Genomic DNA, 1,153,433 nt, shown 5'->3' on the forward strand with positions numbered 1-1,153,433 from the left:
GGACTATTAATAGGTCTCATCACATTGCCCAGTGACCCAATGGATAATTGACATTCTTGTTTGATATTATAGACATAACCAAAGACATGCAAATCGGAGGCTATTAGTAAAAAGGTTGCTGCACACATTGATCTTTTGGCATGACAGTTTAGGTAGATTATGTATCATTATACATTTGCATAGCATGTTTAAGATATCAGAAGCAGGTCCTTATTCTTGCATGTAATAAATGTCCAAATTAGGGCACAAAAATATGAATGATCTTGTTCACTTGAAGATTATAATTCAATTAGCATTTTGTGTAAAGATCTGGGTTTCTTTTGTTAATTCAACTTAAGCAAAAATGCATTTTAAATGAATGGTTTCAGTAGTATGGCAGGCAAAGGAATTTCTAACCAATACTGACAGCGTTTGTAAACTACTTTTACACAGCACAAGTTTGTGACATCTTTTCAGAGTTGTTGATGTAACACTGCAAAGCTTTTATTGGGATTCACATAATGGCACTGCTTTAATGCAGGTACTAGTTTGGCACCAGTCATTGCTGGCTCCATACCACTCTGTATTTGGCCATAACAGAGTTTCAGCATAATTAAAATGCATGCTCAGAGCTCCACTCATCGGTATCCAAATGCTGATGATGTTTTAATGGCAGTAAAGATCTGACTATCTGGTTTAGCTTTTCAGGAACAGAAGGGGAGTCCAATATCTTGAATGCTTTTGAAAATTAATTTTATACCATTTTCGGTTGGACTGAATCTCACATTAAAGCACCTGCTATTACTCTACACTAATAGTCTGTGATTAGGAGAGGCGGAAAGTAATTTGCAACTGGCAAGACCTCTGGTACATTCTCTGCCCATATATTATACTCTGATGACCAGAAATGCATGCATGCTTACAGATGCTTATTAGCAGTGCTTATAGAGATTTTGAGAGTGCAGGTGATAATATCTTGCTTTCAAAACATTACCAGGTCCCTGCAGTGAATTTTCAAACATGAATTCTAAAAGACCTTTTTTTTAAAAATATCTGGTTTGCTGCAACTGAACAAAGTTAAGCCCAAGCAGTCAAGATTACAATGTTGACACTTTCTAGCCAAAGATGTGGGTTACATTGCCATTATTACGTCAAAGCGTAGTGGAGACTGATATTTATCAGTGTGCAAAAGGAAGTTATATCACAAATTCAGACTCACTTATCATATTCACCTTGGAGACCTCAAATTAGGCAAATGAAAATAAAACAAATTTGTAACTATTCATAAAAGGGAGTCAAAATACCAACATGTGAAAGAAAATTACACAGTAGATCACTCATTACTGTTTAAGGGAAAAATTGGATCTCTATTTTCATCCCTTAGAATGGAAAATCATCCCTTAGAATAGAAAGGTGAAGCTTGTTAGTAGAATCAGAAAATAAGGAGAATAGAAAAACATACATAGCACAATCAAAGAGAAGGATTCAATGGTTTTGATTGTATAAAGATTATCTGAATGAGCCAATATTGAGGCAATCTTTTAAAAGTATGCTTTTAGTAAAAAAAAACTTAAGAAATAATTATGAAACAATGGGGGAAATTATAGAAACATAGAATAAAACCAACAAAACAAAAATGGAATATGGCCCACAGTGTTAGTGCTCATCCTGCTCTTTCTCTTATTTCCACAACTCTCATTTTTTACCTTTGAGTATTTATCCAATTTTCTCCCAATGTTATTATTGAATCTGTTTCTTTACCTACTCAGACAATATATCCCAGATTATAACATATGGAGAAGTAAACAAAATCATAGCAGATGAAAGTCTAAAATAAATAATGAAATGTTGGAAAGAAGACATTTCAGTCAAAGTTTGGCTGTCACAAATATGCTTTTATCAAGTGTCTACACCCAAAAGGTTAAGTAATCTTTCTGGCCCAGAGAGGCTAAGCCACAACATATAAACAAGAGAGCAGTCATTCATGAGATTTATTGGGATTCCCATGAAGGCATCTTTTGCCTTAAGGTTTTGGTGTAAATGTAAATAGTAGAGTTAAAGTTTCAAGTCTGTGACCTGTCATCAAAAATGAAGGAAAAATAGAGTATGTGAAAAATAGAGCATAATTTGCCTGAACTACACAGTATGTCCAGTATTTTCTGTTTCTTATTTCAGGTCCCTGGAATTCATAATGATTTAACCTACATTTAGAAAAAAACTTAACCAGGTGGTAGAAAAAGATTGGGAATGGGGACTAGTTGGGACACTGCTCCAAGATGTCTGAAAATCTCAGGAATGGGAGCACAAAGTGATAATGTGGCTGTGGAGAACACTACAACTGCTGGAGGCTGAAGTCATTACAATGACAGAAGACATTGAAAGTGTCATAAGTGTTGGTGAATACAGACTAAACAAGGGAAGAATGCATATAAGAAATAAATAGAAATGAATACGTTCGTATAAGGACAAACTAACACAGTTGTTTTACAGGGACAGTGTTTTTGGTTTGTCCTGGGGAGGAAACAACACTTTCTATCTCAGGTTGAAGAATGACGAGATTCAAGGTAGTGTGGGGACAATTCTCCAAATGACATGCAAGGGCTGAGATACCAGCAGACTGGAAGTAATACCATAAAGGTAAACTGGATTTCCTGCATGAAAGCTTGTCCCATGGCAAAAAACTGAGGGAGAAGTGGACTGTTAAACAGAGATTACCAATGCATTTCAAGGTCAACATTTTCTCCTGCGGTCCTCGTCCTCGTTCTCCTGTGTTCCAGTGTCCTCTTCCCTTTCTGTCAGGAATAAATGAATTGCAAACTGTAAGGAAACAGTCCTATCTGTTAAACAAAGATATAAGTCAAATGTTCCCCGTCTAAGACAGCAAATGAGGAGAGGCAATGGTCTAGTGGTATTAAGACTTGACTATTAATTCAGAGACCCAGGAAACGTTTTAGGGACCAGTGTTCAAATTCTGCTGTTGTGGATGGTAAAATTTGAATTCAGTAAAATGAAAAGTTTAATGAAGACAATAAAACCTTCATTGATTGTTGAAAAAAAAACAAATCTGGTTCACTAGGGAAGGTAGCTGCTACCCTTACCTGGTCTGGGTAACATGTCACTCCAGACCCAAACAATGTGGTTGACTCTGATCTGCCCTCAGGACAATTAGAAGATGGACAGGAAACGGTGCCCTGGACAATGATGCCCAAATCCTGGGAATGACTTTTTTAAAAAAAAAGATTAACAACATAACGGCATAAAATGGGCGTCCTGTAGATTATCATTTCACAGAAGCCGATTGTCCTCCATGGATAAGGACGAAAGTAACATTTAAGCAACTTCCTGTAGGGAACATGGGACCTGTTTCATCAACAAACTTCAAAAGGATGTCAAAGTCAGGACCCTCCGACCGTAATGACAGGTGCACAATGTATTGATGCAACAACACACCAGATATGGGGAAGTTGACTGACAGGGGACATCCACTCACGACATTCGCTCAACAGAACTGCAGGCAAAGTCAATGACTCAGGTAGTCCTTCTCAATGTGTCGCACGGATTGTGTCGTCCACCAATTGAATCTCCAGTTGCCGGGAGCTCTGAGTTGAAGGTTGTTTCCGGTCGCCTGCGATGCTCATTGAGTTGGGACCACGTTGAAGAAAACGCAAGTGCCATCAAGCGGTTGTTCTCCCCAGTTCTCAGACAACGCGATCACATCCCCACTCCACCACCTCCACCCCCTCCCACTCCACGGCAGGCACACGGTGCTGAAATACAGGAATTGGAAATCCTCTTGCACTGACCTGAGCTGCGGAGTTAAATGGGAAGTCCTGACAGGAACAATTATCAGAGAGTGTTCCAACCGAGAGCCAGCTTGAAATGCACAGTCAGGCAGCATCTGCGGAGAGACGCACACACACACACAGACCCTATCAGCTCGATCACCCTCTGTCAGTGCTATGCCCTTACGGCCCCCCACCCCCCACCCCATTCACTGGGGGACCTTGCTCAGTAACAATAAAGCAATTGAAAACACATTCCCACGCCGTCTGTAATGTAGGTTGAGATGTGAAATGACCCTGACCTGGGAATTGAGCCCGGCCGTTTTTACATGATACAAATAAATACCTTTCCAGTAAAGTTCAAGTCAACCGCCCAACGCTGACGCTAAGGCAGTTCGGTTGTTTCCAATTCCGGGCAGTGGCCCCCGCTCGGTGTGGAACAGTGAGATGTTGCGGAACGATATTTAGAGCGATCGTTAAAAGGACAGCCCCAGCCTGGTCCTGTCTGTGGACAGAAATCACTGTGTGACACATGTGTCTTCAAAGGAGAGGCGGGGGGGTGGGGGGGGGGGGGTGTTGACGAGGGGGAAGGTACGCGGTTTTAAAAATTAAAGAATCAAAATGGATCAATTCCACCCCCGCCGCCCCCAACATGTTAGCTTTAAGTGGAAATTCCTTGAGAGTAGCTGTTTGAACACTGGTAGAGACCGGTACTGCCCTGCAGTGAGGCAGGTGGTGGCTAGAGAAACACCTGACCGTGAGTACATAAACGCTTCAAGCTGCTTACCTAGAGAGCTTGGATGTTATGAGTATCTCCTAGATATATTACCAGATAGAGAGGAGGTGTTTGAGAGCACCGAACAAGGATTCTTTGAGCAATTGTCAAGGCAATTCCTTATTAATAAAAAAAAGATTTTGTTTTCGGGATAGGTAGACGAAGGGGAATCGGGAAATGACTATTGCAAAAGCCTAGCGCTGAAAGACGTGACACGAGCTTCCCCTGACGCTCAAATCTTTTTTTCCCCCTGTCTATACAATCTCACAGATTACATGTGCATAGGCATATGGAACAAGAAAAAACTGGCTTCCCGTCTGACAAATAGGAAAGACCTGTGTTTGAGATCAACTACCAAAATGTTTCAGAATCCAATACTCCCCTTCCGAGGCAAAACAGGTGCTATTTCTCAGTGCTGCGTCGGAGTGAGAGTGGAAATTGCCCCTTGGCTATTGCCGATTTCTGTTTCGGTCCCAGCCCATTTAACTCCAGGGATTTCCATTCGCTGTCCGCATGCCGCAGCAAAACAGCAACAAAAAAATAAATTTTAACACAAAAAAAAGAGACTTGAGAAACAAATGTCGAAAAAGAGAATTTGCACCCAGGGTTAGCATGGGGTTGACCCAGACAGACAGAATCGCACCGAAAGAGGAAAAGGGATTACAGTGCAATGCAACAGAGATTTGGAATGGCTGAAGGAGATGTGTGTGTGTGTGTGTGTGTAGGCGGGGGTCTCCTTGGTTCTGGGTGCTTCAGATCCTTTCGTTGTTTGAATCCTCTGCGTTCCTCACTCTTGCTAAGAGCTCTCCTGCAACGTATAATCAGAAAAGCTGAAGAGAGCCTGACGTAAGGAATGCGCTCCCCGTTCCAACGTGCTGGCTGTCAGTAGGTGGGAAATGAGAAGGGGAGAACTCGGCGCCTTGTCAGATCATTGTCAACATTTCCCCCACTTTCACCTCCCTGCACCCTCCCTCCCTCCCCGACATCTCATCACTTTTACTACAAGGATGCTCCAAGTGGCAGTGTCTCGACACTCGGGAGAGCAGGAAGGAGCCGTTTTCATTTGGATGTAAACTGTCTGTTTCTGGACTTGACAATTCTCTCTCTCGCTCGGATTAACCGGAGGACATCCGCCTGTGCGCCAGTGATTGTTCTTCACCGTTTTTATTTTCGAGAAAAAAAATCTTCCCGTCACTTCTGCCGGCGTAGTGTCTGTGTGTGTTATACATAATCCCAGCTGCAAGTTATGATCGTCTCTGCTTTGCTATTAACCTTTTAAAATTGGACCTTTTTGCTTGTTAATTGAACCGGAGGTTTGGGGGAAAAGTGCAAATGTTTACTTAGAAACTTGAGGTAAGGATAATACTGCATAGCAAGCCCAGTGCCTGCAAGTTGTGTGTGTGTGTGTGTGTGTGTCTGTGTTTATTTTGTGTGTCTCTCTGTGTGTGTATGTGTGTATTTGTGTGTGTGTGCGTGTTTCTCTGTTTCTCTCTTTCGCCATCTAATGTGGAAACAATTCACACAGCAGAGAGAGAGAGAGTGAAGTGAAATAAAACGCCGTGAGTCGGTGCATTAGCACGGAAGCAAGTTTAGTTTGGGGAACCAGTGGGCACACGTTCGTTAAAAATCGGCGCAGCTGGTCAGGAAACTCTCGGGATATTGGCGAAATTTCACCCGCTCTACCTCCTTCACATTGGTCACCAGGGCAGCCCGGGCGGAATGACAGTGTGTACTGTCAGCGGTCAACACCAGCGAGGGAGCCCGGCTGGGGCACGGCTCGCCAGGCTGACCTGGGCAGCGGTGGGGGCTTGGTGAGCGAAGGCGGGAGCAGTGGGCGATTGCAGGATCAATGCAGCCCTCGCTAAGAAATATCAGCAGCACGCATTTGGTGGCTACGTAGCTATTGGGGGAGGCTAATCCCTGGCAAATGGGGAGGAAGCGGTGGGTGTGTGGGTACTTTTTTTGATCAAGTAGAGACTGGTACAATTACATTTAAAAGGATGAGTACATGGATAGGAAGAGTTAGGAGGGATGTGGGCCAAATGCTGGCAGATGGGATTAGGTTAGTTTGGGATATCTGGTCGGCGTGGACTTTTTGAAAAAGCATAGCTTCGTCAGGAAGGGCTTTTGCCCGAGGCGTCGATTCTCTCGCGCCTCGGATGCTGCCTGACCTGCTGTGCTTTTCCAGCACCACATTCTCGACTCTGATCTCCAGCGCCTGCAGTCCTCACTTTCGCCTATGGACTTGTTGTACCGAAGGGTCTGCTGCTGTGCTGTACAGCTCTATGACACTCTCTGAGCACACCTATTGACGTGGGATTAGTGCAGATAGCTCGGCCTCTTCTGCGCTATAAGACTCCCGGTGACACTCGGGCGGGCCAGATCCGTTTGACACACTAGTGGTGGTTGTAATCCGGCGATACAATTCGCACCAGCAAACCAGCAGGGCTGGCCAGACCGAGGAGAAATCTCAATCTGCACGCTACACTTGGCCAGTGAGGAGACTTCAGCAGTGACAGCGTAAATCGCGTGTGTTCAGCAGCAAATCCCAGCCGCCCCGGCTCTAACAGCCCCTGAATTCACCTGGTTTTATTTTGTTTGATTCTGGAATTTAAACTGCTAGGGAAAAAAAAGATATTTATCATGGCTGGCCATATTGGTTATCAATGAATCTGTCGCCAATAAACAAAACACAAAAAAGCCTTGTTTGGGGGGGGGGGGGGGGGGTGGAGGGAGGGTGGGTAGAGGTAGAGTAGAACGTCTGGATTTATCCTGGAAACCTGTTAAACATGAGGTGTGGTGTATCAGGCGGAAGGGCATCCCCAGCCACCGCTTCCCGATGGAGCCCTGGTTCTTCGTGATGGGGTTCATTAACCAAGCACACACTGTTAGCTAGGATTGCTCCAACCCTATTTAACCCCTTCCACCCCGAGGGGGGTGGGTGTAAACAGCCCGTAGGGTGTTCTCAGCAACGACTGTTGAGGAGCAAATCAAGCCCACCACCACCACCCCCTTCCCCACAAAAAAAACTAAACCTCTCACCCTTTTATAACTTGCCACCAGAAACCTCATTGGGACGAGGGAAGGGACGAGTGGGCTCTGACTGGGGGAGGCCGGGGTGGGGGGTGGGGTAAGAGCAAAGAAAACTCCCCCACCCCCACCCCTCCCCTCTTCAGACAGGGTAATAGTGCAGCCTCAGTCTACATCACCAAAGTCTTTTCCCAGAGGACACTCCTTGCACTTAATGCTTAGATGAGTGCACAGCATTGGGCAAAAGGGTAGCGGGGGAAACCGCGCTGGGCAGTTTTAATAATGCGCCCACCGTACAATCCTGCCACCTTCCCTCTGCCTCTTCTCCCAGTTTTAGTTGGCACAGATGGCTTTGTTCGAACACAGTAATATTTCTCCCCCCCAAACAAGATGTGGTTGCATTATGAGTCATAGAGAGTGCGATCTCTCTCCACACTCTGAGCTTGCTCAACCGGCCAGTTCTCTCATTTCCCCCGCCTCCCACCCCATGTCCCTTTCTCATTTTGGCTGAGAGCCGCTAATTCAGCTCGGGAGTGGACCGTCCCCATCGAGGTGAGTGGCTTTCCCGGTCCCCTATCCGTCCGCGCTCCTTGCACACGCATTAAGCTGGGAAGGTGTCGTATTATTATCTATTGGTGGCGGAGGAGGCAACAGATCAGTCGCTTCCAATCCCCTGAAGGGAGAGGCCATAAGGGGGAAGCAGTGTGCGCCCATCGTGATGAGCAAGTTAAAATAGCGAGAATCCACCAGCCTCCCCTCTCTCTTTCTCTCTCCAAGAGCCGCTGGGTTGGATACCTGTCCCAACGTCTATTCGTCCCCATTAGTCTTGCGCCTCAGCCTGACACCCACTGAGCGAGGGAGGTTTTGTTCGGCACACGTTTCCTCAATGCATGAATCCTCTTGAATCAGCAGGAGAGCGGGCGCCAGGCAGAGAAAGCTCAGGCTTCTGTTGATAACACAGCCCAAGGTAGGTACAGCGCCAGACTGGCAGACAGTATCAGAGATAACACTGAGCTGATCAATGCGTAAAGAGCAGCTCGCTTCTTTCGGAGGGAAAACGAAGTGGGATTTAACGTCGGAGAGGTTCATTGCTTACACCACCTTACTATTGCTAAACGGATTGTTATTGTACTCCTATTAAAACAGGCTAAAACTTCAAAGAGTTGAATATGTTTAAACACAAAATCCCTCCATAACAGTTAATCCACACGTTCAGTTTTTATTTTCAAAATAGTATGTTATCAAATCAACGCGTAAATCGCAGGAAGGTCAATTTCGGGCACTGTCGAGTGCACACGGGCAATATTCAAAATTGACCATTTGTCCCTGGAGCGTGTCGATTTGGAAAATGGTCGCATCAAACAGTTCTGAAGTGCTTAGTCAATTGCGAAATGCACGTTTGCTGATCTGGTCACTGGCAAATATGATGAGGAATTGCTATTCTCCAGGCCCTGTTGGTGAAGTTAGTCTGCGTTAATAGGGAAGAGCTCATAGTTTATTGCTGTGCGCAGGTCTTCAATGCGTTCCTTGCAAACGGTTCAAATCTGCAATGTGCGTGTGAGAGAGCGAGAAAAAGGAGGAAAAAAAATCACACAGTAATGGCAATTAGCTTTAAGTGTTTTTCGAATAACCAGGAGAGAAACATTGCACTTTAATTAGCGTTAATTACCAAAATATTTTGAGATTGTGTGAGAATGTGGAATTCCTGGTTCAATTTTACAAAACAATGAAGCAGACGAGTCCTTTTTGGGGAAAAAAAAACACACCGGTGTGAAAATAAGTTTATTTCGAGACTGCGTATTTTCGCCTGGCCACTGCTAAACAGAAAGGCTAGTTACGCCTTTAATTAAACATGAATCATAGATTAAAAATCTCTCGTTGGGTGAAAGAGTAACGGGGAATAGAGCGAATCAACTAACATTGTGTAGTGGATGGGTGGGGGTGAGAGAGGGGGGGTGAGTAAATATGACTTGAAATAAGAGATTGTTAGTGTCCTTGAGGATATTAAAAGAAAGTGATACCTTTTTTTCTTTTAAATTTTTAGGTTCAGGGTTGATAACTGCACCGTCTGTCTGACTCTCAGGTTCTCCGCCAGCACAGAAATACAATTCTGAATGCATTGAATAAACCACAGTGTTGAGCAGCGTTGCAGAGCAGAAACAATTATCACTTCGGGACTTACAGGGTTATTCTTCGCTTTTTATTAAACAAAAAAAATCCCAGGAATTTACCACAAGGGGGAGAGCTTGGACAAACCTACAAAGATTGCAATGAAATCATCTCCAGGTCTGTCTCTCTAAAAGGCGATCCTGTTATGTCCAGCGTCTGGGCTCTTGCTGCTATTTCCTCGGCGTTTCTTGGGCTAACTGACCTAGGATGAGGTTCCCTGAACCCGCGGGCACTGTGATACTCGCCGCCGCGCTGTGGACCGTGAGCGGCTTGGACCTGGGGCAGAGTCCGTGTACCACCCTGGTCCAGGGCAAACTCTTCGGCTACTTTTCCTCGTCGATGGTCTTCGCTTCCAACTCGTCGGTGTGCTCCTGGATTTTTCAGAACCCGGACCCTCGGAGGTACACGCTGTACATGAAGGTAGCCAAGACCAGCAACGTTTGCGACCGCCACCAGATCCGCACTTACCAGTTCGACTCCTTCCTGACCAGCACCCGCACCTACCTGGGCATGGAGAGCTTTGACGAAGTGTTGAAACTCTGCGACCCCTCGGCCCGCTACGCCTTCCTGCAGTCCGCCAAGCAATACCTTCAGATGAAGCAAATCGCCCGGCCCCGGGCCAGGGGCTCCCGGCTCAAAGACAAGGAGTTCTCGGCCGAGTACCTGGTGGTGGGCAACAGGAACCCCAGCAAGGGAGCTTGCCAGATGCTGTGCAAGTGGCTGGAGACTTGCCTGGCCCTCAGCACCAGCTCCCGTCCCTGTGGCATCATGCAGACCCCTTGCTCCTGCTCCAGGGGTGAAAGCCTGGGACAGGCCACCGAGATGCTGGGCTTAAACAAGAAGGAGGACATTTGTCTGAAGGACGGCGTGTACTTGGAGCATTGCATCAAGAGCCCGAAGGGGAACGGCGAGACGGATTCTCGCGGTAAGTGACTTCTCTTGGCGACTCGACCTTCGCTTCAATTTCGGTTGCAGCTCGAAATCTCTCCGCGCTGTTCTCTCACAAACCGATTGTCGCGAGTTAAGTTTCTTGGTACCTGTGAACCAGACCTTTGTGGGTAGCCCTGTGTGTGTGTGTGTGTGTGTGTGTGATTGGGGAATGCAATGTACCATACAGGTCTATGAGCTTGGAGGTTGAGACATTTTTGCGGGGGGACTGGTGGGCGATCAGTCGGGGAACGGCACATTGAGGAAGGTAGTGAGGAGTGAGGTTCTGGGTGATGGAGGATCACGTCTTAGCCTCTCTCACCGATTGCTGCAAATTGCTGAGGCGATTTCCAATAACTAAACCAAACTAAACCTTTCACTGCTTCCTCACTACATCCTTACTAACAGATTTTGTTTTTGATTTGTATGTTTTGAAATCTGAGAGGATATTTAGTTGGAGATAGCCTTCTGATGACTTTCAAGACCAACTTTCCGACGGACCTGTTGAATTTATTTTTCTTTCCAGCAATGAGATCGACATCATCTGATTGTTGTGGGTGGTGGTGGGGGGAGGAGGGGAGGTGGGTAGTGAGGCAGAGGTGTAAGGATAACGCGTTGGAGACTTTTGAAAGGAATTGCGTCCTTTAATTTTCGAAATGAAATCCTGCCTCATAATCTCCCACTGGAATTCGAGTTACGACAACAACATCAAAAAAAAATCCGCGGAAAATCTGTAATGCTAAAAAAAAAATGCTTTTGTCAAGCTCAGAAAAAGCCCTGTGCGTCTTTGGAAATTTGAAAGTTGGATTTCGAGACTGTTGCTTGTTCGCAGTCAGTAGCTACCCGGGGGTGGGGGCGTGCGCTGTTGTGCAGACCAGCAAGGCGGCATAAGCATGGAGCAATGCGTCGTATCTTCCAATCACCCCCTCAAATAACGCCCACTCCCTACAGTTCAAGAATACAGCTCTGTTGCACGCTGCAACTTTCTCGCAGGCTGGTTTTAAATCCTTCACATCTCATGACATGACCGCTTCTTAAGAAATCTCTGAGCACTCGCCTGGTGTTCTTTGACTTCTACCATTGTTCTGGTCCTGCATGACAGGAGAAACAAATTGAACAAAATTAATCTGTACGACACACGCACAAAAAAAAAGCGGTGCTCAGAAACCCAAGACAAAAATCTGCCCAAAATCTGCCCAAATATGGAATCAGGCCATCCATTTATAGAGAGGAAATACGTTAATGATTCAGGATTGAGAATCATTAATGATGAGACGAAGCGTTTTTTTTTCACAGATAGGTACAGAAACGGGAAATGGGTTGGATCACGTATAACGGGGAGGTGGTCTGGGAAACTGAACGACCAGTGAAGTGTTTCATGTTGAGAGCAAGCGATGTTTTAATGGCAGAGGCATGCTAAGAGTTGTTGTCAAGACATTTGTGTTTTGCTAACTGAATGTAGAGTCTGCTTGTAAGACATGTAACTATTTAAATCTGGCCTCAGTATGTTTCGAACAAAAAGCCACCCAGTTGTCAGTTGTTGACAATTGTGTGTGGTCAAGAGATAGGGATGGAGCTGCATGTGTAGAACTGTTCCTTTCGCGTATCTTAAAGTCATTTTGTTTTCTTCCTTACTATGTTTTGTTAAGTAGTGACAACATGGTTTGTTTTGGGATCGTTTGAGAAGGATGACAATTGTGAATGACCACAAACACTTCTTTTAAACACAGCTTCGGTGTTGTACCTTATATACTCGGTGCTGTTTCTTGTCATGTTTCTTGTCAAGATAAGACAAGTTGATTTATGGCACCCACAGAACAATAGCGAATTGAGAATACATTAGCACCTAATCTCACCGACCAGCACTTGGCTTGTGTCCACACGGGATTTTGTCTGCATTCCCAATGGTTCTGAAAGTTGGACAGTTGGCTTGTATCTCTGTCGGCCGTCTTTCATTGCTCGTCACGTCACCAACCGGGCTGCCATACATCTTCGATTTGTTGCATGGCTTGTTTCTCGTAAATAGACAACGATATTCACAGCATTTAGTCAATAGGTGCAGACCCCTGAACGCATGTTAAAAGGTGTCACCTCAAGACATTGGTGATTTCAGTGATCATTTTTGTTAAGGGATTGGGGATGAGAGAGGGATGCACAGACCAACATCGCAGTTATGTTAAACTAACTCCAGTAGGTTAGGATACTTCACAATTGTTGGGAGCATTAAATAAAGTATATATTTGACAAATGACTTCTATACTGATTATAGACGGATTGTCTAGCAAAGGCAGGCCACCAACAATGATGCAAATTAGAATGAATATATGGTACATATCAGGATCCTTGTTCTGGAATGGACCCCTTTCTCAATGATGGCACCATACAGAATAAATGGATATCAGAAAGTGCAATTGTGAGGATGGATGTCATATAGAAGCTATATAGGAATGGAGAAAATGAAAATCAAAGTCAACACTGAGTACTGCATCTTGGAGTGAATATATCTAGGATTTTGATCATGCTTTTTGACAATTAAACTCTTGCTGGAGCCTGTTGATAAACAAGGGAAGACTGTGGAATCAGTGAGATCATTCATCTAGTGGTCAGTTGGTGCAATAAATGTCAGAATCCATAATTTTCTTTGTACATTTATTTGCAAAGTAACAAAACTAACCAGAGGGGGAAAAGAGGCATAGCTAGGAGACCTGAGTTCAAGTCCCACCTGTTCGAGATGTGTATAATACCATCTCTCAACAGGCTGCTCAGAAAATATCTGTTAAACTGTGTCTGAACCATAGGAGCAGGCAAGTAGTGCAAGGTATTAATCTACCAATGCTCTGCCATATGGACCATTTGGACTCAGACTGATGAACATGACTCTCCCTCTGGGCTATTTCTGATCTCATCAAGACCACTGTGGTGATGGGGGAATTGCCTCAGTGTGCACCTGCTTAGTTAGGAATTGCTATGAAGAATCACTGGTATGAAGCCAGCAAGACAGAAAAAGACCAGAGCTCACTTTATAGCTTTATGGATGTGCATAACATGGTGTCTTACCTTTTCAGATTATGGGAATGTTACATGGTCGAATTATTTGGTCAATCAGTTGGCTAGTCATATTTTCTGTGATGGATGCTACCCATCAGCACTGAAAATTGCATCTCATAATTATACCTGGGTGTTTCTCCCTTCAAACATTACTGATTGAAGTATTTCAGTCTCCACCTTCAGCCTGCACAGAAAATGAAATAACTTGTGAGAAGCCCATCAATTATGAATTTAATGTTATTGATCAGACTGAGTGGCCGTTGTCTGAATAGAGTTGGCTGAATGGATTTTCTTGTTCTATGTTTGAGTTCATGGTTGATCTGCAATTTTAAATGGAAAATAACTGTGGGTGGGAAAGGTTGGTGCCATTGGCAATATTTGAGTGGATATCAGCTGCATCAAGTCATCTGCTGCAACAAATCAGCTGTTCTTCTGTTCCAGGGGCTAGTTCCCAGATGGTAAAGTCTTTGATCTAGTCATCTGGTTACTCAATTAAATGTTAAGCTGCTGGTGATGCAAATTTGTTACAGAGAAAGCAAAATAAGGATGGACTTTTGGGAAAGGTTCTGACACATTTATGTTATTGTCGATATCAAATAAAAACTGATCAGATGTTATTTTATGCAAAATCCTTATCTCAAGATTTCAGTTCGTAACTGGAGGCCAGAAACAATGGGTATAGGTTTAAAGTGAGATGGGAAAGATTTAAAAGGGACCTAAGGAGCACCTTTTTCACACAGAGGGTGGTGCATGTATGATTTGAGCTGTCAGAGGAAGTGGTGCAGACTGGTACAATTACAACATTTAAAAGGCATCTGAATGGGTATATGAATAGGAAGGGTTTGGAGGGATATGGGCCGCATGCTGGCAAATTGGATTAGCTTAATTTACGATATCCGGTCAGCATGGAGGAGTTGAACTGAAGATTCTGTTACTTTGCTGTATTTCTTTATGACTCTATAACTGCTGATCCAATGATATCCCTTTCCTGAGTGGAAAGACACATGAGTTTTGCAAATGTGAAGAATCAAGGGATAGAAATCAAAGGGAAAATAAAATTGTGTAGGAAGATCATCCTTGATTTTACTGAAAGACGGATAGGTTTGAGGAGTAATGTGTCCTGTTCCTATGTTGTACATCTGTGCAACTGTTGTTTCAGTTGTCATGGTGCAGAATAAGTAATTTTGGATATTCCCAGGAGGGAGTCAATGCTTCAATTTCACCAGCATTAATGAAATGTTACATTTTATCACTGGGATTTGTAATTTATTCCAAAACCACGAGCCCACATTCTAGAATTCCTGCCTCTACAACTCCTCCGCTCCCTCACTTTCGAGGCATTTCATTAAAACCTTCCTATTTGATCACCTGTCTTCCTCTTAGATCCTTTGTTCAATTGCCAAGTTTTGTCTGGTAAAATTTCTGTAAAGGATGTTCCAAATATTCAACAATATTAAAGGTACTACATAAATGCAGCTAAATCAAATTGTTTCCATAGCTTTTTAATGAACTTTATTAACAGGATTCATCTGTAGTCAGAGACTCGAGGGAGATGATGACAGCTGACATTCAGTCCAAAAATCCTTAGCAAATGAGTTTAGAATATTTGAATATTATGTTCCTTATTACTGTCTACCATATGCCAAAATATGTCAATGGGCTTTACGGAATGTTTTTGGAATAACAATTGAGTTTTAAAGTGGGAGGATAAGTCTATAAAACTACAAAAGTTAAATGCATGAGACCTTTTTTTTATAAACATGAGAATCAAGTGTTAAATTAGTTAAGTTTCAGTAAGTTTAAATGTAGATTTTTATTTTACATTATAAGTGAGTTGCACTTATATATATGGGTGGAAAGTGTTTGATTATGTTAATTTGTATTTGACATTGTGCTGTACTTGTCAGAATAAGCCATAATGGTATAAAATGAAATTCTAATCTCTCCTCTCCTTGCCATATGTCTCACTTATATTCATTTTTGTGATCGTAACATATTGAATGAAAGCCTTTTAATTTCCGTCCTCTCGCATTGTGCAACATGCCATTCTTCAGTTGTCAGCTGCTCTATCCAGCGATCCCTTCAGGAATATACATGTTTGGGTATTTGGAAGCCAGGTTCTGCTCAGCTAGCCTCCATAGTTGAGCAGCCAACTGACTTTAACTATCTAATAATGAATGACTACCTGAGTGGTGTACTGCAAAATGCTTCATTCGTGTGGAACATAGCCTAGCATGACTGAACAATCGAAACGAACAGGAATTCTTTTTCTTTAGGAAGAACTTCACTTTATACCACAATGTACAGTATTTGTGTTGATATATTGTATCTCATTGGGAGCATCTCATTCAGTGTGAAAGGAATTATGATTAAAAACAATAAAATATATGATATGAAATTTATTTTGCCCACTCAATCCAACTGTAAAAGAAAAAAAAACTGCTTTTAAAGAAATACTGTATATAACAAGATACATTTTGAGAAAAAAAATCCATTTTACATATCAAAAACCAACAATAAACACAAATATAGCGCAGTGTGACTCAAAACCAGGACCCCCTCTAACTGGTTTAATTAATGTACTTTATTTCCCAATTTCAGAAGAATATGAGCATCAAGAATAAATCTTTTAATGTAAGCCCATTGAACATGTAAAATATCTCAAGGTACTTCATCAGTAAGTCATTAAACATGCTGAGCTGGTAAGGAGTTATTTCATGGGGTCAATAAAACCTGTTGAGTGTTGACACCTTCCGAAGTTATGTGACAGTGAACTTAGGATCGAGGTGGCTGAACATTTTATGCAAAAATCAGAATCAGTGAGTTAGAGGAATTGGACAGGAAATCAGCTGATATTTCAGAGATTATAGAAGGATTTCCAAGAATGTAGAGGTATTTATTTTTGAATGACGGTGCTTATTTTATTTGTCACATTTCGAGAGATGGAGCATAAGTATAGGACAGTTGGGATGGGAATAATGGTTGAATGGCCTTGCAAGACAGGATGCGCCCAGCAGAGCTTTGGGCAATCAATTCTTATTGAGGGAAAGAGGACTTAACAAGTATTGACAAGATTTAGGATAGCCAAGTGTTGTACTAACCATGACAATTACAAGGGTTATTGTGGTGCATGGGGATGAAATGAAGGCTAAGAGGTGAGGATAAGTGATCTCTGTGATGAACACAAGAATTTCAATCTCAAGCCTGAATTAAACAGGATTGCAAGATAACATAGAACCTCGGTGGTCTTGAGAGAAACATAGTGGGGTGGCTGAAGTTGATGAAAAAGGAACAGAGTTGGTTGGTTTGAGAGAAGTGGCAGACAGCTTTAGCAGGGAACCAGCAACAATAAGTAAAAGGTGAGTTGATGCCTGCAAGTAGTGACAGCATGTAAATTTTTAGTGACAGCATGTAAATTAAAAAAAAGAACTGTTGTTTATTACTCTCTAAACTAGTCATCTTTTGGCTGTATGAGAAAAATTGTCAATTTACCCAAGTGAATATCAGTTTTAGTACTTACTCATCCAATGTCATTCTCCAAATACCCTACTGCTACCCAAAGGGACATAATGTTAGCTCATTACAAAAATAGAAATTTCTTGAGAAACTCAGTAGGTTGGGCAGATCTGTGGAGAGAAAGCAGAGGTAACATTTCGGGTCCCGTGACCCCTCTTCCAAACTATTGTTTATGGTAGTACATTAGTAAAGCATGGCACGAAGTGAAAGTTTAGAGGTGATTAACATATTGTATTATCTTAGCCCAACATTATTTATTATCTTTCAAATACCTCAGAAAAGTGAATATTATGTTATCAAACTAAATTTAACTAATGTTGTGCAATTTCTTTGATACTTCTTGATATATCTTATTCTAATAAAGATCTTATTGTATTATTGGTCAGATACCAATTAATTGCAAAACGTTCCTATTGCTTGAACATGTGCTAAAAGTTCATAACATATTACAGGTGTTATTATTTGGTGCTTGGATTCTGAACTAGAGGTAAATGGGTTTGTGATTTTCAGTGATGTGCATATCAGATTTGTTTTAAGAGGGGATCAGAAAGTCATTTGAATTACTGAGCTAAAAACACCGTTTCTCAGAAATCAGATATCTTAACTGAAATGACTAGGCAAACTGTATGGTGAGATAATTGGTAGGATGTGAATTTGGTCAAACTTTTATAATCTACTAAAATTGGTTGCCAGATGCCAAAAGCAAAGATCAATTTTTGCAGAAGAACTGATTCAGTTCGTGGAATGAGTTAGTTTGTGGAATCAGAGTTAATCAGAGCTGGAAATAAATCATAAGCTATTTTAGCAGACTCAAAGTGTTCAGACTCGAAAAAAAACATACAGTTCAGTAAGAAATGTTGAAGTGAATTCAGGAGTGGTACTCCACTGGGTTGAGTGGCTAGAAAGCATACTTCTGGAAAAAAAAGAGTTCATTTCATTTACTTTTTCTGATGAGAACTTTCTACTTTTTAAAATCTTTTATGTAATAAGCTTATGTTCTTTTGGTAAAAGTACATTGACAGTCTCTTGTGATTTTCTGTGACTGATCTCCATGGCAACCAAATCGCAAAAGAAGTTAATTAAGCCAAGTTTTACTCTTGCAACTGATTTGTTCAACACTATCATCAGCTTGGAGGATAAAATACAGGAACTTGGGAAAATATTTGGAAACTGCAAAAACACTGCCTTATCCATGACTGACGTTATGATAGCTGCTCAGGAAAACACCCCCCAAGAATATTCCCATTGAATATTTCCTCTGTGCTATCTGTACAATATGCTTAAACAGCAGTATTAGAAATATACGACCTTCACTGTGTGACATTTCCATTTCCTGGATACCATGCATGGCGTTTCTTTGAATTCATCTCAAGTCACTGAAAATTCAGCACTGAAGGCATCATTGTAACTCATCTTCCCTCTGTTGGTGCCAGTTCCGCAACAGAACCTGTACTCAAATCTGAATTTCTGGCACTTTTAACTTTTTGCCTGTGAATCAAATAATTGACTCAATTTAAGGACTTAATTGACCGTTAAGTGCTTTGGAGTATCCCAAAGTGGAGAAAGATGCTATACAAGAACACATACACATTTTTAGTGGCCACCTATTCATTGCATCCTTATTTCTAGCAAACTTTTGCATTAGCAATAAATTTCGTCAATGCTTCATGAAAAAGCATAACCTCTATTTGTCTTTTACTGTTTTATCTGATGAATGAATGCAATTTCATGTTATTTACTGACTCAAACTTGTATGCAACTTGCAAAAGTCCTTTTTCTTCTCCAGTCAACACTATTTGTTTCAACTTTGTCAATGTAAATATTTCAGTCATTCCTTCTAATACTGCAATTATAAATAATATTTTATTATGCTTTCAAGACAGCTGTTAAAAGTCTGTATTGTCTGTTCTGGATTTATTTTACTTGGAAATCTTAAAAAGGAGAGGAGGCATGAAAAAAAAGCTTTAATTTCACATGAAACACTATTACTTTGCCAAAACAGATGCTTTGTAATTCCCTGCTGTTCTTGAATTATTTGGAAGTTAAAACACTTCAGGTGATTAATCACCAATGTAAGTTTGCAAAGCTCAAGTTCAAAGTAGACAAGAAGGAGGATCTCAACTTTAATTGTCATTAGGTAATCTTTCTATGAGGGAATTGAAAATGTACTGAGATAAAAGGCTGGGAAAGTAAGGATACTGGATGAATGAGATGCAATAGGATAAGTGTTCTTTCTTTACCCTGGTTCTTGTTCCTGCCCAGCCCATCTCCTACCTAATCAAAAAGATGAGTTTGGAAACCTTTACCTTTAATGTCCCAGTATGTCTATCCCAATGCTAAGCAGTTTTGGATGTGTACTATTCTTTAACATGCAACTTGCATGTAACAGTAAAACCATAATACTTTGGATACTGAAGATGTGAAATAAAAATGCAAAGTGCTGTAAAAAAAAACTCAACAGGTCTGCCAGCATCTGTGGAGAGGAAAACAGTTAATATTTTGAAACTTATATGGCTTGGGAATTTGGACTGAGAATTGATTTAGAATGACCAACTATCCCTCTGGACTCTGCCGTTTAAATTTAAATTTCATTCTTTTTTTAAAATTTGAAGACTTAGTCTATCATCAAGTATTTGAAAGACAAAAGACAGGGCTGATAGTGAACAACCTTCACTCAAGTGCAGACAGCAACAGAATCGAGTCTGTTAGCTGACCATCTACCTATTTAGAAATACATTTTTTCTGAGGAAAATTTGGCACCTTAGCAACACAGCAATGAGGATGAGTTAATTTTGTGTAGGTAAGTGAATATTTTTCAGCTGTAAGTTACAGATGATTTTCTGTATTAAGCAACCTGCACAGAGCTGACAGTCTGACCTATATAGTGTCGGAGAAAGCAAGATGGGAATACAGTAGAGAGGCAGCTGTAAAAGAACAAGGCTAGTCAGCATTTGCTTTGCAGGTTCAATTTTTTTTCCATCAACTTGCAATTTGCATATATAGTTACTTCTTCTCATTGTACAATAGAGAAAGTCAATCCTTGGTATCATAGTGAACTATATAGACCAAACAACCTGTTTCAATCCCTTGTCTGTACTCGGTTTGCACTGCCAAGTCAGTGCTATAGTTGGCTCAGTCACTACTGGACTAGATAACACTTGCAGTGTCTGATAGCTGAGAGTGTGGGATGACAAGTTGAGTTCCAAGTTTTAATGTTTTCCTCAATTGACAAGCTTCCTATACTGTTTGGTGAAACTTTACAGGATGGCTGCTTGGATAAGACTCTTCAAATTTTACTCGGGCCACATGAAATTAAGAAGGGAAGTGACAATATGAGAAAGGAAATTTAAGACAGAACAGTGTTTTAAAAGAATACTTTTTCACTCAGCATCAGTTTGTTTTACAGCAGAAAGATTCGTTTCTGCAGGAAGTCAGAACTTCAAGCATATATCAGTCTAAGTGCATAACGAGATCTTTGTGTGTTACTCTGCGCATCTTTGACTATCAAACTGATTTGTCTGAAGGGTCTTGATTTCCTTTCTTATTATTATTGAGACAGATCCCAATTGGGATATGTAAGAAATAAACTACAGTAACAGCCCGTGGAAATGGATGTTAGAGTTGGGAGGGCTGAAACCTGTGGGTAAGAATGGATCTGAGTGAATCCTTGTGCACCTGTATTCCCTATTACATAATCTTAATGACATAGATATTGCCAGTAACTATGTTCTGTTTAAACCAGTAAGGTGGAATGGTAAAATGATCATTGTATGTCTAACATTGTGTTACACATGAATCAAATTTGAAATATAACTAGACAATGCATATAAAAACAAATCAATCAGTATTTGAAAGACAAAAGACAGGGCTGACTGTTTCAAATTGACTCTTCATCAGAGCTGGCATTGTCAAGCCAGGGAAGTTGACTTCTTGAATGAAAAATGGCCAGATAAGACATAACAAAGAAGCAGAAGAGTAAACAATAGAAGTAAGACTTGAAATCATTGAACAGCAGTAACTATTTATGAGTAGATTTTAAAGAGTTAGGCAGATGCAAAGATGCTGTCTGGATCTCAGTCAAGTGACTGGTTATATCTGTGGAATCTGAATGAAGGAGCAAGAGATACAGTTCATGATTAGCAAGTTAAATGGTGGAACATTATTGACATCTTTTGGGGGAGTATATACCAGGTGCTTGAAGTCATAAAAACTCTACACACAACACTAAAATTAACCTTTGAACCAGCAATATTCAGTAATAGATGTTTAATGCATGCTTGCTTACACAGTCCTGTGTGAACAATTGCTGCATAGGTATGAAGTATAGGTGTCAACATAACGCACAAAGAATGAAATATGTAAGCATCTGAAGCAATTGATGGACACAGAAGGGGGTCAATATGTATTCTTATAGGGGACCTGGTGGCATAATGATATTGTCACTGGTTTCATAACTTGGTATCATAGTGAACTATATAGACCAAACAACCTGTTTCAATCCCTTGTCTGTACTCAGTTTGCACTGCTGAGTCAGCGCTATAGTTGGCTCAGTCACTACTGGACGAGATAACACTCGCAGTGTCTGATAGCTGAGAGTGTGGGATGATAAGTTGAGTTCCAAGTTTTAATGTTTTCCTCAATTGACAAGCTTCCTATACTGTTTGGTGAAACTTTACAGGATGGCGGCTTGGATAAGACTCTTCAAATGTTACCAGGGCCACATGAAAGTAAGAAGGGAAGTGACAATATGAGAAAGGAAACTAACGTTTGAGTGTTATGGATTCAAATCCCACCATAGTGGCTAGAGAAATTTGAATCTGGGGAAAATCTGGAAATAAAAAATTAGCTCATGGTAACCATTGTTGATTGTTGTAAAACCAATCTGGTTCATTAAGGAAGGAAATCTTTGCCCAATCTGAATTAAATGTGACTCCAAACCTACAGTGATGTGGTTGACTCTTACCTATCCTCTGGAATGATCTGAAGAGTCAATCCATTTGGGGCATGCAATGCTGGCCTTGCAAGCAACACTCACATCCCATATAAAAATTAAAAAGGAAAGAAGTTCTGGCCTATTAATATATGGTAATTCACTTTTTGCAATACCTTCAAGTAAATGGACTATGGTGCAACTATCAGGAAGTATCATCATTAAAATCTGTGAATTAAGATGCAGATACATGGAAGCTTTGTGGTCGATGTTCACTTGGATACAGACTTGGAATGATATCATTGTTGTTATGATTTGGAAGCAATGTCAAAGCATAATTCAACAATGTAACTCAACTTCTGGCAACTGAAACCTATATAATAAATTTCCAAAGTCATAGGGCAATCCACATTCTATTTCTCTATCCATCATTTTGAATACAGCAGTGTGCAGTCAGCAGCTTGTGTGTTATTGTCATAACCAGTACACTGCTGCCATACTTCACACAAGAGATTGTGAGCGTTGTTTTATGAAATTGTCGGTCGGTTCGCCGAGCTAGTTGATTTTCTTGCAAACAATTTGTCTCCCTCCTGGGTGACATCTTCAGTGCTGTGTAGCCTCTGGATGAAGTGCTGTAGTTGTGCCTTGCCCCAAATATATACAGTTCTATCTGTCATGGCGGTTGGTGCTACTTCTGATTTTGCACTGTGGTGGTCTATAAATGGTTTCTATTTCAACATGCTTGTTTATCACGTGCCTTGACTTGATTTGGTTATGATTTGCAATGCAAGACCAAAGCAGATTCATTAGTAACTTTCAAAAGACATATGCATAAATACTTGGAGGGTTATGAAGAAAGCATGAGGTCAAATTGAATATGTCTTTCAGAGGTCTGGCACAGGAACAATGGACCAAATGGCCTCCTTCTCTCTGATGTACCACTTTTGTGACTTCATGAACCTGTCAAGTGCAAAGTTGATAAGGTCAGGTTTAGGCTATCTGATTTTATCCCCACTTTATTTTAACACGCTGGCTGATTGCTTTTTCCACTGAACCTTAGCAATCTCAGGGAGTTAAACTTGAACTTTATTACAGATAAAAACCTACTTCAGATGCGTCTAGGCAGAGGAAAGTTCAGGGTATATTTTTCTGACCTTAAACTGAATGAAGTTGTGCTCCTTAAAATAAATTTTCTGGTTTATTAATTGCAGGAGAAAGGGCTGTTCTGTTCTCAGTTTTGTTTGCAGGTCTAGCAACTGGGGAATTGTATCGTTCGTAGTGATTGTGTAACATTTGAAAATCCAGGGAGCAATGCTTCTTAATTGAATGGTCTCTGAATGCATTCATAATAGTTGCTCATTAAATTAGCTTCTCTATCATTGCTAAGGAAAGCAATGTATTCTGTAATATTTACGAGACGGCATTTCTAACTCAGACCCAGATTTGTGCAATAAGTTTCCATTATGTACGTTGGTAAGTTTTTACAATTACTAGAATATGCTCCAGGCCATGTGTTGGTGTGCACAGTGCAACACTAACCAGCAGCAGCTAGAAGAAGAAGAAACATTCAAGGTCTCTGATGCACAAACAGCTGCTGGAGAACAAGTCCCTGTTGAGATGATGAGCCTCTGGACTTGGTCACTAATGAGCTGACAGTGTTGAAATCCCACCAGTTGTTATTAGCCATCAAGGAAGATCCTAGTCAGGAACTTGACTTGATTGATTATGTCTTGGTTTAAACAAAGCGACCACTCACCGAAAGAAAAGCACACATTGCTGTCGAGTTTGCTTTAACAAAAAAAAGTAAGTTTATTGCAAAAAGGATGTGGATAAAATAGAATTATATAAGCTAACTCTTTATAATACATATTCAAACATTTAAATACATGTTAAAAGCATGATCTCGTAAAGCACTCCTTTAGTATTTGAAAAGAAATGAAAAAGCTTTTGAACACCCCTAATACAGTTCTCAAAACAGCAATCCTATTATATATACACTAGTTTTTCTGCATCTAACACCTTGGTATGTTTGAGTTACTTGAGATGTCAAGTTTTAAACTAGAACTGTAATAGCTTCTACCAGGAGCTATCATACATTTGACTTTCATAACAGTCAGTTCAAACAACCTCTTCTAGAATTTTGTCTGGTCTCAAACCAAAATGAACACTTCATTCTAAAAACCTCAGAGGATGTGAGGATTGCAGATGCTGGAGATCAGAGTCAAAAAGTGTGGCACTGGAAAAGCACAGCAGGTCAGGCAGCATCCGAGGAGCAGGAGAATCACATTTTCAGCATAAGCTCTTAATCAGGAATGATGAGTTTATGCTTGAAACGTCAACTCTCCTGCTCCTTGGATGCTGCCTGACTGACTGCGCTTTTCCAGCGCCACACTTTTTGATTCTAAGAACCTAGCTCACTATATCTTTCCATCCCCAGGAGTACTGCTGTACGCATCCATTCTGTTCCAAGGTCTTCGGAGGATTAAAATATTTTGCAAAGTTAGAAGTGAGACAAAACATTGCTCTCACCCAGCCTAAGGTTGGGCCCTGTAAACATTAAAAAAAAATCTAGAGCTTTCTAATAATCTTTGAGGTGTCAGTAGATTGATTGCTGCCCTGCATAGTGAATAAAATATGTACAAGTTCATTGAGGCATCAATACCAATTCACTCCACAGACAAGCTTCAAAAAGCTCTTTTTAAAGGAATTGCTGTGTTTCCCCAAATACTTTGAAAAAAACTCAGTAATTACGAGCTCAACCTCAGAATCAAAGCTTATAACACAGGACATTAGAATTATGCATATAAATCTGATCATTTATATCACAATGAAGATGCAGATTCAAGCAGGGAAACATCTGGCAGACTGGAGGAAAGGATAAAGAGCCTGAGCAAGTTATGTCTGATAGCTGTGGCATGTCAGTGCCTACCTACCATCATGGATTAGGTAGCAGTGCAAATAGAGCCAGGTCTGACAGAACAATCAGTTTCCACTTACTCACTGAGAGAAGCATTATGCACCTTGATCAGCCTCTTGGTACCACAACCCTCAGGGACACAGAAGTTGCTGTTGTCCATCAATAGAGAAGAATTGTGACATACAAGAACCCCATAAATTTGCATCTCAGGATACTCCAGCCCTGCCTTAATACCTTCCCTCTGCCAGGGACCCAAATGTTTATGCCAGGCGAGGCAAAGCATCTGTGCAGGAGACACAGCAGGCTGGAGCCTTCTATGCCCCAGACCATCTAAGGATGCCTGCTTGAGTGCCCTCAGGCTTGGTGGCAAAGCAAGCCTCCAGAAGCTCAGCTGTAGCACCAAGGTGGCATCAAGATGTAATGGTAGGAAAGGGAAGATTGAAGAACATTTAAGTTATTCTAGATGCAAGGGGGTTAACCTTCTGTGCAAAATTAAATTTCACACAAATGCAGCACTTTGTGCAACAGTCTTGTGATCACTTCCAAAGAGTTAAGGCTCGTATCCTTGTTAACTACTTCACAGTATCCAAGAGGGTATTGGATGATTATTTGGATAGAAATAGTGTGATATGGGGGAAAAGCAAGAGCTTGGCACAAAGTAATGATGCTTATTTGAAGACCTTTTGCAGACACAATGGGCTGAATAGTCTCCTTCAGTACCATTACTATTCTGTGATTCTGTGACTACCTTGAAGAACAATGATCACACTGGACATACACTTGTGCATCAAGTGCAGGAGGGCAAATAAAATGGCCTCTCCTTCACTGCTGTCACCTGGGTGGAATCTGATTCAGTGGAAAGTGGGAATGGTGGTTGGTATTTAGAACTCAGTCCGTATAGTTTAGCCTTTCTACATAACAGTGATAACTGAATGTCCATTGCATGCATATGTTTAAGTTAGCTAAGTTAAATTGAAGGTAATCCTGTAGGACTCCATACTGATGCTCTAGCCAGAAAACTGAACAGGAGGTTATTGATGCAAAGGGATCAAATGAACTTCAAACTTGTGCCAAGCAAGGCAGATAAATGTTTTATAGTTACAAGTCAAACATTCCCTTAAACTCATTCTTCTGAGTTTGCAGATATGTTAATACAAAGTCTTCAGCATCAGCATTGAGGCCATCAGCATCTCTGTCAGACTTCCTTCATTCCTCACTTGAGAAGGTGGGGCTGACCAACCACATCCTCTGCTGTCATTGAGTTAGCTCATGCTGGATGTAGCAAGCAATCACAATTCTGGAGACCTGTGTGACAATTAATGGAGTGCTCCTGCTAAGTGGTCTAGCCAGTGCAAGCACATCTTCAGCAAACTGGTTGCTGGTTTAATAATGGTCCTAGTGATTAGATGGGCAGCATTATAGTTCTGCTTGGCATCACTCTGAGGATTTTACACTGGTGTCATTCACCATGCCTTGTGGCTAACAAGCTAACCACGTGGACTTCAACACTTATGCAATCCGTTTGCAAAACAAAAACATCACAATGTATCCTTGGATAACAGATACACACTAGCAGGAATTGCTACCTGATGTTACAATGCTGGATATTGAGTGTATATAATCCCTTCATGTTCAGAAATCTGGCTGAATGATGCTATCGTGCTTTGTGTGCCATATGCTGTCAGTCAAACATCTCTTGCAGCTGAGGGACCTTGGTGATGGTTGGAAATCCAATTGCTCAGTCACTTGGGCTTGCTGAGTCAGTGTATACTGGGCAAACTATATCAATTTCTGGCAAAGGGCATCAATGAATTAAAGAGTGCACTTGTGGGCTTTCATCTGGAGCATGTAACATACGTGTACAATTGAGGGTTGATACGTGCCAATGTCTAGGATGCTGAATGCTAATATAATCATCAACACCACAGGCATAGTTCTTCCTCCCAAGTCATACAGCCACCAATCTACCTGTAGGAGGTGACAAATGTAGGTGATGACATCCCTATTCATGCCAACATGTCGCTAGCCCTACCTTTCACTACTTCTGTTCACTCTTTCTTCGTCAATTGCTTACTGATGCTGAACATCCTGTTTCCCCACTACAGGCGCTGCTGGCTCATCCACACCTGCATCCTCTTAAGTTTCCTGGGCCTCATATCTCTGGTTTGTCTGGCAGTATTTACCTCTTTTGCTCCTCCTCATACCCTTCCTTATCTTTCTTCTCAGCAGAGCTAATACTGCTGATTAGTTAAGTTTGTCAAACATCTGGCATGGAAGAATTGCCCCGTGAAGAAATATCAAGAATTAGATGAGATCTTGTTATCGCTGTTTTGGGCACTTACCTGGCTGTTCATGTCAAAGCCTGCCCCTACAACCACTACACTGTGGAACACCCTCATGATCTATGATTACTGTACTTTTCACCTTCCTGGTGCTACTCTCTTTAAGGTATTTGTAACTTAGATCTTTTTATTGCATTCCATGCAAGTTGCATTGATCGCCTTCATTATCTCCTCTGACACAACTTTACATCTTTCAAATGTACAGGCTGCAAACAGTTTCATCCTTATGCCCTTAAATTTCATATACACAGGCCAAAGACTGCTTCTGCTTGGCTGATTGTGGAGTATCCAGACTCCTCATCTACCCCACTGCTGGTGATTCTTATGGACCCCTCTTGTCAAAGGTTAATGGTTGACAGAACATGGTTGGGATGTCTGTGTTTGGTGTTCTAAGAGTTTATCTACTGTTATTCCCCAGTGAGTGCAAATCAAGCATGTGCAAAGTAGTAATTTTCAGTAACTGTTTTGATTCTTTCAGTTGGGCATGTTTGCACTATGCAGGAACATGTCTAAACAGATCTGGGGTTGTTGCTATTTATTTCCAATTCTGATTCGGAGAAAGATAGTAGTTGCAAATCATTTGCAAATCTCCTCTCCTCCTCTGGTATAAATTTTGCTTCCATAATTGTAGATAACATTCTCCTTTCCTTTGGCACCTCATTTGTCCTTCTTCAGTTCTGCCACTGAGACTGTCAATCCCTTCAATATCTCCCTCAATATTTCTGCTCTTACCCCAGTGCCACTTCCAGCCAGATTCCCATGCTGAGTCTTCGCGTTTCAGATCAATAGCTCCTTCTGCCTCTGATAATATGTAACCTACACCGTTCCATGTTCCCTTTGCCCTATCACTATGATTCTCCCATCTGTATCCAAGTTTCCATTCTCCATTTACAATGAAACATTCTTGTCATGCAATGGTGCTGGCTTAGTTGGCATTTATTTTCTACTCCTAGTTGCTCTAATTTATTGGTGTGCCCATCGAATGATTGGATACAGCTGACTGGTAATTCAGACCATTTTGAGGGCAGTTCAGATTCAACAGTAGCAAGTATATACATGTCAAATTGTATTCCGGTGCCAGTCAATGCTATCAATTTCTCACCGGGTTTGTTTTGGCTGAAGGGTAGACAGTCAGCAGTGCTTCAAGCACAATAGAAATGTGACATCAGCCAGACACAGACTCTTTCAGGTTTGGGAATCTACATGTTGTTTAAATTATGTGGAGTGGGTGAGTAACTAGTTATAATATAGTGTGTTCCTGGCTGTTGTTAGTTGCATCTGATTGATTTCATGGACCCCTATAAGAAAAGAAAGGTAGGTTTTACTGAAACAAGAGTCTTCAGGAAAAACTAATTAAAATTACTTTGATAGCACTTCAACCGTACAACCCTGTGTGTAGAAATACTATTACTTTTAGGTTCTCCTCCAAGTCAACCACTTGAATTTGATGTATAGCAGCATTCTTGCCTTAGGGTTAAAATCCTAGACCTCGTCTATTAACAAAATCGCTGGAGTACCTGATAAACTCAAGTAGTTTAACAGGAAGACCTATCATAATTAGCAATACATTAGCAATGGGAATGAGCCATGGGTAATAAATGTTGACCCTGCTGATGACTCCCACATTTTGATTATTAAATGCAGTAGATTGTGTGCAGTACCAAGTCCTTCTTATTCTGGGCTTAAGCAAGTCCTCACTGGAGGTCAGTAAATTCCTGCCATTCCACACCTCCTTTATAAATCAGATCTGCAAAGATTATGTTTTAAAATGAAACATCATTCTTTGCACTTCTGTGTTACATGATGCAGAGATATTCATTATTATTTAGGTTGTATAATGTTAATGAGCATTAATCAGGAGCAGAGGAATTGTCAGCTTTTAAACTTCTACTTCACTCACTAGCCTGTTATCTTTGAGTTTCAGCTTTGGCATAAATTGATTGCTTTACGAGTAATGTGTATATATGTTCTTGGAGATCACTAGAGGGTAGAGATGTCCCTTTGCTTTAAATACAAGTTGCAGCCTTCGACTGGATGCATAAAATTACCGTAGGATTATTGTCACACTCCTGTCACTTTCCCCCCTTCCATTTAGGAAGCTTCCTCGATGTCTGCTGAAGATAAGCATTTGAGCTTCAGGCCAAAGAGATTGATTGTTGCTTCCCTGTGTAGCAAGAATGCTGATTAATATGATTGAATAAAATGATTTAATAGGTCTGGTATTAAATTTAGGGTTGTTATTTTTACAAGGAAAAGCAGGCATCTAAGTTCATCACTAATAATTTTGGGACATAGCGTTAGTGAAAAAAGCATGCTTTTGAAATTGAAAGGGCAAAATGCCACATTGATGAGGATTATTTCTAATTACAATCACGTTATTGCAAAGATTATAAAACTGCACAATTGGTTTATATTAGAACTAAGATAACTGAGTGCACTGTAACTGATGATGAGCTAAAGTATGTAAGGTGATGGAGCTGGATGAAGTTACAAAGAAGAGAGATATTTGAGAAGTGAAGGTAGGAAGGAAGTTGAAAATGACTGTCGTGTATTGAAAATGTCATTATGCATTTTGTCCACTTGAGATAACAGTAGATGGACTCTGTTAGGAATAGAATAATAAATAAAGTATTAATGTTTACTGTCTCAAGCAGTTCTAATGTTAAAATATCTCTGACTGAATATATAGCTGTTACCGCCCTACAAACACCACAATAATAATGAGTTGAAACTAACTGCTTGCGGAAACAGGATATCTATATAGTTTTCAAGAATTCTAGTTGGGCTAGAAAGATGGAAAGAAAGAGCAAAGGAGAGCAAATGATTCATTTCTGGTGTCCTGGCCAATATTTATCCGTCAACCAGTATCACTAAAATTGATTTGCTAGTTATTATTACATTATGTAGTTTGTAGAATCTTGTGTGCAAATTACTTGTTGCATTACAGCACATTGAAAAAGTGCTTAATTCAATGTAAAGCACTATGAGATGTCCTGACATATTGAAAGATGTAAGTATAAATGCATTTTTAAATGCATTTATTAGCAATCATATGCTGTTCAGGAGAATGAAATAACTGTTTCAGCTTTGGGTTAAAGTAAAGGAAAACCTTACATTTGAAATGTTCACTGACACAACTAAAGATAACATCAGAAAGCTTTGAAAAAAACATTGATGCAGATTTGTAGATTTCAGATAACTTGTATAAAATATTGGTTGTGGATTGTTACTGTGACCTGGTACACAATTATTCCCCCAACATCTATGGTGCTTTCAAGAGAATATTGAGTATTAAGGGACAGTGGGAAAAAAATTGAATGAGATAACTGCAGACGTGGAAAGACAAATTTAAGTGCATTAGAATTTAATAGTGTATGCTCAGAGTTTTCTGGTTAACTGCAGGACCAATGAGCAGTTAATTGAATATAGCACAATGCCAAACTTCTTATAATGACTGAGAGAAAAAAAATGACAAAGGCTTTGGAAAGCTGTTAACTGGAGGCACAGCTAAACAGCAAAACATTCACATTCAGTTGAAACTTTTAACGTTTTGTGAACAGCACCAGTTCATGAGGAACAAGAATTTGATAAAGGTTTTTTTGAAAAATTGTTTTAATTTCAAGCTGTCTGAGATAGAACCATAATGGCTTGCTGGAATTCACTGTCATGGATTTTATATGGATGCAGCATTTAAGATTGGAGTTACATTAGATTTAAAGCGGCAATTATAAGGAGCTGCTCAGAATTCAATTAAAATCCCTAAATCATCAATTTGAAAACTTTAAGGATGCATTCACAATGTGTCTGTAGCAGAGGAGCAGAGCAGTTTAGCTCTGCATGGATGCTGCAGTTACAGAGTTACTGAGTAAATGCAGCTTGCATCTGATATCAGGGCTTGACCTGTGGTTGGAATGAAGCTGTGTGAGTTACTCTGCAGAAGGTAGTTTAACTCAAATTACGCTTGGGTGTTTCGTCTTCCAAGATTCGTCTTCCAAGATTAAACATTCTTGAATAGATTCTTGAATAGGTTCAGCTCAGGCTATTTACAGCAATCATATGTGTCTTCATGTGAAACATTTTAGACATTTTTCATGTCAAGAGTTGCTGTCATATTGCTGCAGTTTGCTGTTTTGTGCCTGAAATTGCAGCAAAAAGTTGCTGGTAATCTCCAAGTTGTTTACATTTCATCTGTGAATGAAAAACATTGATCAATTGGAAGGTTTGCAACTTGAATGCTCTTGTGATGCATATGAATCCAGGTGAATGAAGAATATTTCTACACATTTAGTACTTTTGTTTCGCAGGAGATGGAAACCCTTCAAAGGGATAAATATGAGATAGCATTGTACCTGACCTCTTCCTTGTCTGGTAGTCAGAGTGTTGATTTTGTTTTCCCATTTTAAATCTTGTGCAATGGTATTCAACCCTGCCCAGCCTCCTAAGATATCCATGATGTATGATGGGCACTAGATAACATGTTAATACTGAGGATCAAAAAATGGTTAGAAGCCTTTTCATTGACAGTGCTCAACCCACATGCTTGAATGGTGGGGCTGACTTGCTGGTCTATTTTTGCTCCGCTGTCTTATTGACATCGGTGTTAACAATTGTGTATTCCAGGTTTTATTAATCTGGCATGGACTATCCTATGAAGGGTTATCACTTTAATCCACAGTTTATGGTCAGGGAATATCCCAGTTCTTGGGAAAGGGATTCTGTTTAAAGTACAGGCTGTTGGCCACAGAAAAGACAAGGCTTTTCAAATACTAAATTAAAACCAAGCCCAACCAACAGAGACATTAATCACCTCATCGCCAGCTCCCAATTGGCAGGGGAGAGGATGACATCCACCAGTCGATATAATTAAGGAGATGACAGAGCCCATGGGAAGGTTGTTCATATTTCACATAATACCCAAGATCAGGAGTACTGTACGTCGTTTTGCAAGTCCAGCGAGACTGAGAAAGGAAAACAATATGCTTTCAAACAGTCCAGGAGACCAATCAGGATTTTTGTTTTGTTTTTGTCATCTCAGTAGAACATTCTGAAAACGATATAACTGCATCTGTCATGATTTGGAGATGCCGATGTTGGACTGGGGTATACAAAGTTAAAAATCACACAACATCAGGTTATAGTTCAACAGGTTTAACTGGAAGCACACTAGCTTTCGGAGCGACGCTCCTTCATCAGGTGACTACCACCTGATGAAGGAGCGTCCCTCCGAAAGCTAGTGTGCTTCCAGTTAAACCTGTTGGACTATAACCTGGTATTGTGTGATTTCTAACTGCATCAGGTTCAGGTAAGAAGGGGTCGAGAGTGGAAGAAAGAAAGAAACACAAAGTCAGGCAACTTTGAGATTGGTTAATCGGGGCAGCTCCCGCTTTCCTGTGACAATGGGGAGCAAAGGAAGGTGTGTACCCCAAGGAATGGGCTACAGCAGTGAGGATACTTCGGGAACATTTCACCCGGAGCCTGCAGAATACACAATCCAGCACCGTTTGGAGAGTTGCCCACATGTCCCGGGAGTTTCACGACTGTTTTGTAGTTAGTCAGGAGAACGTTTGGCATTGGTTGTTTCATTTTGGGATCCATTGTATGCATTAAACATACTATTCAAAATCTGAAACCTGTGCCAATTGCATTGTTCATCATCCTTCCTGGTGATTTCTAAATGTAAGCCCAGATCTTTGACTGTAAAGAAGTGAGTTCATTGGGAACCAGTAAAGCTGAATGATCCTCACACAATCAGAAACACCCTCCACCTATTATAGGATGTATTGTAATCAAATGGAACGCTGTGAATCATTAATAAACAATATATCCTAGATGTTATAGTGCAGAAATTTTCATTGATAAAGCAGCTCAGGATGCATGACACTTTCCTGAGGAACTACTACAACGATGTTCTGGGATTATAATGGTTAGCTTCTATTGATTCAACTTGGAGACCCATCATCAACTTTGACATGACTTCAATCACTGACATATTTACGCCCTGACTCCCATTGACCATTCGGGGTTCTATCAAGGACAGTGACTCTCTCTTCTACTTTGGCATTCAGCCTGCGTCTCTCTTTCTGGACCAAGGCTGCGAATAGATCTGGAATTGATTTATTCTGGCAGAACCTGAACTGATTGACGGCTTGATGCTATTTTTATTCTGTCCGGGTCAAACTTTCTGAACTTTGTTTGCCTGTTTTATGTCTTCACACACATTTTCTTGGGGAGTGGTGGGAAATTACTTGGAAGATCAGCAGGTTGAGTTTTAATCACTGGATGATAGGTCCGGGTGTTTGGGCTCGAACCTGTGGCTTCTGGCACAGCAGCACTCAGATCTACCCACTGAGCCATAGGACCTCCCACTGGCTGAACTGTTTCCTTGGAAGCAAATCTTGTAAACATTGCAAATTAATTCAGCGTCTATACCAGATCAACAGAGGACAGATATGACATTAACCTGTTTACATTTGTTCCTTCAAAAGAAGGTGCTCTGCATCAGAATAGAATGAAGCAATAGCAAATGCAATGAAATTTAACATAGTGTGCCATTAAAGAATAAGCTTAGGTTCATAATTGTGAAGGATTTAATGAAAGTGTAGTTTATTGAACTTAACTAGAGTCTGTAATTGCTCATTCCAGTTGGTTCCATGTCAAAAAGAGAAATAAATAAAATGATAATTCTCAACTATGAGGAAAGCAAGGCATGTGTTCACATGAATCTTTACCATTGAAGATTTCCCAAATTCAGTCAAGCTGTTGAAAGGATATTTGCGGTATATGGAAATGGAGATGAAATATTTCTCCAAAGCAAGGCAAGCAAAATCGGATGGTGAATCAACCATTGGCCTTCCTTTGCTCACACCTCAAGGTATAATCAGAGTTCTGATAGCTGGACGTCAATTAACCTTAGACACAGACCAAGGAGGGAAGCATAAATAGCAAATGGTCATCATGACCTGAAACTTTGACTCTCCCTTTCCACAGATGCCATTGAGTATTTCCAACATTTCTATTTTAATTTCCCAGCATCTGTAATATTTTGCTTTTGCATGTTCAGTGTAATAGGAGGAGTTAGCATGATTCTCGAAGTCGGAATAAACATGAGTACTGGCTACAAATGTATAAATGAGGCACTGAAGGCAAGTGGAAGTGCAGACATCTGTTTGAAATGGTTTAGAGAATACCTACTTTTACTTTGTCAGTGAAAGTGCTCTAAAATATGGAACAAAACAACATAGATAAAACAAAATTGACCAGGGATGGAAAATGTGATGATAAAAGCCAACCAGTTATTTGAGGGAGAGACAAGTGAAATCGGAGCAGAAGTAGATTATTAAGCTATTGGACCTTTCCTGCTATTTAGTATGATTATATCTGATCGCCTTGAGTTTCAAATTCCACATTTCCCTCTGTGCCGATAAATTTAGAATCTTGTTAGGCAAGAGTATCAATCCACCTCTGGTTCAAAAATATGTTATCGCCTTCACTTCCAACCTTTTTGGAAACAGGGAGTACCAAAGTCACAACACTCTTTGAGAGAAAAAGAATTTTTACCCATCTCTGTCCTGAAAGGCAACCTCCAATTTTTAAACAGTATCAATCCCTGTACCACTCCCCAGTTCTAGATTCACCCACCTGAGAAGGCATCTTTTTCATGTCCCCATTGTCAATACCATTCAGAATCTTATGGACTTCAATCAAACTCATTTTCTAAATTCCACTGGAATCAAACCCAATTCATTTAGCCTATTTTCATAAGTTGGCTCACTCATTTGAGCTATCAATCAAGAAATTCTCTTCTTAACTGTCTCCAAAACATTTGCAGTCATCCTTAAATAAAGAGACCAAAACTACACACAGTTTTCGACATGTGGTCTCATCAATGCCTTGATCCTTTGCAGTCTGCCTACTAATGTAACAGGTCCACGGCAGACACCATCTCCCTGGCCCTGCACACATCTCAGGAATGTCTGGATAACAAGGACACCTACATCAGGCTCCTACTTAATAAAAGCAAATTACTGCGATGCTGGAATCTGAAACCAAAAGAGAAAATGCTGGAAAATCTCAGCAGGTCTGGCAGCATCTGTAAGGAGAGAAAAGAGCTGACGTTTCGAGTCTAAGTGACCCTTTGTCAGAGCATAGTTTTGCTTTCAACATCATCATTCCAAATAAACTCATCTCTAAACTCTGAGACCTAGTCTCAGCTCCCCGCTCTGCAACTGGATCATTGACTTCTTGACCTATAGACCACAATCAGTAAGAATAGGCAACAACAACACTTCCACCATAATCCTTAACATCGGTAGCTTACAAAGCTACGTACTCAGCCCCCTACTATACGCCTTGCATGCTCACCACTGCATGGTCAAATTCAGTCCCAACTCCATTTGTAAGTTTGCTGATGACACCATTGATGTAGGTTGTACCTAAGACAATGATAAGGTAGAGTATCAGAAAGAAGTTGAGTGCTCAGCGGCATGATGGAAAGACAACAATCTCTCCGTCAACATCAGCAAAATGAAGGAGCTGGTCATTGACTTTAGGAGGTGGAGGAGATAGTACACCCTTGTCTGCATCAATGGTGCTGAGGTTGAGATGGTCAAGAGCATCAAGTTTCTGGGAGTGACGATCACCAACAATCTGTCCTAGTCTACCCATGTCGACATGATGGTCAGAAAACTTAAACAATGTCTCTACTTCCTCAGGAGGCGAAGAAAATTCGGCATGTCCAGAAGGTCTCTTACCAATTTTTATAGATGCACCAGAGAAAGCATCCTCTCTGGATGCATCACAGTGTGGTATGGCAACTGCTCTTCCCAAGACTGCAAGAAACTACAGAGAGTAGTGAATGCAGCCTGGAAGGCAAACCAGCCTTCCATTCATTGACTGTATCTATAATTCCCACTGCCTCCAGAAAGGACCAACAAAATCAAAGACCCTTCAGTCCTGGTTATACTCTCCTCCACCCTCTTCTGCCAGGCAGAAGATTTAAAGGTTTGTATACACGTATGAACAGATTCGAGAACAGCTTCTTCCCCGCTATTATCAGACTTTTGAATGGACCTCTCAAATGGTAATTATGATCTCTCTCTTTGTACCTTCTCTGCAGCTGTAGCACTGTATTCTGCACTCTGTTCTGTTACTCCAGTTTACTTTATAAAGTATAATCTGCCTGTATAGATGCAAAACAACACTTTTCACTGAATCTCAGCTCATGTGACAACAATAAATCAAACTCACCCTCAAAGTATACCTGGTGCATGACTTCATTACTTCTGGGATAGCATTCCATTAGTGTTCTTGATAACACGCTGCAACTGAATACTAACTTCTATGAATATTGAAAATACTCTGAAGCTCAAAATTCCACAGTTCTCAGTTTAAGTAATACATTGATTTTTCATTCTTCTTGACAAAGTAAACAATTTCACATTTTCCTGCATTATAATCTTATCTGGCAGCTTTTTTTGCCCACCTACTCAAACTATATATATTCCTCTGCAATCTTCTTATGTAATCTTCATAACATACTTTCCTATCAATCTTGGTCTGTCTCTGCATTCATCTGCCACACATTTGCTCCCCTTGTCCAAGTTATTGAGTACAGCTCTGCTACTGGTGCCTCATGAATGCCCAGACTTGATTTACTAGGTTGGCTCTGAATCTATTCCAATTAGCATAATGGTACTACCAGGCAACTCAATTAACGATATGTTCCTTGAGAAGATGGAAATTCAAGTTCATAAGGATTGTACCGTGGTTACTCCTCCCATATGATCCATCATGGACAGGCACATCTCCAACAGGTAAATTGATGAGGACAGGTTTGAATTGGTTTTACCCTCTTATGGTTGCCTTGCCATCTACTGTATGGATTATGTCTCTTTAATATTAATTTTTTGGTAAGTTTTGAAAGGGTGACTGAATATTTTGAAAACAACTAAACTGACACCCACTGCGGCATCGTGTAAGCAACTGTTTGCACAAGCAGCAGTTGAAATATGAATTGTAGCCAATTTGTAGTGAAGAAAATGTACATTTGTAGCTTTTGATAGAAGATAGAATAGAATTGAATTTGCTGTTAACAAGAAGTTGATTGGTCTATGGAATAGTTACCAATGGCAGAGGGCTTTTGCCTGCCAACAACTGTATGATTGGTTCACAGATAACTAAACTGCTACAGCTGGGAACAGGTTTCAGAGAGAGAGAGAGATGGGTTCATTTTTTTTCCCATCTTGGGAGCGGTCTCTCTGTCCACTGCAGTCAAAACTGAAGAGAACCTGCATCAGTTATTGTAAGATGTGATTTTTAACTAGAGTCATAGATTTTTAAAATATAAATAATCCAGCCACTTTATGTCCCTTCTTAACATGGGGAAGCATCTGGAGAAAGGTGACGAAAGCAATGTGCTAGCCAGCAAAAGAGTCATAAGGATAAACTCAGCCACAGAACCTGGGAACAAATATTATTGAACTGTCTTTTCAATTTTTCTTCTCTTTCCAGTACCCTATTTTACTGGTTGTTTCCTATTTATTATCTTTCTATGTATGAGTAAGGGAGGGTTTTTAAGAAGGTTTGATTTTATTTATTAGTGTTATATGCTAATGGTTTATATCTGCTTACCTGTTGCTAGAGGTTAATTACTTGTAATAAAGGAAACTCTTCAGTAGAAACCTGGGACATTGCCTGTTTAGTATTGTTCCATGAATATGACTGGGTCAGATTGTCATTTGATAGTCAGTGGGAGAATTCTTCCAGTTTTGGCTCAAGCCAGATAATTATAAAGAGTACATTGCAGGATCAGCAGGGTGGTCTGTATTGGTATTATGAGTGGTCCATCGCTTTTTATTGTTTTTTTTAATTTTCCTGTTACAGCTTGATTGAATTAAGTGAGTCATTTAAGATCTAATCACATTGTTTTGAGTCTGGAGTCACTTGTCGGCCAGACAAGTGAAGATAGAGCTACAAAAAACTGTAGATGCTGGAATCAAAGGTAGACAGGCAAGAGGCTGGAAGAACACAGTAAGCCAGGCAACAGCAGGAGGTGTAGAAGTTGACATTCCCAGTGTAACCCTTCTTCAGGACCGGGGGTGGGTAAGGGGTGTAGCTGAAAATAAAGGGGTGGTGGGGGCAGGGTGGTGAAGTGAGGATAGGTGATGACAGGTAGAGGGTACGACCTAGTTGGTCAATGAGAGGAATAAATCTGGTTAGTGGCAGGGAGCAGTGGAAGGGAGGGGGAGGGGCTGGGAAGGGAGTTGGGAGATGGGGAGGGAGGCAATTTGAAATTGGAGAACTCAATGTTGAGTCTTCTGGGCTGGAGGATGCACACCTCATCTTCTGTCTGGGCATCCTACAGCCCGAAGGACTCAACATTGAGTTCTCCAACGGCAAATAACTTCTCTCCACATCCCCCAACTCCCTTCCCAGCCCTTTGCCCTCCCTTCCACTGCTCCCTGCTACTGACTGGACTCATTCCTCCCATTGACCAACCAGCTCAAACCTCTACCCACTTCACCACTCAGCCACTGCCACCCCCTTTGTCTGCAACTCCCCCCACATCCACCCCAGTCCTGAAGAAGAGTTACACCCGAAATATTGACTTCTGCACTTCCTAATACTGCCTGGCTTGCTGTGTTCTTCCAGCCTCTGCCAGACAAGTGAGGATGGCAGATTCTTTTCCCTGAATTGCATTTGTGAACCAGATGGATTTTGACAGCAATCAATGATATGTTCTTGGCACCACCATCACTGAGGCAAGTTTTCAATTAAAACCTGTTATTAAAAAAAAAATTCCAACCAACTGCTATGGTGAAATTTCAGCACATGTCCAAAGGGAATTAACAGAATTATAAATCTCACTTATATTATCACAACGCAACTGGGTCCTAACAGCATTTGACTTGCTTCAGATCATCCCTGTTAATTTAAAGGTTTGAAGACCTGCTGTTTGAAGACCCGACATAGAACTGTTGTCAGCAGATGATGAAAACTGGTCTTTAAAAATAAATTAAAACCACAAATTCATCTTTTTCATGCCAATTGACACTTTTCCCTTGACACACCTTCAGACTGATAAGATTAAATTATTTTGCTATAATTGGAAAAGCTAAGATTGTAGGTACATTCGTGAAAATTGGTTGCCCACTACATCTATTTTCTTAGCTTAAACATTTTAATCCCATTTTTAAATCCACCTTTGCTAATGTTATCCTAAAGCCATTGATGATGAAATTCAGTTCTCACAATTGTCTTCTCTCAAAGTGTCACCAATGCAACAAATCTGGAGCAGGCACTTAGTCCAACATTTCCACAGTTTGTGATGAGTTGGCATTAAATTGGTATCTCAAACAGCCTGTTTGGAAGGGAAAAAAAATAAAAGATTAAATGGTGTGTGAAATTTTCTGAGGTTGAAGGATATTAGCTGTATAACTGACGATGTGCAACTGTGTAACCCAGCAAAGCTCAGTACAATCACAGGGTAATATCTTTGAAATATTTTAGACCTTATCATTGATGTGCTTCTCTTTTTTTGCATACAAAATTCAGTTTGAACTTTTTTTTTAAAGGGTTTACAACTTTCCTTTGATGTTTACCAAATTGTATTTCTATCGAACAACTATTGCACAGGAGGTAGGCCACCTATCAGATGTAGATATTTTTAATTAACCTGTTCAAATATGTCATGACACAACACTGGAGTGGATGGGAGTAGAACCCATGCATTCTGGGTCAGAGATAGGGATGCTGGTATTGCATCACAAGATCCTACTTGGCCAATGCATGCTGATGCTTATTACCATAATTTGGATGTAGAGCCACAGATGTCTACAATACAGAACAAAGTCCTTCAGCCCATTGAGTCTATGCTGGTTAAAACAAACTACCTAACCATTTTAATCCCATTTTCCAGCATTTTGCTCATAACATGTATGTCTTTGCATTGCAAGTGTACATCTAAATACTTCTTAAATGATACAATTTGACACAGTTTGATTGATGTTCAAAGCACAGTACTGATTATTCTACCAATCTACAGCCTGTATCAATGTGCATTTTTGCAACCAGGTGATAGAAAATATGGATCACCAATGAGCGATTGAGCATTCGAACCTCAGTTCAAATGGACAGCACAACACTTCTTTGAAATAAATAATGGCAAATGATGGAAAAGCATAAAATTGGCAATTGTATCTTTTTTTGTCTGTTCTGCTTGTCATGTAAGAACTTTTGAACCCTGGCCCAACTTTGTGATGATGTCACAGTGCTGCTGCCCGCTAGCATAAATCACACAATGTAGACGAGGGAGTGACTGTATGAGCTAAGAAGAGAAAATATGCAGAGAAGCTTATGGAATAGGTCAACTAGAATTAAGTGTCAGGGTAGTAAATCGTCTATCAGTAATGGAACTGTAAGATTAGAGCTTGGTCATCATATTTTGTAGTTTTCAGTCTTAATGTGTAATAAACAGTGTCATAATGAAACCTAAGCCTCAATACAGTTCTTGGTTTTACCTTCTCCTCAACCAGTCTGCCTTATATGTAAATTCTTGGATAAAGACATGGAACCCATAAGTAAGAAGGATCTTCTTTTCCCTTCAGCATGTTGTTTGCTGTGCTTTCACAGGTGGTACGTCTTAAAGTTACATCTTCATTTTATCGTGATAGTTGATTGTAATTCATGATAAAGTAAGATTGCTATAAAACTGACCTGAATTGTGCATACCATTGACAGTTATCAAAGCGCTATTCCAACAGCCTTTGCCTGGCAAGTCTATCTTACAACCTGAAAGTGGGCAAATTAGCTCAGATTGTACAGCTATTATAAAGTGAAACTTATAGCATTCATCGTCACTAATTGCTGAAACTGTCAATAAACTCTGGGCTTGCAAAGTAAGGTAGAATTCCAGATGTTGGTATGGCGATTCTGTAGTCTATGGTGCTTTGGCATTTTTGTACTTGGATGTTAAACTTTGATAAAGGAAATAATGTGCTGACATGAACTTTGGAAAAACTACCCACTTCTTAACAACTTCCTTCATTGGAAATGTTTAATGCCTATGTGGTCTGGGCAAGGAGTCTGACTTAACTTTCACAACTATTTAATGATACCACGAATGTGCCAAAGGAGATTTATGATCAATAAATGCCTGAACAGCTATAAAACTCAGAATCTAATTTTTCAATTTTGTTGCACAGTTATACAGATTTACTCACAGCTAAATAACTCTTGAACATGATTTTGCCCTTATTTACAACTTCCTAATTTATTTTTACAGTTATAAGCATTTAAAAAAAATTTCAGTCATTTGACTTTGCAAATTACTTTTTATATTTCTGTTCACTTATTGTGGAAAAGCTCAAAAGTTCTTGAAATGTTTCACAGCTTTTATAAAAACAACATTTTTTTATCACTATTGTCATCTCCACAAATTCCTTGTTGTCCATGTTGACCGTGTCATATTCTCTTGTAAATTTTGTCAGCACTAAAGATGGATCGGTAGCTTCAAACATGCTCTGCCCATAATGAAAATGTGGTTTAATTTCATCCTTTTTATGAAACAGTGGCTGTGTCTCTCCTTACTCATTCTATTTGCAGACTATGACTTTATAAGGACTATTAGAACGTAAAGTTAAACCAGAAATAGGGTTTATTATCTATCCTCCTGGATGCCATTGTACTGCAGGTGTATGCTTTGCAACATGGACACACTTACAAATATATAAAGATATGAATAAAAAATAATGATGACTTTATTTAATTATGAACAGTTAGGCTGAATTGGTATCAGTCAACAACCATCTCCAACAAGAGAGAATGTGACATTGTCCTTTGGCATTCAGTGACATTACGATTGAATTCCACACTATCAACATTCTGGGATTACCACTGACTAGAAATTGAACTAAACTAAATATAAAAACTGTGGCTACAAGTGTAGTTCAGAGTCCAGAAATTCTGCAGCGAGTAATTCACCCCTCTTATCTCCCCAAAGTCTATCACCAAGGTGAAAATTAGGAGTGTGATAGAATATTTGTATGGATGGGTGCAGCTCCAACAATAGCCTTAATATCGAGGACAAGCCATTTCCCTTGACTGGCACTCTATTCACCACAGTCAACATTCTGTTACTTCACCACTGATGTACAGTGGCAACAGTGTATACCATCTACAAGTTGCAACGTAGTAACCTACTGAGGCCCTTTGACAGTAACCTCCATATCTATGATGTCTATCATTTGAGAAGGATAAGGACAGCAGATGCATGAGAACCCTATCTCAACTACTATCTGCATGTCCCCTTTAAGTTACAGAATCCCAGATTGGAAATAAATAGTTTTTCCTCACTGTTTCTGATTCAAAATCCTGAAGATCCTTTCCTAATAGCACCATGGATATCCTTAAACCCTAAGGACTGCATCAGCTCAAGAAGACAGCAAGTACTAAAAAGCTAGGGAGAATGAGGTGTTGAAGTATTATGAAGAAGAATTAAATGGAGAAATTAATGGGGTTGAAAGCTAACAAATCCTGGGACTTGATGGTCTTGACTCCACAGTGTGCAAAAAGCTGGCTACAGAGATGATCAATGCATTGGTTATTATCATCAAAAAATTCATAAATTCTGGAACGATCCTTGTGAATGGAAATGTAGCAAACGTCAGCCCACTAAATAAGAAGAAAGCAAGAGATAAAGCAAAGAACTGCAAATCTGTTAGCTGAGCCTCAAATCAGTTGTAGGGAAACTGCCAGAATCTGTTGTAAAGAATAGGATGAATAGGTGTCTGGTTGACAATAATATGATTGAGTAAATCCAGCAGGGATTTTCAAATTGGAAATTAACATTGACAAAGTTTTTGGAGTTTTTTTAAACTGTTACAAATTTAAGAAAGGAGTGTGAATGGATGAAATATACTGGATTTTCAGAAGGCTTTTGATAAAGTCCCCTACAGGAGGTTGATTTTAAACATTTAAACACATGGGACAAGGATTACCTACTGATATGGATTAATGGTTGGTTAACAGACAGGAAGTAGAGAATAGGAATGCCATTCTCACATTGGCAGGCTGTGACTACTGTCTTAATACGATGATAAGTAATTAGTATAATTTCGGTCTAAAGTGTGTAGCATTCAGAGATTGTGTGTTTGCAATTTGGCTTGCTGGCATTGTTCTGAGCTTTTATTTCCAGTCTCAGAAAGTGCTATCATTCTCGGCCTCTGAGACACACATAGCAGAAAAAAACCTAAAGGGAATGTCATCCAGTTCTAGACTCTTTGACCAGCAGAAACCTCTTATTTGCATTGACCCTCTTTATCCCTCTTAATACTTCAATCATTTCTCCTTCTTCAAATCTCGATAGAAAACAGGCCTAGGTTATCCAATCTCTGTTCATCAGACAGTCCTCCCAAAACTGTGAACAAATCGGTTGAACCTTTTTGCATTTCCCTTATGGCAATAATATTTTTCTTAAGAAGAGCAAAACTGCACAATTATACAATTAGAGCAAGACTCGACTACTCCTGTACTTAAATGCTCTTGCAATAGGAGCTGCCATTAACCCTCCTAGTATCTTGCTGCACCTGTGACATTAGCCTTTATTGATTTATCACCAAGGATACTGAGATCCCTTTCCATTGACATTTTATAACCTCTAACCATTTAAGAAATACTCTGCCACATCTGTTTCTCCTTTGAAAATGGAAAACCTCACATTTTCCCCACCTACCACATCCTTGTCCAAATCCTCCTGAAGCTGCATTACCTCTTTATCACAGCATACAGTTAACTTTGCATCATCTTCAAATCTCCATATTGTTTGGTCCCCAACTCCAAATCACTGATTTAAAGAGGGTCCTCATTTATGAGTGTCCCATTTACAAATATGATCCCATGCCTTGGTGTAATTTTACTTCACACAATCTAGTCTACCGCATTCTCTGCTCACAGTGTGGTTTTGTTTATGTTGGAGGAACAAAGCATATACTGGGTGACGGCTTCACAAAATGCTTGCATTCTTTTCACAAAAAAAGACCCTGAACTTCCAGTTTCCTGCCACTTCAGTACCTTACACTGTTCTCTGGCCAACATCTCTGCCTCAGGTTTGCTGCAGTATTCCAGCAAAGCTCAGTGCAAGCTGGAAGAACAGGACCTCATTTTCAATTGAGGACACTGCAGCTTTCCAGACTCAATATCGATTTCCATAGCTTTAGCGCTTGAGGTTTCCATGTCGTTGCTCCTACCGCACACCAAATCTTACTTTCACATAGTCTGCCTTTACACAACACCCATTGTTCGCCACTGACAGTCTCCATTAAGAGTCATTCACCCTCCCAGTCAGATTGTTATCCACTCCTTTCTCTGTCCAACTGTTCTTCTATCTCTTTGGGCTCTGTCCCCACCTATCATTTACTCCTTACCCCTGACATTTTCCTAGCTACCATGAGACTGAGGAAGGGTCACTTGACCCAAAATGTCTGATTTCTCTCCACAGATACTGCCAGACCTGTTGAGTTTTCCAGCAATTTCTATTTTTGTCTCTGTAATTTGAAAGACTTGACATACTCCCATTTCCTGTACTTAAGCGATTTACATTGTCCTGAATCGTGTCTGTAACCCAAGGAATACTTGAATCAGGAATGACCTCATTCCTGGTGAAGAGCTTATGCCAGAAACGACGACTCTCCTGCTCCTTGGACGCTGCCTGACCAGCTGTGCTTTTCCAGCACCACACTTTTTGACTTTGATCTCCAGCCTCTGCAGTCCTCACTTTCTCCTCTGGCAGGTTACTGCTAAGTTCTGTGACAGCTAACTGGTTTGGTCTGTTTAATAGGTTTTATAAGGTCAGTCATTAATTGTATATAGATATATATTAAAGTTGGTCTTTAATCCATTTGCGACAGCAGTAATGGGGACCTGAATTCTTTAACCTTCCCCACATTCTGTGCTAAGTAAACCAAAGCTGTTCAGAATGTGAACATTGCCACAAAATGTCTATTTTCTCATGATTTTTTTTGTCAAAGCATTGCCCAGAGTTGGTGGGCATTTTTCTGAGATCGGTCGCAAACCTTGCCTGTCTCAGATGGCAAGATAAAGGATTTAGTCTTGTAAGTACTCAATTTGATCTGAAGAAGGATCACTGGAGCTGAAACATCAACTTTGATCTCTCTTCACAGATGCTGCCAGATCTGCTGAGCTTTTCCAGCAACATCTGATCCTTATATTTTTCTTTACCATTTCCATGTGTACCTTCATCAGAAAGCAATTGGCCCAAATAGAGAGTAAAACACTGAGGATACTCAACTTTGAAAATGCTGGACACATTCAGCAAATCAGGCAACAGCTATGCTGAGTGGCACAGATTTAACCATTCAACAGCCATGTTTTAGAATTGGTAAGATAGTTTACATGACTAAAAACCACTATCAGTAACTCAGGTTCAAGCTGAAGCTTAGCTCAATTGGATCTCAATTGAAAAGCCAAATCTCACTTGAGATTTAGTCAAAATGACCTACGTAGCCTAATATTTGTACCTTCATCAGAAAGCAATGATTTTAAATCTGTTCACCCGATCACACCTGCTACCTCTCATAAGCTGATGTTTTCTGATAACCAAACCAGTTCCTGGTTCCCCCACTAAGCACTTTAGTTAAGTTGTTACGTCATCTCACCTTTGTGCCTTCTCAGTGATTATTCAATGCATATTTAGCAATCACGGTTGACCTAGAACATTTCCTCATGTGCATTCATCAAGAAGGCACTTTTAAATCGGTTGAGATTAGGACTGACGTCAGGATGCACTCCCTCACACAAGGGAGCACTAAATGCGTTGATTGTTCTATACTGAATCACAAGTTATTGCGATACAAGGGGAGGGCTTTTGGTCCATCATGTCTGCAACAGCTCTCTGAGTAAGTATAATAACTTAGTGCCATTCTCCTGCCTCTTTCTCAGGAACCTGCACGTTGTGTCTATTGAAATAATCATATGGAATGCCTCGATAACTAATTTCTTGTAGAGGTTCAGTGTAATCTCTCATTTCTAGTAGTCTACTGTCCTATTGATAAAGCTGAGAATTCTGCATACTCTCTTAATTGCTCTCTCCAACTGTCCTGTCATCTTTGATGACTTATTCTCATGAACACTCAGGCCTCGCTAGTCCTGCACATTTTACAGAGTAGTGCCCTTTAATTTGTACTGTTGCTTCATCTTGCTTCTACTAATATGTACTGCCTATTTTTCTTTATTTTCTTTATTGCACGTCATACTTCTTCTGTTTATGGCCATGGACATAAAACTTAGTGAATACAGTGAAATATGTAATCAGGTGTTCAGAGGAGGCTGTTACTGGATGCCCCCATAGAGGAAACGTCCCTTTAATTACCAACTGTTGGCTGAGTTTCATCAAATTTTGTTCTGTCTATATACTAATGCTCTATAATGACTGATGGTGTTCAAAATTGTAATACCTGTTGTGTGTCTAATAAGACGGATGACACAATGCAGGTCAAAGCATTAAAGTTGTCTCCATTTGTGTGGTTAATGAGAAAAAGCTAAAACTATCCTCAAAGTTTGTGCGAAGATTTGTAGCTCGGGCGTTCATTGTTGTGGTTCTGTTCGCTGAGCTGGGAATTTCTGGTCCAGACGTTTCGTTCCCCGGTCTAGGTGACATCCTCAGTGCTTGGGAGCCTCCTGTGAAGCGCTTCTGTGATCTTTCCTCCGGCATTTGTAGTGGTTTGAATCTACCGCTTCCGGTTGTCAGTTCCAGCTGTCCGCTGCAGTGGTCGGTATACTGGGTCCAGGTCAATGTGCTTATTGATTAAATCTGTGGATGAGTGCCAAGCTTCTAGGAATTCCCTGGCTGTTTTCTGTTTGGCTTGGCCTATAATAGTAGTGTTGTCTCAGTCGAACTCATGTTGCTTGTTCGTACACCAACTAGCCACGAAACGACATGACCAGCTATCCTTAGTATCCACACACGCAGAGGACAAGCAACATGAGTTCGACTAGGACAACACTACTATTATACGCCAAGCCAAACAGAGAACAGCCAGGGAATTCCTAGAGGCTTGGCACTCATCCACAGATTCAATCAATATGCAAATTGACCTGGACCCTATATACCGACCACTGCAATGGACAGCTGGAACTGACAACCGGAAGCGGCAGATTCAAACCACTACAAATGCCGGAGGAAAGATCACCGAAGCGCTTCACAGGAAGCTCCCAAGCACTGAGGATGTCACCTAGATAGGGGACGAAACGTCTGCACCAGAAATTCCCAGCTCGGCGAACAGAACCACAACAATAAAACTATCCTTCACTGATTGGTCTAGAATCTGGCAAAAATGGAAAATTCTCCTTTCATTGAAAAAGTCAGTGCATCAGGACTGAAGAGATCAGTTGCATCCACTTTGGTGTTGCTGGCTTTGATGAAATCTTTTCTACAAATTAGTTTTGTTGTGAATTCAAGCGGAGGTTCCGCTTCATCCATACAAAACAGAAGACCTCAAGAGCCTTTATTGCAAAAAATGAATCAAGTTAAATTAACACCCTTGGAAGATGTGACTGTCTTCCTGGACTACCTTCCAAGCAGTCAAGGATAGGAGAACATCATGGGATGTTACAGACGCTTGCCATGCAGAAGAAGGTCATTCAGCTCACTGTTCCTGTGCTAGCTGTTAAGAGTTAGCAATTAGACATGCCCTGATCTTTTCCCATTGTGCAGTAAATGCATCCTTTCCGAGTATTTATCCAATTTTCTTGTGAAAGTTATCATTGAATCTATTACCACTTTTCCGGAAGTATATTGCAGATCATTTCATGCTTTTTTTTAACAGAACAAATAAAACTTTCTCCCCAAGTTCTTTTGCCAATTATCTTAATAAATATGACACTGTCGGTGTCTGCCCTCCAGCCGATGGCAACAGCTTCTCTCTGTCAACTCCAGCAAAACAGACAGTTGTGTTTGAAATTTCTCTGTCTTTAAAACTGCGTCTGGTACTTCATTTGAATTAGTTGTTATTTTAAGAATGCTCCCCCATCTCAGCTGACAATCCAGTTACAGTGCAATGAGCTGAGATTAGATTCTAATGAAGTATCAGGCATAATAGTGAAAATGGAGGTGCAGAGATGTGCTGTCATATCAGTGCACACCATCATCAAATACCAGAGTGCTCTGAAAATAAGTCTGTGCTAGCACAAGTGGAGATGGTGATTAGGATCTGCATAGAAGCCACTAGGGAAATAAAAATGCTAATTTAATAAAACTTGAGTTATGTGTAAAAGAAAATACACCGAACCTGCTCCTGGGCTCACTAATCTATATGTCGTGCAATCTTCCCACAGGATTACTTAATAATCAGACAGTAACAAGAAGCTTGCTTTGTAAAAGGACAAGCTACCATTGAACAAAGTAACCAATAGGGAAATGCCATGCTAACTGCTTTGGATCCTCTGGAATGCAGTTGAAATGTTTTCATACAAACACTGACCTGTAAAACAGTTGATTTTATTATCTTGTTTCTGTGAACATCTAAGCTATCTTATTTGCTGCTTAGGTTTCAGAAGGTTGGTACTATACTAGAGATTAAAAATGTGTTGCTGGAAAAGCGCAGCAGGTCAGGCAGCATCCAAGGAGAAGGAGAATAGACGTTTCGGGCATAAGCCCTTCTTCAGGAATGAGAAGGGTGTGCCAAGCAGGCTAAGATAAAAGGTAGGGAGGAGGGACTTGGGGGAGGGGCATTGGGAATGCAATAGGTGGAAGGAGGTTAAGGTGAGGGTGATAGGCCGGAGAGGGGGTGGGGGTGGAGAGGTCGGGAAGAAGATTGCAGGTCAAGAAGGCGGTGCTGAGTCTGAAGGCTGGGACTGAGAAAAGGTGGGGGGAGGGGAAATGAGGAAGCTGGAGAAATCCGCATTCATCCCCTGTGGCTGGAGGGTTCCTATGCAGAAGATGAGTCGCTCTATCTCCAGGCGTCGTGTTGCCATGGTCTGGCGATGGAGGAGGCCAGGGACCTGCATGTCCTTGGCGGAGTGGGAGGGGGAGTTCAAGTGTTCAGCCACGGGGCGGTTGGGTTGGTTGGTGTGGGTGTCCCAGAGGTGTTCTCTGAAATGTTCCGCAAGTAGGCGGCCTGTCTCCCCAATGTATAGGAGGCCATATCGGGTGCAGCGGATGCAATAAATGATGTGTGTGGAGGTGCAGGTGAATTTCTGATGGATATTGAAGGATCCCTTGGGGCCTTGGAGGGAAGTGAGGGGGGAGGTGTGGGTGCAAGTTTTGCATTTTTTGCGGTTGCAGGGGAAGGTGCCAGGAGTGGAGGTTGGGTTGGTGGGGGGTGTGGATCTGACATGGGAGTTGCGGAGGGAGTGGTCTTTTTGGAATGCTGATAGGGGTGGGGAGGGAAATATTTCCTTGGTGGTGGGGTCCGTTTGGAGGTGGCGGAAATGATGAAGGATGATCCGATATATCTGGAGGTTGGTGGGGTGGTAGGTGAGGACTAGTGGGGTTCTGTCCTGGTGGTGATTAGAGGGGTGGGGTTCAAGGGCGGAGGAGTGGGAAGTGGAGGAGATGCGGTGGAGAGCATCGTCAACCACGTCTGAGGGGAAATTGCGGTCTTTGAAGAAGGAGGCCATTTGGGTTGTTCGGTATTGGGATGGGTCCTCCTGGGAGCAGATGCGGCGAAGGCGAAGGAATTGGGAATATGGGATGGCATTTTTACAGGGGCCAGGGTGGGAAGAGGTGTAATCTAGGTAGCTGTGGGAGTCAGTCGGTTTATAGTAAACGTCCGTGTTGAGTCGGTTGTCTGATCTAGATATGGAGAGGTCTAGGAAGGGGAGGGAGGAGTCTGAGATGGTCCAGGTAAATTTGAGGTCGGGGTGGAAGGTGTTATAGTAAAGTGGATGAACTGTTCAACCTCCTCGTGGGAGCACGAGGCAGCGCCGATACAGCCATCAATGTAGCGGAGGAAAAGGTGGGGGTTGGTGCCAGTGTAGCTGCGGAAGATGGACTGTTCCACATATCCAACGAAGAGGCAGGCATAGCTGGGGCCCATGCAGGTGCCCATGGGCTCTCCTGTACATATTGCCTTTTGGTGTTGTTCTCCATCAGACTGCAACTGAAAATAGTAAAATTAAATGATGTTCAGATAAACACATTTAATTTAGTTAGAAACAAAAACAAATTGCTGAAGAAACTCAACAAGGCTGGCAGCATCTGTGGGGAGGAGACAGGTATTGTTTCAAGACTGTTGATTATTCATCAGAACACAACTTCTGTTTTTGTTTCAGATGGCCAGCAAATGCAGTCCTTTGTTTTATTTTAATTTAGATAACTCTTTTATATATTTTCAAGTCCAGCCAATTGCTAATTACCACGTGCATGGAGTCAACTGAACTGCTAAGATATTAAGGGCTGGTAGAATTGAACTAATCAGTCACTGAGCTCCCTTGAGTTAATTACTATTTACAATGTTGATCCAGGTCATTCACACAATTGGCAAAGTTCACTGATTGAACAGAAGTAATTTAAGAAATACGTCAATAGCTAGAAAGAAAAAGGATGTTCTAACCAATAATACCTCTTTTGTAATTTGCAATATGTTAAAGAGATGGTGCGATCATCTTAATGGTTCACTAGAGAGGAAGGTCATCACTCTCATTGTGATTACTTTCGCCAGCAGGAGCAAGAAATGCAATGACATTTTTACAAATACATGATATATTTTCTTGCCATCATGTTTATGTTCTGCAGAACTATACTGTTTTTGATGAACAGTTCCCATATAGACTGTGCTCTACAAAGTAAAGAATCAGCTGACTGAGATTTTCTCCACAACATGACTAAAGTGTGTAGTGTAGAGCTGAGCAGCCAGGAAACTAATTGGATTTTCTTTGATTTGAGCTGCCCTACATGCACCACTGATGCTTTGTTGAGTGTTAGCATGTGCCTTGGATTCCCTTTGGAGTTCAATCCTATCAGAATAGCTCTATGTGTGAAAGCTTGCTATTTAGATATAGACCAGTTTTGGAGCTGGCAAGTCTGAAAAAAAACCACAGTTGAGTTCTTCCCCACTGTTCCTTTCTTCCTGTGGCTAGTTTATAGTCCTACACAATGCTCTTTTCTTGACTTGGCTACTGTACAGGACTGCCTAACGAGAACTAAATAATTATCAAAAATGAAACAATGCAAATGCATAAGCATTTTGTAGAAACATGAAATTCAGCACAGTGGGAATTCTTTCAATGTTTAAAAATGTTCTTGGGACCTGGGCAATGCTGGCAAGGCCAAGTCAAATGTTGTAAGGAGAAAATAAAAGCACATGGTGTAGGGACTATTCTATTGGCATGATAAGAAAATTAGCGATCTAACAGAAAACAGAAAGTAGGCAGAAACTGGTAATTTTCTCATTGGCAACATGTAATAAATGGTTGCCACAGAAATTCATACTAGGGCTTCAACCTGTTACAATCAATATTGTTGACCAGGATGAAGAGAGTGCAGATATAATTGTTGGTTTGCTAGATGACTCAAAGATAGGTAGGAAAGTAAGTTATGAGGGGACAGAAGGAAGCTACAAAAATATATAGTTAGGTTAAGTGAGTTGATAAATGTATGGAAAATAGTGTATAATGTGAGAAAATGTGAAATTGTCCATTTCAGCAAAAAGAATTTTAAAAGTAGCATATTATCTAAATGGCAAATGATTAAACAGCTCTGAGATGCAGAGAGATCTGGGTGTCCTATTACACAAACCAAGCATGCACATATAGCATGTAATTAGGAAAACAAATAGAATATTATAGCTTATTACAAGGGGAATTGAATACAAAAGGAGGAAGACTATGTTTCATCTATAATGAAGAGGATATGACCTAGTAGTTTTATTGTTAGACTCTTAATCCAAGAACTCAGCTAATGTTCTGGGAACCTCGATTCAACTCCCACCATGGCAGATGGTGGAATTTGAACTCAATTGAAAAGTTCTGGAATTAAGAATAAACTGATGACCGGAAAACCATTGCCGATTATCTGAAAATCTCATTTGGCTAACTAATGTTCTTCAGGGAATGAAAACTATCACCCTCATCTGGTCTGCGCTACATGTGATTCCAGCCTCATAGCAATGTGCTTGACTCTCAACTACCTTCTGAAATGGCCTAGGAAGACACTCACTTCCAGGGCAGCTAGGGATGGCTAATAAATGCTGACCAGCCGGTGATATCCATGAGTGGATTTTAAAAAAGTACAGAACATTTATAGATACATCAGTAGTACTATATACAGTTCTGGTTTCCTTATTTAAGGAAGGATGTAAATGTGTTGGAAACAGTTTAGAGGCAATCTTCTAAACTCACAGCTTACATGGACAGGTTACTTTACGCAGAAAGGGTGGATAGTTTAGGAGTGTACCTTTTCATGCTTAGAAAGGTAGGAGGTGGCCCAATGGAAGCAAAAAAGATCCAGAGTCGATGCAGGTTTCAGTAAGTCTAGAGTTAGGAGTCGCTGTTTAAAAATATCCAGTTGCCCATGTAAAAAGAGGTGAGATAAAACTTTTCTAACACCAGGTCATGAATTTTTGATACTGTTCCACAACAAGTAGTGGAAACAGAGTTTAAGGTGAGGGATTTAGATTATTGTTAAACAAATGAGTGAAAGATTATTAGGTCATGGGGGTTGATGGGCAGTCAGGATGGAGGGGGGTAAGTATGCTTGTGAATTTGAAATCAGAATCTAGTCAGCTGGCTTTGTTGAATAGTAGAGCACACTGAAGAAGTTAAATTGCCCAGTCCTGCTCCTGTTTCATATGTTTGGCCATATTCCCCCTTCCTATTTGCTCTCAAAGCCTTCCCGAAAGATTCATGTTAATATTTTCTTTTAAAAGCATTTGGCAATTTTTATGGTTGTTTCTTAGTATTATCTTACTTTGCAACAGATAATCTGAGGAAAATATTGTCCTTTATTATATTGACCCAGTGGTAATTAAAGAGTAGTGATAAAATGGAAGTCAGATTGTTGTGTGACTAGGATTTGATGATTCCTCAACATTGCTGTTCTCCCGAGTAAAGTTAGGGAGGGAGGTTCTGTACAATAATATTGGTAGGTTGCTGTGGTCCATCCTACTGATAATAGTTACAGCGGTGAAGAATGTCATGTATATTGAATCCAATGGTCCAGGACACAGCTGAACTGATCATATAAACTGGTCAGCATATGAGCCATTTTTTGCAAGAAGTCCTGATCTTCAGAATGTTTTATTGAGATTAGTTGACTTGAAGCTTTTGTGGGTTCACAGTTGATATTGAAAGATACTTAGCTATTCTGCCACCTCTGGGTAGAATCTTCTCTCTCTGGTGCAGAACTAGAAGGTGGATGGAGTTTAAAATCACATGTGATGATCTGAATGCTGCTGCCCTTCCTTCTCTGCAAGATTTAATTCTAACCTGGCAAGCTCATCATCAACCTGCCTTCCCTCCCATCAACTGGGGCCATTCAGTGATCAACTAATCACCCAATTGATGGTCTCATCCTCTATCACTGGCATTGAGCCAGTGACAGGTAGTCCTGTCACCATAGAATGCATGACAGCTGTAACTATGTGCCAAAATTCTGATGTTTGGAGTGAGGATGCTAATGAAAGGCATTCAGTGCCTGATTGGGTGAATGGACATTAGGAAGGCCTGAGCCACCCTCTTGCTGACCACCCCCTGCAGCGCCAACCCTGCCCACCCACCCAAGACCCATCCCTTCCCCTAACCACCTTCTGCCCATCCTCCAACACTCTTAAATCACTTCTTGATCATGAAAATCCAGAAACCACTTCTCTTGTAGTAGCCATACTTTTCACTGTAAGTATAAGAGCTGCCGGTGACTCTCAGTCAGTGAGCACTCTGCCCCTTGGACTCTGGGGAGATAATGGTCTAAATGCTTAACTAGAAACTCAGCTAATGTTCTGGGGACCTGGGTTGAAATCCTGCCATGTCAGATGGTGGAATTTGAATTCAATGGAAAGAATCTGGAGTTAAAGGTGTAAGGATGACCATGATACCAATCTGGTCTCACTTTCATCCTTTAGGGAAGCAATCTGTCATCCTTTCTTGGTTTGGTCTACCTGTGACTCCAGACCCACTTCAAAGTGGTTGATTCTTAATTGCCCTCTGGGCAATTAGTGATTGGCAATAATTGCTTACTTAACCAGAGATATCGCCATCCTGAGAATGAATTTTAAATTTTAATAGTGCTGGTCTCACTATTGCCCGATTGGTTTGTGGTTCAGCAGATCTTACTGAAAAGAGACAGCAGATGTCCCTCATTAGTCTTCAGTCAGCAGGCAAGACCCAATTCCTCAACAAGATTGTGTGTATGTGACTGTGACCCCATCTTTGCAGGGTCTGTCTTTGCACTAGGGTAGGGTGGACCTGGGGATGTTAAGGTGCAAGTTGTTGATGTATGACTTTCTCTGTAAAAGCTTGTTGAATAATTTGAGTATTATCTGTGTGGCCTTCTCACTTGGATTCAAGCTCCAAATGTTGTTGAAGCGGAATTTTCAAGTATGACTGTGGTGGGATCAGTGAACAACCACTGACTGGGGATTAAGTCTCCAAAAGTCAGAACTACATTAGCAATTTCACCTGGATAGACCAGAAGGATATGTTAGGCCATATTGAACAATTTTCTCAAATCATTTAAGTGCATGGTTGGAATAGCATTCAGGAATCTTCATCTGTGTAGAACTCACTTTGTGACTGACTTTGTACTATTTAATGCAATGGTACATTGTCTAAAACTGAATCAACATTCTCTTGCTTCAGGGCAAAAATAATTCTGTGCCCCATTTCATTTACCACTTGTATGTGGTGGATATGAGAAACACATTTACAACAACATTAACACTGTAGCAAATGCAAATCAATTTCTGGGACAGTTCAAATGATCAGTTCTGTTAATTAGGATGTTCTATAACATTCCGAAAGAATGAGCTGTTAGGTACTTTTGGATTGTTCAAGCTATAACTGATAGACTATATGTACCCAATGGTTCCAAACAATCCACCCTCCAAAACCAAGGCAGCTGGAAATTTGATTTATTCATTGTTTCTTTTCCTGTTTCTGTTTTTTTTTTGGAAATGGATGTACTTATCTGTGAAATCTCATTAATAGATGTCATAAATCATAACATCAAATTTTGTTGGACTCATTATGCCAACTTATGACAGCACAGATTTAAGCTTTATATATGGCCAGTGAGACACCAGTGCACACAACTATCCAGTCCCCAAAACAAAGTTTGCATGTTTCTGCTCTGATACATCAATGTTGAAGGAATTATCTAACATAATTCTAAAATATGAAACTTTACTGCATTAATGGGTAAGTTCGCAATAAAATAAAAAGACAATTCAGAGTCAGGCTCATAAACTAGTGGCAAACTCAAACATTTTGTTCACTTCTGAGGGGACAGTTCTGATCTGTTCCAGTATCATTTTCTTCATTGTTATTTCATAAAATTCATTAGTTATGAAAGAAGAAATACAAATTGCTAGTGGATTGTGTATTGGGATTGGATGGTACATAAGCAAGAATTCTGTCTGCATTGTTTTGATGAAAAATATTTTAAATTCACTTAACACATACATTTAAAAAAATTTATTTTCATAAATGTAGGGATGACATTTTAAAGTTGTATTAGCTTCCATTACTATTTTGTTTGCATTTTTTCATGGTATTAATTCCATATGGACATGTTACAGACACGTGTTCCAATAATGTAGATGATGCAAGTTAAAATCATGCAGTTAAAAATTACAGAAAAATAAAATCAGTTAGATTAATGTAGCATAGAGTGGTAAAAAATAAAATGAACAGAAAGGATACGCTTTGCAAGAAACAGGCTGTTCAGCCAAAATGGTAAATGTCGGTGTTTGTGCTCCATTTGAACCTTCTCCCATCTAAAGCTGCCACCATACCAGCTGTTTGATTCTTCCTCAAGTGAGTGCCTGCCTTCCCCTTAAATCATCTACACTATTTGCATCAATCATTGTTCCACATTCTCATCATTCTTCAGGTAAAGAAGCTTCTTCTGAACTGCCAGTTGGATTTCTGATGACTGTCTTAGAGTGATCTTTCTTCAGTTTCCTCAGTGTGCATTCCATCAAGATGTGTCATAATTTTAAGGTTCCTTATTAGTCACCTCAAAGCCTTTTTCCTTCTACGTACCCGCACACATTTCTGGTAACATCAGCATCAGATGCTATCTGGTATCTCTATAACCTTTTAATAAAATGAAATTAAAGGCAGATCAACAATGCAGCCCTTAAAGTATTGTTTAACCATTCAGGTTACCATAACAAATGTTTGACATAGCTTCCCTACTTTTCAATTCCACATCTATCACAATAAAGTCTCGTGCTTGTTTTTTTCATAACCTCGCTGACTCGTGGCATAACTTTTGGTTATTGATGTATTTATACTTTGAGAGCCCTTACTCCTCATTCACATTTCACCTGTCAATAATAAATAATCTCCCCTTTTTTTATAAAATATATGACCTCAAATTTATCTGCGTTGTATTTCATGCACCAATTATTTGTCCATCCTGCAAGTTGACTAATGTCTTCATATGATGTTAGAATCCATCTCAAGACTGATGTTATCTGAAAATCTAGAAATTGTGTTTTTAATTTCAAAGTACAAATTGTTATTGTAAATTGAGAACAGCACTGGTCATCATGAATCACTGTCTTTTTGAAGAACTTCCATTCCCTACATTATTAATTCAGACCTCTGTAATATATCCACTTGGTTATGTATTCACCATTCCGAGTGCCATTTCTAAATATGACTGACACCATAAGCAATGCATTCCCAAACCTTATTTCAGTTGGTTGATGGGATAATGCAAAATTTTGTGGGTCATTGGTAAGATAAGCAGGAGAAAGGGGTGCCGCTGATTAATGGCTATGGAGTGTAGATATCAAAAAAAGACAAAAACCATATGTGGATAGTTTGGAATTAAGACCATAAGACTATAAGACACAGGAGTGGAAGGAAGACCATTCGGCCCATTGAGTCCACTCCACCATTCAATCATGGCTGATGGGCATTTCAATGCCACATACCTGCACTCTCCCCATATCCCTTAATTCCTTGCGAGATTAAGAACTTATCAATCTCTGCATTGAAGACATTTAACGTCCCAGCCGCCATCGCGCTCCATGGCAATGAATTCCACAGGCCCACCACTCTCTGGCTGAAGAAATGTCTCCTCATTTCCATTCTAAATTGACCCCCTCTAATTCTAAGGCTGTGCCCATGGATCCTATTCTCCCCGCCCTTTTTTAAGCCATGCATTATCTTGTAAGTTTCTATTAGATCTCCCCTCAACCTTCTAAACTCTAATTAATACAATCCCAGGATCCTCAGCCATTCGTCATATGTTTGGCCTACCATCCCAGGGATCATCTATGTGAATCTCTGCTGGACACGGTCCTTCCTGAGGTATGCGGCCCAAAACTGGACACAGTATTCTAAATGAGGCCTAACCAGAGCTTTGTAAATTCTCAGTAGCACATCGCTGCTTTTACATTCCAACCTCCTTGAGATAAATGAAAACATTACATTTGCTTTCTTAACCACGGACTCAACCTGTAAGTCAACTTTTAGAGAATCCTGGACTAGCACTCCCAGATCCCTTTTTACTTTGGCTTTATGAATGTTCTCACCTTTTAGAGAATAGTCCATGCCTGTGTTCTTTTTTCCAAAGTGCAAGACCTCGCATTTGCTCACATTGAATTTCATCAGCCATTTCTTGGTCCACTCTCCTAAACTGTCTAAATCTTTCTGCAGCCTCCTCATCTCCTCAATACTACCTGCCTGTCTGCCTAACTTCGTATTATCGGCGAACTTCGCCAGAATGCCCCCAGCCCAGATAGTTAATATATAAAGTGAACAGCTGTGGCCCCAGCACTGAACCCTGTGGGCCTCCACTTGTCATGAGCTGCCATTCCAAAAAAGAACCTTTCATCCCGACTCTCTGCCATCTGTCAGAGTTATTACCATGTAAAAATAATAAAGGAAGCTGATACAATTTTAAAACGTCATGCATAAAGTTTTGAAAATAAAGTTTAAATGCGAACAGAGTAAGAGAATGTGGTATATTTTTCATCAAACCAATGAAGACAGAATTCTCACTGATGTGCAATTATTTGTATTTCTTCAAATCTTTTGGATAACATCCCTTCATTTGCACTCCTTACTTTCTGTCTTGATACCAGTTAGAAACTCATTCTGCTCTTGGAGCCAGCTAGTAATCGATCCTACCAACCAAAGCCCCACTTGATCTACCTTCTAATTATTGAAAAACCCATCTAGTTTGCTAGTAACCCCATCTCAGCAGACCTTTCAGTTATAGTGAAGCATCATGTGAATCGAGAGTTAACCTGAATTAAACGCCACAAAGAAATTGACCAAATTAAACTGAGTTCTTAAGGATGTAACATAACAGGAGAGCATTATCTGTCCTGTAAGTATGAAGAAACAGAACTAACGTGTTTCAGAAAGTGAGCATTCATCTGGAATTTTCAGTGATCATTCAGAACTACTCTGTCTGAGCATGACCTGATTCAATTTACGTCGTTGACATAATTGGCTAATTAATTGGTGAGATTCCTCAAGGATTAGATTATGCAAGAAGGGCAGAAAGTCTCATCATTCAGATCTAATAAAGGCTGCAAGAAGATAGTTCTTGGCCTGAGGTGAATATCAACACAAAAAAGCTTACAATTGAGGTGAAAGGAATTGAAACTAAAGGAACTCCCTGGCTCTTTGAGATTCTAGAACATGCTATATTTCAGACTGACGTGCCATATTTCTGTCTACTACCTTTGCGTATTTACTGGATATTTTTCTGAAGTCTGGAATTGTTAGTTTTGTTCAGTCACATTCTGAAAATTAAACTGAACTTGTCATTAATCTTGTCTGACCCAACTATTCACCGATTCGGCAGGTGAAGACATCAGTTAATATTAGGTAGTATCGACTAACTCCAGAATACAAGTGATACAGTGACTCCTTATGAAAGCATTCATGAAGATATTCACTACAGATCCAATTTGTGAAAATGTATCTGCCTTCCAACTGGAGAGATTGAATCCTGCACCTATAATAGCGTTGGATGTGACAGTAAAGTTCAGTTTTTGAACAGCTTTACTAAAATAAGGATAATATGGAGGTAAACACTAAAGACAATGATTTCCAGAGCAGCACAAGCTATATGTTGTTTGTGTCATTTCGGGAACATCTTGTAAGTTTCCTTGCTCCTTTCTTATCTGTTTGTCTTTTTTCCTTTGTTACATACTCCACCAAAATGAGAGGACTACTCCTATACTGGCAACTGTCCTGATATTGAGAGTGTGGTGCTGGAAAAGCACAGCAGGTCAGGCAGCGTTTGAGGAGCAGGAAAGTCAACATTTCGGGCATAAGCCCTTCAACAGGAATGATATCCAAAGCGTCAACTCTCCTGGTCCTCAGATGCTGCCTGACCTGCTGTCCTTTCCCAGCACCACACTCTCACCTGTGATCTCCTGCATTTAAAGTCCTCATTTTCTCCCAACTGCCCTGATATCCCCCACCAACTAGCTTATCTAAGTCAGCCATTTTGAAGTGTACATGTATGTTTCTTTACACACATGGCTCTTGTTCTGATTCTGTTCTGAAAGAAAAAGTGGACCCATTTTTTTCAGCTCTGATTTTTTTTCTAATTGAACTCAGACCAAAAGTCCTTTTACGAAACTTGACCCTTGTGTTGTTTTTCAAAAAGGCATTTATTTAAAAAGCTGATGAGTCATAATAAAGTTGTATCTCTGAAATCTAATTTATAAAAGGGAATAATAATAGTTAGAAGTTAGAAGCTCCTGGCACCAGCTGGATTTTAAAAATATCCAATAACATCAGATATGAAACCTGCTGGAAAAGTGAAACTGAAACAAGAGCTTCTATTTATATGGTTTATTTAATTTTTTTATCGTGAAACATCTGAAGGCTCAAGAAAGAAATTTAACAAGCAAAATGCTTAATGAGATATTAGTTAGAGAAAAAACAATTGCAGAGGCTGGAATCCAAAGTACAAAAGCAGAAGGCTGGCAGAACACAGCAAGCCAAGCAGCATCAGGAGGTGGAAAAGTCAATGTTTTGGGTATAGCCCTTCTTTAGAAACATTGACTTCTCCAAGTCAATGTTTTGGGTATAGCCCTTCTTTAGAAACATTGACTTCTCCACATCCTGATGCTGCCTGGCTTCCTGTGCTCTTCCAGCCTCCTGCTTGTCTACTAAGGAGATATTAGGGCAGGTGGTTGGCACGTTTTTAGAAAAGTACCTTGATTAAAGAAAGACGGGGAAGTAGAGAGGTTAGGGGAGGGTGAAGACACAGCAGCTCGCAAGATGAAGGCATGGCCATTAAATGGTGGAGTGATTAATGCAGAAGAGTCCATAATTGCAGGAATGCAGAAATTGTGGAGGAGAGTGGTTTTGGGATCATCTGTCAAGACAGGGAGATGGAAGGGGTCGCAATAGAATTGGAAAATTAGGCAATTTTACAGCCAGAGCATTGCACAACCAGCGTCCAATGTACATCAGTGAGGAAATGGAAATGGCTTGGAGTCAGGATATGGGAAGTGGAATTATTGAGGGCAAACAGCACAAGGCTGGCTAGGTCTTGAAACAGGTGCATTGGAATACTGAAATCTAGTGATGGCAACATCATGGGTGAATGTTTCAGTGGTAGACAAGCAATGGAAGAGGCAGAGTCAAGCACTACCATGGAGTTGGAAGTAGGCAGACTTAGAGATGGGATGGATATGTGATCAGAAGCTCAGGGTGAGAAGCAAAATATTCAAATTTATGGGACCATTACTAGAAAATGGGACTACTGTAGATTTCTGACTATATGAAAAGTGTGGGAGACAGGAGGACACTACCTTGGGAGGCTGTCCTATGCACACAAACCAACTCCCCACAGTATTGATATCTCCCAAATCTTTCTTTTTGCATTGGTCTTCAAAAAAAAAACAATGATATCTGGAATTGTAACAGCAGCATTATACTATTATAGCAAATATTCAGAATTCAGCTATAATCCAAGAGTGAAGATGCACTTTAATATTGATTTTTTTTTTAGCTGCATATTCAATGCCTTGAATATAAGACATGCACAAACAAGAACATGTATAAGTGATGTTTAATTGGCTGTTGTTGCCTTTGCAGTTATGCAGGTTTTGTTGAAAAATACTTGTTTGTGATAGCTTTTTTTCCTCGTGATTCATAAGGCAGAACATTCCTACAGCCAATCCTGTTTTGCTGCTTTAACTTCACTAAAGTTGTGCTAGAAACTGTATTTAACACAGAGACAGGATTATATAATTTCAAGATTTCAATAAAGGTGCAATGGTTGAACAAGATCTGCTCTGAAGAATTTCCTGTTTGATCTTTCATTGTCAACATACAAGAGCAGTTCAATACCAAACACAACTCACAAACTCACTATTCATTAAGAAGATGGAAGTTGTTTTTATATTGTGCTATTGATGATTTCAGGGCATGCCAAAATGTTTCACAGCCTCCCAAATGTTTTTATGGAAATGTATTCACTGGAGTAAAGTAGGAAAAACACAGCCAAGTTAAAGTCTGCACAGGCCTGAAGAGAGATGAGATAATAGCCTGATAATTTGCTTCAGTGAAATTCATTAAAAGATAAATACAAGGCAAGACACTTGGCGATCTCTGTTCTGTGAAATAATGTCATGGGATCAGTAATGTCCACCTGCAGAGGGCAGACCAGTTCTCAGATTAACATCTTGTCTGAAAGATTGCACATCCTCAGTACACGGAGTATTGGCCTCGATTTTGAGTTCAGATCTTTTGAGCTTGACTTTCTGACTTGAGGCAGTCTATTGTTGTTCACACCACTCCAACTTTGACAAATATTTTTGCCATCATTATGCTAGTTTAAGAGTGTAAGCAGACAGCATCTCTGGATTAGCAAAGTCAATCTGACAGATTTATAATGTCTTTCCTGACCTCAAGATGTTCCAAACAGCTTTGCAATCAATTACTTTTGAAGTGTAATCACTGTGGTAATTTTGCAATGTAAGACTGTTGAGAGAGTATCATCGTGATTATATGTCATGGGGAAAATTGCATCCTGTGCACAGGCTATCAGGAATACTTGAATCAAAAGTTGTTACAACTTCTGGATCCCTGGTTTCTAACTATAATTAGAAGCTAACAGCTTTGTTTATTCACTCATAATGAAAATGTTGATAGGGTGATGACATAAAATGTTGATGCAGTGCCCAGTGTTGAAAGAAATTTGTGTTCCTGTGGAATTTTCTTTGTAGACAGTCTCTAACATAGATCTAGTTCTAGCATTGGGACTGCCAAATGATGGACGGATGGTCCCAATATTCTGGTGGGGAAAAGATCAAAATGGTGCCCTTGCAGGCATTGCACATGATTTGATTAGTTGGAAAATATGGATGATTTAGTGGCAGTGGATAATAGATGAAAAGAACCATTGGAAATTTGTTGGTAAGGAAAAAGCTGTTTGTGGTTGTGTATGACAACACTTTCTGACATAAAAGAAGATCAAATTGACGTGGAGTCCACCAGTATTCTCAAGTCTTTTAGAGTGACTTGTGTACCATGTACTGTAGAGCCTGAATGCATTATCTCCGTCTCCAGTGCTGAATTGATTCAGCTTCCTCCATTGTATTCCTCAGTACTTTTCTTTGGTATTGTTAGAGTCATAGAGGCATAGAGATATACAGCATGGAAACAGACCCTTCGATCCAACCCGTCCATGCCGACCAGATATCCTAACCCAATCTAGTCCCACCTGCCAACACCCGGCCCATATCCCTCCAAACCCTTCCTATTTATATACCCATCCATATGCCTCTTAAATGTTGCAATTGTACCAGCCTCCACCACATCCTCTGGCAGCTCATTCCATACACGTACCACCCTCTGCGTGAAAAAGTTGCCCCTTAGGTCTCTTTTTATATCTGTCCTCTCTCATCCTAAACCTATGCCCTCTCGTTCTGGACTCCCCGACTCCAGGGAAAAGACTTTGCTGATTTATCCTATCCATGCCCCTCATAATTTTGTAAACCTCTATAAGGTCACCCCTCAGCCTCCGATGCTCCAGGGAAAACAGCCCCAACCTGTTCAGCCTCTCCCTGTAGCTCAGATCCTCCAACCCTGGCAACATCCTTGCAAATCTTTTCTGAACCCTTTCAAATTTCACAACATCTTTCCAATAGGAAGGAGACCAGAATTGCATGCAATATTCCAACAGTGGCCTAACTAATGTCCTGTACAGCCGCAACATGACCTCCCAACTCCTGTACTCAATACCATGACCAATAAAGGAAAGCATACCAAACGCCTTCTTCACTATCCTATCTACCTGTGACTCCACTTTCAAGGAGCTATGAACCTGCACTCCACGGTCTCTTTGTTCAGCAAAATCCCTAGGATCTTACCATTAAGTGTATAAGTCCTGTTCAGATTTGCTTTCCCAAAAATGCAGCACCTCACATTTATCTGAATTAAACTCCATCTGCCAGTTCTCAGCTCATTGGCCCATCTGGTCCAGGTCCTGTTGTAATCTGAGGTAACCCTCTTCGCTGTCCACTACACCTCCAATTTTGGTGTCATCTGCAAACTTACTAACTGTACCCCTTATGCTTGCATCCAAATAATTTATGTAACTGACAAAACGTAGAGGCCCCAGCACTGATCCTTGTCGCACTCCACTGGTCACAGGCCTCCAGTCTGAAAAACAACCCTCCACCACCACCCTCTGTCTTCTACCTTTGAGCCAGTTCTGTATTCAAATGGCTAGTTCTCCCTGTATTCCATGAGATCTAACCTTGCTAATCAGTCTTCCATGGGGAACCTTGTCGAACGCCTTACTGAAGTCCATATGGATCACATCTACTGCTCTGCCGTCATCAATCTCCTTTGTTACTTCTTCAAGAAACTCAGTCGAGTTTGTGAGACATGATTTCCCACTCACAAAGCCAATTTGACTATCCTGAATCAGTTACACTGCCCCACTGGAAAGTATTTGTTAATTACTAATAAATTGGTGGTGGGTTATTAAAAAAGAAATCAACTTGATGAACACTATCTGTTTGTGAAGGTCAAGTTCTGCATTAGCCTGTTATCTATCTTGATTGGAATCTAGAATGTCATCCAAGGAGATATGCAGATTAAGGTGGAACATTAAAGATTGAATGAAATAGGATTTGATAACTAAGATTGATTGACTAATGGAGATGCTCCTGTCAGGCAGAATGTGATCAAGAATGGTTGGGAGGACATTTTATTGAAGAAAGGAATTACAATTGTGAAATCAGGATTCAACATGTGGTGCTATCATGTTTTCAATTCAATGAACTAGTTCTATTCCCTCTTGTTTGTTCCACTTCATTGTTCACCAAGTCCAACTTGACATAATGCCACCACACTGTTTTCATAAAAAGTACATTCTTGAGGAAGTTTCACTCTTGTAGTTTGTTTTTGACTGACAGCCTTGCCTAGGTTCACTGTTCAACTGGATTGAATATATGGCTTTCATCCAATTATAGAAAAAAATGTCAGACTTGTACATCATTTTATTTCTCGATCACCATATCTCTAACAAAGTGAGTGAAGTGAAGCTCTCTGGTCTATGTCATGAATTATGGATGTATAAAAGTGCACATGATACTCCCAGCAACAGTTAAATACAAGCAAATAAACTCATCTTTGTTCAATGACACTTTATCAGATTTCAACTGGGGATGTGTTTCTCTTTGTGCACTCATTTCCAGCCAAGAGTCATAGAGTCATAAAGATGTACAAATAGAATTAAGGAGAATCCAAAGGGTTTTTACAAATATATTAAGGACAAAGGGTAACTAGGGAGAGAATAAGGCCCCTTAAAGATCAGCAAGGCAACCTTTGTGTGGGGCCACAGAAAATGGGGGAGATACTAAATGAATATTTTGCATCAGTATTTACTGTGGAAAAGGATATGGAAGATATAGACTGTAGGGAAATAGATGGTGACATTTTGCAAAATGTCCAGATTACAGAGGAGGAAGTGCTGGATGCTTGAAATGGGTAAAGGTGGATGAATCCCCAGGACCTGATCAGGTGTACCCGAGAACTCTGTGGGAAGTTAGAGAAGTGATTGCTGGGCCTATTGCTGAGATATTTGTATCATCGATAGTCACAGGTGAGATGCCGAAAGACTGGAGTTTGGCAAATGTGGTGCCACTGTTTAAGAAGGGCGGTAAGGACAAGCCAGGGAACTATAGACCAGTGAGACTGACCTCAGTGATGGGCAGGTTGTTGGAGGGAATCCTGAGGAACAGGATGTACATGTATTTGGAAAGGCAAGAACTGATTAGGGATAGTCAACATGGCTTTGTGCATGGGAAATCATGTCTCACACACTTGATTGAGTTTTTTGAAGAAGTAACAAAGAAGATTGATGAGGGCAGAGTAGTAGATGTGATCTATATAGACTTCAGTAAGGTGTTCGACAAGGTTCCCCATGGGAGACTGGTTAGCAAGGTTAGCTCGCATGGAATAAAGGGAGAACTAGCCATTTGGATACAGAACTGGCTCAAAGGTAGAAGACTGGTGGTGAAGGGTTGTTTTTCAGACTGGAGGCCTGTGACCAGTGGAGTGCCACAAGGATCGGTGCTGGGGCCTCTACTTTTTGTCACTTACATAAATTATTTAGATGCAAGCATAAGAGGTACAGTTAGTAAGTTTGCAGATGACACCAAAATTGGAGGTGTAGTGGACAGCGAAGAGGGTTACCTCAGATACAACAGGACCTGGATCAGATGGGCCAATGGGCTGAGAACTGGCAGATGGAGTTTAAATCAGATAAATGTGAGGTGCTGCATTTTTGGGAAAGCAAATCTTATATACTTAATGGTAAAGTTCTAGGGAGTGTTGCTGAACAAAGAGACCTTGGAGTGCAGGTTTACAGCTCCTTGAAAGTGGAGTCGCAGGTAGATAGGTTCGTGAAGAAGGCGTTTGGTATATTTTCCTTTATTGGTCAGAGTATTGAGTACAGGAGTTAGGAGGTCATGTTGCGGCTGTACAGGACATTAGTTAGGCCACTGTTGGAATATTGCATGCAATTCTGGTCTCCTTCCTATTGGAAAGATGTTGTGAAACTTGAAAGGGTTCAGAAAAGACTTACAAGGATGTTGCCAGGGTTGGAGGATTTGAGCTATAGGGAGAGGCTGAACAGGCTGGGGCTGTTTTCCCTGGAGCATTGGAGGCTGAGGGGTGACCTTATAGAGGTTTACAAAATTATGAGGGGCATGTGTCAGGGAGTCCAGAACTAGAGGGCATAGGTTTAGGGTGAGAGGTGAAAGATATAAAAGTTACATAAGGGTCAACATTTTCACACAGAGGGTGGTACGTGTATGGAATGAGCTGCCAGAGGATGTGGTGGAGGCTGGTGCAATTGCAACATTTAAGAGGCATTTGGATGGATATATGAATAGGAAGGGTTTGGAGGGATATGGGCCGGGTCTTGGCAGGTGGGACTAGATTGGGTTAGGATATCTGGCTGGCGTGGACAAGTTGGACCGAAGGGTCTGTTTCCATGCTGTATATTTCTATGACTCTATGACTGTATGTACAGCATGGAAATAGACCCTCCTAACCTAATATAGTCCCACTGGCAGCACCCGGCTCATATCCCTCCAAACCCTTCCTATTCACATCCCCAACCAGTTGCCTTTTTAAATGTTGCAATTGTACCAGCCTCCCCCACTTCCACTGGCAGATCATTCCATACACGCACCACCTTTTGCATGAAAGTTACCCAGCAAATGTTTGCATAGGTTAGGATTTTTTACTTTGGAACAAGCTGAGTGGAGATTTTATTCACAGTTCTAAAACTAAAATTATAAAAATTTATGTCAATAAAATTATGAGGGGTCTTTTCAGAGTAGGCAAGCAGATGGCAAGGCGATTAGTTATAATGTATGAGAGTGTGAAATTATTAATGATTGCTGACATAAGAACAGAAAAGTAGAATATTTTTGTAACAATGTTAGACGTCTGAGCATTGATGCTCAAAGAGATGTGGGTGTGCTAATGCAAGGTATATCAAATGTTAATATGCGAACAGGGCAAACAATTAAGAAGGCAAATAACATATTGGTTATTATTGCAAAAGGATAGGACTAGAAGATTAACAAAGTCTTGTTGCAATTGTACAGGTCTTCTGGTGAGACCAAATCTGGAGCATTGATTTTGGTCTTTATATTGAAGAAATACATTCATTGGTGGCAGTAAAGCAAAGATTTAGACTTAATTCCCTAATAATTGTATCAACTGTTTATGCTCACTCAGTTCGTCTCAGGGATGAGGGTGTTGTCCTAAGATGAGAGACTTAACATATTGGCTCTGTATTTGCTACAGTTTAGAAAATAATCTCATTCAAATGTGTAAGGTTCTGAAGGGGCTGGGTAGGGTACATGCTGAGAGATTGTTTCTGCTCATCAGGAAATCTAAAACATGAGAGCACTGTCTTTAGATAAGGGTCTAATCATTTTAGACTGTGATGAAGAGGAATTACTTTACTCAAAGGTTTGTAAATGTTGCAAGTTCTATACTCCAGAGCAGAGTGGAGTTTCCATTGTTGAATATATTTAAGGCTGTGATAGTCATATTTTTGGTCTTTTGGGGAATTAAAAAATATAGGTAATGGTCAGGTAAGTGGAGTTGAAGCATGAGATCATCCGTGTTCATGTTAATTGGTGGAGCAATCTTGATGCAGCAAATGGTTTACTCCTGCTCCTGTTTCTTGTGCTCTTCTGAGAGCATAGGAAAGACCTCGTTTCCTTAGCAGAGGCCAATGAGGCATAAATTTGATATAATTGGTTGAAAAATGAGCGGGGAATTGAGCATAAACCTTTTCTGCCCAGCAGAAAATGGGGGCTCAGAACTTACTGTCAGGAAGTGTCGCCAAACAGAGGCCCTCATTCCTCTTAAAAGAAAGACAAGGTTCAACACTTGAAGTCCCATAGTCGACAGGACAATGATCCAAGAGCTGAAAAGTGGATTTTAACTTCTCATTTTCTTCCAACACAAGATAGATGGACCAAATGATCTTCTTTTATGTTGTTAGCTTGTTTCTGCATCAGTGCATATTGCTACACATTTTATATTAGCGATACAGTTACAATTAGTATTGGTTTAAGGTTTATAATGTGCAGCTTTAAAGCCAAATATGGTATTCATTGTAATTTTCCCCTTCACTGCCTGAACTTGGTTCTGTCAGAGAATGCCATTGCAGTATTAATGGTATTGCCACCAAGCCATGAAAAAAAAACACACACACACACGGAATGAAAGTTTGTCTCCCCTCCAAAATTATTTAGTTTATGGTCCAATTCTAAATCCTGGAATTGTACCTAATGTCTTTAATTTATTTAGCTGTCAACTGGCTGAAGACGAAAGACATCTAACAATGTTGTTTGACTTGGTACACATTAGGTACCTTCTGTGAATAAATAATACTTCTGGTATTGCTGGTTGCAGTCAGTGATCTGTTGGGCATAGTCACAAAACACTAAGTTGGTGTGGAGCAATTCTAAATAATACTGCATTTTTGATACAAGCAGCACAACTTATTTATCACCAACAGAGTAGTTGGGTTATAAACAGTATAATATTTTGAGTGTTAGCATTTACTTTGCCATTTACTTTAAGTTATTAACAATGCAGTATTTGAAGAGTAATAGTAGTGTAGCATTTTGTGTCTTGACTATTGTATCTGTAGCACATCAACAGCACATTGTTTAGGTACATTAACAGCATGGTATTTGGACGGTTATTAACAGCACAGTTTTGGGAGGTTGAATGCATTACATTACATTCCATTGTTTTAAGCTGGAGGGGTATTATTAGCCCAATAATGAGGTGGCATTACAACTAAACAGTGGGGGTGGTAGTGGATTTTAAGGAGCTTTCAATGGTAGGAAATGTCATTTATGGAAATGAAAGAGGTGGGACCTGAAATTTTGATTTCCTTATAGCAGGTTGAAATGCACAGATTAATTTAGCAGCTTGCTCAGACAGCCTTTTTTTTCATCACCCTTTTCCCCCCTCCAAACTCCCACCCATAGTAGATTCTCACTTGTGATATATTTGTATGCTGTGTAAGTGCACTTTAGTTGCATCCTCACTTCAAGATGACACACTGGAACCTGATGGGCACACCCTTGTTTAACGGTGGCTTGCGTCACTGTGTCTGAGTTCCACGATTTTACTTGTTCAACTCAGCAGGTCAAGGGAGGGCAGCAGTGAATGAGGGGTCTCAAGAAATATGGAAATAAATAAAGAAGTATGGAATATGTTGAATTCAATTGGAGCTTAGAAGGGGAAATGACTCTAATTATTAGGCAAAAGCAGTCGATCAAAACAACTAATAAGCACTGATGCAGGTTAGGCAAATTGCCTAGAATGCACAAACCACTGTTCTCTTTTTCCTCTGATTGGTGTCTCCTGTCTTTTTGACTTTGCTTGTTGCTAAGGATCAGGCCAGACCCCTTCAAAATATTTCAAAAAAGTAGTCCAGACCCAAACTTTGCGATTTTTTTAAAGCAGGTGTAACACGGATATTCCAGGAGTGATGCAGCTGGTCAAACCACTCAGTTTTAAACAAAGTAGAATTTATTTACAAGATTACCAAATGAAACACAAACAAAAGAAAACAGAATACAGAATAACTTAATTTCTCCGAAAACCCAACAGATTATCGCAACTCAATGATGCTGTTACAAATACTTGTGATGATCCCTGTAAACACCCCTTGGCAAAAAAAAAGAAAAATCAAATATAGGGTCTTACATGAGAGATGTCAGACAGAGGGAGGATCAGCGTGGACTTGCTTCTTTGGATCCAGCAACTTGACAACTCTACTTGCTAAAACAACAAATGCAGAGAAAAACTGAGTTTCAATGTGCAAGTTTTTTTAAAACTTGAAAGCCCTTTGTCTGAGGCAGTATCTGTTAATTATTATCAAACTGACCCTAAAACCCATCCACACCAGACCTTTCAGAATCACTGCTTTTATGACATCTCTGAAAAAAAAGCCAAGGACAACATAGACTTGTTGAAGGAGCAGCATCATCACACTTGCTGAAGTGCATTCAGCTGGATCATCATAAATAGATCTCCACTGCCCAACTATATGGAGGTCTCCCAAACTCTCTTACACTTTATACCTTTTACATTCAGGAGGATATGTATGTGACTGATATATTGTCAGACTCTCAGTGCCTTATTATACATTGTGTTGTTCCAATTCATGTTGTAAAAACCCGTCCCATCTGCCAGAAGCTTCTTGAGCCATTGTACATATATCTCCTGTCCTTGAGCAATTAGATCTTTACATTCTTTTTTATTCCATGCAAGGCTATCTGTTCTCTGGCTTTCAACTAACCTGGGAATTTTGGTTTAGAAGTTTACGCCTTTGAAGCAGCTGAACCTCAGCACACTTAGGCCAGGGGACAGTTATCACAACATACCAAACTAGAATGAAAACAAAAAGTGCTGGAGGAACTCAACAGGTCTGAGAGTATCTGTGGAGAGAGAAATAGAGTTAATGTTTCAAGTCCAACATGTGTGGCTCAGGCTGAGACACAAACAGTCAGATCCTGTTAATCACTTAAATCCTGTTAGTTTACCATTCTGGAAGGATCAGATCAAATAAATTGTAGGTTAGGATGAAGAAGACCCAAAGTGATTGGCTTGTGCAAAAAAGAGATCAGGAAAAGTCTATATTTGAGATCCTCTCTGTGTAGCTGGCTGAATGACACAATTTCAAAAGAAATATATGAAGAAATTATATTGATGTCAGTTGTAGACATAACTCAGCATAACACATTGTTGTGATGCACTTTTTAAATGGAATGCAAAGTTGCCCCAAGCAATTCTTCCAATTTTTGATATAGTGTGCACCAATCTGCCTGATTAGTGCTCTTTCTTTCATGGTGTATTGCTATTTCCTGATTAGTATTTTTAAATCAAATATTTAATTTATTTTATCCTCTAACTTTTTTTAACCACACAAAGATGACATTATCCAATTTGCAAAGCTTCCCAACATCTTGTTTGCTTTGTAAGATTTAGCTGAACACATCTTATTAAACTGCATCTTAAAATGATATCTGGTGTGGTCCTCGCCTCTCCTGTGAATGATTAAACATTCAAATGAGAGATAATTAATATAATTCCATGTATTTACAAGATGCTGCCCTCTCTATGTCCTCCCACCATGGGTGACGCTAATGGCAGTTAGTGAATACCAAATCTTACAAGCTTATGCCTTACAGTACACAATATACTTTTACAGTCACTTAGTCTAATTTCCGGGCCAAAATTCAAGAGCTCAATTTAACCTTAGCTATTCTCAAGTAGATCATAAAGTAAGCTATAGGTGGAAAGAAGCCATCTGGAAGTGATTAGTTTTTGTTCTTTATACTCTGCTAATTTTTACAAGTGTATGAATCAGAAGCCTGTATCAGTGAGAAGGAATAACAGTTGAGGTACGCACAATAGGATGAATTGACCAAGCCCTGGAGTGAGGGGAGGTAGGTGAAGAAGCCACACAGGAGTGCAAACATCTTCCTGTCAGCTCCCACATTTCCTGGGTGTGATTTCTGTATGCTAATGACAAACTGCCCATTAGATTGCAAGCCAATTGATGTTTGTTCATGAAGCAACTAGTGTGCATTTTCTGAAGGTAATGAAATTTAAACTCATAGAATGCCACAGTGCAGATAGAGGCCATTCAGCCCATCAAGTCTGCATTAACCCTTTGAAGAGCATTCCACCCCATCTCTATAATTCAAAATTTACCATAGCCAACCCACCTAACTTGCACACTATTGGGCAATTAAGCATGGTCAATTCAGCTAACCTGCATATCTTTGCTCTATGGGAGGAAACTGAGCACTTGACAGAAATCTACGCAGACACACAAGGAGAACTAACAAACCCCACACTGACATTCACCTAAGGCTGGAACTGAACCTGGGTTGTGGTGCTGTAACCACTGTGCCACCATATGTACTGATGACACGCAGAGCTCCAACAGATCATCAATCCACAAGATGTCAGTGCACAGCAAAGTATTGGAGCACAATGGAAATAATAGATGACCTGGACATTTAACAGTACATCTCCAGGCATGAGGCCATCTTCAGGAAGAGTATGATTATGTGTATGATTTTCTCCTGGAGATTGGTGTCACAGGTGGTGCTCGTATCGGAGAAGTAGCTTTCCTACTTTCTGTTCACTTTAACATTGCTCTCACTGCAGGCTCAGTGAAAACTGCTAGCCACACAATCACTATGAATTGCTTTCCAACTACCAATAGTTGAAGGCCTCCTGGCAGATTATATAAGAAGACCCCCTGCAGAGGTGATCATGTTCGCCAGCTGCAAATAACCCTATCATCCAGAAAAATCAATTAAAAGGAAAATAACATCAGCCTGACAGCTCAGTGTTGACATGCTCTAGCATGTTTCCATAGCATTTCTCACATTGCATCAGAACAGCATGGTGGCTTAGTGGTTAGCACTGCTGCCTAACAGTGCCTGGGGCCCATGTTCGATTCCAGCCTTGGGTCACTATCTATGTGGAGTTTGCACATTCTCCCTGTGTCTGCGTGGGTTTCCTCTGGGTGCTTCGGTTTCCTCTCACAGTCCAATGATGTGCAGGTTAGGTGAATTGTCAATGCTAAATTGCCCATAGTGTTCAGGGATATGTAGATTAGGTACATTAGTCAGGGGTAAATATAGGGTGGGAGGATGGGTCTGGGTGGGATACTTTTCAGAGGGTCAGTGTGGACTTGTTGGGCTGAAAGGCCCATTTCCACACTGTAGGGATTCTGATTCTGAAATCAGGGTTCTTGCTGTTCCAGGTTGAAAGTGAGGGTGCTGAAATGATTTAAGGAGGAGTTAATAAGAGATCACCCCAGAAACACCAATTTCTTGACTCCTGAAGGAAGTGCTTTATTTTAATGATTCTTTCTTTGAATGTGCATTTTGTTGGCAAGGCCAGTATTTGTTGCTTTTCCCTGATTACACTTGAACTTTGCTCACTGAGCCATTCCACATTTCTAGCAGTGATGGTTCATGGTATAGGATTTACGTGCTCACCATGCTAGCTCAGACCCGACACTGTTCCCAGAGTCAGAGCATGTTGCAGATGCACGGCAGGTGCTCACTGCCACAACGCATCTCACTAGAGCCTGACCACAAAGTCCTCAATTTGTGGCCCTGAAAATGCAAAGAGTTGGCTGAGGATTTGAAGATGCTCTGCAGAGTTACAGCTGTGTGGCCCATGGCAGAGATCACTGGATGCCCGGGCAGAGAGAGAGAGAGAGAGAGAGAGAGAGAGAGACGAGGCTGTTACTAAGCCGTGACATTCACTCCTCTCTTTGACAAGCTAGTCCTTTGAAGCCTGGCAAAGCAGGGGAAAGAGAGAGGATTTTTTTAGGTATACCCATTGCATACAATGAGTGGGTAAGAATAGGGAGAGGGAAAATTTCAGGAAACCCAGGTCAACATTGTGGTAACATGAGAAATCAATGAGACTAGATGTGCGAATCATTGTCTATTACTGGTAAGTAGGTGGTGAAAGAAAGAAGCAAAGCTATCATCTTGTTTACAAAAATAAATCAATGACTCTTTGCATGTCATAAACCTTGTTATTTAAATTATTTTAAATGGCAGATCCGAGCATTGTTTATAAATATACAATAACGCTGTTCATCGCTACACTGAAGAGCAGGAGAAATGGAAATTGGAAAAGACTGTTTAGCTCTTTGAGCCTCTTTCATCATCAGTAAGGTCAGAAAATGAAATTCTGTATAAATGCCACTTTCCTGCACTATCCCCATAACATGATTGCGAACCTGTAAACGGCAGAGATGGAGAATTGCAATTTGTGATGAGATTTCTCCTTATTTTAGTCCTAAATGCCTGAATCTTTATTCTGAGATTATGATTCTGTGTTCTTGACTCATTAGCCAGGGTTTTTTTTTCAGCTGCTACCTTGTCAAGCTCATTAAAGGTTAATATTTTTCAATGAGACCACCTTTCACTCTTCTATACTCCCTGAAAATATTGACCAAGTCAACTCAATCACTTTTCAAAGAATAATCCCCTTATCCCTGGAACCAGTCTAATGAGCCTTTATTGCATTCTCTTTAGGACAGGTATGTTTAGTAAAGGTACCGAACAAAATCTTCTCAAATCATAAGTTGATGGCACTATTACATAGTTGAACAACAGTCCATTATGTCATTTCAACCATGACTGATGAGATTGGGGGTGGCTCAGTGGTTAGCACCGTTGCCTCACAGCACCAGGGACCGGGATTCAATTCCTGCCTCAGGTGACTATCTGTCTGGAGTTTGCACATTCTCCCCATGTCTGCATGGGCTTCCTTTGGGTGCTCCGGTTTCCTCCTACAATCCAAAGATGTGCAGGTTAAGTGAATTGGCCATGCTAAATTGCCCATGGTCAGGGGTAAATATAGGGTAGGGGAATGGGTCTGGGTAGGATACTGTTCAGAGGGTCGGTGTGGACTTGTTGGCCAGAAGGGCCTGTTTCCATACTGTAGGGAATCTATTCTATGTGTTAAAAACCATATGTCTCATTCAGACAGAAGACAAAAATGTCATTGTATTAAATTATTTTGCTGACTTTAGAGAAGATGTATTTTGTTTAAAAAAGTCCTTTGTTACAAAACATCTTTCAGAATTATATTTTACCTCGATATGAATTCAATACTTATTGAATTTAGGATAAAAGAGTGATGACTATTATTTTGTTTTGGGAATATAACAGTAAAATAACCTGATCCCATGTTGCATTGTGGGGATGAAAAAGTTCAACAATCTAATGGGGCTCTCACTCATACATGTCTTATTGAATTTGAATCCTCTCAAGTAGTCAATTGTTATAAAAATCAAAGTTCTCTCAGCACATCAAAAGCAACAAATCATTTGATGGTTCATTATTCTGTCAATCAACAAGTAAACAAAGGAGTGTTTGGTATTAAGTGGTTTAGGAGCTTTTGAGTCTTTGTCAAGCATTCATAGTGGACTATAATGAACAATGTTAAAAATCACACGACACCAGGTTATGGTTCAACAGGTTTAATTGGAAGCACTAGCTTTCAGAGAGCTGCTCCTTCATTGACGAATTGTGGAGTACACAATTGTAAAATACAGAATTTATAGCAAAAGTTTCCAGTGTGATGTAACTGAAATTATACATTAATGAATACCTTGATTGTTTGTTAAGTCTCTCATCTGCTAAAATGACCTCGTTAGTTTCACTTCTTTCATACGTAAATCACAAAACATTTTTTAAAAGTTACATTCTCAGGTTAACTTTAACAATAGTGTCATCCCAGATAATATGTTCAACAACTTAATAAACAATCAAGGAATTTTTCAATGTATAATTTCAGTTACATCACACTATAAACTTTTGCTATGAATTCTGTATCTTACAATTGAGCCCTCCACAACCACCTGATGAAGGAGCGACACTCCGAAAACTAGTGTGCTTCCAATTAAACCTGTTGGACTATAACCTGGTGTTGTGTGATTTTTAACTTTGTACACCCCAGTCCAACGCTGACATCTCCAAATCATGTAATAACAATGCTTGCCAAGTACCAAGAAATCTGTTGAAGTTGCACAAATAGATGGTATTTATTTTTCTTAGTTAGAGCAGATGGCCTGTCAATTAATGTACTCCAGTGGTGCTTTTTTTAACTGTTGTAGCTGAGGACTATTTTGTTTTTATTGGCTGGAATTTAAATAACTCCAGATAATGACACTTAGGTATCAGTGTCTACTTTTTAACTCCACAAGGCTTCTCATTAAACAAATATAACGGATTCCATGTTTTACATGAAGTGGAGCTTATATTAATTGGTATATTGTTTATACATATGTTATAACCGTTTCTGAATTTCCCTCATTTTTATACAATAACTCCTCTTTATTTTTTTTGCCAGTGTATTAACGCATCTCCACCTTAGTCTCCCTCTTAGCATTCCAGACATAAATATTATTTCTTGCTGGGAATGAATTACCTTGGATTATTCTGTCCTATATTTGCAGAGCATTATTTTCCAATTTCCAAATAGTTTACTCAGTTTACATATTAGACCAAATCCAGTTAAATGGTGACTTGATTTGTATAACAGTCTGATTCAGTAATGTAATTCTCATATTTTCCATCCTGACAGTTTTTGTTTGTGAACTAACATTGATTTTACTATGGCCCACAGATCTGGTTTTCCATCTATAAAGTGGGAAAGTGAGTACTTTCAGTTCAAGAAATCTCTATCTCAGTTCGGGTTTTTTAAAAAAAATCCTTCGCAGGATGTAGGTGGTGCTGGCTGGGTTTGCACTTATTCCCCAATCTTAATGAGAAATCTCATTAGATATTACTGGCTGAATCTGCTGAAATCCATTAAAATAAGGAACAGCTGAGCCCCCAGGGAAATCATTGCTTGATTGACAGCACTGGCCCTTCTGTCAATTTTTGCATAATGTTTGTCAACACAAGGTAAGGAGCTTTCAGTGTTTGCAGTTTATGCTATCAATGTTTTAATGGTCTGAATTTTAACAGTTTTATATGCTTATTTTGAATGGACATTATCTTCTTTTAAATAGTGGAAAGTAATGGATGGTTTTTACAATTTTCATTTTACACATCCGATTATCACTAATAGGGCTCATAGGTTCCAATACAGCAAGCAGGATGAATAGGTGTGGAAGTTGTTATGAAGGTATAAGGGATGCTGTACCTTTAAGAGAGTTGAAGCAGCTAGCAATGCCTGGGTTGCTATGTGACAAAAAAAAAATAAATTTGGCCAATTAGTTTAAATTATGCCCCAAAATACCAAACTCCAATCAAGATTGAATTTGGTATTTTGACAATATTAACACCAATGATACGATCCGATGCTTTGGGATACAAAAACGGAACAAAAGTTGAACAGTTGGAGAAGAACTGCTAAGCCACCAACACATGCAGACATCCCGGAGAATAACTCTCTTAAAAGTACCTTTATCTATCAACAACCTGTGAAACAGCAATCCCTAAGAAGAAGAAAATAAGACAGAGGAAGATAAAAAGAGAAGATTTGACAGCTGGCTGGTTTTGAAATTTGAATGTTTTGGTAAATCTCAATCGGGGGTTTTATCCGACCAGTATTGTAGAAGGGGAAAGTGAAAGATAGGTGAGAGGAAGGAGTTGTAAATAGTTGTTAGTTAATATTCGATGTTGGACTTAAAGAATAGAGTTCTTAATTTTTTTGTACTTAAAGTTGCGACTTTTGGGATGGTTATGGCCTTTCAAATTTTAACAGATTACAGCACTGGTTAAATCTTTTCTGTTGCTGGTTTAAATAGTTGGGGGGGGGGGGGGGTGGGCTTACCCCATGTTGTAACAAAGTGCCATAGCTTGGCAAATAGGGTTATGAGGAGTCATCGAGCTCTGATGGGATAACTTGACATGAAGGACCATGAAGGTTGGCTTTATGACTTGGCATGAAAAGTGATTATGATTTGACAGGATGTGAGAGGTTAGGACCAGAGGGCCTTTTGTTTGTCATTAAAACTGTAAATAAGCATCACAGCAGTGAGATGGGCCTCTGACAAACTATTCTAGCACCCAGTAATCTCTAACAAACTTTTGACCTCTATCATGGACTGATGGGTTTGACTGCAGTCCTCAAGTGCATCCATGATCCTCACCATTCCTCCTTTTCCCCTTTCTATCTCCCATGGTGAAGACACCACGTTCATGGGCAATTTCCCACAATACTTGGAGGCTAAGCTGGGAATTTTCCCAACACCCACTTCCAATCTTGAAAATGAAAATCCAGGCATGTACTTTGTTCAACTTTCCACAGATGTTTTCAGACCTGCTGAAATTTCCAGCATTTTTATTTTTGTTTATGTTTTCTGGTGTTCTGTTTTTTCCAGTAATTCCCCCCTTTCCAATGGAAACAGTGAAACATCTTTTTTTTGTTTCTTCAACACTTTCAATTGTGCATTTGTTTTTGTAATTAGTTGTTTGCCTGAATTGTCTATTTGATTTCAACAAAGACAAAAAGTCTATTGATGTTTGTGCTCAGCACTGTCTCATAAAAGCTCTGAACCAAAATATCTTGACTTTCGGTCTTTAAAATAAAGCATGCATTATTTCACAAATACAAAGCAACATTTACATAAAACCCAAGACATTTGGTTGACTTTCTACTCTATGCAGTCGTCCATATGTATCATGCATCAAACCACCTACCAATGGGCATTATACACAAATTTATTTATGATAACCAGCTTGGTCATAGACACCACAAGATGTCACCATTGTGCTCTATTTTATGTCAACCTCTATATCTGTCTCATTGCAATCTTCCATTAATTTCTTCCCATGATGTAATTGTTTGCCTCCAAAATCAGTCTTGTCATGTTACGTTTGACCTTTCATATGGTCTTACTGTAGCTGTGACCTCTTCCATCGGCTTCAGGCATATAGTGCAGGTTTTGGGCATCTCATCATAATTCACCACTGACTCAATATGGGTCATTTTGTTTTCGTTATTCACTGGTCACTGGCCCACACAAGTGCCAGAAATAAGAAAAATGACTGCCACTTACATTGCCCTTTAAAAATGATGTGTTTAATGACAATTAGCCAAGAGGAAATGGATTGTAAACAGTAGACACATAAAAGTAGCAACAGAATGAAACTTGTATAGTCCCTTAAGGCTGCTGTACAATTCAATATGATCATAGCTGGTCATCATCCCTAACTCTGCTTTCTTGCCTGCTCCCTAAATCCTGAGATTTGCTGTGAGACCAAACTTCTTCCAACCTCTATCTTAAATGTATTTAATGTCAGGCATTCACAATCATTAGGGATAAGGAATTTCTCAATTTCACAATCTCAGGAGTAAGAAATTTCTCCTTATCTCAGTCTTAAGAGATCAATGAATTTGGTGACTAAGCTCCATGTTCTGTATTGCTCAGCAGGGGGAAATGTCCTCTCAGTGTCTCACCTATCAATCACCTTTGGAGTTTTGTACACTTCAATGAGATCACACTTAATTCCTCTCAATGCTAACCAGCACAGGACTAATTTGCCCAATCTCCCAACAGAGCACGAATCCCTCTTCTGAGGACCTAATGAACCTTCTTTGCTCCATCTACATTGCAAATATCTCTTTCTTTAAAACTAGATGCGGACCTCAATCTGTGACTTCACCAATGTCATGTACAATTACAGCAAGACCTCTTTTGAAATAAAGTCCAATGTGTCATTTACTCTCCTAATTGTTTGCTTGGCTCTATGCCAACACTTTGCATAGTTTATGAATACACTCAAGTTCCTTTGAAAATCAACATTTATACATTCCACACCTTTTAAAGATTCTTCTGCATTTCTATTTTTAAATAAATAATCTCATATTTTCCAATTTGGGTACCATGTTGGCCTCTTGGTTTCCTACTCACTTATGTGTGTTGCTTTGCATCATCCTTGTGTCCTCTTTACAGCTTACCTTCTGACCTACTTTTGAACTATAAACTTGGATACATTATTCCCAGTCTATTTGTCTCAGTCATTAACGTAGATTGTAAATTCCTGAGAATCCACACTGATTCTCAACATAATCTAGTATTCACAGTATTCCATATGGACATAAGAAATAGTAGGAGGAATAGGCTGTATGGTTCCTTGAGCCTGTTACACCATTCAATAGGATCATAACTGATCTGATATTCCTTGCGGCCACTTTCCTGCATCTTCCTGTAACTCTTGAATCTGTGACTGATCAAGAATCTATCTATCTCAGCCTTAAGCATACACAAGGACTCTGCCCCTGCAACTGTCTATAGCAAAGAGTTTTAAAGACTCATAACCCTCTGCAAGAAGAAATTCCTCCTCATTTCAGTCTTAAATTGGCATCCTTTATTCTGAGACTATGCCCTCTGGTTCGAGATTTTCCAATGGGGAAAACATTCTCTCAGCATTTACCCTGTTTAGCCCCTTAAGATTCTTATACAGTATATGTCGAGATTAACACTAAATTCTAGTGAGTAGAGTCCCAACCTGTTTAGCATTTGCTTATAAGACAATCATTCTATGCTAGGGATGGCCCTAGTGTGTCATCTCTGAACTGCTTCAGATAAATGGCATTACTCCTTAAATAAGGGAATCAAAATTTCTCACACTGTTCCACATGTGGTCACACCAACATCTTGTACAGATGCAGTAAGACTTCCCTACTCGTATATTCCAACCACCTGGAAATATGGGCCAATATTTTGGATTACTTGCTGCCCCTGAGCTTCATGCACAAGTATCCTCAAGTCTCTTTATGTTGCAGCTTTCTGCAGTTTTCTCCATTTGAATAATACTTTTGCTCTCCCAATTAAAATAAACAACTTAATATTTTCCACATACTCCATTCACCAACTTTTTCCCACTTAGTTCACATTCAGTATCTCTCTGTAAATTGCTTGTGTACCTTTTGAAATCTGCCTTTCCACATATTTTTGTGTTGTTTGTAAATTAGGCTACCATGCATTCTCTTGCTTTCCCCCAATCTTTAATATTTATTGTATACAATTGCAATCCCAGCACTGATCCCTGTAAAATTCCAGTGATCAAAGGATGCCAATCTGTAAAAAAGCTCCTTACCCGCACTGAATGTTTCCTGATTATCAGCCAATTCTCTATGCATGCCAGTATACTACCTTCGGCACCAAGGGCTCTTATCTTATGATTTGTGAAGTACTTTGTTGAATGCCTTCTGAAAATCCAAATACAATACATCTACTGGTTATCCTCTATCCACCATGGTTGAGATTTTTTCAAAAACTCTAATATATTATTCAAACACAATTTCCCTTTCATGAAGCTGTGCCCGCTCTATTTGATTAGATTATGATTTTCTAAAATTTCTACTGGTGCTTTCTTAATAATTGATTTCAATATTTTTCCATCAATAAATTTCAGGATAATTGGCCTAGAGTTACCTACTTTTTGCCACCCTTCTTTTTGAATAGGGATGTCATAATGACAATTATCGAGTTCTCTGGTACTTCTCCAGAGTGCAAGGACTTTTGGAAAATTACTACTAATGCATCCATTGCCTCTGTAGTTGCTACTTTTAGAATCCTTGGGTGGAAACGGGGCCAACTGCTTTTAACCCCATTAATAATACTACTTCTCTAGTACTGGTGAATGTACTTAATTCCTCACCCATATGCTTCAGTATTAATGGGATATCAAAGTGTCTTCTACCATACTGTCTGATGTAAAATATCTGTTTAACTCCCCTACCATTTCCTTGTACCCAAAACTATTTCTTAGGGGCCTATGTTCACTTTGACCTCTCTGTGTTTTTCTATATATTTAAAGAAGCTGTATTTGTTACTTTTTATACTCCTTACTAGTTTACTTTAATAGTTTATTTTCTCTCCCCTTATTATCTTTTAAAGCTTCCTTTGCTCAGGTTCTGAATTTATTTCAGCCTTCAGTGCTATCACTGACTTTTGAGTCATTTACCCTCACTTGCTACTTCATATCTGTCAACCAGTCCTCTATTCGTGCTAATATATTACCCTAAATCCATGAACCCTCGTGTTCCAGCTTTTTGTATTGCACTTTATCAAATGCATTTTAGAAATCCAAATTTACTGTATCAACAAGCTCTCCTTTAATTACCCGACACATTGCATCCTCAAAAAAACTTTGTCAAGTTTAAACTTGTCCATATGACTTCCCTTTTGGAAAAGGATTTTGACCTGCTGTGCGCAATGATTTTTTAAAATGGATTGCTGAGCCTTCTTTCAAAAGAGGTTCCATCATTTTCTGACATGTGATATTAGACTGAACTGATCTACAGTTGGTTGCCTTCCAACTCTCTTTCAATAGATGAGTTACATGTGTTAACATGAGAAAAGCCAAGTTACAAATCGCTCAACACCAGGTTATAGTCCAACAGGTTTATTTGGAAGCACTAGCTTTAAAAGCACTGTTCCTTCATCAGGTGACAGAACTACCTGATGAAGGAGTAGTGCCCCGAAAGCTAGTGCTTCCAAATAAACCTGTTGAATTATAACCTGGTGTTGAGCGATTTTTACCATTGTTCACCCCAGTCCAACACCATCATTTCCAAATCATGAGAAAAGCCGGGTGATAAAGGTGACTGAGACATGATCACAGTCTGAGTTTTGTTGAAGGTTTTGAAAAACAGATAGAAAAACAATGGGACAGAATAAATGTGCAATTCATAAGTGAGCTAAGCGATTAGATGCTCATGAGGATGGACTTGGAAATTTGAACTGTCGAACTGGAACCTAGGGTTGGAGGAAGTTAAAAATGCTTGAGGGGGCTAGTTGTTTTTGAAGATGATAGGAAAACAGAACTTGCTGTTGTTTTTGAAATTCTAGGATGTGTGTTAATATCTGTGATTTGGAATGTGGGACTCTGGAAAAGTAAGCATTGGATAATTAAAGTTAGGATGTACTTTAAAAATGCAAAGGAATATTTCAGCACTAGCGTGGTAATGTAAGATACAGATGATGTGGAGCTGAAAATGTTTTGATAATGTGATAGGCCATTTGAAAATCATTAAAAAGGCCATTGACGTCAGTGGAACACCAGAAGCATACTATAATTTGTCTCTGTTTCTCAATTTTAAAGTATATCAGCAATCACAGTTTTACAAAAAAAAAGAAACAAATCTGCTCATTTACTCAAATTGCATAAACTAAATCCTTATAGAAAAATTATATTAGTCAATCAAATAAATTGTGACCAAATGATAACATCTGAGTCAAAACATTTTGGGTTCAAGCTCACTCCCAGAGTCCTACATAGATTCTAAGCAGACACTTCAGTTTATGAAAGTTGTATTGCTGGGTAGATCATCTTTTGATGACAGATTCAATTAATCTATTGTTAGTAGTTCAGTTGGATGCAACGGATCCCATGGAACCATCTAACAAAGAGCAAAGAACGCTCCCTGTGTCCTGGTCAGCATTCAATTCTTTGACAAACAGCACCTAAACATATAACTGGCTATTTATCACATTTAGGATTTGTTGCATCATACTGTAGATCCTTGGCTAGCAACAAAGGTTCAGTTATTTCTTGAGAGAAAGAAGCATATCATCAACTATGAGGTCCTTTGGAACACCCTGACTCAACGAAGGGTGCTATCAGAATGTAAATAACTCCCGTTTTACATTATTTTGAACAATTATTTAGCAGCTCAATGGTACCAATGACTTAGTAACTTCAGTACAATGGATAAAGCTAAATGAAAACTGAGCACAGTCCAATGAAAAGTAAAATATTACAGATGATGGAAGCTCAGTTGTCTAAATGATTCCAGTGTGTTGTGGAATATAGCCAACAGCATTGTTCAATCCCCATACAAGCTGCAGTAATTCACGGAGTCCTGCCTCCTTACCCAAAGCTAATGGAATGGTTTGCCTCAAGCTATACATAATCAATTGTCTCTCTATAATAAAGAAATACCTTTGTTCTCTAACTCTACACTGTGAGTTGCCTTGAAACTTTGACCAGATTTTCAGATGAAACACAAATTGAGAATCATTCTAATGTTTTCTCATAATTCATTTATGTTTTGTTATTAAATTATCTTCACTGAGACCTAACCTGCCTATATTTTCTTGACTCTTTAAAGGACTGAGAATAGTTTTTGAATGTGTAAATGGAGCTTTAAAACTTAGAATGAACTTGAGTAAAAGATGGATTATCATAGTGTCATAGAGTCATAGAGATGCACAGCAGGAAACAGACCCTTCAGTCCAACCCGTCCATGTCGACCAGATATCCCAACCCAATCTACTCCCACCTGCCAGCACCGGCCCATATCCCTCCAAACCCTGCCTATTCATATATCCATTCAAATGCCTTTTAAATGTTGCAATTATACCTCTGGCAGCTTATTCCATATACATACCACCCTCTGTGTGAAAAAGTTGCCCCTTAGGGCTCTTTTATATGTTTCCTCTCTCACCCTAAACCTATGCCCTCAAGTTCTGGACTCTCCCACCCCAGGGAAAATACTTTGTCTACTTATCCTATCCATGCCCCTCATAATTTTGTAAACTTCTATAAGGTCACCCCTCAGCCTCCGATGCTCCAGGGAAAACAGCCCCAGCCTGTTCAGCCTCTTTCCATGGCTCAAGTCCTCCAACCGTGGCAACATCCTTATAAATCTTTTCTTTCAAGTTTCACAACATCTTTCTGATAGGAAGGAGATCAGGATTGCACGCAATATTCCAACAGTGGCCTAACCAATGTCCGGTACAGCCGCAACATGACCTCCCAAGTCCTATACTCAACACTCTGTCCAATAAAGGAAAGCATACCAAACATCATCTTCACTATCCTATCTACCTGCGACTCCACTTTCAAGGAGCTATGAACCTGCACTCCAAGTCTCTTTGTTCAGCACAACTCCCTAGGACCTTACCATTAAGTGTATAAGTCCTGCTGTGTTTTTCCAACACCACATTTTTCAACCCTGGTCTCCAGCACCTGCAGTCCTCACTTTCTCCTAGTGTATAAGTCCTGCTAAGATTTGATTTCCCAAAATGCGCTATAAGAATATAATGAAGGAGACCACTTATGAATTCCTTAAAACCAAGTTTGCAATTGAGTGTGAATGTTTCGCTGAGGAATAAGCACAGTGAATAATCTTTAGGAGTTACTTTGGTAATAAGTGAAGAGGGAGTTTGTAACTGTGAGTGGGGTAAATTATTTCGTAATGGCAGAAGTTAAAGTCTTTTGGCTGGAGGCGGTTGTATGATGAGGAACATGGAATTATGATTACTTCAGCCAAAGTATTGTTGGTCCTTCAACAATGGTATTCTGAAGAAAGTAATAAATAAGAAAAGACTAATGACAGCAAACCAGTTAACATTGAGCTGACAAAAAAAGTAATTGTGAGATGATTCAGTGTGAACTAAGATAAAGGGTGTAATTTAGGAGATAGTATTGATTTAGTAATAACCAAAGAGAGAATGTACCAATCCAGGGGAGCTAGCTAATTGGATATAAAATTGGCTTGACGGTAGGATTCAGAGGATGGTGGGAGAGGGTTGTTTTTTCTGACTGAAGGGCTGTGACAAGCAGTGTGCCATAAGGATCAGTGCTGAGTTCATTGCTTTTCACCATTTATATAAATGATTTGGATATGAATATAGGAGGTATGGTTCGTAAGTTTTCAGATGACATCAAAATTGGTGGTGTAGTGTAGATGTTTATCTCAGAATACAACTGGACCTTGATCAGATGTGGCAATGGGCTGAGGAGGGGCAGATGGAATTTAGTTTAGATAAAGGTGAGGTGTCTTATTTTGGTAGGACAAACCAGGGCAGGACTTAGAAAGTTAATGATAATGGTAGGACCCTGAAGAATGTTGCTAAATAAAGAGACCGAGGGGTGCAGGTAGGTAGCTCCTTGAAAGTGGAGTCACAGGTAGTCAGGACGATGATGAAGGCATTTTGCATGCTTGCTTTCATTGGTCAGTGCACTGAGTATATGAGTTGGCTATACAGGACATTGGTGAGGCCACTTTTAGAAGACTGTTTTCAATTCTTATCTTCCTGTTGCAGAAAAGATGTTGTGAAACTTGAAAGGGTTCAGAAAAGACTTACAAGGATGTTGCCAGGTTTGGAGTGTCTGAGCTATAGGGGGAGGCTGAATAGGTTAGGGATTTTTTCACTGGAGCATCAGAGACTGAGGAGTGACCTTATAGATCTTTATAAAATCATGGGGGGCATAGATAACGGGAATACCTGTGGTATATTTCCTACGGGAGGGGAGTCCAAAACTAGAAGCCATAGATTAAGTTGAGAGGGGAAAGGTTTAAAAGAGACCTGAGGGACAACGTTTTCATGCAGAGGATGGTATGTATATGGAATGAGCTAGCAGAGGAGGTGGTGGAAACAGGTATAATTACGATATTTAAAAGGTGTCTGGATTGGTATATGAATAAGAAGTGTTTAAAGACATATGAGCCAAATGCTGACAAATGGGACAAGATCAGTTTAGGATATCTGTCGGTGAGGATGAGTTGGATTGAAGTGTCTGTTTCCATGCTGTATAACTCCATGATTCTATGACTCCATGTCCTGCAGTCAATGATCAGTTCGCAGTGAGCTGAGCTAGAGAATATGTGAATGTGATCATTTAAAATGATTTACAACTCACGGAGTAATGACAGATCATTTCAATAATAACCTAAAACAGAGAGAAATGCTCGCCACCTCATTTAGTAATGAGCTAAGAGGGAGGATGCAATTGTGGGGAATCAGTTGGTAATGATCTACAACACAGCTTGTAATGGGGCATTATTTAATTATGAACTGAGACAAAAGGTCCAACTACAGGGAGTAATTTAGTAATGAGGTAAAAGATGGACTATTGCTGTGGAGCTGAAAGCCCAGAGAGATTGTGATTATTACGTGGGGTTGCTTAAATTCGAGAGATGAATTTCAATAAAATTGCCTTCTGATCACAGTAAAACTGCCTTAATCACTTTTTAAGTGTGTCATAAATGCTTAGCCAAACAGCAGCAATAACTATTACAGCATTCAAATACCTCCCCACCACATGACATATTTGGGAAAAAGATCAGCTTTGAAAAATATTACCAAGGATATGGCATTCATTACTGGAAGCCAAGATACTGGTGCCATCATCAGCGATTACAATGGTTTAGGAATTTAAATTCATTGCTCTATAATTGCGCATCACTGTGGTTCTCTCCCTGTTGCTTCAGCAGTCCCCTCAGATATGGACATCTGAGTTTCCAAAAGAGCAACCAGGTTTCCAAGCCTCTACTATTTGGTAGTTGGTGTTGTGAAGGATGTTTGGACAGGTCGTTAATTGCTTTGCTGTTTCACATAAGGGTTTTGCTATTTACTTATTATACATACAAAAGAACCCAATGTACAGAATCACTTTTCCATCTGACATTTTTTGCTGGTCTTCATTGAGTGTATGTGCGCTAAACCCACCAAGCAGCTTAGATATAAACTTGGATGTATTATTTGTGCATCTCTGTTTCTAGGCAGAAAAGGCATCATAGAATCCCCACAGTACAGAAAGAGGTTATTTGGCCCATAGAATCTGCACCAACTCTCCAAAGTGCTTCCCACCCAGACCCAGTCCCTATCCAAGTAATCCTGCATATACAGTGGCTAATCCACTATCCTGCACAGTTCTAGACACTATGGGCAATTTTTAGCACAGCCAATCCACCTAACCTGCACAACTTTGGACTGTAGGAGGAAACCACAGCAACCAATGGAGAAATATGCAAACAGGAAGAGAATGTGTAAACTCCACAGAGTCACCCAAGGCTGGATTGAACTTGGGCCCCTGGCACTGTGAGACAGCAAAGTAAACTGCTGAGCCATTGTGCCACCCAAAATTGGCAAGGATTTCATGGTCATCTTTAGACTCTGAATTTTTTTTTAGTGAATGCAAATTTCATCATCTACAATGGCAGGATTTGAACGTGGGTCTCCAAAACATTATCTTGGTCTCTGAATTAATAGGTCTAGCAATAATATCACGAGGCCATCACTCCATTTTTAATATCCCTTTTCTCTTTTTAAGGAAATTTGACTTGTGAGCTTACAAGTGAACCTATAATCTGTATGTTTTGCAAATAAATTTGTGAAATGTGTTGCTTGCAGAATGGTCAAGTTGAACTGATGCAACAATGTGCTGAAGGAGTTTCTAGTTTTAAATTTCTTCATTATCATAGTTTAATTTTCATTGGTTTCTGAAATACTTTTAATTATTTGTACTTACACCTCATCCTTCTTTTCCCAAGCTACTAAAACTAAAACTTACTGACTCATTGGTCAGATGGGCAAATCAGTGGCAGATGGAATTTAACCCTGAAAAGTATAAGGTGATTTAGTTTGGAAACAATAATAAGTCACAGGAGTACTTAATGAATGACAGGATTCTAGGAAGCCTCAAAGGTACAGAAGGATCTTGACCACAGAGCCCTGAAAGTGGCAGGACAGGTTAATAGTTTAGGTAAGAAGGCATATGGGACACTTGTCTTTATCAGTCATAGCATAGATTATAAGAGCAGGGAGCTTCTCAGAAATGGATAGGCCACAGTTGTTGCACTGTGTACAGTTCTGGTGACCACATAATTGCATTGTGATTGCACTGAAAGGGGTGCAGAGGAGATTCATCAGAATGTTGCCTGGGATGGGGCAGTAAAGGGGTTGGATAAATATAGGTTGCTTTCTTAGGAGCAGAGAGATTTGGGGAGATGGGGGAACCTGATTGAGTTGTATAAGATCATGAGGGGAATGGACAGGATAGAGAAAAATCAGCTGTTCCCCTTATTTGAAAGGTCAATAAAGGTGGCATAATTTTAAGGTGAAAGGCAGAATGTTTAGAGCAAACTAAGGAAATTCTTTTTTCACCTGGAGAGTGGCAGGGATCTAAATGCACTGCCTCGGAAGGTAGGTGAGACCTTCACAATCTTTAAAAAAGACTTGGATGAATGCTTGAGATATCGTAAAATTCAAGATTATGGACCAAGTGCTGGAAAGTTGGATTAGTGTAGAGTTGAAGCAGTTTTTTTTGGCAGTTTAGTCTGTACTGTATGATTCGATGACTATCTGACATAGTGCAAGGACTTCTATTTCTTTACTGTTAAGTTGTCAATTTTTAGCTTTTTTTCTAGACAATTTTACAAATGTTCAATTTTTTTGGCCTGCAACTTTTTTAACATACTGCATTCCCAAAGAAACATAAATTGAACTCAAACATAAATTGGACTGGAGCTGTCCCAGTGCTTTCCACCAGTTTAAGCCTGTGCCAACATTTCCTGGTAAAATTCAGCAAATTCCTCCACATGTTGACCACAATCATTGTCGTTGACATATGTTTGCAATTGGTTGAGTCAAAAACAATATACACTGGATGCTGCAAACCTGAAATAACAATATAAACTTTTGGAAATACACAGCAGACTACAACAGTTAAAATTTCAGGTTGTTGACCTTTCACTGGCATGGTATTGTTTGTATATTGAGTTGTTCTCTTCAAAATGACTGAAGCATGGATGAATAGATCATATCTTAGTCAGCCCATTCAATGTACCAAAGTGTTATAATTTGGAATTAACTAAAAAAGAAAAAGGCAACTAATCTAAAGATGAACTGGCTCCACCTAGCACAGAGGTCAAATGTCAGGTTTCAAGTTCAACTTTGAAGTTAACTCCCATTTTTGAAAACCATTACTTTAGCTTTGAAATTGTTTGCAGTGACAGGAAGTCTCTTGTTGAAGACCATTTTTGGATGTAAGACTTGCCTGCAGTTCTGTGTAGAGAATATGGGCATAGAGGAAGAAATGGAATTAAGGTAGAAATCCAGTCATGATCTGTCTGAATGTGAGGGTTCAGCCATCTTGAGGGGCCAAATGGCTGATTCCTGTTCTTATTTTTCACGTTCCAGTCCTATGAAGTGAGATTAATATAATGGATCAAATTTGGCAAGTATGGATGAGTTTAGACAGCTAAAAAATTTAGCATCTTATAAACTCCAATCTTAAATGGGTGATATAGTCGAGGGAAAAATTTTGATGATGAGAAGCTAAACATTAACTTTATGCTACTTCTGTTGGGATAAATATAAGTAGTTTGTGCATTTTTTTGGCTCAATTGCATTACTTGAGTTGATTATCAAAGTAATGAAATGCATTTGTAGATTAGATCACAAAACCTCAGCTCACACTTCAGTACAGTGTTGCTCTACCATCAGAGATACTATCTTTATAACACTAGATTGACTTACTGAGGCACAGAGGGTGTCTCATGGATGGAAGAAAAATATTCAGTAGCACTATTCAAAAGGGACACTCATTTACTCAGGCGTTCTCTCTATGTTTCTAATATTGCTTCCAAAGCGAACAGTTTAAACAGATAATCTGGTCCTTTATCATATGACAATTGTGAGACCCTGCTGTGTATAATCAAATGTTAATTTTCTACATTGAAACCAGCGAATTGTCACTGCACCAAAGGAGGATATTCAGCCAGTTTAGCCTGTACTCACTTTCAACAAAACATAATCCATGCCTACTGTCCAAATATAACCCTGTATTTTTTTCATTACAGTGAAGGACTTATACACTTAAAGGTCCTGGGTAGTGTTGCTAACCAAAGAGACATTGATGTACACGTTCATAGTTCCTTTAAAGTAGAGTCACAGGGAGACAGGGTATTGAAGAAGGTGTTTGGTATGCTTGCCTTTATTGATCAAGGCTTTGAGTATAGGAGTTGGGAGGTCATGTTGTAGCTGGAAAGGACATTGGGAGGCCACTTTTGGAATACTGCATTCAATTCTGGTCTCCTGCTATAGGAAAGATGTTGTGCTACATGAAAGGGTGGAGAAAAGATTTCCAAGGATGTTGCCAGGGTTAGAGGATTTGATCTATAGGGAGAGGCTGAATAGACTAAGACTATTTTCCCTAGAGCATCGGAGGCTGAGGGGTGACCTTATGGAGGTTTATAAAATCATGAGGAGCATAGAGACCCCAAAGAATCTTTTCACATCTGGCATAGATATTCCTTCACACTTACCCACTTCATCTACTGTGTCTTTTGCTCTTGATGTGGTCTCTTCTACATCGGGGTGAGAGGACATCAACTTGCGGAACATGTCAGGGAATATCACACACACACACACACACACACCAACCACTACCACTTCATCACCCCCTCCCACTCCACCAAGGACATACAAATCCTGGGCCTCCTCCGCTGCCAAAGCCACCCAGCAACTGGAGGAAGAATGCCTTGGGACCCTTCAACCAAACAGCATCAACATTGACTTCACTAGTTTCTGAACTTGCCTCCCCCGATCTCATCCCAGATCCAACCCTCTAACTCAGGCCCACCCTCTTGACTTGTCCTACCAGTCCATCTTCCTTTCCACCTATCTGCTTCACCCTCCCTCCCTCACCCCCATGTGCATCTTCTTATTGCCTACCCAGATCCCTCCCCTCACCTCCCCCCCCCCCCCCCCACCTACATTCCTGATGAAGGGCTTATATCCGAAACATCAACTCTCCTGTTCCTTGATGCTGCCTGACCTGCTGTGCTTTTCCAGCACCATCCTCTAAATAGACAAGATCTTTTCCCCAGGTAGGAGTGTCAAAAGCTAGAGGCATAGGTTTAAGATGAGAGGGGAAAGATATAAAAGAGGGGCAACTTTTTCACACAGAGTGTGGTGAGGAAGGGTTGAGAAGGACTTGGGCTAAATGCTGGCAAATAAGACTAGATTAATTTATCATAGCTGGTCAGCATGGACAAGTTGGATCAAAGGGTGTCTTTCTATGCTATACAACTCTATGAATCTATGGCTGCATTTTAAAGTAGTGCGTTGTTTTTCAAGTGCTTTGTGACATCTTTGTGAAATCAAATTCTTCTTTTTATTCTCTTTTAAGTATCTAGGAATTACTACCACTGGAAGCATTGAGAATTTCTGTGCCCTTCAAAAAGCAATTAAACAAAAGTGACCAAGACTCTGATGCAGGAATGTATCAATAACAAATTAGACTGATGTGACTGTTTCTTAAAAAAGTACCAAAATCAATTTGAATGATGTCTTCCTTATTCTTATCATCTTTGAAAATGGATAAATTAGGAAACCTATATCGATTCTTTCATTGCACTGATCATGTACAAGTCTCCTGATAGTTAGCAATTTAGTTTTTCTCTGCTTCTCCAAACATGCATCGATCAAGCTCTAAAACACTGAACTCCACTTGCATTCTTTCTGCAATAACACTCTTTGTCAGTACATTTCTTGACATGATGCTATAAGGCACAGTAATGGGTCAGAAACAGTTTTGTTTAACATTATATTAGATAACAACTGGTTCAAAAGTTGCTTGAATAGTGAACCAATATATTCACGAAAAATATAGCAATTCACTGCAAAAGGTAGAGCATGATTTCTGATATTTTCATAAATTATTGGATGGTTTGAGCTGCTGCATCACTAACATTGGCAAAACGCAAAACAACTTGCAACTTTGCCTTGAGCCTCCCCATTGAATCTTACACTATTAATGTCATTCAATTTAATCACGTAGGGCAGGTAGTTTATTTCATAAGCATCCTTTTAATAACATGACTTATGGTCCCAACATGCTACTCGTCCTTGAAGGCTTGGAAAGGGAACAATTAAATTGTGGAGTTGCAGTTACGCTGGTAGTCAATGTTCTGAGAGACGTTAAAGATCTTTACATTTATCTGGCTAATGCACCAGTCTTGGTATCCACACTTCACTTGGTGTTAGAATATTGTCCAAGCTCTGATTCACCTTTCCTAACATTTTTATGTGGTGCAGTGTCAAATTTTATTTGATAATTGAGGCTGTGAGACACCTTGGGCTGCTATATAAATATAAATGCTTGTTTTTCATCTCTGAGTTCCCATAGAAACTGCTTCACTAAACACCATGATGAAAATAATGGCTCGATAATTCACGGCTCAAGTGTGTCTGTATTTTTCACTCACTACCATTCACTCGGAGCCTCTCAAAGACCAATGCAACAATTCACAAGCATAAGTATGTCACAAGGCCCTATTTTTCTGTATGTTCTCTGAATTTGTTCTTGCTTTACCTTTCTGTCTCTTTTTTCTGTTTGAATCCACTCACTTTATTTGAATGTATAATTGTAATTTGATTCTTAACATCTTTTCTCCTTCCCTTTCTTTATTCTTTTTCTTTCATTGATTAAGGAGGTTGATCATTGGGTTCATTTTACATGAAGTTCCAGTTATGACATTGACATCACTGTGTCATTATTGTTTTGTGTTTCTGGCATTATTGTGCAGGATCCGAAGAGACAAGTTAAAAAGAAACTACCGGTCCACACGCTCCTTGCCGTAGTTATGTGTCTCTAGAGGATTGCAGGAGATCAGAGTCAAATAGTGTGGTGCTGGGAAAGCACAGTCAGTCGGGCATCCTCCAAGGGATGCTGCTTGACCAGCTGTGCTTTTCCAGCACCACACTTTTCGATAGTTACAGAGGATCCTTGATTATCCAGCATTCTATTATCCGGACAAGATCGCAAGGTCCCGATGCTTGGCTAAACTGTGTTATCCAGCATTCGATTATCCAAACAAAATATTCCCTGCACCTGTCGTTTCAAATAATCGAGGCCGAATGTTTATCAAAGTGGCAGTGGTCTGGAAAGTTGGTGGCAATGCAAGCTCTGTCATTTCTGGTCAGGAATCAGGAGACTGGAAAAAGTTTGTTACTGGATATTGGAGGCTCAGTTTTGATGGCCTTTAAAGTCAAATTGATTTGAGTACATAAGGCCTAACGGAAGGATGGTCAGATTGGCAAAATACTGGATGACTGCAATTCACCCAGTGTCATTAGGTTCAATAGCAGCCCATTGCATAAGATGCATATGAGAGTCATAGAGTCACAGAGATGTGAAGCAGGGAAACAGACCCTTCAGTCCAACCTGTCCATGCCGACCAGATATCCTAACCCAATCTAGTCCTACCTGCCAGCACCCAGCCCATATCCCTCCAAACCCTGCCTATTCATATACTCATCCAAATAGCTTTTAAATGTTGCAATTGTACCAGTCTCCACCACATCCTCTGGCCGCTCATTCCATACACGTACCACCCTCTGCGTGAAAAAGTTGCCCCTTAGGTCTCTTTTATATCTTTCCCCTCTCACCCTAAACCTATGCCATCTAGTTCTGGACTCCCCTACCCCAGGGAAAAAAACTTTGCCTATTTATCCTATCCATGCCCCTCATAATTTTGTAAACCTTTATAAGGTTGCCCCTCAGCCTTCAATGCTCCAGGGAAAACAGCCCCAGCCTGTTCAGCCTCTCAAATTACTTTGACCCTCCCATAAGCTTAACTGGAGACAAGGGGGTTTGAGTTATAAGGAAAAGCTGTATAGATTGGGATTTTTTTTCCCCCTGCAACATAGGAGGGTGACCTTGTAGAGATTTATAAAATCATGAAGGGCATAGATAAAGTGAATAGCCAAGGTCTTTTTCTCTGTGGTGAGGGAGTTCAAAACTAGAGGGCACCATTTTGAGGTGAGAGGAGTAAGATTTAAAAGTGAAGCTGAGGGGCAACTTTTTCACACAGAGGATGGTTCGAATGAACTCCCAGGAGAAGTGGTGGATGCAGGTACAGTGTCAATATTTTAAAAATATTTGAACAGTTCATGAATAAGAAAGGTTTAGAGGGATTCGAGCTAAATACAGGCAAGTGTGACTAGTTCCGTTTGGGAAACCTGGGTTGGCATGGACGAGTTGGGCCAAAGGATTTGTTTCCGTGTTTATGACTCTATGACCCGAAGAGCGAGAGCAGTAATTTTATTAAAACACTGATAAATCAAAGTCACTCACCATCTGATTTTGGTTAATGTGAGCATTCTTTCATCATTACTAGGTCAGGATCCTAAAATGCTCTTCCAGCTATCACTGAGGAAAATTTATTCAAAGACTGCAGTGATACATGAATATAACAAACCTTGTAGGGTGACTTCGAATCAACAAGTCCAATCTAGCCCATTTGATGAAAACAATTGCAAGATTTATAGAGAATCATATTCCAGTAAAACTCAGTGGCTTCAATAGGTGACACCAGGTTATAGTCCAACAGGTTTATTTGAAATCACAAGCTTTCAGATTGTTGCTCCTTCATCAGGTGGTGGGCTATATGTGGAATGACCTGATGTGGAATGACCTGATGAAGGAGCAGTGCTCCAACAGCTTGTGATTCCAAATAGACCTGTTGGACTGTAAACATGGAGATGTGTGTCCACCCCTGCCCAATACCGGCACCTCCACTTCAATAGGCGAGGAGGGAAAAGAGGAGAAAAATAGAGATGTGGAGTAGAGCGTCGGACTGGGGAGAGCAAGGTAAGCTGAATAAATGCTGTATTGAAATTGAATTTAACCAAAACTGGAAAGAGCCAGGCTTATTGCTTTTGAATCTTAAATTAATTGGTATTCTGTACTAGAAGCTGCATGACTTTGCTTGTAGAGTCTCACATTAATTGTCTGTTCCCCTAGCTATTACCAAATCTGTTTCTGTTCTAATCAGGTATCTATGATCACTCAGCTAGCAAGTTCTTCAAGAGCGATTAAAAATTTTCAATTACCAGTTGAGCTGCCAAGTCACTTTCAATTTTCTACTGTAGTTTCACACTGCATCATGCAATGCTGTTTCAACTTGATATTCTTTGTTCCATACAAACTATGAAAGGAAATAGAAGAAAGACTTGCATTTGTATTGCACCTATCACAATCTTGGGACATCCCAAACTGCTAAATGGCAAACAAGTGTTTTTGAAGTGTGATCAATGTTGTAATGTAATATAAGAAATCTGGCAGTCAACTATATGCAGGTCCCACCAAGAGTAATTCAATGATGGCGAGACGGACTGTTTTATTAGTTGTTGTTTAAAAATTGAAGTAAAATGGTGTGTTAAATGATTTCCATTAATGTCGTAGAGCTATAATTTTGGAGAACTTGACTATTGGAAGGATGCTGTGAAACTTAAAAAGGTTCAGAAAAGATTTACAAGGACGTTGCCAGTGTTGGAGGGTTTGAGCTATAGGGAGAAGCTGAATAAGTTGGCGCTGTTTTCTCTGGAGTATTGGAAGCTGAGGGCTGACCTTATAAAGATTCATAAAGTCATGAGAAGCATGGATATGGTAAATAGACAAGGTCTTTTCCTGGGGTGAGCTTTAGGGTGAGAGGGGAAAAATTTAAGAGACCCTTTTCATGCAAAAGCTGGTGCGCGTATGGAATGAGTTGCCAGACGAAGTGGTGGAGGCTGGTACAATTGCAACATTTAAAAGAAATCTGGATGGGTACATGAATAGGAAAGGTTTAGAGGGATATGGGCCAACTGCTGGCAAATGGGACTAGATTAATCTCGGGTATGTGGTCGGCATGGACGAATTGAACCGAATGGTTTGTTTTCATGTTTTATGTCTCTATGACTCTATGACTAACAATGTAGATCTTTTGTGTTACAGTCACTCACTCGCAGCTGTGATGTGTTATAAATTTCAGCTTCATCATTCAACTTGCATTAACGCAAGTTACAGTGAGCATTAGACCCTGACTGTGAACTCAAGTTTTTTTCTTGCTAGCTTTTACAGCAATATATGAATAAGATTTGCCTTGTAATATCCTTACCAATAATTTATTTATCAGCATGTAGCATTTTCAATTCAACAACAGAACCAATGTAAGGGTAAGAGTCTATGAGGGAATTTTAAACCCAGATTTTTAAAATGGACAGTTCTAAGCTTATATAAATGTTATTTTGTTTATTGATAGATTTAGGTACATTGTGTTGCCGTTGACTATGTACAAAAGAAATCTGGATGGGTACATGAATAGAAAAGGTTTAGAGGGATATGGGCCAAGTGCTGGCAAATGGGACTAGATTAATCTCGGGTATCTGGTCGGCATGGACGAATTGAACCGAATGGTTTGTTTTCATGTTTCTTTTGCCCGAAACGTCGATTTCGAAGCTACTTGGATACTGCCTGAACTGCTGTGCTCTTCCAGCACCACTAATCCAGAATCTGGTTTCCAGCATCTGCAGTCATTGTTTTTACCTCTATGTACAAAGCAGGACCTTCCAAAATTTATACTGAACTGATCGCAGTTGCTCAATAAGAAATATTTAAAGAGGTACAGACAAGTATTCAAGGGAAACTTTATATCTTGCTGAAATAAAACTAAGAACTGAGGATGCTGGAGATCTGAAACAATACAGAAATCACTGGAGAAACTCAGCAAACTGGCAACATCTGTGGGAAGAAGGCAGAGTTAACATTTTGAGTCTAGTGACTTTTCACCAGCTTGGAAAACTTGGTATTTATGCTGAAGCTAAATGGAGGCAAGGGAAGAGATGAACAAATAGGTGCAGACAGAGCTAGTAAGAGCTAGCTCTTATTATTTCTTATCCAGCTTTTCTTCTGTCCTGGCCTGCTATCCGTTAACTCCTTGCTAACCTACCTGTATCATCTCTCTCTTTCTGGGGATCTGTTTACACCTACCTGTTCACCTCTTCCACCATCCCCTGCTCCCCACTTCAGCTTTAGCATAAATACCACTTTTCTCTGAGCTACTAACAGTTCTGATGAAGAGTTAACTGATGGAGACGTTAACTGCTTTCTTCCCACAGATGCTACCGGACCAACACAGTTTCTCCGGAAATTTTTATTTTTGTTTTATGTCTTGTTGTATTTATCCAAGGTGTACACATAGGCTTTTAGAGTCTAGAGTAATTGCAAGCTATGGAGATTTGGTGGGAAAGTGGACTTGAAGTCAAAGAGCAAGCAATGATTACCTCGGATGGTGGAGCAACTCGAAGGAATCATATAGCCTACACCTTGGTTCTGTTCTTCTTTGGAGTGTTTGCAAGTCATTCTACTTGAAATGTCAGATTAATTGAAATGTTTCTTTTATGATGACCTTTTCGAAACTCATTACTGACTCCTCACACGCCAACACACCATTATAAATCCCTCTGATTATTACCCTTACTGCTGGCTTCAAGCAGTGCAAACTTGTTGTAATGCAGCAAATCCCCAAAGCCTATTCAGGGTACTAACAGCAACAATTTGCATTCATATAGCACCTTCAACATAGCAAAATGCTGCAAGATTGTTCATAGAAATCTCGTCAAACATAATTTCATCGTGAGATATGCTATCAGCTGTAATTAGAAAGGTCAACAAAGTTAATAGATTGTGTCTTAACAACAATAATTCTCATGTTATCTTACCACTGGTTAGTACAGGCATCCAGGGTTCAGTGAGTCATCTCCATTCCCTTGCTGCAATATAACGAACAAAATAATTTAATTTGATTTATTATTGTTCTCCTATAACGTGAATTTCATCAATACAATTTGGCTGAAACACGATTGGTAAATTAGGGAACAATTTTTTAAAACACGAACCTTTAAAATATGTGTTGGTTATAATGTGATTACATCGTGATTTTTGTATAGCACAGGGTCGTACAGGAACACAATTACCATATAATTGCAGAATTATCTATTTATTCTCGCATGTATTTGCTTGCAATTAAAATAAGAAATATTGTATAGTGCCACTCTCCGGCAATATTGAAACACAGAAAAATAAACCAAAACTTAGAATGTGAAGGCAGAAGAATAAAGAAATGAAGAAAAATGTGTTCATCTTTACAGTCCTTTTTAAGTGCCGTGCCATGAGCCATAAGACCTGGTGGCAAGGCACGAGTCCCTTTGCCATGCAACTGGAATGATTCAGCATTATCTTGCCTCCATCGACCAATGCAGATCGCTTAGATGCTGCCATGAGTCTGCTTTGGGCCCAGCTCACCGATACCGCCACAGCTGATGCCACTGAGTCTTGTCCTGGGCTCAACCTCGCTTCCACAAATCTGCACTGGACGCAGAAGACACTGGGAACTGAAACAGCAGCAGTTGGCACTAGCAATGCCTGGTTGATTCAGGGGCTGCTGGGAAGTCAAATCTGCCTCCGATGCTGCCACTACAAGTCTGTGTTGGGCCCATTTGAGTCCAGGCTGGGCCCACTCACCGGCGCCAATGTCATTGTCACAATTAAGCTTTTTAATGAGAGTGGTCAGTGAAATAAATGAGAAACAAATACCAAGGAAAGTGAGAAAGGAAAAGAAACAAAAAGAAAAGCAGATAGAGCAGATGATCCCCAGTCCGACTCTCTACTCCACCACAATCTTACTGGATCTTGGAGAGCATCTTAGTTTGTGATGTATTGAGAAGTTTTCCTTTGTGACTTCTTTTCTCATCTACAAAACATGGCAGCACCCATGGGGCTAGACTCTTCTAGGGCTTTGCTCCAGTATTATTCTTTACATAGAAACCTATACAGCAATTTCTAGCAGATATCTATTTCAGAGAATCTGATGCCTAAGTCCGATGTTATTCTCTCCTGATTCTGCACATTACCCGTTTCAGGTACCGAGACAAACAGTTGAATAAGGGCACAAATGGAGTGGCTGATCTGTTCCATCTCTGATCAGATAATTCTATGTTGTAGAATGTCAATCTGAGTCTTTGCAGTCTGGATCACTTCATGAAACGGTTGCCAACTACTTTATGGTAAAATTTTTGGAAAAAGATAAATGATGAGAATCAATCTTTCTAATGGAAAATCTTAATTGATTTAAGTTTTCCAACCACTGTAACATATTCAAGGATTTAAAACTCTTATAACCAAGAGCACTTTATTGATTCATTATTGGGAGGTGGCCCTCGCTAGCTGAGCCAGCATTTATTGCCCATTTTTGGTTGCCCTTGAGAAGTTGGTGATGAGCTATCTTCTTGAACTGCTGCAGTCCGTGTTCTGCAGATAAACTTACAATGCCATTAGGGAAGGAATCCCAGAATTTTGACCCAGCGACAGTGAAGGAACAGTGACATATTTTCAAGTCAGGATGGTGCGTGGTTTGGAGGAGATTTTGTAGTTTGTGGTGTTCCTATGTATCTGCTCCCCGTGTCCTTCGCAATGGAAGTAACTGTAGGTTTGGAAAGTCCTGTTTAAGGTTCCTTAGTGAATTTCTACATGGTGTCTTGTAGATGGCACACACTGCTACTACTGAGCATTGGTATGAGAGGGAATGGATGCTTTTGGATGTGGTGCCAATCAAGCAGGCTGCTTTTTCCTGGCTGATGTCAAGCTTCTTGAGTATTGTTGGAGCTGCACACATCTAGGCAAGTGGGGAGTATTCCATCAAACTCCTGATTTGTGTCTTGTAGTGGTGGTCAGGCTTTGAGCAGTCAGGAGGTACTTGCTGCAGGATTCCAAGCCTCTTGCCTGCTCTTGCAGCCACTGTATTTATATGGCAAGTCTAGTTGAGTCTTTGGTAAATGGTAAGTTGATAGTGGGGTATTCATTGATGGCCATGCCATTAGAAAGATTGGTGTTGAAGGGAATGGATAATTTTGGATGTGATGCCAATCAAGCAGGCTGATTTTTCCTGGGTGATGTCAAGCTTCAGTCGTAGAATTCCCTCTTTTTTGTGATGATTATTGTCTGACACTTGTGTGATGTGAATGTTACTTGCCACTTGTCAGCCCAAGCCTGAATATTGTCCAGATCTCATTGTATTTGGACACGAACTGCTTGAGTATCTGAGGAGCCACAAATGGTACTGAATATTACACAATCATCATCAAACATCTTGACTTCTGACCATTAATGGATGGAAAGCCATTGATGAAGCATCCGAAAATATTTGTACCTAGGACTCTACCCTAGAGTCCGAGGTACAAATGGAGCTTAGATCACTGACTCCAACAACCACGCCTATCTTCCTTTGTGCCATGTGTGACTCCAACCAGGTTGTACCATGATACACTTTGATTCCAGTTTTACCAGTGCTCTTTGATATCATGATTCTCAGTGAGGGCCTTGAGTAATTATTTAAACAGAAATAATCTTGAAAGTTATGGGGAAAAGGCAGGTGATCAGTAATTCGTGAAACAATTCATAGGGCCAAAGCTGACAGGTTTGGATGAATGACCTCTTCCTGCACCATAACAATTGTGTGATTCTGTGAACTGACAGGTCAACTAAACCGAGGCAGTTTAGAGCAGTTTAGAGCAGGGTATAGATGTGAAGAGCACAGCAAAAATTCTGCTCCTATCCTTGGAACTATTGACAAAAGGATCAATGGTGCTGTAATGTCTTTGCCAGTATTGTATTGATAAACAAAAGAGAATCAGATTTATATTTTATAATGGTTAACACTGATATTTTTTCAGAACTGCCTTCTGGAAAATATTTGGCAAGGCATTATACTTAAAAAAAACAGTGATATAAATCACATTGTGTGTTACTTGTGTGTGGCATTTATTGCGATTAGAATCATGGACTGTTCCACTGTCTCTATTTGCCTGCCAACCAAAGATTGGCCAACTATTTTTTTACATAAGACAGTGCATCTTTGAGAGTAAGTAACTTCAAAACATCATTGTTCAAGGACTTGTCATTGCACTTGACCTACAGGGTAATGCTGTTCATTAAAGATCATTTACGGGTCTCTGGCTCATTGCCATTGTGTTTTTCATGAAGTGCGCCTTTTCTTATAGGATAACTATATTCAGAATGAGATTATGAAGCATCAGTGAGTGTGCTATTTCTCTCTGAAACTCAGATCCTTTTTTCCCCTTCTCAAAACACTGAACATTTTTTTTTATCTGAGTTAAAATGCTGCTCCCTGCACCCCACTATCACAGAAACAAATGACAGTGCTCTTTCACTGTCAGCTACTTTCTTGCACAGGGCTATCTTTTGATGGTCAGTTGCTTAAGCAATAGATTAGCTGTGAGCTCCATGGATTTTCTCCAACTTATTTCTGTAAGACTAGTCACAGTTGTTCTCATTCATGCTTATTAGATCATCAAATTTGTACAAGTGTGGAAGCAGGCCATTTAGCGCATTGATGTACGGCAACCCTCCGAAGAGCATCCCACCCAGTCATTGCCACCCCCCTCTCCCCCTCAACCCGCACCCCCATCCTGTAACCCAACATTTCCTATGACTAATCCACCAAGCCTGCACATCCTCAGATAATTGCACATGGCCAACCCATCTAACCTGTATGTTTTTGGACTGCGGGAGGAAATTGAAGCACCCAGAGGAAACCCACATAGACACGGGGAGAGCGCAAACTCCACGCAACCACCGAGGGTGGAATTGAATCCGGGTCCCTGGCGCTAAGAGGCAGCAGTGCTAACCACCAAGCCACTGTGTGGTTGGAGACCAGACAAAAAGCGATGCATTTCAGGCTTTGGCTGAATTTATGCCGTAAAGAAAATTGAATGTTCAATTCTTTTTCATTTGTTTTGATTTTGGCTTCAGAATGATTTTCTTTTACTCAACATACAACGCAAGTAATTGAAATAACATCTTTGTTTGATTAAGGAGAAAGAATACAACTATAGCTTGATGTTTTGTTGTTGCTCATTACCCAATGATCACTGCTGGAAATGCAGAGATATGCAAATTGGGGAGGACAGGGTTTGAACTTAGATGTGAGGCTTTCACAGGACCAGCTTGACTGCATTTATTGTCCTGGCTCTTACACGAGCAATCATCCCTTGATTAAGATGCAAGATGGCTGCATTTCTGATGAAACTGCAAGATAAAAATCAAGAAAATGATCTCCTTTTCCATTTACTTGATAATTTTAAAACACAAATGTTACAACACCAAAAATGCTTACCAGACTGCAGCATGGATATATGGACATCTTATTCTCATGTCAAATATCCAGAACTAGTATTTGAGTCTCTTTTCTTTTTAGACTGGCTCTCTGGTGTCAATAGTGAATAGGTAGGACAACCTACAAATTGGATGAAGTTTGTTATCTCTCAATATCTGTCCTTAGCTATCTTGCTGATCCAAGGCCTTATAGAATGGTGACAACAAAACATCACATGCACCTGTTACCCAAGACCAAAGGATTCTGGTCCTTCCCATCCTGAGAACCATGCTGGGAGCATGTTGGAGGGGAGACAAGGGAGAAATTCCAACAGCAGCTCCCTCAGAAGAGCATGCTAACGAGAGATGCGAACTCGTTTTATTGTCAAGGAGGCAAGCCAATCACCAGACATGCTTAATACTTGGTCTCTTTTCTTGGCTGTCTATCCTTCCAGTACGACTTCTTACGAGCTTGCTGTGTTCTGCATTAATAATCCTGTCATTGCTAACTGGTCTGTTCACACTGTCTGAATTACTGACTCAGGACAACCAGGGATGGGCAATAACTACTGTAATTTGTTACAATGCTTCCTTTGTAACTATTTTGTGGGATTCAGGCATCTCTAACTAGGTTTGCATGTATTGCCCATCTTTGCTTGGGGAAAGTTGTCTTTACTAGTGATGAACCTTTTAGCAGTATGATTCAATGGAGTGCTTGCAAAACCCATTTCTGTGGATAATTAAGAGTCAACCACATTCCAGCGGTTTTGGAGTCACATGTAGGCCAGGTAAGAATGGCCGATGTCCTTTGCTAAAGAGCATCAGTGAATCAGATGATAGTTGACATTGGTTATGTGGGCACCATTCAGAGAGCTTTTAATTTCAGATTGATACTGAATTCAAATTTCATCATCCAACATGGGAGGATTTGAACCCACATTCCCAGAACATTTAGTTTCAAGTTCTGGATTAACGGTCCAGGTACATTACCGCTGTGCCACAACTTCCCCTGACAGTCATGATGAAAAGCACAAATTCAACTGTTGTATACCTTGACCCTTCACTCCTGAATTTGAATCAAAATCTGTTGAAGAACGAATTGCAAAATGTTTCAATGAGCTTTGCATTATATTGAAAGCAGTGCAATTAATTAGCTAGAAATGGTTTGTGCAGGGATATGGGGAAAGGCAAAGGATTTGCACTGAATAATAGAAGTAGTGCAAGCATCATGGGATAAATGGCCTTCCTCTCACCATAACAATTCTATACATTTTGTGAATTTCTCAGTGTATGTATCATAGTATTCAAAATAGGACAGGGGTATACAATTTGACTCCTCAGATCTTCCTTTTGCCACTGTCACTAAAATTATGGCTGATGTAATTGTAGCCACTTTTCTACTTGCCCCCTCTTCCCATATGCTATAATCCTTGACTCCTTTGCAGGCCATTGATCATCCTGTAAATTGTTCACTCATTTATTCTGCTTTCAACGGGACAGAATTCCAAAGATTAACAACCAGAATGCAGAAATTGCTCTTCATTTCATAAATAGGAGACTCTGTATTGCAAAATTGTGCACTTCCTGTTTCAAGATTTGCCCCCCCCCCCCCCAAGGAGAAACATCCTCTCAACAACCCACTCTGTCAACCCTTAAAAAAATCTAATGTTTCAGTAACACCTCTTCTCATTTTTCTAAACCTCAATGGATATGAGCACAAACTGGTCAATCTTTATCTTGTGAGCCAACCTCTTGACCCCAGAAATCACGAACTGCCTTGAATTCTAATCTATTCCTCCTTAATTACTGGTCATGTAGTACTTCAAGTATGACCTCAGCAATACCCTGTACATTTCCCAATTTTCATAATTGATTCCCCTTGCAATAAAGACCAGGACCTCATTTGCCTTCCTAGTTACTTGTTGTGCCTACATGTTAATATTTTGTGATTCTTGAATGAGAACTCCCAGATTCATTACTACCAGAACATTCTGCTCTCCCTCCCCATTAATAATATTCTGTTTTTACCACTCATTTCACCTGAACAGAAAAGCATGTCATTCTCCCACATTATACTCCATATGACAAATATTTGGCCACTCACTTAATCTATGTGTAGTCCTGTAGACTTTGTGTGCAGTTTTCATCACAAGTGAATGATGTGGGGATTGGTGAGAAAGTTCAGAAAATTGCATGAGATCTGCAATAAGAGGATTCCTGAGTCAAGAGCAAAAAGCCCCAATTTACAACCACGTACTGAAAGGCAAAGTGAGATTCTCATTTGCTTATTTGTGTGTACTAATATCCCCATTATTATGTAATTTCATCTTCTAGGTATGCAATTTCCCATTCTTCAATCCATTGAATATAAATTAGATGGCAAAATTCCCAACATGAAAATTACAATGGTAACCAGCTTTCCACTTGCTCCTACAGCCTTCCAACTGGGAGACCAGGTACCAATATCTCAGGGTATGCTTCATAGGCAGTGACAACATGCATTCCTTGTCCACCAGGATCTTCAGGTCCCCATTAGTAAAGAGGCATGCCAGTTTCCCTCTGGCATGTCTGGGATGATAGACAGGAATCATGCAGAGTAACTGCAGACTGCTGGTCCTTGATCAGGTGCACATCTGGGGTATGAAGATGTTCTGGTGCCAAGAGTCCTCAGAAATGCTGGCAGTGGCCAGTACATCTAATTGTGGTGAATGGGAGAATATGGTGACGAGGTGCCGAAGGGGCCTTCTGCGTAGTAAATTGGGCAAGTTTGCGAAGATAGATTAAGAAAATTCACTCATGCACAGGTAGAGAAACCCTCCATGAAACTCGCCAAAAATGACACTTAGCCAAAATCTGTTATGTTTCAGCCCTGTGTCATCCTTAAAGTTCCTTTCCGAATTACCTTTGAATTGCCAGTACAATTGACTACAATCCACTTGGTTCATTGATCAAGCTCATTAACATACTTTAGAAGTAGGCGAGGCCTTTGTGGCGCTCCTCCAGATAAATTACACCAACCTGAAAATGACCCATTTAGTCTGACTCTTTGTTTCCCTTCAGTTAGCCAATCCTTGATTCATTCTGATATATTACCGCCAATGCCATAAGCTCTTAATCTATTTAAAAATATTGAAATTAACTTGTTAAGATGCAACTCAAGGCAGGTGTGACTTGAACTCAGATCATCTGATCCAGAGAGAGGCACATTACCACTCTGCCACAGGAGTCCAAAGTTTATTTGTTTTTAAAATCAACCTGTTCAATCAAACTACAGTACATGGCAGGAGGAACTTAAACCCAGAAACAGGGGCACTATCATTATGCTATGGTCTCAGTTTATGGAGTATCCTTTTATGTAGAACCTTGTTGAATATTCTTTGGAAATAAACTACACGGCATTTGCTGGTGCCCTTTTGTACAGTTTACTTATTGCATACTCAAATAAATCTAAAATTATCAGGTGTGATGTTCCTTTATGCAACCGGGCTGACATGGCATGGTTTTATTATGATATCTAAAGTGTGGGTGCAAATCATTCCATTTTAGCAAATTATATTTATTTGGAAAATGAAATTAATGATATTATGCTTGAAAATATTTTTATTAATTGAATTTTTTTCCACTAATGCTAAGTAAATTCTAGCTGTTGAATAAATGCTGAGTATCTGATTAATTTGGCTGCTCTATTGAAAATGCCCCTTTAAATTGTGTAGAAGTCACATATTTGTCCTTCTGTTTCACTCAGCCATAAATTGTTAAATTAGCTTGCCACAAAAAAAAAGAAGAAAACATGCTGTTGGTTTTCAATAATGCAAAGTCCTTGGTCAAATGGAAGAAACATCTGAGATCTGTACTCTTTCATTGCATTGCAAAGAATCAAAATCATATGTTTTCTTAAGGGATGCTATTATATTTACTGGCACTTTCCATCATTTCCTGTTTTTTTCATTCTCAATCAAAATGCTAAAGAGCTCTTCTGGAAGGTAGGAAAAGTAATGATTCATATCAGCATTTGTATATCATGTATTCACAAGCAGCTATAAAATAGGTACTGGTAGAAAGGTGTCAAGCAATCAGGATTATAAGTGCTTTAAAACCCTTTCTAAAAGAATGAAGTTCCACATCATACAAACATTTTAATGGAAGTGTGTGGCAAAGCATTCAGCTCTTCTAATGTAGGTGAGCAATCTCACTAAACACGGAAACTGTAAGTTAATGGCCATGAGTGATGTTTGCCACTATTCAGACACTACTGTCAAGCCAAAAAGACTTCAAACAATCATACAATTGTGTAATGTGTTATAGAAATTTCAATGCTATAGTGAGACCAGGTTTAGACTATACTCTCCAAAGGCTGAATGATTAAAACCAAACCGCAAATTTGTTTGGCTGTTCACAACTAAGTAATGTGCTGACTGTATCTAACCAGTCTGCATTTGCAAAGCTCGCAACACATGTTCAACGTTAAATGTGATTCAATAATTAAACATAGACAATATTGAGTGCTTGAAGAATTACCAATTCAGAATTGTCCATCAGGCTTTCAGCATGGGCCACTTGTATACACTGGAAGATGCGTTTTAATACATATATATTTTGCAGACAGAAATAAGCATCCCTGTTTCAGCTCAACAAAATAGTGAAAGCTATTCCCAGGGTAATGACTTTACCACTGAAAGTCAACTAACTTAGATTAAAATTTAAACAAGCTCAAGTTGGCTTATTGTCAATCATCATGAACTGAAGTGTTCCCCATGTCAATACATCTATTAATCAGAGTCTGCTTGCCAATTGAAGATGGCATTGCATGATTATTTTAATAGAAATGGTGCTGGGATATGAAGAAAAGACAAGAGATTGGCATGGGGAATAGAACCAGAACAGCCACAATGGAAATGTGAATTAGAATTGCATTTAGAACAGCTTAAAGATTAGGAAGAAGGGAAAAATTAGAGAATCAGAGAAAGTTTGCTAAAAATGTAAAAACAGATAGGAAAAGTTTCTTCAGATATTTAAAAAGAACAAATTTCTGATGTCAGTGTTGACCCTGTTGAAAATGAGTCTGGTGAAGTAGTAATGGAGGATATGGCAATGGCAGATTAATTGAATAGATATTTTACATTGCTTTTTACCAGACAGGATTTAAGGAATGTAAATAGCTGTAAATCAGTATTTGAAAAGGAGAATGTCAAAAAAATCACAAGTAACTGGAAAGTCGTACTGAGTAATGTGTTGGAGTTAGAAGTTGACGAGTTCCCATGTCCTGATGAATTTCATTTCTGGATTCTTAAAAACATATCGAGTGAGATAGTTGATGCATTGGTTTTATTTTTCCAAACTCATCCGATTCATGGAATATTCCTTTAGATTGGAATATAGGTAATGCAACTCCTTTGTTTAAAAGAAAGGAGGGAGACAGAAAGAAGGAAACTACAGGTCCTTAACATCTGTCATCAGGAAAATGTTAGAAGCTATTGGAAAAGACATTTTACTTGGGCACTTAGATATGTTCAAGGTAATCAGGCAGAGGTAACACGATTTTTTGAAAGGAAAATCTTTTGAAACCACTTTATTATAATTTTTTGAAGAATTAACTTTTGCTTTAGGTAATGGAGAATGAGTGAATGTATTGTGCTTAGAATTCCAGGAGGTATTTGATAATATGTCATATCAAAGGTTCTCACGGTAAATAAAAGCTCATGGTGTTGGAGGTAACATACTGGAATGACTGGCTATCAGGAAGCAGAGATAGGAATAAAAGAGTCTTTCTCAGGCTGGTCGAATGTGTTGTATGCCACAAGAGGCAATTCTAGGAAATGAACTCTTTATAATTTATGTAAATTATTTGGATGAATGGATCAAAGGTGTGGTAGCTAAATTTGCTGATGACCAAAAAAAGATAGTTTAGGAAAGGGAGTTGTGAAGAGAACATAAGGAGCCTGCAAAATGTTATAGCTAGGTTAAGTGGGTGACAAAGATATTGAAAATAGCATACAATATGGAAAAGTGTGAAAATATCCATTTTGGCAGAGAGAAGAAAAAAGTAACAGTTTTTTAAATAAAAGATGAGATGTTGCAGAGCTCTGAGATGCAGAGCTCTGAATGTCCTAGTGCATGAATCACAAAAGGTTAGTATGCAGGTACAGCAAGGAATCAGGAAAACTAATAGAATATTATGGTTGCAAAGTAAACTGAATGCATGAGCAGGAATGTTATGCATCAGTTATACAGGGCATTGGTGAGATTGTATCTGGAGTACTATGCACAGAACTGGGCACCATATTTGTAGATGTTATGTGCTGAAAGCAGTTCAGAGGAAGTTTATTTGATTAATACCTGGAATGAGCAGATTACTTTATGAAGAAAGACTATACAGGCTGGGTGTGCATCCTTTGGAGTTTGCAAGAGTCAAAGAAACATCATTAAAACATAAGATCTTGAGGGGACTTGACCTGGTGATGTTGAAAGCATGTTCGCTCTTATGGAAGAATCTAAAAGTAGGTATTGTAGTTTAAAACTAGCAGGGGAGCATGCATTTGAAACAGAGAGAAGGAAACTTCATTTTCTGTCAGTGTTGTCAGCTTTGAAATTTCCTTTTTCAAATGGCAGTGGATACTAAACCTGTAAATATTAGATTAGATTACTTACAGTATGGAAACAGGCCCTTCGGCCCAACAAGTCCACACCGCTCCGCCGAAGCGAAACCCACCCATACCCCTACATTTACCCCTGCACCTAACACTACAGGCAATTTAGCACGGCCAATTCACCTGACCTGCACATCTTTGGACAATGGGAGGAAACCGGAGCACCCGGAGGAAACCCACGCAGACACAGGGAGAATGTGCAAACTCCACACAGTCAATCACCTGAGGCAGGAATTGAACCCAGGTCTCTGGCGCTGTGAGGCAGCAGTGCTAACCACTATGCCACCGTGCTGCCCAAATATTTTAGAAGGCAGAGGTAGATAGATTCTTGAATACAAAGTGGATTATTGGGGATATGCAGGAATGTAGAGCTGAGGTTTAAATTGGATCAGTCATGATCTAATTAAATGGCATATCAGGCTTGAAAGGCTGATTAGAATACTCTTGATCCCATTCATGTGTGTTCTAGTGAGACCAATTGTCATTGTCATTCATTGCTCTGATGGTTCAAGAGGTACAGTAATAGTGTCCCGACTTCAGAGCTGGAAGGTCTATGCATGAGTCTCTCTTGTCCCAGAGTTTTGTCATAACATGGCTGAACAGATTGATTAAAAAATGTCATTCACTGCCCCTGACTAACATCAATTAACTTAAATCCTGGCAGTGCATTGCCTGGTCATGTAACTGCCTTGGAGGCCAAAAATATTATGTTCTTCATCATGGAAGGCCTTTTGGATCATGATGAGACAGGCAGAGTGAAGATATTCCCACTTGTGAGGGAACCTAAAACTAGGGGACCATTACAATAAGAGAGTCAATGATAAATTTAACAGACAACTAAGTAAGGAATCAAGAGTGTGTTTAGAATGTGGAACCCGCTGCTACAAGGAGCTTGTGAAAGCAAGTGGCACAGCTGCTTCTAAGGGAAAAAGAGAAATGAACAGAGGTATGTCAAGATGAGCATAAACACCAGAACAGACCAGTTGGGTTTAATAGACTGTTTTCATGCAGTAAGTTCAATGAGATGTACTTGGTTTGATGTTCTGCTCACTGGAAAGATTTAGTTTCATTATTGCCATTCTTTTTGTCGTGACACATTCGGCATGCTGCTAAAGCAGGCTAGCACACCAATTTGATTTCCTTGAATGCTCATGCACCAACATTTCTGCAAGCAATCACATTTAATCATGTGGTTGACTAGCACGTGTGATAAAGTCTCCTGACAGGACAAATGCATTCATGCATGATTACTGAGGTATGTGGAGCAGGTGAAAGCAGGAATGGCTTCAATTGTAGATGAATGATAGCAACCAGCTGGCACAAGCATTCAAAATGTGAACAAACAAGAGCTGTGAAGTAGCTACTTTGAAACAGTTCTTAAAAACAAAAATCAAAATAGTAAAACCCATTTAAAAGTCCTTAGTTTTATTATTGTCTCACTTTTTAAAATACTAAAAAAACACACACAACACTAGGTTAGAGTTCAACAGGTTTATTTGGAGACACTAGCTTTCTTTATCAGCTGATAAAGAAGCAGTGCTTTGCAAGCTAGTGTCTCCAAATAAACCTGTTGGGCTATAACCTGGTGATGTGTGATCTTTAACTTTGTACACCTCAGTCCAATACCAGCTCCTCCAAAGCATTTTTAAAAAGTTGTACTTTTTATGCAACTATATCCATTTCTGCATGATCGATTTTCAATTTTCAATATTCATACTGATTCTTTACTTTCTCACTTAAATTTATTTTCCTCCATTTTTATCTTCCAATGTCGGTGTAATTTGTAGAATGCTGGCTGTCATGTGGTACCTCAGACATGTAAACCCAGGTGTCAAACATTTTTGAACAATGAGGGAATTTGCAGCAATGCTCAAATTGATATTTTTCTATCCTTTTTTGTCTACTTTGTTCTCATTGGGGTTAAGATTCTTGACTGCTCTTGAATCCGCAAGTTGGTGGTGTTTCATTTGATGAAACTGGAGAGGATGAAGCAAGGTTAGCATGCAGTTGTAAAACTTCTGAACCTACTTTCCTACAGGACACTCTTTTTCCCCTCCTCTAACACACCAAACCCTCTTGGCATCAATCCTGTGAGAATTAAGATCATGATGATCACATTGATTCCCATAAGGACATTAGGCCACCATGAAATTGACAGATAAACACAGAGGAGAGGAGATGCATCCTTTTACTGTGGTGACCTATCCAGAAAGCTCATTATGTTGTTGACTGAACTGCAAGACTATGTTACCTGTGGGCATCTGTGGAGAGACGCAGAGTTAATGGTTTAGCTCCAGTGACTGAAGAAGCGTCATTTGGCCCAAAACATGAATTCTGCTTTCTCTGCATAGAAGCTGCCAGACCTGTTGAGTTTCTCCAGCATTTTTTTTTGTTTTTGTTTCTGACTTCCAGCATCCACAGTTCTTTCTTTTAAATGATTATAGCTGTCTTTGATTGACGTTTTATAGGACTTTAAGGGCTGCAATAGTTTTCAAAGGAAATTTTTGAAAGCGTGTTTTGGTTTTAGCATATGGATTGTAACAATTACTACTTACTGTGTGGTTTATTGATTGTGTACGTAGTGATTACTCGATGAGGGGGGATGGTGGGGAATCATGGAGTAGGCATAGATAGACTATTTGCATATATCTTTCTAAAATTGTTTGAATCCCAAGTATGATTCAAGGACTGTGAATTATGAATCCTGAAGAAGCGATCCTTATCCCTCAGAGACTTGCAGATATGAGATGGCCACACTGCACTGGAACCCATCAGGCTGGGAATGTACTGTCTGGCTTCACCATGTTCATCCTTATCCAACAATTTCTGACGATGAATTAGGAACATAAATTCCAAATTTGTGTCCCACTCTTCATTTTTAAAGGCCTCCAGAATTGAGACAATTCTGCAAAATGTGTTCCAATATTTACCTAAAAGACTGGTAAAAGCATTTCTTAACAAAAGCAAGGTGATTTTGGCTTTGCTTTTGTCTATTAGGAATTATGTTGCTCTATCTGCCACCATCCTAACTCCCCACTTGACATAATCACTGCCTTCGCTTCAAGCAGAAACATACTGAGCAGGAAATCAAACCAAGTGATTCTCATTTGGGTGACTAGTTGTAATTGACAGCGGCTACATGTCAACTATATCCATTTAATAATTTCTTAAACTTCAAAGAAAGCTTCAAGAAAATAATAGGCAGTTAATAGAATTGGTAGAAGTGATCCCTGGAAATATAGAGAACTCACAATACTCAAAGAATTATATAGGTGAAAGTGAGGACTGCAGTTGCTGGAGATTAGAGTCAAGATTTAGAGTGGTGCTGGAAAAGCACAGCAGGTCAGGCAACATCTGAGGAGCAAAAGCAGTTTCCTCCTGCCCGAAATGTCGATTTTCCTGCTCCTCAGATGCTCAGGTGATATCAGTAGCATTCTGCACTGTAAAGTGCCAGCAGTCAGCCAGGATAATGGAACTCTGCAATTTGGGATGGGCCTCATGATTTTATACTTGGGTAAACAGCTTATAATAATGGAGCAGGCTTCAATGAATTTTTCATCTGTCATATTTGTTAATGTATGCATATTTAATAAGACAAATAGTCTGTAAATTTTCTGCCTCAGCTGGTTAGTAGAAGGAGGGAGAAATTTCTAGCTGATGTTACTTGCACTATCTTTACGGAAGTTATATGACAATGTTATGCATTGTTGTGAATCATTTGTCAATGGCTTATCATTCACATTTGAATGTACTCTTGTAACACTTTATCTTTGCACAGTGTAACCATTATCGTGCAAACCAAGGTTTGAAAAGTTTGTATTTGGAGAACCATGTTGGGTGGAATTGGGAAAATAAAGTATTTCAAAAGAGTGTAGAGGGTTAGTGAGATCTGAAAGTTGGCAATTTGTATGCATTTATTTCCATTCCTATTTATACTCACATTCAATGAGGACTGTTGCTCAGTCCATGTTCTACTAAGTGACCATATCTGTAGTTTTTCCATGCTTACATTGGCTATTTTGTTCAGCACATGCTTCTGAGCCCAGCAGTTTGTATTTGACAATGCTGTGTGACAATTTTAATGTTTTCTGCTGCTAATGGCTAAAAGTCTCACCTTGCCAAATGCTGGGAAATGGATCAGAAGCTTTCAAATTTCAATTTAATGACTTCATATTGTTGTTAGAAATGTGATATTTTCTGAACATGATAATTTAGTTTTCTCTCAGATGCGTTATTGATGCCTTTAAATGCAAGATGACGAGCACCGACAATCTATTTTAACAAAGGGGAAATACATTCATAAGCAAAGGGCTGCATACAATTCTGTCTAAAAAGAATAGCCAAATTATTAATAAGAATTAAGCTGTAGTCGTAGAATTGGTTATTGAATGAAATTCCTATGTCATCCATTTTGGAAACGCATGTAAGTAATGTATTTTGACTGAAAGTTTTTTTTAATGAACAGCTCTCATTTTTCCCTACCTACATTCAAACTAGATGTCTAATAATAGGGCATGTGGGTGAAAGCACAATGGGTGGACAGAAGTAGAAAGCAGATAAGCGGATTTTGATTTCGAAAATGAATTTGTGCAATTATTTTCCTTTTTTAAATATATAAACCAGTATATATGACTGGTTTCAATTTAAGACTAATTTTCAGCCTAATGAGCTGATGAATTTTACATTATAATGTTCGAACCTGAAGTCTTAGGCCCTCTGATCAGGAAATACCTAGCTCTGTAACTATCTTCCTGAACCTAGTAAAGTACTTGTATCATTGGAGCCAAACAATAATATTAGTGAAAAACTCAAGATGTTAGATGACCATGGAAACATGCGTGGTTTACTTTTTCACTCACAACCTTATGAAAATAACGGGCAAGTAAGCACAACTGATTTATCGTCTGTCCTCAACTTATGATCCCTGTAGTGGTTTAAGCCTGCCTTTCTTCTTCTCATAACCCCAAATTAAATGGTAATAATGAAATTGGGGAAATTTAAACACAATAAATTTGGAATTAAATAAAACTATGCAGCTTGTCTTAAAGCCCACTTGGTTTACTAAATGCTTTTTTAGGTAAGGAAATATATTGTCCTGACTCAATCTGACCTATATGTGCCTCCAAATCACAGCAATGTGATTGACTCCTAACTTTCTCTCTAAGATACCGTAGCAAGTGACTGAGCCATACTAAAGGAGGTATTCCTCATGAGCAGTAAGAAATGGCCAATAAGTCTTGTCTTTGCCAGTAATGCCCACATTCTATGAATGAATAAGAAATATCTTGTCCAATTGCAGCTGGTCAGACTGCTATCTTAGACCCTTATACAATGATGTACACTGTGCAGCATATCTGGCCTTAACAAATACCCACTACGCAGACATTTTTTTCACCAATTCCAACTGCAAATGTGAAAGACAAATAATATTTACACAACTCAATCACTCAGGGCAGGCGACAGAGGCAATAAGTGTTGTGCATTGTATAGTCAACTAGCAATGATCATAGTCTTTTCATAACTTAGAAAAGATATGTTTAGAATGAGAAATCTATCTCTAAAAATAATAGCGTTTCATGGTGTGTGCATGTGTGTATACGTGTGTGTGTTTTTTCTTGCTACTTTTATTTTGAGAAGTGTAGATTGAAATTTGAACAACGATCTTTCTGGATGACAAAATTCTAAGCAAGCAACACAACATAATTGAATCTTTCAGCCTGAACTGTTATGTGTAGTGAATTATATGGTGTTTTCTGGTGTGGATTGAAATTCAATCTAATGGAGACTGTTGAAAATTATTTTGCTTCGAATACCTAGAAGTTTATTAATTAGGAAATGTTTGAGCATGCTTGATACGTGGAACAGCTGGCCATGTAAAGAACCTGCTGTGAAGACTTGACATCAGTTTCTGGGTAAAGTACACACTGCAGGGAGCCACACTGCATGCTGTAGGCTTAATACATGCTCTTTCTTTTCTATTTTTAATCTAATTCTTTTAATTAGCAGTGAGATTAAGAAGATTGTCACACACAGCAGAGTGAGGAGACATTTATAAGTAGATAATTTATGCTAGGTTTAAATTCGGATGTCAGAGTTGCAAAAATCAAATAAAGTCATTGGGAGTCAGACTTCCACTGAATAGTGTATGCATTAACATTATGAAAAAAGGTGGAATAAGAAGGAAAACTAGCATTTGTACAGTTTCTAGGCTTCTAACTGCTTTACGACGACTAAAGTCCTTTTACAGTCAACAGTTTGCAAACAGCAATGAGGTCTAGCAACAGGAATGAGACTATTGGATGGATTGTCACAGGGTGCTGGGAGGTTTGTGTTAGGAATTTCTCTACTTGTCAGACAATCTTCTTTGAGCCCCTGCCTATCACATTTTTGTTCTAAGAATGCAGAGGTATTTTGGAGCTTGGCCTGCTACTCTGAAGGCAATTTGGAGGAAGCCGTGAAGGCAAGTGAGTTTAAAGACAGGCTAGCCTGTCTCAGTTCCCAGGGACTTTATCCTAGTTGTTAAACAGCTGCTGCATCCTCCATCCATCACCTCTTACATTTCACTCCACGTCCCCATTACATCTCCATGTCCATTCCTTTATCACCATTACATCCTCCATCCCATTCATTCAGTTGAACCAATGAACCATGTGATAGCAGTGGAGATTTACTTAAATTCAAAAATTCGTTTTGAAAAGGATTTCAGTTCCTATTGTCCTCGAAAAGTGACAATATAACTTCTATCAATATATGATCAATAACTGAAGCCTTATCGACTTTCACCTCTTAATCTTGTCCAAATAAATGGACAGACATTGAAAGAATGAATTCAAAGAAGTAATAACTTAGTGTAACCTCAAAAAAAGTTGTCTGTCAGAGAAGCAAAGACAGCCCCATGCTGAGTTAATCCATTAGTGAGCCTTGTAGCTCAGAATGAGGTGACTTCTGAACAGTCTTATCAAAAACAGAAATCCAGACATTTGTTTATCAAGTTGGATTTCACGATAATTGTTGCAGGGAGGTGTTTGAGATCCTATCCCTGCAATAGAGTTGGCCAGGTGGGAATGCAGAGCATAAGCACGTGACAAATAGCCTCACTTTTTGCTGGTGCCAATATGAGGGAGAGGAATTCCAGGATTGTAGTCCACCTGTTAAAGATCTCCAGAGTTAGCCTGAAGATCCAAACCCTTGTCCAGGTAATTTCTTTTCATGATGTTTGTGGAGATATAAATATCAGTGCATTACACTGATCTTTAGTGGACTTGGCTGGGCTGATGTTGAAAGGATGTTTCCTTTGTGGAAGAATCTAAAACTAGAGGTTAAAGTTTAAAAATAAGGGTGTGCCCATGTGAGACAGAGATGCATTAACAATTTTTTTTTCTCTCAGAAGTTTGTGATCCTTTGGAATTCCCTTCTTCAAAAGGCCATAAATGCAGAGTCTATAAATATTTTTGAGGCGAGGCAGATAGATCTTTAATTACTGGGGAATGAAATATGTAGGAATGTGAAGTTGAGGTTAAAATTAGACCAGTTGTGATCTTATTGAATGGCAGAGCAGACTTGAAGAGCTGAGCGTCCTACGTTTATTCCTTGTTCGCACATACATTTTGAAATAAAAATAATCAGAAGTCCAGTGAAATGACTGTAACAAACATATTTATGACATCTTCACACATAGCAACTCAATTTGAAATTTCTGTTGGGCATTACGGGATATTATCTCCAATTTCTCCTCTTTGCATGTGGCCCACTTCTTGCCATGCAAGCACTCATTATAAAAAGGCCCATTCTTTATGTCAAGCCAGTTTGTCCTGTATATGACATATCTTAATTATTGCATGTTCATGAAACATGATTTTTCTTGTCCATTCATAGAATGAAGTAATCGCTGGCTAAACCAGTATTTAATGCATCTCCCTAATTGCCCAGGGGGCAGTTTAGAGTCAACTGTATTGCTGTGGGTTTGGAGTCACATGTCGGACAGTGTAGACAAGAATGGCAGTTTCCTTTCCGAAAGGACACTAGTGAGCCAGATGTTTTTTTTATCCCCCCCAACAACTAGCAATGGATTCACGGTTATCTTGAGTCACTTAATTTAAGTTTTTTAATGAATTTTCTACCACCTGCCCTAACAGGGTTTGAACCCAGGTCTCTGGATTAACAGTCCAGTGATAATACCACTGGGCCACACCTCCCCGAATGAGAGCAGTGCTGCTATGAACATTCATTGAACCAATCCTTTTAAGGGCGTGGGTCTCATTGTCAAGGCCAGTGTTTAATGTCCAACCTTAATTTCCTTTGAGTAGAGTTAGATGCGAGGCCAGTAGTTAAGCATCAACCACATCGCTGTGAATCTGAAGTCATATGCAAGCCAGACAAGGAAGGTATGCTCCTTTCCTAAATGGTACGAGGGAACCAGATTTTGTTTTGTACAGGAATTGATGATAATTTCACAGTTTGGTTACAATCTTTTAATTCTAAAACTAAAATTGAATTTAAACTCCATTTACAATTGGAGTGGGATTTGAGCCTGTATCCCCAGAGTATGAGCTTTTGCTCATTAGCTTTGGGTCCATTAACCTGAGCCTCTAGGCTACTTGTTATGTAAGAGCTTCAAGGCCTTGGAGCAATCTTGCTATGATGTCATGGAGCTGCGCAAAGCTGTGTATAAATAGCATAGTGCAGCTGGAGCTAGAACTAGAATGACAGGCTATAATATCTAATGGACTTGAACACATGAAGAAGATAGATTAGTTATAACCTAATGCAGCAATAAGATCAGAGGCTGATATATCTATGATTACCACGTATAGCAATATAGAGTATTAATGTATAATAAATAATGCTATGTTGAAGTCTTAGCCTGAAGAATTCTTGACTTTGTCTTCTCCTTGTCCAGTCTGTAAAGAAGCCAAAAGCTCACAGTGTGATATAAAACCGCATTATAAAAAAGCTACCAGTCCAGTGACAATATCACTATACCATCATCTACCCATAGAAGGCATTGAGCTGTTCCAGTGCTTGTATCATGTAGGAAATGTTACTAACTTTAACCCCATTTACTGTTCCTTTCTCATTAATAATTTTGTTGTATTCATTTGACTCCTTCTCAAGTGTTCTGGTTGACTTGTCTTATGATAATTCATTCCATATTCTAATAACCTCAAATGTGAAATGTCTTTAAAGGTACTGGGTCCAAAAGGATAGAAATAAGTCAGTGCTGCTCTTTGCTCCAATCTTATATTCTTTCCCAACAGTAAGATCAGAGCAGAAAAGAGAAGTATCTTACTTTATCAGACATTTCACAGATTCTAATTAAAAGATAAAATTAACAATAGAAGAACATTATGATTTTTAATAGAGGTTCCTAATAATTATATTTGAATTACTGCTGTGTTGTGTTTTATGGACCATGATGTGAAGATCTAATAATTTTAGGATTGAGAAGCCAAGGTAAAATCATTAGCACTTTTTCGTCAAGTGTCTTAAAAAGCTTAAATCTGATGTCGGAATGTAGCAGGTTTAAAATCGAAAGGGAATTTTAGGGTTTGCTATGCTTCAAATTAGTGTTGGCAATTGTTATCATATGAATATGTAATGTAATTGAAGGGAATTCTCCACGTTATTATTAAGAGGCATTATTCTCTAACATAATCAAGCTAATCCTCTCTAATACTCTCTGTATCCACTATCGGGATGTCCTAGGATTTCCTGTGTTGGTATGATCTTGAATGACTGACCATGCGCATGGTGAAGTGCTGGCAGCCTATAGCTGTCCTGAATGTCTATAATTTTATTTGCTCCCCATATATCGGAGAGGGGGTAATTGAAACCTCACTTTGCTGATGGAGGACACATGGTCCTGCTGGATTGGTGGGTGCATGTGGTTGCTGCCCATGGAATTTGCCCTGAGGTGTTGGTGATTGATGGAGGTCTGGAAAAGCAAGTGCTGAGCTGGAGTTACCAGATAACTGCTTTGACTTTCAGGTCAGGAACTGCCATGGTCGAATTTACAACTGTCAGGTGGGAAAAGTGCAAATTACATGTCAGTGAGGTGCGATGACTTGATAATGTCTGCTGATACATGCTAATGCATGCAAATAGAGCTTGCATGCTGACTTAAGAATCTCATCCAACATTTACTGGGAAACTGTGACTTTATGATCTCGATGCTGGGAAGATGCTTATGCTAATCTCAAGCAATTTCCCCAACTTTGTCATCAATGTTCATGACACGCATTGGATCATACAATCCCTACAATGTGTAAATAGGCCCTTCAGCCTTGTAAGTCCACATCAACCCTCCAAAGAGTATCCCACCCAGACCCAGACACACCCAGATCCTACACTTACCCCTGACTAGTGTATCTAACCTACATATCCCTGAACACGATGGGCACTTTAGCATGGCCAATTCACCTAACCTGCACATTTTTTTGGATAGAGAGAGGAAACCGGTACTCCCAGCGGAAGCCCACACAGGCGCAGGGAGAATGTGCTCTGCCGTACAGACAGTCACCGGAGGCTGTAATTGAACCTGGGTCCCTCGCACTGTGGGACAGCAGTGCTAACCACTGAGTCACCATGCCACCCAATGCCTGGAAAGATTTTATCCTGTCCTGTTGTAATATTGTTATGATCCCAGCTGACAGTAACGATGTTCAAGTCAAATCTTGGAGTGAAAGATGACTTGATAGATTATAAAAGTTTTCTTCTTTTTTTATCAGGGAGGCTAGACACTGAAACTTTCACAAGAGGATGCCAATGTACTTTTAACAAAAGAACATAAATGTTTATTAAACAAAAGGCAAAATACATGAATCATACTACATGAGACAAACACTTCATAAACAATTTTATTACAGGCATAAGAAAGTAATTTCCTTTTCTTTTAACCCTTGCACTATCCTTACAGAGAATTCAAACTCAGGGAACAGTCCCCTCTATTTCACTGATGCGGTTACTCACTCTGCTGGCATGACAGTAATCTGTTTCCTTTCAGCAAGTTTCAGTGCATTCACTGGATGTTATTTTATTTTCTTAATGTCGATCTCTGAAACCCTTGCAGCAAATCACGAACTCAGTTCACTTTGTTTTAACATGAGTTCCTTAAACTTGTATCTTAAGCAATCAGATGGGATGACCTCCTCTTTGAAAACCCTATTGTCTTTTTTGCTGGAACTTTCTCCTCACTGACTTCTAAGCATCTCAGGACTTCTCCCCAACCCTGACTGCTTGGAAACTGCTGATAATAGCATGCTACTGAATCAAAGACTTGTTACAGTGTAGAAGGAAGTCATTCAGTTCATGGTGTTTTTTTGTTTATCTGTTCCTGGGATGTTATTGCCTATGGACAGACCAGCATTTCCTGTCCTCCCCGAATTACACAGAGCATAGTTAAGAATCAATCATATTGCTGTGGCTCTGCAGTTACACTTAGGCCAGAACAAGTAAAGATAACCAATTTTCTCCCCTAAAGGATATTAGTGAACCAAATTATTTAAAAAAAAATGACAATTAATATTCATTACATGATCACCATTAGACAAGCTTTATTAATCCCAGATTTTTATTGAATTTGAAATTCACCAGCTGCATCGTAGGATTTGAATCTGCCTTCCCTCAGAATGTTAGCCTGGGACTTTGGATTATGAGTCCAATGATAATATCACTATGCCTCCCCACTTATGCATTGGCTCTCTGAGCAATTTAGTTTAGTGCCAATCTTCTAAATGTTTTCCTGTAACTCTGAAAATTGCTTTTATTTAAGTAATCATTCAATAATCATTTGAATACCTCACTTCCAAACAGTGTATTCCCTTCACTGTGTGAATGCAGAAGGATCCACCTTTGAACCCAAGTTCTCAATATAACTCAAATATTCATAGTAATATAGTGACTAAAATTATATACAGTGTCTAGTTATATCTTGACCAAGGACTGATACAAATTTAACATAATTACTCACTTTATTATTTCATCCTCGAGTAATATATCTAAGTGGTTGCTTGATTCCTTTTATGGTCTTATTAACATGAATCACTTTTGATTTGTACACCCTTTGCTGATGTCATTTTATTTATTAAAATGTATTATATAAAGCATGTTTTTGAGAATTGCAATACAATTTTAGCATGAAAATGAGAAAATGTGCCTTATTTTAATTTACCTTCAGGCAGCAGTGAATAAGAGGTAGCAAAAAGAAAAATTGCAAATGCCTGAAATAAAATAAGAAATTCTAGAATCTTACAACCACTTAACCAGCAGTTGCAAGGGAAAGTGAAGTTAATGGACTGGACACGTAAGTGAGTGGAAAGCAAGGAATAAACTGCATTGAAGGTTGTGTGTAGTGAAGCTTGCCGCTTTGAATCCTACTCCTACTATGACCTCTCTGTCCTTCACCTCCTACATTGTTCCAATGAAGCTCGACAAGCTGTAGAGAGACGCAATGGACTTGATTAAGATCAATGTGTTGAATGGGTTAGGATCTGATGGACATTTCAAGTGACAGTGTGAAGAAATAAAATATGTTTAATGTGGAATATTCAGTGAGCTAAAACTTTCCTTCTGTCCTGCCACTGTAAGGATTCTATGCAATAGTATACAATGGGAGTGGAAAATAAAAAAACTCTAGCTTGGTAGGCATGCACTATTGTGTTTAAAATCTGAGTATAGAGTGCTGTCTGGACTGAAGGAGGAGAAGAATACATTCCATCTGGACTTAAAGTCATCGAGTCATAGAGATGTACAGCATGGAAACAGACCCTTCAGTCCAATCTGTCCATGCCGACCAGATATCCCAACCCAATCGAGTCCAACCTGCCAGCACTTGGCCCGTATCCGTCTAATCTCTTCCTAGTCATATATCCATCCAAATGCCTCTTAAATGTTGCAATTGTACCAGCCTCCATCACTTCCTCTGGCAGCTCATTCCATACACGTACCACCATCTGTGTGAAAACGTTTCCCTGTAGGTCTCTTTTATATCTATCCCCTCTCACGCTAAACCTATGCCCTCTAGTTCTGGACTCCCCAATCCTAGGGAAAAGACTTTGCCTATTTACCCTATCCATGCCTCTCATAATTTTGTAAACCTCTATAAGGTCATCCCTCAGCCTCCGACGCTCCAGGGAAAACAGCCCCAGCCTGTTCAGCATCTCCCTATAGCTCAACTCCTCCAACTCTGGCAACATCCTTGTAAATCTTTTCTGAACCCTTTCAAGTTTCACAACATCTTTCCAATAGGAAGGAGACCAGGATTGCACACAATATTCCATCTGTGGCCGAACCAATGTCCTGTACAGCCACAAAGGACCTCCCAACTCCTGTACTCAATACTCTGACCAGTAAAGGAAAACATACCAAACACTTCTTCACTATCATATCTACCTGCGACTCCACTTTCAAGGAGCTATGAACCTCTGCTCCAAGGTCTCTGTAGCCTTTGACAAAAGTTGTACAAACCATCCCCTTCAAGTGATCCCATCAAGGTGCGATTATACTCTGTTGGTTGCATTCTTAGATATAGAATTGTGCCCAAAGAGTCACTTTCAATGCCTTCTTTTATGGCTTCCAGGCAATTATCTTTAAAGGCTCAATAATCCATCCTTGGACCCCTCCTATTTCTCATCTGTGTTCTCCCCCTTATCTGAAAGTATATTCCATTTATACCTTGATGATATCAAGCTGTAATTTTCCCCACCTCTCCCACCCGCTCCACTTTGTCGAGATTATCAGATTTCTCATCTGATATCCAGTACTTATGAAATAGAATTACCTTCCAGTGAAATACTGTGAAGACCAAAGCCATCATCTCTGTTTCTGTTGTAAACCTAGTTCTTTCACTGCTGACTCCACCCCTCTCCCTCACCTCTGTCTAATAGTGAAACAAACTGTCCAAATACCACTTCAACCACTTGATAGGCCTCTCAATCAGATCTAACCAACCCACCACACTCCCATCTCAAATGCAAATGCCTGATCAAACCACTTGACTACCTGCCTGGACCACTGAGCCATGGAACCATCCACCATCTACCAACTTATTCATTCATTCAGTTACTCACTCATCCACTTAACCACCTCACCTTCCATCATGAAAACAGACTCTTTGGCCCAACCCGTCCATGCTGACCAGATATCCCAACCCAATCCAGTCCCACCTGCCACTTGGCCCATATCTTTCTAAACCCTTCTTATTCATATACCCATCCAAATGTTTTTTAAATGCTGCAATTATTCTAGCCTCCACCACTTCCTCTATCAGCTCATTCCATACACGTACCACCCTCTGCATGAAAAAGTTGCCCCTTATGTCTCTTTTATATCTTTCCTCTCTCACCCTAAACCTATGCCCGCTATTTCTGGACTCCCCCATCACAGGGAAAAGACATTTTCTATTTATCCTATCTATGCCCCTCATGATTTTATAAACCTCTATAAGGTCACCCGTCAGCCTCTGACGCTCCAGGGAAAACAGCTTCAGCCTGCTCAGCCTCTACCTATAGCTCAAATCCTTCAACACTGACAACATCATTGTAGATCTTTTCTGAACTCTTTCAAGTTTCACAACATCTTTCTGATAGGAAGGAGACCAGAATTGCTCACAATATTCCAATAGTGGTCTAACCAGTGTCCTGTATAGCCACAACATGACCTCCCAAGTCCTGTACTCAATACTCTGACTGATAAAGGAAAGCATACCAAACGCCTTCTTCGCTATCCTATCTACCTGCGACTCCACTTTCAAGGAACTATGAACCTGCACTCCAAGGTCTTTTTTGTTCAGCAATACTCCCTAGGACCTTACCATTAAGTGTATAAGATTTGCTTTCCCAAAATGCAGCGCTTTGTATTTACCTGAATTAAACACCATCTGCCGCTTCTCAGCCCATTGGCCCATCTGGTCAAGATCCTGTTGTAATCTGAGTTAACTTTCTTCGCTGTCCACTACACCTCCAATTTTGGTGTCATCTGCAAACTTACTACCTATAGCTCTTTTGCTCACATCCAAATAATCTATATAAATGACAAAAGTAGTAGACCCAGCACCGATCCTTGTGGCACTCGACTGGTCACAGGCCTCCAGTCTGAAAAACAACCCTCCACCACCACCCTTTGTCTTCTATCTTTGAGCCAGTTCTGTATACAAATGGCTAGTTCTCCCTGTATTCCATGAGATTTAACCTTGCTAACCAGTCTCCCATGGGGAACCTTGTCGATCGCCTTACTGAAGTCCATATAGATCACATCTACCGCCCTGTCCTCATCATTCCTCTTTGTTACTTCCTAAAAAAACTCAATCAAGTTTGTGAGACATGATTTCCCATGCAAAAAGCCATGTTGACTATCTCTAATCAGTCCTTGCCTTTCCAAATACATGTACAACTTGCCTACCACCGACATCAGGCTCACTGATCTATAGTTCCCTGGCTTGTCCTTACCACCCTTCTTGAACAGTGGCATCATGTTAGCCAACCTCCAGTCTTCCGACACCTCACCTGTAACTATCAATGATACAAATATCTCAGCAAGAGGCCCAGCAATCGCTTCTCTAGCTTCCCACAGAGTTCTCGGGTACACCTGATCAGGTCCTGGGGATTTATTCATCTTTATGTGTTTCAGGACATCCAGCACTTCCTCCTCTGTAATATTGACATTTTGCAAGATATCACCACCTATTTCCCTACAGTCTATATCTTCCATATCCTTTTCCACAGTAAATACTGATGCAAAATACTGTTTAGTATCTCCACATTTTTTGCGGCTTCACACAAAGGCCTCCTTGCTGATCTTTGAGGGGCCCTATTCTCTCCCTAGGTACCCTTTTGTCCTTAATGTATTTGTAAAAACCCTTTGGATTCTCCTTAATTCTATTTGCCAAGGCAAAAAGACCCTTTCAGCCCTCATGGGTTCCCTCTTAAGTATATTTATACTGTCTTTATACTCTTCTAAGGATTCACTCAATCCATCCTGTCTATACCTGACATATGTTTCCTTCTTTTTCTTAACCAAACCCTCAATTTCTTTAGTCATCCAGCATTCCCTATACCTACCAGCCTTTCCTTTCATCCTAATAGGAATATACTTTCTCTGGATTCTCGTTATCTCATTTCTGAAGGCTTCCATTTTCCAGCCGTTCCCTTACCTGCGAACATCTGCCCCCAATCAGCTTGTGAACTTTCTTGCCTAATACCGTCAAAATTGGCCTTTCTCCAATTTAGAACTGCAACTTTTAGATCTGGTCTATCCTTTTCCATCACTATTTTAAATCTAATCGAATTGTGGTCGCTGGCCCCAAAGTGCTTCCCCACTGACACCTCAGTCACTTGCCCTGCCTTATTTCCCAAGAGTAGGTCAAGTTTTGCACACCATGAATTCAACCTCGTGAGTAGCATTGAATATTATCAGCAGCATATTGGTGACGGACAATTCAGAGAAACTGATACCTTTTAAGTATGTACATTACAATGAATTACAATAATCTTATTCAAGGGCATGCTATATCCAAAAAAAAGCTAAGCTACAGAGCACCTATAGAGGGAATATTTCATTCACACTTTGGATCTAAAGGTGCAGTCACCAGAGTCCCAACAGTCCGCAGGACTGCTCTCACATTAGGTAGAGATGATTGGTGATGAGTTTAACCTCAGGTAATGAGCACGGTTAAGAATGCTGGAAATATCATGGGAGCCTCAGCCATGAATGGTGGAACAAACTCAATGGGCCGAGGGTTTTCATCAGCTCCTATGTTATTGCCTTAGCTCTTTGAAAGTTGAACCCTCATTGTTGGCATCACTCACCAACCATCCAGCTAACTGAGTTAATGGTTCTACGCGTTTAGCAGAGTTGTTACTATAAAGCATAGCCTTAAGGGTCAAAAGTTTTTGGTTATCTGTAAGGCATTAATTTTGCTGAGCAGGTCTTAATGTCAAATCCATTGTTGACAATTTCTTTCATGAAAGATAATCACATCCAATTGCATCCTGCAGTTAAACCCAGGAGAAACTGCAGCCAGCTGAAAGTGATCGATCAGCTTCTTTGCTGCAGAACAATTAACTGTCAGGCCTTTACTGCGTCTCATTAACATTCATTTGTCTTGTCGTCATGATTCTTGTGCTTCTCAACAGATTATTTAAATCTTTAAACAGTCAAACCTGGCAGAAAGCAATGGAAAAAGCTAAAAGTGCTGGAAATGTACAGTATCAAAATTAAATTCTAAAAGAGAAAGTTAGATAACTGTAACTCAAAATACTTCAGACCAACCAGTTCACCATTGTTGGCAAAGAAGCTTCTGGAAAAAATCATCGGGATAGAATTGGTCGTTGCATGGGAAAAAGAGGGTTTATTTGGGAGAGCCAGCATGGATTTCTACAGGGAAAATCATGTTTTACCAGCTGTTGGAGTTTTCAAAGGGGGGCACAGAAAAGTTAATGAGGATAATGCTGCTAATGTGGTGCATATGAACTTCTAAAAGGTATTTCATTCAGTACCAGACTCATGAGGAAAGTTATAGATCTTAGATTAAGAGGGAAAACACCTTCTTGGATGCAGAATTGTCTGAGTGATAGGAAACAGAGAGTAATGAATAATGAATGCCATATGGATTTGAGGTAGTTTCCCATTGGTTGTTATTGGGGGCCCTGCTTTTCCAGAGCTATGTTAATGATCTATATCTTGCTGGGCAGGAGAACAATTTCAAAGTTTGCAGATGATACAAAATTTGGAAACTTTATATACTGTGAGGACAACACTGTTGAACTTAAGATGTTTAGAATTCTCTTCCACAAATGGCTCTGGGTGCTGGATCTGTTGTCAGTTGTAAATCTGAGATAGATACATATTTATTCAGCAAAGATATGAAGTGATATGGGCTAAGGGCAAGTATATGCAGTTAGGCCACAGATAAGTCAGAATCTCATTGAATGGTGGAGCAAGCTTGAGGGGCTACACAGCCTACTCTTGTTCCTATGTTCCTCTTGTTTCTACATAAGATGGATAGTTCTGAAGAAGAATCATACCAGGCTCATAATACAAACTCTGTTTCCCTCTCCACAGGTGCTGTCAGACCTGCTGAGTTTCTCCAGTATTCTCTGTGTTTATTTTAGAATGGACATAAACGTTGGTGGAGTGAGCAGCCTGGTGACAGGTGCAGTTCAATGCAGGGAATTAAGAGGTGGTGCATTTGGTAGGAAGATGAGCAGATAACATAAAATAAGTGGTATCATTCTCAAAGAAGTAGAGGGATGCGGGTACACACGTGCAAAAATTATTGAAGGTGACATTCAGTTGGAGAGACAGTTAATACAATGAGTGGTTTGGGGCAGCAATGTCAGAAAGTATGATTGAGGCACGGTCAATGGAGGCATTCAAAAGAGGATTAGTTGATTATTTACATAGAAACAATTTGCAAGGGTGTGGGGACAAAACAGGAGACTGGCACTAAGTCAGTATGTTCAATTGGACAGTTAGTACAGACACCAGTGGGCTGAATGACCTCCTTTTGGGCCAGAATTCTTCTTTCATTTTGTCATTCAGCATGATTCCAATTTGGTAGGAATTATTTCTCCTCAGATCTGATAATTGATACTCCTCAAAACATTATTAATTTCATACAATGATTTGATTTGCCAAACATTTCTAGCATTTTTGGCTCAAAAGTTTATTTCATGAGATTTTACTCTATTTTTTGGTTGAAATGATTCTCTCAACTCCTGTCAATTTTACTTAGTTTCTAGCCTGAATTCCTTGTTGCCACTACAAGAAAGCAGCTCCCCACCCATTGCCTCCTTTTCTGCTGTGTATTTCGGTTCAAGGCTTCATTTGCCGAAGCTATAACTTGCACTTACCTCTTCAGCCAGTGTTTTTCCTCTCACAAGCTTCAGCTTGAAATTAGAGCTGATACCCCACCTGTATCAAGTCCCTCACTCCTACCACTTTGAGTCTTTGCAAGCTGCAGTTGTGTGATTATAGACTTGTACAGCACAAGAACAATAGCCTGCATTTAGTTAGTGCCTTTAACATAGTACAATACGTTCAGGTGCTTCACAGAATGATCATTCACCAACATTTAACTCTGAGGCAGATGAGGAGATATTATGCCAGGTAAAGAAAAGATTGGTTTAAAAGAGGCAGAGAAGTTTAGTGAGAAAATTTAGAACATAGGGACTTGGCAGCTGAAGCAAGAGTCACTAGTTAGAGTCATAATCATAGAGATATACAGATCAAAAACAGTCCCTTCAGTCCAACATGTTCATGCTGACCAGATATCCAAAATTAATCTAGTCCCATTTGCCAGCATTTGGTTCATATCCCTCTAAATCCTTCCTATTCATATCTCCATCCAGATGTCTTTTGAATGTTGCAATTGCAGCAGCCTCCACCACTTCCTCTGGCAGCTCATTCCATACATGGACCATCCTCTGCATGAAAATGTTGCCCCTTAGATCCCTTTTAAATCTTTTCCATCTCACCTTAAACCTATGCCCTCTAGTTTTGGTCTCCCCTATACTGCGGTTAAGACCTTGGCTATTCACCCTATCTGACCTGTCATAATTTCAGAAACTTCAATAAGGTCACCCCTCAGCCTCCAATGCTCCAGGGAAAATAACCCCAGTCTATTCAGCCTCTCCCTGTATCTCAAACTCTTCAGCCCCAATAACATACTTGTAAATTTTTTCTGACCCGTTCCATGTTTAACAACATTTTTCCTTTAGCAAGGAGACCAGAACTGAACGCAGTATTCCAAAGTAGCCTGACCAATGTCACGTTCAGCTGCAACATGACATCCCAACCCCTATACACAATGTGCTGACCAACAACGGCAAGCATACTAAACACTTTCTTGACTACCCTGTCTACCTGTGACTCCATTTTAAATTGTGGCTGTTCAGGAATCAAGAGTTGAAGGAGTGGTGATTTCTTAGTGGGGCTGGGGGGGATAACGAGCAATTAAGACCATTTGAAATTTGAATGCAAGGACATGAATTTTAAATTTGGGGTGTTACACAAAAGTGTGGATCAGCAAATATAAAAGTGTTGGATGAATGGACTGTGGTATTGATTAGGTCATAACAAGAATGACTACAAGGGTTAGAATATTGGCATAACACGATTGGAACACCATGAGAGGCCTCTAGATCACAGTTTCTCTGCCAACCTAGGCCATATTTTGTTCTTTCTCCATGCCCTTTTGAATTTGTCTTTTCAAATATTTATTTGATGTTCAATGGCATTACTGTCACTGAATATACCACTTGTAGCATCCAGAAGTTCCATTGAACAGAAACTGAATTGGACCAGTTATATAAATGCTGTTGTTACAACAACAAGGCTGGGAATTCTATAGCAAGTGACGTGTCACTTGATTCTTTAAAACTTATCCACTATCAACAAGGCACAAGTCAGGAATGTGATGGAATACTCCCAACTGACCTGGATGAGTGCAGCTCCAACAACACTCAAGAATAATATCCAGGATAAAGCAGCTCACCCAACCTGCACCCCATCCACCATTTTCAGCATTCACTCCCTTCACTACAGTGCACAGTGACAGCAATGTGTACCATCTACAAAATGCACGTCTCGGAGAAAACAGTGTGATAAGTCTTGATTTCAATGCTGGGAGTAGGATTCTGACAGTGAAAAATGACAGCAATAGTTGAGTTGTTGCTACTGAAACTTGAAAAGAAAATGGCTGCAAAAGAGTACAAAGTTAAAAATCACACAACACCAGGTTAAAGTCCAAAAGGTTTAATTGGAAGCACACTAGCTTTCAGAGTGCCGCTCCTTCATCAGGTGATTGTGGAGGACACAATTGTAAGGCACAGAATTTACAGCAAAAATCTACAGTGTGATGTAACTGAAATTATACATTGAAAAATACCGTGATTGTCTGTTGAGTCTTTCATCTGTTCGAATACCACGATAGTTTCACTTCTTTCACAGTGTGGAAATAGGCCCTTTGGCTCAACAAGTCCACGCCGACCCTCTGAAGAGTAACCCACCCAGAACCAGTTCCTTATTTCTCTACATTTCCCCTGACTAATGCACCTAACTATTGGCAATTTAGCATGCCTAATCCACCTAACCTGCACATGTTTGGATTGTGGAAGGAAACCAGAGCACCCGGAGGAAACCCACGCCTGAGGATGGAATTGAACCCAGGTTCATAGTGCTGTGAGGCTGTGGTGCTAACCACTGAGCCACCATGCCACCCCAGTACTGTCAATAGGTTTTCTACTTTCTCTCTCTCTCTCCCACTAGGCCTCAGTGTGGTCCCTGGTTCCACATCTAGGGTGGAATGTCACTGCTTGGCAGGAGAGTCCATTAACTTGGAGTTCTGGTCAGGTTACCCGAGGGGGTGCTTTATCTCTATTTTCGAGGCATGCCTCCTTGTATGCCCTGTGTCATTGTGAGGAAGGGGCACATGGAGTGAGTGCCAGATTCCCACTACCCTCCTTCCCACCCACTCTGTTGCCATGCCATGTGACTGGGGGAATGGAATATAGGTGTGTGAGGCTCTTCGGCTGATAGTGTTGTGAATTGAATGACACTGACAGCAGGGTTACTGTAAGAGGTGGAGTGGAGTGAAGAATGATACTTTCTCGGTTGGAAGGACATAGATTTTTCAACATTCCCCCAGCTCCTGAAACAATAAGAATAGTTTACAGGCATTTAATTCCAGAAGGAGCTATCAACCTGTTTCATAGTGAGGATTTGAGAGGTTGGGTGAAGTGAGTGATGCTGGTAAAATTATTTGTATAATAAAAATCCATTTGGAAAATTAATCCAAGGTAATCCTGATATCATTTCATGCCAAGTGTGATATAAATATGTACAGTTCCGATCAACTTTGATTATGATGTGGATACATGTTTTCATTTTTCCATTTTTGCATTTTGTGTGTTCCATTGTCCATTAAATTCATTTTCTTCAATTCCTTCCCTTTCTGTTGGATCTCCTCTCTCCTTCTCATAACATTTGGGTGCAGTTCCACAAAAGCCTTGTCCAGACTGTAGGATAGAAGTCCCAACTGGCCACTTAGTTTCAGATATCCATTCAGATATGAATGACTATTACACAAAGTGGTCAGTGAATACAGCACAATCAGTTTGGAAATAGTACATACATGTAAGGATGTCTGCGTGATTTTTCAGTGATTTGATTTAATGGATGGAATATATATCAGATTCTGTTGATGCGTTTTTTCAACAAATACTGAGTCTACCGAATATAGCAATAGGTGCAGAAACACAACTATTTTCCAGTGCAACATTAATGTTAAGAACAAACCCATCTTGATCCAACTACTGAATAGCATTCTGGAGTCAGATCTATGGAAGTTTTTTTTTTCTCTTTACCAGGAGTGCTGAGAAAACAAGAATTGCTGGAAACATTTTGTCAGAAGTTGGTAAGAACCTCTGAAGGTTACCACTTGCCCTGATGTTTTGGACATGAAAATTAAGACAATTACTGAAACAATGCTCCAAGTCCAAGTTATACACTAACATCTTTATTAGGTTTACACAGTGCAATACCCCTGTTACAGAACAGTTGTTAATCATGTGCTTGAAATATAAAAAGTATATACAAATGAACAAGGTAAAAACAATGACTGCAGATGCTGGAAACTAGATTCTGGATTAGTGGTGCTGGAAGAGCACAGCAGTTCAGGCAGCATCCAAGGAGTTTTGAAATCGACGTTTCGGGCAAAAGCCCTTCATCTGGAATAAAGGCAATGAGCCTGAAGCGTGGAGAGATAAGCTAGAGGAGGGTGGGGGTGGAGAGAAAGTAGCATAGAGTACAATGGGTGGGTGGGGGAGGGGATGAAGGTGATAGGTCAGGGAGGAGGGTGGAGTGGATAGGTGGAAAAGAAGATAGGCAGGTACGACAAGTTATGGGGACAGTGCTGAACTGGAAGTTTGGAACTAGGGTGAGGTGGGGGAAGGGGAAATGAGGAAACTGTTGAAGTCCACATTGATGCCCTGGGGTTGAAGTGCTCTGAGGCGGAAGATAAGGCATTCTTCCTCCAGGCGTCTGGTGGTGAGGGAGCGGCGGTGAAGGAGGCCCAGGATCTCCATGTCCTCGGCAGAGTGGGAGGGGGGATTGAAATATTGGGCCACAGGGCAGTGTAGTTGATTGGTGCGGGTGTCCTGGAGATGTTCCCTACAGCACTCTGCTTGGAGGCGCCCAGATTCCAAAATGTAGAGGAGACCGCATCGGGAGCAACGGATACAATAAATGATATTGGTGGAGCCTACTGATTTTTGACAAAGCGCCATATCACCCTTTTTAAGCAATTTGTCCTGCTTTCTGAGGTGAGTGATATGTTACATGGAAAAGTACATACTACACTATCAAAACCAATCACAAGCCATAATTATGCAGTGAGGTATCTAATTTAAAAAAAAATAGATTCCCTACAGTGTGGAAACCAGCCCTTCGGCCCAACAAGTCCACACTGACCCTCTGAAGAGTAACCCACCCGCCCTCTGACGAACAACTATGGACAATTTTAGCATTGCCAATTCACCGAACCTGCACATTTTTGGAACATGGGAGGAAACCCATGCAGACACAGGGAGAATGGGAAACTCCACAGAGATAGTTGCCCAAGGCTGGAATCTAAACTGGAACCCTGGCACTGTGAGGCAGCAGTGCTAACCATTGAGCCATCATGCCACCAAATTATTAGATGCTCTTCTTGACAAGGGGTAAGAATCCCCTTCATCTCTCTTGAATCATCATGAAGTTGAAAAATCTTTATCAGTAACTTCTTTCTTTGATTATAGCATAATGAAACAACCCAAATCCTTTTAAGGTTCAGACTTTCTTTTATATAAAATCTGTTTGAAGAAGTCCATCTGGCAAAGTATGTAAACAAAACATGCCTGCTCATCTCACTATGTTTCAAACTGAAATAAACTCTTGGACATTTTGCTTTGCATCTTTTTCACAGCCTTCAAACCACCTAACACCAAATTATTTTTTTTAAAAAACATATCAATCGTTTGTCTTCAGATTCCCAGTCATGGTGAGTTGGGATGAGAGAGACAGATAACAAGAGTTGGGAGATTTTCTGATTTGATCTTCCAACCTTGGGGGATAAAAAACACTCCTAAAAGACTTGGGTGGTCTTTCTGGGAGGTGAGTGTGATCTATATTCTGGCTCATCACCAGCAGAAATGGTTCAGAGTTAGACACGGTGTGGTGTGGGTTTGAATGCCCAACTCAGTTCTCTGGGACTTAATCTGAATTGTTTTGTGCAGTATTAGGTCCTCCAGTCCTCACCCACTTCATCAGCTCCCCCACCCTCGCACACCCACTGTTTACATGCTTTTCATGCTAATTCACACAACCATGACTCTATCCACACACAAGGTCCCTCATACCTTCCGTGCTACTCTATCTATTCCTAATTACCCCTTATATCCTCGTGATGGATGTATGGCAGGAAGCCCAAGACTTACTTAAATTGTTGTTGAAATAGATGCATATAAGGGAAAACATGTTTCTCTGTTTGGTAGATTTTCTCATTTTGTTTTCACTCAGTATTTATTTGTGTATGGTAATGATGTATCAAGTGTTTATAGTTTCTGCTATTGATGTTTCAGAGGTTTGGGTTATTGACATAGTTAGAAGTTAGTGGTAACGTAAACATTTTTCAAAAGAAGTTATGCTTTTTTTCCAAGATTTTCTACATGTGATATTGTTACTATAGGGTTTTAGATTAGATTACTTACAGTGTGGAAACAGGCCCTTCGGCCCAACAAGTCCACACCCACCACACCGTTTATTGGCTTTGTACAGAGTTTTTACAAAAGCAATAGCAATTGGCTTGAAGGTCATGAGAAACCATCTAACCTGGTTAGAGATGCATCAGTTTGCATGAAGTCTATGAGAAATCATAGCAAGTAGAAGCATAAGTTGGCATGGATAAGATCGTTTGCAGTCATTTTTCAAAAGATTCGCATATTAAGATTACAGTTCATGATGGAGAATCATGGAAAAGCTGGCCTGACAGCACAATAATTACAGGGGCCTTGGAGATCCTTAGCAATGCAATGGAGCTGACCAGATGAAAAGTACAAATAGTGTGCCATGGAAAATTGGGGTTGGAAGGAATGGGGGAAGGAATTCTTTAATAGAGCTCCATTTGCAGTTTTTTACATTTTACAGACCCTGCAGAAGACAAGCTAAAGCCTTAAAGTTAGAGGAAATGTAAAGCTACATCAAAAGTGAACATTCCTTTTTTAAACGAATTGTTTATTAATTTTTGACTTTTTGTGAGTTTGGTTGGTCCTGATTTTCCAATGAGAAGACAGTCTTTGCAGAAGCATAACTAGGAGTTGTGTGTCAGGACCCAGTTCTCCAGGAAATGTTAGAGGATATTAAACATGTTGAGACATCTGATTAACTATTGAACTGATCCCTGTACCAACACTGACCCTGTTTTTGACATTTCCACACAAGCCGCTGACTAAACCCTACCCCTCTGACCAACAGCTGTGACCCCCTCCAACCACTCACTAGACCTGACACCTCTACCTTTCTCCCTACCCCAAACCAAACTAAATCTGACCTTCAACCTCCACCTGGCTCACATCAAAATGGAACACCAGTGGACATCACTAAGGCAATTGACATACTCTCAGGGATTGGCTAACTCTAACCCCCGTGAACCACACCCCACCCCATCTCCGTACAGTCCCAACTGGAACCAACTTCCCAGCCTACATTATCTTCCTATCCCTCTGCCCCCAGAAGGCCCAGTTCCATTCTCTCCTCCCTGCCCACTGCTTTCCCTGAGATATCTAAACAGTCACCTGCTAACATGCCAATGTAAACCCTCACCTTCCTGGCACCTTACATCCTCAGCCCCCTGGCACCCCACCCAATCACTTTCCTTACACACTCAACTTATCTAAGTCCAGGTGCTAGTGGATTCAGGAACTTTAAATCCTGGAATATAGCAGGTATTGTGGGGGTGGGAGGGTGGATGTTGGGGAGCAGGTGAGGGTAGGGGGGAATGCTTTCAACATTGATCCACTTTACTGCTAGCTGCACAGGTTCCTAGCCTGCACTAGACTGCTTTAACTACACATTTCTGACTCCTTATTTCACTCCAAGAACTCCTTTAAATGTCACTTTATGTCTGATCAGGATTGGAAATAAGGTTTCTGATCCTGATCTGAAAGTCTGGGCCATTGTGCTTCACTCATGTCTCCGTTTACCTGTAATGAAACCATGCTGCAAATCAATGCATCAAGAGCACTCTGGATTAATGCACTCCATTGAGTTCAATAGAAATCACAAATCTCAACAGCAAATTTCAATTAAAAGTATGATTAAGTGAGTCAAAAATACGACAGCTTTTTACAAATTCATGACTTCAATATTCCAGAGCTATAAACTGCTCATGAAGTATATAAAACATTTGTAAAAAATAAGCTCCCACAAATAGCTGTGACATGATAACCAGATAATTTGGTTTAATGGTATTGCTTGAAAAATAAAACCTAAAATCATAGTTTTTATGGTTTTAGAAAGAAGCCATTCATCCCATTCTGTCTGCACTGGCTCTCTAATCATTTTAACTTAATGCCAATCTCCTGCCCTTTCCCTGCAGCCCTGCAGGTCATTTCACCAGGGGCAGCACGGTGGCACAGTGGTTAGCACTACCACCTCACAGCGCCAGAGACCTGGGTTCAATTCCTGCCTCAGGCGACTCTGTGTGGAGTTTGCACATTCTCCCCGTGTCTGTGTGGGCTTCCTCCAGGTGCTCCGGTTTCCTCCCACAGTCCAAAAATGTGCATGTTAGGTGAATTGGCCATGCTAAATTGCCCGCAGTGTTAGGTGTAGGGGAATGGGTCTGGGTGGGTTGCGCGCTGGTGTGGACTTGTTGGGCCAAAGGGTCTGTTTCCACACTGTAAGTAATCTAATCATCCCAGGCTATCTTGAATGCTTCAGTTAAACCTACCTTCCTCCATGCCCTGAATTCTTGCTACATAAAAATACCTTTCCTCACTCAGAGTTTTTGAACACTTTAAAACTGTGCTCTTTTAATTTTGGTCTGCTTGCAAGGAGGAACCTTTTTTCTCCTCCCCCCCACCCCTACCCTCTCCATTCTATCCAGTACCCTAAAGCTTTTAGAAACCTCTCGCAAATGTCTGCTTAACTTTCTCTCTTCTGAGAGAAACAGTTCCAGCTTCTCCAATCTTGCCTCATAAATGAAACTAACAGTAAGATTTAAGAAGAGGAAAACTGCTGGTATGGTGTACGTGGACTTCCAAAAGGCATTCGATAACTGTCACACAAGAAACGTAAGGACTGCAGTGGGTGTGCACTAAAAGGGCCAGTAGCAATGTGATACAAAATTGGCCAAGGGATAGCAATAGTAAATAGTTATGTTTTGAGGCTGGAAAGATGTTTGTAGTGGAGTTCCTGAGATGTTTATAAAGTTAAAAATCACACAACACCAGGTTATAGTCCAACAGGTTTAATTGGAAGCACTAGCTTTCAGAGCGCTGCTCCTTCATTAGGTGGTTGTCTCCAATTTCTGAGAGGTTGGCATTAGACCCTTATCTTTCTCCTCATATACGAATGATACGAAAGTCGGAGGAGTTGTAGACAGTGAGGAAGGATGTGGCAGGTTACAGCGGGATATAGAGAAGCTGCAGAGCTGGGCAGAAAGGTGGCAAATGGAGTTCAATGTAGCTAAGTGTGAGGTGATTCACTTTGGTAAGAGTAACAAAAAGATGGGGTACTGGGCTAATGGTCGGATACTTGGTAGTGTGGAAGAGCAGAGGGATCTTGGTGTCCATGTACACAGATCTCTGAAAGTTGCCACCCAGGTAAATAGTGCAGTAAAGAAGGCATATGGCATACTGGCTTTTATTGGTAGAGGAATTGAGTTCCGGAGTCCTGAGGTCATGCTGCAGTTGTATAAGACTCTGGTGCGGCCGCATCTGGAATATTGTGTGCAGTTTTGGTCGCCATACTATAGGAAGGATGTGGAGGCACTGGAACGGGTGCAGAGGAAGTTTACCAGGATGTTGCCTGGTATGGTAGGAAGATCCTATGAGGAAAGGCTGAGGCACTTGGGGTTGTTTTCATTGGAGAAAAGAAGGTTTAGGGGTGACTTGATAGAGGTGTACAAGATGATTAGGGGGTTAGATAGGGTTGACAGTGAGAACCTTTTTCCACGGATGGAGTCAGCTATTACAAGGGGGCATAGCTTTAAATTAAGGGGGGGTAGATATAGGACTGATGTTAGGGGTAGGTTCTTCACTCAGCGAGTCGTAAGTTCATGGAATGCCCTGCCAGTAGCAGTGGTGGACTCTCCCTCTTTATGGGTATTTAAGCGGGCATTGGATAGGTATATGGAGGATAGTGGGTTAGTGTAGGTTAGGTGGGCTTTGATCGGCGCAACATCGAGGGCCGAAGGGCCTGTACTGCGCTGTATTCTTCTATGTTCTATGTTCTTTGTGTAAATATTTGGCAAGGCATTAGAAATGACTCATTCTTCTTTGATTAATGGTAATATCATTTGTACCCACTTCAGAAGGTGGACATGGTTCAGATGTTAACCTAATATGAAAGAATACCAGTTAGATTTTAATGGAATCAGGAAGACTCTGTGATTGTAAAAGTGGCTGATTGGACCTGGATTCAACAGTTCCAAGCCCATTTCTGACATAAAGAGGGCAGAGTGTGAAAAGATATTAACCAGTTGAAATTTATAAGCATTGAATTAGGTTGATGACTTTCAGCTATTTTCACTGTCAGCTGAAGTGAGGCTGTAGTAGATAATTAGAAGGTTTCTTATTTTTAACTCCGTGTGGCTTCTGAGGACAGTCCATAATGAATACTTGGTGAATAGTAATTGATATGGAATGCAGGGTAAGTGAGGCCACAGGGAGGTGGGTTGAAAAGGCTCATGAGTTGGCACTGAGTTGGCTCGTAGGGAAGGGTTCATGGGGTGTAGCTTGGGAGGGTTGAGGTGCGCATTTGATGCTGAGTTGACAAGGAAGTTATTAGTGGCCTTTGTCTCTTGAACTATATCCGTCTCAAGGTAATGGCAGCCTGAGAATGTAGAAGAATTGACCAGAATGTGCAAAGTGAAGGGTGGCCGTCAAGCACAAAGGGAGTATCACATGCTGCCAAGAGGATTGGCGAAGGAGAGGAAGCGACTAGATAGGGACATCGAATAGCTGATAGGTGTTGCATCCAATTCCTCAAGCCTCCTTCTGTGGTATAAACATCCTTTGATTCTGTGAAAAGGGACAGGCTGCATTATGTGAATCAACACAATGTTACTCATCCCCCAACAAAGGCAGCCAGAAGCATGACAGAGGCTCAGCCCAATGTTACGAACATGTTAATGAAGTGGAGCCATTATTTGACATGCTCCACTGGAAGCAGCATGTGCAGGACATGAACCCACAGTTTTTACCTCAAATATTGGTGCAAGCCAATTTTCAACCAAGCTTCTTTCACTTTTTAAATATTTTGTTGTTACTTTGCATGTAACTTCCATTTTGCTTGCATATAGGCAATTAATATTAGATTTGACAATTTGAACCAAAAGAACCCTGAGGATTTTAACTCTTAAATTTTAACAGAAACATTTGTCCGAAGATTTATCATTATAGATAAACAGTATAGTCTCTTGTAAGAAGTTTATTATTGTCACACATTATTGAATTTTAAAATATTGTATGTGTATAAATAGGGAAAGTAAGTTGCTTTAAATGTCAAATGTAGGAAACTGAGGATCATTTTAATTAGTGGGACCAAGCTTTAATTTCATGCGATGCATTTTGAGTTGGTCAGAATGGGATGATTCAACCCAACAAAGTTGCTCATAATGATCTGATTCTTCTTTTATCCTTTATAACCAACTGTTTGCACAGCTGTGCTGCAAGGCACAGAGAATATTCAAGCACAAAAATTGCTTTTAAATGCAAAGCTAAAATACGTGAGAAAAAGGTTTTCTCAAAATGCAGTGCTCCAAATGAAAGCAATCGCCTTTGAAAGGTGTGGAGAATGCAATGTTGCAAGTTGGATTTCTCTGCAATGCATGACACCATGTATTCTGCATACTTGGCTCTTGATTCTGTTTTCCTGACTAAACTGTTGATTTAAGAAAAGAAAGTATATGGCAGAGCTCCATCTTTGGCTTTTATAAGCAAGCCTGTTTATTCAGATCCAATCTCCATTTGCAGCCTATTCAGTTATGAGAGCATAATACAAATGGGATATATTTGGTAACATTCATGAGGCAGGTGGTACATTTCAGATTGGATTTAAGGATGTGAAGAGGTCATTCAATCCTACAGCCGGCACTGCCAATGAAAGTCCTTTTCTTAGAGTCTAAAATGTTAATTTTTCATTTCCTTACTCATGCTGTGCTAACTCAATACCCTCTTCAGTTTCATTGAGTGAATTCTTTGCATCGATCTTCATAACACAGAAAGGCGACATGGTGCACCATGGTTAGTACTGCTGCCTCCTAGTGCCATGGAATTGGGTTTGATGCCAACCTTGGGTGACTCTCTTGGGAGTTTGCAAATTCTCCCTGTGTCTGCATGGGTTTTTACTGGATGCTCCAGTTTCCTCCCACTTCCAAAGAGGTACCGGTTAGGTAGACTGGCCATGCTAACTTGCCACATAGTATTCGAGGATGTGCAGCCTAGGTGGGTTAGCCATGGTAATTATGGGGATGGCGTGGAGGCCTGGGTGGCATGCTGTTTGGGGGATCGGTACAGAATCAATGGACCAAATGGCCTCTTTTTGACTGTAGAGATTCTATGAATCCAGTTATTTTGGCTCTGAAATATGTAACATATGTAAAGATGAATAAAATATCTGTTACAATGAAACTGAAAGAGTTAAATGCCTAGAGGTCATTTGTTCATTGAATTCATGCAAATACTTAATTTGATTGGCATTGTCAATTGCTAAAACTTACTTTCTGTTGCCCTTGCATATTGAAGATTATTTTGTTCATATACTTATTGAGGTACAATGACTCAAATTAATATCTGCACAAGACATTATGGAGGGTGTTAGGGGTGGGTGGAATGGAGAACATAACAGATGCCAAATCTTGAAAGGAACAATTCTGATGTGTAATTGATGACTTTTTAAAAATTTCTTGGAGATCAGGATGAGGTGAGAGACAGTAAAGGGATTGAGAACTTTGACACCAGTGGGAGTGGGAGAGAAGATGTACAGTAATCTTGAAGTGGAGAACTAAAGGATCCAGGTTGGGACACATGGATGGAAAAGGTGACAATATTGTGGTTGGAATTTTAAACAAAAAGAAAAGGATATTAAATTCGATGCAGTAACAAAAAAACACATTTCCATGGAGATGATGTCATTATTTTAAAGCATACTCATCAGTTGGACAAGAAATTGCCATCCAAATATCCCAGATGGCTTATTTCAGCGTCATGGTAAATTTGACCTCAGTTATTTCAAGTCTTGAAAGAAAATTCTACGTAGGTACTATGTAGGTGAGGTGCTGGAAGACTGGAGTGTGGCTAAAGTGCTGTCACTATTTAAGAAAGGTGGTAAGGAAAAGCCAGGGAACTATAGACCGGTGAGGCTAATGTCAGTGATCGGTAAATTGTTGAAGCGGTTTCTGAAGGATCAGATTTACATATATTTGGAAAGGCAAGGATGGTTTAGGGATAGTCAACATGATTTTGTGCATGGGAACTCCTGTCTCATGAACTTGATTGAGTTTTTTGAAGAAGTGACAAAGAAGGTTGAAGAAGGCAGAGAGGTGGCTGTTGCTTATATGGGCTTCAGCAAGACATGTGGCAAAGTTCCACATGGTCGGCTGGTTGCAAGCTTAGATCACATGGAAGCCATTTGGTCATAATATTGGCTCAAAGGTAGAAGACACAGAGTGATGGTGGAGTGTTCTTTATTGGACTGTGGTGTACTGCAAGGATTGCTTTTTGTTATTTATATACATAATTCGGCTGAAACTATAGGAGGAATGGTTAGTAAATTTGCAGATGACACCAAAATTGGTGGTGTAGTGGATGGTGAAGCAGTTTACCTCAGAGTAAAATGGGATCTTGATCAGATTGGTCAATGGATCGAGGAGTGACAGATGAAGTTTAATTTAAATAAATGTCAGGTGTTGCAGTTTGGTAAGGCAAATCAGGGCAGAGCTTATATAGTTAATAGTAGGATTCTTGGGGTTGTTGCTGAACAAGGACCCTTGGGGTGCATGTTCATAGTTTCTTGAAGGTGGACTTGCTGGTAGTCAGTGTAATGAAGAAGCTATTAGGTATGCTTGCCTTTATTGGTCAATGCATTGGGTATAGGATTTGGAATGTCATGTTGCGGTTGTACAAGACATTGATGAGGCCATTTTTGGAATACAGTATTCAGTTCTCCATGCTTTAAGAAAGAAGTTGTTAAACTTGAAAGGGCGCAGAAAAGATCTGCAAAGATCTTGCTGGGTTGAAGGATTTGAGCAATAAGGATGGCTTAATAGATTGGGGCTATTTTCCGTGGAGCATTTGAGGCTGAGGGGCGTGACTGTATAAAGGTTTATAAAATCATGAGGGACATGGATAGTGTGAATAGCCAAGGCCTTTTTTCCAGGGTAGGGGAGTCCAAAACTACAGGGCATATGTTTCAGGAGAGAGGGAAAGATTTAAAAGAGACTTAAGGGGCAACTTCTGCATGCAGGGTGGTGTGTGTAGGGAATGAGCTGCCAGAAGTGGTGGAGGCTGGTACAATTGCAGCATTTAAAAGGCATCTGGACGGGTGTATGAATAGGAAGGATTTAGAGGGCTGTGGGCCAAAAGCTAACAAATAGAACTAGGTTTATTTAGGATATCTGATCAGCATAGATATGTTGGACTGAGGGGTCTGTTTCTGTGCTATACAACTCTATAACTTTCTAATCCCAAGGATAAGAGCTGAAAATGTGTTGCTGGAAAAGCGCAGTAGGTCAGGCAGCATCCAAGGAGCAGGAGAATCGACATTTCAGGCATGAGCCCTTCATGCCCAAAACATCAATTCTCCTGCTCCTTGGATGCTGCCTGACCTGCTGCGCTTTTCAAGCAACACATTTTCAGCCCTGATCTCCAGCATCTGCTGTCCTCACTTTCTCCTTATCTCAAGGATAGCTGAGCAGAACTACAAAATCAAAAGATTCATCCTGTCACCATTATTAAACATTGGCCTGATGTCTTCTACAGACATGTTTCTGTCTGAGCAAAATTGCTGAATGAATGTCACTGAAGACCAAATCTGAGTACAATGCAGTTTTTGTGATATCTACACGATAGAATGAGGGCTGATCAATAAAGCACTGATGTTCAGGATGGCTGGCTCCAGACGCATCGCCATTGAAACAACATTGCCACTGATTGTAAAGAATCTCCAAGGATAGGATGTCTCCACAGGTTTTATGTACAAATGTTTCTTGGATGACAAACATCCTTTTGAGTATTGAATTTCCTTTGCTACTTTCAAATGTCCTTGAGTTATGTGTTATATAATGCTCCAAAAAACACTTCTGTGTAAATTTTTATGATGTTCTTTATTAACAATACAATTTCCACAGTCAGAATGTTCAGTAGAATAATTTCAAAATAAACCTCTTTCTTCCCTTTGTTAATTTTCACTGGGATGTACTGTTGTCCTGACTGACAAGGTGCCGATGCCAAGTTTGATCAGTCCCAAGGATGGGGAAAGTGAGGACTGCAGATGCTGGAGATCAGAGCTTAAAAATGTGTTGCTGGAAAAGTGCAGCAGGTCAGGCAGCATCAAAGGAGAAGGAGAATCGACGTTTCGGGCATAAGCCCTTCGTCAGGAATGAGCTGAAGACCTCATTCCTGAAGAAGGGCTTATGCCCGAAACGTCGATTCTCCTTCTCCTTTGATGCTGCCTGACCTGCTGCGCTTTTCCAGCAACATATTTTTAAGCTCAATCCCAAGGATGTACATGACATCAACAATTCTTCATACTTGTCAAGTTAACCAGAGAAGTAACTGCAGTACCTCCAAGATATAATCTTCCCACTGGACATGTACTTGATTATGAAATTCAAAGATATATTTCACCAATTTGGCTTGTTTAATGTGGCGCATTATGCACCAAAACCCACACTGGCTTTTTGGATGCATTGAGCAAGATTACTTTTTCTAATATTTAAATTTATGAGTACTTGTTACTAAGTAACCGTGGAAATGAGCAATTAATGCTAGCCTAGGCAGCACTTCCCCAAATTCCATGAATGAATAAAACCTTTCCACCAATAGAATAACAGGGTAAATTTGGAATTGTAACATTAGAAATAAGAAGATTTTTTAAAAATTGTAATTTGGAATCCCAGGCATATATTTTTCTGACAATGCAGCATGTTTTATGTTGTCACTTCTTCCTCATCAGTTCAAAGCAGTACCTTCCTTCTTTGTTGCCCATTCTCTGCCAGTTCAAGCTAGCACAGTATATCCACCTCAGTTTATGCTAATGCCTAACATTTTCTACAGGTTCATGCTAACAATCCAACATAAAGCTTTGGAATGGACTTTCCTCCAGGAGATAGGAAACTGGAGTTGTTTTTGTGTCAGAAATGCACTTCCAGTGGGAAATTGTAGTTTAGATTTTCATGGAGTCTGCCCTTATTTGATATGGCTATGGCATACCTGACCAATTAAAGTTGGATGAGGCAAAGGAAAGGAGATGGTTCAAGAATCCCAATGTAATCCCTCTTGTTTGAACTGAGTAAAAAAATAATCAGTTTGTACCAAAGCTTGACATTGCACCACAGGGAGAAAGTGAGGACTGCAGATGCTGGAGATCAGAGTCGAGTGTGTGGTGCTGGAAAAGCACAGCAAGTCACCCAGCATCCGAGAAGCAGGAGAATCGATGTTTCGGTATGCTTGAAACATCAATTCTCCTCCTGCTCATCGGATGCTGCCTGACTTGCTGTGCTTTTCCAGCACCTCACTCTTGACACTGCACCAGTGGGAACTGAATGTGTGTGTGTTCGTCTTCCTGAAAACTAAGAGGCGACCTTGCCTTGCAATCAGGGCACATCCATATTCAGATTCATTTCCAGCTAACTCCAATTCATCATCCTTTCTTAGATCTTGCTCCTCTCTCAAGCCTTTCCTTCGCAGCTAGTTTGGAACAGAGTGGGGATATTGGAAAGTTTTCAGGTTATGGGCTTTTGATAAACCCACAATGAGGATAGTTAACTTCATAATGGGTGTGAATCTCCTTCAAGGCTCATCCTCCCTCCCACGTTTGGGAAATTGGGAGACAGTGGTCAAACACTTTTTCTAAAACTTGCCTTCTTCCCTTTTAACCCCATGAAAGATGGAAGCCGTTGATCATCGGCATGGATTACGAAATTCAAATACAGAACACCTTAGTGCCGTACCTTTCTTCCTTTTCTTTTTGGGCTTGTTCAGCATATATTTTGGTTTGTTTACACTTTACATTAAAAAAAAATCAACAAACATTCCTGTCAACCTCCAAACAAATGACTAAAAGCATTACGTTCAGGAAGCAATCTTTCTGTTGCTTTCAGATGTAATTGCATAATATATTGTGCTAAACACTGCAGGGACACCTTGTGTTAGCTAGATACTTACAGATTGTATCCTCACTCAAAATGACTGTCATTACTGCAACAGTGAGTTCTCTGTATATTCATACCAGCAATGAGCATATCAGCAATGAGCATGCAGCAAAAATGGAGCTGATAGTATCAAAAGGATATCAATTTTGAGTTGCTATCCAAAGTTCAAATGTATTCAACTATTCATTGAGCATAGGAAGAGACTTCAGGGCTTGGTCATGAGTTTCTCATCTTTGGCTTTGTGGTGAAAGTCGTCAAAGCAGTGAAGTTACTCCTCGCTCCTAGCTAATTTGCTCTGAAATATTTTGTCCTCCTGGTGATCAAAAGAAAGGTTAACATAAGTTCAATTTAGGGTGGTGTGTCAATTGGATGGTGACTTTTATTTATTTATTCTTCCACATGAATGTAAATGTCAGCAATACAGCAAGTACTTGTTGCACATCATTGTTGTTGAACTGAGTGGCTTACCAGGGCCTTTTGAGTCTATTATATTACTCTGGATCTTGAATCACATTGCAGACCCAACCAGTAGCTTTCCTTCCCTAATGATCAACAGTGAACCAGATGGGGCTTTTGCCATAGTAGGCTTCAGAATTAACCTGATCTTTGCACTCTTATTTTATTGAATTTGAATTTCAATCATTATAGTGGAATTTAAACAGCATTAGCCTGGGGTTCTGGATTGTGAATCCAGTAACATTACCATTACACCACCGTCTTCCTGACTGAAAGTAAGTGGTATAATGATAGAATGTCTACAACACTTAAGGTTGCTACTCAACCTGTTATGTCTGGGCCAATTCTCTCCAAGATATTCTTAGCTCTTTCCTCTTATCTACATTTTCTTGGTAACACAGTATTTTAAAAACAAATAATTATCCCGCTTCCTTTTGGAAGACAATCAAATCTGCCCTCACCATACTCTCAGGCATTCAAAACCCAAACCATGTGTATGCACTGAAACGTTTTTGCTCAGGATGACCCAGCTCTTTTGCTGATAATCTTGAATCAATGCCATCAAGTTGACGAACCATTTGCCAAGAGAAGCAGCTTCTCCCTAACTACTCCCTGGGTTTACCATTAGCACCCTGGGGTTACCATTGATTAGAAACTTAACCAGCCAACCATATCAACACTGTAGTTCTGCAAGGGTGGGTCAGGGGCTGAGAATTCTGTACTGAATCCTGCATCACTGACTCCTTAAAGCCAATGATGTTCGTGGAGTGGAGACATGGGTTGAAGGTAAGTATGTGTGATTGGAAGGTCAGTAATATAGCTCCCCATTATTTAAAACAGGTATTTCAGACCTCTAACATATCCTGGCTAACTATTCAAGAAAAGTAAATCAGAGCCCTTCGAAGTCCCTAACTCAGAATCGAAGGCTGTTTCAGGATATTCTGGATGCAGAGTAATTGTTCATTGCAAGTTAAACTGCCTGGGCAACTCCCACATAGTCAATGAATCATAACATTGGGGGTGTCCCAATGTTCAGGATACATTCGGATTATGGCTTTCTGGAGAATGTAAGACTTGGCCCTATATCCTTCTGACTAGTTAGTGAGCGGTAGAGTAAATCCAATGGCATAATAGAACCTTGATCGTTTCTTGTCTGTAAATTAATTGTTTTGGTCCTTGATTTGTCTAGGACATTCTCTCTGATGGGCATTATATTGAACATGGGACATAGAACATACAGGCAGTACAGGCCCTTCGGCCCTCAATGTTGCACCGCTGTGTGAAACCAATCGGAAGCCCATCTAACCTATACTATTCCATTCTCATTCAAATGCCTATCTAATGACCATTTAAATATCCGTAAAATTGATGAGTCTACAACTGTTGCAGGCAGTGCGTTCCACACCCCTACTACTTTCTGAGTAAAGAAACTACCTCTGACATCTGTCCTATATCGATCACCCCTCAATTTGAAGCTATGTCCTCTTATGCTACCCATCACCATTCTAGGAAAAAAGCACTCACTGTCCACCCGATCTAACCTCTGATTATCTTATATAAGATAATAATAAAGCTACAAGATTGTAATATTCTTATTAATCAATACAGCCACCTTTCCATACTTTTTTCCAGTACATAGGAAGCTGTTTCTTAAAATCTGCCTGCATGATTGCATCTCTCTTTTAACTTCTGCTATTTATATATGTATTACAACTTCAGAATGTTCACCCTCCTTTCCCTTAGTTCAGTGACATCTTCTACCCTGGCATCAGGGAAACAACATGCCATTCTAGATTTGATTCTGTGAGCCACATTAATGCTTGTTTTCTTCACTAATGGTTTCTCTCTTATTAATGTTTTTCCAATCTTTCTCCTGTCTACTCTTTACGGCTAAGTCAGCCATGGTGCCTTGGAGCAGGCTGTATCTGCACTCCCTCAAGGAGCTATCATTCTCACCAGTGTTCAGAGCCAAATACAAGTTTGAGACCGAAGTGCACTAGGAGGGAGGTTTCCTGTGCTGCCTTTCTGGTCCTTCTTGACTGTGGGGTGGTTAGCCACTTTATCTCTGTGGGCAAGCTTTATATCATCAGAAAGCTACATCCAGAAACATGCATTTACATAGCTCTCAGTCTCTTCAGTGCACTGAAGTGACACCAGCTGCTGTGCAATCTCAGAAACCCAGAGCTGAAGTTCCTCTACAGCTGATGATATTTCCTACTCATAAGGTCATCCAGAATATTGGAAGTTTTCACACTTGGCACAGGATGTCCAACCCAGTGAGCTCTTCCATCATTAATTATTAGGCTCTTAAATGATTCGACAGAAATAAATCCAAGTCGTAAGTGAGAAAAACACTCAGCTATTCACCATGTGCTATTTTCCTGGCATTGATATTACTTTGTTTTACAGTGAGTTTGGAAACAAGTTGAGACATATTTGGATTAAGTTGATAAAAACATACTACATGTAAAACATACCATACTTGGAATCCATTTAAGCAGCTAACTATATTTTAATTTAACCTTTTGCACTCAATCAACTGCCTTTTGGGCTATTTGGGGTGGCACGGTGGCTCAGTGGTTAGCACTGCTGTCTCACATCACCTGGGTCCCAGGTTTGATTTTGGCCTTGGGCGATTGTCTGTGTGGAATTTGCACATTTTCCTTGTGTCTGCGTGGGTCTCCTCCCACAGTCCAAAGATGTGCAGGCCAGGTGAATTGGTCATGCTAAATTGCCTGTAGTGTTAGGTGCGTTAGTCAGAGGGAAATGGGACTGGGTGGGTTACTCTTCAGAGGGCTGGTGTGGACTGGTTGGCCTGAAGAGCCTGTTTCCACACTGTAGGAAATCTAATAATATCCCTTTTTTTGCCACTGCTCCTTGCAAAACCACCATTCAACTCCGTCTTGTATGGTGTATCTGTGCAATCACTTCCCATATATTTTGCAAGGATTCTTCCCTCTGAGACACCCTAATCCATTCCATGATTATCCCCTTCCTTTGGTACCTTTCCATATAACTGCAGAAGGTGCAACACCTACCACTTCACCTCCTCCCTGCTCATCATCCAAGACCTTAAACAGCCTTTCCAATGAAGCAACATTTCACCTGTAGTTCCTCCAATCGTGTGTATTGTATTCACTGCATCCAATGTGTTCTACTCTATACTGGAGAAACCAAATGCAGACTTGGTGACTGCTTTGCAGAACACCACCATTCTGTGCACAAGCATGACCCCAACTTTCCCGTAGCCGGTCACTTTAACACAGTGCCCTGCTCGCATGCCCATGTGTCTGTCCTCAGCATGCTGCAATGCTCCAGTGAGTCACAGTGCAAATTGAAGGAACAACATCTCATCTTCAGACAAGGCACTTTCCAGCTTTCTGGACTTAATATTGAGTTCAACCCCTTCAAATTGTGAACCAACTCCCATTCCTTCCTTCCTTTTCCTTTTAGCTTTCCTTGTGACATTCTCTGTCACCATGTCCTCTCTTCCCTCCCCCACCCAAGTGGGACTGTCTTCTTTTTCCAGTCTTGCAGTTAGACACACCATTTTTCTGCCATTGTCACATTCCAATCACGGAATCTGAACTATCAACATCCTTTCTCCACCAGCATTCTCCACCCCACCATCATCGCATTCCCCAAACCTACTCCCAACAAACTAAACAAACTATAGCATAAATGCTACCCCCTCCACACTTCAGGTCTGATGAAAAGACATCTAAACTCTAAACATTAGTTTACTCTCTCTCCATGGATGCTGTCCGACCCGTTGTGATCTCCAGCTTTTGTTGTTTCCAATCACTTCCCTCATTCTGCTAGGTGATGGAAGTCATGGAGTTGGGAAGTGATGTTGAAGATAAGGAAGACATAAGCTTCTTTGAATTTACCAAATTTAAAAACAATCTCTGCAACATTGACTTGCAAATGCACTGTCATCTGAACTGGATCATAGGAACATAGAAACATAGGAAACAGAGACAAAAAAAGGCCATTCAGCCCTCAGTCCTGCTCCACCATTCAACCAGATCATGGCTGAATGTCTATATCAATTCAGTTTTCCTGCAGTAACTCCATATCCCTTGGAATCTTTAATATCTAAAAATCTGTATTAAACAAACTCAATGTCCAAGCCTCTACAGACCTCTGGGATAAAGAATTCAAAAGGTTTGCCATACTTTAATAAAGAAATTCCTCCTCATCTCAGTCCTACATGGCTAAACTCTTATTCTGAGATTATGATCAGTGGGTCTAGAGTTCCCCATCTGGGGGAAACATCCCTCCTCCATCTATTTTGTCTAACACTGGAAGAATTTTGTCTGCTTCCACTGACATAATCTCTTCTAAATGCTACAGAATACACACCCAATCTCCTCGATCTCTCCTCATAGGCTCTCTCTATTATCCCAAAGATCAATCTGGTGAAGCTTAATTGCATGCCCTCTATAGGAGGTATATCTTACCTACCATGGATAAATACAACATTGTACACAATACTCAAAGTGCGGTCTCACCAAAGGTCTATCAAATACAACTACACTTCCGATAATAAAGGTCAATATATCATTGGCCTTCCAAAATACTTACTGCACCAGCATGTTAATTTTCATTGGCTCACTTGAAGCATCCACAAGGACATTAAAAATCCATTCAGCAACGAGTATGGGGATATGATCTTGGGTAGGTTAAAAAGTCAAAATATGAGTTGATTGCATTTGGAATCAAGATTCAGATAGTCAGCTGGAGCAGCCTAATTTGTTTTATCTTGCACTTATTTCTTCTAGGTGTCAAGCACCTATTTTCCTGAAAGAAATCTGATTGCCTCCTTTACCCAGTAGATTTTTCGAGTTGTAGATTGTGCAATTTTTCACAGTTGGAACACAGATATAATTGACAGAATCTCTTTTCTTTTCAACCTAACCCATGAAGTACTGCACTTCTCTAAATTGGAGAAATGGCGCTCACTAACAAGAGAAGGGACCCAAACATCATTGAGCGAAGAGAAGCCTGAGCTTCAAGTTGTGCTGATTTGTTAAGACAACTTTTGATTTAAAAAATAAGAGATCTGTTACATAATGTCTTCCAGAAGTGCTGCATGCCAAAATGCTTTGGAGCCAATTAAATGTTTTTGAGTTGTATTCACTGTGTAGTTTCCTTTTTTATAATTAAGACACAGCAAGCTCCCCAAAACAGCCATGTGCTATAATGATGTGTTTTAGTTATGATGATTGAGGGATAATACTGTCCAGCACACTGAGGTTAAGTCTGCTGCTCTTCTTCAAAGAGTGCTGTGGTGTCCTCTGACACCACAAGGGAGATCAGAAAGGCTCTTAGTTTCATTTCTCAACTGAAAGACTGATATAAATACCAGGCTCCTGCTATGGCTCTGTGGTAGTCACTTCTACCATTCATTTGAAACTGTGCTTGTTCTTATGATTTATTTTGACAGCTATGATGAATATAGGCTGTGTGCATCTTTACCTTATTGGTTAGTGGTACTTAACAACTGAAAAGCAAGAGTTGCAATGGAGGAATAAAAGAGCCATATCATTTCTGCTTTTCCTGTCCAGGAAATGATGCAGATGCAATATTCAACCAGCTTCTTGTAGCAGTAGAATTGTCTAGAATTTCACAGAACATAAGCATTCAGTCCATTGAATCTTTTTTCTTTAGTTTTCTGAAATACTTCGTTCTATTCCTATTTTATTTTATCTTGAATGATCTACTCACTTCCCTTCATCATAAGGCCAGATGTGGGGATGTTCATCGATGATTGCACAACATTCAGCGCCATTCACAAATTCTCAGATACTGAAGCAGTCCATGGTCAAGTGCAAAAAGATTTGGACTGAAAAGTGGCAAGTAGTATTTGGGCCATACAAATGCCAGGCAATGACCGTCTCCAGTAATGAAAATGAAAATTTTCCTTTATTGTGGAGCATTATTAGACATAAAATCTAACGCCATACCTTCACATTTAACTGTGTTACCTTCTCTGAATCCCACACGATCAACATCCTTGGGGTTACTATTGTCCAGAATCTCAACTGGGCTCACAAAAGTGGCTGCAAGAACATGCCAGAGGTTAGAAATACTCTGCCGAGCAACTCGCCTTCTGACTCTCCAAAGTCTGTCCACTATATACAAGGCACAAGTCAGGAGTATGATGGAATGCTCCCCACTTGTCTGGTTGGGTACAGCTCCAACAATACTCAAGGAGTTTGACATCATCCAGGACAAAGTAGTCTGTTTGATCTCCCTCCACTAACAATGCTCAGTGGCAGCAGTGTGTACTATCTACAAGATGCACTGCAGAAATTCACTAAAGATCCTCAGACAGCACCTTCCAAAACCACGATCATTTCAATCTTGAAGGATAAAGGCAGCAGATACATGGGAACACCATCCATCACCTGCAAGTTCTCCTCAAACCCATTCATAACGCGACTTGGACATATATCGCTGTTCCTTTGCTGTTGCTAGGTCAAAGTCCCAGCACTCTCTCCTGAAATGTGTTTTGGGTGAACTTACAGCACATGGACTGGAGTGGTTCAAGAGGCAGCTCACCACCACCTTCTCAAGGACAACTGGGCACAGGCAATGAAGGGTGGTCAGTCAGCGAGGCCCCTGTCTCATGAGTGAATAAAATAAAAGTGATTAAGAAATTCTGATGCCAACAATTTCTTGAAAGGCATTTCATATCTAATAATGATCCACAATGAAGGAAAAGTTTCATTTTGATTATTTATCTGAATAGAAAAACAAAGTTGCAAGGTTACAGTGAACAGGCAGGGAATGTGAATGGCTGAGTGGCACATTCAGACTGTCAACATGGACATGATTCTTTCTGCACTATAACCATTGTATGGTTCTATTTTCTTTCAATGACCACAGAAATGTAATCTGGAGTGCCTCTGCTGCTTAATATGACAGCACTGGACCTTCCCTGGATCAAGCACCCCAGTCCTAGCTGCCAGCTAATCAGAGAAAGCCCCCCTTTGCCATGCCAGATCACTCAAATTGGCACTGAATGCCTTTGCACAATGGACCCCAACCCCACCATCCCCCCATTCCCAGAATTCTAGAAGGATTTTTTTCTTTTCAGGTCTTCCATGTAGGAAAGTCCCTTAGTCATTGCTGGAAGAATATCAGTGGCTGCGAGATGAGGCACTTTTGAAGGAAACATTAATTGTCCACTTATGGGTCTCAATTAGTGTCAGGTTGGAAAAATGCAACATGGGTCTTTTCACCATGGACTTAATAGGAACATAGGTGTGGAGTCAAGGCGGGGGGTAGAAATGGACTCCCCATTCATTCACCAACCTCTCACCTGATTAAGCGCACCTCCACCTCCAAACTCACATTGGTTAAGGCATTACTTTCTGCCTCACAGCTCTAATAACATCATAGAAGAGGAACAACAATATTGGTGAATTTTTACGCCAATTGACAATGTTTTGAGTGTAGCGACTCCACATCAGAATTGCACTGATGATGAGCCACCAGACTCAAAACATTAACTCTGCTTCCTCTCCACAGATGTTGCCAGACTTGCTGAATTTCTCCAGCAATTTCTTCTTTTGTTTCAGATCTCCAGCCTCTGCAGTTCTTTGTTATGTTTTAATGGGAAAGGAGATGGAAAAATCTGAAATTGCTTCAACTTCTTCATCCGATCAAAGCAACAACAGACATTTTCTAATGTGAAGTTAGGGAATCACACATTATAATTACACATATTTCTTCTAATCTTCATGTTTCTTTGAAGCTGTGAAGAACAAATCATTAAATAGTATTATATGAGGAAGTGTACATTCTTTTTTACCCCCTCACGTTGTTCCAACAAAGATGTTCAATTAATTTTAGCATGCAGTTATTAAAGGTATTAAAATATAATGACAGAAATTGAAAATCTACTTTTACTATTGCTGTAGCAAGAGCTATGGATTCCATAAGACCATAGTCAGGGGTAAATATATAGTAGGGAAATGGGTCTGGGTGGGTTACTCTTCGGAGGGTCAGTGTGGACTTGTTGGGCTGAAAGGCCTGTTTCCATACTGTAGGGAATCTAATCTAATAAAAAAATAGGAACAGGAGGAGACCATTTTGCCCCTTATATCTGATCCACCATTCAATAGGATTGTGGCTGACCTGACACTCCTCACATCCATTTGCCTGAAGTTTCCCCGTAATCCTTGATTCCCCTACTAATCAAGATTCGCTTTACATTTTTTCATCAGGAGCACTATTGAAAAACAGCAAATAAATTGAAAACTAAAATTAAACAATGTTTTGAATGATTTGCAATTATTTCAAATTGTACTCTGTAAACCTTATTGAAAACCAAATCAAACTAAGCTTTTATATTTTAAGCTTTTATAAAGCTTTCACAATTGTTTTATTTTCTGGGCTGAATCACACTCTGTCAGGCTTCAGGGTTCCAGTCTATTGAAACAGCTTTGAAAAGAAAAGTGTGTAGAGGACATGTGGATTGCAGCAGTTCAAGAAAGCAGCTCACCACCATTTTCTCAAGGGGAGATAGGGATAGACAGTAAAAAGAAATCTCATGGATAAAGTTTTAAAAATATGGTGAGGAACCTATTTTCTCAGCTGAGGAGTGTCTCTTTCTTTTATATTTTAAGTCTGTTTGCCTCTTCAAGACCTGTCTTGTTGTGAAGGAATTTTGAGAGAGGGAGAGAAAAAAAAAGGAGTGTTGAATTTTCCCATACTTGGCAGCGAGTTTCATGGAAGGTCCTGCTCCTTTGGTCTTGGCAATGTTTCTTATACAATCTTCCCCTACTTACCACCACATCAGTGATCCGCCCTTCTTGTTGAATTGTATGATCACAGAAATAAAAGTGCTTGCTGCTGATAGGACCTTCCACACTGTACCCCAGCTACACCCCATTTCAAACGCCATCATTCAAAATCCACTGCTCCACTGTCATTATAGTCGGAGTGGGTGAAAAAGGGAAGTGTACGCCTTGGTTTGTGAGCAAAGACCTGAAGGTCTTGGTGAACAGAGGGGTGGAGAAGAGAGCAATTTTTATTCTTCCAGACTGCCAAAGAAGGCTATAGTACCAGACAATGCCATCTTGGACTGAGAAAGCCACTTGGATCAGTGTAGTATCCTGGTCAGGAGAAGGTCAATGACATTCTACACTCTGCAAGGGCAGGTACAGGCATCTTCTCTCCACTATCTGACACACACTGTAATTCTGCCTTTGCATGCATCTATTACCAAGGCTAGTGGTCCACTGGTCCCGGTAGTTTATGCAGCATGGAGAAATGGTTTTAAACAGGTATAGTTAGGTAGCAGTTTTTCACTCATCCACCTATTCCTCCTAAACTACTATGCTTCATGATATCAGTGCCTCCTATTCAATTACTGGGGACACCTCACCACATTTCCTGCTCCTGAACCATGACCAATGGCTCTTCTAGTCATTTTTGCATCCCATATGCTCTTTTATATTTTATTAGATCTTACCTTTATATTTGTAGTTGCCCTCCTTCCCCGGTCATAATGACCCCCTACATCCCAACATAAGGACTGCAATCCACACCATTGGATTTTCCACTTTCCTCAACATAACACTGACTGCCTTCTAATAACCTTTGTGGACATTTGCTGCCCAAGCCCTAAGGACTGACCATGGCCAACCACTGGACAATGCCCATGATGTGTGCTGGAGCCGCCTGACTGACAACAGTCCCCCCGTACTCTTCTTGGACTTTCAGACATGGCTGTTAGAGTGAATTGTATGCAATATGTTTACCACATGAGCTGCTGGCATATACTGTGGGTATGACATTGAAGTAGCACAGTACCATTCAGCAGGATTTCCATCTGCTTTTCTTATGGTGCTGGCCACCAGATTTAGCTGCCTGCCTTTCTCTAAGATAATGATAGATAGATTTTTGAACAGTAAAGGAATTAAGGGTTATGGTGAGTGGGCAGGTAAGTGCAGCTGAGTCTACAAAACGATCAGTCATGATTTTATTGAATAGTGGAGCATGCTCAATGGGCCAAATGGCCTATACCTGCTCCTATTTCTTATATCCTTATGTTTTTTGTCTCCACTAAATAACAAGGCAGAGATACTATGAGTACCTAAGAGACATTTCGATAAATGTGATGTGATGCACTTGGGTGGGACAAATAAGGCAAGGGAATTCATGATAAGCAGTAAGACTCTGGAAAGCAGATGAGATTTGGGAGGGGGAATGATTGAAATTCATAAACTTTTGAGAGGCAGAGATAATGTTTGACAGAAAGAAACCTTTTACCCTTGATGGCTGGATGAGTTACGAGAGGACATAGATTTAAATTAAGAGATGTGAGAAAATATTTTCTCATGAAGAGGGTGGCATAATTTGAAACTCACTGTCTGTAAAGGTGGTAGAAGGAGAAGCCCTCATAACATTCGAGAAGTATTTAGATGTGTACTTGTGATGTCAATATATTCAAAGTTGTGGGCCATGTGCAAGAAAATGGGATTGCAATAGTTCATTGTTTATTTTTGACTGGCATGCACACAATAGGGCTGAAGGGCCTCTTTCTGTGGCGTAGACCTCTATGGCTCTTAGTAAGCAGAATGTGAGTGAGCACTAAGAAAACAAACAGTGTCCTTTTGTGCATCCTGTGCAGATGCATGAGATGGGCCTGTTTCCCTGCACACACCGTGACATGGCAGGAGCATTGCGATGTAAGGTTTTGCCAGAGTTTTGTTGAAGTGCTTGATGTGTCTTTTGAATTTAGTCAAAGCTCAGCCATGTTGATGCAGTGAGGCTGGTGTTTGCCAACGGTGACATCCGTGAACGGAGGGTGCAGGTGGCTGCTGCCCAAGGAATTTGCTCGTGTAAGAGTTTGCTGAATGAAGGTGAACATGGAGGCCCGGGAAAAAAAAATAGCCTGCTTCATCCACCAGCTCAGATTTCCAGCAGGAAGTGGTGCCATCTAATTTCTCAACGGTGCATTGGAAAATCAGGAACTGCATAGAAACGGGGCGAGCTTAGCTAATGATGATATACAAATACATGGAAATAAGGTCCTCACCACTTGTAAGTGGGATTTGTATGTAGCCATGGAAACTCAAGGGGAAAATCGGACTTTGTTTTCTCAATGTCGAGAATCTTGTTTTTCCATTCTCACCACATTCTCCCAAATTTCTCCCTATTTCCCATGCCATTTAAGGATGGGAACATTCCAATAAGTGAGGTAAATATATGTTGTTTTAAGTTGCTGATGGGAGTCAGGTTATGCTGGAATTTTGATTTGCTGATGGGAGTCAGGTTATGCTGGAATATAAGCACATTATAGTTTTTCTCAATCTGTCTGCAGCTTTTGAAAGAGCAGGCCATAGTGTACCAAGTCTCCACTTAGTAGTATTCTTATCTATATAACCAGAGCCAGAGAAATCTCTGCAATTGCTTTACTCCACTTTCAGGCTGTTCTGTTTGCAAGCTTCTAACATTAGCCCACTTTGTTTTTTTTAATCAACGTGACATCCTTTGTACTGTCCAAAATCACTTCCTTGAATGCAAAATATATAATTCTTTTGCCAATTAAGTATTGGAAACTGTTGTCCTTATAGTCAAAGACAACTACCTAACTATTCTAATCCTATTTCCCAGCACATGGACCATAACCTTATATGCCTTGGGACTGCAAGTGCAAGTCTAACTACTTCTTAAATGCTATGAGGACTTCTGTCTCTACCACCCCTATAGGGAGTGAGTCCCAGATTCCCACCACCCTCTGGTGAAAAAGGTTTTCCTCACATCTCCGCTAAACCTTCATGTTTTACTTTAAGTTTATGCCCCCTGGTTATTGATCACTCCATCAAGGGGAAATGTTTCTCTTGTTGTTCTTGCTGTTCCTTCTTCTTCATCTTTGGGAACTGGTATCAGCCGAGTAAGATTGTCACTTACAAACATAACATACAAATCAGGAGCAGGAGTGGGTCATGCAGCTGCTTGAGCCTGTTTTGCCATTCAATAAAATCATGGATTGTCTGATTTTAAACTTAAATCTACATTCTTCCTTACTCCTGATAACCTTTCACCCCCTTATCTATTTACCTCTGACTTAAAAAAAACATCAACAACACTACTTCCACTAACCTTTTTGGAAGAGAGTTCCAAAGACTCATGGGTCTCTGAGAAAGATTAGAATGAGAATTAGAATCAGATTTATTGTCACATTTACTCACATGAGTGCAGGGAAAAGTTTAAAAGTCGCCACTTACATTGGTACAAAAGGTATCTAGGTACAGATTCTTAGGAATAAATTAGAAAAATAAAGGAATAAAAAGTTCAGAATTACAGCTCTTCCAAGCAGAGAAGATGGGTTGGCCTACAGTCCATGCCGGGTGGGTTTCACCTCGAGGGCAGAAGTCTGCGCTGGTATCTCTTGAGGACGGGAGTCTATATAGGCTTCACCTCGAGTCAGAGAGTCTGCACTGGCTTCACCTCGAGGCCGAGAGTCTGTGCTGGATTCTTTCGAAGGTGGTGGTCTGCGCTGGATTCACCTCGAGGCTGGGAGTCCATGCTGGATTCATATTGAGACCATGAGTCTGTGCTGGATTCAGCCACAGCTGGATGTCCGTGCTGGCTTCACCTCAAGGCCGGGAGTCTATGCTGGATTCACCTCGAGGCTGGGAATCTGTGCTGGATTCACCTCAAGACCGGGAACCTGTGCTGGATTCACCTTGAGGCTGGGAGTATGTGCTGGGTTCACCTCGAGGCCATGAGTCTGTGCTGGATTCACTCGAGGCCAGGAGTCCATGCTGGATTCATTCAAAGGTGGGGGTTTGTGTTGGATTCACCTCGAGACCAGGAGTCTGTCCTGGATTCACTCGAGGCCGGGAGTCTGTGCTGGATTCACCTTGAGGCCGTGAGTTGTGCTGGATTCATCTCGAGGCCGGGAGTCTGGGCTGGATTCACTTGAGGTCGGGAGTTGTGCTGGATTCACCTCGAGGCCGTGAGTTGTGCTGGATTCATCTCGAGGCCGGGAGTCTGGGCTGGATTCACTCGAGGTCGGGAGTTGTGCTGGATTCACCTCGAAGCCAGGAGTCTGGGCTGGATTCATCTCAAGGCCATGAGTTGTGCTGGATTCACCTCGAGGTCAGGAGTTCGTGCTGGATTCACATCGACGCTGGGAGACTGTGCTGGATTCACATCGAGGCTGGGAGTCTGAGCTGGATTCACATCGAGGCTGGGAGTCTGAGCTGGATTTACATCGTGGCTGGGAGTCTGAGCTGGATTTACATCGAGGCTGGGAGTCTGTGCTGGATTCACATTGAGGCTGGGAGTCTGTGCTGGATTCACATTGACGCAGGGAGACTGTGCTGGATTCACATCGACGCTGGGAGACTGTGCTGGATTCACATTGACGCTGGTAGTCTGTGCTGGATTCACATTGAGGCTGGGAATCTGTGCTCGATCCTCCTTGAGTCCAGGAGGCCGTGCTGGATTCACCTCGCGCCCGAGAATCTGTGCTGAATTTCATTTATCTCTGTTTTAAATGGGCAACCCCACTCGTTCACGATTCTCCTATAAGAGAAATCATACCCATCGGTTAAGATCCATCAAGATCTTACTCATTAAAGTCAACTTTGTGATTGGCATTGCTGCACCACTGCCAGTATTGTCTACTTCCACCTCGTTGACATGATTTGATTATGAGTCTACCTTTGCTAATACACTACCAAAACCTCAACTTCGAGACTTGAGTTCCAATGATCTCCTATTAGGACTTCCATGTTGCACCCTCTGTAAGACTACTTATCTCTTTACTGCTCTCTGTATCTTAGCAAAATCTCATTCATCCATCACTTCTGCTGTTGCTGTACTTCAGTGATTGAGCAACATTTCAGTTTTTTAAGTTTCCACTTTTTCAAATCAATTTCCCTCTGGTTTCACTCCTGATAGCCTCCTCCAGACCTTAAAAGCCTTTGAGATCTCTTTGTTTCTTCGATTCCAATCGTTTGTATGTTTCTGATTTTAATTTATCCCCCATTAATGCCCATGCTTTCATCTGTGACTATAAACTTTGTAACTCCTTCATTGCATCTCCCTTAGTTTTTGAGGTACACCTTCAATCTGTGACAAGGAATCCTGCAAAATCATACTGTGTGGCTGAAGAAATTTCTCCTCATCTCAGCCTTAAATGGCCTACCACATCTCCTTAAATTATGAACAGCATTGCTTCTCATTTTCTTGACGATTGTGTGGGCCTCCATAGCAACTTCTGGAACCGGAGGCCAATGCTGCAATTGGCATACTGATACCAACACAGAACCTTGAAGTGCGTGCCTGCAGCTTAGAGGGAACATTGATTGTGACACTGGCTCTGGGCTCCCCAGTAATTGGTAACATCCTTTCTACGTTTACCATGCATAGTCCTTAAGAATTTTAGAGATTTCAATGAGATAGCCCTTCAGTCTTCTGAGCTCCAATGAACACAGTTCTAACCCATCCAAGTCTATCTTAATACATTAGCCCTGCCATCTCAGGAATCAGTTTGATAAACCTTTGTTGTACTCTCTCCATAGCAAAAACATCCTTCTTTCGATAATAAGTCCAAGACCCCACACAATACTCAAGATGTGTTCTTGCCAAAGCCACGTATAATTGCAGCAAGACATTCCAGCTCCTGTACTCGAATCCTTTCACTATGAAGACTAACCTGCCACTTGTTTATTCAACACTTGCTGTACCTGCATGCTTTCATTCAGCACCTGATGTCTTGATGCAACCCCCCTTCCTATGTCATTCAAATAAAAATAGACCTTCCTGTTATTGCTACCAAGTGCATAACCTCACATTTATCTACATGGCACTTCTTCTGCATGCATTTTCCCACTCCCTCAACTTTAGAGATATTGCATTTAGTTCTGTCAACTAAATCATTAGCATCTATATTGTGAATAGTTAGGTACCAGCCATTGATCCCTGTGGTACTCTACAAGCCACTGCGTGTCACTCAGTAAAGAGTAATTTATTCCTCCTCTTTGTTTCCTGACTGTGAATCAGTTTTGTATCCACAAATTTAACTTTGCCTTCAATCCCATGTGCTTCAAATTTACATGCAAATCCCTATGTGGACCTTGTGAAAAGCCTTCTGAAAATCAAAGTAATCCACATCCATTGGCTCCCCCTTATCTACTTTATTAGTTACATACTTGAAAACTTACAGTAGATTTGTCAAGGATGATTTCCCTTTCAAAAATGCATGCTGATTCTGTCCAATCTGGACACTGCTTTCGAAATGTTCAGCTATTAAATCTTTGAAAACAAACTGTAGCATTTTCCTACTATTGATGCTAGGTTTACCGCCTGTAATTCCTTGTTTTCAATCTACCATCTTAATTAAAGAGAAGGGTTACATTAGCTACCTTCTAATTCATAGGAATTGTTCAACAATTTGTAGGATGTTGTAAGGTGACAACCAATGTGTCCACTATTTCTAGGGCCACTTCTTTAATATAGGATGTAGATTATTGGGCCATGGGGATTTATCGGCCTTTAATCCCAGCAATTTCCCCAACAGTATTTCCTTACTACCACTGATTTCCTCAGTTCTTCTATCTCACAGTACGTTATGTTCCTCTGCAATTTTGGAATGTTATACTTTTTGAAGACAGAGCCAAAGTATGTTTGTCATTGTTTTGACATCCGACAAAAGTGTTTTTGTTGATATTGGTCATGTTAAGTGTCTTGGGAAATTTAACTTTGCTAAATATGCTTTAACAATGCAAGTTGTAATTATGGAAAGGAAAGTTACAGAGAACTTCATTTAAGGCCAATTTTACATGATTCACATAGAAACATAGGAAAACATTACAGCATAGAAGATAGCCATCCAGTCCACCATGTGTGCTGGCTGAATATATTACGTAGCCTGATCCCACTTCCAATTCTTCGCCTGTAGCTCTGTAGCTGTGACTCTTCAAGTGCTAATCCATGGTTTAGGACAACTGTCCAGAATTGGAGAGGAACTTACTTTGTGGGGAAGAGGATGTTGTTCTCATGGCCTGTAGAGGCATGAACAGCAGAGGCACGACAAAGAAAGGGATAAAGTATGAGGAGCTAGGTACCACATTTGCATTATCAGTTCATTTGTTTTATTTCTGGTGTCTTTTGCATTGGAATGGAAAATCTTTCATTTTGCCCTTTTATTATTTTTGTGCCTTAACTTTTGCTTTATTCTTATATTTTTACTCTCTATCCCTTCCTGATGCTGTCAATTTATCATTTTTTAAAAAATATTAAGCTTTTTCTCTCTGTGTCTCTGCTCTTCCAGAATTAGGAAGCAGAACCTCAAAAACTGTCATCTCTGGATTAATGCCTAACTCACATGCAAATTGACAATGGGGTCAGTAAGATTAGAGAAATGAACGCATGGGTCAAACACGAGTGCAGGTGGAGATGGCTTCCAGTTTGTGGAACACTAATACCAGTACTGGGGAAAGTGGCATCTGTACCATTGGGACAGTCAACACGAGAACCATGCTAGAATCAGTGCTGCATATCTAGGTCAATAGAGAGGGGTTTAAATTAAATAGCGGGGTAAGAAATCAAATTTTGGAAGATCTGCCATCCATACCTGGTCTGGCCCAAATGTGACTCCAGATCTAAAACTACCCTCTGGGCAAAAAATGCTGACTTAGCCAGCAACATTCCCATCTCATGAAGCAATACCAAAAACTTATATATTTTCCAAGCTGAACAGTTGCATGCAAATTTTGATGTCTAATATGTGCACTAATTGTACAAGTGTCAATTAAAACAAAAGACACAAATTTATTGATGCTGACTCTGTTTTCTGGTTTCAATGTCTTTAAATAAAATGTTAATTTCCATGCAGGTAGCCTCGCTTATTCCACATTGGACTCTTGACTTGCTGAAATATGTGGTCAAGTGTGATTTTGGGTCAGTATTTGTCCTTTTTAAAAAACATTTTAGCTGAGGGAAAGTCTAAGGCACAACAATCAGAGGATGAAAGTTAAAATTTGAGAATCTATATTAACCACTATTACAATACAATGTATTGGAGTTCTTTAAGGAGTTAGCATTTGCTGTGGATAAATAGAACATGCTGTATTTATATTTTAAGAAAGGACTTGATAAGATGCAGGGTCATTGAGTGACCAGCAATTTAATTGGAGCAGTACATAAATAATTCAAGTAAATGTGCAAGTCAGAGCTTGGGGATTCTGCAGTCGATATTTTACCTTCTGATTTCCCAAAACCTATCCATAATCCACTAGGCAGGAATCAGGAATGATGGAATACTCCTTACTTAATTGAGCAGTCTGCATGATTGGCACTCTGTCCCCAACTTTATACCATGCACTCCCTCCATGGATGTAGTGTGTACCAGTTCCGAGACATATTGCAACAGCTTACCGAGTCTCCTTCAATAGCAGCTTGTAAATGGTGTCCTCTACCAGCTATGGAAAAGAGATGGAGTAAAGAACATAAGAACATAAAAACTAGGAGTAGGAGTAGGCCCTTCGAGCCTGCTCTGCCATTCAGTAAGATCGTGGCTGATCTTTTTGTGCCCTCAGCTCCACTTACCCGCTCTGTCATCATAACCCTCAATTCCTTCATTGTTTAAAAAAAAATCTATCTTCGCTTTAAAAACATTTACTGAAGTAGTGTCAATTACTTCACTGGGCAGGGAATTCCATAGAGTGACAATCCTCTGGGTGAAGAAGTTCCTTCTCAATTCAATCCGAAATCTGCTCCCCCTAATTTGGAGACTATGCACTCTTGTCCTAGTTTCATCTGCCAGTGGAAAATGTTCTCTCTACGTCTATCTATTCCCTTCACAATTTTATATGTTCCTATAAGATGCCCCCATATTCTTCTAAATTCTCATGAATATAATCCCAGTCTACTCAGTCTCCTCATAAATGAACCCACTCAATTCCAGAACCAACTTAGTCAACCTCCTCTGCACCCTGTATTGTGCCTCCACCTCAAGTAAGGAGACCAAAATTGCACCGCAGGTATGGCCTCACCAGCACCCTATACAGTGCAACATAACCTCCCTGCTTTTAAACTCAATCCCTTTTGCAACAAAGGACAAAATTCCATTTTCCTTCCTAACTACCTGTTGTACCTGCAGAACAACCTACTGTGATTCATGCATAAGGACTCCCTCTGCATAACAGCATGCTGCAACTTTTCACGGTTCAAATTACAGTCTTTTTTACTGATATTCCTACCAGAATGGATGACTTCACATTTATTAACATTTATAAAGGATTACCCATACATTCATTGTCAGAATAGCTACTGAACGTGTAAGAAAGGAACTTTGAAAAGATGAGATGAGAACAAGATGGAGCAAGGGTGTGAGTACATAGGGTCCAAGGTTGGCTCTTTCTTTCCTCTAGGCGAAAATGAGGACTGCAGATGCTGGAGATCAGAGTCTAGATTAGAGTGGTGCTGGAATGATGAGGCGCTTTAGCCCAAAATGTCAATTTTCCTGCTCCTCGGATGCTGCCTGACCTGCTGTGCTTTTCCATCAGCTCACACAAATCTTTCTTTCCTGTCGCTATGTTCAATGATACCTGTCAGTTCCACTCTTTCGACCTGATCTTACCACTAGAGTTGCAAATTCCCCTTAAGTTCACACACCATCAGGACATGAAACTTCATCATTAATTCTTCACTGTGATTGATTCAAAGTGCAGAAACTCCCTCCGTAACATCACTTTGGATGCATTTACACCCTTGGACTGCAGACGATTCAAAGATGGCTCACCAACACTTGGTTGAGGGCATTCAGAATGGGCAATAAATGTTGACATTGCTATCGACAGCCACATCCATTGAAAGAATTTAATAAAACCAGAAGGCAGAGAAGAATTAGGTATACTAATGGTGTTGAATGGACATAGAAAAGAGAAGGATTGTATGGAGTACAAACACCAATATCGACCAGTGGGCTGAAAAGCCTGTTTTGGCACTGTAGTTGAAGTGTAATTACTTCCAGCTTGCCATGTTTCATGGTTAACAGTGGAGTTTCAATTGCTTATGACAATGACAGATTTACTCCAAGTAAAATCAATGTCCAAGAAATCCATGGTCAGGAAGGATGTTTATGAGCTGCAGAATTGTAGACAATTACAATTCATCACTATTTGATGAATGTAAGGACTAGTCCAGACAGCAGGGGGTGCTCATAACCTATTAGGTGAGCTTGCAATTGTTGCTAATGCATTCAGGCATTTTATTTGAGATAATCTGCAACACTGAGATCTTTCCAGCTCATTGCCTATCATTCTTGTCATCACTATCAAACTATCCTGCTTGGTTCCACTAAATTTGCAGCTTTTATTGCTACCATTCCAAACAATGTTGTATCAAACATTTCACCTGTTGCGTCCATCGTGACTGAAAGTGCCCCTCAGTGCTTTCACTGGATGAGATGTTATTTGCATTACTTTGCAGGCACAGTGATCAGTTGCAAGATGATTTAAATGTGTAGTGAATTAAAATTTAGAAATTGTTTCAAAAGTGATGTGAGGTATAAAGTTCAGTCTGCGGGTGTGCTGATAGCGTGAATGTTATTTTCCGACAATAACCTGGCAGTGTTGCCTCCTTCAGATGTCAAGCCATTTCTACTGTTTCTAAGCAACAGCTCAGGTGCACCTGTGTTTAACGGAAATAAAAATACATAATTAAAAGTTTTGAATATTTAAAATCACGCCTTGTCAATGTTGCGAGTGCGCAGCAAATCCTTCAATGTTTAACTGAGAGAAGGAAACAGATTAACATTTTGTCCCTTTCCAGCAACCAATGCTAATGGTGCCCTTCAGAGTTCTGTTACCTGTAGGCACCAAGTCAAGATCTCAAACTAAAATGGAAATTGTCTTTCTGCACCAGCATCTGACTCAAAGTCTTGTGCTTGCTGTGTGACTGAAGACTCTGAGGATTCAGGAACTGTTATACAATACGGAGCTTGCAACTGAGTACAGTTCCATCATTGAATAAATCCCATGCATTTCCACTTTCTAGCCACTCACTCAATAAGGATAAGGTGAGCAAAACCAAATTGACTTTTAAACTTGTAAGTTCATGGCCACCAATATCAAATTTAACGCTCCCTACTATCATCCCCATGAGGTGATTTATCAGAATAGATTTTAGTGAATATTTAAATGAGCCTCACGTGTTTTTATTCCATTAAGAGATTTAACACTGTCCAGCACAGAGCATGCTGCCTGTTTGAAGATCTGAACAACCTTTGTTAGAACATGTAGCAATGTGCCCTAATTCGACTTTGACATGAGACCAACTTGGTAACTTTTGGAGTCGAACATGTGCCTGAACTGAAGGGCAATTGAATTCGGACAGGGCAAGTGTGATAATGGACAAACAATTGCCATTGCTGAACCTCATTTGAAAGAATTTGCTGAGCAGCCAGTCTTCCTCATAGACAGCTCTACTACAGGGAATTTTGGGAAATGATTGATTATGACAGGGCTGCAGCAGTGCCTCAAAGGGCAAGAGTTGGAAGATTCAGGAGTGGAAGGCGACAGCAGAGAATGTTTATTCAACATTTGTAGCTGCAAAGGGATGAAAGATCCGAGAGCCTTTTTGGCTCAAAAAACATGAGCAACCACAGCAAACTGTGTGCCAAAGCTGCAACCAGCATTTCATCAATTTAGATAAGGATGTCTTACATATCCAAACAGAATGGCCACTTCTCTACATCTATTAAACACAAATATTACAAAGGAGAACTAATAGGTAGTCACAAGTAGATGGAGATGAAATAGCAACAGGGCTCATAACCATGTCAGCTGCAGAAGGAGTTCTGGCTGCCAAAAAATTGGATTGGCTGGACAACCGCTTCCTGTGCAATTTTAGTTCCATTACTACCCTATGCTATGAGGATTTGGTCTCTTTGGTTTGGTTTTCACCCCATTTTTATCAGTTGTGGAAAGTGGGCATTGCATTTTCTGTTTTGATTTTAGATTGATGAGACCAATAGGATTATAGCAACATTGATCTGGGTTTGAGAGAGATTCAAATAAATGTAAACAAATGGTGGAATTTTAGGGACAAGTATAATCTGTTTTAGCTAATCCCAATTGGCAGAAAATTGATAGAATCAAATCAATGAGAAGCAAAATGCTGTTGGATGTAAAGGAGGCAAGTAATCTTACTCACCAGTTGGCATCTGGGTGGGTATTCAGTTGCAGTTCTCTGTATGATTCCACAAGAAGCAGATTGTTACCAATGTAGTGTTCTCTATCTTGGGACAGCTACCAATCCAGTCTTTTGAATATTTCTGCATAAGTAAAAGGACTGTTCAAGATTGATATATATTGGATGCATTTATTTTCAAAGTATTTCTCTATCCTTTGATGACGAAATTAATCGTTATTAACTGTTGATAGTTTTGGCAAAGTGATCTCATTAATATTAAAGAAAAAAACTCCTTACCTCTTGTCTAGTTTAGGACAGGTCATAGCAATTCATTAGTTTTGCAGGAGATGCGGTTAGTTTCTGTCCAATGTATAGAGCCGGTGACAAAAATAGAAATCGCTGGAAAAACTCAGCAGGTCTGGCAGCATCTGTGGAGAAAAATCAGAATTAGCGTTCAGGTCAAGAGAACAGTTCTGAGTAAAGGTCACTTGACCAGAAACGTTAACTCTGATTTCTCTCCACAGACCTGCTGAACTTTTCTCGCAATTTTTATTTTGTCTCTGACTCACAGCATCCACAGTTCTTTCAGTTTTTATATAGAGCCAGTGTTGGGAAAGCTTGACCAGTATCTTTCCTGCAGACGTTAGTGACAAAGCAATTCTGACAATTTTCAGTAACCCATTTTAACTTTGGTCAAGGACTGATTTCACCCTGGATCCAACAGAATTTAAAAAAAAATGAATCTTAAACATTAAGTGCAGGTATACTTTAACTGTTAATATTGAAATGCAAACCTTTATATTGAACTTATTGCAAAGGATTTTTACCGTGAAGCAGAATAAGAGGAGTAAAAACATAAAACTTTCAGCCCATTGCTGCCATTAACCTAATTGCCCACATTGTTCCATGTTTGTTTGACTATTTATGAAATGCTAAGTTTGTGCTGCCTCAGTACTTTTCCTTCTTAATGGTTTATGGTTTGACGATTATTGTTAGAACCGCAAGTATTGTACTAATTTTCTGGTGTCTTATCTTCACTTGCATTTCTAATTTATAGCTTTGTGTGCCCATTCAGTATTTTTGTGTCAAAACAAGTGAATAATGACATTGCATCTAACTTGTGAAACAGTGGGAACTAAACTCACTGAGTAAGGAGTCAGAGACGGCTGGGAAAGTAGCAAATGTTGATGTTCTGTGACAAACCGGTTTAATTTTATGAATATACATTTAAAAATATATGGATGCATGATTAGTATCAGTGTTAGAACCCTGTTAGAATTCTATTAATTTTTTTAAATTGCTTTTTCCTTTAATTGCCTGTATTTGAATGAAAATCCTTAATTTCTGAGCTTTCAACATCTGTCCTTTCAATTGCAATATTTTCCTCTGCCTGTTTGCCCACTGTCTTCTATCAATCTTAACAACAGTCTTGTTTTCGCTGACCAGTCTTGATATTCCTGTATTTCACTTGCTGTTTCTTTGCTGATCTTGACACCTTATCCTTTACTAACAGCTTATTCACTGACTAATCATGTAGCCTGTTTGTTATTTTATTGGACAACTAATCCAGAGGCATGGGACAATTGATTTGGAAATATGAGTTTAGTTCTCACCTCAGCAACTGGGAATATATTAATTAAATAAATAAATCTGAAATAAAATATCAATTTTAGCGAAGCTACCACCTTGTTGTAAAAACCTGTTAGATTCACTGATGTCAATTTTGAGAAGGAAATCTGCTGAGATATCTCTGTGATTTCAGACTCACAACAATGTGGTCGATTCTTAGGCATCCCCTGAAATGGCCTATCAAGTCAATCAATTCTGTTGGAGAAAGTGGCTTACCACTACCTTCAAGGGAAATTTGTAGTGGGCAATAAATGTTGGTCTTGCCAGCAGTGCCTGCGTCCTGTGAATGAACAATAAGAAAAATATTGAAAGTTTTGGTGTTTTGCTGTTTCTTTTAATGCTGTTGAAGTTTTGCTGCCTCTTGCACCCTCCTTAACAGTTGTTGAAAACTTATTCCATCTTGGTCTTTGACCTTTTGCACTCTCAATCTATCTATTATCTAAACCTTCTGCTTTCTTGTTCTCTTTCACTTGTCCAACTCTCTTTTATTTGTGACAAAGCTGTATCCCTCACCTGTCCTTCTTTCTGTCACAGCTCTCACTCTTATTGTAGTCTTTCCTCTACTTTCTTTAATGCACTTTAGTCTTTATTCTCTAATACTCCTTTCTCTTTACTCCTTACTCAGCTTGGCCTCCAATCCTCCTGTTGTCCCTTTATTTGCTTCTTTACCTCCTTCTCTCTTTCTGGAGGTAAAAGTATATTATTTATTCACAACTGAGAAGCACTTTACCTAAATTATATTGGCTATTGGTGTTTCTGAACAAAGTGTTTGACTGAAATGAATTTTTTTTTTGAAATCCTTATCTTTGAAGACATTTTATTTACAAATTTGCCAACCAAGAAAAAAAAGAAATCGACTCATTGTGTGGCAAATAACAATCCTAAATGCTTATTTTATGAGTTTTGCAGTTTAAGGTCACTGTACACTTCCTCCTCTTTCACTAACCTCTCTGCAATATATTATATAAATGTCTTTGGATTTTCTTGGTTTTAAGAACCATTCAAGCACAAATCAAAAGAAGGTGATGAAAGTGGCTTACGTTGCTCAATTAATGTGTGTTTACACAATTGTTAACCAATCAAAGCTTTTATTTATTAAAAATGCATGATGCATATCTAACATATGCAAGCAAGAATGAATGCTGCTGTGCACTATCTCAATAATTGATGATTGGCTGAGTGAACAATAGCTCATCTTGTGATTTGATCCTATCCATGTTCTGTTAACACTTTTTAGTTGCAAAGACAGTGCACAAAAAATTCATTTTTGCCTTTATATTATTCTTTAAAATATTTCTTTTTGCATTTCCATATTTAATTTTCATTTTTAGATTTTGTTTCAATCTTTTCATTATTTATGTTATGATTTTTTTCCTCATTGCCAACCTTGTGGTCCAATCAAATATAACCTTACATTATATTTTGGTTATCCTCAATTGAGCTCAACTATTCCCATTCAGCAACTGAGGGTAACTTCTCTCAAAGGACGGTTGAACAATTGGAGATTGCAGCGTGTAAACTCTTTGTATTGAGGGCAAAATCTGATTGCAAGCATCGAAAACTGACAAATCTCCAAAGTGCTCTAACTGCATCCTTCTCCTGTGGATGCCTCAATCACAGTCAGCAAGTCCTCCTCCTTGACAGGAAAACCACTGACTGTAGACTAATAAGTGGAGGAAAGGAAAGAGAGAAGGGGCTTAGAAGCAAAGTGCTTCCCTGATCCCCCTGGTAAAGCTGATTGCATGATGCATTCATTTATTCTTAGAGGCTTGATTGTAGTTAGTGAATATAGCTTAGAAGCGCCGGGAAATTAAAAAAAAAGAAATAAAGTCCTGTATCTCATACTGCTCTGGTTCTTGACTAGGTGGCTGGAATGCCTGGTCGTCTTGGGGTGACTGTACCAAATCGTGTGGGGGTGGATTGCAGACCCGAAGCAGGACCTGCCATTCCCAGTTAGAGGAAGGGTTTGTTTGTGAAGGAGTTTCAGAAGAAGGAAGATTATGCAATAAGCAGCCTTGTAATAGTAAGTTTCAATTATTTTATAGGAAAATGAACACTGTATAGTTTGGCCTCTTGATTTAGCTGTTCTCCTAGATTCTCCCTCTATTCTCCTTTCTGACCTTTATTTTCTACTTGTACACCTTCACACATCCTCCTTGTCACTCCTGTGACAAAACTAAAACTCTCCTGTTATGCAACAACGCATGTGGCACAGTCTGTCAAGCCCAACACTAACTGTTCTCCCAATCAAATCTAGTTCAATTCAATATGGTAGAATACATTATTTTGAATTTAAAGTCCAGCAATTCCAATTTTCATTCTCTGTTTCTCAGCTCCTCTCCTAAAACAGGCTTAAAGCTAACCCAGGATAAATTCTTAGAAGAATTGCCATCTTCAAATAGGCTACCTCAGAACTATGTTCCTAATCTTCCTAAATTCTGATAATGGCTCCCTGTAGCATGGATTCACTAGTCTGTAATCTCAGTTCTGACTTGGTTTGTCTGGACTCACCACTGTCAGGACCTGACCTCAAGGGATGGAACCATCCACATTTTCACATTTTCTGTCTTTATGTTGGGATTTATCATGCTGCTTCTTATTTGTTTCATCACACTCATGACTTAATTCTTTCACTCCACTCTTAATCTCACTCCATACATGATTCATTTTTCTGAATATCACTGTTTCCATCTTTCTTATGGCCTCAATAGATATGTGGAGTAATTACAATGTATGTTATACAACTGTCTGATTATTGTAATGTTTCAAGTATGCTTAATATTGTTAAATTAAGCTGATTCATACCATCAATATCCCTGCTAATAACTTGATGTAAAAATATTTAATTTGGTGCATACCTTTTACAGTAATTAAGAAATTGCATCATCAGGGATTGTGTTCTTTTCAAAATGACCTGTTTTCATGCTATTAATAGAAACATTGAAAACTTCTATCGTTTAGTGAGTTAACCCAATCAGAAGCTGATCCATACAAAGGACAATCATGTGAGGTGTGTGTGTGTGGAGTTTTCCAAATTTAGCTGTGTTAATTACACATGCCTAGGTTGGGTAGATTTAATCAACAGGTGTCTTTTGCAAATGAATGTAGACAGGATCAGAGTCTAATGAAATAATTTCACAGCACTTAACATTAAGATTCAAGCAGGGAACAGCTGCCACTTGTCAATTTACTGGAGGGTGGAAAATGTTTGTAGAGTCATCCCCGACAAGAAATCAATGCCATCAGAAAATGAAAGGAGTTGGCAATGGGAGAAAATTGGCTGAGAAAATTCATCAGGAAAAATCCAACTTCTTGCTGCAATTTCCAGCTTTTGCAGAACTGTGAATATTGTCACACTTTAATCTTGCTGCTGAACCTAAACACCCTTAGAAGTCATTTGTATGCAGTGGAGCTTTCTTAGCTTCCTTCAAGATGCTTAGCTCCTGATAAGTCTGTCAAGTTGAAAAATACATTTAAAAACCTCATCTGATGTGCAAAGAAATTTGCTCCATATCTATTCATTTTAAAAAAAAAATAATTTTCCATGGAGGGAAGAGAGAGTAAAGAAAGAATCATTCAAAGCTGCTTTTATGAACTCCTTAGTGGCCTGCATTTAAAGAAACTTTGTTAGAGATTGGATTTTGCTTTTCTCAATTCAAGCTGGAGGATGGCCGGGGAAGAAGAGAGACAAAAAAACTGCAATAGAAAAGACGGGTTCATTTTGAAGAACATATTAATAAAAGCAATCTTGCAGTCAAGGCCATTTACAAAACAGAGAAATCTCATGAGATGGTTCATAAATGAGCCGAATTGGTGAGAAGATTATCAGGAGCCTCGCTGTAGCTGACAACATTTAAAAATGTAGAATTCCATATATAAAAGTAATGGAGAGATTTTCAACATATTCTGTGATTAGGTTTTTATAGGGTTTAATTACTTTTTCTGCTTTTATTGAATTTTGATGTAAATTTGTTGATATGATGAAGGTTTACGACATCCTCCTCCAACTGCCTAGATAGATTGAGAACTATGGCGTGTGAAGCTAAAATAAGGCAAGTAAATATAATTCAGCATATATGAAAGATTGTGGTATGTGCAGATATCCACTTCCCTTAAAAAAACTCAGATACAATAGTTTTAAATAGGAGACACATTCCAAATTATTTCAAATTCCAAGTATAAGATTGTGCTCGATTGAACTTCCAAAATAGCTACAAGTACTTGATTAAGTAAACCAATTGTTTATCTTATTAAAACACCTAACCAGATATCATTTAGGAATGCAATATCGACCAAATGTTTCATAATCTGCACCCCCCCACCCCGCCCCCGACTAAAAGAAGTCCAACTCTTTACTCATGTTCGACTTTGACATTGAGATTTGACATTTCAGTTCTTTGGATTAGATTTACTCCATTACATAGGGAGCTAATTGTAAGACATTTAAAGTACCTATTCCCCAATTTTTATCAGTTGACAAAAAAACCAGAAAGACCTGATTTAGTATAAATCATTGGTATACCTTGACATTTGTTTGAAAAATGGGATCTTGATGGTGAGACTTTTGAACTGAAGACATCCGCTGTTAAAAAAGGTATTTGATGTATATGCTAAATTATCTGCTATTATAACAATTATGTAACCTAGTTAAAAGAAAACAATCATTCCAGTAAAATGGACTGCAGAGTTTTGAAGATGTTTTTACAATTATCACAGTAATTTCAATTCTATCTTCAGATGATGTTTACCCAGCAAACATTTTATGTCGTATTTTGGGGGGAAGAATTTGATTTCACAACAGATTTATACTAACAAAAGATGGAAACATAATGTCCTCTTGAAATTTTGATGTGTGGTAAAATTTTGTTAATTGATTGGAATTTTCTAAAATGCTACATTGACACAAATCACAGGAGAATCAAGCACTCATACCATATCTTAAAATATTTTCTGTGCATACATGGGATGAGGGAAGAAAACGTTCTGAATCTTAAACTGTATTTTAAAAAAATCTGTCTGCACTTCTACAATCTGATCTACAGAATTTTTTAAATTTAAGAAAAAATGTGTACAATGGCCTCCTTCATCCTTCCAGCTCAATAAATGCATCAAGCTGTCATTTCCCCATTCTATTAATTGTTAAAAATAATATCCATGGCTCTGTTGACTCCTCTGACATTTATTTGAATGAGCTGCTGTTAAAGTCAAGAGTTGTTCATGCACTCTTGATCTATGTATAGACCTAACAGCTTGTTTACAGGGGAAATTGACTTGATCCAACCATTTAGTCTAGCTATTGCTACCCAAATCTTATTGACCCCACAATCTCATGATTTTGTATGTTTGCTGACTGGCATTGAGGGAAGAGCAAATTGTGAATCAGGGCCACATTCAAATTTGTGCAAGTAGCAATTACAAATTCTTTTCTTCTAAATCCAAATAACAATGTGCAATGAAAGGGAGAATTGGGTGCTGAATCGTCAAGTGACTCCTAAAGACTATTATGGGAATTTGGCAACTGGTTTACACTTCCTCCAACTCTTGGCAGAGACACTTTGAAATGTGAACACAATTTAAATATTTATTTTAGTTGATGAGAACTTTGTATTCTTTTTTCTTTTAAGCTGAAGTAAATTGCAACACAGTCTTTAGAACTCAGTTTTCCTTTTACTCCAGGCACTTCCACACGAAGTGTGATTGTAACACCATTAATATGTCATTAATTAAACAAATTTTCTCAGACAGCTATTAGAAATAAAAGTAATTCTAATATTTAAAATAACTTTATGTCTTACTTCATTTTTATTAAACTAAAAATCTTTAGTCTGTTTGCAATAGTGAATAAATATTGTATTTTTACCTTTCTGAAAAGTCATTGGCCTATACCAATATCATATGGAAAATGTTTGCCTATGGTATTGTTTTCTTTAATTGAATGCAGGCATTAATGTTCAGGAATCATTCTAATAGGCTAAATGTATTGGTTGTCAGCCTTGCCTGAATAGTCACACTCTTTCCTCTAAGTAATAAGCTTGTGCACACTGACAGGCAAAAGAGATATGCAATAACATACAACCAAATGAAAGCACAGGAAATCAAAAGTGTAAAGAATAATGGCAATCTGGAAAACTTGGACTGATATTAAAGGAAGGGAAACTGAAGGTGAATATTTCTGAAAAGGGAAACCATTTGTCGATACTTTGCATCATGCACCCATCAAGACAAATGTAAGAATGCTAAATAACAAATTATCACACCAATGCATGCCTAAGGCAGAAAAGGGGCCAATTGGTTGGAAAGCTCATTCTGATTGGCTGACATGAATGCAATGTGGAACTTTGGGCTCCCCAAGACATTTGATCATTCAAAAATAGAGCAAGACTTAAATTTATTCCTCTTAATTGCAAAGATTGAGCCATTATTTATTAATATATATTTCATGTAACAAGCATAAATGAGACATTTATATGTTTATATTATTTACCTAAAAGTGATCATTGGTGAAAATATTAGCACACTTTGGATTGTTTTACACATGTTGTTCAATTATGGAATCACATCTAGCAGTACTTACCACACAATTGGCAATATCATGCATGATTTTCAGTGCTGATACATTGCCAAGCATATTGGCCATGTGTTCCAAAGGTTTGCTGATCAAATCAAAAAGTGTTGACCTTGTTGTTTGAAACAGGCAATGTACAGATCATACTCAAACAGCCTGTGTTTGAAATAGCCAAAGTAAAATGTCTACTGTTAGAAATGTTTCTGCAATCGAGCAGCACTTACTGAAAACCCCTGAATGTGCTCACAACAATGCTAAAATCAGTTCAAAATAATCAGTCAAGTTGTAACATGGCTTTTTATCGCTTACTAGAAGCAAAATACATTTTACAATGCAATTCAATATGCAAAACCTATTCTTTGCGAACAAAAGAATATGTTCAAACCTTGCACCTTTTTGAAATACCCAGAGATGAATGGAGCCTATGCTGCCCTCTACTTTCTCAGTCACAATGCCTCAGTCAATCAAAATCACTTGGAAACACTTTCATCTATAGTATAAATTGCTGTAACCACTTGAAGTCTGGCAATTTTGCATTATTATCATGATGAGTACAAAATGAATAACTTCAGTAACATGTCTCACTTTTGTGAAAGAGAAATGGAAGAGGAAAAAGTAAGAACCACAAAAAAAATACAAAAATATATTTAGAGTGATATCAAGATTAAAGGTTTTTATAATATTAAAGCAGGAAAGAAAGCTAGTAGAATATAACCAAAACTCTTTAAATGAATATTGTGGTCATATTTTAAGTTAAATTAACAATGGGACAGACCTGTTGGGTTTTAGCTTCATATCACTTGTTACTTCTGAGAAAATAAATAGCTGACATTCCACAGAAACTATTCATAACTTGAGGAACCAAACCCTGAAAAGTGGGTTCACGGAAACAGTGAAAAAAACAATCAAGATTGGTAGTTTCCCTCTTAGAGTTTTAAAAGAAATTCATAAGGAAATTATTGATACTTCAGCTGTCAACTTCCAAAGCTTCTTGGATCAGGAATTGTCCCTTTAGACGGGGACATTACAAATATGACTCAATGAAGAAAATTGGGAGGCAGAAAAATTGGGCAATTGCAGACCCAACAGTCTGTAATTTGTTGTGGGGAAATTATTATAATGTATAATTAAGGGCAGAGAAATTTGAGATGATTAGAGAGAAGTAATATGGATTTGTAAAGGGGAGTTTATGTCAAAGGAATGCTTTGAGAAAGTATCTGAGGTAGGAAATGCTTTACAAATATACTGTACATAAGCTTTCAAAATACATTAGTAAAGTTCTAGGAAAGAGAGTATTAGCTGAACTTCAAACATATGGAATTGAAGGAAAGTTATTGACCTGTTTAGTTTAGTTAAGTAGTAGAAAATACAGTAGGTATATTGGGTTTTGATTCTAATTAGAAAGACTTATGTGCAAACATAGCCACCCTCTATGAGAATGGAAAGAGTCTAGCAAAGAAAAAAAGATGAATTTTATTGCACCTCGACAAATGTTAAAGATTATAAAAATTGGCTCTACATTAGCACAAAGGCTGCTTGGATGACCTTACCTTGGATTAGTTCTGACAAGAGCCTACTTTACTCTCCCACATCCTCACTTGATATAATCACATTGGGTGGTGCTTATCATGCTTAACAAACATAACCTTCCTGGACCCATCCCCTGCAGGCCTTTTTTTCTGACCATTGTTATTGTTAAACATTTATATCTCTGACAACCTCATCTATCCCCATTCTTTGGCTTTACAAAATTCAGGTGATCCGAGGTTTCATTTTTATCTTCAAGCATATTTTCTTCAGACTTGGAAGAAAGGAAAACATTATTGTGGAAGGTAATTTGTTTCACTCCCTTTGATATTCTGAGGTTCTCTGCTGAACTGGATAAGCTTTAATTTCTTCTACTTCTTTTGCAAATACGTACTGCCTGCTTCAGCAGGGATTTTTTTTATTGTTGCAGTATCTTGAATCTTTAGATATTGCTTGTCTCTTCTTGGTGATGTCTTCCATGGGAATTGTATCTCTAACCTATATTGGTGGATCTTTGTTCTCCACGTTTCAATACATCTATGCTCAAGTCGGTAGACATTTTAGTTCAATTTATTCATTAGTTTTGACTTTTTAAATTTGCTCTCAGTGATTGGAGAGTTAGGAAAAACAATTTGTTTACTTCCTCAGTTTATAAACTGAAAAATTCTTTTGTCTGGATGCAGTGTCTGTGATTATTGTTGAGGATTATTCCATGAAAGCTAAGAATGTCAAATATTCTACTTGGATTTGACCTATCCAAGTCACTTCAACATCTCATGTCTGTCTTGGATTTGACATAGCTAATTGCCCACTGTGCTATATTGAAATCTAACTCGGTTCAGTTGCAAATACTTCTGTTGTCTTGAGTGGAGCATGCTGTTTTAGATGCTGCCTCTTTGTTGTTCATTTTGAAGTTTGTTGACGCTTGGAATCTGAATGCTCTCCAATTTTGATAGGAGTAGAAAATATTTCCACTGAATCAATATCGTCACAGCTTTCCATATTAGATACGTACAAAACAAACTTCTTATTTCAACACAATTGACCTCAGTTTACATTCTGCCAAGAGCTGAAGGATCCATGTAAAATCTTGTACTGACTGTTCCTTAACTGGCTGTGCCTTGACCTTTGTTGTTTAACCCTTCTGGTTTCTTATTGATATCGAAGATAACTAACTACTCAGAAGTGAGAATTCCTGGTCGAGAAGCATATATAGGGTTCTGACTTAAGAATGCTCATACTTATGAATGTGATCCCACAAAGGGTGTAATTTTAAGCATCCGACATACAGACATTTCCTAACATTACAAACAGCTACCTTATATTGTCCTCAGCTATATTCTCATGTGCATACAAATTGATTTGTGAACAGACTCAAGAACAGAACTTATTCACAATCTGGTATACAAGCCTGCATTTCCTGTATCTCATACTGAAGACCTTTAACAATAAGTGCAATGCTCCCTGAATCATATAATTGAATTTCTGTCAGCTGTAGACAGTCCATTGACAAGCATTGATGATATTGTGACATGCTTTCCTATGTTTAGTTTGGAATTTGTGAAATGTCCATTGACATAAATGCTAATTTTGCAAAGTATCTGGTCTGGACAAATTTCTCCTTGGAAAACCTAGGAATTGTTATCTACTAGAGACTGTTCTACCTCATTTATCTCTTTGTATGATCTTTGGCCTTGTGTTTTTCTTTAACGTGTCCTTTGACACATTTTTTTGAAAGTGGCCTACTGTTTTGCAATAAAAGCATTTGGTTTTGATAGCTGGGTATAGTTCCTGCCTGTGAGGTTTCTTTGCCCCACAACATTGTGAAGGATTTCTCTGCCCAGCGTCTGTCCAGCTATTGTATTGGCTAACCACATGTCTGTTTTATGGTTCTGAACTTTAAAAATTGAATGTATTCTGAAGATCTTCCTTCTTGCCTTAGGATTGAACCATGTTGCTTCTAAATCTCTGCTTGATTTACCATCTGAATGGCTTTCTTGAGAACATTTTTTTACTGTAACTAAATCTGACAAACACTTAACAGCATTGAAACAATAATTCAATCTCTTCTGAATTATGCCTTTGTCCCCATAGATATATCTCTCTGCTAGTCTGTAGGGTTCAATGAAATCATCAATGGGTGTTCTTAAAGGCTGCATTTTTCTGTTAAATCTTGCTCTCACAATATGCTTATTATTCTAAGGTTGAAATAATTATCAACAGTTTTAAAAACTCTTTGAATTTTATGTTTCATTTATAACTTGGCAAGCAATAATATCATCAGATATAACCCCAATAATGTAAAAGCATACTCACATTTTCAGCTTCGGACTTAGTACTTGTTTTGGAAGTTATTCCGTGCCTCAAGCATTGTCTTCTTGCAGGATGTCCAATTTTCTGTTCTATCTGGCCCATCTCTGAAATCAATTCATCCTGGTATTCTAGTTCTGATGCCCAAACTTCCTAATGTGGTTCAGCAGGTATTTTTTTTTTTAAAAAACCTCTTTATTTTGGAATAATGAAAGTCTTCTCATGCTTTGCTGCTGTTTTAGAGGGTTTTTGTGGCTTCACAGCTTTAATAGAAGATTTCCCACATTTCCAAGATATAATAAGGTCTCTGAAACATTTCTGTGTTATTGTAGAAATTAGTCGCTTCTTTAAATTGCTTAATGGCTATCTCCTTTAAATGACGAGAAATACAATTCCCCAGTTTTCCACTCATAAATTATATGAATTTATCTTGTGGCAATGTCCAATCTAAGCTCCAATTTATTTTTCAAATTCTTGCCCTTTCAGTCTGAATTACTGTGCCATTTAAAGTTTCTCCATTGCAGCAATCTCAATGTCTGTTCATTCATTAGTCATTTCAGACTCTGGACCATTCTCACAGATCAGCCTGCCTCCTTATCTTGAAGTTGCATATTTCTTCTGTTCTCACATTTCTGTTATTAGACCTAAAAGGCTTCCTGTTATTATTTGAAGTATTCTTCAGGATTGAATGTTGGCACAAGCTGTCTTTGGGGTTCGCTGCCATCAATAATCAGCGGTGTCTGTTTTCTTTGAAGTCTCTTGGTTACCAGCATGTTTACCTCAATGGGACTGATGCTGCTAAATTGCATCTACATCCTACAGCTGCAATGTTATGGATGCTGCCATTCACATCTTCTATCGAGTTTCTTGAGTATTTCTGGAGCTGCATTCATCCAGTCAAACAAACCTTTAAATAAAGTAAATTGACACTTAACTATGATGGTCAGTGGACCAGTTTAGGTCACTGCCCACTCTCTGAACCATGAAAATGAGTTTGGGAGTATGTGGGGATAAACCCACTCAGCTGAAATGTGTAATATCTGACCCATTGCTGGAGTAACTAGTTGGGCATAATCATAGTAGATGGATATTAATGCAATTAATTGTGAGGTGATTCATTTTGAATTTTAAAATAAGAATTTAAATTTCTAGACACCACTAAAACATTATGTTCAAGTCTAAAACATCCAAACGTCAGATGGAATGTCACCATTTATAACTTGAGGGCTAGAATATAAAGGGACACCATTTTTACCTCAGCTATACCCAGGCCTTGGTTGAATCAAATCTGCAAAATAATGTACATTCTGGGCACAATACTTTAGCATGGTCATAGTGATTTGGATAGAGTCGCAGTGCAGGTTTACCAGAATGTGGATTATGTGGAGAGATTGCAAACTAAGTCAGAATAAACCAATTTATGTCCTCTGAAATGTAGATTGGGGTGTTTTTGATTAGCTTGGTTCACTGATAGGAATCAATCGATAAATGAGGGTAAGGACAACACCTTCCATCCAGGAGAGAAGTTGAGAAATATTTCTTCATGCAAAGTGTGGAAAACCTTCCAATAACTAGAAATAGAATGCTACCCCAATTAATAATGTTACATGTGTGATTAATAGGATGTCGCCGAGCACAATTCAAGTGACAATGGAGTTAAGCAAGTGGGTGGAGTTAGAATACAGGTGTGCTACGATCACATTGAAAGGAAGAACAGTGTTGAGGTCTTGAATGAGCAACTCCCATTCCAATGTTCATTACTGTCTTTCCTCTTGCTGTGGTGTTTCACCTTGACACTAGCCCCCTTCATAGTTTCTCTGAAAAGCATGGCCAATTTACTTCCAATTGGTGCCAAAGGTATTTCCTTTTGAAATCTAATTGTACAGGATTGGAACTGTTCACATTTGGCACCCTATGCAGTTATGAGCTCATGTGATGCTACACAGCCCATTCTGTACTTAAAAGCTTGCTTTGCACCAAAGTGTTTCAGTCAGGACATTGTTGTATTCACGGATAACTCCATTACGAACAGGGTTGAATACCATAAACATTTACAGCAGAATGTGAGCATAAAGCCCAGCATATGGGTATAGCCAGCAAAAGAAATGTCCAACCTAATCTGACTTTCTAGTTGTTTGATTCATAACTATGTAGATCACACAGCACTTTGATTTCCAAGAACATTGTTATGATAAAACTTTCCCACTCAACCGAGCCTTTAGGATGGAAGCTTCCAGATCTCACGTTCCTTTGAGTGAAAAATTTCTTCTAAACTCTCCTCTAATTTTCTCACCAATTACTTTAAATCTATGCTCTCTAGATATTGACCTTTCTGCTAAGTGATCTAGGTCCTTCCAATCCATTCCATCTGGACAACTGATAATTTTGTAACCTCAATTCAGCCTCCTTTGTTCCAAAGCAAACACTCAGAGGGAAGTTTCAAAGAGAAGCTTTTTTTTTATTTCAGAAGTGAAGAAATATGTAATAATGTAGGTAACAACAAGCTTGAATTTCAAAAACCTGAACATAGTAGGGAGAAAAGAATCATTGAGAGAGGCAAGGATTTTCACAAAATGGAGATCATGGAAAAATGGAAGAACTGCAAATGTCAATCCTTTAATGATTTCTTATTTCTAACTTTCTTTTTAAACTCTGTAAAGTAATGCAACCACTTTTTATTGCTCTTTTGTATCCATGATGTATACAGAGATACTTGTACCTAAGATGGTGCCATAAGAAGAAGACATTGCAAAAGCTTTTCACTGTACTTCTACAATGGAGTATACATGACAATAAAGGATATTCTGATTCTGACATTATGCCCTTCAAACTTGATTCTCAATGTTATAGATTAAGGCTGATCTGTCTCTGATCTGAATTCCTGCTTTGCGTCTGTTCATCATTGCACTCAACTCCTCAATATTCTGACAATCTATCTACCTCCTCTTTAAACACTCTCAGTGATCTAGCCTCCACATGTCTCTGGGGTAGAGAATTCTAGACATTCACCACATTCTGTGAGAAGAAATTCCTTTCTATCTTAGTTTTTGATAAACATTTCCTTATTCTGTAACTGTGCCCCGCCCTCCCCATTTGAGATTTCCCTACTGGTAGAAACATCTTCTTAACATCTACACTGTGAAATTATTGAATGTTTCAATAAGATGACCCCCTCATTCTTCTAAACTCATGATTATGTTGTGTTGTGCTCAAAGAAATTAAATCAGGGCTTGCAGCTATGTAATGATCCATTTTTGTTTGAATTCAGAATCCAAAGCAGAGAGGTCAGACTCATTGTGAAGCATAGCATGGACATGAAAAAAGCAAAGAGAAGGACAGTCTAGACCAAGTAGTTGCAAATAGAAAACAACAAACTCAACATTTAAAATCTGAGAAAAAGAATGGAAGAAGGGCATAACATATTCTGTTTCAAGATTCCAAAAATTAATAAAATACCATAGGATAACATGCAGTATTTCTTTTCCTCAAAACTGTTTGGTCTCAGATAGAGTAGACAGTTTCCAATGAGAGCAAAAGAAGCAAGCTAAGAACGTGAAGAGAATAATATTGGTAAAATAATGGGAAATTATGACAAGAGGAAGAGACAGGGTTTGGAAGCTAAAGACAGGGAAAAAAATCAGCTAAGAAAGATACATTTTCTTACCTGATCGAGAATATATCTGGACCGTGAAATGGCTAGCATATTGTCTTAATAGAAAACATCATCTTCCACTGCATGTGCCAGCAGTTTGCACTGGGCCTGAATGTGACACTGATTCCCAAATTTTAGAAAAAGCAAAATATTTCAGACGCTGGAAGCATGAAATGGGCCCCAACACAATCTAAAACAAGCTCATTCCAGAATGAGGTTTTATGTTGTTGTGACCATTTCTGGATGGAAATGCACTTTTCTTTTTCAAGATAAATAAGCCTTCAGCAGTCAATATCCCTTTATACAGCCAAACCCCCTTGTCTGTGGTGAAGATTTTTTTTTAAATTTGAGATGAGAAAAAACAGTTTTTGTATTTAACTTTTGACGATTAATCTGTTTGAGGCAGGATAATTTTTGAAAAGTACTATGTCTTTTATTGTAGGGGACAAAAAAAACCCAGCCCTCATCCATCAATTCTCCTTCCTTAAATAATTTAATTGTGAAATTGTAATCCTGAATATTCTTAAAGTTAAAGCAAAGGTTATTTACATAAGCCATTGCCTTGCTGTAGCACATGGACACTATAGTTCCAGAAGCCAATCATTGAGGTCAATAGACTACAGGAAACACCAAGATGTTGACGGTTACCATCGCTATGGATACTCCTTATCTCAGACAGGTAAGTGGTGAAATGAAAAATCTTTGTTTCATACTAACTCTTACTGCAGCCCACTGTATGTTTGTCAAAGCTTTCACTATGAAATTGTTTCACAATGCTTTTTTATCACTTCTAAACCTGCATGACATTTTTTTTTTCATTTTCCATTCCTTTAAAGTGGCTTGGTTGCTTTAACACCGTTGACCCGGCTTGATTTCTAAGTACATTCTTTTAATTGAACACATGCTTTCAGTTTAAAATATAATGGGGCCCCTTTATGAAAGGAGAAAAGGAATAACTAAAGACTTATTATTTCATTGCAGGCCTCAATGATCTCCTGTGGGTAATTAATAAGTTAGAATTTAGTCAAAAAATGGATTCCTAGTCATAATTTGCTCTGCTAAATTATCAACGTTAGCTAGAAAGTCGTCGATATCTCTAATTCAAATAAATTTTGATTAGAGTTTCAACCCATTTAAACAAGAAATCTCATCTCTATGCAGACACAATATTAGCAGATTGCGAACTGATTTACTGTATTAAGTGCACATGAAAGGGTTTAAGACTGAGCCCTTCAGGGTATGACTATCATTTTGAAGTTAAAGTGTACATTTACAGGCAGAGTAAGATCTTGGATATCTTTGAATTTTTGTCCAATTAAAACTTCATAACTGTTTATACTGTAATTTTTAAAGTCCCAAAGTACTTCAGAAGGAGATTTGGAAATCAAGGCTCAGATAGCGCTCCTCTCTCTGAGTCAATGAGCCATCTGGGAGACATAAGCACCATGTAATACTGTTCAATTGCTATGCAATTAGAAATATTTTGGAAGCAATGTTAAAACAAAGCTTCACCCATTCTTTAAGGCAAATATATCAGATTCCAGAGCACCATTTTGAAAATGTGAGGATAAAATTGAAGCCCATGGAGTAAATGGAGAAGTTTTAATGTTGGTTCTGAGGAAGGTGAATGGTTTGGTTTCAGAGTGGAGAAAAACATTCAGTGGTGTCCCTCAGATATTAAGACATCTGTTTTTTTTTCTATATTAATAATGAGGATTTCTACATGCAGAGTGCAATTTTAAAATTTGCAGATGATACAAGAGTAAAACTTATTGTAAGCAGTGAGGAGGCCGGTAATATATTTGGGAGGAGATACAAAAACAAAATACTACACACGCCTGAAACAAAGCCTGAAAAATATTGGAAGTATTCATTCATGTAGCATCTGTGGAAGCATTGATTAGGCAGAGGTTAATGCTGGCCAGGAAATTAGGGAAAGATTTTGGCAGGATCATTGAAGAAGGTGGGAAGTGTGGTTTCAAGTGCTTGATGTCAGGATAGAAGCTCTGAATTCTCCTGGTAATGGGCTGTAAGCGGGATGTCAGTTCTGGCTTCACATAAGAGGAAGCTAATTGTAATTGCTTTTGTATACAATGAATACTTATTAAAACACAAGATTTTATGATTAAATGTTACCATTTTGACTTATAGTAGAGGCAGGAAATACTTTCATAACCAGCTAAAACTGTCATGGCTCCAGGAGAACCTGTCTTCGGGGTGGAAGGGCTGTCATCACTTGGATAATTTGCTGTAAGAGGGAAAAGGACAAAGACCATTACAGGCAGATTGAAGGTAACCGAGGGAAGGGTATGGATAACTGAGGGATGGTTGAGGGTGATCAACTGAAGGTCAAAAGCAACCAAGGGAAGATTGAGGAATATTGAGTGGATATCCAAGATCAAAGTGAGCAAAACCAAGATGTACTTAGAAAGTGGTTGAAGAACACCAGTGTGTAATCAAAGACTATTATGGGATGAGCTTGGGTTCTGCCCTCTGTTCAATTCCATTTGGTCACACATAAACCCGATGTTCCTGGAGCTTCCCTTGGAGGAGAAGCAGTGAAGATGAAACATGCCGTCAAGTCCTGGAGAACACTGGCCAAAAAAATGCCAAAAACGCTTGGGAGACCAGAGGATGAGGCTGGTCATATGGAAGCAATCTGGGTCAAAAGTCTGGAGTTCCCACTCTTACAGCAATGTGGGTGTCCTGCAATGCAAGGACTGCAGCAGTTCAAGAAGGCAGTTCAATGCTATCTTCTCCAGCACAACTAGGGGTGGACAATAAATGCTTGCCCAGTCATTAATGCCACATCCCATGACTGAATTAATAAGAAGCAAAACAAGGGTCAGTGAAATAATGAGTAACAGCAAATACATGGATAGGAAACGATTAGAGGAATATGGGCCAAGTGTAGGGAAATGCGAATAGGTGACCCCATTACAGAATACACTCTCTCTCTCTCTCTCTTTCTCTCACACTCAAGCACACATATTCACATACACACCCTTACATACTCAGACACTCACGCAGACCCTCTCTCATGCTCTCTCGCACACACACACACACTTACACCACTCACACTCCCACCCATGCATACCCTCTCACAGGCGTATGATCCATCACACATGCACACACACTTTACCAAGTTTTTGAACTTGCAAACGCACACTCTCTCACATGCACTCACAGTCATGCACACACTCATACACACTCACACTCATACGCACACAGTCACTTTCCCCCTCTCTGTCTCATGTATGCAAAAACGCATATGAGTCTATGGGGTGAAATTTGTATTTGCAGAATTATATTTACAAATACATTCTATTTTGCTCAAAAAATGCACAATCTGTAGGTAGTCAATACAGGCAGTCAATACATGTAATATTTTGTAAATTCCACTTTGGAAATAGCACAAGTCTGACTCAAGATTGGGATACAGACAGCGTCTAACCTCACACCTTTAATGCATTGTCTGAGCTGAGATGTAATCATTTGTTATAAAACCTTATGTTATCTTGAGAAAGTGGCTTAAAGAAATTCTGGAATTTACAAATTAATGAATTTAAACCTGCAATCCATTCTAAAAGATGAAAGAATTAATAACAATCCAGGTTTGTTCAATATATCATTTCAGTTGCACCACACTGTCATCTTTTGCTCTAAATTCTGTGTCTTATAGTCTTATTCTGCACAACCACCTAATAAAGGAGCAGTGCTCCAAAAGCTAGTACTTCCAATGAAATCTGATGGACTATAATCAGGTGTTGTGTAATTTTTAACTTTATCCAGCATCAGCCAACCCCATTACAATCATTTTGACACTTTGATTATTCACTGGGAATGTGCTTCAGAAGCAAATCAACAGGCTGCCCCAGGGCCACCTTGCTTACAGGGATAAGTACCCAGCTTGTGTAGTGGACTCGGCTGCTTCTCAGGAATGCTTGCTACCTGACTTAGTGCTCACTCGTTCGCTGACCACGCGAATACTGTCAGTATTGACTTCCTTTCCTTGCCATGCGAATTAGCGCAGTCATAAAAACAGGCAGCTTGCCTTGCTGCCATGCTGTCTTCAGCCTAGGGAATGTACATTTTGTAAATGACAGTGCAGTACATCAGTCTCATACCTGCACACTGTGCCAGCAGTTTATGCAGCAAACATGTTGCATGTGCAGCAAGTAAGTAGTCGATGTCTAAATATCTTAGAGTACTCCTCACTAAAGTCCATGGAAACATGATATCAGTTGGTGAGGTGGGGTGGCACTGTAGGTCAGTGGTAGCCTTCCATGCCATACCAGCTCAGGAAATTGGCTAAGGTCAGGTGTTCAGTTGGCATGTTTGCTGTCAGGAGGTACGTACTTATGTAATCCAGGTCAGTTTGTGTGGTCCATAGCAGCAGGTTTGGGAGTGTTTGACTATGGTGGGTGGTAAAAATAATGACTGCAGATGCTGAAAACCAGATTCTGGATTAGAGTGGTGCTGGAAAAGCACAGCAGTTCGGGCAGCATCCAAGGAGATGGGTGGTGCCAACTCAATGAACACAATGGGAAAGAAAATGGCTGTGACCACTCTCCGAGTTAGCAGGATCAGTGACTCGACCCATGAGAGAGAGGACTGCAGCAGACATTGATCATTGGTCCATAGTGGGCAAATAACTAGTTTCTGGATTAGTGGTGCTGGAAGAGCACAGCAGTTCAGGCAGCATCCAAGTAGCTTCGAAATCGACGTTTCGGGCAAAAGTCCTTCATCAGGAATAAAGGCAGTGAGCCTGAAGTGTGGAGAGATAAGCTAGAGGAGGGTGGGGGTGGGGAGAAAGTAGCACAGAGTACAATGGGTGAGTGGGGGAGGGGATGAAGGTGATAGGTCAGGGAGGAGAGGGTGGAAAAGGAGATAGGCAGGTAGGACAAGTCCGGACAAGTCATGGGGACAGATACTGAGCTGGAAGTTTAGAACTAGGGTGAGGTGGGGGAAGGGGAAATGAGGAAACTGTTGAAGTCCACATTGATGCCCTGGGGTTGAAGTGTTCCGAGGTGGAAGATGAGGTGTTCTTCCTCCAGGCGCCTGGTGGTGAGGGAGCGGCGGTGAAGGAGGCCCAGGACCTCCATGTCCTCGGCAGAGTGGGAGGGGGGGTTGAAATGTTGGGCCACGGAGCAGTGTGGTTGATTGGTGCAGGTGTCCCGGAGATGTTCCCTAAAGCGCTCTGCTAGGAGGCGCCCAGTCTCCAGTCACAAGTCCATGCTGTGTACAGCACAAGGGCATGCAGACTGCCTTCTTTATTATCCTACAGTATTGACCCTCTCTGTATGTGGCACCTCATTATTAATGCTATTGCCTTCCAACTCTAACAGCTAAATCTTTGTGCACAGAGGGAGCCAATCATTATGTATTGAGGAAGGACAATGATGATCCAATGCCATATGTATGCATTGTTCCTCTGCTTCCAGATTCAGAGTAGAGCTCCATCCAATGAACATTGACTGTGGACATGAGGTGCTGCTGAAAGTTAACATCAAGACCATGTATGCTGTACTGGATATTAACACAAGCCTTTTTCATCTGTGCCACCAAAGTGTCCTTAATAGTTTTTTTTTAGAAGTTTGCTCAAGGCAAGGAAACCCCTGCCCCATAACCTTGGATAGGGAAGGTCGAAAGCAATTCAAAGATCAGGTAATGTTTGGTTAGTTTAAAAAATGCTCTTTAACATTACTCCATTGATGTCTCTGAACCTGAAATCAGGAACGGAATCAAACATTTTCTTGTCCCCAACATCTGCCACCTTGAATCAGACTGTTCACTTTGTGTCAACACTTTTGTGTTGTACACTACTTATATGTTTAACTGAGTCAAGAGTGTGGTGCTGGAAAAGCACAGCTGGTCACGTAGCATCTAAAGAGCAAGAGAATTGATATTTCAGGCATAAGCTCTTCATCATGAAGTACTCTTCCTTCTATGTTCAGAGTATTGAGTATAAACGTTGGGAGGTCATGTTGTGGCTGTACAGGACATTGGTTAGGCCACTACTGGAATATTGCATGCAATTCTGGTCTCCTGTCTATCGGAAAGACATTGTGAAACTTGAAAGGGTTCAGAAAAGATTTACAAGAACGTTGCCAGGGTTGGAGGATTTGAGTTATATGGAGAGGTTAAATAGGCTGAGACTGTTTTCCCTGGAAGGTCAGAGGCTGAGGGGTGACCTTATAGAGGTTTATAAAATCATGAGGGGCATGGATAGGATAAATAAAGAAAGTCTTTTCCCAGGGGTGAGAAATTCCAGAACTAGAGGGCATAGGTTTAGGGTGAGAGAGGAAAGATATAAAAGAGACCTAAGGGGCAACTTTTTCACGGAGAGGGTGGCGCGTGTATGGAATGATCTGACAGAGGAAGTTGTGGAGGCCAGTACAATTACAGCATTTAAAAGGTATCTAGATGGATACATGAAAAGGAAGGGTTCAGAGGGATATGTGCCAAATGCTGGCAAATGGGACTAGATTAGGTTGGGATATCTGGTCAGCATGGATGGGTTGGACCCAAGGGTCTGTTTCCATGCTGTACAACTCTATGACTCTATGACCTTGCAGAAGCAGTTCCGTTGGATAAAGAAAATAACCAGAATAAAAAGTTTGTTTCATGGCATATAGGATGTGCTATAGGAAAGATGTTGTGAAAGTTAGAAGGTTTCATGAAATATTTACAAAGATGTTGCCAGGGTTGGAGGGTTTGAGCTACAATAAGAAATTGAATAGACTGGGTCTATTTTCCCTGGAGTGTCAGAGGCTGAGGGGGTGACCTTACGAAGTTTATAAAATCATGATGAGCATGGATGGAATAAATAGCCAAGGATGTTTGTCCAAGATAGGGAAGTCAAAAATTAGAGGGCATAGGTTTAAGGTGCATGGGATAAGATTTATAAGGGACCTAAAGAGCAACTTTTTCATGCAGAGGGTGGTTTGTGTATGGAATGAGCTGACAGAGGAAGTTGTGGATGCTCGTACAATTGCAACATTGAAAAGACATCTGGATGGGGGTATATGAACAGGAAGCCTTTGGCGGGATGTGGGCAAAATGCTCACAAATGGGACTAGATTAATTTAGGATATCTGGTCTGCATGGACAGGTTGGACCAAAGGATCTGGTTCCATGCTGTACATCTCTTATGACTCTGTGACAATGCAATGAATTGAATAAAGCAATGCATTTTCTGAATAGCATAATAACACTGGAGATGACCCCTCTTTTTATGAAAAGGGAAATTGTCTGCAAACACATTTTTAATGAAGATAGTGCCCCCAGGTAAACATATAATGATTGTCACTCAATTCATTTTCAGATGATTGTTTCACAGAATAAAGTATTGTGGATGTGCCGTGTATTATCTCAATTGAGAATTTCAGATCATGACATACACTAAAGTTTAAGCTATCTAATCACCACTTATTTGCCAGAATTAGAATCACCAATGGACATCTGATAGAATCTAATTAATAATGGAGTGTATTTCACATTAACACATCCAGCATTTTCAATAGTCACATCTTTCTTGCTGTCACTCTGTCACCGAGTACTATCTCAGAAGATTGTTGATAACTTAAAACTGTACTGAATTTAGGATAGGTTTGGTAATTTTTCTTTCAATTAATTTCTTTATTATAATTCAGAAAACATTCACTGGGTCCAATTTTAATTGTCTCCACTTCTGAATTTGAAATAATCTAAAGTGGAGTCGACAAGTGAGATTGCTGATCATATCATGCTGCAATGTCACTTACTCCACCAGAAGTAAAGCTCAATTCAAGCAAAATTGGCATGAGTAACTTTTGAGGTGTAATAAACTCTGCTAAAGCATATTTTGTAGCTTCTCACTACTGTGGTGAGCTGATGCAGATTGTTTTGGTGCCCTTTCACAAAGCTGGATGTAACACAATCTAAATTGCATGTTTTACTCATGTAATTTGGTCATGTAGATCTGTTGGATACATTTGCTTGAGGTGTTTGTGAACTTTGGGGAAATTGCTCATAATAAGATAAGACTTCTAAATTTCAGTCCCCATTGAAAAATTTGCAGTTTTGAAAAGGAGATATTTTATAGAATGTTTTTTTTAACAGAATATTACCTTTCTACAGAAATGATATCAAAGTGTTCAACTTTGATACTTCCGCAGTGTAAAATTCCTGTAGTATTTGCCTGTCTCCATGCTCAGTGGAACTTTTGAGAGGCTGGAGATAACGTATAGGTGAAATCCACCACACTCTTCAAATTTGAATTATTTTGAGACAAGTGACACTGGAAGCAAGTAATTTTCAACAGATTTTGTGCATTTCAATTCATGCAATTTGAGGAGGCTACAGTATCAATGTGTGGTGAAATATGCAAAGCTAATAACAGCAGTTGGACTGTTATAAAAAGGGAAATTCCTGGAGAAACTTAGTAGGTCTGGCAGTATCTGTGGAGAGAAAGCAGAGATAACATTTCGGGTCCAGTATGCTTTTTTAGTGACTATGAAATGTTTGCAATATATGCTGAAGACAGTGAGTGGGTGGGAAATAAAGGATTAAGTGATAGGTGGAGACGGAGCCCAGAGGGAGAGAAAGATGGTTGGACAGACAAATGTTTGGATAATGGTGAGCTGGGGAGAACAGAAAGTTACTAATGGTGGGTTTGGCAAAATGGGTTGACTTTGCTGAAAGCAGCCCATATGATGATAAGACCTAAAGTGCTGCAATGGGGAAAGGACATGGAAGAAGGTGTTCAGGCACTGAAATTATTGAACTCAATATATTTAGTCCTGAAGGCTGCAGGGTCTTTGAGTGGAAGATGAGATGCTATTCTTCCAGCTCGTGCTGAGTATCACTGGAACACTGTTTCAAGCCCAAGACAGAAATGTTGGCCAGAGAATTGGGTAGCAGGCAATCAGATGCTTGGGGTAATTTTTATGGACAGAATTTAGATGTTCCACAAAGCTGTTGCCCAGTCTGCATATCATCTTTCCAATGTCGAGAAAACCGCATTTTGTAAGGGGCAGATACAGTAAACTAGATTGAGTCCAATCACTGCTCACCTGGAAGATGGGTCTGGGTCCTTGGATAGTGAGGAAAATGAGTAAATTTACAGTTGCAAACAAAAGTGCGGTGGCAGGGTGGTGGGATGATGTTGGGAGTGGAGGATGAGTGGACCAGGGTATCCCAGAGAGAATGGTCCCTGTGGAAGGCTGACAAGGGAGTGGAGCGAAATATGTGTCTGGTGGTGGTATTCCACCAGAGGTAGCAGCTAATGATCCTTTGTGAATTGATACTGGTGGGGTGGAAAATGAGAACCAAGGGGACCCTATGAGTGTTCAGATTTCAACCTCTGCCCTCCATTCTGACTACAGGCAAGATGAATAGGAAAGTGAAGATGGCATAATCAGAATGGAGGCCCAGAAATGAAAACAGGGATGACAAGGAAAGGAAGTGAGGAGTCAAAGATAGACCAGGTGAAGGTGAGAGCAGGATGGAAATTGGAAGCAAAATCGATAAAAAATTTACAATTCTGGTTGAAAGAGGGAAACAGCCCAGATGATTTCATTGATGCAGGGAGAAAGAGTTGGAGGTGGAGGCTGAGGACTGGAACAAGGAATGTCCTATGTACCCCATAAATAGGTGGGTGCCCATGGCCACACCTTTGACCTGAAGAAAGTGAGAGAAGTTGAAGGAGAAGTTATTCAAAGTGAGGGTGAGCTCGGCCAGGTAGAGGAGGGTGGTAGTGGTTGGAGGTGATGCGGGCTTTTTTTTTCCCAGGAAGAAGGGGAGAGCTTTGAGACATCTGATAGGAGATATGTGAATAAAGGGTTGCATGGTCTTCACTAAACCTTTAATTCCAAATATTTTTCAATTTGAATGCCTTATTAGTCTGAGTTAAAATCTGTGATGCAGTCAATAACATTGCTGCCTCTGAGCCAGAAGTGTCATGTTCGCATCCCACTCCAGAAATGGATGACCATTGGAAGATGTACTCACAGCAGGGCCCAAGAGTTTGATTGTTAAATCTCTAAATCTTTGCAATACACCCTTTGGCAGCTAGTAGGGATGGCAGAGTTCCTTGGTCATATTGCTTGATGCTGTGATGACCCGCAAATTATAACCTCTGGTGACAGTCCAGTAGTCTGTTCCAACAAAAAACAGCTGTGGAAACAAACCATACATGTGTATTGTTTGCCTAGAATATCACTTGACACAAAGAAACCACTAAGTCCTTTTCCAGAGTAGATAGGATAATGTTCTTTATTGTTTTTAAGAGGTTGAATGAGGATTTAAATTAAGTATTGAGCTTCAGACTATGATAGTGATAACAGATGAGAAAATTTTGCCATCCACGTCATTGATAGCCTTCTATTGGCCTGTATTAAAATAATCATTGGTTTTCTTGGGTCTTACTAGATAAAGTAAGCAACTTGATGCTAAAACTGAGAGGATGTAACTATCGGGAGAAGCTGAAAGAGGTAGCTCTCTTATCTCGATGGAAAAGAGAACCTGCTCAGCAATTTTAAGGTAATGAAATGTAGAGGGTAGACATGTCAAGTATCAATGGTTGTTATCCAATTTAATGTTATAAATACATAAACATCACCTATAAATTCAAGAGCAAATTCAGGGAAAATGTTATGGAGCTTGCTGCATTTGAGGCAAATATCATGGATGTAATTAAGTGGAAATTATAAGTACATGTGTGAGCAGAGACCAATAGGATACACAGATAAGGTTGGATGAAGTAGCTTGGACAGCATTTCATGTGGAATACAGAAGAACCTCAGTTATCCAAAGGACACGGATGGGGACTATTTCATTTGGTTAATTGAATTCTGGATAATTGAATGCCAGAATATATTGTTTAGCCAAGCATCAGGACCTTGCGATCTTGCCGGATAATCTGATATTTGGATCATCGAATGCTGGGTAGTCAAGGTACCTCTGCAGATCAGTTGTAATAGACTGATCAGCCAACTGGTCAGTGTCTGTGCTGAAGACTCAATGTGAATCAGTCATTCTATTGACCACTGCTGAGCATGTTTATGTGAGGGCTTCAGTCAGGACAATTTTGTTTCCTGTGATTGAATAGCCTGTTAAAATTGACATGCACGTGATGTAGAACTGAATAGGTGATTGGTAGAGTAAAAGAAATTTCATAGCCCTGGTCTCACATCCCAGCAAATAGCTCCTGCTTTTGGAAGCAGAGGAAGAAATGAGACAATATTGGTCCTCTGGAAAATAAGAAAAGGAAGAAGAAATGGTTTAGAGTCACCTCCATCTAAAAATAATTAATTCAGATTCAAGTTGGAAAATGAAACAGAAAAAATTCAAAAGGAAATTCTAGTCTTATATGGAATTGCATGTGGTACAATTCATATAAGACTAGAATATTGTATTGAATAAGTAATTAGAATATATTTTCATTTCCCTGCTTGTTGAACAGTCTGGCATGAAGATGGGAACCTACAGTTCATCCTGAGTACTAAGTGACTTCTATGGACAGTGGAAAAATGAAAGTGGAATATATTGAATGTAAAGTGTTATTAAATAAATCAGCTTGAACAATTTTACTTAGCTTACACCATGTAAAGAAACTTGGGATAACAGTCTATGTGAAAACTACAAGTAAGTGCAAAGTGTGTCGATCTAATGTGGACAATAACATGAAATAGCTCCTCAAAGATGGGTACCTAGTCACCAAGTCACCCTTACATACATGTGCACAGTACATGACACTGATCCAGCTAGCTCAGAGCCAGCTCATAAAAAAGTGAGCAAAACTCCTGATAGCCCGGTTTATATCTGCCAACCAGGACCCCTTGATTGGATCAGGTTAACAGCCCCAGTCAGGGAACTTATATTCCGAGATCTACCGAAGTGACCTCTTTTCAATCGCGACAACATGTGTTCTAATGTTATTACTTAAGAGTTGAGAAACTGCTAAGAATTTCTATCAGAGCTTTCTGATCGAGCAGATGTTAGGTGATATGACACTAAGCCAAACGCAAGAAGGTCTCCAGTCACTTGAACAATAGTTGAAGAGGAGGGATAGAATAAGTCAAAGCCTTGGGTCAGGACAAGAGACAAACTGACCTTGATCACTGACTATTGGCTACTTTCATAAGACCCAAATGTTAAAGTCATTGGTGTATTTTTGACTTTGAACAGTGATGCAAAATGGTCAATATTGGATCAGCTAGCTCTTTGTATATCCCTCCTAATTATCAGGAGAAATGTATAATGCTGACTGACGGAACAGTGCCAATATTACCTTTGCAGACAAGCAGGAGGCTGGAAGAACACAGCTAGCCAGGCAGCATCAGGAGGTGCAGAAGTCGACGTCTCGAGTGTCACCCTTCTTCAGGACTGGGGATGGGTGGAGGGGGGGCTGCAGATAAAGGGGCTGGCGGGGATAGCGTGGTGAAATGGGGATAGGTGAAGACAGGTAGAGGGTACAACCTGATTGGTCAATGGGAAGAATGAATCCGGTAGTTGGTTGGGAGGAGTGGCGGGAGGGAGAGGGGCTGGGAAGGGATTCAGGGGATGGGGTCGGAGGTAATTTGAAATTGGAGAGCTCCGTGTTGAGTCCTCCGGGTTGTAGGGTGACCAGGAAGAAGATGAGGTATTGTTCCTCCAATTTATGGTTTGGTTTGTTGTGGCAATAGAGGAGGCTAAGGATGGTCATGTCAGAAAAGGAGTGGGAAGGGGAATGAAAATGGGCAGTGACTGGAAAGTCTGGTCAGCCCCTATGGGCCCAGCTGAGCTGCTCGGTGAGGCATTCCCTCAGTTTACGTTTGGTCTCCCCGATGCAGAGAAAACCACATTGGGACCACCGGATGCAGTAAACTAGGTTGAAAGAGGGGCAAGTAAACCTCTGTGTCACCCTGAAGGAGTGTTTGGGACCCTGAATGGAGGTGAGGGGGTTGACGTGCCGGCAGGTTTTATATCTTTTCTGGTTGCAGGGGAAGGTACCTGGAGGTTTAAGGGGGTTGGTGGGGAGAGGGCGCAAACCAAAGGCTGTCGAAGGGAATGGTTCTTGCAGAAAGCAGAGAGCGGTGGGGACGGGAAGATATTCTTCGTAGTGGGATCTGGTTGGAGTTGGCAGAAGTGTTTAAAGATGATGCATTGGATGCAGAGACTGGAGATGTGGTAGGTGAGGACAAGGGGGATTCTGTCTTTATTGCATTTGGAGGGGGTAGGTTTTAGAGCAGTGGAATAGGGAATAGAGGTGGTGCAGTGGAGGGCTATCTGGATGGCAAAGGGTAAAAAAGCACATTGTTCGAAATAGGTGGACATCTGGGATGCTAGGGAGTGGAATGTCTCCTTGTCTGAGCAAATGCGATGGAGGTGGAGGAATTGGGAAAACAGGACAGAGTTCTTGCGGGAGACTGGGTGGGAGGAGGTGTAGTCCACTCAGTATCCTGCAAGAACCCCATCCTATTCTCCTAATTCCTCCGCCTCTGTTGCATCTGCTCAGGCAAGGAGACATTCCACTCCCAAGCATCCCATATGTACATCCTTTTTGAACAATGTGCTTTTCCTCCTCTGTCTGTAGACAGCCCTCCACTGCACCACTGCCATTCCCCGTTCCACTGCTCTAAACCCCACCCCTTCTCCAAAAGCAATGAAGACAGAGATCCATTGTCCTCACCTACCAACCCATCAGTCTCCACATCCAATGTATCATCCTTAAACACTTTCGCTAACTCCAACTAGACCCCACCAACAAGAACATCTTCCCCTCCCCACCGCTGTCTGCCTTCCACAAGTACCGTTCTCTTCCACTGTCCTTAGTTTGCACCTCATCAACCCCCAACCCCCCCAGTATCTTCCCCTGCAATCAGAAAAGATGCAACACCCACCAACACACCACGCCCCCTCATCTCCTTCCCAGGCCCCAAACAGTCCTTCCAGGTGAGACAGAGGATCATCTGCCTCTCTTCCAACCCAATTTACAGCATCATGTGCTCCCGATGTGGTTTTCTCTACATCTGGGAGACCGAACATAAACTTAGGGAATGTTCCGCCGAGCATCTCAGCCGGATCCGCAGGGGCTGACCAGACGTCCCAGTCACCGTCCTTTTTCATTCCCTTTCCTGCTCCTTTTCCGATATGACCATCCTTGGCCTCGTCCATTGCCACAATGAACCAAATCACAAATTGGAGGAACAGCACTTCACTGTCTGCCTGGGTAGCCTACCTCCATGGAGCATGGGGTTCTCCAATTTCAAATAACTTCCATCCCCATCCCCCAACTCCCTTCCCAGCCCCTCCCCCTCCCTTTCACTCCTCCCAGCTACCTACTGAATTCATTCCTCCCATTGATCAATCAGGTCGTACTCTCTACCTGTCTTCACCTATCCCCAATTCATCACCCTGCCACCCTCCCACCTTTATCTGCAACTCCCCTTACACCCACCCCGGTTCTGAAGAAAGGTTACATCCAAACGTTGACTTCTGTAGCTCCTAATGCTGCCTAGCTTGCTGTGTTCTTCCAGCGTCCTAATCGTCTACCCTGGATTCCAGCATCTGCAGTGTTTTTATCTCAAACCAGATTTTACCTTTACAGTCCCCAGTAAAGTCATATTCCCCAATATTGCTGTCAGTGGGACCATTGCTCCACATCAGTCAGCAACCTTGGGAAAAGGAAGCTAAATCAAACAGAAGTGTTGCCATATCAAATATTTTATGGTATTTGCATGTATTGGCATTGTCAACATGATGCGTTGCCAGATACCATAAAGTTCCATCTGTTCTGTTCCAACTACATGTTCTACAACCCTGATGTTTCACAAAAGACTTGGTCTTTTCCACTCAGTGTTTCCTTTTGTTTTCCTAATTATCTTTCATTCTTTTTCTGAATGGTAATGCCAACTTATGGTTGTATTCTATGTGATTTTGTGCTGCAGATTCTAGCTAGATTGGATCATTCACCTATTATTCACTCTCGAATTAGATGAAAAGTTGGGTTAAGGGGGTCAAGGGTTATGGAGAAAAGGTGGGAAATGGGGTTGAGAAATATATCAGCCATGTTTGAATGGCAGAGCAGACTCAGTGAGATGAATGGCTTAATTCTGCCCCAGTATTGTATGGTCTTTATTCACTTAATGCTGGTATTTTCATTAAACAAAGAAATGCTGGCTTTACTAATTATAATGGATGGACGATCTTTGTTGAGTTAAATGGCTTATTGCTATACATATTAAAATATGTACATACAGATTGGTTAGTAAACTATCAAGAAGCAGTTGTCTGTAGAAAATGAAAGCATTACAATTCTCAGGCAATGAGTCATGCATGTTGCATAATTCAGGAGCACTGAGGACAAGGATCGATATTATTTGTGTTGTGATTGTTCTTTAAATTCCCACACAACTCTGCCACTTTCGAGTTTGAGTTTCTTTTGAAGTTACTTTACAATTTGTGAAGTTTGACTGTAAGAAGTCAAATTTCTATGTTGACTTGGAATATGCAGGGAGAAAATGAGGGCTGCAGATGTTGATTTGGTATATGCAGGGACGACTGAAAGCATTAGTGGAGGACACACTTGGAGTTTTGTAGATTAACTCTCATTACCAGGTGGTGGATCTGCTGTCTTGTAAGAAATGTGCTCCTAATAGACAGTTGGGACAGTGTGGTTACTTGTCAAGTTTATTTTTTTTTCATTGTAAACATAAGGAAACAACATTGTGAAGCAAAAAACAGGAAAATTGAAGGATAAGCAGCAGCTCCAGAAAAACACTTGCAAATTTATTAAGATAGAATGTGGCTGGTAAAATGTGTCCTAAAGCTCTGTACTGTTCACATTATTTGTGCGTGCGTATGTTGTGCTTGATAATACTCTAGCATTTAACAGACAATTAGAGTTCAGGAAAGCAACCAACAGGTGCAGCATACTACATTTGTTATGGGTCTGTTTGAACTTACAGAGTATTGCTCTCAGCTACTATGTTGTGTTTTTTCTCCCCTGGATATTTTGTTTTCTAAATAAATTGAGATCTGGCTGAGATCTTTTGATTGAGTCATAGAGTCATAGAGATGCACACCATGGAAACAGACCCTTCGGTTCAACCCGTCCACGCCGACCAGATATCCCAACCCAATCTAGTCCCACCTGCCTGTACCCAGCCCATATCCCTCCAAACCCTTCCTATTCACATACTCATCCAAATGCCTCTTAAATGTTGTAATTGTACCAGCCTCCACCACATCCTCTGGCAGCTCATTCCATACACGTACCATCCTCTGCGTGAAAAAGTTGCCCCTTAGGTATCTTTTTATATCTTTCCTCTCTCACCCTAAACCTATGACCTCTAGTTCTGGACTCCCCGAACCCAGGGAAAAACTTTGTCTATTTATCCTATCCAAGCCCCTCATAATTTTGTAAACCTCTATAAGGTCACTCCTCAGCCTCCGACGCTCCAGGGGAAACAACCCCAGCCTGTACTGCCTCTCCCTATAGCACAAATCCTCCAACCCTGGCAACATCCTTGTAAATCTTTTTTGAACCCTTTCAAGTTTCACAACATCTTTCCGATAGGAAGAAGACCATAACTGCATGCAATATTCCAACAGTGGCCTAACCAATATCCTGTACAGCCACAACATGACCTCCCAACTTCTGTACTCAATACTCTGACCAACAAAGGAAAACATACCAAACGCCTTCTTCATTATTCTATCTATCTGCAACTCCACTTTCAAGGAGCTATGAACTCCTTGGTCTCTTTGTTCAGCAACACTCCCCAAGACCTTACCATTAAGTGTATAAGTCCTGCTAAGATTTGCTTTCCCAAAATGCAGCACCTCGCATTTATCTGAATTAAACTCCATCTGCCACTTCTCAGCCCGCTGGCCCATCTGGTCCAGATCGTGTTGTAATCTGAGGCAACCCTCTTCACTGTCCACTACACCTCCAATTTTGGTGTCATCTGCAAACGTACTGACTGTGCCTTTTATGGTCGCATCCAAATCATTTATGTAAATGACAAAAAGTAGACAATCCAGCACCAATCCTTGTGGCATTCCACTGGTCACAGGCCTCCAGTCTGAAAAACAACCCTCCACCACCACCCTCTGTCTTCTACCTTTGAGCCAGTTCTGTATCCAAATGGCTAGTTCTCCCTGTATTACATGAGATCTATCCTTGCTAATCAGTCTCCCATTGGGAACTGTGTTGAACGCTTACTGAAGTCCATATAGATCACATCTACTGCTCTGCTCTCATTAATCTTCTTTGTTACTTCTTCAAAAAACTCAATCAAGTTTGTGAGACATGATTTCTCATGCACAAAGCCATGTTGACTATCCCTAATCAGTCCTTGCATTTCCAAATACATGCACATCCTATACCTCAGGATTCCCTCCAACAACCTGCCCACCACTGAGGTCAGGCTCACCAGTCTATAGTTTCCTGGCTTGTCTTGACCGTTCTTCTTAAACAATGGCACCACGCTTGCCAACCTCCAGTCTTCCGGCACCTCACCTGTGAGTATAGGTGATACAAATATCTCAGCAAGAGGCCCAGTAATCACTTCTCTAGCTTCTCACAGAGTTCTTGGGTACACCTGATCAGGTCCTGTGGATTTATCCACCTTTAACCGTTTCAAGACATCCAGCACTTCCTCCTCTGTAATCTGGACATTTTGCAAGATGTCACCAACTATTTCCCTACAGTCTATATCTTCCATGTCCTTTCCCACAGTAAATACTGATGCAAAATATTCATTTAGTATCTCTCCCATTTTCTGTGGCTTCTCAGCGAGGACTTTCTATTCTCTTCTCAGTTAAATGAAACCAATATTGGACTCAACTTCAGCAACACATTCCACCCCGACCTTAAATTCACCTGGACCATCTCTGACACCTCCCTCCCCTTCCTGGACCTCTCTATTAATGACGACCGACTTGACACTGACATTTTTTACAAACCACCAACTCCCACAGTTACCTGGATTACACCTCTTCCCACCCAACCTCCTGCAAAAATGCCATTCCATATTCCCAATTCCTCCGCCCCCATCGTATCTGCTCTCAGGAGGACCAGTTCCACCACAGAACACACCAGATGGCCTCCTTCTTTAGAGACAGCAATTTTCCTTCCCACATGGTTGAAGATACCCTCCAATGCATCTCATCCACATCCCGCCCCTCCGCCCTCAAACCCGACCCCTCCAACTGTAACAAGGACAGAACCCCCCTGGTGCTCACCTTCCACCCTACCAACCTTCGCATAAACCATATAATCTGACAACATGTCCGCCACCTCCAAACGGACCCCATCACCAGGTCGCTTTTCCGCTTTCCGCAAAGACCATTCCCTCCGTGACTACCTGGTCAGGTCCATGCCCTCCAACAACCCACCCTCCCTTCCTGGCACCCTCCCCTGCCACTGCAGGAATTGCAAAACCTGTGCCCACACCTTCTCCCTCACCACCATCCAAGGCCCCAAAGGAGCCTTCCACATCCATCAAAGTTTTACTTGCACATCCACCAATATAACTTATTGTGTCCGTTGCTCCCGATGCAGTCTCCTCTACACTGGGATACTGAACGCCTCCTAGCAGAGTGCTTTAGGGAACATGTCCGGGACACCCGCACCAGTCAACCCCACTGCCCCATGGCCCAACATTTCAACTCCCCCTCTCACTCTGCCAAGGGCATGCAGATCCTGGGCCTCCTCCACCGTCGCTCGCTCACCACCCGATGCCTGGAGGAAGAACACCTCATCTTCCGCCTTGGAGCACTTCAACCCCAGGGCATCAATGTGGGTTTCACCAGTTTCCTCATTTCCCCTTCCCTCACCTCACCCCAGCTCCAGCCTTCCAGCTCAACATGGCCTCATGACCTATCCTACCTGCTTATCTTCCTTTCCACCTATCCTCTCTGACCTATCACCTCCATCCCACCCCCATTCACCTATTGTACTCTATGCTACCTTCTCCCCAGCCCCACCCCCCACCATTTATCTCTCCATCCTGGAGGCTTCCTGCCTCTATTCCTGATGAAGGGCTTTTGCTTAAACGTCAATTTCCCTGCTCCTCGGATGCTGTCTGACCTTCTATGTTTTTCCAGTACCACTCTAATCTAGACCCTGGTTTCCAGTATCTGCAGTCCTTGTTTTACCTATTGAACTTGTACAAGCTGCTGGATGATGAAGCTGTCATGAAGTAAATGAAGTGATTTGGCTGCAAATTTAAAAATTAGAGGATGGAGCATTTCGAAACTTGAAACCAGCAATCTCAGAATGGAGCTTGCTGGAGCTACCCAGGTGAGGCCACACTGGACACTCCATCCTGCAATGTAAGCATGGTCTTGGATTTTCCAATGTGCAGTCATTACTCCAACATAGATGGGAATTACACATGTGGATATTTGTGGAATTCGCATTCTTGCAATCTCCAAAGGAACTGCATTAGAATTTGAAGATACCTCTCCAAGTGGAACCCTAATGAAAGAAAGAAATGAAATGAAAGAAATTCCATTCACATCAGAGGATTCTGATCAAATTGAATAAATGTTGACTCAGGGAAAGTAGAACTATTAAATAATTAGTTTAACTCCTGAGTAGCTATTAAACTGACTCCATACTTAACCCCCACGCACCCCACAACTGCACCAACCCCTGTCCACATGTCATCTTACCCACATGACACCTTACCTGTGGGATCCTATTTACTGCCATCCTAACTAGCTGATACCCTACTTACCTATCATACTGGAACCCTACCAACTTGACACTCTACTTAATTGTCACACTACTGTTATCAACACCCTTATCTCATGCACAGTCAGTTCTGCTAGAATGTGTGTTTCTTCAATGTGAATTGGCTTTATTGTGATTGAAGACTTGAGAACATTATTTGTGGAACACAAACTTTCCTTACCTGTTATGGCTATAATGTGATTCCGGCCCCATAAAGTTTGAATAACGTGGCTATTGCACAATTTTGTTATAATGCAAAATAGCATCTGAATGGAATTATGGTGTTATATGAGAACGCTGTCAATTGACAATAGTTGCCAAAGTGGCTGTCTGGACCTGGAAATTTCAGAATTTGGCAGCAGGAAAATGAGCTGCTATGAAAGGGGGAAGCATGGTTTGACTTCCCCTAGCAGTTCTGCACTGCCAAAGCAATAAATGAATGGAAGTATTATTCTGCATTTCTGAAGGATCCCTGATTAGAATTTTCTGCCAGATACCCTTTAATAAAAGGGGTGGAGTGGCAGTCCATGTGAGATATGTATTCCTCAGAAAATCTGGCTGACTGTAATTCAGCTCCAATGAAATGATGGCGGAGCAGAATGAGGGTGGCACTGTGGCTCAGTGGTTAGCAATGCTGCCTCACGGCATCAGGAACCCAGGTTCAGTTCCCACCTTGGGTGCTTCTCTGTGTGGGCATCTCCGGTGTGCTCTGGTTTCCTCCCACAATTCAATGATCTGCAAGTTAGGTAGATTGGCCATAGTAAATTGCCCATATTGTTCAGGGATATGCAGGCTAGGTGGATTAGCCATGGTAAATATAGCTAAGGAAGGGTTGGATGCTCTGTGAAGGCTCAATGTGGCCTGAATGGCCTGCTTCAATGCTATAGGAATTCTATGAAAATTCACCAACAATGCAGTAATACAATGAAAGGAAAAAACATTTTTTTTCCTTTCTGCCCTAGTGTGAAAAAGCATTCCAACTTCTCAGTGTTTATGAACTTTCCTGTGCACATATGGCGTGAAATCAGTTTACATAGGTGTCACAAAGCAGTAAGTTTGGCAGTGTCCAGAGTCATTTACAGCAGGATGTAAGATTGAATTTGGAGAAGTCGCTATGAATTGGTTCTCCAAGTGCAAAGTAAACATGGTGAAATGCTTATTTTTACTTGGCTACAGATTCAATATTTGAAACAGACAGGAAGCCATTCATTTGGATCCTGGCTGATTTTAGGTTAAGTTAGATTCCCTATAGTGTGGAAACAGGCTCTTCGGCCCAACAAGTCCACACCAATCCTCCGAAGAGTAACCCACCCAGACCCATTTCCCTTTGACCAAAGCACTTAACGCTATGGGCAATTTACCATGGCCAATTCACCTGACCTGCACATCTTTAGACTGTGGGAGGAAACCGGAGCACCCGGAGGAAACCCACACAGACATAGGGAGAACATGCAAACTCCACACAGACAGTCACCCAAGGCTGGAATCAAACCTGGGACCCTGAGGTAGCAGTTCTAACCACTGCGCCACCGTGTCGCCCCAAATTTTAATTCCACGTGTCTTAAATCTACATCTCTTCCTTAGTTCCACTTCCTCATGCATCATAAATCTTTAAACTTCAATCTGGAAATTCTCAGTTGTCATGAACTGAATGGAAGCTATATTAGGTCACTTTTAGTTGAGGAGCTATGCAGCAAAATGACAATCAAAAGTGAGTTCTGAGATGCACACAAACAGTTCCAATAGTAGATTTGCAACACACTGTCATGGCAAAGTTCAAATGAGATTTTTTTTTATGTTCAGACTGGATGATCACACACTTGCTCTCTGAGGAATCAATTGCCACCATTTTATCCAGTTACTTCATCTTACAGCATCTGTTTGAAACTTTCATCCATACTATTTACAATATCATCTAAATGGTTGTCACCACACTCTTGGATAAGTGGCTTTCTGTTTCTTTATTTCAGCCTCTCATAATCATATTACAATTCTGTTGGTCTAATAACATTTCTAAAGGGGCACCACAGGTCACATCCTGTGAATTGATGTGTATAACCATTATCCCTACACTCTGTCTCGTATCTCCTGACCAATTCGTTACGAGACAGAGTGTAGGGATAATGGTTATACACATCAACTCACTAGCATTTCTGCAGGCACAGAAATGATTCTGTGATGCTTCCCTCGGGTGAGGGTCAAGAATGTCACTAAATAGCTGCAGGGGATTCTGAAATAGGAGCGCCAACAGTCAGAGATTGGGGTTCACGTAGGGACCAGTGGCAGATATAAAGAGGGATGAAATCCTCTATCAAGCATTTAGGGAGCTAAGTGGCAGATTGAAAAGTAAGACCTCATTTGTTGAAATCCCTGGAGTACCACAAATCTCTGTAGCAATATGCTCCTGAGTATTGGAGTTGAGAGATGGAGCAAACAGATATGTGGCTAAAGAGTTGGTACAGAAAGAAGAGCCTTAGGTTCCTGAATCATTGAGTCCATTTCTGAGGCAGATGAGTCCAACAGGTTGCATCTAAACTGAAATGTGACCAACATCTTTGCTCAGGGAGATGGGGATTTGCTCGTTGGTGGGGTTTAAACAAATATGGTAGAAGGAAAGTCAGAGCATATGGAGGCAAGTTAATGCACAAGGGAAATGTTGAATGGAATTTATTTTAATGCAAGGAGTGTTGCGAGTAGAGCAAATGAAGCAGATGAGTTGATGGCTGATTAATAGTTAGAGATATGATTTAACTGCTTTCTTGGAGGTACGGTTGAGGGAAGAGCAGGGCTAGCATCTGAATATTCTAGGGTGGAGAACTTTTAGGCAAAAGGATGAAGTGAGTTAAAGAGAAGATGGTGTCATAATATTGATCAAGGAGTCAATTACTGTAATAAAGAACAATGGTATCTTAGAAGATTCTTCAGTTGAGGCAGTATGGGCAACATTCCCACTAGTTTGTTTTCTCCCACAAAGACCTCCAAGCTCCATGTGTAGCAGTAACATTTGGAACTGGAAGTCAATGTTGTGAATGGCATCAGCACACCAGTGCCCAAGCATAGATTCTCAGAGTGATGGGCAAACACATTGCAATGTAGCTCAGAGGGTGCCTTACATATAGGTATATAAAATGAAAAAGAGGAAATCACATTGTTGTAAATGTACTATAGACCCTCAAGTAGTCAGGTAGAGACAGAAGGGCAGATATGTCATCAAATATCTGAGAATTGTAAATACAATAGCATAATAATAGTCGAGGATTTCAGCTCTGTCAATATTAACTGGGATGATGAAATGTGAAAGATTTAGAGCGAGGGGGTGAAAATATATCCAGGAGAGCTGCTTAAGCCAGCATATAGAAATTTCTATAAGATACAGGGTAGTGCTGGATCTAATTTTTGGGAATGAAGCCAAGTAAGTGGGAGAAGTGTCAGTGGGAGACCATTTTGATGATGATGACTATAACTCAGTAACATTTTAGTTGTCATGGAAAACAATGAAGATGGGCCAGAAATAAAGCTTTGGAATTTGGGAAAGGCCAGTTTTAAGATGCATGAAGGACAGGAAAGTTGAGTTGAGAACTGTCAGATCAGGCATAATCCTAATGAATGCCAAACAGGCTCAAGAGGTGGAGCGGCCTCCTCCAGTTTGTTATTTGTTATGGTCCTATGGTCTCAGATAACATGACAGGGTGTGGCCAAAGTGGATTTGGAGCAGCAACTTGTAGGAAAATTGGGAGCAATTCAAAAATGAAACAGTGAAATTGCAGGACCTATGCAATCCTATAAAGATGAAAAGTGGGACAAAAATTTCAGATAACCTTACATTTCAAGAAGTGGTCAGAATTGAATATGGAAAATAAAAGAAAGCTTATGGTCAATACTAAGGGCTCAGAACACCAGAAACCCTAAAGGCACATAGAATTACTTAAATAAGAAATTAGGAAAGCAAAATGAATATGAAAGAAAACACTAATAGATAAAATAAGGGCAAATCCAAAGGCATTTCCATAAACAAGGGGATAACCAGAGAAAGAATGATGTCCAATAGGGACTTAAGTGGCAATCTGTAGGTGTAGCCAGAAGACGTGGGTGAGTTTTTAAATAAGTACTTTACATCTGCATTTGCAATAAGTAAGAATGATGTAGCTAGAGAAATCAGTTAAGAGGGCTGTGTTATACTTGAACAAATTCCAAATGATAGGCAAGACGTTTACTGAGCTTTAAATTGGGTGGGTCCTCAGGCTCAGACTTCAAGAGGGGACATTGTAAGGACCCTGTCATTAATTTTCAAATCTCTCTGTTCATAGCACAGCTGCCAGAGGGCTGAAGGATATCTAACATGGTGCCATTATCCCAGAAGGATAGTAAGGAAAAACCAGAAAAATATATGTTGATGAGGATAACATAGATAGGCTGGCCAGATGATCAGAACAATGGCAAATGGAATTTAATTCTGAAAAGTATGAGATGATACCTTTGGGATGGGGGCAGGGGGCTAATGAGGCAGGGGAGAACACATTAAATGGCAGCACCCTTGGAAGTACAGAGGATCAGAGGAAGATTGGTATGCATGTCCACAGATGCTTGAAGGGAACAGGACAGGTGGGTAAGGTGTTTAAGAGGCATTTGGCATACTTTACTCTTTGAGGCATTGAATACAAAAGCAGGGAGTTTATGATGAAGCTGTAAAAGACGTTAGTTAGGCCACAGCTGGAGTACTGTGTGTAATTCTGTTCGCCATATTATTGAAAGCAGTGATAGTATTAAGGAGATTCACTGAGAAGCTTCCTGAGCTGTGAACAGACCAGATAGGTTAGAAGTGTTTTCGTTGGAGCTGAGAAAGCTGAGCAGGAAACCTGATTGGTGCATACAAAATTATGAGGGACATAGATAAGGTAGATAGGAAAAAAAATGTCCTCTTCATAGAGGGTTCAATAATCACATGGCATAGATTTAATGTAAAGGGCAGAAGGTTAAGAAGAGATTGAAGGAAGATTCTGTTTTCCACAGAGGGTTGAGGGTATCTGGAACTCAGTGCCTGAAAGGATGGGAGAAGCTGGAACCATTATAACATTGAAGAATTAGTCAGATGGTCACAGTATACAAAGCTACAGACCAAATTCTAAAAAAATAGAACAAGAGTAGATAGGTGATTGATGACTGGCGTAGAAATGATGGGTCAATGGACTCTTTCTCAATGGCTGTATGGACTCACATTGAGGCCAGATCAGGTAAGAATTTCCTTCTCCAAGGGCATCATGAATCAAATTTGAAAGGGAATTGATAAAGGCTTGTTGGACTCAATTACTGAGATGAGTTTTTGACTTCAGATTTATGAACTGAATTCCATTTGCTCCTGCTATCATTGTTGGAATTTGAATCCTCATCACCAGGACCCCATTCTGGGCCCTGCTCAGCCAACAGTATTACCATTATTCCACCAGCCCACCCAAAGGACTACAATGCATCTTTTCCCACTCCCACATCATTAACTGGTGATCTACAAAAATCTATTCCTGCCCTCTTCCAGTTATCATTGACATGTTTGTCTTGTACATCATTATCCTAAAATCAGCTACAATGTGTTCCAAATGTATGCTGATGCTGATACTCAGCTTTATCTTGCTACCAGTTCTACCTAAGTCCAGCCACTATCTCTCAATTCTCATTGCTTGTGTGATATCCAGTACTGGATTGTGGAATTTCCTCTGAAACCCTTGAATATACCTTTGTGCCCTCCACCATTGGCAGTTGAAGTTCATTTCTGCACCAGAGCCACCATTCATCTATGCTCTATAAACTTAAGATCATCCAAAACTCTGCTGTCTGTACTGTAACCTACAACAATCCCATTCACCTGTCGACCTGTGGTGGCTGACTTTTGTTGCTTATTAGATTGGTAATGCCTCGAGACTATACTTCTTGTTTTCAAACATTGCCATAGCCACATCTTGCCCTCTCTCTGCAACTTCATCCAGTTATGCAACTTTTCACACAAAGGATTGTGAGTACCTGGATTCGGCTGCCAGAGGTAGTGGTGGACATGAGTACAATTTCATCATTTAAGAAACACTTGGACATGCACATGGATGGGATATGTCCCGAGGAATACAAACCAAACACAGGCAAATGTGACTAGATCAGTTGTGAAAACTGGGTGGCATGAATAATTTGGGCAGAAGGGCCTGTTTCCATGCTGTAAACCTCTATGACTATGTAATATTTACAGATTTACATTTCTCCAATTCTGCCCTGAACACATCTTAATTTAATAGAACACAATTTGGTGGCCTTGCTTGAAGCTGTGAGATGTAAAAGCTGGTATCTCCTCTTGAAAGGGTTCCATCCTCCATCCCTTTCTTCTATTAAGATGCTCCATTAACTACTTCCATGACCAAGTATCTGGCTTAATATGGCTTGATAATGGATAATGGCCTTTATTTGGATTGGTGTCAAATATTGTTGAATCATGTTCCTGTAAAGCAACTTGAGTCTCTTTTACACCAGTTGGACAAATACATGGTGCTTGTTATACCTCCAAAGGCAGCTAACAGACCTTTCCATTGCTAAATTCAGTCTGTTACCCTGTTGCAACAGCCTGAAATTAAGGATTTTGGGAAAGAAGTGGGCAAGGGCTGGTTCGTGTAAGAATGGGTTAAGCAAAAAGACTGTGAAATTAGTCATACATTCTCCTACCACCACAGCAACATGTTTTCATGTTTTGTCTTTAAGAAGTTATTTCATAGTGCAACAGCTCCTTATAAGGATGGCCTTATGCAATGCTAAAGTACACCACCTTATTTCAGCCAGTTCTGAGAAGTATTGATTCAATTCACAGACATTATTGCAATTTGCTTTTTCAATTCTTCTCAGTTGTCTACTCAAGTGTGTGTGTGTGTGTGTGTGTGTGTGTGTGTGTGTGTGTGTGTAATAAAAGCAGCTTACAATTGCACAGGCCAAATTCGAAGAACCTGATACTAATTCAGTGTATCCATGTGTGCCTCCAGGCACTCTAACTTTATGCAGATTATTTCTCAGACTGAGATTTCATTTTCTCTTGGTCCTGTACACAGTGAAGACTAAATGCAGTAATTGGCTCAAGTAAGGGACCACGGCAGTGGAAGCAATGGAGAAGATGAAAGCAAGTAGGAGCAGGAAGAAAAGAGAGAAGGGCTATATGAAAAGATGAAGAAGGGGTGGTTATTTCACTCATCCACAAGATGCGGCAAGGATAAAATTTCTTGTTTATCTGTATTTGCCTTGAGAAGGCAATGTAAGCTGCTTTCCTAAATGCAACTGAGTGTCTTCCTAGGCCATTTCAGAGGTCATAGACTGATAGAGTCATACAGATGTACGGCATGGAAACAAACCCTTCGGTCCATTATGTCCAAGCCGACCAGATATCCCAACCCAATCTAGTCTCACCTGTTAGCACCCAGCCCATATCCCTCCAAACCCTTCCTATTCATATACCTATCCAAATGCCTCTTAAATGTTGCAACTGTACCAGCTTACACCACTTCCTCTGGCAGCTCATTCCATACACGTACCACCCTCTGTGTGAAAAAGTTACCCCGTAGGTCTCTTTTATATCTTTCCCCTCTCACCCTAAATCTATGCCCTCTCATTCTGGACTCCCCCACCCCAGGGAAAAGACTTTGCCTATTTGTCCTATCCATGCCCCTCATAATTTTGTAAACCTCTATAAGGTCACTCCTCAGCCTCCGACGTTCAGCCTCCTCAGCCTCTCCCTACAGCTCAAATCCTCCAACCCTGGCAACATCCTTGTAAATCTTTTCTGAACCCTTTCAAGTTTCACAAAATCTTTCCGATAAGAAGGAGACCAGAATTGCACGCAATATTCCAACAGTGGCCTAACCAATGTCCTGTACAGCCACAACATGACCTCCCAACTCCTGTACTCAATACTCTGACCAATAAAGGAAAGCATACAAAACACCTTCTTCACTATCGTATCTACCTGCAACTCCACTTTCAAGGAGCTATGAACCTGCACTCCAAGATCTCTTTGTTCAGCAACACTCCCCAGGACCTTACCATTAAGTATATAAGTCCTGCTAAGATTTGCTTTCCCAAAATGCAGCACCTCGCATTTATCTGAATTAAACTGCATCTGCCACTTCTTAGCCCATTGGCCCATCTGGTCAAGATCCTGTTGTAACCTGAGGCAACCCTCTTCGCTGTCCACTACACCTCCAATTTTGGTGTCATCTGCAAACTTACTCACTGTACCTCTGATGCTCACATCCAAATCATTTATGTAAATGAAAAATAGTCAAGGACCCAACACCGATCCTTGTGGTACTCCACTGGTCACAGGCCTCCAGTCTGAAAAACAACCCTCCACCACCACCCTCTGTCTTCTACCTTTGAGCCAGTTCTGTACCCAATTGGCTAGTTCTCTCTGTGTTCCATGAGATCTATCCTTGCTAATCAGTCTCCCATGGGGAACTTGTCAAACGCCTTACTGAAGTCCATATAGATCACATCTATCGCTCTGCCCTCTTTGTTACTTCTTCAAAAAACTCAATTTAATTTGTGAGACATGATTTCCCATGCACAAAGCGATGTTGACTATCCCTAATCAGTCCATGCCTTTCCAAATACATGTACATCCTGTCCCTCAGGATTCCCTCCAACAACTTGCCCATCACCGACATCAGGCTCACTGGCCTATAGTTCCTGACTTGTCCTTACCACCCTTCTTAAACAGTGACATCAAGATTGCCAACTTCCAGTCTTCCAGCACCTCACCTGTGACTATCGATGATACAAATATCTCTGCAAGAGGCCCAGTAATCACTTCTCTAACTTCCCACAGAGTTCTAGGGTACACCTGATCAGGTTGCATGGATTTATCCATTTTACCCATTTCAAGACATCCAGCACTTCCTCCTCTGTAATCTGGACATTTTGCAAGATGTCACCATCTATTTCCCTGCAGTCTATATCTTGCATATCCTTTTCCACAGTAAATACTGATGCAAAATACTCATTTAGTATCTCCCCCATTTTCTGCGGCTCCACACAAAGGCCTCCTTGCTGATCTTTGAGGGGCCCTATTTTCTAGGAGAAAGTGAGGACTGCAGATGCTGGGGATCAGAGCTTAAAAATGTGTTGCTGGAAAAGCGCAGCAGGTCAAGAAGCATCAAAGGAGAAGGAGAATCGACTTTTCGGGCATAAGCCCTTCTTCAGGAAGGGCCCTATTTTCTCTCTAGTTACCCTTTTTTCCTTAATGTATTTGTAAAAACCCTTTGGATTCTCTTTAATTCTATTCGCCAACGCTATCTCATGTCCCCGTTTTCCCCTCCTGATTTCCCTCTTAAGTATACTCCTACTTTCTTTATCCTCTTCTAAGGATTCACTCGATCTATCCTGTCTATACCTGACATATGCTTCCTTCTTTTTCTTAACCAAACCCTCAATTTCTTTCGTCATCCAGCATTCCATATACCTATCAGCCTTTCCTTTCACCCTATCAGGGATATACTTTCTCTGGATTCTTGCTATCTCATTTCTGAAGATTTCCCATTTTCCAGCTGTCCCTTTACCTGCGAACATCTACCCCCAATCAGCTTTCGAAAGTTCTTGTCTAAAACCATCAAAACTGGCCTTTCTCCAATTTAGAACTTCAACTTTTAGAACTGGTCTATTCTTTTCCATCACTATTTTAAATCTAATAGAATTATGGTCGCTGGCCCAAAGTGCTCCAGTCACCTGCTCTGCCTTATTTCCCAAGAGTAGGTACATCCACAAACTGAATCAGAAAATTGTCTGTGTAGTTAAGATTCAACCACATTGCTGTAAATCTTGTGGACTACACTAGTTAAAGATAGCAGGTTTATTCTCTTATTGGACATAAGTAAACCAGGTGGGATTTTACAGTCACTGTTATTGGTTTGTTCTGTTATATTTGTTACTCAAATTTTAAATTCTCATGCTGTGATTTGAACACATGTCTCCACATTGTCTCAGAAGAAAGATCACTGGAGCGAAACATTAACTCTGATTTCTCTCCACAGATGCTGCCAGACCTGCTGTGCTTTCCCAGAAATTTCTGTGCTTTCTCTAAATTGTTAGTTCAGTTCTTTGAATGATTAGTCTAATAATGCAGCAACCAACATAGCACTGGTGGGCTTGAAAGAAAAAGAGAAGGAAGGTGAAGAGGGCAAGGGGATGAGTAAAAGTAGAGTGGCAAAGGTGAGGGGTCTTATGGAGGAGGGAGCGGTAGCAAGTAAGAGGAACGAGAAAAAACATCTGTCAGAAATGTTTAGTCTTTGAATGTCATAATTCTGTCAGTGTGAGCTGTTGTGTGCAAGCTTAAGAGTTTTGTAAAGGTTAATTTAAAACTTACCTTCATACAAAAGGGAATAATGAGAGGATCATCGATGTTATTGAGTGAAGAAAACTCCCAAATAATCTCAGCGTGAGCATCAATAAATAATTTTTCAATAAGGAAAAGTTTATTTGAAGTTGTAAATAGCAGTAAGGACTTGGGACAGAAAAATGCTTGAAACGTCGATTTTTCTGCTCCTTGGATGCTGCCTGACCTGCTGTGCTTTTCCAGCACCACTCTAATCTAGACTTTGGTTTCCAGCATCTGCAGTCCTTGTTTTTACAAAGGCTGGCTATAGACAAGGTTTTTCTGGTACTTAAAATATGGCTAGATACCCCATCACATTAAGCATAGTACACACCGTTCTCATCATCAGACCCATACACAGTCTTTAGATCAGAGTAGTGCTGGAAAAACACAGCATCTGAGGAGCAGAAAAGTCGACGTTTCGGGCAAACGCCCTTCATACACAGTCTTGCCCAAAGTAATTTGAAAGCAATTTTCTGTCCCAAGTCCTTGCTGCTGCCTGACCTGCTGTGCTTTTCCAGCACCACTCTAATCTAGACTATAGCCAGCCTTTGCAAAGTCTTCGAAAGGGGCATTTCAGAGAAATGCTGGATAGCTATGCAGTCAAGGGTAAGGACCAGTAACACACAAGACATGAGAGCAATCCAGAATTGTGTGAGCAACACTATCAGGACAAAGCCATTGTATGGTAGGTGATAGAGCTATTAGAATAGATGATAGAATAACAAGGCTGAAAGTAAAGAATGTCCAAAATGTATCCATGCTACACATTGGTTGAAGCAAGATTAGGTATATCATTAGAGTGAAATTATACTTTCAAGTATGCAGTAGACCATCTTAGTTATTGAGTTTTCTAATTTGGCATGAGAAGATGGTGACATTACGAGCCAATGGGATAGCTGATTCCTCCTTTTTCATGACACAGTGAGGTTTTGCACTGTGTCATTGAAGATTCCATGCAGACAGATTTCTTGATAATAAATGTCTATTGTAGGCTTTTCCAGGAGAGATTTTTACTAGAGCTCCATACTTATACACGTAATCATTTTAAAGCAGTTACTATATGTTCCACCGTTGAGTTTGTTATTAACATAACAGGTCATTTATTATTGTTCATGGCAGACAGCATCATCCACAGGACTAGCAAGCATTCACGTACATACCAAGACTTTTAAACTGGGTTTCCCAATGATAAATATTACAGCTTAAGGCCGAAGTTGTAACTCACTCAATATTCCTGATAATATAATTGAGGAAGAGATTCCATTTGTTGCATGAGCAACACTAACAGATTAGCAGAGCCAATGAAGAAATATTGACCTTTAACCCTGACCTTGCTCTGCCCCCAGGTCAAGTTAGCAAGATTTCTCACTTACAATGGTTGAAAGAGGCTCTTCAAATGGTGCTAGTTTCTTAGGCACACAAGTACTGCTCGGCATGTTTCCAAAGTTAATTCATGTTGTGAATTACTTAATAAGATATTGACTAGTGAACCCAAACAAAACAAATAAACTATTCAGTCATTATTAGTGAAATTGGGTTACATATGTAGAGGATGGGATTAAGATCTGACTAAAACCATTTTGAACTGACACAATGAAACACATACCAGATTATTACTTTTAACTACATCAAGTAAGATTTTTTGACAGAAACAACTGCGATCCATTATGTTGCTTGATTGAGCTGATCAGTGCTAGATTTTATTTTTGAAACCATGCTCATATATTTCAGCAGAAACTTGAGCTGCAGGCCTCAATCCTTCAAGTATCCTTGGGATACAACATCTTGATTATAATCAATGCTGAATTGTCACTCTTAGATATTCTAAGCCATCAGTCTGATCAGAAGTGGTTAACTGTCATTGACTGAGTTAATAGGTGGCATTATAGATTGATTCACTTTGCCAAAGACTATTCAAATCTGAGCTTGAATCCTTTCTCATGCAAATTCTCAATTTCAAAAACGCAGATAGGTCAAAATGTCAAACAATTTAGCTCAATGAGTGATACTTCAGTGAGTGAAATATTCATAGGATAAGGTGTGGAAAGTCTGACTTTTGTCTCAGTTATTACAAAGCAGAAGATCTTCTCTGGTGAAGTTCTTGTCTTCATATCCGAAATGCCCGATCACACTCCTTTATTTATATGCATGCATTTGTTCAATGCGTAAATGTAGAAATGCAGAATAAGCATGTTATTAGTATGCATATAATATTTTTGAGTGCTGAATCTAACACAGGAAGATTGTAATGGCACAGGACAGAAGTTTTACAAAATAAAAGTCTTGTTAATGATGGATGACTTACATTCACTTTTGTATCTTGATGTAATGGCGACAAAAGCTATATAAATAAGCTTTATGGTCACCTGCTATGATAGAGCATTGGTTTTCAGCTTTTAAACAATCTTTGCAAGAGAAAATACCCATGAAGCAAACAGGAGCACAAATGGAGACCTGTTCTCCAGCAAGTTACTAATCATCTTAAATTGCGGTGGGATATGATTTTGATAAAGTTATGAAAAGTATTTGCTATTTGTCACATAATCAGGTTCAAAAGTGTAGCACAGGACCTTGATTTTGGGTATTTATTGCATGAGATGTGCAGCATTAAACTTATTAGTGTAAGATCTGCATGGGTTTATATAAGATATTTTATGAACTAAGTCAGCTAAGTATGTCGAAATTAGGCAGTTAGTAAGACACATCGCTGGTTCCATTAGCTTGTAGGATATTTATAAAGGATAGCATGTAAGTGGTATAAAGTTGGATCCCAGTTCTGCTAACATCTGCCAGGATAGCTTGCAACTGACTAATATTGATGACTCATATTATTAACTTTGTTATATGAGTCACAGGTTGATTTGCTTTCCTTGCTCATGTCACTGCCCACCAAACAAGATGCAATAAAAGCAAAATAAATTCATCTTTGATGTGTCTTCAGCCTTGACAGTCAGCCAATCAGATTTTGCTTTGAACCAAACATGCAGCTCTAGAAAGATTGGTAGGCACTAGCACACAAGAAAATTGAAAATATGCTTGAAGATCTGTTTAAAGGAATCTGAGATATCAAAGTGAGCAGATTCAATAAAGTAATAAATTAAATTAGAAAAGCAATATCAATAAAATCACTAGGCTATGAAATATGTTATATCAGTAAAAATTGAAGAAACCAAATAAGGAGCAGTACAGAAAAAGACTACCAGGAAAGTTAAAAAAAAAGTTTGCTATTATTTACAATTATAGTTGAAATGTACAACATTGAACTTATGGACTTAGAATTACTCTGTGTGTTGTAGTGCCTTATTATTGAAGAACAATGCAATGTTTCAACATCACTTAATGTGAAGTGAAAATGTTATTAAAAATGGCTGAGCGAAAGAGGCTGAAATTTCCCAGAGGTGCTGACATGCTAAGGTTCAGTGATACACTACATACAAACTCTCTTGTGATTGAATGAGTACAGTGCAGGAACTTGTATTCTTTAACACAAGTCATGTCCTTTACTGTTTGACTCTTAGCACATGACTGACTGTACTGTCTGTTTTATCATCAGGTTAGGAGGCTTGCTTGATTTCTAACTTGTGCGTCTGCTGTGCAGTAGACCCTGAATGTGACCGTGGATAACCTTGTAGTGGCAAAGAAAGAACAATGAGACTGAAAACTGGCTACTTGTAGGCCTTGCATTAAAATGGCTTTGAAATATAAATTGGGAGGCAAAAAAAGAACATAGTCCTTTATGCTGGTTTGTTCTCATTAAAATGCCAAACTTTGAAGTATTTATTTGAAAACGCTGAAGGACATTCAGCAGTCGAAGGGCAACAAGTCATGATTGAAATTTTGGGTTAGCAGCAAACCTGCTACTATGGTGGTCTTTGTGTGCATTAAGTTTACACATTGATAATTCCTTCAAAGATATCTGCACTAAGAGTAACTATTTATTGTTCAGATACTAGAAATGTCAATTATTATAATTCCAGACTCAGATTTTCTTTCCTGAGCTGCCTAGCAAGTAAATCTTTTTGCAAGTAAATCATTAGTCAAGGCTCTATTGCTGAAATTACTAAATCTCACCTTTTCAGTGCAACAGTTTAAAAAAAAAGCTGGTCAGTTAGGATTGGCCAAAGTCCTGGCAAATTGAAATCACACTTTTCCAGAATATGAATTACTGAAATTAAACAAATTTGGAAACTTTTGTACATTTCATACCACAACAAGATGAATTATCCTAACAAGAGCTTTGACTTGGAGACAGGATATTCCTATTGAAGTGTGTGACTGAATTGAATGATGTCCTTTTTGTTGATCTGTTCCAATAAAATCCCATGGCAAGTCAGGAGACATTGCAGATCAACCTTAAAAAGTGTGGAATTTAGAACAGTCTTGACTAGGTCAACTATCACCTCTGGTCTCAGCCTCATCCTCAATTTGATAGATTTTGGCAGCTCCAATGCAATCAACTTCCATTTGGCAGCTCAAAAAATAACTAGACAACTCCTGTAAATACCACTCTGAACCATCTCGCAAAAGTAGTTTACCATCTCAATATGGGGAGGCAGGTAATGACTGGGTGATGATGGTGTTGCAAATAGAAATGGAAACTGTAGCTCTGTGATTTTTAAAGATGGTCGGAGACAGGGATAAACCTTTCTGTGTGATACTCTTCCTTAAATGTCGTCAGTTGTCTCCTGGAAAAATCTTAAAATAATAATTTCAGTAGAGCTGCTCAGACTTTGTTCTGCTTGGTTAAATGCCTTTCAGTGGCATTATGGAACCTGTTCTCTCCCAAGTGATGGTAAATTTGATTGCAAACCTTAATTTTCCATCGTCATCAAACTTGTGGGATGCTTAGAATGAAAATCAAGGCAGAGTATAAGCATTTGGCTTGCATTTGATCTTGTTTGCCAAGTGTTTACCTTGTCTTTCAGATTGATACAACAATTTCTGCACTGCTGTAAATAGGAGGGAATAGATGTTTAGTAAAAACAGACAATTTTGGAGGAACTCAGCAGGTCTGACAGCACATGTGGAGAGACAAAGTCAACATTTTGAGTCACTTATAACATTTCTTCATCACTGAAAGGTGTTGAAAAATAATATTTTTGTACTTGAAAGTATTTGTTTCAAATTTGAGAATACACAGTATTTTATGTTTACTTAATGGATATGTAACTTGTGAATCAAAAGGCTATATGCAAAACTGGTGTGTGATTCTGTGAAATTTAGTAACACCATGAAAGAGAAGTCTTACGCAATTATTTTGTTTATAAGCTAACATGTCTTTGGGAAAGGGTTACATAAAAGACATTTCATGCTGCAACCTCTTCTGCTCAGTCTTGTTGGCACAGCCAGCAAGTCCTCTCCCCCTTCAGAGTCACCACTGGTTGTATGCTAATTAGGGTGCCTGGGGCAGTGGTTTCTTCAGCTCTGTTGATGGTAGTTCATTTCTGTACTCTCATCAGGTACAAACTGCAGGATTGCTTCCTTCTAGGGAGCTTCCCATCTGCTGTGTTGATTCACTCTACTTCAGAAATCAGAATAGGTTGGGTTATTGAAATTAGACTCAATAAAACTTTTCTATCCATTTGTTAGCTTTTAAAATAAATCACTGTGTTAGATATTTGCATTTTCTCTTCATGCTCTCAGTGTGGTTGTTTGTTTTGAGGCCAGCTGTGTAATGAAATGTGCATTCTCTGGCAGCATGTCTTTGTAACTTCAATGTAAAAATTGATCATGATTAAATTTTTACTGAAATATAGTAGTGTTGTCACCCTAACCTTGCCGATTTGAATTAATGAAAATATCACATCATCAGGCCAAGCTGCAACTCTACTTTATTTTCTCAAAAAAAACTATTCAAAAAAGGAAAAATGTAATGACTGTGACTGACTAATTTAGCTCCTATGCTAAGGCTAAAGGACAGAAATAGGTGAAAAATGCTGAATTTTACTAGCACTATCTGTTTCATAGAACATAGAACATAGAAATGTACAACACAGAACAAGCCCACGATGTTGTGCCGAGGTTTAATCCTAATGTAAAATATAATAACTTAACGTACGCACCCCTCAACTCACTGCTATCCATGTGGATGTCCAGCAGTCACTTAAACGTCTCCAATGACTCTGCTTCCACCACCACAGCTGGCAATGCATTCCATACATTCACAACTCTCTGCATAAAGAACCTACCTCTGATGTCTCCTTTATACCTTCCTCCTACTATCTTCAAACTATGACTCCTCGTACCAGTCAATCCATGCCTGGGGAAAAGTCTCTGGCTATTGACTCTATCTATTCTACTCATTATCTTGCATACCTCGATCAGGTCTCCTCTCTTCCTCCTTCTCTCTCGAGAGAAAAGTCCAAGCTTATTCAACCGTTTTTCATAAGGCAAGCCCTCCAATCCAGGCAGCATCCTGGTTAAACCTTCTTTGCATCCTCTCCAAAGTCTCTGTACCTTACGTATAGTAGGGCGACCAGAACTGGACACAAAATTCCAAGTTTCATGATTAGATCTTCATCCACCCTATTTTTTTAGTTAGGGTTTGACAGTTTTTGAAACTTCCACTGAAATACTATGGGCTTAATGTAGAAAATTTGCTCTTTTGTCTTCCTCATACTCTGTGTGTCACCCCATGTTGACTTGAGTATCTCCAGGCTGCTGAGATTAAGAAGTTAAAAAGGGCTGTTTTCCCTGGAGCGTTGGAGGCTGAGGGGTGACCTTATAGAGGTTTATAAAATCATGAGGGGTATGGTAGGGTATATAGACAAGGTCTTTTCCCTGGGGTGGGGGAGTCCAAAACCAGTGGGCAGAGGTTTAGGGTGAGAGGTAAAGAGACCCAAGGGGCAACCTTTTTCAAGCAGAGGGTGGTGCATGTGTGGAATGGGCTGCCAGAAGAAGTGGTAAAAACAATGACTGCAGATGCTGAAAACCAAATACTGGATTAGTGGTGCTGGAAGAGCACAGCAGTTCAGGCAGCATCCAACGAGATTTCGCTGCTCGTTGGATGCTGCCTGAACTGCTGTGTTCTTCCAGCAGCACTAATCCAGTATGCCAGAAGAAGTGGTGGAGGCTGATACAATTATAACATTTAAAAGGCATCTGGATGAGTATATGAATAGAAAGGGTTTGGAGGGATATGGGCCATGTGCTGACAGGTGGGGCTAGATTGGGTCGGGATATCTGGTCAGCATGGATGAATTGGACAGAAGGGTCTGTGTCTGTGTTGTACATCTCTATGACTCTATGAGTCTATAAAAGAAGAGTAATTGATTATCTAGGCACTGTATTGCCAGTCAGAAAGAAGGTTGCAATCTCTTGTCAGTTATCCTCCTCCTGTCCTTGGTTTGCAGCCTCTGGAGGAAAGCATAATGATTGTTGGCATGTCAGTTGTGCAGTTCCAAGATGAAAAGGTGAACCTTAAGCAGGAACTGTTAGTACATAGGGAAAGAATTATATGTTCGCCAATTCTCTGATGGTACATTGCGTACCATATCTCCATCTTCAAATACCAGGTCAGATCGGCTTCCAATGATTGACAATCCTCTTCTTCATGATGAGTTACTATGGACATGTGCTTCTTCCCCTGCAGTCTTCAAATTTTACCATTATATTTATCAGGATTCATGAAAAGGTTGGATAAGAATCGATGGTAAAAATACAAGGTTTTAGGAAGTAAGACTTAAACATGCCCACATGCATTGCAGAATGTGAGTTAGGTGGTATATCTGCTCCTTAGAATATGGTATACTCACGCACAGATTACCAATTTACCTCTCAGCTTTTAAGTAATCTTCACAAACTCGCAATTCACTTACATTTGCAGTAAATGTATACAATAACTTTTTAAAATTCTTTCATGGAATTTGAATGTTACTGGGAAGGCCAACGTTTTTTGCCCTTGCCTAATTTCCTTTGAGCTGTTGAACCCATCTAGTGCAAGTCGACTTTCAGTGCTGTTAGGAAAAGGGAGCTTTGCTTTTTGACAAAGTGACATGGAAGGAATGCTGATTTTGTTCCCAGTCAGGATGGTGTGTGACTTTAGGGAATCTTGCAGCTGGTTGTGTTTTGATGGATCTGCTGTCCTTATCCTTCTAGGTGGTACAGGTCATGGGGTTTGAAAGGTGCTATTTGCAAGTTGCTGCAATATGTATCTTTTATTTGACACAGACTGCTGCTGACAAAGGGGGTAAATATTTAAGATGGGGGGACATGGTGTTGATCAACAGACTACTTTGTAGTGGATGGCTTTGAAATTTTTGCATGTTGTTGGATCTACACTCAATTAAGTGATTGGTGTAAGTTCCATCGCAATCCTGATTTGAAACATAGAGACAGTGGACAGTCTTTTGGGAGACCATACCTGTATAGATATCCCAGTCTTTGACCTGTAGCTACACTTCTAACACTGTAGCAAGACATTTAAAAAGTATTTAGATGCACATTTGTAATGCCAAGGCATACAAGGTTGAGGACAAAGTGTTGGAAAATGGAACCATAACTGATAGGTGGGTGTTTTTGACCAGCAGAGACTCGATGGGCTGAAGAACTTTCTTTTGTGCTGTAGACCTCGAGAAGAGGTCTCACTCTCTTTTATCATCCATGTGGTGCATACTGCTGCATTAATTGCATTTTTCCTGGACGTTTCAGCAATAACTTTGCTGTAGCTAATAGAACAATGCTTCGGCAACATTGTTTAAAAAATCTTTTATGCTTCTCTCAACTGCTTTTAAATAGCACCTCCCCACAGTCTTTCATCTCTTTCAATGGATTAAATGCTGTAAAAACGAAGCTGTTCCCTCCCTTCTGAACTTCCACTGGTGCATCATGAAGCCAAATGTTCAAAGTTATTAAATCCAGAGGCATTGAAGTAAGCAAAAAAATTGATCCCCATGTGTAATCTTTAGTTACAACTGAATTATTATGAATTACCACTTTTCAGGCATTAAATAAATACTGTTGTGAGTTCTTTGTGCCCTAGGTCATTGGGAAATTTGCCTTGGATGGTGAATCTGTGGAACATAAATATGATTAAGAATGAGGACAAATGTACTTTACCAAGTGCGTTTAACTTCCTTTGAAAACAGCACTGATTTAAGCGGCATAAACATGTTCTCAATGATGTGCTGCTTCCTGACAGCACTCTACTAGTGAGTGCTTATGTGTGTGTGTTAATGAATTTGTGTAATTTAGAACCAATCAATAGTTCTTTGGTATTTACTGTTTGTTTTTTGAGTGATGGAGTGCATTCACTTTGAAACAAGAAAATTTCAGCACAGTTCAATCAAGATATATAAGTGTTATATAATGAAAGTTTTATATTTCAAGAAATGATAGTTGCTTCTGTGCTATCTTCCCTGTGGAAACTATTTTCTTAAAAATGGTAGAATTTCCCAGCAAACAATATAAAGATTTGCAAGCCAATTGTTCTTTACTGTAACAAATACAATTAAGTCTGCATAGACTAAAAGTTACATAAGAGGCAACTAACATGCCAACCTACCTGATGAAGGAGAGCGGCACTCTGAAAGCTAGTGCTTTCAATTAAACCTGTTGGACTATAACCTGGTGTTGTATGAATTTTAACTTTGTACAACTTACAAACAAAATATTGACAAACTAATAAATTCATCCAAATTAGCTTTTAACACCTATGTACGTTATAATATGCCCTCAGCTTATTTGTAACTTTGTGTCTTAGGTCCCTCACATGTCTTAGTTTTCCAGCAGGATACCTTCATCCTGCAGTCCAAACGCAACCCTGGCAATGTACTTTGAACGTCTTGTCGCTCTTTTTACTGAGTATGATTGCATGCTCATATTAACCTTTAGCTGAAAGGCTCACTCTGACTCCTTGGTTCTTGAATCAGCAAATCTCCAGTCTATTCCATTTTCTTTTTTCTGTAAAAGAAAACCAGCTCTAACAAGCACCCGGCTGTTATGAAAACAGAATAGCTTGAGAAACTCAGCCGTTCTGGGAGCATTCGTTGAGAGAAAACACAGTTAATATTTTGAGTCCAGTGACCCTTCAGAACAACGAGATTCACCTCCCAATCTTCTAAACCCCAATGAGTGGAGCGCCAATCTGTTTAGACTTTGTTGATAAGACAATCCTTTCATATCAAGGATTATACTGTTAAGAATAATGTCTTCCAATTATCTGAACTCCCCTTGTCTTTTCTGTTCCCATACTTAACAATAAGGTAGAGGTTAAAAACTGCCTTACTATACAAAGCAAACTTTGTGCCTAAATATTTTTCATGGAATGATGAGAGGGAAGTATTTCCTTGGAAAGCAGTAAAAATATGAAAGGGTAGAATTTCTGAAGAGCTCCATTGATTGTCATTAATGTAATTTGTTACACCTCACTGGGTTAACGCTGGAAATAAAATACTTCTATTCGTCACAAATGTCAGCAAGTACACAAAGTTCCCAATGTACATATCAGGTAAAGGAGGAGAAAGTGAAGACCGCAGATGCTGGAGACTCAGAGTCAAAAAATGTGGCGCTGGAAAAGCACAGCAGGTCAGGCAGTATCTGAGGAGCAGGAAAGTCAACATTTTGGGCATAAGCCCTTCATCAGGTAAATCCAATTTACGTGTACCAAGTTTCTATATTTAATACAAACTATTATTTATTACAATTTAACAAATCCCAACTGCAGGTAAATAACTCAGATCTGTCAACATATTGCTGTACTAGCTAAAGGTCTAAACCACCGCACAGACACATATACTTGCACATAGACACAGACAGACAAAAAAGAAAATTATTGCTTTGGGTAGAGGGGGAATATAAACAATCTTAAATTGAGGAGATCTTTATGTTTCTTCAGAGCTTTCTGACAGACAATTCTGTGAAAGTAATCAATTCTAAAGCACAGAATTGACTCGCCATCACTTGTTGACTGTTTGAGGATAATTTTGGCACAGCAATTGCTATTTCTGATATTTGTGGCGTTTACTGAAGTGAATCTCAAATGGTTGACAAATTGTTACTTCAACACTTGAATTTGCAACTCAGTCCTCTGACTTAGTTAATATTGCTACATTAATATATGGAATTATACATGAAATGGAAATATTCAATCTTTTTTTAAACATTGAGGTTTATCAATTTCTGTGATAGTACAATCTTGTGATTAACACCGTTTGTGTAAAAAAAACAAACTGGGTAAGAATCTGTTTAGGGATGAGATTGACAATTAAAAAGGACGAGAAGACATCACTAAATGCTTGGAGACAATGATGATTTCCAGGCTGGTGGGATGTTGAAAATAGGTCAGTGAAAGCCACCGGCAAGTAGGTAAAATACATCATCTAAGATGCAGTTAGTGACATTATTGTGTGTTTTATATTTGAGGCATTTCAGTAGGAAAATTTATAGTTGTGTTTCTCAGGTGAAGAAATTACTCAGGAGTTCTTGCAACCAGGATAGTCTGAGAGAAAGATCTCTAAGTGAAAGGTATTTTATCCTTTCAAGCTCCTATTGATGTGAGCAATTAATAGTCAAGCTTGTTCAGAGAAATGAATTGATTTATTAGATTTTCTGCTCGCTAGCTATTTATTTAACTTGCCACTAATAACTTGAAAATTGCAAGACTAGAATTCTAACATAAAAAGGTATAGAAATCCTGGTAAAAGACAATGATATGCTTCAGTAAAATTGCCTTTCTGGGCATATTTTTAAAATTTTCATGTCAAGTCTTTTCTTCCTGTTATATTGATTTGAGGTAACACAGGAAATCTTTGTGGATGTGATTACTTTGACTGCAGAAGCAAAAAGGAGAACGGGTTATGTTCACACAAAATGTATGAACTCATGAAGACATGAGCTGAAAAATCTGTTGCTGGAAAAGCGCAGCAGTCAGGCAGCATCCATTCTCCTTGGATACTGCCTGACCTGCTGCACTTTTCCAGCAACACATTTTTCAGCTCTGATCTCCAGCATCTGCAGTCCTCACTTTCTCCTCATGAAGGCATGAAAACTAAGTGGAAAAATATTATGAAATATCTCATATAGTTTAAAGCATAAAAGGTGACTAGGAATGAGTTTGGACTGGAAGACAATCTCAGATTTCCATTTAATTAATGTGCTTGAATCTCTTCTTACCATCAAAAAGGGCTATGTTTCAGTCCATATTGAAGGGCTTGCCATTTGCTGTTGATGCATTTTTAGAACTGATTTTGAAAATAAACTAAAAATGGTTTTATCAAAGATAGGTTATTTTGCAACATTTATATGGGTATGCCATTCTATAGATGTCAGTGGCAAACAATTCATATTCCTGGTCGGAAAGTAATAATCATTACTCCAATGAGATTTCTTTTGCATTTGTTTATGGACTCACAAGCACACTAGATGTGTTCTCAGGGCAGTTCACAATCTACGAATCTGTAAACCTCATTTGGCCTCTTTTTACTCTTTGAGTGCTTTTGAGAAAGAACCAAGTATTTGAGAAAGTATTCATTGACAAAGAACCAAGGGCAAAGTTTATTCTTAAACAAAGGTTAATTTATTGTAAACCTGCAAAATTTATTGCGCATTTATTCAAGTAAAAGTGATCATGTCATTATCTAAAATGTATATACAAGATTTAAAGTAAGGACACAATGCTTCTCAAGATGCAAGTACGATCAATCTCGAAGATTGTTGCATGACTGGCTTTCACAAAGACTTTTCTTTCCACAGCGAGTCAAAAACTTGAAATCATATTCCAGCATCCAGAATTTGGAAAGACACAGGAAGTTTTCATATTAGTCTGTGGTTACAGCACTTGCAGATTGTCTTCTTATCAACCATCAGTATATTTCTGAATGCTTTCTTCCTTAATCTGCTTTTGGCTAGGTACCCCCTCTCTGAAAGTGTTTCTTAGAGGTCTCTTGTTCTTCACACAAAATGGTCATTCACAGCCTATCTTATATAGTTCAAAATGTAAGATGGCTGCTATCTCAAAACTGTCGAAACATATTTTCATATTAGGCTTTGGGTTAGCTCTGGGCAAAGACTGAATGAATGTTTTATAGTAAAGGTGTTTAAATATTTTGGAGACCTCAGCCATTGGCTTGGATGGCTCACTTAGTCAGGTTTTGGTGCATTGGGAAGAGGTGTTTATGCCTCTAGTAGACATTTTGCCAAGGAGCTTGCCACTTATCTTTGGAAATGTTCGTTGAACTTTAAACAACCTCTTCCTGGGCTAAGTCCTGTCATGGAATTTGAATTCAAGAAAAATGTTAAACTTCGGGTCTAACAATGCTCGTGAAACCACGTTTGATTATCAGAAAAATCCATCTGGATCATTAGGGAAGGAAACTGCTGTCCAGGTCTGGTCTGATCTACATGTGACTCCAGATCAACAGCAATGTGGTTGAATCTATCGGGGCAATTGGGGATGCTGAATTTGAGAGCACTGCCCACATCTCATGAATGATATTTTACAAAAGTTCTGTTTGTGTTTAATGCCAGTTGAAACCTACAATGGTATCACAGTGATGTTTGTTGTGGGAGCCACTTTGTATCTTTCTTTGTTCATTGACCAATCATATAACATTATAATTACACAGTCAAGGCCAGAAGGTGTGTTTGTTGCTGCCAGGACATCTTTTTCAACTGAGAAGGCCCCTTAATAATCTTCATTGTCCCCCACCCTCCCCACACCTGCCCAAATCCCCAGTCCCATTTAACCCACCCACTCATACTTCTGGTGTGGGAATTCAGAATTGGAACTCATAGTCACAGTAAGGCTAAAGTCTTTCACCTAAGTTTGGCATCACTGCTTGGCTTTTTCTTTGCCCCTGTTCATAAATTCCAATGAGAGTTCACGATTCTCTGAGGTATAGCTTGCAGCCATGGGTCATGGATTTGCCAGACAATTGTATAACCTGATAAAACTTTTCTTTGATCCTGGTTATATGCTGTAGCCAGGCAGTAGCATCCAAAACCTACACAGGTACCACAAACAACTGGAGAGGTTGCTAGACCGCTAATTCAGTGATCCAGCTAATGTTCTGGGGATCTGCATTAAAATTCCACCATGGCAGATGGTGGAATTTCAATTCAGGAATCATCTGGAATTGAGAGACTAGTGATGATCTTGAAATGATTACCAGGAAAAGCCCATTTGGTTCACTAATATCCTTCAATAAATTACCAGTAACCAATTACCCTGCAGTAATGTAACATTTCTGGACAATCAAGTTTTGTTAATAATTAGATAACACTTTACATTAAATATTTTCTCATTTTAAGTCAAAATTAATCACACTTACAAAACCCATCATGAAGCATATTACAGGGGACCCATGTTTCACAGATGCAGGAATTCTGAAAGATAAACAGGAAATATTGGAAATACTCAGAGGCCAAGCAACATTTGTGGGGAGTGAAGTGAAGCTTCTTGTTCACAATTTGAATTAAAGAATCATAACATCTCTATGGTGCAGATAGAAACTATTTGGCCCATCAAGTCGGCATTGATCCCCAAACAACATTCCACCACAGACCCAGCTCCTCACCCTATCCCCATAACTCTGCATTTGCTGAGGCTAATCCACCTTGTCTGTACAACTTTGCATTGTGGGAGGAAACCGGAGCACCCGGAGGAAACTCACTCAGACATCGGGAGAACATGCAAACTCCAGATACCTAAGGCTGGAATTGAACAAGGGTCCCTAGCGCTGTGAGGCAGCACTACTAACTAGTGCTAATCTGAACTAGTTATGATTTAGAGTGAATGGCCTCTCTTTCCCTCCGCACAGAGGTCACCAGATGTGCTAAGCATTTCCAACACATGTCCTTTTGCCCCCTAAAAGGAACATTATCTCCTTATGAGTTTCTCATTCTGATTCAGCAAGAAACCTGTTGGAAGAAAGCTGCTGAAAATCTTATCTGGGGAATTTTTAAGAAAAGAATTAAGGTATAAAAGTTAGCTGAGCGAAAAAAAATCAATCTTGAAGCAATAAACTGATAATTCTTTGAATGGGTAATTAATAAAAATTAAAATAATAAAGTGGCAAGCAACTCTTTTAGAGTCATAGATTTATACAGTTGTACAGCATGGAACAGACCCTTCAGTCCGATTCATCCATGCCAATCAGATATTCGAAATTAATCTCATCCCATTTGCCAACATTTGGCCCATATTCCTCTGAACTCATCCAGGTAGAATGCCCTACCCTTGTAACCCTGAATTTCCCATTGCTAAACCACCTAGCCTGCATATCCCTGAACACTAGGGACAATTTGGCATTGCTGAACCACCTTACCTGCACATCTTTGAACTATGGGAGGAAACTCATGCAGACATGGGAAGATTTCCAGACAGACAGTCCCTAGAGACTGGAATCGAATCCGGGTCCCTGGCACTGTGAGGCAGCAGTGCTAACCGTTGTGTCACCCTCTATGTTTATCCAGATCCCTTTCAATGTTGTAATTGCACCAACCTCCACTAATTACTCTGGCAGCTCATTCCATACATGAACCACCCTCTGCATGAAAACGTTGACCCTTTTGAATCTTTCCCCTCTCACCTTAAAACTATGCCCTCAAGGTTTGGACTGCCCTACCCTGGGGAATAACCTTGGCTATGCATCCTATCCATGCCCTTTTTGATTTTGTAAGTCTCTATAGTCTTTGATGTTCTAGGGATAAAGGCCCGCAGCCTTTTTGCCAAAAAAGCAGAGCTAGAGAAAATCAGATAAGTCCTAATTTCACATTGCTGGGGAAGGGGAAGGGAACTAGAGTCAAGATAATACGTTGGGTGCAATAAACACAGGCTCTGGTGGTGCAGACCCCAGCGAATCGCAAAGGAATGTGTGTGTGTGTGTGTATCCAGACATATGTATCCACTTCTGGATACATATGTCTGGCTTATTCCCAGTTAAACACACAATCACACATAGTCACTCACTCACATATTACCCACACATTGACTTTTCCCAGAATCACACTTTTTAAAATCAATTTTAAGCCTGTTTTAAAATAAACACTCAAATGATAGTAGCTCAGTGTTGCACTGCCTCATGTAACCAAAGGCACTAAGGTGTGTGTACAGCTCACTATTTCTTCCACAAGTTTTATCCGTTCCAGTTGTGTACTTCCTTCTCCCTTTCATTGAGTGGACTAGCGATACAAATGCATTTTGTTTTTAAGAGAATGTCAAATGTATTCCTGCTTCCTTCATGTTGGTAGATAGGTGATTGCAGGTTGTGTTCAAATACTTCACAATTACTTGTGGTCCAAAATGGAGACGGTGTTATTGATTAATTAATGAGGATTAATATCGCTGAGCAAGTACTTGAGGCGGATGTGAAGGCTGCACAGTGTGCTAATTCTTCACTCTGCCGAACACTCCAATTGCCTTACTTCTCATTGTTGTTGCAAATACTACTCCTACCTCTTTGGCCTGCTCTGTCGTGTTGATGTGAGAGTGATTCCTGTAGAGTTGGTAAGGTGAGAGTGTGACAAAAGCTGAACTACATCACCCAGGATTCACTCCAGCTTTCAAACCAAACATATAGACTCAAGCGCTCACTCGAGAGTTGTATCTAAGGCACAGGAACACCTGTGTTTATATCCAAGTTCTTGATCTAAGAGGCGGTTCATTGAGAGGTGTACAATGCTGCTTGTAAATGCAATGGCAAAATAGTGAGCCCAGAATGCCTGAAGAACTTTGTGAATGTCCTCACCTGTGCCTTGCCAACAAATCACCTTCTTGAATTGTCACGTACGTGTGATGCATAAATCACAGTGCTTTTGGGCTGGAGTTCCAGGATTTAAATCAGTGACAGGAAAGGAAGAGTGCTTTATTTGATATTCAGGATGATATATAATTAGCAAGGAAACTTGAAGGTGATAATATTCCAAAGTACCTACTGCCCTTCTTCATGAAGTTTGTTGAGATTTAAACTTTTTAAAATGCTGCCATTAGATTTTTGGTGAGTTGTGCATGGCATCTTGTAGATATTCCATACTGCTGCTACTACCTGGTACTGGAAGGAATGCAAATTTAAGCCAATAGAGGAGATGGAAATCCAGTGGGTCACTATTTTATCAAGCTTCTTGAGTGTTGTTGGAGCTGCATCCATCGAGTTGTGCGGAGAGTATTTCACCACCCTCATGATTTCTGTCCTGTAGGTGGTGAACAGACTTTGAACAGCAAGGGGATGAATTAAATGCTGCAAAATTCTTTATCTTTGACCTGTTAATTTCTTTAATTATTTATATGGCTAGCCTATTTCAGTTTCTGATCATTAGTAATCTCCTGGGGAGATTGAGTAATAATAATGTAGTTGTATATTGATACATAGGTAGTCATGTTGTCTCTTGTTGGAGATGGGCTATTGCCTGATGCCTAGGAGAGTGTTGCTTCCACTTATCAATTAAAACCTGAAGCCTGAATGTTGTGCAAATCTGGCTACCTGCTGCAGTAGACTGCTTCATTACTTGAGGAGTTTTGAATGTTACTGAGATTTGTACTGCTAATGACTGTTGCTCCAAAGGACTTCCAAGTGCAAAAGTTTTAATTGAACCTTTGTTACTTAAAATTAACTTTCCACCTCCTGCTACTCTGAGTAATTGCCCATTACTCCCATTCTCTATTTCCCACCTTGAAGCCAGCTAGCAATCCATTTTGCCACTTATGCCTGGCTCCACACTCTTAAACCTTCTTCATTAGTGTATTGTGGATCACCTAAACAAAAGCTTTGTTTTTGAAAATTCAGCCAAATGCATCACTTTTCTGATTATGTATCATATCACACTTATTCAATGAGTCTATTTTCACAAGAATTTCAGGGTGGTTGGGGGTGGGAGCAAACTGCTTCTCCAATGGAAAAAGTCAAAACCATGAAAATACCATGAAGAATCGTATGGGCAAAAGCCCTGCCTTTGAGTAAAATCCATGCAGGTGGTCAAAGGACGGTGAAGAAATCTCAAGGAGCAGGTTAAATTTGACTTGAGTAATTTTCAATAAGAAAGATTTCCTCAGCAAGAGCAAACTACTGTGGAAAATACTGAAATAAAAGCAGAACGTATTGGAATTCCAGAGCAGGTCTCGCTGTACCTGTTGTTAAATCTGTCTCTGTACTTGGAACGCTATGTACCATCAAATTTTTACAAACAGAGGCAGAAGTGGATAAGGACAGCAACTCAGAAAAGTAAAAGTTTAAACTGCTGTCAATAAAGGATTTAGATTGCACTTGATCAGTTGGCTCCTGCTCTTTTTATCATAACAGTTTAAATCAAATCCATTCATTATCACAGAATTCTTCTCACACACAAAATGGAACTATTTTCTGTTATTCCGATAGAATTAATAATAACTTACTAAGCTAAATATAGCTTGTCTTTTGAAACCACATGATTTGGATGTTGAAACATGCTTTTCGCATAGCCACCAGCAAGCTTAATATAAAGCATAATCTATTCCTTGTGCTGAAGTTGAAATCACATTACTCAGTAGTTTACTGATACATAAGATGCTGTAGCCAGATTTCTTACCTATTTGCTGTTGTGCCGAATTCGACATTGGAAATTTACAAGTTTTCTCGACATGCCAGTGGTATTTTGTCATCTTGTGGATTACCTGAAGGCTTCCTGTTCCTCAGCTTGTCCAGTGCATAAGATCCAAATACCAGACTCAAAAGCTACTGATTTTCTTTGAGCGTTCAATGACATTAATTTACAACTGAGTTGTGCTGTCAGGAACAGGACATAATCAAGTACCTGCTCATTGAATGGATGACTAACATTCTGATTGGACTTTAATAGAATGGATCGGAGCTGTCTAATTTGGAAAGGCTGCCAATGTTGTGATAGGTAAAGATTGGGACACGGTTGATGTTCTGCCACCGAATGTTACTTGCACATCAAGCCATCCAGATAAATGAACAGACGTCACCATTACATCAATACATTTTGTCTACTTTGACGATATTAGTTTCTTGGAAACTGACCATGGAAATGTTACTGGAGTTCCAGTTTCAGAATCGGAGGTATAATTTTGAATGATGATAGTACACAGCTCACAGATTTTTGTTTGATGTAAGCCTTTGATTTATTTTTTAAACTGGAATTCTCCATTGGCATGAAAAGTTCTCCAACTTTTTCATATTCACCATGGCTATAACTATTCTTGCAAACACTTTTTTATAGCATGGTGCATTTCCTGTTTCTTTACCGCCTCCCCTTAACTGTTTGCAAGAATGTTGTGACATTTTTTTATTTGCTCTCGCTCATTTTAACACATCCTCACTTAATCCTCATTTGCTTAGTCTTTTCACTTTGTACATTGTTCTCTTTTCAAAACTACTTTGTTGACCTGCTTTATGTCAAGATCTGTTTGGTATCATTCACTGTGAGAGGCAAATAATAAGAAGTCGCCACAGCAACACAGCTGTAACTGAGTAACAATCAAATGAATCTTCTTTTTCAGGCGACCCTGCAGCAGAGGAATGGTCCCCCTGGACTGTCTGTTCTTCGACTTGTGGGCAGGGTACACAGACCCGGATGAGATCCTGTGTATCATCTCCATATGGCACCTCGTGTAGTGGACCTCTGCGAGAAATGAGACTATGCAACAATTCAGCAGTGTGTCCAGGTTTGCTTGAACTAATGGAAACACTTGTTGTTGCTGTGCATTGCCTTCACTTATTTATCCCAGCCTCTGACCTTCCTAATTTTAGTCTATGTTTGTAACTTATCAAGGTATTTGACCTTGACAGTGCTGGGAAATGGCGATTGATAGCATCAAAATTCCAAAGTCAAGAATGACATTGGTCTGATGCAATGCTGGTGTCCTTTGCAACTGACCTGACACTAAACTCAAAGTCAATACCAAAGGCACTGATGTGACAATACCATTGCCTGGACCTTTAGATCTTCTAGACAAGTGAAGAAAGATTCGTGGTTTATGTTCTATCATTTACAAGTGTGTTGTAGACTTCTACTGTTGATGCAGGGTTAAAGCATGGCAGACATACTTTGCTTCAGACTCTTAGCAGATGTAAGGGAAAGAGTACCATCATCTTCTCTTTCTGACTTTTATTGTGGCTCCAGAAGTATGCTGCTCTGATGAATTCCCCGACTTCAATTTATTCAGCATAGTTATCATTCCTCATCTGATGCTTTCATTGCGTAAGGCTTATTTTTCTCTAACTGAAATCACTTAACATTTGGAAGTAACTTCTTTACTTCTCTCTGTACTTACCTGGAAAGATAATTGCTTTTTAATCCAGATGACATGATAGAAGTAATCACAAGAGCCATAATTGTAATCAATTTGGCAAAACATGTGCAGTAGACGTCGGATAGGGAAAATAAGTCCACTGATTTTCCACTAAGCTAATACTATAGATTGAGCTGTCAAGAATAAAACTTAGTTTCTGCTTTGTATGAGCAGTGAGACAGTACTGACTGTGGTCTTATTGGCATATTGTATTGCCTTCAAAGATTTCAAAAAGTTATGAAACGTCTGAGAAAGAATTTATCAGCTCAGTGAGCTAATTTACAACCTGATCTACAAATCTTCTCATAAGTTTCAAAATGTCTGGCCTGCCGATAACACTAAAAACATTCACAGAGCATTCTTTTATGGAACTTCTGAAGTGATTAGATTCCCTACAGTATGGAAAATGCCCTTCGGCCCAATAAGTCCACACCGACCCTCCGAAGAGTAACCCACCCCCCTCTGACTAATGCACCTAACACAATGGACAAGTTAACATGGCCAATTCACCTGGCCTGCATATCTTTGGAATGTGGGAGGAAACCGGAGCACCCAGAGGAAATCCACGCCGATACAGGGAGAATGTGCAAACTCCACACAGACAGTCACCCAAGGCTGGAATCAAACCTGGGACCCTGGCGCTGTGAGGCAGCTGTGCTAACTGCTGAGCCACTGTGCTGCTGTAGTTCATGTTTTCTTTCTGTCTAACACATTTAAAAATATTCTGCAAGTTAATATTGAAGTACAGTAAGTAATTTTTTTAGGAGGGCCTTTGACAATGCTATCGCATTTGGTTTTGTGATACCAACCACTTGTAGCTTGAGATATCGACCATTTGCCCATAGTTCACTGTCAGCAATTGAGTCTGAGTGAGTAGACAGTCATGTCTTTGACAAGATTTTGTTTTTTGCATGACAGCAATCAAATGCAAGTTATATTGTTGAGATAAAACCTTGACACCAATATCGTGAGGAGACCAGTAGATTAAATCTGCACAAAAGATCAAAAAAATGTTCTTTCTTACCCCCACTCAAAGCTGCATGATCAGATTTGAGTAGAGCTTAATATAGCCTCCAAATTAATCTTTTCAAGACTATTACCTGATGCAAGAGGTGCAAGCCCTGTTTTTTTACATTACTTCTAGAGTTTGGCTTATGCTCCAAGGAGTAGAATTTGACTATTCAATTTGCTATCAATTGTTTTAGATCTTTCCCACCATTTTATTTCAATTAATTTTGCTGAGACATGTAAGCTGAGCTATCAGTTTGTGATCACCTGCTTTGCTGTATTGCAGTCAAAATCTACCCAAAGTGTCCATGTGTGATTGCATACATTTTTGCAAAAACCTAGTTGTTTTTCCTTCTAACACCTCAAAATGGCTCTCCATAGTAGTAGATGGCTTTTACGTTCTTGTTATGAGCAATAAATATTGATGGATTTCTTTAATTGATATTTTTATTGTAAGAGGTGTTTTACATCATTTCTTTTCCTTAGGGAATGGTATACATGATGCTTGCATTACCATTCTGTGGTGTTGTCTCATAGTTGGTAAGGCTACTTTTGGAATATTGCATTCAATTCTACTCTCCTTCCTATCCAAAGGATGCACTGAAACTTGAAAGGGTTCAGAAAATGTTTACAAGGACGTTGCCAGGGTTGGAGGATTTGAGCTATCAGGAGAGCTGAATAGGCTGGGGCTGTTTTCCCTGGAGCATTGCAGGCTGAGGGGTGACCTTATAGAGGTTTATAGAATCATGAGGAGCATGGATAGGATAAATAGACAAAATGTTTTCCCTGGGGTGGGGGAGTCCAGAACTAGAGGGCATAGGTTTAGGGTGAGAGGGAAAAGATATAAAAGGGACCTAAGGGACAATGTTTTCACACAGAGGGTGGTGTGTATATGGAATGAGCTGCCAGAGGAAGTAGCCATGGCTGATACAATTACAGCGTTTAACAGACATCTCAATGGATATATGAATATGAAGGGTTTAGAGGAATATGGGCCAAGTGCTGGCAAATGAGACTAGATTAGGTTAGGATATCTGGTCGGCATGGATGAGTTGAACCGAAGGGTCTGTTTCTGTACTGTACATCTCAATAACTCTACCCCCAGAAGATGCCGTGCATTCAGAATCATTTGCCACTATTTTAAAAGGAGATAGGAACAGGAGGAGGTGATCCAGTCCCTCAAGCCACTTATATTATGGCTGAGCTGACCATGGCTGAACTTCACTTTCTGCATTGTCTCCTTTCCAATCAAAATTTATTCTAATCCAGCCTCAAGAATGTTCTGTGAACTGAGTGCCACAGTGAGAATTCTAAAGGCTGATGACCACCTGAGAAAATAAAATTATCTTCACCTCAGTCTTGAATAGGAGACTGCTTTCTTAAAAGAAAGAGCTGAACCCTCTAGATTTAGATTTCCCCATGAGAGGAAATAAACTAACACCATCTGCACTGTCAAATACACCAAAATCTGGCAAGTTTCCATACAATCACGTTTCAGTCTTCTAACTTCCAACCTGCATTGACCTAACTTCCTCAAACATCATTCATCTGCTGGATAAGTATAGAATCATAGAATCCTTACAGTGTGCAAGCAGGCCATTCGGCCCACCGAAACAATACCAACCATCCGAAGAGCATCAACGTCCCTACCCTATCCCTGTAACTTTGCATTCCCCACCTAATCTGTGCACCTTTGGGCTGTGGGAAGAAACTGGAGGAAACCCATGCAAACAAGGGGAGAATGTGAAAACTCCACACAGACAGTCGCCTGAGGCTGGAATCAAACCCAGATCCCTGGTGGTTTGAGGCAGCAGTGCTAACCACTGAGCCACCAGGCCACCACATATATAACCATATATTAAGTAGCAGAGAAAGGAATTTTGTAGAGGATCAAATAGAAAACCACAGACAAAGAGAGCACATAAAATAGATTAGAGTTTGGAGATTTCGATAGAGAGAGAGTTTCTGTGAAGCAATGTGGAATTCAGAGACTGTATGAGATCTCATAAAACATCATGGCTTTTGCAGAGAGAGAGAATGACAGTGTGAGAGACAGAGAGAGAGTGAATGGGAGTGCCAATGCAATGTTTGATATTCAGAGAGAAGAACAGAGAGAACCCATAAAACATATGAACATGCAAATTACAAGAAGTAGTAAGCCATTCATCCCTTCAAGTCTGCTCCATTATTCAGTAAGATCATGGCTGATCTGTCAGTATCCTGAATTCCACATTTCTATCTATCCACGATAACATGGCTAAAGCAATATGGAATTTGGAGAAAGTGGAGAGATATAATTCCCAGGTAGCAGCACCAAGAGTGGAGCAGGAGAGAGAGAGAAAAAGAGAATACAGGAGCCCATGAATTCATGTGGAGGGAAGAGAGTGGCATCTCGGCCTGTGAGCTAGAAGAAATCAATGTGATATCACATGGACAATTGTAAGTGATTGATTGACAAGTATTCTCTCATCAATCTTTCAAAATATAATGAGTGAAAGGTTCTTTAAGTGTTACTTAGGCCTGCAAACAGTAGCAGAGCTTATGAGGAATGGGAAAAGTAATTAATTATAAATTAAGAAAAATGGATGAATTAGCACCTAATAAAATGGCAGGGTGGTTGATATGTTGAAGCTGCAGTATTTGAGAGCTGACAGATGCCAGTGTGACTGAAGGCAATTATATTTGCAGTAGGTGCCGGTAGCTTGCGGAGCTTTTGCTCAGTGTCATTGATCTGGACACAAGCTAAAGATACAGTGATGAATTACAGAGAGGGTATGTTTTCTCGTAATTCCAGAAGGCAATCATACCCTTTAAATTAAAGCATTGCATTTGGCCTATGCTTGTGACTCAGGTAAAACAGATAAGGGAATTAGAAGGTAGAAATGAGGTTACTTATTCCTTATCAAGCCTGGATATGTCTAAATGTTTGTGTGCGGACATAGGCTGCTTTCATATCTGAGGAAGTAGACAGGCAGGAAGGAGTCACAAATGATGCTGAAAATTTTGCAAACATCTGCTAACTTGACTATCTATGACCTTCTTTTGATAGTAAGCTTATTAATGAAGCAGTTTAAAATGGCTGGGCTAACAAGACCATCTTGAGGACCTCCAGAGATGTTCTGGAGCTTATTGACCTTCAACAATTACAATCATCTTCCTTTATCCTAGGTATCACTCCAATAGCTGTGAGTGTTCTGCCTGATTCCCATTAACTGTAGTTTCGCTAGAGCCCTTTGATGCCATACTTGGTTGAATGATGCCTTGATACAAATGTTAGTTACTCTCACAACACTTCTGAAGTTTTTTGTCCATGTTTGGACAAGCACTGTAATGAGGTCAGGAACCAAATGGCTTGGAAAACCCAAACTGAATGTCTGTTAGCAGGTTATTTGCAAGTGCCAGTCAATAGGACCATTAATGACCTTTTCCAGTAATAATTGATTGTAGACCAATATGGCATTGATTGATAAGGTTGCATTTGATTTTTCTACTCAGGACACACCTAAGCAATTTTCCATATTTTGGGGTAGATGCCAGTGTTATTGCTGCGCTAGAATAGCTTGGCTAAAGATTTGGCTAGTTCTGGAGCACAGGCCATCAATAGTATCCTCCAACTGTTGTTGGAGTGCACAACCTTTGAAGTGTCCAGTGTTTTCAGCCATTTCTTGACATCACGTGATGAATTGAATTGCTTGAGGACTGGCATACATCACGCTGGGGACCTCAGGAGAAGGCCAAGATGGACCAATCATTTGACGCTTCTGGGTAAATTGGATCAAATGCTTCAGCTATGCCTTTAGCGCTGATATCCTAGTCTCTCACATCATTGACGATGGGATGTTTGTGGAATGTCTTAACTGGAAATGGCAGTATTGCAGAGCTTAGATCTAATCCATTTACTGTGTAACTGCTTAACCATGTCTATTACATGCTCCCTCCACTTTTTGGCACACAATAAAGTACTGTGCAGTAGTTTCACAAGCTTGACTTTCATGTTCTCCTGCCCTCTTCATTAAACAAAGGTTGATTCATTGACTTAATGGCAATGGTAGAAGGGGGGGGGGGGGGGCGGGGAGGAGGGGTGCACTTTTGATGGCAGTGAACCTCTGGAATTCTTTATTGCAGGGGGCTGTCAAGGCTATGTTGTTAAGGATAAAGGATATTCAAGGCTGATATAAACAAATTAGTAAGGTAATTAAAAGTTGTCAAATTCAGACAAGAAAGTGAAATTGAAGATGATCAGATTAGACATTGAGAATAATGAGAAAATGAACTGAAATTAGATTTACTGTCAGGTGTGGAGTTAAGTCAAGCTCAATAGTTTTTCAAAATTCTGATAGGTTTTCAGCAGTAAATAAGGATGAACAATTTCCTTTGATGGGGACATTTAATAAACAAGAGGGCAGAAATCAAGGTAGTACTCACCCTGGAAAATAAACCTAGATTTATGAAAATTTCCTAATAATGTGGGTTCTTTACATATCGGTGAGTGAACTGCAAGTTTACAACATTTTTACACTTATCAATTATTAGAACAGTTCATTAATTGCACATGGAGTGAATATGTGACTGTCAGTGTGAGTAGGAGAAAGTCCTGATGAAGGGTTTATGCCTGAAATGTCGATTCTCCTTCTCCTCTGATGCTGCCTGACCTGCTGTGCTTTTCTAGCGGCACACTCTCGACTTTGTCAGTGTGAGTAGTTCTGATTGGCCATGGCTTTACAAAGAAAATTAGTAACTGTGTGAACTATGAGAGTGTGGAAGAAACAAAGGCACAATCTGAGTATGGACAGTCAGATGAAGCTTGTCAATGGTATTGTGTTCAGTTGACGTTAACTGCCCTGCGAAGTGGCCTAGCAAGCCAGTATCAATTGTTCAGGAGGTGTGTGCACCATTGCTTTCTATGGGAACATGGAATGGACTAAAACTGTTGATCCTGCCAGCAAAGTCTAACTCACAAGAATGAGTAATAACACAAAGTAATTTTGTTTTAAGTTTCAGTATAAATAGGACATTTCATGTAATTAAAAGAGGTAACTTCATTTGATTATGGTTCTGTAATAACATAGTTTCAATCATTATAGGGATGAAAGACTTTAATTATTTAAAGAAACTGGAAAAGTTAGGATTTATCTTAGGGCTGAGAAGTTTAAGGGGAACTTGAATAGTTTTTCAAAATTCTGACAGGTTTTCAGAAGTAAATAAGGAAGAACAATTTCCTTTGGTGGGACGATTCAATAAAGAGGCCAGAAATCAAACGAAATTGTCCAGAACAAGATGACATTGATTTAGGGTAAGAGGGGAAAAATTTAAAAGGGAACTAAGGGGCAACTTTTTCACACAGAGGGTGGTGCATGTATGGCATGAGCTGCCAGAGAAAGTGGTGGAGGCTAGTACAATTACAATGTTTAAAAGACATCTGGATAAGTAGATGAATAGGAAGAGTTAGAGAGATAGGGGCCAAGTGCCAGCAAATGGGACTAGATTAGGTTACGATATTTGGTCGGCATGGACAAGTTGGACTGAAAGGTCTATTTCCGTACTGTACATCTCTATGACTCTCTGACAAGAGGGTCAGAGGAGAGAATGAGGAGGAACATTACAAGGCAGTAGTTTACACAATTCTGGACTTCCCTGGTTGAAAGGTTGTTGTATTCAAATTCAGTGGTAACTTTCAAAAGGGGATTAAATGTATCCTTGAAAAGGAAAGCCTTGCAGTGACTTGGGGGATGGTGTGGGCTAGTGGAACTAATTGGATAGCTCCTCAAAGGTGGACTATGTGGTATCCTTCTGTTCAGCTTAATTACAGAAATGAACAAGTTGTTTGATAAATCATGAGCAAAGAATTAAACAAATATCAGGGAAGATTATCGATTGGACAAAATCCATTTTCTCTTGCATTGTTATGCAAAAGCAACTATGTTTGGAAGTAGGTGCATATGTAAGAAAGATTCAGTTGTTTTTGAAATTCTGCTGCCAGACTAAAGAATGATTGTTTTTGTCACTGGGTATTACTAAAAATGATCGTTTCCAGAAGAACACCAGCTCACCATGCATGGATATCCTGTTTAATGTGCAAGCTAGACAATTATCTCTTTTGGAAGAAGATTGATGCTTATGGAAATTAGTATAGTCTGAGGTGAGCACAATGATAATAATTATTATGATTCCTTTCTTGTTGTGTCTGGAAGAAGGAGTATTGTTCCCAAGGACAGCAACCAAAATCCACACTGAGTCATAATGTGTTCATAACTAAGTGTCTCATTCGGTTACTTTGGACTTCAGAATATATTTATACAAAATTTTCTTTCATGATTGTGTGGAGATTTAATTGTGACCAGAATATACTTGGCAGACTGAAAAGCATTTAGATGTTTTACACATTCTTATGTATGCACAAAAAAACTCTGCAAAAATACAATAATTGATTAAATAAAGCATTCATCAGAAAGCAGAATAAAACATGATCAAAGTTAAACACTCAGTCTCTTATGACTTCTGAATGACAAGAATAATTCTGTTCTGTATAGAAGCTCTGCAACAGGCACCAGACTTGGGAAGCATGTCTTTGAGTCAGAGAGGTTCATTATCTGTTTAATTTCAAATGGTTGCCAAGAACCACACTTTATATCATAATCTGGTGTTTGTCAAGACATCGTGAACTGTGGTTCATAATTGGCATACTGTTAGGAAAGAGACGCTGAGCTCCAGTTTGGCACATTTGATTAGATAATATCAGAACAGTAACAGTGGCAACAGTCCAGTCATGGCCACACAGCAGATATTTGGTATGGGAACTGCAGAAGAAACATTGTTCTTCAATAATCCCACAGGAAATCACTGAATTGTTAAAGGACAAACTCGGCAGAAAATGAGGGCAAATAGAGAGGTGACTGGGCAGCACAGTCAGCTTTTGTTTGAGCTTAGTTGTGTAACGTCACTGTGCTTGGCTCCCCTGACTTTACTTGTTAAAGGAGCTCCTTGCCATATTGTGGTCTTCTGATGCAGAACATAAAGTCCTCATTTCCTGTGGTAGAATAAAAAATGAAATAAGAACAAGCAAATTGTTATTCGTCGCTATTGAACAAAGCAGCACTGGGCCATGGCCCAAATGCTGAGCCCAAGTCCATTGAACTGAGAGCCAAATTGAAAAGACTGGAATCATACATTCAAGTCATCACCACTGTTAAAGGTCTTCCTTAGCTCCGAGCTAATTTGCTTAGTCTTGGTTTCTCGTACACAGCACAGTCTGTTATACACAAAAGAAAGCCTAAAGAAGCAAAGTTGGGCTGGACTGAACCCATTAGATTTAAACAGAATTGAATTCCTAGGATGTGCCAATGTTTTGTTTAACCAAGTCCTGTAGAGTTAAAGAATGAACAGTGGAACAGCTTGTTACTCATGCTTCTCAAATGCACTAATTGGAACAAAGAAGGTTTATCCACATTTTGTATTTCAGTACAAAGTGACTAGGATCAATTTTTCATGCAGGCGCGTTTAACCACAAGTGAGCAGTTCACCTGCAGTGTAAATCTAATCATCTATCGTCAACTCAATGCCATTATTTTTGACAACTCTTTGCCCAGCTCAGACCTTTGTATGGTATTAGAATAATAGGAGTGACCAGCAAACTGTGAAATGAAAATGACATTTATGAGGAATTTACCCTTAAAAAAGGTAAGTGCCGTTATTATATTTGAGCTTTGAAAATGCTCAAAAGGCATTCTGAAAAATTAGCAGTTGACTGATGAGAGAGAGGAGGATGAAGTGCCAAAATGAAAGAAAAGGTGACAATAAACAGAGTTCGGAAATAAAACAAATTCTACAGGAGGGAGTGGGAGGGGGTTCAGTTCAGAGCATCCAGCATCTGACACCTTGTCAAGGACTGATCAAGTAGAAGTTGTCTGTCTGGGGTGGTTGCAAGCTGGTTTCCCACTCCAGGGCACACTTTAAAATTATTGTTGTAAAATGCTGAGGGAGGATTTGGAGGCATTTATAAAGCCAGGGCACAATATCACTGACTGCTGTATGTTCGATGCAGCACTGGTGGCCTTGCAGCAAATGGATCCTTGCAGGCTTGAAATCTGAGAGTCCCTATTTTCATTGCCAGTGAGGTGTACATATTTATTTGATAGCATTTTACCAGATTCAGATAATCATAGTTGGTCTAGGTGATGATTGTGCCTCCTTGATAGGCAGCACCATTTAAAATATGACATGCTGCAACTGATGTGCTTCCAAAGACTTATCCTACATTAAAGTAAGTCAGATCATGAAGACAGTATTTCTGCAATTGGTTCTCTTTTTGCGGCCTACCTTCAGAATGAAAGCTTCACATGCACTTATCTTCTGAATAAAGATTGATGTGTATGTTTGTTTATAAATTTAGGTAGGAACTAACCAAATCTGGTGCAGTATCAACATTTTTGTTTCTCAGCACGTTTAATTAAAATCTATTCACCACTGTAAGACTTTTGATGGCTCCAAGTGACAAATAGTTACCAAAAATTGGTCATTGAAGTTAAGGTAATTTATTATTGATAAATATGGGCATAGCAATTGGATAAGGTATATAGTAATTCACTCAAACCAATCTACTATTCTGTTTTCACAATAGGTTAAAGCTTTTATTTTCAATGTCCTTCATCTTGTCCTCAAATGATAATATCTTAATGACGTATACTTCCATGGCTATGATCTGCACCCCGAACAATATGATCATTACCAAAATGTATTAGCCTTGGTTCAATAATAGCAATCTTGCCTCTGAGTCAGAGGTTGTGGATTCATCTCACTTCAAGACTTCACTGCCTAAACTATACTGACAGGTTTGTGCAATATTGAAGAAATAGTACACTATAAGTGCCTTGCCTTTTGGATGAGGAATTCAACTAAATTAGATGAACATGAAGTATCCCAAGTTTCTTTTGTTCTTGAATCAACATGACCAAACACTCATTGCTTTTTTTGGCAGTTTTGTTGCACATAAGTTATTTATTGACATTATATGAGTTATTACATTTCAAAACGAATTCCTCTGTTGTTAGAATGAAATATGTTGTATGGTTGTGAAATATTGCACATAAATTAACAGTTCTTTCCTTCTCCATCTATTTGCGAGGCTCAGTGATCATTGATTGGGACCTTTGACCTAGACATGTCCATATCAATCACTGAACGGAAATCAGGAATTGAACCATCGCCAAGCATTTCCCCTATCTTTTTCAGAAATCCAAAGGTCAATTTTAGTAGCCATAACTCCACTCTACCAGCTAACTTAACCAATACATGGTTCAAATCTATAATCTTTATGCTTTGTATGGTTTAGATGCACATACATTCTTCATTGCAAATGATAGACACGTGCATGGTACCATATGGATATCTATCCATGTTATTTCAAAAATTATTATTTCCCAGTGTGGGAGAGCAAATTTTGTGTATTAAGACAGCATACATTTTTGAGCAGAATGGAGAGATGATTGAAGCAGAGTTGCTGTACAGACAGTTTATGGCACGCCAAGACCATCTAATTTATACTAATTGCCTTTTTCAGCACCCCAAATTTTCACACATAAACCGAATCATAAATTGAGATCAAGACCTTGTTGTTCTGTTTTCAGTCCATGGTGTCTGGGAGGAATGGTCGCCATGGAGCTTGTGCTCCTCCACATGTGGAAGGGGTCACCGAGATCGTACCCGTTCCTGCATCCAACCTCAATTTGGAGGGAATCCCTGTGAAGGACCTGAGAAGCAAACCAAGTTCTGCAACATTGCACTTTGTCCCGGTATGCTGTTTATTACATTTACAATTAATTCAGAGGCAGCATTCAAGATTAATTTTAATCCATCAGTTGTGAAAACAACAGAGTTTTTTTTTACTTCACCTGATTTTATTGCCCATTGAAATGCAATATTGGGCTGTGTGTAAATCTGGTTTTCAGTTCAATCCTATGGGTTTTCAGTTAGATTAAAATTACCTCCTTAGATATTGTTACAATCCATGTGCAGAAACCTTGAACCAAAGTAAATTTACCATATAACACCAAAATAACAATTTCACTTCTTGTAACTAGCACTTTAACAGTTATTAGACACAAGTTAACAGGAAAATGTATGTCAAATGAAAAGGTAAATTGCCATTAAATAGTCAAGATAACACCAAACATCTTGCTAAAAGCCAAAAAAAAAATCACTTTCTAGAGACAATGTGTGCTGCGGCAGTTAAAGAGGTAACTCACCACCATCTTGTCAAGGGCAACTAGGGATGGGCAATAAATGCTGACCAGTCAAAAATGCCTACATCTCACAAACAAATAAAAAATAAAGACATATGGCACTGAGTGCACGGCCAGAGCTTTCCACATTCTGAGTGAAGAAAAGCTTCGTCATCTCAGTTCTAGAATTGATTTGCTCAAAAGCTGGGCTTCCCAACCATTTGACAAATTAGATTAGATTACTTTACAGTGTGGAAACAGGCCCTTCGGCCCAACAAGTCCACACCGACCCGTCGAAGCGTAACCCACCCATTCCCCTACATTTACCACTTACCTAACACTACGGACAATTTAGCATGGCCAATTCACCTGATCTGCACATCTTTGGACTGTGGGAGGAAACCGGAGCACCTGGAGGAAACCCACGCAGACACGGGGAGAATGTGCAAACTCCACACAGTCAGTTGCCTGAGGCAGGAATTGAACCCAGGTCTCTGGTGCTGTGAGGCAGCAGTGCTAACCACTGTGCCACCGTGCCACCCATTAAGACTAACCATAACCTAATGCAACTTTTGCCGATAAAAATCTGGTATTTTAGCCCAAGTCTTCCGAATACACACATGTCCTATAATTGAGATCTTGTCGGTAAACTTCAGATGGGTAATCTGAAGGACTATAAGCCAATCCTCAGCTAGCCTGTGAGATGGTCTTCACTTATGAAGTGATCACATTCAAAGAACTTTATGGCTGTTTGCCCAGAACATCTGTGTGAGGCAAGCTCTTCGGTTGAGGGTGTACATTAAGAAGTTAACTGATGCAGATCACTATACACGCACCAACATCTGCTCTACATCCATGATTTTAGCTCATGAAACCTTTAAATCATCCTCTACAACAATTTAATCTACTTCTTGCCCAACTTGATAACCTGGAATTAATTTGACAACAGTCAGACATCACAATCTGACAATATTATGGTAAAATTATCCCTGTAAAACTTCAGTCTCAACAGCCTGTGCTGGCTTTTCTGAAATTACTGGAGATCCCACTAACTTATACCCAGCCAATTTGTCTCTTAACAAGAAATCAACGCCTTCAGCAAGTGTATTAAGAATAATGCCCACAATAACAGAACAAAGTAGTTAAGCCACATTTTATATTAACCATACACAAGGGAACTGGCAAACAATTCCCATGAATGATGTAAATCATTATCTTTTATTTTTCAGTACCTTCAGCAATACTTTGGAAGAATTCTTACAACCTGGCAACATAGGATCAGCATTGTAGCCAATCTCAAACAATAATTGTTAATTGTTTACCTCACTCGATGAACATGGGGATACTTTATCCTCAACCAAAATCTCTATAGCTTTCTATCCTCTGATTCATTCTCTCAGTGAGTTTATGGGAGAGCCCATGATTGTCATAAACATTACTGGGAATGCTCCATAACTGGGAAAATACAACAGTTTCCTTTTTTATTCTTTAACCTCCAGCATTCAACTTCTTATGAGTCATTGAGTCACAGCAACGTATAGCATAGCAAAAGGCCCTTCAACCCAACACATCTGTGCTGGCCAAAACAGCCGCCCTAACTGAAATAACTGCATGGGGGTTGATATCTCATCACCAAGTCATCTATTATTTGCAAGTCCATAGTACATGGACTTGACCAGCCAGCTCAGAGCAAGTCCCCAGAGTGAGGAGACACTCTGAGTCTCCTGTCATATTAGATTAGATTACAAGATTACAGTGTGGAAACAGGCCCTTCAGCCCAACAAGTCACAATGACCCGCCGAAGCTCAACCCACCCAGACCCACTCCCCCACATTTACCCCTTCACCTAACACTACGGGCAATTTACCATGGCCAATTCACCTAACCTGCACATTTTTGGATTGTGGGAGGAAACCGGAGCACCCGGAGGAAACCCATGCAGACACAGGGAGAATGTGCAAACTCCACACACAGAGTTGCCTGAGGCGGGAATTGAACCCTGGTCTCTGGCGCTGTGAGGCTACAGTGCTAACCACTGTGCCACCGTGCCACCCATATCTGTCAGCCAGGGCTCCTTAATTGGCCCAGGTTAACAGTCCCAATTAAGGATCTCATACTCAATGTGATCCTCCTGGCCCTCATTATAATCAGTACACTCATCCTAGTCTAACCCTAGAGAATTAGCACATTGGTCCATTTCAATGAAACATGAACCTTCACATTTACTAACCTGAGAGGACTAGATGTTTACCTTCTCCACTATTTTCAGCATAGTTTCTTCTCAACATCAATATTGAATCTGCTCTCATTCCAATTTATTTGCAAGGTTCAAAACTGGGACCTGTTAGTAAACATCTTGTCACTTGATTCATGTTCATATGCCATTACTGAGGATTCCCGTATTACGCAAGACTTTATTACCAAAGAGACAGTATTTTTGATTTCCTGCACCAACATCATTTTTCTAAGTTTATCTAAGTTCTGCTCCGCTTTAATGGATCTACACCATCCACCAACTGGCATTTCCTTTACCCTGAAAAATTCTACATATGTCTGGTCGGTTTGCATTCTCAGTTTTCTACATTTCTGCCTTTAGGTCACTAACTAAGTATTGAATTTGGCAATCTATATTTTCTCATTGTCAAATGCATTGCTGAAATAGAGGATTATACACAAAGCTATCCATACCTAAACACTTTGTAAGAGCGCAGTTTTGTGGCAGTTTGCTTAAAGGACATTTCACTCCCGCTTCTCTAAATTTATGTACAAAGGAGAAATTCTCTGAATCAGCTTTGACGCTCAGACAAAGATCAGAGTGGGCCATTTGGCTCATCAAGTCAGCTCTGCTATTCAATGAAATCATGGTTGATCTGACAATCCTCAACTCCACTTTCCTTCTTTTCCAATGCACACTTCATCACCTGAGTGATTAAAAAATCTGTCTGACTGTCGAGACCTGTGACAATTCCTTGTTAACTTAACTTCACCTAATTGGAAATCAATGCACCATTTTGATTTCCACTGTCCTCCCCTTTTTCTAAGTCAATCTTTTATTAGTTCTATTGCATTTCCAGTTATGGCCTGTTGTGTTTTATTATTAACAAACTATTCCGTTCTTCCCTAAGCCCCTGCTGCTGAGCAAATTCTTTAAAGATTCCATTCACCTGAACTCCGAATTTTATGTTCAACCCCACATGCTTTGCTACAGTCTGTAAATCATTATTTTTGCAACTTGTTTCAAGTCACATCAAGACTATTTCTTGCAATTAAGACTTGAACCTCTGAAGTACACATGTATGAAGTGGACTTTAATGTTGTTATGAACCAATGGGGAGGGCAGGGGGGAACCATAAATCAAAATATTTTTACCAAGTTACCTAAGAAATTCCCAATATTTCATTTTTTAAAGCTTAATTCTAACATGAATTAGAACCAATGCAAGCTAAACTTAAGTTAACAAGCAAATGATAATTGAAATGAAAAGGTATTTATGTATGTGATACAACAATAACTGCAAGACTCCCAAAACTGGAACACCATATGGAGGTCTGAAGTCCTCTACTCTGGTTCAGCTATGTAGGATCTCCCACTTTCCCAATCATTTGATTCAGTCATCAAGTTCTATTCAGTGATAGCTACATTGCATCTAAACTCTCTGAAGATGGTCATCCTTTGATAAGAACTGTCCTGCAGAACCTCCTCCTTTATATTTATGACACACTCGGTGGCTCTGATTTCTGGTACAATGTCCCTCTATTCACTCCATAATTGGTAGCCTGATCCATGGCATCCACATTCTTTACTCTAAGATTGCCTCTTTACAGCACATTCCTTCCCCATCTTCTCTTTGTTGTCAAAACATTCCCTCAAATTCTGTTGTATCAAACAGGCAATTAAATGCATTGATTCTTAAATAGCTTATTGAACACAATAAACCTAATTACACGGGTCAGATATTTTGCTTCTGATTCATTAAAATGGATATCTGATTCAGATGATAAAATCTTAAATGAGTAAATATAAACTAGCAAAATTTGGGTTTGAGGACCGAGCCTTGTGTGACCTCACTAGTTATGTCTTGTCAACCGGAAACACATAACTAGCGCAGTGCTGCATTGGTAACAAACACGGGACATTGAGTAAATTTAAGGAGAAGATTTGCTGGTTTTTAATTAATAATGAGTTCAAAGGTTGTGGGGAGCAGGCAGGAAAGTAGAGTTGAGGCCAAGATGAGATCAGCCATGATCATAACAAGTGGTGTAGCAGGTTTGAGGACCTAAATTGACTACTCCAGCTCATAATTCCTATATTTATCCCTGGACTGTACTCAGGTCAGATGATTTTGCCAAAAGTGATAACAGAACAGCGTAATTGGCTTTTTTTTTAAAATGGAAGAAAATCTTTGGGGTTTTCACTCCTGATTTCCAAAGCATACTAGGTATGAGCCAAGTGCTGGACAATGGAATTAAAAGAGTTAGATGGTTTTTTTTTGACTGGCATGGACATAATGGGCCAAAAGCCTTTTTTGGTGCTGTGGATTTCTATTCCTTTATTTCCACCAATGAAAATGCATTCCAGGTGAGGACAGCTTCACCTGTGAAGTAAATTGTTTTATTGTCATACAAAATTGTGAAAGTTAACCAGTTACAGTTAAGTAATCTCTTCAATATAGTAAAAGACCTTAAAATATTTCATGAGTGCAATCAAATAAAAATTGTCTCAGAGCCGAAGATTAGAATGGGTGACAAAATATTTGATCAAAGTGGTACAGACATATGACGTAGACTATACTGCTATAGTTAGTTGTGAATATAATTAGAAGAAAGACACAATAACAAAATAAAATCTTGCCAGATTTTGAGAACAGGAAAGAATCAATTAGGACCAATGAACAAGTCCCTTTGATGACAGTTGGGATGGATTTTATCCCAAGAGAAATAGTTTGAGTTGGGGAATTTCACAACTCACTAGACCCAGCTTGGTAGAATATTTCCCTTGAACATTATCATCCAGTAACCAACTTAGGAAAACCTCACTGGCCAAGTGGAGATGAAAGATAAATGAACTGCTCATCATTTAATATGGCTGTCACTCCTGTGATACTCCAAGCTTTTAAATGTCCTGACGTATTACTGTCTTATAAAAAAAACAAGCATGCTTCTCTTCATATACCACATCAAAGATAGCTAACAAGTTAATTAACCCTTTTAAGTGTCAGTAAACAGTAAACTTGTAAATCCCTATTGAGTAGCTAAACTTTAGAAACTCAGCCAATCATTTATTATAGCATAATCCTACCCCTCAGGGTAATATTATATTCATAGAGGTCTACAGCAAAGAAAAAGGCTGTTCAGATCATCAAATCAGGTCTGTTCTAAAACAAGCACCTAATGATCCTAATCCCATTATTCAGCACTTGGCCTAGAGCCTTGAATGCCTTAGCCTCATAAGTGCACATCTCAATACTTCTTAAACATTATGATGCTTTTTGCCACCCTCACCCTTACAGGCAGTGAGTTTCAGATTCCTACCACCCTCTGGGTGAATAAAATGTTTCGTCACACCCCATCTAAACCACTGGCCTCTTACTTTAAATCTATGCATTCTGATCATTGAATGTTCACTGAGGAGAAAGGTTTATTCCTGAATACCCTGTCTATGTCCCTCATAATCTTATACATCTCAATCATGTCTCCTCTTGCTCTCGTTTGCTCCAGGGAAAATAATTCCAGTCTATCCAATCTCTCTTCACGACTGAAATCTCCAGCCCAGGCAACATCCTGGGAAATCTCCTCTGTACCCTCTCCAATGCTGTCACATATTAACAAAGAGCTCTGTTAAAATAGTATGAAAGGATAGTTTTCATAAAACCTATGTGTATCAATTGAATAATTCCAGCAGAGTTTATTTCTCACTGACAGTGACAGCCTGTTTCTTTCTAAATGAAAGAGTGGAAATTAAATAAAAAAACTTCAAATCATGACCGTTATAAGGATTGTAAATCACCATTTAAGAGTATTTACAATTCAACATTGAGTTCAAATCGCTCTCCCACCTGTGTGCTGTAAGCCCTATTCCCTTTGTTCTCCCAACAAATACTGGATCTTTTTGAAACAGGAGTGGTATTTTCACATTCAGCTCCTGCCCCCATTTTTAAAGGCTTGTCTGCTCTTCCCAACTCCATTAAAATTCAATATGAGTCTCCCTCCCTGCCTTCTCAGGCCAGTTTCTCATGAGAAAGAAAATAAAAATATTTCTTCACTTCTCCTATATTGTGTACTTTATTGATCTTCTCTATTAAATTATATCATCAGATAACCTTCAGAAGAATAAGTTTCAGCAATTTTTGTTTTATATTCATTTATATGCATTTTGATAATTAAATTACTCAGCATTGCAATCAACTTGCCAAAGATATCTTTGCTAATTCCCATCATAACCTTGAAAACGCGGTGTTTAATTTATAGTTGTTTGTTTTCTTTCCAACAAGTGGACGGGAACTGGAATGATTGGTCTAGCTGGAGTCAGTGTTCTGCCACTTGCTCAAATGGGACACAACAACGGACAAGGGAATGCAATGGGCCTTCCTTTGGTGGAGCTGAATGCCAGGGTTTCTGGTCTGAAAACAGGCCATGCTTTCCAAGACAGTGCCCAGGTAAGCTTCATTCATTCAGATTGTAGCCTGTGCTTTTTGTTAGTGAATTGTTGAGCGATACCATTTTATAAAGGGTGAGGGAAAAGCTGACAGGGAAGAGCTTCAATATTTTATTCTTGAGTCGCTGTGAACCCAAATTCAAATCTTCAGATTCTCTTATTAAGTTAAAAACTATGGACTTAATATGACTGGAAAAGTATTCAGCCCCCACAAGTCCAAGGCGCTAACTTTCTTTGTGGAAGATCTGGCATACGTCCACAAGGATGTTCCACCACTGAGTCTGTCACAGCACCAAGGGCTGCGCAGAGAGGTTCTCAATTTTCAGAATGTTTGGGAGGTATCCTTTCTAGTATTGGCACATTTTGGCCACTACCATACTGGTAAGTGACAAATAATGTAGTCCTGGAAAACAACCTCTTCTTCAAGGTTTCCTGAGCCACGAACGCATTTTGATAGGTGGATCTTTTTAAACGTTTTCTGTTTAAATGACCATTTTCCTTTTACACATTGGGGTGGGGGGTTGGTGGACTGCAGTTCAGGAACCAGAAAGGTGATATTTGAAACTGTTAAGTTTTGTTTTCGGGGCAGCTTAAATGTAATAAAAGCTGAAACCAAATAAACTTCCAAATAAACTTGGGAATTTTCCACTTCCAGCAGGAGTCCTTCCATTTAAGTGCTGGGGAGTAATGGATGTCACAATACTAACAACCCTCAATGGAATCTCACCAACCAAACTGGAATGTGGAAGCCAAATTTCTGTGCCTAAGCTTCTCAGCATAATGCTGCTTTGCAGATTTTTGGGATCCATTGTCTGAACAGGCACTTGCCTCATTTTTGTCCAGATGTTCTGCAATAGCAAATCTCAAAAACACGTTGATCACTGAACCAGTGCATATCCCCTTTTCAAGTTACAGCTTGATGTTGCAATATTTTTCTAGATACTGCCAAAGCATGGCTCACTGATATACTGAATCAGAGTCTAAAAACACACTGATTATGTAAGTGACCTGAGTCTTGTCAAATATGATGAGGTTAATAATATGGAGCTGGTAATGTTGCATAGCAACTGGTAACTCGTGAAATGATCCCTGCTTTGGCAGGATTGTTCCAGCCAATAGTTTATTGTCAGAAAAACTGAATTGAGCACCTTGCAATATGTGCTGTTATAATATGATTGTCTCCCTTGATTGGTAAGTTAGAATTTTCTGATTTGTAGTACTCTGTTTTAGCATACTGAGAGCAGGACTGACATTTACGCTGAAGAAATATGATGACAAATCTGACAGTCAATTTCATCTTTTGTAAATAGTGAAATTGGATTAGTTGTAAGGTATTTTCAGCTGAGACTTCACCCTTTTCAACACTACACTGTTGACATCCAAGTGTTGGTCCAATGCCATACACAATTCCAACATGGGCCATTTGGTGAGATGAGTTGCAAACTGCCACTCTCTCTAGAATCATAGAGTGACAGAGTCATACAGCTTGGAAACAAACTTTTCCATTCACTTAGTCCATACCGATCATGTTCCTAAGCTAAACTAGTCCAACTTGCTTGCATTTGATCCATATTCCTCCCAATATTTCCTATTCATCTACTTATTCAAATGTCTTTTAAATGTTGTAACTATACCTACATCTTTACTGTCACTGACAGTTCATTTTGCACATGAAACACTCTGTAAAAAAATTGCCAATCATGTCCTTTTTTAAAACTTCCTCCTCTCACCTTAAAAATATGCCTCCTAGTTTTGAACTCCCCCACCCTAGTGAAAAGACCCTTGCTATTCACCTTATCTATGCCCTTCATGATTTCATAAACCTCATTAAGCTCAGTCTCCTAAGCTCCAGTGAAAAAAGTCATAGCTTCTCTAACCTATTTTTATAACTCAAACCCTCCATTCCCAGCAACATCCTGGCAATTTTTTTCTGAACTGTCTCCAATTTAATAACATCCTTCCTAGATCAGCGCGACTGGAACTGCATGCTGTGCTCCAGAAAAGGCCTCATCAACATCCTGTACAACTTCAATATAATATTCTAACTCCTTTACTCAAAGGTCTGAGCAATGAAGGCAAGCATAGTTAATGCCTTCTTAACTACCGTGTCTACCTGTGACACAAATTTCAAAGCATTGTGAACTTGAACCCCTCTACATTATATTCACCAAATATGACAAGGCCTGAAGAGCACCAATCCTCTATTTTACTCTTTCCACATATAAAATAATACTAACAGGAGGTAAACTTTGAATCAACAAAATAGTAAAAGCCTTACAAGTCTTCCTGAAGTACTTTATGTTGAGTTTGCCCGCATTGCTACTCTTAGAATCCCTACAGGGTGGAAACAGGCCATTCAGCCCAACAAGCCCACACTGGACCCTCTGATGAATAACTCACCCAGATAGGTTTACCCTCAACTAATGCACCTAACCTACACATCGTGATCACTATGGGGAATTTAGCATGGCCAATTCACCTGACCTGCATATCTTTGGATTGTGGGAGGAAACCAGAGCGCCCGGACGAAACCCAAGCAGACACAGAAAGAATGTGCAAACTCCACAAAGACAGTCACTTGAGGTTGGAATCAAACTCGGATCCCTGGTGCTGTGAGGCAGTGGTGCTAACCGCTGAGCCACTATGCCACCCTAAAGCTTTCATTTCTTTAAAGATATACTTTTGCCCCCATCACTTAAAAATGCATGTCAAATTTTCTTTTCAGAATTGCCTAAAGCTCCAACCACGAGGTATCACTTTGACAAATGAGAACATGAGTGCTCACTTCAATGATTTTTTTTAATACAAGCATAAAATATAATAAAACTGTCTAACTGTAGGATAGAGTAAGTTGATGCTGCATGTGGGATATCTCCAAAGTGGAGACTACTGGAACTCCAGACATCATGCTCTCTTCAAATTGAGATCCATTAGCAACTTTGACTTTTTGTTTTACAGTGGATGGGAAATGGCAAAAATGGAATAACTGGGAACCATGCACCAAAAGCTGTGATGGTGGGACACAGCTTCGAGTGAGGGTCTGCTCTGGGCCATTTTTTGGAGGACTGCAATGTGATGGACCTCAGGAGGAGTACAGATTGTGCAATGACAAAAAGTGCCCAGGTAAAGATTTTGGGCTGTGGATGTATTCTAACCTAAACTTAAATGAGTGTGATGCATTTGGGAAAAGCTTTTGTGTCATAACTTTCTGTATTTATCGACTGAGGAAGCTGTTGGTCATAGTTTCTATTCCACTAACGATGACCCACTGAGGATCTGCAATGTGCATTTACAAGCATAACCATGAAAATGAGTAATTATATGGTTTTGAGAAAATTGAGACATAGAACTATTTAAAACAGCAATTAAAGAGTTGAAAGACAAAAAGAGATTTAGCAAGAATGAGATATCAGGAGAAATTGAAGAGACTAAGCTTTATTTTTCTGAAATGAGGAAATTGAAACATGACCTGGTAGACATCTTCTTAATTTTTATTTTGCAATTCTGAATGTGTTCAACAGTGTAAAGATAGAGAATATTCTTTCAAAAAAATTAATAGCTAGGGGTCATAACTGGAGAAGAGCCTCTAACAAATTTAATTTTAAAAAATCAGGAAAACCCTCTGTACTCAGAATAGTGGAAATTGAAAGAGTATTGAGAAGAATTGCATAGATATATTCAAAGCAAACCAGATATGTACGTAAGGAAGAAGGGCATGTCAACTGCATGGGAGGAGGCTCATGTGGAGCACAAATAAACCTTATTGAAAGGTCGTGAACCTCTGCCGCAAATTTAATTTTAATTTCATGGCACAGAATGCAGAGTTAGTTGTTTGAGTTCGAAATGCTTAAGGGAATTTTAATTTTTTTAGAATTTATTCTTTCATTGCATGTGAGCATCACTCAGCAAGGCAAACATTTGTTACCCATATTTAAATTGTCCCTTGAACTGACCACCTTGCATGTCAGAAAGCTTTTCAGAGTGAAGCACATTGGCTTGGGTATGGATTCAGTTATCAGTCAGACCAGGTAAAGATTTCCTTCCCCAAAGAGCAATAGTGAAAAAAATGGGTTTTCATGCTAATTTAAGTTAGGTTCATGGACTAGGATGATTAATTAATGCAACAAAAATTCCAATAGCTGCTATGGTAGGATTTGAAAACATGTTAAAAGCACAGTAGTCTGGCCTCTGGATCATTAGTCCAGCGACATAAATATTACTCCACCTTCTCCCCCATCAAAATGAATAAAGGCCATTACATAGAGTGGAAAATTTATTGAGGCAGAGGAGGGATGTGAGTTATGATTTATAGGACTACAGAAAGATTCATTTTGGGTGGCTACTGTGAGGAGATGGACTGAATGGCTTCCAGTGTCATAAATATCCTATATTTCTATTTGTGTAATCTTGCTGTGGTGCCACCAGTCACCTGGAGGACCAGCTGTCTCCTTATGGGAAGGGCCAACAAACCACAAATTGATCAGGCAGTGCCCAGGCCAGTAGATGTTTTCCCATGAATTAAGACCCCACAGACAGGAATCACACTGATCAATAAGCAGCAGGAAGACCTTGTGCACAGCAGCACCAGAGGTTGAGGTCAGGCCTAATGGAGAAAGAATACCTACCACAGTCACTAGATCGAAGAGAGACCCAAGCCACAGGTATAGTGTTTGTGTGTGTGTGCACGTGTCGTCCATGCACGCTCTCTCCCAGAACTATGTGCCAAGGGATGCATTAAATCTTGAGCAGCTGCTACCATGGCACAGTGGAGAAAGACCACCATCCAAGATCTTTCTATTGAAGTCAAATAGGGGTCTGTTCAGTTATTGGACTCTCCCAATGTGTTAAATATATGGAAATATAGTATAATCTTGCATAAGTGAAAAAATGTGCCTTATTTATTTTGTTAGGTAGAGTCAAACTCCGATGTTTGTTTGTTTCATCATATGTGACTGCACACAACAGAGCTGCTTTAGTACTATGTATGTTCAGAAAGGTATTTTTTATGAATAAAGCACATTTTGAAATCAAAATGTTTTCATATGCACATGCATGTGCACGTGCATTGGGAGGGATGTGTGCAGGAGTTGGTTCTGCAAGGAGTGGCAGGTAAAGTGGATCATGAGCATTGTTAGCAATGTCACATCACTGACCCTCCTCGATTGAGTGCCTTTCATCAAGACCCCCCAAACCTCCCCCCCCAACTAGGGATGACAACCTGGCTTCATGGTATCAGCTGCTGTGCACAGTACACCCCAAAAGGTCCACCTGAAGCTGATTTCCTCCCAGCAGGGGGCAGAATGAGGCCTTGAGTGATCACTTATTGGACAATTAAAGGGTTCGCTTGGTCATGCTCAGACCATGGGCTTCCCCTGTACGCTTGCCTCCCCTGTGAGATAAACCTGGTCTCTAGGAACTAACAATCAACTGTTAGGCCACAGTAGTGGCCTTCGCTGGAGAAAAATCACCAGGACGTAAAGAAATACATTCTGTTTGTCATTTTCTTGGAACATTTCTCTGCATCAGATGTGAAAATGTTGAAAATCAGAAAGAAAAGCTGGCAGGTTAACACTTAAGCACCATCCAATTGCATAATGGTTCTTTTTGTTTTCCAATTAGTGTAGGAAGTTACAAGGATAGATGCACTGGCCAACTGATGGCTGCACCATTCGGCAGGGGAAGAGGGGATGTCATGTAATGAAACATCCAGGAATACATTCAATTACTATTGTCAACCGTACTTCCATCATAGCGTCATATAATATAGAGCATAACCCATCAGCTCACCGAACCCTAACCAATAAAGTTCATTCAGTGTCTTAGGTTATGTCGGGCAGACACAGGAAGATGGTAAGGTTTGAGTAGGCCAACATCCCATCTTATTCAATGCCTGACTCATCCCCAAGCTCACTACCAGCCCGACAGCAGAAGATTACTACTGCCTCACAGCACCAAGGACTTGGGTTCGATTCCAGCCTCAGGTGACTGTCTGTGAGGAGTTTGCACATTCCCTGTGTCTGTGTGGGTTTTGGCTGGGTGCTCCAGTTTACTCCCATAGACCATGGATGTATAGGTTGGATGCATTGACCATGCTAAATTGCCCATTGTGTTCAGAGATGTGCGAGCTCATTGGATTAATTATGGTAATTGCAGGGTTACAGGGATAGCCTAGGGAAATGGATCTGGGTGGGATGCTGTTCAGAGGTTCAATGCAGACTTGATAGGCCAAATGACCTTGATCTACACTGTAGGGATTTTATGATTCTATTCCATCCATAGGTTTAATTCTTAGCGGTTGTCTTAAAAATAATCATGGTCAGGAGAAGGGAGTAGTTTGCCATAAACCTCTTTCATTTAGAAAACTTTGTGTAATGAGACAGAGTTAGAAAGAAGCAAGCTAAATGACTATGTATGAATAATAGATAGCTATGAATGGGGCACAAGCTATTAACACATTCAAGGGACTCTGATGTTTAACTCATCATGTTATTATAAGCAATTGCTGACAGTTGCTGCTGTGAGACACAATTATTAAATTGCTGAGGACTACACCTAAATTAACTGTGTGCTCAACTACTTAGCAACCAATGGATAGTGTTTCCATGGCTACTGTTTCAAAATGGTTGTCAAGGTTTCTCTTTAAAGAGAACCACATAAAGAGGTGACAAAGATAATTACAATAAAAAAAGCAAACTTCAAGGTCACGGTAGGAAGGATTATGTTTTTACATTAATAAAACCAATTTGTACATGGTTAGAAGTGAAAAATAAGGCTTTGAAATTCCTTTGAACCTCTCGCAAGCTGCCTAATAGCTCTGCAGCGCAGAGAGGACAGTAAAGCCAACATCCATTTTGTAACAAGTTTAGTACTGAAGGTCAAAGGTAAAAGAAGAAAATATACTGTCACAACAGTTAAATACAGTGGAACACCCTCTTATTCTCTTCCACATCAGTGTCACTTTTTTCCCTAAATTTCACAAGCGTGTTTGAATTTGGACACAGCTCTCTGTCCTTTTTAGTGAACTGACATCCACAGTGAAAGCATATCAGACCCTGCACAGTTAAAATTCTCCTCAATAGGAAGAATAAATTATCATCCCAAGTTATATTTAAACAGACAGTTCAGTTTTTATGAATTCATTACTGGCGAAAGGCCAACACAAATATTGTCCATCCACGAGCGCACTCATGTCATGGAGTTTTTGAACTATTGTAGTTAGGTTTTCTCTTTTATTCCTTGATTAGATTAGATTAGATTACTTGACTTAGTGTGGAAATAGGCCCTTCGGCCCAACAAGTCCACACCAACCCGCCGAAGCGCAACCCACCCAGACCCATTCCCCTACATTTACCCTTTCACCCAACACTCCAGGCAATTTAGCATAGCCAATTCACCTAACCGGCACATTTTTTTTGGATTGTGGGAGGAAACCAGAGCACCCGGACAAAACCCATGCAGACACTGGGAGAATGTCCAAACTCCACACAGAGAGTCCCCTGAGGCGGTAATTGAACCCGGGTCTCTGGTGCTGTGAGGCAACAGTGCTAACCACTGTGCTACTGTGCCACCCACAAATGGTATGTGGATGTCTCTGGCTGGGCCAGTATTTATTCCCTACCTCCAGTTGTTCTTGAGAAATGGTGGTGAGTCACCTTCTCTAACCGCTGCAGACTATCTGGTTGAGATAGACACACAATGCCATAAGAGAGGGAGTTCCAGGATTTTAACACTGTAACACTTAAAATAAAACAGCAGTATCTATCTAATTCAGGATGGTAAGTGGCTTGAAAGGGAACATGTAGATGGTGGTGTTCTCATCCAACTGCTGTCCTTGTCCTTTGAGATGGTAGTGATCTTGAATTTGGAAGGTACTGTCAAATGAGCCTTGGTGAATACCTGCAGTGCATCTTGTAGATTGTGCATGCTGCTGTGACTGAACATCAGTGGTGGATGAAGTGAATGTTTGTGGATGTGGTGCTAATCAAGTGAGTTGCCTTATCTTGGGTTTTACCAAAAGCTGCACTGAGCCAGCCAGGAATATTCCATCACACTCCTGACTTGCATATATTGGACCAGCTCTGGGGAAGTGAGTTACTCACTGCAGGATTCCTACCCTCTGACATTTTCTTGTGACCTGTATTTCTTGTGACCACGATAATTCGCGAGTCCAAATCAGGTTCTGACCAATTGTAAACTCCATGCTGTTGATAGTAGAGCAGGTAGCAGTGTAGTGGTAATGTTTCTGAACTTGTTTTCCAGAACCATAGGTTAATATTCTGGTGACATGACTTTGAATCCAATAATGGCAGATTATGAAAATTTAAATTCAATAAAATCTTTAAAAACAAGTGAACCTAATCGCAACCATATAGCCACTATCAATGTCATAAAAATCCATCTGATCCACTAAAGGTTCTTTAGGGAAAGAAATCTACTGTCCTTACCTAGTCAAGCCTACATGTGACTCCAGACACACAGCATTGTAGCTGACTCTTAACTACCCCTGTGGGCAATTAGGAATTTGCAATAAAAGCTGACCTAGCCAGCAAAATATGGACAAATAAAAAAATACCTCAGTGATAATGTACATATTTCCCTGATTTCCATTAACTCTAGTCTTGCTTGAACTCCTTGATGCCACACTCAGTCAGATGCAGCCCCAATATCAAGGGAAATCACTCTTATATCACTTGTTAACTTCATTTCATTTATCCATATCCAGATCAAAGCTGGAAAGAGATTAGCAGTGGTTCAGAGAATCTAAACTGAACATCAGTTAATTGGTCATTGCTAAGTAAATTGCTACTTGATAACACTATTGATGACACCTTCCATCAATTTACTGATGATTGTGGGTAGACGAATGGGGCAGTAATTGATGTTCTGCATCTTGGAGTTAATGGCTCAATTTCAAAGTTTGCAGATGACACACAAAACTTTGAAAGATTATGAAATGTAAGGAGCACATTGTGGAACTCCAAAAGGTCAAGGTGGTGCAGTGGTCAGATAGGTAATGGATGAGATTCAAAGCAGAGAAGTGGGAGATGATGTACTTTGGTAGGAGAACATTGAAAGATAATCTAAAATAGGTGATGTAATTCTAAAAGGGGTTGCAGGATCAGGGTGACTTGGGATTTTCTATGCACAGATCATTGAAGGTTCAGGGCAAGTGGAGAGAGCAGTTAATAAAGCACACAGTGTCCTCAACTTTATCCACAGGGACATCGAGTACAAAAACAAGGTGATATTGAACTTGTACAAGACACTGGTGAGATCACTGATAGAGTATTACATACACTTGTGGGGACCACATTATAGGAAAGATTTGCATTCATTTTACAGTGTGCAGAGATGATTCACAAGAATGATTTCAAGGGTGAGGAACTTCAGTTATGAGGATAGATTGAAGAAGTTAGGACTGTTATTCTTGGAGAGGAAGGCTGAGAGGAGATTTGACAGTGGTTTTCAAAATCGTGATCAGTTTGGATAAACAAAAGCTGTTCCCATTCATAAAAGGAACAGTAATAAGGGCATTGATATAAAATTATCTGCAGAAAAAGCAAGGGTGATGTGAGAAAAAAAATTTTTGCACACAGTGGCTGGTTAGAGTACAGAATGCTCTGCTTGCCAGTGCGGTGGAGGCTGGTTCAACAGAGGTATTCAGGAGAGTATTGGATGATTAGTTAGATAGCGATAGTGTAGGAAAAAGCAAGAGATTGGCACTAGGTAATGATGCTCATTTGAAGACCCAGTGCTGGCACAATGGGCCAAATAGCCTTCTTCTATACCAAAACCATTCTGTGAAGTTCTGCATGCAAATAGTGAGGACTCAGATGCATTCAGAGAGTATACGAGAGATAATTTGCAATATCTTAATTATACAAAGCCTTAAGCTAGGCTAGTGAGTAGGCTTTCAATCGTAAGAAATAATTTTAAAAAGACACAGCACATATATTAGTGTTTACACACACACATGCAAAGCTTTTTACCTTACACTCATCAGGACTGTAATGCAGGGAAACTAATTTAGAAAGGATGTACGAATGTGTATAATATGGGAAGAGGGTGCTGATTCGTTGTGCTATTCTTGGCATGGGGTGCAACAGGTTTTCATGGTCATAGCAAACTGATTAAATTCAAATCAGGCAAGTTGACTCTGATTTGTCAGGGCGTTGCCATGGGGATTCAACAGGGACTGGCTGTCTCCACAGCCCTTTCCTGTGTGTGAAAGTGAACGTGAATATAACTTGCATGAATCAGTAGTATTTATGGCTAACAAAGCGATCTTGTTGATATAATTTTCCACCTGACTTTCTCCCAAATAGCTGCTAAATCTGGTCAGAATCAACTCAAATTGAACGAAATGTCAAGGAGTTTTAGTTTGCTTACAAATCATGTTCATGACCTTTTAAACTTGCTGCTTGAGCCCTTCATCTAATCCAATTCCTGTCAGTAAAACTGGCCACTTCCCTGTGAATAAATAAAAATATCTTCCAATCGCACTTACTTGGGGGAGCAGGGAATAATTCCATTGCATATGGTGGGACTGAGTATTGATGGGGATTTCTTTTACCTCAGAGAATATATATGGGACAAGATTGACACACTTTTAGCCCTGCTTTAAGTTTTTAGCCAACAGAATTTAATTGTATTCAGGCAAGGCATTCATCCCATTCTGGCCCTGTTTCATAGAGTTTTGAGGCTTTTTGCTCTCATACTAACAACGCCACCAGTAAGAGTGGCCCCTACCACGACTGTAGGAGACCCCGAGGACAAAGAGTTGTCAGGAATACTCCAAAACCCCCAATAGGTTCCTCAACCAGGACAGGCCAAACCTGCTCAGTGGCGTGGGGCTGGGCATTTTGGATAGAGTGATGGGGGAAATGTCCTTAGGGATAGAAAGCTATGAGGTGTGAGATTTCCGATTGGCTTCAGGGATTTGGAAACGTGACAGCTCACCACTCCGTTTCACAGCCTGTCATCTGCATCAAGGTTTGCACTTTGACCATAAACCTCTCCTGTCACTCGTTAAAACTAAGCGGCACTGGGGTGAGGCCCTTCGGAGGGATGGGATTGTCCACTTTAGGCTCTGAGTTGGGCCACAGGTGAGTGACTAACACAATGCTAACCTTGTCACTCTTACAATTGCCCCTTTTTATAGAACCAGCCACCTACCTTCCAGCCTGTGGATAGCCTGTAAGATGCATCTCCAAGATTTTATGCACACAAGCAGAAGAGGTGGTTGGATGAATCCAGCACAAAGCAGCTGGCCAGCAGTAAATTAAATCCTGATCCACTGCTGCAGAATTCATCCATCCCTAATAAACATTTGATAGATGGGTCGTTTTCTGGTTATTTCTCCAAAGGGTAGGAAACGATAAAAATACTTCAGACACTTTGCAGAACAATTTAAATTAATTACTCTTTAAACATTTGCAGGACAGAGAGATAGGTACTGCTTAACTTCTGTTTCTCAGTTTAAAGGGGAATCATTTCACTCAGCTTTATTGATTGTCCACCTTGCACACTGCAACTCTATGGCTCTTTTCCACTCTTAATTCCATCGTGTACAATTATGCTCAAGTTCACACGAATTTATAGCAGATTTTAAATTTGGATTTGTATATTTGCTTGCACAGAAACTTGGCTGCAATTTCAGGACTGCCAGAAGGGCGCAGTGTCGAGAGCATTCTGGGCATAATTTGCTGATTGCAATGAACAGAAAGGTTCAAAAGTCATGTTTATACCATGTCTCCATTCCAGTAATCTTATGAAGACTGCTGGACTCCTTCCAATACTGTGGTGTTACATTCTCTCACAAGCACCTGCATACATGGATTCTAACGCCCTTTATCACACAAAATATGTTCCAAATTAAATATGTAGATAAGCTGCAAGGTCATTGCTATTCAGAACTGCTTAATCATTTGCAATGCTTGCAGGAGTAATACTAACTTGCGCTCACTATGACTTTCATTGTGATATCTGTTACATTTCTAGGCACTGCAAAGTATTTATCTTGTGAATGAACTGACATGTTCATCAGTTTCAGTCATCATGGACTCTGTCCTTTATGAGTGAATTTAGCATTGGTGTGAAGATGTAATGTACAAAACTTTAGCTGCAGTCCTTGAATTGCTCTGTCTTAATTCTAATTTTCTCAGTGAGTTACAAGTAGACTTGGTCACTGCAATGCTCATAAACTCACTTCAAGCTCCATCTCTGTTTTCGTGACTGTAGCTTCAAACTATGAAAAATAATTTTCCATGATCTCCTAAAAGGGAGTGATGAAATGGTATTTTATTGTAAGGCATGATGTACCCTCAAACTATCTAAATTAATGTTACATGCAGCATTGCAAGATCAAGATAGAATAGAATCAGCTAATGCAGCTGAATTCTCCTGTTTTATTATTCAAACGCTAATTGTCATAGAGGACTGAAAGAAGTGTTTGCTTTGACTATTTGTCTACCATAACAAATGCATAATTTCTGCTTTAGCACCTCATGAGTATTGTCAGGAAGAAAACTACAACTCCGTGGTGTGGACAAAGACACCAGCTGGAGAGTCTGCAGTGGTCAGTTGCCCACCGAGTGCTGCAGGTAAATATTTCTGGCAGGGAGTGGACCTTTCCTTCCTTTAAAGGGATATATCATATCTCCATTTAATGTTTAGAAGGTTTGAATAAACATGATGTTGAAATTGTGTTTGGGAGGGAATATCAGTAACTACTAGATACTTTTTAATACATGTCTCCTCTACACCATAATATATGGAAGAGAGGTTGGGCAGTGAAATCATAAAATCAGTGTATATTTTCCAAACCTTCTGCATAGTTGCCTGGTGCTGTTTTTGATTTGTGGTAGGTCACGTTGTCTTAGAGAGGCAGAAGACATTATTAGCACATTTCAATCAGGCTCTCTCAATGCAATTTGGAAACTGATTTAAAATGAATGATTTTGATTTTATTATCACCAGTATTTTACAGCAAGAATACAATAAAATACAGGGAGAAGTTTTCATTTGTCACCATGGTATGGCGCCATTTTCAATAATTTAAGAAGGTAAAAACAAAGATATAGTTTGAAGAATGCCTCATAACTGAGTTTCTTAGGGATTAAGAAACACAGCAGAAAATAAGTGCTGGCTTCTGAAGTTAATGCTTCCTTCGAGCACTCCTCATGGAGCATTCCTCCCACACATTTGAAGACGGATTTCTTATTTTCTCTTGCACGCTAGCCTCACTACTGTAATTGGTGACTACCTCATGCTGCTGCTATCTACCAACCAACCTTAATCATTATTCTGTCACTCTGGGCTGTTGGAAACCATTCCCAAGTATCTATGGAAATGCACTGGTTTTCCCATCTGATGATTAGCCTGTCAATCTGGACAATTTTTAGACGGGAAGCATAAGAAGAACATCACAATTAGATTCCACTATAAAATAAGGCTGGTCCTGCGTCTTCCCAGACCTCAAAACCCTAATTTACTGCATGGACTCTTGGCCTCTTCATGAGTGCCAGGCCATTATAATCATTGAGATAAAAAGTCATAATTTGTGTGGATCTATTTCCCACCTTTAACAAATGGGTCTTTGAGCATCAGATAACAATATCCATAGCTGATTAAAATATGCTGTCATTAGGAGAGGAAATTGAGTTTAACCTCAACCTCCACATAGAATATCGACAGTCATCAACTGCCACATAGAATACATGTATTGGGAGTGAATTGTTATGAATTTTCGCAATAGAATATAACGTACCTTCAATACACATGGGGACTTCATTAAAGCAGAGAACTTGAGGCAGAGTATTCTGAGACACAGCAAACATTGCTGCCTGAATCATGAGTCCTCAAGGGACTCCCAAGGTAATATTTTTTGACCAAGAAGTGATGAAGACTTAGGACAGTTGATTCTGGTTAGGAAGGGGAAGAAGAAGACCCTTAGTCAGAAGCTAAAAATCATGGAATCCTGAAAGTTAGTCACAGGCAATTACATTACAGATTGTTTTGTAAAGCAAGTCAAATCATATTTCAACAAAAAAGTCCTGCTAAGTTTTATAGTTGAATGAGATGAATTTTGTTTGAATTATTATCAACGAAGAAAGTCCTGGGACTCAGTTCACCAATTAAGTGTGTGTTATTTGACTTTATTTGACAATAATACTGATTCTCACTGCGCTTGTACAAACCTTCAATACATTCTTCCAAATTCTATCCATGCTGTTTAAATAAATGACAAATAAATGAATCAACAACTGCACTAAATTAAAGCACAGAGGGTATTTTTATGCACTTGTTAGGCATCGGCACAACAATGCCTACTATTTCACTGTGAAATGACATTGAAAAATGTAACAACCAAATATTTTGATTTTCTCAGGAATAATCCTGAGAAATTGTGTCCTAGATGATGAGGGAATCGCTTTTTGGGAGCCTCCGCGTTTTACCAAATGCATTTCCAATGACTACCAGATGTTGCAGTCAGAGGTAAGCATATCACTTGATGTATTGCTATCATTGCAGAAGGTATTCTCTGATCTAGGACTTTGCGATATCTATTACGTATAGAATTTTAATGTCACTTCTCGTTCATAATCTGTTACCCACTTTTTTTTTTCTATTCACAGTTCCACTAATTATATACAGTATTTGTAACTAATAGTAGAGATGAGGAGTCAAATGATATGGGAGAGAAAGGGAGTGTTGAGATGGAGGATCAAACATGGTCACTTTAATGATGGAGTGGACCTGATGAGCTGACTGGCCTTCTCATATTCCTGTTTTCTGTATTTCTATTTTGAACAATAACTGGATATTGTCTTCTGGCATTATTTCTCCTTTTGGTATTTAAAAAAAATATTTTTACATGAGAGACTTAGCAAATTTTACTGACACTGAACAGGGTAATGGCCAGAGTAGTTACCAATTTAAGAAGTTTGATGTTTCTTGATTGTTAATTCTTAATATCCTTCTGAATTGACTCAACAAGTCACATTGTTTTCAAAGGCAGGTCCATGAGAGATTCTGAGGGGAGCTAGGGATGAGCAGTTAATAGTGATCTGGACAATGACACCCTAATCAAGAATGAAGATCAAAATACATATAAAGACCTGAGGTTCTGCCAGGATTATCCATTACCATGAATCAGCAATTGTAAATTTAATTGCCCGTCTCAATAAAATACAACAATTTAAATCGATTTAATTTGAGAATTTTTCTATCGCACTTTAATGGGTACATTTTGTTATGTGATGTCAGTGAATTTGAAATCAAAGCTGTCATACCTGTTGGGACCATCATGATGTCTTTGCCTTCCAGCAGACTTCCAATGAAGCACTTTGAGCATTCCTTCACCTTTTGATTAGGCACTGTACTGCCTTCCAGACTCAATACTGGGTTCAACAATCTTAGATTGTGACTGCTTTCTTCAGGTGGACGTTGCTGATTATGATTTTGTTTCTGCAATTTACAAATTCTTCAGATAAACATGTTGTTTCTTTATGCCCCTTTACACCCAGATTTTGCCTTGTCCCATCATCTCTCTTGTTATTTAATCACACCAGACTTTTATCAAGGGTCTTCCCTTTTGTGTCTTCCTCCCTTTGAGATTTCTCTTCTTTTATGCTTGCTTAAAATCTAATACAAATCTAACCTTTGTTAAGCTCTTTAATCCCATTGATCAGAAATGTTAACTCAATTTCTTTCTCCACAGTAGCTGCCTGTCCTGCTATGAATGACTTATGTGGATATTTTCAGATAGCCAGCATCTATAATGATTTTCTTTTGTTAAAGTCGAATTGTGTTCAACTAACTTTGTGATTTCCTTGAACAGAGAAGTTTAATGAGAGTTGTATGCTTGATGTGTACATTTGATTTAAAAAATTGATGAAAGTGTGAACGAACAGAAACCTATGGGATTGAATAGGCAGTGGTTGCATGGGTACAAAATTGGTTAAGGGACAGAAAGCAGAGATTGGTGATTAATAGTTGATTGCTTTTCAGGCTGATGGGAAGTATACAATATTGCTGTTAGTACCTTGGCTTTTTTGACAAATATTAATGTTTTGTGCTTGGGTAAACAGGAAGTCATTTCCAAGTTCTGAGATGATGCTGATCTAGAAAAGATGGCTAACAACAAGGTGGAGAGTAACAGGTTCAGGAGGATATGGAGGAATAGATTTTTGCAATGTCAGTCTGACTTCAGAGACCTCTGAAAATGCTGAACTAGAGTCTCCATTTCCAGCAAATCTCATTTAGCATGGGAAAGGGGACAGGGTGTGAATCATATAGATTGGAAACATAAATTTTGCTGAATTCAGACTGACTATTTTCACAGCTCAGAGGTCTTTAACCCACAGTTTGGGAACCACATTTATGCTTTAAATGTAAACATTTGTGAAGATTGGGTAAACATCGTTCAAGTATCCAACGATCTTCAGCTGCTTCATCTATGACCTTCCGTCCATCATATGTTTGGAAGTGGGGATTTCACACAGAGATCACTGGAATCTATTCACCATAAATTCCGTTCTCTGTGGTACGGAGGACATGTTCACAAATGTTGTCCCACTGTCCATCTCAGTTAAACAACAGGAACTTACAGTTTACACAATACCCATAGTGAGAAGGAAACTGCACTGTACTGATGAGAAGGTGGCAATCCATTCTAATGTTAAGGGCGTGTTTTATTGAACATGCAGAGAAAATTACTCTTTTCAGGGTTTTTTTAAGGAAGGGAGAGAGATAGTAAAGTAAAGTAATTTTGAGAGAAAATGACAGCTGCTGAATTACAATTAGAGACACTTGCATTTGCAAAGTATTTGAATGACAATTAAAATTGAAAGTGCTTTCATGTTCCTCTATATACTTTTTGTCCTCTTTTGAATAAAGTGAGTGGTTAGATCACAGCCAACAAACAGTGTAAAGTTTGTGAGGTATTTAATTAGTGCATTTAGTCTTTAATACATCTATTCATCTCCAAAATATAACTCAAAGCAACGTCAAGTATACATCCCAGATAGATTGTATTTTTAAAATATATTCTCCTGTGAGATATGGGCATTGTTAATGAGGTCTGCATTTGCTACCATTGCTAATTGCATTTGAAATCAATGGCTAGCTAGACTTTTCTAGGGGGTAGTTAAGATGAAATCACATTACTCTGTGTCTGGAGTCAAACATAGACCAGACCAGCTGTGACAAGGTTCCATTCCCTAAAGGACATTAATGAACCAAATAGGTTTTATGACAAACAGTGATAGTTTCATAAACAATATTACTGTGACTAGCTTTCAATTCCAGATTTTATCAATTAAATTTAATGCATGGTGGACTTTGACTGATAAGCCCAGTGCATCCATCTGTGCCTCTGGATTGCAGGTCCACTGACATTATTGCTATGCCAATATCGCTGTTGTAAACACAATTTCCCTTTTCATAACATGATAAGGTAGTCTTTTGTTGTGTATGGGTCTGAAGAGTTGATTGGGTGCATGCAGTAATCACCAGCCACGTTGTTGATTCCACAAGGACTTGGTCAGAATAAAAAAGGAGTTTGTAGGAGACAAACTGAGACTTGTGTACTTCTGTAGTAATTTGGGTCATATTCATGTTATTTACATAGCAAGATTCATCAAATTAGACCAGAAGGGCAAATATTCTAATTAAATAATCCACACTGAGAGGACAGGAGATCAACCAAAATCTTCAAGAGCATGAAGTGACGAGTTTACCTTGTTCAGCACAGATCTTTAAGCAGAATGAGAACCATGTTCCACTGACATCCATTAAAAATATAGTGCAAACAACTCCATGGAAGACACAACTATAAAGACATAGATAATGTGCAAAGATTCAAGATACTTCAAAAAAAAATCAGCAGAATATTTGCCCTTCTGGTCTATGGCAGCAATAAAGAGTGGCACACCACTCCAAAGTTCTCTGCAAATAAATGCAAGAAGTTACAGACTCTCTAAATCAACAGAGAAAATAGCTCCAACTATCAAGAAGACAGTCCAAGTGAAGTATCTTCTACCCAATAAACTGTCATTCTTCCAAATCTGACGAGAAAATGATAGGTGAGGATAGTGAAACCTCAAAATCATCTGAATTTGTAAAGTCAATACTTAGAATTGACAAATGAAAATATATTAATACAAACATACACACACGTACACACACACAATATACACATGCATGCAATGTAATAATTACAGGACAAAAGAACTGAGTGGGGGAATGTTATCTGTTGGTCTGGTTGGGTTGCACTATCCACTCTTATGCTTTTGCAGGGATTAGGTCAGAATAAAGAAGGAACTGGTAGAAGATAGACCTTGGTCTTATATGCTCCCTACAAATCCTGTAGTAGTTTAGGATCCTATTCATGTACCCTGTACATAGTTGCAGTCAACATCCTATTGTTTGCTTAGCAAATCGATCTAGCTAGAGCAGAAAGGCTGAATGGGTGTTAGATGACTTCAGGTTTGAAGATGCCCACACAGCATGGTTGTTTTTCAAGAAATGGGAAAAGATCAATTTGAGGGAAATGGCATTATGTGATCAAATACTTTCAAAAATAAGCATTAGCTTTAATTTTGATTCCACTATTTACTGCCCTTGTGATCAAGTCATTGTATGGGATTGAGAAAAATATTATAGATGCTGGAACTTTGAAATAAGAGCAAAAGTGCTGCAAATGCTCACCACATCTGGCAGCATTATTAACGAGAAAAATAGAATGGTAACATTTCATACTGCTGCTGGATATGAGCATTATAACCTATTACTTTCACGAAGAACATAACAAAAATGTACATTGTGTATGAAACTCAATTTATGCTTTTAAGATTTGCGCATCCTCATATAAAGTTATACATTGCACAAAACGTATTGTTAACCTGCAGACAAGAGAACACCTGTCGAAGGCTCAGCGGGGATTAACAGGGGAAGGAGTGTCAGAAATCATAAGAAAGCTGGCAGACACTTCGGAAGGAGGGACCAGCTACAGTGGAGACGTTCTAGCCTTAATTGACATCTTGAAGAACATGACAGAAATCTTCCGTAGAACCTATTACACTCCTGTCTCTGGAGATATCCAGGTTAGTAGATGTGATGGTTGGTTGATGGAAAAGATATAGAAGAAATTTTCCCTGCACAGTTCCAGTTTCAAACCAATTGAATTTGCAATCCACCTTTGTGTCTTCATGATTTAAATATGCTTTGAAAAGCAAATCATCATGGGAAAATGGTTACAGTCGTACTTCGGGCAAAATTACAGAGCTGAGCCAGGGGCAGATTCCCACTCACTTTAACTGTTTTAGCCAATGGAGATCTTTAAATTGAGAATTGAAACTCCAGTCCTCTCACTTACTGTTGTATCTAATATGTGTAAAACTGTTTTCAAGCAATATTGCTTAGTTTGAGAGTTTAGACCTCATTCTAAATGGATACAGGCCGGTAAAAGAACTTCTCTATTTGAACTTAGTGACATTCAATTGACTATTTCATTCAGACAAATCTGTGGGGAGGTTTCAGAATGAAGCAGAAATGCTGTGTTGATGCTTTAGGGACAACATTTGAAGCTGTGCTTGAGACACATTATTGATGCACAATTGAAGAAATGTTTTACAATTTTAAGTTGGCACTTGAATATTGGTGTTTCACTCATAATTTTCCCTTCGTGGAACAGACAAATATTTTCAGAAAATATGTATTTTTCTTCAGCAATTTACTTTCTAATTAATGACTTCTATACTCCTCCTTACCTTCCCAATTTATTTTGCAGAATTTTGTTCAGATTGTGAGCAATTTGCTCTCAGAAGAAAATAGGCCAAGATGGGCAGAAGCTCAGCTGGTAAGAATTGAGTACAGAATGGAGAATTTTAAATCAAAACACTATGTTAAAACAATTATTTTCTTTTCAATGCTTTCATTGAAGATCAATTCTCTGCTGCCCTTTAGAGTAGAAGCCATTGTATGATCAGGTTGTTTGAGTTACAGTGACAGATCTAATGTTCAAAAAGACAAATTGATTTTTTTTGACATAATAGTAACACAGACATCATGACGAGAATAAATCAAATATCTGATAAATTATTTTGGAGTCTACAATAATTGACTTTTTCCTAACCAGCATCATTTCAAATTCACCATTTGAAAACTGGTTAGAGATGGAGAAAAATCCATAGCCTATGCAATGCAGAAGAGAGTGTGTCTCCTAAGTACCTCACTCTTGGAGAGATTCTGAAGGTTCATTCGTATTGATGGCATGCCCATTTAATACATCAAACATAATTAATTGTAGATAGCATATTTTGAGATGTTCTAAGAGATGGATTGAGATGATATTAATTTCATGATTGTTCTTACTTTTCTGTCTTTTGCTCTTATGTTCATCTGTTCCTTCCTTCAAATCCATTATTTAGCAAAGCAAACATTTGCAATTTTTCTACAAAGGATCAATTCAGGAAATGTTCCTTTGAAGTTTTATAAAAATAGGAAATAGTTTATAAAATGAAGTGAGGCATATTGGGCAAAACACAGATAAGTAATCTGAATGTGGAAATGATTTTCCTTAAGCCTTCAACTTTGACGACAGAGTCTTCCACAGAGATAGGTTTGGAACTGGAATCAAGTACAATGAAGGACTTATGCCTGAAAAGTTGATTCCCCTGCTCCACGGATGCTGCCTGACCTGCTGTGCTTTTCTAGCGCCACACTTTTTGACTCTGACTCTCCAGTATCTGGGGTCCTCACTTTGTCCTATCAGGAAGTCTTGACAAGGAAGACATAAGGAAGGCATTACTACCTCTTGAAAGGTTTTGAGGGAGGCAGAATCTGACTGGTATTGACTACTTGTCTTGCAGTAGCCTGTTCAGATCAGTTAAGCCTCAGCTTGGGGCCAAATTGGTGACGAGATGAGATCTTTTCAATGATCAATTCACATCCTCTCCTTCGCATTGTGGACAAAGCATGACAGGTAACTGGAGGTGATCTCCCAACAACAGGCCAAACAACAATGGGAAATATTGTTATTTGAATTTCTTCTGATTTGCAAAACCAGGAATATCAGAGAGTCCCAGATGCAGCTTTAAGCCATTCAGTGGAGGTTACCTTCTTCATATTGTTGGCCTGTAAATTTTAGAAGCCTTCAGGATCCATCTTCAGATCTCCTCATGGCCATGTATCTAAAATAACAGTGTTTGATTCTTTTGGTGTGGCCCACAGTTTCAGGTGTTCTGATTGATCCTGCACAGGACTTGGACACCATAAGGATCACTCTAGCCTTCAATCATCATGTAAGGGAGGAAGATTCTGCTCAATGGGAGAGTAACACTGAAACAACAAATCTGTTCATATAAAAGAAAGATTTGGTCATCCAGTATGGCTGTCCACCTAAAATATTTTAAATAAACAGCTCTACTCTGACCACAGTTAACTTTGATGGAATATGGAACAGATTTGGGAGGCATTTCCATACTACTACACCTGCAGGATATACAGAGTCTGAGGAACTCTGGGAACTAGAATTTCAGGAAAGGTACTTTAAGGAGATGCTGACGATAATGCTTACTCTGAAACACAAAGTGAATTTAAATTTGGTTCACTGAAAAGGACTGCTTTGAATTTTAAATTTGTTTCACTAGTTTCAAAGAGTAAGCACCGACAAACAATGCTTTAATCTGTTATTGTGGGAACAAAGTGGTTAAAGTACAGAGTATTGCACTTCGTTGGGGAAAGAGTGCCAAAGGAAGAAATTGTTAACAATTGTCATATATCTGAATATATCCTGCTAAAGATTCTGCTGCTATGGTTACTATCATGGATGAGGTGGCTCAAAGTGGTAATGAGATTTTCAACTGTATATGTTCTGTAATCACCATTAAGAGTGTTGCTTGGTAACGAATCAAAAAAGAGTGGAGACTAACAGAGACAGCTTCATCAAAAGGAATTGCTAACAAAAGTGATTAGGTTGGAAGGGCCACAGTGGCCATTTTATTTCAGGAATGCTAAATGATGTTGAACATTTCAGATTAATGCTGAGTTATTTCTGTCTGCTCACAAGATGTGAATGGTACTTACTGAATAATTTCATTCCTAAACTCATTCAAATTATTTCTGCTTTACAACTATTTCAGTTATTTTAATCTTCTAATTTACTGCTGTTCTTTCTTGGATATGTAACCCTTACTTTTGAACTTACACAATCTCAGAAAGCTCCTGAATTCCAGGCGACAATGTTCACAATCTCGGTCCTATTTTGCCAGACTTCCATGTGTGTACAGAAATATTTGACACTGATCTCCCTGGGCTAGGTATGGAAATGTTGGCTTTGACTCTTGGTGTGTGTGTGTGTGTGTGTGTGTGTGTGTGTTGCATTATGGTTTAGAATTGTCCATTGTCTCAGTTCACTCATGAAGAATGGCTATTTGGATAAAATACTGAAGAACTGATGCCTTTGGAACTGTATTCCAGTATGAATGTAGCCTTTGGGGAGGGGGTTTGGGTGGTGATGAGGTCAGGCAGTGAAATGGGTGAACAAAAGCTAGCCTTTAGAAATCCAAAAGGAAGTGATATAGTGAGAGGAAAATTTAATCCATTCCATTTCATTAATCAACATCAAAAAGTAATGATTGTGTCTCAAATCTCATTCTTCAAAGAGGAACACAAGCACATTGTAAATCTACAAACCTATGAGCAAAATGATTGAATAGGTCATTGACTGTACCGTACAGCAAGCTTTGGAAAGGCATAACTTGCTCACTGATCCTCAGTTTGGGTTGCCCCAGGACCACTCAGTTCCTGGCTTCATTGCCATTTTGATCCAAACATGGAAAAAATGACTCAACACTTGATATGAGATGAGAGTGACTGCACTTCATTTTCAAGCATCTTTTAACCAAACGTGGCACCAACGAATCCTGGCAAAACTGAAATCAATAGGAATTGAGGGAAAGGGTCTTCGCAGTCATGCCTCCGTTAAAGAAAGATGATTGATTATGATTATTGGCAATCAGTCAGCTCAGGTCTAGGATATCTTTGCAGGAGTTCCTGATGATAGCTAATTTTCAAGATGGCGGCATTGACAAGGTAGGCAGCATTCGGGCTCTGGATCCCGTCGGCTCCAGATTGGTTAATTCCTCCCTAATTTCTTTACTATATTTTCCTTTTTTATCTTTTCCTTCATCTTCTTCCTGTTGGTGACATTGGAGAAGGTAACATCACAGTGTTGGGCAGCTGGAGTGGGACACTTGGCAAGACGGCGATGATCCAGTACTTGTTCCTCCCTTCTCTTGAATTAGTTCATCTTAACCAGGGCAGGAGAAAGAATGCCACAACTTCCCACAGAAAGAAGGAAGATCAAATAACATTCCACTTTGTATCGCGTATTTGTGTAGAATAAGACAGGCATGGTGACTTCCATACTAAATTTGACTGAAAACTTGATGGAACTACAGGTAATCTGGTGATATGATAATATGATGGAACAACACAATGAATAAGGCAAGAGAAACAACATGGTAGAGGAGGAGAAATGTTCACAGCATTGTTAAACTGATCATTGTTATGGGCATCTGGAGGTCAGAGTTTCCATTCTCCACTTCCAAAATGGACACCTGGTTGTCACTTAATTCAGCATCTATTTAAATGCTGTTACCTCTTGAAATATTATGTTGTGAGTATGTGACTATAATTCATATGATGCTTCATTTCATCTTACAGACTGGGCCAAATGCAAAGGAAGTGATGCAAACTGTTGAGAATTTTATTGATGTTATTGGCTTTCGACTGAGTGACTTCAGGGATTCCTATCTTGTGACAGAAAATCTAGGTGTGCTAAGATTTATTTTTACTTCTAAAATATGTTCGTTGAAATTGATATTAATTTTCCACTTCATTCCATTGCTCTCTACCACTGCCTCTCACTGCTCTAATAAAGATAGTCCCACATGGGTTGCACTGAGTATTTAGGACTGATGCAGACTTACAATGAGTCACATTGCTTTCTATCCATCTTTACATTGGTTCATGACCTGTGTTCTTTGATTGTAGATAGTTAATTTCCTTTGATTAATCTTTCACATAACCCAACAGTTAAACTACTAAAAGCCCCAGAAATTAGAAAGAACAACAAAATTGCATTTATAACACCACTCACAATCTCAGAACAACCCTCCCACCCCCACCGCTCTTCCCTCTGTTCCCCCCCCCCCCCCCCACCTCCATTCTCCCAAGAACCCTTGAAAGCTGCTGCAGCCAATTTAATTTTCTATGGTGTAGTTATACTAGCCCTATAGAGAAACTTGACAGCCAACCTGCATCCAAGAAGGTGCCACAAACAGAACTGAATGGTCATATTTTTTTTAAAAATTTGATTGACAAATGAATGTTTGTCAGGACTTGAGGAAATTTCCAGTCTCCAGCAACTTGTTTGTAAGGTATCAATTGATTTATATGCCATCATAGATAGATGTTGCTTCTGTTTAATGTCCCATCTGAAAAATAGCACCTCCAATACTGAGCATGCTCAGTGTTGCAAATGAATTCCAACCTATCCCAGAGAGTCCAGATGAAGACACTGGTCCATAAGACCATAAGACCATAAGACATAGGAGTGGAAGTAAGGCCATTCGGCCCATCGAGTCCACTCCGCCATTCAATCATGGCTGATGCGCATTTCAGCTCCACTTGCCAGCGTTCTCCCCGTAGCCCTTAATTCCTCTAGACAACAAGAACCTATCAATCTCGGCCTTGAAGACATTTAGCGTCCCGGCTTCCACTGCACTCCGTGGCAATGAATTCCACAGGCCCACCACTCTCTGGCTGAAGAAATGTCTCCGCATTTCCGTTCTGAAATGACCCCCTCTAATTCTAAGGCTGTGTCCACGGGTCCTAGTCTCCTCGCCTAACAGAAACAACTTTCTAGCATGGGTCTTCCCCTGCAGATGTAACTGGGGTGGCAACGTGGAAGCAGCAGGATATCTATCCTCCTGCTTCATTAAATGACATTCCTCCAACACCACTGCAATTCACCACAAGGAAGGGCATTAAATTCCACCTTCTGAGTGGGGATTAAACTCATGATCTTGTGACTCAATAAAGAAGTGCGACCAGTAAACCAACGTTTACACCCACATATAATCTGTGCTTTGGTTCTGCTAGGTGAATGCACTATGTACCATCTATAACGCAGAGACACATTAATCAAACCAACCAGACTGTGCCACTGTCTGTGATCCATTTGATCCTCCTTCCAACTGACTCATTTAAATCTTTCATTATGACCCTCTACTTCCTTCTCCTCTGTATGTTTGTTTAGCATTCCCCTAAATGTATCAATACAATATTGAAACTTTAACCATGTCCCACGGTAATGAGTTCCACGCTGTTATCGTTCTGTGAATACTTTCTGCATTTCCTATTAGATTCCTTGCTTAGTAGCTTCCAGCTGTATTCCTCCCAGCAACTATCACAAGTGTTTTGGATTTAGGTTAAGTTGACTTTAATGAAATGAGACAGAGACTGTCCCACAGTAAACTGGGAAATTCTGCTAAAAACAATCAAAAGAACAGTGGAGAAGGTTCAAAGAAATGTTTAACACAATACAAAATCAGTTTATACCCCAAGAGGGAAAAGCTACACTTCACAGAAAGAAAATAGCTATGGGCAATTAATGAGATAAGGGACAGCATTAAAACTGAAAAAGGAACTTGCAAAAATGCAAAACAAAAACAGCACACATCCTGTTTAATGGGCATGATACAAATACAAATAAAGGACCATGGACAGCTTTAAAGAACTACTAAAAGAGATTAAGAAAAGAAGCTTTCCAGGGACATTAAAATCAATAAAAGGATATGTTATACCTATATAATGGGACAATGGTGGTCATGAGCAGCATTGACGCAAGAAATGATGATATTGTCAATGATTATCAGGAAGTGGTAGGCCTGTTAAATAATTAATTTGCCTCAGTATTTACAGTAGAAAAGGAGGATAGCTTGTTGGATGTCCCGAGGAAATTAATAGTAAATGGGGAACAGGGAATGAGTAAAATTAAGATAGGTAGAACATTGGTAATGAGGAAATTAATGGAATTAAAGAGCGACAAATCTCCAGGATCTGATGTTTTCCACCTAAGGGTGGTAAAGGAAGTAGTGGAGCACATTATAGACACCCTAACTGTAATCTTTCTGAGTTCTCTGGATACAAGAGTCACCCTTCTGGATTGGAAAAATGTACATGTCACTCTTGTTTTTCAGAGGGCAAAGGAGTAAAACCAGGAAATTATAGGCCAGTTAGTTGAACATGTGTGGTGGGGAACTTACTGGAGTCTATAGTTAAAGATCGGGTAACCGAATTCTTCACCCTTTTATTTAATCAAAGGAGATCTAGCATTGATTCATGACAGGTAAGTAATGCCTGACAAATCGCATTGAATTTATTGAAGAGGTGACTAAGATAGTGATAGGGGATGTCAATGGATTTGTTCATATGGACTTCCAGAGGCATTTGATGAAGTTCCACATGATAGACTGTTAACTAAGATAGAAACCCACAGATTTGATGGCAAATTACTGGCATGGCTGGGAAATTGGTTGAGTGGTAGGCGCCAAAATGTTCAGGTAATGAATAGGTACTCAAGTTGGCAGGATGTGTTCAGTGGTGTCTCATATGGATCTGTGTCAGCACCTTAATTATCTACATTATTTATGAAGACTTGGATAATCTTATAGAAATTCATATATCCAGATTTGCTGAAGGCACAAAGATTGTTGCCAATGTAGACGGCATAGATGATACAGTAAAAGCACAAAGGGATATGATAGACTGAATAATGGGCAAAACTGTGGCAGATTGAGTTCAATGTCAGCAAGGGTGAGCCTATTTACTTTGAACCAATACAGCATAGATCAAGGTATTTTCTAGATGGTGTGAAGTTAATACAGTGGACTTTCAAAGATACTTGGGTTCCAGGTGCTTATCTCTTTAAAATGTCACAAGCAGCTGCAGAAACAAATCAAGAAAGCTAATAGAATGCCGGCCTTCATACCTGGAGGACTGGAGTACAATGATGAAGTTATGCTGTAGTTATACAAAATCCTGGTTAGACTCCACTTGGAATACTGTGAGCAGGTCTGGACACCACACCTTAGGAAGGATATATTGACCTTGGGAGAAGTACAATGTAGATTTATAAGAATGATACCTGGACTTCAGGTGTTAAATTATGAGGATAGATTATACAAATTAAAACGGTTTTCTCTAAAATTTCAAAGTTAAGGGGTGATCCAGTGGAAGTCTTCAAGATATTATCAGGAAAATACAAGGTAGGTAAAGATAAACTATTTCACTGTTTGGGGATTGTAGAGTTAGGGGTCATAGTCTGAGAACCAGGGCCAAACCGTTCAGCAGAGATCTTGGGAAGCACTTCTACAGACTAAAGTTATAGATGATTAGAACTTTCTTCCACAAATGGCAGAGAATGTTGGATCAGTTGTTAATTTTAAATCTGAGATAGATAAACTTTTATTAAGTAAGAGTATTAAGAAATATGGCCACAGTCCATGATCTCTCTGAATGGTGAAACAGGCTTGAGGGGCTGAATGGCCTAATCCTTTGTTCCTAAGAGAACCTGCATTATTTCAGAAGTTTAAAAACTTTGATTTAGTCATTCCTTAATCCTTTGACAAGAGAAAAACAACCAAGTCTGTCTATATTTCCTGACATATGTATCCATGGACTTCTGGTATTATCCTTGCAAATCTTCACTGCACCCCCTCCAGGACCTTTCCATCCGTTTCATATTGTGTTGAGTTTAGTGTGATATTAAATCAGTATCCAGAGTCCCTTGATGTTCTGTGTTATTAGCTTCTCTGATGTAGGTCAGTGTCAGGTATTCCACATTAAGCGGAAACATAATTGCTATGAATACATTCTGCTTATCGAGAACACATAAGGTGGTGTGCCATAGGAATTGTATGTCTACAGTCAAAATTCACTTTCTTATGGTGCCACAGGCTGATATTAAACAATTGAAAACCATAGTTACTCAATAGGAACAGACATGGGCCAGAATTATATAAAGGTGTGAGCTGCCTGGTTTATGGCCAGATTTGTGGCAGAGAAAAAATATCCAAATATCTCAATAGATCTTGTACTTAGCCAAACACACCTGAGGATCCAGGCAAAGTCTTGTACAGCTGTAACATAACTTCCTTGAACTTATAATCTGTGCCACACCTAATGAAGACAATTACATCTGCCACTGATCTACACATCTGATCAACCTGTCTATATTTCCTGTAACCTAACATTTTTTTCTCATTTTCAACCATTGGTCCAATCTTTGAGTAAATGGCAAACTTACTTGTCATCTTCCCCATATTCTAACTCTAGCGTTTCTGTATATTATGAACAATAAGGGACCCAACACTGACTCAGTGGCATGCCACTGAATGTCAGTCTTTAGTTTCATAAGTTTCCTTTAAGCACTACCTTCTATTTCTTCCTAAGCCAATTTTGGACTTATCTTTCCACATTACCCTGGATCCAATTTACTATTATCATCTTTTTCAGCCTCCAGTGTAGCACCTTGTACAACATTTTGTTGGAATCCTTATAATAATATCAACTGCACTACCTTCATCAACACTCCTGATAATCTCCTTAAAATTCAATGAAATTTGTTCAGCATGACCTAATTCTAATAAAGCTGTGTTGGCTATTCCTGATGAAGCCTTACCTCTCCAAGTGGAGATGAATTCTCTCCTTCAGAATTTTCTTTAACCGTTTCCTGACTACTGATGTACTCACTGGCTATAATTCCCTGGTTGTCAATCTTGATAACAGAAAGCACATTAACTGTCCTCCCAGTTCTCTGGCACCTCCCAAGTGACCAGAGAGGAATTAAAATTTGGGTCAGAGCTCCTGTATTTCCTCCCTCACCTCCCAGAGTGGCTTGGAATACAAATCATCCAGATCTAGGGATTTGTTGATCTTTAAGCCTGCCAAAGCTTCCAATATCTCACCGCTACGCAAACCAATCTGCTCAAGAACCTCAAGTTCCCTCTTCTCAAATTCTGCACTTTCATTCTCCTTTTTCGAGTGAACTTAAGTGCAGTTGTAGAACTAGACTGGCAGATATCGGAGAAGGAGGCTATTCAGCCCATTGAGTCTGCACTGTTAATCAATGACAGCTGTAGACTAGTATGTTAGGTAACTGTTACCAGAGGGAATGATCTTCCAAATACAATGACTACTTGTATTATACAGCACCTTCAGCATCAACATATAAAAAAAATCTGTGTTGTTTCGTAGGAGTGCTGCTAAATCAAGCAGTTGGTCACTTAAGGAGATATAGAGGCAGATGTCTAAAAGCTTACTGGAAGAAGTTAGTTTTAAATAATTGCCTTAAAGAGAAAAGAGAAAAAAAGGCTAGGAAATATGGGGAGAGAATACCAATTTTTAGGACACAAGCTTAGAATCATAGAATCAGAGAGGTGTACATCACAGAAACAGACGCTTCGGTCCAATTCATCCATGCCGACCAGATATCCTAGATTAAACTAGTCCCATTTTCCAGTTGAAACCATTTCTGCCTTTGATAAATCTATTGGAAATTAGGGTGCTGATGCAGCTCGAATTGGTGGAATACAATTAACCTAAAAATTCTCAGGACTAGAAGAAGTTACAGATACAGAGATGAGTAAGGCAATAAATGCATAAACTTCAATGGAATGAAGATGTGAATAATGTCAATATGAATTTGCTCTGAATTCTCTGAACATCAACATGAAATCTCCATTCTGCAATCTTAGGTAGTAGATACCTATGCAGGAAATGAATCCCTTTAGTTATTAGACTGCTGTGCTCTTTCAGCACCACTAAAAAATGAACTGCTGTGCACTTCCAGCACCACTAAAAAATGAACTGCTGTGCTCTTCCAGTACCAATAAAAAACCACCTCCAAACAGACCCCACCACCAGGGATATATTTCCCTCCCCACCCCTTTCCGCCTTCCGCAAAGACCGTTCCCTCCGCGACTACCTGGTCAGGTCCACGCCCCCAAACAACCCACCCTCCAATCCTGGCACTTTCCTCTGCCACCGCAGGAACTGTAAAACCTGCGCCCACACCTCCTTCCTCACCTCTATCCAAGGCCCTAAAGAAGCCTTCCATATCCATCATAGTTTTACTTGCACATCCACTAATATCATTTATTGTATCCGTTGCTCCCGATGCAGTCTCCTCTACATTGGGGAGACTGGGCGCCTCCTAGCAGAGCGCTTTCGGGAACATCTCTGGAACACCCGCACCAATCAACCACACCGCCCCGTGGCCCAACATTTCAACTCCCCCTCCCACTCTGCCGAGGACATGGAGGTCCTGGGCCTCCTTCACCACTGCTCCCTCACCACCAGACGCCTGGAGGAAGAACACCTCATTTTCCGCCTCGGAACACTTCAACCCCAGGGCATCAATGTGGACTTCAACAGTTTCCTCATTTCCCCTTCCCCCACCTCACCCTCGTTCTAAACTTTCAGCTCAGTAACTGTCCCCATGGCTTGTCCGGACTTGTCCTACCTGCCTATCTCCTTTTCCACCTATCCACTCCACCCTCTCCTCCCTGACCTATCACCTTCATCCACTCCCCCACTCATCCATTGTACTCTATGCTACTTTCTCCCCACCCCCACCCTCCTCTAGTTTATCTCTCCATGCTTCAGGCTCACTGCCTTTATTCCTGATGAAGGGCTTTTGCCCGAAACGTCGATTTCGAAGCTCCTTGGATGCTGCCTGAACTGCTGTGCTCTTCCAGCACCACTAATCCAGAATCCTTTTAGTTATTCCATAACTTGCTGAAGCTACGAATCAAATGGGATTCAAATTATTTAATTGAGAAACACAATAGGGTACATTTTGTACAGAACTTAGAGTCATAATACCTTAATCGGAAATATCTCTGTACTTAATTTCCATATTTTTAGCCATTTTACAGTTGTGTCATTATTTATGTAGATTCATGTTTTTCCCGATTTTTTTATTAAATAATGCAGTGCTCATTACCTGAAAATGCATTATGTTGAATAATTCAATGTGTTTGTATCATCTGGCTTTAGTTATGAAAATTAAGTGTTTGGAGTGCTATAATTTTTAAGGGTTTGACATAATAAATTGAAGCTATCTGGAGAATGCAGCTCTGAAAGGAAAGGCCATATTTTCTAGCAATATCTCAATAAGCATGTGCACAAAATGTACACTTGCATTAATTGAGTCCTGTAAAGCATTTTTTGCTCAAAGGGATTTTTTTTATTAATTTCTGTCTCTTTGTTAATGTTAAACACCATCGTTTTCAGCCGACGCACCTCGATGTAGTTTTACCTCTTTGAATTAATTGAAAATAATCAGAAAGAACTTAGATGTTTTTGTTTGTTTCAAACCGAATATTTATTACTTTCTTAACAGGTAGATTTTATCCCTAATTCTTAGTAGAATGCCATATAAAACAAGTACGATTCAATATGTAAGGATTCAACATGAAATGTATGTTTTGCCCACTCATTCTAACTCAGAGACTTGTTTAAGTGCATACTTTTTTGCACATCTTTTTGTCTACTTCCCTGAAGATGCCAAAGCATGGTTTAATGATTGCTGGAAATGTTCTTGTCACTAAATACAGTGTTCCTTGGCCCTTTATTCTGCACTTTCAAGTTGTTAAAATTGCTGATCCATACTTCAACTCCAGCTACCTTTTGTCAGATACTTAGTGATTCAGAAGAAAAAACATATAAGACAAGTAAAATGTGTTTTTTTTTCTGTCTTCAAAATCTGCCATCTCAGTATTAAAAATTCCAAATGTTCCCACATTCACCACCTTTCTTAGAATCCATACAGTATGAAAGCAGGCCATTCAGCCCATCAGGTCCACACCAACTCTCTGAAGATCATCTCTCCCAGACCCACCCCATCCCTGTAACCCTACAATTTGCATTAGCTAACCCACCTAGCCTGCACACCCTTGGACACTACAGACAATTTCCCATAGCCAATCCACTTAACCTGAACATCTTTGGATTGTGGGAGGACACTGGAGCACATGAAGGAAACCCATGCAGACACAGGGCAAATGTGTGAGCTCCACACAGACAACCCGATGGTGGCATCAAACCCAGGTCCCTGGCACTGACAGTACTAATCACTGAGCCACCCTGGAGAGGATTTGGAATTTGTAATCTCTGTAACATGTTGAAATGTCATCTAATTTTCATCTTAAAATGCAGCTCAATTCAAAAAGCAAGCCTCATCCTTAATGTATTTATTAAGAGGAACTAGTTTTTCTGTATCTACCGTATTGATTCCCCCCTTAACACCGTAAACACTTCAATCAGATCACCCCTCAATCGTATGTACTCTTACTTGAGATAATTTCTTAATTTAAAACCCAATGCACAGAGTTGAATGTTAATTCAATGGAACTTGAAATAAGCGAGCAAGTTCACAGTGAAATTTCTAACCGCTAAGTATCAAGAACTAATTGTGCATAGGCAGGCAATTTAGATTACCAAAGATTTATATTCAGTCGGGAAAAGATATGGAGAACATTGGGACTGCAACATTAGAGTCCATGTCATCAGCACTCCTACTGAAGGAAGATAGCGGTATCTAGCTGGCAGCCCCATGAAGAGAAGTCAGAATTGTGAAGTCAGACATCTGAGCAGACTGCCTGTGTAGAAGTGTCCATTAAAAGGGCCACAAGCAGGTAGGGATGACAGGTTAGACGTGAAAATTTGTAGCCTTTTCATTGCTGTGGATCAGTTTTTAGAGCAGGGAGCTCCAATTGCCCGCGAGCCTATTATCAGGTAGTGGCCTTGATTGAGCTGTGGCAAGGGACAATAATCCACACAAGTGCCAGGGAATGACCACCTTCAATGGAACAGAATCTAAACATGATCCTGAACATTGAGTGGTATCATCATCACTGAATTTCTCAGTATCAATATCCTGATAGTTACCATTGACCAGAAACTGATCTGGACTAACCAGATAAGTACTGTGGCTAAAAAAAAACAGGTCGGAGGCTTGGAATCCAGTGGCAAGTAAATCATTCCTGACTCCCCAAAACCCGTCCACCATCTACAAGGCACAAGAATTTGCCGTAGGTGTGGAGAGAACCAATAACAGGGGAAAAAAAACTTGACCTCATCCTTATCAATCTACCAACTGCATATGGATCTGTCCATAACCGTATTGGTAAGAGTGACCACTGCACACTCTTTGTGAAGAGAAAGTCTCTCCTTCAAGTTAAGAATATTCTTCATTGTTTATGTGACACTATCGCCATGCTAAATGGGACAGTCTTCAAACAGATATAGCAACTCAAGAGTTGGCATCCATGAGACCCTGTGGGCCATCTGCAGTAGAATCATATTGCAACACAATCTGGCTCTATATTCCCCACCCAATTATTACCATCCAGCCAGGCAATCAACCCGGGTTCCATAGACAGTACAGGAAAGCATGCCAGAAACAACAGTAGGTATACTGAAAAATGAGGCATCAATTGGTGAAGCTACCAGACAGGATTAATTCAATGCCAAACAATGGAAGCACCAAGTGATAGATGGAGCTAAATGATCTCGCAGCCAACTGATCAGATCTAAGCTCTGTCCCATCCAGGTGTGAATAGTGGTGGACAATTCATCAATGATCTTTAGACAGCACTTTCATCTAGAAGGATAGGGCAGCAGGTACATGGAAACACCATCACTTTCAAGTTCCCCTCCAAGCCAATCACCGTCCTGATTGGAAATATATCATCATTCCTTCACTGTCACTGGGTCAAAATCCTGGAATTTCCTCCCTAATGGCATTGTGGGTCAACCAGCAGCAGGTAGACTGCAGTAGTTCAGTGCCACCTTCTCAAGGGCAACTAGTGATAGACAATAAATGCTGGCCAATTACCACCCTATCAGTCTACTCTCAATCATCAGCAAAGTGATGGAAGGTGTCATCAACAATGTGACCTACACAATAATAACCTACTCAGTCACACCCAGTTTGGCTTCCGCCAGACCATTCAGCTCCTGATCTCATTACAACCTTGTTTCAAACATGAACAAAAGAGCTGAATTCCAGAGGTGAGGTGAGAGTGACAGCCCTAGACGTCAAGTCTGTATTTGATCAATTATGCCATCAAAGAACCATAGTAAAACTGGAATCAGTGGGAAACGGGGCAAACTCTCCACTGGTTGCAGTCATACCTGGCAGATAGGAAGATGGTTGATATGGTTGAAGGTTAGTCAGATCCAACACATCTGTACAAGAGTTCCTAAGAGTATTATCCTAGGCCCACCCATCTTCCGCTGCTTTATCAATGAACTTCCTCCATCAGAAGGTCAGAAGTAGGAATGTTTGCTAATAATTGCATAATGTTCAGTACTGTTTTTGATTCCACAGATACTGAAGTAGTCCATGTTCAGTGAGGCTGAGGTGGTCTTGTTGCAACATACAGTATTCTAGAACTAGATGTCCAGTTTGGAAATAAGGGGTCACCCATTTAAGACAGAGATAAGAAATAAAAAAGCTCTTGCAGAGGGTTGAGAGTCTCAGGAATTCCCTTACAAAAAGGAAAGCTTCACATTTTGCTAAGGCATATTACCAAGGGGATGAAAGATTCCAGGAGACATGTAGGAATGTAGAGTTGAGGTAAAACCAGATCAGTCAACATCTTGTTGAACGGTGGAGCAGACTTGAGGGCCAAATGGTCTACTCTTGTTCCTTGTTTGTGTCTTTGTATTCCAAAGGAGTAATACAGAGTAGACAGTGAGTTTATTTCCTCTGTTTAGTGAACATGGCAATACCATGAGAACACAGTCTCGGTATAAGATGTGAATTAATTCAAACAGGAATGTGGAGAAACTTCTTCACTCAAACTTTAGTGAATCTTTAAAATTCTGTGCCCCAAAGGGCTGTGAATGCTCCCTTGTTGAATCAGCTTAAAACTGAGATAGAAAATATCTTGGTTTCAAGGTGCATAGGGAGCACGCAGAAAATTGGAAATGAAGTTGAAATCATTATTTGATTCAAAGACCAGAGTTTTTCCATCTCATCGGAAGCAGGCAGTGAAGCAGGGAGGCTTTTAACATGATTTCAGATATTAATCCCTGCACTTTTTGCTAGCAATGGGACATTTCAAAGTCAGGAGCAGCAGTGTCTTGGTCATACTGAGGTTTTAAATGAGTACTTTGCATCTTTATTCACAATAGAGAAGGATGATGCAGGTATACAAATCCAGGAGTTTTGTGACATACTGAAGCAAATTAGTATTGAGAGGGTGGAAATATTAGCAGCTTTGACAAATTTGAAAGTGGATAAATCTCCAGATCCAGATGATACACGTTCAAGGCTGGTGTGTGAAGCAAGGCAAAGGATTGTAGCCTCACTTGCATTAAATTTCAAATCCTATCTGGTCACAGGAAAAGTGCCAGATGATGGTGGACAGCTAATATGATGCAATTATTCAAGAAGGGTGGTAGGAGGAGACAGGAAAATACAGACCAATGAGTCCAGCATCTGTAATAGGTAAATTATTGAAAAACATTTGTGAGTGGCAATATTAGTCTGCACTTGGAGGTTCCATAGCTTTGTAAGGGGGAGATCATTTTGAATAAATTTGTTTGAGTTTTTCAAGGAAGTGACTTGGTGTGTAGATGGGAATGGTTCAGTTGATTCATATTCATAGACTTAATCATGAAGGAGATATGATATATGATGTATAATCAGTAAGATGCAGATGACATGAAAATTGATGATGCAAGGAGGAATGCTTTAGAATATGGGGAAATATAGATGTGCTGGTCAGATGGCCTAAAGAGTGCCAAATGGAATTTAATCCCAAAAAGTGTGAGAAGATGTATTTTGAAAAGACTAACAGGGCAAGATATTGTACATTGAATGTGACAGCCCTATGGAGTACTGAGGATCTGAGGGACATTAGAGTGCATGTCCATAAATCCACGGCAATAGCTCTGTTAGATAAGATAGTTAAGAAGTATTATGGGCTACCAATGATTTTGATGAAGAAGCCAGATACAGTTGGGAATTTACTGATATGTTTCCCGCTATAGCAGAAGACTATCTTTCACTTCAGAATTAAACTCCCAAGCTTCCAGGGTAGATGGGCATTTACTTTCTATTTCCCATGGAGGGGTCTCATAGTGGTAACATCCATCCCTAAGACTTGACTGGACAACTCACCCTCTAATCACATTGGCCACCCTGCCAACTTGCTGTGGCACATCAGAACAATTCTGAACCTGCAAGGATGTTTCAATATGGAGGTATCCCCTCCTTACTTCCTACAAACTCTCTTCATTAAATTTCATTTGTCACCTAATTGCCCACCGTCTTCCTTGTATTTCACAATGCTTCCAATATTTGGGTATTGGTAAATGTTGGAATTGTGCACAGCTCATCAAGGTCTAGTAGCAGTCACTTCTCCTGGTGACCCTGTGGAACAGCAGACATTCTGTTTGGGCTGCCACCCCTAAGAGGTAGACAAGCAGGAGGCTGAAAGAACACAGCAACCCGAGCAGTGTAAGGAGTTGGAGAAGACCACGTTTTGGGTGTAACTTTTCTTCAGGACTGGGGATGGGTGCTAGGGAAGCCATATAAAAAAGGGTTTCACCCAAAATGTCGACTTCTCCACTCCTGATGCTGCTTGGATTGCTGTGTTCTTCCAGCTGCCTGCTTGTCTACCTTGGATTCCAGTATCTGAAGTTTTTTGTCTCTAACCTCTGAGAGGTAAGCTACTGACAGTTAATGATGGAAGTCTTGGTTCCAGTCTCTTAATTGGCCGCTACTGGTAAAGTTCTTCCAAATGTCTGACTGTATATACACATAGGCTTGGGACACATTTTCAATCCTGGGGGCTTCCACCTTTGATATTAAATTCACCCCATGATTTCAATGCTGTGAAAATGCAGGGAGGAAAGAAAATATATTTGAAAATTCGGGGGAGGGAATTTCAAAGACGCCTTGATATTTTATTTGTTGTATCCTGTGGTGAAAAGATATAAAGCAATCTTGACCTTGCTCAGTTTACTTCATAGAATCAAAGAATCCCTACAGTGCAGACCGTTTAGCCTATGGAATCCACAAACCCTTCCAAAGAGCATCCCATCGAGACACACCACGCTTTCCCCCTTCCCTATCCTTGTAACCCTGCATTTCCCATGGCTAAATCACCTAACCTACACAACCCTGAACACTACAGATAACTTAGCATGACCAATCCAACCAACCATCATATCTTTGGACTGTGGGAGGAAACTGGATCACCCGAAGGAAACCCACACAGACACGGGGAGATTGTGCAAACTCCACACAAACAGTCTGAATGGTCACAACTTAACAGCATCCCTGACAATGTATCAATCACTTTTCACCAATGTGTGAGGTTCTGTCTAGCAAAAATCTTAATCCTTGTTTCTTTTCCAGTGATCTGTATTTATAAACGGCCAGCCGTTGGAGCTACGGATATCAATTTCCCAATGAAAGGATGGAGAGGAATGGTTGACTGGGCAAGGAATTCTGAGGACAAAGTGACTGTTTCGAAAACTATTTTTTCTGCAGGATTGACAGGTAAGGTGGCATTGTAAACATTTCCTTTTAGTGTTGGAGATTCAGTGATTGCTATACAAGTGTCAGTCAATATATTGAAAGCACTCTGGGGCTAATCGCATTGTTATTGAAAGGCAACTGCTTCACCTTTGCAAAATCAAGCATATTATATTGGATTTAGTTGCTTTTTTCTCCTGCACAACAGCAATGACTGCTCTTCAAAGATTGCACAAAGCAAATTGGAACATTAGGACGGTACCTGCTACTTTATACTGACACACATATCATTATAGACTATTAGTCAATCTTTCATAGTGCGGTCCACACAGCCACCTACTTGAGCTCAGAGGCTAGTACAGCCTCAAAATTGATTCACTTGTGAACATCAGTGATGCAATTGCTTCATTTCAAAATGGGTCAACTGCAGCATATCTGAATACCTACCTGTTCAAAATTATGGACTCTTTTTCATCTGGAAATCAAGGCCTAATGATACAAACAAAATCCTGTTTGCCTAGAATCACAGCACAGCCCTGAATGAAGCCAAATAAATATTATGGTTATTATAGCAGGTCAGACAGGAGGAATGTTACTCAACTCCTACCTCCCCAATGCCTGTCTACTATATACAAGGCACAAATCATGAAAATAATGGAATACTGTCCACTTTCCTGGATCAGTGCATCTCCAACAGCACTAGAGAAGCTCAACACCATCCAGAACAATGTAGCTCATTTGACATGCACCTCATCCACCATTTTCAAACTTCACTGTCTCTATAACTGATTCAGAGTGGCTCTAGTGTGTACTATGTACAAATTCTGCTGCAGGAACTCACCAAGTGTCCTTTGACACCAGCTTACAACTTTGTGGCCACTGCCACCTAAGAGGACTTTTGCAAGGGAACACCACCGCTTGCAATATCCTCTGCAAGTGCTCTTACTTTCGTGACTTGGAAATATGTCAGCATTCCTTCAATGTCTGAAACTCCCATCCTGTCAGTACTTACACAACCTATAGCCTCCCACATCCCATTGCAAATGCACCCTTCATTTTATGGTGCCTCTCCTCATTCTTCCTAACACAATAGACCACTTTATAATTTTCTTCGTTGAATTTCATCAGTCACCTAATTGCCCACCATCGTCCTTGCATTTCATAATGCTTCCATTATTCAGGTATTTGTAAATAGTGAAATTGAACTGCACTTCAAAGTCTAGGTGATTGATGTGAATCAAGAAAAGTAGCGGTGATAATGTTGACTATGGGAACCCAAATATATACAATGGACCAGAAATAAAGTTTCTAAATTTAAGCAAAGTTAACATTAATAAGATAAGTCAGAACCTGGCCAATGTGACTGGGAAAAGCTACTTGTAGGAAAACCCAATGGCAGAGCAGTTGGGGACAATCAAAAGGGTAATAGTGAGAGTGCAGAGCCAACATGTTTCTGTGAAAACAAGGGATTGTACCAACATGGATTGTACACTCAATGGTAGGTTCTTAGGAAGTACAGAGGATCAGAGGGACCTTGGTTCAAATGTCCATAGATCCTTGAAGGCAGAAGACAGGTAAATAAGGTTGGCAAAAAGACATATGGGATACTTACCTTTATTAGTCAAGGCATTAAATGCAAGAATAGGGACATTATATTGGAGCAGTATGTAACATTAAGTAGGCCAGAGCTAGAGCACTGTGTGCAGTTCTGATGTCACACTTTAGAAAGGATGTGATTGGACCTGAGATGGTGCAGAGGAGAGTCACCAGGATATTACCTGGCATGAAGCTATTCAGCTATGAAGAAATATTAGCGAGGCTGGAATAGTTTTCCTTAGAGCTGAGAAAGCTGAGGAGGCATCTGAGGTGTACAAAGTTCTGAGGGGCAAATTCAGGCTGAATAGGAAGAAACACTGACCCTTAGTCGAGGGATCAACCCCAATGGTTGTAGCAGTTTTAGAAGGGATTGATGAAAAATGTTTTCACCCAGAGTGTATGGTTATCTGGAACTCACTGCCTGAAAGGATGGTGGAGGCAGGAACATTCAAGATTTTAAGAGCTATTGAGATGAGTATGTGAAATGCTGGATACAAGCCGTGGACCAAGTGTAGGAAATTAGAATTTGAAGAAATGGATGCTTGATAACTGGTATAGGCACTCTGGGCCAAGGGATCTCTTTCCATGATGTGAAACTTCATGTCTCAAGCAGTAGACTGACTTTAAGTCATCCGGTGTAATGTTAATTAGTATTGGTCCTCCATGAACTTGGACCCCTTTTTGAGACAGACAGTGAATAGCACATTTTGTACTGGCTATATGCAGTTATGTAATTTTGAAACCTGAAGTTAAAATGAATGGGCACGGAACAACCATATATCACTATCCAAGTACGTGTCTCCAAGAGTTGTCTAATCCATCTCCACTTATGCCCAACAAGGAAAATGTTGAATATTAGTTTTACAATCAATTCAGTATTTCAGAAAAGGACCAAGCAACACATTTACAGAAACTTCCCTGAGGACATGAAACAATTTCAATGCAGCCTACGATAATTGATTCTGTATCTGAAAAGATGAAAAATATGAGACAGGAAATATTTTCCAATCTGTCCCATTATAATTGTGCATCCAATTCTCACAAACTGATTGTAAAAGCTTCTATTGGTATGTGAAGAGAAAAAGAAAGTGAGACAAAAGTAGGTCCCTTATAGTCACAAACAGGAAATTATAATGGGGAGCAAAGAAATGGCTGACCAATTAAATATATACTTTGGTTCTGTCTTCATACAGAAGGACACAAATAATGTCCCACTAATATTGGGGAACACTGGGTCTTGTGAGAGAGAAGAGCTGTAGGAAATCAGAATTAGTAAGAAAGTGGTGCTAGGAAAGTTGGAATTAAAGGGCTATAAGTCCCCAGGACTCAATAATCTGTATCCCAGAGCATTGAAGGAAGTGACTCTAGAACTAATGGATGCATTGGTGGTCACCTTTCATGATCCTATAGACTCTGGATCAGTGGATTAGAGGGTATCTAATAAAAATCTATTATACAAAAAAGCCAGTAGAGAGAAATTAGAGAATTATAGACCAGTTATCCTGACATCAATAGGAGGGAAAATGCTAGAATCATTTGTAAAAGATTTAATTGCTATGAATTTGGAAAACAATGACTGGATTAGACAGAGTCAGCATGGATTTATGAAAGGTAAATTATGTTTGACAAATCTACTGGAATTTTTCATGGATATGTAGGGGCGTAATGACTTAATTAATTAATTGCTTGACACTTGGGTGTACTTCGTTGTCAAAGAGCTTTATTGTTTTGCACTAGTGGGAAGAAAATCTCAAGGATGTACAGAAGCTTCTTCACTGAACAAAGGGAAACATATGTATTTATACATTTGCAATCAGATTAGTCATGGACTGCATGATCAGTTAATAGACAGCTTTAGGTCTTCCCATGTAATCAGGTACTTTTCAGACACCCCATCACATTTCGTTGGGCCACCACAATTCATATTATTCGATCACATTCCACACTTCAGCTCCTGTACCAGTTATTCAGTACTCCTCTGTCAATAACAATGGGGCTCCATCTGCCTTAGACTGAAAATCCATGCAAGTGCAGTTAAATTCATTAATACCTTTCATGTTTCATATCTATCATCTGTGGATACAATTACCTGGGGGTGTTAATGAATGTAGGTCAGAGCCTTCCCTTCTATCCCATGATCAATAACAGACTTTGGACCAGCCTGGCATGGAGGCTTCTGTCAGTATTTCTCAACGATGTCCCCTACCAAAATGTCTCTATACAAGCAGCTGCATTTGCTTCTGTTTCAACAGAGTCCATTGTTCACATTCACAACATCCACTGTGTCTTGTTTTAATCTTGTTAACATGGATATACTCCTTTTAGAAAGGCTTCATAACTTCGAAGAATGAATATGGAAGATACTATTTCAGCTAACTCTTTCCTAGCCATTAATGTCAACTGAGAGCCGCTTTCAGCATTTTATGGTTCTTTCAATTTTTATTCAGCATTTTGAGCTTCTTCAGCCATGGCTAGTCCTAACCATTGTAACTTATTGAGTTGATAAAGGAGAACCAATGAATGTGGTTTACTTGGACTCTCAGAACACCTTTGATAAAGTCCCAGCTATGTTTGGATCCCAACTATTCACAATATGGATTTATGACTTAGATGGGGGAACTAATTGTAACATCTCCAAATTTTCAGATGACAGAAAACTGGATGGCAGAGTAAACTGTGAAAATAATGCAGACATACTTCAATGTGATTTGAACAAGTTGACTGAGTGGGCATATACGTATATATATATATGGGAGATGAAGTATAATGTAGATAGATATGTGGTTATCGACTTTGGGAGCAAAAAGAAGGAAGCAGATTATTGCTTGAATGGTGACATATTGGGAAAGAGAGAGGTACAAAAGACCCAAGGTGTCTTTTTACACCAGACACAGAAAGCATGCAGGTGCAGCAGGTAGTGAAGGTGGCAAATGGCATGTTGGCTTTCATAACGAGAGGGTTTGAGTACAGGATCAGAGAGGTCTTGCTGCAATTACATAAGCCTTAGTGAGACCACACCTGGATAATTGTGTGCAGTTCTGATCTCCCTATCTGAGGATGGAGGTTCTGGCTATGAAGAGAGTACAACAGAGGTTTACCAGACTGATTCCTGGGATGGCAGGACTAACGTATGGAGAGACTAGAGAGAAGTTGTAGCAGGACTAGGCAGAAAGGATGTTCCTGATGAATGATGAGTCCAGATACAAGGGTTACAGTCTAAAGATATGGGGTAAAACATTTCGGATTAAGATGAGGAGAAATGATGAGAATAGTGAGCCTGTGGAATTCTCTGCCACGGAAAGCAGTTGGGGTCAAAACTTTTTCCCAGGGTGAAGGATTCAATAATGAGAGGTCGCGCTTTCAAGGTGAGAGGTGAAAAGTTTAAGGGGAATACACGTGGCATGTACTTTACACAGAGGGTGGTGGGTGTCTGGAACGCATTACCAGCAGAGATGGTAGAGGCAGGCATGGTAGATTCATTTAAGATGTGTCTGGACAGATACATGAGTAGGTGGGGAGCAGAGGGATACAGATACTTAGGAAATGGGCGACAGGTTTAGACAGTAGATTTGGATTGGCTCAGGCTTGGAGGGCTGAAAGGCCTGTTCCTGGGCTGTAAATTTGCTTTGTTCTTTGCTCTTTGTTCTTTGTAAAACATTGAATGTTTTCAAGAATCTTGTTCACTAATGTCCTTTAAGGGAGGAAACTGCCAATCCTTATCTAATGAGGCCTCCATGTGACTCTAGACCCACAGCAAAGTGGCTGACTCTCAACTAGAGATTAGGGATGGGCAATAAATGCATAGCCAGCAACACCCTCTTCCCGCTAATTAATTTTTAAAACAAGAGATAGATATATTTCTTCAGACTAAACGGATCAAAGGGTATTGGGAGAAAGCCAGGATGATCAGCCCGGATCATATTGAATGGCAGAGAGGCTTGAAGAGTCAAATACCCTACCCCTGCTCCTTCTTTTTTGTTTTTGTGTTTGAAATATTGGAACAAGGAGGTTTGAAGGGCTGCAGACACTTATGCTTTCTCATATTTTTAAATGTAATTGAGTAAGGAAAATTACATGGAACAGCCAGCTCACTCCATGGACTACTGTTAATCTAGCATATTGTCAGCTTTATACCGATAATTTGATTTATTGCAAAATAATTCATTAGCTTCCATACCAAATCAAAAAGACAGCTAGGATACTGAACAGTTCCCATATGTGGACAATTTATTCAGAGCTGTTCTCCAACATTGGCAGGGCCAGCCCTTTTAACACACAAATTGCTGAGATTCCCAATGCTGTACACTGCTGAGATTCCCAAGGCTGAAATTCTGTTCTCCTGATCTGGCAGTAAATAAGTCTGTCACAAAGCACTGTTCTGCTTTCTAAGACCTGCAACATTTATATGATTTGCCCCTTGTGTACTGAGCTTGCAACATTATATCAGACACCGGTAGACATTTCAGAGTGATAGAAAACAAGAATTGAATACAAATACTATCCCCAAAGGAATACTTTAGCAACAGTTTCATACAATTTCACGGTGGTTCTCCATGTCATGCATTGATCAGTCACTGGTGTTTCCCAGTGGAATGGACTGTTCTGCAGACTTTGAAGTCAGGAGGATGAGCTGAAGTTTTTCAATTCTGATAAAGATTCATGGCACCTGTATTTAGGGAGAGATGAATTTCAACCTTCTTTTAAAATAAAAGGCAAATCATGTGAGGTTTTTTTTTGAGCCAACAGTGTTTCATTTCACCTGAGTGGAGGCCGCTATAGGTTACTGAAGGAGCATCATGTGACCTGGTCACCACTTGGATACAGCAGCAAGTATACCTTGGTCATTGCTCAACACCTTTACCATCGAAAGAAAAACTGAAACATCAATTTGGGTGCAATCCAAATAGGAGTCAAGAGTGTGATGCTGGAAAAGTACAGCAGGTTAGGCAACATCTGAGGAGCAGGAAAATCTGATGAAGTGAGAACAGTGCTCACTCGATTTGTGAGTGGTCTTGAACCACCAACCTTTCAGTTAACAGCCGAATGCACTGACCAATCAGCACAGAGACTTGTTGATTCTCCTGTTCCTCAGATGCTGCCTGACCTGCTGTGCTTTTTCAGCACCACACTCTCAACTCTGACCTCCAGCATCCTCACTTTCTCCTAGTAATTGAAATAAGAAATCATTTACTGTTTATTTTCCTTCATTTGTCAGATATGAACATAACTGCCTGTGCCAACATTTATTGCCTCTCTTAAATTGCCCTCAAAAAGGTGCTAGTGAGATGCTTGAACTACTGCAGTTTACATGGAGTGGGGAAATCTAGACTGTTATTAGGGAGTGAGTCCTTGGATTTTGACCAAGAGACAGTTAAGGGATGGAGGTCTGCTTCCTTCACTTGACTTAAACTTTCATAAACTTGATGAAAAATTGATAGCTGAAATGTTTGCGACTTATTTTTCAAAATAACTTAAGATACAGCAAACATTGGCCTGAATCTGCCAAACAGTAATAATGCTGGTTGGATTGCTGCTGCATTGAAAATGCCCTGAGTCAATACTGTGTACATTTTTTCTCGGGTGTCTCAACACCTTCTGAAATTTGCAACATGACATTTCTGAAGGAACTATGATAGAACGCAATGGGATAAGCTGCCAAATGGCAAGTTGAAAAGTCCAGTCTGAATTTTATTGAATGGGCAAGTGGGTGACTGAGAGAGAGTGTAGGTGGATAGGATGGTGCCAATAGCTAGAAAATAAGGTGCAAGTTGGTTGACTGGTGAAGAGGATGGTTGAGTTGGATGGTGGATGGGTGGTTGGAGTTGGACGGTAGATGGGCTGTCAGGATGGGTCTGGTTATGAGGTAATCCATTTTGGAGGGATTGTCAGGTTAGGACCAAGTTTGGGTGAAGGGGGTTGGGGCTTGTCAGTTGATTGAAGGTACTCAAGATGGGTCGCAGAGCATTTGGGTTAGGTGAAAGCAGAAACATAGAAGGTAGGAGCAGGAATGCGCCATTCAGTCCTTCAAACATGTTCCACCTTTCAATATGATCATTGCAAATCATCTTACTCAGTACCCTTGTTCTTGATTTCTCTCATACTGTTTGTTCCCTTTAGTTCTAAAATCTATATTTATCTGCTTTTTTAAAACATTCAATGTTTTAGCCTCAGCTGCTTTCTGCAGCAGGGAATTCTCAGCCTCATCACTCTCTGAGTGAAGAAATTCCTCCCCAGCTCAGTCCTAAATGGCCAACCCCATCTCCTTAGACTATGCCCTCTGGTACAGGACATCCCAGTCACCAGGAACATCTTTTCTACATTTACCCTGTCCTGTCCTGTCTCCTACATTTCCCCTGTCCTGCTAGACTTTTGTAAGTTTCTAGAAGATCCCCTTTTACCTACTAAACTGTAGTGAATATAGACTTACCTAGACTCTACATGCATCAGTCATGCCATCCCAGGAATCAATCTGGTAACCTTTGTTGCAGCCCCTTCAAAGCCAGAACTTCCTACATGCATCAGTCATGCCATCCCAGGAATCAATCTGGTAACCTTTGTTGCAGCCCCTTCAAAGCCAGAACTTCCTTCCTCAGATAAGAAAATCAAGACTGCACCCAGTAATCCAGGTGTGGAATCACCAAAGCCCGATATAAACTGCAGCAAGCCCTCTCTGCTCTTGCACTCAAATCCTCTCGCTCTAAAGGCCAACATACCATTTGTGTCGGAGAAATTAGCCCAATAAAGCAGAGATCACACAAACACAGATCAAAATGGAATTTACAAACAGTTTATTAACACAGTGATATTGCGGAAGAGAATCTGACCAAGCTGAAACAGCACAGACAGTCTGTCCACGTAGCCGAAGCTCTCTTCCTCACACTGAGAATCGAGCCAGGTTTTATAGGAATCCTGTACAATGATGCTAATTAAAAATAGGGAAAATACAAAGTATTTGATAATTAAGTAATCCAGTTATGATGGTGTTAATTGCAAAGCGGTAATCAGAAGAATGTCCTGACTGTAGATACAATGTAGCATCCTGGCAGCATCAAATAGTTCTTAATGGGACCAGGAGATTTCAGGTCTCTTCAAGGTTAGGTGAGAATGCCCCTTTTAAAGCAGTATGGTGTTTCCATTGTTTCTCTCCTGTGAGCGAGGTATTCTGGTGCCTCTCTGTGTGACCTGTCCTTTGTGTGGCTTTGGTATCACTGGGGTATGAGACTGCCCTTAGGGCTTTGGAACAGCTGTGTTGATCGGGTCCAGGAAGCTTATTGTTAGTTTGTTTTGGTAAGTGTATTCACTGGTCTGCGAGTGACTATGGTCATGTCTGGTTTCTCTTGTCAGCTTATTTGGTCAATGCTGAGGCATTCTGGGTGTTCCTTGTATGGTTTAAACAGGCTTGATTTCAGTGTTCTGTGTGGCCATGCTGTGGGTAGGTAGGGTGGCTGATCTTTTCCCACAATTTGCCTTCTTGCACTTGCATGCTTACTTTCATTGATTTGTATACAAGGCTACCTGGGTCTCATTGCAGCCTCCCCCTTTCCCAATCTATCTCCATTCAGATAATAATCTGCCTTGGAGATATTACATTTATTTCCCACATCTAAGTTATTACTATATATCACAAATAGCTGGCATCTAAGTGCAGATACCTGGGCTACCCAACTGTTCACTTCCCACCTACTCTGTTAAATGATCTGTTTCTTCCTTCTCTTTGTTTCTTGTCTGCCAGCCAGTTCTCTATCTATGTCAGTATCCTACCCCGAAATCCATATGAGTGAATTATTTATGATTATCTCTTTTGTGGAAACTTATCAAATGCCTTCTGAAAATCCAAGTAAACACATCCCCTATCTTGCCCTTATCACCTCTACTGGTTATAGCTTTTAAAAAGTCCAATAGTTTTGTCAAGCATAATTTCCCTTTGTAAATCCCTGCTGACTTTGTCCAGTCCTATAACTGTGCTAGGGTGGGTCAGGGAATTTGATGTGTCAGAGGTTAGTTGGGTTGTTGTGGGAATAGTCAGGGTGTCAGTATAATCAGGTGATTGAGTGGTAGTCAGATCCACTTGGAAGAGAACATACTTGTGTTTTCTGGACAGTTGAGGAAATTAAGGGATAGCATTGAATAGTCAGAGCGGATTATAATGGGAAAGGTTAGACGTGTAATTACTCAAGTTTTACATGATATACCGATCCATCAAACCATCTCTGGGTTATTATCCAGTGCTTGGTTTCCAGGGCAGGATGGTGCTGGTTGAGGTGGTGCTGGTGGTGTAGAATAGTCAGACCCTTGAGGGAGGAGCTATCTTAGACTGTGTGTGAAAAGACAGACTAAGGCTTAAGGTTTTCCACCATCCTCCTGGCTGCTTGGACAGTCAGATGTACTCTGAGTTTGGAAAACATCTAAAAGTGGCCTTACAGGAAAGATGTGAGTCAATTGGTTGTAAAGCACCTGCTATTGTGAACTTTATTTTAACTCCAATAATCTTGACAAGTGTCATCCACATTGCTGTGAGTCCGAAGTTGCATGTAGGCAAGTTGATTAGACAGATGGTGAGATGAATGTGCAGGAGACAGGGCTTTATGCAAATAGGTTACATTTGAACAGAGCTGGGACTGAGCTCCTTGTGCAGCGTTTTGCTCAGTGGAAGCATACAATTTAAGTCAGCAAGGATGTGGGAACCAGAAGAAAACATTAAAAATCAATACCAGGCTGAATGAAAAGTTGGGAGAAGCAGATTGCTCTCAAATAGAAAGCAGTAAATTAATATGTGGAGTTGGAATAAAGGAGAAGCCCAGATCAGTGTTACACTGCAGAGTGTATGTGAAGGCTCAGGGTTTAATGAATAAAAAATGAGGAATTACAGATACAAATTGACATATGAGATCATGATATTGTTGTGATAATGAAGACATGACTCAAGAAAACAGAGGTCTAAGTGTTAAAACATTCCTGGTTACAAGATATTCAGTAAGTATAAGAAAGAGAGAAAGCAGAAGGGGTGATGTTTTTGGTTAAGGAGAGCATTGCAGGATGTTTCAGAGCATTCAGGAAGAGAATTTATTTGTTTAAACCTAAGGAGTAAGGAAGTTGGAATTGCACAGCTCAATTTACTATCACCAACTAATGGGAAAGATACAGGGGAACAAAGTTGCAAGAAAATCACTGAGAAATATAAACAGTATAGACTACTTATAATAGGAGAGATTAATTACCCATATAAAGACTGGGATATTGAAAGCTTAACAGGCAGCGAGAGACAGGCGTTCTTCAATTCTGTTCAGAATAATTTTCTACAGCAATATGTGTCCAAGAAAGGACGCACTGCTCAACCTGAGTTGGGTCAAGGAAGTCAAGTGATAGTGGCGGAACCTTGTGGGGAAAGTGAATATTGTATCACAAGGTTTATGATGATGATGATGATGATGGAAGGTGCCATTGGTCAATTCAGAGTAAAATAATTAAATGATGGAGAGTGGACTTCAACGAGGCTAAAATAGAGTTGGGCCAGATGGATTGGAACTAAAGGCTGATGGAAAATCCATAGTTGAACAATGGACTTTCTTCAAAGAGGAGATAATTAGCCCACAGTCAAGGTATATTCTCTCACATAGGAAAAGTAGGACAAACAAATCCAGAGCTTTCTCAATGAGAAAGGGGACAGAAATTAAAGTGAAGAAAAAAAATCTTTGTTTATCATAGGTATCTGATCGTAAATGCAAATGAGATCCAAGATGAAAATACTGAAGGTTCAGAAAGGAGGCAACAAAGCAAATAAGAGAAGCAAAGAGAGATTACAAAAAAAATGATTGGCAAGCTAACAGAAAGAGAAATCCCACAGACTCGTTTAAGCTCAGTATTAGTAAAATAATGGCAAAGGAGGAATAGTACCAATTAGGGACCAAAATGCAAAGTCACATGGGGTATCAAGAGAAATGGTTATGGTGTTATATGAACACTTTGCAGCTTGTATCTTTAATCTTAAGTCAAATGCTACCCAGGCTAGTGTAACAAAGGAAGAAACTCTGTCTTCAGAAGGAAGTAAAATTGCTTAGAGGGAATCATTGCATAAGCAGTTTGTACTGAAAGTTGTAAGGCACCTTGATCTGTTGAAATGCATGATATTGAAGGAAGTGAACTGAGTTGAAGAATTTTGAAAGGCACTGGCAATTATCTTTCAATCTTCCATGAATTCAGTGTTGGAATACTAGTGAATTGCAAATATTACATCCTAGATCAAAAAGATTGTAAAGATATTACCAGCAATTATAGACCAGTCATTTTAGTTTAGTAGTGGGGAAACATCTCAGAACAATAATTCAGGTTAGATTAACAGTCACAGTTAAAAATGTGTTTTATTCAGATGAGACAGCATGATTTTGTTACAGGAAGTTTGTTGCTAACGTGAAGTTTTTTTTAAAGGAGTAAAAGAGACGGTTAGTAAGTGGAAGGCTGTTGATGTGGTGTACAAGGATTCCAATTTAATTTATCCAGTGTCACACACAAACTTAGAAGAAAGGTTATAGGCCATGGAATACAATGGACAAGAGCAATACGGATATAAAATTGGCTTAGGGACAAGAAACAGAGAGCAATGGCTAACCAATATTTTTGGGGCTGGAGGAAGTTTTGTAATGGAGTTCCCCAGGGATCAGTATTTGTTCTACATAAGATCTTGGTGGGCAAGGAATGATTTCAAAGTTTGCAGATAACACAAACTTTGGGAGAATTGTAAACATTGAGGAGGACAGTGTAGAACTTGAAAAGGGCTCAGAGGTATGAGGTAATGCAACTTGGTATAAAAATGTGGAGAGATAGTATTAAATAAAATGTACTATTCTAAAGGATGTGCAACAGCACAGAGAGCTGAGTTGTGTATGTTTATAAATCATTAAACGTGGCAGGACAGGTAGAGAGAGTTATTAATGAGACATATAGTATTCAAACTTCATTACAAGGGCATAAAGTACAAGAACAGAGATATTATGCTGAACTTACATGTAACATTGGTTTGACCTCAAATGGATATTGTGTATAGTTCCAGGCACCTCACTTTTGCAAGGGTGTGAATGCATTGAATGGAGAGCTAAAAAGGTGTATGAGAATGGTCCCATGCATGAGAAACTTCAATTTTGAGGATAGGTTGGAGAAGTTGTATTTGTTTCCCTTGGAGAGCTGAAGGATGGTTAGAATAGGTAGGGAGAAATAGTTACTGCACATAAATAGTTACTGCACATCCCATACAATTTTCAGGTGTATTGCAAAATAAAAAAATTGTGAGGGGCCGATACAAAGATTGCACAGCAGGTGGTCCAGGTCTGAACTGTGCTGCCTGGAAATATAATGGAAGTAGGCTCAATCAAGACAGAGGGGATTAGATGATTATTTAAAAAGAAGTAATGTACAGGAGAAATATAGAAAAAGGCACGAGGTTGGCATTAATCCAAAATACCGAAAGAGGCAGTGCTGACACAATGAGCAGAATGGGGTCCTTCTAATTTATGTAAGATGTAACAATTTTGTGATCCTGCAATGTACTTACCACGGAATGGTCTGAAGGCTCTGACTAAAGTGTTCCGCAAAGCAATGGAACTTCCTATCAAAAGTCAAAACTTCCCGAAGCATTTTCATTTAGGAAGTCCATGCATCTGGACTTCCTCAAGGTGTCAAAGTACACCTTCAATCATACTTCTGGTCTCCAAACATCCTGGGACCTGAAGATTTCAGCCATTACTAAAATGAAAGTGTCTGTAGCTGATAAATTCTGTGCATGGAGTAGAATCTGTTTTGAATTAACATGTATGTAAACAAATCTAAGCTGGCAAGCATGCTGTGTACTTCTGCATTTCATTTCATGGTTTGGTATTGCTCAGTCCACTTTATCATAACTTAATTGCTATTTTTTCACACACATCTTTCAGTAAAATTCTACTTTTCCTTTTACCCTATTGGCTGCTGTAGAGGACTGTCTTACATTGACACATCGGCTGATCAAATCTCTTGTTATAAAGCCTTGACTGTCTTTGACATCCTGAGATCTGGAGACAATGGCATTCCTCCTGTACATCGGTTTCTTTTATCAAGTTTACTTTGAAGGCTTCTGCCTGCTGCTGCCCTGAATGGAATGTTCCTGGAGCAGCAATTGGAGAGAGATGTCAAACATTTTCAATGAAAAGCCAACACAGCCCTTTTGTGAAGAAATATTTGAAATCTGCACATCCATGATGAACTAGAACTGTTTTGTTTCTGTCAAGGTTGAGGTTCCTTTGGAATGTGATTTCTGTGAGAATGTACCTTTCATTTGTCATTCTTAATTTCTGTTAATTGTCAAGTTGGCTTGATTCTTTTAGTGCTTACATTTGAAGGAAATTGCAACGGGGAATATAAAAGCAGGCCCTAACTTTAACCTAAGCTGCCTAGTGGAAGGTAGATAGAAATGGCAAGTATTTTTAAGCCCAGCTGATTCCATATTCCTTGACAGAAATGGAATGTAAATCTAGGTGAGCTGTAAAACAGCAATCCGGGCAAGAGTGACCCCATTCTCTTGGAGTGAGTTATGTTTAAGTGATATTAGTGACATATGGATGTGATTTGTTTGGATGGCTAGTTTGTAATGCAGGGTAATGCCAACAGTACGGATTCAATTTCTATGGTTGAACCACCTCATCAACCAGTTGAGGTTACCATGAAGGACTCTCCTTCTCAAGTTCTTCCCTTGTCTGAGGCATGACGACCTTCAGGTTAACCACTAGCAGTTGTCTCTCTGTCTAATGTAAGCAGCCCTGGTCTGGTAAGACATGGCAACTTTACTTTTTAAGGGTAAGCTGGCCAGCTAAGTGAAATAGTTTGCCTATTTACCTATACAAGTGGATAAATAGCTTTCACTGCATTAAAATTTTCACCTTTCTAAGATTGTTAATTTTCAGGTTGGGTTTTGATTAAATTTATGTGGGAATGGGTATATCGATCTCCCTTGTCCTAATGTTTGAAGATTCTGACAATTAACGATGCTCAGCAGAAATCTCCAAACAATTGAATTTAAATAATACTGCCAATTGCAGGGATTTGCACAAACACATCAGATTAGATTCCCTACAGTGTGGAAACAGGCCCTTTGGCCCAACAAGTCCACACCGACCCTCCAAAGAGTAATTCACTCATTCCCATTTCTCTCTGACAAATGCACCTATCACCATTGGCAATTCAGCATGGTCAAATCACCTGACCTGCACATCTTTGGACTGTGGCGGAAACTGGACCACCTAGAGGAAACCCACACAGACACGGAGAGTATGTGCAAACTCCACACAGACAGTCACCCGAGGCTGGAATCGAACCTGGGACCCTGGCCATGTGAGGCAGCAGTGATAACTCTGAGCCACCATGCTGCCCTCGTTGTGCAATGCGACGGTCAGTTAACACCTGAAGTACAATTTGAGACACTTAAACACATGGGCTGAGTGTTCATTTCTGGGTCCTGATCCATTGAAAATGAAGTAAGCGTTATCTGGCAGGTGAAGACAACTGAACTGACCATGAAATCATGTCACAAAATCTCTTATGGACAGTTGAAGGCAGTCAAGGTCTTGTTTTCATATCTGGTCTAAAAGACAGTACCTCTGACAGTGCAGCATGCCATATTATATTGTTAGATCAATCTACTGATGTGTTCAGTGTCAAGAATTCAATTGAACTTGCATCTTTTTATTTAACCATATATTTCAGTTTTAAACCCACAAGTTAATTTAAAATCCCAAGTTAATTGCTATTGTTCATTGTACTGTTGTCCAAAGAAGACTTTTATATTTTCTTCTGTAACAGATGCAAATAAATTGGCATCATATTGATTAGATCCCCTACAGTTTGGGAACAGGCCGTTCAGCCCAACAAGTCCACACGCACTCTCCGAAAAGTAACCCACCCAGACACATGCACCTACATTTACTCCTGATTAATGCACCTAACACTATGGGCAATTTAGCACGACCAATTCACCTAATTTGCACATGTTTGGATTATGGGAGGAAACCCACACAGACACAGGGAGAGCGTGCAATCTCCACAGGCATTCACCTCAGGTGAGGAATGAGCCTGGGTTGCTGGCACTGTAAGGCAACAATGCTAACCACTGAGCCACTGTGCCACCCAGCCCACTTTGGACAATGGTGCAGAAGAGAATGGAATATATAAAGCAACATAGATAGTTTCACATCTCCCAAACATTTAATTGCAGTTCAATATTTTAGACCTGCTCCATTAGTGACCATTGAAGGTACTGGGGAATAGGATGACAGTTCAAGACTGTTGCCGTGGGTGAGGAGAGAGGGAGTGCAGCAGGAATGAGAAGTCTTCAAGCTTCATTCAGTTATTTAAAATCACAATTAAAGGGCATGACTAAAGTCAAAATTTGCCAAAGTGGACAATGTGATTTAACAAGTCCTGAAAGGAGCAGTGACTATTAAAGGTCAGAGATGAAAGAGAGTTCCTGCAATAATATTTTCTAGTTTACATGATTTCCCCAAAGAATATATTCTACAATGATTGTAAGATTTCTTCAATTCTTTTGGAAGATGTCTTTAACTACTTTGAAATTGTGTTTCAGTTCATTGTTAATAACTTGTCTCTGCTTCCCAACAATTGTACACAAGTAAGTGATAAATCTGTATTTATATTTGCAGAGCCAGATGAATCTTCAGTTTATGTGATAGGAACTGTCCTGTATAGAAACTTGGGGGCATTTCTGGATCTTCAAAGGTAAATCTGTTTCACCTTATTCACTGAGGTTATTTTAAATTGATAAAACAAACAGACTCTACAGCAATGTTCAAAGGAGTAAAATAGTTCCAGTATGTGAGATGAAAACTTGTGGGATGAACAACAAAAACTTATATTTATGCAACAACACATCCTAAGTTGCTTCACATAGCAGGGTGCGACACTGAGCTAAATGAGTGTTTTATTTTTGGCCTTTATTATCCAGTATACTTTTCCTAAAATTATAATAAATAATGTTCATATGAAAGACTTCAGTGGAATTCAATAATTTGTTCAATTTTTAATCTAGCTGCGTGACAATCACTCGAAGTCGAGAGTGTGGTGCTAGAAAAGCACAGCAGGTCAGGCAGCATCTGAGGAGCAAGAGAATCAACTTTTCGGGCATAAGTCCTTCATCAGGAATCCTGATGTAGGGCTTATGCCCAAAACGTCGATACTCCTGCTCCTCGGATACTGCCTGACCTGCTGTGCTTTTCCAGCACCACACTCTCGACTCTGATCTCCAGCACCTGCAGTCCTCATTTTCCCCAGACAGTCACAGAAAGAGAAAACTGTCTGACTGCAAATATTGATTACTATAGATAAATGTTCCTTCTTTCTCCTGCTAGGAGGATCTTGGATTTTTTTAACCTTTTTAATGGCTATTTCAGATGGAAACAAAAATATTTAAAACTGGGATTTGATTGAGGTACAATAAAAATATCATTACATAACTCTGTAAATAGTATGCTTGCAGTATTCTTTTTAGAAATTCTTCCCTGAATGGAAAGATGAAGGGCAACAAATGCTGGGACTTACCTCAAGAATTCTTCTAATCAATCTCCAGCTTTGATACAAATCCAGGTTTGCACATAGTTAGCAGGATTCTACAAAGCTTAGAGGGCTCAATTTAACCAGAATCAGCTGTGTCAGTTTTGGATTTCAATGTTGATTTCCTCTCTGTGAGCCCTGGTATGTTACCTTCCATAACTCTCTTCTTAACCCATGCAGCTCACCCATATGGCATCATACTTTGTCATCTTCTCCCATCTACCAAAGACAGAAGCATTGACACAACTGGGACTGCCCAACCCCAGCACTATTTGGAAGTCTAGCTGTGCTCTCAGTCAAGGTTTGGCAGGCTGCAACTGTCTGCTTTAGTGGGATCTGGACATCCTTCTAGATAGTGAAGTAGAACAGTTGTTACCCATGGAGCATGCTCTAGGATGTTGATGCCTAATGTCCAGGTTGAAGGGCCAGAGGAGCAAGTGTTAGCTGGAGTATCCAGCTAACTGCTTGAACTTCTCTGTTAGAAATCAGCTGCTCTGTTTGGAATTATTTTCTCTCTGGTGGGAGGGAGAATGCAAAATTACATATCAGTGAGGTGTGTTGATGTAACAGTGAGGATTTAATGGATTCAAATAGGCTTCTTGACACTCACTAGTGGGAATCTAATCTTGCTTTGCTAAACTTAGTTGGAAAGTAGGACTTTTTCCGCATAATATCTGTAATCTCTTTACTCCTGATTGCAGCTAATTCTAGGAGAAAGTGAGGACTGCAGATGCTGGAGATCAGAGCTGAAAATGTGTTGCTGGAAAAGCGCAGCAGGTCAGGCAGCATTCAAAGAGCAGGAGAATCGACATTTCGGGCATGAGCCCTTCTTCAGAGCTCCTGAAGAAGGGCTCATGCCTGAAACGTCGATTCTCCTGCTCCTTGGATGCTGTCTGACCTGCTGCGCTTTTCCAGCAACACATTTTCAGCGCAGCTAACTCTCCCAAGTTTCTCATGAATTCCCAACATTGCTCAGTAGCTAGGAAGATTCTAAACATGGGCTGGAACTTGCTACCTGAAAGGGTAATAGAGATGGAAATCCTCAACTCATCTAAAGAGTATCTGGACGTGCATCTCAAGTGCTGTAACCTGCAGAGCTATAGTCCAAAGGCTAGAAAATAGAATTAGTCTGTGTGGCTTATCCTATCAATCCATAATCAGTAACTAATAGAAGAATACTTTGCCAAGCTGTCCCATCAGTGAACCCAGTACAAACTCCTGAAGAGAAAGAATATTTTAGCAAATACTTCCTCCATTCCTTTATTCATCTGTTCTCCTGACATATTGAATTGAATTGAATTGAATTGAATTGAATTTATTGCCACGTGTACCAAGGCACAGTGAAAAGCTTTGTCTTGCGAGCAAAACAAGCAGATCACAGAGTTAGGTAGCATAGATAAGTAAATAATAGGTAAACAGTGGCAAAAACAAAAACACATGTACAAGCGAATATTAAGAGTTGGTGAGTCCATGTAGTATTCTAACAACAGTCAGGTAGAAAGTGTTTTGAAACAGTTGGTGCATGTGTTCAGGCTTCTGTGCCTTCTCCTTGATGGTAGAGTTGGAGAAAAACATTGCCAGGGTGGGATGGATTTTTTGAGAATGCTGGCGGCCTTTCCTTGACAGTGGGCCTGGTAGATGGATTCCATCGATGAATTCTATAGATGGGAGTTTGGCCTTTGTGATTGTCTGGGCTGAGTTCACCACTCTCTGTAACTGTCTCCTATCTTGAAAAGTACAGTGCCATTACCAGGTAGTGATACATCCAGACAGAATGCTCTCAATGGCATGCCTATAAAAATTGGCAAGAGTATTTGCTGTCATGCCAAATTTCCTCAGCTGCCTGAGGAAGAATAGACATTGTTGAGCCTTTGTAACCAGTGCGTCCAAGAAAGCTTGCTGTGAATGATCACATGATTTCATTATATATATATAAATGAATAAACTTTGACACTGCTTCTTGATTATTATGACCACAGCTGATATGTTAGTGCTTTGATTTCCACAAATTCATTTTTCACCAACAACCTTTGATTCACTGGCTTAATAAGGGTCAATTTACCCTGATCTTAATAATACTTAATGAACCTTCTCCTACTATCTTCTGAAGCAGGGAGTTCCAATGTTGTATAACTCTCTGAGAGACAAAACGCCAGTCCTTAATTTAAAACAATGTTCCTTAGGTCTAGACTCACCCACAAAAAGAAGCATCCTTTCTGTGTCCATCTTGTCAGGATCATTCAGGATCTGAGACACTTCAAAGAAATCACCCCTGACTCTTCTAAACTGCACTGAACATAAATCCAATTCCAACCCATTCTCAAAATTCAATCCATTCATTCCAAATATCAGACTTATAAACCTCTTCTGAATAACCACCAACACATCTGCATCCTTCTTTTAATGAGACCAAATTTGTGCATAGTATTCAAGACTTGGTTTCATCACTGACCTATGTAATTGAAGGATTACATCCTAATTTGTATGTGCAATTCCTCTTATAATAAAGGATAACGGCCTTTTTTGTCACTTGCTGTCCCTGCATAAAAATGCCTAGGCTGAAATACCTAGATCCCTCTGCACCTTGGCATTCTGCAATCATTCTCCAATTAAGTAATCCTCAACTTAGCTTTTTTATTTTCGCCTCCAGACGATCACACAAATTTTGAACTTGCTACCTCAAACATTGGTGGAGGTGGAATCATTAAGCATTTTAAAGGAAGAGCAATGTATTTTTGTTAAATAAATATCTCAAAGGTTGTCTGTGATGATTAGTAAAAAAGACAAAGAGTAAGGGTTTCTTCAAAATATTTAAAGAGTTAGCAAAGTGAGCATGGATCCTATAGAAATTAAGACTGGAGAGTTAATAATGGAAAATAAGGAAATGAATTTGTACCAGTCTTCATTGTAGAGGATATATGTAACATTGCAGAAGCAGCAATAATTCAGGAAATGGAAAGGAGGAAGGTATTAAGAAAAACCAGTGAATTGGTATTGAGTAAATCGTTGTAAGTGCAGGTTAACCAGTGTACAGGTTCTGATTGACTTCATCCTTGGGTCTTAAAAAAATAACTAGGGAAATAATTGAATCATTGGTTTTCATTTTCCAAAAAACCTTCATTCAGGGATGGCCCCGTTAGGTTAGAAAACATGAAACCACAGGGCAGTTTATTCAACGCTGCCATAAGGAAAATGTGGGAAGCCATTAAGCTTGGATATGTTTAGGGTAATTGGGCAGACTTTGTGAATGGGAAATCATGTTTGGCCAATATTTTGGAGATCTTTGAGAAGATAAAGCATGTGGATGGCATGAAGATAAGTAGGAAGAAAAATTGAGAAGAGAACACAAGGCTCTTATGAAAGACTATTAATAGGTTAAGTGACTGGCAAAAGGTGCAACAAATGGAATATAATGTGAGAAAATATGGAGTTGTACGTTTTGGTCAGAAAAACAAAAATAAGAAGTATATTTGCTATATGGTGAGTGTTTGCAGAGCTCAGAAATGCTGATGCATGAATCACAAAGAATAGTGTGCGAGAACAGCAAATAATTAGAAAAGCCAATGGAGCATGATCTTTTCTTCAGATTAGATTACAGTGTGGAAACAGGCTCTTCGGCCTGCCGACCCGCTGAAGCGCAACCCACCCAGACCCATTCCCCTACATTTACCCCTTCCCCTAACACTAGGGCAATTTAGCATGGCCAATTCACCTAACCTGCACATTTTTGGATTGTGGGAGGAAACCGGAGCACCCGGAGGAGACCCATGTAGACACAGGGAGAATGTGCAAACTCCACACAAGAGAGTTGCCCAAGGCAGGAATTGAACCTGGGTCTCTAGCACTGTGAGGCAGCAGTGCTAACCACTGTGCCACCCCATTTATTGCAAGGTGAACTGAATACAAGAGAATGGAGAATATGTTTCAGTTATATGGAACACTGCTGAGATCACATCTGTATACTGCTGCTGATTTCCATGTTCACATGTAATTCCTTCACATCCTTCCACATTAGACCCCATCTGCCCATTCACTCGATCTATTGATGTCAGTTTGCAACATCATTATGCCCTTTTCACAACATATCTTTTTGCCTATCTTGGAACCATCTGCAGGTTTCTCTCTCTTTGAATCCCCTCAACTAAGTCACTGATTTAAAACATTGAGGCCCCAGCAATAAAGCATGCCACTATGATGTGCTGCCAATCTAAAAAAAAGACCCATTTATGTAAACTATTTGTTTTCTGCCAGTCAGCTAAATATCTGTCCATGCTCAGGGTACTGACTGGCACTGAGATATAAAACCACAACAATCAGCAAGTTTCCAGTTCTATCTCAGTGTGGAATCTTCATAGACTTCTTAATTGTAACTGTCCTCTAATTTGAAATTTGAACATGACCACCTTCTTAATGGGATCATCAGGTGATGATCATGGGCAAGCTGACTTTTCACCTATCGTTGTTGAAATCAGCCATCTTAGTGTAGTTTGGGATTGAGATCTTAGATCTTCCAATCATTACCACACAATATTGTTCAATATTTTGTTGAGCAATTAGAGAATTACTTTTAAAAAGAATAAATTGCATGGAGAAATTTTGCAATAATTATCCTTTGTTTTGTTAAGTTCCTATTTCAAGTAATTATCCTCGACGTGACCTCCCTTAAGCCTTTCAAATACTGTAATTTATATGGTTACTGAAATGGATATATTCAGTAAAGCAGTAATAGTGCCAAAGGAATCCTGGCTGTCATTACTGCTGCTATTTAGATGAGATGCATGAACATTGTACCTAATCTATTACATGGCTGTCACCATGGAGGAGCAGCCTTATTGTCCTATTCTACCAACAACAAGGAAAACAATTGAGAAGAGATGGATTTTGTGGTGAAGGAAGGACAATTAGTGGAAAAGATTATTCAACATGCTCACTTTGAGTCATTAGCTAAAGCATATTTTGTTTTGTGCATTTTGTAACAGATTGTGAAGTTATTCATCCTATAAGGTCACCTAGTTTTAGGTTTTCCATTAATCATTTCTGTTGAATCATTTGTACGCAGAGCTGAGCTTGTGCAGTGAAATAGTTGTTGAGCGTACACAGCTTGAGACTGTGCATTCTTTTATTGATCAAATAGCATGTTGGAAGGATTTATATAGGGAGTTGCTGGACTGGAGCACATGAAAGAACAAAGGGACAATTGAAGAATACTGATATCAACAAATCTGAGAGCAAGACTATTATACCTGCATTGACTATAGTCATCATGGCTGTTGAGTACATTATTACTGACTGCACAGGCAGCCTTGAGGTAGGGAGCTGGGCCATGCCACAGATGCCCCTAGTGTGCCTGAGTAATCCTCAGAGGTAAGCTGATCAGAAGATGGATGAAAGCCTCTCTATGTTACAGAATGCAACATTTCAATGCATAAACTGGAAAACAAATATATAAAAGCAAAAGAATGCAGTTGCTGGAAATATGAAAAAGAAACACCAGAAACACTCATCAAGACTTCAGAGAAACCAGATGAACAATTCAGGTTGATGAGCTTTTCTCATGCGCATCAGCCATGATTGAATGGCGGAGTGGACTCGATGGGCCGAATGGCCTTACTTCCACTCCTATGTCTTATGGTCTTATGGTCTTATGAAAACATTGAGTGGTATTTAATCGAGACAACAGGCATCTCATCTGCTGTCTGAACAGGTAGCAAGAGTCTTGTTTAGTACTTTTAGGGAAGATCTGCCTTATGAAGGGCCAGTAACTGAATAGAAATGGGCATTTCCAAGGATCATCAATCGAATCAGAAGTTCTGTTTGACAACAGTGCCAAGTTGAAAACTGCCTGCTGCCCTCTTCAGTATCATTGCTGCATCCTGGTGTGTGCATCAGAAAATCATCGAATTATATAGTACAGAAGAGGCCCTTCAGCCCATCAGGTTTGCATCAACAAAAAAAACTCTTAACTCTATGGTAGTCCTACTTTCCAACGTAGGCCCATTGCCTTGAAAGTTGTGACACCTCAAGTGCTCATCCAAGTGAGGGTTAGAGTTAGGCTTTTAAAGTTAGCCAGGTTGCCCACCTGAACTACCCTTCCAAGATTGCTGTTTGCTTAATGTTATTTCTGTCATTAATAGTTGTAATTCCCTTTTGGAAGACAAAGGATTGAAATGTTTCTCTTCAACTTGTGTCATCCGATCAAAATCTGCTCTTTTAACTTGTTCTCAAGTTCGTGTTTTTGTTGTGGCATTTTCTCAGGTGACTACTTCTGGTACTTTTTGATATGCTACCATGACCAATACATGCATTGTTTGTGGTAAATTGTTGCCACCAATCTTCTGTTGTCTTTGTTTTGCCTTGAGCCTGGTTAATGATTAGTGGTTGAGGATATGCCAATATATGCCAAATAAGCAGAAGGTGCTGTTTGGAGGGGAGAGCCGTGGCAGTGAGCGTGACCAGGGTATTGGATGTGCTAGGTGGTGGGGGCCTGGGTTGGATGCTGCTGCAGGATATAGCAAGCAAAGCAGTAGTAGACATCCAGTTTGTGGCCACTGCCATTCGACGCCTTAAACTGGCAGTAATCGGACCCGACATCATGCACCAGTTGGCGGATGCTCGGGTGTGTGGTGGAATCCCGCCTGTACTTACCCCTGCCCTGACAGAATTTCACATTGTCTCCAAAGTTTCATACTTCCAGTGGGAACCTGTGCCCCACAACCTAAGCCTCCCCTGGAGTTTTAGTTTTGCCCCTTTTAGGGATATAAAATGGCGGGCCCTGTGCAGACTGCTGCTGCACACTGCCCACCTCTTTTCCCTCATTGCAGTGGTTCACAGACTCCCAGCCCAACTGCTTGTTCTATGGTGCTACGGAATACATGGACCATGTATATTATGGGTGTGGGCGTTTGCACTCCCTTTTTGATTTTCTTAAAAACCTTCTTCTCTGCTTTTGGCTGCACTTCAGTCCCACGCTCCTGATCTTTGGGAACCCACTGTGGAGTGGGGGAAGGGTAGGTCACAAAACCTCCTTGTGGGTCAGCTCCTGGGCCTGGCCAACTGGCCATAAATAGGTCCAGGCAGCAGGCCATGGAGGGGGTTGTTATGGCCAATTGCCTGACCCTCTTCTGTGGTTACGTCCGTGCCTGGGTGTCCCTGGAGGAGGAGCACGCCGTGTCTACCAGCCCCCTCAAGCTGTTCAGGGAGAGGTTGGCACCGCAGGGAGTGGAGTGTTTTATTTGCCCCTCCAATTCAGTTTTGGTTTAGTCTCTACTCTCCCCTTCACTTTTTTGATCATGCAGCATTGCCCTTTGTTGAGAAGGGCACTGCTTGTCACTGGCCACTGGCCACTCTGGTGTTTCCTTTCTTCCTGGTGGTGGAATATAAATAAAGATTTTAAAAAAGTAAGCAGAAGGTATGCTCTTCTTCGATAATAAGGGGGTTTATTGCATTCTAGCAATAAGTTCAACTCCATTTAGAGCTTAGCAGACTGGTAGAAATACATCTGCTCCCTCTGAAACCTGGAGTCGACTTCACCCACAGACTATGTATAACATCAATAGAGGGGATGGAGTCAATGTAACATGAGCATTAACTCTTTCAGAACCATCAGAACCATTACCTTATACAACAGCTGCCTGTAGGGTTTGGCAGAGATATCTGAGACCAAAAAGACCAGGTAATGTTTCTATGTTAATTCGGGGCAATTAGGTGATAATATATGGGTAACTAGTAATCAATATGGTTGGGGTTTTGTGATATGGGAGAAATGTCAATAAAGCTGAAATAAAACTCTGAACAGAAAAATATAGGGCTGGACTTTATCTAAACAATCTTTTAACCTCTGATTTTAAAAATCATAAACAGCTGTAGAGGCTGGAAGCAGAAACAAAAGCAGAAATTTCTGGGAGAACTCAGCAAGTTTGACAGCATCTACGGAAAGAAAGCAGAGTTAATGTTTTGAGTCAGTCACCTTTCTTCAGAACTCTGTGTATTCATATTTAAAATGTAAAGCAACATCATTTGAGCTGGGGTGGGGGGGGTGGGGGTGCGGGGGTAGAGGGCGGATGTTGTCTCAGGTTACAAGGGTCTGAAGGGGTTTATGCTGAGGAGTGCCTTAAGCATCACCCACAATAATGATGTCGTATGGGCTGGGTTGGTGAACAGAATCTGAAAGGAGAAGACCTATTTCCTGGATCTTCTTCATAATCTCCCTAATAATGTTTATCATATTAATGTAAGTGGTATATAGTTTCTATTATGCAATAAACTACATTTTGTTTCAGACAGAATCATCTTCTAGTTAGACTGCCAAATAGTCTTCTTTCTGCCAAACTATACTAAACAGGTCCTGTAGATATCTATTATGAAAGTGGATGGTGGCAGCAAATCCACATTCTCATGAGCAATAGCACAGAGAGCTCATCCAACGTGATGAGTAGAGGTTACAGGTTCTCATACAATAGGAACTATTCATACTGTCTTAACTAGTAGTTAAATCCACAATTACTCTTCCTGTAAAAACAAATTCCACCTGAATTCTTCCTTATTCCTGACTTAATGTTAAACGTCTGTCATCACAACCAGAGTCCTTACATTGACTTTGGACTTAAACACTTTATCTGTTGAATACAGTAAACAAAAGAGTAATAAAACAGTAACAGTGAACAATGATACAGCCACATAAGTCAGAACTCAAATTGTTAACAGTTGAAAGGCCAGTAGCAGTCCTCCCAAAAATCCCTGCAGCAGCTGCAGTTCGTCATCTTTCCTCAATTCCAGAAATACTGATTTGCAGAAAGGTTGCCCTTGGTTGCAAATTGTGGATTGCTGCTTTTGATTGACGATGCCTTCTCCACAACATGATGGTGATGTGATACTGCACCTCCACAGACAGCCAGGAGAGATGCAATAGCACAAAAGTGGATTAGGGGGGAGAAGAAAAAAACACAACTCAGCAGGAAGTATGAAAATAAGAATAATGAATTGGTGCACATGTTCTTCGAAAACTAATGATCCACCATTATTTGTGGCTGATATATTGTCAAAAGATAATATGAAAGAACAAAAATAAACACAATTAAATGAAGAAATTTAATATTGCGTGATCGATACAAAATTATAAAACTCTATTTTACATTGCATGCACAAAATTAGAAGACGATTTTCTGTGGATAATAGAAATAATTCACAAAATGCAACCTTCTTGTCTGCTGAAGTAGTTTTAACTTCTGTGCCTTCATAATAATGTGAGCACCTTCATTACCTTTCATCATTTTGTTTCAAACTGCTTATGTTTTTACTGTTAAAAACAAAACTGGTGTTGTGAAAATGCTGTAATGCTTACAGTTAACTCCCCAAAACAGGTGGTATGAACCTAGATGGTTGCCATAGTAATTGGACATGTTAATTAGAAATCAATGGAAATCTTTTGAATGCCATTCGTTGCATTGTGTGGCATTGTGACAGGCTTATTTCCATGTCATGTTGCAGAATTTTAACACGATAAGAAAGAAATGAAAGAGAAGATGAAAAAAAATATACTAAATCAATTGTTAAAATTTATGGTTTATCTTGTCGTTGAAGGAATTAACTATAAATATTTTCAAATAACCTGCTGAGGGATGTTATTACACTCCATGGAGCAGGTGAGACTTGAACATGGGTTCAGAGATTGGGACATGCAAGAGAATTATGCAAACATTTAAAAGGAGAGATATTTTAAGAGAATGGGTGATAAACATGAGACTTATTGAAGAATGCTCTCTAAGGATGTGATCCTAATTTTCACACGAGGAAAAGCAGCAGCAGTGACAAAGTGGGCCAAAGGGCCTTTTCTTGTGTTGTTGCAATGAATGGGCTGAAATTTCAGACTCCTCAGGGACACGTCTGGAGGTCATGGCATCTTAAAATGGTTGGATGGGGGCGGGGAAGGAGGTAACCCCATCAGAGTGAATATTTTAAAGTCGGTTCCTCGTCAGGTCAACAATGCCCATATTTCACCACAGAATTTTTTTAAAATGCCCTTGAGACTTCTTGAGGTTACTCTCCTGACATCTGCTGGTTTTCAGTGGGCACATAGAGTACTTATTGATCCACAAGACCCAGTGGAACAATGATAGTTTACCAGTGATACATAGCTAGATATTGAAGTGATATTGTAGCTGGGCTAGTATTGCAGAGACCTAGGTAATGTTCTGGGGACCTGGGTTGGAATCAATCATGGTAAGTGAGAGAATTTGAATTCAGTGATCATCTGGAATGAAAAGGCGAATGGTGACTATGAAACTATTGTCATAATAACCCAGTTGGTTTACTAATGTAATTTAAGGAAGGAAATCTTCGGCCTTGACTTGGTCTTACCGTTATGTGACTTCAGACCCATGGCAGTATGGGTAGTTCTTACCTGTCCTCTGAAATAACCTTTCAAGTCTCTCAGTTAAGGGCAATAAGGGATGGGCAATAAATGGTGACCACACCCAATGAATGAATGTTTTTGAAAAATGAATTCATTGCAGATAGTGCAAATTCAAACATTAGCTATAATGAGGTAATCCCATCAGAGTCGAGATTTTAAAGTCGGTTCCTCATCAGGTCAACAATGCCCATATTTCACCACAGAATTTTTAAAATGCCCTTGACGCTTCTTGAAGTTATTCTCCTGACACCTACTGGTTTGTATGTGGGACTTTCCCCCTCATGTCCAATGGCCCAATTGCCTTTGTCACTTCATATATCTCCCTTTCACTGCTGACAACCTGGAATGGAGATATTGTCATGTCTCCCACAATTCTACTGCATTGTCTATCTCCAGCAGCTATGACAGCTGGATGAACAGTCTTCTATTCATCTTCCAGCTTTAGTTGAACAGATTTCCCAATTAGTTGCTTCCTCCAAAATTGCATTTTGTGCCAGTACTTGTGGATTCCCAACTCACATTTTATCCCAATGGTGTGAGAAGTCCAGGAATGGAAATCTTGCCCAATGACTCCACCCATTTTGTTGTCTGAATGAACCTGTCTAAACTTACATCTTGAGATATTTTTACAAGGTGCTACGAACAATGAACACATTGGATGACATTATTTGGCTCCGTTGAGTAGCTCCCTTCTGACTTAGAGAGGGTGGAGCAATTCGGAATCTTCTCTGGGGAACTCTTATTCAAAGTGGCAATCTCCCATGTAAGATTGGGTGCTTATGTGTTGACTTCTCTCAACATTAATCTCAAGAACAAGAATGAAAAGGGAACAAGGAGGTGCATGAGGATGCTATCTGGTGCAAGGGAATATGAAATAGAAAGAAGGATTTATTATAATGTATTCTTCTCAGCAGAATAGTACAGATTGAGCATTGAAGAAATAGCAATGATAATCATGAAAGGATGGGACAGGTTAGAAAGAAGCAGTTTGCTTCCAGTAGTGGAAAGGAATAAGAGGGACATAGGAATGTGATTAAATTTAAGGGATTTAGAACTGAGGCAGGGTTAACACTTTCCTGCAGCTGAGGAGACTATGGACCTCAGATCTGGGATTAGTGATTTAGGCAGAATTAAGGTCCGATTGGAGAGTAGGTGAAGGGATGGAATGTGAATGAATGTAGGATCAATAGTGAATAAACAGAATGTAAACTCTAACATACACTGTTTTTGTGTTTGTTATTGAAATTCATATATAGATTTATTACAAAAGTAGGTTAGTCTCATTTCAGACAATACATATAAAATCAATCTATTTAAATATGAGTAGCATACATTTCTAATTTGGAGAGTCATGTTAGGGACTAAAAATACCCTGTCCTAGGATACTGCTCTGCATTAGCAAATCTAGCTGTCTACCTGTTCTACTATTGGTTGGTTGAGCCCTTTAGATTGAATTGTGCTGGTCTCTAGGATGCAAGAAGCAGGTAAAATTGTAGGGAGATTCATTGGGATGACTGCCCAACATAGTCCTATCAGATTTGAACTTCCCAATATCAGTGATGGCACAGACTTGTCTGCCCAGTTCCCAGACACAGCCAGCCAATTTACAGATTTCACTTGTGATTTTTATTTTGGGCTGTTGGCATTTTGCTGGTAGCAGAACAGTGCCCTGCCAAATTATAAACTTATTGGCTGCAAAGGAACAGCCACTATGATACTTTTTTTCTTTATTCCTTCATCAGATATTATCTGTCTCTAATTGTCCTCGAGCTGAATGGCTTGCTCAGTCTTTTCAGAGGGCAAACACATGACAGTGTATCTGGAGGAACAGTAGGCCAGACCACATAGAATGGCTACTTTCCTTAGGTCATTCTTAAAGGATATCACCTGACTATTTTGAATAATTAATCGTAGTTATCATGGTCACAATGGCTGAGGCTAGCTTTATATCCCATATTGTTCTTAATTAGTTGAATTTTAAGTTCCATCATCTGGTTTGGTGGCGTTTTAGCCCATAACCCCAGATTATTAACCCAGGTCTCTGGATTACTAGTTCAAAGACATTATTGCCATGATAACATTTTCCCAGCTTCCCAGGATTGGAAGCAGTCGAGTTGGTGTTGTGTTATGTCAGTATGTCAGTATATCTTTAACGAACATGCTTCTGGTCTTATCACTGTATCATAGCATATGACCTGAGGGTAGAAATTTCAATAGCTTAATGTTAACCCAGACAGTGACGTGTCTGTAAATGTGATGTTTGTAAATAATAGTAGACTGTGATCAATGGTTTTTTGGATTATTCAATATCGTAAAATTAATATATCATGTGGGAATGTATAAGAAGCAGCTGAAAACACCATCCTGGAGGTATCATTCAGAGCCAGAGGGCCTCATTGGTCAAGGAACTGGGATTCCCCTCTGATTGACAATATAAGAATATATGAACGTAAAAATTAAGAGCAGATGTAGGCAATTCAGCTCCTTGAGCCTACAGCACTAATCAAGGCTGATCTCATCTCTGCCTCAATGCCATTTTCCTGTCCGCTCTCAACAACCTTTCGAACCAATACTCATGAGAAATCTCTCAGACAAGGCCTTTCTACTAGCTCAGGGATGAAAAAAAATCTGCTTGACCCAGCAAATAAAAAAGATCTTTTTTGCCATTTCTGCCAGGCCGTCTCAAAATGGACGTGCCCTCATTATTCCCTTGCTGTCTCAGCAGCAGCCACTTCTCATGAGGGCATTGCTGAGTTGGCAGAGCTGCTGTCCTTCGCTCTTATTAGAGCAGAAAGGTGGCAGCGTTTTCTCCTCTCACCTGTTGGGTTTTTTGATTGCTGCCTCCTGGTTGTAATATTGCGTGGGAAGTCCTGTCACCTCCCAAGAAACTCCTCAACCCCAACCCCTTGTTCCTTCAGAAAATAACACAAATGTTTTGGGACACTCAGTCAGTCACAATGAGACTCTCTTCCCTGTTTATGGGACATAGCCCGAACCATTAACAGGACTATTTTAAGTCAGCAACGGTCACAGAAGCTGCCAATAACACAATCTTCGAATGTAAGCGCTAATTACTTTTTTTGCTTTGACTTAATATCCTATACCTCATATTTGAAATCACTAACACATTGTCAATCTTTTGCTTTCAATTTTAGGAATGCCACAGTGTTGAATTCCAAGGTACTCTCTGTCATTATGAAACCTTCTCCAAAGACGTTGGCCAGCCCTTTGGAAATTGAATTTTCTCATCTATATAATGTAAGTTTTGTTTTCAGATCACGTTCAGCGACAAACTGTTGTTATCCACAGCACTTTGAATCAGGTTCATTTGGAATCGTTCTCTAAGTGCAAACTTTATTCATAATTGAAAGTGAATGCAGGTTTTAAAAATAATAGTTTACGAAGGAAATAGTTTTTGAAAAACAGCCCTTGGTTAATTACGAGCAACTGAAATAGGCATTTACCTTGGGTTCTGTGGAAAGGGTTCCAAGCTATTTTGGTTTTGCTAAAGAAACAGCAATACTCAATACAGTACTCTATTCATTCCTGTCCAGTCTTCCTGCAGATTGAAACAAAATGCATACATTTCTGTATCTCACAGAGGTGGACTATGCATGTCACATAGTGATTCATTAAGTAGGTTCCCAACCACCACACCCTGTCAATTATTATAGTATAATGAAATCCACTGGACATCAATTTATTTTCTAAATGTTTCATTTTAATATTAAATGTACTCTACACCCTGTAAATGTAGCGATTATGGTACCTGTATTAGTTTAGTCTGGAATCACATTGCGTATTCTGCTCATTTATCTGAAGTGGCTATTAACAATAACATCATGCATGAAGGAGCTGTTAAAGCAAAAAACTTTTTGACAGATTTGTTTTTTTTTCTTCAATTTTCATATTTTCAGTGCCTTATTACTCTTTTCACTTTGACGTTAGTGAATTATAATTCAGTTCACAATAAAGCCATTCAACAAATCCAGGACAAAAAAAATCCCTAAAAGTCATTATGAAGTTTTCAGGTTGTTGTAGAAACTTGACTGTTTGATGGTGTTACTTAGGGAACGAAGGTCGACCATCTTTACCTAAAATGGTTTACATGTGATTCAAGTGGTCATGGTCGTTGACCTTAACCACCCCCTAAAATGGTCCCCTCACTATACCTGGAAATACATGGTGGGCTAACTCTCATTGAGATGTGGGTACCAGTAATTCAATGAAATGGCAATGGTCACCTAAGGACCCACAGCCACTGTGATTTTACTCCTGTGTTGGAGGCTGTTATGGAGGTGGAATACAGTAAAATGTGTTGACCTGGTGACCAGACTATGTATGTTGGAGGAACCAGTGTTGCATCCTGCCTGGCCCTACCCTCTGTCCAGCCCATCCCAGCTTCAACCTTCCATCATCGGAACTTGTTAGCAAGTCCCCAGCAAAATCCAGAAACACTTCTCTGGGAATAGATATAGACCATCATTCCCAGGAGATTTACATACAAGTTAGTCCATGGGATGTGGGCTTCACTAGATGGGCCAGCATTTGCTCCCCATTCTTCATTGCCTTTGAGAAAGTGATGATGAGCTGCTTTCTTAGACTGCTGCAATCTAGCTGGTGTATGAACAACCACAATGCTGCAGTGAAGTGTGCTTCTGGATTTTGACCTAGCAAAAGAGACAAAGAGCCTAATCTTAAGGCAAAGGCAGGAGGTTGAGAGGGGATTGGAAAAAAGTGTTTTCACCCATAGGGTGGTGGAGGCTTCTGGAATGTACTGTCTGAGAGGATAGTTGAGGCAGGTAACATCACAACCTTTAACAAATACTTGGATAAGAACTTGAAGTGTCATAATATTATAGGTCAATGGGACTAGTGTTGAAAACAGGGACTAGTGTAGGTAGAAGTATATTTTTGGTGGTGCAGACTTGATGAGCTAAAGTGCCTCTTTTGCACTGTATGATTCTATGATTCTAGAAGGAACAATATAATAGGCAAGTTGTGACAAGCAAAACGAAGTTGGAACCTCAAGTACCATTTCCAATAAATACCCAATGGCCATTAAATGGGTTCCCCATGGAGTCACCTCCAGCTATTATGCCGAGGGGCATGGATCCAGCTTCCCTTGTGAAAATCAACCTCGTGATTTTGCCTACCAGCAGGCTCAGTTCTAGGCAACCATGTTTTTTGAATTGCCTCCATTTTTCAGACCAGTCTGTGTTTTGCGAATGTCTTTGCTGGCAGGGAATCCACCCAGAGCGATTTGGGAGTGCTAAAGTCAATGCACATGATTGTGCAGCTCTTTTTAAATACTAACCTGGATAGCTGGTCATGTTGACTGACCTCCGAATCTTATCCTTTGATTTTCCTTCCTGTTGAGAAAGGCATTTTTCCCAAGAATGGACCTTTGAAAAACTTAGACTCATGAGGCATATAAACTGAATCGAGAAAGGGATGGATTAGTAATTGATAAAGGATTGGCAGGAACTTTGGCCTGTGCAAGGTTTATTGTTTACATTTCAGTATATCTTCTTGGGAAGACTCAACCCCATTTTAAAAAGACTTCATTTTATTTAACAGGGCACCACGAACCAGTCATGCATTGCATGGGATGAAACAGACACGTAAGTTGTTAGAAATGTAAAATGTAACATGCCAATTAAAAACAGCTTTTAAAAAAATTCATTATGATCGACTGAAAGTTTTAAGAAGCAAATTCACTCACAGCAAAAAGATTCAATGTTGGCAAAATTTTATTATTGAATTCATTTTTTGTTGTCCATGCTGAATTTCCTTTATTCTTATTTGCTACCTTCCTCTTCTTAATGTGTTGATTGATGCATTGGGTATGTTATATGTGTGTCTCTAATTCCCCGGTGTCAAATCCATGCCGCCATATGTCTCACATGAGCCTCGGTAGACAGTGTCAAATTCATCATGAGGAGTAACAAAGCCGAGTCTGCTCTTGCCTTTGATCCATGATCACATTCCCAACTTTCAGCAGGAATTTGATCTGATTTTTCCCCTTTGCAGCTGCTGTTGTGTGCAGAGATCAGTTCAGTCAGAACAAATTAACAAACTTGACATGCTTCTTAGTATTGCCCAGTATGGGGTAGTACATTTGTCCACAAATCCATCAAAATGATTTGTTTAGTCTAATAGCTGCAATGTTTATGAAAATATGATCACTTTTGTATTATTGCATCTTTAAAGGTATTGCTTTTTTGGTTGTTTGCACGGACAGGAAACAGAAAAACACGGACAGGAAGTTTGAGCTTCAAATAAACAGGAGGGATTTTGAATTGAAGCAGTTGTTCAGTTAACAATTGTACTTTTACTTGTTCAGTCAATTTTGCTAATTTAATTTGATTGTTTCATTACTGTTATGTGAAATCTATGTCTGGAAATAGAGGTGCCACAGAACTAACATTTGAGGCTCATCAAGTCTGACTGCTCGCTCAATACAACTCTGTTGACTTTTCCACTGATGGGTGAACTGGCCTGAGTATAATAGCTTGATTCAGTTGATAGCTTTATCTACCCCCAGGATTTAAATGTCTAATTCCCTTAAATTGGGTAAATAAAACAATACAGTCGAGATCAAACTATTTGAACTCATTCCAGTTCAGGAGAATGAATTGAAATTGAACTGGCTATTTTTTGACTCACTGACTGAAAAATTAAATTTTGGATTTATATATCCATATGAAATAGCAATGGTCTGGACAAATGAACTCTGAAGTCTTGGCAGTCAGTATTTGATTTACATTCAAATCCAATTATCTTAACGAAACTAAAAAGCTGACTGTGTTCTTGACCATTTCACACTGTACTCGAACGTCGTTATTTTGGATTGTTTTTCCTCCCTTTTTAGTTATCCTTTCCATTTTTCTTTCTCCTTTCTCTGCTGAAGATACAGCCTATTAAGGTATAGATTGTGGTGATGCAAGCAGCCCTCGGGTATGCCAGCCTAGTGGTTATTCTTCTTGTCAGAGCTGTTCATATGTAATTTGACCCTGAAAGTTACAGTTCTGTGTGCGTCCAAAATCCACATGCTGTGGTCCGCATGGGCGATGACAGAAATTATGAAACAATATTTTATTATCAATCACTCCAGTTGACCTTTAACAGCTCCAAAACTATTTTAAAAGATATTTATCATGTATTAAACCAATAAAATGTTTCTTCCATTCCCAATAGTTTTGTTGACCATACACTTGGACAAGGATTTTTCATACATTAGTCTCACACTTCCTGCTTTGTTCTCCATGTCTTCATATTGACTTCACCTCCTTAAATTACTCAATTCACAATAAAGTAGTCAACTTGGCAGCAATCATTACTTTCTACAGTAGCGTGTCGTGAAAATTGACATTTGCAATGCAGCAAAAATATTATTACTTTTTATTTTTCATCCTTAAGGCCTCAGAGATCATATAGAAATAATACCTCATTTTAAGTAGTAGATATGTTCCTAGATTTATATCAAAAATCTATTTATATCAAAATTGCTTCTATTGGAATGATTATAAAATCAATCTGCAAAAGAGATCCCTACAGTATGATCAGCATACCGTTATGATATCAATTAATCTGATAATCTCTCATGTTCTTTTGCTTCATCACTTAACATGACCAGCTAATGTGCTAATTTTCCATAAGGTTGCAGATATTTATTCTATTATTGAACGATTTCTCTGCCTGAGCCCCATTTTCCTGTGGACCCAGTGACCATTTTCTTGGTGATGGGGTGTTGGTTAGTTAGTGCCATGCTGTAATAGCACTCACTTATGACAATTTGTATAAGTGTATGTGCCAGAGATAAAAGAAATGTTGCTAATTTGGTGTTGAGTCTCACATTGTTTAGTCTGTCCAGCAAAAGTATTATGTTTAGCAATGAGGGAGGTTTGTAGATGCCGATAACCACATAGATGTGGATTTTAAAAATCGGATCTTGAACTGCAGGCCATTTGTACCACTGAATGGATTAACCATCAAAGATGCCTGCAACTTTATTGAATAATTGGAGACTGTGAGAGTACAATTGTGATTTAATGCCTTTTGGTGAAAATGTGGAATGATCTCAGATGATAATAATAGCCTGGATATTCCTGATAATCTGGCCATTAATCTGGCAGTGGGAAGAAGGAAAACACTGATAATTCTAACCAAGGCAGACCCAGAAGTGTTTTTTTTAAACCATGGGATGTGTGTTGCTGGCCGGGCCAGCATTGATTGCCTGTCCCTAATTGTTAAGGGTCAATCATATTACTGCGGGTCAAAAAGACATTTTTCAACCAGATGGGTTTTTTTCTTCTGACAATTGACAATGGTTTCATGGCCACCATAAGACTCTTAGTTCCAGATTTTGTTTTAAGATTGAATTCAAACTACACCATCTGTTCAAGCATGGCTTGAACCCAGGTCCCCACACTATTACATGGGTATCTGAATAATGGCTTAATGATTATGCCACTAGACCATCAGCTCCTACTGCCATGGAGCACTTAAGAATTTGATGGCCATGCAAAACCAAAAGACAAGGGCCGTCAGGTTTTATCTAAGCCTGATCAGCGCTACGGACCCAAACCACTGGAGATTGCTGAAGTTAATGGCTTGGCACATGGCATCTGTTACCCTGTGAATGTACTGTCGCAGTTTTGAAAATGTTGTCAACCCATTGTAATTTTTGGAGAATTTTAAGAGACAGCATCACAGGACAGATTTGCAATGAGGGCATTTGCAGAAAGTTGTTGACATTGCTAAAGTTAATTTTCCACATAACTTGCAAACCCCATTGTGCACAGATATGGCATGCACTTGAGACATTGCAGAGGAGATTCACCAAGATGTTGCCTGGGCTGAAGTGATTCATTTATGAAGACAGGATAGGCTGGGATTGTTTTCCTTCAAGTAGATTCTCTCAGTGGAGAATCTGATTGAGGTGTGCAAAGTTCTGTGAACCCCAGAGTAGATAGGGAGAAACTTTGTCCTGAGAAGAGGGGTCAATAACCATGAAACACTGTTTTATGATGAGGAGCAGGACTTTTAAAGAGGATTTGAGGAAGCATTTCTTCAACTGAAGAAGGGCTTATGCCCGAAACGTCGATTCTCCTGTTCCTTGGATGCTGCCTGACCTGCTGCGCTTTTCTAGCAACACATTTTTCAGCTCTGATCTCCACCATCTGCAGTCCTCACTTTCAACTGGGGTGTTGTGGGTGCCTGGAACTCACTGCCTGAATAGGTCATAGAGACAGGATTTTTCAAGATATTCAAGAACCATTTGGATAATCACTTAAAGTTTTATTGCATTCAAGGCTCAGTGATGGAAGATGGGATTAAAAATATGAATGTCTGATGAGTGGCATAGAAGTGATAGGCCAAAGTTCTCTTTTCTGTAAAAACTCTGACACTGTGACACTTTCGAGGAAATGACTCAAGAGAAGTGAGAGTTAACAACCACTAATTGCCCTCTGAAGTAAATAATGTGCAACTGAGTAAACTAAAGGTCTTAATAAAGGCAGATATTAACTGGTACTGATGATCAGGCCAACATTGGGCACAGTATTATCCATTTCTGAATACAGAGGGCTGCAGATACAAGAAGAGGGGTTGTCTCACCAAGGCATGTCAGAAGAAGGTACATGTGGTGGAGGGAAATGGCATTCATTGCATATGGTGCTGAACAGCAGCAAGTCAATGACAGGTTAGTTGACGGGCCAACATTAGATTAGATTACTTACAGTGTGGAAACAGGCCCTTCGGCCCAACAAGTCCACACCGCCCCGCCGAAGCGTAACCCACCCATACCCCTACATCTACATTTACCCCTTACCTAACACTATGGGCAATTTAGCATGGCCAATTCACCTGGCCTGCACATCTTTGGACTGTGGGAGGAAACCGGAGCACCCAGAGGAAACCCACGCAGACACGGGGAGAACGTGCAAACTCCACACAGTCAGTCGCCTGAGGCGGGAATTGAACCCGGGTCTCAGGCGCTGTGAGGCAGCAGTGCTAACCACTGTGCCACCGTGCCGCCCACTATTAGGAACCAATACAAGTTCACAAGGAATCATAATCTAAGTAACATTAATTGAAATCCCAGTGGACTTGGAGATAAAGGCAGAGGCACCAAATAGCATGATTTCTGAATTCATATGCCCCCGAAAACTGAGTCAGTATCAGTTGAAGAAATCATGCATTGAATTAGAAAGTTATGGAACAGGGAAAGTCCCCATAATGGGAAGACTGATGGTTCCAGTCAACTATAAGGTGCAATGGGCAAAATTACTCATTATTATAGTGAAGTGTCAAAAATACTCTGAAGATAAATGAGGTGTTTGTCATCAAACAAAAATTACAATGTAAGAAAATGGAATAGTCAAGTATCCCTGGGTGTTTTTAAAAACTGGCCACATGATTCAAGGATATAATGCCAACATACATGTGCAGAGGAGTGCCACACCAGTCTACCACAGACTTTGTCCAGTGTTCATTGTCCGAAAGGAGCGAATAAGGCAAGAATGGAGGTGGAGTAATTGGGTCACTGCAGTTGTGGCAATGCCAAAAGCAAATGTTAATAAAAGGCTATTAGGGAATTATAAAGAATTTGTGAATCAGATAACCTAATCTCATTCACCCTGTAATCTATCAAATATTGAGGATCTATTCACTTGGGTGTCAGGGAGCGGAGACAGATTTTTTCAAAATTGGGTGTGAAAAATGTGTACCTGCAACTTCAATTAGCTGAATTCAATTTGACTGTTAACACCCTGATGGGCCTACTGCACTTTCACAGGCAGCACGTACCTCCCCTGCCCCTTCACCAATTCGTCAAGGGGTAATGAACCTGATTTGGAGAGGAATTCAGTGAATAACGTATTACCTGGATGACATACTTAACTGAGCTCTAAAGAGACAGACACGTGGTGATTTGTTGAATGAAGTGCTCCAATGTTTGGAAAAGTGTGGTATTTAAGTGGATGCAGTTAAATGTGACATATTTCTAAATTGTGTCGTACTTTGCTCAACAAAAATGGGCTACATCCTAACCAGGGTAAAGTTCAAGCAATAAGAAATGCTCCACTTAGCTAGAATATTTCTTACTTCAGATTTTTTTTGGGGGTCTGTTGAATTCTTGCAGTAAATTTGCAACAAATTTGGCAAACCTGTTGCACGCATTGAATGAAGTTTTGTCTATGGTTTTGGCCAAACAAATGTGGCAAAGTGAATGAATTGTCCAAACATATGTTGGAAGATGGTATAAATCTTATATGTTGCAATATGTCTCAAAAGACAAAGTTAGCATGTAATGCCTTTCCATAGAGAGTAGATATAATGATCTCTCATGTGGATGATGATATGGAGAGATCCATTGTGTTTGCCTCTCAAATACCCAGTGCCAGTGAGTGAAATTCTGCTCAGATAGAGCACGAAGCATTGTCTTTGACTTTTAGAGACAAAATTCTTTTACAAGCACTTGCAAGGTCAGAGTCTCAGAATCAAAACTGATCAGAAGCCACTGATGGCTATTTTGAATCCAAAGACACCAGTACCCTCTTCAGCTGCAGTACAAAGTAAAAATGGGCTTTGATGTTTAGATTAGGTTAGATTCCCTACAGTGTGGAAACAGAGCAAAGAGTAACCCACCCAAGACCTATTTCCCTCAGACTAATGCACCTAACACTATGGACAATTTAACATGGCCAATTCACCTGAACTGCACATCTTTGGACTGTGGGAGAAAACCCACGCAGACACGGGAGAATATGCAAACTCCACACAGACAAGTCACCCAGGGCTGGAATCAAACCTGGGACCATGGTGCTGTGAGGCAGCAGTGCTAACCACTGAGCCACTGTGTTGCTTGCTGATCAATATGACATTAAAGGAGACAATTGGAATATCCATATTTTGCATATAGTCTTGATTACATCACCTTCCAACATAGAACCCAACTGTATTTTTCTTTTCATTTGTAGATATGTTGGCCAGTCACAGCAGATGACATTGGCAGAACAATTCATCCAACAATGTCATAAATGGGTGACCAGCAGAGATAGTGGATTTAGGAATCAAGGAACTTTTTATAACTCGACTGAAAGGAGGTGTCAGTTGACAATATTGGTGATATGCAAGCATCCAGAATTGTAATTCTGGATAAGTAAGTGAACTGTGTTAACTTCATAATGAAGATTTTGGAAGAGTTTAATGGAAAGGCCAGCAAAAAGCTATTTTGCATAATCTAGGATGGTTAACATGTAGAATTCACCATGTAACTGTGTAGAATGTCAGGTTGCAGAAAACAGACCTCCATTGATAACATTGTAACCACGACAAACAAAAAGATTGGAAAAGTACTAAAAACAGGGAAAAAAATCAACAAAAAATGACCTGGAAGTAAATATAAGGGTAAACTAGCAAGTCTTAGAAGACAGACATTAAGAACTTTTTTAAAGAGATTAAAAAGAAGAGAGGTTAAATTATACATACCCCCCTTACAGCAAGAGGCTGGGGAAATAACAATGAGGAACCAAGAAATTATAAATGTGTTGAATAATTACTTTGCATTACTTTTCATGATAGAGGAAGGTAATTGCATTTTAAAAATTCTGGTTAATCAATTGGCAAAAGTAGAGGTAGCACATGAAATCAGGACAATGACTGTCACTGGAGAAAACGTACTAAGGAAATTAATTGTGCTGAAGGCCGACAAGTCTACTGGACCAAATGGATTGCATCGATTGATTTTAAAGAAAATATCTACAGTGACAGTGGATGTATTGGTAGTTATCTTCCAAGAATATTTACATTTTAGAAATGTCCCAGAGGACTAGAAAACTGCTAATGTAACAATCTTTGTTCAAAAAGGAAGCGAAACAAAAAGAAAGCGAAACAAAAAGAAAACACGTAGCTATGGTCAGTTAGTTAGCATCTGTCATTAGCAAACTATTAGTCTGTTATAAAGGATGGGATAGCAGCACATAATGTGATCAAGCAGAGTCAGCATGGTTTCATGGACAGTAAATCATGCATAACAAATTTATAAGAATGCTTGGAAGAGTTAACAAGCAGGATGGATTAAGAGGAATTAGTAAACATAATATCTTCGAATTTCCAAAGGCATTTGATAAGATGCCCAACATGAGGCTACTTAATAAATGCTCATAGTACTGGGATAGCATAGTAGAATTAATAAAAGGTTTGCTACCTAACAGAAGACAGAGAATAGGTGTAAAGGGAGTATTGTGAGAAAATATGAGATTATGCATTTTGGCAGAAATAAAAGAAGATATACTCAGTACAGCAGGATTTGGGTCCTCATGTATAAATCCCAACAAGCTAGCATCCAAGTTCATTAGGTAATAAGGCAAATGAAATATTTGAGCTTCATTTCAAAGGCAGTGAAGCAAGAAAATGGTGAAGCCTTGCTAAACCTTTAAGAGGTACACCTGAAGTACTATTAACAGTTTTGGTCCAATATCTAATGAAATAATCTAGTGACATTGGAGGCAGTCCAGAAATGTCCTCTAGTTTGAGCCCAGGTATGAGTGAAATATCTTATGAGGCTGAATAGATTGATCCTGCATTAATTGGAATTTAAAAGAATGAGAAATAACCTTATTAAAACTTTTAACATTCTTAGAGGGCTTCACAGGTTAAATGCTGAGGAGCTATTTCCTCTTGTGATAGAGTTCAAGAGCAGAGCATACAATCTCAGAGTAAGGGTTTGCCTGTTTAAAACAGAGATGAGGAAAAATTTCTTCTTTCAGATAGTGTCATAGAATCATAGCGTTGTACAGTGTGGAAACAGAACTCTAGGTCCAACTCATCCATGTTGATCAGATATCCTAAATTGATCTAGTCCCATTTGCCAGCATTTGGCCCATATCCCTCTCAACCCTTCCTATCCATATTCCCATCCAGATGCCTTTTAAATGTTGTAATTGTTCCAGCCTTGACAAATTCTCTGGTGGCTCATTCCTTACAAACACCACCCTGTGCATGAAAAAATTGCCCCTTAAGACCATTTTAAATCTTGCCCCCCTCACCTTAAACCTATGTCCTCGAGTTTCAGATTCCACCAGCCTGGGCAAAAGACCTTGGCTATTCACCCTACCTATATCCCTCATGATTTTATAAACTTTTACAAGGCCACCCCTCAGCCTCCAACATGACAGAGAAAATAGCCCCAGCCTAATCAGCATCTCCCCAAAGCTCAAGCCCACCAACCCTGGCAACATCCTTGTAAATGTTACCTGAATCTTTTCAAGTTTCACAACATCCTTTCTCTCGCAGGGTGACCAGACTTGAACGCAGTAGTCCAAAAGTGGCCTAACTAATGTCCTGGATGATAGTGAATCTGTGGAATTGTTTACACAGAAGGCTGTTGAGACTGGATCATTAAGAACATTCAAGGCTGACATAGGCAGATTCTTAATCAGTAAGGGAATTAAAGATTATAGGGAAAAGGCAGCAAAGTGGTGTTGAAGATTATCAGAGCAGCCAGGATCTCATTGAATAGCTGAACAGATCCACTGGGCTGAACATTTACTTGTGCTCCTCTGTCTTATGGGTCTCATGGTTTATAACTCAAAGCTCCTGCTCCTTTTCTCACATCAATGCAACAATCAACCGATAATTTGGTTTGGAATTTATAAAACTGACTGAAAATTGGCGCTCCAATTTTTATTTGATTCCCACTTTGTTAATTTAATGATTTTACAATGTTGTTGAGTTTTTTATTGAATTGTCACTGCATGAGATGCTTTTCTGAACACCAGTGACCAGCAAATATCCAGCAGGTGCTCTCGGATCTACAGTTGTGGGTACCCACGAATGGAGGCTTATAATTTTCACATTTAGTTATTAGTTATACTTTTTGACTTTGCTGGAGATAAAAACAAAACACAGGGAGGGATGTAAAATGGGCTGCTGAATTTTAAATCATGAGATACCATGTACAGTTTGAGGTTTCATGTTCTGTGGAGAATGTTGAGGCAATAGAATCACTCTAGCACAGTTTCAGTAAGATGCTGCCTGGTTTGTACGAATTTTAAATCATCTATTTAAAATGAAGACTTATTGTCAAAAGCAAACACAGAAAGTGCCAGTACAGCTGCTACTCCAAGTAGAAATAGCTGGAGACATGTCCGAGCATGTACTTATTTGTTCTTCTTATCGAATTGACAGTGTGTGGGTCTGTAATTATTTAGGTAGGAAGGATGAGCCAATGTTCTATTGCGTGAATGCACTCCAGTGATTTCTGTTTGAAGGTGCATGCAGACGTCAGATTCGAGCCGCATTATTTTGAGTCTTGCTTCATGTTTGTCTTCACTCGTACAAATCAGGCAGCATCTTACTGAAACTGTGCTAGAGTGATTCTATTGCCTCAACATTCTCCACAGAACATGAAACCTCAAACTGTACATGGTATCTCATGCTCTAAATTTGCAAACGTTTCTGTTGAATATTAATCATGAACGTTTTTGTAATATGGCACACCGGCAGGAAATCCAGCATTTTTGATGTCTGTAAATTGCATGTCGGTTCCATGCTCTCAAAGTAGACCTGTGTTTAATTTACAGCACAAAAGGCGTCCATTCATCCAACAGGTCTCTGCAATTCCTATAGTCATAGAGTCATGGTCCCTCTATTCCCATCCCTTTATGCACAAACCTAGCTTATCCTTTCAGCCATTTACCTTCTGTCCTAACTATTCCCTTTTAAAGTACACTGCACATTCTGACCAGGCAAAAGTGAGAACTGCAGATGCTGGAAACTAGAGTTTAGATCAGAGTAGTACTGGAAAAGCACAGCAGGTCAGGCAGCATCCAAGGAGCAGGAAAATCGACGTTTCGGGCAAAAGCCCTTCATCAGGAATAGAGGCAGGAAGCCTCCAGGGTGGAGAGATAAATGGGGGTGGGGGTGGGGAGAAGGTAGCAAAGAGTACAATGGGTGAATGGGGGTGGGGATGGAGGTGATAGGTCAGAGGGGAGGGTGGAGCGGATAGGTGGGAAGGGAGATTGGCAGGTAGGACAGGTCATGAGGACAGTGCTGAGCTGAAAGGTTAGAACTGTGGTAAGGTGGGGGGAGGGGAAATGAGGAAACTGGTGAAGTCCATATTCTGACCAGTCTCTGGTAGAGAAGTTTTTCCTTAATTCCTTATTGGATTTAAAATAACCATCTGGCATCCATAGACTCCCATGCAAGTTCTTTCCATCTAAGCCATTGAAATAGTTCATGATTTGAAAGATCTCTATCAAGTCAGTCCAATTTCAGATCGTCCTGCATCTGTACCTATTGGCAAAATATTAAACTTGGGGATAAAAACTACTGACGCTCGTGAATCATACTGACAGAGTGTGGCATTTCAGGTGGCAGTGACCCGCATTCTTTCCAGGAGTGTGGATTGTGAGGGATTGTTTCTGCTCCTCATAGCTGACAGCAATAATTTTATACCTACTCCATTGAGTCATCTCCCTGTTGGCATTGAAGATAAGATTTTACTACATGTTGTGTGCACAGTTTGTTTTCAAAGTATCTGGTCCTCTAAATGATATTGGATTCTGAAATGCATTTAAGGACTCTGAAACAAAACATAGAGAATGCTGGAGAAATTCAGCAGGTCCGGCAGCATCTGCAGAAAGATAAACAGAGTTAATGGTTTCAGTCTGGTGTGACTCTTCTTCATTATTGATTAAAGGACTCCGATTTGCTTAATTTAATGTGGAGACTTGGGCTCAATTTCCAGGAATAGGTCAACAGGTCGACAACTTCAATTTTAATTCCATCACCAATTTTTGTTTTTCCCTGGCCAAGAGAGTTAAAAGTGCTCCCTTTTTAGTATCATTGAGCCTTGTTTGAAACAAAAATTGTACCTTAGAGAGCTTGGCATTGGATCATAAAATTGGAGTGATGCCCTTTCATTGAGCTTCCACTCAATTTATTTCAGCACCGTTAGCTTGGAAGAAGGGGCAGAAAAGAATGTCAGAAATGAAACAATCTATTCAGCTGACATGTATCTCCCAATCAAATGTTCAATATTGGATTAGCATAGATCTAGAACTTTGTCTTCTTTACATCAAATGCTGATTTGTGTCATGAGAGTCCTCAATGTACAAAGTTGATGGGAGAGCTGGTAAGAAACTGAACTCTTGTGAAAAGAAATATCCCTGCAGTTCAAGCAGGGTGAGCTGGCTCCAAAACTATACATTTTTCCTGAACTCATTTCTTTTTCTGACTTCTTAAAAACCATTTGTGGGATGTGGGCATCAGTGGCTGGCCGGCATTTCCTGCCTGCCCCCAGTTGCCTTTGATAAGCTGGTGGTGAGCTGCCTTCTTGAACTGCTGCAGTCCACTCGTTGTGCATTGATCCACAATGCCAATAGGGAGACAATTAATCCCCAGCAATGGCTGGGAAGGCCAGTATTTATTGTCTACCCCTCATTGCCTTTGGATACAGCTATGACTTGTTATGACATTTCTGAGGCTACACTCAATCTATTTTGCTGTAGAACTGGATCCACATTTAGTCCAGACCAGATAAGGACAGCTAGATCCATTATCTGAAGGACATTAATGAATCAGTTGATTTTTTTTAGGATAGTCCAAAAGTTCATAATCACAATTACCAGGATTTGAGTTCCAGATTTTGTGAAACTAAATTCAAATCCTCAAATTATGATGGTGGGGTTTGAAATTATGTGCTCTTGATTTAGTCTTTTGGTCAGTAGTCTCACAATATTATCCTTACATTATTGTGCCCATTCTTGTGTAATAGCTCAGTGTAATTGAGGTAAATCTATGTAGCAAATACCCTTTCTAATTTGTTGTATTGAAGTATTCTTTGCAGTTTTCAGAAAAAAAACAAATAAGTGAGAATATAATTAGTGTGCTACAAATGTTATTATTGGAACTTGTTATTTGACACCTACTGAAAAATTGCAGGATTAAAGAGCACTGTAAAGTAATATAATTATTTACTCGTTAAAAATAATTTAATTATCACAGATAAACTATAAAAAAAAGCTATGTCACCTGATAAAGGACTGCTGAGAGTTTTTAATTACACTTACATTAAGTGCCTTGCTAACTTTCAATTGTACTGTCAATTCTGTATTAAAAAGGCTGATGATGTCCTCCTGGACTTCCATTGTGTTGTTGCTCGCTGACAGTTCTCCTATTCTTTTCCACGGACAGTTGTCATGACATAACAATTATGCACAAATGCTGAAAACTTAATGCAATCCATATCACTTCACCCTTCTTCATTGCAACAATTCTCATCATTCTCTTTCTTCTGAATTTTTGATACAAGTAATCTTTTTCCATGAAGTAAAGTACAGAATTATAAAACAAAACTGACACTGCCAGCACAGCACTCTAACAAGTTGCCATTGTAAACCTCTACTTAATTCGTTAACACTAAACTCTAGTCTTCGGTAACTAAGTGATGAGGACCAAAACAAAAATGATTTTTGCACTTTTGACTTTAAATTGCAATTCTCCATGATCAGATGAGAACAGTGCTAACACTAACCTACACATCATTTTGCATTGACATGCCACATTTAATATACCAAATATCTCAAGGCGTTGTGCAGCAGAATTTAATGCTGATTCACGTAGGGTAATATTTGGAAAGGTTATCAAATGCTTGTTCAGAACAGAAAGTTTTAAGTAACATCTTAAATGAATAGTCAGAAAGAAAGAGACAAAACAGTTTAAGGAGACAATTCCAGAGCTTAGGGCTTAGACAGGAAAAAAAGTCTTTGATCTGCATAACTTCTTTCCAAATCCTAGAACTTTCATCAGAACAGCATTGTGGGTCTACCTACAGCAAACAGACTGTAAAGGAAGCAGCTCACCACCTTTTCAAAGTCAACTAGGGACAGGCAATACATGTTGGCCCAGAGTGATGTCACATCCTGTGAATAAATGTTCTTAAAAAATCTTCAGACATCTAAAAACAATTTACAGCTGAAAAGAAGGCACTTCTGAAGTGTAGTTACCATTAGAATGTAGGAAGTAGAATATTTGCATGCTATAAATTCCTACAAAAAGCGATGGCCACATAAAGTTCCCAGGTCTGCAGGGCAGAGTCAGGAGAGTTCCCAGCTCAACAAATCTATTCTAAGGAAAATGTGGTACCGAAGTTTGGATTTTCATTCAACAATAGCAGGATCCCTGGGAATCATGTCAGTTGACCTCAGAATGACTGTAGAGGATGCTGGGTGTTGTGTTGGGTTGGTGGATGTCCTGTCTCAGTGTACCAGTTTCAGTGCTGAGTTTCAGAAACACAATGACAATAACACAAAGAGCCCTCCAACCTTCACTCTTCAAAAGCCCTCATGCCTCACACAATCCCCCATCCCCATCCAGGCTAGCTCATTCCACCCATGGCCTCCATATGAACCCATGACCCTCTGTCACCTCCATTGGCTTCTTCTATCCTTCATGCCAATCCATGTTTATTTGTCCATCATCCCCATTATGCAGATATTTCATTCCAATCTGTGCCACTCTGCCATCACCTTAGTCTGTAAAACACTCCTTAGGAACATGGGAATTAGAAATAACAGTAGGTGATTCAGTCCATCGATTCTGTAACATTTACCTAGATGTTGTTTTGCAGAACTTTCTTCATAAACCCTGATATTAAAAAATGTCTAGATTGAAGATTTCCATCTTGAATATATTCAACGACTGATCCTCCACAGCCTTCTGTGACATTGAATTTGAAAGACTCTTCACCCTCTGAGTCAAGTAAATTCATCTTCATCTCAGTCCTGAATGGTCTACTTCCTATTCTGAGAATGTGTCCCCTGAATGTGAATCACCCAGGTAGCCTACGCTGTGCTGCCAAATTTCACGGTCTTTTATATCCCTTACATCTGGTCAGTGCCAACTTGTGCCACCCATGACCACCAATCACCACTCTTTGCCCTTACACCCGCCATGAATTCTCATTGAGTATCTATCATGTCTAGACTTAAAGCCCCTTCTGGTTCTCTAATGCCCGTGAGGGAATAAGATCTGTCAATCTTTCTTGGTCTGGGCTATTCATAATTTCAAATGCACAGCATTCTGGTTGGTGCTTAAATTCTCACTGAACTAACCTAGCAAGCCATTCAGTTGAAACAAGGGTGACAACATAGGCACTGGAAAAGACAATGACAAACCCACCCTTGTCAACACAACATTGTCCTCCTTACCAACATCTGGGGGTTTGTGTCAAAATTGGAAAGACTGTTTCACAAACTCATCAAATAACAGGCTGGCATAAACATACCCACAAAAACCTGACACATGACATTCCAGATATTATCACCATCTCTGGGTATGTCCTTTCACAGCAGCAGCAGCAGACACCTACAAGAGATTGTCCTGGGAGTTTACAATACTGATTCTGGACCCCATGAAGCTCAACAGCATGAGGTCAAACATGAACAAGAAAACTTTCTGCTGATTGCTGCAGACTGAATGCCCCATCTCCACCTCAGCAGAGGAATCAGTATTTTTTCATGTTGACCTCCTCCATATTGGAAGAAGTACTAAAAGTGGCAAGGATACAGAATGTACTCTGGATGGAGAACATCAATGTCCATCCCCAGAGTGTCTTGGCAATACCACTGCTGGCTAGGCTAACTAAATCTTGAAGGACATAACTGATAAATTGGGTCTGTGGCCAGTGGTGAGGGAACTTATCCACATCCATCCACTGCTGTTGACGCAGCTGTCTAGGACAGGAATAGTCAGGGTGACCATCACATAGCCCTTTTGAAGACAAACTTCCATCATCTCATGGCAGATACCATCATCGTTTTGGATGGCATTCCCTTTGAGCGAAACAGCACAAATTTCATATAGATTTAGCAACTCAAAACTAGGTATCAATGAGGCTCTTGTGAACCATCAGCAGTGTTCATACTTCCTTTTAGCATTTCCAAGTGGCACCTTATCTTGAAGGGAAGTTCCCTTTCCCGAAGATGACAAGGGACACGAGCTGAATGGGAACTTTATCTATCCAGGAGTACCCTGGCCATTTGAATCAATACAAGAACTCACATCCGCTCTTACTAGATCAAAACCTGCATACATCACATTTCAAAAACCTGTGTCACCAAGATTCGATGTGAGAGGAGGCAGCGGCTGATTTATCTATGTTATTGCCTCTGTGAAACATGACCTGTCCACATTCCTGGCCTTGCGAACACTGTAGGTACCGTATGAGGGCAGAAATGCTAATCCTATCCAATCTCTTTGGTATACCTCTTTTGCTTTCACCTGAGAAAAGTGGCAGGAGGGCTTCAATTTAACATTTCATCCAACACTTCTGACAATGCAGCACTCCCTCAACACTGCAGTGCAGTGTCAAACCTGACTTTATTTTTGATTCTGGTTCCTTGAAACCACAATCTTCTTATTTGGAGGTGTAACTGTTACCAAATGAACTCCAACTAAATATGAGGCCAGCAACAATGGAATGATGGAAACCTGAGAAATTGATGAGACCAAACTTGGTGAAATGCAGAATTCTTGGAAATATTGTCAAGTTGAACAAGGTTTTAAAGATTTAGACTGCTGAGACCATGTAGCAATATGGGGATAAGGTTAATAATTTTAAATTGGATGCATTCCTGGGACAGAAGCTAATCTAGACCAACAAGCACAGTGATTGGTATTTGTATGAGTTAGGATATAGGAAGTAGAGTTTTGAATAACCTGGAAGATGGTGTTAGGAGTTGAGTACAGATTTGCCTTATACAAAGGTACTGAAATATGTAGAGTTAGCTAAAGCATTCATGACAGTTTCAGCTGTAGAAGGTTGAGACAAGAATAGAGAAAATTGATATTATGGATACTGGAAATATTTAATGGTGACAAAAGACTTTTTTTAATGGATTCTGACATCCATGGCTGGCCAGCATTTATTACCCATCCATTATTCCCTGAGCTGTTTTCTTGAATGATTATAGCCCATGTGATGTAGGAACACCCACAATGCTGCTAGTGAGGGAGTTGAAACACTTTGACCCCCTGACAGTGAAGGAGCAGCAGTTAAGTCCTACAGCATTGTGTAACACAGAATATATAATCAGAAGTTGAGGTGTTGAAGTAGTCTCGTTTAGCTTCAGAAGCTGGCTTTGCATGATGACACCAACGAAGTTTATGGCAGAGGCTAAAGGCACTGACTTTGGCATTCTCAATATATAGTTGGAGAAACTTTCAGCTCACTCAATACTCATTGTCTGATGAGCCATGTGACAAATGTAAAACCATAAGATTATAACACACTGGAACAGAAAAAGGTCATTTGACCTATTGAGTTCACTCTGCCATGCAATGAGATCATTGTTGAAATGATAATCCTCAATTCCACATTGCTGCTCTGTCCCCATAAACTTTGATTGCCTGAATGATGAGACATCTGTTTATCTCAGTGTTGAATATGTTTAATTTACTCAGACTCAACAGCTCTCTGTGGCAAAGAATGCCACAGATTCACCATCCTCTGAGAGAAAGTATCTTCCTGATCTTTATTTTCGAAGGGTGACTCCTTACTCTGAGATTATGCTGTCCAGACATAGATTGTTCCACAAGGGAAACAGCCTCCCTGCATTTACCTTGTTAAGCCTGTACGAATCTTAAGGTATGCTGTCCTTCTTCTAAACTCCAATGGGTAGAACCCCAAACTCTGTATTCAAACTCTGTTCATAAGAAAATTCCTCCAACCCTGACATCAACCTAGGGATAGTAAAAAGAGAAAGTGTTAGAGCATGTCAGCAGGTTTGACAGCATCTGTAAAGACAAAAAAACAGAGTTACGGTTTCAATTCTGCTGTGACACTTCTTAAGAATTTAGTCAACTTGGTGACCTTCTCTGGGCTATCGCTAATGTCAGTCCATCTTTCCTTAGATAAGGGGATCAAGTCTGTTTGCAATATGCCAGCTGTGGTCTGATGAGCATCTTGTAGAGTTTTGACAAGGCCTTCCTGTTTTTGTTCTCCATTCTCTTTGAAATAAAGCCCAAAATTACCTGTTACCCACTGAACTTAGATTCTAGCTTTTTGTGATTCATGTATTGGATTTCAACATTCCTCTGCACTGCAGTATAGGTTAGATTCCCAACAGTATAGAAACAGGTTACTTAGCCCAACAAGTCCACACCGACCCTCAGAAGAGTGACCCACCCAGACCCATTCCACTACCCTACATTTACCCCTGACCAATGCACCTAGCACTATGGGCAATGTTAGCATGGCCAATTCACCTGACCTGCATATCTTTAGACTGTTGGAGGAGACCATAGCACCCAGAGGAAACCCACGCAGACACAGGGAGAATGTGCCAAACTCCACACGGGCAGTCACCCAAAGTTGGAATCAAACCTGAGTCTCTGGTGCTGTGAGGCTGCAGTGCTAACCACTGAACCACCATGCTGCCCAGTCTTCCTCTATCTGAATGATATTCATCTCTTCTTTAGGTCAAGTGTGTAATCTCACATTGTCCCACATTATATTCCTTCTGCTTAGTTTTCCCAGGTTCAGGTAATGTGCCATTAGACTCCTCATAACATCCTCACTATTTACTTTCCCAGCTATGTTTGAGTCATCCAGAAATTTAACAACAGTATATTCACTTCTATGATCCAAGTCATTGATGTATTGTAAATAATTGCCGCCCCAGCACTGATCCACATGGACTTCACTAGTTATAGGCAACCATCTTGAAAATGTTCCCTTTTATCCCAACTCTGTGCCTTCTATTAATCAGCCTATCCTGAAATCAAGCTAATATAACATCCTGAACATGATGGGCTCTTGTCTAATTATATGCAAGACTTTGTTGAATGCCATTTGTAAATTTAAAATTTCAGAGGTACAAGTAGCGCTGCTGATATTTGAATTGAGAGTTGCACAAATGCAGATAAGCTAAATATTGATGCTGTTTTGTCTAGAATTTGAGTGTTGCTTGGATTATGACATTTATTTCTGTTCTTTTTTGGACAGTCCATTTAAAAAGGACTTTAAGAGAAATTTTAACGAAAACCTCTGAATATTATTCTTTTAACAGAACAGAAGATCAGCCACAGAAAGGCACAGGAATTGTAACAAAATATTTAATGGACTCAACCAGAATAGATTGAGTACCACTGATTTAGATGGCATTACACTATGTTTCCAGCAGAAAGAAATTGTCACAGTGCATTTCCAAGTATGAAAGGTAGAAGTAGATCTTCAGTTTCAATATAAAGAAACCTTTGGCATTATCTGTAAGCTTTTACAAGATTTCTCTTACTGTGAAGATGGAATAGCATGGCTCCTGATGAATTAAAAGATAATGCTCTAATCGAGGGTTTAAATAAAATTCTGAATTGAGAGAATACTGGTATGTCATGCAGAATCTCACAGGCAGTGAACCTCACAACATTATGCTTTATCTTTAAGCGTGAAATTGCACAAGAATATAATCCCTTGGACCTGCTTTGAATTGCTCTTGGTACGCTGAATCAAAATAGTGAATGATTGATTGCATTTCTGAAATCCTCATCCATGCTTTTGCTATTCCCACATGAGACTTTTCCAATCTACAAAGTCGCAGGAGCAAAGCATAGTTCCTTGAACCTATTCAGTGAAATCTTGACTGACCATGAGCTAGCTTGTTATGCCTGACTTTACCCTATATCTCATGATATCTTTTGAGACAAAACTGTATCACTGTTAGATAATAAAACAAAGAACTGTCAAAAATGTGTGTGTGAAACAAAAATAGAAAATGTTGGAGAAACTCAGCAGGCCATGTGGAGAGAAAAACAACTGAGCGATCATTCTGATGAAGGGTCACCGGACTCAAAACATTGATTATGTTTTTCTCTTCAGAGATGCTGCCAGACCTACTGAGGTTCTCTGGTTTTAAACGTCTCAGGTTTAGAATTCACATGTGACAGAGCATCATTTACCATTTACACAAAGACTTTCCTAACTTCATTTTACAAAGAGGAATTTCCTGATTTCACCCCTGAAAGACAAACTTAATGAACATATGATATAGGAGCAGACAAAGACCATTATTGAACCTGCTCTGTGATTCAATAAGATCATGACTGAACTGTTTGTGTACCAAATTCCATATTCTCATCTAAACCCGGAAAGTATTTGATTCTTTTGTCTAACCTATTTCTGTCCTAAAAGTATTTAATGTTGTGCTCAAATGTTTTGACCATGACCCCTTAGACCTAAATTTCCTTGAATAGTTTCTTCCAACCTGCCATGTTGGATCCTCCAAATCACCCATGTAATCTTATTAATTCCGAGGAATGCATCCTCAGATTTTTATATCTCTTCTTTATCTGGGCTTTATTTATTTATATGTATTTTTAATGGTATAGAAGCTTTGCTAGCATAGGCAACAATTGTTGCCCATTCCTAATTGCCCTTGAAATGAACAGCTTGCTTAATAATTTTAGAGGGCAATACTTTGGATCTGGAGTGGGGCAGACAAGGCAAAAGTTGTAGATTTCTTTCTTTATGGTACATTAATGAGCCAGATGGCTTTTTAGTGCAATCACATATAGTTTGGTTGTCACCATTATTGAAATTAGATATCAATTCCATTTTTTTATTAATTGCATTTAAATTCCACCTGCTGCCATTAAGGATTCAAATCCACATCTTCAGACTACCGACCTTGGCTTTTGGAGAAAGTGAGAACTGCAGATGCTAGAGATCAGAGCTGAAAAATGAGTTGCTGGAAAAGCGCAGGAGGTCAGGCAGCATCCAAGGAGCAGAAGAATCGATGTTTCAGGCATAAGCTCTTCTTCAGGAATGAGGAAGATGTGCCAAGCAGGCTAAGATAAACGGTAGGGAGGAGGGACTTGGGGGAGGGGCGTTGGGAATGCGATAGGTGGAAGGAGGTTAAAGTGAGGGTGATAGGCTGGAGAGGGAGTGGGGACGGAGAGGTAGGGAAGAAGATTGTAGATCAAGAAGGCGGTGCTGAGTCTGAGTGTTGGGACTGAGATAAGGTGGGGGGAGGGGAAATGAGGAAGCTGGAGAAATCTGCATTCATCCCTTGTGGTTGGAGGGTTCGTAGGCGGAACCAATGTAGGTGGTTTTTAGATTATTGTTGTAGTGATGTTATCTCTTTGCCACTGAAGGAAATAGATGGTGACATCTTGAAAAATGTCCATATTACAGAGGAAGAAATGCTGGATGTCTGAAATGCAAAAAAGTGGATAAATCCCCAGGACCTGATCAGGTGTACCTGAGAACTCTGCAGGAAGCTAGAGAAGTGATTGCTGTGCCTCTTGCTGAGATATTTGTATCATTGATAGTCACAGGTGAGGTGCTGGAAGACTGGAGGTTGGCTAATGTGGTGCCACTGTTTAGGAAAGTTGGTAAGGACAAGCCAGGGAACTATAGACCAATGAGTCTAACTTCTGTGGTGGGCAAGTTGTTTGAGGGAATCCTGAGGGACAGAATGTATGTGTATTTGGAAACGCAAGGACTGATTAGGGATAGTCAACATGGCTTTGTGCATGGGAAATCATGTCTTACGAACGATTGAGTTTTTTGAAGAAATTACAAAGAGGATTGATGAAGGCAGAGCTATAGATTTGATCTATATGGACTTCAGTACGGTGTTTGACAAAGTTCCCCATAGGAGGTTGGTTTACAAGGTTAGATCTCATGGAATACAAGGAGAACAAGCCCTGGATACAGAATGGCTCAAAAGTAGAAGACAGAGGGTGGTGGTGGAGGGGCTGTAACCAGTGCACAAGGATTGGTGCTAGATCCACTACTTTTTGTCATTTATATAATTGATTTGGATGTAAGTATAAGAGGTATAGTTAGTAAGTTTGTAGATGGCACCAAAATTGGAGGTGTAGTGGACAGTGAAGAAGGTGACCTCAGATTACAGCGGTATTTTGATCAGATGGACCAATGGGCTGAGAAGTGGCAGATGGAGTTTAATGCAGATAAATGCGAGGTGCTGCGTTTTGGGAAAGCAATTCTTAACAGGACTTATACATTTAATGGCAAGGTCCTAGGGAGTGTTGCTGAACAAAGAGACCTTGGATAGCTCCTTGAAAGTGGAGTCGCAGGTAGATAGGATAGTGAAGAAGGCGTTTGGTATGCTTTCCTTTATTGGTCAGAGTATTGAGTACAGGAGTTGGAAGATCATGTTGCGGCTGTACAGGACATTGGTTAGGCCACTGTTGGAATATTGTGTGCAATTCTGTTTTCCTTTCTATCAGAAAGATGTTGTGAAACTTGAAAAGGTTTAGAAAAGCTTTACAAAGATGTTGCCAGGGTTGGAGGATCTGAGCTATAGGGAGAGGCTGAACAGGCTGGGGCTGTTATCCCTGAAGCATCGGAGGCTGAGGTGTGACCTTATAGCGATTTACAAAATTATGAGGAGCATGGATAGGGTAAATAGGCAAAGTCTTTTCCCTGGAGTGGGGAAGTCCAGAACGAGAGGCATAGGTTTAGAGTGAGAGGGAAAAGATATAAAAGAGACCTAAGGGGCAACTTTTTCATGCAGAGAATGGTACATGTATGGAATGAGCTGCCAGAGGAAGTGATGGAGGCTGGTACAATTGCAATATTTAAAAGGCATCTGGATGGGTATATGAATAGGAAGGGTTTGGAGGGTTATGGTTCGGGTGGGATTAGATTGGGTTGAGATGTCTAGTCAGCATGGATGGGTTGGACTGAAGGGTCTGTTTCCGTGCTGTACATCTCTATGACTCTATGACTGTGTGACTCCCTCTATACCCCCTAGAATCCAAATATCCATTCTGCAAATCGCTATTGCAAGTTAAATATATCCTTCAAAAGCCCCATTTTACTCTAATTGTGATCTATCAAGAGCTTTGTGTAGCTGAAACTTCTGTCCCTTTGTATTCTATCTTTTAAATATAAAGGTTAGAATTCCAACATGTCTTTGATTATTTTAATGATATTTTAATGATTTGTGTACCTGAGCTGCCAACATTTCTGGATTTTCACTATTTCTAGCTTTTCACCATTAATCCTTTGTTTTGATTCAAATACCTCAGAGACATTGCTGGAGAAACACAGCAGGTCAGGCGGCATCTGTGCATAGAAAGCAGAGTTTATATTTCGAGTTCAGTGGTCTTTTTTTTAACAGCCTCACAATTATCCATGTTGAAATCCATTTGCCCCAGTTTTGTCACTGAAGTAATCACTCTCTTTGTAACTTTTTACCTCCATTTCTAGTGCTTATAACACCCCATATGTCTATGTCATGGCAAATTTATATTTGTGACTTTCTGGTCTATCATTGTAAGTCATAAATGTATAAAATGAAATGTTGAGCTTACAATACACACCAACTAGTCAATTGGTGCATCTGTATTTCCAGTTCAGAATTAGAATTAGAATACAAATTAAGTTTTACATAGGAACATAGAAGATAAATGCAGGAGTAGGCTATTTGGCCGTTCAAGCCTAGACTGCCATTCAATATGATCATGGCTGAGCATGCAATCCCAGTATCTCACTCACGCTTTCTCTCTATTCCCCTTGATTCTTTAGCCGCAAGAGCCATATCCAGCTTCTTCTTAAATATATCTCATGAACTCGCCCCAACAGCTTTCTGTCATAGAGAGTCCCACAGGTTCACAACTCGCTGAGTGAAGAAATTCTTCTTCATCTCTGTTTTATTGTCACATGTACTCAAGTACAGGGATACAGGAAGTTAGTGAAAAGTTTACAATGTCACCATGCACAGCACCATTTGAGGTACAAGGTACCAAGGTACAAATTCTTACTTAAAGAGAAAAATTAAGAAATAAGTTAAAAGTTCAATATTACAGTTCCTACCAGTTTCAAGTAGTAAATAAGAAATAAAACTAAAAGTTCCATATGACAGTCCTTCTTTCTCCATGGGCTTGCGGTCACTCCACACTTGGCTTTCCCCACGTCAGCTTGATCTCTCTCTCCCACATTGGATTTGATCTCACAATCCCAAAGCCTCCTTGCAACCATCTCACCGCCGATTGCCATCCTCTCTTTTCTGCACTGGGTTCGATCTCAAAATCCCTGCGCCTCTGTGTTGCTATCTCACTGCTAATGGCCATCCAGGCTCAGCACTGAATCACATCAAGCTGCTGGAGTCCCATTCTGGTACCTTTCCGGGAACCCAGCCACTTCCACGATGCTGCTGACCACCAGAGTTCTGTCTAAGCACTGCCTTTTGGCCGATCATTACTAAATCTCAAACATCATCCTTCCAGTTTAAAACCTTCTTTATTCCTTTGATGGCAATCACTTCCATGCAATGCAATACCACAAAGAAGTTTCTACCCAGCAGACTACTAAGACATGCTTCTTGCAAGAAGCTTTGAAGTGGTTAAAAAAATTGTTTTTTTCATGCAGTGGTTTCTCAAAAGGTTATTTGATGTAAACCTTAAAATTATACCACAGACCCATTACTGAAAAAGCCAATAATCAAAATCTGGTTTCTGCATTCAGCATCTTTTTTATGACTTGAAAATTCTGCATCTATTCATTTGCATTTAAATCAAGATTTAAGCAAGATGTGCAAATGTTTATTTGGGTCTTGGGTTAATACTAATGGCTAGAGGTTGCAATAAGTGGTGTACTTCAGTAAACTAGGAACAGAGAGCCAATTAGTTTTCATTGTAAAGTGGTTCAGCTTAGTATAGCTTCAAGAGACAATTTATTTGATACATCAGTTCCAGATTATAAAGGTTAGCAGGTAGCAATCATGCAACAACATTAATTGGAGTAAACAATGATTTTAAGAACATTTTTCATTTTTGAATGTAAGCATAATTTAATATGATGATCAATTCAAAATATTCATATTTCTAAAAACGATATGTACTTTTTGGCATATCAGTTCGGAAGTAAGTGCTGCAATATTTTAATCCTATATTTGGCTCTGTGTGAATGTTGCTCATGCTTAGAGAACAGACTCAGAGATTTTTACCCCAAGGTTGAAGTATGCTACAGTCATTTATGAGAAGATTTGCATTTTCTTTAAAATTATTTAAACATTTCTTATTTACAAATATGTATACATCATGTCAGTTCTAACAGTATATTTTTAGAGAGATTTTCAACCTGATCTTTATAAAGAACCAATCCATTGTAATTCCTGCTCCTGTGCAGTTCTGAGGAAGAGTCACTGGACTTTAAATGTTAACTTTGATTTCTCTCCACAGATGCTGCCAGACTTGCTGATCTTTTCCAGCAATTTCTGTTTTTGTTTGTAATTCTTGCTCCCATTGATTTGATTTACTAGGTCGCCTAATTTAATGTAATTACAAACTTCGGTCTCGAACTGAGCAATGAGATAGACTACGTGGACCAGATATCTGTGGGGGAACACTTTGATTAAAATGATCATCACATTATAAGGTTTACATCAATATCGGAGAAGAACAGGGAACAATCTCAAGAACAATATTTAAAAGGCATCTGGATTGGTATATAAATAGGAAGGATTTAGAAGGATATGTGCCAAATGCTGGCAAATGGGACTAGGTCAGATTGGAATGTCTGGTCGGTCCAGATGAGTTGGACCAAAGGATTTGTTTCTGTGCTGTATGACTCTATAATTGAAGGACCATGTTGCATTAAAGAGGCAATGTAAATTTGGTGTTGGTGTTGAGCTATTGATACAGATTCACAGTTGTTAAAAGTATATGAAGAATTAGAAGGTTAATCAGAGGGACCTGAGTATTTTGTTCCATTGTGCAATTCTTGTGAGTCCATGTTTACCTGAGCATCAATGGACATGGAGTGGCAGCTTTTTGTGAAAAGCATAAAGCTTGATTGAAGTTTAAAGAGATCACAGCCCTGTCTTCAATCAAACTGTTGTTCTTAATTATGCTTCACTCTACTCAAAGCTAATTAAGATAATGTAATTATATTTACATAAGGATGCAATCTTATACTATGTCAAACTTTACTTGACACCACTTGACTTCGACCAAGATATATTAGCATACTTTAATATAGTAGCACTAATCAAGAATACTTTAACAATCCTGCATCCTTCATCTGTTGTACTTCAGGATTGTCTTTTAACTCTCTTATTGTAATTTGTTATTTTTCCATCAAAGACTCAGAATCATTTATAAGGCTTATCTTTGCATCCTTTCAGTACCAACTGCCTTCACATCATAGTATGATTCAGTAGTATAAGCATTAAACATGCATTAAGCCCTAATTGGTGATAGTCTTTAGCTATTGACCTTGTCATGTTTTTACTTTGGTCTTAAAGCCTGAGGGTCCAGGATTGGAAGTTTAAGACTACTGTGTATCCTGAATCTGCACTTGCTGTTAACAAGACCAGGGTTACAAATTTTCAGGAGGTAGCCTCCTAATTGCTGATTCTGCGTTCGCTATCCTTGAGATGATAATGGTCACTGAGGATGGAAGCACAATCAAAGGACTAGCAGCTCCAGAGCTTGTTATCATCTTCATATGTAGTGAAATCTTATTAAAAATAAATTTTAGTTCCCAGTGGCCAGTTTAAAGGAATTGGACGGTAAGATTTTACATTTCAAGACCTTTACTGTAGCACGAGAATCAAATTGACAAAATACTGTATCAGATAATTTAGATAGAAGAAATTATGGAAAAATAACTCATTTAATTTTAAAATGATTAAAGGTCTCCCTGTACAGTTTTATTTTGCTCCGTCCATTACGTGGTCACTACATTCTCCAGGAACCAGTTTGAAGTGATTCTGAGTGCTATTTATCTTTCTGACTGGACATCTTCTATTCTGACTTTCATTATATCACTTATCTGGCATTTCCCTCCCTTTAGCCAAAGATAGGTGAATCTTCCACCATCACAGACTTGATCCTTTCAATTAAAGTTTAAAGTCCCACATACATTTTTGTAAGGTCAACCACAGTGACTTGCTACCCCTATTTCTCAGCTCTGTCTTACTTGTTTGGAATCTTGCAGATTGATCCTGTTTGTTTAATTCAGTTATATTTTTCAGAAAACCTTTAATACAATAATTACCTATAAGCTTCTCCCTTCCAAAAAAAAATTGATTGCCATGGCAACATGAATCACTTGAGCATTGTAGACATATATAATAACGGTTCTTTACAATCCTAACTTCATTCTATCTTAAAATTAAGTAGATGGTTCAAATGCAGTCATTTGTTTAGAAAGCCCTACATCCTGTGCCTCTGGAATCTAATAGTTTATTAATCAGTAACCACAGATGCTTTGATCATTTTTCAGGCTGCGAATATCTTGCACCTTCTTTCCAGGAAATTACCTCAATTCCCCTTTAATCTTTAACAACCACACTGTGCGACCATATTGCCAACTGAATTCAGACAGGCTCACTTCAATCCTCCATTTTACCCAAATTAAAGACACAGTGATGCAGCAAAACAACCATGTAAGCCCTTGCATAGGTAATAAACATTGGCAAGAACTTCAGAAAAGATAGGTGATGCTGAGGCAGGTCTGGGGTCTCATGGACACTTTATCATAGAAGCACCTTGATAGCTACCACAGGAGGGCCCCACTGTACACTCCTGAAGCCACTCGCAAGTGGAAGGAAAATCTCTTTGCGTTGCTCCATTAATGGGACTTAGAACCTCAAATACTAATGGCACCTCAGACTTCTGTAGAGAAGCTGCCTCCAATGACCTGCTGTCCTCCATATGTGGTGCGGCATTGTCTCCCAGGGGGAATTTGTGGTAACACCACAAATCTTTCCCTAGTTAGAGCCTCAACCACTCTAATTCGATGTTCATATATGTGAAGTGCTCCCACACAGTTACATCTGTGTAAAATGTTGGCAAGGCTGTATCTGGTGTACTTTATACACACTTGGTCCCAGTTTTTAAGGGTATACTGGAATAGGAGGCAATTCAAAAGATAGTCACTAGGCCGATTCCTGGGATGAAGGGGTAGACTTATCAAGAATAGTTAAACAGTATAAGCCCTTATCAACTCAAGTTTCGAGATCTGAGGAGTGATTTTATTGAATAGAATTCTGAATGGTTTGATAGGGTGGATGGTGAGAACATATTTCCATCAGCAGGGTTTTCTTGATCTGGAGGACATAGTTACAGAATTAAGGGATGCACATTTAAAACTCAGTTAGAGGGTAGTGCATGTTTGGAATTCTTAGAGAAAGTTGTGGAGGCTAGATCACTGAAAGTATTTAAAGAATGGGTCGATAGATTTGTGAAATACAGCGGAGTAGAGAGCTATGAGGAGATATGGTATGGAAGAGGAGTTGAAACCTGGGGCAGATCGGCCATGATCTTGTTGAATGGTGGGTCAAGTTGAGGGGCCAAACACCTTCTCCTACTTTTTAATGTTATGACCTCAGTGGTAATGAGGAATCCTTACTCTTTTTCAGCCTTAGCAATGTGTCCTTCTACTATCAAAGATTTGTCGTTACTATTCAGAAATATTCCTTTTAAAATTATGTACTTTATTTTATGTTGCTTCTTCTCATTGTTTCTTCCATCTTATTGCACTTTTCTACATTAAACTTCATCATTCAGATGTTAGCCCCTTTCACCCATCTGTTTGTGTCTTTCATGAAATATGTTAATTTCCCCACTGTTTACCCAAAGATATCTTCAATGCCAGTTGTCTTTAGTCAAAACTGGGATATGAGAAATTGTCAATAAAACATTAAATATGGATGACAATTCTTTCACCTTGCAAGATTTGAGAAAAAGCTATAAGCCACATTTCTTTACACTCATATACATGAGCAGAACACTGGAACAAATACCCTTTAATCTTTAATAAATGATGGTAACAGAACCATAACAAATTAGTTAAATGAAGAGTAAAATCAGATTGGATCTAAGATGTGCATCTGACTGGAAACTGCCAGCCTTCTGACAGACATTAGAGTAAGATTACCCTGAGAGAGAAGGCAAACAGAAGCAACATTTTTCAATTCCTTTAGATTTTTTAAAATGACATTATTTATACTAGTATATCAATCACTGCTATTTAAGTATCTTCACCACTTAAACATCATTGTGTATCTTTTTTATTAAAAGTGGTTGACCTGCTTATCCAGCAGCCTTTCTGGATCTGTATAGTTCTCAGATTAGAAATAGGCTGTACTAGCTATTGGAGACATCAATTTAATTTATGGAAATGTAGGTTTGGAATCTGGTGACCAATTGTCTGTGATTATGGCTGGTCGTTGACTTGGAATCTTGCAATACACTAGAAGTGTAATAAGATGGTAAAGCTCACTCTTGCTCTATCCACTTCAGTATGGACTACTTGCAGATCGCGATGCTGATGTGCTTTGAGAGCACTTTCTTGCATGATCTTCCCAGATGTGGTTAGATAGAACGGGAATTCCCCACCAGCAAGATGGCCGATGGCAGCAGTTGTTGACGGATACGGTTCTGGTGCACTTCAGTCCCCAGCTGCTGAGCAAACCAATTTCCAACAGCCAAGGACCATAGCCTAGAATGTGATGGCTGTTTGCTGCTGACTGATGGGCAGACCCAATCAAACCAGAAATGGACTGTGCAGGCTGTCCCTTCCAGATATGCATCACCTCAAGATGATCACCCTCACGGAGAATCTCCTCTCCCCACCTCCCCGCTCCCAAACCCCCCCCCAGCCACCCTCACCACCACCCCCAACAAACCCCCACTTTATCTATCGTGACATTCACTGACATCCCCCCACATTTCTGGTCTCACCTTGAAGCAGATCTCTGAAAGATCCCATTCTATTCCATTCCATTCAAATGCGCCATCATCTCCTGACCTGGGTATCAGCAGCAGATTCTATGATTCCTGGCAACATCCACCTCCTGAGAACAAATAATAAGACAAGATTAAACTTGTCCTGGAGTGCAGCTTTTTATGGACCACTGCTGTATAATTAACACAGTACTGTGAAATTCAGCAAGGGCAGGTACTTACAATTAGACTTGTTTGACGGCCCATTGTGAGGAGTCAGAGACAAAAAGCCTAAACCATAGAACCAGAGATGTTGTAGCAGGTTCACAGCAGGCATGCATTATAATAGAAATCTCAGCAACCGTTGCTCAGTAACAAAGTTAACATGTAGTTGGAAGGTTCTGAAGGGAAACTAAATGGAAGGTCCTGAGTGAGTAGTGTTTGCCTTCAATTTGGCAACTTGATTCAACCGAAATCTAGTCTTGCCCCTGATATGCTCAGATCTATGAAATGTAACTAATTATAGAATCTAAAAAGTTTACTATAAATACTTCTATTTGTCTTGCTAAAAACATAGGTGCTACTACAGTTAGATTCAATCCAATAGTCATAGAATCCTCACAGTGTGGAAACAGGCCATTTGGCCTAAAAAATCAATACCAACCCTCCGAAGAGCATCCCATCCAGACCCATTCCCCCATCCCTTTAACACTGTATTTCCTGTGGCTAATACACATCCCTGAACACTATGGTTAATTCAGCATGGCCAATCCACCTAACTTGAACAGCTTTGGACTGTGGGAGGAAACCATTGACACTGGGAGAATGTGCAAACTCCACATAGACGGTCGCCCAAGCTTAGGTCCCTGGCGCTGTGGGGCACTAGTGTAACCACTGAGCCACAGTGCTCAGTGGTTTGTCAACTTTTTAAAAAATTCTTTTGGCTAAGTATGGCTAAGTTGATTTTTCTATGCTTTTATACCTTGAATGTCAATACCATGAAGATTCGCCATATGAAGATTTTAAAATCCAAAACCAAACGTAGTCTTGAACCAAAGCAGAGTTAGAGGATTAAGGTTAATTGGAAAAGCAAAGGACATAATTCAGTCACAATTTTAAAGTCTATATTGATCCCTATTTTTATATTTCTGTTATAAATTTCTCTGTCTACATCATTATGGAGATTTGATTTGTGAATTTGCAACCAACATTGAAAATGATACAATTGATGAAGATAGTATCAACTTAAGAGTTGATGTAGACCAACACTGTTCTGTACATTAGCAAGGGCAGGTTATGGAAAGGGAGGGGTGATTGGTGGAGCTGGGGTGGGGAGGGTGCCAATGTGGTAGCATCTCACCATCTGTGGGAGATGATAGAAATGTCACAAGGTGAATTCAGCAGAGGAGGAGAAGAATTAATTTAAAAATTGAGAATTTAAGCACAGGAAATGGCTGGAGCCACACGTGTTACCATGCTTAAAAAAAACCCTCCCTATCTATTCACCACTCCATCCCTCCTACTCCCAAGCTACCACTGAGAGGCAGTATTCATTCAGCTGGGGATCTTCCTACATTACAGCACCATTGACCATTAACAAAGAGCTGGTGGCTTGGTAAAATGGCCCTTAACGTAAGTGACTGACATTGTGCTTTGCTACAGGGAGACATCTGAGATATAGTGTGTTTCATCACAGGAAATAATGTAATATGATATGATCTTCATTGCTCTCACAGACTCATAGTGGGATGAAGCCACAAAAAGCTGTAAATCTTCTTTCGTGGTACAACAAGTTGAATAATATTCAGTTAATATTTTTAAGTAATTAATGCTTTTGCACTTTTCAATTGGGTTTCCCATAGCTTGGATTGGGCAACCTCTCCAATTCCAGTCCCAATTATAGCAAAACTTGTTAATGGCAGGACAAGTTCAGGGAACAGATCTATCACATCCCTCACAATTTTATTATTACCAACTTGGTTGTTTATGTCATGGAAGGCTATTACCTTCATCATGCCTTCAGCAAACCAAAAAATGACAACATTGACCTTATCTGCCAATATTTCACCAGCTTCCACTTGAATGGTGCAACCATCTCGAAATCAACCATCACCTTTCGAAAAAATATTTGTTGTTTATGGAAGTCTCTCTTCACCTTTTGTTTTTGTTACTTTATTTGCTTGCACTTGCACTTTTAGGACATTATTTTTTTTGGACCACAGGTTCTTTTTATATACCCCAGTCGGCTTCCATTGCTTGGAGATTCCCATTGCTTTTTTTCTCTCCAACATACTTCACACCTCTCCACACAGCAGATTTGTTATTTGTCAGCAATACTAGTCATCTGCTCATCTCCTCCTGAAGTACTTTTAGAGTTTTCCTTTCTGGCTAACAAACCTGCCACTTTCAAATCAAGAAAAATTCTACCAGGGTCATAGTGGGCTTGCCATAGGGCTCCTTAAGATGAGCTTTGTCACTTGGACCACTCTGGTGGAACCAAATAGTGTTGCCCAGAAAGTGTGTGCCATATAATGCTGTGCACTTCACAACTGGAACCAACAAAGGGGACGGTGGGCATGGGGTGAGTGTGTGTATGCAGACAAACTGGTGGTTTAACAACCATCTTCTAAAGATAACCTTCAGAACATTGACCACCAACAGCATCCAAAATGGCAAAACATACAGAAGTATCATCATATCCAAGAAGTCAGAGACAAATTATTTAAAACTATTTCCAGGGTGATTGGCTTGGATTTTGATCTTGTTTACTTGTTTAACATCCTGTTGGTGATTGGACAAGTAGTCTCTGATAATACAAATAGCATATGGACCTTGTTATCTTTTCAGTCCTTGATCTTTTGAGTTGGTGAATAACTGTCTCATTATCTGTCTGATTAAGTGCTTGATATCTTTGGATGATCCCACTTTCAAGATCTACATACTATATATCCTACTGACCACTGGGGAGAAAATAAGGTGAGGTAACTCTTAAAGCTTCCAACAGACACATGTCAAAGTGTTAATCACTGAAATCTCTCATGATAGATAGCAGGTAGAGAGGAACCCTGATGAATCTCATTTTGATTCTCCCATCAGTAATCCTTTAATGTTTCAGAGTGAATGTATATCCTAAAATGTTTGAGTATCCGGGAGGATACCACTGTATCTGCAAGATGTAGCATTCTGTGAAGCTTTTCCCAATGCTTCTGTAACAGAGAGTAAATATACAAGCTTCCTTTTATACATCTTCCAGCTTTGCTTGGTTATACACTCCGTGGGCGGCACGGTGGCAATGGGTGGCACGATGGCACAGTGGTTAGCACTACTGCTTCACAGTGCCAGACACCCGAGTTCAATTCCCATAGTCCAAAAATGTGCAGGTTAGGTGAATTGGCCATGCTAAATTGCCCACAGTGTTAGGTGAAGGGGTAAATGTAGAGGACTAGGTCTAGGTAGGTTGCTCTTCGGAGGGTTGGTGTGGACTTGTTGAGCCGAAGGGCCTGTTTCCACACTGTAAGTAATCTAATTAAAAATCTCATACTTAGAATGAACATTTCCATGGACTCATTCATAAAGTGAGTTTAAGTATGCAATGATACGAGCAGACCAGGCCCTCAAAAAATTCTCTGCACGTCACATTTACCAGCAGTGTTAAAGTGTAATGCCTTCATCAGTCATCACTGTCACAGTTGAAGGATACTCGACACCTGAGCTGATCTGCAGTTAAGGAGTCACTAATTTATGACAGATGCGCAATGGTTGGCCATTATAAATTCTTTTATTCATGCGTTGTCAGAAATGACTGCTCATCTCCCAGAGGGATACAGTATAAGTGAGTCTGATAGCGAAAAGTGTACAAGAACAATGCAAGTCAACATATGTTTAGACAAGTGACAAGTTACTTAAAACTATATTTCAACCAGGCCATCTATGTGCCCTCAGTAACTTTTCTTTCTTCCTCTGCCTCCACTACTTTTAAAGTGTAGCCCTCACTTTCTTGACTGGAATGAAGGAATCCTTCTTTGTGTTTGGTCTGCTCCTCACATCTTGTTTTGTTATTGATGAGCATGTATGGCTAGAACAATGAAGGCCAATGTATGATTGTGGCAGACAATGTGTATGCTGGTCCTGAGTTTCCATGGGGTCTCCAGTCTGTCCATGGACAATACTAAACACAAATGCTGGAGCCAGCATGGTCCTGACAACATTGATGGACTTTTCCATCCTCCAATACAGCTTATGACTGCCACAGTCAAACCTTACTGCTGTCCCTGCACACTGTCTATGTATTTTGGCGAAGTTTATTAATGGCTGCAACCAAGAAATCATTTTCTGCCTGGGGCTGAGCAGGTGCCCACTCTCTTGCAGTCTTCTGAATGCCCTAGACTTTTTCATTTTCCACAACCCATTGCAGAGTTGTGACGGTGATGTGCTCACCAAATTGTACTCTGGTAAAGATCCCAGGAAAGCAGAGCAACAGTCCATAAATTCCATTCTGAAGAATGTTTAGTAGCTTGGTTTCTATGCCAGTGCAGTTCAAGATTGCTTGATAATTAATCAGCCTTTTTCTTTATTGTTAGGAGACTCCTTGGTTTCAAAGAAATTTATGGACTGATTATAACTGATGCTCACTAATTCTCCTGGATTGTACAACTAGTTTGCATTTTAACAATGTGGTTACACCCATGAGATCACACAAGCCTATGTCTTGATTGATTATGCTAGCCATTTTTATGTTGGAAACATCCAGTTTGGATATATATGGCCAGGGCAGTCCTGACACAGCCTGACCTATTTCCATCCAGTGATGTAGGTGAAAGGCCTTTTGAAAATCAAATTGACAAGATGAAATATCAGAGTAAAATATTTACCTTTCACAGGATCCACTAATCTGGGTTCAGTCATTTTTTTTCTACTGATTGTTTGGAACATTCAGAGCATTTCAACTGATGAAATTTCCCTCCAAGGTCTTTCCATTTCCTGGAAGTCTCACTCAAGCCCCCACATTAATGTGTGTGGCAGATCCACACACAGCTCTGCCAACCAGTGTTTGCACATTCTCTCTAAACAGAACAGAAACCAGACTCCAATTCCAGATCTTACTTACTTTCATGTACGTAAGTGGCTCGTGTTGCAATACACAACACTCAGCAATTTGGACGTCTGGGAAGAGAAAAACTGTTAATGTCTCTGGTTGACAATCTGGTTGAAATTGGTGCTTTGATTTCAGACTTGCAGCTTCTGCAGTAATTTGCCTTTGTTTTAGTAGAGTGAAGCACTTCTGATTTTCTCTATATTAGAAATACTTTGTACTTGTCCTTTGGGTAAAGGTTACTCTAAGAAGAGACAAAAGACATTCCTAACTACAAAGAGAAAGTCATTCATCAAAGAAGAAGAAAATCCAATACAAGAAAAAAGTTGAACTGTGACTTGTAGCCCTTGGTAGACTTAAATTCAAAGACAAATATGCTCCATATAATTGATCAGACCTGATTCAGTTATAGATGTAAGCACCACTTGGATGATTTGAGCACAACATTTAGATCACATTTAATGCAGTATCAAGATCGGTCAACATTTCTAGATGTCCTGTCCTTCAGATAAGATATTAAGCTAAGGCCTATGTCTCCCCTCTCAAATGAATGTAAAACACTCAACATCACTGTTTTGGAGAAAAACTGGCAAGCACTCATTGGTATCTGAACCAGAGTCATCGCTTAATGTCAAGGCATGGTCTGATGCCATGGCTATCCTCTGAATGCCCTGGGAGAAAAGAATGACCATTGCCATAAAATAAGGTGTACATTTCACTGAACCTGCTATGTCTGGAGCAAATGTCACAGACTGTGAAGGACAAATCTAGACTGGCAGCACTTGGATACTTGCACAACAGCTCCTTAAATGTTATGCCTGTGCAAGGAATCTTGGGATGTTCCAACAGTGGCGCATACTTCTGTCTGTGGTGAGTGAGAAAATTGGGCTAATGTCAGAGGCATAGGATACCTTAGGATTTGGTTTACACAGTTAATGATTTGAGCCTGGGACAGTAGTGTATGAAACTTGCTAATTATCGAGGAGAGAAACCACCTTATAAAAATCAACAAAAATGACATTTAGCTCCTTTCTGATAAGACTTAGTTGCATGCCTTGTTACACTATGCATAATACAGGATGGGTTACTTATCAACCGTTCCCATGGATAAACAGACATGCTGCTGTTTTAAGTTAAAAAAAATGTGAAAATTTAACAAAAATGCAGATTTTGAATTAAATGGACAATGCTCTAAGCATACTCACACTGTATTATGCCCATTGTCTAGATGTACAATAGTTTTTTCAAGTGCACATCCTTGCAGCATGCAAGGTACATCTTTAAGCATACATTCGCACTCACAACAATATCATAATTGGAGCAGAAATTACATGGGCAGATGTCTCGAAGGCCCCCTCTGCAAAGAAAGTTGGTGGCCAGCCAACAGATTGTGAACAGCATAAGATGTAATGGAAGGGTTAAGTTATTGGTGAATGGGACTTCTGCCCCTCAATCAGATTGACACCGGTGGCTCTAGAGCTTAACAGTGGGCAATGTGGGATTGAAAGTAGAACCAGAATGAGAAGACAACACCCAGGTGAAGTAAAGGACATTCAGCAGGAAGAGCTTGGTGACCTTGGGGTAGGGAGAGGAGGAATTACAAGATGCGTAGAGAAGTGGCTGCAAAGTTCCATGCAAAAAGTAGATACAAATCTTCTGGAGGCAGTAGTACTTCTGATGTACAATGGGCACCATTCAAAGGTAGTATCCTCCTTCCTTCCACAATTGTTAAAAAAAAAGATCTGCCCACTCCTGCCCACGTGCTCATGTCAAATGTACTATGGCAGAGGCAGAGTCATTATTTTATCTTCTCTATAGGGTGGGGTTGAGCTACACTTGTGAATGGTTGAGAAGGTAGTAGGCTGGGCACTTTGCTTGTGTTATGTGTCCATGCTACTAAAAGCCCACCTCGTTGGGACATGCAATAACTTGCCAATGTAGCTCTGTTGTTAGGACAATAGCAAGCTGATGGTGTATATTTAATCCAAAAGAGAAGTACATCAGTGTTTAATGAGGTCTCTGAAAGCAAAATGATTCAGACTTATGATTGAACTATTCAGATTATATTATTTTCTCCAACCTCTTGGAATACTTGCCTTTCCTTTTAGGTTTCTGTATTTTGTGTTTTCATGTCCTTTTTCCCTTATCTCTGCTCACTGAGTATTTAATGTAACAAAAGAGTATCAAGCAACATTTATGTTATTTTTTGTATGTGCAGAGGCATTGAGGTTGTAAATAAGGGGTTAATTGAACATCTAAAACTGGTAAAATTATGTGTTGTTGCGTTTAAGTAAAGCCTAACCATTGATATAGCCATGATAGAATGAAATATTTTGCATCATTGTGTTATAGGATATAAAAAAATACGCTATTCATGTCTTTGAGCTTTTTCTGCACTTGCTTATTCCATGGTTTATCGTGTCTCGGCTCATTCATCTGCCTTGCTTCATGATCTATAGGCGAGAGTGTGTTGCTGGAAAAGCACAGCAGGTCAGGCAGCATCCAAGGAACAGGAGAATCAATGTTTTGGGCATAAGCCCTTCTCTAGTGGGACAATCCTGAGCACCACCCTCTTGATCTGTCCATCACCTTTCCCACCTATCCACTCCACTCTCCTCTTTGACCTATCACCTTCTCCCCTACCTTCATCTACCTACTGCATTCTCAGCTACCTTACCCCCAACCTCACTCTCCTCCCATTTTTCTCTCAGCTGCCTAGTCCACAAGCCTCATTCCAGATGAAGGGTTTATGCCCGAAATGTTGATTCTCCCACTCCTCGGATGCTGCCTGACCTGCTGTGCTTTTCCAGCCCACCACATCTTGACTCTGATCTCCAGCATCTGCAGTCCTCACTTTCTCCCATGATCTGTAGACTTTGGGCGAGAGAATTCTCGATTGTTCTCCTCTGTTGTATGAGAAAGTGCTTCATGTTTTCACTCCCGAATAAGCTGGTTCTGATTTTAAGAACATATCCCTTGCTCAGGATTGTCCCACTAGAGAAACGGTTTCCCTGTATCAAATAGAAGCCCTTTATTATATTAAGTACCCCAATTCAATTACATCGTAATCTGCTAAAGTTAATGAAATCTAAGCCATGTTTATGTGTCACCTCTTCATAACTCTTAAATCAAGGAATCTTTCATTTCTTCTTGATAGTAAGTAGTCACACTACGTCTTTTGACTTAAATTGGATAACAAAAATTTATAGGTTTCATTATAGAGGTTTTAATTGAAATTCTAATCTTGATGGAGAGCAATTGATTAGCTAGACCATTGGAGTATGTTAAAGTTGCAAGCTAATTTAGCTCCTTGGGATGAATTTGGCTTCATTCTTAGAATTTCATCAGAGGTGAAAAATGTATGTCTGAAGAAGACAAATTGCAATAGGAGTATAGTCTAACAATTAGCTAAATACTATCAATGAGAACCAAACAAACTGTAAAGCTGTGGCATAAACTTATGCAAGGCATTAGCTCCAAGTTAACAGGAAATAAATCTGTATATGAAACATTATAGATGACCTCATTGAAAGAAAAGGACTGATTAGGTTTCGTATGTTGTACCACAATAGCAGCAAAATGTATTTTTATTACATTTTTAATGGAGAACCTCCAGTTACAAAATCATAAATGGTGAAGAGCACCATGCTGAACGAGGAATATTGAGGAAAGGTGATCAAATACTTGATTGAAAAGCTGTTTTTAAGAATTATCCTATCCGGTGGATAATTTGGAGGGACAGAGAGATTTAAGGAGGGAATTTATTTGTGTAGAACTGAAAGGTGATAGTAATGGAACAAAAGGAATCACAACATACAAAAAAACTAGTGTCAGAGCAATATATGTTTCTTAGTAGGTTGAAGGGCCAGTAAGCTTCCAGAAATATATAGCAAAGAGGCCATTCAGGGATTTAATGTTAGTTAAACTTATGACAGATGAAAAGAATGTTAATTAAGCTATAACTAGGAAACGCATGCTGATACCCAGCTAAAACTATGATACTGAAATGCTGAAGCTACTTAATTAAACCTAATGTATGTTTGCTTTAGTAATTATCTGGCTAAGTTACCATATTGTTTGCTATTGTAATAATTGATAGGCAATGTGGATGTAATGAAATGGAACACTTGTGTCCTAAATTCCTTTTTGAACCATACATTTGAGGGCCTTTAAAGCACAAATGTAGAATAAACATTTCCAAAAAGATAGATTCATTAATGACAGGGGCTGAACTGGCCAGGTGGTATTGTTGCTGGACTGTCAATCTTGTGACACAAATAATGTTCTGGGGATCCCACGTTTGAATTCCACCTTACCTGGTCTGGCCGACATGTGACTCCAGACCCACAGCAATGCGGTTGAATCTTAAATGCTCTCTGGACAATTAGGGATGGACAATATATGCTGGCCAATGATACCCTCATCCCATGAATCAGAGTGCACCTGCTATAATGGTTTAATAACTGACAACTGATAAGCCACTTGAACGTATAAATCTCACAAATGTATTATTACAGCTGTGAAGAGCATAAGTGATGCATAAAATGGCTGAATAATAGCAGAGAAAATCATATATAAAGTATTCAAAGTCCTTATGGAAGCTGTAATAAAATATGGCAGTGACACATTGGTGGGTGAGGAACAGTCTCAAATAAGCAGCTAATGAGGAATGTGTAGGAGTATATCACCGAGATTGTGAACAGTAACCAGGACAAAAGAAAGAGTAAAAAAAAATTGCATGACTTGAAATGTAACACCAAAAATAAAACACAAAACAGTGCTTTACATTAAAGTTGAAAAATATATGCATTGTCAGAACTGTGCACTATTTATATGAAATTTGAACACACAAGATTGCATATAAACACATGCTACACTGCTGTACTGGCACAAATATCAGAATTGAGCACTTAAAAAAATTCAAACTAAAAATAGCAAGGGCATGAAAATGGCACTTCATTGCAATTGGGAGACAGTATTTCAGAAATATTTCTCTTAGGCTCTTGCACGTCAAAATAAAATGGGTGCAAATTTAAGGGCACAGTGCAACTAGGGTGTTAGAGAATAAATTACTCACAGCATTCCACATTCTATCACTAGTCAATTCAACTGAGAGAATTTGAAAGGTTTTCTTTATTGAATCCCCTACAGTGTGGCAACAGGCTATTTGGCCCAAGAAGTCCACACTAACCCTCCGAAGTGTAACCCATTCCCCTACTTTACATTTACCCCTGGCTAATGCACCTAACCCACATATTCTTGAACATCATGGGCATTTTAGCCTAACCTGCATACCTTTGGAGCGTGGGAGGAAACCGAAGCACCCAGAGGAAGCCCATGCAATCACGGGGAGAATGTGCAAACTCCACACAGACAGTTGCCCAAGGGTGGAATCAAATCCAGGTTCCTGGTACTGTGAGGCAGCAGTGCTAACCACTGAGCCACCATGCCTATGGGTCTTTGGAGTTTAATCGGTAACTATTGACCTCATATTTCAAATTGTATTTTTGTAACTAACTATGCCCAAGCATTGATTATGCTTGTGCTGTTTTTTTGACATATAAAGACAATAGTCATTTATGGATGCAAGTTAATTTACACCTACACCTTACACTCTTTTACTAATCTCATGAATGAATTTTTTAAAAAATCAAAATACTGCAGAATTGAAAGAAACGCAACAATATTGTTTAAATAAAAGCTGCAGGAACTATGATGGGAAGTTGCTACATCATTTAGAGAATGCAGAATAGGTGTAAGGACCTATCAGAGAGATGAAGGGCTCTTTTCAGTTTTGTATTTTCTCATATTCCCAGACTGTGAAGGAATCAAAGACTAAATATTTAGAAGTACAATTTACAGCAGAGCAATGGTGGAAAAAATAAAAGAAAGACTTTAATTTATATATCACGTTTAATGATCTCAGGATATCCTATGATGCCTTAAGGCCAATGAAATACTTATGAAGTGTAGTTACTGTTGTAATGTAGGAAACATGGCAACCAGTTTGTGCATAATGGTACGTGAGCAACATAATGACTAGATAATCTTTTATCATGATGTCGATTGAGGAGTTAATGTGCACTAATGCTATTTTTGTGTTGGACTTTTTGTTGACCTGAGCAGACAGATTGGGCGTGGTTTAACAGCCCAGGCAAAATGTTCAATCTCCAGCAGCACACTACTTCAGTGGAGTGTAGACCTAGATTTTGTGCTGAGGCCTCTGTAGCATTTCTTGAACCAAAGCCTTATTAATCAATATTGAAGGTATTGCCACTGAGCCACAACTCAATTATATTGACAAAAGGCAATGGCAAAACCACTGTTGTCAGTTAAAGGGATGATTGTGAGTACATTGTAAGAGTTTTGTGAAGATGTAGATCTCAGCCTTTAAACAAGACTAGTAAAGCAAGAGGACTGAAAAGAAGAAAAGAAAATGCATGAAAGAACTCTGAGAACTCATGCAAACACTACGTTAAGAAAGATCATGGCACTCAGAGATTGCTCTGCTGTAATGGAATAATGCCCATTGCATATCATTTGCCTGTTGGTACTTGTGTTTGCTGCAGTGCTGTGCCATTTCCTAGCCCTATTCAGTGGTCATAGGTGCTCATGAAAGCAAGAACACCTGAACTATTGATGCCTGACCATTGCTGTTTGAGACACAAGCAGGCCAGATATCTTCTGCACCACATAAAGCTTACCAGGTATCTACACAGCCAGGCACCATGATCACTTGATCAACCTGGGGAACATCTAACAGCAGGGCACCAGCAAAAGCAATCTGCAAAAATTAACTGAGCAAACAGAAACACTTTAAGCACAAGCAGCAGTTGCAGTGGAACAAAATGAAACTAATTTCTTGTCAATATTCTTTGCAATATATTGGCCTTTTATTTTACAAAAAAGAAATAAGAAGCAAAGATGCAAAAGAATACAGACCTCAAGCAAATAAACACGGAATCCCAGAGGACTATTGGCCATCTCTGTCATTAAAGAGACACAACAGGCGGTGGTTTAACCTTAGGGTCACCACGCCACAGACTGGGAGGGGGGAAGGTTGAGAAGGAGAGCCTTCCTTGATAACATCGGCTAGTAAGAGAATCAAACCCATTTCATTGTGCATTGCAAATTAACCATCCAGCCAACTGAGCTTACTAACCTCCCTTCACTTGAACTTCTATGATCATTGAAGTAAGTTTAATGAAAGGAAAAATGTCCAGTTTCAAAGTTTATTGGAATAGGTGGATATTATTGATGCTCACACTGCTCCTGCCAGTAGAGTTTTGCTTTTAATTCTTGGCAGTTGCAGGTTTTCTGATCACTCCAGCTTTGCAGTTGCTTCTCAGCTAATATCTTGGTTGTTTCACATTCTTCTCTTGGACTATAGTTTATGATGTGAAAGGATCTGCAGTTATCTGGCAGGCAACAATCACTTGTACCATGGCCATAACCTTCTTTATTCTGGCTGACTGCAGCAGCTGATGAGTTTCCACAACTCGTTCAATGAGATGAATGAGCATATTATGGGGGGAAGATGGTTGGTAAATCACACTACAGCCACTGAATACAAGCATCCAACTGGATGTCAATTGCTCTCCTCAAGCTGAAACTTCAAGATAGGGATTAAAATCATCCAACTTCTGACTTGAAACTGATGTTACTGTGAAGTCAAAAGCTTATTCATATTCCTTGGTGAGGTGTCTGCTTTAAACCATACATTTTCACAGGACGCAGATTGGATAATCTGACTTTTGGACTATTTTAAAAGTGGTCTCTGTCACCTTTCTATTGGTGTAATGAGAAAACTGAGGGGAAGGCAACATAAGAGCAGAGAGGTCATCGATGGTGACCAATTGGAATAGTATTGCAACAGCCAACGGATTTACAATGGTGGATGTAGCTACTCGGAACAAATGTAGAAACAGTGGTAGAGCAACAGGCATGCGGACTGCACTTGCTGCACTAATGATAACAGGGCACCCGGAGGCTTTCATTTCACAAGAGCTGATTGCTTTATACAGCAAAAAGCAGAGTTAATGTGAAATATCTTATTAACCAGATATATTTGTGCAACTATTGACTGGATGCCCATGTTCGTTAAACATCAGGCAAATTGTGTTAAATGCATACTTTTTCAAGTCCTTCCTTAGTTTTATTGAATTTGTTCTCCATCAATTGCCTTCAACAAAGTTACAATAGGAACTCGTCAGCTTTTTTCAGAATGTTCTCTAAGTTCCATTGTTTCTTTAATGTAAATTTGGCAATGATGAGGGAAATAATCTAAATGAGCAAGAACTTCTTTCGGGGATTTCTCTTGTCTGTCAATTCATTTTTTTTTACAAGTATGAGATATCTCTAATAAACTTCTTGACATGAAATATTTTAGTTAACTTTATTCTGGTCAGTCCCTGCTGGTGTGCAGTAAATAAAGAGTTAAATGGCACTGCGACCACTATCGCATTGTATTCCAACAAATGACCAAACAATGGTAGCTCCAAACAATGTCAGTTGAGTTACATTACAATAACAACTAAAATCCTTCAGACAAATGTAAACCTTGACTTTTTGTACAAACCTGACACTGTTACTTTAAATGCAGAAAGGCAATGATGAAATCATCGATGATTGTCTTTTAATGTAGTCACGTGGCCATTTTCTTTAGCTGCGCAGCTGGAAGAGGCTTTCACTTCACATGGGTCGATGATTGCTTTATAGAGCACAAAGCAGAGTTAATGCGAAATTTCTTATTAGCCAGATCAGAGGAGTTCACATCAAAGATCAACACCACACCAGAAAAGGTCAGCAAGTTGTCATTTTTGCACTCAAAATTGTAATAGCTGTAAACACATTTCAAATCCGCTTCATTTAAATTTATCACAGATGATTAATCTAGGTCACATTACTGTATTGATTTATTTGCAGTAATGGTATGCATTAAGGGATCTTTGGGTCAATTATGTGCAGTGATCTAGCTTTCTTCTACATCCATTATCTGTCAGTCATGTTATATCTTTGTAATTTGAAGTGGTATTCCATAACCTTCATTTCATCACCTTCTAATCTGCTGTCATTGTGGTTGTTTGCTTCTTAAATTAGGATTTGGGTTAAAAAAAGTTACAATAGTTTTAACCTGTTTGGCTTGCATCTTGATCAAACATCTCCCTCCCTCATAAAATAACAGATAATGTTATTACTTTCACAGTTCACATCTCAGAGCTGGTGCCTTGAGTAATGATGAGTTGTTTTTGCTATCACATAATCGCTATGACTATAATGTATACTTTTCTTTGAATTGCATGTTCAGGCTCAATTATATTAAGACCTGCATTGGAATCTCTTATCATGGCTTGACTGGTAAAGGCTATGTCATGAGTGTAATTGGTGCATACTGACCAGAAGGTCACAGACTTGATTCCTTGTGTATTGATCTCACTTGGGGCAGAATTTGAAAGCTACAAATTGGCTTAGTGGCTATGAATTTTATAAAGGGACAGTAAGCCAAAGTTGGGAATCGTGAGTGTTCCACAGGCTAATCAAGCAACAGCCCAACATAGACATGGATTTGGAATTTTACCTTACAGGTAAATGTTTTATTAAAGTAGTTTACTGCAACAAAATCTTATTTTTTCTTTGCCCCATCTTGGGGTCATCTAGTGATTAGAAGATACGGCACTATCTGTGCGTGGCACAGTGGTTAGCACTACTGCCTCACAGTGCCAGGGACCCAGGTTTGATTCCTGCCTTGGGCGACTGTCTGTGCAGAGTTTGCACATTCTCCCCGTGTCTGTGTGAGTTTCCTCCAGGTACCCTGTTTTCCTCCCACAATCCAAAGATATGTAGGTCAGGTGAATTGGCCATGCTAAATTGCCCATAGTTTTCAGCGATATGCAGGTTAGGTCTGTTAGTCAGGGGTAAATGTAGGGTAATAGGTTTGGGGATTGCTCTGGGTGGATTACCGTTCGGCGGGTCGGTGTGGACTTGTTGGGCCAAATGGCATGTTTCCATGCTATGGGGATTCTATGAACGATAAATCACCATGGAGTATCTACAGAATGTTCACCATTCTTAGTTAGAATGAAGTTTATTTCATGATAGCAATAAGTACAAATACATTTGGTAGGAATAGGCACTAGGAATTTTAGGAGCTTGTACTGGTACATCTGCTCTCCCTGAAACCTAGTTTGTCTTTGCCCACATATTATGTATAAACTCAGCAGAGTGGATGGAGCCAATGTAAAATGAATATTAAATCTTCAGAACCATTACCTGATGCAACATGTGAGATGGCAGGTCAGGTAGTTGGGTAAGTTTAATCGGAAGAAAAGAAGGTGAATTAATTAGTAGTAGTGTTTGGTGGTCAAGTGATATTCAAGTGGTAGGGTAATTGAGAAAATTGGGAAAGTGTAATTGGTTCTGGTTGACATGGTTTATCATTTTAGGTTTGAGTCAGGTCAGAATGGTTCTGTCAGGGTGAAGTCTAGTTAGATCGTAAGGACGAATTGGGTAATCAGATGTAAAGACCAGGAGTATGGTCCACTTTGGTCAGAGCTATTGTTAGGTAGGTCAAGAGATTAAGGGTGATTGTGGAGGTAGATAGAAGGGTTTGGTCAGGGGATGGTCAAGTCAGAGGGAAAGTCGGGTTGGGCCAGTGAAAGGTGATAGATGATGGTTAAGTTGATAGGCAGGTGGAGTCAGCGGGAGTACTTGAGTGATTTGGGGGTGGTTAGATCAGAATTTGGAGGTAGTCGGGTTGGGGCTGAGTTGGAAACATTTGTGCAGGCTCTTGGAAAGTACAGAACTTCCCATTGGAATTCCTTTAGTAATTCAAGTCATAGAGTCAAAAAGATGTACAGCATGGAAACAGACCTTTGATCCAACTCATTCATGCTGACTAGATATGCCACCCCAATCCAGTCCCACCTATCACCACCTGGCCCCTATCCCTCCAAACCCTTCCTATTCATGTACACATCCAGATGCGTTTTAAGTGTTGCAATTTTACTAGCCTCCACCACTTTCTCTGGCAACCCATTCCACACATGCGCCACTCTCTGTGTGAAAAAGTTGCCCCTTAGGTCTCTTTTATATCTTTCCCCTCTCACCCTAAACCTATGTCCTCTAGTTCTGGACTTCCCCACCTCGGGGAAAAGACCTTGTCTCTTTGCCCTATCCATGCCCCTCATGATTTTATAAACCTCGATAAGGTCACCCCCTCAGCCTCCGATGCTCCAGAGAAAACAGCCCAAGCCTATTCAAGCTCTCCATATAGCTCAAATTCTCCAACCCTGGCAACATCTTTGTAAATCTTTTTTGAACCCATTCAAGTTTCACAATATCCTTCCGATAGGAAGGAGACCAGAATTGCACACAATATTTCAAAAGTGGCCTAACCAATGTCCTGTACAGCTGCAACATGACCTCCCAACTCCCGTACTCAATGCTCTGCCCAATAAAAGAAAACATACCAAACATCTTCTTCACTATCATATTCACCTGTGACTCTACTTTCAAGGAGCTATGAATGTGTACTCCAAGGTCTCTTTGTTCAGCAACACTCCCTAGGACCTTACTATTCAGTGTATACGTCTGATGCAGACTCGCAGCTCAGGTCTTCAGAAGGTTTCTGATGTCACCTTCTGTCATAAATTTAGTCTCTGATGATCCTGTAGCAAGATAATTTAGGCCTTGAATAATTTTATACACAATAGATCTAGATAGCTTAAAGGGTTAGTGTTGACATGAAAGCGGAAATGGCCTACTCCTATGATATGTATTCATGGTTCTGTGCAGCCTGTGAGCACCTTCAGCACCTGAAAACTAATAGGAAGAAAGTTAGCTCAGATGCCTTATTAAGCAAAAGCTTTGTCACTTAAGTCTTGGCTCTTGACAAGGTTGATTTTGCTTTGAAACTCCTTGCTTTAAAGTTGCACAATGATTTCAAATGTATACTTTTGGAAATGTATGTTATTTATGTCTATGTCTGAACATGGTCCAGTCAAGATTTGTTATGCAAGCAATATTAATTGTGAGTCAGTGAATTACAGTGATATACAGGTGGCAGCACTACTGCCTCATGGTGCTGTGTTCAATTCCACCTTTCAGGCAACTGTCTTTGTGGAGTTTGAACATTCTCTCCATTTCTGCATGGGTTTCCTCTGGGTGCTCCAGTTTTCTCCCACAGTCCAAAGAGGTGTAGGTTTTATGGACTGGCCGTGGGAAATGTAGGGTGGATGGGTAAGTTGGGTGGGATGCTCTTCAGAGGATCTGTGTGGGCCTGTTGAACTAAATGGCCTGTGTCCATACTGTAGGGATTCTAGGACAGAGTTCTAGTAATACTGCAACTCAGGGTGAGAATCTTTAAATTTGGCCACGAATTTAAAACAATTTGATCATTTACAAGACCATTCTTCATTAAACTTGAACACTGCATGTTTTGTTTCTTTTTGTTAAAAATCCATTCTGTTTGTCTTTTTTTGAAGCAAAGGACATCAAAGGGTCAATGCAGTAAGATATCACCAAGAGTGTGCAATTCACAGAGGGTGCAAGATAAATCAATAAGTCACCATTGAATAATGTTAAATTTGGGTGTTATAAGTTGGCAGTTATGGGAGAAAGGGAAAATTGCAAAAGGGAACTGGTTCCACAGTTTTAAGTCACAGGAAAATGAATTAGATTACAAGTTGCTGTGATAAATCTTGATTTCAGTGTCAGGTGAATGTAAGGTTGAAACGCATAAAAAGCAATACATTTGGACCTTGGGAGAAATAAGCAACAGAGGTTTATTGAAACATCAGTCAATGCAGATTGAGTAGACCAGAGATGGTAACCTGGGGCCTTGAGATGCTTTGCTTTGCCAAAAGTGCTGTATAAATACCAGCAGTTATGGGACTGGACTAGTACTTTGGGAATCATTAATTAAAACCTCACCAAGTTCAATTCAATACTTTGGAAATATTTAGGCTAATACAAGGAAGTCAGTGGTTGGATATCTGTGAATCTAAACTGTTTTCTGAATGCCCTTAAGAGAAGGAAGCTTACTTGCCTCAAGAAATTATTTCAATCCTTCTTTATGCTTATTCTTAATACATTCATAATGCCCTTCAGGAACAAGAGATGAACAGTAATAGGGCTCTGTGGCAAAGTAGCATGTCCTGTTTCAAGCTCCCCCTGGCTGAGAACTGCATGAACAGGTTGATAAAAACATAACTAGATGACCAATGAATACTACTGGCACTGTGTATGCATCAAAAGTCATAGGCAATACAACAAATTGGAGTGAAGCTGAAATTAAAATTATTTATTAGACCACATAATTTGTCTTTTATCCTAAAATGCAGCAAGATTTAATTGACGCAAGTGAGCTGTTATTTACTACCAGATGGTTTATCATTTTTGCCAGGTTGTTTTTTTTACATTAAATGTAGTAATTTACTGGTGATGTTTGTGCAATAAAAATTATTCTACAAACTTGAAAGTTTCATGAAGTGTGAGGACAGGAAAAGATTTTAAGAGGATGTAGGTGTGTGGTAGATGAAGTAGTACGTTGGGAGTAAGAATGAAGAAAGGCAGCACATGATGAAGAATACAGTTTTAAAGGGCAGAAGGACTTGAGGGTATATGTGCACAGTCTGTTGGCAGGTTGAGAAAATGTTTATTAAAATAACTGCGATCCTGTGATTTATAATTTAAGGCATTAACTACAAAAGCAAAGAACTTCTGGAAATCATTGATCCAGCCTGATCTGTAGTGTTGTACCTGAACCTGTGCACCACACTGGGAAAGAATTGGAAACAGTGAACAAATGATTTGTGAGAATGGTTCCACAGATGAGACCCTTCAGTCACAAGGAGAGATTGACAAACCTGGGACAGTTTTGCTTGGAGAAGAGAAGGTTGAGAGATTTAAAGAGCTGTTCTAAACCTCAAAGCTTACAGTAGATATGGAGAAATCATTTCCATTGGTAGAATTGTTGCAAACAATAGTGCACAGACTTAAGTTGGTTTAGCCAAAGAAGCAGAGGTAATGAGTAGAGATGACACCTTACGGTTCTGTTGCTGCACTAGCATAAGATGAGTTTTTTTATTCATTCACTGGATGAGGGCATCACGGGCTAGGCAGTATTTATTATCTATCCCTAATTGCCCAGAGGGCAGTTAAGAGTCAACCATATTGTTGGGGGTCTGGAGTCACATGTTGGTCAGACTTGGCAGTTTCGTTGGTAAAAACAATGACTGCAGTTGCTGAAAACCAAATACTGGATTAGTGGTGCTGGAAGAGCACAGCAGTTCAGGCAGCATTGGCAGTTTTGTTCCCCATTAGTAGCTAACAATGGAATGGCTGTTGTAGCAGTCCATGGGACGACAAGGCCTGGTATTTGTAGGTTGGAGTAAGGAAATGGGAAAGATGCTCAGGGTCTAGGCTTTTTACCTCCCTTCCTTTTTTGAACAATGGCAGTTTTCCAATCCTCAAGTATTTTTCCAGAACTGAAGGATTTTTGGAAAATTACAAGCAATCCACTATCTCTATAGCTACTTCTTTCAGGATTCTTGAATTCAAGCCATCGGGGCCAGTGGACTTACCTGCCTTTGGTGCCATTAGTCTGTCTAATACTACTTCTCCAGCAATGTTGATGGCACTTGATTCATCCCCTTTTGCTTTAGTAGTAATGGAACATTCAAAGTATCCTCCATCATAATGACTGGTGCAAAATATCTGTTGAACTGTTCTGCCATTTCCTTGTTCAAATTTCCTTTGCACAAATACAGAAATAAAGTCACTCACTTCAAGGGCAGTTAGTGATGAGTCACAAATGCTGGCTTTGCCAGTGACACCAATATCCCATTAAAAAAAAAGGTCTTATGTGCAGTAAGTGGCTTAATCCTATTATGGACTATTTCAGAATGTGTTGGAGGCAAATCCAATTTAATTTTCAAAAGGAATTGAAAATTAAATTATTTGTAGGCCTGTAGGGGAAAGGGTTGGTGGAAGGTGTTAGAATTCTATCATAAAGAGCCAGCATCAGTATGATGGACTGAATGACCGCATTCTATTGTATCATTGGTTTAGTGATTCATTTCTTCTCAGGATGGGAATGAACCATGTCATTGGAGCAAAGAAAGGAAATGTTACTTTGCTTCTGACTGAATACTTACTGCTAAGAGGAGGTGCCATAAATGAAAACTGTTCAGTAAACCAATGCTAAACTTCATATTTACGAGAACAAAATTCAAACTGGTGAAAAAAATAGCTTTTGGATGACTGGGTGTCCCAAAAACATGTGACTTTTGTTTTTGGGGATTTTTTTAAATGCTTAATGTAGAGATGAAATTATCACTTTAGCTAAGCAGATTACTCATTAACAATCTTAATTAGGAATAAGCTACCAGAAACTATGTCATTTTTAATTTGTGGTATTTATGTCGTCGGTCCCCGTTAAATTCAGCATTAATGAGAGAGCTACCATAAGATTTTGACAGAGCAATATGTATCACACTATTGTTATCACAACAATACTTGATTAGAAAATAAATATCTTTAGTAACACTAAGTCTTTTGAGTCCACCAACACCAATTTATTCTGACTTGTCCCAAACCCATCTATCTTCTATGATTGTTCTATTTAAGCACTTCTCTTTAGAGGTATGTTTCATTGCTCACTGAAACTACTCATATTATCTGATTCAATATCTGTTCTTGGTAAATTATTCTCCAAATGTATTTTTCTCTGTAAATCTGCCTTTCCTTAAGTTTCCATTAATGTTTGAAGCTATGTATTAGTGAAATAACATTATTTTGTGCACCCTTCTATCTCTTCAAAATTAAGTGAAAACTTGGACCACTTTTTATTCCTTTTCTAAAGAAATAATCTTCAACATTGTTAAATGGGACTCTCCTCATTGCTTCTTCTGTATCCATCAAAGAGCAATAATATATTTTGGAAACTGCACAAATGAATTGAGGGGAAAGCTGACTGAACACGCGGGAGAAAAGGATAGAAGAGTGCATAGCTAGGGATCGATCAAGTAATATGGGAGAAGTCAAAAATGAAGGATGATAACTGCATAGATCCATAGGACAAATTTATAGCACTCAGTGTGCTGCAGATTCTAATAAACCATGTAACTTTTATGACATGGGACCAAACCCATATGAAACCAATTGATCCAGTTTCCTCCCACAGTCCAAGTACAGGTTAGGTGGATTCACCATGCTAAATTGCCCATAGTGCCCAGGGATGTGTAGACTATATTAGTTAGTCATAGAATTGCAGGGTTACATGGATAAGGTGGAAGAGGGAATCTAGATGAGATGCTCTTCAGAAGGTCAGCATGCAGTCAATGGGCCGAATGACCTGCTTCCACACTGTAGAGATTCTATTCTATTCTATCCTATAACTTAGAACCCATCTAAATGAGACTTATTAATCCTTTATTCACTTGCAGTATAACCTCTTAAATCTAGCTATGACATTACTGAGTGACTGGCCTGCTGATCTTGGACAAAGATCCAAAACTTGACAGGGGACCATGGGAAAAAAAAAATTACTATCTTCTTATTGTTTCCAGGGTCATGGCTACTCATTTAGTTTCTCTGACTGCATGTGTGATTTATAATAGCGTTCAAGTGTCACTTTAAGAACAAGAGGTCGGGAGCCTTCTCCCGTATCATTTACTGAGCTGAAGTTGTGAAACAGTGCAACTGTTTGATTCTCTCAATGCCAACCAGGGGATATCCATGGAAAATAGAAACAATAGAATGTGTGTCAGTCCTTGCCCCTGTTAATGAAAACATAATACTTACAGTATTGGCCTCAAGGAAATTATAATTTATTTTCAGGAAGTATTTTTAAAATGTGTAAGATGTAATGAACTAAATACATCAAAACATTTTTCATAACCTGTGTTTGTCAGTCTTATGAAAATTACAAGAGATATTTCTTCCTCCTCTAATTAAAAGCAAATTACAAGATTCCCTTTTCACAGACACATTACCAGTCCCTTTGCATTACTGTGTCAGGACATTTCTGAGATGTAGGCTAGATGTTGTAAAATCATTGTACAGATGTGTTATAGCTTACTTGCCCACAGAAGAAGTGCTGAGAGCTCTTCTCTGTGTGTGTTTTTTTAAGGACTGACAGTTACAGCAATTGCAAGCTAAGTGAGGAGGTGATAATGATTTGTACAACACATCTTAGACCAGAGTTACTAGCTGTTCTTATGGATGTTGTGAATTCTTCTAATTTGGGTCTGTTGCTATTCCATTCTTTGATCTCTATTCCTTACTTTGATGATTTTTTTTCTTTTTCTTTGAACAAATTTTATACTCTTTTGGTGTTTCATTTGACTTTGAGATTTATCTATGATATATTTGCTTTTTTTTTCCTTTGTGACTGGATGCTTATCTATATTTAAAAGTCAAACGTTGCATCTTATTTGGCTGCAGCAGGGTTTATACTTGAAGTAATTTTGCTTCAATATTGCTCATTCTCTAAACTGTAAGTTTGTATTCTTTAGAATGTTATAACATTCATTGTTTATAATCAAAAGCTAGCCAGACATCTAGTACAGTGTGATACCTGGACATCACTTTGAACTTGTGGATTCTATTACCACCTTTTAAGACTGGTCTGAATTGTAATCTGCTGATCTTTGGAGGAGCTAGCAGTAATTTCTTTATATTTCTATATATAGAAAATAATAAAATATTATGGATATTGCATAGCTTGGGGCAATACTGAACAGTTTTGATCTTGCAGTGTATAACATAACAATATTTCGAGGCATTATTATTTGTCTGATGTACTCCCTGATTAGCTCCACGAATGCAAAAAGAAGGGATAAGAGATAAAATACCTCTCGTATCACTGATGGACAAATCTGACTAAATACTAGCTTTGGTATGTCTGCACTATATTTCTTCATATTAAAAACAGGTTAATACATCTGCATCATTTAGGATTGATCATAAACATCATACTTCCTTCTTCAGGAACAGCACCAGTTGGGAAATCTACTGCAGTGTGTTTTACTATGCTTATACCAGGACAGAAAGTGAAAGGGAGAGTTTTTGTTATTACTACAAGGATATTGTGAGCATTGGCAGCATGGCTAACATATTGCCCATCCCTAAATGCCTCTGTAAAGATGATGGCTTGTGTATGTTTTCTTTCATCTGTTACACACAAAGCAGATCTGAAAGCATGAAAATATATAAAAGGCAAATCTTAGTAAATATAGTATTGTGTAATTGAACTCATTCAGAAAGGAGTATATTTGTAAGCTGCAACAGTTAAATACCTTGTGAAATTTGCTGATTCCCATTTACCTGGGATGTAGGAAAGAGGAGGAGGTATCATTAGTGTCAGACAACCAGACCTACTCCAGGAAAATACAATACAAATACATATTTTAATCACTTTCATTATTTTTGCTTTCAGAGAAAATGCTTACAGTACAGAAAAAGGCCATTTTACCCATTGTGTCTGTGCTGGCTCGTTGTTGGACAATTTACCAAGTGTTTTGCTCCCATATTCTTCCTGTGGCTTTATATTGTATTTATTTTCAGGTAATAAACAAAGATTCCACCTATAGCAATGAATTTCCGATCTTCCATCACTGGACACATACCTTAGAGCCTTAAAACAAATAAAGAGCTGCGAACGCTGGAAATCTGAAACAAATACAAAAGTTCCTGGAGAAACTCAGCAGGTCTGACAGCATCTGTAGAGAAAGCAGTATTAATATTTGAGTCCAGTGACCCTTCTTTGGAGCTCTTCTGAAGAAGGGTCACTGGACTCAAAGCATTAACTGTTTTCCCTCGACAGATATTGCAAGACCTGCTGAGTTTCTCCAGCTATTTTTGTTCATTTATATCTTAGTCATGTTGATCCTAAAGGGCACTTCGTATTTCTCTAAATTAAGGCAGCAGAAGATCATTCAGCAAATGAATAAAACTTGATTGATTCCTTGTTATATGTATAGTGTGTCAGGGACAACTGAGCTTCACGAGCAGTAGAACGCTTAACAATATTTCACTAAAAGGTGTCATCATTTTCCTTACCAAAGCATGCATACACATCACTTTATAGAATCCCTACAGTGTGGAAACAGGCCCTTCAGCCCAACAAGCCCACACCAACACTCTAAAGAATATCCCACCCAAACCCATTCCCCAACCCTGCATTCACCTCAACTAATGCACCTAACCTACACCTAGCTGCACATCTTTAGATTGTGGGAGGAAATATACAGATTCCACACAGACAGTCACCAACTCTGGGTCCCTGGCGCTGTGAAGCAGCAGTGCTAACCACTAAGCCACCATGCTGCCCAGTGTTTAATTAGAGTTTTAATTACTTTGCAATACTTCAATCTGTTCTCTTTATCCTAAACAGTTAAGATGGTGGAAATCATTATGCATATAGAATTGTATTTTTCAGTTCCCAGTTACTTCTTCCACACACAGTTTGACTGAACTTTAATTTTTAGTTGGGTCTTTTATTGTACTATTAGCCTGAAAAATTTGATCTGGTAATTTTGATGTTGCTCATTTCTATTTCTGTTGACAGAATTAGCTGGTCCTCTTTGTTTTTGTTAAAGGGCATTCAGATAGAACCTTCTCTTCTTTAATCTATTTCTGTCTTACCTTTGCTGGCATTCATGTATTTTATATTTTATACATGTTCTCATATTTTCAAAACTACTTGGTTTATGTGCATGTGTGCTAATTTTGAAAAATACTGTCTTCCAATTTTATTTCTCCTTACTTTGGAAATGTTAACTTTTTTTTCCAATTTTGTTCTAACCAACCTTTATTGTTTCTTTTGGTGAGCTGTTATACCCTGAAGTATCTCCACAGGTTTCAGTCTCCTCAGTTGGGGTGCAAGTTAATAACTTAAAGTCAGCACTCCGTCATTAACTGCCCAGTGTGGTGGTAAACTCTCCATAACAACATGACTAAAGGGAGAACTAAGTTTTGCAAGTGCTCTTTGTAGTTCCATGGGCTTAAATGTGGAGCTTAAATGTGTGTGATACACAGCTCATATATTTTACCATTTTTTCTAAAGAGGAACATCAAATAACAGTGATTTGATTGCAGACATTGTGCATTTTTGCATGGTTTTTAATTATTCAGATTTCTCTTATCTGGCCCTTATTACACTTAAAACTAATCACAACATTGTTCATACAAGTGGAAATGTAAGGTGTGTAGGCTAAAGACTGCTGTGCAGGTGAATGCTATGAGGGTGTTATAATCACTGGCCGTGTCATCCTGAGGTTCAGAAGACTCTTTTATAAATTTAGCCATATTAGCAACTTCCTTCTACACCTACTAGGTCGGAGAGAGAGAGTACCTTATCCTGCCTTCCTCAGGAGAGTTCACCTGACTGCAAAAATTCAGATACTGGAGTAGCACCTTGGTTAAAGGGGAGAGTTTAGAAGGAGATGGGGTTTATGAGTAATCAGATTGCCGAGGTCTATTCAAAATTGCTGTAATTACTGCAAGCTCTGTTAGGTGCATTAGTCAGAGGGAAATGGGTCTGGGTGGGTTAGTCTTTGGAGGATCGGTGTGGACTTGTTGGGCCAAAGGGCCTGTTTCCACACTGTAGGGAATCTAATCTAATCTAATCTTTTTCCTGTGGGCCCTTTATTGTATTGACCCTGTAATTAGACATCCTTGCTAAGCCATCCCATTCACTCTCCGCTATTGGCTGTATTTCTATTGCAATGGGAAAGATTCTGTGTAAAGCCCATAGCATTTTTCTTTTATTCGCTCAGCAGCTGAAGGTGTCATTGGCTGGGCCAGCATTTTTTCATATTCTTAGTTGCCTTTCACCAGTTGGTGGTGAGCTGCCTTATGGAACTGATACAGTTCATGTGCTGTAGATTGATCTATATCATCTGAGAGAGTGTGTTCCAGGGTTTTGTTCTGAAAAGCAGCAATAATATTACCAAGTTAGAATGATGAGTGGCTTGAAGGGGGACTTGTAGGTGGTGGTGTTCTCAAGATCTTCTCGCCTTTTCCTCCTGGAAGGTAGTGGTTGTGGGTTTGGAAGGAGCAGTCTGAGGAGCCTTGGTGATTTGGCCAGGTTCAATTACGCTTCATCACACCACTGGAACAAAAATTGCCGGTTTTCAGCCTTGCCACTCTGAATCCTCGCCAGTGCAAATGCCACTGGGTACTGCAGCAGCCCAAACTCGACTCCACTGCCACCAGGAGTCCATTTTGGGCCCACCTTGCTGATGCAGCCACTGCCGTTGCCGCCGGCAACAGAAACTCTCCTCTGCTTTAGCATGCATGAGTTGGAACTAGGGCTGCCTCATAGATGCAAAAGCCACCCGGGAACTCAAATTCCCCTCTGGTACTGCTCTTTCGAGTCTGTGCTGAGCCCACTTGCTGACCGTCACAAATCTACACTGGGCCTGAGATGAGAGAAAGTTGGTATACTTCAAAGGAAAATGATGACTTTAGACTTGTCATTCCAAATACTTTTTGCAGTTGAGGTGTAATTTCTGGGTTTATCTCAGACTAATGGACGCACATTGATTATTATGATGAGTCACTAAGGCCATATCATTGGATCCGTCAATGACCACCGTGACAGAAGGTGGATTGATGGACCTTGGTCCCTTCTTGTCTCACAATTTGTATGTTTCTATCTTAGGTGGTGACCTCAATTTGACAGTTCTACTGAAATCCACTCAAAAGCTGGAAATGCCTTCAGGCAATGGGTCGAAAGATCCCAGAGGAATTTTCACACTGCATTGAAGACAGAAAGCCAGTTGCTTTTATATAAATGTGAAGGTTGTTTTCTAGTTAACTGAGGCTATGGTGAAACTTTCAAAAACAAAACAGAAGGGAGATTTGACCTGGTCAAAATGATATTTGACTTACATTTTCCCCTGTTAAAAAATAGAAGGGCCTCATTTCTTTATAACTGACAGCCTGTTGGATGAATCATGGAACAATGTTGTTTAGAAATTCTGGGCAGAATTTTGTAGTAGTCTTAGCAACACGGGCCGAGACGACAAGTAAAGCAAGACCCATTGAGACCCCAGGTGCAGCACTCATCTTTTATGCATCTCACAAACTATGTGATGCAATCATTACTAGGCAGCAGCAAGATGACAGTTTATGGAGATGAACCTTTGTTTAATGCCTTTGTGAATGGTAAAAAATGAACTCATGGAAGCCAGCCATATGCACTACACCTGACTAGACTCGGCTGCGTCTCTGAGCTCTTTGCTCGTTGTCATAGTGGTCACTCACTATTTACATTTTCCTTGCCTTGTATTTTTGTACTTTGTGTCCACAGCCAAAGATACCTGGCTCATATTGCCGCTATTTTGCTGTGCCATTAAGAAGGAGCTCAATATTGTTATGGTTGTTGATGCAGAGGTGCTCATGTTGGACCGGGTAGGACTAGGTCAGAAGTCATGCAACACCAGAATATTGTCCAACAGGTTTATTTAAATCCACAAACTTTTGCAACGTCTGGAAAGCTTGTGATTTCAAATTAGCCTGTTGGATTATAACCTGGTGTCCTGTGACATCTGACCTTGTCATGGTAGTTAGCAGACCTCATTCAAAGGAAGGATGCTAGTCTTTGCTCAGGGGTTCTTGACACACTAAGTCTAGGTTACAATTGGTGCAGTGTGCTGAGTTAGGATTTTTTTATTCATTCACAGAATGAGGGCATCACTGGACAGGCCAACAGTTATTGTCCCTGCCTAATTGCCTGGGGGTGGGGGGGTGGGGAGTAGGTAGTGATTTAAGATTCAACCACATTGCTTTGTTTCTGGAGTCACATGTAGGCCAGACCCAAAAGGGTATTAAAGAACCAGATGGGTTTTTCCTAAATTCAATAATGGAGTAATGCTCTCTTCGACTCTCAATTGCAGATTTTCATTGAATTCAAATTCCACCATCTGCCGTGGTAGGATTCAAACCCAGATCCCCATCCCATTACCCGGGTCTCTGAAATAATAGTCCAAGGATAATAACACCAGGTCATCACTTCTGTTCACCTTCTACTCATAAGGTACCAGCTGCTGAATAATAAGCAGCAAACCACCCATCTTGACTCTTTCTCCTGTTGTCGACTGTTTTCGTGGCACATGTGTTTCTGTTGAAGCAAGTATGGACATGAGTGAGTAGGCAATGCAGAAAGCATGCAGGATTGATATTGTCAGGCTGGGAGTGGGTGAGAGCAATTGGAAAGATATTGCAGGCAATAGTGAGAGAGCATGGCAGCATGAACCTTGGAGTGAGCTGGGTACAGTGGCAAAGGTAGAGTAAGGGTGAGGTATCGGAAAGAAGGTGGTGGCACTTATATTGGTATAGTGAAGAAGTACATTGACTTTCTTCCTACAGTGCTGAACAAATGGCTCTGATTATTTTAACATGGGTGGCAACCCTTGACCAGGCTGCCATGGTCTGATGTGGCCTCCACTGTTGTTCCTGAGGGGTACTCCATCATCCAGCAGGGCTTCCAGGACCCTACCAACAAAGCAGGGCACTAATTTCCCCCTGTCTGCCACGATTAGGGCAAATGCCAGCAGCCATGCTGTACAAATCTGGATTGGCTATCCTTTTCCCATCCAATGGCCTTTTAAAAATGGTGGGGACACAAGGTACGTCTGTTAATTTCTGATATCCTGAGACGTGGTTTGTTTGGGGAATAGTACTTGATAAGATGGAAGCAGAAGTCAGACATTAGAGATGGGGTGGGGTAGATAATTAACCTGTTGGCTTTGGTAAGACATCGCGAGGCATCACTGTGACAAACTTCCAAAAATAGCTCGATGCAACTTAGACTTCGCTAAAAACTGCCATCTTGAGCCCATGATTTCTGACAGTGTAATTTTAACAAGAACACAACAATATCAGGAAACTGTCTGATACCAGATAGCAATCCTTTGATAATAAGAATGCAAATTGATAAACCATGTCACAAATGCAGAATCTGAGAAATCATTGTGCATTTTGAAAAATCCACAGCGGAGCCATCAAATTTTACACTTCAGAACAAAATGATTCAATTATCACAGCTATGCCACCTCAACAAATCTTCCTTTTCCCAACACCCATTGAAACTTTTCTATTTCCGTCATTAATTCTCTTTCCTTTTTGGTTACTGTTGACGTTGATGGGTATTCCATACCTTTTATTTCTTTTGCTTATATAAAAACAGATTGCTAATCTGACTTTTGTACTTTGGTGTTGATCCTGAAATTGTACCTTCTAGTTACCAATTCATTGACTGGTATGTTGTTCCAGGTGTACTTGATCAAAACCGGTCATATTTTCAAACCCCTGTTATATCATCTCTGAATCTCACAATGAATGCTTTTTATTCCAGAATATTAAAACTCTTTTGGGCCCTGTCTGTGGTTTTGATGTTTTCCTGAGTAAATTAAAGCATCTAAATCCCCACAAAATATCCTACCTGATGCTTAAATAGTATGATTGATTTGCTTTTATACTCAGTGTTGCTATTTTTAAAACCATGATCCTATAGTTTTCTTCTTTAAATCGAGTTATCACTTGTCCTCCCACTTTAAAAATATGCATATCTGAATCCTTTGTTTTTCAGCGATATTAGCAATGTGGGGCAGGATGTGTGATTTGTGTGGTGTGCTAGAGAGGTTGAAAAAAGTGAATTTAGAACATAAGAATTTAAGAAACAGGGGCAGGAGTAGGTCATCTGGCCCACCGAGTCTGCAATACCATTCAATAAGATCATGGCTGATCTTCTTGTGGCCTCAGCTCCACTTATCCACCCACTCACCATAAACCTTAATTCCTTTATTGTTCAAAGAGCTATCTACCTTTGCCTCAAAAACAATCAACAAGATAGCATCAACTGATATGTTGGGTGAGGAGTTCCACAGATTCATGACACTTTGGGTGAAGAAACGCTTCCTCAACTCAATCCTAAATCTCTTCTCCCTTACTTTGAGACTATGACCCCCAGTTCTAGTTTCACCTGTTAGTGAAAACAATTTCCTCGCTTCTATCTTATCAATTCTCTTCATAACTGTATAAGTTCTCCCCTCATCTTCTAAATTCCAATGAGTATAGTTCCAGTCTCCTCAATCTCTCCTCATAAACCAGCCTTCTCACTTCTGGAATGAATCTCGTGAATCTCCTTTGCTCACCCTCCAGTGCCAATTTGGATCATTAGTTATTTATCTACATGATCTAGGCATTGTTGGAAAGTTTATTGTTTACTGCCAATCCCAAATTGGCCTTGAAAAGGTGTTGATAAACCACATTAGATTTAGGTCACCCAGTCTTTGGTTCTTCTCAGACTTTAAATTCGATTCCCTACAGTGTGGAAACAGGCACTTCGGCCCAACAAGTCCACACTGACCCTCCGAAGAGAAACCCACGCAGACCAATTTCCCTCTGACTAATGCACTTAACACTATGGGCAACTTAGCATGGCCAATTCACCTAACCTGCTCATCTTTGGACTGTGGGAGGTAACTGGAGCACTCGGAGGAAACCCACACAGACACAGGGAGAAAGTGCAAACTCCACACAGATAGTTGCCTGAGAGTGGAATCGAACTCCGGCCCCTGGAGCTGTGAGGCTGCAGTGCTAACTACTGAGCCACTGTGCACTTTAGGTACATTAGTTCATCTAATACCTTTTCCCTTGTGACTATGCTTATTTCAAGTTTATCTCTCCATATCATCACTTGAGTTTCAATTATCTTTGGGTAGTTTTCTACATTGAGGTCAATCACACTCCCATCACACTCTGAAGGACCAACACTATCTTTCATTACTCTTTTCCTGTTCAAATACTTCTAATATCTATTACTCTGTTTTTATGTTCCTAGTTAGATTTCCCTCAATTGACTTTGTACCTTTTAAGTTTTTTGCAGGTTCTTGGGGAGACTTTATTACTAATCGTTGTGATTTGTACAGTTCTTTCAAGTTGATGCTATCTCTAAAATATTTAGCTTGCCAGATGATGTACCCTTCTCAGAGTTTTCATCCTTTTTGGGATAAATCTTTTTAAGAAGATTGCTGCAGCAATGCTATTGTTATACTTCTAACTTAGTCATAGTTCACCTAAGTCAGCCCTGTCTTCATGTTCTCACATTTACATTTATTTCAGTTTAAGACACTGGTCATGGACCCACATTTCTCCCATGGAAACTGCACGTAATATTTTATCATGTTATGACCACAGGCACCTAGAGGCCCCCTTTTCATGCATTTATTGAAGGGCAGTCAGACTCATCTCTGGAATTCAGCTTCTTTTGTCACCAAAGGTATATTAAAATTTGGATTACGATCCTCATGAAACCCAAACTAAACAGGTTTTTTGACAGGTAATGACTTACTATCACTTTACTAATGATTGAAATGAGTTTGATCGGCAGTACTTAGCCATTTTGCATTTGTCCTGCTTTTAGGAAATTTTCACCTTTTGTCAGGTAGATGTTAGTATTGCAGTTGTACTATACCTTTGTTCGAGGTATGTGTATCCAATTTTAAGCTATGTGGGCTGTTCAGCATCTATTTCATATAGTATAATTGATGTGCTACAAAGGATGATAGATTTTACCAATGTAAAAAACAGACATTAGTCTCTTTCTGGATTGTGCAGTGACCACTCTTACCAATATTGACATGGACAGATATGTCCGCGACAATAAAAAGACCAATGCTGGGATAATACTTGCTTGGTTTTGATTTCCCTCTGATATTTCTCCAAGTTCCCTCCTTCCCTCATTCATGTGTTCTTCATTCATAGGAGGATGTTTTCTTTGAAGCAAAGAAGGTTGAGGGATGGACTAATTGTGGTCTAAACATTTAGAAGGGGTGGAGTTAGGGTAGTTAGAAGAAACCTTTCACCTAAGTAAAGAGGTCAATGAGAGGCATAGACTTAAGAGGTTGGAGGTTTACAGGTGGGTTAAGGAAGATTTTTTTCACTCAGATGATGGTGGCTATATAGAACCCACTGTCTGAAAGGGTGGCTGTGGTGGGAATAAACACAATCTTTAAGAAGTATTTATGTGGACACTTGAAATGCCATAGCATGCAGAACCAATTGCTGGAAAATGGGACTGAAATAGATAGGTGCTTGATGACTGTGTAGACACTAAGAGGTCAAATGTCCTCTTTCCTTGCTGTAAAACTCCATGACTTTAATTGTTCCTTCCACCTGTTTGACTGTTCTTCATATGTGGGTCTCAACAGTGAACGTTAAAAGCCCATCTGTCAACACCTTATTCTGAACTCAGCTGTCATCTACATGGGTACTGTCGTGCATAGTTAAAAAGACTTGAAGTATAGCTGATTTTATTCTCCAGTATAGAGCTTTCTAAACTGTGCGCTGCAACCCCAGATGAGTCACCAGTCAAGATTGTGGGATATTGAACTCCAAAGCAGCAACAGCCACCACTTTGGTCTGATCACATAACCTCTGTGTTACCCCTTTTAAAATACTCACACTATTCTGCATGGCTGAATCGATGACACACTGAGGCACAATTTCCTGTTGTGTGAGAGTCCATATTAGAAGGCAGATGATCATTCTGCCTGCCTTTTCATCAAGTGCCTCTCAAGGAAGTTGGAGGAAGATTGAGGTTGAGGTGGTGGGAGATAGAGAGCTTGCTCCACATCTATCGTGCCCTCACTTACAACAGAATTACTCCACTTCACTCAATTCTGTGCTACCTCCTTCAGCCCTCTCCATACAATCCCCACCACTTCCAAAAATAATTTCACTTGGGGTCACGCAGAATCCAATGAATGAAAATGAGGTCACACCAGAAAATGTTATGTGAAACAATGACTCGGTAGTTTCTGAACCCAAAGGTCTAACTTTCTACCTCTGTCAACATGGTCAAAGCAAACTGCAGTTGTGTCGCAGCACCGACACAATCAATCTTTGTTTGCTGTGGAAAAATACATTTGTTTCGGAGTTCCTGATAATAATTGAAGGTGACAATGAATAAGGAAAGATAAAATGTTAATGACAGTAATTGACTCTGGCTTTTAATACTTTCCACTTTATTTTGTGCTACAATACATTGACCAATGGCTTATCCTACTGGTTTCTGCTATTGCCTGGGGACAGGTACAGCAATGAGTCTGTATGCGCATCATTGTACCCGAGAAATGGGGTCAGACTATAAATGAATGAGAAAACATAGCTGCAGTTTCAAGAGGACAGCCTCAGGGTGCACTACTTTGAGTGATTTTTGAAAGTAGCCCTGATCGTTCAGTTGGAAATGCATTGTCTTGTGCAGTAACCAGACATTACAGACATGAAGCCCAAACTTGTGCCTGAGCTACTTATGAACAAGGGCTCAGTCAGGATATACAGTGGACCTCAATCCCCTTTTGGGAAGGAGAGAAATTAACCAGAGTATAAGCTCCAAAGATGAAAAATCTACAATGGGTTAGGAAAAGAGTAAAAAATTATTTGTAACAATTTGATACCTGAAATGATTTCATTTTGAGAGGGAGGGGTGATTTAAAGACTGTAATCTCACATGAAGACAAAGCGTCAACAAATTACAATCGTCAATTGAAAAATAAACCTATATATCTACTCTTTTACCAAAAGTATATGACGGAACTTTGAGGAAAGGTTTTGTTTCTCATTTGTCCATACACGGTGGTTGTTGCTGCAGATCTGAGCCCATCACTTAGAGTTTCATTCTTATTTTCCAATCTGCATTCAGCTGTCTGGGCCCTAAGGTCCAGAATTCCCTCTCTATACCTCTCTGTCTTTGTACCTTGCATTCCCCCATTAAAACAGTCATTAAATCAACTACTTTAATCAAGCTTTTGGTCATCTGCCCATACCTCCTTATGTGGCTGGATGTCATATTTTGTGTATTAATGTCTCAATGAACATTTAAACATTACAACCTTACACTGCAGTACAGGCCCTTCGGCCCTCGATGTTACGTCGAGCTGTCATACCAATCTGAAGCCCATCTAACCTACACTATTCCATGTCTGTCCATATGCTTGTCCGATGATGACTTACATGTACTTAAAGTTGGCGAATCTAATACTGTTGCAGGCAAAGCATTCCATACCCTTACTGAGTAAAGAGACTACCTCTGACATCTATCCTGTATCTATCACCCCTCAATTTAAAGCTATGCCCCCTCGTGCTCGCCGTCACCATTGTTGGAAAAAGGCTCTCCCTGTCCACCCTATCTAACCCTCTGATTATCTTATATGTCTCTATTAAGTCACTTCTCAACCTTCTTCTCTCCAGCGAAAACAGCCACATGTCCCTCAGCCTTTCCTCGTAAGACCTTCAAAGCAATGAAGCATCGATACAAATTGGTGTTTTCTTTTTCTGACACCAATGGGGGACCTAGTATATGCCAATGGCTTGTGAACTCCATGTAGCCTGAGTATTTTGCTGTTTGTGTTGAAGGACAAATGGTTTTAGTATTTCTGTCGAAAACACGGTGAAAATAGTGTCATTAATAATTAATAAGGAGATTAAAGTCACCGTAATGCTTGAGTGAGAGCCAATGTTGGCCAGTGAACAGAGGGATGTTAGGGAACAGGACTTGGGATGAATAAAGACACGGACAGCTGAATTTTCAATGACCTTGTGCTTAAAGATCGATGTGGGAGGTCAGCTGCAAGTGCATTGGAATAGTTGGGAATCAAGGCAACAAAGGCATCAATGAGGATTTCCACAGAATAGGAGCTGAGACAGGAGCAAAATCAGTCAATGTTATGAAGGAAGAAATGGGCATCTAAATCTTCAATAAAAAACATATGCAGTTATTGGAACATTTTAGTTTTACAATCTAACTATATGCTGTCTGCATTATATTCTTGGAAAAAGGTTTTCTCCTTAAATATAAGTTCACATTCACTTATAATGAAGAGTAATTAAGGGACATTACATTTTCATAGAACTCCTTCAATGCTGTTTAATATAGCTAAACAATGTGCACTTAATCATGTAGTTCGGAAATATCTCAGTACTGTACTCCTGGTATACTTGCATAAAACGGTGACTGACCATTTGTATCACACCTTGCTTGGTTAGGCTGGGGAAATTAGCCAAGATTTCATTTGTGCTCACTATATGACAGTATCAGTGGAGAGTGTGCCTAATTCAACACTGAGCAACAACAGCTTCAAGCTCACTAACCTGTAGCACAGTTTCAGACTCTGTTTCTTCTCCAAGCTTAATAAGAAAGAAGAATGAAAAGCAGTAAGCACTTGTGGAAATGCTACTCTTTGTAAGTCAGCATGTTCAGAAAAGGAGAGGAAAATACTGGAGAAACAAGAAAAGGTTTAAACATAGAACATAGAACATAGAACAGTACAGCACAGAACAGGCCCTTCAGCCCACGATGTTGTGCTGACCACTGATCCTCATGTATGCACCCTCAAATTTCTGTGACCATATGCATGTCCAGTAGCCTCTTAAATGTCCCCAATGACCTTGCTTCCACAACTGCTGGCAACGCATTCCATGCTCTCACAACTCTCTATGTAAAGAATCCTCCTCTGACATCCCCTCTATATACTTTCCTCCAACCAGCTTAAAACTATGACCCTTCGTGTTAGTCATTTCTGCCCTGGGAAATAGTCTCTGGCTATCGACTCTATCTATGCCCCTCATTATCTTGTATACCTCAATTAGGTCCCCTCTCCTCCTCCTTTTCTCCAATGAAAAAAGTCCGAGCTCAGTCAACCTCTCTTCATAAGATAAGCCCTCCAGTCCAGACAGCATCCTGGTAAACCTCCTCTGAACCCTCTCCAAAGCATCCACATCTTTTTTATAATAGGGCGACCAGAACTGGATGCAGTATTCCAAGTGCGGTCTAACATATAACATTTCAACTGATATATCAAAGTTTGTTGTGAACACTTCAGTAACTCCCAGGCAATTCATTGCATTTTATTCAGTAAAATCAATATTCAGGTGATTCATATCCAGGGACAGAGGATACAATCTGTACATTTGCACTAGCTTTGAAAATCAAAAGGAAAAGGAAAATAATGGTCGATCATCATTTTGTTTATGAAAAGGTCACTCTCAGTAATGCTCCCATCTGGATATTTGTCACTTCCAACCATTAAGCCCTGGGTGGTGACTGAGTAAAAAGCAGTTACCTTTCTAAAGGACTTGAGTGTAGAATCAGTAATTTAATGCCAAGATTGCTCTTGGCATTAAGATGAACGGTGCAATGGCTGCCTCCTAAACAAAATTCTATTCAGTTCATTTAATAAAAAACAAGAAATGAAAGAGCAGAGCAAAGCAAAGTGGGAGTTTTTCCTAGAATACAAAAGATGCCAAGTTGGACCATGTGACGATGTGATGATGGCTATAGAAAGCACTGTAGAGTGCATTTCACTGTATTTTTATTCTCAATTGCATTTGCAAATCCTCCTTCATGTAGCAGCATAAAATGAATCCATTTCATGGTTCATTTGAAATGAACCATGTTAGCTTTTTACTAATGGTGCACTTTTATTCCAGGGTAGGATTGTGAATTGCATTTGCTTGCTGGAATTCTTGCAGTTTTTATTTCTGCGTATATATCTTTGTCTGAAATATAACAGCATAAATGATTGACATTCGAAATGAAATGAGAATATAGTGATGATTTAGCAATGTTATCACAATAATTTTCTTTTTGGAATTGCAATGGACTTATTTCATTGATTTATTATTTATTTATGTAAATTTTCCCCTCGATTGGTGATGCACAAAATGAATGACATGCAACTCAGTAGGAAACAGCTTCATTGTCATTTCACAGCTTTGCATCATTTGATTACAAGGTTATTTCAAGTGATATTTCTTCATTTGTAAAATTTCATATTGCATTATTTGCCTGATCAAATTTAGTACGAAATGGGGGAGGTGCTTTGGAGGATTAAATGGTAAATTAGTAAATATTTATCATTTAATTATTAAATTCATGCTTACATCACTTGTGGAATTGTATCCATATTAAAAGCACTGTTTTAAGGTCAATGGGAAAGAGATCTGGTATAATCAGCCTTGCTCAGGCTCTTGTGATATTTGAACCTAGCTAGTTAATATTAGTGCCTCTTCAATCACAGACATAATGATGAATGGCCCTGACCCTGGTTTCCTCCCAGCAACCATATACAAACATATTCATGCATGGGTCAGACAATAATGAACTGTTTATTTTTCCCCTCCTCCTATTTAGTGATGTAATCCTTAACAGATACAACACGGCAAATTATTACTGACCAGGGTTCTACTGCTACTTTTCTTTTTGTGGATGGCATTCATTGGGAGACCAATCTTTTTTTACATTGTTAATTGCACTGCAAAAGGAGGTGGTGAGCTATCTTCTTGAAATACTGTAGCTCGTTTAGGGCATGTACTCATAATGCTATTAGGGAGGGAATTTCAGGATTTTGACTGAATAAAAGTGAAGAAATGGCCATCTAATTCCATGTCAGGATGGTGCATGTCTTGGTCGGGAACTTGCATCATTTTGTCCTTGACCTTCTGGATGGTAGAGCTCGCAGGTTTGGAAGTTGTTGTCAAAGGTGTCAGGGTGAGCTACTATAGGACTTTTGGTAAGACCATAAGACTGTTAAAACATAGGAGTGCAAATTAGGCCATTAAGCCCATAAAATCTGCTCTGCCATTCAATCAAGGCTGATCAGTTTCTCAATCCCATTCTCCCGCTTTCTCCCCATAACTCTTGATCCCCTTGACAATTAAGACCTATCCACATCAGTCTGAAATATACTCAATCACCTGGCCTCCACAGCCTTCTGTGGCAATGCATTGCACAGATTCACCACTCTCTGGCTGAAGACGTGTCTGCATATATCTAATCTAAAAGGTCTTCCCTTTACTCTAAGACTGTAACCTCGTGTCCTTGTCTCTCCTACCAATTGAGACATCTTCTCAACTTCCACTCTGTCTAGGCCATTTGGTATTCTGTAAGTTTCAATTAGATTTCACTCCCTCGTCCTTCTAAACTTCATTGAGTATAGACATAGAGTCCTCAAAAGTTCCTCGTGTATTAAGCTTTTCATTCCTGGAACCATTCTTGTGAATCTTCTCTGAACACACTCCAGGGCCAGTACATCCTTCCTGAGATATGGGGCCCAAACTGTGCACAATACCCAAATGTGCTCTAATGAGAGTCTTATACAGCCTCAGAAGTACATCCCTACTTTTGTGTTCAAGTCCTCTTAAAATAAATGCCATCATTGTATATGCCTTCCTAACTGCTGACTCCACCTTTCAAGTTTACCTTGAGAGAATCTTGGACTAGAACTCCCAAGTCTCTTTGCACATCAGACTTCTGAATTTTCTCCCCATTCAGGAAATAGCCAATGCCTCTATTCTTCCTACCAAAGCACATGACATCACACTTTTTCACATTGTGCCTCATCTGCCACTTCTTTGCTCACTTTCTTACCCTATCCAAATTGTTCTTCAGCCTCCCCGCCTCCTCAAATCTACTGATCTTTGTATCAACTGCAAACTTAGCCAGAATGCCCTCAGTCCCTTCATCTAGATTGTTAATGTATAAAGTGAAAAGTTGTGGTCCCAACACTGAGCTTGCAGAACACCACTTGTTACTGGCTGCCATCCTGAAAAAGACTCTATTATCCTCACTCCCTGCTTTCTGCCAGACAGCCATGCTTCTATCCACGCTAGCACCATGCTCCTAACACCATGAGCCCTTATCTTATTCAGTAGCTTCTTGTGCGACACCATGTCAAAGGCCTTCTTGAAGTCCAGTAGATAACTTCCTTTGGCTCTCCTTGGTCTTACCTGCTCATTACTTCCTCAAAGAATTATAGCAGACTTGTCAGGCATGACCTCTCCTTGATGAAATCATACCGACTTTGCCCTATCTTACCGGACACTTCCATAATGATACATAAGGCATTAATGGTGAAGGGAGTGAAGCCTTTTGATGGGGTTAAAAATAATTTGGCTGCTTTGTCCTGGATGGTGTCAAGTTTCTTACAGCTGCACTCATTGAGGCAAATAGGAAGTATTCCATCACACTCTCAAGGTGTGTCTTGTAGATGGTGGACAGACTTTGAGGAATCAGGAGATGAGTTACTCACCACAGATTTCTAAGCCTACGTCTTGCTGTAGTAACTACAGCATTTGCATGGCTGTCTACTTAGTATCTAGTCAATGGTTAACACAAGGATATTTCCAGAGGAGGATTCAACGATGGTAATGTTATGGAATTTCAAGGAGCAATGTTTAACTTCTCTCTTTTTTGGAGATGGACATTGCCTGGCATTCACTGTGTACATTTACAAAGCAATTGGACTGCCAGGACATAAAATATTTTGAACTGTGTCTTTTTTAACTAATTGAATTTCTCTTTCCTTATTACAAATCTCTCTCTTTCACATATTGTTTACTTATCAAAGTCAATTGAAGTTGAACTGTCCCCAAACTTCCAAAATTAGGTGGTTCTAACAGGGTATATAAAGTTGGCCTCTGATTTTGACCTCATTTGCTTAGCATATCTCCAACATACTCCATAATTTGAAATATGAGGAGTCTGTGGATGTGATTCTCTGTGACCATACCATAATCCAGTTAACAATCTTTTTACTTTAACCTTTGGGATGCTTGTTATTCAATGTGTGCCTCTGGCTGCTCAATCATGGTCCGTCCCTCTGTGGGATATTGACTGATTTGAATTCAATGTTGTTACTTTCACGCTCTTATACAAAGGAAAGCAAAGACACATCATTGGGTTGATCTCAGTATTCAACTGTTTATTCATCATGTGTTTGTGTAACTATTGAACGAATGACAAGGGGTGATTACACTGTTTGGGAGATATGTACCTTCCTGTCATTAGATATCTTCCAGCAATACTTGAAGTAATAATAGCAGTTGCAACCGTACCATTGCTGCTGTGGCTGAGATCAATGAACCTTTCAATTCTAAAGGTTGCATCGAGTGCCCTGAGAAATGGTGGCAACATGATAAGGCATTATATAAATCAAAATAACCTTGTCAAAAATCAAACCACATAGCAGCCCTCAATGGCAAGGTTTCAGCCACATTCTGGTTGGACATCTGACAACCATGTCAGAGGCAGGAAGGCTACTAAATGGTTGAGGAATGCACTGGATCAAGGACCCAATTTTTTCCCCACTGCCAAGCTATTTTGCTAGATGGCCCACTAAAGCACCAATTAATGGCAACTTTTTTTTGTCCTATTTCTTAATATTCATTTGACTCAAATTGTATCATTGAATTTGGTACTGCAGTGCTTCTGAAATAAGGAGTTAAATAGTCTGCATGCTGTAAATGCAGTGATTTTGGTGTGGAAATAGTAATATTGCTTTGCTCCCACCAACAATCTGTCAAATATTAAAATCTCATTTAAAAAATCACATCTTAAAAAGATTTGCACTCTGCTACCCCACAGCACTGCCATTTTGCACGTGGGTGTGCTGATCAGACTGCAGTTGCATATCCCACCCACTAGCAATCTGACTCAGCTTCCCACACAGCATGTAGGAAAATGACAGATAGGAAATGTGCTACTGTGACTGACCGAAGGAGATAAAAAGACATATGATCCTGTTGGATCCTTGGGAAATAAGAAATGAAATCAATGAATATACATAACTCTGGGATTTACAAAATTAATTATAAAAGGTATATGCATGCCTTTCATGCTCACTTATATCCATAAATAATGTTGGCCGTTTCTAACTGGTGAATATTGATAGGAGCACGATAAAAATATCCCACTCAGTGAGCGATATCAGCATCTTTTCAAGGTCAAACTTAAAGCAATCACTTAAAATCCCATTCATGTATCGAGTCCGTCACCAATACCAGCAGTAGCCCCATATAAGCCACATGCTCAACACTAAATGCAGACTCCACTCCTCAAATCTCAGTCCCTTCGTATATCAATAGGCATGAGCAACACTCACCAGACAATGTCACTGTCACAAAGCACAATAGTACACTCCCATCATGGTCACTCTCTGAAACAGTTCTCCAGAATTCTCCACCGCTTGACTTAGTAAGTAACTTGTCATTTACTGTTACGATGTCCTTGTTCCATGCTTTTCAACATGAATGTTTTAGAACTGGGTATCTGGTGAGCGCAGGAGAATTACAGTGAAGAAAGTATACATTACCATCATACCATCATATTGTGTCTACCAAAGTAGCTTTATTTTACAAAATGTTTGTACCAGAAATAAGAAATTATTGCAGACATCACATGATGATATTGTTTACCTTATTTAAGGAAATGTGTAAATGAATTTGAAGCGGATCAGAAAAGGTTTACCAGGCTAATGCCTGGAATATACAGAATGTCTTTTAGGGAGAGGTTTGACTGGCTTGACTTATATCACTGAAACTGAGAAGAGTAAGTGTCTGCTTGATTGAAACACAAGATTCTGAGGAGTCTTGATATAGTAGATGTGGAGACAACATTTGCTCCGAGTCAAGAATCTAGAATTAGCAGTTATTGTTCAGAAATAAAGGGTTCATCATTTGAAGCAGATGGGATGAATTTCTTATCACACAGATTAGATTAGATTCCCTATAGTGTGGAAACAGGCCCTTCCGCTCACAAGTCCACACTGACCCTCCGAAGAGTAACCCATTCCCCTACATTCACCCCTGACTAATGCACCTAACACTATGGGCTATTTAGCATGGCCAATTCACCTAAACTGTACATCTTTGGACTGAGGGAGGAAACTGGAGCAAACCCATGCAGACATGGGGAGAATGTGCAAACTCCACACACAGTTTGCCCGAGACAGGAATTGAACTCTGGTCCCTGGCGCTGTGAGGCAACAGCGCTAACCACTGGGCCACCGTCTTTGGAAGACTCTTCCTGAAAATGTGTGGAAGCAGGAACTTTGAATATTTTTAAGGCAGAGCTGCGTAGATTCTTGTTAAGCATGGGGGAGAAGAGGTATTGGACGAAGGCCAGAATGTGGATTTGAGGTTACAGTTAGATCAGTAATGATCTTATTAAATGGTGGAGCAAACTTGAGGGAGAAAATAGATTATTCCTGCTCCTGCTCTCTGCCTGGAAGTTTTGAGGTAAATTTAACAGATACCAGATTCTGGATTAGTGGTGCTGGAAGAGCACAGCAGTTCAGGCAGCATCCAAGGAGCTTCGAAATCGACGTTTCGGGCAAAAGCCCTTCATCAGGAATAAAGGCAGTGAGCCTGAAGCATGGAGAGATAAGCTAAAAGAGGGTGGGGGTGGGGAGAAAGTAGCATAGAGTACAATGGGTGAGTGGGGGAGGGGATGAAGGTGGTAGGTCATGGAGGAGAGGGTGGAGTGGATAGGTGGAAAAGGAGATAGGCAGGTCGGACAAGTCCGGACAAGTGGTGGGGACAGTTACTGAGCTGGAAGTTTAGAACTAGGGTGAGGTGGGGGAAGGGGAAATGAGGAAACTGTTGAAGTCCACATTGATGCCCTGGGGTTGAAGTGACATGGTTTTACCTTTTAACAGATACCAGTCTGTTCTGACAATGAGGCTTCCACCAGCAAAGTGCTAATGCTGATTTCAGGTGCTGAGTTTTGTGATTTTACTTCATGTGCACATCCAATCTTGGCTCAGCAATACTGATTGCAACACCTGAAAAAGGTGCAATCACTTTATCTGTTATTATGAAGGGATAAATCTCTGGGATCATGTTTCTTTATGGTTTTTGCTCCATGGTTGCCAATTTTTGGCCACATGGTCACTTATTTTTAAAGTGTGATCCAGAGATTTGAACTGCATGAGCCAGGCATTATATGCTGGCATAGAATGGCACTCAATAAGATGAACATGGTTTCAATGAAGGTTAATCAGTGACAAGAAATCCTCAGAACTCATGCTATGAATCCCCTTCCATTCCTCACTCCTTCACTGCATGAAATCTTGCCAGTTTTGGAGAGAAATAGGTGCAAGCCCTTTTGAATATATGTAGTTAGCTCTTAATGAAATTGAAGTTTCAGATGGTAGGTAAATCCTTTGGATGTTTAGAATACATGTACATACACTTGACTCATATGGATATGGTGGGTTCAGGTATTCCCCCATCTAGACTTGAGAGAAAAAAAAGTATTTCCCTAATTTCAACTGAAAATGGACATGCACGTGTGCACATGATCGTTAAAATCCGGAAATATATTTTTCCCATGACACAAAGTTTGAAAATAAAAGAATGCCAAAATGTAATTATTTTTAATAAGAACTAACTGTGGTTACCACATCAGGCATATTGAACATAAAAATTGTCTCTTGCACAGAGGAACAATGTGTCCCAATGATTATTCACACATCTATTTCAGGAGAGACAGGTGTCATTTATTCCAAAATTTGTTCTCGCAGGAACAATTTGGATCTGAGAAACTGAAGCAATTTTAATTTGAATTCATCTCGAAAGTGCAATGTGACTTTTTAAATTTCCAGTTCTGTGTTGTTACTGAGACTTAAATTATTTGTTAATTATTCATATAAGGAATTCATGTAAACTCGACAAAACTTAAGCTTGAAAGATCCTTTGCCATGGGTTGGTGCCAAATCTGTCACCCGCTCTTTGACTCATCACTTTAATGATGGCATACTTACTTTTCTCCAGAGCATTTTCTTTACCACCTCCTTTCATTGCTTCCTTCTCTGTGTAGCTCCCAAACCCTTGGAACACTGTTACAGTGTGCATTTCTGTTCTAAGTCTGTGCCATTGGGAGAATGGAGCTGTAGTGCCTCTTGTTTTGGAAACAGGTTTGGCGGGCACTTGCTTGTTGATTTGATGACTTGTCCTGTACCTAAATAATTTGGCATGTTTACAGAACGGTTGTGTTTTATTTTACTATCGGGAGCAATGTAAACTGCCATTTCGTGGCTGGGAAGGAATATTTAATAATCTTCAAAGCTGTCTCAATATTGCCTCGACAACCTGTGAGGGGTTGAAAAGTAAATTGAAAGCCCGCTCTCAGGTAGCGAGTAACTGCTGCAATTTATTGATTTTTTTTTTAATTGTTTTGTTTTCATTCGAAAGGACGGATCGCCTACCTTTGCAAATATTATTTAGATCGTCTTTTGACGTGTTCGTGCTATTTTGTGTGTGTGAGATCCGCTGTCACTAATCACTATTCTGATACCACTGGGAACATTCTAGGCATCAATACATTTTCTTCTTTTGTGGATCGCGGGACCTGTTAAAGAGAGGAGCGAGAGCAGTTCCCGCAGCCTCAGAAAATTACTTTTGTTATTCTCTCCTAACCAGAGAATGTGGGGATGGAGATTTCACTGTTGAGTGTGTGTTTCGCTGTGGGAACGGCTGCGGTTTGGCTGGGGGAGATGAATGGTCGTGCAAGTAGTTGGATTAATTCTGTACGTCGCTGTTTCATTTTTTTGGGGGGGAGGGGGGGAAATACATTTAAATATTGCTGTAAATGTTCCTTCTGCGTAGCCGAGCTGGTGCATCGCCCTGTCTCTGCATTTTTTTTTCCCTGTTGTTTTTGGTGGATGTTTTGGGTTTGTTACATTGATCCTGGCTCCTGATTTAGAGATGTGTCTGTATCTTCTCTCTTTTGGAAATTGTCAGCTTCGCCGTACAGGGGGTCTGGTCGAGCCGCGGCTGCAAGACGTTCCCCATTGACTCGTCACGTACAAAATGCCAGTGTGACCGGCTCTCCAGCTTCGCCATTTTGGCTCAGCTCTCGTCAGATTCGGTAAGTCCTTTTTATTTATTATGATTATTTTGGAGGAAATATTGCATTTCGTCTCAGGGGAGCGAAAAAAAATATGAACAGCGTGAGATCTGCGGGTCAAATCACTGCCTTGCGACACCAACAGGGGCATGTCACCTGTGATTAGAGACTGACATTTCAGTTCAGAAATCTGTATATTTGGGACTGCTGCATCTATTAAGAGGCTGGCATTTGCCCACCGCTCCTGGCATTGGAATAAATTGCAATCAGCATTGATTAAAATATCCTGCCCAGATGCTTTCACCAGATGTTAGTCTGAATTGCCATGTTTGTGGTCAGTTGCCTCAGATGTGGAGGAGTGAAACAGCTTAAGACTGAGATGCTGTCAAATGCAAACCTTTTTTGCACATAAAAGTAAATAGGCTGCAAGCAACAAACCATCTCTATTCCTTAAGTGACTATGAATGGATTACATAATTCTGTAGGAAAGAATTATCTAAATGAAATACTTATTTTGGAACACAATATCTTCATCAGAATGTTCTCTGTTTTGATGAATATTCAGAGATTTGTTGAGTTCCAAGTATCAAAATGCTTATCTCTAATCAATGCAAATGATTTCATATTAGATAGAAATGATATGATCAGTTAGTGACATACTAAAATAAATAGCAAGTAATTTTATGCCAGGATGGTTGGCTAAGTGGTACTGCTATAAGATAAACATCTCCTAAACATTCCGCCATATGTGTTTTTTTTTTAACTGCATTTAACTAAACAGTTTAGGAAACAATTGTGAGCTTGGCACCATGTGTCAGCAGAAGCTCATTCTTTTTGCAACTGCTGTACGTTATAATAGCATGAGGAAGTCAAACTTTTGTACTCAACTGAACATGTTACATGGACCCAGATGATTCTCTCAGTTCCACGTAGTCGTCGAGATAAAATATAAAATTTTTAGATTATTTTGCTTACATTGCCATTGGAATTTAATCTTCAGTTGAATGGACTAAGAGTAAGATGGATGCCAGTCATGATGTCAGAAGGACACTGTTTAGAATGGTCCAAAATATGAGTTAAAGACCCTATGATCTTTTGGAATGTTATCTTGAATTAATAGCAATATAAGTCTATTCCTTTGATTTATTGGCAAGAGAGCTAAAGACTGTGTAGCTAAGGATTCTCGTTTGGTTTTATAAGCAAGTGTGACACACAACTAATATTGGCTATTAATGCTTCATTTAGATACATTTTATTTAATAATTATTATATCATTAAATATAGAGTCAGTGCTTACTTACATACATGTGTACCTGTATGTTAAGTGAAATGACAGTTATCCTAATGGTTCTCCTATAGTTAATTCTATATTGAAAATGCCAGTTTCTGTGCATGTGTTGTTACAATGGAATGTTTATGTAACAAATTCATATTGAATATTTTTTGATAAAACTTTTCAAATTAACAGCAAAACATAACTACCACGTCTGCACAAGTTATGGTCTTATGTGAAAATCAGCAGTTGGTATATGTGACATACAAATAGAATATTGTGACTGCACCATCAAGCAGTCAAGCTAGCTTTTGCATTCAAAGAATTTTTTTTTGTTGATGGTATAAATAACAGGAAACCAAGCAGGTCAGGCAGCACCTGAAAGGCAAAGATGAAATCTTAGTAAGGGTATGACTTGAAGATCTATTGGAATCTCCGGAAATTTTACTTATTATCTTAATCAGTGGGTGATATTACCATTTAATTTTCTTAGCAAACATGTGTTTGACTCTTAGTTATTGCTTGCTGAAGTGATGTATAACTGAAATAGATTTTGATTATAAATGTTCGATTTGTTGCAAAGTTATTGATTGTGAGATAAAATTATTCCATGAAAGGCATAATATTCCTTCACAAACATTGTTGGTAGCAACTAATTGGTATATGCTGTTGTAAAGTTTCATTTGGCCTCTGATCACTGACATTAATTGGTCTTCCAGTGAGTTTACAAACTGTCTGGATCTTGGGGGGGGGAGGTTATGTGTACCTCTTCCAATCCAGTTTACATGAAAGTGACAATGAAACAGATCTGTAGTGGGGAACTTGGAATCCAGCAGAGAGAAATTCTCTGCCTGCCCACCCTTGTTCCTGCCTCCACATCAGTGTCAAAATCTTGCTCCTTGTCTCAGTTGGCAGTCCTTCCAGTTCGAGAACCAAACATTGCTGGTTGACCATTACAGGGTTGCTTGAGCACTTGAATTAGAAGGGAGCAATGCTAATATAGTGTTATGGTGTGGAAGGGAGAGACTTTGGAATAAAATATTAAATGAAGGTAATGGCTTGTTTGGTAATATATTGAAAATCATATTATTTGAAAAAGAGCACAGAGTTCTCAAGGTGAAATGTTGATCAGGGTGCCATCCTTATAATGGCAAGAAAACTCAAATAGGCAATGTTTTTGTTACTGCTGTTTTGGGAGATTCGTTGATGAAAAGTGATTCCATTTTCACCCACATTAAAACTATGACTACAGTCTTTAAGTGCTTTTCTAGTTATAAAGTGATTTGGAAAGTCTGAGGTCATAAAACACAGCACATAAATGCAAGTTCTTCCCTTCCATGGCAAAGGACATTTCATTGCAAATGGTGTGAAGTGCTTTCAGATATTTCAACGGTAAGAATCTTGATAAATGTCAATTTTTATTTGAACCCATTTAAGGTCAAGATATGTATTTAAATTCTCATATCAAGAGACACTAAGCAGTCCTGCAGTCTTTCTAACTGAATGGTAGTTTTGCCAATAGTAGCAAGCATAGAACCTGCATTTACATTGTTAGCTTATCCACCAATACCATGATATTTTGTTAGATGTTTCCAGCACAAAAGGAGACAACTCAGCCCATCATGTCCATGCTGGTCAGCAAAGACTCGACCTCACTAAACACATTTTTCAGCTATTGGGCCCACAGCCCTGTAGGTTATCCCAATTCCAATGAGGATCTAAGTTCTGCTTAAATGACTTGAGAGTTTCTGAGTCTTTCACCTTTTCAGGCAGGGACTTTCAGACTCCCACCATCCTCTGAGTGAAACAAATTCTCATCTCCTTCTTTGCCTCTACCTCTCACTTTAAATCTATGCCCCTTGGTTTTTGACCTCTCTACTAATAGAAATGGTGTTTTCCTATAATGCTATCTGTCACCCTCATGGTACCTGCTCAACCTTCGCTGCTTCACGGACAACAACTGCAGACTGCCCAACTTTTCCTCATATCTGAGCCCCTCAGCCCAGGTAACATCCATCCATCTATTCATGTAAACATGGTGGCTAGATTGATCACAGGAACATCCCACATGCCTCAAGTAATCAATTATCTCTGTCCTGATCTTGGCAACTGAAAAATGATTCCACTGAGTGGGAAGCTCAGAATCACAGACACAATTTCATACATTCCGCATCCTGGAGGACTGTGGAAGCTCAGTCATTGAATGTGGTTCAGGCAGATATGTGACAGACTTCTAAATACCAATGAGGGATATGGAGGTAGTGGGATAAGAAGAATTTTAAGTTGCTGATCAGCCTTAACTATGTTGAATGATAGAGCAGGCTCAATGGGTCAAATAGTATACACATGTTCATATATTCCTTAGAAGTATTGATCAGGAGACTGAGACTGCCCCCTGCTCCTCTTCAGATTGTAACTTGGGATCTTCTACATCCATCTGGCCAAGCAGCTAGGGACTCTTTTATGTATCAGCCAGAAGACAGTACTTCTGACAGTGCAACACTTGTTTGGTACTGCATTGATGTGTAATCCTAGATTAATATTCAAGTATGGTCTGACTCACAAGTGAGAATGTCACCGATGAGCTGTTCAACACTGCCAGTACTGTCCATAAGTAAATGCATTGGGATCATTATTCCCTTTGATACACAAAATTGGAAATTTGGTGGAGCAAAAGTAAAAACTTTTTTTTAGAAAACATTATTTGTTTTCTTTTATTCTTTACTGTATACAATATAACTTTTTGATTATCCAAACATTGATTAACTGAACTTTGGATTATCTGAACAAGATCTCAAGGCCCTGGACGCTTGGGTAAACTGTGTTATCCGAACATTCGATCATCTGGACATTCAATTATCCGAACAAAATACTCCCCACCTGTGTAGTTCAAATAAGTGAGGTTGCCCTGAATAAGAATAAGTTATCTTTTCTATAGCCGTTGCTTGATGGTACCATCAGGAAAGAATGCTGGATCTGTGAGGCAGCTGGACTCTGCATATCTCTGCTCGTTCATGCCCTCTGTTCTATGGTTAACCTGGTACATAGGCGGCAAATATTTTCTTCAATAACTCTGAATGGTGAAGTCAATCAATCTTGATAATTCAGATCTATTAACTTGAGATTCGAAGATTTTAGTGTTGTGGATAGCAGCTTTAAAATAGAATGTTCAAGCATCAAAAACAAATGTATAGTATTATTCATGTTTACTTCCCTGTACTTAAATACAAAAATGCACAGCCAGCATGCTATACATATGGAATTGTATAGGTGTTATGTCTGACATGTGTACTTCCTATTTAAAATTTTAGATATATTTTACTACATATTGTTAGAGATTAATATTCTGCAGAACTGTACATGAAATCTCATGAACCATAATGTAAGAGGTCTTGGGGCATTATTTAGTTAATATAGTAAATAATGACAAATATAACAGCATACTTTAGGTATACAGATTGATGAAATATGACAAAGTTAATTTAACACAGTGGAGTGTTGGTTGATTCATATTTGTCAGAAGAATAGTGTGATGATGCAGTCACTTTAAGAGGTTATTTCATCCTGCTTTTTTTTTTGAAGAGAGGTTGTAAAGGCAGAGGCACTGAGCTGTCTACTGAATACCTGTTGAGTAAACTGCTTCGGTGGCCTTGGGTTTTTTTAATAGCCTAAATGGATGTGGCCAGGTCTCACAGACCCAGATTTCTGGGTTTCAGTTTTTTCAGTAACATCAGAAGATATTGGGATCTCAAAAGAATTGGAGACTTCAGTGAATATCTCTTGGCTGCTACTATCTCTGAATCTTCTCTTGATTTTATTTTCTTCCTGGATTTGAGAACTTCCTGTGAGAATCTGAATTTTCCTTTTTACTAAGGGGTGTGTTTATGGGATGTTGCTATAATGGAACAAGTTAATTATAGTTACTGTATCTATTATTCCATTACATTTCCAATCTGTTAAATTGTTCTAAATTTCTCACATAGTATTTTAACTCCAGTGTTTAAATAAATTGTGTTTTGTCTGACATCGAGTAGTTTGACCAGTTGTGTTGTATTACTTTACATTTACCTTTTAAAATAAGAAAATGTTAGGGTCTAAACTACCTCCCCAAAATATTTTTGAGGGGGCCTGATCTAGTCCATAACAATAGGAGGAGGTGATATAAACTAAAATTCCAATTTTAAACTGTGCGTAGGAGCAGATGGAGTATCCCATACCTCTGAATGTGGCAGGTCTTTTCAAAAGCAAATAATTTCTTTAAAGTAGCAAATAGATGAAGTTATGCCAAACCATGAGAAGTCATGAGGACAGATTTAAAGGCCTTAATGAAAATGGTTCAGGACTTCAGTTATGTGGAGCAGCTACATTAGCGCTCAGACTAGAGAAAGGGATGATTCAGTAGCTGGGTTCAAAGTAGGAGTAACTGAGGAGAAACTGTTTTTACTAGTAGCATACTCCATCTCCAAAGAGCACAGATTTATGTAATTGGTAAAAGTACGAGATAATATATTAATTTTATTTATATAACAAGTTCTTAGGATATGAAATCGACTGAATGGAGGACAGTGGAAGCAAATGCAACAAAAGAGAAAACATGGGACATGGAAAGTTGATTGGAACTGATTGGAAAAGCTTTTCCAATGAATGTAGCTAATGGCTTGAATAATCTCCTTCTGTGATCCTATTATTTCTACAACACTTCCTGTTGCTCCTAATCAATTCAGTGTTGCAAAGTGACTATTCCTGAAACCAAGCTCTCAATGATACTTTGAAAGCACCTGCCCACTGGTAAACAAATATGTTTATATTGTGTTATAGTCCAACAGGTTTATACCTGGTGTTGTGTGATTTTTAACTTGTACACCCCAGTCCAATACCGGCACCTCCAAATCATGGCTTATGTTGTAGCTTTGGAGTGACAGAGTTACTCAGGTCACAGAATGAAATGCCAGAATGGCTAATCAGTTTCCTATTGCAAACACCATTGACCTTGATGAACACAAAAATTGTAGTTAGCTTTGTACAGAAATGCACAATGACATTATTGATGTTGCATCACTGTCTTTACAGAATGCTGAATTATCTAATGTTGTTCTCACCTTTAGACAAGGTTGCACTGGTTCATACTGCGGTAAATCTAGCATTTGTTGTGGCACAGAACTACCCAATATCAAATATAAAGCAGAATCTTTGTAACAGTTTTATTGATTGATCTGTAAACTAAGCCTGTTGGAAAACTCACAAAAAAAATGTATTTCTTTTGAAGATGGACTAGCAGGACAAAATTGCCTGATGAATTGAGATACTTTAACCTTGAAATGACTGTAATTTAGTGAAAACACTTAACACATTGTCATGATATTCCATTGTCAATTATTTTAATATGGCACTAATTGATTTCAGTGGATTGATGCCTGCTTCAATAAGAAAGACAAAGAAAATTGTGTGAAAACTAAGTAGATTCACAGGCCAATATTGCACACAGTATTACTGAGGATCTTGCATCTTGATCATTTGTTTAATTACATTGAAATCAGTTTTGAAGGCCATCTGCTCAGAAACCTTTAATCTGATTAATCAGACCTGAATTTCTGTGTGCAGTCTATTCTTGGAGACCCTATGATGTTGATCTTGAAGGTGATTATTGTTGACACATTCTTCTTGTTGTCAAGTGCAAATTGAACAATGTAATTTTCAATTGAAATATCATGCAATTAGAATTCAGTAAAGAACATCTATCAATCACTGCGCTATAAGTATGGAATAGAATACTTTGCAAAATATAGAAGAGTGTGAAAGCATTACATACAATATTAGATCAACACCACATTTAAAACTAATGAAAATTGTGACTGGCATTCTTCTCCTAAAATGAAGAATATGTTTCTATTGATGAATGACAAATTGGAAGAGGGAAGGTAGAGGAGAAGTGAGACACTTTTAAAATAGAAAATTGTAGGGACTTAGGGTGGTAGAAATTTATCATTTGTCTGAGATTTTTCCATTGAATATTTTTGATATTGCATTTTTATTTTATTGGAAAGAAGATATTTCTGAACAGAAAGGGGAGTATAAAAAATTACTGCATTTAAGAATATGTTTTATTGTAAAAATTGAGTGGCGATATGATCAACTGAGATGCAAAGAAAGTTAAATGGAGAAAATGACATACAGATATAATGTTTTTACATCATTGTGGAATGAAATGTAAATTCATAGCAGCCTTGACACACACAGTTGATCTCAGCATACTGCTGAGATCCTGATCTTGTCAGTATCACAGTTAAATAGAGATATTAAATAGATGCCAGACAATTTCCCACTCATCTTCCCACCCCATCGCTACCATCATTGACATGGAAAATCTGAATGACTCATGCGTGTCCCAGCAGTAGCCTTCTTGCAGCAGAAGGTTGGGAGTCGACCGTTTTTTCAATTTCTTACTTATAATCTTGACAGGGAAAGGAACAGAGATAGTTTTATTTTCTCTATCAGAATTGATTAGGATTAGTTTAACTCAGTGGTTATCTGTGCTGTTGATTAGTTTCAAAGCAAAAATGATATAATAAGGCGTGTATCAAAATAGTTTATTTTCTAATTTTTAAATCCCTAAACTCATAAGAGAATGTGTAATGGCACTTTAATACTGGAGTGGGGGGGGGGGGGGGGAGCGGAGAGGTGACTCATTATTTGTACTCTTAACTATGTCTGTCAGGTACATGCAGTGTTTTTTCATGAACACATCTTGATAGAGCACCAACTATTTATTTCCCTCCTATCACTAAATCACATGACACATTTATGTATCTATCACAATCACTTACTTAATGATGATTTGATAATGAAAGCAGTACTGTTATTGAGAATTCACCATAGGAATTGTTTACTTTTCTCAGTTATGGATATTTCTATTGTCAGTCTCTTGCTAATCAAATAAAGCTTTCAGCCCTGGAAGTACAGAGTAAGATTGGTACAGCAGATAGCAGATTTGTTGGGCAAAATGGCCTCTGTCTGCTCTGGAGGCATTCTGTGAACAGCTCAAGGTATTGTATGTGCTTGAGTCTGTTCTGAAGCTCAGCTAAATTGTGGCTGATCTGTACATCACCTCCATTTACCTATTTTTGTTCCATATTCCTTGATACCTCTACCTAATGTAAATATATAGTCATAGAGATGTACAGACCCTTTGGTCCAACCCGTCCATGCCGACCAGATAACTCAAACCAATCTAGTCCCACCTGCCAGCACCCGGCCCATATCCCTCCAAATCCTTCCTATTCATATACCCATCCAAATGCTTCTTAAATGTTGCAATTGTACCAGCCTCCACCACTTCTTCTGGCAGCTCATTCCATATACGTACCACACTCTGTGTGAAAGAGTTACCCCATAGGTCTTTTTTATATCCTTCCCCTCTCACCCTAAACCTCTAGCTCTAGATTCCCTTTGTCTTTTATCCTATCCATGCCCCTCATAATTTTGTAAACCTCTATAAGGTCACCCCTCAGCTTCCGACGTTCCAGGGAAAACAGTCCCAGCCAGCTCAGCCTCTCCGTATAGCTCAAATCCTCCAACCCTGGCAACATCCTTGTAAATCTTTTCTGAACCCTTTCAAGTTTCACAACATCTTTCCGATAGGAAGGAGACTAGAATTGCACAGAATATTCCAACAGTGGCCTAACCAATGTCCTGTACAGCCACAACATGACCTCCCAACTCCTGTACTCAATATTCAGTCCAATAAAGGAAAGCATGCCAAACGCCTTCTTCACTATCCTATCTACCTGCGACTCCACTTTCAAGGAGCTATGAACCTGCACTCCAAGGTCTCTTTATTCAGCGACACTCCCTAGGATCTTACCATTAAGTGTATAAGTCCTGCTAAGATTTGCTTTCCCAAAATGCAGCACCTCGCATTTGTCTGAATTAAATTCCATCTGCCACTTCTTAGCCCATTGATCCATCTGATCACGATCCCGTTGTAATCTGAGGTAACCATCTTCGCTGTCCACCATACCTCCAATTTTGGTGTCATCTGCAAACTTACTAACTGTACCTCTTATGCTCACATCCAAATCATTTATACAAATGACAAAAATTAGAGGACCCAGCACTGATCCTTGTGACACTCCACTGGTCTCAGGCCTCCAGTCTGAAAAACAACCCTCCACCACCACCCTCTGTCTTCTACCTTTGAGCCAGTTCTGTGTCCAAATGGCTAGTTTTCCCTGTACTCTGTGAGATCTAACGTTGCAAACCAGTCTCCCATGGGGAACCTTGTCGAATGCCTCACTGAAGTCCATTAGATCACGTCTACTGCTCTGACCTCATCAATCCTCTTTGTTACTTCCTCACAAGACTCAATTAAGTTTGTGAGACATGATTTCCCATGCACAAAGCCATGTTGACCATCCCTAATCTGTCCTTGCCTTTTCAAATATATGTACATCCTGTCCCTCAGGATTCCCTTCAACAATTTGCCCACTACTTAAATGAAATTATTTTTTCTTTAAAGCAATTGGGGACACCCAGCATATTTGTTCATCCAAGTAAAGAAAGTGTCTAGAACCTTTCTACATCTTATAGGCATCACATATTGTGCACTTCAGCTGTCCCATCTCTCACACTAAACTTTGCAGATCTTAAAACTCATAAAATTAAATCCCCTCAATCTCATTTCTGTTCATTTAGACTTTGCTGTGCATAAACTGGCTGAAACATTTGCAAACATTGCAACAGTGACTACGTTTTTAACAACTTGGTTTGGGTAGTTTTGGGACGCCTGTTGCTATCAAAGACGATTGGTCAATGTAAGTCTTTCTCTTCTGAAAGAGTCACTTGCTTATTTTCCCTTTGCACCTCCTTTGAGATAAAGGCCCAACATGCCATTAGATTACTTGCTGACATTTTGTTCTTGCGTACCTGTTCTTCGTGACTTTTATACATAGAAACCTACATTGATTTGCTCTTCCCAAGTTGTTAATCTCATAATTATGAAAATATTCTGACATAGTCTGGAACTGATGACCTTGCATTTTCTCAAATTGAAATCTTGTGTGTACACTAAATTTTTTCTTGTCCTTTTAATGGCCATGTTAGACCATAAGACATAGGAGCAGAAATTAGCCCATTCAGCCCATTGTGTCTGCTCCACCATTTAATCATGGCTGATACGTTTTTCAACTCCATTCTCCTGCTTTCTCCCCATAACCCTTGATCCCCTTGATACTCAAGAACCTATCACAGTCTTCTGTGGCAATGAATTCCAAAGATTCACCCTCTCTGGCTGAAGAAGTTTCTCCTTTTCTCTATTCTAAAAGGTCTTCCATTTACTCTAAGGCTATGCACTCAGGTCCTAGTCTGTCCTACCATTGGAAACATCTTCCCAACATCTACTCTGTCCAGGCCATTCAGTATTCTGTATGTTTCAATTAGATCCCCTCTCATCCATTGAAACTGCATTGAGTATAAAACCAGACTCCTCAAATGTTCTTGGCTATTCACACTGTCTGTGCCCCTCACAATTTTATAAGGTCACCCCTCGGCCTCTTAGGCTCCAGGGATAAAAAGTCCCAGCCTATTCAGCCTCTTCTTATAAGTCAAACCCTTCAGTCCTGGTCCTTCATAAATCTTTTTTGCATCCTTTCCAATTTAGTAACATCTTTCCTATAGCAGGGATTTTTCTGATTTTATTTCAGAAACTTATTATTTTATTATTTTCTTTTGGAAATCTTCATGCCATCTTTTACCAGTCATTTTGGGTGAGAAAGTGATGTCATGGTAATCTCATTGGGCTAGTTGTCCAGAGGCCCATTTTAGTGGTGTGTAGGCAGTCACATCCCACAAGTATGCTGGTACAATATATAGTAAATGCAAATAATAAACCTGGAAGTAAGAACTAACCTAAAAGTTACCACAAAACCATTGTTGATAAGCATAAAAAAGTGTCTGGTTCACTGGTATCCTTTAAGGTAGATAATCTACCAACATTGATCTGTCTTATTTCCAGACCCACAACAGTGTAGTTGACTGTAAGTGCTCTCTGAAATAGCTTGGGAAAGCAGTTCAGTTCAGAGGAAATCAGGAACCGGCAATAAATTCTGGCCTTACTGGTGAAATCTATATCACATGAAAGACGAAAACTTGAAATCTCTTTCTTCTGACTATTCTGTCACTGGAAGCAATTTCAATAAATGTCCTGTTTCAAATTTGTGTTCATCATTTTGGACAATCTTTTAAAAATCCTGTTCACATTTTTAGTGTGCAAGTAAAGCCCAGCTTCTCCTGTCTCTCCACAGAACTGAAGTCTTTATTATCCCATTGCCAATCCAGTATGTCTCTTTAGCACCTTCTGTAAGGCATTGACATCCTTCCTAAAGTGTTGTGTTCAGAACTGAATAATACTCCAGTTGAGGTCTTAGAAGCGTTCTTTAAGTGTTTTTGTTCAGAATCTTAGTTTTTGCACTTGTGGCCTCCATTAATAAGGACAATGAAGCCACATGTGTTCAAACAGCCTTCCTTTGTTTTTCCACCATGAAAGATTTTTCCATGCTTCCCTGTTTCTGCGCTTCTTCTAATTTTGTCTCATTTACTTTAAATTAATCTTCCTTGTGCTTCCCACCAGTGTGCATTACTTAACACATTACTGTCAAATTTCATCTGTTCTGTGTTTGTTCATTTTTTATATCAAAGAGAACAATGTTCCCTGGTGATTCCTGGAGAATACTACTGTATGCTTCCCTCTGACCTAGGAAGAGTAAGAATTCACCACTGCTCTTTGCTTTAATTATCTTAGCAAGGTTTGCGTCCAGAATTCCTCAGTCCATTAATCTGATTGACCTCTATTTTATTTTATTTTATTTTATTTGAAAGTCTAACATTGTGGTATTTTGTCGTTCTCCTTTTGAAAGTCCATATATGTAACATCATCCACACTACCTCCCCAGTCACATTCTCGGTATAAATGTGTGCAGAAACATTCCAAACCTTCCCATCTGCTTACAGACCTCAATCCATCACTGCTTCAATTTCCTGCCTTTCTGACAGGCAAAAACAATATCTGCCTTGCTGACAGAGAAATCAGAGAGGCCTGTCTTCCATGTCAGATGAGGCTCTGCATTTGCATTAATTTGGAGACTCTACAAGATGGAAAAATGGGCCAAGTGGCTATCCCTAGATGGGCTATCCCACCTGTATCTCTGACTCGCTGACTCCACCACACCACCCCCCCACCACCCCCCCAACCAAAAAAAATGTTTACCTTCTTGTCAGTGTGAGTCTTCCTGACTTCACAGCCTGGATCTTTGTTCATGATCTCCAGCTGCCAATGGCTGCTGATCTCTGAGGACCAGCAACTTCAGACAGGGCAGGATGTTACTGGTGAGACAACTGATAGGCCTACGAAGCCTATTGGTCAGGACTTACCTGTCAAATTGGTGCCTGATCCAGTGGCCCTACTTGCATTTGGGAGTAGAGAATGGTTACCAGTTGAAGGCACCCACCCCCGCACCTAGTACGTTTACATAAAATAACAGCCACAATGGCTCTTGTGTGGTGATAGTGTCCTATCTCTGACCCAGGAAACCTGGGTTCAAGTCCTACCTGTTCCAGAAATAGGTAGTAGTATTTTTGAGCAGGTTGATTAAAAAGCATACAAATATTAACCATTTGCTCTTCCTATTTCTTCTATTCCTTTTCTCAAATTTCCTATGAGCTTTGGAATTCAGCTTAATTCTGTACTATACTATGTAACATCATTCTTTGCAGAATTTTATTTGATGTTCCAAAACGTACAGATGCATGAGCAATGTGGGTTATTATCTGATGCTGGAATGAAACATTTAGTGTTTAGGCCATAATTTTATACGAATAATCAGATGCATTAAATCTTTGCTGAGGGTCTAGCTTTATTTTCTCTTTTCAATGGTTGGATGTAATTTGCAGATATTAACAATGAAAACAAACCTGTATGTCTCCTTATTTGAATGAATGTAAAATTATATTTGGGTGAAACTGAACCACAAAGAATTGTAATTACAGAAATTCAAGGCAGATGTTCCCTCATTCATGAATAATGTTGGTATTCAAGGGGGTCTCTAGAAGCAGGCAACAATATTGAGACATTTAAGTTCTTTGTGGAAAATTATTTGAAATCATATTGTTTACCTTTTGGAAAATTGTTGGAATAAGTGACTGCAATATCTTTAAAATTCATTTCAGAAATAGTTTTATAGTTTTCTTAAACTAACCTAGACAAATGGAGGCAATAAATTTGGAAAATAACCATTGAGATTTGCAACCATCTTTCAGTATACGCGTGTATACAGCTCCTCTTGTTTCCACTTTCAACGTGAGAGGCTACTCGTAAATTAAGTTATAAACAACAAACGCCAGACATCTGTTGGAGGCCCTTCAACCTTGAAGAGAAGGAAAAAAGGCTACTGTTTCTGATGAAGAACATGCATTATCTAATGGGTAGCACAGTTGCTCAGTGATTAGCACTGCTGCCTCATAGCACCAGGGACCTGGGTTTGATTCCACTCTCAGGTGATTGTCTGTGTGGAATTTGCACATCCTCTCTGTGTCTGTATGGGCTTCCTCCCATACACCAAAGATATGCAGGTTAGATTGGTTATGGGAAATGTCAGGTTATGAGATGGGTCTGGGTGGGGTGCTCTTTAGAGGGGCAGTTGTGGACATGATGGGCCAAGTAGCCTGCTTCCAAACTGCAGGGATTCTATCACCATCTGGCCTCTTACTTATTAGTCAACCATTTTCCTATCTTTCCAAGTTCAATGTAATAGAGGGAGAGCTCTATAGAGATAAGGGTGGAATACTTTTCAGCAAGCAATATCTATCATGTGCTATCCCATGATATTACCTATGGGAGGGTGATTAAGAATCTGATGAATGGCTGTGATGTTTAGTTGTAAATTTGTTCTGCCCGTTTACTCCTAATAGGTGCATCCAATAAATTGTAGCTGCTGAAACCTATCAACAATCAGTCAGCGTAGAGTTATTGCTGATTTTAAATGTCACTGTCTCAGTTCTAACTGTTTTTTGTTCTGATAGTTTTTGTTGGAACAGTATGTGATATCTGAAGTATGATGAATGTCAACTGGATGTAAAATTTTACCATTCTGCTGATCAGTACATTTTGGGATTGCATGCAGGCAGTATTTGAATATGCATTGTGTACAGACGAGACAATGTTCTGGAGCGGCGTGTCGTTGGAGAAGAGCAAACAGATGTGTTCAGGATCCATTTTAGAGATATGAATTCTAACTTTATTTTTGTCTTGCATTGTAAATTGCTGTATCCCACATTTATTATGTAAAACTTGCATACTGTAATTACTGTGACAATGCTGGCATTGCAGCACCTCCACTGAAGGGGCAGGGAGTGGGTTGTAGAAAGTGCAGTTAATGCCTAACCAGTTTTTATATAACCAGTTTTCATTATAAATGTTAACATCAAAATTATAATGGAAACTAGAATGACAGGAAATGTGCACAGATGTTGGATGCCTCCTATTTTAGGAATGGAAATGGCTTGCAGAGCAATGATCAGACAATTATACAGTCACCTCGACTGTTAGTTGATTGTCACTTATATTTTTAAACAAACAACATTTAATAATAACAGCATGGGCAGATACCCAATTTGAAACTATCTTGGCTTCTTGGAAACCACCCACAAGGAGATGGAGTTTTCTGCCTGACTTTCGCTCTTTGCCCAACACGACACAATTCATCTCTTTAATGTCCCTTATTGTTTGCGAGTGGTTGATGAGGATTTCAGCAAGTTAGAGAAACTGCAAAGTGTAGAGAATTTATTCCTTCACTTTACTGGGTTATGTTTGTTTTATTTTTCTATCACTTCCATGGAGCACATTGAAGACAACACGATAAATAATTTGGTATCAATCTGCACAGGGCAAGAAGGCCCCAGCTTTGAATCGTACTCAGTGTTGAATGAGTTGACATTTGGTGGCTGGCCACTCTACTCCAGAGAAGGAGAGGAAAATGTCAGCCTGGCTTCACCTGTTTGATTTAACCCTTTGCCAAAAAATATAATTGCAGAAACATTGGAAGCAGGCCGATCAAGTATTGTGTCAGTGCATTTTGTTGATACTGAATGGTATATGCACAAGATCTGAACAAATCAACACAAAGCTGTTGCATAAAACTAATTACATAAAAAAAGTTTTTTTTTATAGATGGATATTTTTCAGAAGAGAAAACTCTGAGAGCATGTTTAAGGGGAAAAAATAAATCCTCAAACTGAAACAGAAACCTGTCTTGGGAGGTCAACCAATTGCAGAATCTGAAACAAAACCAGAAATTGCTGGAGAAACTCAACAGGTCTGGCAGTATCTGTGGAGAGGGAAACAGAGTTAATGCTTTGAGCCTGCTTCAGTTCTGACGTTTCTCCAGCAACTTGTGTTCTTTGTATCTTTCGAGGAACTTAGGGCAAGGCTTTTGGGTGGACTTCTGAACTCGATCGGCAGGTTGAAATGTCAGTCAGAACCCTGGTCTGTGTCAATGATTAGCCTTTTAGCCAGGCAGCCAATTAATGGCTCGAGAGTGGGCTTGTTATCATATTAAGGATGGCAGGCCAGCCCTTAAAGTTAGAGGGACCATGACTCATAACAAGGCCACGTAAAAGCAGTGTGGCAGCTGGGGGGGTAGGGTCTTAACAAGGCAGCCTTCAGCTACTGAGGCAAAGTGACCTACGTAGAGTGCTAAATCAACCCAATCTCTCTCCCTCCCACTTCCCTCCCCATCCCCTTTCCCACTGCACAGTTAAACAAACGTCCACTGCTCATAGGGATGTGGAAATTGACCCAGAAAAATTCTAGCTGATCTTTAAAAACCTAATTGATTAGACACTGTATGTGGGCAGATAGCATTGTCACTCCTTCAGCGTTCCCATTAGTCCCCTCAAGCCCCACAAAAATGAGATGCAGCCAAGGAATCGGCACTCAGGCTTGTGGTGCTGTTTTTATTTTTGCTTCCTGGACTCAGCACAACCTAAAACTCAAGCCTTTTCTCTCTTATGTGCCACATCAAAGATTTAACGTCAATTAACTTGATGGTCTAGCAAATGTCACATGATATAAACACAGCAATTTTCCCCAGATACTTTAACATGCTGTAGAAAAATTTAATTACATAATGTTTTAAAGCTTGATAGTGATAATTAATTTCATGAAGGTATTCACTGAGAGCTTTGATTTCTAACAGCTTCTTCATTCTGGCTTTCTCCTAGAACATGGACAAAGTGATCCTGCCTTCGGTCACTCTAATTGTTGGCTGTGGAGTTTCCTCGTTGACTCTCCTACTGCTAATCATTATTTATGTATCTGTCTGGAGGTAATGATATGGCATTTTGTTTTATTAATGAAACTGAATTGCACCTTATTTTCATGAGATTATATTGTGGCTGGCAAAGTCTGACATAATTCACAGCTTTTGATCCAATGAGGATGGCCTTGACTGAAGAGGTCATTATGAAGAATATAAATCCATTACCGTGATAGAAATGTCTTAAGGATTTTTTCCAAGACACATGTCTTTTTTGACCTCTTGATCCAGAGATTCATGTTAGTAAAAAGAACATACTGAGGCAATATGAAATAAAATTGTAAAGTTGTTACAGGGACAGAGAGGTGTGGTGTATATGTGCATAAATCATTGAAGGTCATGAGCATGATTAATAAAACAACACAGCATCCTAGGCTTTATAGATATAGATATCAAGTACTAAATCAAGATATTATGTTAAACTTGCACTAAACACTGATTCAGCCTCAGCAGAAGTGTTGTGTCTATTTCTGGGCACAGCCCTTGAGGAAGGATGTGTAGTCATCAGAGAGGGTGCAGAAAAGATTCATGAGAATGATTGCAGGGATAAGGAACTTCAGTTACAAAGACAGATTGGAGAAATTGGACTCATTTTTCTTGGAGATGATTGAGAGGAAATTTCAGAGAGATATTCAAAATTATGAGGGATTGGGACGAAGAAGGTAGCAAAAACTTTTCCATTGGTGGAAGAATTGAGAACAAAAGAGGCCAGGTTAAAGGTAATTGACAAAAGGACCAATTAAGAAGAATTTATCAATGCAGTGAATGGTTGTAATATCGAATGCACTGTCTGAGAAGCCAGGGTGAAGCGAGCCATTCAGAGGGGATTGAATTAGTCCCTGAACAGGAAAACATCATGCACAGTTAAAGGGAAAAGGTAGGGAACTAGGATTCATTGAATTGCTTCTTTAAATGGATGGGTATAACAAACAAAATGGCCACTTTGTTTTCTGTACACATTATGTGATTCTGAGCTGCAACAATGAACAAATAACTTGCTCTCAGCCCTAATCAATACCACCATTAAAGTGAAAAATCACACACCAGGTTATAGTCCAACAGGTTTAATTGGAAGCACACTAGCTTTTGGAGCGACGCTCCTTCATCTGGTGACACTATCACTTGATGAAGGAGCGTCACTCCAAAAGCTACTGTGCTTCCGATTAAACTTGTTGGACTATAACCTGGTGTTGTGATTTTTAACTTTATACACCCCAGTCCAACACCGGCATCTCCAAATCATGACCATTAAAGTGGGGGGTTGGTTAGTTCAGTTGGCTGGTTGGTTGGTTTACAATGCAGAGTGTTGCCACCAGCACAAGTTCAAATCTTATACCATCTGAGGTCACCATGAAGGTTCTGCCTTCTAAGTTTTGTTCCTTGTTTAAGATGTGTAAGCCCCCAGGTTGAACTCAGCACCAGTCGTCTGTCTCTCTAATGAGAAGCAGAACAATAGTGACTTTCTGTGCTCATCATTGTGTATCCACAAGTCTTCACCATCTAATTTTTCCTCCCCCTCTAGTTAAAAAATGTGGTATCCAATAGACACATTACTCCTGAGATTCATAATATCTAATTTGCTTTTGTACCTCCTTCAAAATTTGCGACCTGTTTTATTAAAATATTTATTTCCCTTCTCTCCACTAGTTATTAAAATGAACAGGCTGTGGAAGACGTAATACTAAAGTTGCATTATCCTTTACAACTAGGAATATTGCTGAAATTGATTCCAGGCTTATAGTATGTGGGTCTCCACTGCTTGCTGGCAGTAAAAGTCTCCTGTTGAATTAATTTAACCAATTAAAGTTCAGTTGATTCCAGATGTGCATTTGCAGTAGAAATCTAAATTGGCAGTCTCACTCAAAGGTCCAAGGATGGTTCTGAAATAAGACATTTTGTAAATAAAATGACAGTGAGGCTAAAGATCGTGTCAGCTTCATTCTACATCTTGCCAATGTTGTGTCTAATCTGAATCAATTTAATAATGAAGTTGGATGTCTAATGTGGAAAGATATTTCATCATTTTATTGCCAGTGCAAATAAATCTCATAGAGATTGGACATAGAGAAATAAATGACAAAGAGAGTGAACAGACTAAACTAAACTTTGAGAGCAAATTTTATTGCGCGAAGTCTTTTTAAAACACAAGTAGAATTTTGATCCTACCTTTTTGGAGATGGGACAGGAGTTCTCTGGATTGGGTTCTCTGGCTCACTTCTGGTACATTGTTGTGAGGAAAATGACTCAGGAAATTTGTTATGTGCAAAGTTCTCCAAACATTTTGTAGTTTTGAATTAATATACATAAGTAGATTTCTTCCTAAATTTTAGCCACGTTGGTTAATATCTATGCCTTGGTGTCATCAGTTGCAATTTTTAGAACAGCAAAACGTTTCAATAGACTTAGTGACTTTCAGGGTCCAAATAATCTCATTATGGGGTTTAAACAGCAAATGCTTCGTATATTGGTTGCGACCTGTACAACAAAGCAAAATTTGCTACTAATATTAATATTTTAAAGATAAACTTGGTCTTGCAAATAATTTGTCATTTGCAGTTTGAAGGTGCAAGTGAAATCAGCACCAGGAGAAATAAAATGATTTGTGATCACTCACTTGATCAGCGGTATGACTTAAAGCTGGAATTTTCCATTTTTAGGGAGGGCTGTCCATAAATTAGCACCTGGGTGGCTGAATATACAGCCAATGAGAGTATCATGGAATGATTTGGGCAGGGGTGTCGAAGTATACAGTCAGATGTGGTCAGTTTTGCAAAGGTGCCTTTATTATAGAGAGTGTCAAGGGATGAATCAAATTTGGAAATAACTTTGTTCAGCTTGAGACGATGGCTGGGGTAAGAGAACATGGTGATGTGGTTTAGGTGGGTTGTAGGGGGTTAGCAAAGAGACTTAATTTGCTCTTCCCACCATTCTAATTGGAGTAAATACAACTCCTCTGGCTGGATGCCAGGAAAGCATTCTCATATTCATTAAGAATAATTTTGGGAAGCTCGCCCAATCTAAGTTCTCGGTTCTGCAGTCCTGTTACATCCGGTTTTAAATCATGGTAGCCAATTAAACACAGAGTTTATATTCCACAGGCTTTAGGTATACTCCACAAAAATCCACATCAAAGATGGAGGGACCAGAAAATTAGTGCAAAAAACAAAGCTGAAGTATTGTCAGCGGTCTTCAGACTGAAGTGCCAAATAGATGTTCAATCTCCGTCTTCTCCCCTTAGTGTTACAGATGCCTGGCTTCAACCAATTCAATTCATTCCAATTAATGTCAAGGAATCTCAGAAGCACTGGCTACCCCAAAGCCTAATGAGCCTGACAATATTCCATCAATAGCACCGAAGAGTTGCGCTCCAGAACTAGCTGATGGTCAAGCACAGTTACAGCACTGGGATCTGACCAGCGATATATCCAGTTGCCCAGATATGTCATGTCCACCAACAGCAGGACCAATTGAATGTGGAAATTTGTCACACCATCCATGTACTCTCAATCATCAGCACAGTGGTGGAAAGTGGCATTGATAGTGCCATCAAGCTCCTGATCTCATTGCAGCCTTATTCCAAAAATTGACAAAAGAGCTAACTTCAAGAGGTTAAATGAGTATGACTGCACTTGATATCAACACAGAATTTCACCACTGGTCACAGATCTCTAGTCAGAAAGAAACATCCTTCCAGTGTTACTGTCTGTCTTTTACGACTAAACTGTATCCATCTTGTCACGTCATATAACTACACCTTTTACATCAGCTTGCCATGAGGGACCTTGTCAAAGGTCTTGCTATAGTGCATGTTGACAACACCTACCAACTTGCCCTCTTCAGTCATCTCTGTCACTTCTTCAAAAAAACTCGAATCAGGTTTTTGAGACCGCCCCTACACAAAGCCATTCTGCCCACTGCTAATATGTTCATATTTTTCCAAATGTTAGTCAATCCTATCCCAAAGAAACTTCTCCAAAATAACCTCCCTACCACTGACATAGGGCTCACTGGCCTGTAATTTTCTAGATGATCCCTTTTGCCCTTTTTAAACAAAGGAACAACATAGGCTGTTCTCCAGTTCTATGGGGCTTCTCCTGTGAATAAAGAGGACACAAAGATTTCATACAAGGCACCAGCAATTTCCTCCTCTTTCTCCCTTAGTGTTCTGGATGGATGCCTTCAGGCCCTGGAGGCTTAATACTTTTCAAAGCACCTAACACTGCCTACTGTTTTATATTGATATGCCATAGAAGATCAATATACCCCCTCCAAGACTCACCAGCCACCATGTCCTTCTTCTTTGTGAATACTGATGCAGAGTTTTGCTAAGAACATCATCCACTTCCTCTAGCTCTATGCATAAATTTCCTAATTTTTCCTTGAATGAACCAACCCTTTTCCTAGTTACCATCTTATTCCTTATATATGTGTAAAATGCCTTGGGATTGTCCTTTTAATCCTGTTTGACAAAAACATTTCATGCCCCTAATTACAAAATGTCTCTAACATGGCAATTGTATAAATTGATGGACTGATGCCTGGTTGATGGAGACAAGGCAGAGATAGCTCAACAAGTGAAGTCATTGGTCGTCAATGAGGATGGGGATTGGGAGATTCCAACTCAGATTGGTATTGATTTTAATGCACAAAGGTCAAGTTTACATTGATCCAGGCAGGAGATGTGGGAGTAAGATTATCAGTATCAAGTATTAGACCAGAAAGGCAGAAAATTGGTTTGGAAATAGAAAATAACACTGGCTGTAGAAAGGCTGATAATCTGCTGAATGAGTATGTGCCCTTGAGCTCTTAAATTAGAACAATGGTTTCAGTTACAGGTTTTGCAGAAGAGGAGGCAGTGTATCGACAGAATTATATTCTGGGAAGTGGTGTGAGCTACAAAGTAGTGTTGGCTATGATTGATCTATAATTCAATGTCATAAGCAAGTTCCAGTACAACAAATCCTTTTTTGCCTTTAAATAAGCATGTCAATATATGTTGGCATAGTTTTTAATCTATGTATCATCTGGACCTCTGATCAGCTGTAAGCTAGGACCTTGTGCCTTTCTCGTCTGTGTATTTAAAACATGTTGTGAATATGTAAATTTGAATGTTGAATAATAAAATACAAGTTCTTAATAAAGTACTTGTAAAATATTCCTGTTATTTTAATAAAAGATAAGAATTTTGCTTCTGTCAAGGCGAAAGTACAAAAAGTTACCACTTCAACACATTTATATCTTTGTGCTTCAGTGAGCACTAAACTGCTCATTGATTGAAAACCTGATCCCTATTTATAAAAAACTGAGTGTCAATTACCCTGTTCCAAAGATTAGAAGTCCTTGACTCTGTGTTTGCTTTCTAAATCAGTAGTAGTTGATATTTATTCTGTATAATCAACAAATCAATCATTTATTTGGAAGTCATATCCATCCTGATTGAAACCAAATATAGAGTTGGATTGATAAGTATATTTATTTTAAACTGAACTTCACTCAAAGTGAATAGGTCACTTGCAGTCTGTATTTCGCTTTTTGTGTGTTGATTAAGATTCTACAATTTGTAAGTCATTACTTTTGATACTTGTGTGATTCAGAACCTTGGAGAGAGACATAAAGAGAAAGAAAGCAAATCGCACTTCAGAACTATCTCTGGTCAAATCCCATTTATGCTGACAAACTTGAAAGATTCTCCTTTAATGCCAATTTCTAGCTCTTCATCTTTTTTATTTAGGTCTTCTTGTCAAGTGTATGTTGTCTCACAGTGAACAAATATCTATCTAACTTTCAGTGGATCAACTGTTTTCAGTAAACCTCTTGTGTAGAATTACCACTTCAATATTTGATAAACTGACTCCCGTATCTGCTCCTCCACAAGTACCAGTGTAATGTAACTGAAGTAATTTTAATAACCTTGTTTTGTATTTCCTTGGCTTCCCAATCTAAAGGACAATATTCTTCATTTTCAGTCATCAAAAATGTGAAACCTGCTGCACAGGATGATTGGCATGAGATGCATCACAGAAATAATAATTTTGCACAATTTTGTAATTTAGATTTGAAACTTTTTTTTAAATATTTAACTTTTCCAATATTTTATTTGCCCTGAAAATTCTCAATTTTAAGACACTGCAATATGGCTCTTAGTTTCAGATTCTCTGGTTGAAATGATGACCAATTTAACTGAATAATCAAACTTCACAACTGTTCTCTTTCTCCTGTTATTGTGATATCATCTTTCCATGACGACCTTTACTGATTAACTAAGAGTAATATTTGGTAAATAGGATTACTAATTCAAAGATTCTAGTTCTCTTCTGCTTACTGTAAACCAATGTCTTTAAAAGTCTAAAAGTATGACTTTGAATTTTAGATTCCATTTTAATCTTACTAATAATGCGTTTCTTAATTTACACAATGCGATCCCATAGAAAATCATAGGCATTCTATGAAGATGCCTGAAAACTTCCCCTTTTGATACCAAAACATTGTGGGTTATTTTTTAGTTGAACATAGCCTACTCTCAGACCTTAGCCAAAAAAGAATTTACATTTTTCAAGGTATGATTCAAGTCAAAACAGATTTTGTTTAGTTTCCATGGTTTCCTTTCTGTATGTCTTGTCTCCCAAGGCAGTTTCTGAAACACTTCTGTGATAGGAAAATAGCTTTTATGTCAGTTGGCCTACACTGTCATCAAAGTATAGCCAAAAGCGCTGAAAAGGTTTATTTTTATGGGAGAGTCCACTTTAACATCTGCATTATCCTGTCTCCTCATTTAGACTTCTGAATTCCACCTGCAAGGATATGTTTTGTAGAAATCCATCTCAGCAACAAGGCTAGCTATCTTTGAAATGTTAGTTCCAATTTATATTTTTTCTTTACCTCCCTTGCATAGTTTATCCTCTAGTTTATGGTCACCACCAAAATGTCACAGTCCTGAGGATTTCTATTTCTTGTTCTATTTCTAGACAGTTCTGTGGCCCTTGCTTGATTGCATAATTCATTTGAACTGAAGCTTCTACTTGCATTTTGATGTCTCTTGGCTTTACAATCTATAATGGTCCAAGAGATCAATTGATTAGCACCATACCCTCCAAATGTTTGGACCAAATTCTTTGCACCATGCTAGTGCGGCCATCCTCTTACAGTTTGGTTGATTTGCTCAGATTTTATGCAGCATTTCATGAGTCACAGCTTGAGTTGTTTCATCGAGTCAATTACTGCAGCTGTTTTGTATCTAATAATCACTCGTTTTAGTGACCTTAATGTGTATTCACCAAACTAGAAACCAGTTGAACTTTCGTATTCCTTGATCTTAGTTTCATCCTCAAATAGGAATGAATCTAGATAACATCTTAGCCAATATATACTGCACACAGTCAAATTGCAGCTCCTATCTAACACTGCAAAGTTATCTTAACCCATGCCTAAAGCAATAGTTACTGGACTGAAGCTTTGTGTGATAAATACACAGTTCCTTAAGATTAACTATTATCTTGACTGGCTTTCAAATTTTCTCTGGCATGAGTGACTTCACTCACCCTGCTCTGTTTTGCGTAGCTCTTTGCACAAAGATATTCTGACTCACATCTGTGAGCTTCTGAAAGTCGAACCGAGATTCATTTGTTGTTGTTGCTCCACTCCTGTCATCCGCAGTGGCACACCAATAATATTTTATCCTTCTCATTCCTTTTTGTAGCTTTTTTTATAGTGGTGCTTGCACCCTGCTTCTGATTTATCTAGAAATGTCTTAATTATAGAATCCCCATCCTTTGTTCCATTTGTGCTATCAAAACTGGCATAAACTACTGCTTCCTTCAGAATTTTTCCAAGGCAGGAGACATCTGCTCTAAAAGTGTGTCTTTTTCTGAGAACTCAACCCCAGAAGATGAAGGACATCTCCATAATGCAACACCTTAGCAAACTTGAGTAATCTAAATGCGAACACTGCACAGAGAATCTCTGAATTGAATTTATACAATCCTTTACATACTGCATGAAAATTTATGATCTATTCCTTCATAGACTATCAACTTAATTCTGATGTCTATTAACATCTGATCATATTTCATGAACATCCAGTAAATCATTTTGCTGGTACATTTTATTCAGAATATCCAGTAAAATAGGCATATCTACTCACGCCTCAACTGATGGGCTTCGAGTTCACACGATACTTGGCTTATGATTTTACTTTGTTAGGAAGCATCAATAACATTACTTCTTTTGGTAAGGTGGTTGTTCAACTGGTATCATTTTCAGATTCAAAAAGCATATTTGTGTTCAGCCATTCTTCTTTAAAGATAGCCTGATTGAATGCTGTTTTAGAAAAATAAATCTTTATTTCCACCCTTTAGAACATTAAATTCATTAGAGCCAATTGGTGAAACTGGAATTTAGAAGTCAACTTTTACTTCATTTAACATTAACATTTTAAGTGAGACATTCCAAAAATATAGCTCCCAACTCTACACCTTCCTGTCAGAGTCAATAATTGTTTTCGTCTGTGTAAGCGCTTAATTATTTAATGAGTGACTTGTCCCTCTCCCCCTCCTCATTCATTGACTCTCAGCTGTAATGTATGCAATTAACAAAGTCATGTTTTACTTTTGTAATTTTTGTAATTTTTGTCTGTCATGTACATTGCAGGTACATTCGGTCAGAACGGTCGGTAATTTTAATAAACTTCTGCCTGTCAATCATTTCATCAAATGCTCTTATCCTGATAGGACAAACTCAGACAAGAAATAAAGTAAGTGTTTTTTTTACTATATAGACTACATGGTATTTAGCAGATCTATATTTAGATGTTTTAACCTTTAATTGTTTTTTCTAAAGAGATTCAAGACAAGGTGACGGCAGTTTGGAAACTGAAATCTAAATACATAATTGTCATTTTTTCCTCTTAATTACGACTAAGACCCTTGGGTAATTAGGTTAGAGGTTCAATTCTCATTGAAGAGACTTCAGCACAATCTGGACTAACATTTCAATGGAGTACTAAGCACTGTGTTGATGGTATGATACGTTTTGGATGAGTTGCTAAACTGAGGCTTTGTCTTCCTACTCAGGAGATACTATTTGAAGGAGAGCAGGTGTTTTGCAACATTTATCCCTCAAACAACAGCTAAAGATGTTGTCATTTCTTCAGTTACTGTTAAGAAAGTTGGCTTTCACATTTCCTGTATTCTAGTAGTGAGCACACTGGTTGTGAAGCATTTTTATATTTTCCCTGGGTCATGAAAGCCCCTATAAAAATGCAAGTCCTTTTTTTAGTTTGCCTTTGAAAAAAGGGTTGGTATTCTGAAAGCCCCTTTTGTATTCAAGGGCCTGATATTCAAGGATAGCTGAAGACAAGAGACATGTTGTTGAGCTTTTATCATTTTGCATTGTTCAGGACAGATGCAAGATTCAGTTCTGGTCCCATTCCTTCCAGAAGGATTTTGTGAAACTGGAAAGGGTTCAGAAAAGATTTACAAGGATGTTGCCAGGGTTGGAGGATTTGAGCTATAGAGAGAGGCTGAATAGGCTGGGCCTGTTTTCCATGGAGCATTGGAGGCTCAGGGATGACCTTATAGAGGTTTATAAAATTATGAAGGGGCATAGATAGGATAACTAGACAAAGTCTTTTCCCTGGGTTGGGTGAGTTCAGAACTAGGGGACATAGGTTTAGAGTGAGAGGGCAAAGTTATAAAAGGAACATAAGGGGCAACTTTTTCATGCGGAGAATTATACGTGTATGGAATGAGTAAGTGATGGAGGCGAGGACAATTGCAGCATTTAAAAGGCATCTGGATGGGTATATGAATAGGGAGAGTTGAGAGGGATATGGGCCAAGTGCTGGCAAATGGGACTAGATTAGGTTAGGATATCTGGTCAGCGTGATGGGTTAAACCGAAGGCTCTGTTTCCATGCTTTACTTCTTTTTGACTCTATGACTCGCAAAACACCAAATTTCAAAGGGAACAACAATTTATACTCCATAAAAAAAAGAAATGCTTAATGGTTGAAAAGGCCAACTCTGATTTGTCCAGGCATTGCCATGGCTAAGACTGCTGCCCAAGCCTCGCCCCAATGATTTTGTTTAGTACCCTGTCAGTTTTTTATATGATCTGTATGGCAAGACCTTGACTTATCGGTGCACCACTATTTTGTCATCCAGTATAAATTGTTGACTCTTTTGAAATTTGGTACTCTTGCATTTTTCCTGATGAATCAAGTCAAAAACTTCAACAGTGCTGCTTTTTCTTTCATTAAACCTGAAAATGCTTTTTTGGGACTCAAGCATTTTACATGCATTGAATTACTTCTGAATATTGCAATAACTGTTGACATTGACATTTGTTGAACACATTTAATTTGTAGCAAGGCTTAATAGCAGTTGGATAAATCATCATTGGCTATCTTTATGTAGCTTGTGGGAGAAATTCTTTTCTTTGGTTAGTGCCACTGAGTCTGTCAATTGTGCCTGAATTAGCTAAACATGGTTATGTTTGATGTCTGTCTCAAAGGACAGTGTATTTGACACCATGGCAACGAAGTATCAGCCATTTTAAGTGCTCTGCTCTTGAATTACCTTTCTCTTAGTCCAGGTTAGCTGAGCCACAGTAATGTCATCGGCTGCCTTTATTATTTAATTTAAACTTGATGTTACAAATATGCATCAGATGTATGCTGTAAACGTTCAATACTGGCTAAATCCTGAATAGATGGTATCTCTACATTGATGTATTAGAAATAGAAATGCGATATATATGTCCTTTATAGAATTGCCCATGACAAAATAGCAGTGAGCAGTAAGATAAAATCCCAAACATACTAAATCAAAGAATAATGAGAGCATCATCTTTTTGCTTCAATGATCAGCAACTGCAGAATTTTTCTTGCCTATGAAAATGGCACTTGTAAGATTCTTGGGTTAACATATTATACTCCTGAAACATAAATAAATTCTGATTATCATAACTTAAGTGAATTACAAAAAGAAACATCATTAAAAAACCACTCCAATAGACCGTAAGAAATGGAAACAGGACGAGCATGTTTGACCCCTTGAGCTTGCTCCACCATTCACAAGGATCATGGCTGACCTGATACTCAATTCCACATTTCTGCCCTTTGCTCATAACGCTTGATTCACTTCCTGATCAAGACTATCTCTATCTCAGCCTTAAATATACACAAGAAAGTTCCCCCACAGCTCTCTGTACCAGGCCATTCCAAAGACTCATAATCTTCTCTTTCCACAACGGCCTAATCTTAAGTTGACCACTGCACATTTTTGATGTAATATGTAGGTAAAGACTCCATTTGTCACCTGATGTTTCAAAAGATCACCTGTTTCCATTCAGATGAGCATCATTAGCACTGTTTGGACTGCACCCAAAAATAGCTCAGGTTTCCAGCTCTTTATTTCCATGTATTCATCGAATCCAGCAAAAAGAGGCCAGTCAGCCCATTTTGTTGTCACTGACCCTCTGAAGAGCATTCCAACCAGACCTACAACCTCCACTCTTTCCTTGCATTTCCCATGGCTAATCCACCTAGCCTGCACATCCCTAGACACTTCGGGGTAATTTAGCATGGTCAATCCACTTTATCTGTCCACCTTTGGTCTGTGGAAAGAAACCAGGGCACCCAGCGGAAACCTGCAGACACATGGAGAACATGCAAACTCAACGCAGTCACCTGAGGCTAGTACTGAACCTGCATACCTGGCACTTTGAGGCACCACTGCTAATCGCTGTGCCACACGAAGGGCATTGGATCGGGGACTTAAACCCTGATCCCTCAGATTAAAAGTCTGATGCTCTACCGACTGAGCCACCCAAGCTCCCAAGTCTTACCAGATGATTCTTTCATTCTCTGGTCAATGTTTATTATTTGATGTGCTTTATATTTTCACCATGTTATTCTCCTTTACACTTCCTTCTTAGCCTTCTAATGAATCTCAGTCTAATATTTATAATTCAGCCCAGGTTGCCCATGAGCTGCCTATAACAATGATTTTTCTTTTATGGAATGGGAGCATCGTTGGCAAGGTCAACATTTGTACCTTGCTGGACCATGTAAGAGGACAACACCGAATAAATCAAATCTTGTGGATCAGGAGCCATGTGTCAGCCAGGTCGCGGAATGTTGAAGGGACTTCTTCCTGTTAGTGAGTTAGATGAGATTTTATGATATCCCATTTTAACAATGTTAGCATCTTATCTCAAATTAATTGCCTTCTTTTCTTTGAAAAGTTAGTTAATTAAATTCTCCCAGCTGCGATTTTAAATTTTGCCTGTGGACCATCGCCAGATATCTGGATTACTAGTCCAGTAACGTTTCTCTATGCTCCTGTCTCCCTCCTTAATGTCAGTCGTTCTATCTTTTATGTTTTAAATAGTCTCATGCTAATTTCTTTGATGCCTCTGAAGACACCCTCCTCCTGGGAGGTGGTACTTTGATTAAAAATCTAAGATGATATTCTCTGAAGACCAACCCTGGAGGTCGTTTTGTTGCCTTATTGAGTGCTTGCATTTGACGAGCTTTTATGAGTGGAATTGAAATTGCAATCCTCAAGAGTTACATTGAAATGGAAGTTGACTTGTCTGCAATACAGGGAGTCCAGTCAGGCTTGGATGAGCTGACTCATAAGCAGGCCAATAGGGTAATGCTCAGATGACTTATTCATCATACATACCCAAACTGCGCTCAAGAAATAACACTATACACCAAGGGATGTGCAGCAAGGAATGGAAATGTGTAATTTTATCTCCTTCTTCTGCTCTCAGGAATTAAGGATTGGAGCTTCAAAAGGTCAATTGCATACCCTTCATGTTCAAATATCAACTCACTGCTGTGCCTTTCCAGTGAATTGTCTTCAAACTTGTTTAAAGAATCCCATTCAACTTAATAGCTGACTTCACTGTTGAAGATTGCAATTTCCCATACCACATTTCAATTTGCTTTCATTTAAAATGCTTTCATGGGATCTGAGCATCACTGACAAGGTCAGCATTTGTTCCCCATTCCCATTAGCTTGGGCGGCACGGTGGCACAGTGGTTAGCACTGCTGCCTCACAATGCCAGAGACCAGGTCAATTCCCGCCTCGGGCAACTGTCTGTGTGGAGTTTGCACATTCTCCCCGTGTCTGTGTGGGTTTGCTCCGGTTTCCTCCCACAGTCCGAAAATGTGCAGGTTAGGTGAATTGGCCATGCTAAATTGCCCGTAGTTTTAGATGAAGGGGGTAAATGTAGGGGAATGGGTCTGGGTGGGTTGCTCTTCGTAGGGTCAGTATGGACTTGTTGGGCTGAAGGGCCTGTTTCCACGCTATAGATAATCTAATCTAATCTAGTAAAGTTGGTGGTGAACTATTTCCGAGTCTGTTGCCAGTCCTTGTGAGGGAAGGGGCATTCCACAATTCTGTCTCAATGAGAGCACAAGCATGACAGTGTTTCCAACTCACAACATTTGCGGCTCAGAGGGGAATAAACAGTTGATGGTATTCCCATACATCTGTTATCCCTGTCCTTGTACAGAGCAGGGATGGTCAATTTTGTATGTGCTAGCTGAGGAGGCTTGGTGAATTGCTGCAGTTTTCACACACATACTCTTGCTGCTGTGTGCAGGTTGAAGGAGTGAATGTTGAATGTAGTAGATGGGATGCCAATCAAGAGGATTGCTTTGATTGGCGTGATGTCAAGCTTTTTGAAGTGCACTCATCCACCAGGTGGAGAATATTCAAAAATGATTCTGATTTGGGCTTTTGGAGTCTGGCTTGTGGAATCTGCAAGTGAGTACTTTACTGCAGAGTTATCAGCATCAGACCTGCCTTTTTTTCCACAGTATTTATATGATCGGTCCAGTTAAGTTTCAGGTCATTGGCAGCTCTCGAGACGTTCAGGGATTCACCAATGGTATTGGCAATGAAACATAGGAAATAGATGCCATAGTAGGCCATCTGGTCCCTTTGGCCTGCTCTGCCATTTAGTAGAATCATGGACTACTCATCAACCAACTCAGTACGCTAAGCCAGTGTTCTCCCCACACCCTCTCATCCCTCAACAGGCTCACCACTCTCTGGGTGGAGAAATTTCTTCTCATCTGTCTCTTAAATGGCCTACTGCATGTCCTTAGACTATAATGCCTGTTTCTGGAATGCCCAGTCATCGGGACTGCCCTTCCTGGGTTTACACTGTCTAGTCCTGTTAGAATTTTATAGGTTTTTATGACATCTCTCCCCTCATTCTTCTAAACTCCAGTGAATGTAGTCTAACCGATCCAGTCTCTCTTCAAACATCTGTTTTGCCATCCCAGCAATTAATTGTGTAAATCTTTGTTGCACTCCCATCATAGCCAGAACATCTTTCCTCAACTGAGACTGAATCTCTGCACAAAATTCCAAGTGTGGTCTCACAAAGAGCCGTGTACCATTGCAGCAAAACACCCCTGCTCCTACTCAAATCCTCTTGTTATGAAGATATTTTATCGGACAGGATCATTGTTTGGTACTTGTGTAGCATGAATGTTACTGCCACTTATCAACCTCTTACGTTGTAGAGGTTTTTACCATACTTACCACTGTCATTATCTGCAAACTTCCTCACGTCTGATGGAGAGGATATCATTCATAAAGCATTTGAAGATGTTTGGTTGCAGTGAAGGCCTTGGTTTGAGATGATTAATTTCCAACAACCACAAACGTCTGTGCTTAGTATGACCCCAGCCATTATGTTGTTTTCCCAGATTCCTACTTATCTCAGATCTGGTGGGTCTTCTTGGTACCTAACATGATCAACTGCTAGCTTGATGTCAAAGACCACCATTCTCACTTCAATTATTTTGTCCATCTGACTGGCTGGCAGGAGAATGCAGAGCTTTGGTGAGCTGTTTGTTGCTGTGTAAATGCCACTTGGTAGTAATGTTTTTGACACCTTCCATCACTCTGTTGATGCCAGAAAAAAGACTGACCTGGCACAGGAATTAGGAGCTGAAGGAGGCCATTCAGCCCATTGAGCCTGCTCCAGGATTAGGTTAGATCACAGTTGATTAGAATGTGGCTTTAATTCTCTTCTCTTTTTCTGTCTGCTCCATAATTCTTGACTGAAAATACCTGCCCAATTTTGCCTTGGATTTGCTCAGTGACACTGACTTTGTTGCTCTCTGTAGTTGAGAATTCTGTCAACTAATGACCCTATTTATCCCAGACTTAGTTGCAATTCATTTTTTTGTTTAACTCTTGTTCTAGACTTCTCCATAAAATGAAAGTCCTCTCAGCATTCACCCTGTCAAAAATGTTATCTTTTTTTCTAAGATCACCCCTCATTCTTCTAAACACCAAAGAATGTAATCTTCACCTGCTCAACATTTCCTCATAAAGGTATCCCTTCATCCCGGGAGGCAGGCAAGTGAAGCTCTTCCAAATTGCTCCAATTTGTAGTTTTATCCTTTCTGAAATAAGGGGATCAAAACTAAATACTGTTCTCCAGGTGTGGTCTGTCTATTGCCCTGATACTGCTATAGCACTGCTTCTTTACTTTGATACTCTAGCCCCTCACAATAAATAATAGCATTAGATTTTCTTTCCCCTTTGTTTACATACCTGCATAAATAATATGTACTGGACATCCAGATCCCTTTGTAACTAGAGTTTTGCAGTCTCTATTTGTACCAAAAATACACTACATTTTTATCCTTCCTAAATAATCCTAACTTTTAGCAATTAATTTAACTGAATCTCTTTGCAGAGTCATAGTTGTGACAATCACATGGCCTTAAGGGATGCATTGTGTCCTTTTTATTTTGAAGGAATGTTTTGAGCCATAGCCACAGAGCTGTCTCCTCCAAACCAATAAAGTAAACAGCTTATGAGACCTTAAAGTTGGAACAGCATGACTGGGTGGATTCAGATCCCCATAGAACCAGGGTTTTAGTTTAGCTTTCAGTAGTTGCTGGGGTTTTGAAGCTGCATGTGGAAGCTATTATTCCTCTCTTTGTTACATCAAAAAACTGGAGTTGTTTCTGCTGCCAGGATAGCATGTGAAACAATCTATTTTATTAAATTTGTATTTATGGGATGATACTATATTGCGACAGTTGCTGTTCAGTAGTTAAATAATCTATTATTCTGGTAAGTTTTCCAGTAGTTAAAGGTAGGTCAATTCTTCTGTCTTTTGTTTGCATTTTAATGATAGGGTAAGAATAGAGTGTGTTTTGCTGAAAGCCGAGTAACCAATTGAAATATACTGACAACGCAGCATTTTACCCTTGCCTTTAAATTAAAAAAAAGTTATGGTCTAGGCTACCTACTTAATACATTTGAAGGAGGTTTGGTGAGGTCTATAACATAATGTCCACTTAACAATTTAATTTCCGACCTATCTTTGTATCATCATAAAGCCTATCCACCATACCTTTTGCCTCTTTATCCAAATCATTGATATAGATTGAGGTAGGAGAAAGTGAGGTCTGCAGATTCTGGAGAGTCCGAGTCAAAAAATGTGGTGCTGGAAAAGTACAGCAGATCAGGCAGCATCCGAGGAGCAGGAGAATCAGCATTTCAGGCATAAGATCTTCATCAGGAATTCTTAATGAAGGGCTTACGCCCGAAACATCAGCTCTCCTGCTCCTTGGATGCTGCTTGATCTGCTATGCTTTTCCAGCATTACACTTTTTGACAGATCGTTAGTATAGTCCCAGGCATTGATTTCTGTGATACACCACAACTAACAGTTTGCCAAGCTGAAAATGATCCTTTATCCGTACTCTTTGCTTCTGTTAACTACCCAATCCTCTATCTAGGCTTCTACTTTCTATTTTCTAATTCCACCTTCTATTCCAAGAACTCTTTAATTTTGTGATGTAACTTTTGATGTAGTACCTGTTCAAATGTCATCTGTAAAGCTATAAGGATACTACACATACAGGTTGCCTTTAATTCATTTTGCCTGTTATTTTCTTAATGAACACTAAAGTCTTCTACAGTGAAGACAGAAACAAAATACATTGTTAATGCTACTCCTATCTTTTGGTGTACAATTATTAACTGTCCACCTTGTCTAAGGGAATAATATTACATGAGTTACTATTTCCCTTTTCAAAAAACTTACCTCAAAAAACTCTGTCTAATAATCTTGACAGTATTGTATGATTTTTTTCTTTCAATTTTGCACTATCCTAATTTTCCTTATCCACATCTTTCATTCTCCGTGTAATATACCTTTGTTGAAAGTTATGAAACATATCCTTGAATATTTTAAAAATTATTTTCCCAGTTTACTTTAGCCATCTCAGTTGTGGGCGGCACGGTGGCACAATGGTTATCACTGCTGCCTCACAGCGCCAGAGACCCGGGCGCTAGAGACCCGGGTTCAATTCCCGCCTCAGGTGACTGACTGTGTGGAGTTTGCACGTTCTCCCCGTGTCTGCGTGGGTTTCCTCCGAGTGCTCTGGTTTCCTCCCATAGTCCAAAGATGTGCAGGTCAGGTGAATTGGCCATGCTAACTTGTTAGGCATGTGTTAGGCAAGGGGTAAATGTAGAGGTATGGATGAGTTGCGCTTCGGCGGGGTGATGTGGACTTGTTGGGCCGAAGGGCCTGTTTCCACACTGTAAGTAATCTAATCTATCTAATCATGCCCTTATTTAAGTGTAAGATATGAGTTCAAGACCACACTTCTCACACTCAAACTGAAAGTGAGATTATGTTAAATAAATATGTTATCATCTTACGGTCACTGTTGCCTAGAGGCTCCCATACTGTGACGTCATTATTTAATCCTATCTCCTTGCACACTAGCAAGTCTAAAATCATCAACTCTTTGGTTCTAACTAAAATGTACCTCTCTAGTAAATTGATCCAACTGCACTCTAGGAACCCATCTTCCAACATATTGTGGAATTACTGACTGAATTGGATTTGTTCTGCTTTGAGTGTACATAGGCAATTTTCATCTTGTCAGAAAGATACCAGTGTTGAATGTTGGCAGTCATCTTTCAACAAGACCAAATATTCAAATTCCAAATATGGGGAAGATGATGAGTATTAGTCAGGCACTTTTAGCTGTCTCACACATGGTTTCCAGAAGATATCCTGTAAATAAAAGAAAAAGAAAGAACCTGGTATTTTAAGCCTCTTTCATGATGTCAGAATGCCCACTGCTTTAGGGCCAGCAAAGAGGAACAGCCACTGTTTAATGTAGGAAAGCACAACAAGTAATCTGTGCTTAAAAACATCCCAAAAAAGCCAGTGAGACAAGTAACCAGTTATAGCTATTTTCTTTGGCAGAGGGAATAACTGTTAGAATCATAAGTTGGTCTCCTACTGTGCGGTAACCAGTCTGCCTGTTAAATCTGTACCAGCTCTCTGCAAGTGTAACTTAGTGAGTGCAACTCCCACTTCTTCATGAAATAGAAAAGAAAATCTGCCGATGCTTTAAATCTGAAGCAGAAATAGCAAGAGAAAGCCAGCAGATGTGCTGGCATCTGTGGAGAGAAAGCAGAATTAATGTTTTGAGCTGAGTGCCCATTCACTGAACCTGAAACATTGAAATCTGCTTTTTCTGTACAAATGCTGCCAGAGCTTTGGGTTTCTCTGGCTATTTCTGGTTTTTGTTCTGAAAACAGCAAATGCTGGAGATCACAGTGGGTCAGACAGCATCCATGGAGACAGAGCAAGCGAAAGTTTTGAGTCTAGATGATTCTTCATCGGAGATGACGTGAAGCGTGAAGAGGGAGCATTTATACAATGGTGGGGAGTGATGCAGAGGGTGGAGTGCTGGGGGAGAAAGAAGGTTGATAGTTTGGGTTAAGTGATTTGCACAGCAATGGTCTAACTGCCTGACTTGAAAGAACAGACAGTCCTATGGAGATGAGGGGAGGGGAGGAAGATTGTAACAAGTGAAGCTAAAAGAAATGGAAGGAATGGGAGTTGTTTCACAGTTTGAAGGTGTTGAATTCAGTCTTAAGTCCAGAAGGTTATAGAGTGGTTTTTGCTCCCAATTCCTCATCTCTTTTTTCACAGACTTAAAGATATTGTTTCTCCAGGTGCTTATTGAATTCTCTATTGAAAGCCGAGTTTGAGCCTTCCTACGCCATGCATTTCTTTATACAGTTCAGATCTGGAAACCCCTACCAGAGGTTGTGGTAGAGCTTTCACAGTGGAATCTGATTAGTATTTGAAGAGAAAAATTAACGGGACCATATGATAAGGATAGGCAAGTGGGACTAGCTGTGCTCTGTTGGACAGCTGACCTCCCACTGTGCTGGATTTTGTCCATTGGCAAGAACTGAATTATTAAGTTGTGGTTGTTAAAATATGGTCAACCTGGTGAATAAAGTTGATTATAATCATTATACTGATAATTCCAAACTATATTAATGGAGATAATTCTTACATTAAGAGGATAAGAATGTATTGTATGATTTCCACTTGGAAAAAAAACCGTGATTTCCTCAAAGAGATCACTTGGGTCACTGCTGCACTTCTTTGAAATTGATGATAAAGTGTGGAATTTGGACACAGGCATAATAAGGGTAAAGCCAGCAAGATATGTCTCCTTAGTCCTCATTTTACAGAATACCTGAGCCATTCTATGCTGCTCCATTGTAAAACTCTGATCCAGTTGCTTGCTTTTGCATAAAGTGCCCAGTTTCCAATTCCTAATTCCTGAGTGGAGCTAATTGGCTGCCAACTTCACCATGTGACAGCTGTATTTTTTTTATGAATGATTTAAGTTGGCCATGGAACAAAGCACAACTGGCCAATTTTTCTGCAATTCAGTGTGCCTCATTGAACTGTAATATTTCTTGACAATTGATATGTTTGTCAGGATTCAGCTGCGTAAGCACACCGTAACCAAGTTCTAATGGTTTTTTAATTTAGCACTGGTAAAATTGCTGCTGATGAATGGAAGTCTGGTTTCAGGCACTGACTGCATGCAACAAGACCCACTTCTGCATTGCTTGCCCTTTCGGTCTTTTACTTTATCTATTCACTCACAACTTATCTCCATGTTAAATCTCTTACTAGTACCTGTGTTTTGGATCGGTCATTACTCTGTATTTTTACCTAATCTTCCACAGAAAGAAGTGCCATGAACATTATAATTTTAAAGGAAAGTATTGACACACACACAAAATAAAGTCATCTGAATGAAGGATGATGCATGCCTTAATGAAATTGATTTTCTGAATCATTGTAAACAAAAGCAATTTGTTTTTTTTCTGTCTTAATAATCGATAAACTCTCTTGCTCATTGTATTTGGCATCTTAACCTATTGTTTGCCAAGGATGGACTGGATAGGCTCTTCTTTCAGTAGTAAATGGAGGGGGTAGGAGCATAAAAATGGGTATAAAGACTCTGTGAATTCTAGCAAATACTGTGAAGTTAGTCAGGCATAAAGCAGAAAAATGCAGAGGCAAACTTTGAACAGGCACAGAAGCAGATGAGTAGTTATTTAAAATTATCACTGATATGAGGAAGCATGATGGATTTGTTTTATTTTCTCCATTCACTTCCAAAAGAATGAATGAACAATTATTAATATCAATGTTCATGTCTTTATATCAAAGACATAAATATCCAGTTTAGATTAATGCTACATCCTAAGGTTATGCTCTCATATATTTAAATAATGAATTTATATAGCTCACTCAAATGTAAAATGAACTAACGTTGCTGCACTTGAGGGAAAATTTGAGCTAGCACATTAAATTTGGATAATTCCTTCCTGGCTGCAATCATCTTGCCCTCGTGATTTCATAGTTTCTGCCTCTTAGCAACATGAAGGAGCAACTTTATTGTCATTCAGTTTGTTCAGCAACCTGTGGAAAATTCTTTCGTTCTGATTCTTCTCAGCCTGATGATATAGTAGAAATTGGAAATTTATCACGTGAAAAAAAATCTTCAGTCTAAGCTCTCACAGTCCTCTGCAAGAGCAGCACATTAAGGTCGGTCAATCCATACTATAAGTAAATTGATTGTTATGATATTATTTAAAACTAAATTACTGCTTGCCTTAATTAAGAACAATATTTCTCTGAGCTAATGTTAATGAATTAGTGTATTAGTGAAAAAGGAAAATGTCAAGCTGGTCAAGAGCAATTCAATCTTGTGGTCGTTCCCATTCACCCTTTTCTCATCAAGGATATTTTGAATGGCAGGTTTGAAATTCCTGCATTTAAATGATCAGAGCAGATTTAATTTATAACTGTGAAACTGTTCAAAGAAAATTGCTGCAATTGATTCTGTGAGTTGCATAGTTACTGCCATTTGAGCACCCGAAGATATAGCACCTGCTAGCTATCGTGATTGCTTTACACAGAGCTCCATTGAAATGAATTAACTCCGATTATCACACAGCTGCAAAATCACATTGACTCAAATGCATCTAGCCCTGGTGCATTGGCAGATTCGCCACCGGTGGAATGAGGTGAATTTCTTTTTAATTAAGTGACCAATTCACTGCCTTAGTTCATATGCTGGCATAGAATGTGACATTTACTCTGCTGTACTGACAAAAGTGGGAAATGTTGAAATATTATATGATTAAAAAAAAAATTGCAAGTTCTCAGTGTGGGAAACACTTTCCTCCTCACAAGATGGAAGCTGCTACAGAATATTTTTGCTTCTGTTCTCAGAGTTCTGACAATGTTGAATTTTCCACATTTCTCTTCTCTCATAATAAAGTTTGCTGTTTTACATAGTGTTGATGTACACTCAATTAAAAATCAACCTTATAATGCTGTAAGAATGAATAGTAATCATTGCTCTGGGCATGAAGACTATTCATAAGGAACTGGACAAAAAAAGACCGGATCATGGAACTGAGTGTGTAGTGAACTGATTCTGTGTGAGGATTCAGCAAGAAACACTTTCGGGGATTTAAGCTGAAATTATGGAATGATAAGTGATCTGTATAAGGGCTTTGCTAAAAATTGAGCAGTTAGTATATCTTCCTTCCTTTTGTAGGGACTAAGCAAAGAGCATATCCCTCTGAATGTAACATTGTACAGGGATTGTATGTGCCATCTGTTTGAGTTCTTTTGGAAATAAGCCATACATCAGCTCTTTCTACATGGGGAGCTAACTGGGGTCGAAAGAAAGCTCACATCATTCTGCATGAGGTCTCAGAGAGGGAGTGCGCAATCATATGACATTCTTGATGGAACATTTTAATTGGAATCGAGCAGCTTTCTGTAAGTGGGCTTCAGTGAAGACTAATTGATCCTTTGTAGAAGGATGAGCTGATCATTTTAAAGGAGTAAAAACAACAGCGAATATGACAAATCTGAAACAAAAACGGAAAGTGCTTGAGAGACTGAGCAGGTCTGGCAGCATCTGTAAAAAGTAATGCAGAGTTCACATGTCAAGTCCATTGACCCTTCATCAGAAACAAAAACAGAAGTTACTGGAAAAGTTCATCAGCTCAGGTAGCATCTGTGGAAGAAGGCAGAATTAATGCTTCAGGTTGAGTGACCCTTCCTCCTTACATGAGTTCTGTGAGACAAGAGCAAGCAGAAACAACGGGTTTGACCAGTTCTGCCAGGACTGTTCTGGTGAAGGGTCACAGAGCCATAGAGATGTTCAGCACTGAAACAGATCATTCGTTCCAATCCGTCCATGCCGACCAGATATCCCAACCCAATCTAGTCCCACCTGCCAGCACCTGGCCCATATCCTCCAAACCCTTCCTATTCATTTACCCCTCCAGATGCCTTTTAAATGTTGAAATCATACTAGCCTCCATGGTCGCTGGAGTCAAAACGTTAACTCTGTTTTTCTTTGTATAGATGCTGCTAGACCTGCAGCATTTCTCCAGCAATTTCTGATTTTGATCCTTTTAAGGATATGACTTCACTGGAGAGTGCACAGTGAATGGGGAAGAGACTTCACGTGGGTCTTGTGATGCTTCATAAATGAATATTAAGAGCTAAAAATGTGATGCGTTCTGAGTTCAGAGCTGGTTAATTAGTCTTGGAAGACCAAATCAAGGCCAGGTTTGTTGGGTTTACCACTAGTAGGGCAGTCATGTTATCAGATTAATCAAAGACTTCATTTTAAATGACCTTTTGCTTTCTTACTTTTCCAGGTAATCTGTACCCTAGTGGCAGCGTTTCTGCATTTTTTCTTCCTTTCATCATTCTGCTGGGTGCTGACAGAGGCCTGGCAGTCATATATGGCTGTCACAGGAAGATTACGAAATCGAATCATCAGGAAACGGTTTCTTTGTCTGGGATGGGGTAAGTAGATCGAACCTTACATTTCTGATAACCATGGAAACACTATGTTCCAGAGTGGCTTTCAAACCCACATCTGCTTACCTATGGTAACCCCACTTTTAACTTGTCCTTTCCTTAGCGTTAGCATCAAACATTACTGTGCTCACTTTTTGAGGTGTTTTTTAATTGATCAGGCGTCACAGCTGAATGTTATACCAATGAATCCTCTTATAACTGTTGCCACTTCCAGAAGATTTCACTGGTTTCCAGGGTAACTGAGGATGAGGATGACCATTTGTCTTATCTTCATTTCCTTAAAATTTAACCCTATATTTTCCCCAACACTGCACTGTAGTTCAAGCCTTCTGTCTCTACCCAACAAAACTCATTGATGTTGTTGAAATGAAAGAGTGGGCATGAGATACATGATGTTAGCTTTTCTGCCTTAGTCTACCTGCTTGACATGGGCATTGATATAAAAACACACAAATTCCAGCAACCCTCAGTTATTGGTTGATAGAGCTACCACATGACCACAGGAGCTGATGAGAAAATCAAGTTTGAAGGGATGTGTCTTCCATTATTTCTCTTTGAAGAAGTACCTAGCTGCCTCTCGATGCTTGCCACTGATGTTACAGCAGAGATGAGCAAACATTTTTGAAATGTTGTTATCTCAACAACCACAATGTGGAACAGTCAGTTGCAGCCATCCCTCAGCTCAGGAGATGTATGATCTTCTAGAAATTGTTCTTAAGACTGCTTCTGAGTTTTGCATCAAACTAACGGTTGAGTGCTTGTTCTGTATTATTTAAAGAAAGAAATTAAAGATATTTATAACTTCTAGCATTTCTAAAGTAATGTTCTGTATTTCTTCGGAACTTCTCATCCATTATTCAACATGCTATGCAATGAATCTCAAAGGTTTTGCAGAATAAGTCAGTTATCCCACAATAATTTATTGTCTGGCTTTGAGAAAAGTATCTGATTTGCAGTATACCCTTTGCTCATACCTAAACATTGATCATCCATCCTTTTATGGGTGAGTATAGTTTCAACAACACGCTGGCATTTCTACAAGAATCCAAGTCAAAGCAATCCACTAGATGGCAATTGATCTACTGATTTAAGCACCCACTCCCACCCACCATTAAAGTACTGTGCACATGGCTTGCAAAATCCACTATAACAACTCACTAAGGTTTTACTTTAGGCAGCACTTCCCAAACCTGCAACCTCTCAACAGTTGGAAGGACAATAGCTGCACAAGGACACCATCACCTCTGGGATGTCCTTAAAGCGAAAACCCACCTAATTGGACTCATATCACTGATATGTGGGAGCATTGTCATTGGACAAAAAACATTGTTTTAAAAATGTCTAATGCCTCCTTTTAATAGAGAACAAGGCTAGGCAAAACAAAAATTCTGATCGTAAAAGTGATGCCATAATTTTGAGAATGAATGAATAAGTTACTGATATTTCAGGTCCTGATATGGTGGATAGGTGGCTGAAGGCGTTGGCACTTTGCACAATCAACTAATGTGCCAGTTTACTGACTATCCAACATTGGGGCTGTTTTTCATGAGGCTTGAAATGGAGCTACCTGTCCATGAGTGGGCTAGTTAAGTGCAGTTGAGGCCTTTTGTCAAGATCAGCTGCTTGGAGGTAGCCCCTTGAAGGCAGACTCTAGGTGCAGCAGGGTCCAGGCAAGCTTATCGGCTGTTCTTTGCCTGTCTTCAGCTTCAGCTGGAGGCACCTCTGTGGAGGGTTCTCTCTCGTAACCTCCAGCGTAACGGCTTTTGAGAGTTTTGTTCATTTTAAGTTTTGAAACTTGGCAGGGGATGGTCTGAAGGAGTGACTCTATCTGTCACTCATCGACAAAAGCATTTTGCTGTTGCTTATCAACTAGAAAGCCTTCTACTTGGACACTTCAGTCCACTGCCTCGCTGCTGATTGGGCAATTCAACAAAATTGCAGTCATTGTTCAGTCAACGTTGTCTTTTGATCCTCACTTGGGGGTCTTCAAAAACCTCCTTAGAAAGCATAGCACATACTGCACACTTTCATTTTGGAGCATCACTACCTACAAGTACTGAACCATGCAGCAAAGGATTCTGCTGAAATAATCAAATGTCAAGAACTAATCCTGAGGCATTTTGGACCGAGGGACCTAGTGCGTTGTGACAAATTTAATCTCTTAAATTTAGATCTGAAAAAGTTGGAAACATTTGTTGCAACACTGAGTGTTCAGCTTTCAGATTCTTGAAAATTCTGAATAGATATGTTCTGAAAGATAATAAATGAAGTGCACTTCCCTTAAGGCTGCAACATAATTGTTCCTCAGTTGTGACAAGGAGCAATAAAGGAAAAAGGACATAAAAATGGTGTTAGTTTAAATACAAAGCAATATCTCATTGGACATCAATGTCCTGTGTACTTTGTTGTTTCTCAAATTATGATAAATTACTCCACATTATTGTACAATAATTTTAAATAACATCCAATGCAGTTCTAAAATGAATAATAACATTGCATAGATGCAGTTTTGATTTATTGCTGGCATTGCCAAAAGTTATTTTAGATATTTAAAATGTGTTGCTGGCAGGTCATTATTATTAACATTATTATAAAATGCAGTGACTATTATGCAGTGCATGTCCACCTTTTTCTCCAATTATTGCAGAGTTAGGATGTAGGGAGCCAGAGGTGACTAGGTGGTTATCACTGCTGCCTCATAGCACCAGCGACCCAGGATTGATATCAGCCTTGGGTGACTGTCTGTGTGGAGTTTGCACATTCTCCCCATGTCTGCGTGGGTTTGCTCCAGGTGCTCTGGTTTCCTCCCACAGTCCAAAGATGTGCAGGTCAGGTGAACTGGTCATGCTAAATTGCCCATAGTGTTCGGTGCATTAGTCAGAGGGAAATGGGTCTGGATGTGTTATTCTTCGGAGGGCCCATGTGGAGTTGTTGGGCCAAGTGGCTTGTTTCCACATGTAGGGAATCTAATCAAAATATGTATGGATTAAGCTGTTTGCTTTCTATGCTGATACCTGCTTTTAAATCAAATGCCCTTTTGTAAAATGCTACAGTTTCCAAATGGGATTATAAATTAGGTAATGGGGATTTTGGATCTTTTAGATTTTTAAGAAAAACCTCTATAAAATTTCATATCTTTGCAATTACATAATCATTTCTGCTTTTTTTTCAAGGTTGTGTAAATCCTGTTTTGTTGTCATGTACTGTATCTTTTTTTAAATGCAGTATTCCAGATTTATGTATTTGAGACAAGCAGAACAAAAACAAACCTGGTTGTCTGTTGTGACGAGGAGAGAAGGGACTGATTTTGTGCTACATTTTATTGACTTTTGAAGGATTTCTTACTGCAGGCTGCTGATGTTTAAATGTTAAATGTATTAAAATTATGTTTTATTGTCATATTTGTTCAATTACAAATTACAGGAGGACAATGAAATGGCTGACACAAACATGGGCTCATTGCCTCAGAAATATGAATTGCTGGAAAAGCACAGTAGTACTGGCAGCATTTGTAGAGAGAAAGCAGAATTCACATTTCAGGTCCAATGATCCTTCTTCAGAACTGATTTTAGCGAGGAAAGGCTAGTGTATGTGTTGAAAATAGGTTTGGGGCAGGGGGCCTGGAGTAAATGATATGTAAAGATGGGGCCCAGAGCGAGAGAACAACAGCAGACGAAGGAATGGGTATAGGTCAGCGTGGGAGAATCGGTAGCTGCTAATAGGACCATGTGATGACAAAGCCTGGTGTGTAGGGAGTCATGGTAAGAACATGGGAGAAGTTGCTCAGGCCCTAAAATTATTGAACTCAATATTGAGTCCTGAAGACCGCAGAGTCCTCAAGCGGAAAATGAGGTGCTGCTCTTCCAGCTTGCACTGAGCTTTGCTGGAGCACTGCAGCAAGCCTGAGATAGAGATATTATCCAGAGAACATGGAGGCATGTTGTAGTGGCAGGCAACAGGAAGTTCAAGGTCATTTTGCAGACAGAATGCAAGTGGTCTACAAAGTGGTTGCCCAGTCTCCACACATGCTGCCAGACCTGCTGAGTTTTTACAGCTATTTCTGGTTTTGTTTCTGATTTTCAGCAACTTTCGTTTTTGATGTGTTCATTTTTGACTTGAGTCCTGCATTACTTAAGGAAGTATTCCTGCAGCATACTATAGCTGCCCATATTTACTTTTGATCAGGTATGAAGCATCACACACAGATTACGGTGTACCTTCTTTCCAACACGGATCAGGAGACAAAGAGAAGACAATAGGAAAAAGAAAATTCACCACTGTTGACAATTTCTTTAACTCACTGGAGCTTAGTTCAATTATTTAGCTTAACCTTTATAACTACCAATGCAACCTTAATTTCTATCAAAACTGGAATAGAACATCACATAGTGAAGCCTCTTCAGTAAATTGATATGTGCATTTCAAGCAGAGTCAGCACGGCTTCATGAAAGGGAAATCGTATTTGACTAATTTTGAGTAAGTCTCAACCAGAGTGGATAGAGGGGAACTTATCGGTGTGTTGTATTTGGACTTCATGTCATTTGACAAGGTATCTCTCAAAATGTTAGGACATAAGATTACGACAGTGCACGGTGGCTCGGTGGTTAGCACTGCTGCCTCGCAGCGCCAGGGACCCGTGTCTGTGTGGGTTTTCTCTGGGTGCTCCGGTTTCCTCCCACAGGCCAGGTGAATTGGCCATGCTAAATTGCCCATAGTGATAGGTGCATTAGTAGAGAGTAGGGGAATGGGTCTGGGTGGATTTCTTTTCGGAGGGTCGGTGTGGACTTGGTGGGCCAAAGGGCACTGTAGGGAATCTAATCTAGTATATTGGCAGGAATAGAAATTAGCTATTGGGCAGGAAATAGTCAATGGAATTGGAGTTCTTTATCAGGTTGATGACTTGTGACCAGTGGAGTCCCACAGGGATACGTACTGAGACTGCAATTATTTTTAAATAATATATTTAAACGACAGAGGAAGGAGGTGAGTGTACTGTAGCCAAATTGGCACAGGACGGAAAAATAGATGGAAACACGGGTCATTAGAAGGATCCATACAGTATATAGAGAGATATTGATAGATTAAGTAAACAAGCAAAGGTAGGCAAATAGAATATAATGTGGGAAAAAGTAAAATTCATAATATAAGGGAGAACAAAAGGACAGAGTTATTCAAATGGAGAAAACCTGCAGAAAGTTTAACACAAAGAGACTTTGGGATACTTGTGCATAAAACACAAGAAGTTAGCATACAACTGCAGCAAATAATAGGAAGGCTAACAGAATGTTGTCCCTTTTTTCAAAGTAGTTGGATTATAAGAGATGGGGAGTTTTCCCAAAACTGTACAAGATGCTGGTGAGTCCACATCTGGAGTACTGAGAGCAGTTTTGGCCCCCTTAATTTTGGAAATATTTCATTTGGAGGCAGTTCAGAGAAGGTTGACTCAGATGATCCCTTTTATGGAAGGATTGTCTTCTGAGCAGGGGCTAAAAAGGTTGAGAATCTACTCACTGCAGTTTAGAAGAATGAGAGGTGATCTTATTGAAATAAGTAAGATTCTTAAGGGGATTGGCAGGGTAAATACTGAGAGTGTATTTATGGGAGAGTCACGGACCGAAGGATGTAGTCTCAGTATAGGGGCACCAAGTGAAGACTGAGATGAGGAAGAAATCCTTCTCTCAGAGGGTTGTGAATCTTTGAAACATCTTGACACAGCAACTATGGGAGCAGATTCCTTGTGGATATTGAAGGCTGAAATAGATAAGATTATTTATTGTTAGGGGATCAAGGGGAACAAGGAAAGGGCAGAAAACTGGGTGTGAGGAATGTCTCATTAGCCATGATCCTGTTGATGCCAAAGCAAGCTCAAGGGACCGAAAGGCTACTGTTGTTACTAAGTCTTAATGTTCTTATGGCCTTATAAGGAAAATTGGAAAACTAAAAGACCATTCAATCCAATGAGTATTTCCCAAATGCCCTGTAATATTGGCAACAATCTACTTTATCAAAATTCCATGCTTTATCCACCAAGGAACACCGAGGAATGGTTTTAAGAAATGTATTTTCCCAATTCTCATCCTGCAATAGAAGCATTGAATGCCAGAAAGCTGACACATGGAGACCAACAAACTAAAAAAACCCTACATTTATTTAATGAGCCCCTCATGGAAAAACCGTTGCTTGAGATTTCACTTTTTTTGGACTATTCTTGGAAAGCAAGTACAGAGGAACCTCAATTATCCGGCATTCAATTATCCGAATATCAGATTATCCGGCAAGACTGCAAAGTCCTGATGCTCGCTAAACTATGTAATCCAGCATTCGATTATCCAGAATTCAACTTAACTGAATGAAACACTGCCCGCCCATGTCCTTTGGATAGTTGAAGTTCACCTGTAGATGAAATGCTATTGGGAGTAGGTCGGAATGTGGACTTGAAGTCACAGTCACATCAGCCCTGATCTTGTTGAAGGGCTGATCAGACTTAATGGGGACCCAATAGCCTACTGCTGCTGTGAAGCTCAAGAAGAGTTCCACTTCCTTTTTCCATGCAGGCTTGAACTACTGTTTCTTCTCCAATGCCTGTTCTAAAACAACCAATCTCTCATAGCTGTGGTCATCACTGAAATGGCCAGTTATCGTTAATCAGTCCCTTTAAAATAACCGAAGCAGCTGCACAACCCCTGTTCCTGCTTCCAGTTTTCAGGCAACATTTTAAACTGCCTCTCTGCCACCTCTTCCCACAGCCAGCTTACACTGAGTACACGGCCGATTAGAAACCTGAAGTCTTGGTTTCTCTTTCATTTATGAAATGTCTTTTACGAAAAAGCTACATTTAATAAATCATTTACCAACCTGTCTGTGAGGATAAAAACTCACACATGTTTCACCACGAGTCTTGCAAATTGCCATCAGTAACTAGTAAATCAACTTTGGGTGTGAATAATGCGGTAAAAACCTGAAAACTAATTGTGTTGTGCAAATGCAGTGCAAGACATTGCAAGATTTTTTTTTCAAATGTTTTGGCCCTTTCAGATTAATCTTGCAAAATCAAGCATGTATATGGTTGGTCAAAATGTCTCTTTGTCTGCTGTAAAACATTTGTGATTCTTCAAAATAATGTTGGAGTATTTGCCTGGATGAGATGCAAACTGTTTATATTACCATGCATATTGCATTTAATGTATATCTAAAGATAGTTGCTTTGCCATATAGTGATGTATTTTTGAAAATTACTGTGCACATTCCTATTTTGCCTTTAATTTATTTTAGGTCTTCCAGCCCTAGTTGTGGCAACATCTGTTGGATTTACCAAATCAAAGGGATATGGAACAGTGAACTAGTGAGTAGGCCATGACACTTTTGCTTAATGATTTGTTTGGGAAATATATGCTCACCTTTTTACTGTCATTTCTATTACAAAGGGAATCATTACAGTGTTTCAGTTCACTAGGAGTTAAACCTGTTGTGAGTACTAGGCACAGATTGTTCCTACCTCTCGTAAATTGCCAACCATAGGCTTGTGTCAATCATTCATTTGTCTAGCACCAGGCATGTTTTGAACTGCAGAGAGAAAATTCAGTCAAAGTTCAGTAACTTTTTCATTTAGCTTTTTTTCTTTACCTCTTGTGGCTTAATGCTTCATCATTTAATTACATAACTGTTTATGTTTGCTCTATTGAATGTTTAAAAAACTAAAATCATTATTATAATACAACAATTATGATACTGTATCTGTTGTGGCCAACTATTGAAAAAACACTATTGTACAGGTTTCTGATATTTATTGTACACTTTGCTTAAGGGTGATAGTTGGCTTGTACTGGGAAGAAGACATGTACTACTCACTCAGAAAAATGCTCTGAAAATTGATGATGGTGATCCATATGCAGTTTAAAATGATTCTCAAAAGCCACATCATATACCTAAAACTCCTTACTAGTTACCTTTTGTATTCTCTGTGCAACATATGTATGTGCATTTATTTTAGAGAAAAAAAACTTACTGATAGGAAAGAAGCCTTGCTTTTGTGGAGCACCTTTCCAGACTTCAAGACATCCTAAAGCACTTCACAGCCAGTGAAGCCATTGTTGTAATGTGGGAATCTTACAGCAAGCTGCCGTGTAGAGCAGTGTGAAGACTAAGGTGCTGATTTTCATTCTTAGGTCAAGTTGCACAGTGTTGTGAGAAATCTGGTCCACACAAACCCAAAATTTAAAATGGAGACCTACACTTCGTATTTTTGGTTGAGTGGGAAGTGCAAGGAGGCTGAATTGGCCAGTGCTGCTCCATGGAACCTCTGTATCCCCCCGGACTATCTTCCATGTCCCCTCAGATCACTGTCACCCCATGCTATTTCTATGTGCCCCAACCCCCATGTATTTTCCAGTGCCACTTTCCCTTTATGCACTACCCAATTCCATACAAGATCATTTTATTTTCCTTGGAACATAGGTTGAGGAGTGGCCTATTCAGCACCTTGAGCCCGCACTACCATCCATCCACCTCACACTGTTATTCCACACTACCCTTAAATTCCTTGATGTCGTTACTATCTAGAAATTTATTAATCTCTATCTTGAACATACTCAATGACTGAGCTTCCATAACCCTCTGGAGATAGAGACTCTGTCCCCTCTGAGGAAAGAAATTCCTCTTCAACGCAATCATTAAATGGTTTAAATTCTAAGTCTGTTTCCTGATTTTTAAAAATTATTCATTCACAGGATGAGGGCATCACTGGCTAGGTAGCATTTATTGCCCATCAGGCTGTTAAGAGTCAACCTCATTGCTGTGGGTCTGGAGTCACATGTAAGCCAGATCAGGTAAGGATGGCAGCTTCCTTCCCTGAAGGACATTAGTAATCCAGATGGGTTTTTTCCAACAATCAACGATGTATTCATGGTTATCATTAGACTCTTTAATTCCAGATGGTTACCAAATTTGGATTCCACTGTTTGCCATGGAAGGGTTCAAACCCATGTCCCCAGAACATATTCTGGGGCTCTGGATTAACAGTCCAGTAACAATACCACAAGACCATTGACTTCCCATAGCCTCTGTCTCCAACAATCCCGAGAAACATCCTTTCTGTATCTACTCTGTCTAGCACTTCAAGAATTTTGTAAGTTTCAATGAGCTCACCTCACATTCTTTTAACCTGCAGAGAACACAGGGCCAGTTTCATTTTGCTTTCTCTCAAGAAACAATTCCATGACTGCATGAAATCATCTGATGATTTTTTTTGCTGCATTTACTCAGTGGTGTACAAGGGAACCAAAGAGGCACCCAATAATCCACATGTGGCTTTACAAAGGATCTATAATTTAAAAGCAAGACGTCTTACATTTGTACTCAAATCCTCTTGTGATAAAGGCAGTCCTAGATGCTTGCTGCAGATGCATATTAACTTTCAGTGGAGAGAGAGCTCTCCCCATGTAATAAAAATCTTCAGATCATTGTTTCTAGGATGTGAATAAAAGTTGAAATAGTTGTAATCTTATTACCTTGTATAAGCAAACAATAAATTACATCAACATATTCATCCTCAAATGGATAGACCACATAATGTGCTGAAATCCAATTGTACTTGAAATTCAGCCAAGCATCCACAATGGCCACAGCTGTCCAACCAATAGATTTGTTTCTGGGAAGATGCTCTTCTCTGTCACTTTCTCTCTCTGTCTTACACAGTCCTTTCACATTCTCTCGTTCTTGTGTTGCATGTCTAGAAGTTACTAATTAGTCCAGTGCTGGATGTATGCACCCTACCATTGGTATGTTTGCTGAAGTGGCTGGGTGGGATGCTTAGTTTTCGCACACTCTTTCCATTATTTATGCTTCGCCTCCATCTTGATCTGTCAAAGACGACACTCAGTAGCTGGGACCTTCATAGTTGCTTCATCTTCAGTGAGAGCATTGTTAGGGCAATGGGGATATGCGATTTTTCAAAGAGATTTTGAAGGCGTCCTCGAAGCATGCCTCTACCCCGATGGTGTCGCTCATTGTGACAAAGATTGGGGAAGAGAGCTAGTTTGGGAAGTCTTGTGTCAGGCATTCATATAATGTCGTCCACCCAACACAGCTGGTTGACTGTAACCAGTGCCTTGGCACTGGGGATGCTTTCCTGAGAGAGGACATTGAAACTAGAGTGTACATCTGGCCAGTGGACTTGTGGGATTTTGCAGAGTTATTGCTGGTGATACTTCTCAATTTCAATGGAAAGTTCTTGTCTGTTGATGTAAGAGGAGCAGATGGTTAAATTTTCTTTGCAATGATGATTATTTTCAACTGGCAAAACCAAAAGTAAGAGATCATTTGATGCCTCACAAGTGTCAAAATCAATTCTAATTTTATTGGGCAAAGCCATGTAAATGATGAGTGAAAGATGGGATGAGAGGCTGATAGGGTTATTTGGAACATTTTTCCCCACTGCATTCTGTTGCTTTCATTATTGGAAAAGCATTGTGTACGGTTAGACAACCCTTTATCCCAAATCCCAAAATCCGAAAAGCTCCGAAATCTAAAAGCTTTCTAGTGAAGTTTTTTTTCTCATTAACAAAGTTGCTTGGCAATGCAACAGTTAACCTAACTCCACACCCACTCGATGCATGTCACTCAGATGCGATGTGGGGTGGTAGGTGTGGCCTAGCACTGGCAGGCCTCAATTCTGTCTCAGGGCTCGTAGTACTTGCAGTGAGTCTGTTTTTCGGTAAGAATTTTTTTACGTTTCACTGTCAAATTGTCACTTATTCCGAAATTTGGAAATTACAAAATTATTCCAAAATTTGGAAAATTTCAAATTCCGAAAACCAGCTGGTACCAAATGTTTTGGATAAAGGATTGTGCACTTGTACACACAAAAAGTAGAAGCCAAAGATTTAGCATAAAGATAGCAGCTTAGGATGACAATGTGTAACTAGTAGAGTGCTATAGGAGTCAGTGCTGGAACCACAATTATTCAAAATATTTATTAATGACTTTATTGACAGAGTAAATGTATTATATCTAAGTTTGCAGATGACACCAAAACAGCTTAGGAGCCAAGTCGTGGCAATATCATAAAATGTCTTAAGAGGTATTTGGATAGGTTTAGTGAGTGTGTGAAAACCTGGCAGATGGAATTTAATATGGGAGACTGTGAAGTTATACACTTCAGGCAGAATAGAAGAGCTTAGTGGGGAAAAGTGTAGAAAACTACAACACAAAGGGATTTGGATGTCCTAATGCATGAACCACACAAATATAAAATAAATTAACATCCAGGTACATCAGGTAATAAGGAAGGCAGCTAGAATGTTGGCCTTTATTTCAAAGGGAATGGAATGTAAAAATAGGGATACCCTGTTAAAACGATCAGAGTTGGAATAGTGTGAAAAATATATTGGTCCCTTTATCTAAGGAAAGATATACAGGTAATAAAGGCAGTCCACAGAAGGCTCACAAGGCTGATAGCAGTATAGAGGGATTTTATTTTGTGAAGAGAGGCTGGCTGGACTTGTTCTCGTTGGAGTTTAGGAGAATGAGAGGAGACCTTATTGAAACATATGATTCTTAGGGTATTTGATGGGGTTGGTGCAGAGAGGTTGCTTCTCTTTGTGGGCAAATCTAGGACCCAGAGGCAGAGTTTGAGTGAGGGAATACCCATTTAAGTCAGAGATGAGGAGGAATTTCTACTTTCAGAAGGTAATGGATCTGTGGAATTTTTTTACTGCAGAGATCCAGATCATTAAGTATATCAAAGTCTGAGATTGGCAGAGTGTTAACCTGTAAGGGAATCAAGGCTTTTGGGAGTAAGACAAGAAAGTGGATTATGAGGTGAGCTGCAATTTCATTGAATGGCAGAGGAGACCTGATGAACCAAATAACTTATTCCTCTATTTCATAGTTTTCAGTACACACAAGACTGGTTACTATAAGGGTCAACTTGCCTTAAAGAATAGGTCCCAATGATGATTCACCATATTAAAAACATGCATGCAATATGATAAAGAAACTAATAAGGATATTTGAAGGTGTGAAAAGAAAATTACACCTTTTCAGAATGTTCCACATTCCCCAGCAGATTTTCCATTTTGGGCAAACTTGCAAACCTGGGTTATGCTGCGTAGGGGATTCTGTGCTTTTCCAGCACCACCCTTTTTGACTCTAACTCTCCAACATCTGCAGCTCCCTCTTTCTGCTAAAACTCTGCACAGGCAGACAAATATGGTGTGCTGGAGAAAATGTGATTTTCACCTTCATTTAAAATGGGGAACCCTACTTCAGCAGGGATCTTTAGAGTTTTTGCACATTGGCCTTTCCTGATCGGAACAAAGACTGGAGGATAATAGTGTGGGGTCTGTAATGCAGAAGAAAATTGGATTTCTTCCCAGCAAAATATAGTTGGAAGTTCTTCCACACAAGAAATGCGATAGCATCTACTCTCAAATGAAAATTGAACCTTGAACGTGAATGAAAGTTTGATATAAATCTAAAGTTAAATACTGCGAAAAGTTTGTTAGGGATCAAAAATTGACAAATATTGCCACTACTAAAATTTCATATACAATCCTGATAATACGGTTCTACTTAACCTGTAGGGAGACCAACAAGTCTGTCAACATTAGAAAACAGGACAGATAGCTGAGTGTTTTACTGATAACACAATATCATTTTGCCTAAGAAAAGCAATACCTATGCGGTTAGGCTTAACCCTGTCCACTCAACAAGGACAACATTTTGAGTGGCACGGTGCTAAATATGAGCAATGGAAACATTGCTGTTCCCTCGACAGAACATGTGAGACACAAGTGCACAGGGCAGGCAATTGTGTATCTCCTTAATTAATCTAATTACAGGTTTGTGAACTGAACAGTACAATTTCTGAGAAGGATGTGTGATTTACAGTGGACAACTTTAATGTAAGTTATGCCATGGAGGGAAATTGAGACTGAAGAGCAGAGTGACGTGAGCAACTTTCTGATTCAGGGAGCTCTGAAAGATTATGATTAAGATGTCAGCAGTGTGCTCTCCTACCTCCTTTAACACCCGTGGACGGAAACCATCAGGTTCTGTAGATTTATTATTCTTTCAGTTCCATTAATTTCCGCATTTTATTTAGACCCTATCCCTGACTGTCCGATCTTTTGTTTGGGACTTCTGACAAGCTAACCTCCTTTCCTGCTGCAACTACTGAAGCCAAATAATTGTTCAGCATTTCAGTCATTTCCCCATGGCCACTGACAGCATCTCCACTCGGCCTTCAATGGACCATCCACTCTTAACCATCCACTTTCCCTTTATATAACTATAAAATTTGTTCTTACTGTCTTTTATGTCCTTTGCACGTTTCCTTTCATGTTCCTTTTTAGCTTTCTTACGAACTGCTTTGTGGTCTTTTGTTGGACTTTGTATTTGTCCCATCTGTAAGATCTGTCCTGTTCTTTGCATTTTTGTAATGCCTTTCTTTTAATTTTATGCTGTCACTAACCTCCTTACATGTCTATGGCTGTATCTTTGTTTGAGGTGGAGCTTTTTCTTCTCACAGGTACAAACTGCTTCTGAATAGCATTAACCATTCCTTTGAACAGTCTCCACTGTCCCTCAGTTGTTTTACCTATTAGATGAGCTTCACAGTTTACTGTAGACGGTCTCTGACTCATCCTACAAAGGTTTGTCTTACTCAAATTTAAAATTCTAGGAATTGATCTTCTCTTGTCTCTTACAAAAGCTACATGAAACATGATCTTGTTATGGTCACTATTTGACAATTCCTCACAAACATGAATTAAATCAGGCCCATTGTTCATTACTTGATCTCATATTGCTTATTGCCTTTTCTCATCCAAGACACATTGTTCTCATAAACTATCCCAGACACAGTCTAGAAATTCACAACCTTTCAGACTGGTGCTTGTCATCTCTCCCAGTCTATGTTAAGATTAAAGTTTCCAATTACTACTCAGCCTTTGTTACATCGATGCCTAATTTCTGCATTTATACAAGCTTGCACTTCTGAGCTACTACTAGGTGGCCTATATATGAGCTGAAAAATGTGTTGCTAGAAAAGCGCAGCAGGTCAGGCAGCATCCAAGGAGCAGGGGAATCGACTTTTTGGGCATAAGCCCTTCTTCAGGCTTATGCCTGAAATGTTGTCCCCTGCTCCTTGGATGCTGCCTGACCTGCTGCGCTTTTCCAGCAACACATTTTTCAGTTCTGATCTCCAGCATCTGCAGTCCTCACTTTTTCCCTTTTGGCTTATACATGAGACCTATTGTGATTTTAGTTCCTTTATAGTTTCTCACTTCCACCCATAAGATCTCCGCTAGTGCTTTCCCCTCATTACATCCTCCCTCACCAGAAAAGGATTCTACATCTAATCATACATCTCTTCTAACTCAAATTTGTTTCATGATTAAAAAAAAATGCATCTATTAGCCTCTCCATTATTTTGACTCTCTTTGGACTCTGCAGTGCCTTATTATGGTTTGGCATTTCTGAGTATTGATTTCAGTCCTCTGCACTCTCCTTACCTCTTCAATCTATTTAGCCATACAAATGGATTACTGATCTATCAGTGTGAATGTGAAGCGCAATCTCAAACGATTAACTTGCAATGTCTTTCCTGAAACAAATGAATCCTGCTTTAAGCATTTTTGTTGTTATTTTGCCATTCAGAGGTCAGGGCTCTTATATTGACTGGAACATAAATTCCAAGAAAGGGGAGAAATTCTCCCACATTGCCTTGGGGACGTTTCTCTTTGAAACAGGATTTTGGCTAGGAATTCATCCTGATTGATGGGTGTGTCTTTGTGGTGGTTGGAAATGCTTCAGCAGTCAGAGCAGTTAAGTTTGCAATGCTGAAATAAGGGCTTCAGTGTTGATAGGAGGATCAGGGCAGTCTTCAAGCAATGTGACAGGATAATACAGTCTGGTTGTAATGTAGAAGTGAAGGTAATTTCAAGAGGCTGGAGACAAATCAGTGTCGGAAGTGATCAGGAATTGCAGCAGAAGAGCCTGAATGAATATGGATTTTTTTTTTGATTGTCAGAGGGAAGTCGGGAGATGTTTGATTACAGTAGAGTGGGTCCGATATTAGGGGTAGTGGTTGGGTGAGGTCTAACGGTTGGAGAAAAGCTGGTGATCTTGGTGATCTCACCTGCCCCACAAGTAGTGCTTGAAAACGTTTCTCATATAACAGACCTTCCTTAGCTTCTGGGTTAGATTTAAAGTATATAAAATCTGAGCCATGTAGACTGATTAAGTATTTAAATGATCAACCTGTGTCCTATGAGCAAGTTGGCTGCTTTCTGGGCTTACTTGCTTTCATACTGGAGGTGGCTGGTTTTGAAGATCATTTGTGTTCATTTTCAAGAGTTTTAAGGTCTCTTCATTTCACCTGACCCAAACACATCCATTATTAAGGTTAGGATTTCCCTTTAGATTTCACAGATTTCAATTTGTTATTTGAAATAATTTATGTAGTTTGAACTTCAGAAAATATATGCCAATATTTTATAAATGTGTCATGGAACATGTCCATCAAACTATGGATATGCCTCTTTATAACTCCTGCAAATCCACTATGACATCATATTATAAAAATTTCTAATTTTCAATCAAGAATGAAAGTCCAATTTATTACTAATTGACCCTATCATTCAATGTGTCTCCTAGTGCAATTCGCCTCTGACATTGGGAAGTTGCAGCAATTAGATCTGATTTAAATCGGATTTCAGACTGATTTATATACTTTCTTATAGGAACAGAGAAAAGAGTAAAAAGATAAAGGTTTATAAAATAGAATGAAGGAATTCTGCACATCCCATTTGTTTTAGCTCATTGCTAGGGTGATTCAACCATCCCTCTCTCTGCTATCATCTCCCCCTCTCTTTATCTACTTCAAACATCTTCTTTCAAATTTCCTTTAAAGAATGATGTTCTCTGACCCAGCAACTTCCTGTGACCAAAGATGTCAAACCAGAAGTAGGCCATTCTGCTCATTGGGCCTTCTGCACCATTCAATGACTGATCTGATAATCCTCATCCCTACTTTCCTGCCTGTTCCCCATGACACTTGATCCCTTTACTAATTAAACATCTGTTGTCTCAGTCTGGAAAATGCTAAATGACTCACTCTTGACAGCCCTCTGCAATAAAAAAAAGTCCACAAGTTAACTGTCCTCATTGGATGACCCTTTGAGATTAGGCTCTCTGCTACTAGATTCTCCCACAAGTGGAAGCACCCTTTCTACATCTACTCTATCAAGTCCTCTGGAATTTTGTGTGTCCTAGAATCGTGTGTGTTTCATTAGAACCACCTCTCATTCTTCTAAATTCCAGTAAATACAAGCCCAATTTACTTAACCTCTCCTCATGAGACAGGCCATCCATAACCAGACATAGCCTGGTGAATCTTCTCTGGACTGCCTCAAATTCAGTATTTTTCCTTAGCTATGGCATCCAAAACTGTTCTTGGGGTGTAAAGGTGCTGTTAGGAAAACAGTTCCAGGATTAGTGCTGATTGCTTGGCTGATGCCCACTTCTGAGATGTTTCTGAATATTACGGCAAAGTTAAGTCCAGTCACATTATTATAGCAGCCACGTTTGGTCTGCTTAATATGTTTTTAAATCCTTAACTGTCCAGAGGGCAGATAAGAGTCAGTCACATTAGTGGATCTGGAGTCACACGTAGGCCAGACATGTATAGACATAGACATGTATTACAATTGATGTTTACTTCATTTGTGATAGGCCATTCACTCTATCAGAATGATATCTTCTATTAAAAACCTGTACTAAATCTACCTAGCCTTTTCACAGTATCTCAAGTCTGTTCTTGTGCTATTTTTTCCTGCTCCTGGTGAATCCATGCAGTTTACTGTTTGTGTTTAATATTTTTCTTCAATAGAATGCTGAAAGCTATGTAGAGTAGCCTAACCAATGGTTTGTGTATATTGATACAGATTATGTACCTTATATATAATTTATAAGATCCAAAATGCTATTGGCCTTTTTTTTCCCATTGCTATATCTACCTGGATTTACATTGCAACTAGCTCTTTATAAGAACTAAATATTAAGAAGGAATATTAACATAGCAAGTATTATGGTCTAGAAATGTTTTTGCAACATTATGAGCCTGATTAAGCCATATGTAAGCCCCAGGCCTGCGTATATTTTTTCAAAAATTCATAGAATGAGTATGTCACTGGCAAGACCAGCATTTATTCCCCATGCTGAACTTCCCCACAGACAGATATGATCAATCACATTGCTGTAAGTCTGGAGCCACATGTCGGCCACACCTGGTAAGGACAGCAATTTCCTTCTTTAAAGGACATTAATGAATCAGATGTGTATTTCTGACAATTGACAATGGAATCATAGTTATCATTGGACTCTTAATCCCAGATTTCTATTGACTATCTGCCATGGCAGGATTCAAATCCAGGTCCCCAGATTATTATCAGAGATGCTGGATTAACAGTCCAGCAACAGGACCACTGGGCTATCATCTCCCATTTCTCATGATGAGATATTTCCATTATTACCCTTGTTCACATTGTGATAATGTGGAGGTACTGGTGCAGGACTGGAGTGGACAAAGTTATCACACAACACCAGGTTATAGTCCAGCAGGTATTTCCAAATAAATCTGTTGGACTATAACGTGGTGTTGTATGATTTTTACCTTGTGATAATTAGACACCCAGCTTGCTTACTTTTTGGCAATGCCAGACATTTTGGTGAGAAATTTGATTTGTTTGTGTGCTTGATCTTTTGGACCAAGTTGGAAAGGGAGGTAAAGAATGTTTAGAACTTGTCCCAATTTTCTGCTTGGCCAGGCATGTTTTTTTCTTTTTAAAATCAGAATGCTGTTCTCAAATGAACAGACTCTGACAGCTTCCAAATCATCCTGATTTAAAATAAGAAACCCTCTGTTGACACTGGCTTTCCTGTCTTACTGCTGTATGTGAACAGTCATAGATGTAAAAAGGTCTAGCTAGTGACCACGAAATTAAAATCAACACGTGCTGAAGAACTGAGCAAAACTCTGCATTTCTTAGCATGCTTAGATTTTAGCTCTCCATCAGCAATTGGCTGAAATGAAGATTGTCAGCACAGAGCAGAAGCAATTTGCAAAGTTGTCGACTGCTCAGTTACAGAGGGCACTGATAGTGGTAATTACATTGGGCTTCTTTTTATAACAATTGTCTGTGGTGCCTAAAATTGGCAAGTGCTGAGGATTAGAAACAGTCTGAAAAGGGTTAGGAAGTCAAATAGTGGAGATATTTCTGTGCTTTTTAAAAAAGTTCTTCTGCTTTGGGATCTTTATGAGATAAGTTTTAACCATGCAGTCTCTGTGGCTGTGTTTGAGAATTCATGGAGTAGGTTTGTTCCTTTTAAAAAATAAAATGGTCTGGAGTTTTGACCTTATTTATCACAGATCAATACCATTTAGTGTCTAGAGCTAGTGGGCATAAATTTAAAAACAAAAAAACCCTGTAATTCATTAAGAATTATTTACATTTATCTTTTTTAAAAAAAAGATATCTTCGAAGCATTTGTTAGTAATTTAATTTACGGTTCCTTGAGCATCATGGGAACATTTATCCAGAACTATTTTCTGCCCTCCTCTATTTATGGTGCTTCCTACTATGTTGAACAGGTGGATCTTGAAAGACTCTGCATCCTGATATTTATTCAGTGATCACGACTTAGAATTTCTCGGATCAATCCTGGTCATCAGTTGCAATGTAGTCAAATAACAACATAATGCAGAAGGCTTACAGAATGAGATAGATGGATTTCAGAAAAAGTCAAGCGGAGTTGGTCATAAGGTTTACATGATTGAATGCAAGCAGAAGGGCTATTCTAGCAATGGGCGATCTTCAGCCCATATCTCCTCTACTTTCAGTAACTTCGGCACAGCCATCTTCCATTACTGACTCCTGCTGTCTGCCAAAACACAGAATTATTAATAAGATCTGAAGTTGTTCGTGTTTTCCTCTCTTTAGAAGGTCAGTGAAAATAAATCAAAGGGCACACACCTTTTTTAAAAAAAATCCTTCATCTGATGTCAATGGCAGTGGCAAGGTCAGACTTCATAACATCATGGGCAAAATTGATGTCTTTTATTATTGTCTGTGATCAAAATGTCTTCATACGTGAGTTGTTTATATTTTCTTATCCTCAGAGTGATTTCTCAATTTAAGTGATTTCAGCAGGAGCTTTTGTGAATTTTGAAGAAAGATTATTTAGTATCAAGGTAACATCTCTCACATGCCTCCGTTTCTTCACTGTAGCTGTATCAAATTCCTGGAGTTCTTTAACAACACTGCACTTGTCCCTGTGCCCCAATGACCACAGTGGTTCGAGGACAATTAGAGATGGGTAATAAATGCTGGCAGAGCTAGCAATGTCCATCCACATCCTATGAACTAATTGGAAAAAAAATCTATCACAATACACAAAGGTTAAGTAGAGATCAAAGGAAAAAAAGGAGAAGTTGTAATGATTTCAGTCTTTTATCATTTCTTAGCTGAATTGATTCTTTAGCAGGAGCAGACATATGGTAAATGTAGAGGTTTCCTAGCAAGTTGCAAAGTTTCTTGCTGTTTTTAAATTATTTAGAGGTTGACTCTCAGGTGAACGTGAAATTCAAACAGGATAGAACCTTTTCCTTCTTGCAAGGTATAGTGGATTAAACTTGCTTGGTTGACTTGTAGTTGGTTCAGTGGCTTTACAAATGATGCTTCAGATAGTATCTCTCATGGTATTTCTGATTCTAACTGGCTTCTGCCACAGCTATTATGTATGTGACCTATTATGAGTACATAGTTTAGCTTCCAGCAAAGGTCAAGGTTGATCTTACACAACCAGTGTTGCAGCACTTCACACTTTGAGGATTTGAGACAGTCAGGATCTTTGAAAATTAGTGACCCATTCACTTCAAATTGCTGCATTTTTTGCCACCACAATGGCAATGGTGTACTCGTGCTTTTTTCATTGTGCCTGTGATAAAACTGCCAGCGATGCTGTGGGGAGCTGCTAACGTCACAGGTCAATGTTTTAGGTGCCTGTCTATTGCTTTCCCATTTGCAAGCTCTCAGCTGCCCCACTTGCAGTCTTGTTCACCACCTTATTCAGCTCTCACATGCTGACCATCTTGTTGATTCTCTTATCGCCTTGCTGTGAATACTTGACCCATTATTGCCTCACCCATTGCCTTGTTAACTGCCCAAGTCAAGTGTGGGCAGAGAATGAAATGAAGACCGGAGCAATGGAACTGGCTTGCAAACTGGAGTCAAGATGGTGAGCAAGGGGGCGATTGTGAATGTTAGTGGACTGTATGGAGATTTCTTTGTAGATAATTGATGAGACTAGTTTTCAATTCCAAATTTTTGATTTAATTAACTAAATTTGCTGTTGTGGTGGAATTGTCGCCTATTTATAGAGCATTAGGCTAAGCCTCTGTGTTACTTATGTGGTAACATTATCATAGAACATACAGCACGGAAACAGACCCTTTGGTCCCACCACTCCACACCAACCATGTTCCCACACTAAACTGGTCCCACCTGCCTACCTCCTAACCTTTCCTATTCATGAACTTATCCAAATATCTTTTAAACATTGCAACTGTACCTGCATCCATCACGTTCTATGACAGTTCATTCCACACATTTAAAACAAAGTCATGAAAAGGTTGCCCCCATGTTCTTTTTAAATCTTTCTCCTCTTACATTAAAAATATGCACCTTAGTTTTGAACACACATCCCCCTCCACCCCACCTTCAGGAAAGATCCTTGTCATTCACCTTATCTATGCCCCTCATTTATTTTAAAAACCTCAATAAGGTCATCCCCCAACCACCTCCGCTCCAGTGAAAAAGTATTAGTCTTTGCTGTCCATTTTTATATCTCAAACCCTCTATTCCTGGCAACATCCTGGTAAATCTTTTCTGAACCCTCTCCAGTTTAATACTGTCCTTCTTATAACAGGGCAACCAGAACTGTACACAGTACTCCAGAACAAGCCTCACCAACATCCTGTAGAACCTCAATATGATGTCCCAACTCGTCTACTCAAAAGTCTGAGCAATAAAGGGAAGCATGCCAAATGCCGCCTTAACCACCCCGTCTATTTATGATGCAAATTTCAAAGTATTATGAACCTGAATCCATAGTCTCTATTCTACATTTTTTCTACAGTCAAAGAGTTTTCCACCACAGTGTGAAGGGAACTATACATATCCATGTGTGATTAGCCCTGTGATATTTTGCACAGAATGGAGGGGTACTGATCAGAAGCACAGCTCTGGGTACACAATCATGACAATGGTGGCAACATTTTTTTGTTCCAGTACAGCAAGAGATACAATGATTCATAATTACCCTTGCAGTGTCCTTCAGGAAAAGACATTGAGTTCCGATGACTCTGCAGAACAGTCTGAAGTATAACAATAAGTTGGCTGATGTGTGTCAATTTAGTGCTGTTGACAGTTCACCCTTTTCAAAGGGACTTTACCGAGTTCACAAGTATCTGTGATTTTCCGTAATCTAATTATGTCACAGAATTGTTCTAGCACAGAAGAGGGCCTTTCAGCCCATCATGTCTGCACCAATATTCTGACTGAGCATTTCTCTTAGTGCCTTTCTCCTTCCTGCTTTTCTGAAAGCTTCAACTGAACCTGCCTCCATCACACCCTCCATCAGTGTGTTCCAGATCCTAGCCATTTGGTTGAGTATCAGGACTGCCAGTGTTGACCAAGATCTGTTGCCAGCCGTCTTAAAAGATGGTTTTTCCACTTAAACAACCTTTTACATTCTCCATACATTGGACATGATAGTTCTGACTCCTTAATTACTTTGGAGAGCAGTAAAGAGTGAACCTAATTGCTGTAGTTGTGGAGTAGCATGCATGTTTGACCAGTTCGGAATGGCAGATTTCCTTTTTTATTGGTTCATTAGTGAACCAGATGGTATTTTCTTTAAAATGCTGATATAGTGGCCCAGTGGTTAGCACTGCTGTCTCACAGTGCCAGGAACCTGGGCTTGATTCCAGCCTCAGGAGTTTGTACATTCTCCCCGCATCTGCGTGGATCTCACTCCACAGTCCAAAGCTGCGTATGTTAGCTGAATTGCCCATCTTAAATTGCCCATAGTGCCCAGGGATGTGTAGGTGAGGTGGACTGACCTTGAAAAATGTAGGGTTGCACGGATAGGGTAGGGATATGTATCTGGTTGGGATGCTCTTTGGAAGGATGGTGTGGATTTGTTAGGCTGAATGACCTGCTTCCACACTGTAGGGATTCTTTGATTGATGAACTTTTATGGTCGCCATTCGTGAGGCTGGTTTTCAATTCCAAATTTTTGTTCTAAGTAACTAAACATAAGTTCCACTGACTGCCATCATTGCATTTGAACTTGCATTGGCATAGCATTAACCAGACCCCCTGAATTACTAGCTGCACCACTACCACTGCACCATCCTCCCTGTATACCAGGGATTTTCCATCCTAGTGTGTAGGAACGATTCCCAAATGTGATTATGCATATAATAGCTTGTGCAGAATGGGGATGCATTGATCCAAAGCAAACCTTGTAAGTGCAATGTACATATAAAATTGGTAATTGAATATGTCACATATCAGCACTTAAATGTTGATTCTGCCTCAGAATGACTTGGCAGAGGATGATCCATAAAGCATCTGTTGTGTTGGCTCTTCTCGCCTCACGTAGTTGTAGCAGTTGACATCCTGGGGGCAAGGTCTCAGCCATCACTTTACCACTAAGGATGGTCTTGGCAATGAGCCATTGTCTTAATCTGCTCTTCCTCTGCATTCACTGCAGTGACAGCAGAAACTGTCAGGAGTTGTTGGTCACAGGATGGAAGGGCTGGTGGAAGTCATCTTTCTTTAGTCAAAGAAAATCTGTTCCAAAAAAATGTAATTTCACACGGCATACTGTGGAGATTCAGTGAATTTGAAATTATATCTGTATAGACCTTGATTGAGTTTTATATAATTGAAAGGACAGCATGGGTCAGGTTTTTATTTGAAATGTAACTGTCCTAAAATCTTTTCTTAATATTTCTGTTAATTTGCATAAGTTGTTGAAACATCAAAGGTAACTGCTTGGATGTGAATCCACTTCTGAACTCCAGAGGACCTGAAAAGGTGCCAAATAAAGGTAATTCTTTTTATTCCCTCATTATGCATGTACTATTTCTAAATATCCAGGCTTCTTTCACTATGAAGTACCGTGAATAATGTCCCTGGTAACACCATCACCATTCCTGGGTATGTTCTGTACCTCTGGATTGGACAGACTCACTGATAATGGTGGCACAACAGAACACAGGCAGGAGGAGTTTGCCCAAGAGTCCGGTATGTGACTCCAGATCCATTAGTCTCATGGCATCAGGTCAGTCATGGGCAAGGAGGCATCTGCTGATTACCACCTAGGCCCTCTCCTCCAATGAATTAGTTTTCTTCCATGGTCAACACCACTTGGAAGAATCACTGAGGCTGGCAAAGGCACAGAAAATGCTCCAGAACATTAATGCCCAGCATCAAGAGAAGCTCTGTAACATTACTACAGATCAAGCTGGCTGAGTCCCAGAGGATATAATTATTAGGCTGTGCCTGCAGCAACGAGTAAAGAAACCAGAAATATACCTGACCTCATCTTTACCAATCTATCTGTATCACTTACATCTGTTTATGATAGTGTCTGTTGGTTTGATCGTTTCTTGTGGAGACAATTTCCCAGCTTCACATTGGGGATTCCCTCCATCGTGATGTGTGAGACTTTCACTGTGCTGATTGGGACAGATTTCATACAGATCTAGCAATTTGCATCTGGGCATCCATGGTGTTCTGTGGGCCATCAGCAACAATAGAATTATATTCAACCCCAGTCTGTAACCTAATGGCCTAGCGTATTATTCACTCAATCATTATCATCCCACCCGGGACCAACTCTGGCTCAATAAAGAGTGCAGGAAGGCATGTCAGGAACAGCACCAGGCAACACAGAGCTTAGTGTATGCCAAGCAACATAATGACATGGCTAAGCAATCTCACAACCAAAGGATCAGATCAAAATTCTGCAGTCCTACCTCATTCAGTTATTAATGGTGATGGGCAGTATAACAGCTCACTGAAGGAGGACATTCATAAATACATCCATCCTCAGTAATGGGGGTATTCAGCACATAATTGCAAAACATGAGACCCTGAAGTATTTGCATCCATCTTCTCTGGAGCAGATATCCCATCTCAGCCTCCACTAGAGGCTGCAGCAGCTAGTAAAGGAACCAGAAATATACCTGACCTCATCTTTACCAGTCACCCCAGCATCACAGATGCAGTTTTCAGCCAATTCAATTTGCTTAACATGATTTCAAGAAATGGCTGAAGGGACTGGTCTGCGAGGTCTGTGACCCAGCCGGCATTATGCAGTTGTACTGAAGACTTGTTCATCTTCACAAAAAAGGGCAACTCCAAACTCCCCAATTAACATTGCATCAGTCCTCTCTCAATCATCAGCCAAATGATGAAAGGCATTATCAACAGTACTATCGCATGAGACTTGCTGAAAAATATTCTGCTCACCGATGATCTGGCAGGGTTTACTCAGTTCCTAACCTTCTTACCGCCTGGATCCAACATGGCCAAAGGATCTGAAGTGAGGATAACTGGACTTGATATCAAGGCAGCATTTGATCAAATATGGCATCAAAGAGTCTGAGTAAAGTCGGTGTCAATAGAAATCAGTGAAAAAAATTCTCTACTGATCACGGTGTTGCCTGGAACAACAAAGGAAGGCTGTATAAGTGGATGGCAATTATCCAGCCACAGGGCATTTGTTCAGGAGTTCCCAGGGTAATATTTGATGCCTAACCATCTGCAGCTCCTTCACCAGTGGCCATCCATCATGAGATCAGAAGTAACGATATTTGCAGATGATTGCACAGTATTAAGCACCAATTCACGAAGCTGTCCAGTTTGAAATGTAGCAAGACCTAGACAATATGTAGGCTTGGACTGACAAGTGGCAAATAGCATTCAAGAATTTCCTCCCTAATGGCTTTGTGGGTCAACCTGCAGCAGGTGGTCTGCAGCGGTTCATGAAGGCAGTTCGCTACTACCTTCTCAAGTGCAACTCGGAACGAGCAATCCATCCTGGCTGAGCCAGCGACACCCACATACCATGAATGAATAAAAAAATGCTGCAAAATTACCAGACACTGACCATCCTTACCAAGCGGTATTCAATTGTCTCCCCTTAATATTAAATAACATGACCTTCGCCGAATTCCCCATCATCAAAATCCTGTGGCTTATCATTGACCAGATACATGTCAGAACCTGCCATGTAAATACTGTTAACAACAAAAAAAAAGTATCAGGTTGGAACTTCCACAGTGAAAGGCTCAACTCCTGACTGCTAAAGGCATACCCACTATCTATAAGGTACAAGTCAGGTGTATAATGAAATGCACTTAGAAACTAGGAGCAGAAGTAGGGCATGTAGCTCTATGAATCTGCTCTGCCATTCATTAAAAGTCATGGCTAATCCTGTATCTCAATCCCACTTTTTCCCTATGTGCCTGATGCCATTAATATCTAAAAAGGTATCAATCACTTTCTTGAATAGATTAAATGTTTGAGCTTTCACATCCTCCAATGATAGAGAATTCTTAGGTTCATTAACACTTGAGTGAAGAAATGTTTGCTCATGTTTTGAGAAGATGTGTAGCTCAGGTTGATGTTCTGGATGTAGGTTTGCTTGCTGAGCAGCAAGGTTCATTTTCAGACATTTTGTCATCATACTAGGTAACATCTTCAGTGAGCCTATTTCTGTATTTCTAATAAAGAGGAGGAAAACAACTAAAAACTGTCATTCCTAGATGTCCCAGTAGAGCGAATAGTCACTGGGAACTTCAAACCAGCGTCTACAGGAAAACAACACATACAGACCAAATATTGAACTACAGAAGCAATTATCCCAACAGCCACAAATGAAGCTGCATCAGGATCTTATTTCAACGAGCCACCACACACATTGCAGCACAGAGGAACTAGGCAGAGCAGAGGAAAATCACCTGTACAATGAACACCAAGTCTGCCAATTTCTCAGCAACAAACCAAAACAAGCAGACAAAACATGTCCAGAAACCCTAGCCACTCTCCCCTACATCAAAGACATCTTGGAAATGACTGCCAGACTACTCAGACCCCTTGGCATCATGGTAGCCCACAAACCCACCAACACACTAAAACAGCAGCTAATGAACTTGAAAGAGCCTATACAGACAACAAGCAAAACTAATATCATTTACAAAATATCATGCAAGAACTGTAACAAACACTACATTGGACAAACAGGCAAAAAACTAGCCACCAGGATACATGAACCTCAACTAGCCACAAAATGACATGATCCTCTCTCACTAAGATCCTTACATACAGAAAAGGAAGGACACCATTTCAACTGGACAACACATTGACTCTAGGACAAGCCAAACAGAGACATGCATGAGAATTCCTAGAAGCATGGCATTCCAACTGGAACTCTATCAACAAATACATTGTCTTGGACCCCATTTACCACTTCCTGAGAAAAAGAACAGGAAATGACATCACCACTGGAAGTTACATCACCAACCCAAGGAAACCCAAACATACAAATAGAAAGCAGGAAACATCAGCTTTGCTTTATCCAAAGGCACACTGAAGATGTTACCTAGTATGCTGATAAAACATCTGGAGATGAACCTTCCAGCTTAGCGAGCAAACCTACATCTATGTTTCATCATCTCAGACCTAAATACTCTACCCTATATCCAGGTGTGCCCTGATTTTAGACTCTCCAACCTGGAAAAACATCCTCCCCGCATTTGTCCATCAATCTTTATTAGATTTTAATATGTCTCAATCCGATTCAAAACGTTACACTTGACTAGATAGTTGCAGTTCCAACAGCACTCAAGAAGCTAGACATCTTCTAGTTCGAACAAAGCACACTTGATTGGCACCTCTTCTAATCCTTTGAACTGTAGCTTCTTCCACCACTGTGTACCATCTATAAACTGCACTGGAAGAACTCACCAAGGCTTCAGAAAGTACCTTCCAAATGCACAACTTCTGCCATCTTAAAGGACAGAAGATACATGGGGATGCCACCACCTGCAAGCTCCACTCCAAACCACAAACCATTTTCCACTGCCTTGAAGTGTGTGTAGAAGCTTGTTCCCTTGAGGCATTCAAGAGGGCGATAGATTGCTCTGTTTAAAAAAAATGTCATGTGCAGGGCAGTAGGGAAAGATGGGAGGATGGCACTATGTCATTGTATCCATTTCGAGAGCTGATGGAGTCATGATAGGCTGGTTATTTGTCCTCCGTTATTCTATGATGTGAACATTCCTTGGTAGCGCTGAACGTTTAGTCCGTTAAATGTTGCATACCTTAAACCATTCACGTAACCTACAAGTATGTTATTTGGAGCATAATTGCCATAGACTTTGCACCATTGAATTAATCTTCTGAAAAAATGTACAGATTTTTTTCCTCTAAACCCAAAACCACAATACTGAGCTTGTGAACACCAATTTTCTTCAGCCATCATATTTTGCAGCATTATGATCTTCCACATTTCATGATCCTCGATAGCAGCAAATATCTTGGTATTTCTCTGAAATATTATTCCTAATCTGTTTCATAAAGTCTTTGCATATTCCCCACTTTGTCTTCTTGCTTTGTTGCTGACAATTTTACCAGTCACTGCCAGGTGGTCTCATTTCTTTCTCAAGTATGTTTCCAAAAAATATATATTTTCATTGCTATTTTCATTTATTGAGGTTCTTCTGGTGCATCTTACATTATATGGGGTAAATACATTCTTGTGATCCTTTTTTACTGAAAGGAAATTGTGATATCATCTGCTGCCTCACAGCGCCAGAGACCCGGGTTCAATTCCCACCTCAGGCAACTGTCTGTGTGGAGCTTGCACATTCTCCCCGTGTCTGCGTGGGTTTCCTCTGGCTGCTCCGGTTTCCTCCCACAGTCCAAAAATGTGCAGGTTAGGTGAATTGGCCATGCTAAATTGCCCGTAGTGTTAGGTGAAGGGGTAAATGTACGGGAATAAGTCTGGGTGGTTGCTCTTCAGAGGGTCAGTGTGGACTTGTTGGGCCGAAGGGCCTGTTTCCACGCTGTAAGTAATCTAATCTAAAAAAAATCTAATCTGTCTCTGTCATTCTGAGTTTGGAGAGGATTAATAACCCAACATGTTTTTTTGATTTGGAGATGCCAGTGTTGGACTGGGGTGTACAAAAGTTAAAAATTACACAATATCAGGTTATAGTCCAACAAGTATATTTGGAAGCACTAGCTTTCGGAGTGTTGCTCCTTCATCAGGTGATTGTGGAGAATAAGATTGTGAGACACAGAATTTAAGGCAAAAGTTTACAGTGTGATGTAACTGAAATTACATATTGAAAAAGACTGGATTGTTTGTTAAGTCTCTCATCTTTTAGAATGACCATGTTAGTTAAGTCTCTCATCTTTTAGAATGACCATGTTAGTTTCAGTTTTTTAATATTTAAATTGCAAAACTTGCTTTAAACGTTTTAAACTTTTAACTTTTTTTAACTTTTAAAGAAGTTTTTGACTTTTAACTTAAAAAAAGTTTGGAGATTTACATATGAAGGAACTGAAGACAACATGGTCATTCTAACAGATGACAGACTTAACAAACAATCCGGGTCTTTTTCAATATACCATTTCAGTTACATCACATTGTAAGACACAGAATTTATAGCAAAAGTTTACAATCTTATTCTCTGCAACCACCTGATTAAGGAGCAGTGCTCTGAAAACTAGTGCTTCCAAATAAATCTGTTGGACTATAACCTGGTGTTGTGTGATTTTTAAGTTTTTTTTGAGCCCATCATTTCATGACATTAAACCACTCATGGCTTCTTTTCTCCTGCACTGATTGTTCTGGAGACTGCTAAACTGCACTGCTGCTCTTTCTCACTGAATTGCTTCTATCTGAAATAATCCTGGACACTCACTGTCCTTTTGGATGGCTTCATCGTCTATAAATCAAAAATTTATGTTAACATCTTTTTGGGCTATTTCTTATCAACAATCTCTTTGTCTGTTCTACTAATTGTTAACTAGAACACAACAATTCCGCCTGAAGATTTTTCTTTCAAAAGCCTCATTTCAACATTTAAACACATATCCAGATAGCTCTCACACGAAGCTCAGAACTAAAGCTAAATCTTTTCCTTCTTAAGCCATGCAAGGTAGAAATAGAAATCCAACTTAAAACTGTGCTTGGTTCTGACCACTGCAGAACTCAAGGTTCCAAGTAAAAGAAAAATAATAACATATCGTGAAACATTGTCGCGCGTGGGTCTGAAGGGTTCATACTGAGGGGTGCCAGAAGTAGTATCCACTGTGATGATGTCATTTAGAACTGTGGGTGGAATAGTTTGGGATGTTGGAGGAATAAGACCTAGCATCCAGGCCTTTCTCATGATGTCTGTAACAAGGTCTATCATGACAACATAACCCGTAACTAGTTGGTAACATGCAATCAACCTCTTCTGTTCAATACAAGATTCTCTTCTTGTTATGCCAGGAAATATTATTTTCTCCCTACTAGAACAAGCATTTCCCATAGATCTCTATACTTAAAGAGAATAGTGGCAGCAAACCTACCCCATGGTAAAGTCATCATTGTCCCTGAGTTTAACCTGAAGGTTGCCACACCTCAGACAAGGGGTGAGGTTGAGAACCTTAGTGGTAACCTCAAACAGAATAGGAATTGAAGCTACACTGTTGGCATCACTCTGTCTCACAAATCAGCCATTCGGCTTACTGAGCTTTACCGGTTGAGAATCCTCTTTTCAAACTCTCCCCTTGCATGAGTTATGGTGATCCTCAGATTAAACTGTTACCAGTCACCTCTCGCAAATGAGAGAGCAGCTTTATGGTCCTCCAGGACAGTGGTGACTTTACATTTACTTTACCTCATTGAGAGGTACATACTTTTGTTTAACTGAATGTGCAACACCTATCAATCTTTCCGCTGGCTACCAACTTTATTTCAGGGGAGTGTGGAGGTCTGTCAACTATCTGAAAAATGTCACTCATATACAATTGGATTTGCCAACTTCAGATTTGTGACTATACAACCTCCAAGCCCCTCTGCTCTCACAACATCTCAAAGCAGCACTATTTAGATTATGTTGTGTGATAATGTTATTCCTCCAAAGGTTCATCCCAGTGCATTTGCCATGTGTGTGCATATTTTGTTGTTGTTCAGACACTTTGAGCTTTAGTGTTATTTAAAAGATGGTTTGAACATTTCCCCATTATTGCAGAAATGTGTGAGATATTTTAACTTTGTGAAGAAGCACTGTTATTACACGACTTTGTAATACTAGAATCAGAAAAAGTCAAAAGTGATGTCAATACACACATGCTCATCAACGGATTCCTGTTTTAGTTTAGATTTCAAATGTTCAACAGTTATGCTTGCTTTTCAATCAAAAATGCTGCTTAGATATTTTTCCAGGCTCTTCGTGTTATTAAAAGATAATAGGTAAGAAACTTGGATTGTGGGGCAAAACAGGTTGCAGTGAATCAATTATCTGTTCTGTGCAGAATTTGATTCATAATTCCATGGACTGTAATGGAACTGAATATCTGGCACTGTCTATTACAGGTGGCTATTTCAACTCTGTCCATTTTGAGTCACTTCTTAAGGTGAATGTTTATTTCACTGACTTTGTACTTTTTAATTACTTAACATTGTTCCTGTCCTGCTATCAGCCTTGATGCAGTAATAGTGCTCTTGTCTCTGTAGCAGTTTATTAGCTCAAACCCTAACCTGGCACATATTTCAAGTTTACAATGCATTGCAATAGTGAGGGAGTGCAACACAGTTGGAGGTAATGTCTTTCAGAAGACTTGTCAAACCAAGAACCTTTCTGCTAACTCAGGTGGATGTAAAAGATCACATGGCAGTGTTTGAAGAAGAACAATGGCTAACATTACACCACACCCTCTCCCCCACCACCACCAACAACAGTGCTAAATTGTCTTATTTTATTTAACTATCTATAACTTGTGTGCCAGTAAGATGCCCCCAATATCCTACAGTAAAGAAAGTTCTCAAACATATCTTAAAGCCTATAAAACAGTCTCTCAAGTTTGTGAAAGAAAGCCATTTATCATCTTTTACAGAAAAATGCAGAGAATATTTATTGGAATTACAATTTTCTTAAAAGTTTAATGTGGCTATGTTTGAATAATACAATGAAAGCAGTAATTTACATGAACTGCTTCATGCAACCAAATCCAAGGGGAAATACATGTGAATTTGTTTTCACACAGGATCCTTAGAGCAAGATACATAATTCTCAGGTTGAGTTTTAGAAAATTGTGCATGTGCGCACTTTCAGATATTTAAATTTGTGCTTGTGTAGTTCCTGTATTTATGTCCAGCTGTGTGATTTTATGAGTTAGAGCTTAAATGCATTAAATATTTAGTGGAATGGCTTTGACCTGCTTGCCAACAGCCAGTGAATACCTGCTGCTCAGTTAGCAGCAGCATTTTTACATTAAAATGCTCCAGCAAGTTTCAGATTGGTGTGGATGATATATTTTTTTATATATTTTCTTCACATTTTGAAATTAGTTTGAATGAAAATTGACATTAATTCAAGTAAGTAAGTTCAGAGCAAACTTTTCAACATGTTGCATGAAATGAATCAACAATTTAGCAGTCAGTACTAAGAAAAATAAATATCCCTTTTACCCTCATAGAAATTTGGATAATTCAATTCTTTAAGTAGATTTGCTCCATACGCATTTTAGCAAGATTTTGGAGTCCTATGGTTTCATCTTGTCCTGTAAAATGGATGTGTTAAATTAACGTGGGATTTAATGATACTTTTTAGAAAGTCTTCTGTATGAAGAATAATGAGTTCCATCCTAGCCCATCTATGCTGCTGAAAATTCGATGACACCACCAACCCCTAAACCCCTCCATCAGAGGACCTGCTGATTGGTTGAATGTTGTAAGGTTTTCACCTTCTTCATACTAATTGGAAGTCCATTACGCACATTGATCACTCTTTGTACAAAAAACACTTAACTGTTTGTATTTTAGAAGTCTCATTGCCCGAACTGCAGAGTTATCTGAAATAATGGCAGGGAATTCCATTTGAAGTTGTTTTTGCTTCACTGCGGATCCTTTATTGGAAATGTAGACAAGCAAAGGCAAAAAATACCCTCCCTTCTTGCTGATCATCAGATCTAACTCTGCCACTTCGATGCTTCCATCTTATCTTTTCATGCGGAATTTTGAGGAAACCATTTCATGTAAATTAAAATGCACTATGACAAGTTTTCTGCATTCCTCCTGATTTGTCATTGGTGAGGTGAAGCAGGACCTGATTGTGTTTTTCTACCTTATATTAGGCTATTATCAACAAATTAATTGCCACATTTGCGCCTGATAATTAGATCCATTTCTTTCATGCAACTAGTGAAGTCATAGAGATGTACAGCATGGAAACAGACCCTTCAGTCCAACTTGTTCATACCGACCAGATAACTCAACCCAATGTAGTCCTACCTGCCAGCACCCAGCCCATATCCCTCCAAACCCTTCCTATTCATATACCCATCCAGATGCCTTTTAAATGTTGCAATTGTATCAGCCTCCACCACTTTCTCTGGCAGCTCAAACCATACACGTACTACGCTTTGCATGTAAAAGGTTGCCCCTTAGTTCTCTTTTATATCTTTCCCCTCTCATCCTAAACCGATGCCCTCTAGTTCTGGACTCCCCCACGCCAGGGAAAATACTTTGTCTATTTATCCTCATGATTTTATAGCCTCCATAAGGTCACCCTCCGCCTCCAATGTTCCAGGGAAAACAGCCCTGCCTATTTAACCTCTCCTGATAGTTCAAATCTTCCATCCCTGGCAACATCCTTGTGGATCTTTTCTGTCAGGGTGAAAGGGAAGGCTGGTAGGTATAGGGAATGCTGGATGACTAAAGAAATTGAGCATTTGGTTAAGAAAAAGAAGGAAGCATATGTCAGGTATAAACAGGATAGATCGAGTGAATCCTTAAGAGGATAAAGAAAGTAGGAGTATACTTAAGAGGGAAATCAGGAGGGCAATACAGGGACATGAGATAGCTTTGGCAAATAGAATTAAGGAGAATCCAAAGGGTTTTACAAATATATTAAGGACAAAAGAGTAACGAGGGAGAGAATAGGGCCTCTCAAGGATCAGCAAGGCGGCCTTTGTGTGGAGCCACGGAAAATGGGGGAGATACTAAATGAATATTTTGCATCAGTATTTACTGTGGAAAAGGATTTGGAAGATATAGACTGTAGGGAAATAGATGGTGACATTTTGCAAAATGTCCAGATTACAGAGGAGGAAGTCTTGAAACGGTCAAAGGTGGATAAATCCCCAGGGCCTGATCAGGTGTACCTGAGAACTCTGTGGGAAGCGAGAGAAGTGATCGCTGGGCCTCTTGCTGAGATATTTGTGTCATCGATAGTCACAGGTGAGGTGCCGGAAGACTGGAGGTTGGCAAACATGGTGCCACTGTGTAAGAAGGGTGGTAAGGACAAGCCAGGGAACTATAGACCAGTGAGCCTGACCTCGGTGGTGGGCAAGTTGTTGGAGGGAATCCTGAGGTACATGATGTACATGTATTTGGAAAGGCAAGGACTGATTCGGGATAGTCAACATGGGTTTGTGCATGGGAAATCATGTCTTACAAACTTGATTGAGTTTTTTGAAGAAGTAGGGGAATGGGCCTGGGTGGGTTGCGCATCGGCGGGTCGGTGTGGACTTGGGCCGAAGGGCCTGTTTCCACACTGTAAGTAATCTAATCTAATCTAATCTAAAATGTAACAAAGAAGCTTGATGAGGGCAGAACAGTAGATGTGATCTATATTGACTTCAGTGAGGCATTCGACAAGGTTCCCCATGGGAGACTGATTAGCAAGGTTAGATCTCATGGAATACAGGGAGAACTAGCCATTTGGATAACAGTACTGGCTCAAAGGTAGAAGACAGAGGGTGGTGCTGGAGGGTTGTTTTTCAGACTGGACGCCTGTGACCAGTGGAGTTCCACAAGGATCGGTGCTGGGCCCTCTATTTTTTGTCATTTATATAAATGATTTGGATGCGAGCATAAGAGGTACAGTTAGTAAGTTTGCAGATGACACCAAAATTGGAGGTGTAGTGGACAGTGAAGAGGGTTACCTCAGATTACAACAGGATCTGGACCAGATGGGCCAATGGGCTGAGAAGTGGAGATGGAGTTTAATTCAGGTAAATGCGAGGTGCAGCATTTTGGGAAAGCAAATCTTAGCAGGACTTATACACTTAATGGTAAGGTCCTAGGAAGTGTTGTTGAACAAAGAGACCTTGGAGTGCAGGTTCATAGCTCCTTGAAAGTGGAGTCGCATGTAGATAGGATAGTGAAGAAGGCGTTTAGTATGCTTTCCTTTATTAGTCAGGGTATTGAGTACAGGAGTTGGGAGGTCACATTGCAGCAGTATCGGACATTGGTTAGGCCACTGTTGGAATATTGTGTGCAATTCTGGTCTCCTTCCTATCAGAAAGCTGTTGTGAAACTTGAAAGGGTTCAGAAAAGATTTACAAGAATGTTGCCAGGGTTGGAGGATCTGAGCTGCAGGGAGAGGCTGAACAGGCTGGGGCTGTTTTCACTGGAGCGTCGGAGGCTGAGGGTTAATCTATAGAGGTTTATAAAATTATGAGGGGCATGGATAGAATAAATAGGCAAAGTCTTTTCACTGGGGTCAGGGAGTCCAGAACTAGAGGACATAGGTTTAGGGTGAGAGGGGAAAGATATAAAAGAGACCTAAGGGGTAACTTTTTCATGCAGAGGGTGGTACGTGTATGGAATGAGCTGCCAGAGGATGTGGTGGAGGCTGGCACAATTGCAACATTTAAAAGGCATTTGGATGGGTATATGAATAGGAAGAGTTTGGAGGGATATAGGCCAGGTGCTGGCAGGTGGGACTAGATTGGGTTGGGATATCTGGTCGGCATGGACGGGTTGGACCGAAGGGTCTGTTTCCATGCTGTACATCTCTGACTCTATGACTCTAAGTATCGCAACATCTTTCTGATAAGAAGGAAACCAGAATTGCATAGAATTGCACAGAATATTTCAACAGTGGCCCAATCAATGTCTGTACAGCTGCAACATAACTTCCCAACTCCTGTACTCAATACTCTGACCAATGAAGGAAAGCACACCAAACGCCGCCTTCACCATCCTTTGGGACTAATATTTTTGAAGCTACCTGAGTCTGTTTTGAAAATGGCACAAGTACTAAGGTTTCCACAGTATTCACCCTATGAGCACTCCCTCACAATTCCCCTTCCTTCTCCGTCAGGGGTATGTGTCATCTGAAATCACGGATTTATTTGCTTTTTGATATTATGAGCTTGACAAGGATGTAAATCATTCATTCATTTTAGTTTTATTATCTTTTACTTAAACCTATTTCTGTTATTTATCTTGTGAATATGACTTCAACCTCCACCAATACTTTGTGGAAGTGGTGCTAAATACAGCATATCGCCTTACTTTGACGCTTAATTGGAAAATTTATGATTTGGGCCTTTTACCTGTGTCAGATTGATAAGTTATTCTATTGTATATTGTTTTATGTACACATATTCAACAAAGGTGGTCAAAAAAAGCTGGATATCTGTTGCAATTGGCCTATTGAGCTGTTAAGCTCAATGTTAGCTTTGATGTGGAAGTTTATTGTGAAATAAAACTCACCTAAAGATCATTCTAAAAATAACAAAATGGCTTCATGCTCTGTTCCTTAATTGCTTCTGTTTAACCTCATTGTTAGTGCAACACCATATTCCTTTCTTTGTATCTTTTGTTCTTGAGCATTTCTGGAATGGGACAAGTGTTCGCCATGAACTACTAGCCTTGGACTTTATTGCATTCTTCTGAATATTCTTGCTGGTTGGATTTATGTCCATTTTATTGCCTGAGAATAGCTTTCTGAAGCACAGTTGGAGCTCTCATAAACTATATTTATGCAGCAGAAACACATTTAGCTCGCATCAAAATGAACAGTGCTAAATGTGGTCTATGAATGTTTAAAAAGTCCTGTCAGAAAAATTGCAAATCATGTTGGCCAAGGAATACAATGTTGAATGTAGGTATTTGAGAATTACGAAATGAAAAATTGCCACTCTTTGCACCATGGAAAATTTAAATCATTTATTCATCACTGAGTCAAAATGAAAACCATACAAAGAGCAGAGTAATTACAGAAGTGGCAAGATTTCTAAAATACGGACCTGACTGTCAAGGAACGATGATAACTGATTCATTGAACAGATCCATTGAACATTGAACAGAGTGGATAAAGGAGACGTACTTAGATCAGAAATTTTATTCATTGGGAATCAATGGTTTACCTCAGTTGTACTCAAACTTTGCGATGCGTGCTATACTAATGTTGGAAAAATTCTGCTTTTGGTGAAAGTGGACCAGAATGCCTCTGTATGGTATCCAAGCTACATTTAAAGTTGACCTTGCTATCATCATGTAATCTTCTGTCTGCCTGCTCTCATTCTTGTTGACCATTTATGAATAAATGCATTCTCTTCCATGATCTTCCTGTGGATGTTTCCATTTACCTCATTGTGAATAAATGCATTCTCTTCCATGATCTCACTGTGAACCTTTCCAATGACCTCATGACACGCAATAGATCCAGAAATAAGAATGCAAGGTATAGGATCAAGAGTCAGCTTCACAGTCTCTTGCCCCTGCTCCAACGTTTATTCTCACAATGACTATGACTAAGAATCAGTATAAATCCCACTTTTTTGTCTGTTCTCCAAATTCCATTCAATGAGAGACCAACAATCTATCTCCTTCTTTATTCAACAATGGTGCGTGCACAACTGTTTGTAGTTGAGAATTCCATAGATTTGCAACCTTCTGAGTAGAGAAAGACCTCCTTGAGTATTGTTTATAAAAGAAACATTTTATCAAAGCTTCTCATCTTGCATTCATCAGGACAGTTTGCAAATTTAGAAGTATGAGGGCTCAACCAACATGTACAGAGGAACCTCGAATATCCAGCATTTGATTATCTGAATTTCAGATTATCCGGAAATGATCGCAATATCCCGATGCTGGGCTAAACTGTGTTGTCTGGGATTTAATTATCTGAACTTTCGATTATTTGCACAAAATACTCCCTGCCTGTGCTGTTCAGATAATCAAAGTTCCTTTGTATATTTTATGAGAGGAGAGTGCTGACTGGCAAGTAAACTTTGGTGGATGCTTTACTATGGAGAGTGCATGAGTTGCACAATTCTGGCAGTTAACTGTCAATCATCACTTGTGGATACATTCTGCATGGAAATGTCTCTACCAATCTGATTTGGTACCAGCTGTATGATGCATTAGCAAAACAGTCATTGTTTACATGCAGTCATTGACCGTGGGTGTTAGAAAGCTGCTTAATTATGTGAAGGAGCATCATATCCAAATTAAATTAGCAAGCTCAACTTACCACTCCAGTCCTGCTACAAGACAGGACTAATTTTGGGAAAATGGAGTATATTTGCTCCAGAGCGGCAAATGAAAGAGGGAAAATATATTTAAATAATGGTATCCTGGACAGCTTTCATAGCCAATCGTAATCTTAAATGTAACATTTATGGGTATTTACTAAAAGTAGTCCTGTGTGCACACTATTGGATTATATAAATTGTGTTTAGGGGCTTCCTTGCACAAAGGTTAAATATCAATTATTATTTCCATCCTGCAGACTTTTGTTTGTTTAAAAAATCCCAGTTGGGAAAACAATGAAAAAGTACTGATGAATTAAAATTTTCATCACAATTAATTCCCTTAGCTTTATACTTACTAGAAAACAGATTGTGTTGTCAATTTATGGTAAATTATTTGCTGAATGCTGATTTTAAATTTTGGTTTAAATATCTGAGCTTCATCAACGAATAGCACTTTATTCATCATTCTTATAGATTTGCTCCTGAATTTGAGTAATGAGTTTCTTTATCAGACTTGGCATTAGAGTTGCTTTGCCAACCTATACTTAATTAATAAACAAATGTTATTAATTATAATGGTTTCCCATTAATCTTTATTAGCAGGTTGATTTATTTCTTAACAAATATTGCAGTAAACACTTCCAATTATTGGAGAAAAAAAAGGAGAACTCTTGGACTTAACTTTCTGAAGTGTGAAGTTCACAAGTGATGTCATATTAACTTGTTAGAATTATAACTTTAGGCAGGCTTCCCCAGATTGTGTAACCTGTCCCTGTACTAGACGGCATGGTGGCTCAGTGGTTAGCACTGCTGCCTCACAGCACCAGAGACCCATGTTTGATTCCAGCCTTGGCTCTCTGTCTATGTGGAGTTTGCACATTCTCTCTGTGTCTGCGTGGGTTTCCTCCCACAGTCCAAAGATGTGCAGGTCAGGTGAATTGGCCATGCTAAATTGCCTGTAGTGTTCAGTGCATTAGTCAGAGGGAAATGGTTCTGGGTGGGTTATTCTTCAGAGGATTGGTTTTGGGCTGAAGGGCCTGTTTCCCCACTGCAGAGAATCTAATTTAATCTTAGCAATTTTCTTTTCTCCTAATGGAATTTTTATTCATCCTCATACTTGGTTGTGTCCTGGTGATGCTCCCAAATTTTGCCCACACAAACTCACTCTTCATGTGTGAATCTGCAGAGTGAAACTTGGGTTTTTCCATTACTTCTCAACTGCCATTGTAGTGGTAATCACAGGGCTTGTAAAGGAAATGTAAGAGATCTTCAATTCTTTCAGCAATCTGCTCACTTTGAACTTGAAGAAGGCTGCAGCAGTATGGAATAAACAATCCAAACCATTTGTTTGCATTTATAGACTGCACTAAGTTAACTTCCTCTTGGGTAAGAAAATTCTCAAGAGACTGGAGTTGAATAGGAATCAGTTCCCTAAATGTGTTGTATCTCCCATTTTCTAGGTAGGAATGCCATCAGTTGCCTGAGGGTCATCTGACACTATTCTCTCTTTTAATGATATGTTTACATGTCTGGCCACTACTTCTTCTTTCACTTTGATATGCGTAGATGTAATTCATCCAGATCAATGGTTTTATCCTAAGTTTAACTGGTAGATCAATCTTCTTTTTAATTTCTCTGTTAAATACTTTTGTATGCTTTTGAATCTCTACTTTTAATGTCAAGTCCAATTTGGAAACACTGAGGCCAAGTAGTTACGTAATATTTCTGGCATTATCTGTGAATTTATCTGTTGTGTTCTTTTTTGAACTTATGTATGTTGTTATTCCATGCTCATTTAATTTCGTAGTTTCTCTTTCGACTTGTCTGTGAACCATTTTTGATTTTTGTCATGTTCTTCTTTGTCATCAATGTATTTGGAGTGTATTTCTTTTAGTTCATCCATTGGTTAATTTTTTGGTGTGAGGTATATTTCTCTTGGACTTTAGCCACATTCTGAGTGTTTCTCATTGTTGTTCTATTTCTTTGTCAGTAATCATTTTCTAGTTGATTTGCCCCAATTCCATTGTCATCCTGTTAAAATTTGATGTCCTTTTTAGTTTATTACTCCTTATTACGAATTCTGCAAATGTGCATTTTTGTCTTTGGCACCAAGGATGAGATATTTAATGTCCATATATTAAAGTTACATTCCTATCTAACTACTTTTTAAATAGTTGTTTGATACAATATAATTTAAGTATTGCTGAATAAGGAATCATCTTTGTTGAAGATTTTCATCTTCTGCTCATCAGGACAATTTATAAGAAGTGCCGGTGCAAGCCAAAATCAACATTTATATATACTGTTGGAGAGGAGAGTGTTGATTAGTTGGCAAGTGGAATTTGATTGGTAGAGGTAATGGCAGGGAATTTGCAACACTTAAATGATGGCTGACAATTAACTGCTGAGCTTTATTTAAATTTTAAAAACAGGCAGGTTCATTTTGATTGGTAAAAGCATTGCTTGAGAAATGAAGTAGAGAAGACCATCCCCTCTTTTGTAGAATCGAAACAGGCACAGAATGTGTACGTGCTATTTACATAACTTAATAGACTGCACCTTTTCTTTATATTTACCATTAAAAGGGTGCCATCAAATCAGCTAGCTCTCTTTCCTTCGTGCCCTCAGTGGGAAATCGGCCAGGAGATTCTCCGTTCCTGTCTACGATACCCCTACCTTAACTGGTCAATAAACATATCAGCATTCCTACAGTCCTATGTATATAAGAATGGCCTCATTGACAACCTTGTAAATAGGTCCTGAGGCTATTTTCAGACCATGAGAGGCTGATGTTAAAAGAATGTGTGTTAAAACCATCCATAGGTTAATCCATCATTTCTTGCTGATCATCATGCAAACTCACAAACGGGCCGAAGGTCGTCACTTTTGGTCTTGAAAAGTATCTCGTCTGTGGCCTCTGAAAAGTTTGAGCAACAGGTGAAGTAGCTGTTTCTTGCTGCTACTATGGAGTCGCAACAGGAATGGTGTTCATCATCAACAGCATTCTGCCATTAATTCAAAAAGATGTCCTGATTATCTCACAAGTAAATATAGTGGCAGGTGAATTAAGTACTGTATGATGTTGAGGTGTAGACCGTACGCCCAAAAGACTGGTGGATCACATCAAGCAGTATACTTTGTTAAACAACAAATAAACAGAAATCGAAATTCTCTCAATACTGTTCCCATCCTGGGACAGGAACAGCATGGAGTTAAATACAAAATTGAGCTCACTCGACTCATCAAACTAAAAATAAACTGCTAATAAATATCCCTCAATATTGTCCCCATCAAACACTCCCTGGACAAGGACGGTAAGGAGAAAAACTCCCCCAACTCCTTGAGCCAAAAGTGAACTGAAAGTGCAGCTTCTTTGACACCATCCCCATCAACAGTCCTGGGATAGGGACAACAAGGTACTGAACATGTCTCAATTGGACAACATTTCCTAAATAATTCTTTACCTATGAAGAAGATGACCAATTTAGGATTGTCAATCTGGCTGACAGTGTTTTCATGCCTGTGTACACCGGAGTGTAGGTGAATACATACTGAATAGACATTGTATTCACTGAATACAAAGTGCTGTTTTCTACATATGCAGAAAGAACATACTGTTGCTTCTGATATCACGGGATAGTTCCATTCTCGTGCAACCTCGTGTTATCAGAAAATCGCGCAATAGCAGCACCGTTTTAACTAATGGGACCAGAATCAGGTTATGACCAATACACACTTTAAGAGTTTGCACTTTAGAAACAGTGTCCCCAATTGGCAATCGCGTCATAGCAAATCTGCATTAATGAGACACACATTATTGAAGAAAGACCTGTATACATCCTGTGCCTGTTGCAAATCAGCAAAATAGATGAAAGCCATTTTCAATGTTTTTTACCTCAAGGGAATGCCTTGACTAATCAGACTTAGCTTGCTGGATTTCAAATTTAAACAAAGCTTGACAATTCATTGTCAGTCATTGTCTGATTGGTGCATTCTCTGTTAGTCCACTTGCCAAACCAATCAGCAGACTCCTCATACAGTGTTAATGTTATTTCCCCTTTACATTGCTATTTATTGTGAATTCATCTATTTAGTATGAGTAGAAAAGGTTGGACAAAAGCTGTTTTTGTTTCAGTGATCTATTTCTCAGATGTCAGAGATTTCTGTTGGGGTTAATTCTTGTCTTGTAAGTGATGGAAGTTGTGCTACACTTACATCAATCTGTTGCTTTGCTTTTGCTATTTTTTTAAGTTGACATTTATATTCATTTTGTGTCACATTAGCTTTGACTAATTTTGAATAATACCTGCAAAATGTGTCTGTCTTTTAACACCATCTGTGGTCATAATTTGCTGAGGTCAAAATTGGATATGGGATGATAACCAGAACATGGAAATTTGGGCTCAAAATGTGGTTTACTTTGCTGTTGATGTAAGTTGATTGGAAAACTCATTAGTGAATGAACTGCATGTGACACTTGGATAAATGTGATTTCAAATTTTAATTTGGTCTAAAGATACAGATGTCTGCTTTACAGTTTAACATTTGTGGGCATTCTAATCAAAGACTAGACTGTCCAGCCATAAAAGCAGATGCATGACAATTTGCATTCTTCAGAACCTTTATCTAACCTTGTGCATTTGTATTGTTTCCTTGCAGTTGCTGGCTCAGCTTGGAAGGTGGTCTTCTCTATGCTTTTGTGGGACCTGCGGCCGTTGTTGTTTTGGTATCAAGTTTCCAATCTCATTTCATTACCATTTATTGCAGTCTCAGTAGTACAGTAATGAAAAAAAAAGTTGCATTTTGGAGCTCCAATTGTTGACCGTAAAACTATATTTTATGTTTATACATTTTTATTTCAACAGGTGAACATGGTTATTGGCATTCTGGTATTTAACAAACTTGTATCCAAAGATGGAATAACAGATAAGAAACTGAAGGAACGGGCAGGGTATGATTATAAATACATCATCTAGCATTTTATTATCTTTGAAAGATACTCACCATATTTCCTTGATTAGAAACAAGCAATATTGTCATTTATTCCTGGAATACAATATTAATTAACCTTAAATAAGCCTGCTAATAGTAGCCTTGAAGTGTTAAAATATTAATGATTATCATATTTAATCTTCAACAATCCATTGACGTAGTATAATGTTCACACTGATGTCATGCTTAGTCACTCTACGTTTGCCACAGTGTAATTTTCTTCATAACTGAGTAACTGTTCTCTGGCATGTTTGAGAAGGATATTTGAATTTAAAAGCAAAAGCATCCTTTTTTTTGTTCACCAGCAATGTTTTGCTCTGTGGCATAAATTCCGATTGCCTGCATTCTGTAGAATGGTAAAGTTGCTGGACAGAAATTAGATTAAGCTCTAAAGATCCTTCCATTTAAAAATCAAAATTGAGACTATCTCATAATTTAGTGGATTTTAAAGCCCAGTGTACAGTTAGACTGTTCTGTTATACATACTTAAATATTGATGGTTAGGAGCATGTTAATAAAATGTTGCTCAATGTATTTTAAAATTTTCTTTACTTCCTTCCCTGAAGCTGTGATCTATGCTGATGTACTTTTCCATAAACATTAGCTTTCAATGCCTCACCTCATGTTTTAGTCTTTACAAAATGTATTGCCAAAATGTTCAATCATGTGAAGCATTATAGGCAAGTCTAATTCTAAACTTTCCTGACAAATTAGTTAGGCAGAGTCCGACAGGGAGCTGGATAGCAATCAACATAATATCCATGGCTGCTCTTTAGATTATGGAGACTGCTACACTACTGTCAGTCACCAATGCCAATTGTGAAGATTAGCGAATTCAACACAACCATACCTCATTTTTCTGACTCAATTCCAGGCTAATTTGTATGTGTTCTAACTGATTAATTAGCATATCCAAATATTCATCTTTTAACAACTGCATTGGTATTTTTGTGCGACTGGAAAGTAGAATTTTATATCAAATTAATATTAGCAAATTTACAAAACACGTAATTTTCTTTAATTTCAAAGACATTTTTCTTCAGGAGTGAGTTTGCTTCACAGTAGTGAGATGTCTGGATACTGACTTAATCACTGATCAGACAATGCAACATGTGCATTGCCTCCTAATCTCTTCACATGATCTCCATGGTGATAGAAGAATGATATCAAGTAAGCATAAACTGTTAATGTTCATTCATTCAGGCTGTTGAAAACAAAATTAGTTCTTTCAAAAATCTGAATGCTATTTGTGGTGAGAGTTGTGGACTTCAAATACCCAGGCCTTGCATTTGAATGCAGGGCCCTTTACGGTGAAAGGGCTGACTTACTCCATGGCAACAGTCGACATGCTCTGTTGCTTAGCGACTTACTTTCTCACAGTCGACGGAAACAAAATGGAGACCAGCTGCGAAAAGATTTATCAGTAAAATATTGTTTTCTCCTGGAAAGAGTGAAATGAAAATGCAAATAAACATTTATATGGTTTAGTGAAGAGATTGGTGATAGGTGGCTCTGAAGCAGGGGCAGGAAATGAGCTGCAAAATCTATTGCACAAGCTAGCTGGACCTCTGCCAAGTTGAATCCATCACATTTCTTGGCTGTCGTCTTCAATGCCTTCTGTGACTCCTTGCAGTCTGATATTTAGAGGGACCCTTAACTCTGCAGTCATGCGATCAGTGCCAGGAAGTAGTATAATGGCTTTGTGAATGCAATTAAGAGAAGACTGCACAAAAGGATTTTCTTAAGCCTTTTGGTTGAACAGCCTGTTTGCCCTGAAAATGTATATGTTTTTGCATTCAGCAGTATGAGCAAAATGTGCTCTTTTTAAGATTGGGGATGTTTGTGCTATGGATTGGAGCAGGGAAGGCCCACATATCTCAGAACAAAGAAATGATCCACTGTATGGGATCCACTGCTTTTGACCTGTGAACCTGAAAACATGGGTGTTCTCAGGGAAGTGTTTGGAAAACTAAGCCAGAACATATGGGGCGAGATCGCAGATATCATTCTCAGTCCCAACTGTTGTTACTGCATTGTGCTCGTTCACAATAAAATCTTGCAACTTAATTCTTAAATTTGTATGTTAATTTGAAATTTATGGACAGGATTTCCGGGCTTTGCGCGGTATGGAAAAAAGGATTGAAAATATTGGTGGAGCGGGCAGGTTCAGACCCGCTAAGGGCCTTTAAACTCAAAGTGAAGGACACTTTGTCTCAAGTTTTTTCCATCACTGCTGAGGGGTGGGGATGGGAGGTTTGAGGATAGAGAGGAATTCCAGGCAGATTGAGTAGTACCTCTGCCTATCTAGCAGGAGGCTGAAGTGGGGGCAGAAACCTGCCGTCCCCCAGCCTTGCTCTGATTTAAATCCAGAGGGAAGTCTTTGCGCCTGGAGAGTATTCAAGGCCATTAGATCACCACATCAAGAGACTGTGTATCAGAAAGCAAAGGTCCTGCAGAACCCACATCCATTCCCTGACCCCCAACTTCTTGCCCAACACCTCTATTTGACCCCATTCCACTCAAATTGTGCAAGCTGCCTTTAATTAATCCAAGGTCACTTAAAGGGGGCAGACACATTTTGGCAATGTGTTATGTTCTCCCTATTCAGTGCCCCTGACCATGGCAATCCTGCTGGATGGGAAAGGTTAATATGGACTTGTAATTTCCTATCTGGGAGTCTGTGCGATAAATGTAGATGTTTCATTCAGATTATTTGTTGGGTATCATAGGTTTATCAGTCTTTTGTTCCCTCTCTTTGAAAATATCCGTCCCTCACCCATGACCACTTGTAACATTCAGGAGGGACAGACATTCAAATCTGTATCTGCAGGTTATTTATTGACTTGTTTGTTCTCTGATATCTCAGTGTTGTAGCATTAACTTACTTACCCTTCTGAGCCCTTAAATCTTCAAGTGCAGTTTCTTAATTCAGAGTAATCAGAACCCATATTGAATTCAAGATTGAAATTCAGAATGGTCATCCCCTTCAGAAACCCTATCTCATGCAAATAGTTCCTGTAATGATAGTTGAAATAGATTTTAAGTACATTTGACTCAGTAAATAAGTATTCCCTCTTTTTTTGCACATCTAGATATAACTTTATTTGAAGAAAATTATTAAAATAAATTATTGATCATATTCATGGATCAGTGTAGATTGTGCAGAATTGAATTATGAAGCATCTGCTTGCTGTGTTAGGACTGCACAAGGGAGTGCGAGCAGATATTCTACCTGCTTTCCTCCACATGCCAGAGGAAAGCACTGGAAGTATCCGTGCTTTCAAGCCCAATCATTTGAGCAGCATTGTAGGGCTCGGGATCTGTCATTAATCTGGCATCAGTTCAGCATTGTCATTGGAGACCATCAGCAGCTGTCAAAGAGCTCTGCACTGTCTCTGCAGTGAATTTGAACACAGGACTCCAAAATGTGATGTTATTTAACACCTCCCAAGAAAATTTAAGGCTTGACTTGCAAAGGTTTCAAGTATTTCAGAATATTTCTTCAAGTTAAACTACATTCTGTCTGTCCCTTTTTCTATAATCTACAGACTTTTAAAACCTGAGATTGACAATGTCTTAGATTTTTTTAGATTAGATTCCCTACAATGTAGAAACAGGCCCTTCAGCCCAACAAGTCCACACCGGCCCTCCGAAGAGCAACCCACCCAGACCCATTCCACTCCATTTACCCCTGACTAATCCACCTGACACTACAGGCAATTTAGCATGGCCAATTTAACTAATCTGCACATCTTTGTTTCTATGTATCTATCGTTTTATTACATCTCCTTGCTTTCTTTCAACGTTTGAATGTTTAAACAAATGATTAGGCGCAGACATTTAATATTTTAATGGCATGTTTTCTTTAGTCATCTACCCCATTAATCTCCAGTTGGTATTCTTAAAACATGATAGTAATTTACTCACCACAATCCTGATGGCTGCCCTTCAGCAGTTTGACACTGTTTGGTAAAATCTGAGGAATGGTTGGTTAAGATTATTAAGTCATCATTAGTTGACCACTTTTAGGTCCTCAACAGGACAAAGAACAGACCAGCTATGCAACTCCTTACCAGACCCCTGTAAAATTTCAAACTGGGGTGGATGGAAGTCAGGAAGACTATCCTTTGGATTTTACATACTACTCCTGCCTTCAAACCCATAGATGGAGGAAGTAAAATCATGCCCTGAGTCACCAATGTACATCAAAAGCTACTTATATCCTGTCACTGATCCCCAAGGAAATTCACTGTGTACCTTCTTACAATCTGATAAACATCAGTTCACCACAACTCTCTGTTTTCTATGTGTTAGCTAATTTTGTATATTTCAAAAGTTAATTCCTATGGGGCAGCATTTATTGCCCATCCCTTTTGTCCTGGGCAAAATGGTGAGGATCTGCCTTCTTAAGCTGCAGCTGTAGGTAGACCCACAATACTGTTGCTGCCCTTTTTTATCCTCTGGGCTTCAACTCTGTTCATAAACCTATGTCAGGTAATTCATCAAACCGCTTTTGAAGGTCTGCTCATCATAAAACTCAGTTAGTGGAACAGGATTTGCTCTCAGCAAAACCATGCAAGCTCTCCTATGTTAGTCAATGTTTGTCCATTTCTTACATATCATTAAAAACTCTAACTTGAACTGATTATCCCACTCATTTAATAACTTGTGAATATCTGATGAAAGCATAATGAACATTTCTTCTGCAGATGTTTTACATCACGTATTGGATACCTTGTGATTTTTCGGTCCAAACAGTGTCCATGTCAAACATAATCCCAAACTAGACGAGTCCCATGTGTCTGCTCCTGGCCCATATCCTTTCAAATCCTTCCTTTTTATGTACTTAGCTAAAAGGTTGTAACTGTGCCCACATCCACCACTTCTTCAGGAAGTTTATTCCACAAGCGAACCACCCTCTGTAAAAAAATTTGCTCCTTATGTCTTTTCTAAATCTCTCTCCTCTCACCTTAAAAATATGACCCCTAGTCTTGAAATTCCCCCATCCCAGGGAAAAGTCAACTATAATTAATCCTATTTATACCTCTCATAATTTTATAAACCTCAATAAGATCATCTGTCAACTTCCTACACCCCAGTGAAAAAGGTCCCAGCCTTTCTTCATAACTCAAACCTTCCATACCTGGCAACATCCTGGTAAATCTCTTCTGAATCCTCTCCAGCTGAGTAATATCTTTTCTGTAACTGGGTGACCAGAATTGGACACAGTATTCTAGATGTTTTATTCCTTGAGGCAACATGAAGAGTGTAAGTATTAAAAAAGATTTGAAAGTGAAATTTGTAGCAGTTTGGTGTCCAAACCACATCTCTGAGGCCACATAAGTTTGAAGGCATCTATGAAGGAATCCAATCATTATTAATGATAAGTAATTTATGCCAAGGCAAATAAAAAGGATGCTGTCTCACATTTCTTTGATTTTTAATTGACAAATTTAAAAATAAAGTTAACACAATTGTGTGGTTATTTACTCCTAATGTATTTACTTAATACATACCATTTTACAAACTGGAAGAAAAAGATCTCAACCCACATAATGGAACTATGTAAAATTTAATGTGGGATTGATTTTACACCAAAACGTAATGACTGTGCTTGTGAAACCTTGCTCCTTTTCAAGGAAATATGGGATGTTGTTTGTCAGTTTAAGTGGATTTCTTTACTTCTGTGTTTTATGTTTTAAATACTGACAATGAACAATCTTGCAAAGTTTTATTTTCTGGATGAATATTATTTGTCTCTGATTTTTGTGTTAAAGTTCAATTTTTGTTTCAGTCTTTTAATTTTAATTGCAGTCAGATGACAGTTCCCATTTACGGTATGACGCTCAAATGTTCCAAGTGTGGAGTTATATCTTCAGCTGAAGTATCGGCTACAGTCACCAGTAACGCCATGTTAGTTCTTGTAATTTCAATACTTGTTTTTATTTTTGTCTTCTGAAGCCCATGTCAGCAGTGGACCGTAGGTTTACTCAGCAGTTTGCATGCTTGGGTTGTAAAGATTAAAAGATCGTCTTGTGCTGAGAATGAAACTGTGACTATGTTTTAGCAGCAGCAAAACTTCTGCTTCTGCTGCTGTTATACTTAGCATGTTTAAACTTCCCACAGTCTAATATCCTTGAGCTCCAAAAAAAAAGAAACAATCCACCTGACTGATTTTCGGAAGCAGTCTTTAAATTTCTGTTTAAAGTAATCACCTAATTATTGTGGAATCAGGTGGGCGAACTCCCATCCAGTAACAAAACTTCAGTGATGTCTGTTGTAGAAGTGGTTTGAAATGTACTTTTTAGAAATACAAATGTATGAATACAATGCAGATGTTGGTGGACAATGCTTAGAAAGGCTCTTCAATCTACTACCCACACAGTGCAGTGCTGTGCTGTCAACTTCGCTCAGTCCGTATGGGATCATTGCATTGCATATTTCCAAATTATTACATTACATGCTTTTAAACTCCATTGGATTACTGTGCCATTAAATTTCCACAGTCACTCCCAGCTTTTGACATTCTGTGGGACAAGGATGTTTTATTTGGATTATCAGATTAAAGAGTGTAATGCTGTCGTGCTGACTACCACAGGGAAAACAAAGGAATTCTGAAGATTTAGATCAGAAAGGTGTAATTCTTACAAAATTACATGGCAATTTGTATTTTTATGGTGCCTATAATGTAGGAAGATGCAAATTAATACTGCCATGATGTTTAATCTGAATCATAAATCCCTAAAATGTAAAAGGAGGCTATTCAGCTCATTGAGTCCACACTGACCCTCCGAAGAGCGTCCTATTCAAACCCAGCCTTCCCCTAATCCCACGTTTCTCGTTGCTAATCCATCCAGTCTACACATCCCTGAGCAATTTCAGAATGGCCAATCTGCTTAACCTGCACATCTTTGGACTGTAGGAGGAAACGGGATCTCCCAGGGGAAACCCACACAGATACAGGGAGAATGTGCAAACTCCAATCACCTGAGATTAGAATCAAACCTGGGTCCCTGGCACAATGAGGTAGCAGTGCAAACCAATGAGCCAACCTGCCACCCAGACATTCCCTGTAGGAATTGGGGTCATGGAGAGAAGTGCAGTTGAGGGAAAGCTAGGCATTATTGTATATTGTGAACTCCCGTTGCGTCCTTAGGTAATGTTGCCCAGAACCAGTATACATTTACCTTGGACATTCTCTTGTCAGAGCTTCCAATTAGCCATTAATACTGTGAATACAATCAATTGCTGCAAAATCTTGGAAAACCTAAGTGCATGAATGTTGTAATTCTCAATCATTTGCTGTTCTTAGATGGGGAATTGGCAATATTTGTAATGGCAATAACATAACGCTCAATCAATCATCTCACTGAATTTGTGTTTGAGCTGTATTCGCTTGTGATGTGACAATGTTTATGATTCAATGTTACTGATGCCAAATGTCACCCATACTTTAGTTATGCTAACATTTCTGGCAATGCATGCTCCCTAATCAAACTTAACAGCCTCTCCATCAGTTCTCTCAGGATCAGTTCATTCCACAAAGGAAGAAAGATCCTAAGGGGAAGCAGGGGTGGCCGTGGCTGATGAGGGAAGTTAAGGGCCATATAAAGACAAAAGGCAAGAAGTATAACATAGCAAAGATGAGTGGGAAATCAGAGGACTGGGGAGCTTTTAAAGAACAACAGAGGATATCTAAAAAGGAAATACGCAAAGAAAAAATAAGGTACAAAGGTAAACTGGCCAAAAATATAAAGGAGGATAGTAAAGGCTTTTTTAGGTATGTGTAAAGGAAAAAAAATGGTTAAGACTAAAATTGGGCCCTTGAAGACAGAAATGGGTGAATTTATTATGAGGAACAAAGAAATGGCAGAAGAGTTGAATTGGTACTTTAGATCCGTCTTCACTGGGGAAGCCACGAGCAATCTCCCGAATGTAATAGTGGCTGAAGGACCTGAACTGAAGGGAATTTATATTAGGCAGGAAATGGTGTTGGAGAGACTGTTAGGTCTGAAGGCTGATAAGACCCCGGGACCTGATGGTCTACACCCCAGGTTACTGAAGGAGGTGGCTCTAGAAATCGTGGATGCATTGGTGATCATTTTCCAATGTTCTATAGATTCAGGATCAGTTCCTGCAGATTGGAGGGTGGCTAATGTTGGCCCACTTTTTAAGGAAGGAGGGAGAGAGAAAACACAGAATTATAGACCTCAGTCTAACCTCAGTGGTGGGAAAAATGCTGGAGTAAATTATAAAGGATGAAATTACGACACATCTGGATAGCAGTAACAGGATAGGTCAGAGTCAACATGGATTTATGAAGAGGAAATCATGCTTTACTAATCTTCTGGATTTTTTTGAGGATTTAACTCTGAAGATGGACAAGGGAAATCCAGTGGATGTAGTATACCTGGACTTTTAGAAAGCCTTTGATAAAATCCCATATAGGAGGTTAGTGAGCAAAATTAGGGCACATGGTATTAGGGGCAAAATACTGACATGGATTGAAAATTGGTTGGCTGACAGGAAACAAAGAGTAGTGATAAATGGCTCCCTTTCAGAATGGCAGGCAGTGACCAGTGGTGTGCTGCAGGGATCAGTGCTGGGACCGCAGCTTTTTACAATATACATTAATGATATAGATGATCGTATTAAAAGTAATATCAGCAAATTTGCTGATGACATAAAGCTGGGTGGCAGGATTAAATGTGAGGAGGATGTTAGGAGAATACAGGGTGACCTGGACAGGCTAAGTGAGTGGACGGATGAATGGCAGATGCAGTTTAATGTGGATAAATGTGTGGTTATCCACTTTGGTGGCAAGAACAGGAAGACAAATTACTACCTTAATTGAGTCAAGTTAGGTGAAGGGGCAGTACAATGAGATCTAGATGTTCTTGTACATCAGTCAATGAAAGCAAGCATGCAAGTACAGCAGGCAGTGAAGAAAGCTAATAGCATGCTGGCCTTCATAACAAGAAGAATTGAGTATAGAAGCAAAGAGGTCCTTCTGCAGCTGTACAGGGCCCTGGTGAGACCGCACCTGGAATATTGTGCGCAGTTTTGGTCTCCAAATTTGAGAAACGACATTCTGGCTATTGAGGGAGTGCAGCGTAGGTTCACGAGATCAATTCCCGGAATGGTGGGACTACCTTACACTGAAAGATTGGGGCGACTGGGCTTGTATACGCTTGAGTTTAGAAGGCTGAGAGGGGATCTGATTGAGACGTATAAGATTATTAAAGGATTGGACACTCTGGAGGCAGAAAGAGTGTTTCCACTGATGGGTGAGTCCCGAACCAGAGGACACAGTTTAAAAATAAGGGGTAGGCCACTTAGAATAAAGTTGAGGAGAAACTTCTTCACCCAGAGAGTGGTGGGTGCATGGAATGCTCTGGCCCAGAAGGCTGTGGAGGCCAAGTCTCTGGATACTTTCAAGAAAGAGTTGTATAGAGCTCTTAAGGATAATGGAATCAAGGGTTATGGGGATAAGGCAGGTACAGGATACTGATTGAGGATGATCAGCCATGATCATAATGAATGGTGGTGCTGGCTCGAAGGGCAGAATGGTCTACTCCTGCACCTATTGTCTATTATCTATTTCCATCGATTTATTGAAAAGCATCATAGAATGGTTACAAATTAAAAGGAGGCTATTCGTCTTGATTTGTCTGTGCTGACCCTCTGAGAAGAGAATTCGTTTAGTGCCACCTTTTTAAAAGTTGCTTTTTCAGATAATAATGCAACTCACTTTGAAAGCCTCTGCTAGCCCCGCCTCCGAGACTCTTTCAGACCTTGCATTCCAGCTCGTAACCACTTGTGTGAAAAAAGAATTCACTTATGTCACCATTGTTTACTTGCCAAACATTCTTGGTTTCAATCCTTCTATCACTGACTACAGTTTCTCCATATCTAACTTATCTAGATACCTCAGGAATTGAACGCCGGTGCTGAATCTCTGTTTCATTTCCCAAGGCAAATAGTCCAAACCTCTTCAATTTTTCAACATGACTGAAGTTCCTCATCCCTGGAACTATTCTTATGTTTTTTTTGTATCCACTTTTTTGTGTCCTTCCCAAAATATGTTGCTCAGAACTGGGTGCAGTATTTTAGTTGAAGTTGCACCAGAGTTTTAAACAAGTTAACCATAACTTCCTTGCTTTTGTACTCAATGCCCCTGATGATGCTAGGTTGCTTTATGTAATGATCTCTCTCAATCTGACCAGCCAATTTCAATGATTAATGTGCTCATATCCTCATGATCCTCTGCTCTTGTAACCTCTTTAGAATTGAACATTTAATTTGGCTCACTGCATTCTTCCTTCCAAACTAGACCAATTCACACTTCTTTAAAAAATATATCTAAATGCATTCAACTGTTAAACAGCTTCCTTCAAAATACTATATTTTTATCATATAACAGGGATTTGAGAAGGCAGTTGGCAAGAGGAAGCCAACCGAAGAGTGCCATTAACAGTTTTGGTATCAATGAGCTATTTTTGGGTGGGAGTATGAGGATTAGACTTTTCTTGCATGCAGTGATGACATTTTTAAGGCTGGCATTTGTTTCAAATTCTTAATAGCCAATTGAACCAATTAACTATGTAGGCCATTTCAGAGGTCATAGAGTAAAACAGCACAGAAACAGACCCTTCAGTCCATGCTAACCATGTATCCTAAACTGAACTAGAACCCACACCCACAAATGGAGCTGCATCAAGACATTATTTCAACAAGCTATATCATACTGCAGCAAGAACTACAAACAGCAGAAGAAAAATATCTATATAATGTTTTCAAGAAAAACGAGTACCCAATAAACACAATCCACCGATTCCTCAGAAACAAACAAGCAGATACCACACAACCAAAAACCAAAGCCACATTACCTTATATCAAGAGCACATTAGAAATTACTTCCAGACTACTGAGACCCCTTGGCATCATGGTAGCCCACAAACCAACCTACACACTTAAACAGCAACTAATGAACATAAACGATCCATTAGATACTACTAGCAAAACTAACATCATTTACAAGATACCATGCATGAACTGTTTAAAAAAAACATCAGACAAACCAACAAGAAACTTGCCACCAGGATACATGAACACCAACTAGTCACCAAAAGGCACGACCCACTATCACTAGTTTCCATACATACAGGGAAAGAAGGACACCATTTTGACTGGGACAACACACATCCTAGGACAGGTGAATCAAAGACACGCACGAGAATTCTTCGAGGCATGGTGTTCTAACCAGAAGTCCATCAATAAAGTTGTGTGATTTTTAACTTTGTACACCCCAGTCCAACACCAGCATCTCCTCATCATGGCTTCCATGAATAAACACATTGACTTAGATCCCATCTACCTTGCCTTGAAAAAAAGAACTGGAAATGACATCAGCCCCTTTAAGAAACCAAGACCTATAAATAGAGAGTCAGGACAAACTACCAGTGCTTCACCGGAGGCTCTCACTGATGATGTTACAAAAAGTCTGAAAACAAACCTTCCAGCTCAGCGAGCTAACTTAAATACTGAACTAGTCCCGTTTGCCTGCAATTGGTCTATATCCCTCTAAACCTTCCCTATTCCTGTACCAGCCCAGATGTCTTTTAATTATTGAAATTGTACCTGCCTCTACCACTTACTCTGGCAACTCATTCTATGCACACACTTGACTCTGTCCTCTCACCTTAAACTTATGCCGTCTAGTTCTTCCTGACCTTGGGAAAAAGACCTTGGCTATTCACCTTGTCTATGTCCCTATTGATTTTATGAACCTCTATCAGGTCACCCCTCAACCTCTGATGCTCCAGGGAAGAAAGGTTAAGAATCAATTGCAATACAATGGGTCAGGAGTCACATCCAGGCCCGACCTGGTAAGGATGATTTTTTTTTACCTGTAAAGGGCATTCATGAACCAGATACATTTTTACAACAGCTAACAATGGCTTTATGCTCGCCATTAGATGAGCTGTAAATTCCAGATTTATTAATTTAGTTCAAATTTCATCATCTGCCATGGTGAGATCACATCTATATCTTGATCACATTACAAATAAAAGAAAACAGAAAATACCCAGAACATTGGCCTGGAGCTCTGAATCACTAGTCTAGTGGCATTATCACTACACCATCACCTCCCGTTAAGTTGTGAAAAACAGCCAGACTGTGAGGTTTAATTAACATTGTCAATTGAGAAAAGACTGTAACTCTAGTTTGAAGGATGAGCCATATGAGGGAGCAAAACAATGCAAAGGAACAGATTTTAGACACGCATAACTAGGATCAGCTATTCTCCCCTTGTTTAGCACTCTTCATCCAACAAGTTATTCACATGACTGACGTCAACCATGTAATCACTGTTGATTCCAGTTTTAATTGATGAGTGGAGACTTAGGATGAATTATAACTGGAACTCAGCAATCTAATCTAGGATTTAGCCAAACTGCGACTCATATCATACTCCTGATGATATCGCATTGTTTTTTGGAGTCATCTGTTGGTCATCAAGATATATGTGTTAAAAGAGAACAGGGCACTCTAGTGCTATGGTGGTAGTATCCCTATCCCTGGACTGTGAGGCCTGAGTTCAAGTCCCACCTGTTACAGGGCATGTAATAACATTTCTGAACAGGTTGATTCGAAAAATAAGTTAAATAAAAGGAAGGTAACAGAACTGTGGACTTGTTGGGCCGAAGGGCCTGTTTCCACACTGTAAGTAATCTAATCTAATCTAATCTAAACTCTGTTGTAGCACAGTGGTTAGAGGCCTGATCGCTGGACTGGGAGGCTTGAGTTCAGGTCCCACCTGCTCCAAGTGTGAAATAACGTCTGTGAAAAGGTTGATTAGAAAAGTAGATTGATTTTTTTTTAGAAAGGCAATGGGACCTGCTCGTGGCATAGTAGTAGTGTCCCTGCCTTTAAACCAGGAGGTCTGGATTCATCATGAGATGTATCACAAATATCTGAATAGTTGATTTAAAACTATTTTTTAATGAAGGAAATAGAAAAGTCTCGCTGCTGAGTGAGGGTTTTATGCTAAGTGTTAAAATCGATATGGTACATATTCTTCCCCTGAATATTAATGAGAGAGCTATTTATTTGCAATTTTAAAGGCTTTAAAATTTCACGGTAACTGGCTGTTTTTGACAGCACACAAGGAAATTATTCTCAGCCCTCGTGTCACCCATTTATAAAAAGCATTCAGTAGCAAGTTCTTGATATATGAGCACTGATTTGCATATTTCCAAACTTAAGGAGTGTTGATGCAGGCTATAAAGAAAACTTTTGTATGCACATTTTTAATGAATAATTAAAATAACTTTTATTTCCAGTTCAATCATGCATATGTAAAAATGCTTTAGAAAACCATTAGTGTGGGATGATCCTCTATATGCACTCATAGCCTCTGGAGTTCTGTCATTTCCACTTGCCTATGCAGTGTTTTTGGTGTTGATTAAGAAAGACTGTAACATTTCACTATTTATCATCTCCATAGGGCTTTACCTTAGTATGCACAGAAAATCTAAATATAGACTCAGAACAAAAGGGCCTGGAGCATTAACCTGTATTTATGCCTCTGCCATTTTCCTTTTTAAGAGCAACAAAAAAGGCTTTGCAGCAATTTTGTGCTCTGTGAATGAAGAAGATGTCGTTCAACAAAGACTTCAGGAGCAGGGTCCCCAAGGGGCTGCAGGCCTCCTTCATGTGGGATTTGTACATGTATTGTTAAATGATGTACAAAACGCATTGGGTCTCTCCAAATATAAGACATGTGACAACAGTTAAATTTAATTCTGTAGACTATTGTGGGCTTGCCTTCCATGATTAATGGGCCTGTAACTGCTGATTACATTAAATGTTAATAAATATAGTGTGATGAATGCTGTGAGGGGTAATGTCAAATCTGCTGGGCTCTGAACGCAAGCTTTTGAAAGAGAGGGAGACTGAAGGATTCTATAAAGTTCCAAAATCTGAGCCAGTAGCTATGGAGAAAGTAAATAAGGTATTGGAATAGCTGAGATGATACATTTTGAGGGGAAAAAAAGACCTTCAGGCCTAAATGTTTGTTGCAGGGACTGACGCGAATAGTGTGTATTTTCCAGATTCATCCATGTTGAAGATTTCAGAATGGTTCAGAATAGGACATATAGATTAATAAGAAAGGTTGAAAATAGGTGCTTAGACAAGGGAGCTGAGTCGCTTCATTGTTAAGTAGACCTCGTGTTAAGAGTTCCAACATCTGTTGTCATCTTGGGAAGAGGATTGTGTGTTGATTTATGAAATCCAGAAAGATTGAAAGGAGGACAAGCACATGGAACAAGCTGGTAGTATTACTTTAAAATATTAGCCTAATGAAACACATTCTTGCATTCTGGACGTTGTTCTTGACTGACTTTCAGGGTTGGATGGAAATTTTCCAGAGTTCCTTCCATCTATTTTTATTCTTTTGTTTTGCTTCCACCTGGAAGTATATCACGTGTCATGTCATGAACAGAACATGCTTGATGCGACCTGGTCATTTTCAGTCAGTCAATTCATGTTAGTTGATCAGTATTTCACTGTAACTTAAATCTGCTTACAGTATTGGTCCATGGACAGTCATAGCAGAGAAAGCTAATGCACAGAATGGTGGAAGCATCCAGCCTTCACTAACCTTCAATTATGTGCAGCCTGCTCACTCCTTTATCAAGGAGAGGTCATGCCTGACTAATTTGTCTGAATTCTTTGAGGAGGTAACAAGTGAGACAAAGGAAAGCCATTGGACATGATTTTTTCAGATTTCCAGAAAGCCTTTAACAAGGGACCACACAGGAGACTGCTAAACAAGGTAACAGCTAATGGTGTTGGGAGTAAGGATAGAGAACTGGCTGACTGGCAGAAATAGAGATGAAGGGGTCCTTTTCAGGATGGCAGTCACTGATTAGTGGAGCTCCTCAGGGGTCTGTATTTGGACCACAATTATTCATGCTATACATTAACGATCTGGACGAAGGAACTGAGAGCATTGTTGCTAAGTTTGCAGATGACAGATGGTTGGAGGGGAAGATAGCGATGAGGAAATGGGGAGGCTGCAGAAGGATTGGGATAGGCTGGGAGAGTGCTCAGACAAGTGGCAGGTGGAATACAATGTGGGAAAATGTGAGGTTATGCACTTTGGAAAGAATACGGGCTTAGATTATTTTCTAAATGGAGAAAGGCTTTGGAAATGTGAAACTTAAATGGACTTGCTTGTCTAGTTCAGAATTATTTTAAGGTTAACATGCATGTTCAGTTTGCAGTTAGGAAAGCAAATGCAATGTTGAGCATTCATTTGAGAGGGACAGAATAAAAGAGCAGAAATGTACTGCAGAGGCTGTATAAGGCTCTGGTCAGATCCCAGTTTGAATATTGCGAGAAGTTTTGGGTCCCTAGCTGAACAAGGATGTGCTGGCTTTGGAGGAGGTCCAGAGGAGATTTACAAGAATCATCCCTGGGTTGAAGGGCTTGTCATACAGGAGCAATTCAGGACTCTGGGTCTGTACTGAATGGAATTTAGATGGAGAATCTAATTAAAACTTAGAGAATACTGAGAGGACTGGACATGAAGATGTTTCTGTTCATAGGAGAGACTAGGACCTGAGAGCACAGCCTCAAGATGAAAGGATAACCCTTCAGAACTGGGATGAGGCGGAATTTCTTCAGAAGAGGGTGGTAAATCTGTGGAACACATTGCCACAGAAGGCTGTAGAGGCCAAGTCATTGAGTGGAGGTAGATAGGTTCTTGACTGGTAAGAGGGACAAGGGTTATGGTGAGAAGGCAAAAGAATGTGGTTGAGAAACATATCAGCCATGATTGAATGTAGACTAAATGGGCCGAATGGCCTAATTCTACTCTTATGGTCCTGCTTTTCCCATCTTTGATAAAACTGCAAGGTATCTGACGATACAATGATGTGCATTAATCTTAAGGAACAAGGTTATGATATATCTAAGATTGATGGCATGAAAACATCCATCTCTGTAAACAGCTTGATGTAAAAAGGATTCAGGTTGTTACCTCAATTCCACAACAAGATGATAATTTTCATTGTTGGAGTCCTAATGTGGGAGAACTCACAATGTCAAATCATAGCTTTGTGTTGTTGTAGAATTATAGAACCTTATAGCACAAATTGAAATCATAATGCTTGTAATGGCACTTTGAAAGACATACCCAATTCAGATATTTGGTTTTCCAATGGCCTGCAAATTTTTCAAATATATATTCATTCCCCTTTTTAAAATTATGATCACATCTACATCCTTAAATATTCCCAGCGATGGATGCTAGATCATAATATGCATGGTCTACCATTTATTTGTTTATACAATGAGGGCATCACTGGCTAGGCCAGCATTTATTGTCCATCCCGGGGGGTAGTTAATAGGCAGTCACATTGCTGTGGGTCTGGAGTCACATGTAGGCCAGGCAAGGTAAGGATGGCGGTTTCCTTCCCCGAAGGACATTTCTTATCATCTTGCATCTAGTTCTTTTTCCAAGTTTATTACCAATCCATCTGCCAATGGGACTAGTTTCTCCTTTATTGCACTGGCAAAATCACTGACTACTTTGAATGTTTCAGTTAAATCTCTGTGTCATTTTCTCTGACCAAAGGAGAATAATCCCAGACACAAAAACAGAAATTGCTGGAAAAAAAACCCAACAGCTCAATCAATGTCATCTGACTGATGAAATTCTCAATCAATTTCATGTTTGAGAAATTATTTATTTCCACATATGCTGCCTGACCTGCTGTGTTTTTCTAGAAATTTCTGTTTTTGGTTCTGATTTCCAGCATTTGCAGTTTTTATTTTGTTTAGAGAATAATCACAGTGTTTGAAATCTGTACCTGTAACTGAAACCCCTCACCAATGGCTTCATTCTTGGAAAGCTTCTCCACAATCTCCACAGATCATTGATGTTCTTCCTAACATCCCAGTTTTGACACAGCACACTGGCTGAAGCCTAATAGGTGCTGTTGAGGTGGGGGGATATCGTCTGGTATTGCCTTGTTGCTCACAATGGTCACAAACTCAGTCGTGTTGATTTCTGTCAATTTGATCAGCACCAAAAATCAGAGAAGTGTGAAGTTGGCATTGGGCAAAAAACATGAAGGAAAGATTTTGAAGGCAGTATATTTCCTAAATAGGTGCTATACCTGATGGAGTAGATTTTGATTCTTTGCAATAGTGTAGAATGAATGATTGTGAACCATTTCGAATCTCTTCTGATATTGTTTTAAATGGCTCACATGCAATAAAAAAAGACTTTGAATAATTTCAAGGATGTTGTCCGGACTGAAGGGTTTGAGCTCGAGGGAGAGGCTGAATAGACTGATGCTATTTTCTGTGGAGCGTCGGAGGCTGAGGGATGACGTTACGAAGTTTATAAAATCATGAGGGCCATGGGTAAGGTAAAAAAACAAGATCTTTTTCCCGGGATAGGGGAGTCCAAAACTTGAGGGCATAGGTTTAAAGTGAGAGAGGAAAGATTTGAAAGGGATCTGAGGGGCAATATTTTCGTGCAGAGGGTAGTTGTGTATGGAATGAGCTGCCAGCGGAGGTGATGGAGGCTGATACAATTACAGCATTTAAAAGGCATCCAAATGGGCATATGAATAGGAAGGGTTTAGAGTGAAATGGGCCAAATGCTGGCAAATGGGACTCGATTAATTTAGGTTATCTGGTCAACATGGACGATTTGGACCGAAGGGCCCGTTTCCATGCTGTACATCTCTATGACTCTATGTAAAAGAGTTTTCCTTGCTATGTTCGTATCATGCCAATTTTATCTTGTACAGTGAGTACAACAATGATCTATTTTGCAATGCATTAGTGTAATTTAATGCTAGTTAGGAAGCAAAACCCTCAATTGACAGCTGAAAAGTCCACAGATAGGATATTTACCACATACCAAAAATAAAATGATACTGAATTATGCAAGACTTTCTTTCGAAGTATCTTGCCATTACTTCAGTGGGAGATTGGCAGAATGCCCAGAAAAATTAGAAATAAAGCAAAGTTATAGCTAAGTGGACAGACTTTACAGAAATGCACTTCATGCGGATTTCCCAGGATTTCTGCCAAGCACGTGGCAGGAAGCATGGCCCAACCTTGTAAAAATTTAGCACCTTTCTCACAAATTCCTAATAAAATTTCTCTTTGAACTGGCACAGATATATGCCAAGTGATTTGATTCACTGTAAATGTGATTTTTTTTTTGCACATGCCTCATTTATAACATTTCTTAAATTGGGCTTCATATCTCATCTGATAGATGGTTCAGTATGACTATTCACTGTCAACATCAGACCTATCTGACAGCTGAGCTGCTTGCTTGAATGGATTCTGACAGAGCTTTCCCTCCACGCGTACATAAGGCTCTGTACACAAGAAACTCATTAATTTTGCAGCTACATGTCTTCTGCACATAATCTGAAGCTGGAGACCTTCAAGTCACGCAATAACATGCACAAGTCTTCCTTTTAAATGAGCTCTCTATCAAAATCATTACTTTTTACAGCTAGGAAGTGAAATTGGGAAGGCCTTCATTTCCCACCTTGTGTAAAATTCTTGCTGAATGTACAAGGTATCACATCATGTTTGGTCAGTATCAGAGAAGTTTAATACACAGTTCAAAAAGATAACTATGGCTTTGCTGCTTTCATGAGCTGGTTTCAGTAGTAAAGTTTTCTTTCCCTAGTTCAACAAAAGACATATGTTTATGTCTCCTCAACTTTCATTTTTTTCACATAATGGCTAAAGGATGTTTGAACCATATCAGCCAGTGTAAAAAGAGATAAGCAGATGAATGTTAAGTAATTTGTCACTGGTAAAACATCTGACCTTGAAGCTGCTCCCTTAGTTCTACACAAAAATAAATTTTAATCTGACCAGATCCTATGGAATCTTAAACAGTCAGAATTCCCATGGTGGTGTAATATGACTAAACGCTGCATTATAATGTCATATTGACTGCACGTTGTGGTAGCAGAGCAGTATGAAATGTTGGTGCTAAAATATTTAATGAGACACACCACTGTTCATTTGTCTGCAAGTAAGTTTCTTTACCCAGCCATAAGTTGGCCTCGGGATCAGAACTACCATGTTTATAATTTATGTAAGTCTAACATTTAATTCTTCCCTTTTAAGCATTTTCATCCCCATGATAAAACAAAAATTTGTTTTGTTTTTACCCACACTTTTCTACTCCCCAAAGAGGGAAAAAAAAACATGTTGGAAAAATGAGCCAAAGCACAAGCGTTCCTTCTGTGGCCACCAAGTCTGACAGTGGGATGTCAAGCTGGAGCTACTGGCTCACAGGCAGCAGCACAGCTCCTGAACCACATGATCTTGTATGATGTAAGTGAACTGACCACATCATCCCACAGCTAATGATTTCAGCTTGAAATCGCACGATCCACACATGTAATATCTTGACATAGCAGTTCATTTTGAAGCAAAATTATAGCCATTTCCTTTCTAAATCCAGTGCACAAATAAAATCCTTCTTTTCATTAAACAAACATCTGGAAAGTGCAGCCAGGGAAATACAGAGGAACCTCGATTATCTGGCATTCGATTATCCGAATATCGAATTAGCTGGCAAGTTCGCAAGGTCCCGATGCTGGGCTAAATAATGTTATCCAGCATTTGATTATCCAAATTCAATTAACCGAACAAAATACTCCCCGCCAGTGTCCTTTGGATAATCGAGGTTCCTCTGTATTCATCTTTAGTTGAATAATGTTTTAAATGTTCATAGAATTACCATGTCTTGTTTGTCTTACAAGTCACAGCTGCTGAATTGAAATTTGACTCTAAAACCATTAATTCGGATCCTGTGAGAGTTGATGAGGGTAATGACACTGATGTGGTGCATGCACACTTCTGTGGGCAGAAGTTGATACAGTGCCATACAATAGACTTGAGAGAAGTTCTTGTTCAGAATTGTACAAAATTGGCAGTATGACAGATTACAGAGTTTATAATTTAATGAATGTTTCTCGAATGGAGGAAGATTTGTAGTGGAGTTCCCCAGGGGCCTGTGTTAAGACCTTTGTTCTTTGTGAGATAGGTTATTGATGACCTAAACCTTTATATATAGGAACAATTTTCAAAACTTGCAAATGATATGCAACATTGCACTATCAGGAGCTGTGAGAAGGATAGTGTGAAACTTCACAATAATGTAGACAAGTTGGTAGATTGGGCAGACAATTAGTAGATACAATTTAATGTCTGAAGTGACTCATTTTGGTTGGAAGATGCAGAGAGACAACAGTAGGGGACAATAATAACAATGCAGGGTACATGTTAAGGGTTCAGGACCAAAGGGATCTGGGTGCACATGTACACAATAATTGAAGATGGTCTGGCAGGTTGAGAGGGGTCAGAAATAAAACACAGAGTATCCTAATTTTTATCAATAAAGGGGGTAGAACACAAATTAAAAAAAAAGTTTTGTAAAACTTGTTTAAAACATTGCTTTGGCTTCAGAAGAAATAGTGTGTCTAATTCTGAAGTTTTGGAAAAATGTGAAGGCATCTGAGAGGTTGCAGAAAGGATTTGTGAGAATAGTTCCAGGATTGAGGGACTCAGCCTTGTAGAGAAATTGAAATATCCATTAAATGCTAAACTTTGTATCCTGTCACACAGCCAATTTCACATTCTTGTTAGCATTGTTCCACTCATGGACAAAACTTTTCTTGCAAGTCTCTTGATTGTGTGGCACTGTACCAAATGAATTTGAAGTGTGTGTGCACCACACTAATGTCATTACCCTCATCAACCCTCACGAGATCCAAATTAATGGCTTTCCTTTGAGAAGGTTAAGTGGAGATTTGACAAAAGCGTTCAAAATTCTGAAGGGTCTAGACAGAGTAGATAGGGATAAACTGCACCCAGTGGTGGATGGGTCAGAGATAAGAGGGTATGGACTTGGAGTTATTGGTAAAAGAAGCAAATAGAGACATAAGGAGAAACTTATTCAATCAGAGAGTGGTTAAGTGTTGGCAGAGAGTGTGATGTAGACAGGTTCCATTGAGGCATTCAACAGGGAGTTGGATTATCTGGAAGGAAAGAATGTACAGGTTTATGAGGAGGACATAAGGGAACAAGGAGACACTGGCATAGTGGTAATGTCACTGGATGTCTAATCCAGAGGCCCACGGTAATATTATGGTGTGTAGGTTCACAATCTGCTATGTCAGCTGGGGAAATTTAAAATTGAACAAGAAATCTGGAATTAAAACAGTCATAATGAGACAAGAAAACCTTTTGTAAATTGCCATCATCAGTTGATTTGAGAAACCTGTCTGTTCCCCTAATGTCTTTGGCCTACATGTGACTCCACACCAACAGCAATGTGGTTGATTCATAACTGTACTCTGAAGTGGCCGATAGACAGCCAGTCACTTCAAGTGCAACTAGTGTTGGACAAGAAAATGGTGGCTTTGTCACGCCAACATCCCATAAGATATTAAAAAAAAGAAAAGCTGCATTGTTCGTTCGGAGAGTCAGCAGGGACAAAGCAGGCTGAATGACCTTGTTCTAAATTCAGTGATGTTAAAGATCTGGATAGTTCTGTGTGATCAAATATTTGATCCAACATGAAAACAAAAAAAGCCATTATTTCTAAAAAATATGCAAAATTAAATGGCAGTCAAATATTTTTGTTTCCTCTGAGCATAATTCACAGTGTTTAGTTTTTTTGCTGAAACAGTTTAATATTTACAGTAAATATGCTAAAAAATTTAATGACAATTTGGTCTCAATATATTGTTTACCATGGCCATAAGTTCAGAAGATGTGGGACAGAGATTAGTATTAGGAAGTTAAGGGCAAGAAGGGAAGTTGGGGTAAGTGACTTGTGGAGAAAGTGGTCAGTAAGGCCGGTAACATGAATAATGTAAATGGATTAAAGCACTCACTAGTTGTGCTTCAAGAAATCAGGACTGAATTAAAGCTGAGAAAGAATAACTTATGTTGGTGTATGCAACAAAAAAGCTACAAACAGACGCATTCACAACACATTCTAGTTCCTGTAAATTTATATGCTGATCAGCAAAAACATTTCATGTTGTCTGCAGGCCACATGACCTAGACAGTCTTAAAAATCTCCTGAACAAGTGTTCCTCAGTGGTGCATAGTTAAAACAAGGGGACCAATTTGTCAGATATATACTGCACAGACAGCTTGACAACCTTGGGAATACGTTCTTTCCAGTAGTCAGTTAAATGTAACTTTTGGCAGTAATGGTTATGGAAACCATTGCAAGTATGGAAAAGAAATGTTCACCACAGCATTTTTATTTTGATTGAGTAGTGTGTCATGTGTATTGATGTACTCTTGTCAAAATGTGTTACAGCTGGGCATGCACACAAAGATCATTACAGCTATCATTTGACTTGCTGTCATATACAGTTACTGTAGCCTTTGTGCTAGTAACAAAACCGTGTAGCATATGAACAATTTTTCTCCATTCTCTGTCAAGAGTTTTGATAATTTATCTTTGTACTTTTCTCGCACTTAATAGGTTATGAATTCCTGACCTATCAATCTATCAGCTTGGAAATAGCAGCTTCTTAAAGCTGTGTGAAACCCTCTGATTAGCATGGCGTTGTAAGCTATTAAATTATAGTTTTTGACGTAATTTACTACCGTCAAAGAAATTCAAATTATGCCTTTCACACTACAGAATGTTCCAGAACCTTTTACAGCCAATAAGTACTTGTTTTAAAGTGTAGTCACTGTTCTAGTGGAGAACCTGTTGCCATTAGCTGATAGTGCCAAGATTAGGGGTCATAAATTTAAGGCTTTAGATAAGTGATGCAGCAGAAATAAGAGGGATAACTGTTTTGTACAGCAAATGATAATCATTTGGAATTTATCACCACCATAGCAGCTGGAGCAGGAGAATAGTGGGAGCAGAAACAATTGACGATCTCAAAACGAAATGTAAGACCAGAATTTGAAAAGGTATTTGAAGAAAATAAATCTGTGGGCCTTCAAATGAGCAAGAAGACTGACTGAATTGATCTGCAGGATTCCTATATAGATTCAATGGAGCATTTAGCCTCCTTCTGTACCATAAGTACCTCTGACAGGAAAGCATGAAACCCAATTTGTGTACAGCAAGCTGCCATGAAAAGCAATGTGATAATGACCAGATAGTCTTTTCCTGACTATGTTGACTGATGGTAAGTTATGGTCGAGATACCAAGGGCAAGAACTTCTTTAACTGACCACTTTCCGGTCTTAGTGGCGAACATAATTTCTAATGTGAAAGGCATCTCTCCAAAACCAATCCGTCTGATTACCTACCCTTCCCACCACTTTTCTTACCACTGTTCAGAGGGAAAAGTCCTGGCTGATCTCCAGTGTTGTATCAGTACGCAAACATTTTTAGGCTGCATTATATACTGAAGTCTCTGGAATGGGGCTTGAGTACAGAATGTTTTGACTCAGAGGTGATTTTACCACCATTGAGACAAGACTAGGACCGAAAAACCACAAGAATGGTCCTAGCTCATTCAGTGGTACTCTTGCCTCTGAGTCAGAAGATTGTAGATTCCAATTCTGTTCTGGAGATTTGAGCAGCAATAGTAGGCTAACAATGGAATACTGACGATGATGTTTGATTGTCCAACAGGAATGTTGTCTTTCAGGTGAAACATTCAATTTGCATATTCAATAGGACTGTTGCAAATGGACATTAAAAAATCCCAAAGCATTATTCACAAAGAAACAGGATATCCTTCCAGTTATTCTAGTCAATGCCATTGGCAGTGCAATAATGGCTGCACTTTGAACATCCCCATTGGTTATGAAGTGATATCCTGAGTTGGTGAAAGGCATTGTATAAATACAAGAATTTCTCTTTAATGAGTGATTTTATCTGTGATTCATTGTGTTTCAACGATACTAAACACAGGATTATGAAATTCCTTTGAGATAATCAAATATAAAGTCTGTTTAAGCAGTAAGGAGCTAACACATTACTCTTTGCCCATGGAACTTATAAAGAATGAATGTTGGCTAGTGCTCGTTTCAGGCTAATTGATTTGTCAGTCCCTGTTTACACTCTTATTGTTGGGCTCATTCTTTTCTACTGCTCTGTCCTTAGCTTTGTTCTTTACTACTTGCAAAAAAGTGTGAAGTAGTGTTTCCCAGTGGTCACTGCTGCTCAACATTTAAGTAACCAGTTGCACTCTGGAATTGGATGTGCAAGTTTTGCTTGTCATCAAATACGGTAATGAACTTCCTTAGGAATAATAAACTTTACATAATAATGAACAGCATGTTAACATTATTAAAACTGTGAGTGAGGAAGTTGCCAGATAGCTGTACAAGAGCCCAACTGGTGAAAGAAGAGCATTTAGGAAAGACATAGCACAAAAAAAGTTGGTTATCAATTTCAGGATATAAGAACAGGTACAAAAATAAGATTTGTATGGGTAGAAATATTCAGAACATGAAGGGACATATTGATTCCTGGGGCATCGAAGGTAGAAGTTGACAAGTTACATTACAACTGTACCAAACCTGAAAGACTGCATGCAGTTCTGTTTGCCACATTACTAGATGGATGGAGATGCTTTGTAGAGGGTGCAGAGAAGGTTTACCAGGATGTTGCCTGGTAGGCAGGGTTTTAGTTATGAGGAGGGGCTGGATAAACTCTGATTGTTTTCACTGGAAATGAGGAAGCTGAAGAGTGACCTGATAGAGGTCTGTAGAATTGTGAGAGGTTACATGGGGTGGATAGTAAGAGGCTTTTTCCCAGGGTGGAAAGGTCAACTACAAGAGGGCACTGGTTCAAGGTGAGAGGGGAAGTATTTAGAGGAGAAGTGCAGGGTAATGTTTTTACTCAGAGAGTGATGTGTGTTTGGAATGCACTGCCAATGCAGGCGGTGGAAGCAGACATATTAGCAACTTTTAAAGCATATCTTGATAGACACATGAATGGGAGGTGAACAGAGGAACAGAAACCGTGCATCGGCAATAAGGAGTGGAAATAAGGATTGGAATTGGTGCAGACTTGGTGGGCTGAAGTTCCTGTTCCTGTCCTGTACTGAATTGAATTGAATTGATTTCTGTAGGCCTGAGGCCATGAAAGTCTTTTATTGCAACAGATGAGCAAAAAGCGATTTCATCCATTAAATAAATACCTCTGCTTTTTATTCACTTTAATCTATTCCCAGGGTCCTGTCCCATATCTTTTAACATTTTCTTTGTAAAGTAAGTTCATGTTTAACTTTGTTCAATGAAGGGTTTGGGACATAATTCCATGTGTTTTAATGCTTCCTTGAATTATTTTTAATCCTCTTATTCAACTAGTGCCAAAATCTATTATAATTTATTTGCGAGTATTGAAAAGATTTGTAGCTCAGGTTGATGTTCTGGTTTTAAGTTTGCTCGCTGAGCTGGAAGGTTCACTTTCATACATTTCATCACTATACTAGGTAACATCAGTGAGCCTCCGGTGAAGCACTCGGGCTTTGGTCCACTCTTTATTAATGTGTTTATGTTTCCTTAGGTTGGTGATGTCATTTCCTGTGATGTCATTTCCTGTTTTGTTCTCAGGGGTGGAAATTGGGATCCAAGTCAATGTGTTTGTTGTTAGAGTTCTGGTTGGAGTGCTATGCTTCTGGGAATTCTAGACATCAGAGACATCTCGGAAGTGACTGCCAGACTACTCAGACCCCTTGGCATCATGGTAGCCCACGAACCCACCAACACACTAAAGCAGCAACTAAAGAACTTGAAAGACCCTGTATAAACAACAAGCAAAACTAATGCCATTTACAAAGTATTGTGCAAGAACTGTAACAAACACGACAGTGGACAAACAGGCAGGAAACTAGCCACTAGGATACATAAACATCAACTGGCCACAAAACAATATGACCCACTCTGACTAGTACCTTTACATACAGATGAGGAAGGACACCACTTTGACTGGGGCAACACATCCACACTAGGACAAGCCAAACAGAGACACGTGTGAGAATTCCTAGAACCATGGCACTCCAACCGGAACTTTATCAACAAACACATTGACTTGGATCCCATTTACCACCCCTTGAGAAAAAGAACAGGAAATGACATCACCACAGGAAATGACATCCCCAACCCAAGGAAACCTAAACACACGAATTAAAAAGTGGGCCATACCACCAGTGGTTCACCAGAGGCTCACTGATGATGTTACCTAGTATGGTGACGAAATGTCTGAAAACGAACCTTCCAACTCAGCAAGCAAACTTACATCCATTATAATTTATGTTATTAGTACCTTGAAAAGTTCTGACGATATGCTACATTTGAACTTAACTTTCTCAACTCAAGTGAAAACTTCCCCAATATTTCTTACCTGCAATTCCCCATTGTATGGCTTCAGGTGAGAACTATGAAAATAGAGCAAGCTGATACCAAAATATGAATCTAATAGAAGATGTTAAAGGATATTTCTCAGATAGCAAAGGCATAGGAAATAAGACCCATTCATCCCTGCAAGCTTTCTACACTCTTCCCTAAGAACATGAACATTTTTTTACCTTAACATTTTTGTAATATGCTATTTTGTTCTGAATGTACCCAGTGACTGAAATCCTCAACTCTGAGATAAAGAATTCCAAAATTTCACAAGCTTTTTTTTGGGGGGTGGGGGGTGGGGGGTGGGGGGAAGTGGAGGGAGAGAAATTCCTCCTCCCAGTCTTTCATGACCATCGTTTAGAGCAGAGTGGTGCTGGAAAAGCACAGCAGGTCAGGCAGCATCCGAGGAGCAGGAAAAGCAACATTTCAGGCAAAAGCCCTTCATCAGGAATAGCTTCATCATTGATTTGAAAATTTTGATCACTAATTTTCCTCACAGAAAATCGTGCAGCATCAAATCTGCCAAGCCTATCAAGAATGCTAAGGGGCCAAAAAAAATTTGCGCAGCCCTACTTGCGCTGTTAGACTTGAGTCAGTCTCTACCCCAACACAGACTTTGCATGGGCCACAACCTGCAATGGCTTATGTGACATTTCTCATTGATAGGATTCCTCATTTAAATTGATATAAATTTGTAATGCAGTGGTCCGTGAATAAAGTTTACCCCCTATATATTTCAGTTCACCCTCTCTTCACTTCTACTTTGAAATACTAGGCGTGTGTAGATGTAGCCCTACCTCGTTTCTATTATGGACAATCTCCTTCTACCATGGGTCAGTGTGATGGACCCTCTGCATTCCTTGTAAGGCAGATTTATCCTTTCTTAAATAAGGAGTTGAAACCTCTATGTAGTATTCTAGATGTGATCTTACAAAGACCTCATATAGTTACAGTAAGACTTTGCAGTAATCCATGAAAATACCTGATTTTAACTCTGTGTAAGTGAATAGATTTAAGTGTGTTAAAATTGAACCGTTGTACTGTGGACTCTAATAAAGGCCAGCAGACCATATGTTTCACAATTGCTTTTGTAGCTGCAACTATCTATGAATCATATGCCAGGGCATAATGTCACACTCACAAAAAAAAACCCAGAAATTGCTGGAAAAGCAGAGCAACTCTGGCCGCATCAGTGGAGAGAAATCAGAGTTAACGTTTCGGTTCCAGTGACTCTTCCTCACAACCAGACCTGCTGAGCTTTTCCAGCAATTTCTGTTTTCGTTTCTGATTTCAAGCATCCACAGTTCTTTCAGTTTTCATAATGTCACACTACCTTGTTTCCATGTTCCTACTTCTCCACAATACATTTCATCCACCATATTCTTGCTACTCAGTTTATCGATATCCCTTTTATCTCCACACAGTTTACATTCCAACAAAACTTTGTATCATTGGCAAAATGCTCCACTTGGTCCTTTTGTTGAAGTTATTGATACAAATGTTAGCATTCGAGATCCACAAGCATTGAATTTGCAGTGTCAAATGACTTGGTATTTCTACTTTGTTACCTGTCTTCTAACCAGTCCACTAACTGTGTTCATGTATTACCCCTAGTCTCATGGGGTCTAATTTTGTATAATAAGCTCTTGTGCACCACCTTGTCAATTTAAAATAAAATCCAATTAAACATCCATTGATTCTGCATTATCGACCCTGCCAGTTACAAACTCAGGGATGTTCACAAATTGCCAAAAACCCTTTCACTTTCATAAATCTATATTGACTCTGCTGAATTATATTATGACTTCCTAAATTGCCATGTCCCTAATAATATATGCAGATTTCCCTTCTGCTGGTTTCAGATTAATTGATTAAAAATTCTATTTTCTCTCTTGGCATCATCCTTATCTAATGCTAATTGTTTGCTCTTTGTCACTTGTAAAAGGTGAGATGTGTTTCACTGCTCATAGTTTGTGCAAATAATTTTTACTTTGGAATCCAAAATTCAGTAAATGTTCAGAACGAGCATTTCATTTGCAAAGTCTTTCTTGTATAATTCATGTGAAGCTCTTCTCTTTGGCACGAAGAATAAAGAGGCTATATACCACAAAAGAATGGTGGAGGGGGATGCTAGTGGTAACAGATAGATTAAATACCGAAAATTTGGAAATAAGGCCATTATAAAAATTGCAAACAAAGGACTAAGATTCTTTCCTCGAGGTTTACAAAATTGAAATGCAGTAAAATCACTTTATGCAAAGACAGAACCTTGGGAAAATGACATTTGAAGTAGCATGTACCATTCTGGTTTCTTATGACAAAAGGAATATAACATAGGAACAGGGTTAGGTCATTCAGCCCCAACTGCCTGTTCTGCCATTTTAAGCGATCATTGCTGACCTGTGGTCTAACTCCTGAGACCGACCTTTAGTTCATATGCCTTAATACTACTGCTTAACAAAAAAATTGCTGATCTCAGATTTTAAAATAAATAACTAATCTAGCATCAACTGCCATTTGTGGAAGAGAGTTCCAAAGCTCTATCCCCTTTGTGTATAGAAATGCTTCCTAACATTTCTCCAGAACAATCTGGCCCTAGTTTTTAGATTGTACCCCCTCGTCATAGAATCTCCAATCAGTGGAAATAGTTTATTTTTGTCTACCCTGCCTTTTTCTCTTAAAATCTTGAATAAATTGATCAGATCAACCATAAACCTTCTAAATTATAGAGAAAACAGGCCAAAATTGTATAATCTCTCCTCCTGTAATTTAACCCCTGAAGTCTTGCAGCACTGGAAAAAGAATGATGATGTTACCAGAAATAAGAGGTTATAGAAACCTCTCAGACAATTGGAGAAGCTAGAGCCGTTATCCTTTGGGGATAAGCTTGAGATGATTTGACAGAGCTGTTCAAATAATCATGAAGGATGTGGGTGGATTGGATAACAGGAAGCTGTTCGCATTGACAGAAGGATTGACATCAAAGAGCAGGTGATTGACAAAAGAATCAACAGAAACATGGGGGAAAATGGCTTCATGCAATAAATTACTAGGATTTGGAATGCACTGGCTGAGAGGGAGGTGCAGATAGATTATGTCATTGTTTGCAGAAGGGAATTGGTTAATTATCTATCGGGGGAAAAAAATTGCAGGGCTACGGGGAAAAGTAGGGAAGTGGGATGAGATGAGTTGCTCCTGCAGAAAAATGACATGGTCACAATGATCCAAGCGGCCTCCTGTTTTCTGACCCATTCTATGATTTATGGGCATTTTTTCTCTCAAAAAGACTAAATTCATGTGTTGGATGATAGTTTTTGATAATGAAAGAATATGGAATCATTATAATATGGAACAAAGCATTCATACCATCACATCTGTGCTAGGCCTCCTAAGGATTAATTTACATATTGCTTTCTCCTCCCTGCACATGTGTTACATATATATATTGGTATAAGCATCAGTTAGACCTCATACTATTTTCACGACAAGTCTATTGATTGCACAGTTCTCTGGACTATATTTATTTGTACCTTTCCTTAGAGAGTATAATCTATTCTCCCAGTTTTTCAGTATCCATTGCATCTACTCTGACTAAATCACGTTCCGAGTGCTTCCGATTTGTTTTCCCTTTTCCTGAACCTTAGAAATTGTCAATTATCAGGGCTGTCAGCTGTGTTGATTCCATATGTTAAATTACTGCCCTAAACCCTCCTTCCCCCTCCCAGAATTCTGGCAAGCTTCCTCTTGTCATCTTTATCATCCCCAACCAAATGATCGCCTGCTGGTACTGCCATCTTCCCTCTCCTCCTCTTCTGGCATCCTGAGGAAGGAGTTCCCAGTGCAACACATGGGTCCACTTCTTTATCCCCCCCCAATAACCTCGCCATTTCCCTGGCACCTTACTCATGCATGCACAGGAAATGCAACAGCAACCCTTTTATCTCATTCAATCCTGTTGTCCCGAAGCTCAAACGCTTGGTTTTTTTTGGTGAAATAGCAATTTATTTGTACTTCTGTCAATTTAATGTACTGTATTTGCTGCCTACAATGCAGACTCCTCCACATTAGAGCAGCTTACCATAGTTTGGATGACAGCTTTGTGTAACAACTCCATTCAGTCCACAAGCTTGATGCTTCACTCCCACTCCGACTGCTTTGTTCTCAGCCTCCTACGCTGTTCCAGTGAAACTCATTATAAGCTTCCAGGAACAACACCTCATCTTTCAATGCTGCGCTTTACACTCTTCCAAAATCAATATCAAGTTGCAACAATTCCAGATCAGAACTTCTGCTCCCATGTTTTTATTTTGGATGATTGCTGCATCAATTTGCATCTGTTCATTCATCCTTTAATGTATATCTCTTTACCATTATCCCTTTGCTATTCAATCCTTCCTGTCTTCCTCCATAAGATTTTGCTTTTTGTTCACACCTTGTCTACCCCTTCGCTCATTTGATCTTTACTTTCTCGAGTTCTACAAAACTATCAAGTTGAAACATTAACTCTGTTTCTCTCTCCACAGATGCTGCTAGACCTGCTGGGTTTTTTTCCAGTACTTTCTATATTTTTATATCAGAAACACAAATTTGTTTCGACAGAAAGACAGTGGCTGAAACAAGATTATGTAAACTTATGTAGATATGTTGAAGTTTACTTTATTACTTTAAGAAGGAGTAGAGGAAATCTTTAGAGGACAGTTTCTGATTCAATAAGTTTCCAACTGAGCAAGATGCGTATGGAAGATTTGCATCAAATCTCCTCCTATGTCCTTATTGCACATATCACATCTTACTGCTGGTAATGACACATCCCCTAATTATTCAAAATGTATTTTTAAGTGTACTGAGTGCAATATGATTTGCTGCTTTATGAAGCTGATGATGTTTTTAGACCAATTATTGTGCTATTAATCATTAGTATTTTCAGCGTTGAATGCATAACATCGCACCAGAAAAAAAAAGACATTACGAGGAAAAATGGATATTCTCACTGATCAGTTTATTGAAATGGAACTTGGTATGAGGAAATCTGTAAAGTTGCTTCCGTCGAAAGAAGCAATTAGCTCCTTTAATTGAAATGAAACTAAATATATTTGTTGCAAGTCTGAATGGTTCAGATATTTTTTGTGCATAGGAAACAGTACAACCTTTAGTATTATCTTTAGTACAGTGGAGATTTTTTAAAATTCATTCATGGGATATGGGCATCACTGGCTAGCCAGCGTTCATTGCCCACTCCTAACTGCCCTTGAACTGAGTGGCTTGCTCAATTGTTTCAGAGGGCATTTGAAAGTCAATCACATCGTTGTGGGTCTGGAGTCACATTTGTTCACTCTGTTCAGTTATTCAATGCACTTTGTATGGTATGATCTGTCTGTACAGCATGCAAAAAAAAAACACTTTTCACTGTACCTGTCTACATGTGACAATAATAAATCAAATCAAATTTTAGGCCAGATCAGTTGAGGATGGCAAATTTCATTCCCTGAAGAACATTACTTAACTAGATGTTTTTTTTTCTCCCAACAATTAGCAATGGTTTCACAGTCATTGGTAGATTTTTAATTCAAAACTTTTTAAAAATTGAATTCCATTTCCACTATGTGCTGTGGCATGATTCAAACCTGGGGTCCCCAGAATGGTTGCTTGATTTCTAGTTAGTGATAATTGCAATCGGCTGTTGCCTAATCATAATAGTTGTTTGTTTGGCACTTCTGCTTTATTCTATGTGGATTCTGTGTTAAACTGAGTCTCTGATGAATGATAACATTGACTTGCCAGTGACAATGGCAATTCACATTTTCTTTCTAATATCCTTTCTTTCCCTCCTTTACAGGGCATCTCTTTGGAGCTCTTGTGTTGTCCTGCCACTTTTAGCGCTGACCTGGATGTCTGCAGTGTTAGCCATCACTGATCGAAGATCAGCCCTCTTTCAGATCCTCTTTGCTGTCTTTGACTCTTTGGAAGGCTTTGTCATTGTAATGGTCCACTGCATTTTGAGAAGAGAGGTATGTCACATGGAAATACATGTGAGATTAAAGGGCAGGGGAAACTCTTTGCAGGGTTAACAAATCCTTCATGCACGATCTATCATTAAGTAACTGAAAAGGGAATAAAAATATGTGTGAAGTGGTGATGCCAATGGTATGTTTGGTTTGCATGTGTTTCCTCTTAAATCTGGATTTGATATCTGTTTTACATGTTTCAAAAATATTCAGATAGGATCAAAAATACTTGCCAGTGATTGTAAGGTGTTAGTCCAGGATTTAGATGTCATTAACCATCATATGTGTGGATTATATGATGTCAGTATCAAGGATAATTTCTTGTGATAGTGCAAGAGAAACTGATTATTTTTCTTTCGGGAAGGTCATTTGCACAGCTCAGTCAGAGTTATCTCATTGCTGTGTGTGATCATTTCAAAGGTTGTTCAAAATCTGCTACATGATTTTGACTGTCTTCATTGTTCTGCATGGTGTTTCGATTGAAGGAAAAAAAAGTCTGATATGCTTTTCAGTGGTGTATTTCTACGGACGGGGAACCCTTTTCCTGAATAAAAGGGCACCTAGCCCACAGCAATGCCTGACTCTGGAAAGGAAAGTTAATGAATAGGAGTAGACCTAAGGTATCACTTGTTAAAGTTACGATGTCTAAAATGGAAAAGGGGGAAGAAAGTTGAGATAATGATAGTGAAAGGGAGGGGCTGGGTGAGCAGAACTAAATTGAAATGTGTTTTTGTATTTACAAATGATGTGTTTATTTCAGTCGTGTCGACTTGATATTACAGTATTGTTGTTATTCCTCTTATTCAGGTAATCTTTTTAAAATATATGTACGTGTTCATGTGTGATATATAGATGTATTTACCCATATGAGTGTGTACTGAAGTCAAATGAAAATTTTTTTTTAAATGGCACATTCTCGGCGGTAGTTTGCAGTCTGGCAGTTTATCGAAAAGAAACTTCTTTATATACTTTCCAGAATGACTCTTAACATTCCAAAACTAGGGACCATAATTGTGAAAGCAGGAATAAATTCAGTTAAGAATTTAGGGTAGAACCTGTTACTAAATGGGAATGTTGGGAAAAAAAACGTGGAACCGACAATCACATGAATGTAGATTCATTTAAGGGGAAGCTCAATAAGTACATGAGTGAGGGAAGAATAAAGAAGAATAAGCTGATGGGATGAAGTGAAGTGGAGAACAGTAGAAGGTAGCTTGTGTGGCAAGTTACAAAGTAGCACTGGTCCAAATAGCCTTTCTCTGTCGAGTAAATTCTGTGTAAAACAATATATTGGCTCTCGGTTTGATGTCTGATAACTAAAACAATTGGCATTACAGATAAATAAATGTGATGTGAGATCTATAAAATGAATGTACTGAATGAAGCAGTTATTAATTAAGAAGTTTATTGGGAAGCACATCTGTACTAGATGTGGAAGGTAATTAGCCAAGAGTGTCGGAAGAACCAATTGTCTCCACTCTTGAGCAATTGTGTTTTTTCTTGAGCTTCTCCTTAAATCAATAAGTGATAGTAAAAATGATAGTATAAACCAGAGTGTACATTAACTGCTGGCTGTACATTGACACAGGTAGTACTGGGAACAATGTTATAGAGTCATGATGTTACTTGCAGTTTAGTATTCGAATTTGGAAATTCGACCGTTAATGTTTTTCAACAAATTACTTTACTGTTCGAAAAATGTTAAAAGAATGAAATTTTCCATATTGTATGGATTGAGTGCTCCTCATCTTTGACTAAAGTTGAAACTGTGAAAGAAAAAAGAATTAATTTTGTAGGAAACTGCTGCCAATTGAGGCAGTGGAATTATCAGAGATGCCTACAAGTCACAGTTCTTGAATGCTGAATTCCCATGACTCTTGAGCAACATTAACCTGAAGCAAAATGCAGGACCAAAAGTTTTGGTGGTGGAAGTTATCATCATCAGGTCACAAAGCACCTGCTATTAGCCAAGCCAAGGCCAATTTAATGGTGCCCTTTGAGGTCTTTCTCATTTCCAGGTGCAGTATTTGAGATCAAAGTGGTTCACCTGCATACCAGGGAAAATGGTGTTCATGCAATGAAGGGAATTTTGAACACATATTGAAATAAAACAATTTTCTTGAACCCTTTAAGTACTAAACATCCTTTGTGGGTTTGAATGCATGCTTTCCATCACATGACTCTTTAGAAATGATTCTCTGTACCTTTCCAATTCTGAATATTTCAACATAGTAAGTACAATTCTGATTATTCTCTGAATAAATGGATTACATGATTACTCAAATAACAGGTTTTGTATTATTTTGAACACAACTGTTACTTGTTGCAATCCTCAAAATCTTATTATTACACAGTTTGTGATCTGTTCTCATAAAGGGAAGTGTGGATGAACAGTATGTTCAAGTGTTCTCCATTTTAGGTAGGAAAGACAGAAACCAGTGTACTCAGCTACCACCTTCACTGCAAACTATGGAGCCGTGCCGTCCATTTTATCTCCTCATTGGCCACTGCCTCAGATTGAATCAAACTGTTTATAACCTCTGCATCCTCAACAACCCTGACCATCATTTTCCATTGACACAATGTAGCTTGCATCCCATCTGCACCCTGTACTTATGGACTTTAATCTACTTATCTCTGGATGGAGAATTTCCATCCTTGTGTTCAAATCCCTCCATAACCTGGCCGTTCAAATCTCTCTAACTTCTTCCAACTCTGTGCCCACCACTAGTACACATTCTATTGTGCAGAATTCATAATTGTGAGACAGAGAGACTGAATGGGAGGGAGTGGGAATGTACAGATGTAATCTGTTGAAGTAGGATGGACCTGACAAGGACTAATGGATGAATATATGAATTAAGTTGACGTTAAGCTGAGTAAGCAAAGAACAAAAATTGAGGAAATATGACAGCATGTGAAAGAAAATAAGGATGCAGCATGACTTCTTATGTGAGAATCTACCTTTGGCAGCCGTACCTCCCATTACCTAGCTCCCTTATTTCAGTGTGCCCTACTCTGCAGCTACACCTCCCCTTCCACCTCAAAGACTCTTTCAAATGCAATTTTAGTGAATGTTTACGATATTCTTCTTAAAAAATTACCTTTGCCTCATCCTATATCCTTAAACAAACCCAACAAATTACTCTTCCCTCGATATAAAATGTAGTCGTTAAAGTTGTGCATCCACATTTAGATTTTGGAGTGACAGCTCTGTGAAGCTATTGAGGTAAAACTCTCAAAATAGACCTACCTTTTAAATGAATTGCTGGCATTTGTCTTTGGTGTTTTCTGAAAAAAAAGTTTAATTTTCACCTCTTGTCAGCTTGTATGAATCCTCAAGCCAGCCATTTTGAATTCAGTTCACTTATGTCCTAAATATTGATATTTTTGTAGGTCTCTTTGTCGCTTAAAACTTTCAACTACAACAAGAAGTTGTTGGCTTTTTGGAAAGAGTGTACTGTTCAGCAATTTACTCATCGTAGCATTTCTCAGTGAAATCAACTTTTGAAAATATCTGATTTCACATTCTACTCATAAAGTGAAAGCTTATTGAGTAATTTGTCCTTAATTTCTGAAGTCCAGGAAGTAAAATAGAATGGACTATGCCAGCCATTGTTACAGTACACAATGCGAGTTTAAGGCTTTTCATGTGAGCATGAATCTTTGCTTCAGTGACTCCAAATGTGAATTAGAGGCTTTTCTTTTTTTAAAAAATCTTCAAGCATTTCCTGTGACATTAAAGACTAGAGACTTACAGTCAATACAACTTTTCACAGAATCAGGGATTGATATGTTTGAGGAAAACAGTAAGTACATTGTGCCTACATTGGCTGTTTGGAAGAACTGTCCAGTGATTTCAACTCCCCAACTTGTTATCCAGGGTCCTGCATTTTTGTTTCTTTTTTCTTGTGCATTTACTGAATTCTCTTTTGAAGGTTATTGTGAAATCTGTTCTCACCATCTTTCAAGGCTTGCTTCCCAAATCATTGTAACATGTTGTGTGAAAACCCCTTTCCTTCTCTATTTGCATCTATTTGCCAGTGACCTTAAATTTGTTTCCTCTGGTTCAGGATCCTTTAGCCAGGAATAGCAACTTCTCCTGGTTTACTGTATCAAAACTCATAAAAGATTTTGAACACATTCTGCTGAGGAAACAATTTTTTTTTATATATGTTCCTCCATATAACTGATGTCTTTATTTTCTGATTTGTTGTAAATCTCCTCTGGTCTCAATCAAACGCTTTGACATCAGTTCTTAATTGTAATGCCCAGAACCTTAAAAAACATGTGTTTGTACATCTCCCACCCACTTTCTTTTTGCTTCTACTAAAATCCTTCCATTTGGCTTATGTAGTCATGGCTGTAGGAGGTGGAACATTTTATCAGGTTGCCATGCAGAGACTCTGCTAGCTTCCCTCGTCTACATTAATGAAATCCGAGCATCCCCTCCTTGTTGCCAATCATGGCTCCATCAGTGGGTGGGAATGGGCTCACAACTTGCAGGGAATACTACAGCAAACCCATACAGGAATGCTTACTGTGCCTCTGGGTGAGAGATGGGATGTGCAGTTTCTCCTCATGCAGAGGCACTCAATGCCTGACTTAAAGTGCTTTGTTATTGAGAAGGGAGGGGGCCTGCTGCTAATTACCTCTTCCCGCACTTGCTTTGTTGCCCTGGAACCTGTGACATTCCTGACACAGGTCAGTATGCTACTAGTAGAAGCAACCACCTCCCACTGGCACTGTCATTTATCTGAACTACCAGCCTCCAAAGAGTATGCAGCTCTCAGCAAGTAGGACTTATATCCCAAGGGCCCTCTCCCACACTGTCCAGCTGGGTGAGCCATCTCTAAAAATGTAGAAGCATAGAAAATAGGAGGAGGAGTAGGCCATTCAGCCCTTCAGGCTTTCTCCACCATTCATCATAAATGTGGCTGATCATCTAACTCAGCATCCCGCTCCCATTTGTCCCCCAATATCCTTTAATACATTTAATCCCAAATGTCAGATTCACCTCCTTGAAATCACCAAGGTTTTAGCCTCAACCACTTTTTGTGCTGGTGAATTCAGTTTTCTGGGTGAAGAAATTTCTTTTCATTTTAACCCTAAATTGTTTACCCCAGATCCTTAGACTGTGACCCCCAGGTCCTAGATTCACTGGGCATCGCGTACATCCTTCCTGAATCTGCCCTGTCTTGTCCTAATGGAATTTTATAGATTTGTATGAGATCCCAACTCAATCATCAACTTGACTAATTGCATTCTTGAAGAATTCCAGTGGTTTGGTAGTGATTTCCCTTTTCTAAATCCATGCTGACTCTGGCTGGTTCTGCTGACAAGTCTATTATAATAGTACTTTACCAAAAGCCTTTGGAAAGGCCATACCCAAAACATCAACCACAGTTCTCTTGTCTATGTCCTCTGCTTCATCGTTAAAAATCCCCATCAAATTAGTGAAATCTGAATCAACTAGAACCGATGACTTTATGGTAATTTTCTCTTGGATTGTTGTCTCTAAATGTTTCTTTTCTACTCATCCTGGGCTGACCATTCTGTAATTTTTGGTGACCTTTTGTACATGGCTGTAATATCATCAATCCTCTGGTTCTCTGAAAACAAAAAAGTGCTGAAGATCATAGCGGGTCAGGCAGCATCCTTGGAGAGAGAGCAAACTAACCTTTTGAGACTAGATAACTCTTCATCAGAGACACCCAGACCCAAAACGTTAGCTTGCTCACTCTCCATGAATGCTGCCTTTACCTGCTGTGATCTCCAGCTTTTTTTTAATTTCAATATAGATTCAGGGATCTGCAGTAGTTTGCTTGGTTCTCTGCCTCACTAGTGTATCAAAGGAGAGCAGAAGGATTGTGACCAAAACTTCTTTCATGAATTTTAAACATGACATTTTTAATACCTGAACTTTCTCTGCCTCATTTTAATCTCTTCTTTTCATCATCCAGATTGTGCTATCTTTTGACAGCCTACTTTTCCTCCTCATGGATCTGTGCCTACTCTCTATCTCGACTTACTCCATTTTTGAAGAATAAATTATTCTTACTTATTTATTGTTTTACCTACCAAACCTCTATTGCAGCCGAGCTGGGCTGGATCCCTTTTTAAGTTGTCGAAAGTCTACCTAATTTTAACATGAAAACTTAAAGGTATAACTGAAGGGTATCTGCACCTAAATCTGGGCAGCAGCAAGGAAAGCTATTGTTTTGTACATATTGTCATCAGATACAGAGGAACCTCGATTATTCAGCAATCGATGAACCAAATTTCGGATGATCCAAACAAGATCGCAAGGTCCCGATGCATGGCTAGCTATTTTTTCCAGCCTCGATTAACCAAACAAAATACTCCCTGCCCGTGTCCTTTGAAAAATCAAGGTTCCTGCATATATAAGTTTTCTGTTTACTACAGACCTTGCTTGCTCCAGCTAGCCTTTCTGTTTTATGTTCAAAATTCTTTCATTCCCAGTTGGTCATGCAATGAATTTTAAAAATGTGCATCTATCTGTCCCTTTACTCTTGCCTCTGCTACAGGGAGGATGTTGGGTAGAATTTTATAGAGGTTTGAGCACAATAGGCTATGGTGAGAAATGTGGCAGAATCAGATGAGAAGTCCAACTATCTCAATGTCAGAAGCATCTCACTCCACCTAATAGGTGCATTTGCCATGTGACGAGGCAAAACTCTATCTTTTAGACAAAACGTTAATCATGTTAGACAGCCCCTGGTGGGTGAGACGTGTTTCTTGCTAGGCAGTAGTGTGTTTCCAATTAAAGGAGATTAGAGCTTATTAAACACTTTATTAACACTACAACTCACCTCATTAACATTCAGCATCTGACCTTACTTTGTATGCTGAACAAGTTAGATCTTGAGAGTGTGGAAGTCAGAGTATCTCCCTGGCTACTTCAGCTTGTCACTTGCTCCAAAAAGACTCCATTTTGGAAATCAACCACCAAATCTCAGGGCACCAGTAACAAGGAACCCACGCCTCCAGACATGGGCATCTGACATGTGCCAGCTGAACTTCCTGATGAAGGGCTCATGCTCTTCGATTCTCCTGTTCCCCGGATGTTACCTGACTGCTGTGCTTTTCCAGCACCACACTCCCGACAGCTGAAGAACTGTCATGGTACATCTCTGATCCACTTACGGGACTTTGCTGGTTGCACCTTGGGCTGCACTAGCAACTCTCATTGTAATGCTGTAGCAAGGAGAGTGTATGCTCATGGGCTGGACCAGGCTGCAGCTAGAATTAGAATAGCCCTTATTGCCACATATATTCAATGAGTATAGTGAAAAGTGTATACATCACCAGTTACAGTGCTGACTTAGACACAAAGTACTGAGGCACAGCTTCCTTAGTTACTAGATTTAAACAATACAGAGATAAAATGTCCAGCATCGCAAAAATAAACATTCAGTAAAGCAGCCATATGGGCACTTAGCTTCCAGTCTGCACTGGGCCCTGGCTCCACATCACACCAGCGACAAGCCAGGCCGGGAGGCTGCTGCAGGAAGCCAGAAGGTCACCATACTATACCAAGAGGCCTCTACAGGAGGAGGCCACTGCACCAGGCCGAGAGGTTGTCATGCCAACACCGGGAGGTGACTATGGAAGGTCACCACCCAAGCCAAGAGGTCACTGTGGGAGGATGGGAGTTCATCATGCTGGGATGCCGCTGTGCCAAGTCAGAAAGATGCCATGCTATGCCAGGAGGCCACTGCACCAGGCTGGGAATCATCTCCAAAGGCTGGGATTCGTCGCCAGTGGGTTCTTCACCCACTGTCATAGTGCTCACTCACTTTTGAGCCTATCTCGATGCTTACTGCTCTGCCTTGCCTTGCCTTTTTGCACTTTGCCAACACTCTTTGTCAACAAGAGATGCCAGTCTCACAGTATTTCAGTGTAGCCTTGCTGTTTAGCATCCAGCAGTGTATAATAATGTCTCATTTGGAAACATTTAGACTCAAAGCCAGGAATTTTCTCATGATTGTTAGCAGTCCTCAGTGACATCAAAAGACATAACCTTCCATAAGAGGGTCCTGTCAGCAAGTCAAGGGCAGCTTCTGATACTAGTTTAGGGGCTTGAGCGTGGTTGGTCAGCCACTTGGGCCATTCAGAGTCAGGATGGTCTCCACATAAGAGGTGAGGGTCAAATAATGGGCAATACACCACCTGTCTTGACTCTTTCTGCCCTATTGTGAGCTGTTCTCCTCCTTGATTAAGAGGCTAGTATTACAGGAAATAATAGAGGGTGTTATTTTTGCTGCAAGTAGGGAGGTGACCCAAGTGAATAAGTGGACAATGAAGAAGACATTGAGTATTAATGTCAGCAATTGGGGTGGCTGATAACAGATAAGGTCAGTGTTGAAGGAGGATGAGCCTTGGTGAGTAGACTAGCAGAGATACAGTGAGTGTGAGTTATCGGAAAGGGGTTGATGACATGCTGCTGGAAGGAAGAATGTCAGTGACCTTCTTTCTATAATGTTGGGCATTCCTTCAGCTTACTGGCACTGCACTGACCCATGAGGTAACCTCTGACCAGGCTGACGTGATCTGGTGGTGCGTTTTCCTCTGCTGGTCTTGGGATAAGTGGACATGCGTGTTGTACCAATCCATCAAACAGGACCTCCAGAGACCTGCCTGCAGTTAGGAACAGAAGCCCCCCACCACAGTCTCAGGTGGACAGTGCTTGTCTGTGTGCACAATGGGCTTTTAAAGAAATTGGGGATACAAGGGATACTGGTCTTCCAGCCTATATCCAGTGAATGGTGAGTTGTTTCAGAAACGGCACCTAGTAAGATATGGATAGAATTAGATTTGAGGGACACAGTAGAGGTAGGGTAGATACATTTGGTAAGATATGGGGAGAAATTCCTCATCGCCTCACAACAAAGATCCCGCAAGAAATCCGACAGAGCTTGCATTTAGCCAAAAAAAATGACTCAACCCATTAATGCATTACTTTTGAACTAACCAGCCCATCGTATTAGCTCTTAGCTATTCTGTCATCATTGGGCTCAGTTGATATGACTCCCACCTCTGAGTATGCCTCATGTAGCTAAAATTCAGTCCCAATTCCTTGCAATACATAAAGATCTTTTGATTTGTCAGAAATGCAGTTCTTTCAGTGACACGTTGAATCTATTTTCCTGTTCAGGTCAGTTGTCTGTTACAAGGCAATTTGTGTTCAAAATTAATGGAGCTGAAATATTTAATTAGGAATTGGGTAGATTTTTGATTGTGAAACATGATTGTTTTTGTGTAAAGTAAAGTTAGGCTGCAACATACTTTGATCTTAGAATTTTGCATTCTTTGTTCCTCCAATATCCTTGCCAATATCTGTTCCTCAACCAATGTTATTAGCAAACAAGTAACATTTTATTGCTTGTTGTTGGGCTTTACAATGGCTGGAGAGTCCAGAATTAGTGCCCTAGTCCCACTATGAAGAATTGGCACTTTAGATCTGAAATGGCACATTTAATCAGACAAGCGATAGTGAATTGAAGAAATGTTCCATCCTGGCTGACTGTGAATGCTCAGTTGATTAATACAATCAAGTCTGAGATTGATGAATATGTTGGGAACTTTGAAAGTCAATTGATGTGAGGATGGATCTGGATTTGATGCAGAGAAGTGACTACGATTATATTGAATCTCAGACTCGAAAGGTGATATAGCTGACCTGCTCTTTTTCTTTTACATGCCTCTGCACAAGGTGTCTTCTGTTTTTTTTATTTATTCATTTACAGGAATTGGATATTGCTGGCAAGGCCAGCTTTTATTGCCCATGACTAAATGTCCTTAAAAGAGCGATGGCAAGATATCTCTTGAACTAGTCCATGTGGTGAGATGCACCATCATACTATTGGGATGAACTTAACTCAACAACACTGAAGGAATGATGATTATTTCCAAGTCAGGATGCTGCCAGTCATAGAGGGCAACTTACAGGTGGTGATGGTGTGTTCCCACACATATACTGTCCTTGTCATTCTGGATGGTTGAGGTTACAGCTTGGAAAGATGCTGTCAAAGGAATCTTGGTGAGTTGCTGGAATCCATCATGTCAATGCTGCCATGTTTCATTGGTGGTGGAGGGAGTGAATGTTTTAAGTGAAGAATGGTGTCCCTTTGTGCTTGAGTTTTTTTTTGATTATCAGTGGAGCAGCACCAATCCAGGCACCGAGAGAGTATTCAATCATTCTCTTGACTTATACCTTGTAGATGGTGGACAGTGTAGAGACAGAAAGTAAGTTATGCACCCCACAAATCCCAAACTCTGAGTGGTCTTTATAACCACAATACTTATATGGGTGGTCCAGTGCAGTTTCTGGTCAATGGTAAACTCCCAATAATATGAGTGATGGATTCTTCAAGATAATGCCAACAAATGTTAATGTTACATGCTCTCTTGTTGGAGATGGTCGTTGTCTGACACTTGTGGTGCATATTTTATTTCTGCTTCCCAGCCAAATTACAGATTTTGTCCAGGTCTTGCTGCATTTGGGTGTTGACTGCTTCAGTATTTGGTGTTGAATATTGTGCAATAATCAATGAACATCCCCATTCCTGACCATATGATGGAGGAAAGGCCATTGGAGCACCCGAAGATAGTCGATCCAAATAATGCTGCAACCATGTTTTGGGACTGAGATGACTGACCAGCCAAAACCATTTTACTTTATGCGAGGCATGACTACAATCTGAATATTTTTCCCCCTGATTTCATTAGCTGTAGTTTTGCAAAGGCTCCTTAATGCCACACTCGGTCACATGCTGCCTTGATGTCAATTGAATTGAATAGAATAGAATTTATTGTCACATGTACCAAGGCACAGTGAAAAGCTTTGTCTTGCAAGCAATACAGGCAGATCACAGAGTTAAATAGCATAGATAAGTTAATAATAGGAAAATAGTGGCAAAACAAAAACACAGATACAGGCGAATATTAAGAGTTTGTGAGTTCATTCGGTATTTTAACAACAGTCAGGTAGAAACTGTTTTGAAACCAGCTGGTCCATGTGTTCAGGCTTCTCTACCTTCTCCCCGATGGTAGAGATTGTCAAAAAACATTGTCAGGGTGGGATGGATCTTTGAGAATACTAGCGGCCTTTCTTTGACAGCGGGCCTGGTAGATGGATTCTATAGATGGGAGGTTGGCCTTTGTGATTATCCAGGCCGAGTTAACCACTCTCTGTAACCGTCTTCTATCTTGAATCGTACAGTTGCCATACCAGGTAGTGATACATCCAGACAGAATGCTCTCAATGGCACACCTATAAAAGTTGGCATGGGTATTTGCCGTCATGCCAAATTTTCTCAGCTGCCTGAGGGAAGAAAAGATGTTGTTGGGCCTATGTAACAAGTACATCCACATGAAGAGTCCAAGAAAGCTTGTTGTTGATGACCACTCCCAGGAGCTTGATCCACCTCTGTGCTGTTAATGTGTAAGGGGGGACATGAGTAACATCCTGGCGAAAGTCAATAATGAGTTCCTTGGTTTTGCCGGCATTGAGAGCTAGGTTGTTCTCAGTGCACAATTTTTCCAGGTCTTCAACCTCCCATCTGTAGTCTGTTTCATCGCTATTTGAGATTTGACCAACTATGGTGGTGTCGTCAGTGAACTTGTAAATGGCATTAGTCTGGTATTTGGCGACGCAGTCATGGGTATACAGTAAGTACAGCAGGGGGCTGAGTACGTAACCCTGGAGGGGGCTCCAGTGTTGAGTGTTAGTGAGGATGAAATATTGTCCGCAGTCTTCACTGATTGTGGCCTGTGGGTCAGGAAACTGAGGATCCAGTTGCAGGGAGTGGGGCTTAGTCTGAGATCACTAAATTTAGTAATCAGTCTCAAGGGGATAATAGTAATGAAGGCTGAACGGTAGTCAATGAGTAGGATTCTGAAGCAGCTGTTCTTGATGTCAAGATGTTCTAGGGAGGAGTGAAGGGCAAGTGATATGGCATTTGATGTGTATCAGTTGTCCGATAGGCAAATTGGAGTGGGTCAAGAGTAGTGGGGAGGTTGGAGTTGATTAATGCCATGACCAGCCTTTCAAAGCACTTCATGACCACCAAAGTTAGGGCCACTGGGTGGTAGTCGTTGAGACATACTGCATGAGCCTTCTTTGGCACAAGGATGATGTAGGCCCTCGTGAAACAGGCAGGGACAGTGGCCTGCTGCAGAGAGAGATTGAAGATGTCCGAGAAGACCTCTGCTAGTTGATCACCGCGTGTTCTGAGTGCACGGCCTGGTACTCCCATTGCTTTCCTTGGATTCTAATCTGACCTCTGATGCAGTGACTGCTGGGATAAGTTCATCATCAGAATAGCTGTTACCTCTCCACCGAAATTCTGCTCAAAGTGAGCATAGAAGACGTTGAGACGATCTGGGAGGGATGTGCCATTGTCTGCTATCTTGCACTGTCTCTTTTTAGAACCTGTCAAGGGCAGTCACTCCCAGCTCACCTAAGTGTCCTTGCTAGAATCCACTTGAACATTGAACATCATGTTGCTGAGTAAGTGCTACTTTATAACAATGTCCATGAGCCCTTCCATCACTTTGAGTTTTCCCATTTAACAGCTGTCACTGAACTTAGAAGAACTAAATATGCATTCAGAACTTGAATGCCCCTGCACATCCACCAATGTTATTTATTGTATCTGTTGCTCCTTATGTGGTCTCCTTTACATTGGGGAGACTGGATGCCTTCTCGCAGAGCGCTTCAGGGAACATCTCTGGGACACCCGTACCAATCAACCCTCAACCCCGTGGCCCAACATTTCAACTCTCCCTCCCACTCTACCGAGGACATGCAGTTCCTGGGCCTCCTTCACCGCTGATCCCTCACCACCTGACGCATGGAGGAAGAACGCCTCATCTTCCGCCTCGGAACACTTCAACCCCAGGGCATCAATGTGGACCTCACTAGTTTCCTCATTTCCCCTCCTCCCACCTTACCCTAGTTCCAAACTTCCAGCTCAGCACTGTCCCCATGACCTGAACTACCGGCCAATCTCCCTCCCCACCAATCCGCTCCACCCTCCTGTCTGACCCATCACCTTCATCCCCACCCCCATCCACCCATTGTACACTTTGCTACCTTCCCCCACCCTCCTCTCTGACCTACCACCTTCAAATCTTCCCCCATTGTACCCTTTGCTAGCTTCTCCCCAGCCCCAACCCCCTCCCATTTATCTCTCCACCCTGGAGGTTCCCTGCCTTCATTCCTGATGAAGGGCTTTTGCCCGAAACGTCGATTTCCCTGCTCCTCGGATGCTGCCTGACCTGCTGTGCTTTTCCAGCACCACTCTCATCTGGACTCTGATTTCCAGCCTCTGCAGTCCTCACTTTTGCTCTGAGGAATGTGATAAGCAATTAAGTAACTTCGAATGTTTCTTTCTTTCAGAACAGGTAGCTCCTTCTAATCACAGAGGCACTTGCTCCCTCTGAATTCACCAACCTCCACCTGAAGCACATAGTTTGAAACAGCTGAGCTGATATTACACGAATACATTAACTTAAAGAAAAACAGAGCTTTCATGCACATCTCATTTAAAATGCTTGTCAGTTCACCTTTGTTGACTCAATTAGGTTTACTGGTCATAGTATCCGATGAGGCCTGAAATCAAGCACAGGAGTTGTGATGTTCAATTAACACACGCCTATTGCCTCTGATTCAGACAACAGGCCACCTTAGCACTGCATACTCATTTACCTGACCATAGGATGTGGTGTCGGCTAAATGTGCTGATGAGTGGGTGTGTGCCTCAGTAAAGCACGCATAATCCTGAGAATGGAAGTTTGATTGCAACACTTAAAGAGCTAGTCTGCATTTCTTGAAGGCAAGATGCAATTTAGTTAGCCAAATTCAGAAATAGATCTTAATGTTAACATGCTGCGGAAAAGATACAAGCATGGCAGATTACAGGCTCCATTGTTCTCTGATATTGCATTGAATTCTAGGGTGCAATAGATGGGGAGAGATGAGATTTCATCTGTGTATAGAGTGCTTAAAAGTCACAGGTAGTGGGACCAGATAACTGTCACGATCATTGTCAGTTCAGACCTGAATGCAATGCTATAAGATGTTCAGCATCCTTCCACATGTGGTCAAGATCAGTGAATGGATGCATGTATTGCATTAATGCTTCGCACAGCAGTCAGTTCACCCCACCTCTCAGATCTTCCAGCAATCTCTGTCAATCACCACTTATGCCAAACGTTTTGCCGTACTCAATAGTTTTAGGTGCTGCAAGACTCGCACTAATATCTTAGGCTCGAATGCCTGGTCACATACCCAACAATGCCAGGTACATCATCCAACTAGATTGCATTTACTCCCAATGACACAATTCCCACTTTATTGCAGGCCAGGGTCATGCACAAACCCAACACAGCAAGAATAAAGCACGGCGTGATGGCCTCACTCCCAAAAGGAATGGTGCTCTCCATCATTAGAATGAACTTTACTGAGATCATTATCCACAGCAGAGCAGAAACCATCATTCATAATGGTCTTCTCATACCTAATTTACCTACTCGTCCCACTAATCCCCTCATCTGTCAATCTCTTATTTTCAAATTACAGATGGTGGAAGTGTGCAAGTTTAATTTGTCCACTGCTCTCACCTCAACACAACCATTTGTGCATTTCAGATACTAAAGCGCCTCAATCTTGGATAGACAGTAATGGAAAAGAAAGAATAAAGATGGGATGAACAAGGAAGGCTTGGTCAAGGAGCAGTAGCCTAGATGTTGTCACATGGATGAAAGGCACTTAGGCAATTCACAATTGATTTAGCTCAGTTGGCTGGATTGTTGGTTTCTCAGGCAGTGTGATACCAACGGTGTGGGTTCAATTTCCATTACCAGATTGAGGTTATCATGAAGGATTCTCCTTCTCAACCTCTTCCCTCGCCTGAGGTCTGGTGGCCCTCAGGTTAAATCACCACCAGTCGCTTTTCTCTCAAATGAGAGAGCAGCCCCTCTGGTCTGGTAAGACTATGGTGACAATACAGTCAATTCACAAGAGTGATTAATGTTATGGTATGAATCGTCTAATAATCATTTGTTCACCAGGGAATGATTAACTGAGTGGGTTAATTTATTTAAAACAGTAAAATGTTCTAAATTATGAAGCAGCCATCACAGTGTAACAACTGATTTCTCTGTGTGCAGTTTGCAGACCAATAGCAGATGAACTGCCAGGCAGAATCGCAACACCATATAAACATAGTACATGAAGTCTTTAAAGATGAATTTTGTGAAAGACAAGTTACATATAAAACATCACCACCTTACTTTTTGAAAGATTTTTTAATTATTTAAAACAACAATGAGCCCGTGAGTCTGCAAAATGTGTAAATAATTTGATGTTGCATCCAAATTGCTTGATGATGTATTTGTCTATGGTTACCACTGAATGTCACAGTCATCAGTGATATTGTGTCAAGTTATATTTCATGAATTATAGTTGCTGTTCCAGAATTCACTTATTCTAGCACGCTATCGACAGTTTATTCCAGATTAGTCACTGACAAATCCAAAGCCATTTCAAGTGGTTCATATTTTCTTGGTGTTTGCTGTTTTGTACCTTAAAATCTGTGGCTTATTTAACACACTGGATTATTCTAATTCTGTCAGTTTTAGCTGTGCCAATCCAGTACAATTTCTTCTTCATAACTAGCTCTAATAACTGTCCAAGCTTGTCAACCTTTTCTTTTTATTGTCATTAAAGCCTTCACCCCTTCTACTTATTGTCTTTGGTTTCTTATACACCCTGCTATAGCTGACATTTATTTTTGAAATGACTTCTTATGAGAGATTTACAGTTCCTTGCATGCACTGTTTATCTTCATTTGTTTTTGCTGTTCTGTCATGTTCTCTAGCATTGCCATGTGCGCAAGTCAATGTTTCTGTAGCTGCCTCTGTTGAGCCTGATTTATTTTGCATGTGAGTTACTTCAGATCTTCCTGTACACTGACAGTTTATTTTCATTGGATTGATGATATAGAGATTGTAGTTCATTCCACTTTCTTGCATTCTCTTACAGTTCTTTTTACACCTTTCTGAGCTGAGCAGATATATCCCCTAAAGACTTTATCATCTCAGTGATGGTAATCTCAAATTTGGATTTATCCTGATTACAGTTCAGCCATTAGCTCTTGAAGTTTTATTTTCTTGCTCTTGTTTCTGTTTCATATTCAGTTCTGTGAGTAATTGAAGAGTATCCTACAGTTTCTATGTGCCTCTGATAGCTGACTGATTTCCATGGATTGTGATTAGTACAGAGTCATGTCATGCTGTGACACTTGCAATTGTTGGTCCTTTGTTGACTGCGAAGTAGAAAATCTCCAACATCCAGGTAGATTGACAGTTCTTGAACTCCAACACAATAGTTCCTGCAGATGGAATTGGTGGAGAATTATATGCTGAAAGTTTCACATTTGATTTTTAGAGTTCACTGGCGTAGTCTATTGGGCTCTTATCCTGGTCTATCTTAGCCAATAGCAAACTGTCATCCATCCTCTGAGGACACGTATCTACATTTTATGAAATGCTTCAGACAGTGTGATAACATTGATGTTTTCCATGAGATTGACAGTGTAAATATTCTATTCACCACTTTTTGTCTCATTGTTTACATTGTCAGATTCTGGTCTGTTGGTCACGTCAGGTGCATGCTTCGTTTTGGAAACCAGACAGACTTTACTGTAACTTTAAGATACTCTACATGAGTGGTCAGTGCAAAGTAAATGTAGCGGCTTCAGCCTTTTCTTTGGTGCACTGTCTCTGCCAATGACCTTTTCTGCCTCATGCCTTACGAAGTTCATTGAAATATGGACCCTACCATAGAATGCCACACCTTTCACATGTCTTGCTCTGTTTCTGTTTTCTAGTAATTTCTTGTAACTTAATTCCATTAAGTTTGTACTTCAGATCTGTAAGCTTTATTGACCTATGAGGATCACTTCATACTTTGTTCCAATCTTAAGTAGTTCTTTGCTTCTCTAGGTCTTTGTTTTGTCAAGCAAGTCTTTCTGCAAAGCTTCCCCAGGAATGGTTGTGATCGCCAACTGAACAATTCTATTTGCTAGCTGTTCATCTGGAAAATCACACAGTTTTTTTTATTTGTATCTGCTCATAGAGTGGTTTCTGGATTCTATAGGCTTCTGTCTAAATGACATAAAGTTTAATCTGACTCTAAATTGATCTTCTGATGTGGTACATGTTTTCTTGGTGATCTTCTAGCTCTTTGGTAGTTCAATCTGATCTATTAAGTCCATGTAGACTTTTATTCCCAATTGCTAATCAAATCTTAATGGCACTTTTGTCTGCATTGTGGACACCCCCTAAACCATAGATCTGAATGCTGTTTAAACATTGTGACATATATTAGATATATTGCTGTATCTGACTTTGAGCTAGAAATTTTTTTCTGGTCATTCTAACAGATTGCCTTTGAACTTTTCTCGCTAGCTATTGATCTGACATACCCTGATCAAGTGAATTAAACTAACCTCTGTGCCAAGCAATGTTTTCAACAACCTCTGATGCTGTAACAAACAGACTTCCAGGATTGTTTCACGCACTTTAGCACAATTAAAAACAGTCAACTATGTGTTTCATCTCTGGATTATCCTGCTTATTGACTCCTCAAACAAGATAGACCTTATCAACATGATGTTCTCCACCACTGTTGACTATGTCATTTTAAATGATAATAGTTCAGTAATTATCTGTGATTAATTAAGTCAGTAGTTTAGTTTATTTAATAAAAGTAAAACACATTATAAATTATATAGCAGTCATTACAGCAAGCCAACTGATTGTTGTGTGTGTGCGCACGCACATGCACGCATCTTATAGACACCAGCAGACTGCATGGCAGGATTAAAACATTGTATGGCACACCATACAAAATCCTTGAAGATGATCTTAAAGGTAATGTGCACATAAAACAAATAGTTTACATTTTTTTGCAACAGACCATTATTTAATTTCAAAATCTAGTTTGGAATAGTTGTGCAATTTTTGCATTGTGACCAAGTGGACACTAATGGGGATGAAAAGTTGTGCAAATACTAATTAATGGTGAACTGATGTTGTGCTTTCCGGTAATGCAGTCAAACATATTCATGCCAGCCAGACAGAAGCTCTGTTAGTTGCCTCCTTCCATCTTACATTTACTCCTCTTGCTTCTCTTTTAAATGCCCCGGAGCGAAGACATTATGAGTGTGACCAGGATACTAGACATTGACTTGCATGGTGTGCTGAATGTGGTCACTCATTAGGGTAGTGGATTTCCTTTCGGAATGGAGCAGATGAACTTTGAGAAATTGGGCAACTTTTAATGCAGGTGTTTTGAGGGAACTAAGTACAGGTGTCCATAAAAAACAACAAAAGCACCCAGGTCTTACAAAGCACAGTCACTCACTGAGCCATCTTTGTGTGGGCAGTAGTGGTTTGGGCTAACTGGCTGATGAGCTACAACAAGGGCAGTCACACTGCAGCAGTTGTGGGAGGATGAAAGTTGTCACCTTGAGAGTGGACATTAGCTTTGTGCTCCATGGAACAACTGACACATGCCCAAAGTGGTGTCTCAGGTAACCTGTCGGAGGACAGACTACTGGGCAGTGTATGTTGCTCATTGCTGAGGTTTAGACAAGAGAGTTGCCTCCTGAACCCTTAAAATATGGCCTCTTGATGACAGCCCAGTTCTCCCTCATCCTTCCTGATAAAGGGCTCCTGCCCGAAATGTCAATTTTTCTGCTCCAGGGATGCTGCCTGACCTGCTGTGCTTTTCCAGCACCACTTTAGTCTTGACTCTAATCTCCAGCATTTGCAGTCCTCACTTTCACCTGCTGGACAGTATTGACATCCCTCAAGCCTCTTTGAACATTGACACCGTCATGGTTGTGGACTTTCACTGAACTTCCTGAACTTCCACTGCAGCACAGTTTACCACCACTTGTACCATGAAAAGGACGAGGTCCTGGAAATCCTTAAGCCATGTTGGTGTTTCTCCATAATGTTTGATATTGACTACAAGCTTCCCAGCACACAAAGCATTTTATTGTGCAAACTGTTATAAGCAGATGCTGGCTGATGTTCCTAATTCATTTCAGTTCCAGACAGGATACGGCAAAACATTAAGCTCCTGGAGAAGAAATGACGAACTGGCTCCCATTCTTTATTCACAAACCCCCTTGGTTGGTTGAAACAAGGTTAATTAAATAGGATCCCTGCTCCTGTGGATACCTTTTTCCCAGAATGAACGAGAAAAAGAGCAAAATCAAGCAGTCTTTTTTTCAGTTAACAAACATGGAATTTATTAATTACTAAAATGAGAGAATTTGCAATGCAATACACACTGGTTAGAAATAAAAGGCAAGTCCAAAGGATAGAAGTGAAGAAGGAAAGAGGTACAGATCAATCTCTGAATTATTTGTAAAGATCTGATAGTTGAAGAATGTGGCTGTGGCGGTACAGGTTCCGAGTAACATTGACTGTTGAACTTCAAAATGTTAGATTAATTACCTTTAGTTCTGGAGTTTGGATGAGATTCTATAGTTCTAATTCCTTTTGACCATGATTGAATTCCAGGGTGAGAGACAGAGTCCTTTGTTTTTGCTCGGAAGCTTGCGAGCTAGCCGACTTCTATCACTCAGAATATTTGAATGTCTTCACATGCAATGCAGGGTAACTGTGAGATAGTTCTCATGCTGAGACCTTCACAGCACACTCCAGTAGAGTTGAAACTGACCTTATGTGCAATAGGTGTCATCAGCCCTTCATTATCGGTTTCAGAGATGACAGTCCAGTCTGTTAAGACTTGCCTCTTTCTCCCCATTTGGAGGTTTTTTGAAGGTCCCTCTGCATACATTCATTCTATGACTCTGTCTTTCTCCATGAAGCCATTTAATGTATACCTGGATCAGCCAAATGAAATAAAAACGCATTTTGGAACTAAGGGCTCAAAATGCCTAATATTTCAGGGTTCTGACTTGTTATTGGAACAATATCCACCAATATTCTTCATCGGCTGCCCTGTTGAGGTTCATTTCAGTCCTTTGCTCCATCCTGGCTTTCTGACCTATATCTTCTGGAAATTCATCATTGAAGATATGCAGAGTGTCAGTCTTCGAGCTGATAGTTGTGAACGCGAGGGAAGAAAAGTAATGATCTTCATCATTACAGTCATATTCCTGTTACTTCACTGCCTGCTTGGGTTCCTAGAAAATATCATGAAGGTGGGGTTGTGGTGGGGATGGATGTTCAGGGAAATAGGATATGCACACTTATTTCATCTGTAGCTTTTAAAACAGAACAGGGTGAGAAATGAGGGAGATGATGAATTGTGAGAGGGAGGCGTAGGTATTAGGAATATGACCATCTTTGATAGTTGAAGTCCCAGCACTCGACCAAGCTTCAACAATGGTCATCCCAGTAATGGCCAGCACTGTCTCCTTTCTTGGGGGTTTGGGCATGGAGCCGTGCCTGTCCCTCACCAGGTTAGCGCTGCTGCCTTTCGTTGTATCTCATTTTGTTTCTCAAAAGAGTGGGATGTGAAGCAGTGCGATCTCTGTTTGGATGACGGCCCTGGCAAAGTTGAATAGCTGGCAATGTAATCAAGCTGTGGGATTTGAGTGTGAAGTTCGCAGCCGTGGTAAACATAGAAGACCGAGGTGATGCATTTGAATATTAGATGCGAGTGTTAATTTGCAAAGCTTGTTGGCGTGTGAGAAGTGGCAGTCTGATGAATTGAGTAATTGGTGGGAGGTAGCATCTAAAGATGCATGTTGAGCTAATAACCTTCTGTAAGAACATAAGAAAGAGGAGCAGGAATAGGCCATCTAGCCCCTTGAGCCTGCTCCGCCAATCAATAAGATCATGGCTGATCTTTTCATGGATTCAGCTCCACTTTCTTACCTGCTCACTATAGCTCTTAATTCCTTTACTTTACAAAGATCTATCTAACTTTGCCTTAAGAGCATTCAACAAGGTCTCAACTGCTTCACTGGATAGGGAATTCCACAGGTTCATAACCGTTTGGGTGAAGAAGTTCCTCCTCAACACACTCCTGAATCTGCTCCCCCTTATTTTGAGACTATGTAATATTCCATTCGGATCCCTGGGGCGAGATTGTGACTGTGACCTCCATGACTGTCCATGTCCACTTCCTTTTGGATGGAGGGTCTCTGATGCATCACATCATTCCCCATTTCCAACTCCACCTCCAAGACCCTCAGAACGGCCTCAGAAACTATTACATCCCACACTCTTCTGTGTTGTGCACTTCTTTTCTATTTCCCAGATCAGACTCATTTCCTGTGCACAGATTGGTGTACTGCCCGCATTGCTTTGAGGGGTGGGCGAATCAAGCACTACAATCCTTCTTTTCCTTTTTGGGAGAATTCAAATCTTGTAACTGTTTCAAAACCAAACAGACATATGTTCAGACATAAACTCAATGGATTCAATTCAGGATAAATTAGTTTTAGGGATTGAGAGTAAAATCATATAGTCACCTTAGGGTGAGCTTGGAGACAGCGGACCCGTACAATTCTCTGGGCAAGTTGCTGAATTAATAGACCATTAAGGACCATTTTCCACCCAGACCAGAGGTTTTGACTCACAGATGGAGGAAGACAGCAACAGCAAGTGGGAAGACAAGCAGGTTAGCCTGCTTAGGCTTTGGTTGATAAAAGAATGTATCTCTTTCATGGGCCCTCTTTTTTCCCCTTTACATTCTACCCTAAGAGTCACTGCAGGTATTACATCAGTTTTAATTTCAGATCTAAATTCCACAAGAAGTGCAAGGATTTTAAGAACCTCCCCTCCAAGCAAAGGAGACCAGGTATATGATGGATTCAGAAATTCTTAGAACAAGAGTAAGCCATTCAGTCCCTTAAGTCCATCTGCCTATCCTTTAGATCGTGGCCCATCAGAGTCTCAAATTGATTTAACTACCTTCATAGAATGAAATTTTTTTTATGTCTTCAGAATTTCCACTGACCCAGCAATTACAGCCTTTTTAAAAATATCATTCATATGATGTGGGCATTGTTGACTGGGCCAGCATTTATTGCCCATTCTTAATTGCCCTCAAGATGGTGAGGTGAACTGATGTCTTGATCTGTTGCAGTGCTTAGGATGCATGTAAGCCCATAATGCTGTTAGGAAGAGCATTCCATAGTTTTGACCCAGTGAAGGAATGGTGACATTGTTCAGGTTGGTATGGTATGCGACTTGTTGGGGTGTGGAAGGGGGAATCTTGCAGGTTATAGTGTTCCATGTATCTATCGCCCCTGTCTTTTAGGTGGTAGAGGTCACAGATGTGGAAGGTGCTGTCTAAGACTTGGTGAGTTGTTGTAGTGCATCTTGTTGAAGATAAATACAGTTGCACTGTGCATTGGCGGTGAAGAGAACAAATGCTAAAAGTGTTTGAAAGGGTACAAGTTTATCAGATTCCTCTGTCTTGGATGGGTTCTTGAGTTGCTGGAGCTGCACTCATCCAGGCTAATGGGGAGTATTCCATCTCACTCCTGCCTTCTACCATAAAGGTGCTAGGCAGGTTTTCAGGAATCAGGAGATGAGTTATGTGCCACAAAATTCTCAGCCTCTTATAGCCACATGTTTGGTCAGTTTCAGGTCATTGGTCACTCCGGCAATGTTGGGGAGTGAATTCAAGATTTTCACTGTATTTTACAATAAATCCATTGCATAATGTTTCCAAACATTGACCCACTATTAAGATGTAATGTTAAAATTCTTTCCACATGATCCTGACTGCTGTATTGACATTGCAATCTTCAGTCACAGTAAAATTGTCATAATTCTTTGAAAAGTTTCAGGTTCCCTTATCAATGCCTTTTTGATGCAAGGTTTAAACTTGCAAGCTGGTACTGCTTTTAAGAGCAGCCATACGTTAAATAGAGCAATTCTGCCTGTACTGGAGACACCATCATCCCTACCATCATGCACCTTACTATTTTAATGTGTAAGCCTCTGGCCTGTCCAACAAGCTTGAAACTTTCTGACCTTGGAATGAGGGATGGGTGCCTGCATCTGACATTGTCTTGCTTTCTCATGCTTCTGTTGACAGATCATGGGTCTCATAATTTCAAGGCCTTAGAATGAATAGTGCAGCTTTCGTTTAAAGGGGTTAACAAAGCCAATATACTTTGGTTAAAACTACATCAATAATACTTGCTGCAGTCAACAAATTGTAACTGGGATAAATTTATTAACAAACTACTACTTTACTATAACAACGGACAGAAATTGATGGCAACAAACTCATATGTGTCAAAAAGATCACAATATACTTTGATAATAATGGGAGAATCTTGTTTTCATTGCCACTAACAAAGATTTAAGAAATAAAATAATTATGTCCAAATTTATTGACAATCCTTTTTCCTCCTTCCTGGGCAAAATGTCACTGTTATCCTTCTGGTAGGTATGCAGGTAGAAATCCCATAAATTTCAACTGGTGTCTTTTGTTTCCTAACTGCTCCTAAATACAATATAATCCTACATAATGTTTGGGGCAATAGGTAAGATCTAGGGCAGCCATAACTGAGACCCTTAGGTGACTGCTTCCTGTCTGTCCTCAATTTCCAAGCTAGCAGGAGTTGGTAAGGGACAGCAAGGTGTGGAAGTCTGGGTGATTATCTGGGGAATGGGCCTGCCTGATGACAGTCTCCTTTTCTGTTCTTCCTTCTCATCCCAACCTCTGCTATCCAGCTCCTCCCACTTCTCATCACTTTCTCATCCCCTCCTGGCCCTAATAAAACAGCCCCATTTTCTCAGAAATCCCTGCACCTCCTTTTCTGGTCCACCAAATGGACACCAACACTCACCTTCTAATAGGATCCTGGCTCTTTTTCACTGGGACTGACTGTCACCCCAGCAGTGACCTTTCTTTTTTTCTTTTTTTTAATCAGTCCCCCTTCTCTTGAAACAGTTAAGAGGAGAGTCCTTGAACACTGGTCCAGCTCCCTCAAGAGCCAGCTCTCAGAGTGAACAGAACCTCTGACATTTCCTATTTTTTCTTTTTCTTATTTTCTTTCTTTTTTTTATCAGCAGTGACCTTTCCACCTAAGTGTCTCTGCTGTGATTGGAGGACTCCAGGCCAATAAGAGATCCAGCCTCCACCCAATTAACATTCCACAGAACAATAATTGGCTGTGGGGCAACTATCAGTGAACTAAGTTCACTAGAGGCTTATTTCAGTTACAGGGCTGGAAATTCCATGCTCTTAAAAGACCTGCCACAGATAATCACCCACTAAATGTTTGAACCAGCCATGAGGGGAATTTCTGTCTCCTCTTGATTTATTTTTAAATCAGACTGTTAGGACATATTAAGACATAGCTCCATGGCCATCGCATAGACAGAGAAAATCCAGCCCTTCAAGCCTACACCACAATTCAGTATGATCATGGCTGATCATAAGATTGCAGTATCCCACTCCTGCTTTCTCTCTGTATTCTTTGATTCCTTTAACTGCAAGGGTCATGTCCAGGTAGCTTTTGAAAATATCTAACAAATTGCCCGCAACAATGTTCTGTGGGAGAGAATTCCACAGGTTCTAAACTCTCTGAGTGAAGAAATTCTTCAACAAAACAGTCTGAAGTTGAACTTAAACTAATACCTTCTGGCTCAGATATAGGGGCACTACCACACCATCACAAGATTATATGGAAATTGGTCTTTTGAGAATTGAGGTAATTAATATACCTAAACCTAGGTCTATTGAAACCAGTTCACATTTATGGCTTCAGTAATTCTATGAAGCAAATTTCGTTTGAAATATCTGTAGTGCTTTCATTTAAATTATATAACAGAAATGACCAACATTTAATTCATTTTCATATAATAAATTATTTAATGTTTTTCAAGAAGTGAACACTGATGGTATAACTTCACCTTGAAAGGCCTCTACTCCTTTTTCACACCTCACAAGTACCTGAACCAGGCTGTTCATTAAAGATCAGCTTTTTCCCAACGGTCTCAAACTCTTCCTACTTGATTCTATATTTATATTCTCCTTTTAATCAATCATCAATACTTTAGTTTAACCAAAGATTCTTGTCTCACTTCACAGGTTCAGGATGCGGTGAAGTGTAGAGTTGTAGACCGGCAAGAGGAGGGAAACGGAGACTCTGGGGGATCATTTCAGAATGGACATGCGCAATTAATGGTATGGTCTTCTATGTAAAAATACTGTCCTTGCGTTGAATACTTACTTACCTTTCTTGAGTGATTGCTTTTGAGCAATACTTTTACGTGCTGCTATATTGGCTGAGAATTCTTTCAAACTGGTTTTCATGCTTGTCCCAGGACATAACATGGTTGTCAGTGGATAGACAGTATTGATAATTCTGTCACCTAATTGCAATGCAGTTTGTTGGGATAGACTCCATTGGAACCACAAATCTATATTTCTGCCCACCCTCTTTTTGTGCCTGCATTTTTAGGAATTAACATTCTTCATTGTGTCAGTTCAGTAGATATGGCATTACATGAGGGTTTACTGTAAAACCGTAATGATTTTGTGTGCCCATTCTAGAGTTAGTTTATAGATAGAGATGTTACTACAGAAATCTATGTATCTATGGGCAACTCTGCGCCAGTGGATTCCTGAACTATTAATGTCTTCTCAGTATCAACACTGAAGGAATAAGGCTATTCAAACAGAAGAATATTTTGTTTTCTTTCTTGTTCGTTTCATCTTCACAAGATGGTCATTCTTGTTCTGGTGAGTTTCTGTGGGGACCTACAGTTCATAAGACCAAAGAACACAAGAAATAAAATGAGGAATAAAAGATTTTGCCCCTCAAGCCTGCTCCCCCATTCAGTAGGATTATGGCCAATCCAATATTTCAAAATACCTGATTCCCCTACTGATCAAGAAGTTAGTGTTAAATATTCACAAAGACTCTACCCTCACATTGTGGATGAACTCACAAAATGAAGGGACAAGCAAGAATCCAGGGCTAGATTTTACTGTATATAAAATCTGTCCCAATCTGAACAACCTTTTCATCAAAAATCACAGAGATGTATCTCTCCTAATCTAGTTTTAGGAAGCAGCTCAATGTTGGGCTGAATGGCCTGTTTCAGCATTGAGGTTAAAGGTATGGAGACTGCAGAAGTGCAGTGATAAGGAATGGCTTCCCACAAATTAATTATTAGTTTCAGATGTTTGACACAATTGCAAAACATACTTAAGATTTTACTTTTTCAAATAATCAGCAAAAACATTCACAAGATTCTCTGATGCATTTTTCCAATGCTATAATATACTCTTATGGTCATGATGTTGGGAAGAATTAAACTTACAAATAAGTAAGTCCCTTTAGAGCCCTTTTTAGTTTTTTGATGAGATGGTTATTCAAACTGTATTTTTTGAATAACGTACAAAAAGTTAATGGGCAGTATTGATCATAGAATAACAAATGGGGGCAGGAGAATGAGCCAGCCCTGCCGTTCAGTGAGACCATTGCTGATCTGAGCGTGGCCTTGACTCCATTTTCCTGCCTGTCCCGTGTAAACTTTGACTCCCTGTAAATCAATAATCCAACTGAAGGGACAGAATAGGCTTCAAGGAGCCGGGAGGCCCCTCAATAAGGCTAATCCCTGGAATCTCTGCACTTCATAATCACTTTACAACGTACATCACTGCCACTTAGCTTGCATAGCTAAACAGCCACACTGACCAAAACTTGAGGCTTCAGTTTTGCAACAGATAGCCTTATTGATACTGCAGACTAGATTAGATTAGATTACTTACAGCGTGGAAACAGGCCCTTTGGCCCAACAAGTCCACACCGACCTTCCGAAGAGTATCCCATACAGACCCATTCCCCTTCACCCAGCACTACGGGTAATTTAGCATGGCCAATTCACCTAATCTGCACATTTTTGGACTGTGGGTGGAAACTGGAGCACCCAGAGGAAACCCATGCAGACACAGGGAGAATGTGCAAACTCCACACAGACAGTTGCCTGAGGTGGGAATTGAACCCAGGTCTCTGGCGCTGTGAGGCAGCAGTGCTAACCATGCATTAAATTTTAACTCCATGGCCACAGAGTTACAAGGCACCTCTTGCTGCTGTTGTAGTTAGCTGGTTAGTAAGCTTTATCAGTCAATGAGCCATAATTGAAAATCGACTCTTGTATTGATTGAATACTGAGGAAAACATTTTGTGAATTCTTTGAAGAGGAGGTACATGTTCCTTCATGTTTGCTTTGGTCATTGGACATTAAGAAAAAATGCAGCCCCTTATGACCTTAGAATTGTAATCTTATAGAGAAGAGGAAACTAGCCACAGTCCAGTAAACTCCTCCGTGTGAATTGGAAGAGTGGCAGGTGATGATATCATACCATTTCACAAAGACATCTCCACGAATTCTGGTCTCCTTCAAGTTGTGAAATTTGAAAGGGTTCAGAAAAGATTTACAAGGATGTTGCCAGGGTTGAAGGATTTGAGCTATAGGGAGAGGTTGAACAGGCTGGGGCTGTTTTCCCTGGAGCATCAGAGGCTGAGGGGTGACCTTATAGAGGTTTATAAAATCATGACGGCAATGGATAGGGTAAATAGACAAAGTATTTCCCCGGGGTGGGGGAGTCCAGAACTAGAAGGCATAGGTTTAGAGTGAGAAGGGAAAGATATAAAAGAGACCTAAGGGGCAACTTTTTCACACAGAGGGTTGTGCGTGTGTGGAATGGGCTGCCAGGGGAAGTAGTGGAGGCTAGTAAAATTGGTACATTTAAAAGGCATCTGGTTGATTATATGAATAGGTAGGGTTTGGAGGGATAGGGGCCGGGTGCTGGCAGGTGGGACTAGATTGGGTTGGGATATCTGGTTGGCGTGGACGAGTTGGATCGAAGGGTCTGTTTCTGTGCTGTACATCTCTATGACTCGTGAGTGAGTTGGTATGATCATTAAACTATATCTTTTTTCCACAACCAATCTTGTTGAAATGAGAAACTAGGAGCTGCAGGAACTTGGTCCATCACCATCAAACAGAAGATCATGATACCAAATAATACACATCCAGTATAGAATACTTGCTCATCATTCAGATCAGAAAGTGAGGGAAATTCAGAAGAGCTATCCCCTGCAGTCATCAAAGAAAGTAGAGTGCATGAAGTAAGATAAGGCTGACGTAACCATTGAATCCCTTCAAACCTGAAATGTTGCTGTGGTCTTAGTGCATTTGTAGAGAGGCTTGCATTGTGCTCAACCTGTATAATTCCATCTTTTTTTTTTAACTTCTTCTTCTTGGAAGCTGTTTTGCTTTATTTAGAAATGGAAACGGGGTTATAACAAGTTGACTTTATTCCTGTCTTATTTTTATGAAGATATAGTGAAGATAAAAATGTTAAAGAAGTAATGATTTGTCTTTGAATTCCAGTGGATAGAAGGGTAAACTATGTGATACAAGGTCACTGGTGCCATATCTCACTTGGGAACATGGACTGGAGAATTGGGCACGAGGTCACTATGCACCAGTAACAGTGCTTCCCATTTTCCGGTGTTTTAGTTGTGGCCTGTTCTCTGATTTGTGCCCCTATCAAATGAGGCTTACAAACAGAGACTTGCCTTGCCAAATTTACTTTCTAGTGGATTCTTCTGAGCAGTTTACACCTTTCTGGCCCAACGCCCGTCCATCTTTTTGGCATTGAGATGATTCCAGTTGAATTGAAAAGTTAGTTCTGTGGCCAGAGAACCATGCATTACCAGCATGGTGTACTTTACAGTCAGTGTTTGTCACAATCGTCTCTGAGCACTAATTGAGTGAGTACTGATTATTGAAGCAGGCGAGGAGCATTAAATGTCAGGGGGAAAGAAAACACACCCAGCAGCAATATTTAACCTCACTTCTAAACTGTTTTTCCCTAACTTTTATAGACTGACTTTGAAAAGGATGTAGATATGGCATGTAGATCAGGTAAGTGACGAAATAATTTTGTCTAAGATTTACAATCGTGTTCAAATGGAATTTTATTTTCTCCGCTCTCCTCCAAAAGATTCCATGCTGTGGTTCATTCTACAGGTGCCCTCTTCTCCTTTGGCTGAGTAATCAATATTGTTGTGTGCGTCCTCACAGCAGTGATCATTGACTGTAATAAAACAAACAGAAAAGGCTGGAAATGGATGGCAAGTCTGCTAGCATCAGTGGAGAGGGTAACACAGCTAATATTACAAATCAGTGGCCTTTTTGTCAAATGCCGTTAAAAGGCCATCAAATGAAAGACTGTCAACCTGAAGCATTGGCTCTGTTGCCCCTTCTGCAGTTACTGCCAGACTGGCTCAATGTTTCCATCATTTTCGGTTTTAATTTTGGATTTCCAGAGATTTTAATATTGGTAATCATTGGCTGGGCATTCTGCCAATTGTGGCAAAATCTAATCATCTGAGCGCAATCTTATTCTTACCTGATGACCCATCCCCCCCTCCAGAACATTATCAATAGCTGGTCAATGGATAATCATCCACCTTAAATGATTTATCTATTCCCTCAAAACCAGCAGCACTGTTGCTAATTCTGGTGCCATATCTGATATCCAAGCTGGTTTTATTGGAACGTCAATGGAATGGACATGCTTCATGCTGTTTTTTTCCCCTATTTTAATAATCCTGCTGTGCTGGTCTTATTTTAAGAATTGCTAACACTCTGCTTGATGATCTTGGGCTAAGTTTCCTTTGAGCTCCTGCTCCATTATTGTAACCTTAGCGGAAACCCTGCTTTATATGTACAGAAGGCCACTGTGGGGGGAGGGGAACGGGTGAGTGGAATTGTCTCGCTCATCTTGGTGTGACACGAGCTAAAGGTGAGAACATTGCAAAAATACAGAACAAATGAAAATTTCAGAATCGCAACTTTGCCAAAAATGTGTGCATCATTTTCCCCTCAAGCCCGGTGACTTCAGGAAGTCATCTTTGGCTGTGGTTACCATATCTTCGTTTGGAGTTGATTTAAGGTCCAACATACCTTACTTATATGCCACATCTCCTCTCCTAGATGGCACAAATTCAGAGTAGGTACATCTTGCGACTGCACCTTGCTGTGTACTTGTCATGTCCATGGTGCAAATGCTGCATTGTAACGTGGTGCTGCATGCTCCATTGCCTCCACCTTGCTTGGGCTTTCATCCATTTAAATTGCCATCAGCAAATCTCCAGTATCACCACATTAGTACATCTGCACTCAGATGATCTCACACAACACTCCAGGCCTTCAACACTTTGTAGCTCAGAAACGCCTCCAACCTGCATTGTTCTGCCAAATTGTCTTGCGTGCACCAACAGATATATCGCGACACAGGATGCACCATATGGCGCTTAGTTTGTTTTCATGGCATTCACTCACTTAATTCTAGGCTGCCAGCCTCACATTGCTTTCTTCACGCACTTACTTCAAAACTGCCGAGTCTCTGTGTGCATCACCTGGGTTTCATAGTGAACAGGATCGTCATGCCCAGTTACAGGCTGCCAGTGTTTGTGGCTTCCATTGCTCTTAAGTTCAAAGGAGAGGCAGGCAGTTATATATACTGGGCAGTATTGAATAGTTAAAAGAGTGGCATCATGCTACATCAATTTGCAGCATGTGCCAGTAGTTCACACAGAAAATACACTGCATATGCTTCAAGTAAATGGCCATCTATGAATGTCAAAGGGGTCTTGACCTTAGTGGTGAGAGATCAATTTGTGAATATCACAACAGTCAATCAAGGGCAACTCTATTCCAGTCCAAGTGATAGGCCACTATCTGTTAGCTGCCTGCTCCTACCACAGCCCCAAGGTAAATTACCTTGAAGTCCAGAGATTGTAGATCAAGTACAGGCAACACCCTTTCCTAGAGCATTTCCAGATTCCCTGTCTGCAAAGTGAGCAAAAGTTCCTTTCGTCTTGACTTTGCATTCAGTAATAATGATCAGACAGAACAGTGTGAGAGCTGACAGCATCTGAAATGGGGCTGCTCAGAGGCAACCAATATCATCCATGCTGGAAGTGCCATCTGTGAAGAGAGAATCAGAATAGAATCATAGTGCAGAAGCAGGCCATTTGGCCCATTGAGTCCATACCAACCCTCTGAACAGCATCCGCCCAGACCCATCCGCTCTGCCCTATTCCCATAACTGTGCATTTCCAATAGCTATCCACCAAGGCTGTCCACCTCTGGACACTATGGGTTATTTAGCCTAACCTACACATCTTTGGACTAAGGGAGGTAACCGGAGCACCCGGAGGGAACCCAGGGTAGATTGGACAGACTTGGGCTGTGTTCCTTAGATCATAGGAGGTTGAGAGGGGCCATGATTGGGATGTATAAAATTATGCCGTGTGTAGATAGGATTGACAAGAAAGAAACTTTTCCCCTTGATGGATGGATCAGTAACCAGGGAACATAGATCTAAGGTAAGGGGCAGAAGGCTGAGAGGAGATATAAAGAGAAACTTGTTCACCCGAGGATGATGGGAATTTGGAACTCACTGATATCAGGCTGGTAAAAAGAGAAACGTCATAACATCTAAAAAAGTTTTTGGAGAGCACAAGCATATAAGGCTATGGTCCAAGTGCTGGAAAATGGAATTAGAATAGTTAGGTGGTTGATTTTGACTAGTAGAAAGTAAGGACTGCAGATGCTGGAGATGAGAGTCAGAAAGTGTGGTACTGGAAAAGCACAGAGGTCAGGCAGCACCCGAGGAGCAGGATTCCTGATGAAAGGCTTATGCCCGAAACATTGATCCTCCTGCTTCTCTGATGCTGCTGGTCTGTTGTGTTTTTCCAGCATCACACTTTTCGATGATGGTTGATTTTGATTAATTAACATGAATGTGATAGACTGAAGATCTCAGTGATGAGTGCTTCCCCTTTTTGCCTGCATGATTCACCAATAAAGCTATCCAACTGGTTGGTTGTGTACTTAATAAGTGGAACATTGTGAGAAAAGCCACTTTGAACTGTGGAAGACCGGCTGCCATGATTGTCACTCATCAGAACACTTGCACTGAAAATTGGAAAATTCCAGCCAGGGTTTCCATTGATGTTGCAATAGAGTAAATGAAGCGCAGAGGAAACCTTTATTTTCTGTGTTTTACTGACTATTTTAAGAAACTTGTCCAGTTGTTGCAACTGAACCCTTGTTAAGAGCTCATGTCACAACTGGACACTGTGTGTGGATTCCTGAGTGTTTGTTCACACTGTCAGTAAAGTATCAGAAATAAACATATTATGTGTTATTTGTTTATGGTGTAAAATATAATTTCCAAGACCCTCTCAGGAGTGACTTTAGATTAAGACTTTATCTGATCAGTTGCCTCTGAATTTCCTCGAAATACGTACAGCCAGTATTTCACTTGCTGTTCTGATCGAAATTATGTGCTTTTGAACTGCATATTTCAGAGTTAATATTTCTCCTTGAGGGAAGCTGAGTGTGGGTGCTGATGGATTGTATTGCAACACTACTTGAGACACAGTTTTAGTTATTTTTTATTTAAATTCATATTCTTTTTAGTTTATCAAGGTGAAGGATGTCAGCGCTGGGGAGTGGAACACTTTTCTACTTTGAGAAAGCAGTGTCAGGATCAAGCACTCCCAGGTTAGGAATAGCATGGGCTAGATAACTGATTAAAGCTCCCTCTTACTCTGCACCGACACCAATGCCTTTCTCCCAGTCATGTAATGACACCAGCTAACTATACGTCCTCTCTCTCTCTCTCTCTCTCTCTCTCTGTAAAATCGTTAGTTTAGCGTTAATGTAAACTGGGGGATTATCACAGAGTAGCTTAAGACCACCTGAATATTGCACTTAATTGAAATGAAAAATCACATTTCAGAGAATCTTTTCTTTGAAATAGATGCCACAGAAAGGAAAGTTTAATATATCAGAGAGAGAACAGTGATGCAAGCTAAGTGGGGAGATTTTTTTAAAGTTTTGTGTTTTCTAATAATTAATTTGCAGAAACCTCTGTGGGTGTAACATTTTGTGTAAAACAAGCATCACAGTGTTACTTAGGGTCAAAATAGAGATTTTTGTGAGAATATTTAGATGTGGGCACAGTGGGAACATGCCTATCAATAAACTTGCTTATTCATGTTCTGTCAGGGTAAACAAGATGTAAAATCTATGTTCAAATAGAAGGAAAGAGTGAGACTAGGGGAAATAGAACAAGACCAAATAAATTGTTGAATCTGTTTATACATAAAATAAATATATCAACTTGTGTTAAAGTAATTTACTATTTATTGTTAATATTATAGCAATAAAACTATTCTTATATTTGAATAGCTTCACTACCATAATGTTAGTGTTTTATTGCAGTGAACACAAAGATAACAAACCCAGTCACCCAGTGAGAATATAGCAAATAAATTCACATTTATGTAAATAGAGCCCTGAATGAGATTCCATTAAACAGCTGCGAATATCTGGTGGCCCTGTTAGTGATTTCCTGTGCATGTGGCATTTTGCGACATGTTGCTGGCTATTACACACTCACAGAGCTATCCGGATAAATCGTCTAATGATGTGCAGCAATTTTCTTTTCCTTTTCACAAAATATAACATAGTTATTCTTGATCTTACAGTTTTAAATAAAGATATTAACGCCGTCAGAACAGGAACTCTGACAGGAACTCTAAAACGCTCAATGGTCCACGAGGAAGAAATGAAAATGAAGTTTAACCATCAAAAGTTGTCCGGTTTCTCAAGTCTTCCAGCGAATGTTTCGAAGATGCATCTGCAGGGATCGCTGAACTATCCAGGCTCATTAAACATGAACGAATTCAGTGACCACACCTTGAAAATAAATAAGAGCGAGCAGCCGAAATCCGTATATATATGCGACGGTGACATTTTCAAGCAGTTAGACTCGGAACTAGCACGAGCACAAGAACAAGTCATAGATGCTAACTATGTCATCTTGCCCACCAACACCTCGACCCTGAGGCCCAAACCAAAAGACGAAAGCAAATATAATATTAACATTAGTCAATTGCCCCAGACCAGACTCATTCATCTCAATGCAGACAGTGGGTTTTGTGCAAAAAACTCACCAATGGATCACGTTAACATTGCTTGCAATGAAAGGGCTTCTCCTGGCCACCAGATACAGAGTTCTGCAAATGAAACACAACTCCCCAATAACCTTTGTGATACAGGTGATTCAGGGAACTCAGGGATGGTATCCAAAAGTGAGACAGTTTCTACATTATCCACAAGCTCATTGGAGGTAAGAAAATAAAGTTGGAATCCTCTCTCTCTCTCTCTCTCAGTCAATTTCTGATTTCATTTTACCACTTAAGTGTATAATTGGCAGTCACAATCAAGTCAGAGGAACCATGCAATTTGAAAATTCAGATTAATTACCTAAGAAATATTTTGTAATTTTTTTTTTCAAATGAGACTTCCTAGTGATCTGTGTTAAATACTAAAATGACTTCACCCAACTAGTGCCTTGTGAAATCCATTGTTAGGTAATTGTGTTACTCGCATAGTTTCTTCACAGTGCCAGTTCCATTTTCACTTATGCCAATCTTCTGCAAGGTTGAGAGTAAAACACGGGTTACTGAGGCCAAGTTTATGGAGTTTATGCATTGTTCCAGGCAACACAAAATGAAATCATTGTGAACAGCAATCTGTTCACCTGGCAACCACTTTCAGGAGGGTGGAATTAATACGAAGTGGAAGGAGAAAAGACAATAATCAGAGCAAAAATAAATAGTTTTCAAGGGAAGAACTGTCATCAACCCTTCTTCAGCATCAGATCTTTTTACCTCTTCTCCGACTTGCTCCAACATAAAGCAAACCAATTGCTTCAAGGAATAGTCTACGCTCACTTAGGGTCACTTCAGCAATCAGTTTTCTGTGATGACAGCATCTTTATCTTCCGTCTTTCCTTTTCAGAAACTACTCAGATGATAGTAACAAAATCTTGTTGATAGAATTGTACTTATAAAGATGAATTAAACATTATTTACATTTCCCAGGAGGTAAAAGGTAAGGTGGCCAATGTCTTACCAGATCATAAGACCACTCATTCATTGGACAGCATGAAAAGACAACTGGTGATGGTTTAAGCCGAGGGTCACCCTGATTCAGGCAAGGGATGAGTTGAGAATGAGAGTGGAATGCATGACTTGTTTCTTCTCCAACTTGCTGTAGTTGGATAAGACCTAGAAAATACACCATGGAACACTGACATTAATTGTCAATTACTTTTTCCATTATGATAGAGACTGTTGCAAGATCTTTTCTCCCATTAGTACCTTGCAGATGTTATCTTTTGGGTTGTTTTTTTCATGTCCTCCATCATGAAGATGAGTGCAAAATATTGGTTTGAATTATCTGCCCTTTCTCTGCTCCCCGTTATCAGTTCTGCATCTTTTAAGCATCCCTTACTTGCCCTTTTTACTCATTTTCTTGTAGAAATATTTTTGAAGTAAATTTCTTGCCAGTTTATTTTCACAAGTTTCTCCTGTTTATTAGTACTCAATCACTGTCCATTCTGAAAAAAGTCCTAAAGTCATAAAGTTCCCAATCCTGTGGTCTACCAAAATTCTTACCACTTTTTATCTCTTGGTTTTTGACTGGATGCTTTCCTCGATCACCTTCATTGACCACAGGTTGTTGGCATCTGTCTTGAAGCATATTTCAGCAAATTTTGTTTTGTTCGGTCAATTCTTCATCGATTTTGTTTCAGTACCTTTGTTTCTCATGTTGAGCCATCCTGTAAAGCAGAAAGCTTTTATTTTACTATGGACATGATATGCAAACTACAGACTTGACTCTGTAGTTGGATCAAAAATTTGTACATGAATTTACATCAGTACAGTAGCTTTGCAAGCAATAGACTTTTTCATTAACTAATTTCCTACAGTGTTCCTCTTCTCCTATCAGCCACACTCACCGTTTGCTACTTGTCACAGTAACTTCTGTGTGAAGAATTGAGAGAGTGCAGCACCTGGTGAAATCGACTCTACAAAAGCAGTACTTGAGTACTTGACTCTACTGCCAGACCTGCTGAGCTTTTCCAGCAACTACTGTTTTTGTTTCTACAAAAAACAGGTTTTTTTTAGATCAGATTACTTAGTGTGGAATGACAAATCAGAAGTGCTTTCTGCAAACAAGGAACAATTCCAGCAGGCTTTTCCCATTCCTATGTTACTGAAATGAAATGGGGATCATGTTATTATCATATGCGATTTACTATTCAATCTTACATAGTGGGGACTATTGATGATCTGGAGACATAAGCTCAAATTTTAACATTGCCACTAAGGAATTGAAATTTAACAAATTGAATAAATTCAGAATATGCAAAAATGAAAGATAGTATCATTCATGGTGATCATGAAACTTCTGTATTGTCTTAAAAGCCTCTCTGATTCAGAAATATTTTCAGGGAAGAAAACTTGTCTCCTTACCTGTTTTGATCCTACGTATTACTCCATAATGATGTAGTTAATTCCTAACTGCCTTCTGAAATATTCGAGCAAGCTATGCAGTATTAAGAAGGCCACTCATTACTACCACTTTACGAAGGCCAGTTGGGAATGGGTAATAAATGCTTACATTGCAGTAATGCCCACATCCTGAAAAGGGATAAAAGGATTCTATCAATACAGTACATGCAAAACTGATGAAGAATCAACACTTGAATTGGAAGAGAATTTTAAATCACTCACAAAGACACTAGCTGTATACATCTTGTTGCGTTGGACCCAGCATGCCTGATGGAAGCAGTTAGGTTTTGTGCCATCATACTTAGAGATATAATCAGTAACCTCTGCAGTAGCTTGAACTCCAGTTCAAAGGCACTAGAGGAGCTCACTGGTTTCAGTAAAGATTAACACTGGCTCAGCCAAATAATGGCACATGTCCTACAATCAAATTTCTATAACGGTTTGGCCATGCAAATCTTCAATAGTGAATCAGAAAAAAAAATCTGAGCTAATGGCTGAGTGGCTGGTTTCCACAGTTTTGACTAATGTTATTGTGGGTGAGATCCTGCGTGACATAACTAATAGTCAAGAGTGTGGTGCTGGAAAAGCACAGCGGGTCAGGCAGTATCCGAGGAGCAGGAGAATCAACAGTTCAGGCATAAGCCCTTCAGGCATTCCTGATGAAAGAACCGTTGATTCTCCTGCTCCTCAGATGCTGCCTGACCTGCTGTGCTTTTCAAACACCACACTCTCAACTCTGATTTCCAGTATCTGTAGTCCTCACTTTCTACTACCTGACATAACTAAAAATCAGATTTGACTCTTGACCAGAACTGAGCCTATTGCCATTGTTGAGCCTGAGACACTCTAAATTAGCCTTTGTATATCTGGAACGTGGGGTCAATATCAACAAAGGTATTTAACCTTGATTGTTACCTAGTGTTCCCATGGTAAGATGTGCATCAATATTAATATTTGGCAGGATTGATATTAGATACACTGTCACACTAACTGTATTTCTGACAAATGTTTTCTGGATCTTCACCTGATCAATAACCACTTGAGTGATATGAAGTTAGATTATCAAAAGGGCCATCAAAAATAATTTTTATAAAATTTGAAACATAGCACACAGATACAAAATGCTGGTTTATATTTGAAGAGGGGAGAGAAAATAAGAAATATGCAAGTATTGATGCTTTCAGTAAAATTTATCATCCATATTAATAAAGTATGATAGCAAAATGTATGAGCTATACTAATAAGGTATGGTACTTTAGGTCTTTTCAGTAGTTAGGTCTTAATTGGAAAATCATAAGCAGTACATTCATGATTTTCTGATAAACTGAATGTCACTCGCTGCATGACAGTTCTGAAGCATTTTGCCTATAGATTTATGGTTGACTGGTTAATTTGAACAGAATTTAAATGATGTAGTTCTCAATCAGTGGGGGATGCCTTATGTTGACTTTCCTTATTTCTCCATCCCCATAAATAAAGCTATCAATATTAACACTTGTAATAAAATGTCGAGGAGAAATCATTTAGATTCTGAATAGGTTTCTACACATTAGTTTCCCCGAACTTCCCTTCAGACCTCAAAGGAATAGAAGTCTAGAGTCTGAAAAGGTCACTTGGTCAATTTAGCATATCTACTGACCCTGTAGATTTTGTTCTGTCATAGATCCATCTCACCTAATTAAAGTCTCTGTTGGGAAAATACCTTCTAATCTCTACTCTTGTTGGAGACTTGCTAATTTATATGTCGGTTCTTTAGTTCTGAGATTGAAATCTAAATTGAATGACCTGTTTCTATGTGCCCCTGAACCTTCTTTGCTTCAGCAAAAATAAGCTAAGTTCTTTGTTTTTTTTATAATCTTTAGAGCCCTAAGTCCCAGAATAATCCTAGTCGCGCCTCCCTGAACTCTCTCCAATGTGTCAGTGTACCGTTGAAGGTAGGATAACAAAAATTGTGCACAGTCATCTAAAGGGCTAATTTTATGAAATTGTGCTCTTAGTCTGGAGTCTAATTTTGCTGGAAGTTCATATTGAGAATTTGAGCATACATGATTTATTGCCCATTAAAATTGATTGGCAGAAAATTTTGGAGAAGCCAAGATTCCCGCAACAAAATCACAGCAGGAATTGCTTCACACTGGGAGCAGAATTAAGATAATTGCCCTTAAATGTGCTGTTTAGTCTTGAGTTTTATGGATCCTGTGACAAATGACACCCCACCGTGTATATCTTGTTCCATATTTATGTACATGTTCTTATCCTTGTCTAAATTGGAAATGATTTGTCATTCTTTACCCGTTCACTTAATTTATCAAAGTGTCTTTGAAGGCTACAAATCATTCTGATTACCTACCTGTACATTTTGGTGCCATTTCCAAATGTTAAGTTGCAATAGAGTTCCTGCTGCATCTCATTTATTAATAGCATAACTTAACAGAATCTAAAACATATGCCATGTAATGAAATAGTCACTGCCACTACACTCCCTCTGGATCCAGTTGGAGCTTATTCCACTTATTGTTACCTTTCGCTGTCGATTCCAGTTTTCAGTATAGTTAGTAAATTCCCAAATGACATTTATATGTTAAACTCCATCAAGTGCCTTCTAAAAATGAAAATTAATTAGATGGACTCAACAACTCTGATCTTATAATTAAGAGACCTTCTCAAAGAATTCCTGTAGATTTATAATGCATGAATCTGTTGCATTTATAATCGCACTGAGTACCACCTTACATTGTACAATTTATGTTGTTGAGATAGCCACTATTAATGTCCCATTAAAAGTACTTGAACAGTTTTTGACACCATTAATATTGGGCTAGCTTGTCAATCCCCTACTTTGTGTCTCAGTGCTTTTATGAATATAATTATATTAATATGTTTGTTATAATGAAAACCCATGGTCCTCAAGTACAAATCTCAGATTTAAAATGATGGAATTTGCAGCTGATAAATTTAACCTCTAGTGGTGCTGACTCTTCAAATTGAGCCATCTAGTTTTAATCATTCTACTGGGCCTAGCCTTGAATATTATATCTTTCTCCTTTCCAATTAATCATCCTATTCGAATTTACATATTATTGCATGTTTCTAATGGTCACTGTAGGAAAAACATTCATGTTCAAATAGGTCTTCTTTGAGAAAGGGAACCTTTTGAAAACTTCTCCCTTCAATCTCTGGTGAAAACTTAAGAGTTTGTGTCCTTACATTACAGATCTGCCAAGCCATTGAAACAAATTTTAGTTATTTAAGTCTGTAAAGTTAATTTTGAAAGCCATCGCTAGGTCCTTCCTTAACCTTCTCTGATCGATTGATACATGCTCCCCAGTTTTCAAGCCTTTCTTCATAAGTTAATACCTCAGAGTTCTGCTCCATTGACAATGAATTTCTGCTGCACCTTTTTGTGACTTTTTTGTTTAATGCTTCCTGTAATTGGATGCCAATAACTCTCATGCAGTAATTCAAACACATCAAAACAAATTACATGCACAAATTCAATACTACTTCCTTGGATTCTTGTGTGTATTTGGATCCCTTTATAGAAAGCTCAGATACCCAGTTTCAATTTGCGCTCCAAAATCTCTGCACACAAACATCTCATTGTTCCTGCAAACCAGTGCTCAATTTTCAAAACCTTTTAATTAGGCTAAATGTGCTTCTACTGATCTTTAATTGATCATTGACTTGGACAGTCTCAAGGAGAAAGGGAGTTGGAGAGCTAAGATGTTTATAGAAGTGACCTCTGTGCCTGAAAGGCATGGGTTCAAATACATTTAAGGCTGGTATTGCACTGTCATTCTACATTATTGAAATTACTATCTTTTGATGGATTGATAAATCAAGACCTGTGTCACTTAAAAGAAAGGCAGAATATTTGTGTTAAAAGTAGACTGTACTGGAAATGGTTAGCAAAGTTAATGTTTCAATTCAAATATGACTTCTTCAGAAACCTTTACTTTAGATGTATTTCAGATTTCCAGTCTCAGTTGTGTTTTGCTTTCATTTTAAAATGTTTTTTTGATACCCTGGTCAATATTTGTCCCTTAATCAAATTAACTGGCCATTCATTTTATTGTTTATTTTGGACTTTGCTGTGTACTCTGTTGGTTGCTGTGTGACCAGTGGAGTGCCACAAGGATCGGTGCTGGGTCCTCTACTTTTTGTCATTTACATAAATGATTTGGATGCGAGCGTAAGAGGTACAGTTAGTAGGTTTGCAGATATCACACAAAATTGGTGGTGGAGTGGTCAGCGAAGAGGGTTACCTCAGATTACAACAGGATCTTGATCAGATGGGCCAATGGGCTGAGAAGTGGCAAATAGAGTTTAATTCAGATAAATGTGAGGTGCTGCATTTTGGGAAAGCAAATCTTAGCAGGACTTATGCACTTAATGGCAAAGTCCTAGGGAGTGTTGCTAAACAAAGAGACCTTGGAGTGCAGGTTCATAGATCCTTGAAAGTGGAGTCGCAGGTAGATAGGATAGTGAAGAAGGTGTTTGGTATGCTTTCCTTTATTGGTCAGAGTATTGAGTACAGGAGTACAGGTCATGTTGCGGCTGTATAGGACATTGGTTAGGCCACTGTTGGAATATTCTGTGCAGTTCTGGTCTCCTTCCTATCGGAAAGCTGTTGTGAAACTTGAAAGGGTTCAGAAAAGATTTACAAGGATGTTGCCAGGGTTGGAGGATTTGAGCTATAAGGAGAGGCTGAACAGTCTGGGGCTGTTTTCCCTGGAGCGTCGGAGGCTGACGGGTGACTTTATAGAGGTTTACAAAATTACGAGGGGCATGGATAGAGTAAATAGACAAAGTCTTTTCCCGGGAGTCGGGGAGTCCAGAACTAGAGGGCATAGGTTTAGAATGAGAGGGGAAAGATATAAAAGAGACCTATAGAGCAACTTTTTCACACAGAGGGTGGTATGTGTATGGATTAAGCTGCCAGAGGAAGTGGTGGAGGCTGGTACAATTGCAACATTTAAGAGGCATTTGGATGGGTATATGAATAGGAAGAGTTTGGAGGGATATGGTCCAGGTGCTGGCAGGTGGGACTAGATTGGATTGGGATATCTGGTCAGCATGGACGGGTTGGACCGAAGGGTCTGTTTCCATGCTGTACATCTCTATGACTCTACAATGCAAAAGCAATTCATTGGCTATTGTGACATCCAAAGAACATGAAATGTGGGATGTCGTGCAAATTGTCTTTTGCCATGGCACTGAATTTGGTGTCAAAAGCTTATTTTGATTATTTCTCCACCTATGCCCCCATTGTTTAGGTAAATTGAAAAACAAGACAGGTTTTAGCACAGATAACTGTGACATACCCTAATTCAAGTCACTTAAAACAAAATTAAATTATCCTTCCTCTCTGTTTTCTGTCCTTTAGACATTTTGCTTATTTTCATGCCTTCTCATAGCATGAGCCTTCTGTTTTGATTCAGTGGAGTCCTACCAAACATCTTTTGAAAATCCTCGTAATGAACTAATTTTAATTAATTCGCTGAACATTTCAAGTAGAACTTATTCATTACGTATCCTTGCTGACTGTTCCACATTAATCATTACCACGTTAACTAATATTGAACAAACATAGGATGGCGAGAGGGAGATGGAGAGGCAAGGAGTTCAGAGAAGTAATTCCAGAGTGTATTCTTATGGCTTTGTCAGATGGAAATCCAACCACCAGTGACGAGGCTAAGGGAATCTAAACACAAAAGAATCCAGAGTTGAAGAGAGTTTATCCTTACAGTGTGGAAACAGACCAACAAGTCCACACTGACCCTCCTAAGAGTATCCCATCAAAACCCATTGCCCTACAACCCACATGACAAATACACTTAACGTACACATCCCTGATCATTATAGGCAATTTAGCAAGGCAATTCACCTCGGAATATAGGGCTGGAGTTGTTGACAAGAGGTATAGATGGATAAAATCATGGAAATATTTGAACCCATGCATTGGAATTTTAAAATTGAGGCTTTGTTGGATTGGGAGTCAGTGTAGATCAGTAAGCTCAGGAGTGATAGATGGATAGAACTTAGTGTAAGATAAGCATTGCACTGCAGAGTTTTGGATACAATATTGTGTTCAGAGGTAACAAAATAATAGATCACTTTTACAGCAGAAGACAAGCTGAAACAGGGGTGGAGATGGGCAGTGTGACAGAGGTGGAAATAGACCTTCTTTGTTATGGGGGAAATACTGGGTGAGAAGCTCAATGCAGGACTAAATAGGATACTAAGTTTACAAACACTCTTGTTCACCCTTCGACGTGTTTAACCCAAAAAAGTGAATGAATTCAGAAGGGACTGGGTGGGGACTGACAGATTGCTCAGGACTGGAGGGAATAGATTTTGTAAGGGCTAAAGTCAATGGTATTGGTCTTCCCAATATTTAATTTGAGGAAATTGCATCTTACTCAAGACTGCTTGGTAGTTTGATAAGCAACTGCAACACCACATGGCAGTGGAGGGCTTGTTGGTGATTGTGATAGGGGTGAGGTAGAGGTATGAATCATGTACAGAAGGAACTTGACATCATATCTTTGGAAAGTGTCAAGGTAGGAAACGAGTCGAGACAATGGATAGGTCCTTGAAGATACTGGAGGTAATGGTAGGTAGAGAAGAAAGATCTTTAGAAGGTATTCACTGATTATGACCAATAAATTGGTGAAACAAACAGGAGCAGTGCCACACAGCTGAATGTCAAGCACAAGACATGAGGGGCGGATGGGTATGTCCAACTACAGGTAATTCTTCTATAATGTGATGGTTGTGTTCTTGTGAAAGCCAGCATTCTAGAAAAATCGCACTTTAGAAACAGCGTTTCAACTGTTGGCGCTGTAATCGTGTTATCGCCAATGCACATTTTAAACATTCACGCTTTAGAAACAGCGTTCCCAATTCGTCAATTATGTTACAGTGAATTCACAATAATGAAACATGCGCTGCAGCAGAACGAACTGTATGTCAAAGGTGATGGAAAGGCTAAGGAGGATAAGGAAGAATAGCAAATCAACGTCACAGACACTAGGCATCCTCTCTAACAGAAACCTGATTGAAAAAGTTCAAATAGTAAAATGTGCATTTGATGGACACAACAATTATTATACTCAAATCTCTATTTTTGTGAGTAAATTGAAGTATAAGTGCAGTTTTAACACTCATTTTCTCTGTACTGGAGCTAGTGACAGTGCCATTTAGCTCACTCATACCAACAATTGCTAAGTGTGCTAAAAACAACACAAGCTCCATAAGATATAGTCTGCCCATCAAGTCTGTTCCACTATTCAGTTAGATCATGGTTGATCTGATAATCCTCAACTCCACTTTCTGCCTTTTCCCTGTAACCCTACATTCCTTTACTGATTAAAAATCGGTCCAGCAGTGTAAAAGCTTCCATCATAAGTTGGGCATTAATTGTTTTCCATTCCAAGGTTTCTGTACCTGCTGGTGTTACTTTGACCAGTGAGCACCAGGCAAACTCAGTTTGAAATTGCTATAAAACCAGAGGCTTCCCTTAGAACTCAAAGTAAATCTCAGTTACTGAATCACCAAGCAAACTTTAAGTCATTTAGCCTGATTGTTTCTTATAGTTTGAAACAATGAATATTTGGAAATGTATTTATTCAGTAACACTTCAGTCTCAAGCAAAATAACTTAACAAAAATAACTAATATTTAACCATTCCTGCTCATTATCCTTGGAGCCATTTTGGAACCATTCTAGCTGTCTAATAAGCATGAGCCCTTCATTACAAATGAAGGGCTTATGCCCAAAACATCAATTCTCCTGCTCCTTGGTTGCTGCCTGACCTGCTGTGCTTTTCCAGCACCACGCTCTCGACTTTGATCTCCAGCATCTCCAATCCTCACTTTCTCCGAGCTGTCTTATGACCCATTTTATTCCCTAGTCCAAAGCTTGATCTGGTTTACATACTGTAGTGTTTTCATGTCTGTCCATGTACTTTGACCCAATGTGATTACAGGGCACTGTCTCCATCAGTAAATGTTTGGCAATGCTTTGTTCCTATACAATGCTTCATTCCTATGGGAGTGCCATTATACTCAGAATGACACTTGCTGCAAAGGGTACAACAGTCATTTAAGAGTGATTTATGTTTTTGTTTTGTTTCTGTGAACAAATGAAAAGTGTGTGTAATGTTTTCACATTTTAAAGAAGTACAACTTCAATAATTCTTTACTGTTTTGTTTTCTGTGTTTGTCAAGCAAGTTAATTCAAGCCTCTCCATTTCAGGTATTCAATGTCAGCATGAAACATTCCCCAGAATTCAATTAAATGCAAAGTCAAGCTATGTACCAACAAAATGTCTCGGTTCTAATCTTGTTAAGGTGCCTCTTGCAGCAGCAGCGTAACATAATCTAATTTCTTACATCAGCCATCCTCTGGCAGTTCTGAACAAGATTGCTAAATTTGGGCAATTGTATGGTGCGGCTCCTGCCCTTGAGGAACTGAGTTAGAACTGTTGAAATTGGTTTTGCATAATACCTTAACAGGCAGCAGATAAGAAATACTTTAATTTTATCAGCCTGGACGAGATGCTATCTGGGTTCCAGAGGATGGATAGATAACAACCAAGTTACTGTCCAGAACTCTCCTTATAACATAATTTTCAACCGATGATGAGCACAAAAGACATACTGACACTGAAGAAAGTAATATTAAAATACAAATTTCCAGTGACCTCAGAATCCAATGTGCACTTTTTAATAGATTCCATTAATTCTTTGTTTTTTATTGATTCCTAGAGAAGAAAATCTCGATATGCTGAGTTAGATTTTGAGGTGAGCTCTTTCTTTTGCATCTGCTAGATTCACTCATTAAATGTTGACTGCATCGACTACGTCTTACCTGCATTGTTTAGTGACATCTTGATTTTTATCTCTAGAAAATAATGCACACACGAAAACGGCATCAAGACATGTTTCAGGACCTCAACAGGAAACTTCAGCACGCTGAGAAAGATAGAGAATCTCCCACAATAGACAGCAAAGTAAGAACGGGTTTTTTCTAATCCATAAGAGCTTTGTTACATCTTGGGGGTGTGGGGCCCAGAAGGCAAAACATCCCAGTGATGTCTGTGACTCATTTTTAACATGGTTGCTCGAAGTTTCATGTAGGCCAAACAATCCAAAGTACAGTCTTGCTTTTAACTGGTCTCAGTAACGTAACAAGCTGTAGAGAATGACAATCCTTTTGCTTTTCTTCAGTAGCCCAAATCACTATGACTAGACCTAGTTCAAATGAATTCTTGGATTACATGTGACTTGTTTATGAAAACACATCACCAACAAAAGTGTTATTGAATTTTAGAATTAATTGAAGCTTTATTTTTTCTTTTCACCTTCCCTGGTAGCTGATACTGACTTCACAGGTTCTTGAAGCTGTCATAACCTTAATGTGTAGATTGTAATTTAAATCACCAGGTTTTATATTTCAATGTTAAAGTCAATTTAAAGTCAGCTTACATCAAGACTGCAGGAGCTGCAGTTCAAGTCCAACTTGCTTTAGAGGTGTATCATAACATGTATGGACAAGATGATCAAGGATATCTGCATCAAGATTGATATAATAATGCATTATGTATGGAGCTTTGCACTGTCAGATATACTATCGTTTTGGTGAAGGATCAAACCAGGATCCCATCTACATGTTCAGGTGGATGTATAAGATTACAAGACATGATTTCAATGTTAACTCCACTGTCATTACCCCTGAATAAACATGATAAAAAGACAGACTATCGGTTTGTTAACGCTTTTGTGTAAATCTGTTGCTACATTTCCTCCACTACGGCAATGACTGCACATCAAATAAATTGCTTAATTGCCTGTAAAATGTCTTGAGACATATGGAGATCGTCAAAAGTGCTATATAAAAGCAAGACTTTTTTTTAAGTCAACCTTACATAAGAATGGAAAATGACTGACAGCAAAAGGCAATTGAATGTAGTTTCTTGAGCCACAATATTAAGACTCATGTCATAGATCAGTAGAGAATAATCCACACAAATAAGTACCCTACAGGGGTAGTATGAAGTAGTTTATTAATGAAGAAAATTATGAGCAACTAAAAAGTCATTCAGGCGGTCAGATCAATTTGACTAGAGAGAAAGGGAAACTTGTCTATATTTATGACTTTGCTGACAGTGTTCTCCAAACATAGCAATTAGTAGCTGAATTGAATTGAATTTATTGCCTCGTGTACTGAGGCACAGTGAAAAGCTTTGCTTTGTGAGCAATACAGGCAGATCACAGAGTTAAATAGCATTGTTAAGTAAATAATAGGTAAACAGTGGCAAAAAACAAAACATAGGTACAGGCGAATGCTGAGAGTTTGTAAGTCCATTCAGTATTCTAATAACAGTAGGGTACAAACTGTTTCGAAACCAGCTGGTGCATTTGTTCGGTTTCTGTGCCTGCTCCCCGATGGTAGTGGTTGTAGAATAGCATTGCCAGGGTGGGATGGATCTTTGAGAATGCTGGCGGTCTTTCTTTGACCGCAGGCCTAGTAGGTGAGCTGTGTGTTGTAAATAGAATATGTTGGTTCTGTTGGCAGTTATGAGCTGATGTGAAAACAAAGTGTTTAATTCCCTGCTGAGCATGTTCTCAGAGTAAAATGGACATGTCAGTTTTCGCTCAGTGGTAGCATTCATTCTTCAGAATCAGAGGTTCATGGGTTCAATCACCAAGGCAGAGTTTTTAATGCATCATCAATGTTGTCAGGGTGAAATAGTGTTACAGTGCCGGCAGGATGGGAAGTGAATGGGATTTCTGCTTAGAGATGGGGGCAACTGCACAAAGTCCCACACGGGCTGGCCAATTAGTTCTGTGGCATTGAGGGAGTTAGCCATTTGTGTAGCGTGGTCGAGCAGGACATAGCTCAGTCCAGTGTACTTCACAGTTGGTTGAAGGTTTCAGCTCCCATAAAGAAAGAGCACTCGGGAAGGCACCTTTCCTGTTCAAGTCAGCAGCATCCTTCTGACCGTAAGACAAGAAGATTTCAAGCTGTCACTGCTATTACACACCCAGGCTAACAGCCACCCATCACCCTATCCTGTCCCTCAGTCACCTTCCCTCTATTACTGTCTGCCATCTTGCAAACCCGACCTTCAGTGATGTTCCAGCAACCCATCATCATACTTGATGGGCTGTTTTCCCACCAGCGAAGGCCCAGCCCTAACATGTCCCAGTCAACCTATCATCTGCCATCCTCAATCGTCCATCTAATGCCATTGCTCTCGGTACTCTCAACTCTCCCACCATCACCTTTGATCTGCCTTCAATCGTGATTGATTGATTCCCCCCTCAATCAGGCACGTTGCAGCTCTTGTCAGAGATTGACTATCTCCCTGTCACCTAGATTCATCCTTTCTACCCCCAAGACCCTCCTTAGGGTTGTTATAAACTGACTTACCTCCTTGGACAACTACCCACATAAGCTAAATGAAAGCTCAGCCTCATCTGCCTGAGTCCAGCTAAATTCACCCTTGCAAGAAAAGCAGCTTCTAATCTCTGCAGGAAGACCACACTATCTTTTAAACAATCATGAATTGGAGGAACGTGTTTCTTGTTTGATGCTGACTTTGTTGAGGTACATTTTGATTTAGTGACCAAGAGAGTGCGTACTGTTCTGATAAAATAGGCTGCTGCAACCTGACACAGAAACCATGATCCACTGCCGATTTACTTCCCAACTTTGCCTCCTGCCATCAAGAAGTTGACATTTTGCCTTCTATACCATGCCCTCCTTGTTTCACACCCCCAGGATTTTTGCTAGATTTTGCCCAATATTTCACTGCTCTACATAAGTGGTCCAGCAGTTTTAGCGATGACATCTATGAGCGATTGATCAAGTGGATGTAAACATTTGCATTGTAATATTTGAAGAAGATCAGAGGTGTTCAGAATACGAATGAATCATTTATTCCTCAATAAACAGAACTACCTGGTCATTTTGTTTTACTCTTTTGGAGGCAAAAACGTAGTAGTTGGAATATTATGGGAAAATGTGAGGTTATTCACTTTTGTATAAAGCACAGCTCTGCAGAGAATTTCTAAAATGGTGAGAAGTTTTTAAGTGTGGACACAGAGCGACCTGGATGTCCTCGTCAATAAGATGATAATCCTCCTATTTCTCATGGACAAGCTGCCCCTTCGCAACATTATCCAAAGGGATAGTTTCAGTTTTCGTATACTCACTGATGACACACAGCTCTACTTCACCACCAGCTCTCTCAGCTCCTCTGATATTGAATTATTAAACTGCTTATCTGACATTAGTAATGGATGAACAGAAATCTCCTCTTATTAAATATTGTCAAGACTGAAGCTGTTGTTGTCAATCCCTGATCCAAATTCCACACCCTAGCCCCCAACTTCATCACTGCATGACCTCATGGACCTACACTGGTTCCCTCTTACAGAAGTGCATTGTGACGTGTGAGGGGCCATTACATTGTACCCCATGCCAAATTAATAAGATATTTATTGTTGGGAATATAAAAACAGGGGTAGGCCATTTTGCATTTCAGGCCTGCTCTATTATTTAATATAATAAAGTTTGAATACCTAAATGCCATTACCCACACATCCCCATAATCTTTTATGTCATTGGGAATCTGAAATCTATCAATCTCTACTTTAAACATGATCAAAGTTTCCATAGCCCTATGTGGTAAAGAATTCCAAAGATTCTGCACCCTGTTAATGAGAAAACATTCATGGTATCTCAGTCCATCTTATTTTTAAATTGCGCCCCAATGTTCTATATTCGGCAACTTGAGGAAGCATTTACCTGCACCTACCATATCTCTCCTTTTAACTGAATATTGCAATTGTTTTTTCCCATCTTGGCAACCTCTAATTTAAAAAGAAAAAGTAAGTGTCACTGTGTAACACTCTTCACCTCCAGCCCACTCCTCTGACCCCTCGTCTGAACCAACGATCTAGTCCACCATTCCAGCATCTTAAATCTAACTGGAAATTTTAGAATCCTGATCGAGACATTTCAGCGACTCCCTTTGGACAATTAAGTTTAAATATTTCTGAAAAGTAGAATGAAACATATCTGGCCTTTGAGAATCGAAGATTGTAAGTATCTGTTTAATGTGCTTTGTTACTTGCCATTTCTTTTTGTATCATTGCAATCTTTACACCAAGAGGAGTAATACTAAAGCTGAATACTTTCTGGTGTTCAACAGTTGAAGAAGTGAAAGAGAGCATTTCTGTTCTAATATATATTTTCAATGGCAGTTTGTAAGAAAAGCTCAGATATTTAATGTTTTACATGTCAGAGAGAAGTTGGCTGGAAACTGTCATTTTGCAGTGATATTAATATGTAGGGTGTACAGGGTACAATTTAAATCTGCAGACAATGCAAAACTTTGAAGTATTGTGAATAATGTGTGAAATAGTGATAACTTCAAAAGGATATGTGCTGCTGGATTGGCCAAATGAATCACAGCTGACATTTATCACAAAGAAGCATGATTGGAGAATGAGGAGCAGCGATCTATGGCGTGTAATTCTAAAGGGGTGCAAGAACAGAGAGAAAGATCAAAGAGCAGTTCACACAGCAACAGGCCCTTCAACACACCAAGAATGTGCTGACACATGACGCCTGTAGTCTGTACACCCAGTCAGTATCCTCTATTCTCCACCAGTTCATCTATCAAGATGCCTCTTATACGTTGATATTGTATCCACCTCCACCACCTCCTCCATCACGGCACATTCCAGACACTTAACTCTCACATATCCTTTAAGCTTATCCCTTTTTACTTTAAACCTTTGTCTTCTAGTCATTGGCATTTCTACTCTGGTTAAAAAGTCTCCAACTGCCCATTCTATCCATGCCCATCATAATTGTGTAAACATCCTTCACGCCGCCCTTCATCCTTCAACACTCAAGTGAAAACAAACCAAGTTTGTCTAATCTCTCATCATAGTTTATACCCTCAAAACCAGACAACATCTTGGTAAAGTGTTTCAGTACCCTCTGTAAAATCTCCACATCTTTTTGGAAGTACCATCTATCGTACCTGGGAATCTCTAAGAATTCTAGAATCCCTGCAGTGTGGAAGCAGGGTATTCATCCCATTAAATCCACGCTGACCATCCGAAGAGCATCCAATCCAGACCTATCCTTTCCATACAACTGTGCATTTCCCATAGCTAACGCATCTAGCCTGCATGTCCCTGGACACCATGGGGTAATTTAGAATGGCCAATTCTTAGAACCTGCACATCTTTGGACTGTGGGAGGAAACCAGAACACCCAGAGGACACCCAGAGGAACCCATTCAGACACTGGGAGGATGTGCAAACCCCACACAGACAGTTGCCTGAGGCTGGAGTGGAACCCAAGTCCCTGGCGCTGTGAGGCAGCAGTGCAAACCAATTTGTGCACACATGATTGAAGTTTGGAGGCATGTTGAAACAGTAGTTAAAAGGCACACAGGACTCCATAAATAGAAATACAAAAAAAAACAAATCTACAATGAGCCTTCATTAAATGCTGGCTCAGCTTCATTTGGAGTATTGTGTCTAATTCTGAGCACCACCCTTCAGATATGTTGTGAAAGTTGAGGAAAAGATTGACAAGAATTGTTCCAACATTGAGGGACTTCAGTTACAATGATAGTTTGGAGAAGCTGGAGTTGTTTTCCCTTGAGAAGAAAAGATGGAGAGGAGACCATAAGACATCGGCAAATGCAGGAAAATAGATGTCAGGAATGTTGGATCAACCATAATCCTATTGAAGGCTTGAGAGATGAACAGAGGAACAGTTCCTCTGTTCACCTCTCAAGCCTTCAAAAGGATTATGGTTGATCCAGCATCCCTGACATCTACTTTCCTGCATTTTCCCCTTGTAACCCTTGGTTCTCCTACGTACCAGGAATCTATCTATCTCACCCTTAAACATACATAAGGACTTTGCCCCCACAACTCTCTGTGGCAAAGAGTTCCAAAGACTCTCAACCTTCACAACAGAGAGGAAATTCCTCCTCATCTCTTCATCATCAGAAGTTTTGATATAGGTTTCAAAATTATGAAACATCTAAGTAGAGTAGATTGGAAGAAACTCTTCGCATTGGCCGAAGAACCAGTGGGCACTACTTTCAGGTGATTGGCAAAAAGAATTAATGATGACATGAGGAATAACTTGTGCAGCAACTAGTTTGGGTCTGAAATGCTCTGTCTGACAGTGCAGTCAAAGAAGATTCAATCATAACTTTCAAAGAGGAATTGATAAGCATAAAGCAAATAAAACAATTACAGGATTACAAGGAAAGGGTATGAGTTTGGAATTTGCTGAGTTGCTCTCACAGAGAGTTGGCACAAGGGCAGCAGGCTGTTGTTGATTCCTGATGAAGGGCTCTTGCCCGAAATATGGATTCTCCTGCTCCTCAGATGCTACCTGACCTGCTGTGCTTTACCAGCACCCCACTCTCGACTCTGATCTCCAGCATCTGCAGTCCTCACTTGCTCCTATTTTGACACTGCAACCATTCTATAATTCTAATCACCTCATCAGATGTAAACTTATTAAACAATAAAAACAAAATTTCATTCACAGAGTTAATATATTGCTTGAGTATCTATCTGGAAAGCACCTCCAACTCTAAAGAGAAGAGTTAAGGTTTTCTTGAAAACTATTCCCATCTGCAAGTCCCACATTTTCAGTCATCTGAAGTGCCAGTGTCTAATAAAAACAAACCTGCATTTGTGTTGCACATTCAAAAGCTCTTCACAGCCACTGAATTATTATTGACTGGCCATCATTGTAGTCTAGTCAGTAAATGCTGCAGAAATTTAGATTGATCAAAGTCTGTTGAACAGCAAATGAGGTAAATTAACCATTTTTTTTTTCTTCTTGGTATCTGTTGAAGGATAAAGACAAGAGTACGAAAGAAGCTCCATGCACTCATGCCTCTCATGCTCCAGAATTTCTTGTGGCAGAGTTCCTGTATCCATGTGAAAGACAACACTTCCACTTGTACAGTGCTATCCCTATAGATTAAGTGCTCACGGCCTAACATGAAGCTTAATTCTCAAACTTCATGGCCTAATGTGATCCGACTGAGCCCAACAAATACCAACCCAATTTTAAGTGCAGCACTGCAGACTTGGAAGTGAAAGAAAGTCTTTGAGAATTTCCACATCCTAATCCCCTAATCCTTGCTGGATGGGGTTCAAGTGTCAACATTTTGTCAGTGTTTTGTTTACTTCAGCGATCATGTGCAGATGGATGGTGTCCCCATCCACTTCTATGAAACTTCTCTATGACTATTCCTGTCTCGTCTCGCAGCTTTCAGGTCTTTTCATGTGGGGTGTTATTCAAGTGTAAATGGTGTCACAGGCATAGTTTGGACTACAAAGCTAGCATTGTTTTATCAATTGCTTCTCCAATTATAATCACTGCTACTGGACATGTGCAATACATCAGAAAACTTCTCCAGTGAAGAAAATGTATTTCTGTAACATTGGCCCAGATTGTTAACAGAGCAGTGAACATGTAAATATAATCTGTATATATTTCTAGGTACCAAATGTGAACTTTGCGCTTTTGTCGCAAACTTTCCTCATGATTTACCCCATCCTCACTGATGTCATCTAACTTTCCTTGAGATGAGAATGTCTGAGCTAGTACGTGGCAAGCAACTACATTTAATTTTTGTTGTTTTTTTAATGCTGAGTATCTCTCTCCAGATCAGGATTTGTTGTCCATCTCTAAGCATTCTTGAGAAGGTGGTGATGGTTAGATCAAGGGATTCTGGCAGATGAATAGAAATTTAGGCTCTGGGGCTCACCGTTAAACTTGACCTTCACATCCTTTCCCTCTTCTTCCTGATACCAGTGCCCTTGTCCACAAGGACAATACGTCTTCTGATTCTCCTCAATGACCTCCTCGCCCCTGTTGCCCTGGATTCTCAGTTGAGAACCCAACCAGTTCCCACCTGCTAGGGTGGCAAATAATTGGGGAGGTGTCAAATTGAAGCCATTAAGTGACCATCTTCAGGGAGAGGACAATTACAACCGTTGAGTGTAGTCCTCAATCTACATGGAAAATTAATATGCAGTCAAGGTTCACTAAAATAATACAACAGGATTTCTGTTTGAAACATGCAAATCATTGAGTTAAGGTTATTGAATTGTCTTCACTGGGCCATTTGCTGCATTGTTGTGTTTAAACTAACAGTGTTTGAAAATTTAGGAACTTAGATGTGTAGAACAATACAATACAACAAGAACTGTCAACATATATATTTGCAGCACCTCTCTACTCCATTTTATTTGTTTCATTAATAACTGCCTGTACAAATGAACAAATAATTAACACCTTTTCTTTACATGTTCAAAAATGATACTAATATGTCTTTATGTACTTTTCTCTCTTTATCTTCCTATCTGTCTCCAAATAATCTAACCTTGCTATTGCATTATCCTAAGTCTGACCACAGTTTGAAATCTTTATTCCTAACTGCCAATGCCTTTTCATGGAATTTTAGACAAGTAAAGACTAGAAGGAGGCTATTCAGCCAATTGAGCCAGCGACTCTGAGCTGAAATCCAAACTTAAGGTGCATTCTGTCACTTCTTAACTTGAGATGCTTCCGAAGGTTTTGTGTTTTGTTCCTGGTCAACTCAGCACAAATCTTTAATTTGTAATACAGCCAGAATTCGTTAGGTCTGTACAACCAAAAAGAGGATCAGTTTTATCCATATAGAAATTTGTGTAGATACAGTTGTATGATAGAACCATTTTTGTATGGGATTCTGTTTTGGGAGATCAAGAGTTTTGTTTAACGTGAGAGGGAAAAGATTTAAAAGGCACAGGAGACGCAGCTGTTTCATGCAAATGGGTGTGTGTATGGAATGAGCTGCTACATGAAGTGGTGGAAGCTGGTACAATTGCAACATTTAGAAGGCATCTGGATGGGTATGTGAATAGAAAGAGTTTCGAGAGATATGGGCCAAATGCTGGCAAATGAGACTAGATTAATTTAGGATATCTGGTTGGCATGGACAAATCTGACCGAAGGATCTGTTTTCATGCTGGACATCTTTATGACTCTATGACCCTAAAAGTTTTTAAAAATTAGAAGTATGTAGGTTTTATTGACAGTATCTTGATCAAGTTTGATTTTACCAGACCTTTTCAATTCTGGGCGAATTTGAATTTTAGCTCAGGCTGCTAGCAGACATTTGCTGCATCAGATTATGGCAGTGAATTATATCACATTCTCCATTCATCAAATGGGCATTATCATTGTTCTCTGAATTACTTCAACCAATAATTTTGTCATCAGTGTAGTATAGCTGACGATCTTTGTTTTGTCACACAGTGGTAAAAGAAAATTCTCTGTTTATAAGAGCAATTCAAAATTGACCCGGTAAAGCAATGAATTGCATTGTTAACATTTTCTGCTTTGTATTCCTAGCATGATAGAGGAAAGAAGACTAATAGTGAAAAGCAAATACAGTATTGCAATTAATATATAATTTTATATTTCCATCAACAATTCATGTACCATCTTAATATGTTACACTGGAAAAGTTTTTCATTATATTCTAATCAGTAAATGTGGAAGGACAGCACTACTGAGAATTTCTAACTTACTGCCCAAGCTCAGGAGGAACACACAGTGACACTGGTCGCTTGAGCCTTGTTAATCTTCACAAACAACATGCAAGAACACCAGTGCAAAGATGAGATCAAATCCAAAATGTGGAGTTTGAAGAGCTACAGTAGATATTTTTTGCAAATTATTGTTTTTGCTGACCCTTCTCCATATCTGGCACCCCTCCCTATTTATCCCCATACCCCATCCTCACCCCTGCCCCAACCCCAACACAGTTTGGCAGGTAGCCATTGATATTGCTCCTCAGATAGATTTTGTTTTAGTTTAGGTGCTTATTGTTGATACAGTACTATTGCCTTTCAATACTGCACTGCACTTTTAGTTTTTAGAATTGTTTTCTTTATTACTAGGCAGTGAAACGATGGAGTGTTTCATCAGCAGGAAGTGATAAAACCAATCTCAGTGTAAGTACGGTGCTTTCTAACTGAATTCCTAACAGTTCACTGTATGCAGGTCGCTTTTGGCACATTGAACAACGGAATGGCCTGGTAACTGCAGAGGTTTCTCAATGGGAATCCTGGAACTCAAATGACTTCACAGCACTAAACACTGTGTGTTGAAGACAATGTGCAGAGGGAACAGCTTGTATGGAAAGATTCATCTGCCAGAGATTGTGACAGACAGCTAAACTTCACTGATGCTTGCTTATGGGTCTCTGGTCTACGCTTGTTCCCGTAACAGCTTAACTTCTGTGATCTTTTCCATTTTTGTCAATTGCACAGAAATATTGTATAATTATAGTCAACCCAGTTTAGTTTACTGACAAAATTTCATGAACTGGTTACCTGATCCAGAAAGGTATTAAAGTGAAATTTATTGAAAATATACTAATCTTACAGCTTGCTTTATTTTTCACTGACCAATTGCTTTTCGTGGATGGTATTAGATAATTCAATGAATATTGAAGGTTATACCCTGAATTAAATACAGGATACAGTTTCTCCCTTAGCTTGCTAAGGTGTATATAAAAGGGGAAATTTTATACAAAATTTATGATTACCTGTATTTTTCTTTCAATGTCCAGTCAGCTTTTCTTGACCTAATTTCAGAAGATCCAGTGGCAGCTTCTCTGAATGACAAACTGTACAAAATCAAATGATGTTTTGTGGTTTCTGAATTGAGCTATTATTTCAGCTTATTACTATAGTATGGGGTACAGGGCAGGCTAGAGGTTGGGTGCTCTTGAAACTGAGGTTGCAAGATGAATAAACCTTCCTTAGCTTTTAACGTTAAGGCTTGATGACCTCTCATCAGAATATCTCATTAGGTCATTGAGCTGAAAGGTTAACTCCGTTCCTCAGATTCACTAGCTTTTTTTCTTTGTCCTTATTTGCAGCATCTTCAGTACTTTGCTTTTGCGTAAGACTTGCTCAGTTCCCAGTATACAGAACCTTAATTTCAATTCCTAGAGAGACTTTGCTCGAAGTTACAAAATATGCAGGCTTGGAATTTCTTACACATTTACATTCAGAGACAAACATATTCTAGATCCAAAAGGCCAAAATTCCTAAAAGATTATGAAAGTTTCGATGTAAGTGAGTTCTGCTCATAAATACAATTCACCTGAAGCTCTTAGATCCATTAACCTTACATCTGAATGGATTTCTTCTACAAAACTGACCTGGCTCCAACTCTCAAATGAAGGCTATTTATTTAGTCACAGCAACACAGGAACAATTTTACTCTTCATCAGTGGAAAATAAAACAAGCTATAAGTTTAGTATATTTTCAATGAATTTCACTTTAATACCTTTCTGGATCAGGTAATCATTACACAAAATTAACTTGAGTAGACCAACACAATGTTTCTTTGCAATTGATTATATTACGTCTTGTGCGTATTTTCAGAAACTCATTCCGCTTGCACAGATTCCATGCATTGGAAACGCAACTAATGGAAAAACAGCATTTATTCTAACACAGCTTCTCAGCTCAAAGTATAATCTCTCTCCTTCAGATGCGGATTGGTCTACTGTGTGTTTCAGAATGTTTTATATTGTCTCAGTATGCATTGGTGTAACATGATTACAATGAACATGAAACAGTTTGATTGGAACTCTGCACTTGGGTTTCCTTGGATTTTAACCGTGATTAATAAGCTGACCATTTTCCCAACAGCAAGAGAAGCAGACTCCAATCAAGCGGCCTTGGGAAGGAATCCGAAAGGTACAATCTCCACCCGCATGGATTAAAAAGGAACTGGATCCCACCCATCAGTCTCCCTTAGAAATGAGAACGGTGGAATGGGAAAAAACGGGAGCCACAATACCACTTGGTGGACAGGACATCATTGATCTTCAGACTGAAGTCTGACCTGAGGAGTGACTTTTTTTTTTAAACTTTAAAACAGATTGGTTTCTTTTGAAACCTTATTACAGTACAGAAATCTTGTTCTCAGAGAGATATTGTTTTAAACCTTGTGATGCAGTCAGCGTCGTGTTGTCTCACTACGGTGAGAAAACACGTTAGCGAACACAGTAACCGTAGTCCAGAAACTCTTATCAAAGACAGTAATGGGCAAATATATATATATAAATATATATATAAATATATTAAAAAAAAACAAGTAACTTCAGTTTAGTGTTGATTGCTTGATATGCAAGCATTTTTTGCATCAAAATTTAATGGCATTTTCTTGTCATATTGTGTATTATATTAAAAAATGAAATTTCAAACAGTAAATACAATGAACATACTTAAAAAAAACTGTGATGTACCTGTCAAGATTTTAGATATATAAATTGAAAGCACAAGGCCATGGCTGCCCTGCTGTATAATATGTAATTATTACACCTATTGACTTTTAGCTTAAATATCTTTCTACTGTGTTTAATTTCCTGTTAAGTTAACAGAATTTAACAGTGTTATGTACAATGACAGAGTTAAGCTAATGTTATGCCATGTGTTTAATAATCGTTGACCCTCGGAGATTCTACTTTTATGGTTGGTTAAACTGGTTCTGGTTTCCTAGATCTGTGTTAGTCAGTTTTATGTACAGTTTTCAGAGCACAAATTGAATGTCTCCTTTCTAATAAAAGAGTAAACTATACACAGTGTGTTTATTGTAGCGATCCAAGAAAAAAAAATCAAGGGGTGAGATCATCTAAAACCCAATGCATCAGGAATGTGAATTTCCCAGTTTTTCTTTACAATTTTCTGTTCCAAAGTTACACCAAATTGATTTTTATTAAGAATGGCAATGTATAGAATCTGATGGCCACAAACAGCTCTCTGAAAAGTAATGGACATTTTTGATACTGCCAGTGCAGTATATACTGCCACTGCAACTTTCTAGCAATTATGTCGAGACCGTCACTTCAAATGCTTATGCTGTACAACGGACTGGATTTTCCAAAGAGTGGCAAACATCCTTAGGTTACCATTTGGCTCAAAATTCCCTTTGTCTTGGACCTGCTCTGCATTTTTACCAGAAATTACTTGACTTGGCTCTGCTTCACATTAATGGAAATGTAGCAATCAGCTTTCCTTGGGAGAGTTCCTTCTAAGGGGACAAAAGTAGAGGAGAGATAGGAAACACCCTCTTCTACAGAATGGGATTCCGTATGGTAAGTTTCCAGGTACATTTAGATGTTAGAGATTGGATGAGTGGGTGCTGTGACAGATGGATGAGGTTGACATTGTGGAAGGTTACATGGATGAGATTCTATGTGGTTAGTATGGCAGCTCAGTGGAGCAGCAGCTGGATAAGATTCTTGGGTGACAAGTGGGTAATGTGATAGATAAGCAAATTCATGAAGTGAAAAGTGATGAATAAGTAGCTGAGTATGGCTGTACACCTGAGGTGATATTCAATCTAGAGGTTAGTCAAGGGGTCAGTGTGAGTGATTGATATGTTAATTGTGGATTTACCCAAGAGTTAGTCAAGGGGTTTTGTGTCTTAGATTTTCAGGGTTATTTTCCAGCTAAGTAAGTCAGAACTGTTGAAAATGTTTAACTCTAGAATCAATCCAGTCACTTTCATAAAGGGAGCAGCTCTCTGATCAATTCTAATTTAGATTTAAAATTTCCGCAAGGTTCTAATTGACATCTCCAGTTATACACATTTGGTTTTCAAGAATAAAAAATGAGGGCCATTGTTTGGCATAAAGTTAATAATCACACAGCACCAGCTTATAGTCCAACAGATTTATTTGGAAGCACTAGCTTTCAGAGCACTGCTCCTTCATCAGGTGGTTGTGGAGAATAAGATTGTAAGCCATAGAATTGATAGCAAAAGTTTCCAGTGTGATGTAACTGAAATTATAGATTGAAAAAGACCTGAATTGTTGTTAAGTCTCTCATATTTTAGAATGACCATGTAAATCATATGCAAATTGCAAAACATTTTTTAAAAGTTACATTCTCAAGTGCACTTTAACGATTGGTGTCATGTCGGCCCAGATAAGGTATTGAAGGTGTTAACTCTCTGTGAGGCTGTCTGAGCCACAATGGTCAGATTGATTGTAGTCTAAAAAAACAGATTTTCAGAATCTTACATGGATTCATGCAGTTTTTGAGCAAAGTAAAATGTAATTCTGCTAGTACAAATTCACCCCACAAACCAATATGTGTATGTGGGTATGGGTATGTGTGGGGGGGTGCAGGTGGGAGAGGGTGTGTGTATGTATGTAAGTGTATGAGAGAGGGTGTGTGTGTGTGTGTGTTTATAGTGCAATGGGGTCACCTGTAGTGTGACATGAATCCAACATCACAGTGGAGGCCATCCCCATGGGTACCGAACTTGGCTATCAGCCTCTGCTCGGCCACTTTTCGTTGTTGCCTGTCCCAAAGTTCACCTTGGAGGATGGTCACCCGAAGGTCCGAGGTCGAATACCCCGGACTGCTGAAATGTTCTCTGCCTGGGATGGAACACTCCTCCCACTGGAGGGCCGCTGCCCTGAGCTCGACATGAATGCTCAAACCGTCAGGAAATATATAAATGCAAGATTCATCAGCTATACCCACAAGGTAGAGCAGAACATCACCCGATCACCACGCAATGCCATCCATGCTCTGAAAACCAATCACAACATTGTCGTCAAACCAGCAAATAAAGGAGGAGCCATCGTGATTCAGAATGGAACAGATTACTGCAAAGAAGTATTCCGACAACTGAACAACCAGGAACACTACAGGCAACTATCAGCCGATCCAACCAAACTACACACCCGTGAGCTAAACACGTTGATTGGCACATTGGACCCAGTCCTTCAGAGCTCCCTATGCACACTTATCCCACGTACTTCTTGCGTCGGTGACTTCTGCTGCCTTCCGAAGATACACAAAGCCAATACACCAGGATGTTCCATTGTATCAGGCAATGGTGCTCTGTGTGAGAACCTCTTTGACTATGTCAACGGTATCTTGAAACCTATTGTACAGGAGACCCCCACACTACAGATTTCTTACAGAAACTCAGCACCCGTGGACCAGTCGAACCGGGAACATTCCTCGTCACAATGGAGAGTTCAGCACTCTACACCAGCATGCCCCACAATGACGGCATCACAGCAACACTCTCACTACTCAACACCAACAACTGCCAATCTCCAAGCACCGTCCTACAACTCATCTGCTTTATTCTTGATCACAACGTCTTCACCTTTGATAAACAATTCTTCATCCAGACACATGGAATAGCCATGGGGACCAAATTTACACCCCAGTATGCCAACATTTTTGTGTACAGATTCGAACAAGACTTCTCTACACAGGACCTCCAACCAGCCTTATACAGCAGGTACATTGATGACATTTTCTTCCTCTGGACCCATGGAGAGGAGTCACTGAAAAAACTACACAGTGATATCAACAGGTTTCATCCCACCATCAAACTCAACATGGACTACTCTCCGAAGAGCTGAAAAACTACACCATGTTCTTCGCAGCCTGCAACACATTATCAATGAGGATGAGCACCTCGCCAAGACCTTCCCCACACCTCCACTTCTTGCCTTTAAACAGCCATCAAACCTCAAACAGATCATTGTTCGGAGAAAACTGCTCGGCTTTCAGGACAATACCATACAACCTTGTCACGGTAGACACTGCAAGACATGTCAGAATATCGACATGGATACCACCATTATGTGTGGGGGCACCTCTCACCATGTACATGGGAGGTACTCATGCAACTTAGCCAACATTTTCTATCTCATACTCTGCAGGCAAGGATGCCCTGAGGCATGGTACGTTGGCGAGACGAAACAGAGGTACAGCAACGGATGAATGCACACCGCACAACAATCACTAGATAGGAGTGTTCCCTCCCAGTTGGGGAACACTTCAGCAGTCCGGAGCATTCGACCTTGGAGCAACCATCCTCCAGGGCGGACTTCGGGGTAGGCAACACCGAAAAGTGGCTGAGCTGAGGCTGATAGCCAAGTTCAGTACCCATGGGGATGGCCTCAACCGGGTCGCTGGATTCATGTCACACTACAGGTGACCCCATTACACAATACAGACACAGACACACACACACGCACTCAGACCCTCTCTAATGCACTCACGCACACACACACCCTCTCCCAACCCCCCCCTCCACACACACACACACACCCCTTCATGCACACATACATAGGTTTGTGGGGTGAATTTGTACTTGCAGAATTACATTTTACTTTGCTCAAAAACTGCATGAATCCATGTAAGATTCTGAAAATCTGTTTTTTAGATTAGAATCAGTCTGATCATTGTGGCACAGACAGCCTCACAGGGAGTTAACACCTTCAATACCTTATCTGAGCCGACATGATATCAGTTGTTAAAGTGCACTTGAGAATGTAACTTTTTTTAAAATGTAATTTACATATGAAAGAAATGAAGCCAACATGGTCATTCTAAAATATGAAAGACTTAACAAACAATTTGGGTCTTTTTCAATATATAATTTCAGTTAAATCATACTGGAAACTTTTGCTATAAATTCTGTGTCTTACAATCTTATTCTCCACAACCACCTGATGAAGGAGCAGTGCTCCTAAAGCTGGTGGTTCCAAATAAATCTGTTGGACTATAACCTGGTGTTGTGTGAATTTTAACTTTGTACACCCCACACTTAACAACGGCGTCTCCAAATCATTTTTTGGCATGGTATTTAACTGCATAAACAAGAAGTTTCTGATTTTCAGTCATGTCTATAATGAGCTAAGCAATCTTTCTTCAAGCGACAACCCTTGCTGCAATTGTTCAAGGCATTGGTGAGACCACATCTGGAGTATTGCATTCAGTTTTGGACTCCTTGTCTGTGGAAGCATGTTCTGACTATGGAGGGTGTACAACAAATGCTTTTCTGACCAATTCCTGGGCTGGCAGGATGACATACAAAGAGATATTGGATCAATTACAACTATATTTCAAGGAGAATCACACCTGGCCACCAGGCCCATGATGGAGCACTTAACAAGAAGGACAGTAAAGTTGAACACTTCCTTTTTTTTACATTTTCTGCTTTTATATTCTATGTTTTGGTTTATTGTACAGCATTTTAAGATGGTGCTGAGAGTTGTGACACCATACAACAGTTTTCACTGTATTTGTGTGGCAAGGTACACATGACAATAAATAAATAAATTCACTGCATTTTAGAAGACTGAAGGGAGATCTTATAGAAATTTAAAATTTCTATCAGGACCAGACAGAATGAACACAGGTAGGGTGTTCCCAGTAACTAGGCAGTACAGAACTTTGGGTTCACAGCCTGACCATATGGGGTAGGCCATGGAGGACAAGACAAGGGGAAATTTCTTCATTCAGAGACTGGTGAACCTTGGAATTCTCTGCCACAGAAAGCAATTGGAGAAAAATAAATATTTTCGAGAAAAACAATACACAATTCCTCAGGCTGAAGGGATAGAAGTGTATGGGGAGAAAGTGGAGTGAAGATTCTGCGTTGGATGATTAGCCATGATCATGTTGAGTGGTGGAACAGGCGCATAGAGCCAAATGGCCTATTCTTGGTCCTATTTTCTTTGTGTCTAAAAACAATGTCACAGTTTCAAGCAGTGTGGCAATCAAACAAAAAGGCAGAACTTGTATTCCTGGTCACTATCTTTTGATCCATGCTTCAATGTAACCATGTATAGATTTTAAGTAAAGACAGAATTGTATTCATCTATGATGCCCCATTATCAAAGCCTCTGTCAGTATTCATTGACTGTTCACAGAGCTGATTGCTCTTTGAATTTTCCATTTTAAAAATGGACTTGTCTGAGTTAAATCTTCCTCAATATATTAAAAAGAACTAATCCAGCCCCAGCTGGTCTTGTGTGCACTTTTGATCATCATATTTTGGGAAAGATATGAACATTTTGGAGAGGACACAGACAAGATTTACTCATTTGGTTTTAGTGATGACAGATAGCAGTCTGGAAAATGTGAGGCAGTTCTGATAAGAGAGGCTGAAGAGAATTGATGGAGGTATTTAAAATCGTGAAGGGTGTGCCAGAGTGAACTATTCTATACCCGTCCATGGGAACTGTATGTTGCTGGCTAGGCCAGTATTTATTGCCTATCCCTACAGGTGATGGTCAGTTGTCTTGTTGAAATTCTGACATCTGTAATGTCCAGATCTGAGTCCTCTCAGGGAAGAAGTTCTTGACTCAGTGACATTAAGGACTAATGATAACACTTCAAGTCAGGACGGTGTGTGGATAAAAGCGAAATATTCCAGCGATCAAAGTGTCAATAGCCAATGGGCACAGATTTAAGGTGATTAACAAAGGAACGAGAATCACTTTTGAGCAAAAACACGTTTTGCTACAATGAGTGATTAGGGATTTGTTTGATATGATATAGCATACAGACTTGATAGTTGTCTTCAAAAACAGATTTAAATAAACTTTTGAAAGTGAAAAAATTAGGGGAGTGGAGTAACTGAATTAATCATAAAAGGATCTGGTACAATCATAATAGGTCCAGTGGTCTCCAGTGCTGACATATTCTATGATTCTATCACAACTGAGAAGACAATCTATGATAGACAGCTCCTGCTACAAGGGGTTTTCTCCTTGTGTGCCTGAACTGTTCATTTTTGTTTGACATCAACTAATTATTTGCTTATTGTTTGCAATTACAAAGAAAACAGTTTCAAGACTTAGCTCATTATGACTTTAAATACTTCCATCTCTGAGTCTTTTTAAATGGCTGCTCACTAAATGTAGTACAGCTATTTTTTGTCGTATATACATCTGATGTGGAGGAAAATGTAGGTGGTCTGATAAGTAAGTTTGTATATGACATGAAAATTGGTGGAGTTGCCGATATTGCCATCGATTTTGAAAGGACACAACAGGATATAGATAGATTGGCGACTTGGGCACAGAAATGGCAGATGGAGTTAAATCCAGATAAATGTGAGGTGATGTATTTTGGAGGATCAAATTTAAATGTGAATTATATTATAAGTAGTAGATCCCTCAGGCCAGGGCATAGAGTACTAGAGTTGCCAAGCCACATTGCAGCTACATAAAACCCTTGTTAGATTAGATTAGATTATTGTGTGCAGTTGTGGTCGCCACACTACCAGAAGGAAGTGGTAGCTTTTGAGAGAGTGCAGAGAAGGTTCAGCAAGATGTGACTTGGCCTCGAGGGCATTTGATATGAGGCAAGGTTAAAAAGACTAGGATTGTTTTCACCGGAAAGATGGCGGCTGAGAGGAGACCTGATGGAAGTCGACAAAATTATGAGAGGCACAAATAGACAGTTGGATAGTCAGAGGCTTTTTCCTAGGGTTGAAGTTTCAAGGTGCAAGGGAAGTTTTTAGGCAGAGAGTGGTAAGTGCTAAGTGCCCAGACCGCACTGCCAGAAAAGGTGGAAGCAGGTACATTGGCAACATGTATGAGGTATCTGATTGGGGGGGGGAATATAATGATTTTGACCGATTAAGGGCCGGAAGTTTGTTTTTTAGTTTAGTTAGGGCATGATGATCAGCACAGATTTGGAGGGCTGAAGGGTCTGTTTCCGTGCTATACTCTTTACTTCTTTTATTCTTCTTTGATGCAAACAGGAAATGCAATGATGAAACCTTGAAAATAAAATGCTGAAAGCCATCGATCAGAGGGCAGATGGATACATGTTGAAAGTGGGCTGTTCACTGTCAATGGTCACCCCGAGAGCGTTGCCCTACTTGATGAAAGCTCCCAGCATTAAATATAACACTTTTCCTCAAATCCTTTTTGCAAAAAAGTCAAAGCCATCCTGAAATAAGACAATTGTTTCAGCTTAGGCACTTCCTGCTATAGACGTCAAATTCCTCATGAGCAGGATGATTATCAGAATGTATAACATTTCCCTTGTAATTTTGTTTTGGCTCTGGAATCTGTGTAAATGTTAGGCAATTGTTACATCCACATCAGGCATGTAGACAGAGTATAATGTGAACTGCGAATTTGCACAACTTGTTTAGTCCCCTTTTCAGTACTTTTTAATGTTCCAAATTTAAAAAGAAATCAATGCTTTTGTCTTCAGGAAGTCAACAATTAGTTTAGCATACAACAATTCCTCAAAGTTACAAGATAGAAACAGATGCTGTTATTGACTGGAAATCACATACAGAGATTGAAAGTAGTACGGATAAGATATCCATGAAGATTCAAATAAAATCAGTCTGACATTGCAACCTGGTTTATTTGATGATTTCTCTTTTCAAGATGAAAGTGTTGAAACCTTACATTCTGAAGTCAGCACTGAATTGAATTGCATTGAATGATTTAATGCAATTCACTTATGTTTTACAGTTAAAAATCACACAACACCAGGTTATAGTCCAACAGGTTTAATTGGAAGCACACTAGCTTTCAGAGTGGCGCTCCTTCATCAGGTGATAGTGGAGGGCTCAATCCTAACACAGACTTTATAGCAAAATTTTACAGTGTGATGTAACTGAAATTATACATTGAAAAATCGATTGTCTGTCAAGCCTTTCATCTGTTAGAATACAGTGATAATTTCACTTCTTTTCATGTGTAAATCACAAAACCTTTTTTTAAAAAGTAGCATTCTCGGGTTAGCTGTTAACAATGGTGATAGCTAGACAATATGTTGAAGGTTCTGGATTAGTGGTGCTGGAAGAGCACAGCAGTTCAGGCAGCATCCAAGGAGCTTCGAAATTGACGTTTCGGGCAAAAGCCCTTCATCAGGAATAAAGGCAGTGAGCCTGAAGCGTGGAGAGATAAGCTAGAGGAGGGTGGGGGTGGGGAGAAAGTAGCATAGAGTACAATGGGTGAGTGGGGGAGGGGTTGAAAGTGATAGGTCAGGGAGGAGAGGGTGGAGTGGGATAGGTGGAAGAGGAGATAGCCAGGTAGGACAAGTCCGGACAAGTCATGGGGACAGTGCTGAGCTGGAAGTTTAGAACTAGGGTGAGGTGGGTGAAGGGGAAATGAGGAAACTGTTGAAGTCCACATTGATGCCCTGGGGTTTTGAAGTGTTCCGAGGTGGAAGATGAGGCTTTCTTCCTCCAGGCGTCTGGTGGTGAGGGAGCGGCGGTGAAGGAGGCCCAGGACCTCCATGTCCTCGGCAGAGTGGGAGGGGGAGTTGAAATGTTGGGCCACGGGGGGGGTGTGGTTGATTGGTGCGGGTGTCCCGAAGATGTTCCCTAAAGCGCTCTGACAAGAGGCGCCCAGTCTCCCCAATGGAGAGGAGACCGCATTGGGAGCAACGGATACAACAAATGATATTAGTGGATGTGCAAGTAAAACTTTGATGGATGTGGAAGTCTCCTTTAGGGCCTTGGTAGAGGTGAGGGAGGAGATGTGGGCGCAGGTTTTACAGTTCCTGCGGTGGCAGGGGAAAGTGCCCAAATGGGAGGGTGGGTTGTCGGGAGGCGTGGACCTGACCAGGTAGTCACGGAGGGAACGGTCTTTGCGGAAGGCAGAAAGGGGTGGGAGGGAAATATATCCCTGGTGGTGGGATCTTTTTGGAGGTGGAGGAAATGTCGGTGGATGATTTGGTTTGTGCGAAGGTTGGTAGGGTGGAAGGTGAGCACCAGGGGCGTTCTGTCCTTGTTACGGTTGGAGGGGTGGGGTCTGAGGGCGGAGATGCGGGATGTAGATGAGATGCGTTGGAGGGCATCTTTAACCACATGGGAAGGGAAATTGCAGTCTCTAAAGAAGGAGGCCATCTGGTGTGTTCTGTGGTGGAACTGATCTTCCTGGGAACAAATCCGGCGGAGGCGGAGGAATTGGGAATACGGGCTGGCATTTTTGCAAGAGATAGGGTGGGAAGAGGTGTAATCCAGGTAGCTGTGGGAGTTGGTGGGTTTGTAAAAAATGTCAGTGTCAAGTCGGTCGTCATTAATGGAGATGGAGAGGTCCAGGAAGAGGAGGGAGGTGTCAGAGATGGTCCAGGTAAATTTAAGATCAAGGTGGAATGTGTTCGTGAAGTTGATGAATTGCTTCACCACCTCACGGGAGCACGAGGTGGCGCCAATGCAGTCATCAATGTAGTGGAGGAAGAGGTGGGGAGTGGTGCCGATGTAATTACGGAAGATCAACTGCTTTACGTAGCCATCAAAGAGACAGGCATAGCTGGGGCCCATACATGTGCCCATGGCTACCCCTTTGGTCTGGAGGAAGTGGGAGGATTCAAAGGAGAAATTGTTAAGGGTGAGGACCAGTTCGGCCAAACGAATGAGAGTGCCGGTGGAAGGGTACTGTTGGGGACGTCTGGAGAGGAAAAAACGGAGGGCTTGGAGGCCCTGGTCATGGCGGATGGAGGTGTAGAGGGATTGGATATCCATGGTGAAGATGAGGTGTTGGGTGCCGGGGAAATGGAAGTCTTGGAGGAGGTGGAGGGCGTGGGTGGTGTCTCGAAAATATGTGGGGAGTTCCTGGACTGGGGGGATAGGACAGTGTCGAGGTAGGTAGAGATGAGTTCAGTGGGGCAGGAGCATGCTGAGACAATGGGTCGGCCAGGGTGGTCAGACTTGTGGATCTTGGGAAGGAGGTAGAACTGGGCAGTGCGGGGTTCCCGGACTATGAGGTTGGAAGCTGTGGGTGGGAGATCTCCTGAGGTGATGAGGTTCTGTATGGTCTGGGAGATGATGGTTTGGTGATGGGGGGTGGGGTCATAGTCAAAGGGGCAGTAGGAAGAGGTGTCCTCGAGTTGACGTTTGGCTTCAGTGGTGTAGAGGTCAGTGCGCCAGACTACCACTGCGCCCCCTTTATCCGCTGGCTTGATGGTGGGGTTGGGATTGGAGCAGAGGGATTGGAGGGCTGCGCGTTGTGAGGGTGAGAGATTGGAGTGGGGGATGGAGGTAGACAGGTTGAGGCGGTTAATGTCCCGGCGGCAGTTGGAAATGAAGAGGTCGAGGGCAGGTAATAGGCTTGCGCGGGGTGTCCAGGTGGATGCAGTGTGTTGGAGGTGGGCAAAGGGGTCCTCGGAAGGTGGGCGGGAGTCCTGATTGTGAAAGTAAGCTTGGAGGCAGAGGCGACGGAAGAATTGTTCGACATCACGGCGTGTATTAAATTCATTGGTGCATGGACGGATAGCGATGAAGGTGAGTCCTTTGCTGAGGACTGATCGTTTGTCCTCAGTGAGTGGGAGGTCTGGGGGAGATGGTGAAAACTCGGTAGGACTGGGACCTGGGATCTGGTGTGGGTGTGGAGCTGGGAGTGGGGGCGGAACCTGTAACTGGAGTGGGTGCAATGGTGGGGGGAATGGGGGTGGAATCATGAGCAGGGGTAGTGTTCCCCTCGGGGTTCTGGGGGGGGTGGGGATAGTGACAGTGGGGTCTGTAGGGGTCATGTCAGCAGAATGCAGGTGAGTGGCGTTGGTGGGGGCGGAAGTGGTGGTGACCACGGCAGTCGGGGTGACGGAAGTCACAGAGCATGTGACATCAGCGATGATGTGAAGGGCGGAAGTGATGTCACGTGTGATACATGAGGAATTGTGAGGGGTGGAAGTGGCCATGATGGGGGCGGAAGTGACATTATCAATTAGCGTGGGGGTGGCAGCTGCATGGCTAATGGCGGAATAGATTCCGAGGCCAGGGGAATCTTCTGGAATGTTTGAGGAGTGCTGGTTATGGAGGTGGGTGGATAAAAGTTTGTTGTAATTACAGTTTTTGATGTTTGAGATGGAATTGAAATACTGTTTGTTGAGAGTATGAATGCTCCTGCGGATGTAGTACAGAGTGGGTCTGTGTTCTCTGTCTATGCCATGATGTTTGGATTGACTCTAATCTAAAAAGTGAGATAACGGAATTTTACATGAATGCATGCAGTTTTTGAGCAAGGTACAATGTAACCCTGCAAGTACAAACTCACCTCACAAAATATATGTGTGCATGTGGGTCTGTGTGTGTCTCTGTCTGGGTTGGGAGTTGTGAGTGTGAGAAAGTGTATGTGTGTGTGCAGTGAGTGCAGAGTGTCTTAAATTTGTGAGGGGATGCATGTGCGGGTGTGGGAGTGTGTATGTCTGTAAGGGTGTGTGTGGGTGTCTGTGTGCGCATCTGTATGTATGTGTGTCTGTGTAATTGTGTGGATAGGAGCATCTGTGTGTGTGTGTGTGTGTGTATAGTGCAATGGTGGTCACCTGTAATGTGACATGAACCCAAGGTCCCGGTTGAGGCCCTCCCTATGGGTACCGAACTTAGCTATCAGCCTCTGCTCGGCCACTTTTCTCTGCTGCCTGTCCTGAAGTTTTGTGTGATTTACACATGAAAGAAGTGAAACTATCACTATTCTAACAGATGAAAGGCTTAACAGACAATCAATTTTTCAATGTATAATTTCAGTTACATCCCACTGTAAATTTTTGCTATAATTTCTGTGTTAGGAGTGAGCCCTCCATTATCACCTGATGAAGGAGTGTTGCTCCGAAAGCTAGTGTGCTTCCAATTAAACCTGTTGAACTATCACCTGGTGTTGTGATTTTTAACTTTGTACACCCCAGTCCAACACCGGCATCTCCAAATCATGTTTTACAGTGAATAATACAGTAAAATACAGTATAAAACATCAACTGTCACCACTATTGGGCGCCATTTTGAATGGTTTAAGAATAAAAACAAAAAGAATGAAAAAATACAACTGGAAGAGAGTCTATCTTTGTTCGTACATTGATGGCTTCTGTAGTTGAATAGTTGACAATTTCTTCCACACATCAGGTTAAGCAGAACATGTTCTGGGAGGGTGTGAAGGCTTTCTTGTTTGATGTTAACTGCTCTGCAGGTTATGGCTCTTGGTATCCTTATTCAACGCAGCTCCGTCTGATTGAGTCTCTGAGTTTTGTTTTGGAGTTCAGGAAAAAAAATGGTGTTGAACAACCAGTCTTAGAAGTAAAGCAAAATGGTTACTATGTTACGTGTGAACATTTAGAAGGACTCATTGTGTTGTTCAAGTATTAATGTCTCTTTTTGTGATGAGTGCTGAGATAACACAGATAGCATTACCTGCATTTTTGACTGTAGTGAATAAACAGCAGTAGTCCTTTAACTACTGGAATCTGTCTTGTAAGATTCTAACAGAGCTATTCCTACTGTTTAATCCTCTTTACAAAAATGTGATCACATTATTGATGTGACACATTATTGATTTCGACTGATCACCATTAAATGCTCTTAATTTTGTATATTCCTTAACTGTTTTTCAGTTTCCCACCTGCATCTCCCAGAAGGTGTAATAGGAAGTTTAAACTAACCAGTCATCTGTCTCTCAAGAGAGCAGCCCTATGGTACCCTGGGAGTGTAGCGACTTTACCTTTACAGGAAAGGGGATCATTACCCAATTCTGATGCGGGTATCCCCATGCTTGCTTTTTCAGACATACTCCTGGTTGGCTATTACGAACAGTAACATTTGATGAAGTTATATTCCGCCTTTCTGGTATAGTGGTTAAAGGTAGCACTGGATTTTCTGTGGTCGAGTTTCGGAATATAGAAACAGAGGAATAGGAGTAGGCTGTTTGGCCCCTCAAGCCTGACCTGCTGTTCATTAAGATCATTGCTCATCTATGGCCTAACTCTGTCTACCTGCTTTTAGCCCATATCCCTTTGCTTAACAAAAAAAAATGTCTCTAGACCTGCTGGATATTTCCAGTATTTTTCTTTACCCTTTTCTTGCAGATTTTCAGTATCTACAGCATTTTGCTTTTTATCCTACTAGCAATTTGTGGGTCATTAAAGGATAATTGCAAATTGATGGCATCATTGACTTGATAAACAAAACCAACCAATTGACCTAATTACAGGGGCATTGTACACTTTAATTGATATGCAAAGCATGGTATTCCTGAAGCATATCACTGTTTATAGTACGGGAAAACAACAGTCAGCCTCCAGTACTTATTATACAGAGCCTTCAGAGCATGACAGATTTAAACAACAACTGGCTTTCTGAACTGGATTTTAAAGACCAAATTTTCTACTGGCTTCAGAAACAGTCTAGTAACTAAAATGGTCCATTGTATAGTTTCTGAATAGCTTTTCAGTGCATTGTTTTCTTCATCCTCTACTAATTGCATATTCACAAATATTTCCTTCCCAACAGTAATCATCTGTCAATTCGAAAGCATTTGCTCACTCAATATTGGGTATTGTGCAGTGATGTGAAATAACTACTGAATGTCTCCTTTTTGTGGTATAAATAAGCTGGCTATAAATAGAACTGTGGTGCCAGATCAGCCATGGCATTACACTCTTTTCAAAACAAAAGGCTAAACAAGTTACATCCATCAGCAAAGGATTAGCCTTCTCTCCGGGGAGGTTTGACCTTTTCTGAAGTGTTGAGCCCTTCAGCTGATGGATGAGCCAAGATGATCATGCAATTCTTATTCCTGGCTAAGTGAGCTTCTCACCTTCATTTTCGATTGTCTAAACTACTACATAACCACTCACTGCTGTCATGAATTTACTCAGCATACACAATGTGGGAGGATGGCTATTATCATTGGAGAGATTGTCTGGTGTGTCAGTCAGTCCTGGAATCATTTAAACTCTGTCAGTTTAAGTTTTCTTTGTCAATATGTTAGCTAAGATTTTCTGCATGAGAGAATAAAGTGTTCATTAATTACTTTGGGATTCACTTGTTCACAAGAACTCCAGACAAGAGACTACACAGACTTTAGTTACATGAAGTATATGAAAAGACTCCTTTCTTTCACATTATGACTAAACAGTGTACCAAATAGTGATGCACATTGACATACTATAAAGTTATTATATCTTGCATTTGTCACTCAAAGGCAACAGATGCATGGGAACACCACTACTGCCAAGTTCCCTTCTAAATTGCACACCATCCTGACTTGGAACTATATTATTGTTACATGAATGGGTCAAAATCCTGAAACTGCCTCGTGAACAGTGCTGCGGGTGGGATTATTCCATACGGATGACAGTGTTTCAAGAAGGTGGCTTGACACCACCTTCATTACGGCAAGTAGGGATCGGCAATGGATGTTGGCCTTGCCAGTAATGCCCACGTCCCAAGAAGGAACAAAAAGACATGAGTAAATAACTCAGCTGATCATTTAGCACAAATCTGCCCACTGTTAATCTCCGAGAATTGATGCAGATTAGATATTCAGTACAAATTCCTTCTTTGAGCAACTTAATTGATGGCAGATCACAGACTTGGAGAGAGTAGACCAACCTATTGTGGTTCCTAAAGGGCAGCAGCAATGACTTAAGGGGACAGCATTACTGATTGAGCATATTTTTATTTAAGTGTGCTTTATTCATACATAAAATGAAAGGTAAATTTCTGATGCTTATGGATACAGTAGTGGGGATGCAGCTACAAGAATCTGTGGATCAATGCAAAACTACTTCTGGACATATGAAATAAGAAACAAAAGTGCTGGAAAACCATAACAGGTCTGGTGGTATCTGTGAAGAGAGAAATAGAGTTAATACTTCATGTCCACTAAGATGCTTCTTTGGAACTTAAATGAAGTGGAAATGGGTGGGGTTTTTTTAAATGCTGTGAACAAGAGCTGAAAGAAGTGGAATGGAGTGCGTGGGTGCTCAGAGACGAAGACAAAGCCAATAATAATAGTGGTAAAATATAGACAGATATATAAAACGGCTGTAAATGTTAGGTTTGAAAAGGAGACAATGAGAGATAAAACAAGGTCATGCTGAGAGACAAAGCAAGGTCAGAAATCACATGACACCAGGTCCAATAGGTTTATTTTGAAATCATACGGGCATCCACAGATCATACTCAGAAACTATAGAATTCAACATTGCATCTGTGAAGTTGTAAAGTTCCAAAGGAGATTTCTTGTTCTGGCAGCTTGTGCTGAGCTTCATTGGAACACTAGCCGGCCAAGGATAGAAATGATGACTTTGGAGCAAGTTGGTTTATGAAAAAGGCAAGTAGTTGCAAGATCAGTGGGTTCATTTCTAAGGACAGATCGGACATGTTCTGCAAAGTCTATGTTTGGTCTCATCAATGTAAAGATGACCACAATCTGAGCAGCAAACATAAGAGACTAGATTGATTGAAGCACGAGTCAAACACTGCTGCACCTTGAGTTCTTGGAGGCTTAGGCAGGAAATGCTACAATTGTTCTGGGATGGACATGAAAGGGTCAGAGTAGAAATGTGGAAGACGGGTCAGGTACTGTTGAGGCCCCTGTCAACCACAATGAGGAGGGGTGGGGAGGATTCTCAGTTAAGGAAAAAGGTCATATCAGAGGTAGACAGATGAAAGGTGGCATCATCTCAGACATTACGGAGTTGGAGGAACTGGGAGAAAGGAGTGGATTCTTGCAGGAATTTGAATTTCAGGAAGAGTAGTTGAGGTAACTGTAGGAGACAATGTATTTACAATGGTTGCTGGTGGACTGCCTGTCCCCAGAATTGAAACAGTGAAGTCAAGGAAAGGAAGAGACAGTCAGACATGAACCAGGTGAGGGTGAGGGATGGATGGAAATTGGAGGAAAAATTAATGAACTTTTCCAACCCTGTACAAAAATAGGAACCAACACTGATGATGCCATCATTATATCACATAAAGAGTTGTGGGTAGGTTCTCAAATAGGAACGGAGCACCCTTTTCCATCATTTGTACATCTCAATAGAGTAAAACAAGTCTCACCCCTTCAATGGCTGGCTTGATGGATGCAATGTGGTTGCTACTGACCAGTAGCGATGATTTAAAATTATGTTTTCAGAGTAAAGGAATCAGTAACAAAAAGACTAGAGTGGACATTGAAATTAAATATGAAGAAGGCAGGCTTGTCAAGAATGTATCAATGTTTGTTAGGAATAGGATGGGCTAAAATCATCACAGCCTGATAATAAATTTGGACAGTCATACAAGATGGAAACCGATCCTTTGGTCCAACTAGTCCAGGCTGACTATGTTCCCAAACCAAACTATTCCCATTTGCCCGCATTTGGCCCATATCACTCCAAACCTTTTCATGTACTTATCCAAATATCTTTTAAATGTTACAACTGTACCCACATCCTTTGGCAGTTCATCCCACATACGAACTACACTCTGTGTAAAAATGTAGCCACTCATGTTCTTCTTAAATCTTTCTCCTCTCAGCTGAAAATTATGCTCCCTATTTTTGAACTCCCCCATCCTAGGAAAAAGAGTCTTGCTATTCATATTATCTATGTCATTCAAGATTTTAAAGTCATTTATAAGGTCTCCCCTCAACCTTCTGTTTTCCAATGAAAATGTTCTAGCCTATCTGACCTATTCTTACATAACTCAAACCCTCCAGTCCGGGCAACAACCTGGTAGGTCTTTTCTGAACCCTCTCCAACTTAATAGCATCTTTCCCATCGCAGGGTGACCAGAGTCCTCCAAAGTGGCTTCACTGATGTCCTGTACAACCTCATCATGATGTCCCAACTCCTACACTCAAAGTTCTGAGCAATGAAGTCAAGCATGCTAAATACCCTCAAACTACATGTGACACAAATTTCAAAGAAATATATATCTAAGCCCCTAGATGTCTCTGTTCTACACCATTACCCAGAGCCCTAACATGAATTGTGTAAATCCCACCCTTGTTTCTTTTACCAAAAATGTAATACATTGCATTTTTTGAAATGAAACTCCATCTGCCACTCCTCTATCATTCATCCAATTGGTCAAGTTCTCTTTGTAATCTTAGATCACTTTCTTCACTGTTCAACTACACCACCAATTTTTGTGTCAAATGCAAAGTTGCTAAAAATGTCTCCTAAATTTTCATCCAAATCATTTATATAAATGACAAACAAAAGTGAACCTATCCCTGTGGAACATCACTGGTCACAGGCCTCCAGTCCAAAAATCAACCCTCAACCACTGCTCTGTATCTCCTGCTGCTAAGCCTTTTTTTTATCCATTTGGCAAGCACTTCCTCAATCCCATGTAATCCAAACTTTGCTAATTAGTCTATTGGGCAGAACCTTGTCAAAGGCTTTATTAAAGTCCATATAAACAATGTCTACCATTCTTCCCTCCTCAATCTTTTTGTTAACTTTCTCAAGAAGCTCAATCAAGTTTGCGAGACATTATTTCCCTTACACAAAGCCATGCTGACTATCAGTCCTTGCCTCTCCAAATGCACGTCGATCCTATCTTTCAGAATTACCTCCACCACTTATGTCAGACTGACAGATCAATAGTTTCCAACCTTCTCCTTACAGCCTTTCTTAAACAAAGACACAATATTAACCACTCTCCAGTTCCCAGCACTTCACCCGTGGCTATAGATGATGCAAATATTTCTGATAGACACCCTGCAATTTCTTCCCTAACTTTTTATCATGTCTGGGATACACTTGGTCAGGTCCCAGAGATTTAACTACCTTAATGTTTTCTAAGAGCTCCAGCACTTCCTCTTCTGTAATGTGAACTGTTTTCAAAGCATCAACATTTATTTCCCTGAGTTCTCCTCTGTTTCTTTCTCCACGGTAAAAACTGATGTGAAATATTCATTTAGTATTTCTCCCATCTCCTGGGGCTTAACAAATAGACAACCTCGTTGATCTTTAAGGGGGCCTATTCCTTCCCTAGTTGCTCTATTGCTGTTAATGTATTTGTAGAAGCTCTTTCAATTATCCTTAACCTAATCTGCCACGGCTACCTCATATCCTCTTTTTGCCTTCCTGATTTTCCTCTTAAGAATGCCCCCATACCCTTTTACTCTTCAATTCATTTGATTTGACTTGTCTATGTATAAGATATTACTCTTTTTTTTATTCTTGACCAGAACATCAATATCTTTATTCATTCAGTGTTCCCTATTCTACTCTTACCAACTTTACCCTTCATTCTAACAGGTACATAATGCCTTTGAATTCTGAAACATGTTTTGCTGTTCCAAGCAGTGGATTTAGCCCATGCCCAGGCCAGTTGAACACTTTGATAAAATGTAGCAGTTGGGGCTTGATGAAGGATGTTATACCCCAACACAATTTTAGCTATCTTTAGCTGGCAAGGACAGTATCTTAAACCCTTTCACCAGCAGCAAAACAAACTAAGACAATCGGGCAGATCAAGAGCACCTCTCTGTGCAATTGAGATTTTTGAAAGGACTTTTGAGCCATTTAGTGAGTCTGGTACTGGCAAAAGGGGATCTTAAAGATCAGTTTAAGGTAGAACTTGTTTTCCACTTAATGGTAATGTCCTAGGGAGTGTTGCTGAACAAAGAGACCTTGGAGTGCAAGTTCATAGCTCCTTGAAAGTGGAGTCGCAGGTAGATAGGATAGTGAAGAAGGCATTAGGTATGCTATCCTTTATTGGTCAGAGTATTGAGTACAGGAGTGGGAGGTCATGTTGCAGCTGTACAGGACATAGGTGAGGCCACTTTTGGAATATTGCATGCCATTCTGGTCTCCTTCCTATCGGAAAGATGTTGTGAAACTTGAAAGGGTTCAAAAAAGACTTAGAAGGATGTTGCCAAGGTTGGAGTATTTGAGCTATTGGGAGACATTGAATAGGCTAGGGCTGTTTTGCCTGGAACATCGGAGGCTGAGGGGTGACCCTACAGAGGTTTATAAAATCATGAGAGGCTTGGATAGGATAAATAGACAAGGTCTTTTCCTTGGGGTGGGATGTCCAGAACTATAGGTTTAGTGTGAGAGGGGAAAGATATAAAAGAGACCTAAAGGGGCAACGTTTTCACACAGAAGGTGGTACGTGTATGGAATGAACTGCCAGAGGAAGTGATGGCTGGTACAATTGCAAAATTAAACATTTAAAAGTTATCTGGATGGGTATATGAATAGAAGGGTTTGGAGGGATATAGGCAGTTTGCTGGCAAGTGGGGCTAGATTAGGTTAGGATGTTTGGTCAGCATGGACGAGTTGGAATGAAGGGTCTGTTTCCGTGCTGTACATCTCTATTATATTATTCTTTACTATTTGTTCTTAATCTTGAATATAAAGGTATTATGAATGAATAAATGATTTGATTGTCATGTGTACGTTAAGAATCTAATAAAATGCAGTGCAAAGCTTTCATTTGTCACAACAATTTGGCACCATTTTGAATATTTTAAGAATAAGCCAAAAAAAGGATATAACTTAAAAAGAGTCCATTAGTCCCGAGCCGGCTTATCTCTATCAATGATGCCTGTGCCACCACCTCCACTGTCTCACTGCCGATTACACCAGACCTAACCAATGTCAAAGACACCGATCCTCGGGCACCATCTTTCAATGCTGGGCCTACCTCATCAACATCGTTTCCACCGAAGTAGCATCCACCAATTCCAAAGCCAGGCCTTGTGCTCAACCTGGAAAAGGAAGTAAGAATTCACTTGAGGTCCCAGCTGGGCCCACTCTCCTCTGCACTGGGCTTGATCAGCATCTATGCTGTGCTCACTCTCCTCGGCAATGGGCCGGCTCGAGATCCGTGCACTGAGCCCAACCCAAGTCCATACCATGAGCCCACTCAAGGTCTGCAGTGGGACCTTTTTTTCCCTGGAACATAGAAGCTTGAAAGAGTGACCATTTAGAGGTTTCTAAAATTGAGAGGGGTATAGAGTCAGAGGAGAAAGATTTAAAAGGGACCTAAGGGTCAACCATTTCACACAGAAGGTGGTGAATGTATGAAACGAGCTGCCAGAGGAAGTGGTGGAGGCTGGTACAACTACAACATTTAAAATGCATCTGGATGGGTAGATGAATAGGAAGGGTTTAGAGAGATATGGGCCAAGTGCTGGCAAACAGGACTTGATTAGTTTAGAATATTTCGTTGGCATGGACAAGTTGGACCAAAGGGTTTGTTTCCGGCACTGTCTGACTGTATGACTCTCCAATTGTATTATAGATACAGGCCAGGACAGACAAAAACTGAATAAGTGATAATAAAATTTAATAGGTGAAAAGGAAATGGTGAACTGTACTGAATACAAATGGATTGGATTAGATTAGATTAGATTAGATTAGATTAGATTAGATTCCCTACAGTATGGAAACAGGCCCATTGACCCAAAAGCCCATACCGACCCTCCGAACAGTAACCAACCCAGATCCCTACGTTTACCCCTGACTAATGCACCTAACGCGATTGGGCAATTTAACATGGCCAGATCACCTCATCTGAAATTTCACATGGCCAATTCACCTCAACTTTGGATTGTGGAAGGAAAGCAGAGCACCCAGAAGAAACCCACGCAGACACATGGATAACGTGCAAACTCCACACAGACAGTTGCCTGAGGTGGGAATCAAATCTGGGTCCCTGGTGCTGTGAGGCGACAGTGCTAACCACTGGGCCACTGTGCCGCCCAATAGAATGTGATAATAAGCCTAGGAGTACGTGAGAGTTAGTGACTGTGCTAAAAGCAATCAATGTCACAGCAGGACCGATGTGGGGTGAATAAAAAACATGAAAGGATAGAATTAGACTGTAAAATTATCAAACTCAATGTTGTGTCCTCATGGCTGCAGGGTCCCCAAATGGAAAATGAGGTGTTGTTCTTCGAGGCAGCTCAATAGGATGGGTCCCATTGGAGTTCACAGTGAAATCTTTAACTTGGCAAAATACATTCCAGTCCATGCCTCATAAATGTAACCCTCCTCCCAATCACATCCACTCTGCCTTCTCCTGAGTATGGTCTCTCTCCCTCCTCTCAATCACAGGCTCTTTCTTTCCTCCTCCCAATCATACTCTGTCTCCTTTCTTTTCTCACAGTCACAGCGTCTCTCCCCCTTCTCCTGATAACTGTTTCATGCCCTTCCCCTGATCACAAACGCTTTCTCCTCTGATCACAAACTTTCTCCCTGACCGTTTTTGCTCTTGTAATTGAAAAAGAGGAATAAAAACTGGTCAATGTGCAAAACCCATGCCCAGCATTAACAGTTTTGTAAGGGGCAGTTTAAATTAAAATTGCCCCATTATTTCAAGTTGACTTTTTTCCATGAATCATTTGTTGCCAATTATATCTAATAGGTTCATTTAAACATTTATTGGGCCTTGCCTTCATTTGCTTACAAGGCTTAAAATATCATTAACCTTGAAGGTAAAGTTTAAAATGTGAATGCCGGAGATCTCAAAGCTTTCTTTGAACAAAACAGTGCTCAAATGAAGAAAACTACCCTGAGGAAGGGCAGGTTAGATTTGAGCAGTTGCATTTCGTCGAGCAATGCAGTGGTCTGTTCACCAGCTTGAGAAAATGAGCTTGCTATCGCACTAATTGGATTTTGCCGCAGTGAAAAATGGCTTTTGTCAAAAGCATCCTTGCAAATTAAACTGAGGTGGGGAGACTGCAGGAACAGCTTGGTTGGCAGCTTGTAAAACACATTGGCTAGATCTTCTCTTGAGGATGTGTTCAAGCAAATTTGAATATCTAGTTAAAGCACTTCAAGACATCGATTCTGCCAACCTCTTCATCACCTCAAGCAAAAACCAATACCGTCCATATTTTGTCCTTTTTTTTTTTAATTGCCCACAGTTTATGGAAACATAGTGAGGTAAGAACATTTTGTGCTGCACATTATGCTGTCACCTGAGGAAGTAGGACCATGACAAATGATCGTGTGTGATGTGTGAACAAACAGTCCAGGTTAAAACAAACACACGCTGTTTCTTACAGTATTCTATAAAGTGTGTTTGATTAGGAGGCAGTCGTTTCAGTTCTGAAAACTACCTTAAAGATAGGCATATGCAAAATCTTTGACAAAACCTTTCAATGGAAATGAAAGCCCTAACGTAATGTCTGATATTTTAATGTAACATGACATGCAAGATGTTACGATTACAGCAGAGTAATAGTCACTGGCCGAACTTTTAATTCACTCAACATCTTTTCGTTTAAATAGAATTAAAATCATAGCCAGTATTCTGCAGACGTTATTTTAATTGGTGCAATGTAGGCAAAGAGAGTAGAATAGGATCCTTACAGTATGATAACAGGCCCTTTGGCTCAGTAAGTCCACACCAACCCTCCAAAGAATAACCTACCCCCCTACACTTCCCCCTGACTAATGCACAAAGCTTACACTTCCCTGATCGTTATGGGCATTTTAGCGTGGCCAATTCACCTAACCTGCACATCTTTGGATTGTGGGAGGAAATCCATGCAGACATGGTTAAAAATCACACAACACCAGGTTATAATCCAACAGGTTTAATTGGAAGCACCTGATGAAGGAGCGTCGCTCCGAAAGCTAATGTGCTTCCAATTAAACCTGTTGGACTATAACCTGGGGTGTTATGTGATTTTTAACTTTGTACACCCCAGTCCAACACCAGCATCTCTGAATCATGCAGACATGGTGAGTGTGCAAACTCCATACAGACCACCTGAAGCTGGAATTGAACCTGGGTCCCTGGCACTGTGAGGTAGCTGTTCTAACCCCTGAGCCAATATACCACCCTAAAGGCTCCAGTATTTATGGGGAAAGGGTGAGAAAGGGTCCAGGGTCACTGAAATTCTGCCCAATTTAACAACAAGCTCTCTCATCATGTATGTCTCTTTCATTCCAATTTTGCTCCATCTGTGCTTTTCCTACAATCTCAATCTCATGAATTCTTTACAGCTCTCACCTATCCCTTGCTGCCCTCACTCTTTCTGAAAGTCTCTTTCACCTGAGACATTTATCTCCAAAGTTATTCACAGTCCTTTTGTCAAATGTGTGGAATGTATGTTCTTTCTTTTTTCCTTCAGACGTTTTAGTGACAAGTAGTTTCTCACAACAGCTGAATCCTGGGCTGTGATGCTTGCACTAACCTGAATAAAGTACAAAGTTAAAAATCACACAACACTAGGTTATAGTCCAACAGGTTTAATTGGAAGCACACGAGCTTTTGGAGCGACGCTCCTTCATCAGGTGATAATGGAGGACTCGATCGTAACACAGAATTTATAGCAAAAATTTACAGTGTGAAGTAACTGAAATTATACATTGAAATATTGATTGTCTGTTAAGCCTTTCATCTGTTAGAATACATTGATAGTTTCACTTCTTTCACTTTTTCTTAAAGTTGCATTCTCGGGTTAGCTGTTAACAATGGTGATAGCTAGATAATATGTTGAAGGTGTAAGCCCCCTGTGTTCTCTGTCTATGAGCTGATGTTTAGATTGATTCTAATCTAAAAAGTGAGATAACAGATTTTTACATAAATTCATGCAGTTTTTGAGCTCAGAGTTCTACATGAATTTATGCAGCCCCTGGGAATTTTTCAGCCCCTGGGAAATACTGAACAACGAAGGGTACCCTGTCAGTTGTAGCACGTGTCTGTCTCCTGAGGAGGTCATTACGATTCCTTGCTGAAAATTACGCCATGTTCTTCGTGACCTGAAACACGTTATCAATGAGGATGAGCACCTCACCAAGACCTTCCCCACACCTCCACTACTTGCCTTTAAACAACTGCCAAACCTCAAACAGATCATTGTTCATAGCAGACTGCCTGGCTCTCAGGACAACTTCATACAACCATGTCATGGTGGACGCTGCAAGACATGTCAGATTGTGGACATAGATACCACAATTACGCGTGGGAACACCTCCCACCTTATACATGGCAGGTACTCATGTGACTCAGCCAACGTTGTCTATCTTATATGTTGCAGGCAAGGATGCCCTGAGGCATGGTACATTGGGGAAACCGAGCAAAGGCTATGACAACGGAAGAATGGGCATCGCACAACAATCAACAGACCGGAGGGTTCCCTCCTAGTTGGAGAACACTTCAATGGTCCAGGACATTTGGCCTCGGACCATCGGGTGACCATCCTCCAAGGTGGACTTCAGGGCAGGCAGCAGAGGAAAGTGGCCGAGCAGAGGCTGATAGCTAGGTTCGGTTCCAATAGGGAGGGCCTCAACCGGGACCTTGGGTTCATGTCACATTACAGGTGATCACCATTGCACTACACACACACAGACACACACACAGACACACACATACATTTTGTGGGGTGAATTTGTACTTGCAGAGTTACATTGCACTTTGCTCAAAAACTGCATACATTCATGTAGAACTCTGAGCTCAAAAACTGCATGAATTTTATGTAAAACTCTGTTATCTCACTTTTTAGATTAGAATCAATCTAAACATCTGGTCATAGACAGAGAACACAGGGGGATTACACCTTCAACATATTGTCTAGCTATCACCATTGTTAACAGCTAACCCGAGAATGCAACTTTAAAAAAAGGTTTTGTGATTTACACATGAAAGAAGTGAAACTATCACTGTATACTAACAGATGAAAGGCTTAACAGACAATCAATTTTTCAATGTATAATTTCAGTTACATCACACTGTAAATTTTTGTTATAAATTCTGTGTTAGGAATGAGCCCTCCACTATCACCTGATGAAAGAGCGTTGCTCCAAAAGCTAGTGTGCTTCCAATTAAACCTATTGGACTATAACCTGGTGTTGTGTGATTTTTAACTTTGTACACCCCAGTCCAACACCGGCATCTCCAAATCCTGAATAAAGTAGTGAAATAGATTGAAGAGCAAATCAACAGTACTCAATCATTCACAATCCCATGAAGTGGAAACCAACAAATGGAAATTCTTCCCCACATAGCCACCTTTTTTAGCACACTCAGAGTTAAACCTTGGAAAGCAAAAAAGAAAAACATGCAAAATTCTGAAGACACTTCTGGATATGAGTGAATGAGGAACCCCTCTATTAATCCTAGGGGATGATGTGGAGGTGTGGTGTTGGACTGGGGTGGACAAAGTTAAAAATCACACAGCAGCAGGTTATAGTTCAACAGATTTATTTGGAAGTACAAACTAGCTACCTGATGAAGGAATAGCACTTCAAAAGCTTGTACTTTCAAATAAACCTTTTGGACTACAAACTGATGACATGAACATGGATAGCAGTGAGTTGAGGGCTGCGTAGGTTAAATTTCTATATTTTACATTTGGATTAAACCTTGGCACAACATTGTGGGCCAAAGAGCCTGTTCTGTGCTATACTTTTCTATGCTCAATGGTGTTGTGTGATTTTCAACCTAATCCTAGGGTAGGTATTCCTCATCCTTTAGGTATCAGTTACACACTTGTTTTAGCAAGAAGCTGCTCCTCTGCAGATAAGAACATCTCAGATAGTGCACTATTACTTCTTGATAGACTATCATTAAGAACAAAACACATGTCTGGATCAGGATCAATAAAACGTTCCTGCATAACATTTTGGGCTTCCGAAGTCCAGAAACAACAGCTGGGCATTCAGAATATGGACATTCAGTTTTAAGCCTAGCCAAGTGACTGGACTGACCAGATGATGATGGTAAAGTCTATATATTTTTCTCAAAGATTTCCGATTCATTTTTTAAAAAGACCATATGAATTTTGTTGCCGAGCCTGTCATGAATGAGTGCCCAGCATCCACAATTCTTTGTTTCATGTTAATGGTTGCTTGCTTTCCTAAGATAATCTTTTCCAACTTTAAACAATGATTTCTGTTCTCTGTCTCTCGAGCTTCTTTTTCAAATCTCATCACTCATTGATTTCACAGTGACCATCGAATTCTGAATATTTCACTTAAAGATGATCTTTTTCCGCTATTAAAGAATTTTCTCTTGTGCAAATATATTTAGAGGGGTAGCAGTCTTTCTGTTGGGCTGGCAAAAACTTTGTGATATTTTCTTTCTCTGAGGCTGTTAGTGCATGAGTACTAATAGTCTGGCTTTCAGCTCAGCAGCACCTTTCAACGTTAGACTTCAAGCTCCCACTGATACTCAACTTGAAATGTTGCCACAGTGTCCTTTTAAATCTGGTAGTTGTGCCAGCTGTGTGCAGTTAATCCAGTCAGGTACCTCACTGTTCTGGATCTGGTTGAGGTTGTGTCTTAGCTGGCCTCCCAAATGCATGACACAGTTGTCTTTTTCGAACCTTTGCGATATGAGTTTGTTTTCCCTATCAATCAATTGATCAACATAATTTTAGGCTTTACATTATTGCATAAAGACAAAGGCAGAAATAGCCCTGTCGATCCTGCAAGATCCTCCTTGCTAACATCTGGGAGCTAGTGCCAAAATTGGGAGAGGTGTTTCATGGCCTAGCCAAGCAACAGCCTGACATAGTCATCCTGACAGAATCATACCTTAGAATGTCCCAGACACCACCGTCACCATCTCTGAATACACCCTGTTCCACTGGCATGACCAACTAAGCAAAGATGGTGGCACAGTGGCATACAGTCGAGAGGGATGTGACCTCAACATAGACCCCAGATCCCATGAAATCTCGTGGCTTTAGATTAAACATAGGCAAGAAAATCTCCTACTGATTGCCACGTACTGTCCTCCCTCAGCTGATGAATTAGAATTCCTCCATGTTGAACACCACTGGGATGAAGCACTGTGGATGGCAAAGGCAGAAAATACACTCTGGAGGATGGATTTCAAGGTCCACCATCAAGAGTGGCTCAGCAACAATACCACAGATCAAGCTGGTCGAGTTCTAAAGGATATAGTTGCTAGACTGGGTCAGGGGCAGGTGGTGAGGGAACCAACAAGAGGAAAAATCTGATCGTTACCAATCTGCCAGCTGCAGATGCATCTGTCAATGACAACATAGGTAAGAGTGAATACTGCACAGTCCTTGTGGAGACCAAGTCTGCCTTCACATTGAGAATACTCTCCATCATATTGTATGGCATTAACACCATGTTAAATGGCACAGATCTCAGATCTAGCAACTCAAGACTGCATCCATGAGTAGCTGTGGGCCCTGTAACCGCATGGCCTAGCATATCCCCCACTTACCCATTACCATCAAGCCAGGGACTTAACCCTGGTTCAATGGGCAGTGCAAGAGGGCATTCCTGGAGCCACTGCCGCTCCCCCAGCCAAACTGTTCCAGCAGAGATTGGTATCTCTCTGACAATGTGGAAAACTGCCAGGTATGTCCTGTACATAAAAAGCAGGACAAGTCCAACCCAGTCAACTACCATCCCATCAGTCTACTTTTGATCATCAGTAAAATGATTGAAGGTGTCATCAACAGTGCTTTAAAGCAGCACCTGCTTAACTTTGCTCAGTTTAGGTTCAACCAAGGCCACTCAGCTCCTTACTTCATTACAGCCTTGGTTCAAGCATGGACAAAAGAGCTGAATTCCAGAGGTGAAATGAGAGTGACAGCCCTTGACATCAAGGCTGCATTCGACCAAGTCTGGCATCAAGGAGCCCTAGCAAAACTGGCAGGAATGGGAACGAGGGGACAAACTCTCCAGCAATTGGAGTCATACCTGGCATATCAAAAGATGGTTATGGTTGTTGAAAGTCAGTCTTCACAGCTCCAGTACATCTCTGCAGGAGTTCCTCAGGGTCGTGTCTTCAGCCTAACCATCTCCAGCTGCTTCATCAATGACTTTCCCTCCATCATAACATCTGAAGAGAGGGTGCTTACCATGTTCAACACCATTTGCGACTCCTCAGATTCTGGAGCAGCCCATATCCAAATGCAACAAAGCCTGGATAATAAAACACAATCTAACCACCATCCTGTGATATTAAATGCTGTTACCATCACTGAATTCCTCACTATCAATATCCTGGGGCTTACCATTGACCAAACACTGCACTGGAATCATATGCAATAAATGGATCTTCTGAGTGGCAGCCAGTTATTAGTGGAATACTGGGACCCAATCAACCACCAACTTCTTCCACATGCTGTATAAATCGCTATCCTTTATTTTATTCTGTTTCTTAACATCTTAGTCCAAAATCCTAATGTCCACTTTCCTTTATTTTCACCATAGTCTTCATTCTCTTACTGATCAAGAATCTAACTCAGCCATAAATATAGACAAGGACTCTGCCTCCACATATCTCTGTGGGAAGGAGATCCAAACACTTATAACCCTCTGTGAGAAGCAAGTCTTCCTCATCTCAAACTCAGATTGACACCCCTTAATTCTGAAACTAGGCTCCCTGGGTCCAGAGGGAATTCCATGGCAATAGGGTCTAGTTGGACACACGGTTGAAACTGATCTGAACTGTGTGAGTTGCTAAATTCATGAGTTTGTTGCTCACAAATTCAGACATTCATCTGCACAGTTTTAATTGGTTTTCTTCCAGATATTTCAACACTTTTGGAAGACACACTTTATTCAGCTAATACCTCTGCTTGTGACTTCTGAAATAAATTGCAAACTAAACTCAGTATTCTCTTAACTTCAGAGGAAACATATATATTTTTAAAACTTAATTTTTCACAGCCTTGCAGAATTAAGAGTTTAAAATAGATATTCTAACTTTCCTGCCCATACGCTACACACACATACACACGCACACATGTGCAAACACATACACACTTATATACACATTAACACATTAAACTATCATTTCACTTCAAGGGTTGTAAAAATACATGCAAACAAATAGACCTCCTGGTTTCTTGACATCAAGCTCACAATAAAAATGAGATTAAAACAATGTCTCCCTCTTCATAGCACATAAATTACAAAATAATTATTAAACTTAAATTAGCACATTATACCGAATAGTGGTTAATAATAAAGCATATTGAGCTTGAGTTTTTAATGTGTTGCAAAAGGAAAGGTTATAAATCTGTTGATTTATAGAACATAGAACTTTACAGTGCAGTACAGGCCCTTCGGCCCTTGATGTTGCACCAACCTGCAAAAGTAATTTGATGCCCATCTAACCTACACCATTCCATTATTATCCATATTATGTCCAATGCCCATTTAAATATCCTTAATGTCAGTTAGTCTACTACTGTTGCAGGCAGGCCGTTACACGCCCCTACTACTCTGAGTGAAGAAAATACCCCAATATCTGTCCTAAATCTATCACCCCTCAATTTAAAGATATGTCCCTTTACCGTCCAAGGAAAAAGGATCTTCATCCCCACCATATTTAACCCTCTGATTATCTTATATGCCTCAATTAAGCCACCTCTCGACCTCCTTCTCTCCAACAAAACAGCCTCAGTTACCTCAGCCTTCCTCCTTAGACTTTCATTCCATACCAGGCAACATCCTCGTAAATCTCCTCTGAACCCTTTCCAAAGCTTCCACATTCTTCCTATAATGTGGTGACCAGAACTGCATGCAATACTTCAGGTGCAGCCTTACCAGTGTCTTCGTGGCTCAGAAATTCAATTCCCCCAACAATAAATGCCAACACACCATTTGCTTTCTGAATAACCCTATCAAATTGGGTGGCAACTTTTAGGGATTTATGCAGCTGGACACTGAGATCTCTCTGTTTATTTACACTGCCAAGAATTTTACCATTAGCCCCATACTCTGCATTCCTGTTACTTTTTCTGAAGTGAACTACCTCACACTTTTCCGCATTAAACTCCTTTTGCCACTTCTCACTCTAGCTCTGCATCTTATCTATGTCCCTCTGTAACCCACAACATTCTTCAGCACTATCCACAACTCTGCCCACCTCACTAACCCATCCTTCAATTCCCACATCAGATCATTTATAAAAATAACAAATAGCAGTGGCCTCAAAATAGATCCTTGAGGCACACCACTGGTAACTGAGCTGCAGGATGAATATTTCCCATTAACCACCACCCTCTGTCTTCTTTCAGCTTGCCAACTTCTGATCCAAATGGCTAAATCACTTTCAATCCCGAAACACCATATTTTGTGCAAGAGCCTAACATGTGGAACCTTATCAAACTCCTTACTGATGCCCATATGTACCACATAAACCACTTCACCTTCATACACCTGTTTTGTCATCTTCTCAAAGAACTCAGTAAGATTAGTGAGGCATGACCTACCCTTCACAAAACCATGTTGACTATCCATAATGAAATGATTCCTTTCCAGGTGATTATAAAGCCTATCTCTTACAATCTTTTCCAACACCTTATCCATAACCAAAGTAAGGTTTACTGGCCTATAATTACAAGGGTTGTCCCAACTCCCCTTCTTCAACAAGGGAACAGCATTTGCTATCCTCTATTCTTCTGGGACTACTCCTGTCGACAATGATAACATAAAGATCGAAGCCAAATGCTCTGCAATCTACTCCCTGGCTTCCCAGAGAATCTGAGGATAAATTCCATCCGGCCCAGGAGTCTTATCTTTCTCAGATCTTCCAAAATTACTAAAGCCTCCTCTTTGTTAACCTCAATCCCATCTAATCTTGTAACCTGTAATTCTGTATTCTCACTAACATTGCCTTTTTCCAGTGTGAATACTGACAAAAAGTATTCATGAAGCGCTTCTCCTATTTCCTCACACACACAACTTTCCACTACTATCTTTAATTGACCCTAATCTTACTCTCGACTCTGACACCAGTTTAATATTATTTAGTAAAGTTGACACATAGTGAAGGCCTTATCAACACTATGCTTGTTAAGAAGCAGCAGGCCAAACATTGGTAGGAAATGGATATGCTTTTATTTTAAAACGGTTTTCCTTTTGGATTAGGAAGAGGAGCAGATCGAATTTTTGCATATGACAAAGGAATATGGAGACTCCTCCACCCTGCGTTTTCCTTCCTTCATTATCAATTATGAACTCACACTTTCTGACCTAGAATGTCCTACCCAGCTTCCTAAACCTGAAAGTTAAAACTACTATGATACCCGTATCAATAGGATTGTTGCTTGGTAAATTAGAGAAAAATATATTCAAGTCTCTTCAATTATCTCATATGGCCTGATAAAAGCTGACAATATGTGCTTAGATTCTCTGTAGTTTAAAATAATGAGAGGTGAACTTATTGAAGAGTATAACATTCTGTGGGCACTTGCCCAGTTTGATACTGGGTAGCCATTTCCTCTGTCTGGATAATTTGAAATGTTGGATCAGCATTTGATGATGAGGTTCAGCCATTTAGGACAGAGATTAGGTGACTTTTTTTTCCACTTACCTGGTTGAGAAATTTTGAAACATTCTTCCACAGAAGGTTGTAGATGTTCAGTTGAGAAAGCTGACAACAATAGATTTGGGTACAAGTGTCCTCCCTTTTCTGCTGGTGATGCATTCCAAGCCCTACCGCGATGTCCGAAGTCATGGATAATAGCGAAACCTATCATTTAAATGGGAAATTTACCTCCCCGGCAGCCCCCTGGAATTATTTCTGGAATGTTCCATGCAATATTTTTGAGCTGCAGTAAACTGCAGAAACTGAATCCTGGATACAGGCATTCTACTGTGTTAAGGAAATCAAAGAATAAGGAGAGAACATGACAAGTTGAATTGAGAAAGAAGGCCAGTGATGATTTTTTGGATTAGGCTTAATGGACTGAAAGGTCCAAGTCATGCTTATACCCTAAACTCCTTATAATTAAATGTAACAAATTCTTTATCAATAAATCAAAAATTAATTTATTGTGATTAATTGTTTATTAATTTTTTGACTACTCTGCTGAACACATCACATTACAACAACCAAGAGACTCCATGTTTGTTGATAAACTTTCTTCATTTCTTGTTAGAAAACCATGTAGTGGCCTGTGTAAGTGCATAAGATATCAAAAACTTCAAAAGGTCTTTTGCTCATTGAAGTTCATCATTCCATAATATTGATTTTCTCATTATACCATTTAACAGTATTTTGAGTAACATAAAAGTTAATCCATTTCGTTCCCATTCCTGTTCTAAATATTTATCATTTTGGTGCAAAGACGTGCTCCTGATATTCAATTTTATTTTACTTCTCATTGATTTCTATCTAGTACTGCTTGGTTGACTTCCACTTAATGATTTTTATAACTTGATTAGCCTTCTTACTATCACTCATACATAAATCCAGTTCCTGTTTGTCAAGATTTGTCAACTGCTTCAAGTACCTCTGTTGTAAGTTGTAACAGATACAGTAACTGATTCAGCTTCTCAGGCCATTTACAGATTGAAAAATGCTCTGGATGTAGGTTTGCTCATTGAGCTGGAAAGTTCATTTCCAGACTACTAGGTAACATTTTCAGTGGGCCTCAGGTGAAGCACTACTGATAAATCCTGCTTTCTATTTATATGTTTGGGTTTCTTTGGGTTGGTGATGTCATTTCCTGCAGTGAAGTCACTTCATGTTCTTTTTCTCAGGGGGTGGTAGGTGGGGTCCAACTCAATGCATTTGATGATAGAGTTCCGGTTGATGACATCACCACAAAAAATGACATCACCAACCCAAAGAAACCCAAACATATAAATAGAAAGCAGGACTTATCAGCAGTGCTTTGCCTGAGGACCACTAAGATGTTACCTAGAAGGGTGATGAAACATCTGGAAAAGAACCTTCCAGCTCAGCGAGCAAACCTATATCCAGAACCTCGACCTGAGCTACAAATCTTGTCAAAATGTATTATGAAAAATGCTCATATGCACTCATCTGTTAAGTTCTGAGTCTAAATTTTATTTTCTTCAGCAAAAGCATTTTTTGTAAACCTTGCTTTGAGAGAACTATGATTGTATCAAGTCACATTTTAAAAGTTGACACAGTATTGACGGTAGACAGTACTATGTGCAATTGTCACTGTTAAGTAAGTAATTGGACCACTTCTAGAAAATAAAAGAAAGTGAGGACTGCAAATGCTGGATATCAGAGTCGACAAGTGTGATGCTGGAAAAGCACAGCAGGTCAGGCAGCATCCGAGGAGTAGGAAAGTTGTCATTTCAAACATAAGCTCTTCATCAGGAAGGAAAAAAATGCCAATGACTTTGGCTGAATAAGCCCATGGAGAAAGATGGTTAACAAGATATCCAAGAGTGGAATTTGAGCAAATAGTTTATTTCTTTAACGGGGCATTCATAACTTGCAAGTTATGAAACACAACAAAGGTAACCACAGACAATCTGATAAGATGCTGAGGATAATCATGGGAGCTCTAATGTTTGTCAAATGATGATGATGAATGTTTTATTGTATTATCATAAAATCGCACAATGTTCTATTTTGACAATTTGCCTTTTGAATGCAATTTGACTACTGCCATGCACACAAACTATAGTCAAATTGCATTGTGCTTTTAATGAAGGTCAACAACAGCATGCAACAACAGCATGGAAATAAGCTTCAAATTTGAGCATTCTTAAATATTCCTTAAATTAACCTCAGCATGCAAAGATGTGAATATGAAACAGCAGTGAACTAGGAAAGACCATTAACCCCAAGCCCATTCATTCAAATAATAACTAATTATGATCGCCTTTCATGGGTTTTGCTCGATGCATATATTATTTTTTATTTCATTTTGTTTTTAATTATGCTCCAATTCTACATCTTCATAAGATCTGCGTATTACCCAGATTGTTTGTTGGCTAAGAGAGTGTGAAACCTTTTCTCATCTCACTACTGCATTGTAACCAATTACTGCTAGTGCCCAAAGTGAACTGGAGTAACCCCCTTGTTAAGCCTTCCTCAATGTGAAGCATTCTTTCCTTTTCGAGCAGCAGTAAAACCCTCAAAGAAGGAAATTGATGTCTTGAGTTCACACTCGACAAGTCAATTCTACAAATTATTTCATACTGTTAATCAAAATTTTTCTTCTTTATTTTATGAAAACTACACTAATCTGTTCTTTAAAGTTTCCATATTACCATATGTGATGGATAAATGTTTCTTTAATGGTAATGTTATTGCTCAATTATGAGATTTCTTCTTTTTGAAGAGCTATTGTCATCATTTGGAGGTTTCACCTTTACGTAGATACTTTCAAAATAATCGAGATGGTAACATGGCTCATCTTTTTGTATTAATTGGCAAGATTAACCAGAGGGATTTTTTTTATTAATCATTAACTCGATGTGGGTGTCACTGGCTGGGCCAACATTTATTTCCCATGACTTATTGCCCTTGAAAATGGGATGCTGAGCTGCAGTCCATTTAGTAGATGTCGACCTACGAAGTCATCAGTAAGGGGGTTCCATGATTTTAATCCATTATCACTGAAGGAACAGCTATATATCTATAGACTCAATATGTGTAGCTTGGAGGTGTACTTGCAGTTGGTTCCCAAGTATCTACTGACCTTTTCCGTTGAGATGGCATGTTTGTGAGTTTGGAAGGCACTGTTTAAGGATCTTTGGCAAATTTCTGCAGTGTGTCTTGCACGGTGGCACAGTGGTTAGCACTGCTGCCTCACAGCGCCAGAGATCCGGGTTCAATTCCCGCCTCAGGCGACTAACTGTGTGGAGTTTGCACGTCCTCCCCGTGTCTGCGTGGGTTTCCTCCGGGTGCTCTGGTTTCCTCCCACAGTCCAAAGATGTGCAGGTCAGGTGAATTGGCTATGCTAAATTGCCCGTAGTGTTAGGTAAGGGGTAAATGTAGGGGTATGGGTGGGTTGCGCTTCGGTGGGGCGGTGTGGACTTGTTGGGCCGAAGGGCCTGTTTCCACACTGTAAGTAATCTAATCTAATCTAGATAGTATACATTGCAGCTACTGAACATTGATGGTAGAGGCAATGAATGTTTGTAATTGTGGTGACAATTAAATGGGCTGCTTTGTCCTGGATGGTGTCATGTTTCTTAAGTGTTGGAGCTGCATTAATCCAGACAAGTGGGGAATATTTCACCACACTCCTGACTTGTGCCTTATGGATGGTGGAGGCAGGAGGTGAGATACTCATTGCAACATTCCTAGCCTCTGACATGCATTTGCAGTCACAGTATTTATATTGTGATTCCAATTGAGCTACTGGTCAATAGTAACCCCCAAGAAGTTGATAGTGTGGAATTCAGTGGTAGTAATGTCACTAAACATTAAGGAGCAATGGTTAGAATCTCTTATTGGAGATGGGCAATTGCTTCATTTGTGTGACATGAATGTTACTTGCCACCTATCAGCCCAAACCTGGAAACGCTACAGCTCTTCTTGCAATTTTGGGCAGAGATTGCTTTAGCATCTGAAGTATCATGAGTATAAAGTCAGAATGAAGCATAAAATCAGCTTTTACTTGTACATAGTTAACATTCAGTTCAATCTTTCAATTGCTACACACAACTAGGGTCAGAATTTCTTTTCAACATAATAAACCAAAATTATCTCCAAAGTATAAAATAGATAGGATTCTTTGGTTGCTGCAACAAATTGCATACTGCTTGAAATGCCTTCTCCAGTGTCTCTGTTAGTGAATGTTTTGTCATCCCATGAGCAGATTTATCCAAGTCCCATAATATTCCCATTATCCTTCCTTTCTAATACCTTTCATTTCTGCAAAAGCAGAATATTGTGACTGCTGGATTCACTGAAAATACAAGCAGATCTGGGATGGACCTGTGGATGGACACGGCAGGACGGGTAACTTTCCAGGCGAATATTGGGCATGCTTAGAAATTGTTAAATCTCTAAGTGAGGTAGGGAAAGCTGGGGCCCTGTGAAGAAAGAACAAAAGAAGGGATCTGTGACAGAATGAAAGGCAGGACACATGAACTAACAAAAGACCAATAATGCAAGACAAAAGGAAGTGATAACGCAACAAGCAGAGAAACAAAAGATGTGTTTAGTGGTAGTGTGATTGGGGGAGAAAAAACAGCAGAACACAACCAACAGAAATAAATTGTATGCATTTCAAAATAAATTTGGGCCAGATGTTATTATGAAGGAGTATGACCATCCCACATTTTCTGCTAATTTAATTCAATTTCTGCTGAAATCCTGCCTCAGTTTTTATGATCAAGAGTCTTGACTTCTCCAAAGTGCTTAGCACAAGGTTTCAGGATTCAATCCTATTGAAAATCTAGGTTAGGCAGTCATCCACTATCTGAATGCCAACATGCATCAAATCCAAATCAGTACTGTCAGTTACTCCTGATCAATCCTTGTCCACCATGAAAATCCATGTACAACGTCTCATCGTATTTCCAGAAGGAATGCAGTGAAAGTTCACTAGGCTGATACCCAGGATGAGCTGAAAATGTGTTGCTGGAAAAGCGCAGCAGGTACCCAGGATGACAGGATCATCATATGAGGATGGACTGGATCTGCGTTCGTTAGAGTTTAGAAGAATGAGAGGGAATCTAACAAATGTATAAATTACTAACAGGGCTGGACAGATAAGATGGAGGGAGCACCTTATCCCTGCTTGGGGAGTGTCATAGTCCCAAGATATAGAGTAGAGCATTTAGGACTGAGAAGAGGAAACAATTCTTCACTGAAACAGTGGTCAAATCATGGAAATTATGAGCACAGAAGACTGTGGAGGCCAGAATCACTGAAGGTATTCAAGAAAAAGATTGATAAGCTTTTTAGACATTAAAGGTAACAAGGAGAATGGAGAGAAAATGGGAATATAAGTCAGAGAATCAGCAATGGTCCTATTGAGTGGTGAAACAGGCTTGAAAGGCTGAATGGCCTATACCTGCTCCTAGTTTCTGTCTGGTCATAATCTGTTCCAAGCATTGCCGCCTTGTTTTGAGTTTATTGTGCTTCCTGTGCATCTCCTTTACATCATCAAATATGAAACATTCTGTGGCTCTGCCGTCTATAACTATCTCGTGAAACTGTAAGCATTGCTGCCTTCTAATCACTTTAAAATGTCTCTTCCAACACCTACTCTAATATATTTCTCACTACTGCCTGGTATGTTTATCTGCAGCAAAGTACTTTGTGATGTTTGTGATGTTTAAAGAATTATGTAAATTCAAACTGCCTTTGTCACTTCGATTTCTCTTTATCTTTTTTTAACAGGTATGTCACCAACAAACAAGAAAACCTGTACATCAATACTATTCTGATTTCAGTTGCTAGGATTGGTCCACCATAAATCATCTAAAAACATTTGTTTGTTTTCTATCATCAGTGTCTCATTCAGTATTAAGGCTGAGCTGAAAAGTTCATTTAGCCTACTAATACATTACACAGTTCATTGAAGGTTCAATGTAACAAAAGTTTCATGAAGTAGTAAAATTAAAATTTCCATTAATATGGTAATAACAGTGCTGCACAAATGCCAAGCAATAAGTATCTCCTACAAGAATCCAACTATTGCCCCTTGACATTCAATGGGATTGCCATCACTGAATACCTTACACCTGGTCATCAGGTGTGAGGTACTGTCATTGCTGTTATACGTGGTACAGGTCTATCTTATTCCCAGAACTTGTGTCGCTGCAGTCACCCGGGCCAGCTTCCAATTTATATGGAGATCAAAGATGGACCGGGTCTGAAGGGACTCGATGTATAGCAATTTGGGTAACGGGGGGAAAACACACCAAATGCCACCCTCACCCTGATGGCCACCTTTGTGTGTAGCTGCATCAAGCTGTGTGTGGATCCCCGGTACGCAAACACCAAGTGTCACTGCGTACTGAGGTTCTACCTGTTCCCGGTGTTGCGAAGGATGGGCCTGGCCTCGCTGCCGCGGAACACTCCGAGTAGTTGGACCATTCCGTATCACCTGTCCTTCGTGGAGAAGTTTATGAAGAAGTCCATCAGGAAGTGGTCAGCACGTAGTGTCCTTGAGACCCTTCGGGAAAAGGAGACGGCGGATCCTATCGAGCGGTTCCCTGAGCAGACTGTCAAAGCCATTTGGCAGAATGCCTCATCACCAGAACTTTCCGACAAGCACCAAGACATGGCTTGGCTGGTGGTGAGAAGGGCTCTACCTGTGAGATCCTTTATGCACGCCCAGACTCTCTGCCGCACCGCATGCTGCCCCCGAAGCGGCTGCGGGGGGGGACGAGACTGTCACACACCTCCTTCTGGAATGTGCCTATGCAGAAGAAGTCTGGAGAGGAATGCAGTGGTGTTTGTCCAGGTTCACCCCGAGCAGCGCCGTGACGCGGGACTCCGTGGTCTACGGTCTGTTTCCCGGGATGCACACCGAAACAAACATCAACTGTGCCTAGAGGATCATTAACTCAGTGAAAGACACTCTTTATGCAGTCTGAAACCTATTGATCTTCCAGCTGAAGGAATTGACCCCGACTGAGTGTTGCAGACTGGCACATTCCAAGGTCCAAGACTACGTGTTGAGGGACGTGCTGAAGCTTGGGGCAGCTGCCGTCAAGGCGCGGTGGGGAAAGACCACCGTGTAACAGCTGCCTGCCTAAGAAGAACAGGGGGCCCATGCAGTCATCTGGGATCCGCTGATGCCTCCGCAGAAGAGCTGGATAGTAAATATACAGACTTGAATATAGGAAAAATAAATTTTGATGTCTGTATGTAAAGCAATGTAATGTGTGCACAAGAATGGCATGACCGATTGTATACAGATTCAAATAATTTTATGAATAAAGTATATTTTTGAAATAATAAAAAAAAGAATGCCTTACAATCAACATCCTAGTTGCTGGAAACAGCAGACTAAGACTAGGATTCCTGCAGCAAGTTACTGAGCACCTATCTCTCAAAACCTTTCTACAATCTATAAAGCACTAGTCAGGAGTGTGATGGAATAATTCCCACTGGATGGTTGCAGCTCCAAAAACTCTGAAGAAGTTTCATGTCACCCAAGACACAGCAACCTGTTTGATTGGCATAACATCAACAAACAATCATACCCTCCACCACTGACGTACAGTGATAGCTGTGTGTATTATTTACATGATGTTTTGCAGTAAATATCTAGGGTCTCTCAAGGACACTTTCTAAATCTGTGACCTCGACACTTAGAAGGAGAAAGTCAGTAAATACATAGGAACATAACTACCTGCAAATTCCCCTCCATGCCAAACACCGTTTTGCAATTTGGAACTATATCACTACTCCTTCACCTTCACTGGGTCAAAATAAGACCATAAGACTTAGAAGTAGAAGTAGGCCATTCAAACCATCAGATCTGCTGCACTATTCAATGATATCACAGCTGATTCGATAATCATAAGCTTCCCTATCCTGCCTTTCCCTATAACCCTTGATTCCCTTACGATTAAAAATCAATCTATCTCCACTTCAAATATAGAACATAAGGCCAGATTTTGTGTTTCAATAAGGTCGCTATTCATTCTTCTATACTCTAATGAAATCACGCTCAATCTCTCCTCATTAAACAGGGCTTCCGTGCTTGTTGTCGGCCTCATAAACCTTCTTTGCACTGCCTCCCAGATCATTCCTTTGATAAGGGGCCCAAACTGGTCTGACTAGAGCCTTAGTTTGTTTCAGAAAATGCTCCTTACTTTTATAGCCCCTTCCCTTTCAAACAAAGGTCAACATTCTGTTTGCCTTCCCTACTAAATAATGAACTTGGATGAAATTGAACGCAGACTCCCAAATCCCTCTGTGGTGTAGCTTTTTGCAGTCTTTCTTCATGTAAATTATATTCAGCTGCTCTATGCTTACTTCAAAAGTACATGACTTAATATCTTCCCAGATTGTTTTCCATCTTCCAATTTCTTTCCCCACACATTTAACCTGTTTCTCCCTCTCCAGACTCTTTATGTCATTCTCATCACTTGCCTTTCCACCTTTTTTTGCATCATTCTTAAACTTGGCTTTTCTACATATACTTTCCTTATTCAGTTCATTAATCTACAGTGAAAATAATTAGGACCCCAGCACTGATCCCTGTGGGACACCACTGTTTCCAGATTTCCACCCAGAAAATGCCTCCCATCCCAAATTTCTGTCTCCTACTTGCTTCGCCATTCCTCTATCTTTGCTAACATACTACCTCTCACACTGCATAATCTTATCTTATTAAGGAACATGATGTGTGGTATATTATCAATGGCTTTCTGAAAATCAACATATATTGTAGTCTGCACTGCTACATTCTTTCATTCCAACCAGCTTTGCCCCGCTGAATTTGTAAATGCCCTTATTAAAAGTTAGTGCAGTTTTTAAAACTCAAAACTCTTTCAATCAAACTGAATGCTAAATTCTACCATGTTATAGTCATTGTTTCTTTTACTTTTACATACTTTATTAAACCATTCGCAATGCGAATTGTCAGACCTAAAATAAATTGATTCTTGGTTGAATCCATAACATAGATTTGGGACACTTTTTTAAAAACACTACGAATTCTTCTTCATGACTTCCTCCTGTAGGGGACCTATAGATTACTTCTACTGATATCTTCTTTCATTTTTTATGTCATATCTGCACCCACATGGATTTGACATCTTCTGATTCAAGATCATTTCTTGCCATTATACTTACTCCATCCCATACCAACAATGCGACTCCACCACCCTTTTCTTCCAGCGTGTCCTTTTGAATTCCCTTAACAGCACCGTGGGTGTCCCTTCAGGACTGCTATAGTTCACCTCCATTTTCTCTAGAACAACTATTCATGGGCAATAAATGCTGGCTAAGCCAGAGTCACCAATGTCTCTTGCCTGAATAAATAGAGTGATCACTGAGTCGCAATCATTCATATTTAATGCCCAAATTACTGCTTTTCTTTTGCATTCAAAGTCAGTTTTATTTTATGGCAGAATAACTCATTAAGAAGAGATTTGTATAGAGGAATGGTGTGTATTTTCTTCTGCTAGCATGTAGCCTGACTGGCATTGACTGTTGATACTGTCAAATTGTCATGTGATGTTAAGCATGTCAAGAAAGTGTACCATTAAATCTATTTCTCGTTAATATTGGAATTTTATGAAAAGAAGCACTGATAGTTCAAGATTCCAGGAAAGTAACAGACATAAGAGTCTGCTGCAAGAGTTAAAAAAAAGAGCAACCAAGATACATTTTTAAAAATGTATTTATTCAAGTTGCTTTGTGGTTGTTGCTACATAAGGCAGCATTTTGAATGGCTTATGAAGGTGACGTTGAGATGCTTTTTATGAAATACTGCAAATCCTTGATGTACACCCATAATGCTTTCAGGAATTAATTTCCAGGGTTTTGACCTTTCAATAGTGAAAGAAAGGAGATACAGATTTGATTCAGGGTAGTGTGAAGCTTGGAGGGGAATTTGCAGGCGATGGTGTTTCAGTGCATCTGCTGCCCTTGCTCTTCTGGGTGGTGCAGGTTCTGAGTTTGGAAGATGTTGTTGAGGGAGCCTTAATAAGTTACTGTTGTGTATCTTGTAAACTGTACATACTTCAGTGACTGTGCATTGGAGGAGGAGTGGTAGATGTTGTGCCAATCAGTTTGTTTTTCCTGAATGGTGTTGAGCTTCTTAATGTCATTGGAGCTGCATTCTTCCAGGCATGTGGAGAGTACTCCATCATACTCCTGACTTGTGCTTTGGACATGATTGATAGATTTAGGAGAATCAAGAGGTGAACTATAAATTGGTCCCAGAATTGATAGCCAGAATGGAAATATAATTTTTAAGCACAGGCTCCAGAACTTGAGGGAAAGTTCAGAGTAGGCACAAAATGTCCTATCTAATGGAAAATGTGAGGTTTAGTCATGCAAATTTCCCACATTGTTTTACATTTGACCGTATGCTAGTATTGTAGTATAAGGGATTAATAATTGTTATGTTAATAGTTTGAATGTATCATCAGTGATGTAAGATCCTATGCAACTGGAGATAGAGGGAAGAAAGGTCTAATGGATTTCCACTGATATTGGTCACTGTGAATAATGAAAATCGTCAATATTTGTTTATTAATCCAGCTTCCATGTTTCTTCTATCAAAGGTATCCAGAGTCAAGTCATATTCCTTATACAAATAGAAGTTTCTGACACAAGAATATAAGATATTGGAGTAGGAGTAGGCCATTGAACCCTTTGAACTTACTCTGCTATACATCAAGATCCAGGCCTTAACTAATAGCTAACTTGTGTCTGTCTGAGGCCTTCTGAATGCCCCAAACCTTCACTAGATTACAGTAATTACTGTCAGAAAGCGAAAGCACCTACATCCATGCATCCAAATTATTTCCATTTTTATTATTGGTCCCCTGCATGACTATCAGTGTAGCAGCTATTAATCACATTCAAGGGCAGGTCAGAGTGGGTTCCACCACATATGCATTTTCAGTGTCAGAAGCATATCCATGCCAGTGACCACATGAGGGAGTTACAACATGACTCTTAGCAAAGATAAATGTACTTCCCTATGGACATATACTGGCTAAATAAATCACATGAAATTTGATTTTCTCACTCAGATTATTTTGAATCCAGCTGCATTGTAGCTTTCATAAAAATATGAAAAGCCTGTCAGGTCAGACAACATGTGCGGAGAGAAACAGCACTCACATTTCAGGGTGAAAATGACCCTTCATCAGAAAGAATTGCAATGCTATCAGCATTCTGAATCTGGCTTAGAAGCATTTCGCCTGTAGGATAGTTAAGTCCTATTTGTGGCGGGCTTTCCTGATTATATGTGGAATTTTACTTTTGGTTTATCATTTCTTTTGTCCAAGCGACATTTGTGAGAAATGTCCCAAGTGAGATTTGCAACAGCTAAATGTTCAAGCAGTCTTTGCAAAGGATAGGAAAGATGTTTACACAGTATTAAATACATGCCAAAAGCAAACTAGATGAGCATGGCCTTGAAAATGCAAATGGTTTTTCCTTTATTCGCACAAACCTTATTGAATATTAATCAGAAAGGAAAACAGAAAGGTAAGACAGTTCAGATAAGATTTCCCTGCCTCAGGTGCAAAAATTGATCATTTTTACATATTTCATGATTGCAAATGTTTATTTTCTACTGCTAAAAGCTTAAGGATTAAAACAGAATAATGGCCTTAACTGCCTTTCATTTAATTGTCCGTCTTGAATTTGCTTTGGAAAATGAGCCAGGGTTTCTTGCCTGTGCAACAACTGTTGATCCCGTGTACATTTTATATTTTCATTCACCGTGGGAGCGTTGCTATGGAGACATTTGCCAGGAAGAAAAGATATATTTCATTACACCTGAACATTGAAAGAAATTGGCCAGTTCGTTGATAGCTAATCGATAAGAATGTCATAACCATGAAGGTGTTTTGTACCAGGATTTGAAGGTTCATTTCCCACCTTTGATCTAATTTATTTCAGAAAACCTAGGCCCCAAAAAGCCCTGGAATATGTTAATCCCATACATTTCCATTTTGTGTTTGTTTGCTCCATTTATCATTGTGTCACATCATTTCCCTCCTCTTCAATATAGCTCTTCTTTTATTTTACTATCAAGACAAGAGATATAAGGGCTGAAGATCGGAACTTTTTCCATTTCAATCGCTCGATGATACATCAAGTGTTTCTATGGCAGGCATTGTATAGCTATATTCAGGCTAATGCTCTTGTTACTCTGCTCCAGCAATGTGCATCAGCTCTAACATCAGAACAGCTCTCATTATAGTACACTGTGATATTTTATATCTCGACTGCAAGTCCACCCCCTGACCTCACTGAATGAGATTGCCAATTAGCACTGAATTAGAGGCAGCTTGGTGCTTTGAGCCCATGCTCATCAGTGAACTTTTACTGTGTAAACATATTTCATGTCCAATGGAACAAATCTTCCAGCTCAACCTGGCTGATAATGGGGGGATACCCCAAATTTTCTCATTCACACCTGATATTATTGCATCAAGGACTGATGCTGAAATACAGAGAAAACGAATGACCAGAGAAGCAAAGGAGAATTGGATGGTTTACTCACGAAGGCATGAATTGGAAAATAAAATACTGAAAGCTATAAAAGGAGATTGGGATTTACTGGAGTACTTTGGGGTACTTGAGAGAATGCTCAATTATAGGAATGTGAACATGAGCACCTCGAGTTTGAAACCTTGATGTTTTATTTGATGCAGAGTTGAACTTCAAATTCATGCATCATCCATCACCAAGGTTGTTTACTTCAACCACCACCTTCGTGTTGGCATCAAATCCTTCACAATTCTATATTCATTTACAGGATGTCACTGGCTGGATGAGCATTTACCACTCATCCTGTTTTTTTTCATTGTCACTGGCTAGGCCAGTGTTTAATACCCATCCCTAGTAAAGAGTCAACTACATTGCTGTGGGTCTGGAGTCACATGTAGGCTCAACCAGATGAGGATGATGGTTTCTCTCCATAAAGGGCATTAGTGAACCAGATAGGTTTTTCCAACAATCAACAATGCAATTTTAATTTCAGATTTTCACTGAATTCAAATTCCAACATCTGTCATGGTGGGATTTGAACCCATGTCCCCAGAACACCACCTGGGTCTCTGGGTTAACAGTCCAGCAATGATACTACTCGGCTATCACTTTCCCTTGAGAGTTGCCCTTGAGAACGTGGGGGTGAGCTACTTTCTGAAATCATTGCAGTCCATTTGGAGTAGGTATAACACAATGCTATTGCAGAGTGAGTTCCAGAATTTTTACCCAGTGGCACTTCAGAAAAGCCGATATATTTCCAAGTCAGGATGGTGAGTGGCTTGGAGGAGAACTGAAAGTGGTGGTGTTCCCATATATCTGCTTCCCTTGTCCTTCTAAATGGTAGTGGTTTTGCTGTTTAAGGAGCCTGGGTGAATTTCTCATTGCAAGTAACCATTGATGATGGAGAAGGTGGATGTTCCTGGATGTGGTGCTAATCAATAGGGCTGCTTTATCCATGGTGGTGCCAGATTTATAAAACCATAAGACATCGGAGTAGAAGTTAGGCCATTCAGCCCATCGAATCTGCTCCTCCATTAAAAAAAAGTCAAAACGAGAGGAACAGACAAAAGCAGCACATGCCCTGTGCAGAAGAGAGAAAGAAAGAAACCTACACAGCTAACTGACACAGCAGTGAACCTGCGCAGGTACTGGCTTTACTGTTGAATTCATGTATCGCCAGACATCGGAGTGCATCTGGGAAAATTAACAAACAATGAAATTCACAACTGATCTTGGAGGAAGCTGTTTGGGAGAGGTCACAGCACAGAGACAGATAAGTGAATAGTTTTAAGTGTGGCCTTGGGGCCTAGCTGTAAGTCTGCAGCAGTGAATGGAGTGGGCTTTTTTTTTGATATATGTTTTATTGAGATATGTCTCTTGATTAAACTTAATAATATAAGCCATAAGTATTAAGTTAGCCTGGAGTAGTATTTTATAGAGGAATAAGATGGGCTTTTTTTGGGTCTGCAGATGGGAAGAATCAAAAATGGCCTTTAGTAGAGTGATGTACTCTTCTTATTGGATATGGGAGTTTAGGAAGTGTTTACATGTTACTGAGGATTATGTCTGCAATAAATGCCATTGGTTGCAAATCCTATCAGATTAAATGGAACAGTTGGAGCGACAGTTAGAGGCAATGAGGGATTTACAAGAGCGAGAGGGTGTGATGGAGGGCAGTTATAGGAAGGGAGAAAAGTTGGGCAGATACAGTCACATAGATGAGTTAACTCTAGGAAAGGTAAGAGAGGTAGGTAAGTAGTGCAGGAGTCTTCTGTGGCAATCCCCCTTTCAAACAAGTATGCTATTTTGGAAAATGTAGGGGTGATGGATTCTCATGGGAATGTAACACGAACAGCCAAGTTTCTAGTATCAAGACAGGCTCAAATGCATTGAGGGGTATGCCGGGTTCCAAGAGATCAATTGTGTTAGGGAACTCTCTCATCCGAGTCACAGACAGACTTTTCTGTGGCCAGCAGCAAAAAGTCAAAATAGTGTGTTGTTTCCATGGTGCTAAGGTTAAAGATGTCTCAGAGAGGGAGCAGAATGTTCTCAAGGGGAAGAGGGCCCAGCAGGAGGTAATTGTACACATTGCAATCAACAACATAGGAAGGGAGGAAGGGAAAAGGTTGAGATTTGGAAAGGAGAATACAGAGACTTAGGCAGGAATCTAAAAAGGATGTCCTCGAGAGTAGTCACATCTGGATTACTCCTGGTGCTGCGAGCTAGTGAGGACAGGAATAGGAAGATAGAGCTGATAAATGCAAGACTGAGAAGCTGGTGTATGGGAGAAGGATTCATGTTTTTAGATTATTGGAATCTTTTCTGGGGTAGAAGTGACCTATACAAGAAGGATGGATTGCACCTAAATTGGAAGGGGACTAATATACTGGCAGGGAGATTTGCTAGAGCAGCTCAGGAGGATTTAAACTAGTAAGGTGGGGGGTGGAATCCAGGGAAATAGTGAGGAAAGAGATCAATCTGAGACTGGGACAATTGATAAAAGAAGCGAGTCAAACAGGCAGGGCTAAAGCAGAGAACAAGGTGGGACTGATAAATTACCTGCATTTATTTCAATGCAAGGGGTGTAACAGAGAAGGCAGATGAACTCAGGACATGGTTAGGAACATGGGACTGGGATATTATAGCAATTACAGAAACATGGCTCAGGGATGGGCAGGACTTAATGTTCCAGGATACAAATGCTACAGGAAGGACAGAAAGGTAAGCAAGAGAGGAGGGGGAGTGGTGTTTTGATAAGGGATAGTATTACAGCTGTACTGAGGGAGGATATTCCCAGAAATACATCCAGGGAAGTTATTTGGGTGAAACTGAGAAATAAGAAAGGGATGACCACCTTATTGGGATTATATTATAGACTCCCTAATAGTCAGAGGGAAATTGAGAAACAAATTTGTAAGGAGATCTCAGTTATCTGTAAGAATAATAGGGGGGTTATGGAGGGGATTTTAAATTTCCAAACATAGACTGGGATTGCCACAGGGTTTAGAAGGAGAGGAATTTGTTAAGTGTGTACAAGAAAATTATCTGATTCAGTATGAGCATGTACCTACTAGAGAAGGTGCAAAACTTGACCTACTCTTGGGAAATAAGGCAGGGCAGGGGGTATCAGTGGGGGAGCTCTTTGAGACCAGTGACCAAAATTCTATTCGTTTTAAAATAGTGATGGAAAAAGATAGACCAGATAAAAAAGTTGAAATTCTAAATTGCAGGAAGGCTACTTTTGATGATATTAGGCAAGAACTTTCAAAAGCTGACTGGGGGCAGATGTTCGAGGGTAGAGGGATGGCTGGAAAATGGGAAGCCTTCAGAAATGAGATAACGAGAATCCAGAGAAAGTATATTCCTGATAGGGTGAAAGGAAAGGCTGGTAGGTATAGGAAATGCTGGATGACTATAAAAAATGATGTTTTGCTAAAGAAAAAGAAGGAAGCAAATGTCAGGTTTAGACAGGATGGATTGAGTGAATCCTTAGAAGAGTGTAAAGGCAGTAGGAGTATACTTAAGGAGGAAATCAGGAGGGTAAAAAGGGGACATGAGATAGCTTTGGCAAATAGAATTAAGGAGAATCCAAAGGGTTTTTACAAATCCATTAAGGACAAAAGAGTAACTACGGAGAAAATAAGGCCCCTCAAAGATCAGCAAGGCGGCCTTTGTGTGCAGTCTCAGGAGTTGGGAGAGATACTAAATGAGTATTTTCTATCAGCGTTTACTGTGGAAAAGGACATAGAAGATATAGAATGTAGGGATATAGATGGTGACATCTTGAAAAATGTCCATATTACAGGGAGGAAGTGCTGGATGTCTTGAAACACATAAAAGTTGATAAATCTCCAGGACCTGATCAGGTGTAACTTAGATCTCTATGAGAAGCTGGAGAAGTGATTGCTCGGCCTCTTGCTGAGATATTTGCATCATGGATAGTCACAGGTGAGGTGCTGGAAGACTGGAGGTTGGTTAACGTGGTACCACTATTTCAGAAAGATGGTAAGGACAAGCCAGGGAACTATAGACCACTAAGCCTGATGTTGGTGGTGTGCAAGAATAGACTAGATTCCCTACAGTGTGGAAATAGGCCCTTAGGCCCAACAAGTCTACACCAACCCTCCAAAGAGCAACCGACCTACACCTATTCCTCTACATTTATCCCTGACTAATCCACCTAACACTACGGGCAATTTAGCATGGCCAATTCACCTGACCTGCACATCTTTGGACTGTGGGAGGAAACCAGAGCACCCAGAGGAAACCCACACAGACACAGGGAGACCATGCAAACTCTACACAGACAGTTGCCTAAGGCAGGAATCGAACCCAGGTCCCTGGCGCTGTGAGGCAGCAGTGCTAACCACTGAGCCACCGTGCCACCCTATGTTGGAGGTAATCCTGAGGGACAGGATATGCATGTATTTGGAAAGGCAAGGACTGACTAGGGATAGTCAACATGGCTTTGTGCATGGGAAATCATGTCTCACAAACTTGATTGAGTTTGTTGAAGAAGTAAAAAGAGGATTGATGAGGGCAGAGTAGTAGTGATCTATATGGACTTCAGTAAGGCGTTTGACAAAGTTCCCCATGGGAGACTGGTTAGCAAGCTTAGATCTCATGGAATACAGGGAGAACTAGTAATTTGGACACACAACTAGCTCAAAGGTAGAAGACAGAGGGTGGGGGTGGAGGATTGTTTTTCAGACTGGAGGCCTATGACCAGGGGAGTGCCACAAGAATCAGTGCTGGGTCCATTTCTTTTCGTCATTTCCGTAAATCATTTGGATGTGAGCATAAGACATATAGTCAGTAAGTTTGCAGATGACACCAAAATTGAAGTTGTAGTGGACAGCGAAGGAGGTTACCTCAGATTACAATGGGATCTTGATCAGATGAGCCAATGGGCTGAGGAGTGGTAGATAAAGACGAGGTGCTGCATTTTGGGAAAGCAAATCTTATCAGGACTGATACACTTAATGGTAAGGTCCAAGGGCATGTTGCTGAACAAATTGACCTTGGAGTTCAGGTTCATAACTCCTTCAAAGTAGAATCACAGGTGGATAGGTTAGTGAAGAAGGCTTTTGGTATGCTTTGGTATACTATTGAGTACAGGAGTTGGGAGGTCATGTTGCAACTGTACAGGACATTGATTAGGCCACTGTTAGAATATTGCGAGCAATTCTGGTCTCCTCCCTATCTGAAGAATGTTGTGAAACTTGAAAAGGTTCAGAAAACATTTACAAAGATGTTGCCAGGGTTGGAGGGTTTGAGGTATAGGGAGAGGTTGAGTAGGCTAGGGCTGTTTTCCTTGGAATGTTGGAGGCTGAGGGGTGACCTCATAGAGGTTTATAAAATCATGAGGGGCATGGACAGGATAAATAGACAAAGTCTTTTCCCTGGGGTCGGGGAGTCCAGAACTAGAGGGCATAGGTTTCAGGTGAGAAGGGAAATATATAAAAGAGACCTTAGGGGCAACTTTTTCACATAGAGTGTGGTACGTGTATGGAATAAGCTGCCAGAGGAAGTGGTGGAAGCTGGTAAATTGCAACATTCAAAAGGCATCAGGATGAGTATATAAATAGGAAGGGTTTGGAGGGATGTGGGACTAGATTGGGTTGGGATATCTGGTCGGCATGGACAAGGTGAACCGAAGGATCTGTTTCTATGCTGTACATCTCTATGACTCCCTGACTCTATGGCTGATAAGTTTCTCATCCCCATTCTGCTGCCTTCTCCCCGTAACCCTTGATCCCCTTGACAATCAAAAAACTATCTATCTCAGTCTTAAGTACACTCAATGACTGGTCCTCAACATCCTTCTGTGGCAATGAATTGCATAGATTCACCACTCTCTGGCTGAAGAAGTTTCTCCTTATCTTCATTCTAAAAGGTCTTCCCTTAAACGTCTTCAGCATTATTGAAGTTACACCCTCGCATGTAAGTGACATATTGTACCTTTTCTCCATGATTTTCTTATCTGTAATAAAGACCTTCCTCACTGATCTCCCATTCTCTACTCTTCATATACTCCGATGGTTCCGTACCAAGATTCACTAGCTACTGTCAATCCCTCTCTGCTAATTTCTTCTACCATCCTCTTCACAATTAAGTCACAATGCTTCTGGATATCAATAAGATATCTCCCTGAAAATCCTAACAGCTGAAGACAGTGGAAAGCAGGTGTGTTGTCTGTTGACAGAATAATTTAGAATTGGTTTTGTCAGAATATTGCCCCTTTTGAAGGAGTCCAGCATTCCAGTCAGAATGTGAGCACCTGTTGAGTCTTCACTCTCTGATATATTTGTTCATGGGATGTCTCTGAGGTATTTCCCAGGAGACCGAGGCAAATGTGTCCTTTATTCTCTTATGAAGCCTCATAAAAGCCTTGAAAAGGCCTCAAAAGCTCTTCAGAGAAAGATGATCAGTTTCTTTCTTAAGCAGCGGCACCGACTGCTGCTAGACAAAGTCTACCAAGTGTTGTTCTTTTTTGCCCACCTTGAGTCTTTCATCTGCTGCTGGGAGCAGCCACAATATGGTTTGATTTATTTAACAGGTTGCCAATATACTTTTAACAAAAGAACATAAGTATATCACACAAAAAACATTTTTAAAAAATTATTATACGTATACACACATAAATACTGCACATGATATGAAGCAACAAATAGAAAGTTTTCCTGGAAATAACTCATTAGATCCTCAAACTAATGAAGTTTCATGCATCTTCACTTATAAAAAGGAATTCCCCCTGAACCGATTATATGTAAATCTGAGGTTGTAAGCATTTCGTTTTGGTGACTTCCTGCATACTCACAGATGTGATTCCCTCCATCTCTCTCCGAGACACATATACATGTTGTATTTTCTCTAATTTAGGTAATTTGAGTCTGACACAAATGCTTAAGACTTCTTTCCATATCTGTTGTCCTGGAGTGTGGAGGCTACTAAAATCATAACTGCACTTCTGCTGGCAAGGGTCTGTTCTTCCGAATTCAACATGTTTGTGCCTGCCCCACTCATCTGTTTCTCTTTCCCTCTTCATAAAAACTCAGTAAACAATGATCTCAGCTGGTAACTTGTTCATCATTTAAGAGTTAATATATAACGTTCGTATGGCATGACGGTTCTGTCCCCCCTTAACAGAAGGCCCAGGTTTTCAAGTCCCACATGCTCCAGAGCTGCAGGCTTAGACAACCAGAAGGCCTGTTCCTGTTCTCTACTGTTTTTTTGTTCCCTTTGTTCTTTGCTTGCTTCTATCCAAACTGATGGAACATTTCTAGAATCTTAGAAATTAACACCAATTAATCTACAAGATCATTAACAAGCTCTTTTAAGAACCAAAGATGAAGTTATCTGGAAACAGTGACTTGTCAACCACAGCTTTATCAGTTTGTTCAGGACTACTTCTCCCCTGATTGCAATGTTTACATTTTACTTGTTCATGGAAAGTTGGCATCATCGGTTAGGCTCGCATTTATTACCCAGAGGTCAGTAAAGAGTCCGTCACGTTGCTGTGAATTTGGAGTCACATGGGTGCCAGACCAAGTAAGGGTGGCCGACCTCCTTTCCTCAAGGTCATTTGTGAACCAGATGGGCTCATTTTATGACTGTTGATTTTTATTAAATTCAAATTACATTATCAGCCAAGATGGGCTGAAAATTCACATCATCAACCTAGTGTGTTCAATTACTAGTTCAATAACATTCCCACTATACCATCACTTCCCTTAAGCTTCTCTGTTCCTTCCAATCATTTAGTTTTATAGCTGTTCCTGGGCTGTTTTTGAAACTTCTACAGTGAAGACAGAAACAAAGTATTTGTTCATTTCATCTACTATTTCCTTATTATCGTGGGCGGCACGGTGGCACAGTGGTTAGCACTGCTGCCTCACAGCGCCAGAGACCCGGGTTCAATTCCCGCCTCAGGCGACTGACTGTGTGGAGTTTGCACGTTCTCCCCATGTCTGCGTGGGTTTCCTCCGGGTGCTCCGGTTTCCTCCCACACTCCAAAGATGTGCAGGTCAGGTGAATTGGCCATGCTAAATTGCCCGTAGTGTGAGGTAAGGGGTAGATGTAGATGTAGGGGTATGGGTGGGTTACGCTTCGGCGGGGCGGTGTGGACTTGTTGGGCCGAAGGGCCTGTTTCCACACTGTAAGTAATCTAATCTAATCTAAAAAAAACCTTCCTATTCTTACTCTCAAAGGAATCAATGCTCACTTTATTGAAAACAACAAGTGCTGGAATCACAGTGGGTCAGACAGTATCGATGGAGAGAGAGCAAGTTAATGTTTCAAGTCTAGATTACTCTAGTTGACTCTATGAAAGGTGGGGAGCAATGTTTAAATAACTAGAGCCACATAGAAAATAAGGGCAGGAAGAAGTCATTCAGCCCTTTGAAACTGCTCTACCATTCATTCTGATCATCCAACTCTAACGCCTGCTCCTGCTTTTCTCCCTATGGTCCATTTAGTCTCAAGTGCTATATCTCCAACTCCTTAAAATCATATAATGTTTTGGTGTCAACTTCTTTCTGTTGTCCAGAATTCTACAGGCTCACTGTGCTCTGGATGAATACATTTCTCAACATCTCAGTCCTAAATGTTTTATCCCTTATCTTTAGTGTGTGACTCCTGGTTCTGGACTCTGGAAGTGTGCCTTGCTGTTGATAATAATGCCTATGAAACTTGAAGGTAAAGTTGGAGAAAACGCCTGACATATGATGGGTGAAGACAGATCAGCATATTTTAGAACTGTGTAGCTAATTAAGACTATAAATGCTGAAGGAGATTGTTTTTGGTTATGTAAGTCATGTCTTTGCTGTTTTGACTATTTAAAGTGAAATTTATGTTTTTTTATTCAAGTTGGAGTGAAGAAAAAGGCTACAAACAATAGAATATAGTTGATAATTTCTTAATTTGGGTGTCATTCAGCAAATTTAGTTATTTTTGCTTACACACTCCCCTGAGGTAACATAACACTTAAGTATTCAGGAGGCAGATTTTGCTTGTGTGTTGGATACTCCAACCAGTATATGCATTAAAAACTTTCCCCAGTGCTCTTGAAGGTGAGAGAGACACAAAATTCAATTAGTGGTTCAAATCCATATTATTTACAAAATATTCCTTGTTAAAACATTGTATGAGACACTCTCAAAATCCCACAATACTTCTTCTCTTTCTAGCTCTATCCATCTGAGAAAGGGTATTTCCTGCAACGATCCATGTATTTGAGCGGGGCCATTGGAATCTCATTCCACTCCGATGTAGGGTTGGCTCTCATCAACAAAGGTGGGTCTCGCACAGTCAGGATGGACCTTCTCTCTCTCTCTCTCTTCCTCAGGTGGTTGGAACTCTGCTGCTGGGCCTGGTTGAGTTTTTGCTCATTTTCACTGAGTCTTCACTGAGAGGGGACCTTCCAGGGGTGAGGTTTTACCTCCCCTAGACCCAGGATCAATGGAAATTTCTGTGGCCAATGGGGTCATGAACTAGACTCAAAGCATCCAATGGGGTTGCGCAACACTCTTTGCTGTTGCCATGCCAGGGAGGTGTAAAGTGCACCTCAGATACTGGCTCAAGGTTATGGGGCCAGAAATTCTGATCAATATGTCTCCAATACACAACCTTTGGACTGGTTGTAACTGGTTCCACTTGGTGACCTTTCGACCTTGGTTTCCAATGTTCTCTGTAGCCAATAACTGCTGGCTAATTCTGTTTGACTAATTTTCTGTCAGGGCCGACTTCCCTGGATGTGGGTCAATTTAGAGCCAATATTGGGCCTGTGGTCCCTTGACAACAGAATGGTTTCGGGGGGAAAGATGGAAGGAGATTTAATGCCCTTCCTCAAGATTAGTTCGTAGATGGGTTTGGGGGTGCATTCTGTCAGGTGAAATGGTGCTAGATGGGGACTCCTCCTGGCACTTTCCTGCCTCTGCCCAATTTCAGTTCAAGGCAGAAAGTCTTCTGTGTGGCCTTTCTGCCCAGTTACCAATCAAGCCCTTAAGTAGGCAATTAATGCTTACAAGAAAATTATTCAAAGGGACAACTCAAACTTTTACATTTTTAAAAAACTTCTTATTTTTCTCATAGTAGTGGATTCATTTATCAAGGCAAAAACTTGAGTTGTACTGATAAAATCACAAAAGCAGCATTCACTAAAATCAAGCATGTGATGTGAATGTTTGCATTGAAGTAATATAATGCAAATGACTAAGTCGTGTTGGAGTATGGTGCCAGAGAGAATGCCTGAAGCAAGTCTAATGCAGCAAAGACAACAAGCTACGTTTGCATATGATGGATTAAGACAAACGGAATAATCGAGTGTCTGGTCATTGTCTTTGCTTGTGAATATTTTAATCAAAACCTACTTCAGCCTACAGCAGGGTCTTGGTGAGTTGAGGTCCCTGCAAGGGACTGGAGGATAGTTCTTATGCAGACTGGAGGCAAGTCTCAGCAGGGACTGGAGTGAGGCCCAGTGTTGACTGGAGTGAGGCCCAGTGCTGACTGGAGTGAGGCCCAATGCTGAATGGAATAAGGCCCAGTGCTGACTGAAGTGAGACCCAGTGCCTACTGGAAGAGGCCCAGTGCTGTCTGGAGGCCCAGTGCCGATCGTGATGAGGCCTAGTGCCTACCGGAAGAGGCCCAGTGCTGACTGGAGTGAGACCCAGTGCTGACTGGAGTGAGACCCAGTGCCGATTGGAGGTGAGGCCCAGTGCTGACTGGAGTGAGGCCCAGTGCTGACTGGAGTGAGGCCCAATGCTGACTGGAGGTGAGCCCCAATGCTGACTGGAGGTGAGGCCCTTTGCTGACTGGAGGTGAGGCCCGGAGTTGACTGGAGGTGAGGCCCGGTGCTGACTGGAGGTGAGGCCTGGTGCTGACTGGAGTGTGACCCAGTGCTGACTGGAGGTGAGGCCTGGTGCTGACTGGAGGTGAGGCCTGGTGCTGACTAGACTGAGGCCCAGTACATTCTGGCAATATGTGGTCAAGTCATTAATCACTCATGGCTGCCTCTGAAATCTTACAGACATAGCTTGCTCAGGAAATCAATTATGAGATGCTTGTTCAATCATTGTCTCAAAGAACAATTAGGTTTCACCTTGACCTGTGCACAATCGGTTTTTCTTTTAATTAATGAAAGAGATCAACTAGGATGCTTGTTCACAGCAAGCTTTCCCCAGCTCAGCTTGATCTTAGCAGGCTTTCCTCTAACTGAACTGGATGAAACTAGTACCACTCCAAGTCAGTCCTGTTTTTAATCTCTCCAACAGAGTTCTACAGAAAAGCAAGTAGTTATCTCCTATCATCTGATTTATAGGAAACCTTGTTAAAAAGAAAACTCAAAAGTCCACAGTGAATTTTCAATGACTCCTTTTAAGGAAACCACTCCAGGAATCTCCACAAAATCTGAAACAATTTATCTTTAACTATCTTTCAACTGAAGATCTCGAAGTGATATCAAATATAAAGTGGTTTTGGAATATTGCACCACCTCATTCATGATGCTCTTGAAAATATTCATCCCTCAATCATTAATTAGATAGTCATGATCACGTTGTTCTTTATGGGACCTTGTTGACTGTGATGTTTTCTACTTTATGGTATTTCAACCACTTGATTTCAGAGATAATCATGAGTGATTGGTGACTTGACCACATATGAGCAATATTTTAGCATTACAGCAACTGACTGCAGAATATTCTATTTTACGCTTCAAAAGATGCTTCGTTGGTCATAAAGCATTTTGGGACAATCAGATTTCATGACAGATTGCATATGCATGTGATAATATTTATTTCATGTTTAATATTATTGAATGTATTTAAAATCATAGTATTCTTTGTTAGTCCTGAGTTTGGAGAATAGCTGTGATGTTCCTAACTTATCAACTGATTTTAGGTATTAATTTTTATGGATTATTAATTATAACATATAATTAATTATAAAATATAATTAATACACAGAATATGGGCACTGCTGGAAACACCAGCATTTGTCTTTCCTCCTTTATTACCCTTCAGATGGTAATGATAATCCACCTTCAGGAACCATTGCGGTCTGTAGGGTGAAAGTACTCCTTTCTGTTGGTCGGCTTGTCCATCCTTGTTAGAAAACTGATCTTGTCAGTGATCTTGTAAATAGGGCCCTTGCCATTTGTTCACTTTGCAAACTTGACTGACAAAAAAGAATCACAGAAATGTTACAAAACAGGAAGAGATCATTGAGCCCATTGTAGCCTCAATTCTCAAAATGAGCTTTACCACTTGGTGCTATTCTGTAGCCTTTTCTCTGTCACCTTTCACTCTATTTCTATTCAGATAATTACCTGATGCCATCTTGATTGCCTTTATTACACCTGCCTTTATCCATAGTTACAGTGTATTCCGGACTGTAACCGTTTTCTGTGTGAAAGTGTTTTTTTTCTCTCATGTCACAGTTGCTTCTTTTGCAAATTACTTTTAATCTGTGTTCCCTCATTCATAGTCTTTGCACAAGCATGAACAGTTTCTCTCTATCTACTCAGACCAGACCACTCATGATGCTTAAAATTTCCATCAAATTTCCTCTTAGCTTTGCTGTTCATTGTTCAATGTGGACCATGAAAAACTGCAGATGGGCTACTGGCTGCCACTTTCTTCTCTGAAAAGTGTTGGTCTTCCTATCCTGGAGACGCAAAACATCTCAAAAATTACATCAAGAGCTGAGGCAATCTGTTTCATAGTTCAACAATGCAAAGACTATCTGACTGGACTTTTCCATTAACAGGATACTGCCTTCATTCTACCTACCACACAACTGCAAAGAATGAAGTTGAACCAACTATGAATTTCAGGACTAGTCCAATACCACGTTGAAGGCTGTAGATGACAATAATTGGCTGATTGAATCAAACAAGATTAGAGTGGTGCTGGAAAAGCATAGCAGGTCAGACAGCATCCAAGGAGCAGGAAAATCGACGTTTTGGGCAAAAGCCCTTCATCAGGAATGATTGAATCAAACAGCCTGTTCCTTTGATTGTTTGATCGTTACTATGTCATAGACAGTATACAAACCCTAAGTTCAACCAGCCTGCTCATGTGGAGCGGGGAGGGTCAGTGGGATGGAGGCCCTGAGTGGGGTAGGGATGGTCAGTGTATGGTGGCCCTGAGTGGAGTACGGATGGTCAATGTCAGGTGGCCTTGAGCGGAGCAGAGATGGTCAGTGGCTGGAGGTCCAAGCGGAATGGGGATGGCTAGTGGTTGGAGGCCTGAGTGGAGGGGGAGACGATCAGTGATCTGAGGCCCTGAGTGGAGGGGGGATGGTCAGTGGCTGGAGGCCCTGAGTGGAGCAGGGATGGTCAGTGGCTGGAGGTCCTGAGTGGGGTAGGGATGGTCAGTGTATGGTGGCCCTGAGTGGAGCAGGGATGGTCAATGCCTGGAGGCCCTGAATGGAGCAAGGATGGTCAGTGGCTGGAGGCCCTGAGTGCAGTGGGGATGGTCAGTGGCCTGAGACCCTGAGTAGAGCAGGAATGGTCAGTGGCCTGAGGCCCTGAGCATGGTGGGGATGGTCAGTGGTTGGAGGCCCTGAGTGGAGTAGGGATGGTCAGTGGCTGGAGACCCGAGCGGTGTGGGACAAATGTTGGAATGGCACTGATGCGGGTGGTCAGCAGCTTGTAAGCCTGGTCAGACCGTGAGTTGAAGTCTCCTGTGCTAATCTACTGCAGGCCCTTTATAGAAAGACTTTAATGTTTATCTTTTTAGCTTTATTTCTCCTTTTTTCTAACTTATACTATGAATAAGTTAATAAGTGATGTAACTTTTTCTTTTCTTTTTCCCTCTATTTTTGTATTTTGTATCTAAGATTCGTACCTAGGTACTTTGTACTGAGCATAGCGCATTGTGGGGTGATATTGTAAACTTTTCATTGTATTACTGTACTTCTGTACTTGAATACATGTGACAATAAAGGATATTCCAATTCTAAGTGACCAAGTTCCTTCATCGCTGCCAGGTTGAAACCTTTTTTTTTCCCAACAACACGGAGGGAATTTTATCAGACACATTGTCCAAAAAGAAGGACATCACCATTTTGCCTATGGAGATGGGTAATACATTCAGGCCTTTTCAGCAATCCTCACATCCTGAGAATGATTTTTAAAAAAAGTTACATCATGATTAAACTGGGCAATTTGCAATTAAATTTGAAAGAAAAGAGTTAACATTAAAGAAAATTCTGAAGGGGGGAAACACAGGAGTGAAACATCTGCATTATTATGGCTCAGCTGTGTGTAGCAAGAAAAAGACAAATGTGATTAAAGCCTCCGCAACACTCTCCCATTGTGATTCAGAGGCCTAGGTGTTGTCTGGCATGCTAATTACTTATATCGATGAATAGAAATTAGGTTATTAATATAGCAAAAAAAAGAGGCTCACTGTTGTCACTCAGCCTGTTTTCAATTACTCACTATACCTTTCACAATGAGATGCATAATTTCAATGATCCTAACATATGCTGTAAGGTAATTGCTTGAAATTAACGAGTTTAAATTCTATGTAAATTCATATAATCAAATGTGCCATTGATTTTCTTTTATTCACCTTAAATTAAAAGCTGTTAGCACTATGTGTTCACTGGGGATTCCTGTCACTGTCTTCAAAGGTGTAATGGGACATAAGAAAAATGTAGATATTACATAGACAAATTACATACACAGGCTTTCTCATACTGTTAAGGTCGTAAGTTTCTTTCAGAGAGCTGATTAAGGAGTAACTCATTATTCATCAGAATCTTGATAATTTATTTCATAAGCAAACATTTATGCTTCCTAGCATATCAGGGTTTGAGCACACTCAAAAAGGAAGTCAAGGCTCTGCACTGCAGTGTAGTACCGAGAGTTGCGCTGTTGGCTGTGCAGTTTTTCAGATGAGATGTTAGAGCAAGGTCCTGTCTACTATCTCAGTGATTGTTAAAGATTCAATGGCATGAAGAAAAATGGAGAGTTAACTTTGGTTTCCTTGTCTGTATTTATCCATCAATAAACATTGCATGAATTTATTAACAGCTCATTGTCATACTGCCGTTTATGGAAGCTTTCTCAATGTTAATTGGCTGATGTATTTCCGACATTCCAAAAAATTATGACACTTTGAAGATACTTCATCTCTTACAATTACGTTACTACAATAGTTCAATACTTCAAAATACCAAAAGTGCTTAGGGACATGCGATAGTTATGAAAGGCATTAGATAAATGTCAGTCATTCTTTTTCACTCATACATTTGAAAAGCTCTTTACAAGGCATTTTATCTTTCTGAAATGTCTTCAATAGTTCCATGAATGATGAACATTTGTAATCTGCAATCACTGTTATTGTTTAACTAAATGTAGTAGTCAATTTATTATTGATTATACATGAAAATTCTTTTTTTTTTGCTAATGTTGGACTTAAATTTAAGGATCAATGCATTCCAGTTGTGTTTGTTATTAAACTAAACAAGCTTTAAAGATATTTAGTGCAAAGATTAAGGTTCACCACCCTCTAAATGCATCCAGTGAGGTATGGATTTTATTTGGTATTTTATTAACCAGTGAACATCCTCATATGATGAAAAAGGATAAATTACAGATTGTTAAAATGGCTGGGCCACAAATGTATTTAAAGAGATTCAGATAAATAGATCAGTTAGAGCTGATTTGCATTGAATGCTTGAGGTATTAAGGTAATGTCTAGCACAATGATATCTTAAGTTGAATCCATTTCAGCTTGTGTTCAATGCAGGGCGTCATCTTGGAAAAGGAATTGAAGGCAGCACTAGGAGCTGCTGCACAATCTTCTTAAAAAAGCTGATTGCTACTTATAATGTCTGCTCATAAAAGAACTTGAATGAGATATTGGTGTCTAGCATTTAACCAATACAGTCTCTGAATAGGGACAAGGCATTTGTGAGTAAGGAAATCTGTGAAATCCATTTCAGCCAGCTCTGGAGGAAACTCTCATGACATAATCACCATTTTGTAATCTTTGTAGCTCGAGTGACACCAGTTTTGGTGTTATCCGCAAACTTCCTAACCATACCTCCTCTGTTCACATTAAAATCATTTATATAATTGACTGGCACATCAGAAGAATTTCTGAGGTACTTTGTCAACACTTCATCAAAACTTGAACAATATTTGTTCCAATAGTTCTGAGGGCATATTATAGAAGTCACCAGGAGGAAAGCCACCTTGCTATAGGGGTCATTCCTGGTCTGGCGAAGGGTAGCCCTCCAGAAGCTTGTACTTTCAAATAAACCTGTTGGACTATAATCCTGGTGTTGTGTGATTTTGAACTTGGTCTGGAAGAGGGGAGAACGGATGGTATGAGGCTAACCAGAGCAACTGGAGCTTCTGCTGGAGAGAGGGTTAAGATAATGTATTTCTCCTCAGTGTGTATACGATGTCCCTCCGCCCCTCAAGCTACTCAACTGGAACCTTCCCTGCTGCATGGTCCAGATGCTATAGCTACTCCCTGTGCCTTTCTGTAATATGCTACTTCCATGAGACCCAGGGTGCTGTACACTTTCAGTGGAAGTGGGTGTGATGAACATTACGGCAATTACAATTATTCAACAGAGTCAGAGAGTCATACAGCTGTATAAAATGGAAAAAGACACTTGGGTCCAACTCATCCATGCTGACCAGATATCCTAAATTAATCTAGTGTCATTTGCGAGCATTTGGCCCATATCACTCTCAACGCATTCTATTCATATACCCATCCAGATGTCTTTAAAATGTTGAAATTGGACCAGCTTCCACCACTACCTCTGGCAGCTCATTCCATACATGGACCATCTCTGTGTAAAAATGTTACCCTTTAGGTCAGTTTTAAATCTTTGCCCTCTCACCTTAAACTGATGCCCTCTAGTTTGGGATCCCCTACACTGGGGAAAAGACCTTGGCAATCCATCCTATCCATGCCTGTTATGATTTTATAAACTTCTGTTAGGTCACCTCTCAGCCTCCGATACTCCACAGAAAATAGCCCCAGCCTATTCAGCTTTTCCCTGTAGCTCAAATCCTCCACTCTGGCATCATCATTGTAAATCTTTTCTGAACCCTTTCATGTTTCACAGTATCCTTTCTATAGCAGGGAGACAGAACTGAATGCAGTATTCAAAGAATGGCATAACCAATGTCCTGTACAGCTGCAATATGACATCCCAATTCCTATGTTCAATGCACTGATTAGTAAAGGCAAGCACGCCAAACGCCTTCTTCACTATCCTATCTACCTGCGATTTCACTTTCAGCTATAAACCTGCACTTCAAGGTGTCTTTGTTCTGCAACACTCCCTAGAACCTCACCAATAAGTGTATAAGTCCTGCTCTGATTTGCCTTTCCAAAATGCAGCACCTCAGGTTTATTGAAATTAAACAACATCTGCTGCTCTTTGGCCCTTCTGATTAAGGTCCCATTTTATTCTGAGGTACCTTCTTCACTGTCAACTACACCATCAATTTTGCTGTCATCTGCAAACTTACTAAGCATACGTCCTTTGTTCACATTCAAATCGTTTGTATAGAAAACAAAAAGTAGAGGACCCAACATCGATCCTTGTGGCACTCCACTGGTCACAGACCTCCAGTCTGAAAAGCAACATACCACCATCACCCTTCTATTTCTGAGTCAATTCTATATCCAAATAGCTGGTTCTCTTTGTATTCCATGTGATCTAACATTGCTAGCCAGTCCACCATGTGGAATTTTGTTGAACGCTTTACTGAAGTTCAGATCGATCACATCTACTGCTCTACCGAGTATTAAGTTGTAGGTTAATGAGCGATGGATTCATGACACAGAATAGACCATTTCTGACTAAGATGAGCAAATAACAGCAGATATCCTTCCCAAAAGGAAATTAGTTAATTGGATGAGTTTCTTGTGACAGGTAACAATTATTTCATGGCGAGTTAATGCGAGTATTCGAGCCCTTGTAGCTACAGCCTCTGAATGACTAACCTTAGTGATGTGCCCACTATAACATTGCACCAAAAAGTGGAGTTGGGGTCAAGATATATAGACTATAAGATGTAGGAGCAGAATCAGGCCATCTGGTCCATCCCATCAAGCCTCCTCTATCATTTGATCATGGCTTTTATGTTTCTCTATCCCATTCTCTTGCCTTCTCCCTGTAACCCTTGATCCTCTTCTGAATCAACAACCTATCTATCTCTGTCTTAAATACACTCAATGACTTGGCCTCCACAGCCTTCTGAGGTAATGGGTTCCACAGATTCAGCACTGGCTGATGAAATTCGTCATCTCAGTCCAAAAAAGGTCATTCCCTTCACCCTGAGGCTGTGTCCTCAGGTCCACATCTATCCTAATAGTCGTTTCCATGTTCACTCTATCCCGGCTTTTCAATATTAGACAATAGACAATAGGTACAGGAGTAGGCCATTCTGCCCTTCGAGCCTGCACCACCATTCAATATGATCATGGCTGATCATCCTTAATCACTATCCTTTTCCTGCCTTATCTCCATAACCCTTGATTCCACTATCCTTGAGAGCTCTATCCAACTCTTTCTTAAATGAATCCAGAGACTGACCTCCACTGCCCTCTGGGGCAGAGCATTTCACAGAGCCACCACTCTCTGGGTGAAGAAGTTTCTCCTCATCTCTGTCCTAAATGGTCTACCCCATATTTTTAAGCTGTGTCCTCTGGTTCGGCACTCACCCATCAACGGAAACATGTTTCCTGCTTCCAGAGCGTCCAATCCTTTAATAATCTTATATGTCTCAATCATATCCCCTCTCAGTCTTCTAAACTCAAGGGTATACAAGCCCAGTTGCTCCAGTCTTTCAGTGTAAGGTAATCCCGTCATTCCAGGAATTGACCTCGTGAACATACGCTGCACTCCCTCAATAGCCAGAATGTCTTTCCTCAAATTTGGAGACCAGAACTGCACACAGTATTCCAGGTGTGGTCTCACCAGGGCCCTGTACAGCTGCAGAAGAACCTCAATCCCTTTTGTTATGAAGGCCTGCATGCTATTAGCCTTCTTCACTACCTGCTGTACCTGCATGCTTACCTTCATTGACTGGTGTACAAGAACACCCAGATCTCTTTGTACTGCCCCTTTACCTAAATTGATTCCATTTAGGTAGTAATCTGCTTTCCTGTTCTTGCCACCAAAGTGGATAACCATATATTTATCCACATTAAACTGCATCCGCCATGCATCTGACCACTCACCTAACTTGGAGGAGAAAGTGAAGACTGCAGATGCTGGAGATTAGAGCTGAAAATGTGTTGCTGGAAAAGCGCAGCAGGTCAGGCAGCATCCAAGGAACAGGAGAATCGACGTTTCAGGCATCAGCCCTTCTTCAGGGGCTGAAGAAGGGCTGATGTCTGAAACGTCGATTCTCCTGTTCCTTGGATGCTGTCTGACCTGCTGCGCTTTTCCAGCAACACATTTTCAGCACTCACCTAACTTGTCCAGGTCACCCTGTAATCTCCTAACATCCTCATCACATTTCACCCTGCCACCCAGCTTAGTATCATCAGCAAATTTGCTAATGTTATTACTAATACCATCTTCTATATCATTAACATATATTGTGAAAAGCTGCTGTCCCAGTACTATTCCCTGTGGTACCCCACTGGTCACTGCCTGCCATTCCAAAATTGAGCCGTTTATCACTCCTCTGTTTCCTATCAGCCAACCAATTTTCAATCCAAGTTAGTACTTTGCCCCCAATACCATGTGCCCTAATTTTGCTCACTAACCTCCTATGTGGGACTTTATCAAAAGCTTTCTGAAAGTTCAGATACACTACATCTACTGGATCTCCCTCGTCCATCTTCAGAGTTACATCCTCAAAGAATTCCAGAAGATTAGTCAATCATGATTTACCCTTCATAAATCCATGCTGACTCTGACCTATCCTGTTACTACTATCCAGATGTGCCGTAATTTCATCCTTTATAATAGACTCCAGCATCTTTCCCACCACTGAGGTCAGACTAACTGGTCTATAATTTCCTGCTTTCTCTCTCCCACCTTTCTTAAAAAGTGGTACAACATTAGCCACCCCCCAATCCGCAGGAACTGATCCCGAATCGATCGAACTCTAGAAAATAATCACCAACGCATCCACGATTTCTCGAGCCACCTACTTCAGTACCCTGGCATGTAGACCATCAGGCCCCGGGCACTTGTCAACCTTCAGACCTAACAGTCTTTCCAACACCAATTCCTGGCAAATATAAATTCCCTTCAGTTCAGGTCCTTCAGCCAATGTTACCTCAGGGAGATGGCTTGTGTCTTCCCCAGTGAACACAGATCTGACGTACCAATTCAATTCTTCTGCCATTTCTTTGTTCCCCGTAATATATTCCCTTGTTTCTGTCTTCAAGGGCCCAAGTTTAGTCTTAACAATTTTTTTGCCTTTCACACACCTAAAAAAACTTTTACTATCCTCCTTTATATTATTGGCCAGTTTACCTTCATACCTCATTTTTTCTCTGCGTATTTCCTTCTTAGTAATCCTCTGTTGTTCTTTAAAAGCTTCCCAGTCCTCCGTTTTCCCACTTATCTTTGCTATGTTATACTTTTTCTCTTTTAACTTGATATGTTTCTTAACTTCCCTCGTCAGCCACGGCCACCCATGCCTCCTCCTGGGATCTTTCTTCCTTTTTGGAATGAACTGATCCTGCAACTTCTGCATTATACACAGAAATATCCGCCATTGTTCCTCCACTGTCATCCCTGCTAAGGTATTGCACCATTGAACTTTGGCCAGCTCCTCCCTCATAGCTCCATAGTTCCCTTTATTCAACTAAAAAATTGTCACTTCCAATTGTCCCCTCTCCCTCTCAAATTGCAGATTGAAGCTTATTGTATTATGGTCACTACTTCCCAATGGCTCCTTCACTTCGAGGTCCCTGACCAATTCTAGTTCGTTGCACAATACCAGATCCAGAATTGCCTTCTCCCTGGTCGGCTCCAGCACCAGAAGTTCTAAGAATCCATCTCTGAGGCACTCCACAAAGTTTCTTTCTTGAGGTCCAATACCATCCTGATTCTCCCAGTCTACCTGCATGTTGAAATCCCCCATAGCAATTGTACTAACATCTTTGCAACCGGCCAATTTCAGCTTCTGATTTAACTTACATCTGACTTCCAGACTACTGTTTGGGGGCCTGTAGATAACTCCCAAGAGGGTTTTTTTACCCTTAGTATTTCTCAGCTCTATCCACACTGACTCTCCATCCCCTGATTCTAGGTCCCCCCGTGCAAGGGACTGAATATCATCCCTTACCAACATGGCCACCCCACCCCCTCTGCCCGTCCGTCTGTCCTTACGATAGCACGTGTAGCCTTGAATATTAATTTCCCAGGCCCTGTCCACTTGAAGCCACGTCTCAGTTATCCCCACAATATCATATCTGCCAATTTCCAAAAGAGCCTCAAGCTCATCCATCTTATTTCTAATGCTTCGTACATTCATGTATAGTATTTTTAATTTGTTACTGCCCTCACCCTTCCCATCAACCCCTATTTCACTCAACCTTACAGCATGATCCCTTTGAGTTTTCTGCCTCATTGATACAGTTGTCTTTCTTGACTTTCCTTGTTCTAACTTTCCCTCCAATTTCCTTCTTAAACATCCAGTTTGTCCCTTCCCCCCCCACCGCTACTTAGTTTAAACACGGCTGTGTTGCAGTAGCAAACCTGCCTGCCAGAATGCTGGTCCCTAACCTATTAAGGTGCAAACAGTCTCTCTTGTATAATTTATGCTTACCACAAAACATATCCCAGTGCTCCAAGAATTTAAATCCTTGCTTCCTGCACCAGTTCCCTAGCCACACGTTCAAGTCCATTATCTCTCTGTTTCTGGCCTCACCAGCCCGAGGAACTGGAAGCAATTGGAGATAACCACTTTGGACGTCCTGTTTTTCAGCCTTTTTCCTAGTTCTCTGAAGTCCCGCTGTAGTATGATCCTCCTCTTCTTCCTGACATCATTTGTGCCACCACCGACATGTAACACCACCTCTGGCTGTTCACCTTCGTCCTTGAGGATTTCTTGCACTCTATCTGTGATGTCTTTAATCCTGGCACCAGGAAGGCAACACACCATCCTTAAGTCCCACCTACTGCCACAAAAACCTCGGTCAGCTCCTCTCACTATGGAGTCCCCTATTACCACGGCTCTGTGCGATGTCTGACTCTTGCGCTCTGCCTCCACCCCAACTTTTGTTTGACAGACCTAGCCACCTCGTGGACTGGCAGTGTCATCTATCTCTACTGTTTCCAAAAGATTCAACTTGTTCCTGACAGGTACTTCCCCCGGAGTCTCTTGCACCAGTCTCCTCTCTGCCTTCCTCATCGTCTGCTCTCTTCTGGTATGGTCGGTGCAATAACCTCACTGAAGGTCTTGTCCAGAGAGATCTCGTTCTCTCGGATGAGCCTAAGGTCCTCGAGTTCTTTCATCAGTGCTGCAATATGCTCTGTCAGTAGCTGAACGTGCACACACTTTCCACACTTATACAAGCCAGACACACCAGAGTCGTTGACCTCCCACATCAAGCACATAGCGCACTGAACCAGCTTGGCAGTCATGTTTTCACCCTCTTCAACTGTGGCGTAATCACTTCACTCAACCTCCTTGTCAAAGACTCCTGAGCTAAAGCCTCACTCTTCAATCCACAGGAACTTCCTTGGACTCTCTTTTTGGGGCAAGTCTGTGGACTTTTAATTTAAGTTAGAGGAGGAGGGTGGGAGGGAGGCCCTACTTTGTAGGACCTGGGGTCTAGAACACACCCACTCAAATAACAATCACTTACCTTCCCGACCAGCTTTGCGCTCTGCCTTCACTTCCGCCCAGCTCCTGTCGCTCTCTGATATTCTGGAAGACCCAATGAAATCCCCCTCATCCTTCTATACACCATCAAGTAAAGATGCAGAGTCGTCTATGGCTCCTCATATGACAAGCCCTTCATATCCAGGATCATTCTGGCAAAGTATAGGAGTTAAGTGGCTTTACAACTAATAGATGGAGAGGATTTTCCAGAGTATTTCTGCCCTTTTTACCCCTTGCTTTTATGTTTCTCCTTAGACAGTAACATGACTTTGAGAGAGACTGAGTAAAAAGGATGGTCCATCGTAGGTGGTGATATTTGGTTCGGGAAATGGAGAAATGAAAAACAAGGATTTTGAAAGACTGAGACCATTATTTTCCTTCTCATCATTTTTGGCCGAATTATCCAATTTTGGAGGTTTCAGATAGGTGCTGGGTTGAACAAAAAAGGTTGTGAATGTTTTTTCCTCAAATCTTCTTCTTTCTGACTGTTATGTTAAATGCTTGTTGAAAAATAAAATCCTGCCAGCCAAGCACAAAATACTGTTGTGCTTGTTAATACAAATTTAAACACACATTGAATTTTGTATCCCCTCCCATGAATATGAGGCAATGCCTCAGTAATAATTATATAGTTAGAAGGAAAAGTTCAAATGGGTGGCATAGTGGTTCACAGTACTGGGTACCCGGGTTCAATTCCAGCCTTGGGTGAATACTAGAATTCAAATTCCTACAGTGTGGAAACAGGCCCTTCAGCCCAGCAAGTCTCCATCAACCCTCTGAAGAGTAACCCAACTAGATCAATTCCCCTATTACTCTACATTTCCCCCTGACTAATGCAGCTAACTTACACTGCCCTGACACTACAGGCAATTTAGCATGACCAATTCACCTAACCTGCACATCTTTAGACTGTGGGAGGCATCCCACATAGATGCACAGAGAATGTGTGCAAACTTCACACAGGCAGTCACCCGAGGCTGGAATCAAACCCACGTCCCTGGTGCTGCAAGGCAGCAGTGCTAACCACTGAACCACCATGCCACCCCACAGTCCAAAGATGTGCAGGCTAGGTAGATTAGCCATAAGAAATGCAGGATTGAGGAGGTGTGTTTGGCTTAGATGCTCTTTAGATGGTTGGTGCAGACCCAATGTGCAAAATGGTCTCTTCCTGCACTGAAGGGATTCCATGATTCCAAAATGAAACAGAATGTTTGCAGTTCGTCAGAAGTGGAATTTGGTACACACAAGATCTTAAAGATCCTTTGATTGATGATAAATACAAACAGAAATTGTTGAAGAAACTCAGCAAATCTGGCAGAATCTATGGAGCTAGAAACAGTGTTTCTAGTCCAATGACTCCTTTTCAGAAATGAAGAAAAGTCACTGGACCCCAAATGCTTGCTCTGTTCCTCTGTCAATGGATGCTGCCAGATCTGCTGATCTTCTCCAGCGATTTCTGTTTGTTTTGGACCTCCAGCATCTACAGCTTTTTGTTTTGTTCCTGAGATTGATGTTGCATCATTGATCCTCTCTTCAATGTTCTTCGGGGTCTAGTTGGAAACATATTGCCACTCATTAGTTCTAGACAGAAAATAATTGAAACAAGTACAAAAGCAACTGAGAGTACTTTTAAAGAAGGTCAACCATTGGGTGTTCATGCCTGTGTCTGCTGCAGCCTCAGAAGTTCAAGTGCTAATGATCCCTGATAACCTATGCTCATGACCTTTTCATTCAAAGTATTTCCTTTGATATTATCATCGTACTTCCCCCTCCCCCTTCTAAATATTTCAAAGAGCTTGAAGGTAGGGTGATAACACTGTTGGTTTGGGAAAGAGTCTCAGCAAAGCAGGCCTATTGGAAAATCAGATTGCTAATGAAAACATTGCCCTGCTATTCTGGCAGGACTAAGTCTAGAAGATTTCACCTCATGATATTTGTGACGGAAGTTAGGTTTGCAACCCTTATGCACTGTGACGCAAATTTCCTTATTTCAAACTCTTTATACAAATGCTTCACCTTTGTTATGCAACACATATGGCTTAGGGTGCTGCTGACGTTGAATCTTATGCTGATTTTCAGTGATCTTCATTATAAAATAATAGGCTTGATATGAGCAAATGAATAAATGCTTACAATTCCTCTAAAATAGGCTCTTAGCTCAACTCTGTTATTAGATGAGTCACTTTCTCAACATCAAGGGAGATGATGTTCTCAGTTCCTATTGCTGTTGAGTAACATTCATATTTTCTTTCCACCTGCAGCCAATATTTAATTCCAAATATTGGTCAGAGGAAAGCATTTCAAGCATTCTGGGCACAGTGTTTCATAACTTACTCAGAAAATTACTTTTCAAAATATACTCTTTTATAGGAATAAAAGAATGACTAGGGAAGGAATAGGTCCAATCAAGGATAGTAATGGGAAGTTGCGTGTGGAGGCTGAAGAGATTGGGGAGGCGCTGAATGAATACTTTTCGTCAGTATTCACTCAGGAACAGGACATTGTTGTCGATATGAATACTGGGGCACGAATAAGTAGAATGGATGGCTTTGAGATATGTAGAGAAGAGGTGTTGGAAATTCTGGCAAGGGTGAAAATAGATAAGTCCCCTGGGCCTGATGGCATTTATCCTAGGATTCTCTGGGAAGCAAGGGAGGAGATTGCAGAGCCATTGGCCTTGATTTTTGTGTCCTCTTTGTCGACAGGAGTAGTGCCAGAGGACTGGAGGCTAGCAAACGTGGTTCCCTTGTTCAAGAAGGGGAGTAGGGATAATCCTAGTAACTATAGGCCAGTGAGTCTCACTTCTGTTGTGGGCAAAGTCTTAGAGAGAATTGTAAGGGATAGGATTTATGAACATTTGGATAGGAATAATGTGATCAAGGATAGTCAGCATGGTTTTGTGAAGGGCAGGTCGTGCCTCACAAACCTTATTGAATTCTTTGAGAAGGTGACTAGGGAGGTAGATGAGGGGAAAGCGGTAGATGTGGTATATATGGATTTTAGTAAGGCGTTTGATAAGGTCCCCCATGGTAGGCTACTGCAGAAAATACAGAGATATGGCATTGAGGGTGAGTTGGAGGTTTGGATTAGGAATTGGCTTTCTGGAAGAAGACAGAGGGTAGTAGTTGATGGCAAAGGTTCATCTTGGAGTGCCGTCACTAGCGGTGTTCCGCAAGGATCTGTTTTGGGACCATTGCTGTTTGTCATTTTTATAAATGACCTGGAGGAGGGGCTAGAAGGTTGGGTGAGCAAGTTTGCAGATGATACGAAAGTCGGAGGAGTTGTAGACAGTGAGGAAGGATATGGCAGGTTACAGCGGGATATAGAGAAGCTGCAGAGCTGGGCAGAAAGGTGGCAAATGGAGTTCAATGTAGCTAAGTGTGAGGTGATTCACTTTGGTAAGAGTAATAAAAAGATGGATTACTGGGCTAATGGTAGACTACTTGGTAGTGTGGAAGAGCAGAGGGATCTTGGTGTCCATGTACACAGATCTCTGAAAGTTGCCACCCAGGTAAATAGTGCAGTGAAGAAGGCATATGGCGTACTGGCTTTTATTGGTAGAGGAATTGAGTTCCGGAGTCCTGAGGTCATGCTGCAGTTGTATAGGACTCTGGTGCGGCCGCATCTGGAATATTGTGTGCAGTTTTGGTCGCCATACTATAGGAAGGATATGGAGGCACTGGAACGGGTGCAGAGGAAGTTTACCAGGATGTTGCCTGGTATGGTAGGAAGATCCTATGAGGAAAGGCTGAGGCTCTTGGGGTTGTTTTCATTGGAGAAAAGAAGGTTTAGGGGTGATTTGATAGAGGTGTACAAGATGATTAGGAGGTTAGATAGGGTTGACAGTGAGAACCTTTTTCCACGTATGGAGTCAGCTATGACAAGGGGGCATAGCTTTAAATTAAGGGGGGGTAGATATAGGACTGATGTTAGGGGTAGGTTCTTCACTCAGCGAGTCGTAAGTTCATGGAATGCCCTGCCAGTAGCAGTAGTGGACTCTCCCTCTTTATGGGTATTTAAGCGGGCATTGGATAGGTATATGGAGGATAGTGGATTAGTGTAGGTTAGGTGGGCTTTGATCGGCGCAACATTGAGGGCCGAAGGGCCTGTACCGCGCTGTATTCTTCTATGTTCTATGTTCTATGTTCTATGTACTCGTAGGTAACACCGAAAAAAAAAATGAATGGAGCCAAATGTTTCAGAGCAATTGTTCGAGGGAATAAAGTGGGGCAAAGCAGCTAATTGTTCTGTTTGCCATGCCATCCAAAATACAGCCCCTCTAATTGAATGATATCATGCTGAAATATTCTCACAGAGTTCGGCAGGATAGATGCAGAAAGGAGGTTTTCCCTAATTGAGGGTCAAGAACAGGGGACAAAGGTTCAGAATAAAACATAGACTGTTATATGAGGTTTCTGTCAAGCTTAACATAATTGAGTGGGGATTAGGATCTTCTGGTTCTACTCGAAGAATCATGTTGTGTGAACAGTATGAAGTTTGTTTCAATATTGCATCTATTTGTGTGGGGAACGAAATCTGCTCTCCTTCCCTGAAGGAGGTTTACACCCGAAACGTTGACTTCCCCACCTCCTGACTCTGCCTGGCTTGCTGTGTTCTTCAGGCCTCCTGCTTGTTTACCTCCTTACCTAATGCAGCTTATAGGTACCTCCAGATCTACAGCAATGCAATTAACTCACAACTGACCTCAGGAAATGTGGAATGGAGAATGAGTGCCATTTGAGCCAATAACAACCACATCAAACAAAAAATTTGGGGAAATGGGAACAGAAATTTTGGAGGCACAACGCATAATTTCCCAATCCTACTTCCAATCACTGAATTGTTACATTGCTGGAGGATGTCCAGGTGAGACTACATCTGGAGTACTGTGAAGAGTTTTTGTCTCCTAACTTTAGAAAAAATGCTATTTCATTTGAGGCGGGTCAGGCAGGATTCAGGTGTATGATCCCCGGTATGGAGGAATTATCCTATGAACAGGTTGGGAGTCTACTGATTGGAACTTTAAAAAGTACAATGTGATCTCATTAAACATATTGGATTCTTAAGGAGCTTAGCAGGGCAAATGCTGAGAGGATGGTTCTCCCTCATGGAGGAGTTTAAGACCAGAGGGCATAGTCTCAAAATTAAGGATCACCGATTTCAGACTGAGGTGAGGAGGTATTTCTTTTCTCAGAGGTTATGGATCTTTGGAACTCTTGCCACAGAGAGGTGCGCGGGCAGTGTCCCTTGTGTCTATTTAAGGCTGAGATAGTTGGATTCTTGATCAGTGTGAGAATCAAAGGTTATGGAGAAAGGGCAGGAAAGTGGATATGAGACATGTTGGATTAGCCATGATCCAATTGAATGGTGCATCAGGCTTGAGGGTCTGAATGACTTACACCTGATCTGATTTCTTATGCTCTTATTGTCTGAGTGAGTGGGAGTCAGTTCTAAGTCTCAATGAGATCTTCTGTTATCTTTGTCCATTGTGGCCCGCAGAGTCAATTTTAAGTTTGCTTTTGCTTCACAGAGATGAAGATCTTTAACCTGCAACAAAATAATGACATATTCTGGATTAGGGTGCTGGAAGAGCACAGCAGTTCAGGCAGCATCCAAGGAGCTTCGAAATCGACGTTTCGGGCAAAAGCCCGATGAAGGGCTTTTGCCTGAAACGTCGATATCGAAGCTCCTTGGATGCTGCCTGAACTGCTGTGCTCTTCCAGCACCACTAATCCAGAATCTGGTTACCAGCATCTGCAGTCATTGCTTTTACCTCCAAAATAATGACATAGTCAGGATTTCAACCTGCACTCTTGGTTAATGCAGTTGGCAATTGAAGGGATTTTGATCATTCACAAGTACTGGCCCTGTGCTCAGTTAGAAAAAGATCTGACTCCACCCACTGCAAGTGTGGTCACAGCCACTTTCCATTTGCGTTCACATTTTCAATGACTGAATGTGGAAGGCAATTCAGGTTACACTTGTCACAATGGACCTCAGACTTAGCCTTCTATCAAACTTCAGTGAGCATTTCATCCTGTCACTCCTTGAACAGCCCATCTGTACTGATCCTCCACATGTTCCCACTCACTGCCTCAATTACACCTACAGTTCTCAACATTACCTCTGACACCAGGCCCTATACTTTAGTCTTAGGCAGAAGTGGGTACTGCAGATGCTGGAGATTAGAGATAAGATTAGAATGGTGCTGGAAAAGCACAACAGGTCAGGCAGCATCTGAGGAGCAGGAAAATCGACGTTTCAGGCAGAAGCCCTTCATCAGGAATGAGGCCTGACCTGGTGTGCTTTTCCAGCACCACTCTAATCTCTACAGTTTAGTCTTGCCTACTATTGTGCTATACAGATCCCCTTTGAGGTTATGGAAATGTTGACATTCAATAACAACCTCCATGCCTCTGCAAGCAGAATGCCATATCCTCGTACACAATCACCTGTGTCTTTCCTACAAGGGTGGCACAGTGAGCCAGTGGTTAGTACTGCTGCCTCACAGTGCCAGGACTCGGCCTCAATCCCAGCATCGGGCAATTGTCAGTGTGGAGTTTGCACATTGTCCCTGTGTCTGCGTGGGTTTCCTCCCACAATCCAAAAATGAGCAGTTTAGGTGAATTGGCTGTGCTAAATTGTCCACAGTGTTCAGTGATGCATAGCATGTGCAGGACTGATCATCCTGCACTTCCTGGACTGTAACGTTGCACATGCACCGATCATGTTTCCTCAAAGCAGTTGACTGGACTTCAAATGAACATTGGTTTGATACAACAGATCCATTCTAGGACAAGCCAAACAGAGACACGCACAAGAATTCCTCGAAGCAAGGCATTCCAACCGGAACGCTATCAACAAACACATCGACTTGGACCCCATTTACCAACCTCTGAGAAAAAGAACCAGAAATGACATCACTACAGCAGATGGCATCACCACAGGAACTGACATCACTACGGAAATGACATCACCAACCCAAGGAAACCTAAACATATAAATAGAAAGCGGGTCACTAATGCTAGTGCTCCACTGGAGGCTCGCTGATGATGTTACCTAATATGGTGACGAAACACCTGAAAATGAACCTTCTAGCTCAGCGAGCAAACATACATCCAGAACCTCAACCTGAGCTACAAATCTTCTCAAAACTCACTAACACATGCAATGTATTTGGCATGTAGGCTGTTGGCACATGCTACAGGTGTGAGATTAACAGAACAGAGTGCTGTTACTGCAGCATGCCCATCACTTTGACTTATCATGTGGACAATCTTGACAATCTGAAAATGTGTTGCTGGAAAAGCGCAGCAGGTCAGGCAGCATCCAAAGAGCAGGAGAATCGATGTTTCCGGCAAAGTGATGAGCACTAAGCGAGTGAATGAGCAGACCTTAGTCCAACCTATGACATGGGTACCTGTCCATGCATGTAAAATACCTTGGCAGCCACATTCCAGTGAAAGGTGTCTGTGCCAGTTAAATTGGCATCTTTACTATTGTTATTTGGTCCTTGCTGTAGATAATTTACACAACTAGACATTTTTTATTCATTCATTCACAGGATGAGGGCATTGCTGGCTAGGCCAACATTTATTGCCCATCCGTAATTGCCTAGAAAGCAGTTAGGGGGAGTTGCATGTACGCCAGACCAGGTAAGGATGGCAGATTTCCCCCTAAAGGACATTAGTGATCCAGATGAGTTTTTCCTGACAATCAACAATGGATTCATGATAGTTATTAGACACTCATAGCTAATTTTAAACCAAGTCAGAAAAATATTTGTTGAGCAAAGGTGTTAAGGGATATGGGTCAAAGGCAGATATATGGAGTTAAGCCACAGATCGCCATGATCTCATTGAATGATAGAACAGGCTAGAGGGACTGAATGGCCTACTCCTGTTTCTACATTCTGAGATAAGGTTTACAAGCTGTTATACTTATGAAAAATTTAAATCCAACCAAATGCAATCATCACATACGGGGTTACTTCAGATTCATTTATAGAATCAATGGACACAACGTTGAGGAAGGCATTTAGTAGATTTGCCTTTATTGGTCAGTGCATTAAGTATAGGAACTGGGATGTCATGTGGTGGCTGTACAGGACATTGGAATGCTGTGTTCAATTCTATGGAATATTGTGTCTCATTCCTGATGAAGAGATTCTGCCCAAAGATTCGATGTTCCTGCTCCTTGGATGCTGCCTGACCTGCTGTGCTTTTCCAGCACCACACTCTCAACTCTGATCTCCAGCATCTGCAGTCCTCACTTTTGACACTGTGTTCAATTCTAGTCTCCCTGCTATAGGAAAGATGTTGTTAAACTTGAAAGAGTGCAGATTTACAAGGATGTTACCAGGGTCCGAGCATATGAGCTATAGGGAGGGGCTGAATAGGCTAGGGTATTTTCCTGGGAACATCTGATGTTGAGGGTGACTTGATAGAGGTTTATAAAATCATGAAGGGCATAGATAGGGTGAATAGGCAAGGTCTTATTCCTAGGGCAAGGGAATCCAAAACTAGAGTGCACAGGCTAAGGGGAAAGATATAAAAGGGATCTAAGGGGTAACTTTTCACACAGAGATTGATGTATGTATCGAATGAACTGCCAGAGAAAGTAGTAGAGGCTGGAACAATTACAATGCATAAAAGTTATCTGGATAGGTACAAGAAGGGTTTAAAGGGATACGGGCCAAATTCTGGCAAATGGAATTAGATTGGTTTAGGATATCTGGTCGGTATGAATGAGTTGGACTGAAGGGTCTGTTTCCATGCTGCACAACTTTATGATTCTCTGACTCTAATTAAAATTTGCCCTTCAATTTTAGTTATTAAAAATGAGGAGATATTAAAGAGTCAGGGAGATAGAAAAGTTTCTTTAGAGTACTAGGCAACTGACATACTGATTCATGATAATGCATTTGAGATTTTTAAAAACTGTACAACCAATAAACAGGAAAGAAAAAATATTCACAGGTCCTATCAGTTTTATAGAAGGATTGGTGAATGTTTGTACAAGGAATATGGAAACTTAGTATGCTTAACAAGGAAAACATATGGTTTCTTGGCCTTTATTGTAAGATGATTTGAGTATAAGAGTTAGGAATTTTTGTTGCAATTGCATAAGGCTTTGATCAGATCGGCTCAAGTATAATGTGTAGAGTTGGTTTCTATTTTTTTGTGGATATATACACTTACCTCTGCAGTGCTGTATTGGTTCACTAGATTAGCTCCAGGGAAGAGTGTTTTTTGGTGAGAGAACAAGTAAGTTGGACAGAAACTCTATGAGCATGAAGAGATTCAGACACAATCATATTCAAACATTGTGAAAGGGCTTGAAAAGGTAGAGACTGAGACCTTGATTTCCCAGTTAAAGAATAAAGGACAAGGGTGAACCATTTCAGGATGGGAAGGCCATGATTTTGGATGATGAGATGAAAAGAGCTTTCTTCATGTTGATGGTTAATGCTGTTTGGAAGTTTCTTCCTCAGAGAATTATGGATGTTCTACTACAGCATAGTTTTAAGTTGAGATTGATAGATAGCTATTTGTTCTCACAAGAAATCAGGGGACCTGGGAATTAGCAACAAAGTGGAGTTGGGGCTGAAGATTAGCCATGATCCAATTGGTTGTTAACAGGCTCAAGGAGTTTTGTGGTCTAATCCTCCTCACATTTCTAACGTTCTTGTGTTAAATAGATTTGAAAAAGTAAGATTAAGAAAACAATGGAGTCCATCAAATATATTCTCTGCCTTTATCAAAAAAAGCAGGAAATTATATCTATAGAGTGCAATTATCCTAATCCATTATGAGTATCATATATTTTTATTCCCTATAATGTGCAGGTGCTATTGAATACTTTAGGAGCAGGCTTTGATGTTTATTGAATTGTGCAATCCCTGATGTTACTAAAGTAACCCCTTTGGAATGTTTGTTGAGTGTGCAGCTGTGAACTTATCCCCAGTTTATGGCATTAAGAGGAATTGCAACTGGTAAAAAGTCTGTTTACATCAGATACTCTGGTACTGCTCATGAAGGATGAACACTGCCTTGTTCACGCAATGTAATTGCTTTATATCTTGAGCAACCATCTATCCTTTCTATTTCTGAGATAATAGTTAAGTTGCTACACGAATGTTCAGCATAATATTGTACTGTAAAGCAAGCAGAATACTTTTCCTATGACCAAATCTGGTGCGTTATCAAATTTAGTAGAGATGAAATAATGTGTGGGGCTAACACAACTGCTCAACATAGGATCTCATGTTTGAAATTCTACTAAGTAAACATGCAACTTGCTAATTGGAGGTAGCAAAACTAGAATGATAGATGATTATTTAAATGGGTAGAAAGAGAAGGAAGTTCCAAATGAGACCTGGGTGTCTTTGTGCACCTGTTGTTGAAAGTAATGAACAGGTGCAGCAGGCAGTAAGGAAGGCACACTGTCTGTTGGCCTTCATAGCAAGAGGGTTCAAGTACACGAAGAAGAAGAATTTTTTGCTGCCATTTACAGGACATTGGTGAGGCCATATTTGGAATATTGTGTTCAGGTCAAATTCGATGCAGAATGCAGGGATAAAGGCAGAAATCTTGGTAGTGTGGAGGAATCTCCACACAGTGTAGTAGGATCTTGGGGTCCCCATCCATAGATCCTTCAAAGTTGCCACCCGATTTGATATGGTTGTTAAGAAGGCATATGGTATGTTGGCTTTCATTAGCGGGGGATTGAGTTTAAGAGCCACTGGGGTATGTTACAGCTCTATGGAGTCCTGGTTTGATGACACTTGGAATATTCAGTTCAGTTATGTATATGTATTGGAGATGGTTCAGTAGAGGTTTACTGGATAGAAACCTGGAACAAATGGGTTATTTTATAGGGCAAGTTTCTGCTGGCTGGACTCAATTCCATTGGAGTTTGGAATTGTAAGGGGAGACTCAATAAAAGTCTATATTATTCTGAATGATATTGACAAAGTAGATGTTGAAGCAACGTTGGTGAATCCAGAACAAGGGTGCACTATTTCTAATTGAGGTATTATTCTTTCAGGTCAGAGATGAGGAGTACTACTTCTCTCAGAAGGTTGTCTAACTTTGGAGGTCTCTGCCTCAGAGAGCTTTTGGAAGTGGTGTCATTGAATATTTTTAAAGCTAAGGTGAATAGGTTCTTGCGAACAGGAGAATCAAGGGTTATTGATGCAAATGGGAATGTGGAAATTGAAACACAAAGAGACCAGGTCATGATCTTATTGAACGGTGGACCAGATTTGAGCGGCTGGATGGTTTACCACTGCAGCCATTTTATATGTTCATGTGAGATATTTGTGAACTGTTAAGAGCAAAGCTAAATTTTATGGGCCTTTCTTCCATCCAATCATCTGCTGGAAACCTCTTAGACCTCTAAGTTGGAATGAAAAGTCAGAAATTGGTTGATCCCCGAGCAGCTGAGTGTCCTAGATATTTTTGATTTTTACTGTGTTTTCTGGTACATTGATAGCTGTTTTTAAAATGCACATATACAGTTTCCATGAGGCACTTGATGGAAATGTCTGCCATCCAATGTCCTGTTTGACAATGTTCCATTTTCTTGTGAATGGGACTTTCCATCAGGTCGATAATGGCCAACAAGCTGGTCGATTGCAGCAGATCATTCATCCTCTTGTGACACTGGAGTTTGATTCTCTTGTGGTACCTGCCATCTTGTTGCTATCATGGTTCATGCCAGCTTTGTCAAACAGGATGGTCTCCCGTTTCTGTTCTTCAGAATATAATTTCGCTCCCAATTGGTCTGCTGGAGAATCTCTGGCTGAACCTTGGGGTCACTTTATATCTAACTCACAGATCTCGAAGGCTGGGTTGAGGTGACCAACACCAACTATTGGATAGTCCTGTCATTTAGTGGGTGAGGTGTTGCCCAGTTGCCCTTTAAATACTGTGCCTGGAAGTTCAAACTGAGAACACCTCAGCGGATGTGGGAACCTCCTCCCTGACTCCTCAATAAGATACAGTGCTGAAATAAAACTGAAATGCTTTGGATTCTGAAAGAGAAAAGAAAGTATTAAAGAAACTGAAAGTGTTTAACATCATCTGAGACAGGAAAACAAAGTTATTGGTTCAAGTCCTATTTGGCTCTTCTGCAGAACTGGCAAGGAATTGTTTTAAATGGTCCATATTTAAGGATACTCAAGTTTAATTGATAAATTCTTCACTATTAAAAGTTGTTATCTTGTTATTATTATTTGTGAATAAAATCTCACTGCAGTACACCTTACAAACTGTATGAACTATTAAGTTCAGGGAATTGGAAGATGCTGTGGAAATAGCCTTGCTGAGTTACTGGAGTTACAATGGAGGTCAGGTTAGATGGGTGGTAATTTCCTATCACTGAAAGAAATTAGTGAAATCATTGTATTTTTTCATGACAATCCAGAATTTTTCATAGTTACCTTTTTCTGATATTATCCCAGATTGATTCAATTCAATTTCAGATTCTGCTGCTACAAAATTTAAGGTCATGTGTAACATCCAGTTAGTGTCTCCAGCTCTAATCTGATAAGGTATCTTGAAGGGATATAGTAGCAGTAGACATGTTAGGCACTTCAAAAGGAACAGTTGAGATTCCAATGTGTTAGCACTGATATCCTGCCTTAACTTAGTGGGAGACAGGCACACAAAATTCAAGAAAAATGCTTGAAAATATTCATTTCTGCCTTTTAATTTCAGCAGGATTAATTGTGAGGCCAATGTGATAGCTGATATTAGAATTTAGACTCTTGACCTTTTTATTGACAAACTCTGTCTGCTGTCAATCATCAATACACTTTCCTCTCTGCTAGCCTGTGCCATTATCATTCTTCTATTCAAGTCTTCCCAGATACAATCCCTCAATCTACTTCTACATTGTCTCTAATTAGAGTCACAGAGATGTATAGCATGGAAACAGACACTTTGGTCCACTCGTCCATGCCACCAGATATCCCAACCTCATCTAGTCTCACTTGCCAGCACTCGGCCCATATCCCTCCAAACCCTTCCAATTCATATGCCCATCACGATGCCTTTTAAATGTTGCAATTGTACCAGCCTCCACCACTTCCACTGGCAGCTCATTCCTGCTGTGTGAAAACGTTGACCCTTAGTTCTCTTTCCTCTCTCACCATAAACCTATGCACTCGAGTTCTGAAGTCCCCCACCCCAGGGAAAATACTTTGTCTATTTACTCTATCTATGTCCTTTATGATTTTATAAACTTCTATAAGGTCACCCCTCAGCCTCTGATGTTCCAGGGAAAATAGCCTCAGCCTATTCAACCACTCCCGATAGCTCAAATCTTTCAACCATGGTAACATCCTTGTAAATCTTTTCTGAACCCCCCTTTCAAGTCTCACAACATCCTTTGGATAGGCAGGAGACCAGAATTGCACGCAATATTCCAAAAGTGGCCTAACCAATGTCCTGTACAGCCACAACATATCCTCCCAACTCCTGTACTCAATACTCTGACCAATAAAGGAAAGCATACCAAACACCTTCTTTACTACCCAACTACCTGTGACTCCACTTTCAAGCAGCTATGAACCTGCACTCCAAGGTCTCTTTATTTAGCAACATTCCCTAGGACCTTACCATTAAGTATATAAGTTCTGCTAAAATTTGCTTTCCCAAAATGCAACGCCTTGCATTTATCTAAATTAAACTCTATCTGCCACTCCTCAGCCCTGATCAATGTATGATCAATGTACAGCCCTGTTGTAATCTAAGGTAACCCTCGTCGCTGTCCACTACACCTCCAATTTTGGTGTCATCTGCAACTTACTAACCATACCTCTTATGTTAACATCCAAACCACTTATATAAATGATGAAAAGCAGTAGACCCAGCACCGATTCTTGTGGCACTCCACTGGTCACAGGTCTACAGTCTGAAAAACAACCCTTTACCACCACCCTTTGTCTTCTACTTTTGAGCCAGTACTGTATCCAAATGGTTAGTTCTTCCTGTATTCCATGAGATCTCACCTTGCTAACCAGTCTCCCATAGGGATTCTTGTCAAACACCTTACTGAAGTTCATATAGATCAAGTCCACCACTCTGCCCTCATCAATCCTCTTTGTTATTTCTTCAAAAAACTCAGTCAAGTTCACGAGATATGATTTCCCACACATAAAGCCATGTTGACTATCCCTAATCAATCCTTGCCTTTCCAAATACATGTAAATCTTGTCCCTCAGGATTCCCTCCAACAACTTGCCCACTATCAATATCAGGCTCACCGGTCTATTGTTCCCTGACTTGTCCTTACCACCTTTCTTAAGTAATGGTTCCACGTTAGCCAACCTCCATCTTCTGGCACCTCACCTGTGACTATCGATGATGCAAATATCTCAGCAAGGGGCCCAGCAATCACTTCTCTAGCTTCCCACAGAGTTCTCAGGTACACCCAATCACGTCCTGGGGATTTATCCACCATTATGCATTTCAAGACATCCAGCATTTCCTCCTCTGGAATATGGACATTTTTCAAGGTGTCATTTATTTTTCAAGATGCCATCTATTTCCCTACATTCTATATCTTCCATGTCCTTCTCCACAGTAAACACTGATGCAAAATACTCATTTAGTATCACTCCTATCTCCTGAGGCTCCATACAAAGGCCACCTTGCTGACCTTTGAGGGGCCCTATTCTCTCCCTAGTTACCCTTTTGTCCTTAATGTATTTGTAAAAACCCTTTGGATTCTCCTTAACCTTATTTGCCAATGATATCTCATGTCCCCTTTTTGCCGTCTTGATTTGCTTCTTAAGTATACTTCTATTGCCTTTATACTCTTCTAAGGATTCACTCGATCTAGCCTGTCATATGCTGCCTTCTTTTTCTTAACCAAACCCTCAATTTCTATAGTCAGTCATTGTTCCCTATACCTAAGTTTCACCCCAACAGGGATACACTGTCTCTGAACTCTTGATATCTCATTTCTAAAGGCTTCCCATTTTTCAGCTGTCCCTTTACCTGCGACCATCTGCCTCCAATCACCTTTTGAAAGTTCTTGCCTATTACTGTCAAAATTAGCCTTCCTCCAATTTAGAACTTCACCTTTTAGATCTGGTCTATCATTTTCCACAATTATTTCCATTATGGGAGCCATTCTTTCCCAAGTGGCTATGAATCACACCTATCTGAGCCGTCAGAGTCTTTTCATTGTAACATATTCTATTACTTTATGTAAGCCACCTCTCCTCATTGTTTCAGCATGGTACCTGTATTTTCGCAGTTGCTATTCAATATCCTAAATGCAGCCTTCTAGCCTGCTAAAATAGCAAGGAAAACTACAGCTATAGAAAATGATAGAGATAAATCACTGTCATGAAGTTCAATGACTTCACGGCTGTCAAAAACATTAGTCACTTTCTGCAACCGTGCCCGTATTACTGTTCAACAGTTATCAAGTCAATGGACACAATCAAAGCAAATGCTAATCTTAATGGAAATTCTGTCACATTAGGAAAATGTATTAGCCATTCTCACCCAGCCTTTTGGCTGATGTTTTTTCTTAACCCCACAATTCACATAAATGGCTCACCATAACTTCTTCATCCTGGACTTCAATTTCAGTTTGTAAACAGAGGGATGGTGAGAATAATGTATTCTTAAAAGTATTTTATTTCATAATAAAGCTACTTTTCTTTACTGTTTCCACCTATCTTTCAATGTTGAGACTGATTGGACAGTGAACTGGTTGCTTTAAGATTGCACATTACTTGGGAATCTCCCAGACTGTTCAGAAAACAATTTACAGATTAAGAGCTCAGCAAATTCAATGAATTACAGCATGTGTGCTGACATCTTTACTGAAAAATGGGGAGGAAGCTAGGGAAAGTAGGGAAAAATTTCAGACTTAACCCTTAACATTAGAAAGAGTCCACACAAAATTTGCTTAATAGGGGAATGGATCTGGGTAGGTTATTCATCAGACGGTCGGTGTGGACTTGTTGGGCCAAATGGCTTGTTTCCACACTGTAGGGGTTCTATGATTCTATGATACATATTTTAAAAAATGAAACTTGTTAGATCAAAGGGAATATTGTTTTTGTGGATCAATTGAATAAATAATAATAATGGAGCCAAATCAAAATTATTGTCACTTTGCTTTTGCGAATAATGTTATTGATTATCAATTTGGGAAGTGTGAATGATCAGAAACCAGAAAGCATAATTTACCTGTAATAACAAACTTTTCACAATGAGTACTCGGACTGGTAAAAAAATCAAATCTGGACTGTGAACAATACTAGGAAGGAGAGAACAAATTAAACAATTATCAAGAAATCAGTAATACTTAAAATGGATGCATGCAGCTCTTAGAAAATAAATCTATTAATTGACATGAAAACTTAGATCCAAAATGCCACATAGCGGAGTGTAGATTATCCAGGCTACTTAGAAATTATGCAACTTTATAGGAGATGCAGATAGACAAAGACCTTAGCATTCACAGTAACCATTACCTGATGGTAGTTAGGCAAGTTGATCAGGCTTTAGAACAAAAGCAGACAGACAGGAGGCTGGAAGAATACAGCAAGCCAGGCCACATCAGGAGGTGGTGAAGTCAATGTTTCAGGTGTAACCCTTCTTCAGGACTGGGGATGGGTGTAGGGGGAGTGCAGATAAAGGGGGTGGCGGTAGCAGGGTGGTAAGGTGAGGATAGATGAAGACAGGTAGTAGGTATGACCTGGTTGGTCAATCAGAGTAATGAATCCGATTGGTGGCAGGGAGAGCTGGAAGGGAGGGGGAGGGGCTGGGATGTGTGTCAGGGGATGGTAGGGAAGTTATTTCAAATTAGAGAACTCAATGTTGAGTCCTCCGGGCTGTAGGCTGCCAAGGCAGAAGATGAGGTGTTCTTCCTCCAATTTGTGGTTTCGTTCAGTGTGGCAATGGATCTTTTCCGGTTGCAGAGGAAGGTACCCGGGGGTTCGGGAGGGTTAATGGGGAGAGTGTTGCAAACCAAGGACTGTTGAAGGGAACAGTCCTTGCAGAAGGCAGAGAGGGTTGGGGAGGGGGAGGTGTTCTTGGTGGTGAGACCTAGTTGGAGTTCCCAGAAGTGTTTAAGGATGATGCGTTGAATGCGGAGACTGGTGTGGTGATAGGTGAGGACAAGAGGGACTCTCTTTATTGCATTTGGGGAGGGTTTAAAGCAGTGGAACATGGAATTGGAGGGCTGTCTAGATAACAGAGAGAGGAAAAGCCCATTGCTCAAAGTAGGTGGACATCTGGGATGCTTGGGAGTGGAATGAATCCTCGTCCCAGCAGATGCGATGAAAGTGGAGGTATTGGGAGAACAAGATGGAGTTCTTGCAGGATACTGGGTGGGAGGAGGTGTAACCATGTAGTTATGGAGTCTGTGGGTTTATAGTAAACATCCATTTGGAGATGGAAGTGGAGAGGTCAAGAAAGGGGAGGGAGGTGTCCAAGATGGACGAAATGAATTTGAGGGTGCAGTGGAAGCTTTGTGTGAAGTTGATGAACTGCTTCAATTCAGCTTTGGGTGCAGTAGCTGGGGCCCATCCAGGTGCCCATGGCCACCTGTTGGATTTGGAGAAAATTGACAGACAAGATTGATAGGCCCTAGCTATGCAATCCTCTTTGTTGGCTATGTCGAACAGTCTCTCTTCAGTATTTACACAGGCACTGTGCCCCAACTGTTTCACCATTACATCAAAGACTGCATCGGTGCAGCATTCTGCACCCATGCTGAACTGGAGCAATTCATCAACTTCGCCTACAACTTTCACCTCACCCTTAAATTCACTTGGTCTGTCTTGGACATCTCCCTTCCCCTTCTTGACCTCACCATTTCCATCTCCAGCAACAGTCTCCAGACGGATGTTTACTATAAACCCACAGACTCCCGTAACTATCTGGACTACACCTCCTCCCACCCAATATCCTGCAAGGACTCCATCCCGTTTTCCCAATTCCTCCACATCTGCCACATCTGCTCAGATGAGGATTCATTCCATTTGAAAATCCGTGCTGGCTATTACCAATAAGATGTTTTAAAATTAAATTACCCACTTATCGCATCCTTTATAACAGATTTTTAATGGTATAGCCCTGGGTAGTGTTGTTGAACAGACCAACCTGGGGGTTCAGGTACATAGCTCTTTGAAAGTTGCATCATAGGTAGACAGGTTGGTTAAGAAGGGCATTTTGCATGCTTGCCTTCATTACTTAGACCATTGAATATAGGAGTTGGGCCATCATGTTGAGGTTATACAGGACATCTTTGAGACTACTTTTGAGTACTGTGTGCAGTTATGGATTCCCTGCTGCAGGAAGGATGTTATTAAATTGGAGAGTGTTGAGAAAGGGTTTACTAGGGTGTTGCTGGAGTGGAGGGTTTGAGTTATAAGGATAGGCTGGGATTGTTTTCACTGGAGTGCAAGAGGTTGAGGAGTGACCTTACAGAGGTTTATAAAATCATGAGAGGTATAGATAGGGTGAAAAGGAAAAGTCTGTTCCTCAGGGTAGGGAGTTCAAAACTAGGGGGCATATATTTTTTAAGATGGGATGGAAAAGATTTAAAAGGGATCTGATGAGTAATTTTTTTTTCTACTCAGAGGGTGGTTCATATGTGGAATGAGCTGTCAGATGAAGTGATAGATGCAGATACAGATACAACACTCAAAAGACATTAGGACAGGTACATCAATAGGAAAGGCTTAGAGGGATATGGGCCAACTCAGGTAAATGGGACTAGTTTAGTTCATCCACGTAACTTGGTCGGCGTGGATGAGTTGGACTGAAGGATCCACTTCTGTGTTGTATGACTTTGTGACCCTCTGAGATACTCCCATTTCCTTGAATACTGGTTAAAGGCTGACAGTCTGTCGTTTGCTATTTTCTCCCTTGTTCCACTCTTAAGTAGAGTGGTGGGGTTGGGGAGGGTGATGCATTTGTAATCTTTCAATCTATAGAAATCATTCCCGAATCTTTGTAACTTTTGAAGATGATTACCAATTTATTGTTTCTCTATGTAGCTATCTTGTTCAATACTCTGGGATGTAGACTAACAGGTCTTATTAACTTTGTCCTTTTCATCACCTTATACATACATTGAATCCGTATAGATTGAAAACAGGCCATTCGGCCCAACACGTCCATACCAACACTCCAAAGAGGAACCCATACAGACCCATTCCCCTCCCCTATTAATCTATATTTCCCCTGACTAATGCCCCTACAATCCCTGAACACTATGGGCAATTTAGCACATCCAATTCAGTTAATCTGCACATCTTTGGACTGTGGGAGGAAACCAGAGCAACTGGAGGAAACCCACGCAGACACAGGGAGAATGTCCAAACTCCACACAGACATCTCTTTAATTTCAAAAATATACTTTATTCATAAAATACTTTGATGGTCTGTACAGTCGGACATGCCATACATATGTAAACATTCCATTTCTTTGCATACTGAAACACCGTAATCATTCCTATTTACAGGTCTGTACGATTACATTTTAGCTGAGGCGTCAGCAGAGCCCAAATGACTGCGTGGGCCCCCTGTTCTTCTTTAGGCAGGCAGATGTTACACGGTGGTCTTTCCCCACCGTGCCTTGGCGGCATCTGCCCCAAGCTTCAGCGCGTCCCTCAACACGTAGTCCTGGACCTTGGAATGTGCCAGTCTGCAACACTCAGTCGGGGTCAACTCCTTCAGCTGGAAGATCAACAGGTTTCGGACCGCCCAGAGAGCGTCCTTCACCGAGGTGATGATCCTCCAGGCACAGTTGATGTTCGTTTCGGTGTGCGTCCCGGGGAACAGGCCATAGAGCACGGACTCCCGCATCACAGTGCTGCTCGGGACGAACCTCAACAAACGCCACTGCATTCCTCTCCAGACTTCTTCTGTGTAGGCACATTCCAGAAGGAGGTGTGTGACAGTCTCGTCCCCCCTGCAGCCGCTTCGAAGGCGGTGTGCGGTGCGGCTGAGAGTCCGAGCGTGCATAAAGGATCTCACAGGCAGAGCCCTTCTCACCACCAGCCAAGCCATGTCTTGGTGCTTGTCGGAAAGTTCTGGCGATGAAGCATTCTGCCAAATGGCTTTGACAGTCTGCTCAGGGAACCGCTCGATAGGATCCGCCGTCTCCTTTTCCCGAAGGGTCTCAAGGACACTACGTGCTGACCACTTCCTGATGGACTTGTGGTCAAAAGTGTTTTCCTTCATAAACTTCTCCACGAAGGACAGGTGATACGGAACGGTCCAACTACTCGGAGTGTTCCGTGGCAGCGAGGCCAGGCCCATCCTTCGCAACACCGGGGACAGGTAGAACCTCAGTACGTAGTGACACTTGGTGTTTGCATACCGGAGGTCCATGCACAGCTTGATGGAGCCACACACAAATGTGACCATCAGGGTGAGGGTAGCATTGGGTGTATTTTTTCCCCCGTTGCCCAGATCTTTGTACACCAAGTCCCTTCGGACCCGGTCCATCTTTGACCTCCATATAAACTGGAAGATGGCCCGGATGACTGCAGCGGCACAGGTTCTGGGAATAGGCCAGACCTGTGCCACGTATAATAGAAATGACAGTGCCTCACACCTGATGACCAGGTTTTTTTCCCACGATGGAGAGCGACCATAGCTTCCATCTGCCAAGTTTCTGCCTCACTTTGCTGATACGCTCCTCCCAAGACTTGGCGCACGTACCCAGCAACTTCAGGTAGTCGGTCCTGTCAGTGAAGGGGATCGAGGATTGGTCGGCCCAGTTCCCGAAGAGCATGGCCTCGCTCTTGCCTCGGTTTACCTTGGCCCCCGAGGCCAGTTCGAACTGGTCACATATGCACATGACTCTGCGCTCGGACAGCGGATCCGAGCAGAAAACGGCAACATCATACATGTACAGGGAGGCCTTAACCTGCAGGCCCCTGCTGCCAGGAATAGTCACCTCTCTCAGGCTCACATCCTTCCTGATGGACTTGGCAAATGGGTCTATGCAGCTCACAAACAAGGCAGGAGAGAGAGGGCAGCCCTGCCTGACTCCAGATCTGACTGGGAAGCTATCCTCTTGCAACATGTTTGAGGTGAGGGATGCTATGGTCATCCCTGCTGATTACACTTGCAGGAAGTGCACCCATCTCCAGCTCCTCCAAGACCATGTTGGGGAACTGGAGCTGGAGTTGGATGAACTTAGGATCATTCGGGAGGCAGAGGGGGTCATAGATCGGAGCTTTAGGGAAGTAGTAACTCCAAAGATGGCAGATAGATGGGTAACAGTGAGGGGGACTGGGAGGAAGCAGCCAGTGCAGGGACCCCCTGCGGTCATTCCCCTCAAGAACAAGTATACCGTTTTGGATACTTGTGGGGGGGACGACTTACCAGGGGTAAGCAATGGGGTTCAGGCCTCTGGCATGGAGCCTGTCCCCGTTGCTCAGAAGGGAAGGGTGGAGAAGAGCAGAGCAATAGTTATTGGGGACTCGATAGTTCGGGGCACAGATCGGCGGTTTTGTGGGAACGAGAGAGACTCACGTTTGGTATGTTGCCTCCCAGGTGCAAGGGTACGTGATGTCTCTGATCGTGTTTTCCGGGTCCTTAAGGGGGAGGGGGAGCAGCCTGAAGTCGTGGTCTACATTGGCACCAACGACATAGGTAGGAGGAGGGCTGAGGATGTTAGGCAGGCTTTCAGGGAGCTAGGTTGGAAGCTCAGAGTTAGAACAAACAGAGTTGTTGTCTCTGGTTTGTTACCCATGCCACGTGATAGACAGTTGAGGAATAGGGAGAGAGAACAGTTAAATGTGTGGCTACAGGGATGGTGCAGGATTCCGGTATCTGGATAACTGGGGTTCTTTCTGGGGAAGGTGGGACCTCTATAAACAGGATGGTCTACACCTGAACCTGAGGGGCACCAGTATCCTTGGGGGGAGGTTTGCTAGTGCTCTTGGGGGGGGGTTTAAACGAACTCTGCAGGGGCATGGGAACCTAGACTGTAGCTTTAGGGTGCAGGACCTGGAGTGTAGGGAGGTTAGGAACATGGCATCAATCTCAAAGGAGGGTACCTGTAAACAAGAAAGTGGCTTGAAGTGTGTATACTTCAATGCAAGAAGTATACGAAATAAGGTAGGTGAACTTGCAGCATGGGTTGGTACCTGGGATTTCGATGTTGTGGCTATTACAGAGACATGGGTAGAACAGGGACAGGATTGGCTGTTGCAGGTTCCAGGGTTTAAATGTTTTAATAGGGTCAGAGGTGGGGGTAAAAGAGGGGGAGGTGTGGCATTGCTTGTCAAAGATAGTATTACAGTGGTGGAAAGGACGATGGATGAAGACTCGCCATCGGAGGTAGTTTGGGCTGAGGTTAGGAATAGGAAAGGTGAGGTCACCCTGTTAGGAGTTTTCTGCAGGCCTCCTAATAGTCCGGGAGACGTCGAAGAAAGGATTGCAAGGATGATTCAGGAGAAGAGTGAAAGTAATAGGGTGGTTGTTATGGGGGACTTTAACTTTCCTGATATTGACTGGGAAAGCTATAGCTCGAGTTTGTTGGATGGGTCGGTGTTTGTCCAATGTGTGCAGGAGGGTTTCCTGACACAATACGTAGACAGGCCAACAAGAGGTGAGGCCATACTGGATTTGGTTCTGGGTAATGAACCAGGCCAGGTGTTAGAATTGGAGGTAGGTGAGCACTTTGGGGACAGTGACCACAATTCGGTGACTTTTACTCTAGTGATGGAGAGGGATAAGTGTGCATTGCAGGGCAAGAGTTATAGCTGGGGGTAGGGAAATTATGATGCGGTGAGGCACGACTTAGGATGCGTGCCTTGGAAAAGTAGGCTTCAAGGCAAGGGCGCAATTGATATGTGGAGCTTGTTCAAGGAGCAACTATTGAGTGTCCTTGATAAGTATGTACCTGTCAGGCAGGGAGGAAAGGGTCGTGTGAGGGAGTTGTGGTTTAATAAGGAATTGGAATCCCTTGTTAAAGGGAAGAGAGCGGCCTATGTAAAGATGAGGCATGAAGGTTCAATTGGGGCAATTGAGAGTTACAAGTTAGCCAGGAAGGATCTGAAGAGAGAGCTAAGAGCAGCAAGGAGGGGACATGAAAAGTCCTTAGTTGGTAGGATTAGGGAAAACCCAAAGGCTTTCTATAGGTATGTCAGGAATAAAAGAATGACTAGGGTAGAAATAGGTCCAGTCAAGGATAGTAGTGGGAAGTTGCATGTGGAGGCTGAAGAGATTGGGGAGACACTGAATGAATACTTTTCGTCAGTATTCACTCAGGAACAGGACATTGTTGCCGATGTGAATACTGAGCCACAATTAATTAGAATGGATGGCTTTGAGGTATGTAGGGAAGAGGTGTTGGAAATTCTGGAAAGGGTGAAAATAGATAAGTCCCCTGGGCCTGATGGCGTTTATCCTAGGATTCTCTGGAAAGCAAGGGAGGAGATTGCAGAGCCATTGGCCTTGATTTTTATGTCCTCGTTGTCTACAGGAATAGTGCCAGAAGACTGGAGGATAGCAAATGTGGTTCCCTTGTTCAAGAAGGGGAGTAGGGATAACCCCAGTAACTATAGGCCGGTGAGCCTCACTTCTGTTGTGGGCAAAGTCTTAAAGAGAAGTGTAAGGGATAGGATTTATGAACATCTGGATAGGAATGATGTGATCAAGGATAGTCAGCATGGTTTTGTGACGGGCAGGTCGTGCCTCACAAACCTGATTGAATTATTTGAGAAGGTGACTAGGGAGGTGGATGAGGGTAAAGCGGTAGATGTGGTGTATATGGATTTTAGTAAGGCGTTTGATAAGGTTCCCCATGGTAGGCTACTGCAAAAAATACAGAGGTATGGCATTGAGGGTGAGTTGGAGGTTTGGATTAGGAATTAGCTGGCTGGAAGAAGACAGTAGTTGATGGTAAAGGTTCCTCTTGGAGTGCAGTTACTAGCGGTGTTCCATAAGGATCTGTTTTGGGACCATTGCTGTTTGTCATTTTTATAAATGACCTGGAGGAGGTGCTAGAAAGTTGGGTGAGCAAGTTTGCGGATGATACGAAAGTCGGTGGAGTTGTTGACAGTGAGGAAGGATGTGGCAGGTTACAGCGGGATATAGATAAGTTGCAGAGCTGGGCAGAAAGGTGGCAAATGGAGTTCAATGTGGGTGTGAGGTGATTCACTTTGGTATGAGTAACAAAAAGATGGGGTACTGGGTTAATGGTCGGATACTTGGTAGTGTGGATGAGCAGAGGGATCTTGGTGTCCATGTACACAGATCTCTGCAAGTTGCCACCCAGGTAAATAGTGCGGTGAAGAAGTCATATGGTGTACTGGCTTTAATTGGTAGAGGAATTGAGTTCCGGAGTCCTGAGGTCATGTTGCAGTTGTATAAGACTCTGGTGCGGCCGCATCTGGAGTATTGTGTGCAGTTTTGGTCGCCATACTATAGGAAGGATGTGGAGGTACTGGAACGGGTGCAGAAGAGGTTTACCAGGATGTTGCCTGGTATGGTAGGAAGATTGTGTGAGGAAAGGCTGAGGCACTTGGGGCTGTTTTCATTGGAGAAAAGAAGGTTTAGGGGTGACTTGATAGAGGTGTACAAGATGATTAGGGGTTTAGATAGGGTTGACCATGAGAACCTTTTTCCACATATGGAGTCAGCTATTATGAGAGGCATAGCTTTAAATTAAGGGGTGGTAGGCATAGGACAGATGTTAGGGGTAGATTCTTTACTCAGCGAGTCGTGAGTTCATGGAATGCCCTGCCAGTAGCAGTGGTGGATTCTCCCTCTTTATGGGCATTTAAATGGGCATTGGATAGGTATATGGAGGATAGTGGGCTAGTGTAGGTTAGGTGGGCTTGGATCGGCGCAACATCGAGGGCCAAAGGGCCTGTACTGCGCTGTATTTTTCTATGTTCTATGTTCTCTGTTCTATCTGATTCCCACCCATTGATTGAGACTGCACTGACAATGTTGGTGTAGAGCAGTCTGATCCAATTGCAGATTCCCTCCCCAAAGCCCATTTTGGAGAGAACATCTCTCATATACCTGTGTGATATCCTGTCAAAGGCTTTCTCCTGGTCCAGGCTGATCAGGCAGGTGTCCAACCCTCTGTCCTGCACGTAGGCGATCGTATCCCTGAGGAGTGCGAGACTCTCAGTGATCTTCCTGCCCGGCACAGCACAGGTTTGGTCAAGGTGAATCACCGACCCCAGAGCAGAACTGTCCCGGTTGGCGATTACCTTTGACAGAATTTTGTAATCCGCATTAAACAGTGAGATTGGTCTCCAATTTTTGAGTTCCTCCCGCTCCCCCTTCCGCTTGTAGATGAGGGTGATGATGCCTTTCCTCATGGATTCACTCATGGTACCTGCTCGAAGCATACTGACATACACCTCCAGCAGGTCCTGGCCAATCAAGTCCCACAGAGCGGAATAGAGCTCGACCGGTAAGCCGTCGCTTCCGGGAGTTTTATTCTTTTCCAAGGACTTGAGGGCCTTGGTCAGCTCGTCCAGAGATAGCGGCTGGTCCAGCGTCTCGCGTGTTCTGTCGTCTAAGACCTCCGTGATAGAGGACAGGAATGACTGGGAGGCTGCGCTGTCAGTTGGCTTTGCATCATACAGACTGGCATAGAAGGATTAACTGATCCTCATGACGTCAGCCTGAGATGATGTTATCGAGCCATCTTCTTCCTTCAGGCTGCTGAGCACTGAGCTCTCTTTGTGCACCTTCTGGAAGAAGAAATGTGAGCACGTCTCGTCCTGCTCCACCGAGCGGACCCTGGACCGGAAGATTATCTTGGAGGCCCCCAAGGAAAAGAGTGAGGCTTGCTGGCCCTTCACCTCCTTGAGGTCCTCCGTGACATCCACTCCCATCGTCAGCAGCATGAGCAGGTTCTGCACACTTTCCTGGAGCTGGGACAGTTTTCCCCGCCTCTCTCTCGCCTCCTGAACACCTTTGAGGATGAAGAACCTCTTGATGTTCCCTTTTACTGTTTCCCACTAGTCCACTGGGGACTCGAAGAGGGGCTTCACGGTTCTCCAACCTGTGTAGTCCCTCTTGAGCTCCTCAATGTTTCCCGGGGGTCAACAGCTTTGTGTTCAACTTCCATGTTCCCTTCCCATCCCACTGCTCGTCCTGTAGGTGACAGTCAGCCAGCAGGAGGCAGTGGTCAGAGAAGAACACCGGCTTGACATTGGTGGTTCTGACCGAGAGCGTTCGGGACACAAACAGGTAATCTATCCTTGAGCGGATAGACCCGTCTGCCCGTGACCAGGTGTACCAAGGCTGCGCTCCGTCTGCAGGGGTGCTGAAGATGTCGTGCAGCTTGGCATCTTTTACCGTGTCCATCAGGGCTCTGGACGTGGCTTCCAGTTTTCTGTCCCCCCGCCGTCCATCTGCATCAATGATACAGTTGAAGTCTCCGGCCAGAATGACCGGCCTGGACGTAGCCAGCAACAGTGGAAGCTGCTGCAGGACGGCCAACCGTTCACTCTTACCCACTGGGGCGTACACATTAATCAGTCTTGGGGAGCATTCCTGTACATGATGTCTGCGACGAGGAGGCGCCCGCCCACCACCTCCTTAACCTCGGAGATGGTGAAGTTGCCTCATTTCAACAGGATACCCAGGCCGGAGGCATGGCTATCGTTTCCCCCCCGACCAAACTGACAGCCCATGGGCCCACAAGCTCAACCATCTCCTGTTGGTGCTGCAGAAACAGGACATCGGCTTTAACATTGGCCAAGAAGGCCATCATAGAAACACATCGCATAGCCGATTTGATGCTACGCACATTGATGCTGGCAATTTTTAACCCCATTTTAACAGTTTACAAGGTTAACAGCGTCCATTTGCTGCTGGTCTTGCCCCTCTGGGGTAGCTGTGTGCATTCCTGTGGTGATGGCAAACTGCTGGACCTTCCCAGGGCTGAGGTAGCTGTCCGGCTCCACGCTGGAGTCATTTCCCCGCTCTGGTGTCTTCAGGTCAGGCCCAGGGTCCGCATCGTCCAGTTCTCCATCTGACAATGGGGCTGTCACAGGACCACTGCTCCTAGTTTCCTGGAGCTATGGGCCGGTGGGTACCTGTTGGTTCTCACCAGGTTGGGGGAGGCCTTTACCCATCCCCTCAGAGGGATCGTCTTTTCCTGCTTGGGCGGTGCTGCCCTCCTTTTACCCCACGGCGCTCTGTCTCTTCCTCTCGTGATGACCCTCCTTGTGCCCGTCCTCACTGTTGAAGAGCTGCTTGTATCTTCGTCGTGTAGGTGTCGCTTCCCCCTTCGCTGGGTGGCTTTGGGGCCCTTGAGAGGTTTCCTCTTCCTGCTTTTGACAGTAATCCAATCCTCTGCCTCCTTTGATCCCTCCTCTTCCATTTCCTCCATCTCTCTTAAAGGAGCTTGGATCGGCTGCTGCATCTCCCCACTGTCTGCTGTCTGCTCCGCTACAGCCTGCCCTTCCTTCTGGGTGCCTCCAGACACCGTTCCCGTGCTGTTTTGTGTTACCTTGCTGGTCTTAGGCTCGTGTTTCCACCTCCGGCCATCGGTGCATAGGTGGCGGCCCCTCGTCTTGGGCAGGCCTTGTACATGTGGCTCGCCTCTCCGCACAGATTACAGTTCTTGGCCTCCTTACATTCCTTGGTCCGGTGGCCTTCCTGTTGCAGCTTCGGCAGACGGTCACCTTACAATCCACCGCCATGTGGCCTGACCTCCCGCAGGTTCGGCACACTTTCGGCTGCCCTGCGTATGCCAGGTAACCTCTGCTTCCTCCGATGGCAAAGCTGGAGGGTGGGTGAAGGATGTTCCCACTGGCATCGGCCCTCAGTGTTACCCTGACCTGTCGTTTGCTGGTCCAGATCCCAAAAGGATCGACCACATCGGTACTCTCTCCCTCGACCTGGATGTATCTTCTCAAGAAGGTCAGGACATCTGCTGCTGGGACGTGAGGGTTGTACATCTGGATTGTTACAACCCGACTCGTCTGCGCAGGAAGCACACACATCGGGACCGCCAACAAGATGGAGAACAGAGGTTCCCCTTCCTTCTCCTTGAAGACCGTCAGGAGCTCCTGAATGTCACATCAAAATAGCCTGCTGCAGGGAACTCCTGCAGGCAGTCCACATCCTTTTTTTTATTTCAAAAATATACTTTATTCATAAAATGATTTGATTGTCTGTAAATTTGATCATGCCATACATATGTCCACATTTACAAACACAGATTCGAATTTATCATTGTCATTTACAGGCCTGTGCATTTCTCAATCTTATGCGTATATTTGGCTGAGGCATCAGCAGAGCCCAAAAAAACGTCCGCATGGGCCCCCTGTTCTTCTTTAGGCAGGCCGATCTTACACGGTGGTCTTTCCCCACCGCGCCTTGGCGGCAGCTGCCCCAAGCTTCAGCGCGTCCCTCAACACGTAGTCTTGGACCTTGGAATGTGCCAGTCTGCAACACTCAGTCGGGGTCAACTCCTTCAGCTGGAAGATCAACAGGTTTCGGACCGCCCAGAGAGCATCCTTCACCGAGTTGATGATCCTCCAGGCGCAGTTAATGTTCGTCTCGGTGTGAGTCCCGGGGAACAGGCCGTAGAGCACGGAGTCCCGCGTCACGGCGCTGCTCGGGACGAACCTCAACAAGCACCACTGCATTCCTCTCCAGACTTCCTCTGCATAGGCACATTCCAGAAGGAGGTGTGTGACAGTCTCATCCCCCCAGCAGCCACTTCGAGGGCAACGTGCGGTGCGGCAGAGAGTCCGGGCGTGCATAAAGGATCTCACAGGCAGAGCCCTTCTCACCACCAGCCAAGCCACGTCTTGGTGCTTGTTGGAAAGTTCTGGCAATGAGGCATTCTGCCAAATGGCTTTGACAGTCTGCTCAGGGAACCGCTAGACAGGATCCGCCCTCTCCTTTTCCCAAAGGGTCTCAAGGACGCTACGTGCTGACCACTTCCTGATGGACTTGTGGTCAAAGGTGTTTTTCCTCAGGCAGTACACATCCGCTGCTTCGAACCCACAGTACTCTCCAGCCAAATCTTCTTCATGAACACTGTCAGATTGACTGGTGTGTGCTCCTCCACCTTCTTCACAGTCACCCTGACTGTGTTGCGAATGCCCTGGCCGGGGCTGCGAGCGGCTGCTGAGGCCATAGCTCTGAGGTTGGCTGGTACCTGAATTGGCGTTAGGCTGAAGCCAGCATAAAGATCCACCAAGAGCAGGTCAGCACAACCAAACGATCCTCCAACGTCCAATCAAAATCCAGCGATGGTCTCCAGCAGCTCCGACGACTCGCAACACGATCCCTGTGATTTCTCCCCCGCCAGCACACGTCAGCTGCGTCGAACCTGTAGCACTCGAGCAGAATCTCTTCCGCTAGTCCTCAAGAACTACACATATTCCAAGCCAAAAGGCCGAGAAGATGATCATCTCATCTCCCCTGCCAGGTACTCCACACAGACAGTCGCCTGAGGCTGGAATCGGACCTGGGTCCCTGACGCTGTGAGGCAACAGTGCTAACCATTGAGCCCCCTTTACGTCCAGTGGTCCTTCTTCAGAACTCCTAAAGAAGGATCCATCTTGGTGAAGGGTCACTAAACTTAAAATATTAACTACTTTTTCTCCACAAATGCAGCCAGACCTGCTGAGTTTCTCCAGCAATTTCTTTTTTCTATTGCCTTTCCATCATTCCTCAGTTTGGGTGAAAGCTTATCACTGCATAACGTTAACTCTGTTGTCTCTCTGCACATGCTGTCGGAGTCGCTGAGTATTTCCCAGAAATCTCAGTTGTTCTTTCAAGTTCTGCACATTCCCAAACTGCTGGCCCTTATCACCTATTCTCCAAGCTAAACTGCTCTTCCTGATTTTATCCCAAAGCTTTTAAACCATTGTGACCCTTGCCAACTTTGAGTATCACCTCTGGCTTCTCACCACTGTCCCTTCTGAGATCACTGATCCTAGTTTCTATCATTTCTTGCCTACATCACCATCCCTAAATCCCTACATCTTTCTGTAGTAATGATCAAAACTAAGACACAGTACTGAACAAGGAGTAAGTATGTCAATAAAACGTTTGCCCATAATAACAGGTGTAGGATTTGGAATTAAGGGGAACTGCTGCTGAATTGTTCAAGCTGATTACTGAATTGAGTATAGAAGCAAAGAGGTCCTTCTGCAGCTGTACAGGGCCCTGGTGAGACCGCACCTGGAATATTGTGCACAGCTTTGGTCTCCAAATTTGAGGAAAGACATTCTGGCTATTGAGGGAATGCAGCGTAGGTTCACGAGGTCAATTCCCGAATGGCGGGACTATCTTACGCGACTGGGCTTGTATGCGCTTGAGTTTAGAAGGCTGAGAGGGGATCTGATTGAGACGTATAAGATTATTAATGGATTGGACACTCTGGAGGCAGGAAGCATGTTTCCGCTGATGGGTGAGTCCCGAACCAGAGGACATAGTTTAAAAATAAGGGGTAGGCCACTTAGAACAGAGTTGAGGAGAAACATCTTCACCCACAGAGAGGTGGGTGTGTGGAATGCTCTGCCAGAAGGCTGTGGAGGCCAAGTCTCTGGATACTTTCAAGAAAATGTTGGATAGAGCTGTTAAGGTTAGTGGAATCAAGGGTTATGGGAATAAGGCAGGAACAGGATACTGATTGAGGATGGTCAGCCATGATCATAATGAATGGTGGTGCTGGCTCAAAGGGCAGAATGGCCTACTCCTGCACCTATTGTCTATTGTCTATTATCCTCAAACATGAGAAAAATACAAATTTCTACTTTTTAATCTTTGAATAGGAGAAATCAAATGAAACAATATGAACAAAATACGACATGAAGATTAGTGCAGTTGTTGATAATGAGGAACGTTATCAAAGGATACAATAGGATATAGATCATTTGGAAAGTTGTGGAAAGAAATGGCAGATGGAGGTTAATTCAACAAGTATGAGGTGACGAATTTTACAAGGTCAAATGCACAAGGAAAATATCTTTTGGTAGGATCCTTAGGAGCATCGATATACAGAGGGATCTTGGATTTAAGTGGCTAACATGAGACTCCAGATCCACAGCAATGTGATTGACTCTTAACTGCCCTCTGGGCAATTTGTGTGGACAAAACAATGCTAGCCTAGCCAGCTATGCCGAGATCCCATGAATGAAGAAAAGTTCATAGCTCCTTGAAAATGGCCCATATAAGTGAATAAGGTGGTTAAAGAGGGCATACTTATGCTTGATTTGGAGATGCTGGTGTTGGACTGGGGTGTACAAAATTAAAAATCACACAGCACCAGGTTATAGTCCAACAGGTGATTGTCACTTGATGAAGGAGCATCGCTCCGAAAGCTAGTGTGCTTCCAATTAAACGTATTGGACTATAACCTGGTGTTGTGTGATTTTTAACTTTATACTTATGCTTGCCTTTATCATTCGGGATACTGAGTATAAAAGTTGAAAGTCATAGTTATGCTAATTTGGAAGATTTTGTGTAGTTCTGCTTGTCATGATAGAGGAAGGATGCAAACACTTTGTAGAAAGTCCAAAGAAGATTTGCCACCTTATTGCCTAGTTTCGGGTGTAAGGAGAGGTTGGATAAACCTGAATTGTTTTTTGCTAGAGTGTGAAAAGCTGTTGGAGCAATAGAAGTATATAAAATTATTAGAGGCATGGATAGGATGGATAGTCAGAGTGTTTTTTCTCAGTGGCGAGAGTGGGAAAGTTTAAGGAAGTATTGTATGGAAAGGTTTTTTACACACAGGATGGTCTGTGCCTTGACTGTATTGCAAGGTGAGGTCCTCTAGCCAAGTTTAAAAGGCATTTAAACAGACATGTGAACCGGCAGAGAATAGAGGGATACGGATCATGAGCAGGCAGATGGGATTAGTTTAGAATAGCATCATGGTCGACACAGACATGATAGGCCTAAGGGCCTGTTCCTGTGCTGCACTGTTCTGTGTTCTATCTAATACATTTTGCAATGGAGAAAATGATTAAGGAGAAAATAAATGAGCAGGGAATGGTTGAGGCAGCACGCATTGCATTTTTTTAAATGGTGAGTGAAAATAACTTTTGAAGGATGGTATGTAAAGACAGTGGGGCAGTGAAATGATTTTAGAATTACACTTGTAAAGACTTAAACAGAAGAATACAGGAATTAAGAGCAGAAGTAGGCAATTCAGTCCCTCAAGTCTGCTTTACAATTTGATACGATCATGACTGATCTCATTTCAGTCTCGAGTTGGCATTGAGAGCACTCCTATCAACAATGCATGGAATGTTCTAGGCAGTATTTTATATAGTCCTACATTTGTATCTATTGTTGTCAAGATCCATAGGAATCTGGAGATGAATGCTGTAGTGCTCACATATTCTACTTAAATAGACTCTATTTACCATTTGTTGAGTAAGTGAACACATTTTGTTTTGCCTTCAGTTCTCTGGTGAGGCAATCATATAAGTGCTCTGTTCATTTTTTCACATATATGGCACAGTAATGGAGTTTCAGTAAAAGCTTTTGACATCTGTTGTATGTTTCTCTGGATGCAAACTGCAAATGCACTATTATCTACAAATTCTTTCACAGAAGATTTCTAATCTATGTATTTAACTGAATGCTTTTGATATTAAATGTTGATTGTTGTGTAACCAAGGAGAAAGTGAGCACAGCAGATGCTGGAGATCAGAGCTGAAAATGTGTTGCTGGAAAAGCGCAGCAGGTCAGGTAGCATCCAAGGAGCAGGAGAATCGACGTTTCGGGCATGAGCCCTGAAGAAGGGCTCATGCCCGAAACGTCGATTCTCCTGCTCCTTAGATGCTGCCTGACCTGCTGCGCTTTTCCAGCAACACATTTTCAGTTGTTGTGTAACCAAATTTCATGACCACAGTATGTGAATTCTTGCACTAAATATCTAAATGGAAATACGTGTCAGTGGTCATAAACCATCCTTTTTTGTATTAGATGTGCTCTGAATCCCAGAGTTAAAGAAATACATGGTTTTTCACATGAGATGCTTTTTGAAAAGCACAGAGTAATTCATCAGGAAAATAGGTAATATATTAGTCTTGGTGCAGGTGGGAGAAAGGTGGCTAGGTCTCCTGATGGGTGAGGTGGAAGTACAGAGGCCATAAAGGACTATTAGCCTGGAGCAATTGGGTAGGTGAGAACAAGTAAGGGAAGATGTGCATGTGAAAGCCTTGGTAGGAGGTGAGTGCAAGAACAGGGATAGAATGAGTGTGATGTTGATAAGAGAAAATTATGGCATTTATCATGATGGAGGGGTGTAAGTCATTGACTCTGTTTCTAAATGCTGGGTGTTTCTGTAGATGGTTGAGACTGCACTAACCCAGGTGTCAATCTCAGACCAGATTGGCAGGGTGTGGTGGTACGCTATCCTCTACCAATTCTGAGGAAAGAAGACAGCCCTCCTCCACACTACCCGGTCTACCTGGATCTCCAAGTCCCTTTCGAGAAAGTCTAATCTTCTCCTATTCTTCCATGTCTGGGACAAATGTCATGCATGACGGCTCTGAGCAATTGACTGAGTGTAGAATGGCCTTTTTTAAATAGGGTGCTGGCATCAGGAATCCTGGCATGTCCCAGCAAAGCAAAAGGTAGTGGAAACCCTTTGGGATGTGGTTCACAGTGAACAAGGTAAGTCTGGGACAATAGAGCAAGAAAATCCAGTTGGCCTTGTGGAAAAAAACCATGCATGAAAAATCAGCAAAAACGGTACTTTGATGATTTCTGGTCAGGTTCAGTCCGGTGCCTTTCAGTATTTCTGCAATTCATGGCCTCAGCAACTGCACAGCAACTGGGGCGTCCTGTGGAATGACTGCATATCATCTTTTAAAAATTATGTGATAGACCCACCCCACCTGCCCCCTTCACCCCACCCACCCCCAATGTGCTCTGATCCTTTTGAGACACTCATCTTGAATCTAGTTGTGTTTAATGCTGTGAATTCACTTCAAAGTTCAGACACACCGACATACTGGTGCCTTTCTCATATGCCAGACAGTTTGGGACTGTAGAGTGTGAAACAAGGTCAGAGTTACACTGCTGACTGTGTCTTGCAACCAGAAGGAAACTGTGTACTTTTGTATTTACTTGCATGGGTAAGGTATATATGAAGTGTACATTGGTTTAGGGTTTTGGGCTTGATGAATTGTTTCACAAACCAGTGCAGACAATGATGTGCCAAATGACATTTTTCTGCACTGTAACAATTCTGTGATTGTGTGGCCTGTGCCTCAATACCTTTTAGATGCCTGTGCAATAAAACCCTTTATACTGTTTCCTCACAAATATCTGTTGATCATAATCTTGAAAATTATAATTATCTACTGATGACTTAGGAAACGTGTTCCAGATTTCCACTACTCTTTGCTTTAAAAATGCTACCCAATTTCACTTCTAAGTGACTGAGCTCTTCATATAGGTTTGTGTTCTTTTGATCTAGAATCCCCAGGGGGACGTTTCTTCTCAGGAAATCTCTCCAAACCTATTCTCATTCTCACCCTTTGAATCTCATGGGAAGACAACACAATTTTATATGATCTTTCTTTGCTAATTTTGGCATGATTCTGATGAGCATTCACTAAAAACTTTGAAGGCCATTATTATTTTCCTTAGATATGTTCCACCAAACAAAAAGGTACCTGTTCAATTACAGGATACAAGGCTTTTTCTTAATCCCTTGCTCTGCTAATTCTAAGCTATAATGGGGCCAGTTAGCTCAATTGGCTGGATGGATACCAAAAGTATGTGTTCAATTCCTACACTGGTTGAAGTTACTAGAAACAACCCTGCTTCTCAACCTTTCCCTTTGCCTGAGGTGTGAACTTCAAGCTAAGCCACTGTCAGTTGTCTCTCGATCACAAGAGACCAGCCCTACACTCTGGTAAGACTATGGAGACTTTACTTTTATAGGCTATTCTAAATCAGTGCCATGATGTTCTTTGTCTTCCAATACTTCCGATTCAAAGTTCTTGTTCGGATCTGCTACTCCCCTCCATTGCCTTGGTCCACTCCAATTTTTAATCTTCTTCCAGCCTTGCATGTCTTCTCATATCATCCAGTTGTCTATCACCTAGTGTGCTTTGAACCCCTATACTTTCCACTCTACAGTTCGATTAGATTAGATTCCCTACAGTGTGGAAACACGTCCTTTGGCCCAACAAGTCCACACCGACCCTCCAAAGACTAACCCAGCCAGACCCATTCTCCTACTCCCTACTAATGCACCTACACTATGGGCAATTTAGCATGGCCAATTCTTCTGACCTGCACATCTTTGGACTGTTAGAGGAAACTGGAGCACCAAGAGGAAACCCACACAGACACAGGGAGAATGTGCAAACTCCACGCAGACAGTTGCCTGAGGCTGGAATTGAACCAGGGTCCCTGAGATGTTAGCCATGCTAGCCCCCTCCACTGAAATTCTCTCCAGTTAATGGAGCTCACCAACTGTATGAAATTAGTAATCAGCTGCATAAATGGAAATAGCAAAAAAAGTCGCTATTTAATTTGCTTTGGAAGTGCTGGTGTTGGACTGGGATGTACAAAGTTAAAAATCACACAACACCAGGGTATAGTCCAGCAGGTTTATTTGGAAGCACTAGCTTTTGGAGCGCTGCTCCTTACCACCTGATGAAGGAGCAGTGCTCCGGGAGCTAGTGCTACCAGTTAAACTTGTTGGACTATAACCTGGTGTTGTGTAATTTTTAGCCATTTAATTTGGCTGTTGCAAAAGGAAAACTCTTAATGTTCCACATCTCGATGCAATCTCTATTCTTTTGCAATTGGAGAAACACAGCGGCAAGATTGCAGCACACAACAAATAATGAAATTTCCTTTTTGAATTAATGATGTTAATAATGGTCAATAAATTATTCATTATTTGGGTAGTGGAATCTCAATATAATTGGTATTATTGGTTGACTTGCTAAATGGAGCTTCCTCTACACAAATAATTGATAGCCTATTAAATACAATTGTACATATTAATACAAAAAAATCTGCTGACACTCAAAGGTGGAAAGATTTTACAGTTTGATTACGACAGTCCCATTCATCAGTGCGGGTTGACTCTTATTTACAGTCCTTTTCTCTTTTCAGATTTATAATGTGGCTGGTAGCAATTTGTTACATTTCACTTTCAACCAGAAGCACCAAAAACCAAAGCTTTTTTTTGTAATCTCTCTCTTAGTATAACTTTTGATATTTCATAGGGCAGCACTATACTCGATTTATCATATAACCTTCTGAATTAACTCCACAGAGGCCGGTAATCTGTCACCAAGTCAGCCTTTATTTACATGTGGGAAGTCCTAGATACTGATTGAGCTCCATCAGAGCCAGCTCTAGGAGTGAATAGAACCTCTGACACTCCTGTTCACATCTATCAGCAGGGATCCCTGATTGGACCAGATTAACAGTCACAATCAGGGAACTCACATTCCACTCATAATCACTACACTCTGAGCCTGAAGACATAAGCTGGTTCTTTCCTTTTATAGCTCCTTCTGCATCGGGCCAGCTTCCTCCAACTCTGCCTCTGATATGAGTTCCATACAATAATCAGTAACTCGCCTCTTATGCCCGGAGTGTCTTGAAGAAATTCATTCTCCTCTTCAGGTGGAAGATGCATTAAAACGGCAACATCCACTGGTAAATTTCAGATTTCGGGGTATAATCAATGCTTGATGGAAAGGGAGAACCCATGGGTTCCAGAGCAATCGGAAAGGCAGTTGGTGAGCTGGACAAGTTTTGCTCTAGTACTTTTTGCGAGTTTACAGCTTTCATATGGTCCATGTGCATGCTCAGGACCATCACACCTACACGAATTTTAAACCCCATTGGACCTGACCTTGCATTGACCATGCTTCTTACCCATGCAGTACCATTCCTGTGGTTCCTACACCAAACTTCATACTTAGAAGTTAACTGTCTCTCTCACTTAGCAGACTTGGTTTCAACATTGGCGTTCCTGATACTGTTTCACCCTCCTCCCCAGGTCCAGGAAGATCGGCTTTAACCTGGTACAGAGCCTTCTTCCCATTAGCAACTCTGCTGGGACTAACCCTGACAGTTCCGTGACGAGTGGTCCTATAATCAAACAGGAACCCGGATGGTTTGGTGTCTGGTGAAGCTGTTTCTTTGAGCCTGCCTTCAAAGTTTGGATTGTTCTTTCTGCCAGACCATTGAATGATGAATGATATGGAGCTGTCCTGATATGATGATACCATTCAACTTTATGAAATACTCAACTTCCCTGCTGGTAAATGATAGTCTGTAATCTGTGACCAAGACTTCCAGGAGACTGTGTATTGCAAAACATGTGCGCACTTTCTTCTATTATCATCCTGTTTTTGATGAATGAACTCTATGCACATCTAGCCACTTTGAGTGGATGACCACAATGACTAAGAACATGGAGACCATGAAAGGGCTGACATAGTCAACATGTAATCAAGTCCAGGGTTTACTTGGCCATTCCCATGAATGTTGTAGAATACTGGTGGTAATGTTGTCCCTGTTGGCACTCTGGGCACTGTCCCACCAGTGCAGCTCAGTCTACATCTAATCTTGTCCACCAGACATAGCTTTTCACCAACATCTTCATTTTGGAAACTCCTGGATGACCCTAATGGAGTTCAGCCTGTGTCTGGTGGTGACCTTTGCTCAGGACAATCACTCTTGTTCCCTATAATAATATACTGTCTTTGACTGTGATCTGGTCTCTCCAGGTCCAAAAAGGTTGTGATGGCCCTTTAGTTGCCCTCATCACCAGGAGATATTTCAGTTTGGCCAGGACTGGATCTTTCCGTGTCCACAGTCTGATATTGTCAGCTGTGTCTGGAAAACCTAAAACCATTACAGGCTACCATCGGTAGTGTATCTGCCAGTGGGAGGCAGCTCAATGCATCTGCATTTGCTACTTGACCTCCCGGACTGTGTTCCAACTTGTAATTATAAGCACTTAGTATTCAAGCACCGCAATTTTTGGTCTGAAGTTAATGGCGACACTGCCTTGTTCTCTTTAAGTTGACCTAGTAGGAATTTGTGGTCCATTATTATTACAAATTTAAATCCATAAAGGTCCTGACTCCAGGGCCTATCTTTTCTGAGTGTATTTACACTCTGCATTAGCCAAAATCCTGGCTACATATGCTGCTGGGTGTTCCTTTCCATTGGGATACCTATGACTTAATACTACCCCAGTGCCATACAGGGAGGTACCATATCTCTATACCAGATCTCACTTGGGATTATAATGTGCCAACACCTTAGAGGATAATAACTGCTTCTTCACTTCCCTGGAAGCAAAGGCTTGGCTATGTGACCATTTCCAAGGCTGACACTTGTGTGACAGTTGATGCAAAGGTGCTAGGATGGAGGCTAGATTACGTATGAACTTTCTGTAATAGTTCACCAGCCCAAGAAAATGCCTAAGCTCCAGTACAGACATGGGAATTAGGATACCTTTGATCACCCTCACATGATCTTCCAATGGATGTAACCTGGTCTTGTTGACCCTGTAGTCCAAATACATCAATTGGAGTGCCTGGAACACATATTTTTGTCTTCAAAGGTGTACACCACCTGGAAGAAATGCTGAAGGATTATGTCCAAATTCCTTATTCGTATTCTCTGTTATGCGCTAATAATAAATGGTGACCTGGGGTATACCTTGGAAAATGTTCTCCATCATCCACTGAAAAATTGCACAGGTTGACAATACCCCAAGTGGCTGTCACTTTTGTACAAACCCTTTTGGGTATTAATTATATCCTACTTCTGGGAATTCTCATCCAATTGCAATTGTTAAGTACTTTCCTGGCTCATGTCTAGCTTCATAAAGGACAGCACCCACCATCCCTCTCTTCCAACTTGGTGTATAAATCCTCCATGTAAGATATTGGATTTTTATCATTTGTTTACCATTTGTTTAAAATCCCCATGAAGGCCAACCGACCAGTCAGACTTCCCATTCAGAATTGCCCATTCCACAAACTGGATAGATTTGATGATTCCTTTGCTTTCTAGCCTTCTATTTCTGCCTCTACTTTTGCCTGTAAGGCAAATGGCACTGAGTGGGCCTTGCAGATCATGAAACTTTCCTGGTCAATGTGCAAGGTGACCTTGGCTCCTTTGATAGTATTCAGAGCTTCCTGAATATCCTCCAGATATTTAATTAGGATTTCACTCAAGCAGCCATTTTCTAAACAAAAAAATTGAGCTCAACAAAGTGAATCTTTCTCAACCAATTTCCCCCCATCAAGCTTGCGCCTAAGCTTTTTACTATACTGAACCAGCTGCTTCCCATGAGAGACTGGGAACAGAAGTTGTACCCTTAATCTGTAACAGTTCCCCAGTGTAGGTTCTCAGTCTAGCAGAGGTCTTACGCAAACTTTAGGATGGTAGTCTTGAGTGAATTTTGTTAAAGGCTGTTTCTGCATTCGCTAAAGTAGCCACACAGTTGTTGACCTCCATTAGAACTCGGTGACCATTTAGCTAGACCTTCATTTTGATTGATTCTGATTTAGATGTTGCTAAGCAATTTAAGTGTTTGAAACCAGATGTAGGTGGATTTTCCAGGGTGTCCATTCTTCTGGATTATGGATTCTGGATAATCTTCTGGATTATTCTTCTGGAAACCTATGATTTCTGTAACTCAGTTTAGGTCAAGTGCTGTATCGAGTCTGCATTCCGGCAGTAACTACAGTAGCTTGCTGGCCCAGATCCTAAAGAAGGTTTTAAATATTTTGCTGAGACTTGGCTTGATTTTGTGGTTTTACTATGGGCTGACCCAGAGTCTCTCTATTCAAGATATATCCAGAGTGAGGTTATGCCATTGCCTTCACTAAAGTGGTATTCCCCATGCTCACTTTGACTGGCGAGGGTATCCACTTTTATTGGAATACCCTGTAACCCATATGCTCCACTTGCTGCATTGTCCAACGATAAAGCTAGTTGTAGTTCCTGTTTGAAGTCCAGTTACAGATATTCCATGATATACCTGCCTCAGTTGGTAGGTGCTTTTACATGTTTACACCACTAATCCCACATACCTCTCACTATTTCATTAAGTGTTAAACAAAAGTCACATGCCTCTGCCAGTTGTATAAATCTAGTCAAAAATCGAGATATGGATTCCCTTGCTTCTAAATTATGAATAAAACTGATAGCAAATCAAAAGTAAAGGTGGCTTGGGATTGCAATATTCCCTGACTAAATCTGCCAACTCCTGAAAGGTTTTAGTGTCTGGTGCTTCAGGGAATGTTAGGCTCTTAATAACTGAAAAAGCTGCTGGTCCACAAGCTGTCAGGAGAATTACTCATTGCTTTTTATCTGCCCCAATGTCATTTACCCTCGCAAAAAGTAGTAGATTCTTTCCATGTACTGGGCTAAGTCTTAGGTGGGAGGATCGAAAGAGTCAAGCTTCCTGAATAACAGAATGATGTCAGAAATGCTTACCCCAGCTCAAAGACAATTGTTACGAGTGAAGTTCTTCAGGAGTATACTTTCCTCTAATTACCACTGAAATAACTCCACAGAGGTCGGTATCCCATTACCAGGTCATCCTTTTTGAATGCATGGAAAGTCCTTGACACTGATCCAGCTTTCCTGTTTATATCTGTCAGCCAGGACTCCTGATTGGACCAGATTAACAGCCCCAATCAGGGAACTCATATTCTATGAGATCCACTTGGCTGACCTCATTACAATCCCTACATCTTCTTCCATCTACCAAACTAGTTTAACTGCAGAATAATAAGAACTGCAAAGGTCCTGAGCAGTATGTCATTGTATGCAGTACTTTTTAAAAATTAAATATGTGAAAGAACTGTATAGATGAAAGTATTTTTCTAATTATTAGTGCTACCTCATTCACCTCTACTTGTCTGTTTCTGTTTTCCATTCCACTATCCTGCATTTTGGATCTTGCCCTTTCTCTCCAGTTTCTCAATGTTAATAAATTTGTCCAGATTTGCCTTACGATCTAATTTATTTCCCATTAGCCTTGACACATTTTCACAATATTAAGAAAATGTGGTCTATTGAGAGGTAAAAATATTGAGCTTCTAGCTACTTAAACCTACTTTAAATGTGTGTGTTGGTAAATGATTTGGAACTGCACGCTGACATGAGTTAGAAGTTGGTTTGTTATTGTCAGTTCCAGCAAAGGTATATTAATCCTTTATAATATAATTAGAATTACAAGGCTATGCTGTGAAATAGTGAACATTCATTGCAGTGCATAAGACCAGGAGTATACCACTGGGAAATGATTCTGTGCTGCAACCAATGGCCCTTGTACAAAGTCTATTTACTTTATCCTAACCTCTCATTTATCAACGGGGCCTCTCAATGTAGCATTATGGCATCACTGATACTCGATTCCTCCACATCTGGAGATTCCTCTTAAATGATTAACTTTCTCTGCACAGTTGCTCAACCCTGTCAATCTGGCTGTATCATATTAAACAATCATTAGGAATATCTATGTGCCTATATATTCTTGGCTTTTTGACTGTTCTTGTACATATCTTTTTAATTTGGGAAGTTTTCTTTTCATCCTTGATCTTTCATTTTAGTAAATGCATATAATACCTCATTTTCTCTAACTGAACCAAGATAAATTAAATTTAGCTTTTGCATTCCCTCAATTAATTTTTGTGATGATGATTAGTGATAGCATGAATGTAGCTGAATTTTTATAGCATGCATTCAGCTAGACCGAATTGGTTAGGGAGAAGGCAATATCTGAAGCACAAAGGTTCTGCACTATTACAGCAATGTTGTCATGGCCCATCGTCTTTGTAGTATCAAGTGCCATCATGGAATATCTATAATGAATCAAATCATAAATCAGATATGAGCTGAAGGAGGTAATGTTAGAGATGTACAGAACTTTGGTTAGGCCACAGCTAGGGTACTGTGTGCAGTTCTGATCACTACACAACAGGAAAGATGTGATTGCACAGAAGTGGGGATGGAGGAAATTCATCAGGATGTTGCCTGGGATAGATAACTTTAGGTATGCAGAAGGCGGAATAAGCTTTGTTGGTTTTCTTTAGAGCAGAGAAGGCTGAGAGGGGAACTGATTGAAGTATATGTGGTGATGAGGGGCATGGGCAGTGTAGATAGGAAGCAACTAGGTTTAATGTTTAGTCTCTAGACTATTATTCCAGGGACTGAGGTAATGTTCTGGGGACCTGGATTGGAAACCCACCATGACAAATGTTGGAAACTGTATATTTTTTTTTAAATGGCATTAAGAGTGTAATAATGGCCATGAATTTATTGTCGATTGTTGGAAAAAAAAAACATCTAGGTCAGTAATGAACTTTAGGGAAGAAAACTGTCATCCTTCCCTGATCTTGCCCTACATGTGACTCCAGGCATAACATCAAAATGGTTGACTCTAAGTACCCTCTTGGCAATTAGGGGTGGGCAGATAATGTTGACTGAGGCAGCAATGCCCACGTCCTGTGTATATGAATGAATATCAAAAAAAAGCTGTTCCCTTTGATCGTATTGGTCAGTAATAAAGATCATAATTAAAGGTGAAGGACAGGAGGTTTGGAGGGAATTTGAAGAAAAATCTTTTCACCTAGAGAGTGGTTGGAATCTGGAATGCGTCAGCTGGGATGAATAAAGGCAGGGAACCTTCTAACCTTTAAAATGTACATGGAAGAGCCATTGAAATGTCATGAAATTTAAGGCTATGGACCCTGTGCAGGAAAGTGGGAATAGATAGGTCTACATGGACTCAATGGAGCCAAGGGTCTCTGCATGGAAGTAAAGACTTCATGACTCTATGGTATAGAAATTTTGGAAAAAAGTCCAAAAAGGGGGAATAAGGATGTTGCCAGAATTGCAGGTTAAGAGTTTCATAAAAAATTGAAGAGGCTGGATTCCATTCTTCCACAAAGATGTGACTGAGAACCCACAAAATATGAGGAGCAGATGCAAGGAGGATGTTTCTATTGGAGGTGGGAGTTCAAAACTAGTCAGTATAAAGTTATTAATAATTCATTCAGGAATCACTAATAAGAGTGTGGGATTTCCTACCAAGCAATGTCATTGAGCCAAATAGTATCAATGCATTTATACGGAAACCAGTTAATTGTAAATTGGAGAAAGAAATAAACAAGCAGTTTGAAATTGTGAGATACAATAAATTGGGTGGAGTTAATGTAAACTGAACTCACATGAAGCCCGAATACTGACATAGATCTATCCAGCTAGGTAGCTTGTTTCTGTCTATAAAATTCTATACCACAACTTGTTTATGTCCTTATGATCAATTTGGTTAAAAGATTTATTTCATGTAATTCACAATCTCGTCAAAGAACTCCAAATTATCACGGCATCAGCAACAATATAAAACTCAGAGCTTACAACCCCAACATGGAGTTCTTTCAGTATTTGAATAATTCACCATGCTATTACGCATAAATGTAACAATTCGGAGGGTCACGTAACTTTAACACAGCAAGCTTGCTACCCCTGTTAGACTTTGCACATACATTTAAAATTAGTATTTGCAGTATGAACAGGCCATAAATTATTAACAGCCCAATAGCATAAATACAATTATCATATTGGAAAAGTAATGGGAGACAAAGCCACTTTTAACAAACAAAATGCAGCCTGCAGGTGATTAATTCCAATCCATGTCATTATAGTCTTGTTCATTTTTCTCTCATATTTATTTCATAAGGACTCATCTGTTTCTTTTTGCCTGTTCATTAATGTCTTTTTTTTCTATATTTCTACAATTTCTGTCTTAATGTGATACATACCATGTGTATATAGAGAGAACAAGACAAAAAACAAGCTGGTGAAGGGCTCTCTTGCAATCTCTGTGGAAAATATACTTTGCAATTTGGCATCAGGCCTTGGGGATCCAGAAGGTTCTATCTCAGGTTCATTCGCTGAAATTGGGACAGAGAAACGTTTAGATGGAAAAATGTAAAAATCCATCAAATTCACCTCCGTCCATTCTGGTAGTGACAAGATACAATGGTAATGGAGCTAGACTAACCATAGCAATCAATCTCTATTAATTAGCAAGGTTTGTGAAGGTTTGTAGCTCAGTTTGAAGTTTAGAGTGTAGGTTTGCTCGCTGAACTGTAGATTTGATATCCAGACGTTTCATTACCTGGCTAGGTAACATCATCAGTGGCGACCTCCAAGTGAAGCGAAGTTGTTGTCTCCTGCTTTCTATTTATATGTTTGTCCTGGATGGGGTTCCTGGGGTTTGTGGTGATGTCATTTCCTGTTCGTTTTCTGAGAGGTTGATAGATGGTATCTAGATCTATGTATTTGTTTATGGAGTTGCGGTTGGAGTGCCAGGCCTCTAGGAATTCTCTGGCATGTTCACAAACCTTGAAAAAACCTATGGGCGTAACATCTCTGTCATGTCTTTGCTTAGTCTGTTCCAGGATGGATGTGTTGTCCCAGTCGTAATGGTGGTTTATTTTTCCTCCGTGTGTAGGGCTACAAGGGAGAGAGGGTCATCTCTTTTTGTGGCTAGCTGGTGTTTGTGTATCCTGGTGGCTAACTTTCTTCCTACATAGTGTTTGTGGCAGTTCTTGCATGGAATTTTGTAGACGACGTTGGTTTTGTCCATGGGTTGTACTGGGTCTTATAAGTTTGTTAGTTTTTGTTTGAGAGCGTTGGTGGGTTTGTGTGCTACTAGGATTCCGAGTAGTCTGGCTGTCATTTTTGAAACTTCTTTGATGTATGGTACCAGGAAGAAAGTTAGCCACCAGGATACACAAACACCAGCTAGCCACAAAAAGAGACGGCCCTCTCTCCCTCGTAGCCCTACACACGGAGGAAATAAACCACCATTTCGACTGGGACAACACATTTATCCTGGGACAGGCTAGGCAAAGATATGCCAGAGAATTCCTAGAGGCCTGGCACTCAACCACAACGCTATAAACAAACACATAGATCTAGATACCATCTATCAACCCCTCAGAAAACCAACAGGAAATGACATCACCATAAACAGGACAAACATATAAATAGAAAGCAGGAGACAACAGCTTCGCTTCACTTGGAGGTCGTCACTGATGATGTTACCTTGCCAGGTAATGAAACGTCTGGATATCAATCCTACAGCTCAGTGAGCAAACCTAAACCCTATTAATTAGCCTGCAACAGACTTTGAGGTGCAGAGAAACCCTCAACATAATGGAAAAGTTTGGTAATCATAGATCTAAAGTCACTGATTTCCTCCCTAGCAGGCAACACTTTCCATAAAATGTGTCTCAAGTAACTTGTGTACTATGCCCCAAGCAATCAACCTTATCTTTATCTATCTGAATTGTGGTCTTCAATTTATACTAATAATGAAAGCAGTACAATTGGGTGTGGGGTGGGATGGAAAACCAAACAAGCCAGAAATTTTATAGCTATTGAATGACTGTTCTTGTGGATCTTGTTACGATTCCGGGACTGCAAGCCAGACCAAAGCAGACTCACTAGCACTAGATATTGCAACTCATGAAATTAAAATATTTCAAGGTCCTCCAAATTGCCCAATTGCTCCTATGCAGAATTTGTGAATTGATCAGATATCAACTTTATACTTTAAATGTAAATTAACAATTGATTATTAATACTGCAACTTTAGCAGCGCAAACTTAAAAAAAAGTAATCTAATTAATGTCTATGATTTAAAGTCAATCATCTTTGATCACAGCCACCAATCACACATGTATACAGACAGACATGCACAGTTAAGGGATCGTTTAAAAAGACAATAAAGGAGCTGTAACTCACTGGTTCACTGAAGTAGTTTGGAACAATGGGTTTTTAAACTTTCATACAATCTTTAGTTAATGAGTTTTTCACAGGTGCATGGGGCTACATATCTTTTTAGAATTCTGAAGTCACCGGTCAATGCAAACAGCTTCTGAAGACCACTGGAAGCTATTACTTATATCTTACAGACATGTCTTTTTTTCCCAGAGATGTCAATAATTCAATAACTGAATATAAACTAGAGGGGAACCAAAACTCTGTCAAGCACCTTTCACAACTATACTCCCTTCTGTCTAAAACCCAATCCAAACTGGTACAGCCCATGGTTTTTCTTTCTATTCTTTTTCTTTGTTTGACTGGCTGGCCCTAGTTTCTCTTTGAGTGCCCCTTTAACATCCAAGCAGTTGCCAATCCTTGAGCATAATACATCTCAGATATTGAACTATCTCCTGGATGTTCACAGAACAGTTATTAATGTTCCAGGCCAGTCTGCAAAAACAAATATCAGTTTGATTGTTCTTCCCTTCCATCATATAAAACCAAGTTGTTGCTCAAAGACCAAATTTCACCTCTCAAATTCAGTTTGCACTTTCAAACCAAAAATGAGAAAACAAAATGGAAACAGTGAATGTTCCAACAATCTCTAATGATTATTTGACTTAATGATCAAAATGCCTACTAAAACTTAATATTTAAAATCTGCCATAGGGCTATTGTGAATGCAAAAACATTACCACAGAGGAGAAGAGAACAAAAAGAGATATCAAACATGAAAAGCCTTTTTTTTATAGGTAACAAGAAAGGAAGAAAGAAAAGTCTATGATTGAAAGATGCATCACGTTTTTTCACAGCAATCAAAAGCTCTTAATAACTTATTTTTTACAGTTTTGTCTACACGTGTGAAGTACATTGTGTAGAAGGTAATTTATCCTTCATTTGAACACAGGAGGGGCGTTGCAAATCTATATTTTAAACGCATTTCTAAGACTTCTTTTTGTCCTCTATCAATGATGGACTTTATCTTTTTGGCTTTGATTTCATGCTCATCAAAGAATGATTTGTTCAGAATAGAGTAGTTTTTTTTATAAGGATTGCCAGTAACAACTACTCCCAGGTTAAATTAGATATAGAATTAACCTCCCTCTCCCCGACCCCAACAATATGTCTCCAACCCTAAGCTCAGAAGAATACACCCATGTGGAGTGTAGAGGAACGGAGGGATCTGGGTGTACAAGTACATAGATCCCTCAAAGTTGCCACCCAAGTGGATAGGGTTGTTAAGAAAGCATATGGTGTTCTGACTTTCATTAACAGGGGGATCGAGTTTTAAGAGCCGCAAGTTTTTGCTACAGTTCTACAAGTCCCTGGTGAGACCATACTTGGAATATTGTGTCCAGTTCTGGTTGCCCGACTATAGGAAAGATACAGAGGCTTTGGGGAGGGAGCAAAGACGTTTACCAGGATGCTGCCTGGACTGGAGGGCTCGCCTTATGAAGAAAGGTTGAGTAAGCTCAGACTTTTCTCTCTGAAGAGAAGGAGGAAGAGAGGAGACCTGATCGAGGTATACAAAATAATGAGTGGCATAGATAGAGTCAATAGACAGAGACTTTTCCCCAGGGCAGGATTGACTGGTATGAGGAGTCATAGTTTTGAAGATATTAGGAGGAAGGTATAAAGGAGACATCAGAGGTAAGTTCTTTACGCAGAGTTGTGAATGCATAGAATGCGTTTCTAGCTGTGGTGGTGGAAGCAGAGTCATTGGGGACATTTAAGTGACTGCTGGATATGCGCATGGATGACAGTGAGTTGAGGGATGCGTAGGTTAAGTTACTATATTTCACATTAGGATTAAACCTCGGCACAACATTGTGGGCCAAAGGGCCTGTTCTGTGCTGTACTTTTCTATGTTCTATGTTCTAATACACCTTCATGACATTTTCCCATTTTCCACATTGGTGATCTTGCGAGAAGTTAGCAACTGGGATTCATTGTAGCATCTTGCTGTAACCATGTCGCCACATGTGAACTGAGTTGAGATTACCTGATCTTAGTCCATCTATAACCCTTATCTTTGATCCTATTAGTTTGAGTTTTCTTCAAGTTCATGCCCCAAATATGGAAGACCGGATTCTCAAACACTTTCAACTCTCAATCCCCACTTGTTCCTTTCTTTGGAGATTGGTGTAGTGGATAGTGAAGAAGGTTACCCCAGAATGCAACGGGACTTTGACCAGATGGGCCAATGGGCTGAGAAGTGACAGATAGAATTTGCTTTAGATAAATGAGATGTTTCATCTTGGAAAGGCAAACCAAGGCAGGACTTGTACAGTTAATGACAGATCTCTGAGGTGTACAATCAAATGAAGAGACCTAGAGGTGTAGGTGCATAGTTCATTGAAAGTGGAATCTCAGGTGGACAGAATGGTGAAGAAGGCATTTGGCAGGCTTTGCCTTCATTGGTCAGTGCATTGACAATATGAGTTGGGATTTCATTTGCAGCTGTACGCAACATTGGTGAGGACATTTTTAGAATACTGCATTCAGTTCTGGTCTCCCTGCTATAGGATAGATGTTGTTAAACTTGAAATAGTTCAGAAAGATTTATAAGGAAGTTACCAGGATTGGAGGGCTTGAGCTCTAGGGAGAGGCTGAATCCGCTGGAGTATCGGAGGTTGAGGGGTGACTTTAAGGTGGTTTATAAAATCATGAGAGGCATGGATAGGGTAATTAACATGGTCTTTTTCCCAGGGTAGAGGAGTCCAAAACCAGAGGGTATAAATTTAAGGTAAGTGCGGAAAGATTTAAAAGGGACCTAAAGGGTAGCTTTTTCACATGGAGGGTGGTGCATGTATTGAATAAGCTGCCAGAGGAAGTAGTAGAGGCTGGTACAATTACAACATTTAAAAGGCATCTTGATGGGTATATGGATAAGAAGGGTTGATGGGGATATGGGCCAAATGGGACTGGATCAGTTTAGGCTATCTGATCAGTACAGATGAATTAGACCAAAGGGTCTGTGTTATAGACCAGACAAGACCCCCTCGAAATATGTTAAGAAAGTAGCCCGGAACCTAACTTTCTTATCTTAAAGGCAAATGTGAAGTGCTATGTTTCAGATGCATTATGACTCGTCAGACGACTTGATGTTAAGCAAAGCACAATTTAATTAAACACCACAGTTAAAATTCAACCAAAGAAAGAGCAATTCAGAATAAAAATTCTGTTTAAACTTAACAAAACAATACTAATTAACTGTTCTAATATAGTAACATTCCAAAACACATCTCTTGGCAAAAAGGAAAATTCAGAATAATAGACTTGTCCCACAGGTAACTCAGCAGCAGAGAGAAACCCTGGCTTCTGGCTCAAACCGAGTGAGGGAAAAGACAGCTTCTATTTCTTAAGTCCACAACAGCGACTGCTTACAACTAAACCTAAAACTAAAAAACACTAGAAAGCCTGGCCTGTGAGAGCTAGTTGCACCCAACCAGGCTGCCTCCATTGTTCTGAATTTAAAAAAAACAAGGCCTCACAAAGTGTTTACTCTTATGGTTTTGGTAGACTACTTGACACCTCTGCCTTACAATTTCTCCTCAAACAACCTCGTAAAGCCACAGCATTATAACACTATTCCCGTGCTATATAAATTTAAGATTCTATGACTTGGAGAAATTGAGGACTGCAGATGCTGGAGACTCAGAGTTGAAAAGTGTGGCACTGGAAAAGCACAGCATGTCAGGCAGCATCTGAGGAGCAGGACTCTATGACTTTATCAGGAAGAGCTAGATTAGCATAAAGCATTCCTTCTTTTAACTTCAAGTCCACTGTAAAATAAGATTTTTAAAAAATCCTTCTGTGAGATGTGGCAGTGACTGGCAAGGTCATCACTTATTTCCCAAACCTGATTAACCTTGAACTGAAAGACTTACTAGGCCACTTAAGAGGACAATTAAGTGTCAACCATATTACTTTGATCTGGAATCACATGTAGGCCAGATCAGGTAAGGATGGCAAATTTATTTCCCAACAGGACATTAATGAACCAGGATGTGTTTTTGCCATGCTAATATATTGTGCCAATTCATTGGATTTGGATATCCAGTCTTTCTCACCTAAATTAAGATGCCATGATCTACTTTATATAGAATTGTGACACGTGGTAGGAAATCACATATTTTATTCAGTCAGCATTAGTTTTTACAGGGATACAAAACATCCTATAAATTTACTTAACTTACTCAGATATATTTGGAGTGAAATTTGACTTTAAAGAGTCACAATAAATTGGCAATTTATTTTCCGTTATGCTTGATTTACTTTTTTATGATGGTAGGTCACTGAAATGAAGCCATCATTGTGGCTTCTAGTTACTCTATCACGAAGGTCAACAGAATGAGAGTAACAATGCCTTTTTTGGTCGCATGGGTGTCTGATCTACTGGATAGAAACCAAATGCAGAGTCACAAAACCAAGCTATTGAGAAAGTGACACAGTAACATTCTGCCTTCTGTCAACGGCTTAAAGACATTGTTCCCTATATGGACATTGATTCATATTGCAAGTTGGCAATTCCAATGCTAGTGACAGCTAGGAGTGTGTAGGTGTGCTGTTCAACAGATTAAGGTATGCAACCTGCCTGTTTGTAGGACTATGGCCATAACACATATTATGATATTTAATGGGTAACTATGTCCCACTTCTATCAATGGGCTAATCACCAAGTACCTTGCAGTTTGATTCTAATTTATATTTTTGAGTCCACCACAAAACATTGATTAGATTCTGAACTTGCAGCAGCAAACATATTTAAAGCCATTTGGAGTCCAGACAACTGGTTTGTTTCCTTTAAAGGAACATAGTCATTGATTGTACAAACCACCAGCTTGCAGGAACTCCTCATAAACAGCGTCCTTTATTGAAATTTATCAGTAGCTAAAAACAGAAATTGCTGGAAAAGCTCAACAGGTCTGCAGCATCTGGGGACAGAAATCAGAGTTAACATGTCAGGTGAAGTGATCCTTCCTCAGAACTGATGTAGCTCGGAAATGGTTTTATATGCAGAAGATAGGGTGGAGGGAGTTGATAAGGAGTAAACCATAGGTGGGGACAGAGCCCAAAAATAGAGAAGAGCAGTTGAACAAACAAAACTGTGGATAGCAATCTGGCTCAGAGGGTGAATACCTATTAATGGGGATTTTTGGTGGCTAACAATGGGTTGTGTGTGATAGCAGACTATGGTGATAACAAGGCCTTGTGTGTGGGGATTGGGGTGGGGACAGGGGAGAGCTCAAGACCTAAAGTTATTGAACTCAATATTGAGTCCGAATGACTGCAAGGTCCCCAGGTGGAAAATGAGGTGCTGTTCTTCCAGCTTGTGTTGAGTTTCATTGGAGTACTGCAGCAACCTTTTATTGTATACTCTGCTCTTGCACAGCACCATTGTTCATCACTGACAGTTTAGTGGCTCTAGGTTAAACATAAGCAGTCTTGCCAAATCCAGTCACGAATGGTGGTGGATGATTAAAAAAACTCACTAGAGGAAGAGACTTCACAAATGTCACCATTCTCAATGATGGAAGAGCCCAGCACATCAATACAATAGAAAAAGGCTGAAGCTTTCACAGCATCTTCAGCCAGAAGAGCCGACTGGATGACCAATCACAGTGTCCTCCAGTGGTCCCCCGTATTACACATACCAGTCTTCAGCCAGTTCGATTCACTCCACGTGGTATCAAAAAACATTTGGAGACACTGCATACTACAAAGGCTACTGGCCCTCACAACATTCCAAAATAGTACTGATGACTTGTGTTTCAGAAGTTGCTGCTCCCATAGTCAAGCTGTTCCAGCACAGTTACAACATTGGTATCTATCTGACAATGTGGACAATTGCCCAGGTATGGCCTGTACATGAGAAGCAAGACAAATCCAATCCAACCAATTACCATCCCATCAGTCTCCTCCCGATCATCAGTAAAATGATGGAAGGTGTCATCATTAGTGTTATCAAGCAGCACCTACTTAACACTAACCTGCTCAGCGATACCCAGTTTGGGTTGTGTCAGGACCACTCAGCTCCTGACCTCATTACAGCCTTGGTTCAAACATGGATAAGAGGGCTGAATTCCAGAGTTAAGGCGAGATAGTAATCAAAGCTGCATTCGACTGAGAGTGGCATCAAGGAGCCCTTGCAAAAATGAAATCAATGCTTATCAGGGAACTAATTCGCAGTTGGTTGGAGTCATACCTGACACATAGGAAGGTGGTCTCAGTTGTTAGAAGTCAGTTATCTCAGCTCCAGGATATTTCTGTCAGAGTTCCTCTGGGTAGTGTCCTAAGCCCAACCATCTTCAGCTGCTTCATCAATGATCTTCCCTCTATCATAAGGTCAGAAGTGGGAATGTTCACGATGATTGCACAATGATCAACACCATTTATGACTCCTCAGATACTGAACCATCTATGTTCAAATGCAACAAGATCTGGATAATATCTAGGCTTGGGCTGACAAGTAGCAAGTAAAATTCGTGCTGCACAAATGCCAGGCTATGACTATTGTCAATAAGAGACAATTTGACAACTGCTTACCATCAGTGCATCCCCCACGATCAACCATCCTAGAGCTTATCATTGACCAGAAACTCAACTGGACTCACTACATAAACACAATGGCTACAAGAGCAGGTCAAAGGCTAGGAATATTCTAGCGAATTACTCACCTCCTGACTCCCCAAAGCCTGTTTATCATCTACAAGGCACAAGTCAGGAGTGTAATGGATGAGTACAGCTCCAACAATATTCGAGGCGCTCAACAACATCCAGGACAAAACATCCAGGACACTACATCCACAAGCATCCACTACCCCCACCATTGGTACTCAGTAGCAGCAGTGTGTACTGTAGATGAAATGCAGAAATTCACCAAAGATCTTCAGACAGCACCTTCCAAATCCACGACCACTTCCATCTAGAAGGACAAGGGCAGCAGATATATGGAAACACCACCAAATTCAAGTTGTCCTCCAAGCCACTCACCATCCTGACTTGGAAATATATCACCATTCCTTCACTGTCACTGGTTCAAATCCTGGAATTCCCTCCCTAATGACATTGTGGATCAACCCACAGCAGGTGGGCTGTAGCTGTTCAAGATAGCAGCTCACCACCACCTTCTCAACAGCAACTAGAGATGGACAATGAATGCTTGCCAGCTAGCGATGCCCATTATAACAAAATGAATACATTAAAAAAGTTGAGGCTCACCACCCATTTCCATTATATATATAATATATATGAAATAAGTGACCCAGCACTGGTTCGGTGTTACATCACTGGACGTTGGTCTCTAGTCACACAAACACCCTTTGTCTCCTGCACTAATCTAATTTTGGATCATACTTGCCAAGTTACCCTGGATCCCATGTGCTTTATCTTCTCTATCAGTCTCCCATGTGGGACATTTTCCAAGGTCTTGTTTAAATCCATACAAACTACATCAACTGTACTATCCTCATCTATATATTTGGTCACTGCCTCAAAAAGTCAATGAGACTTGTTAGAGGTGATCGCCCTCTGACAATGCCATGCTAACTATCCCTGACTAAACCTTAGCTCTCCAAGTGGAGATTTATTCTCTCCTTCACAATGCTCTCCTGAGGATTGTTACTTTGGTAAGCAAGTAAGTTGACAGTAAGTAGACAAAACTTTTAATAAGTAGACAGAACAAAAATTGCTGGAGATCACAACAGTTCAGGCAGCATTCATGGAGAGAAAGCAAACTAATGTTTCAAGTCTAGATGACTCTTCATCAGCATTGTTTCAAAGCCAGATGGTTTTGTGAAAAATATACAAGGCACTGGTCAGATCACAGCTTGAATACTGCAAGCCATTTTTGGCTCTCTATGTAAGGGAAGATGAATTGGATTGGAAGCAATCCAGAGAATATTCACTTGGGTGTTACCAGGTGTAGAGGAATTGGGGAGGCACGGTGGCTCAGTGGTTAACACTGCTGCCCCTTGGCAATTCCACTCAGGACACTGCAAAGGTTGCAAGGCCATCCACCTCTAATCTGCTTGCCGTCTCTGATCCTTGAAAGTTCAAACCCAGGAGGATCAACTTACATTTGGTAATAAGACCCTTTGTGTGACAGCCCCTTCTCGATCCATGTACCCCTGGGAATCACCCTGCCAAGATATAGGACCAGTGGTGTCTATAGCAGTGCACCAGCTACATATAAGAAGCCTCATAGACAGGGTGATAGCAAGAGGCTTTTTTCCCAGAATGGGGGACTCAATTACTAGAGGTCATGAGTTCGGCGTGAGAGGGGAAATGCGAAAGGGAAATGCGTGTGGAAAGTTTTTTTACACAGAATGGGGAATGTGCCTGGAATGCATTGCCAGCAGAGGTGGTAGAAGTGATACAATAGCGTCATTTAAGATGTATCTAGACAGAGGATTCTGGGTAATCCAAGATGGAGGACAAGAAAAATTTCTGGCTTTAAGAGCTGCTCCTTTTTTTGAGGTATTTTAGGTGTTGGAGGTGATTTCCTTGAATTCCAGGAGCAGCAATTACTGTTTTATTTGCTGTTGCATTGTTTTGGTACTTTGGAAAAAAAAGTCAAAACAACAGCAGTTTTAAAAGGGAGAAGAACAGACAAAGGAAGCACATGGTGAGGACAGTGCAGGAGAGAGAGAGAGAGAGACAACCTGCACAGTTACCGCCTTTGCTGTTTGAATTCATGTATCGTTGGACATCGGAGTGCATCTGGGAAAATTAACAACCAGTGAAATTCACAACTAAACTTGGAGGAACTATTGGGAAAAGTTCACAGCACAGAATCAGATAAGTTAATTGTTGTTTCAAGTCTGTCCAAGAGAAAGGCTGTATTAGTGAGTACAGTGGGTTCTTTCTTGATTATATGTTTTTGGAGATAAGCCTCTTGATTAAACTTAAAATATAAGCTATTAATTTAACTTGGGGCAGTGTTTGTAGAGGAATAAGACGGTGTTATTTTCTGGGTCTGCAGATTGTGAAGAAGCAAAAATGGTCTTTGCAGTGATATGTACTTCTTGTCAGATGTGGGAGTTTAAAGAGAGTTTAAGGGTTACTGTGGATTATATCTGCCATAAATACTGTTGGATGCGAATCTTATCAGATCGAGTGGATTGGTTGGAGAGACAGGTAGGAGTGATGAGGAATTTGCAACATCAACAGTGTGTGATGGATGGCAGTTACAGGAAGGGGGGAAAGTCTCAGATACAGTCACATAGATGGGTTAACTTCAGGAAGGGTAAGAGAAGTAGGCAGCTAGCACAGGAGTCTTTTGTGGATATACCCATTTCAAACAGGTATGCTTTTTTGGAAAATGTAGCGGGTGATGGATTCTCTGGGGAACGTAGCACAAACAGCTAAGTTTCTGGTATTGAGACTGGCTCTAATGCAATGAAGAGTAAGTCAGCTTCCAAGAGATCAATTGTGTTCGGGGATTCTGTAGTCTGAGGTACAGACAGATGTTTCTGTGACCAGCAGAGATAAAGCAGAATGGTGTGTTGTTTTCCTGGTGCCAGGATCAAGGATGTCTCAGAGAGGGTGCAGAATGTTCTCATGGGGAGAGGGAACTGCTTGGGAGGATATAAACTAGTAAGGTGGGGTGGGGGGGGCTGGGATCCAGAGAGATAGTGAGGAAAGAGATCGGTCTGAGGCAGGTACAGCTGAGAACAGAAGTGAATCAAATAGTCAGGGCAGGCAGGGACAAGGTAGGACTAATAAATTAAACTGCATTTATTTCAATGCAAGGGGCCTAACAGGGAAGGCAGATGACCTCAGGGCATGTTTAGGAACATGGGACTGGAATGTCAAAGCAATTATGGAAACATGGCTCAGGGATGGGCAGGACTAGCAGCATAATGTTCCAAGATACAAATGCTACAGGAAGGATAGAAAGGGAGGCAAGAGAGGAGGGGGAGTGGCATTTTTGATAAGGGATAGCATTACAGCTGTGCTGTGGGAGGATATTCCCAGAAATACATCCAGGGAAGTTATTTGCGTGGAACTGAGAAATAAGAAAGGGATGGTCACCTTATTGGGATTGTATTATAGACCCCCCAATAGTCAGAGGGAAATTGAGAAAAAAACTTGTAAGGAGATCTCAGCTATCTGTAAAAATAATAGGGTAGTTATTGTAGGGAATTTTAACTTTCCAAACATCGACTGGGACTGCCATAGTGTTAAAGGTTTCGAGGGAGAGGAATTTCTTAAGTGTGTACAAGACAATTTTCTGATTCAGCACGTGGAAAAACTTGGACCTACTCTTGGGAAATATGGCAGGGCAGGTGACTGAGTTGTCAGTGGGAGAGCACTTTGGGGCCAGTGACCATAATTCTATTTGTTTTAAAATAGTGATGAGAAAGGATAGACCAGATCTAAAAGTTGAAGTTCTAAATTGGAGAAAGGCCAATTTTGACGGTATTAGGCAAGAACTTTTGAAAGCTGATTGGAGGCAGATGTTCGCAGGTAAAGGGACAGCTGGAAAATGGGAAGCCTTCAGAAATAAGGTAACAAGAATCCAGCGAAAGTATATTCCTGTCAGGGTGAAAGGGAAGGCTGGTAGGCACAGGGAATGCTGGATTACTAAAGAAATTGAGAGTTTGGTTAAGAAAATAAAGGAAGCATATGTCAGGTATAGACAGGATAGATTGAGTGAATCCTTAGAAGACTATAAAGGAAGTAGGAGTGTACTTAAGAGGGAAATCAGGAGGGCAAAACGGGGACATGAGATAGCGTTGGCAAATAGAATTAAGGAGAATTCAAAGGGTTTTTACAAATATACTAAGGACAAAAGGATAACGAGGGAGAGAATAAGGCCCCTCAAAGATCAGCAAGGCAGCCTTTGTGTGGAGCCACAGAAAATGGAAGAGATACTAAATGAATATTTTGTATCAGTATTTACTGTGGAAAAGGATATGGAAGATATAGACTGTAGGGAAATAGCTGGTGACATCTTGCAAAATGTCCAGATTACAGAGGAGTAAGTGCTGGATGTCTTGAAATGGTTCAAGGTGGATAAATGCCCTGAACCTGATCAGGTGTACCCAAGAACTCTGTGGGAAACTAGAGAAGTGATTGCTGGGCCTCTTGCTGAGATATTTGTATCATCAATAGTCACAGGTGAGGTGCTGGAAGACTGGAAGTTGGCAAACGTGGTGCCACTGTTTAAGAAGGACGGTAAAGACAAGCCAGGGAACTATAGACCGGTGAGACTGACCTCAGTGGTGGGCAAGTTGTTGGAGGGAATCCTGAGGGACAGGATTTACATGTATTTGGAAAGGCAAGTACTGATTTGGGATAGTCAACATGGCTTTGTGCATGGGAAATCATGTCTCACAAACTTGATTGAGTTTTTTGAAGAAGTAACAAAGAAGATTGATGAGGACAGAGCAGTAGATGTGATCTATATGGACTTCAGTAAGGCGATCGACAAGGTTCCCCATGGGAGACTGATTTGCAAGGTTAGATCTCACGGAATACAGGGAGAACTAGCCATTTGGATACAGAATTGGCTCAAAGGTAGAAGACAGAGGGTGGTGGTGGAGGGTTGTTTTTCAGACTGGAGGCCTGTGACCAGTGGAGTCCCACAAGGATCGGTGCTGGATCCTCTACTTTTTGTCATTTACATAAATGATTTGGATGCGAGCATAAGAGGTACAGTTAGTAAGTTTGCAGATGACACCAAAATTGAAGGTGTAGTGGACAGCGAAGCGGGTTACCTCAGATTACAACAGGATCTGGACCAGGTGGACCAATGGGCTGAGAAGTGGCAGATGGAGTTTAATTCAGATAAATGCAAGGTGTTGCATTTTGGGAAAGCAAATCTTAGCAGGATCGTACACTTACAGGTAAGATCCTAGGGAGTGTTGCTGAACAAAGAGACCTTGGAGTGCAGGTAGATAGGATAGTGAAGAAGGCGTTTGGTATGCTTTCAGCAACTGAATCCACCAAGTTTTCTCATTTAGTTTTCTCGATATCTAGTTTGTTTGATGAGTCTTGTGAGATAGGAGTGTGAATATTGACAAGGCGAGTTGGACTGTTAATAAGTTCTCTAACAATAATGAACGGTGACTGGCATCTCACTGCTGCCTGAGCAGAATCTCACCAGACTATTTGCGAAAAGTATGAAAGATGGGATGAGATGATCTTAACATCAAGATGAGCCCCAATACATTTGTCATCTCATTCTTTCACACATCCTGCCGTCACCCGGCATTGCAGAAACCCCTTTAGGATTCTAACCTATTTGCTCAACTCTAAAGGTTCCATCGAACAGATTGGATTATTCAGTCAAGCTGACAGGCAGATATATATGCAAGAGATTAAAAAAAGAGATGAAACATGGCATTCTCACAGGGTACTGGACATGTTTTTCTGAAAACTTTAGACTGTTCTGATAGACGGTGGAAACTTTTATAGATGTTATTGAGACAAACAAGAAAATGCAAGTTAATTATAACCCTGGATTCTGCTAATGTGTCTGATAGGGCATTTTTTCCCCACACTGCTAACTTCTTTCCTCTGACAATATGTGATGCATGGCTATTGCATGTGACAGTGCAATTCACCCACTGTACCAGGTAATTCCAATGGTGGTTCTGTAGAGACTACAAATGCTTGAGCTTATTACACTGTTCATCATGTTTCACTGCCTGCTTCAGATACAAGGCACTGAGAAACTTCAATCTGAAATTACAAGGTGGGGAAATTGCAGCTAGGCACTAATGCAGAAATAGCAACTCTTTTAAAATAAAAAGATTCATGTCATCTCTGAAATAAGAAAGGACAAAATATCAACCTTTCAATGGTAAACATTTCTATAATAAATGTTTGCGGGTTATTTTCAAGATTGCACAAATCTAGGAATTCCTGGGTTGCTAATGCGTTAATGCATATTCATTTGCATAGTCTGAGAAAATCATGACAAAATCAGAGGAGAGCACGTGCAGTTGGTATTCATTATCAGCCAATGTCATTGTTTTAAAGCTAAAGTTAAAATTTGCAGTAACGTTAAAGTTGACCTTAGTCTGCTCATTCAAATAATACTGGTAGTTCAAGGACTTGAGAAATTAAGCACACTTCTTAGTTCTATTTGTATACTTTTGAAACACATACATTTAATTCCTACTTTGTTTATTTGTCTCTTTTAATATTTTCTTTAAAGAGGTTTTATTGCCTTGATTAATTAATGTAGAAATGTTTTAATCAATCTGTTTAGATACATCATGACAAATCTCTGGAACAAGGTGGACTTGAACCCAAATCTCTGGGTCCAGAGACATACTACCACTGTGCCACAGGGAGCCTTTGTTACTTAACTTTTGTAAACTGAGTGAGCTTCAGTCTTCCTTTTGATTAACTATTAACTAAGGCTCGTGGTAAATGCTTAAAAGGTAAACCAAATGTTAGAAATTGAATTTGAGATTTGAAATCCATTCAACTGTGTACAATGGCTGGGAAACCATTGATTTTTTATATTAGCAGACTAATGTGATAAGAAGTATAGCCCTTTGTATGCAAAAAACCAAGGGATTGATATTGCAACAGTGGGCATCTAGTCACTATCCAGTTGGACATGGATGCCTGGGAACCACAATGTGCCTGATATACCCAATTCACTAATGCAGTGAATGATTGCAGAGTTGGCTGGGAGTATACTCACCAGCTGTGGAAGAGACTCATTTAAAAATTGGTTGGTCTGTGCAGAAGCTGGCAATAATCAATATTAGAATATCTTAGCTGGTTCCATTAAGTGGCTGTTTGCAAAAGGTAAACTTAGAAGGATGCAATTATTTCAATGTTGCAAAGGTTTTTATTCATTCACAGGATTGTGGGTGTCACTGGCTAGACCAGCATTTATTGCCCATTCCTAATTGCCTCGAGTGCAATCGAGAAACGAACACATTGCTGTGAGCCTGGAGACCCCTGTAGGCCAGACCAGGTAAGAATGGCCGATGTCCTTCCCTGAAGAACATTGCTTACAGGCATGTGGAGTAGCAGCAAAATCGATTTTTTTGTATTCGTTCATGGGATTCGGACATCACTGCTGGGCCAGCCAGAATTTATCAACCATCCCTAATTGCCTTGAGTGTCTTATGCAGTTAACAGTCAGTGCCATATTACTGTAGGTCTGGAATCACAAGTGGATCAGGGGAAGCCAGATTTGCTGCCCTAAAGAACATCACAGAACCAGATGGGATTCTTATAACAATGAACAATGATTAGTTTACAATTATGTTTTTTTTCATTGAATGCAAATTTCACCAATTGCCATGGTGAGATTTAAGCCTGACAATCAGATTCCTTGTCACTACAAGGTCAGAGGTCACACGAAACTAGGTTATAGTCTGACAGGTTTATTTGAAATCACAAGCTTTCGAAGCGCTGCTCCTTTGTCATGTGAAGTAGTGACTTCAATAAACCTGTTGGACTATAACCTGCTGTCGTGTGACTTCTGACTTTGCCCACCCTCGTCCAGCACTAGCACCTCCACATCATGATTGCCACTACAACACACTCTCTCTCAACTTTATTTAAATAAAGAATGAAGAATACCTAATAAACTCCTTAAAATTAAAAAAAGAAATAGAACAAGTACAAAAAAGTTAGATAAAGTAGAACTTCTATTTAGTTTTTAAAAATCACCTTTATATTGCACATGCATTTACGCAGTCTGAGAAAATCATGACAAATTCAGAGGTGAGAAAGTGCAGTTAACATTCATTACAGGATCATTGGCGTCAGCTGATGTCATTGTTTTAAAGTTAAATCTTTTCAATCCTAACTCCTGCTTATGGCCATCTAGGGAAAGAATATTGTTTATTTGTGTTTTATCCGTTCATGGGTGTTGCTAACAGGTTAGCATTTACTGCCTGTCCCTAGTTGCCATTGTGCAAATAGTGATGAGCTGTCTTCTTGAACTGCTGCAGTCCACATAGTTTGGGTTGACTCACAATGCCCTCAGAAAGGGAATTCCAGGATTTTAATTCAAGGCCAGTGATGGAATGATGATATATTTACAATTCAGGTTGATGAGTGACTTGGAGGGAACTTGTAGATGATGGTGTTCCATGTATTTCTACCCTTGTCGTTCTGGGTGGAAATGGTCATGGGTTTAGAAAGTGCTGTCTAAGGATCATTGATGAATTTCTGCACTGCACCTTGCAGACAGTACACACTGCTGCTGCTGAGCATCGGTGGTGGAGAGAGTAGATGTTTATAGATATGGTGGACTGCTTTGTTTTGGATAGTGTCCATCATTTTGAATGTTGTTGGAGCTACACCTATGCAGATAAGTGAAGAGGATTCCATCACACTCCTGGCTTGTGTCTTGTATGTGGTGGACAGGCTCTGTGGAGTCAGGAGGTGAGTTAATCAATGCAGTATTCTCAACCTCTGACAGCTGTTGTAGCCACTACATTTATGTAGCAAGTCTAACTGAGTTTCTGGTCAATGATAATCTATTGGATGTTGATAGTGGGGGATTCAGTGATGGTAACACCATCAAAGGGAGTTAGTCAGGTGGTCTCTTATAGGACATTAGCATTGCCTGGCATTTATACCGAATGAATGTTACTTGCTACTTGTCAGTCAAGCCTGGATATTGTATATATCTTGTTGTAGTTGAACTCGGACTGGATCAGTATGTGAGGAGTCATGAATGGTCCTGAATATTTTGCATTCTCACTTCTGACCTAATGATGGAGCAACTGAAGATGTTTGGGTCTTGGGCACTACTCTGAGGAATGCCTATAGTGATCTCCTGGAGCTGACTGACTTCTGACAGCCACAATCATCTTCCAATGTGTCAGGTCTGACGAAAACCAGCAGAGTCTTGCTATTCCCTTATCTTGACAAGGGAATGCTCTCCTGCCCTATGCTCTCCACTCTGTGTTGAAAAATTAGTGCACAACAACTGATTTCTGCTTTCACTTCTACTGGAAGATTTTCTGTGTCCTAACCAGGAACCTGGAGAGAGGATTGTCATGTTGCAGCTTGCCCTCGCATGTTTGAAAGACAGAACAAATGAATAGCAAGTTACACAACTTTTTAAAACAGCAGCCAGACATGAGACAGCTATTATTTGGTTATCAGATAGACCTCAGTGTGGTTGCCCAATGTTCCATATAGTGATAGATCGCGATCTATTATAATATAAAAATGATGAAGACCCGAACATGGTATTCAGCACTGCCATGGTGTTGTTGAGAACTAACCATTTCCAAAGTACTTTAATGAGACCTTAATCTCCTTTATAAAATGCTGTAATTGTTTGAAAGATATTTTGCTGGTAGCTCCAGGTCTTCTTTTGGAAAGGTACTTACATTTGAAGTCAAGTTTATGTGGTGGCTGAACAATGTACTGAAATCTCAAAGACGTAGCAGCACATTTTTGAATACAACATTGTTTTTGCAATTCCATTTTAGGAGAAGGAAAAGGAGCAACTGGTAAAAGGTACAACTTGTATCCAACTCAAGGAGGATTTGTTCACACAAATCTTCAAGCGAGCAATTTATCATACAGAAATTCAACAGGCCTTACACATCCGTGGATACAGGGACAGAGAGAGTCTTTTAAGTGCAAAAGCACTTCAGTGGTATTTTCTGTTTTCATTTCAGATTTCCATCATCCACAGTATTTTGCAGTCATTAATAAATCATACAGGTGCAGTATCACATGTCTGTACTTATTGGAGGGACTGGGTTTTAAGAAGGTTAATGCAGTCTCAGGATCGGACTCACAGTTGTGTTGCTGCTTGCAACAAGATCTGCTGTCCACTGCTAGAGGTTCTTGCAATTAATATGATGATAATCCTATTTTCTTTTACATCAAACTCCCTATAAGCTGCAACTCAGAAAAGCCGTTAATATCAGGCAGTTGCACTTGATGCAGCTCTTAGGCAAGTTAGAGATGCCATGTTTTCTGAGATACACCATTACTACACTTTCTCCATGGACCACATAAAAGACAAGAAGGATGTGGCCCTGAAATGCAGAAACATTAAGATGTGCCAAAGTTCATATAGGAGCTTGTATAAATTGATCTTCTTCTCCTGATGACTACTTTAGATGGATTGACAATTTTCTGCAAGTTCAAGGGCTTCCGCTTGGTTACCAATTGATGCAACTGGTCTGTTGTTATGAGCTGCACATGTCCATGTCAGGACCCATTTTCCTAGCACCTATCCTGATGCCTTAATATTGTGAAGAAAGTGAGGACTGCAGATGCTGGAGATCAGTCAAAACGTGAGATGCTGGAAAAGCACAGCCGTCAGGCAGCATCCGAGGAGCAGGAGAGCCAACATTTCGAGCATATGCTCTTCATCAGCTCTTCAACATTCTTGATGAAGAGCTTATGCTCAAAATATTGACTCTCCTACCCCTCGGTTGCTGCCTGACCAGCTGTGCTTTTTCCAGCGCCACACCTTTTGACTTTGCCTTAATATTGTGCCAGTTCTCCTTCTGCACACTTTCCCTTTTACAGACCAATGGAAATGATGGCTGCCTGGCCAAGTATTAGTCCTTGTACATTTAATTGATGATGCCTTTCAGGAAGATGCACTTGGAGTCCAGACTCAACAATGGGAAGTTTCAAGGTCAACAAGAACCTGATTAATCAGATCATTATAATTTTCAAGTAAAGGGTCCATTGCCTACAAAGAGAGTCTTCCATCTAATAGTGGTTTGTTTCTATGCTGCAGAATATTTTTATCCATACTGCAATAGAAGGAACAATGAAAACTCCAGCAGCCTATTGGGTGGACCCATCATCACATGGTTCCCATTAAATTTGCCCAAATTAGGAAAGAATCGGGTGATAAGTTAGAAAAAAGCAGCCACAGATTTATAACCTTTGTTTTCTTGTGTAAAATGTCCGTTTTATAGGCATGATTTGGGAGTTAAACAAGGAAAAATCTGCCCTAATTTTGAGGTGTACTATCCATTGCAGGTGATGCTTCCTGGAAAGAAAGAGAAAAAAGGCAGAAGAAAGTACATTAATCAAAGGGGAAGAAGCAAAGGATGTAGGGGTTTCAATTGCATCGTAGGAAGGAAATAATTTGAGAGCCTGATAAAATCTGAAGTTTGAAATTTGAGTTGACATTTAACTCACTGATACTTTGATTAACTTACTGGCGATGCACTAACCCAGCACATGCAAATATATGCTTTCTAATAAAGAGTCTGCTGAGCAAAGACTTGAAAGTGCAGAAGCCTAAAGCTAAATACAAGGGAGCGCAATTTATAATTCAGGCAATTATCAATGAATTTGTTTGAAAAGGTTAAACTCCAGGCACAGTTAGAAACTATTTAGAAGTGCATGCCTCTGGCTTTTGAAGTGTAATTGTGCTTTGTTTGATGGGTTGCAATAAGTGAAATCCTTCTTTAAAGTGGTGTACAAGATTGGTTCAATTGCTACTCTCCAGCTGATACCGTTTAAAATGTAAGTCCTGCTCTCTGTATTACTTTTGTGTTAAGTTACAATTATTCATTTTGTATATGTATTAACTTTCACTAAAATGCAAAGCTGACCTTTTGAAATGCAATCTTTGTGGATATTTTGTTCTCAAATATTTATTAGCAATAACATTATATTCAGTCAGTAAGAACACAGGAGGAAGGAGAAGTAGTTCATTCAGCCCCTCATGTCTGCTGCACCATTCAATGAGGTCTGAGCTGATCTGATGATCGTCAACTCCACTCTCCTACTTTTCCCCCTTGATTTGCTGACTGACTAAAAATCTGTCTATCCCAGCTTTGAATATACCTAATGATGCAGTCTTGACAGGCCTCAGCAGTAAAGAATTCCACAGATTCACTACCATCTAAGAGAGATGTCTTTCTCAACTCTGTCTGAAATAGGAGGACACTGACTTCGAGATTATGCCCTCTGGTTCTAAACTCTCCCACAACCACACCTCAGTGACCCTGTCAAGCCTCCAAAGAATCGTATGTGTTTCAATAAGGTTACCTCTCATACTTCGAAACTCCAATGAACTCAAGTCCAACCTACTCACCTTCTCCTCATAAGAACATCCTTTCATATCTGGGAAAAATCTGGTAAACATTCTCTGAACTGCCTCCAATTCGTCCGAAAAGGGGTGAGGGGGAAAAACTGTTCTCAGTATTCCAGTTGCAGTCTGACTAGTGCCTTGTATAGTTTTAGCAAGACTTCCAGATATTTAAACTTCATTCCCTTTGAAATAAAGGCCAACAGTTCAGTTATCTTCCCTTTCACCTGCTAACCTGCCTGCTCGACTTCTTTGATTAATGTACAAGGACCTTGCAGTCACTCTGGACTGCAGCTTTCTGCAGTCTTTTAGCATTTAAATAAAATTCAACTCTTCTATTCTTCCTGCCAAATGCATTTACTTAAGTACAAGTTACGTCTAGACTTATTCCAGTCCAAAGCTTGATTTTGTGTCTTTCCTGGGGAGATAGTAACTTACATTTAAACAAATTATATCTAGTTGCTCTTTTCAACACAAATATTAAAGCATTAGAATCATAGAATTACTACAGTGTGGAAGCAGGCTATTCAGCCCATCGTGTTCACACTGACCTTCCAAAGAAATTCCACCCAGACCCACACTCCTATCCTATCCCTGTATCCCTGCATTTCCCATGGCTCATCCACCTAGCCTGCACAACCCTGGACACTATGGGCAATTTAGCACGGCCAATCCACTGAACATGCAAATGTTTGGACTATGGGAGGAAAGTGGACTGGACACAGGGAGAATGCACAAATTCCACACAGATAGTCACCCAAAGATGGAATCAACTTTGGGTCCCAGGAAGCGTGAGGTTGTCGTGCTAACCACTGAGCCACCGCACTTGGGGAACACTAGCCAAGGTAAAGATTACTAAAAGAACATTCCATTGACAAAGGTTTATATTATTTTGTTGAACTTCTAAACATTACCATGGTTTGATTTGAAGAAGGTAATCCTGCTAAGATCTTGTCAAATTTTCTTCCCTCTGCAGGTTCCAGCAAAAGCAAATTATCCAGTCATTCAATCATTCACCAATTGTTCAACTGAGTGCAAATTGGCTGTAGTGTTTGCTTATATGACAAGTAGCTATTACAATGAGAATATAATAAGGCACAGGAATATAGGAACAGGAATAGGCCATTTAGCCCCTTGAACCTGTGCAAGCATTCAATGGTATCATAGTTTATTTCATCCATATACATGTCAATTTATTTGACCATTTAATTATCAATCATTTTCAATTAAATGTGGTCACTTTCATGATATACAAGGAGGATACAAATTGAGGAATAATTGACTTGCGTCTCCTATGACTGAATGAGTACATTCAATTTAATCAATTCCACTAATGAAACATGAATCACAATGAAAGAATTTGCAGTTTCCAATGTCCAGAATTTAAGTAGTTTAAGTAAAAGCAGTTTTTGTTGTGACCCCACATCCTTCAATTTACAAAATCAAAATTTCACGTGAGTTCACAAAATTATTTGACAAAAATTATCACAAGGATGAAAGATTTGCTTCTCATCTGAGTGAAGAGTATTTCTTTAAGGCTAAGATAAGGAATGACTCTAGACTTCAGAAAGGTACAAAGTCAATATTGTAAGTCAACTTGAGAAAAATTTATTTTGAAAGAAATTGAAAGGAAATTGGTGCAATGGAATCATCAGAAGAGTATGTTAAGATGCTAAGCAAGTCCACCTAAGCTCCTTACAAACAGAAGTATGTATATTATAAATTATTAAGGAATGCTGAAGGTAGGGCAGCAGGTTAGAAAAGCTCTGGATCATATTAAAGATAATGTGCAGACTAATGCATTAGTGGGCGGCACGGTGGCACAGTGGTTAGCACTGCTGCCTCACAGCGCCAGAGACCCGGGTTCAATTCCTGCCTCAGGCGACTCTCTGTGTGGAGTTTGCACATTCTCCCCGTGTCTGCGTGGGTTTCCTCTGGGTGCTCCGGTTTCCTCCCACATTCCAAAGATGTGCAGGTCAGGTGAATTGGCCATGCTAAACTGCCCATAGTGTTAGGTAAGGGGTAAATGTAGGGGTATGGGTGGGTTGCGCTTCGGCGGGGCGGTGTAGACTTGTTGGGCCGAAGGGCCTGTTTCCACACTGTAAGTAATCTAATCTAATAGACAACAAAGCATCAAGAAATTTTCAATAAATACAATGTAAGGAAGCACGTCAGATAATAATCTCAGCAATTGTGTTTTCCAGTTGCTGTCCATCTTTAAATAAACATGTCTGATTGTTTCAGAAGTTCATTTGCACATTTTGTTCAGTGAATGCTGATGGCATCATGGTGAAAAATAGTACAGAAAACATGCTGGCTGAGGAATTACATAGTTAGTGAAGATAAAAAAGAAGTTACTTTGCTATTTTAGTGGATGGATCACCCTTTTATGCCAACACTTGGATAGTGCCATTCAAAATATATTGGCATGAACATTAAACTTGGCTCAAAGGGCAAAGTGAAATAAAATGAATCAACAGCACATTTAATACTCTATCCTATTTCTGTTGCCATTGATTTATTGGGAGGAAATTGGGTGATCTTTAAAAGAGGCTGCTGATTTACTTTACTGCCCAAGATGAATTTCTACTCTATTGAGTCTGGCACTGTAGAACCAAATATTTAGCTACAGTTAGCTCAGTAGGATTGTTGAAACACCACTGGCTAGAAGTTGCAGAATATTAAAGGAACATAATCATGATAAATTCTTCATACACCTTAGGTAAAACAATATATGCAGCATTGACTTTCACACTTCTGTTTTTGTTCTGTAAAGCCCAAGTCATTGCCATAATGAGGTTCCTCACTGGGTTCATCTCAAGTATATGTTGGTAGATAATTATTCTCCAAAAAGACAAGGTTCCTGCAGTTCCTTCCACAACTCAATTAATTGAAACGACCATATGTGTTTGCTCCTGGTCAGCAGCTTCTCAAATGATCATATTTTTTCTTGTTAAGGTCCCCTACATGCATCATTTGGTCTAAGTGTGCTAATTATTGTGCATAGTGATGTTTATTAAACTGATAGACTTGCTAATCTAAATTACAAAGTAGAGATTGAATATGTAATTCATAACGTTGCCTATCTCTTGAGAAGGAAAATGCATTTGGCCTTAAACCTCATATAAAATGGAAACAAAATTAAACCATTTGGGATTAAAAGTCCTTTTGGAAGAGGATACTTTAATTTGTTCAAAATATTAGCAAATGCAATACTAAATATATCATCATGTTAAAGAAGGATGCTAAGCTTAAATGATGCTAAGCTTTAATCTTCTATACACCTAAAAAGATTTTGCATCTCTTAATGAATCATGTCCTGAAGCAACTGGAGAAAATTTCTAAAATGGGCACAATGTTTCTGGACAACAAACCAAATGAATGGTACTTCTACTTGATTATGATACAAAAACCCAATTTGTCCACTTAAAATGCTTTTATTTAATACAGGGCAATATACAACACCAAGGGATATCTTCCTATGTCTACAGTTGACAAGAGTTTAGTCAAATTGCCAAGAGTGCAGAAAAAAGTTGCCAATAGTGGGTTGTGGCGGGTGTCATCAGATGCGCAGTCAAGACTTCTTACTAAGTGCATTACTCCTTCAGGAGGGAAATTGTGTTTCAATAGAATTCCCTTTGAAATTTATTCAATCCCAGATATCATTTATTGTACTACATTCAATATTTACAAGGTTTCAAAGTGGTCATATTGCACATGTAATAATTCTGAAAACTTATTGTCCAGAACTTGTCAGGCTGTTCCAGTACAGCTACGCCATTAGCATTGACAAAGTATGTGGGAAATTGCCCACATATTTTCTTAATATAAAAGGCAGGAAAAATCTAATCCAGCTAATTTCTGCTCAGTCAGTCTATTTTCGATCATCAATGAAGGTGCCATCAACTGTACTGTCAAATGACATTTGCTTAGCAATAACCTAACACTGATGCTCAGTTTGACTTCTGCTAGTTCCACTCAGATTATGAGATCATTAAAGCCTTAGTTCAAGCGTGAAAAGGAGAGTTGAATTCAAGAGGTGAGGTGAGAGTGTCTGCCTTTGATATTAAGGCCATATTTGACTGAGAGTGATATCAAGGAGTCCTAGCAAATTTGGAGTCAATGGAAATCGGGGTAAAACTTTCTACTGATTTCAGTCATAGAATCATGAAGGAAGATGTCTGTGTTTGTTTGAGGTTAATCATCCGAGTTCCAGGACATCTCTGCACATGGATTTCAGGTTACTGTCACCAGACCAATCATCTTCAGCTGCTTCCTCAATGACATTTCCTTCACTGTAATGTTAGACTTTGATGCCTACAAGACCTCTCACTATTTTATTTCTTTGTGGACCTTTGAGATCCCTACATGGCAGTGACTTCTGAAACCATAAATTAATGTGTTAGTACATGGATCAAACTGTTGGCTTTGATGCTCACTGATAATCGTGCAATGTTCAGCACTATTTGTAACTCTTTAGACATTGAAGCAGTCTGCATCTGGTATGACTAGCTTCTAGCTCACACTTGATGCAATATGCTTTTTTAAACTGATCTGAAGTAAAGTAAAAGACTTTGTCATTAAGTGTTGTTTCTGCTGTGTTGATGTATACATTTTTTTATTGCTCAGGTACAGCAGCTGCCAACTATCTGCATGGATAATTCTTAAAGTGGTAAACTCTTCAAAGCTAGAAATGTTCTGTACTGGTCCTGGGTGCACCAGAATTTTCACCATTGTTACCTTGTGATATTTACCAACAGTGTTCACTGATGCTTCCAAGCTTTATGTGTTCTGATACCAACCATGTTTGCTGTCTGCTTTCCTTACCTAGGTCAATGGCTGACTTGGTTTACAGTGGTAGAGAAAAAAACCCATTAGCCTCAATGAAAAAAAATTGTATTAAATAATGTGTTGTTTATTGTATGATAGCAATCAGGTCCAAGTTACATTAGTCAGTGAGACATTGCCACTAAGACTACTGTGAATCATGTCTTCAACATGCACATGTACATAAATCCTAAGATCTTTTGCCTTTTCCTGCACAAGTCTTTTATGCCACCATCAGAACATTAGCTGTTCAAAACCATTGCCTTATATAGCACTGTATTTCTAGTAGAAAACCACACCAGATGGATACACCAAATAAAAAAGTTTGACTCAGTTCCAATATTCTTCATCAAGAAGTGAAGTTCACTGCTGTCTGAAGGAAACTGCAAAGTCAGCCCTAAGGGAAAATTTTGTTATACCTCAGACACTGCCAAATTCCAACTCACACTGACCTGAACTATCTTGAATTTCTTCACAGTGGATGTCCAGACATTCCCTTACAGGTTCTCCTAGTTATAATCCTCAGAAAAAGAAATAAATAATAAATAAACAATCTAAATAATTGTGCATAAAAGCTAGGTCTGGTAGTTTGGCTTGTTTCTTTAAGATACTGGTATGAATATTTCATAGAATTGACCAGATTGTTTCCTTTCTATGAATGCACACATCTATTTTCAAGACTGAAGCAGTTACTTGTTGATTATCCGACAAAGTGGATGCATCAAGGTTGGTTACAAAACATTATGGTACAGGTCAACCATAATCTAATTGATTGATAAAATAGGTTTGAACATTTGAATGGTCGACTTGTGTGCCAAATTGTTCCTATCTTTCATTTATTACTGATTCCTCTGGTAATTCATGGGAGATATATCACTGCCAGTTGAAGAATGGGATGGGGCGTGGTGACAATCAGTTTAATTTGGGAGGACATATGGAGAATGGATATTTGGTCTGCAAGGTAGTTATCTTTTAATTTTCAGAACCAGTTAATTTCACACATGGGTAAGTTGTTGGCTCGCTTGTATGTTGGTCTCTGTGAATTAAGCTCGGGAGTGCAATAGAAAGCAAGTTTAAGCATGCTGACTTGAATGGATATGATGACCCAATGGGTTTTGCAATTCATCACCAGATCTTACATCATTTAAAAGAACACTTGCAAATCCTTTGTTCATGTCTCAAAACTGCTTACTCTGTGAATTTTATACCAAAATGGAAATATAACCCTGGCTCTTTTCTCTCTTGAAAGATGTATTATTAAGTCCCTCAGTTGTTCCTCAACCTCACCTCAACAAACAGAAGGAACTTTTCCACCTTTTCTCACTAAGATTGAGAGCATGCAGTCCATTGCCTTGTCTTTCCTTATCCACGTTCTCAGAAGCAATTTTCCTCTAAGCTATCTTTTCTGAATTAATTCTTAACTCATATTGTTCACTGGATTCTCTCCAATATTCCCTCACATCACCTTATAGTTTGTCTTGTCCGCTTTCAGTCCCCTTGGCTCTATGCACACAAGCATGGGGAATCAAAATAAACTAAAGGGTAAAATTTGAAAGTTGCAGGAGTAGAGGGTCCTATGTGTAGGTATGATTAAGTCAATGAAGATAGCAGGACAGGTTGGTGTCATGGACCGCAGGGAATATCCATGTGGTTCTTTTGGATTTGATTAAATGTAGTTAAGACTCGACAACAGCAATTTCCTTAAATATGCAAATTTATTGAGTAACAATAAACTATGGAAAGGGAAGGAAAACCAATAATTATAAAAGAAGGAAAGAGAAGAAACAATAAGCCTCACATCCTTCTGCCCATTGGGGACCGCTCCATCAGTGACTGGTCTGGAAGCTTAGATTTCTACCTGGCATCATTCACGATCTCAGTCCAAGGTAAAGTCCCACCACTCGGAATGAAACTCTCTCTCTTATGCAGTGTAACAAACAGCAAGTACAGAAAAGAAACAAGCTGTCTTCAGCACAGGACTCATTTAAGCTGGCAAATATCAACAATTTCAGCCTTTCAGCTCATCCTATACAGTTGGGAGAATGGTGAATACTGTATGCTATATCCTTAGATTTATTAAGAGGGTCAGAGAGTGCAAGAGTAAAAAGGTTATTTTGAATTTCTACACAATACTGAATTGAATGGAATTGAACCATTTTTTGTCACATGTATTCAATATAAAATACATACACAGATGCCATTCACTTTAAGTTAGAACAAAATGATTTTTAAAAGATAAAGGGAGCCCAACATTTCCCTTTCTGCTGCTACAGACCTGTTCCATGTTATGCCACCATGCCACATGGAAGTGGAAGTCCTGCCTGCTCCAGGTTCCACAGGCCAAGCGACCGATTCTGTAGCTGAGGTGCCTCTGAAAACGCCACGACCAATCCAGGATCCATCTAAGCTGCCTCCTGCCGAAGAGCTCTTCGTTCCTTCATTATAACTTCCTTACATTTGATTCATCAGCATCTGGGCAGGCACTTGCTTCAATAAAGTGACAGAAGCACAGACTGTAGTCGGCAGGACTCCAGTCGTCATGGTAGGTTCACTAGATTCCCTTATCAATCATTTATAACTACTCGACCACAGCAGCATGCTTCAAATGGTGCCGTCTCTTGCATTGAATCCCATCGGCAAATTTCACTGTTCAATTTCTTTCACCATTCCCTTGTCTTTTTCCTTAATCGTGCTGTTTTCCTATGGAGATTTCCAGACTTGGACAAGAGCAAATGTCACAAGGCTATCAACTGAGTTGGAAACCTGTGTGGAAACCAAAGAAAAGCAACTCACTAGATCACACTAAATCCCACTGGTTTAGCCGCAGCTGGAGTTTTATTCCTGGCTCTGGACATTGCATGCTGGGAAGAAAATGAAGAAAATTTGAGGCACAAAATTAATCACTACTTGGAGGGGTCAAAATTACTTAAGGATAGTCAGCATGATTTTGTCAGTGACAGATCATGTCTAACAATTTGATTGAACTTTTCTGTGGGGTGACTGAGAATGTAAATGAGCGTAGTGTAATTGAGATGGACTTCAGTCAGATTTGTGATAAGGCCTCACAAGAAAGATTGGTCAAAAATCTAATGAGATCCAGGGCAATTGCAAATTGTATCTGAAATTGTCTTGAAGCAGAGAGTGGTGTTTCAAGGGTTGTTATTCATGACTGGAAGCCAACAGCATACAGTAGGATTTGGTGGTAGAACCCTTGCTGTTTGTTGTGTACAAATGCATCTCAGGGCCATGCCTACAGATGGCATGAAAATGTGGTAAATGACTAAGAATAGAACAGAATCTCTACAGTGTGGTAACAGGCCCTTCGACCCAACAAGTCCATACCGGCCATCCGAAAAGTAACCCACCCAGACCCATCCCCTACCTTATATTTACCCCTGACTAATGCAACTAACCTATAAATCCCTGAATACTATGTGGCAACTTAGCATGGCCAATTCAACTAACCTGCACATTTTCCAATTATAGGAGGAAACCGGAGCAAACACAGCAGAATGTGCAAACTCCACACAGACAGTCACCCGAGGCTGGAATCAAACCCAGGTCCCTGGCCCTGTGAGACAACAGTGCTAACCACTGAGCCAACGTTCTGCCCCAACCACTGAGCCACCGTGCTTGGGCTTATCTTTTCTGAAACATTTGGAATTCAGAAGAATGAGCTGGTGGATCTCATAGAAAGCTTTAAAATTCTAACAAGGCCAGACAGGGTATACGCAGCAAAGATGTTCCTGATGACTATGGAATCCAGAGCCAAAGGCTGGACCAAGAATTTGGATTAGGACATTTCAGATTGAGATGAGAAGATATTTCTTTACTGAGAGAATGATCAGCCTGTCAAATTTTCTGTTACAGGAAGTGGTTGAGGACAAGTCATTGAATGTTTTAACAGAAATTAGATATGGGGCTTAGCGGTCAAAGACAGGAAGAAAGCAGGAACAGGAGACTTAGTCGAATAATCAGTTTTGATTATATTGAATGCCAGAGCAGGCTCAAAGGGCTGAATAGTCTGCTGCTGCTCCTGTTTTCTATGTTGTTATGGATTGTCCTCATTTCTTCAAAAGGAAAGCCTCTTGTTCAAGAAGATTGTCCTCATTTCTGCATTCCATAAGGCATGCAGACAAGACAGGGTTTGCAACTATGGTCCATGTGCTAGATATCGATTTTTGCCACTTATAACCATGAACTGCATCAGATTTTACAATATTAAACAACAGGTTAGAAATAAAAATCAGTTTGTTTTATTATAGGATTTTGTCTGTACAGCAGCAGCACTGTATATTCAGTGATACATGCACACATTCAGCCAGTACTCAGTGACACTTTTGTCTGTTTCAGCTTTTAACCATTAGATCCAGAGGGTGGGTAACATTTTCTCTCAGGGGTTTTCCCTCACAAGACTGGCCATTCTAAGGACTCATTTAGGAATAATATATCTTCAAAGGAAACAAAGATGAAATTTGACCATTGCCTTTCTTAGGTATAATGGTTTGTCTTTTTCTCAATGTTATCATTAATGATGCAATTATGAAACACAATTTAATATATGGTCTCAAAGCATTCAGATCCTGGTATCATTAGACATCTGTGTGGAAATACAAATACTGATGCAAAATATTATTTCAAATTTACATTTAAGTGTTCATTCTTGCTTGGCTGCTTCAGTGGTTCTAGTAGTTGAGTAATGAATGCTTAACTTTATCCCCAAGGGTTGTCCTTCTAGTTGAACTCGTTTGCTTCTGTTGCACAGAAGATATTTCAAGTACTTTACTAGAACACTGTATTATGACACAGTGCTCCTTGATTTGATTTAGTGTAGTCAGATGACCTAAGTAGAAAATGTTCTCATGATATAGCAAAGTTTTTGATTCCAATTAGTTCACTGGTTAAGAAAATACAATTAGTTACAGAGTCAGAGAATCATGCAGCAGAGAAACAGGCCATTTGGTTCACTATGTCTATGTCAACCAACAAACAACAAACTACACTAATTCCAATTGCCTCTATTTGGTCCTCAGCCTACTATGCCCTGGCATTTTAAGTGCTTGTCCAGATGCTTCTTAAGTGTTATGAGATTACCTAGCTCCCAAACCCTCTCAGGCATTGTGTCCCATATTTCTAACATTCTCTGGGTGAAAAACAAATCTCCTCAGATCCCCTGTAAATCATTTACTCCTCACCTTAAACTCACGCCCTCTTGGTCTTAGACATGTCTGCCGTGGGGAAAAGATTCTCATAGTCAACCCTTTCTATGATTCTCATACTTTTTTCTACCTTAAACAAATCCCCGCTCAGCCTCCTCTGCTCCAAGGAACACAAATCCAATTCTATCCAGTCTCTTCTCATCCTGACACTTTCCATTCTAAGCAACATCCTGGTGAATCTGCTCTGCACCCTCTCCAGTGCAATCATGATCTTCTGATAGTGTGGCAGCTCCCTCCCCCCCCCAAAAAAATGCACATAGTATTAATCATCTGTGGCCTATCCAATGTTCTATAACGTTGCGATAAGACTTCTCTGCTCCCATGTTCCTCTATCCAGCTAATGAAGGCAAGCGTCCCGATTCTTCACCATCCTGTCTACCTGTGTTAATACCTTCATGAATCTGTGGACTTGTAGACCAAGATCCCTTTGTTTATCAGGACTCCCTCGGGTCTTCCATTCATTGTGTAAATCCTTACATTATTAGACCTCCCAAAACTACCTCACATTTATTAGGATTAAATTCTACCTGCCATTTCTCTGCCAATTTACCTGTTGATAAATATCAGACTGTAGTTTGAAACCATCCTCCTCTCTATCAATGATACCACAATTTTCGTATGATCTGCAACTTTACAAATTATACCTTTAACATTCACATTCAAGTCGTTAACGTATATAACAAACAGCAAGGGTTCCAGCACTGAACCCTGTAATACACTGCTAGTCCCAGGCTTTAATCACAAAAATAACCCTCTGCCACCAGACCTTGCAACCCAATATTGGGTCCAGTTTCTCAACATATCTTTCAGACCAGCCTTACTTCTCAACTGCCTGACTGATACCCATGCAAGGAGAAAGTAAGTGCTGCAGATGCTGGAGATCAGAGTCAAGAGTATGGCACTAGAAAAGCATAGCAGGTCAGGCAGCATTTGAGAACAGGAGAATTGGAATTTCTGGTGAGGGTCCCGTGCCTGGGACGTCGATTTTCCTACTCCTCAGATGCTGCCTGACCTGCTGTGCTTTTCCAGCACCATACTCCCAACTCTGATATCCATGTAAACCACACCAACTGTGCCTTTTTTATCAATATACTCAGTCACCTTTTCAAAAATCTCAGTTAACCTAATTAGATAAGATCTCCCTCCAATAAATCCATGCTGGCTATCCCTGATGAATCCCTACCTTTCCAAGTGTTGATTGAGCCTAACCTTCAGAATTTTTCCAATAATTTCTCTCCTACTATGTCAGACCAACTGATCAGGAATTACTTGGCCTATCCCTGTTGCCCATCTTGAACAGAGGGACCCACATGAGCTATCTTCCAGTTATCTGGTACTTCACCTGTGTCCAGTGAAGAATTAAATATCTATGCCAGGGGCCCAGCAATCTCCTTTGCTTCCAGTAGCAGCCTGGGATACAGTTCATCGGTTCTTGTGGATTGATGCATCTTTATGTCCATTAACACATCTAAGATCTTAACATATTCTTGAACCTTTCCATTCCAACTGAAATCACCAGCCACAATATCTTTCCCCAGTTGAGAAATATTCTTTTAAGATCTCAACCACATCCTCTGGCTCTACTCACAAATTGCCCATATCATCTCTAATAAGCCCCACATTTTCCCTGGTAATCCTCTGACTCTTATAATGATTATAAAATGCCTTGGGGTTTTCCTTAATTTTATTTGCCAAAGATATTTCATGGTCTCTTTCTGCCCTCTTAGTTTCTTTTCTAAGCATCCCCTTTTATTCCTTTTCCAAAGGCATTCCTTGTTTTTAATGCTCCGTACCTAAATACGCTTGCCTCTTTTTCCTTATCAAACTCACAGTACCCCTTGACGCCCAGAGTTCCTTGGACTTGCTGACCATGCCCATCATTCATGGAGGAAGATGCTGGCCCTGAATTCTCACTGGATTACTTGAAACAAGTTTCCAAATACAGACTTACCTTCAAGTAACTGCTCCCATTCTATGTTTGTGAGATCTTGTTGAACGATATTGAAATTAGCCTTCCCCCAAATTAGACATTTAACATCTGGCCCATCCATATTCCTTTCCGTAATGACTTTGAAAGTCACAGAGTTATGGTCACTATCCCCAAAATGTTTGCTCAGTGACACTCCAATTTGACTGGCTTTGTTCTCTAGGATTAGGTCTAGCATTGCCTTCATTCCAATCAGACCACTTACATTGTGGCACAAAAAATGTTCTGTGGATGTATTTTTAAAATTCCACCCCAGCTAATCCTTTCACACTAAGGCAATCCCAGTTGATGTTAATGAAGGTAACGTCTCCTAAAACAATAATATTGTTTCTCTCACACCTTTCTGTAATTTGCCTAAAATCTGTTCCTCCGTCTCCCTCTGAGTATTGGGAGGCCTGTAATATAATCCCAGCAAAGTGAGTATCCGTTTTTTGTTTTGAAGCTCTAACCAGATGGCCTTGTTTGAAGACCCTTCTCTGACATCCTCTCCTATTACTGCACTGATGGTCTCCTTTCTTAATATCCTCAACTGTCTTACCACCCCATCCCATCATACCTGAAATTTCTGTACTCTGGAATGTTGAGGTGCCAGTCCTACTCCTCCTTCAACCATGTCTCAGTGTTGCAACAATATTATATTCCCACATGCTGATTAATGCCCATCGTTTTACTTGTCAAGCTCCTTGAAGTAAAATAGATATAATTTAGCACATCCTTCTGCCAAATTAGTCTACAACCTCTGCAACAGCAGAAGCAAACCACCCATCAAAGATGTTGGACCCATTCCGTTTCAGTTGCAACCTGACCAGCATGTAGAACATCCATCTACCCCTAAAACTGTCTCAATTATCCAAATATCTAAAGCCCTCCCTCCTATACCATCCTTTTAGCCACATGTTCATCTGGCCTATCTTCCTATTTCAAGACTCAGTTGCACATGGCACCACTGGAAACAATCCAGAGATCGCAACCTCAGCTTTAATCAACTATCTAACTCTCTAAATTCCTGTTGCAGGACCTCATTTCTAATTATTACCTAGGTCATTTATACTGACATGTACCATAACTGCTGGCAGTTCACCCTCCCCCTTCAGCGTGTCCTGCAGCCTGCTTTGCGAGATCCCTATCCCTGACCCTGACCCCAGGATGGCAACATACGATTCGAGAGTCTAGTTTGGCGCCACAGCACTGCACAGAAAAATGTGTCCCCATATGTAATAGATACTACTGTAGGCAAAAGAGTGAGGATTTAAATTCAATCATATCACAATCAGTAAAGCTCTTGCAGTCTTCTTCTTCCCCTGCTGTGCTGCAGAGCCAACTGTGATGCCACAAACTTGTCTGTTGTTGCTTTCCCTAAGAGATCAACTTCCATAACAGTATCCAACACGGTATATCCATATGTTTTGTTTCGTGAATTTTACCTGGTGATAAGTCAGAAAGATGTATTGCAGGGATGATTTTAATCCTAATTGTCAGGTGGACAACATTCAACATATTCCTTCTACCAATAGCTTGAATTTAAATCCTCACTCTTTTGCCTACAGTAGTATCTATTACATATGGAGACACATTTTTCTGTCTGGTACTGTTCTCCTGCAAATGCTTGCTCATTTTCATCACATGTTGATCCATTTAAAAGAAATTTAAGAAGCACACAGAAGAGTTTATTACACGTCACACATTAAAGCAAGAACAATCCCAGTCAGAACATGTACTGTATAATTACATAGTGATGTGTGTAGCATAACTGCAACTAACTTTAACGTAATGACTTCAATTTAATAAAGTACAACCAACTTCAGCTGTTTCATCAATGACACTCGTTGCATCATAAGGTAAGAGATAGGAGTGTTTTGCTGATAATTGCACAATGTTCTTCACAATTTGCAACTCCTATGATACTGAAACAATGCATTTTCAAATGCAATAAAACCTGGACAATATCCAGATTTGAAAAGTACCTCACAAATGCCATGTAAAGACCACCTCCAAAACGAGACTGTTTAACCATGGTCTCTTGTCATCCAATGATGTTTCCATCTCTGAATCCTTCACAATCAACATCCTGGGGTGGGGGTGGGGGGGGATGGGGGGTACTTTAGACCAGAAACTCAACTGGACTTGCACGTAAGTGCTACAAGAGCAGATCAGAGGCTAGGATTACTGCAGAGAGTAACTTATCTCCTGACTCCCCAAAGTCTGTCCACTTTAAGGCACAAGTCAGGAGTGTGATGGAATGGTTACCACTTTCGCACGGTGGCTCAGTAGTTAACAGTGCTGCTCACAGCACTAGGGTCCCAGGTTCGATTCCAGCCTCAGGCGACTGTCTGTGTGGAGTCTGCACATTCTCCCTGTGTCTGGGTGGGTTTCCTCCGGGTGCTCCGGTTTCCTCCCACAGTCTAAAGATGTGCAGATCAGGTGAATTGGCCATATTGAATTGCCCCACAGTGTAAGGTGCATTCATCAGGGGTCAATATAGGTTAGGGGAATATAGGTCTGGGTGGGTTACTGTTCAGAGGGCTGGTGTGGACTTGTTGGGCCAATGGGCCTGTTTCCACACTGTAGGGAATCTAATCTAATCTTTCCTGGATCAGCGCAGCTCCAACAACATTCAAGAAGCTTGACACCTTCCACAACAAAGTAGCTCACTTCAATGCCACCAAAACCCACAAGCATCCACTCCCTCTACAGTAACAGCAGTGTGTGCTATCTAGAAGATGCATTATGGTAATTTTTCAAAGTGACAATACTTTCCAAACCCATGACCACTTTTATCTAGAAAAACAAGGGCAGAAGCTACATAGGAACACCACCACATGCAAGTTCCGTCCAAATCGCTCAACATCCTGACTTTACCTTCATCCCTTCAATGTTGCTGAGTCAAATCTTGGCACCCTTTCCCTAACAGTATTGTGAAAGCATCTACATAAAATAGACTGCAGCAAAATGAGAAGGCTGCTCACTACTGACTTCTCAAGGGCAATTAAGGATAAGAAATAAATGTTGGTCAGCCAACAAAGCTCACATCCCCAGGAAGAATAAACAGCATGTGTCAAGATCTTTCACAGGGACTTAGTCAGACAAAATAATTTATGCACAGCAAAGAAGGACACCCTAGAACAGATAATGAATTAGGTTTTAAGGAGTATCTTCAAAGGAAAGGGAGGTGGTGAGGTGGTTAAGTGTAATCGGGGAATACCAGAACCTAAGACCTTCACAGTTGAAGACAGCTATGCTGGTCAAAGAAAGATGGGAATACACAAATAAGCAGAATTGGAGGTGCATGGAATTCTTTGTGGCATTTTAATTGGAAGTAATTGGGGTGTATTCCATGTGCATACATCCGCTCCATTCTTCCACTTCCACATATGGTTCTGACTCCAGGTACTTTGGAGGGTACTTGTTTCCCAATGATTTGTATTTCTTTCTACTATTCTTCACAATGGCTACTAGAATTGAAGTTCTTGTGCTTTTTTCTTTCCTTCGATTCCAGCCTTCATCTTTTGACAACCATCTTTTGCTATTGAAAACCCAGATGGCAAAGAACAGAAGTGGACCCAATCTTTAGACAACTTTATTTGCCGTCGTACACATTGGAAGCATACCACTCATAAGGTGATGATGTGGCGGTGCCAGTGTTGGACTAGAGTGGACTAAGTCAGAAGTCACATAACAGCAAATTATAGTCCAATAGGGTTATTTGAAATCACAAGCTTATCGAGCACTGCTCTTTCGTCAAGTGAAGCTCATAAAGTAACTGCCACGATTTATGTCTGTTTATTTATAAGGGATGAAGTAAATATCCATTTGATGCAAATCACTTGCACATGTTGAACACAATTAATGTGCAATTATCTCAGATTACTGTCTCCCCTTTCATCCTAGTGCTGACTCTGTATACTGCCAGTTATCCGTCTCTCCAATTTGCTTCTCCCTCTATTTTGTTTAGATTCTTTCCTTGCCCAATCACTTATCCTATTTCTACCACCAATCTAATAGTTATTGCCAGTAATGCAGTGGTCCAAAATTGAAATTTATTTGATTTGACATAAATAAGATTCACCTAACAGTGGGCATCCAGTTTAGCATTCCACTCTATTGATGTGAACTAACATCTCGATCCATGAGTCATACTGACAAAACATAGATCTGTTCATTATTTTCAAGTTATTGAATCGTACTGTTTGCTATCGTTATCCTAGATTTTGATTGGTGTTCAACTCTAAGGTTTAAGTCTTGATTAAGCTAAAAGTCCAAAGAACAATCTCAAAATCCACTGTGACTTTAAATTTACCATCTTTCCTTAAATGGTCATTCCTGCTTGTGATAGATTTAACTGGGTTGAGCTGCTACTCTAATAACATTCAAGAGTTTCACATTGTCAGTTGGATTAACAATGCTTCTCTAGTGTTGATAATCTGCAAACAATGTATTCCTAAATTACCAATCATTAGCTGAAGGTGTTTGATTTAATAAAGTAAATTAAGCATAAATAATTGGTTGTTTATTTACACACATTAAAATATAATTGCTGTGCTTCATCATCTAATATCAGGCATGAGAGGCAATAATCAGCTTGTCACCTTTCGGTATTATGCAGGTATCAGGATACAGTTATTGAGGAACTAATGAAATATTTATACCACAAACAGTATTTTAATCATTCCTGTTCAGGAATCCTGCTTGAGGCTGTACTCTTTCTTTATAGCTAATGTAAACAACTCAGTCAAATCTTTGCAGAATTCATGGTAACATTGAACCTTTTGTTTACCTGTAAATGTGCATTAACTTCAATGACAGTTGAAGGATGGTCAAGGGCAGCTCTATATTCAAGTCTGATGGGTGTAGCACTGATATATGCAATTCTGTGGGTAAAAGTTGAAAAGTATTAATGTCGTTGTTGTTAGCATGATTGCGGAGTGACATCTTTGAGATTATGCATTTTTACATCATGGTCAAGATTTCCTTTCCTTCACAGCTAATGCTGAAGTATTATGTTTCATTTGTTCACAGATGTAAAAGCTCAGAGTTAAAAATCACACAATACCAGGTTATAGTCCAACAGGTTTAACTGGAAGCACACTAGCTTTCAGAGCAACGCTCCTTCATCAGGTGATAGTGGAGGGCTCGATCGTAACACAGAATTTATAGCAAAAATTTATAGTGTGATGTAACTGAAATTATACATTGAAGCATTGATTGTCTGTTAAGCCTTTCATCTATTAGAATACAATGATAGTTTCATTTCTTTCATGTGTAAATCACAAGGTCCCGGGACCTTGGGTTCATGTCACATTACAGGTGATCACCATTGCACTACACACACACACAGATATTCCTACACACACACTCTCACATACACATGGACACAGGTACACACAGGCACACACACAGACACCCACACACACTCTTATAGACACACACACTCCCACACTCACACATGCACCCCCTCACAGACTTAAGACACTCTGCACTCACTACACACACACACTTCTTCACACTCACAACCCCCACCCCAGACAGACAGACACACACACAGACAGACAAAGACCCGCATGCACACATATATTTTGTGGGGTGAATTTGTACTTGCAGAGTTACATTGCACTTTGCTCAAAAACTGCATATATTCATGTAGAACTCTAAGCTCAAAACTGCATGAATTTATGTAAAACTCTGTTATCTCACTTTTTAGATTAGAATCAATCTAAACATCAGGTCATAGACAGAGAACACAGGGGGCTAACACCTTCAACATATTATCTAGCTACATTAAAAAATGCAACATTAAAAAAAAGGTTTTGTGATTTATACATGAAAGAAATGAAACTATCACTGTATACTAACAGATGAAAGGCTTAACAGACAATCAATGTTTCAATGTATAATTTCAGTTACATCACACTGTAAATTTTTGTTATAAATTCTGTGTTACGATCGAGCCCTCCACAATCACCTGATGAAGGAGAGTTGCTCCGAAAGCTAGTGTGCTTCCAATTAAACCTGTTGGACTATAACCTGGTGTTGTGTGATTTTTAACTTTGTACACTCCAGTCCAACATCGGCATCTCCAAATCGTAAAAGTTCAGGGAATTGAAGTTACTATCAAAAGTGGTATTAACATATGTTGCACAGCATACGGAACATGGCAAATAATGTATGGATGCTATATTTGCAAAGGAATATTTCAAAACTGAAAGAGACTCTTTTATTAACTATCTTTGCAATACTGCTAAGTTTTGTTACTTGCTGGTGTTATTTGTTTTTGGATTCCATATCTTAATGCTTAACAAGTTCATCTATCTAAAGCAGGTGTGGAATTATTAAGTTATAACTGATTATAATCTGTTCTTATTCGTCAATTAATAATGCAGAAGTGTGATAGGAAGTGCATAGGGAGGTAGGGTAATGAAGGGAAATTGGTAACTTCTTCCATACAAAGTATAAGATTTGAATTTACTGAGATTTATTTCAATGAGTTGACTGTGTTTGAGCCAATCTAAAACAAGACTAAGTCGGAGTTAAGATTTCATTTTTAAAAAAGGACTTTGAGATACAAGAATGGAAGTGGTAAACCTGTTTCCTTATCGGTCTGTTTTCAGCAGCACGGGAAAAGGGGCAAGTTGCAAACCAGTTCCATTCCTGTTTAAAAGCTACTGGCATCATTATCCAGGAAGGCATTTTAAAGCTTGCAGAATATTCATGGACACAGACAGCATTTGGAAGTATTCAAACATCACATTTGCAGAGTGAAGGAGTGAACAATGAGTTGAAGGCAGAAAGATCATGAAAGGTCAGTAAAAATGATATTATCTCCTTCACAGATCATCATTAGAATCTATAGCCAGCATATTATCACTTGTTCACTGTGAGTTATGGCAGTGTGTGACCTTTAAATGGTATGATTGCCAAGTTGTTACTGCGGTCAACCGGTGAGCTGACAAGTGAAAGAACAGCATTGTCAAAGTGGAACATTCTGCAGATACATTAGGATAGATTATCTACTGGCTAAAGTGCTGTTCTCCATTGTTGCAAGTCTAACCTAGAGTGAAATCCAGTACTAAATGTCTAAACGCTACCCTATTTTAAAAAATGAATTTATTAAAACTTAACTCAGCCATCTGTTTCATATTTTGACAAATGCTTGAGCTTTCATTCATTTTCTTTTTCATGTCAATGAAGCCATCTACTTAGATATTTGCAAACTTTGGTAGATGGGTTAAGTTGTGTTTGACGTCAGAAGAACTTGTGATTTCTGAAGAGCAGCATTTGTTTCAGATAAATGGTAGATGTAATTTTGGTAGGTTTGACAAGTTTGTGAGCTCCTGAAAGGCTAATAAATTTTCACGTGCCCTTTGAAGAGATATTTGCTTATTTTGATGGAAGTTTGATCTCAAGGGATGATGGGGTTTGTTAAATAGGTTGAGTAGGAGTAGAGGGGTAGAGGATATTGAATGGGGGCTATGAACTAGGTGGGTAAGTGGATGAATGAGGAGAGTGGTTGGTGATGAAAGGTATGTGAGACCGTGAAGAGGGTAGAAGTTGTAGCTGGTTAACAGTGAGTGGGGGTATAAAGGGTAAAAGTGTAGGGAGGTTTTAGTAGGTGAGATTGAAGGCTATTTTAAACTAATCTGCAGATTTAACTATCCTCACAGATCCTTTAATAGCGATGTCTTTGTGGTCCCAGCCTCCACCTTTTCTTCTGGCAGCTCATTCTATACATGCACCGCCCTTTGCATAAAAAAGTTACCCCACAGGTCCTTTTTAAACCTTTCCTTTCTCACTTCAAATCTATGCTGTCTTGTTTTGAACTCCCCTACCCAGGAAAAAGGCCTTGGCTGTTCACCCTATCTATACCCCTCATGTTGTAATGAGCCTCTATAAGAGCACCCCTTCAGCCTCCGATGCTCCAGCCTATTCAGTTTCTCCCTATAGCTCAAACCATCCAGTCATGGCAACATTTTTGTAAATCTTTTCTGCACCCTCTCAAGTTTAACAATATCCTTCCTATAGAAGGGCCACTAGAATTCTACACAGTTTTCTAAATGTCGCCTCACCAATGTCCTGTACAGCCACAACATGACATTACAATTTCTATATTCAATGTTTTGACCAATAAAGACAAGTGTTCCAAATGCTTTCTTCACCAACCTGCTTACCTGCAGCTTTACCTTAGCTCAGTTGGTTGGAAATCTAGGCTATAATGTAGAGTAAGACGAAGTAAGTATAGGTTCAAGTCCTATACTAAATGAGGTTACATATTAATCCCTCCCTTTCAGCCTGTCCACTTATCTGAGGTGTTAAAACCATCAGCAGCTATCCTGCTCTAATGAGAGACAGTGACATTGCCTTTATCTTCATCAGTGTAGTTACACTTTTTTGATTAAGCAGCTAAGGCATTGTGTTTGGACAATAAAGAATAAGCCTCTAGCCCAAAAGTAGAAAATATCTCTCTCTTTCTCTCTTTTTGTGAGCAGGCAAGTGAAATAAAATCCTGCTACGCTCCTCCACAATGTCCATCTTGGAAGGAAAAAAGATGAAAAAACCAAATATCTTTAGATACACTGAAAAATACAATTCTTAAACAGGCGAATAACAATGAGAATTGGTCTGTCCACATCCTGCGTTCTCATCCAAAAAGTCAAAAGGAAGTGGATGACAACTGAAGAAAAATATTTCATTGAGCCTTGTAATTCAGACTGGTGCCAGAACTGAGCTTCATTGACTTTTATTTCTTCCTCGTCCATAATACTTGCCTCTTTTTGTGTCCATTTACATGTACATAGACTTTTTAAAATGGATAGAGTTTAAGTTATAGAGTTACGACAATAATTCAAAGTTAAAAATTATACAACAACCAACTGATGAAGGAGCAGCGCTCTGAAAGCTAGTGTGCTTCCAGTTAAACCTGTTGGACTATAACCTGTTGTTGTGTGATTTTTAACTTTGTACACCCCAGTCCAACACCGGCATCTCCAAATCATGAACAATAATTCACGTTTCCTTTCTGCCATTTGTTCAAAACAATCTACAATAAATCTTTCTTTTTTGTACTGTAGAAAAAACTGACAAGTCTTTTTTTCAACCTGAATTCATCAGTCAGGTAAATAGTGGATTGGATAATTTGATTCGATCTTTTCGTATCTGTAAGAACTCTGGAATTTCCAGTGCATTCTCACAATGACAAAGGGACGTCACCTCTCCTGGACTAGACTCACCTTCATTTAGTCGAGAGTGTGGTGCTGGAAAAGTACAGCAGGTCAAGCAACATCCAAGGAGCAGAATCAACATTTCGGGCATAAGCCCTTCATCAGGAAATGAGAGGAGGAGAACTTCTTCATGGTAGGCATCCTTGTAAGAGGCTTCGCAGTGAGGTTAAAATCAACAAGGAGAAAATGAGAACTGCAGATGCTGGATGAGGGTTGATTTTAACCCTAAGGGCTTATGCCCGAAATGTTGATTCTCCTGCTCCTTGGATGTTGCCTGACCTGCTATGCTTTTCCAGCACCACACTCTTGACTCTGATCCCCAGCATCTGCAGTCCTCTCTTTCATCTTCATTTGTGATTGCATGAAAGAGTATGCAACAGAGATTTACCTAAATGCTGCTGGATGAGAAGATCTAAGTTATGAGATGGATAAAGTTAGACTGCTTTTCTTGGAGCAGCAGCAAGTTGAGAGTACACCTGATGGAGGAGTATAAGACAAATAAAAGGTTATGAGGGACATAGGTAGCATCATAGGAAGGCATTATTTCCATTAGTAATGGGCTCAGTAAATGAGGCATAAATTTTAGGTAAGAGGTAGAAGACTATTAGGAGAGTTAAGGACATTTTTTCACTTAGAGGATGATGTGAGTCTGGAAGTCACTGCCTCTAAGAGTCAGAAATTCCTTTAAACAGCATCTAACAAATCAGCGTGTCAGCTTCCCTGTGCAAAAACAGATCAGACACTTCCAAAGGGAATGAGTTAAAGGTCTTCAGCCCCATTTCACTGCAACCATGAGAATGATATTCAGCTTACTAATTTTGTGGGCAGTTTCTTCCAATAACACCTTTTAACCACCACTCACTCGGCCTCCATAGACTCTGGGATGAGGGGGGGTTACCTTCTGAGGAAAATTAGACAGCTTAACCCTGCATGCATTGCAATTTTCAAGGAGGTGAGGTGATCTTATTAAAACATATATATGATTCTTAGGGGAGGGGACTTGATAAGGTGGATACTGAAAATATGCTTTTCTTTGTGGGACATATTAGATCGAAGTGACACAATTTAAAAGCAATGATCTTACATTTAGGTTGGAGATATTACAGAGTTCTGAATCTACGGAGCTCTTGTTCCCAGAGTGTGGTGCTGGCAGAGGTGGATAGATTCTTGATGAGAAAGGGAGTCAAAGGGCATTGGCAGAAAGTATGAAAATGGAGTCAAGGCCACAATTAGATTAGCTGTGATCTTATTAAATATTGGAGCAGACTCAATGGGCCAAGTGACCTAGTCCTGCTCTTCATTCACATGTTTATGTGTTTATTAAAACTGAGTGAAATATGTCTGCTACTATCTTGGCCAAAATCTAGATTGATGTTACACAAGGTTATAATACTGACTTCCATAATCAAGGGCTTTAATGCCTGTCTTGGTTGAGTGCCATGGAATGGTAGAAGTTGCCACCTTCTGATTTGACAGTTGCACAATTCTATGCAAGGCTAAGAAAACACAACCTCAATTGATAGTCGCTGATATTAACTTATCACCAGAAAAGTAACAACCATGGTGAGATCTATTTACTTGGTCCACACTTGGGGATGAGCATGTTCCTCACTTCCACATATGGCATGAACTCACAGAGACCTTTGCCCAGTGATCTTTAGAGCTGCCTTAGTGAAAGGAGATGCTACTGCACAGGATCTTCCAGAAATTGGTAGAGGTTTGGCCAACCTCAGTACAATACATAACAGCAACCTGGAACAAAATCTCCTTTCGAGTAAACCAGCTGGACACACGTTGCCCATGAAAGCCAAGATTTCTGTTACAGGATGCCAAACTATCCCAGCTCTAACTTTCTGACTGTGCAAGAGCAGTTAGTTTCATACAGTCAACTTGTCTATGCTGGCCAGCTGTCCTAACCTAATCTAGTCCCATTTGCCAGCACATGGCCAAAATCCCTCTAAGCTCTTCCAGATGCCTTTTATATGTTGTAATTGTACCAGCCTCCACCACTTCATCTGGCAACTCATTCCATACACGCACCACCCTCTGCATGAAAACGTTGTCCCTTAGGTTCCTTTTAAATCTTTCTCCTCTTACCCTTAAGCTATGCCTTCTAGTTCTGGACTCCCCCACCCCAGGCTAAAGACCTTGTGTATTTACCCTATCCATGTCCCTCATGATTTTATGAACATCAATAAGGTCATCCCTTAGCCTCTGGTGCTCAGGTAAAACAGCCCCAAGCCTATTCAGTCTCTTCCTATAGCTCAACTCTCTAACCCTGGCAATATCCTTGTAAATCATTTCTGAACCTTTTCAAGTTTCACAACATCCTTCCTATAGGAAGGAGATCAGAACGACCTCAGCCAATCCTTAGACTATAGGTTCTTTGCTGAAATTCTTCACTAACTCTTCTATCTCTTTCTTTTTCTCTGTGTCAAATTTTGTTTGATAGCACTTTGTGAAATGTCTTGAGAGGTTATGCTATGGGTGGCACAGTGGCACAGTGGTTAGCACTGCTGCCTCACAGCGCCAGAGACCTGGGTTCAATTCCCGCCTCAGGGCATTGACTCTCTGTGTGGATTTGCACATTCGCTCCGTGTCTGCGTGGGTTTCCTCCAGTTTTCTCCCACAATTCAAAAATGTGCAGGTTAGGTGAATTGGCCATGCTAAATTGCCCGTAGTGTTAGCTGAAGGGGTAAATGTAGGAGAATTGGTCTGGGTGGGTTACGGGTCAGTGTGGACTTGTTGGGCCGAAGGGCCTGTTTCCACACTGTAAGTAATCTAATTTTGACAAACAGATTCAAGTTGCTAATGAATCTGGCGATACTCCTTCTGCAAAATTAAAATGAAATAAGCTACAGAAAATTGCATGACTGTTTATCAGTTCCTTACCTCAAAGCCACTAAAGCATTCGTAGCCAGAAAACCTGTCAGTTTTGGATTAATGGAGAGAGACCTGTGCACACAGGAACCTCAATTATCCGAAGGATACAGGCAGTGAATATTTTGCTTGGATAACCAAATTCCGAATAACACAGTTCGCCAAGCATCGGGACCTTGTGACCTTGTTCATTTAGTCCGAAATTCAGATAATCGAATGCCGGATACTCAAGGTTCGTCTGTACTCATTTTACTGTGTTCCACTTTTGACCTGGAAGTTCTTGGTACAGGCATGTAATGATTGCTATCACAATAAAGCACCACATTTCTTAATTTACATAAAAAAATTATTTTGCATTTGCCCACCCCCAAGCAAAAGCCATTAAAAAACTCTCTAAAAGCCAATTGTCATTTGATCTTGTATAATATTGCTTAATTCAGGAAGCAATTACAAAGATTAAATCATAAAACTAAAAGTCAATTGCCATTGAATTGTTATGTATTGTGAACCTTGCATGACAATCTTGGAACTATTAAGGTCAGAGAGTATCATTATAGATGAGTAATGATCTAATAAAAAAAATTATATTGTTTCCTTTACAATAAAGGCTAAGTTAATTTATTGCAGCATATCATTTTCCAAGGGAGGTAAGAATTGCCTGAAGTCCTCTAGAAGACATTGGCTGAAATTGGATTCAGGAATGCTCATTTTTGTTTCTAAAATGATGGCTGAGGCATATATGTGCAAACTGTACAGGATGCCATATTAGTAAAGGCTGGTCATAGTAGGTCAAGAGGTCACAATGGTTTGATCTTAGAGTAGTTGTTGGCCTCGTTGTAGATTTCAATGTCTGCTGTGTTTTTACTTTAAATAGCAGACCATTTCTTTCTTCATGTTTTTTTTAAAACTGTGGACTGAAATGAGAAAAAAATTGTTTCAAAACAAGTGTTGTGCAGGAATTGTTGCTTGTTTTGAAAAGCAAATAACCTGATACACATGGCAAATTGTACAAACAGTAATTGAAGTGGTCGCTGATGAACTGGAGCTGAGTGGTTGTCTATTCAAACAGAGCTTTGGTTGACAACAAGAAGTTCATTGGTCTATGGTATAGTGACCAGTTATTAATGACAAATGCCTTTTGCCTGCCAACAATAGTGGAAAATAAAGAAAGCCAAGAAGAAACTTTCTGATTAGCAAAAAAAAACAGATTTTGTAAATAAAAAGTCTTGAACAGCCTTTCGAGTCTTCCCTCTTTTGTGTACGTGAATGAGTTTCCTTTCACTATCATTGTCTGCCAGGGAAGTTTGTAGTACCAGGTATCTGTAGGAAACATGGACTAGCATGAGGTTGTGGTGGAGGAAAGGAGAAAATAAAAAGTCAACCATCAGCAACTTCACTGTAAGTAAATATTGTACAACAAGGAGGAAGTGAGATAAGAAAGGAAGATTAGGTATCCAATTTTCTTGTTCCAGCAGCATAGATAGTATGAGGAAATCAGTTCTGCTAACATAATTTAATAAGTTAGGCTGCAAATTAAAATGCAGAAACTCAGAAGTAACCATCTCTGGGATAAATGGCATAAGGACAAACAGATTAGAAAAATAAGTGCATGGCTCAAAGAGTGGTGTGGAGAAAAATGTCTTAGATTCATAAGGCATCAATATTAATTGAAGACTGAACTATTCCACTGTGATGAGCTTCATTTGAACCATGTTGGCGTCAGTATCCTGGTGAATTGTATAACTAGTGGCTTGGAGCTTTCAAGTAAGATGGGGTGGTGGGCTCTGATGAAGGGGGATTTAGATACTCAAAGAGAAATAACAAAGAGAATAGGAACAGCACAGCAACATGCATAAAGAAAGGTAGAATTGAACTGGAAAAAACAAAGTGTTTAACAAAATTATGCTTCCGCAAATAGGATCTTTACAGGAAATAGAGGTAGAAAAAGGTAAATTAAAGGTTCTTGATTTAAATTCATGAAGAATCTGCAATAAGATAGATTGACAAATGGCAAAAATGTAAATAAATGATTAAGAACTACTTGTCATTACAGAGATCTGGTTACTAAGTGATGGATGGTGAAGAAGGGCTTATGCCCGAAATGTCGATTCCCCTGCTCCTTTGATGCTGCCTGACCTGCTGCGCTTTTCCAGCAACACATTTTTAAGCTCTGATCTCCAGCATCTGCAGTCCTCACTTTCTCCTATAAGGAGGCTAATAAAATGCTATGCTTTGTTGTCAGTGGAATTTAATGCAAAAATAGGGAGTTTATTTTTCAGGTATATAGGTTATTGATGAGATCACATCTACACTGCAGTCTACAGGATTGGTCTGCTTATGTAAGGAAGGATTTAATTCTATCAGAGATACTTCAAAGCAGGTTTATCAGATGAATACCTAACATGAGTTTCAAAGAAGTCTCAGATAATACTTTATCTGTAAATGAGAAAAAAACTGCCTGCAGGTACAAATCATTACAATTAGCAGGCAGGAGGGAGTTAGCATGCAGTCTGCATAGCACTACATGGTTGTGGGTTAATGTTATGGCACAATCCCTGCTCTGAGGTTAACCCCTGTTGTGTCAGATCAAGAAACCCCAATATTTTCAAAACTGATACAGCATGCAGTGGGCTCTTTTCAAATTACACCAAACCTTTTATGAATGGGACCTATGCCTGGGAGTAAGCCAGTTGATCAAATATTCCAGATAATCAAGAGTTCCACGTAATCCATGTAAAACACACACACTAAGATAAATGTAATATAGGGGGGTATACACATCACTGTTATATTTTACGTACAACATAAATCACTTAAATAATAGTGCAACTTTGCCTTAAATAAGACGTACTGGCAGAGAACCGTCTCACTTGCACCCCCAACTGATTACACAGACATCACAGCATTTGAGGAGAAATTGACTCGAAATTGAGTCAACTGTTGATGCCGTTTGATTGAACTGCAAGTATATTTATATTGATACAAATAAATTAAAAGAAAAATCTATAATAAACTGGATAGAATAATACAATAAACAGTAATTGAGGTATACAACATTTGCCAGTTTATCAAGACTGCAAAATTCATAAGGTGCCGGTTAAAACAAAGTTTGCTGTACAGACATTTCTTTTGATAATTGTCCAAAACAGTCATTAGTCTGCTTCAATTTTCAAGGTCTTGAGTTTATTAATGCTAAGTCATAGCTGAAAGTAACACGAAAAACTTAAGACCAACCACCCTGAACTGAAGACCTACTGGCCGGACTATTTCAAATATCTTAGTGAGCTTTCATAAAAATACTTCAAAAAGTGAATTACATGAAGACTTTGAAGTGGACAGACCTGAATTGGAGTCTACGATTGCAATGTTTCAATAACAAGCAACCATGTTGTGAAGTTTTCAAACGGCAACAAGGCAAAGTAGAGATTGAATAAAATGTAATTGGCTGAGAAAGTTGTTATTGGCATTGCAGGTACAGGATAGATGGTGCAGTGTCTTGAGTGAATAAGAAAAATGAGACAATAGGAATGTTCTGTAGTTTGGGGGCATGGAATGGATGAGAGCTATTGAGTTGAGATTCTGCTTGCAACTGTCGGACTTGGTAAGAGATGTGTGTAGTGGCACAGTCAGAGTGAGTGTGTGATTGCAGGGAGACAATGATGGAATTTAGTCCTACAGAGTCCGGATGATCATTCACCATTTTGTTTCATCTCTGCTTATTCCTCAGGACCACAGTCTCCATTGTGACTAGGGTAACTACTCATGAAGATGCAGTCTCTCTTGTCAAACTGAGGAAAATGGATAACCCTTCTCTCCCCTACCATTCCATCCACCAGGTTCTCTAAGTCCCTGCTGGTGAGATGGTATACCCCTGTCATGCATGACTTTTTAGAGTAGTGCAGCAGCACATAGTGAAGAGCATATCCAGGCTTGCAGCTTTTGAAATGCTGTACAGCTGCTGTTTATATATGGAGTCCGAAGTGACGACACTGCAATGTCCTATCATTGGTCAGCATTTTCACCAGTGGCTGAAGAGTGGAGGCTGGAAGGGAATAGTGAAGAATATTTTTTTTTAGATTACTTACAGTGTGGAAACAGGCCCTTCGGCTCAACAAGTCCACACTGAACCGCCGAAGTGCAACCCACCCAGACCCATTTACCCCTTCACCTAACACTGCGGGCAATTTAGCATGACCAATTCACATAACCTGCACATTTTTGGACTGTGGGAGGAAACCGGAGCACCTGGAGGAAACCCACGCTGACACGAGGAGAATGTGCAAACTCCACACAGTCAGTCACCTGAGGTGGGAATTGAACCCGGGTCTCTGGCGCTGTGAGGCAGCAGTGCTAACCACTGTGCCACCGTGTGAGAAAAAAAATTGCCAGGACTCACGGATGGAAAACCTCCATGAAACCGCCAAAATTGACATTTATCCAAAATAATGGAAGATCCAGACCAATGTATCAATGTGAATTCTTGTAGAGAACAGCTTTGCTATTCTTCAAAGGGGAAATGGGTATGTTATAGTTTTGGACAGATTTCCAAAAGTAACTGTACCTGTAGATGACATCATGACAAAGTAGTCTAGTATAGCATCTCTCTATCTTACTCTCTGTACAGGCAGTGGTCAGCTCAGCAACCAGTTAGTTTGCCTGTCAACTCTGTGCGTAATGGGAAAGTAGCATAAATGTAGAGCCCAGACTGAACATAAGCCTGAGATGTCATCTTAGTTGAGAAAGTTTGTTGTTAATAAGCTTAATTTTGGGAAACAAAGAAATGGCAGAGAAGTTAAACAGATATTTAACATCCGTCTTTATGATAGAAGACACATCAGGCATCCTATTAATTCCAAAGAAAATTGGGGAAAACATGACTACCACTAGATAATTAATATCCGACAAACAATTGAGGCTAAAGGCAGATTAGTCTCTTGGCCTTGATGGCTTGCACCCTCGAATACTAAAAGAAGGATCTACAGAGAGAGTGGATGAATTGATTGTATTTTTCCAAAATACTTGGGCTCTGGAAAAATACTAGAGGATTGGAAAATTGCCATTGTGAGACTGCATTCAAAAAGGGACAGTGACAAATCTGTAGTCTGAAAACCTTCACATCCATTTTTAGAAAAATGATGGAATCAGTTATTAAGGAAGTAATAACAGCACGTTTGGAAAATCATTATCTAATCAAGCATGGCTTCATTTTGACTAATTTATTAGAGTTTTTCAAGAAGGTCTCAACCAAATTGAATAGAGAGGAACCAGATGATATGTTGCACTTGGATTTGCAGAAGTTGTTCAACATGATATCTCACTAAATGTTTATGCATAAAACAACACCTATGGTGTTAGTGGTAGAATCTTGACATGGATAGAGAATTGCATAACACACAGGCTGGTGGTGTGTAACCAATGGGGTTCCACAGAGATTGATGGTGTGATAATACATGGAACAGCCATGGGGACCAAACTTGCACCCCAATATGCCAACATTTTTATGCACAGGTTCGAACAAGACTTCTTCTCTATGCAGAATCTCCAACCAACATTATACACCAGGTACATTGACGACATTTTCTTCCTCTGGACCCATGGCGAGGAGTCACTGATAAAACTACACAGTGATAGCAACAAGTTTCATCCACCATCAAACTCACCATGGCCTACTCTCTACAATCTGTCTCATTCTTGGACACATGCATCTCCATCAAGGATGGACACCTTAGCACCACACTCTACTGTAAACCCACTGACAACTTCACAATGCTACACTTCTCCAGCTTCCACCCAAAACATATTAAAACAGCCATCCCCTATGGACAAGCCCTACGCGTACACTGGATCTCCTTAGACGAGGAGGAACGTGATGGACACCTGAAAGTACTCAAGGATGCCCTCACAAGAACAGGGTACGATGCCCAACTCATCGACTGCCAGTTCCAACGTGCCAAAGCAAGGAACCGTAATGACCTCCTCAGGAGACAGACACATGCTGCAACTGACAGGGTACCCTTCGTTGTTCAGTATTTCCCAGGAGCTGAAAAACTACGCCATGTTCTTCATGACCTGTAACACATTATCAATGAGGGTGAGCACCTCGCTAAGACCTTCCCCACACCTCCACGACTGTCCTTTAAATAACTGCCAAACCTTAAACAGATCATTGTTTGTAGCAAGCTGCCTGGCTGTCAGGACAAAGCCATACAATCCTGTCATGGCAGGTGCTGCAAGGACGTGTCAGAGTGTGGACACAGATACCACCATTACACGTGGGAACACCTCCCACCTTGTACATGGCAGGTACTCATGTGACTCAGCCAACATTGTCTATCTTATACGTTGCAGGCAAGGATGCCCTGAGGCATGGTACATTGGGGAAACCGAGCAAAGGCTACGACAACGGATGAATGAGCACCGCACAACAATCAACATACAGGAGGGTTCCCTCCCAGTTGGCGAACACTTCAGTGGTCCAGGACATTCGATGTCAGACCTTCGGGTGACCATCCTCCAAGGTGGACTTCGGGACAGGCAGCAGCGAAAAGTGGCCGAGCAGAGGCTGATAGCGAAGTTTGGTACCCATAGGGAAGGCCTCAACCGGGACCATGGGTTCATGTCACATTACAGGTGACCACCATTGCACTATACACACACACACACACACACACACACACACACACACACCCCTATACATGCGTACACAGGTGCGCACAAACACCCACACACCCTTACAGACACACACACTCCCTCACTCACACATGCACCCTCTCACAGACTTAAGGTACTCTACACTCACTACACACACACACACACACACACACACTTTCTCACACTCACAACCCCCAACCCAGATAGACACACACATGCACACAGACAAAGACACACATATATTTTGTGGGGTGAATTTGTACTTGCAGGGTTACATTGGACTTTGTTCAAAAACTGCATGAATTAATGTAAAACTCTGTTATCTCACTTTTTATATTAGAATCAATCTAAACATCATGGCATATACAGAACACAAGGGGCTAACACCTTCAACATATTGTCTAGCTATCACCATTGTAAACAGCTAACCTGAGAATGCAACTCTTTAAAAAAGGTTTTGTGATTTACACATGAAAGAAGTGAAACAATCATGGCATTCAAACAGATGAAAGACTTAACAGACAATCAATTTTTCAATGTATAATTTCAGTTACATCACACTGTAAATTTTTGCCATAAATTCTGTGTGTTAGGATTGAGCCCTCCATTACCACCTGATGAAGGAGTGATGCTTTGAAAGCTAGTGTGCTTCCAATTAAACCTGTTGGACTATAACCTGGTGTTATGTGATTTTTAACAACTGCTTACAATATATGTTAATAACTTAGAGGAAGAAAGTGAAAATGCTATAACCAGATTTAAAGGTAACACAAAAATAGATGGAAAGTTAAGTTGAGAGAAGGAAATGAACAGTTTATAAAGGGATGTTGATAAGATTAAATAAGTGGGCAACAGGTTGGTAAATAGATTATAATGTGGGAAAATGTGTGAACTTGTTCATTTTGGAAGGGTGAATAAAAGAACAGAGTTTTATTTGAATGGAGAAAAACTGCAGAAAGCTGCAATGTATAGGAACTTGGGAGTACTTGTACACACAATACAGGTATATCAGGTATTCAGGAAGGCTAAGGAATATTGGTGCTTATTTCAAAAGGTTTGGAACATAGGAGTAGGGAAGTCTTACTACAACTATACAAAATGTTGGTGAGATCTCATCTGGAGTACTGGGAGCAGTTTTGATCCCCTTCTTCATGGAAGGATTTCATCTCTTTGGAAGCTGTTCAGAGAAGATTCATAAAGATGATCCCTGATTGGGAGGGATTGTCTTATAAGCGACGATTGAATAGGTTGGAGCTCCACTCATTGGAATTTGGGAGAATGAGAGGGGATCTCATTTATTTTAAGGGGCCTTGACAGCGCAAATACTGAGAGGATATTTACTCTCAGGTGAGACTCGAGGACCAGAGGGGTAGTCTCGGAATAAGGCAGCTCCAATTTAAGATAGAGATGAGGAGGAATTTATTCTCTCAGAGAGTTGAGAGTCTGTGGAACTCCTTTTCCTGTTTCTTAAGGTTGATCGAAATAAAACTGATAAATAAATAATGAAGTTTCCAACATCAGGGTGTCTTGATTTCAGTATATAAAATGTAAGCATTTTGAAAATCGGAACCTAACTGGGAATTTTATCACAGACAAGCAACAGCTCCTGATTGATAAAATCTAAAGTTTTCATTCTTGTTGACCTTCAGCATATTCAAATAATGAAATCCTCAGTTCTACAAAATCACAGTGGTGTGATGTGGTTTTCTATAATTTTAACCGATGCAATATGTACCACAGAGATTCAAGTTCTTAGTAAGACAGGTCTCTCGAAGATCGTAAGACCATAAGGAACATGAACTAGAGCAAAACATTTGGCTCCTCAATCTTGTACCACTATTCATTAGGATCATGGTTGATCTGAATGACATTCTTCAAGTCCACTTTTTTGCCCTTTCCTCATAATCTTTGATTCCCCCTAGAATCTGTCTATCTCAACCTTGAATATACATAACAGTCTGCTCCCACAGCTCCCTGATTTCCAAACTACTGATTTCAAAATTTAATTACTTGTTCTTTCAACAGTTCTGAAAATTACATTCACAAAGAATATTCAATGCATTTTCAGTTATTTGAATGCAGAGCTGAAAAATATGTTTTGCCCTACATAATACCTGAGACATCGAAAGGAGAAAATAAAAAATAGTTCTTTTAGTTCTTTCACCCCTCAGAGCAATGCATTTAGGTCTGGTATGAACACGAGAGGAAATGTAAGCAGGTAAGAAAGGATGAATTGAGAAAAACAGGTTTTTTTGATATTATGACTGCAATCCAGCTCAAACATACCCATTAGCAGGGATACATTTGGATACCTGAGAGTAACCTTCCTTACCAAAGTAAGGGCTTTTGCTTGTGTATTTAGTAACAATATGAATAAGGATGTAAAAAATAAAAGCAAATTACTGCGGATGCTGAAATCTGAAACCAAAAGAGAAAATGCTGGAAAATCTCAGCAGGTCTGGCAGCATCTGTAAGGAGAGAAAAGAGCTGACGTTTCAAGTCTAACTGACCCTTTGTCAAAGCTAAAAACAGGGGAGAAATAGGGAGGTATTATACTTGGCTGAGAGAAGGTGAGTCATGGCTCCAGAAGTAAAGGTAGCAATAAAGAAGTGATAATGACAATGCATAGAGAGTTTATAGGGAGATTAGGAGATGTGAGTGAACAAGGCTGAAGCCAGTGCTATGTGGCAAAAATTGTGTGGGATGGGGGGATGGGTGAAGCAGAGGTAAAATGGAAAACAAAGGAGAAGGGTAGCAAAGTGGGAAGAGGAGAGGAAAAAGGTGATGAGAGAGTGGGGAACAAGAGAAAGAGAGACAATCAAGAAATAAGAGGTACAGAACAGTGAAAAAAAATTTTTAAAAATATAAATGAAATAAAATTACAGAGCAGAATGAAAACAGAGGGGTTGAAATGAGATAATCATCTGAAGTTGTTGAATTCAATGTTGAGACCGGCAGGCTGTAACGTGCCTAGTCGGAAGATGAGATGCTGTTCCTGCAGTTTGCGTTGAGCTTCACTGGAACATTGCAGCAGGCCAAGGACAGACATGTGGGTATGGGAGCAGGATTGTGTGTTGAAGTGGCAAGCCACGGGAAGGTCCAGGACCTGATTGCGTACAGACCGAAGGTGCTCAGCAAAGTGATCACCCAGTTGGTGTTTTGTCTCTCCGATATAGAGGAGACCACATTGGGAGCAATGAATGCAATAGACCAAATTGAAAGAGGTACAAGTGAAACGCTGCTTAATCTGAAATGAGTGTTTGGGGCTTTGGATGGTGAGCATGGAAGAGGTAAAGGGGCAGGTGTTGCACCTTCTACGATTGCATGGGAAGGTGCCGTGTGTGATGGGAGAGGGATTAGGTGTGATGGAGGAGTGGACTTGGTTGCCCCGGAGGGAACGATCTCTGTGGAATGCAGACAGGGGAAGGGAAGGGAAGATGTGTTTAGCGGTGGCGTTATGTTGGAGTTGATGAAAATGGCGGAGGATTATTCTTTGCATGTGAAGGCTGGTGGGGTGAAAGCTGAGAACAAGAGGGACCCTATCCTTGTTCTGGGAAGGGAGGGAGAGGGTGAGGGTCATGGTGCGGGAGATGGACCGCACGCTGTCGAGAGCCCCGTCAACAACTGTAGGTGGGAAGCCATGGTTGGAGAAGAAGGAGCACATATTAAGAGCACCACTTTGGAAAGTGGCCTCATCAGAACAAATGCAGTGGAGGCAAAGGAGCTGAGGGAAAGGGATAGAGTCCTTACAGGACGTAGAGTGAGAAGAGCTATAGTCCAGATAGCTGTGAGAGTCGGTGGGCTTGTAATGGATATTAGTGGATAGACTATTGCCGGAAATGGAGGCAAAAAGGTCAAGGAAAGAAAGGCAAGTGTCAGAGATGTACCAGGTGAAGGTGATGGAGGGATGGAAACTGGAAGTGAAGTTTATGAATTTGTCCAGGTCAGGACGGGAGCATGAAGCTGCACCGAAATAGTCATCGATGTACCGATAAAGCAGTTGTGGGAGGGGACCCGGGTAGGCCTGGAACAAGAAATGTTCCACATACCCCTTGAAAAGGCAAACATAGCTAGGACCCATACGGGTACCCATTGCTACACCTTTGATTTGGAGAAAATGGGATGAGTTGAAGGAGAAGTTGTTGAGAGAGAGAGAACATGTTCAGCCACGCAGAGGAGAGTGGTGGTGGATGGAGCTTGTTCGGGCCTCTTTTCAAGAAAGAAGCGAAGAGCTTTCAAGCCACCTTGGTGTGGGATAGATGTGTAAAGACATTGCACATCCATGGTGAATAAAAGGTGGTTAGGGCCTGTGAATTGAAAGCTGTTAATGTGTCGCAGGGCATCAGAGGAATCCCGGATGTAGATCGGGAGGGAGTGAACCAGAGAAGTAAGGATGGAGTCAAGGTAGGATGTCCCCAGTTGTATCTCATTAATGTGTCAAAGTAACCTTGTCAGCATGCATTGGAAGCAGACCAGTGAAGAAGAGAGAAGATTGCAGCAGATTTAAATTTATCATTGAATGAAACCTGGCTTATTCAAGCTGTTGTCCATTCCCTTAGTCAACGTTTTGGCAGAATGTTCTCTTGTTATTGGTTTTCCGAAACACCAATAGCGTTCAAACTAACAGCATCAGAATGGGAAGAATATTAGATGAAGATGAAATGAAGAGTCATAGATGGCTGTGACAATTTGCTGAGATGGGATCAGCATGCACACAGGAGATAAAGTTATCATAGTCTTACCAGACCATAGGGCTGCCCTCTCATTAGAGAGAAACGAGTGGTGGTGGTATAACCTGAAGACCACTATGTCTCAGGCAAGTGGTGAGAAGGTTAGTCCTTCATAGTAACCTCAGCCAGTGTAGGAATTGAATCCACACTGTTGTCATTAGGTTGCAAAGCAAACCAGCCATCCAGCCAACTGAGCTAACTAAACCCAGAGAGAGAGAAAGAGAGAGACACTCAGATAAACAAAAGAGAGTATGCCAGTGTACAGGAGCAAGATGGCCAGTCTATGGGAGAGAGGTGACCAGATACATGTAGGCAGTGTGTCAGGTACATAGGAAAGACGTGGCCAGGCACACAGGAGATAGGAAAAGGGACACAAGACGAAGCCTGAGGCCACAAGAGGTCTTTAACGATTTAGAGACAGAGTTTAATTTCCTTGATGTCTCAAAAGAACAATGCTCCCATTGGCAGAGACTGCCATGCCAGACAGTGAAATCAGCAACACTCTAGAATCACTTTCTCTTGGATCTAGTGGACACAGTTTTCAAAGGCACTAAAGCTCACCGTTGTCCTCAACGTAATGGCCTTGACTACAGTTTTCTGCTTGGAAATGTATAGGATAAGTGGTGGATGGATCAGTTGTGAGGCCTAATATTATCAAAGTGTTCTGGTATTGAACAAAGCCACATTACAAACACTCAGGTTCATCTCTCTGGCTGGATGCCCACAGGTACAAATGCCAACAGCAATCCAAGCAAGATCATAGCAATCAGGGACTTATACTTCAGAAACTAGCTAGCCTCAGATTTCCAGTTTTTCCATTTCTAATTACAATGAACTCGTATCTTCAAGGCATCCTTCTCTAGATGATTATCAAACAGATCCATCAGAATACCAAAAGGTTGAGGGTGAAGTGCAGTATGTGATAAACACTGGGGAAGATGAGGAAATGCATAGAAAATAAATAATGGGTGTTGTTGAAACTTAACCAGGTGTGAAACTGATGTGATGAAGTACACCAGCTGAATAAAAAGAAAGCAGGATAATACTGCAGAATGCTGGTGTTTTGATTTGGCTGGGTGCTTAAGCTGCTTTCTATATGGCTTCCAAGATCAGGGCACAATATTCCTGCTGATCAACTCTTCAGTCACACTTAGTGAGAGCAGTTCCTTTCTTCCTGTCACTTCTGAAGAAAAGTACAAATCTGTAAATTTCAACAATATTGCAACAGTGAAACGTGATGCTGTCACTGCCCCATGTGAACCATCCATCACCAGCACTTACATCTTGCATCTCCTTAAGTACAGCTGAGATCCCACCATGTGGAGTGTATCATAAATAGCTGTTCAACCATGAGACATGAAACCCAGAAATCAAAACAAAATCTTCAACAATACTTCAAATGATTTGGTCTAATTCAGTTACAATCACTATTCCTAGTTGACTTCCTATTTCATTCCCCACACAGTGGTATCATTCCCTCACTGCATCTCATACAGAGGCTGTATTCAGACTCATACCTAAATATACAACCGCTTCATATTTACTGGTCTCAATCAGTCAAAAACATTGCATAATGCTGCTAGAATGGAGTGATTATCCCCGGGAGATAAGATAAGGCAAGTTATTGCTATATTTTTCCAGACACTCTCTTTCATTAAAACCATTTATGAGCTTTTATGCCTGAATTTTACAACAATCAAATTCCCTTTCAGCAAATCCAGTGAGAGTTGAGTTTGCATCAAGCAGTATCAAAGTGTGAATTGCCCTCATTCAGACAATGGCAATTATTTGCATGCAAGGTATGGTGAGGTATTACCGTAAGGCATACAAATTGAATTGAATGCTTAATTATCAGCATTAGATATTACAACTCTGAGTAAATAAAATTCAGTTATAGGTGAAGATTTATGAGGAGTTTCAATATATAATTTAGAGCATTTATCATATTCCTTTTCGGTTGTTTATCTGAATGACCTGCCATCAGTCAATATCCTTCCTGCAGCATCAATCAGAAATTCATTACGTTTCTTGAGGCTTTGGATGTTGATATCTGGAATACCGTTGGCATAATAAGAATGGTAGAAGTCATTGTGGCTATTGAATAAAGTCAGCAACACAAAAATACACTTATGCAGGGCCATTAACAAAATAAAGAATTGCAAGAGAGTGTAACCAGCAAAAATGTTGACATCAAGTAAAGTAAGGAGGTGTTCAGACAGAGTTTGCAGATAGCAAAGGATCAATGGGTAGTCAAGGTCAAAAAATGAGAGGGTTAGATCCAAAGAGTAAGAAATCCACTGCCTTTAGATCATAAGAGAAATATACCTGAATCTTACACTATTTTGCCATTTTTGTCATGTTTCTTAGTACGTTTCTCTCTGCAAGGCTGAGCTAGTTTTCTCTCATGATTATCCTAAACCTGTCTTCTCAATGACCTCCAACACTCCTATATCACCCCACTAGTCCAATGCTAGCTTTTGTATTTTGCAGATACAAGTAGCATGCCCCCTTTGGGAGATGCCATCCTCCACCCTTGAAGAAGATAGCATAGATGCCTCAGAAGTTGCACCAGCAATGTTACCTCCTGCACCTTTCTCCAGCTTGGATACGGCCAGCTTGCTGGGTACATTAGCTAAATTAGAATCAGAAGTCTCTGTCAGTGAATGCATTGCTGCCACAGCTGGCTGGTGATAAAATGCCCCATGAGGGTGGCACTTGGAAGTCTGACCAGGCACGAGATCAGCTCTGGCAGGAGAGGATTTCACAATGCTGGTCTTTAGAAATTCTATTGAATCAGCAGGCAGGTATATTGGAGACTTTGGGCAACCTGGTACAATTGCTGCAGCAATCCCACAGAAGACAGGTTTAGGATAATCATGAGGGAAAACTAGCTCAGCCTCGCAGAGAGAAACGTACTAAGAAACATGACAAAAATGGCAAAATAGTGTAAGATTCAGGTATATGTCTCTTAAGATCTAAAGGCAGTGGATTTCTTTTACTATTTGGATCTAACTCTCTCATTTTTTGGCATGTGATGACCTGGAGCTCAGATATTTCCATGTATGGATAGATTGAGACTTGCATATACAGGTGCGAACAGAGTATATATTTGCAAAGTGTCATCAATGCCATTAATGCACCTTTACAAGTCCTTCATCTTCCTTACACTATCACCACCTCAGATTGTGGAGCAGGCATCTAAAGCTGGAGTGTAGAGATCTGGCCCTGCACTGGAGCCCATTGTCAATAGGTGACCCTAGGGAACAGGGTGCATCATGTCTTATCCAAAGAGGACTACACCTTTCTTGGCTTGAAACCTCACAGAGCTGAGGGTGGTTAACAAGCTAATGGTGGATGGCTTGGCTGTCTCAGAAGTGCGTTGAAAATGTGTTGCTAGAAAAGTGCAGCAGGTCAGGCAGCATCCAAGGAGCAGGAGAATTGACGTTTCGGGCAAGAAGGGCTGATGCCCGAAACGTCGATTCTCCTGTTCCTTGGATGCTGCCTGACCTGCTGCGCTTTTCCAGCAACACATTTTCAACTCTGATCTCCAGCATCTGCAGTCCTCACTTTCTCCTGTCTCAGAAGTGCACTGAGTAGAGACCTCTGAGGAAATTTTGTTTGTTTCTGCTGATGCTGGGTGCCTGCTGATACCATCCTGTCTCCTTGTAAGGAAAGAGCAGTGCAGGACTGTGCAAATATTCTGCAGACTCAAACTGCTAGACCGGACTCTCCATGGAAGTTGTCAGCCTGCTCATGGAATCAACGAGATTACCATAAAACCATATGGTAAAGGAGCAGGCCATTAACCCATCAAGTTGGCACCACTATGTCGGAAGCAGCCTGGAAGTGTTATGTACATTGTTAGTCACCTGTATCAGTTCCTACAGATCACAGGGTGGAAATTGTAACCTCACTATTTAAAATGGCAGGGAGAGAATTTCTGACCAATTCACCTCAAATTAGAATTTGGGAAAATGCTGTGGTCTATCATAAAACATACAATAGCAGAAGATTTGAAAAGAAGTAAGAGGATTGGACAAATCCAGCACTGCTTAATGAAAGGCAAATCATTCATAACAAATCTACTGGAGTTTATTGACAATCAGGCGAGGCAATGGCTTAGTAGTATTTAGGCTAGACTATTAATCCAGTAATGTTCTGGGAACATGGGTTCAAATCCCACCATAGCAAATAGTGGAATTTGAATTAAGAATCTACTGAGGACCTGAAACTATTGTTGATTGTTGGGAAATCGATCTGTCTCAATAATGTACTTCAGAAAAGGAAGTATGCCATCCTCACCTGGTCTGGCCTACATGTGACTCCAGATCTACAGCAATGTGGTGAACTGCACTGTGTTCAGTTCTGGTCGCCACATTACCAAAAGGCTGTGGATGCTTTGGAGAGGGTGCAGAGAAGGTTTACAAGGATGTTGCCTGGTATGGAAGGTGCTAGCAATGAAGACAGGTTGAGTAGGTTAGGATTGTTTTCATTAGAAAAAAAGAGATTGAGGGGGGACCTGATTGAGATCTACAAAATCATGAAGTGTATAGACAGGGTGGATAGAGGTAATCTTTTTCGCAGGGTGAGGGATTCAATAATGAGAGGTCACGCATTCAAGGTAAGAGGTGAAAGGTCTAAGAGAGATATACGCAGAAAGTATTTTACACAGAGGGTGGTAGGTGCATGGAACATGTTGCCAGCAGAGGTAGTGGAGGCAGGCAGGTTAGATTCATCTAAGGTGCATCTGGACAGATGAGTAGGTGGAGAACAGAGGAAACAGATCCTTAAATATTAGGCGATAGGTTTAGACAGCAGATTTGGATCAGCTCAGGTTTGGAGGGCCGAAGGGCTGTTCCTGGGCTGTAAGTTTTCTTTGTTCTTTGTTGTTTGTTCTAACTCTCACCTTCTTCTGAAATGGCTTAGTAAGCCACTCAGTTCAATGGCAACTAGGGAGCGGCAATAAATGTGGACCTGGTGCGATGTCTATGTCCCACAAGTGAATAAAAAAAACCTGGCAGAATAGATAAGGGAGAACCAGTGGATATAGAGTCATAGAGTCATAGAGTCATAGAGATGTACAGCACAGAAACAGACCTTTTGGTCCAACTAGATATCCCAAGCTAATCTCGACCCATTTGCCAGCACTTGACCCATGTCCCTCTAAATCCTTCCTATTCATATCCCTATCCAGATGCCTTTTAAATGCTGCAATTGTACTAGCCTTCACCACTTCCTCTGGCAGCTCATTCCGTGCATGCACCATCCTCTGTGTGAAAACATTGCCTCTGAGGTCCCTTTTATATTTTACCCTCTCACCCTAAACATTGCCCCTGAGGTCCCTTTTATATTTTACCCTCGAGTTCTGGACTCCCCCACCCGAGGGAAGAGACCTTGTCTGTTTATCCCAACCATGCCCCTCATGATTTTATAAACATCTATAAGATCATCCGTCAGCCTCTGATGCTTCAATGAAAACAGCCCCAGCTGGTCTATTCAGATTTTCAGTCGCCTTCTGATAAGGTCCCTCATCAGTAGTTGGTGGACAAAATTGAAACACAAGGGGCAAAGGTTAATATATTGGCGTGGATTGAGAACTTATTGACAGGTAGGAATGGTGAGTGGGAATAAGTGGGTCTCTTTCTGAGTGCCAGGCAGTGACTAGTGGGGTATTGCAAAGATCGGTGCTTGTATCCCAGCTGTTCGAGAGGTGTAGACAGAATATACATTCTGGATGGAGGGTCCAAATAGAACATTTTTAGTTTTCCATTGACAAAACTCTATAGAATTGTGAGCTGTGAGGGAAATGCAAGAAGATATCAAGGTATTTTACACAGGTTGAGTGAGTGGGGAAATCCATGAAAGAGTCAGCACATTGCTGTTAAATGTGAAGTTATATATTTCAGTGTGAAAAACAGTTTTAGTTAAATTATATATTGGGAATACGGATGTATAAAAGGATCTGGTGTTCTTGGACACCAGTCAAAGAAAGTGGAAAGGCAAGTACAGCAAGCAATTAGAAAGATTAGATTACCTACCGTATGGAAACAGGCCCTTCTGCTTAACAGGTCCACACTGATCCTCTGAAGAGTAACCCATCCAGACCCATTCTCCTTCATTTACCCTGAACATTATGGACAATATAGCACGGCCAATTCACCTGACGTGCACATCTTTGGACTGTGGTAGGAAACTGGAGCACCAGGAGGAAATCCAGGCATAAATGGGGAGAACGTGCAAACTCCACACAGACAGTCACGCAAGGTAGGAATCAAACCCAAGTCCCTGGTGCTATGAGGCAGCAGTGCTAACCATTGAGCCACCGTGCTGTCCCTGAATGAATGGTATATTGGTCTTCACTATAAGAGGATTGAGTTCAGAAATAGGCATGTCTTACCACAGTTGTACTCAGCTTTGGTAGAGTTCTTGTGGCTCTGTCGTAGTGTCCCTACCTCTGACCCAGGAGGCCTAGGTTCAAGTTCCACCTGCTCCAGAGGTGTGTAATAACAGCTCTGAACAGGTTGATTAGAAAATATAAATGCATAGCTCTGGTGGAGCCATAACCTGGAGTATTGTGTGCAGCTCTGGTGTCTTTACTTCAAAGAGTACTCTCCATAGTGAGAGTGCCAGGGATGTTCTCTATGCTGATAGAAGTGGCAGGATTGTCCTATGAAGCAAGATTGGTCTGACTGGGTGTGTATTCTCTACAGTTTGGAAGGATGAGAGGGGATCTGACTGAAATGTGTAATTTCTAACAGGGCTGGACAGATTAGTTGCAGGGATAATGTTATCCCTAGTTAGTGAGTTGATATTAAGGTGGTCTCAGGTTATGAGGTAGGCTATTGAGGACTGAGACAAGAAATGTTTTCCTCACTTAAAGGATAGTGAAACTGTGGAATTCTCTACTGCAGAAGACTGTGGAGACCATGTCACTGAATATGTTTAAACGATTAGTAAGTTTTAAAGGCTTCAGGGGATATATGGAGAGAAAATGGAATACGCATTGAGATATAGCGTCAGCCATGAACACATTGAATGCAGCAGCTGGTTTGAAGAACTGAGTGGCTCAGTCATAATTTCCTTATTTCAAATCAGAGCAATTTCTATTTTGATCCAATGAAAAACTCATCAGTCGCCCCACGACACAGCTATTGGAATGGTCATAATGTACCACACTGAGAATTAGCAAAACACTGCTGTGATTTCTCCTTTGCATGCTGGTGGCAATGATTGATACACATAAATGATAATGTGCATGAGCAATTTAAAAAGTTTCTCTTTCAATATTGGACTAACAGCTTCATTAGGCTTCAGTCAATGCAGAAATATTTGTGTGTGTCATTCCATGTTAGGATCATAAGCTAGCTTCCAAATACCATGGGATGCCAGTGCCACAGCAAGTTTTTCTTTCACTCCAGGTATTTCTTGTAGATTTAGCAGATAAAGATTTGTCAGGATTTGTGTTCAGACTCAGAATTGACACTGGGGAGTCAACATGTGCCCAAGCACACAGGAGTAATTAGAGGCCAAATAGATTTGTGCAATAAATTAACAGGAAATAGCCATGCTTTTAGATCTAATCATATTGTTGGTTGGGAACTCATTAAAAGGCAGTCAAGCAATAATTTTATTTGCCCTTCTTGAGATTTAAAGGCATTCTTTGCCACTTAAAAGGGGATGTAGACTTTAGCCCAAGGTAGTTCTGACTTGAATTTGATCAGAATGTCAGAGCAAAGAATGTTGGAAGGATATCCTGAATTCTCAAATGTTTTTCATTCTCAAGTGCTAGTGATGGACAGTCCTCAACATCCCACGTATTGACAGGAAAATGTCCAATCATTGCGAGCAACACAAGTGGGCAGAGGTGACATTCATTGTGAAGTAACTAATGCAGCCCTGAGCTCTTTCTTGCAGTTCAAAAATTGAACTGAACCAACCATATAAATACTGCAACTATAACAGCAGGCCTGAGGCTAGGAATTCTGTAGTGAGTAACTCACTTTTATGTCTCCCCAGTACCTATTTGCCAACTTCAAGGATCAAGTCAGCAATGAGACTGAATACTCTTCATTTGTTTGAATCAGTACAGCTCCAACAAAAAGCTTGGCATCATCCAGGGTGAAACAGTTCACTTGACTGGCACCTTATCCACAACCTTCCACATTCACTTCCTTCACCACAGATGTGACAGTGGGAGTCATGTGTGCCATTTACAAAATACACTGGATTAAATCATTCAGGCTCCTATAGCAGCCTCTTCCAAACACACAATCTCTATCACCTGGAAGGAAGATGATGCATGCGAACATCACCACTTGCAAATTCCTCTCCAAAACATCACATGACTTGGTAATATCTGACCATTCCATCATTATTGATGGATCAAAATTCTGGTTTTCTCTTTCTAACAGCATTATCAGTGTATCAAGACCACAAGGACAACAGGTAATTCAAGAAGATATCTCATCACCATAACAATTAAAGATGGGCAGACAATTCATGCCTGTCTAGGTCGTAGCAGCAACATTCTGTGAAAAAATGAATAAAAGTCAGTCTCCCAATAGGATTTGCAGTCCTATCGGTTTTCCTGCTGCTTTTCGAGGAGGTGACAAAGGTGACAAAAGATCGAAGAGGGTAGAGCAGTGACAATTTTTTTCCCCTCAGAGTTGAAATGTCTAAAACTAGGGAATATGCATTTAAAGGTGAAAGGGGGCAAGTTCAAAGGAGATGTGAGAAGCAAGTATTTTTTAAGACTCAGAGAGTGCTAGGGTTGTGACGGACGCAGATATGGTAGTGGTGTTTAAGATACTTTTAGATAAACATGTGAATATACAAGGAATGGAGAAATGTGGACCAAGGGCAGGCAGAAGGGATTCATTTAATTTGGCGTCATACTCAGCACAACATTATGGACACGAAGGGCCCATTCCTGTGCTATCCTGTTCTACGTTCTAGATTTGACATATTTCCATAACAACCGTAAATAATTATTAACTTATTTTCTGACGATTGAAAAGATTGAACAACAAACATTGACAGAGCCTGTGTAACATTATCAGGACTGGTGATTGTTAGCTAGAAGGTTCATCTTGATCCAATCTGCAACTTTTAAATTGACATATCAATACTGGACTTCAGAGACAGAACAGTAAATGTTCTCTTGACTTGTGCTGTGGTTGTGGTGTCACACAAAGACCAAGGTACTAAACAGAATGGTTTATTTTCTAATATTTCCTCAATATATGTTATGTGACTGTCAATGATTGCTATTTCTGTTAAATATTTGACCAATTTAAGTTTTAGCTTATGTTTGTTGGGAAATCGAACTTTTTCCACTTTTAATAGGAGATGTCAGCATGAAGAAACAGGCAACCTGTCTTCATTACTTAAATTTTCATTGAGTTTTCCCCATTTTAAAATATGCGCTAGTTAATATTGACCATAAGCTCATACTGTAAAGTAACATCACATAGTTTTATTTGTATGGGACAGGCAAAAAGCTGGGACATTTTTTGCCTATACCTTTGGGCAATATAGACCAACTAATCCAAGTTCAGTAGTGCTTTGGAGACACTTTATTGAAAAATTATAATTCCAATGACGATAAAGACCACAAGGATGAAAGCAATTGATCTCAGCAGTGATAAATTGCAAGCAAGCATTTGTTGAGAGGAGCAGACAAATTCTGTGGCATTTTTATATACAGTAGTTTACTTGTAGCAGCATTTTAAAACAAAATTGGAAAGCTTAACAGAAAATTACTCAGCCACGTTTTCTCAGAGGCAAAACTGGGGCAATGTGTTCAAAAAAAGTTTCTTGTGATTACTACTTGTGTCAAAGTTTTATTCTCATTACAGATTCCTATATTCCAGTTTTAAATGATGGGTGGCAATCTTACAAATTTATCGCATAATGATGACAATTTCCAGCCAGTAGGCGTGTCTTATCCGATCAGTTCAGAGTCTCTTTGATGTTTAATCTGATGCATAGAGAAACTCATCATTTGCAATACCACAGGAAACAAGTCAGTGCTCACCACTTCTAGCTCAGTTTTCTAAATTTCTTCTTGTCAGAAAGAAAAATCCTCATTCTTCATTTCAAATCAAGAATGATGAGTATTATCAAAGACATATTAAATTTTGTGATATAGCCTGATCAAGGAAATCTATTTCTCTTTGAAAATCCAGCATGGCAAATTATGCCCTTTGGCTGACAATCATGAATCAAACATGTCAAAGGATAAGCCAAATGAGCCAAAAAAATCTTATCAAGCCATCTTTTAAGGATGAACAGTGAGGTAGCTTTGAATGTTGTGAATCAGAGCAAGAATCAGGCATGTTGCTAAATGGCAAGCGGAGTGCAATCTAATCATTTATGTTCGGTATCATCTTTCTCAAATAACAATCAAACAGCAGAAAATATACAGACATTCAATTTCACATGAATATCACAGAAAACACATGAATGTGAGCATAACAAATTTGTGATTCATTCAACCCTCACTAGTATTAGAATTATAGCATTTACAAGAATGATATGTTTTGAAACTATGCCTTTAATTTTAAGGAAGGTGTAGGGAATCATATGACTTGACATCAGACAGACTTTAGAACAAGTCTCAATGGTTTGATGTTAAAAGGGGGGGCACAGATTATTTTGCCAGGAAGAAGGTGCAATATTGTCAACAGTGGATAGACTAGATTTCCGGCCCTAGGCAGGTGCACAGAAGTGGGAGAAATCTTGCTTTTGCGATACTGACTTTTAAAAATGGTCACCTGTGCTTCCCATTTTAAAGGTTTGGTTTGGGAGTTGGCAGTAGTGATGTGGGGCAGGGAGGGAAGGAGAGGAGTATGGGATAGTAGTTGCAGACTGAACTGGGAGTCAGGTCAGGCAACCCAGGAAGAGCTGAAGAGGTAGCCAGTCCCCAAGGATATATGTCTCGAGCTCCAGCATGTGGCCAAAAATTAAAAGAATGGAATAAAATATAAAATGTTGCTCCATCCTTCATCCCTCCACAACTCCATCACTCCACCTGACCACCACAAACTCGCCATGACCCATCCATGTCAAAGCTTTGGCACCTAAAACACTCCATCCATCCCCCATCACCTCAGTTTCTTGCTTTATCCATCAATGTCCCTCTGTCCAACTCCAATGGCCATTTGTACTCCCTTCACTAATTTAATGCCTACTTCCACTCAACACACTCCCCTTTACAGTAGTCCCTGAACTGAGGCAGAAAATCTGGACTTAAGTCTCTCTTTTCCTGAAAGTATGCCACAGCACATCTAAACAGATGATTAAAATAACTACCTTGCCCTTTACCCCATATAAATTCACACGTACACATGTACACAGAAGAGAAAAATTAGGTTCAGTTAATCAAAGTTCTATATTGCAGGCCATACTTTATTAAAAAAAGCACTCTCATTCATAAAAAAAACACTCCTTGTCAGTCCCAAGTGATTATGCACCTTTTACCCACAATCTTCTCAAACAGTTAGCAATCTCAACAGTGCCCATGAGTAAATAGAGTTTCCTGAGTTCAAGCTTTGATTACCTTGAAGATTTCCGTCTCTTTAATAATAATCCTGTTGTTATCCTTTTTTTATTATCTAAAAACCTTTAAAGCCTCAAGTAAGAAAATGTATCAGTATTTACAAAAGCATTCAATCTAACACTTATCTTGGACCAAACTTCCAAGTACTTTGGAAATTATCCATTATTTGAGCAAGTTAATAGCAAGAAACCAGGAAATTACAGACAAAATAATCTAATATCTTGTCAAGAAATTGTTAGACCTACAATTAAGAATAACTTTAAATGTTTTATCAATCAAAGAAAGCTGGCATTAATTTGTAAAGGAGATGCCTTGCCTGACAAAACTTATTTAGATGGTAGAGTCATGACTAAAGTAATGGACAACAGAATATGTATGTCTGTTATCTTTCAGAATGTCTGTGGGCATTTAATAAAAAAGCCTCATCAGCAAGTCTTAGCTAAAATTCAAATTCATAGAATTGAAGATAATTATTGAGAAGTTAGGAAATGAATTCAGTGGCAAAATTTAGAGAGTAAATATAGTAGTCAGGTATGCTTTTGGCAGTATGTGGCTACAAGTGACCGACAATGATTTGAACATACTCAGGCCTTAGTTATTTATCCATATTTGTTGCAGATGTTCAGACCATGAAAGCTTGCATAATGGCATATTTGATATGATTTATTATCTCATTGCAGGATTCTCCCTGCTCTCCCAGAACTACAATTGGGTTGCTCTTGCCATCCCTTTCCACTCCATGAGACACTTGTAGCCAAATTATCACCTTCACCATTTCTAACATCTCCAGTGCAATGCCACCCCAAATATATCCTCCCTACCCTTCCCCCTTTTAGCATTTCAAAGGGACTATCCCTGTCAAGATTACCTAGTTCACTCTGAAATAAACCCAGAACCACCTCCCTTTATATCATCACCATTCTATGCCATCTAGCCTTTAAGAAAGGTGGTAAGGACAAGCCAGGAAACTATAGACAAGTGAGCCTGATGTCGGTGGTGGGCAAGTTGTAGGAGGGAATCCTGAGGGACAGGATGTACGTGTATTTGGAAATGCAAGGACTGATTGGGGATAGTCAACATGGCTTTATGCGTGGGAAATCATGTCTCACAAACTTGATTGAGGTTTTTGAAAAAGTAACCTTGTTCAGCAAGGTTCCCCATGAGAGACTGATTTGGAGATGCTGGTGTTGGACTGGGGTGTACAAAGTTAAAAATCACACATCACCAGGTTATAGTCCAACAGGTTTAATTGGAAGCACACGAGCTTTCAGAGCGTCGCTCCTTCATCAGGTGACAGTGGAGGGCTCAATCCTAACACATGGAATTTATAGCAAAAATTTACAGTGTGATGTAACTGAAATTATACATTGAAAAATTGATTGTCTGTTGAGTCTTTCATCTGTTTGAATACCATGATAGTTTCACCTCTTCATGTGTAAATCACAAAATCTTTTTTTTAAAGTTGCATTCTCAGGTTAGCTTTTAATAATGGGTGACAGTTAGACAATATGTTGATGGTGTTGGCTCCCTGTGTTCTCTGTCTATGCCATGACTTTTGGATTGATTCTAATCTAAAAAGTGAAATAACAGAGTTTTACATGAATTCATGCAGTTTTTGAGCTCAGAGTTTTACATGAATTCATGCAGTTTTTGAGCAAAGTCCAATGTAACCCTGCAAGTACAAATTCACCCCACAGAATATATGTGTGCATGTGGGTCTTTGTCTGTGTGAGTGTGTGTGTGTCTGTCTGGGTTGGGGGTTGTGAGTGTGAGAAAGTGTATGTGTGTATGTAGTGAGTGTAGAGTGTCTTAAGTCTATGAGAGGGTGCATGTGTGAGTGTGGGATTGTGTGTGTCTGTAGGGGTGTGTGTGGGTGTCTGTGTATATGTGTGTCCATGTGTATGTGTATAGGAGTGTGTGTGTGTGTGTGTGTGTATAGTGTAATGGTGGTCACCTGTAATGTGACATGAACCCAAGGTCCTGGTTGAGACCCTCCCTATGGGTACCAAACTTAGCTATCAGCCTCTGCTCAGCCACGTTTTGCTGCTGCCTATGCCGAAGTCCACCTTGGAGGATGATCACCCGAAGGTCCGAGGTCGAATGTCCTGGACCATTGAAGTGTTCCCCACCTGAGAGGGAACACTCCTGTCTGTTGATTGTTGAGCAAGGTTAGATCTCATGGAATACACAGAGAACTCGCCATTTGGATACAGAACTGGCTCAAAGGTAGAAGACAGAGGGTGTGGTGGAGGGTTGTTTTTCAGATCGGAGGGCTGTGACCAGTGGAGTGCCATAGGGATCAATGCTGGATCCACTATTTTTCATCATTTATATAAATGATTTGGATGCGAGCATAAGGAGTATAGTTAGTAAGTTTGTAGATTATACCAAAATTGGAGGTGTAGTGGACAGCAAAGAAGGTCACCTTAGATTACAATGGAATCTTGATCAGATGAGCCAATGGGCTGAGGAGTTAAATTCAGATAAATACAAGGTGCTGCATTTTGGGAAAGCAAATCTTCTCAAGACTTATACACTTACTGGTAAAGTCCTCAGGAGTGTTGCTGAACAAAGAGACCTTGAAGTGCAGGGTCATAGCTCCTTGAAAGTGGAGTCACAGGTAGATAAGATAGTGAAGAAGGCATTTGATATGCTTTTCTTTATTGGTCAGATCATTGCGTACAGGAATTGGGAGGTCATGTTGCGGCTGTACAGGACATTGGTTAGGCCACTGTTGGAATATTGTGTGCAGTTCTGGTCTCCTTCCTATCGGAAAGATGTTGTGAAACTTGAAAGGGTTCAGAAAAGATTGACAAGGTTGTTGCCAGGGTTGGAGGATTTGAGCTATCGGGAGAGGTTGAATAGGCTAGGGCTGTTTTCCCTGGAACATTGGAGGTTGAGAGGTGACTTTATAGAGGTTTATAAAATCATGAGGGGCATGGATAGGATAAATAGACAAAGTCTTTTCCTTGGAGTGGGGGAGTTCAGATTTAGGGTGAGAGGGGGAAAATATAAAAGAGACCTAAGAGGCAACTTTTTCACGCAGAGTGTAGTACGTATATGGAATGAGCTGCTAGATGAAGTGGTGAAGTTTAGTACAATTGCAACATTTAAAAGGCATCTGGATGGGTATATGAATAGGAAGAGTTTGGAGGGATATGGGGCAGGTGCTGGCAGGTGGGACTAGATTAGGTTGGGATATCTGGTCGGCATAGATGAGTTGGACCGAAGGGTCTGTTTCTGTGCTGTACATCTCTACGACTCTCTGACTTTACATTGCTTTTTTGCAGTGTTGTAAGAGCCCAAATATTTTCTCTTGGAATTATAAACTGAAATATAACCTGAATGATAAAATATTAGAACTTTGCAACTTAAAAAGCAACTTTTCAAGTCATGTTGCTGTACAATACAATGTTGATTTTTGGAAAAAAAAGGGAGAATTTGAGACTGAATGGCACCAAGAATTTTTGTTCTGCCGGTCAACTGCCCTCTGATTGATTGAGCTTCAACTTTTATTTTTTTTAAAAAACATCAAAAGTAAATGTCAGAAGCAACAGAGAGTGGCAAACATCCAGAAGCTACAGACAGAAGGCATTCTCTCACTTTCTATAAGGGAATAAAAACAAGTAAACTTAAAATAAATAATTTATAAAAGAAAAGACCTAAGTTTACCTAAATCAACCATTGAATTGAAGAATAACCTTTACTGTACAGACAATAGTTTCTTTTTGCAAAAGTCAAAAGGTTTGAGAGAGAAACAATACTTTTCACCTTGTGGTCTGAATTTATGATTTTTATACTTTTATTTATTATGTTTGTATTCCACTTTAATCCATATTATATGTGCTAACACATTTGCCTTTTGTTTGTCTTAAGTGTACGTGTGTTGTTGGGCTTTTAAAAAGGTATAGCTAAAGTTGCATAAAATAGAAATTCCTCCTTTTCACTGTTCTTGTTAAAATTAACTTTTCACAATAAATAATTTTTTTTACTATTATTGAAGGATGCTGACATATATTACTTTTGTCCTGAATAACTGACAGTCATGAAAATTAGTCACTTGGATTTTTTACATTTTGTAATAATTTGTGGAACAGTGTTACATCTTTCCCAGTTCAGTCTATGACACCATCCAAGGTCACAAATTCAAGAAGTAACTGTGATTTACTTCTTTCAAGTCAATATGCTATGCTCGCTGTTTATAATGAGGCCAGCTCTACAATGGAGAGACCGAATGCAGACTGTTCTGTTCAGTTTGCAAGTTTGAAACCAAGCTTACATTTCAATTTCAAACTTTCTCCAACTTCGACCTTTCTACATATGGCCACCTGCAATGCTCTCCTCAAAACAGTTTCAAGGGACAGGATCTGATTTTGGCTGGGCATTTTACAGTCTTCTGGTTCATAAACTCTATCCCCATTTTTAAAAATTTTCCTTTTTGGGTTGTTTGTTTTCTCACGTGTTTCTATTCTTTCCCTTGCTCTTTTCTTGAAAATGGAATCTATTTGAATCCTGCCACTCACACTTTGTTTTGTCTTGCTTACTTTTCACTCTGTTTCCTTTGTTTTACCATTCTCTTTGACCTTGAAGCATGAAACCTCTTGTCATTCAATCTTTTCTGGCTTCCACATTGTCACAGGCTTTCCCAACTGTTATTCTTCCTAAAGCCCTCCTCTCTTCACTTGTTAAAAAAGTGATTACATTTGTAGTAATTCCAAGTTCTGATGAAAGGTCACTGGCCTGAAAATTGAATCCTGCTTTTCTTTCCACTGAGCCTGCCAGAGCTGCTATTTCTTGGATTTTCTGTTTTTACTTCATACTTATTAGTGACTTAGATGATGAAATGAGAAAACCACAATTTTTTAAATGTTAATTACATATTGAAAGATATCCCAACCCAATCTAGTCCCACCTGCCAGGGAAAATGTGGCAAACAGAATTGGGATCTAACCACATTAAACAGGATATTTTCTAAATTGTATTTAACTCGGAACAGAGAAGATAAGAAACAGATGTTGGATGTGTCGGTCATTAAAATATTGTGAACTGTTACAGTAAATAAGCAAAAAGGGTGATGGACTGCTGGCATTTCTCTCCATCTGGATGACTATAATAGGGAAGAGGTTATGCTGAAGAGACATTAGGTTCTGGATTAGTAGACTACACCTGGAGTACCATAGATTAGGAAAGATTTCATCTTGGATCGCCACATCAGTTACAATATCCTGCTGGATTCAAACTTGCTGGTTTTCAAAGATTATATTAGAATTGAAGAGAATTCCTACAGAGTGGAAGCAGGCCATTCAGTTCATTGAGTCCACAGTGACCCTCCAAAGTGCATCCTTCTTTGATCCACCTCAAATTATTGTTGCCTTGCGTGAATATTAAAATGTTATGGGATGATTTGATTGCTGTTTAAGACATGAAAAGGAATAGAAGGTACGGATAGAACAAAGTTAATTGTAGGTTTCAGAGAGGCTAGGAGTAAAGGGCATAGTATACCAATTGTAGCCAGACTTTTTAGGAAATATTAGATTCAAAAAAATTGTACACATTTGGAATTCACTTCAGAAACTGGTAAATGATGTCAGGTCAATTATTAACTTTAACTATGCAATGAATAATTTGTTGTTAATCAAAGGTATTGGGTAAAATAGGCAGAATATAATCTGGGGCAATGTGAACTTATACATTTTGGCATAAAGAATAGAGGACCTGAATAATTTTTGAATGGCTAAAGACTGCAGAAAGCTACAGAATGGGGATTTGGGAATCCTTGTTCATGAATCACAAAAAGTAATAGAGAAGATAAAAGTTGGTGTTTATTTGAAAGTGAGTGGAGAATAAAAGTAAATAACTTTTGCTAAAGCTTTGCTAGGCACTAGTCAGAACCTAGGTGGAATACTGTGAACAAACAGAAAATGTTGGAGAAACTCAAAACGTCTGGTGACATCTATGGACATTTATGGAGAGATGCAGAATCTCTCCACAGATGCTGCCAGACCTGCTGGGATACTCTAGCATTCTTTGTGTTTATTTCAGATTTCCAGCATCCGTGTTGCTTTTATGATAGGGATATTATGAACAGTTTTAGACACCTTATGTAAGGAAAGATATACTGGCATTGGAGGCAGTCCAGAGAAGCTTCAGTTGGCTGATATCAGGAATGGAGGAACTATCTTGTGAGGAGAGCTTAAGTAGATTGGACTTGTACATATTGGAATTTGGCTGAATGAGAGGCAACTTTATTGAAACATACAAGATTCATCAAAGAACTGACAAGGTAGATGTGGAAAGGTTGTATTCTTGTGTGGTGGATTCTATAAACAGAAGGCATAATCTCAGAATATAGGGGTTTCACATTTAAAACAGAGATGTGGGTGTGTGAATCTATGGAATTCTTTACCACAGGGGGTTGTTGAGGCTGGTCATTAAGTGTAATCGCAGCTGAGATAGACACATTTTTAATCAGTAAGGGAATCAAGAGTTACAGGGGAAATGCAGGAGAGTAGAGTTGAGGATGATCAGATTAGCCATGATTGAACGGCAGAACTGAGTAGGCAGAACGGCCCACTTCTGCTTCTACAGCTTAATGTCTTAAGGCATATAGAATAAATGTGTGCGTATGGATTTACCGAGAAATCAGCCATGATACAATTGAATGACAGAATAGTCTGAAGAGCTACTGAAGAGCTCAAGCAAATCTTGTGAGCAGAAATCCTAATGTGAAAATGAAGGCATGCTACAACGTTCAGTGAAGTCATTGCCACTTAGTACAAACCATCTGACACTTCTACTCACTTTGCAACAGCCAGTAAAAATTAATTAGAACCTAGCCTGAAAACGGGCAATGATATCTTCAAATGGTGAGTAGTTTCCTGCTGTTGAACACATGTTCAACTGTGAGAAATTAATAAAGGATGATTGCTGGAATAAAGAGGTCGAAAATGACATTGCTTGACAGAAAGTCAGCATTTCACACTGACTACCATAACAATCGCCGCTTCTTTCTGGCATAAGTACTGAGCACACAGTCTAATGACCTGGACAAAATGGTGTCTGGTATGGCCAGCACTTGAAGTACACGCTTGTGGTGCAACAACCACTTGGTTTTCCATAAATAAACCTTTCAGCCCTAACATTTGATTCTTATATACTAAAATCAATCACGATAATTGCCATACCCCACCGTGCATTCTAAATTGTCATACTTAACAGGTGACACTTCAGGTTGAAATATCTGGAAAAATCAATTAATAATTTTGTATGTTAATTAATAAAATTGTGGGTTACTTAATGAAGCTATTTTTAACAAATATCTAAATTACCATGTATAATTAAACACTTAACTATGTAACTTTGTTAAATTCATTATTTTCCTTTTTAAAGCAGGCACAAATTGATGTGGAATTTTGATATCTCTTAGTTAAATCTAAACTGATTCAAACAATGTTGTGAATAACAATATAAAGCACAGAATGATATAGCTGATCAAACCACTTAGTTTTAAACAAAATAGAGTTGATTTACAAGATTACTGAATGAAACACCAACAAAAGAGAACAGAATATAGAATAACTTAACCTGTCCGAAAACCCAACAGATTATCCCAACTTAATGATGCTGTTCCCAATACATGCAACAATTCCCATAAACACCCTTTAGCACAAAAGGTAAAATCAAACACAAGGCCTTACAGGAGAGAGGGAGATGGCAGTATGGAACACTCTCTTCCATGCAGCTATTTCTTGGATTAATTGACTTGGCTGCTTTCAGTGAATAGCCAGACTGCCAAAACAAAAAGAAAAACTGAGCTGGAAGAACTGGCCCTACTCCTTTCATTTTACAAGTGTTTTTTAAAAAGAAAATCTTGAATGCCTTTTGCTTGAGGCAGTATAAGTTAGTTATAATCAAATTGGCCCTAGAACCCATTCAAGCCCAGACTTTTCAGAACCTGTGTTTTACAACCTTCTGAAAAAAAACCAAGGACAACATAACCTTGTTAAAGGAGCAGCATCATCACACTTAAGAGAATCCTGAACAAGGACTAGTAAGTCTCTTTGTGCTTCAGATTTCCGCAGCCTTAACCCATTTAGAAAATACTTTGCGCCTGTATTCTTCTGAGCAAATGGCATAACCTCAGAATTTCCCTCATTCTATTCCATCTCCAACTACTTTTACCAACTATCCTAGCCTGTCCAATTCCTTCTGCAGCCTGTTTGCCCCCTCAACATTATTTGTCCCTCCACCAATCTTTATATCATCAACAAACACAGCAACAAGGCCCTCAGTTTCTGTAAATGGGGAGAGGGGAGTGAGCAGCGGGACCTGGGTGTCTTTGCACACCAATCACTGAAGGTAAGCATGCAGGTGGCTAAAAAAAAGTAAATGGTATGTTGGCCTTCATTGTGAGAGGTTTTGAACATGGGGCAGGGATGTTTTGTTGCAGTTATACAGGGCCTTGGTGAGGCTACGTCTAGAATACTGTGTGCAGTTTTGGTCACCTTTCCAAACGAAGGATGGTCTTGCTCTCGAGGGAGTGCAGTAAAGGTTTACTAGGCTGATTCTGGGGATGGCAGGATTGACATATAAGGGGAGATTGACAAAGTTAGGATTGTTTTCACTGGAGTTCAGATGAGTGAGGGTGATCTCATAGAGACTTATAAAATTCTAACAGAACTAGAGGCAGGGCGATGTTCCTGATGGTGGGTGTATCCAGAATCAGGGGTTATCATCTGAGAATTTGGAGTAGACCATTTAGGAGAGAGATGAGGAGACATTTCTCACCCAAAGAGTGGGGAGTCTGTGGAATTCATTATCACAAGAGATAGTTGATGCCAAAACATTAAGTGTATTCAAGAGGCAGCTAGATATAGCACTTGGGGCAAATGGGATCAAAGGTTATGTGCAGAAAGCAGGATTATGCTAATGAGTTAGATGATCAGCTATGATCATGATGGATGACAGAGCAGGTTTGAAGGACAGAATGGCTTCTTATTGCTCCTATCTCTATGTTTCATCCAGATTAATATATATAATGTGAATAGTTGTCGTCCCAACACTGACTCCAAAAGTCACTGGCTACCATCCTGATAAAAATATCCATTTATGCCCATTGTCTACCTCCTGACAGTCAGCCTACACTCTATATATGGCAGTATCCTGCCACTAAGACCATTGGCTTTTATCTTATTTAGCAGTCTCCTGTGTGGCTTCTCAAAAGTCTTCTAGAAATCCAAATAGATCAAATCTACTGGCTCTCCTTTGATAAACTTACTCATTATATCCTTAAAGAATTCTAACAGAATTCTAATAGGCATAACCTCTTGACGAAGCCAACTTGGAAATGTATGAGTAAATAGGGCCAAGCACTCTGCAATCTCGTCCTTAATTAGGGACTCTAAAATCTCACCAACAAATCAGGTCAGCCTATCTGATTATAATTTCCTGTACTAATGTTTTACTCTGCCACACATATCACACAAGTTAAAGATTTAATCAAAATACTGAAAGTCATGTTCCGTAACTACCTGGTCAGGTCCACTCCCCCCAACAACCCACCCTCCCATCCTGGCACCTTCCCCTGCCACCACAGGAATTGCAAAATCTGCGTCCACACCTCCTCCCTCACCTCCACATCCATCAAAGTTTTACCTGCACATCCACCAATATCATTAATTGTATCCGTTGCTCCGGAGGAAGTCTCCTTTACATTGAGGAGACTGGACACCTCCTAGCAGAGCGCTTTAGGGAACATCTCTGGGACACCCACACAAATCAACCACACCGCCCTGTGGCCCAACATTTCGACTCCCCCTCCCACTCTGCTGAGGACATGGAGGTCCTGGGCCTCCTTCACCGCCGCTCCCTCACCATCGACGCTTGGAGGAAGAACGCCTCATCTTCCGCCTCAGAACACTTCAACCCCAGGGCATCAATGTGGATTACACCAGTTTCCTAATTTCCCCTTCCCCCACCTCACTCCAGTTCCAAACTTCCAGCTCAGCACCGTCCTACCAGCCTATCTTCTTTTCCACCTATCCACTCCACCCTCCTCTCTGGCCTATCACCTTCATCCCCACCCCACTCACCTATTGTACTCTATGCTACTTTCTCCCCACCCCCACCCTCCTCTCATTTATCACTCCTCCCTTCAGGCACTTTGCCTGTTTTCCTGATGAAGGGCTTTTGCCCGAAACGTCGATTTTACTGCTCCTCGGATGCTGCCTGAACTGCTGTGCTTTTCCAGCGCCACTCTACTCCAGAATCTGGTTTCCAGCATCTGCAATCATTGTTTTTACCTATTTTACCTGACTGATCATCTCATATGAACAGAAAACACTGACCAGTTTATGTTTATGCACATTTTAATGATTTCTCAATCTGTCAGCGATGTAGTGTTGTACCACCTTGTGGATCAGCTGGGTCTTGACCAAAACAGTCTTTCTGCATCTGAACATGCATTTGCAGGTGTGAACAAATATTGAACAGCTTCTAGATAGGTGTGACAAACCGCTACACTGAAGACTTTGCTGGTTTTGTCCACTCTGTAGTAACAGTGTGGTTTGTTCCTCAAGCATATAACTAATGTTTACTTATCACAATAACTTCATGTCATTGTCAATCCTCCAGCAATGCAGCAATGGTATGACACCTTTTCTTGCCCAGATGGTCTTTCTTGAAGGGAGAGTGAGGGCAATGACCAATTCAGTTAGCCTCTCTGCAAATTCTTCTTTACAGGAGTGACCCTCATGCCCTTTACAGTGATATCAGACAAGAACATCTTCAATAAACATTTGGGTTTTCTGCCTGTGCATGAATTGCAATCGATTCATCAGGAAGTTGATATTGTGCATTGGTGCCCAAACACAGACCTTTTTCTGGATTTTTTTCTATCATTATCAGAAAGACCGGATATATTTATTCTATGAAGCCTTGCCAATAGCAGACTTTATCTCTGAAAATCTAAGAACTGTAGTTGTTGGGAATCTGAAACAAAAACAGAAGTTGCTGGTAAGAGAGAATGCAGAGTTAATGTTTAGGGTACAGTGACCCTTCTTCAGAAGATTTTCAAAGTTCTCCTCTTAGGATGATTTAGCTTGATCTCCAAAACCAAACTGCATAAATTGCTTATATAACTGTAAGTCAATGAGGCGTTAATTCCCATTATCAAACGTTTGTCTTCCATTTCTTGTTGAATACCTGTGGGCTTTTTTGCTTAATTAAACTAGAGTGTAGAACTTGTTTGCTCTTTATGTGCCTTTCTGTTTGTTTATTTTATCTTCTTTTGCTTTTATTTCACTTTTTCACAATTGTGTCTTTATAAAATAGGTTTTAGATTAGATTCCTTACATTAGATTAGATTAGATTAGATTAGATTCCTTACAGTGTGGAAACAGGCCCTTCGGCCCAACAAGTCCACACCGCCCCGCCGAAGCGTAACCCACCCATACCCCTACATCTACATCTACATCTACCCCTTACCTAACACTACGGGCAATTTAGTATGGCCAATTCACCTGACCTGCACATCTTTGGACTGTGGGAGGAAACCGGAGCACCCGGAGGAAACCCACGCAGACACGGGGAGAATGTGCAAACTCCACACAGTCAGTCGCCTGAGGCGGGAATTGAACCCGGATCTCTGGCGCTGTGAGGCAGCAGTGCTAACCACTGTGCCACCGTGCTGAGTATAGATCTGTACCTTGAAGAGGGAAAAACCTGTGGTAACAGGTTCACACCAAATACTTACACCAGCCTTGGCACCAAATTTGAGAGAACACAATGTGGAATTAACCAACCACTACACAGGAGTAAGCTTCTTTCAATTAAAAGGGGAAAAATAAACTAACGGTATCCTTTGAATACTCACATTAGCTTTAAGCCTGTAGGAAGGCTTTATACTGTCAGTTTTGCTCTTAAAGCTGTAATAACTATTTTGACTGCTACACTTGAACTCTTATTTCAGGAATCAGGCTGAAACTTCATTCCTCATTAATTTCCAGCTTTACAGATATTAACCTTTAAGTGAAGAGATGATAAATCTGTCCCCTGGTCATTTAAGTTGGAGATCTGTGCATGTGAACTTACTGTGTTTGGTCACTTGACTACTTTACAATCCAGGGTGGCCTAACCTTCACTGAGCATTCTTTTATAAGCATTTACTGGTATTACAATATGGAGCCATCGTGATGTGATGTTACGTGATAGCTGATGATCTTCACCTATTGGTATGTGATACTTATTTTGCATCATAACATATAAATAAAATAGGAGTTATTTGTTACTGAAAGTTTCAATCAACTTTTATGACAGAACCTGATATTTACATGTATGCACTACAATTACAGGTACTTGCATGTCTGCACTCAAATTGAGCAATTTGGACGTGTGGCAGCATGTCACCTCTGCATGTTATGCTGCAAGAGGACGGAGCTTAGTAAGCTGGAGACTGAGACCATTATTCCATTAGATCACATGGCATGACATGATAATGATGATATCACGGGCATGTACCTCAAAGGCATATCAGATATCTGTTGCAAGACATGACACCACACCTATCAGCATGCAAAACAGAGAACAAAAGCAGGAGTAGGCCAATTGGCTATTCACTACAATTAGGGTAATCATCCAACTCAATAGCCATTTCCTGCCTTTCGTCATATACTTTGATCCCTTTAGCTCCAAGAACTATATCCAACCCTTTCTTGGAAAATACGTTGCTTTGGTCTCGGACTGCTCCCTCTAACATATTAAAATTCATTTTGATGTCAGTTTGATTCAGAACTGACACAAGTAACTCTGTACCAGATGGTAATTGCATTAAATTTTACAAAAGACTACACATAATATTGAACATGTGATTTCAGCTTGTATTTCAGTATGGTACCTCATTGCTTTGCTGGAGCTGCTGTCTTTAAGGTGTGACGTAGATTTTTTGTCATGTTAATGATAATGAAGAGATTACTTAACTCTGTGGATTAGTTCAGTTTAAAAAGTAAAATATATTTTAGATTATGAAAAAGACATTGCAGAAAACCGGTTGATTTGTGTGAGTTCAGCTTGCTGGCATAAAGCAGATGACATTACAGCCAGAGTTGCAACATTGTATGTACACAGCACAGAGCACTTAAAGGTGAATCTTCTTACAGGTGAGGGACATGTTCCATAAATTTTAAACATTAAAATACACCGCTCTAAACTGGGGTATAGGGTACACTGGAAAGGTAATACAGACGAACCGCGATTATCTGAAGGACATGGGTTGGGTGTATTTTGTTTGGTTACTCGAATGCCGGATAACATAGTTAGCTGAGCATCAGGACCATGCGATCTTGCCGGATAATCTGACATCTGGATAACTGAATACTGGATAATTGAGGTTCCTCTGTACTTATTGCCTTTCCCCAGTTGTCCTGTGGGCAACAAGATTCCACAATACAACATGGCTGGTGTAATATATAAGGTAGACTGAGAAGAGATAGAAGGTTACAGTACTGAAAGATAAGAGTGAACCCTTTAGGAATTGAAACAATCCCCAGATTATATCCACATTTTCTGCTGCTAGCCCAGGAATTGCCAACAATTGCAAATTCATTAGTTAAAAACTACAAGACTTGTGAATTCGTCAAACATATTACAAATTCTTAAATTGATAGAATCCAACCCATAATCTGCTAAAGTGAAAAAAAATTATTTTATTTCAAACAAATAATTTTTGAGGTTATCATATAAACTTTTAAAATACTATTAATTCATATATTGGATTAATTTTTAAGTAGCTTTACTTACTGGAAGAGGAATTGGAGATGTGTACACCAATGTTTATGTGTAGCATTAGTGGTACCTTTCAGCACATGATCACATGCTGTCATAAGCTTAATGAATGCTGACGTCAAAATCTAATTTATGTTCAAATTACTTTGAAAATTGTTTAGACATTATTTGTCTAATATCATACATGAAGAATAGCCAATGGAATTTGGAAAACTGGTGTTTGAACCTAGCACAAGTTGATACCTTTAGGAAATAAAACAAATATCTGCTCAAATGTTAAGGTTCACATTGAAATGCGATGAAATTCTTCTCTATATCATTCAAAAGGTAAGTTGGAAGTGATTAATTGATTACAACAGGACTGATCAGCTCACTCTCATTTGGTAATAGTTTGCATGCTTTAGGAATTTGATTATGTGTCAGATCCTAGTCTAACCTTATTTACATGTAAATTTTGAATATATATCATAAACAGAAATACTCTCGAGAAACTAATGTACTAAGAACCATGACATTCTGGGGAATAGCACAGGAATCAGACTATTGTTAACTCTGCACATGGATGCCAATAGGTCTTAGATCAACTGAATTATTAATACATTCAGAAAGATTTATTCATACTGTCCTGATACTTGTCAATATGCTTATAAAGTTTACAAAGATATACTTAGCATAATAACTACATGTTAACAGAGATGCCATGCTCATATTATAACCATCATGCTGTGCCGCTCAGTACAGACATAAAGCTAAGAAACTTGTCACAGTTGTCACAAAGCCTTAGTCAAGTCAAAGGAGTCTGCTCAGGACATCCTAGTACAGACAGTCAAGGCAACCTCTGATACCCATCCAAGGTCTTCTCAGGGCTGTCCGAGTCAAGATCCTCTGCTGATGAGGGTTGAGGAACCAAATGACAGGAAGCCCATTGGGTTTGGTACATTTTGGCGCAGCCGTTTGGGTGCCAGCATTTTGGCATGGCCGTTTGGACGCCAAACCTATTTGGCGACCAGCCCATTTGGCGATGGATGTTTTGGCACTAAGAACATCTCTTTAATTGTAAACCTGTCTGTATGGACAGCTTTAGTGTAACAAAATTACAAGATATCTGTTATGAACTAAATAAAGCTACGTTACAGTTTTTAGTGATTAACAGTTTTAATGTTTTTATTTTTCAATAAAGTTACAGTTTTAAAACATTTTAAAGTTCTACCTTTGAATGATGATCAATCAATCAACATTTTTTTCCAAGTGCCAAAATATCCGTTGCCAAATGGGCTGGTGCCAAATCAGCTGGCGCCCAAATGGCCATGCCAAAACGTGGGTGCCCAAACGGCTGTGCCCAATCATCCCATTCCAAGCCCATCAGCCATCTTGACTTATTCTGCTTGAACTGGGGTCCTTTTTCTCTTGGGATGAGAGAAAGGCAGATTTATGAAAGATAAAAGTGGATGGAACCCACTTACTGTCTAAGGATATGGGATAGGCCGTACAGGACTGAGGTAAGGAAAGATTTCTTCACCAGAAAGTGGTAAGCCTGTGGAGCGCTCTGCCACAGAAGGTGGTTGAAGCTTCTTATGGTTAAAGTGGTCAAAAGCTATAGGGTGAAACAGTGAACAGAATGATCAGCTCTATTCACATTGAATACAGAACAGGATCGAAGCACAAAATGGCCTACTCCTGTTGATATTTTCAATGTTTCTACAGGGCACAGCTCTTTCAGTTGGTAGAGAAGAGAGGTTACCCAAGCCACAGAGGGTATACAGGTAAATGCTGTCACAGTTTGTAGTGGATGAGGGCGAAGATGGTGTAGGCATTTGTGAGAATGGTAAAGCATGTCTGTTGATGGGAGATGGCTACAGTAGCAGAGACTGAATAAGTATGCTGTATTTAATAAGCTGGAGTATTATTCATTCTGGGCACCTCACTGGAGGAAGGATGTGAATATATTGAAAACAGTGCAGAAGAGGTTTACAAGAATACTCTCAGGGATGACACCACCTGTTATGAGGAACAATTGGAAAAGTTGGGACTGTCTTCTTTAAAGTGGAGAAGGCTAAGCGGAGATTTGCTAGTTGTTTTCCAAACCATGAGGATACAACTGATAAGGAGGAACTGTTCCAATTGTAATTGCTTTGAGGTCCAGAGGGGACAGTGTTAGAGCATTTTGTGAAAGTAGCAAGTACAAGGTGAGAAAAATCTTCTTCACACAATGAGTATATAGGAATGCACTTCCTGGAAGTGTGTTGGGGCCAGGTTCAATTGACACACTCAAGAGGACATTGCATGATAACTTAAATAGAAGGAAATGCCAGGGTTACAGGGAAAAGACAGAATATTGACATAAAGTTAAAAATGCTCAGAGACCCAATGTAGTCATGATGGACGAGTTGACGTTTCGAGTGTAACCCTTCTTTAGGACTGGGGATCGGTGTAGGGGGAGCTGCAGATAAAGGGGGTGGTGGGGGCAGAGTGGTGAATTGGAGATAGGTGAAGACAGGTATGACCTGGTTGGTCAATGGGAGGAATGAATCCGATTGGTAGCAGAGAGGAGTGGGGGGGGGGGTGGGGGGGGTGGGGATGCTGGGAAAGGAGTCGGGGGACGGGAAGGGAGGCTATTTGAAATTGGAGAACTTAATGTCTAGATTACAGTGATGCTGGAAAAGCACAGCAGATCAGGTAGCATCCAAGGAGCAGGAAAATCGACGTTTCGGGCAAAAGCCTTTCATCAGGAATATTCCTGCTCCTTGGATGCTGCCTGATCTGCTGTGCTTTTCCAGCACCACTCTAATCAAGACTTTGGTTTCCAGCATCTGCAGTCCCTGTTTTTACATTGGAGAACTCAATGTTGAGTCGTCCGGACTTATGCTGCCCAGGCTCCTTGTGCATTAATAACAGTTTTGTGATTGTGTGATAGATTAAATGATTTAAGAGGCACCTGTATCAAGTGTTTATTATTGGATGTGGACAATTTATTTTGCTAAATACTGAAGATAAGTATTGAGTCATGAGTATGTTTCTGTTGTGAGCAGCTTCACTTAATTGTTTCTGGAATATCAGTGGAAGAGCCACAAAAAAATGTTTGGAAAATGGCATTGAGTTATCAAGTCATACAGCACAGAAACAGACCCTTCAGTCCAACCAATCCATGCCAATCATGTTCCCAAACTAAACTAGCCCCACCTGCCTGCACTTGGCCCATATCCCTCCAAACAATTTTTATTCATGTATTTATCCAAATGTCTTTTTAGCATTGTAACTGTACCCGCACCCACCACTTCCTCTGGAAATTCATTACACATGTGAACCACTAAGAAAATATTACTCCTCATGTCTTTTTAAAATCTTTCTCCTTTCACTTAAAAATATGCCCATTAGTCTTGAAATCCCCTACCTGAGGGAAAAGATACCTGCCATAGCCCTTATTTATACCCCTCATGATTTTATAACCCTCTGTAAGGTCATCCAACAATCTCCTACGCTCCAGTGGAAAACGTTCCAGCATACCCAGTCTCTCCTCAAAACTCAAACCCTCCATTCCCAGCAACATCCTGGTAAATCTCTTCTGAACCTTCTCCAGCTTGATAATATCCTTCCTACAACAGGGCAACCAGAACTGCACACAGTACTCCAGAAGATGCCTCATCAATGTCTTGTACAACGTCAATATGACTTCTTAGCTCCTCTACTCAAAGGTCTGAACAATGAAGGCAAGTGTGGTAAATGTCTACATGTGATGCAAACTTTAAAAATAATATGTACCTGAACTGCTCGATCTCTCTGATCCAAACGCTACACAAGGCCCTGCTTTTAATTGATGGATAAGTCAAAGAGCCACCATGGAGATTCACTCCCAATTTATAACTACAAGGCAGGTTCCTTTTTCTGTATGTAGGTAAAATAATAAACACTGTATATGTACAGAAAATAATTCCTGACTCTTGTTCTTTCATTTTGTTGAGAAAAGCAGTTGCAACAGCTTTTCCCAAACAATCCCACAGAAATAATAAACTATTTGAATCGTTTGCATTGCTAACCCAAGTTATCATTTGTAACACTCTTCCCCATGTGTTTACTTTGAATCAGCTGACAACATCTTATATTGTCAAATGCTTTTTAATTAATCATTTCAGGATTGTTCATTAGAAGAATCTACTTGCTGCGCATTTTAGCATCTTTTGTTACAAATCAAAGCTTATGGAACTGAAGGCATAGTATTAATCTGCTTAGAATAATGGTTAGATTTTAAAGGTGGGGAATGGGAATTGTGTTCATATGCATGAATTGGAAGGTAGTGACTTGCGGTGTTCCACAAGGTGTTCTCTACTGGAGCCTCGAATATTCAGTACTTTTATCAATGACTTAGGTAACATAATAGAGAGTCATAAATCAAAGCTTGCCAATGACACAAAGATTGGTGGTATAGTAAATAATGTAGACGGGAGCATGAAATTACAAAGAGACATTGATGGATGAAGTGAAGAGGCATAAATATGACAGATGGATTTCAGTGCTGCTAAATGTGAGGTCATGCATTGGAACCAAAAATGGACAGCTCCAAATACTTTTTTAACTGGTACAGAGTTGGGAATAGTGAAATCGTAAAAACAAGGGGTCTATGAACTAAGATCACTAAAACGCAATAGTTGCAAATAAAAGCAAAAAGGCTAATGCAACCCAAGTCTAAATATTGGTTAAAAGAGGCAGAAAGTGTTTTGGAACAATATGAAATCTTGCTTAGGCCACATCTAGGGTATTGTAGACAATTTGTGTTAGGGCGCTTCAATGCTTAGATTATGAGAAGAGTTTACTAAAAGATTTGTATTAACTAAAATAGAAAATGCGCAGGAATGATTTGAAAATATGGCAATGTTGCAAGGAATTTCTCAGATGCACATAAACTATTTTCCCTGGCAGAGACATACAAAATCATAAGAAATAGGAACTTGGGTAGACAGTTGGCCCTTCAAGTTTGTTCTGCTTTTGCTAAGATGATAAATTATCTTTACTTTCCTGCCTGTCACTATAACTCTCAACATCTACCATGATCAAAAATGTATCGAATGGAAATTAAAAACTTGAAAACACTAAATAACATTATTTAAAAATCCCACAACACCAGGTTATAGTTTATATAATATAAATTATCGTTTAATTGACAATAGACAATAGACAATAGGTGCAGGAGTAGGCCATTCAGCCCTTCGAGCCTGCACCGCCATTCAATATGATCATGGCTGATCATTCCTAATCAGTATCCTCTTCCTGCCTTATCTCCATAACCCTTGATTCCACTATCTTTGAGATCTCTATCCAACCCTTTCTGAAATGAATCCAGAGACTGGGCCTCCACTGCCCTCTGGGGCAGAGCATTCCACACAACCACCACTCTCTGGGTGAAGAAGTTTCTCCTCATCTCTGTCCTAAATGGTCTACCCCTTATTTTTAAGCTGTGTCCTCTGGTTCAGCACTCACCCATCAGTGGAAACGTGTTTCCTGCTGCCAGAGTGTCCAATCCTTTCATAATCTTATATGTCTCAATCAGATCCCCTCTCAGTCTTCTAAACTCAAGGGTATACAAGCCCAGTCGCTTCAGTCTTTCAGTGTAAGGTAATCCCGCCATTCCAGGAATTGACCTCGTGAACCCACACTGCACTCCCTCAATAGCCAGAATGTCTTTCCTCAAATTTGGAGACCAGAACTGTACACAGTACTCCAGGTGTGGTCTCACCAGGGCCCTGTACAGCTGCAGAAGCATTTCTTTGCTTCTATACTCAATTCCTCTTGTTATGAAGGCCAGCATGCTATTAGCCTTCTTCACTACCTGCTGTACCTGCATGTTTGCCTTCATTGACTGGTGTACAAGAACACCCAGACCTCTCTGTACTGCCCCTTTACCGAAATTGATTCCATTGAGGTAGTAATCTGCCTTCCTGTTCTTACCACCAAAGTGGATAACCATACATTTATCCACATTAAACTGCATCTGCCATGCATCTGCCCACTCACCTAACTTGTCCAGGTCACCTTGTAATCTCCTAACATCCTCATCATATTTCACCCTGCCACCCAGCTTTGTATCATCAGCAAATTTGCTAATGTTATTGCTGATACCATCTTCTATATCATTAACATATTTTGTAAAAAGCTGTGGTCCCAGCACGGATCCCTGCGGTACCCCACTGGTCACTGCCTGCCATTCCAAAATGGAGCCGTTTATCACTACCCTTTGTTTCCTATCAGCCAACCAGTTTTCAATCCAATCTAGTACTTTGCCCCCAATACCATGTGCCCTAATTTTACTCACTAACCTCCTGTGTGGGAGTTTATCAAAAGCTTACTGAAAGTCCAGGTACACTACATCTACTGGATCTCCCTCGTCCATCTTTAGAGTTACATCCTCAAAGAATTCAAGAAGATTAGTCAAGCATGATTTCCCCTTCATAAATTCATGCTGACTCTGTCCTATTCTGTTACTACTATCCAGATGTGCCGTAATTTCATCCTTTATAATAGACTCCAGCAACTTTCCCACCACTGAGGTCAGACTAACTGGTCTATAATTTCCTGCTTTCTCTCTCCCACCGTTCTTAAAAATAGGTATAATATTAGCCACCCTCCAATCCTCAGGAACCGACCCCGAACCTATCGAACTCTGGAAAATAATCACCAATGCATCCACAATTTCCCGAGCCACCTCGTTCAGTACCCTGGGATGTAGACCATCAGGCCCCGGAGACTTATCAACCTTCAGACCTAACAGCCTCTCCAACACCAAATCCTGGCAAATATAAATTCCCGTAAATTCAGGTCCTTCAGCCACTGTTACCTCAGGGAGATTGCTTGTGTCTTCCCCAGTGAACACAGATCTGAAGTACCAATTCAATTCTTCTGCCATTTCTTTGTTCCCCGTAATATATTCCCCTGTTTCTGTCTTCAAGGGCCCAATTTTAGTCCTAACCATTTTTTTTGCCTTGCACATACCTAAAAAAGCTTTTACTATCCTCTTTTATATTATTGGCCAGTTTACCTTCGTACCTCATTTTTCCTCTGCATATTTCCTTCTTAGTAATCCTCTGTTGCTCTTTAAAAGCTTCAGTCCTCTGTTTTCCCACTTATCTTTGCTATTTTATACTTTTTCTCTTTTAACTTTACATGTTTCTTAACTTCCCTCATCAGCCACGGCCGCCCATGCCTCCTCCTGGGATCTTTTTCCTTTTAGGAATGAACTGATCCTGTAACTTCTGCATTATACAAAGAAATATCCACTATTGTTCCTCCATGGTCATCCCTGCTAAGGTATTGCACCATTGAACTTTGGCCAGCTCCTCCCTCATAGCTCCATAGTTCCCTTTATTCAACAGAAGTACTGTCACTTCCGACTGTACCCTCTCCCTCTCAAATTGCACATTGAAGCTGAATGTATTATGGTCACTACTTCCCAATGGCTCCTTCACTTCGAGGTCTCTGACCAATTCTGGTTCGTTACACAATACCAGATCCAGAATTGCCTTCTCCCTGATTGGCTCCAGCACCAGCTGCTATAAAAATCCATCTCTGAAGCACTCCACAAAGTCTCTTTCTTGAGGTCCAATACCATCCTGATTCTCCCAGTCTACCTGCATGTTGAAATCCCCCATAACAACTATAGTAACATCTTTGCGACAGGCCAATTTCAGCTCCTGATTCAACTTACATCCGACATCCAGACTACTGTTTGGGGTCCTATAGATGACTCCCAAGAGGGTCTTTTTACCCTTAGTATTTCGCAGCTCTATCCACACTGACTCTACATCCCCTGACTCTAGGTCTCCATGCGCAAGAGACTGAATATCCTCCCTTACCAACATGGCCACCCCACCCCCTCTGCCCGTCAGTCTGTCCTTACGATAGCACGTGTAGCCTTGAATATTAATTTCCCAGGCCCTGTCCACTTGAAGCCACGTCTCATTAATCCCCACAATATCGTATCTGCCAATTTCCAAAAGAGCCTCAAGCTCATCCATCTTATGTCTAATGCTTCGTGCATTCATGTATAGTATTTTTAATTTGTTACTGCCCTCACTCTTTTCATCAACCCCTATTTCACTCAACCTTACAGCATGATCCCTCTCCAAGTTTTCTGCCTCATTGATACAGTTGTCTTTCTTGACTTCTCTTGTTCTAACTTTCCCTTCAATTTCCTTTTTAAACAAGCAGATTGTCCCCTCCCCCCCGCTACTTAGTTTAAATGTAGCGGTGTTGCAGTAAAAAGCCTGCCTGCCAGAATGCTGGTCCCTAACCTATTAAGGTGCAAACCGTCTCTCTTGTAGAATTTATGCTTACCACAAAACATATCCCAGTGATCCAAGACTTAAATCCTTGCTTCCTGAACCATTTCCCCAACCACACGTTCAAGTCCATTATCTCCCTGTTTCTGGCCACACCTGCCCGAGGAACTGGAAGCAAACCGGAGATAACCACCTTGGACATCCTGCTTTTCAGCCTTCTTCCTAGTTCTCCGAAGTCCCGCTGTAGTATGTTTCTCCTCTTCTTCCCGACATCATTTGTGCCGACATGTACCACCACCTCTGGCTCTTCACCCTCGTCCTTGAGGATTTCCTGCACTCTGTCTGCGATGTCTTTCACCCTGGCACCAGGAAGGCAACACACCATCCTTAAATCCCGTCTGCTGCCACACAAACCCCTGTCAGTTCCTCTCACGATGGAGTCCCCTATTACCACGGCTCTGTGCAATGTCCGACTCTTCCGCTCTGCCTCTGTGCCAACTTTTGATTGTCAGACCTGGCCACCTTGCGAACTGGCAATGTCATCAGTCTCTACTGTTTCCAAAAGCTTCAACTTGTTCCTGACAGGTACTTCTCCCGGGGTCTCTTGCACCTGTCTCCTCTCTGCCTTCCTCATCGTCTGCTCTCTTCTGGCATGATTGGTGTAATAACCTCGCTGAAGGTCTTGTCCAGAAAGATCTCGTTGTCTTGGATGAGCCTAAGGTCCTCGAGTTCTTTCATCAGTGCTGCAATATGCTCTGTCAGTAGCTGAATGTGCACACACTTTCCACACATATACGAGCCAGACACACCAGAGTCGTTGACCTCCCACATCAAGCACGTAGCGCACTGAACCAGCTTGGCAGTCATGTCTTCACCCTCTTCAACTGTGGCGTAATCACTTCACTCAACCTCCTTATCAAGATTCCTGAGCTGAAGCCTCTCTCTTCGATCCAAACTTCCTTAGACCCTCTTTTTGTGGCAAGTCTGTGGACTCTTAATTTAGGTTAGAGGAGGAGGGAGTCAGGGAGACCCTACTTTGTAGGACCTGGGGTCTAGAACACACCCACTCTAATAGCAATCACTTACCTTCGCGACCGGCTTTGCGCTCCATCTGAACTTCCGCCCAGCTCCCGCTGCTCTCTGCTGCAAAAAGACCGTTGGAAGCACTAGCTTTCAGAGCGCTGCTCCTTCGTCAGGTCATTTTAACTTTGTACACGCCAGTCCAACACCGGCATCTCCAAATCATTAAGTAACATAGCTTTCATTGCTCCCAATGGAAGAGATCCCAAAGACACGCTGAAAATGAAAAATCCTTCCCACCTCTGTATTAAATGGGAGACCTCTTATTCTGAAACAGTGGCTCCTTTTTTTAGATTCCCTAACCGAAAGGAAATTGCTTTGGCAGTCCCTCAGGGACGTGCGTCCACTATGATTTGATGATTGATAAGTCCAGTGTATAATCTGCAGACTCTGCCAGATGGAGTGCAAGTAGTGCTTGAAGGGCTGAGTAAATGCATTGTTTGGCAGATTGTTCAGTGCATCATTCGTGATTCCTCAGATACTAAATCAGTCATTATCAAGTGCAACAAGGTATGGATAATACCCAGGCTTAGACTGACAAGTGGCAAGTAACGTTCATGTCACACAAATGTTAGACTGTGATCATCACCAATGAGTGATAATGTAAGCACCGCCTCTTGACATTTGATGGTGTTACCATCACTGAACCCCTCACTATCAACATCCCAGGGAGTTACCATTGACCAGAAACTCAGTTAAACTTGTCACATAAATACAGTGGCTACAAGAGCAAATCAGAAGCTAGGAATACTACAGAGAGTAACTCACCTCCTGACTTGCCAAAGCCTGTCCACCATCTACACAGCATAAGTCAGGAGTATGATGGAATACTCCCCAGTTGCTTGGACAAGTGCTCCAACAAAACTCAAAAAAGCTTGACATCATCCAGGACAAAGCAGCATACTTGATTGGCACCACAACCACAAACATCCACTCCCTCCATCAAAACACTCAGTGGGAGCTGTGTGTACTATCTACAAGATGCACTACAGAAATTCACAAAAGATCCTCAGACAGCACCTTCCAAAACCACAACCATTTCCATCTGGAGGGACAGGGCAGCAGATAGATGGGAACATCGCCACTTTCAAGTTCCCCTCCAAACACTCACTATCCTGACTTGGAAACGTATTGCCGTTCCTTCACTGATACTAGGTCAATATCTTGGAATTCCCTTCTGAATGGCATTATGGGCCAACCTACAACAGGTAGACTGCAGTGATTCAATAAGGTAGCTCACCACCACCTTTTCAAGGGCAACTAGGGATGGGCATTAAAATTGATAAGCCAGCGATGCCCACTTCCCACAAATGAATATCATGAAAAAACCCACATCCCATGAACATGTAATAAAAAGGTTGACAGGCTCTCACTGTTTGCTTAGACCACTGGCAACAAACACTCTCTTCTCCTTCAGTTTCCTCAGGGAAGGCCAGACAGAATCAATTGCCTTTCTGCCACTTGAATGGTGCCTGTCAGGCCTTCTTCACTATTAAGGTCCCCCAGAGATGGAAGTCTTGCGAGCAACTCCATATAGCACTAGTGCCATCAGGAGAACAGTGGTTTCTGGTGGCAATTCACCCTCAGATGTCCAGGCTCAATGAAGTCTACAAGCAAGTGATGACAGAATAGGGACAGTGGTCACTAGAGGGAGGGGTGTTGGTGTAAAGTTCATTCGGCAAGCCCAATCCCTCCAATTACAAATCCTGGTGGTGAATCCATAAATCAGCCAATGAATGAATCATGACTTTAAGAGGTGTATTTTGTTCTTTTTGTTTAGAAAAATTGGAGAAGTTGAGATAGAAGTGTCAAGCGTTCTATTCCAAGCCAATAACGTAAATGGCTTATGAGGCCTTGGGGTTTTTTCAAAGTCAGAGCAATAGAAGCAGAATGAAGGGATGGAGTCAAGCTCCCACAGAAACAGGATTTTAGCTTAGATTTCAGGAGCTGTTGGGGTTTGGAAGTTGCTGTACTTCTCTCCCGGCTACAGAAAAATGCTTGAGTTCTGTCTGGAATTTCACTTGATTATTAAGAGCTGATAAATTCTTAATCTGGCAAGGAATTAAGGGATATGGGGAGAGTGCAGGTAAGTGGGGTTGAAATGCCCATCAGCCATGATTGAATGGCGGAGTGGACTCGATGGGCTGAATGGCCTTACTTCCACTCCTATGTGTTATGATCTTATGATGTTCTTTCCTCCTGGTTTGGAGAATTGCATATGAGACAAAATATTTTACTTAATTTACCTTTGCCAAGGGTGTATTTATTGGATGTTACTATCTTGAACAACCAATCAGTAGTAGTTAACATAAATAAGCATTATCTTGTTAATTATTTTGATCGAGTTACAGTTAAGCTACTTTTCTAAAAATAAATCTTCCCTTATTATAAAGTGTAATAATAATGTGCATTCAGTTTCAAGACTGGTAGTTTGGCCAATCAAATTGCATCCAGAACATGACATCTTACACTTGATGCTGATTCTGGGCTTCCAGATGCATGGATTCCTCATTAGTTCCTGTGGATACTTGTAGCGTAGAGGCCATAGAGACTACAACAGGTTCTGTGTCTGGAACCATTGTGGACAGTTCCAATGAGCCTCCATTGGGAATATCATTAACAAAGTAGCTCCTCAGGAGGTGAATCAGGTAGTTATTGCAGCAGACACAAATGATTTTTAACGAGTATCACCTAACCATGGAGATCTCTGATAAGGAGGGTAATGGGATGCCTCTACATAGATCTTTTACATATCTAAATCTACATGATTTAGATGCATTGTGTAAAAGTCATGGAGCACGTATTTAATACAAGACTGTAAGAATTTTAGGAAAAACAAGAACTTTTCCCCACACCCTCACATCAAGAAAAAAGGGCAACGTTGCATATGGTATGGACATTTCACAGAAAATTCACAGGAAGTTACAATACAGATGGAGACTATCCAGATCAACATGTCTGCGCCAGCTCTTTAAATGAGCATCATCACCTACTGCCAGTCTCTTGCTTGTTCCCCATATCCCTGCACATTATTTCAACCGAAATAATCATCTAAAACCTCTTGAATACTTGCTAACTACTTGCGGTGTGAAAAAAGCTTTTTCTCTGACCACCTTTTGCAAATCAGTTTAAATCTGTTCTAAACCTTCTCACTCTTAATCCTTTTACAAGCAGGAATAGTTCCTCCCAATCTACTCTCCCAAGCCAACAAACAATATTGAAAATCTCTTTCAGATCTCTGTCATCTTTATTGTCAAAGGTGTGAGGAGATCAGCCCTTGAGGCTTTCAATTATTGGAAAGTGTTTGTGAATCATAGAACTGAGGTTAAACTGTTCACCTCACATTATTCCTACTTCAGTCATTATTAGGATTAATTTACAATGTCCAGCGGCATGATGAGACTTCATGGCTAGGATTTTGAATCAACATAGTTTATTGTTATGAAGTTGAAGGCATGGACTGTAACTTTAAGAGAGCGTGAATGTTGTTTGGAACTGAGAGATTACAAGAGCAGTCTCAGAGTATATTGGAAAATAGAAAATATGTTACATTTGCCTGTGAAGTCGATACCTGAATTGGTTGCTGTTTTGACAACAATTCGAATTTAACCAATCAGTTTAAATTATGCCTCAGGATACTAAAACCCCAACGTGTTTGAATTTATTGTTTTGACATTATCAAACCAATGAGACAATCCGATGTTGGGGATATCAAAAATGGCAGGCATTTTGAAAATCGGACAAAGCAACTGCCATTGAGAGAGAGAGATCCAAGACATTGAAACACTCTCTATCAAAGGTCCCTTTTCATATGAAACATCTTCACAGTAAAAAGAAAGAAGACAACCCAGAGCAATCTTGAGCCAGAAGAGGTAACACACACTGAAGACAACAGCCACTGTATAGTTTAGAAATTAAATTGATGTAATTTCAGTAAGTGTTTTATTAGAACAATATATTGTGCTAGAATTTGAGGCGCGTAATAACCAGTTAAGAGAAAGGGGGGCTTAGAGCTGTGAATAGTTGTTGTTTAATGCTCACTTTTAGAGTTAAAGAATAAATTAATAATACTTTCATTAATTAGCGGAATTTAGGAGTTTTCTGTCACTCATACTTTAACAGATTACGAGGAGAGGCGAGCTTTCTTGGGTATTTGGTTTAATTAACAGAGGGTTCACCGCTGTGTCTTAACCACTTTACTGCACAATGTTCACATCCAGAATTCTGTCACAATAGATCTCTTTAATCACTACTTTGTGTGCCTTATTAATGAAGTCGTATCTCACCTTGCTCACAAGTATAGCTTGCTTCCTCAGTCAAAATGAACACGTGGCATACAATTTGGGTTTGATAGCAACTATTTTTCATTTCCATTGCACACTTGTGATTTGAATGAGATAAAAAAACATCACAAGGAATAATTCATGGAGTATGTTGCAGACTCGCCTGCCAATCTAGGTAACGCCTCTTCACCCACCCACTTCTTTCCCCAACACCATGATCCTTTATGCTTTCTTCTGCCTTGCAATACTCGTCAGTCCCAACAAGTATAAACCTATCCATAATCCCACTGTCACAAGGAAACATTATTTGGAGGTGATTGAGGACTGGACAGTAATGAAGGGACGGAGTTGCTGATGGTAAAATTGCTGCCATGGACTCGCTTTCTGTTTGACTGGGGTCAGCATCCATATTTAGTCCTGATGTCAGGTCCACAGTGTACTGGCAAATTTCTGGTCATCATTTGTATATCACGAGAGTACAAATTTTGTCATGAATCAGATAAGTGATCAGCATTTTAGAATGTAAACTTTTTTTTAAAAGCATGAGTTTTCATGAAAAGTTTGTTGATTTATTTAAGGAGTGGTAACTGAGTCAATTTAACAAATGAAAACAGAACATTTTTAATCAGCATGTTCGTTCATTACCTTCAATTTTAAATAATAGAAAGCTACTTTAAAATAAAACTGTAGCAAATCCTTTTTTAGTAATGATGCCGAATAGTAGTTGGTTTCTTAGCCATTAATAAAATATTTTAAGGAGTTAAAACATCCTGGTGAATGTCCTCACACCTAAAACATCCTATTTACTCAGAATCTCCTTGAAGACTGACAAGTCACCACATTTAGCTGAAACATTTATTGGTGATCAATTTGATTGGAGGGGGTAATCAGTTTTATCAATGGTCAAGGCCAAGGCAGAGCATACAACCATAGAAACTCAACTCAAGCCGAACATAATTCATATTCAAAATTCATTGATCTTTTGGTTTGAATGGTTTTGATCAAAGCAGATTGGTAAAGCCCTATCCAAGAAAAATAAAATGCTTGAAACAGGAAGTGATCAATTGAACTAGTTAAGACTAATCTTTCTATATTGGTAATAAAAGTCCTGAAAGATTTTCTACATTTTCTCAATCCTGTGTTAATCAAACAAATTTATTGCCTGCTACTATTTAAATTCACTTCACTGGTAATCGATTTAAATTTAATTTTGCTGAACTCAATATGTTAGATTTTCATTGTTTCAGAGTTAAAGCAGCTTCATATCATCAGGATGGATGCATTACTAATATATTGATAATCCTCAAAAATCCTCATCTTCATTTTTTAATAGATGTTGATTCGGTACCTTGAAAAGGACTATTGACTGCTGCATTTCAACTCAAGAAAAATGATAAGAAATATAACTACATCTTACGAGTCTCCCAAATCTTCCACTATTACATTAACATTAACACAATTGACTGTAAAATCAGAACTGCTGCACATTTCTAAAGCTACACTTTCCAAAACTTTAACTCATCTCCCTGTTATGGAAAGATTTATGTCAAGAGCTTTGCCTTGTATAAATTACCCTGGGGTTTATTGTTCAAAAATATTCTGAAAGCCATCTCAAATACCAGTCTGCCTGACTCAAAATTGGACAACAGATACCTCCACACATCAAGTTTTGTAAAGCATTGCATCGTATGTGGAGAAAGTGAGGACTGCAAATGCTAGAGATCAGAGTCGAGAGTATGGTGCTGGAAAAGCACAGCAGGTCAGGCAGCATCCAAGAGACAGGTGAGTCAATGTTTTGGGCATAAGCCAAAGCATTTACCTCACCACTAATGGCACTAACCATCAACAATGTGCAGAGAGGCACATACAGATTTGGAAGGTTACCCTATAGGAAAGTACAGTGGTATGAACTTGGAATATTGCATAACATCCAATGTTGTGTTAAGAAAATAGCAACTGTAAAATTAAAATGATCAGAATCATGTAGATCACTTCTGCTGAAAACAGAATCTGAAAAATCACATACATATGAATTAAAGACTTACTTTTTTTGTCTGCCATTTCTATGCATTCCATTGAGAAGCTGAATTACAAGATGACTTATTCAGGGTGTGTCCAAGGTTATCAATGCCATTTACATTGTCCTTTTTTGTCATAACATCATAGAATTGTACAGCATGGTCCAACTTGTTCATGTTGACCAGATATTCTAAATTAATCTAGTCATATTTGCCAACATTTGGAACATATCCCTCTCAATTCTTCCTATTCATATACTCATCCAGACACTTCTCAAATGTTGTAATTATATCAACCTCTATCACTTCCTCTGGCAGTTCATTCCATGCATGTCCTACCTGTTGCATGAAGCCACTACCCCTTCGGTCCCTTTTAAATCTCTCCCCTCTCACTTAAAACCTATGCCCTCTAATTCTAGGCTCCTTACCCCAAGAAAAGACCTTGGCTATTCACCCTATCCATGGCCCTCATGATTTTATGAACGTCTATCAGGTCACCCTACTGCGTAAAAAAAAGAAGCACGGAGGTATTAGTGGGCAGCACAGTGGCACAGTGGTTAGCACTGCTGCCTCACAGCACCAGAGACCCAGGTTCAATTCCCGCCTCAGGCGACTCTCTGTGTGGAGTTTGCACATTCTCCCCGTGTCTGCGTGGGTTTTCTCTGGGTGCTCCGGTTTCCTCCCACAATCCAAAAATGTGCAGGTTAGGTGAATTGGCCATGCTAAATTACCTGTACTGTTAGGTGAAGGGGTAAATGTAGGAGAATGGGTCTGGGTGGGTTACGCTTCGGTGGGTTGGTGAGGACTTGTTGGGCCGAAGGGCCTGTTTCCACACTGTAAGTAATCTAATCTAATCTGTAAGTAATCTAATCTAATCAAAATACCCCTAAATCAGTTAAATGAATAAGAATATGTACTTCCAAAGAACCTCTCAAAATCTTGAGACAGACACCATGTACTTAACAGTCAAGTGGTAATTTTGTTACTAATGTAATCGTGAAAATACTTGTAATTTTGGCACATCAGATTCTCACAAACATGAACAGCAGTGATGGATTGGTCTTCTGATCTGTTTGAAATGCTGGTTGAGATGTAAATATTGGGAAAGGGAGAGAGAGTGAGGGAGGGGGAAGGAGAGAAAGAGGGAGGGGGAGGAGAGAAAGGGGGAGGGAGGAGCAGGAAAGACTGAGGGAGGGGGAGAGAGAGATTGAGGGAGTGGAGAAGAGAGATTGAGGGAGGGGAAAGGAGACAAAATGAGAGAGAGTGAAGGAGGGGGAAGGAGAGAGAATGAGGGAGGGGCAAAGAAAGCAAGTGAGGGATGGGGAGTGAGGGAGGGACTTAATATTACCAAATACACATTGAAGATGTTTAAAACTTGGTAAAGTTCTCAATGTTACTTGCAAACAAAAAAATGCATTATCTATTTTCTTTGTAATCGAGTATAACTCACTCCTGATAGTGAGCAAGTAAATAGATTTAATAAAATCAATCAGAGAGGAATTTCATACTGCTATTGGTGCATTTTGATAATACTGTTGAAAACCGTCCCAACAGCATTGCCTACGCAGCATTATTTTAAGTAATAATAAAGTATATTAACATTCCTTAATGTTGTCTAACACAGCACCACCTCAAATGTAAGGATTCAGGCCTTCCACATCCATTGCTTGGCAGTTATGTTGCTACGATGAGTGGAGAATATCAAGCTCCTGGGAGTGGTCATCCACAACAAGCTTTCTCGAACTCTTCATGTGGATACACTGGTTACAAAGGCATCAACAATGTCTCTTCTTCTTCAGGCAGCTGTGGAAATTTGACATGACGGCGAATACCCTTACCAACTTTTATAGGTGCACATCGAGAGCATTCTGTCTGGATGTATCACTACCTGGTATGGCAACTGTATCATTCAAGATCGGAGATGGTTACAGAGAGTGGTGAACTTGACCTGGACAATCACAAAAGCCAACCTCCCACCTACCAGGCCCACTGTCAAGGAAAGGCCGCCAGCATTCTTAAAGATCCATCCCACCCTGGCAATGTTTTTCTACAATCTCTACCACTGGGGAGAAGGTACAGGAGACTGAACGCTCATACCAGCCAGTTTCAAAACAGTTTTTACCCTACTGTTGTTAGAATACTGAATGGACTCACACACTCTTAACATTCGCCTGTACCTGTGTTTTGGTTTTTGCCATGGTTTACCTATTATTTACTTATCTATGCTACTTAACTCTGTGATCTGTCTGTATTGCTCGCAAGACAAAACTTTTCACTGTGCCTCAGTACACGTGACAATAAATTCAATTCACTTCAATCCACCACTGAATTCCTGAGTTTTCAGGCCTGTTAAATCAGGTCTGCAGGCACCAGAGACTCCAAAGAGTACTGCTGGGCTACCTGTCTCAGGTCGGAGAATGAAATTTGGCTCTGTCGCCTTGGCACATCATTTGTGAATCTGATGACAATATACATCACCGTGAAACTTGTTAAATTTCTTTTTAAAAAGTCTGTGGAATCTGAAATTGTTTTAAAGAGCATTTTAAACAGTATGCTTAAGACCTTGAATCAACTGTTAAGAGATTGTTGGATAATATGGTATAATGTCCCATGTGACATGGAAACTCTTAGGCTGGAAGTAGTATTAAAGGAGAGAATCTACAATAACAAACATATGATCCTCATATAGATGTTCAAGTGGACTGTAATGTTTGAAGATCTGAATTATTGTGTGCATTGCTTGTCGACACTGAAGAAAAAAAATGGTTTAATACAGGCAACCGCATCATGAACTGGAATGATACTGGTTGACCAATTAAAATTAATTAGGTTTACGTAATATGCTACCAGTGTAAAATCTTCACTGTGATCCTGCTGTTTTTGCCCTCAGTGTCTCAGACACCGTATTTAATTGCATTGTTTTGACCTGAGGATAATGCCGCCCTCGGGATTGTCAGGTTGCAGGAAACACAGTATGACTCAGGCCACAGCCAACATTTGAAGATTAAATCCAATATGAGGTCCAGCTGAAACATATTGAAAGACTATACTCAGTTAATATTTGGAAACTCACAATAACATATTTTCCATTGCTCACAAGAGGTAGAACTTTAAGATAATATAATCAGTTTTGTGACAGACTGAGTTGTCTTGATTTCCAATTATTTATAATTATATACTATTCCACCAAACCCTGTGTTTAAGTATTGTCATCTTATTTTTCAGTCTGTTTCTCACTAATGTATGAAAAGTTAACATTTTAGTATTAATTTATGAATTTTTAAATAAGTTAACACCAACTTGATATTTCTTTTTCCACACCCATTTGAAAATTACACTCTGTTAGTGCAGAAATATTTTGTTGATGCAGTATTTTTCTGCATACAGAAAGTCATCTCAAAGTTTTGTACATGACAAGGAAGGAAACAGCTGTAGTTGAGCAGAAGGGATCAAGGGGAAAAGAAAATTTTAGGCTGAAAAATTGAAATCATGATTTAAGGCAAGAGTTTGACAAGAGTTTGTATTCAGGGAGAGCAGAGTTAAAGTTAACCAAGCTCCAGATATCAGTGGCCCAGCTTCCAATCTTGAAAAGGATGAAACTACAAACACAGCAATATTAAAGGCTCACAGACATCTTTGACTGTGTTCCTGAAAATCTTTTGACCAAACGTTCTCACCATCTAATCAGGAGAACATTACTAAATTGAATTCAGCACTTTCTTACCCACAGAAGACAAATAATGCTACATAATTGGGAATCATCCCTTTCTATTGATGTCCTCTCTGGAGTATCACAGGAAATGTGTTGGAATCTTCATTCTTCTTGACATACTTAAACAATATTTCCAACTAGCTTAAAAAGAAGTGCAACTATTACAGATGGTTTACATATCCAACAAAAACTCAAGATCATAACAATTTATCAGAATATAATCTTCTGCAATTTCAAAGATGACAGACCCAATGGAAAATTGCCATCGAAATCAAAAAGCTTGCTATGTCATGTGCAACACCATTAAAAAGGATTCACCAACAAATAGTCTTAAGTACTGGAATCAAATTGTCCAAATGATAAGAACATAGGAACGGGAGTAGGCCATTCAGCCCATTAAGCTGTTTCGTGTTATTACATTATGGCTAATAATCTACCACATTCCCACTTTCCTGAATGATAATCATATCCCTTGATGTCATTGGTCTCCACAAATGTATTGATTTCTACCTTTGAGTTTCCACTGCCCTCAGGCTAAGAGGATGCCAAAGAAATTCCTTCATATTGCAATCTTAAGTGATCTACTCCTCCTAAGATTGTATTGTTCTGTTTTAGGTTCGCAAGCCCAAGGGTATTTATACCCATTCTGTCAGTTCTGTAAGAACCTTGTAAGTTTCTATGTGGTTATCTGTCATTCTTCAAAAATTCAAGAGTACAGATCCAGCCTCATCCAACTCTCCTAATAAGATATCCCATCTTCTGTGGAAATGGGTGAACCTCTGTTGCTCTCCCTCAATGTTAATTATTGTTTATCATTCTTAAAAGTAGCAGCTAATGAGATAGTTGATGCATAAGTTTTAATTTTGCATCATTCATTAAATTTGGGGAAGATTTCTTTAGATTTAAAGTTACAATTTTTTTTCAAAAAACTTTTATTCAAAATGAGAGGGGGGGGGGGGTGAAAAGCATGAGACTACAAACTAATTAGCTCAACATTTGTCAGGCAAAATGGAAGAGGCTATTGTTAAAGATGTTATGCCAGGATATTTCAATAAGTCCATTATAATCAGACAAGCCCAACATGGTCTTGCCAACAAAAAAAAACATGTTTAACTAATTTAGGGGCATTCTTCAAAGAAGTAACATGCTGTGGATAAAGGGGAACTACTGGATATATCATATTTAGACTTCCAGAAGGTATTTGATAAATATTTCTTCTTGATGATTCAGTTCGCAATCTTGGTCACCCTGTCAGCAATTGTCCTCAATGGTTATCAAATCATGTCCATTTGCCTTAATTTGTGCATTCAAACTATTAGCAATTTTACAAATGCTGTAAGCAATTAAGTGCAATCTCTAAATCTTTTTTTATTATATTATCATTTCCTTATACTGGAATCTTACTTATGGTTTTTTTTTGCTTTCTATTTTTGTAATTACTTTTCCTAGGTTTGCTTTTCTAAAATTTGAACTCTGCGTCAGGTTTGCATCTTCCTGCTTATCTGCCATTTCAGATCTATTACTCCACCCTTAAAACTTACATTTCCACAGAGTTTGGTATCATCAGGAAAACTGAAAATAATACATGTGTCTCCTCACCCAAATCATTTCTTTAGTGAGTAAACAGGTGTGGACAGATCGCTGATCCTTCCAGCACCACACTAGCAACAACCTGTCATTCTGAGAATTATCCTTCTACAAATGATCAATTTACTCCAACAATGCACAGTAATAAATCTGTCTGTCCCCAAAGTCTAAGCTCTGTTTAGTCTTTAAATTGCAGAGAAATACAATTAAAATGTAATATATTTTACTAGTTGCAATAAACCTGACTTAAAACAACTCTTTCCTCTGAGCAGTGAATTCCCAAATAAACCAAATTCACCACCTCCTCAGACATAATCTCCTGTTCTTGCATCCTTTATTAACTGTGTAGTTTGAAAGCCTACGTCTGATGTAGGGAAACTGATGAGTCACTAGCTAGCTTAGTTATTCCAATTCAAACACCAATTCAACTAACTACTTTTGGCTGATTAACAGATAACTATCATGGTGAAGCAGTTTCCTGCTTAACAAAGCAAACAACTTGCTTGAAAGTCAGATTCTGTGGCACCAACTCCAATCTGAATTCCACAATCCACGTTTGGAGCTATCCCAGTGATGGAAAGAAAGTCAATGCTGTCTGAGTCTGTGAGAATATGCCTGTCATTAAACTAATGTGCTGTCTAACTATGACTTAGAACAGCTAGATAGAATAGTCTCAGCTCTTTCTGATATGCCATTCTGGTCCACTTACATGATCCTTACAAGGAGCCAGCGGAGAAGTTCAAGAATTCTATGTTTTGGAAGACAATGATAAGGTGCTAAATGGTAGAGCAACAATGAAGGCAGAGATGTCTGTTATCACCTTCATGTCGAACCACAGTCTCCTGTAGAACTAGAATCATGACAGTGTTGAAATAAGCCCTTCAGCCCAACAAGTTCACACCAACACTCCAAAGAGTAACCCACCCAGACCCATTCTCCTACACTGTTACTCTACATTTACCCCTGATTAATGCACCTAACCTACACATCCCTGAACACTATGGGCAATTTATCATGGCCAATTCACCTAACCTGCATATCTTTGGACCGTGGGAGGAAACTGGAGCACCCAAAGGAAACCCACACAGACATGGGTAGAATGTACAAACTCCACACAGACAGTCACCAAAGGTTGGAATTGAACCCAGGTCCCTGGCAATGTGCTAACCACTGAGCCGCCATGCCACTCACAAACTGGTTCTCACTAATCTCTAGGTAGTATTGATGGTTAACCCTCTGTTTCATTACTGGCCTGTGTCTTCCCACATTCTCTTTTTTGCCTGTCTTTCTTACTGAGTCTGTTGTTCTTTGTGCCACTGGTTCCAGAATTAAGAACACCTTTTCTCATTTCTAGCTCATGTCTTGCCTCCTGGATATCATTCATTTTATGAACATGGCCATCAGGAAACTCAGTGAGCAGTCTATGAAATCCATCCATAGGCCCCCAAACAATTCATCTGAAGACTTGAACATATAATCCTGGGTTGTTAAAGGCACATTACATTATTATAAGTGCCATTAAACACAGCCTTATCAACTTGCTCACCTGGATGCAAAATGTCTCTGGGAACCTTTTCAATGAAGACCAGAAATTTCTGAAAGTGTCCTAGCCAACTTCCATTTTCTGTCAATTATACTGTACAGAGATTAATTAATCATCTCATTGTTGTTTATGTGGGACCGAACTGTGAGTGCAAATTAGCTGCCACATTTGCTTATGAAACAACTGTAACTCATTTCCCAAGTAATTGAGCAGCTGTGAAGCACTTTGAGGTGTCCTTCGAAATGCAAATTCATTACTTCTTTGATATTAAATTCTGCTGCCTATCATGCTAATTCTGGTTATTAAATTAATTGGTGACTTCATTTCAACTGTTCTTTTACAAAATATACTTAACCTGATTGAAATGTACCTTGTTCTTTTTGCTCACTTCAAGACTTTTTCACGATTGCTGGCAATCTATTAGGTTTTCCAATCTCTCAAATTTGGCATCATTTGGTTCTGAGCTGGTGATGAAAATTAACAATGTGGCAGAGTAATTTCACTGCACAATTCTAGACTACACCAGTTTTCAAAAGGACTGTCACATATACTATATTATTGCTGTAATGGTATTCATGGCCAAATAGTCTGTTAATGTTTGCTGTTTGTGATATACATTAACATGCCACTTGTTTGAGATATTGAGATGTTGCTGATTGGCAGAGCTTTTACCCCAGCTTTGGTCAATCACCACAGGAAAAATAAAAAAAACACTATGTGAGAGGAAGATTAGGTTTAAAAAACAACAGTGATCCACTTGATTTGTATTCAGTATACTTCCTCTTGCACTATTTCCTTGGTTATTAAAAAAGTATTAAAGACATTGCTATGGGAGGTATTTTAAAAAAACAAACAGCATCTGTGTGAGATGGTCCCTTATTTTTACCAAGCATAATTAAACAACTAATTTCTCACTAAAGTCATTTTGATATTTGTTGAGTAATTGCCGGTTGTCAAACCTATCAGTTCCAATAGATTATTCCCATGAATATTTATAAAAGCCCAATTCCTTGCATTAAAATTGGTATTAGAACTATTTAAAAAAGGGCTGCTGTGCATAATTATAAATCTGTAGAAAATGACAGGGTGATATCTTTTCAAACATCTGTTGATGTCAAAACTGTGTATAATTGTAAAGGACTTCTTAAACTCTTTTATTTTGAAATGAATTGTGGCATTTGAATTTAAATAGTTGTAACAAAGTCTTTTGGTTTACGTGAGAAGAGGGAATTTCCAACATGTAAGGCTGAACTGCTGCTTAAAATCAATCAGGTTGCACTCAAGCTTGTAACTGGTGGCTGTGTGAGACACATTAACTTTTCCTCTCCTCAGATAGTAAAGCTTGGTTTTGTACTTGAATATTTGCGTTTATCAAGATGGGTTCTGCTGTTGCTGCTGGAGAATGATAATCTGTTCATCTGTCCATGAAGAACAATGAACATATAAACATACAAATAAGGAACAAAGCGAGGCCACTCAGCTATTTGAGCCTTTCACCTTTCAATAAGATCATGTCTGAAATGATATTAACCTCAACACTACATTCCTGCGTATCTCTGGCCATCTTCCATCCCCTCGTTTTCAAGGACCTATATACTTCTGCCTTAAAAATATTTAAAGATTCTGTCTTCTGCGGAAGGAAATTTCAAAGATTCACAACTCTCTATCTTTCCCAATATGTTATTCACAATGTCATCAGCATTCTTTTTTGTTGCAATAACCTTTTTTGTGGCACCTTATCAAATTCATATGAAAAAACGAAGTACAATACATTGACCAGTTTCCCGTTATTCACAACACAAGTTATTTGTTTGAAGAACTCTATTAAGTTAATTGAGCATGATTCCCCTTTGACTAAACTATGCTGGCTCTGCCTGAATATTTTGAACTTATCTTCAAGCGCCCTGTCGTAACATCTTTAATAATAGTATCTTCTCCTATTTTCCTTTAGTTTCCCATTTGCAGTATTCCCTTCCTTTTGAATAGAGGACTTACATTAGCTGTTTGAATTCCTGAAATGACATTCCCCAAATCTAAAGACTTTTGGAAACTTGAAACCAACATGTCCCATTCCTCATCAGGTCAATCATTGCAGGAGTCAGTGCAGAATAAAAATTGCGCTCTCTTGCTCTGGTAATGTATGTCAGCCCTCAACCTTCAGATTACAGCAGAATATAGGTTTCTATTTTTCTCAAGTTATGTTCATTTGAACTAGTACAGCCAATTTAATGTTACTTTGTATTCAGTTTAGCTCGTGGTTCCATACATGTTAAAATTTCCATGACATGTACTGCAGGAAATGTCTTTATTTCTTGTTAGTTACATCCACATCCTTTCAACTGCTCATTCCCTTTTGCCTCCTTCATTTTGTACAATTTCCGTCTCTTCAGCAAAACCAGGTATTCATAAGTTTAATAAAAAACTGAAACCATCTGCTTCACCCAGATGTCTATCAGTACCAAAGATATCAGTGCCTTGACTTGTATCATTCACCTCAGTAAGTAATGCAGTCTTCATTTCTTTTTAGCAAATATTTGGCTTCAACTTCACTGGCTGGAAGTCTGTTTCTTAAGTAAATTATTTAAGCTTGGAATTTATATAATTATAAACCTTAACTGATTCAGGTTCAAACAAAACAAAACTTCTTCATATCCAATATACTTTCAGGTTATATCCTGCTACTCACCAATATGTCAAATTATAGTGTCTAGAGAGATGACTAATGTAGCTGCGAAGTGAAGACTGCCTAATCCTTGCCAAAGTCTTCTTCTTGTTGTCTGACAGAAGCCTCCGAAAAGAAATTGAATGCTGTCATTGGTTTTACGTTTAAATGGCAACATTGTTAATGTTGCTCCTAAAACTTCAGGTCTAGTTTCAGAAAGTAGCATAATTTGTGAATAATTTCTTCTAGCCTGCACAATGAGTGTACTTAAAGCATAATGAAATGGTCGAAAGCGGTTTTCTTTATATTCTGAGTATGTGTGAAGCAAAAGTTGTTCTTTCTCTTCCTTTCTTAAGTTTCATCCTGCATTGCTTCCCATGAGGATTGAGAGAGCTGATCTGGCTTTGAAATAACCATGCCTCTCCTGCCTTGGGTAGAAGGATTACTGGGATCTCAGAGGGCAGTTGCATTTGCACTTCATTGAGTCACTTCAGGTCCAATTAGCAGCCCATGCTCAAGGTTATGATGTGGAGCGAATGACAGAACCGATAGCTTTTCAGTGCTAAAAATGTAAGATGGAACATTCACGGATCTTTGAGGAAGAGGACGTTTGTTTCCTTTTAACGCACTGGAGGATGGCAATAGGAAACTAGTTGTTTCAAATTTCTTTCCTCGTTATATTGCTCATAACCTGTTCAAATTGAAACTTGGTGTCTCTCCTGAGCAATAGAAGAAGAGAATGCAGGACAGCAAGTTGTGAGGAGACGAGCAAAGAGGCTACTGTTGGACAAATCAGCAAGGCTATTTTACTCTGGTGAGAGGCTGGTGCCAATGTTTATTCTCACCTGGACGCCACCTTTGAAATTTACATAATCACCTGCAAGTGTGATGGAATGTAGTAGTGAGTAAGTTGTGTGTTTCTTGTTAACTGCTAACAATTATGAAAGAGAAGGAAATAGTTTGGAGAAGGTTCATTAACTTTTGTTGAACACTTTTCATCACATGGACTAATTTGGATGAAAATATTTTAGCAACGGCTCCATTACTGTTGTTGCATCATATGAATGGAACTTCCAGAACCTAAACTGTTTGCAAACACATATATTTTGAGGAGGTCTTCATCCTGGCTCAAGGATAGAGATATTCAGTTTCTCTCCTCTTTAATTTTTGCTTCAAATTTGAACTGATTCATTAACATATGGACAAATATTTAACAATTAACCAGCATTTAATATTAATTAGCTTCTGATTTCAGCAATTATTATTAAACCTCACATCTTTTGATTGATTTATATATTCTCTGCATGCATAAACGTTTCAGCTGAAGATCTCACACTATGGACTGAATTTTGAAGGGTCAACGAATCTTTATTATTTTTGATAGGCAAAGGTGAGGACTGCAGTTGCTGGAAACCAGAGTTTAGATCAGAGTGGTGCTGGAAAAGCACAGCAGGTCAGGCAGCATCTGTGTGTGCATATCTCTGTGTGTGTGCCCATGTACCTATGTTGGTGTGTGCATGTCTGTACTTGCACCTCTGTGTGTGTATGTCTGTGTATGTATGTCTGTGTGCGCATCTCTGTGTTTGAATATCTTTGTATGCATCTGTTGTGTGTGTGTCTGTGTATGCAAGTCAGTGTGTGCATTTCTGTTTATGCATGTCTGTGTGTGCATGTCCATGTTTGTGTATGTCTGTGTGCGTGTATCTGTGTATGAATGTCTGTGTGTGCATGTCTGAGTGTGTTTGTCTGTGTGTGTGCATGTCCATGTGTGCATGTCTGTGTATGCATGTCTGTGTGTGTGTCTGTGTGTGCATGTCTATGCGTGCATGTCTGTATCTGTAGGTGTATCTATGTATGAATGTCTGTGTGTGCGTGTCCATGTGTGCATGTTTGTGTATGCATGTCTGTATTTGCATATCTGTGTGTGTATGTGTCTGTCTTTGAATGTCTGTTTATGCATGTCTGTGTGTGTGTATCTGTGTGTGCATTTCTGTGTCTGCATGTCCATGTGAACATGTTTGTGTATGCATTTGTGGAGAAGAGTCCAGAGTTAATGTTTCAAATCCAATATGAGTTATCAGAACCCTTCTTGAGGCATTGACTCTGGATTCTTCTCCACAAATGCAGCCGGACCTGCTGAGTTCCTCCAGCATTTTCTGTGTTTGTTTCAGATTTCCGGCGTCTGCAGGTATTTTGTTTTTATTGTACAAAATAAATACAATAAATTATTTATTTATTGGTGGGGAGGTGTTGGTTAGAAGATGCTGCAATCAGCTCTGTCAAAGGCCAGAAACAGATTGAGAAGGATGAGGATAAATAAGATGAGGAGAGATATCTTTGCCCTGGTCATATATGATCTGCATGTAACATTTTAAAAAAAATCTCATAAACATCACTGAAAACAATTAAGTGTAGTATTTGTTTCAAAATATCAAAATGTAACACAAATTGTTAAGGAATTTTCATATTGAAAGACGCTGTTGAAAAGTTGAGAGACACTTTGAATGTATTACAATCATGCTGTGTCTACCTTCCTCAGAGCTGTGCAGTTTTCTGACAATGTAATGAATACTATTGTAATACTGCAGCAATACTAAATGCAACTATAGCATTTATTAATGGACTCGTAAGCGACACTGTCTCAGATCATAGTATTAATACATTCAATGCCCTCAAATTTATTCAGTCAGACCTTATTCTGTCAACTGGAGTCCTTTTAATAACCTGTGATAAACTGCAAGGGACTAAAGGGCAGTAGTAGACGACTGACTGATAATGATAGCATAGTTGAAATAGATTTGCTGGGAACTTTATGTCTTTGTTTGATGTATTCAAACTCTCCTGTGTAGGCCTCAGCAGGGCCTTTACATTTAGATTGATTATTTGTCTAGGGAATGATTATTTGTCACAGCTTCTCTTTGACAGGCATTTGAAAACTGGGGTAGACAGGCAGGCGACTGGAAGAACACAGCAAGCCAGGCAGCATCAAGAGATGGAGAAGTCAACATTTCGGGTGATGAAGGAGCGTCACTCCGAAAGCTAGTGTGCTTCCAATCAAACCTGTTGGACTATAACCTGGTGTTGTGTGATTTTTAACTTTGTACACCCCAGTCCAACACCGGCATCTCCAAATCATGCAGAAAATTGACTTTTAATGTGAAATATAAAACATTGAATAAATGAAATAATTGTCCTTGAGAAACCTGACTACAAGTGATGGTGGTATTTGCCAACATTGATCCAATTTATTGCCACATAGGTTCACAAATGATTTTGCAAGGATTTGTTTTAAGATTCTTTATAAAATTCTGTGCATTGTAAGAGTGATGCAAGTGCTCTTGAAATAAAAAAAAGGAAGACAAAAAAGTTCACATGAGTCTTATAGTTATACCCTGCTTATCAAAATATCTACTTCAAGTAAAATACTGTGTGTTGTGAATGCTAACATAGAAATACACAGAATACAGGTTACAGAAAAAGGACAAACATCCCAACATATGTATCCAGTATTTCGGCTTCACATGAGCCTTTTCCATCCTGTCGCATTTCAACCCCTCGGCATATACCTCTACTACCTCTTTCCTCCTGGAATTATCTGTGCAACTTCACCTGAATTGCATCTTTACTATTTTAGGCTCAACTACTCATTGTGACACCACCAGATGCCTGGAGGAAGAACGCCTCATCTTCCGCCTCAGAACACTTCAACCCCAGGGCATCAATGTGGACTTCAACAGCTTCCTCATTTCTCCTTCCCCCACCTCATCCTAGTTTCAAACTTCCAGCTCAGCACTGTCCCCATGACTTGTCCGGACTTGTCCTACCTCCCTATCTCCTTTTCCACCTATCCACTCCACCCTCCACTCCCTGACCTTCATCTTGTTAGCGCGGATGAAATGATCTCAGTCCGAGCCCAGAGTGCGGTTCGACAATCGGTAATTTATTAAAGTGTTTAACACTGGCGGAGACCAACCGAGGTCCGAATCTCGATCGCTCTCTCGTTCCACGCGCGATGTTACAAGTTATATACTTCATGAGTCAGGATGTAGGAGATTGGGTATGAATGAGTGTGAATGGTGGCAATCATGGCTGGAGTATGTGTGAATGTCAAGCTTCCTGCTGTCCTCGGAGAGTCGGCAGCATACACAAAAGGTGTGCTGTTTATCTTTACGTAAATGGGTCCGGGTGCTATCTAGATTAGATTACTTACAGTGTGGAAACAGGCCCTTCGGCCCAACAAGTCCACACCGCCCCGCCGAAGCGCAACCCACCCATACCCCTACATCTACCCCTTACCTAACACTACGGGCAATTTAGCATGGCCAATTCACCTGACCTGCACATCTTTGGACTGTGGGAGGAAACCGGAGCACCCGGAGGAAACCCACGCAGACACGGGGAGAATGTGCAAACTCCACACAGTCAGTTGCCCGAGGCAGGAATTGAACCTGGGTCTCTGGCGCTGTGAGGCAGCAGTGCTAACCACTGTGCCACCGTGCCGCCCCTACTTGTCTCTCCGTGAGGGCTGGAGGCTAGCAACCCCCTTTGTTACTTCCAAAATGTCTGTTAGATTCATCCTGTTCGTTTGGTGTTTGCCTTTTGTGTGGGACTGTTTTGCATGATCAGGTTATGGGTGTGTGTCAGTTGGAGCCTTGACGAGATTATAAGGTGGGTTTCGATCTGTGAGTCATGACCATTGTCTGAAGTCCTGACTAGTGTCTGGTCCGGTGTGTATTCGGATTTATCTTTGGGCCCCCTTCTCCTGATCATGTGGTCGGGCTGGCAGCTGCTGTTTTAGAATGAAAACTGTTTGCTTTAAAATGGATACTGCTGGCTCTGCAGATGTGGGCCTTGCTCCATGGTAAACACGGGGTGGTTTATCACCTCCCTTCAATCTCCTCCCCCACTCACCCATTGTACTCTATGCTACTCTCTCCCCACCCCCACCCTCCTCTAGCTTATCTCCCCACACTTCAGGCTCACTGCCTTTATTTCTGATGAAGGGCTTTTGCCCGAAACGTCGATTTCGCTGCTCGTTGGATACTGCCTGAACTGCTGTGCTCTTCCAGCACCACTCATCCAGAAGTTGGTTTCCAGCATCTGCAGTCATTGTTTTTACTCATTGTGACAGCAAGACATGCATTCTAACCATTTTGGGTAAATAATCTTTCCCCAAATCGCTGATGCAATACAATAGGAACCATTTTACATTTATGATCTGTGGTTTTGGGTTCTCCCATAGTGGAAATGTTGAACTGTTTGAAAGGAATGTTTCAATAATGAACATGTGTAGTCAGAGCCTTTCATTACAGTAGTAAAAAAAGTCTTTGTTATTTTATTTGTTGATTGAAGTTTGTGAAGTGTAATTATTTGATGGTGCATAAGTTCTTTCAAGCATGTAAGTAACTAAATCACATTTAAAAACCACAACATTTTTTTCTTATGTTTATAGAGTGACTTTTATGAAATAAAACATCTTGAGGCACTTCACAAAAGCATAATAAAACAAAGTAAGATATTTATCCACATCAGGAAATATAATGTTTGATGACCAAATGCATTGCCAAAGAGTTAGGATTTAAGGAATGCTTTAAAGGAGTAGAAGAAGTCTTGTAGGCAGAGAGGTATATGTGTGTGCATCTGTGTGTGCATGTCTGTGTATGCATGTCTGTGTGTGTGTGTGTTTGTGTATGTGTGGTTGTGTGTGTGCAGGTCAGTGTGTGCGTATCTCTGTGCGTGTGCCCATGTAGGTATGTTGGTGTGTGCATGTCTGTACTTGCACCTCTGTGTGTGTATGTCTGTGTATGAATGTCTGTGCATGCGTGTCCATGTGTGCATGTTTGTATGTGCATGTCTGTGTTTGCATGTCAGTATTTGCATGTCTGTGTGTATGTGTCTGTGTATAAATATCTGTTTATTCATGTCTGTGTGTGTGTTTGTGTGTGTATCAGTGTGTGCTTTTTTGTGTCTGCATGTCCATGTTAACATGTTTGTGCATGCATGTCTGTGTGTGTGTCTTTGTGTCCCTGTGCATGTCTGTGTCTGCATGTCCATGTGAACATGGTTACGTATGCCTGTTGGTGTGTACATCTTTGTGTGTGCATTTCTGCTTATGCATATCTGTGTGTGCATGTCTGTGTATGCATGTCTGTGCGTGCATGTCTGTGTGTTCATATCTCTGTGTGCATGTCCATATGTATGTCTGTGTTTGCATCTGTGTATGAATGTGTGCATGTATGTGCATGCATGTCTGTGTTTGCATGTCATTTGTGCATGTCAGTGCATGTATTTCTGTGTGTGTGCATGTCAGTTTACACATGCCTATATGTGCCTGTCTGTGTATCCATGCCCATGTGTAAATGTCTTTGTATTCATGTCTAAGTGTGTGTAACTGTGTCTGCATCTCTGTTTGCAAGTCTGTGTTTGCATCTCTGTGTGAGTACATCCATCTACGCATGTCTGTGTATACGTGTCGGTGTATGCATGACTGTGTATGGATGTCTGTGAGTGCGTGTCTGTTTGTGCTTGTCGATGTGTGCATGTCCATGTGTGCATGTCCATGTGTGCATGTCTGTTTGTGCATGTCTGTGAGTTTGTCTGTGTGTGCATGTCTGTGCATGCATGTTTGTGTGTGCCTGTGTGCATGTTAGTGTGTGTCTCTGTGTATGAATGTCTGTGTGTGAGCGTCTGTGTTATTGTGTCTGTGTGTGCAAGTCTGTGTGTGCATGTCCATGTGTGCATGTTTGTGTGTATGCATGCCCGTATGTCAGTGTTTGTATGCCAGTGTTTGCATGTCTATGTGTGCATGTATGTGTGTGTGCATCTCAGTATGCATGTCTTTGTGTGCATGTCCGTGAGTGTGTCTGTATGTGCATGTGCCAGTGTGTGTGTCTGTGTGTGCATGTCTGTGTCTGCATGTCCGTGTGTACATGTCTGTGCATGCATCTTGGTGTGTGCATCTTTGTGTGTCCATGTCCATGTATGCATATCTGTGTGTGCATGTCTGTGCATGCATGACTCTGTATGAATGTCTGTGTGTGTCTGTGCGTGCATGTCTGTGTGTGCATGTTTGTGTATGCATGCCTATGTATGAATGTCGGTGTTTGTCTGCTTGTGTGTGTGTGTGTCTGTGCGTGCATGTTCCTGTGTGTGTCTGTGTGTGCATGTCCATGTATGCATGTTGGTGTGTGCATGTCTCTATTTGAAACTCTGCATTTGCATGTGTGTGTGTGTGTGTGTGTGTGCGTATGTCTGTGTCTGCATGTCTGTGTGCATCTCTGTAGTTGCATGTCTGTGTGTACATCTCTGTGTGTGCATGTCTGTGTATGCATGTCAGTGTGTGCATTTCTGTGAGTGTTTGTGTGTGCATTTCTCTGTCTGCATGTCCATGTGTGTGCATGTCTGTGTGTAAGTGTCTGTGTGTAAGTGTCTGTGTGTAAGTGTCTGTGTTTGCATGTCTCACTGTGCATGTCTGTGCATGTGTGTCTGTGTGTGTCTGTATGTGCATATCTGTGTTTGCATGTCATGTATGCATATCTGTGCATGCATGCCTGTGTATGCATGCCTGTGTGCATGTTCGTGTGTGTCTGTGTATGTGGGTCTGTATATGAATGCCTGTGTGCGCATGTCTGTGACTGCATGTCTCTGTGTGTGTATCTGCATGTGAATTTCTGTGTGTGCATGTCTCTGTGTGTACACAGGTGTGTGTGCATGTCTGTGTGTGTCTGTTTGTGTGTGCATGTCTGTGTGTGCATACCCATATCTGTGTATGTCTGTGTGTGTATCTGTGTATGAACGTCCATGTGTGCATGTCTACGTATGCATGTCTGTATGTAGGTCTGTGTGTGCAAGTCTGTGTGTGCATGTCTGTGTATACATGTCTGTGTATCTGTGTATGAATGTCTGTGTGTGCATGTCTCAGTGTGCATGTCTGTGCATGTGTGTCTGTATATGCAAATCTCTGTTTGCATCTCATGTGTGCATGTCTGTGCATGAATGTCTGCATATGCATGTCTGTGTGCATGTTTGTGTGTGTCTGTGCATGTGGTGTCTGTGTATGAATGTGTGTGTGCATGTCTCTGCATGTGTGTCTGCATGTGCATTTCTGTGTATGCATGTCTCTGTGTGTACACGGGTATGTATGAATGTCTTTGTGTGTCCATGTTTGTTTGTGCATATCTGTGTTTGTGTTTCCGTGTATGAATGTCTGTATGGGTGTCTTAGTGTGTGTGTCTGTGTTTGCATGTCTGTGTGTGCGTGTCCATGTGTGCATGCTTGCGTGTGAATGTCTGTGTTTTCATATCTGTGTGTGCATCTTTGTGTTTACATGTCTGTGTGTGCATCTCTGTGTTTGCATGTCTATGTTTTCAGGTACAAGTGTGTGTCTGTGTGTGCGATTCTGTGTTTGCATGTCTCCGTGTGCATGTCTGTGCATGCGTGTCTGTGTGTGTGTCTGTATGTGCAAGTCTCTGTGTGCATGTCATGTGTGCATGTCTGTGCATGCATGTCTGTGTATGCATGTCTGTGTGCATGTTCGTGTGTGTCTGTACATGTGTGTCTGTGTATGAATGACTGTGTGTGCGTGCCTATGTGTGTGTGCTTGCGCACACATGTCTGTGTTTGTGTGCTGGTATTTGCATGTCGGCATGTCTGTGTTTGTGTATGAATGTCTGTGTGCGTGTCTCAGTGCGTGTGTGTCTGTGTGTGCATGTCATATGTGCTTGTCTCTGTATGTGTCTGTGTGTGCATGCCTGTACGTGAATGTCTGTGTATACATGTCTGCCTGTGCATGTCTGTAAGTGCATGTCTGTATCTGTGTGTGCCTGTCTGTGTATGAATGTCTCTGTGTGTGTGTTTGTGTGCATGCCTGTGTTTGCATGCTGGTATTTGCATGTCTGCATGTGTTTGTTTGTGGAGGAATGTCTTCTTATGCGTGCCTGTGGGTGTGTGTGCGTGTTTGTGTATGTATCTGTGTGTACAGGTCTATGTGTGCAGGTCCATGTGCGCATGTCTGTGTATGTGTGTCCGTGTGTGTCTGTCCATGTGTGCATGTCTGTGTGTGCATTCCCATATGTGTGTGTCTGTACTTGCATCTGTGTATGAATGTGTGTGGGTGCGTGCATGCCTGTGCGTGCATCTGTGTGTGCATGTCTGTGTTTGCGTGCTGGTATTTGCATGTCTGTGTGTGTGTTTGTGGAGGAATGTCTTTTTATGTGTGTCTGTGTGTGTGTCTGTGTGTCTGTGTATGTATCTGTGAGTGCAGGTCTATGTGCGCATGTCTGTGTATGCGTATCCGTGTGTGCCTGTGTGTACATGTCTGTGTGCATGTCTGTGTGTGCATTCTGTGTGTTCATGTCTGTGTGTGCATGCCCATATGTGTGCGTCTGTGCTTGCATCTGTATATGAATGTGTGTTTGTGTGTGTGTGTTTGTGTGTCAATGTGTGCATGCCTTTGTGTGCATCTGTGTGTGCATGTCTGTGTTTGCATGTCATTTGTGCATGTCTGTGCATGTATATCTGCGTGTGTGCATGTCAGTGTACATATGCCTGTATGTGCCTGTCTGTGTGCGCATGTATGTGCATGCATGTCTGTGTATGCATGCCCATATGTAAATGTCTGTGTTTGCAAGTCTGTGTGAGCATCTCTGTGTGTGCACATCCAACTATGCATGCCTGTGTGTGTATGTCAGTGTATGCATGCCTGTGTATGAATGTCTGTGTGCACGTGTCTGTTTGTGCTTGTCTATGTGTGCATGTCCATGTGTGCGCGTCTGTGTGTGCTTGTTTGTGATTGTGTCTGTGTGTGCGTGTCTGTGCATGCATGTTTGTGTGTGCCTATCTGTTTGCGTGTTAGCGTGTGTCTCCGTGCATGAATGTCTGCGTGTGAGTGTCTGTGTCATTGTATCTGTGGGTGCATGTTTGTACATGCATTTCAGTGTGTGTATGCCTGTGTGTGCATATCTCTGTGTGTACACAAGCATGTGTGCGTGTCTGTGTGTGTCTGTCCACGTGTGCATATCTGTGTGTGCATGTCCGCGAGTGTGAGTGCTTGTGTGTGCATGTTTATATCTGCATGTCTGTGTGTACATGTCTGTGCATGCACGTTGGTGTGTGCATCTTTGTGCATCCATATCCGTGTATGCATATCTGTGTGTGCATGCATGATTCTGTATGAATGTTTGTGTGTGTCTGTGAGTGCATGTCTGTGTATGCATCTCTGTGTTTGCATGTCTATGTTTTCAGGTGCGAGTGTGTGTCTGTGTGTGTGTCCGTGTGTGCATGCCTCACTGTGCATGTCTATGTGTGTCTGAATGTGCATATCTGTGTTTGCATGTCATGTGTGCATGGCTGTGCATGCATGTCTGTGTGCATGTCTGTGTGCATGTTTGTGTGTGTCTTTGCATGTGTGTCTGTGTATGAATGTGTGTGTGTGCATGTCTGTGTGTGTGCATGTCTCTGCATGTGTGCATGTCTCTGCATGTGTGTCTGCATGTACATGTCTCTGTGTGTACATCGGCATGTGTGCATGTCTGTGTGTATCTGTCTGTGTGTGCCTGTGTATGCATGTCTGTGTGTGCGTGTCTGTGTTTGCATGTCTCACTGTGCATGTTTGTGTGTGTCTGAATGTGCATATCTGTGTTTGCATGTCATGTGTGCATGGCTGTGCATGCATGTCTGTGTGTGCATGTCTATGTGCATGTTTGTGTGTGTCTGTGTATGAATGTGTGTGTGCATGTCTGTGTGTGTGCATGTCTCACTGTGCATGTCTGTGTGTGTGTCCGTATGTGCATATCTGTGTTTGCATGTCATGTGTGCATGGCTGTACATGCATGTCTGTGTATCCATGTCTGTGTGCATGTTCGTGTGTGTCCGTGTATGAAGGTGTATGTGTGCATGTCTGTGTGTGCATGTCTGTGTGTGTACACGGGCATGTGTGTATGTCTGTGTGTATCTGTCTGTGTGTGTGTGTGTCCATGTTTGTGTATGTCTGTGTGTACATGTCCATGTGTGCATGCCTGTGTGTGCATATCTGTGTGTGTGTCTGTGTATGTATGTCAGTGTGCGTCTGTGTGTGCATGTCTGTGCATACATATCTCTGTGTGCATGTCTGTACATGCATGTCTGTATCTGTGTGTGTCTGTCTGTGTATCTGTGTATGGATGTCTATGTGTGCCTGTCAGTGTGTGTATCTCTGTGTTTGCATGTCTAAGTTTTCAGGTACGAGTGTGTGTCGGTGTGTGCATGTCTGTGTGCACATGTCTGTGTTTGCATATCTCAAGTGTGCATGTCTGTGCGTGCGTGTCTGTGTGTGTTTCTGTATGTGCATGTCATGTGTGCATGTCTGTGTGCATGTTAATGTGTGTCTGTGCATGTGAGCTTGTGCATGAATGCCTGTGTGCGCATGTCTGTCTGTGCATGTCTCTGTGTGTGTGTCTGTATGTGCATTTTTGTGTGCATGTCTCTGCATATGCACATCTGTGCTGATGTCTGTGTGTGTGTGTCCGTGCATGCATGTCTGTGTGGGCACGTTCGTGTTTGCATGTCTGTTTTTCATGTTAGTGTGTGCATGTCGCGCGCGTGTATGTGTCTGTGTTTGCATGTCTCAGTGTGCATGTCTGTGTGTGTATGTGTGTGTCTGTGTTTGTGTCTGTGTAAGCATTTTAGTGATTGCATGCCTTTGTGTGCCTGCCCGTATCTGTGTGTGTCTATGTGTATCTGTATATGAATGTCTATGTGTGCGTGTCCATGCGTTCATGTCTGTGTGTTCATGCCTGTGCCTGCATCTGTTTAATGAATGTCTGCACGTGCGTGTCCATTTGTGTGTGTTTGTGTGTGCATGCCTGTGTTTGCATGTCTGTATTTGCCTGTCTCTTTGTGTGTGCCTGTGAGTGCTTGTTTGGGTGTGTGTGCATGTGTGTGTATGTTTGAGTGTACGTGTCTTTATGTGTGCGTGTCCATGTGTGGATGTTGGTGTGTGCATATCTGTACGTGAATCTCTGTGTCTGCATGTCTGTGCCTGCATGTTTGTGTGTGCCTTTCCGTGTGTGCATGTCCATGTTTGTGTATGTCTGTGTATGTATCTTTGTATGAATATCTGTGTGTGCATGCCTGTGTGTGCATGTCTGTGTGTGTGAGACCATGTGTGCATGTCTATGTTTGCATGTCTGTGTGTCCATGTCTGTGTTTGCATGTATATGTGTGCATCACAGTGTATTCATGTTAGTATGAGTATTTGTGTGTGTGTGTCTGTCCATGTATGCATGTCTATGTGTGCATCTGTTTATGAATGTCTGCATGTACATGTCCATGTATGTCTGTGTGTGCATGTCTGTGTATGCATGTCTCTGCGTGCATTTCTTTGTGTATCTGTGCATCTGTGTACAAATGTCTGCATGTGCGTGTCTGTGTGTGTGTCTGTGTGTGCATGTCTATGTTTGCAAGTTAGCGTGTGCATCTCTCTGTGCGTGCATGTCTGTATCTTTGTGTGCATGTGTGTGTATATCTGTGTGTGCATGCCTGTGTGTATCAATGTGTGAGAGCCTGAGTGTGCATGCCTGTGTTTGCATGACTGTGTGTGTATCTGGTTATGAATGTCTGTGTGTGCATGTCCATGTATGTGTGTTTGTGTGTGCAAGTCTGTGTTTGTGTGTCTGTATGTGTCTATGCATGAATGTCTGTTTATGCATGTCTGCATGTACATGTCGGAATTTGCATGTCTATGTGTACGTCTGTGTGTGCATGCCTGTATGTGTGTCCCCTTGTATGCATGACTGTGTGCACATGCCTGTGTTTGCATGTCAGTGTTTGCATGTCTGTGTGTGTATCTGTTTATGAATTTGTGTGTGTGTGTCCATGTGTGCATGTTTTTGTGTGCAAGTCTATGTTTGCATGTCTGCATGTGTGTCTATGTATAAATGTCTGTTTACGCATGTCTATGTGTGCATGTCTCTATATGAATGTCTATGTACGCGTGTCTGTGTGTGCATGTCTGTGTGTGCATTCTATGTGTGCATGTCTGTGTGTGCATGTCCGTATGTGTGTGCCAGTATGTGTGTGTCCATATAAGTGTGTGTGTGTAAGTCTGTGCATGCCTGTATGCATATGCATGTCTGTACATGCATGTCTGCATGTGCGTGTCTGCGTGCATGTCCATGTGTGTCTGTGCATGTGAGTCTGTGTATGAATGCCTGTGTGTGCATGTCTGTGTGTGTTTCTGCATGTGCATTTTTGTGTGTGCAAGTGTCTATGCATGAATGTCTGTTTATGCATGATTGTGTGCACGTGTCTGTTTATGTGTCCGTGAGTTCATGTTTGTGTTTGCATATCTGTGTGTGCATGTCTGTGTGTGCATGCCTGTGTGCGCATTCTGTGCCTGCATGTCTGTGTATGCATGTCCATATGTTTGTGTCTGTGTGTGTGCAGCTGTGTATGAATGTCTGTGTGTGTCTGTATCTATGTGTGTGTGCCCATGTGTGAGTGTCAGTGTGTGCATGTCTGTGTGTGCATGTCTGTGTATGGATATCTGTGTGTGTGCCTGTATGTCCATGTCTGTGTATGGATATCTGTGTGTGTGTGTGTGTGTGTGTGTGTGTGTGCATGTCCATGTGTGAGTGTCTGGGAGTGCATGTCTGTGTATGGATATCTGTGTGTGTGTCTGTGTGTGCATGTCCATGTGTGAGTGTGTGTGTGCGTGTGTGTGCATGTCCATGTGTGAGTGTCTGTGTGTGCATGTCTGTGTATGGATATCTGTGTGTGTGTGTGTTTCTGTGTGTGCATGTCCATGTGTGAGTGTGTGTGTGTGTGTAAGGCTGCATGTACAATTTTGTGTGTGCATGTCTCTGTATATGCACGTCTGTGTGTGCACATTTCTGTGGGCATGTCTGTGTTTGCATGTCTTTTTTTTTCATTTCCATGTGTGCATATGTCTGTGTGTGCATCTTTGTGTGTGCCTGCCTACATATGCATGTCTGTGTGTTTGTGTCTGTATGTGCATGTCTGTGTTTGCATGTCTGTGTGTGCATGACTCTGTGTGCATGTGCACATGTCTGTGACTGCATGTCTGTGTGTTCATGTCTGTGTATGCATGCCTGTGTGTGCATATCCGTATCTGTATGTGTCTGTGTATATCTGTTTATGAATGTCTGCATGTGCATGTCCATGTGTGTGTTTGTGTGTGCATGTCTGTATTTGCATGCCTTTCTGTGTGCGCCTGTGTGTGCTTGTTCTGATGTGTGTCAGTGTGTGCTGGCCAATGTTTGCATGTCTATATTTGCATGTCTGCATGCATGTCTCTGCATGAATGTCAGTTTATGCATGTCTGTGTGCATGTGTCTGTTTGTGTGTCTGTGCATGCATGTTTGTGCTTGCAGGTCTGTGTGTGCATGCCTGCGTCTGTGTGTGTGCAGCTGTGTATGAATATCTGTGTGTGTCTGTATCTGTGTGTGCATGTCTAATTTGTATGTGTGTGCGTGCATGTCTGTGTATGGATGTCCCTGTGTGTGCATGTATCTGTGTGTGTGTCTGTGTGTGTGTATGTCTGTGTTGCATGTCTGTGTGTGCATGTCTTTGTATGGATGCCTGTGTGTGTGTCTGTATGTGCAGGTATCTGCATGCATGTGTGTCTTTGCATGTTGTGTGTGCATGTCTGGGCATGCATGTCTGAACATGCATCCATGTGTGTATACCTGTGTATTCATGTCTGTGTGCATGTCGATGTGTGTCTGTGTACAAATGTCTGTCTGCGTGTGTCTGTGTACGAATGTCTATGTGTGTGCGTCTGTGTGCACATGTCTGTGTGTACTTGGCTGCATGTGCCTTTTTGCTTGCGCACATCTCTGTATGTGCATGTCCGTGTGTGCATGTCTGTGTGTGTCCGTGTATGTGTGTCTGTGTGGACGTGTCTGTGTTTGCATGTCTGTTTTTTCGTTTCCGTGTGTGCATGCATCTGTGTGTGCATGTCCGTGTGTGTCTACCTGTGTATGCATTTATGTGTGTGCATGTCTGTGTGTGTTTGTGTGCGCATGACTGTGACTGCATGCCTGTGTGTGCATGTCTACGTATGCATGCCTATGCGTGCATGTCCATATCTGTGTGTATCTGTGTATGGATGTCTGCCTGTGCGTGTCCATGTGTGCATGTTTGTGTGTGCATGCCTGTGTTCGCATATCTGTATTTGCATGTCTCTGTGTGTGTGTCTGTCTGCACTTGTATTGTGTGTGTGCCTGTGTGTGTGCCTGTGTGTGTATGTCTGTGTGTGCATTTCTGTGTTTGCATGTCTGAGTGTACATATGTGTGTTTACGTTTCTGTGTATGCATGTCAGTGTGTGCATTTCTGTGTATGTATCTTTGTATGAATGTCTGTGTGTGCATGTCTGTGTGTGCATCTCTGCGTGTGTCCATGTGTGCATGTCTGTGTTTGCATGTTGGTGTGTGCATCTCTGTGTGTGTGTATGTCTGTGTGGACATGTTTGTGTGTGCATGTCTGTATATATATCTCTGTATGTGTGTATGTGTAACAGTGTATGAATATCTATGTGTGTGTCTGTGTGTGAATGTCTGTGTGTGAATGCCTGTGTGCGTGTCCATGTATGCATGTTGGTGTGTGCATGCCTCTATTGCATATTTATGTTTGCATGTCCATGCGTACATGTCTGCGTGTGCATGTTTGTGTATGCATGTTTGTGTGTGTATTTCCAATTGTGTATATGTCGGTATGTGTATCTGTGTATGAATGTCTGTGTGTGCATGTCTGTGTCTGCATGTCTGTGTGTATGTCCATTTCTGCATGTCTGAGTATGTGTGTTTATGTGTGTGTGTCTGTGTATGAATTTCTGTGTGTGCATGTCCATGAATATATGTCTGTATGTGCGTCTGTGTGAGTTTGTCTGTGTATGAATGTCTTTTTGTGTGTGTCTGTGTGCGAGTGTCTGTGTGCGTATGTCTGTGTTTGCATGTCTGTGTGTGCATGTTGGTGTGTGCATGTCTGTACATGAATCTCTGTGTTTGCATGTCTGTGTGTATGTCTGTGTATGCATGTCCATGTGTGTGCATGTCTGTGTGTGCATGTCTATGATTGCATGTCTGAGTGTACATATGTGTGTATGAATGTCTGTGCGCACAAGTCTGTATCTTTGTGTGTCTGTGCGTGTATCTGTGTTTGCATTTGTGTGTGTGCATGTCTGTGTGTGTACGTTAGTGTTTGCATGTCTGTGTGTATTTCTGTGCATGCATATGTGCATGTCTTTGTGCATTTCTGTGTTTGCATGTCTGTGTGTGCATCTATGTATTTACATGTCCCTGTGTGTGTGACTGTGTGTGTGTGTGTGTCTGTGTCTGTGTATCAATGTGTGTGCATGTCTGTGTATGTATGTCTGCATGTGCATGTCCGTGTGTGTGCTTTGCTGTATGTGAAGGTGTGTGTGCTTCTGTGTTTGCATTTTGGTGTGTGCATGTCGGTGTATGAATACCTGTATGTTCATGTCCATGTAGGCATGTTGGTCTGTGCATGCCTCTATTGCATGCCCGTGTGTTCTTTCTGTGTGTGCATGTCTTTGTATGCATGTTCGTATGTGCATGCCCATATTTGTGTATGTCTGTGTATCTGTATATGAATGTCTATGAATGTATGTCAGTGTGTGCATTTCTGTGTATGCATGTCTGTGTGTGCATGTCCATGTGTGCATGTCTGTGTGTGTGTCTCTGTGTGTGTCAGTATGTGCATGACTATGTTTGCATGCCTGTGTGTCCATGTCTGTGTTTGCATGTCCGTGTGTGCATGCATGTCTGTGTGTGAATGTCTGTATGTGCATGCCCATATATGCATGTTGGTCTGTGCATGCCTCTATTGCATATTTGTGTTTGCATGCCTGTGTGTACTCTCTGTGTGTGCATGTCTGTGTATGCATGTTCGTGTGTGCATGTGCATGTCTGTGTTTGTGTGTCTGTGTGTTTATGTCTATGTTTGCAAGTCTGTGTGTGCATCTCTGTGTTTGCATGTTGGTGCATGCATGTCTGTGTGTGAGTGTCCGTGTATGCATGTCTCTGTATGCATGTCTGTGCGTGCATGTTCATATCTTTGTGTATCTGTTTATGCATGTTTGTGTGTGCGTGTCCATGTGTGTATGTCTGTGTGTGCATGGCCATGTTTGCATGTCTGTGTTTACGTGTGTGTATCTGTTTATGAATGTCTATGTGTGCATGTCCATGTGTCCATGTCTGTGTATGCATGTGTATGTGCAAATCTGTGTTTGCATGTCTGTATTTGCATGTCTGCGTGCGTGTGTCTATGTATGAATGTCTGTTTATGAAAGTCTGTGTGTGCATGTGTGCATGTCTGTGTGTGAATGTCTGTGTATGCTTATCAGTGTGTGCATGTCTGTGTGTGCATGTCCGTATGTGTTTGTCTGTGTGTGTATCTGTTTATGAATGTCTGTTTGTGTCTGTGCATGTCCATGTGTGAGTGTCTGTGTGTACATGTCTGTGTTTGCATGTTGGTGTATGCATCTCCGTGTTTGCATGTCCATACCTTTTTGTGTCTGTGTTTGTGTATCTGTTTATGCATGTCTGTGTGTGCATGTCCATGTGTGCATGTCTGTGTGTTCATGGCTGCGTTTGTAAGTCTGTATTTGCATGCCTGTGTGTGTAACGGTTTATGAATGCCCATGTGTGCGTGTTTATGTGTGCAAACCTGTTTGCATGTCTGTATCTGCATACCTGCATTTATGTGTCTATGTATGATTGTCTGTTTATGCAAGTATGTGTGTGTGTGTGTGCATGTCTTTGTTTGCATGTATGTGTGTGCATGACTGTGTATGCGTGTCTGTGTGTACATGTCTCTGTGTGCATGTCTGTATGTGTGTTTCTGTGTGTGTGTATCATATATGAATGTCTGTGTGCATGTCTATGTGTGAGTGTCTGTATGTGTATGTCAGTGTGCATGTCTCTGTGTGTATGTCCGTATATGTGTGTCTGTGTGTGTGTGTATCTGTGTATGAATGTCTGTGTGCATGTCTATGTGTGAGTGTCTGCATGTGTATGTCTGCATTGCATGTCTGTGTGTGTCTGTGTATGAATGTCTGTGTGTGTATGTCTGTGTGTGCATGTCAGTGTGTGTGTGCATGTCTGTCTTTGTATGTCATGTGTGCACATCTGTGCATGCATGCCTGTGTGTGTATTTCTATGTATGCAAGTGTGCATGTATGTGTGTCCATCTCAGTGTTTGCATGTCTGTGTGTGCATCTCTGTGTGAGCATTTGTGTACATGGTTATCTGTGTGAGCATGTCCCTGTGTATGTGACTATGTGTGTATCTTTGCATGAATGTCTGTATGCACATGTCTGTGTTTGCACATGTGAATATGCGTGCATGAATGCCTATGTATGCATGCCTGGGTGTGCATGTCTATCTGTGTGTCCATGTGTGCACATCGGTGTCTGCGTGTGAATGTCTGTGTCTGTGTGACTGTGTGTGCATGTCTGTGTTTACATGTCTGTGTGTGCACGCTGTGTATGCATGTCTGTGTATGCATGTCCGTATGTGTGTGTATCAGCGTATGAATGCCAATGTGTGCATATGTATGTGTGACTGTGTGTGCATGTCTGTGTAAGCATGTCTATGTCTGCATGTCAATGTATGCATGTCTATGTTTGAATGTCTGTGTTTGCATGTCTACATGTGCATCTGTGTGTGTGTCTGTGTATATGCAAGTCTGTGTGTGAAGATCTGTGTGTGCATGTCTATGTATGTGTCTGTGTGTGTGTGCATCGATGTATGCATGTCCATGTGTGTGTCTGTATGCCCATGTTAGTATATGTGTGCGTGTCTGTGTGTGCATGTCTGTATATGCATGTCAGTGTGTGCATCTCTGTGTTTGCATGTTGATGTGTGCAGCCATGTGTGTCCATGCATGCATGCCTGTGTATGCTTGTCTGTGCATGCATGTCCATGTTTCTGTGTGTGTATCTGTGTATGAATGTCTGTGTGTGCATGTCTGTGTGTGTCTGTCTGTGTTTGAATGTCTGTGTATGCGTGTCTGTGTATGCATGTCTGTGTTTGCATATCTATGCATGTTTTTGTCTCTGTGTGTGTCTGTGTGTGTGTCTGTGTATGCGTGTATGTGTATGCATGTCTGTGTTTGCATATGTATGCGTGTTTTTGTCTCTGTGTGTGTCTGTGTTTACATATCTATACGTGTTTTTGTCTCTGTGTGTGTCTGTGTGTGTGTCTGTGTGTGCATGTCTATGTGTGCATGTCTATGTGTGCATGTCTATGTATTAATGTTTGTGTATGCATGTCAGTTTGTGCATGCCCGTGTGTGCATGTCCATGTGTGTGTATCTGCGTGCGCATGTCTGTGTTTGCATACCTGTGTTTGCACATCTGTGTGTGTGTGTATGTGTGTGTGTGTGTGTGTGTGTGTGTGTGCACACGTGTGTGTCTAATTGACAGGTGGCTTTGTTTAGCTGTCATCCTGGAACTAGGCAATAGTAGCAAGTAGGATATTGGTCTTTCTACTCATTGCCACTTCTTGAGACAACTTACAGAGAACTGGTAAAATTGCGTAGTTTATATTTCCTTACTTAAGAAGGAACAGCCAGCCCTAGAGACAATGCAACAAACTACCACTATTCTCATTCATGCCATGAGGGTGTTATCCATTGATTAAATAGACTAGTCCTGTATTCTCTGAAAGTTGTAAGAATTAGATTGAGCACATAAAATGCTTAAAGGTTGTGACAGAATTAACACTGAAAAAGTGCTTCCCCTTGCTGATGAGTCCATAACACAGGACTTAAATTACTGGTCCTGATGACGGTCATCTAACTCAAAACTTTAACTCTACTTTCTTCCCACAGATGTTGCCAGACCTGTTGAGTTCTGGCAGCGATTTCTGTTTTTCTTACTGATCTCCAGTATCTGCAGTTCTTTGATTTATGTTAAATTTAGGGATGAGATGAGGACAGATTTCTTCACACTAAGATTTATGAATCTTTGTAATTCTTGATCCTAAATAACGTTGGAAGCTCAGTCACTGAATTATAAAAGTGACGGAAATGAGGGATCTAACAATAGGATCGGTTAATTGAGATAGATAAGCACATATTGCAGAGCTGGCTTGAATAGCCACATAGTTGACTCCAGCTGCTTTTTTTTAATGTTGTTAAGTTGTGAGTGAACAAAATACAGCAAGCTCAACAATTAAAGGATGGGATCCCATTTAAGCGAGAGATAAGAACAATTTTACTTATCACAAATGGTCACGAGTCTTTGGAACTCTCCAGTGGAAGTAGAATACTTGAATATTTTTAAGGTAGAAATAGACACATTTGTGGTAACCAAGGAGTGTAAAGTGACCAGTGGTAGATAGGAATGTGGCATAGTCAGGTCAACCATGATTTCATTGAATGGCCAATCAGAGTCTCAATGCTGAATGGCCTACACTTCCTCCTACTTCACATGCTCATTTGCAAATCATATATCAATGTGATTCTCTGCACCAATGCTGAGATTTGGAATTAGTTATTGACCCTTTTCTGAAAACCTCAGACAAATATTGTCCAAAAGGAGAGAACAATTATTTTTGCTAATTTGGTGCAACACATATATCAGTTACAAAGGTGTAGCAATGAAAGATGCAACTATATTTTAAGGTCATCAGATGCTATGATACAATAATGTTCTAAAGGAAATATAAAATGCATAGCACATATGTGTCAATTCATCACATTAAAGGTACATAATTTTATCAATTGCATTTGTAATTTGAAACACTTAAAATTGTGAAGTTTTGATAAAATACCCGGAGAACAAAGATCATTTACACGTGCTGTTGCCTCCTTCAACAACAGATAGTCAAAGTACAACCTTCCACTTTTCTCTTTCTGGTGACAAAGAGTGGGTGCCTGTATATATCTGGATTTGGGCATCTGGTCTTATTTTGACATTATGAAATATAAGGACAAAGTCAACCACAAAATGTTGGTGGAAAAGAAAAACTGCAAATACTGGAGATCAGTAAGAAAAACAGAAATCGCTGCCAGAACTCAGCAGGTCTGGCAACAAAGTAGAGTTAAGGTTTTGAGTCTGGTGACCTTCATCAGGACCTGTGATTTAGGAGGGGCAAAATTTAGTTTGTAAACATTTTCTGAATTACAGAAGGAAGTGAAGACAATGAGTGAAACAATGAGCATCTGAAGCAAACTTACGAGCAATTGAGAACAAAATGAAAATAAGTGGTGCTGTTTTAATTTCTATCCATTATCATTGTGTTTCCAACAAACTCCATTCATGTAAGGTATAGACAGGATAGATCAAGTGAACCCTCAGAAGAGTATAAAGGAAGTAGGAGTATACTTAAGAGGAAAATCAAGAGGGCAAAAAGGGGACATGAGTTAGCTTTGGCAAATAGAATTAAGGAGAATCCAAAGGGTTCTTACAAATACATTAAGGACAAAAGGGTAACGAGGGAGAGAATAGGGCCCCTCAAAGATCAGCAAGGTGGCCTTTGTGTGGACCCACAGAAAATGGCAGAGATACTAAATGAATATTTTGCATCAGTATTTAATCTGGAAAAGAATATGGAAGAGATAGACTGTAGGGAAATAGATGGTGGCATCTTGCAAAATGTCCATATTACAGAGGAGGAAGTTCTGGATGTCTTGAAATGGTTAAAGGTGGGTAAATCCCCAGGACCTAATCAGGCATACCCGAGATCTCTATGGGAAGCTAGAGAAGTGATTGCTGAGCCTATTGCTGAGATATTTGTATCATCGATAGTCACAGGTGAGGTGCCGGAAGACTGGAGTTTGGCAAACGTGGTGTCACTGTTTAAGAAGGGTGGTAAAGACAAGCCAGGGAACTATAGACCGGTGAGCCTGACCTCGGATGGTGGGCAAGTTGTTGGAGGGAATCCTGAGGGACAGGATTTACATGTATTTGGAAAAGTAAGGACTGATTCGGGATAGTCAACATGGCTTTGTGCATGGGAAATCATGTCTCACAAACTTGATTGAGTTTTTTGAAGAAGTAACTAAGAAGATTGATGAGGGCAGAGCAGTAGATGCGATCTATATGGACTTCAGTAAGGTGTTCGACAAGGTTCCCCATGGGAGACTGATTAGCAAGGTTAGATCTCATGGAATACAGGGAGAACTAGCCATTTGGATACAGAACTGGCTCAAAGGTAGAAGACAGAGGGTGGTGGTGGAGGGTTGTTTGTCAGACTGGAGGCCTGTGACCAGTGGAGTGCCACAAGGATCGGTGCTGGATCCTCTACTTTTTGTCATTTACATAAATGATTTGGATGCGAGCATAAGAGGTACAGTTAGTAAGTTTTGCAGATGACACCAAAATTGGAGGTGTAGTGGACAATGAAGAGGGTTACCTCAGATTACAACAGGATTTGGACCAGATGGGCCAATGGACTGAGAAGTGGCAGATGGAGTTTAATTCAGATAAATGTGAGTTGCTGCATTTTGGGAAAGCAAATCTTAGCAGGACTTATACACTTAATGGTAGGTCCTTGGGAGTGTTGCTGAACAAAGAGACCTTGGAGTGCATGTTCATAGCTCCTTGAAAGTGGAGTTGCAGGCCGATAGGATATTGAAGAAGGCGTTTTGTATGCTTTCCTTTATTGGTCAGAGAAAGTGAGGACTGCAGATGTTAGAGATCAGAGCTTAAAAATGTGTTGCTGGAAAAGCACAGCAGGTCAGGCAGCATCAAAGGAAAAGGAGAATCGACGTTTTGGGCATAAGCCCTTCTTCAGGAATGAGGAGGGTGTGCCAAGCAGGCTAAGATAAAAGGTAGGGAGGAGGGACTTGGGGGAGGGGCATTGGGAATGCAATAGGTGGAAGAAGGTTAAGGTGAGGGTGATAGGCCGGAGAGGGGGTGGGGGCGGAGAGGTCGGGAAGAAGATTGCAGGTCAAGAAGGTGGTGCTGAGTCTGAGGGCTGGGACTGAGAAAAGGTGTGGGGAGGAGAAATGAGGAAGCTGGAGAAATCTGCATTTATCCCCTGTGGCTGGAGGGTTCCTAGGCGGAAGATGGGCTGAGAAGTGGCAGATGGAGTTTAATTCAGATAAATGCAAGGCGCTGCATTTTGTGAAAACAAATCTTAACAGATGGTAAGGTCTTAGAGAGTGTTGCTGACCAAAGAGACCTTGGAGTGCATGTTCATAGCTCCTTGAAAGTGGAGTTGTAGGTAGATAGGATAACGAAGAAGGTGTTTGGTATGCTTTCCTTTATTGGTCAGAGTATTGAGTACAGGAGTTGGGAGGTCATGTTTCAGCTGTATAGGACATTGGTTAGGCCACTGTTGAAATATTGCATGCAATTCTGGTCTCCTTCCTATTGGAAAGATGTTGTGAAACTTGAAAGGGTTCAGAAAAGAGTTACAAGGACGTTGCCAGAGTTGGAGGATTTGTGCTATAGGGAGAGTCTTAACAGGCTGGGACTGTTTTCCCTGGAGTGTTGGAGGCTGAGGGGTGACCTTATAGAGGTTTACAAAATTATAAGGCGTATGGATAGGGTAAATAGGCAAAGTCTTTTCCCTGGGGTTGGGGAGTCCAGAACTAGAGGGCATAGGATTAGGGTGAGAGGGGAAAGATATAAAAGAGACCTAAGGGATAACTGTTTCACGCAGAGTGTGGTACATATATGGAATGAGCTGCCAGAGGAAGTGATAGAGGCTGGTACAATTGAACACTTAAGAGGCATTTGGATGGGGATATGAATAGGAAGGGTTTGGAGGGATATGGGCTGAGTGCTGGCAGGTGGGACTAGATTGGGTTGGGATATCTGGTTGGCATGGACAGATTGGACCGAAGGGTCTGTTTCCATGCTGTACTTCTCTGTGACTCTATGACTCTATTACTTGACTACTGCTATTTGACTAGAAAATTTTAACTTAAGCAATTAACAAACATATCCAAAAGATATTCAGCACTCAAAATATCAATTCTGCTATTTCCTTTTGATGATGTGTACCTGAATCAAGCACTTAGCTTTATCTTTAAATTGTATTTTTCTGCTGTTGTGGTTATTTGTCTCCTTTGGACACTTGGACCAGTTTATATATAAAAAACACTTTGCCCAAGCCTCTTGTCAATGAGGTAGGCAAAGAGGCACAGAATTCGATTTGCAGTTCAACTTGATTTTATTAACAAATTATTCCTTTCTAAAACACTAAGTCAGCATTTCTCGAATTCCAACAAAATTTGTTCTCTGTCTAGTACACCCATCGGACAAAGGATATCACCTACAGGGATTGATGTGTTTGAGTTGGGCCATTGGAATTCCATTTCTCTCTGATGTAGGACTGGCTCTGTTTCATAAATGTGGGGCTTGCAGGTTAGGTGGATCTTCCCCTCAGTCTCCTGCAACAAGTCTTGCTGCAATCTTCATTGTGGAAATGGCTTCCAGGTGTCTTTTTATCCCTCTCATCCTGGACCTTTCTGAATTTCTGCAGTCTTTGGTCAATGGAGTCAAGCGTGATGTTCAAAACATCCAATGGGTTGCACCAACACCCTGGGGTGGTCTCAGGCACCAGCTGAAAATCAAGATACCAGGAATTCTGATCGATATTTCTCCATCACACAACCTTCTGGCTGGTTGGAACTAGTTCCCCTGAACCTTTGTGTCCTCCTTGATCTTGGTTTCCACTATGCTCTGTGGCTGATATCTACTGGCTGCTGCTAATTTGCTTTGACTAATTTTCTGTCAGATCCAGGCTGTGGGTCACTTAAGAATATCCAATCTTGGGCCCGTGATCAATTGAGCACAAGATAATTTACTTTGAAGACTCTCCATTTTTGTTGAATCTGCTCGGACTTTGGTAAATCCAGAAATTGAACTTACAAGTCATTTTCCTTGTCAAGCATTCAAAATCTGAATGAAAGAATTGGAATGTTGTAAGCTAATAAGTTACATCCCTTGCCATTACTTCTCAGATTACCAACTCAAGTTAGACTTGTTGTTATAAGTTTAACCACAATAATTTCGTTTCTAACTGCCCCTGGCCACTTAAATAGCTTTCACCTCTCCATTTCCAACTGTTAACTAAGCAACATGATGGCTCAAGGAAATGAGAAGACAAAAGTACTCAATATGTGATGTTCTTTGTGAGTTACTTACAATTAAATCTAATTGCTGAAGAATCCAGAAAAATCTTTTAGTTTGAGAACCTTATCAACAGAAATAAGATGAACATGGTTATGTGGGTTGTCAGGGCAATTGGAGATGGACAACCATAACTTCAGGACAAAAATACAAAAGTTAATTATCATAATGCTCCTCAGAAAGGTTTAAGTGATAATAGATGCTAAAGCTGAAACATTAAGCCCCAGATTGGCAACTGCCACAATATCGCTTTGAAAAGCATTTATTGGTCAAATGGTTGTATAGAGAAGGCCATACAATGAACAACAATGAGCCCATATCAAGACTAGTATACTGTTGTTCCATATTGTGAACCAAGTGATCTTATTACTGCACTGCATTAATGTTGTAAATGTTTGCTCTGTAAAATATAAGGATAGTGATATACAAGTAAAGATATTTTGGTCGATTGAACAGTCCTCTTTTTTTTGTTACTCATTCATGAGTCATACCAGCATTTATTGCATGTCCCTAATTGCCCAGAGGGCAGTTAAGAATTAACCATATTACTGTGGGTCTGGAGTCACACATAGGCCGGACCAGGTGAGAATGACAGTTTTTCTTCCCAGTGAACCAGTTGGGTGTTTTCCTATCAATAGGCAATGGATCTAATGGTCAGCATTAGACTTTTAATTCTGTATTTTCATTGAATTGAAATCCTACCATCTGCCAAGGCAGGATTTGAACCCAGATTCCCAGGCTATTTGGGTCTCTGGATGAACAGTTCAGTAATAATACTACTAGGCCATCAATTATACAGGGATTCACAACATATAGAATGCATTATTGCTAATTATGATGGATTTCATTGTCTGTGAACAAAAATAGAAAGAGGTAACAGGGGTTTATTAAAATACAAAGGTCATCTCAAGCAAAACAGTGAGAAGAAAATAGAAAGATTCAAGACAATTGAGCTAGTTCCAGCCAAAAAGTGAGAATAGTGGAACGTTTCTCTGGATGACAAAAAAGTTCAGAATAGTGAAAGGAACAGGGGAGATCAGAAGCTGTTCTTCAGACCAGAATTAATAATCATCTGTACTGAGATTGATTTGAAAAGGCTAAGAGACAAAAAGTAGAAATATCAGCATTAGGTAGAGAAAGGACTTGTAGGGATGAGCCACAGGAAGGTCTGAATGGTGCTTGTGGAATACAGTCACAGGAAAAGAGTCATAAAACTGCACAGAAAGGGACTCATCTGTTCATTGTGCTGTTTTTGCTCTTTGGTGCAGCTATGCAATTTGTCTCACTCACTGCTCCTTCCACGCAGCATCATTGATTTCCTTTCCTCCTTCAAGTATCTATCCACTTTTATTTTAAATGTTTGATGGTTGAAGCTGCTTCCACCATCCTTTCAGGCATTATATTCCAGATCAGAACAGCTCGTTATGTATAAAAAGAAAAATTCTCACATTGTCAATCTTCTACACTTTAAACAATGCTTGGCAAAGCAGTCTCTCAGTTGTGTCGTCTTCCCAATAGAAGGAATTAAAATAAAGGAAGTGAGCATAGTACCTAAACTAAAGGAAATATGAACAAATCATTGTTTCATGTGGAAAGAACATTTAGGGTCCTCAACAATGGCATTGCTGCAAATTAAATGTTTCAACAGAATATATCAATATTGTTCCCTCAGCTTATAAATAATATACATATCATATTATGAACTGAAACCCAAATACAAAGCCCTGGGAAACATACCTCTAAAGTCATCAGTTTGCTCAGCAATGTACAGGAAGTTGCAGTGATGTCAGTACTGGAGACGAATATAGAGAACATGAGAAGAATAGAACTGAGTGAGAAGTTAAATAGGGTGAGGTATATAATAGGTGATCCGTTATGTTCATCATGAAAGGTGAAAATGATCTCTCTCTGATCTTTAGTAACTTTTTTTTAATTGGGTATGCAATAAAAATGAGGCTTTTGGATTGTACATTTTAAGATAGTGAATATTCTTTGCATAATACAAAAGAAAGATTTACATTGAATCACTGAAATGTTTTGAGAGTATTTCAGAGACAGATAATTTATTGACTTGCCATGTTGTTTAAAATATAATAATATCATTCAATTTTAAATCGGTTATTGACACTGAGTACTTTTAAATGGCTTTCAGAGAATTCAAGAGCAACAAAATAAATGCAGGGCTTTTTTTCCAATGGTAAGGAATATTAAATACTTTAAACTCTGCAATTCATTGTGACACTAGGCTAGATTCAGCAAAGGGCTATCTTGAAATAGGCATCAGATCAAATTCATAAGACCATAAATTACTACTCTTGACAGGTCACCATCCCATTCAGATACCAGAATCACAAGGAATAATCATACAATACTCAAATCACAATTTAAACACTCATGTTATTTCTTGGTTTGACAGGAATAACAGTCATCAATACCGTGTCAATAATACATAATGTCTATTAGTTACAAATACATTATAAGAAGTTATTTGTGTGCTCACTCGTTGAACAGTCACTTCCAGTTGATTGCAGAAGGTCTCCAGGTTATGAATGGATTCTGATCTCACGTACTTGTATTCATTTGTAAGTTGGAACACAATATAATATGATACCACAGAGTTGTGAACACAGCCTAGTTCATCAGGCAAACCAGCCTTCCATTCACTGACTCCATTTATACTTCCTGCAGCCTTAGGAAAGCATACAATATAATCAAAGACCTATCCCACCCCAGTTATACTCTCTTCCACACTCTTCCATCAGGCAAGATATAGAAGTTTGAATACGTGCACAAATAAAGAACTGCTTCTTCTCTGCTGTTATCAGGCTTTCGAATGGACCTCTCAAATGTTATTGTTGATCTTGTTCTCTACACCTTCTCTGCAGCTGTAACACTGTATATTGCACTCCACTTTGCTACAATGATGCATTTTGTATGGTGCGATCTGCCTGAATGCATGCAAAATAATACTTTTCACTGTATCTTGGTACAAGTGACAACAATAAATTCAACAATCTTCCTCTAAAGTATCTGATCATAAGAATGAGCGGATGCTCGCTTGTTGGATCCTTCATAAGTACAAGTGTTGATAAGTCAAATTTGAATAAGTTGGAGAACTCCTGTACACTAGACCATAAGACATAGAAGCAGAAATTAGGCCATTCAGCTCACCGACTCTGCTGCATCATTCAATCATGGCTGGAAGGTTTCTCAACACCATTCTCCCACTTTCTCCCCTTGATAATCAAGAAACTGTCTATCTCAGTCTTAATGACCTGGTCTCCACAGAGTTGTGTGGCAATGAATTCCATAGATTCACTACTCTCTGGCTGAAGAGGTTTCTTCTTATCTCCATTCTAAAAGGCTGTCCCCTCAAGTCCATGTTTCTCACACTATTGGAAACATCTTCCCAACATTGACTCCAACCAGGTCATTCAGTATTCTCTATATTTCAGTTAGATCCCCTCTCATTCTTCTGAACTCTTTTGCAACTAAGTTGTCCAGTTATAGCACCGATCATTTTCTCCTTTCCATTATGGTTGTGGGTGAGTCTGTGTGTGCATGCGTGCTCGTGCGCAAATACACACACACACACACACACACACAAACACACACAAACACACACACACACACACACACACGTTTAGCTAGTCAAGAGTCTTACACCTGTTTACATTGGACTGAACCCCATTTCTCTGGCACTTTTTCCCTCATACTGAATCTCATTTGTTCTATTGTTCTGACTTCTTACTTTCAATCCTTGCTGTCTACTGACCACCAATGTACTGAGGTGGTTTCACTGCTTTCCTCTCTCAACTTTTGCAACAAGCAGATCCTCATTCCCTGGAATTTTCAATTTGATTTCACCTCATTACACATTCCTTTGAGTACACTGCCCTCTTATTTTTTAATTTCAAAAATACACTTTGTCACAAAACTCATTTATAAGTACATGCAGATGTTCTAAATCAGTTCTCTATAGTTTTTGCAGAGAAATAAAACAAGCAAAACAGTGGCATTTTGACATTTGTCAGAGCTTCTTTACAGTTGCAAACACAAAGGCATTTTCTATTCACGCAGAAAACAATTTATGTTCATTTTAAGGCACCAAGAGGGTGCCTTGTTGCATTTTGGCAGAACGACTTTAGACAGTGGTCTTACCCCACTGTGCCTCGGCACAGCTGACCTAGCTTTAGTGTGTCTGTCAGCATGTAGTCTTCGGCGTTGCAATGTGCCAGTCTGTATAGCTTGGTCACGGTCAACTCTTTACATGGGAGGACCAACCAGTTTCAGGCAGAAAGAGCACAGTCGGTGTTCATTATCCTCTTAACCTTGCTAAGTGTCTCCTTTCATTTGATCTAATACTCATGGCCACACAACCTTACTGCTTCCATTGTGTTATTTACAAATAACACTCCTTTGATCACTTCTTTCTATATCCTTTAATCTAAATACATCTGTCCTTCCACAACCTTCAGACTTGCTAAAAATTGCAATTTCAAATGTCTATTATCTCATCTTTGGGCCTCCAACACCTGAGAGACTGATCTGAGTAGTCACCTCCTTGCGTACATTCCTCTCTACCACCAAAGTATTTTCCAACAATGTATTCCTCATTTCCACTCTTGTAACTTTAGAGACAACTAGACATTGGTACAACGAGTCCGCATTGACCATTTTCCCAAACTTAACTAGTCTCACCTGCCTGTGTTTGGCCCATGTCTCTTTATTTTTTTCTTATTCATGTACTTATCCAAATGTTTATTAACTGTTGAAACTGTACTTGTATCCACCACTTCCTCTGGTAGTTCATTTCATATACTAACCACTCTCTATGTAAAAAGGTTGCCCTTGTGTCCTTTTTAAATCTGTCTCCTCTCATCTCAAAAATATGCTCCATAGTTCAAACTCCCCTACCTTGGAGAAAGGAGTTTTATTTATCACCTGATCTATGTCATTCATGATTTTATAAACTTTTATACAGTCACCTCTCAACCTCCTAGGCTCCAGTGAAAAAAGTCCCAACTATCCAGCCTCTCCCTATTACTTAAACCATCCATTCCTGGCAGCATCCTGGTAAATCTCTTCTCAACATTCGATAGTTTAATAAATAGAAAACTACAACTGGATACAGTATTTTAGAAGAGGCTTTACAAATGTCCTGTACAACCTCAACATGACTTCCCAACTCTAATGCTCAAAGTACTGATCAATGAAGTCAAGTGTGCCAAATGCCTTTTTAACCACCCTGTCTATACGTGATACAAATTTCAAAGAATTATGTACCCAAATACCTAGCTCACTCTGTTCTACAACATTACCCAAGGTCCTACCATTAATTATATAAGTAATACCTTGTTTGTTATACCATAATGCAAAGCCTTGCATTTATTCAGATTGAAGTCCATCTGTCATTTTTCAGCCTAATGAGCCAGTAATCAAGATCCCTTTGTAACCTTAGAAAACCTTTTTCACTATCTACTGTGCCACCAACTTTGGTGTTATATGCAAAATTACTAAACATGCTTTCTATATTCTCATCCAAATCACTTACATAAATAACAAACAAAAGAGAACACAGAACTGATCCCTGTGGAACACCAGTCAATACCTACTCTCTGTGATAACAGTTTTAGATATTAATATAATTTTAAGAATTAGGATTTTGAAGCAGTGGGATATTGGTGTGTTACTTTCTTAAAATCTCTACAATGTGGAAACAAGCAAAATGGCCCAACCCAACATTCCAAAGAGTATATCACCCAGAGCAATTCCTCTATGTCCCCTCTGACTAATGTACCTAACCTAAATATCCCTGAACACTATGGGCAATTTAACACAGCCAATTCATCTAACCTGCACACCTTTGGACTGTGGGAGGAAACCAGAGCACCCAGAGGAAACCCATGCAGACAAAGGGAGAATGTGCATACTCCACACAGTTGCCCAAGTCTGGAATTGAACCTGGGTCCCTGACATGGCTAGGCAGCAGTGCTAACCACTGAGCCAAAACACAGCCCCTGTGTAGCATTTTAAAACATGTTAGTCCATATAGCCATTCTGGAACAATGATTTTATCCTATATTTGCCATAGAATAGGGATACTCTACTTTATTAATTGAAGACTGTTTTCATGAAGTTGGTGGGTAAACAGTGGGGGTCATTGTTTTGTTTCTGGTTTAAGATTATTGAGGATTGAACTTAACTTAGAATACCTAGAGACTGAACATTTCTAGGTCACTTAGAGGAGAGCTGACTGGCATTAGAAACAAATATATTTTCTCTCCTAGAAAGGAATACAGAACATTTGGAAGGAAATGTCATTATCTTAATGTGTTATTTGTAGACCAGGTTTGTTTGGTTAGAAACCTGTTTGTTATTAAAAATTGAAAAAGTCTAAGCTCTCAATTTTATGAGTATTCAGTAATAAGACTTCATATTTTATACTTAATAAGGAACTGGGGAAAAAAAATCATTCAGTTGATCTTAAAGAATTGATATAGGGAATTTGGATTGCTTTGACAGAAAGTGCCAGGAAAAAAAAAGACTTAATTTTTCTATGTCTTCTAAGATATTTTTCTAATTGTTCTCTCTTTCAAAACAGCTTAGGTTTTTATTGTTGCTTTCACCTTTTGTGAATTTTTGACTGAAAAGAATCTGCAATCTATCAAGCCAGGTTTCATTCTGGGATCTGACTTGTTCAGTAGTGTTATTGGCTGAGATCATTACAACTAAGGTCTCTTGCCAGGATCTGAACTTACTGGACGGAGTCAAGTTTTAAGAGAACTTTCAGAGGGACCTTTGTCTCCTTTAAAGTATTGAAAACATAGATACTTAACACAGACAAGCTTTTCTGAAGTTTATTGCATGGATTGAATTTTTAACGTGGCTTTCAAACTTGCTTGGAGTTTTCTGCAAGTAACGAAATAACAGTGGATGACTTGAAACCAGTGACTAAGGTAAAACTAGGAGAGTTAATGGACATGTCACAGTTAGAATTAGTACTCTATTTTCCCTCTCTTGACCAGTCCTGTTTTCAGAACTGTTATAGTCATAGAGTCATAGACACGGACAGCACAGAAACAGACCCTTCAATCCAATCCATCTATGTCGACCAGATATCCTAAATTAATCTATTCCCATTTGCCAGCACTTGGTCCATATCCCTCTCAGCCTTTCTTTCGATGAATCACAGGACTTGAAACATTAACTCTGTTTTCTCTTCATTCATGCTACCAGACTGTTTGAGTTTGTCCAATTTCTGTTTTTTTCTGTATTCCTCAGTATAATTGTTTGTTTTCTAGGGAAGCAAACTTGAGAGGTCTTCATTAACAATTCTTGCATTGCTAAAAGTGCACTTACACTAATAAATATTGTACTTAGTTTTTGTTTTAAGGTATTCATGTGCATCTATGGTAACACCATAAAAATCACAGAGAGATTACGGGTGCAATGCTGCTTTTGGAAAGTAATGAAGGACCAACTAGACCCATCATTTCATCAAATTTAATAAATGATGGGTCACCTCTTTGTCACTGCAAGTCCCTGTCAAATTGGTGCATTACTGATATAACCTTATTATTTAAGTAATATCTGTCTCAATATTATGTGGTCTGCTTTTCTAAATCATTCCCTCAGCAGGTTATTTGAGTTTTCAGCCCATAACAGGTAAAGTGGTACCAGTAATTGTTTTGATGGATAGGCTGCAGCATTTTCCAGTAAATAAGAACATCCCTTTGACCAGAAAGATGCCCATTTACAGCAGTGCCCTGCCAAAACAGGAATCTTTAAATGCTAGTAAATGGGGTGGGGTGGGATGGGTGGGGGTGGGGGGGGGGTGGAATGGTGGCAGTGGCAGGAGGAGCAGGAGTTATCTAATCAAAATGCTGTGCAATGCTCTGCCTTCCTACAACTTTAACAGGGTCTCAGCTTCACATCCACATTTCACTGGAGGCAAGTAAATAAGACTGGAGGTTCAAAATTATTTCAATATTCTACTGTCTGGTTTTGTGTGTGATTTGGATATAAACTGGAGATCATCCCATACAATTACAGAAAGTTTAGCATAGAGTGTGTGAGTCATGTTGAAATGAACACATTTATTGAATTCACTTTAAACGAAAAATGTCATCAGGAGACCTTGGTAATGTGGAGAGATCAATATACTGTATTCCTAATAGGAATCACATTACCAGTACGTATTGTTATCATGGCAGATGGCAGAGCTCTGCACTGACTGTGCTAATGCTCCATGAATGTATTTCTTGAAGCCATTACCATGGAGACAAACAATAACTATGTATGTGTATCATTACAGCAGCTTGCTCATTGCTGGAATCAATAACTAAGAATGAGGGTCTCTTATAGTCAGAGCATGTAAACACGGTGATTACCTTCCTCCAAGTTCATTTTTAAACCATTGCTGTGTGGCTGGAGTCACATGTAGGTCTGACCAGATAAAGATGACGGATTATCTTTCCTAAAGGACATCAGTGAACTCTTGTACAACAATTGATCATTAATTGTATTAATCACTCTTACTGTAATTTCAGTTCCAGATCTTCATAAATTGAATTATCAATTTCATTGGTTCCCACACAGTGATTTGAACCCATGTCCCTGAGCACTCATCTGGGTCTCTGGTTTATTGACCCAATGAAATAAGCACTATGCCACTGTCTTTCTGTCAGATCACATGGAAATTGAACCTGAGGGAAGAAGCTCTGCTAGAGTCTGTACTTGTAAATAATGTAAATAGTCAATAAATTTTCATTAATTTGATGTAGCACTCATCTGTCAAAAACACCCAAAGCATGATAGTGACATTCATACATGTGTTACTGCTCTGGATTAAAATTAGGTAAGGTCTACAGCATTCATTCTGCTCTGTTGATTTAATGATCAGATCGTGAATTTGATAATTTGATCAATCTATTGCTCATTCAATGTTAGTTTTGGGAATACTAAAATCAGAGAATCGATCAGATCATAAATGTATTTTTTATCAAATTTTATTCTCATCAAGGTGAAGAATGCCAGAGAAAAGTCCCATCTTAATTTTCACCATGTCTTGTCAGCTTCAAGCTGCTATTCAAGTAAAGGACAGGCTAAACACAGAGCAGTGATCTCTCTCATTTTTCTTCCTAATTTGTTTAAATTTCTGAATCAAAAGAGCACCATCTACAGTGCGATATGAATCTTTCTGCTTTTCACACCACGTGTCAACATGAGTTATTCTTGTGAATTCACTCAGTGAAACTGACAACTTTTCTGACATTGTGCTGTGGATGGTTGACACAGCTCAAAATTTCACGCAGAGCACTTGCACGTAATGGAGAGATGGAAGATTTTTGTTCAATCAGTCTGGGCTGAATTCCAATTTAGATCTCAGAGGAAGCTGCTGAATAATAAGGGATTTTGTAAGAACATCATCTGTTTAGCAATTACATTGCTAATTATCACCTTAAGCCAATAATGACCGTAAAGCCCTGTCATTATGTTACCGCTATTGCTGCACTTCAGATTTTGTACAACTATAAAGTATTAATCATATCCTGCTCTTACACATACCAAAATATACTAACTAAAGCACCTCACTTAACAGCAATTCACTTCATTTAAAGAAGTGATCATGTTGATCTCAAACATGTTGATCTGTGAGCTAATGACCATTTAATACTTTACCCTGGTTTGCCTTTCTGTTTACTAAAGAGAAAATAGGCAAACAGATCTTGCAAACCATTATAGAAGTGCTCAATTAATTAGCTTTAATTTTTAAAAAGATTCTGCCGGAAAAATCTGCAGATGTCAGTGGTAAAAGTTTCAATGGAACTGAATTGATTTTTGGGAAAGAATTCCACATTTTGACTGCTCTGTGTGAAGTAGCAAGTCATGCCATCATAACTTTAAATTCGTTCTGGAACTTCCTCACCGTATCAAATCATTCAATCATTTTCTACATCCTTAAAGTTTCATACTCATGCAACTTCAATCCTAATCCATGTAATCCTTTGTTGTAATCTAATCTGTTTAGTCCCAGTATTATCCTACAATTATTATAGAACAGGACTGAAAGGGAATCCTTCTGTGGCTCAGATAATTAATGGACTATCCACTAAAGCACTGAGCTGCACAGGCAATAATGTTTTCAAGTTTCATCCCTGTTGCGTGAATGATAACTGATTTCAGCTAGTTGTCATTGGCAATACTTAATTGGCTATAACACTCTTTGGGATTGTGAAGAAATGAATCAAGGATCAGACCAAAAATTCTTATCCTGTCCTTCTGAAAGGTACAATGCATTTCTGGGTTCTGCTTAATAACAAGGGCAATCTCAACCACAATGCATCTGTCAGCCATGTCTCTACTGAGGCAGTTGTGCCTCTGAGTGCATACTTCACTCCAGAGAATATAAGAACACAAGAAATTAGAACAGGAGTAAGCTATTCAGCCCTTCAATACTACTCCAGCATTCAATAAAATCGTGGCTGAGTTGCCCCAGATCTCAACTCTGTTTTCATGCTACCTCAACGTAACTATCAACTCTGTGATATTTGAAAAATCTATCAACACTCTCTGTAATTTCTTTCAGTCCTATCCTCCACAACTCTTTGCGGTAAAGAATTCTAGACACTCATCACTCTTTGGGAGAGAGGAAAAAAATCCTTCACATCTCAGTTTTAAGTGAGTGTCCCCTTATTCTGTAACTATGTTTCTTAGTTCAAAATTCACCCACTAGTGGAAATGTCCTCTCAATATCTCCTCTGTAATGTCTCTCAAAATCTTACATATTTCAAAAAGATCATGCCTCATTTTTCTAAACGAAATGAACAAAGGCCTAACCAACTCAGCCATTGTTGATAAGTCTACCCCTTCATTCCAAGAATCAGGCTAATGAAACTCTTTTGAACTAACCCCAAGATTCTTTTTTATATACGGGGACAAAGACTTTAAAGCTTACCCCAGGAACTTCCGGTACACTTGTGGCTAGCCTTTCCTATTATTAAACTCTAACCTCATAAAATAAAGGCCAAAATTCTATTTGTCTTCTTAATTATTTGTTCTACTTACAGGATAACTTTTTCTGTTTCATGCAGAAAAACTCCCAGATCCCTCCATACTATGTTACTTTGGACTTTCTCTCCATATAAGTATAGTCTGCCTTTGACTCTTCCCACTTAATTGCATGACTTCACACATTCCTACATTAAACTCCATCAACCAAGTTTTTTCCCCACTCACTCAACTTATCTACATCCCTTTGCAAATTCCTCGTGTCCTCATAATAACGTACCATCCTATTTATTTTTCTATCATCAGCAAAGTTTAGATACTTCACACTCCACTCCTTCCTCTCAGTCATCAATTTAAATAGTTAATAATTGAGCCCCTAACACTGATTTTTGCATCACTGCACCAGTTACATCTTTTTAACCTGAATAAGACCCATTTATTCTAACTCTCTGCCTTCTGTACAATAAAACTGATCTCGAACATTGATAAGAGTTTGGATCCCATTATGAAGGATGAGATTTCTGAATACTTGGTAATACATGGTAAAATAGGGCAAAATCAGCAAGCTTTCATCAATTGGAGGTCATGCATGACCAATATGTTAGAATTCTTTGAAGAGGTAGTGAGCAGGTTAGACAAAGGAGAGCTAATGGATGTTGCCTACTTGGATTTCCAGAAGGCCTTTGATAAGGTGCTGCACAGGAGGTTGCTGAGTCAGATAAGAGTCCATAGTGTTAGATACAAGGTACTAACATGGATAGATGATTGGCTCACTGGCAGAAGGAAGAGTGGTGATGAAAGACTCCTTCTCAGGATGACAGCTGGTGATTAGTGGAGATCCACAAGGGTCAGTGTTGGGACCACAACTTTTCACTTGATACATTGATGATCTAGATAAAAGAACTGAGGGCATTCTGGTTATGCATATACATGATACAAAGATAGATGGAGGAACAGGTAGTAATGATTAGATTCCCTACAGTGTGGAAACAGGCCCTTCGGCCCAACAAGTCCACACCGAAGAGTAACCAACCCAGTCTTACTTCCCTCTAACACTATGAGCAATTTAGCATGGCCAATTCACCTGACCTGCACATCTTTGGACTGTGGGAGGAAATCGGAGCACCCTGAGGAAATCCACGCAGACATGGAGAGAATATGCAAACTCCACACAGACAGTCACCCAAGGTGGCTGGAGTTGAACCTGGGACCTTGGTGCTATGAGACTGCAGTGCTAAGCTACTGTGCCACCCTAGAAGAGACAGGAATGCTGCGGGAGGATTTAGATAGATTAGACGAGTGGGCAACGAAGTGGTAGTTGAAATACACTGTGGGAAAGTGTGAGGTTGTATACTTTGGTAGGAAGAGTAGAGGCATGGACTATTTTATAAATGGAGTGAAAATTCAGAAATCTGAAGTGCAATAGGATTTGGGAGTTCTAGTCCAGAATTCTCTCAAAATTAACTTTTGTGGATTGAGTCAGTAGTTCGGAAGGCAAATGCAATGTGGCATTTATTTTGAGAGGACTAGAATATAAAAGCAGGGATGTACTTCTGAGGCTATATAAAGCTCTTGTCAGACCACATGTAGAATATTGTGTGCACATTTGGGCCCCCATACCTCAGGAAGGATGTACTGGCCCTAGAGCAAGTTCAGAGGAGGTTCACAAGAATGATCTCTGGAATGAAAGTCTTAATGTATGAGGAACATTTGAGGACTCTGGGTCTATACTCGATGAAGTTTAGAAGGTTGATGGGGAAATCTAATTGAAATTTGTAGAATATTGAAAGGCATGGATAGAGTGGATGTTGGGAAGATGTTTCCATTAGCAGCAGAGACTAGGACCTGAGGGCATAGCCTTAGAGTTAAGGAAGATCTTTTAGAATAGAGTCAACGAGAAATTTCTTCAGCCAGAGTTGTGAATCTGTGCAATTCATTGCCACTGAAGGTTGAGGAGACAAGGTCATTGAGTACAGTGATAGATAGGTTCTTGATTGTTAAGGGGATCTAAGCTTACAGGGAGAAGGCGGGAGAATGGGGTTGAGAAACTTATCAACTTTGATTGAAAGGTGGAGCAGACTTGATTGGGTAAATGGCCTAGTTTCTGCTCTTATGACTTATGGTCTTTTGGTTTAAGCAATTCTCAGTCCTTGCTAATATATTATCTCTAATACCTTAAGCACACAATCTAAGTTGACATTACAGTGCAGTATTTCAAATGAAACATAAAACATGAACAAGTGTGCCCTTTCAATTGCATGTTGAAATTCCCATGATACTACATAAAGAACAACAAACAGTCCCCCTCCACTGACTTGGTCCCTCTCTGTTTTGTTGTTCATAAAACAACATACACTTTAAATAAACATCTAATCAGTTGTGAAGCATTTTCTGAGATCCTGAAAGATATTTTATGTAAGTAACTGTTTCCTTCAGAGAAAAAGCATGGTGCCACTCAGTACCTCGACTGTAATATGAAAAACAATCACTTTGAAGAGACACTGGAGGGTATCCTTGTAACTGTACCTCAGCATGAGTCAGAACCTTCAAGACAGAAGTTCATAAAATGGAAGCAATAAAATTAGGCACAGAAGACTGAAGAAAACTACCAATGCCCAAAGGCTATAGAAAGAAATGAAGCAACAGATCATGAAATTTATCAGGCGCAGAATTACGAGTTGGATATTATACAGTGAATTTGGTATACATTTGTATTACATAACTGTTAGTTTAACAGTGGCATAAACGTTTTTAATATTGCTTTTATATAAAAAGATTGATATTCATTAGCAATACCTCTGACAGCTTCTAGTATATAGCCAAAACATCTGAAAGAAACTAAGATTTTGCAATGATATTCGCTTGAATGCCAGGGTGCTCTAAAGTTGGAATATAGTGCTTACATTCTGTATGAGCAAAGGTTTTTCAACTTTGGGGAGATTTTATAATTTATGGAAAAATTAGTTTGAAACTGAAACATTCAAAGTCTACATGAAAGTCAAGTATTAGCAAATATTGCAGTCTTATGAGCATCTGTGAAGTCTCGAGCAGCTTGCTCTCAATGACAAGATAATAATATGCTTGAAACATTGAAATAATCTATCGCAGCTGGAAACTAAGGTTAAAAGGTTAGGTGCTGTGCTGGATGATGGCTTTATTCAATGAAACACATTAAAAAGAGAAGTATTTTAATTTTACTTTCTATTTGGTGACACTCCTGTGTAACGCCTTCGTCCATTTCCCACTATTGAGAAAAATCACTAAGTTTTGCTTCACTTCCAACCATCAAGCCCTTTTGATCCCACATATTTTGCACCCACAAACCTGGCTATGCCCAAACTATCAAATGAAGAGTAACAAACAATTGCTTGAGAAAAATTTCAACATTGCAACTAGATTTTCAGGGAAGAAGGTACGACAATCTTCAGAAACTAATAGGACTTCTGTAGTTTTTTTTTAAATGACAGATTTCTTGTGATTTCTGTTTGTCTGACTTTTTTTTGGTAAAAGTATACACCAAATTAAACACTGAAAAGCTCCCACTGGTATATGTTGTGCCTGTAAGATGGATGATGAACTGAATCTTCTGACTAAAATAAGTAATATATAGCGTGGAATTAAAAAAAGTGCTGGGAAAATTGAACAGATCAGGCAGCAACTGTGCAGAGCTACAGAATAAATGTTTTAGGTGTGGAGTAAAGAGTTAATTATACTTTTACTCTGAGAATAGCTATTGAGTATGTTCATAAAGAGCCATGTCGTTAATACTATTAGATCACATTAAAGTGGGACCTAAGTCTGTCAGCTTCCAGATATTATTTCTCTTACCATCCCTTGTATATAGTCACAATTAATAATGGCATTGGTTTTGATGGTGATTACCTTTTATCAAGAATTAACCGAGAGTTAATCAAACTACATGGTAACAAGCAGTGATCATATCCACACAACCAGATATTATATAAATTCAGATTGTTACTTTGACAAGTCTGTTGAAATGTGTCCTTACTATGAGTGCATTACAAATATAAATCCTTGTGCTCAATTATCAAAAACAAGAACCAATAATACATGATTGCAATAAAATTGATACACTGGCATATGATTCAATTAAATTCTGCATTGCAACACAGAGTGTCATTGCTTCCCTCAGCAAATCAGTAGCGGACCGCACAGAAAGTTATTCATTTTTGCTTGATATACAGGGCATGGCATGGAACACATTGGAGGATACTCCAAGGATGATTGAATATTTTACATGCACTGAACTATGTCAAACACTTGTCGTATCAGATCCACCATAATTCCATCTATTCATTCCACAACGTTCTTTTGATTCATTCATAGAATGTGGGTGTCACTGACTGGGACAGTATTTATTGCCCATTCCTAGTTATGCTGGAGAAGCTGGTGGTGAACTGCCTTTTTGAATTGCAGTTATCTATTTGGTGGGGATACATCCACAATTTTATTAAGGACTGAGATCCAGAACTGTGAACTAGTGACACTGAAGGAATCCTTCCAAAGTCAAGATGGTGAGTGACTTGGAGGGGAACTTGTCAGTCATCACTTTGAAACCAGAAATGGAAACATCCAAGCTACCAAAAGCTAATATATGTAAATAAATTCTGTAACCTGACAGAAGAACTAGAGGCTACCTATAGATGCTTTATCTATTCAGTGAGGTTTTACAATTTGAAGTGGAGCTGAGATGGTGTTAAAAGTACAATCAATGCTAATTTTCAGAAGGAAGTTAGATAAATATTTGCTTGGGAAGAATGAAAGACCTAAGTGGACTGGCCCTAAATGGTAATTTCATTTTTCTGGCTCAGGTAGAATGATGTGTTCCTTCAAAATATGATTTTATGATTATGTGACCTTCCATTTGCTCAATTTGAAAAGCTATTGCACAATTGGAACAAGATTAAAAAAATATTGATTTGAACAAGTCCAGCTATTAATTTGTGATTTTTTTGCGTTAAATAAACTCAGTTGTTGGAGGGTGTGCTGATCTGAACTGAGAGGAATGGGAGGTGAAATTTGCAACAATTGTTATCCAGTAAGTTTTTGCTGTAACTTTCAGATATATGGATAGAGTATGAAAGCAGCATTAAGCTTGGCTCTATCATATTGCAATGATTGAAAGTCTGCCAGCTCACATTATCTAGTCTGACACTGAGAGATTGGTCACATGAATGAGGTATTAGATCATATCTGGCAAAAATGACTCACATGCATCAAGCCGACAAACAGGAGTATAAAAAACATCTATTTGTATAAAAATTTGAGAGCAGCCGCTAAACTCCACATGTCACACTCCAGATGTCACATTTTATTGAAAGTAACTATAAATCACGAATGAATATTTAAAGAATATTTAAACTTTTAACTGAATATTTAAAAGAAAACTTCCTGTAATTATTAGTTTTGTAGAATTGCTATCTGATGCGACTGTGGTGAAATCTATAGGGGTCTGAGCAACATGAGTTATGGAGAGATTTGTGTCAGAATTGGACGAAAAGTCTGGCAAAACCCACCTTTACATATGGAGTGTCTTGTTGAATCTTTTATGCTTTTGCAGAGAGGTGCAGCAACTTTCTTACTAGGTGGCTGTGAGTTATATTTCAAGGGGGATTATAGCTTGTTGAATGCATTATTATTGACCTGATGTCACTCATTAATATGCAGATTGTTATCTTACCAGATGCATCAAACAAAATAGATACCAGGAATTTTCAACAAGGAAATCAGAACAGGTTCCTGGCAGCTTCAGGTGGTCACTAGCTGGAGGACTTCCAATATTCATAAAGACTAAACAATATCTCAGGGAACAACATACAAGTACCAGCCATAAGCACACCTCATTCATGGAAATTGGCATCTGACATTTGCCAGTCTTTCATGTCTGTCATGCACCTCTCTGATACTCCTGCAGGCTGTTCAAGAAGCACAGAGCTGCATTTGTAGGGCATACAAGTAACCAACATTGAAAGGTTGTAGCAGGGACACTTTGTATATAGAGACAGGCACTCAGCCCACATACTGGATCAGGCTGTATCTCAGGACTGTTCACTTGTTTTGTTAATGCTCACTTACTTAGCATCTACCTGCATGCTCACAGCAACCATGCCAGTCCTTGCCATGCCTGTTAGTGCTGCTTGGCCAGTGCTAAAGCCTATCAGTACTGCTGTAGTGGTGTGCTCCTTTGAGCAGACACACATCAAGTGTGCTTGTCAGAAGCAATCTATCTGGTGGGGCCAATCCACTGTACATCAAACTGAGACATCAGTATATCACTTTAGCATTTCCCAACTCTCCGCACAACAAGCACATTGCTTGTTTATTCAGTCAAATGCCCATGTCAGAAATGGGGGTAGGGTGAGGAATACTAGTCCTCAGTGGGGGGTGGTATTGTTTGTTAGGTGGTCACAATAGCTTCTGTCAGGGGTACAATCTCTACACAGTTCCAGGAGCTCCCCCAAGGTCAGCTGTTAACTTAGGGCCCTTACCATCAGGGGATCCACTGAACTTCAGTCTGGAGAATGGACAGTGATCCATCCAATTTGAGGACCCCAGCTGTCAGGGGTGCCATATATCATTAACTAGAGAGCTGGAATGAGAACAGTCAGTTGTCTGGTCAGTCATGCCTACAGATGTTGAAGTCAGTAATAGGTCCGGAGCAAATACCTTCCTTGAGGTCTGTCCGTTGATCTTTAAGGAGGGTGCAAGGTGAGACCTGTGGGACCACTGCTCAAAGAGGTGAGGGAGTCAAGGGCTGGAGGTGGGGGGAAACAGAGACATTTGTGAGAGTGAGAACAAGGACAATTCCAGGAGAAAACGCAAGATAAAAGGTGGGGGTAGGCTGAATAGCATAGGAGGTATGGTAGGCATTGAGGGAAGGAATTTATTGACAGTTAACAATCACCAGACCTCCAAAGGGGACATGTAGAGCAACATTAAGGTGTAATGTCAGGGTTTAAGGAGACTATTGGAGGCAATGTCCAATATAGTGAATCTCCACAGCGTGGGGGTTGGTGGTGGTGGTGGTGGGGGGGGGAGATCAAAGCAAAAGGGGGCATGGAGACTCTGTGGGGTTATCTGGTGAGTAGGCAAGGCCTAGTGCTGCCTCTGTTCTGTTTTACTGGAAAGAAAGTTGTTATTTGGAGACAAAGGTTGTTGTTTAGAGACAATGGTAGCAGTTCTGCATTATCAATCGATTCTGTAAGCATTGAGAAGAGTGTTAAGAATGTTAAATTAGTTCTATAAATCATTCATCTAGTTCCAAATGAATGAACATTTGGCTGTCAAGGATTGCTAATTAATATTTCTAGATTCTAGGTAGATTCATGTTGCCATTGGGAAGAATTTATGGGAAGACATTGTAAAGATCAGGTTACTGGCTTTTTTTTAGAATATCATAGACTTATTTTATTAAAAATATATTTGTTTTATGATCATTAATCACAGATTTATCATGTAATTTTCCACTTCATTGAGTGGCGTGGGCAATGCTGAAAAATATTGGAAAATATGACAAAAAAGAAAACAATTATTTTCTCAAAATCAAGACAGAAACTTCTGGCTTTCCAATTAAGGTTTAAAATGTAAGTTTATAACCTCACTAATGAGCTGCATTTACATCTCATGTACTACTCAAAATGTCTCATTTCAATGCAGCCCCTTCTCCCCACAGAAACTCTATTGCATTCATTCCTGACATGAGAGTCTTACTTACAAGCACTTACTTGGTGGCAGCAGCTTCTTCAGACCTTCATCAAACACTATCTCCTTCTCTGAATGCTCCATGGACACAATCCACTTCCACATAAGTTGGTGTCAGCAACCCACCTGCCTCAAAGTGTCATCTTGACATTCAAACTCAACTCATTCCAATTCAACCTCTCAGAAATTCACTTCAGAGCTGAGTCCACTTGCATGCTTCTGCAAATTTACTTTGTAGACTGAGACACACACACACATCCCATGCATTGGCACAGGTTTTTTTTGTCATGGCTTAAATCTTCGTTTGTAAGGGGTTAGTTCAGTTGGTCAGGTAGCTGGTTTGCAATACAGTGTGATGCCAACAGTATGGGTTCAACTTCTGTACTGGCTAAAGTTACTATGAATGGTTCTCCTTCTCAATCTCTCCTCTCACCTGCAATGTAGTGACCCTCAGGTTAAACAACTGAGAGTTGCCTTTTTGTCTCAAATGAGAGAACAGTCCTATGGCCCAGTAGGACTTTAAGAGCTTTAATTTTGGTCTCTATGTTTTGGTCTACAGTAATGTGGGTAGTAACCTGCACTCAGATCGAAAAGCCCAAACTTGTGGGGAGTTAAAAAAAGGCTGCAAGAATCTTCTAGACTGGGCTAGAGTGAGTGTCTTTAAAAATGAAAATTTTGTGAAAGACAGTTCTAATACAGCAAGTTACTGACTGAGAAAAGAAAATAAAGGGTATAAGTTCTGGTGAATGTAATACCTTTTTTGATTAATTCTGAAAAAATAGATTTGTCTTCACAAAGGATAAAGTATACCTGTAATGTGTGTTCATTCAGTTAGGCTCTTAAAATGCAAGAGATGTTGTCCTGTTTTATGATTTGAAGTATTGGTTAGAAAAACAGTGTTTAGCCAGTAACGTTTGTCATGTTTTGTTGCAATAAATGTTAGAACATGTGAAATTTTATTATTTCATTCCTTCTGTTATTAACCAGAAATTTCCTTTTCTTTAAAAAAAAATGTCAATCATCACAAAATTGGATGTTCTTTGTGAAATGTTGAAGTCACAGGTTGAAATGCGAACATTGGATTTGGCTGGAGTTTAAACAGACAAGCCTACAAAGATTTCTGGTGTAGTGTTGAAGAGTCAAAAATAGTTTTGAGTATTGCTGAAACAATCTTCACGGAGACAACTTGTCATTGAGTTTCTTTGAATCTTTCCAGATATGGGCTATGGTGAGAAATTTAAGAAAATTGTGTGAGATGTTGAATAAGGCCATTCTCCACATTTAGGCCAAAAAGCTACACTTGCCAACCAAATTCCTGATGTCAAAATAACATTCTTGGCAGCACATAGCAAGAGGACTGTTACTTGGAATTATCATTCATTATCACCGTGTGGACCTTTATCTTGAACACTTGGCACGAACATCTCATAGCACAATACAGCCATTCACATCCTATATCCATAGGCTTGGCATTGAAAATGTACCATCCTCATTGTATTGTCATGGCACACCTCTGATCCACTTGCTGTAAGCTTTTGCACTTTAATTCTACACTTTGGAGCTCACAAGCCCCTCTCATTGCAATGCTGCTGCCATGATATTTTTCACTCAGGCCCAAGTACTCAGTTCAGGAATTAGACAAAGTTCTACCTCAGGATTGCTTGCTTGTTCTCATGGTACTTACTTTGATACTTGCAGCATCCCTGTGTTGCCTTGTCTTGCATCTTTGTACTTTGGCCCCTCTGCTGGAACTTAAGATAAAGTGGGCAGATAAAGCCCTCAGATGGATGGCTTGTGTGAGGACCTGGGGAAATGTGAAGCCTTTGGAAGTTAGAGAGAGGTAGAACATAGAACATAGAACAATACAGCACAGAACAGGCCCTTCGGCCCACGATGTTGTGCCGAACTTCTATCCTAGATTAAGCACCCATCCATGTACCTATCCAAATGCCGCTTAAAGGTCGCCAATGAATCTGACTCTACCACTCCCACGGGCAGCGCATTCCATGCCCCCACCACTCTCTGGGTGAAGAACCCACCCCTGACATCTCCCCTATATCTTCCACCCTTCACCTTAAATTTATGTCCCCTTGTAACACTCTGTTGTACCCGGGGAAAAAGTTTCTGACTGTCTACTCTATCTATTCCTCTGATCATCTTATAAACCTCTATCAAGTCACCCCTCATCCTTCGCCGTTCCAACGAGAAAAGGCCGAGAACTCTCAACCTATCCTCGTACGACCTACTCTCCATTCCAGGCAACATCCTGGTAAATCTTCTCTGCACCCTCTCCAAAGCTTCCACATCTTTCCTAAAGTGAGGCGACCAGAACTGCACACAGTACTCCAAATGTGGCCTAACCAAAGTCCTGTACAGCTGCAACATCACCTCACGACTCTTGAATTCAATCCCTCTGCTAATGAACGATAATACTCCATAGGCCTTCTTACAAACTCTATCCACCTGAGTGGCAACCTTCAAAGATCTATGTACATAGACCCCAAGATCCCTCTGTTCCTCCACCTGATTAAGAACCCTACGATTAACCCTGTATTCCGCATTCTTATTTGTTCTTCCAAAATGGACAACTTCACACTTGGCAGGGTTGAACTCCATCTGCCACTCCTCAGCCCAGCTCTGCATCATATCTAAGTCCCTCTGCAGCCGACAACAGCCCTCCTCACTGTCCACAACTCCACCTATCTTTGTATCATCTGCAAATTTACTGACCCACCCTTCGACTCCCTCACCTAAGTCATTAATAAAAATTACAAACAGCAGAGGACCCAGAACTGATCCCTGCGGAACTCCACTTGTAACTGGACTCCATGCTGAATATTTACCATCTACTACCACTCTCTGACTTCGACCGGTTAGCCAGTTTTCTATCCAATTGGCCAAATTTCCCTCTATCCCATGCCTCCTGACTTTCCGCATAAGCCTACCATGGGGAACCTTATCAAATGCCTTACTAAAATCCATGTACACTACATCCACTGCTCTACCCTCATCCACATGCTTGGTCACCTCCTCGAAGAATTCAATAAGACTTGTAAGGCAAGACCTACCCTTCACAAATCCGTGCTGGCTGTCCCTAATCAAGCAGTGCCGTTCCAGATACTCGTAAATCCTATCCCTCAGTACCCTTTCCATTACTTTGCCTACCACAGAAGTAAGACTAACTGGCCTGTAATTCCCGGGGTTATCCCTATTCCCTTTTTTGAACAGGGGCACAACATTCGCTACTCTCCAGTCCCCTGGTACCACCCCCGTTGCCAGTGAAGACGAGAAGATCATTGCCAACGGTACTGCAATTTCCTCTCTTGCTTCCCACATAATCCTAGGATATATCCCGTCAGGCCCGGGGGACTTGTCTATCCTCAAGTTGTTGGTTTTTCAGGAATGGAATGGTTACATTTGAGATTCACTAATACAAGTAAGCTGAGCCTGAGACTCCATTTTGAGGAGTGATGGCTGTTGCCTCTTATCTTGTTGTGAGTGAAAGGTGTGCAATGGAGATGAAAATGGTTGTGATCACACACAGAATAGATAGGACTAGAGTTTCATTCCAAGAGGGAGGGTTCCTCACTTTTAAGCAATGTGATGCCCTGCTAAGCATTACACAGACACCATACACTGAAGCTCAAATAAGCTTGCAAGCACCTCAGGATATGTGAACCTTAGATATTCACCTACTGTGTGCAGTCCGAATTCTTACCTTAAATATTCTTGATGATATGAAATTAATGCCTGAATCCCATTAATAGCTGTGATGCAAGAGAAATGTTTGTCAACCTGGAAAGATTCAGCTCAGCCGCCAATGTAGTAGTTACCTTCCACTTATCTATTGGCTGCATATGTTGCAGGAACTGCTCACTTTGCATCATTGACCATTAAACATTGGTTGCACTCGGAAAGGGGAGGCTTTGTACCTTCAATGTTACATTTCAGATTAGACAGAGACTTGCAAACACAGCTTATGGTAAAAGTGGAACATATAATAATAAATATGAAAACTTATTTCAGTGTCAACAATGAAATGAGCAGTTGTTGGACCATAGAGATGTTGGTATCTCCACAGGAGCAGTCCCTGCCTTTATCTGCTTGTTAGGAGTGAGAAGACAAATATCTGGCATCCCACCATCCACCCTAACTCTGTTCTTTCCTGTAATAAGTGAAAAGAAGGAAATCGGTGAGGTGAAAGTGTGTGGCAGAATTGTGCATGCTGGTCTAGATTGGGGAAAGATGTGGGCCATTCTAAGTAAGTGTGCAATATAACATGTTAACAGGCGTTTTGGGAGGTGTAAGGGGTGGGGGTGAAATAAGACTAAGTGAGGAAAAATGTTGCATGCAACAGTGAAACTGGTAGAACATAAGGGTTTGTTGGTAGGTGGGTAAAAGAGCAAAGATAGAGTGAATAGGAGAAGGCAGAGAGAAGGCAGACAGACACTCACCCTGTCAGAGTGGAGAGTGTTGTTGATCTTCTTTCTAAACTATTGGGCATTTCTCTGGAGCATGGAGATCACACTGACCAGGATGGTAATCTTGGATCAAGCTGACAGGGTCTAATATCTTAGCATCTTCTGCCAGTCCTGGGGGATGAGGTGTTCTTCCTCCATACCACTCCATTTGCCAAGACCTCCAGGTATCTGTCTGCAAAGGTACAATTCAGCAGAGGTATTGTGAGAGAAAGATATTAGAAAAAAAAAACAACCTCATGGATCAAGAATCTAAATGCAAAGGGTACACTGAGTAGACTTCTCACAGTTCTTTCATTTTCTGCTCAATGAGATTACATTACTATTCATTTAGGCTATGAGAAAGTAATAAGCCAACTGTCTGCTAATGCCTCCAAAATCCCTGAAAAGTGTTGAGTATGTTGAGTTGCAAATGACTGTTTTTTTTAACCTGTCAATTTAATTTGATGATGAAATAGATTTCGACTCTCAGGTGTACTAATTCCCATTTCTACCTAGAAAAGTATGATGTTTACTTTGCTATGGAAAGGATTCGGAGTTCCTAAACTATCACTGAATATCACTGACAGTGTCCTTCAGCCTCTCTAGATCCAGAAAAGAGAGTTGCTTGAAGCCAAAAACATCTCGATAGTTTGAACTACACAAAAAAAATTGAAATAACTGAAATAATTCCAGAGAGGCTGGTATTCTGTCACCCTAACACCCTTTACTTACATGTGTAAAGGCCTTGAGCCTGATCCAGCTCTCAGAGTGGCAGGATGTCTGACGCTGCCATATTTATCTGTCAGCCAGGATCCCTGATTGGACCAGATTAACATCCCCGATTAAGGTGCTCATGTTCTATGAGATTGACCTTGCTGACCTTGTTGCAATCACTATAGAAAGAAAAAAAGAAATTGCTAGAAAATCTCAGCAGAAACTAGAGTTAACACCAGCCAGGTCAATTCTGACGAAGGGTCACTGGACCTGAAATGTTAACTCTGATTTCTCTCCATAGATGTTGTTGAGATTTATCAGCAATTTGTGGTTTTGTTGTCTATGGTTTGGTGCCCAGGAGTACTGGTAAAAGCTTTAGTTGGACTGAAAATATCAAACTCATGGGGAGATGAAATTAGACTGGAAGACCCTCTATCATTGGCTAGAGGGAGAGTCTCAATATAAAGAAAGGAACCCTCACTGTGAGAGATAATTCTAATTTTGCAAGTTACCAGGCTGAGAAAAGAACAGAAATAAATGCTTGGCAAGTCAATATCGCTTTGGATTGATTCTGAAAATATTGCATTTCTACATAAAGGACAGGACAAAATAAAGATGTCTTTCAGTTGTGCAAAAAACATATAATGTTCCATTCTGTGGTTTAAGGTATATGTTACCTACAATATTCTGTTAACAGTTGTTCTAGTTGTCTAGTCACCAGTAAGCGTCTGAAAGACATGAAATCATGTCATGTCATTCTTTCAACTAATAAATGGAAGTTCAAATCTTTTTAAATTTACTGTCTCTATGCAGATCATAATAAAAGCAATCAATTTACTTTGCACTGTTTGTTTATAAATTTGATTCAACATGGTGATATTGTTGAGGGAACAAACAGAGAAACTAATCTAAAGCCAATTCCAACTGACGATCTCAAGAAACTTGCAGCACAAAAAAAAATTAAACTCAGAACCAAATTTGCCGCTTCTTCACAGAAAGTTCCTGGACAGAAAGTTCTTTACAGCAGAAACACGGTTAGCTGCTCAGTATTATAACCTATGCATCACACCTTAAAGTGCCTGTGAGAAATGCCCAAATGATCAGTCAGCTAGCATGGTTAATGAAAGTTTGTCCCAGAAAAGAAAAACAGAGCACAGACCACACAGCAGGTGATGCACAATGTCTACTAACTTTATAGCATCATATGCTGCACAATGTCTACTAACTTTATAGCATCATATGCTGCACAAGTGAAGCAAATGGTGCCACGCACATGTTTCATTGTGCTGCAATGTAGCAGATTTAGCACGCTGACTGTAAACCCAGTGGGGGTCATTTTATCTTTCATCTCCAGCATTAAAATGTGTCATAGTGATTTGCTTACCCATTTTGCACTCAGATCAATTTCTATTTGCAATGCAAACTTCTATCCAGTGAAAAGTCTTAAAATATGATTATAGTATTCAGTGAATCAGCAGCTGATTTTTTGAGTGATATTGTGTTTCAATCTTGGATATTGTTTTTCTTGACTTCATTCAAAGGAAATACCAGAAGAAATATATAATGGGAGTTGACACTTCTCTTATGCTGTCACCCACATTTGGAATCCTTGTGATTACTCAGTCAGTTCATGTTCTATCATAGGACAAGCTTGAAAGGGTTCAGAAAAGATTTACAAGGATGTTGTCAGGGTTGAAGGGTTTCAGCTCTTTGAAGAGGCTGGGGATGTTTTCCCTGGAATGTTGGAGGCTAAGGGGTGACCTTATAGAGGTTTATAAATTCATGAGGGGCATGGATAGGGTAAATAGACAAGGTCTTTTCGCTGGGTTGGGGGAGACCAGAACTAGAGGGCATAGGTTTAGGATGAGAGGGGAAAGATTTAAAACCTAAGTAAACAATGTTTCTCACGCAGAGGGTAGTGGGTATATGGAATAGGCTGGCAGAGGAAGTGGCAGAGACTGGTACAATTATAGTATTTAAAAGGCATTTTGATGGGTATATAAATAGTACGGATTTAGAGGGATATGGGCCAAGTGCTGGTAAATGGTACTAGATTAATATAGGATATCTGGTTGGTATGTACAAGTTGGACTGAAAGGTCTGCTTCTGTGTTGTGCAAATCTATAACTTGATGTGGGCATTGGAAAGACCAATAGATCTTACTCATTCCAGGTTGACTTTGGGAAGTTGGTTTTGAACATCATTCTTGAACGACTGTTGTGCATCTGGTACAGGTATAAAGTAAGTGCTGCTGAGCAGGGAATTCCAGAATTTTCACTGACTGTCAGTTAAAGAATGGCAATATAATTGCATGTCAGGATGGTGGGTGGCCTGGGTGAAATTGACAAGTAATGGTGTTTTTGTGCATCTGTTCCCCGTTTCCTTTGAAGTGTAGAGTTTGTGAGTCTGGGCGGAGCTGTCAAATAGGACTTTGTTGCAGTGCATCTTGTACACTTTGCTGTCACTGTACCTCTGTGGTGAAGAGACCGACTGTTTAATGCGAGAGTAGAATGGCAATCAAGATTACTGCTTTGACCTGAATAGTGTTGACCTTCTTAAATGTCATTGGAGCCACATTTATACATTTAAGTGGAGAATATTCTATCTCACTTGTGTCTTATAAATGCTGGAAAGACTTTGAAAGGTCAGCAGATGGGTTACTCACATCAGAATTCCAAGTCTCTGACCTATTCTTGTAGATACTTGTATGGTTTGTCCAGTTAACTTTCTGATCACTGGTAATCCCAGGTTATTCATGATGAACGATTAGGTGGAAATAACACTATTGAATGTTAAGACAAGATTTTCTCTTTTTAATATGCTTATTCCTTTGCAGAGCAAATGTTATTTGGTACTTACAGATCAAAACTAAATATTGTCCAGGTCTTACTTCATATCAACATGGACTGCTTCAGCATTGGAGGTGTTACAAATAGGGCTGAACATGGTGCAAACATCAGTGAATATCCCCATTTATGGCTTTATAATGAAATGAATGCCATAGGCAAAACAATTGTGAATGGTTGTGCCTAAGATATTTTCCTGAGGTTCTCCTATGGTTGATGATCTGGGATTGAGATAATCAACCTCCAGCGACCTCAGCCACATCTGTTTTTTCTAGGTATGTCTCCAACCAGTAGAAAATCCCCTCCACCCTAATCCCATCATCTCCAGTTTCGCTAGGATTTTTTGATGCCATGTCTTGATGTTAATGGCAGTCATTCTTGCCTCGTCTCTTGTATTCAGATCTTTTGTCCATGCATGGAATAAAGTCTTAAAGAGGTCAGGAGCTGAGTGGACATGTTGGAAAACAAAGTTAGTGCCAATGAGAGATTTTTACTGTATAAGTGGCTCTTGATAGCATTGTCACTGCCACAGAACAGAGGGATTTGAGGGTCCTCACCCATGAATCACAATAAGTTAACATCCAAGTTCAGTGGGTAACAGGGAAGGTAAATGGAATGCCTGTTTTTACTTTAAAGAGCACAGAATATAAAAGTATGGAGGTTTCACTATAACTACAGGTAGAAGATCCCTTATGAAATGCTCAAGACCAGCTGTTTTTCGGAATTCGTATCTTTTCGGTTTTCAGAATGTGACAGTTTAATGGTGAGACTTTTAAAAATCTTACTGGAGAACCAGACTTCTAACTAAGAACGTGCTTGGCTACACCCTCCCCTCCAAGTCCCATCTGAGTGACACACATTGAATGGGTGTCAACTTGGGGGCGTTCACAGAGAAACCCCAGGCCTGTCAGTATTTGGCCACACCAACCCCCCCCCACCCCCCCCCCCCTACACCCGTCACAGTTAAGTGACACACATTGAGTGGGTATCAGCTTGGGTTAACTGTTTGCTCGCCAAACAACCTTGTTAATGAGAAAAAGAAACTTCACAAAAAAGCTTTTGGATTTCGGAGTTTTTCAGTTTTTGGATGTTTGGATAAAGGATCTTCTACCTGAATATACAAGGCACTATTCAGACCATAGTTGGAATACTGTGGACAGTTCTGAGTCTATTATCTAAAGAAAGATGTATCGACATTGAAGGCAGTGCAGAGAATATTCACTAAGCTGATGTGGTGAGGAGAGACAGTCTTATGAGGGGTGGTTGAGTAGATTGAGCTTGTGCTTATCAGAATGTATACTGAAACATGTATAATTCTTCAAATACCTGACAAGGTAGATGTGGAAAGGTTGTTTCCCCTCGTGGAAGAGTCAGTGAAATTACTCCACAGAGGCTGATATCCCGTCACCACATCACCCTTTATTTATACATGCCTAGTACCTGACACTGGTCTGGCTTCCTCAGAGCCAGCTTGCAGAGTAAACAGAACTCTGACACTCCTGTTTATATCTGTCAGCCAAGGCTCCCTGATTTGACCAGATTAACAGCCCCAATCAGGGAACTCATATTATACAAGCTCCACCTGACTGACTTGACAATCACTACATCTCTCCTCGTCTAAGTTCAGGGACAGAGGCCTATTCTTTTTCAAGTATTGTCTCCTGTGGCATTTTCACACCAGCTCTAGTTCTTCCGACTAAGCCTCGGATACAAGCAGCATGTAGTAGACCCTAGCTTGCCTCTTGCACCCAGAGAGTTGCAGAAGAAATTCATTCTCTTCTTCAGGTAAAGATGTTGAGGCTGTGACATCCACAATATCCATCTCAGACTCCTAGGTTTCTTCAATGCCAGATGGAAGAGGAGAACCCATGGGGTCTGACAACCTTTCCAGCTGTTCTCAGGGGCTGGTATGTTTTACCCCCGCCCTGTTTGCAAATTTGCAGCTTTCATGTCGTCCACATACTTGTTCAGGACTGCCTCACTGACCCAAACTTCGTAGATCTTGGGACCTGACCTTGAATCAACCATGCCTCTTATCCATCAATGGCTGTTTCCATGGTTTTGGCACCCAATTTCTTCCCTTGAAGCAAAGACTCTCTTGCTTAAAGGAAGATGTGTCCATTGATGATGCCATTTCATCCTTCCTCACAGGTCCGGGAAGATCAGATTTAACTTGATGAGGAGTCTCCTCCCTTTAGAAACTCTGCTGAAGCTATCTGTGTAGTTGCACAAGGGGTGGTTCTGTAGCCAAATAGGAACCAGGACAGTTTGGTATCGAATGAAGCTGTAGGCTGCTTCTTTAAGCTTGCCTTCAACGTTTGGTCTGCTCTTTCCACCAGACCATTGGATGATAGATGGTATGGAGCTGTGCTTGTATGCCAAAGGCCATTAGATTTTAGGAAATACTCTAATTTCCTGCTGGTAAACAATGGTTTGTCACCAATAGTTCCAGGAGTCCTTGTATTGAAAAAGGTGCTCACAGCTTTTCTATCATTGCTACTGTGTTTGACAAATACACTCTATGCACATCCAGCCATTTTGAGTGGGCACTCACAATGACTAAGAACATTGAGTACATGTAAGGGCCAGCATAGTTGACGTGTAACTGAGTTCAGAGTTTACCCAGCCATTCCCATGAATATGCAGCTGCTGTGGCAGTAAATTCTTGTCCTTGTTGTGCATTGTCCTACCAACACGGTTATGTCTGCATCAAGTGCTGGACACCAGGCATAACTTCATGCCAAAATCTTCATTGTGGACATCCGGGCGGAGTGCAGTCAGTATGTGGTGGCATCCTTTGCTCAGGACAACCACTTATGCTACCCATAATAAAATGCTATCCTATACAGTGATCTGGTCTCATTGGATCCAGAAAGGTTTCAGTTCTGATTGTGGTGGCCCTTTCGTTTCCACCATTGCCACCAGCTGGTTTAGTTTTTCCAGTACTGGATCTTTTTGCATGCACAGTTTGATACTGTCAGTGGTGACTGGAAGGGTGCCCAGAAAGTTTATAAACAGAATGGAGCCTCTCAGTCGTGGTACCGCTGGTGGTAGTATCCCCAGCGGGAAGCAGCAGAAGACAGCCACATTTGCTTCTTGACTTCCCAGGCTGTGTTTTAACCTGCAATTGTACGCACCAAGAATGACAGTCTACTGCTGAATTTCACCTGAAGCTATGGGTGGCTCAGCCTTGTCCCTTTTAAGTAGCCCTTGCAGGGGTTTGTGGTGCGTTACTATTGCAAATTTACATCCTTAAAGGTATTGATGGAACTTTTTCATAACAAAAATTACCACCAAACCTTCCTTCTCTGTCTGGGCTTATTTGCATTCTGCATCAGACAAAGATGAGGAAGCATATGCTATTGGGCGTTCCTCTCCATTGGGCCATCTGTGAACCTACCCAGAAACCACATGGGGAGGTATCTATCGAAAGTTCGCACCATACCTCACTTGGAGTCATTGTGTGCCATTGCCTGAGATAATGATAGCTGGTTCTTCACTCCTCTAAAGGCTATCTTTTGGCTATGAGATAATTTCCAAGGCGGACTCATATTCAATAGCAGATGTAAGAGCATCAGGATGGAGGTCAGGCTATGTATGAACTTTGCATAATAATTGGCCAGTCCAAGGAAAGTCCAAAGGTCCAGTATAGACATGAGAGACAGGGCACTTTTGAATGCCGTCTCTTTATCGTCCAACAGTTAACTTGCTTGTCGATTCTCTTGCCCAAGTAGGTCACTTGGAGTGCCTGGAACATACTTTTTTTCCCCCTTCTAAGGCATACACCCACCTTGGAGAAACATCTTAGGACTACATTCAAGTTCTCTAAGTGCTCCTTATTGGTCTTCCCTGTTATTAGCACATCAACCAGATAAATGGTGACCTGGGTAGACCTTGCAAATGTTGCAAAGTTTTCTCCATCGTCTGCTGAAAAATGGCACAGGCTGATGATACCCTAAAATGGCAGTCTCGTACATTAGTACAAACCCTTTTGAGTATGAATTGTAGCATACTTCTGGAAATCCTCTTTGAACTGCAAATGCAAGTATGCAGGGCTCATGACCAGTTTCATAAAGGACAGCAAGCTACCCTGCCAGCTTTGTGCATAAATCCTATATGGGAGTGATTGGTATTTATCCAGCTACGAGATGTGATTTATTGATTGTTTAAAATCCCCACGAAGGCAAACCAACCGGTCAGGCTTCACAATCACTATGACTGATGCTGTCCATTCCATAAACTGTACTGGTTTGATGGTGGTTCTTTCACATTCCAGCTTTATGATTTCTGCCTCCACTTTTGCCCATAAGGCACATGGCACTGGGCAGAATCATTGAATTGCTTCCTGGTCAACATGGAAGGTGGTCTCGCCTCCATTGATAGTCCCTAGACCTTCCTGAAAAGCCTCCAAGTATTTAATTAGGAACCCACTCAGGCAGCCATTTTCTAATCAAAAAATGTTGAGCCAATCAAGGTGAATTTTCCTCAACTAACTTTGCCCAAACAAGCTTGGCCTCAAGCCTTTCATTACAATCAGTGGTACTGCACCAGTTGCTTCTCATTAGTGAAGTTGTTCCATTAATCTATAAAGGTTACCCAATATAGGTTCTCAGTCCAACCGAGGTCTTATGCAAACTTAAGGGTTGGAGTTCAGAGAAAATTTTGTTAATGACTGGTTCTGCAATTACTGATACAGTGACACTGGTATAAACTCCATTAGAACTGGGTGACCATTTAACCAGACAGTTATCTTGATTGGTTCTGACTTGGATGTTGCTAAGCAAGTTAATTGTTCAAAGAAAGATATCAATGGGCCTCTCAGGGTGTGCACTCTCCTGGATACTGGCATATGAGTTCTCTTACTCAATTCAGGCCTCGAGGGACTCTTGCTGTCTCGAGTCCCTATGCTGGCAGCAACTGCAATGGCTTTCCGGCTGAAATCCCAAAGAAAATGTTAACTGTTTGGCGGAGCCTTGACTTTGTTTTGAGGTTTGGCTGTGGGTTGATCAAGAGCCCCTCTGTTCAGGATACATCCTGCATGAGTCTATGCAATTTTCTTCAGTTAAGTGGTATCCCCCAAACTCAGTCAGCCTGGCGAGGGTGTCATCGGCACACTTCTTAACTTATATGTTTCACTTGACCATTTGTTAAGGACAAAGCCAGTTGTCCTGCCTGTTTGAAGTTCATCTGGGCTTTAGCTAGGATGTGTTTTTGCAGGGTTGCATCTCTAATCCCACTCTTGTTGCCAGTAAAATGACTCCACAGAGGCCCATATCCTGTCACATAGTCTCCCTTTATTTACATGCATATAGTATTTGACACTGATCTGGCTTCCTCAGAGCCAGGTCTCAGAGTGAGCAGAACCTCTGACATTCCTGTTTATATCTGAAAGACAGGGCTCCTTGACTGTACCACATTAAGAGCCCCAATCAGGAACTCATATCCAAGAGGTCCACTTGGCTGACTTTGTTATAGTCATTACATGAGGACCAAAGGGCATAATTACAGAATAGGAGGTTGCACATTTAAGACACAGTTAAGGAGAAATTTTGTCTGGCAGAAGGTTGTGAATCTGTGGAATTCTTTATCAAGTAGGGCTTTCGCGATTGGGTGATTTAATAAATTCAAGGCTGTGACAGACAGAGTTTTGATTAGTGAGGGAATTCAAGGGTTATGGGCAAAAGGTTGGAAAGTGGAATTGAGAATTATCAGATCAGCTGATAATCGTTCAATGATGGAGCAGACTCGATGGGCTGAATAGCCTTCTTCTGTTCCTACGCCTTCATGGAGTCATAAAACCCCCCACGGTGTGAAAATAGCCTATTTAGCCCAACAAATCGACATGGACCCTCTGAAAAGTGACCCTCCGAAGAGTAACCCACCCAGACCCATTCCCCTACCCTATTACTCTATATTTATCCCTGATTAATGCACCTAACCTACACATCCCTGAACACTATGGGCAATTTAGTATGACCAATTCATCTAACCTGCAAATCTTTGGATTGTATGGGGAAACTGGAGCACCCAAAGGAAACTAAAGTAGACACAGGGAGAATGGCACAAACTCCACTCAGAGAGTCACCCAAGGCTGGAATTGAACCCGGGTCCCTCGCGCGATGACGCAGCAGTGCTGACCACTGAGCCACTGTGCTGCCCTCCTCACTTATGGCCAAAGACTTAACTGAGCAGAAGTGCAATCCACATCTAGCACATTCCAGTTTGATTAAAGGCCTATTTGCCAAAAAAAAAAGACATGGAAGAGCACAAAATCAAAATCACTGCCACATCCCATTGAAATCTTTTGCTGTCTGCTTAATTTATTAGTACCACAAGACAAGAAATGGATAATCAGAATGTTGGTTTGCTTACTGAGCTGGAAGGATTGGTTTTAGGTTTTTCATCACCATACCAGATAACATCATCTGTGAGCCTCCGGATGAAGCACTGGTGGTATGGCCCACTTTTTATTTATATGTTTAGGTTTCCTTGGGTTGGTGATGCCATTTCCTGTGGTGATGTCATTTCCTGTTCTTTTTCTCAAGGGGTGGTAAATGGGATCCAAGTCAATGTGTTTGTTGATAGAGTTCTGGTTAGAATGCCATGCTTCTAGGAATTCTCGCATGTTTCTCTGCTTGGCTTGTCCAAGGATGGATGTGTTGTCCTAGTCGATGTGCCCTTCCTCATCTGTATGTAAAGATAATAGTGAGAGTGGCTAGTTGATGTTCATGTGTCCTGGTGGTTAGTTTTCTACCTGTTTGTCCAATGTATTCTTTGCTACAGTTCTTGCAAGATATTTTCTAAATGACATTAGTTTTGCTTGTTGCCTTTACAGGTTCAAGTTCATTATTTGCTGTTTTAGTGTGTTGGTAGGTTGTGGACTACCATGATGCCAAGAGGTCTGAGTAGTTTGAGAAAGTGAATGCACTGCTTGCAGATACCAACACTTACCAACAAGTAGCACAGACCTAACCCCACAACTAGAGAACTGAATCACCTTGCTACTCAAAAAAACTTCAGAAATCTAGAGAAATAAATATGACCGACTTCTAAAATATGAAACCACACGGATCCAACACACTAAGCTTCTCTGGATTACCCAAAATTCACAAACCAGGACCCCCTCTCAGACCCACTTCACCTTCAACACCAAAACCTACAGACAACCCAACAGAACACCCATGGGATCTCCAATATCAGGGTTCTTAGCAGAGGCAGTAATGCAGAGACTTGAACAAACAGCTCCATCCCAAACTTTGGGTCCACTACATGGATGACACCTTTGTCATCACTAAATGAAACAAATTAGAGGAAACCTTCAAGATCATCAATAATGGCATAAAAGTCACTAAAGAGGAGGAAAACAACAACAAATTGCCATTCCAAGATGTCGCAGTAGAGCGAACAGTCAATAGGGAACTTTAAACCAACATCTACAGGAAAACAACAGATATGGACTAAATACTGAACAATAGAAGCAATCATCCCAACACCCACAAATAAAACTGCACTGGAGGATTTTTTTCAACAAGCTACCACACACTGCAGCAGCGAGGAACGCTGAAGAGCAGAGGAAAATCACCTATTCAGTGTATTCAAAAAGATTGGGTACCCAAAGAACACAGTCCACTAATTTCTCAGCAACAAACCCAAACAAGCAGACAAAACACATCCAGAAACCCTCACACTCTCTCCTACATCAAAGACATCTAGGAAATGACTACTCAGACCTTTTGGCATCATGGTAGCCCACAAACCCACCAACACATTAAAACAGCAGCTAATGAACTTGAAGCACCTTATGCAGACAACAAGCAAAACTAATGTCATTTACAAAATACCTTGCAAGAACTGTAACAAATACTACATTGGACAACCAGGCAGAAAACTAGCCACCAGGATACATAAACATCAACCAGCCACAAAAAAGTATAACCTATTCTCACTAGTATCTTTACGTACAGATGAGGAAAGATACCACTTTGACTGGGACAACACATCCATCCTAAGACAAGCCAAACAGACATGCACAAGAATTTCTGGAGGCATGGCAATCCAACCAGAACTCAATCAACAAATGCATTGACTTACCACCCCCTGAGAAAAAGATCAGGAAATGACATCACCACAAGAGACAACATCACCACAGGAAATGATGTCACCAAACCAAGGAAACCTTAACACATAAATTAAAAGCAAGCCAGTATTTTATTCAAAAGCTCATTGGTGATGCTACCTAGCATAGTGATGAAACGTCTGAAACTGAACCTCCCAGCTCAGTGAGCAATTGTACATCCAGAATCTCAATCTGAGCTACAAATCTTCTCAAACTTGTTAGTTGCTCATGCTTTTCTATTTCCTCAGCATCAATCTTCCAAAGAAGCAAACCTACTGCTGACTGATTTTTGTAACAATTTATAAACTTACAGTTGACAAGCAAATAGACCTGAAATTAAAGCTGAACAGTTCTTCTTAGTCAGGTTAGAGAGGATGAGCTGAAAATTGGATCTTTCATTGGCCAAGTCTGGTGTAGCGATGTTAATCTGACTTGTAGAGATTTTTAATCAACTCATTCAAATTTTTAATGTCATATCTCTGATGTTAGCCTGGCTTGAATGCAGACTTTCTAGCCCAGAGATAGGGACATTACCACTGTACCACAAGCGATGTCTGTAATCAGACCTTGTATGATAATGCCAATAGGACTTCTGTTAGTGGTTTAATCAAGGGCTCTGCACCATCGCTGTTGTGACTTTATTCCCAATTTGAAACAGTTAGGAAGGAATGAAGATGTTAACATTTCCCTTAGTGAAGGCAGGATGAGCAAGAGTGTTCTTCTTTGCTCCATGAGGACATTCAAACTGGCGAACCCAATCCAAGACATCTCACCTTCTTTGCTGCAAAGTGCACTCCCCAAATCCCCCCCATCAACAAACTAAAAGTCAGTAGCTGATCAAGGGCAGTCTGATCGTTAGCTGTCCCTCCTTTACATTCATGCCTGCAGGTAAATTCACCAGCAGCATTTTAACTATAAGTATATTTCACAGAAAATTTAAGTTTCAGCCTGCATTAAAGGCAGATTGGTCAACCTTTTAAGTATTAGCCTTTTAAAACTGTAAATTACTCTTGTAGTCAAACGAACAAAATTGTGGAAGATGTGGCACTTTTAAGTTCATAAGTTAATTCACTTGAATTCTTCCAATTGATAGCACTGAATTGGATCAGATTCAGGTTAATTAAGTCAGGTTAATTCAGTTATATCCCTAGGACCCACCATTGCTTATTCTGCGTTCAGTTACCTTTTTTTATTTCTTTATAAAACTCACATTTAGAACATTGAGTAATGAATTCAATCTTCATACTTAACCTACCATGAACAAAAGTCTGCAAGATTTTCCTGATTGTTTTTCAACAAGAACTTAATGATCCCAACAAGCAATTCTTTTTTTTTCACATTTGGCATAACTTTTGCAAAACACACTTTGGCATGAGCAAAACACTAAGTTGTCATGAAAATAGAAGATGCCTCCATTCAGTTTCCAACGATATTTTCAATAGTTTGAACACATTCACCATGTTAAGTTACTTAATTTGGAGTAGAAAATGTAACTGTAAAAACGACTCTTGGCTTTGAGTATATGAGGAAATGGATGACTCCTCTTTATCACTATTTTAACACATTCACCCTTTTTTTTAATGGGTTAACACCATCACTAAACAGTGCAAAAGGAATGTCAAATGAATGCACTCAGGGTTTAGTTCTGAGGAAGGCTTCCTTGACTCAAAATGCTAACTCTGACTTGTTTCCACAGATGCTGCCAGACCTGCTGAGCTTTTCCAGCAATTTCTGTTTTTCACTCAAGATTTTTTGAATTATATAGTCAATGGTCATTTTTTTGACTATTGAAATTGATCTGTTCAGTGGGTTCTGCATTAGTGCAGGAAAGCAGGTTGGAGTCTGTTGATGAACCATACTTATCACCAAAGGGTCTCTTTAAGGAGAAATATCTTAAATTTATCTACAATATTTATAGTTCAAAATTTCAGCTTTCATATATTAGTAACTTTTCCAGCTTGCTCCATGTCCTGAAGAAATATAAAGTAATGAATTCAACCATTTTCCTTACAAGTGTTTTATTTTACCAAGTCACTGAGATGAATGAATTGCTCATCATTGATGTGAAATAGTAATAGAAGCAGGCAGAAGTATTTCAGTGATGTTGCATTGTTTCTTTCATGAATTAGCTGCACCTTTCCAGTACACCTTAAAACGCCTGGTCATTAGAACATATCCGACCACAAACTTTACTCAATTCCCATGAACCAACAGAAAAGATCAGTCTTCCTCCATATTGACACTGCTTGATGTTTCTACTATTCTGTGCAAGTGGAATAGGCTCTTCAATAATACACAAGCTTACATCACAGGGAAAACTGATTGGCTATGAAATTAGTAAGGATCACAAAATTGGAAAATAGACCCTCCAAACACTCAGACAATGTGGCAAATTAAATGTAGCATCCTCATAAAGATACTAATCGGATTGTTAGAAAACTCTGTCTTTCCACCCCATCTGACTTTAATTTCTTTTGGAGAAAATTTAAAAGCAATATTGTGTAAGGCCTAAGACAAGCACTTCACCAAATGACATTGACTTGCCCTGTGTGAGTTTAATTAAAATTACTCCCATCACCCCCATTTCTCAGTTGGCTTGATTGGATCTCTTGCAGCAAAATGAAGAAATAATGGACTCGATCTTTGTCAAATGTATCTGGTATGCAGAATCTTTCAAGAGCTATTATGAAGAGATGAATATATACATTCTTTGTTTTATATATGTTATTTTTCCAAGGAAGCTGAAATCATGCCACGGCTCAAAAGAATGCAACTTATTTTCATTTTGCCTGGGTTACCTTGGAGAGTGGCCTGAATATTGGAGATGAACTGACAAAAACCCTCCACCTCCTGGCATATAAAAATAGTTTTCTCTTCTTTTTGTAAATGTTATCTTTGTAACACAGGGATTTGTAAATTAATTCAGAGTTGTGTTTCTTTAAAGTGGGAATGTGAATGCAGATCTGCAAGAAAGCCTCCATTGATGGAATTATATTTCATCAATGAAGGACAATACAGAAAGGCTGAACTGTATCTTGAACAAGGCCATGCTTTCATGCTCCCTGTTTAGGATTCTGGTCAGTGAAGACCACCTAGAGACTGAACTTGATCTGATCCAACATGACATCAGAAACCGTGAATTTGTTTCCTGTGCATTTCTCCCTCTGATACATTGCTTTGCACACTGACTTGTCGCTTACCAAAGAACATCATTGGAGACAATCCAGTGACCAGCTTAAAGAAAATGTTGGCATCAGCTTCCAGTTATGTCACTTTGCCATTGAATGCGTGAGAATTCTCTTGAGGTTTTTATCGAATCACAAAAAAAAAGAAAGCTGGAAATTGTTGCTGGGAAATTCGCCAATAATTCAGATCTGTTGTCCTTTTCAGATGCATTCTATTTGCCAAGACCGTCCTTTTAAGCTTTAGGACAGTATTGAGCACCAACCAAATCATATTGGGAAGAAAACATAAAGAAGTCGAGTTCAAAATGTCTGAGACAGCATATCAGAACAGGTCAAGTGGTTTTAGGTGCCCTGATGTACAAGAGTGAATGGAAATGTTAGTTTGCAGAACAAGATTGGAAACTCTTCAGGGATTTAACAACTGTCCCATCTGAATGGCAATTATTGCCTGGGTGAAGTTCAACACTGAAAATCAGTTTGAGGAGAGGATTTGCATTGCCAGTAAGAGAGATACCAACTAATCTCCCTTTCATTTATTTAAATAATGGGAGAATCAGGCAAGATTTCCTCTGGGTGTGCAACTCTTCCTTCTGGAGAGCTACAGGTATTACTTCATCATTTAGGTATTATAATAGAAATCCAATGCCATTCTTTATGAGAATGTTAGCAATTTGGTTACGGCAAACATAAAGATCAAATTTTCCATAGCATTTTCTTTAATTCTTGACAGCTGACTCATAATTCAAAATCAAACAGAACAATCGATTTAAAGTGCAATGTTATACATACATACTACTAGTGGGGATCCTTGCTTGTTGACTGCTTGTATGACAACATGACAGGCATGTGACACAATGTTTCTTCTATAATGGATGGAAAATTATTGGTCATGAGCCCACCAGTGTTTTAAATATGCAAGCTGTGGATTAGGCTTGCTGCCAAAAGCACGTGTTTGCAAAATAAACCCCGTGGCGCTTGATAGTACAGCTTGTAACCTACTTATTTGAGGTTGGCTTACCAACAGAGGTTGTTTGATGTTCCTGCACATTTTGATTTTAACATATTAATTTCTGCACACAAGCGTCTTCATGGTCACGCTCCTCAACATCTCTCTAATGTTTTCAAGAATTGCAATCCTCTATGAATTTGATGTTCTTCCAAGTCTAGCCTCCTTTCTATCCCCCATTTGCTTTATCCCACTATGATTGCCATATAGACTGTTAACATTTAAGATAAATTCAAAATACAGAACAGAAATGCCTGTATTTTAATATATGTAGCTTCTAACAGTTAGAAGGAAGCTACTTTCTATGATATTTTAAAATTGCTTGTTAGTATAATTCTTTATCAGACTTGGGATTGTTCAACAAGTGCTAATATATTGCTAATCACATCTAACATTATACGGTTAATGCTTGCATTACTCAGAACATAATTTCTAATTTAAACCTTACTACGTGCCCAATTTATCTGAGTCCAAATAATATGTAAGGATTTCTTACTCCTCTGCTTTGGGTCTCTCCCAATTTTATGTATACCTTTGTTTTCATCACTATTATTACATTATAGATTAAAGACCCTCACCAAGTTAGATCAAATCATCTTCGATAGCACCAGAAAATGCCACCTCCCATCTAGATCATCACTGCCATCACCATAAGAAATTGGTTTGGGCTCTGTTTCTGGGCAAACCTGCCCAACATTCACTAGTTTCATCAATGCCAGAATAAATCTTAATGTCATAATAAATCCCAATAAAATTTGAGTACAGGACAACATCCCAATTTCTACTTACGCTGCTGGTATCAATATGCATCATGATCATGAGTGGTTCATAGATACTCCTCAGAATGCCCCAAAGACGATTAGTGACATTCTTGACTAAGACTCTAGGAAGGCAACATGCCGCCCTGGTTTCACACCAGGGTAGCCAAGCAAATGTCTGTCTGTTCTGCTGATCATGCAACCTCCCATTGCTTTCTCGTGCATCCTCCTGATGCTCTCCACTCTCTCCAAACAGCTGCAAACAAAGAACAAAGAAGATTACAGCACAGGAACAGGCCTTTGGCCCTCCAAGCCTGCACTGATCCAGATCCTCTATCTAAACCTGAGCCTATTTTCTAATGATCTGTTTCCCTCTGCTCCCAGCCCATTAATGTATCTATCTAGATACATCTTAAATGACGCTATTGTTTCTTCCTCTACTACCTCCACCGGCAATGCGTTCCAGGCCCCCACCACCCTCTGTGTGAAGAATTTTCCACGCATATCTCCCCTAAGCCTTTCCCCTCTCACTTTGAACTTGTGACCCCTAATAATTGAGTTCCGCACTCTGGGAAAAAGCCTTTTGTTGTCCACCCTGTCTACATCTCTCATGATTTTGAAGACCTCAATCAGGTCACCTCCAACCTCTATCTTTCTAATTAGAATAATCCTAATCTATTCAACCTCTCCTCATAGCTAGTGCCCTCTATACCAGGCAACATCCTGGTGAACCTCCTCTGCACCCCCTCCAAAGCATCCATATCCTTTTGGTAATGTAGCAACCAGAACTGTACACAGTACTCCAAATGCAGCTGAACCAAAGTCCTATACAACTGTAACATGACCTGCCAACTCTTGTACTCAATACCCTGTCAAATGAAGGAAATCATGCCATATGCCTTCTTGACCACTCTACTGACCTGCGTTGCCACCCTCAGGGAACAATGGACCTGAACACCCAGATCTCTCTGCAAGTCAATTTTCCTCAGGACGTTTTCATTTACTGTATAGCTCGGTCTTGAATTGGATCTTCCAAAATGCATTAGCTCGCATTTGCCTGGATTGATTTCCATCTGCCATTTCTCTGCCTATCTCTCCAATCTATCTATATTCTGCTGTATTCTCTGATAGTCCCCTTCACTATCTGCTACTCCACCAGTCTTAGTGTCATCTGCAAACTTGCTAATCAGGCAACCGATACCCTCCTCCAAATCATTTATATATATTGCAAACAACAGTGGTCTCAGCATGGATCCCTGTGGAACACCAGTGGTGACAGGACTCCATTTTGCGAAACAGACACCGATCACCATCCTATGGACTTTACTTTAGGTACCTCAATAAGGCCTCACTCTCATTATATATGCACGGCATATGTATGCTATGTGTACAACTCCAGACCTTTGAGATGGTCATAAAACTATTACTTGGTTTCCAAAATGTAAATCACCACCTCTTTTTCAAAGCTAGTAAACATCACTATCAGATGTCCTATAAATAAATAAATAAATATACCCCCACTTCTTATTGTTCTCTGTCAATCCAAATGTATACACAGATTTTGGGTAGGATAGATTAGGTTAAGCTATAATCTTCCCTCTCCAACCTGTCTCTAGCACTCACCAATGAAGAAAGCCATTTGATAAGGTGCAGGAAAGCTTCTTGAGCTCATTAAAATATATCCTAGTTATAATTAATGCCATGTGAAAGAGGGAAGAAGTCATTTGTCTTTTGCAGGATTAAAATCCAGTGTTGTAGTTAGTCTCTGATAGTGTCTCATCACTTTGTTGCATTTGCTTTGAGATATTTAAGCCAGTGGTTTTGTGCACTTCCAGCAATAGCAGTGCCTGTCTCTCTTCTGCCTCTCCAACCCCCTACAAATAAAGCCTTGGGACTAGCTTTTGCAGCAATCAAAGGTACAGGTCATCAAAACATACGCCAAGCTGAAAAGACATTTGGATACATGAATAGATAACGTTTAGAAGAATGTGGTCAAGCACAGACAAATGGGACTAGTTCAGTTTAGGAACTCAGTCAGCATTGACAACTTGGGATGAAGGGCCTGTTTCCATGTTCTGTCACTCTGTGACTCTATGATTCTATGTCACTTAGTCTGTAAAGACAGGTGCACAAAAGAATATGAATTGGGGCAGGAAAATGAGGGGCTGAAAATAAAGCATCGTGCTTTGTTCTTGTCAAATATGAATTGGATCATTATAGTAATCCATGTGTCATCTGCAAGGGCTGGAGCAGCATGGATCGTGCAGCTGCTACTGGGATTGCAGGCTTACTTAAAAAGTTATTATCATTTTATTACAGTATTATATTTCACTAATAAAAGATTTTTATTCATTCTGTTTCTTTAAGTACATGAATAGGAAAGGTTTGAAGGGATATGGGCCAGGAATGGACAGGTGAGACTAGTTTAGTTTAAGATTATCTAATCTTCACCATGGACATCCAATCCCTCTAACCTCCATCCACCATGACCAAGGCCTCCCAGCCCTCTGTTTCGTCCTCTCCCATTGTCCCCGATAGTACCCTTCCACTGACACTCTCATTTGTTTGGTTGAACTGGTCCTCACCTTTAACAATTTCTTCTTTGAATCCTCCCACTTCCTCCAGACCAAAGGGGTAGCCATGGGCATCTATATGGGCCCCAGCTATGCCTGTCTCTTTGTCGGCTACGTAGAACAGTTCATCTTCCGTAGTTACACCAACACCACTCCCCACCTCTTCCTCTACTACATTAATGACTGCATTTGGCCCACCTTGTGCTCCCATGAGGAGGTTGGGCAGTTCATCAACTCCACCAACACATTCCACCCCGACCTTAAATTCATCTGGACCATCTCTGACACCTCCCTCCCCTTCCTGGACCTCTCCATCTCCATTAATGACAACTGACATGACACTGACATTTCTTACAAATCGACCGACTCCCACAATTACCTGGATTATACCTCTTCCTACCCGACCTCTTGCAAAAATGTCGTCCTGTATTCCTAATTCCTCCGCCTCTGCCGTATCTGCTCCCAGGAGGACTAGTTCCACCACAGAACACACCAGATAGCATCTTTCTTTAGAGATTGCAATTTCCCTTCCCACGTGGTTGAAGATGCCCTCCAACGCATCTCATCCACATCCCACACCTCTGCCCTCAAAACCCATTCCTCCAACCGTAACAAGGACAGAACCCCCCGATCCTCACTTTCTACCCCACCAAACCCTCGCATTAACCATATCATCCGCCGATGTTTCCACCACCTTCAAACGGACCCCACCACCAGAGATATATTTCCCTCCCCACCCATTTATGCCTTCTGCAAAGACCGTTCCCTCTGTGACCACCTGGTCAGGTCCACGCCCCCCAACAACCCACCCTCCCTTCCTGACACCCTCCCCTGCCACTGCAGGAATTGCAAAACCTGCGCCCACACCTCCTCCCTCACCTCCATCCAAGGCCCCAAAGGAGCCTTCCACATCCTGCACATCCACCAATGTCATTTATTGTATCCGTTGTTCCCTAGGCGGTCTCTTCTACATTGGTGAGACTGAACATCTCCTCGCAGAGTGCTTCAGGGAATATCTCCGGGACACCCACACCAATCAACCCCACTGCCCTGTGGACCAACACTTCAACTCCCTCTCCCACTCTGCCAAGGACATGCAGGTCCTGGGCCTCCTCCACTGCTGCTCCCTCACCACCCGACGTCTGGAGAAAGAACGCCTCATCTTCCACCTCAGAACACTTCAACAACAGGGCATAAATGTGGACTTCACCAGTTTCCTCATTTCCCCTCCCCGCACCTAACCTCAGGTCCAACCTTCCAGATCAGCACTGTGCTCATGACCTGTCCTACCTGCCGATCTCCCTTCCCACTTATCCACTCCACCCTCCCCTCTGACCTATCACCTCCATCCCCACCTGCATTCAACATTTCAGGCATGAGCCCTTCTTCAGGAATGAGGAAAGTGTGTCCAACAGGCTAAGATAAATGATAGGGAGGAGGGACTTGGGGGAGGGGTGTTGGAAATGCGATAAGTGGAAGGAGGTCAAGGTGAGGGTGATAGGCCGGAGTGGGGGTGGGGGCGGAGAGGTCAGGAAGAAGATTGCAGGTTAGGAAGGCGGTGCTGAGTTCGAGGGTTGGGTCTGAGACAAGGTGAGGGGAGGGGAAATGAGGAAACTGGAGAAATCTGAGTTCATCCCTTGTGGTTGGAGGGCTCCTAGGCGGAAGATGAGGCACTCTTCCTCCAGCCGTCGTGTTGCTATGGTCTGGTGATGGAGAAGTCCAATGACCTGCATGTCCTTGGTGGAGTGGGAGGGGGAGTTGAAGTGTTGAGCCACAGGGTGGTTGGTTGGTTGGTCCGGGTGTCCCAGAGGTGTTCTCTGAAATGTTCCGCAAGTAGGCGGCCTGTCTCCCCAATATAGAGGAGGCCACATCGGGTGCAGCGGATGCAGTAAATGATGTGTGTGGAGGTGCAGATGAATTTGTGGCGGATATGGAAGGATCCCTTGAGGCCTTGGAGGGAAGTAAGGGGCGAGGTGTGGGCGCAGGTTTTGCATTTCTTGTGGTTGCAGGGGAAGGTGCTGGGAGTGGAGGTTGGGTTGGTGGGGGATGTGGGCCTGACGAGGGAGTCACAGAGGGAGTGGTCTTTTTGTCACGCTGATAGGGGAGGAGAGGGAAATATATCCCTGGTGGTGGTGTCCCTTTGGAGGTGGTGGAAATGATGACGGATGATACAATGTATCTGGAGGTTGGTGGGGTGGTAGGTGAGGACCAGTGGGGTTTGGTCCTGGTGGTGATTGGAGGGGTGTGGCTCAAAGGTGGAGGAGTGGGAAGTGGAAGAGATGCGATGGCGGGCATCGTCGATCAGGTCTGGGGGGATATTGCGGTCTTTGAAGAAGGAGTCCATCTGGGTTGTACGGTATTAGAACTGGTCCTCCTTGGAGCAGATGTGGCAGAGAAGAAGGAATTGGGAATATGGGATGGCGTTTTTACTGGGGGCAGGGTGGGAGGAGGTGTAGTCTAGGTAGCTGTGGGAGTCGGTCGGTTTATAGTAAATGTCCGTGTTGAGTCAGTCACCCGAGATAGAAATGGAAAGGTCTAGGAAGGGGGGGGAGGAGTCTGAGGTAAAGTTGAGGTCGGGGTGGAAGGTGTTGTTAAAGTGGATGAACTGTTCAACCTCCTCGTGGGAGCACAAGGCAGCACCGATACAGTCATCAATGTACTGGAGGAAAAGGTGGGAGGGTGGTGCCAGTGTAGCTGCAGAAGATGAACTGATGCGGGTGCCCATGGCTACTCCTTTGGTTTGGAGGAAGTGGGATGATTGGAAAGAGAAGTTGTTCAGGGTGAGGACCAGTTCAGTCAGTCGAAGGGGGGGGGGGGGTGTCAGTGGAAGGGTACTGGTTGGTACGGCGGGAAAGGAACAAGCGGAGGGCTTTGAGTCCTTCATGATCGGAGATGGAGGTGTACAGGGAATGTGCAGTCCTCCACTCCCTCCGTTCCAACCCCAACCTCACTATTAAACCAGCAGACAAGGGAGGCGTGGTAGTAGTTTGGCGCACCAACCTTTACACCGCTGAGACTATATGCCAGCTCGCGGACACCTCCTCCTACTGCCCCCTTGACCATGACCCCACCTCCCACCACCAAACCATCATCTCCCAGACCATCCAGAACCTCATCACCTCAGGGGATCTCCCATCCACCGCCTCCAACCTCATCGTCCCACAACCCCGCACTGCCCGTTTCTACCTCCTGCCCAAAATCCACAAACCTGACTGCTCCAGGCGACCCATTGTCTCAGCCTGCTCCTGCCCCACCGAACTCATTTCTGCATACCTCGACACAGTCCTGTCCCCATTAGTCCAAGAACTCCGCACCTACGTTCAGGACACCACCCACGCCCTCCACCTCCTGCATGATTTTCGCTTCCCCGGTCCCCAACGCCTTATCTTCACCATGGACATCCAGTCCTTGTATACCTCCATCCCCCATCATGGAGGACTCAAAGCCCTCCACTTCTTCCTTTCCCGCTGTACCAAACAGTACCCTTCCACTGACACCCTCCTTCGACTGACTGAACTGGTCCTCACCCTGAACAACTTCTCTTTCCAATCCTCCCACTTCCTCCAAACCAAAGGAGTAGCCATGGGCACCCGCATGGGCCCCAGCTATGCCTGCCTCTTCGTAGGCTATGTGGAACAGTCCATCTTCCTCAGCTACTCTGGCACCACCCCCCACCTTTAATTTCTTAAATTTCTTGGGCAAATTCCACAGAGTTTGCTGTAACTGGGATTCCATGTGATCTCAACACACCATTCCTGTCTGTCCTGCTCCAGTCACTGTCTAACCATTGGAATATCTGGTCAAATTTGTTTATGTAAATGAAACATCTTAGGTTTACATGCCTTAAGAAAGAGCTGAAATAGCAAAGCAAGTTGAGTAAAAAGACCCAGATGTTTTATTGGTCAATTTCCATCACGTTAAATAGCCTATGGAGCCATGATGTGCTGTGACAGAATAGCCACATGGATGAAAGTGTCAGAGTAGAGTTGGTAACCACACACAACCAGGCTACAGCCTGAATCAGAGTATTCAGGAACAATGGAAAGTACTACAAGTATTAACTTTGAATAGGCATAGTGTTCTAAAGCTTGTCCTTTTCCATGAGGAACCACAGTTGCATCTTTATGGGTGTTATAGCCTCATTCTCACACAGAACAAGGACGTTGAGCCCTGTGAACTCTTGCCAACATTTTCATGTTCTCCAGCACTCATTCTCATGTGGAACAGCTTTTGCAGATGAATCATCTGCTTTGGTATCATTAATTAATGATAGGTCAAACAGAAAAATACATTTTGAGCTGACCCAGTTGAAGATTGAAAGACTATGAAGACAATTTGGAAAAATCTGATCAATGCAAATTTTGCTAAGTGAATTAAGCTGGAAGCAACATGTGTCTCAACATACTTTTGAAAATGGGTTGTGCAATTAGATTCAAGATCAAGGAACAATCAACATTGATAGACACACTGAAGGAAAAAAGTAGATGGTTGAGAAGAATGGGTTGGAATTCATGCTGTTTGTTGTCTTATTTCTAACATTCCTAAATAACAATGAGTAAAGAATTTTCTTGGGAAAGGCATAAAGACTTACTTTTCAAGTATATGAATAAAAGAACAATGAACAGGAATAGGCCACTGGACCCAAAAGTCAGCTCTGTCATTCAACAAGTCAATCCCAACTGATTTCATTTTCCACCTCAACTCTACATTCTTTTATGTCCCCGGCAATCTTTTATCCCCTTGGTAATCAGGAACTTATCTAACTCTGCCTTAAAAAAGAATTTAAGGATTCTGCATCGACTGCCTTTTGAGGATAAGAATGCCAATGGCTCATAATCTTCTGAGGGAAAACAATGTTTCCTCATCTTTGTCCAAAAAAGATGGCGCCTTATTTTTAAATATGGTTCTTAATTATAGATTCTCCCAGAAGAGGAAACATCCTTTCACTATCCACCCAAGCCTAGTCCCCTCAGGATCTTATAGCTTCAATTAAGTCACCTCTGACTCTTTCAAACTCAAGAGAACACAGACTTTGTCTGTCTAGCCTTTCCTTATAAGGTAATTTGCATATTCCAGGTATTAGTCAAATAAACCTTCTCTGATCTTCTTCTAACACATTAGCATACTCCCATCAGTACAGTGACCGGAACTGTATACAATGCTCCAAACATGGCCTCACCAAAGCCCTGCATAAATAAACCATAATCACCCTAATCTTGCATTTAGTTCCCCTCACAATAAGCCATAACATTCTATAGCTTTCCTGATTACTTGCTGCATCTGAATACTGACCTTCTGCGATTCATATAACAGGACATTCAAAACTTGCTGCGTCACAGTACTCTGCAACCCCTCACCATTTAGATAACAAAAAAGAGGACACTTCTGTACTTTCCCATATTACACTCCTTTTCACTCAAGCTATCTATGTTCCTTTTGTAAACTCCTTTGACAAATACACAGTTCAACTACTTCATACGTTAAAAAATAATCTTATGGACATCGGTGTTGATGGCAAGGTTAACACTTGTTCCCACCCTTAACTAGCCTTAAGTAAGTGTTGGTGAGCTGATCTATTGAACTGTTACACTGTATCTGATCTTGGTATATCCACAATGCTCCTAGCCAGGCACAAATAGCAATGTTTCAATGTGTTAAAACATGGCTGAGCAATAACAAAGACAATTACCCTTAATCCATGGCATGGAGTGAATCAAGTTGAATTTTCTGTTACCTAGCAACCTTCAGTGTCTGCAACTTTCACTTTTCAGTTTTATTTAACCAGTATGATCCTAGCATTTTGAAGCATCACTGCAGAGTGACATAAAATTAATCAGATTTTTAAAATTCATCTTTTTAATTAGATAAAATATTTTGGCATTAAGGTTCAGGAATGAGCTAGCCTGACACTGCTGCTCTCTACTATCTCCCTATAAGTCCCAGTATTACAGTATAGTACACTCATTTAATTGTGGTTTTTTTCCGCTAGTTTAAATTGTGTGTTATTTATAAGTCAGCTGCCAATTTTCCCTCTTTCTTCCTCGAAGTTGCGAATACTTAGAGATGTGGGTTTATACATGCATCATCGATCATCCAATGCCTCATACAAATTTGTTACCCATGTAACTGGTGAGTGTGGCAATCGTTTGACAGGAGCAGGGAGAATCACAACTAGGTCTGCAATATCTATTCTTGCATTTTCTCATGAGGTAATTACAGAGAGTCAGAAATGTGCTGAACATGAACCTCATGAGGCCATGAAAGCTGAGATCAATGACAATGTGATATTATGAAACAGCCTGAGAAGCACAGATGTAAACTGGAATTGCATTTCTTTTTATTCTTTATAGATAAATATCTAGTGGATGTGAGCATCACTGGCTAATTTATTGTACATCCCTATTTGCCCAGGAGTCATATGTAGGCCAAAGCAAATAAAGATGGCAGATTCTGATCCATGAAGCACAATAGTAAACCAGATAGATTTTTACAATAGTTGACAATGATTACATGGTCACCCTTAGATCTGAATTCCAGAGTTTTATTGGATTCAAATTTCACCATGATGGGATTTGAACCCAGACATTAAGCCTGGTTTTCTTGTCCAGTAAGATTACCGCTATATCATTCAGATGGTTAACATTATGGAGGCCTGTCAAGTGTGTCAGCATTTACAAAAAATCTTCAATCTAAGCAATAGATGTACTGAGTTCTTTTCTATAGTGTTCAGCTATTGTTGCTTGTCAATTCTATTTTTGATAATAGAATGTGTGACAAGGATTGAAGTCTCATATAAGTAGGAACCCTCCTTCACACCTTGTCTGTAATTCTTATGTAAGATACACGGAGGTTGTAATTTCTAACATTGCACTGAGTGACAAAAAGAGAATAAAAGGAGCTGGTCTAATGTAGATCTAGTGTGGTATACGAGGAATGAAGTACAAATAGAATGGAAGGACAAAATGGATGGGAGATGACAAATGATGATAATGAGTGAGGGCCAGTACATAATGTCATTAGTGTATCAGTTGATGGCAGTGAAGAAAGTGGAATGAATGCCATTGGACTAAAGAGGAACAGCATTAGCTGATAGAAATGCTTTCGGCTTTTGTTGCCAATATGTAACTATTGAGGGAAGAAGAGGCAATACTAAATAAAGAAGTTAGACAAATTGTATCAGGTGAATCTTGTTGGAAGTAAGATGATTCATAAGGATTTAAGAAAATAAGAAATAGGAGCAGGAGTAGGCCATCTGGCCAGCTGAGTCTGCTCTGCCATTCAATACGATTATGGTGATCATTTTGTGGACTCAGCTCCACTTATCCACCTGCTCACTATAACCCGTATTCCTTTATTGTTCAAAAGCAATCTATCTTTGCCTTAAAAAAACATTCAAAAAGGCAGCCTCAACTGTTTCACTGGGCAGGGAATTCCACAGATTCACAACACTTTGTGTGAAGAAGTTCCTCCACAACTCAGTCCCAAATCTGCTCCCTCTTACTTTGAGCCTATGCCTCCTAGTTTTACTTTTACCTAAGAGTGGAAATAATCTCACTGTTTCTGTCTTAGCCAGACTCTTCAAGAACTTATATGTCTCTGTATGATTCCCTCCCATTCTTCGAAATCTCAATGAAAATAGTCCCACTTTACTCAATCTCTTCTCATAAGCCAACTCTCTCAAATCTGGAATCAACCCAGTAAACCTCCTCTGTACCCCCTTCAGTATCAGCACTTCCTTTCTCAAGTGGGAAGAGCAAAACTGTGCACAGTACTCCAGATGTGGCCTTACCAGCACCTGACACAGCCTCAGCATAATCTCCCTATTTTTCAACTCTGTCCCTTGAGCAATGAAGGACAATACTCCATTTGCCTTCTTAATTACCTACTGCAGCTGCAAACTAACTTTTTCGTGATTCGTGCACAAGGCCACCCATGTCCCTCTGCAATTTTTCATCAAGTAAATAGTACTCTGTTTTGCTATTATTCCTACCAAAATGGATGACTTCAAATTTCCCAACATTGTACTCCATCTGCCAGAGTCTTGCCTCCAGTAAATTCAATTTAAATTGAAGCTGGAGGTGTGTGAGATTGCAATAGAGACAAAGATGGTTGTAAAGCAAAAGATGGCCTTTGTACAAGAACAAAGAACAAAAAAAAGTACAACACAGGAATAGGCCCTTTGCCCCATAAAGGCTATGCCAATATGCGATGCCTTTCTAACTTAAAAAGGAATGCCTCTACATGGTCTGTATCCTTTATTCACTGTCTATACATATTTCTTTCAAGATGCCCCTTAAATATTCCTGTTGTATCTACTTCTACCACCTCATCTGGCAACGCATTCCAGGTGCTTACCACCCTCTGTGCAAAAAAACCTGCCTCTCAGATCTCTTTTAAACTTTAGAGTGTTGAATTTGATAAAGTGTATATGTGCCTGATGGGAAACCAAAAGTGGACAAATTTGCTGAGGACAAATCGCTTGTTAGCGAAAGTTTGGTTGACTGTTGTAAAGGCAAATGCCAATGACTTATTCCTATTCAATTAAATTTTCTCAATTATGATGTACAAAATGATGACCTTGCCAACATGTTCATTTACAAGAGAGTGTATTGGGTAAGAACCAGGCAAAGTTACCATATCAAAGTTCCTGTTCTCCATTGTGGGTGGAATACAGTTGCTCTGGCAAAATCGTCAAGAGATTCTAAACTGAAGGTCAATGGTGAAGTTTTGTGAGCTTCCATCCCTAACATTTACATTTGTTCAGATATTGTGGGCCAAAACACTATTCACAGCCTTTCACATAAGTGCTAAGTGTCACTTTTTAAATTTTCTGTTGGCTTATAACTAAAATGACAAATGTGAAACTCATCAGATTTAAAGAAAAATGAGTCAGAAACATAAGGCCTGAGAGGGAGTACATGGAGTGGTGTAAGCAAAGCTTGGTGTTCTTGAGTGCGTGCCGACTCAGTAATTGCAGCAATACATTGCTGCACCAGATCACAGGATTGAAGATATAAGCCTTGAAATGTTCACAAGTCCACTAGAAAAAAAACAATAAAGTTCATCAATAATATAATTTTGAACAAGTTGGAATAGAGGTTACAGTAGGTATAAGATAAGACTTTTTAAGTCAGCTAATTTAATTTTGCTCAGAAGGAAATTGATTCTGTCTACCATCTGAGTTAATTGAAAGATTTTGACATTTATCAAGCTTACAATGAAACAATGGCAAACGAGAGGCCAAGTTATAACCATGACCACTTTATGTATAGTCTTCTTACACTAACACTGCATGAAGTAATAGGGTAAGAAGAGGTACTGGCCGCAGGGGAGAAGCTGAAGCTAATGTAGAGACAGCCAACAATCATAGTCAAGATTATCATCTGACTATACAAATGGACAGAATGCCATAGGCAGAGGCAAATACAAATTGCTGCAGAGTGATGTATCCCACTGGGAAGATGCATTCCCCAACAATAAGTGGAGCGCTGCTAGAGACTTGTTATGACAGAAAAGTAATGTGCTGCCTGGAGCTTTTCAATTTGCTGTGAACTCTGGAGTAAAAGCTTCTTAATTGCATGACAGTCCTAGAGCTCCAGATCACTTCAAGATGTTTATAATGAGATGTAGCTAAAATGGTTGTGATACAATTATAAAAGGCTATGGATAAAATATTAGAACATGGAACACTGAGCTGATTGTTCATCCAATGCAAAATTAATAACACATCTCAATGAAGAAACTTCGATTCAACAGCAAGAAAACATTTAAACAAAAATTATAACAATGTAGATGATGAAAGTCTGAATTAAAAATGGAAAGTCCTGAAGAAACTCAGCAGGTCAGGCAACTTCTAAAGAGAGAGAAAACCAGTTAACCCTTGGAGTCCAATGGTACTTCTTCAGAACTGACTTCCACTGAGTCTTTCGAGTTTTTGGCTGAGTGCGAGTTACATTAAGTTTTACAAAGGGATTCTTGCTGTGAGGCTCAGCAGAATTTCTTACCATGCCAAACATGCCTCATTTAATACATACCCTACCTGTATGGCATGGGTATTGATGGATTCTAGCCACATTTTATGGTGTACTGTTCCCGGAATAATTCACGACTCACTCGATTTCCCTTGTGCCTGCACCATTTTGAAAGCTTGCTGTGTACCTGGATGATCAATGACAACAGCAACTGCCCCTCACCTGCAGCATAATGGATCAGAAAGTACAAAAACATGCTACCCATGCCACAGAGTCAACATTGAACCCCATTCTTCCACCCTGTTTGCTGATTAAAAACCACACCATATATTTTATCTGCCTTTAGGTACACCCTGGCTGAAGACTCTCTCTGAGTCCCCAGTACTTTCTTCCCCAATGCATAGTGATCTTCTATATTTTCTCATTGTCCATTAGGGGAAAAAAATCACAGCTAAATAAGCAATCAGACAAATCTGAACATGAATTGTTATTGACAGCCTGCTTGATAGGGTGACATAGATTAGGATCTGAATACTGAAAAATACTTGACATTTAAGCAGAACAGGAAGCTAGGGAAAGGTGGAGGGATGGTTCTTTTAGATAAAGTTGGAATTAGCACAATGGAGGACGATGGCATCGCTGAAGGAAACTGGAGTGTGGAAATGGCTTAAGTATGGATGGGACATGACAAAGGCAAGAACTCACATGTGGTAATGCTGTACAGGTTCCTAATTATAACCACAGGGTAAGATGGGCCATAAATAGAGAAATAATGAGAGTGTATTCAAAATACACACCAATAATCACAGGAAATTGTAACTTACCTTTCGGCTGGAAAGGTCAGATATGCAAACGTACCATAAGTGAGGAGCTCATGGATGTTTTCAGATAGATATTTGATATCAGCATGCTTTGGAGCCAACCAGAGTGCAGACCATTCCAGACTTGGTTATGTACAATAAGACTGGATTAATTAATGATGTCATAGTGAAGGTGACCATGGTAGCAGTGACAATAATATTGAATTTTACATTCAGTTTGAAGACAATATCTTCAAACTTAAATAAGGGCAATTAATATTATATGCAAGCAGAGGTGACTAAAATGAATTGGCAAATTGGTTAAAGGATGCGTCAACACGGATCAATTGACAGCCACTTTAGGGGATTTTTTTCAGGGTATACAGAATAGATACATTCCACCCAGTGAGGAAACAAATCAAGGGATGGACCATCTTCCTTTATGAAATGAAAGAGCAAATATAATACTAAAAATATATAAAAACATACAAAAATGAGTGGCAGGTCAGACAATTGGACAAATTAAAAGTAAAACAAAGAATAATTAATTAATTATTAAGCAGGGAACAATTATTTTTTAAGAAAATTCTACCCTAAAATATAAAAACAGATAAGAAAAGTTTGAATATACATGTTTGAAATATTAGGTAACAAAGTGAGAATAAATCTGGAGATCGTGAGTCTAGAGATTTGACAAGAGAAAATAAAGAGGTAACAGATGAATTTATCAGGTATTTTCTATTTGTTTTCACTATAAAGGAAAGAAGTAATACCTCGGAAGCAGCTGTAGATCACCAAACAGTTGGAAGGGAGTAAGTCAGGAAATTTACATCACCAAGGTGATACAAACTGTTGGAGCTGGGGATTGACAGTGACCAAGTCTTGATAGTCTTTGTGCTGTGCTCTTAAAAGAAATGGCTTTTAAGTTTAGTTGGTGCATTAGTTTTAATTTTCAAACACTCCCTTGATTTGGGAAAGTTCATATTAGATTGGAAAATATTTTATTCAAAAGGGGATAGGAACAGAAATCAGGAAACTACGAGGCAGTTTGCTTAACAATTAGATGTTATTAACAGACGTTATAGCAGGGCTTTTAATTAGGCAGTCAATATGGTTTTTTGAAAGTGAAATTAACTTGAAATAACTTATTGGAGTTCTTTAAGGAAATAATGTGCTGTTAGTAAAAGGTGGATGTAATATACTTAAACTTTCAGAAGGCATTTGATAAAATGCCTCTTTAAAGTTATTGTGGAAAGTAAGAGTTCATGGCACATGACATAGCATATTGCCATAGATAGAAGATTGTTTGGGAATAGAAAGCAGACAGTAGCCATAAATGCGTATTCTTCATGTTGGCGAGATAGTTGTGTGCCACAGAGACCAGTACTTGGAGCTCAACTGTTTACAATTTATATAAATGATTTGGATGAAGGGATTGGAAGTGTGATCACCAAATTTGCTGATGACTCGGGGATAAGTAGGATAGTAAGTTGTGAAAGGGGAGTGAGGAGCCATAAAAAAGATAAACATTTGTTAACTGAGTGAGATGAGGTCCGAAAAATGGAGATTAATATGTGAAATTGTCCAATTCAGCAGGAAGAATAAAAATTAAGTTGTGAGATCTGAGTATCCAAGTGCATGAATCACAAAAGACCAGCTTGCAAGCAAAGTAAGAATTGGAAAAAGTTACCATTTATCGCTTGGGGAACTGAATGCAAAAATAGTGTTGTGTGTGTTATGCTGAGCCCGCATCTAAAGTATTGTAAATGATATTGGTCACCATATTTCAGGAAAGAAGTAAATGCATTGAAATACATTCAGAGGAAGTTTACCAGAGTAATGATTGGAGTGGGTGTGTTGTCTTATGAGAAAAGGTTGGATATGCTTGGCTCGCATTTGTTAGAGGAAGAGATTGATTAAAGATTCTGAGAAGCCTTGGCTGAGAGGTACAGAGAACATGTTTCCTCTTGTGGGAGAATCTAGCACAAGGAAAACAGATATTAGGTGAGGTTTTTTTTTGTTATGGAGAGGGGATTGAGTATTTGTAACCCTCTTCCTGAAAAGACAATGGTAACAGAATCTTTGTAAGCAAGAGGCAGAAAGGTTATCTGGATAGGCAAGAAAGTGGATTGGAGGTTACAATCAGATCAGTCATGATCTTGTGAAATGGCACAGAAGATCTGAGGGGCTGAATGGTCCACTTGTGCTCCTTGTTCACAGGATGGTATTTAAAAGGTGCACTGCAGAAACCCACCAAAGCTTCTTTAACAGTATCTTAGAAACCCGTGATGTCTACCTCCTAGAAACCTGTTACATCTACCTCCTAGAAACACAAGAGCTTTGGATTTGTGGGCACACTGTCACTCGCAAGTTTCTCCGCAAACCAGTCACCATCCAGACTTGGAACTATATCACTGCGTCTTTACTGGTTGAAAATCATTGAACTACCTTCCTAACAACACTGTGCTGTACCTATACCACATGGACTACACATTTCAATAAGGTGGCTTGCCATCATTTTATTAGTGGTAGTTAGAGATGGGCATTAAGTACAGGCCACATTACTTATGCCTATATCTGATGATAGAATAAGTCAGGTTACAGTGAAAGTCCAGTATAATGCAGATGTTGGATTCCAAAAAGTAAAATTACATTGTAACTGGTCTGAATTATTGTTGGGCTATGCTAATAAGCAAACTTCTGCTTTACTTTAATCAGTTTTTAACTATGTAATGAAGATGTAAATAAAGATTTACTTTTCTTGGAAACTATGAGACTCCAGCTTTATAAATGAATTCTATGTTTGGAATCATGTTACAGATGAGGAATACTTTAATTAAAAATTTAGGAACAAACTATTTCACCAAAAAAAGGAAACGCTCGGTTTTGGGATACACTTGCCATTTAGTTCCATTCAGATCGGTTTGAAAATCTTTGCTGAACTTAAATGGACCTAAAATCAAAGAACTTTACCTAAGAGCTTAAACTCAATGTATTCAGCAGTCTGTTCAGGTCCACTCGGCCCACTTTGAAAAGACTTTCAGTTTTTAGGTGTTTCAATTTTTAGGAGTGTGTATAATGGATACTCGACCTGGATAACACACGTTTCCTGTACTTGGATTGCTGAGGCACTGGTCTAGTCTAAAACCTGTTGTCTTCCCAGAAGACTTGTTTGCCTTGCCTACACTGTTTTGCTATTTTCAGCACTGTCCACCTGTTGGGCAGAAAGCTCAGACTGTTATCATCCAGGCCAAAATCTACAGCCAGGGCCTTTACTGAGGGTCATGGAAGTGATCAGGGACACTGGTCATAATCTTTCATTCCTTTCTGGAATCAGGGAAGGTGCTAAAATATTGGAAAATTTCCAACATTATGACCTTGTTCAAGAAAGTTTGTAGGGAGAGTCCCAGTAACTGCAGTCCAGTTAGTTTTTTGATAGTGGGAAACCTGTCAAAATTTGGGATATAATTAGCAATCGTATGTAAAAGCTTGTTGAGGAGGGGGCAGTAGAGATTTTATAAGGGAAATCATATTTAATTTTACATGCTGGAGTTTTTTTTTGAAGAGGTGACTGAAAGACTCAAAGAAATTGGTGCGGTATACGTGGATGTCTAAACAACAAACTTATAGGTCATGCTGTAACAGGGTCAGTAACAACATGCTACAAAATGGGCTGAGTGACGAGAAACAGGCACTAATAGTAAATAGATGTTTTTCGGGCTGGAGGAAGGTTTGGTTGTGGAGTTTCCCAGGACTTGGTAGTGAGACCCTTGCTTTTCTTGATGTCTTATAATGATCTGTATCTTGGTGTGTAGGGGACAATTTCAAAATTTACAGATGACACTAAACTAGGAAGAATTGTAAACTGAGAGGAAGACAGCATGGAACACCATAAGCAAATTGATAAGTTGTTGAAATGAGTGGGACAGGGAGCAGATGAGGTTTAATGCAGAGAAGTGTGAGGTGATGTACTTTGGTTAGAAGAACATTAAAAGACCATATAAAGTAGGGGATGCAATTCTAAAGGATTGCAGAAACAGAGGGACCTGATTATATATGTGCACAAATCATTGAAAGTGGCAGGACATATGGAGAGAACAGTAAATAAAGCATGCAGTGTTCTCAGCTTTATTAAAAGGGACAGAGAGTGCAAGATAAAGGAGTTCATTTTGAATGTTTAAAGACACTTGTTAGAACTCAACTGGAGAGGCTGGACAAACTACGACTTTTTTCTTTAGAGCATAGGAGATTGAGGGGGACATTTTATAGAAGTGTATATGTTCACGAGAGCCATGGATAGGTGAATGCACTCAGGATTGGGGATAAAGGGCATCAGTTTAAAGATAGAGGGGAAAGAATAAAAGGAGACCTGAGGGACAATCTTTTTACAGAGAGGGTGGTATGCATATGGAATGAGAATGCCAGTGGAAGTAGATGAGGCATTTAAAAGGCATTTGGACAAATACATGGATAGGAAAGGATATGGGCCAAGTGTAGGGAAGTGGGGTTAGCATGGATGGACATTTGGGTTTACATGGATCATCTTGGGCCAAAGGGCCTGTCTCTGTGTTATAGGAATCTATAACTCCATGGCTCTATAGAATATTGTGTACATTGTAGGTGCCACTTTATAGGAAAGATGTGAATGCATTGGAGAGATCTAGAGCAGAAGTGATCTGGAGGAGCAGTTGCAGGAAAGAGACACCTCAGTTATGAGGATAGATTGAACAAGTTAAGACTGTTCTCCTTGTAGAGAAGAAGGCTGATTGAGATTTGCAAAGCCATGAGTATGCTGATCAGATTTAACAGGGTGAAACTGTTCCCTTTATTAAAGAAAAGACAGGAGAGCATAGATTTAAAAAGGATATGCAAATGAAACAAGGGTGATATATGAAGTGCCTGCTTGGAAATGTGATGGAAGAATTTTCAACTGAAGCAGTCAGGAGGGTATTGGGTGATATTTAGTTTAGAAACAGTGTGCGGGGATATGGGTGCCAGGTAGTAGGTTGGCACTACACGATAGAACTTGATGGACTGAATAGTCTTTGTGCTGTAACAGTGCTGTGATTTAGTAAAGCCCTCACCAATATGATATCACACTAAAGTATGCATGCTTGTCACAGTAAACATTTTTTAATATCCCAATAACTTCTAGAACAAAAATTACCAAGCCCAATTTCATGCTGATGATCATTTATTTTTCTTATCAAATTAATATTGTGCATCCCAGAGATAACATTTTCTGTTCCATAACTACGGGTTTTATAACTGGATGCCTCCTTTCACAAATCACATGAACTCAGCACTTGTTATGTCGTAATTTTTGCTAAGTGAGGGTTGGAGAAAGGGGAATCATTATCTTTAATAGTTAGAGATCTGCTTCTCATTACAGTGAAAGTGAAAATTGTTTACTTTATCTCTCGATACCCAGTCTTCAGCTAATGATCTGCCACTCGTTATCAGGAATGATGCAACACATATTTCTCTCTGGCTAGTTGATTTTCAGTTAATTGCTCTAATTCAAGGATTAGAGTATACACATTCCCCCCTTAGTTACTTAGTTATCTTCCTGTGAAGAATAGCAAAGCGAACATTGTCCTTATGGCATTCACAGGTGAATAACTTTCCTATCGACTGCTACGTTTTACACATTGTTTTCTCTTTTTTTTAACCATCTTTGATTTTATTCAGTTATGTATACAGTCACTTTACAAGCCTTCATCTGTGACTGAGGGATAAAATTACATGTTTCCAACTCACCACTTGAATTTGTCAGTCAGGTTAGGTCTTATCATCATAGAATCACAGGAGAAAATGAGGACTGCAGATGCTGGAGATCAGAGTCAGATAGTGTGGTGCTGGAAAAGCACAGCCAGTCAGGCAGCATCTGAGGAGCAGAACAGTCAACATTTTGAGCATAAGCTCTTCATCCCCCTCCTATTATCTCTAGGCTCCCTTGGCCCACAAGCCTCATTCCTGATAAAGGACCTATGCCTGAAACATCGACTCTCCTGCTCCTTGGAGGCTGCCTGACCAGCTGTGCTTTTCCAGCACCACACTGTTAGAATAATAGGATCCCTACAGTGTTAAGGCAGGCCATTAAGTCAATTGCATCCATATTAACCCTCCAGCGAGCATCCCACCCACACTGACCCTGTACCTCATCCCTATAACCTTTCAAATATATTTCTTCAAATTTCACAGGTAATTAATTTCAACAGTGAAAATACTTTATTTTGCTACTGCTTTTCTTTCACCTACACTGATCATACCAAAACACTGCTATAAATCCATAGTCATTGACCTTGTGTCCTCTTTGCTGAGTATTCAGGCTAAGTGATTATGATACACCTGACCTTGATTTCAGTTGTAGTGTTTGCTACTCAGTTGAATACATTTGTCACAATGTTAAGCACCAACCACATAGTTATCATAATATTGACTAGCAAGAGGAAACATTCCTTTTGTTATAATTTGCTCTTACAATAGACAAAATGTACTTTGCAAAGAGAGGCTGGGATTTTATTCCCTGGAGGGTAGGAGGCTGAGGGGTGATCTAGTTGGGGATCATAGGTAAGGTGACTAGCAAAGGTATTTTTTACAGAATAGGAATTCTAAAACTAGAAAGTATAGGTTTTAAGTGAGAGGGGAAAGATTTAAAAGGAAACTGAGGGGCAGCTTTCCCACCCAGAGGCGTGTATAGAATGAGCTGCCAGAAGAAATGGTAGAGGTGAGTACAATTACAACTTTTAAAAGACAATTGGACAGGCACATCTAAAGAAAAGATTTAGAGGGATATAGACCAAATATAGAAGAAGTTCAGTTTAGGAAACCTGGTCAACATGGACGAGTTGGGCTGAAGGGTTTTTTCCATGCTGTACCACTCTTCGACTCTACTCATAGCTTACAATGATTCATTGTCTGCTTTTGATATTATTAAATCATTCCAAATCTATTTTTTGAAGAGGATACGCTCCACAATGATACAAGCAGTATAGCCATAATTTTTTTCTTTTGGTGGGATATGGTCATTTTTGGCGAGACCAGCATTTATTATTCATGACTAATTGCTTTTGAGAAGATGGACATCAAATGCTTTCTTGAACTGTGGAATCCCGCAGGGTTAAGATACATTCTCAATGCTTTTGGAAGGGAGAACAGTGGCATAGTTCCAAGTCAGGCTGGTGTGTGACTTGCAAGTGGTGATGACCCCATATATTTGTGGCTCTCATTCTTCTAGATTGTAAAGAACTAACACATACAAACACCTCTGTCAAGTCCAAGTAACAGCTAAGTTTAAAAATAAAGAGTTATACACTGATTGTCCAAATGCTGCTTGGTAGGTTAAGATATTGGCACTGATATTAACAATCCTGCCAAACACTGTGGTTGGCCTTTTCTGATCTCCAAAGTTGAATTTCCAACCAGTGATTCTAATTCATGTAATTGATGCTCACAAATGCAGGTAAGCAGCCAGCTGAGCACCAGCAGAGACTTTCAGATGAGGTCAGTTTTGAAATGGTTTTGGGCTGACATAAGACAAGGTTAGCCACACAGCTTTCGCCATTCACGTCCATCGCACATCTATGCAGTACTGCTTCAGCTGATTCTTTTAAGTGTCTAGAGAGGAGATCACTGCATGGTAGACAGTAGTGTGTGAAAAAGTAATACACAGACTGGATATAGGCTCCTCCATAATCTCAGACATGCGGTAACCTGCAGGCAGATTATCGTTTAGCTGGTGTATTATATTTGGGTAAAAGGTAAAAACTAGGTAAGTGCTTTTGCCCGAAACATCAATTTTACTGCTCCTCGGATGCTGCCTGAGCTGCTGTGCTCTTCCAGCCCACTAATCCAGAATATTATATTTGGGTAATCTTCCTAGCATGCATGCCTGCTAAAAGGCTACATTTACTCTCTGTAAAGGCTTACCCATTGGTTGCCAGCTTCCAATGTAATCTCTTCCATTTTTCAGTTAGCTGCAGAAGTGAGATGGACCTTCTCTTGAGTTTCTGTGCTGCTGCTTGGCAAGGATAGAAGACGATGTGGCATCCTTTTCAGGCTGGTTTCCCTTGATCTCCTCCATAGAAGGATCTGGCTACTCTGTCCAGACTTCTCATGATTTTAAAACTTCAATCACATTTTGTCTAGTCTTCTCCTCTTCAAGGAAAACAGTCACAACTTCTCCAATCTTTCCTCATAATTGAAAGAGTCTCATCCCTAGAGCCATTCTCATAAAATTCTTCCTCACCTCCTCAATGAGTCCACATCTTTCCTAAAATGTGGCACCCAGAACTGTGTAAAATACTCCAGCTGAGGTTTAACTAGTGCCTTATGTCGATTCAGTATAGCCTCCTTAATTTTGTATTTTATGGAACTATTTAGCACATAAGAACACAAGAAATAAGAGCAAGATTAGGCCACCTGTCTCCACGAGGCTGCTCTGCCATTCAATAAGATCATGGCTGATCTTTTCATAGACTACTCAGCTCTACTTACTTGTCTGCTCACTATAACCCTTAATTCCTGTTAATAAAGCCTAAAATATTGAGGGCTTTATTAACTGCTCTTTCTATCTGTCCTACTACCTTTCTTGGCTTATGTCCATGTACACCCAAGTCTGTCTGCATCTACACACCTTTTAAAAGGATATCATTTGTTTTATACTGTCTCCCATGTTCTTCTTACAAAAATGTATCATCTCATGTTTCCTTGCACTGAACTTCAGCTGTCACCACTATATTATTGTTGTCAATTTGAAGCTCTGTACTGTCCCCATCACAGTTTACAATTTGTTCAAATTTTGTATTGTTTGCAAACATTGAAATTGTCCCTAACACTCCAAAACCTAGTTCATCTAATTTCTGGAAAACTCCTCTCCAAACCTTTGTCCAGCCTGAAAAATATGTATGATACATTGTTCTGTTTCAAATTACACAACAAATTTTATATTGACATTATTACTGTTGCCTTTTTGTTAACTTTGAGCTGTGACAGTTTGCATAAGTCAGTTGTGTGGCATTGTATAGAATCGCATTTGGAAATTGATATACATCATATCAACAGAATTACCCTCATCAAGCCTCTGTGTTATCTCTTTCAAAAATTCCAGCAGATTATACTAGTCTATGATTCTCACTTAAGACATTTAGACTAGCAGTCTATGATCCTAACTTAAGACATTTATGCTAGCTTTCCCTAATTGACCCATTTTTGTACATATGTCTATTAATTCTATGCTTAATTATTGTTTCTAGATGTTTCCCCATCAATGCATCAAACTAACTGGTGTGAAATTGTTGGGTTTATCCATGCAATCCTTTCATGAGGAAGTATGTAATGTTGGCAATTCTCCAGTCCTCTGGCGCCACACAAGATAAAATGCAAGGATGGTGGTTAGTGCTACAATTTCTATGCTCACTTCCTTCAGTGTCCTTGGATGCATTTCATCTAGTCATAGAATCATAACCAAACTAGTCCCATCTGCCTGCTCCTGGTCCATATCCCTCCAAACCCCTCTGATTCATGTATCCATCAAAATCTCTATTAAATGTTGTAATAGAGAACCATTACTTCCTCAGGAAGTTCACGTGAAACACCCTCTGTGTAACTTTTATGTCCTTTATAAATCTCTCTCCTCTGACCTTAAAAATGTGCCACCGGTTTTGAAATTTCCCATCTTAGGCAAAAGACAATTACCATCAACTCACCCTCTACCTCTCATTGTTTTATAAACTTCTATCAGGTCACTTCACAAACTCCTATGCTTCAGTGAAAAAAAGTCCCAGTCTATCTAGTCTTTGTAACTCAAACCTTCCGTACATGGTAACATTCTGGTAAATCTCTTCTGAACCTTCTCCAATTTAATAATATTCTTCCTAGTCCTACCAACAGCATGTCCAATACCTTGTCTAATACCTTTCCTTATCAATTTTGAACCTTTTAGTGTCTGGGTTTTCTGCTCTGTCTCCATGATCTGCTTCCTTAGCAAAAACAGATACAAAATACCCATTTTAACCATGTCCCTTCATTGGTACCTAATTAGTGGTATTCCTACTGTTACCATACTTTCATCTTGACACCTGTCATAAGCACAATTTATCTACATTATCCTTGCATTCAGGGAGCCCTGGACTTCTTTGATCTATGCTTCCCTTTAAAGGATGATACTTAAATTCTCTCAACATCTCTTCTTTGAAGATAATGCATTGTTCAGCGACTGTTCCTCCTCCTAACCTTTGACTCAGGTCTTTGTGGCTCTGCTATGATCTTGCCTCATTGAAGTTGGTACTCTGAGTTAATTATCCTTGCTCTGAATTGTTCATTGTCTCCTTAAGCCATCATCGTTATGGTACAATTATCTTAACTGATTCCTCATTGACGTTTTATAAGCTCGGCTCCCAAGAACCAACTCTAGCCATGTCTCCTTTCTTGCTGGTCTTAATGTAATCATCAGTAAAAAATTCTCCTGAAAACAATTGAAGAATAACTCCTCATCTCTGATCTTAACACTGCTATCATCCCAGTCAGTATAGTCAGTCAGATAATTAAGTTCCCCCATTGAAACTACTCTACAGTGCTTGCATACATCTCTAAATTTCTGACATTTCCTTTTTTCCCACATACTTTAATATTCTTTAAACTACATAGAGCAGTGCAACTTCTTGCCTCTTAGCTTTGGCCAAATGTGTTCATACCTTGATCTATCTGAGATTTCTCTTTCTCTAGTACTTGAATTATCTGCTTAATCAAGACTGTCCCTCCTCCTTTTCTTCATTTTCTATCTTTCCTGAACACTCTGTAACCAGCAATGTTTAATATCGCATTCTGCTCTTCCTTCAACTAGGTTTGTATTAATGCTACATCTTAGCTTCACATGACAATCTGTGCTTGTAACTCAAGTATTGTATTTTATAGACTCTCTGCATTCACGTACATGTTAATTTCTCCTCTATTCTGACTTCAAGTATTAAACTTAGTATTCTCCTGTCTAGTGTTATTTGACTATTTTGTTCAGCCTGGTATTACTCTCTCATATTCTAGATATTTTCTAACCAACCTATCAAAAAATATTATTATGCACCTCTGAAGCAGATCGAACTTGAACCCAGGTCTCTTGGACCAGAGATGAGAAGCTACAACTGTGTCACATGAGCCCTCCTCTCTCATATTCTATCATGGTTCCAATAATACATTAGAGTTAGTTTAAAGCCTCCCTAGCAGCACTATGGAAACACCCTGTAGGTTAACTCGTGCTGGTTTAGTTCAAGTACATAGCATCCACTTTATACGGGTGTGACTGTCCCCTCTCAGAACCAATCCTAGTATTGCATTGATTTGAATCCTTCCCACGTACTATCTTTCCAGCTGTGCTTTATTTTGATTTTTCCATCAATTTCTCTACTCACTTGTGCATAGTATTGGAAGAATTCTGGATGTTGCTAGTGTTGAAGTCTCTGACCTCAAGCCAATCTTCCAACAATGCAGCTGAAGACGTGCCATTTCTGTGTAATTTCGGTAACAATAACTGCAAAGTTTAATGCGAACCACCCCCATCCCTCATTTTAAAAGATGTAAACACACTTTACATAAGCCTTTTATTGCTGGAAATCATTTCCACTCCCCAGCTCCCCCCTCAGTCTCTGTCTCTATAGACAGACAGCCCATTAGGGATGAAAAATGCGTGGGAAGCTCGTCAATTAAATTAAAATGATTTGGACCTCTCACTGAATCCATCAGGTGCCAGAAATGAAAATCAACACCATCTGTTCTGAACTCATTTCCCAGTAACTTCCTCTATTTCCTTCTTTAAGTGTGCACCTGATTCTTAATATTTCTTGATTTACTCAGCTTCAATAGTCACTTGTCATAACATATTCCATATACTAATAATTCTTTATGTGCAGTTTGAGATATGAGGAAAAATGAGGTAGCTAAGATGCAATATCGGATTGCACTACAGGGAAATGGATTGCAATATGACCCAAAGGCTTATGAAGTAATAGATACAATATTAATAAAATAGCAAGTGTAATAAGAGTGCAGTAAATCAATATAGAAGATATCAACTAGCCAAAGCGATAAACATAACATTGTAAAAGTTTTAAATTAAAAAGACTGATATCTAATATCAGGCAATAGATAATATCACACAAGATAATTGCAATAATTACCGACAATATGACCAAGAACATTCCAATGCTGGGCATCCAGGAGCATGCCCAGTTAGTTAGTTATTGTTATACCTTTCAATACATCCTCTTAATGTGTTGGCAGGAGAGTTGATTGCAGCACGGTCAATCTGACAGGGCTTTTGAGATTTTTCATCTCCTTAGCTAATGACAAATTCAGAACTGAGGCATAAACATTAAAGAACGGAGGAGGGAGAATGTGCTGTAGCACTGTCAGGAAAATCAGAGGGAACTCGAAGAAAAGATGTAATAGCGTCATAGAGCTGTGAAGCACGGAATCAGACCCTTCAGTCCAACTTATCCATGCCGACCAGATATCCTAAGTTAACCTAGACCCATTTGCCAGCATTTGGCCCAGTCCTATTCATGTATCCATCCAAGCCCTTCCAAGGTCATAATTGTACCTGCCTCCAGAACCTCTTTAGCCAGTTCGTTCCATACATGGACCACCCTCAGTCCTCAGTGTGAAAAGATTGCCTCTTGGGTTCCTTTTGAATCTTTCCCACTCTATGGTTGTTTTCACAAAGCTTATGGCAGTCTGTTGTAAATATCGAGTAATCAGCAATTTTCAGGGTATCCCTTCTACGTCCCAAGTTGCGAACTGATTCGAACATTAAGAACACTGTGCTTTTTTCACATGCCGTTAATTTGTTTCAGCATGTTTTTAAAATTTGCAACTTTGACTTGTTTAATCCTTCACTTTGTCGACAACAGATGACATATTCCTTGCTGTTGACATATTGTTATTTGAGTGATGATGCCAACATCCTTCATCACTTGTAACAAAAGTTTGCAGACAGCATAACACGAGATGAGAAGCTGGGAAAAACTGGATAACTGGAAACAAATCTGTGGAATAAACAGAGTCATGAACTGGTTGGTCAGCAAGATGGCTTTGTTGTTCAGTAATCACATCTGCTTTGCCATGATGACTTCAATGCAAGTCACAAAGTGATCTGCTAATGACAACAGCAATCCTGCCCATATAGGGGTTATTAACCTGCATGATCTACAGGTCGGACACAGCATTGCAATACTGGAAAGAATGCAATCCTTTTCCATTTTTTAAGAGGACAGAATGGACGTACTGCACCTGAAAAGTGATGTATGTATAATCAATGTTACCCTGCACCATGAGAAAATTGTAATTCTAACAATACCACAGACTTGCTCTGCTTATTTGTCCAGGGCAATGGAGAATAAACTTTAGTTCAATCTTATTAGAAGAAGAGACTTAGTAATATGCAACAAGTGATGGCAAACTGAGAGAGATTACAAATCTCACCAGCTCCAACCTGGAAAGAGATACATAACGGTTCACGATTTATTGACATCTTGATTTGCCTGTTTTGCATATTTGCAGCAAATATTTACTTTGCAAGCATTAACATTTCACCACAGAATTATGGAATCCGTACAGTGTGGAAGCAGGCCATTAGGCCCATCGAGTCCACACTGACACTTCAAAGAGCACCCCTACCCTTATTTTCTATGCCCTGTATTTCCCACCTCGCCTGCACATCTCTGAAAACTGTGGGCAATTTAGAATGGCCAATTCACCTAACCTGCACATCGTTGTACTGTGGGAGGAAATTGGAGCACTTGGATGAAACGCACACAGACATGGGGAGAACGTGCAAACTCCACACAGATAGTCACCTAAGGGTCGAATTAAACCTTGGTCTCTGGCTCTGTGAGGCAGCAGCATTAACCACAGAGCTGCCATGCTTGCTGCCCCATCAATATGCTATCAAGTGAAATCTATCTTAAGCTTTCTTACACAGAACATAGTTACAATTTTGGCATTGTAAGTGTAATCACAGCACTGTTAAATCATTTGAGAATGCATGAACTGTGTAATATGGTGGATTTGAATGTTAAAGGCAGATTGTAGGCTCTTCAATATGTAGAACACAATTGTAAATATAAGTGTGTCAAATCAGCATGCTTGCCATTTAGTGCAATTATAAATTAACGTTCCAGTCTGAACAGCCAGGGTTACAGGGTTCATTTGGTGCTTACTCTCTTCGTGACCTTCAAGTTCATCTTTCAGGTCATATATTTCATTTCCATGATAATGTGACATTGCATACCAATTAAAGTTGGCAAATATCAATAATCGTTAGGTATCTTGTGACAAGCGATATCATGCATTCACTTTGACTCGGTTTTAAAAATGTCTCCAGAGGAAACAAAGCTGGAATGCAGGAGTTGTGATCTAAAATCAGCTTCGCCTGAGGATGTAACTGGTTAATCAACATCTGACAGGAAAGATAAACATGTCCGGTGGGACAGAAAAAAAAGACTTGCTTTATGTTAATACATTATCAAGTCTCAAACATATGGATATTTAAATTATCTCTCAAATGCTATGGCATACAATGTAACAAGTTACACTTGAAGTACATTTGTAGAGATTGGGGTTGAATTTTCCCAGTTGTCGAATGAGATTCATAACTTTGATGCTTGATACCCTTGGCAATATTTCTCAACTCAGTAATTATGTCTCTAAGTTGCCATGTGGACAAGGGAGGTAGCAGTGTTTGCCCTTGCTGAGACTCGGCAATGTTCACACCACTAGTGTAATATTTAAAAAAACAAGTCCATGATACTTTCAATGCTACAAATCATGAACTAGCTTTCATACTGCTGTCCATTCAAGGAAATGGACAAGAAAGGCAAGTTAGTTCCTTGGTTTGCCAATAGGGTCTTGGAGATGTTGGTCAATAAAGTGGTGGAGAGAAAAGCAGTGTTGTATCCTGCCAAAGGATGCCACATCGTCAGATTCAGCCAGCCTAGAGTTGCACCAGTTCTATGCATATTGCATAGCATCAGAAGGAAGTAGGTCAGTGACCTTCTGCAGTCCTCAGCAGATTCTCTCTGCAACCTCAGACTCTCAGGTCTGACCCAACCATTGCACAAACCTTGACCAAGGTTCATAGCCTACAACTCTCGCTATTACATATACCATGTATACTTAATGACTATCACCCAACTCATTCTCCCAAATTATTAATTTTTCCTGTCCTCTACTTTTCCTACTCACTTACTGGATGCAATATACCATCTCTCCTGCTTGCATATCACTTCTCTTCCATCCACTTTTATCATTCAATCCTTCCCAATATCACATTAAAGGGAAAATTGTTCTACTATCCAGAATGATGATTCCAAGACATCCTGAGTGATCTGCTTGTAATCTGTTGACTTGAGATGCAAGACTGACAGCTGCCAAAAGTGTGCGCTGCAAAATCACTGATACCCTTACTCTGGTAGGACAAACATCTGTACTTTTATTCATTCAAGAATGACGATATCATTGGCTGGGCCAGCATTTATTGACCATCTCTTATTACCCTTGAATTGAATGACTTTATTGGACATTTCAGAGGACAATTAAGACTCAACCTCACAATCTGTGGGTCTGGAGTCACATGTAAGAGCAGCAGCTTCCTTCCCTTAAAAGCAATTAGTGAACCACAATGAAATACATGGCTAATTACATGGCCATGCATTTAGTTTTATTCCATTTGAACTGGGCAGGATGAGTAAGAGATAGGACCATTGATGAGCAATGGCATCTGTTTAAGAAGAAAATAAATTTCTCCCAACTGAAATGTATTCCAGAGAAGAAGAAAGATTGTAAGAAGGGAGACAAAAAAAGCCAAACCTATATGGCAATGCAAAGAAGGTAAAAATAACATAAAGGTGAAAACTAAGGCATGTCATATTACAAAGACTAGAGGCAGACTGGAAGCTGGGGAACATTTTAAAGATCAACAAAGGGTTCCTAAAAAGTAATAAAAAGAGCAAAGATAAACTATGAAAGAAAATTAAAGCAAAGTATAAGAACAGATAGTCATGCCTCCATAGTATCTAACAGCAAAGAGAGTAGTTGAAGCTAATGTTGGTCCCTTGGAGGATGAGACTGGGGAGTTATTAGTACAGGACATAAAAATAACAGATACACAATATCAATGTTTTGCCCAATTTTTCATATTGTATGATACTTTTAGCATCTTAACAGTGATAGGAAATGCAGAGGTTACAGAAAAGAAGGAACTTGAATTTCAACACTAGGGAAAAGGTATTGAACAACTGGGATTGAATACAAATCGCCAGGGCCTGATGCCTCCATCCCTGGGGACAGCAGAGATCGTGGATCAATTGGTTAAACTATTACAAAATTCTTTGCATATTGGAAAAGTTCCATATATAAAAATAACATGCTTCTCCAAAAAGGGGAGTTAGTTTAAGGGGAATTGTTAGAATTCATTACAAAAGAAATAATAATAAGACATTTCAAAAATTAAAACACAATCCATGAGCAACAGTATGGTTTTATGAAGGGTAGCTCCTATTTGACTAGTTTGGTAAAGTTCTTCAAAGTTGTAACAAGCAAAGTGGATAATGAGGATCCTGCAGATGGAGTATGTCTGGACTTCCAGAAGGCATTTCATAAGATGCCATACAAAAGATTAAAATACAAGGTAAGGTCAGATGGGAGCAATCTGTTAGCTTGAATAGAGAAGTGTCTGACCAACAGAAGGCAGAGAGAAGGGTTAAGTTATTCTTTTTCTGGTTGGCAACATGTAACTAGCAGGAAGTCAGAGGGTTCTGTCCTCTGGCTCCAACTATTTACAATCTATGCTAATGATTTGGATAGAATATACTATAGCCACATTTGCAGGTAACACAAAAATATGTGGGAAAGTAAGTTGCAAAGAAAAATATAATAAATTTAGAAATGGATATTTGTTTCAGTCAGGTCAATGGGCCAAAATTTAGAAATAATGAGAATTTAACCTGGGCAAGTGTGTGGTTATCCATTTTGGTCGACAGAATAAAAGTTTATTATTTAAGTGGCGAGAAACTTCAAAATGCTTTGGTCTTCTCACGCGTGAATCTCAGAAAGTTAGTCTGAGGCTACAGCAGGTAATAAGGAGTGCAAAATGAATTCTGGCATTTATTGGGAAAAAAGTGGCGTAGAAAAGCGAGGGAGTGTTGTTGCAACTATCCAAGATTTTGGTGTGAGTCTGTCTAGAGTACGTTGGACAGTTCTGGTCCCCTTACTTGAAGAAAGATGTACATGTATTGGGTGGGGGCGGTTCAGTTCAGAGGATGTTCACTCAATTAATTGCAAAGATGAAAAACTTGATTGATGAGAAGTGATTGAGTGGTTCAGCCTATACTCTTTAGAGTTTCGACAGATACAAGGACACTTATTGAGGCATATATGATGCTAAAGGGGATAGAGAAAATAGATGTTGAGCAGAAAGCCAAAGAACTGGGGATGCTGGAAATCAGAAATGAGAATAGGAATTGTTGTAAAATCTCAGCCAGTCTGGCAGCATCTGAGGAGAGAACGCAACATTAATATTTCAGGTCCAGAGACCCGTTTTCGTATATAGAGCAGATGTTTCCTGTTTGGAACAATTTAGAATGAGAGGTCATAATTTTAGGTTAAGGGGGTGGCAGGTCTGACACAGAGATGGGGAGGAATTACTTATCTCAAAGGCTCGTGACTCTGTGGAATTCACTACCCCAAAGTGTGGTGGACACCAGGGCAATAAATACATTTTAAGGACGAGATAGACAGGTTTTTAATTAGTAATGGGTGAAAGGGCAAAAGTGAGGTCTGCAGATGCTGGAAATCAGAGCCTAGATTAGAGTGGTGCTGGAAAAGCACAGCAGGTCAGGCAGCATCCGAGGAGCAGGAAAATTGACATTTTGGGTAAAAGCTCTTCATCAGGACTGAAGGCAGGGAGCCTCCAGTGTAGAGAGATAAATGGGAGGGTGGTGGGGGTGGGGAGAAGGTAGCAAAGAGTACAATAGGTGGATGGTGGTGGGAATGAAGGGGGTGAAAGGGTCGTTGTGAGTGGGTAGAAAAGTGGATCTGAGACCAAGATGAAATCAGTCATGGTCATATTAAATGGTGGAAAACACTACAGGGGTTGAATTCTCCTGCTCCTTGGATTCTGCCTGACCTGCTGTGCTTTTCCAACACTACACTCTCAACCCCGGAGGGGTTGAATTCCCTGCTGGTACTCTGAGTTCTTAAGTTCTTAACTTCTTGTTATGCTCGAGTCTTGGGCCAGTGCTGGGTTTTGGGCCCAGTCAAGGAGCAGTACTAAGGCCCATGTTTCCACTTCCTGCTGCAGATTTGGAATTGACACCATCCAGTTTCTCAGGGAAGGAGAGATTAGAAGCTGCATAGAAATTCATTGCCTATTATTGAGATGCAGTACATGGAAAACATGTAGTCATTACTTATTGGTGAGATTCTGAAGCCACCACGTAAAACTTACAGGGAAAATTGGAATTATAAAGTCAACATATGATTTTTTTTTCACCTTTAGCATATTTTCACATATATCTTACCATTGTTTCTGCCACTCAGTGGAGTGGAAATTCTGCCCAGAGGTTAACACATGTATAAATATTAATGCCCTTGAGGTAAGCTGTGAAATAGCTATGATATCAATTGTTATCTTCTGGTACTTTGCTCAGAGGCTAAAACTTGTAAACCAAAATGCAAGCTGCCCTGTAGTCTTACCATCAGATAGACACGATCATTAAAAGCTGTTGATTTTTTTAGATTAGATTGCCTACATTGTGGAAACAGGCCATTTGGCCCAACGAGTTTACACCGACCCTCTGTAGGGAGTGGTTCCTCTTCGTTATGGACCTGTTGGGCCAAATGGCCTGTTTCCACACTGTTGGGAATCTTATCTAAAAAAAACAGCTTTTAATGATAGACTAACACTAACTTAGAAGTCTGGTCTGCACTTGTATGACAGTCCAAAAAAGCCCTGTTTGGGTATGTCATTATGTGGAAGGAGCAGTGGAAATATCAATATAGGAGAAATAATCTTTATCTTAGAAAAATATGAAGAACTGTGAGGGGATATTGAATTAAAATGAGGCAACAAACCCTCAGATGATTTCCCAAGTGCAAGGATTTGGTTTCATGAAAGGGCTAAGACAAGAATTTGGATGGGTGTTTAGAAAGATGTAGGAAATTACAGTTTCAGGTCCCAATACGACCAGCAAAGGTTAGAGAGAAACCTCAGCAAGTTTTCATTCAGTCTTAGCATCCTTTGATGCTTACTTTCATTTTAAGAACCATGTTTTTGAATACATTCAGTTCAAAAAGAAATCCTAACAATCAGTGGTCTTACTATATTCCAGTAAAGATTTATATTATCTCACCAATTCATGCAAAGATGGGCCATTGAGAGTTGAGATCATTTGAATTCTCCACCATAATGTATTCCAATCACAGCAAGAGTTGACCTTTGCACAGTTTCATCAGGACAATAAAGGGACATCAATTTAAGACTGAGATGAGGAGGAATTTCTTCCCTCAGAGGGTTGTAAGCTTTTGGAACTCCTTGTCACAGAGAGCTGTGAGGGCAGTCATTGTGTATACTTAAGGCTAAGATCGATAGTTTCTTGATCAGCAGTGGAATCAAAGGCCATAGGGAAAGGAAAGGAAAGTGGACGTGAGGTATGTTGAATCAGCCATGATCCTATTGAGTGGCTGAACAGACTTGAGGGGCCAAACGTCCTACCCCTTTTCCTATTGCATATGGTCTGATGGACAATTCCAATGCAAAGTGCGACAGCAGAGGGTGATTTACTTCATGCCCACAGCTTGATGTGAACATGCCAATGTGCTGGGCCAAGGTACATCTGCCTTGTCGAACAAAAGCCGACAAAAAATGCAGAAAAGGCAAGAATCGCGTTTTGTTGTGCTGATGTTGTGGTGTAATGAAGCATCACAAGCAATGAAATAGTTTTGCAATATTTAATGCTTTACTGTTTTGCCACCTTTGAACACTTTGCCACGTAAGATTATCATTTCAAGGTGAACTAAAGTTCCAGAATGAAGGAGAATCCAAAAACAATTAACAAGACAGGAAAGTTACACAGTTCCTTGCTGAAATGCATATCCTTGGTCCTACAACAAAAAAAAATGATGAGGACTAGAATTATTGCTTAGTAACCATAATGATCAAGACATTTGATGTTAAGTTTTCTTCTTGTTTCAGGAATGTCTGTTACCATGTCGCCTGCTAATTTAGAATAGCTTCGCACTGTATACCTTTCGACCATCAAATGCCAAGATCCAGCAGCTCAATACTTTCACTTAAAAGTGGTTTTGAAGTGGCAACTACGCACAATGGTGAAGTCACTCAGAAACCTATTTAAATCATACAGAATCGAAACAAACCCTTATTGAGTTGAAAGCTTGTGTCCAACCAGTTCCACTACATGGCCACCAGATGTATTAACCAGGTAAAAAGGTAATCCATCCCAAGATTATGATTTCATATCATTTTGTGAGGAATTGCCTCATGTTTTTTAGGAAACTGAGCTTTTGTGTAAAGAAGAATAGATGACAACATGTGAAGATTTTTCACTGCTTTTTCAGTTGGCTTACATTTCATGCCATGAAGACTTGATTACATTTTGAAGCGAGCTTTCTCAACTTTTCCAAGAATATGATTAGCATTATGATCATTTGCTAATTGCATTGGACAAAGATGAACACCTCTCTGCTTGTCTGCTTTGCAGCAAGGAGACAGATTTCAAAACACATTACTATCAGACCCGACTTCATCATTTCAGGAAGAAGGTCCTGTGGTACTTGTCTCTTCCGTCCATGATGCAAAGCATTAAAATTCCTCTGATACTCTTCTGGATCAAACTGAACAGAATTCTCCATTAACTCTAATGGTGACGCTAGTTTGTATGACCAACAATATTAAGGAATAAGCACTGCACATGTCTGCTGAGGAGGTGTTGAAATCTTCAGTGTTTTCAGTTTTGCAAGATAATCCCAATGTTCTTTTATTTGGCAGCAGGCAGGGTGCTTCTGATGAGATTTAACAAGAATACATGGAACAAAACATCCTGCACATGTAGGAATATTCAACAATACTGAACCACAAGAGTGATGTTCTTCTTTTACATAAAAGCCCAGAAAATGTCTTTGTCTTTGTTTAGTCTTCAAGAGACATTGTCAGATACGTTGGCAGTCAATGCTGAAGTTCTTTAACTCCACTTTTTGACTGAAATATTTTGTGATAATTTCAGATGCACTCTTGACAGTTCTGACTGAAAATCCTCCAGTTAAATCAATAATCTCTGAAGAGATTTTTATTCATTCTTTGCAGTCTTTGTATAAATCTCTTTGTATGAATCTAACCCCTCCACTTCTCTCAGTATATCACACTTCTCTTCATCCTAGTATTGAGGATCAAGCACAAAACATCCATTGTATTGCGATTGTGGCTTGATGATAATACTCCTCAGCTCTTCATGATAGTACAACTTCATCATTCAGTAGTCTTTCATCGCAAGATCGTCTCTGCAACAGGAGCTATTGGGAAAGAGATAAAAATATTTATTGCCCTGTCAAGTGGAGGTTGTACCATTTGTTGAGCACTTTTGGGTAAGGCTGCTGGTATATGAAACTTTATAGCACAGCCAGTTCATCACACAAACCCACCTTCCCTTCATTGATTCCATCTATACTTCCCACTATCTCAGGAAAGCAACAAACATAATCAAAAACCCTTCTCACTCTGAGTATACTCTCCTCTACCCTCTTCCATTCGGCAGACAATATAAATGTTTACATATCTGAACAGATTCAAGAACAGGGCCTTCTTCACTGTTATCAGACATTTGAATGGTTCTCTCAAATGTTAATGCTGATCTCTCTCTCTCTCTGCAACTTCTCTGTGGCTGTAACACTGTATTCTACACTCTGTTCTGCTACTGTGATGCACTTTGTATGGTACAATCTGCCAGTATAACATGCAAAATACCACTTTTCACTGTATCTTGGTGCACATGATAACAATAAATCAAAAAAATCAAATCAGTAAATTAGTGGGCTGAACTAAGCTCAGCCATTCAGGTAGTGACACTACAGAAACTGAATATCAAATAAGGATTGTAGCTGGAGTGTATATAGTGCAACTATTTAGGTCAAAGCTGGCTAAAAGAAGAATCAATTGCAAATCTGCATGGCAGATGTAGTTATACAAGAGACAGAGTCCTATATTTAAGTAGCCCAAGGTGACACTGAGACCATTGATAACTCCAGAGACCAACCATGACGAAGAAGTGAGAAAGCCCATGTCAGAATGAACCAAGCCATGTACAAGCTTGACCAGCTAAAGACTGTCCCTGATAATAACATTCAAATTTTCTGCAGGTTCAGGGATTTCAGGAAAGTGGCTAAGAGTTCTCAGTATTACATTATAACAGTGTATATGCCAGTAATCTTCAATAAATTTGCAATTGTACTTCTGAGAACTCTCAGAACCGACTTGTCTTCATCCTAATACAGCAATCTGGTGGCTAATGGTTCTGTCAGTGTTCTTAGCTTTGGGATACTGTCAGCAAGCCCTATTCATTTCATTTAACTGCTGAACATAGGGTTCCATGGCATCCTTCCAACTGCTATCCTCCTCCTTCCTCAGCCACTTCATATGACTTGATCAGAAACGATCATGAAAACTTCACAGTACTTGAATCAATGAATAATCTGGTTTTGGAGCAGATGGCTGTGTCATAAGCACATTCAGCAATTGGTGATTACATCTGATTCAGTTGAAAATGTAAAGTGAAAACTTTTAGTCGATAACTTTGATAAATAAGAAGATAAGATTGTTTGGAATTGCTGGGGATAGCAGAGATAGAGGGATGTTTATTGAAAGAAAGACAAGTAGACATCTGCTTGTACTCTGGTCGAAGTTTGGAAGCCTGCAATCACAGATTATGCCATCCTGTAGTTTTGCAAACACTTTACAATCTAAGTTTTTCACTAATAACCTAGATGTCTGGCCTGAACCTATATGAAGATCCAAAGAACTTGCATTAACACTGACTGCTACTATGTCCCCAAAGACTCACATATAAATACCTGAAAACTGATTGAAACATCGACTAACATGCTGCAGCTTGTACGTTATATGTTATTCAGCATAACTTCCATCTTCAAGTTGTCTAATGGAACATTTAAGAATTAATCTTGAGGACTGCTGAAAAGAGACACACTTTGAGCTTTGTGTGTTGCAGTCAAAAGGAGAATGTGCAAGTATATCAATTCAAGGTGAAAAACAATGGTTATACTGCATGAGAGAGTGTGCTGAATGGTTGTCAAGTGAGCCCTGATAGATGTAGTGGGACCATGGAGAATTCACCAATTAAAGGTTGACAGTTAACTACCAAACTTCATTTAAATTTTAAAACTGGCAAGTTGAGTGATTGGTCAGGATATTTCCATGGAAGATAAACCAATGAATGATTGGCACTTAGTTAGTTGTATTGAAATAGGCACAATGTATGCACATGTTCTTTCCATCAATAAAGAACATTGCACGATGTATTATCGTATATAGTTTCCAGTGTAATGAAGCAAATCTGACTGAAGCATCCCGGCAAATCTGACTGACATTTTTAAATTGGTAACATTTTGGATTGTCAGTTTGGGCTTGCAATGTGGCTGTCTTGTGCAGACTGGCAATTACATATATTAATGCACAGACGTTATGTCCTTTGCAGACAGAAAGAACATATACAAGTATTGTGTTTGATTCAACCAACAAAGTAGGTGATAAACAGTTTCTGGTTCAATTTTCAGGGCAATGTCCTGACCTGTGTCAACTTTGATGATTTAAGGTTTAAACAGCCTGGCAGGGAAGTATCAATCGTCATTAACTGGTGTAGTCTCTATGGCAACACATTTATCAATCAGAGACCACTAATGCAGCAAAAATGTTGGTTTTCCCCTGAAATAAATGTTCTAGTGAATTATCCTGGTGTGTGCAGGACAAAAGCTCTGCGACAATAGGTTACAGACTTCTGATGGAGTGAAAGTATTCCGTTTAGCCCATCGAGTCCACACTGAACCACCAAAGTGCATCCCACCAAGATCCAGCATCCCATTATATCCCTGTAACTCTGATTTGCCATGGCTAATCCACCTACACTGCATATCCCTGGATATTATGGACAATTCAATATGGCCAATCCACCTAAACTGTGCATCTTTGGAACATATGAGAAAATGCATGCAGACGTGGGGAGAATGTATATACTCCACACACAGTTGCCTGAAGCTGGAATCAAACTCAGTTCCATCATGCTGGGAGGCAGCGGTGCTAATCACTCAGCCACTGTGCTGCCTTGTCCTTTTCCAGCATTGGTAAATATATTTTTGCTTCAGCAAAAGAATGATATGATCAATAATACAGCATTTAGATTAGATTACTTACAGTGTGGAAACAGGCCATTTGGCCCAACAAGTCCACACTGACCCACAACATTTACCCCTTCACCTAACACTACAGGAAATTTAGCATGGCCAAATCACCTGACACACACATTTTTGGACTGTGGGAGGAAACTGCAGCAAACCCACGCAGACACAGGGAGAATGTGCAAACTCCACACAGTCAGTCGCCTGAGGCAGGAATTGAACCCGGGTCTCTGGTGCTGTGAGGCCACAGTGCTAACCACTGAGCCACCGTGCCACCCACATTTCTTGGATAAAATAGAAAGAGCTTGCATTTATCAAGTGTCAGTCAAGTATTCAGAGATCCCAAAGCACCTTACAGCACATTAAGTACTTTTAAAGTAAGCAGAAGTGTCAAAATAGTCTTGAAAAGGGTGTTATTTCACCATGTTGGGAACCAAATGCTCCACTCTCTAAGTCATTACCATATGCCTCCCCTGGAAGATGAAGCTCAGACTGTAATCTGATGAACATTCATCTTTTAAAAAAAAGGCTTCACTTCAGACTCACCATAAAAGCTTCTGATTATCTTCCCAACCTCTCATGGTGTGGTTTGGTGATAAATTTCATTTGATGATACTCCTGTGAAATGCCGTGGGGCATTTATACACACAAGGCAAAACAACAACACATCAAAATCTACTTGTGCATGTATATATATACACATACGCACATTGATTTTGATGTGTTGTTGTATTGTCTTGTCTTAGAGTAGAAAAAATTTAACAACATCTGCGCAGTCAGTCCAGGGAATTGCAGTTAGTTCTTATGCCTGGAGGACTGGGATATTTGAAATGTTAAGGACAATCCTGATTCTATGATATGAATTAAAAAAAACATTCAGCCTTGACTGGGAATTGGGAGAAGAAATAATGAGCATTTAATGATTAACCTGAGATGGTGAGATGTGTAACTCAAAATGAATTAATGCATTTTGAGAAAGCTAACTTTATAATAACAATTCAATTTTACATAACATCTTTATCATATTGAAATGGCTTCCGGCACCTCACAGAAGCCTTATAAAATGCAGGACCCAGTCACATAAGGAGATATTAGGTCAGCTGACCGAATTTTGATCATTGCAGCGGGTTTTAAAGAAACTATCTTAAAGGATGAAAACTTCATAGACAGCTGTTGCAAGGGAATTGTGCAGCTTGGAATCTAGGTAATCAAAGGCCTGGCTACCAGTGTTGGCTCAGTTATATTTGGAAATGCACCAGAACTGCTTGGATTAAAACAGGAAGGATAGAAAGGATGAGAATATATACATTAAATTTGCATGTTATGCACTTATAACGTAGCATTGTTGACAATCTCAACATGCCCTTTGGCAATTTGCTGCCAAATAATAACTATATTTTGACATAAAATCAATGTTTGGAATGTAGAAATACTGGGAAAGAGTAATCCATGTCTTCTGTCTGTACCATTTAGAATGGACATAGCACTGATAACCTGATTCATTCAATCTAAATTGAGGGTGATAAAAGCCATCACAGGTTGTAGAAACTGTCCAGAGTGTTTAGGGTGTACCAAGCAAAGTTACTTGCATGTGAGGTGATTTTAATGCAATTGTATTATCTCCTTATTGAATGACAGTTCTGGAAAGATATTCACAAAGACAGATACAGCAGTTTGTGAATTTTGAAATTCACCAGCCCACAGTTCAGAGGCAGAAACCACCACCAACTATTCACCCTGCAGCATGTTGGCTTCCACCTCTGTTATTGTGACATAAATGCCTGCAGTTCCGTTTACTTTGTTAAATTCATTTTGCCATTGAAATCTCAGGAGATGTTTACACACTCGAGTGGACAAGATGATGTTGCACTATTTCATGAAACGCAGGAGACTTCTTTCCAGTGTCCTAGTAAGCATTTCACCCTCAACCTACATTGTGGATAAACATTGTTGTTGACTCATGGGATGGGGGCACTGCTGGGCAGGGTAATGTTTTGTTATGGACCAGACCAAACCCCCTCAAAATATTTTAAGAAGATAGCCTAGACCCTATCTTTTTTCTTACTTGAAAGGCAATTGCCCAGGTGTTACCTTCTGGATGTAATTTGAATGGTCAAATGACCAGTCTTGGAACAAAATACATTTTATTCATATACTACAGGCAAAATTAGAGGTCACACAACACCAGGTTATAGTCCAACAGGTTTATTTGCAGTCACAAGCTTTTGAAGCGTTCATCAGGTTCAACACTCTGAAAGCTTGTGATTTCAAATCAACCTGTTGGACTATAACCTGGTAACATGTGGCTTCTGACTTTGTCTACCCCAGTCGAACAGTGGCATCGCCACATCATGGCTAGTACCATTAAAATGCAACTAAAGAAAGAAGACATCGGGATAATGTAATTCAAGTGGAAAACTTAACAGAATAATATATTATTTAGCTACTAAACTGCAACTATTACAAGATAGTAACATCCCACAAACACATCCTTGGCAAAGGCAAATTCAATAAAATAGATTGTCTCATGTGCAACTCTAACAGAGAGAGGGAAAACAGCATCCGCATCCAGCTTCAGGACCCCAGCAACAACTGCTACTGAAATTCTAAAAGTAAAAATTCTGGTTCCATTGGAGCTTGACCGTATTGATCAGTGTGTTTCTATTGTTCCAAATTTTCATGGTAACCTCAGCTGGTGATGGGAATTGAACCCACACTGTGATATCACACTGCTTCACTGACTAACTATCCTGCCAAATGAGCTAAAACTGTCCCCATACACAAATACAAAGATGGCAACCTTGAACAAAATGTTAGCCTGAGAAATTAAAACCCACAAAATACCTTGTGACCATCTGACTGAGGGAAAATGGTGGGGAGGAGAAACAGAGTGAAATTATAAAAGGTACAAAAAGATATCAAGAGGTTTGGTGAAAAGAGAGACATTTTGCCAAAAACATTGCCTGACAACAACTTTAGTATTTTATTTCTGCATCCAATTGGCATAGTGAGTAAGTGGTAGAGCTGTAGTTACAAGACTACTGCTAAAACAAGATATCATATGCTTCCCAACATTCATACAGACCAGATTAGGCAGAGGTCGCAAAACATTTACTAGATTTCACGTTCAGAACATCAAGAATAAGGAATTTTTTTGACTGTGCTATCTCAAAAATGAGTTGGAACGTGGGATGAAACTCAATAAGCGATGTAAAAAAATCCCATAATCTGCTGCATAGTCAAACACCATGATCATATTGTCTCGGTAGGAGATTAGGGCTTATACTATTAAAAATGTGTTTCTCACAGAAACCAACAAAACAGTTGGAGAGCTCTGAATCCAGAGAGCATCCCATGGCTACTGTCAAGAGAGCAATGAGTGGGAATATTGCATGCAGTTTTAGCACTAAAACACAATTAGTCCAAAGAACAGTGTAGTTATTGATAAGGAAAGGCAATGGCAGCATAAAGTTTTAATAGAGGATGATTGCCATTCTGTTCTTGGTCACCAGTTGCGTAGAGGTTTAATCTGAATCATGGGGTCAATTAAGTTGAATGAAGAATTTTGCATACCAAATCTATCATGTGTAAGTATTTCAAAAGAATCCAATGGAATGCATTCAAGTGTGCTGGAGTAAATGAGGATAGAAAGATTGTTTTCAAAAAAATGAGGACAGAAACATGCTACCGCTGAAGTAATTCACAGCTCGTTGAATTCAGGATTGGTGCCAGAGGACAAGAAGATAGCTGGTGTTTGGATTCAAAGCAGAAAGCTTCAGAGTACAATCCTGGGAATTATTGGCCTGTTAGCTTAACATCTGTAGTAGAAAAAGTACTAAAATTGATAAAGCAGAAAGCAACTTGAGCTACAAACAAAACAACAAAGTCAATTGCACTTACACAGTGTTTTTAGTACTAAGAATTTTTAAAAAATATGTGTTTAGGAAGGTGTAAGCAAAATATAAAAAGGAAAGGTAATAGTTCCATGATTACAGAGATTATAATGAGGAGGTGATGCTTAGTTGACTGCCAACTAGCTAAAAGCTTTTACCTACAGGCCCAGTGACAGAAAAGTTCCCAGGTTCACCACCAACACTGTTCATCCTAGAATTTGAAACTTATAAGCCATTAGTTTTTCGGCTTCCAATTGAAAATTGTTCCCATATTTTCTCTCTTGTAAATTCAATTCAGATGGCCTATCCAATGCTTTATTTAATGACTTAGCTAAGGGTTTCCTACAGTATGGGCCAGAACGCCAAATCAATGTAGCACAGGGTGGACAAGGTTTTAGCTCCTCCAGCCTTCTCCTATCTTGGTCTGATGGCTGTCACTGAGGAGTCATGATAATTTTCAATGTTTAGAAGGGAAGCAGTGATTTAACTGCTCCTTTTGGATATAGTCCAATATACTTATTATTGAAAGCAAAACCAATGAACTTAATTAAAAGTATAAGTTATTGGTTCGTGAGCCTGATGGATTAAAACTCAGTATTTTTCCATTATTTCTCAACATATAAGCTCCAATGTGATGTAGGAGGGCAATTATGCCCTGATTGTGAGAATTACTATCCTTACTCAGGAGGAAGGCCTGCCATAATCCTAACCCTAACTCTAATTATGACCCTAAATCTAACCCTAACCCTAACCCTAATTCTAACTCTAATCCTAATCCTAACACGAATCCTAAAACTAACCCTAATCCTAACCTTAAGCGTAACTATTCGAATTGGCAGGCACTCTCTCCTAATTGGCCAGCAGCCCCATCACACTCAACGTATGAATATACAAGTTAAGAATTAGGTGCAGGTTATTTGGCCTGTTGATCCTGTGTTGTTATTGTTTAATAAGATGCAATTGATCATGTCCAATTCTGGCTCAATCTTAACCATTTGCCATTCCAGAAAAACCTACTACTCAGCACAGAAGCCAGATGTCATTGGCATTTCTTACATCTGTGCCATCTTCCTCAAAATACACATTCCTGCTGAGCTTCACATCAACTGGGATTATTATTATCAGATTATAATTTTACATTTCATTGCCATGCGGTAATGATCCTTGTGGTACCCCAATAGTTACAGTCTGCCAATATAAGGTTGTCCTATTTCTTTATTCTCTCTGTTTTCTGCCTGTTAGCCAATCCTTAATCCAAGTCAGTGCATTATCAGCTCCATTGTGTACTTTAATTTGATTAATCAACTTCCTATGAGAACCTTATCAAAAGCCTTCTGCAAACTCCTCTTTATCAATTTTGTTGGTAACATCTCCAAAACACACCAAGTTGGTCAAGCATAATTTTCTGTTCATAAATTCATGTTGACTTTGTCTAATAAATTCATTTTAATCCAAGTATCCATTTATTACACCTTTCTATGACTGATATCATCATTTGATCTGTTACTGATATTAAGGAGACAGGTCTGTAATTGTTTTATTCCTTGCTCCTTTCTTAAATAGTGTGGTGACATTTACAATCTTTCAATCTGTAGGAATCATTGCAGAATCTTCTAATTTTGAAGGCTAGCTATCAATGCATCCCCTGGAGTGAACTGGGCCTCACACTGTGTCTGCTTTAAACATGAAAGGTTCTGGTCTATAACCAGATCCCATCATAGTTTGATGGTCTAGTTTTGGCATTATAACATAAGATTCACAGCCCATTCTGGCTCATGACTGACTTGCTAGGCATTATTATAAAGACTACGTTACTTGCTGTAATGCAATAAAGTGCATGTTATTGTGTAAGTTAAACGTCTCTTCTTGCTAAGATTCAACAGAGGTTCTACTACTGCTGATGAAGTAGGTCCTGAGAGACAGTACAGTGGTGAGGATTGGTCACAGCACTCTACCTCCATCACAAGCTGCTAAGTATTGGTACCACAACATACAACAATTGTGACATTTCAGGACTTCTGAATTTTTTTCTGAATAAACATTTTGTTGTATCATCACTACTATTAAAGTTAAAAATTAAAATATATTATATTTACACATGCGCAAAAAAACACAAAGCATTGAGGAACACATAATATAACCAGTCCAAAGTCTGTCAAAGTCATAGTCTATTTCAAATTGATAAAACAAGGATCATCTCATCTCAGGCTCTTTAGGTTGAGAAATATTATGCAATTCATCATCTTGTCTCAGACTAGAAACACAGATTTGACTTATTCACACTAGTTTTGGTGAGAATGCCTCTATATAACAAAGCATGGCAGAAGACAGCCATGAAGAATAGGAGAATAGGTAGTTTGTTTGTCTCCTGGCCCTGCTACAATGTATAAGAGACATTCATTCTCAGCTACATTAGATCAAAATGAGTTGAAAAGATGGTGCTCTGGGGTTTTGAATAAACATCCTTACTCCATGAACTCAATGCAATAATTCTTAATCATTCTCGAGGTGTCAGCATCACTGTCAAGGTCAGCATTTATTAGCCCCATAACAATTGCCAGAATATTAACAAATATCAAAAAAGCCATCATACAAATACTTGCAAAGACGGAACACCAATGACTGCTTCCCCTTGACAATCATGGCACATCTCACCACTTGCTGTCTCTTAACCAACCAATGTTTAGAATTAGAATCCCTACAGTGCAGAAACAGGCCATTTGGCCCAATAAGTCCACATTGACCCTCTGGACAGTAACCCACCCAGACCCATTCCCCTATCCTATATTTACCTAATGCACCTAAGCTACATATCCCTGAATACTATGGGCAATTTAGCATGGCTAATTCACCTAACCTGCACATCTTTGGATTGTAGGAGGAAACCCATGCAAACACGTGGAGAATGTGCAAACTCCACATAGACAGTCACCCAAGGCTGGAATCAAACCTGAGTTCCTGGGGCTGTGAGGAAGCAGTGCTAAACACCATGCTGCCCCAAGCATTTTTTTGGCTTTTTTGGGGCGGCACGGTGGCACAGTGGTTAGCACTGTTGCCTCACAGTGCCGGAGAGTTGAGTTCAATTCCTGCCTCAGGCGACTGACTGTGTGGAGTTTGCACGTTCTCCCCTTGTCTGCGCGGGTTTCCTTCGGGTGCTCCGGTTTCCTCCCACAGTCCAAAGATGTGCAGATCAGGTGAATTGGCCATGCTAAATTGCCCATAGTGTTAGGTAAGGGGTAAATGTAGGGGTATGGGTGGGTTGCGCTTCGGCGGGTCAGTGTGGACTTGTTGGGCCAAAGGGCCTGTTTCCACACTGTAATGTAATGTAATCTAATCTAATCATGTTCACATTGTCACATGCTTCATTATGGTAGCAAACCAAACATGTAGCACTTTGTCTAATAGCTTTTTCAAAGTGCATCGGCTGTAGCCAAGTTGCAAGGGAAGTTGAAAGGTGAGGGCACATATAATTCAGTACCTTCCTGTCTTTGCCCTTGCCATCACAGTTTTTTTTTCTCTTTTATATCCACCATTATTATACACAACAGAACAGTTTTTTTTCCCAGTTTTTCACCAAATCTACATTTTTTATTCATCTATTACCCACTCTCAATAAATCATCCATGTTTTCAATTAAATAATTTACGTGCAAAGCCCGTTAAGAACACCCACTATATTTTTAACTGCTGTGGAGATGGCATCAGATGTCCTGCAAGCTAGTGAGCTATCTGAGCTCATTCAGTGGGTAATTATCTTCCAACTAGCAACCTCTTCCTTCCACTGCTAGAATTTAACTGATGGAGGGAATGGCCAGCACCAAGCAATTAGCCTGGTGGGCTCTGTTGGCAATGGAAGGCCCAGACTTTTACAGTCTGCCCGAAGTCATCAGAGAATAATTCCAATATGTTACCCTGCCCCATTTTAGCCTCTCAAATCCTGATCTCCACTCACTTCATCCTTGACAACCCCCTAATCACTTAAGGTCAATTTGTACAGCTGGTTTGCAATACAGTTTGGATTCACCAGCTGAGGTTATCATGAGGGACTCTCTTTCTCAACATCTCCCCTTGTCTGAGGTACAATGAGCCTCAAGATACACCACCTGAGGATATATTTTTAATGAGAGCGTGGACCTATGGCAACTTTACATTTACTCTCAGGTTGTGTGTCAGATGTGTTGCCTTTCGAATGGACTAGTGAACTGATACTTTGGTTTTTAAGGTGGCTGTAAAAGACTCAACCGCACTAGTTTAAAGAAAAATAGAGGAATTATTTTCAGTGTCTGAGCCAATTTTTTTTCGGAATCAGTATCACACAGGACAAGTTATTGTATCATTTTCCCATTGCTGTTGTGGATACGTGTTCATATCAGAGCAATAATGGTGTTTCACTCGAAGCTGGTGTACTTGGTCACTGCCTTTGTGCCCTCTGACATGACATGTTTGGCAAGCTCCCCAGGCAACAGCAGGTACAAAGTGGTCTGAATCTCTCAGAAGTTGATGGTGCAGCATTTGTTGTAACGGGCCAGACAGGAAGCCTCTACCATGTTGAGCTTGAAAATATCAGTGATGAGTGAGTTCATAATGCTTATGACTTTAGAAGAGATACCGATATCATGGTGAACCTGCTTCAGCATTTTGTAGACATAGTTGGCGTAACTTTCTTCAGGTACTCACATTAGGATCCTAGCCTCTGACCTGCTCTGATAAACTCTGACCTGCTCTTGTAACTTCCATTCTATTCCAGATCAGTTTTTGATCAATGGTAACCCTAAGATGTTGATAGTGGGGCATTCAATGATGATAATATCAGTGAATGTCAAAGGTCAGATCTTTTGTTTGAGATGATCATTGTCTAGAATTCATGTGGTGCTAATGTTACTTGTCACTTGTCAGACCAACCCTGCATAATATCCAAGTCCTGCTGCAGTCAGATATGCACTGTTCAGTATCTAAGGAATTACAGGTGGTGATGTTGTACATTTTGGAATCATCAATGAACATCCTCACTGCTGCCCTTCTGGTAGAAAGAAGGTCACTGATGTAGTAGCTGCAGATTGTTGGTCTTGGACATTACTATGAAAACAACTTGCAGAGATGTTCTGGAGCTGAGATGATGTGCAATAATTACAAACAACTTCCTTTGCGTCGGGTATGACTCTAAACAGAGGAGAGATTTTTTTCCCTGATTCCCACTGACTTCCATTTTCTGAGGGAATTTCACTGTCAGCCTTGGTGGGATAGACTCACGCATGTGAATCTATGTATCCAAAGTATTGGACAACATTTCTGGATTATTTCTCTAGTGACATTACCGCAATGCCATCATCTCCTTGTCAATGGTGCAGGATGATCTTTGCTGAATTTTATTTGTAGAGCTGTCATCATTTTCAGAACTGCTTGAATCCACACCAGCAAATTCTGGTCAACACATAGTGTTACCATATGCATAGGTCGTCAAATAGAGTTCCCACAATGTCATGATTGATGCTGGGGGCTTACATGTTTCTTATGAAAAGTTAATTGATTAGACCTCTGGATGCCCAGATTGGCTTCTCATGTAACATCTTGTTGGTGATGTGTCATCTTACATCTTTTTCCATGCTTAAGCCAGCACACACTTCCTTTGTTTGAGTACTGCTAACATGCCAACATCTTTGCCCCAGAAATCATAGTTTCACTGGTGATTTCTTCACCATGCCAAGAACGCATCATAGTTATTGAGCTTCTTTTTTTTGTAGCTGTAAGTGACAAGAAGAAATTAGATACACCCAGGCTGGATGGAGTTGTGGTATTCCTAACAAAGTCTCCAAGAAAGAAGTTGGAATTGGTGCAAGGTGTTAAAATCACAGGGCATTTTGCCAAAGTAATAGACAATAGACAATAGACAATAGACAATAGATGCAGGAGTAGGCCATTCAGCCCTTCGAGCCTGCACCGCCATTCAATATGATCATGGCTGATCATTCCCAATCAGTATCCTGTTCCAGCCTTATCTCCATAACCCTTGACTCCACTATCTTTAAGAGCTCTATCCAATTCTTTCTTAAATGAATCCAGAGACTGGGCCTCCACTGCCCTCTGGGGCAGAGCATTCCACACAGCCGCCACTCTCTGGGTGAAGTAGTTTCTCCTCATCTCTGTCCTAAATGGTCTACCCCGTATTTTTAAGTTGTGTCCTCTGGTTCGGCACTCCCCCATCAGCGGAAATATGTTTCCTCCTGCCAGAGTGTCCAATCCTTTCATAATCCTATACGTTTCAATCAGAATCCCTCTCAGTCTTCTAAACTCAAGGGTATACAAGCCCAGTCGCTTCAGTCTTTCCGTGTAAGGCAATCCTGCCATTCCAGGAATTGATCTCGTGAACCTACGCTGCACTCCCTCAATAGCCAGAATGTCTTTCCTCAAATTTGGAGACCAGAACTGTACACAGTACTCCAGGTGTGGTCTCACCAGGGCCCTGTACAGCTGCAGAAGCACCTCTTTGCTTCTATACTCAATCCCTCTTGTTATGAAGGCCAGCATGCTATTAGCCTTCTTCATGACCTGCTGTACCTGCATGCTTGCCTTCATTGACTGGTGGACAAGAACACCCAGATCTCTCTGAACAGCCCCTTTACCTAATTTGATACCATTGAGGTAGTAATCGGCCTTCCTGTTCTTGCCACCAAAGTGGATAACCATACATTTATCCACATTAAACTGCATCTGCCATGCATCTGCCCACTCACCCAACTTGTCCAGTACACCCTGTAATCTCCTAACATCCTCATCACATTTCACCCTACCACCCAGCTTTGTATCATCAGCAAATTTGCTAATGTTATTGCTGATACCATCTTCTATATCATTTACATATATTGTAAAAAGCTGCGGTCCCAGCACGGATCCCTGCGGTACCCCACTGGTCACTGCCTGCCATTCCGAAATGGAGCCTTTAATCACTACCCTTTGTTTCCTATTAGCCAACCAATTCTCTATCCAATCTCGTACTTTGCCCCCAATACCGTGCGCCCTAATTTTACTCACTAACCTCTTGTGTGGGACTTTATCAAAAGCTTTCTGAAAGTCCAGGTACACTACATCCACTGGATCTCCCTCGTCCATCTTCCGAGTTACATCCTCAAAAAATTCAAGAAGATTAGTCAAGCATGATTTCCCCTTCATAAATCCATGCTGACTCTGTCCTATCCTGTTACTATTATCCAGATGTGCCGTAATTTCATCCTTTATAATAGACTCCAGCATCTTTCCCACCACTGAGGTCAGACTAACTGGTCTATAATTTCCTGCTTTCTCCCGCCCACCCTTCTTAAAAAGTGGCACAACATTAGCCGCCCTCCAATCCTCAGGAACCGACCCCAATTCTATTGAACTCTGGAAAATAATCACCAGCGCATCCACGATTTCCCGAGCCACCTCCTTCAGTACCCTGGGATGCAGGCCATCAGGTCCCGGAGACTTATCAACCTTCAGACCTAACAGTCTCTCCAACACCAAATCCTGGCAAATATAAATTCCCTTAAGTCCAGGTCCTTCAGCCACTGTTACCTCAGGGAGATTGCTTGTGTCTTCCCCAGTGAACACAGATCTGAAGTACCCATTTAATTCCTCTGCCATTTCTTTGTTCCCAGTAATATATTCCCCTGTTTCTGTCTTCAAGGGCCCAATTTTTGTCCTAACCATTTTTTTGCCTTGGACATACCTAAAAAAGCTTTTACTATCCTCCTTTATATTCTTAGCCAGTTTACCTTCGTACCTCATTTTTTTCTCTGCGTATTTCCTTCTTACTAATCCTCTGTTGTTCTTTATAAGCTTCCCAGTCCTCAGTTTTCCCACTTATCTTCGCTAAGTTATACTTTTTCTCTTTTAACTTTATATGTTTCTTTACTTCCCTCGTCAGCCACGCCCGCCCATGTCTCCTCCTGGGATCTTTCTTCCTTTTAGGAATGAACTGATCCTGCAACTTCTGCATTATACACAGAAATATCTGCCATTGTTCCTCCACGGTCTTCCCTGTTAAGGTATTGCACCATTGAACTTTGGCCAGTTGCTCCCTCATAGCTCCATATTTCCCTTTATTCAACTGAAATATTGTCACTTCCGATTGTACCCACTCCCTCTCAAATTGCAGATTGAAGCTTATTGTATTATGGTCACTACTTCCCAATGGCTCCTTCACTTCGAGGTCACTGACCAATTCAGGTTCGTTACACAATACCAGATCCAGAATCGCCTTATCCCTGGTCGGCTCCAGCACCAGCTGCTCTAAAAATCCATCTCTGAGGCACTCCACAAAGTCTCTTTCTTGAGGCCCGATACCATCCTGATTCTCCCAGTCTACCTGCATGTTAAAATCCCCCATAACAACTGTAGTAACATCTTTGCGACAAGCCAATTTCAGCTCCTGATTCAACTTACATCCGACATCCAGACTACTGTTTGGGGGCCTGTAGATGACTCCCATGAGGGTCTTTTTACCTTTAGTGTTTCGAAGCTCTATCCACACTGACTCTACATTCCCTGACTCTAGGTCCCCCCGTGCAAGGGACTGAATTATCTCCCTTACCAACAAGGCCACCCCACCCCCTCTGCCCGTCAGTCTGTCCTTACGATAGCACGTGTAGCCTTGAATATTCATTTCCCAGGCCCTGTCCCCAGGTCCACACTTAGTACAGGAATCTGAGTTAGGATTGAAATCAGACAGCCAGGATCCTTAGTCACTGTTGCTGTCCAGTGACTCCTGCTGTAAAGTTAAGGTCAAATGTACAAAGGATTTTTTTTTCAGCTGTGATAGTCCCAGTGCTTGAATCACTTACTAATCATTGTCAAGTCTCTTCCGTTAAGATCAGTCAGTTCAATTGGACATGTGTAATCATCCACTAACTTCACTCAGCACCTGAAAAAAAAGTGACTGTGAGAAAACTCTTCAGGCAAATAAAGCATAAAGATCTGTTGTATTGAATGTTGACCTTTGTTTGACTTGCGACTGAAAATGGCTGGATCACCCTTTTACTCTATCTTGCTGACAGGCAAACGATCAGCAAGGTATCTTTGACTCGCAGTTAATGATAGAGATCAAACACTGTTGATGGAAATTTAAGGGATATGTCAAAAGATTCAGTGGAATTTGAAAGCAAAAACAGCAAATGTCTAGCCTGACAATTGTCCATGTCTTTCAGTGTGTAACAGGGCCAGCATGATATAATAGGTTGCAGGTGTTTTATAAAGTCAGCCATTTCAGAAATGCACTTGGACTTGATACAGCATTGATCGTTTTTGTCCTCTGTGACAGAAGATGGGATAAAGCCATTGGATTCATTCAATTCCATCTTAAGTAAGGTTGGTATGATGCTAATGTTCTTCAATAGACCAAGAGCACTCACCGATTAAAAGTGGGCTTTGCAGTAGACAAGTCAGCCATGAAATAAGAGTTGCCAGTAGCTGATGCAATAGATTATCAAAAGACATGCAGTACTTGGAGCTGAATACCATCACTGGCACAATTTTTGCTTAATCAGTAATTCAATGTGAAAAAGGTACAATAATTAGTAAATTAATTCATTATTAAGCAAGTACATCTGTAGTTACTTTAAATTTATTACACCTGATTAACCCTTTCAGTACTTGCTGGATTAGTAAATCTCAGTTTGAGTATCAGCTTGAGTATCGTTAGTGATCTCAGTCCCATTGGGGCAAAAAGAGAAAGTAAATCTGGCATCATGCCCACTCTTCATTGTTGGTCTGTGACCTCAACTGTAGGAATGTTGGGTGAAGACAGGTTTGAGCTAAGCCGTAATTTTCTTGATAGGAGAAACATGTAATCATATACAGAAACAAAAACAGAAATTGGAGTGAAAGTTCAGCAGGTCTGGCAGCATCGGTGGAGAGAAATCAGAGTTAAGGAATCAGATCCAGTGACCCGTATTCCGAACTGACAATATTCAGATCGGTGTTTCTCTTTGATTGATGCATTAACAGTGAAGTGAGACTTCCTCTCATTAACGGAGGTCTGCTAATATATCCACATTTCGGAAGAAATTAAATACATGGGACAGAATGACAGTGTTGGAACCAAGCGCCTAGCTGTTGAGATTGAGGGAAATTGAGTTCAATTGCAGAGTTCAAAATGTTTCATTGCATTAAATATCCACATTTTGTTGTGCATGGAGAAGTTCATTGAAGAAAGAACTTTTTGAAGATAAGGAACACTTGCCAGGTTTTTGAATTTCCTCACTGAAGTGTTACGAGCAAAAACAAAGGCTGGAATGAACACACATTGTGGATTGAGAATTGAAAGTCAATACTGCCATTATGAAAGCAGATTGTTAAAGCAATCAATACAACCTCTTACAACTCAAGAATTCTTAATAACTTTGGAATTCCAATGTTGAATATCTCCCTCTGTTCATCTTTAGACAGCTTTTTAAAACGTGACTCCATAATCTCTTTGACTATGCATTTTGATACATATCATAATAGCTCTTAAAGTCACTTAAAGTCATATTTTGTGTGATAATATTCCTATGAAGTGCCATTTACTGTTATAAACATTCAAGATGTTGTTTTGTTTAATTTATTGTGGTGGTCTTTTATGAAAGCATAAAAATGCTAGGCTGCAGATGCTTTTAAACAATAAAACAGAAGTTTGTTATGTAAAACAAAAATCTGTATAAATGTAACATAGTTTGAAAGATTTCAAAATATATGGAAAAAACAAGTTCCCATCTATTCATCACACCATAATTTCACAGTTAATCAAAATCCAGAGAAATTCCTTCCATATCAAATCTATAGGTTTGACTTAACTGTGTTTTTAACTTAGTCCCTATCCTGTGTTCTTTGAAGACTTTTCTTTGAATCCTCAAACAACTAGATGCTGTAGGATCAACACTGATATTCTTCCAGGGGTACAGCAGAATGCATCTAAGAATAATAGATTTGCTTACATCTGATTCTGCTCAGTATTGCCTGTTTTTACATCACCAAATAAAGGCCACAACTTTCATTTTCCTATTAATGGTAAAGCATGGCCCAGGACAGCACACCTCGGGAGTTTATTCATCATATTCCTCGATTCTCTGAGGGATCAAATATCTATTAATTTCAGTCTTGAACATATTCAACAATGGAGGAACCACATTAGGAGTTAGGAGAAAGTGAGGACTGTAGATGCTGGAGGTCAGTGTTGAGAGTGTGGTGCTGGAAAAGCTCAGCAGTTCAGGCAGCATCCGAGGAGGAGAATCGACATTTTGGGCATAAGCCCTTCAACTCAGTGACACCAAAGGAATCATGTAGCCTACCCTTGGTGGCACTTCTCAACGACTCTCTGCTCTGCACACAAAGGCAGGATATTTTATAGGAATAATACAGAGGTCAACCAGTGACATGTTTGAATGCCATTACATTGTCGAAGAGAGGTAATTACAATTTTACAATGCCCCGTGATTGCTGATTTTCTGTGATAACTAGAGAATGGTTTACAGGGACTGGTTATCATATTCTTCATTATCAAATGTAAATGTCCTGATGAAGGGCTTCTGCCCGAAATATCAATTCTCCTGCTCCTCAAATGCTGCTTGGCCTGCTGTGCTTTTCCAGCACTAGACTCTTGACTACAATACAGAGTTCTAAAGATTGAAAAATGTATGTGTGAAGATATTTCTCCTGATCTCAACCAATCATGATCAATCCTTGATTGATCCTGAGTTCCTCCTCTGTTGTGTAGAATCTCCAGTGAGGGCAAACATTTTCTTAGCGATGCTACTTTAAAGCGCTAGAAGAATTTCTTATGTTCCAATAGGATCATCACTCAGTCTTGTAAATTTCAGGACATACCAATCTAGGTGACTTGGTCATTCCACAGCACAACTACATTATCCCGGAGCCACTTTAAATAACATTCAACAGTCCACCTCAGGCAAGTATGCTCTGAGGCAAAGGGATCAAAATTAAACAAGGTAGCCTAGCCTCAACAAAATCCTTGAATAAACTGTAGCATGATTTCATTTTTCCCCTACTCAATCCCTTTATAAAAGTGACTACAGAATTACCTTTCCTAACTTCAGTCACAGAATTGTTACAGTGCCGATGAAGGCTCCTTGGATGCTATGTCTGCGCCAGTGTTTTGAATTATTACCAATTTCCTGCATTTTCCTGATGCCCATGCACATCATTTGGATAATTTTTTTCTCTTGTACCTGCATGTCGACTTTCTGTACTTTATGCCTGAGGCCACCTGTATGCCTCTGAGTGCAAATAATTTCCAGATTGTCACTTCCTCATGTGTGTTAGAGTTAACTGCCATTCAAAGTCCACCCCTGAAGATTGAGCCCACCTTTGACCCTCCCTGCTTGTCATCCAAAACTGGCCCCCTCAACCCCTCTCTAGGGTGCTTAATCTCTTCTGACCTCAGAAGCCTGAGACATATCTCAATCCAGTTGTCATCACTCTACTTCACAGGGATGCTTGCAGTCTTGGCAGCAGCTGCTACTGACCTGTGGGGGCTTTTAGATAGTGAGCCACTGAGGACCTAAATCCAATTCCCAGTGTGCTTATTCCTGCCATCACTGTGCTTTTGCAGATGGGGGGTGAAATAACTCTTCAGAGGCTGGCATCCCATCACCAATCACCCTTTGTTTACAAATGCTTAAAATTAAAAATCATGCAACACCAGGTTATAGCCCAACTGGTCTGGTGTTGTGCGATTTTTAACTTTGTCCACCCCAGTCCAACATCGACCCCTCCACACCATGGTTACAGATGCATAGCCTTTCACAATAGCACTGTCTCTGAGTCAAGCATTCAGCCTCTCAGTATCAGATTAGATTACTTACAGTGTGGAAACAGGCCCTCCGGCCCAACAAGTCCACACCGACCTGCCGAAGCGCACCCACCCAGACCCATTCCCCTACATTTACCCCTGCATCTAACACTATGGGCAATTTAGCATGGCCAATTCACCTAACCTGCAAATTTTTGGACTGTGGGAGGAAACCAGAGAACTCGGAGGAAACCCACGCAGACACGGGGAGAATGTGCAAACTCCACACAGCCAGTCGCCTGAGGCGGGAATTGAACCCAGGTCTCTGATGCTGTGAGGCAGCAGTGCTAACCACTGTACCACCGTGTCGCCCACCTTGATAATCATTCTTTTATGTCAGCCAGGGCTTCCTGATTGGACCAGATTAAGAGCCGCAAACAGGGAATCAATATTCTATGATGTCCAGCTGGCTGACCTCATTACAATCAATACAGGCAGCCTTTCAAAAAGCCATTCCTTTTGAGATGGGCTTGTCCACCACAGAGGCAAACAGTACAGTCCCATCCCCATGGTTTAACCCCAAGGTTACCTTTACTCAGCTCTTCTTATTTACGTATCTAGAGAAATGTGTACAGTTTCTTTAAAAATCATTTCCTGGTGTATTATTATAATTTCTTTGTTCCTTCCTCATCAATTACTTGGCCCTCCTTTTCTAAATTCTGAAACCGTCTCCCAGCATCAGCTTCATTATCATTGTTTTTGTAAAATTATTAACCTCTTCCTTTAACCTCTATTGTTTGTCATGGGTAGATTACATTTTTGTGGGTTTTTTTGTCAAAACTAAATTATGTGGTCATTACCACATTGCTGTTTGTGGGAGCTTGCCTTACACAAATTAGATGTCAACCTTCTACATTACAGCAGTGACAATATCTCATTACCTGTAATTGCAATGCTCTGAAATTATTAAGGCCACCACTTTTCCATGCAACTATAGATATTTATTCTTTCATGAATGTGGAGGCAGAGGTGTAATGATAACATCACTAGATTAGTAATCCATAATTCCAGACTAATGTTCTCAAAGATTTGACACAATCTTTAATACCATCATGCCAGACTGCGAGACTTGAATATAACAACAATCTGGGATTTTTAAAAAAACTTGCTTAAAGATGACCATGAAACCACTGTTGATTATTGTAAAATCTCATCTGGTTCACTAAAGTCTTTTAGGAAAGGACATTTAACAGTTCAATGTATTTGGCTTACCCACGTCAAGAAAAACCTTCGAGAAACTAAAACTAAAAGAAGATTTGTCCTTAATTTACTGTCCAAATTTGCGTGTGTAATATATTATAAAGATTTGTCACAGGAGGTTGATCCTTCACCAAACTGCTCATAAGAAATGTATCCAAACCGGCTTTGAGGTGTTGATGGTCTGTAATGTATTTTTGGCATTTTCTGCTGTCAGTCCAGAGGAGGTCACTTTGATCAAGTATAGTAATAAAGAAAACTTTGCTGACAGCTTCCTTTCCAAATACAAGGAAACTGTTCAACTGTTCGACTCATACTGTCAGCATGACCGTGATCAGTAAACTCAACATCCAGAGTTCAAATACAGGAACATTTTGATTTATACAGGTCACTGACTCATATCTAGAGAGTTACAGTCCCTAAAGAGGCAGACCTATATTTAAAGAGGTTACTAACATTGTTTAATACAGTCTTTAAACATGTTGAATAGAAATACTGCAGCATTCTTAATATAATGACTTGCCAAAACTAGAGCTGGAGGAGAAATATTGTCAGGTCAAATTTTCGAACTACATAATTAGTTTTTGATTGATTGACTACTTTAATCTCCTCAAAATCATGGATGAACAAGTGCTGTCATATACCAATGATTTTATGTCAGCTGCCTGACCAATTTTAGGGATTCTGATCAGCTAATCTTTGCCATGTGCAGCATAATTTCCATTAATGTTCAGGATGTTGTTATCGACTTAATTCTCAACCTCCCACCTCCGTCATTACGTTTATTTTTTTGACACAATCTTTAATAATGAGTGAATCACACAGCTATAACTGGACTTGAAGTCAGATAAAGTTACAGAACAAAACTTGCAACATGTACAGGAGACAATTATGTTGTTAGGAGAGCTTGGCATTAACATCTTAATTGTGGGAGAAGTCATTTCTATTTGTAATAGTACTCAGAATAAATTATAATGCTAAAACAGGTTGGTTTGGGTGGATCATAAAAGTACTACAAACATAAATTCAAAGCACCCAATGAGATGAGCTAAGGAAGCAGGCAGCCAGTCTTCTTACAGGAGGGAAATTGTCCATTTAAATGTTATACTAAGGTTGCTTTATTGTTAATCATGATTTTCATCGTAATCTTCAGCCAAGTTTTCTGAGCCTTGAGAATTTTAGAGGCTAAATGGGGCAAAACTACTTAAAACTGAATTCTGGAACCCGCACAAAAATACAGGGCTCATTGACTAAATGACATTGAAACAAAATGATATGGAATGGAATAACATTAAATAGGGACATACTGTGCAGATTTAGAGGCTGGGGGAGATTTTGAAGTTTCTACTTGCACATCTGCTGAAACCTCTTTTGCAGTTTTGCCAATGTGAAGGAAGTCTGCCAAAGTGCTGTCTGATTCAGGTAGTCGACTCCATGTTAAAATATAAACTGACCTTGTGGAAATGATTTGCTTCTGTTTGCCTTCATAGTCCTCCCAATCTGGTAAAAGGAGCTGCGGAATTTCTAGTCTCCTTCCATAACTAAAATCATTCATATCTGCTCTAATTTTGGCATGCATTGTTGCAACCTCTCAAAGTCTTTCTTGCAGTATGATGACCAAAATTTATACATGATCTACCCTATTATCCACTCTAAGCTAGGCAGATAGTTCCTGAAAACTGAAGAGAAATAGAGGAGTATTGCAGGAACTCTGACATAAATTCAACCCATATTCTCTCTGTGATTTCAAAGGTTGAGCATTACTTCTTCGCATTGATCTGTTAGGCTTTTATATATCCTTGTTTAAAAGACTTGGATTTCCAAACATTCATTCAGTTGATTAAAATGTAATGTTACAACTGAGACTGCAAGAGTGCACTATTACTCTTGCACCCCCCCCCCTCCAATTCCATGTGTCACAACATAAAAATAAAAGCATTTTTCCAATTAGCAAGGTAACTAATTAAATACCTTACCTAGGTCAGATTTTAAGCAACATATCAGGAGAAAGTGAGGAATACAGATGCTGGAGATAAAAGTTGAAGAGTGTGATGCTGGAAAAGCACAGCCAGTCAGGCAGCATCTGAGGAGCAGAAGAATTGATGTTTTCAGCATAAGCCAAAATGAAGGGACTGCTGAAGGGCTTATGCCCAAAATGTCGAATCTCCTGCTCCTTGGATGCGACCTGACCTGCCAGGCTTTTCCTGAAAAAGATATATTAAACTTACTAAATGCAATTATTTGTTGATTATAAAAAACTCAATTATTGCAGATGCATTTATTTAAGCTCACTGAAGTATGAATGGTTCTTTGTCTAAATATTGTCACATGTACAAATAAGAAAAAAGAGAAAGAATTAATTCCCTGAAACAATTGGCCAATGGGCTATTCTGGAAGGCAACACGCTAAAGTATAGAGTGCCCTGGAATCTGTTGGTCTGATGCTCTAGCATAAATACTGAAGTCACTAATCATACATGGTTGACTCATGAATTTGTGCAGACACAGCTTGTTCAGGAAATACAATCTTGAGGTTTTTGTTCAAACACTCTTTCAAAATACCCAATGGTTTTCACCCTGAGCTCCACAAGTGGTTTGTTTACAAAAATGTGAACAATCTGCTTGGCAACTTGTTCATCACAAGCTTTCCTCCCGTTTAACCAGATAAAATAAATTAAGGAAAACCTTCTCCAAGTCAGTCACTGATTAAAAAGAAACCCATAAAGTGTCTACAGAAAAGCAAACTGTTATCATCAGTCATGTTATTTGCAAGAAGGCTTGATTAAAATATTTGTTAATGTTCACTGAACTTGTAAAAACATCTTTTAAAGAACCAACTTCAAGCATTTCTGCAAATCTTTACATAGAGCCACTTTCTACAATCCTTCCAAATATAAGTATTTCAAGCAATGTTAGATTTAAAGTGCCTTTATAATACTTAATAATTCTGGCTGTAGGTTCTATGTCCTCCTTTGGTTGCGACATAAGCAGAAAATGTCTGAGAGTTTTTTTTAATCAATGAGGTTCCTTGTTTAATCTACCGATCAGATTGAGCTAAATTGGTCTAATCTGGGTCTCGAAATTGATCTTTGCAATCCTGTGCTGAGTCAGGTTCTGAATGAGTTAATGTGCACAGTATTCATTGTGATTCTATAACCATTGCTGAAAAATGCACTTCTAAACCTTTTCCAAGGATAAGATCAGGCCTAGAAGTAATTAGCCCATAGTGAAAATGTTTATAGACATTTTTAAGAGTTACACATGTTAAAGCAAAGGGGAAATAAATCCATTAGGACAAATAAGAAAAAAGAGGAAAGATTAGTTCCCTGAAAAAAAAACTTTGGCCAATGGGTTATTCTAGAAGGCAAAGTAAAAAAGAATAGTGTGTCCTTGAATCTGTTTGTCTGATGCTCTGGCACAAATACTAAAGTCACTAACCATCCATGGCTATCCCTGAAGGAGAAAATGGAAGAGGTCAGATTTTGCTCGTGCATGGCATCTTGTGGTGTTTTGTGTGAGTTAAAATTTTTCCTACACCTTACAGCTCAAAAATGTTCAGCATGATACCTGGTAGGAAGTAGGACTTGATTTTGATGATAAGGTCAACAGTGCATCCACAACTTTGGTGAAAAGTAAATTTTATTCCATCAGCTGTAATGGTGTGATGCAAACACCTATCCCAGAGCATTAGCCTGGATCCTTAGATAACTGGTCCAGTAATATTGTCACCACACCACCATCACTGCATACAGCATAACTTTATAAAATACAAGATAAAACTAACAATGAGATACTATATGCAACATTGATTTCAGAAGTCTGTCAGTAAATTGCCTGACAAATTATGTCATTGTGCAATTCCTCAACAGAAGTCACTGGCAGATTTTCACATTAATATCAATATGTGCCATTCACATGCTATTATTCTTCCTATAAATTCCAGTCCAATGTTAAAGCCATAGTTAGGTTGGGCAGAACAAGGTTCCTTTCCTATTCCCCAGTAATCTTGATGATGACAGTTTCTTAACATATATTCCCTCACAGAAATACAGTCATTTCACTTGTGGAACAAGGGTTTGATTCCTGTCAGATGCAGTTTTCTCTCCTTCTCTGTCTCTCATGCAAAGTCTGCGTGTGAACTAAGCCTGGAGAATCGAAATCCATTTTCAAGTAAATGCACGATTCACTGCTAAATTGGCTGCTTCAAATCAGAAAGGTCAGAATGAATGACCATGTAGGAAGGAGGTTTGGTCCAGGAGAGAAGAAAGTGCTTTTTTAAAGACTGTCATTAAGTCATATCACTGAGATAGATATAAAGAGATACAGTCTATGTCTCTTCGTGCTGCACCTGATTTGTGAATGTGTAATGCTGACGCAAAAAAAGTGAACATGTTTTGTTCTCAAATACGGACATTGGCAAGCATTAAGATGTATGAGAATAAATACATTTGAACATCTTCAATGACCCAAAGTATGGATTCTGGTAATGAATAATTGCAGTTGCAATTTTTTGAAGTATATTAAAGGCATTATTAAATAGAGTTGGCACATTTGAAAAGTAAAGAATCTGAAAAATTAACACGTCATTGGTTGGTGCCTAAACTGAATACTCCTCAAATGCTTACTGCCTTAATTATCCATTCAATTTTCACTTCAACTTCATTGAACTGTCTGCCTAGTTTAGCTGTGAATGTTTTCTATGCATCTCCCTTTTCTAAGATTGAAACCATGTCCTTTGTTTCTAGCATTTTTGGAAATCTGTTGATTAATATCGAACAGACTTAATTGACATTCTGGAGATTTTCATTCCCCTGCTTATCTTTGGATTATGAAAAAGTTCAGTATGGTCTATCAGAGTTTATTGACTTCATCAGAAAATAAAGCATGCATTCAAAGGCAGACGAAGTAATCCAGAAGCAACATAGCTCTAGGCTTTATGCAGACCTTGGAACCCATCCTTCCATCGTGAAAGAGGTGCCCAATTTTGGACTCAACCATGATGCAATATTGGATTCCAATGTATCAGATTCCATTGCAACTCAGGCATAGTGAGAGGAAAAGAAACACAGCAGAAAGATATTAAACAAATAAAAAATGGTGATTAGTTGCCTTTTGCATGCAACATGGAATGATTTAAATCCTAAATTTCAATTAGAATGTTTATTTTGTGGCAGCTTTTATTTTTACGACCAGGCAGTCACAGTGATGATGAAACAGAGTGAAGGTAAAACTGTTGGTGAAGTGGGAAATTGGAGTTGCAGCTATTGGTGTCATACTCAAATGTGTCTCTCATGAACAACCAGCCAAAAGAGACTTGTCCAGGTTAAATCTTCTGTTCCTCATTTCCTTTCTTCTCTGCACACTCCTTCTTGCCATATGGACTACACCTTCATGATGGGGAAATGGTAAGACATAGAAACAGGAGTCATCCTTTTAAATCACCAAAGTCTACTGTTCTATTCTAGATCATGGCTGATCATCTGAGCCATGTCATATTCTGAAATCTCCCCAATTACCTTGATGTCATTAGTTGTAGGAAGCAGACCAACATAAATCTAGATGCCATTTGTGCCAAATATAATAAGACCATAAGACATAGGAGGGGAAGTAAGGCCATTCGGCCCATCGAGTCCACTCCGCCATTCAATCATGGCTGATAGGCATTTCAACTGCACTTACCCGCATTCTCCCCGTAGCCCTTAATTCCTTGTGACATCAAGAATTTATCAATCTCTGCCTTGAAGATATTTAGCGTCCCGGCCTCCACTGCACTCCGCGGCAATGAATTCCACAGGCCCACCACTCTCTGGCTGAAGAAATGTCTCCGCATTTCTGTTCTGAATCTACCCCCTCTAATTCTAAGGCTGTGTCCACGGGTCCTAGTCTCCTCGCCTAACGGAAACAATGTCCTAGCGTCCACCCTTTCTAAGCCATGTATTATCTTGTAACCTAGTGTCCACCCTTTTCAAGCCATGTATTGTCTTGTAAGACAGTTCCAGACTAATCCAGAAAGCATGAAAAATAACTTCCCTATCACTTTATTGCAGTAGTTTGACTTCCATTGTTTGCAAGACTTTGTCCATTCATCAACCATATGATTTGTGATAGATCTAATCACACAGTTGCAACCCTCTGGTTTACCATGAAACAGTAGCCTATTGTTTACTGATAGGTTATAACTTCAGCCTAAATTTCAGGCACTCACTTGTAGAATTCTGCGCCGATGGTCACACATCAGCTGGGTATTGAGGGAGTGGAATCTTTATGGTTATAGTACCAGACAGAGTTTGCATGCAGCAACCACGAATCCTGTGTTCAATAGCACTCTATATCTTGGGATATTGTATATTTCTTATATATTTCTTATATATTTATGGGTTCCCAGAGAAGCTGCTTATCTCTGGATAAAAGCAAGAGAAATGCATTTCATCAAGGAATATAGACTGTCAGTGATCTCCCTCATGGGGCAATGGATGGCAGACTGTGAGATATTAAAAATATCTTCAATTTTGGTCTGAATGAAGCCTGATACATAAAGGTTCCTGGCCATAATCGCTTTAGTAGTCACTGGAAATGTTGTCATTGCTCCTTCCTGAGTTTATATTTGTGGGTCCAGTAAGTTGCAAATCTTGCTGAGGACATCTTTAACGAAGCAGTGTGGTTCATTCATCTTTCCTAGGTTTCAGGCAAGAGAATTGAATCCTGAACACTTTGGGTGGATATGGCCTCCTACTATGAGCTCTTCTCCCTTTCCTCATTGCACCTCTTACAGCAGGTAGTTTGCAACTTATGTTACATTGCAAAGGAAGTGTACCCCGAACTAGTATTAATAACTGTCTGCAGAAAAATATTAATGTTAGCAAAACCTCATCAGTAACTGTCACAGCACTTCCTGTAGATTTCTGCTGCTTGAATAACCATGCATAAAGCACACACAATTGCAGGACTGAAGCAAAAGAAATGAACCAGCAAATAACATGCAAGTAGTTGCTTATCCCTTTAAGTAATGCTGTAGACAATTCTTTCTGCTGCTGCGGGTGTGTTTACCTGTGTGAGATTAATAGATGATATTTGCTGAGGCTATGAGATTCAGGACAGAAAATATAGCCAAGTCATGAAATTGGTTAATTTGCGTGTGCTAAGCCAGTGAGATGCATGCCAATAAAAGTGTGTGCACCTTTAGATGTTACACTGATTAACAAATAGCTTCGGTGTCATGCAAATAAATATCATGTTGGTTTTTCTTATAGTTTGAATAACTTCTCAGTTCAATGACACCTCAACAACATGTCAAATGTTTGCAAATAATAAAAATTAAATACATTAATAGAAATAACAAAAATTGACTGAGGAGCATAAGAGTCAGCCTTTTAGTCCCTCAGGTTTGTGTTATCATTTACCCTCAGGCTTTATCTTAGCTCCACCTTCCTTAATAGTTTTTCAGAAAAAAAGGCATGTAACTCAAAAATTCCAGGTTTCAACTATTCTGTGTAAAAGGCAAACTTTTGTGTTTTTTCCTTAAATTACCTCCATTTAATTATCTTCTTTGGATGTACCTTACTGAATCTTTCAACCTCAACTTTCTGAACTCAAGCCATGTCTTTGCAATCTGTGATTTAAGCTTCCAAATCATTGCATACTGTATCATCACTCCCTTGCAAGGTGAATGTATGCTTTATATTTCTGTCATGCTTCCCAACCAATTAAATTGCCTTACAGGTGACAAAATAATAAAACAAGCAGCCACCTGTGGAATGCTCAATATGTGCGAATATGGTTTTGTGAAAATGGTGACATTTCTGATTTACCCACAAGGTTCATAATGCAGTGAGAATTCCCATTGTTCATCAATGATCTTTAAATATTTAATCAGATTCTTATTTTCATTGCATTCATTGAAACACTTATGCATGACACTTCTTTCTTTCTAATTCTCTGTTTGAAGGATCATTAAAAATAATTTATGCACATTAATTTGACCTTGTTAATTGAATGCTCAATTTAACAGGTTCTTGAACCAAATCATTTGATATGTTAAATTAATAGAATCCAAAAAGACTTCATTCAGTTCACTGATATTACTAGATTAGTGTTGCTGCAAATTGGTTGAGTTTCTGTAGAAATCGTAATTTTAGATTTGTGGTGTGACAACTCAGGAAACTGATCCTCTGTAGGTGGAACACTGACCTGTTGTGAATGGAAAATAAATCCAGTGAGGAGGTAAGCCTGAATTACGGAGAACACACAAACCCATTAAATGCCCACAAATATAGTGATTCACATACCTTCAAGCTTGAAAGTGTGGTATTTCCTCTTTGAGTTGTGGCAGAAATCTACTCATATCTGTATCCAAGATGGTGTAGTACAAAGCCTTAGAGTTCCAGATAGACGGCTGATAATGTGGACTTGATTTTGCCAGGCTACAGCTAAACTGCAGTTCTGTGCCTGCAGAGACAAGGCAAATCTATTTCCTCTGATAGCAGAGCCCACAATGTAGGATATAACCTTTAAAGTAAGGGCTAGGCTATCAAGGAGTAATCTTGGGAAGAATTTCATCATTCCAAGGGCGGTAGAAATCTGGGGGGATTTTATTTCCTCCAAAAAGTGTCATGGTTGAGTCAACTGAAGTGTTCAAAACTGAGATTGTATCACTTTTGCTTTGCAAGAGTATTAAGGGTTAAAAAGCAGAGGTGGGTAGATGCAATTAAGCTTAGATGTGCTCTAACTGAATGGTAGAACAGATCAGGAAGTTGAACTGATAACTCCTGTTCCTATTTTCTTATAAGAAATGTGTTTGGCGTTTCAATGGCATGATGCAACAGGAACGCATTTTTTTTTCATTTTAATTTTGTTCTTTCTGGTGACAATACGTGAGTAATTAATACAAAAGGGCTGACAGCTGTATCATCAACCTGCAAAGGAAATGCATTTTAAGTCTCGTAGGAAGAAGGCCTGAACCTGTAGTTCATCACTGCAGGACTAATATCTGTTGATTGTGCATCATTATTGTTATTGTGGCTGACCCTCAGCAAGGTACAGTCCTGGGGATAATGCCTCATCAATATTGCTCCCAGTGAAGCACAAAACTGAGTGAACAACTGTGGACTTATGTCTGTTCACAATATCCGCTCACTTTTGCTTCAGAGTTTTGACTTTGATTACATGCTTAAATCTGCGGAGAGAAGCTTGACTCCCTCAGATTCTTCCTCAGAGATAAGAATGTGATGATTTATTGAGACTGATACTTACATCTGCTATGTGAGCAGCCAGCATAAATGTATAAATTGGACACAGGGCTTTGTTGCATTGCATGGCCACTGAATATCATTGTCATCCCAATTGGCTTATTTAGCAACAGCTAACACAAACATAGAATCTAGTCTCCTCTCTCGACTACAATACTGTAGCATATGTGCGCCATATTGTAATAGAGTTGGTAAATAATAATTAAATATTCATTAGAACTTGTAACCATTGATAAGCATATTTTTTTTACCCCACAGTGCAGCACAGGGCTCAGTGGTGACACATATATGGCACTGGTTCATAATTTACAGAAGCTGAAAGAAAGCACATCCCCCTGAAGAACAGAATTTCTAAACAGCCACTCAACTGATTGCATTTGAGAGACAAAGGGTAAAAGGACTGGTCCCTTTAGCAGCTGGTTCCATATGTGACAAGTCATTACTCGTCAGGAATTTTGTTGGCAACCAAAGAATACAGTGGACAAATAGATATAATGCAATCAAAGTACTGATCCAACGCTACTAAAATTCATTATGTGACACCAAATGTGCTGTAATTGCTGAGGGGTCATTTGCACTGGAATCTGTCCGTTGTCCAAAAGTATTATACATCATTATTGATTCCATGTTATAGCAAACTACATATGCACACATTCTTGCCAATACATATCAAACTTGCAATAAAATCCAGTGAGGCTGAGTAACACCACATCTCTTGTTATTTTAAACGAGAACCAGATTGCAAGAGTTTATAATTCAAAGCAGAGTATCCATGAAAAAAAAATCACTTTTTGTTTTATGTGTCAAAAAGGTAATGCAATGTTCTGATAGGTTTGCAACATGTACTCTACAGAAAACTTACAGAGAAAAAAGCTACACTAATTAAGACAAAAATAAAACAAGGTTGTTGAAAAACAGAAACAAGACCAGATGTTGAAAGTGTACAGATGATCATTTTAGTCAAAGTTCTGTCCTGATGAACATTCTAGTTGAAGTGCCTACCTAAGATACTGTGTGAGGTATTTTCTGCATTTTATGTTTCCTTTCCAAAAAAATTGGTGTCTGGAGGACATAATGAGAAACAACTCAATTGTATGAGAGGTTTCCCAAAACTCACTTGAAACTGCCACCTCCAAGTGTTTATCTTTATCCACATAAAAAACAATTAGTTGACTAATTAGAGCCCAACAAGAGAATAAAGAAGAGTGAAATCCAAACCGAAATACATTCGAATACTAATTAGAATTCTAAATGACGTAATTACAGGTTATTTTGCTTCAGAACACACTCTCTAAAGGTGTTTTCATTCTCACAGCAATATAACATCATGTAACAATTAGTCGATACAATAGATCAAGCCTAACTTGAATCATTTTGGTGAAACAACGCAATTTTTTTGCAATGGGAATCTTTCTGCAGGATAAGACTTTGAGACAGCAAGGAAAAATGTGTGACATGGCAGTGAACTAAATAGCATTGTACATGCTGCTCTTCTGATCAGCAGTTGTTCAAAATCAAAATAATTGATTACATTTTTAAAAATAACTAGTTGATTAATTGTATTTAAACAAAATTCAGTAATACCTTGTCACCTTATAACCTTCCTCTCAAATAAAGTCATTGAGATCGAATGGATTGTTTGAACCCAAGACAAGCTTCTAACAATTTATGCAATCCATCAACAACGCCATCTACTTCCAACTGGATAACAGTTCAAACCTCAGTCTGTCGTTCACTGACTGAAACCTTAAACCAATCAATTATGGCCTTCAGAATTGACTACTTCAGCGCTCTCCTGGCTAACATCACCCATTGTAATCCTGAACTCATGCAAACCTCTGATACTCATATCTTAAATCACCCCTCTCTTCCTTATTCATTCATGGGATGTAAATGTGGCTAGCTAGGTTAGTGTTCATTATCCATTTATTGCCCTTGAGAGGAAGGGGTGAGCTGCCTTATCAAACTGCTGCAGTCACTTTAGTCCAGATTGCCCCACAATGCTGGGTTGAGGTATGAGTTTCAGGATTTTAACCCAGCGACACTGAAGAAACAGAGATAGAATTCCAAGTTTGGGTGATGTATGTCTTGGAGGGGATTTTGCAGATGGTGATGTTCCCACTCTTAAGGTTAACATGCAAGTTCAGTTCGTTGTTGGAAAGGCAAATATTAACATTCATTTCAAGAGGTCTAGAATACAAGAGCAGGGATGTATTGCTGAGGCTGTATGGGATCTAGCCAGACTGCATTTAGAATATTGTGAGCTGTTTTGGGCCCCGTATATAAGGAAGTTTGAATTGGTGTTGAAGGGGTTGCAGAGGAGATTTAGAAGAATGATCCTGAGGATGACATTTTAGGGAACTGAGTTGAGGAGGAATTTCATCAGCCAGACCCATTCCTACAGATGACAGTGGAGGCTAAGTCATTGAGTGTATTTGAGTCAGAGATAGATAGTTTCTTGATTAGTAAGGGAATGAAGGATTATGGGGACAAGGCAGGAGAATGGTACTGAGAAACATATCTGCCATGGCTGAATAGAGGAACAGACTCAATGGGATAAATCACCTAATTCTACTCCTGTATCTTATGGTGATATGCTCTTATAGAATATCAAGAGGTGGTAGCTAGAATGTTTCTTATTAGAGATGGTCATTGCTTGGCATTTGTGTGATGTGATTATTACTTTTCACTTTTCAGCCCAAGCTTGGTTATTGTCAAAGTCTTGTTGAATTTGAACATGGATTGCTTAGGTGTCTGCTAACTTGTGAATGGTGCTGAACATTGGGCAATCATCAATGAACAACCTCACTTCTGACCTTATGATGAACAACAGGTCATTGATGAAGCAGCTGAAGTTTTTTGGGTCTAGGATGCTATCCTGAGGAACACTTGCAGAGATGTCCTAGAGCTGAGATGACTGACTTCCAACAAACAAACCTTTCTATGTAGCAGGAATGACTCCAAACAGCAGAAGGTTTACCCCATGATTCCCAATGTTTTGTTTTACTCGCACTCCTCGATGCCACGTTCAGTTAAATGCAGGCTTGATGTGAAGGGCTGTCACTCACACCTCTCCACTCGAATTCAGCTCCTTTGTTCAGGTTTAAACCAAGGCTAGGGGGTAATGAGGTCAACATTCCCATTTTACCAGCTTTTGGTTACTGGTCCAAAACTTCCTTTTGTGATTCAGTGTCAAAGTTTGTTTGATAATGCTGTTGTGAAAGCTGTTATGTGGGAAAATATGAATTTGTCCACTTTGGCATGAAGAAATGAAGAACAACGTTTTGTTTAAATGGGGAGAGATTGCAAAACTCTGAGCCACAGTGCAATCTGGGTGTTTTCGTAGCTGAGTCACAAAATATTAGTACGCAGATAGAGCAAGTGATCAGGAAAACAAAAGGAATGTTCTTGTTTATTGAAAGGGCTATTGAATATTAATGTATGAATGTTTAGCTACAGTCGTGCAGGACATTGGTAGGACTACATCTGGAGAATCATGTACAGTTTTGTTTTCCTTATTGAAGAAAGGATCTAAATGCTTTGGAAGCTTATCAGGAAAGATGATTAGACTGAACCTATATCCATTGAAGTTTAAAAGAAAGAGAAGCCATCCTAATGAAACATAAAATCCTGGTGGAGATTGACAAGATGGATGCTCAGAAGGATGTTTACCCTTGTGGTTCAGGTTCTCCCATTTAAGACAATGATTAATAAAAAAACATTTTATTTCTTTCAGAAGGTCAGGAATCTATCAAATTTTCTTTTCTCAGAAAATGCAGGGGCAGGGTTATTGAATTTATTTTAACAACAATGCTGGATAGATTATAGACTAATATAGGAAGGTGAAGAGTATAAGGGATAACATGAAATTGAAGTTGAGGCCACGTTCAGATCTGTAATGATATCAAATGGCAGGAAGGTTTGCTGTGTTGAATGGGCTCCTGCTGGTCCTCATTGATCTTGTGTGTAACATCAAAGGTCATTTTGCTATGTTAAAACCTCTATATGATAATTGTTGATATTTAATTGAAACAAAAATAGAGCAGTTACTAAGAGACAATTATGCACCATTGCAGCTTGGACCAAAATCAGACTCAAGTGATATTTAGCAACCATAATGTTGTTTACAAATTGATAAGAGTTGAGAAAATACTAATATTTTTATGATGATGATTACAAGAGACTACACTGGCTTAAATGTGAAAATAAATGCATTAGTTTTATAACAGTGAGGAGATAAAAAGTCAGTGTAAAATAGAATTGTATGCATTAAATTCAATACCATGACTCTGTTAAGTTAGTTCCCCATAGGAGGCCACAATATCTTTGGACCAAGAAGGGAAGGAACAGGTCAGGATTCTCAATTCAAATTTATGCCAACTCCTGTGTAAACATTGACACAAGCATGTGGGTGACTAGGCTTCTGATGTTCAGCACTAGATTTTCCATTTCTGCTCAGCTCCTATGGCTCTGTCAGATGCACACACTCATTTTGTCTCAAAACATGGAGGTTGGACCTAAAGCACTGGAAGTGTCCACCCCAAGATGACAGGCTGGTAGGTTAAATAATTATTTGGGTGTGTTTCAGTCCTACATTCTAGCTGCACATTTTCGATCCACATATGCCACCTTACCCGCATGTTAATCTCATGTTCTTCAAATATTGAATTGTAACCTCCAGGGAGGTTACCTACTGTGGTAGGGAAATAGGAGGTCTCAGGGCTGGGGACTAGAGGTCTCAGGGGTAGGGGTGAAAGTCAGAGTCATAATTCCAGATTGGGTGACATGGTGGCTCAGTGATTAGCACTGCTCCCTCACAGCGCCAGGGACCGGAGTTCGATCCCAGCCTCAGGTGACTGTGTAGAGTTTGCACATTCTTCCCGTATCTGCGTGGGTTTCCTCTGGGTGCTCCGGTTTTCTCTCACAATTCAAGGATATGCAGGTTAGTTGAATTGGCCATGCTAAGTTGCCCATAGTGTTCAAGGATGTGTAGGTTAGGTGCATTAGTCAGGGATAACCGTAGAGTAGTAGGGGAATGGGTCTGGGTGGGTTTCTCTTTGGAGGGTTGGTGTGGACTTGTTGGGCCAAATGGCCTGTTTCCACACTTTAAGGATTCTATGATCTTCTATGAAGATGAGGTATCAGCAGTGGCTGTCCAGGGAATACCAGGTAGAAAGACACATGGAGACTTGGATGCCCTTAGTTATGAGCCAGAATCTGCAAGCACAATGATAAGTGCAATCTGCGTTGCCTTCCACATTCTCACAGCTCCTAACTGCAAACGATGGAAAGAAAATGGCTGTGAATATTTGTGAAACATTGGGTGTATTCTGTCCCAGAGTGCCAGCTTCATTTCAGATGGTTATGAGGGGCATGGATAGGTAAGGTATTTTCCCCTGGGTGGGGGAATCCAGAACTAAAGAGCATAGGTTGAAGGTGAGAGGGGAAAGATTTAAAAAGGACCTAAGGGACTCTAACCCTTCAAAGGGCAGTAGCATCAAACATGCCCATACAGAGTGCAGGTTGCTGCCATTTGAAATCACGTCATACTGCATGTGACATTGTACAACTCTGTAAGGAGCAAATGCTATTCACAACCATCTCGACTGGATCATTCCTCACTGCAATTTGAAAATAGTCATATTTGTGAGGCAGAAGTAATCATAGGTGACCTTAAAAGTGGCATCTGTGATTCACAAAGTCTAAGATAACGCAAGATTTCATGGGCAGTAGAGGGGCATGGAACAGATTTCTAATTACCTTAATTTGTTATGTATAATGCAACATTCTCTTATATTCAATAATACCTTCCTTGTGTGCTGTGGGATTGAGAGGTCAAGGTCTGCTGATGTATTCATTTGAATCCAGCACAATGTCAAAGAACCATGTAAAAGCATTTATTGAAGGCATTATCAGAATGCTTCACGTCCTACTGTATGGAGGAATATGTTAAACCATTATTTCTGAGTTATACAAATGCTGACGACTCATTTTACTAAAGATCCATTCTACTTCTTATGCTCCCCACACAGGTTCATTGCAAGTATGACTGATGGATCCACCCACGGCAGGGGTTATCATTGCAGTTGCTGTGATAAAGCAAAGGCAGAGAGAAATGCAAGAGGAACAGATCTGACAGCAAGTCCAAGAGCAGGAGCAGCAGCAACAGCAGCAACAGCCTATGTCAGATACTGAACTTCCTCCTTATAAAGTGATCACAGCTGAAGAGCCCCGCAGGAGGTATGGCACAGGAGGGACATAATCGATTGTCCTCAGTACCATTTCCTCCCGATGAGCGAGGAATGGTGTCAGTGCAGATTATGGATGTCCCAGAACAGTGTCACCGAACTGTGCCAGCTGCTGAAGCGGGATTTGTGATTTGAAGGATGGGTGGCACTCCTAGGTAAAAGTGACTACTGCAGGTGCTGAAGATCAGAGTTGAGATTATGATGCTGCAAAAGCACAGCAGACCAGACAACATCCAAGGAGCAGGAAAATCGATGTTTCGGACAAAAGGGTGGCATCCCTATCCGAGTGCCCGTCAAGGAGATACATGCATCAAACATTTCAACAATTGCCTCCTATTCAGGGGCCATGAGGAACTTGTGTGAAATTGCAAATTATGCACCTACAAATATATTAAGGAGGTCACTAATGTCATTTGTTACAACTCTGTAAGGAGCAAATGCTATTCACAACCGTCTCGACTGGTTCATTGCTCACTGCAATTTGAAAATAGTCATATTTGTGAGGCAGAAGTAATCATAGGTGACCTTAAAAGTGGCATCTGTGATTCACAAAGTCTAAGATAACGCAAGATTTCATGGGCAGTAAAGGGGCATGGAACAGATTTCTAATTACCTTAATTTATCTCGTGAATTGAATTGAATTTATTGTCACGTGTACCGAGACAGTGAAAAGCTTTGTCTTGCAAGCAATACAGACAGATCAAAAAGTTAAGTAGCATAGATTTGAAAATAATCGGTAAACACCAGCAAAACAAAAATACAGGTACAGGAGAATGCTAAGAGTTTGTGAGTCCATTCGGTATTCTAACAACAGTAGGGTAGAAACTGTTTTGAAACCAGCTGATGTGAGTGTTCAGGCTTCTGTAACTTCTCCCTGATGTTGGAGGTTGTAGGAAAACACTGCCAGGGTGGGATGGATTTTGAGAATTCCTTGACAGTGGGCTTGGTAGATGGATTCTATAGATGGGAGGTTGACGTTTGTGATTGTCTGGACCGAGTTCACCACTCTCGGTAACCATCCCAGATCTTGAATAGTTCAGTTGCCATACCAGGTAGTGATACATCCAGACAGAATGCTCTTGATGGCGCACCTATAAACGTTGGCAAGGGTATTTGCCATTGTGCCAAATTTTCTCAGCTGCCTGAGGAAAAAAAGACACTATTGGGCCTTTGTAACCAATGTGTCCACATGAAGAGTCCAAAAAGCTTTCTGTGGATGACCACTCCCATAAGCTTGACACTCTCCACTCGTTCCACCTCTGTGCCGTTAATGTGTAATGTGCATGAGTAACATCCCATTGAAAGTCAAAAATGGGTTGCTTAGTTTTGCCGGCATTGAGAGCTAGGTTGTTCTCAGTGCATCATTTTTCCAGGTCTTCCACCTCCTATTTCTAGTCTGTTTCATCACCATGTGAGATTCAACTGACTATGATGGTGTCATTAATGAACTTGTAAATGGCATTAGTCTGGTATTTTGCGATGCAGTCAAGGGTATACTGCGAGTACAGTAGGGGGCTGAGTAGACACCCCTCAGGGGGTCCAATGTTGAGTGTTAGTGAGGATGAGTTATTGTCCCCAACCTTCACTAATTGTGGCCTGTGGGTCAGGAAATTGAGGATCCAGTTGCCGAGAGTGGGGCTTAGTCCGAGATCATGAAGTTTAGTAATCAGTCTCAAGGGCATAATGGTGTTGAAGGCTGAACTGTAGTCAATGAGTAGGATTCTTACATAGCTATTCTTGGTGTCAAGGTGTTCTAGGGAGGAGTGAAGGGCTAGTGACATATCATCTGACGTGGATTTGTTGGTCTGATAGGCAAATTGGAATGAGTCAAGAATAGTGGGGAGGCTGGAGTTGATTAACGCCATGACCATCCTTTCAAAGCACTTCATGACCACCAATTGATCCCCCATGTCAAAATCATGGCCTGGCCAGTATGCTGTATCCTTTAAACAATCTTATGTTCCTGTTACAAGGTGATTACTGGGAAACAACTGCTACCCTCTGTAACTATGGCAGATGACTCTGTTATACAACTTCTTGCCTGAGGCCAAGCATAGAAACACTGCTGCCTATTCTTTGACTACTGCCCTGGTAAAGGAGATAATAGGCCTGCTGATGGTGAAATTTCGATACTTAGCTCAATCTGGAATGACGTTTTAGTAGACTCTATAGGAAGGGCTCTGCTTAATCCAAGCTTGCTGTGGTCTGCAGATGTTGAGGAAAAATCACTCAATACTCAGAAAATTAACAGGAGTGGCAGAAAATCCTTCATAAAGTTAAACTTTTATTTGCAAATATAAGCTGTGGCAGTCAGAAAAAGTTTCCCCTGTCTACCCACCTCTTCTGGGGACTTCTTCTGTTTATATTTTTCTAGTTTGCTCGCTTATCTGGTAGCATTAGCGTTACCATCACTTGCTTGTTTTGCCTTTCTAAACTAATCATCTTCTCCACACTGGTCTACTGCTTACACTTAACCTATCACAATACACAACTGTTGTCTTTAGCACTAGCTCATCTATCATTGATTTATCTAGCCTATCATAGTGTGCTACTATTATCTGTTACCTAAGCCCTGTAGCAAAATCCTATGCATGCATTACACCACTAAGTTAACTACATAACGGCCAGATTAACTTCCATATATTCCATATTCCCCGCTTTGAGACCTATTGGTCTCACACAGAGAAAGAATACAATGAGGCTGAAAGCACAAAGGCCAAATTGGTAGTAGTGGCCCGAAAGTGGGCAAAAATAATTTCCAGGTTGCAGTTCTCAAAGGATTCCCCTTCCGTACCTGGAGTCACTGGGCAAAAAACCCTTCCCTCAATTGCTAGAACATGAAAAAAGATCCAAAGTCCCTGCACAATTGCAGCACATGCAACACACGCAATTCATCTGGACAAAGCTTTAGCATTTCAGCAGACGTTAGATCATAGTAATAGAACGTTAGAAACTTAAATTAGATTACATGATTAGATTAGATTACTTACAGTGTGGAAACAGGCCCTTCGGCCCAACAAGTCCACTTAGTGGAAGGGGGGGGGGGTGGTCCAGTGTCCACTGGAACAACAGGGAATTGCCACACAGCAAGACACCAAAAAAAAGGTTTGTTAAGAGGTAGAGTACAACAAAAGACAAATGCAATGATAATCAGCATGATACCCACAACAATCCCAGTCTTGGTGAATCAAACCTCCCATCCACCCAAAACGCTATAGAACCAGCCAAAAAACTGATGGCTGGACCTCACATTCTCCACAGGCTCCTTCTGTAAATCCCTTAGTTTATCCATCGCCTTAGTTAAGGTTCCCTCTGGGCTAGTATTATTGGGTATGAAGGTACAGCAATGTTCCCCAAACATGACACAAACACCACCTTTCTTAGCCAACAGAAAGCCCAAGGACTGTCTATTTTGCCAGGCCATTTTGCTGGTTGCATCCAACTGCTCACCTGATGCTGAGAGGGCATCATCGGTGTAATTAATAAACCTCTGCTAGTTGTAATAGATGTAATTAATCCATTCAGCATTTTTGATAACACCAATGGCAGGGATAAGTGCTTCCCAGCCCATGGTAATCTCCTTTCTGGCCTTGAACTCATTGAGGATGCCCCTTGGCAGACCTATTCCATCAATGCGCATCGCTGGATCAGGGACATACTCCTGTTCAGGGCGATGCAAAGTCAGTTGTGATATGGCGTCAAACTGGGCTCGTGGTAACACAACAATCTCATGGAGGAGCATCACATGGGTGCAAACACCATCCCAACCAGAAGGAAGAATCGGACGCATCCCCCCTTCCAGGCCACACAGCCAACAGGGATCTACTAAGGGAATGTGCTGAGAATTCATAATGAACTTGTGTTGTTTCGTACTGGCACCAAAAGATGTGACAGTCACAACGTCAAGCATATTCACACAGGGTCCTTCAAAGTTCCTACCGGAACAGAGCCATTCCATCTGAAATATTCAAAGCTCAAGCCTTTATGCACCACAAAATCAGCTATGGAGAATATCTGGTTACTTTTACTGGTAGACTAAGGAATACCAGAACCACAACACTGCTGGAGTTACTCCCTCTCTGACTTGTCGTGACGGAATAATGTGGAAGCCTGTAGGAGGAGGCACCAGAAAGGGCAATAGGGCCACATATATAATGGTGAGTGATATGGATCAAATAGCTGACGGGGTCATCGTCATTGCTACTGGGAGCAGGTGGAAGAATTATAGGGCACAGTAACAACAAAGTACAACAGTTGTGGCTTAGCGCACAGGAAGCAGTCCTGTCTAGTCAGCATTGCAGCCGTGTAACTTGCCCATTGCTACCAATGACATCTACAGGCAGACAACCATGCTAGGTGAGTGGGCCCCACACTCCTTATTCCTCTATACTTTTTGGCTAAGATTTGCAGGGTATTGGCACTACCAACCGAGATCTGCCAGGTCTGCCAAATTGATGGTCCCCAAGTCTGTACAGGAGTAGAAAGATTTAGGGAGGCATTAATGGTATCCTCCAATCCGTCCTTAGCCACTCAATCAGGAGAAAATTCACCTTCCAAAGACCCATCTCTGATAGCCCCGGAAGCACAAGTGTCCCCGAAGATCTCACTCGCCAACGGCTCAAAGTCACGTGAAGGAGTATTGATTCCCAACACGTCCCATTTGGTCACTGCTGCCCCTTCCTCACCCACACTTACCTCAGCTCCAGAGTCTGTCTGCATCTGCAGGACAGCTCTGGTACAATACTTGAGATTTTACCATGTGGAGCGTCCCTCCACTTGAACAGCAGTGGGCAATGCCTCGGTAACGGTGAAGGGTTGGTCTTTTCTCAACTTGTTCTACATTTGCTGGAAAACTTGTACATACACCTGATCTCAGGTTTAATAGGTCCCTTTTCTTTGCCAGACACCAGCTCCTTCAGTTTTTCCTGCATGGATAGACTCATGTATCACAGTTAGCTGTTGCACATACAGCTTAAGTTTTAGCTCTAATTGTTCCAAACTAAGTCCTTCATACAGACCCCTTCACCTGGGCACTGGCATGGGTCCATCGGGAAGCATTTCATGCAGCATCAAGTTAGTCATGCGGTTAGTCTGCATACGATAGCTCATCAGCACCAGTGGCAGCACATCAACCCAATTATGAATTCGCATGTAGATAGGATAGTGAAGAAGGCGTTTGGCATGCTTGCCTTAATTGGTCAGAGTATTGAGTACAGGAGTTGGGAGGTCATGTTGCGGCTGTACAGGACATTGGTTAGGCCACTGTTGGAATATTGTGTGCAATTCTGGTCTCCTTCCTATCGGAAAGATTTTGTGAAACTTGAAAGGGTTCAGAAAAGGTTTACAAGGATGCTGCCAGGGTTGGAGGATTTGAGCTATAGGGAGATGCTGAACAGGCTGGGGCTGTTTTCCCTAGAGCGTCGAAGGCTGAGGGGTGACCTTATAGAGGTTTACAAAATTATGAAGGGCATGGATAGGATAAATAGACAAAGTCTTTTCTCTGGGGTCGGGGAGTTCAGAACTAGAGGGCATAGGTTTACAGTGAGAGGGGAAAGATATAAAAGAGACCTAAGGGGCAACTTTTTCATGCAGAGGGTGGTACGTGTATGGAATGAGCTGCCAGAGGATGTGGTGGAGGCTGGTACAATTGCAACATTTAAGAGGCATTTGGATGGGAATATGAATAGGAAGGGTTTGGAGGGATATGGGCTGGGTGCTGGCAGGTGGGACTAGATTGAGTTGGAATGGTCGGCATGGATGGGTTGGACCGAAGGGTCTGTTTCCATGCTGTACATCTCTATGACTCTATGACTGGAACTTGCGTAAATTTTATTAAACTTGGCTTTTAAAGTTCCAATAATCTGTTCCACCATACCTTGCGACTGGGGATGATACACACATCCAAATCTCTGCTTGATCCTCAAAGTCTACAGCACCAACTTAACCACTCTTTGAATAAAAGTAATCCCATTGTCTGAACTGATCTCTGATGGTATGCCAAGCCTTGGAAGAACCTCATTTGTTAAGAATTTCTCTACTGTGCCTGCCCCTGAGTCTTCAGACGGAACTGCTTCTATTCATCTACTAAACCTGCCGATTATCACTAACATCCATCTCTTCCGTCTCACTGTCTTTATCATGGCCACATAGTCGATCACCAAATGCTTAAATATTCCCTCAGGGTACAATAGGAGTCGCTATCCCCTTTCTGATATTATTTTGAGCACATACATCACATTGTGACAATATGTAATCTACTGAGGCCTGCAAGTAAGGCGACCAGAAGCCATCCTTATTTATCTTCCTCAGTACTTCCCCTCTAGTGCAGTGATCCAACTCATATGCCTCTGAGATGAGAATGGTCAACAAAGGGGTAGGTACCACCCACAAGCCTTCCTCTGCACTCCACAGGCCTTCTTGGTTTTGCCTGGCTCCCCCTTGTCTCCACAGTACTTGTTCAGCTAAGGTCACCTTACCTTGCATTTTAATTATTTCTGCTATCGTAGGCTCTGGATCTAAATGCACCTGCGGCTCAATGACAGCTGAAGTGCACCCAGAGGCCACTCTAGATGCTTCATCTGCTGCCTGATTACTCTTATCCACCTTATCACTGCCTTTTTTGTGCACCTGGCACTTTATAATAGCTGGCACGTTTGGCTTCATTTACATGGTTGTCAACTCTGTTGGCAATGTTGTATGGGATCTCTGTTGCTCTTCCTGAAGTCCCTTTGCTTCCAGACTGCCCCAAATAGATGGCAGACCCCATGAGCATTGGCTGAATCAGTATCCGCCTTCTCACCTTCTATCAACTTGCATGATGCTGTTAGTGCCTTAACCTCAGCTAGCTGTGCTGAACAAGGTTGTGTTCAGGCCTCCAGTTTGACTGTCCTAAATTGAGATTGCTCTTGCTGCACTGCTGCAAACCCAGTGTGATTCCCATCATAGTCTCTGTAATATGAGCCATCTACAAATATAGCTATTTTGTCCTCATTAGGCAATGGCTCACACTGTAAACCAGTCCTCAATTTAGCAAATGTAGTCATCTTCCTTACACAGCCATGGGGCTCTTCCTCATGTTCTAGTGGAACATAGTCTGCTATGTCCCTTGTTGCGCATCTCTGTATCTCTCTATGTCTGGAAATGTGAATAACATCTGATATGCTATTATCCTGGCAGGCATCAATAAAAATTGTCCTTTTGCTAACAATTCTGCTACCTTATGGTGTGTGTACAAGATCACAGGATAGTCCATCGTTACGGAGGATGCCTTCTCATATGCAAATTGAGCTGTTGCTAGCTCCTGGTAACAAGGAGGATATCCCTGAGCCACTTCATCCATTCTGGTGCTATAATACACAATAGGCTGCTTAGCTCACCCTATGCAGATTACTGTAGCAATATTACCTTCCTGTCTGTTTGATGCATAAAGATGGAAAAGTTTCTCATAGTTAGGCAGGGCTAATGCCGGGGACGACTCCAATGCCTGCTTAAGGGTGTTGTAAGCTTTATTCCTGATGAAGGACTTTTGCCCAAAACATTGATTTTCCTGCTCCTTGGATGCTGCCTGACTGCTGTGCTTTTCCATCACGACAATCTTGACACTAGTCTCCAGTATCTGCAGTCCTCACTTTCACCTAACACATTTTTCAGCCCTTCCAGATCCTGGGTTCCCCTAAGGCTGTCTCCCCCCCACCACCACACCTTTTATAAACAATGGCAGCATCTTCCCCCGTGGGGCTTCTTTCCCTTATTGAAATTGCTGCATTGTGATTCCTCATCAGATTCCAATTCTGACTCTACTTCTATTTCTTCCCATTCTTTTCCTACTTCTGCTCCAGCCCATCTTCCTGCCTGTGTTCCTGTATCTTCTACTCCCTTCTCCCATCACTCTCCCTATCACTCTCTGTCTATCTCTGCTCAACATTCCTGCAATAATTTAGATATGCCTCATAATCTCTTTGTGCTCTTAACATGCATAACATCAGAATTTCACCTCACAATGTTTCTTCTTCCTGTTGTATAGCTTCTATTTTTTTTTGTCTCCTCTCTTGTTCTGTCTCTTCTTAATATGTTCAGCTCTTGGTCAACTACCTCCAAATCTGATTCTCCCTCTATCTCTACCATTCCCCTTATTACAGGACAGTGAGTTGCATTTTCTTTGCCTGGCTAGAAGGAGTTTTTTTCCAATTCCTTTAAGTCAGGATATATGGATGTTTTCTCTTGCTGAGTCTCTGTTTCCAAACACTCTTTGTTCTGCTCTGAGCACATGGAGATTTTCTCCTCCAGAGTCTTTGTTTCCAAAAGCTGCATGTTCTGCTCTCTGGTACCCCCTCCACTCCCAGCCCCTGTTCATGACTGGTGCCTGACAGGCTTTTCTCAATTCTTCTCCCTCAATCCTAAAAAAGCTGTAAGATCTCCACCTCCTGTTCCCTTTTCTGTACTCTCCTTTTAGATTTTTCTTTGTGTCTGTGGTTCTTAATTAACCCTTCCATTTCATCGCATATATTTATATCAAAGATACCTTCTTTTGGCCATTTAGTCAGTAAGTCCTTAGTTCTTATTTTCCTATTTTTCAGAACTTTTTATGTCATCATTTCTTGCTACTGGGAATTTCTTACTCAACATTTCAACAGTAGTCCCTTTGTCCACAGTTAAAATTACGTCAGTTTAATTATCGTATAGTCCCTGCTTTTAAAATTCAACAGTCCTTGCAAATTTTGGCCTATTCTCTGTTATTTTACTTTTAATCATCTGTACCAATCTGCTGGCTTTCAATTTCATTCAGAATGAATAATACTAATAATAAAACAATCTTTCCTTAACTGTTCTGTCCATACAGTCCCTTGCTCTTTCCTAGGGCGGTATCTGCAGGAACTTTCTGTCCTGTCCATGCAGTCCCCTACTTTATTAGGGCGGTATCTGCAGGAACTTACTGACACCACGTGGAACTTTATCTCAATCAATTTCTTTGTTCTACATCTACTCACCCCACTGTGCAGTTTTCTAGAACAATCCTCTGTGTCTCCCCAAACTTTAATTTACCATCTACCTTTTGGTTCTTTGGATCAGAGAGACCTTATGACAGTTTCTCTGCACTTCTATGTTCTGGAGAACCTTCCTTACTTGACAGAATATAGACCAAATTAGCAGAAAAAAACACTTACCATATTTTTGAGGGTGGCCAACCCTCTATTCTGTCATTCTCAGGAGAGTCCTCAGTTAAAGTGGGAAGTGCCCTACAGCTGCCACCTCTTTTCAGTGGTGGGGGAGGGGGGGGTGGGGTGTGCGGGAGGGGGTCTCTTTCAGACCCTGCTCGTTGCACCAAATTTGTTGTGGAAAAATCACCCAATTCTCTGAGAAAATTACATGGAGACGCAGAAAATCCTTCACAAAGTTAAACTTATATTTGAAAATACAAGCTGTGGCAGTCAGAAGATGTGTCCCTATCTGCCCACCTGTTCTTGAGGCCTCTTCGGTATATACTTTCCTAGTTCCCATGCTTATCTAGTAGCATTAGCATAAGCAATCATACTAGCTTGCTTTGTCTTTCTGCCACATTGCTCGACTGCTTACACTTAACCTTTCATATTACACCACCATTATCTTTAGCATTAGTTCATCTATCACGTGATTTAACTAGCCTATCTCTGTGTGTGTAACCATTATCTGTTACCTGAGCCCTGTAACATAACCCTATGCATGCATTATACCACTAATTTATGACATGACTGCCAAATTAACTTCCTTGTATTCCAAATAGGCTGGACACGGTGATTAGGAGATGTGATATAGCCATCGGGACCATAAGATGAAGAAGCAGAAGTGGGCTATTCAGTCCATCATCTATTTTCCACCATTCCAAGCGACCATGGCTGATCTGATAATTCTCAGCTTTACTTAAATTGTCCATATCCTTCGGCAGATTCTTTGCATCATTTTAAACATTTGCCTTCTCATCTATTTTTGTGTCATCCTCAAAATTGCCGATTGTATGTTTGCTTTCCTCATCCATGTCATTAATACAAATATTGGAAATAATTGTGGCCCCAGCACTGATCACTGTGGCACTTTACTAGTTACAAGCTGCCATCCTTAATATGCACCCCTTATCCCAACTCCCTGTTTTCTACTGGTCAACTAATCCTCTATCCATGCTAACATACTACCTCCAAATACCATGGGCTCTTATCTTATTCAGTAGCTTAATGTGTACAGGTAGTTCTCCTATAACATGCATTTATTAAGCATGATTTGGTTCCCATATGATTTGTGAAATGTGGGCATTTTGTTTTTATAAAGCGAACTCCCATTCACTGTTAAGTGATTCCAGCCTCAGCACTAGCTAAACAGCAAAACCCAGCCTCAGGATCCTCTGTCTGCAACATGCAAATTCAATGTGTTCAGCTAAAGCAGGAATGCATTCAGCTCTGTAAGTCTTGAAATGTAGCTTGAAACTGGGAATTGGAGAAGGAACTTTATTTCAAACCAGGGAGAATCTTTAGGAGGGCTGGACTTCCGCGTCAGCATCACGTGGTCAGTCAGCTCACGCACTCTCTAGTGAACAGCTTCATGAAAATGCTGCAGTTAGTGATTTTAGTGTTAAATTTACTATATTATTTCATTAAAATATAGGACTTAAGTACTTATTTAGACTGTGCTATCATTTGAGTTAGGCTAATTACTATTTTTGTTTCGATTTTTACTGACATTTTTGTTGGGTCGTCCCTCACCCTGTTTTTCACATACACTCCATTATTTCTATTGCACAATTTTCTATAATGCAGTGTCGCAAGGGAATGCAACTACCTTGTTATGGGACAACTACCTGCAGTACCTTATCAAACAGCTCCTCAAAACCCAAATCTATGACAACCACTGTTTCCCTTTTATTTATCCTGATCAAAGAATTCCAGCAGGAATTGTGAGGTGTGAAGGAACTGACGAGCTTAGAGAGTCGAAAGCAGTATTCCAAGGAAGAAGATGATGACACTGAGCAGCAACAGCAGGACCTATTGTATGATCGAGTGCAGCAACGTTGGATGGTACAAGCCAGGCAATACTTAATTGACACCTAGGTGAGAGCTGGGTACAGGGATCATCCATTGACTGTAAAATTGTTGTTGATGGTAAGGCAAGCATTGCTGTTTCAAGAGGCAAGTACAACTTCTGTTTGTTTGTTCTTTTGTCAGGTTTTACTGTTGTTGAATAAATGTGATTGGTTTGAAGCATTTTAAGTCAGTCTTACACTGAATCAAGATAAGATGTTGTACTAGAGTGGTCATTGAGGAACGGATAGTAGTGACTTAGAGTAAGAGGAGATGTGGCAAAGGACAGGTAGGATGTGTAGCTTGGTACGTAAATAGTCATGCAAATAGGAATGTGTACTTGTACGGTCAAGGAAGTGTTAGTTGTGCCACCTGTGTGCATTGAGAAGCATTGGTTTATGAATGCTGTGAACATCATGCACAGTGAAGGGCAATGCAAGACTGCCAATGTTTGACTGGGTACATGCTGATTTGAAGAATCTCAGGCTAGAATTGCAGCATCAAATAATTCCACCTATGGCGAGTCAGAGGACCAGGCAAACATCAAAAAAGTGGGGCGTTTTTGGCCTGTGATACCTAGTTAATGAGGCGAGTTTGGGAGGCTGGTGTGAGAAACTTGCTGTGCCTCATATATGGAGACTCTTAATTAAATTCAACGAAAATTATGCTTAGCCAGTTTCTGGTAAGATTCAAGTTACAATTTCAACAGCATCAGAAGCAGGTGTCCTTGCAAGTACATATCGTCCTAACTTTGAAATACAGTCAGTTCTGCTATAATGCATGCTTCTTCAATGCGAATTGGCGAAAATGCGATTGAAGAATTTAAGACTATTATTTGCAAAAAGTGGACTTTCCTTACCTGCATTGGTTATATTGTGATTCCGGCCCCATTTGTTTGAAAAGTGCTTATATTAAACAATTTTCTTCTAATGCAAGTTTGCATGGGAACGGAACTATCACATTATATCAGAACTGGCTATACATCATTATTCTTTCATTGTCACTGGGTCAAAATCATCATTATACCCTTCCTGTCAGTACTGTGAGTGTCTCTGTGCCCAAGGAAAGTGTCAATTCAAGGAGGCAATCCATCACCAAATTCTCCTCACAGTTAAGTATTGGTTCAAGCACTAATGGGCTTGATTCAGGCAATGTTGAATTCTGATTACTAACACAACAAAACCATTAACATGTCAAACGTGCTGACCTGCTGAACTGTAGCACATCACATTATCTTGTAAGGCCACTTTCTGACTACCAGCTGGCCAAATGGGCAATCTGTCCATCAGGAGGGAGCTCTGAATGAAGAGCTGCGATCTGGGGGACTCGGAGGGAAGCTGGACATGATTTGCGAGGTAGACTAGAGGAGACTGCATGCTTTCGGAAGAGGCCCTTGGGGAATATTTCTGCCCTGCGTGGTCCACAAAAAGTGATTTCGCCACGGGGATCAAGTAGCTCCTGTCAGGAATCCTGCAGCTTGAGTTCTTTCCTAATTGTCTCGTAAATTTAACACCTGAAGCTGATAACATGATCAGATCATGACTGCAGCATTATAATGAGCCTCTCATCAGCCTGTGCCATAATATTTTAATTAATTTAAAGGAATGGGAACAGGGTTGAGTTTGATTCAGTTTACAAATTCCTGATTTGTACATTCCAATCTTGCCCCTCTCTCACCCACAAGGCATCGGATGAAAATTGAGACAATTGTTTCTGCAGTTTGTTTTTGAAAGCTCCTTCAACCCTTTTTGCAATGAACTTCAATGACACAACAGATCTGCTGGTCAATATTTGAGCCCAACGTTTGACCTTTCATCAGAATATGTTGGACATATAACAGTTTTGAAACAAATGCTTTGCAGGGAAGAGGAGATGAAATATAAAGGACAAAATGGAAGGTGTGTGCTTGGGTGATGCACGAATGAGATTAAATAACAGAAGAGTTGACAGTGCTGGGTAAAGGTGAGCAAGAGGGAAAAAGGACATACAAAAACAAAAGATGTCTCTTGAGGACATGATATGGCAAAGCTGCAGGTATTGTGGGATACATAGAGATCGCGCCTCTTCTGCTTATGCAGGAACCTTATTTAAGTCCATGTTACAGGTCTGATTTATACAGCTGGTTTACTTTTTTTTCTGAGTCCAAATACTGATTTAACTATTCAAAAGTAGCAAGCATCAAGCATAAATAGACTCATACTTTTAAAATAACCAAGAATGACTCAATAAATAAATACAAAGTAAGTGAACATGAATTGAAGCTCACCATCAATGTTTGCTGAGCACCATCATCTCCCTTTCAATTTACTATCTGTCCTGGGGGGTCTTGTAGTAGTGTCCCTGCCCCTGACCCAGCAGACCCACTGTCACATCCCATCTGCTACAGAGGTATGTCATGATGTCTCTGAACATGGCGTAAGTGAGGACTGCAGACGCTGGAGATCAGAGTCATGTTTAGAGTGGTACTGGAAAAGCACAGCCGGTCAGGCAGCATCTGAGGAGCAGGAAAACCAACATCTGGGGCAGGATCCATTCCTGATGAAGGATTCCTGCCTGAAACGTCAATTTTTCTGCTCCTCGGATGCTGCCTGACCTGCTGTGCTTTTCCAGCACCACTCTAATCATATCTCTGAACATGTTGACTGGGAAAAAAAATCCACATCACCTTGAACATCCTATCACAGATAACGTCATTACATAACTTGTTCATGGAACTAGGTTAAAAATCACAGCACACCAAGTTATAGCCCAACAGGTTTATTAGGAAGCGGTAGCTTTCTGAGTGCTGCTCCTTCATGAGGTGATTGTGGAGCAGTGCTCCTCAAGCTAGTGCTTCCAAATAAACCTGTTCGACTATAATTTGGTGTTTTGTGATTTTTGTAACACCCCAGTCCAATACCGGCATCTCTGAATCATGTTCATGGAGTGTGAGTGTTACAGGCTCGGACAGGCTAGGATACCCATCCCTCAGTGTAGGGATATCCTCAGTACTGTTAGGGAAGGAGATCCAGGATTTTGACCCAGCACCAGTCAAAACATACTGATACGGCTCAATGCCCAGGTAGTGTATGACTTGAAGGAGAGCTCCAATGGTGTTTCCATTCATCTGCTACTAGTTAGCCACATGTGGGTTTGGAAGGTGCTGTTGAAGGAGGCTAAGTTACACACTACTGCCACTGAGCATTGGTGGTGAAGTGAGTAGATGTTGCTGGTGCGTCGGGTGCCAATCAAGTGGGATGTTTTATCCTGGATGGTGTCAAGCTTCTTGATTATTGTTGGAGCTGCAGTCATCCAGGCAAGTGGACAGCATTCCATCACACGCCTAACTTGAGCTTTATGAAAGGACCAGAGACATTTCCTTTTTGGTCTGTAAGTTAAAATAGATTACTGTAAGTCTCAACCAACAGAAGAGGTTTGTAACTTAGAAAAATCAAGTAGGTGTACACTACTTTTTTGCAGCTGTGCGAGACAATGCAGCATTTTGAAGCACCCTGGGGGATATTTAAGACAGAGTGAGTTAAGGAAAATATGCATAATGACAGCGGTCCAATTGGTTGAGTGGCAGGTCCATGAAATGAAATTTTGAAGTGAAGAACAAGTGGAACAACTTTGAGGCAACAGAGCTTCGTCTTTGAGGAAATCAAAATAAATTGCAAGAGACAATTTAACACACCCTTTTAATCTCAACTTTTGATCATTGATTTTTTTTTCCTTGACTATATGTTTCTCCACTCATAATTTCACTATCAAATCATCTGTATTTTGCTTGTCTTAATCATGATAAATGTGTCTGCATTTTGGGAATCTAAAAAGGTGTAAATAAAGTTGGGTAATGTTGATTAGAAAATCCTTTCTTTCTGTCTGCCATTTGTTAAAGTTGTGTGCGTTGTAATAAAAATAATGATTTTCTGTCAATGATGAAATCTGGGGTAAATTGCTTTTGACCTGAATGGTAGTCAGTCAAGGAAATTGGTTGTCTTGGTGGTCTCATTAGGATTCTATATGTTTTCTAATGGCTTGTAAGACAACAGGCCATATTAATTAAATAAAAATCAAAAGAACTGAGGATGCTGTAAATAGAGATTAAGAAAAGAAATTGCTGGAAAAGCTCAGCAGGCCTGGCAGCACCTGTGGAGAGAAATCAGACTTAACATTTTGGGTCATGTTCTGAGGAAGGGTCACTTGACCGAAACGTTAACTCTGATTTCACTCCATCAATGCTTGCTGAGCTTTTCTAACAATTTATATCTTTGTCTCAGGCAATAGTTATTAAGTCTAAAAATCACACAACACCAGGTTATAGTCCAATAGGTTTACTTGGAAGCACTAGCTTTCGGAGCACTGCTGCTTCATCATCATCACTAGTGCACTCTTCCCAGTTAAGTTGTTACAAATGGAGATGGCGGACAACATTGGACGAACAAGAGGTGAGCTAACTACTGCAGAATTCCTGCATTAATGGGCATATTGATGACATGGAGAGTCTCAAAGTGCCCACATAGATTTTCCATCACAGACCTGGCACTAATCAGAGAAGCCAATCTCTTAACCAACTCTATTACCCGTGAGCAGATCCAATTTAATTTCTCTGTAGTCAATCAACTTTGGAATACTCAAGTGCCCTTTTATTCATCAAAGCCAGCTGCTGATTTATTAATCCAGATAATATTCCCATTCAATTTCATAAAGGCAATCTGTCCTGGGTCCCATCCATGTTTAATGTTCAGCATATGTCCCATCAAGTTTCTGAATCATACACTGTCTTGAAATTGCCACACTCCAGCTGAAGGAAAACAGCTGCTAATAACTGGACTTTCTGGAGTCATAGAGTCATACAGCATGGAAACAGACCTTTTAGCCCAACTTGTCTATGTTGACCAGGTTTCCTAAACTGAATTGGCTCCATTTGCCTGCATTTGGCCTATTTCTCTTTAAACCTTCCTACCCATGTACCTATCCAAATGTCTTTTAAGTGTTGTAACTGTACTAACCTCTGTCACTTCCTCTGGCAGCTCATTCAATCTATGCGTCAACCTGTGTGAAAAAGTTGCCCCTTAGGTTCCTTCTAAGTCTTTCCCCTCTCATCTTAAACCTATACCCTCTAGTTTTGGACTCCCTTACCGTGCAGAAAGACCTTGACTATTCATGTTATCTATGATTTTATAGATTATGATTTCATAAATCTTTATAAAGTCACCCCTTAACCTCCAGAGAAAGAAAGTTCGAATCTATCCAACCTCTCCTTATAACTCAAACATCCAATCTCGGCAACATCCTTGTAAATATTTTATTGCACCTTTAACTCTTTCTTTAAACTTCAAATGTGCTGTGGGCAAAGATAAAAGATAAATAATCTAGTGCAAACAAGAATACATTTAGGACAAGTGATAATCTTTGTTTATTTCCTCTGTTTCTTTAAGTTTTACTTAATGTCTATTTTAGGATTTTCATCCTGGAGAAGGAAGCCAGTGGATAGGTGACAGCCATGTTCCTGATACAATTCACTCTTACTATCTTTTTGTTGGGATGGTAGGTGACAGCACATGCTGTCACCCAGGTCAAGCCTGAGACAGATATGAGGTGAGGTGATGTCTGGGTTAAAGATCTGTTTCTGTGTGCTGAGATTTTGGCTGAATTCCAGAGGTGAATGTCAGACCCCCTAAAATTCAACCACAAACACTCTGACCTCCTCTCTTCTCACCTATTCAAACCTCCATCACCCTTATTTACCCCTCCCAGTTCTTCACTTCACTCCCTGAGTCCTCAGTCTCCTTACTCATATCCATCCTTTTCTCGCTGCCTCTCACTCACTGACTTACCTCTCACTGGCTTCATACTTCTCTGTTAATACTGTACCCACTCAGAGCCCTTCTAATGACACTGGGCTGTCTTTGCACAGCTCAAAATCAAGTCAAAACAAAACAACTGTACTTCAAAATCTATTTCAAAAGTCATAACTATCAAATCAGCACATAAACTGGTCAAAATAATCAGACATTAGTTTAAAATCTACTTGAGAACACCTAATTCTTTTAACAGCTCATGAAGTTGATGAAATAACCAAGCTGACTTTCCCATTGATAGCTGCATTAATAACTTCCATTGAGTTTGTTCCACTACTGCAGTTGGAATTCAGTCAAGTGCTAATAAGTTTTAATTCATCACCAGTGTGAGTGAAAGTCTCTAGAGTTGACTACATTAAAGCCTTTGAAGTCAGCCAGACGTTTAGCCATTAATATAGCTTTGAAACAGCCAAACAGATGGCTGAGCTGTACTTCACTGACAATGTGATGCTTTTTTCCTCACTCAGGCAGCATAGCATCCTATGCATGTCTTCCATTCTTTTATTTTTATTTGTTCCTTTTCTTACCCCATCTCTATTTTTTTTTCATCATTCAACTTTTCTGTCTTCCATCCTGTCACAGACCTTCCTTTTATCATTGTTTCATCTCCCACTTGCTCAAAAATATGGCATTTCTACCTTTGACAAAAGGTCCAATACCCTAAACATTAACCTCACTTCTCTCTCTTAGATGCTGGTTTACATGCCCAGTTTATTTTTGTTTTCGGTTTTTCCTGTTTTAAGACAATCATAAACATCTTACACTGATGCTCCAATTACAACAACCGAATAATATGAAGCAAAGTATGACCTTCATGCAATATTGAAACAGCATATGTTTGATCTGTAGCATTTCAGATATTGTGCCATTTTGATTTACATTCATCATCTTGCACAGAATGCACAGATGTACATTGGTCATTTTTTTCTTGAATGCCTTTGAAACAAATTGCTGTATTTAGCTCGATCAGAAAGAATCTGCGTCTATTTCATAAAAGCCTAATGGCACACAAATAGCTTTGGAGTCCAATAGTATACAACAACAATCAATTAAAATTTCATGAAAATACCTGTCACCTGTGGTATAATATCTCACTCAACATCACAGATAATTACAATTTATCAATGTAGCATATGGTATTAAGGTGTTTGCTTAACAATACATTATGAATGCAGAGTACTTAAGAGTAAGTCTTTCATAATATGCAACTAAATTCCAGGCAGGTGTTAATGGCTCCTAAAGAGTAAACTTTCCTTTGGAAAGCTGTACTGTCAAACATTTCTTCATTAGCATGAACAAAATACTGCAGATGTTGGAATCAGTACTGAAACCAACAAATGCTGGTATCACAGCCAGTCTGGCAACATCCATGGGGAGAGAGCAAGCTAACATTTTGAGTCTATAAGACTCTTCATCAGACCTGAGGAGATAATAAGGAGTCATCTAGACTCAAAACCTTAGCTTGAGATAAGGTAAAAGATGTAAAAAAAACACATGATTTTCATTCCCTGCCATTGAAAGATGTACAGTTAAATGCCTAAGCCTTAGCTTTTGGAATTTCCTCACTACATATCTCTGCATTTTTTTCCCTCATCCCTTATGTACAAGTTATTGGATAATGCAACATATTCTGTAATATATGGTCATGTCCAATATTACATGGCGTATCATTTGAAATATTCTTTATGCATAACTGTATTTTGCGATATGTACAGGTATCTTTATCCCTAATCCCGAAATCCTAAAAGCTCCAAAGTCTGAAGGATTTTTGTGAAGTATTTTTTCACATTAGCAAGGTTGTTTGGCCTGCAAAAGGTAACCCATGTCGACACCCACTCGATGCTTGTCACTCAGATGCAAAGTGTGGGCCCCTCACTGGTAAGCCTCAATTCTGTCTCAAGTCCCGTTTTACTCAGTGGGTCTGCTCTTAGTAAGACTTTTAAAAATTTCACCATTAAACTGATACTTATTCTGAAATTCAAAAAACTCTGAATCTCGAATACCAAGCATTTCAGATAAAGGATTGTGCACCTGTATTACAGAAACCCTGCAGCAGAATGGTTGCTTGAGGACTCCAGTAGTGTGTGAATGGAAAGATATGTATTGGTTTTTTTTCAGTATTATAGATATGCTGTTTGGACCTTGTAAATTTGGTTGGAATATAAGGACTTCAGTGAGGTTTTTTTTTAACGAGGTCCTCCTGCAAATACAACTATACCTTTTTTGTAACTGTTTCTACTCTTAGTAATGTTATAGAGTAAAAATACAGTCTGTGTTTCAGTTTAAGTTAAATTAGAAGTTAGATATAGTCATAGAATCATACATCATGGAAACAGATCCTTTCATTTAACTAGGCCTTGCTGACTGTGTTCCCAAACTAAACTAGTTCCACTCACCTACATTTGGCCTATATCTTTCCAAATCTTTCCTTTTCATGAACTTATCCAAATGTTGTTTAAAAATGTTGTAACTGTACCTGAATCCACCACTTCCTCTGGCAGTTCATTTCACACACTAATCACTCTCTGTTTAAAAAAGTTGCCGTTCATGTTTTTTTTAAAACGTTGTCTTCTCACCTTAAAAATATGCCCCCCTTGTTTCGAACTCCACCACCTTGGGAGAAGAACCTTGCTTTTCACCTTATCTATATCCCTCATGATTTTATAACATCAAGAAGAATACCCCTCAACCTCCTACACTCTAGTGACAAAAGTCCCGGCCTATCCAGCCTAGTGTTTTATAACTCAAACTCTCCAAGCCCATCAGCATTCTGGTAAATCTTTTCTGAACCTTCTCCAATTTAGTAATATCCTTCCTATAACAGGCCAACAATAACTGTACACAGTACTCTAAATGTGGCTTCACCAATGTCCTGTACAACCTCAACATGATGTCCCAATTCTGTACAGAGGTTTGAGCAAAGAAGGCAAACATGCTAAAAGTCTTCTTAACTACCCTGTCTAGCTGTGATACAAATTTCAAAGAATTATATACCTGAACCCTGAGATCTCTCTGTTCTACCACAACACATTGTTGAAGTCCTCCCCCTGTTTGTTTTACTAAAATGTAATACCTTGCATTTATTCAAATTAAACTCCATCTGCCGCTCCTCACCCATAGACACAATTGACCAAGATCAGTTTGTCGGCAAAAGTGAGGACTGCAGATGCTGGAAACCAGAGTTTAGATCAGAGTGGTGCTGGAAAAGCACAGCAGGTCAGGCAGCATCCGAAGAGCATCGATTTTCCTGCTCCTTGGATGCTGCTTGACTTGCTGTGCTTTTCCAGCACCGCTCTGATCTAAACCCCAAGATCTGTTAGTGACCTTTTTCCTCTCCACTATGCCACAATTTTGGTATCATCTGCAAACTTATTAACCATGCCTCCGATATTCTCATTCAAATCATTTATGGAAATGACAAACAAAGGTTCTTTAATTCAGTTTATCTTAAACTATCTGTGTATGTACAAGTAATGCTGTTGACAAAAGTAGGAGACTTACTGGTACTTAAAAACAATACTTGAACTTTTGACACAACTAGCAACCTTTTGGAAGCAAGAAATCAATGCGTTTGCTACAGACAAAATTGATGAGATTGGAGTTATGCTGTGAAGCATCTGATGAGTTTTGGTTTCAAAGAAATCTCAAAAAAAATGAGAAGAAAGATAATGCAAAAGGGTGTTGACATTCAGTCTGCTGTGGTCAACCGAATAACTCAGTTTTGTGTTTTATAGAGAGAGAAAGAGTGAATTCTAGTGAGTTGGGGAGGGTCAAGTTGCTCTGTAAAGAGACCAGAAGTGCAGTTGCAGAATATATCCCAAAGGAGTGATTACATGTTTTTAGTTTACCAGGGCATGCAATTGTCAATAAGAACTGTAAAAGTTCATATTGTTGGGATATGTCTTAGACATAAGCTGCGAGCTAGAAGCCATAGCCAAAATAAAAAGCAAGTGCCTTTCAGAGGATGGGAATGTCTAAACACCTACCAAAATGAAATCCCCATTTTTTAATAAAAAGGCTGGGTTGTATTTGTTGGTTTGAGCTCACTGTTTAGAATCATGATCCTATTTCATCATCAGTCATCATTAGGTTGATTTGTTCACATTTGTGTAACAATTAGTCCTTTAGTTTTCAATTTAATTCTGGAGATCTTTTATTTTCTTTCCTTCGGTTCTTACTCACATTTACTCACATTATACTCTTTAAATTATTATGCCCTATCCATCCAGTTCCTTTCAAATATCCGGTCTGTTCAGTATTCCCATAAGTGGGATAATATTAACACCTATTTATTTCTGCTTTTGCACTGCTTCCTCCTGAGTTTATTCTGAATAAAATTACTAGAAGAAAATAAAAGATTTTCTTTACTACAGTGGAATTGTATTCAAAAGTAGGAAGGTTATGCTTCAGATATACAAGCATTGGTGAGACCACATCTGTGTGCACTACGAAGCTGCGTGTGAGCAGATCACCGGAAATTTACTAGACTACCACCTGGAAAGGAGTGGTTATCTTATGTGGAGAGGTTGGGCAGGCTGAGTTTGTATCTGTTGGAGGTTTGGAGAGTAGGAGATGACATGTGTGAAATCCTGAGGAGTCTTGATAGTCTGGTTGTGGACAGTGCACTTCAACTTCTGGGTGAATCTAGAATGAGGGCCATTACTTCAAAATAAAGAGTCACCTTACATTAAAGACAGAGATAACTATTAAAATAGCACAGGATCAGCCAACAGCAGACTGAGCAAATCTACAGCATAATGTAGAGCTGCATTCAAAATGTACTGGGGACAATGTATTGTTCCCTTTAATGTGAAATGTAGGTGCAACAAGCCTAGAGAACTCTGGATGTCAGGAATATTCAGGAATGGACAAAAAGGAAATGAGACACGTATAACAGGTGCAAGGGGAAAAAATCAACGGAGGCATAAGTGGAGTATAGAAAGTGCAATTTAGAAAGTAATTTGGAGAGCAGAGGGGGCATAAAGGAACAATGGCAGTCAAGAGAGAACCTCAAGATATTTTGCAAGTAAATCAAAGGGAAAAGAATGACCAGGGAAGGTCTAGGGCCATTAAGATTCAAGGGGGAAATCCATGTGAAGAGATGGAGGACATTGGTAGAATGCTAAACACGGATTTAATTTCTGTCTTTATTCAGGGGAAGGGGGGTGTTGGTACAGAATTCGTGAAAATGATGGACTGCGAGGTTCTTGAGCAAACTTAAATAGGGAGTGAAAAGGTATTGGAGGGGTTGGCAATAAAGAACGCCCAGATCCCTTTAAAATCCACACTATTTAAGTCATACTCCTCCTTTCTTTATCACACATCAGTATATAATTTACATTTAATCACACTGATCTGACATCTGCCATGTGCTTGCCTGCTCAAATAACATCTCAATCACCTTGAAGCCTCCTTGCCTTCTCCTCATAGCTTCAAATTCCATCCAGATTTATGTCTTCAGAAAAGTTGGAAATATTGTCTTCAGTTTCCTCATCCTGATCATATCTGAATCCTTACTGTATTGCACTAGTCACTACCTACCACTCAGGAAATAAAAAGAAACATTAATTTGCACTTTCTGTTTCCTGTCTGACAACTAATCCATGCTAATATCTAATCTTTCATCACACATATTTTAACTTTGTCCACTAGCTTATTATGAGAGAACTTATCAAAGCCTTATGAAAATTCAGATAGATCACATCCACTAGTTCTCTTATACTTATTCTATTAGTTACATTCTTAATACACTCCAGTAAATTTGTTAAGCATGAATTGCTTTTCAATAATCCATGCTGGCTTTGTTCAATCCTGTTAACGCTTTCCAAATATTCTGTTATCAACCTTTACAATAGACTCTAGCATGTTCCTCACTATTGCTACTCATCTAATTGGTCTCTTAATTATTTCCTTCATTTTTAAATAATTGTTTTATATTTTCCACCTTTCAATCTGTAGGAACTACCCCAGTGTCTGTAGAATTTTAGAAGATGATTACCAATGCATCCAATATTTCCAGTGTCACTTCCTTTAGTACTCTAGGACGTGGATTATCAGGGCCTGATAATTTGTCAGCCTTTCACACCATTAATTTTCCCAGCACTAATTTCTTACTAATACTGATCTCATTTAATTATGCCTTTTGCTAGAACCTTGGTTGCCTATCATTTTTGCGAGGTAATTTGTGGTTACAGGTCTTTTGTGATGACAGGTCCAAGGTATGTGTTAAATCTTTCACCCGTTTCAATATTCCCTCTTATAATTTCCTCATCTTCTGACTGCAATAATGTATCAACGACTGAAATGGATAAAGTATTCTGACAGTTTCTGTATTTGGTAATGTTCTTATGTCTGTTTTTAGAAAATACTGCAGATTATAGAATAGCAGCATTAATACTATTCAAAAAGACTATACTGTACATTATGAAATGAACAAGGCTTAATGAAATGTTATTATGGAGGTTATATTTAATCTAAGTCAGTATGGGAGATGTATATGCCCTGTGCAACTCTAACAAACGGTACTGAGATAAATGTAATTTTTGAACTGATTCAAAACTTTATTTTACAGGGTGAATTCTCATCATGATTGTAAGGTTATTTGCATGAAATTTGAATGTCAAAAGGCAAATAAAGGATTTCAGATAAAGCGGATTAGTTAAGAAGAGTATAAAGCATGCATGAGTGTTCATTTGTTTTGAATTCGGCTGTCAAAGCCATCATAATTAATGTAGAAACGGTGTGCATTTGAAGACAGGTGTTGATTTCGTTGAAATCATTTTATATTTTTAGTCACAAGGAAAGGATTTTTGCTAAGTGTTGTACTGGTGGTACAACTATGGAAATTTCTTGCTCAGTTTAATGAATAATTGAGGATTACAAGTAGCTAAATATAATGTCTCAAGAAATTGCATTATGTCAGTATGAATGGTCTCTTGATTCACATTTTGTTGAGAGGAAGACTTTTCTATTTGGATAATTAAGTTTTAAACAAACTTGAAATTGAAAGATTACAAATGTGGTGACTGTTTCCTGAAACACTTTGTTAGGTGCAATGAGCATTTAATAGCTTAGATCTTGCACATCCTTTTTTTGACATCTGATTGAAGAATGTGGGTGGGAACAATGAAAATTGTTGTGAATAACTCTGGGACAGTTTCAAGGCATCTCTAGACTTGGAGACAGGGTGAGAGATTTTCAGAATTCATGTGTTTGCTTCAGTGCCAAAAATGGATAAGAATGGCAGACAATGTCACCATTGAAAGCCCCCAGAATGTCTGGACAAAGCCAGTTATATGACGACCACTGACAGAATGGCTTGCTCCATGTACAAGAGAGGTAGAATTTGTAAGGAGATGCTCCTCCAGTCAATGATGCTGTCCTTGTCATATTCCTCAGACTGTAGGCTCTCTTATCCTTGCTCTTGCTGCTCCTTGGGAAATTGAATCTGAGTTTGGAAGTGCAATAAGGGTGGGATGGTGGAAAGCCATGACGTGGATGAAATTGTTGAATGTCCAACTGGTGAGCCATGTGATCCAGTGAGGGGCTGTAGTGTAGCTGTTGTGGGCAGGTCTGAGATGAGGCCTCTTGAGGTTATGCAAAAATAAATTCAAACAAGTCTCTTGCTTTGAGCCATTTATTTATTTGTCAGCCTGTAGCTTGGTTCAAACTCTTTGTACTAAGATTACATTATAGGATTCATGCCCGTGTCATATTGGGACTTATACTTTTCTTAAGTGAACTGATTTAATTGTTGTTATAACCCAGCCATGAGTACATTTTTGCTTGGAGGCTAATTTATTGAAGTTAACGTAGTTGTGAGATCCAAAAGGATTCTCTGTTGCACCAAGAGTCAAGTTAGAGGCTTAGAGACTGCAATCTCTGAATATTCTGCAGTGCTCATGCAATAATTATGCAGAATTTTTCCCAAAGGAAAAAAAGATGTAGTAGAGTTCAATATTGTATAGATTATTTTTGGACTGCAAAAGACAGGTAGAAGAGATGACAGTAGATTCTGTAGCAGCTGAGTCATAGTGTGGGAGGAGGCTGTGTGTTTGGAAGAGGAACATGTGTGTATGTAGTGGAGAGCCAGAGCTGATGCAATGTAGAAACCAAATTAATAATGTTCATTTGATATTTAATGTGAGAAAATGATTGAAATTTGTTCAATTCATAATTAATTGTTTGATTTTCATTTGGAAACTCTTGTCTTGGTTCATCATCCATTAAATCTAAATTATTCAACATACATTCAGGTTCCTCCATATTCCATTTTGGAAATAAAAGTATGAGGAATTTACTTATCATAAATAAAGAGTCATGGGTCTGGATGGGTTACTCTTCGGAGGGTCGGTATGGACTGGTTGGGTTGAAGGGCCTGTTTTAACACTGCAGGGAATCTAATCTAATGTAATATCTTATTGATAGATTTGAAGTAAGAAGTTTAACATATAGATTTGTATGCAATCCTTTCATATTTGTACTTCTTAACCATCCAGAATACAAAACTCTAAATAAAATTCAACATAAATATGGAAGTCAATATTATTGTATGATTGCATCATCTCATAAAAGAGTGTGATAAAAGCAGTCCTCGACATCAACAAAGTAGTCCCTGAAAATCAAACAAAAACTCTTGAGAATATCTCATGAAGAGATGTTTTGAGCCCTAGGTTTGAATTCATTTCACTGACAGACTCTTTATTCTTTCTCTAATATTTGTAAGTAATTCAAGTTCTAAGGTCCACTATGGACTCACAGCATCTTATTGAACCATAAGAATTCATTCATGGTGTTTTCCAAGGGCAGTCATTAGAACATAGAGAATAAAAAAGAAATAGGACCAGGAGTAAACTACATAAACCATGAAGTCCACTCCATCAATCAGTATGATTCTGGCTGATGTTTGGTTTCAAATCTATTGGTTGCATTTTCCCTAATGATCAACTCAGTCTTGATTTTGAGGAGTTTCATGGAGGGTTTCTGTCTGTGAGCTTTAGCAAGTTATCTCATGCAATTCTCTGCAGATCACCTTATTATGCATTGACCATGCCTCTGTGTTGCACCATTCGTGCTATTGTACCAATGGGGGAATTACTTGTTACTAATGAAACCTGTCAGAATTTCTGGTGTGGGTGCCATTTTTAATGTTCAGCTGTGCACTTGGTGAAGTACAGTCAGTCAGGAGCTGCTCATCACAGTGCACACATTGGCAGTGAGAAAGTAAAGCTTCTGAGGGCTCATACATGGTATGGGTGACACTTCATTACAAATACATTCTGAATTTGTGAATGTATTGCTCACTCGTCTGATCATCTATATTGTCATTGCTGCTACAAGAATCAAGCTGTGCAGATTGTCTATCCATGGCGCAACACCATCTTAGAACACTGTCTAAAGGAGCATTACACTTACCTTCGTGTAGAATAACATCTTCTCAATGTTCTACATGGGAAAGTATATATGCTAGAAAATCTACAAATGATTGAAACATTCACCTTTATACAGCAACTACAAAAGTGAAGTATTAATCAGCCATCAGAGCAAAGATCCTTATGATTATCCAATGAAATATATCTTCTGCTGACGCCATGAAGACTTATTTGTATTTATTCGTTCACAGCATCTTGAACTTGTTGGCTAGGCAGCATTTGTTCACCATTCCTGGTTCCCCAGAGGACATTTAAAAGCCAACCACAATGCTATGAGTCTGAAATTCTGTAGACCCAGACTGGTTAAGAATGGCAGACTTCCTTTCTTAAAGGACATTAATGAACCAGATAGGCTTTTATGACAATTGATAATGGTTACATTGTCTCCATTAGGCCAGCTGTTTATTCCAGTTTTTGTTGAATTTAAATTTGACCATCTGTCCTGGTGGGATTAAAACACATGTCCCTAGTGCATTGGCCTGGGGTTCTGGATTGTTGGTCCAGTGACACTACCACAACTTCCCTGCCAAGTACAAAGGTTTGAGCTTTGAGTTTGACTGGACAGTCCGGGTTTTCAGTCCAGCTCTGTCATTGACCTCCTCCCTCAGAAAGAACAGTTGCATTGCGCAATTACACCGACTTGGAGGATTCAGGAGTGATTAAGCTGGAGTGGGACCTTTCACAGTGAAGCAGAGCAGTTTTAAGTTTTATGGAATTGGTTACTGTCAACTGCTGCCACTAAGCCTTCTTTCTACTCTTCTTGAACAACCATTTTAATGAGTCCCTAATGGGGATCTTCCTTTCTACACTGGGACATTTGTTTAACAGTGGTAGAGGATGAGTTACTACTCAGTCTTAACAAGACGAAATATTTATCTTAACGTGACGGTAAGTACAAGATAAATAATCTGAATTAAGTTTGACAAACCAATCAGAGGACACTCTTATCTATCTCCTTTGTGTTCTTGATCAAGACTCCTCTTTTCCTCACCCAAAACTTGTGGCATCATCAAGACAGGGGCTTTACCTGGTTCAATGGAGAGGTTATACCAGGAGTGGCATCAAACATACTATTTGAACCATTATATTACACAACAGGAACTGAGTTCAAGATGGCTGAGATTTATTGTTATTCATTGGGTGTTCACAATTAACTGTATATAAAATATGAGAATAGGGATGCCAACTTTTAGTGTCAAGAATGCACTGTAAGTAACTGGTACATATGATATTGTGTGTACCTGTAAGCTGCAAAGCAAGCACAGAATGTGATAAAGTTATTGGAAGGTCAGCCAGACAAGGTAATGGTCATGGAGTCAGACAATGATTGATTTGTTTTAGAAATCATTAAACATGACTTCCACCTCACAATTTGCAATTATCTGAAGCTGTGGATTCATAAAGCTGTCAAAGTTATATGCTTGGAGAACAGCTCCTTGTAGGGAAGCTTTATTCAATAAAACAAGAGTTGTGGAAGGTTAATTTGTCAGACAGTTCTAATGTCACAGTCTCCCTGACTCCTGGTGTGCTTCCTTTACTAGAAGCCAAGCTGTTATCTGAATTCCAGAAGCTGCCTGACACATTGCTGCTTCATTCCATTTCCTGAGTTGGAAACCATGCCTGGAGTGTTGAAGAGTATTGGATACAGGCAGCCATCACATTGCCAAAAGCTACGCCAAGAAAGAGGCCCCCAGATAACATAGGAAGGAGCAGCCTTATAACAGCAGCTGTCAACCATTACCTGCAGATATGTCAAAGAAAAGCAGTTTGGTTGCAATTCAGTCCTATGCTCCTGACCTTTGGAAATTTGGTGCAAAGGGGTGTGGACAGTAAGGGAGACCTCCTTGTGGGTCTGCTCCTCAGCCTAGTCCAGGCAGTGGGCTGTGGAGAGTTCATATCTGCTGACCGTCTGCCCCTCTTCAGTGTTTATTTTTGTGTCCAGGTGTTCTTGGAAATGGAGCACATGGTGTTGACCAATGCTCTTGGTGCCTTTAGTTAGAGGTGGGCAACACGAAGAATATAGCTCTTTATCTCACAGTCCAACTCCATTTTGATTTAGTCCCTTCCTGTTCTCCCTACATGTCCTTCACTTTTGGTGGTTTGTATTGCCCTTGATGGACCATGCCTGGAAGTTTTGAATTGGCTTCACAGGTGTTTTTACTGGAGGTGCATACCAGTTAAAAAAAAAAGTCCAGGGTGTTTGGTGGTGAGTAGGTTGTTCAGTTTTTTGTGATAACACTTACGAGTAGAGAGAGAAAAAAACAAAAGCAGACCTTGGAGGGTCTTGTGATCCAGTGGTAGTATCCCTGCCTTGAAGGAAAGGGTCTGAGTTCAAGTCCAATCTGTTCCAGTGGTGTATTGTAAAATTTGCAAACAGATCAATTAGAAAATATAAAAGAGGGACAGTCAAGCTATTTTTATTCAGTTGCAAAATACAAATTGCAAAATTTTTTTGAACAACTGTAGTTCATTTTAGTCTATAAGTTGGACATGATGCTTGTGGGAATGGAACTTTTTGTTTATTCATTTGGAGGATAAGGGCATTGTTGGCTCAGTTAGAATTTATTGCCCAGAGGGCAGTTAAGCATCAACTATATCCCTGCAGGTCTGGAGTCACGTGTAGGCCAGACCGGGTAAAGCAAGGCAGATTTCCTTCCCTGTGGGACATCAGTGAACCAGATAGTTTTTATTTCTAAAATGGATTCATGATCATTACTAGACTCTTAATTCCAGATTTTTATTGAAATCAAATTCCACCACCTGCTGGCAGGATTTGATCCTAGGTCCCTGGAACATTACCTCAGACTCTGGAGAACAGTGCAGCAATGATACAATTACACTATCATCTTCCCATTAACTGGTTGTTAACTGATTGTTCTTTGAAATAGCTGTCAATTATTTGATTGCTTAAATAACTTTTTTTTCCTGTACTGTGCTATTCCGTGAAAGAATGCATTCTTTTTTGACCTTTGTCTAAATCCCATGGTTGTTAAATAAAGGATTGGCATCTATTCTGTGTCATTCATGACAAGGACTATTTGGTCAGTCAGTGGGTTGAAGGTGGGATTTTACTTTCTAAAGTTTATTTAATATGCAAATAATATGTTAGAGTATCATAGAATCAAAAAGATCTGCAAGCACAGAAAAAGTGTTCTCTGGTACATCACATTTGCGAACATCAAAAGCAATCACCTAACTATTCCACCACAACTATGGTAATACCTTAAATTCTAAAACTTTTCCAAAAGTGATGAACAAAACTACACCAAGTGAGAAGCTTTTGTACATGCAACTTGCATTCTGGAGCTTTGGATATTGATGAAACTTTCATTTCATAGCGTGGCTGACCAGAATTTCTCCCACTCGTACTGCTTGCCATTGGCATGTATTCAAAGGACTTACAGGTCCATTTTCAACCTGTGTGCTCGTGTTATGATCCATTTATTGGCGATTACGTCCTCTGGTGGAACTCCAACTTGGACCTTTTTGCTTGGAGGCAGGGAATTCCGACTACAGATTATTTCTTGAACAAAATTCAATGAGTGTAAGATATTTAGAAAAAAGGAGTTTCTTTTCCCCCAGGAAAATCCAGTAAATCACAATTAGAACATAGAACATAGAACTAATCTTGTGCACAAAGAACAAATTATGTACACAAAATTAATCCTAGATACTTAGAATGGCATGGCTAACAGGGAAATTACACAAATATCTTCACTCTAGTTAGGATTTATAACATTCCATTTGTGTAACGCACCTTTGGTGCTGAGCAGTTACACTTTGGTACATAATAACCTTATGGATTTGTGGTGCTTATTTACATAGGGAATGGAAACTGTACAATTTCAATGCATCAGACATTCACTATTGAATTGTCAGTCCCTGTGCACATGTCAAATGGCAACGCATTTCATATCTCAGCACTCCAGATTGATAAGCACAGAAATTAATCCATTCTCCTGAGGAGAATGCTCCAATTACATGAAAAATTCCAATTCTCCTGTGCATACTTCATGAAGCAATGGTTAATGTATAGTCAGTAACAGAAGTGTAAGGGTTCCAATCGTAACAACTTAGAGAAAGCACTTCAGCATCAAGAGGTTTACAATATCACCAGCATCATTTGGCAGCATTACAGCATGTAAATACACATCAAACTGACTGTTACTTTACATATAATAATCAACTTAATGTTCTATTCAGATCTGAGCCTCACTTTGCTTTTGTCTGTCGATCTCTATTGCACAAAACTGACCCAGTGCAAACGTTCTTCTTTAACTCCTCATTTGTCTTCACTATAGGTGTCTATCCCATACATCCTTTCAGTACAAATGCTTCCATCCCACCCCAACAGCTCGTCATTCTTCAAATGAATCAACTCTTGACTGGAATCAAATTCAAATATTTACAAAACCAAAGTTTATGTTTCCAAGACCTAGGACTTAGAGCAACAATTCAACTGTCAGCAATGGTCACCAGATAGTGAAAAGGAAAGGAAATCCTACCCAATATTCCCCTTTCCAAAGTGGCATAATTTGCACTTCATAGGCCAAAGATCAACTATAACATGGAATTGGCATTATTTTGCATTGCAGACCTTACACCAATGGCAGTGTATGCCTCGGACCCTGCCTTTCTACATGGTTTGGCTCCTGACAAATTTGTGTATGACACAAAACTTTAAAGCACTGGAAACAATGAGACCAACAGTGTCAAAATTCAAAACGATATAGACATGTTAATGGAGAAGGCAAAAAGTAGTAGATGAAATTCCATGCACAGAAGCATGAAATAATTCAGTATGGGGGGAAGAATGCAGAACAGCAAAAAGGAAAATAAAGAACAGAATAATTAATGGATGCAAGATGACCGTGACTAGTGTGGATATGTGCACAAATCACTGAATGTGGAAAGAAATGTTTATCAATTTGTAATCGAATACAAAAGCAAGGTCATTTTGTAAAACATATATAAGCACTGGTTCAGTCCTAACTGGAATATGGTGTCCAGTTCTGGGCACCACACTCTTGAGAGGATTTGAAAGTACAGAAGAGGGCAAGGGAAACATTAATGAGAATGATTCGAGGAATAGGAGACTCCAGTTTTAGATAGATTGGAAAAATGTGCAATGGCTCTCCATGGAGAAGGTTGAGATGAGGCACTCAAAATCACCAGGGGTAGATATGCAGAAATTGCTCTCATTTTTGAGAACAAGAGGGCGCAGACAAAAGAAACATTGGTAACATGAGGAACAACCTTTTTTTTTCCCAGCAGTGCATTTGGAATACACTGGCTGAGAGCATGGTAAAGGCAGGTTCAATTGAGGGGGTCAAAAAAGAATTGGACCATTAGTTGAAAAAGAGAGACTTGCAGGGCCAAAAGCAAAAGGCAGAGAGTGCCACTCAGTGAAGTTCTTCTTCAAAGCTTTGGACTTTATTCTGTTTAATCTTTTTGACACATTGAAGGGGTTGTATAAACATTGTCCCGTGAGTTGATTAAATCACCACCTTGAATGCAAGAAGTAGCTTTGATGCTTTCAGATGTGCCGCTTTTCCATTATTCATTTGTTACTGTAGAAGAGAGTGGGATAGTACTGAGAGAAAAGACAATACAGTAAAAGAGCATGAATATGCATGTGAAACAAAATCTGAGAATAATTATATTCAGAGTTAGAGAGCTAAGTGTGTGCTTGCAATTTGTCGGTACATGATGTAGCAAAGCAGTTGGTTTTTTGCTGCATTCCTGACAATTAATTTCCTGTGGTGAGAGGAAAGATTTTCCAGACTTGCATCTTGCTGATGGATTTACAAAGTCAGAAATCACACGACACCAGGTTGTATTCCAACAGGTTTATTTGAAATCACAAGCCTCTGCCTCAGGTGAATTGGTTACATTCCCCCGTTTGCATGGCGGTCAGTGCAAAGATATGCAACTAAAGTTCAGAAGCTTCTCTAAAGGAGACCATGACGAGCCTGCATCAACATGTTGAGACCTGATGCTTCCAAGATGTTGGCCCTGGGACCTCATTGTTATGGAGCCTGTGCTACAGACTGCCTCCTCCCCCCACTGGTTAAGTCTAAAACAGAATCGGGGCCAACTCTGCAAGTAAACTCAGCGAGTGGTCAGAGTGACGGCTGTAATGGGTTTACTTTCTCCACACCGAGAAAAAACTTCCAAAATTTTCTGTGCAAGTCTCTGAACAAACAGAATTGTTGGTACACATGGGAATGCTGCAGAATTGTCAAAAGAATGAAAGAGGGTCACAATTTGATGGTACCTTTCACAGCAACACTACGTACAGAATCTGTCCAATGAATCACTAAACTGCAGGTAGTGCTCCCTGCGTTAAGTATAATGACAAGCATTTTCAGGGAACAAAGCTGGCTGGACCAAGCTCCAATCAGTCAGTTAAGAGCTGACCGTTGGGATTCTCAGCATATCACAAACTGCAATGCCAAAGTCTTGGCCTGACAGTTGCTGCTAGCCAATCAAATGCTGGCAGCCTTTGTGACCTGGAAACCCAGGCTGCAAAGCCATGAATCGCGGCAGTAACAAGTAGGTGAGTTAATTTTGTTTTAGGGAGTCATGGTTTAAGGAAGTCACCCCCGTTGCTTCCCATGCATGTCTCCATTTGCCCTCAGGTTGAGTCTAATGGACATCTCCACTCTCGTGGTTTCCTTGCCTCTTACTTTCAGGGAGGAGATATACTTGGGTCGAGGTGATGGGCTGAGGTCCTTAAGTAGCTATAAACTGGTCACTTAAGCATCTTAATTAGAAGGAAGTCAGAAATGTCCCCCACGGACCTTCCAGTTCAAAACTTATAGCTGAGGTGTTAGGAACTAGCTATTTTGGCACAGCTATTTTCCCAATATATTACCCCCATCTCCTCCTCTCAGAAGAGGAAACCCCCATCCACTTCCAATGTAGGAAGTGCTGCATTTTCATACAAACAAGGTCCTTGAAACACAACCAGATGTTCTATTTTAGTGATGTTGGTTCAGAAATAAATATTGGCTGTGATTTTAGGGATAATTTTCTGTGAACTGTAATTAACCTTTCAAAGAGAATGCAGCTGTGCATGCTCCTGGTGTACATTGACATCCATTGTAAATATGGGCCCAAAGATCAGTGAACCACCACCAGATTTCTAATGCATTTAAATGGAAATTGTTGTTGGACAATTTGATTAAGAGGTCAGACTACTCTGCGTGCATTTCCATTGATGTTAAAATTTACGCTGAATTGTACTATTGTGGGTTTGTTCCATTGGCATAATTGCTTTCTGTTTTCCCATTTTGACATGACTGCAAATTTCTCAAGTGAACATAGAATGCGTAATTTCTATTGGCATAAATTGATAGTGTAGAAATTGCATTCAGAGTCATAGAGTCATAGAAATGAACAGCACGGAGACAGACCCTTCGGTCCAACTCATCCATGCTGACCAGATATCCTAACATAATCTAGTCCCATTTGCCAGCATTTAGCCCATATTACTGTAAGGGTGTTGCTGGAAAGGCACAGCAGGTCAGGCAGCATTTGAGGAGCAGGAAAATCGATGTTTCGGGCAGGAACCCTTCATCAGGAATTCCTGCTCCTCAAATGCTGTCTGACCTGTTGTGCTTCTCCAGCAATACACTCTCAACATCTGCAGACCTCACTGTCTCCATATCCCTGTAAACCCATCCAATTGCCTTTTAAATGCTGTAATTATACCAGCCTCCACCACTTCCTCTGGCAGCTCATTCCGTATAAGCACCTCCAACTGCGTGAAAAAGTTACCCATAGGTCTCTTTTATATCTTTCCCCTCTCACCCTAAACCTATGCCCTCTAGTTCTAAACACCCCCACCCCAAGAAAAGACCGTGTCTATTTATCCTATCCATGCCCCTCATGATTTTATAAACTTCCATAAGGTCACCCCTCAGCCTCTGATGCTCCAGGTAAAACAGCCCCAGCCTGTTCATTCTCTCCCGATAGCTCAAATCCTTCAACCCTGGCAACATCCTTGTAAATCTTTTCTGAACCTTTTCAACTTTCACAATATCCTTCTGAAAGGAAAAAGACCAGAATTGCATGCAATATTCCAAAAGTGGCCTAACCAATGTCCTGTACAGCAGCAACATGACCTCCCAAATCCTATACTTAATGCTCGGATTAATAAATGAAAGCATAGCACACACCTTCCTCACTATCCTATCTACCTGCGACTCTACTTTCGAGGAACTATGAACCTGCACTCCAAGGTCTCTTTGTTCAGCAACTCCCAGGACCTTGCCAATAAGTGTATAAGTCCCGCTCTGATTTGTTTTTCCAAAATGCAGCACCTCATCTGCCACTCCTCAGCCCATTAGCCCATCTGATCAAGATCTGAAATAATCATGAAAAACAGTGGACTAGCATTAATCCTTGTGGCACACTGCTGGTCACAGACTTCCAATCTGAAAAGCTACCCTCCACCACCACCCTCTGTCTTCTACCTTCGAGCCAGTCTGTATCCAAAAGGCTAGTTCTCCCTGTATTCCATGAAATCTAACTTTGCTAACCAGTCTCCCATGAGGAACCTTGTTGAATGTCTTACTGAAGTCCATATAGATCACGTCTACCACTCTGCCCTCATCAATTCACTTTGTTACTTCTTCAAAAAATCTCAATAAATTTCATGAGACATGATTTCCCACGCAAACAAACTTGGTTAATATCCTTAAGCAGTCCTTGCCTACCAAATACTTGCAAATCCTCTCCCTTGGGATGCCCTCCAACAAGTTGCCCACCATGGATGTCAGGCTCACCAGTCTGTAGTTCCCTGGCTTTTCCTTACACCTTTCTTAAACAGTGGCACCAGGTTAGCTGCCTGTCTTCTGGCACCTCACCTGTGACTATCGATGATACAAATATCTCAGCAAGGCGCCCAGCAATCACGTTCCTATCTTCCCACAGAGTTCTAAGGTACACCTGATCAGTCCTGTGGAGTTATCCACTTTTATGTGCTTCAAGCCTTCCAGCTCCTCCTCCTCTGTCAAATGGACATTTTTCAAGATGTCACCATCTATTTCCCCACATTCAGAGGCAACTGAAATTGGACACAATGACTGACGGATGGCTGTGAAACATGAACTGTTGTGCTTCAGCACCTTCAGGCGAGGAGGGGAGAAAATTCCAAAAAAAGGAAACGCAAAGCTTTAGATGGGTCTTCTTTCTAGGGTATTTATGATGTCAGAGCTTAGGTTTTTATCTTTGTATTTGCTCTATGTATTCTGGAATCTGCAGGGGTGTCAATAAAGGAAATCAAAGACTATGAGGCAAAATGCACTGTCTGCTCATTTCTACTCTCTCTTAGTTGCACATACTCACACCCACTCATCAAGCAGAAGGCTCACAAGGTCTCATGAATCTCACACATTATGACAGCAACCTATTTTATGTAAGCACCATTGTCTCTTCTCCAGACTACAGCAGATGCTCATATTCATACCCTAATATTTAGTTTGTGCTCATATTATTTTGAGATTCTGCGCCCTCCCTCAATCTCTGAGCTAATTTAATTATTTTCAATAAAAAACAAATAAAGTGTAACACAGAATTATTGACAATTATGAACAATTGTTCTGATTTAATGAATTAAAAAGGATATGTGGCAATTATTAGAATGGTTCCTTTGAGTGGAACAGCCCTGCATCTCTGTGATCACTTGTTCAGCTCTGTGTAACGTTCATAAGCAGGCATATGGATTTAAGATTTCAGTAATATTGCAGTCTCAGTTTTTAGCTAACTCTTTGTGAGTCATTCCCCACTCATATTTTAAAATAGTTGTCTCATCTTGGAAGAGGATGAGGAGAAGAAGCAGAATTTTAACTGTCTGCTAGACAGGCTATGAGTGCCCCCTACTGATGGAACTCTGTTGTAGTAAATGACTGTGTTGTCCGAGTATAGTGTGATTGTGCTGCTCGCTGTTGGCAAATTTTATACAAAATATAATCTGGTAATGGTATCTTGTAATTGACAGTGCTACCATATTTTTGTTAAACAAGTAGAGAAAGTTACTTTAAAACTATTTTGGAATGTATTGTGGCTTAGCTTGTTAAAATTAGTTTGCAATAAATGATGAAACATCTACTGATTTTTATAATCAGCTATTTGAGGGTGACAAGGTGGCTTGATGGTTAGCACTGCTATCTCCCAGTGCCAGGAACCTCGGTTCAATTCCACCTCTGGATGACTGTCTGTATGGAGTTTACACATTCTCCCCATGTCTGCATGGATTTCCTCCCACAGTACAAACTTGTGCGGGTTAGGTTAAATTGTTAATAGTGTGCAGCCTAGGTGAACGAGCCATGGGAACTCTGGGGTCATAAGGATGGGGTGGGTCTGGATGGGATGCTCTTTGGTGGGGCGCTGTGGACTTGATGGGCCAAATAGCCTGTTTCCACATTGTAGGGACTCTATGCAAACACTTCGATTGTTGGTTGCAGTTTAATAGAAAAGTTACATTTTTAGTTAAACAAAATGCATTATTTAACAGAAGCTTGGGCTATTTAAAGATATGTATTCCTCCAATTATTTTTATTACACTTTTTCAATGCTGGCAGCTTATTTTTATATTAATGTAGTAAGAAATCTCAAAGTGCTCATAGTGATGGAAACCAAAAGATACATATCTTTGGAACAATAGCAAGAGATATTATAAAATACGTGACAAAATTACAGCACTTACAAGTTCTTCCCCAACCTGACTTTTCTTCACTGGGTCAAAATTCTGGAACTCAGTCCCAAATACCATTGTCAGTGTACATACACCCAATTGCCTGTAATTGTTCAGGATGACAGTATGTCACAATCTTCTCAAAGGTAATTAGGGGTAGATAATAAATGCTGGGCCAGCCAGCGACTCCCACATCCTCTGAATAAATAAAAATTAAACTTTTTCAAAGCGATAGTTTTCAGGGAGGTTCATAAAGGAGAAAAGAGTTTAGAGAGAAAATTTCAGTGCACTGTCCCCAGGCAGTTGAAGGCAAGATTGTCAATATTAGGATGAAGGGATGAAGAATACAGACAAGGTCAGATCTGTAAATGGAGAGTTAGTGGTTGATCTGGGGGCAAGTGTGCAAGTTGTTGGCGGTAGCTGTAGAAGTCTTGACATTTACAGAAGTGAGGAAAGTGAGACACTGAACTGATTTACGAAGAAAGGATTTAAATACAGAGATTAACAAAAATCTTTTAGGCCTCAGGACATTCTCAGCCAGCAAGCTGATGGATGAGCAGAAATTGGTGCAAGATTGGATACGGGTTGCAGACGTTTGGCCAGTTATCAGAGGATGGTGGAATCTATCCAGCAGAACACAATCTTGTAATATTTGAGCCTGAGTTTGATAAAGGTATGGGTAGGGGAATGAGACCATGTTGTATGATGAATGAACATTAGCCATTATCACAGAAAAATTAGTATCTTATTTGAAAAGTGACAACTCCAACAGTCCAGCCCTCCCAGAATATGGCAGTCTGAATTATGATAAGCATTCAATACAGCTTGACATCAATCTTTTTATTTTTCATTTGTTCACCGAATGTGGATGCTGCAGACTACAGTCTAGCATTTCTTGATCATCCTTAATTGTCCTGGACAAGATTATTGTAAGCCAACTTCATCAATCATTGAGGTTCACAGGGATGGGTAGGCAGACCCACAATGTTGTTAAAGCAGGAGGAAGTTCCAGGATTCTGGCCCAATAGCAGAGAAAGAATGCTAATGTATATTGAACTGAGGGTTGTATGTGGTTCAGTGGTGAAACTGTGGGTAATAATGTCACCTAAGATAAAAGGAGACCAATGAATGTTTGCCCTTGTGAAGGACTGCTGGGCATCACAAATAAATTACCTGTCTCTTAGCATCCTTCCATCTGTAAGATAATGGACAAAACTTGCAAGGTTATGCCACAAGGCTCAAGCACATCATAAGAAGTTGCCAAACAATGTTGTGAGTTATTTTTGCCATTGATGCCTTTCGCCAAGCTTCTGTAGCTACCAGCCATTGTTGCATTACTACCAGCCCACACAAGTTGTTGCTATTTATTTTGCCAGCTGGTAACTTGCACTGTAGTAATTAATGTTTAGGGCCTTCACCTCGTGCTTGCTAGCATCCATGAAGTGGGAACTTAGGCCCTCCACTGTTATGGTATCAATTTGGGTACGCAACCATCTTCTATTCTGCAGACATGTCCAGTCCATTGAAGCTGTCTCTTTCATTATTGCCAACAAGCTTGGCAGCATTGCCTTTGACAACACTGTATATTTGTAACTTTGTCCTAGTGGGATATATCCATGATATATATATAAATGTTGAAGTGAAAATAAATCATCTAAAACAGAAATACACTGCAAGTCAGTCAGCACCTGAAACAGTAATGGGAACCTTGATCAGTTTTTGTTTCTTTCTAAGTCTTTTCTACTTATTATATGCCAGGGAATTCCAAAGCCTTGAATTTCAAATATGTTATGCATTACAAAGCATTCCCAAGACAGACATAACACAGTTAACTTCATGGAAACAATGCATTCACTGCTCACAATGTGGTCTTCGCTACGTTGGAGTATCGAAGCATAGACTGGGTAACCACTTCACAGAACATTTGTGTTCTGTTTGCAAGAAAGACCCTGAAATTCTTGTTCCCTGGCCAACATCTCTGTCTCATATTTGCTGCAGTGTTCAATTGAAGCTCAGTGTAAGAACAGTGTCTCATTTCCCACTTGTGGACACTGCAGCCTTCTGGACTTTATATCAACTTTCGGGCTTGAGCTCGCCCATGTCATTACCCCCAACTCTTAAAGACCAGACCTTGTTATCACATAGCCTGCTATAACACAATCTATTGTTAGCCCCATTAATAGCTATTCAGTCTCCTAACTAGGTCATTATCCACTCTTTTGTCTGTCCAACTTCTCTTCTCTACCTTTGGGTTCTATCCACATCTATCATTTACTCCTTACCCTTCCCCATTCCATCTTCTGCAGATAAGTCAACATTTTCCTAGATACCATCAGTTCTGAGGAGAGGTTATTTGACCTGAAACATTAACACTGATTCCTCTCTACAGAAGCTGACAGCAATTTCTATTTTTGTTTGTGATTTACAGCATCCAAAGTTCTTTAGGTCATGGGCACAATGCTGTTTCATCTCATTTGATGCAATCTGAACCCAACCAAGAATATTAATCTGTCTCCATTATAATGCTGAACAGTTGTCCTTGCTCACCTAGCACTTTCTAAATTGATTTTTTTTCCATATCATTTTCATTTATATTTTGCAATTAAACTACTAGCTCAGAAAACCTACTAGCTCTTGCACATCCTAAACTTATTTTATTTATTCGTGGGATGTAGGTGTCGTTACTCCCAGCATTTATTACCCATTCTTAATTGTACTTGAGAAGGTGGTGATGAGCTGCCATCTTGAAATGCTGCATTCCCTGTGACCCACTATGTCATTAAGACGGTCATTCCAAGATTTTGACCTGGTGGTATTGAAGGAATGGCAGTATATTTCCAAGGCTGGATGATGAGTGGCATGGAGGGGAACTTTCAGCTTGATTGTATCCTTCTGTTTCTGCTATCCTTGGCCTTCTAGATGGTAATGGTTGTGGGTTTGGAATGTGCTAAGGAGCCTTGGTGAATTTCTGCGGTGCATCTTGTAGGCGGTACACAACGCTGCTACTGAGGTGGTGAAAGGCATGGATGTTTGTGAATGTGGTGCCAATCAAGCAGGCTGCTTTGTCCTGGATGCTGTCAAGCTTCTTGAGCATTGTTGAAGATGCACTCATCAAGGCAATGGAGTGTATTTCATCATACTTTTGACTTGTGCCTTGTAGTTAGCGGACAGATTTTGGAAATGGCTTGCTTGCTATAGCATTCCTAGCCTCTGACCTGCTCTTGTAGTGACCTCATCCAGATGATACAGTTACCTTAAAATCCAACAGGGAAGCTCAAGGCTTTGTGATTTTTTTTTTACCAATTATTGCGCTTGTTGCTTCCTGTCTGAGGTTTAAATCAACATATTTGAATTCAGCGAACAGATGGAGCAACAATTAGCAACATTTTATTCTAAAATGTGTTCAATTTTGTGTTAATAAATTAAAATGTTACTAAATTCAGGTTACTATGAAGCACAGTAAAATACCAGTGTGAGAGTGCAGATGCTTAAAATGCTTTTGTGGCTAAGGGTGAAAGCAAGGAACCAAATGTTCAGTAACCACCAGCTTTTTAATTCCAGTGACATACAATGTTTTACTGAATGCAGCATTATTAGTGAACAAAAAGAAGACCCAATGTAATTAATAATGAACAATTTTATTACTTGTGTCTTGTTGACCTCCAGTGGCAGGTGCGACTTTTTCCTCCTCAATTCAGGCTAATAGAGTTTTCAAAACTGATGCTTTAAGGAAGTCGTCTTACTTTAAAATCGTGCATGTGTGTGACAAGCAGACAAATGGCTCACACTAACTCCTATAATCCACCATCTATGTGGCTTAAAGACTCTAAAAGGGATCAGTGAGTTGAATCTTTATCACAAATGATTACCATAATGCTTCTGGCTAATGCTTTGAGATTTCCATTCCGTTCCTTTGACTGTTCTGTTCAGTAGCAGTTCAGAAACAGGACAGGCATCGCAAAACACTTTGAGTGAAACAATTAGAGTGGGGTCCAGTGTTTGAATGGCAGTAAATGGAAGAATAGGAACATTTCCAGCAGAGAAACAGTAAGGCTTTGTACAGAGGTGGAACTTTGCAGTATTCAACTAGCCATCCAGAACAACCGTATGTTGCATTCACATGTATTTTTCCCATAGCCTAAAGATGGTTAACTCATTCACAACTATTAAAAAGATGCTGGAGAAAAGCTTTTGAAAAACAAGTTTTTTTTTAGATGAAGTATATTAAATTCAAAGATTAATTTAGATTGGATTATTTTTTAACGCACTACTGATTTATTTATTCCATATTTCAGATAAATGATTGCAAAGGGATTTTACATTGAGCTATTTCAAGAAAATATTCAAGTACATTAATCCAATGACCAAAATATCCTAACATCAATAGATATCTCCCAAGTTTTAAATTCTTCACTCATCATTTTTCACAACAGATGAAAGGCAAAGACATTTTGCTTGGCTGTTTAACGAATGTTTAACTTTTTCTGAAAGACACTGTCAGGTCCTAGATTCTTAATATGTCCTGTACACTAACAGCAGGACATCCAACCCAGTTAAATAATTCACCAACACTTCACTTTCGACCATCAGTAAAGTTTAGAAAGTCCTATCAATTATACTATCAAGTCCTATCAATTATACTATACTACTTGCTCGGCTAGAACACTGCTCACTAATGATCAGTTTTGGATTTCATTAGGGCCTCTCAGCCCCTGACCTCATTACAATCTTGATTCAAACATCGACAATAGATTGAATTCCAGAGGTGAGGTTAGAGTTATTGCCCTTGACATCAAGGCCTCATTTAATTGAGTGTGGCATCAATAAACTCAAGAAAAACTCGAGTAAATGTGAATAAGGAAGAAAGCGCTCTGTTGTTGGGAGTCATACCTGCCACAAAGGAAATGGCTGCAGTTGTTGGACATCAATCATCTCAGCTCCTGAATAACTCTGCAAGAGTTCCATAAGGTAGTGTATTTTGCTGAACTATCTTCAGCTACTTCATTAATGATTTTCCTCCATCATAACTTCAGAGGTGAGGATGATTGCAAAATGTTAGGCACCATTTGAGCTCAGAGTTACTGAAGCAGTCAGAAATGCAACAAAACCTGGACTAATCCAGGCTTGGTGGACAGGGTAGCAAGCAACATTCATGCCTCCACAAATACCAGGAAATGACCATCCTAACAAGAATGGTTTTATGCCTGCAAGTTGTCCCAGAATAATCTCAACCCATCCATTCAAAAACATAATAGACTATAATTTGTAACTTTAAACAGAGGTGCAACTATCAAGGCAATGAGTTGTGGACAGGAGAAGAATTAGGAATGAAGAACAAGAGCACGGTCAAAGAGGATAGCTTTGAAAAAAAAATCAAAAGACGGCAGTATGTAATCTTTTGAAAACTACATTCCAGAGTAGGAAATATTGCACTTGAAGGCTCTGAGACTGAGGTTAGAATGGACAGAGGCATGGAGATGCAAAGGTTGGAGTCAAGATCATGCTGACGTACAAAGTAATTAATTTCAGAAGAGGGTTAGGGCTTGGAGAAATTTGAATATCAGGATGAACATTTGGAAATTAATATACTATGGAATAGGTCTTTAATAAGGTTGGTGAAGTCCAAAGTAATGAAAGAACTGGGCTAAGTCTATTGATATCAGAATTTAGAATGTGTTACAACTCATCATGGTTGAAGAAGCGTAGATGGGAGAATTAAATAAATTAAACCTGACAAAGATAGAAAGTGTGGATCAGCAATGTCAGGGTGACATGAAGCATAGTAAGGATTCCAACAAGAAGAGTAAATGCCACTGTGAACTGGTGACAGAAATGGTGAAGAAAACTTTCCACATGGTTTCGGCAGTGCATATTCTGAGGGATCCTTTGGGGAAATGAGATTCTATTAAATCATGGAGAAATTCAACTAGCACTTTAAAAAAACTCTATGATCTTTTTCTTTAATTAATTAATTGTGAAATATAAACTCACAAACATTGTTTCCAAAGGTAGCTGGAGAGTGATATACTAGCAATCAACAGTATTCAGAGCATCAAATGTTCGAGCCCACACAAAACTTCCCCACCCGGGACATGACAGAGGGGATTCCTTTTGAAAGAAATGTGTATCTGTTCAATTTTAATATGATTCAGTTAGCTTTCAGGCGAAAGTAACCATGTTGTTTCCCTTTTGATTCTTATCTTCCTATTACCTAGCCAACACAAAGAAATAGAATGTATCAGCACCTTATAATTATAAAACTTCTATGGTTCCTTGATATATTTTGTTAATCTTCCGATGTAGCATACAAAAGATAAACTATTGATTTACGGTAACTTCCTGCAAACAGCCTCAATGATTCACTCACAATTGATCTTAATTGGAATAATCATTATTACCCTCTGTTTATTTGCATCAAAATTATAATCGAGGTTCATCAGCCCTACATAGTGCTGAGTGACAGTTTTATACCTTGCTCATTTTGAAGTTGTTATCTCATTTTGCAGAGATGTCAACAGTGAGCTAATTGCAAGTATAACATTTGAGTTCTGAGTCATATACCCATGGGGATGAGAAAGGAAGAGACAGCTGCAACTTTCAACATAGACAGCAGCAATAGAAAAGGTAGAGACTAAGCTCTGTATAACAAAGGACTAACATTTAACTTAACTTTCACTGCCACCAAGAATGCTGGCTTTGTGCCTGGTTTCTATTGCGATTTAGTTCTCTCTCTCATTATCTGTTAGAAATGTCATTATTTACAATATAGAGTTAATACAAATATTTTTTTTAAGGTGAGAATTTAAGTAAATGCTAAGTCTGTTATCTAATTCCCCTTAATCTCTGTCTCTCTGATTCTGGCTTATTATATATGCCTCATCTTCCTTTCGTGCTGCTGAATGGTTAGAACTACTTCAATCAGATTGATCTCACATTCTGGAACTCACAACAAAGAGGGGTGTGCCCATAACGCAGGGTCCCTGTGCCAGGTAGGGGCAGAGAATGGAGCAATACATTTGATCATCAGAATAGCTCAGGGCTTCTCTATTGATAGTGAGACCAAACTCCTGCAGATGTATTTGCAGCAACATTCAGAGTGAATGCAGGAGTAAATGCAGAACTTATGGAACATGGATCTGGCCATTGTGTTATTGGTGTAACGATATATGGAATAGATGCCAGTTGTGATTCAGATGGTAGTTTCCTCCAGCGATAAGTGTGTTGCAAAAGAGCTAAAGCAATTGTAGATAGTATGGAAGGGGGCACAAATTTGAAAGCTGTGGTGTAATTGGCTCAGAGTGAGGACAGCATTCTAGCTATACCTCTTATTATTTTATAAACTTCTTTGAGGACACCTCTCAACCTCCTATGCTCCGGTGAGAAAAGTTCCAGCCTATTCAGCCGAGTGAACCTTCTCTGGGCTGCTACCAATTCCAGCATATCACCCCTGAGCAGGAGGGTGGAAGAACACAGCAAGCCAGGCAGCATCAGACTTGCTGTGTTTTTCCAGCATCCTGCTTGTCTACTTTGGATTCCAGCATCTGCAGTTTCTTTGTCTCTAGCATATCATTCCTTAGCTAAGGACTCCAAAATTGTGCACAGTATTCCAGCTATGGTCTGACTAGTAGCTTGTATAGTTTTAACAAGACTTCTCTATTTTTATATTTCATTCTTTTAAAATAAAGACCAGCATTCCATTTGCCTTCCCTATTATTGATTTAATTGTATCCTCATGGTTTTGTGATTTAAGCATAAAGCATTTCAAATTCCTTTGTGCTGTGGCTTTCTGCAGTCTTTCGCCATTTAAGTAATATTCAGCTTCTCTATTCTTCCTGCTAAAGTATATAATCTCACATGTTCCCACAATATATCCCATCAGCCAAGTTTTTTACCCACTCACTTAACCTATTCTTATTGGTCTGTGGGCTCTTTGCATAATCCTCATCACTTGTCTTACAACTTAGTTTTGGGTCAGTTACAAACTTAGCTATAGTACCTTTACTTTCCTCATCTAAGTCACAAATATATATTGTAAATAATTGTGGCCCCAATACTAATCCCTGTGATACTCCACTTATTCAAAGTTTGTGAGAAGATTTGTAGCTCGGGTGCTCGTTGTTCTGGTTCTGTTCGCCGAGCTGGGAATTTGTGTTGCAGACGTTTTGTCCCCTGTCTAGGTGACATCCTCAGTGCTTGGGAGCCTCTGTTGAAGCGCTTCTGTGATCTTTCCTCCGGCATTTGTAGTGGGCATATGCACTACATAGGACAAACTGGAAGACAGCTAACGATCTGCATCCATGAACACCAACTAGCCGCAAAACAACATGACCAGCTATCCTCAGTAGCCACACACGCAGATGACAAGCAACATGAATTCGACTGGGACAACACTACTGTTATAGGACAAGCCAAACAGCCAGGGAATTCCTAGAGGCATGGCACTCATCCACAGATTCAATCAATAAGCACATCAATCTGGACCCAATATACCGACCACTGCAACGGACAGCTGGAACTGACAACCGGAAGCGGCAGATTCAAACCACTACAAATGCTGGAGGAAAGATCACAGAAGCGCTTCACAGGAGGCTCCCAAGCACTGAGGATGTCACCTAGACAGGGCATGAAACGTCTGCAACACAAATTCCCAGCTTGGCGAACATACTCCACTTAGTACAGGTCACCTTCCTGAAAACACTCCCCCCTCCAACCCCCAACTTATCCCAAACTCTCTGGCTTTAATTAGTTAGTCAATCTTCTGAGCATGCTAGTACGCTACCTTAAACACAATGGGCTCTTATTTAAGGAGCCTAATGTGTGGTACCTTATCAAACACTTTTTGAAAGTCCAAATATATTAAGTTCAATGCTTACCATTTTATCTATCTTGATTGTTACCTACTAGAAGTATTCTAATACTTTGACTAGATATGATTTTCCCTTCATGAAGACATGCTAACTCTCCTTGATCATATTATGTATTTCTAAATGTTCTGCTACTACATCCTTTACAATAGACCTTAACATTTCCCCAATATACACATTAAGCTAACTGGCCTATTGTTACCTGTTTTGTTGTGTTTCCTTCCCATTTTACATTAAGGTGTTACATTGACAATATTCCAACCTTCTGACGCTTTTCTAAAAACTAGGGACTTATTGATATTTCGTCCCATTATTTTCCTTAAATCCTTTTTTCTACTGATAGCTAATATTAGCCGTTCTTTCCCTCTTTGTATATTTAATTTTAAACAAAGACTTGCTGTTCATCTTAAAATTATTTGCAAAGTCCCTCAAATTTAATCTTCTCTTTCTTTACTTTCTTTTTGATTATGTTTTGTTGGTTTTTGAAGCTCTGTCAATTCTCTGGATTACCAACCACTATTCTTTGCCATGTTGTATGTTTGTTTTTCAATTTTATGTTATCCTTAATTTCCTTGGTTAACTGTATTGGCTTGTACCCTTCCTAGAATCCTTCTTTCTCACTGGGATATATCTTTGCTCTGAGCCATGAACAAATTTTCTAAAATATCTGCCGTTTCTTTCCTAAAACATCTTTGCTTCTTAACTCCTCTCCCAGTCCCATTCTGCCAGCTCTGTCCACATTGCTCTGTAATTACCATTAGTTAGGCTTCATACAGTTGTGTATGACTTAAGCACCTCCCACTTATACTGAATGCTAAATTATATGATGTTATGGTTACTATTTCCTCCAATACCCTGGTATTTTAACGTTGGAAATTATAAACGGCTTCACCCAATCTGATGTCACACAGTTTTGAATGGAGAATTGTCGAGTTTGGCTGGAGGTAATGTTGGAGACTGACATGTCCTCTGTGGCTCATGAGAGTCTTTGTAAATGTGCATGACTGGTCAATGTAAGTTGTGCCAAATGCCAGCATGTAATAAACTACTTGTTGTTGTGTAAAGCAAGTGCCTCTTCTAACGAAGATTAAAATAGCAGTGTCAGTGGGAAAAGCTTTGTGGTGCAATTATATCAATATGGAACTAACCCAAGTAGCTGTGATATAGATGATTACAATATCTGGCAACAAGAGTAATTGAAAAATAAACAAAGCTTGTTTTTGGAAACCTTTGAGTTGGAATTGAGCATGGGACTTTCTGCACTGTGCTAAATCAGATACCAGCTTTAAAAAATCAAACATTACAGAATCTTAAATAGCCTTTTATAAGAACTTTCTGAATGGTCATCCTAAATAACAGGTGAATTGATATTAGTGTCGCATAATCAAAGACATATCCATGCCATTGCAGGGCATTGAAATTATTTGTTATCAGATAGAAATGGTAGATATATCAGCTCAAGCAACATGCTGTTATAATTATATCTAGCCCCACTTCCAGTTTTTTGACTTTGGCTGAGCATTAAAGAAAAAAAAACCGTGAAGTGTAAATGTAACTTTTGATTTTGCAATAGTTTGCAAAATATCAATAGAAACACACATGCAGATTTAATTTAACGGATGACCAAGAGAGTAGTCCAGGGAGTATTCCAAATAGTAAGGAGAAATTAAAATAAGAGCCAGATTCAAAAAAGGGAATTCCAAAAGGGGGAAAGAAATGAAACTCTTTCTCAATTAAAAATATGGCCCATGTTGCACAGTGTCTCTATTGGCAAAGTAACTGAGCCACAGGAAGCAGAAGGTCTAAAGATTGATTGCCATGTCTGAACCAAGTGAGCTGTTTTCATTCAAAACTTAAATTAGAATGAATTCACCTCAGTATCCCTGGAGGTGAAGAATGAGGCCAAGGTTAACACATATAGCCACCAACAATATAGAAAGATGATTGTGTTTATGTATTTATTTGGTGAGAAAAGTTTGAATTTTGGGTCCAGCCTTATCCAAATTCCAAAGGTTAGTCTCACAGAAGAAGAATGACAAATGTGAATTGAAACCAATATCTACAGGAATGTCAGCTCAGCAGAATCATTGGTCTCAAAGGGGTAAAGGTGAGGCAGTCGGACAGAAATGAAAAGAACTGTTTGTAGTCACCCTCTCCAACATAAATTGCTCTGCTGGTACTTTAAATCTGTTTTTATCTTTTTTTTGTTTTAATCCAGTAAACAATAATCTTTTTTAGTTGTGTTATTTTAGAAAGCAGATTGCCCTTGACTCTTCTTCATCATTTAATATGATCATGGCTGATATGCTTGTGTTTTGGATTCAACATGGGAGAGTACCAAAGTCACACAAACCTCTTGGGAGAAAATAACTTGTCATCTGTGTCTTTAAAAGGTGACTCCAATCTTTTATACAGTGCCTTCTACTTATGGACTCACCAACAAGAGGAAATGTCCTTTCCTTGTCAACGCCATTCAGAATTTATATGCTTCAATTAAGTCACCTTTATTCTTCTAAACTCCAGTGGAAACAAACCAACGTGTCTGGCCTTTCATCAGAAAAAAAAATGCTCATTCCAGTTATCAATCTTTGAGTGACCTCAAATGCATTTTCACCCATCTTTAAATAAGGAGACCCAAACTGCATGTTATTTGGAATGTAGTCTCACAAATGCCTTGTAAAACTGAAGTATCTCATCTTTTCTTTCTCATTTAATTCCTCTCACCATAAAGGGTAATATTCCATTAACAATATTAATTACTTGCTGCACTTGCATACTACTAATATTTTGTGACTCAGCATGACATAAACTAGATCCCTCTGCATGCTGAATTTCTGCAGTTGCTCTCTATTTAGGTATTTTTTTATTCTTACTGCCAAAAGGAACAATTTGACATTTTCCCACATTATGTTCCATTTGCCAGATTTTTCCCGTGCCCTGGCCCCTAGTTCAATCAGTCTGCAACCTCTTTATCCTCTCTGTGGATCAGCTATTGCAGTTTGTTGAACAGATGGTGACTGATGTCAACAGTGTGGGTTCAATTTCTGCACCAGCTGAGATTACTGTGAAGGACTCTCCTTCTCAATCTCCCCCTCAGCTGAGTTATATCAGGTTAATCTGTGACCAATCATCTCTCACTTATGGGAGAGCAGTTCTGTTGTCTGGTAAGGCAATGACGACTTGACCTTTACTTTTTATCCTCTCCACAACATACTTTCCAACTATCTTTATGTCATTTTCAAATTTAGTGACTACGCCTTTGTTCCCAACATTTAAATCATTGGTATAATTAATAAGAAAAATAAGGCTCTGTCACATGTAAGTCTGAAAAAGACACATTAATTCCTACTCTTTTTTTATGCCAGCCAGCCAATCTCTATCCATGCTAATATGTCACCACCTACCCCATGAGCTTTTACCTTCTGTAATAACCTTTAATGTGGCATCTTATCAAATGTTTTCTAGAAATCCAAGTCTCTAGGCTTTCCTCATAAGTTACTCCTTCAAAGAACTCCATTTGCTTAAGTATGATCACCGTTTCACAAAACCACACTGAGTCTTCCCAATGCCCTTAGGTTGTCTAAATGCTCAGGTGTAATTCCTAATGATCCATTTTAAGAGCTTCCCAATGGCAAAAATAAAGCTAAATAGTCTGTAATTTCCTGCGTTTTTGCCTCCCTTCCTTCTTGAATAAAGGGATTCTTTTGCCCTAGAATGAAATCCATCAGACCTAGGAATTTATGAGTCTGCAGTTTTATTTGCTTATGCAATATTACATCTGCAATAATTGTAATTTCAGGGAGAGGGGTCATGAGCTTGGATTTGTAAAGGGAAGGTAATAGTTCACAAATTTGACCAAATGTTTTGATGACGTAACAGAAGTGTTGATGATGGCAGTACTTATTTGGTGTGATCTAACTGGCCCTTGAGAAAGCTTTTGAAAAGTGGACATGGGATCCAAGGTAAAGCGATATCGAGGACCCAAAATTAGCTGAGAGGTTGGAAGCAGAGGGTGGTTGTTAAGGAATGCTTTTGTGACCAGAAGCCTATTTCTGATGGAGTCAATTGGGTCTTGGTGCTAGGGCTCTTGCTGTTTGTAGTGAACACAATGATTTGGACGTAAATGTAGGGATATGTTAAAGAAGGTTGCTAATGACATGAAAACTGGGAGAGTGGTAAATAGTGAGAAGGATAGCTGTAAAATGCAGAAAGATATTGAAGCACTTGGTGAGGTGGCAGAGAATTTGAAAAAGGAATTTCACTTGGAAATATGTGATGTAATGGTGGAGGGCTAACAAGGCAAGGGATTACACTGCTGTGTAAAATGCTGGTTAGGTCACGACTGGAGTATTGTGTGCAGTTCTAGTCCTTATTAAAAGAATGTGATTGCACAAGAGAGGGTGCAGGGGAGATATACCAGGATGTTGCCTCGGCTGAAGAGTTTGAAATATGTGGAAGGATTGGATAGGCAGGAGTTGTTTACCTTGAAGTAGCAAAGGTTGAGAAGGACCTGACTGGGTGTAAAAGATTATATGGGCAAAAGCAGTCTGGATGGGAAGGCCCTGTTTATATTTAGTTGAGGGGTCAATAACCAGGGAATGCAGATTTAAAGTAAGAAATAGAAGGCCAAGAGGAGATTTGAGGAGGAATGTCTTCACTCAGGGGTGGTGGAAACCTGGAACATACTTTGGAATGGGTGGTTTAGTCAGAAACTCTTATAACATTGAATCCATACTTATAGATCCACTTGCATCGCCATAGCTGCCAGGGCTATCGAACAACAGTAGGAAAATTGGATTAGTACAGTCAGATCTTTGACTGGTGTGGACCCGAGGGTCCAAGTGGCTTCCTCCTGTGCTGCTATCATCTATGAATCTGTGAGAGATTTAAATTTAGTTGTGATCTGATATACAAATAAATTACACCACAAAGCATGCTGCTGTTGTATAAACACTGTGGAAAGTTAATGTCATAAATAAATATTCTGAAGATGCCCTAGATCATAAGGTAAAAGCCAGCTTGAAGCCTTTGAGGCGGCATCATAAAACACAACAAGGAATCTGTTTTGACATTTACGTTTAGATGTATTGTGAATACAGCCTTGTTTATGCAACTTTTTCTCATCTTCTGGATAAAGTCTGTTGCAGATTCCTCAAAGGCTGACATTTCTGCAAATTGAAATCACTTAAACAAAAATAAAACATACTGATGAAGACACATTGCCAGCCGTGGATCAAAACAGCAAGAATAGTGGTGTCACTGTGTTATCAGTCTATTGCTGAGGGTTAATATAAAGCAAATCCTACCAAAAGAAACCATTCAGCCTGTTTATGCTGGCCATCTCTTTTCACTAGGAAGCTACATTATCACTGCATGCAATTAGATTTGAGCAGCTGCAGCAACAATTTGGCATAATAATTTGTCTTTGTCTTTTTCTCTACATTGCCTCCCTATTAGTGAACTGCACTCATCCTTCCTTCAGCTGGTAGGGTGACAGAAAGGGTTCCAGCAAGATCCTTGAATTCCCACACCAGTAACACACTGTTGCCTAGCAATGAGTGATTATGTATCCATGGGGCAAGTCACACACGGTGTCAGTTTCCTCCTGAAGTTGAACCTGATTCGGGAACCATGCTGTGAATGAATGCAACTCACCATATTATGAACTGCTGAGAGTTAAGCAGTCATCTTAATTATTAATATCAATCAATTCCATACCCGAATACCAACAAATATTGACCAGGTCATTTGCAGTCAGTCACTACAAAATCAATTCCCTCACTCGAAGGTCTATCTGATAATCATCATGCCATTTCATCTTTGATCCAGCTAATCTGTTGTCAGGTTTAAACTAAATGGGATTAATTAAATTGTACATCATTCAGCACTGAACTGCCACTCAAGACACTGATGATGTTAATTATTGTTCTCAATTTGAGCCTTCAAAATGCGTAACAGCGTATGTCACATCAATTTAGAAAAAAGAGCATCTCACGGCAGACATTTAGGAAGGGTCGAGAAATGGCATTTTGTGCAACTTTGAAGGGCTTTTCAGGGGTCAGATTTACTTTATTCTTCACTTTATTTCCACACAGCTAACCTCATTTCATGATATAGATCTTTTCCCTCTGTTACAGCCCAAGGGATGACATCTGGGTTTTAGTGCTAGTTTATGTGAAATTATTTGAAAGCTAGTTGGATATATCTCTTTGAGTTCAAAAGGGATTAAAAGTTAATGATACAAAGTAGAGCTGTAACCTAATTTCTACCTTCAGATCCCAATGTGTGAAGAATAGCTTAATATCAATGGATCACTGAATTTTCCCTAGTTACATTACTGAATTCTTATAGTTAACCATTCTTCTTTATGACACATTATTCTGCTTCTTCTTTTAATTGTTGTATTCTATCTATTGTCTGCTTTTATTTTGTTATGGCAGATTGTGAATATTTTGAAATAAACATTAATTTCCTCTTATTTGATCTATGAATCAAGCATACAAGCAGGTATACTACCTAGGAATAAAAGGATTAATTTTAATCCTCTTCTTGGGGTTTGAATTATCCAACATGTTACTTTCCCAGTGGTTTATTTTCACCTGCAGACTGACATGTTGCAATCATAAGACATATTCACTCTTGTGATGGTGTCCTATGTTCTATAGGGGTCTACATACACATCTCAACCAAGGTGGATGTTCATAGATTATCCAGAAAATGTTAATGTAATTTTGTCAGTTGATGTTGTTTTAATGTATGGAAGATTTGTGTATCCGAAGATAAGACTTCTCCCTTGGGAATAATGGGGGAAGAAAAAGCTTGTGAGAAGATGAGGTGTTAGGCTCTGAAAGGATTAATAGTGAGGAATGCCATAAGCATCACCCAACATGATGATGTTATACAAATTAGGGTGGAAGTACAACTCTGAATCTTAACAGAGAAAGGGTTACAATCAGAGTCTCCTTTACTGCCTTATTAACAATGTCTATCATACAAATGTAACTTGTACTTGATTACTGTCATGCAATAAATTTCATCTTGTATAAAACAACATTCTTCTCATTAGAATGCTGAGTGGATTCATTCTATTATATTAGGTCAGTCATGAACTTTTGACTTCAACCTAAAAGGAGGATGGTGGCAGCAAATCTATCTGGCACATTGATCACTGAGGTGACTGGGGTGGACAGTCATCATCCACCAGTTGTGAATTTGATTTGACAGTTCATAATTCACTTCAACTCATCTCCAAGATATCTTCACAACACGTGCAATTCCTTAAAAAATGAAGCAGTCTGTGGCCATATAATACAAGACCTGTAAAATATCCACTCTGGCAAGTAACATTGGTCCCACACAAATTCCAGAAAATAGCCATTTCTAAAAAGAGAGAACCTAACCATCTCCTCTTAATATTCAATGCCATTGCTGAATTCCCCAATATCACATTCTGTGGGTTTCTCGTTAATAGAAATTAAATTTTACCAACCATATAAACACAATGACTACAAGAGTAGATAAATGCTTGGAATTGTGTGGTGAGTAACTCACATCCTGACTCCTCAGTGCCTGTAATTATTTATAATGTGTAGAGTGGTGCTGGAAAAGCACAGCAGGTCAGGCAGCAGGAAAATCAATGTTTCGGGCAAAAGCCCTTCATCAGGAATCATTCCTGATGAAGCCACTGATGAAGGGTTTTTGCCCGAAACATCTACTTCCTGCTCCGCGGATGCTGCCTGGCCTGCTGTGCTTTTCCAGCACCACTCTAATCTAGACTCTGATCTCCAGCATCTGCAGTCCTCACTTTTGCCCATTATTTATTAGGCTCAAGTCAACAGTATGATGAAAGATTCCCCTTCTTGACTGGATGGGTGAAGCTCCAACAACACTCAAGAAAGTTGATAGCATCCAGAATACAGCTACCCACTTGATTAATATCCTAGCCACCACCTTCAACACTCACTCCTTTCACTACTGACACAAGCTGGCATAGTTTATACCATCTACAAGATACACTGCAATAACTCACCAAGGCTCCTCTGATGGCACCTTCCAATGCCAACCTACGTCAACAAGAAGAAACAGAACAGCAGATGCATGGAAACAACGCCACGCGTATGTTCCTCTCCAAGTTACACACCATGCTGAATTGGAACTAAAGCTCCATTACTTCACTGTCGCTAGGTCAAACTCTTGGAAGTCCCTACCCTATCAGTATTGTGGATACCTCTACAACCTGAGAACCTCCGAGTTTCAGGAAGGTAGCTCACCATAATTTTCTCCAGGTCAATTAGGGATGGGAAATAAACAGAGGTCATTCCAACTAAGCTTACATCCCAAGAATAAATGCAAAAAGCATTCTGACCTTTTGAGAAGTCTTGAAACACAACCTTAAGAAGAGTATTAACTAAGCAGATAGTCAGAAGTTGGAAAAGTTGAACATTCTAAAAACTATCAGAAGCACAACTGGTGGCAATATTTGACAAGAGGAGCTGACAGTTAATGTGAAAAGCGTTGTAGAACTAATAAGAGACACTCAGTAGTAAGTGTGAACTGACAGCTACATAGAGCTGAAATACTTGTCAAACTTGGCCGTTACACTTTGTACCAGATTCTGAAGAACTGTAGGAACAGTTGCTGGGGAGCGAATTACATTGGCGTTTTTGTGAGTAAAGTTGAAATTCCTTTTCGGCAAGGGGTAATCTGTAAAAACATGATGCAGTTACGGTTTGAATAAGTGAGAAGTAGTCAAATTACAATAAACTTTGTTTTAACCAGCACCTTATGAACTGGCACTCTTGATAAACTGGCAAAAGTTATATCCCTGAAACACCGGAAGTTTACTGTATTATCGTGATCTCTGCAATATCCAAGTAATCATTTGACGGAGCAAATGAAAGGGTTCTCTGCCATTAAGTTTAATTTAAGGGAATGTTGCATTATTATTTAAGTAATTTGTCTGGAAATAAAGTAAAGCAGTAATGTGTTTACCCCCTAATTATGTTTCTATATACTTAGTGTATATTTATACATTGATTATGTGGATCTCCAGATCAACTGGAATATTTGGCACACTTTTTTTAGATTAGATTACTTACAGTGTGGAAATAGGCCCTTCGGCCCAACAAGTCCACACCGCCCCATCGAAGCGCAACCCACCCATACTCCTACATTTACCCCTTACCAAACACTACGGGCAATTTAGCATGGCCAATTCACCTGACCTGCACATCTTTGGACTGTTGGAGGAAACCGGAGCACCCGGAGGAAACCCATGCAGACACGGGGAGAACGTGCAAACTCCACACAGTCAGTCACCTGAGGCGGGAATTGAACCCAGGTCTCTAGCGCTGTGAGGCAGCAGTGCTAACCACTGTGCCACCGTCCCACAGGTGCCGGTTAATAAAATGCTTACTGTATTTACAGTTAAGAGCGAACATTGTTGCCATAGTGAACAGGAACTGCAAGTCACAGTAACTCGAGAGAAAGCAAATGACAGATGTCATTTTAAAATGACTTGCAGAACCAAAAAAGTTGTGAAGGCAGAATAAAACTAATATTGGAGCAAATCAGAAAGGTAAGCAAACAAAATGTAGTGGACGATGAACATTGGGAACTTCTGTGGTTGCAGAAAAAAATCAAGAAATCCATTATTTAAAATGTGCTAAAGGCACAAAGAATTTATTAAAACAACAGACGTCAGGATACATCCAGAAAAGAAACATGAGGCAAAGGGGATTAATTCATTGAACCACAGACCTTTAAGGAAATCTGTTAAGGGAGTTTATAGTGCTGCAGAGAACAGGATGCATTCACAAAGCTCCTTAGGCAACTGAATTATCTTTAAAGCCCGAAGTGGTAGGCTTCATAAAGTAAAACTATTGAAGAGAATGGGAATTGTTGATCAGATGGTGAAAAGGCAGGAATCATCTATTGTACTTGCATAAAGGAAATAATTATCCACTATGCTCACAAAATGTCAGGAATCCTCCATTATATTTATTGAAGGTATTTTGACCACATTCGTATGAGAAAACCCCCAAGTACACCAGAGCACAGTAACAGCATTGTTTTAATGTAGAACTGAAATAGTTTAACGTACAGAGAATAAGCAAGCTTTTGAGATACAGTACGTTTGAAAGCCTTTAAAATCCTCCAGTTGTGTGACTGGTTAAGTGGATGTATTGGGTTTCACCAGTATAACAATCACAGGGAGCAAATGTAAACATTCATCCTCATTGTTGAGTTGAGGTACAGAGTCTAAATACTTCCGCACAGCTTTGCCCATAGTTTGAGAAAGAAATTGTCTGATAACACTAGCCATCTGATGATAATTTCCAATGGTTGCCTCTGAATTTTTGGTAAGAGAATGATTTGCTGACACTGATTGAAGAGCATCTACAAACAACTCCATGGACGAAACCGCTTTCAGGACACAGTCAAAAATAAACTGTCCGGCTCAGAACGCGAGGAAAACCATTAAAAAGAAAATGTTACCTGGTCCAGAAATCCTGGACACTGAAAACTAGAAAGTGCCTGTTTTAATAAGGCAGCCATTCTCTATGGAGGAAACTTGGGGCACCAAATACCCTCCAAGTGAAGTAATAAAGTAGCTGCTTTACCAGCAGGAAAGATATCTACTTCTGCTCTGGGGCGGTGTTCTGTGGTGGCTGAATAGTGCAATCCTGCAGCTGCAGACTCTGCCATAAGTAGGGGAGGTAATGTTTGATGAAGTGGGTGGGTGGGACACTTTGGATTTTGCTGATTCTGCTGTTTGTGCTTGGCCTCCACATGCTTCATTCGGTGTCGCTCCAAGTGGTTGATGTCTTTCTGATGTTTTGTCTTCACTATGTGCGTTCTAGTGAAGTGATTCTCTCGTGGCGGGGGTGATGTTGCATTTATTTGTGGAGGCTTTTGTGGTGTCCTTGTAACATTTCCTCTGCCCTTCTTGAGATTGCTTACCACTGTGGAGCTCATATAAAGCACTTCTTCAGGAAGTCCTGTGTCAGGCATGTGGATAATGTGGCCTTCCCATCACAGCTGGCCATGTTTGTCCAGTGCCTTACATTGGGAATATTGGCCTGGGAGAGGACACTCATTTTAGAAAATCTATTCTGCCAGTGGATTTGCAAGATTTTGTGAAGGCAGCTTCAGTGATAAGCATCTTGGGATTTGAGGTGACTGCTGTCCATGGTCCATGTTTCTGCTGCATACAGAGGTTGTAGACAAGGGCTGCTCTGTGGACATGAGCTTGTTACTGGGTTTGAGATCTCAGACTGTGAACACATCTGATGGCTGAACTGATGCATTGGAGTTGATGTTCAATCTCATCGCCAATGTCAGCTCAAACTGAGAGGAGGCTTCCAATATATAGGAAATGATCCACATTGTCCAGGGGCTCTTGATGGATTTTGATGATCGGGGGCAGTGTTGTGTGGCAGGAGCGGGCTGGCAGGGAACAGTTGAGTTCTGGTTTTGTAAGCCTCAGGGCCATTCTCTCATACACTTTAGTCAATGTGTTAATGATGGTTTGTAGCACAGCCTCTGAGTCTGCGCACTTGGAGGCATTGTCTCAATACTGCAACTTGCTCAGCTGTGGCTTGGTGGCATCAGAGGTTGACCAGTTTTCCACTCGTCCTGGAGGTTAGTGTCACTCCAGTGAGAAGCTTCATGAAGATGTCATGGATTGTGTGCTAAGGAAGATGGAGAAGAACGTTGCCGTGGTGATACAGCCCCACCTGGCCCCAGTTTGCACTCATGTTGGGTCAGTCATAGATCTACTGGTGGAATATAGCAACTGGCATGTGATCACAAAGCATAATGAAAATAGCGATTAATTTCTGCAGGACTTCAGGAGGATATTCCACAATCCTGACAGAGTCAAAGCCTGTGTGACACAGAAGAAGGCCATGCATTTTTCTTGGATTTGTTGCAGACAGTAGGAAACTGCCTCTGTAATTTTCATAATTGGACCTGTCTCCTTTCTTGAAGTTGATCACAATGACAGCATTGTTGAGATTTTCCATCTTGCTCTCTTGCTTCCAGACAATCGAGAAAAGATTGTGGAGCCAATGAGAATTCCATCTGTGCCAGGGCATTCTTTTCTTTCAGTTGTTGGGTGTTTTTTTTCAAACTCGAGTCGGGGTGGAGGTGTGGTGAGATAACAGGGGGTGGTGTGTAGCAGGCTGGTGTTGATAGCACTTGGTTGTATCTTGGTTGAGGAGGTCCATGTCACGCTCTCTCTTTCCAACTGGCATTGTCTGCCTTTTGGTCTTTGAGAAACGACTGTTCATTTTTGACCCTCAATGGAGTGGGTATTTGGACTGCAGGTGGCTTTGATTAATAAATAATTCCTGATAACCAATAACAGGAGATGTTAAACAGTTTACATTTCTATATGTCAGCAGTTTTACAGAAATAAGTGCAGTATATATTGCATGTATATTAATGCTGAAATTTAATTCAGGACCACAATGACATTGCAAGAGTTAAATCAAGCTAAAGGCATTACAAATTAATAGCACTTCTATAATATATGAGGACTCAAGACAGAGATTTTGTAATTCTGATTGAAGATAATGAAATCAACTATTGAGCAGGAATTCCAAATACTTTATTTTTTTACAACCAGTCCCAGAATAATAGAATTTCAATTTGCAATTATAATATTGTTTTATTCAAATGAATTATGGAGGATTTAGTATAATATACCAGTGAGTATATTTTGATTTGATTTATTTACTGCCCTGCATATTTTGTTATAAAATAGTGAAAAGTGTATTACATTAACTTAATTGATCTCCATGGCACAGATTAAAATGTTCATTAAATGCTGGGATGTACAGGGCAGAATGGGGATGTAAGTTTATCAAGAGTGTACCATGTAGTAACCAAATCTTACTTAGAATGTGGTGCTGGAAAATCACAGCCAGTCACAGAGCATCCAAGGAGCAGGAGAGTCGACATTTCGAGCATACGCTTTCCATCAGGACTGAGGGGGTGGCCCAAGGGGGCTGAGAGATAAATTGGAGGACGGATGGAGCTGAGGGCAAGATAGCTGGGAATGCGATAGGTAGATGAAAGTAGGGGTGAAGGTGATAGGCTGGAGAGGAGGTTTGAGCGGATAGGTGGGAAGGAAGATGAACAGGTAGGATAGTTCAAGTGGGCGCTATCGAGTTGGAAGGTTGGATCTGGGATAAGGTGGTGGGAGGGGAAATGAGGAAACTAGTGAATCCCACATTGATTCTGTGGTTGGAAGGTCTCAAAGCGGAGGATGAGGCATTTTTCTTCCAACCATCAGGTGGCTAGCATTTGGTGGTGGAGGAGGCCCAGGACTTGCATGTCCTTGATGGAGTGGGAGGGGAAGTTAAAGTGGTCGACCCACCTAATCCAAGATCCAACATCCAACTCAGCACCACCCTCTTGAACTGTCTGACCTGTCCATCTTCTTTCCCACCTATCCACTCCACCCTCCTCTCCAACGTATCACCATCACCCCCCACCTTCATCTACCTTTTGCATTCCCAGCTACCTTCCCCAAGCCCAACCGCCCACTCATTTATCTCTCAGCCCCCTGGGGCTAACCCCTCATTCCTGATGAAGAACTTATGCTAGAAACATCGACTCTCCTGCTCCTCCGTTGCTGCCTGACCTGCTGTGTTTTTCTAGCACCACACTCATCTACTCTGATCTCCAACATCTGCAGTTCTCACTTTCTACCAGTTGATTGAAACCTTACTTATAGTCCTGTGTGAAATTCTGATCATTAGCCCACACAAGAGATGTTTAATTGTGAGAGACTATTAAGATAAAATGAAACAAAAAACAAAATCAAATTCAAATGTGCAGAATCTTGAAGAAACCTTAACAATTGCTAAAGTATAAAAATTCTAATCACCTCAGAGAAAGGAAACCCAAAATGTAAGCTTAAAGCAGAAGAGGCTCCAGAAGGAAAGGTAATGGTGTATTGGTCATGTCACTTGACTAGCTATCCAGAACCACAGGCAGATGGCAAAAGTCCCACCAGAACTTTGAATGCAATAGGTTAATAAAAGCTAGTTTAATAATGACCAAGAAACCCACAGTCAACAGTGACTTTTTAAAATGCATTCGGTTCACTTATGCCCATAAGGATGGATGATTCCATTTTCAAACATTTGTTCTTTCACCTTCTCAACTCCAAGGCCCCCAACACACCTTCGAGATCATAGAATCATTAAGTCATAAAATTGTACAGCATGGAAACAGACCCTTCAGCCCAAATCATCCATGCCAACCAGATATTCTAAATACTCTCATGCCATTTGCCAGCACTTGACCCATTCCCCCTAAACCCTTCCTATTCATATATTCATCCATATGCCTATTAAATGTTGTAATTCTACCAGCCTCCACAACTTCCTCAGGCAGCTTGTTCTATACATGCACCACCTTCTGCATGAAAATGTTGCCCCTTAAGTCCCTTTCTTTCTCCTCTCACCTTAAACCTATAGCCTCTCGTTTTGGACTCCCTCACCCCAGGGTAAAGATATTGGCTATTCACACTACCCATGCCCCTCATGATTGTATTAACCTCCATAAGGTCACTGCTCAGCCTCTGATGCTCCACAGAAAACAGCCCCAGCCTATTCAGCCTCTCCCTCTAGCTCAAATGCTCCAACCCTGGAAACATTTTTGTAAAACCGTTTTTGAACCCTTCCAAATTTCACAACATTCTTCTTTTGACAGGAAGATCAGAATTGTTCACAGTATTCCAAAACTGGCCTAACCAATGTCCTGTACAGCAGCAACATGACCTCCCAACTCCTAATCTCAATGCACTGACCAATAAAAGAAAGAATACCAAATGCTTTCTTCACTATCCTATCTACCTGCGACTCCACTTTCAAGAAACTATGAACCGTGCACTCCAAGGTCTCTTTGTTCAGCAACACTCCCTAGGACCTTCCCATTAAGTGTCTAAGCCCTGCCTGATTTGCCTTTCCAAAATGCAGCACCTCACATTTACCTAAATTAACTCCATCTGCCCCTCTTCAGCCCATTGGCCCATCTGATGAAAATCCCATTGTACTCTGAGGTCACTTTCTTTGCTGTCTACTCCACCTCCAATTTTAGTGTCATCTGCAACTTACTAACCATACCTCTTATGTTTGCATCCAAATCATTTATATGAATGACGAAAAGCAGTGGGCCCAACACCGATCCTTTTGGCACACCACTGGTCACAGCCCTCCAGCCTGAAAAGGCCTCCACCATCCACATACTGTCTTCTGCCTTTTAGCCAGTTCTGTATCCAAATGGCTAGTTCTCCCTTTATTCCATGTGCTAATCAGTCTACCACAAGGAACCTTGTTGAATGCTTTGCTATATCCATACCGACACATCCACTGCTCTGCCCTCATCAATCCTCTTTGTTACTTTTCTTTGTACTTCGACATTTTATTTGCAGTTTTTTCAATCTGGTCTCTACTGTGTACACTGTACTCAATGTGATCTCCTTTAAAGTGGCAAGACCAAACGCAGGCTGAGTCTTCACTTTCAGGATGTTCCTCAGAATTGGCCTGACCATTTTGCTTGCCATTTCAGTAATCCAATTACCGTCGTGGGCTTATTACAGTGTTCTAATAAAGCTCAACATAATCCAAAGGAACGACACCTCATTTCCCGCTGAGGCACTCTACTGCTTTTTGGACTCTTTAAGTGCTTCAACCTCAGGATATGACACTTCTGTACACTATTTTCTTGCACCCTGCATTCTCCCTCAGCCAAATTTCTTGTGTTGGTGGTTCCCATTATTGCTCTCAGCAGAACGGATCAATTTTCACATTTTACAGTTTACATGTACATCTATTTTACTCCTCTACCAGCATTGTCACTTCCTTTGACTTTTGCTTTGGATATTCTTGCCAACTGTTCCACATGGTCCTCGTTCCCCTCTATCACAATAAAAAAAACAATAATTTTCCTCTCAGTTACAAAGAAGAGTCATACCAGACTCTGAAATGTTAACTCATTGTCTCTCTTCATGAATGCTGCCAGACTTGCTGTCTTTTTCCAGCATGTCCTGCTTTTATGTCCAATTTCCAGCATCCACAGTGTTATAAATCACCTGAAGCAGGGGAATTGAATTGTCTGTTCAGTGAGTATTATTAACATGTCTTTTCTAAGCTTTTAAGGAAAAATCAACAATACTATTTTTCCTGATTGCAGGGAATTCAGATTGTAGAGTGAAGTTTGAGTTAGTTAGACTAGGATAAGGTTTATAAGTGGGAATCCCCAGTGTTCTGCATTTAAACACTTCCCCTTCCTGATTTATATCAATAACCAAGACTTTGTAGAGTAGATTTGGGTTATATGCATTGGAATTTACAAGAATGAGGGGGATCTTACAGAAACATATAAAATTATGAAGGAAATAGTTGATATAGAAGTAGAGGGTGTTTCCACTGGCAGTGAAACTAGGACAAGAGGACATAGCCTCAAAATTAGGGGGAACAGATGTACGACTGAATTGAGAAGGAACACCTTCACCAAGAGTGTTGGGAATCTATGGAATTTCCTGCCCAGTGAAATAGTTGATGCTACTTCGGTAAACGTGTTTAAAGCTAAGGAAGATTGTTTTTGAACATTAAAGGAATTAAGGGTTATGGTGAGAGGGTGGGTACGTGGAGCTGAATCCATGAAAAGGTCAGCCATGATCTTATTGAATGGCAGAGCAGGCCCAGATGACTTACCCCTGCTCCTAGTTCTTATGTTCTTATGGGGGGGTTTAGGGTGTAGGTTTGCTCGCTGAGCTGCAGGTTTGATACCCAGACGTTTCATTACCTGGCTAGGTAACATCATCAGTGGCAACTTCCAAGTGAAGCGAAGCTGTTGTCTCCTGCTTTCTATTTATAAGTTTGTCCTGGATGGGGTTCCTGGAGTTTGTGGTGGTGTCATTTCCTGTTCATTTTCTGAGGGGTTGATAGATGGTAACTAGATCTATGTGTTTGTTTATGGCGTTGAGGTTGGAGTGCCAGGCCTCTAGGAATTCTCTGGCATGTCTTTGCTTAGCCTGTACCAATATAGATGTGTTGTTCCAGTTGAAATGGTGGTTTCTTTCATCCGTGTGTAGGGCTACGAGGGAGAGAAGGTCGTGTCTTTTTGTGGCTAGCTAGGGTTTGTGTATCCTGGTGGCTAACTTTCTTCCTGTTTGTCCTACATAGTGTTTGTGGCAGTCCTTGCATGGAATTTTGTAGATGACGTTGGTTTTGTCCATGGGTTGTACTGGGTCTTTTAAGTTTGTTAGTTTTTGTTTGAAAGTGTAGGTGGGTTTGTGTGCTACTAGGATTCCGAGGGGTCTTAGTAGTCTGGCTGTCATTTCTGAGACTTCTTTGATGTATGGTAAGGTGGTTAGGGTTTCTGGCTGTGTTAGGTCTGCTTGTCGTGGTTTGTTCCTGAGGAATCTTTGGACTGTATTTTTTGAGTATCGGTTCTTCTTGATTATGTTGTATAGATGGTTCTCCTCTGGAATTCCTAAAAATCATCAAAAACACCAAAATAGAGGAAGACGAAACAATGATTCATTCAACGTAACAGCACTGTTCACCTCCATCAACATCGACCTGGCAAAGAAAACACTTACCACACTCTTAGAAGAGATCATCACACACACCCCAACCACCATCAATCACATTACCAACGAACACATCATGAAGCTAGTGGACCTGTGAATCACCATCCACTTCACCTTCAACAACATAATCTACAAACAAACCAACGGCACACCCATGGGATCTCCGCTATCAGGATTCATAGCAGAAGCGGAAATGCATAAACTAGAACAAACAGCCCTACCAACCATCAAACCAAAAATCTGGGTCCGTTATGTAGATGACAACTTTGTCATCACAAAACAAAACAAGATAGAAGAGACATTTAACATCATCAACAACATCCTCACAGGCATAAAGTTCACCAAGGAGGAAAAAACCGACAACAAACTCGTATTCCTGGACGTCACAGTCGAAAGAACGGACAACAGAGAACTACAAACCTGCGTATACAGAAAATCGACAAACACTGACCAAATACTTAACTCCACCAGCAATTCTCCCAACACACACAAATGAAGCTGTATCAGAACACTATTCCAACGAGCCACCACACACTGCAGCACAGACGAACTTCGAAAAACAGAGGAGAACCATCTATTCAACATATTCAAGAAGAACGGATACTCAAAATATACAGTCCGCAGATTCCTCAGGAACAAACCATGACAAGCAGACTTAACACAGCCAGAAACCCTAACCACCTTACCATACATCAAAGAAGTCTCAGAAATGACAGCCAGACTACTAAGACCCCTCGGAATCCTCATAGCACACAAACCCACCTACACTCTCAAACAAAAACTAACAAACTTAAAAGACCCAGTACAACCCATGGACAAAACCAACGTCATCTACAAAATTCCATGCAAGGACTGCCACAAACACTATGTAGGACAAACAGGAAGAAAGTTAGCCACCAGGATACACAAACACCAGCTAAGCTACAAAAAGACATGACCCTCTCTCCCTCGTACCCCTACACACGGATGAAAGAAACCACCATTTCGACTGGAACAACACATCTATCTTGGGACAGGCAAAGCAAAGACATGTCAGAGAATTCCTAGAGGCCTGGCACTCCAACCTCAACTCCATAAACAAACACATTGATCTAGTTACCATCTATCAACCCCTCAGAAAAAGAATGGAAATGACACCACCACAAACCCCAGGAACCCCATCCAGGACAAACATATAAATAGAAAGCAGGAGACAACAGCTTTGTTTCACTTGGAGGTCGCCACTGATGATGTTACCTCACCAGGTAATGAAACGTCTGGATATCAAACCTACAGCTCAGCGGGCAAACCTGCACCCTAAACCTCAACCTGAGCTACAAACCTTCACAAACTTTGCTTATGTTCTTATGTTCAATGTTTGGTGTCCAGAAAACTATTTCAAAGATTGTGGATGAGACCAAATTTGGAATTTTATACCTATCTCCAGAATTATTCTGAGCTGACATACCAATGTGTTTGTCTGTATCAGGAATTTATTCACAGTGTTTAAAATATCTGCTCTCTCATGCTTCCAACAAGTTTCCAGGTTTGGCTTCACCAGCAGTGAACAAGTACATAATCAAACACTGCAAGAAGTATTGTGAGTTAGGAGCAGGATAGCACAGGATTAAGCAATGGGATAGGTTGGAAGAAAGAACAAATACGTGGCAGATGAAATTTAATGCAGGGAAGTGTGAAGAGATTAGTTTTGGTAAAAAGAACAGAGCAACATGATATAAAATCAAGTGTACAATTCTAAAGTGTGTGTAGAAGTAGAGGAAGGTAGGGATATGTGTGCATAAATCATTAAAGGTGGCAGAGCAGATTGAGAAAGTGGTTAATAGATCATACAGAATCCTTTGCCTTATAAGTAAGGGCACAGGTACAAAATCAAGGTCATTGCCTTAAACCTGTATGTCAGTGTCATTTGGAGTGTTCTGTACTGTTCTGGATACCATGACTTAAGAAGGTTGTGAAGGCAAAAGAGAGAGTACAGAAAGAAATCTCACAAATGGTTCCAGGAACAAGAAATTTCAGTTAATTGAATAGATTAGAAAATGTGAATCAGTTCTCTGTTGAGCAGAGCATCAAAAGATCATGCATGGATTATTTCATTGACAGCTGTGGTTATGCTGATTTCTAATTTTCTTGGAAAAAATGGTGGGCGTTCCTAAATGATTGCTGTCCATGAGAGCTAGATTTACCTACTATACTGATGGAAAGGGAGATCCAAGATTTTGACCCAACAACAGGTGAGAAACAGCAAAGTAATACCAAATCAGAATGACATGTGTCTTGGTGGGGAATTGCTAATGATAGCATTCCTGTGTGCTGTATCAGGATTCTTGCTAAGTTTCTGCAGTGCATCATATAAGTAGAATACATTACTACCCACTGCATGTCAGTCATGATGGAGGGAATTTATGTTAAAGCTGGTGATTAAATAGGTTGGATTGGTCCTTGATGTTGTTGAGATTTTTGAGTGTTTTTGGAACTGCGCTCATCCAGGCAAGCAGAAGTGTATTCTATCACACATCTGACTTCTGCCTAATGGATAAAATTGTAGAGACATAAGGTGGGTTTCTTGCCACAGATTTGCTCTTGTAATTGTTGTATTTGTGGCTGGTCCAGTTCAGATTTTGGTTAATTGCAATCTCCAAGCTGTTGCTTGTGGGAAACTCTACCACGTCAATGTCAATGAAAGATGGTAAAATCCTGTCTTTTTGGAGATTATCATTACATGGTAAGAGTGTGGTGTAAGTGTTACTGCACTTATCAGTCCCAGCATAAATGTTGTTTCGGTCTTGCTAAATATGTCAAGATGGACTACTTCAGTATCTGTGATGTTGCCAATGATGCTAAACATTGTGCAATCAGCAGCAAACATCCCAACTTTATGATTGTGAGTAGGTCTTTTGGAAGTAAGTGGAGATGGTTGAGCCCAGGAAAATATCCTGAAGAGCGTCTGCAGACATGTTCTGAGGCTAAGATGATTGATCTCTGAAAATCATAATTGTTTTTCTTTGTGCAAAATGTGCTTTCCCCAATTTCCATTGACTCTGTGTTTTCTCGTCTTTGAGGATAGGGATATTGTGGAGCTTCTTTGTCGGGTTTGTTGGTTGATTGTCTACAACCATTCATGACTCAATGTGGCAGGCCGATAGGTAGAGACATTCAAAAGCATGCATGTCGGGAGTAAGTGGAATGAGAAAAAACACAGTTCCCATTGATGGAGCAATGGAGAATCAAGTGGCATAAAATTAAGATAATTGATTTGTCAACCAATCATTACATGCAAATAAAAAAAACTTAATCATCATTGGAAGAGAAAATGAAATGCACTTCTGAGGAAAAGAAGGGAAGAAGCACTACAAGAATTGCTCTTACAGAATCACTGAAGTTTTATAGGGTAGAAGAAGGCCATTTGACCCACTGTGCCTGCATGAAGAGAACTAGAAACAGCAAGTTAGCACAGACATGGTAGTTGAATGGCTTGCTTTTTTGCAGCAACCATTCACTTATTCTATGTTTGTGTTCCTTTGAAGCTTGTCTCTCTGCCGTAAAATGAAGCCTGGTGGATATGTATTATATATGTGTCAAGATTCATCAGCTCCTTACTCTTGCAGCAGTTCTAATTCTACTCAGCACAGAATAGAGATCAAACCAAGAGGCCTCAATACTCTGTATGCTTTAATTCCATAATGAAGGGTGTAATTGCAAAGTGACTCAATAGAAAGAAATACAGCTCGAGGCCTCTGACAGTGCTGCACAGTGCAGAATGAATTTGTACTGACTGCTGACTGGTGGATTCCCACAAAGAACAGGTACTTTCCAGTCATCTGTATTTCTGGAAAAGTCCTGTATTATATCTTGCTGACAGCAGCAAGAGTCACAAAATAAAGCTAAGGTAGAGACATGTTATGCAAAAACATACAAAAAAAAACCCAGAGGCGAGTTTTTGTCCTTGGATGACTGGTTGCTTAATATTAATCAGCTGGTAAATGGAGGATGGATTGCTGGAATTCTCAACGGGATTACCAGAAAAGAATTAATGTGGTTCTAGACTGCTGATGTAGTTGTTTCTTCAAGAAATACAACTGACAGATTCACTGTGCTTTTCCATTTTTACGATTCAAACTTGCAATTGAATTTTCTTTTCTGCCACACAGGGTTCTCCTCTATCATACTTACCCATTCAAGTCATTCCGACAAAATGGGCAATTGGAACATCAAGATCTTGAAAGGTGCCTGACAAAATTTAAAGGATTATAAATAACAGATCTTATCCTGAAATTGCTAATAATTTATTAATGGACAAATGGTGAATGTCCTCAAGTGATCTTCTTCTATTAATTTTATTAACCTAGTCAGTAATTCAGTTTTTAAATCAATGGATTTCTTTAATTGAACGATAGCCAAATCAACAATATAGAATCATAAATTCATAAACAACTACAGTTTAGAACAGGGCCATTCAGTATTACCAGTCCCCATCCATTTGGCATTCTATCCCATCATCAACCTGACACCATACTCCCTCACCCACTTGGTTGCCTACCGTCCCACTTACCTACTACCCTATCCCTAACTGACTTTGCACCCTACCTTTCTCAACTACACCACCTGACATAACCTCTCTCAATAACTGCCAAAGAAGCAATTTAGCACCTTTTAAATCATGAAAATACCAGATTTATTGCTGCAAAAGAGTCCATGGTTTTAATGGTGATTCATTGTGCTGCTGTCTGTGTGGAATTCCTTGAGTGTGTTATGTTAGTTTGGCTAATGCTCTCAGCCTGGAAATTCAACCCCAAAACTCTTTCAAAGATCAGCTTTTTTTGCCTGGTCTGGTTTAGAACGAGGGATTCCAACCCGGTTCAGATGATTCAGTCAATGAAATGAGCTTTCAAGGTGTAGTGATCTGTCAAATGTACGAATTCTCTGCTCTTCATGTCTCACTGTTTTGAGTTTTTCTTTGTTTGGAATGGTCACCCATTCATTTCAATGAGTAAACTGACCATAAGAAAGAATGGATGAAAGTAAACAAGCAAAATCAGTTGAAGTATTTTGACGATGAAAGGATTAAAAAGGAAAATCATGATCAATTGAGAGCGTGTCACTATTTTTAGGAAGCTTGAGAAAATCCATGGTGAGATTTCTTAATATTTTGCTTAAAAGAAGAAAGAGCTGGCATGTTGAAAAGAGCTTTCACATTCACAAGGCAGCATGAAGTGTTTTACACCCATCAGTTATTTGTGAAATATAATCACTTTGTAATATAAGCAAACCTGACATCCAAATTGTCCTGCCGACGACAAGGAGACAGTAAAACTGTTTTAATTTTGGTGCTGCTGGTTGAGGGATAAATGTTTGCCCAGGAGACTTTTAATTGTGTTCTGAGAATAAACAGATAAAGGCTAAGGTTTAAAGTTTCATCGAATAAAAAGCATCTTCAATTTGAAACACACACTATTATCACTGAGAGGGAGATAACTGCGCCTCAATTTGGGCCATGTTAAAGAAATAATTCAGAAAAATTGATGGAAAGTAAACCATTTAGGAAGGATTGAGATCAAACTGGGAAAAATAACCTTGAGCTTAAATGGCTTGATGGTCAATTTTAGCTGAGATATTTTCACAAGCAATTTAAGAGTGATTTCAGGAACAATCTTCATGCAAGTAGTGATCAATGCTTGAATGGGCTTTTGAATATAATACAGAAACAAGCTTTAGATTCAATGATCTAGATTCAAGATCAGGTTAAATGATAGAATGACTTAGTGTGCATTTTTCTAAGTTAATTGTTTTTATTTGTTCTCATCCTCTGTTATGATTAAATTGTAAATTTATGTCAGCAAATAATTTCATTCATCACACCAGGGCCTGGAAATTGGATTCCTCCCAGTCAGGGTACAATCCATGACAGCACGTATTGCAAGTGCCTAATGAGACCGAATGTTCAATGCTGTCAAGCTGTCCTCCAGTCTGCCTTCCTGCCTTAACACCATTGTCCTCCATAAGATTGACAATGTTGTGCCTTTTTGACTCTTGGTATATTTTTCAAGTTTTCCTGAAAGTAATTAAATTTACCTTGGCTATGCTGGGAAAACTATTGGATAAGCATATGGATGAGAATAGAATAATGTTGGTTAAAGGGGCTTCAGATTGATTTCACAGTTTTGTGCAACATCGAGGGCCGAAGGGCTGTAATGCGCTGTAATGTTCTTTGTTTTATGTTCTAACTCACTATCTGCCTGCATGAAACCCTGGGACACAGACAGTGTAAAGCATGAGCACTTCAATACTGACTCATAGCAACATTTGTGGCTTCTCAGACAATAGAGAGCATTCAACTGAATATATAGGACAGGATTAATGTGGTCAATTACTCCAGCAGGGGGAGGAAATGAATGATCTGAAGCACTATTGTAACCAAAGTCTCAGACTATAGAACATGGTTCAACCAGCCACACTGTCACTGCCCACAATGTTCTCTTCAACTCAGTAATCCTGCTCATTGTTATCTCGGACTTGTAATTCCTAGTGAAGGGCTTATGCCCGAAACATTGATTCTCCTGTCCCTCGAATGCTGCTTTTCCAGCACCACACTCTCGGTTCTTGGACTTGGAAACCTGTCTCCGATGGTGATAGTTCAATGCAAGCCTCATCAAAGACTGATGGTGTAGAGAATGGCTGAAGATATTGGCTGTCAAACGTAGGCAAGTTTGTAAAGGTCTTTACTCTTTTCGCTAATGGTTGAGTGGGTGATAGGGTGAATGAGTGACTGAGTCAGTAAGTCAATGAGTAGATCATCAGGGAGTAGATGTTGCTTTGCATGCAGGGGTAGGGGGAGGGGTCACTGTTGATTGCCGAGCCTCTTGTGCTCAGTTCAGTGAAACTGTCCAAATTAAAGTATTAACCCAAATATTAACTAGAACAATGGCCTAGATTTGCTGCTGAACAGTCCTTATTTCGGTATAGGTTGGAGTTGAACAAAGGTACCCTGTGAAAACTGTGGTGCTGGAAAAGCACAGCAGGTCAGGCAGCATCCAAGGAGCAGGAGGATTGATGTTTCGGGCATAAGCCCTTCATCAGGAATGCCCAAAATGTTGATTCTCCTGCTCTTCAGATGCTGCCTGATCTGCTGTGCTTTTCCAGTACCACACTCTCAACTCTGATCTCCAGCATCTGCAGTCCTCACTTTCTCCTACCCTGTGGAAGCTTCATAATAACACATCCTGAAGGAATTGTCCAGGATATTGAATATTGCATTGATCAATCTTCTGTAAATCTCCATTTAAATAGGAGATTTTAGAGGGTTCCGATAACTCTAAGTAAAATGTTACACGACACCGGGTTATAGTCCAACAGGTTTATTTGAAACTGTATGCTTTTGGAGCCCCTGCTCCTTCCTCAGCTAGCTGCCTGAGGAAGGAATGGGCACTCTGAAAGCTTGTGGTTTCAAATAAATCTGTTGGACTATAACCTGGTGTCATGTGATTTTTGACTTTGTCCACCCCAGTCCAATCCTGGCACTTCCACATCATTAAGTAAAATAGTTACTCAGGAAAACTTGCATTTTCATGCACACAATCTAAGTCATAAGTAGCCATTAAACCAGCTCCACACATGCCTCCCACACATCCAACTACATCTCACCCAGACTCTTTATACTTCTCTCTGATAGTTCTGTGCTATGACAGAACTGTGGGAATAGAATTACAGCTCCAGGTCTGTGAAGTTCACGGATTGGAATCTCTCCCTGATATGCAGAGCACTCTCAGAAAGAAACAAAAGTAAGGCCAGAGTGACAGTTTACATGAGACTGCCACATCTCAGAAAGTCCAGCCCAATATTTCCTGGCTAAGTCCCTCGTCTCTGATGTTGAATTTAATTCTGCGTGCAGTCCTGGGCAGCAGAAATCAGCCCATCAAAGATAAATTTGTGTGTTTGTGTCCGCGGGTATGAGTACAGGGCTTCCACTGCGTCCTGAAGCACATTCCCCATTTTATGGATTTTCACAATATGATTACTGGAAAATCTTATGTCCACGCCACATCACATCTATTTGCCCAGTAAGATCTGTTAAAGAATGGACACCATTTCTCTACTCATCATTCTAGGAAGCCATCAAATGGAAAATCAAACTTGGCTCCCTTATTATAAACGTTTGCACCACACAAAATACTTATGGTATGAAACAAATGACAGAACTGAGACAAGTTACCACATTTGGTTCAATAGAATAGCCACATAAAGTTTGGAGAAGTAAATTTGGCTGCCAGATGAGTTTGGAGGGAGGAAAATAAATAGGAGTCGGGTGAGACATTGGTGGGCAACGGCCTGCTGATTATAGCTACCATTAAATATTGCCTGTTACCTAACATGTAGACCCAGTAATCGTGAACGTTATATCCAGCCCAGTTCAGAGTAAAGTAGATTCTGGTCCCAAAACTGTTCTTTGTGCTAATTTTGTATTTTCTAGCACTTGGACAACAGAAATGTTGAAGTAATAAAATGACATAGACTGCAATACTGGCCGAGTCCATGGATGCCACATGGCAACTCATGTTGAGAAGGAGACCAATGCTGCTGAGCTGTGCAGTCTGGAAATGTTTGCACATCATATTAACCAGGATTTGTAGCAGGTTTCAAAAACTTGCTGTGTACCTGCATTCAGCATGATGAGCCTGCGCCTCCCTGTAGTGTTATTGAAAGGACGAGGCATTGAACTTGAAAATAAAAGCCTACATCTGCTGGGGCAAGATTTTTGGAAATCATGTGATTTGCTTTTGGATGTATTGTTGACAGCTGCTGCATGTATTCAAGTAGGTGCAAATGTCTAGTCGGGTACTCCAACTAGAGTAAGTAAGTTATGGAACCTTAATTAAATAATGGAGCAGAGAGTTTCAAGGAAAGGTTTTGCTCAGATGAAGAAGGTAATGGGCTCTGTACAGCACATCCTATTATTCCTGTTTTTTTGAGAGCCTCTTCTGACTCATTAATACATTATTGTCATATGTACTCAAATACACAATTTCAGGAGTACCGTGAAAAGATTTCAATGCCACACACAATACACTAACTTAAATGCAAATTCCTAGGCATAAAAACTTAAGAACAGGGTAGAAAGAAATAAGGAACTAAGTTAAAAGGTAAACATTACAGTTAGTCTTAGTAAACTATAATATAACAGCGCAAATAGATATAAAGAGTTAAAATATAGTGGGAATTATAGATAGATAGTTGCAAGGTGTCCAAAATGGGAACTGAACATCCAAGGTTTCATTATTTCGGAAGAACATATGTCAAAGGTAAGGGAAATTGGATAGCATCATAAGTAAAAGGCAAAAAAACACATCAATGCAGTAGTGAGGAAGGGTATTGGCTCACAAAACCATATGGGGGCTACCCATAGGCCCACAAACTGTAGTAGACGTGCAAGGAAACAAGAAATCAGTAATGTGTGCAAAGTATACATCCATAATCATGTAAGATTCTATTTACATATAGATTGCACAAACCAAACTAGCAATGATATTGTGCGGAGGAAGATTTCCTGGTAAATGTATACAATTGATTCTTTAATATATTGGGCTAAAAAACAAACAGAGAACAGGTTATTCATTACTGGGTACTGTGCAATGAGGATTAATTAATATCCCTGTGGTGTGAGTTCCTTGGGGAAGAGCAACAACTATATAATTGAAGAATTTGATTAAACAGAGTGAATTGGTAAAAATTGAAAAAAAAATTTAAAAATGAGAGTCCTGAATTAGAACCTAAGTAAATAAATAAAGGAACTACAAGGTTATGAGGTGCAAAAAGGCAAGGATGGGTTGGGTAACCTTAGGAAAGGATGATGGCGGACAGGCAATGGCTAATACTTAAAGGTCACATGCATGAACTACCATGATTATTTATTCCTGTCTTGTGCAAAAGTAAGATCAGAAAGTGGTTCAATAATAGCTTACAGAATAAATTAGGTCTGGTCTTAGATCCAAAGAGGAGGCATATAAAATTGCCAGAAGAAGCAACATGTTGGATGCATTTTAGCATTCAACAAAAGATGCCTGTAAATTTGACCAACAAGGGGAAATAGAGGATGAGAGTATAATTGCAGAGAACCATTAGCGCATTCACTATCTTGGCAGCCATTTCCTTTAACATCATACCCATCAGTTCCAGTGTATTACTGTTTTTTAGCCCCATTATGCTTTCTCTGGTAGTACTTATTGTCTTTATTTATTTGTTTCCCTTTTTCCGTTCTATTATTTAGGATTTTGGAATGTTATTTGTGTCTTCTACCTTGATTGACACAAAGTATTTCTTCAACTCCTCTGCCATTTCCTAGTTCTCCATTATTATTTCCCAACCTCATTTTTACGGGGCCTATGTTCACTTTGGTCCTTCACTTTCCTCTTTATATTTTAACAGAGCTCTTGGCATCTGCTCAGTATTTATAACAGGTTTACCTACAAAGTTTATTTTTATCATTTCTTTGTTGATTTTTAACCAGAGGATTGAGAAAGTTTTATCACTCACCTTTGCCTGGCCAGGACAATGGCAGAATTGCCTTAATCTTCTTCAAAATAGTCTCATGGGATTGTCTACATTCTGCTGAGGGGACAGGTTGTTCTATTCTTTATGCAAAAATGGCAACTTTGGTCGTGTAGCACTTCCTCAGTGCTGCAACGAGATGTCAATCTAGACTTAGCACAACAATCACATCACTGATTCAGGACCTGTGAGTTTAACACACTCCAGAGACTACAGTTCACAAATTAGTCTGACACTTCAGTGGTCAGTATGTCCACAACATGTACAAAAGTAATTTCAGAACAGCAACAAAAAGAATGGAGGGGATTGAAGAATTATAGCCATTTTAAAAGCTCAAATGAATTGTTGAGCCATTGAATGTTCTATTAAAAACTATGGCAGAATCAGAAACCATGCTGGCTTTTAAAATTGAAATAGCAAACATTAAATGGGGTCAAATTTAAGAGAACGTGTTCAGTGGACAGAGGAATGGGACAAAGGGGTTCACTCCCTCAGCAAATAAACCTAAACATAACGGGCCAAAGTGAGACAGTGCAGGGGGAAATGTGAATCACAACAGACGCTGGCCAGCTGCTCACCTCATCATTCTTTTGTGCCGTGAAGAAGTAATGGATATTTTTGTGCAGGCATATTCCTTAACTCTCGCCTTGAACTCCTTGAGTTCCAACATGTCCCTGCAGTATTCCAGCATAAAACTCTTCACTGACAACTCTTTTTGTGAGCTGTTCATGAGGCTACTCTGTTGATGGAAAGGTGTGGTTACAGAATTGTGGCACCCACATCAACATGACCTGGATCCTTTTACCAGGGAAAGCCTTTTCAGTGGCCATAAAGATCCACAGAGGTCTGATCTCAATCTGTCTGAGTCTTTCCAAGTGAGATTGGGTGACATATTCAATATCTCACAGTTTGTCTTATTATTGATAGATTTAGGATTTATCCATGACTGCAGAGGCAAGTTCATTGTTTCCTCCTTCAAATAAAACAAGGTAAAGTTGACACATGGCTTTGCCAGTATAGCAGGCTTCCTGACCAAACAAAGTACCACTGACCACACACACATTTCGTTCGCTCCTCCATGTAACTGTCGAGAGGTGACCACTCAATTCATATACAATTGATGAGCAACCATTACATATTGGTTGCAAGTTGGTGAATGTTGACAATCCTGGCAGCAGCCATGCTATCAGTTCACTATCTTCGCACTTCCAGAGTGAGTTAGTAGATGATGCTCAGTGCCAAAGGTTACTGCCTGCTTACACATTTCATGACTCTCCTCTGTTATCTGACTACATAAAGATGTCATACATTTAATGAGAGCTATGGAGACACAGCAGCATGGTGGAGAAGATTTTTCAGTTATTGAAACAATGCTTTTGAGCGAGGATCATCTCGTGGAAGTCTTCCATTCACAACGCTGGACTGAGGTCTCAGAATGACAAACACTTCCATAAGATGGCAATCATATCATGGCAACCATTGCTACCGATAGTACAGGCACCAATTTGAATAGAGGAGAAGGCAGAGGAGAAGGGAGGAATGATGCATCCTTGCCCTTTCACTCTGCCCAAGACTGCCAGCTCAAACACTGATTCTTAAAAGACAACTTCTCTTCATCACCATTACCCACCATACCACATAATTAGCAAACCCCATCACAGTAACTTATTGGACAAAATCTGATAATACTATCCAGCAACTGAAACTTTTCCATACACGTCTTCACACACACACACACACACACACACACACACACACACAAGGAGGTCATCAGTGAGAGTTTCCGGTGAAGCGCTAATGGTATGTCCCACTCTCTATTTGTAGGCTTTGGTTTCTTAAGATGGGTGATGTCAGTTCTGGTTCTTTTTTTCAAGGGAAGGTAGATCTAAATCGATGTGTTTATTGATGGAGTTCTGGTTAGAATACCATACCTCGATGAATTCTCGTGCATGTCTTTGTTTCGCCTGTCCTAGGTTGTGCATGTTGTCCCAGTCAATGGGGTGCCTTTCTTTGAGTGTATTTATGGAAACTAGACATCAACCACTTTAAGAACCCAAGACCTATAAGTAGAGAGGCAGGACATACCACCAGTGCTTCACTGGAGACTCTGACTGATGATGGTACCTAGTCATGGTAATGAATCATTTGAAAACAAACCTTCCAGCTCAGTGAGCTAACTTACATACTTATACTAATGTACTTTATAATTGGATTCCCTTTAAATCAATGTCTTTATTCTTAGTTCGTTTCCTCTTCAAACAACAATCAAGTTGATTTTTTTGCTGCATTCAGCAACTGAGAAGACTTTTTGATATTTTGCTGAAAGTGAGCAAAAAACATATTGCAGTACAACCAGGCCAGGTATTCTGCTTTCACAGCATTGACATTTAACTCATTCCTTACCTTTCTCGAAAGAAGAGTTAATCAATTGCAAACCTTTTTGCTGTGGACATTTGAGGCTGGAGTTGAGAGTGTGAATGCTATAACATGATAAATTCTCATATTCTGATGTTATTTGAAACCTCTCTCAATACTTTTTCTGCTTTGAAATTACGGCTTTAATTTGCTACAAAATAAAGAAGTCCATCAAAAAGCTTGTCAAAGTTAATTTGAACGCAAAAGACTGCAGCTGACTTCTGTCAGTTTCTGTCCAGTGAGAGGATTGATACTTGTTTTTAAACAGATGTCTGGAAGTCAAGCCAATTATCAAATTATGCAACGCATCTTGACAGTGTCTCACCTGCTTCCTCATTAAATGTTTGCCACGTTGCTGGAGAGAAGCTGCCTAAATTAATCTGTGCTGATTGCCTAAATTGTCTAATTTCCTACTCTGCAATTTGGAATATAGACCTGTGCAGATGGCATTGATGCATCCTTAGCTTTATGAGCACTTCATGAAATATCCCCATCATGTTGCACAGCAGGTCAACACAGCCAAGGGGCTGAGACTTCTGGTCACTCTTATTGAATTAAGTAGACTAGACCCATATCCCCTCAAGTTTGGAAAAGTGAAGCAGGAATTTAGAAGACTTAATACTATCAGCACAGAAGGATTGCATTCAGTCCATTGTGTATCTGCCAGTCATGACAGATACTGGGCTGTGGTAAGGCCATTAGACCATAAGTTGTAGGTGAAGAATTAGGACATTCAGCCCTTCAGATCTGCTCCTCCATTTGGCCATAATTGGTATGTTCCTCAACTCTATTCTTTTGCTTTTTCCCATAATCCCTGACTCCTTACCAATCAAGAACTATCCATCTCTGTCTTAAATACGATTTGGAGATGCCGATGTTGGACTGGGGTGTACAAAGTTAAAAAGTACACAACACCAGGTTATAGTCCAAAAGGTTTAATTGGAAGCACACTAGCTTTCGGAGTGCTGCTCCTTCATCAAGTGGTTGTCCACCTGATGAAGGAGCAGCACTCCAAAAGCTGATGTGCTTCCAATTAAACCTGTTGGACTATAACCTGGTGTTGTGTGATTTTTAACTTTGTCTTAAATATAATGGCTTGACCTCCATAGCCTTCTTTGGTAATGGGTTGCATAGAGTTCCCATCCTCTGGCTGAGGAAATTCCTCCTCATCTCAGTTCAAAAGGTTGTCATTTCATCCTGAGGGTCCTAGTCTGTCCTACTATTGGAAACATTTTCTCCACATCCACTCTATCCAGACCTCTTAGTCAACTGCAAATTTCAATGAGCTTGCCCCTCATGCTATTGAACTCCATTGAGTACAGGCCCAGAGTTGTCAATCAATCCTCATAAAACGAGCCCTTCATCAGTGGGATCAATCCTGTAAATCTCTGAATCACCTTGAATGTCGGCACATCCTTCCTTAAATACCGAGCCCAAAACTGCTCATAATATTCCAATTACAGTCCTCTTGAAATGTACACCAGCTTTGCATTTGCTTTCCCAACTGGCAACTGAACATGCATTGTAACTTTAAGAGAATCCTGGACTATGACTGTCAAGTGCCTTTATGCTTCAGATTTCTAAGTCTTTCCCCATTTAGAAAATAGTCTATGCCTCTATTCCCCAATTCCTGGCCCTTAACCCTGTAGGTTTTAGCATTGGAAAAGCATATTCACATGCTCATTTTAAGTGTGTTGAGGGGTTTCTGTGTTTACCACTCTTATTGTCCATGAGTTTCAGACATCTATAAGACTCCAAATGAATTATGTACTCTTCAGTTTCCTTCTAATCCTCCCATCAACTACTTCAAATCTCCACCATCTGGCTTTTGTTCTGGTGGAAATGGACCCTTGCTATCTCGGCCCAATATGGTTTCATGCAACAAAATTAAAACACTCCTCAGCCTCTTCTGTTTCAGATGTTTAGTCTCTCAGGAAAACAAAGGATATCGGGAGTAAGAGGGGAAGTGCAAAAAAATACAGAAACTGCTGGAGGCAACAGGCCTGGCAGCATCTGTGGAGTGAAAAAGAGGGTTAATATTTTGAGTTCAATATGAATCTTTTCTCAGCAGCACTTTGGTTTTGTCAGAATTGGAAAGTGCGGTTGAAGTCAAAGGTCAGCCTGGATCACTGTACTGATGGAGAGATAGGGTCACCTCCTCCTCTAATTTAAGACTTTAAAGCAACCTCAGCTTTTCCAATCTTCCCACTCTGTTCTCTATTATTTGCAACACCCTATAAATCTCCTCGATAATCTCCTTAGCGCAGTTAAGGATTTTCTGTTCAGAAAATTAGAATATCATTGCAACATCTTAGCCACTATCAAACCAGTGTTTTATGTAGTACCAGGATAACAATCCCTGGTTGGATCATTTCTAGACTCAGCCAATAAAAGAGTACCTATTTGACCATGTTTTCCTACCACCTTCTGGGATCTCTGGATGTGCACTCTGCATTTCTAAGTCTCTCGCCATTTATTGTGTATTCTCCTGTCTTATTTGTTCTGTCCGCATGCACTTCTCAATTCTCTGGATTAAATTCCGTTTACAATTATTTTTTCAGTCCATGCAGTAACATTCTGTATTCTACAGTGTTCTTTCTCACTTTCAACCACATGTGTGATTTTGGCATCATCAGCAAACTTCCTCATTTTGCCATCTATTTAAAGTCTAAGTTCTACATTCTAAGAACAACAAGGGGCCTACTAAATTCCTGAAGTCTACTGGAAATAGTCCTCCATTACAAAGAAAAAATCCCTCAACAGTAAGTCTTTGTTTCTGGCTCTTAACAAACTTTGGATCCAATTTGTCACTTTCCTTTGGATTCAATTTGTCACTTTCTTTTGGGTCCAATGTGTTAATAATTTTTTAATCAGGCATATGGGCTCTTCTCAAAAGCCTTTTCAAAAATCCATGTAGTTTGCATTAATGTGTGAGCCTTCTCCTTGTCACCACCTCAAAAAATACCTAATTGGTCAGGTGCCATCACACTTTAAGGAATCTGATTGGACTGTGCTGGATTTCTCTATTGAGGATTTACAGTGTCTCTCACAATCTCTTGTCATAATCTGTTCACCACTAACGTTAGGCTCTCTGGTTGCAAACACTCGGGATATCTCTTTCTCCCTTCAAAAATAATGTTCAACATTAGCAGTCCTCCAAACCCCTGGCATACCACTAACAGCTAGAGAGGACTGACAAATGCTTGTCACAGCTTCTCTCACTGTGCCTGGGATAAAACTCATAGAGTCATGGAGATATGCAGCACAGAAACAGACCTGTTTGTCCAATACGTCCTTGCCGGCCAGATATCCTAAATTAATCTAGTACCATTTACCAACACTTGGCCTATATCCTTCTAAACCCTTCCTATTCATATACCCATCCAGATGCCTTTTAAATGTTGTAATTGCACTAGCCTCTATCACTTCTTCTGGCAGCTCAGTCCACACATGTACCACCCTCTGCGTGAAATTGTTGCCCCTTAGGTCCATTCTATATCTTTCCCCTCTCACATTAAATCTGTGCCCTCTAGTTCTGGGCTCCCGCACGCCAGGGAACAAGACCTTGTCTATTTACCCTATCCATGCTCCCCATGGTTTTTTAAACTTCTCAGCCCTAAGCCTCCAATAATCCAGGGAAAATAGCCCCAGCCTATTCAGCCTCTCAATATAGCTCAAACCCTCCTTGGCAACATCCTTGTAAATATTTTCTGAACCCTTTCAAGTTTCACAACATTTTTCCAATAGGGCGAAGAGCAGAATTACACACAATATTCCAAAAGCGGTCTAACCAATGTCCTGCACAGCCACAACATGACCTCCCAACTCCTATACTCAATTATCTGACCATTAAAGGCAAGCATATCAAACACCTTCTTCACGATCCTATCTACCTGTGACTCCACTTTCAAGAAACTATGAACCTACACTCCAAGGTCTCTTTGTTCAGCAACACTCCCCAGGATTTATTATTAAGTGTCTAAGTCTTGCCTTGATTTGCCTTTTCAAAATGCAGCACCTCACATTTATCAAAATTTCATCTGGGGCCTATAACATGCATGATAACCATGTCATAACATTTCTGCTCTCACTATGTACAACATATCCATTATTTTAAATGTTTCTTCCTTATCTAAGTTTTGTTCATTTAGCTCTCTCTCATTTTTGGAAAAATAGCTGAAAATATAGATTTCACGCAGATGTAGGTGCATGATCTGACTGTGAATTTAGCGGTGAGCCCATCTCTGCTTGACTGACTCACTCAAACTTGTCACATGATTGTTTATCCACTATTCAGTTCTGGCCAAGACTCCTGCTCCATCTGAGAAAGTATTTCCACCTCTGAAACTTGCTGGTTATTCAATTAGCCATGGGTTCTCTTGACCCAGTAGTGTCAATGGGAGTGGGAATGAGCCTACAGTCCATTGTAAGCGTCAGTTAGTGAGGATGCAAGAAATGTAGTGATCACATCACTGAGAGGTAATCACAAACCCAGGCTGATGTTCTGGTGCAGGTTTGAATTGGGCATTGATTTAAAGTGATGTACAAACAAAACAAAGGTGAAGTGATAGGCAAAAAAATTCACACAGTGAGTCATACAGTCATAGAACCAGAGACCCTTCAGTCCATTCCATCCATGCTGACTAGATATCCCAACCCGATCTAGTCCCACCTGCCAGCACCTGGCCCATACCCCGCCAAACCCTTCCTATTCATATACCCATCCAGATGCCTTTTAAATGTTGCAATTGTACTTGCCTCCATCATTTCCTCTGGCAGCTCATTCCACACTCGTACCACCTTCTGTGTGAAAACGTTGCTCCGTAGGTCTCTTTTATATCTTTCCACTCTCACCCTAAACCTTTGCCCTCTAGTTCTTGACTTCTATTTATCCTATCCATGCCCGTCATGATTTTAAAAACCTTGATAAGGTCACCCCTCAGCCTCCGACGCTCCAGAGAAAACAGCCCCAGCCTGTTCAGCCTCTCCCTATAGCTCAGATCCTCCAACCCTGGCAACATCCTTGTAAATCTTTTCAGAATGCTTTCAAATTTCAGAACATCCTTCCAGCCGGAAGGAGACCAGAATTGCATGCAATATTCCAACAGTGGCCTAACCAATGTCTTGTACAGCCACAACATGACCTCTCAACTCCTGTACTCAATATTCTGACTAATAAAGGAAAGCATACCAAACGCCTTCTTGACTACCAAACGCCTTCTTGACTATCCTATCTACCTGTGACTCCACTTTCAAGGAGCTATGAACCTGCACTCCAAGGTCTCTTTGTTCAGCAACATTCCCCAGGACCTTACCATTAAGTGTATAAGTCCTGTTAAGATATGGAAGACATTGTCTGGAAAAATGGTGGAGGCAGCATGAATTAAAGCATTTAAGAAAGCATTTTGTATAAAAGTGATGTGCAAAATTACGGGGAAAAGGCAGGAGGATCGGCCAGATAATAGAGCCAGATTAAATAGTAGAACTGGTGCAGACATGATGAGCCAAATGGTCTCCTGCACTGTGATAATTCTGTGATTCTGAGTAGGAGTACAAGCTTCATGATGGAAGGCTGGGTGAGAGTTGGAAGATGGATTGACTGGGGATGGGAACACTATGGTTAGGAGTAGACTCCATGAGGGACAGTGTGTTCAAACTAGTCGGATCCCTACTCTACCTGCTGAAAGGTGACCAGGTTTCATTTAACAAACTTAGCAGATAAGATAAAGTACCAGGAGGTACATCAATTTTACTGTCCCCTACTTCATTCCTGAAGGTGGGCTCATGCCCGAAATGTTGATTCTCCTGTTCCTTGGATGCTGCCTGACCTGCTGTGCTTTTCCAGCAACACATTTTCAGCTCTGTCCCCTACTTCACCCTAACATCCTAATCCTGAGATTCAAAAGTTCTGTAAAATTTCCTCCAGACATTCATTCAGGACTTTACTCACATTTTCTACTTCCAGAGACAGGCTACGTTTTTGATGTCTAATTACCCCCATCCTTTCCTTAGTTTTCCTCTTGCTATTAATGAGCTTATAAAATATGTTAAAGGCTTTTCCTTTATTTTATTTGCCAATGAGACCATGAGAAAGAGGAACAGGAGTATGCCGATCAGCCTGTTCTGCTGTTCCATAGATTCATGTTAACCCTTAATTACTGTATTTTGCCATAATCCTTGATACCACTCCTGATTAAAAATTTATCTATCTGAACCTTAAGTATATTCAAGGACTCTCTCCATAGCTCCTTATGGCAAGGATCCAAGGATTTACAAGCCTCTGAGAGAAGATATTCCTCCTCATCTCAGTCTCAGATTGGCGTTCCTTTATTCTGAGACTGTGTCCTCTTGTACTATACTCTCCCATGAAGGAAATAATCCTCACAGTATTTACCATGTCGGAATCCTAAATGCTTCATTCTTTTAAATTCCCATGAGTAGAGTCCCAACCTGTTTAACCTTTGCTCATAAGACAAGCCCTCCATATGGGGGGTCATTGTCATTAAGATTCTTTGAACTGCTTCCAACAAAATAACATCTTTCCCTAGTTAAGGGATGAAAACTGCTTGCAGTAGCTCACATATGGTCTCAGCAGCATCTTGTACAGTTTTATTAAGACTTCTCGACTCTTATACTGTAATCCCATTTGAAACAAGTGCTAACATTTCATTAGCTTTCCTGACTACCTGTTGCACCTATGTGCTCACTGTTCTGTGTTTTTTGCACAAGTATCACCAAACCCCTTTGTATTGCAGCTTCCTGCAGTTTTTCTCAATTTAAATAATACTGTACACATTTGTTCTGCCTTCCAAAATGAGCAGCTTCACATTTTCCCACACGATACTTCATTTGCCAACTTTTTGACACTTACTTAACCTTCCAGTATTTCTCAGTAAACTGTTTGCAACTGCCTCACAACTTGCCTTTCCACCTATTTTTGTATTGTCTGCAAATTTGGCTGCAGTGTATTTGCTTCTTTCCTCTAAGTTACTAATTATATTTTAAACAGTTGTGGCGCCAGCACTGATATCTGTTGGAATCTGACTGGTCACAGATCACTAACCTGAGAAAGGACTCCTTATCCTCACTTGCTGTTTCCTATCCATTGGCCTATTCTCTATTTATGCCAATACACTACATCTGACACTGAGAGTTCTTATCTTATGACTTAACCCTCTGAGACACCTTGTTGAATGCCTTCTGGAAGTCTAAATGCAACCTATCTACAAGTTCCCACAATCTAATCATGTAATTTCACTTGCCAATTGACAGTGACTTGCCAATGACATCAAACATTGTGCATCCTAATCACAGTCATCCTTATTGCCACTGTATTGAAATGCTCATACTGTGTAGCACATGTTATCTACACCCAGACCCTCCAGTCAACTGATGAACAAACTAGACCTTCTCCATAGCCTGGTTGTAGCTCACACATGCCAGCATCAATGCAGTCAAATTCCACTGATATACTGCCCTCTAAGATATATAGAGATTGTAACTACCTGAACTGGTGTCTAACATATCAGTAGGCCACAAATTGCTTTTGTAGTAGGTGCAAGTTGCAATCACATAATGTATAAAATAATTATTTTAGTGCAATTAAATGTTATCAGGTAAAGCCATTGAAATAACCAGAAAAAATGCAGGCCAGAAGCCCATCCATAGTTATCAAAAATATGTATTTATATCTCTATCTTTATCTGTCTTATTTGTGTATAGAAATGTCTGAAAATATTGGACTAATTGTGATGAAGAGGATACGTGTACGAGAGTAAAGTTTAATGTGTAAAGTTAAATGAATACCAGACATCTGGGAATATTAGGAAATATTAGGAAATACATATAGGGAAAAAAGAAGCTCAAATGTATTAAGGTTACTTAATGCATTAAGAACTAACATGGAGAGATTTGGACCCTCCTGAAAAACACAAATTTTACATTCATATAGCATTAACTTTGGAGTTAAAATGGAGAGTATGATCTGATGAGGATTAGACCAGCTATGGAAAACTGTATCTTTGTACATAAAACCTACCCTTTACGAGATATTCAGCTCTCATCGCTTAAGTATTTTGGATCAAGCTGATTTGGATACTTCAAAATTTCCCAACTTATCACAAGACATGAGATGTCAAGTGGACAGATCAGGATTCTACTAACCACTTAATCTTCTTTCCCAATAGATGGAATCACGATTTTAACAAAAGAAGGGTGCAAAAGGTTTGAAAGGTAGTAAATAAAGTGGAAACTGTGCCACAGATTTGGCAAAATGTAGGTTACAGGAAAAAGAATTTGATGTTGAACATTACCAATGAGACCTCCCTGTTGATTTCAAACAGAAAATGACACTTTTGCTGCAGGAGCACTGTTGGAAGGAAAATATAAAGAGCTGTTGCCACTGGAAAAACTACTTTCTGAATTGTTAATCATAGTGCCATAGGCAACATTTAATTGCACTATCAGTGAAGTTAAGGCTCAAACTGTAAGATACATCCAGTGATAGAAGTCACATTTTACATTATTCAATACAACATAATGCAGGAACAGGCCCTTTGACCCACCAATCCACCGATGCAGGATTTCTAGCCCTCTGTTCACCTCCCGGTCTACCAAGATATGCCTTAAATGTTACTGATGTGCCTACTTCTAGCACTTCCAGGCACCCACCACCCTCTGTGTGAAAAATCTTCCCCACACCTCTCTCTACAACTTTCCCCCTCTCACCCGTGAACCTGTGCTCTCTTGTTGTTGACCTTATCACCCTGGTAAAAAGCCTCTGACTATCCACCCTACCTATGCCTCTCATAATTTTGTGGTCCCCTCAGATCATCCCCTCAGTCTCCATCTTTCCAATTAAAACCATCTAAGTTTATCCAATCTCTCCTCATAACTAAAACACCCCAGATCAGTCATCTTCCTGGTAAAACTCTTTGCTCCTTCTCCAAAGCATCCATAGCCTTCTGGTCGTGTGGCAACCAGAACTGTACACAATATTCCAAATGTACCTAACTAAAGTTTTATACAGTGTAATTTAATTAATCAACTTTTATATTCAATGCCCCAGCTGATGAAGGCAAGCATGCTGTATGCCTTCTTGGCACCTTATCCACCTACGTTGCCACTTTAGTGATCTGGGTCTGTCTGCCCAGGTCCCTGTGTATGTCAATGATTCTAATGGTTCTGCCATTTATTGCATAATTCACATTTGAATTTGATCTTCCAAAATGCATCATCTCACATTTGTCTGGGTTAAACTCAATCTGCCATTTTTCTGCATAAGTCTAATCACACTATAGCCTTTGACAATCCTCCTCATTATCTGCAACTCCCACCAATTTTGGTGCTGTCCACAGATTTACTAATAAGACCATGTATATTTTCCTCTGGATTGTTTATACAAATTACAAACAAAGGTCCCAGCATTGATCCCTGTGGAACACTACAAGTTACTGTTCATCATTCTGAAAAGCACCCTTCCACTGCTATTCACTGTCGGCTATGATCATGCCAATTTTTTACCTTATCCATCTAGCCAGCTCACCCTGAATCCCATGAGACTCTACCTTTTATACCAGCCTGCCATGAGCTACCGTATCAAAGTCGTACTAAAGTCCATGTGGATAACATTCCCTCATCAATCATTCTTTTTGATTAGATTACTTAGATTACTTACAGTGTGGAAACAGGCTCTTCTTGTCACCTCATCAAAAAAACTCAACCAATTTTGTTGAGACATTACCTTCCCCACACAAACCCATGTTGCTAATTACTAAGAAGTCCATTCACTTCCAAATGTGAATAAATCCTGTCTCACAGTATCTTTTCCAACAGCTACACCACCACTGATGACAGACTCACTGGCCTGTAATTCCCTGGATTATTTCTATTTTTCTTCTTACATAAAGGAATAACATTGGCCATTTTCCACTCCTCTGGAAACTCAATGAAGATGCAAAGCTATCTGCTAATGCTCCAACAATTTCCTTCCTTGTCTCCCAGAGTATCCAAGGATAGATCCCATCTGACCCTGGGGACTTGTCTACCGTAATGCATTTCAACACACGTAACACTTCCTCCTTCATTACCCTGCCCGAGAATATTCACACACGTTTCTCTAACCTCAACATTACTGACATCTCTCTCTTTTCTGAATACCATCTAAAGTACTTATTACGGATCTCACCTATTTCTTCTGGCTTCACACATAGCCACCCTCATTTATCTTTGAATGGGCCTATTCTTTTGCTAGCTACCTTCTTGCTCTTAATATATGCATAAAATGCTTTGGATTTGTCCTTAACCCTGCTAGCCAAGAACATTTCATGGACCCTTTGAGCCCTCCTAACTCTCTTTTTGAGCTCCTCCATACTTTCTCAACATTCTTCAAGGGGTTCATCTGTTTTCAGTTGCCGAGACCTTAAGTATGCTTCCTTTTGCTTGACTAAGCTGATAATTTCCCTTGTCACCCAAGATTCCAAATCCTGCCTCTCCTGTCCTTTATTTTCACAGGAACATTAAGCTGACAATCCTGTCCATCTTTCAACCATCTCTCTGATGGCAACAACATCATAATATCACATATTAATGCAAGCTCTAAATTTATCTGTTTTACCTGTTATACTGCACTGAAGCAATTCAGTCCAAGCCTCCAGTTCCACTGAGCTGAGCAACCCCTCTCTGACTGCTCTTCCTCTTAGCCATTTTTGCCTTAGTCTCAAGCTCTTCCCAGCTCCTATACTTATTGAGCTGTTGAATCACTCAAACAGATTCAAGGTGAGCAGCTGAAACTGGGTACACTTTCTGCAGATGTCATGATCACTGGTACTCTCAGTGTCCATGATTGACAACATCTCGCAGGTGGAACACAAAACCCCATCTTACTGGCATGTCTAATCTTCTGGCTGTGAACTTACAAATTAAATTTTAATTAGCTACCTACTAATTTCTAACAAATAACCTCCTTACCTTTCTCCCTATCTGTACTTCCTGTACTAACTAGAATATTACCTAACTTTTCTAACCCTTAAGAAAGACTGAGACAAACTTACCCTGCATTACAGTGAGATTACTTCACCTGCAGCACTAAGGGAATGTTTAACATAAACTAGCACGTGAGCAGCACCAACCAGTCATAAATCATGTTCTCTTGGTCCCCTCATGACACCAGCAGGATGCTTCCCCCAGAATGGGTGGCTGCTGTCTCCTCCTGACAGGAATGTGTCTGAACTGAAACTAGGCCTGAGAAACCCTGCACTTGATTTGAAATCTTTCCCGATATAGGCTTCACCCTCCAGCTTCTGCAGCTGACTCCTTCTGAAAGGGATGTGCCTCAATCAAAGTCATGGCTTACTGGTGGCTAATTTGTGAAAGATGCTGGGCCAGCTCAAAAACAAAGCATAGTTAGAATAAAGCTTCTAGCAGGTCATATGTTTAATTGACTAGGTAATAAGTTCAACTAATATGGTTAAATTACTTTTTGATCCTTTGAAAATGGTGGGAGCTCTGCTCTCAAGTGAAATGTGTGACTTTTGCCATCTTTGCTGAGAGATTGCATTATGTACATTGTCATTGATTCTGAGAGAACATCTATTAGAACATCTGTTGAAAACATTAGGGGTGAAATTTTAACCTTTGTGAGAAAGAAGGTGATCAGCAGCAAATTGATCACTTATTTGAAGTGCTGACAGACCCACCTCTCCATTCTATCTGGCTTTTTGTTGAAGACTTGCGCTTCAGAATTAACCTCAACACTGATTAAGCTATTCCAGCACAGCTGCAACACTGGCATCTTCCCAACAATAATGAAAATTGCCCATTTATGTGCCGTCGTGAAAATAAAGCAAGATAAAACGAATCTAGTGAATTATCGGTAAATCATCAAAGTGACAAGTAGGGCTGTCAACAGCGCTACCAAGTGGTAGCCTGCTCAATAATGATCATGATTCGGAGATGCCGATGTTGGACTGGGGTGCACAATCACCTGATGAAGGAGCGTCACTCCGAAAGCTAGTGTGCTTCTAATTAAACCTGTTGGACTATAACCTGGTGTTGTGTGATTTTCAACAATGATCAGTTTTTGTTCGACAAGGACAGCTCAGCTCTGAACCCAGTTACTACACTGTCCCAACTTAAACATAATAATGAATTCTAGAGATGAAATGAAAGTGACTGCCCTTTACATTAATGGAACATTTGACCAAGTCGAGCAACAATGAATCCCAGTAAAATTGTGTCAATGACAATCAGAGAAAAAAACTTCTCCAGTGGGAGTAATATATGACGCAAAAGATTGCAATTGTGGTCTTTGCAAGTCTGCCATCCCAATTCCAGAACATGGGTCCAGAATTTCTTTAAGGTAGTTTCCTAAGCTCATCCCCATCATCAGCTACTCCATAAATTACTTTCCTTCTACAACAAAATGAGAGTTGGATGTTAGGTTTGAATTGCACAGTCTTCAATTCCATTTGCAATTGTTCTGATAATAAAACAGTTCATGCCTGCACACACCTAGATTTCAAAAATATTCAAGCTTGGTTCTTAAAATGGCAAGGAATATTCGCACCATGTATGAGGTAGTTACCATTTCAAAGTTGTAAAAGTGAATGTAGCCATCTACCCTTGATATTCAATAGTATTACTGTCACTGAATCCTCCACAGTAAGCATTTGATGTCACCACTGACTAGAAACATAACTGTGTGAACGACATAAATATTTTAGCTAAAGAACAGGTCAGATGCTGGGAATTATGCAGCGACTAACTAACTGCCTGACTCACCAAAGCCTGTCCACCATCTTTAAGGAGCAAATCAAGAATAAATAGAATATTCTCTACAAATCTGGGTGAGTGCATTTCTCACGGTGGCCAAGTTTTTCACAATTCGGGACAAAGCAAACCAGTTGATTGACTCTTATCTGCCACAGTAAACATGCAGTCTCTTCACTGGCAGCTCATAGTGGCTGTATGTGTACCATCCACAAGATTCAAAACTCAACAATAATCTTCTGAAAATACCTTCTAAACCTGTGACCTCGATTGCCTTGAGTCAGATGGGCAGCAGACCCATTTGAGAGCATTAACATCTGCATGCCCTCTTCTAATCCTGTGGCGTCCTCACACAGAGGGTGGTACGTGTATGGATTGAGCTGCCAGAGGAAGTGGTGGAGGCTGGTACAATTGCAACATTGAGGAGGCATTTGGGTGGGTATATGAATAGGAAGGGTTTGGAAGGGTATGGGTTGGGTGCTGGCAGGTGGGACTAGATTGAGTTGGGATATCTGGTCAATGGGTTGGACAGAAGAGTCTGCTTCCATGCTGTACATCTCTATGACTCTATGACTTGCATTTCTTCATCATCACCAGGTCAAAATCCTGGAAATGTCTATTCAACAATCCTATAGATGTACCTGACACCTTAAGGATAGCAGTAGTTCAAGAAGGCATTTGAGAAAGACCTTTTCAATGCCAATTAAGAATGAGCAATAAACATAAGTTTTATCAATTACATTCTTTGGAAAAACAAACAATAAGTCAAACAAAATAAAAATCTGCTGTGTATATCATCAGTGGACATAGGAATTGCAAGCAATTTTGTTTCCATTTCCCCCCTTAAAGATACTGCCTTCTTTATTATGTCTTGTTTTTCAAACTGTAGAATAAGATGGGAAAGCTGGTTTAAAACCAATGTTTGAAAGAGTGGCTGTATGTTCTGAAAGCAGGTAACTTGACAGCCATTACAGGCATTGTGTAAACAATTGTTTGAACAAGCAGTAACTGGAGTTTAAATTCCAGATGATCTGTAGCTAAGGGGATGTACAGATGCAACTTTTGCTGGCAACAAGAAGTTGATTGGGCTATGGATCAGGAGAAAGTGAGGACATTCCTGAAGAAGGGCTCATGCCCGAAACGTCGAAAAGATTCCTGAAGAAGGGCTCATGCCTGAAACGTCGAGATTCCTGAAGAAGGGCTCATGCCCGAAACGTCGATTCTCCTGCTCCTTGGATGCTGCCTGACCTGCTGCGCTTTTCCAGCAACACATTTTCAGCTATGGACCAGGAGCCAGTTATCAATGACAGAGACTGTTTTGCCTGCCAACAACTGTGTGATTCATTCTCCAGTAACTGAGCAGTTTGGAGCTCACAGGGCGGGTGTGGTGGGGGGAGAGAAACAGAGAGACAGAGAGACAGAGAGAGAGCATGCAAGAGAGAAAGTAGAATGGTAGAGACAGAGGGAAGAGTGTTAGATTTATCTCCAGTGCAGGAACAGTCTCTCATTTTAAACCTTAAGAAGGTAGTTTATATTGCCTGCAATAATTCTAATAAGCTTTGACCTCTAACTGATTAGTCAAAGACATTTTTAGAAGGACAAACTCCTCAAGAAAGATGGCTACAAAGCAACTGCTGGCTAGCAGAAGAATCACAAGGGATAATTGCAGCAACAGAACATGGGAACAGACTACTGAACTGTCTTTCCATGTTTTTTCACTTCTGTCCAATAATCTATTATCTCTGTCTGTCTGTGTATATGTAAAGTGGAGTTTATAAAAGATTAGAGCTTGTTCATAATATTTTCTGCTGATGGTTTATAACTGGTTATTCGTAGCTTGTAATAATGGGGAACAGTTAGCTCAGTTGGCTGATTTGCTAACAGTACAGGTTCAATTCATGAGGTTTCCATGAAGATCTCACCTTCTCAACCTTACCCCTTGCCTGAAGTGTGTTAACTCTGTGGTTAAACTGACCATTGGTTATCTTTCTCTTTGGTCATCTGGTACGATGATGACTTCACCATATGTATAATAATAGTGATTCCTGTTCAGCACAGAAACTTGGTCCATGCTGGCTATCAGCTTGAGTGTGATGGTCAACTAAATTGTGTAACTTTGCATATTTAATAAAATCTTCAACTTCTGTGATGATTCTAGAAATAGTGGGGCTTGATTCCCAATGTGCTATCCCAATGAGTTAAATTTCTCCTACAATGGTTCTTTTCCTCAGGAATTTATAAAGAACAAATTGCACAGTCACATGGTTTGGTTCAAGCACAAGCTTATTGTTTAATAAAACACAACCGTCCTGATGCTGCCTACTACAACGATCTCTCTAAACTTGTTTAAATGACACAATACCTCAGTTGGTTAGTCCAACTGAAATCCCTCTAAGTCTTAAACTTGACTAAACCACTTCCCCCCTCCCCTTCCCCCTACAAAAATAGGAAAATTAATGTCTTCTTTGTTGAAGGCCTTTCAGAATATCCCTAAATAAATGTACGTAAGTTAGCTCGTTGAGCTGGAAGGTTTGTTTTCAGACATTTCATCATCATGATGAGGTAACATCATCAGTGAGAGTCTTCGGTGAAGCGCTGGCGGTATGTTCTGCCTCTATGTTTATAGGTCTTAGTTTCTTAAGATGGTTGATGTCATTTCCAGTTCTTTTTCTCAAGGGAAGGTAGATGGGATCTAAATCGATGTGTTTATCCCTAAATATCTCCAAACTCACTGTTTTGAGGGAAATTTGTCATAACATCATTTTTAGGTTTAACATCAGTTTGAGAGTAGTCAGCTTCAAGGCTTTGTTTTAATGCAAGTGTTTTAATGATGCCCCAAAATAATACTCGAAGGACATTTTTCAGAATCTGTGAAACTACATTTCCTATTTTTGTTCTTCATTTTTTTTTCAATGCTGTGTTGGTTTGATTTTTGATAAATTGCCTCAATGCACTCTCAAAATAATGAAATTGGAATATCGATGTTGTTTTCTCCCTCTGTATCACTAATTGAGTGTGTGCCATAATTGATTTTGACTCATCGAAAGCTTTTAAATTTATTTTTTATGCAATTATTTCACCTTTTAGGAGGAGGAGGATAAATGAAGCTTAAGAGGTTTCTATCTGTGCCCTTTTTTAAAGAGCTGTTATTCAGATTCTCTGCCAGAAAAAAATCAATGGTGACTCTCAAAAGAGATGCATAAATACTTCTGAAATTAAAGATAACAGCCTCCTTATGTGCTATAAGATTCAATGGTTCTAATCTTTCCCTTCCGTTAACTTAAATTTTTCCCATTCTTCAACTGAAAATGCAGACTGATGCTGTGGAAATGTTATACACATTGGTAGCTTCAGTGTCTATCTCATTGTACTTTCTTTATATGTTAGTCCAAGCATTGAATGTTTCAGGGGATTTGAATTTGTTGTGACTATATCTGTGCAGCAGATAGCAGGTCAAAGAGGGGAGCTCACTAGATGTTCAAAATCTTCCCAGGTCCTGAAATTGGAAGAATCATTTGAAATGTCAAGCAAGGCCTTTCCTGACATTGTGACTGAAAAGTCCCATTTTCCAACTGAGTTCCAGTGTTGAGATAAGATTTTTGCTAGTGAATTGCAACAGGTATACTATTAGGAATAAATGTTAATTATCACCCTCAACATTAAAGCCTGTTCGCCATCTTCAAATCACAAATCAGGAGTTTGCTAGAATACTCTCCACTTGCCTAGTTGAACGCAGCACAAACAGTCCTCAAGAAACTTGACATAATCCAGAACAAAAAGTGTGGCACTGGAAAAGCACAGCTGGTAAGGCGGCATCTGAAGAGCAGGAGAGTTAATGATTCGAGCATAAGCCCTTCATCAGGAATGAAGGGCTTATGCACAAAATGTTGAGTCTTCTGCCTTTTGAAAACTGCTGTGGTTTTCCGATGCCACATTTTTTGACTCTGATCTCCAGCATCTGCAGTCCTCACTTTCCCATAGTCCAGAACAAAGTGGCCTACTTGGTATGTATCCCATCCACCACACTTAACATTCACACCCTTCACCATTGATACACAATATCAGCAGTGCATACACTGTACAAAATGCACTGCATAGACTCATGAAGCCTCTCTCAACAGCAACTCCATGACCTCTACCACTTAGAAGGACATGGTCTGCAGGCGCATGGGAAAGCCACCACCTGTAAGGTGCCTTCCAAGCCCTCGCCATTCCAACTTGGAAGTATATCATCATGCCTTTATGTCACAGGGTCAAACTTCTGTAATTCCCTTCCTGATAGCTTCAGTAAGTGAACCCACACCCACAATTGATCATGGAGACAGCTCATCACCTTCTCCAGGGCAATTAGAGGTGATTTATCCAGTGATGTCCACATCTCATGAACAAATAAAACAAATCCAGAAATTGTTACTTCTGAGGTTTTTTTTATGTCAAAGGATACACACTTATCTAACTGTAAACAGAATATGAAATGAAGATGAAACCATTCTTTTATTTGCAGTGATAATGCTTTTTGAAGTATTTTTAGGAGTTGAATCAATGATTTAGTTTCCAGTGGTTCTGAATGAAGATAATGCACCTTCGTGTTTTGTTTGGTGAATGTTTGAACAATGAAGAGAGATATGTCTGTGAGCATAGTTAAAAGCATAACTGTTGTAATTGGGATTCAGCCAAGAATGGAGTTCTACGATCATATGGAACACGATTAAACTGTTTATCCCAATGTCCTCTTCGAGCAAAACATTTCCTTATGATGATCTAATACTATAAACCACAATATTAGCTGCACAAAGGAGGTGTCACAGAAAGACAAATACCACACCCAATATGCATATTGAGGTAATGTGTGATCATTGGCAAAAAAAACAGTATTAGTATAGAAGTGTTAGTTTTCTGGATGAGCATGGTATCTTTTGTTTTACTTCTTTCAAAAATATTTGTCTTCATATTCATGAATTACCTAACATCTATTACAATTATGTTTTGAATGTCACAGACAGTCTAAAGGCAGATTTGCATATGTAAGTTAATAAATTGGTCATGAAATATTGCCTCTTCTTAAATATTTGGTTGCACCTTTAATGAATATTGATCTGTTCAAGAAACATTATTATCAATTCAAATAATATACCAAGTTAATTAGAACTTGCATTCATAATCAGCACTCCAGAATTTAGTCCAAAATTTGGTACCTGTATATGATTAGAAACAGCCATCCCTAAATACAACTAACCACTTGTCTTTGGTGATGATAAAAATAGTTACTTGATAATTAGTGTGGCCAAACTGATGTGCAGCTCAAAGAGCAAGGCACTGAAAAAGTTGATGTTCTAGATGCATCAGAATATCAACAGACAAGTCCACCTCAAAACAATGAATCAACCCTTCAGTAACTCAGAAGGGACAGATTTAACAGATTTAACAGATTTTACAGATTTAACAATGGCACTTCCACAAAGGTACACTGGTAATGTGCTGACAATTCTTGGAACATGTTATAGTTCTTGGAAACCTTTGAAAAGAACTGCTGCAGTTGTGTTTTTTCATGGATATTTGACACAGCATAACTCACAGGTAGTTGTATCACCACCTATAAGACTGCTGAACTTTGAAAGAGATAAAGAGATCAGTGTACCAGGCATTTTTTTGGTTAAATGATTTCTTGCATGTAGAGAAAGAACATGGAAAAACTTGATGATGGGGTAAAACAACTACACACGATATTTAGACTAAGTTCAGTTTTCAGTGGATCAAACCGAGACTATTCACTTATCCCAAAAGCCAAGGGTCAAAAACAGTTTGGAATGACAGAAGTTGTTGTGCAGCCAAAAGACAAAACAAAACTTAGAGTTGTAATTTCCCTATTGCCTAGTAAAACAAATGGTTACTTTACCTTACAATATTAAACATTGTAAGTCAGAGATTTCTCATGAAGACTGATTAATTTACACCAGCTGAATGAGTTATGAATTATTTTACTTATGCAAGTACATGGCAGTATCTGCCAGTGAAATTAATGAAGAAATGTATAAGCATGTCGTGTGACCGAAAGTACTCAAATATATCATGAAGGCTTGGCCTAACTATTGTAATAATGTGAAAATGCATGAGTCTTTCAAACAATAAAATAAACTGAGCATAATTCAAGAAAATCTTCTAAGAAACATTGTTCTGCCAAGGTTCAGTGACTGATACTTAGAACAATTTCCTCAAGTTTATACAATGAGAGTCCATACAAAAGCACTAGAGTCATAGAGTCATAGAGATGTACAGCATGGAAACAGATCCTCCAGTCCAATCCGTCCATGCTGACTATTTATCCCAACCCAATCTAGCCCCACCTGCCAGCACCCGGCCCATATCCCTCCAAACCCTTCCTATTCATATTCCCATCCAAATGTTTTTTAAATGGTGCAATTGTATCAGCATCCACCACTTCCTCTGGCAGCTCATTCCATACACATACCCTCCTTTGTGTGAAAAAGTTGTCACTTAAGTCTCTTTTATACCTTTCCCCTCTACTCTAAACCTATGCACTCTAGTTCTGGACTCTCCCACCCAAGGGAAAAGACTTTGGCTATTTACACTATCCATTCCCTTCATAATTTTGTAAACCTCTATAAAGTCACCCTTCAGGCTCCAACGCTTCAGGGAAAACAGCTCCAGGCTGTTCATCCTCTCCCTATAACTCAAATTCTCCAACCCTGGCAACATCCTTATAAATCTTTTCTGAACGCTTTCAAGTTTCACAACATGTTTCCAATAGGAAGGAGACCAGAATTGCACGCAATATTCCAACAGTGGCCTAACCAATGTCCTGTACAGCCACAACATGACCTCCCAACTCTTGTACTCAATACTCTGACCAATAAAGGAAAGCATACCAAACACCTTCTTCACTATCCTATCTACTTGTGACTCCACTTTCAAGGAGCTATGAACCTGCACTCCAAGGTCTCTTTGTTTAGCAACACTCCCTAGGACCTTAGCATTAAGTATATAAGTCCTGCTAAGATATGCTTTCCCAAAACGCAGCACCTTGCATTTATCTGAATTAATCTCCATTTGCTACTTCTCAGCCCATTGGCCCATCTGATCAAGATCCTGTTGTAATCTGAGGTAACCTTCTTCGCTGTCACTACACCTGCAAACTTACTACCTATACCTCTTATGCTCACATCCAAATCATTTCTATAAATGACAAAAAGTAGAGGATCCAGCACCGATTCTTGTGGCACTCCACTGGTCACAGGCCTCCAGTCTGAAAAACAACCCTCCACCACCACCCTCTGACTTCTACCTTTGAGCCAGTTCTGCATCCAAATGGCTAGTTTTCCCTGTATTCCGTGAGATCTAACCTTGCTAACCAGTCTCCCATGGGGAACATTGTCAAACGCCTTACTGAAATCCATATAGATCACATCTACTGCTCTGTCCTCATCAATCCTCTTTGTTACTTCTTCAAAAAACTCATTCAATTTTGTGAGACACTATTTCCCATGCATAAAGCCATGTTGACTATCCCTAATCAGTCCTTGCCTTTGCAAATACATGTGCATCCTATCCCTCAGGGTTCCCTACAATAACTTGCCCACCACCAATGTCAGGCTCACTGGTCTATAGTTCCCTAGCTTGTCCTTACCACCCTTCTTAAACAGTGGCATCACATTAGCCAACCTCCATTCTTCACCTAACCAAAAGAGTTGGTCTTATTAGTCATGTTCAGACTTGACACTGACCGAGATGTTGAGAAAATACAATCAAGCTAATTGAAATAGAAGATACTACGCAGACAGAAAGAGAAAGAAGCCAGGTAGGTTACTTGAAAGAAAATTAGAAGAAATAAAAAAAATGTCATTACTTATTGTCAAATGATGGACTTTTTGTTAAACACATACTGGTGTTAAGGATAAACTTTATTTTACATGTAAGTTACTCTGGAAATATTGGTCATTTATTATTTGGCTGTAATTACAGATTCACAAAATCACGTAATCACAGAAATATTTTGCATAAAGGAGGGGACCCATTTGGTCCATTGTGTCTGAAATGGCACAGTGGCTCAGTGGTTAGTACTGCTGCCTCACAGTAGCAGGGACCTGGGTTTGATTCTATCCTCGGATGACTTCTGTGTGGAGTTTGCACATTCTCCCTATGTCTGCATGGGTTTCCTCTGGGTGTTCCGGTTTCCTCCATAAGTGCAGGCTGGGTGTATTAGCCATTGGAAAAACATGATTACAAGGATGGTGTGTGTCTGGGTGGGATTCTCTTCAGAGGGTCAGTGTGGACTTGAAACGGCTAAATGGCCTGCTTCCACACTGTTAGGAATTTATGATGATGAATCTTTATAAAAGCAGTTCACCTCGTACTATCATCTACTTTCATTCTGTAACTCCATATATTCTTTCTTTTTTGACCAGATCAACTCTGAGAAGCTCTGAATTGCATGCCAGATCTTAACTAGCAGTCAATGCAATTTTGGCTCCAACAGGGTTTTCTGCAAATGAGGCAATGCCTATGTTACCTCCAATAAGAAATCTAACTGTGTGTGGATATTGAGGTATTGATGAACCCAAGATAACTATTATTTATTTTATTTACAGGTGCATGAGGATCTGGGCTAACATGAACCTATCAGTTACAACAAAACAACTGAATTTCAAAAGCATGCCATGCTCCAAGTGGTTCCAATGGTCAATAGAATATCAGACATTTGTACACCCAGGTCACATGATATGATACAGCAATGATGTTGTTACAACATGGGGGTAAAGTCCTCTGCTAATTTAAACCCGACACACAGAAAAAGCTCACCTCGTGCCATAATCGGTGAAGCTTCGGGTGGCAAAGAACTATGCCAAACATCACTATATAAAGAAAGAAATTAACAATTTTATTCTTTAAGTCCAACAGAGAAAATTAAAATAACAGCTATTTACAGCTCCTTCCTCTTAAACGTATCTTTTAGCTCCCACTCTACAACACTGATCCGATAAAAACCCCGATGAAGATGTTTTTAAAAATCATGTTTCAAAACCAGTCAGCTTTGTCAATTCTCCTTTGTAGACATGCACCTTTCAGAAAGCTATTTGTCTAGCAATCTATATTTGTTGGTGCTTGGCGGTTCTCTCCTGAACTGCTTAAAGTGTCCAGTTTTATACTCCAAAATATTGGATCATTTCATTGGTTTGATGTCATCAAAACACTGAATTCAAATTCGATTGGATCTTGGTCTCTGGGGCACAACTGACTGGCCAAATTTTGACTTTGTTTTTGTTCCATGGCAATGCAACTCTGGCTATTCATTTCAACCAAGCGTTACATTTTTACCTTATTCAGCACACTCTGTGTTTTCTGTCAGTCCTTGCTAGTTTCCTCTCTCTCTTAAAGGTACCGTACACACCTACACCTTCATAACAATATCAAGAGCAAGTTTCTTCAACATATACTGACATACTGATCTCCACAACATAGAATAATAACCCTTTCTTCCAAAGTAACTATTTACTCAAACAGATGTGCATGGTTGAACATACAATTGCTTCAGTAATTATACAAACAGGTCTAATAGAATTGACGACATTAATATTTCAAACTCCAAGGTAATGTTTCGCAAGCCTGACATCTCATCCTGATCTGGTGATTGTCAGCTTATCTTGAGAGATATACATTGTTCTCTGTTACACTTGTCTGAACATTTGTTTGTCTTGTTGCTGGTTCCTGTCACTTACCACCATCACACAATTCACATCACCGCACTGTTCTTACTCATTGTCTTTGTGTATGATTGGTGTGCTGTACATTGGTCTGAGCTGGCATCTCTTCTGCCACAACATGATTGATAATAACTTTGCACGATCTGGGCTGGTTGCATATTGCGGAAATCTTTTCTGTTATCCAGGTATTTAAATTTGTTTTTCCTATTCACATTCTCTGTTCAGTGCACAGTTTTGGTATACAAACAGAAAATATAGGAGAAACTCATCATTGGTGGAGAGAGTAACAGGTTTCATATTTTGAATCCAATATGACTTGTTGTTGGAACACAACTTGGCCATATTATACCTGCTTGCTTATTGTGTAGCTTTTACATTTACCTTTGAGTTTGAAAAAGAAAGTCCTGCCACTCAGAATGGTTAGACAATTGATTGCTGTGTAAAATCATTCTCACTTGCCTTTAAGCATAAGTTGTGTTGAAGATGGTAATCCCTTCTCCACTGGTGTTCTGTGAAAGTGTAGTAATTGCATGGCAATGATCTGACTTTTCTTTTGTCTGATACTTAATGATCATTGATTTATTAGCATATGGTACACATTTTGGAAAACTGAGCATGGATAGTGAGGGGAGGATGAACTATTGTTTACTCATTGTAGATTTCTTTTGAAGTGATTTGCCAGTATACTGTGGTCCATCACCAAATCTGGGATATTGAATATATTGAAAATATCATTGTATTGCTAAGTTGTCAAACAATTGGAATTTAGAAAAATAATCCATCACAAGGACTGTGCACTGTGAATTGCTCCATTACCACTTTCATCCAAGGAGTGAATGGAAAATTCTATGGATGAGGAGGTTGCCTCCAAGTTTATATGTTTGGCATCATTTACTTACAGTTGAGAGTGTGACACTGGAAAAGCACAGCAGGCCAGACAGAATCCGAGGAGAGGAGAATCCACATTTCAGATATAAGCCCTTCATCGGAAATGAGGCTTGTGGGCCAGGCAGCTGAGAGATAAATTGGGGGGGGGGGGTGGGTGGGATGGGAGTGGGGGTTGTGGGGGCTGTGGGGAAGGGTAGCTGAGAATGTAATAGGTAGATGAAGGTCGGGGATAAGGTGATAGGTCGGAGAGGAGAGTAGAGTGGATAGATGGGAAAGATGACAGACAGGTCAAGAGGGTGGTGCCAAGTTGGAGGCTTAGGACAGAGATAAGGTGGCAGGAGGGGAAATGAGGAAACTGGTGAAATCCATACTTATCCAATGTGGTTTCAGGACCCCAAGGCAGAAGATGAGGTGTTATTCCTCCAGGCATTAAATGGTTAGGGTTTGGCAATGGAGGAGGCCCGGGACCTGCATATGCAACTTACTTACATTCACAAATCATTCAATATCTTGATCCATTCCTGAGCAGTACACAGCCTCAAGGGTTTGTTATCTTCTGTGTTCAATACCCTGCTATAACATGGACCTGTTATCATAGAATCATAGCAGGAATCAGAGTGGAAGTAGACCATTCAGCCCATTGAGTCCACACCGACCCTCTGAAGAGTATCCCATCCAGACCCAGCCCCCTACCTTATCCCTGTAACCCTGCATTTCCTATGACTAATCCACTTAGCCTGCACATCCCTGGACACTATGATCAACTGGGTGAAATTGGTGCACCCAGAGGAATCTCACAAAATCACAGGGCAAAAGTGCAAACTTCATACAGTCAGTTGCCTGAGGGTGGAATTGAACCCAGATCCCTGGTGCTGTGAGGCAGCAATGCTAACCACTGAGCCACCCCCTTTGCGTATATTGGCATAATGTGTTTAGTTTTAAGAATTATTTGTATTTGAAGATGACTTATTGTGATATATCAAGTTCATGACTCAATGGAAAAAATGAACTGATTTTCTCATGTCCCTCTTTAATGCTGTGAGACGATCTGTGGAGAAAAGTCTTTTGCTACACCTGTAATTGAGTGTGATTAACAATTAGCAACAGGAAATGTTCACACTGGCTCTGGTGAAAGTGCAAAAGATAAACTTTGAGAACGTATGATGTTCATAGTCTGGAACATCAACCTGCAGTTCCAAAGGAATATATTGGTCCTTGTGTAGGTTAGGTAATCTACTCAGTGTCAAGAGTGTGGTGCTGGAAAAGCATAGTAGGTCAGGCAGCATCCAAGGAGCAGGAGAATCGACGTTTCGGGCAAAGAACCCTTCACCAGGAATCGACTAATTGTGTTGGGTATAATCATCTTCATACCTGGTTTATATCTCATTTCAAAGACATATTCTTGCATATCAGTGATTTGATTGCATTACATCTTTGTTCCACCACAGTGAGTGTAGTTTGAATCTCATGATTTGTGACTGTATTGAGGTCTGTGTGCATTTGTCGTCTCGCCACTGCTGGACCATTGGTATCTACCAGGTAAAAGATTTCAAATATTGTATCAATGATATGGCCCTTTTTGTGGTACTGAAAGGCCTTTCCAAAGGCTTTAATTGGTGTGGATCTACACATGAAACCTTCTAACCTCTGATACAATGGAGTAGATGCTGGTAAGTGCAATTTGTTGTACTCATACTGAAATCAATACAAGCTGGAGATTGCAGCAGGTCAGACAGCATCCATGGAGAGAGAGCAAGTGAATATTTTGTGTCTAAATGAAACTGGACACGCTAGCTTGATTTTTCTTCATGGATGGTATCTGACCCACTGAGATCTCCAGCATTTGTGGTTTTCAATACAGATTCCAGCATCTGCAGTAATTTGTGCCTACATTTGGTATACCCAGATCCTTGATAAGCTTCTAATTTGCTACACCCAGACATCCAGAGGTACAGTTCAAGGCACAATGTACACCAATTTGTTAAGTTCTGGAATATGGAGGGATGAACTGGCTTCCCTTCACTGTTCATCCATCCTTTTAGCCAGCCACAAAAATTCAGTTTAAAAACTGATCATTATTGTGATCATTATTCTCTCAGAGCCAAATGATTTACATTTCAAAATAAGCCATTTTAAACAGACTTTATTGAGTTAACAAAGAGTGGGTTTCTTAATTGGTAAAAACAATAAGAAATGGTAACACAATGAACATGTAATGAGACTGGAAATAAGAGTTGAGTCCAAAAAGATAGAAGTTATTAAAATAAGATATGCTGAACAGTTTCTGAATGGCTTGCAAAAAGTAAATAGTTGAACATTGCTGTCGTTACGGTGGAGACTATGATAGCATCGACAGTAGTAGTTATCAGTCAATTTTGTGATTTTTTAGCTTTGCAGTTTGCCTGAGGTTTTGCATTTATGATTCCTTTCCATCGTGATTTAATTCCAACATTCAGGGAGAATGCTTTAATTGTACTGTTTCCTTATGTCTGGTTTGCTAGCTAACTGACTTCAAGCAGTCAGATTGATTGGGGAGGGAGTTCTTTACCTGGAACACAGGGGTGACTAGGAGTAAGTTCTTTTACTGTGACCTCCACAGCACACTAGCACTTGAACCCAGACACATGGACCATTAGCTTACTGACACACATAAGAACCTCGGTCACACCAGAAATAGAATTGAAACCTTGAGCATTCTTCAAAGATAAAAACACATAATGTGTCTGTAGTTTATAAAATAATCCAAAGGGATAGAATACTGTAGCTTGGCAATGTCAGCCCCTCATTGTCATTGTAGTCATAATCACAAGAGTTCACAGGTCAGTCTATTTTGACTTGACTATTCCCCCTTGAAGTTCACTTCATTAATTTAGATCACCTATATATTTCTTTTTATTCATTCATGGGATGAGGGCATCACTGGCTAGGCCAGCATTTATTGCCCATCGCTAATTGTTAAAAGTCAACAACATTGCTGTGAGTCTAGAGTCACATGTATGCCAGACCAGGTAAGGATGACAGTTTTCTCCCCTGAAGGACATGAGTGAACCAGATGGGTTTTCCTGACAATTGACTCATGGCCATCATTAGACACTTAATTCCAGATATCAATTTAATTCAAATTCCACCATCTGCCATGGCAGGATTTGAGGGCAGAGGAGAGGACTTGGGCAGTACAGTGAGAGAGGGGCTCACTGAGATCTTTGCAGAGAGAGGAGGAGAATTCTTTCAACATAGGCATCCTAGGAAGCAGTGAGATTGAAATCAACTAGGAGACAGGGAAATCTGCAGATGCTGGAGATCAGAGTTGACAGTGTGTTGCTAGAAAAGCACAGCAGGTCAGGCAGCATCCGAGGAGCAGGAAAATCAATGTTTTGGGCTGGAGCCCTTCATCAGGAATGCCCTCATTTTTTTCCACAGTATTAGTCTCATTTCTTTTAAAAAATTAAAATTACAAGTTCAAAATGTCCATAACACTTTGAAGTTCTGACCTGTGGTTATGACAGATTTGAATGGATAACTAGTTTATTCCCTGACACAAAAACAATGGTCTGCATGGCGCCTTACTGTGCTATAGCTTTTCTATTGCTTCATGGCTCTCTGACAACTAAAAGTTAACCACGTTGTCATGCGTCTGGAGTCACCGATAGGCTAGACCAGGTAAGGAAAGCAGATTTATTTTCCCAAAGGTCATCAGTGAACCAGATGAGGTTTTACAACAACTTACAACAATTTCATGGTCAGTGTACAAGAAAGGCAAATGGAGTCCCCGTATTTATTGTAAAAGGACTGAATTCTAAAAGTAATGTTGTTACAGTTACAGAAAGCATTAGTGAGACCAATGGAGTATTATGTCCAGTTTTGTTCTCCTTACTTGAGGAAACATGTAGTGGCACTGGAAGCAGTTCAGAGGAGGTTCATCAGGTTGATTCCAGAAATGAAAGGCCTGCCATTGGCCTAGGACTGGCCGGAAACCGTGGGTTTTTGCTGGCTGGAGTTCAGAAGAATATGGGGGGGGGATCTGATTGAGGTAAATAAAATGCTAAAGGAGATTGTTAAGGTGGACGCTGAATAGATGTTTCCCCTTGTGGGACAGTCTTGAACAAAACATCATAGATATAGAGTGAGATGAGGTAGGTTCAAAACTGAAATGTGGAGAAACTACCTCTCTCAGAAAGTTGTAAATCTGTGGAAGTCACTGCCCCAGTTGGCAGTGGAGGCAGATTCAAAAAATAAATAGATTTCTATATGTAAAAAAAGCAGAATAAAAGGCTGTGGGAAGCAGGTAGGAAAATCGAGTTGAGATCAGGATAAAATCAGGTATGAGCATGTTAAATGGTGGAGCAAGGTCAAAGGGCTGAATTGCCTACTTCTGCTCCTAATTCCTCTATTCCTATTAATGTATTATTAAGACAGTCGCTGGATTATTACTGGAAAACATGTCTGGGATGAGTTAACAATGATTTCATTTCAAATTTGGAACTTTGCTGACCTGTCACATTGAGCTTCACATTAACTAATATCAGCACAGCCCTTTTTTTGCAATATGGAAATGATTCTATGCAGGAGATAATAGATACCAGATCTTCGAGGAAGCAAATACCATTGATAAATTAGATTGTGAATTTCTTTTGAAGACTAATTTGGGTCCCTAGTGAGATCTATTTCAGCCCTTTATTGAAGTTGACACTCTGATGATGAGCCTGTGGAAGGGAGCAATACATTTGACAAGTTGATTTAAATGTCACTTTTCTGTCAGGAGGTTGAAGGAGCAGTTTGCAGACAGTAAGTTATGCCTTTTTTTCTTTGAGGCATGTCTCTCCGCCATGCTTCACTAACCACTGTTCCATTACCATGACAATGAAAGGAAGCAGTCAATGTAAATTTGATTGAAAGGTATATTATACTTCAGAGGTTCATAAATAACTTTTTATATTCAGTCCTGAACTCTATAGCTTGTTTATTTGTGTACACACGGATATTAGAAGCAGATAACTTTAGCAAGTATTGAGAGCTGCTGTCTGTTTTTATGAATGCTTCTCTGTTGGGGAGATGGGAATGTCAGTCCAGTAATAATTCAGAAACGGAGGTGAAGTCTTTTGGATCACAGCTTCAAAGCCCTGGCAAAATTTAAAATAAACAAATGTGGAATTGCTAGGTGACCTCAGTAATGATAACTATGAAACTACCATTTATAATTATAATCATAATAGTCCATTCAGTTCACGCACATCCATTAGGATTCTCAATCTGATCTGGCCTCCTTGAGGCTTCAGACCCACAGGAAAATAGTTGACTCTTAACATTGCTCTGAAATGACCCAATGGGCTGAATGACCTTTGTCTGCATTGTAGTGATTCTATGATTATATGAAATGACTTGGCAAACAACTTTGTTTCAGGACAGTCATGGGTTGGCAATAAATTCTGACCTTCCCAAAAGGAAAGGTAATGGCCACATCCCACAAAATAGTGAATTTAAAATATATGGTCACCCTGACCAGTAAGGAACAAGGTCCTGAATCTGCAGTAATTGCAGAATTTAGAATGTAGAAGCGTTAAAATTTGTGATCAGCTTAATTAAAAAAAAGTTAATATTTCTGACGGCCTTACTACTAAAACTGTAGCAGCTTTTATAGTCTCAGTTTTAGTTCTTAAATTAGCTAATTTTAAATGAGAAAAACACTGACAATAATCTCAATTCCATTAGTGAATTGTCAAGAAGCAGAAGACATTGATTTGTGGCAAAAGACTAAAGGATGAGAAAAGTGTTTTTAACAGTGAGTGATTAGATCTGGATTGTGCTATTTCAGAGTCTGACCAAGGTAAATTCAATTGCAACTTCCATAAACAGTACCTGGCAATAGGGGAGGTGATGGCTGAATGGTATCTTTGCTGAACTATTAATCCAGAAATTGAGATGATTTAGTGGGGATGCAGGTTCAAATCCCACCATGAATTTGAATTCAACCAATCGGTGGAATTAAAAATCTAATGATGATGATCAAATCATGGTCAGGAAGAAAAACACTCATCGGAGTTCATTAATGTCTTTAGGGAAGGAAACTGCTGTCACCTACAGGTGACTTCAGAGTCATTGTAATGTTGTTGACTCGTGACTCTCCTCTGGGCAATTAATGTTTGCCTAGCAAGGATGCCCTCATCCCGTGAATTAATTTAAAATCACAGCAACATGCCCAGGGGCAGCAGGGAGATAATTATGCAAATTAATGACATGCTTAACAAGCATTTTGTAAACAAAATATTATCTTTCCATCAACACATGGGTCCCCCAATATGTCTGGAGTATAGTGAGAACCCATATGTCATTGAAATGATGAAACATAGTAACATAGAAAATAGGACGTAGAGGAGACCATTCAGTCCTTCAAGCCTGCTGACTGATCATCCGACTCAGTATCTGTTCCCACTTTTCTCCCCATACTGTTTAATCCAGTAATTCCCAGGAACTATATCTATCTGCTTCTTGAAAACATTCAATATTTTGGCTTCAACTGCTTTTTGTGGCAGAGATTCCACTGGCTCACCACTCCCTGGGTGAAGAAAGTTCTCCTCATCTCAGTCTAAAATGGCCTATCCTGTTTCCTTGGACTGCCACCCTCGCCTGGACTCCCCAGACACCAGGAACACCATTTTTGCATTTGTCCAGTCGAGTCCTGTTAGAATGTTATAGCTTTTCTTTCATGAGATCCACCCCCTTATTCTTGTAACCTCCATGATGCAACACTGATATCAGCAGTCACATGCTGATGAAACTCTGAGAAGATAGGATGGAATAATTTATACTAGAGAGCTACACTACAGAGGTCAGTAATGGAAGAGCATTTTGGAATTCCTAAGTATCAAACAATAGTCACTCCCAGGTAAGCCAGAGTCCTGGATGCAGCACTCAAACAGTGAAGACAGTGCGATTTATAAATCAGCCTCTCAACAGTGCAGATTGGAATTGAGAGTGTATTGCTGAAAAAGCACAGCAGATCAGGTAGTATCCGAGGAGCTGGAAAATCAATGTTTCGGACCAGAGCTCTTGATCAGCAAGGGCTCCAGCCTGAAACATCCTCGAATGATGCCTGACCTGCTGTGTTTTTCCAGCAACACACTCTCAATTCTGATTTCAAGCATCTGCAGACCTCACTGTCTCCCAGTGCAGGTTAGAGCTCAATTTACAAACTGCATTTGGATTTATCACCTGAGGATTGTACCAGCAAACCAGTAACCACTGACCTTCTGGACAGAGGTATAGGATGCATTACAAATGATGGCTATTTATTAGCTGAACATAATAAACCTGCTGTCTTCTCAGAAAAATGCCTTGCCTTTGAATTAATGGGGACAAATGACACCAATTGCATGTGCCTCACGATATCTCTACTGCTCACCATATTTCATCCTGCATCTGCCTCATTGCCCCAAGCAACAATTGTGTCTCTTGGCTACTTGTTCCTGCAGCTGGTCTGGAACACTCTTGATTTGAGCGACCACCTTGGTAGCCAAAATCTGGCACTCAAGTCACAGAGCAAGCAAGGAGAATGTGGTGTTATTCTGTTGACAGTTGCATAGAAGTTACGTTGCAGTTCAATAGACGTTCAGTAGTGAAGCAAAATGTTGTTTTATCTGTACTTAATGGAAACTGTCATGTTAGGATGTTACTAGAAAGTGAAAGACTACATAGCCCTGGAAAGAGCCAATTTGGCAGTGCACTGTATGTATGATGCTGTGACTCTTTTGCAACTGTCCTAAATGACAGATTTATTACCATATTGAAGGCACAATATGTCAAAGTGAAATTGGGCAGCTTGTGATGACTGAATATGCCATTTTTATCACAAACAGCAGAAGTTAACTTAAAATTAATTTCACAGAAATTATATGGAATTTTAAATGTTGTGCAAGCATAAACATTTCATTTTTGTCCATCGAGAAATCTGATGGAACGTTTCACTTCATTCAGTGACACAATAAGTTAACAAGGAAGATCATCGATGGAAACCATACTAATGGACGGAGGAGACAATTAGAGAGAAGAAGATATTATAGACATAGCATGCTTACAAATGTCTGGGTATGATCTATTAAAAAGGGATGGGTTGTTTAGTGAAATCATCTTTGTGTTTAGCTTCAATGACTCATACTTAATTTCATACATTGTGATACCAACCACTACTAGTTTGTAGTCAGACTAGAGTATTTTTCTACTTTAATTTGTTGTGCTTGCAACACTCAGTCTTTCTGTTTATCCACTACTTACATTTAGTTTTATGATGCTCTCCACTAACCATTGACTGAGCTATGAATGGGAGGAACTATCTAAGCCTGCTAATGCTGACACAAATATCTGGATGCTAAAAAGTGCAGAAGACTGGACAATATTAATACAGCTGAATAGTAAATGTAATTGCTAATGGGTTTATCATTAGTAAAATAATTCTAATAATAAATATTGTTATCCTCTCATCGCATTTATGCTTGTGAACTTGATCAGGAATAAACACACACATTTCCATAAGTTTGTGGATATAACAACATCAACTTGCAATTATATGGCATTTCAAATGTACTAAAGTGCGCAAAGGCATCTCAAAGAAACATTTTTTTAAAAAGTCAATCTCAATTTCCACAAACAATTATTGGAACAAGTGTCCAAAAGCTTGGCTGAAGATGCAAACTGTATGGACTGTCTTCAGGAGACAAAGAGAGATGGAGAGGTGGCATAAGTAAATTCTAAGAAGGAACAAACCAGGCCATCTGAATATCAACCTAAGCTGCCACCTTTGAAGATGGATGTGTGTCAATTTCGGGGTTTCTCCATTCCTACACCCCTTTAAAATTGTGCATTTAGTACATTGCCTCATTTTTCCTTCCAAAATCCAGCACTTCATAGTTCTTTGCATTAAATTTCATTTACCATGCATCATTTCACCAGTGTATCTCTGTCCTTTCATTGCCTAATGATAGACTCTTCACTGTATTGCCTGGGAGAAGAATTTTCAGTAAGGGAGAGTGTCCACAATTACAAACTATGTTGTTTTCCTTTTTTTTTAAGTGACAGGGCACAAATGCATATCGGCACAAATGATACTTAAACATATCACCCTGGATTCCCTGTCTTAGAAAAGAACTGCAGGATTTCAGTCATGGGTTATTGTATGGCTTTGTGAACATTTATATATTGAGACCTGTTGTTCATTTAATCAGGTATGTATGTTTGAGAGGACAACTGCTTTCTGCTGATTCTGAGGGTTACATTATAGCTCTCAGATTTGAAATTTCAATGAAATTAATATTTTGGTGGATTAAAATATGAATATTTCATTAAGGAGTGTTAATTTGTCTTATGAGTTCCTTTAACTGTGTCTAGGATAATATAGGATCAGAAGAGCAGGAGTCAGCCGTCCTGCTATTCAACCATGTTCTGCCATTCTAAGTCATAGTTGATCACGGTGTCATTTTCCTAACAGTATCTAAATGTAGTTGATGTCCTCAGTAACTAGAAACCTATCAATTGTTGCTTTGAATATACTTAATGACCAAACCTTCACAGTCGTCTGTGATAGAAACTTTTTAATAGGCAGATGCATGTAATAATAAGTAATCCTTTTTCCACTGTTTAGTTCAATTTTATTTCTCTCTGACTATTTGGCAATCAGTCACACTCACAAAGAGGAGCAGAAACCTTGGAAATATTCTACTTATTCATCTCAGCTTAAGTCCCCCAGAAAGCTATTCCATCGATTGCTTTGCATTCATTTTTCAGTCAACTACAATACTTGAAATATTTGCTGAATATGGGTCATGTCACCATTTAGATACAAGTAAGACTGATGAAGCTGAAATTGTTTTGATCAATAGCCAAATGATATGACAGTAAACTTGCCTTCATTAACCTGTAAAAGACCAAAATATTGCCTTTGACATTTCTACTATATTTCTTGTGTTATTGGTGGGAAACACAGATAAAGTAGCACAATTGAGAATCTCATACAATGTAATACAACAGCTCAGACTGTAATTCGCACTTAAAGATAATTATGTACACATCCAGACTTCAGCCTGCTTCTACTGGACTGCACATGGCACTTGTTCATAATGTTTTTATGTCCTGTTCGTTGGCTAATTAGCACTTCTTGTTCTTAAAGTAACACTGCTCCTAAGACAATGATGGAGATAAAATTACACATACAATGGAGTGTTTGTAATGAGAACAGTCAACTGGACCTGATAGAATATGAGTTTCCTGATTGGGGCTGTTAATCTGGTCCACAGGAAATTGTTACTGTGTAAATAAAAGATGACATGGTGACAGGATACTGGCCTCTGTGAAGTTATTCCAATGAGAGTAAGGCACATTCGTGAATAAACTTGCTCACAAAAATTGTTACTTCTTACATCATACCTTTATTTGGGAAGCTTGACTCCTTTGAACCTGCCGTTGAGGACTAAGTCTAGTATGAGGAAAGATTGCATTTTCTTTCTGGACAAACAGCACTGTGGCAGACAAAAGGCAACAAGTAATTCTCCTCATAGCCTGTGGAGGTGAAGCTTTTTCCCGCTATTAGGAGCCTAACTTTCCCTGAGGCACCAGATACTAAACCTTTCAGGAATTGACAGACATAGTTAACGATTATTATGAACCCAAGGCTTCTCTAATTCTGAGCTGCAATCATTTTTACTCAGCAAGTCGACAACTAGGGGAATCGGTATTGGGATTTTGATTAAGTTAAGATGGCTGGCAGAAGTCTGTGACTTTGGATTAGCCCTTAATAAGATACTTAGAGACTGTTGGTTTGTTATGGGGATTAATAACGCAACTGTGCAAAAACACGTACTGGCTGAAACCCGAATGGACTTCAAAAAGGTGCCACAACTAGCTTTATCATTGGGACATGTGGCAAGTAGAACATATGAGTTGTAGGGCTTTCCATTGGAAGTGATACTCTTGCCAGTCTGACTGACCTTGGGGAACACCACTTGATGCAGGCAGCTGCACAGCCTCACTAAAGACGTATCCTGATCAGGGCAACTCTAGGCCGGCCCACAGCAAAACCCAAAAAAAAGGCCAAGCCTCGGTCAAAGAGTTAAAGTTTTCTTCAGCCATTTTAGTTGCTGATGGTATGCGGACTTGAGATAGCTAAAAAGTCCTAAAATTTAATAAAGTAACGCATACGCTGGTATCCAGGAGGGTATCTAGGAAAGTTAATAACCTGGAAATTCCACCTACTTCTGATTTGGAACAGCTAAATTTCTCAGTTACATAAAAACCAGAACCAATTAAAATAAAAGTCTGGTTAAATAGTCATCGGGTTCGCAGAACCAGGTTTTAACTAAGTTTGCTCTGGATTCCAGTCTTAAGTTTGCACAAGATCTCAGCTAGGCCTAGGACCTACACAAGGGAGCCTTTTCAGAGTAAGGGTACAACTTCTTTTCTGGTGTCTTATGGAAAGCAGCTGGATCAGTTTCATTATAGTAAAAAGCTTGATGATGTGAAATTAGCTGAGAAAAATTCAAACTTGATTGGCTCAACATTTCTCAATTAGAGAATGATTGTCTGAGTAAAGGCTTAATTAAATACCAAAAGTCTTCCAGGAAGGACTAGGGACGATCAGAGGCATCAAGGCTATCTTGACAAGGAAGCAATTCCATGTTTGAGATTAGATTAGAAACCCTACAGTATGGAAACAGACCTTTTGGCCCAATAAGTCCACACCGAACCTCCGAAGAGCAACCAACCCAGACCACTCCCCCACCTTATATTTACCCGAGTAATGCACCTAACACTATGGGCAATTTAGCATGGCCAATTCACCTGGTCGGTACCTCATTGGATTGTGGGAGGAAACTGGAGCACCCGGAGGAAACCCACACAGACATGGGGAGAACGTGCAAACTCCACATAGACAGTCACTTGAGGCAAGAATCAAATCCGGGTCCTGGCGCTGTCAGGCAGCAGTGCTAACCACTGAGCCACCATTCCGCCCACTGGAATGACCTGATGAAGGGCTTATGCCCGAAACATCAACTCTCCTGCTTATCGGATGCTGCTTTTTCAGCACCACAGTTTTCGAATACAATTAATACCCATTCAGGTTTGTATCAACATACATGACTGCCATTTGGGATATCGTCAGCCTGTTCAATTTTTTAGTGGATGATAGAGAATATTTTGCAAGGATTACCTCAGGTTGCCATTAATCTAGTTAATGTTCTAATTACAGGGAAATCTAATATGGGAAAACTTGGATATAGCCCTAAGATATTTTTCCAAGACCGGCATATACCTGAGAAGGAAAAAATTGTTTTTTTGAGTCCCCCACCCCCGCCCAAGTGACCTACTTGGGCTACAGAGTTGACAAGACCTGTTTACACCCATTGGAAGATAAAGTGAGGGTGATCAAAAGTGCCCTGGCTCCCGTGTCTGTCCAGGAGCTTCGGTCATTTCTTAAGCTGGTAACTTGTAACAGAAAGTTTGTACATAACCTAGCTTCCGTCCTGGCACCTTTTCATCAACTCCTACCAAAGTGTCAGCCTTGGAAATGGTTGCATAGACAAGCTCTAGCTTTCACAGAAGTAAAGAAACCCTTACTTGGTCTGCTTGAAGGGGACAAGGCAGTGACGCCCATAGCTTTGGGTTGCATTCAGCTATGGGCTCTAATACTAAGTGCTTCTAATGACAAGTTACAACACCATCCAGAAGGCTGAGTAGTGAATGTGATGCTTTGAGCCATCTCCCATTAGCAGATACACCACCAGTGGAAGAGTCCGTAATAGTAATAGTCCTGAACTCAGTCCCACTCACAGTTGACAATATCAGACTCAAAAAGGTCAGGTCCTGGCAAAACTGAAACATCTGGTGATGATGGGGCTGACCAAAGGGCTGTCAAAACCAGAATTGAAACCTTTTTGTCTCAGAGACATCAGATCATAGTAGAGGATGGCATATTGTTATGGGGAGCAAGAGTGATCGTCGCGAGCAAATGTCGCCATCAGATACTGGCTTAACTCCATCAGGTTCATTCAAGGGTTTCCAAAATGAAGATGTTGGTGAGAAGTTATGTCTGGTGACCAGGATTAGCTGCAGGCAGAGTTGTACTGGTAGGGCAGTGCCCAGAGTGCCAACAGGGACAAACATTCCCACCAGCAGCTCCCCACATTCGTGGGAATGGGCGGGTAAACCCTGGACCCACTGACACGTCACCTATGCCGGTCTTTTCATGAGTTCAATGTTCTTTGTCATTGTAGATGCCCACTCATAGCAGTACGACATGCATAGAATCCATTTGTCAAAATCAGGGATGACAGTAGAAAAATCATACACAGCCTTTGCAAAACATGGACTACTGGAAGTGTTGGTCACGGATAAGGGCAAAGGATTTTGATATTTCTGAAAGTTGCATGGGATTCCACATATGAGGACAGTTCCATACCATCCATCATCTAATGGTCTGACAGAAACAGCAGTCCAAACTTTGAAGGTTGGTTTGAAGAAACAGCCAACACCCTTGCGAGATTCCAAGTTGGCACACTTCTTATTTCATTATCGGACCACGCCTTATGTAACTATAAGGATAGCATTGAGAGAGTAGTTAATGTGTGGAAGACTCCTCACTAGGTTCAGTCTAGTCTTCCCAGGCTGGTAGAGGGTTGGGGGGATTGGTGGGGGAGAAGATGGTGAAACGGTATCAGGAATGCCAATACTGGACACAAGACTCTGCCAAGCAAGGGAGACAGTTGGATATAGGAAATGAAGTTTGGCGTAAAAATTATGGAAATGGTTGACACAAGGTCAGGACCAATGATGTATAATGTTCGGGTAGGTGCAATTGTCCTCAACAAGCATGTGGACCATATGAAAGCCATGAATTTGCAAATTGTGCGAGAGCAAAATACGGCCTGCCTCTCGGAACAATCAGAAAGGCTGCCAAAATCTGTGGGTTCCTAACCCCCTCCATCAAGCATTGATGAATCTTCTGAATCAGAGGTGGACATGATGGATGTAGCCACCTTGATGCCTTTGCCACCAGAAATTCTGCTGAGGTGTTCTGGCACAAGAGGAGAGCTCCCAAGCATTACACATCACCCCTATTGGATGCTGAGTCAGAGAAACATGACCCAGAGCGAACGTGCCCTAGGAGGCTGTCCAAGAGAAAGGACCAGTCTATGTCCTCAGACTCAGAGGGGGGTGGGAGGTAGTGATTGTAACGAGGTCTTTGTGCTGTTACCTTTAAGACATCAGCTCTAATGATTTCTAAAATTCTCTTTATACAAAGCCAATGTTTCAGTATTTCAATTCCAAAGCAGGATCTCTCTGATCCTCTTGAGTCAACCCCTCATTTCCAATGACCATCCTTATTTCCACTGCTTGCTCATCTGATTTCTGTAATGTCTAAATCTAATAAGCATAACTCCATCCTTTATTCAAAAGGTTAAATTCGGTTAGGAGATCTGTGGTCTTTCAATTCATGCTTGTGAATTTGGTAGTTATTTTTTCTGATGTTGCCCACAGAAAGTAGCAAATGTTATTGAAAGCTATTGCTTGGGGATATATAGCAATGTTACAGACAGAATTATACAGCACAGAAGAGATCTTTTGACCGATCGAATCTGCACTGACCTGTTCACATTAATCTCACTTTCCACCATTTAGAACATAGTCTAGAATGTTATGCCATTTCAATTGCTCACCACATACTTTTTTAAAAGTTGTGAGGTTTCCTGCTTCCAGATTTCCATCACCCTCTGAGTGAAAAAACATGTATCCTAAAATCCCCTCTAAACGTCTGTTCTTCATATTAAGATTTTACTTCGTTGTCATTGACATTCAACAAATGGGAAAATCTGTTTCTTAATCACCCTGCCCATGTCCCTCATAATTTTGTACACCTCAAAAAGGTCCCCCTTTCAGCCTACTCTACTCAAATGAGAACAACCTGAGCCTATCTAACTTCTCTTCATAGCTTAATTGCTTCAAGAACAGGCAAGGTCCCGATCAATCTCCTCTCCACCATCTCCAGAGCAATAATGTAGTGACTAGAACTGCACAGTCCTCCAGTTGTGGCTTAACCAAACTCTCTGTTCATCTGAGTTTCCTAACACCCAGCCAGTCATTGAGTACACCTTTGTCTTGTTATTTCTTCCAAAGTGCACCTCTCACTTATCAGTTTAAATTCCATTTGCCACTGATCTGCCATCTGACCAATCTTCCTACATCTTCTAATAGTCTAAGAGCTTCTTCCTCATAATAACCACTTGGTCAATTTTCATGTCACTTGCAACCTAACCTATCATTTACATCTATATCATTAAAATATGTCACAAAAAGTAAGGGACTAAAGACTGATCCCTGTCGCACACAACTGAACACCGACTTCTAGTAACACAACATCTTCGACCACCACTCTCTATCTTCTAAAATTAAATCAACTTTGGATTCAACTTGCAAGTTGCCCTAAATCCCATGTGCTTTTACCTTCTTTATCATTCTTGCATGTGGGACCTTGTCCAAGGCTTTGCTAAAATACATATGAACAACATCAGATGCACTATCTTCATTTTGAAAATGTCAATGAAATTTATTAGATATGACCTCCTTCTGACAAAGCCATGCTGATTAACCCTTATCATACCTTATGTCTCCAAGTGGAGATTAATTCTGTCCTTCATAATTTTCTCCAATAGTTTTCCTAACACTGATGTGACACTCACTGGCCTGTAATTCCCTGGTTTATTTCTACTAACCTTCTTGATAAAAGGGAGAATATTAGCTATCCTCCAGTCCTCTGGCACCTCCCAAGTGACCAGAGAGGTATTTAAAAATTAGGACAGAGCCCAGTGATTTCCATCCTTTCCTCCCACAGCAGTATGAGACATAATTCATCCGGCCTTTCAGAACCTTCAATCACTCCGCACTCACTATTTAAATCTACTCAAGAACATCACAGTCCCTCTCCTCAAATTTTGCACTTTCTACCTAATCGTGGACTGCTACAAAGTGAAGTCAGTTGTGAAATACTCACGTAACTCCCTACTAATGTCCTTCAGCTCCACACACAGCTTACCCTTGGTCCCTAATAGGCCCTAACCTTTCCTTGGGTATCATCTCCCCTTTAAAATGTTTATAGAATACCTTGAGGATTCTCCCTAATTTTACTTGCCAGTGTTTTTCATGTCTCCTAATTGCATTCTTAAGCTTCATCCTGCACTTTCTGCACTCCACTATGACCTTCATTGATTTGTTTCCTTTGCCCATACAAAAAGCCTCTTATTTACTTCGTATCCAGTCCTGAAAATTCCTAGACATCTAGGGTTCTCAGGGCCTTTGCTCCCACAACAAACATTTTACTTTTCTAAAGTTACTCCACATGGAGTTTCAACAATGCAATAGCTATATTTCCTTTGTTTTTTTTTTAACAATATCTGCCCTGTGCTGTTTTGAGCTGTATTTCCAGTCTTGCAGGCTTTTATTACCCAGTTTGGAAACAGCTCTCTGCCTGAACAGGCTCACAAATCAAAATCTCATTGTTCCTATAGTGATTTTATTGTTTTGAGGTCCCAGTGTCAATGTAATATTTGCACTGTTCCAAGAGGTCATCTCCTGTGGTTTTCAAGCTCAAATCACTGCTTTTGTTTCTTAAAATAAATCCTCAGTCCTGATCACCTCATTATGCTTGTTGTGTTTTTGGTAAATAACACAAATTTTGTAGAGGGGAATTCAGTTTGCTTGAAAATTCTATCCAAGGTTATTTAAAGCCATTTAGACTGCAACCTGCAGTTACAGATAATTACACCTGAGATCAGACTCGAGCTTGCCTCTCCTGGACTGTACATGGTAGCTTCATCTGCACCCTTGACTCATTAGCATATCTACTCTAAAGACATTTCTATTATCTTTTAATCCAACCTCTGTTACCAAGAACTTGCAATGCTACCAATACATCTCAGCAATCTCTTTATCACCCTGAACTATAATTGAACCATAACTTACATTTAAAAGAAAACAACATGCTTGCTGATTCTCAGATTGGTAACAATGAAAGGGCAAAACACAATTTATGTCAGCAATATTTGTTTTTCACCCAAAAGTAAGAATTACATCTTCTCTTTTTGGTACTTCAAACACCCATACACATCTAATCCCTGGATAAAAGCAAGGTATCTTCCGTTTACAGCAAATTCTAATGGCACTTTATTTTCATTTTAGTTTTTATTTCAATGTGCTTTTTTTAAATTTGGGACTGATGTCGAATGGTGTTGTCTTCTCTTTCAGTTCAACACTGTTACTCTGCACACTCAGATTTACCTCTAACCACCACTTCCTTATGTACAGGACATTGGTTAGGCCATTTTTGGAATATTGTGTTCAATTCTGGTCTCCCTGCGAGAGGAAGGATGCTGTGAAACTTGAAAGAGTCCAGAAAAGATTTACAGGGATGCTGCCAGGGTTGGAGGGTTTGAGCTGTAAAGAGAGGTTGAATAGGCTGGGGCTATTTGCCCTGGAGCGTCAGAGGCTGAGGGGTGATCTTATAAAGGTTTACAAAATCATAAGAGGCATGATAAAGGTGAATAGCCAAGGTGTTTTCCCCAGGATAGGGGAGTCCAAAACTAGCGGGCATAAGTTTCACATGGAAGGGGAAAGATTTTCAAGGGACGTAAGGGACAGCTTTTTCACACATAGGGTGGAGTGTGTGTGGAATTAACTGCCAGAGGAAGTGAGGGAGGCTGGTACAATTACAACAGTTAAGAGGCATCTGTATAGGTATATGAATAGGAAGGGTTTAGAGGGATATGTGTCAAATGTTGGCAAATGGGACTCGATTAATTTAGTGTAACTGGTTGACATAGACGGATTGGTCCAAAAGGTCTGTTTCCATGCTATACATATTGAAGAGCCTATGGCTCCTGAAGTTTTGCTGCTTCCTACTCCCTGCCTTGGATACTGTGCCTCCCCCAGAATTTCTTCTGAGCTGTCCGTCACTGTGAGAGCTCAGGAACAAGGAAAGAAGGGAGTGAGCAAAGCAGTGAGTGGGAGAGTGTTGGGCAGAGGATTGGAAAGTGAGTATGTTCGGAGGGAAATGTAAGTGGAAAAGTCAGGAAGGGAAATGGCTCGTGAGGATTAGGAAGTTGGTAGGGAAGAGGGAATAGAAATAGGAAGAGTTATTACATTAATAGAGTCAATAAGGTAAGATTCAATAAGAGGATTATGAGTTATAATTGAAAGGGTTCTTGTAATGCAATGTTAGTCTCCATATCTCTTAGTCAGAAGGTTTGGATTCAAGTCCCAGCTTCATCCAGTGATGTGTCACAACATATATGAACAGCTTAATCAAAAACATCTGTTGCCTTTGAATGTTTGTAGACTTCTGCTGCAGAGTTAGTAGGTTGCGGGAACAATCTCATTGCATACCTGAGCTTGACATCTAAACCGATGTTACAGTGAAGGACTGTGGCAATGATCAGATATATTGGGATAGATCTTTCACCGACCAGTCATTGTGTGAGCACAGGTTGGAGTTGTGCAGAGGAACACTGCGGATCTCAGCATACCCTGAAGGAATTGCCCAAGGGTTTTCTGTTGGGCAATTCCACTACACCTGGAATGCTGAAAAAATGGCTCCATGAAACTCCGAGACTGAAATTTTAAAAAATAGTTAGTCAGGAAAGGTTAGACTATGAAATGCATAGTCTAACTCCTAAGTAGGTACCTAACAGAAGCTGTACCTAACTCACACTCACCTAACTATACCACCCTCCAAGACTCTGACTCAACATCCACAAACATCACACTTCCCTCGTGTATTCTGGTTTGGATAGCACAATGTGGCTGCTTGCACCTTTAACTTTCAGAATCTGCAGCTGGCTGCTTTGTACAAGCTGATGATGTCAGCTTGTATGAGGGGACATAGCTACAAATTTAGGGGTGATAGATTTAAGGCAGATGTCAGAGGAAAGTTCCTCACTGAGAGAGTGGTCAGGGTGTGGAATACCCTGCCTGCCAATGTAGTTAACTCAGCCACCTTAGGAAGGTTTAAACAATCCTTGGATATGCACATGGATGGTAATGGTATAGTGTAGGTGGATGGGCTTAGATTAGTTCACAGGTCGGTGCAACATTGAGGGCTGAAGTGCCCATTGTGCACTATATTGTTCTACGTTCTATCTGTGAAATCATTTTTTCTCATTTTTGTAATTTTTTTCACTGATACCATGGTTTCTCATTTTTCTTCTATAAGTCATAATATCTCCGAATTTCCACTCACACCATATCATTTTACTTCCCACCACTTGTATTGTCATTCTTTTGAAAGAAAGTCACTGCATTATCTCTCAAATATGTAGAATCTACTGCTTTCGTTCTTCCCTTTGTCTTGCCACGCATGCAATAAATTCTTGTTTCTCACCAGTTACTGACACCTTCTTTTCACCACCCCCACTGTTGCTAACAGACGACTCATCGAACAAGATAGGTCATTCAGCCCATGGAGCCTATTCGGTCGTGACAATTCTATTCGCCTATTATTGCTTCATATGCATTCAGTCTTTGTTCTGTGCATCCAAGTTCAATTTAAGCAAAAATAGTTTGCATTTTTACATCATTCATTCACAGACTAACATCTGATTCACTTGTAAATTAATATATGCAAAAGTGTGAACTCTGTGTTATTGGGACTGTAAAATGCGATTAATACCCCCTCTGACTTTTGCATTGGCCTCTAAACCATGTGCCCCCTTGCTCCTCCACTAAATCTGTCAAAAGTAGAAAAAGAACCTTTTTTCCAAGATCACTTAGTTCTGAAGAAGAGTCATGCCAGACTGGAAACATTAAATCTGTTTCTCTCTCCAAAGATACTGCCAGACCTTCTGAATGTCTTGCTACAATTGTACAGGCCTTATTGAGACAGCCTAGAACATGACGTACAATTGTGAACTCCTTGTCCAAGGAAAGATGTTCTGGCTATAGAGGCAATTAAGATTTATCAGACTGATTCCTGTGATGGCAAGACTAATACATGAAGAGACAGAATGGGTTATATTCACTGCAGTTTAGAAAAATGATGGGTGACCATATGGAAGTCCACCAAATTCTAATTGGACTAATAAGGGTAAATGCACAAAAGATGTGCATTTACCCTTATTAGTCCAGAGCCCGAGACCGCAGTTGAAGGGTATGATGTAGGTTATTTATGACTGGGATGACAAGAAATCTCTTCACCCAGACAGTGGTGAGTCTGAGGAAATCTCAACCACCGAAAGTGATGGAGCCCAAAACATTGAACGTTTTCAGCAAATAGCCAGTTATAGTTCCGAGAGATCAAACGCTATGGGGAAAATGTGGGAATAAGGTTGTGGGAATGAGTTAGACGATCAGTATTGATCATGTTCAGTGCCGCAGGCTCAAAATTATTGAATGGGCCTCCTCTTATTTCTACGTTTCTATGTTTCCATGTTAATGACTGTTATAAATAATGTCTAAATAAGTGGACAGGGGATTGTTTGTGGAAAATCAAAAGACCGCAGCTGTAGAAAATCTGAAATAAGACAGATGAAGAAACATCTGCAGAAAGAGAAACAGAGTTAACATTTTGGTTCAATAATCTTTCACAAAAGCCAGTTCTGATAAAATGTCATTGACATGAACAGATAACAAAAGCAAGATATTGCAGATTTATGTTACCTGAAGTAAAATTTTTAAAATGCTGTAATTCTGGGAAGGTCAAGCAGCAACTGTGGCAAGAGAAACATCATTAATGTTGACTGTTCGTAAGAATTTAAAAGTTAACACTGGTTTTTCTCCACATATGCTTGAAATGTTTGGTCATATATCTTTGAAAGGTGCTATACACTGTGTTGAAATCTTCTCTAAAGCAAATCATCCTCAATTTAGCAATGTGCTCCTTATCTCATCTGTTCCAGCTGACCTTAATAATCCTCCATCTAATTGAATAGTACCCAACAACACACCTCTGTAGAAGGATCCACCTATCAGTGATTAAAGGGCACATGTATTACTGACAATAAATCTTTTTTTTCAAGTTCGACTATCTTGGTAACTGGGTCAAAAACCTGGAATGCTCTACCTAACAGTCACAATGAAGCACCTTCACCACTAGGAGTGTGGCACTCAAAATTAAGACTTAACATTACTTTTTCATGCCAGTCTTGCCAGCAATATCCACACCCATTTTTTTTAAATGACCACTTCTCGGCCTGTCATTTTTTAAATCAGTGTTTTCACATCATATAAAGTATTCGTTAAGTTGTGTGAGTTAGTAAATCCATAATGTTTCATGTTAAATGAACCCACACTAATAACAACATTCAGGACGAGTGCCTTGAACAGTTGAAATAATATACCAATGTACCAAGATATGTGGAATAATGTACATTGATCTGTAAGTATTCTAAACTTGTTCATAATATGTTGAACCACCAGAAATCAATTCCAACATTGAAAAATTTAGTTATGATATCTATGGGTATTCCTGTTGCTCAATGGAAGCCACTGGGCAATTCTAACACTTCCATTTGGGATCAAAGAGCCAGAACAACATTTGTTTCAGGATTGGATGCAACTCTGTGTTTTCATAATTGACTGAGTATCATAGAATCATTACAGTATGGAAGCAGGCCATTCAGCCTATTGAGTCCACACCAATCCTCTAAAGAGCACCCACCCAGACCCACCTCCCCCATCACTGTAACCCTACGGTTCCCATGGTTAATCCACCCAATCTATGTATCCCTGGACACTTTGGGCAATTTAACATGGCTAATCCAACTAACCTGCACATCTTTGGACTGTGGGAGGAAGCCAGAACACCTGAAGATAACCCATGCAGGTAGAATGTACAAACTCCACACAACCAATAGCCCAAGATTTGAAACTGGATCCCTGGTGCTGTAAGATAGCAGCGCTAACCACTGATCAATGATGTCATCCCTGAGTAGTTCAGCAAAAAAAAGATTATGAACCCAACTGTTTTATAGTGAATTTGGTAACTGATGTCTTAATGTACAGTTATGAATTACCATGGAAAAGATTTTCATGTGCTAAAGTCCTTTAAACAGACATTCTGAGTGACATGTGACAGTTTAATTTCATGCAGCAATTAAATCCCTTTTTTTATAATAACTAAAGAAATAAAATAGACCTTGCGTCCAGTGAAGTATTAGGTCTTGTTACAAACTTTCCAAAAATGATCTCAACATTTAAGATGCCTCATTAAAAAAAATTAATATAATTATATAATATGAATAAATGTCTTCGATGTGTTGGGTCATTCACCTTTACCATTTGAGTCTGTCTTTTTCCTTTCCAATATTATATTGCGTTCCTCTGTTTTATTAATCCCATTAAGGTTGGTACTCCTTTGAACATTCCTTCTTTGTTCCTTTTAAATTGCAAATATATGTCTCCAATGACTTTTATGTTTTCTGCATTCAACCTGTGATATTATCAGATTTCATTACATTGTCTTCCAGTCTGAATTATTCTTGACATGAATCGAATGTGTGAAACTCCATATCTAATATAGTCTTTTCTCTCTATTGTCGAGTAACTCCTCGTTCACCATTAGCTAATGACTACTTATTTATTCATCCTCCCTTGTATCTACTTTTTTAGCTTTAAGTAATGTTTGTACTCTGGTCTGATGTGTGATGCTCTATGATTAGTATAACAGTGCACCTTTTGTGGACATGCTAATAATAAAATAGTAGATGATCTGAGGGTATAGAATTTCATGCGTCATCTTGCTGAGGACCACTGGAAGAATATCATATGGTGAAAATCTATGAGAATACTAGTGCATATTCTCATGCATATGAATGGAATAATTGTGTCTAATAGGCAGCTTTACTAAATGACTGTTGGATCTTTCAATATTACATTATCCACACATCGTTTCTTATGTTATGAGGGATAGCATAAGCATTGCCACATAGGGAAATATGTCCACCTGGAAGCAAACCCTACATCGGGAGATTGGCCTTGCACCTGCTGGGTTGTAAATTACACTTTACTCAATAAGACTTAAATAGATAATCAAGTCATTTTTCACCTATGCTCTGCCCACAAAAATGACCCTGAGCTTTCAGTTGCCTGCTACTTCAACACCCCACCCTATTCCCTGGCCAATACCTCTGTCTTAGGCTTACTCCAGCAAAGGTCAGTGTAAGCTGGAAGGTCAGTGTAAGCTGGAAGGACAGCACCTCATTTTCCACTTGGGAATCCAACATCCTGCTGGACTCAATATTGAGTTCAATAACTTTAGGGCTTGAACTCTCCTATGTCCTAGACCCCACCTCCATACACTAGGCCTTCTTTTCACACAGTCTGGTATTACACATAACCCATTGTTAGCCACTAACAGTCTCCATGAACAGCTATTCACCCTCCCAGCTAGATTTCTCTCCATTCTTTTGTCTGTCGAACTGTTCTTGTCTGTCTTTGGGCTCTATCCCCACCTATCGTTTATTCTTTACTCCCTCCCCAACCCTATTTTCTGCACAAAAAAAAGACAGTTTCTTAGCTACCATCAGTTATGCAAAGTGGTTACTGGACTCAAAATGTTAACTCTGATTTTTCTTGACAGATGCTGCCAGACCTGCTGAGCTTTTCCAGCATTTTCTGCTTTTGCTTCTGATTTACAACATCCACAGTTCTTCCAATTTTTATTTATTTTATGAGTTTTTCTTGCATATTATGTGTAACATTCCCCATATTTCAACAGTAACTGTGCCTCAAAAACACTTATTTTGCTGTGAAATGCTTTGGAACATAAAAGCACTATACAAAATGTAGGCTATTCCCTTCGATCAACATAATCCAGTTGTGAATTTCTGATCTGGACAGTTCTGTCAAATTTGAGACTTTGTGCTAAAGATATTCAAATGGGAAAATCCTGTTGAAGCCTATTGTCTTGGAAACAATAGCTAAAATAGCCTTTAGTAAGGGAAAAAGTCTCCTTGGACACTTTTGAGGAATTGGTGTCTGAAATGGATCATGAAAAATCATATGACATGGTGTACCTACTCTTGCAAAAAGGCCTTTTGTAAAATGCCTCATGGCAAGCTGAAAATGGACTTAAAGGTTTTTAAGAGATTCGTGGGAATGAGGAATTGGCAGAAAACATTGATTAGTCATTATGAGAATGATAACAGTACAGTAGCTGGATATCCTCAGGAAACAAAACTAATGCTGGCCAAATTTAAAAGGGGTAACAGTTGAGATTAGCTAGGGATACAGTCAGTTCAGCAATAGCAGCCAAGGCCCATAACATGTGGTAATTAAAATCACCAGATGGACAAACCAGTGGCACATAAAACTCAGTTCCAGCAAGTGCAAATAAACTGTGAAGTTAAAATAGATGGCATTTCACACTATGGCTGATGTACAGAAACTAGAAGTAGGAAGGGATCTAAGGGTGACAGATTCAAAATAAACTCACGATATATGACTTGTGTTAGTCCTGGTCAGTTGGGACAATATTGACTTTTGGTGGAAAACAGATATCTGTCAGACAAGAAAAGATTGTTGCTTGTCTACTGTTGTTGCTGTAAAGCCCAAGACCCTTTTTTCATAAATTTTGTATGCTCTATGTGTAAACTGGAGACTCCAGTATTGTTTGGAAGAGTAGTTTTAAAGTATAGGTTTGTGATATCAATGGGAAAGGATGTGGTGCTGGGTGAATGAGGTGAAACACTCTGACGAGCACTAGGCTGTAGTGTTTTTGTGAGGCAGGGTGAGTGGGACCATACAGATCCTTCCTGAATGCCCCGAAGAACATGCAAAAATCAAAAGGTGGGCAAATGGTTTGAGTTGCTCGATCTTGTACCAAAGTCTTTCCCATTTGGCACAATGGTAGTGACACACAACATCAAGTAGGGTATCTTCAATGTGAAAATAAGACTTGGTCTCCACAAGGACTATGTGGTAGTCACTTTTACTGATACTGTCATGAACAGATGATTCTGTGGTAAGCAGATTGGTGAGGATGAGTTCAAATGTATTCTTCCCTTTTGTTGTTTCCTTCACCACCTGCCACAGTCCCGTATTAGTTGCTGTGCCCTTTATAACTCAACCAGCTTGGTCAGTAGCAGTGCAGCCAACTACTCTTGGCGATGGGCATTGAAATCTCACAACCAGAATACGTTCTGTGCCCTTACCATGGTCAGTGCTTCCTCTATGTGTTTAACAGGAAGGAGAACTGGTTCATCAGCCAAAGGGTGGTAGTACTTAATGATGAGTAAGTGGTTTCCTTGCTTATATTTGACCTGGTGACATGAGTCGCCATGGGGTCTAGAGTCCTCTGGCACTATCATTTCGTGTAAGAGCTTGGACTCCTGTGATGTGAATGATGCAGACAAGACTGTATTTACAGTCTATTTGGGGTGGCACGGTAGCTCAGTGGTTCGACCCGAGTTCGATTTCTGCTTCGTGCAACTGTCTGTGTGGAGTTTGCACTTTCTCCCCGTGTCTGCGTGGGTTTACTTCGGGTGCTCCAGTTTTCTCCTGCAATCCAAAGATGCGCAGGTTAGGTGTATTAGTCTGGGGTAAATGTAGGGGAATGGATTTGGGAAGGTTACTCTTCGGAGGGTCGGTGTGGACTTGTTGGGCCGAAGGGCCTGTTTCCATACTGTAGGGATGCTATATATCTATTTCTAGTTGCCTTGAAAAGGCAATCATGTACCTTCACCTCAAAGTGCTGCAGGCTTGAGGTTAAAGTACTCCGATAATAACGTCCTGAACTCTGAAGATAGATGGTATGGAGAATGTAAGCATTTGTTGGATGGCTGAAGAAATAAAGCTAAATGACACCTTCCATTTCTATATATATATACCATGAAACAAAATAAGCAAGTTTGTTACTTTAAATTGCTCTTGCCATATGATAGTAAAGATTATTGACATCAAGTCTCACTTGCCTTCAGCACCTGAATTTAAGAACATAACCATGGGGCTGTTACAACAACTTGCACTCCATCTAGCGATAGGCTTCTTAAAATGCCTTATCTCACAAATTTAAACAAGCAGCCAGAGACTATTCTGTGGCTGAGTGAATCACAGCAAGAGCAACACTTTCTTCACCTGGCAACTATATGCTACCAGCTGTCACTGGATAGTGATCAGGAATTGAAACCTTTTCCTGAAACAGAAATGCTGTTCCATCCTCTGGTGAAACTTTGATGAGATCAAATAAGTCAGACCCGACATGGGATCAAAAGCGGAACTGTTCTAGTCTATCTGATTCAGTACTGCAGTTGCAAATCACTCCCCAGCAGAGCCATGGGGTAAGCTTAAACTTCATTTCTAACATGATTTTCATGCTTCATCATAGTGTGATGCCAAATGGACCCATTAAGTTATAAGTTGGATGCAATTGGATGCTTGTTACTGAGGGAGAGTAAGATGAAGCAGATGTGATCAACAGATGTCAGATTGTCAATATAAATGAGAGCCAGCCTGAATTTAATGGAATTCGGAAGGAAGTGAAAACTAGATACTATTTCATTTTGGGTATTAAGAATAAATTTTCCAGATACGTTCCTCAGATGGTTAAATAAAATATCTCAATTCTAATGAAACTAAGGTGCTGTGATCTCTGGAACAAACAGAGTAACCCATCTTCAGGGTGTTAACAATAAGCATAAGCCTGGCAGTAGTATCTGCTCACTGTCTTATCAGTGGTCATCTCTGTTCCCCTGTTAATTTTATAATCCACATAACTGGCATACACCTGTCATGACACCTGACTCATCCCTCTTTGTTCCTTGATTGCAACCCCTGCTGCTGAAATGACCTCTGATGTGATCTCATTTTTTAATGTCAAAGACTAAGATGCTCCTCCCAGGGATACAATTTATATTTCTAATTATGGTTTGGAAACAGTCCTGGGAGGCCCCAGTGTTTTTTGCTGTGTTCAAATAGTGTCATGGGAGTAATGGTGATGTTTAAAAAATTCATTCACAAGGTGAGGTCAGGACACCTCATTCTCATCCCTAATGGCCCAGAGGACAGTTTAAGAATCAACCATATTGTTGTGGATCTGGAGTCACATATAGGCCAGACCAGGTAAGAATGGCAGTTTTCTTCTCTAAAGGACATTAATGACTCAGATGGGTTTTCCCAACAATTGACATCATTAAATCCGTAATTCAGATTTTCATTGAATTTGAATTCTACCATCTCCCATGGCGAGATTATATCATTGCAACTGTTGTGCATTCAAGTAGTTTCGATTTCATGATACTAGCAAGAACTGCCTTGACATGACAACATTTCAAATAAACTTCCTAGACCATAAAGCAGTATTTAGGCCATTCGGCCCATTGAGTCTGCTTTGCCATTCGATCATGATTGATAAGTTTCTCAACCTTATTTTCTCGCTTTCTCCTTGTAACCTTTAATCCCCTTGGCAATCAAGAACTTATCTACTACTGTCTTAAATATACTCAAAGACCTGGCCTCCACAGCCTTCTGTGATAATGACTCCCATAAATTCACTACTCTCTGGCTGAAAGAGTTTCTCCTTATCTCCATTCTGAAACGTCTTCCCTTTACTCTAAGGATGTGCTCCTGAGTCCTTGTCTCTCTTGCCAATAGAAATATCTTCCCAACATCCATTCTGTCCAGGCCATTCAGTATTCTTAAGTTTCAATCAGATTCCCCTTCATCCTTCTTACCTCTATCGAGTATACTCCCAGAGTCCTCATACATTCCTCATGCATAATGTTTCACTGGCTGTAAAGTCCTTTGATTTAAGAACATAAGAGCGAAGAGTAGGACCAGCCAATTCAGCCCTTTGAGCCTCCTCCACCAGTCGATATGATCAAGGCTGATCTCATTTCATCCCCATCTTCACTTACCTGCCCACTCTCCATAGCCCTTCAATCAATTACTAATTAAAAATCGACCTCCATCTTAAACTGTCTCAAGGTCCCAGCATCCTCTGCACTCTGAGATCATGAATGCCATAGATTCACAACCTTTTGAGAGACATAATTGCTCCTCATCTCTGTTTTAAACCTGTTACCCCTTATCCTAAAACCATGACCTCTCATTTTAGATTGCTCCACATGAGGAAACACCCTCTCTTCATCTACTTTTTCAATCCCTTTTGATATCTATATACCTAAACTAATTCTCCTGTCATCCTTCTAAACTCCAAAGAATGTAGGTCTCAAATGCTCACTCTCTCTTCAGAAAACAAGTTCCTCATCACTTGAATCAAACCTAGTGACCCTCTTCTGAAATGCCTACAATGAAGCTTCATCCATCCTCAAATAAGAGCAATAAAATTGCATGCAATTCTTTGGGTTTGATCTCGCTAAAGTCTGGTCCTGAGGTCAGGAAGGTGCTACATAAAAGCAAGCTCATTGTTTTGTTATGTCTATGCAGTATGTGTTTTGGCAATTATGCCTTTTGATACATTTCAAATCCAGATCAGTGATTTAATTCTTTCCCTATTTGTATAATACTGAAAATGACCACATTGGTGCTGTATTCCTATTCTAAAAACTATCAAATGCTAACATTCCATGCACTCTCAATCCATCCAGTCTTGCTGTTAAAATTCCCTCTCCTCAGACTTTGGGAATTAGAATGGGTAAATAGGAGATAGATGAGGGTGGAGCGATTGGGAGGTGACTACATATCTGCTTGACTGGTATCTCAAAAATGTACAACATGTTTTTGGAATTAACACTAACTCAGCCCTTACTTTTTGAAATGATCATCAATTGACAGGTTTGGTTATAACACAATAGATTCATAGAGATATATAGCATGGAAACAGACCCTTTCGTCCAACTCATCCATGCAGACCAGATATCCCAACCTTATCTAGTCCCATTTGCCAGCACTTGGCCCATATCCCTCTAAATCTTTCCTTTATTCATATGCCCATCCACATGCCTTTTAAATGTTGCAATAGTACCAGCCTCCACCACTTCCTCTGGTAGCTCATTCCATACACGCAATGATTAAATCAAACAATTTTATGCTGAATCCCTTTACACTTGAGTTTGAATTTTAAATTTGGAGAAAGGTGTTGACAGTGATTATGATTACCAGAGAGCTAAAGAAACAAATCCCCACACTATGAACAGCACCCACCCACTCAGAAACCCACAGTAAAGTTTCATAGATTTGGAATTCTTAGAATTAAAAATTATGCTGTTTTCATGGTTACCACAGTCAACCACTAATCAGTGCATTAGCTATCCTGTGAGAGAGGCAACATTGTTTGTGGCTGCTTTGAAGGTGACAAGTAAGAAATGAATCCATGTTTGGACTAACAATGAGAGTGAGTCTGTGTAGTGGGTGGTACAAGATGTACTGCCAGGGAATAAATTATTCAGAGAGCCAGTATCATGGTGTTACTGAAGGCAATGAGAAAAAAAGAACAGCTGTACTGGACCCCGCTGCTTTGACAGGTCTTTACTGTTTTCAACATGTCACTAGAGTCCAGGCAGTGATTATCCCAAGCAAGTGGGTCAGTTGTCTGTTCTGAAATTGAAACCTGTCAATGAAATATGAATGGGGCCAGGGAGCTAAAAGAACTTGAGCCAGTCCATTTCAGAGTCATTAACCCCAATCCAACCCCTCCACCATCCATCCCAGTTAAAATCAATGTCTTTGAATGCTACAGGGCAGAAGGAGATCATGGTATCTATATTGGAACTCAGTAGAGTCTGACCACTTAGTCCCAATGACCATTTTGATTATAAAATGTTTAAATTCTCCTTTTGCTATTTGAGTGATGATCTTACATTTATAACTTTTAGTTAATAACTTGTCAATTGGAAAAAATATTTTCCTCACCTTAACTCAGAAAAACCTTCAACTTTGCTGTGAGATCTTTCAAATGAAATGATCCCTTCTCTGCCCTCGACTAGAGTCTCTTCTCACTGGGATTATCTGAATGAATTACTTCTGTTCCGTCTCTATCATCCCTTCTCTCATTAGCTGTGGGTGAAAGATAGTGGTGTTGTTATACAATGATGGGATGCATAATCCAGTGTCTTGGGCTATTGATCTATTGTTGTGGGTTCAACTCTCACCATAGCAGCTGGTGGAATTAAATTTAAATTAATAAACCTTGAATTGAAAGTTAGTGTCAGTGATGGTGAGTATGAAATTATGATTGTTTTAAAAACACATCTGAGTCACTAATGTCCTTGGGGCAGGAAATGGATCATCCTAACTGGTCAGGCTTACACATCACCGAGACTCAAGAAAATATAGTTGGCTTTTAACTGCCTTCTGAAACATCCTAACACAACTCCCAATTCCAGGACAATTAAGAATGAGCAACTATTGTCATTTGCCACCAATGCCCACATTCTATGAAATTCCCTTCCTCAAAGGGCAGTGGATGGAGAATCTTTAATTATTTTTAAGGCAGAGGAAGATAGATTTTGATTAACCAAGGGATGAAAGAGTATTAGGGGTATGCAGGAATGTAGAGTTAAGGTTAAAATCAGATCAGTCACAAACTTACTGACAGATGGAGCAGGATCAAATAGCCAGTTCTTATTCATTGCCCGTATGTGCAACATGTTTCTGTTTTGGGCAGGTTTGGCATTGCTTCTTTGCTAACTATGTCCCTATGAATGAGATGTATCATATACTTTGTCCAATGATCAAAACTCCAGAATCTATTATAATATGCCCATTATACAATCATCTCCAATTACTGCAGCTGAGGTCCATGGTTGGAGCCATCAAATTTATAAATGCTATTTACTCCTGTCTTTCTGCACAAAGCTGTGAGGAGGAAGACCCCAAGGATCTTTGCAGAAACAATGGGTTTCACTTGGTCTAGGAAATCCTCTACTGCCCCTCCTGTTGGTTGATTGCACAGGTTCCCTCCTTGCCACCTCTCGTCCAGACTTCCAGAGTCCTGCAGGCAAGTGCTATCCCTTCAGATTTAAAGTCTACTTAATAGCACTTACTATCCATTTGCAAACAATGGCTGAGTTCAGTCTAATTTTTTCTAAGAATCACAAGGCCCTGAGTTTCAGTAACACTCCAAAACTAAGAAATCAAAGCTGGCCTTCAAATGCAGAAGCAAGGAAAGTTCTTTCCTGTGGAATGTGCTGGCTTTGAAATCAGGTGTTAAATGGAGGCTGTCTGCTTTCGTGGATATAAATGACTCCACAGCATTCTGTTGAAGCTCGGAACTGTTTCATTGGCTGCACTTTGAGGTTGCTAGTGTATAAGTGCTTGTCTGTTCTTTATATTCCCTCCAGCTGCTATCATGTTTGGACCATGTGTAGCAACAGGTGAATAAATGTCTTGTTATGGATGAGAAGCTATTTTTAATGCTGCATTTATAGAATTGTGACAACATTTTCAGGGTCAAGCTTAATTAAATGTATAATAATAATTTTGGGTTGTGGACATTGTGTCATTGAGAAGGTGGTGATGGACTTTCTTGGATGATTGGTGGTGTTTGTCGAAGTTTGTCCCGAGCAGCGCCATGACGCAGGACTCCGTGCTCTACGGTCTGTTGCCTGGGACCCACACCGAGACGAACATCAACTGTGCCTGGAGGATCATCAACTTGGTGAAGGACGCTCTCTGGATGGTCCGAAACCTGTTGATCTTCCAGCTGAAGGAGTTGACCCCAACTGAGTGTTGCAGACTGGCACATTCCAAGGTCCAGGACTACGTGTTGAGAGACGCACTGAAGCTTGGGGCAGCGCGGTGGGGAAAGACCACCGTGTAACAGCTGCCTGCCTAAGAAGAACAGGGGGCCCACGCGGTCATTTGGGCTCTGCTGATGCCTCAGCTAAATATATGGACATATGATTGATAAACGTACAGACCTGTATTAAAAAAATGATAAATTCTGATCTCTGTATGTAAATGCTTACGTATGTATGGCATGACCAACTGTACAGACCATCAAATTATTTTATGAATAAAGTATATTTTTGAAATAAAAAAATGATTGATTGCAGTTTGATTTAACTCTGTACCTTGACACCTCATACCTGATGAAGGGCTTATGCCAGAAATGTCGATTTTCCTGCTCCTTGAATGCTACCTGATTGGCTGTGCTTTTCCAGCATCACATTCTCGACTCTGATCACTGGCATCTGCAGTCCTCACTTTCTCCACAGCAGGAATAAGTTCAGCATCAACCATTTGGTGTGGGCCTGAAGTAACACCAGCTAAATATGTCAGATTTCTTCTTCCAAAATGATCCTTGAAACCATTTGAGTTTTTATTTAAATCATCAATTTTAACAGTTTATGTTCATTTAAAATGAGAAGAAATATCACCTTCTCTTCTGAAAACAAATACATTAAAAACAAAACACTGCGGATGCTGGAAATCTGAAACAAAACACCGAAAATGCTGGAGAAACTCAGCAGGTCTGGCAGTATCTACAGAGACAGGAAAAGAATTAATGTTTCTAATCTAGTATCATTCTTCATTGGGCTGTTTCTTTCAATATTTTAATAACTTGAAGCCTTTCCCCTTGCCTAACACAAATATTTCACTTTACTAACGGAGCTCCAATACATTCATTTCTCAGTTGAACCCCTAAAGGGGAACATGCCAACAGGAGTCTGTAACTGCCAAATGTGACCTGGTTTTATGCTCTCTTCTGTCGTAACTGATTGTTCACCACTTCTTACCAGGTCTGTTAGCTTGGAGTGATGTTTCCCTATTCTTGGTGCTTTTTGAGTGCTTGTTGACTGCTTCTTTGTTCATTTACTGGCAGCTGCTAACTGGGTGTGTAAGTATTGTTAAAGTAATAAAGTGTTTAAAGCTGTAAACTTGGTTTTCTGGAAATTCTCCATGGTCAAATGATATTTTCACTGTTCTATTTTCTGGTATTAAGTAACAGTGTCAGCGCTGATCACTATGTGCGATTTGTGGATATAAGGATGGCATCACCAATCTATCCCCAACAAAGGACCTATTTAGTTTACTGTGATAGAGGAACAACAACTAGTGAGTCTTAAATAGAAGAGACTCTTACCTCAATAAGATGTAGTTTATTGCACTGTAGCAAGGCTATTGCGGTGCAGTGGTAGAGTCTCCACCTTGGGCCAGAATGCTTGGGTTCGAGTTCCAACTGTCCCAGACATATGACTTAACATATCTGAACAAGTTGATTTAAAATATGGGCTAGTCCGGTATTGTAGCTAAGGCAATTGGGAGACATAAATGATACATGACAATCCATAACTATTGCACTAATTCAGTGCTCCCCGTCACCCCGCGCCCCCCCCCCCCCCCCCACCCCACCCCCGCCAGGCCTGTATGACATCTTCAGATTGAACAAAACACAATGTAGCCTTCAAATAAATCCTTTCAGAGCTATAAGCTTATATAATAGAGGGAAATAAGAATACTTATAAGAAATTAAGCACTTATTTAAAATGCATACATTATTTCTGGCAATGATTGATCTTTCTCAACTACTTATTGCCTTAAAACTAGTGTTGCCTAATTCAAAACTGCACTTTTGAAATATGCAACATTATTATTCTTTTGAAGTCAATGGAAACGAAAATTGATAAAAATGCAACAGTGGGTGCTAATTTATTATCATTCATTTTACATGATTGATTAAAGTTAAAATTGCCACTATTAATTTTCAAATGGAGATTAAAAAAGATAAATTACATTTATCTTTCAAATATAGGAATCTCATGGATGGCAAAGACAGTAAGTGACTATTGATGTATGCAATTCATTTTTGTGTCTCTGTATCCTGTATTGATTCCTTGATGCTAGTTTGGTGTTAGACTAACACAGATCTGACACATACCGACCAGTGTTTCTGGGTAACTCCTGTTTTCACAATGTGTTTGATCTGTGCCACTCACCTGGGGAAATAACATCTGGAACATCTTTAAAACATCTTCAAACCACTTTGCAGTCTGTTAATGGCATTAATTACACAAAATTAACCATTCAAGGGAAATGTTTCAAATAGTTGCATTTGCAATGAAAGCTAGGCTAAATTGAAATAATGCTTAGAAACTCAAATCGTTCCAACAGCACTGTTTATTGCATTCAGGTCAGTGAAAGGAAAAGCAGAGATAATGATGCCCTTTTCTCTCATTTAGAAGGTCTATGTTATAATATTATTGTTCAAAAAGTAAAGATTTTGATATTGCCCAGAAATTGATAAATAAAATTATTCAAATCCCACCTGCCTTATGTGAGAACTTAATCATTTCTTTCTCATCCTGATCTCATCAAGTGCAACTTTCAATAGCAGACACACCCTCCCCAAGCTGATTGCATCTTCTTCAAAAACCAAATCAAATTCTGATGACCTGAGGCCCTATCTACTATTCTCAGGCATACTGCAGTGGCAGCCATGTAGGCAGAACTTGAAGCAGCCAGTCAGAGTTTCTCTGGGTCCCATGAAGAAATTTGAACTCCTTTACCCTATCTTTTCAATTCCTCAGCCTGAATACATTTCCTCTCATAGAACAGAACAGCACAGAAACACGGTCTTCAGCCCACCGTGTCCGTGTCAACCATAATGGAATTCTAAACTTATCACATCCCCCTGCACAGGGTCTGTATCTCTCTATTCTCTGCCTCTTCACAGATCTGTCTAAATACCTCCTAAACATCTCAACTTTATCTGCTTCTACCACCTCCCCTGACAGTGTGCTACAGACACCTATGGCCCTTTGCATTAAAAAAAAAACTTGCCCAGCATATTCCCTGTTGATTTTCCACCTCTCCTCTTAAGCCTAAACTCTCCTGCATTTGACATGTCCATCTTGGGAAACTAAAGACTCCTCCAACTATCCACGTTATCCATGTCTCTCATAATTTTGTATACTTCGATCAGGTCATCCCTCAGCCTCTGATGCTCTAGTGAAAACAATCCAAGTTTGTCCAACATCTCCTTATAGCTAATATACTCCAATCCAAGCAAAGCCCTGGTAAACCTTATTTGCACCCTCTCCAAAGCCTCCACACCCTTTATACAATATGGTGACCAAAACTGCACACAATACTCCAAATGTGGCTTAACTATAGTGTTATTCAGCTGTGATGTGACTTGTTAATTTTATACTCAAATTGTCAACCGATAAAGGCAAGCATGTCATATGCCTTTGTTACTAATTATCCACTTGTGATACTATTTCTAGGTGTTATGGACTTGCACCCCAAGATCCTTCTATATTTCAATGCCCTGAGGGTTCTGTCATTTACTGTATAATTTCTTCTTGCTTTTGACCTCCCAACATGTATTACCTCATACTTGTCTGGATTAATTTCCATCCGCCATTTCTTGGCCCAATTTTCTAACCAATCTGTATCCAGCTGTATCCTTTGAAAATCTTCCTCAATATCCTCATCAATTTCTCATCTTCTGCAGACTTACTAATCAGACGACATATATTTGCATCCAAATCATTTATATATTATAAACAACAGTGGTCCTAGCAGTGATCCTTGCAGAACACCACCGGCCACAGACCTCCCGTCAGAAAAAGACACTAATACTCTCTATCTGCTTGACCAAGTCAATTTTGTGTCTAACTTTCCATTTCACTGTGTATCCCATGTGACATGTCATTGTTCTTGTCACTGGGTCCTCCGTGATCCCCTTCTCAGTCATAGTAGGGTGAACCAACTCTCCTAGAATCCTCCTCAATCACTTTTCACTACAGCATTCATGAAGCACTCATGGGATTACTGTGGGTCCCTGCCACTTGGCCGATTATCTGCTGGTTATATGTAACCAAGGTGAGCACTGTATCTAAGAAGAACTACCGATCACGCTGCCATCTTACACAGTTAATGCTACACCTTATATGTCAACTTTTCAAGGTCAGCAGATTTTGAAATTGCATCAACAACTCATGCTTTGGTTGGCATTGGACAGTTGTCAGGAACTATTGGTTCAGGAATGATCTCGGAATGCAGGATTTTTTAAAATAGCTGATTCCGGCCATGTTTCTGAATTGCAATTCCACGATTATATTCATGCTGCAAAACCTACAAATAGGCACAAGTTTTCATTTAAGAAGTGGAATAGATGTCTACTTTATTTAGCTACATATTATTCCCCAGCTATATAGTTTTCCACAGATTTTGCCCTTTTGTTTTCAAGCGGGATATTTTCTGTTTGGGCTTTTCAGTTAGTAGCTGAGGAAGCAAGTAGGGGAACTCTCCCAGACTTCTTGGCTTGCCACATCTTGCTGTGGTTGGAAGGCCATAGAATTCACTCTTTTATACTTGCAGCGTCAGAGGTCCAGGTAAAATGAAGTGGATATATTAGACCTCAAGAGCTAACTGAATTAAATCTCTTTCCAACTATTCTGTTGATGATATATGCTGGTAGTGCAACACATCATATCACTATACTCCCTGATTTTGGCTATGTTGATTCATTTGATTACATATTTGATTAATTGAACCCGCCATTGTTCTTTAGTGAATAATTGCCAATATATCTCAACTGATACTTGGTTAATGGTAGGTATAGTACCTTATTTATTAAAAAAAGACAGAAAGACTTGAATTTTATAATATTTTCCATGAGCTTAAAAAATATGAAGGGTTTTCTTCCAATACTTTTAAAGTGTTAATTGTTGTAATGTGGGGAAGCAATATGCACACAGCACGTTTCCACAAACAATAATGTGATATTGATAAGATTATCTGTTTTCTTTGACATTCACTGAGGGATAAATATTATCTATCACTTCTGCAAAATAATTAAGGTCCAAATGCGAGGACAGACAGGATATTTGTTGAATGTTTCCTCTGAAAGCCAACAACTCAACAGTGCAGCAGACATTCAGATGGCTCCAGGAGTTATTTTTTCTTTCGAGTAAGGCTTGAATCCATTTAGTTGCTTCTTGGATCCTGCAGTTCCAAGCTCCCCACTCAGTGTGGTCTCCATTAGTTTGAGTTCTGTCAATTTTTGTTAATTGAACACTAGCAAAGAAATAGAAGACAATGAAGGTGAGCAAGCTAAAAGATTCAAACAGAAATCCTGTTGAAGAAAAGAGCAAAACATCTTTGGGATGGGCATACCTAAAAGAGAAGTCACAGCGAATGAAACTCTCAAATAAAAGCAAGAAACAGTGAATGCTGGAATTGTGAAATAAACATCGAAAACATCGGAGGAGTTCAGTAGGTCTGGCAGCATCTGTGGAATTAAAACAGAGTTTGCATTTCAAGTTTAGCATGACTCTTCTTCAGAACTGGACTCGAAACATTAGCGGGGAGGGGGACACTGGTGGTGAGGATTAGATCAGATTAGATTAGATTAGATTACTTACAGTGTAGAAACAGGCCCTTCGGCCCAACAAGTCCACACCGCCCCGCCAAAGCGCAACCCACCCATACCCCTACATCTAGCTCTTACCTAACACTACGGGCAATTTAGCGTGGCCAATTCACCTGACCTGCACATCTTTTGACTGTGGGAGGAAACCGGAGCACCTGGAGGAAACCCGCGCAGACACGGGGAGAACGTGCAAACTCCACAGTCGCCTGAGGAGGGGAATTGAACCCAGGTCTCTGGTACTGTGAGGCAGCAGTGCTAACCACTGTGCCACCGTGCCGCCCACACGGGTCCAGGTAACATCAATTATAGGTCACAGCTCACACAGTCTTGGCCACTGTCAGTCATTTCCTGGTGATGGTCACTGTCATGGGTTATATCTGATCACACTCAAAGACATGGGTAACTCTCAGCCCTGTAAGTCTATCCCTAACAGATAGGGAAATCATATATCAGTCAGGGAAGTGCAACAACAGTGGTCAGACATCTAATCAGTCATGCCTTTGCTATTCACCGAGTCTGATAGACATGACTTGGAGGTACCAGTGTTGGACTGGGGTAGACAAAGTTAAAATCACACAACACCTGGTTGCAGTCCAATGGGTTTATTTGCGAAACACTAACTTTCGCAGCACTGCTTCTTTCTGAAGTAGTTGTGGAGAATAAGATCATAAGACGTAGAATTTATAACCAAATGAGTATAGTGTCATGGAGATGTGATGATACATTAAACAATTTTAGGTCAAGTCTTTCATTTTTAGAATGAGATGTGTTAGTTTCTGTTCTTTGATATGTAAATCCCAGAACTTCTTTCAAATTACATTCTCAAGAAAGGTCTAGCTTTTCTATCAATATGCAATCAGCTCAGACAATGCATTAAGTTGTCAGGTCTGTCTGTGGCCCAACATTGAGTTAGATAGGTTCTATTTCTAAAGTGGGATTTACGGAGTTTTACAGAAGGCTGAATAGGCTGAAGCTGTTTTTTTCCCTGGAGCGTCAGAGGCTGAGGGGTAACCTTATACGAGTTTATCAAATCATGAGGGGCACGGATAGGGTAAATAAACAATCTATTTTCCTTGGGGTGGGGGAGTCCAGAACTAGAGGGCATAGGTTGAGGGGGAGAGGGGAAAGATATAAAAGGGACCTAAGGGGTAACTTTTTCACGCAGAAGGTGGTGCGCGTTTGGAGCTACCTAAGGAGGTGGTGGAAGCTGGTACAATTACAGTATTTAAAAGGCATCTGAATGAGTAAATGAATTGGAAGGGTTTAGAGGGATATGGGCCGGGTGCTGGCAGAGGGGAATAGTTCAGGTTAGATATCTGGTCAGCATGGATGAGTTGAACCGAAGGGTCTGTGTCCGTGCTGTACATCGCTATGACTCTATGACTATACGACAGGATGGAGCTACAATCAGATGAGGGGGCACTGTCTATGCAGTGTAGGTAGTTAGAGAGGCAAGAACATAAGTCCCGGCACAAAATCTTGTCAGGCCTCGAGAAACGTTGTGCAACCCGGCATAATTAATTTTCTAAAAAGAATGTTTAGGCCCATCAGCTGGGATCAAACAAACTCTTTCCCTAAACAAAGATTACCTATCTTGCTGAGTGTATATAGCATTTTAAAAATATATTTACATCATTCACACTATTTTGCTTTTCCTGAGTGACCTGAAATTTTTACTTCTTCTGAAACCTCACTTTATGCTTAGCAGCTAATTGTGGTTGCAACTTTGTTGGATAATTAATTTGAAGAGTTATTCACCATCAGACAGACCAAATAACAGCACATCTTTTGGCTCTTTTATATTCCCAGATGCGCAGGCAATTCTAAATAAAAGATTAGTTTGCTATTTCACATGATGTGATAACCAATGCAATTAGAAATGTACTTTATATTTCAGCTGACAGAATTAGGAACAGAGAATTGTTATCATCCAGAAGAGGGCCATTCAGCCCAAAGTATCTGTGTAAGCTCTCTGAGGATTTAACTTACTATAGTTTCTCCTTATCTATTCTATCCTGATCGCTCATAAATAAAATAAAAATTACCAACTCTCCTCTTGACTTTCTCCTTTCCATGGAAACCAGATGCAACTTCTGCAATCATTTCTATCATAACTGAAGTGTCACATCCCTGGAACCATTTTCTTAAATCTCTTCCTGCATTCTCTTCAAAGCATTCGCATCTTTACTATAATGTGGTAAGCAGAACTAATCATCCAAGTTATCCAAATTAGTTTCAACCAATTTCTTTTATAAATTCCTGAAAATCTGTCAGCTGATGTGTTCTATGTCTCTATTTATGAGGTTTAGAGTGCTGTACATTGCATTAGCAACTTTTTCTATCTATCTAACCTGCCACATATTTTCCCAGATTCTGCACACTCTTTTGAATGGCACTGTTTATTTTATATGGACTCTTGCCATTATTTTTATCAAATTACTGTTATGAACCAGACCAAAATCCATCAAAATATATTAAGATAGTCTAGATCCTAATGTTTTCTTATTTTACAGGTAAGTGTAAGGTGCTGTGTTCCAAATGCAATTTGATTGGTCATACTACCAGGCTTGAAACAAAATATATTTTATTTATACACTATAATGCAGGCAGAACAAAAAGAAAATAATTGTAACTCTATCAAAATGCTTAACAGAATAACATATACATAAACTACTACCAATTAACTATTTCACTATAATAACACGCACAAGGGCAAATTCAGTAAAATAGATTGTCTCACTTGCAATTATAGCAGTAGGACGAGAACCCCAGCTTTTAGTTGTTAAAAAAAGTGAGGAAAAGAGATCTTCCATCCATGTTCAAGACTCCAACAACTGCTACTGAAGGTTAAAACAAAAAAAAACCTGGTTCTGCAGGAACTTGATTCCACCCATTCAGGCTGCTTCTATTGTTCCAACTTAAAAAAAGGCTTCAAAAGCTGTTTACTTTATTGGCATTGGACCAGATTACTTTGCACCTCTGTCTCAACCTTCCTTTGTTAATAAATATGGCTCTTAAAGCCGTAGTATTGCCATACTACATCATGTCACATTTCTCCACATTGAACTTTATCTATCACCTACTGAACCTACATGACAATGTCCTTTAGAATGTCATTTCTGTGCTCCTCACAGTTCATAATTGCCCCAAGCTTTGTGACATCTAAACTTTGAAATTGTCATCTGCACATCAAGATCAAGGTCATAGAGTCATAGAGATGTACAGCATGGAAACAGACCCTTCGGTCCAACCTGTCCATGCCAACTAGATATCCCAACCCAATCTAGTCCCACCTGCCAGCACCCAGCCCATATCCCTCCAAACCCTTCCTATTCATATACCCATCCAAATGCCTCTTAAATGTTGCAATTGTACCAGCTTCCACCACTTCCTCTGGCAGCTCATTCCATGCATGCACCACCCTCTGCATGAAAGGTTGCCCCTTAGGTCTCTTTTATATCTTTCCCCTCTCACCTGAAACCTATGCCCTCTAGTTCTGGACTCGCCGACCCCAGTGAAAAGACTTTCTCTATTTAGCCTATCCATGCCCCTCATAATTTTGTAAACCTCTATAAGGTCACCCCTCAGCCTCTGACGCTCCAGGGAAAACAACCGCAGCCTGTTCAGCCTCTCCCTGTAGCTCAAATCCTCCAACCCTGGTAACATCCTTATAAATCTTTTCTGAACCCTTTCAGGTTTCACAACATCATTCCGATAGGAAGGAGATCAGAATTGCATGCAATATTCCAACAGTGGCCTAACCAATGTCCTGTACAGCCGCAACATGACCTCCCAACTCCTGTACTCAATACTCTGACCAACAAAGGAAAGCATACCAAACACCTTCTTCACTGTCCTATCATTTGTGACTCCATTTTCAAGGAGCTATGAACCTGCACTCCAAGGTCTCTTTGTTCAGCAATACTGCCTAGGACCTTACACCTCCCTAGGACTCCCTAGGTCTACTACACCTCCGATTTTGGTGTCATCTGCAAACTTAACTAACTGTACCTTTTATGCTCGCATCCAAATCATTTATGTAAATGACAAAAAGTAGAAGACCCAGCACCGATCCTTGTGACATTCCCCTGGTCACAGGCCTCCAGTCTGAAATACAACCCTCCACCACTACCCTCTGTCTTCTACCTTTGAACCAGTTCTGTATCCAAATGGCTAGTTCTCCCTGTATTCCATGAAATCTAACCTTGCTAATCAGTCATTTATTTTTGTCAAGTAAAGCAAAATCAATACTAATGTCTGAGAAAATCCATTCCAAATCTTCCTCCAGCCTGAAATATTCCCATTATCCAATGTTTTTTTTTCCCATCTCTCAGCCAATTTTGTATTCTAATTGCTACTATCTTTGTTATTTTATGACCTATCATTTGCCCCATAAGTTGTATGGCGCGATATTAAATGCCTTCGGAAGTCCATGTGCACCACATTAATCGCCACTCCTTCATGAACACTCTCTGTCACCTCTTTAAAAATGTCTAGCAAATTATTTTTCTTTATTAAGTTTGAGCTGACTCTTCTGCACCAATCTATATTTTTCCATGTGACTTTTATTTCTATTTCCTCACCACCGAAGTTAAACTCACTAGATTGTAATTGCTCAGCCAATCTTTACAATATCTTTTAAACAAAGGTGTAATCGTTCATATTTCCCAATCCTCTGATGCCACAATCAAATCCAAGCAGATTGAAAGATTATGGCCAGTAGCTCTACAAATTCCACTCTCACTTCCTTCAATATTCTTGGATGTTTCATCTGGACCTGGTGTTTTACCAACTTTAATTATGGACCCATTATTGAATACCTCATTATCGCTAATTTAAATCCTTCCAGTTATTGTGTCTCTTCTCTGTCACCATGTTCTAGCCAGCACCTGGCTTGCCCCATTTTAGTCTTAATTATCTCTACTCCTCCTTTTACTACATTTTACTTTTGTGATCAATATTTTAGAATTGTATATTGACAAACATTGGTCAATATTCTTAAAAAGCAGAACTTCTAATTGCCCATCTCTGATTATGTTAATTCATACTTCATTTTTTCTCTCTCTTAGAATAATACAATAATCTCAATGCATTAAAATAACTCAAGTTACTGTGCATTTAAATTACTTTATAAACACAAGGGTTATTTTGAACAGGCAATTCCATAATATTGACATTGATTCAGAAGCCAGTCAAACATGCCTCATGATTTTCATTTGAGTTAGTGACAATATCATGATATGAGAGATTACAAATGTAGCTGAATTTCTTCAGATCAGAATAACCCTAAGTCATTTTTGCAAATCAAACATCTTACTGGATATAAAAAGAGTGCAATGTTTACTTACATTGCTGTAACTATAAAGCTAGTAAGTAATTTATCGTGTTCATTCACTCTGCCATATGCTTCTTAGTGACCTGCATAAGTGGTAAATAAATAAATAACATACTCCATAGTATATTTACTCTTGCCACAGGAGGATGCTTTAAATACTGAGATTCTCCAATCCCCTTCTTGTTTCAGTTCATTGACTAGATTCCATCCAGTGTGGAAATAGGCCCATCCGCCCAACAAGTCCACACTGACCCTCCAAAGAGTAACCCATCCAGACCAATTCCACTACCCTATATTTAGCCCTGACTAATGCACCAACCTTTATGGGCAATTTAGCATGGCCGTTTCACTGACACACCTGCACATCTTTGCACTATGGGAGGAAACTGGAGCACCTGAAGGAAACCCACACAGACAGGTGGAGAACATGCAAACTCTATTGAGGCAGTCACCCAGGGCAGGAATTAAACCCGGGTCCCTGGCGCTGTGAGGCAGCAGTGCTCACTACTGAGCCACCATACCACCCATGGATGCAACGAATCCAACTTAATCAGCTGGGCCTTTACTTTGTGTGATCTGTCCAGAAATTTATTTTAAACAGACATCCAATAATAAGGCAAAGAGGCACAGGTTGAAGCTAGTGTAAAGTAAATTTAGAACTGAGTTCAAGAAATGAATCTTAACAAGTGAGGCTAATATACAGAGTGGACTTTCAGCTCAAGGAAAAGCAAAAATGTAAAAACCTTTTGAAACAAAACTAATCAGGGCCAAGTCTAGAACTCTGCCTGAGAATCCCTTAATCTATTTTAAGTATCTCTTATGTTCCCTCATAGGAATCCCTAATGAGGTAAAAATCACATCCCTTCTTCACCCATAATCACATTCTCTTACCCCAGTTTCCAACCTGTTTTCCTTCTATGTGACAATGTAAGTTCAAAACGTCTGTTAGGATTGCAAACTCCAGCTGCTTTAATGCAACTCGCCATCTAATTCACCTGCACTCCTGCTCTTCCATATCTCAGTTAGACAGCCAACATAATCAAAGACCCCTCCCATCCTGGTGATAATCTCTTCCAACCTCTTCTGTTGGACAGAAGATACAGAAGCTTAAACACATGTACTAACAGCTTCAAGGACAGCTGCTGCTATTAGAATTCTGAATGGGCCTCTCAAATTTTAAATTTAATTCTCATCTCGCTCTTTGTGCACCTTCTCTGCAGGTGTAACATTGTATTCTTTACCCTTTTCTATTACTCCAATGCATTATGTATGGTATGATCCGCCTGTACTGCACACAAAACAAAATGTTTCACTGTACCTCTGAAAATGTGACAGTAATAAATGAAATCAAAACTCTGGCAAACTCCAGAACCACAAAAGCCAATGAACATCACTCAATACAACCAAATGCTGGTTCCACTACTTTTTGTCATGTATATAAATTATTTGGATATGAACGTAGGAGGTATAGTTAATAAGTTTGTGGATGACACCAAATTTGGAGATGTAGTGGACATCAAAGAAGGTTACCTCAGAGTACAATGGAATCTTGATCAAATGGGCCAGTGGGCTAAGGAGTGGCAGTTGGAGTTTAATTTAGATAAATGTGAGGTGCTGCATTTTGGAAAAGCAAATCAGAACAGGACTTGTACACTTAGTGGTAAGGTCCGAGGGAATGTTGCTGAACAAAGAGACTTTGGAGTACAGGTTCATAGTTCCTTGAAAGTAAAGTCGCAGGTGGACATGATAGTGAAGAAGGCATTTGGTATGTTTTCCTTTATTGGTCAGAATATTCAATACAGGAGTTGGAAGGTCATGTTGCGGCTGAACAGGCCATTGGTTCGGCCACTGTTGGAATATTTTGTGCAATTCTAGTCTCCTTCCTAGTGGAAGGATGTTGTGAAACTTGAAAGGGTTCAGAAAAGATTTACAAGGATGTTGCCAGGGTTGGAGGATTTAAGCTATAGGGAGAGGTTGAGTAGGCTGGGGCTGTTTTCCCTGGATCATCGGAGGCTGAGGGGTTTCCTTATAGAGGTTTCTAAAATCATGAGGGGCATGGATAGGCTAAATAGAGAAAGTCTTTTCCCAGGGGTGGGGGAGTCCAGAACTAGCAGGCATCATTTTAGGGTGAGAGGGGAAAGATATAAAAGGGCACCTTTTTCACACAGAGGGTGGTACGTGTATGGAATGAGCTGCCAGAGGAAGTGGTGGAGGCTGATACAATTGCAACATTTAAAAGTCATCTGGATGGGTACATAAATAGGAAAGGTTTAGAGGGATATTGGTCAAGTGCTGGCAATGGGACTATATTAGGTTAGCATGGTTGGCATAGGCGAGTTGGACCAAAGGATCTGTTTCCGTGCTGTAAAGCTCTATGGCTATGACTCTAAATTACTGTATTGTCACCAAATTCATTTAAACTGCATTCTTATTTCCCTGTGCTGCCAAATAACAGCACTAATTATTTTCATGCTGGCCTTCCTAATCTTCAATTGTTTGTTTCCTCTGGTTTTCTTGACATATCAGTCAGATATCAAGGTTTCCATCAGAATATTTTTATACCTGATTTGACTTTGAATCCTCTCCCTCTAATCTACAACACTTCTCAAAGCATGCGACCTCAACCATTTGTTGAAAAGATGCACAATTCCATGCCTTTTGCATTCGTGACTTAGATAGGTTTGAGTGGAACTGAATGTTATATTATTGGGGCCATGAGAGCTCTAAGTGAAGGGCCAGCAGAAGTATGCTGAATGGGCGGACGGCGATGCAAGTCAACAAGTAATTTGATGCTGCAAATGTCATTTTGAAGCTTAGTACACAAGTTGAGAGTGCCCTCTCTTAAAACTGGATCTGAAGATGCAGGCTCCTACACAGTTCCACACCTCAACCTCACTCCATCCATTGCTGTTTATAAGATCACCTATTCACAAATCTCTTTGGCTGCTTCATAACATAATAATTTATGAGTGAGGAACAGCATTTGCCATTTGTATCACCCCCTCCAGGCTTGCTCCACTTTCAATCCGATCATGTGTTTTTTTTTAACCTGGTCCACACATAGGTTTTGCAATGGTCATTACAATAACAGCCACCAAAGTCGGCTGAAAGAGTATTAGCAAATGTCAATGTGCAGTTAGTTCCTCTAGTTGTACAGATCACGCCTTGCAAGGAAGAGGAAAATGTATCAGCGTATGTTGTATAATGTGTTTCATTGAAGGGGCTTCCACAGGTGAATAGTTAACCATGTGTACAAGCTGTGAGATCTGGTCATGATGTTTATGACCATGCTCAGTGAGAGTATTTGTTGAATATTATCCTAATCAATAGAAATGGTTGGTAATTGAATAATGGATGGACTGAGCAGACTAACACAGGATGACTGAAGTGTTAGAGCACAGAAGGAGGTCATTTGGCCCATCATGCTATCACTGGCTCATTAAAGGAGTATCATTACCTGATGAAAGGTTTTTGCCTAAAAGATAAATTCTCCTGCTCCTCGGATGCTGCTTGACCTGCTGTGCTTTTCCAGCACCACACTCTCAACTCTAATCTCCAGCATCTGCAGTCCTCACTTTCGTCTATCATTACCTAGTGTCAATCTTCTGCTTTTTCACATTCCCTTGCATACCTTATATCCAAATAATCATCCAATGCCTTCTTCAATTGAGGCTACCTCAATGACATTTCCAGGCAGTGCATTCTATACCCTAACTACTCAGTGTGTGAAAAAGGTTTTCCTCATTTCACCCTTGTTTCTTTTATAGATCATCTCAAATCTATGCCCACTCCTTCTTGTTCCTTTTATGAGTGGCAACAGTTTCTCTATTTACTGGTTGATCCCACTGATGATTTTGAAAACCTCTATCAGATCACATCTTAGTTTGCTTCTCTACAAGGAAACCAATCCCAACTTGTCTAATCTCTCCTCAGAAATGAAATTCCTCATCCCTGGAACCATTCTTGCAAAGTGCCAAAATCCTTGTGTTGCTGCATGTTGTTTAGAATATACCCCCTGTTATGTTTTATTATCTTTCAATATTCTTTTGGATCAAAGTGCATCACCACATACTTCTCTAAAGTGAACATCATCTGCCCAATACATCAATTTGTCTATGTCCATCTATGTCAAAACTGTTCCCCCTTACAATTTATATTCTTCCAAGTTTTGTGCCATCTGAAAACTTTAGTAATCTAAATAGCAATTGCAGCTATGTTTAGTGACTTTGGCCAGTCATGTGAGGCAATTGAATTCTTCCAACATTGCATCCAGATTGTCGGAGTTTTATTCTTGGCATCGATCTCCATGTTGCATGCTTCCAATGCCAACAGACCATTACTCAAAAGCATATGCAAATTTTGTGTTATCGCTATGATTGAAAATCAGCACATGACCAGTTGGCTGGTTCTTCTGCTTATGTGGTGGAAATTGTTGGAGCAGACTTACTTATTGAGCTTTTCCAAAATTTAGATATATTATAACTGAAATGTTTGCATTAAGCTACACAATTGCTTGTTCCTGAAGTTGCTGTAGTACTTGCATTTTAAAAGCAGCAAATGCCATTAGCTTAATTTGACAACAAGTTATGGCCCATTCATGTCTAGTTTATTTGGTTACATGGAATAGTAGATCTTTGCCAAATTAAATAAAGCACCTTGCTAATGGAAAATGCACTGCAATAGCAGGGATTGAACTGATGATTGAACTGGAGGTGGAAATGAAAATGTAGTGGAAAGAAGGAAATAATGGTGTAAGTGGAGGCAATGGCAGAGGAATTGATACAGCTGGCCATAGCAGTGTAAGGGGGGTAAGTTGATGGCCTAGTGGTATTGTCGCTGGACTGTTATTCCGAAGATCAAGGTAATGTTCTGGAGTCTCCAGGTTTGAGTTGTGCTATGGCATGTGAATTCAATAAAAATCTGGAATTAAGTGTCTAATGATGACTATAAATCCATTGTCAATTGTTGGAAAAATCCATCTCGATCACTAATTTTGTTTAGGGAAGGAAACTGTTGTCCTTATCTGGTCTACATGTGACTCCAGACCCACAGCAATGTGGTTGACTCTCTTAACCCTATTGCCCTCTGTGATGGACAATAAATGTTGGCCAAGCCTGTGACTCTGTCATCCTGTGAATTAATAAAGAAATGACGGTGGAGGTAAAATTGGAGATGCATGTTTTAAATACAGAATCACATTTCTAATCTCATAACTTTTGACATCAACTTTAAGTCAAGTTGTTAAAATATTGAAAGATAGAAGTTTTTATAGAAATGAAAAGTAGAGAAAGAAAAGTTTTTCATTTAAACTGGGGCTGAGTTAATTTTGTTGAAGGAACTAATTGTGTAGTTATAAGGAAAGTCTTGAGATGTTAGAACTGTTCCCATTAAATCAAAGAAGCTAAAAGGAAATGTCTTAAAACTTCTTCCTAATTTTAAACAATAGGATCGTCCAACAATGCTTGACTTCTCACCATGTCCCCTATACAGAATCTACATAGTTCAGCTGCCTTTTCAATAGTACACTGTAATTGCAGTACTCTAAAATTGGAGTCACCCCTCTCTCTGTCTCACATCCTCAGCTGCTGTCTTTCATACTGCCTGTTACAATTGAGTTAAAAATCACACAACACCAGGTTATAGTCCAACAGGTTTAATTGGAAGCACACTAGCTTTTGGAGCGATGCTCCTTCATCAGGTGATTGTCACCTGTTGAATATAACCTGGTGTTGTGTGATTTTAACTTTGTACATCCCAGCCCAACACTGGCATCTCCAAATCATGTAACAATTGATTCCTCTTCAGAGATCCCAGAACTTTCCTGAGAGACCTTTTGAAAACCTGTCAATGAGGCCCTTCCTTGCTAATGGGCAGAGTTGAATAATACGTACATTTTGAAATAGTCAAAAATAGCACTGTTTGAACTGAGTGCACTCTCAGGGTTACATTTTTATAGCTTGCTGGAAACAGATTTCATCACAGTATGCAGAGTTTTAATTATTTCATTGCTGGCACTTGTATATTTAGCTACATATGCTCCAAAATATGGAATTCATTCCCTAAATATTTTTGGCATCTTTTAATTTACCTTTTGACCAAGGTCTTGATTATGTCTGAACACATCAAATATTGCTGAGAAAAGGGATATGTTGTTGAAACTTCTTGGTTTGCACTGAAAAAATGCCAAATTTCAAAAGGACCAAACAATGTACAGTGCATGCGGAAGGATTCTGATGGTTGCCAAGTTGACTCTAAGTGGTCAAGCATTGCCATGGAAAATATAACAAGAAGCTGTTGTCCTTTATGCTTCAGTTTAATTGAAAAAAAAAATGCAATGCTGGACATGATATCTAATGTACCTATTCAAAACAGCCAAAGAGATGTGCTGTTTAATACCATCTGCAGCTGTTGGAAGACATAACCTTACACTTAGTACTGAAATGCCCCTGAAATTCATTGCCTGCATTAGTCATTCATGTGATCATATTAAACAGCAATTCCTTTTGACTGTGTACAATAGGCAAAGTACTGACTGTGCTCAACCAGCTTCTCTTTGCAAATTTTAGAAAAAAATGTCTTTTGCTGGATGTGTTTCAATAACTGGACATCACTGACTGAATAACTCCAAGCGTGCTAAGTATTATATGGCTAACTAATTTAAGTTTATTAATTGGGCTCACATTGTGGCTCACTTATCTGTGGGTTGAGAGTGTGGTACTGGAAAAGCACAGCATGTCTGGCAGCATCCGAGCAACAGGAGAATTGACATTTTGGGAAGGGCTTATGCCTGAAACATCAATTCTCCTGCTCCTTGGATGCTGCCTGATCGGCTGTGTTTTTCCAGCACCACACTCTTGACTCTGATCTCCAGCATCTGCAGTCCTCACTTTTTCTTCACTTATATTCAGAACCTACATATATTGATATGCAGAGAAGTTCAATGCAGGGCGAAGGAACATAAATTAAATAACAGAGGAAATTGGTTCCCGGTGCTTTCTCCATGACAATGTCTTGAATAATCCAGGATCAATTTCACCAACAATCAGCCTCTTTCCTTGATATTGATTATTTGCTCTGTTTGCAGTCTGACATTCTTACATCCTGAGTGCAAGACAAATAGCTTTGACAGCATGTTTATTTTTTAGCAACACAAATTTTTTTCTTGTCTCCTTATTTGTCTTTCTACAAATGTTGTTTGACAAACCTCCTGAGAAATGCCTTGTGTGTTGTATTATGATAAAGGTGTTATCTAAATTTAAATTGCTGTTTTTGTTGTAGATGTGAGTACAAATTCACTGATTTTATGTTCAGAATGGAGAACTATATTCAGAGTAACGCTGAGTGTTCCACCTGTCTTACCTTTAATCACAGATCTCCCTCACCCCGTAGCAGGATTGCATGAGTAAATAGTTGCTGGGCCTACAAAGTTAGTCACAGCTGAAAAATCTGTCAACATTCATTTTTCAGGCTCAAACAAGAAAAGTGCCAGTTGGACAAAGAATGAGAGAGTGTCAGTCGTTTGAAAGCTACCCCACTATGATTTAAGACTTGCAGGAGAGAAAAATTGAAGGAGATTAAAACAGCCATTCAGTTTCAGCTTATTTTGAACTGCAAACCCTCTTGAATAAAATCAGTTTGCCTCAAATGAAACAACAAAGTCATTGAAATGAGAATTGCAAATTGATCAGTTAATCTGTTAATTAAACTTTTAACTTTATAACTTTATTTTTCTACTTTATTCGAGGAATAGTATAATGTTGAACTTTTAACCCATTATTAAGGTTTTGTTCCTAGGTACCTTTGTATCTAAGATGGTGCCAGGAATGGCAACTTTGTACATTTTTCATTGTATGCCATAACCCTGTATGTGAGCATACATGACAATAAAATGTAATTCTCATTCTAATTCAATTTAAATGTGAGTAAGTATTTTCCAAATAAATGTGATAAACATGAAGCATCTGATCAAATTATAGGTTTGGATTTTAATTATTTCTAAGCAGTATAATAATCTAAATAGAATATCTTAAAGTCAGAATATGTTCAAATACAACTAATTAAATCATCATTCAATGATTCAATCACAACTTCAGAAAAAACAGGACTGTAATATCAGATTCTCCAACAAGCGAAAAAGGAAGATATGTGAATTTCTTCAAGATTCTTTCACTCAAGTTGAGTCAGTGCCCTCTGCTGGAAGGCATAGCATCCATTATTCTGACCATACAACTATTCCTCATTGTGTTAAAAATCACACAACACCAGGTTATAGTCCAACAGGTTTAATTGGAAGCACACTAGCCTTCGGAGCAACACTCCTTCATCAGGTGATAGTGGAGGGCTCGATCGTAACACAGAATTTATAGCAAAAATTTACAGTGTGATGGAACTGAAATTATACATTGAAAAATTGATTGTCTGTTAAGCCTTTCATCTGTGAGAATACAGTGATAGTTTCACTTCTTTCATGTGTAAATCACAAAACCTTTTTTTAAAAAGTTGCATTCTCGGGTTAGCTGTTAACAATGGTGATAGCTAGACAATATGTTGAAGGTGTTGGCCCCCTGTGTTCTCTGTCTATGCTTGCAGAGTTGCATTGTACTTTGCTCAAAAACTGCATGCATTCATGTAGAACTCTGAGCTCAAAAACTGCATGAATTTATGTAAAACTCTGTTATCTCACTTCTTAGATTAGAATCAATCTAAACATCCTGGCAATGGGACCCTATGTGAGAATCTCCCCGGCTATGTGGAAGGCATCTTGAAACCTATTGTACAGGGGATCTCCAGCTTCTGTCGTGACACTGCAGATTTCTTACAGAAACTCAGCACCCACAGACGAATCAAACCGGGAACATTCCTCGTCACAATGGACGTTTCCACACTCGACACCAGCATCCCCCACAATGTTGGCATCGTGGCAACAGTCTCAGTATTCAACACCAACAACTGCCAGTCTCCAAACACCATCCTACAACTCATCCGCTTTATCCTCTATCATAACGTCTTCACCTTTGACAACCAGTTCTTCATCCAGAAACACGGAACAGCCATGGGGACCAAATTTGCACCCCAATATGCCAACATTTTTATGCACAGGTTCGAACAAGACTTCTTCTCTATGCAGAACCTCCAACCAACATTATACACCAGGTACATTGACGACATTTCTTCCTCTGGACCCATGGCGAGGAGTCACTGATAAAACTACACAGTGACATCAACAAGTTTCATCCCACCATCAAACTCACCACGGACTACTCTCGACTGTCTGTCTCATTCTTGGATACATGCGTCTCCAAGAAGGATGGACACCTCAGCACCACACTCTACCGCAAACCCACAGACAACCTCACAATGCTACATTTCTCCAGCTTCCACCCAAAACATTTTAAAACAGCCATTCCCTATGGACAAGCCCTACGCATACACTGGATCTGCTCAGATGAGGAGGAACGTGACAGACACCTGGAAGTACTCAAGGATGCCCTCACAAGAACGGGGTACGATGCTCAACTCATCGACTGCCAGTTCCGATGTGCCACAGCAAGGAACCGTAATGACTTCCTCAGGAGACAGACACGTGCTGCAACTGACAGGGTACCCTTCGTTGTTCAGTATTTCCCAGGAGCTGAAATATTACGCCATGTTCTTCGTGACCTGCAACATATTATCATTGAGGATGAGCACCTCACCAAGACGTTCCTCACACCTCCACGACTTGCCTTTAAACAACCACTAAACCTCAAACAGATCATTGTTCGTAGCAAACTGACCGGCTCTCAGAACAACTCTATACAACCCTGTCACAGTGGAAGCTTCAAGACATGTCAGATTATGGACATAGATACCACTATTACGCGTGGGAACACCTCCCACCTTGTACATGGCAGGTACTCATGTGACTCAGCCAACGTTGTCTATCTTATACGTTGCAGGCAAGGATGCCCTGAGGCATGGTACATTGGGGAAACCGAGCAAAGGCTACGACAACGGATGAATGGGCACCGTTCAGCTTCGGACCTTCGGGTGTCCATCCTCCAAGGTGGACTTCGGGACAGGCTGCAGAGAAAAGTGGCTGAGCAGAGGCTGATAGCTAAGTTCGGTACCCATAGGGAGGGGCTCAACCGGGACCTTGGGTTCATGTCACATTACAGGTGATCACCATTGCACTACACACACACACACACACCCACTCTCACATACACATGGACACAGGTACACACAGACGCTCACACAGACGTGCACACACACACACACTCACACATGCACCCCCTCACAGACACACACACACAGACAGACAAAGACCCACATGCACACATATATTTTGTGGGGTGAATTTATACTTGCAGAGTTACATTGTACTCAAAAACTGCATGCATTCATGTTGAACTCTGAGCTCAATAACTGCATGAATTTATATAAAACTCTGTTATCTCACTTCTTAGATTAGAATCAATCTAAACATCATGGCATAGACAGAGAACACAGGGGACCAACAACTTCAATATATTGTCTAGCTATCACCATTGTTAACAGCTAACCCGAGAATGCAACTTTAAAAGAAGGTTTTGTGACTTACACATGAAAGAAGTGAAACTATCACTGTATTCTAACAGATGAAAGGCTTAACAGACAATCAAGTTTTCAATGTATAATTTCAGTTCCATCACACTGTAAATTTTTGCTATAAATTCTGTGTTACGATTGAGTCCTCCACTATCACCTGATGAAGGAGCATCGCTCCGAAAGCTAGTGTGCTTCCAATTAAACCTGTTGGACTATAAACTGGTGTTGTGTGATTTTTAACTTTGTACACCCCAGTCTAACACCGGCATCTCCAAATCATTCCTCATTGTGGAATTTTAAAACATATTGGAAATTAATTAGCATGTAATCCATTTCCATAAGTTAGATTCAGTGAATTGTTGGTCATTATGTAAATATTTTCAGTAAAAAAAATATAATAAGTAACTTACATACCTGAACACAATTTAAATTATTGTATGCAGCTTGGCATCACGCATGTAGAAATGCAACTTCGACATCACCAACAAACTAAGCCATTCTATTACCTCAGCAGTATTGCATCACGTATGTGTATGGCAGCATAGTTGGAGGGCAGATATCAAATTTGAACCTGTCTAATAACAATGATTGCTATTGATGTGCACTGCTGTCTAACTATGTAGAGAGAGGGAGACAGAGAGAGACAGGAAACAACGGACAAGTTGATCCTGAGGGTTACCTCACCTCAGATGCGGTTAAGAAGGCAGGTCCTTCATGGTAACCTCAGCCAGAGCAGGGATTGAACTCTCACTGTGAGCATCATAAATGAAATGTTAGCTAACTGAGCTTCAACAGCATTATTTGATTCAGCAAGGCTAGTTAGTAATGTAGTGAGGATAGCACGACATTAGTAATTCAAGAAGAACCCTCCATAGTTATGAGTTCAACTCCTACTATTTCAGAAAGCGGAATTTGACTGTAGTTAAGTAGTAAATTAAGAATAAGCTGTTAGTTTTAATAATGATGGTCATGAATCTATTGGATTGTCATTTAAAAACCAGCTTCACTAACTTCCTTTCGGCAAAACATTTGCTGTTATTAACTGTTCTAGACTGTATGGAACACCAGATCCACACAATGTTGTTATCACCAAAAGACCATAAGACATAGGAGTGGAAGTAAGGCCATTCAGTCCATTGTGTTCACTCTGTCATTTAATCATTGCTGACGGGCATTTCAACTCCACTTACCCGCACTGTCCCCATAGCCCTTAATTCCTTGCGAGATCAAGAATTTATCAATCTCTGCCTTAAAGAAATTTAACGTCCCAGCCTCCACTGCACTCCGTGGCAGTGAATTCCACAGGCCCATCACTCTGAGTGAAGAAGTGTCTTCTCATTTCCATTCTAAATTGACCCCCTCTAATTCTAAGGCTATGCCTATGGGTCCTTGCCTAAAGGAAACAACTTCCCAGCATCCACCCTTTCTAAGTCATGCGTTACCTTGTATGTTTCTATTAGATCTCCCCTCAACCTTCTAAACTGTAATGAATACAATCTCAGGATCCTCAGCCATTCATTGTATGTCAGGCCTACCAATCCAGGGACATCCATGTGAATCTCTGTTGGACACGCTCCAATACCAGAATGTTCATCCTGAGGTATGGGGCCCAAAATGGACACAGTATTCAAAATGTGGCTTAACTAGAGCTTTATAAAGTCTCAGAAGCACATCACTGCTTTTATATTTCAATACTCTTGAGATAAATTACAACATTACATTTGCTTTCTTAATCAAGGACTCAACCTGAAAGTCTTCCTTTAGAGAATCCTGGACTAGAATTCCCAGATCACTTTGTACTTTGGCTTTATGAATTTTCTCACTGTTTAGAAAATAGTCCATGCCTGGATCACTCTCCTAAACTGTCTAAATATTTCTGCAGCCTTCCCACCTCCTCAGAACTACTTGCCTCTCCAACTAACTTTGTATCATTGGCAAACTTCATCAGAATGTCCCCAGCCCCTCCATCCAGGTCATTAATATATAAAGTGAACAGCTGTGGTCCCAACATTGAACCCTGCGGGACACCAATTGTCACCAGCTGCCATTCCAAAAAAATAACATTTTATACCAACTCTCTGCCTTCTGACGGGCAGCCAATCCTCAATCCATGCCAGTAGCTCACCTCAAACACCATGGGCCCTCACCTTACTCAGCAGCCTCCTGTGAGGCACTTTATCAAAGGCCTTTTGGAAGTCTAGATAGATAACATCCACTGAGTTTCCTTGGTCTAACCTACTTGTTACCTCTTCAAAGAATCTAACAGGCACAACCTCCCCTTACTAAATCCATGCTGACTTGTTCTCATACGACCCTAAATTCCAAGAATTTAGAAATCTCATCCTTAATGATGGATGTTTGAATTTTATCAGCAAACGAGGTTCGGCTAATCGGCTGAAAATTTTCCATCTTTTGTCTTGATCTTTTCTTGAACAAGAGGGTTACAACAGTGATTTTCCAATAATCTGGGACTTTTCCTGACTCAAGTGACTTTTGAAAGATCACAACCAATGCGTCTGCTATTTCCTCAGCCACCTCCCTCAGAACTCTAGGGTGAAGCTCATCGTGGCCAGGAGATTTATCAATTTTTAAACTTTTTGGCCTTTCTAGAACTTTTTATTTTGTCATACTCAACTTTGTCCCCAACTCTCCTTAATTGTTGGGATATTACTCATGTCTACCAGGTTTGTCAGGCACAACCTCCCCTTACTAAATCCATGCTGACTTGTTCTAATCCGACCCTGTACTTCCAAGAATTTAGAAATCTCATCCTTAACGATGGATGTTTGAACTTACTAAGTTCTTCAGTTATTTCCTTCTCTCCCATCACTAGCTTTCCAGCATCTATTTGGAGTGGTACAATGTCTACTTTTGCCTCTCATTTGTTTCTTATGTATTGAAAGAAACTGCTCGTATCATTTCTAATAGTAGTGGCTAGCCTACCTTCATATTTGATGCTCTTATTCCTTATTTCTCTCTTTTTAATCCTCTGTTTGATTTTGTAGCCTCCCCAATCTTCTGATTTTACAGTGCTCTTGACCACTTTATAGGCTGTCTCTTTTTCTTTGAGACATTTCCTGACTTCCTTTGTCAGCCATGGCTGCCTGATCCCTCCATGGATAATCTTTCTTTTCTTTGGGATGAACCTCTGTACTGTGTCCTCAACTAAACCCAGAAATTCCTGCCTTTGTTGCTCTATTGTCTTGCCTGCTAGGCTCTGCTTCCAGTCGATCTTCGTCAGTTCCTCTCTCATGCCCCTATAATTGCCTTTATTTAACTGTAACACCGTTACATCTGATTTTGTCTTCTCTCTTTCAAAATGCAGACTGAACTCTACTATATTATGATCACTGCTTCCCAAATGTTCCCTTACTTTAAGATCTTTTATAAAGTCAGGCTCATTACATAGCATAAAGTCCAGAATAGCCTGCTACCTCGTGGGTTCCATCACAAGCTGTTCCAAAAAGCCAGCCTGTAAACATTCCATGAATTCCCTTTCTTTGGATCCAACGGCAACATTATTCACCCAGCCCACCTGCATATTGGAGTCCCCCATGATCACTGTGACCTTGCCTTTTTGACACGCCCTATTTATTTCCCAGTAAATCTTGCAGCTCTGGTGTTGACCACAGTTAGGAGGTCTGTACATAACTCTCTTTTTTTTTCCCTTTGTGCTTCCTCAGCTCCACCCCACAGGCTCCACATCATCTGACCCAATGTCATTCAATGTCATAGATTTAATTTCATTCTTAACCAACAAGACAACTCCGACCCCTCTGCCCACCTTTTTGATAAGTTGTAAATCCTTGGATGCTTAACTGCCAGTCCTGAACCCCCTGCAAACATGTCTCTGTGGTGCCTACCACATCATAATCATTCACAATTATTTGTCTCGTTAATTCATCAACTTTGTTCTGAACACTACGAGCATTCAGGTAAAGTGCCTTAATGCTAACTTTCTTATCATTACTAGAGATATTGAAAATCATAAGATGTCCTAAGTTATCCTTCTCTTTTGCTGCATTCCTAGTCTGCCTTGAGTTTAAACCCACCTGCACACATGCTATCCTGCTGCTTATCTATCCATTTTACTTCATACTCCCTGTCGCATTCACTTTCCCTCAGAAGTTTAAAGTCCGACTGGCCACTCTATTTATTCTTTTCACTGGAGACCGTCCCAATGGTACAGATCCCCCCATTTCCAAAACCGATGCCAATGCCCCATGAAATGGAATCTCTCTTTCCCACACCAATCCCTTAGCCACATGTTTACTTCCCTAATTTTCTTATCCCTGTGCCAATTGGCATGTTGCTTTAGCAGTAATCCAGAGATTATGACTCTTGAGGACCTGTACTTCCATTTCCTTCCTCATGCTTGATAATCCCCAAACAGGTCCTCCACCCTAGCTTTTCCTAGTTGTTAGTCACAACATGGACCACAACAACTGGATCATCCCCCTCCCGCTCCAATATCCTTTCAAGTCGGTCGGAGATGTTTTGCATCCTGGCACCAGGTAGGCAACATACCATGTGGGACTCCTGATCCAGCTTGCATAAGATACTTTCTGTCCTCCTAATTATAGAATCCCCTACAACAACTACTTGTCTTTTTGCTGCCCTATTCTTAAATGGCCTTCTGCACCATGGTTGGACCTACTTGACTAGCAATCACTTGCCTTCCCAACAGCCTCCCTGCTCTGACCTCACTTCCGCCTAGCTCCCGCCACTCTCTGCTGTAAAAAAGACTGCTGGCTTTGTAGTAAGTGCTTAAATAGCCTTTAAATAGCTCAGAAAGGCAATCAGTTTCAAGGAGAATAGGGGATGAGCATTCAACCCTCGCTTTGTTAGTTCCTCACATACTAAGATGAGCTAAAAATGAAAAGTTCAAAAGGATGCTACTGAACAAACTGTTTACAGGAGTCTTCCAAAACTGACCTGCTGACTCCTCGTGGCTGTGCATCTACTTTTGATTCAGATATTCACATTTCCTTCAGAACATATTGACCCAAATTTTCCAATTAGATCTAAAATTGCCATTTACTTTACTAGGATTTCCCTTGCAGATCGATCACACCAGATGCACCAGTAAATCACGCAGCCAAATTTGAGTGAATCAATCCAGAAACCACATCTTTTGTTCATGATTGCTGCTACATAATGAGGATAAATGAGAGTTTATTGATATTAAAAGACACAGGAAGACAGATTATTACCTGAATGATGATAAATTGAGAAAAGGAGGGTGCACCGAGAAATGGATATTCTTGTACACCAAGTATAGGAGCATAGGAACAGGTTTATGTCATTCGGTCTCTTGACTCCATTCCACCATTCAAAGAGATCAATATGGCCTAACTCCATATCCCTTAATACCTTTGCTTAATAAAACTTTATCTATCTCATATTAATATTTAACAACTGATCTAACACCAACTATCATGAATGGAAGAGAGTTTGAATCCTTGCCCAACCTTTTGTGTGTGGAAGTGCTTCCTAACATCTCTCCTGAATGGTATGGCCCTAACTGTATGATGATTACTCCTAATTCTAGAATCTGCAACCAGTGCAAATAGTTTATCTTTATCTACCCTGTCTATCATATTAATATCTTGAAGACTTTGGGTGGGCACAGTGGTTAGCAGTAGTTAGCCAGAGATCTGAGTTCAATCCCTGCCTCAGGCAACTGTTTGTGTGGAGTTTGCACGTTCTCCCTGGATTTGTTCCGGTTTCATCCCACAGTCCAAAAATGCGCTGGTTTGGTGAATTGGCCATGCTAAATTGCCCATAGAGTTAGGTGAAGGCTAAATGTAAGGAAATGGGTCTGGGTGAGTTGTTCTTCGGAGGGTCAGTGTGGACTTGTTGGGCCGAAGGACCTGTTTCCACACTGTATGTATTCTAATATCAGCCTTAACCTTCTGAGTTCCAGAAAAAATAGGTCTCATTTGTGTAATCTCTTCTGATAATTTAAGATCCTGTCCTCAAAACATAACCACTGATATCCAGATATCATTCTTGGAATCCTAGGTTACCTAGGTCAATATATTCTTTCTAAGGTGTGGTACCCAGATCAGCTCACAATACTTCAAGTCGAGTCCAACGAGAGTTTTGTATAAACTACAACATAACGTCAGTGTCATAGATTCATAGAGATCTACAGTAATTTGGTCCAACTAGTCTATTCCGACCAGATAGCTCAACCTAATCTAGTCCCATTTGCCAGCACTTGGCCCATATCTCTCTAAACCCTTACTATTCGTATACCCATCTAGAAGCTTATTAAATGCTCTAATTGTGCCAGCCTCCACCACTTCCTCTGGCAGCTCATTCCATACATGCACCATTCTCTGTGTGAAAATGTTGCCCCTTAGGTCCCTTTTATATCTTTCTCCTCTCATTCTAAGCCTATGCTTTCAATTTCTGGACATCCCACCCCAGAGAAAAGACCTATCCATGCCCCTCATGATTTTGCAAACCTCTCAGCCTCCAACGCTTCGGGGAAAGTAGCCCCAGCCTATTCAACCTCTCACCAAAAGAGAAAATGCTGGAAAATCTCAGCAGGTCTGGCAGCATCTGTAAGGAGAGAAAAGTGCTGAGGTTTCGAGTCTAACTGACCCTTTGTCAGCTTTGTTCGGTGGAGAGGTAACACTGATTTCGACAAGTCCTTTGATGAACCTATCCCAACAGTCACTCCATCCGAGGTCAGATCAGTTTTTTTTCATGTGAGTCCAAGGAAAGCGATGGGACCAGACAGAGTACCAGACCATGCATTCAGAGCATATGCAAATCAATTAATAAAGGTCTTCTCCGATATCCCTGCAGCAGGCCACTGTCTCCAACTGTTTGAAGAGGGCCAACATCGTCCTTGTGCCTAAGAAGGTGCATGCAACATGTCTCAATGAGAACCGCCCAGTGGCCCTAACTTTGGAGGTTATGAAGTGTTTTGAAAGGCTGGTCATGGCATAACTCCAGCTTCCCACTACTCTTGACTCACTCCAGTTTGCCTACTAGACCAACAGATCCACGTCAGAGCCATATCACTTGCCCTTCCCTCCTCCCTCAAACATCTTGACACCAAAAACAGCTATGTGAGAATCCTACTCATTGGCTAGAGTTCAGTCTTCAACGCTATTTTCCCCTTAAGACTGATTACTAAACCTCGTGATCTTGGATTAAGCCCCACTCTCTGCAACTGGATTCTCAGTTTCCTGACCTACAGGCAACATTCAGTGAAGATTGGGGACAATATTTCATCCTCATTAACACTGGGAGCCCCCCAGGGGTGTGTATTCAGCCCCCGACTGTACCCACTGTATGCCCATGACTACGTCACCAAATACCAGACTAACGCCATTTACAAGTTCGCTAATGACACCACCATAGTTGGTCGAATCTCAGATGGCAATGAAACAGACTACAAACGGGAGGTGGAAGATCTGTAAAATGGTGGACTGAGAACAACCTAGCTCTCAATGCCGGCAAAACCAAGGAACTCATTATTGACTTGAGGCTGCATGTTACTCATGCACCCCTATACATTAACAGCACAGAGGAGGAATGAGTGGAGAGTGTCAAACTTTCTTGGACTCTTCATGTGGACGCATTAGTTACAAAGGTCCAACAATGTTTCTTCTTCCTCAGACAGCTGAGGAAATTTGGCATGACGGCAATTACCCTTGCCAACTTTTATAGGTGCGTCATCGAGAACATTCTGTCCGGATGAATCACTACCTGGTAAGATCGGAGACGGTTACAGAGATTGGTGAACTCGGCCCAGACAATCACAAAGGCCAACCTCCCATCTATTAGGCTGCTGTCAAGGAAAGGCTGCTAGCATTCTCAAAGAACCATCCCACACTGGCAATGCTTTTCTACAACTGCTACTACCAGGGAGAAGGTACAGAAGCTTGGACACACACACCTGCAGGTTTTGAAACAGTTTCAACCCTACTATTGTTAGAATACTGAATGGACTCACTTGGTTTTGGCCGCTGTTTACCTATTATTTACTTTTCTATGCTATTTAAATATGTGATATGGCTGTATTGCTTAAAGCTTTTCACTGTGCCTCGGTACACATGACAATAAATTCAATTCAATTCAATTCTAATATTGCAGTCTTCAAGGTATAAAGGTCATCACTACATTAGCCTTCTTGAATATCTTCTGTTTGTAACATCTCAAGATCTATGCATCAGAACTCCTAAATCTCTTTGGACTTTCACTGTATTTAAGTTCATACTATTTAGAAAGTACCTTGATTTACCCTTATTTAAGGTACAAACTGGATAACCTCTCACTTGCTTACATTGAACTCCATCACCCACAGTTTTGCTCATTCATTTATGCTATCAAAATCAATTTGTAATTTTATGCTCTAATCTACTCTGTCTACAATGCCACCTAATTTTGTGTCAACAACAAATTTGGATATCTGGCTTGCGATGCCATTATCCAAGTCATTCATAAATAATGGGAATATTGAGGCTCTAACACAGACCCTTGTGGGACTAGGAACATCCTTCCAATGTCAGTACGTACCCATTATCCCTATTTTCTGTCACCTGCCACTCAATCAATTTCTCAGCCATAACAATAATTTGCCCCCAATTTTATGGCTTCTATCTTAGCAAGCAGTCTCTTAGGTTGCTGAAAATATATATGTTGGTGCAGAAAATGGCAAAGAAGGCAAATGATATGTTAGCCTTATAGCACCAAACTTTACATACAGGAGTAGGGATGGCTTACTGAATTGTACAAGCTCTTTGTGAGATCACACTTGGAGAACTGCGTTCAGTTTTGGTCTAGGAGAAAGTGAGGACTGCAGATGCTGGAGAGTCAGAGTCGAAACATGTTGCCCTGGAAAAGCACAGTATGTCAGGCAGCAGCCGAGGAGCAGGAGAGTTGACATTTCAGACACAAGCCCTTCATCAGGAATCACTTTTTTTCCTTATCTAAGGAAGCATGTTCAGCCAATGGAGATGGAGTGCAATGAACATTTATTAGACTGATTTCTGGGATAGCAATGACACATGCAGAAAAATTGGTACAGTTAGGACTATGGTTTAGAGTTTTAGAAGAGAGTTTAGATGAATGATGGGGATCTCATAGAAACACATAACATTCTAACAGGAATAAAAAGAGTTAATGCAGGAAGGATGTTCCCAGTGACCTGGGTGTCAAGAAGCAGGGGTCATTTTCAAAGAATACAGGGTAAGCCATTGCGAATTGAGCTGAGGAGAGATTTCTTCACCTAGAGAATGGGGTCCTGTAGAATTCTCTGCCACAGAAGTGGGTGAGGTCAAAATTTGACTGCATTCAAGAAGGAGTTATATGTAGTTCCTCGGGATAAAGGGATCAGATTCCATGGGATGAAACCAATTACTGAGTTGTTTGAACAGCCATGATCGTTTTGGATGGCAGAGCAGGCTTCAAAGTCTGCATGGCTTCCTCTTGCTCCTATTTTCTGTGTTTCTTTATGTTCTTGTAAATAAAAAGATCCCAAACATTTAAATATGTAAGATGAGGGAATAGGCGGGCAGGTGAGTGAAAACATAGGATGGAAATTGCATAAGTTAAGGGAGTAGAAAAAACAGTAGAATGTCCAGTAAGTGAGATGGCAGTGTGCCAGGTGGGAGAAAAGTTAGAGTGTAAGAATTGTGTGTGATTTGGGTGACATGGGCGGGATGGTATTTGGTATAGATTTTGATGCCAATGAGTGAGTAGATAGACCAATAGATGAGTGAAGGTGTGGGTCTATAGTTGGGTGAGGGGATTATGCATCATTTAGGTGAGGGGATCAGGTAGTAAGTAAGTGATGTGGTAATGTACCCGGTGGGTGAGGTGATAGCGTGGTTAGTAAGTAAAGAGTAGAGTGCTAGCTTGTTAATGGGATTGATTGGCAGGGAAGGCAGCAAGTGGGTGAGAATTCAGAACAGGTTCTGAAGAAGGATCACTGTAAACAAAATGATAACTCTTCTTCCTCTCCAAAGGTGGTGCCAGACCTGCAATTTCTATATTTTGTTCTTCTTTGCACTGTTCGGCCTACTCTTTGTGTTGGCCTGTTTCATGCATTTATGGAATGTTTGCAGTTCATAAACTGGATAGGTTAAGATGCTTTCTTGTGGTATGGTTGTCCTTTACCTCTTAGGATTAATCTGTGGTTCTTCTTACTTTCTGCTTCCAGCACAAATTGAATAAATTTCTCCAAAGTTAAATTAGTTAAATCCAGAGTTGAACAATAACCACTCTGCCAAAGACTCATCAATACTTCTAACAGAAGTTCTGTCTTTTATAAATTTTGCTTTCAAAAGTTCCATCGCCATAATTTTCCACTAATCTGCAAAGGTCATAAATGCAGTTATTTATGGATTATGTATTCCATGAATGCCAAACTATCTGGTAAATGTTGTTATTTCAAGAGTTTTCTTTGTTTTCAATTGGAAGTATTTATCACAAGCAGTTAGAACTTCATCAAAACTATCTGCCTTTTTAAAATAAATTGGTAATTTATAATGTTTTCAGCTGTAGGACCTACTGAATACAAAAATATATATCCTTGTTCAGCCTGAGATTTAGTATTTAATTTTGGAAGCAATGTCGCATCTACAAAATGATCAATGCAATATTCTATTTGGCCCTTCTCTGACATTAAATCTTGATGGCAATATTATTTCTTGTGCCAATTCTTTTTAATTGGATTATTGACTTTTATTTATTTTGAAACAGCTTTAAACTCTGCAGTATCTAAATTCTGCTTGTTCCGTTTGCCTCAAGGATTTAGTGATTCTATATTAATCTCGTGGAAATGGTGGCATAGTGGTAAATCATAGAATGAAGAATCCAAAGTATGAAGTTTGAATTTTTTAAAATTCTGTAATTTCATGTAAGTTGCTTAATGACACTCATGTAACCACTGTCATTTCCAATTGTTATAAAAACCCATCTGGTTCCCTAATGTCCTTTTGGGAAGGAAATCTGCAGTTCTTACCTGATCTGATCTACATATGACTGATGTGGTAATGTACCAGGTGTGGTTAGTAAGTAAAGAGTATGGTGCCAGTTTGTTAATGGGATTGATTGGCAAAGAAGGCAGCAAATGGGTGAGAGTTCAACCACTCAGCAGTGTAGCTGACTCTTTATTAACTTCACAGGAATAAATGCTGGCCTCATTTGTGACACCACATCCCATGCAAGAGTAAAGACAAAAGATAGATGTTAATGCCTTTAAAGCTAAATCAGTGCAGTTTTATTTCTCTTGCCCAAAAGTGTCTTCAAACTTTTAACATGGCCCTGGGGAGTGTTGCATAACAAAGAGACCTAGAGGTACAGGTACGTAGTTCATTGGAAGTTATATATAGGTAGACAGGGTGGTAAAGAAAGTGTTTGGAATGCTTGCCTTCATTGCTCATACCATTGAATATAGGAGTTGGGATGTCATGTTGTAGTTGTACAGGACACTGGTTAGGCCACTTTTGACATTCTGGTCAGCCTGCTATAGGAAGGATATTACTAAATTGGAGATGATGCAGAAAAGATTTTGAAGGATTTTACTAGAATTGGAAGGTTTGAGTTATAAGGAGAGGCTGGATAAGCTGAAGATCTTTTCACTGAAGTGTAGGTGGTTGAAGGCTGATTGACAGAGGTTTATAAAATATGATGGGATAGATTAAGGTGAATAGCAACGGTCCTTTCCCTAGAATAGGGGAATTCAAAATGAGGCAACATAATTTTAAGGAGAGAGTGACATTTAAAAGACATTTAGACAGATACATGAATATGAAAAGTGGAGAGGGATATGGGTCAAGTGCAAGCAAATGGGACTAGCGTAGTTTGGGGAACTTGGTCGGCATGGATGAGTTGGACCAAACAGTCTGTTTTCGTGTTGTATCACTCTTTGACTCGGTAATATCAGTATGATCGCAATGTTGAATATTTCCTTTGTTCGCAAAATATTTGAACTTCATTATAAAAATGCTGTGGTACTAAAGGTGCATATCCCTTGCTATGGCAAAGCTGTGGTATTTTACTTTCTTTAAGCTTCAGATTATTTTCATGAAAGTGATTATGTATGTCTGGAATGCTTTCTGGAGATTTTCTTGTCTTTTTTGCAATAAATATGGATGTTTTCCTACTTCTTCTAACCTTGAATATTTTTAAGTCAGAGTGAGACAGATTCTTGATAATTGAGGTATGAATAGTTATTGGGTGGAGACAGAAATGTAAACTAATGGGATCAGCTATGATCTTACTGAACTGCAGAGTTGACTTGAGGGGCAAAGTGTCTAACTCTCCTCCTAATTTGTGTCTTCATATATATGACTCTACCATTTCCCAGTGTGACTAGATTCTACTCTTTGCCTAACTCATATTGATTTCCTGTACTCCTTCGAGGTCTGTTGTCAAGATTTTGCTCTGAGTCTGACAATTTTGACCCCCTGCTGCTTCCATGAGTGCTCTTAGTTGTTTCTCTGTGTACAGACGTTCAGTCACTGACTGACTAACTCTTCTTAAAGCAAAAATGTTCTTAAAGTGATAACCGCCGAATGCATTGTTAATTTTTGTCCATCTTTTTTAAAATCAATTTTGTATTACTTTGACATATTTGTACAGCAATTTCCATTGCTGATCATCATGTCGTATGTGGTGGTATCAACCAGTAGTGATTACAGTACCGCCACCAATCCCTTTTTTTTGCAGATATTTTCTAATCAACTTGTTCAGAGATGTTGTTACAAATCTTTGGAGCACATGGGACTTGCATCTAGGCCTCCCAGAGGTGGGAATACTCTGACTGCACCACTTTTATGATAGCCCTTACAAAAGATAAAGTGCTAGAAAAGCTAAAAGGTCTTAAAAATTGATAAATCTCCTGCCCCCGATGGGCTACATCCTAGAGTTCTGAAGGAGGTGGCTGAGGAAATAGCTGAAGCTGGTTGTGATCTTTCAAAAGACACTGGAGTTCAGGGAAAGTCCCAGATTATTGGAAAATCACTGTTGCAGCCCCCTTGTTCAAGAAAGAATCAAGTCAAAAGATGGAAAATTATAGGCCAATTAGCCTAGCCTCGGTTGTTGGTAAAATTCTAGAATCCATGAGATTTCTAAATTCTTGGAAATGCAGGGTCAGATTAAAATAAGTTAGCATGGATTTAGTAAGGGGAGGTCATGCCTGACAAGCCTGTTAGAATTCTTTGAAGAGGTAACAAGTAGGTTAGACCAGGGAAACCCAGTGGATGTTATCTGTATAGACTTCCAAAACGCCTTTGAAAAGGTGCCTCATGGGAGGCTGCTGAGTAAGGTAAGGGCACATAGTGTTCAAATTGAGCTACTGGCATGGATTGAGGATTGGCTGTCTGACAGAAAGCAGAGAATTGGGATAAAAGGTTCTTTTTTGGAACATCAGCTGGTGACAAGTGGTGTCCCGCAGGGTTCAGTTTTGAGGCCACACTTGTTCACTTTATATATAAATGATCTGGATGAAGGGACTGGGGGCATTCTGGTGAAGTTCGCCGATGATACAAAGTTAGTTGGACAGGCAGGTAGTACTGAGGAGGTGGGGAGGCTGCAGAATGATTTAGACAGTTTAGGAGAGTGGTCCAGAAAATGGCTGATGAAATTCAATGTGAGCAAATGAGAGGTCTTGGACTTTGGAAAAACAATGCAGGCATGTACTATTTTCTAAACGCTGAGAAAATTCATAAAACTGAAGTACAAAGGGATCTGGGAGCAAGATTGAAATAGATTGCAGATCAAGTTTGCAGATCATAGAGGACCCCAATTCAATGTGACAGGTTTGGCATCTCAGGTATGGGTTGGGTGTTCTGCACCACTACATCTTATCTACACTACTTAGGCACCAACGTTTTACCTGAATTTGCAGCCAAAGACTTTTGAGGCTATTGAATTTAAGATAAGTGTAAAATGAGAAGATATACATTATGCTCACTTTCCCATGTCCACTAGTCCAAGATTCTCTAAAGGTTAACTTCCAGGTTGAGACCTAGATTAAGAAAGCGAATGACATGTTGTCATTTACCTCAAGAGGGTTGGAATATAAAAGCAGTGGTGTGCTTCTAAGATTTTAGAAAGCTCTAGTTAGGCCCCATTTCGAATACTGCGTCCATTTTGGGCCCCACACCTCAGGAAGGACATACTGGCACTGGAGTGTGTCCAGAGGAGATTCACGCGGATGATCCCTGGAATGGTAGGCCTAACATATGATTAAAAAGCTGAGGATCCTGGGATTGTATTTATTTGAATTTAGAAGGTTGAGGGGAGATCTAATATACAAGATAATGCATTGCTTAGAAAGAGTGGATGCTGGGAAGTTGTTTCCATTAGGCAGGGAGACTAGGACCCATGGGCACTGCCTTAAAATTTGAGGGGTCAGTTTAGAATGGAAATGAGGAGTCATTTCTTCAGCCAGAGTGTGGTAAGCCTGTGGAATTCATTGCCACGGAGCGCAGTGGAGGCCGGGACGTTAAATGTCTTCAAGGCAAAGATTGATAAATTCTTGATTTTGCAAGGAATTAAGGGCTATGGGGAGTGTCCAAGTAAGTGGAGTTGAAATGCCCATTAGCCATGATTAAATGGCGGAGTGGACTCATTGGGCCGAATGGCCTTACTTCCACTCCTATGTCATATGGTCTTATGGTCTGGAAAAAGCTTGCTGCACAAAAGCTGAATTGCTGAAGGTGTCTATCACATGATGAGTCAGGCAATGAACAACCAAATTTCATAAAAGTCAGATATACAAAATACGTAAGACTTTTAATCAAATTTTAATCATTATTTTGAGTACTTCTGTACCAAGTTTGCAGATCATAGAGGACCCCAATTCAATGTGACAGGTTTGGCACTCCAGTGTTCTGCACCACTACATCTTATCTACACTACTTAGGCACCAGCGTTTTACCTGAATTTGCAGCCAAAGACTTTTGAGGCTATTGAATTTAAGAAAAGTGTAAAATGAGAAGATATACATCATGCCCACTTTCCCATGCATTCTTCATTGCAATCTTCACCCTACTGACCCCAAATGAGTCTGTTCAGTCTCTTTTCTCCAGATTTGAAATTGTGTGAAGCAAAACCCATTCTCTGCAAATTGTCTGACCTCAGCATTTGAAAATTGTGACCCATTGTCACCAAATGCTATTAGTTTTTTTCATGTCTGGAGAAAATTGCTTTCATGCAATTCATCACTGTACTTGTAGTATTGTACACTGTATCTACCTCTGTGTAATTTGAGCAGTAATCGGCCACTATCAAACAGATCTTCTGTGATAAATCAATATCAATTTTCCAGCAAAGTCAATTTGGTTTTAATGATGCTATTGTTGTTGTTTTCTTTCTATTCTGCTGTACCACCCAGATTCTTAAATTGTAATCCCCCTTTCTTCCACAGATTAAAGAACAGTGACCATTAAAGCAAAAGGTACAGGAGGTAAAGGATAAGAAAGAGGGAGTAGAATAATACATTGGTTTAGGGCCATAAATACTTGATAATGCAGTTAATATGCATTTCTTACACATCAAAAAGGAGAATGGAGAATGGCTAATTAAAGGAAGGCAGAAAGGGAAGAGAAAGAAAATTCTGAGAGAAGAAACAATGAAGTCCTGGTGCAATCCAACAAATAGAACAAACATCAATGTAAGGAATCTCTTGAGAATGCTGCAAAAAATGTGCAGTTGTGGGTTTCGCCTTGAGAGTTATTGACTATAAAACCAATGAATAATGATAAACCTGTGTAAGAACCTATTAAGTAAGCTGGTTCTTATGAGGCTACACTGCATACTCATCAGAATTCCAACTCCTTTAAAGGAAATATATATTTGAGGGAAATTTTGAGAAGTGGAGCCACATTTTAGTTAGAACAAGAGAAATTATGGAGATTTGATATAACAGTGATGTCATAAAAATGCCACAAGCTTAAAAAAGAGAAAAAAAGCTGCAGATGCTGGAAACTTCTTTTATATTGAGAAGACCAATCACCAATTGGGTCACCACTTCACTTTCCTTCATCTGTAAGTGAGGCTCTGGTGTCTTCTGGTCATGTTGAAATTTAATTTCTCATCTATTTCAATGTTGACTACCCTTTCTTTGGCTTCCTTCATTGTTTGAGTCTGCTCAATGGAAATTCTAGTATTTGCCTGCTGATGATCTGAAAGAATGCCACCTATAAAGACCAAATGATCTTTGTATCAAAGAAATCCCCTTTTCCAACATTAATTTGAAATACGTCAAGGAGATCTTCAGACATATGGCAACTGTGATATTATCAAGCAGATCAAGCACATTGAAATGTTCTCACCGACAGAAAATCATCAAGTAAAATTAATTCAAATTTTATTTTTAATCATTATTTAACATACAGTGTGTAGGTGCACCTTTCAGAGGCAATAAACTTTCAGGAGACAGCAGAGTTTGGGCATGTAGTAATATATTCAGGCAAACACTGGTACAATAAAGGGAAAGACCACCCTGAATGTATCCTCGATGTGAGAACTCTATCATCCGCTTAATCTTCACCTCAGATCAGAAGAAAAGTCAGTGACATTCTAATTTTAAATATAAGCAAACTTTCTTTTATACACTTTTTGTTACTTCATCTTGGAAGCATATATTCTCTCCTCTTGTATACTATTGGTTAATTCGTGCTGGGTTGTCCAACTATGAATGGGTTTTTAGTACATCACTCTATATCAGTAATTGCTTATTGCTGTGATCTGATTGGGCCATTATAGCATGTGGGAAGTTGAAGTTTTGTATGGTTTCCAGTGACTTTTCTCTTTCAACTATGATGTCTGTGTCTGCTACCTTGTATAAAGTTAAAAATCACACAATACCAAGTTTTAGTCCAACAGGTTTATTCGGAAGCACAAGCTTTCAGAGCACTGCTCCTTCGTCAAGTGGAGTAAGATCATAGGACACAGAATTTATCACAAAAGTTCATAGTATTACACAACTGATGCAATATATTGAACAAACTTAGATTGTTGTTAAGTCTTTCATCTTTTAGAAATGGTTGCAAATTTCAATTCATTAATATGTAAATCCCAGAGCTTCTTTCAAGTCACATTCCATAAAAACTAAAGGCTTTATAACAAAAAATGTAACATCTAGGCTCAGATAATGCATTAAAGGTGTGAGATTAGAGTCTGAAGGTCTTCCAGTCTTGAGTCAGACTGGTTCTATTTCCAAAGTAGGAATTTATAAAATGTCACATAGATTATAAAAAGTAATGACTGCCTACAGATTGTCTACTTTTTGAACAAAATAAAACGCATCTGCAAATACAATGCTGCACACGCGTGGATGTGATGGGAGGAGAGAGAAAGAGAGAGAGAGTGTGTGTGTGCGTGTGCCTGCAAGAGAGCATGTGTATAAGGGAGGGTCTGCATGAGTGTGTGAGTATGTAGGAGTGTGTGTGTATGTGTGTGCTTGAATGTGAGTGTGTGTACCACGCGCCATGTATGTGGCAGGTAATCATGTGACCCAGCCGACGTTGTCTATCTGATATGCTGCAGGCAAGGATGCTGCGAGGCATTGTTCATTGGCAAGACCAAGCAGACACTATGACAACAGATGAATGGACACTGAGTAACAATCGCCAGACAGGGATGTTCCCTCCCAGTCGGGGAACACTCCAGAAGTCAAGGACATTTGGCCTCAAATCATTAGGTGACCGTCCTCCAAGGTGGACTTTCGAATATGCAACAATGCAGAGTGGCTGTGCGGAAACTGATAGCCATGTTCGGTACCCATGAGAATGGCCTCAACTGGGACCTTGGGTTCATGTCACACTACAGGCGACCCCACTATACTTTACAGTCTCACACATAAGCATACATTCACACACACTGTTACATATTCACAAACTCACGTAGGCTCTCTCTCATACAGATGGTCTCTCTGACACACACACTTACACACACACACACACACACACACACACACACACACACAAAAACACACACACACACACACACACCCATGCACACACCCTCTTGCAGACATATACTCCATTGCACTCATGCACGCACTTTATTAAGCACGAGCATGCACAGACACACATACACATACACACGCACGCGCTCACACTCCCTTCCTCTCTCTCTCTCACACACACACACACACAATCTCACTCTCTCTCTCCCTCACTTGCACACACACACATACACGTCAATGAGGTGAATTTGCATTTGCAGAATTGTATTTGTAGATACATTCTATTTTGTTCAAAAAGCACATAATCTGTAGTCAATATTTTTCATAATCCATGTGACATTTTATAAATTCCTACTTTGGAAATAGAACCAGCCTGACTCAAGATTGGGATACAGATACACTCTAGTCTCACACCTTTAATGCATCATCTGTGCTGAGATGCCACCTTTTTTTATTAAACTTTAAATTATCTCAGGAATGTGACTTGAAAGAAGCTCTGTAATTTACACATTAATGAATCAAAACCGGCAGACCATTCAAAAAATTGAAAGACTTAACAGCAACCTAGGTTCGTTCAATATATCACATCAGTTATATAATACTATGATCTTTTGTTAGAATTTCTGTGTCTTATGATCCTGCCCCACTCTTACATATTGCTACCTGATGAAGGAACAGCACTCCAAAAGCTTGTACTTCCAAAAAAAATTGTTGGTCTATGTTGTGTGATTTTTAACTTTGTCTACCCCAGTCCAACACCGGTACCTCTACATCATGTCTTGTACAAGTCCATAACATAGACAGGGGCTTTGGAGCTTTCCCATCAAAAGAAATGCAGTGTATGCTTTCCAATTCTCAAATTGTCCTTATAAAGAATTAGTAGAGATTTTATTACTTCTAATTAGTTTTTTAACTATTCATTCTAATTTTGTATAGACAAAAAAACACATTGGAATCTTTTCTAAGATTGTTGTAAAAATCTTAACTAAAACCGTTTTGTAGGATTATAACTGATTGATTAGAAAAATACTCAAGACAAGTAACTAATTGTTAAATGTTCTTATCTAGGAAGGCAACACATAAAATAATAGCTGTCTAAGTCAGATTGTAAGTGCTGAAAACACAAGTCTTTCCCACCCTGTCTAATTTCTGTTGAACATGTACCTGCAAAGCTTGTTGGGATTTTTGATGGCAATTTTATGCTGATTTGTCATGGGCAGTCCTAATACAGTGCAATAAATAATTGGGACATAAATGAGAATAAGGTAGAAGTTCACTTCTTGTCAGCAATCTTTTTTTTTAAATAGTGCTTTATTTTGTATTATTAGAGAAATTTGACATTCAGAAAGCATAATGTTAGTTTTCATGGAATGTTTTCATAGACAGTGAATAATTATGAACCTAACATACCACTAAACCCAGCTACACCTCAATCAAAAGCGTATATCTTTTTTAAAGCTGTCATTGTGAGTCTAGCGTTATGAATCAGACCAGACTTCTTGAAAATGTATTACAAAGATAGTCTAGACTCTAACTTCTTTTTATTTTAGAGGTAAGTGTAATGTGCAGTATTCCAGATGCAATTTGATTGGTCAAACTACTAGATTTGAAGCAAAACACACTTCATCCTTGCACTCTAGTCAAACTGCAACCAAAGAAAATAGAAGAAAATAATTGGCTTAGCTATAACTCTATTGGAAAACATATTACAGTAACAAATTAGTCAGCTATGAAACAGTAACTCTTCCAATATAGTAACAAATCATGAACACATCCTTGGCAAAAGGCAAATTCAGAAAACAAATTGTCTCACATACAACTCTTGTCGCCCAGAAGGAAAAATATCAAGAGAACTCAGAGAGAGTGTAGCAGGGAGAGATGTTCTGCAGCAACAGTCCCTGAAATGCCTGCTTCTACTGAAAGATTAAGAAATTAAATATCCTGGTTCTGTGGGACCTTGATCACATCCATTCATGTTGCTTCTATTGTACCTACTTTAAAAATAAACTTAAGCTGTTTATAAGTTTCCAATAGACATCTCAGTACCTCTGTCTTAAAACATTTCTTTTTAAAAGAAGGACAAACTAGAGCCCTTAAAACCAAAGTATCATCATGCTAGTGAAATAAAACAGCAACTTTTCATCAATTTATTGAGGTCTACGTAATTATACTCTGGGGAAAGTTTAGCAGTATACCAAATGAAGAAATATTGGAGAATTGCTAATGACAGTCTGTGGAGTTCCGCATTAGTGGTGCATTTGCAGACTCCATGAGTTACTAACAGTTTCAAAGGAATATTGAGAGTGAATATTAACAGTCCTACATTGGTTGTAAACTATGGAATTCTCTAGCTTTGCCTCCCCACTTCTTTCTTCTCTGAGGACACTCCTTAAAACCTAACTCATTCTCAAAATGTTGACTGATGTGACCTAGTATCTCCTTAAACAGCTAGGTGACATAATTTATTTCATCATGTTTCTGGCAAGTGCCATGGGATAGTTTATTATATCAAAGGCGCTTTAGAGACTATTTTTAGTTAATTCCGAATGTGATATCTGAGCCGGTAACTCTGCTTCTTTTTCCACTAATGCTGTCTGACCTGTTTGATCAAAGCAATTTGTTTCCAGTTGTTGAACATCTGATTCAAGAACAAAGGGGTTAAGGAAATGTAAGAGATTTTGAGAAGAAAGCATCTTTACACAGAATCAATAAACTTCACTTCCAGTCTTAGTAGTTGGGGCAGAAACTAACAATAAACACTTAATTGTGTAAGATGGATGAAGAAAAAAGATTGCGTAATTTGAGGATAAGATTGGGAAATGTGACAAAACTACTTGCTTGTGTGGAAAGTAAATGCTGATATAGACTGTTTGAGCTGACTACTTTGTTTCTATGCTGTTCCAGCAATATCTATCCATGAGTGCAAGCTGACTTCTAAGAGAGACAAATGGATAATGTATATTTAGAAAGGCAAAAAAAATAAGAACAGTCCATCATTTGCCTGCAATTTCATAATTGCACCTGGATTCACTTTACCTTCATTTTTCCCTGTCACTTCTCAGGTCCATGTTTTTTCAGAATAAGACAAGTTTACTAATTGGTTAGGATGCCTTTTGAGCTTTTTCAAAATCTCACATACTGTGTCTCTGCATCACATTTATCTTTAATTTACTTTGTCCATTTCTCCCTTTGTCTAAATTTAAATCTAGACATGTACAAATGAGACAATGTTTAAAAGTTGAATCCACATTGAACAGTTCCTTTTGAGACAGTCTAACTCCTGCCAAAAAATGGAATATCTTTGGTAAAATTAAGTTCAATGCTTTGCCAATCTATTAATACTTTGTCATTACACACTGGAATGTTGGAAAGTTGACTAAGTTCCCTTTGTCTAATCAGGTCCTTCCTATTTTCAGGAACTTCTTCAAAACTGGCCCATCTTGAACTGTGTCTTCCTAATCCTAGCCTCTTAATTTCCTAATTTTCTTAATTTTCTATAAGAATGAGAACAATAAAAGCATGGTAAGTGTTATAAAGTGTTGTATGACAGCCTTCTATTTTGTGAGGTGATGGTTTGCAACATGTCAGTCAACTACGTGCCACTCATCACATGATGTGACACAGAACCTCCACTCTGACGTGACTGGCTTTGCTGCATTACCTGCGGCAGGTTCAGAAGGTGGACAAATTGCTGGGTTATATTTTCTCTGGGCTCTTTTCTTGGACAGCTAAGTTTTATTTTGTTTCTGACCTCTTTTTTTTTTCAAACAATTAGCTTCCAGAGTTTACGAGCATTGCTGACTGTCTCCCACTTGAAACATGAAGATGGTAACATTGAGGTTGACCTTGTCTTGTCAGGAGATGCTGAAGATACATCTAAGCCTTATCTGCTGCCTTCCTCCTATCCACATCTCATTTTTGTGGAGGAGTGTGCTGAAGAGGCAAGCTTGGTAAACTCATAGTCAGGTTGCTGTTGTTCCAAACTCTCCTGTCTTGGAGTTACAGTTTTGAAAATACATGTTTGATTTTATCATCAAATGATAAATGGCTGGTAGGGCCTAGATTTGTTAAACTATCAAAAACATTCAGAGTCTCATTGTCAGTGATAATAGATAACTGTATGACAACTATTTTGGATGATGATATTTGTCATCCTGGTCAAAACAAATTCTTTGTGCAAGAGACAATTTGTCCATCTTGTGTTGAAGGTGTTCCTCTGTAAGGAGTACTAGTGCAATGCTGTCAACCTGGAGCAACATTCTGATAAGGTCTTACTGCACTTTTGTCTTAGATCTCAGGCAAGCAAGGCTGAATAGCTTTCCACTAGTGCCTAGATGTAAGAAGACAACAGCTTTGGATGACTCAAAGACATATGATAACAACAAAAAAAAATGCTAAAATGTGTTGCTGCCAGAAAATAATTCTGGTTATCCCCAAGGTGGATCCTAAAATGCTTTGATGTTGCTCTGCTGTAACTGACCTTATCAAACACTTTGTCATCGATATTTGTAAAACGTATTGCTTCTTCAACATTTTCTACAGAGATGTCCAAATGTATACACCCAACAGAAATTGAAAGCCTGTCATTTTTTTCCTATCCCCAATCCAGGAGACTTAAATCAACTGTCATTTTTTTTTTGCCACAGAAAAATGTTTTAAATAACATTTGAGAGCTACACAATGCGAACAACCTCACTACCACAGTCTCCAGTGTTTAAAGAAAAGTACTTGATTTTTGAATGCTGATGAGGATTTGTGTTTATTGGGCTTTACTTAATGGTTAAACTGATTGAAGAGCACATTCGCTTTTGTCCACAGTGTGCTTGTCACACACATGGTTGATTGGAGATTCAATCTATTCAAATCTAATTCCATTATCAATGAGTTGTGCAGAAAGTACCTCAGTTATGTTAGTTATTCAACTTACATTTATGATAAATATGGAATGATATTTGAATTGTCAAATAATGACCAAATCCGTTATTATGACAGATGGTAAAGAATGCACAAATGAAGTGTGCTGTGAGACGGAAATGCTCAGTACATGATTTTACAAACGCAACAACTTTGTTTGAAATCAGTTGAAGAGAAAAGCAATATTAAAGAAGATGAAAGATAAACGATAAAGAATATAAGCATTTTAATTCAATCCTATTATTTTTTCATTTAGTTAGTGAGTGTGAAATGAGAAAGATATGAGGAAAAAGGGCAGCTCACTCACATTCGAGTATCATTGTTTAATTTTGATGTATTGTTCAATTGTAATGGGAAAATAATAAAGCTGAGTGCAGCAGTGCCCGAAATGTTAATGTGCCCTTTCATGTTTGAAAGGGAATAAAATCAGTCCACTTTGTTTGTATAATCAGACAGTGCACTTTCACACAGCAGCATTTTTACCCTTTATCTCTTGGTGGTTTCTGAAGATATGGTAGCTCTTAACAGCATGATACAATTGATGTTAGTAGCAGGTGTTTCAACACAATCGAGGACCCTTGGGACAAGTGTAAACAGAACTGCAGATTTTCTCTAGGTGATATATTAAGTGTTTGTATTTAATGTCTTCAAACTTAGACTGCCAGCAATATTTCCAAATTATGAACATGTAACAGCTTAACCTTTTTCTTATCAAAATTAGCACATATCTGTGATTTATATCTTTGCCTTTCCTTCTACAGGTGTTTCTATTGCTTCTGCCTGCTAACGATAAACTTTGTGGCGCTGATCAAAGTAGGATGCTGAATAAAGTTAGAACTTTATTCGAACAACTGCTAACTAACTGTCAAAAAGAAACCTACATCCTGTAACACTCACAAGTAAAATGGCCACACAAAATGTTAATTTGCAAATGGTTCCATTGGTATATTGGATGATATTTTTTTCCTCTGTAGCATTCCATAGAGATTGACTTTTCAGAATTCAATGACATTAAAGGAATACAAAGCCTCTGAAAATATTGCAACATGCACTCTGTTACTTAAAACAAAATCTCATTGCCAACACGTGTCCATTGAGTGAAATTGATGATGAAAAGGTATTGAGTGCTACTTCCCACATATAAAGGCCTGCATTTTATGAAACACTCTCATGCTCAGTTCATGAAGCACGAAAGGAAAAAAAATGACAATTATTGAATTAAGATATGTGTTCTGTTTGTAAGTGTCTGTCTAGCTTGGAAGAGAAAGAAAGGACTTGGATTTATATCATGCCTTTCATAACCTTACAATGCTCCACTCCACTTCACAGCCAATTAAGTACTTTTTGAATTGAAGATAATGTATCATGTAGACAATGGGGTGGCATGATTTACTCTGAACAATCTACCACAAGCCACAACTTGTTGAGACATAGGTAATCTAGTTTTGTGATGCTTAATTGTCATCAAGTATGATTTTGGAGAAGTCAAGTTCAATAAAAATGATTATTGAGAAGCTCATAGAATCCCTACAGTGTGGAAACAGGCCATTTGGCCCAACAAGTCCACATTGACCCACCAAAGAGTATCCCATCCTGATCCATTTCCCTATACTATTAATCTCCGTTTCCCTTGACTAATGCACCTCACCCACACAATCCTGAACACGAAGGACAATTTAGCATGGCTAATTCACCAAATCTGCACACCTTTGGACTGTGAGAGGAAACTGGAGCACCTGGAGGAAATCTGTGCAGATGCAGAGAGAATGTGCAAACTCCAAACAGACAATCACCAGGACTGAATCGGACCTGGGTCCCTGGTGCTGTGAAGCAGCACTGCTGACCACTGAGCCACCGTGCCACCCTAAATAACCTAAAGCACTAGTGCAATCACTAGGAAGCTGTAACTAAAGCAACCTGAAGGGGAGAAGAGGAATATTCAACATTTGCCCTACTTTAAGACACATTGAGAAGGTTAAATATCTTGCAAAGGTATTGTGCTTGGAAACCTCCTTTGTCCTGGTGGGTGTGTTATGAAGATGTGGGTGTACTGTGCCTTTAAGAGAGTTAAAAGCTCGTAGAGCTACCTGACAGCATCAAATGTTCTGAATAAGATATAATGTAAATTTTTTGCCCAGTATCTAGGGTAGCTGGTTGCCTGGAAATGACAAAACAGATTCATATTAGGCCAATCAGTTTGAATTATACCCTGAAAAATACCAAACTTCAATCAAGTTTGAATTTAGTATGTTGACAATCTTAAAAGTCAATAACACAATCCAAAGATTTGGGGGTATAAGACTGGGGAAAATTGAACAGTTGGGAGGAGAACTGCCAAGCCACCAGAATCTGCAAACAATCTGAAGAATAGCTCTCTTAAAAGTACCTTTATCGATCAGTGACCTGTGAAATAGAAATCCCTAAGAAGAAGAAAAGAAGACAGTGGAAGAGAAGATTTGACATCTGGCTGGTTTTGAAAATTTGAATTTTTGGTAAATTTTAATCGGGGGGGAGGGTGTGGTTTATCGGACTAGTATTGTAGAAGGGGAAGGTAAAAGATAGGTTTGAGGAAGGAGTTGTAAATAGTTGTTAGTTAATTGTTCTCTGTTATACCTTAAGAAATAAAGTTATAACTTTTGATTTTAAATAGTTCTTGGCTTCTTGAAGTTTCAAAGATTACTGCACGGGATAAATCTTTCCTATGTTGTTGGTTTAATTTAAGCAGGAGGGTTTACCCCGCATTGTAACAGATGAAATCATTATTCCTCCAAAATGAGGGATGTCCTAGATAAGAATTAGGACAGACATAGACTGGGCGTTATTTAGTACCATTAAAAATTGCAAAGGAAGATAGTGGACTACTATGCAGGACAAGCAAAACAAAAACAATAGAAGTACATCCAAACTTCCAGTTAGATAGACCTTTTGAAGGACTTCTGTCCCTGGAACAACTGGCAGGAGGAAGATCACTTTTGTGTATTAGCTCAGACGTTGAATTTGTCATCACGTTATATTTTACTGCATTGCTTGGCCTTTGTAGGAACATTTATGTTTGATTACATCCACAAGACTATCACTGAGTCCAGTATCAGATGTTATTTGATAAACATTGAATGGGTAAGTTTAAACCAAGGCACAGAGGTGATCTGAAGAGATACACTGAATTCCATGTCTTCAAAAAGTGTAATCTCTTGAGAGCATAAATCAGGTCTCTTCCTAATGACAGCAACTTCCAAAATAGAGCATACTCTGTACACTGTATTGAAATTTCATCCTGGACCGAAGTAGTCAGGTTTCTGGTGTGGGGCTTGAACCTGCAGACACAGAGCTAAGAATGCACAGTGGTACACAGGCCAAGTTTGTTTTCAGGGTATTTCAATAATCATAATTTCTTCATTTTCTGATGGCATAAAAGCAGTTTGTGACCAACTTATGTGGTATAATTGAAAACATAGCAAACCTACATTTGTGCTACTGGTTTCACTTCCAATAAGGACTAAGTAGATTTGGACTCTGTGCATATCATGCTGTCACTGATGACACAAATTAACAGGATGGTCAGTAGAAAAGAATAAAGAAGAAAGAAAATTTACAAACCAGGAACAGGCCCTTCACCCCTCCAAGCCTGAGCCGATCCAAATCCACTGTCTAAACTTGTCGTCCAATTCCTAAGCATCTGTATCCCTCTGTTCCCCACCTACTCATGCATCTGTCCATAAGCATTTTAAATGAATCTACCATGCCTGCCTCTACTACCTCTGCTGGCAACGCGTTCCAGGCACCTACCACCCTCTGTGTAAAGTACTTGCTGCATGTATCCCCCTTAAACTTTTCACCTCTCACCTTGAAAGCATGACCTCTCGTTATTGAATCCTTCACCCTGGGAAAAAGCTTATCTCTATCTATCCTGTCTATACCCTTCAGATCCCCCCTCAATCTCCTTTTTTCTTATGAAAACAATCCAAACCTACTGAACCTCTCTTCATAGCTAGCATCTTCCATACCAGGCAACATCCTCATAAATCTTCTCTGCACCCTCTCCAAAGCATCCACATCCTTTTGGTAATGGGGCAACCAGAAATGTACATTGTATTCTAAATGCAACCGAACCAAAGTCTTGCACAATTTTAACATGACCTGCCTGCTCTTATATTCAATACCCTGTCCGATGAAGGCAAGCATGCCATATGCCTTCTTGACCACTCTATCCACCTGTGCAGCAAACTTCAGGGTACAATGGACCTGAACTTCCAGATCTCTCTGCTCATCAACTTTTCCCAAGTCTCTTCTGTTTACTGTATAATTCATTCCAGAATTAGACATCCCAAATTCCATCACCTCACATTTGGCTGGATTGAACTCCATCTGCCACTTTTCCGCCCAACTCTCCAGTGTATCTATATCCTCCTATATTCTCTGACAGTCCTCTATTCTTTCTGCTCTTCCCCCAGCTTTATGTCATCTACAAACTTGCTGATCATACCAACATTGCCCTCTTCCAGATCATTTGTGTATATCATATAGCCTCCAAGAACCGGTCCATTTAATCCTTTCAGAGCAGAGTCAGGGATTGATCTAGATACATGTGTAAAGTAAAATTGCTGCTTATCTCGCATTATAAGCCATTCTAAACTGCTTAGTGACCATGTATGCAAATTAAAACTTTATTTGATTCAAACAAAGTTCACTACAACAATGGAGAAGAAAGAAATATGAGCATTTAAACGGCATCTTGATATAATGGTGGATTTTTTTTCATGGGCTTGCATGGAGCTTTTACAAGGCAGCTGGAGAAAAATAATTGAGTGGGAAACAAAACTTCAGTTCCTGATGGCAGGTTAAATCCTTGCTATTTAAGTTCTCAGAGACTTTCATGTGGGTTGGGTTTCCTAGCCAGAATCTGTTTATAGTAATTTGAATGCCATGCTTACTCATTAAAACCCCAGCCTGCTGAAGTTACATTCACAGGGGCAAATGGGAAACATGTCTGTTCACAAATGGGACGTTTTATACAGACGAAATGTGAACCATGTAGATGGACTGCTTTCTTCCTGCTCTGGTGAGTACAAGTGTCTTTCCAAGCTTAGCCCCTTTCAAAAAAATTATATTTTGTTTTTTGCATGGACACTTCCACTTTTATGTTGATGCTCCCCATGTTAGTTAGCTCATAACAAGTCTTATTCCTATGCAGTCTGGTTTATTATTCCTAAAACCTTTCATTAGTGTAAATGAAAAATGACAAGACCACTAGTCTGCCCATGAGGTAGCCACATTGTTTAATGCTACCATACTTGACAGCCGCAGGCAAGAAAGGTTCAGGTCAAAAGAGGAGGGGTGGTGGTGGTGGTGGTGGTGGGGTTGGGGGGGGTGTGCGAGTCATTTCATAAAGCCATTTTTATGACTGTGTGCTTGTCACATGCAAGCTTTTGGTTAAAAATGATCAGATTCTCCAAGTTGTGATCATAGGTCAATAGCCTGATGTGCGTGATGTGTTGTATGTTGCAGCAGATGTGTGACAGGCACTACCAGTGTAACAACAGCAGGGCTACATTGGTAGATGCAAAGACATTGTAGACACAGATGTCATATGAGACAGGTGATGGAGTTACCTGGCACCCAACCTTGTGTCCTGTACAATGGCAACCTTGTTATATTAACTTACACTCATTAGAGCATGAAGCATTGAGTAGGCAGTAGCACTTATAATGCAGCATTGGAGCCAATTTTCTTGAGTTGGCCATGGGCACTGACATGTGCTGCCATCTGTTTCCAAGCTGCTGTTGTCAGGAAAGACTGCCTTTGTTGCCATCCATTGGCAAAAAAAGATTCCCTTCTGTCAGGTCCTGGTCATCTCTGGGGTTGGTGCTAGAAATTGAGTGATACATGCTGGTTGGAGGACCTTCCCTATCTACCACAACAATTCTCTGATAGTTGCAGAAAATGAAGTGCTGTTTTAAATAAAAGAGGAAAGATTATTGGTGAAATACAGGAATGTCGACTGAAGTTCAAATCAGATCAACCATAATCTTATTGGATGTCAGAGCAGGCTCAAAAAGTCAAGCAGCCTACTCTTGTTCCTTGTTGGTTAAATGATGACTGAAAATTGTAGTCTGGAATAGCCCAATGTGGGACAGAATTTCATGCCTGGGCCACAATAGAATGCAATGTTTTATTTGATGAATATGTAAGGAGCTGAGACGAATATAACTATGGGATAACTGCCTTGCCCACCAGTGGAAATCCCTCCTGGTTTTCTGCCCAATTCTTCACAACATAACTTCTTATCACTAATTTCTATTGCACTGTGGTGGCTGTTGTTATTGAAAAGCTATTTTAGCCTTGGACAGCCATTTGGTCTTACATAACATCTGGGGAAGCAAAAAAAAACTTCATGTTGAACTCTTTCATTGTGTAATAAAACTGTAAACATTGCTGAAAACAGACAAGAAGTTCAACATTTTGATCTTACTCTCCTCAGGATTAGAATACAAGAAGCAGACTTGAACAAAGGAAGGCTAATTTATACAGCATGAGAAGAGAATATCAATTGGTTGGGCCATTATTGGGATGTAAATGCAGCAAGAATAGTTAACCATAAATCTCATTTCTCTGACCAGGCAAATAGACCTTGACTGCAAGACACAATGGGAAAGGAAATTGTTTGCTTAAAAGAATAGGAAATTTTGGTCAATATGGCTCCAACATCACACCTCTAAATACTCGATGAGCTTCCAAATCTCACAAATAATACCTTGTCTGACAAAATCAGTGATCAGAGAAAAAAAAAGAAAAATAGGGTACATTTACCAGTAAAAAAACAATAAAACACGACTTTAGGGTCAGATTTACATTAGCGTCATAAGACTTTAAGTGCAAGTCCCACCATTCATTGCAGAAATGTGTTCCAGCAGGACCTCTGACCAACCAATCTTGTTGGCATTAAAGTTGCAAGGTTTGCTAAGCAGAATATTTCTGGGTAGGGAGAAATGCTCATATCCCACCAGCAACTGGCAGTTTGAGTCTGAATGTGCAGAAGTTCCCTGAGAGATAAGAGAGTTAGGCTGAAAAATCTTATCAGATTGTTAATGCAAGAAATATTGTTACAATATTTTTTTATTTTATTGTCAAGAACATGAGTTTTCACTGGATCTGAAGTATATATTCATGGAATTTGGACCTGCATTGTATTACAGTGAATAGACTTGTATATGCAGATTTTATGGGACACACAGATTTATTCGATGTTATATAAGCCTAATCCAACCACACATTACTGGATGTCTATAAAGTGAGTTTGTATCACATCTATTTCCCAGCATGTATCTGTTAGAATGCTGAGTAGTTTTCATTTCTGAGGGCCTCAGTCTCAATAATTAAGCTTCTGACTCAGAAATTGAATTTCCAGCCTTTTACAATAGAAATTAAGGTTTTTGTAAACTGGCACAGTTCTTCATTCTAGATGGATGGATTACTGAAGAATGGCCTGAACCTCTTTAACCACCGTGATTTCTTGTCAATATGTCAATCAATGAATTTTAACCATGAATGTAGCTTTTGTTATAACTTCTCTTCAATTGCCATTTTTCCAATTGTGGTTAAAAGCCATAGTAGCATTGGATACCCCTTAGCACCACATTGCTAGACTGTGCTTTCTCTTTCTTTTTGATAGATGCATATACTTTCGATGATGAATGCTCCTGGGTGATAAAGGTTCATGATATATGATTGTCATCAGTTGGAAACTTGGTTCTAATGTGGAGGGAGAATTGATTGTAGTTTACAGTTTTGTGACTTGTTGCTTTTCAAAGATCAAAAAATCATTTTGAACAGTGAATAATAACAGATTTTCCAAGATTTTAGCTCAAAAGGTTGCACGTCATCTGGGGAGTTCATTAACATAGTGTTTTCCAATTTGTATATAATTACTTTTAGAGAGAGGGGTCTGGGAGGTGGGAGTTCAGAAGCAGGTACGTTCAGATCCACAACAGCAGAAGTTCTGTTAGTAGCATTTCCAAATGGTCAGGGCTGTGGGCAAGTCCTGAGATTCTTCCCAGTCAGTGCATGGAAAAATACAAATCACCAGAAGTAGAGGTTGTGGAGGTACCAGAGAATAATGCAGCCTAGAAAGCTATTAAAAACACTGTAAAGTGATGGAAGATGATAGCAACAGTGCTTTCAAGCAACATCTGCTCAGCAATGACCTGCTCAGTGATGCCCAGTTTGGGTTCTGCTAAGGCCAATTAGCTCCTGACCTCATTGCAGCTTTGGTCCAAAATGGACAAAAGAGCAGAATTCCAGACATCAGGTGAGAGTGACTGCCCTTGACATAAAGGCGCCATTTAATGGAGTGTGCCATCAAGGAAACCTAATAAAAGTGGAATTAATAGGGTATCAGTGCAAACTCTTCGCTATTGGAGTCATACCTGGCAGATTGGAAGATGGTCATGGTTGTTGAAGATCAGGCATCTCAGTTCCAGGATATCTCTGCACAAATTCCTCATGATAGTGTTCGAGTCTCAACCATCTTCAATAATGACCTTCTTACATCATAAGATCGGAAGTGGAGATGTGTTAATGATTGCACAATGTTCATTACTATTCATGACTCCTCAGAAACTGAAGCAGTTCATGTTCATTGTCCAGATCTGGATAATCCAGTCTTAGGCTAACAGGTGGTAAGTGACATTCACACCGCACAAATGCCAGGCAAATATAATCTGTAATAATAGACAATCTAGCCACCATGTATTGACATTCAATGGTATTCCCATCACTGAACCTCCTACTTGGCGTTACCATTGACTAAAAACTCAACTGGACTTGTCACATAAACACAGTGGCTACAAGTGCAGTTTATAGGCTACGAATACTGTGGCGAGTAATTCATGTCCTTACTCCTCAAAGCCTATCTATGATAGAATACTCCTCACTTACCTGGATGACTGCAGCTCCAATAATGCTCAAGAAGCTTGACAGCATCCTGGACAATGCAGCCCACTTGATTGGCACCACATGCACAAGCATCCACTCCCTCCACCATTGACGCTATGTACTCAATGCTGCTACTATCTATAAGATGCACTGCAGAAATTCACCACAGATCCTTATATAGCATCATCCAACCCCGCGACCACTTCCACCTAGAAGGGCAAGGACAGCAAGTGCTTGGAAACACTGCCACTTGCAAGTTCCCTTCCAAATCTCACATCATCCTCACTTGGAAATATAGCATTGTTCTTTCACTGTCACTGGGTCAAAATCCTGGAATTCCGTTCCGAAGGGCAACGTAGGTCAACCTACAATACAAAAACTGCAGCTGTTCAAAAAGGCATCTTTGCAAGGACAAGTAGGGACAGGCAATAAATGTTGACCAGCCAATGATGCCCATGGCCCACAACTGGATAAAGAAAAAGCAAAGATACCATAGAAACTAATGGGACTGAAGACCAGTAAATCCCCTGAACATGGTTTCATATTAAAGGAAGCAGATATGGAGATAGTCGATGCACTGATAGTAATCATCAGGGCCAAATGTTGGAAAGTAGGACTCATGTAGATTTAGAATAGTTCTTGCCAGCTTGATGGGCTGAGGTGCTTCTTCTGTACTGTAAAATTCTATGTTTTGTGATAGTCTGGATAAAATATTGCATCTTCATGTTCAAGGGCTGATTGCAACATTTTCCGTCTCCATTTGGAGAAAGTTTCAACTCCTAGGGATGAATGTCAGACGTGAAACCTGTTGAAGAAGGCAACAGAGATGTTGGTGTGGTGGGGTAGGTGTTGCTGGTGTACCTTAGGAACCTCACACAGTGTTGTGAGATGATTTTACTGCTGGGCAGTGTATAGTTGAGAAATAGATGTGATAACACAGAAGGGTGGGAAGGCAATATTTTGCAGATGGAAGAGGTGCATCAGGCTCACGGTTGTGACTTTGACTTGGAATGTATTGAAAAGGAACTGCCTGCATTATCTAGAGAGTCATCAACTGATTGATAATGCCCAAGTCTGGACCTGCCGTGAGCCACATAGTTGGAATGGTAAAGTTTACAATCAGTGAGCCGACCTCGTGTTATCAGGTGAGAGGTACTGATTTTGAATGTATTTTAAGCACAAATGTAGAAATACATACAGAAACCAGTGATTTCTGTCACACTATATTGGGACCATATTATCTCCTTCTGTCTGTGATAAATACTGTTGTAACAACCTCATCTGACCTATTCTTGCTTTATGGCAAGCAGTGATCATATGTCACGAGCAATCGTGCGACGATTTCTATGGCAAGCCCTCTTTATTTGTCCCCGATTAATCAATATTTTAACTGCTTCATATTCTATATTAGAGAGCATGTGCATTATTTTACTGAGTATTTGATTGGTACATGGCACAATTATCACAGAAAAGTTATGTTTATTTTTGTATGCTCTCTATCGGTAGCTGATCATGTAATTGCAGCTACAATGTCACTGTTCATTAGTATCAGGTAACCAAAGCTCATTGACTATTGTTCAAGTCATACATATTTAGCACAGTTCACCAGTGAACCAAGTTGCTGTTTCTCATTTGTATCCATGAAGAGCATTGGCAATCTATTTATATCCAGTGGGTCTGTGCACAAACACAATAAAAAGAAACATTTCTCAGGCATTTATCAATTATTACCTTGAACACTAAACCTTTGGGAACTGGTGATATATAAATAAATGCCAATTTCCATTAAGTCCAGCAATCCTGAGGCAAAGGTAATAGTATTTATTAGAAACCATCAAACATGTTTTTGAGTAATTGTTATTGTCAACATAAATACAATCTGTGATGGGATTTCAACCTTAAAAATCTGTGCATATGCGGCTTTTAAAACCTTATCAAGATATTAATGGAGTAACTTTGCAAATCTGTCTTTGTGGTAAAGAGCTTTACTCAGTCAGAATCCATATAACAGGATATATGAAGGTCAGTATGTAAGTTAGCTTGCTGAGTTGGAAGGTTTGTTTTCAGATGTTTTGTCACCATGATTAAGTAACATCATCAGTGAGAGTCTTCTGTGAAGCACCTGTGGTATGTCGCGCCTCTTTATTTATAGGATTGGTTTCTTAAGGTGGGTGATGTAATTTCCCTTTTTTTTCAAGAGAAGGTAGATGGGATCTAAGTTGATGCATTTAATGATGGGGTTCTGGATGGAATGCCATGCCTCTAAGAATTCTTGAGCATGTCTTTGTTTTACTTATGCTAAAATGTGTATGTTGTCCCATTCAGTGGTGTCCTTCTTTGTCTATATGAATAGAAAGTAGTAATAATGGGCCATGTCTTTTGGTGACTAGTTGGTGTTCATGCATCCTGGTGGCAAGTTTCCTGCTTGCTTGCCTGATGTAGTGTTTTTTACCGTTCTTGCATGGTATTTTGGAAATGGTGTTAGTTTTGCTGGTGGTATTTAATGGATCCTTTAGGTTCATTAGTCACTCTTTAACTGGGTTAGTAGGTTTGTAGGCTACCAAAATTTGGGTCCATGGATGATACCTTTGTCATCACAAAATGGAACAAATTAGAGGAAATTTGAGGAAACGATATCCTGAGAGGCATTAAATTTGCAAAAGTGGAGGAGAATGGCAACAGACTCCCATTCCTAGACGAGACAGTTGAACGTACAGTGAATGGAAAGCTTCAAACCGGTGTCTACAGAGAAACAAGAAACATCAAATGCTTAACTTCAGAAGTAATCATCCCAACACTCACAAATGGAGCTGTATCAACACACTATTTCAATGAGCTACATAAGGTCCTAGGGAGTGTTGCTAAACAAAGAGACCTTGGAATGCAGGTTCATAGCTCCTTGAAAATGGAGTCGCAGGTACATAAGATAATGAAGAAGGCATTTGGTATGCTTTCGTTTATTGGTCAGAATATTGAGTACAGGAGTTGGGAGGTCATGTTGCAGCTGTACAGGACATTGGTTAGGCCACTGTTGGAATATTGCGTGCAATTCTGCTCTCCTTCCTATCAGAAAGATGTTGTGAAACTTGAAAGGGTTCAGAAAAGATTTACAAGGATGTTGCCAGGGTTGGAAAATTTGAGCTATAGGGAGAGGCTGAACAGGATCGGGCTGTTCTCCCTGGAGTGTCGGAGGCTGAGGGGTGACCTTATAGAGGTTCACAAGATTATGAGGGGCATGGATAGAGTAAATAGACAAAGTCTTTTCCCTGGGGTCGGGGAGTCCAGAACTAGAGGGTATAAGTTTAGGGTCAAAGGGGAAAGATATAAAAGAGACCTAAGGGGCAACTTTTTCACGCAGAGGGTGGTACGTGTATGGAACAAGCTGCCAGAGGATGTGGTGGAGACTGATACAGCTGCATTTGGATGGGTATATGAATAGGAAGGGTTTGGAGGGATATGGGCCAGGTGCTGGCAGGTGAGACTAGATTGGGTTGGGATAACTGGTTGGCATGGACAGGTTGGACCAAAGGGTCTGTTTCCATTCTGTACATCTCTATGACTCTATGACTCTATCACACTGCAGCACCCAAGAATAAAAAGAGCAGAAGAAATATATCTATATGTCTTCAAGAAAAACGGGTAACCAATAAACATTGGCCGATTCCTCAGAAACAAACCGAAACAATGCAACCAAAAACTATAGCCACATTACCTTATATCAAAGACATATCAGAAATGACTTCCAGACTAATCATACCACTTGGCATTATTGTAGCCCATAAACTTACCAACACATTTAAACAATGACGAATGAACCTCAAGGATCCATTAGATACTATCAGCAAAACTAATGCAATTTACAAAATACCATTCACTAGTTTCCATACATACAGACAAAGAAGGATACCACTTTGACTGGGACAACGCACACATCGTAGGACAGGCTAAAAAAAGACATGCACAAGAACTCTTTGAGCCATGGCATTCTAACCAGAACTCCATCAATACACACATCGACTTAGATCCCATTACCTTACCTTAAAAAAAAGAACTGAAATGACTTCATCCATCTGAGGAAACCAAGATCTATAAATAGACATATCACCAGCACTTCACCGGAGACTCTGACTAATGATCTTACCTAGATACGTTAACGAAATGTCGAAAAACAAACCTTCCAGCTCAGTGAGCTAACTCACATACTTATCATCAACCTGAGGTACAAACCTTCTCAAAACTCACTAATATATGAAGGTCCTCATGAAGGTTCTGAGGAGATCCACTGAACTAAGTTTAAGGATTCAATCTTGTATCATGATGACTGCACTGTTGTTATGATGATTTGAAGAATGCGTTGTCCCTCCATGCAGTTTGACATCTTTAGTGTTAATTATTCAAAGAATTTACTGTTTGCATCTGCCCTTGTAATCTACCTAAAAACGTCGATTTTACTGCTCTTTGGATGCTGCCTGAACTGCTGTGCTCTTCCATCACCACTAATCCAGAACCTGGTTTCCAGCATCTGCAGTCATTGTTTTTACCCATGTGATGAATGACCAGCTAATGTATTTGATCAAATGGCCTTCTTTCATAACATCTTTTGCAGTCATCACCATCGTTATACATTAGCTGGTCATTCATCACATTGGTAAAACCAATGACTGCAGATGCTGGAAACCAGATTCTGGATTAGTGGTGCTGGAAGAGCACAGCAGTTCAGGCAGCATCCGAGGAGCAGTAAAATCAACATTTTGGACAAAAGCCCTTCATCAGAAATACAGGCAGAGAGCCTGAAGGGTGGAGAGATAAATGAGAGGAGGGTGGGGGTGGGGAGAAAGTAGCATAGAGTACAATAGGTGAGTGGGGGAGGGGATGAAGGGTGGAGTGGATAGGTGGAAAAGAAGATAGGCAGGTAGGACAAGTCATGGGGACAGTGCTGAGCTGGAAGTTTAGAACTGGGGCGAAGTGGGGGAAGAGGAAATGAGGAACCTGTTGAAGTCCACATTGATGCCCTGGAGTTGAAGTGTGAGAAGTTCTTCCTCCAGGCATCGGGTGGTGAGGGAGCAGCGGTGAAGGCGGCTCAGGACCTCCATGTCCTTGGCTGAGTGGGAGGGGGAGTTGAAATGTTGGGCCACAGGGTGGTGGGGTTGATTGGTGCGAGTGTCCCAGAGATGTTCCCTAAAGCGCTCTGCTAGGAGGCGTCCAGTCTCCCCAATGTAGAGGAGACCACATCAGGAGCAATGGATACAATAAATGATATTAGTGAATGTGCAGGTAAAACTTTGATGGATGTGGAAGCCTCCTTTAGGACCTTGGATGGAGGTAAGGGAGGAGGTGTGGGCGCAGGTTTTGCAATACCTGCAGTGGCAGGGGAAGGTGCCAGGATGGGAGGGTGGGTTGTGGGGGGGGGGGGCGTGGACCTGACCAGGTAGTCACGGAGGGAACGGTCTTTGCAGAAGGAGGAAAGGGGTGGGGAGGGAAATATATCCCTGGTGGTGGGATCCATTTGGAGGTGGCAGAAATGTCGGCAGATGGTTTATGCGAAGGTTAGTACTGGGCGGCACGGTGGCACAGTGGTTAGACTGCTGCCTCACAGCGCCAGAGACCCAGGTTCAATTCCCGCCTCAGGTGACTGACTGTGTGGAGTTTGCACATTCTCCCCGTGTCTGCTGGGTCTCCTCCGGGTGCTCTGGTTTCCTCCCACAGTCCAAAAATGTGCAGGTTAGGTGAATTGGCCATGCTAAATTGCCCATAGTGTTAGCTGCAGGGTAAATGTAGGGGAATGGGTGTTGGTGGGTGCGCTTCGGCGGGTCAGTGTGGATTTGTTGGGCCGAAGGGCCTGTTTCGATGCTGTAAGTAATCTAATCTAATCTAGTAGGGTGGAAGGTGAGCACCAGGAGGGTTTTGTCCTTGTTACGGTTGAATGGGTGGATGTGTGTATTGATGTGCGGGATGTGGACAAGATGGGTTGGAGGGCATCTTTAACCATGTAGGAAGGGAAATTGCGGTGTCTAAAGAAGGAGGCCATCTGGTGTGTTCTGTGGTGGAACTGGTCCTCCTGGGAGCAGATACGGCGGAGGCGGAGAAATTGGGAATACGGGATAGCATTTTTGCAGAAGGTAAGGTGGGAAGAGGTGTAATCCAGGTAGCTGTGGGAGTTGGTAGGTTTGTAAAAAATGTTGGTGTCAAGTCGGTCGTCATTAATGGAAATGGAGAGGTCCAGGAAGGAGAGTGAGGTGTCAGAGATGGTCCAGGTAAATTTAAGGTCAGGGTGGAATGTGTTGGTGAAGTTGACGAATTGCTCAACCTCCTCGCGGGAGCACAAGGTGGCACCAATTCTCCCCACCCCCACCCTCCTCTCATTTATCTGTCCACCCTTCAGGCACTCTGCCTGTATTCCTGATGAAGGGCTTTTGCCCGAAACATCGATTTTACTGCTCCTCAGATGCTGACTGAACTGCTGTGCTCTTCCAGCACCAATAATCCAGAATCCATTCATCACATTGTCTGAATGCAAAATAGTCACTGCTCTTGCAGGCTTAAAACATTCACTTCTGTTTAGGAAGCATTCATTGCATTTGAAATAGAGTCATACAGTCATAGAGTCATACAACATAGAAACAAACCCTTCAATCCAAACAGGCCATGCCAAACATAATCTCAAACTAAATTAGCCCCACCTGCCTGCTTCTGACCCATATCCTCCAAAGCTTTTCTATTCATGCACCTATCTAAATGTCTTTTAAGCATTGTGCATGTACTCACCTCAGGAAATTTGTTCCACACGCAAACTATCCTCTGTTTAAACAATTTGTCTCTCATGTCTTTTTAAAATCTTTCTTGCCTCACTTTGGAAAATGTGCTCCCTCGCCTTGAAATCTCCCGTCATAGGAAAAAGACAACTGCCATTATCTCAATGTATACCTTTCACTATTTTGTAAACTTCCATCATGTGATCTCTAAACCCTCTGCGCTCCAGAAAAAAGAAATCCCAGCCTAACCAGTCTCTCTTTTTAACTCAAACCAAGCAACATCGAGGGTGGCACAGTGGCTCAGTGGTTAGGACTGCTGCCTCACAGCACCAGGGACCTGGGTTTGATTCATGGCTCAGGCAACTGTCTGAGTGGAGTTTACACATTCTCTCCATGTCTGTGTGGGTTTCCTCTGGGTGTTCTGGTTTCCTCCCACAATCTAAAGATGTGCATATCAGATAAACTGTCCATAGTGTTAGGTGCATTAGTAAGGGGTAAATGAGTGTGGATGGGTTACTCTTTGGTGGGTCAGTGTGGACTTGTTGGGCTGAAGGACCTGTTTCCATACTGTAGGTAATCTAATCTAAAAAACATCCTGGTAAATATCTTCAGAGCCTTCTCCAATAATATCCTTCCTATAGCAAGGCAACTAGAACTGGACACAGTACTTCAGATGATGCCTCACCAATGTCCTGTACAACCTCAAAATGACTTCTCAGTAGACTGAGCAATGATGGCATGATGCGTCAAATGCCTTTTTAACCATTTATGCTTAACTTTATCTGCCAATGATATCTCATAACTCCTCTTTGCCGTCCTGATTTCTTAATTAAGAATGACCCTACACTCCTTATATTAATGAAGAGATCCAATTGAACCAAGTTGTCAATATCTAAAATAAGATTCAATAGTTTAAAACTTTTCTTACTTGCAATAAATTCCAAACAAAAGTCAGCTTTTCTTTTGTTTCAAAACTTGGTTAAGCCACTTTTAGAATATTGCATGCAATTCCGGTCTCCCTCCAATACTGGAAACTTGAAAGTGTTCAGAAAGATATTTACAAGGATGGTGCCAGGGTTGGAGGGTTTGAGCTATAGGGAGAGGCTGAATAGGCTAGGGCTTTTTTTCCCTGGAGCATCGGAAGCTGAGGGGTTTATGAAATCATGAGGGGCATGGATAGGGTAAATAGACAAAGTCTTTTCCCTGGTGTAGGGGAGTCCAGAATTAGAGGGCATAGGTTTGGGGTGATAGGGGAAACATTTAAAAAAAAGGACCCAAGGAACAACTTTTTCATGCAGAGGGTGGTGTGTGTATGGAATGAGCTGCCATAGGAAGTGGTGGAGGCTGGTACAATTATAACATATAAAAGGCATCTGGATGGGTATATGAATAGGAAGGGTTCAGAGTGATATGGGTCAAATGCTGGCAAATGCGACTAGATTAATTTAGGATATCTGGTCAGCATGGGCAAGTTTGGCCGAAGCATCAGTTCCTGTGCTGTCCATCTCTATGAAATCTTTGACAGAATTCACTCCTGCCCATGGACAGGACACTAAAAATACCATAACCCACACATGATATCTGGTTATAGAATGGAAACAGATCACACAGCTAATTACTCCACTTCAGTAATATTCAGAGAAGTTTCCACAAACATCCACAACTTTCACTGACCACTCAGTTGCAGCGATGTACATTATCCACAAGATTCACTGTAGAAATTCACTAAGGTTTCTTTGATAACGCCTTTTAAACCTACAACTATTTCCATGCAGATACATGGGACCAACACCACCTGTAAGCTCCCCTCCAAGCTGCCACTATCCTGACTTGAAAATAAATCACTGTTCCTTCAGGACCACTGTGCCAAAATCTGGAATTCCATCTCAACGATATTGTTGGTCTACCTCCAACTCATGTGTGACAGTGGCTCAAGAGGGCAGCTCACCATACCTTCCGAAGGGCAGCTAAAATGGGCAATAAAGTCTGTACAAGCAGCAATTTCCATGTCCTGCAAGTGAATTAAGAAAGGGCTTCTTCCATCCTTCTTTTTGGGAAGTTGGTGCTGCTGCCATATAGAGTCACTAATTGCCCATTGATCTGAATGGCTTGGCGAGGACATTTCTGAGGGCAGTTAAGAGTCAGCCACATTCTTGTGGCTCTGGAATCACACCTCATCCAGACCACTAACAGCGACAGATTTCCTTCACTAAAGGACATTACTGAATCAGACAGTTTTAGTTTTAAGCATCAATTGACAAGTTATAAACTTTTGATTCCAGATTATTATTGAATTCAATTTTTCACCATCTGGCGTGATGAGATTCAAACCTATGTCCCCAGAATTGGGGTTCTAGATTGCTAGTTCAGAGTCTATACCACTTCTAACAATAGCCACATATGTTTCTTTTCTCTCTCATGTGCTTATCCAGCTCCCCTTTAAATGTATCTTTCCTACATTAATTTTCCAAAGTGGAAACTTTCATTTTGTAACTGTTTTGAGATCATTTGGGCCCTGCTATAATATTTCAATTGTTTTGATGCAAATCTCAAGTGTCCACATTAGTGGTAATGTCAGCAGTTGAGATTTATTGTTTACAATTAGTAGTGCTATTTGTGAGCATTAGCAACCAGGTTTGCAAGAACATTAATTATATTTGAATTTGCAGATCTTCAAATGTGCTAAACAGCTGCCATCTTAGGGGCCATTGGTTTCCACCTCCCTATTGTCTTACATTTTGACATTAAGCCGCTGCACACAGCAGACAAAATCAGCAGTTTTTTTCTTCATTCTGAAATTTGCTATGAGCATTAAAATCAGCATACAGAATGTAAATTAATACAGATGGTGCAACACTTATAAAATGACAGTGTTTGTTTTTTGTGTGATAAATAAATGACTTCAATGTGCTCTTTCAGCGACTCTGCTGTTAATACAAAATAGTCTCAAATCCCTTGTTTGTAAATAATGGGTGGCACTGTGTTACTATGAGCTACCAAATTAACAATGCCAAGTTGGAAAATGTTACGACTTATAATTTAGACTTCTTTACACAGTTAACATTTTGATCTGAACTGTTCCCTTTGAAAGTAAATTAAGGGAAATGAAACAAAAGCCTTGCATTTACATCTCCTAGAAATGTCTTAAAGTACCCTATCTTCAACTGAATATGTTCTATTGCATGATATTTATTTATAATTATTTCATGGGATGCGGGCCATGATGTTGCCTACCTCTAAGTGTCCTTGAACTGAATGTCTTTTCTGGCCATTTCAGAAGGTGGTTAAGAGTCAATCAAATCACTGTGGGTCTGAAGTCAAATGTAGTCAGACCAGGTAAAGATAGTAAATTTTAGTGAAACAAGTGTTTGTTATCTACAATTGAGGTAGACTTGTAGTCACCATTTTAATTTCAAAATTAAAAAAAATGAATTTAAATTCCACCATCAGTTAAGAGCAGAGATATGCATCTTGACCTTTCAAACCTGTTCTGCCATTTTATAAATGATGGTGATCTGAATACTCCACTAATTTCAAACAGTTCTAATAACTTTTTGTCCCTTGTTTGTTACAAATCAATACACCTTTTTCCAATATTCAAAAAATATTCAAAAACTGCAGTCAAACTCTAAACATTGCCTTTTGAGGAATGGTGTTCCAACGATTGATGACTGAGAAGAATTTTCTTCACAATTCTGTCTCAAATGGATGATCCTTATTTTTAAACAGGGTCCTCCTAAATACCTTACATAAGAGCAAATATCCTTTTATCCTTGTCAAGACAGCTTACACGTTTCATTCAAGTCACCTTACTCTTCTATATTCCAACAGATACAAGCATAGACTGCCTAACCTTTCATCATAAGAACATATGCACTTCTTTTTTACTCTCAGAAACAATGTCTGAACTGTTTCCAATGTGCTTACCTCCATCCTTAAACAAGAAGTCCAAAATTGTACAGTATTCCAAATATTGGGGCGGCACGGTGGTTCAGTGGTTAGCACTGCTGCCTCACAGCGCCAGGGACCTGGATTCAATTCCTGCCTCCGGTAACTGTCTGTGTGGAGTTCGCACATTCTCCCCGTGTCTGTGTGGGTTTCCTCCGGGTGCTCTGGTTTCCTCCCACAGTCCAAAGATGTGCATGCCAGGTGAATTGGCCGTGCTAAATTGCCCATAGTGTTAGGTGCATTAGTCAGGGGAAATATAAGGTAGGGGAATGGGTGTGGGTGGGTTACTCTTTGGAGGGTTTGGTATGGACTTGTTGGGTCGAAGGGCCTGTTTCCATACTGTAGGTAATCTAATCTATAGTCTTACAAATGTCCTGTACAACTGAAGGGTGACCTCCCTACTATTGTGCTCGACTCCTTGCAATAAACAATGATATTCTATTACCTTTCATATTACTTGCTGTATTGGCAAGCTCATCTTCTGTGATTTGTACATAAGGCCATCTAGATCCTTTCTCACACAAAAATTTTGGAATCGCTCACCAATTAGATAACATGCCGCTTTTGTCAACCGCTCTGAAATAAGTGTCATTTTACAGTTTCCTGTTTTACACTCAATTTACCAGACCTTTGCCCACTCACTTAACATTTCTATATCCTTTGTAGTCTCCTTATATCCTCTTCACAATAACTTTCACAACAATCTTTGTATCATGAGAGAATTAGTCTGGCATTTGCTATGACTAACCTTGAGACATAATAACTGCATGAACAATGGGAGTAGAGATTCTGCTGTTGACTGCATCTTCAATGCTAGAAATGAGGGAAAATGAAATAATTGAATAAACAATGCAGACAGATGACAAAACAAGAAGGCCAACAAACGTCATACATTTGTCTGAAGCAATGCAAAAAAGTTGAAAACTTCTGAAATTTCCATTGCATGCATCAAGAGGAAAAGGTAAAACTATACAGAAAAGGTAAGAAACAATGGCAAAAGAAAAATGCATGCAATAATAAAGGACTAAAGTTCTACAGATGTGCAAATGAGAGCCACTTTGGTGGAGATAAGAGCAAGAAGCTTTGAACACTCAAGGATTGTACCCGAAACATCAATTCTCCTGGTCCTTGGATGCTGCCTGACCTGCTGTGCTTTTCCAGCACCACACTCTCGACTGTGATCTCCAGCATCTGCAGTCCTCAATTTCTCCTATTATTAGGGATTCTCAGCTACACTGAGGGGATAGAGTACTGGTAGTAATTGTCAACTCTAAAACTCTTTATCATCAGACAGATGACATTGAAAGCACTCGTGCAAATCTAGACATTGGGAGATATTAATGATTTATTTTCTTTTTCTTTCACTATGTCTCAAGGTCTGCTTTGCTGATCCAATGTGGAAATGACTCAAGATTGGAGAGCAGAAACCAGTTTTACAAAGTGATAAACTGCTGACTGCTTGGTATGGTTCATATCATCAGAGTTTTCTTGAAAGCATCCAGATACTTTAACGTTAAGTGCTGTTGTCACCTTCCCAATCTTAGCCAAGACAGTGTCCTTGATATAAAGTTAATGCTGGTCAGGTTTCCATAAATGTCTTTTCTTTGTTCCAGATCTGAATGGAAACACAATCAATAGACAGTGGCTATGTCATAGAATCATTGATTGATTGCAACACAGCAAGAGGTCACTCTGTCATACCTCCCTTTGTTGTCTTTCTGAAGGAGCGATTTACCTTATGCCATTCATTCACTTTTATTTTCTGTAATTCTAAAATTTTCCCTCTTCAAGTAATGACCCAGCTCTCTTTTGAATATTTCCATTACACTTTGAGAGAGATTTCCACATCTTAATAATTTACTGAATATTGTCATTGATTCTTTGAGCAATTACCTTTAAGCAAGTTTTGAGAAAATTTGTGGCTCAGGTTGAGGTTCTGGATGTAGGTTTGCTTGCTGAGCTGGAAGGTTAATTTCCAGACGTTTTGTCACCCTATGGGTAACATCTTCAGTGGGCCTCTGGGCAAAGCACTCCTGATAATTCCTGCCTTCTATCTATATATTTGGGTTTCTTTTCCAAACATATAAATAGAAAGCAGGAATTATCAGCAGTTCTTTGCCCGGAGGCCCACTGAAGATGTTACCCATCGGGTGACAAAATGTCTGGAAATGAACCTTCCAGTTCAGCGAGCAAACCTACATCCAATTACCTTAAAGTTCTGCCCTCTTGTTCTTGTCCTTCCACCAATTTGAAGTTTCACCCCATCTAATTTGTCTAGATATTGCAAAATTTTGAATATCTCTTTTCCTCAACCTTATCTAAAGAGTCCATTCCCAATTTCTTCAATTGACCCACTCATCCCAGGGCCTGTACTGGTGAATCATTGTGTATTCACCTTAATGCCCTCTTGTCCTTTCAGAACAGGATGAAATATTCCACTTGAAGCTAATTCAGTGTTTTATATTTTTTAACATAGCTTCCTTGCTTTTGATCTCTATGCCGTTACGGATAACACTGAGGAGCTGTTTAGTTTGTTACCTAGTCTCTGTGATGATTCCTTCAATAATGTGTGCACACACAGATTCAGGTTCTCTATTCCTGCACCCCTACCCCCAACTTCTTCAGAAATCAGGAATTTATTTTATTTTGTCTCATTCTTCATTATAAAATGAATCACTTCACACTTGACTCTGCTTTAATTTTATTTGCAACTTGTCTGCCATTGCATTAATCTGTCCATGATGGGGTTGTGTACATGATTTGTAGATGCCAGTGTTGGACTGGGGTGTACAAAGGTAAAAATATCATAACACCAGTTTATTTGGAAGCAATAGCTTTCAGAGCGCTCACCTTCATCCACCTCATGATGCGCAATATTTCCAAGTTTTGTACGACAGGAAAGTTTTAAAATTATGATCTGTACAGCAACATCTAGGTCATTTCAGGAAGAGCAGTAGTCCCAACACTGCATTGGGACTCTACAATAAAGATTCCTCCAGTCGGAAAAACATTTGCTTATCACAGCACTTTGTTTCCTGTCACTTAACCAATTTCATATGCCGACTGTCCTTTTTTTTTCGCGATGAACTCTAACTCGCTTCACAATGCTATTGTGTGAACATTTCATAGGGGAAATTAAGCTGAGATCTCTATGCAGACCCTGTGAATGAATAGATCTTAATCAAGTATTGCCAGCCAGCAATTTGCATCCTTTTCTTCCTCGATATTCTCACCTTTCATCATTCTCTTCCTCAAATGACAGGATTAACTTAACTCCAATCTGGTCTGATAAGTTAGTTGACCAGCTCAGTTGTGGTAGCAGCTGATTTTGTGCTCACTTGTGGCAAGTGAAATACATATGAGATCCAAATCACATTTGGCAGAAGGGCTACCCAATCACATTTGGCTCCATCCAGCCTGCTGTTTAAAAATTGTCAATCATGTAATGTACAATTTGGTGCCCATTACAACCACATCAGAGAATGCAGAATCTATGCCCATGACTTATGTGTCTTATGTTGGTCAAAGATAAAACTGAATGTTTCTGGTAATCCACAGATGAGTATTTACTACAAAATATATGCATCATGCATCACAATGGACACAGAATCTTTCACTCCTGCATCGCACATGCTTAAATAATGATGAGAAACAAAAACTCAACAAGTGTCATATTTAACAAAAACTGAAAGAACTGTGGATACTGTCAATCAGAAGCAAAAACAGAAATTGCTGGAAATGTTTAGCAGATCTGGCAGCATCTGTGATGATAGATCATGTTTTGAATCTGGTGACCCTTCCTCAGACAGAACTGATGCTAGCTCTGAAAATACTGTTTTTTTATGGAGCAAATAGGTTGGGGGTAGAGAGTAGGGATTAATGATAGGTGAGGATAGAACCCAAAGAGTGAGAAGAACAGTTGGATATACAAAGGAGTCAATAACGATCTGGCTGGGAGGGTGAATAACTTCTAATGGAGACTGTTATTGGCTAACAATGCGCTGTGTGACTTGGAGGTACTGGTGTTGGGCTGGAGTGGACAAAATTAAAAAATCACACAACACCAGGTTACAGTCCAACAGGTTTATTTGGAAGCACTCGCTCCTTTGGAAGTGCCACTCCTTCATCAGGTGGTTGTGAAGGTTAAGATCATGCTCACAGAATTTATAGCCAAAGGAGTCCAGTGTCATGGAGATATGATACAGTAAACAATCTTAGATTAAAACTTTCATCTTTTAGAATGAGATATGCTGGTTTATATTCTTTGATATGTCAATCCCAGAACTTCTTTTAAATTGCATTCTCAAGATAGCTCAGCTTCTTAAACAAAAGGTGTGAAGTCTGTCTGTGTCCCACTGCTATGTCAGATTGACAAACCCTCTGTATAGTTTTACAGAGTTTTACATGGATTCATGCAATTTTTGAGAAAAATAAAATGTAATTCTGTAAAAACAAATTCACCCCATAAGCTTATAATGTGTGCACATGTAGGAGCAACAGATTGAGTGCACGTGTGAGTGTGTGCATGTGGGCGTGAGTGCATGTATTTGAATGTGTGTGTGTGTGTGTGTGAGTATGTGTGAGTGAGAGAGAGAGAGAGAGTGTGAGTGTACTGTGCAGTCGGTCACCCGTGGTATGACATGAACCCAAGGTCCTGGTTGAAGCCATTCCCGTGGGTACCGGACTTCGCTATCAGCTTCTGGTCAGCCGCTCTGCGTTGTTGCTTGTCCTGAAGTCTGCCTTGGAGGATGGTCAACTGAAGGTTTGAGGCTAAATGTCCTGGACTGCTGAAGTGTTCTCCAACTGGGAGGGAACACTCCTGCCTGGTGATTGTTGTGTGCTGTCCATTCATCTGTTATTGTAGCATCTGCTTGGTCTCGCCAATGTCCCGTGCCTCTGGGCATTCTTGCCTGCAGAGTATGAGACAGACCATGTTGGCCAAGTCACATGAGTACTCACCACATACATGGTGGGGGTGTTCCCACATGTGATGGTTTTACCCGTGTCAATACTCTGAAATGTATTGTAGTGGCTGCTGTGGCAGGGTTATATAGTGTTGTGCTGAAGGCCAGGCTGTTTGCTACAATTCATGATCTGTTTAAGGTTTGGTGGTTGTTTAAAGATTAGAAGTGAAGGCGTGGGGAAGATCTTGGCGAGGTGCTCATCGATAATGTGTTGCAGGCTGCGAAGAACATGACGTAGCCATTTGGCTCCTGGGAAGTACTGGTCAACGAAGGGTACCCTGTCGGTTGCAGCTAGTGTCTGTCTCCTCAGGAGTTCATTACAATTTCTCGCTGTGGCATATTGGAACTGGTGGTCAATGAGTTGAGCATCGTACCCTATTCTTATGAGGGCATCCTTGAGCACTTCCAAATGTCCGTCACTTTCCTCCTCATCTGAACAGATTCTGTGTATGTGGAGGGCTTGTCCATTGGGGATGGCTGTTTAATATGTTTAGAGTGAAAACTAGAGAAGTGTAGCATCATGAGGTTATCCTTTTGCTTGCAGTAGAGTGAGGTGCTGAAGTGCCCATCCTTGATGGAGATACATGTGTCCAAGAATGAGACAGATACTAAAGAGTAGTCCATGGTAAGTCTGATAGTAGGATGAAACTTGTTGATATCACTGTGCAGTTGTTTCAGTGACTCCTCACCATGGGTCCAGAGGAAGAAAATGTCATCAATATATCTGGTGTGTAGTGTCAGTTGGAGAACCTGTGCAGAAAACAAGACTTGTTTGAACTGGTGTATGAAAATTTGGGGTGCAGATTTAGTCCCCATGGTCATTCCATGTGTCTGAAGGAAGAACTGATTGTCAAAGGTGAAAAAGTTGTGGTTAAGGATGAAGCAAATGAGTTGTAGGATAGTGCTTAGAGATTGGCAGTTGTTGGGATTGAGTACTGAGGCTGTTGCAGTGATGCTGTCATCATGGGGGATGCTGGTGTTGAGTGCTGACATATCTATTGGAATGTTTCCGGTTCGACTGGTCCATGGGTGCTAAGTTTCTGTAAGAAATCTGTCGTGTCACAACAGAAGCTGGGGTCCCCTGTACAATGGGCTTCAAGATGCCTTTGAAATAGCCAGAGAGGTTCTCACACAGGGTCCCATTGCCTGATATGTTGGGACGTCCCGGAGTGTTGGCTTTGTGTATGTTCGGAAGGCAGTATAAGTCACCTACGTGAGAAGTACATGGGATGAGGGCATGTAGGGAACTCTGAAGGACTGGATCAAAAGTCCTGATCAATGTTCTTAGTTCACAGTGTGTTCTTTGGTCAGATTGGCCAATAATTGCCTGTAGTTTTTCTGGTAGTTCGGTATACTTCCTTACAGTAATCTGTTATGCTCTGAATGACGATGCATCCTCCTTTGTCTGCTGGTTTGATGACATTGTTGCGATTGGTTTTGAGAGCATGGATAGTGTTGCGTTGTGATCGGGTGATGTTTTACTCTACCTCATGTGTGCGGCTGATGAATTTTCCGACGGTTTGAGCACACGTCAAGCCCAGGCCAGCAGCCTTCCAGTGGGGTCAAAGTTGAACCCTTGTGTGTAATGGCAAACTGTGTGATAACAAGGTCTGATTTGTGGGGGTGGGGGGTGAGAATATAGGGGAATTCAAGTGCTAAAGTTATTGAACTTGATATTGAGTCCAGAAGGTTGCAGTGTCCCCAAGAAAAAAATGTGGTGCTGTTTTTCCAGCTTACTGGAGCACTGAAGCAAGCTTGAAACAGAGATGTTGGCTAGGGAACAGTGTGGTATGTTGAAGGGGCAAGCAACTGGAAGCTCAGGGTCATTTTTATGGGCCGAATATAGGTGTTCTGTGAAGTGGTCACCCAGTCTATGCTTGGTTTCTCCAATGTGGAGGAGGCCACATTGTGAGCAGTAAATGCAGTCGACTAGATTGAGAGAAGTGCAAGTAAAGTGCTGCTTCATCTGGAAGATCCACTTGGATTGTTGGATACTGAGGAGGAAGGAGGTAAATGGGCAGGTGTTACACCTTTGGCAGTTGCAAGGGAAGGTGCCGTCAGGCTTTGGGGGGTTGGGGGGGAGGTGGGGGAGGTTGGGAGCAAAGGAAGGAAAGACCTGGGTGCCCCAGAGGGAATGGTCCCTGCAGAAGACGGACAAGGGAGGGGAAGGGATTAAGTGTTTGAACTAGGAAAATGTCATACTTACAAGTAGCTCTTGGATAACATGTGTTCTGGGCAGCACAGTTTGCTTATAACATCGCTGAGGAATTAAGGAACAGAAGTTTCGAACACGATTCCAGCGGTAATTGTCTTATGTGTTTCGTTCTGCATGTGTGCCGATATCAACTGCCAACAGAGCAGCTTTCTGTGAGAGGTACTGTACAGAGAGCAGCGTTCTGACAGATATACCTTTCCTATGAAAGGTACGCCATTCCTACATTATCCCTTTTTTTGTAAAACGGAGGGGCATTGTGACAAGAATGTTAGCAAGAAGTGTCCTGGTGATAAAATTGCAGATGGTGAACGCCAAAAAAAGGCTAAAGCAACTGGAAGAGAAACTCGATATTATAAAAGTGTTTTGAGTGTGCAGAGAAAATAGATAGTATGACTCGCTTAACTTGAGGGAGCCTACCTTATGCACCATGATGACCCTTTGTCCTTGCATTAACAATAATTTTTAAATGTACTGTGTTAAATTTACTTTTGTTTCATTAATAAATATGACTTCAACCTTCATTCAGGCTGTGCTATACTTTGTGTCAGACTTTTGGGTGATTTTTGAGTGATCGTGAGTGATTTTTTGCTGGTCTGCCACTTTTCCCATAGGCCCCATTATTCCTATTGAGCAATTTTCTATTAAGTGAGGTTTCGCTGGAACACAATTACGACGTTATAGGAGAACTATCTGAATGTGTCAGTGGTTAATCCTAAAACAATTTTCTATTTAAAAAGTGGGAATGGGTCCTTATAAATAAGCGAGAGATCCCATTCTAAAGGTTTTGGAATTCATTGAATAAATTTTCTGGTGATCTTGGTTGATCCGGATTTCAATATTGGTCATGTTTCTGTTATATGAAATGAGCAGAGAATAAATCGAATTAGGGTCAAGTATCAGATCTTTGTTCCAAAAACAACTGCATAAATGTAAAGAAGTGGCTTGCTAATTCATGACTGTGTGAGAATAAGTGCTGCAGCAATATTTGCATTCCACCTGCGCAACATTTTACATCTCGCCTTCCATACAAAATCTGTCCCCACATTTCATTTTATCAAGGTCTTCCAAAGTCTGGCTCTGAAAATTAGTCCATGGGGCTTTATTAATTTAGACTGAAGTAGAAACAGTCGACAGTCGTAGCAACAAGACAAAAATGATGCAATACATTAGCTGGCATGGAAACCAATAAGATTGCTTTTTAGTTGAATCCTATAGAGCCTTTTATTTTATTAAAAGCAACACTTGTAACAGTTTGTTGGGAAAACAGGTTTGCGATCTTTGAAGTATATTGCCATCAGCAGATTACTGAGGGACAAAATGACATGATGATCAAGTATTTGTCTATTGATGAATGTCATATTCAATGTTCTAAATATGCAAACATTTTTGTCCTATAATGCCGACAATCAATGAAGTCTGCCTTTCATGGATTTCAAAACAATGTCTTGGGCACTTGCTTCAGAAGGCTGCCAGGGACACCAAGATAAAATAATGCCCATGTCTAAATTAGCTTCCAAACCAAACAAAAATGTGAAGACTTCCAGTCTGAAATAAAAACAGAAAATGTTAGGAAAAGTTTGGGTCTAGCAGCATCTGTAGAGAGTTAAACACAGCTAACATTTCAGCATAGTGAAGTTTCATCAGTCTTGTCTTGCCTAATCGTATGAGGTAGGTGCATTTAAACTATTGCAGGTGGTAATTGAATTGTTTTCAAAAATGTTAGGGAAGTGAAGGGATACTTGCAGAAGTGGGACAATATGCAGAGAGACAGACCTTGGGTTTCCTGATCCATGATTGGAGGTCTTACTGCAATACTTGTAGACTCCAATCCTTCTACAATAAAGGTCAACGTTCCTTCTGCCTCTAGCCTCTTGCTGTATCTGCCCTCTGACTTACTGTGGGTCACATGCAAGCACACCCAGATCCCTTTGTTCAGTAGCATTCTACAGCACTTCTCCAATTAAATGATATTCTGCTTTCTTTTCTTCTTGCAAAGCACATTCCCACATTACACTTCACTTCCTCCTACTAAAATAATCAACATCATCTTCATTATCATCATCATTGGTGGTCCCTCGCAGATGAGAATGACTGGCTTCCACTCTCAGAGTTAGTCCACAGGCGACTGTACAATCCTACTAGTTGAACATCGATTCTGAACCTGGTCTCCTGGCTTCCACTGATGAACGCGACTGCCGTCACCACCAAACAGGCAAAAGAGTAGATTCTGCTATACTTGGGGCAGAAGGTGGTTGTGGGAACAGGTGGTTGTGGTATTGCTGCGGCAGTGAGCGCCTCTCACTGTTTTCACATGGCTTCCGATTTCTCGTGACGGCAAGTCTTGAATTGCTCGACACCTTCCCCAGTGCTCCTCCTCCACTTTGGGGTGGTCTTGGATCAGTGATTCCCAGGTGTCTATGGGAATGCTACACTTTGCCAGTGAGTCCCTGAAGGTATCACTGAAGCATTGCATCTGTCCATCTGGGGCTTGCCTGCCATTTTGAGGCTGGGAATAGAGCACCCTGCTTGGGGAATCTCATGTTGGCCATGCAGATGATGTGCCCAACCCTATCGTTGACTCTGCAGGTTAGCGGGCAGCTCATTGGCAGTGAGGAGAAGTTTTGCAGCAAGGTAGATTGAGAATAGTGTTGAGGCAATGCCGTAGCCCTGATTCACACCGGATCTAAACGGGGAATAGGTCATTGATGAAGCCATTTGCCATTGCCACAACTTCCATTTTGTCATGGAGCAAGCGAAGGTTGGTGACAAACTTCATGGTATAACCAAAGTGAGAAGGACACTCCATAATGCTTCCTAGTTGACAGTGTCAAAGGAGCTTGTAAGGTTGAAGGAGACCACATACAGGGGTATGTACATTTCACTGCAGCTGTTATACAGTGAAAGTCATGTCCATTGTGCACTCTCTGGCCAAAAGCCATGCTGTGACTCTAGGAGGAGTTCATCAGCCACAGGGAGGCAGTGGTTGAGGAGGACCTTGGTGATGACCTTTCCAATAGTCGTCAGCAAGGACATTCCTCTGTAGTTAACACAGTCAGACATGTTCCCCTTTTGAAAATGCTTATGACAGTGACATCTTGGAGCCCTTCCAGGCTGTCCTCCTCCAACAACAAACCCGCAACATAAAGAACAGGTGTTGGGTGGAGAAAACAATGGAGGCCCAATGAGTGGCCAACAACAATGATGCACAGGCTTACTGCTGGGCTGACAAAACCACTTGGTAAAAACAAGGACTGCAGATACTGTAAACCAGAGTCTAGATTAGAGTGGTGCTGGAAAAGCACAGCAGGTCAGGCAGCATCCGAGGAATAGGAAAATTGGCGTTATCAGGAATAGAGGCAGGGAACCTCCAGGGTGAAGTGATAAATGAGAGGGGATTGGGGATGGGGAGAAAGTAGCATAGAGTACAATAGATGAATGGGGGTGGGGATGAAGGTGATAGGTTAGAGAGGAGAGTGGAGTGGATAGGTGGAAAAGAAGATAGGCAGATAGGACAAGTCATGAGGGCGGTGCTGAGCTGGAAGTTTGGAGGTGGGGGAAGGGGAAATGAGGAAACTTGTGAAATCCACATTGATGCCATGGGGTTGAAGTGTTCTGAGGTGGAAGATGAGATGTTCTTCCTCCAGGCGTCGGGTGGTGAGGGAGCAGCGGTGGAGGAGGCCCAGGACCTCCATGTCTTCGGCAGAGTGGGAGAGGAAGTTGAAATGTTGGGCCATAGGGCGGTGGGGTTGATTGGTGCGGGTGCCCGGAGATGTTCCCTAAAGCGCTCTGCTAGGTGTCCAGTCTCCCCAACGTAGAGGAGACCACATCGGGAGCAATGGATACAATAAATGATATTGATGGATGTGCAGGTAAAACTTTGATGGCTGTGGAAGGCTACTTTGGGGCCTCGGATGGAGGTGAGGGAGGAGGTGTGGGTGCAGGTTTTGCAATTCCTGCGGTGGCAAGGGAGGGTGCCAGGAAGGGACGGTAGGTTGTTGGGGGATGTGGACCTGACCAAGTAGTCATGGAGGGAACGGTCTTTGTGGAAGGCATAAATGGGTGGTGAGGGAAATATATCCCTGGTGGTGGGGTCCATTTGGAGGTGACAGAAATGCGTTCGGATGATGTGCTTTCTGTGAAGGTTGGTAGGGTGGAAGGTGAGCATCAGGGGGGTTCTGTTCTTGTTACGGTTGGAGGGGTGAGATTTGAGGGCGGAGGGACAGGATGTGGACGAGATGCGTTGGAGGGCATCTTTAACCACGGGGGAAGGCAATTTGAGGTCTCCAAAGAAGGAGGCCATCTGGGTGACAAAACCACTTACGCACCCAAACACCAAGGATGTGTTGGTTAAGGGTGGAGTAACTTTTATCAAAGGTAAAGAAGCCATCAAACAAAGCTGGGATGAACACTTCAGAGACTACTTCAACTAGGGCTGCGTCATCAATCTGAGCATCCCACAGCATGCTACAAGCCACGAGCTCAGCAGCACCCCAGCTCTTCATGAAATAAAGTATTCAACAAAGACCTGGAACTACGGGCACCACATTCATGGACTCAGAAACATTTGCATCTCAGAAGGAATCCATTTAACCCATCATGCCTGCCCTGGGCAACAAAGAATCTGACTGGACTAATTACATTTATTTTCATTCTTGGCCCATAGTCATAAAGGTTATGGAAATACAAGTGAATATCTAAATACTGGTTAAATGTTATAAAGGTTTCTGACTCACCACTTATTTAGGCAATGAGCTCAGACTCCCCCTACTCTTTGGGTGAAAAGAAAATACTCCTCAACTTTAAATCTATGCCTTCTTGTTATTGATCTCTATTATTGGAAACGTGCCCTCTTATCCACCCTATCCGTGCTCTTTAAAATCTTATAAACCCCTATCTCATACACCTCTATCTGTACCCTCCTAACCTTTGCTGCTGCAAGGAAAATAACTCCAGTTTATCCAGTCTTTCCTTCCAGCCCAGACAACAGCCTGGTAATGCTCCTTTGTGCCCCCTCAAGTGCAATCACGTCTTTCCTATAATGTGGTGGCCATAACTGCACTAGATACTTCAATTGCTGCCTAATGAACAAGTTTATACAGTACCAGCATATCCTTCTTGCACTTCTATTTAATGTTTCAGCTAATAAAGACAAATGTACTGTCGTCCTTCTTCACCACTTGCCATGCTATGTTTTAGAGTTTATGGATATGTGCTTCAAGGTCTCTCTGATCTCCTGTACTTTCCTTATCCCTTGCCTTATTAGTTCTCCCTGCACATTTCCTCATGCTTTTCTGCTTGAATTCCATTTGCCACTATTCTACTCAACTGACAAGTCTGTTGAAACACTTCTGCAGTTTACAGCTAACCTTATTATTTACCATTTTACCAATGTTCATGTCATCCACAAGTTTCCTGACCATGCCTCCCATGATAACAGACTTTCTGCTATAAGGCCTTCAAATTCCACTGAAATCATTGGCAATGTCAAGTACCAGTCCCTGCCAGCTTCAAAAGCAATTCAAATCTTCTCCAACAACACAATATACAGTACTTCCGCTAACACATATCAAAAGCATCTCATCTGAAATCACTGTGCCAGTGACTTTAACTAAATAAATCAATGCCTATGGTTTCCATCATGCAGTTGAGTGCACGTTCAGCTGAGAATGTTAAAGAGTAGGCATTAAACAGACCTGTGAAGTCAAAAATGACAGCTGAATTTAACTGATGATGAGATACTGATGGACATTCATACCTATACACTTTGCATGTTTCTGTCCCACATACACATAGAACAGCTATGCCAGACAACCTTCCAAAGTTATCATACCATGCGGACCATGCAGGAAGAGACAACAACTGGATTTGCTTCCATTTTCAGCATCTGTAGATTCTGGTAGGTCTAACACAATCAGTTTTGCAGAGTTCACTTTTGCATTCTTGATGTCTAAGAGGTTAATTTTACTATTGTTTTCACTTCAGTCGCAAGATAATTGTTTGAAGCAAGGAGCTAATCTCATAGCTCTACATACCACACAGCTTACAATCTATCTTGAGGGGAAATTCAAATCTCCAGGTTGTACCTTTCACACAACATGAGTAGGTTGGAGTAATGTTTGGAAGATTTAAGTCTATCTTGAAACTGACAAATATGGGGAGAAGGCATTTTGTATGAGCAACAGTGAGTTCATGAAGTAAAATCAAAATTAGTGGTACAAAATGTTAGTTAGCAAAGTGTTAACCACAATCTGTTCTTATGAACACCAACTACATATTATCTGATCGATTTGGGCACTATCTCCTGCTATATGCCTGTTTGCTGTAATTTTGTGGCTGTTGTATACTTGTTAATTAGAATCTGTTTTTCTATTACTTGTGTACCAACAGTCATAAATGCTTCTCCTTATCTCCTTTTTTGGGTCTATCCTTGAACTGTTAGGTGATTGATTAATTTACCCCAAAGCTGGATGAAGCTTCATCTCAGACATTCTGTTTACTTTGTTAATTGTTTTGTTATTGACCTAATTGATTTATGAGTATTTCATTATTAACATTACTGCGTTAACATACATGTCCCCTTGCATAACATTTTTGTTTATATATTTGAAGACCTTGTCTGAAATATTAATCTAATACTGTTCATTCTCCTTTTTTTGCTTATTACACAGTGTACTATACAAAAATACTTATCCAAGCTTACAATCCATGTAAAGTCAGAATACTCCCTGGTGCAAGCTTTTACAAGATGTTTTTCTCCATTCCACTGTCCCTTATACATCTGAATTGTATATTGATTACATCATTAAAATTATACATATTTCTTGTTTCATACTTCTATTGTTATGATCACATTTATGATAAAATCTGGTGAGGGATGCATAGTGCTTTATTAAAATAGTCCATGATGAGAATTTTGGTATTTCCTGCAGGGCTAAAGCTACAAGATTCCTTAGTTTTCAACAAATAAACATTAGCATTTCTGTACAACTTTAAAACAGTAATGCAATCAACAATGTATATGCAACTTTTATTCAAACATCAATAATTAACCTGTGATAACTACAAGAAACTGATAAACTGTGGTCGAACATGCCACAGAGCACATCAAAGAATAAATGCATCCATTACACCTTTGGATTAATCACAGGCATTTCAGCTTTTCACAGACAGCTGCACCAAGCCGAGACAACACTTTAACTGGTCATCTGCAAATCATGAATTGTTTAAGTGACCTATTGAAAACCCTGGAACAAGCCCCACCCTTGTTCCTGGGCAGGGTCAAACTTAACAGTCATTGAAACTCAAATATAGCATCCCGCTGGAACTCTCTGTTCACTAAATGTTGGAAAGCTTACAGCTTGCTAGCTTACATGTAACAGAGGATTTTACCACACCATACTAATCTCTACATTAACTCTGTAAGTTTGTGGGTTTACTGATCAACAGTAGACAAGAATAATGTGGGAGCTGTAACTTTAACTCAGATCTGCTGGCTCAGCAGCACGTTACATCTCTGCAGCATGTTATAAAAGCAATACTTAAGACAGGTACCTGTTATATGAAATGCCACAGCTGCAAAAAGAAAACATTTTCACTGTTGGGTAATCACCAGAGCACAATATCTTATGCAATATGTAAAGCATCAAAGGTACAAGCCTGTAATCACATGTATTTGTAATTTTTTTCATAAAAATCAAGCATCATTGTCAGGTATGATATTCAATCTCACAACTTTAAATGTTGCCTCCACAGCTAACCCATTTTTGTGTTTGTTTGTATAAATGACTGAAATTCACAGATAGTAACATGGGTAATCATTCAATTGGACTATGTCAACCCTGCAGAATTATCTGCAGAAATTCAGCAAACAGTGTTTAGAAAATATTTTTAATGACAAAATCACTTATTTTAAATTATTTCATTGCAGAGAAAAATGATTTATTTTCTGCCAATACATTTTCCAATTTTCAAGGTTTTATTTTTCTCCAGTTGACCTATGTTCATTTAATTATTTTCACATCTTCATCTTTTCTACATAACCTCACTCAAAGCTGTAGCTGGTTTTCATATATTCAGAAAAGCATGTCTGAATGTTGTATTCCTTCAACAAAGAAGTAAATTCAAAGTTTGGGAGATGATTTGTAGCTCTGATGCTCGTTATTGTGGTTCTGTTCGCCGAGCTTGAAATTTGTTTTGCAGATGTTTCATCCCCTGTCTAGGTGACATCCTCAGTGCTTGGGAGCCTCCTGTGAAGCGCTTCTGTAATGTTTCCTCCAGCATTTATAGTGATTTGTATCTGCCGCTTCCGGTTGTCAGTTCCAGCTGTCCACTGCAGTGGCCGGTATATGCGATATAACAATCCGCATCCATGAACACCAACTGGCCACGAAACGACACGACCAGCTATCCTTAGTAGCCACACACTCAGATGACAAGCAACATGAGTTCGACTGGGACAACACTACTGTTATAGGACAAGCCAAACAGAGAACAGCCAGGGAATTCCTAGAGGCATGGCACTCATCCACAGATTCAATCAATAAGCACATCGACCTGGACCCAATATACCGGCAACTGCAGCAGACAGCTGGAACTGACAACCGGAAGCGGCAGGTACAAATCACTATAAATGCCGGAGGCAACATCACAGAAGCGCTTCACAGGAGGCTCCCAAGCACTAGGGATGTCACCTAGACAGGGGACAAAACGTCTGCAACACAAATTCCCAGCTCGGCGAACAGAACATAACAAAGAAGTAAATTTTTAGACTGTCCATTTGAAATGGTAATGTGATAACAGGATTGGGCAGTTATTGAAGTACTACTGTTAGGTACAATACAGTTGTCTTGAAAAGCTCAAGGAAGAGTTATGAAAGAATTTAGGTTAAAGTTAAACGAGGTAAAAAATGCATCAATTGTTTACCAATAATTTCAATCACAAACCAGTGAAACCTGGCATGTTTATCATCAAGAAAAACAAAGGCAGAATCCACATGAAAACGCCACCAACTGCAAGTTCCCTTCTAAATTGCATTTCATGTATCGTTGGACATCGGAGTTCATCTAGGAAAATGAACAAACAGTGAAATTTACAACTGATCTTGGAGGAACTGTTGGGCGAAGTTCACAGCACAGAATCAGATAAGTTAACCGTTGTTTTAAATGTGGCCTACAGAGAGTCTGCAGTAGTGAGTAGAGTGGATTCTTTCTTGATTATATGTTTTTGGAGATATGTCTCTTGATTAAACTTAAAATATAAGCCATAACTATTAATTTAACCTGGGGCAGTGTTTGTAGAGGAGTAAAATGGTGTTAATTTCTGGATCTGTAGATTGTTAAGGAGCAAAAATGGAGTGATATGTACTTCTTGTCAGATATGAGAGTTTAAAGAGAGTTTAAGGGTTACTGCGGATTATATCTGCCATAAATGCTGTTGGCTGCGAATCTTATCAGATCGAATAGATCATTTGGAGAGACAGTTGGAAGCAATGACAAATTTGAAACAGCAACAGAATATGATGCATGGCAGTTAGACGAAGGGGGGAAAGTCTCAGATACAGTCACATAGATGGATTAACTCCAGGAAAGGTAAGAGAGGTAGGCAGCTAGTGCAGGAATCTTTTGTGGCAACACCCATTTCAAACAGGTTTGCTGTTTTGGAAAATATAGGGGGTAATAGATTCTCAGAGGAATGTAGCACGATCAGCCAAGTTTCTGGTATTGAGACTGGCTCTAAGGCAACAAGGGGTACGTCGGGTTCCAAAAGATCAATTGTATTAGGGGATTCTCTAGACCAAGGTACAGACAGACGTTTCTGTGGCCAGCAGCGAAAAAACAGAATGGTGTCTTGCTTCTCTGGTGCCAGGATCAAGGATGTCTCCGAGAGGGTGTAGAATGTTCTCACAGGGGAGAGGGGCCAGCAGGAGGTCATTGTCCACATTGGAACCAATGACATTAGAAGGGAAAAGGTTGAGATTCTGAAGGGAGATTACAGAGAGTTAGGCAGAATTTTAAAAAGGAGGGCCTTGAGAGTGGTAATATCTGGATTACTCCCGGTGATATGAGCTAGTGAGGGCAGGAATAGGAGGATATAGCAGATGAATGCATGGCTGAGGAGCTGGTGTATGGGGGAAGGATTCACATTTGGACCATTGGAATCTCTTTTGGGGTAGAAGTGACCTGTACAAGAAGGGCGGATTGCATCTGATTTGGAAAAGGACTAATACACTGGCAGAGAAATTTGCTAGAGCTGCTCGGGAGGATTTAAACTAGGAAGTTGGGGGGACCCAGGGAGATAGTGAGGAAAGAGATCAGTCTGACACTGGTACAGGAGAACAGACGTGAGTCAAACAGTCAGGGCAGACAGGGACAAGGTAGCATTAATAAATTAAACTGCATTTATTTCAATTCAAAGGGGCCTAACAGGGAAGGCAGATGAACTCAGGGCATAGTTATGAACATGGGACTGGGATATCATAGAAATTACAGTAACATGGCTCAGGGATGGGCAGGACTGGCAGCTTAATGTTCCAGGATACAAATACTACAGGAAGGATAGAAAGGGAGGCAAGAGAGGAGGGGGGGTGGGAGTGGCATTTTTGATAAGGGACAGCTTTACAGCTGTGCTGAGGGAGGATATTCCCGGAAATACATCCAGGGAAGTTATTTGGGTGGAACTGAGAAATAAGAAAGGGATGATAACTTTATTGGGATTGTATTATAGACCCCCTAATAGTCAGAGGAAAATTGAGAAACAAACTTGTAAGAATATCTCAGCTATCTGTAAAAATAATAAGGTGATTATGGTAGGGTATTTTAACTATCCAAACATAGACTGCCATTGTGTTAAAGGTTTAGATGGAGAGGAATTTCTTAAGTGCATGCAAGACAATTTTCTGATTTAGTATGTGGATGTACCTAAGAGAGAAGGTGCAAAACTTGATCTACTCTTGGGAAATAATGCAGGGCAGGTGACTGAGGTGTCAGTGGGGGAGCACTTTTTTTTAGATTCCCTACAGTGTGGAAACAGGCCCTTTGGCCCAACAAGTCCACAGTGACCCTCTGAAGAGCAACCCACCCCACCTTCTCACTAATGCACCTAACACTATTGGCAATTTAACATGGCCAATTCACCTGACTTGCACATCTTTTGGACTGTGGGAGGAAACCGGAGCACCCAGAGGAAACCCACGCAGGCACAGGGAGAATGTGCAATGTCCATACAGACAGTGTCCAAGGCTGGAATTGAACCTGGGATCCTGGTGCTGTGAGGTAGCAGTGCTAACCACTGAGCCACTGTGCCACCCAGCGATCATAATTCTACTAGATTTAAAATAATGATGGAAAAGGATAGACCAGATATAAAAGTTGAAGTTCTAAATTGGAAGATGGTATTAGGCAAGAACTTTCAAAAGCTGATTGGGGCAGATGTTCACAGGTAAAGGGATGACTGGAAAATAGGAAGCCTTCAGAAATGAGATAACAAGAATCCAGAGAAAGTATATTCCTGTTAAGGTGAAAGGAAAGGCTGGTAGGTGTAGGGAATGCTGGATGACTAAAGAAATTGAGGGTTTGGTTAAGAAAAAAAAGGAAGCATATGTCAGGTACAGACAGGATAGATCGAGTGAATCCTAAGAAGAGTATAAAGGAAGTAGGAGTATACTTAAGAGGGAAATCAGGAAGGCAAAACGGGGACATGAGATAGCTTTGGCAAATAGAATTAAGAAGAATCCAAAGAGTTTTGACAAATACATTAAGGACAACAGGGTAATTAGGGAGAGAATAGGGCCCCTCAAAGATCAGCAAGGGGGCCTTTGTGTGGAGCTGCAGAAAATGGCGGAGATACTAAATGAGTACTTTGCATCAGTATTTACTGTGGAAAAGGATATGGAAGATATAGACTGTAGGGAAATAAATGGTGGCATCTTGCAAAATGTCCATATTACAGAGGAGGAAGTTCTGGATGTCTTCAAATGGGGAAAGGTGGATAAATCCCCAGGACCTGATTAGGTGTACCCTAGAACTCTGTGGGAAGCTAGAGAAGTGAGTGCTGAGCCTCTTGCTGAGATATTTGTATCATCAATAGTCACAGGTGAGGTGCTGAAAGTCTGGAGGTTGCTAACGTGGTGTCACTGTTTAAGAAGAGTGGTAAGGACAAGCCAGGGAACTATAGACCAATGAACCTGACGTCAGTGGTGGGCAAGTTGTTGGAGGGAATCCTGAGGGACAGGATGTACATGTATTTGGAAAGGCAAGGACTGATTGTTTTGGTTTGTTTTTGAGGAATCTGTGCACTGGGCACCAAACACAGCCAGAAACTCTAACCACCTTACCATACATCAAAGAAGTTTCAGAAATGACAGCCAGACTACTAAGACCCCTCGGAATCCTCGTAGCACACAAACCCACCTACACTCTCAAACAAAAACTAACAAACTTAAAAGACCCAGTACAACCCATGGACAAAATTAATGTCATCTACAAAATTCCATGCAAAGACTGCCACAAACACTACGTAGGACAAACAGGAAGAAAGTTAGCCACCAGGATACACGAACACCAGCTAGCCACAACAAGACACGACCCTCTCTCCCTCATAGCCCTACATATGGATGAAAAACACCACCATTTCGACTGGGACAACACATCTATCCTGGGACAGGCTAAGCAAAGACATTCCAGAGAATTCCTAGAGGTCTGGCACTCCAACCACAATGCCATAAACAAACACATAGACCTAGATGCCATCTATCAACCCACAGAAAATGAACAGGAAATGTCATCACCACAAACCCCAGGAACCCCATCCAGGAGAAAGATATAAATAGAAAGCAGGAGACAACAGCTTCGCTTCACTTGGAGGTTGCCACTGATGATGTTACCTAGCCAGGTAATGAAACGTCTGGATATCAAACCTACAGCTCAGCGAGCAAACCTACACCCTAAATGGATAGGATAAATAGGCAAAGTCTTTTCCCTGGGGTTGGGGAGTTCAGCCCTAAAGGGTTTAGGGTGAGATGGGAAAGATATAAAAGAGACCTATGAGGCAACTTTTTCATGCAGAGGGTGGTACGTGTATGGAATGAGCTGCCAGAGAATGTGGTGGAGGCTGGTAAAATTGCAACATTTAAGAGACATTTGAATGGGTATATGAATAGGAAGGGTTTGGAGGGATATGGGCCGTGTGCTGGCAGGTGGGACTAGATTGGGTTGAGATATCTGGTTTGCATGGACGGGTTGGACCGAAGGGTCTGTTTCCATGCTGTACATCTCTATGACTCTAAGAATATATGACTATTCCTCGAATGACACTGGGTCAGATTCCAATAACATACTACATCACATCATTACAAGAGTATCTTCACCATATGGACTGCCAGAAGCTGGTTCACCACCATAAACTTGAAGGCAGATACTATGGAGAGGGAAACTACTGCAACATTCCCTTTGACAATTTGGATCCAGACTCCTTCATGCTCTTTGACATTGGCAGGAAGCAACCTGTCAGACCAGCCAAGGTACCCAGCATACGCCAAGGTACATAGTATACGCCAAGTTTCCACTCTCCTGTATGCTGAACTATCAAAGGACTCATTCTCCACCTCACCCTCCAGTGAGTTGGCAATCAAGAGATCCTTTACCCTTGAAAATACAAAATCAATAAAACTGGAAAATGCTGGGGTTGCTCAGTAACATCTGTGGAGACAGAAACAATGGTAAGGTGAGAAAAGAGTGAACAGGAAGATCTATGATAGAACAGGAACAGGGCATGAGAGACTCAATGATAAAAGGATTTATGATACAAGAATAAATTGTGTGATAATGGCACAAAGAAACAAAAGTTGTCTCAAAAGAATATTCAAACCACAGGATTGTGCTTCAGTGCTGCACAAAATTGCAAAATAAATGGGAAATTGGTTTTAATTAGATGTGTACATTTTCCTGAGATCAAGCTTTGAGTAGTTCATGTACTAGGTTTTTATCTTCACAACATCCCAAAAGAGCTATATCATCATCACAGAGGAGACTGAGACAGTCAGTACAAACAAAAATCTCCCAAGAGCAAGGTCATGTGCATTCTAGAAACATTGCTAACTGCAAGAGTTTAGATTTTGTATTCAAAAGATTGCATAATTTTATCAACTAGTTCGTTCTCTGTAAATTGAAAATCTGTAGATTTATTGGTACTGTATTCTTATGTTACAATTGAACTCAACTGTTAAGACTTAACTGGGAAGACCATGCCAATAATCATAATGTACTTTTTTGCACGAATCATCCCAAAATGTATAATTTTCCCGTAAAACCTCCACAATGACCAATTTGGCTGTCTCACTGCTATTCAGCACAAAAGCAATTTACATCAAGTTTCATCAGTAACTGAAAAATAATCTTCTTTTTGTAATGCACTTAACTTTAACAAAAGACAAAGCAAAGAAAGAATATTTAATCTTCTACCAGATGACATACAGCTATGTTCCTCTAAAAAGGAATACTGACTCACACATTCACAATTAAGATAGATAAAGTATAGATGGTTTGACACAGATATATTGGGTGGAAAAACAATATTGACAAGGTAAGCAAAATTCTGATGAATAAAAGTCTGAATTTCAAAGGTAGGAAAAATTATCCATATTGTTTTAAAATTATCCCTATTGTTTTGATTATTAGCATGGATGTATCCATGTTTTCTATAGGGTGATAATCTTTCTTCAATTTGATTGGTGATTTGTGGAACCTGGGTATTGTTGTCAAAATTCTTCAGACAGTCTTTGTTTTCTATGTTTTTTGACAGAGAGGACGAGAGTGGTGTGTGTGTGTATATAAGAGAGAGAGAGAGAGAGAGAAAGGAAAAGACAAATGTTTTCTGTTTGCATACTCTGGATGTTTCTCACTGTTGCCCTGATAGTTACAGCTTTTAACTCTCCAGTTCAACCAAGCAAAAAGCTAACAACACACAGACTTTTCATTGCTGGAAAGATTTTTTGTGATATTAAATCTTGAATTCCTCCCCCATCACTATTTTAAAAAGCAATATTATAGAGACAATTCAAAGAATATGCTGCATTTGATTCTCAAGTTGCAAAACTCTTCAGTTGTATAGCAGTGCGACTTTGATTTCAATTTATAGTCTCAATAAAGAAAAAATGTGTAGTTTCTTTCATATCATCATCCTTAAAGAGGTGAAGCATCATTTTAAAATGTATTTTGTCACCTAAATCTAATACACATACAGAACAGTACAAGAAAGTTACATAGGTTCATGTCCATTTAGTCCTTACAAAAGATTAATTTTTTTGCAGTTTATTTCCCAAACGTTTAAAATATTTCAGCCCTATCACATTTTTGATAATGTGTTTGCTATTACATTTTCTTTTCCAGAAACATGAGCAAACAAAATCTGTACAAAAGCAAGTGGATTATAGTCACTAAATATTAGTGTTTATTTGCCATGATAGCAGATGCAGACTTGAATGCAAATAATAATTCTTCAACTCACATTTTCTGTTTTGATGATATTTCTGATATTGATTGAATTTCTTAAGACAAAATGCACACCTGGCTCCTTCATTTCTGACTCACTAACTTGCAGTAAGACTGAACCTACTATGAAGTCATGAGCATTAATGTCATCTTAAAAGTTTTGTAAAGTCGGGGGAGGGGGGAACAGGTGTCAACGTCATATATATATGTTAGAATTACCTCAGTTTCCCAAAAGCTGCTTGGCACTGCTGTTGACCACACCATCTTTGTCTGTTTTATCATAAATGTTTTTTACAGTACAGATAGTTTGTTGAAATGAGGTGAAACTTTGTGATAGAACACATTCATTCACAGAAATATCATGACTTCCTATTTAGGTTTAAGAACCATGAGTTTAATTAAAGACTTCACTTTCACTGTTCTTGGCTGCACTTGCACGTGCCCTGTGATATGCCCTGTGCCAGTTACATTTGTGTTTATGAATCACTCTTGGTGAGAGTCATTACTAAGATGGCTAACTAATTGCTTAAAAAAGTCTTCTAATTGCATTACATGTTCTTTCTAGGGGTGACTATATATATCAACATTTTCTAATTAAAGTTAGGCACCTGAGCTAAGGTTTGATTCATAAGTCTTTGGAATGTAGTTGGCATATTTTTAAACCTGAATGGTATCATTGAAAATTGGTGTGACCTATTTAGTGTGACAATGGTTAATATCTCCAGAGCTCATGATAGTTTCTTCATTGAGTCTTCATGCAATTAACTTAAGAATTTCACAGCTTTGAATCATCCTTTCAAGATTTTAAATCAGATATTTTCAATCTAGAAAATGCAAACTAAATGCTTAATTCTGATGCAGCCTATTTCATAACAGTTCTAAATGATCTTCCTTCTTTAGGATCAATTGTTTAACACATCCAACTTCAGCCAAAAACTCTTCAAAACTGAAGCCAGATGGGTTTTCTTCAATCAGTGGGCTTTCCCTTTAGTCAAAATCACAATTCCATTCTCTTCTAACTGCAGTCTAATGAACCACTGTCCATGCTTATTCACAGAGTTCTGCCAATGTGAACAAAGTCCCATTATCCTCCAAGAACTATCTCTTTCATGTCATTTTTTGAAAGCACCAAGGCTACACATATAATTACAAATTAACATTCTTATCCTACTTAGACGCAGATAAAAACAATATGCCACTAGTTCAGATTCCAGCCGAGGAAATAACCTTATTGAACTTAACCAAAGCAATAGTATTTATTTCTGAGTTAGATTGGTCAAGTGGTTTCAGAAAAGTTTTTTACCCAGTTCCTTCGTTAAAAAATTTTATTGCTAAGATTGGAAGTGTCTCATTCCCTTCTAGGATTGATATATTGATTATATCTTGAGGCTGGATCATGTAACCAACACCATTTGCATGTTCCTCTCCAAGCCATTTACCATTGTAATGGTTGCTGATCTTTCACTGTTATTAGATCATAATCCTGTAAATCCTGTCCTAAAAACATGACATTGTGACTACATTAAATGGATTGCAAGTAGACACATCACCATCACTTTATCAAGAGTCGAATTTAAAGGTCTAGACCAAACATTTGAATATTTGATTCTAACATGTAACCCAATTGGTCAGCTGAGAACAAAATCAAACATCATATCTAATCTAACCAATGCCTTTGCACCCTTACTCTACTTGACAACACAAAAAATCATCATTAAATCTTTTCATGAGAACAATTGAAAAATATGACTGCATTCTCACCATTTCCTTTAGAAAATGCTTGATCAATTCCTTGACTTTGGGAGTGTAGGTGTACAGCATAATCTCTTTTGTATCTTGGTGACTTTTTAAATCATTGGCACTGTTTCAACGTTTTCAGTAGCTTCAGATTTTTTGTGAACTGGAACATGCCAGGTAATAGTGTACTTCCCATTACATCTTGTCATGCATCTCAGTTTACCTTGAAATCCCATTGCAGTATTAAACTTCGCAACCTATTTTAGATGCCACTCTTGTCAGAATCAGTTTGGCACCTCATAACTCAATACATGAGTTCTGAACCAACAGTGAAAAAGTAAACTGCTTTATTTATTGGAATCTGAAAGTTTTAGTTTCTCACATTTGACCATAAATGTGATATTTTGTTGAAGCTTCTATTGTCTTGAACTCACTGGGACATTTGTGAAAATACCAATTTACAGGGAACAAAATGCCTTATACTGTGAAAAAAGGGTGCTGATTGTCTGGCAACTGCTAGAGGAACAAGCATGATGAACTTGTCAATTAACGATAATTGACAATTGGCTATTGAGCTTTGTTTTAATTTAAAGCAGACAGTTGACTCTGATTAATCAAAAATTTGCTCTGAGAAATGAATCAGACAATAGCTGTCAACTATTTTATTCAGTTGAAACAGTCACAATATGTGTGATTTGTCTTTCTGGCTGCACAATTCAGGGGTCTGTGCATTAATGTATGCATTTTTGTGTGCATACAAGTGTGCTTACAATCTTAAAATAGTTGTCACTTTGGCTTGCTCCTCTAAAGATATTGCCTCACTGACAAGCATTTTCTGAACACTCTGAATTGTCAAAATGTGTCTGACTGATCTAACACACACATAATGCTGAGTTCCAAGAACTTCTCTGATTTTTCACTTGTTAATGTTCACTTGCCAACCAATCAATGTCTTATTCTCATACAGTATAAAACATAATATTCCCTTTTGCACTGGTATTCTCTGAAGAGAGTTAGATGAAAAGCTTTGGCAAAATTTGTCTTTTTTTCAACAATGTGTTATGAAGATGTAAGGGGTACTATACCTTTAAGAGAGTTAAAAGCAAGCAGAACTGCCTGACACATCACCAAGTGTTCTGAACAATGTAACAATGTACATTTCGTCAAACAGCTAGATTAGCTGAGTTACCTGGAGACAAAAAAAACAAATTCATATTCGGCCAATCAGTTGAAATTATGCTCCAAACTACCAAACTCCAATCAAGTTTGAATTTAGTATTTTGATGATATTAACACCAATGAAATGATCTAATGCTTTGGGGTATATCTCTGAAATAAAATTGAACAGTTGGAGGAGAACTGCCAAGTGACCAACATATGCAGACTGCCTGTAGAAGAGCTCTCTTAAAGGTACCTTTATCTATCAATGACCTGAGAAACAGAACTTCCTAAGAAGAAGAAAGGAAGACAAACAAAGATACAAAGAGAAGATTCGACAGCTGGTTGGTTTTGAAATTTGATTTTTTTGGTAAACCTTAATTGTGAGCAAAGTTTGTGCGAAGGCTTGTAGCTCGGGTGCTCCTTGTTATGGTTCTGTTCGCCGAGCTGGGAATTTGTGTTGCAGACGTTTCGTTCCCCGGTCTAGGTGACATCCTCAGTGCTTGGGAGCCTCCTGTGAAGTGCTTCTGTGATCTTTCCTCCAGCATTTGTAGTGGTTTGAATCTGCCACTTCCGGTTCTCAGTTTCAGCTGTCCGCTGCAGTGGTCAGTATATAGGGTCCAGGTCGATGTGCTTGTTGATTGAATCAGTGGGACAACACTACTATTATAGGACAAGCCAAACAGAGAACAGCCAGGGAATTCCGAGAGGCATGGCACTCATCCACTGATTCAATCAACAAACACATCGACCTGGACCCAATACATTGGCCACTGCAGCGGACAGCTGGACAGGGGACGAAACGTCTGCAACACAAATTCCCAGCTCGGCGAACAGAACCACAACAACTTAATTGTGGGTTTTATCAGACCAGTATTGTCGAAGGGAAAATAAAAGATAGGTTAGAGAAAGGAGTTTTAAATAGTTGTTAATTAATATTCTATGTTAGACTTAAAGAATAAAGTTCTTAAATTTTTTGTACTTTAAATAGTGACTTTTGGGAAAGTTCTGGCCCTCTCGAATTTTAACAGAGTACAGCATAGGTTAAATCACTTCTGTGTTACAGGTTTAAATTAGCTGGAGGGGCAGTGTTTACCCTGTGTCAGAACAATACTCAAATGACTAAATCTGTCTATATCAGCAAAAAGCATCTGAAAGAGAAAGTAAACCACGTGAATAAGAAAATATCAACACATTAATCAGGAAGTTCTACAGATTACACATCTAGACTTGTTTTTAGTCCTTGCTTGTCACCATATATTAGAGTATTTGTTTTAACTCATTAATGAGATTTGAGCATTATTAGCTGGGGCAGGTTTTATTGCCTGTCTCAAACTGCTCTTGAGAAGATGGTAGGAGAAAGGAAGGATGTGGATGCTGGAGATCAGAGTCAAGAATGTGGCACTGAAAAAGCACAACCAGTCAGGCAGGAATTTCTGATGAAGTGCTTTTGCCCAAAATGTGGATTCTACTACTCCTTGAGAGTTATGGTGTTGAGCTGTCTCCTTGAACTGTTGCAGTCTGTTTGTTGTGGTTAGATCCACAGTACCATTATGACGGGAATCCAGATTTTGACCCAGTGAAGCTGAAGGAGTGGCAATATATTAGGTGGTGAGTAGTTTGGAGGGAAATTTACAGGTAATGTTATTCCCATGTAGCTACTGCACTTGATCTTACAAATGTCAATGGTCTTGGGTCTGGAAGGTGCTATCCAATAGGCCTTGTTTAATTTAGATTGTTAGCACTGCTGCTACTGAGTGTCAGTGGTAGAGGGAATGGAAGAGTGTAGATGGAGTGCAAATTAGGGAGGCTGCTTTGCTCTGGATGGTGTCAAGTTTCTTGAGCTGCACTTGTAGAAGTGGGTGTATTTCTTCATAGTACTGACTTCAGCCTTATAGAAGAAGAACAGGCTTTGGGGACTCAGGAGGTTTGTTACTCTACAGGATTCCTCACCTCTGATTTACTCTTGTAGCCACAGTATTTATATGGGTAATCAAGGCAATTACTTTGCAATGGTGATGTCTAGCATGTTGATAGTTGGGAATTCAATGATAGTAATGCCATTGAAAGTCAAAGGATGATGGTTTGATTCTTTCTTGTTGGAGATGGTCACTGTGTGATATGAATTTTTCAGCCCAAGCCTGGATATTGTCAAGGTGTTGCTACATTTGGAATTGGACTGCTTTGGTATGAAAAGTTACAAATGGTGCAAATGTCAACAAACGCTTCAATTCTGACCGAGGAATATGATAGACAGTTTATAATTGATGAAGCAATTACCCAGAGGAATTATATGCAAAATTATTCAGTTTCTTGTAACAAGAAAACTGCTTTCCCCATGCTGGATATATTTTCTTCTCTTTTGAATGATGTCCTCCTTGGTTTTGCATCTTGTCCTTCATCTACAGTAGTCTTGCCCTTTGCAGCTAAAGTATCTACCAGCAAAATATATAAGTTGGTGGGCTTTGTCATGAATTTGCTTTAGCTGTTGACTAACAATTATTTTGATGAATGAGATTCCCTTCTCTCAGTAGGTGTGCTCTTAATGAAGAATCCCTTATTACAAATAGAATCTTTTCTTTAATTGTGCAAATTCACAGGATTCTGCAAGCTAGGTTACGTAGCTCATACATTGATCGTTGGACTTTCTACCCTGTTTTTTGTAATCAACCTGTGTAATTATACACAGCTCAAGCAGGTGGGCCTTGAACCTGGGCCTCCTGGTCCTGATAAATGGGACACTACAATTGTACCCAAGAAGGCTCCCAACTGGTTTCCTTTACAACTTGTGCCCCCATGGTGATCCAGTGGTTAGCACTGCTGCCACACAGTGGCAGGGACCATCCTTAGGTGTCTGTCTGTGTGGAATTTGCACATTCTCTCCGTGTCTGCATGGGTTTCCTCCGAATGCTCCGGTTTTCTCCCACAGTCCAAAGATGTGCAGGTTGGGTAGATTGGTCATGCTAAATTGCCCACAGTGTCCAGGGATGTGTACATTAAGTGGATTAGCCTTGGGAAATGTGGGGTTATGGGGATATGTTAGGGGTGTGGATTTGGCTGGGAACTTGATGGGCCACATGGATTGCTTTCACATTGTGGGGATTCTATGTATGTTTCATGCATCATGGGGAATTAATGGTTCAAACTGTATCTTTAAGACTTTCAGAATTCCCAGGTTCTTTTTGTATGTTGTTCAGAGAGATTTATGATGGAAGATATTTTGAAATAGTCTCTTCCCAAAGAGTTTGGTGAGGTCCACTTTTTCTGGCTTGTGAAATAAATCTGCAGCTCCTTTGTATTTTTGCCTTTGTACTTGATACACCTGTCAGACTTGCTACATGTCACCTTTCATTTTCACCAAAGCTGTGAAAGGAAAAGCTTTTTTTAATTTGTACTTCAGCTGTGTTCTGTTGCTTCTTTTGTATTTTGATTTTTTTTAATGGCTTTTGTTGTTCCAAACATTTCTGTGTCTCCTTCTGTCAGTAGCGCTGCTTTTTATTTAATGCGTTGAATCCCACTACTTCTGACACCATGTTCTGAGAACATCAGAGAGCAGTCTGGACAGAACAAGTCCTTAATTGAAGTTTCTGAAACATGGCTTCCTGCAGTATTCATGTTTCATAGTAGAGATCACTTGACTATTGTAGACAAGAAATTATATTCGTATATGATTGCACTTCAATCTAAACATTCACACTGACATGTTACAGGCTCTACTTGGGATACATTTACATGCCATGAATGTTGGTAAATGTAAAACCTTCGTAATTGCAAAAGAAAACTTTACGATAAATTCAGCAGTGCACCCAGTTAGTCAGCAGTAACAAAGCACCCAGTTAATGATCATTAAAAGGCGAACCAATGCACTGTATTCAGTTGCGTCTAAGATCAACAGTATTTTTTCACTAAATTCTGAAGCACAAGATGTGAGCTGCAGAATGGCAGCAACAATATGGCAGGGCTGAGTGGAATAGCTTGGAGGCACTGTGGAGTGGAGGAGGGAAGGGTCTAGTATCCTGGATGTGCTGGGTGGAAAGATTTGAAAGTGTTCTTTGAATGAAATTTATGGATGCCTATATGTTTTCATAATTCCACTTGACCTTTTCATACAATTCAATTGCTGGACTACCTATTGAACCCATATGCCCAATATTCCTGTAAGTTCAGGAGTAGGAAGAAATGATATGGCAAAGGAAGGCTTTTGCTGCTGAATGACATGAGGCATAGTGCTAGCAGCAGGCAGCACCGAAGGGGAGGCTGGTCACTATCTAGCCATCCAGGAAAGGCATTGTAATTGAGGCACATGTATAGGCAGCAAAACTGTGGCTGTGAGAGGGGCTCACTTTTCACAGTCAGATGGTTGGTTTTGAGCCTGCTGCTTACAGCGGTATTATCAGCTAATGACAGGTCTCACCAATGAAAAGCTTCCTTTGCCATGATTCTTGAGCTCATCCTGGTCACTTAGCTTTTGAATTACAATCTAATGGGAAACAGGATTGGGCAAGGGAGTGGAAGCACCATATAATACTGGTGACGGCATTCAGTATGGTTGGGTACAATTAAAATTCTGCCAGCTAACTTTGTTTCTCTCTCCACAGAGTGTACCAAGCCTGCTGAGTACTTCATTGTCAACATGGTTTTTACCCTTTTGCTTCTCATGGTCTTCCTTTCAAACTGCCCAGATATAACAATTCAGTTGATAACTAGTCATGAATATAATTGTACAGTACTGCAGTATCTTACTTAGGCCTATTCACTTATAATGCTAACGAAGATCTGTTTTTTTTAACTGATGTGTTCAATGCTGTGTAGAATCGTGTCCTTGGGATAGATTTTTCTACTAGTGTTATTTTAATAACAATGCTAGTTCAATTTTTCACGTGTTGCAGTTATTTCAGAAAGTTTAAGCTGTATTGCTTTCAACCGAAGGAAATCAATATGCATCAAATGGTAGATTGTAGGGAAACAGTGGTGATCAATGATGCCAGCAAATACAAGAAGAAGCTGGATCGATCTTTGACAGAAGAAATGATTGGAGGTGGAGCCATGTCATTCCTGAAAATGTGAAGCCTGGTCTTGGTGATCCTCCCCATTACCTAAAGAAGATTGAAAAAAACCTGGACTTTTCAGAACTGTAGAAAGTCCCAAAGTACTTTGCCAACAATGAAGTTCCTTTGAATCAACTCATACAATGTAGGAAATGTAACATCAATTAGCAAAACTGCATACCATGACCATCAATGTGATAATGACCAGCTTATCAGTTTTGATTCAGGAATAAATATTAGCCAGGACACTGGAGATCATTCCTTTGCTCTCAAGAGTGTCTTTTGATCATTGATATTGACCTGAGAATTTTTTTTTGTTTCAACATCTATAGGACCCTGCCTCTAGCATTGTTTTAAAGATGAGTTGAAATTTTATGCTTCTGCTTCTTAAGTGGAACTGCAACCCACATCTTCTGACTTTAAAGAATGTTTAGCACGCGGAGCGTCAACAGTCACACTTTATACACGTTTGCTCATTGATGTATTACATTGCTTATCAGGACTACTGATGGAACTCCATGGGTATCTGGGCTAAATTAGCATCAATGATATATTTTTGAAGAAGTGCAGTTGCTGTGATAATGGAGCCAAATTGCACACAGCATGTTCCCAGAAACAGTAATGTGGTAATGCCCAAACAATCTGTTCTAGTGATCTTGGTTCTGATATAAATGTAGGTAGGTTGTCAGGACGATTCCACTGTTTATCTTTTAAAAAAAAGGAAACAGGAAGCTTTGCTTCCATCTAAAACAAAAATAAAATGGGATCTTGGTTTAACGTATCATCCAAAGTACCGCACCTTCGACACTTCAGCTCTCCTGCGGTGCTCAACCTCATTAAAGCCACATATAATTAACTTTAGCTGTTAGCACATCTCTTAGCTGTGAGCGTGCTTTATTGGAACTGTGCATAGACAGAGTTTATGTCAGCTTTTTCATTTATTTATGTGATGTAGATGTTGCTGGCAAGTACAGAAACTATTATACGTTCTTAAACACTCTTGGGAAGCTGGTGGTGACCCTCTTCGTAAACATACTGCTGAATGGCTTACGAGAGTATTTCAAAGGGCATTAAGCATCAGTATATTGTTGTAGGTCTGCAGTCACATATGGGCCACACCATGTAAAGACAGTAGCCGTTTTTCTTAGAAAAATATTAGTAAATTAGATGTTTCCTTTTTCAATTGACGTTTTTCATGACATTCTAGTAGTTTCATAGTCACTATTCTCAATACCAGCTTTTCAAAAATTCCAGATCAATTTAATTAATTTAATCCAAATTATTCGCTCCTGTGAACTCTCGCAATTTGAACTCTTGCCTTTGGACCGTTAGGCCCCTGGATTACAAGCCCAACAACACTGCCATTTGTGCAACCATTCCCCAGAATTTGGAAAAGTATCAAAAGCAGATTACAGCAGCTCTGTTAAAGCCATTCTGAATTAAACACATAGGCCTTGATCTTCTGAAACATCGTGGAAAAACTTCTCAACTGTGAGTTCAAGTCGGAGACTCCAGAGCTTTTTGACTGACTTAGGAATAGTTAGTCTGTTCACAATGTGGCCTTCTCTATACTGGGGAGATGAAATGCCGACTGGGTGACCACTTTGTGGAACATTTACATGCTGTCTTCAAAAATGGCTCCAAGTTTCCAGTTGCCTGCCACTTCAGCAGACTCCGGTGTTCCCTGGCCAACATCTCTGTCTCGGGCTTGCTGCAGTACTCCAGCAAAGCTCAGTGTAAGCATTTTATTTTCTACTCTGAGACACTGCAATCTTCAGGACTGAATATCAAATTTATTAATTTTAGAATCTGAACACCTCCTTGCATGTACTTTATTCACCCCTGCACCCAAGCCCCGTCATGCCATGGATTGTTTTTAGCACAACCAACCTACTTAAGATCCCCATTATCAGGTTCTTTCCTTCCTTGTCTTCTCATCACCTGTCTCTATTGTCTGCATAACTAAAGTTCTCTATCTCTCTACCTCTCTCTCTCTCTCTGAGCTCCACACATCTGTCTACTCACCTCACCTCACCACTCCGACCCCTTGTCTTCAACATATATAGCACCTTTTCCTCACCACTGTAAGTTCTGACAAAGGATGACTGGATGTGAACCGTTAACTCTGATCACCCATTGCAGTACTTCCTCAGCTTTCCACCCTTTTGTGCTTATTCTCGTCTCTGACAGAAAGTTTGCTGACAGAAAGTTTGTGAGGAATCAGCCTGCATCTGGGAGGCAGAAAAAGGCAGGAGTAATTTCCGCCTGCTCCTACTCTGACCCAGTGAATATCTCATATCAGGGCTTCTTCAGACAAGTTGCTTTATCTACCTGTTTCTATTTAATTCATAAGTTTTGTCTAAGACCTATATTTATCTTTCGTCCTTAATTGCCACAGAGAACTGGTACTGAGCACAGTCAAACACACCCTTCATCACTTTGCCAATGACTGAGAGGAGATTAACAGGACAGTAATTGATCTGATTGAATCTATCCCGTCTTTTGTGAAGTGGATTAATCTTTTTCACTTTGTTAGGTAGACCAGCAACAATCAAGATTTCTAGTCTTACTTAGGCCTTTACATGACCGACACGTAAACATTGTTTCCCAGGCAGGAAAATTGAAAATATAGGAAGACTACCTCAGGAGAAGGGAAAATTATTTGGGACTGTGAAGAGGTGCAATTTCTTTACTGAAAGGGTTGTGAATCTTTGTAACTCTCTCCCCAAGAGGGTTGAGGATATTCCATCTCTATGTGATTCATCGCTGGGATTGATAGATTTCTTATCTCTATGGATATCAAAGAATATAGGAAGTGGGCAAAGTGGAGTTGAGCTTGAAGAACAGTCGAAATGTATTTAATGACAGAGCAGGTTCAAATGACTATGTAGTCTCCCCCATTCCTACTTACTGTGTAATTATCTTCCAAAAGCCAAGCAAATCACAACCTCCAGATCATCAAGTTTTTCTAGCATTTCTGGTTGCTAAACAGATACAGAATATTTTCTTCACTATTTGTCAGGTCACTGGACTTTGCTTTGTCAAGGCTGTTTTAATTTAACCATTTATCATCACTTCATTATGAGATTTCCTGTATAGCTGGGCTTTAAAAACACTCCATTAACAGAAAGGTACTTTGAGATGTCCAATGATCGGGCAAGTTACTTCCTTTATGCATTTTTATAATTAATTTCCTTATACATGTCGTTTATAGTTATGACTTGCGTTCACTTACATTCACAAGCTAAGCTCCTAGAATTCTTTCCTAACTCCCCTCGAATCCTCAAACTTCACTTTTCTACCCTTAACCATTCAAACAAAAACAATATCACATCATATATTGAAATAGAGCCTTTTACAGGAATATTATAATGGAGCCTATGGTTCCAAGAAATAATGGTATTCATGCGATAGTCAACACTGTTTTATGCATCTTTTCCTGGCTCAGGATTAGCCATACCGATATGGCAATATATGTTACATTTAAAGCAGAGGAAACATTGAGCTGAGAAGGTGCACCTGATGTTGGCTTCCAACTGTCTCCCAGGTGTTCAAGTCAACTGATCTTCATTTCTCACTTACAGAAGTCCTTCTAACAGGAGTACAGCTGAGGATGATGCAATCCAATGGTTGGTTGATTGTACAGATATTCCTTGGACATACTGCCATTTTCCATGCAGTGATTGTGTTTGAGGTAGTGCACATAAGACCATAAGACATAGGAGCAGAAACTAAGCCATGCAGCCCATCGATATGCACTGCCATATGATCATGGCTGATAAGTCTCTTAACCTCATTCTCCTTCTTTCTCCATCTAACCCTTGATCTCCTTAATACTCAAGAGCCTTACTATCTCAGTCTTAAATATACTCGATGACCTGGCCTCCACAGCCTTCTGTGGCAATGAATTCCAAAGATTCACCATTTTATGGCTGAAGAAGTTTCTCCTTATCTCCATTCTAAAGTGTCTTCAGGTCCTAGTCTCTCCTACCAATGGAAACATCTTCCAAACATCTACTTTTTCCAGGTCATTCAGTATTCTGTATGTTTCAGTTAGATCCCTCCTCATTCTTGTAAATTCCACTGAGTATAGACCTAGAATCCTCAAATGTTCCTAATATGTTACTTTAATTTTTGTGAACCTTCTCTGAACATGTTCCAAGGCCAATACATCCTTCCTGGGGCCCAAAACTGTCTACAATACTCCAAATGTGGGCTGAACATGTCATTCATTTGGCAATAAGTGAGTGCTAATGCAATCAGCATGCTCCATGATGTATGAGTTGATGATCTTGCTCGGTTGAGACGTATCGATAATGCATCTGAGACTGTAAAGTTAGACTTTTCTCCTGTCTAGCATACAATGTTCTGGCCTTGCTACTTTAGAGGAGTGCACACAGGATGCAGACTTGGTAAACTTGCAGTTTCATGTTCTCTTATTCAGCTTGGACATAAGCACTGCAGCATTTGGATTTCCTATATTGATTTCAGCATCATGAGATAGGATATCAGTGATTGTTGTCCCTAGAGGGTGAAGCTGTCAATAAGCTTCAGCATTGTATTATCAAAACTCATAGATGATGGTATTGTAACACCCAGGACTGTGACATTTGTCTTCCTGATTGTAATGGATGAGCCAAACACTATAACGCCGATGAGTAAGTGCCTGATAGTGTTCCCTAGTTATGAAATAAGAGTAAAGCATAACTCTCAGACCACAGCATGTCTCCAATGTAAACTCGATGTACCATAGCTTTGAACCTTTGCTTAGCAATGTTGAATATCTTTCCATAAGTTCTGATACTAATGTGGACACATTCTGTATTTGTCCTGAAAGAATATGAGAGCAGCAATGATCAGAAAATGCTGAAGAGTGCTGGTGCCAGCTGATAACCCAGTTTGACCCTACTCTGGATAACAACGCGTGGTAATGTTGACCCATTATTGCTGACCTTACCTATCATGTTCATGTTCAAAAAGAAGGAGATAACATTTTAGTTTTAGCATGTAGCCATATTTCTCCAATTACTTAAATGGATTGCCTCTGCTTGGATGATTGAATACTTTTGGTGAGAACAATGAAGACAATATAGAGCAGTCTCCTTTATTCGTAGCATTTCTCTTGCATTTCCCTATCTGGAAAGTTGAAGTCAATCACATAGCTTCCAAGAATGTTCTGAATCAAAGTATGACACTGATTCACAAAAGGAGTTGTGAGATCAGTCAGCCAAA

General features: G+C 40.1%; 1 protein-coding gene and 1 long non-coding RNA gene across 14 annotated transcripts; one reads left to right on the forward strand and one right to left on the reverse strand.

The window, feature by feature from the left end:
- Window positions 1-1,968: 1,968 nt before the first annotated feature.
- Window positions 1,969-4,313, reverse strand: LOC140476949 (uncharacterized). The gene is made up of 3 exons (XR_011960631.1): window positions 4,108-4,313; window positions 3,783-3,877; window positions 1,969-2,771 (listed from the first exon to the last, which is right to left on the reverse strand). It is a non-coding gene; the product is annotated as an uncharacterized lncRNA (long non-coding RNA).
- Window positions 4,314-5,360: 1,047 nt separating this feature from the next.
- Window positions 5,361-568,521, forward strand: adgrb1a (adhesion G protein-coupled receptor B1a). Of its 13 annotated transcripts, none has more exons than XM_072569956.1 (35): window positions 5,363-5,889; window positions 9,611-10,660; window positions 170,270-170,428; window positions 183,031-183,138; window positions 231,987-232,151; window positions 243,410-243,574; window positions 250,494-250,658; window positions 253,616-253,780; window positions 263,158-263,259; window positions 265,047-265,153; window positions 269,569-269,763; window positions 270,450-270,518; window positions 274,388-274,496; window positions 288,168-288,311; window positions 304,565-304,640; window positions 319,038-319,140; window positions 321,463-321,506; window positions 395,276-395,402; window positions 411,925-412,028; window positions 420,666-420,768; window positions 435,095-435,245; window positions 442,533-442,602; window positions 477,548-477,614; window positions 477,754-477,839; window positions 483,695-483,793; window positions 510,126-510,297; window positions 535,430-535,525; window positions 539,244-539,283; window positions 542,854-542,937; window positions 543,927-544,570; window positions 548,666-548,737; window positions 555,575-555,610; window positions 555,715-555,819; window positions 565,823-565,876; window positions 567,591-568,521. In XM_072569956.1, exons 2-35 carry the CDS (start codon window positions 9,943-9,945, stop codon window positions 567,783-567,785), a joined length of 4,899 nt encoding a protein of 1,632 aa, XP_072426057.1. In that variant the 5' UTR covers window positions 5,363-5,889; window positions 9,611-9,942; the 3' UTR covers window positions 567,786-568,521. The 13 variants fall into 13 exon arrangements, with proteins under 13 accessions (XP_072426064.1, XP_072426063.1, XP_072426057.1 ...); XM_072569960.1 differs by having other exon boundaries at window positions 9,650-10,660; XM_072569958.1 differs by lacking the exon at window positions 5,363-5,889 and adding an exon at window positions 8,280-8,533.
- The last annotated feature ends 584,912 nt before the right edge of the window (window positions 568,522-1,153,433 follow it).

Source organism: Chiloscyllium punctatum, chromosome 5 (assembly GCF_047496795.1).
Source record: "Chiloscyllium punctatum isolate Juve2018m chromosome 5, sChiPun1.3, whole genome shotgun sequence".
In the NCBI taxonomy this organism is placed as follows: Eukaryota; Metazoa; Chordata; class Chondrichthyes; order Orectolobiformes; family Hemiscylliidae; genus Chiloscyllium; species Chiloscyllium punctatum.

Coding starts and splice junctions, on each gene's coding strand:
- adgrb1a (XM_072569956.1), top strand. CDS start 9,943: ATGAGGTTCCCTGAACCCGCGGGCACTGTGATACTCGCCGCCGCGCTG. Junction 232,152..243,409: donor CAATTCAGCAGTGTGTCCAG/GTTTGCTTGAAC, acceptor TTCTGTTTTCAG/TCCATGGTGTCTGGGAGGAA. Junction 304,641..319,037: donor GCATTTCTGGATCTTCAAAG/GTAAATCTGTTT, acceptor TTTCAATTTTAG/GAATGCCACAGTGTTGAATT.